At 38.0% G+C, this 875,947-nt stretch overlaps 2 protein-coding genes and 1 non-coding gene across 10 annotated transcripts; 2 read left to right on the forward strand and 1 right to left on the reverse strand.

Annotated features, from left to right (window-relative positions):
* Window positions 1-133,072: 133,072 nt before the first annotated feature.
* On the reverse strand, window positions 133,073-769,134 carry LOC131670948 (coiled-coil domain-containing protein 93). Of its 8 annotated transcripts, none has more exons than XM_058947011.1 (14): window positions 768,811-769,130; window positions 768,562-768,646; window positions 768,382-768,495; window positions 726,004-726,098; window positions 558,469-558,580; window positions 477,851-477,988; window positions 477,562-477,771; window positions 427,837-427,887; window positions 427,654-427,755; window positions 427,391-427,587; window positions 289,467-289,783; window positions 289,267-289,387; window positions 276,062-276,146; window positions 133,073-133,348 (listed from the first exon to the last, which is right to left on the reverse strand). In XM_058947011.1, the coding sequence occupies exons 2-14, from the start codon at window positions 768,610-768,612 to the stop codon at window positions 133,187-133,189; spliced, it is 1,755 nt and encodes a 584-aa protein (XP_058802994.1). In that variant the 5' UTR covers window positions 768,613-768,646; window positions 768,811-769,130; the 3' UTR covers window positions 133,073-133,186. The 8 variants fall into 8 exon arrangements, with proteins under 8 accessions (XP_058802994.1, XP_058802974.1, XP_058802984.1 ...); XM_058946991.1 differs by having other exon boundaries at window positions 768,745-769,130; XM_058947001.1 differs by having other exon boundaries at window positions 768,727-769,130.
* On the forward strand, window positions 765,879-765,985 carry LOC131671508 (U6 spliceosomal RNA). Its single transcript, XR_009302544.1, has one exon. It is a non-coding gene; the product is annotated as a U6 spliceosomal RNA (small nuclear RNA).
* A 91,504-nt stretch (window positions 769,135-860,638) lies between the features above and the next one.
* Window positions 860,639-864,698, forward strand: LOC131670926 (uncharacterized). Its single transcript, XM_058946928.1, has 2 exons — window positions 860,639-860,851; window positions 864,534-864,698. Exons 1-2 carry the CDS (start codon window positions 860,639-860,641, stop codon window positions 864,696-864,698), a joined length of 378 nt encoding a protein of 125 aa, XP_058802911.1.
* Window positions 864,699-875,947: the final 11,249 nt, after the last annotated feature.

An 875,947-nucleotide genomic window follows, 5' to 3' on the forward strand; every position in this document is an offset into this window, starting at 1 on the left:
GGATTGGAAAAAACGTTGGCATAAGTGTATTTTATCGGGAGGGGATTACTTCGAAGGGGATGACATTGATGTAGAAGAATAAATAAAGATTTTTCATTTTACAAACAAATTCACCTTACTTTTTGCCCACAGTATAAATGAAGAAGGCATAAAAACCGATCCGAAAAAATCGAAGCCATAAATAAATTTCCTATACCAAAAAAAGTTAAAAACATGAGACCATTTTTAGGACTAACTAGCTATTATAAACGTTTCATAGACAATTTCTCTGAAATAGCCAAACCTCTTGTGATGAGTGTAGGCTGTTGCCTGTTTCTTGTCGGTTCCTCTGCCTCCCTCATTTGCCCTCGGCAAGGCTCAGTGGTCAGTGTTGGGCGCACTTTTCTATGCGCCTAATACTGTACTGCTTTTTCAACCGCCATAATTTACCAGGCCCGGCTAAGATAGTGTAACGGGCTGTTTTGATTATTTAAAAATTTATTGACTAATAAATTAATTTAAACTACTCAGAAAGCCAACGACTACTCTCCGCACTCCGCATTGCACAAGCGTCAAAAATTAGAAAATTATTAACAATACTAAAATAATTTTATTTTTATTTTTTTTTCATATGCTGTAACACGATGAGCACCAGCATTACTAATAATTAATAAAAACTAATACTGTCGACCATTCCTCAAATTATCACTGTCTTATGCCAACAGCAACATCATTTACGCAGAAAATGGATAAATTCAACAACATGAAGTCTTGCCGAAATGCGAAGAAAATAATTATCGCATAAAATAAGCAAAAATAAAAATGACACGATATTCGAAATATAAATCGAAATATTTCCTAGCTAACTTATTTTTATGCAAGCATATGCTGTACTAGCCATGCCCACCTGTTAGTCTAATGTAAACGAATTGGAAAGAGATAGCTTAATAAATTAGACAAATAGGGCACACCGCATTTACTTTGACGAGGCCTAGTGAGAGATAAACTAATAGCCAAAACATATGAGAAAAGGACAGCGTTAATTAATAAAATCTCGCTACTTCGAATTGATACTGCTAAGATCTACGGCTAGGAGAAAATAATAAGGGAGGGAAGGCCGAGAGTGTGCTTTAAGATAGACTGGATGTTTGGTTCCAGCTATCAATTTTCTGAGCTTTTATAATTAATTTATTGTTGCAATTTTGTGAATTAAAATTAAAGTGTTAGCATCATAGTTCGCTCGTGCTCATTGTAATTCATTTTTACAAATTGTAAAACAATTATCCAGGACCTATTGGGCTGTCAGAATAATTTTCATACTTAATAATTGCCTGTGGAATTGCCGGAATATTTGTAGAAAATTATATTTAATTACTGGAAGCCCTGGGAGACTGAAATTCTATTATAAACTCGGAATTACATCTCCATTACCCTAGAGTGAGTACCGCAAGATTTGTAATTCAGCCAGCCTTAATTTTTATACAATTCCTCTCACTATTTAGCGGAAGGTATTGCGTGCCGGTTCTCAATTGAATTTCAATGTTAATGTAAAAGCAATGTGGAGTACTGATTAGTGCTTGCGCAATTCTAATATTAATTTTATTATTTATTTAATATTATCAATTTCTTTGTAATTGCTCATTAGCGTATTATAAACAACTTCGCAACTTAATTATTGTAATTGATTTTAAGTGCCGAGCCAACACACTCATACAACACACTACACTTCACCTAATTTTTATTTTGTAAATTCCACACTAACAATGACACGTTTTAAATTGGTCAATAAAAGGCTCAACTTTTATATTAAAATTTTTCAGCCGTGTAAACATCATAGTTTCCTACTCTTCACCTTCCTCTCCTGTATTTACCCTATTAAGCGCGTCATAATCTTCACGAAAGACAATAGACTAAGGAAAGTTAAAGAAAAGATTCATAAAACAAGTTAACCCGACTATTTGCTATCGGAGTAACCGCGACCTTGAATACGCTCAACTCTCTATGCTTCGAAGCCGACCTTGGCCTTAGCATTTTGTGTCCGCCAAATTTAATATTCAGAAATAAATTATTTGATCTGAATAATTATACGGAGTGGCACCCCTCCGGGGTCTAGGTAATCCTAGTAATATTCACACCTAGACATAGAAGTGCCTGGTGCCCTTGTTTCCCCCTTATTCCTTCTTAGATTCTCAGATAAACCGCCAGTACCTGTTAGTCGGCAAAAACCACCGTGTTACAATAGCCTACGAAGAGCGAGAGAGAGCATTGCAGAAGGACAAACGTAAGAATACGCTGCAGTTGAAGAAAGAGAGAGAGGGAGAGAAAGAGCGCTCACGTGAGCGCACGCTAAGTGATTATTAATCAGGCGGACAACGCGCGACCGATTAGCGCTTCGTCGCACGCCGCCTGAAAACGGGCTAAGTAGAGATAGTTTGCGAGAGAGCGATCACTGCCCTCGAGGAGGATTGCGTGGCGTCAGTCATTCACTCTACGTCAACCAGCAATCGAGATCAATTGAACAAGGAATTAGCTCGTACTGCCATTATCTGTCATTGTTCCTTGGAAGAAGAGGTTGGCTACCTTCCATCCTGAGTGGCCCCACGCCCTGGCCTTCGTCAGAGCGCGCACTATCTGCAGCAGCGACAACGACAAGAGGTCGGACAGTTGGTCTGCCCGAGTTGCCACCTACGCCTTCAAGAGATCATCGAGGAGAAAAACAAAGGTCAGATTATCTCTCTCCCGGTTATTCTCTCTCTAGCAGTGATATGCGGCCGCGCGAATTATTCAGTAGCCAGGTGATCACTTGCTGGCTACCTTTGTTTAATTCCTTTTTCATCGGTAATTTGTATTGCGTGTTTCGTTTAGTTATACGTGTGCGGTAGCCAGGCGATCACTCGCCGGCTACTTTATGAGTTTCTTTGCATTAGAATAAGTCGCGTTTACGGTTAAGATGTTTAGATTTTTGATTAGTTTCATATTGTAGACATACAAATTAGGTGTTAATAGTTGATTAGTTTAAGCACGCGTTTGTTTGAATTATAAGATAATAAAAGGTTTGTGATTTGGTATTAATAAAATTGGTTTATTTTCCCGCCTACTCTTCCGATTACATCTAGAGCGAAAGCGCCTCTCTTAATTTCCCCTTTTAAAATAGGTAGTAGCGCGTCAAAACTGTTACACTCTCATACAACTACGATACTACAAAAAAAAACTGTGTTAAGGGTTAAGTAGAACGGAATAAATATTTCAAATGACGAATTAACTAAATCTAAATGAAACCTTTTTTTTTAATACAAACACATGAAACAAAACGATAACTTTTCACATAAAAAATAACACTGAATGATAGTTCGAACGCACAAAACTTAATCGCGGAGCTCGAGAGACGGACTTTTCCTTTTTACTGTCGCCGATTTTTAGCAGACCCCACCCCGCTCAGACCCTAACGACACGCACTCTCGCACTCCCCCATTTTCTTTCCGCTTCGCTTTCCTTTCTTACTGTGACCATTTCTTTTCTCACGCTCTCTCTCTCTCTTTCTCTCTCTCTCTCTGCTGCCCGACCGGTCCACAGGTTAGCCACGTGCTATCCTTTGCCGTTTCTCGTGACCTGCAATGCCCGGAAGAGTTACCTTCCTCGTGCGGTCTAAAGCCTTCAAAGATTTGATTCCTCGAAGCTAAGGATGGTGTCACGGCCACGATAACGCTGTAATGCGCTCGTGAACATCCATATGCTAGAGGTATAGTTGCGAGAGAGTAAAGAACGAGCTATCACACACATTCTGAATTCGTCGCTCAGTCTCGTCGTCTCATTTGCTCGAAGTTTACAAAGTGCGTATACTTAACGATTAATTGGCATAAAAAACTTGAATTTGTAAAGTGCGCGTAAGTTTATACGAATTCTCGCCCTACCTACGTTCGCTAAACTATGACAATTCTCTCATATTTCTTGAAGATTTCCGCTCGCATTATGAATAGGTCCCCGGGTAGTCCTCGAGAACAGCCGCATCTTCCACTCATATGTCCCGAGTCTTTTGCGCATATGTTCCAAGTCTTTCGCGCACGCAATTTTCAGAGTAAGTACTTCTAATAGGTCCGGCTCTAATCTCGGCATCGGGCTTTCTCTAATTACTTCATACGTGCGCGTGTTTCCAAACCTTTCAACTTCTTTTACGTTTTTAACATTCTCCTCCTAGTCTAAATTTTACTCACTTTTAGGCTTCCTTTACGCTGAAAATTCGTACAAGCTTATTCACGGGCCTTATCACTTCCTTTTTTTCCGTTCGGACTTTTACGACCCTAACTACGTTATCGAATTTGTTTGGATAGAGTTCGATAACTCTGCCCTTTCACCATTCATTTCGCGGGGCTTGGTAGTCCGTGATGAGAACGATGTCTCCGATTTGAAAAGGCTTCGATGGATTTTGCTACTTCGTTCGCGGTTGCAATGAAGGACAATACTCCCGCAACCACCTCCTCCAAAAATGATTCGCAAGGTTTTACGCTGTTTCGAAAGCGTTTCGCGGATGGAAAGTTTCGGCGTTGTATTTTTCGAACTGTAGGTGCCCGGATGAACTTCCAAACAAGAAATGATTGGGAGTTAATGCTTCTTCATCTCGCGGATCTACGGAGACATATGTTAAAGATCGCGAGTTCATCATGTGCTCGATTTCGGTGAAGAGTGTGATTAAAACTTCTTCGGTCGGGACCTGATTATCGAGTGCGTGACATAGAGCGGTTTTAACGGAGCCAATCAATCTCTTCCATGCTCCCCCCCATATAAGGAGCGCTTGGAGGATTGAAATGCCATTCGAATCCGCGCTCGGTCGCGAAACGTTGTTGTTGTGTTTTATCTCATTGCATGTCTCCGATCACGTCCTTTAATTCTTTGCTGGCTCTCACGAAATTCGTACCATTGTCGCTATATACATGTCGTGGAAAACCCCTCCTATTCCCTAGCCTTTTGATTGCCATGATGGCCGAGCTCACGTTCAGTGTACTCGCTAGTTCTAGGTGCACCGCGCACGTGGTCATACACGTAAGATGCGCTCCCCATCGTTTTTATCGACGCCTTCCAATTTTTACATACATCGGACCAAATAGTCAATACCGCAGTGTGTGAATGGTCGTTCTTTATACGCTAAACGGCGATTCGGTAACACGGCCATCGGTGGATTCGCGGGTTGCACACGGCGTTTGCGACACGTGAGGCAACGTTTCGCTAACGATCTAAGCCTAGTTCGGAGTCCGATGATGTGAAATTGTTGGTATAGTTCATTTAAAACTGTTTGGTTATTCGCATGGCCATATCGTTTGTGGAAATCGGCAATTAGTAATTTCGTCGTGAAATGACTCGCGTTTAAAATTATCGGGTTGAATTCGACACGGATATTTTCGCCGTTTGTGTTCTCTATCGTAGAGACACGTCCTTTCACGCGAAGTAAGCCTTCGCTAACAATAAACAAATTCAAGGTGATCAGTTTACTGCCTTTCGGTAACTCTTTCCTGTCATTTAATAAATTTCGTTCATGTAAAAAACATGTGGATTGTATAACGCGGTACCAGACTCGATCATTTAACTTCTTCTGTTTCTACTTTACCGCGCGGAGGCGCAATAATTTTCCTTCATATTTGATTTTTCCGTAGTATCTTATTCCGGCCCGCTTGCATGAGCGTCTTTTGTTCCATCGTTCTTTCGCGTATATTGTTGTATCAAACGTAAAAATATTTCCTAACGTTCATTGCGAATTTCCTTACTCGTTACCAGCCTAGTATCTTGTATCTTACATCCATGTTATTCCAGCTATCCGGTGTGTCAATTCGAAAAGTTCTAATGAAATCTTTGCGAGTCTCGAGTTCATTTATCGCGAGCTTGTCCCGATCTACTAGTGTCTTTTGCTTCGACCATAATAGCGGGGATTTGAAAAAGAACTTCGGGCCCGCAAACCACCGATCTTCAGGTCGTATTGGCAAGTTTGACGCCCTCATTGCGTCGTCTGCCGGGTTTAGGGTTGGGTTGTGGGCACCCAGCGCCATTCGGAGATTTTCGTCGATTTTTCAATTTTGCCAAGTCGATTTGCCACAAATATTTGTTTTTGTGACGGGTCCGCTCGGAGCCAATGTAATACGGTAGTGGAATCCGACCAGAAGAAGCGTTCGTCTATCACGATTTCCAGTTCCTTTTCGATAACCCCGGCCACTCTTGTCCCCAACAAGGCTGCTTGCAATTTCAAGCGTGGCACGGTCATCGGCTTTACCGGCGCTATTCGCTGTTTTGCCATAACGAGCGATAGATTGATTTCACCGTCGCGCGACTCAGTTCTTAAATAGGCTACCGCCGCGTAGGCTTGTAAGCTTGCGTCGCAAAATATATGCAACTGTGCTTTGCCGTCGACAAACCCAGTGACATTGTAGCAACGAGGGATTTTGCAACGCTGCATTTCTAACAGATTTTTCAACCAAATTGCCCACTCTCTGAATTCTTTTTCCCGGATCTTCGCGTCCCATTTTATCCCACTACGCCAGATGTCTTTCATAATGAGTTTTGACTGAAGAGTAAATGACGTAAGTATACCTAATCGGTCGTATACTGACATCACGGAACTGTAGAACTCCCGCTTAGTTGGTATTACATCACCTCGCGCCAATTCCGCTTCGATTTTGCCTAGCTCTACGTTGAAGCGAAGTTGATCCGAAACCCTATTCCAGTATAGACCTAGAACGCGCTCTTCTCCGCCATAGAGGTTCGCCTTCGTTTGATTATTCAGTTTTTGTTCATCGCGCATGTGGCTGACTATCCATGAGTTATTGGAGGCCCAACCGTGCATGCAAAAATTTACTTCCGCGTTAATAGCGATAACATCCCGCACGCGTTCTTGTATTTCTGCTGCTGATTTTCCCAACGCGAGGTAATCGTTCATATAACTGTTTTTTATAACGCTCCGCACCGTCTCGCGTTTCTCGCAAGCAAATTGTTCCGCGTTTTTGTTTTTTACGTAGATCGCAGAACATGGGGACGATTTAGAACAGAAAAATAGGCTGGTGTTTTCATATTCTGGTTCGCGAGTTCGATCAGCACCCCGCCATAGAAAGCGTTGGGCCCTGCGGTCTCTTTCTATCACTTGCATACGCAGATATATATCCTTGATGTCTTCTTTCACGGCGAACGGAAATTGGCGAAATCGTAGCAATACCCCTAATAGCGATTCTAATAAATCCGGACCAGTCTCTAATAAGTCGTTCAAAGAAATTCCTCGCGTTTTTGCCGCCGCGTCAAAAACTAATCTTATTTTTTTCGGCTTGTCAGCGTTTTGGACTCCGAAGTACGGCACGTACCATACTCGCGGTCTCGATACTTGCGTTGGGACCTTTACTACGTAGCCATTTTCGAATAATCGTTGCATTTCTTTATAGTAACGCACGGCGAAATGAGGATTACTGTCTAATTTCCGTTCTCAAGATCGAAGTCTTCGAAGAGCGGTTACTCTGCTAGGAATGTCCGGCATTGTCTCAGCCTTCCATAATAGGCCCGTTTCCCATCCTTTACTCGTCTTTCGCGTAGTCGCCTCTAAAATTGCTAACGCTCTTTCGTGTACATGGCTTATCTTCGTGGATAGCTTTCACGCGAAAACTCTCAATATCTAGATATCGCTCTACGAGTCTGTCTACGTCTACGCGGTCTCTATCGTCGACGCTTTTCGACTCTTCTACGACGCAGCATGTTGCGCGCACATTGGCGTTTCCGCGTAATTTATATCCTATCGTCGTGTATCCGTGAAGCACCCATCCAATTGCCGATTGCGATAACACCAAACCGGTGTCCCCAAGCCGTAGGACCTCGTTTGAAATTAAAAGGGGCCAATTGTCTTGTCCAATGAGAACGAGGGTCTGCGCGTCCACTGTTTGTCGCGGTAGTTCTAAGTTTGGGATTGCTAAAGCGTGCTCTACCTTTTGTTGACCGAGTATACTTTTTCGCAAACTCAATTTTTCGCACTTCGTATTTACGGCGCTGCTCCAAAACCCCGAATAGACATCTCTAGATAGTTACCGCGCAAGCCTACTTTACGCACAAATTTTCTATTTATCATGCTAATTGTAGCGTCATTGTCTAACAAGGCGAACGTGTTCGCTTCACCACACGGCCCCTTTACTTGAATCAGCGCAATTTTTAGTATCCTTTTCCTCGACGCTAGTCATTTTCTCGAAGGCGATGTATGGCAACGCGAGCGTGATTCAGTTCAACGTTCTTTATCATCACGGTTTGATTGATTCTCTCAATTCCCTGCTCAATCTCGATTATTGTCGCGGCGCTCGTTGTCACGGCTGTCCTCATTTTTGAAAAAATGTAATAACAAATGGTGGTGTTTTCGGCACGCATCGCACACGATTCGTTCTTTGCATTGATGCCGTTCATGATCGCCTCCGAGGCATTTGAAGCACAGGCGTATTCTCTTTATCAAGAACCACCTACGTTTGACGCTTTGCCTTTTAAAGTCGCGAAAACTTTCCACAGTGTGCCCGCTTCGAGTGCAGTGTGAACAAATATCGCGAGAAGCTCCTACAGTATTCTCAACCTTACCTGTACCTAGATCTATCGACGTGCAAACCGCTGCTGTTCTCGAGGACTTCGCGTGACCTATAGTTCGCTCGCTGTTGACCGATGACGCTTCTTCGATGTCAAATGTACCGCCTCGTAGTGCTAAATCTGATTCCTTGCTTATAAAGTTCGTAAGTTTTTCTAAGGTCATCACTATTGGATCGCAAGAGTCGTCATTTCTATACCGATAAAAGGCTGTTTTTAATTCACTCAGGATTTTCTCAGCTATACTTGACAACAAATCAATACTATTCAGATATTCCGACAAACTTAGTGATTTCAGCGTGGCGACGTTATAGAATAACGCTATTGCGAAGCTGACTAAATTACATTTACCAGACTTTAGACTCGGTAACTTCTTTAAATCGCTTACTAGCTTATTTGCTACCAAGTGTCGATTACCAAAACGCTTGTCTAGAGATCTGGATTGTTGGTCGTATGTAAAAGCGTACTCACGCATTCTTCCGCTCTGCTTTTTAGCGCCTTTTTTAGTCGTTCGATATTGTACCGATCACTAAAGTTTCCGGCTGTTTCTTAATATGTCTGTTTAAAGTAATCCCACTCGAGGGGATTTCTGCGAAATTCGGGCAACTTTCGGGTGCATTCTAAAGATTCCGACACGCGCGAATTCTCGCTCGAAGTCTCAGTAGCGCTGTCGCGTATCACACGCAGAGTCTCGATTCCTGTATTCGATAGCATTGTAAGCGCATTTTCATTCGCTGGTACACTAACATTTGTTCGCTCGCTAGTTACCGTACGTTGGTTGTCGATATCGCCCTGTCGTTGTTAAGTTGATCCTTGTTTCTTTGCTGATTTTCGGAAATGGGTATTTCGGGCGGTGAAACGTCGATCACGTTTACGTCTACCAGATACACAGACTGTAGTCTCTGTCTTCGTCTTAAATCAACTCTTCGCTGTTGTGGTTGTTGTTGCTGACATCGTTGTATGTCTTGTTCTATTCTTGATGGTTGTTGCTCTCTGCTATTTATCGCTACTTCGTGTTCTGTTGTTCTTGGCGACGTTGATGTAATAGGTGTGGCTTCCTCGATGACCTCCTCAACGGTCGAATTAATGTTGTCTGTTTGTCCCTTTTTTGGATTAATCTTCCGCATCATCGTTGACGCGTGTCGTTTTCTCGGAGCCATAGTCAGAACAGACTTGAATCAAAATTTAATTAAAGTTGTGTATAGTGGAAGTGCTATTTCGTCAGCGAATAATCCTGCTCAATTTTTCGTCGGTTCTTCACCCGGGACACCAGTTGTTAAGAGTGAGGTCGAACAGGATAAATATTTCAAATGATGAATCAACTTCATCTAAATGAAACCTTTTTGTTTATTACAAACACATGAAACAAAACGATAACTTTTTACATGAAAAAATAACACTGAATGATAGTTCGAACGCACAAAACTTAATCGCGGCGCTCGATAGACGGACTTTTCCTTTTTACTGCTGACAGTTCACAGTCCAAAACAGTACTACTAGTTTTTTTTACATGCGAAGCACGCAAGGGCCTTCCGAGCGCCCCCCCCCTCCCCCGCCGATTTTTAGCAGGCTTTAGCCGCCCCGCTTCAGACCCTAACGACACGCACTCTCGCACTCCCCCATTTTCTTTCCGCTTCGCTTTCATTTCTTACTGTGACCGTTTCTTTTCTCACTATCTCTTTTTCTCTCTGCTGCCCGACCGGTTCACATATGTTAGAGGTATAGTTGCGAGAGAGTAAAGAACGAGCTAGCACACACACTCTGAATTTGTCGCTCAGTCTCGTCGTCTCATTTGCTCGAAGTTTACAAAGTGCGTATACTTAACGATTAATTGGCATAAAAAACTTGAATTTGTAAACTGCGCGTAAGTTTATACGAATTCTCGCCCTACCTACGTTCGCTAAACTATGACAATTCTCTCATATTTCTTGAAGATTTCCGCTCGCATTATGAATAGGTCCCCGGGTAGTCCTCGAGAACAGCCGCATCTTCCACTCATATGTCCCGAGTCTTTTGCGCATATGTCCCAAGTCTTTCGCGCACGCAATTTTCAGAGTAAGTACTTCTAATAGGTCCGGCTCTAATCTCGACATCGGGCTTTCTCTAATTGCTTCATACGTGCGCGTGTTTCCAAACCTTTCAACTTCTTTTACGTTTTTAACCCTGAACTGCTATGTGGGGTAGATTTACCCTAGACAATTTTTAACAATAAATAAAATTTTTTTTTTCCACAATTTTTTTCAATGTGTGTAACATAAAAAATTGTTAACTTGAATATTTTTTTTGTAGTAAAAGGTTTGAAATATATCAGAAAAAATTTTCATAGCAAAATATCTAAAATTCTTTGATTTATTCGATGTTTTTCGGGCTGGGGTAGATTTACCCCACCGAGCAGTTACGTGACCAAAATAAGGTGTGCAAGTTAACGGTTAACATACTGATTTTACTTAGAACATGGAAAGACAAAATTCATTTATAAAACTACAAAAAATTTAGAAAACTGTTCTGCCCCTGTTCTACAATTTCCAGACATGAAAAAACAATTTATCATAACAACAAATGCATTAAACTTCTCATTAAGGTGTGTACTTTCTCAAGGCGAAATAGGTGAAGATAAAAAGATAAACCAATTGCATATGCATCAAGAGTCTTGAAAGCAGTAGAGAAAAAGTATCATACTTATGAAAGAAAAGCATTTGGGATCGTATTTATTAAATTTATCGTATTTAGTAAAAATATTTAGAAACTACGTTTGCGGAAGTAAATTTACAATAGTAAGCGATCAAAAACTTCTGCTATGATTCATATCGGCAGATAATAATTCTAGAGTACCAAAAATGGAGACTTAAACTATTAGATTACGACTACGATATTATCTATAAACCAATTAATTAATACAAATTAGTAATTATTAATTATCAATAATGCAAAAATTAATACATATGCAGATCCACTGTTAAGAAATCCAATAGAAAATAGTAAAATAATAGTCGTAACCAGAGCTCAAAAAGTAAAAGAAACGTTTAAAACAAAAGAAATGCCTAACAATAATAAGAATGATGAAACTCAAAAACTAAACAAGAAACAAATTAAAACACACATGAGTCGAAAAACAAAGAGTAGATATCACTGAAAAAATAATAGAATCAAGAAAGTTACAAAATATTGTATAGCAAAATAACTCGATCGGGTTAAATTTGCTTAAATAAATTTAAAAAAATATTGTATTTAAAAAAAATCTGTTTAATTTAGAAATAATAACATCGTACTATTCATAAATCATTCAGGGTAGATACTAGATAAGAATACAAAACGCTTAGTAACAAATAAAAAAATAAATACTAGCAAAGATTTAAGTATAAATGAAATTGATGTAATAAACCTAAACTTAAAAAAAATTATTATTTGTATTATGTATCAATTCAGGTCAGTGCGCTATAACTATGAAAGACAACATTGCACCTATTTTTAAAATTCTAAAAGAAATTATGATTCGTCAAAAATTAAATAGATTTAGTATTTTAAAAGATTAGAAAATAAATTACATTAATTGGATTGAAATAGAAGACATATTAAGTAAAATTTTCCAAAATTCAGAAATCAACATTCTAATTTGTTTTAATTATATAGTATATGTAGAAATAATCTATCGATCGAGATAATATATTTGATTTTAATCATTCACTTTTTTTAGGAGATCACTCGGGAGTAAAAAAACCTTAAATCGTATAAAAAATAAATATTTTTAGGAAAATTTCAAGCGAGATATTGAATAACGAATAAAAAATTGCGACGATTGTGAAAGAAACAAATTAATAAGAGTAAAAATAAAACAACCGATGTTTATAACAGAAACATCTTTTATAATCTTTGACAAAGTTGCTATGGACATAGTGGGTAAATATAACCTAAAACCAAAATAAATATATTCTTTCTATCCAAGATTTATTGTCAAAATTCTTAATTGTGTTACCATTACAAGATCAAACTGCAGAATTAATCGTAGACGTTCTCATAAAGAGCGTTTACATAAAATATGCGTTTTTAGTTCACCAAAAGTTATCCTTGTTGATAGAGGAGCAATTTTCTCAAGTAAATTATTAAAATCTATAACAGGTAGATTCAAATTTTCAAAAATTGTAACAACAACATTTTCACCCCAATCAAATTCTCTAGAAAGAGCACATCATCCCCTTTGTGAATATTCGAAAAATTTCTCTACAAAGAAAATTGAAATTTTCAAATCACATAATATCGAGACTTTTTCATTACTGTATTCTGTAGAGTGTGATCTTCACAACATACCTGTAAATTCAACGAATATAGAAATAGAACTAATATAAATAGCAGAATGTAGAGAAATTCATATATTCTAATGCTATATAAAAATACACCGAATAGTCTGTAAGTACGAAATATTCGGACATTTTATACCTACATCAATAGAACAGAAGTATATTTATGAAATAAGTTATGAACAATGTAAGTTTATCTATGAAAAAGGATTTTTTTAATATGATAATGTTCATTGCAAATTTAAAAGAAAATTCAACAATAACAAAGAGTATTAATTTCGCGGGTAGTGCAGAAGGAGACTATTGCTCAGAAGTAACCTATACAGATAATTTCGGATTATGGAATAAAGTATTTGTTCATGGCTTAATCAAAATTACACTAATTCAAAACATACCAGAGTTAATTTAGATAATGATAAGTTAAGACTAAATTCAGGGACTGTACGTAAAATTTTTGACAAATTTTGTGTCGATAATGAAGGAGACTACACTTTTTGGAATATTTTGCCACAAAGGAAAATGTTTTAGAAATTCTTTTGGTATTTTATTTAAAGACATAGCAATAAAATATTCCAGTGTATAACGAGTCTGATGTCAGTTCGTTATGTTTCTCTCTCTAGGGTAATAATATTGAATAATTATAATTGCCATGTTTCTCGACCTATATTTCTCCTCAGCTGCAGCAGACGACAACTGCGGAGAACAAGGTAAGAGAGAGTGCCGGCAGAGAGAGACCGCGTGCGTGTGCATGTATAGCTATGTGTGACGAACCGCGCGCCGCATACCGCGTGACGAAGGACCGGTAATTAGCTGATAGCTCACGAGCTGTGCAGAGGCATTTGACCGTGCTTGATGGCTTTTTTGAGCATATTTTCCTACCTATCGCTTTCCTCGATTTTCGCGATTTCAGCTGCGTGATCCACGATGCTCTCCGCGGGTCTGTTGGCAACTTGATCTACCGGGCCGGCCTTACGTGACATAACGCAAACCCACAAAGAGCTGCAATTGTACCAGCAAATATTCTATCTCGGATATATTAATATTGTAGCGGTCTAAATCCCCGTTACAAGTGATACCAATCGTAAAATAGTCTATGTGTGACGAGAGCAGGCCGTTTGCCCGTCTCTCGTCCACGTTTCTCCCTCCCCCACTCGGCTAAGCGTGGTGGCCAACGTTGGGCGCATTTAAGTATGCGCCTAACACTTGGTCTTTTGTTTCAGCGCCAAGGACGAGCCAGCGCAGTTGAGCGCAAGAAAAGTTGAAGAGCGCGGAGAGAGAGTGAGAAAGAGAGAGAGAGAAAGAGAGTATTAGGCCTATGCAGGGATTGGCAGGCGCGCAACGCGTGACCGATAAGCGACGCGTCGCGTGCCGCCTAACTAATAGGTCAAGGTAGGGAGAGGAGCGAGCGCCGCTGAGCGACTGCAAGATGCGCGCAAGAATTAGTGCGTGAGAGAGTCGCAGCCGAGCCTTACTAGAGTGAGGGAGTAGAAGCCTAGTCCTACTACAGTGCGGAAGTCCGAGCCCCGCAGAGAGAGCAGTTTGGGATAGCCGGAAGGAAGGAAAATCAACCCTACCGGCAACGGCTTTGCCAGCAACTGCAGCCAGCCCACCTGCTAGGAGAGTCAACGTCGCCGACGGAGACCTGGTCAGCGACAGCGGTTAGCGACGATCTGACCAGCGACGACGCCCGGTACTTCCTGCGGCAGCACATCGCCCAGGATTCTCGACGTTGCGAGGAACAAGAAAAAAGGTCAAGTCTTCCTTTTCTTCTTTCTCTCTACACTCTCTCTCTCTGTTGATGCGACGACCGGTGCGTGGTGAAAGAGATAGCCTGGCACTCACGTGCCGGCTATCTGAAGGTTCGCGCTAAGATTAATTTGTAGTGACGTAAGTTGCGACCGGTGAATTGTCCAGGCGCCCACGTGCCGGGCAATTTACCCGGTATTAGTCCGCGTAGTTTTTAAGTAAGTTTGTAATAGGTTAAGTACGCGATTAAGTATTAGTGAAATGCGAAATGTTCATTTGTGATTATCTTAAGTAGTTTATTGTTCTATTTGCAGTTTGTTAGTCGGTAATTTAGATTATGTTATGCGCGCGTTTGTTCAGTGTGAATAATTATTAATAATAATAGGTTGTAAGTGAGATTTGATTCTTGTCTGTGTATAATTTATTTATCAACCTTCCCTCGTTCTTCTCTCTCAATTGTCATGAGCGAAAGTGCCTCACTTACCCCGCAAAAGAATTGGTAACAAAGGATCAAGTTTTGTTACATGGCATCCCTTGTGAGTCTGGCAATTGGGAGATAAATGACAGAAATGGTTTGATAATAAATTTGGAAATAACGGTTAAATGATTTTCTTTGTGAACTAAGGGCAAAAGAGTGCGCGTAAAAGAATTTCGAGTTCTCGGTATTTTGAATTCCTTGTTAGTGCTTGCCAGTGACCTTTCTTAATAGCGGTGTCGGATGACAACGGTGCGTCATTGAGTCGCTTTGACGCTAGACGACTGCGTTCTTTCCTCGCTTTAGTTTTTCTTTGTTTTAAGAATTTTACTAAACTGCCTATTCAAAATTACGGTAAGTAAATTTTGATAAATTATAATTTCTTTCTATAGACGTAAGCAAGGCGATTTCTTGCCGGCTTATAGTTCGGAAAGAAATTAGTTAGTAGGTATCAGGTTCAATAGGAAATGATCGAATAAACGAAGTCTGAAGCTTCCTGGACTTAGTCGTCCTCCCAGGTCCGGTGCTCGTCACGCCAGTGACAGGACTGCTGGATCAGCGCAGATTCGTAGTGTTGGCTAAGGAACGCGAAAGTCGGAAATTCAAAAACGGTTGTCGGTGCGAAAAGGTAGGAAGTTCGAATAAAGGGTACGATTAAGTTAAAACATTTACAAAGCAAAATATCTTTAATCAATAAAAACTTAACACAGGCGGTCGAAAGGAGGGAGAGAGCACGCTGAGTGAACGGATAGAGAGAGAGAGAGAGAGAGTAAACCATCAAGCCGGTACTTACAATACAGGTGCCTTAACTCTAGGTACACCGACGACTTCTACAGTTTACGTTGACGCGTACGTGCGAACAATCGGACAACACGTGCACTACGCAGCTCAGTCTCCCTTTTGATGGTGCCTAGCATAACGATGCTTCGCACTACCGGCTGTAGCCCACGTATTCAATTCGTCCGCAGAGCCAGGCGACGTCGCAATTCCTCCCTGAATAGGGTCACACTCTCCAAAGGCGAAGAAAAAGGGCGGCAGGCCACTGTCAAGATCCAAGGAAAGAAGGCAGTCGGAACAAAGGTCTCTGTCTGCTTACTCGCGTGTCTAGACAGTTACTCCTCACGCCGCGGGCTCAACCACTCGATTTCGTTTTAATGAGCCAATCAGTGCGCGCGGTCACTCGCTAAGGCGCGACTATGTTTCTCTCTCTCACTCTCCGCGCTTTGCTGTTGCGCACGGAAGTATCCCTGCGTACTCGCATCTCTCTCTCACCTCACTTAGCTTATATCAGAACAGAAGTGTAATTCCATATGTAAATATATATAATAATTGAATATAAATATAATAAATTCATAAATACATAGGATAAGTTCGGAGAAATATGTTACATTTACTTATCGTTACTAGGGAGAGAGAGGCATAACGAGTCAGCAATTTCACTCGTTATACTTTGATCGCCAAAGATAGATTTAACCACTGTAATAGAGATCTCATAAAACCAAATATCCAAAATTATCAATTGCTGGAAAAATAATCATCTAATCGCAATACAATTTATTAGTGACATAATAAATACAATGAACGGCATAAACTTTGATCTATTTACATACATTAACTCGAAATTTGTATATGCCAAAAAGAATTTAAGGAAACTATGTAATAATCATATTCAACCATAACATCGAAAAAATGCGAAGTTAAAAAATAAATTATCCAAAATTTATTATTCATAGGTAACCTCTCCCCTGATGAATTTGTATATAATATCATGGGAATAATCTGGATAAATTATAATAACGGGAGATGTGGTATATCTGATAAAATGTGTGCCGAAATCTTTAAAAATCATACACCTCGAATAATGCTACAATGAACTTCCAGTCATCTCAGGAAACGAAACCTGATTTTTAACACTAAAAATACACATTCTCGAAAAGAAGGAGATGCAAGTGAACTGCAACTTTATCATACCTAGTTACTATAAAATTGATAAAGAGTGGATCAAACTCACACCAAAGCCAATCAAAATGTAACGAGATAATACTGCTCCTCATCAATTATTCAAGGCGGGGAAGAGGGACAATGACACTCTGAGTAATTGAGAGAGGATTAGAGATAGAGGAAAAAAATAAAGGGTGTAGGCTCGATAATTCTAAATCTTATCCTATATTCTACACCATAACTCAACCTACTGTACAAAGAAGCCCAAAAATCAATCAGCTTGTTGCGTGGCGTGATATCGCCGCGGTAATGGCGCGAATACCGGCACAAAGGACCGTCGTAATAGTTGGGTAAAGACGATCGCCACGTCTGAGAGAGACAGAGAAAATTCTGGAATAGACTTGATCTTTGTCCTGCTGCGATTCCTCGTGAAGCGGGAAACGATGGGCCACTTCTCCTCGAAGGTACGTCGTCGTCTTTCCGTTAAGCAGCTTCCTCCTAGACTTTCTTACTCCTCGGACTCAGCTTTCCTTCTCACGACCTCTGCTAATCTCACTCCTCGCACTCGACTCTTCCGCCGACGTCTTTCACTGACAGACTCGCTTTTACTTCACTGGCTGACTACCTGTCCTTCACTCTCTGACCACCTGTCCTTCTGTCTGACTACTTCTCCCTGACTGTCACTCAACTCTTTCCTCTCTTCACACTTGACGCATCCGTTCTTGACCTAATTTCGCGGCGGTACGCGACGCCGCTAATCGGTCGCATGCCTGCCGCGAACCATTGCCCAATACCGGCACTTGGTCCCTTATTCTTTCTTCGCTCTCTCTTTTTTTCGCTCGTTATTGCTCTTGCTAGCCCCACTCTCAGCTCTTTGATCATTATTGGCCGCTGAAAGAAATCAAAAACCGCATTAAGCGCACTCTTAGAATGCGCCAAGAGTAGAGGACAGAGTGGGAGTGGCGCACGACAAAATGTCGTCGCCTGCTCCCATCACAAAAACAATAGAACCTTAAACATCATAACCTAACACAAAAATAGGATGGACGTTTGAATCTATAGTTTTACTGGCAATAAGTGGTTTATACTCTTAAAAAGAATTATATCATCTACGAGAATAGATAATGTTTCCAATGGGAAAAACATCACTACTAAATATTATAGCAAGAGAGGTGTCAGGAGATGAAACAAATGAAAATATCTTCTCAGAAAACACCTTTGAGCATTTAGCAGAAAATACATAGAATATGATTATCAATAAACTAATCACATGCGGATTAATATCGTTCAAATAATATTCGTTCAAATTATGTTAATGATTTTAATACAAATGGGAAAACTGGTGATCAATACAATAATAAGAGCATATATACTACACGCAATTTATGACTGATCAATAAGCCTACCTAGGAGCAATTTTCATTTCTGTTACCCACCTTCTCATCACACTTGAAAAACTAACTGAATTAGAATAGAACTATACAAAAAATGCTGTAACGGTCCTATCTATGAGTTATTTTCTTATTTCACTAAATCACTGCAACCTGCTAAACTCATCAATCTGTTTACATCAATTAGCATATTAAATGGCCCCACCTCACATATTATTTGATTGCCTTAGTACTATAGTCTAATTTAATGACCATATAAGGAGCATGACGTCACATACTTATAGATATCGACATAATAGTTTTTGTTATTTGAATAAAATATGTTCATTAAGAGTAATTTTGATAATTTTGAAAAAAAAAAACATTTTTTATATAGATTTTAGAACATACATTTAGATTATAATAATTTTAATTGCGTTTAATTATTAAATGATATTGAATTCTAATATACAAAGTTAATTTGTTTATTACATTGTATATATTAATTATTATTGAAAAATACGAATACTCTAAATTCATAAAGAATATCTTAAAAACATGAGTCAGAATTGTTTTCATTGATAACAGTTTAATTATAACTATTATCAATAAATAAATCATTAATAATTTATTTAAACATCAAGTTGTATATAGATCGAAAGCGTTAATTTTGTACATAATAATGACAGCTTTATAATTTATAAATCTTAATTAATTAATCTAGTAATTGCATTATAAGATTATAGAAAATACCGTTACAAATATGAAAATTTATTTTAATTTAAATGTTATTAACTAATTTGAGTATTTCTTTTTAGAAATTCTTTCTACAATTGATAAGCTATTAATTTATATAAAATTTTATTATTGTTTTATTGTAAATATTATAATATTACATTAATTAACTTTATTAGTTAATAACTTTTGACAATACTATTTGTGATAATTATAAATCATACTAAAACGATCAATAACTTATTTTGTAAAGTTTACATGTTTTAAAACTTTTGTATTAATGTTTATTTACTTCTAATTTAGAAAATTCATTTCTCAAAAACTGCGAATAATTCTCGAAGATTCGAAGAGAACTCTCCTGCGAAAATAGGCGGGAAAATCTATGTATAAATACGCTGATTTTTGCATAGGCTGGCATTCACTCCAAGCCTTGTAAAGTGAGCGCATGAGATTGAATAAACTTGGCTAATGCCTAAGTTATTTCTCTCACTGTGATTAACTGAGCAAATCGTCTCTTTTCCTATTGTAATTCATGCTCGACTTATAGAACACTTCACGCTATAAGAAACTTGGGCTGAATTATATCACTTATAAGAAACTTACTACACTCGTGTAACAGAAATTGAATTGCCGGATGGTCTTACGTGAGCTTTAAGGTCGCGCCTCGATAATTATAAGCTTATCGCGAATCTTTGGTAGGCTAACGGTCGTGGCATGTGCGTAGCAACGGACAAGATGGCAGCACTCGCTTTTTCCACGTACTAGTAATAGTTACAGCATCGCAGGACATTAATTTATAAATGAACCGCAGGCTAATAAATAACACCGTTATGATGATTAAAACCGATTTATGTTGATCATTGACTGACCATTCAGAAGTGTCCATTCCCATATTTGTACATTCATTACTGCTATACGCCTTCGTGTTTTCGCGTCTCGTTTTAGCTAGCGGAAATCAATAATACCTCCGAGCGAGGTTAAAGTTGCCGAACAAAATTGAAGGTGGCAATCAACGTGGACCTCGCTCGGAAACAAGGGCATACGCACAAGATAAGACATTGCTCCGACATTTAACACCGAGGAAACGATTGTGGTGGTCAGTAAAGGCAGCCATCGTTAAGCACACGGGATGTCGCTATGCACTTGCGCGCGGCGCGGCGATGTTCGCGCGGCTCACGCTCATCTGCGCATATGCGACAAAGCTTATTCGCAAATCCAACCCGTACACGGCGTAAGCCACCAATCACCCATACCCCATTACAAGAAATTATTAAAGGCCTCAGATAAAACCTTGTAGGTCGCCAAATTCATTTCATCTCAGGCAAGTTGGTAGCGCACATGTTACCAAAAGTTTTCAAACTTAATAGGCTTGTTCTACTCGAAAATTTTTTTTTATGTTGATATTTTCAAAATTGCATTTATATGACTACGAGGTCTGTCCGGAAAGTATCGGGCCTACCTTTATATTTTCATGCTAGGGTTATTCTTTATCATCTGGTGGGTGGCATCCTTCAAAGTAATCCCCACTTGATTGAATAACACGGTTCCATCGATGTTTCCACTTTTCAAAACAGTCCTGGAACTCACTTTTAGGGATAGCCTTAAGTACACTCGTCGCATTGTTTTCAACCGTTGTTTTGTCATCGAATCGGTGTCCTTTGAGTGGTTTTTTTATTTTTAGAAACAGCCAAATGTCACAAGGGGCTATGTCGGGACTGTATGGAGGTTGTCGAAACAATGCGATATTCTGTTGGCTCAAAAACTGCTGCACAAGATTGGATGAATGCGCTGGCGCGTTATCGTGATGGAGAAGCCAGTCACCACTTTCCCAAAAGTGCGGCCGTTTTCTTCTTACTGCATCACGCAAACGTTTTAAAATTTGAACGTAGTATTCTTGATTGATTGTCTGACCTGTTGGTGCATATTCGTGATGTACAACACCTTCACAATCGAAAAAAACAATCAACATTGACTTAACATTGCTCCGACTTTGACGAGCTTTTTTTGGTCTTGGTGATTCAGGATGCTTCCACTGTGAAGATTGTTGTTTTGTTTCAGGATCATAACCATAAACCCATGATTCATCACCTGTAATAACTTTTCTAAGCACATTATCACCATTATTGACCATTTCCAGATTGTCCAGAGCGATTTCTAAGCGAATGTTCTTCTGCTCTGCTGTGAGTAATTTTGGGATGAATTTGGCACACACGCGTTTCATTCCTAAATTTTCGGTTAAAATTTCTGAAATTATAGTTTTTGGTATCCCAAGGTCTTTTTCTAGTTCTCGCACAGTCATACGACGATCTTGTTCGATTGCAAGTCGCACCCGCTTAATATTATCTGCGGTTTTTGTCGTCGATGGTCGGCCGGAAGGAGAATCACTATCGACAGAAGTGCGATCATCTTTAAACCGTTTATACCACTCTTTTAATCTTACCAAAATTTTTGATGCAAATTCGTTGATCTTGTTTTTCAGTCATTTTTGACAATATCAAAATCCGACGAACGCGAAAAAGGCACTGTAAACAAAGACACGCTGCTCATGAACTATACGTCCGGTAGGTGTCAGTAACCAATAGATTCGTGAGGCTTTACTGTTGACGTTTCTGTCCGGTAGAGGTCGCTCGAACACTATGGCGCGAAGATATAAACGCAGGCCCGATACTTTCCGGATAGACCTCGTATTTTAAGGTTAGACTTAAAATTTCCAATTTTCCACAAAAAAAAATTTATTCTTTGAATCCTTCGCCATTCGCTGCGATTTCAGACTTTTTAACTGTCGCTGAGATATTAGATAGATTTGTAAGTGTACTTTCTAATGCCGTTCTTAAAAATAACAAATTCCGAAAAATAAAAGGGTTATGGCCATTTAAAAAAAATGAAAAATAAGTTTTTCTCAATAGGCCATTTTTTTGCGCTGGAAAAGATATATTTGATTGCTTATCAGCCGTACTATAGAATTCCATAATCAGTAATAACGATTTATGTTTTTAGAGACAGAAAAAAATAATTTGTAACTTTACGATGTTTGGATATATATAACAAAACTAAATTTTTCAATTTACCAAATAAGTTAAGTTATAAATTATAATGATATGATTGAAGTATATACGGCACCAAAAAATGTATTGTTGAAATCGAATGGTCTAAGTGTATCAATAATAAGAGATGGTAAACATTGCTTTATTCTGTTGAGTAGCAGTTTTCTAAGTTTTATTACAATTACAATAGGTACATTCCGAAATAGTTTCCAGCGAGAAGTAATCCTTTTACTGAATTCTGAATAGATTTGTAAGTATAGTATAGTAGACATTTGATTTCGTACGAAAGAATAAACAGCTTGTAAAAGTTATGATATAATTTGACAGTCACAATTGATTCTCGATTTCGATACTATTGAACATGGATGTTTTTTTTACAAAACGAGTAAAAATCCGGATTTTTTAGATATCCATACGAAAGCCACATTCAAAAGTAGTAAAATACTCTTCAGAGAATTGGGACACTTGGCAGTTTCACTTCAATTTAAATATCCAAAAAAAATGTTTGGTATTAGATAGTGTTTGTTTCAACTGTTATAAACGTATATCAAAAATAGCAGTAACAAGAGAAATAATTGATGATGATCATACCAATATTAAAAGTGTCGCTGATAACATTATTGATGATAATAAGAGCAATCATTAAATAATGCAGAATTTTTAAATTACATGCCTGATTATATAGATGAAATTACTAATGAAATCTTATCAGATAAATTTTACGAGCAATGTTTCCTTTAAGATTAAAGCGTAACATCAACTAGTTATATTTAGTATCGTATATAGACAGAAAAACAGATAAAATGGTTTCAGCTTTTTCAGATATCAATAATACCAGAAATACCTTTGTACAAGAAAAATTACATGATACTCATTGGATCAAAAATTTTGAAATAGCTCTCAAAGATTGTTCATCTTATTTGAAAAAGATTTATTTGTTAACATAGCTACCATCATCCTACTTAACAAATGATATATTATATCTCATATCTGAAGTTACTATGCAATGCTAGAAAAAGCTAGGATTGTTGTGACTCAGAAAAAGGCTTATGCTAAACCAGACGCATATGTAGGCCATTCAATAGGTAAAAATGATATAAAAATAGCTACAGAATATTTTTTGAATGATGATTTGAATTGCTCTATTATGATTCGAACTATCAATGAATCATATTCGCTATGTATACAATAAAATCCACATTTGAACTTGGGAAGGTCAAAGTTTTTTACTTTAAAGCCAAAGCGTGTAATAATTTGTCCTATGAACGACTTTTGCCTTTGCATTCATTACGCTAATTTTAATTTGTTTTTAAGAGTGCTATGATATTATCTGCTTTAATGTGCAATTATCCCATAAATGCATGTTATTTTCAAGAATGTAAAGCGTGTCCAGAAATTGAAGGCATCATATTATCATCACTTCAACTTCAAATCATTGATGCATTCGAAGAAATTTACTTTGCTAACTAAATCAAAGGAGAGTTGATAAAAAAACTATTTCACTTTTTATCTTTGGCCAATTCCATCTCAGATCATGCAGAGCTCCCCACACACCTGTCACCAAGCTACTCCAAAGTATTTTTTTATTGTTCTAGGTCAAAAATAAGAGGACCCGTATTTTTTCTTTTTTCTCTCAGATGCATAGTTCCGTCAATAATGCAATCGGAAAATGCACTGCTGAAAAGGGAAAATTGAGAAAATTTTTCCAATTAAATTTGGTTTCCTCAATATTTTTTTTATTTTTCGATACAATTAAATAATTTTTATGTCATCTATAGTAGAAACGAAGTTCTTCAAGTCTAATTTATCAAAAATATGAATGTATGCATTTTTCGGGAGAAAATGCATGTTTTCGAAAAAGTGCATCTTGGAGAAAAAATTGTGTATCTCAAAAAGGCTATATTTTTTTGCGCTCAAATTTTTTTTATATATTCTTAGTACCAATACCTTCAAATCCATTCGATCAAAATTTGCTGTTTTTTCGTTATATCGCTTAAAAAAATTAAAAAAAAAAGTTTTACATTTTCAAGTCAAACGCGATAAATACATAGGTACAGCGAATGGAAATCAAAGCTGAGAAAGAAAGGGTGACGTTAAATTATCAACATTTGCTGATGCATATAGATTTTGCTGAGAATTGGTCTTTAATTTTGAAAAATCCAGTTCAAGGGAATCATTGGGTGAATAAACAGATTTCAATTTTCACTGCTGTTTGCTACATAGGCGGAATTACAAAGAGTTATACTGTAATTAGTGAAGACTTAAAACATGATTATTCTCATGCATTGGCAGCAATACAAATAATTCTTGAACATATAACTAGATACACAGAAGAAACGTATGGAAATTCGATTGATTCTATAACTTTAGTATCTGATGGCGCTGCAAGTCATTTCAAAAATAGATTCCAGTTAAATGAATTTTTAAATGCAAGTATGAGTAAAAAATGGATATTCTCTGCTACTGGTCATGGAAAGGGTGCTGTAGATGGTATAGGTGGTTTGGTAAAGCATTATGCAACAGTGCATAATTTACGCAGTACTGAATCTGATGCTATTCAAACTGCTAAAAGTTTTGTTGAAAATATATCAAAATACACAACTTCTATAGAGCTGATTTTGATGGAAACTGCAGAGATAAACAATTTTCGTAGTAGTCAAATGGAGCAAAGACACAAATGCCAGAAATATCAGGGTATTCAGTTATTAACCTACATAGTCGCTAACATGAATTCCTGAATGTATTTATCGCGTTTGACTTGAAAATGTAAAACTTTTTTTTTTAATTTTTTTAAGCGATATAACGAAAAAACAGCAAATTTTGATCGAATGGATTTGGAGGTATTGGTACTAAGAATATATAAAAAAAATTTGAGCGCAAAAAATTATGGCCTTTTTGAGATACACAATTTTTTCTCCAAGATGCACTTTTTCGAAAACATGCATTTTCTCCCGAAAAATGCATACATTCATATTTTTGATAAATTAGACTTGAAGAACTTCGTTTCTACTATAGATGACATAAAAATTATTTAATTGTATCGAAAAATAAAAAAAATATTGAGGAAACCAAATTTAATTGGAAAAATTTTCTCAATTTTCCCTTTTCAGCAGTGCATTTTCCGATTGCATTATTGACGGAACTATGCATCTGAGAGAAAAAAGAAAAAATACGGGTCCTCTTATTTTTGACCTAGAACAATAAAAAAATACTTTGGAGTAGCTTGGTGACAGGTGTGTGGGAAGCTCTGCATGATCTGAGATGGAATTGGCCCTTTATAAATGATTTAGCTAGGTGTGCTTTTACTAAAAATACACATATTTACGTTCAGGATATTCACAGTTTGCTATTCCATATTAATTTTACAGAAAATTGAACGGTGATGCTCGATACTACAGTGAAGATACTAAACATGATTCTGCTCATACCTTATTAGCACTTGATACAATAGTTGGCCATTTGGAGAAGTTATACGGCACTTTTGAAAACGTAACAATTTTGTTAGATGGAGCTGCTACTCATTTCAAAAACCTTTTTCAACTTTATTAATTCAAGAAGTCGTTACGTACTAGAAACTAGATTTTTTCTGCTACGGATCATGAAAAGGGCGTAGTCGATAGTATAGGGGGATTAGTATAGCATTATACTACAGTTCATAATCTTAAAAAAGATTTAATAGATAATATTCAAGATGCCATTGCTTTTTTAACTACTGTTCAAGAATAAACAACATCCATAAAAATATTATTATTAAACAGTACACAAGTACAGAACTTCAGACCAAAAAAGATAATTAAATGGAAAAGAACTGTAAAAATAACTGGAATATAGAAATGACATGTAGAGATGTGTTATTAAAGAAAATGTAAGAGAAGTTTTTATTGCTCGGACCGGTAATCATCCATTTAAGAAAATCAACTGACTATGGGATTCTATAGTACAACTGGTAAGCTTTCAAATATATTTTTTTCAGTGCAAAAGAAATGGCCTTTTTGAGAAAAATGTAATTTTCTTATAAAAAAGAAATGGCCATAATCCTTTTATTTTTCAGAAGTTTTCATTTTTAAGAACGGTATTAGAAAGTACACTTGTTGTACTTTGTACACCAATTTTTTGTGATTAAAAACCAATTGATTCCAATCTGCCACTTTTAAACCGAAACGCATAGGAAATACGTTTTTTCAAAAACATTTAGAATCGATTTTGAAAATTAGGAAACTTGTTGATGGTAGTCAAGTCCAAGAACGGAGCTGATCATTTCGTTCGAATTCCCTATACGTAATCTCAATAAAAAAACCATAAGAACTTGTGTTATACTATGAGTATTTGTATCTCTCAAAGAGACCATCATCTCATACCATTTGATTATTTGCTCCCAATGAAGTCCTGTAACGTTAAATTCTCTTGTCTGGAATTGAGAATTCATCAATTCGATCTGCTACTTCACTGTCTGAAGTTATACATAATTTTTGAAGCAACTTTGTCAAATACGATGCTTTTATTAAACTAGGATGAGAAATAACTTTCAAATTTTTAACTAAACTAGATAAAATCTTCGATTTATCAAATGACGTTTTAGACTTGGTTCCCGTCCTATGATAGTGCCTGTACGTTGACAATCCGCTACATTAAAAACTATTTAACTAAGTAATTTATTTACAGGCATCACAATAAGCTATATAGATATAATATTTCCCTATAGTTCATGAAAACAATATAATTAATTAACTTTCAATGGGCTCATCAGTTAAATTTGTAGAATAAGACTTCCGCTTTATGAATATTTATTATTATGGTTTTTAATAGAAAAGTTATTTACTCTTTATAAATAAATAATAATAATTATGATGAAACAAACATCATGGAAAGAAATTATATAATTTAATATACATCTCCGTCGGAAGTTGAGTTAAAGTTATAATGAGTGAAATTGTTGACTCGTTATGTCTCTCTCTCCCTAGTAGCGATAAGTAAATGTAACCTATTTCTCCGAACCTATCGTATGTATTCATGAATTTATTATATTTATATTCATTTATTATATATTTACATGTGTAGTTATACTTCTGTTCTGATATAAGGTAAGTGAGGTGAGAGAGAGATGCGAATACGCAGGGATACTTCCGTGCGCAATAGCAAGGCGCGGAGAGAGAGAGAGAGAAACATAGTAGCGCCTTAGCGAATGATCGCGCGCACTGATTGGCTCATTAAGACGAAATCGTGTAATTGAGCCAGCGGCGCGAGCAGTAGCTGTTTAGACACGCCAATGAGCAGGCAGAGTCTTTTCAACTGCCTTCTTCTGTTGGACCTTGGCTGTGTCCTGCTGTCCTTTTTCTTTGCCCCTGGAGTGTGTGTCTCTGTTGAAGAAGGAATTGCGACGTCGTCTGGCTCTGCAGACGATTGGAACACGTGGGCTGCGTCCGGTAGTGTAGAGAATCGGTCTGCGGTTGTGCTAGGGACCCATTACCGAAGGAGACAGGGCTGCGCGGTGCACGTGGTGGCCTATCGTTCGTGTGTACGCTTCAACACTAACAATAAAAGTCGTCGGCATACCTAGAGTTCAGGCTCCTGCATTGTAAGTACCGGCTTGATGATTTGCTCTCTCTCTCTCTCTATTCGTTCACTCAGCGAGTTCTCTCCCTTCTTCCGACCGCCTGTATTAACTTTTTCTTTATTAAAGATTCTTTTCTTTGTAAACGTTTTAACATAATTGTATCCCGCTGCTTTATTTGAACACCCTACCTTCTCGCGCCGATAACTGCTTTCGAATTTTCGACTTTCGTGCTCCTTAGTCAACACTACGAATCTACGCTGGTCCGACCGTCCTGCCGCCGGCGTGACGAGCACCAGACCTGGGAGGAGGGCTACGTCCAGGAAGCTTCAGACTTCGTTTGTTCGATCATTCCCCATTTATTATTTTTTTTATATTCAAGGGGTAAACCGGGTTAAATCCCCGTTATAAAGTTAATTAGTAACTTAAAAGCTATTGATAAATAAAATATCAACAATTTAGTTAAACAAAACTAATTTCACATAATGAGTAAGTGATTATCAAATAGGTAAACAAAATTTGATTTAAGTTAAAAGGTTGCATCAAAGCTGTGATATCGCAATTTGTTAATAAACTGAAAATTGAAAGAACTCCATAATTCATAAACAATAGCAATTTTTGACATTCTGTTTTGACAAATGGGTTGATTTAATTATAATTTACAAGTACATATAATTTTCTACCATAATCACAGTTTATTAACTTGAGATATCATCATTTATATCGTATCTTTAAACCAATATATAAACATTGTAAAAAAAAATAATCTGTACTCATACAAAATTTAAGCGTAATCAAATATGTGATTCAATGGAAAAAGGAGAGCCCTAATGTAAATGTTTAATATTTTACAGCTCAATTTGTAAAATCACAAAATCTAAAAGAGCGTAAAAAGAGCGTTTGATTGTAAAAGGTTCCAGCGGGAACAGGTATAAAAGAAGAAGCCCGACACACTGTAATCATTAGGTCTGGCTATAGTCTAGTAAGGTCGAGTAAACGTTGTGGTTAATAAATCAGCCTAAACACTTGATCGTTGAGTCGAATTTTTTGCTCCCTTGTTACGTCTTAGGCGTTAGCTACTCGTTAAACCTAACATTTAAGATGTATCAATATGTAATCTACTGGGCAAGGGTCACTTATTATTTTCCATATATATTTTATATATGGTGTAGAAATATGAGCAAAGAGAAAACAAACAGATGAATGAATAAGGTATTGTGGTACCTGGATTCTTATCGTAGAAACTTCTCGTAGATCAGATTTAAAGAATGACGCAGAAATAGGCTGGTATTAATATTTTCCAACCAAGTAGATTTTATTTAAAGGTTATAACAAAACGTGTTAGGCACGCTTGCAAGTACTAAATACACCAATTTTACGTATTTTTGTATTAGTCGCAGTCCTTGATTAATTAATAAAAAAATGTAAAAAAGTTATTGTAGTTCCGATCGTTCATACTCTAAAATTTTACAACTCAGCCAGTGTTGAGTTTGTTTTTCGTTGGGTTGTATTTCGCTTCGTGGGCATATTTTTTGTATATAAGTCGTATGTTGTGTCACTTTTACATAGTTTGGTTTTATCCTTTGCGAGTAACTATAACGAGATGTTGTAATTGAGAAGAAAATATACATTTGTTAGTGTAAGTATTATGCATTTAATTTATAGTTCGAGGAATGGCAGCATGCTCGCGCTATAAGACGGACTAGGAGGAGTGACTTGCCTGCTTCTGCTGAACTCAAGGCCGGCATGAAGAGATATCGACGGATATGCGTAACTACATAGTTAGTGTGTTGGTGTTGTTTGGATTGTTAAATTATTTAATTCTTTTGCTTTTTGTTAGTTTCAGGATTGGGTTGTCTTGAGAACCTTAAGGCGGTGTGATTGCCTGTGTCGGGAGGCATTCTATATGGGAGAGTATGGTTCTGACGAAGATACTTGGAATCTGAGAAGCTTATTTTTCTACGAGTTGCAGGTATACTGTATAACGGGGTTTTGGCTAACCAGCCGTTACAATCGAGAGGATGGATTAGTTGACAGCTCGGCTTAATAAACAGCTAATGCCACGAGGCTGGTGCACTGGCACCTGTGTGGCCAAGCCTTTTTAACCAACCACGACATCAAGCAGCCTCGTGGCCCGCGTAGAGCATCGCAGGTAGCAGTGGATGAAAAGCGCGAAAAGTAGTGACGAGCGCAGAGAATTCGCCAAGGATTGGGAGTGAGAGTCGGGCGCAAAGTCAAAGAACGCAGAGAATGAGAAGGATAAGAATAATTTATATAAAGTGTCATAGAGAAAGCGTACAGAGTAGCAAATCGGCAAAGAGAGAGAGAGAAGCAGGCAAGCAAGCAAGAGAGAGCTAAACGAGTCGGTACTTACAATGAGGCGACAATGGCCAGGCCCTCCGTACAATAAGCGTTCGCTCGCTGAACGGCGTTCCCGGACGCCGGTTGCAGTGGTGACGAAGCGTAGGACTACCTAGCGCTAGGTTCTTGCACACGCACACTGTCCTGTCAAAACGCCGCACCACTGCACGTACTCGCGAATAATTTAAGGCAACGCCAGACCGAAAGTCCGAATACGCCAAAAAGAAAAGAGAAGTCAAGGAACGCTAAACCACGGCAACTGCCCAAGCAAAGACCGGATCTTCAACGCGCGCTCAAACACGTGTCGCCCGCGTTACGTCCGCCAGTCAATTACCGCGGGAGGCGTCCCCACTCTTTCATCGCGCTTTTCGGCAGCGCGACCACACGCATACACGCATACAGCGGACGCGACTCTCCCTGCTTATATGCTCGTTAATAGACCTGCCGCGCTCTCTCTCTTACCTTATACTTCGACGTTGTCGGCTGCTGCAGGCTGCTGTATAATATAATGTGAATCCAAATATAGTATAAGTATATGAATTATGTATATGCATGCGTGGGAAGAGACATAACGAATGAATTCAATTCGTTATATGCCCCTCCCCCAGACGTTGGTAACGGGAGCGGTACCAACTTGAAAAGTAGTCTCTCTCTTGAGGAAGGAAAAGAAAGGGGAAACTCCAGTTATGAAGCAAAATAGCATTTTATTTTGTAAAGTCTATACGGAAAAAATAAAAAAAAAATGATAAGTACTTAAATATGTTGCTTTTTCTCTCTCTTTTTACAAGAACAATTTTAAACTAAGGTACAGTTTATACGCGCAACGGCGCGGGGAAAAACATAAGAGTGCAAAACACAAAAGAAAACTAAATAGGCACGGCCATAAACAAAAGCGAGCGCAGAAGGCGCAATCTTCTTCTTCTTCCTTTGATTGAGGCGGGGCCGTGTCGGGATCTAGGCGCCGAAAACGCAATCTTCTCTCTTCCTTCTTGACGACAAAGAGGAGGCGGCGGTGAAATGGCCTTAGCGAGGAGCGCCTCGAGGCCTAGCTCGGAGGAGTAATCGTACTTCGGCTCTAGGCCCTGCTCGAATTTCCAATGTTGGAAGAAATTCGGGCAGTTGTCTGACCTCGACACCGAAGTCAGATTACATCCGGAGCAGAAGCGTACTCCGTATTTTGTGGGTGTAGGGCCTTCGAATTTGCCGCAAGGCTGTTCCTTAAAACGGTTCAGCATGGCGAAATACTGCGGGAGCAGGTTTCCATTGGCCGCGCAGTACGTCTGGCGGTCGTCTTGGGCCGCCCTGGCCGCTTCAAGGCGCTGCTCCTTGGTCCATGGCCCGTTGCTCTGAGCAGCTGATCCTGCTGCATTTAGGGCAGTGCCAGAAGGGCGGGCGATCCTCTGTGAGGCCGAGCCGAAAGAGGACCGTCGGTCGCTAGAGGCAGTGCCAGAAGAACCGGGAGCACCTAGTATGGTCGAGGCCCGAAGGTTAAGGGCCTCGATCCTCTCTTGAAGGACCAAAAGCTCTTGATGCTTTTGCTCCGGTTCAGCCGCGAGGCGGGCACTCTCATCTCGGGCCCTTCTTGCCTCTGCCCACCGAGTGGCTGCCTCTGCCAGGAAGGCCTTCTTCTCTAATTCTCGTTCGACCTTCCTGATAAAATCCGAGGAGGTGCAGGCTCTGACGCGTGCGTCAGGATGTTCTGTAAAGTTCAGAACGTCCTGAAATGCCAGGCACTCGGCCTGCTCGGCAGCCAGCCTCGCTCGGCGGGCGCTGCGTGCAGCAGCCTCCACGGTAGCCCAGCGCTCCGGCCAGCTGATGTCTTCTTCGTCCTGGACTCCCTGGGCCAGTGCCTCTGGAGTCGAGGAGGAGGCAGTGCCACTCATCAGCATACGCCCTTCGACTGGGGCTGCTGCGGGAGTATCGTTGTCAGCAGGTTGGCCTTGCCTTTGTGTCCAGCACTGCAGAAGGTCGCTGATGCTGGGGACTCCGGGTGCGGGAGCGTCTTGGGGATCGCCCAATGACAAGAGCTGCTGGGCGACCCAGTTCTGGAGCCTCAGCATCGCTTCCATCGGTCCCTCCAAGGTGAGGGTGACTCTCTCCTGATTCTTCTTAGCAGGCCACATTGTCTGCAAAGCGTTGGAATGATGGAGCGATATAGGGCATAGTAATAAAAAAAATAGCGGCAAGCTCAAGCGGGCAGAAGCAGCAGGAAGCATAGGCTGTGAGAAGGGTTAAAAGCAGAAGCAAGAGTAGCAGGGAGCGGCTTGGAAAAAAAAACAAAACTTAAGCGTCGCGCTTGTTTCTCGCACGTAAGCGTCGGGGCGAAGCCGCGACAGGTGGCGGAGCCGCCTTTTTCGAGCCAAGTGGCCGTCCTCGCTTGCGCGGAACGGCTACTATCGGGTCTGGCAAGGCCTGGCTCTTATTAGGCTGAATTGAGGTGTCAGCCGATGGAGAAGGTGAAGGGGCCACTACTGATTCATTGGCCTTAGACTGCTCAGCAGCCTGGTCATCCAAGAGCTTTTCAGTTTCACTCTCAGAGGCGTCTCTGCCGTCAAATGTCTCATTTGTAGGGAACTGCTCGTCATCGAAGCAAGGCTTTAAGTCGCATACGGTCACCTTTCCGATATCAACCCCATTTTCCGTTTGGAGTTGGTACGAGTTCATGCCTAGACGAGTCGTTACAACAAAAAGCCCTGCGTATTTAGAACAAAAAGCCCTGCGTATTTAGAACAAAAATCCCTGCGTATTTATAGTAGAACAAAGCTTAGCGGCTATGGCCTTGGCAGCAGAGGAGAGCACGCGATTTCTCGCCCATACTTTATCGCCCACACCATAATCGATGTCGCGGTGTTTCTGGTTATAGTACTTCTCCTGCCTGGCTTGAGCAGTCTTAGAGTTTTTGAGCGCGTTTGCTCGAAAATCGTGGAGTTTGCTCATGCGGGAGTGCCAGTCGGCTCGAGCGTCAGCCTCGAGCTGTTCGACAGCCGCGCGCTCCTCCGCGCGTCGAGCATTACTTGGCGGCTCTGGGTGTCGCCCGTAGTTAAGAAAAGCCGGGCTAGAGCGTGTAGCTTCATGGATGGCCGTGTTATAAGCAAACGTGTGCTCGTCGATCAGCTCATCCCATCGAGTGTGATTCTCGATGAATGCAGCAATCATGGTTTTGACCGTGTGATTGACCCGCTTTGTCGGGTTTGATTTTGGTGAATACGGACCGCAGGTCCCATGGACGACTCCATGAGCCTCCAAAAACGAATCAACCATCGTGTTTTTAAAAGGTGTGCCATTGTCAGACAGGAATCGTTCCGGAATCCCGAAACGTAAGAAAATACGATGGTTAATTTCCTTTTTAATTGTCTTGGCATTGGCCTTACGCACTGGGATGCATTCTATCCACTTAGTGAAAACATCTATGAAAATCAATAGATGTTCATGGCCTTGAGGCGAACGAGGGAAAGGGCCCATCAGATCGCCGCAGACTACCTCCCATGAACGGGTAACAATATGTTTGCCCATAAGTCCAGCGGACGGCTTTTGCTCAACTTTTATTTGCTGGTAAACTTGACAGTTGCGTACGAAATGTGCAACGTCTTTGTAAAGGGCCGGCCAACAATAGCGGAGCACTGCCCTTTGGTGAGTCTTATAACGGCCGAGATGTCCGGCCGTAGGCTCATCATGGCATTCCGCGAGAACTTGCTCGCGCTGTTCCCGCGGAAGCACTAACTTCCACGCTTCCTCGTCGTGGCCCATCAAGTCGTCGACGATAGGGTCCGGCCGGTAAACGAACAAGCGGCTGCCGACAATTTTCCAATAGGGATGAGCTCGCGGCTCGTCGGATACTTGCTTGAACTTGCGCAAATACCACTTATCTTTAGTGGGCTCGTCGGCATTGAGAGAGGCGAGGGAAGTTTCGACGTCCTCGTCGGTCTCGTAGATACGAGACAGTGCATCAGGGACGACATTGTCTTTGCCCTTTCGATACACGATGTCAAAGTCGTAGGCCTGTAGGCGTAACGACCATCTGCCTAGCTTGCCGTTTGGGCTTCTCAAATTTTGCAGCCAGATGAGACTATGCTGATCGGTCACGACGGTGAAGTGGTAGCCTTCAATATATGGTCGAAATTTTTCTATCGCCCAAATAACTGCGAGGCATTCACGTTCCGTCACCGATAGCCTTCGTTCAGTGGCTGTGAGGACACGACTAGCAAAACAAAGAGGACGTTCTTCTCCGCCAATTTTCTGGAGAAGAACACTGCCAAGGCCGGTATCACTGGCGTCGCACTCCACGATGAATGGCGCGTTGAAATCGGGCCTGGCCAAAACGGGTGCCGACGCAAGTAAGGCTTTTACTTGTTCGAAAGCCGCCCAGTGCTCGTCAGTCCACACATAATTAGAATCTTTTCGGGTAAGTGAAGTAAGGGGCTCGGCCAAGGTCGCAAAATCTCCTAAGAATTTGCGATACCAAGAGGCCATGCCAAGAAAACGACGTAATTGTCGCAAATTCCTCGGCGCAGGGTAGTCTAAAATGGGCTGTACCCTTTCAGGATCAGGGCGGCAGCCGTCACGATTAACTAGCACGCCGAGATAGCGAATCTCGGACATGCAAATCTTTGACTTCTTACGATTTGTCGTAAGGCTTGCCTCGTTGAGTCTTTTTAAAATCAACGTGAGCCACTTCACATGGTCGGCAAATGTCTCGGTGGCGATGATCAGGTCGTCTAAATATGCAAAAGCGAAAGGTTCCATTTCTGGCGTGATAATTTTATCTGCCAGCATTTGAAAAGTGGCAGGGCCTCCGGCTAAGCCATATGGCATTCGCACGAACTCAAACAGACCCATGCCAGGAACCGTGAAGGCCGTAATCGGTACCGACCTCTCCGTGAGAGGTATTTGCCAAAAGGCTCCAGAGCAATCTAGAGCGCTGATGTACTTTGCGTGTTGGATTTTGCGCAAAATAACATTCATAAAGGGCAAGGGGTAGGCTGAAATTTTCGACACTGCATTGACTTTTCTGTAGTCAATGCAGAATCGATACGAGCCATCGGGCTTTAGAGTCATAACAACTGGACTTGACCACTCGCTCGTGGATTTCCGGATAATTCCCATCCTTAACATTTTGTGCACTTGAGCGTGCATCTCGTCCTCTATCTTCTTAGATACTAGGTAGTACTTTTGTTTTATAGGGCGCGTGCTAGTGAGGTCTATGTCATGCGCGATCCATCCTGTGCAGCCAAACTGTTCACCGGAGGGCTCCGGGAGCAACTCGTGCATGACTTTTTCTATCTCTGCTCTCTACTCATCCGTGAGATCTTCGATCCCCAGTGAGGCTAAGGCCGTTGCCTCCTCAGATTTCTCCGACGAGTGAACTGCGGGCACGCCTTCTTCGCAGCCGTCAAATATCAGCTTATTTGTTTTTGGACACAAATAAGCCGAAAAGGCGCGTTTGAAGTCGGCGCCAAGGGTGCACTCTGTGTCGACTTCTTTTAGAATGACAGCATCAATAATATGAGTCACCCCTCCGATCGTGAAGGGTAACTTTACGCCACCAACAATGGGCACGTAATGACCATCTACCGCTCTTGCCCCAGGGCCCACGTACCGATGTACACGCCTATTTAAGGCTGCAGCCATCGAAATGGCACTCGGGCCGAGGACAGTACGGGAAGCTCCGGTATCCCAGAGACCTCTAAACTTATAATCGCCAACATTTACTGTCAGCCACCACCTAGGTGACTTATCGATCAGGGCGCTTGAGACAGTACCTCCATCGCTGGCTGGCTGCACGTCGGAAGGGCTAACCGGGGCTAGCATTGGGTCGCCCACCGTGTTGCACAGCGCCTGCGCTACTCCTGTCACGCCACTGACTTCAAAGGTCCGGGTGATAGGGGGAGCAGTCTGGAACTTACTGGCTTACTGGCTCCCGCTGGCGTTTTTTGGTTCTTCTTGGTTTGTCTGCTTGGGCGAGCATTCGGGACAGGTAAACGTGGTGTAGCCTGGCCAACTGCACTCCCAGCAGAAAACCTTGTCAGCGTCAGGACCAGATACCTTATCTTTGTTTTTATCTGATTTGGGAGCGACCTTCAGAGCACGACTGCCCGATGGCCGTCCCTCGCCTCCCCGGCCGCCTCGGCCGCGGCCACGGTAGCTACCTCGAGATGGGTTACCACTTGGACCGTTCCGCGATTTCTTTGTCGCCGCCTCTGATTCATCACCAGAGTTCTCGGCATTTGCCGAGGAGGTCGGAGGCCTGTTGAAGCCAAATTCCTTGGCTTTCTTATCAAAAAATTTTGACATTAGCTTCTCCAGCTCGGCTTCGTGGGCTGGTGAAGCTCTGTCGTTCAAAGACGACAGATTCACTGGCTTAGCCTTAGCAGATTTGGTCCGTGGCCTATAAGCCGCCTGTTCATCGTCTTCAGCCTCTTGGGCCCGGGTCAGTAGCAGCTGCACGTCAGTGAGATTGTCCCTGAAGTATTTTAACTTCTTCTTGAGTAGAGGGAGCATATTGTCAATAATGAGGTTGATTTGATCCCGAATGTCCCAAGGCGGATCCATCCTTCTTAGTATGGTGAGTAGCGAGACTGTGTATTCCAGTACAGGCTCATCGGCGCCTTGGGTGCGCAAGTGAGCCTCCACTGTCATAGTCCTTTTATTTCTCTTGGACTTGCTGTAAGCGGTGAGAGCCGCTCCCTTGAAATCGGCAAATGTGGACCACGCAGGCCTCATGGCACGGTACCAAAAGAGAGCTGACTTCTCAAATAAAGAGGTCATAGAATCGAGTAACTCCTCGTCCGCTACTTTATCTAATCGCTTGTTGTCCTCAATCCTCTCTAAGAACTCCTCAATACTAAGGCCTTTGCCTCCGGAAAATTTAATTTTCCATTCTCTGACTGTTTTTCCTAGATGTTTGCTAGGAAGAAAGCGAGACGAAGAGTTAAATGTCGTGACCTCTGTGCCATTAGCAGGCGTGCCTCTTGGCCCTTGCTGTGTCGGCGGCACTGGTGTAGCGCTGGGCAAGTCCCCCCTCCCCCAGCACGAGCTTACGGGGGTGATCGAGCTTGCGTAAGAGGGCCCAGGGACGCTAGAGGGGGCTGACGAAAAGTTTAGCGACGGCTGTGATGCAGTCGCCGATGAAGGTTTAGTCGTCGAATGAAAAATCGGCGCTTGAGGATCGAGGGACAACGGCATGTTATATCTCTCCGAGCCGTCGAGCTGGTTTGATACGTCGTAATAATTTAATTCGAATGTATCCGCGAACTGAACATTTTTATTTTGGTTAGCGTCTAATCTAGCCTGCTCTGCAGCTTGTTGTCGGGTTGTGGCCACTACTTGTCTTAACTGCTCTTGCAGCTCTTTATTGAGTGCAGCTTCACTCTCTTTTTCTTTTTGTAGCGTGACCAGGTTAGCTTGTAACCCGATGGCTAAATTTTTGTAGTAAGTGGTCAGCGCCTTTAAATTCTCTCTTTCTATATCCTGAGCTTCTATATGCCTCTTGGCCTCAGCTTCTTTCCGCCAAGTTCTGTTTAGCTCGCGCGCAATGGCCGGGGAGGCATATTCTACTGCACCGTTTGGCAAGCCTATTCGTACTGTCTTGCTGTGTTCGGTTGTTGCTGTCGTCGTTGTATGTGTGTAAGTCGACACATATGTCGAAGCCGGCGCGCCTGTCATAAAAATCACTTTTTGCGCGCTGTGTGATGTTGCGATTGCCGGGTCAGCTGAAACATTGCGCTCATACAAGCCGATAGTCTGTGTTATCGTTGATTCTTGTTGCTGGATCATATCTGTTACGTTGCGCGTAGCGTTCGCGCCTAACGTAAGTGTCATATCGTCTTGTGTACTTGTCGGCGAACTCGTCTGAATATTCTCTCGAGCGCTATTGCCCGTCTCGAGCTTTGAATTTTCAAAAGACTCGAGAAGTTCATTTGCCTCCATGGCCGCGCGCAAGTCCGCGCGGACTTCCTTTGGCAGGGCCTCTGACTCGAAGAATATACGGGTGAGATCTTCGCGTCTTTCGTACGCCATATTTTCATCCTGGTTTTCAATCGCTACAAAATCTTCTGCGGTATAATCGCCGTTCAATCTACGATACAAGCGGTTCGCGCATTCGAATAGTGTACCGTTCGTGTGTAGTTCCAGTTGAGTTAGCATACAATCCACGTCTGTACTAGAAAGGTCTTTTATCCACTTGCAAATTTTTTCGTCAATTTGTTCTTTAATTATTGTTAATTCGCTCAGCGACCAATTGGAAGCCATTATTATAGAATAGAGTTATGCTATTTGCAACAATAAAACAAAACAGAATAAAAGAAAAAAAAAGGAACTAAAAAGGCAATGCCAAAATAACGTGGATTTTATAAGACAACTAGACTACACGGTACAGTCAGTGTAACAAAAAAAACTAACGCGCAGGAAGTTTTATACTTGAACGCACTCGTAACAACAACAACAGTAGAGAACGAAGGAGAGGAAAAAAAAAGAAAATGACAAGTTACTTTTAGAAAGAAAAAAAAAATTCTAACTGTTGTAAAAGCTGAGCGCTGCAACTTACAAACTATACCTGTTATGTGTGTATACGCATATATATACACACATAACCGTGCGCACGCCGCATGAATTGACTGGCCGACGAACGAAATTCGGTAGAGTCGATTATCGTACTCGACTCGTAATTCGGCCAAGCCTTGAGGACGTACAACTGAAATCTTCAGTATATAAAATTTTGTTTCTAAATGCCTCAAGGCCAAACTCGGAGCTTATAAGTATAGCGCGGCTTATACTTCGCTGCGTATATACTACTTTGCGCGGCCTGACTCTCGCGCGTAAACAAAAGGGGGAAGGCGCGCACGTTGTTGTCCGCGCCGAGTTTCGAATTCCATAGGCGCTGGAATTCTCGAAAAACGTCCGCGCTCTCGAAGATTTCCTCTCGTCGCACTATCTGCCACACAAAGAAAAATTGCCAAATCAGAGGTTGGGCGCTAATATAACGGGGTTTTGGCTAACCCGCCGTTACAATCGAGAGGATGGATTAGTTGACAGCTCGGCTTAATAAACAGCTAATGCCACGAGGCTGGTGCACTGGCACCTGTGTGGCCAAGCCTTTTTAACCAACCACGACATCAAGCAGCCTCGTGGCCCGCGTAGAGCGTCGCAGGTAGCCGTGGCTGAAAAGCGCGAAAAGTAGTGACGAGCGCAGAGAATTCGCCAAGGATTGGGAGTGAGAGTCGGGCGCAAAGTCAAAGAACGCAGAGAATGAGAAGGATAAGAATAATTTATATAAAGTGTCATAGAGAAAGCGTACAGAGTAGCAAATCGGCAAAGAGAGAGAGAAGCAGGCAAGCAAGCAAGAGAGAGCTAAACGAGTCGGTACTTACAATGAGGTGACAATGGCCAGGCCCTCCGTACAATAAGCGTTCGCTCGCTGAACGGCGTTCCCGGACACCGGTTGCAGTGGTGACGAAGCGTAGGACTACCTAGCGCTAGGTTCTTGCACACGCACACTGTCCTGTCAAAACGCCGCACCACTGCACGCACTCGCGAATAATTTAAGGCAACGCCAGACCGAAAGTCCGAATACGCCAAAAAGAAAAGAGAAGTCAAGGAACGCTAAACCACGGCAACTGCCCAAGCAAAGACCGGATCTTCAACGCGCGCTCAAACACGTGTCGCCCGTGTTACGTCCGCCAGTCAATTACCGCGGGAGGCGTCCCCACTCTTTCATCGCGCTTTTCGGCAGCGCGACCACACGCATACACGCATACACGCGGACGCGACTCTCCCTGCTTATAGGCTCGTTAATAGACCTGCCGCGCTCTCTCTCTTACCTTATACTTCGACGTTGTCGGCTGCTGCAGGCTGCTGTATAATATAATGTGAATCCAAATATAGTATAAGTATATGAATTATGTATATGCATGCGTGGGAAGAGAGATATAACGAATGAATTAAATTCGTTATAACTGCAATGGATTTAGGCAAGTGTACATGGAAGTGTTTAGTAATTATCATAATTTATTTATTGGACCTAGTATAGTTCATTGATATGAATGTAATTGTATATAAGTTTCATATGCGTGTTAAATTACATTTGTGATACCGTCCTTCGGCGGCGGAGTATTTCGGGCGGATATGAATGTAGTGTAATTGTTTGATGAATTATATTTATGAAAAAATTTTTTTTGTAATCTGTATAATGTGTCCTTCTCCTATCTGCGTATTTTATTTCAGGTAACCAGGTAGGAATTGTTATGGTTAAATTTCCAAAGAAAATAATTCATACGATGGTTTTGTGATTGAGGTATTAATTAATTATTATAGTAGCTGAAAACACCTCGCTCGCTAGCGCTCGGTAGCATTTTCAATATGTCTCATTAAAAAATGAGTTGTAGAATATGCACGAGTATGGATTCGATTTGATATTAGTGAAAATTACATCATGCGATTTGCATAATGAAATTAAAATATATAAATTGTGATATACAAGGCAAAGCAGATATATATTGTAATATTTAATTGAAAATTTATATATTTACATGAAAATTATAATAATTATAGACATTAATTTGACTAAATTAAGTTATGCAACCCATTTACATGTATATTTATAAATAGAATTTTTATATACATGAAATATTCTCAGACAAATAGATCATGAATAAAGTGAATTCATTTGACATATCAAATTTATTGAAAATGAGAAACTCATCTAAGGAGATTAAATTAAATGCACTATACGTACTTTCATTGCAAATGTGATGCAAATGAATATTTGTAAAATTATATTTTCATAGAACATCAAGAATTACTTAGCAAATTATTGTTAATGTACATTAATATCGAATTATTGAATCATTATTAAATCATTATTAATCATTATTAAATTTTACGGTGGGATATATTTTTTTAAAGTTCCGATTTATTAAGTAAGATGAATCATTAATATAAAATATATATCGTTATTAGAAAAAAATCTATGTCAAATATATATTTCAATATTATCATAATTAGAATGACGAATTTTTTTAAATATTCAGGTTATACTATTTGAAAAATTTGAAAATGTTAATAATAATAATATATTACATATTGCAAATATAATAATTCAAATATAGATTAGCTTATTCTTATGAAATGTATAAAAAGAATATTTAAAATTATTTTATGGTAGAGTATTTTATTAGAAGGTGATGATATAAATAGAAGAATGTGTGTAAATTTTTGAGAAATTTTATGGTTTCAGCACTCTTAAAGCAAACGCAATTGGTTTGTCTTCTCCTACTTCACCTTAAGAGAGTATGCATCCTTTGGCAAAATTTGATGAGTCTGTATTTCTTATAAACAGTTTTTTCATATCTGGGAATTACAAAATTGGGGCTGTACTTAGTGCCATTTTCAAGTTGTCAAATGCTATTTGTCTTTCATTATTCAGATGAATTTGGTATATTTTTGAAGCATTTCTATTAAAGGTTTAGCTTTCTCCATCGCTGATCCTTTCGGCTCTGCTAATGTGCGGATCCATGTTGACCTCGTGCGACTCCTCACCTAATATACCCTCAGGCTGGCCGGGTACAATGCCAGTCTCGAAGTCGGCCGGGCTCAAAGGCGGGTTCAGTTCCGGGCGCTCGCGCGAAATCATGAAGCGCAACATGCGCTCCTGCAGCTCGCCACGACTACCTATTACGCTCAGCCGATTCCTTTTTAAAAGATCCATCAACTCCGCGGGCGGCGTCTCATTTATTCGACGCTTAAGGGCCCGCGCTACCCTGTCATTCATAATTTCGCGCATTAACGGATTAATCACTTTATCCAGCGGCATCCTGACAAACTGCTCAATCTCCGCGTCTCTCGCGAGCGTCCGCTACCCGCGTCACGCTCGCGATGTGAGCAACACCGACGATCTGCCTATAGCTAATAATAGATAAAAAAAAAATTATTTCCCTATTCCTTATCGGTTAATTAGGCAGATGGAAGCACGGAGTTATACGAAACTTCGTCCACGAGTGCAACTGTTACACACGCGTTTCTGTCCATTATTTAAAATCAAAACAACACTATTCAAACACCATAACACTCTCGTCGCGGCCCTCAGGCAAAGACGCACCTCAAATTATTTCTTTATCAAAACAAAGTTTATTGCTCAATGACCAGACGGGCCGAGCATCTGAACACCAGACCGACAACAATTAACAGTTCAACGTTCGTTCCCTTCACACGCTATATCCCAGGTATTTAGTGGGCCTCGAAACTTTAGGTCGATGACTTACTCGCCCGTGCCTGAGCGCAGCGATAACAATAACTATGCTCGGTATACGCCAACCTCTTCCTTCTCTCTCGGGCGCGCGACTCTCTCTCTCGCCTTAAATCTTACCTGGAAAGGCGCAAACGCAACACGACACCGCTCGAGCTGCGACTTTACGCAGCTCAACTAATCACTCGGCTCTCTTGCTTCCTTCGCTTGCCCTTGACTATTTCAAATTCCTTTTCTGTCCTCTCTATACCAGAATATTTCCATTAAAGTCGCGTCCCGTCTCTTTATGCAGCTATCCGAACAACGATTTCCGCGATTTCCCCACAAGGGATGCCATGTAAGACGTTTCGTTTCTTTAACTCGGTTTGCAATTAGCTTTCCGAGTTAATAGCTCAAATAACGTCGCGCTACTAATTATTTAATAAAGGAGAAGTACGAAAGGCATATTTGCTTCGTCATGGAAGGCGTCGATGGGCTTTCATCGTTCGATAGTTCGAATACTGCAATTGAAAAATAGGAAAGATGCAGGAAAAACTCAACTCGTTTATCGTTAACAATCTTGATTATTAATTTACAAAGCTATATGCGATTTCGTATTACAAAGAAAAGACCGTGCGAGCCTGTCTCCCTGCGGGTAAACGCAGTGGAGACAAAGCTTCGCCTCACACTCGCATGTCCCGCAAACCGAGCCTGCGTTAAATCGCAGGCGAGGGAGCGCTGTAGAGGTAAACAAGCGGTCACAGCCGATGGCGGCGCAGGGCGATGGGACGGAGCTCGACGCGTGAGACGGCCAGCGGGATGTGCGGAACGCGATGAACGGTCGCCACGGAGGCTCAGAATGAAGGAGCTCCTCACGCGGGAGTAGAGTTTAGCGGCGTCGGGGGTGAGTCGAACGTTTTCGGCGAAGTGTGCAATGTTTTCGCGAGCCTGTCAGAATTGGTGATGCGCAGAGAAGTGCGAGAGGCAATAACAGGAAGCGCAAATAACCTAGGTCGGGTGGAAGAGGCAGCGTTAGAAATGCAAGCAGGCGGACTGGGCGAGCCACGGGGCGAGAGCGGGACGGTTAATCGGGTACCGCATGGACAGACGCGGAGAGGCAGTTGTCTCGCTCAGTAGCGCGTCGGTGACGGGAGGACGGTTCACACGCGTCGGCCTCGGATGACGAATTCTTTTCAGACGAGGAAAATGGTGCCGCCACGAAGGGTGCCTCTGGATTATTGGATAGGAGGACGAGTACCCCGGCTGTATCCCGCGAGATTGGAGAGGCAATGAGAAATTGGAAGGAGAGGAATGTCATGAGAAACTACATTCGAGAGAATTACGTTGTATAGGTAGAAAAGACGGAACCATGCGTTGGATCGCGACCTGGCTGTCCGGAGAAACGAGAAAAGAAGAATAGGCGAAGTAAGCCGTCGACTAGCGAGTGGGATCATAGTCAAAACGAGTCTTCGAACTCGGGCGGTTATCCATCGGACGTAGTTAGGCCGGTAAGTCGCGGTCCAAGGCGCCTGAGAACTCATGGACGCCCAGGTCCGCGTAGGCGAGGACGATACATTAGCAATAGTCCGGTGGACGCGGTGAAGGCTTTCCGCGCATGGTCACTGAAGTTCTCGGACGAAGGGGGAGCGGAAGTTGACGGCTTTATCAACGACATAGGGAAGTGTCAGGAATTTTGTAGGTTAGAAGATAACGAAGTGTTGGGGGCGGTGGGTATCGTGCCTACCGGGAATGCTGCGCTCTGCTATAGTGTGATGTTCGTATCACTTATAAATAAAATAATTCGAACTCTCGTATCTAGCTAAAGAGTAAGAATTTGTTTCCAATGATTTTACTCTAATTGTCAATAAAATAGATAAGTAAATCAAATGTAATTAATAAGTAAATCAAATATACAGAAATAAATACATTATTTCGAGGAAAGTCAGACAATGCCCTAGTTTCTTATGGTGCGAATTGTCCCATAAGCAGAGCTAAAGTCTTTCTTTGATAGGATATAATTCGGCCCAAGTTTCTTATAGCGCGAGATGTTCTATAAGTCGAGCTTAAATTATAAGGAAGGGACAGTCCTGCTCAGTTAATCACAATGAGAGAAAGAACTTAGGTATAATCCAAGTTTATTCAGACTCATGCGCTCACCTTGCAAGGCTAGAAGTGAATGCTAGCCTGTGCAGAGGTGGGCCTATTTATACACAGATTTTCCCGCTTATTTTTGCAGGAGAGATGTCATCGAAAATTCGAGAGACATTCGCGAATTTTGAGAAATGAGTTTTCTTAATTTACAAGTAAATAACCATTAATATTAAGTTTTTAACACATGTAAACTTTACAGAATTTGTTATTTGTTGATTTTATACAATATACAATTATCGCCAATAGTGTCGTCAAAAGTTATTAACTAATAAAGTTAATTAACGTGATATTACAATATTTACAATAGAAAATTATTAAATTTTCATATAACTTTATAGTTGATTAATTTTGGAAGTATTCTCCAAAATTAATTATTTAAATTAATTAATAACATTTGAATTATGACTAATTTTTCATATTTGTAACGGTTTTTTCTAATCTTAATATGCAATTATTAGATTAATTATCTAAGATTTCTAAATCATAAAATTATCATTATCAACTATAAACTTAATATTTTCGTTCTATATATAGCTTATTATTTAAATAAATTATTAATTGTTTATTTACTAATAACAGTTATTATTCAGCTGTTATTAATGAAACCAATTCTTACTCATGTTCTATGCTTATTTACTTTGCACATGAATTATTTATATTTTTTTAATATTTCATATGTTAACGTAATAAATAAATCAGCTTTGCATATTGATATTCATTATTATTTCATAATTGAATGTAATTTTTGTTATTATATTATGAATCTACATGGTAAAATCTATATAATCAATACTTTGTTATATTAAATTTATCACTAATTAACATATTTTTCTTAATATCCAAAATCATTATATCTATATCTATTACTTTGTGACGTCACGCTGTTTATTTTGATTCGACTCTTATTTGTATACAATCGCGTAAACAGTGAGGTAGCGCCGCTTAATATATTGATTTGAATAAACAGATAGATACGTTAGACTAGTTGCAGTAATTCAGTGATTTAATAAATAGCTCATAAATAGGACCGTTACAATAGGAATAATGAGTATAATTGGCGAAATATCGAAGAGGTTTTCTTGGATTTAAGGGAGGAGTTCGGGGGAACTTTAAAAGAGAGAATTTATACCAGGAACTGTGGTTGCAGACAGAAGCTAAGGGAGAAACATTGAGTAACTACCTTACCGCGTTTCAGTGCATCGTACGTCGTTTTGATAGGCCCCCTTCGGAGAAAAGGCAAGTGGCGATTTGCAAAGAGGGCTTGCATCTCACCCTCGCTAGATACTTGTACGGGAAGTTGTTCGCCACTTTGCGAGAATTGAAACGAGTAGGTTGCGAATTCGAACGCTAGTTCGCAAGAGAAAAGAGATGGCGACCGCCACCGGCAGCCGAAAGCATGCTCATCCCGAACGCAGTTTATAAGAGTACGACAAGGCCTGCTAAAAAAGTAGCAAAAACCGCAATGATAGACGCAGAAAAGATCGCGGAAGAGGCACCGGTAGAAAGTACAAATGGTCGGCGAGCCAAGGGGAGGCAAAAAGGAGGAGTAGTGATGCGTCGGAGAGTGAAGTAATGACGACGGCGGCATAGCCAGGCGAGAACAGCAGATCGGGTTCGGGCGAAGGGGCAAGCACTTGCATCAGTGCGAATAATATCGCACCCGCGGCCACCCCGGCGGACGCAGGCTCTGCCTAACCACGGACTTCGGTTCCGCCGAGTTTGATTCCTCAACAGCGGGGCGCGCAGCAGAGCACCGAAAGGATGGGCGGAAGTTCGCGCGCGTTTGAGGGAAATTGTTTTACGTGCGGAGAACAGGGGCATAGGAGCTCGCGATGTCCAAGCCGCGTGGATCGCGTGGGAGGTAGGCCACCGCCCACGTGTTATAGTTGTAAACGGCTTGGCTACTTCGCGAGTGCGTTTCCGGATACGGCGATTAGCTATCAGGTTTGCGGGGCGGTAGGTTTCGTATTCCAGAATTGCCCGTCGTGCGCGAGTGGCATCGCGCAGCAGGGAAATGCGCAGGCGAGGACCGAAGTTCGCTCATCGGCCCTTGCCTGAGTTTACGTGGGCGAGCATTGCTGGCGCTTGAGTTTCACCGCAATAGGATGGCTTGCGCGATGTTGGCCAGATCGGGAGAAGGAAACAATGGGAAAAAGGTCGCGCCCGGCAAGGCTGCATTGATACTCGCAGCCAAGCCACCTAACCCGAATAGCGAAAATATCAGGAGTGGACAGGCGCTCGTAACTGGAGGCGCGCATTCAGCAGTGTCTGATGAGAAAGCAGCAAAGTTTTGGGACAAATTATCGCGTTGTTATGAACAATTGGAAAGGGGGGATATTGATTTCGGTAAATTTTTAAGGGCCGTAGCCGGAATAAAGAGGCATGAAGTACAAGAGCCCAGGTGCAAGGACGCGGTTAATAATGGGAAGTCCGAAGTGTTAGGTGAGCGACCTGATCGAGCGCGAGTTGAGCAGATGGCCAAAGAGCCGCCACGGAGCTTTCGGCTTTACGGATTCACGTGAAAGCGAGCGAACCTATCGAGCGTGTAATGAGCACGCGGCCCAGGGACCACCACGGAGCCCCCCGTTGCTCTTGGATGTGCGTACGAAAGGAGGGCAATCCGATCGAGCGTAGGATGAGTGGATGGTGATGGAATCGCCGAACGGCTCCCGGTCGTTCTCGGACTGCCGAGAACAAAGGATTTAGAGTAGGCCGGGGGAGTCGGGGATGGATCGCCCGGTGAAACGAAACGTGTTACATGTCACTAAGTTTATTTCTAAGTTTTGGATTTTGGCTGACTTGTTGACGTGTAAGTTTAATTTGATCTGTTCATTTAATGTCTGATTTTTCATTATTACTCATTTCAACGTTTTTTATATAAAAGTTGCTCTTTAAATGTTGAGCTTATAATTCTGGTTACCTAGTTATAGTATTTCTCCGGAGTGCAACATTATATCTTTTTCTGCTTGCGTTGTCGTTTTATGTGGGTCATTTACCTCTAGTTCTATTGCTCTCAGTAGTTACTTGGGGATATTATCGCTCTTGTTGAGTGTGTAACCCATATGTCGTGTAGGTAATTCAGTAATCTTTTAGTTTATTGAATTTACTGCATTAGTTGCAGATATTATGTTCTATATAAAATAATGAAGCTACGATATTTTGGTTTATGCTTCTCTTATGTTATTATAACGATCCTATCTATGAGCTCTTTTGTTATTTTCACTGGATGACTACAACCCGCTAAACTCATGAGTCTACATATATTAATTAGTATATTAAAATGTGCCACTTCACATATTATATGATTGTATTAGTGCTAGAGTCAAATTTCATGACCATATAAGGAGCATGACGTCACTCTACTTATAGATATAGATATGATAATTTTTATTGTTCAATTAAAATACACTATTGAGAGTAATTTCAATGAAACAAAGTATTTTTTATATAGATTTTAATGCATAGATTATGATTATAATATTTTCAAGTATTTCTAACTATTAATTAATATTAAGTTTTAATGTGCAAACTTAATTTGTTTATAACTTTGTAAATGTTAATTATTATAATAAAGTGGATACTCTGAACTCCAGATAACTATTTAAGAAACATGAGTAAGAATTCGTTTCATTAATAACGACTTAATTATTTCTGTTATTGTTACGTAACGGACCATTTCATTTTTTTTTATTATAATATATCTACTTAAGATTTCGCTTGCGAGAGTCCCATTAATGTCGCGCCAAGGCCAAGAACATAGCGATAAGACACTATGGTCTACTTGTGTGCGCGCCACGGCGGAAATGAGTGGGAGAAATCGAGCATACTGCTGCAGCATGCTGTCGTAGCATGCTGCATTCAGCGTGTTAGGCTAGGAAAGATGAAGCGATTAAAAACCCGTAAATTAGAGATAGACAGAGTGTAAGGAATGAGAGAGGGAAATGAAAAGGCACAAACGAATAGTGAAGAAGGCTGCATTTTTTCCTACTGAAGTTAAATCTATAATTGAGAATATAAGAGTTTGAGTTTCAATAGAATATTAAAAGTGTCGAATACAATCATTTCAATAATATTTTTTATAAACGAAAATCATAATAATTATCATTTTATTGTGTGCTGTTACGTTATTGGATAAAAAAAGGATATACTCGTATTGAGCCAGTAACTCTGACCAGATTCAAAGAAAGTCATTACCCACATAACGAACCAATAATATTTCGTACCAATTTATATTCACCTTATTAATACGAAGTGAGTACCATTTTTTATGTAATAAAAAAGTAATAGACAACGTGAGGCGGAAATTACGCGTCTAAATATATATATATTGCAACGGTAGTCGATTCGATCAATCGATACGTTGGCGATTCGGTAGCACTTGCGATGCTAGAGTGAACGTCTAAGAGAGAGAGGGAGCGCGCGAGAGTTCAAAGTTTCAATTAAGCCTTAGCTATTACTTGTGAAAGTACCGCCAAATAGTTTTCCACTGTGTTTCGCCGTTTTTCATAAAAAGTTTTCCTGGGATTTTTAGACACGTGCCCGAGTGATTGCAGGCAGTATCATAGTAGCAGCGAAACACAGCAGCAAGCGAGCAGCAGCTTTTGTCGGAACAACAATTGTTCTTCGTAAACGAGGCGGCGCAATTGGTTCCAGAGGTGCACCAACATTTGATTTGCTACAACAATTATGGCTGATCACCGCAATTCCACAGAAGGGTAGGTGCACCTCCCTTTTTCTGCGCGACAAAATACTAACAAGAGTATTTTGTCTATCGCGACTATTTTTGTATTTGCACCGAGCGTTAAATTTCGCGATAGAACTTTGAATTCTCTCTCTCTCTCTCTCTCTCTCTCTCTCTCTCTCTCTCTCTCCCAGTATTATTGATAAACATTGTAAATCCTATTCGCATGCGTTAGTCTTTCGGCCCAACGAAGACTGTAGTTTATTAGAGATAAACGATATTAATTTTATTCGTCGCATTACGTAATTTCGTTTCCTTTTAGTTTAACGGATCTATCACTGGTTAAATTTTAAACCGATTTCATCTAGGGGATTAGTTGGAATAAACATTAGGTCACTCACACCTAAGATAGATCGAGTGTCACAAGTCAGGTGACTTAAGGTGAGTTCAACTTAGTTAGAAAGAAGACATCGGAGCGAAAGAATCAAACGTAAAGGTGAATACACGTATACTCATACGTGTTTAACGGAGCGGCGGTTAGCTCTGCATCGTGGGAATTTGTTCTTTAATAAACCCCGTTTGTACTAGTTAATCCACCCCGTTATAATATATATATATATATATATATTGTAACGGGGTATAGTTCCATATTAATTCCTTTGTCTCACCTAACGCGCGGTCGTACTGGAATACGGGCGATGAGATCGGAATAATCAATTTTCTTAACTAACCGAGGAGTGGGGAAGAACGGGTATCAGTCAACCAACTTACCAGTAGTAAAAAATAAAAGTAACTTAATGTTTCAATTACACACAGACTAATTTATTTACTATGTAATTTACAACGCATTTGGCCCGCAAACTTACGCTTATACGATGTGCGCGACAATCTTTATTTCTTTTACAGTCGCTCGTTCGAATTACTCGCCTGCATGCTCACTCGCTACCGGTTTCCCTACATTCACAGATGTAAGGGGAGAGATACGACAATACGCGCGGACGTTTAATAAAAATCATAACGCGAAGCTGGCCAGCTTACCTTAATTGATTAGTCGCGTTATCAAGGGAAGCAATTCGTCGTCGCTTCTAAACACGTGGCTCAGGTTGCCGCTTTTCCAAATCAAAAACGAGGCTTTCTCTGTCGTCCTGCTGCTTCCATCGGACCAGCTCGCTGCTTTCGTAGCTGGCCTACGATGGTGTGTTGGATGCGTTGACATGACAGCAGCAACAACAACTACTATTAGCTGTGCACGAGTTCATTTATCCGCACTTTTGATTTCTGGATACAGTTCTCGTCTGCACTTGCACTGTTGCCGATTCTAGCGTTAATTCTCGACGACGCGCGCTGTTAACAAAGCTCGAGTTACTACTCTCAAAAACTCGCACGCTGTTGACAACGCCAGCGATACTCCTCCCTCTTAAAAATAATAACGTTATAAAATTACGTCATGAATGACGTAAAATAACGTAATTTTTTAACGTCATTGGTCATGTCAGGATTTGGGACAAAAATCACGTCATTTTCCGCAATTTATTATTCCAATCGAATAAAATAACGTCATTTTCCTCAATTTCTTATTCACGATCGAATAAAATGACGTCATTCATTTCCTACGAATGACGTATTTTAATAAAGTAACGTCATTTACCCCCGCTGTTAATTTTTTTATTGAATAAAATGACGTTTTTCCCTGAAAATAGCATATTTTCGTAAAAATGACGTGATTAACCCTGAATTTTTACAGGTATGAATAAAATAACGTAATTTCCTGTTAGGTAATAACGTCATTTCTACAGGACAATGTCATATTTAAGAAAATTAATGTGGTTTTATTAACATTACTTCTAGTCTAAATTGCTTATAAAACACGTTCTCAATTAGCAATTGAAAAACCTTTATTTTATTTATTTAATATGTAAATTGTACATATGGCACTGTGTGTACCTTTCCATAAGCGTATAACTTTAGGATTCAACAGATATTACTTACAACGAAAGGTACCCAACCCGAACTCACCGAATTTGATGATTTTGATACATATTGTAGAACATCAAAAAATAAGAGACACATACTTTCTATTATCGGCTAATTTTCACTTTTAAGGGGTAAAAACCTCCCCTAAAGTTAACCCCCAAAAAGCTTTTTTCTTAATATCTCGGCTTAAAATTAATATTTTTCAGTGAAATAAATTGGAGGTTACTTCTTACAAAACGAGAAAGTATTTCATGATAATTTGAAGAGTAAGGGTAGCATCCCCTATTTTTTAGGGGTGGAAAACATATATGTTTTGGCATAATTTTATAATAAAAAAGTTAAAACCGACTAAAAAAAATTGGAAAAAATGTTTAAACATCCATAATAACAAAATTTAGTTGACGTCTTTTGGTCTTTTAATAAATATTACCCCTAAGGAGGGTAAACCACCCCTAACACAAGATAACTGTAAATATGTAATTCAATACATAATATTTCATAGAAAGTTTGTATATAGAGGTTTTCGAGATCGCTGATTACAAATCTGTTATCAGATTTTGAAAATTTAAAATGGCGGAACCAATATGACGGACAGAAATATCGAAAAAAAAATTTAAATAATAAAAAAGTTTTAAACGACTAAAAAAATTGGAAAACATTTGTAAACATCCATAATAAACAAATTAAGTTTTTTGGTTTTTTCATAGATACTACCCCTAAGAGGGGCTAAACCACCCCTAACATAAAATAACTATAAGTATACTTCAATCCATAATATTTTGTAGAAGGTTTGTATATAGCGGTTTTCGAGATCGCAAATCTGATATCAGATGTTGAAAATTTAAAATGGCGGAACCAATGGTGGCAAAGTGCTATTTTCCGCCCTATTTACATGCATATAACAGCATACTTTCGGTGGAGGCAGGGCAACAAGATATTTTCAACATGTATGTAACCATGGTATATGTATGTAATAAAGTTTTTTAACAAACTCAAAGAGTTTTTTTATAACATGTGAATAAAAACTACCATTTTCGGCGCCTATAAAATGGACCAAAAATAGAGTTTTCCGAAAATTACAAAGTGGAACGAGAATTCTTCTCCAATGCATAAATGAATTATTTCATTCAATTTACATTCTTTCGTTTTATTCTGGTAGAAATGTAGCAGTCGTGTCTTACATGCAAAAATACAGCTTGTATAAATTTTACCGCTTGTTTTTATTTCAGATTGGAAAACGAAAATTAATCCGTTAAACGTTCTAAACTTATTATTAGCATACTTTCAAGCGTCAAACATACCAGATAGTGTCACGAATTATTATGAAACAGAGTTGGCCGAAAAAACAAAAGAAAAATAGATGCAACACATGATTTCTATGATGTAGAAATGATTACTGATGACTCTTTGGATTTTCAAGAAGAGTATAAAGACCATAATGCGGAAATAATTGAAGATGAAGTGCAACATCATTTTCCTGATCCGGATATAGCACCAACAAATCAATGTACAGCAGATAATGAAGAACTAGATTTTAAATATAAAAAAAAACTGCAGATTTTTGGAGAAGTAGCAAAACGAAGCAAAATTTAAGTCTCAAAACAGTGCAAAACTGATTCAAAAAAGTATCATCTATTAGTCAGCTACGTCGTTGGGCTCATTCAATTAATAAAGGTGGCACATATAGAGAAATAGTAGCACAAATTTGTCAGTATACCCTGGATAATTTTAAAGCAGCTCTAGACAGTAGTTCAATTATCCATGATAAAGATATAATTCGATGGGCCTTACAAGCTAAAAAAGAAATTGGTTTTGATGATATTAGATTCAAATCTTCTAAACATTGGTTACTCACATTTAAGCAAGCACACAGAATAGTTTCTAGGAAAATAAATAAGTTCAATAACAAGAAAAACGCTAGAAAGTAGTGCAGAACTTACGGCTAAAGCTGAAGCATTTATCAATGACGTTAAATCGTGTATACCAAGGATTGGACTCGAAAATCTATATAATTTAGATCAGAGCGGATTTTAGCTAGAAATGCATTCTGGAAGAACATTAGCAGTAGAAGGAGAAAAGCAAGTGCAATGTCTGGTACAGTCAATTTCAGCAATAACGCATTGTTATACTATACAGCCACTAATATCAGTTACTGGACAACTGTTCTCACCGCTATTTCTAGTTTTAAAGGAACCAAATGGCTAGCTTGGCCCTATTGTAGAACAAAACATATTTAGACCAGAAAACGTGTACGTGGAAGCATCCAAATCTGGAAAATTAACAACAAGTAAGGGAACTAATAACAATTTTTACATTGTAATATCGTTGATCAGTTAATTAGTAAGTCATTTAATTGTAGATCGAATCAAAGATTGGTTGGAAAAAATATTTTATCCCCATGTAGGCCATCACTTAATATTATTACTTGATTCTTGGAGTGGTCATTGTGACAAAGTTATAGAAGAAACGATGCCACAAAATAAAATTATTAACATAAAAAAAATTCCAATTGGAACCACAGGAAAAATACAACCACTTGATGTCTATGGATTCCGTATTTGGAAAAACTTTGTCCGAACATTTTCTGATAATGTAATGTTAATGGATCATGATATGAATTTACATGTGAGAAATAATATAATTAAACTTCAATCATTGGTTCACAACCAACTGTCTTCACCGAGATATATAGATTTGCTTAAATATTCCTGGTATAAAAGCGGTTACGTTAATGAAAAACTAGATAAATTTGATAATCCTATAGATTTCAGTTTTAGAAAGTCTTGTGCAACACATTGTGTAATAGAAGGTTGCACAAATATTGCAATTGTACGATGTCGTTGGTGCAAAAAAGCATTGTGCTTTAAATACTTTTATGAGGACTACCATTATTGTAAAAACTTCGTAAAATAATATATTTTATGCTCAATACAAAAAATGTACTATGGCAAAAGATAAAAGATTGTAGATTATTAATATTATCTCTAATATTATAAATAGAAATACATTATAAGTTAAATTTACAGTAAAGGAATTCCAATAACATTCTAATAACAATTTCTACGGAAATTATAAAACTGCTTCACGCACAAAATTTTCTTGTTCACAAATTTAGAAATTTGAGGTGGTTTGGTTAAAAAGAACAGGCATCTAGCCTGTTTGTTGTTTAGGGGTTTAAGGTCTAAGGCTCTTTAGTTCACATGTACAGGCTACAAAGATCACAAATTTGTAAACAAGTTTTTGTGAAAGTTAAAATTTTTTTTCGATATTTCTGTCCGTCATATTGGTTCCGCCATTTTAAATTTTCAAAATCTGATAACAGATTTGTAATCAGCGATCTCGAAAACCTCTATATACAAACTTTCTATGAAATATTATGTATTGAATTACATATTTACAGTTATCTTGTGTTAGGGGTGGTTTACCCTCCTTAGGGGTAATATTTATTAAAAGACCAAAAGACGTCAACTAAATTTTGTTATTATGGATGTTTAAACATTTTTTCCAATTTTTTTTAGTCGGTTTTAACTTTTTTATTATAAAATTATGCCAAAAAATATATGTTTTCCACCCCTAAAAAATAGGGGATGCTACCCTTACTCTTCAAATTATCATGAAATACTTTCTCGTTTTGTAAGAAGTAACCTCCAATTCATTTCACTGAAAAATATTAATTTTAAGCCGAGATATTAAGAAAAAAGCTTTTTGGGGGTTAACTTTAGGGGAGGTTTTTACCCCTTAAAAGTGAAAATTAGCCGATAATAGAAAGTATGTGTCTCTTATTTTTTGATGTTCTACAATATGTATCAAAATCATCAAATTCGGTGAGTTCGGTTTGGGTACCTTACATTGTTAGTAATATTCTTAGTAATTACATATTATAAATAATATATTTTTCAAATATTAATAAATATTTTCGGTAACCAATTTAATTGTTACCAACACTTAAAAAAACATTATTATTTCTAGTTTTTGGTAAAATTTATATGAGTTGTAACGGGGTTGATACCCGTCGTATTATTTATGCGCGCGATCGCGTCGAAGAGCGCGCGGGATTATCTAAACGTTCAAATTCGAAAACCGGTGAGCAGAAGGGAACGGTATTAGTCAACCAACTTTCTACTAGCGAGAAATAATAACATCGAAATTACAGACAATATCACACGCGAGATCGTTTATTTCCTCTTATCTCTGCAATGTATTAGGCCCGCGTGTTTATGTTTACAAAGCGCGCGCGTGACAATAACATGCAGTGTCGGATCGTTCGTCGCTCTTTGTTCGCTGGGTTAATACATGCACCTTCTTATGGAATACGAGAGATTAGTTATCGGCAATTATATAGCAATCGCGAAATTAAGCTGGCCAGCTTACGTTATTAGCAGTCGCACGGAGAAGGAGAGAAAAACTTCGCACTCTAGTTGCGGGAAAGTCTGTTTTTTATGACCAAGCGGTTCTCGCTTTCGATTTCGCCCTCGATGGCGAAACCTCACACTCATACACGCTCACACGCACTCAGCTCCGTCAGGAGAAGGCACAGCTTCTCTCTCTCCTAATTAGCTCATCTCGACACTCAGGAAAACTCGGGAAAAACTCTCTTTGTCACTAGCTGCAGCGGTGTGCTCAGGTTCCGAGTTTCGACTGGTTCGTTTTCATACGCGCGCGTTCCGTCCCGTCTCGTGCCGAATTCCCTCATTATATTTGCCCCAACCGGTAGGTGCTGCCCTCGCAGGTAGCCGCATGGTTGGGCTGTTAGCGCTAATAAGACGTTTACCGTCACAGAGTTAATAAAAATAAAATAGCATTTTAATCTGTTTCATCTTCATCATGGTAAGACTCTAAATTCGTATAATCTGATTCATATCCATTCTGACTTTCACCAGAATTGATGTACGAGGGTTGTTTGAAAAGTTCGTGCAAAGTCAGAAAGATGGCGCTACTAGTGCGTATCAAGGTCATTTCCAGTTAGTGGCATATCTTGGAAGAGCACACACCACTTGATTAAACATTACTTTTTCAAAGGCAAAACGACTTAGGAGATTAAACAGAAGCTTGATAAGCATTATGGTGATTGTGCACCTTCGATTAGAATGGTTTCAAGAATTCAATAAGTGGTTTCAAAATTTTCGGAGTGGCCATATGAGCGCAAAAGACGCTGAACGGTCTGAACGCCCTGTTGAGGTTACCACCTCAGAAATCATTCATAAAATTCATGATATAGTAATGGCAGACAGAAGAGTGAAGGTGCGTGAGATTGCTAGTATTGTAGGTATCTCGAGCGAACGGGTACATAATATTTTGCACCAATATTTGGACATGAAAATCTATCCGCTAGATGGGTGCCGCGATTGCCCATAATTGACCAAAAACGAGATCGTGTGAAGTGTTGCAAGAATGGTTTGCAGCTGTTCCAGCAAAATCCGTAAGACTTTAAGCGTCGTTTCATCACTGTAGATGAAACATGGATACATCACTACACTCCTGAGACCAAAGAACGGTCTAAACAATGGGTTACCAAGGGAGAATCTGCTCCGAAAAAGGCGAAGACAATTCCTTCGGCCGGGAAGGTTATGGCGACTGTCTTTTGGGATTCGCAAGGAATAATCTTTATCGACTATCTGGAAAAGGGTAAAACCATTACAGGCGAATATTATTCATCGTTATTGGATCGTTTGAAAACCGAGTTGCTAGAGAAACGTCAACGATTGGCCCACAAAAAAGTCCTCTTCCACCACGACAATGAGGCAGCTCACGCCTCAGCAGTTGTGGCCGCAAAACTGATGGAGATAGGGTTCCAACTCGTTTAACATCCCCCCTATTCTCCAGACTTGGCTCCGTCGGATTACTATTTGTTCCCTAATATGAAAAAATGGCTGGCGGGGAAAAGAGGTGATTGCAGAAACGAATGTCTATTTTACAGACTTGGACAAATCCTATTATTTGGAAGGGATTAACAAACTAGAGCAGCGTTGGATGAAATGTATAAGCCTAAAAAGAGACTATGTTGAAAAATAAAAAAGATTTATTAAAAAAAATCATGCAGTTTTTATTTTTGCACGGACTTTTCAAACGACCCTCGTATTCTGCATCAGTATTTTTGAGTTCATGTTTTTCTTTCCGTTAGTTCTTGCCTGTGATATAATAATTCCTAGCTCTCGGTCATAATAAGCTATTAGTCGTTTGTTTCCTCTTATTTCTTCTTCCGTATCCGGATCTTTTACAATAAGCCCACGTTTCATTAGGAACTGTGCATACGCACCTATAATGTAGTGCAATTAAAATTAATTTTTATGCGGGGAAAATTAGTCGTTAATAAAATTTTTTTACGTTTGCCTGCTTCAAACTTCTTAAGAGTCAACGGTTCTCTAGATTTTGAATCATTCGTTTTTTGAGGCTGAACGGCTTTATTTATAAACTTCTCTAATGTCCACATATGTGGAACTCTTAACACAGTTCTACAAAAATACCTTAATTTTTTGCACAAGCAAACCATATATGTTTTCCCAAAGAATTTTTGGCGCTGAAACCAAATCCGGCCTCAGAATTGCTCCATTACGTCAAGATTTTGAGATATCTTAATCTGAAAGTGTGGAAATAGCGATTTGTACCTATATTTGAGGTTATGTAGCACCACGACATTATCTACACGTAAAAAACTACAAACGACATATTAAAGAAGCAGTCTAGTCCTTTTAAATGCCGTTGAGTTTGCTCAGTTTGCTTATTTTTTCTTTGAGATATTAAATTTCCAAGTTTTTCATTTCATGAATATTGTACCTTTCAGAACATATAGCTTTGAACGTTTCGACGTCGAATTTTATGTCAGCGTTTTCAATCAATTACTGTTCTACAACAAAATTAAGATATATACCATGGACAGGCTAACCCAACTTCAACCTAAATTACGTCATCCCCACGAACCCTTACAGCTCTTATAAACCACCCCTACCTGAGGAGGGGTATATCAGAGACAATGTCAATGAGATATTCATTTTTTTACAGAAAAGCAGTTGATTAAACTCGCTCTACCAAGGGTTAGGTGGGTTAGTTTGCTTGGGGGTTGGTAGAGGGGGTTTCTGAGGGTTGTAGGGTTTTCTGAGGATAGAGTACATCAAGGAGACAACAGGTAAGCCTATCTGGTTGAGATTTTACGTTCCTCGTAGAAAAGCAATTGATTAAACTCGTTCTACCCAGATTTATCGTAGGTACGTTAGCCTGTTTGAGGGTTGGCAGGGATGGTTTTTAAGGGTTGTAAGGATTTGTGGGAATGATATAATTTAGGTTAAAGGTAGGTTAGCCTGTCTATGGTATATATCTTAATTTTCTTGCAGAACAGTAGTTGATTGAAGTCGTTTGACATAAAATTCGACGTCGAAACTTTTAAAGCTGTACGAGTATGTTCTGAGAGGTACAATATTTATGAAATCGAAAAACTTTAAAATACAATATCTCAAAGAAAAAATAAGCTATTTGAGCAAACTCAACAGCGTTTGAAAGGACTAGGCTGCTACTTTAAGATGTCGTTTATAGTTTTTTGTGTATAGAGAATTTCGTAGTGCTACATAACCTCAAATATAGGCAAAAATCGCTATTTTCGCACTTTTAGGTTAGGATATCTCAAAATCTTGACGTGTTGGAGAAATTCTGGGGCCGGATTCGGTTTCAGCGCCAAAAATTCTTCGGGGAACCATGTATGGTTTGCTTGTGCGAAAATCTTGTCGGACTGTGCCAATTATTGGCGTAAAAATCTAGGAGGAGTCAAACATTTACAAGCTGTTTTCCGTGCTTTCATAGGCACTGACACTCCAAAATGCAGATGTATCATACGAACCTGAAAAATGTAATTAAATTAATATATTACAATCGATATTTGTACATTAATAAATACGTACTTCGGTAGTATTCCCAGTTTCTTTATTTGTTATTTTTTCGTTCCACGCTTTTCTTTTAATTTCATCAGTTTCAGAATTGGCATAATCATCGGAGTCGTACTTTACTTCCTTGTTTTTTCTAATGTATTTGGAATGGCTCGTCTTTTTGGTTGTCATCTTTGCCATCCTTGCTTTTTCTACACGTCGTCTTAAGCTTTGTGAGTAGTGTTTTATTTTTTGTTTTTTCTTGATACCTCCCGATGATTGATCAGAAACAGGCCTTTGATTTACAAGTTTGAGCAACCGCAAGTCTGCTTGTTTAGAAGTAGAAGGCTCTTCGAAATTCGATGGCAATTCTGTGACAAGAGCAAGCGTTGCGCTTGTTCTCGTCGGAATTTTCCCCAATTCCCCCCTCTCTCTCGGCAGGGCATGGTGACCAGCGTCGGGCGCATTTACTCGTAAGAAAGCGCCTAATGCATGGTCTTTGTTTCAGCCGACGAAGATTGCCGAGCGAAGCTGAGCAGGCCCGAACCTGTTCCGTGACGTTGTTGACGTTGTTGAACCGTGTTATGTTGACGACAGTATAGAGGTGTTAGAAAGAGAGAGAGATATAGTTGGGCGTGTTCGTGCCCTACGCAAGATTAGGCAGGCACGCGTCGCGAACCAATTAGCGCATTGGTCGCGCACCGCCTAATAAGTAGGTCAAGTGGGGAGAGAAAAAGAACAACGAAGAAGCTGTAGATCGCGGAAGAGAAAAACGAACGACATAGACGGTAGTCAGAAGGTTTTCCAGCCGATCGGAGAATAGACGACGGTAGACGGTCAGCGGTGCGAAGTCAAAGTGCAGCTGAGGACAAAGGCGCCAGCCGAACGCACACACCGCCAAGGGCCGAAGAGAACTGAGAGGACAGAGGACGACTGCCTTGTTCCGGCATCTGCTCGGGACGTTACTGGGAGAAGCCGGCAGGAGTTGCCCAGCGATGTCCAGCAACATCGTGCGCAGGGCGCAGCCAGGCCTCCCGTTCCAGTATCAAGGTCAAGTTTCGCAAATTAATTTCTCTCTCTCTCTTTCTCTTCGACAATGGCACAGAGGGGAATTGTAAACATTAGGTAGGTAGCAAGACGTGCACACGCCGGCTACTTGCCCTAATTACGATCGGTGTCATAAATCGCTCAAATAGAATTCGTCCAGGCGATTCCTCGCCGGACGACTTTCTCTTTTAGCTAAGTAGTCCAAGTCGATTCGTCGTTAAGGCCGTCATCTGCTGGACGACGCGCGTTGTATTTTGTATAGATTTGTAAGCGCGATTAGTTAGTTAGTTAGTTAGTTTATTTATTTACAACTTATATGTTACATTTGGTTTACATTTCTTAAATTTCTATTTGTGTCTCGTATCCAGTTTGTGTAGTTGATTATGTATGTGTTTTGTGTGTGTGTGTGTGTGTGTGTGAGTGCGCGCGAGCGTGTGTGTGTGTATGTGTTGTGTAAATATGTGCCTTTGTAGGTGTGTCTGCAACTCTTGTGTCCCTGTTTTCTGCGCCTGCCTGTTCCTCTTTTCTTCTCATTTTTCTTCTGATTAATCTTCTCTTCCTCTTTCTCTCTCCAAGATCTGCCTTTTCCGCTCTTCTGTTTTCTTTTCAGCTTTTCCTTTATTACTTTCTTTTGCCTTTTCACCTTTGCCTTTCCTTTGCTTTTGCTCTCCTTCTTGCTAATCATTTCATCTATCTTTCTTCTTGTTAAGGCTTTGACAGCTTTTTCTTGTTTCCTGTTGCTCCCTCTGCCTTTCCTTTCCTCAACCTCACTTATTTTTCCTTAGTATCTTATGATTTGCCTTCTAGTTTAGCTTTTTCTTTCTCTTCTTCGATTCTTCTTCTTTTCCATTTTGCTCCATCCTCCAATACCTGCTTCCTCTCGCTTGTGTAGTTGCTTTTACTTGTGTCTTGTGTGTGTGTGTGCATGTGTATGTTTATGTTTGCGCGTATGTTTGTGTTTTGTGTGTATGTGTGTGTATGTATGTGTGTGTAGATGTGTCTGCGAGTCTTGCTTCTCTGTCTTCTGTTTCCGTCTCTCCTTAGAGTCTTGTAGCTTCGTTTTCTTGCTTTTCTTTTTCTTTCTTCTCTTCATTTCTTCTTCTTTTCCATTTTATCTCCATCATCCACGCTATCTTTTCTTTGCTTCCTATTATTATTTTTTCCTATTCTTCCCCTTCCTTTCTGCTTTTTTCACATTTTTCTACCATGTGCTTCCAATTTTCTTCCTCTTTCATACACATTCTGCATCTCTTATTTTCTTCTTTTTCCCAATACCTGCTTCCTCTCGTTTCATTACCTAACCTAAACCTTTCCCTTATTTGCAGGCCTTTTATTCTTCCCTCTCCCTCTTGAATTTCCTTTAACCTATACCTTTTCATTTCTTCTTTCAGCTCTTTCCACTCGTTTATGTATCTTGATTTTTCTAGCTTTTCTTCTAATTCTTTTTCATCTTTTTTCTTTAGCTCATCTCTTATTTCTTCCCAAAACTCTTCCCTCATTTCATCTCCCTCTTCTCTCTCTCTGTATATTTTACTTTTTTCCAGCCTTTCCTCTCTCTCCTTCTTCTTACCCTTTTTATCTTTTTCATTTCTTTCCCTTTTCTTTAATTCTCTCCATGCTTCTTTTCTTATTGAGCCATCTCTTTCTTCTCTTATTTTTTTTTCATACTTCATTGCTCTTTCTAATGCTGTTTCTTTCAATTCTTGTCTTCCTGTTTCCCATCATATTAGATAACTTGGCGTGTTTCTATCTAATCCTAATACCCACTTTATGTATTTTAGTTGTAGTCTCTCTATTTCCTCATATCTCTTCCATCCCCAGATTTCTGCTCCATACATAATTACGCTTTTCGCCAGAGCATCGAACAGGTTCATCCTTAGCTCCCAGTTTTCTCTAAAAAGCTTTTCTCCTAGCCCCCCATAACTTTCCGAGTCCCATATTTATTTTCCCTTCTACCTTCTTTATCTGTTTTTTATTTCCGTTATTTCCGCTTATCACATATCCTAAGTAGTTGTACTCTTTTACCATTTCTATCTTCTCATCTTCCCATACGAATTCTTCTTCCTTCCCTCTTCCTCCTCCTCTCCTGCATTTCATCATCTTTGATTTCCCTACATTTAACTCTAACCCTCTTTCTTTCAGGTATCTTTTTAATTTTTTCAGCATTGCTTTCATTCCACTTTCACTCTTTACCATCATCACTATATCATCTGCGTATCCTAATGTCCATATTTTCTTCCTTCCTATCACTACCCCTCCTTCCTGCACCTGCTTGATCTTCACTTCCAAGTCGGCGAAGACAAGATTAAATAGCGTGGTGCTCAAAGGGCACTCTTGCCTTACGCCTTTGTAAGTCTCAAACTCCCCAATTATTTCTCCTCCAACTTTTACCTTACTCCCTGTTTTCTTGTATATTTCTTCTATTCTTTTCCTAATTTTTCTATTTATCCCTTTCTCTTTCATTGTTTCCCATATTTTCTTCCTCGTTATTTTATCAAAAGCGGCCTTCATGTCTGCAAAGAATACGAACAGTTTTCCCCCTTTTTTCCTTATTTCCTTTCCTATTATTGTTTTTAATATAAATATCGCGTCCATTGTTCCTCTTTTCTTCCTAAATCCCATCTGCGTATCACTTAGCGTTTCTTTAGCTTCTAGTTCCCTTTCCAGCTTTTTTCTCAGTATTTCCGCATATATTTTATATCCCGTATCCATCAGCGTTATTCCTCTATAGTTTCCTACTTCTTCTTTCCTCCCTTTCTTATATATTGGTACTATTATTCCCTTCCTCCATTCTTCCGGATATCCTTCTCCGTTCCATATTCCATTTAAACATTTTGTCATATCTTTTATCAAGCCTTCCGTGCCTTCCACCCACGCTTAATTTGCTATACCATCTTCTCCTGTCGCCTTTTTCTTTTTCATTTTTCTTATTACCTCTTTTACTTCTCTTTCTTTGATTTCTTCACCTTCCTCTCCTTCGCTGTCTTCAGTTTCTTCCCCTTTGATTTCTTCCTGTTCTTTCTCTCCCAACTGTTCCTTGAAGTGCTTTATCCATTCTTCTTTTCCTATATTTTCGTCTAATCCAATTCTTTTCTTCCTATTGCCATTCACTTTATCTCAGAATTTTCTTCTCGTCTTATCTGTTCTTATTTCTTCTGCCACTCTTTTCCCTTCATCTTCTTTTGCTTTTCTTATTTCCTCTCTGTATTCTCTCTTTGCTTCTAGGTATTTGCCTCTGTCTCCTTCCCCTTTTCTTACCTTATTTAACTCTGCCATCACCCTATCCCTTTTTGCCTTACATTCTTTTCTCCACCAGCTTTTTTTTGATCCTTTTTTTTCCTTATCTTCTTTTTTACAACTACGTTCTTCACTCTATTTTTTATATCTTTCCATTTATCTGTTCCCTCTATTGCGTCTATCCATCTTTGATACTCCCTTATTATACTCCCTTACCTTCTTCACTCCAGTCGTCTATCATTTTTTCTTCCTCTTCTTTTCTTTCTTCCGCTATTTTGTCTCCCAGTTCCACCTCTATTGGTAAGTGGTCCGACTTTACCCTCTCCTTTATTTGAACCTTTTTTATCGCCTCATCACCTTCCTCGTTACCTACTACATAGTCTATCGTTGACATTCCTCTCGCTCCTATATATGTTATTTCTCCCTCTTCATCTCCTTCTTTTCTCCCATTCGTTATCACTAAGCCCATTTCTCCTAGCCATTTTATCATTTCTTCTCCCTCTGCGTTTAACACTTCATCCTTGGCCTTAATTTCTTCTAGGTTTTCTTCTGTCTCCCATTCCCTTCCTTCATTTCCTGTTCTTGCGTTGAAGTCTCCTCCTATAATTATTGTTTTTCCTCTATTCTCCTCTATCTCTTCACTTAGGTATTCATAGTTTTCCTTCTTCTCATGTTGCATATACACCGATGCTATCATGTATTCCCTCCCTCCGACTTTATTTCTCCTACTATTACCTCACTTGTCCTTTCTTTCTTCCATTCAACCTTATTCATCCCTTTCCTCTCTCTTACCGCGATTATTCCTCCCCCTATTTCTCTCCCCCTTCTTCCTTCCCTTCTTGAGTCCCTCCACTCTACGCTGTACCCTTTCAGTTGTTTCTCCACACCAGTTCTTGCCCCTTGCCTCTTCACCCAGGTTTCCGCTAGCCCTATTATGTCGAATTCCCTAACATATTCCCAGTCGTCTTCCTCCATGCTCCTCACCCCTGCCACGTTCCAGAATAGTATTTTTACTGCCTTTCTCCCCTCTCTCTCCCTTCTCTTCTCTCTCTCTCTTTTATCCCTATTGTTTTCGAAACAATAGGGACAAAAACTCGCGCTCACATCCAAGACACGTCCACACTCCCCTCGAGTGAAATCTAACCTCTCGATTAGTTAGTTAACTTGTTCTTTGTTCTCCATTGTTCTATAGTGTTAAGACGTGTTTGCAACACCGTTGTGTTTATTAGATTAAGAGTTTTTAAAGGCTGATTTTAAGAGTTCATTTTATAATGCGGTTTATTATTATGCGGTTATCCATGTATGGTTTTTAAATATAAGTGTAAATTAATTTTGATTTGATTTAATTAGATTTGTTTAAATGCGAATTTGTGTTTTGTATATAATTCCCTAACCACTTTCATTTTTTGTCTTCTTCCCCTTCCTGCCTCAATTGCTATGAGCGAGTGCGCCTCACTTGCCACCTTAAAGAAATGGTTAACGAACGAGCTTTCGTTACAATTCTAAAAACGAATATAGATCTGTAGTATTTACATGTAATGTCAATTAATGATTAATTCTAAAACTGCATACTTACTTTTGTCCTGAAGAAAATTATGTAATGAACTAATGAGTTGTAATATCATTCTTGGAGAAAGATCAGGTGAAACATTGATATAAGAGCCTTTGCTTGGGCATGGACTCGAATGCTTAGCAGATCGGGTCTTATACCGTAACTGACGATTTGAACTAGAGTGAGAATTGGGAGAGCTTCTTGAAGGCAGAGAAGCTGGACTGTTATTTCCAGAGGATGCCAACTAAGGTTGCTTTGAAGATTTTGAAGCTGTCTGTTCGAACACGTCATCGCCATTAGTAAATGATATATCAACTGTAATTGCTGCCGCTCTTTCAATGAGAATAACATTTTTTTGCGTTCTACCATTAAAGCTTTTTTGAGTTTGTTGATTTTATCGTCATGGTTAATGGATATATTTTGTTGCTCTTCTATGTAATAATTAAATAAAACATACATTTTAGGTTAATTTTTAAATAAGTTATAACGATATCCGACAATTAATATTTTCTGAATATATCATTTGTATGCATATTGTAACAGTATCAATTTGTGTATTTGACTAATTTTTTTCTCCATTCCTCGTATCTTCTTTGTAACAACGTTCATTTTTGACATCTTTTTTATTAGAATCGTCGCGAAAATTTAAAGTTGACAATGCAGATACTTTATCAGTTAATTGGCTTATAGCATCAGATATATCTACTGATGGAGAAAACATCTAAATAACAAATAAAATATTAATTGTCAGTTTATTTTTTTAAATAAGGAACAGAGTAGTGTGTTACACAAAAAGAAATATGTGTTATAATATACTAATACATACCAAAGAGCGTTTAACTTTTGATGGCTTTCCGTTATTTTTCTTCTTATTCTTTGATGTGTTCTTTTTCATTATTTTGAGTTTCTTCTCAGCCAATTCATATAGAACATCACTTCTACGCTTGTTTGACTTCGGCCATCTCCTGCTTCTAGAATTTAAAGATTCTAGATCGCCTACAGCTAAAATTTCAGCTGGTTCTCGAATGGCCTCGTTATCTTCATTGTATTCAGTTATGACTTCAGCGTTATAAGGAGTTTGGTTTTTGCAGTCAAAATCAATTATGTTGTCCACAGTAATGAATTCCACATTTGCAGTTTGCATATACAAACGTATAGCAGCATAAAGTGACTGTATGTTATTCTCTGAATCAGAGATCCCACTGTCAGTAATACTTATGATATATGTATATATATCTAAAAAAAATATTAAATGAATAAATTAATTTTTTTTACAATTTTAAATAATATAATTCACAAGATAATAAAGTAAGCCTATTAATCCAATGACTATTAATTTTAAACCCGAATGTTCATTCTATCTTGAAATACATATGTTGTTTAATATAAAAAAAGTATTAAAATTTCACATTAAAACTGCTCAAGTTATATTGATAAAATGTAAGTGATTTTAAAAAAAGATTTATTATTAAGTATTCAGATTTTACATATAAGAGCACAGATATTTACTATAAGAAACATTTTTCTATAAAGTTTTATTTGAGTAACTTTTAGACGTATCTTTCTTTTAATAACTACATCAAAGTTCAGTTGATTCTTGGTAATACTTTCCACTGACAATAGACAAAAACAAAAATTATAACAGTTACCTCGAATAGAATCCTTACCAAAAAAAATGCAATCTCCTGAAAGTAGTTAGCAGCTGGATAGATTTTAATCACATTGGCAAGCCCTCTCAAGTCAAGTTTATATTTATTAATGTTATGTCTGTAAAAAAACAAAAAACTTATTACTCTACCTTAAACAAGGCATCGCATACAACTTTTTATCTTCTCATCATAATTAAAAAATTAACTATCAAATTTGTAAATTGTAATGCGGTACATTACAAGGCTTTTCCTGATTGTTGCATTATCTGCAACACCTCAGAAAAGCCATGCCCGTCCCTTGCCGCACCGTAACCAGTTGTATAAAATGTAAATAAGCGCGCACTAAAACAAACAATTAACCCTTTTTATGCCCGAATACCACAACCGGAGATATTGACGAAATAAGCTCGACGAACGCGATCCGACGGACACTCAAAAGTAAGAAAAAAAAAGGAGCCCACCACGAAATAAGAGAACGCACGCACACACTCACTCACGATCACGTGTTGCCGACCGGCGAAAGAAAAACGGAAAATTTCATTGGGAAATACAACGGAAATGCATGTTGATGACACATGCAGATCCGTTACACTCCCAGGCACCAACACCAAAACTCACAGAGCACTGACACACCTGGGGCGAGCAGAAAATCTCCGATGAAGTGGCAGCCGGCAATCAGCTGTGTCGGGCTGCCGAACACCATCGGTGACATCCTGAGCGCCGCACACACTCACAACGGTAAACACACATAAATACCGGGGGACACGTCACTTGACCGACACGGGAGTGCCCCTGGAGGCACTCCAACGACCGTTACGAGAACACGAGGTGTACACGCGAAAGACCGAGCGGCCATTTTGAAGCACCCAGATGAACTGAGCATGAGCGAGCGAGACCTAATGAGAGCGAGCGAGACAGACTGAGACAGAGCGAGCGAGACAGATTATATGAAATGATGAATAGAATTATATGTAAATGCGAAGATGGGGGCGCTACAATTGAAACGACGTACATTATATATTTATTCACAACGAATTAAAATTAAAATTATAATTAGAAAATGAACATGAAAGAAATACCGAATTATAAAAATTCGCATGCGACCGACACACCCCCTATTATAATAGTCACGACCAATAAGCGAATTAGAATAAAATTTGATTTCCGTTTGGATAGATAAATAGATAAGAGTAGGAGTAGATATTTCCCATCAATTAATAATAGCTATCTTGGGGGGGGGGGGGTGAGAGATTGTAAATAACGACGAAAGTAGGAGAGTTAAGGCTGTATCCTTCTAATTTACATACGAACCAATCATAAAATATTCGGAGGGCGCTACCGATATCCGAATTAGCATACCGACTAATAATAACATTTCTTTTCGGAAAGAGGAGAAGAAAAGCGACCTTTGACCGCGAAAAGCCGATTCTCGTCCATTTTGCTATTGTTCTTCGAGTCAGAAGGAGTGCTAGTCCGATACTTTTGTCTCGCAGAATTATTTGCGCTTACCACTGTTTTCTCACGCCAATTTTGTTCGCCGAATATCAGCAAGGAAAACTGTAAGTAGGCAAAGTACCACTCATTAGTATTAATCGCGGAGTGCGGGAGTGGAATTTTCGGTGTAGTAGGTTGTCGCAACGCGTGGATCCGTCGATACCGGTGCCTACTAATTCGCGCTGACCTGTCCGCCATTTCACAGAATCGAACGTGAGTGTTAGGATCAGACAAAGAAAACCAGTGGTTAGATTATTCGCGCTGACCTTTCGCCGAAATAGTAATTTATTGCAAATATTGGGAGTAGACGAATTAAAACCCGTAATTTAAAGTATTCGCACTAACCTTTTGCCAAAATAGTAATTTATTGCGAATATTGGAAGTGGACGAATTGAAACCCGTGAATTATTTGCGCTGACTCTTCCGCCATTTTCGTCAATTAAAGACCGACCGGAAGAATGCTAGTTTCGATTATTTCGTGTTCTTGTTATTTCTCATAATTATACAGAATCATACTGACCCTAATTAATCCGACCACCTGCTTATGCATTATAAAATAAGTTAATAAAAGTGATCAATTGTTCTTTATATAAATTTTACTTTTGTCACCCTGCCTTATTTGCATGCTGATTATTTTCAGCCGCGAGCGGTTATAATCGGGTAACACTGATTCGCTATATTTTCGGGTCCCACGATAGGTAACATATGCGCGAATTCGAACGGACTTTCGACCTGAAATAAGGAGTCATCATCTGAGCTGCCGGCATATCATAAGCGAGGAAACAAATAGGAAACGAATTGTTGGACACCGAGGCCTGGAGCAGAGGAGATCGCGAGTACTCACCTGTTTGCCCATCCGGCGCAGTCGCCGTGAAAGCAAACCGGGATACGCGACCCTTTTAGGCCCTATCCCCGACGATCGCCCTAGTCAAGCGGCGGTCTGGCGCCCTAAATAATCGGGGATAAGGAGTCAAACAGGCCTTGTGACGGAAGAGATTCGGTAGCGCGGTTAAGGCCCCCGAAATCCCCCGCCACAAAATGTTAAAATTAACCTAAAAATAATAATTTTGGCATTCTACGTACAATTTATAAATAATTGATAATTAGCACATTTTATATATTTATTATAATTTGAAACAAAATCAAGAAAATATTTATCATTTGTAAATAGTAAACTAACATGAAATAATTGTAAATTAATGCTGGTTGATTATTAAATTAGTAAATAAATAATGTAATAAAAAAATGTTATATATGCGAACCAAGAAGATCAAATTACACAGGCTGACAAAAAATTTTACCAAGAACCCGAGTATAGTTTTCCGAAGGTTTTTTGCGCGCTGAATCCGAATCCGAGGTCAGAATTACTCTGGTGGCTCCGGTTTTCGAGATATCCTAACCTTAAAGTGCAAAAAACGCGATTTTTGCCTATATTTAAGGTTATGTAGCAAAGAAAAGAAATTTTTTTTCAAAAAACTGTATACATCAAATTAAAGTATGAGTTTTCTTCTTTCAAATGCCGTTGAGTATGCTCGGATATCTTTTTTTTTCACGAAGTTACACAAATTTGAAATAAAAAGCACTTGGCTAACTTGCTCTACCCAGCGTCATGTGGGTGTGCCTGCTTAGGGGTTGGGAGGGCTGGTTTTAAAGGGTTGAGGAGGTATTTGGGGATGAGGCCTATCTAGATCATATTAGTACGCATACCTGTGATTAGAAAATGAGTTTTTTTATCAAAAAGCAGTTAATTAAACTTGCTCTACCCAGGGTTATGTGGGTGAGCCTGTTTAGGGGTTGGCAGGGGTGGTTTCTACCCGTAAGAGAGCATTTTGTAAATAGAAGCACGATGCTCACAATATTTTTTAGTGTTTTGTCATATTTCCAAGTTTGGTTTAAATTGGTGAGTGGCTCTTTAATATGGTTACTTGTTAGATAGCTTGGGCTGAATGATGTAGTGCTTTTTAAATTCATAAAATTTGAAATTTTCAAATTTGTGTAACTTCGTGAAAAAAAAAGATATCCGAGCATACTCAACGGCATTTGAAAGAAGAAAACTCATACTTTAATTTGATGTATACAGTTTTTTGAAAAAAAATTTCTTTTCTTTGCTACATAACCTCAAATATAGGCAAAAATCGCGTTTTTTGCACCTTAAGGTTAGGATATCTCGAAAACCGGAGCCACCAGAGTAATTCTGACCTCGGATTCGGATTCAGCGCGCAAAAAACCTTCGGAAAACTATACTCGGGTTCTTGGTAAAATATTTTTGTCAAATTCTGTCGGCCTGTGTTATACAATTTAATAGATTTTTAACAAGACAAAATATATTCTATACAATGAAAATCCATTTTACTTATTTATGAAAATATCTTACCAGAAAACGTCAGAAAGACATGATTTGCCGCTTCTTGCCTTTGTCTTCTGAAATATCACTGATCCGAATTATTCTCTTAGGCCCGTTACAAAACGATTCTGACACCACCGAAAAGACACGTCTTTCTGAGCTCACTTTTGTAGGGTTATCTATCAGCCTTACAGTCAGTGAATAGTGCACGCTACCGCTCAACACCCAGAATTTATTTTATTTTAACTAATTATTTTATACACGAACAAGTGACAATAACGAAACTCATTGTGCAAGTGAGAAACAATATAATGAAATAGTGAGCTTGTCAAATGTTAATAAAATCTAATCTGGGTGCCCCGCTTTTACGAACCGGTAAAGACAGCTTTCAGCAGGAACGTGAATATATTTGTACTAACACCGCATAAAAAATATTTTGATTTTCAACTAATTATTTAACTCTCGAAATTACCATTATTACCTAACCATCAATTATTGTGTAGATAGGTGAAACAGATATCAAGATTTAAAAGTAAGTAAAAATATTATCTTTATAACTACTTGTATATACCTAGGAATGAATTATGCCATGAAAGGCCCCATTTATACTATTATTTTATATATTTTGTTATTGTTATAATTATGATGTGATAATTAAAATTTCTTACAATTTTAATTAATCAATTTTAATGCAATTGTATAAATGGTGAAAATCATTTTTATAGTTCTAATTACCATTTATATTAATTATTTACTTCCATATAAATTTCATGGTTTCATTTCTAGATTGCTATTGTGACGGTAAACGTCAAATTAGCGCTGATAATCTAATTTAATTGCTGCCTGTGAGGGCAGCACCTGCCGGCGGGACGAAATACGTAACGAAGGAATTCGGCACGCGAGCAGACGGAATGCGCGCGATAGAATTCGAACCAGTGAAGCATTGACCATTGTCGTGTCCACCCGCTTTCGCTACCGCTACCGCTACCGCCGATTCACGTGCCCTTGACAACTACACGCTAAAATAGTGATATTCAGCTGAGTGCCAGATAGCAGTGACAGCCGCCACCGAGGTGCTAGATATCCACCAGCTCGAGACCAGGACGAGAGAGAGTGTGTGAGGTTTCGCCATCGAGGGCGAAACCATTGTGTGCGCGCATTCGTGATCCGCGAACTAAACATTAAAAACTGTTCCGCGCTGTGCGATTTGTCGCTGTGTTCTCCGATCGCCTGCAAATATAAGGTAAGCTTGCCAGCTTAATTTCGCGATCGCGATTGCGTGATTAATAACTAATTTCCGACATCCGAAACGCGACTCTGACAACAAAGAGCAGCGAGCGTCCCGGCAATACGTGTTGCCGACGAGCGAGCGTAAATGTAAACAAACGCGCGGGCCGACCTTCTGTAGATTATGAGGAATAATAAAAGATCTAGTTCGTATTACTAACAAGTGCTTTTCGATTCACGTATACCTCATAGCTTCCACTCACTTTCCTTAGATAAGAGAACTTACTGGTTGACTGACGCCTGTCTTTGCATGCTCTCCGATTTACCTATTGAGCATAAATAATTACGCGCGTCCTTTTTATATAATTGCGCGATAAAAATAATTACACGGTTTTACCCCGTTACACTATATAATAGCTTATAATTTGGGTCGGTTTAATCATACTATTAGAACACCTAGACAAACTAAACACAATCGACGAAGAAGGAGACAAACGGATACATCGGAATCAGATTCCAGTGTTGAAAACAAAAACTGGCAGGATGAGTATCCAGTAAGTATCAAGATTTTATACATGCACAGATATATGTATACTACAAGAAACATTTTTTAATAGTTTTATTTTTATTTTAGCAAATATCTGCTCTCATTCATGCAGTAGAAAATCAGTTTTACAATGATTTAAATAAATCATCAGAATTATCAGACAATAATGACCGTGTCCATTTTCAATATCCAATACCGGATCCTGTAATTATTATCCTGTAATTATTATAGTTTGTAAATTAATTACAGTATATATTTTGCAGGAAACTAATTTGTCACCTGATGTTGCCATGAATCCAATGACGAGCAGTGAATCAAGTTTGGGATCTGATGATCAGTTCAATGTAAGGGTAAAAATTTAAAAAAATTATTCAATTTTAGTCCAGTAGTGCAAAAAAAAGTAAATTCTCTAAAACAATTTAACATTCGTGGCTTTAATAACGATTTTGACATTTTCATTTGTAATTTAGCATGTATAGTATCAAATAATTTTAATATTTTTGTTACGTCTCACGTAACGGTCGCGAATTGACAAGAATTACTCAAACGCGACTGTCTCTTTTCGGTCAACGCGTAGGCGCTTTACCACGGGTGCGAGACTCAAACGGAAGCAGGGCGGCAACGTATCTAAAGTACCGAGTGAATAAGTAATAATTAAATAATTTACCTGCAGTTTAACTGGTCCAGAAACTCGTACCTCAGAACCTAGAGATGAACGTGGATTAGGTATAACTCTCAAATAAGTTGTTATAGAAATAGATTTATAATATTTATTGATCAAATTAGATAAGGTGCGTAGTGTCACAGAGTAGAATACAGAGTGTGTCTTACAATTGTTTTGCGTTCTCTTTTATAGTACAAAATACATAAAAACTAATCGATAAACGGTTAATCCCAGAAGGGATAAGTGCGTCACTCAGATTAAAGTCAGCTATTAAATGACTATTGCTTTTAATTACGGGAACTCCCCTTCCATAAAAAATTCAAATTTTACAGCCATAAAATAGTCTGACTCGTTCTCGACGTAACACACCCGCCCTTGAAGACCAGCGACGCAAGTTGCACCTGCCTATTTGAAATTGCGTACATCAAGATAATATACTTATACTTTGCACAGAATGAGTTAAAATAAGCACTACGTATTAAATACCCAGTAATTTTATACAGATATATGTTTGAATGAGAAAAACTTCGAAGCACTATAAAGTCTCTAATTTTCAAAAGGCAAGAAACTACCACTCCACACTACATTTAATCTTCTTAGAAATATTTCTTCTCCTATGGTGCCAGGTTTACATATACGACATTTTTCTCCAGGTTAAAGGGCATTCTGATGGGTGGTTGACCAGCACTCCCAACAAATGAGGAAGATATTCTTCGGTCCGTGGGTTAAGTATTTTAAAATACAAAGCTTACGGTAACGCTACACAGGTAGAGGCCGAGACCACTGCACACAGTTATCAAAAGTTAATAAATCCGCAAAACCCGCACCTCCATAAGGCAGATGTATAAATTCGATGTATATTCTTCCGCGTTCGATCCTTTATCCATGAAAATATGCTACAAGATAATCTATTCATACCTGCATATCTTCTCTCGTACATTCATCTGTTGGTCGAGGAACATACTCTACATACTGCAACTGATCGTTTTCGTATCTTAACTGCCACCTTTTCATGATGATTTGAAGCTGCTTATTCGTTATGTCCGATCCGGGTACTATCGGTAGGATTAGGTCGTATCCCATCATACGATCACAATCCTCCGATACCTTTCGGTAGTCTTCGCAGCTGTCATAGCAAATCTGCCCTAAAACTTGGGCCTGATTTGTTGGGTTACTCGCTCTGAATGGTCGTCCCATTTTCACTGCTTCTCCGTTTAACCACAAGATGATTCCTCGTCGATACATTTCCGGTAAAACCACGTTTTCGTATGGTTCCGGACTGTTGAACAAGTTTAAGGGATCACTTATCATTCCTTCTTCTGTGATCACAAATCCGTGGTTTTCTCCGTAAACTTCTTCCAACCTTTGCAAGACCCTACTCACGAACATGTTATACAATTACTTATAGAGACATAGACACAAAACTAGTTGACACTATCCTGTCTTACTGGCAACTAAGTCCCCTTTATTTTACTCTACCTTTCAAACCGGGAACTTAGTCATTAATCTAGCTATAACATTCTAATTTCATTTCTTTCCTACTGCTAGATTCCACTTAATTTATTCAAATACCAGGTGTCGAATTTAATGTACGAGGTGTGTTCAAAAAGTAAGGTGACTTTTCAAATTTCACGGGCAACGTATTTTCGATTATCGATTTTTTTGTTTTGTTATGTTGGTACACTCTTCCCGAACTTTCCAAAGAAAATTTCCAAGTTTCAAGTGTATAGCATTTTTTGTTTGGTTGTGAGAGGCGTAAAGGTTATAAATGTTTTGCGTGCTCGGCGATTTCTTGCTATCGAAAAATATGGATCAAAGGATTTGCATCAAATTTTGTGTAAAAAATAAAATAAAGTGCTCCGAAACACTTGAAATATTGACGGTGGCATACGGTGAAACTGTTCTGAGTAAAAAAAATGTTTACAAGTGGTACAAACTCTTCCAAGATGGCCGGTAAGATGCCAATGACGAGCCTCGCTCTGGACACCCAAGCACGTCAACAACTGATGAAAACGTTCAAGCAGTGAAGAAAATTATTCTGGAAAATCGTCGAATCACTATCAGAGAAGTTGCTGAGGATGTTGGTATATCGCTTGGCTCGTGCCATGAAATTTTTTCTAAAGTTATGGGCATGAGACGTGCGTCAGCGAAGTTTGTTCCGAAATTGCTAAATTTTGACCAAAAGAACCGTCGCATGAGCATCGCTCAAGAACTGTTGAATGACGTCAACGACGACCCAGATTTACTCAAAAGGGTCATAACTGGTGACGAATCATGGGTATATGGTTATGATATCGAAACCAAAGTCCAATCGTCCCAATAGAAGAGCCCAGATGAGCCAAGACCGAAAAAAGCACGCCAAGTTCGATCAAATGTCAAAGTTTTACTCACTGTTTTCTTCGATTACCATGGCATGGTGCATCAGGAGTTCTTACCATATGGACGTACGATCAATAAACAGTATTATCTTGAAGTTATGCGCCGTTTGCGAGAAGCAATACGAAGAAAACGCCCAGAATTGTGGAAAAACAATTCATGGCTTTTGCATCACGATAATGCCTCTGCTCACTTATCTTTTCTTGTGAAAGATTTTTTGGCCAAAAACAATACCACAATCATGCCTCAGCCACCATATTCACCGGATTTGGCCCCATGTGACTTTTTCTTGTTCCTAAAACTAAAGAGACCTATGAAAGGACGGAGATTTGCAACGACTGAAGAGATAAAGACTGCATCGCTGGAAGAGCTCAAGGCTATACCGAAAAGTGCTTATGAGAAGTGCTTTGAGGATTGGAAAAACCGTTGACATAAGTGTATTGTATCTGAGAGGGATTACTTTGAAGGAGACAACATAAATATTGATAAATAAATAAATATATTTTCTTAAAAATACAAAGTTACCTTACTTTTTAAACACACCTCGTATTCTATGTCAACTGTTTTTGGAGGAGCCTTCCCAGGAAATTGCAATATAAATTCACTCTAATAATAATTTATTTATTTATTTCTATTTTTATATAAAAATAGCCTCCCCCCCCCAAATGTATTTACTAAGATTTTGCCAATAATTACTGTTTTCTGAAAATAACTGATCTACTTGCTGTTTTGTTCAACCAGCGGCAAGCTCCCCAGCGATAAATATGGAACGGTTCGGGTGTCCAACAGTAGTTTTCACTCGTTTCGAACAGTTCTAGAAGGTCTCGTTGCAAAACACCTTTCTCATTAAAGAGAATATCGTGGCAAAATCCTCTTTCACTTATGAGTTTGATGGAAACACACTGAGCGTACATTTTTCACTGGATTATATTAATTGTTTGCTCTGTTGTTTTCTATAAACTAACTAATTTCCTCTTACTCCATTCGTTTTAATAGTGATTTTTTCTAATTCCCTACTTCTTTCTTTTTACTTTTATGTCCCTGGATGATTAGCATTTTACAATCCCTGACCTACTCTAGTCACACTAGGAAAGCTTTATTACCCACACCTGGCCTAATACTACGAATAACGTTCCCCCGCAAAGTTAAATATTTCATATGAATGCTAAAACTGCAACTAACCGGCTGACTCCCTCAGTAACAGGTATACTTATTTATTCTTTAATATTTATTGATTCTGAGCTTTCGATTCCTGTTTGTTCAGACGATTCTTCCTTTAGTTCTTCATCCTGGGTTGATTCTAATAGAGTTGGTAACATATTTTCATAGTCATGAACCTTTTTAGGAGGTATGCGGGGTATCTCGTAAAACGGTGGCCCCGTAAAATCGTATTTAAAATCCGGTATTTAATTTCGACATTGGCATATATGTTTCGATTACTGTAGTGCCTCTTCTACTTTGTTTTTTGTTGACATAACGCTATACTATAAACATAATTAGCGAACTTATAATTAAACATAAAACTGCAATGCTGATACAAATGTGGTTCCAAGTTGACAAGTTCGTTGTTTTTAATTCTACTTTTGTTGTTAGGGGATTGATAGGTTTCATCTCAATTTTAGTTGTACTGTCTAACCGCTGGTCTATATTTCAAAGGATTAGTCAAAAAAGCAGAATAATTAGATTTTTTATTACTTTATTGCCGGTCGCACCTCTATATATTTTTCCGTCGGCCCATATGTCACAAGACCTTGGGAGTTCAATTATGCCAGAAGAAAGCTTCGGAATAGATATCAATTTGTTAGTGCATTTAATTTTTAATGAATCATATTCTCTCGTGGAGAATAACCAGAGATGACTGCTAGCAGTTTTGATTAGGAAATAATCTTCAGCTTGACTTAATTTAACATTACATTTATATAAAGTTTTAATTTTTGGCTTTACTAGCATGTTGAACTCACAAGATGCTTTGGTATTTTCTATTAATTCGACACTATATATTCTATAATGTTTTACGATGTTACATAATTCAAAGGCCGTTTCACTCATAAAGAAATATGAATTATTAGTTTTTGATACAACAATGTAATCATTCTGTTGTTCAATGTATGCAGCGATTGACTTGTTTGTCTCAGATTGTTGAAAAACTGGAAAAGACATCATTTTGTACACGACAAACTGTTCAGCATCTATGAACGGTAGTACTTTTTCTACAATTAGTATTTTTTTATACATCATAAAATGTAACTGTGCTATGTCAGCAATGATTTGCTGTATTAATACTATTAGGTTTAACAATGGATTTTAAAAGTGATGTCTTTTCTATTTCATGTATTACTGTTTGTAAGATGTGCATAGCTAATAAATATTTATTATATTTAAACATTTCAACTATTAATAACATAATTTCTTTACTTTCATGTTGTAGTTCATTAACGAGTGAAATTGGTTTGTGGAAATTAGCGGCCTGATTTTTGTCTGTTATATTCGGGTTCTGTTTTAACAGTTGCACGCATCTTTTAATATAATCAGTTTTCGAGTTTACTAATTTAATTTGTTCATGCAGGCCATTGTTAAAGTAATAAGTGTTTGGTTCATCGCCCACAATATAAGATAGATCATTTATACGCATGTTAGTTGCTCTTTCTATAACTTTTTTGGTATTACTCAATGCGTAACTGTTTTGAAAAGATAAAGCTTTTCCTCCACCCTTAATTTTGTCAACATGCAAAGTGTTGACAAGACGATTCAGAAAATCGTCGACATGATTAATATCCCTCAAATCATCCATAACATGCTATATAATCGAACTTGCTTCAATGTTGAATACATTATCTTCTATGAAGATGTTATTTAAAGTATTATTTGATTAGTAAGTACCTCGTTCCAAATGAAAATGTGTTGGTTGTTAGTAAACTTCAATTTTCACGCGTAAAGGCTATACGTTCAATTTTATGAAACGCAATACCTAGATTGTCTTCAATCAGATGTACGACGGGATTTTCTTCTAGTCCCCTAACTGCCATAAATCCGAGAAGAAAATACAGGCAGATTGCAGCTTTTTTCATCTTTTTTTTTTGTGTGTTCTGCAAACTGCAATTCGATATATATTACAATTATTATTCGATAAATTATATATTTTTTTTATACAAGCTTATAGGACCATTAACGTCAAATACACTATTGTTAATCCATGCTTGGGTTAGGTCGTGTATTATCGTTATTACAAATTTTCTTAAATAATACTCTTTTACAAATTTTATCTAATGAATCAAATACATTATGTAATTAAAAAAAAGATCTTTGAATGTTTTGATATTGATTAGCTGCTAAATTTGTTGCGTTTGCAATATTTTCTAATTCATTTAGATTGTTGCTAATTTGTTCAGCGTGTGCAACTGCCTGCTGTTATGAACTATAAAATTTGTATTGACACATATATCTTTTTATGCCTTTGTTTAGGTATTCAACAAAACACATCGTTGCTAATTGTTCTCTTTCTTTCATAGTGTCTGTTACTTTATCTAACTGTAATTGAGCTAAATGGCCTGCAATCTTGTATGATTTTAATAAGTTTATGGCTCTTTATCCAAATTTATGAGTTCGTTGGTTATTTCTTTGAGCCATACATATTAATTTTGTCTTTATACAAATTAGATTTTCTAGTACTTCGATTTTTTTTGAATCATTCATGATGACAAATCTAATTTTAATACCAATATTTTTTTTATTCGTCCCTATCTGAACGAGCTCGTTTATTCCTTGGAGAAATTGACCGAATGCAAAACTCTCGTAATGCGGGATACAGTCTAGTATTTATTAATCTGTTTTCTACCTATTGTGTGTTGGGTTTAAAGGTACATTCGATTACATTCGCTTTCAATGCTGGTGCGTCCGAGTAACTTGGAGTAGATGGGGAATTTGGAGGAGCGTTAATATAACTGGTGTTGGCCACTGTTCCCCGCTCGATTTTATTTTGATAGACCATCCGAAAAGCAAATAGAGTGCGTATTCATGAATGATTGTATCGAGTATAAATTTAATAACGCGAAAAAGCATAATTACGGAAATAATGCCCGCGCTTACCGAACCAAAACTCATAAATCTTCCCCATAATTTCGACCATGTGGATTCGGCTAATTTTTCTAGCGCTTTTTCATCGAGCATATGATAAAATGATAATTCTGCTCCGGGACGTCCGTTCAAAGATACACTTTTTACTACTTTATTCAAAATCGCGGCTTGTTCGTTTGGAAACATGATATAGCTTTTTAATTTTTTAATATCTGACAAACTATAAATTCCGCTGTTACTTATGTGAATGAGTGCTAGATATTTCCATGTTTGTTTTATCTGAGGTTTTAATTTTATTTCTGGTCGGTCGTGGTAACATCTTAAACCATCCAATTCCCACCTTAAACATTAGTGGTACTGTCGCATCACAGGCTGTTTCTGTACCGAAAAATTTCAATATATGCGTGCGAGGTGTCATAAACATAGGTCTACCGTCGCGCTCTACAGGTAGTTCTTGATAGCACTCTGAAGAGTTTCTTGTCCGTACGTCTATTGGTAAGCAATTATGTGAATGACTTCGCCTGCGAATAGGCTCATGTAGCCTGGTCCGTTCATCAAATAATAGGCTAATAAATCCGGACTAATTGTTGCGATATTTAGTGCATTCATTATGACTTTCTTTTCTAACTGGCACTGTTGAAATAACACGTCATAATATAATTCTTGTAAGCTTTTTCTTACGTGTTTTTCAAAGAAAAGTATCTTTGCATTAAAATATGCAAATAAATCAATGTTTTTAATGTTTTTATCTTTTATTGCTGGGAAGGTATGTTTATTTTCATCGTCTAAGATAAAAATTCTCGGATGTTCTGTTCTGGTTAAGACAAATCCGCATTTAGGCAATGCTCCTAGATCTCTAAATGCGAAGGACACTCCTTGTGTATCTAATACGTATAGTGGTAGCCTTTCGCTACTCTGTTCCATGACTTTATCTACGTATCCGGTGTAAAGTTCTGTGAACTTATTTTCTTGGCACTTGTGCATGGGAAATGGGTCCCAGAAAGCGTAACCGAGAACGTTATCTATGCATTTATCGTCACTGAATTTACAAACCATACCTGTTGATAATGTGATTTTATTGTTATCTAGCGATACTGTTACCCAGTGTTCTTGCAATGAAATTTTAATATATCCTGTCACAAAAACGTCTTGAAACTCGCCATATGGGTCATTATAGTAGTCTGCATTACTGCATCCAACCATGCTACCAGCTGATCCTGCGAAAGTTGTAGCGTGTACTACTGAATTGTTCACTAGTAAGGATTGAAAGAGTCGATATCCTGTAGATATTGATCTGTGTACGTGCATTCTTTCGCATTCGTCTCTTGATGTTTCGCGTAAGTATTTTATTTTTCCTAATCCAACTTCCATATTATGATTATTATAGCCGCATCTCTTGGCGTCCCTATCTATTTCTATTTTCAATAGCGCACTCGGACCGACGAATATTCATTAAGTTGCAAAAGTTATAATTCGATCCGCGTAGAATTGACGATTGGTGGTGGCAATTCGCAGTCTGCATTATCTACTAAAGAAAAAGATGTAATATTTGCGAAATTCTGCGCACAATCATAAACAATGAAGGCCGTCGCCTTGGTGACAAATTCCAAGAGCAGTAGGCAAATTAGAAGATTCATCATCTGCAAACAATAAATTTGAGTTATTTCTTACTAGATCTTAATCAGAACATGCAATCTGTGCGATTCTTTATTAAATTTTATGAAACGATTATTCGGTTGGCCTTATATGCGATATGCGTAAACGGTTCGTATGTACAATTTTGCTGCGGTTTTTGCCGATTTCAATTCGTACATTTCCGTTGGGCCATACTTCCGATACCAGATATGGACCAGAATATTGGTCATCGAATTTTTTTGGTTCGAGGCCACTTAAAAGCCAAACATAATCGTTTACCTTAATTTCTCTCGGGTTGGTTTTTTTGTCGTAATAATGTTTTGACTTAATTTTTGCAAGTGTAATTTTTTCACGAGCAATTTGGTGCAAAGCGGTTAATTAGTTGTGACATACAATCGGCATAAGTAGGCACAAGATCTTCCGGTTCTGGCGGAGTTGCTGATGGTACTCGTGCAACTCTTGCAAACATGAGTCCATATGGAGTATAGCAGCTTCATGTCTGCTAGTGTTATAATTGAACATTGCCATTTCTACAAATTCATCCCAATTTTCAAAATTACTTGTAAAAACTTTTAAATATTTGTTTAATGAGAAATGCTGTCTTTCTTTTACTCCATTAGATTCGGGATGAAATGCGCTTGTGCGAAATTATTTAATACGGAACCTTTTTACAACTCTTTTCATTAATTTTGACAAAAATTTTGCCCGCAATCGGTAAGCAAGCCGTTTGGTGCTCCGAAAACACAGACTACGCGTTTAATAAAAGCATCTGCTATAGTGATAGCCGTTTGATCAGGTATTGGAATACCTATAGCGAAACGTGTAAACATGCACTGAAATGTTAAACAATAACGATTATTTAGTTTGGTTGTTGGCATCGGCCCCACAATGTTGAAAAATGGTACTGGCGGAGACTCGGTGACGACCATCTTCTGTTTAGTTTTTTCACGTACTAATTTTTTTGTTTGGCAATCAACACATTGTTGTATGAAACTAAGTACGTACTCTTTAAGATGTTCCCAGTTCGATTTGTGTCGAATACGATTAAATGTTTTATTAACTCCCGCGTGTCCTCCGACTGCTGAACAATGTGCTTCTTATATAATCTCCGCTCTCTCGTTAGGTAGGGGATGCTTTACTTGTCTGGTGCATACTATGACCTTGACATCTAGTTTTCCAAGCTTATCTCATATACAGTTAATAATTTTACTGAATAACACGTTCTCTATGCTTTCACTTTTGGCTAAGCTAAAGGTGACTATCTTGTTTTCATCAATGATGTTTCTTAAATTCATGAGTAATGCTTTTAGCATAAGAATTATATCCTCGGTGCTTTCTCGTTGTTCGCACCTTAGCGGCATTACTAAATGATATCTTTTTCCAATTTTAATTAGTTCAGGATATCCTACTTTTAAATTTTTTAATCTTGGTAATTTATTTACTTCTTTTAAAAGACGAGCTCCTTCATCGAGAGGTTCTCCTTTATCATTGACAAAATACAAATAGGTATCTTTTCTCATAAACAATTTTTCGCGACAATAAATGATGTTGCTTTGAGGTAATTTATTTTGTATTTCATTCTCATTATTTACGATCTCTTTTGTTGCGTCTATCTTAGTTTCGTTTGATTCGTATTCGTCTTCTTCTTTGATGGTTTCTAAACTAGTTTTTAATGGCACATCTGTCCCCTACATTGTGTGTTGCTATTGGTGTTTTCAAGGGTTTCTGACCTCTTGTCATCCCTTTTTTGTTGTGTTGTTACCTCAGTGGCACTTTGATCTCGTCTCTTTTTCTGTTTACTAGGTTTCAGTGCGCTTATAGTTTCTTCGTATTTAGCGCTAGGTATTCGTCCAATGCGCGATCGTGTGATATCCCTTCCGGTTCCGGTACTTTATCATCATTTGTTTCTAATAATTTTACTATATTGATTGGTTCTTGAATTAATTATGGATCTAATGTATGTAATTCTATTGGGTTACGTGACAAAACATCTACATTTATATTTGTAGCTCCGGCTTTATATTTAATTTCATATTGGAAATCTGCTACCTTCAGTCTCATTCGAGTTACTTGTGAGTTGGGATCTTTGTGCGATCTTAATCCAACTAGAGGTTTATGATCAGTAATGACGGTTAATTTTTTTTTAATATAAGTACGGTTGAAATTTAAGAATTCCGAAAACAATTGCTAACATTTCTTTCTCGAAAGTGCTGTAACGTCTTTCTGTGTCATTTAACGCTCGCGATACATAAGCCACTGTCTTATCAAAGTCATCCTCATCTTGTTTTTGAGATAAAACGCATCCTACACAGTATCCACTAGCATCTGTTGTTAAAATAAATGATTTTTCAAAGTTTGGGTGAACCAATATAGGTGGCTCACACAATTTGCGTTTTAACAGTTCAAAGGCTTTCTGCCGCTCTTCTTCCCATATAAACTGCTGATCTTTTCTTAACAGTTTATTTAAGAGTTGCGCGATGTCGGAAAATTTGTCAATGAATCGTCTGTAGTAACTACACAGGCCGATAAATTGTTTAATATTCCTTGGATTTCTCGGCGTGGGAAATTGTTGGACGGCCAAAATTTTATCATTGTGAGGTAGTAAACTGTCTTTCGGGATTACATAACCTAGGTATACTACCTCTCATTTAAAATACTCGCATTTTTCCGGATTTAATACTAAATTCGCTTTTCTTAGACGTTCCATTAATTCAATGATGCTCTTACAGTGTTCCTCAATAGTTTTACTATGTACGCAAATATCATCGAACAAGATTACTACTCCTTTCATTCCTGTCGTTAAAAGGTGAATTAATGATAGAAAAACCGGCGCGCTTGTTTTCAATCCGAAAGGCGACCTTGTAAACTGGAAAAGGCCTTGGTCGCATTGAAATGCTGTCACCTGCCTGTCCTCCTTTTTAACTAAGCATTGATGATATCCTGAATAAAGGTCAAAGACCGAGTATATTGTGGATCCTCCTGACGCATCTAACTGATTGTCTACATTCGGCACTGGAAAATTGTAATCCGGAATCAGTGCATTTACTGCGCGGGAGTCTATTACTGGTCTTTTCTTGATTATGCCTTCAGCATTCCTTTTTTTGTTGTTTATTGGACCTTTGAAGGTGGCTTATAGTTTTATATTTTTCGGCTATTTGTGCCACTTCCTCTAATAATTCTTTAATTTATTCTTTATCTCTGATTTTGTCCAATGTTTCGAGGAGGGTGGTTGCAGAATTAATGACTGATAAAAAGTTACTCATCGAATATGGTTTATTACGTGTGTAAGAATTAGTATTATTTAATACATTAATACCTTTATTAACCCTTTCCCATTGGGTAGTTTCGTCAGCATTATCGTAACAATCTACATTTTTGCGATCGTTGCTACTACTTTCTCTAATTTTCGACTTATAGTATGGCTGTATACTCAATTTATTTTCTGTCATTGAGAATTTCGTGGGGTGAATTTTATCACCTACGAAATTTTTATGGAGAGTGATTTCGTTATGGCTTTGCTCAGCCCTACTTGTTATATTATTCTGAATAAATAACGAATTAGCTTTCGCTGAACTTGGGCGTGCACTCCCGTATTCTTTGTTAAATTACAAACTGAGTACGTACTTTGGTTTTTTCTACTTTCTGATTTATTACAATTTTCAATATTTGAATTTCTAATTTCAGATGTACAGATTTCAGGTTCACTAATTTTAACTTCGCTAGCTTTTTCAGTCCAATTTTGGAATCTCAGATTTTTTGTGTGGCAATTTACAAATTTCGAATTTTCACAATTTTACTCCTATTTTATTTGAACGATTGCCTTCTTAACCGCTCTGTCTAATTTTCCTGACATAGGTTTTATCTGGTACAAAATCTATCTTTGATTCTTCATTGCTTTCCTTATTATTGGAAAAACTACTCGCAAATCTGTCTAAATTGTTACAAATTTTTACTTGATTTTTGATTACTCCAGCATAAGTTTTGCAGTTTGCTACTGATTTTGAATAACTATTATCATCTTGCCATGTTGTATATTGATTATCAGTAGTTGTATTGTTTGTGGATAAAGAAAATACTTTATCAGCGATTTTTAAAATATTGTTTTTATAATCTATTTTAGCGATAAATTTACGCAAACATTCACTGCTGATTAATCCGTCTTCTTCAATAGGTAAATCATCGTGTACCATATGAAATTCGAATTCTAAATCTTTTATTATAATATTTATTTTTCCTAATGTTACTATACTGTTATGTGTAATACCTCGCAACTCTAAAATATTAAATTTATTCAGATATGCTTCGTTTGGTTTCTTAGACCATTTCAGTAGAGATGGTCCAGCATCAGTATCTAGCATGATAGAAAGACTGATATTTTGATTTTTGTCTTCTAAAATGAAAGTTGGTGATTTGTTGGTGATTCATGAAAAATTAAATGCACAAACAAATTAGAATCAATTCCAAACCTTTCATCTGGCATAGTTGTACTCCCAAGGTCATGCGACATATGGGCCGACGGAAACATTTATAGAGGCGCGGTTGGTAATAAAGTAATAAAAAATTTAATTACTCCACCGATTCGACTAACTCTTCTAAAAGTAGATAATGATTCTGAAGAGTCTGTAACACTTATTTGAGAATAAAATTCTTCAGATAAAGACTGTTCTAATTCATTGCACTTCACTGCGCTTAGTTCGCAGCGCTTTTTTGTATGCTTTACTGAGGGTCTCGGGTTGCTTAATACCTATTAGATCAGTGATTTTTCTTGGTAATCCATCAATGAGCATTTTTATCGTAGAATTTTGCATCGGTATTATCATTACTCTGGTGAATGCTTTCCCAAGTTGTTCATTAGAGCATTCTCTGCATAGTTCAGCAAGATATTAATCCGATCGTGAAAGTTCTCAAATGCATCTACCCCCCCTTACCCTAGCCTGCAAAGTATAATGGACAGTGAAAAAAAACTATTCGAAATATCTTTAATTGAACCCTCCAAAAATGCTCATTATTTTAATTGAACCCCTTCAGTTGTTCCGAAAAAAATCAAAAACTATGTTAATTTTTTCGTTTTTTGCAACTGCGATATCTTGAGTAATACTTAATATTTTTGCAAAGAAACAAGGTAAAAAATTTGAACCTTTGCTCGTTTTAATTAAACCCCTTTTACATTTTCAAAATTATTAATATATATGTCAAAAACAACATTTTAATTAAATTACTTATATACTTTTTTTCAGGCTTTTGAGGTATTTACTTTCAACGCAAAACTAAAAAAGCTACGTTAATCTTTTTTCTATGTGACCAGACGATTTATACTGCGTTAGAAGACATTCTCCAAAACATAAAGCAATATGTTATAGATCTTAAGTGTAAGCAAATATAATTAGTCGATAAGAATATATCACTTTAATAATGTTTTTATATTATTTTCACGCATTGATTACAGATATTAATAGTTTTATTTTTATTTTCAGATTCTGCGTATGAAACAAACTTTTTCAAATTATTTTTTAAAAATTTATGAAACTGGAGAGTTATTAATCTGAATTTTGTTAAGCATAATAATAAATAATTTTAAAGAACATCATTTGTTATTCACTTAATAAATGGTAAAATAATTTCCACATATCATTTTTTTATTATTACTTTTACATTTTTTTATATAATTGAATATTTGTACTCAACCATTCTAATATTGTACGGTAGGTAATTATACTTACTACACTCAATACAAAAAAAATAAGAACACGGATCCTAAATAATTGAACAATTGAAATGTACTTAACTAGAAAAGCAAAATACCATTATTACCATCATTTACCATAAATTGAAGAAAATTATACCTCTTGATATGAAATGAACTTTTATTATACGGATACTTGAAATTTAAATTGATTACAGATATATTAAAATAATAATGATATCTAGCATACAGTAATTATATGATTGTTGATTATATGTAGTACTTTTGTTCTTGGCTATTTTCTTTTTTTTTGTTTTGTTTGAAATAAATATTTATCTTCGTTAAAAATTTAAATATGAATCGACGAGTTACGTGTAATCCGGAAGAAGAAGAACTTTTTCAACAAAATTGTCGTCGTGAAAGGTCCGAGCGTCAACGGATCAGACGACTGCAAGCTCGACAAACTACTAATGACAGCAGTAGAGTTATGCAATCTGCTATCGATTCAGATTATTTGGGTGAAATGAATATTTTATGCAAACACTGTAATGCTAAGCATTTTAAAGATGAAATGTTTTTTTTTTATTTTGTTTAACGTCGCTCTATTTATGCTCCATCAGTGCTAATCAGCGACGGAGGCTTGCAATGTGTTTGAGAACAAAGCACATGAAGATGAAATAGTATCGGGTGAACGCTTATCATTCAGTGATTGCTGTGGTCATGGATCAGTTTTATTAACTCCATTGCCCGAATTCCCTGAAGAGCTTAAATTACTATTAAAAAACGAACACTGAAAGTCTGTTTTATTTTTCGATCATATAAGACCATATAATAATTCATTATCATTTGTGTCATTCAATGCTAATTCAATTAATTTTCGATCTCATAGGCCGGGGCGCTATTGCTTTAAAATTCAAGGTCAAATATATTACGATATCAAATTGATACATCTCTATATCCTTGTGATAATGAAAATCCATCTTATGGTCAATTATTTATCATCGATGAGGAGGAAGCATTAAACTATAGAATGAATAACTATTCGGGTTTAGATCTTGAAGTTATTGAAATTTTGGATACAATAATAAGACAAAATAATATTTTCGCACAGTCGTATGACATGATGAGAAAATAAATTGAAAATCAGCGATAACTTGTGACTTCGGTTGACGAAACAATTCTCAGGCGCACTTTTTGGTCTATCCTTGCGGACAATAACCGGGACGTGCGTTACCACTATCGCGGGAAATTCCTTTTTTTCGGCGACGGAGGATCGAAGCTCTGCTACACCACACGCTTGGCAATATAGCAATGCTTCGCGTTATTTTACCACACTCTAGGTGATAAAATAACGTAAAGGGGGACCTATCTAATATGCACTCGACCACACACTCGGCAATCGAGTGTAACTATCTAAAAGGCAGACCGTCCGCGAAACTAAAATAGGAAAGAATACGGAGAGATAAGAATGCAAAAAGAATTTAATTTTAATTTTCTTTACTTACTTTCGCCTTAATTTCCCACACACACCAACAAAACGAAGTCAAAAAAAAGAGTTGCACGAATCGAATTAATTTGAACTAACGAACTGAACTGGAAAATAACTGCTAACTTTGAACGAACTGAATTTAGAAAAATAATTGCCTAATTTTTGTGAAAAGATCTCTTTTATACTTTTTCACAGGAGACTCCCACTCGAAAATCTTTGTCATTTTTGGGCAGGAAGAACTCAAATTTTCTCAACTTAATTGGTTGGAAAATTTGGGGAGTATCTCAGCGTAAGCAAGGTTCGAACCCTAATTGGCCGGGGGCGGAGTGTGCGGGTGTGGCCTCATTTTAGTGTTTTGGGCCCTCTTCACATAGATGGCCCTCTATGTACTATTCTTGCCTTTATTTATTTAAACTAATTCTATTTAAAATTAATTGTGTGTGTGGTACTCTAATTTTACAAAATTGTTTCTTAATCTATAATAAAACTAAATGACAGAACAAAAGTTAAGAATTACATTTATCTAAAAACAATTAGGATATTAATAGTTTTAACTATTAATTGATTATAAAAAAAAAACTTTGAGAAATACTGAAAAAATCAGAGTTAATTAAAAGAAATATAATTAATAACTTTCGTTCAATATACATACAAGACTCGCAAAGAAAATAAGCCAATAAATACGGGAAGATAAATTTCGCAATTTTTCAAGAGACTTGCAAGCAAATGTGCTTCCTTTAATTTAAAAGAAATTAGCAATAATAAGAATAAATAAAATAATAGTACTGCTGGCAGGATGCACATGTGCACTGCAGATCTCTACTTTCTAAACATACGCGCAATCTGGCTACTCCGGATGACGCGATCGTAAAATCGCTTTGATTGTCTCCAGCATCCGAAAATTGCCAGATGCGCGAGCCGAAAACTGCTGTTCATAGGAAAAATTTTCTTCATTCAGCTGTACGCAGTTTTTCATCTTGATTTACGAGCTAAGTGTGTGGTCGGTATTTTTTTGTCTTATTTTTTATAAGTTTTTTTTTTTGAGCCGCCGTTACAAACTTTTTCATGAAACTCATTTACCGGAAACAGAATTACAATTACTGTTTTCTTTAAAACCTGGACAAGACAAAAGAAGATATAATTTTCAAAAAGTTAACGAAGTTGCAGCTATATTTTCAACGACAGCTGATGGCGATATTCCAGAATCATATGTGACAATAAGAAATAAAAATACAAAAATTTTACAATGTTTTAGTACGATAGATCCTAATGTAGAGCCATAGATATATCCTTTATTTTATCCTTACGGTTTTGCGGGTTGGCATAGAGACCTAATGCCAAAAAATTATGATAATGTAGGTAATAGTTGACGCATAACTCGCATGACATATCACAGATATCGAATAACCATTATATCAAATGAATTTAATTCATATATTTTAGGTCGTAAATTATTTCAACGATGGGTTGTCGATAGTTATGTAAAAATTGAAAAAGATCGTATACAATACTGCAAAGATCACCAAAAAGAGTTACGAGCAGATACATATAAAGGATTAAGTGACTATATGCAACATTCCGCTGATAATGTAAATGGACAAATATGAAAAAGTATCATTTTACCATCTTCGTGTATTGGATTACCACGTTAATTATTGCAACAATGCTATCAAAACGCAATGGCGATTGTTAATGAGAATGGAAAACCTGATATTTTTATAACTATGACGAGTAATTCTAATTGGCGTGAAATACAAGAAAATCTTTTACCTGGACAACAAGCATGTGATCGACCAGATCTTATCGCACGTGTTTTTCATTTGAAATGACATTTTCATTTATTGAAATGCAAAATTTTAACGGGTGATAAATCTAATAATATCGTTTTCTTAAATCGTATCACCTTATATTATACGAACGATTACCCTTTTTCATTCAAAAGGAGACAATTCCCACTTAAATTAGCATTTGCCATAACAATCAACAAAGCTCAAGGATAAAAATTTGACAATGTTGTGGTTGATCTACATAGAGATGATTTTAGTCACGAGCAGTTATACGAGTGTTGGTCCGGTCATGGGACTCTATTAAAATATATCTTGGAACACAAATACATACACAACGAATAAAAAATTACGTTTACAAAGAACTATTCCGTGACGATTAACAAAACTTTTTAACGATACAATTAATATATACTCATTATTTTTATTTTTATTAACTAACGATAAAGTTTAGTATAATACAGAAATTTGTGTTAATGTTATTATATATATAATTACTTTTATTACCCATAGTATCAATTCATTCTATCTTTCATTATTATTGTTAAACATAAAAACTTCAGAGCACCGCGCGCGAAGCGCGCTTTAAACTTCTAGTTTAATAATAAGAAAAAAAAAGAAAAGATTATTCTCGCGCTTTCGATACGTTGCTTAACAATTTAATATTATAATACGCAGTAATTTTAGAAAGAAAAAATAAAATAATTTTTACGGATTATTAATTCATTAAGAGCATTATACCCTATTATAGCTCTTATACCCTAGGTTTCCGAGATGTCCTAACCTAAAAATGCAAAAAACACGTTTTCTTGTTATGTTTAAGCTTATATCGCAAGACGAAAAATTTTTTTCCTAAAAACTAATAATACCCTCTAGAATTAACATTCTAACACTTCAAAACGCCGTTTCCTAATTTGGAAAATCTTTGTTATTCGCTGATATATCATTGAATGAACTTAAGTACTTTGTCGTTTACGTGAAACTAGTACAAAAATTGAAAAATTTCCATACAGGTTATTCCAAGAGCACAATAACTTGCGATTGATACATCCCAGACAGGTAAATCCAAGAGCACAATAACCTGCGATTGATACACCCCAGACAGGTTAACCTAAGAGCACAATAACCTGTGATTTCTAAGTCATAGACAGGTTCACCCAAGTGCATAATAACCTTGAAATGTTAAGCCCGAGACAGGTCAACCCAAGTGCACAATAATCTGCAAACGCTAAACCTTAGTTTTACCTATGACAATTTTTAAGTGCTGCCTGCAAGCACTATTTCCATGACAGCCTCACTTGTTTATACAGTTTGCAATCGGCTTGACAATGCTTTTATCTATTTGAAACTTTTTGTTTTTTATGTAAACGATCGCGTTTCATTTTTATTGATCTGTGGAGGTTCTTACATTTATGGTGAGTTGTCATTCTTTTTCAATGATCAGCAATAGTCTGCCATCACTTTATCATCCCTTCTGCCTTGATAGTGTCGCTCTTTTTCTTTGAAGCCTTGGTGAAACCTCTCACCTATTTCTTTGGTGAATGCTCCAACGTTTTCAGGAAAGTAGTTTAGATGGGAAAACAGGAAATGTATTTTCAAACTCATCAGACAACCTAATGTCTTGAAATATGATGACATACTATTGTCCTGAATTTTGGATCTCGATTGTTTCCCAGAAAATTATCACAAACTCTCTGAAAACTTAACCAAGCATTTTTTTCGATACTTGTCATTGTTTTTATGAATTCATCAGCGTTTATAAGTTTTCGTATGTCCAGACCCACGAACATTTCTTTTTTAACTTTATCATCTGACAAATGTGGAAACTTGCTTTGAAAATACTTGTAGCATTCGCCATTTACATCTAGAGCTTAGACAATTTGTTTCATCAATCCTAATTTTATATGGAGAAGTGATAACAAAATTGTATACCTATTAATAAGACTTTCATGGATAACGATGTAGGAACCAACTTTCCACCCCGATCTTTTTGGCCATTCCTTTTTTATCCAATGCTAATTGCGGGCTCTACTATCTCAGAGACAAAGAAAGCAAGGATTTTTGGTATTGCCTGACTATAAACCAACTAAGATATTAATCATTTTGAAATCACCACAGATATACTAATTGTAGGATTTATAATCCGATTTTTCTAAAAGAAACTTGAAACTTTCATACGATTCTTTTAAAATTGTAGAGGAACCAAGAGAAACTGCCGCGTACTCTTTCCCGTTGTGCAATAGTACTGCTTTGAGATTTTCAGTGGAGGAATCTATAAACAACCGCCAGTCCTCGGGCTTGTACTCTCCTATTTGATATAAACTAATTAGGCCTTTGACATCATTACAAAATACAACAGAATTCTCTTTAGAAAAAAATGGTAGAAATTCCTTTTCTCTCTTCCTATAGGTAGTGATTTTAGTTTTAGGTAGTAGCAGATTTCATTCACTGAGTCTTGACGCTAGTAATTCTACTTGACTTTTGGGAAGACTTAGATCACGGATGAGATCATCTAAATTATTTTGATGGTATAGTTTAGAATCTAAGTCTTGTGAGATATCATCATACTCTTTAACATCAGAATTCTCAATTTCAGGACTATGTATATTCTCACTGGCGTCAACGTTCTGACGAAGTTCTGAGCTTATCGGAATATCTGAATCATGTAATTTCTTAATTTGACCTTTTTTTGCTGCAGTAACACTAGATACAGAAGAATACACGATATTTTTTGCATATCTTTTATGGTAGTTCTATATCGCATGCACAAAAGTAACAGTCTTAAGTATGATTTTGAAGCTCACGTCAGATAACTGACTCAATAATAACATCTGCTTCAATAGTTTCCTAGTTATATAAATTATATGAATAAGAGCTACAAATAGATTTTGGAGCCCATGCCTTGTCATAGTTAAGTTTAATTTTAGTATAATACTTTGAAATCATTTTCTTCATAGAATCATTCAGCGGCCTTCAAAATTTGTCTATCTCAAAATGCCCACAAAGATAACAAAATTTATCAATTTTCTCGATATACAGCTTACGGAAAGTCGTCGTGAAGTGTTGTCAAAGAGCAAACAAGTGCTGCTATCAAGAAAAGTATCATCGAAGAGATAATCACAGATAACCCGTAGGAGTGACTCCCTAACTATTCTGAAAAGGACCGTCGGAAAGCTACTTGCTGCTGAAAAAACCGCGAAAGCAGTAGCTCGCCAATTATTCTCAAAAAGAGTGTTAGAAAGGTACTGGCCGCTGAGAAAGCCCGTGGAAGGAGTGACTCGCCAACTATCTTGAAAAGGACCGTCGGAAAGCTACTCGCCGCTGAGAAAACCCGTACAAGGAGTGACTCGGCAACTATCCTGAAAAGAATAAACATTAGCGGGTCATTATGCTTTTGGATTGACATGCCTAGAGTTTGACGTTTGCAGGTTATTGTGCACTTAGGTTAATCTGTTTGGGGTTTAACGTTAGTAGTTTACGCATTTTTAAGTTCCATGTCGAAGTAATAGAGCTTAATACCAATTGTTGTGGCTACAATCATTGATTTTTCAGTTTTATGTTAGGAAATCTGTGCAACGTTACAAGATAGAATAATTTGGAGGTCACATTTGGATCGGGCGATCCGAAAAACAGGAAAATATTTTACTTGTGCTCACTAAAGTAATTTTTTCAATTTTCGTACTAGTTTCATGGAAATGCCAAGGTACTTAAGTTCATTTAATGATATATCAGCGAATAAAAAAGATTTTCCAAATCGAAAAACGGCATTTTGAAATGTTAGAGTGTTATTTTTAGAAGGTTTTATTAGTTTTTAGAAAAATAATTTTTTCGTTTTGCGATATAAGCTCAAACATAGCTAAAAAAACGTGTTTTCTGCACATTTAGGTTAGGATATCTTGGCAACCCAGAGTATAAGAGCAATTCTGACGCTGGATTCGGATTGAGCGCATGAAAAACCTTTGGGCTAATGATATCTGGTTTTTGGATGTGAAAATTGTTGAATTGTGTACTTATATAAGTGACATATAAAAGAGAAAAAAAGAGGGGTTCTTTATACGTATTATTTTAACATGCAATTTGGCTAAATTACATAAGAGCGATTCCATCTATGTGAGCTAAAAATCTATTTTACTCGAGAAGATATACGAGGAATGTTTAAAAAGAAAGGTGACTTTTTAATTTTCACGGGTTACGTACATTCCAGTTTTGAATTTTTGTTGTTGTCGTGTTGATACACTCGCCACGATCATATATTCATAGTTTTGACTATATAGCACGTGTTGTTTTTCTGACAGAGGCAAAGGTTAGAAGTGTTTGGTGTGCTCCTTGTAAAAAATTAATGAAAACTATAAAAATCACCATGATTTCAACTTTGGTCGCACTTTTCTCATAGGCCAATAATTTTAATCGAATTTTGAATACCAGATTTTTATTTCTACAATGTTACATCCAAATACTACAAGAAAATGCATTATAATAATGCAAAACATACTTTGACAATGCAATAAATTTGACGAAAATAATTTTTTTTCTATTTTGTACGATTTTTATTATTTTTTTTATTTTGCGATTTTGACCTTCATATTAGGATGTTAACGATTGGATAATTATCACTGTAGTCTATTTTTTTTTAATGCACACTAATTTAGCCTTTGAATGTCGCGAGGCCCATTCTCCTATCTCTTTCTGTTTAAAGATTTTTAAAAAATCCACAAATAGTATACTGTGCGCTGCTAAGAAGTGCTTTGCTGAATACGACATTTTCTCGTTTAAAGGAGTCAGTAAATATTTTTCTAAGAAATAAAGTACCACTGTAAGTTATTTATGTATACATGTAAGTATTTTCAGAGGATAAGTAAACTGTCGGTGAAACTTAAGAAGAGCAAAGTAAGGCCGCAATTAGTAAATCAGATGAGATAGAGGGAAAAATGAACGTGGAAATCATAGTCTCTCAAAAGAGAAGGATTTTGGTTACATCATCACTAAGTTCAAGAAATCCAAAGGTACATAAGATAATTACGAATAAAGCATTGCCCTCCATAAAGTTTAGGGAGCTAGAAAGAATTAATAAAACTGAGGAAAACGGCAATGAGAAAGAGCAAGTACCTCTAGTAGAATTGTATTTCTCTCGGGCACCGAGAGAGGATAATTTATTCTTTATATGGCGGTATAGCCTCCGCTATACAGGCCTATAAACTAATACAAGAAACCGAGTGACTAATTTTAACAAGATTATATTAAAGCATTAATAATGTATGGAAAAAAGATAAATAAGCACAGAATTAAGGAACCGACGATACTGAAGGATACTCTAATTGAGGCCTTTAATAAAGTGTTCATTGACACGATAGGCTAGCTACGAAAGATACCTAGTGATTATGGTCATTTACTTACTATGCAGTATCATTAAACTAATCATGTAATAGTGGTACCCATAAAGGATTTAAGGGCAACTACCATAGCTGACGTGTAAAGCAGGAGCTTTACATCCGCCGCCTAAAGAGTCAGCCCGAGCTCTAACAGCCGCGGGCACGTATTCTGCGGATTTTTGATGGAGCTTCAACAATTGATGGAGCTGATGCTCCTGCGTCTAGAGGGGAAGCTGACCGTGCTCCAAGACAGATTTTTCCGTGCATTTGTTAGGTTATTGCGGCCGGATATGGATGCTTCTCTTTTCCCCGAAAACTTTTTGTCTGGTTGGTTCCCGGAGCCTGTCCAGGATGGCAACCGGGAGTCGGGAGTTGACCAAAGCCTTCCATCGTTGTTAAATCAGGCTCTGACTTGCAAAGCGACTTCGAACCCCTCGGGGGGAGGCAATATGTCTCTTTTCCTTTCTGCAGAGCGAAGGAAGGTCCAGCACTCTCCTCTGTTGTCAGGTTTCGTGGATATGACCGACATCGCCCGTCGCACCTTGATGGGGGGGGGGGGGGGGGCGAGTAGTTCGTCGGAGTCAGAAAAGGAGGGGACTCGAGGTCTCTATGCTGGCTCCGGCTGCGCCGCGGAATGGAGTAGTAAGTGCGGGCAGTGGAGAGGGGTTGAGGGTATCGACACTGTAAAACCCTATGTCGCCGGGCCCTGCACTGCCTCCTCGTATCGTTCAGTTGGATCTGGTGATGTTCGATCAACTGATACTGCTGCTGTAAGTGTTTGGATTCGGTGCGGGGGGGTCAGACCTTAACGACAAATACGGCTCTGCTGCTTCAGCCTCCCAGAGGAGAATTCCCCCCACCCTGAGGACGAGAGACCGCGGCTCGCTGCCAATGCCGGCCCCATCGCGACGGATGGGCGCGATCAAGCTCAGAAGGCTCTCTTCGGGGTGTTTCTCGAAGCCGTTTAAATGGAAGACGGACGGATGCGGTGACGGCATTTCGCACGTGGAATTTGACATTTTACATGGCATCCGGTTCAGTAGCGGTTCGAAGGAGTCACCAGCACAGACAGGCTTGATTGAGCACGTTATTGACGTGCAAGGTGCTAGACCGATCAAGACATCTATGCGCAGGTACTCCTCGCAGGTCACAGAGTTCACCCGCCGGGAGATCGAGGACAGGTACCAGAAAGAGTTGATCCGTCCGTCTCAGAGTAAGTGGTGTACTGCATCGGTGGTCATAAAAAAGCATGACGGGAGTTACCGTCTGTGCATAGACCGGCGCCCGGTGAATAAGATCACTCGCACCGACTGTTATTCGATGTCCGGAGTAGATGTGATACTCGACAGGTAGCGAGGAGCCCGGTATATTTCCAAGATTGACCTCAAGAGTGATCTTCAGGTGCCTTTGCGAGAGGACAGCAAAAAGTATACGGCGTTTAGAGCACCGGGCTGTGGTCTTTAGGAATGTAACCGGATGATCTTTGGGATGGTCAATGCTTTCGCAACTTTTATGCGCTTAATAGACGCGTTGTTTGGACAAGATTTCGTCTCACACGTGTTCAAGTACATCGACGACGTGATAATAGTCACGAAAACGTTCGAGGATCACTTGGTGAGGCTCGAGAAGGCGCTGGGGCGCATGATCTAAGCGAGGCTGGAGATTAACGTTGACAAGAGCGAGTTTGGTTGTTCTAGCGTCACGTTTTTGGGATATATTCTTGACGAGAACGGTTTACGGCTAGATCCCGACCGTGTGAAGCTCGTTCTAGATTTTCCAGCTCCGCAGAACATCAAACAGCTGCGTCGATTCCTGGGAATGTGTGGGTGTTACTCCAGGTTCATCGAGCACGAGTCACATCTGAAAATATTCTTAACGAAGTTGCTGCATAAGAACGAGACATGGCACTGGGACTTCGAGCAAAAACAAGCGTTTGATTTACTGAAGCGAGCATTGATGGAATCCCCAGTGCTGGTGCGCCCGGATTTTACCCAGACCTTCTAAGTGCACTGCGATGCGTCGTCCTATGTGCTTGGAGTCTGTTTAATGCAGAAGGACGACGAAGTGTACGATCATCCGGTGTGCTACACGAGTCACACATTGAATAAGCACGAGAGGAATTACACCGTGTCGGAGCTCGAATATCTGGGCTTACTGTTTGGCATTCACAAGTTAGACCGTATATCGAAGGCGCGCATTTCGTCACCGTGACCGATCATACGGCTCTGACTTGATTGAAAAAAAAGAAAGATCCTTCAGGGCGGCTTGCTCGTTGGATCCTTGAGCTACAGCAGTGGGATTTCGAGCTAGTGTATCGCAAAGGGGCACTTCATCACGTCCTTGATACTTTATCTCGTGGAACCGGGAACCAGGAGGACATTGCAGTATTTGAGATCATTAACGACTCGTGGTATCTTCAGTGGATGAAGGATGTGGAGCTGAGGCCATAGAAGTTTCGGAATTGGAAAGTCAAAGATGGAATGCTGTATAAGTATGGCAGCAATGAACTCCTAGACCCGATGACTCATAAGTAACAGTGTTGCCGACTTGTCGTACCGGAGGAGCGTCGATCACGTATCATGCGAGATGCCCATTGCAAACCGTCAGCGGAACATCTTGGTCACGAGAAAACGTATGATCGTATCGCGATTAAATCAAAATCAAACACCAACAACACCAACCACACCAGCAACACCAATAACATCAGAAGCACCAGCAACAACTGCAATACATACACGCTCAAAAGCACATACGCACACGCACGCATCAACATACACACACACGTCCGCATCAACATAGACACGGAAAGAAGTCCGAAGGAGCTGCAAAGGCCACCAAGCGAGGTCGGTGTTGTGAGGTCTCTTTCTTCTCTCTCTCTCTTTCTTTCTCTCTCTCTCTCTCTCTCTCTCTCTCTCTCTCTCTCTCTCTCTCTCTCTCTCTCTCTCTCTCTCTCTCTCTCTCTCTCTCTGTCTCTGTCTCTGTCGGTGCTAGCGAATCGGCTCGTAGCTGGCAGTTCTGTCACCTGCGTAGCGGTCGCGAGTGTTATTGCGCCAGGTTTTGTCTTGTACATTTAGATTAAGCTACGAATCGGCGGGCAAATCTGCCACCGATTCGTATTATGTGCGCGTGAATTGTGTCGTTGCGTAGCATTTAGCTGCGAGATCGTTTGTATATCGAATTTGTTTCTTTTTTTTCCTCTTTGTTATTATTGCTTTTGTTTTAAGTATATTGTTTTTTGTTCAAGTTATGCCCGTGTCACGATTCATGCTACCTGAGAGTCACTCCTGATTCCGAGTTCTGCCATGTATGTTTGACTCGGAGCGTCATTAAGTCGTGGGAACGTTCGTGCTTCCCGAATTCCTCTCTTTTAAATAATTAGTGTGAGTGATCGCGAGCTGCCCTAGTGGGTGACGATTCACATCGTTACAATTAGAATAAACTAAGAAAGAAGATATAAGTAAGTAAATATCATGTGAATTTTGACAACTTTTTCATCAATCCTGATCTCATGATACATTTAGAGAAATTATGATTATTAGTGACTGAAACTGTTCAACAAAATCTCTGTAAGGAAAAAAAAGAAATGCCAAAAAAAGCTGAGAGAGGAAAATCTATCACGGTACACGATAAAAATTTGAAACTGAATTACATTGCGGTCATGGACTCTAAATCTGTATCGATTCTCTCAACTAAAAATGGCGATCAACATAAGTCGGAAATAGGAAGATGATATGAATCCATTAAACAGTACATTATTTTTCTATAAACACTCTATATACAATCAAAACATGGATGGAGTCGACTTTTATGATCAACATTGTAACGCTTATCAATGAATGCCTACAATTAGAATCAATATTTTTATTTTTATTATTAGTCGTTTATTTATATGACTTATCCAAGCTTCGGTATTCAATGTTACCGTTATTTATAACAAGCTTTATATACACAAATAAAAAGGGTACGAAAAATATTGTAGAAGAGCTTATGGAATATTACTTCAATAAGTTCCACAACCAACGTTACAAATAGCGAAGAAGATCGAGTGATTTCTCATCTCGTCATCATGAGATAAAAGACGGTAAATAAGGCCGATGTGAAGTGTCATTTTATGCAGTAAGAACGGAACATTCTTACCAAACACACAGTACATATTTGTGTAAAAATCACAAAAGGGTTACCTGAGGAGTACCAAATGAAAAGTTCAATGGTCAATCGCATACTTTGAAATTTACTAAAAAAGTATTCAATCTTCTGTATGAATATTTATTGCTGTTTTATTCTTCACTACTGTTTAATTAACAAATTATGGTCTGAGAAAAAAATGTGATGTAGGTTTTTATGGTAATTTTTCCCGTAGAATCGATCGGTATAATCAGTTTAAAAAAATACCTTTTTTTGTAATTCGTTTAAATAATTTTTTATAAATAAAATTTTATAGCAAATTTTTTATAAATAAAATTTTATAGCAAATTTTTTATAAATAAAATTTTATAGCAAATTTTTTATAAATAAAATTTTATAGCAAATTTTTTATAAATAAAAAAATATCATTTTTTATTTTCGTTATGTTCTAATTTCAACAGTTAGTTTGATGCTATCTAATCCAGTTTTGGCCTGGACCTTAATGGGTTAAAGAATAAAAACCTGTTTCCTTTAATTCTTTTCACAAGTTTAACGATTCAGTCCGGAAAAACGGCTTGATCAATAGCTTTAAAAATTTGCAAGGTTAAGGATATATATTATGCTAAAAAAATGTACGAACATTGGTACTTTTCTCAACGGTTACCAGGCTGAAGCAGGTTTTTTATAATAATCCAAAAATTCAATTTTTCATAATTTTTTAAATTAATATCGAAGATTGTAAAACATTTTTTATAATAACCAATAAATAAATTTTGTATGAAATTTGGCCTAGTTTTTAAAAATGCCCCTTTATTTTCTGTACGATTATTGATAGCTGAGGTAATGGTGATTGAAGAGAAAAGAAGTATTTTTCATTCAAAGTTCGATTTCAGTGACAAATTGACATATAGAGATGAAGTACAAAAGAAATTGTAGCTGAATAAAGGCTACAGCGGGTTAACAATGTTAAAATTGCCTAAGAATGAATCGTTATCGGGGATTAGTCATTCGAAAGAGCATATTTGGAGGCTCTCTCACCTAAATTTTCAGACCCCTAGGTGGCAATAGAGTGCGACAATCGTAAAAAACGGGTTTTTGTGAAAATAATTTCTCCTGCTTTACTGTTTGCTCCAAACATTCTGAACAAATTTGTGGATATTAAATTTTTTACTACAAAATAGCCCGATTTTTTTCAGATTTTTTGGATAAAAATCGAAGTCAGAAAAAATTATTGAAATTTCAATGATTTTTTAGGTTATGAAGGTTATATTTAGCTAACATCTACATAATCATTTTTTATGTATTTTTTCCCGTACTTTCGAATGCAAAAACTGAAAAAACAGTTATTTTCCGCGTTTTTCCCATGTTTTTAGTACATAACCTCAAAATTAGATACTTTACTAGGTACTAAAATACCTAAAAATACTCCAGGACTCTTTTTCTGTATGCAAGAATACCAAAAAGAAGTTTAGAAAAATTTTCCAACTCCTAAAAATTCATAAAGTCAAATATTACTTCCCTGGAACTGCAAAGAGCCTATTCAGCCAACTTCAAGTACAGAAAAACTCCGTATCATTTTGAAATTATTAATTATTATAATGAAATAATATCCTTGAGTAAGTAAGTATATAATTATAGTAGAAATTAGAATAATGTTTATAAAAAATATAAATATGTGCATTCAATTTGTTCATGAAATGTATTGTCAATGTAAATGTGATAAATCCATATCAATTAAAATTTACAAGAACTTTAACATTATCAATATTAATTACAATATTATTCTTAATCTTCATCACTATCTTCATTTATAACTGGATCAATATCTATGGAGGAAAACAAATCAGAAAGAATTTTTGCTGGTCTAATAATTTTCGATTGATATCTAGCATTACTGAGATAGTATATAACTGCTGCGATATGTGAGCAAGAGCCTACAGTTCGTAATCCGTTCGCACAGTCGCATGCGTGTCGTAGAATACCGCTATAGCCGATTGAATTAGGCTTGTATTCAACGTAGCACTTATAGGTCTTACTATTTATATGCCTGGATCTTACTTATACTTTAATAATATTTGGTTTCAACTTAACATACTCCAAATTGATATTTTGATTATCATCCATTAATTCAGCCAGATAACAGACGGCTTGACTTATTTGATAGGTACCTGAAAAAAAAATCTTAAGATCCCGTTCAGTCATCTCCGGAAAGTCAGTTATTTCATTTGACGTTAGTTTAGTCATAGTAGTAGATCGTCTAGACCATCTGGCTGTCGCAACTTCTGATGCCAAAGTATTTTCATCTTGATTACATTTCAGCATTCTTTCAATAATTATGTCTTGCAATCCATCTTCATCTTTATCGCTGTTCAAACGCTTTCCAAAACAGTTGTTGAGAAAACAAGCGATTCTACAATATACGCCAGCTTTTGGTAGAAGCTTGTTATCCAACTACTGGTGGAGAAGTTTATATTTTTTCCCGAGAATACCATGAACAGCCTCTACTACCCATCTCAATTTTGTAACATAACAAGATTCATTTGATTCAGATGTTGTCAAGTTGGGCCTTTTCCCTTTCAAGGCGGGCATAAGAACCCTATATCCAAGACTTTCTAAATAAGGTACCACATCCCTAAAACCTCTATCCACAATACAAACATCACCTTCTCTCATGATAGTTCTTACACCATTCGGATCTTCCATCACTTTTTTCATAATACTTGCATCGTTTTCCGTAGCTAAGAACGGACCAGGAACATCTACGACGAACCCGTTGGTGGTGCAAATAGTAAATGGCTTAATCAAAGGATATTTCTTATGACCTGAATATGATTTCCGTTGATAGTCATTATTTTTACTTTTTTGATGACGTAAATAAGTACCGTCAAATACCAAAGCAAGCACGTTCGTTAAACTAAAAAGTTTTTTCAGAAAAATAGAAGTATGATCACGAATTAATTCTTCCCTTGAGATACTTTTTACTCCAAAGAATATGGGCAAGATGTCTTTTTCAAATGAATTAATTACCGATTCGCAAAAACCTGAGACTTTTATTTCATTATCTATTCCAAAAATAGACGAAATAAAATTATTCGATGATCCAGTCCGTAGTTTGAATAAAAATATGACCAAAGCTTGTGTAGCGTTCCTAGAATGTGATGATCTCATGGAAACTAACAATTTACTCAACTCTTGTAATTGATTATCAGAGAGACTTGTAAAAGAAAATAATTGTTTCTCGCTAAGCTCTGATGATTTAATTTTATCTAAGAATGTTTGCGACGTTAAGTCTGATATTTCATACAGAAATAAACATATTTCATCTGCAGTTAAAAAACTTGTGTTACAGTTGTAACGGGGGGATAAATCTACAAAATGAGAAATTTATTTAAGAACAAACTCCCACGATGCAGAGCAAACCGCCGCTCCGTTAACACGTATGTTAATACGTGTATTCGCCTTAACGTCAGCTGACTTAACTTAGTTGTCTTCGATCAAGCAGAGTTGAACTCACCTTAAGTCACGTGCCTTGTGATACTCGATGAGTTTTAAGTGTAATCGACTTTGCTCCTAATCCACTTAATCCCCTAGCGATAATCGGATTAAAACCTAAGCCTTTTTCAATTGTTTAAACTATTAGGAAAAATTATATGACGAAATCGGCGAATAAGTTTAATAGATTTTATTAATAAAAAATCTCTACAGTCTTTGTCGGGCCGAAAGACTGACGCACGCGAATAGGATTTACAATTAAATAACTTTCGGTGAGAAAGAGAGAGAGAGAAGATTCGAATATTGGCGCGATCTAACGCTCGGCGCGAATACAAAAAAAAATCAACGCTAACTCTGTTGGACAAAATACCAAATGTATTTTGTCACGCGATAATTAAGGGAGGTGCACCTACCCTGCGGTGCAATTACGGTGATCAGCCGTAATTGTTGAAGCAAATTAAAGGTGCTCCTCAGATCAGAATCAGCTGTGCTGCCTCGATCGCAAATCTGCTGTATAATAGCTGTTGCTTTTGCTGCTGCTTCCGTGATGCTGCTACTGTCGCTGCTTCCTCGCTCACCCTTGCACAAGTATCCAAAATCCAAGTAAACTTTTTATTAGCAAATCGGTGAAACACTGTGCTAAACTATTTTGGCGGTACTACACAAGTAACAGCTGAGGCTTAACTGCTAATTCAAAAGATCGCGCGCCCCCTCTCTCTCTCAATACTTAGAACTAATGCGCGAAAATCAGAATCGCGAACGGTTCGATTAATTGAATCGACTACCGTTGCACAGTATACTTGTATTAATTTTAATTCATCTTGGAAAAATCGTTTTTTGATTAAATGTTTAGAAAAAACGCTATTGCCATCTAGAATAAAAATTTTCAATTCATTGAAACATTGTAATCTTGCATTCAATAGCACAAGAATCAATTTATTTGTATTGTAACATGGGACAAGATCAGGCAGCGGTAGGCTAATTGACCGCTGCTGACTCTCTCATGAGCAATGAGTAATATTGGCTCTCGCGACGTATTTGACAAAGTACAGGTCACACGATATTTTCATATTTTGTATTTATTTCATGTTTCCCTGAGTCAAGGCCATATGACGTCACACCACACTTACAACACACTTACCAAGTACACACAAACAATTACCAAGCCCACTCTCGGAAGCTAAGTACAACAAGATGAGGGGCAATGCTAGCAAAGACGGAGAAGAAAAGGAATTCGGGAGAGAGTTCTAGGCTGCGGTCAACGCCGGACGTTCTAAACCCGCGCTCATCATACTGCGCCGAGATAACGCTTTCTCCGGCATTCGAAATTGCATTGCAAATTCAGTCTTTGATTGGCTACAGTGTGCCTCATTCAATCATAAGTGATCACAATGCATTGTTTGCCGTTATTTTGCCTAAATAATCACCTACCGTCAAAGGTCTTGTTCCGTGTTAATCAGCGAGCATGTATCAGTAAGTGAATTATCAGAGCTTTGTAAGCAATTAAGGTAACAGTCATTTCAAGCTTATTAAATTGCTTCAATCATTCATGTGTGTGACTCAAATCTTACTCTAAATGGAAATTTGACTATCGGCGAATCAATTATATCATTAGCGATTGTAAGTGACCTCGCGTTATTAGAATCTTTTGTTTTCCTCTATGCCTGGCTTGACTATCGTAGGGTCAAGCCGAAGAGAGCCAAAGTTCTAAAATTACAATTTTGAAATATTTAATTTAATTAGCCGTCGAATTAAACGAGTAAGTCGAAGCTCATTATCGTGTTATTATTCGTTCAAATACCATCACGATTAAATGCCTAGTTTAATTAACGAGTATTTGTTTGTTCAATCTATAATAAATCTCATATTTATCATTTACTTTAATTTTTATTATAGACATTTAATTGTATGCAATCCCCAGTTCCTTATCCCATTTTCTCTAGGTAAATTCACAGGAACCTGCTCCTGCTCTTCAATATTAGAGCTAGCCATATCTAAAGGAGTGGCACTGCTCCCTCACTTCCCCTCAACCACGCTGTTATAGTATCTTTACAGACACAACACACGCTATGAGAGGCAAAAGTTCTTTTAAGGGATAGCTGAACAGTAGGTTTTATTTCTTTAGGATTATTTAATTTTATCTCAAAGACACTTCCCGAACTCTGTGAGCTAGGTACTTCCTGAGAACTCGTTGGCTGACTTTGATCACTACTTGATGGTTGCTCATCAACTTTAGATTTTTTTGTACCAAAAAAAACAAGTCTACATTTATCACAAAGTTTAGATCCAACACTGACATTATCTATATTTAATTGTTGAAGAACAGCTTCAACTTCACTTTCTAAATTAATAATCTTTAATTGTGTGGCTGTCTTACTTAGATTTTTTTGGAGCAATTGCAACATTGGTCAGTTGCATCAAAATTATCCATATTTTATGAAAAAACTGAAATGAAAAAATTGTAAGATTTATTATGGGATTATGCACGGTGGGTCTGAGCGACATTTAAATAAAAGTGAAAGCAGGTTCCAATTTTTTTGCATATTTCGGTAAAAATACTAATAATTAGAAGATCCCGGAAAGAATTAGAAAAAATCCCTGAGCCCTTTTTGAAAAAATCGATTTTTAAAAATTTTTATCAAACAAAAAAAATAAAAAAATAATTTTGGTTGTGGTTGATGGTATTAATAAATAAATCAATATTTTTCCGATATTTCCACAGATGCACATTTAATAATAAAAAATTCAACACCAGCATTTTGAAAATTAATTTTTTTTTATTTATTGACTGTTTTTACTAATTTTTATCTCTCTATTCTCCCATACACAATCATATTAATGGAGAAACACATGTATATATAAATATCAGTGTTTATTAATAGTATACATACGATAAGGACATAGCAGTATTGTAAACATGTGTGTTTACAGCGCGCACCTGTATCTAAGGAAGTAGTAGCTAGAATAGCGTGCTCAAAAGTTTTCACAGTTGTCCCAGCTTGATTGACCGATCAACAATGAAATTTGCCAGTAATAGTGTTCTCATGATAAGAAATACAATAAGAATTTTGTTGTAGTTAACGTTCTGTGTTTCTTCAAAATAATTGAATTAGCAACATGAAGCGACGTGCACTAACGCACTCTGAGAATCGTTCGAAAATTTGTTTGGTTTGTCAGAAAAAGAAGGCTAAACTGAAAAAAATTTGTGGAAAGTTTCTCGAGAAATTGGAGAATTTAATGAGTTACAACATGTTGTAAAATGAAATTCTAAATTCTCCAATTTCTCGAGAAACTTTCCACAAATTTTTTTCAGTTTAGCCTTCTTTTTCTGACAAACCAAACAAATTTTCGAACGATTCTCAGAGTGCGTTAGTGCACGTCGCTTCATGTTGCTAATTCAATTATTTTGAAGAAACACAGAACGTTAACTACAACAAAATTCTTATTGTATTTCTTGTCACGAGAACACTATTACTGGCAGATTTCATTGTTGATCGGTCAATCAAGCTGGGACAACTGTGAAAACTTTTGAGCACGCTATTCTAGCTACTACTTCCTTAGATACAGGTGCGCGCTGTAAACACACATGTTTACAATACTGCTATGTCCTTATCGTATGTATACTATTAATAAACACTGATATTTATATATACATGTGTTTCTTCATTAATATGATTGTGTATGGGAGAATAGAGAGATAAAAATTAGTAAAAACAGTCAATAAATAAAAAAAAATTAATTTTCAAAATGCTGGTGTTGAATTTTTTATTATTAAATGTGCATCTGTGGAAATATCGAAAAAATATTGATTTATTTATTAATACCATCAACCACAACCAAAATTATTTTTTTATTTTTTTTGTTTGATAAAAATTTTTAAAAATCGATTTTTTCAAAAAGGGCTCAGGGATTTTTTTAATTCTTTCTGGGATCTTCTAATTGTTAGTATTTTTACCGAAATATGCAAAAAAATTGGAACCTGCTTTCACTTTTATTTAAATGTCGCTCAGACCCACCGTGTATGCATATTATTAAAAAATTCATTGCTAATTTTTAAAGAAAAAGGTGAAAAAATCTATTAAAGAGTCATCCTTGGTAAATATTTTAAGCATTTATGTAAGATCTATGACTACAAAAAAAATCACAGAATTGACATAGATGTTATTCTAAAAAAATGGACGAGTGGATTTACCACATAAAAAGAAAAAAATTTTAATGTAGTCAGACAAGCTACTCAAAATTATGAGGCACCCCCAATTCCGCTTCATTTTATTTACGATTTTTAAGCTTTACAGAGCCTTGGAGTTTCGAATTTTTTAGTAGTCGTTCCCAATATTTTTTTTATTCAAAATTAATGTCTTTATAAACAAAAAAACCTCAATCCGATGTAGGTTTGATTCACTACAGAATTTTTTTGCAGATTTGAATTTAAAAAGTAATATTTTTTGTAACCACGTAATATCGTCGATTTCGTTATACTAGAAACACTCTACAAATGTTGTATCAATATATCATGGCATAATTCTTTCTTCCTTATATTTTTTCAACTTTCAAGTTCAATTAACAAAAATTTCAAATTGCTATAAAATTGTTCAAACCGTACACAAATACCGTCTAATTTTTATCATTCGAAAATCTTTCATTTACTGCATTTAAGGTCAATTTTTTCAAATACCTCTATTATTTTTAAATACATAAATCGCAGAAAAATACGTTTTCGAACAGTTTTAAACTAATTTGTTTTAAAAACAAAAATATTTGGGATATTCCAAGATTTTTTTTACATTTTTATAACCCAAACGAGTGAGACGTTTGGCGAAAAATTCAAGAGTAATTGTCAGTCCGCAAAAGTATAGAAACGTGGTGGATCTGTAATAATTTGGGGTTGTTTGTCGGGAAAAGAAACAGGTGACCTGCATTTTGTAGAAGGTACAATGAATGGTGATAAATACGAGTATATCAATATTATGGTAAACTACATGCTTCCATCGAAAAAAGTAAATTATCATATCATTATATAGTTATAAATGATAACCACAAATGTAATATTATATTTCCTTCAATAAACTTCATCAAAAATGACGTTTGCCCTTCTTGATACCCAAAGATTGTAAAAATATTATGAAAATGTTGAAAAAAATCTTGGAATATCCCTTTTTTTCTTTCAAAACAAATTAGTGTAAAATGAATAGAAAATGTATTTTCCTGCAATTTATGTACACGACATTTAAAAATAATGGAGATATTTAAAAAAAATTAACCTTGAATCATACGATGAATTTTTAGTTTTTAAGATACTTTTAATTTACAAAAATTTCAATAGATTCAAATACTTACTTATATACTGCAAAATGACTCCGTTTTCTGAATTAATATAATGCTCTGTAACAATTGTAACGTTACTAATAATACTGATTATAATAATACAAAACAAAAATTTTTATCCATTAAGGTCGGTACGTATATACTGTTACTGACTTCGTTTTCTACTTGAAATGCAATCGTTACCACCTAGCACTTATAGGTGTTAGTACGAGAATAACCTGCTGCGGAGGTAGCTTTTGCTGCTGCGAGTGCTGTGTTCACTCAACGGTCATCGTACGTGTCAAACGGATGGCGGATGCATGGTCGGACTATAGTCTATAGTCGAACGTACCCACAGAATTTTCGCAGAGAGCGAGTACCTCAGAGAAAAACTCAGCATGAATAAACCGTCAAATATCGTAATTTATTGAAATCATTTTTAACATTATAGTCATAATTTCTTTAGATAATAATAGTAATATTAATCATAATTATAATAATTTATATTATACCATCATGCATGATTCATGAAACATTTATCCTCAGTAATTTAACTGAATATCTCATTTTATTTAGATTTTAAATATCTATTAGGATATTTCTTTATGAAATGTTATCAAAATATAATACATTTTTCAATTTTTGTTTATTCACTTTTTTTTAAAAGCGCCTAACGGAATTTTTCAATTTTTGCCTTGAATGTCATGAAAATACAAACTTGAAATGGATCCACGTTCAGATTTGAGGTACATTTTTGTTCCATTTAAATAGTCAGAAGCGAACCGTCAGAATCGTCGGCCATGATTGGGCTGGATGACCAACGATTCGTCGTCATGCGCAGTAGGTTTACGTAGGCTCTTCTGGGAGGGAGGGGAGCGCGGAAGCCCGGTAGTGCCATCGAGTGATTGGGTAGGTCACTAACCAAAAAGTACTTTTTCTGAGGCCGATCTGTTAGCTCACCGCGTGATACTGAGCGTTTTTTCGGGCAACTTAGTAGGTCGTCGAGATAATTTGACGTAGCAGAAGACAACTGATGTTATTGTGCTAAAACGTTCTCATAACCTCACAGAAGTAAATTCAATGTTTTTTTAATCATTAATGTGTAATATAATGTGTTATTATATTAATGTGTAATCCAAGTATGCAATCTCACAAGTTTTATTCAATGAAACTATGAATAAAGGGTTGTTCCAAATACGTATGACTAAGTACGAAACTATAACTTGTGGATCACAAGATTGTCATGTGACGGTAAACGTCATATTAGCGCTGATAGCCTAGTGGGTGCCCGCGGGGGCAGCACCTACCGGTAGACGAAAAATGTAATGAGGGAATTCGGCACGCAATAAGACGGAAAGCGCGCGATTGAAAATGAACCAGTGCAGGCCTAACTACCGATACGGAGAGCCGAAAGTCGAGGATTAGCTTCCGATCGCTGAGCTGTGCGAAAGCGGTTGCCGTTATTCCCGAGCCATCCTGAGTGTCGAGACGAGCTGACCCGGACCTGCAGGAGCCGTGCTATAGCCTGAAGGAGCTGAGTGCGTGTGAGCGTGCGAGAGTGTGCGAGTGAGGAGTTTCGCCATCGAGGGCGAAACCAAAACACGCAAGTTACTTCGACGCGATAAAGTCAGACTTTGTCGCAACCGGAGTGCAAATTTGTTCCCCTGGTCTTTGTGCGACTGCTAAAAAGGTAAGCTGGCCAACTTAATTTCGCGGTCGCGATATAATTGCTACGCGATTAATACCTCGATTCGACAAAAAGCGTGCATGTAACATCTCGGTAAACAAAGAGCGGCGAGCGATCCGACACTGCATGTTGTTGTCGTGCGCGCGGCATGTAAACATAAACACGCGGGCCGAATGCGATGTAATATTAAGAGATAATAAAAGTTCTCGTATGTGATATTAACAGTATTTTCGAAGTGTTCTTTCCGTGTCTGTAGATAGTTGGTTGACTGACACCCGTTCCCTCCTGCTCTCCGATTTTCGTGTCTAACGTAGGTAATTACGCGCGCCTTTCAGTACGATCGCGCGAATAAATTAATTAAACGGTATTCACCCCGTTACAGTCAATATAACAAGAGGCTCGTTAAAAAAATGTCTAGCTTATATTGTTCAAACTATTTGAATTCAAAATGTTTTATAGCTTTAAGGTTTGAATTAATTTTAAGCAACAAAAATGTCTCAATCATAAATGATTGGTCTTGCTCTTTGCAGTTACAGGGAAGTAATACTTGACTCTATGAACTTTTATGAGTTGGAAAATTGTTCTAAACTACTTTTTGGTGTTCTTGCATACAGGCAAAGAGTCCTAGAGTATTTATAGGTATTTTAGTACCTAGTGAAGTATCTAATTTTGATAAGCAAAATTCTTTTAAACCATTTTTAGAGCCAACCCGTTGTGAAAAAATAATAATCAAACAATCATCTCAGGTTACAACACGTGTGTTTCGTTGGTAAATATCCAACCTCATCAGATCTTTATTAAAAAAACAAAACGAGAAAATGGTTACAATAACAGATATAAACCAAAAACAAATAAAAATCACGCTAACAAAACATTTACCTCAGTTCGCAAGTCACAATCAAATTAAATATCACAATAAAGTCAAAAATACACTGTCAAACATAATATTCGCTCAACTACACAAAATTCAAATTGGACAACGACTATGAAATAATGCCAATCAAAACAGTGTCTGTTGCCTTTTATACCAAAACAAACCACCGGTAGACACAATCAGATGTATCCCCTCTCCTATGCATGAAAACGGTACATTAAGCATCATTGTACATCAAAACAAAATAACAAAAATATATATTGTAAATAAATATGAGATCAGTCAGCTAAGATATCAAATAAACCTTTATATTGTTTACTCAGTAAACTAGTGTTTTCTTGTCTATTTATAGTGTTATAAGACAAATTAATATAAATCATTTCCGAAATTAATCTCTTACAATAGTTAGACTCTCTATCTAAAATTATTGTGTTGTCCCAGTCAAACGAATGTGTAGGATAATTTTTCAAATGCATCGGAACCGGAAGAGATTTATCTAAAGGTGTCTTCCTATGCTCCTCTATGCGTTTTTTTAAACATCTCTTAGTTTGACCAATATATACAGACGGGCAACTATCACAACAAAATTTGTATACTACATTTGTCTCATTCCATTTTTCTGTAACATCTTTACCCAGTTTTATTATGTTGTCCAGCTTATGATTAATTAAAGGTATACAATGAATATTAAACTTTCTTAAACTATGGTTACATAAGTTAAAAAATTTTTTATGAAAAGGCAACGTTAAAACCATCGATTTGATATTCGTATTTTTTCTATCATCCTGAGTAGCACTACTATTCCAAAATCTATGTTTACGAATGCGATCCAATATACATGTTTTAACAAATTTATCCGGGTAATCATTATTTTTTAAAATGCTCTTAACAATTTTTATATTGTCTTCATGAAAAGTTGCATCAGATAGTAATAAAGATCTATCAATCAGATTATATACAATGTTTCTTTTTTGCTGAGTTGTATGGTTAGAATAAAAATTCAAAATTCTGCCTGAACAAGTCGGTTTTTGGTACCAATTAGTAACAATTTTACCGTTTTTGATTATTAACGAAATGTCTAAAAAAGTTATACTATTATTGCATTGGATTTCATGTGTAAAATTTAAATGATTATTGTAATTATTAAAAATGTCCAAAACCAATTGCAAATTATCCCTTTTTAGACATAAAATAGTGTCATCTACATATCTAAAATAAAAAAGTGGTGAACAATGAACAATGGGTTAAAAATCTCACTAATATTGTGTTACCTACTGAAGTATTACAGGTTGTATCGATGGGCCCAAATTTTAATACATCTGAATTTACAAAAAAAGATATTATTTTGACAATTAAAAATGTCGAGTATCTTTTACGAAATGAATCTTATGTTAATGAGGATGGTGATGTTGATATTGTGGATGATACTGCTTCGCGGAAAAAAGAAATAAAAAATGGCTATACAATTAGAGATACTATAATAAAGAATTTGAAAGGAGTTGCTAGCAACGCTTTGCATGTATCAAAGTTTGAGAGGGAATTGAAACAAAAAATAGATCACACAAAGCAATTTCTTAGAGATAATGACAATATATTTTTTACAAGAGCTGATAAGGGTAATTTAACGGTTTGTTTGAATGTCGGGGATTATAAATCAAAAATGATTGAATTATTGAAGGATGTGAATACATATAAAATTGTAACTGGTAAGAATGTTTTGAGATCGTTGCAATTAAGGGTTTATAAAATTTTCCGTGATTTTAATGAAAAGGGTTATTTAAATTTTAAGTATAATAAATATGCTCTCACGCAAACTAACACGGTACTCTCAAAAGCGTATGGCCTTCCCAAAATTCATAAAGCTGGATATCCACTTAGACCTATTATTTCAACTGTTAATAGCCCGGTTCATTTTTTATCTACAGTTTTAGACAAAGAAATAAAAAAATGTAATTTACGGCCTTGTTCACATATTGATAATAGTTTTCAACTTATAAAAAAACTTCAGAACATAACAGTTCCGTCAGATTATATGTTAATTTCATTAGATGTCAGCTCTTTGTTTACAAACGTTCCGTGTGATTTAGTCATTGAGAGTCTTGATAGGCGATTTAACAAGATTCACTCTGTTTCGGAGATACCTTTTACTGAAATAGTTGATACGGTAAAGTTTTTGTTTGATAATACTTTTTTCCAGTTTGATGGAATAATTTACAAACAGATTTTTGGTACACCGATGGGTTCTCCAATATCGCCGTTGTTTGCTGATTTAGTTATGGATGATTTGGAGACAGATTGTTTAAATGTTTTGCGAGAAAAATATAATTGTTCACCACTTTTTTATTTTAGATATGTAGATGACACTATTTTATGTCTAAAAAGGGATAATTTGCAATTGGTTTTGGACATTTTTAATAATTACAATAATCATTTAAATTTCGTTAATAATCAAAAACGGTAAAATTGTTACTAATTGGTACCAAAAACCGACTTGTTCAGGCAGAATTTTGAATTTTTATTCTAACCATACAACTCAGCAAAAAAGAAACATTGTATATAATCTGATTGATAGATCTTTATTACTATCTGATGCAACTTTTCATGAAGACAATATAAAAATTGTTAAGAGCATTTTAAAAAATAATGATTACCCGGATAAATTTGTTAAAACATGTATATTGGATCGCATTCGTAAACATAGATTTTGGAATAGTAGTGCTACTCAGGATGATAGAAAAAATACGAATATCAAATCGATGGTTTTAACGTTGCCTTTTCATAAAAAATTTTTTAACTTATGTAACCATAGTTTAAGAAAGTTTAATATTCATTGTATACCTTTAATTAATCATAAGCTGGACAACATAATAAAACTGGGTAAAGATGTTACAGAAAAATGGAATGAGACAAATGTAGTATACAAATTTTGTTGTGATAGTTGCCCGTCTGTATATATTGGTCAAACTAAGAGATGTTTAAAAAAACGCATAGAGGAGCATAGGAAGACACCTTTAGATAAATCTCTTCCGGTTCCGATGCATTTGAAAAATTATCCTACACATTCGTTTGACTGGGACAACACAATAATTTTAGATAGAGAGTCTAACTATTGTAAGAGATTAATTTCGGAAATGATTTATATTAATTTGTCTTATAACACTATAAATAGACAAGAAGACACTAGTTTACTGAGTAAACAATATAAAGGTTTATTTGATATCTTAGCTGACTGATCTCATATTTATTTACAATATATATTTTTGTTATTTTGTTTTGATGTACAATGATGCTTAATGTACCGTTTTCATGCATAGGAGAGGGGATACATCTGATTGTGTCTACCGGTGGTTTGTTTTGGTATAAAAGGCAACAGACACTGTTTTGATTGGCATTATTTCATAGTCGTTGTCCAATTTGAATTTTGTGTAGTTGAGCGAATATTATGTTTGACAGTGTATTTTTGACTTTATTGTGATATTTAATTTGATTGTGACTTGCGAACTGAGGTAAATGTTTTGTTAGCGTGATTTTTATTTGTTTTTGGTTTATATCTGTTATTGTAACCATTTTCTCGTTTTGTTTTTTTAATAAAGATCTGATGAGGTTGGATATTTACCAACGAAACACACGTGTTGTAACCTGAGATGATTGTTTGATTATTATTTTTTTCACAACGGGTTGGCTCTAAAAATGGTTTAAAAGAATTTTGCTTAACAAAATGGAGAGTGTCAAGAATAACAAAACTATCTAATTTTGAGGTTATGTGCTAAAAACATGGGAAAAACGCGAAAAATAACGGTTTTTTCAGTTTTTGAGCATGTTGCGGTCAAAATATGATAATTTGAATAAATGCATTCGAAAGTACGGGAAAAAATACATGAAATATGATTATGTAGATGTTAGCCAAATATGACCTTCATAACCTAAAAAATCATTGAAAATTTCAATAATTTTTTCTGACTCCGATTTTTATCCAAAAATCTGAAAAAACTCGGGCTATTTTGTAGAAAAAAATTTAATATCCACAAATTTGTTCAGAATGTTTGGAGCAAACAGTAATGCAGGAGAAATTATTTTCACAAAAACCCGTTTTTTACGATTGTCGCACTCTATTGCCACCTAGGGGTCTGAAAATTTAGGTGAGAGAGCCTCCAAATATGCTCTTTCGAATGACTAATCCCCGATAACGATTCATTCTTAGGCAATTTTAACATTGTTAACCCGCTATAGCCTTTGTTTTTATTTCTAATTTTATTTATAATCTGTTTTTTCGACAATGATTAAATGGTTTTACAATAATTTAACAATTAGTTATAATATTATTTGTAATATTACATGTAGGTACTTCACCAATGATCTGTACTAATGCAATAATACTATGCTATATTAATTATATATAAATGGTGTTTCATATTTCTTATAACTTAAAATTGATGATGTGTATATTAACTCCTTGGCTAAGCGATTTGGTTGTTCTTTTATGCTACTGGTATATTTTCTGCAAGCTACTTCTATATCTTCTTTTACTGTCTTTATATTGACATCCTTCCTTATGTATTCGTTAGTTACATATCATGGTGAATCAGTGATATATCTTGAAGTTTTGTTTTAGAACCTTTCTCTAATATCTATATTTGACTTTGCAGCTATACCCTGAAGTTATATGCCATAAGTCTAAACTGGTTTAATTATGGATAATAAAGATTAAATAAATTAATAATACTATCTATAAAGATTAGAAGTTTATTTTTAATTAATAGTTTGGATTATCTTCCTAATAGCCAGTAGTATTTTCTTATCTGCAAATTTAGGTGTTTTCTTTTGGTCCAAATATGTTTTCTCTACGTCAATCGTCGGTCCAAGTGCATTCCAAGATATTTAGTTTTGTCTACTTGTGGAATTTGGTGATTATTTAAGTGTACCGGTGGACAGCATGCTCTTTTATGGGTGTAAGTTAATTGCACAGATTTTATTTCATTAATTATTATCCTCCATTTAATGAACCAGTTCTCAGCTGTGTTCATATAATTCTGGATGATATGAGTGGCGGTTATTTCATTAGCGTGTAATATCAGTATTTCTGTGTCGTCAGCATACGTAGTGATCTTAATATTTTCCATTTTCGGGAGATCAGGAGTATATATTAATCTTATCGCTCCGGGACTGATCCATATATGGATCAACAAGAAAAAACAACAAAAAGCAAACGTAATAGCTGTTTATGAGGTCAATTTAATGCACTAAAATTACGAAAAATATTGAGTAAAATCCTAGTTCTTCTTTGACCTTCAAAATTAACTTTGAAAGTCAAAGTATGAAAATACGTATTTACGCTTAAAAACTTAAAAATTCGTGTACCTAGATTTTTATCTGCTATAGTAAATAAGAATATTTATAAATAAGTTTAACAACCTTACCGACTTTGAAGTTTGAAGATCAATGTGTGCAAAAATAAGTTCTGAATGAGTATAAGTACTGAATGATAACATATGCATTTGTATATTTTTCATTGTGTAATATCTAGAAGTAATAGCTATGTCAAGGTCAATTTTTTTGCATTGGTAATTCTATAAAAACATTTCTCTGTGCACTTGTTGGAAAAACTTATTTTATATATATAGGTGAACTCTAGGTAAAAGTATCGGAAAATTGTCATTTTTAGTAGCATCTGACAACGAGATTTAGTTATTTAATTTTTTCACACTTCCACGTATATATTCTAAATAGCATAGTAGTTGTTCGATATTGAATTAAATAACATTTTGCTATTCAAGAAGTGTTCCATCACTTATCTTTGAGATAATGGCTGACGACAAAGCTTGGATAAGCGACAAATCTGAACCAGAGGAAAGAAACCCTGATGATGAAGAAAGATATGGTATTGATTTAGAAGATTTAGAAGATGTAGAGTATGTCAAAGATCAAATTTATGAAGACTCGTGGTTTTTTCCATCAATAAAGGATTTCAACGGTACTTCTGAAATCAATCAGAACGTCCATGTAGCAGGTAATACACCTATAGACTTCTTCAATTATTTTTTCAACTCCTTACTGATTGAAATGATTATTTAAGAAACTAATCGTCATTATTTTCAAAATCCTGGAATTTAAAGTGATCATATGAATAGATTTTCTTCAATTTAAATTTACAGCAGCTCTCACTCCAGGGAAAAAGTCTGTATTGATGAAAATCTATTACTTTGGAAAGGGCGGCTTAGATTCAAACAGTATATACCATTGAAGCGAAATCGGTTTGGCTTCAAGCTGTTTGAGCTAGTTGACAATGAAACGGGATTCATTTTAAACTTTATTGTATATACAGGAGCAGACACTGACTATAGAAAGTTCGGATAAGGTGTTACTGGAGATATTGTCACCCACTTCTTAAAACTCTATCATCAGGATCGTGTTGTGTATGTTGACAATTGGTATACATCTCCTACCATGAAAGAACTTTTGCATGACTGAGATACTGATCTGTATGAGACAGTAAAAGCAAATAGAAAGGGAATGCCAAAACTGAAAAATAAGTTATCACGAGGACAAATACAAGATGCTCACACTGACGTCTGGATGGCAATGAAATGGGAGGACAAAAGAAGTGTGCATATGTTGTCAACTATGTACGTGGTTGATTTTTATTCGACTGGCAAGAAAAGTCGAGGCACATATGAAGATATCATGAAACCAACGTGTATCCACGACTATAACCAATATATGGGAGGTATAGACAACGTAGACAGACAACTATCCATCCATACATTTTTGTTGTATAGTATGGTTGGAATTAAAATTTAATAATCTACCAGAACTAGTTGGTTTTTTGATACCAATTAGTTAAAATTCTTTTATTAACAATCGACAATGATACATATAAAAACGCTATTTTGTTGTTTTCAGCTATTTCATGTGTAAACTTCAGATTGTTATCACACTCATTAAAAACATGCAAAAAAACTTGTAAATGTTCTTTTATACACTGTAACAGGGAATTAGCTCGGTTCACCCCGTTGACATAAGAGATATAAATATATATCTCATGCACGCTAGGTGCGTCATCAGGAATACACCTGCGTCGTTCGCTGTGCGGCTCAGACGACGTGGATACGTCACGTTAGCTGAAAAGGCGCGAAATACGACGTAGCGCGAGTAGAGTGGACACAAAGAGACTAGGTAAAAGGGTAGAGAGTCAACTCAAAGATGCGCAATAAACATATATTTAACGTAATTCCTCATACAGAGATAACAACGATATGCTAGAGAGGGAGAGAGAGCACGTGTCGTGCCAAGTGAGAGAGATAGCTATCGAGCGGGTACTTACAAATATATCAAAGCGTCGGCTCCGCCGAATGCGTCCTCGTTATTCGCAACTCTTCCTCTGCGACCCATGCACCGTACTCGACACAACCACTACGTGCACAGGGTTCACCCACGACGAGGAATCTTTTCCTTTTCACTACGATGGATGTCAATGCGTTGTCGCCGAAACTCCTGAGATGCCAAGCGCTTTGTCCTGTCTCCGTCCGTTCTCTTTCAAAGCTCTCCGCTAAGTTACTTAACTTGCGGACCCCACTAACTGTCCACGCGCGCGTAAACCAATCAGTATGCGTAGTGACAAGCGTCGCACAGTGTTCCAAATCAGAAACAAATCTCCAAAATGAAATAAATCGCGAACCAATACCCCTAGCGAAATGAACCCAACGGCATTTTAAAGCTGAAATGATGTAGAATAAACGAAAAATGGTCGCGTATGAATTACTTAAACTTTTGACCTTCAAAATGAAGGTTAAAGTTCAAATTTTCTCAAGAAAAAAGAGTTTTTCGAGTTTTAAATATGGTTTAGTAATTTTTTTTTTAAAAGTAAATAGGTCATTTTGCAGCTTTTTCAATAAAAAATAATAACCTGTCATTTAAAATTTTTTTTTGTTTATTTTTGAACAAAAAAAATTAGGTCAAAGTATCAACATTTTCAACGAGTCTATAATCTCAGCACACAAGACAGAAAATATCTATAACAAGCATATTATATAGATTATTTCTATGTAATTTTTCCCGCTGAACACCAGTCCGTAGTCAAAAGTGTCCTACCACGTTCCGTTCTCATTTTTAATGCGAAATACTCCTTAAAATACGGCTAATTCGCGATTAAAAAATGAACGGAGCATTACGAAGCGATTCTACTTCAGGTTCAGATTCAGCGAATCAATAAAAATCAATACACATGAATATATATACATGAATGCTATGGCCATGGCAGTGTCATGACAACTATAGAAGGTAGGTACTGCAAGTAAAAAAGGAATTTATAGAGTGTGCCTCTCTGGTTGTTATTTACACACTGTAGTTTGCTAAGGTCACGAGTCTCGTAAGTCGTTCATATATTTGAGCCTGAGTTTTCAATCGTGTGTGCCATTCAAGATCATATTTCATATTCAATATTTTTTCTTGGCAATAAAGAAAATTTGTTACTTCAAGATAGAAATATATTATTTGGCTACATAAAATTTGGTAGGTATTAAGTGCATCACAAGTCCAGAAAATTATAATGTGGTTTAATCCACGCATAAACGATTCAAAAGATACTAGCAAAAATCAAGATTACGGGACAAAAAGAAAAAAAATTGTATAAAAATCTATAAAAAAGCTTTTTAAAGCATTCATATACAATATATTTAACCCATTGAATGGTAATGGTACATACTCGTATAAGTACAACTTTTTTTGTCTCGGTTTCTTTTATATTTCCATTAAATTTTTAATTTCTATACGTGCACATATATATTTTTTAGACTCTTGCAAATCTAACTTATCAATATTTGATGAGAAATTGCATAAATTAATTTATTAATATGTGTATTATAAACAATTAATGTGAAAAAACGCTCTTTATCTAGATTTACACTTACAGTTCACAATATTAGACATCATGGGTCGAACAAAAAAAAGGCCCAAAACAAAAGCACATAATAGAAAAGGAAGGCCTCGCAAAAGAGTTTGGCAAACAGTGCGCACTGGTAGGAAACGCAAGAATATTAAATCTAATGTCTCTATATCAACTTTTAAAAGAAGAGCTGAAGAAATTGCAACTCAATGTAATAATGACATCGCACTATTAGAACGGGCTTTGCAAATTGTAAAAACAAAGTGTAATATTAATTCACAAATTGATAAAAATGAAGAAAATGAGAGTTCAATAATTCGGCATGATAAAGATTCTGCTTTAGCATTTTATTTAGACTATGACTATAGTGTGCGTCAATACAAAGGGTTGGTAGCATATTGTAAATCAAAAAATTGTTCGATTTTCCCACCTTATTTGGAGATAGAGGTGGCCAAAAAAGAATGTCTTATTGGCACAGGGGTTGAATCCGAAATTGAAATCATAGTAAACTTGCAAGCTATTTTAAATAAAACTGTTGAACACTTAGCTAACAGTGAGGCAAAAGATTGGGACGATATGAGTTTATTGAATTTAGAAATGACAGTAAATCTTGGCTTTGATAGCTCTGCTAATCATTTGAATCCTCAACAAAAATCTAATAGTCCAGATGAAAATATTACCAGTACTTAGCAGTCTCTTTTTGTTACCTGTTTTAATGTTATTCAAATTGCCAATAGTTATAACGATAATTATGTTTGGTTAAACCCTACACCTCAAAGCATTCGTTTAACTCGACCACTGAGAATGTCTTTTGAAAAGGAGGATACTGCGGCAATAACAAAAGAGCAAAATAACAACACTTATTTGAAAAAACATAAATTTAAATTGGAAAATGGCAAATCGGTCTGCGCAACATATCTTCTACATAAAACAATGTTTGACGGAAAATGCGTTAATACTTTGGTAGGAAATTCCGCTATCACCAGATGCCCTATGTGTTTAAAAACGACACACCAATTCGGAAATATAAAAGAAAAATTTATTCCTAATAAAGACTCATTATTATTTGGATTAGGGCAACTGCCTGCCGAGATAAAAGCGTTTGAAAATTTATTACACTTTGTAACGGGGTGAAACCGTTTAATTATATTTTATTCGCGCAATTAAATCGAAGGGGCGAATCTAATTATCGATGCTCAAAATGTAGTCCGGAGAGCATGCGAAGACAGGCGTCAGTCAACCAGTAATTCTTATTAACCTATAATAAATTGAGTGGAAGCTATGAGGTGTAAGCGAGTCGAAAAACACTTGTTAGCAATACGAACTAAACCTTTTATTATTCCTCAAATACTACACAAGTTCGGCCCGCGCGTTTGTTTACATCGACGCTCGCTCATCGACAACGTACAGTGTCGGGACGCTCGCTGCGCTTTGTTAATAACGCTATTACATGCACGCTTCGGGAACGATAATTTATTCGTTAACCATGCAACCGCGATCGCGAGATTAAGCTGGCCAGCTTACCTTATTATTGCAGGCGTACGGAGAAAACGACAGTCACACACTGCGCGGAATTGTTTTTGTTTGTTTGTCGCCGGTCGCGAATGCGCGCACACACGGTTTCGCCCTCGATGGCGAAACCACACACACACTCTGCCGATCTCCTGGGGCCTGTGCTTCCTCGCTGGCTCGGGTCTCTCCCTTAGGCTGCTCAAGGGCACCTCGACGACGGCAGTCACAGCTAACTGGTACTCCTGTGCGTCCTTCTTTTTAATGAGTGGGCGATAACGGCACGTAAATTGTCGATAGCGAAAAGAAAGCGGGCGGACTCAATGATAGTCAATGCTTCACTAGTTCGGTTTCAATCGCGCGCGTTCCGTCTGCTCGCGTGCCGAATTCCTTCGTTACGTATTTCGTCCCCCCCGGTAGGTGCTGCCCTCACAGGCAGCAATTAAGTTAGATTATCAGCGCTAATTTGACGTTTACCGTCACAACTTGTCATATAGACTAACAATAAATACATGGGATGTGCGTGCCAATTTGCAGGGTAAGATTATCCTATCATTGGTTATATATTTGTTGACTTATTTGATTTTATGATTAAAGATGATTGCTTATTGCTTAAATTTTTGATTTTATTTCATTAGAAACTTTCAAGCAACAGAAACGGAAAATTCAAACTGTACTATACGATAACTTTGGGGTTAAAGTCGATTTATGCTTACAAGGACACGGAACGACCAATACGGGCAATCTGGCGAGAAGATGCTTCAGTGATTCTATATTGTTTGCTGATAGTTTAGAGTTGGATCATACTTTAGTTAAAAATATAGCACAAATTTTAATTTGCTTCAAGTCAAAAAACCGATTAGATTTGGATAAACTCGAAAAGTTTTGTTTTGAGACATATGAACTACATTACACATTATATTCGTGGAGTAGGATGAACGTTTCCACGCATAAATTATTAAGACATGGATGCGAAATCTTTCGGAAATTTTCTTTGCCTATAGCATATTACTCCGAAGATTTGAGTGAAGCATGGCACAAATTAAACAGGAGGAATATAATACATAGGGCTCGCCAAGACAGTCGACAACATAGACTTTTGGATGTATTTAATCGAGCCATGTACTTATCAGATCCAAAAATATCACTCTTACATCTTGGAGAACGTTTACAGTCACGAAAGCAAACTCAATGTTTTCCAGAAAAAATTGAAAGTTTTTTTATAAGGTATTTTTTTCTACGATTGTGATATTAATAAATTATTAACTTATATTATTTAAATCTATGAAATGATTTATAATTTGTAGTACTGTAACAATTCAAGATAAAGATAATATCGAGGATGGAAGCTTAAAAGATCCTTTGGATTGCACAATTGACGATGTTTTCAATTTTGAAGATTCTTATAGTGATTACGATTAACGAGGTAGTTATATATTCAAAATCTATGAGTCTCATGCTAGAGGTGAAATAGGTGGAACAAAAAAAAACAGATTATTTTATTTAAAAAAATAGTTCAGTAATAAAAATGTAATAAGCAGTTAATTGATTAAGTATATTTATATATTTTGATTCGCTGAATCTGAACCTGAAGTAGAATCGCTTCATAATGCTCCGTTCATTTTTTAATCGCGAATTAGCCGTATTTTAAGGAGTATTTCGCATTAAAAATGAGAACGGAACGTGGTAGGCCACTTCTGACTACGGAGTGGTGTTCAGCGGGAAAAATTACATAGAAATAATCTATATAATATGCTTGTTATAGATATTTTCTGTCTTGTGTGCTGAGATTATAGACTCGTTGAAAATGTTGATACTTTGACCTAATTTTTTTTGTTCAAAAATAAACAAAAAAAAATTTTAAATGACAGGTTATTATTTTTTATTGAAAAAGCTGCAAAATGACCTATTTACTTTTAAAAAAAAAATTACTGAACCATATTTAAAACTCGAAAAACTCTTTTTTCTTGAGAAAATTTGAACTTTAACCTTCATTTTGAAGGTCAAAAGTTTAAGTAATTCATACGCGACCATTTTTCCTTTATTCTACATCATTTCAGCTTTAAAATGCCGTTGGGTTCATTTCGCTAGGGGTATTGGTTCGCGATTTATTTCATTTTGGAGATTTGTTTCTGATTTGGAACACTGTGCGTCGCGTGCACATGTATCGCTCTCCCAGTCTAATTCATGCGCGTTAGACTCTCTCTCTCTTCCTAGTCTCACTTACCTTGCGCTAATAATCGAGAAGAATAATTAATTGATCCACATACAGCAGTAAATGTTATTCTCTAAGGCATAATCTCAAATATAACATAATAATATCAATACATGGAAAGGTAATTAATTAATAGGAAGAGAGAGACACAATGAGTCAACATTCTTACTCGTTATAACACATAATTGTATCGTCTACATATCTGAATTAAAAAACAGGGATGCAGTCATGAATTATATATTATAATTATACCTTCAACTTTTAAAGGCAATAAGATTCTAAATCTTCCATCACTATGTCAACAAATAAGGAAGAAATTGGAGAACCTATAGGTATTCTAAAAATTTTTGGTAAATGACATTATTATATTGAAAAAATATCTTCCAAAACAAAAATTTCACACCATCAACAATATCAGTAAATGTAATCTTGGAGTTAAAATGAATTTAGTTAAACCGTTTATCTAAACTTTTGATAGTCAGACTTTCCGGAATATTAGTAAACAGGGATGAAACATCCAGAAAGATTAACATGTGATCATTTTGAATAAATAGAGAATTTAGTTTATCTAATAATTGTAAACTACTGCGATATGCGAAAGAGGCCTCGAAACACACTTCTTCAGTTCACTCTTCAATACTCTTGATGAGAAATTTTTAGGACTATTAATAGTAGAAATTATCGGTCTAAGAGGAATGTTTTTGTAGAATTATAAAATTCTAGCTAGTGAAGGAACTTACATTCACTATCACTGACTAAAGAGCTGACAAGTCCCATTGGCCGGTAGAACGCGTTCGATCCGAGGGTAAAACTTAGTACTTCTGCACTACGGACTGTTTAGAATGCCTTCTTACTAATAGAAAGACTGTGAAGTGCCATTTTTGTTGAAAATTGTGCCAAAGAAGTTGAAATCATACCTCTACACAAATCTAAAGAAAAATTTTTAATAAACAATTACAGACCAATATCTCTTATCTCGAATATAGCAAAGATATTTAAAAAAATAATACACAATAGACTATCACCTTTCAAAGACAGCTGTAACTTAATTTCCACGTACCAGTTTGGTTTCCGTAAAAACAGAAGCACGAAACATGCCTTAAACTTCATATCAAATATTATATATAAACAACTTGACTCTAGTGAACCCATAGCAATTACTTTTCTAGATTTGGCCAAAGCTTTTGACACTGTTGATCACAAGATTTTATTAAGAAAATTGTACAACTACGGCCTAAGAGGCAGTACCTACAATCTCATCAAAAGTTACCTACATTAGACAACCACAAACAATGTCTCAAAGTAAACAATACAACCAGCAGCAAATTAACAATAAAAATGGGTGTTCCACAAGGAACAATTCTAGGGCCATTACTATTTCTAATGTATATTAACGATTTATTATGTGCAATATCAAAAGACTCAATCGTCTCTTTCGCAGATGACACAGCAATCATAGTAAATGAGAAGAATTAGAAAGAAACTGAAATCAAAATGAAGAAATACCTCAAAATAGTAGAAACCTGGCTAGCACTAATTAAACTATCATTGAACATAGACAAAACAGCATATATGGAATTTGGGAATAACTGTAAGAATACACCAAAGAATCTAAAAATAGAAATTCATGACAATTTAATCCATCGAGTAGAAAACATTAAATACCTAGGCGTCACATTTGATAATAATATGAAATGGGACCTACACCTTCAAAATGTTTATAAAAAAACTAAGTATTTAACATATGTTCTATATAAATTATTTCAAATAATTAATAAGGAAACACTGAACATTATTTATTATGCACTTTTTCACAGTATTATGTCATATGGAATTATTGCATGGGGAGGAGCCTATTCAGGTAGAATTAAGGTTATCCAAAATCTCCAAAATGGAATACTAAAAATTATACACAAAAATTATTTTGTTTTAGACAAATACCCTCTAAATCTTGACAAATGTTTTTCACTAGAATGCTTATTATTCCATTATGATACATTTAGCAAAGAATATACTCAAAGTGGTAAAAGAAATAGATTTGCTACATTACAATATCCGAAAAGATCCCGTACAGTCAGCATAAAAAATAGCTACATAAGAGCAATTATGCTTTTTAATAAATTACCAAATAACCTTAAAATTATTATCAAAACCTTTACCAGAAAAAAAGAACTACGAAAATGGATAATGAAACATCAGATATGCACAACAAAATAAATTGCAAAAATAAATCCTGACAATTACTTAACTTTATTGGTAATTCGAATCCTACATCGGAAGTCCATGAGGAAACCGAATACCACAACAATCTACTGTTAGATGTACGAATATATATTTGTGCTAACAAATTATGCAGTTTATACTATAAAAGATCACATAGGAGAATAACACAATTCAACTATAAAAAAATGCAGATTAAAACCATGGTAGAACTGAACAAAATACAAAAATAAGCAAACTCTTTTCTTAACTAAATAATATTAGAAACGCGATTTTCTGCGTCCCAACAACTAATTAAATTTTCCAAAGCCACGCAACAAGAGTCAAAACCAAATCCAGATAAAAATAGGCCTATTGAACAAATATTTGACGAAATAGACAAAATATCTGAAACAAATAAAATTGTAGCATTGATACATAAATCACCATCAGCTCCGGGAAAACCTATACAGCAATACAACTGTATCAGGATGACGTACGGGGAGATCAACTACCTTGAAAACAACAAAGCGTTATTGTATTTCGATAGAGGAACACAAGTAATACAAACATTCAAGAATTTCACTTTATCATTACAATTAGAACCAAAATATCTAGATATAGTTCTTGTTGATGATATTGTTTTCACATCATCATGCCAATGTACTACTATCATTCAACATAAAGAAATTTTTCCACACTATAGAGAAACTTGTGCAATTAGACTAACATGTCCAGCAAGAAACAATTTTGAACGTGTCATATCGATATATATATAAATAAAGATAATAAATAAAAATGCGACTACAGGATACTACAAAACAGCCAAACAAATGTCAAATAGAGATTGGTAATTTAGTGACAAAAATTATATATGTGCAATTTCTTTTCTGCTTTTTACGTCGGCTCAAAGCTAATGTAGCCTAAGCAGAATAAAATTTAAAAAAATAAATAGTATTACATTGTGTCCAAATTTTTAGTTTTAAGTTAGTTTTAGTTTATATTATGTATTTCTATACCGGACCGAACAGGAAGAAATTTCTCTGCTGGATTACATACTATGTAAAGTGGATGTATGTTATTAATGTATGGTTAATAATAAATAAAAATAAAAAATATACTTTTTTTCAAAAGTGTTTTTTATTTCAGTAATAACTCTATTTATTTGTTCTATTGTGGCATGATTATTACGAAAAACGAATTGATGGTCAGGTATTATTTGTTCGTTTTGATCTTGTACGACTTTGTTTACTCTCTTAAGTATTATTTTTTCACAGATTTTAGATAGCGTAGGCAGCAGACTAATTGACCTGTAAGATGTGACATGTTAGGATGGTTTTGGTATAAGTATTATTATTGCAAGACATCAATATGTCTTCCATACCATGGAAAAATAGTGTAATTGAAATATTAAATTTATTACGATGGTTATATATCTTATCACTTTAACGGGAAGTGTCTTCAGTAGCTTTGCGTTTATATTATCATGGCTGGGGCTTTTCTTATTTTTTAGATGATGGATAATGTTGCTTATTTCTTTTACTTTTATATTGTTAAATGATTTGTTATTATCTATATTACTTTGCGTGCTATATAGTAAATTCTGTTCTTCTTTTTTTATTTTTCGGTGTAGTGGACTGAACACATTTTGTAAGTGTTTAGCAAATGTATTAGCTTTATCAATATCTGTTTTAGCCTAGTAATATCATTTTTTAGGATAGGATAAGAAAATTTTTGTAGTTGTTTTATTCTTCTTGTTGCCTTCCATAGTAAGTAATCAGTTGCTTTAGTTGCAGTTAAATTTGTTAATTAATTATTTATATTTTTGTTTTTTTTCTCGTAAAGTATTTTTTCGAGTTCTTTAATTACCCTTTTATATTTTGTTTTTACAGTTGGTAATCTATTCTGCTGCCATTTTTATTAATTTACTTTTTTCTTGGATTTTGTCAATTTTGTAAGTAACAGTTTGAGTTTGTAGAATTTTCTTGTTTACTTATAAGAAGTTCTGGAGTTGCCTTTTTTAATAGTATAATAAATAATGCTATTTAGATTTTCGATCGCAGTATCAATATATTTTTTTGTTTTTAATGGTAAGTTACATGAACATTTTTCGTTTAATATTGCTCTATAAGAATTCCAATTTGTTTTTTTATTATATAGAGATATAGTTTTTCAGTTTGCTTTAATTGCTATATCGAAATCAATAATAATTAAGGAATGATCTGATGGTAAATCGAAACACCATGTTAGATGTTTCATGTTTAAGCCTTTGATGATTGCAAAATCTATTGAGTCCAGTAGTTTATTTATCGTATATCGGAAGGCCAGTTCATAGGTTCTCTTGTTGATATTGGTGTTGGGTTTTTGGTCTTCGTTACTGTATGTACGAGGATAGTCTGATAAGTCTTATCCTACAAAAGAAAAACTAAAATTGTAGAAAAGTGGCGTTTTATTTTTCAACATAGTCTCCTTTTAGTTCGATACACCTGGCTCAGCGATGCTCCAACTTCTTTAACCCATTTGAAAAATACGTTTCCTCGAGGTCTGAAAAGTAGGCCTCCATAGCGGCGATTACTCGACTCAAATTTCTGCCCGGCGAGCGACTTTTGCAAGTTTGGAAACAAAAAGAAATCGCACGGGGCCAAATCTGGAGAATACGGTGGATGAGGCAGCAGTTCTAGCCTCATTCGACCAATTTGGCCATGGCGACGGTAGAAGGATGAGCTGGTGCATTGTCATGGTGGAAGAACACTTTTTTCTTCGCTAACTGGGGCCGTTTTTTCTGCAATTCGACGTCGAATCGGCCCAATAATTCGGCATAGTACGGCCTTGTGACCGTTTTGACTGTCTCCAGATAGTCGATGTAGATCACACCTTGTCAATCCCAGAAAACGGTGGCCATCACCTTTCCGGCCGATGGGACAGTTTTCGCCTTATTTGGAACACTTTCGCCGGGCAAAGTCCACTGTTTCGATTGTTCCTTGGTTTCTGATGTATACCAGTGGATTCATATTTCGTCGACGGTCACGAAATGACATAGAAACTCCTTCGGATTGCGCTTAAACAGCGTCGGACACTGCTCTGGAGTTATCTCACGGTTGCGCTTGTTGTCTGGAGTGAGCAAACGCGGCACCCATCGCGCCGACAGCTTTCTCATGCCCAAAATTTCATGCAGGACATGACCCACGCGGTCTTTTGAGATGCCTACGATCTTAGCTATCTCGCGCACCTTCAATCGTCGATCTGCCAATACGAGATCGTGAACTTTTGTCACGTTATCCTCCGTAGTAGCCGTTTTCGGAGCACCTGGGCGTGGCTCATCAAAAATCGACGTGCGATCAAGTTGAAACTCGTTAAACTAATTTTTGACGGTCGCCATCGAAGGAGAAGAGTCACCGTACACAGCATCCAAATGCTTTTGGATTTCGCTGCGCGATTTCCCTTCCAAAAACAAGAATCGAATCACCGACCGATACTGCTCTTTTTTCATTTTTCTAATACGCCCGCTTCCACACGCGGTCATAACAGAACTATGAATCCGATTCAGCTGAAATTTTAATTCAGATACTTCATTGTATATTTTTATGTCTCGAGCGTACATCTAAGAATTGAACTTATTGGCAGTAGGAAATCTTACCCAACTAATGATACATTTGGTATTTGTACGTATATCTTGTGTTTGTAATACCTGGTCGATTTCAAATCAACTGTTCTTTATAAAAGAATCGACCAATTTCTTCATTCATAAGATCTTTCAAAAAATAGATATATTGTGAACGTGCACACAATATACACCAAATCTCACTTAGCTCCAGCTACCTTCATAATCTTTTGTAAATACATTTTCTGCATGACTGTACACATAAGACCATCAATATCGTATTTAGGTTCTCGAATAGGAATCTTGTCTCCATTTTCTTCGTAACGTCTACTTTGACATATGCATTTTCGTTGACTAACTTTTTAAATGTCTTGGATTTAGGCCTAATAACGTTTTTTATGCGAGAGAAAAAATTGTCCAAATTAATTTTGCTAACCATGCATCAAGCTATTATCTTAGAGTAAGTTTTTTCATCAGGAGGTGAATCATTTGTGAAAACCCATGCTTGGCTGAAATTCGATCAACATATTTTTCTATTGTAAGCAATATTATTTTTGTGACATGCATCATCTAATCCTGCCTTTCTCACCTTGAGTGATTGTCTCTGCTAATTTTCTAAACCCTATAGCCACTAAACTAAAAACCCTATAGCTAGAAATATGTATCACAAACGGCATCATCAATGATGCAATATAAAGCGTACTTTTCTCATTATTTAACATCTCTTCATCTTTCGTTTCTCCATCTCTCACTAATTTCACAACTTACATAATGAATTTTGGTTTTCGATAGCTTTCAACAATCGTGCTCGTTTATTAGGAGTTATTTCTTGATCCTCTTCTTTTTCTTCCGGGCTACTGTTATGGAAAGATCTGGCGTATCCAATAGTGGCGAGTTTTAATGGTTAACATATAAGGTATACTAAAAGTAACTATATGCTTGATAAAACTTTCCCGAATTGCATTTTCTGAGAAAATTGTTCAAACATTTGTAGGGTTTGGCCGAAAGTAATATTCGATTTCCTTAACTTTGACCCTAAAGTCATTTTTGAAAGTTAAATCAAGGAAACTTTTTTTAAATGGAAACCCTTACTTTTTATTTTGGAAATGAAAAGATCGGGATATGACTTCAAGTGTCCCTCAGGGTATACTTTAATCTAAGATCAAATACATATTTGAAAGTAAAAATTTCTATTCTTTTGATTTCTGAAATAAAAATTATTATTCCATTAAATAAAAGTTGACCTTGAAATGACCTTTAAAAATGACATTGGAGTCAAAGTGAAGGTTATAGATTATTTCTTTGGACAAAACCTTACAACTGTTATTTAAACAATTTTCTCGTAAAATATGATCCTATATATTTGTTTCTGGTGTTACTTTTGGTATACCCTGTATAGCACGACAGACGGGGAACGTGCAATAACATACTTTAAAATTCTTTTATTACCGACAAATGAGTGAGGATCGTTCATTTAGTGGAATATAGTAGTATATTCCTTGTAACCATCAGGTTTATCTACGTTTTTTCTATATCTCATTGTTTAGCCTACGAGGTCGATAATATTACTGTTGGATATCTGATTTTTGTTCACTGGTTGAACGTCGTATTCATCTCACAAGATATCCTCACTCGATTGTAAGTAACGTAATATCTGCATGACCGTTGATAAAACTCCCTTCAAATTCACGATCTCGTATTGGCAGATCGACGATTGAAGGTGCGCGAGATAGCTGAGATCGTAGGCATTTCAAAAGACCGCGTGGGTCATGTTCTGCATGAAATTTTAGGCATGAGAAAGCTATCGGCGCAATGGGTGCCGCGTTTGCTCACTCCGGACAACAAGCGTAACCGTGAGACAACTCCAAAGCAGTGTCCGACGCTGTTTAAGCGCAATCCGAAGGAGTTTCTATGTCGTTTTGTGACCGTCGACGAAACATGGATCCACTGGTATACACCAGAAACCAAGGAACAATCGAAACAGTGGACTTTGCCCGGCGAAAGTGTTCCAAATAAGGCGAAAACTGTCCCATCGGCCGGAAAGGTGATGGCCACCGTTTTCTGGGATTGACAAGGTGTGATCTACATCGACTACCTGGATAGGGGCAAAACGGTCACAGGGCTGTACTATGCCGAATTATTGGGCCGATTCGACGTCGAATTGCAGAAAAAACGGCCCCATTTGGCGAAGAAAAAAGTGCTCTTCCACCATGACAACGCACCGGCTCACACCTCCGCCGTCGCCATGGCCAAATTGGTCGAATTAGGCTATGAACTGCTATGAACCCATCCACCGTATTCTCCAGATTTAGCCCCGTGCGACTTCTTTTTGTTTCCAAACTTGAAAAAGTCACTCGCCGAGCAGAAATTTGAGTCGAATGAGGAGGTAATCGCTGCCACGGAAGCCTACTTTGCAGACCTCGAGGAAACATATTTTTCAAATGGGTTAAAGAAGTTCGAGATTCGCTGGGCCAGGTATATCGAACTAAAAGAAGACTTTGTTGAAAAATAAAATGCTATTTTTCTAAAATTTTCGTGATTCTTTTTTAGGCTAAGTACTTATCGGACCACACTCGTATATTATTGTATTAAATTTCGCAAATATCAGTGTTAATTCATTGTCACAGTCGGCGTTGTTTCATCAGCTGCGCGTCACTTTAACCTTTGCATGACACGGCTTGGCCGCTATATTCGCACGGATTGTAATCTATTGACTATTTCATTTCAGCTCGCGGCGCGTATTAAAGTCCACTCGAAGGCAAACGACAGTTTTCGTCCCTCGCGTCGTTCGTCGCTCTATTGCCGCGGCGTCGGTAGTAGCAGCGGTCGGGAGGGGGGAAATTTTTTAGTCGTAATTCTTGAACATTTGTAGCAATACGTTCGATCGACAGTACTTTCCAGTATTCATAAGAACATGTTGAATTGTAACACTTCATTGTTTATTGTCAACACTAACCTTAAGCCCCAGGAAGGTAAAACCATGAATCCAATAACCGGTAAGCCTTAAAGTACAGGAAGATAAAACCAACAACTCAATATAGCTTGCAGATTAGTACGTTCTTGGGTTAAATTCCTAGAATTGTAGGCTCGTAGGTTATTGCGTTCTTGGGTTTATCTTTCTGGGATTTGAACGACAAATATGTAATGTGCAATAAAAAAATACTCGTAATATACTTTTTCTAATTGTAACGGTCACCATTATATCTAAAACTTTCGAAACTTCAATGAACGGTATCTCTCCTTAAATAGGTCCGAATCATAAAAATAATCATGTATTTTTAATTCTAGATAGTAGTTCTTTCAGGTGGTTTTTTAAGATTTGTTATCGGATAATTTTCCGCGAAATTATAGACCTTCAAATATGGCCCAAACCCGTGCCTTTTGCACTTTTAAGTTAAGATATCTCCCAAGACTTAGGTGATAGCTCAATTCTGAGGTCGGATTCTTCATTTTCTTTGTTGACCTGTGTTATTAGTTTGACATTTTAATGTTGAACTACTGGTTAAGTTTTTCTGGGAGAATTAAATCTTATAGTATAACTTAATCTAGAATGATTTACTTTTTCAAAGAAATGTTATCTTGAAAAAAATGTTAGGAAGAACGTCTTTACGCCTTATTAGTACTTTTGATATAAAAAATAAAATAAATTATTAATATATATTATCCATTAACTAATAATGGTTAAAATTTTTAAATAAATTAACAATAAAATCTGTTTTTATAATTATTTAATGTTACTCAGTCTCGCCGTGAGTTACAGCTTTAATTTAGACTACCTTTGATATTTGTTATATGAAAATTCATTTCGAATTCTTCACGATATTTTAATATAATTCATTAGTATTGTCTGGAGAATATAAATAATACAAAATTATATTCAAAAATTATTACAAATTTAAAAATGTACTTATAATGAATATCATTTCAATAAAAAGAAAATATTACTTAATGATTTAGCTCAATTTAAAATCTGATGGAATAAAGTAATAAAAAAAGATTACTATACGAGGAGCATAAGAATGATTCTGAATTCATTTTGTATATAGTTATTTATTATGCAATATACAATTAGTAGTTAAAAACATTATTAATCAAAGTTGAGAATCAAAAATTGCATCAACAAACCTGAATAATCATGAAATTACTTATATAAACAGAAAATAATTTCAAATTTGTTATAATCTGCGAAGTTGAGCTAAGAGAGTTTCATTTTCACGACATGCAGTTGTGAGTTCTCTAACAGCTGCAATATATTTTCTTTGTTGATCCATTAAAATTGTAAGCTGTTGACTACATATATCTCGTCGACTCTTTCCTTCGGCACATCTATTTTGTATCTGTTAAAAAAATGAAAACTGTGAGAATTCAATAATTCCAATAATTCATTTATACTTTTATATATACGTGTATTATTTAAATGTTAAATTTGAACAACTTTTTAAGAATACTGCGTGCTTGACTTTCATCTTAAAAGCTATATCCAGATTATATGAAAATCAACTTAGAATGAAGAAAAATTTGTGCTTAAGATATATATAAAAAAGAATTTTGAAAAAAAAAATTTAATCTACAGTACTGATCTAATAAAAAAAAATTACTTGTTCTAAAACGTTTATCGTTCTCTCTTCTTACGTTCAGAAAAGCGTGGCAAATCAAGTTTTTTCAAAAAATAATGTTAAGATTAAGTGAGCTTTCTGGAAGCCATAATTAAAAATTTAGGACTTGTGAAAAGAAGAAAAGAGTAATAATTTTTTAGTACTTCATGATGCCAACATAATCATAATGATAACGTTATTAGAATCATTTTAAGTCACAGTAATGAAGATTGATAATTTTCACAATTTAATACCGGTTAGTCAGTTTAGTTGCAGATTCAAAAAAGCAGTAAATTTTACGTTAAAATATTTTTGAATTGAATATATTTAAAGAAAATCACTTTTGAATATGAATCATAAGGTACACTTAATTGGCTGTAGGATAAACAAATGTTTTTAACCGATGTACTCTGGGAAAATCATTATTCTCGCCTACCATACTTTATTTTAAGCTAAAACTGTGCTCGATTGGTATAGACAATAAAGAATATAACTTTGACGTTTCGTTAACAAATTCGTTAATCTCTTCAGAAACTTTATTGTGAAAGAAGTGGAATAAAACAGAATAAAATATCTTGTTTGCTGGTAATGAAATAAGAAGACGGGTTGATCGCAATGGCACTTTATTTCTTTTTCTTGAACGAAGTCTTACAGGGGGGTTTGCCACTCGGGTCTGACCGACATTTGCACAAGCGCTCAGGTAGAGGCACAAAAGACGCAAGATGGACGCGACTAAAAGGCGGCGGGCGCGGTGCAGTGGGGTTTCGAGCTCCGACCTCCCCCATCCCTTCTCGTCCCTTTCCCTTCTCGAGAAAGCGCCCTCGCTGGTCACTTGCATCAAACACCCCGCCCGCCTCGTTCCGTGAACGACCTTATATCGGTCCTCCTTCCGTGCTGGATTGGCTGACGTCGTCAGGGATGAGGAGTCGGGCGAGCTTGACGGCGGGACGAGCATACTTTCTAGTAGCGGTCTTGACGATGGCGGTGCGGACGATACCTTTTGGGTCGGGGTACGTGGCAGTAATTCTGCCGAGGGGCCAGCGGCCATCTGGGCGTAGCAGGGAGTGATAGGCGATGACCACGAAGTCACCGACTTGAAGATTGGACTGTGGCTACCGCCAGTTGGGCTGCTGAATGAGAGTGTTGAGATACTCTCGGCTCCAGCGAGCCCAGAAGTGGCCCCACATGGTTCGGATGAGCTTCCAGTAACTGGCTCGTTCGAGATCTGCGTTAGTTCGGAGCGGCTGAGCGTCGGAGGTCGCTGAGGTCCCGATGAGGAAGTAGCTGGGGGTGAGCGCTTCGAGGTCGCCCAGGTCTCCAGCTGGCGTAACGAGGGACCGGCTGTTGAGCTTGGCCTCCACGGATACCAAGAAAGTTGAAAATTCCTCGTAGGTGAGTCGACGGGGCGAGGCAACTCGCTGGAGGTGCCGCTTCATTGATTTGACGCCCGCATCCCAAAGACCACCGAAGTGCGGTGCGGCTGGTGGAATGAATTTCCAGGCGATGCCTTCCTTCGCCAGAGAATTCTCGATAAGATTCCAGTCGATTTCAGCTCCCCGGAGCAGGCGACGGAGCTCTAGGAAGGTGCCTCGGAAATTGGTTCCATTGTCGCTCCAGATCTCGGTAGGCCTGCCCCGCCGACCGACGAAACGCAGAAGGGCTCCGAGGAAGCTTTCGGTGGTAAGGTCGCCGACGATTTCGAGGTGGACCGCCTTGGTACAGGTACAGACGAAGAGTGAGACGTAGCCCTTAACAGTGGGCGAGCCTCTCCCTTTGCCACGGCATAGATGGAAGGGTCCAGCGTAGTCGACCCCGTACGTACAGAATGGCCGAGCAGGTATCACTCGAGTCTGCGGCAGCGGGGCCATGCGTGGAGCTGAGGGGCGCGCCGCGAGACGGGCGCAGACGGTGCAGCGACGTAGCAACCTTTTGATTCTGACCTTCGCCCCAGTGATCCACGCTCGTTGCAAGGCTCGGACGTAGGTCGACCTGAACCCGCCGTAGAGGCTTCGCTCGCGGGCCCAATGAATGACTAGCTGGGCGAGATGTGAAGTCCCAGGAAGCAGGATGGAGTGACGCTCGTCGTACGGCAATTGCGAATGATTGAGTCGGCCGCCGACTCGGATAATCCCGTCGTCGTCGAAGAACGGTTCGAGCGATTTCGTCTGGCTACAGCCTATCAGTCGGTCACCCCGACTCAGCTGGGTGAACTCCTTGTGGAAGACGTGACGCTGTGTGAGTCGGGAGCAGGCGATGAAGGCTTGATGGAGTTCGATTGCAGTTACCGGCCTCTCGTCGTCGCAATAGGCGGATAGCTCGGGCAGTGGCCCTTAGCAGACCGTCCAGGGTGGAGAACTTGTGGATGTGATTGGGCTTCAGTGGTGAGGGCTCCTTCTCGATCCGGGTGGTAGAGCACGTGACTGAGCCGCTCGGTTGACTCGCTGGTTGGTTAGCGTCCTGGCTCTCGAGAGGCCACTCGCTCGCCGGCTTTGCAAGCCAGGCGGGCCCGTGCCACCAGAGTAGGCGCAGGGCAAGCTTGGCGGTGTCGATGCCTCGAGATGCGACAATAGCCAGGTTACAACTGGTGGGGACATGACGCAGTGTAACGCCAACAGTGAGCTCCTGAACGTGGGCTACGTAATTGTCGCTGACGTCGTGATCCACGGGTTCGTCAGAACGGAGCCAGTGGAGGGTGACCTTCGAATCGCTCACAGAGGTGGCAGCTCGTCGGTAGGATTGAGAGCGCTCTGGCGGCCTCCTTCATCAGCTAAGCGGCGATCAGCGTGGCTCTAAGCTCGAGTCTCGGGATAGTCACGCAAGCTTGGCTTTCGGTGGTGGGTAGATGGCTTTTGACCGGTACCAACTTTGACTTTGCGCTGACGAGGCTGGTGATGATTCTCCCGTCGCCGTCGATGGTTCGCACGTAGAGTACGGTCGCGAGCGCACGACGACTAGCGTCGACGAATGCGTGCAGCTGCATATCCTGGCCCGGGAAGCTGCCCAGCCAGCGACTGATCGAGAGATCAGCGGCCTTTCGAATGCTGGCGCGGAAGGCCAGCTAACGATCGAGTCAGCTGGTGGGCAGCTCATCGTCCCACTCATATCTCTCTCGCCAAAGATCCTGGATCACCATTTTGGTGACTAACGTGAGTGGCGTCAGCCAGTCAGTCGGGTCGAAAATGCCGGCGAGCTCCGCCAGTGCAGTCCTTTTGGTCAGTCGAGAGGGCGGCTCGGCCGATCCGGGGCGAAACTTGAAACGGTCTGCCACCGGATCCTAGGCGATGCCGAGCTCGTACACTAGCCCGTCCGTGGTGAGTTGGACCCAATCCGGCCTTAAGCGGTTCTCTGCGGGGATGTTTTCTAGCAGGCCGGGCTCGTTGGCCACCCACTTGCGGAGGTGGAAGCCGCCCGCCGTGAGCAGACCGATGAGTTGATTTCGTAGGTGCCTCGAGGTCTCCAGGTTGGGACCGCCGCTGAGGAAATTGTCCATATAGAGATCCTCCTGTAGCAGATCGCGTACGAGCGGGAACCGGTCTCTTTCGTCTTCGCCTAGCTGTTGCATAGTGGGCAAAGCTAGGGAGGGCGCACAGGCCGTACCGTAGGTGATGGTACTGAGAATAAAGTACTGGATGGGCAAATCGGACGATGGACTCCAGACTATGCGCTGTAGGTGGAAGTCTCTGTCGTCAATCTAGATCTGGCGGAACATGTGCTTGATATCTGCGCAGAAGACGAAGCGGTATCTTCGCCAGTGGGTGATGATGGTAGCGATGTGGCCCTGCAGCTTCGATCCTGGATAGAGCGTATCGTTGAGGTTGAGGCCCGTGAATGTCGCGCAGGAGGCATTGAACACGACTCGCAGCTTGTTGCCCCCGTCGCTGCGTTGCCAGATGCCGTGATGAGGGATGTAGAACGTCGTTCTCGAGTTCGCGCGGGTTTCCTTGGCGGTTAACCGTCGCATGTGTCCGAGTTGTTCATATTCCTCCATGAAGCGGCAGTAGCTCTAGCGCAGCGCTGGATCCGAGCGCATTCGTCGTTGTATCGAGGTGAGTGCTGACCGCGCTTGGGGAAGGCTGGCTCCAAGGAGAATCCTCTTCTCCGGCTTGAAAGGCAGGCGTACGATGTATCGGCCGTCGGGGGTTCGTCGGACGCCTCGAGTGAAAATTGTCTCGCATTTGCGATCGGCGGCTAAAATTCGTCGGGTCGACTATACTTCGCGTCGAATACGACCGCTGCCGCCGTCGATCCGGCTGGAGTCGAGGTATGCTCGGACGCCGCAGCGTATCGGGCTTTGTGGTCAAGCAGTGTACTGTGACTCTCCGCATAGAGCTCTTCGGCAGTCGGATACGTCTTGCTTGACAGATAGTCGCGAGTCTCGTCTTCACCCATGTCAGTAGGTGGCCGTGGTTCTGATGGAAGTTGCGCCAGTAGCCTTCCAGGAGCTCCAGGCTCGTGTCGATGGTCCCCATCATCCAGCTTTCTGCTGGTGTCTCGGCAACCTTCTCTGCCAATTTCTGGATCGCTTTCTTGAGCTCATGTCGAATGAGAATCAAGTCCATCTGTCGAGAGCATGAATTAGATTTAGTGTATCTGCCCGGATAAGGCGAACCGCACGATCAGCCCCCTTTCACCCGAGGCCGACCTCTCGACGGTGCGCTGAGACGAACGAGTTCGGCCCAGGTTAATGGTCGGTCGAGCACAGTCGACCTGGTCTAGCTCGGAGGATCCGATGGCCCGTTACGCGCTCGCCGACCCCGTGCGCTCATCCGATGCGTTCGCTCAGCTCAGACGTCGTCCCGCTCAGACGTCGTCCCGCGGCACGATAGGCCTGATGTGCCGACCGCGACCGGTGGAGGAGAGGGGGAAGGGGTCTCGCTGCTTCGTCGTGGCAGTAGGGCGGAATCCAGGCCCAACATAGAACGCGAGGAGATCTATCGGTAAGTCATGGCTCGCATCTTCACCATCCTCAGGTGGTCTTCCTTCGAGCCGCCCGCGCCGCTCGGTCCGTTCCCCTCTCCCGATCTAGCTTGACACAGAGTCGCCTCTCATGCCGGAAGAGATCACCTGCGGCGGCCGCGCGCCGCGGCGCCCGCTGATGGCGTACGTTACCGTCGTCCTCGGTGGCTATTTGGCGAGACGCCCGTTAATGGCGTGCATTACCGTTAGTGTATGTGTGTTGTCATACTTTTCCGATTTGAGGGAGGCACAGCGTAATCAAACATTACCACCCTTCTCACTGGGCGCCAACAGGTTGGCATAGCACACTGTTTTTCACTCCTTCGCTTTCAAACATTTTGGAGATTCGAAAGTCAAGTTTGCTGCGACATCCCTGACGCACACAGCGAGTCGGAACCTTTTTCATCTAAGGCGGCGACCTCCTCGAGAGGAGTACCGATCTTTTCAAGGTTCAACACTCAAGGAGAGCGGAACTAAAGGCTTGACCCTCGGTTTGGGCGCGACGGGACTCTAGTTGCCCCAACGTCTACTGCGTCGGAAGCACGCAGCGTACAAATCTTACGAGATTTGCTTGACCTGGTACCACTACCTCGCAGAGGCCAACCCAAAATTGGGATGTCAGAAGAGAGACTCAGCCAGGACAGCCAGAGGAAGATTCCTAAGACGATCAACCAACTCAACCTCCCCTCCTGGGCTCGCGTTCGAAATACATCCTACCCTGCGTACCTGTATTAAGGGATTTCTCCCACGACTCACAGGTCCATCGCTTCGACGTGCTGGGGCATGTCTTCCCATTGCGTTTCGGTCGTCCCCGCTCACGCTGGTGGGTATCCGTCATTCGAAAGGTTGTGTTCTGATTTTGCCCGAGTCTCGGATTTCGCTTTCCATGGAAGGCTTTTATGACTCGCTGATATTAATCTTTGCTCTTTCGATTAATTTTCTGACTTGGGTCAGGGGTGGGGTCTCGCCTAGCCGACAAGGCGACTCCCCACGCAGTTTTCAATATTCGTGCCAGTCATGCCACTCATTCAAATCAATTTCCGAGATCCAGGCTAAAATCAGGTGTTTTAGCGTTCGAGATTAGCGTTCAAATTGTGTTTTCTCACACAAAGGTGTCGGGCCTTACTCCCGGAGCTCGAGGCAAAGAACTTTGGTTGGCTGCTATGACCACGGCCACGACTCTTTACCCACAATAGTGGCACCTACCGATTGCCAGTCGATAGGGAGTAATTTCTTATCTATCCGAATTAGATTCGGATTGCCGGGACCATTGGTCCTCTGCAACTAGCCCCCGGAGCGGTCTCCCGTCCTCTAAGAGGGCGCGTGGTACCACAATCCCAAGAGATTTCCTCTCAAGTGATTCCCGGATTTTGGCTTTTCTGGGCTTGAGTTGAGCTCTTGGGGTGCGGTAGACTCCACGTTGAACGTTTGGGCGTTTACGGGCCGCACCTCACCACGTGCTGTCATGGTTCGTGTTGTTTATTGTCGTTTAGCCTATTGGCCATTTGCCCTAGGGGCGAGCGTTGTGTGTTTTGCCTACTGTTTCTTTACAGAAACAGCGTTTTCAGCCCCACCACGTGAAGGTACATACATCCGCACATGTGATTGCAAGTCTTCGTTCAAATACACATTGCATTCACTTCGGGTCGACTAGCATTAGTTGCTTGTCGAGGGCAATCGGTGACGCATTTTGTACTTCAGCATTTGCATTTGCTCATGCCCGTACAGGTAAGAGAAGTTTACGACATCCTCTGCCAAAACAACAAAGTGTTTGTTTGAGAAGTCTCCACTCTCTGTTGAGGAAGACAACTACTGTCCGCCGCTTTGACAAAAGATTTTTGCACAAGGTGACCTGGCCAGCCGCGAGGCTGGCCATATGGTGCACTATGTGAATCATCCATGTTTTTGCTAAGCTTTCTGAGAGCGTCGTGATCGCAACCGCCGGCGTGCGTTACCATTGTCCTCGGCGGCTACCGCTGAGACGCCCGCCGTGGGCCTAGGGCCTTCGTCAGTAGAGAGGCTCGTCAATGGTGGCCGCCCGCCAAGACGGTTGGCATTCATGCCGAATCGCGTTCTCAGGTGCCCGAGTACTCGTCAGGCCACCGCCTGAACTGATGCCCGTGGATCGAGCTGATGGTTTAAATCCGAGGTTGAGAGAGACGTGAACACGCAGCGCGTCACTCGTCCGCCATTGCGTACATTTCGCTTGAATTCACCGTGAATCTTTTTCGGCGTATCCGGCTCGAAGGACCAAAATGTTTGCTGGTAGTGAAATAAGAAGACGGGTTGATCGCAATGGCACTTTATTTCTTTTTCTTGAACGAAGTCTTACAGGGGGGCTTGCAACTCGGGCCTGACCGACTTCTGCACAAGCTATCAGGTAGAGGCATAAAACTAACAAGGGAACCACCCCAACCCTCCGCCTCCGATTTTTCTGCTTACTAATAGGTATACGAGGTGTGTTCAAAAAATGCCCGGAATTTTTTAATTTCGCGGGTCTGGAGAGTCCGATTATCAAAATTTTTTTTTATTGTGTTGGTATATATGCCCCTGAAGTATGATAAAATTTTCAGCTATATTCACTGTTTACTTTGTCTGCGGTAGTCGCTAAGGTTTGACGTGTTTTTATGAGCTCGGCGATTTTCGTTTTTTAAAAGAAATGGATCAAAGAATGTGTATTAAATTTTGCGTAAAAAATGAAATAAAGTGTAACAAAGTGTGTGAAATGTTACAAAAAGCCTATGGTGAGTTTGCTATGAAAAAAACAAGTGTTTACGAGAGGTATAAGCGTTTCCAAGATGACCGCGAAGACGTTGAAGATGACGAACGCTCCGGTCGACCCAGTACGTCAACAATCGATGAAAATGTGAAAAAAGTGGAAAAAATGGTTCTGAATGATCGCTGAATCACAATTAGAGAAGTTGCTGATGAAGTTGGCATATCAATTGGCTCATGTAATAACATTTTTTCAAATGTTTTGGGCATGAAACGGGTGGCAGCAAAATTCATTCCAAAACTGCTGAACTTTGACCAAAAAAACAATAGCATGAACATCGCTCAGGAGCTGTTAAACTACGTCAACGACGATCCAAGTTTGCTTGAAAGGGTCATAACTGATGATGAAACATGGGTGTACGGTTATGATGTCGAAACCAAAGCACAATCGTCCACCTGGAAGCATTCAACGTCACCAAGAGCGAAAAAAGCACGTCAAGTTCGATCAAATGTGAAGGTTTTGCTTACAGTTTTCTTTGACTGCAGGGGCGTGGTGCATCATGAGTTCTTATCACAAGGTCGTACGGTTAATAAGGAGTATTACCTTGAAGTATGCGACGTTTGCGTGAAGCAATCCGAAAAAACGCCCCGATTTATGGTAAAAAAAATTCATGGCTTTTGCATCACGATAACGCACCTGCTCACTCGTCGTTGCTTGTTCGTAATTTATTGGCCAAAAACAATACCGTAGTCGTGCCCCAACCTCCATATTCACCAGATATGGCTCCGTGTGACTTTTTCCTGTTCCCAAAGTTGAAGAGACCCATGATAGGACGGCGTTTTTCCTCGATTGAAGAAATAAAGGCCGAATAGCTGAGAGTGCTCAAGGACATACCAAAAAGTGAATATCAAGAGTGCTTCGAAGATTGGAAAAAACGCTGGCATAAGTGTATTATATCTGGGGGGGATTACTTTGGAGGGGACCACATTGATGTAAACGAATAAATAAATATTTTTTTGGAAAAACGATAATTCCGGGTATATTTTGAACACACCTCGTATGTACGTATTTCGTGAGGCGGTTTTAGCCAATATAAAAATACTGACATGAAATAATGTTACTCTTATTTTCCACCTTAAACACACTCGAGTATGTGCGTGGCAAAACAAAATCACACTGTGGCATGACGTGGAAACCACAATCAACGAATGCGGTTCATGTGGTTCAAATAGCAAGATTGGAACTGCAACTGTTTTTTTCCTTGATAGAAACCACAATCAACGAATGCGGGTCATGTGGTTTAAATAGTAAGATTGGAACTGCAACTGTTTTTTTCCTTAATAGAAATCGCAATCGTTAACGTATGCGATAAGCCAAGATCTAACAGTGGAGGAACCTCGGGTACCTTGATTTGATATCAGTTTGTGTGGTGCAAACTTCAAAACATGTTTTGATCACTCACAGTATATATAAGCATATTCGATCAGCATACTTCAGTAAATTAGTAATAGAACGTTGCTTTACATCTACGTTTTTGAATATCAAAATTGTGTTAGAATGGCAATTGAAATTCACAACGTCATTTAAAAATTACTGAAAACATTCCACATAAGTGCGGTTGTAGAAAGCATACCTATATTAAACGATACAGAGAAGCAGCTACACGATTATGTTCAAGATATATTGAGAAAAAACATTGAAACGAATTCAGGTATTGAATGTGAGACAAGTGAGAACTTATGTTTCCTGGATGATGATTTTGATATTAATCCAGAAGTAATTGACGATCAATTTGAAGAAATACATGGTGTAGACTATGCCGATGTACCTACTTGTACGGTAACAAATACGGTGCTCGACGATGGATATAAAAGAAAAGCTGTTGAATACTGGGAAAGTGGTAAAAAAAAGAAACTGTCTTTAAGTTCCGTCCAGAGTAAATATAAACAAGTTTCGTCAGAACATCAGTTGAGAAGATAAAAACAGCGAATTTTGACAGGCGGGACCAAAAGACAGAATCTGTTTAAAGTTTCAGAATATACTTTACAACAACTCAAAGATGCTTTAGATCGGAAGTTAACAGTGCATGATTTAGATCTTAAAAGATGGGCTTTACAAAAAAAGTATGAGTAAGATATGCCTTCATTTAAAGCTTCACCCAATTGGATATTACTATTCAAAAAAAAGCATAAAATTGTATCGCGTAAAATAACTAAATATGTGACTAAAGTATCTGTTGAAAATGAGGCTAGTTTAAAGTTAGATTGTCAAAATTTTATCAACCTCATAAAAACAGAATTATCATCTAAAAGTGCAAGTAACGTACATAATTTCGATCAAAGTGAATTTAATTTAGAAATGCATACTGACAGAACATTGAGCGAAAAAGGTAAGAAGACAGTCGAATCAGTAATACAATCAGTATCATCGACTACGTATAGTTATACGATTTAACCGACAATATCTGCAGAAGGTACATTGCTATCACCCCTTTTTATGGTAACAAAAGAAACAAACGGAGAGTTTGGACCCATTGTTTCAAAAAAACTATTCAATTCACCTAATATATTTTTGCGAGCAAGTGCATCAGGAAAGCTGTCGAGTGAATTACTTCAAACATGGTTGCAACATGTATTTTTTCCTAACTGTGGGAAATAGCAGTTTTATTACTAGATTCATGGAGTGGACAGTGTGAACGAACTGTAAGAGAAGTGACACCAGCAGATACAAATTTTCGATTGATGACAATTCCCAAGGGTACGACAGGCAAAATTCAACCACTGGATGTATTCGGTTTTCGATTTTGAATAAACTTTGTAAGAAAAATATTTGATGCCATTATTTTATTCGGATCAGACATTAGTTTACATGAGAGGAATAATATTATAAAATTACAGTCTATCATACATAATCAATTATCTTCACCTAAATTTAAAAGCGTATTTAAATATGCTTGGTACAAAAGTGGGTACTTGGATAAAAAACCTGATTCGTTCGACAATCCTGTTGAATATTGCTTCGAAATTTCAGAACAGCCTATCTGTGAGATTCGTGAGAAAATAGCAATTATAAAATGTGCATGGTGCAAGAAACAAATATGTGTACAGCATTTATTTATAGAGTATCATTATTGTTCACAATATGTACAGTGATAATGAGCGCGGATCGTCTTTTTATATTCAAAAAATGTAATCTCAATATCAGATGATATGACGATTTAATATAACGTAAATATAACATAAAAATAAAATAAATTTAACGTTATCTTCTACAATTATTTCGCCTATGTCCTTTTCTTCAGAGATATTACAAATATGTCGAAATTGGAATTATGAATAACAGAGAACCGGGTTTCGGACTAGAAAATTGGAAAGGGTAACTAGCTCGAGGGTTAAGGAAATTGGGGTTAAGAGTTTGGGGTTACAGCGTGGCAGGGTAACCAGCTCGAGGGTTGATGAAATTGGGGTGTACGAGTTACGAGTTATAGCGTGGCAGGGTAACTAGCTCGAGGTTTAAGGAAATTGGGTTCGGGGTGGTAGGGGATCAGGGTAACAAATGAATACTCTGTTCACTCTCAAATGAAAGGGTAGCAGCCCCTGGTGACGGATACTCTAAACTTTTGTGTTAATGAATTGAAAACCGCAGATAATATTGAGCGGGTGCGACTTGCAATCGAACAAGATCGTCGTATGACTGTGCGAGAACTAGAAGAAGACCTTGAGACACCAAAAACTATTATTTCAGAAATTTTAACTGAAAATTTAGGAATGAAACGCGTGTGTGCGAAATTCATCCCAAAATTGCTCACAGCAGAGTAGAAGAACATTCGCTTAGAAATCGCTCTGGATAATCTGGAAATGGTCAATAATGATGATAATGTGCTTAGAAAAGTTATTACAGGTGATGAATCATGGGTTTATGGTTATGATCCTGAAACAAAACAACAATCTTCACAGTGAAAGCATTCTGAATCGCCAAGACCAAAAAAAGCACGTCAAAGTCGGAGCAATGTTAAGTCGATGTTGATTATTTTTTTCGATTGTGAAGGTATTGTACATCACGAATATGCACCAACAGGTCAGACAATCAATAAAGAATACTACGTTCAAATTTTGAAACGTTTGCGTGATGCAGTAGGAAGAAATCGGCCGCAGTTTTGGGAAAGTGGTGACTGGCTTCTCCATCAAGATAATGCGCCAGCGCATTCATCCAATCTTGTGCAGCAGTTTTTAAGCAAACACAATATCGCATTGCTTCGACAACCTCCATACAGTCTCGACATAGCCCCTTGTGACTTTTGGCTGTTTCCAAAACTAAAAAAACCACTCAAAGGACACCGATTCGATGACAAAACAACGGTTGAAAACAATGCGACGAGTGTACTTAAGGCTATCCCTAAAAGTGAGTTCCAGGACTGTTTTGAAAAGTGGAAACATCGATGGAACCGTGTTATTCAATCAAGTGAGGATTACTTTGAAGGATGCCACCCATCAGATGATAAAAAATAACGCTAGCACAAAAATATAAAGGTAGGCCCGATACTTTCCGGACAGACCTCGTACTGTTGATTATAATTTTTTTATCAGTACGGTTCGAGAAGTCGTGAGAGTCAGACGTGTTGTCAATCGCTCTGCTCCGATCCTCGATTGTTTACAAATATACAGCGCGAGCAAGCACGGTGTTTTCGCAATATATATAAATATATATAGTGCAACGGTAATCGATTTGATTAATCGATCCGTTCGCTATTCGGTAATACTCGCGAAGTTAGAGCGAACGACTAAGAGAGAGAGAGAGGGTACGCGAGAGTTTAAAAGTTTCAGTTAAACCTCAGCTGCTTTCGCGATAGTATCGCCGTGATTAGTTTTTACACTGTGTTTCGCCGTTATAAATTGAAAGTTTTTTGGGACTATTTTATACGTGCGTGAGTGCAGCAATCAATTAGCAGCAGCAAAAGCAGCAGCAGATTTGAGGCAGCGCAGCTGATTAGAGGAGCCTCGACCGTTCTTGTGAATCCTATTTGCGTGCGTTGGTCTTTCGCTCCGTAAAAGACTCGTAGTTTTTATTGATTAAACTTTGTTAATTTTATTCGACGTTTATGTCATTTCGTTTCCTATTAGCTTAACAGATCTATAAAGGCTTAAGTCTTAATCCGATTTCGACCAAACAGTTCTACATATAAAATGAGTTTTGATTATAGTAATAATTCTGATTTGTTAAAAAATAAAAGTCTTAGTGCATTAACAACAGTAGCAACTTCTCGAAGTAACAGTATTAATCTCGAAATTGTTAATGAAATGTCAAATATTACTAGTCATCAGAGTGAAATTACAGCTGGTAATTTGTAAAGTAAAGGCAAAAACACAAATTCGTTTTCTAAAGTGGTTAGCTACAGCATGTTCCCGAAGAGGAACCAAGCAATATTGATAGATACAGTTGAAAGTATAGAGCTGAAAGCGGACATCAAAGCAACAGCAACGAAAACAGCACCAACTAATATTGTTGCCGCGTCGAAAATTTCTCAGAATAGATTCTGCTGATACCTGAATAGTGAAAAGCTTGTTGATGAGTTAACTCGAGAAGGCAATAATGAGATTGAAATCGCTGGACACAAACTTAACATGAGACCTTATGTGTTAAAGGCTGAAAGAGTAATTTTTTCAAACGTTCATCCTTGCATCCCGCATGATGAAATTATTGCAGTGTTAACAGCTAAAGATATTACGCTAAAAGTAAACATGAGTTTCATTAAGCTTGGTTTTGAGAGAGAAGGCTTCACGCAGATATTGAGTTTCAGGAGACAACTATTCATTGAACCCAGTGACGTGAACAAGCTACCCAATGTAATTACTGTTAACTATGATGATACGCTGTACAATGCTTACATTTCCAGGGACAAGATAAAATGTTTTATTTGTAACAAAGAAGGATATACAGCCTCATATTGCCCTACTTCCAACACATAGCAAACTATGCAAAACATTCAGAAGACTAAACACGATTTAGTGAATGATAACAATAAGCCCGTTGATTCTGAAAGCACTGCGTCTCACATTGTAAACAGAGTTCTAGAGAATAGCCAAAATGCCGTAGCAGCGCAAGTTAACCACGATGACATTATGAAAGACAATCTTTTACAGTTTAACGGCACAGATTTATTCAAAAAGCCAAGTATAGTTAATACTCCTAATGTAAATAAGCGCGGGGCTTCTTATAGCTCAATATCTAACGATAGCACATTACAGAATGATGATAACAAGGCTAAAACTTTAGGGAAGTTACACAAAAAAACAAGAGTTTCAGCGCCTAAAGAAATTCCCCTACCCTTAAATCACAGATTAACGGAGCTGCTTCATTCATTCCAGAAGCGATAGTATCAACTTTTCCAGCAACCACTGAAGAATTAACAAATTTACGGACGAAACGTACAGCTGCTCGTACAATAAAGTTTCTGAGTTAGTTGAAAAGTACACAAGAAATAAAAATGCTGTTGGCATTATGGTTGCGGAATTCCATAAATATATCGCTGGAAGAACTCTGAAAACTGAGAGTTCTTCATGAGAGGGAATTATAAAAGCTGATATTGACACCGATGAAGAGGCATCGTACACAGCAGTTGAAAATCAAGAAGAAATAGAAGAGCAAATCGACTGAGCTGATCGATAATTGCTTACATGCTCTACATTAGTTAATACTTATTTTTATTTTTTAAACTTTTATTACTTATATAATTATACTATGAGCTCTAATTATAATACAAATTATAACTTTCATTCTAGTCAGTTGAGAATTGTATATTGTAACTCCAGAATTGTATGTAATAAAATGGAAGAAATTCAAAAAATCATTCAAAATATTAACATTTTGATCTGTGTAGAGTCTTGGCTTAACGATAACATTGATTTTCAATTTGCTGGATTCAATACATTTCGCAAAGATAGAATACGTTCTGGTGGTGGAGGAATAGTCTTTTTGATGGGTAAAAATTATTGATAATCTGAAATTAAGAATATATCTAATGATAATCCTTTTGCGGAATTGTGTGGAATCGAAATCACTAATATAAAGGATCTGTTAGCTATCGAAAAAATTCATCGAAATCCAGTAGCTTGGTGGGATTCAGATTGCGATCGAGTAAAGAGATTAAGACAAGCGGCTTATAAAAAATGGGAATACACAAATAATCTGAGTGATATGATAGAATATAAAAGATTACGACCAATAGCAAAAAAAACTTTTAAAAAGAAAAAAAGTATGCTTCCATAAATTTTCCGAGTCTCTTAATATTAAAACTAGTACAACTTATACATGGAATTCATCGAAAATATTCAAAAATAAATGGATAAAGATTAACCCTAAAAGCCGTGATGAATACTTGCAGAAAAATGATAAGATAGAGGCTGCCTTTAATAATCTTTGCTCTGAATGGGTTCCTACCAATTCTCTAAACATCCCTGAAGCTAATAAAAATTTATTCTTTGATGAACCTTTCAGTTACACTAAATTTAATACGTCTCTTAACTCTAGAGGGAATAAATCTACCCCTGGCATGGACGGAATTAACTATGAAGTGCTGCATAACCTACCGATTAAATATCACTTGTTATTACTTAACATTTTGAATGAAATGTATGCTAATAATATCTATCCTGATAGATGGATTAATACCTACATTTACTTTGTTGAAAAGCCTGGGGGCAAAGACCTACGCCCACTTATTCTTACCTCTTGCATTTGCAATGTCTTCGAGCTTATGTTTTCCAACAGAATGCTATGGTGGATTGAGAATAATAATGTTTTGTCGAAAAGTCAAATAGGGTTCCGTAAAGGTATGTCAAACGCTGATAACCTCACTACATTTAAGCTTTATGTAGAAAATGCCCTTAACGGCGGTAAACAGGTTTTGGTAGCCTTTTTGGATGTGTGTTATGCTTTCAATGACGTCCATAGCCAAATACTTCTAGAATTACTTGCTTATATTGGCTGTTTCATTAAAGTACTAAAATTTGTTAAATTCCTTACTTACCACCGATAAATCTTTCCGGAAATCAATTATGAATCTCCAAAACACGTCTATGAAGGAGTGCCACAAGGAGGGGTTTTGAGTCCTTTATTCTATATTCTGTATGTATGCGGTATTTTTGATGATCTTAACCCTATTATTAATAACTTGCAATTTGCCGATGATGTCGTACTGTATATTGAAACTGACTATCCTGACAAAGCTAGAATAATCTTAGAGAATGCGTTAGCTATTATCGTTGAGAGGTTGAGATCAGTTGGGTTGGATATCTCTTCATAAAAAACTAGCTATTTGCATTTGAACAATGATGGGATATTGCCAGGTAAATCTGAGCTACTTATAGTTAATATAATTGTGAAATCGGTAGAATCAGTCAAATTTTTAGGAATTTACTTCGATTACAAATTAACTTTTAAAAGACACTTGCGCTACGTTCAAGAGAAGGCCAACGGAGCTTTAAACATTGTTAAATTCTTGAGATATCCTGGTGGGGAGCTCATCCTACTACTTTAATCATCTTTTATAAAAGTTTTGTAAGATCGACAATTGATTATGGATCATTTATTTATTACCCTGTACAAAAATCAAAGAAATATAAATTGGAACGTATACAGTTCTCAGCTATATGCATGGCACTTGGATTAAGAATGAGCACCCCTACCAATATACTTCTTGGAGAATCTAAATTGATTATGTTAGAACACCGAACGGAAATGCTTTGCGTTAATTTTCTACTAAAAGCTGTAAGTGTTAAGCAGTAAATTGTATACGAAACTATAAAAAAATATTTACCGAACAATCTTACGAGTAATCAGTATTCAACATCTTATTGATTGTAATCCTTTCCCTTTGCTGTACAATTACGAACACGATGTTATGAAAACACCAATTTCCACCAACGTTGATATTAGAAAAAGTTACAAAAAAGTCCAAATCCAATTGTTCTGACTCATTAAAATTATTTACTGATGACAGCAAAATCGATGCTGGCTTATCTCTCGGAAGCGCTTGCGTTTACTCCGAGCTTAATGATATACACACTAGAAATATAATTGTTAAAGCCTCTATTTATACAGCTGAATGCATGGCCATATCGGGCACTCTAGACATTGCCCTAAATAACAACGATCTTAACATCAATATTTTTACTGATTCGCTAAGTGTGGTATTAACTTTATGTTAACCTAAAAATAAAATTGATTGCAATCGCTACATATTTGAAATACGTAATAAATATTGTCGATTTTAAAAAAATAGAACTAGTAATGTTGATATTACCATCTTTTGGATATCGGCTCATGTTGGGATAACGGGTATTGAAATAGCTGATCAACAGGCTAAATTAGCCACAGAGCAGCGTCCTTCGACTAAAATTATTTCATACACTGATTTCAAGGCATTGTTCAAAAATTTTTTTGCGAATGAAACTTCTAAAATATTACTGAATCAAGGAAACATAAAAGGACAGTATTGTTTTCAAAATTATTACCATCCATCTACAAAGCCTTGGTTTTTAAGGTAATCTTACAGTCGCGAATACATTGTTACAGCTTGTAGATGTAGGAGCAACCGTTATACTTCAAACGAATTCCTTTTCAAGATAAACGTGATCTAGAGTCCGAGTTGTGAGTGTCTATGCGAGGTACAGAATCTGAATCACCTTATATGACAATGTCCATTGTATGAAGTGCAAAGGAAATGGTTGATAAGTGCCTTGGCCAAAAATAAACTGTACCCACCGTTCGACATTAAGGCATTCCTAAGCTTGCTAGACATTAATGTGATGCGTATAGTTCTTAAGTTCACCAATAAATGTAATATAAAAACTCTAGTATGTAAAATGTGTACGTATAGTTGTCTATACGCATACGTACTTGTTCAATTATTTTTTTTAATTTTATTTATTTATTTAATTTTTTTTCCTTTTCTTCCTCTGATACTAAATGACTTAGTAAAAAGAGTTAATAAAGTTTGCAATTAAAAAAAAACAATAATTTTGTATCACTTTCGACAAAAATTCATACGTAATTTTCGATCTCATAATTATTTTTTTTTTAATAAATACAAGTTGTAACGAGGTAAAACGATCTACAATCTGAAGTGTTATACCCGCGGCCGCCCGAACTAATTATTAAAAAAGGATAGATTCGAGAGGTGCAAACTCTCTGATGGCTGAATAATATACCAGGTGTGTAGATTAATCGTGCGTGAAACTAGTGTTTGCAACAATTTACAATTGGGTAATAAATTTAAACGTGGCTATACATCGACTGCAGATAAATATCGTTCAGGCCGTTCTGTAGACGTGAGCACTCCGGAAATGATCAATAAAATCCAAGACACGGTGTTGAGTAACCGAAGAATAAAATTGCGCGAAATAGTTGAGGCCACAGGGGTTTCAAAAGGTACAGTCATTTTGATTTTGCATGAGAAATTGGACATGAGAAAAATTACGGCAAGACGGGTGCAGCGTTTGCTCTCAGTCGAAAACAGACACAGTCGAATTGTGGCCGCTAAGGCCCTCTTGGCGTGCATCCACCCTAATCCGGATAACTTTCTGCGTCCATTCATAACTGTAGAAGAAACATGGATATACCACTATAGTCCTGAGACGGAGAAACAGTCAAAACAGTGGATTGTGAAAGATCAACCAGCTCTAAAGAAGGCGAAGACAGTGAAATCGGCTGGCAAGGTATGACCATTGTTTTGTGGGATGTACGTGGAATTATCTATGTCGACTATTTAGAAAAAGGAAAAACAATCACCGGAGAATATTATGTGTTGTTGTTAGACCGTGTAAACGAGAAAATTAAAAAAAACGTCCTTATTTGAACAAAAATAAATTCTGTGTCATCAAGACAATGTACGATTGCACACTTACTTAATTTCAATGGCTAAAATTAAGGAAATGAAGTTCAAATTAGTAGATCATCCACCGTATTCACCAGATTTAGCCCCTAGTGACTTTTTTTGATTCCCAAACTTGAAAAAGTGGCTTGCCAAACAAAGATTCATTTCGAACGAGGAGGTCATAACATAAACAAATGGCTATTTTGGGAAACTTCCAGAATTATTTTGTCTGATGGCTTAAAAAAACTTGAAAGACGCCTGTAAAAGTCTATCAAACTAAAAGGAGGTTATGTTGAAAAAAATCTACCAAAAAAAAATTGTTTTTCTACGTTTTTCTAAGGATTTATTGACCCACCTTCGTAATATAATACAATTTGTAAATATTATATTTTCTTCCATTTTTGTAATTTGGTCAATGTATCTCATTAAAATATATTATCACGGTTGACATATCACAATATAACCACGTGCTTGCATTTTTAATAAATATAATAAATAAGTGTGTGTATAAAGATTTCCTCAGTCAAAGCTTATAGTCAATAAACTGTACAAAACATAAATTAATTAATTAATTTGACCAGATATTAGACCAGAGCATTTATTGAGAAAATCATTAACGTGATATTCTCAAGACTAGTATATATTATTAATATACAGGATGTCTCACTTTAACGTGGACAGTAGGACAATTCAAAACTTTACAAAATATTTGAAAAATGTTTCAAATAAAAGTTTATTTAAAAAAAAAATATGGTTCAAAGGGGGTCAACTCAGGATGACCTCAAACTTGACCTTAAACTTTATTTTCAAGGTCATTTCAAGATCAACTTTGTTTTTTTAAATAGGAACCCCTATTTTTGACCCTGGATTTAGATAGGGCGGGAAATTCTATCTTCAGATGACCTATTATACGTGGGGTCCGGGAGATCCTTTAAGGTCAAATTTGTTTTTTGAGCTTGCATACTGTGATATAAGTCGTTTCTTCTATATCGCTCAAGCGTGTGTTGGGCTGTTTGATGGTTCGCTCTGACCTAAGTAGCCAAGGGGCCTGACTCGTAACTGACTGCTTATCTCAGTATCAATTGAACTTATAATTCATATAGCGTGAAAGCCGTGGTTACCACTGTCTAAGTTAAAGATTGCAGTAGAAAAGGGAATCGTCAGATATAGCCGTCACGTGGGACTTTCTTATAATATCCATAACTTGAGAAGTTACATTCGAGAAGAGTAAAGGACATTTTCTTCAACAATTAAAAAATCTTTCACTTGCGTATGATTTAGAAAAATAATTTTTCGATTCCAGAATTCTCTATGTACTAGAAGACCTTATGAGTTTAGTATCTTCAAGACACATCGGCCGATTGCCTGCATAATTAATCAAGAGTTTTGCGTTAGGTGTCGCAATTTAAGGTAGCTCCAAGATATATATGTTTTATTAATTATTATTGATACAGAATTACTGATAATCAATTTGTCTTGAAAAATACTTCTGTATGTATGTTTGCAGAATGGCTGACTACACTTAGCCATTCTGTAGTTGAGATTCTCATGATGATAGGTGAATGCAATAGGAATTATAGACTTACTGCTCTGACCTACGCCGAAAAATATCTCAACTCGCGCCATCCTTCCCATCAAGAAGTGATAAACATTAAAAGAAAATCACGGAATAAATCCAGTGTATCGTCAAAGACAAAGGAATAGACTCCAAAATAATAACTATATTCAGACTCCCGTTATTGTTGAATGTAGTTTCATCGCTGAAACAAACATTCCACAAGAAATCGGGATTTTCATTCAACATGTCAAAAGCCTACCTACAAAATTGTACCCTGAGTACATGATCTTCTAGGCTTAATTACTGTTCCAGATTAATGCGATAAGGATAGTATTGTTTAGATCTTATAATCTATGAGCTGTAGTTTTGGGGATTTCTATTTGCTTTTTAATTTGATGCATACTAACATGTGGACTTAAATGTACCAACGTTAAAATTGTAAGTTACACTGACAAAAATGAATTACTAATAGCGAAAATGGAATCGAAAAAAATTTAATGTCAATAACAAAGACAAATAAACTAACATGCTAGTGACGTAGTAACTAATCTGACAAAAATCAATAAGAGAATACTTAAAATTATCATAAAGAAAAAAAATAATGATAATAACATAGGTAAAATAAATAAACATGTATCTCATTACTTAGTCAAAGATAAAATGATTCAAACTAAGAGGCTGATTAAGAAAAATGATGAAGAAATAATAGTAAACTGTATGAATCAAGAAATCACAGAAAAAGCAATGTCCACATTCGAAAATAAACTAAAAAACATTTGTAAAATTAAGAAAGAACAAATAGAAAATCTAAAGTAAAAGTAATTAGAATAAATAATTTTTAAAAAATGTCCAAAAAATAAATTGAAGATATCAACTTAAGGAATTTTAAAAGTAATAAAATTGAATGCAAAATCTTGAATATGTACACAAATAAAAAAATCTAGCAACAGTAGTTATAGAAATATCAGCAGAAGCACACAGACAAATAAAAGAAAACCATGGCAGGGTATTTGTTGGTCATCAAAACTGTAGAGCTTTTGATATGATCAATGTGAAACCATGTTGTAACTGTGGAGGTTATTGGTACAAAGGATCAAAATGCAGAAATGAATTAGCATGTCTGAAATGCTTTGGTAAACTTTTAACAATAGCCTGCAAAGAACAAAATAATGAATATAAATGCCTAAATTGTACTTTTAGCAACAATAAATATGGAACAATTTATAAAACAAATTATATGGCTACAGATAGCCATATATGCGAAATATTGAAATCAAAAATTGATAAAGTGATTGACTTTACCAACTACGAAATAAAATACACTACCAAGATATATTAGTATGTCAGACAATTACAAAAAAATACAAGGTAGAATTAAGAGCACAAATCGACAGGAAATGAAGAGAACTACATTATCAAATTTCATGCATCCGAGAACATCTAGTATTACATCAAGCAGAGAAATTGTTTTAAGCTCCACATAATGGAGAAGTATTTTAACGTCAATGATTTAATAATTAAAGAAAATGTATATAAGGATCTGAAATCTTTTAATGAAAATCTCTCGAGTGACAAAAGGTTACTCGCACTACAGTCTGATCTACACAATAGAGCCTATCAAGTTAAAATAAATAAAAATGTATCAGAATATTAGTTAATAAAAGCAGAAGTACCGCAGGGCAATGTTCTAGGTCCAACACTATATCTATTATATACCTCGAACCTTCCAAAGACATTAATATTTTGACAGCAACATATGCAGATGATACAGCAATTTTAATAGTACATCCAGAGGCAATAACAGCAATCAAAACATTACAAAACTACATACAAAATCACCTTTAAAATAAGAGTAAAATGAAAGCAAATCAATACATACGACATTCACACTCCAAAAAGGTACCTATCCTCCTATTATATTAAACGATAAATATATTCCGCAAAGCAATCAAGTAAATTATCTAATTATTTATCTATACCGAAGACTTATATATAAAAAACATATATTTTTTACTAAATGTGAACAGTTGGGTCTAAAATGGAGGAAAATGTACTGACTCATCGGAACAAAATAGGAACTGTCAATTAAAAACAAACTGTAGCTATATAAAACTGTACTTTAACCAGTGTGGACATATGGCATTCGATTATGGGCTGCTGCTTCTAACTCTAATATCGAATTTCTGGAATAATTTCAATTGAAAGTCCTACGTAAATAAGTACGAGCCCTTTGGTTCCCCGAATGAAATTATCCAAAATTTACAGTCAAAGAAGTGTAACGGTCCAGTCTAATTTGCTTTTTTCTTCGACTTCTACTGCAAAATAGCAACCTGACATACACAAGAAAACTAAAGGAAAGCGGTATCAGAGCTAAGACACTATTTCACATATACGCGTAAATATGGTAGGGTAATTCGGCGAAAATCAAGACGATATAAGGAGCTTGACGTCACGAGCGTGAGAAATTTATTGTTTACGATGCAAAATCGATAATTGCAAAGTTTTTCTTCTACGAACAAAAGCATTTTTCAGTCAATTTTCATGCGCCAATCTCGAATCTCAAGTTACTATAATCATTCAATATGTATTTGTTAACTTAATTTAAATTACAAGTAAAAATCGCCAGTAATTTTGCAACAAATAAATATTATGCAAATTAGGATATACAGCGATCCTATCAGCTTAAAAAAGAGAAGCAAGAATTTGACACTTATAACGGGGTTTTGACCCAGCGCGGGTCGCTCGTTATATAATTTACGATATATATGAAATAAGTATATGACAAATAAATATATATATCTAAGGATAATTGTAATTATGTATGGAGGGAGAGAGACATAACGAGGGTCTGGCCACTCGTTATACACTTTGATAACTAATTTTCGACTGAGTTATAAATAAATAAAAAAATTATAATTTATTTAAACAATTAAACTTGCGTTGCGAGATAGCGAACTGTACATACCTATAAAATTACTGATAACAATTGTTACCCGTTTGTTGATTTTATAATGACTAAAAGAGGAATTTACGAATTCATTATTTAATTAATATTCAAAAACGATTTGTTAAATTAGAGGTTTCTATTTTGAATAATGTTCCACTTATCACGAGTAACTTTTTGATGTAAAAATCTTCTGTAAATTTATTGTAAATTCCGTGTTATTCACTTATCTAACTTAAATCACTTATAATTTTAAGAGGCGATTTTTCCTTGATATATTATTTATACTAAAAAATTCATTATCTTCTACTTGATTTTTAAAGTCACTAATTTTTAATTTTGAGCGAGCCATTTTGCAACAAAACCTGTAAGTAGGTAAACTAGATAGGCCTTAGCTCAGAGGGGTATCAGCTCACTGAGCTGAGATGTCCTCCTTGAGCTGATGCTCGTGCATCTTCAGCTCAGCACTATCAATTCACCCTCCCCCCCTACTGAGCTGATGCCCGTACATTTTACTGTCGACGCACCTCCCTCCCCCCCCTTAATAAGCTGATGCCCGTGCGTTCTATGCACTACCGCCTCCCCCCTCCCTACTGATGCTGATGTGCTCTGATGCCCGTGCGTTCTCTGCATTCCCCCTCCCCCCTCCCTACTGAGCTGATGTGCTCTGATGCCCATGCGTTCTATGCATCCCCCCCCACTTATCTAACGTGCTGTAATGCCCGTGCGTTCTATGCACTCCCCCTCCCCCCGACCCTACTGATCTGATGTGCTCTGATGTCCGTGCGTTCTATGCACTTCCCCCTCCCCTACTCAGCTGATATGCTCTTAATGCCCGTGCATTGTGTGTTACACGCTTTGATTTTATTGTGCGTGTGTGCGTGTGTGTGTGTGTCTCATCTACCGAAGATGGTTTAATAGAAACAAGTGCAAGTACCTGTGAAGACAAAGATGAAAAAAATGCAACACAAAATTCTGCTTACTTTCTTTTATTTGTAGCCTACGTGGTTATAAGCTACTATAAATAGCACAGTGTAAGCATTATTGAATCATTTATAAACCAGTATTCCAATAAAATGGATCGCTACTCTGAAGTAAAGTACTCTCGTCTTACACAGGAAGACCCGGACGAAAAAAAGAACAAAGAATCATCGACATGGAAACAAAATATTTTCAAATTTTCGAGCAATACTAATACTTTTCCTAGACAAAAAGGCTATCAGCAGTTCAATAACGAAAAGAAGGACTAATAATCATATGTACACATATCATCATTGTACACCACCTCAACTACAATAATTAAACATTTTTTTTTCATCTAAATTCTATGTTGTATAAATTTCTTTTGTTGATAAAAAATACAAAATTTATTATAAAAAGATGAACTGCTGCTTCTGCTGCTGTCATTATCAGAGTCAGCCAAGAATTTCGCTTTTTTTTGGATGGTTTAATAAAAAAATAAAAGAATATTTTTTTTGTATCAATTGAAACAAAAATTTTTTATTGATAAAAAATATATCTTATTCTACATGTTCTTAATAAATACATGTTATTTTATAAATTATTTACTTAGAAAACAAAATTACTATGAAAATCCTTCAACAACTTCATCGCTCTCTTCCCAATCCATACAACAGCCATCGATGTAAAACTTCTTCATTAATTTAACGTTATGATGTGAACATATCGTTACGTATTCTCCGTTGTGATTAGGACACACGGTAACTCATTATAATTTTTCGAAAGGTGAATAGCCCAAATCATTCGAAAACTTTGAGGCCATATCGTTCTACCACTCTTTTTTCAAATCTCCAGAAACGAAAATTTTTGTTCACAGCATAAGTTTTGCCAGGCATCATGAAGCCTTGCATATCCACTATGCACTCCATTGTGGTAGAAAGCTACAACTGAGCTTTTCAAGGAAAGAGTCAATTCTTTAATACCCTTCCCTCCTCTCCTAAATAAGTTTCTTCACATCTCCATTTATCGGATTGTACTAAAGGATGCGATCGTATAAAATAAGACAATAAGCTGTAGATCCTTCGGGAATATTTTCTCTGGCTTCGAACTCCAAGCGCACATCTACTGGAGCAGTTTTTAATGATTCGTTTTGTTTGAAACAGTCAATCACTACGAGTGGCATGTAATTTTTATATTCGAGTTTTTTGAGCATCGGTTCGGCAACCTTACCGTAGTATACGTTTTGAAAATTGGCATACATACGAAGGGTGGTCCGATAAGTACTTAGCCTCACCGCCTGATGGCGCCACTCTCGCAAAAGAAATATTCTATCACGTATTACAACCTTCTTGATGGTTACTGTCAAGATTTCAGCCGGATCGGAGTTATAGTTTATTTTTGAGAGCGTGTGAAAGCAAGTGTGTCCGTTGATTTTTGAAAAATGGAAAAAGAGCAGTATCGGTCGGTGATTCAATTCTTGTTTTTGGAAGGGAAATCGCTCAGCGAAATCAAAAAGCGCTTGGATGCTGTATACGGTGACTCTTCTCCTTCGATGGCCACCGTCAAAAATTGGTTTAACGAGTTTCAACGTGGTCGCACGTCGATTTTTGAAAAGCCACGTCCAGGTGTTCCGAAAACGGCTACCACGGAGGATAACATGACAAAAATTCACGATCTCGTATTGGCAGATCGACGATTGAAGGTACGCGAGATAGCTAAGATCGTAAGCATCTCAAAAGACCGCGTGGGTCATGTCCTGCATGAAATTTTGGACATGAGAAAGCTGACGGCGCGATGCGTGCCGCGTTTGCTCACTCCGGAACAAGCGCAACCGTGAGACAACTTCAGAGCAATGTCTGACGCTGCTTAAACGCAATCCGAAGGAGTTTCTGCGTCATTTCGTGACAGTCGACGAAACATGGATCCACTGGTATACACCAGAGACCAAGGAACAGTCGAAACAGTGGACTTTACCCGGCGAAAGTGCTCCGAAGAAGGCGAAGACTGCCCCATCGGCCGGAAAGATGATGGCCACCGTTTTCTGGGATTGACAAGGTGTGATCTACATCGACTACCTGGAGAGGGGCAGAACGGTTACAGGGCTGTACTATGCCGAATTATTGGGTCGATTCGGCGTCGAATTGCAGAAAAACAGCCCCATTTGGCGAAGAAAAAAGTGCTCCTCTAAACTGCTGCCCCATCCACCGTATTCTCCAGATTTAGCCCCGTGCGACTTCTTTTTGCTTTCAGACTTGAAAAAGTCACTCGCCGGGCAGAAATTTGAGTCGAATGAGGAGGTAATCGCTGCCACGGAAGCCAACTTTTCAGACCTCGAGGAAACGTATTTTTCAGACGGGTTAAAGAAGTTTAAGCATCGCTGGGCCAAGTGTATCGAACTAAAAGGAGACTATGTTGAAAAATAAAACGCCACTTTTCCAAAATTTTCGTTTTTCTTTTGTAGGCTAAGTACTTATCGGACCACCCTCGTATCGTACAACATTGCTTACTGGTTTTTACTGAAATCAATGTTCAGATTACCGTATGGACAACACTGAGAGTTGAGGTACAGTTTTACATTTCTGATGTTACAATGATCAAATATACTAGCGTTAGAGTTTGGTTCATTTTTTCGATTGGTTTGGAAGGCTAAGATGAGATAGCGTGGGTTCTCCAACTGATTTGTCGTTTTAACTGTCCAGATGTGATTTGTGTTTGCAGCAGCGCTGGATATTCGTGCAGTTTCAAACTACGAAAACTCAGCTTTTTAGAAAGTCGAGTAGACGTATTTTCTTTGCATTCGATGGAGTTACATAGGGCATAAGCCATTCAAGACGTGTTACATCAATCTTGAATTCTTCGTAAGCTTCAACGTCGGTGACGATCTTCTTCGTTTGATAAACTGCATTTAGATGGGTACTCGATCATATGAGAAATAATTCATGTTTCATATTGACTAGCACTTTGCGATAGTCCTCAGCGAATCCAAGTATGAAGCTCAGAGGTATCAAAATATCAAAGTCGCCATTCGCATTAATTAATTTAAGGTTTTCCTGTTCTATATTTATCCATCCGGCATTTTCGGCAATCAAGGTTTGACTTGGAGTGAGAGATAACCAGTTCTTCATAACTATTGTGAGACCAACGTTCTTATAACTATCTATTTCTATAGCGTTCAGCTCATACCTAATTTCTTCAAACATGTGACAAATGGCATTATTAACAAAATCAGTATTCGTTAACAAAGTTTTATTGTTGCTACATAATCGTCCACAAATGTGTAACGAGCTGAGAGATGGTGAAGGGCACAAGTTTTGATGTTGAATTGATATACGAATCTCGTCACTATTTTTGAACGTTGAATTGGTGTAAGGTTGATGAGCGTGGATCTCGCAATGAGCCAAAGATTCATCGAAGACAACAGGTGACTGTATTTATAGAATGTTCTCCATTGTTTCGTTGAAAGCAGCAAAAAAAATTAGACAATTTATTTTCCACCAGGAACTACTCTTAATCCAAGACTTTTTAGGAACTTTATGCTTTGACGTGTTCATCGTTTCAATTTCAGTCGAAGACTGATGGCGGATTTGCATGTTTTAATGCTTATATAGTCCCTACCACTCTTTGAATCGTAAATAATTCCCATCATACACTCTTGAGGTGTAATCTGATGATTATGACTTCACCACGAAAATTAATTAAATTTTCGTCTTGATCAACGATGCGTAATTATAAATAATCTACAGACTTTTTCGTAACTGGAAGTTAAATCACGTGAGAGAGAATTTCAATAATTTTATATCCAGGCGGTACTGCTCGAAAAAATTCGTGAATATCGTGAACGGTGTTTCCGTTCAAATAAGCTCCAGCGGTTATGTTACACTGAACTCTCACAACGTTCACCTTGAGAATACTGACGAGCAGATCAGAGTTGTGAGAAACGTTTGCCTCTAATGTACGTTGTGCAAAACCCAACAATCGTTCGATAAAAATCTACGGAGGAAAATCGATAGGTTCAGAACACTTGATTGTACTATACAAGGTGTTGTTGTTTGGTTTCAAACTTAATGTTATATTATTGTTATTATCAGTGCGGAGACGCTGCACAGCTTTGCGAAGAAATTTATCAATGTCGTCGATCTCGTAGGTCCTGACAGGTATGTCGATCATTTGATTTGCGACGTAAAATATATTATTATTTACGTCGATATTAGATATCGAGTTGAACGTTAGAAACTCGACTAAGCCTAACTTGTAATTTTTATGATGGGATAATTGGATTGATGGGAAATAGCGCGCTTCCAACAGTGAAGAATTACCTGAGAGAGTCAGAGTTAACGAATCCTCCATGACTGCCCGCACATGACTAACAATATTTTCACGTTTCCTTTACTTTTATACCCTCGCACAAAAACTGTAAACAAAGACGATCGCATATGTAAGAATTGAAATCTTAATAGCTTTTCGGATTATATTTGATCTCGATATGACCAAGATACATCAGTAAATCAATAGGTGGTCTAAGATCTCCAAAGTTATCGAAATATGTGATGTTTTTTCCGATTTTCCTATAAGCCACCCAGTGTGTCCCTTTTCCTTCGACGTCATCAAGATTGACTATAGCTAATTCGTGATAACATGGTCCAGAACTCGATATGTCATTTCTCATGAAGACTCCGCGAGAATTTGGTATATTCAAAATTTTTGCATATTTTATCAAGTCGGTGTTTGTGAGGGAAAGTTTGTAGAATTTTGTTTTTCCGAACCTGATTGCACTCAAGCTTGTAAAAAGTAGTATGAGGAAGGGCAAAGCTTCACCCATCTTAGCTGATATTGGTAGAATTCATGGAACGTTGATGTTTGTTTTTCCACCAGCTTTTTTAACGGTTGTACAAGCTTTTTTCAAAGCAGAACCGATGACTTTGCCCGCACATTTACCCTTGGACCATTTGAATGTGGCCGTTTTGATCACGCTTTTCAAATTAACTAACTTTTTAGTTTTCTTGCGTCCTTTCGACTTGGTTTTTTTTTCTTCTCTTCGTGAGAGCCATACCAAACTTTGATTTTAATTTCATGACGTTAGATACAGCGTAAGCAGCTGCTTTCTCACCAAAACTAGAATCCTTAGCGAAGACTCTATTGAACAATTTTTCAGCTAAAATTTTGTCTGCGATATTTTTAGCCTGTATATTTTCTCGATTTTTCGAGTACGCTATATCGTGTTGCTTGCAAGCTGCGTCGAGAGGATTGATTCCTGAATCGCAGCGAACTAAATATGTCTGTAACTTAGTTCCTGGTCTACAATATTGATAGCCTGGAATATAAAGTTCAAATGGAAGTTTGTTGATGATATCATTGACCAACCCTCGTCCTTTCCTTGCTCTTTGACGTTTGCATATGATCATCACTTGATCAAGTTCAACACACAACTAACGTTTAAAACTATAAAAAAGGGTGTATATATATCTAGCCATGTCGTCAGTTATCGTTCGAACTCTGTCTCGTGAGTATGAATTTCAAAGAACAAACTGTGAAACTTCCCGTAGAAAATTTTGACGTTATCTTGCGGAAGGATAAGTAACCAAAGCGTCACGGAGATTTACTGCCGAACAGGTTCAGCAATCGATGAAGTGACAATGGGGGACTGTGCCAACAGCCTACTCTTGTATTCGTTTGGCAGATGTAAAACGCTTCTAATTATGCACATAACTGCCTGCAGCTACTGTCTGCCAGCCACGATCAAGCTAGGCGAACGAGAAAGCTCATTAGTTGTGCGCAAAGCCAATGAACCCAGTGTCAACCATCTTTCGATGTCTTCGACACTAGCTCGACCAGCATTCGCCAAACGATGTGCGCGCAAAAGCAACAAGGCTATGTTCTTGAAATACTCAGCCATGATGCTTATTACTTAACTGAGCAGATTTGACAAATCCATCGCGTTGTATTCACTACTCATAAATGCTAATTAGTTGGAGAAAGTATGGAGGGGGTTGGGTTGGGTTGGGTTGGGTGAACGATTGTGATTAATCGAAAAATTATAGTCGGACATCAACAAGTGCAAGCTCAGCATAAAAAGGCATTCATTCGACTGTATTGACGCAGTCGTCATCGATTCGTCAGTTACTACAATGGATTTTGTTGTATACGTACAGAGCTTCAAAACTACCTTAAACGAATTCGGATTCAAGGAGATTGTTGTTTGCCCTCTGGAAGAAGATCCAACACCATCGGTGCTTCTGTTTAAACTATCTTACCCCGTGGGAGTGGTTATTAAAGGAAAATTAGTGCGAAAAACGGTGGTTAGCGGGAAATTTTCATGGTATTCCGTGGGAATCAGGCGATTTACCGTATGACGATCTTGGAAAAATAATGAAAAAAACACTTTATGGAGCAACTATTTTTGTCAAAGGTATTGAAAAAACATAATGGTTCAAAAATTCAGCGAAGCGGGAACACACAAATAAGACATGTTCTACGTCCTCGTCCATGCCTGGACAGGCTGGGCATTCGGCACTCGCATAGACACTGATGCGGTGAAGATAATTGCGGAAGCAGCCATGACCGGTGAGCACCTGTGTCAGTTGGTAAGTGAGGTGTCCGTGGCTCCTGCCTGTCCACTTGTCAATGTCCGGGATAATGCGATGAATCCAGCGACCTTTTACTGCATTGTCCCATCTTCTCTACCATTCTCGCATTAGATTTTGCGTCCTTCTTTTGCTTTGGACATGTCTATCAGCATGATTCTCCTCGGTACCCCCCTCCTTATATATATTGGTATTTTTCTGCTCTGTCGCATGCTAATAGGTCGATAGGCACTATCCCGGCGATTACCGAGACTGCTATGTCCGATACCCGATACCGTTCGGTATGCACGGGCAACTCGTAGCGCTGCTGTTCTGCAGGCTCTTCGACACGGCCCTCCGTAGCTTGCATTATTCCTTAATGCATCCGCCCATATAAGAGCTCCGTAGCTTACCACCGACGATAGGAGGGTTCTGTGCGGTTGCTTTGCCCCCCCCCCCCCCCCCAACGTTTGGCATAATACCTGCCAACGCCCTAGGACTGTTTGCGGCTTTAACACCTGTTTTTGATAGGTGGTCCTTGAAGGATAGTCGCGCATCTAAGATGACTCCAAGATACATCACCGTGTCCACCATCTGCACTTGTTTATTTTCCACCGTGAAGGTGGCATACTTTCGGGCTTTCGTGCGGGAGATAAGCACCGCCTCCGTCTTTTCCGCCGCCAAACTCAACCCGTGCTCTGTTAGCCATCGAGCCACCACCTCGATGGAGACGTTTCCTATATATTCTATCTCCTCAACGCTCTTTGCAGTGACCACTAGTGCTACATCATCGGCAAAAGCTACTATCTCTACTCCCTCTGGGAACTGCTGTCTCACCAGTCCATCGTATAGGACATTCCATAGCAAGGGGCCAAACACCGATCCCTGCGGCACTCCTCCCGTGATGTTGTATGAGTGTGTGCCATCGTCGGTGTTATAGTGCAGGGTTCGGTTGCTTAGGTAGCTCGATAGGGCTCTACGTAAATACAGCGGCACCTTCATTCCTTCCAGGGCTGTCATAATGATGTCCCATCTTGCCGAGTTGAACGCATTTCGGATGTCTAATGCGATCACAGCGCACATGCGTCTTGTGCTCCGTCCTCCGCTAATGGCATCTTTGGCCAGGTCTACAACTCGACCAATAGCGGCTAAGGTTGAGCGGCCTTTTCTGAAGCCGAACTGGTTTCCAGAGAGGTCCCCCGCTTCAGCTATGGCTGCCTCCAATCTGGCATGTATTACTCTTTCCAGCAGTTTTCCTATAATGTGCAGCATGCACAGTGGTCGGTAAGACGAAGGTTGCTCGGGGAGCTTATTTCCCTTGGGTAGCAACACCAGCCTTTGCAGCTTCCACGAGTTTGGAAAATGTCCTTCTCGCACGCATGCACTAAATGTATCGCGAATTATTTCAGGGACATTCAGTGCTGCCGTCTTGATAGCGATTCCCGCTATCTCATCCAGCCCTGGCGCTTTACGGGTTCGAATTTTCTTCGCGGCTACTATCAGTTCTGCTTGGGTTACTTCTGTAAACTCGGTTTCATCGTCGATCTCCGTTAGGCCTGTTTGTTCTAGTCTTTCCCGATGACTTGGGAACAGATGTCGCACTACTCTATCGAGGAATAATGGACAAGATGGTGGTGCGCCACTCCTGGGCTTGATCTCGTGCATGACCGTTTTATATGGCCGGCCCCAGGGGTCATTATCTACTTCCTCGCAGAAGTCTCACTAGCACTGTCTCTTAGCTGCTTTGATGGTGACTTTGAGCAGTGATCGCAGCTCCTCATGTTTTAGTCAGGGCCCGGAAGTCGGGCTTATTCCGTCCTCTTTGGTGGCGTCTTCTGGCTGCGAGACATTTATGCCTCAGGCTTGCAATGTCTTGGTTCCACCAATATACCGGTAGTCGGCCCCTTGCGTTGTTTTTTGCGGTCATGGATGCATCACATGCAGTTTTTAGAGCTCGCATGAGGTTCTGCGCCTTTTCCTCAGCGGTTCCGGCTATTGATATTCCTTCTAGGGAGTAGAGAAATGACTCTCTGTCGAAAGTATTTGGTGCCCATTTCCTCTTGTTTTCCGTTTTCCTGGTGGGTACCGCTGTTTTGGTTAACTTGAACAGGTACGTTATGGCTTGGTGGTCACTGCCAGTGTACCGATAGACCGAAACTCTCCAGTTAAGCCCCTCTGCCAGTAGTCTCGCGTCCACAAACGTAAGATCCACTATGGACGATTTTCCAGCCTTAGTATAGGTGGGAGTCGTTCCTATGTTAGCCATCTCAAGCTCTAATACTCCAAAGGCCTCGAGCAGCGCGTGTCCTCGGGCATTTGTCTTGGTACTCCCCCAGTCCACTGCCCATGCATTAAAGTCGCCTCCAATGACCACTGGTATGCATGTGTATGTACTGATATGCATGTACGTATGTATGTGTGTGTGTGTATGAGAGAGAGAGAGAGAGAGAGAGAGAGAGATTATACTCAATTTTAAATTTAGTTTCTCTCTCTCTCACGTACTTAAAATTTCTTGTTTTGTTTTGGATCGCATTCTTTTTACGTTACTTTACGCCTCGGTTTTCGTCGTTATCAGCATAGTGTACGGTTACTTCAAGCACTCTCAATTTTATAATATAGAGAATTTCATATGAAACATAGATATGTTCCTATTATACAATTTATATTTAATCAATTTATTAATATATATGTAATACTAGTACAGCAGGCGTTGGTCGCCACTTCAAGTACTGCCACCGTCTCCATGCTCTCGATCGTCTTCGTCGGTAAATGTGTAAGTTTTATATATATTAATTTTTAATATATTGTTATATAAATCAATTAATTTTTCAAAAATAATTCGTTTACAGGTCTGATGATGATGACGTGGAGATGATTTGCCAGGTCATTGTCTCGCGTCCACCACCATCACCACGACACGTGAAACACATCGATCTGGTGACGCCTCCAGCACCCGTGATCAATCTTACGACGCCTCAACCGCTCTTGGTGAACTTAGTTTCACCAGAGAAACAAGAGACGTCCTACCAACAAGAAGAGGTATGAATTTTTCTTTTTTTTCTAATCGGGGTAGTTTGTTATAAGTTTCTTTGTTGCAGGTCGACAATCACTACACCATGCCAGTATACGAGGGCTGTGAGTGGGCATACTGCGCCGCTGGTCGCTGCAGTCGGTAGCCGCAGTGGGTGGAATTACCACCACAGCGCGGAAGCAGGTGGTACGTCGATCGGACTGGACCAGTCAATCACGTCATGCGCCAATTATTCCGATCGCGGTCGCCAACTCCCGAAAATACCTCCGCAGGACCATCCACAACGGCGCTACTGCACGATTTCGTCATCGTGGGGAAAAAGCGACTGTCCTTCATGAACGACACAATCGACGACGCCCCGCGCCATAAGATTGGAAATTTTTTCCCCGCTGACCACGACAACGACCACCACGACCTTGACGATGACGATGACGATGACGATAACGACAACGACAACGACAACTGAGCGTAACTTATTATTATTATTTGTAATTATATTTTATAAATTTATATATAAGTTCTTTTATATTTTTGTATTTTATATATATATATATATATATATATATATATAGTAATAAATGATTATTAATAATAATATCTCTTTTGTTTCAGCGAACATACACACACATGCACGCGCGCGCGTGCGCGAACGCACAAATTATAATAAAATTATTTAGGGGAGGGATATTAGTATCACCATAATAAATTAATAGTATTGGTACGTCTCGTGCATCAACTACGAATAGCTAATGAATGAGACGTTCTAATATGTTGACTAGTGGTTGGATATGTCTCACTTATAATAAACGTATGTGGAAATGTAAATATGTATGTCTGATAATTGCACTACCTTGATAATCGTAGTTTTTAATTATTGACAGAAATGCAGCAGGCTCTAACTGCTTGTTGAATTGTATAAATGTAGCAGGCTCTAACTGCTTGTTGAATTGTTTGGGATAGGTCGTTGAATAATTACTTGCACGATATTAGTTTGTAACAGTCGCGAGTTTATTAAGTAAAGTAATCACCAATTGTCGGACCGGTGTGTACGGAGTTGAGTCTTACAGGTACTTATTGACTGACTGCCGGACTACTGATCAACTGCCTGAGTAATTTTGTTCATTCCTTTTTATATCTTTTACAGCTCTTTTCAGGTCAGTATTGCGATATGGTGTGACATTTTGTTTTTGCTGAATATAAATTTTTGCGTTTGGTGACTTTATTTAGGAGTGTCATTTACCTCATGTTTCTTCAGCTTTTTGCTGACGTGCGAGTAGTTTAACAGCTTTGAATTTCATGAATGTGCATTTGTTCCAAAAAAGGATGCGTCGTAAGGCGTAACACCCCAGGGCCTAAGATATTGCAATGTTTGCATAAAAATACTTCTGAAATTCAAAGCTACTAGCGGTTTATACAGAAATTTTGCAATGTGTGCACTTTAATTAGTATATAAGGAGCGTGGTTGCTCGACTTTGTACAGTTCAATTTTGACTTGTAATTTACAATGTTTGAATTTCCAAGGAAGCGTCATTTGATGATCTGCATAAGTATTTTACAAATTGATTGTGGTTCTTGTTACTTAGTTTCTATTTTTTTCTTATTTGTTGATATTATTATCATTATATATTTTCCTTTTTCTAGTTTCCGAATTGGCAGCATTCCCGTGCGGTAAAGAAAGCCAGACGGGAGGGCTTGCCTTTACCAGTCGCGCCTAAATCCGGGACCCGGAAATATGTGAGAATAAATGTAAGTGTTTTACAATGTATATTTGTATATTGGTATATTGATATATCTGATTAATTTGTTTCCTGTTTGCTTGTTAGTTTCAGCGATGGAAATTAGTGCGTACTCTGAGGCATTGCGATCGAGTGACGCAGACGGCCTTCTTCTTGGGGGAGTACGGTCCAGATGAAGATACTTGGAATCTTCGTAAATTATTTGTTTATGATTTGTTAGTATATTGTAACGGTTTTTGTCGAGTATGTATGGAGGTTTTTAATGATTTTTACAATGTAATCATAGGTCCAAGTGTGGACCATCGATATAATTGTAATTGTATATAAGTGTAATTATATTTGTAAACATAATTGTAATGTTGTAAACATAAATATTATTTTCCCTTTCCTTTGCAGTCGTAGCCTAATATCTTAAAGTGAATATCTCGCTTCCCTCCCCGCTTAAAATGTAGCCATGACGTAAAGCATTTGGGGTACTGAACGATACGACAATTAATTAGACTTTTGTTGAAAATAGGTCATGTTTGTATTTGACTAGTGTTGATTCGAGAGTTAAGCTTTGTTGAGGAATAGGACAGTGGGTATCAGGGTAAATTTGTATCTTGACGTCTGTGTCGTTCAGGTTTGTGTGTATTGTGTCCAGTTGAATTTCTGCGTTTTGTTTGTTATTTTTTGTCATACTGTCATGGTTTTGTCGTCGTAGTATCACTAGCAGGTGGGTTATGGAGCTGAAGAAGGCCCATAGTAGGTTCATAGACCAGCCATAAACCATGTGCAGCGTATATCCTCTGATGATGGTATCAATCGTCAATTTTATTATTTGCAGTAATATTAATATCATTATGATTACTGACGAGATTGATCCGCACGTGATTAGTTTGTTGAACATGTGATTCCACGTGCTTTCAGCCAATTTCGCAAGTGTATTTTCTGTAAAAATGTTCTTTGTTGTTCCTTCTCCTGATATCTCTTTAGCTATAATATTTAACAGAGATGCTTTTTCCATGGGGAACATTATTTGTTGTTGTAATTGGTCCAATTCTTGTTGTGAGTATATGCCGCTAGTTGCTAACGAATCTATGGATTCAAATTTCCATTTTATGTTTGTGTTAGGTTTGAGTGCTTGTGATAGTATTGTTTCCATTGGTTTGGGCGTTAGTTTTATCCATTTGTTGTTTACTTTGTAGTATGTAGGTATTATGGAGTTGCAGTTCGTTGGAGTACCTCTTCTTTTGAGGATATATGTTTTTGGAGTAAGAAACCAGGTTTCATTGCCTGAAATTACTGGTAATTCGTTGTAGCATTCGCTAAGGTACTGTGACTTTACTACAGTAGGGGTGCATTTTATGATATGAACTGCTTCTCCTGCGATCCTGGCAATGTATCCAGATTTCTTCATGATGTTGTATGTGAATTCGTCAGGGGAGAGGGTTGCAAGGGATAGGGAGTTTTGTATTGCTTTCCTCTCTACTTCGCACCTATCTGTAATAATTTTTCTGTAAAGGTCGTTCAGCTGTCTGCCCAAATGCTTTTCGACATATACAAATTTAGAATTTACGTATGTGAATAAATCTATGTTGACCTTGCTTTTGCTAGTAACAGTATCTTTATCGAATTTGTATTTGTTGAAGTTACTGTTTTCTTCCGCGATAAAGAGTTTTGGGTGTTCTGTTCTTATGAACTCTCTGTAGCATTTCAATATTTTATCATTGGCTGTTAAAGCAAAGGTCGTGTCGCTAGTGTTTACCATGTATATTATGTCGTCATTGTGTGTGTTAAAATATTTTATTACTGGACCTTTATATAAAATATCATAAGTGTTAGTAAAACATTCTTCCTGAGGTAAAATGTCCCAAAATGTATAACCCCCGTCAGAGTTGACGCAAGTTGTGTCTGAAAATTTACACGTCGTTCCTGAGCTTAAATGTAATTTGTCATTACTCAGACAAATTTTCGCACAGGCATGTATTAATGTGATTTTAATTGTGCCTTGAACAAGTACCTTACTAGATGATTCGAACCTGTCTGCGTAGGCTACGCCGCTACAGCTTCCTGCATCGCCAGCGAAGTCTATGCCCTTGGTTGTTGTGGCGTTTATTTTTAAATCGGCAATTGTATAAAAATTATCATACTTAAAAATTCTCGTTTCGTGGATAGTTTGGCATTGTTCATGGCTCAATTCATACAAGTATTCTTGTTCTCCGTTTTGTTCAGGTTCGAGACGTCTGAATAATCCGCATTGGTATACTGTCCGATGGATTTCAATTTTGCATTGATGTACTGGAACATCTCTAAATTCGGCTGCTTGGATAAGTTCTATATTTACTATTGTTGAGTTTATGGTTTCGGTGTTAAAGTCACATTCGTCAGCGTCCAGTAGGGAGAATGTTGTGATGTTAGTGTTTGTGGTGCCGCAGTGATATCCAATGTATGCATAAGTAATTTGAAAGAATGTAATAAATAACGTTATTTTTGAATACATGATTTCTTTGTCCTAAAACAGAGAAAAGTTTATCAGTTTATATACTCTTGTATAATATTAATTTATTTGCATGAACTGTATTCGGTTTTCCACCCTTATTTATTGTTACGTGATATTTATCTGTGATGTTTAATATTTCAAAAAGACCCAGGTTGTGATTCTTTTCTAATTTTCCTGGTTTAGGTTCTTTAATGAGCCACACTTGATCTCCTATTTTGAAATTGCAAGGGTTTATGTGGCGATCATAATATTTTTTTGATTTTTCTTTTGCTGTTACGAGGTTTTCTCGCGCTAAGCATGCAATATCCTGCATGTTTTGTATAAGTGTTGATAGATAATTATTGAATGTTGGCAATTGTTCTGAAATTTTTAACGGTTCACTAGACGGTAATCGTGGTGGATAAGCGAAGACCAGTTCATGCGGAGTGAATCTATGTGCGCTGTGAATGCTTGTGTTGTAGTGAAATTCGGCTAAATCTAATAAATTGTCCCATTCAGTTTTTTTACTAGAAAAATTTTTCAAATATTCACAAAGGGGGTGATGTGCTCTTTCTAGGGATCCGTTAGATTGTGGTGAAAATGCGGTTGTTTCTATTTTTGCAAATTTAAATCTACGAGCAATGGCTTTTAAGATTTTACTTGTAAAGTTCGCTCCTCTGTCGGTGAGGACTACTTTTGGTGAACTGAAAATACATATAAATCTTTTGATTAGGGCGTCTGCAATTGTTTCTGCGGTTTGATCAATGAGTGGAACGACTATTATGAATTTTGAGAGTAGGTCTTGTGTAGAAAGAATGTATTTGTTTTGATTATTAGTAACATTTAGAGGTCCTACTATGTCCATTGCGATTTTGTCGAATGTTTTCATGAGAGTGTCCGTTATTATCAATGGTTGTCTAGTTTTTATTCTTTTTAGTTTATTTCTTTGACAAGTTTCACAATTTTTGATACGGTTCTCTATATCAAATTTCAGGTTTTCCCAATAGTATTTGTTCTTTATTCTGTTCCATGTTCTGTTGATTCCCGAATGTCCTCCTAGTGCACTTGAGTGATATTGGTCGAATATATTGTCTCGGTCTGTGAGTTTTACGTAGTCGATGTAGTTTAGGCAAATGATAATTTTAGTTTCAGAAGTTTCGAATGTTGCTGCTAGAATGTTTTCTATTTCGGTCCAATGTATGTTTTTTAATTGTAGGTCTCTTGAGATGCTGAATGTTGTTATTTTCTTGCAAATTATTAATGTTCTTAATAATTTGAAGAGACCTTTGAGATTCTCCTTTATCCTCATAGCGGACTGTCTTGTGTCAAGACAGGCTATGATGATATTTTTTGTTCCTGACTGTATTATTTTAATTTCCTGGGGCTGTAGATTTTTGTCTGATTGTATCTGTTTGATTTTTATTAGTCTTTCTGTTGTGTTGTCTAATGATTGATGTTTGTTGTCGATAAAATGTATAATGTTGTCTTTTCTTTATTCGATGGGTTTTTTCGTAAATCGAATGTTATGTTGTTTCTGTATTTTTGCTTCATTATTTGTATTTTCTTCGTTTTCCATATGTACTTGTGCTTCATTTGTGATTATTTCTTTTGATTCTTGTTTTGCTTTTTGTGCTCTAGTAACTATATTTATTGTTATATCTTCCATCGGATTTCGTGATAGTGCATCGGCATTTGTATTTATTTTGCCAGGTTTGTAGATAATATCATAATCATAATCTGCTAGTTTCAGTCTCCATTTTTGTACTCTTGAATTGTTATCTGCTGATTTGAAGGATAACAATGGTTTGTGATCACTAACGATGGTAAATTTGTTTCCGTATATGTAATTTTTAAATGTCTTTATTGCGAATACTATGCCAAGTGCTTCTTTTTCGTACGTATGGTATTTTTTCTCTGCTGATTATAAGATTCTTGATGCAAATGCTATTGGTCTGTCATCACCGATCTCACCTTGAGAGAGTACACAACCCAGCGCGTAGTTTGAAGCATCTGTTGTAATGATGAATGATTTTTTCATATCTGGGTATTGAAGAACTGGAGTTGTGCATAGAGCATTTTTTAATTTTTCAAATGTTTTTTGTCTTTCTTCAGTCCAAATAAATGGTTGTTCTTTTTGCAGTAAATCTATGATAGGTTTTGCTATTTGTGAGAAGTGTTCAATGAAGCGTCTGTAGTAGCTTGTTAGGCCTAAGAAATCTCTGATATTTTTGACAGTTTTCGGGATAGGAAATTTCTTTATTGCTTTTATTTTCTTTGGGTCTGTTTTGATGCCTTCTTCACTTATAATGTGGCCTAAGAATTCTACTTCCTTTTGGAGAAATTTGCATTTACTCGTTTCAATTTTTAATCCTGCCATTCTTAATTTTTCTGCTATGAGTTTGAATCTTTTATTATGTTCTTCAACCGTATTTGCAACGATAGTTATATCATCGATGTACAGGTAGCAGAACCCTTTTTCCAATAGGTCTCTGAGTACTTTTGTTAGTGCTCTTTGGAAGGCCCTAGGTGAGTTTATTAGTCCGAAAGGTAATACTTTGAATTCAAAGCGTCCCAAGCCAGGGATACTAAACGCCGTTTTATGTATATCTGATTCTTTCATTTTTAGTTGATGAAATCCAGAAACCATATCGATGGTGGTGAAAACTTTGTTTTTTCCTATACAGTCGAAAATTTCTAATATGTTGGGTATAAGATATGGGTCTGGAATAGTTTTTGCATTCAATTTTCGATAATCTATTACCATTCTCCATTTTTTCTTTCCGTCTTTTGTTATTCCCTTTTTTGGCACGATCCATACTGGCGCGTTAAATGCACTTGTTGAGGGTCTAATTAAGTTATTTGTAATTAGCTTCTTTGTTTCATCACATGCGATTTGTTTGAGTGTATATGGCAGAGGAAATTGTTTAACATATACTGGTTTATCATGAGTTAAATTAATTTCGTGTTCTTCTATGTTGCATTGGCCAAGTTTAACTCCTTCTAACCAGCATATGTCTTCGAATGACAGTATTAAATTTTCTATGTTTTCTTTTTTACGTTGAGTCAGGTGTTCTAAGTTTATTGTATTTATCAATTGCCCTCGTCGTATTTTTATTTCGTGTTCTTGTGTCTCTTTTTGTGCGATTATGTTGTGTGTAGTTGTAAATATATGTGTCGATTTTAAATTAGTTTCTTTAGCTGTGAATTTTTCATTGATGTTTTTGAAGTTATTTTCTATATCATTCATAATGTGAATTTGCTGTTTCGTCATTTTGTTGTATTTTCTGTCAATCTCTCCTGCAACGTTATCTTTTAATGTGTCGCAAAAATTTGAATAATCATTAATAGTATAATTCTCTTCGTTTTTATTGGTTTCGTCTTCCAGGGCTTTACTAATATTTCCAATAAATTGTGCCAAGCTTGAGTGATAGTTAGGTTGAGATAATATTTTTGTTTCTGGATTCCCATATATTTGATCATTCGTACTATTTTTCGTTTCTTTTTGTATGTCACTTATTATATTTAAGATTTGTGTTGCATCTTTATGTATTGATACTTCTTTGCTGTGTGTTGTCGTATTTGTTTCGATATCATTTTTGTCTACTATGTATTTTTTGTCAAATACTATGGGTTCCCATGTGTCATGATGTTCATTAATTTCTTTTGATGTTTGTACTGTAAATGTGTTTGTTTGATTTCTGCTAGTAGTTTCTTTTAATAGCACTTTTTGATTGTTTATTTCTAAGTAACCTCTATCTAATATTAATTTGTGTTTAGATAAAGCATTTATTCCTATTATTCCATCGTAAGGAATAGAAAAGTTATCTGGTGCTACATGGAAATCAAATGGTTCATCTGCAATATGCATTTGTGTTGAACCTATTGTTCATATGGCGTCTTCTGTGATTCCTGATATAGATATTTGTTCGTTTCTATTTAAATGCTTTTGTGGAATGCTGCTATTCTTGATAATGTTTAGTTGTGCTCCACTGTCTACTAGTAGTTGCAGTTTGTTATTTGAGTTTGGTTCAAATATTTCTATGTACTTGAGAAGGTTTTTAAGTTTGACAATGTATATTTTGGTACAGTCGTTCGTAATTTGTTGATTAATATCAGTACTGTTTTTAGCTATATCTGTCTGTAGCATGGTACTCTCTATTTTCTTTACATACGAGGTGTGTTCAAAAAGTAACGAGAATTTTTAAATTTCGCGGGTTTGGAGAGTCCGCTTGTATAAAATTTTTTTTTATTATGTTGGTACACATGCCCCTGAAGTACGATAAAATTTTCAGCAATATTCATTGCTTACTTTTTAAGTGGCAGCCGCTAACGTTAGACGTGTTTTTCGAGCTCGGCGATTTTCGTTTGTGAAAAAAAATGGATCAAAGAATTTGTATTAAATTTTGCGTAAAAAATGAAATAAAGTGTAGTAAAGTTTGTCAAATGTTAACAAAGGCATATAGTGAGTCTGCTATGAGTAAAGCAAGGATTTATGAGTGGTATAAGCGTTTCCAAGATGGCCACGAAAACGTTGAAGATGACGAACGACCCGGACGCCCAAGCACATCAACAACCGATGAAAACGTGAAAAAAGTGAAAGAAATGGTTATGAACGATCGCCGAATCACAATCAGAGAAGTCGCTGATGATGTTGGCATATCAGTTGGCTCATGCCATCAAATTTTTTCGAATGTTTTGGGTATGAAACGTGTGGCAGCAAAATTCGTTCCAAAATTGTTGAATTTCGAACAAAAACAGCGGCGAATGGAAGTTGCTCAGGAGTCGCTAAATGAAGTCAATAACGATGCAGAACTACTAAAACGTGTTATAACAGGTGACGAAACATGGGTTTACGGATATGATGTCGAAACTAAGGCTCAATCGTCCCAGTGGAGGCATTCTGGATCGCCAAGACCGAAAAAGGCTCGACAAGTGCGGTCGAATGTGAAGGTTATGCTCACTGTGTTCTTCGATTTTAATGGCATAGTGCATTATGAATTCTTGCCACAAGGTCAAACAATCAATAAGCAGTACTACCTACAAGTTCAACGTCGTTTGCGTGAAGCAATCCGAAAAAAACGCCCGGATTTGTGGCAAAACAATTCATGGCTTTTGCACCACGATAATGCGCCTGCTCACACTTCATTGCTTGTTCGTGAATTTTTGGCCAAAAACGAAACTGTAACGATGCCTCAGCCTCCATATTCGCCAGATATGGCTCCATGTGACTTTTTTCTATTTCCAAAAATAAAGAGAACATTAAAAGGCCGTCGTTTTACAAGCATAGATGACATTAAAAGCGAATCGCTGAAAGAGCTAAAAGCTATTACAAAGATCGAGTTTCAAAAGTGTTTCGAGGATTGGAAAAAGCGTTGGCATAAGTGTATTGTATCCGAAGGGGACTACTTTGAAGGCGACAACATTAATGTAGATAAATAAATAAATATTTTTTTCATAAAACGAAAATTCTCGTTATTTTTTAAACACACCTCGTATTCTTAGAATTTGCTGTATATATATGTGTTGTTTTGTTTGTGTTGGGAGAGTGGATGTTTCGTCGTGGAACGTTTTTGTTGTCTGCTCATTCCTTAGGCGTTCCTTCCCAAAAGAGCTCCAGAGTTTTCCGAGTTTACCCCATATTTGCGGCATTGTTCTATTGTATGACCAACACCTTTACAGGTTCTGCAAAATACTCTTTCTTCTTGTAATCTTTTAATTTTTTCACAGTTATCTATGTTATGTCCTGTTTCGTTGCAACCTTCGCATGTGATTGAAATATTTTGAAGTGGGTAATTTTTTAGTGCTTGTAGTTTCCTACATTCACTTGCTGTGTGACCCATATTTTTGCAATAGGCGCAGAATTTTTTCCTTTGATCATTGTTTCTGTAGCCGTTATTGTAGTTTCTATTGTAGGTGTTGTAGTTTTGTGGAGTTTGCCGAGGGTTTGCAGATTGTGTATTCGCAATTTTTCTGCAGAACTTTGCTGTGTGACCTAATTGATCACATAATTGGCACTTGTAACTTGATTTGCTTCTTTGTTCTGTGAAATATATTCTCGCTTCTTCACAATCTTTTTCTTCATGTCCCTGTTCTTGGCATAGGGTGCATATTCTATAAGGTGATCTATTTTTACCTGTTGTGCAAAATTTGATAGAGTGACCTTTTTTGTTGCATTTTTTACACAAGACTTCAGGGCACTCTTGCGTTGAATGACTTCCCTCTTCGCAAATATCGCATTTGTTTACTTTTTGTGTGATTTTATTTTTACACTTGATGGCTTCATGTCCCATTTTTCCGCATTTTCAACATTTTATGTAGTCTGCAATGTAGGGGCATTGACCTACCTCATGTCCGAATTCTTGACAGTATTGGCAATGGATATTTCTTCGTTTGTTTAGAGGGCAAGCGCTTATTGAGTGTCCTTTTTGGCTGCTGTATTTGCATATCAAATTGATTTTGTCTACTGAATTTTTACAGTTATTGGAAAAGTGATCTGATCCTTTACAATAGACGCATGCTGCAGAATAGCAAAATAGCGCTTCGTGTTGGGTGTCATGACAAATTTGACATATCATAATTTTTTTTGGTAGTTCAGGTCTATTATAATAATCATTGTAGTCGGCATATGTGTTATTAATTGTCACATTGTCTGTTGCTTTTCTAATATTTATGTCATTTTCAATTTCTATAGCTTTTTTGGACATTTCTTGTAATGTTGCCCTGTTCGTATTTTATTTCCGCTCGCATTCCTTTTTTAAAGCATTTTGCTGCGTCCACATCTAATTCTTCATAGAAATTCTTCCTGGCTGTTTCATTTGTTTCTTGTATTCTGTATATTTCTTTTATTTCTAATACTAGTTGACATAATCTATTTGTATATTGAATAATTGATTCTGTATTTCCTTGTGTTATTTTGCGTATCCTAGCACGCAGTTCGTGTATGTCTTCTTGAATTGGATATAGACTTCGTATTGCTGTAATTAATTCTTCTATTGTTTCCACACAGCTGTTTCCTAAAGCTTCTTCTGCTTCTTCCTTCATTCTCACTTTCAATAGTTCTACTACATTGTGTTCATCTTGGTCATCTACTAGATTTTTTACTCGTCGTAGTCTCCTGATGTACTTTGCGGGTGGCATATTTTTACCATCGAAGTCCGGGACATAATTTACCAATTCTTTGAGAGATAATTTGATTGGATGTGATTTTGACATATTTATTGGGTTTGTTGCTGGGCTTGTGATACGTTGGTTTTCTTGAATTTGTTTTCCTTGAATTTGCTGAGTGTTTCTTTCACTCTCTTTTTCTTTTGTGTATTGTGTTTTGTTTATTTGCCTAATGTCTTTTTTTGAGTCTTCACTGTTCTGGTGTTGGTTAATAGATTTGTCAGAGATTTTTGATAATGCGTATTGTGTGTAGACTGATTTTTCGTTTTTGTTTATGGTGAATAGTATGTCCTTCGGTGTCCCTATTATTAGACTTTGTTCACCTAAAAATCCTCCAATGTCTAAATATCTATCGTGTTTTTCTGAGTCAAATATGTCAAACGTCTGGTCTAGTAGTGAGTATCTGTCTGAATCAGTGTAGTCTGTTCTGTTTGTTTGCTTTTCTGTTAAATCAACTAATTGGTCAGCTGCTGGTATGATTTTCCTTATTGCTCCCGTGATTTTCTATTTTTCTGCGATTTCTTCTTGGGTCTTGATCTTAGTCAGCGATCTTCGTAGTTTACACACGATCTTATACACGATAAGAACTATCCGGGGTACTAGTGGCAGTGGCTCTAGCGGTAGAGAATCGGCCTACGGATCCATAGGACACGTGTTCGATTCCCCGATCTGTCCGTTTTTTTCCGGTAACATTTACCTTGTTTAACGAAGAAATTACATAATTTCTTGTAAAATATAACTCTAGACTTTCAAACCACCTAAATACACTTGTCAACAAACTTCTTCCATAGCCAAGACTAGACTGAATAAACATAAACATAATGAATACGCAAACAAATTAACAAAATGATTTCAATCATACTCTAAACAAAGACAGTGTACTCACTAAAGTATATTGTTATTTATTATATATATTATAACGAGAAGCTAGTCACTCTTGTTATGCCTCTCTTTGTCCCAGCGTTAGGCTAAATAAAAAAGGAAAAATACGATGATGCATAATATATGTATACGCTGAGCTTTCTTCGTTTACAGTTTAGCTCAGCCAACGACAGGGAGAGAGTAGAAATGATACATCACGTTAAATCAAGAGAGAGAGTGACGTGCATTAACAGGCCTCGAGGTGCGTAAGGGCTATGCGCTACTGGCTTTCTGCGGTTCGCATAGGCGTAACTACGGAAGGACAGGCAGCACTGTTTCTGCTACACGATTAAGTACACGTGTTTCTACTTCTACCGCCATTGTGTGGAGAAATTAGGTCATCTCGTTGAATTCTGTGCGACTGGGTTGTTAGTGAAGGCGCTAGCCACGTGCATACTCTCTAGTATTATTGCCTCTGTGTATGCGGGAAAATACTGTGCCTTCGGTATTCCTTGGGAAGAGAACCATGAGAGTAAGCGAAGCGTTGCAGTCATCGCGCCATCAACAATGTTTGCGGCATAGCGCATTCTATGATTAAGCTCGTTCTAGTCAAAGCCGCAGCACACATCGCCTCTGGCGTGCATCTTCTCTTCAACTGAGCTTTAACGACCACCAGAGAATGTCGGTCGAATTCGTAAGTACTGTCGACATTCTCTCTCTTCTGACTTACCGCTTTCTCTCTCTCATGCGGCACCGCTATAACCTGCAACTTTCACTGATGATAAGCTTCGTTCTCTTTGTACTTCTCTTTTCCTCCATAAAATGTATATTTTTTGCGTATATTAAATAGAATTCTATTTTAGCTGATTTTTGTTATTCGAATCTCTCTCTTTTTCGCTTCTCCGTCGCTCGTTACGACTATATACCTTACTATTCTCGCGATATTTCTTGGTGAGTCGTTTTCACGAACCGTTTAACCTTTTCTTTTCTATCAGCGGCAGTTAAGGCGCGCATCTCATACGTCGCCCCCTAATAGAAATTTGGCGCCCAACGCATTAAAGTGGATTAGCGAGATTAATTCAAATCTCATGCAAGATAATGAATAAAGCGAGAAAGCATTCACAAAATGAAAATTCGAATGTGGCCAGCCGCATAAGCGTAGACTGAACATAATAACAGAGCGAAGGATCGAATTGCAGCTAGAAGAACAACATAACATCAACGTCGAAGAATATAACTGAATATAAACTACAGCACATCGGCTTCGCAGCGATAGAAATTTGCTAACAAAATTGGCGAAAGAAGCATGAACGAAATAGCTAATAGTGACCTTGTAAACGTTAAACTTGCGAAATTGCGAATAAATCTAAAACTTATCCTGTGTATTTACCGAACTACAACATTAGTAAATGTGCGTACCCTACTATCGTATATGTAAACATAGCACTAATATAAGCTCTGGCTACAGTGAGCACCTTACTAAACCATCTTCTTGCCAACTTCATTTTGAAATAATTTTATTCACTTTTTGTCATTAATTAACTGCTACAGATTAAATGGAATAAAATCTTTTCCTACCTTATCGACATTTATTTTTTATTTTTACTTAAAAAAAAGAATACAATAATCAAAAATGGCAAATTTACCAAACTCACGAAATATTCATGAACTGTCGATTTTCAAAGAAAACATGGATAAAAGAGTGGCAAAATGGATAAAAGATTTACCAAGCTACGAGCTCAATAACGTTTTGACGCGTTTAGAATTAGTTACGAACGGTTTTATGAACGATCGCGCAAATTGATTATATAAGCGCTTAAGCGGTGATTATACAGCAGCAGAATTTAAAGCGACGCAAGATTTAAGCAATGAACGAGCGAGAACAAGATGCGATAAATTATGCATGACGCTTCTGAGATCGGAAACATTACCGACAGACTTACGTGATGATATCCTCGTGGTAATAGAAGTAGAGTTCATACAAAGTGAAGAAAGCATCATACTTAGCGACAACACGATTTTCTCAAACAACTCTCCAGATCACGCACAAGCGACAGCTTCTCAAAAAAGAGTACAGGATACGATAATAAAATCAAACGCAATCAACGTGAAAAACCTCGCAGATTTCGAGTCCTTTACCACTACACAAACCAATTCAATTACTACTTGTCAACTTAACTTTCCGTTATGCAACGTAACAATCAGCGCATGTTTTACAACCTCACAGACTTTTTCGAAATTTAGCACCGTCACGCCAATATTCACGCTGTCATGAACAATGAGTAGATTCTATGACTTCTTCCCCTCGTGTATCTCCTTGTTTCCGAGCCAACAATCTTGAACGCAGAGGTGGTCTTGCGAAAAGCGTTTCCGCGTGAAACAGTCCTGAAAGAGGAGGTGCTCGCCTTATCACCCCGAAGAGCAACAAAAATAAGGACAAAAAGCCTGAAACAGATGCAGCTAAGGTAATCTGCTGGAACTGTAGCTGGCTTGGCTATACCCGGTTAACTTGCTCTGAGTACTCGCTAGCTCGGCCGAGGTACAAGAAGGCGTAAACGAGGTTCCTGCCGCTCTGCCCCAGAACACTGAGACCTTCAAGGCATTTAAAGTAGTAGAAGTTACGCATGAAGCGAAAAATAATGCGGCTGCTTTCATACTAGTCCAGGATAGTCCGACATAACGCTAAAACGTGACGGTGGAGGTACCACAAGCAGCGCTTAAGCTGAGAAGCACCCTCACTGGTGGCTCAATGTATGTATAGGGCCGTTTACGTTTAGAGCCTTATATGATACTGGAGAGTAGTGCCCCGTCCTCCGTCTTATAGGAATATAAATCGCAGCAGCGTGCAATCTTCGGATGTATCCTATCGTAGGATTTTGAGCTAAAGCTGTCTATGGCCATTACGTGCCCATAATAAGTAACGCAAAGTTACCATTCCGTGTCGGTGGAGTCAAGCACATCGTAGACATGCTGATTTTGAGGGACGCAGATACCTATTGCACCCTTGGCAGAGATTTTATTCACGCCATCTAGGCCAACCTGGACGTAAAAATCAATACGTATAGAATCGAGGATAGAGAGGAAATTATCCCCGCGATACTGTACGAACCAACGAGTCGATGGCATTCGCTTCACTCAGCATAGAAGAAGAACGTCAGTTGATAGAGCAGCTGATGCATGATCTCCTGCCCAATTCCGATAGTAATTAGTTAGGTTGTATTAGTTGGATAAAGCACGATATTCACATTAGAAATGCACGCCCCATAAATCAAAAGTATTACCCAATATTACACAAAGGAGAACAGAAAATTCACGAGCAATTGCATAAAATGCTTCGTATAGGCATTATTCGTAGGTCCAAAAACAAGTGTTCAAGCCTCTTGGCGATGTCGCAAAAATCGGACGGAATTTATCGTTTCTGCGTGGATTATAGAAAGGTAGACGCGTTAACACCTGTATTTGCCTATTCACTACCATACATAGACGTGCTTCTGCGCAAAATACAACATATTAGTGCGCTAAATATGTCTGGTGCTTTTTGGTAAGTCCCTTTGACGGAACGGGTGATTTTGATTACAGCTTTTACAAGACCAGGCCTCGGTTTGTTTAAATTTATCCGTATGCCTTTTAGTCTGGCCGGCGTACCCGCTACATTTCAGATGCTGATAGATAAGATCATCACGCCTGAAATGGAGCTCTACGCCTTTGCATATCTTGACGACTTAATCATAGCCACAGAAACTTTCAAGGGCCTTATGAGGTGGCTTAAGTTCGTCTTTGGACGTATCAAAGAGACTGGATTGATAATAAATGTCAAGAAGTCTAAGATCTGCATTCCAGAGGTATGCTAGCTTGGTATGCTGGTGAATCGTAACGGGACTCATCCGAACGAAGAGAGGGTAGAACCTATACTTAAGTACCAGGCTCCCCGGAATCTCACGCAGTTACGTAGATTCTTAGGGATGGCTTCGAGGTATAGGAAATTTTTAAAGGACAATACGACTATTTGCAAGCCCCTCACAACGCTTACGCGACAAGATGTTAAGTACGAGTGGAGAAACAATCAGGAGGCGGCGTTCAAGCAAGTAAACACTACTCGTAATCGCACCTGTCCTCGCAAGACCAGACTTTACGGTTCTCTATATAATCGAATGCAACGCGAGCGATACGGGCTTAGGAAGTATCTTGCTTCAACGCATCGACGATGAAGACAAAGTACTCTGCTACGTAAGTCGCGCCCTCGCCCCTTTAGAGCGAAAACTATCTGTGACCGAGAGAGAATGCTTAGCTGTAACTTGGTCCATCGAGAAGTTTCGCCCATACATTGAGGAATATAATTTTACGGTGATCACTAATCAAAACAGCCTCGTTTGATTGCATAATTTGCAGCATCCTGACGGTAAGCTTAGGCGTTGATCCTTCAGATTAGAGTTCTACAACTTCGATATAGTTCATCGAAGGGGGAAGGAAAATGTCGTGGCTGACACTCTCATTCGTATTTATAAAGCCGAGGATAAACAAGAAAGCGCTGTCGCCTAACTAGCGATCGGCAGGACTATCCAAGATCTGTGGTACCTGAAGAAGGTCCAACAAGTATGAGAAGATCCTACGTCATATACTTATTGGAAGCTCATAGACGGTCGTTTGTACAGCTATCGGCTGAATCCGGTGATAGACGATTTGCTAAATTACGATTATGAAGCTTGAAAACTTGTTATTTTGCGCTAACAACGTGCGCAAGTCCTCTTAGAATACTGCGAGGAACCAACCGCTGACCACCTCGGGCGATCATAAACATATGAGCGAGCGGTTTTACGCTACGTCTGGCTAAACGTCTACAAGAACGTACCACGCTACGTACGCTATTGTTAAATCTACTAGCAAGTGATGGTAGAACAGAAAGCTTCCGCCGAACTTATGGGGAGATACAAGTATCCTTGTCCTTGGGAAGTAGTGTACAGAGACACCATGGGCCCGTACCCCCAGTCCCTTCAAAGATATGAGCATTTGTTAGTTTTCGTCGACCTATTCACACGTTGGGTAAAATGTATGTCAGTTCACAAAGCAAATGGGAAAACTATACAAAAAAAAAAAAAAAACAAGAAAAAAGAGCGCATTTTTCTACGATTTGGGATTTCTGACAAGTTCTTGTCCGATAATAGCACCTCTTTTAAAAACCAGCTCGTTGACGACTTTCTCGATGCTCATGGAATAATTCATGCAACGAACGCCCCATACTCCCCGAAAAGCAACTTAGCGCAAAAGTAAATAGGACAATCAAGACAATGAGCTGTACCTTTATAGAGGAAAAACATACGGCTTGAGATACGCATATAGCAGAATTCGTTTTAGCGTATAACATTGTCATCTATGAGACTACCAAGTGCAGCCCAGTCTTCCTCAATTATGGACCTAACCAAGAACTGCCACATTCGTTTAGGCAAGAAGAGGTACGTTCCTCTAAGCAACAACTTGAGAGACAACCAATGGGAGAGTGAAAGTCGCGTATGGGAACACTAGACGATCTTTGACCGAAAGTTTGAACGACTTTGAAACCGCGCATGCGAGACAGGAGAAATATTATAATCGTCGACATTGCGCGGTAGATTACAAGGTAAAAGATAAGGTATAGGTCAAAAATCAAGTGATCTCCAACTCCACGCTTGAAACAGCCGCTAAGCTAAGCTCCCAAATACGCATGACCATTCGTTATTTCGCAAAGCTGGACTTGAACACTGACCTACTACAGATTCAGGGAGGCTCTGAGGTCGATAAGGTTGCCGAATTGCGACCTGGAACCATGCCATAACAAGGAGCAAATTTTGGACAACGCTCTATCAGATACTTCGACAAAGCGATAGGTAGGGACGAGATCGTGCTGTTATCCGATAACTCTATCACGCGAGACAAAAACGATGACATTTACGAAGGTTACTGATGATGCTCGTGCAGGTAACACAGAGATGCCTGTTGTGTTCACTTTCTGGTAAAGTGGTCGTCCGCACGGCTCAAAGAAAATCACGCTCCTTTCCACTGATGTATCGTCTTTACGGTCGGGTCTCAAGGGCAAAGAGAAGCGCCAATGAAAAGGGATACGAAGCGCTTTTATCGCCTTGTAACGGTCCTATCAATGAGCTTATCTCTTATTTCCACTGTATTATCGCAACCCGCTGAACTCATGAATCTACATACATCATTAAATTAGTATATTAAACGGTGTCACATCACATATTATATGATTGTATTAGTGCTAGAGTCAAATTTCATGTCCATATAAGGACCATATGACGTTACTCTACTTATAGATATAGATATGATCATTTTTGCTGTTCAATTAAAATGCGTTATTAAGAGTAATTTCAATGAAACAAAGTATTTTTTATATAGATTTTAGGGCATAGATTAAAATTATAATATTTTTAAGTACTTTTAACTATTGAATAGTATTGAATTTTAATGTGCAAACTTAATTGGTTTATAACTTGGTAAATGTTAATTATTATATCTAAAGCGAATACTCTGAATTCAAGATGACTATCTAAGAAACGTTAGTGAGAATTTGTTTCATTGATAACAACTTGATTATTACTGTTATCAATAAATAAACAATTAATAATTTATTTAAATAAATAAGAGTATATGAATCAAAAGCGTTAATTCTGTACATAATGACAGCATTGTTATAATTTGTTAATTTTAGATAGCCGATTTTATATTTACATTATAAGATTTTGCAAAAATACGAAAATTGATTATTATTCAAATATTATTAACTAATTTAAGTAGTTTTTTTTTACAATTACATATACAAGATAAACTATTTTTATATATAAAAATTTCTTATTCTTTTATTGTAAATTTTGCACTATTTTAATAACAAACTTCATTAGTTAATAACTTTTAACTCTGATTTTTGCGATAAGTATAAATTATGCTTAAATTACTATATCACCTTCTGTAATTTTTACATGATCTAGATTTTCGTTAGTGCTATCTATTCTATTGTAAACAAAAGAAAATGATTTTGCTGTTTGCACACTTGCGTAAACAGCATGAAGAGGGCTGTCCTGTGAAAATAAGCGAGAAAATTATTGTATAAATACGCTGAATTTTGCACAGGCTGGTATTCTCTCCTAGCCTTGCAAAGTGAGCGCTCGAGATTGAATAAACTTGACTTATACTTAAGTTATTTCTCTCTAGTGATTAGCTAAGCAATTCTTTCCTTTCCTATTGTGATTTACGCTCAACTCATAAAATATTTCGTGCTACGAGAAACTTGGGCTGAATTACATTCTTTCAACAAAAAGATCTAAGCTCTACTTACGGAACACTTCGCGCCATAAGAAATTAGAATAAAGTCTATCCTCAATTACACTTCAAATTATCATATATATATATATATATATATTGTGACAGTAAACGTCTTGTTTGCGCTACCGTCTCAATCACGCGGTTACCTGCCAGGGCAGCACCTACCGATTGGGGAAAATAGAAAAAGGGAACTCGGTACGAGACGGGACGGAACGCGCGCGAATATAAAAGAACCAGTCGAGGATTAGCAATCCGAGCATCCAACTGCATACGAGTACAAGAGCAACACGAGTTTTCCAAGAGTGCGGAAGTGATCCAGTTGACTGTTCTTATCGAAACTTATACCTTTGTCGCTACCGTTTGGAGTGTGTGTGTGGGTGTGGAGTTTCGCTATCGTAGGCGATACCGAGGGCGCGGATTCCCTCTTTCAAATAACCTGAAATACCGGAAGCGGCAATACGAACCTGTCCCCCCCCCTGATAGTGCGACTGTGTATTAAGGTAAACTGGCCAGCTTAATAGCGCGATTTCTAATGTATGACTGCGCTTAATTACTATTCCTTCGTACAGGCGATTCGGTAAAAATCGGTAGCGTGCATATAAACTAACTTTACGAACAAAGAACTGCGGACGATCTGGCGATGCATGTTATTGTCGCGCGCGTCGCATAAACATAAACACGCGGGCCAAGCGTCTTGTAGAGTTATCGGAAAATAAACTAACTCACGTTTGATCGAAACGATAATTTTACCCGATTAATAAACGCGAATATTTCGATTTCACCGCGCACATTCCGGTACGATTGCGTATCGAGCGAAATAACGAAATAAAAATGGATTAACTACCTCGTTACAATATATATATGTGTGTGTGTGTGTGTATGTATAATTTTTCAAATTCAATACGAAAACGAATTCTTACTCATTAACCTATTAACCGGGGAAATCTCTTTCTAATTACGCAACATATAACGGGCGCGTCCTTTTCCACTAAGTAAGACGTATATGAATGGCGTATTACCATAGTAGTAGTAAAATATACGTCCCGCCCGTTCCAGGGCGCAATATAAATATCGAGGACGTATTTATATGTCCTACCCGTACCCGATATTGTTTACTTTTGACGTATTTATACGTCCCGCTCGGTTAACAGGTTAATGCAATAACCACGAAAGTACGAACAATATAAATAATAGATGATATTAACATCACAGCTTCTATATCTATCTTTTTTTTTTACTCTTCCATTCTTTTATGCTTCGTCTTCCTATTGCTTTGCTTGGCTTTTCTCCAGTCCTTTTTGCTTACTGCTTAGCTTATTGATCGCTTAGGTTGTTTCCTCGTATCCACGTGTATAACCTTTCACCAATCTCAGGAATCTGCAGGAACCTAGAAAACTTTAATTATGATGTTCCCAGTTACATCGAAAAGGATTTTATTATCTTGAGGTCAAGTTCGGAGTCCGACTCGGAACCCGAGCCGTGTTACTTCGACAAGAACCTCAGTCAGCTCGACTTGCCACGCCAGCACGGTATAATGTGACACGATTTCAGTGTCGACGAGTGTGAATGATTTAATTCGCGGGACTATTCCAGCAACGACGAGGACAAATCCTTCGACTTTGACGAGCTCGAACAGGCGGTGATCGACATCGTTAGGCACCAACGCAAACTCGAGATCCAGACTGAGGCGCTAGCCAGGTCAACGTTCTCGCGCAACCAGGTACCTCTATCCCCGTCAAGACGGAAGTACCTCCGTCGACGGATCAAGGGCTCACCTATCTCCGAGCCGAATAAGACTGCCTGGAAGTTTCCACTAGAGAGCGCCGTCGCGCCAGACAGACAGCGATGCTTAGCTGTAACTTGGTCCATCGAGAAGTTTCGCCCATACATTGAGGAATATAATTTTACGGTGATCACTAATCACAACAGCCTCGTTTGATTGCTTAATTTGCAGCATCCTGACGGCAAGATTAGGCGTTGATCCTTCAGATTACAGTTCTACAACTTCGATATAGTTCATCGAAGGGGAAAGGAAAATGTCGTGGCTTACACTCTCATTCGTATTTATAAAGCCGAGGATAAACAAGAAAGCGCTGTCGCCTAACTAGCGATCGGCAGGACTATCCAAGATCTGTGGTACCTGAAGAAGGTCCAACAAGTATGAGAAGATCCTACGTCATATACTTATTGGAAGCTCATAGACGGTCGTTTGTACAGCTATCGGCTGAATCCGGTGATAGACGATTTGCTAAATTACGATTATGAAGCTTGAAAACTTGTTATTTTGCGCTAACAACGTGCGCAAGTCCTCTTAGAATACTGCGAGGAACCAACCGCTGACCACCTCGGGCGATCATAAACATATGAGCGAGCGGTTTTACGCTACGTCTGGCTAAACGTCTACAAGAACGTACCACGCTACGTACGCTATTGTTAAATCTACTAGCAAGTGATGGTAGAACAGAAGGCTTTGTTGTGAAAGCTCGTTACTTTGAAAGTATTAAGTTATTTTTGTAAAATTTTGTTTTATTACAAAAAAATTTAAATTATATTTACATAATAGTAATATGATAATAAATAACAATTATGTATTACTTTTAAAAGTGTCTAGAAAATATTTATTTCTATTTATTTATCTATTTTGTAACGGGGGAGGTTATCTAACAAAATGGAAAATTTATTTAAGCACAAACTCCCACGATGCAAAGCTAACTGCCGCTCCGTTAAACACGTATAGTTGTACGTGTATCCGCTTTTACGTCAGATGATTTCGTTTTGGCGTCTTCTTTCCAACGGAGTTGAACTCACCTTACGTAGGTCACTTGATTTGTGACACTCGATGTATCTTAGGTGTGAGTAGCTTTATGCCTAATCCACTTAATCCCCTAGATGTAATCGGATTAAAACCTAAGTCTTTTACAAATCGCTTAAGCTACTGGGAAAATTAAATGACGTGATCGGCGAATAAATTTGACTAACTTTAATTAATAAAAATCACTACAGTCTTTATTGGGCCGAAAGACTAACGCTCGCGAACAGGATTTTACAATGAATACTATCCGGTGAGAGAGAAAGAGAGAGAGAAGATTCGAAAATTACCGCGAAACTAATGCTCGGCGCAAATACAAAAAGATTCGGTATCGCGGTTGACAAAATACTTCCGAACGTATTTTGTCACGCAATAATAAAGGGAGGTGCACCTACCCTGCGGTGCAATTACGGTGATCAGCCATAATTGTTGATGAGAAAAATCAACAGCCAACGCTCCTCCAATGACTCAACTGCGTTGCCTCACTCTCTAATCTGCTGCAATTTGCTACTTCTGTACTGTTGCTGCTTATTGCCGCGACAATGCCGTTGCACTCACGCATGTAAAAATCGTCCCAGATAACTTTGTAAACGGCGAAACACAGTGCAAAATAATTTAGCGGTATTGTCGCGAAACCAGTTGAGGCGTAACTGCCTATTACAAACGCCCGCGCGCCCTCTCTCTCTTTATCGTTCGAACTAATACGCGAGCAATAGATTCGCGAACGGATCGATTAATTGAATCGACTACGTTGCTATTTATTTATTGGTAAACTTGAATAAAAATTTATTATTGAAAATTTGTTTGAGACTTTTGATCATAATTAAATATAAAAAAATAAAGAATATGAAAAATAAAAAAACGGCTAGCGTGAAAAAATGAAAAAAAAAAATTGGTTCCAGATCTTAGTTTTTACTTTATTTTTGTATGCTTTGCTAAAAAAGAAACAACTTTTGTCTTTAAATTTTTTTATTTAATGTATAGCAATCGCGATATGAGCTTATGAAAATAAAAAAAAACGATTTTTTTAATAAAAAAGTTATACCTCTGTATAAAAAAATCAAAAATGAGTTTTGTCACTTTTATTTTAAAGAAGAACATTCCACCTTTTAATTTTGTTTGGATTTTTAATGATCTGCTGATTTGTGTAGCTAATAAATAAATTTGTATATGGGCAAAAAAAAAAGAATTGTTTTATGTTCATTTTTTAGCATAAAATACTTAATTCCAGTACAAACAATATTATCTTCACGTTACTTAAAGCTTTTGCTATTACCTTTAAAATGGCGTCAAATTCTTTATTCTACGACTCTTTTTCGGTGAGTATAAAACTTCAAAGTTTGGCATATTTCGTCTCAGAATGGGCAAAAGTACGTGCCAAGAACTGTACGTATAAACGCTTCTTGTGCTATTGGCCAGGTTATGCTGGCAGATCGAAGATAGAAGGCAGTGGGATTGATCAAGGCAATGACGACCTTTAATTTCTCCAGATTGCGCTACCCATCCTCCGAAACGAGCAAGAAAAGCGCTTCAGCGAAAAAGAGCAGCGGGACGACGCATAAGCGACCATAACGCAATGCTACGCGTCTTAATCTTCAGAATTAATGCCTTCTTTTTTTGTTATTTTGCGTTTTTCTTATTTTTTTTGAAAATGTAATTGTCGTTCCGACCTATGTTTTTCTTCGTCCGTTTTTTTCCTTTTCCTTCTTGGTTTTATACTAATAAATTTTAAGAGAGATAGAAGATAGCGCAAGCAAATAAAGATTGAGCCTATTTTCAATCAATCAATGTAATATTTATTTGAGTTCTCCTTGTACCCTATCTAGATAGCAAAAGCCATATAAAAGAGAGAGAATCGAACTATCATACTGCTACGCCTAGGATACGCTTGGTGGCTGGAGAGGGTCATATAACGAGATACTAGTTCGTTAGGCTAAATAAAAAAGCACTAGTCTAAATAAAAAAGAAAAAAATGATATTGAATAATATATGTACATGTTAAGCTTTCTTTGTTCATAGCCTAGCTCAGCCGATGACAGGAAGAGAGTAAAAATGACACATCATGGTAAGACGAAAGAGACTGGTTTGGCTTTCCGTGGTTCGCATAGGCCTCACCGCGGAGGGAAAGGCCGAACTGTTCCTGCTGCGCGATCGAGCACACATGTTGATCCAATAACCTGAGCACAATTGTAAACTTAAAATGTCCCGCTCTTACGATTTCCATTCTCAAAACTTAACGCTTGGATCCCCATGACCCTATGACCTTATGATCCAATGACCCTATGACTTGATGACCCAACGATCCAAAAACCTGAACACAATTTTAAACGTAAAATGTCCCGCTCTCACAACTACCGTTCTCAAATTTAGAGGTTTGGATTCCCATGATCCTATGACCCATAGGATCCAACAATCCAATAACCTGAGCATAATTTTAAACGTAAAATATCCCGCTCTCAAGATTTTCATTCTCTAAACTAGACGCTTTGACCACCATGACTTTATGACCTTATGAAACAATGACCCTATGATCCAATTACCTTATGACCCTATGACCTTATGATCTTATGACCCAATGACCCTGTAACCCATGACTTATATACTTTTTTTAAAGTAAAATTTCCCGCTCTCTCGATTGTTGTTGTCTAAAATAAGGTTTTCTGTTAAAAAAACAAAGTTGACCTAGAAACATCATTGAATGACACGCTAAGATCAGTAACATGGTCACCAGTTGATTCCTTGTGAAAAGTTATAGAATGACCTTGACCTTTCTAAAATAATAGATAGTTTAATAGGCAAATTTTTGGAGTGTTTCGTTAATTTCTGAACTCCCTGTATATGTATACAATTATTTCACAATAAACATTTCCTTTTTGAATGTCTTATTTATACGTTTTCTTTTTTTAAATGATCACTTGTTAAGAAACATCCCGTTCTATTAGAACTCGTTACCGTGATAAAGTTTTCAACGTAAATAATATTATAACTTTCAGATGATCATAGAGTTAAAGTAATAAAGTCAAACTGAGGTTAGATTTAGTTTTAGTACAACAAAACACATTGGAATATGCTAGTTGCTATTTTTTACTTGAAAATGTTGTATGACTTCTAAATGAATTTTTAACTGGGTTGATGAGGTCAAAATAACAATAGATTTTGTTTCAGCTCTTCAAAATATTGTAACGGAGAATCACGGCTTGGCTGAAGCTCTCCGTTGTGGCTCAACTACGCGCCATGTGCCAGGATGACAATGTTCCTGTGTGCGTTGCAACGATTACCGAAAATCGTTCGACTCGCGTAGGTTAACAAGCGGCTGAGCGGAATAGCCGCGATCGGTTCGAGAGAGAGAGAGGGCGCGTAGGGGCAATGACCGGGAGGGGAGAGTTCGGTAAGCAGTACGACTGTGTCCTTCAGTCAGGTAGCATCCGGATTAGTGAGCGTGGTGCAGACATTGTTTTTGTTGTTTTGCGAGCGAGAGCAGAGGGTGCAGCAGATAATCGGCGAAAGTGAGCGAGTGGTGCGCGCACTGGGAAACGTGCGCGATTGGAGTCGCCTCAGCAGCAACAACCACAGCAGCAGCACCAACAGCAACAGCAATAACAGCGGCAGTGCAGCGAGCGGCGGAGCAGCTAATTAGCGACTCGTGCATCGGATACGGTTGGCCATCGTATCCCCATCAGTCTCGCGGTAGGTGCACCATCCCCTATTTTATTGTTAGCGTGCGATCCCGCGCAGCGTGCGCGAAGAGTTTATTTATTGCGTGCGAGCGGTTAGTTCGCGGCGATCACGGTTTTCTCTCTCTCTCCATCCGTTTACCTTGTCAACTGTATTTGCGTGCGCAAGTCTCTCGGCATATCCCCCGTGTATCAGCTTTAATCCAATAAAGCGAATGGTAGTTATTGCTAAATCGAATCATTATTTTGTCTTTCCTTTGTCCGGAGTTTGGGTTTGTTGACGTTCGATTCAAATAAGCCGGTAGCGTAGCACGGATCACGCGGACATCGGTAGAAGCGAATCGCCAACCTAGTTTCCAGCAGCAACCGCAGGAGCGCTGCTAAGCAGGAGCGACAGCGCCGCCAAGTGACGAGTTGGGGAACCCAACTCGGATTGGCGAGGAAACTCTGCGCAGGCGCACTCCCGGACAAGGTAGGTTGACGTGCTTTCGGCACGTAGATAACAAGGCGTCGTTTGACCGAAATAACAAATAGATTTAATAGGTTAACGGTTAAATGGCAGCCTGTTACAGCGTGCTTTTAAATGCTTTTCATTCTTTATTTGAGAAGCTGCGTAAGGCGATTGGTTGAACCGAGCAGTGCGACGAAGCAAGGAGGAGCGGCGAATGAAGAGGTGTTGGCCGTATTACTATGTTGCAATATATGAAAGAATACTTTTTTGTCTTGTCGGTATAGTAACTGCAAGATTTTACCTTGCGCATGTTCACCTAAAAAATAAAAAAAATAGGTATGTGAACATAAAATTTTCCATATTTCCGAATCTGGAGTAAAGAAATTTAATTGTATGTAAAATAAAAATTTGACCTCCAAATATCTTTGAGTTCAGATTCGGATTCAGTGTCCAAAAATACATGATAATATCTAAATTGCTTCTTTGTTATATTTAAGACGAATTTTATGGTCCTGTTCAATAAAAGCATAGCCCCCGAAAAGCATTCTGTATCAGGCAAGACTAAAGCAGAATGTCATTTGGTATAATGATGAATTATTAAGATACAGACATAGATTTGTTTAGTAACAGTCACTTATCTCAGGTGATGTATTGATATAGTTTCTACTACAAATTCTTTTATTACGTGTTATAGTAATAGCTACAAATGTACTTAGCATATATTTTTAAGATTTGATATTTGATAGTGTCGATACTTCGTTACTAATAATCCACAATTCTATTTCATATAGAATATTGATATTAAATTCATATATTTCAAATTCTGCATTATAACTTACAATTAAAATTATAAATATTTTTAAATACTATTGTTATGTCGTAACTCCGTAGCCGTGACATGTATTTATTTAAATCAATGAATTTCAATTTAATACAGTATGGTCGAGATATATGTAAAAAGAATATACAGGGTGTCCCATTTTAAAGGAACCACCCCGAAATTTTCTACGGTTGGCGTTCTACAAAAAAATTGTTCAGACAAAAGTTGTTTGGAACAATGAGGGACACCTTTCTCAGAAATCGTATTTGACCTTAAGATTTATTTTCAAGGTCATTTGAAGGTCAAAGTCATTTTTTGAAAAGTAATATATAATTTTCATCCCGGATTTGAAAAGAGCGAGAAATTCTAAGTTTAGATAAGGTATTATGTGTGAGGTGCGGTTTACCCCCCCCCCCCCCCGCATAAGGTCATGTAGGGGTCAAATTTATTATTTTCTTCATCTATGCACAGAGATGATCGGGCAAGGGTACGATTAATTGTAATAACCCAATAACGTGCTGGTAATATCTTGCCCCCCCAATCTAATAACTAGACGGTAATATCTTGCTGCAGCACGATATCGGCCTTGACCGTTAAAATTACCCAGGGGGCTTCGATACCCAAACTACGTGAGAATCCGAATCAATGAACGAAGAGAGAGAAGTCGACCACGAATATGTAGAAATCACCGTCGCATTATGAGACAGAATAATGATCGACGAATTCTCGTTGTTTTGGCAATGGTTGATTTGGATCATCATATCTCTTTGCGTGAAATTCGGAGACACACTGGAATCCCAAGAACAACAGCTGGTAGAATTTTGCGGCTTCACAGATTTCATCCGTATCACATAACTTTGACTCAAGCTTTGATGCCAGATGATCTCCGCCGCAGACTCGAATTCTGTAATTAGGCACAAGCCAGGATTTTTCAGATACGTAATGTTTTCGGACGAAGCTACATTACATAGTAATGGACAACTCAATCGCCATAATAGTCATTATTGATCTACCGAGAACCCTTATTGGGTACGTCATGTTGATAATCAGCATAGATGGAACCTCGTAGTTTAGTGCGGTATAATAAATGGTTCTCTGATAGGATCTTATTTTTTCGATGGGAATGTCAACGGCGCAGCATATCTTAATTTCCAGCAGAATGAATTACCAGAATTATTGGAAGATGTGGACTTGGAAACAAGACGACGATTACGGCTTCAACAGGACAATGCACCGTGTCATCACTCACTAATACTTCGTCACTTCTTGAACCAACGATACCGAAGACGATGAATAGGCATTGGTAGTGACATTACTGAGTGGTGTCCAAGATCACAGATCTAACAAGTCCAGATTTCTTTTTATGGGCTATTTGAAAAGTGTTGTTTATGCACAGCAACCAACAACACGGCAAGATATGATGCAACGCATCATACAAGCTTGTAGAGCTATTCCGCGTTACGTTTTGTTGTCCACAATTGAAAACTTCGAACGTAGAATTCAACACTGCATAAATTTGAACAGCAGTATTTTTGAACATTTTATGAGATAAATGTTTGTGTTACAACCTTGACCATAACTCTATCTGTAGTCATCGTCTTGTCTTCATTGGCTGGGCATTTCTACCTTGTATTAATTGGCTGGGTAATAAATACCTCGCCTTCATTGGCTGGGCATTCCCACCTTGCCTTAATTGGCTGGGTAATTAATACCTTGCCTTCATTGGCTGAGTAGCGAACGTCTTGTCTTGATCGGCTCAGCATTCGCACCTTGCCTAGATAGACTGGACACTCTTTCTTCGCATACACTGGTTAGATTGGTTCAGGTTACTAAATGTGGCACGAACACACGTAATGATTAAATGAAAAACGACCTTGATAATCGAACTTTTATTTATCTTGGGTATTGGCTTATTATCATTATTATTATTCTTATCATTATTATTATTATTTTTTTACAAGGAGTTGCGGAATCCTTTTTGCGGATTCCCCTTAGTCTTTCTGACTGAGGGGTTATGTGGGACTCCCCGAAAAAAAAAATAGGCCTACCTACTAAACCGCCATCTCCTTGGTGTCCTTCCTCCCAGCCGGGGACTATATTAATATTACTTCTGACTGGAGGTTCTGTCTGTATTCGTCCGTTCGTGTCGTTCCTCCGTATCTCGTTACGTCGCGTCACTTCGTCTGCTCAGTATTCTGTCAGGCAGCCGTCCGTGTTCTTACGTCTCAGTATAGTTTCCGTATAGGTAGCGACTAAGCGTCACCATTCAGGTTCATGCAGCATGAGAGCCACGATATTATCGGGGGTGATGCTGCCGACCGTTACTTCCAGTTCCTGTCTGAGTTTTGTCCAGCGGTCACATGCGAAAAACATGTGTTCCGCGTCGTCTCGTTCGTGTCCAATCGGGTGTTCGTAGTCTGTTCATATTGCAGAGGTACCGTCGGAAGTACCCGTGGCCCGTTAAGAGCTGGGTGACGTAGAAATTTACATCACCAAATTTCCTTCCGAGCCACAGCCTCAAGTCCCGTATCAATCTTCTCGTCCAGTTACCACCTCGTTCCTCTGTCTATCGGCCTTGCCAAATGTCAATTATCCTGTCGCGCGATTGCCGCACTCTTTCGTCGCTGCTCCCGTAGATCCTTTTGCGTTCAAAGGCCAGAAGATCCACGGGTATTACGCCAGCCATCGCCAAAACAGCCTGCATAGAGACTGTTCGGTAGGAGCAAGCGATTCGCAGTGCGCCCTGTCTCTGTACCATCATCATCGTCTTACAGTATTTTTTTGTCTTCAGGGAGTCTGCCCATATTTCCGCGCCGTATAGAAGGATCGAGTGAGCTGTCGCCATTAACAGTCGTCGTTTTCCCGATCTCGGTCTCGTCGTATTTGCCATCAGGCGACTCAAGGATGCTATCCTCTTTGCCGCTTTTCGGGTTGTTTTCTGTATATGAGGCCAGAAGGTTATCTTCGTATCGAGGGTTACCCCAAGGTACTTAACTTCCCTCTTGGTCTCTATTTCGCATGTCCCCGACGCATGTGCAGTATCGTCTGTATGCGTCTTCTCGTGAAAAACATCAGTTCCGTTTTTTCTGTTCCGTGGTCTGTCATCCATCGTCTGACTCGTCTCATGGTCTGGTTCAACGCCAGCTGTGCCAGCTCGGGGAACCTCTCCGTAACCACCGCCGCCACGTCATTAGCGTAGGCGACGAGGGTCACTCCGAGCGAAATCCCAAGCCGAAGCAAGCTATCGTATAAGCCATTCCAGAAGTCAGGTCCCAATATCGACCCCTGTGCCACCCCAGCGGTGACCTGTCTCGTTACTTGTCCCTCGATCGTCTCGTACGTTATCCGTCTGTTTGTTACGTAATCCTCCACAACCTGAAGCAGATATGGCTGGATCCCGAAGTTGCTTTTCAGCGTCTCCAAGATATCCTTCCATCTGGCCGAATTGAAAGCATTTCTAATGTCGAGCGTCGCCAGCAACACTATAGGTCGCACTGCGTGGCAGTGTCTGTCTAGTTCCAGGAAAGAGTCGACCACGTTTTGTATCGCTCCAATCGTCGATCGACCCCTCCTGAAACCGAACTGCAAATCTGATAAACCTCCTCCGGTCTGTATCGCATCCATTAGTCTCGGTCTCAGTAGTTGTTCAAAGAGTTTACCAGTCGTGTCAAGTAAGCTCAACGGTCGGTAAGCCGAAGGCGTGTCAGGATCGCTCCTACCTTTTGGGATAAGAACGAGCCTTGCCACCTTCCACCGGTCGCTGAACGTTCCTGTCGTCAAACACGTGTTGTACAGGTCGAGGAGTATCTCCGGCCGTAGACGAGCCATAAGCCGGAGGATCTCGGATGGTACTCCGTCCGGTCCCAGTGCCTTACCCGACTTCATCGCATTCGTTGCTCTGATGAGCTCCTCAGCGGCAAAGGCGGGGGAGCGTCCACGTCATCCATCACGTTTATCCTAATCGGGTGCGTCAGAAACAATCCGTTAGCTCCGGAGGAATCTTCGACCCCGGGGCTGATGCCGCCGTCAACTCCTCCGAAAATTTTTGTCGGTCAAGTTTGTTAAGGTTCCACCGCGGGGGTTGGTGGATTCTCGTTTGTCTCGTTTCTGTCCGTCCCGCCACTTCGAAGACGATGTATTGATGGTCGCTGGCTGTATAGTCCTCGACCACCCGCCACCCCCTCAGCCGTGGCAGGATTCTGTCCGACGTCATCGTCACGTCAGGGATGGAGTCTCCAATCCCTGGTCGTCTGTACGTCGGCGTGTGTCCCGTATTTACTACTGCTAGGTCCAACCTTGCGGCCATTTCCAGCAGCAGTCGTCCACGTCGGTTCGTTTCGTTCATTCCCCACTCGATCGCCCTCGCATTGAGATCCCCCGCAACGATGACATCTCCGGGCATGTCCCTGATCCCGTCCTCTAACAGCGTCGCCTTCCTTTCGAACTCCGCCGCGGTGCAGTTGGGTGTCAAGTAGACGCTGACATAAGTGACAGCGCCGACTGTAGCCCAGACGTAGTCGTCCCCGACTCCGCGGTTGGAGATTCTAAATTGAGCGGCGCCCCTTACCCAGATAGCAGTGGTCTCTGTCCTGTTTGTAATGTATGTCTGGGACATCCTTTTCCTGTATGGTTCACACAGGATCAGAATATCCGCGTCATGTTCATTATTATTATTATTATTATTATTATTATTAACCTTACCTTTGCCCCGGTGGGATAGAAGCGGCGATTGACCGCACCCCACACATAATACCTTACCTCAATGTAGAATTTCCCGCTCTTTCCGAATCCGGGATCAAAATTATAGGTTCCTATTCAAAAAATGACTATGACCTTCAAATAACCTTGAAAATAATTAATCGATGATAAATTAATACACTTGGCAATCCCATTAATTGACGCCTTTTACATACGTACGCTACAAAGTTTACTTTTCCGTGGTGAGAAATCGCTCAGCGTGCACGATAAAGTTCGCTTAGAATCCACGGATCTGCAACCGAGCGAGAGCTGACGCGAGAGAGACGAGATTAGGTTTTTACTCACCGGGTACCGATGGGCCGTCGGTGGAGAGACGACGCCAGCGAAAACGTAGTCCAGTTGGAAACGACGCCCTGGCGATGATAGGTACTGCTGCAGGAAGGGCCGCAGCACGGCCTTTGCCTTTTTGACATGGAATGATCGCTGCTCGAGGCTGCTTAGCTGCAGACAATTTCCTTTTGCTGGCGGTCGTAACAGTGGGGCACTTGTGGCAGCAGTTGACTCGTAGGAATCGTAATTCGATCCTCTTTTTTTTCCATACGGCCCTAATTGCTCAAGAGCTCACGCCTAACTGCCTTTCTTCACACCTCATTTCTGAGCCACGCGCCGTCGGGCTCTCACTTCTTCCGCCTCCTAAAATCGGCCGATATCGCTCTCTCTCTCTCGCGCTCGCACTCACGGCGACACCTCACCGACCGTCGTGCTCTTCTCTCCCGATCCTGCAACGACACAAGCATGCAGCCGTTGTATAGCACACGCTCGGTCGCTGCGCTCATGCGAGGAGAGTGCCACGCACAGGGCCAGCGTACTCGCTATAGCTCTGTCACTATATATATATATATACATATAATGGTAGGACTTACCTGGGTTGTTGTTTATCAAGAAATATTATTTCCAACTCTTACTTTATTGTTGGATAATCTAGATCGTTCTTTATTAGAGGAATATTATTTCCGATTCTTATTCTTGTTGATGGATGTCTTCCTATTAATTCCAATGGAAGTAGTAGCAATGAATTTTAAACACAATACTTAAGAGCATTAGTAAAATCTCACTTTATTTGATAAATAGAATTCACTCCGTGAGCGATAATTGAATTAATACAATGGAATTGTAAAAATGAATTTTAAACACAATATTTAAGAACATTAATAAAATCTTACTTTATTTAATAAATCGAATTCACTCCGTGAGCGGTAATTGAGTTAATACAATTGAATTATCGCGCGTCGTGAATCAATTACCGAAAGAAATCGGTACGCTCTTTTATATATTGAATATTAACTTATTAGTCTACATTGATTTTTCGAGTAATTAAGAAGTTAATAAGTCATTGTTACGATTTCTGGGTTGGAATTCTGCTGAGTTCGGTTAGTTTGACAATTTTGTGTTTCGTAAAGGTGTAATACATTTTAGTGCATATTTTGCTACTTTGAGCTTGCTTCATTGCCGCTGACCTCAACATAAGTAAAGCTTACGTATCAGGACGTAACACCTCCGTGGCTAGATAGTTGCATATCGGTACGATATCAACGTAGAAAAAAAGAAAAAAAGATATAGTTTTATTTATGTTAATTTTGAGATATTCGGCAATTATGCTCAATTTTATACAAATTTTGTCTTAAGACTAATAATAACATTATAGTGTAGTAGAGAATCATTTTAGATCTTTATTAGTATAATCGTCATAGTTATGATTAATGCAAGTCTAATGTGAAGATTGGATTATCTTGTTCATTTATTTTGGAAATTTTGTTTGGGATTGGTGTTGAAAAATATGGGTTTGGATGTGGTTTGGAAGTATAGGGATGGTTTTGGTATATTGACTTCTGGATAATCAACTATTATTTGATTTAATTCGTATTCGTTGTTTTCTGTTGCATTTTTGTATTCTTGCTTGGCGAATGGCTTGTTCAGTGTTACTAGTAGGTGTGTGATTGAGGCAAACACTGCTGCCAACAAATATGTCGAGAATCCATATATTGAGTGCAATGTATATCCTCTAATTATCACATTAATAGGCTTTTTAAACATTGAAATATGATTACACTCATTATAATGGCGGAACTTAGAAAGCCGAATTTAGTGAGTTTGTTGACGACTTTATTCCAGGTGCTTTCTGCCAGGTCGGTTAGAGTTTTTTCTGTAAATATCAAGTTTGATATCAGTCCTCCTTGCATGCTTTCATCACCTCGCATACCTCTTGCAATTACGTTGAAGAGTGCTGCTTTTTCCATGGGAAAGAGTATATGGTTTTCTAATTGTTGCAAATCTTCTTGGGAATAAATGCCGCTAGTTGCTAATGATTCTAATTCTGTCGGTTACCATGTTGTTGTAGTGTTTGATTTTAATGTCAGGACTATGTTGGTTGCTTTCCTCGGTGTTGGTGTGAGATTTATCCATTGATTTCTAATCTTGTAGTAGTGGGAAATGATTGTGTTATAATTTATCTCCGTTCCTATCTTCAATAAAATGTGTGTTTTTAATGTGAGGTAGTATATTTCGTTTTTCGATTTCACTGGAAGTTGTGCAAAGCACCTATCAATGTGGAGTAGTTGGACTTCAGTATAAATCGTAATTAAGTATCCCTTACTTTGTCTGAATATCATTGTCGAATAGAAAATTGAGTTCCGATCTTTCGTATATAAGAAATTTTGGGTGTTCGGTTTTTGTCAAAAATCTATTACAAAAACTTGTATTTCCTATAGTTGACAATGCAAAAGATACTTCTTTTGTGCTTATGCTAAATATTGTGTATTGATTGGGCGAGGTTGTTTTAGTGACCAGACCCCTATATAAAACTTCGTATTGGTTCATAATACAGTCATTGTGTGGTAATAATGGCCAGAAAGTGTAACCTTTTTCCATATCAATACAATGTTGGTCTAAAAATTTACATACTGTTCCCGAATTTAACCTTATTTTGTCACTTTCTAAACTAACCGGTGCGTAACTCTCCCATAGCGTTATTTTTATAAGACCCTGTACGAAGTCATTACTCCATGTTCCGAAATTGTCGGCATGGGTCGCTCCCGAACAAGATTTTCTCTCAATATTTCCTGCTAAATCTAATCCTGAGGTTTTTGTAGAGTTAATTTTTAATACCGCTATAATATGTACATTGTCGTATTTGAAAATACCCGTTTGGTGGATGTTATTACAACCATCGTGTGATATATCGTAGATGTATTCTTGGAGTACGTTTTCTGTTGGCCCTAAATGGCTAAACATGCCGCAATGGAAAACTATACGTTGTATTACTATTTTACATTGGATAATTTTTATTGACCTAAATTTGGTTTTTTGTAGTATCTCTATTGTAGATTGTGTTTCCTTTACTTTTGTTTCGTGGAAATCACATTCTCCAGCGTACACAAGGGAGTATTTTGTGATGGCTGGATTTGGTGAGCCGGAGTTGAATCCGATGAGACCTTTGCTTGTTTGAAGGAGAGTGATTAGTAATAATATACGTAACTAATGAATGTCGTTCCATTGTGTTTTCTGGAATAAAATAAAAAAACGAAATATTAATCTATTTGTTTAACTAAACTTAATTTATTCACATGAACTATTTTTACTTTTCCGTTGTCGTTAATTACAACGCTGGCCTTTTCTGTTATTTTTAATATTTTAAAAGATCCTAAATATTTATTTTTTTCTACTCGGGCTTGGTTCTTTCATGAATCAGACTTTGTCTCCGATTTTAAATTCTATACGATTTATAAATCGGTCATAGTATTGTTTTGATTTTTGTTTTGAAATTATCAAATTTTCTTTAGCCATGTGTGCTAGTTCGTTCATATTTTTTATTAAGTTCTCTAATTATCCATTAAAGATTGGTAATTATTTGGATTTTTTTAGAGGTACACTAGATGGTAGTTTGGCTGGAAAGGCAAAAGCAAGTTCATGCGGCGTAAAGTTGTGACCAGTGTGAATGCTGGTGTTATAATTAAATTGTGCTAATTCTAAGAGTTCGTCCCATTCACATTTTTTCGATGTGAATTATTTGATATATTCATAGAGAGGATGATTTGTCCTTTCGACAGAGCCATTGGATTATGGAAAGAATGATGTTGTTTTAATCTTTTCGAATTGAAATTTTTTTGCTATTTGTTTCAGCAATTTACTTTTAAAGTTCTGAGCTTTATCTGTTAATACTACTTTTGGTGTTTCGAAAATGCAAATTAATCGTATTATAAAAGTTTCGCTTACTGTTTTCGCGGTTTCGTCTTTTAACGCTGTTAGAGTGAATAATTTTGAGAGTTGGTCTTGAATTTTAAGTATATATCGATTATTATTTTTTCTAATCTCGAATGGTCCCATTATATCCATGGCGACTTTATCAAAAGGTTTGAAAGGTGTGTCAGTCAGAGTCATCGGTTGTCTCGTTGGTTAACATTTTAATTTGTTTCTTTGACATTTCTGGCACGTTGAAATTCTTTTTTGTATGTCTTTCTTTAGATTTTCTCAGCAATATTTCTCTTTAATTTTATTGTAAGTTCGGTTAATTTTTGAATGACCTCAGAGTTTAGAAGTGTGATATATTTTAAAGAGTTCGTTTCTCTGATCTAAATCACCGACATATTCGATATGATTAATGCAAACGATGATTTTAAATTAAATTTATTAAAAGGTGTTTTAAATTTTTAAACAGCTCGATTAAACTTTGCTTTTTCATTTCTGCTGATGTAGCAGTGTTTAAACATAAAATAAATATTTTCTTTTTCTTATAATTTAATGTTTCTATTTCATTTATAGGCAAGTTTTGATTGATTTTTATATTCTTTTTTATTAGTATATTATTCGTGTTTTCATCTAATTCTTTAGTCAGAGATTATGTGAATTCTGTTATCGTTTTGAAATTGTATTGAATTTTTACTATAAACGATATTTTTGCTACTATATGTTTGTTGGTAATTCTGTCCTTGTTGATGAGTTCATTCTTTCTGCTTTGAGTATTACTGGTACTGCTGAGTTTACGTGTTCGTTTTTTTTATAATTTTCTTGAAATCTTTTGTTATTCTTAATTTTTATTTTGTCGTTGTTACTTAATATTTGGGTTGGTATTATTTCGTCCTTTAATTTTGCTTTCTGTACCCGCGTCGTGACGCATGTTTTAGCTTTTATAGGGTTTCTCGATAAATCAGCTGGCCCGTTTTCTTTACCTGGGAGTTAAATTATGTCGAAGTCGTAATCGACTAATTTTAATCGCCATTTTTGCACTCTGCTATTGTTATCGGCTGACTTTAGTGAGAGTAAAGGTTTGTGATCAGTTACTATAGTAAATTCTTTACCAAATAAGTAGGTTCGGAATGTTTTGATCGCGAAGATTATTCCAAGGGCTTCTCTTTCGTAAGTTATATAATTTTGTTCTGTTTTGTTTAAAACTCTGGATGCATAAGCGATGGATCTGTCGTAACTTAATTCTCTTTGAGAGAGCATCACTCCTAAATTGTGGTTTGAGACATCTGTTCTAACAATACGAGTATAAGGCTTGTTAATTTGTGGATATTGCAAAATGGGAGCTTCACATAATAATTTCTTTAGTTTATCCAATGCTTGTTGTTGTTCTACATTCCAGAAAAATTTTACATTTTTGTGCAAAAGTATAGTTAGCGGTTTTGTTATTTCAACAAAATTCGAAACAAAGGGTCTATAATAATTGTAAAGTTCGAGGAATTCTCTTACGTTTTTTGTAACTTTCGGTGTTGGAAAAGCTTCAACGGCTTGTATTTTTTTTGTACCGGATTTACTTATAATGTGCCCTAAGAAAGATACTTTTGTTTTTAGCCAATTGCATTTTTGAGGTTCGAGTTTTAAGCCAGCTTCTCTCAAATTTTAAGCTACTTTGTAAAAACCTCCGTTGACTTCGTCTACTGTTTTTCAGAAAACAATTATATCGTCAATAAAAATGAAACATATATTGGCAATTAGATCGCCTAAAACTGTATTAAGTATTTTTTGAAATGTTCTGGGTGAGTTTATTAGGCCAAATGGTAGAACAAGGAATTCAAATCGTACTAAGGGGTGTACACTAAGTGCAGTTTTAAAAATGTCTTTTGGGTGCATTTTTACTTGATGAAATCCTGATTTTAGGTCAACAACGTGGTAATATTTTGCTTTTCCCAATTGATCGAACATTTCAGTTATATTTGGAATTAAGTATGGGTCAGGAACAATTTTTTTCATTTATTTTTCTGTAGTCGATTACTAAACGTCACCTGGCTTTTCCGTCTGCCAAGCTCTTTTTCTTAACTACCCATGTTGGTGCATTAAAGGCACTTTTCGATTTTCGGATAACATTGTGAGATATTAACTTTTTCACTTCATCTATTACGATATTCCTTAATTTATGTGGCAATGGAAATTGTTTTACGCAAACGGGTTTGTCATCAGTTAAATTTATTTCGTGTTGTTCTATGTTACAGGTGCTTAATTTATCACCTTCAACCCAAAATTTGTCTTCAATTTTTTATATGAATTTTTTCATTTTCTCGTAGTAATTTCCTTGTAGATCTTTTAAATCTATTTTTTCAAAAACTTTTTCTTTGTAATTTAATTAATTATTTTCTGATTATTCTTGTTCTTCTTCGAAAAAATTTATACTGCTTGCATGAAAAATTTCATTTTCATTAACATTAAAGTTTGTATTTTCTGTTAAGTTAATACTGTCAAGAAAATTATCTAAATCGAAAGAAATATATTGGTATGTTTGTGTTTCTTCTAGTATATCGTTTTCGAGAGGGAACTTTATTTCAATATTCTTTTTTATGATGGACATAAATTCTTCATAATTATAATCTTCGATATGTTCGTCATTTGTGTTTGGTATTTTGCCATTATTCATTGTCATGTTTATATGGTTAATCAAAAGATCTATTTTTAAAGGGTTTTTTTTTTCTAATTCCGGTTTCAGGTTTGTAAGTCCTTCTGAAGAAAGAAATGTTTCGTCTGATTTTTTACAAATTTTAGTATTCTGTTTCGTATTGTTTGATGAAACTATGTCATTGCTTAATTTATCTGTTGTTACAGTGTCAATTTGTTCGGTAGCTGTAGAACAGATTATCTTTGTATCGTTTCGTTTCAAATTATAATCATTTCCAGTCATTACAAAATTTTCATTTTTTTCTTTTTCACATTCTGCTTTATTTTCTTTATTAATATTATATAGAGTTTTGTTTGAAAAAATTTTTATTCTTGTGTTATTCTTACTTTTGTCTTTTCTTTTTTTTCACTAAATGTGATTGAATTATTTGAATTTAAGGGAACTGATACGAGTTGTATTTTTCGATTATTTATTTCTAAGTAACCTTCGTCTAGTCATAATTTGTGTTCTTTCAGAATGGGTATTCTTAGTATTCCGTCATAAGGAATTGAGAATTCTTTTGGAGCGACATGGAAATCAACTAATAGTTCATTATTGACTATTTTTACTAGGCCTAATGTTTTAATAGTTTTGTCAATAATACCTGATAATGACATTTTCTCTGAATCAAGTATGACGTTTACTGGTATTTGATTACTTTTTATAATGTTTATTTGAGCTCCCCTATCAACCAGTAGATTGAAATTAGCGTTTGAAAATGGATTCGGTATTTGTATGTATTGTAATAAATTTTAGAAGGTACATTGATACTTTAATTTTAAATGTATTTTTGAATTCTACGTTTCCTTTACATTCGTGACATAATTTTTCTTCTGTTTTGATTCTTAAGTTGTCTTGACTTGCTGACCTAATTGTGATCAAGTTTGCTTGTGTCAGCAGTTTGAACACTTAGCGTTGTCATTATATTACTTCTCGTTTCTGTAGTGAGTGGCTTACTATATCTTTTTCCGTGCACTCTCTTCGGAAGAAACTATTCGTTTCCCTAGTTATTGCACCTGAAATATTGTGAATCTGTATGATCTGTTCGTTTACAAAACGTGCAAAATTTTTCTTGGATGTTTTCGAATGATTTTATAATTGGACATGATTCAATTTCATAACCTGATTCTTTGCAATAACATACTATACCATTTTTTACATTTTTTTCGAGTGTTTTTATTTTTAAGCAATTTTCGATTGTGACAATAGTTGTATTTTGTATCGTTGTTTCTTCCAAAACTATTATATCGTGTAGGTCTGTTGTAATCGTTGTTTCCGTTTCTACGTTTATCATTATTAAAATTCGGGTTTGTATTACTTCTGATTTCGTTGTTTCCATTATTTTTATTATAATAAGTATGTAAAATTTTTACAAATTTGCAGTCATTCATTTTATAATTTTCTTCGTTGCATATTGCACACGCTGCAAATCTGTATCTTCTTACTTCGTCTGTATTTGGGCAAAATTTTACTGAGTGACCGACGTTTGCACGTTATATTTGGGCAATTTAGTACTGTGTGTCCTGTACTGTCGCAAGCTACACAGGTTTCTGATGTTTTAAGTAATTTCGAGCATGTACTCGTATATGGGCTGTGTCCACTTTCTTTACATTTCCAACATATTTCATATTCTGTAATTAGTGGGCATTGTGGGACAAAATGGCCCATTACTTGACAGTATTGACAATGGGTTACCTTTTATCTTATTAAATTTGCAACCATCTATTGAATGCTCTTTAGCATTGCAAAATTTGCATATTAATTCTATTTTTGTTTTTGCAACTTTGCAATTGTTTGATAAATAATCGTCGGATTTGCAGTATACACATGACGCGTTATGGCAAAATAAAGCCTCGTGATTATAATTTTCACAAATTTGACAATTGTAAATGTTACTTATATTTGCTGAAAAAATAGTTGAATCCGGCGTGTTCTGGATAGTGTCAGTGGTGTCTCCTCTTAATATTTTATGTTTTTGTAGTGTTGTTTCAATTTGTATGGCTTCTTGCACAGCAGCGCTTAAATTTATTAACCATACAGCAAGTTACAAAGGATTAAATTATTAAGAAACGTCTAACATGCAATGTTCCACTTAAAAAAACTGCTGACATAGAAGGCAGCATTACAACTTTAAAGTCAATCCTAACTGAAGCTATTTGTAAGTACTCCACTACAGCAATTAGTAAAAAAGAATACAGCAAATCATACCAAAAATATTGCTAAAAAAATAAAAGAAAAGAGATCACTCGGGAAAAGGTACCAAATAATAAGATCGACTCAAGACAAAAAGAAACTAAACATAGCAATTAAAGATTTAAAGAAAATGTTATACGAAGACAAAAATAAACAAATGCAAAATAGTCTAAAAGCTCTTATTCCAACAGAAATAACAGATTACTCATTATGGAAAGTAACTAAACGACTCAAAAGACCAACCTCATTTATACCACCTATCAGAAAAAACTGTGGTAATTGGGCCAGATCTGACGAGGAAAAAACAAAAATATTCGCAAAACATCTATACTCAGTCTTTAAACCTCATCAAAGATCAATCACTGAACAAAAGAAAAAATTCTATTAGAAAACTCAGATATTCAAGAAGATATACCAATAAAAACAGTGAAATTAAAAGAAGTATTACAAATAATTAACAATATCAATTGCAAAAAAAAAGTCCCGGATATGATAATATTACAGGGAAAATGGTAAAAAAACTACCCTTAACAGCATATATAACAATAGTTTTAAATGCATGTTTCCGCATTTGCTATTTTCACTCTCAATGGAAAATAGCAGAGATTATATTAATACCTAAACCCGGTAAAGAAACGATACTTGTTACTTCATATAGACCAATCAGTCTATTACTAATACTCGTAAAAGTCTTCCAAAAATTAATCCTAACTAGAACTAGTCCAATTATTATTAATAAAAAACTTTTACCAGATCATCAATTTGGATTTAGAAGCAATCATTCAACGATCGAACAAGTTAACAGAATTGTTAACGTTGCGAGAAAAGCCATCGAAGACAAACAGTACTGCACAGGCATATCTCTCGATGTCGCCCAGTCGTTTGACAAAGTCTCGCACAATGGGCTTCTGTATAAACTTAAGGGAAAGTTTCCTGAACGTCACTATAAGTTATTAAAAGTATATCTCCATAACAGATCATTCCAAGTTAAAGCAAATGATAAGGTATCGCAACGTCAAGCAATAAAAGAAAGAGTGCTACATGGAAGTGTTTTAGGCCCAACGCTATACCTGCTATACACGTCAGACCTACCAAAGTCCCCAACTATTATAACAGCAACTTATGCAGATGATACAGCAATTTCAACAACACATCATTAAGCAAAAATAGCAACAGAAATATTACAGGAATACATAAATCAATATTTACATTACTGGCTAAACTCGTGAAGAATAGTAGTAAACGACAGCTAATCAATACACACTACATTTACTCTTCGGAAAGATACCTGTCCACCTATTAAATTAAATGACGAATACATTCCTCAAAGCGATCAAGTAAATTATTTAGTTATACACTTGAATCGAAGATTAACATGAAAAGAGCAAATATTTACAAAAAGAAAACTGTTAGGATTAAAATGGAAGAAAATGTATTGGCTTATAGGAGAAAAATCGGAGCTGACAATCGAAAACAAACTTTTACTATACACAGCTATACTCAAACCAGTATGAACCTACAGCATTCAATTGTGGGGTGCTTCTTAAAATTCGAACGTTGAAATTGACATGAATGATTTAGAAACATATATACATGATGTACGTACGTTGAATTTCTATAATTCCTCATTACCCGGCCTTCATGTCGATAAAACCTTAATCTGATATCCTTGACATATAAATTATAACGGTGGACTGAGAGGTAGAATACATCGATATAAATAAATTAATTTGATTAATGCAATTAATAGTATGCGACGGGAAGAATGCTATAAAACGAAGCAGATCATGCTGGGGGTTATGCGTAACCCGGCCCTATGCCACTTATACGGCTTTCCTGCTGATGGGCCGACGGAAGCTGTCGTGCGTTGTTCAATCGTCGTTGAAAAACGCGAATAGTTTGAGCGGTAGCGCAATAGGAAATTACAAGATGGACAAAGAGTCAGGCATGGATAAAGGAAAAGACATTACGAGGTGTTATAGTAACAATATATAAATATTGTTATAGAAGCGAAGCATTTGCCTTGCACCATAAATGCGAGAGAGAAGCACAGAGAGAGTGTAGGTCGAACCGATACTTACATTGGGTGCGTGAACGCAGAAAGCCGGTCACGTCGACGGGGATGACTTGATGGACTCGCTCACTTAAAGTCCGCTCGTATAAGCGTCGTCCCGAGTGTGGACAGTGTCGTAAAGACGTGTTCGCCAGCACACAATGCAGATATCGAAAGTTCGCTGTCTATTGTTCACTGCACAGCATCTCTGTTTATCAATAAGCGTACGACGTAGCACCCGGCAATCGCAGGTATATCCGCTGAGGGTTTTTTCAAGAAGCACAAAAGCTTACGACGCAATACGTACTTAGGGCTCGAGCACATGGCTCTGATTGATTCGATCTCCCACGGTAACGCGCGGCGCGCAGAAGGGCCCAAATTTGACCGATAAGCCATCGAAAAAAGTCGCGTGAGCGCACTCTGTCACTCTCTTTCTTTATCTAGTCGACGGCGATTGGTGCGCGGACTCTCGCGCTCTCTTACACTTAACTCTTCATGGTGCTAAAAGGAAATATGTAGAAGGGGTATAAATGTAATTAATAAAAATTATGATTTGCGAGTTCAGGAAGAGAGAGAGAAAAACGAGGGAAGTTCTCATTCGTTATATCCCCCTCCCCAAATGCTGGTTCCACGAAGTGTACAGCTCGAAACCTTAGTCTCTCTCTCGATAAATAAATGATAACTTTAATTTTGATAAATATATATATTTGTTTGAGAAAAATAAAAGAATCACAATCAATAATTATAAAAAAAATTATTTGCGGCTATTTCTCACATTGTTAAATATAAAAAAAATCTTAAGTTCGGCGAAATACACGCATCCTCAAAAAGAGATAAATCTGATAAAAAACAGTCTTTTTTTTTGAAAAGACAAAAGTCTGGCGTCTATACGGTTAATAAAAAAATAGGTAGAAGGAAAAGACAGGGAAAACTGGAGATGTGGTATTAGTGGCGGTGAAACGCTATTTAAGGACGAACCGGCCACGCGTGTACGCATTGATCCTCGGCCGAGTTTACGCTCTTAATGTGATACGAGGGGAGACAATAAGTCTTTACAAATAGAAGGAAAAAAAAAGTTTTGCGTATGTAATTTTTTTTTATTTTTTAACATAATCTCATTGAAGATCGATACATTTTGTTAAACGGCCTTCCAGTTTTTTTAAGCCATCAGAAAAATATGATTTCTGAAAATCCTCAAAATAGACATTTGTTTCGATGATGACTTCTTCATTCGACGTAAATCGTTGTCCGGCGAGACATTTTTTGAGGTTAGGAAATAAGAAAAAGTCACTGGGAACCAAATCAGGCGAATATGATGGATGGTTAATTAATTCGAACTTTAAATCGTTAATTTTTGCCATCGAAACTGCACACGTGTGAACTCGAGCATTGTCTTGAAGAAAAAGGCATTTTTTTTGTTCAAGTGAGGACGTTTTTCTTTGATTTTTTCTTTCAGCTAACCTAATAATGACGCATAATATTGTCCAGTGATAGTCCGGTCCTTTTCCAAGTAGGCAATGTAGATGATTCCATACGTATTCCAAAAAACCATGGTCATAATCTTTATATTCCAGCTGACTTTACTGTCTTTGCCTTCTTTGGGATTGGTTCTCCTGCGGTAATTCATTGTTTGGACTGTTTTTTGGTTTGAAGAGTGTAGTGGTGTATCCATGTTTCGTCTACAGTTACGAGTCGACGCCAAAAGTCTTCCGGATTATGACGTCTGCGTGCTAAAAGAGCCTCAGAGGTGACCACGCGGGTTCGTTTCTTTTCAACAGTGAGCAAACGCGGCCCCCATCTTACTGATATTTTTTCATCTCCAATTTTTCATGCAAAATTGAAATGATGTACCCTTTGATATCCCTGTGGCCTCAACTAATTCTCGCAATTTTAATCTTCTATCACTCAACACCATATCGTGGATTTTGTTGATCATTTCGGACGTACTCACTTCTACGGGGCGTCCTGAACGAGGTTCATCTTTTGTTGTTGTACGGCCGCATTTAAATTCATTTACCCTGTTATAAACAGTCTTAAACACAACGGCAAACTTGCCATGAACGGCGTTCAACTCAACTGTGATTTCTTTTGGTGTAAGGCCTTTCAAATGAAAATGTTTTATCACCGCTCGAAACTCTGTTTTTTCCAGTTTTCATATAAACTAATAACTTTTTGTTCAACCAACGCTCACAAAAAAAAAACGACTTAATGAATCGAGCTGAAACTTTGTACGATATCTAGTTAGTAATATTGCTTGCCAAAAACATCATAATTTAAGCATGACGAGCGCCATCTCTTGGATTTTGTAAAGACATATTGACCCCCCCCCCTCGTATTACCATGGGTTGGAGAGAATATCCTTGGTTCCCTGATGACTCCTCTTTGTATCATTTTGCATATTCGGCTCCTTCGTGGATGAGGTAGGCGGAGATTTCTATATCAGAGTATTGGTACTTCAGGTACGTACCATCCACAAATTTTTGATGGAGAAAAGAATTGGGAAAATTCGAGGTTCTCAGAATTTCGCTTAGGCCGCAGATCTGGCACGGTTGCTTAGTGAAACAGTCTTCGCGGGACCATCCCATTTACCACAGGATTCAGTAGCGAATCTTCTCTGTATGACATAGTATCCCGGAGTGAGATGACGCGATGTTGACACAGTGGGATTGCTATCTGCTCATCTGGTCGAACAGCTTAACGGTGAGGGTCGCCAGTCGAGAACGCCCAGCTAGTTATTAATAACTTGTAATTCTCTTTTTTTTCTTTTCTTGTTCTCGAACCAATTATCATCACAAATCCTCCTTCTTTCTGCGAGCTGCGAAATGCTCCTTCCATTGTGGAATTAGCGCACATTGTCACACTCAGAGCTAGCATTATATAGACTTTTACTTTATGCGACGCTTGCGCTACTTCTACGACGTTATTTGATTTGAAGGTACGGGTGTTTATTGGCGCGGTAGGGACGTCATTTACCCGCTTCTTGACTTGTTTTTTCTTTCTCCAGGCTCTCGGTCCTTGTTTTTGATAGATTTTGTCGTGATCACTTTTGTTTGACCACTGCCACGACCCCAGCCGCCTCTGTTGCGACCACAGCGCCAACCGCGGCTTCCTCAGCCGCGCAGTAGTTGCTTAGAAGCAGAGTCCGATGAATTTTTTTGAATTGATGTGTTGGTAGAAGCGGGAGCTCTGCCTTTATTTTCCGCGTTTAACATAGTTCCTTCTCTAACATAGTTTCAGAGATTAAAGAATTCCTTGACATAGCTGCGAGACTCGCTTTTAGCTAAACCAGTTTGGTTTTTGGCTTATAAGTGTCCTCTGGAAGCATACTCTGTTCTGGAGTAGTAGGAGGTTTTCAATGCTCATCCGATTCTAAAACTTCCACCTCGAGAGCCTTCTCACGTAGCTTCTGCAAGGTCGTAAATTCATGCTGGTATCGCTTCAGTCTCTTCTTCAGTATAGAAAGCATATTATCTATCGCCAGATTAATTTGATCTGGAGTGCTCCACGGACGTTTGAACCGCGTAAAAATAGTATTGAGCGCCGAAAGGTAATCTCTGACAGGCTCGTCGGGTCCTTGTATACAAAGATGCGCTTCGAGTGAAAGATTTTTCTTATACTTGCGTGACTTACTATAGTCAGTCAGCGTGGCCTCTTTAAACTCGCTGTGTTTTCCACGTCGATCCGAAAAAACGGTACCAAAGAAGCACAAGCGCTTTAAAATGGGTTGATAAGAAGTTAACTAATCCCTAATAGAGTCTATCGAGAAAGAAATTTTCCAATCGTGAATTTTTTTGTCAAGGTTTTTGGACAAAAAGCTGGGATGGGTCGTATCGAAATATCCCTGTGTATTAGCTTACAGGCTCGGTACATCGAAACCTGAAGGTGCTGAACTTTGATTGAATGTTTGCTGTTGTGCACCTGTCACTCGTGAAGATGAGCAGTTCGTGTCAACATAGCAACCCCTCTCTCTCAGCCCGAATTTGCGGGCAGGCAGTGAGCTACCGATGTCGTTGGCACACATGGTGTCTTTTGCTGCGTGAGGGATCCTGTATAAGCCATTTAATTTATATTTACACTTCTTGGCGTACTTGTCGGTATAGAATTCTATGGGTAGTTGTGTGGTTCGTTGTTGTCGTCGAACAAGTTTTGGAGTGGAAGAGTAGTGCTTTTTGATATGTGTTCGCGTACGGGTTTAAATTTAAAAAATTAAAGAGTCTCTAATTATGTCGTACGTACTTTGAAAATTTACGTTTTTTCCCGCATTTAACGTATTCGCGCAACTCTGAACCTTTACTATTTCTATTCGCGCACTCGCAGTAACATTCTGTATTTGTTTATTAATGTTACTATTTATTTGCTGCAATGTAATTATCGTTTGCAACAACATTTTGTTTTCGACAGAAAATGACCTAACCTTGAGTTACGCTTCTTTCAGTTGTAACTCGTCAGCTGTTCATTTATGTATATATGTATTGTGCTTTGTCGTTGGGCAAAGAGGACTAAACCATTTTATCACCTGTCGCGCTAAACTCTGTTTCGCAATATGAAAAGGCATTAGCCGACGATGCGTGCGTGCTGCCAAACGTTGTCGTATGTGCGGTTGTGTTTGTAGTTGAGGGTTGGGTTGAAAGTTATGTATATTGGTTGCTGCCGCGCTGAGAGTTGTTGCATTTACGCTGCTTGTCTGGTCTGTCCGTGGCGTATCTATATGATTTAATATTTGGTAGGTATCCGCTGTAAATGTAAGCGACGTCTCGATTTCATTTTGGATGTGTGTAGATGAGCTAGTTTAAAGTTCCGCTTCGCTTTCTGCGTCGTCGGACAGTCTATCGCGTTTAATTTCTTGGAAAATTACTGACACGAATTTGTCGCGCAGGTCGCTGGGTATCGCATCCGATTACACGAATGTGAAGCATAAATTGTCTCGACGTTTATGCGTTTCGTCGCTGTCTTGCTATGTTTGAATGAAGTCGTCCGCGCTATAATCGCCTTGCATACGCCTATACAATCTGTCTGCGCGGTTATACATTATTCCGTCGGTTCGTAGCTTTAATCTCTCGAGTATCTTGTCTAATTCATCATTTTGCAAACTTTTAATCCAATCGGCTATTTGTGCATTTAAATATTACCGAAAAATGTTTAATTCAGATATAGCGAGGTTATTATTTGCCGTATTTACTTAATTAAGAAAAAAAAACGAATTTTATTAAAGTGTAAGAAAAATGTAGATTAATGTTGTAATCTCTGAAAGATAGAGAAATATATATATATATATATATATACAGGGTGTCTCAGACCACCCGTCCACCCCCGAAAGTGTGCCGAAAAAGTTTTTTTTTTCAAAAGTTGATAACGCAATTATATATAAATCGAGTACGCTCTATCGATTGGACTTAAAATCAACTTCCTGTTCCAACCGGAAATGACCTATTCAGACCGGAAGTGCATGAAAATCCATTTTTTTAAATAGAACATGCATACTTTTTTTTCAGATTCAGATTTTACGGTAAAAAATACGAAAATTTCATAAGAAGAATTTTTTGAAAAAAGTTGATATTTGACCTCTAATTGATGTCTGAAGTCTGTAATCCACCAGTTCGTACTCAAGCTACGAATATGCACGTTTTAACAATGGAATAGGATAATGTGGCTCCTCTAAGAGGTTTTCGGGGTCGCTGAGTCCGAATCCAAGGTGAGTTTGATCTTATCAGGTCATTTTGAGGTCAATTCAAGGTCATTTAGAGGTAAAACAAAAAAAAAATATTAGATTTATCAAGAATGAAGTACTTTTAAAATTTTAGCTTTAATATTACAAAAATATGAATCTCGTCGTTTTTTCATTTATTCTTGTTATTATTAATTTATGTATTTATATAGCGTGGGAAATGAAATTTCAAAACAAATTAGTTAAGCGAGATAAAAATCTTTATTCTCAAAACATAATAGATTTCGTTGCAGTAGCAACATTTGTTTATAATAACATAAATAATGAGAATTTGTTTTGGAATTTCATTTCCCCTAATTTCATAAAAGTACGCTATGTAAATACATAGATTAATAATAACAAAAATAAATGAAAAAACGACGAGATTCATATTTTTGTAATATTAAGGCTAAAATTTTAAAAGTACTTCATTCTTGATAAATCTAATATTTTTTTTTGTTTTACCTCTAAATGACCTTAAATTGACTTCAAAATGACCTGATAAGATCAAACTACCTTGGATTCGGACTCAGCGACCCCGAAAACCTCTTAGAGGAGCCACATTATCCTATTCCATTGTTAAAACGTGCATATTCGCAGCTTCAGTACGAACTGGTGGATTACAGACTTCAGACGTCAATTAGAGGTCAAATATCAACTTTTTTCAAAAAATTCTTCTTATGAAATTTTCGTATTTTTTACCGTAGAATCTGAATCTGAAAAAAAAGTATGCATGTTCCATTTAAAAAAATGGATTTTCATGCACTTCCGGTCTGAATAGGCCATTTCCGGTTGGAACCGGAAGTTGATTTTACGTCCAATCGATAGAGCGTACTCGATTTATATATAATTGCGTTATCAATTTTTGAAAAAAAAAACTTTTTCGGCATACTTTGGGGGGTGGACGGGTGGTCTGAGACACCCTGTATATATATATATATGTATTATATATATATACAGCGTGGGCCTTTTTAATCGACTTAATGAGTTTTCCTAGAAACTACGGGAGTTAGCCAAAAACGGTTCAGATGGAAATGTCTCAACTTTGAGGGGGATATACACCTATGACTTTACCTTTGACCTTGGAGGTCGTGTTCGAGGCCATTTAAAGGTCAACTTTGCTTTTGAAATAGGAACACCTATTTTCGATCACGATTCGAAAAGGTCGGGAAATGCTACGTTCAGATGTAATAACATAGTTAGGGTCCGCGTGACCCGCTAGTAGTTTTTTTAGTAGTTCCACCCGAATGCTTGGGCAAGGATAAGGATAAGGGAAAAACGTTAAGTTGGTAAGAGAAAGTTATTGTAAGGATTTGAAAAAAGAGAAATTTTTACGTTCATTTAATGTTTATTTTATTTTACCAAAGACATGACAAGGTCAAATACAACTTAAGTTCACTATTTATTAAACCATTTACTAAATATGTAAATATATAATCATAATCATAATCTAAATATTATTCATTTAACCTCGAAGCAAATATTCGAAGTTGCCTCCATTTGCTTGAAGGCATAAAATTAATCGCCTCTGGAAATGGCGGTCGGTGCAAAGCAAAGATTCTCTTGGTACTGCAACGCATGCTCGGCGAATGCGATTTTGCATGTTTTTTCTAATTGTAGGCTGTTGTTCAAAGACAACATTTTTTAAATAGCCCCGCGGAAAAAGTCTTAGGATGTAAGATCAGATAAATTAATAACCGAACCTCCTCATCCAATTCATCTATCATTATCATTTTCATCTAAAAAAGCCTGTACGAATGGAACGAAATATGGTGCTGCACCATTCTGCTCAAACCACATTCTTTCTCGTGTTTGTAAATCAATATCTTCCATCATTGCAAGTAAATGATCTCTTATTAACTGTAAATAGGTATCCGTATTAATATTTTTCTAAAAAAAAATAAGGGCTGATCAAATAACCATTGATGATTCCATACCAAACCATCAGACACCAACGCCTCTGACGAATTACAGTTCTGTGCCAATGAAGATTTTTATTCGACCAGTAGTGGCAATTATGCTTACAAACTTCTCTGTCGCTTTGAAATTTAGCCTCAATAAAAAAGAGAACAAAGTTAAAAAAATTTGGATCATTTTGTATTATGTGTAAGGCCCATTGGCAAAATACAATACACTGTTGAAAATATGCAACTTGCAACACTTAAACCAAATTAATACAATAAGCATGGTAGTAAAGGTCTCTAAGAATTCTCAAAAAGTACTCTATGATTTGGATATCGTATGTCTGGAAAGCGCTCAACGTAAAGTCTTGCTGCAGCACGATAATTATTATGACTTTCCCTTAAGCCATCAGATATTTACAATCTTATTTAGTTGATAGTTAACCATTTTTAGAGGTTTTAGTCACGTACACAAAATTTAGATCACGTAATTTCAATCGAAACCTCAAGACTAAAGAGAAGACAAAATTTGAAAAATTACTCAAATTTAATGATTAATTTACTTTTAATAATTTTCCAAAATTTGAAACGTAAAAAAATTAAAGTTATTTTTGTGTTAAGTTATAACATCTTTCATAAGTTTTCAGTATGATTTTTTGCGATGAATATTTCGTTTTGATGTTATATCAATTTAATTTTATGTATTCACAAAATACAAATCAAAACGTTTTCGATTCTTCACTTTTTTTAAAATTTAGTAAGATTCTTATTTGTAACAAATTTGTATCAATTTAGTAAGTTTAGTTATGTGTAGAGAGAAACCGATTAAAGATCTGATTTTGCGTTTGATGATGTCAAAAAACATTCTCTATACCGAAATCTCTAATGAGAAAAACATAAAATAACAAACTTAACCTGTAAACAAAGTTAACCTTAAACATGATCACCATGATCAAAAGCAAGGTCATATGGATATGTCCCTCTCAAAATTGAGCAACATCGGTCTAAAATTTTGTTCGCTTAACTTTACCCTTGCCCGACCATTCGGGGGGAAAGATTAAAAAGAAGAAAACTGACTTCTACATGAATTAGAGGGTCACGCGGAAACCAACTATGTTACCTCATCTGAACATACACATAACTATTTTATACATGAACTATTGTACGTAGTATAGTATAGTACAGTATATCTATACGTAAATTTTCATGTATGTGATTATACTCAACAGTTTATGTGCATCATTGTCAGCTTATCTTTTAGAATCTTTTAGTTTATTAAATAATAATTTTTTTAAATCGACCGCGGTTTTGTTTGATTACACAGGTCAACATGATTTATATCGCACGAACATGAGCAACATGTTCCGAAGGTTTTTGATGCACTGAACACGAACCTGGCATCAAAAATGCTCTATCACGTCACATTTTCGAGATATTCTAACCTAAAAGTGCGAAAAACATGTATTTATGTTGTTTTCGAAGCTATATTACACCGCAAAAAAGTTTTTTTTACTGAAAACTAATCTGACCATCTAAAAGTATTGCTTCTGCCCTTTCCAACGCATTTTTCAAATTTAACAAATCTGTTTTTTCGCGGAGATATCATCGAATGAAGTTCACCACTTTAGCGATTTCATAACAACAGTACCAACAATACAAATATGACAGCCTCACGAAAAAGTCATATGTGAACAAAAGTGCAAAAGGTAATACCATTACATTTATGTTTTTGGGGTCGCTGATTCCAAATCCACGATTCATTTGACCCGATTAGCTCAGGGGTCAAATTCAGATCAAGGTCAAATCAAGATTATCCCATTAATCTTGGTCCAGGTACTGTTTCTATAGGTTTTTGAGGTCGCTCAATTCGAATCTGGGGTACGTTTGACCTGGTCGGCTCAAAGTCAAAGTTAAGTCAAGGTAAAATCCAAAAAATGCATTCAATGAACCCGAATTTAAGGTTTATCTGATCAATAACCCCCTAATATTTCTATGGCAATTTTAGCAACCCCCTAATAACCCTCTAATAACCCCGCTAATATAAACTATGCTATGAACCCCCTAATAACACAATTACGATGCTATAAACCCCCAATAACGTAATATAACGGTCCTATATATGAGCTATTTATTAAATCACTGAATGATTGCAACTAGTCTAACGTATCTATCTGTTTATTCAAAACAATACATTAAGCGGTGCTACCTCACTGTTTACGCGACTGTATACAAATAAGAGTCGAATCAAAATAAACAGCGTGACGTCACAAAGTAATAGACATAGATATAATGATTTAGGATATTAAGAAAAATATGTTAATTATAGATAATTTTAATATAACAAAGTATTGATTATATAGATTTTAGCATGTAGATTCATAATATTATAACAAAAATCTCATTCAATTATGAAATAATAATGAATATCAATATGCAAAGTTGATTTATTTATAAACATATGAAATATTAAAAAAATATAAATAATTCATATGCAAAATGAATAAGCATAGAACATAAGTAAGAATTGGTTTCATTAATAACAGCTGAATAATAACTGTTATTAATAAATAAACAATTAATCATTTATTTAAACAATAAGCTATATATAGAACGAAAATATTAAGTTTATACTTGATAATGATAACTTTATGATTTAGAAATCTTAGATAATTAATCTAATAATTGCATATTAAGATTAGAAAAAACCGTTACAAATATGAAAAATTAGTCATAATTCAAATGTTATTAATTAATTTAAATAATTAATTTTGGAGAATACTTCCAAAATTAATCAACTATAAAGTTATATGAAAATTTAATAATTTTCTATTGTAAATATTGTAATATCATGTTAATTAACTTTATTAGTTAATAACTTTTGACAATACTATTGGCGATAATTGTATATTGTATAAAATCAACAAATAACAAATTCTGTAAGGTTTACATGTGTTAAAAACTTAATATTAATGGTTATTTACTTGTAAATTAAGAAAACTCATTTCTCAAAATTCGCAAATGTCTCTCGAATTTTCGATGAAATCTCTCCTGCAAAAATAAGCGGAAAAATCTATGTATAAATAGGCCCACCTTTGCACAGGCTAGCATTCACTTCTAGCCTTGCAAAGTGACCGCATGAGTCTGAATAAACTTGGATTATACCTAAGTTCTTTCTCTCATTGTGATTAACTAAGCAAGACTATTCTTTCCTTATAATTTGAGCTCGACTTATAGAACATCTCGCGCTATAAGAAACTTGGGCCGAATTATATCCTATCAAAGAAAGACTTTAGCTCTGTTTATGGGACAATTCGTACCATAAGAAACTAGGGCATTATCTGACTTTCCTCGAAATATTGTACTTATGTATGTATATTTGATTTACTTATTTATTACATTTGATCTATTTATCTATTTTCTTGACAATTAGAGTAAAATCATTGGAAACAAATTCTTACTCATTAGCTAGATTACGAGAGTTCGAATTATTTTATTTATAAGTGATACGAACATCACAGTATTAACAGTGCTATCAACCCCCTAATACACCTCTAATAACCCCCTAATATAAACTATGCTATGAACCCTTTAAAAACCCAATGGTAATCCTATCAACCCCTTAATAACCCACCCCCTAATAACCCCCTAATAAGAACTATGCTAATAACCCCCTGATGACGCAATGACAGTGCTATCACCCCCCCTGTAACCCCCTAATAACCCCCTAATATAAACGGTTCTATGAACCCCTTAATAGCGTAATAGCAATGCTAAAATGCCTCTAATGACTCAATGGCAATCCTATCACCCCCCTAATAGCCCCCCCTATATACCTCCCCCGTAATAACCCTTGAATATGAACTAAGCTAATAAACCCCTAATAATGCAATGAGAATGCTAGCAACCCTCTAATTACCCAATAGCAATGCTATTAACCACATTATGTCAGATGCTTCAATGTTATCAATTTTCTGATTTGTGGAATCGTTTCCTTTTTTCGTCTAGGCTTCTGGTTCCTGACTTTCTCTTATGCTGCAGACCATCATCTTCACGTTTAAGAGCCCAGCAGTAGTCAGCTAACATATTAACATTCCATCTACCTTGATACCTTCTTTCCATCTCTTGGATGTCTTGGTGGAATCTTTCTCCTTGCTCCTCACTTAGGACTCCAAGATTCTCAGGAAAAGAATCTAAATGAGAATTCAGGAAGTGCACTTTTAAACTCATGTTACAACCCAACTCTTTGAAACTGGTAAGCATATTTTGAACGACTACGTGATAATTTTCTACTTTTCTATTTCCCAAAAATCCTTCTACAACCGCTGCAAAATTCACCCATGCAGCCTTCTCTTTTCTTGTCATCGTTTGTTGAAAATCAGCCGATTTCATCATCTTTCTTATATCCGGACCTGTGAAAATACCTTCCTTTATTTTTGCATCAGATAATCCTGGGAATTTATCCAATAAGTAGTGGAAGCATTTTCCATTCTGATCAAGGGCTTTGATGAATTGCTTAATCAATCCTAATTTTATGTGGAGGGTAGGTAAAAGTATTTTTTTGGATCACACAAGGGTTTTTTGAGAACATTGTGTGATCCTGGCTTCAGAGACGTGCGAAGTGGCCACTTAGATTCTTCCCAATGACGTGTAGTAGCTCTACTATCCCACAAACAAATGTAACATGGATATTTGGTATACCCTGACTGCTGTCCAAGAAGTATAGTTATTACTTTCAAATCACCAGATATGAGCCATTTATAATCTTCATATTTAATTTTCTCAAGAACTATCTGCATATTCTCGTAAGATTCTTTTAAATACACTGAATGGGCGAGTGGAATCGAAGAATATTTATTTCCATTGTGAAGAAGGACAGCCTTCAAACTTCTTTTAAAAGAATCGATGAAGAAACGCCATTCAGTAGCGACGTATATCAAGCCTAATTTTGTCATTAAGCCAGTCACGTCATGACAGTAAGTCAATCCATCTTTCTCTGCAAAATATCTGATATATTCTTGCTCACTGTTTCTGTACCAAGAAAAAGTTATTTTTGGAGCCAACAGATTCATTTCTTTCAAGCTAGAACCTAACAATTCTGATTTATTTTTTGGCAGGTCCAAATCTTTAACCAAATTATTTAGAAGAGCTTGTGTAAACAATTGAGGACTTTCGGTTGTATCGAAACGTGCACTATCATCTGACTGCGGATCTTCGTCGTCCACCTCGATATCATTTATTTCCTCTGGGTTCCTGGAAGTAGTAGGTAAACATTCTGCTTTCTTTAGGGGTGATGATTTCTCACAGACAAGAGTCCTCCGTAAAACTGGTTTAGTAACAGATAAGACATTAAGATACAAAATTGTAGATTTATTCTTACTGTTGAAACCTTTCAGGTCAATAGAACAAAAGTAACAGTCATTATGATCACGTGGTTCACGCCAGATCATCGAAGAACTGAAAGGCAATTTTTGCGAAGAGTCGTCTTTATTTCAACGACTTAATATGGTATGACAACTTACACAAATTGTGTTTGGCACCCGAGATTTGTCTACATTCACGATAAAATAACCGAAATAGTTTTTGTAAGCAGTTTCGATTGAAGGTGTAATGTTTCTCCTTTGGTTTTTAGTAGCATAAAGTCCACATACGTTGCAGAACTTGTTAGGATTGTTCACGTAACTCCAGGGAGACATTATAAAATAGATCTCAGGAACACGAGGACGATGAAGATTACTAGAAACTTCAACTGGGATTCTCAACTATCCTGAAAGGGACTGTCGAGAAAATGCCGCTCGATCGCAAGAAGTACGCCGAATCTTTCAACTATCCTGAAAAGGACTGTTGAAAAGATGCGCGTAAGATCAACGGAAACTGGACTCACAACTATCCTGTTCTGAAAATCCCGCTTGATCGAAAGGAGTAACGTTTGCCTTTGCACTATTAAGGGATTGATAGGATTGCCATCGCGCTATTAGGGGGTTCATAGCATAGTTCTTATTATTACGGTTATTAAGGGGTTCATAGCATAGTTCCTATTAATGCGGTTATTAGGAGGTTATTAGGGATTGATGGCACTGCCATTGCATTATTGGAGGTTGATAGGATTGCCATTGAGTTATTAGGATGTTTATAGAATAGTTCCTATTAGGGGGGGGGGGGTATTAGAGGATTATTAGGGGGTTGCTAACATTGCCATAGAAATATTAGGGGGTTATTGGTCAGATAAACCTTAAATTCGGGTTCATTCAATGCAATTTTTTGGATTTTACCTTGACCTAACCTTCACTTTGAGCCGACCAGGTCAAACGCACTCCAGATTCGAATTGAGCGACCTCAAAAATCTATAGAAACAGTACCTGGACCAAGATTAATGAGATAATCTTGATTTGACCTTGATCTGAATTTGACCCCTGAGCTAATCGGGTTAAATGAATCCTGGATTTGGATTCAGCGACCCCAAAAACATAAATATAATGGAATTACCTTTTGCACTTTTATTCACATATGACTTTTTCGTGAGGCTGTCATATTTGTATTGTTGGTACTGTTATGAAATCGCTAAAGTGGTGAACTTCATTCGATGATATCTCCGCGAAAAAAACAGATTTGTTAAATTTGAAAAATGCGTTGGAAAGGGCAGAAGCAATACTTTGAGATGGTCAGATTAGTTTTCAGTAAAAAAAAATTTTGCGGTGTAATATAGCTTAGAAAACAGCATAAATACATGTTTTTCGCACTTTTAGGTTAGAATATCTCGAAAATGTGACGTGATAGAGCATTTTTGATGCCTGATTCGTGTTCAACGCATCAAAAACCTTCGGAATACATGAATAGCGTTCTTGCGGTAACTCAAAACTTTTTTTTTGCAGACCTGTGTTATTTATCTATCTCTTGTACTATTCGCATTAAGAATTTTGTAATGTTTTAATAAAATTATTTAAACTACTTCTTATTTAATAAAACATTACAACATTCTTAGTAAAAAATTGTGCAAGAGAGAGATAAATAAACGAAAGAAAACGCGATCGATTTAAAAAAATTATTATTTAATTAAAAAAAATATTATAAAAGGCAAGCTTGATAATTGTACATATAATTATTTTTTCACATAAACTGTTGTGTACAATAACATACATGAAAATTTATGTATAGATGTACTGTACGAGGTTTGTCCGGAAAGTATCTGGCCTACCTTTATATTTTCGTGCTAGCGTTATTCTTTATCATTTGGTGGGTAGCTTACTTCAAAGTAATCTCCACTTGATTGAATAACATAGTTTCATCGATGTTTCCACTTTTCAAAACAGTCCTGTAACTCAATTTCAGGGATAGCCTTAAGTACACTCGTCGCATTGTTTTCAACTGTTGTTTTGTCATCGAATCGGTATCCTTTGAGTGGTTTTTTTAATTTTGGAAATAGCTAAAAGTTATAAGGGCCTATTTCGGGACTGTATGGAGGTTGACAATGCAATGCGATATTGTGTTTGCGCAAAAACTGCTGCACAAGATTGGATTAATGCACTGGCGTATTATCGTGATGGAGAAGCCAGTCACCACTTGCCCAAAAGTGCAGGCGTTTTGTTCTTACTGCATCATGCAAACGTTTCAAAATTTGAATGTAGTATTCTTTATTGATTGTCTGATCTATTGGTGCATGTTTGTGATGCCCAACACCTTTACAATCGAAAAAAATAATCAACATTAACTTAACTTTGCTCCGACTTTGACGTGATTTTTTTGGTCTTGGCAATTCAGGATGCTTCCACTGTGAAGATTGTTCTTCTAATTCAGGATCATAACCATAAACCCATGATTGATCACCAGTAATAACCTTTCTAAGCACATTATCATCATTATTGATCATTTCCACATTGTCCAGAGCGAATGTTCTTCTGCTCTGCTGTGAGCAATTTTGGGATGAATTTCGCTCACACGCGTTTCATTCCTAAATTTTTAGTTAAAATTCCTGAAATGATTTTTGATATCCCAAGGTCTTCTTCTAGTTCTCGCACAGTCATACAATGATCTCGTTCGATTGCAAGTCGCACCCGCTTAATATTATCTACGGTTTTTGTCGTCGAAGGTCGATTGGAACGAGAATCACTATTGACAGAAGTGTGACCATCCTTCAACCGCTTCTACCACTTTTTTATTCGTGTTTTACTCATATACTCGTTTTCGAAGGCCTTTTTCATCATTTCAATAGTTTCCGAACTCGTTTTTCCGATCTTGTTTTTCAGTCATTTTTGACAATATGAAAATCCAACGAACGTGAAAAAGGCAGTGTAAACAAAGATACGCTACGCGTGAACTATACGTCCGGCAGTTGTCAGTAAGTAACCAATAGATTCGTGATGCTTTACCTTTGATGTCTCTGTCTGGCAGAGGTCGCTCGAACACTATGACGCGAACATATAAACGTAGACCCGATACTTTCCGGACAGACCTCGTACCATACTATACTGTGCACAGTAGTTCATATGCAAAATAGTTAAAAGCACAATCGTCGACTTACTTTTTTAAATTCGTAGTAAAAATTCATAGTAAAAGAGAACCACTAAAAAATAAATGAAAAAAAATGAGACAAGCAAATAAATAAATAAAACTTACCAACTTAACCGCGGAGGTATTGAAGGCATCCTAATGGTTTCTGCCGAATATATTAATGCTTCTTCATTTGGTCCTCTTTTCGGTGTCATTAAAGCATCGAAAATGTTCTATTTCAATACGCTGAACTCTTCGTCCGTCGGAAAGTTCCCTCCTAATGCTTCAATAGCGCGGTTGAGGACCTCCTTCCACAATCAAACTTCCAGCGAAAAAAACTGATGGATATCTGCACTACATCATACAGGGAGGAAGGAAGGTGTCCTTCTCTGATTTTTGAAATTTTGCACATCAGTAGATTATCGAAAAATATTAAATACATGTTTTTTTAGCTGCTGATACGATGATTAAAGGGGTTGTAACCATCCCTAGTTTACCCCTGAATATCGCCATTAAAAACACTTTTACAGATATTTTCATTTTATATCAACTGCAATGATAATCGATTCGATCAATCAATACGTTCACGATTCGGTAGCACTCACGATACTAGAGGGAACGTCAAGAGAGAGAGAGAGAGAGAGCGCGCGAGAGTTCGAAATTTCAGTTAAGCCTGAGCTGTTGCTCGTGAGAGAGTACCGCCAAATAGATTTCCACTGTGTTTAGCCGTTTTCCATCAAAAGTTTTCTGGGTTTTTTTATTCATGCGCGAGCGGCTGCAAGCAGCAAATACAGCAGTGGAATCTGCAGTAACAGCAAGCGAGCAGCAGCATTAAGTTCAGCAATAGCAGATCTTTCGAGTGAGGCAGTAATTGCACCGCAGGGTAGGTTTACCTCCCTTTTTCTATGCGACAAAATAATAACGAGTATTTTGTCTATCGCGACTATTCAGTATTCACGCCGAGCGTTAATTTTTGCGGTAGAATTTTGAATACTCTCACTCTCTCTCCCCATATTATTGTTAAACATTGTAAATCTTTTGGCCCATCAAAGTTTATTAGAGATAAACGATATTAATTTTATTCGACGCATTACGTAATTTCGTTCCCTTAAAATTTAACGGATCTATCACCGGTTAAATTTTAAATCGATTTCATCTAGGGGATAGTTGGAATAAACATTAGGTCACTCACACCTAAGATAGATCGAGTGTCACAAGTCAGGTGACTTAAGGTGAGTTCAACTCGGTTGGAAAAGGAGACATCGGAACGAAAGTATCAAACGTAAAGGCGAATACACGTATACTCATACGTGTTTAACGGAGCGGCGGTTAACTCTGCATCGTGGGAGTTTGTTCATTAGTAAGCTCCGTTTATACTAGCTGATTCACCCCATTTACACGACATTTTTAAACTAAATAAAATTATTTTTAATAACCTAACAACCCAATAGGAAGTAAAAACCATCCCTATTTTACCCCTAAAATACTTTTATAGATATTGCAACGGTAGTCTATTCAATTAATCGATCAATTCAATTAATCCGACCCCAAAAACATAAATTAAGTCATTTTTAGACATATTCTTGATGTTTAAGTACTTCAAAAATAAACGCAAAGTAAAGTTAAGATTTTTGGCTTTTTCGGCGTTAATGGGTTAAGCACGATTGCTATTTACATCAGCCATAAGTTATAATTTCAATTTTGTCCTGATAGCTACATACACGATCTGTTGCTGTATTCAAGCACAATTCAACAGGATTATGAAACTTTGGAGGTCTGTCATTTAAATATCCATTTTTGAACCTGAATATTTAAAAAAATTATAGCATCTTGAAGAGGATAACTGATTATGCACGAAAAATTGCATTTTAATGATATTGTTATGGGTTGGCTCTAAAATTGGATTAAAAAATTTTTTGCTGAACAAAATGGAGAGTGCTAAGAATAACATAACTATTAATGATATTGTTTCTTTCGTGTAAACTGACATCATAATTCATCAAAATAGTTATATCTGATAATTTTCTTACGAAGTTTTTCCAGAAGCAAATTCCTTAACCATTAAGGGGCTGAAATTTACCCGGTGGTATAATCATTAATTTTAAGTTCATCCCTTTTGGTACAACTTCTTGTTCGGTCCTTTGGCATTGACCACTCCAGGAGTCCAAAAGTAGCACATATGGATTTTTAGTATATTTCAGAAATACTTCTCTAATCCACGTCTAAAAAAGTTCCTTTGAAAGCTTTCCAGATTTGAAAACTCGTATTAATATATTTTCTGGAGTAAATAGGGTTTGCCTAACCCGGGATCCACAATCTCCTCCTGCCTCTTTTAAAACTAAAATAACTTATCCTCTGCAGATATAGTAGGCTGAATAGTTTAGCAGTATGGTAACAACGATAGTGCTTATGCTATGTTTTGTACCTCTTTAATTCCTTTATCAGTCAATGTTCTACCAGCGCGAATTACCAAATTAAATCCATTTTGATCAGAATTTTCTATTTCGTTTTCTACATCGTATTTTGTAAGCGCCTGTCGGACTTCAGTTCTAAAAGTTTTACACTTGTCTTCTATTTCATTCATTTTCATCAATAAAGCTTTTTTAACAAATTTAGTAATATTTCGAGGTACGATATTGTGTTTCTTTTGAAATTCCTGAATTTACCAATGTTATGCTTTGAATTAAAGCATATCTATTTCAGCTATCTTTTGTAAAGCCCATCTTATAAAACCAATGTCATGAATAGTCAGTTTTGATACAATGGTTTCTTTTAAATTATTTAAAATGTGTTCCAAAATTTTTAGTAATTTTACTTATGTATAGCCCTCCACTTCAACTTGCTATTTCCATCGTCGCAATTGTTTCTCAGTACTTACTTGTCGATACCTGTTCCGTACAGTATTTAATGAGTAAGACTTACTTCTTCCACTTAAGCAGTACTTAACTTCTTTATATTTAAAGTCTACATTTTTCTATTCATATGTACAATTCAATACTGTTCAGTTGCTTCATTTTCTTCGTATTCAACACCTTCTGCATCAACTTCAATATCATCATAAAAATATAGCGTTGTTTCTTTATCCACATCAACATTAGAATTTATTACGCATTATGTTATTATGTCTACCAATATATCGTGTGTAACGGAGAATTCCGGCCGTACCCGTCTGGGTTGCTCGCGACCGCCCGCACAAATTATTTATTTGGGGATTTGGGAAGCAAAAGACGTTCTCACGACTGAATAACGCGTCGAGCATAAATACGTTAAACGCACAGATTCGAAGTCGGGATGAGGAGTGATACAGCGGCGAATAAACACAACAGCGGATTAATACGCTAGTCTTTAATTGTCAACAAACGATTACAATACAGCAACCTCGGACTAACACACTACGAGCGGTACAATAACAAACGCGAACGCGAAGGTGAATCGGTGGCTGGTCAGCCTGCCGATTCCCTTATAAAAACTAGATATTATACAAATCCCCGACAAACACTTTTCGCTGATAGGCTATTAACGGGTAGCCAGCAGGTCTGCTGTGCTACCAACCATAGACTGACGCCCAAACATGCAAGAGAGAGAGACAAGAGAAAAATACGGCACCGACCTCGACCTTCAGCCTCTCCGACGGCTGGAGCGCTCTCCACCGTGACGTCACTGGTGTGCTCCTCGCTGACCGTATCGCTGGTATATTTGTTGTCGCCACTATCTGTCCTCTGGCCCGTCCTCTCGCTCGCTCCGCAATATTACCGCCTCAACCGCAACCCGCTCGTTGATCGTTGTTGCTGCTGTCTTCGCCGCCCTTTTATTGTCCTGGATGACAGCCCGTCCTGACTGCTCGCGCGCGCACCCGCGCACCTCGCCGATAACTCACACGCACCGGTGCCGGGTATACTTCGGGACACAGCTGGGCGCGACCCAGCCTCACTCTCCGATACTCGTCCGCGCACCGGGCGTGTCTCCAAAAACGAACAAAACGTCGGCGAGGTCGCGAGGCCAACTCGAAAAAACCGTGACCTTTCGGTTTATCCGCGCGCGCGACTTTCTCTGCTCATTGCTTAGCAGAGACTCTCTGAATTTTCCGCGGCGATCCGCGATTCGAGCGCTCTCTCTCTCTCTCTTTCTCTCTTCTTCTGCGCCATCTGCGTCGCTCCAGTCGCCAGCTCAGCCCGTGTTCAGCACCTCGCAAACAAAAGATCCAAGCATGAGTGTGTGTGCCAAACGTACACACTCTCAGCCTGGCGCGGCGCACGGACATTTGCGAGAGCTAAACGGACGAGATCGGCCTAGCCGAGATTCTCCGTCACACGTGTAATAATCTTTCTTCTTCATTAAATGTAAACTTAATTTCTCCGTCATGGTTCATATCGAAGATTCTAGATAATGTTATTACAACGGTTTCACTGACAGAGATTATAATATTTTATTTATTACTTATTATATCTACGTGACGTATTATCTCTTGTGACGGTAAACGTCATATTAGCGCTAACGGCCCATGCATGCGGCTACCCGCGAGGGCAGCACCTACCGGTAGCCGAAAAATGTAACGAGGGAATTTGGCACGCGAAGAAACGGAACGCGCGCGATTGAAAACGAACCAGTATGGAACTAGCTACCGATACGGAGGCCGCAAAAATCGAGGCTCGTAACCCGATCGCCTAAACGCACCGCAGAAATCGAGTGATTGTTGTCGCCGAGTTATCCAGAGAGTGCTGATCAGAGCTTGCGAACGCGGTGTCCTTCCCTGCCACCACGAGTGTGTGTGAAGTGTTTCGCCATCGAGGGCGAAGCCGTGCGCGCGCAAGTTCGCGACCTAAAAGAAAGGGAGAACAAAAGACTTTATCCGAACGCGCTGTGTGTGCTAAGTTTCGTTCTCTGCCGAACACTCGTCATTAAGGTAAGCTAGCCAGCTTAATCTCGCGACCGCGATTGCATGCCTGATAACCAATTTTCCGTACTCGAAGCAAAGCGTGCATGTAATAGCTCTGCTAACAAAGAGCGGCGAGCGATCCGACACTGTATGTCGTTGCCGCGCGGGCGCGGTATGTCAACATAATCACGCGGGCCGAATGTAATGTAACATTCAGAAGAAATAAAGAGTTCTCGTATGTGATATTAACCAATACTTTTGACGTGTTTATTCCGTATTAATAGATTTGTTGGTTGACTGACACCCGTTCCCTCTTGCTCTCCGACTTTCGTATTTGATATAGGTAATTACGCGCGCCCATCTACACGATTGTCCGAATAAATTAATTGAACGGTAGCAACCCAACCCAACCCCGTTACATGGCGCCTAACGCAAAAGAACCTATGGTGTTTATGAATGTTCAAAACACCAGTTCTTAACATTGACCTTGCGCTCAGTCAACCAGCGACTTAGGTGGCAATCAAATGTTGTTATGCACACTTGGTATTGAAGGCCACAAGAGTAAACATAGCTTGCGAAGGCCCGTCGCGGCGTAAAATTGTAAACACTAGCTGTAAGTGCGTGCGAGTGTGACCGAACGACTCTTAGTTAAGCGTAAACACCAATAAATTTTGAAAGTTGCCGCAAGTCGATAAAATTGTACCCGTTGGCCCGGGGAAAACTAACACCGGCAACATTCAAATAAAAGAAATGAATATTGGTAATTTTAATTGATATTGTGTTATCTTAACATGAACGAAATTTTTAAATATTACTAGCTGCGGTTATTAGTGATTACGCGCAACGCTCGTTATAATATTTTAGATACTAACCAACACAGCCACGCTAACAAACAGTTAGCGCGCCTGATAGGTAGGATCATTATATTGCGTAATAACGAGCGAAGAGTCTTTCGGCAGATACATTATTAAACGCCCTTGATCGAGTCTAGTATCGGCTAATAAAATTTTTTTTACTTGCGTACGGATTTTTAGTACAGCACTCGCACTGGCACCACGCGTAACAAACGTGTAAATTTCGCGTGAAATTAGCTGCAAGATAACTAGCAGAAGAAAATGGACCGCACTCAAACAGAGGTAGAAAACTGGATGTTGACGCTCCAGGAAGAGGAAATCGACGAGTACCTCGAACACCTGAAGCTTAAAACAAGCGGGAACAAGCTCTCGAGAGCTGGACGACAACAGAACTGGTTGCTTGGCGACTACTCCGCAGCAGATTTCGCGAAAGTCGACAATCAGCACAGCAATCCAGCAAAAAGGGCTGCCCTACGCTCGCAACTGATAGTATCCCTATGCGCGGAACACACAGCATCCGAGCAAGAAGGAGAACACCCGCTAGCCCAGCTGATGCAGAGTGCGGACGTAATATCGCGAGTACAAAAAACTGCGATAAATATCGCGAATGTCCTGGACGGCGGCGAGAACACGAACAGTAATCAATGTATTACCATAACGGCTGATGATGACAGCCAGTTCCAACTCCCGCCGGCGTTCGCGGTGATGGTACACGACCTCATTTTCCGGTCCAGAGAAAATGAGAAGAAACTGGAGCTGCTAGACTCACTGAGAGTGAATGTGTCAAGTCTAACAAAAGTGTTAGACCAGATTTACAGCAACTGAAGCAATGTGAAGGACCAACTGGACGATCTATCTGCCAGGATGAGCGCATTAGAAAACGCCGAAAACAGAAATATACGGTAAGACAATGCGAATAGTTCCAGCGAAGCGCGACTACAGGAGAACACGCGTAGGAGCGTAGCATTCCAGGACACCTTCACATGCCATTACGACACCAGGCTACCCCAAAGTACTCCAGCTGGACCCTGACAGAGGCCCACGGGGGCCACCGGCAGGACCCCCCGCCGGACGCTCTCTTTCGGAGAGGGTGGACAGCATTAACTCAGTGGAGTTAATGCTGAAGTGGATAACCACCCACCGAGCACGTGGTCATCCCAGCAGACATCAAACCCGTGGTCGACAACAAGGGACGTTGGTCGCATTGTCCGAGGATGGAAACTCTAGTTTTCAGGAGAGGTCAATGCAAGCATCGACACCTTCCTGTCTAGACTAGACAACTCGAGGAGTAGCGCAGGACTCACGGAAGACGAGATGCTCCTAGCCGTATCCGAGCTACTCGTCGGTCCTGCACTCACCTCGTACGAGGCGATGAGAGAGGAATGGCTGTCCTACGCAGATTTCGAGATGGACGCGAGAGAGTGGTTTGGGACCAGCGTGCAACAGCAGCAGCGTCTAATAAAGGAGATTCAGAGCCGATATCAGGGCCCCGACGAACCAGTAAATGTCTACGTCGCTAACATGATGGGCCTGATGAAGCGGCTGAAACCCCAGATGACGCCTAACAATCAATTGGACCTGCTGCACGCCAACCTTCTCCCGGAAATTCAAGGTCAAATACGGAGGTCTGAAGTGAACTCCATACGGATCCTGAACGCCCTGGCCATGGCGGCTCAGAACAGCTTACATCAGCGAAGGGTAGAACGGGTGGTACCAGACCCTCAGTCGACTCTGTACCCGGAGTTAGCGTACCTTCCTCGCGCCGATGCAAGCAAGGGCCGTAAGGGCAAGGTGGCAGCCACGTCCAGCGATAAACCGGAGGTCAGCGACAGGTTGGACCGCATGGAGAAAGTGCTCGAGAAGGTGACGCACCAGGTTGTCTACACGCCGACGCCCTCGGAAGCGACACCTAATCCGAGCCTGGAGGCGGTCGATGGCGAGAAGAAGGCCCCACCCACCGATATATTGAGCCAAGTGCTGCTGTCTCTCAAGGAGATATCGGAGGGGATGAAGAATAACTTAGCCGGCAAAAACCTGACCTCCGAGAACCGAGCTAAAAAGCCGGAAACTCCTCGTAGACGAGAGAGGGATTTCACCAAGCCACTCAAATGCGTCGAGTGTGGTTTACTGGGGTACAGCAGGAAGTACTGTCCCCAATGCAATAAGGGAAACGAGGAAAGGAGTGGTTAGGTGGGGTTGACACCACTCCTTCGTCCCCCAACCCAAACCCCGTTAACGAGATCTCGCGGCCTTCGTCAGCGCAGTCCGCACCGTTAGTAGCGAGCGTATTGAGCGACGAGAGCGAGAACTCCCCTGGTGACGCCGACGATGAACATGGCGGTAGAGTGAACACGGAGAGAGGGGGTATCGGCGTTAGTAAAGCCCAAAACCATGGACCGGCCAAGGTGGTGGCGAATGGATCGCACACGCCCTCGGGGGCGCGGGTAGTGTCAGATAAACCGTCGAAGGGTAACTCCGTGGAAACTCCGGTAGTCCGAACTGAGGTGGTTCGAACGACAAATGACGTCACTTTACCACATGAGAGTACCGTGGCTAGGCCATGGTATGCAAAGAAGCAGAGCTGTGGAGCCGCTGAAACTGTTTTCCAACATTCCCCGGAACAGGAAACGCGCTGGTGGCTACCGGTGAAAATAGGAGATTTGCACTTACGGGCTCTCTATGATCCAGGAGCTTCCACCACGGCGATGGGTAGTAATGCTCTGCAGATAGCGTCTGTGATAGGCGTCAGATTAGATACCACCCACGCGGGTACGGCAGGGCTACCCGATGGTCGTAAGTTGACGATCGTTGGTCACGCCTGGTTACCGTTCACCGTAGGGGAGATGACGATGCCGACGAGGGTAGCTATCCTCCCAACCCTCGTCGAGGAATGCATTTTAGGAGTGAATTTCGTCAGATTATTTAGAGCGGTACTTGACCCCGACGATAATACGTTGCTGTTCAAGGAATCACATGCCAAGATGAAGCTAGGGGTAGCTAGCTTGGAGGCTGGTCCGAGATTAGCTACGATTGGACTAGCCAAGGTGACGGCCGCTCAACAGGCGACATTACAGAGGACCATCGACGAGGCCTTATCGCAAGCCCCTGTGGGCTTGGGATGTGCGGCGGACATTGAGCACGAGATTCGGGTCGGTGATACGAAACAAACAGCGCTACTATCCGATATCACATAAGGTCGAGCAAGAAATGCATAGACTAGTAAGGGAGATGCTAGACCAAGGGGTGATAGAGCCAGCGGACAGTGGCTGGTCGAGCCCAGTGGTTATGATACGCAAGAAGGGCGGCTCGTATCGATTTTGTATAGACTTCAGAAAGGTCAACAAGGTCATCGAGCCAAATGCGTATCCCCTACCGTTTATGCAAGATATACTGAGGTGCTTGCGAAATGCACGCTATATCTCAACGCTCGACCTCAGTAGCGCGTATCATCAAATTCCACTCAAGACCGAATCTCGACCGATCACTGCCTTTACCGTACCCCGACTGGGGCATTACCAGTTCGGTCTCTCGTACGCGGGCGCCACCTTCCAACGGTTGATAGATAGCGTGATCGGCCCCGAGCTTGGCGATTTCGCCTTCGCCTATTTGGACGATATCATTGTAGTATTGTCCAAATTCGAAGATTACCTGCAACATCTCAAAACCGTATTGGATAGGTTGTGCAGAGCTGGCCTCTCGATTAATCGAGAGAAGAGCGTCTTTTGCAAGCCTGAGGCCAAATACCTGGGCTTGTTGATCAACCGCGAGGGTATCAGGCCAGACCCTGAAAAGGTACGCTCTATCGTGGAGTACCCACGACCAGGAAACGTGCGACAGCTGCGCACCTTCCTGGAGGTTGCTTCATGGTACCGCCGATTCTTGAGTGACTTCGCCTTACACGCTCAACCGTTAACGAAGTTTACGGGGAAAAAGAGTGAATATGTGTGAGGATCGGACCAAGAACATGCTTTCGCTAAACTTAAGGCACTCATGATATCCGCACCATGCCTCGGGTTACCGGAACCTGACGGGCAGTACGTGCTGGAGACAGATGCTAGCGCTACGGGAATCGGTGCCGTCCTGATACAAAGAGTAGGAGACGGAGACCGGATCATCGAGTACGCTAGTAGAGTCCTTAACCCGGCGGAGCAAAATTACTCGGCTACAGAGCGCGAGTGCTTGGTGGTCGTGTTGGCCATACAAAAATTCCGCCCATACATAGAGGCGTACCGGTTTAGGGTGGTAACGGACCATAACAGTCTGAAATGGCTATATAACTTGAAAAACCCGATTGGACGTCTAGCCCAATGGGCCTTGCAGCTCCAAGGCCATACTTTCGAGATCGAATATCGAAAGGGGGCAGTCAATGCCCGACGCATTATCACGCGCTTTTGAGCCCACGAAGGCTGAGGTTGGCGCAATGGACCAACCGAAGTCAGGGTACGCGGAATAATTCCGGCGCGTCAAGAGCCACCCAGAAGATTACCCGGATTGGAAGGTAGTTGGCAGGGTGATGTATCACCTAAAGCCAAACTGCGACTACCAGGGAGAAGATGGGTACGAGGACATATGGAAACTTGTCGTGCCTCCGGAGGAACGCAAGGTGGTATTGTTCGAGAGCCACGACCTTGAGACTGCGGGACATTTGGGACGCGAGAAGACCTTCGCCCGCGTCGCCCAGTCCTATTATTAGCCAAGGATGTACGCAGACGTTAATGGGTACGTCCAAAAATGTCAGGTCTGTCAACAGTGAAAGGTTGAACAGCGACTGCCGCGCGGGCTCATGCAGAATCGAACGTTGTCCATGCCTTGGCAAGTGGTCGCGGGCGACATCGCCGGACCCTTTCCGAAGAGCCCTTGAGGGCACGAATACGTGTTGGTATTCATCGATTTGTTCACACGATGGGTTGAGTGCATACCCGTACGTAATGCCAACGGCAAGACGATCGCAAAGGAACTCCGGGAACGGGTATTCCTGCGCTTCGGCGCGCCGAAGATCTTCCTGTCCGATAATGGCACCGAGTTCCGCAACCAGCTGGTAGATGGGTACCTGAGAGATCAAGGGATAAAACGGACCTTTACCCCAACCTATACCCCAAAGGCTAACCCTACGGAAAGGGTTAGTCGAACGCTGAAGACGATGATAACCTTCTACCTGCGAGGAAATCACAAGGAATGGGACCGAGCGCTGCCCGAACTCATGTTCGCGTTGAACACAGCCGTCCATAGTTCCACGGGGACCAGCCCTGCCATGCTCAACTACGGCAGGCGACCGGAAGCCCCAAATACTCTTCGGAGACGAATGGACGAGCTTGTTGCTTGAGAGGAGAGTTTGCTCCGAATCAGGCGCTAATGATATTATCGTCAAGGACCCCATAGGTCCAGACTGGAAGGGAGCTGTTACGGTAAACGTCATATTAGCGCTAACGGCCCATGCATGCGGCTACCCACGAGGCCGCACCTACCGGTAGCCGAAAAATGTAACGAGGGAATTTGGCACGCGAGGAGACGGAACGCGCGCGATTGAAAACGAACCAGTACGGGACTAGCTACCGATACGGAGGCCGCAAAAATCGAGGCTCGTAACCTGATCGCCTGAACGCACCGCAGAAATCGAGTGATTGTTGTCGCCGAGTTATCCAGAGAGTGCTGACCAGAGCTTGCGAACACGGTGCCCTCCCCTGCCACCACGAGTGTGTGTGAAGTGTTTCGCCATCGAGGGCGAAACCGTGCGCGCGCAAGTTCGCGACCCAAAAGAAAGGGAGAACAAAAGACTTTATCCGAACGCGCTGTGTGTGCTAAGTTTCGTTCGCTGCCGAACACTCGTCATTAAGGTAAGCTGGCCAGCTTAATTCCGCGACCGATATTGGATGCCTGATAACCAATTTTCCATACTCGAAGCAAAGCGTGCATGTAATAGCTCTGCTAACAAAGAGCGGAGAGCGATCCGATACTGTATGTCGTTGCCGCGCGGGCGCGGTATGTCAACATAAACACGCGGGCCGAATGTAATGTAACATTCAGAAGAAATAAAGAGTTCTCGTATGTGATATTAACCAATACTTTTGACGTGTTTATTCCGTATTAATAGATTTGTTGGTTGACTGACACCCGTTCCCTCTTGCTCTCCGACTTTCGTATTTGATATAGGTAATTACTCGTGCCCATTTACACGATCGTCCGAATAAATTAATTAAACGGTAGCAACCCAACCCCGTTACAACGTATTGCTATACGATATAACTCTGTGCAAACAAGTTACACTAACAATATCTGAAGAAATATACATTTAACTTATAGCTTTTTTAACATAAAAAAAATTTATAATATAAATTTAAAAGTCAAAAATACAAACCATGCATATAAGAGCAATACGAGTAATCCAAGACAAATTATATAATTAACAATAAGTTGACATACTTATGCCTATGTGATGTAATTAAAACTTTAAACTGAACTGGGCATTTTATAAGATTCTTATTTATATGTTTCATAATACACATATCTAAAAATAAGCTATTTTGATTTCGAATAAAATACAATGTTATAAACACGATAAATAACCACAGATATTTACAAGTGAAAAATACATAAAAGTGATGTCGCACTATTTGCGCTCCGGCATGGAGAGAAAAAACGGAGACTGTATACGTGGTGAAGATGTGTCTCGGCGCGTTAATGGTCTGCTTTATGACTATAAGGGCCTTAGTGAAAGCGATCGAACTGAAGTGCATGATAGTTCATAGTACTTCTCGGCTGACGCATGCCTACTGTGGCACATCCGTTTTTTATTGTCGTTAAAAACAGATGCCCGTTCTCAGCACGTTTGGGGAAACCCAAATTGCTTTAGGACCGTCGCACAGTGCTGGAAAGATGCGTCATATAAAAAAAAGGGCCAGCTGCTGGATTCCCGGGCAGGTAGCCGACCTAGTCTGACCGCCCTCTCGATCGCCAAATTATGATTGGCCCTGGGTGATGGATCAAAAGAAAGGGAAGAGTCTCGCGCTTCTTTTTTATGCGGAATCCCAACATTGCGAGTTAAGTTCCTTTCGAAATATTTACGCGGTTCGTGCTCTCTTTGCGATTGTATAGGTCTGGTTACTCTCTCCTTGAGTCAGTTTCACAGGCAAGTGAGCGAACCCGAATCTATCTATCAGATAGAAGAGGAGACCAGGGTAGCGACGCAAGCACGGTGGCATTGTGCGACAAGGGCTGACTGCGATAGGACGATCGAGCCTCCCGAGGTGTTACTCAAAATCCTTGTCTACCCATCAGATCGGCAACCTAGGCGTTGCCGTAGTTGATGTGTGCCCGCCGCAATACAATCTGCGGCGAGTTGGAAAACCTTAGTGTAGAGGAGCACGGGAACCATCCTCTGAGACTTATCAATAGGGAGGGAATAACCTTGACAAATATATTCACCTGCCTGGATGAGGACTCGGAGGTTGAAGCCAGCCGCCAAGAAGAGGATGACGTTATCTAGAGAGTCTTCCACACTCAAGAACAGGAGTAGGGGGAGAGGAGACGGAGCAACCCGGATCTGAGGTCGCAGGAGTCCTGGACCCGGAAGAAGCCCCAAAGAGAACTATCCTTGGGCAAAGCCTTCCGGGAAATAGAATATTTGAAGGAGAGAGTCGACTATAACCGCAAGCTGGTCAGCCATATCCTAGAGACCTTTCAAACTCTCCAGGACATACAGGTATGTGCGGAGCGGGAGACGCAGGACATGTGCCAGAGAATACAACAGCTGAAGGACGGAATGCATGAAATGGCCGATGCAGTCCATTCGTCCCGGCGTGACTCGATTGAACCGTGCCCCAGACGCAATGTGGACTTCCAGGACACATTCACCTGCCACTACGACACAGAGATTCCGGGAAGCACAACAGCTCCTCCGATATCCGACCTCAAAAGAAGAGACGTCACCCCACTGGAAGTCCTCCAAAGAAGAGGAGGTGAAGAGGATTCAGAGGATTATGGGAAATCCGCACCAGTTCGACAAAGAAGTCGAAGTTGATCATCCGGCACCGTTCCCCATTTATCCTCAGGGCTCTCCACAACCTCAGATGTTGGAAAAATTGCCCGCGTATTGAAATTGAAGTTTGCGGACAGTAGGGCACAGAGCGTGGACACGTTTCTGACCTACGTGAAGACCTGCGTGTGGGCGCAGGACTGACCAATGATGAGGTTATTTGTTCCGTACCGGAGATCTTCGAAGGTAATGCAAGGACCTGGTACGATATCAACAAGCACCAATGGCTAAGTTACACTGAATTCGTTGCCGACCCCGGGAATGGTTCGGCACCAGTACGCAACAGCAACAAACACTTTGTCTTACAGTCGGCGTCCACGCATATTCGCGGACACAAACTCGACGATCTTCCCTCGACACACATACCAGCCGAGCAAAAGAACGGCTGCTAATAAATCCCAAACCGTTGCAGTAGCGAGCGAAGGAAAGGGGCGTGTTAAGAAGGAGGATGATCCGCAGCGTTGACAGGGAGTGGAGAACCCTGACAGGAGGCCTACCGAACAAGTGACGGTATCGGCCACGCAAGCTTCCACTTCTGATAAGAAGATGGAGGAGAGACTGGAGGACATAGAGAGGCTCCTGCGCAAATTGGCTATGGAACGGCAGGACAGCCTTCCAGGGCAGCGCAGAAGTCAATAGCGTCGGAGAAGGAAGAATTCACCTCCTCCCAGGTCACCTGGCGAGCGGCCAGAAAATAGACTTCACGAAGCCTCTTCAGTGTTTCGCTTGTGGCAAACTGAGGTTCAGCCGTAAGTTCTACCCAGATTGCAATAAGGGAAACGGCAAGAAGAGCGAAGAGAAGAGGTCATCTTCGCGCCTCCAGTGAGTTCGACCTGTCGCCGCGAGCCGTCGACGGGAGAGAGCAAGTTGTTGGCGATCCAGGGATCCAAACAGATCCTAGGAGGGCATCAAGAGGGCCCGGGATCTAGCAATACAGTGGAGCAGAAGGCGATCGAGCTCGATGCCAGCCCTCGGCAGAGTAGCAGGGTGGTCATCCTGAAAGGACCAGGTGGCCACATACAAGTTGTGGAGGAAGGAGAAGACTCGATTAGTATGAGGATCGAGCAACCCGAAGACCCGAAGAGTTGAGGCCCTTCCACACAAAAAGTTTCCCTGCCTAAGGAATCCACGAGTAAAAGCAAGCCCATCATCGTAGCAGCGACTGAAGGGAAAAAGCAGGAAAGATGGAGGAAGAAAAATGCGACTCGTGGATACATTCCAGAGGATAAGACCAGATAGTAGTTGCACGTAGACATAGGTGACTATAAAATTAGAGCACTCTATGATACCAGTACCTCATCTACGGTAATGGGTTTGTTAGGGCTGAGATTTGCATCATAGGTTGGACACGGACTGAATGTGATCAGGGCGGGCGATGCAAGGCTCGCCGGCGGGCGCCCACGCCCCATCATTGGTCACGTGATATTCCCCTTTAAGGTAAGAGGAATCACAAGGAAGATAAGAGACGCCATTACGCCATTGCTCAGGGATGACTGCTACGTAGGCGCGAATTTTATAAGAAGATTCCGCGTAGTTGTGGATCCTAATAAGAATAAATTATGGCTGAAGGACGCCCAGATAAAAGTACCTATGGAAGTGGCGGGAATTGATGGCGTTTCTCGACAGATAGGACTATGGGAGGCCACGGAATCACAGCTTGAGGAAATTGAGGACCTCGTAGGAAGATTGATTCCTGACGGAGGAGAAGTTTTATGCTGTGCCGTGGGGAATGAGCACGAAATAGGTGTTAGAAATTCTCGACCTATAAAACAGAAGTACTACCCAGTGTCCAACAGTGTGCGAGAGGAAATGCACGCGCTGGTCAAGGATATGCTGGAAAAAGATGTAATCGAAGCAGCGACCAGCGGGTGGTCAAGTCCAGTGGTGATGGTAAAGAAGGGTGATCGAAAATATAGGTTCTGTGTAAATTACCAAAAGGTAAACGCCATAACCAAACCAGATGCCTATCCTTTGCCATATATGAGCGACATCCTAAGACAGATAAGGGATGCCAAGTTCTTATTCACGCTGGACTTAAGTAGCGTGTACCATCAAATTTCCCTAAAGGAAGAGTCGCGCCTGATATCGGCGTTTACAGTACCAGGGTTGAGGCATTTTCAATTCTAGAGAATGCCCTTCGGACTGTCATACACGGGGGCGAACTTCCAGAGGTTGATGGATAAGGTAATAGGCCCGGATATGGATCCGTTCGCTTTTGCCTTCCTCGATGATGTAATTGTGGTTTCGCCGTCATTTGAGGAGTATAAGTGGCACCTGGAAAAGGTATTAAAGAGAATTCTGGATGCGAGCTTAACCATCAACAAAGCCAAAAGCCACTTCTGCAAGACGGAAGTCAGGTACTTGGGAGTTCTTGTGAACCAGGACGGAGTAAGACCAGATCCCGAGAAGATACGACAGATACTGAAATATCCAACACCCCGGACTGTCAAACAGGTGAAGCGATTCATGGGAATGACCTCGTGGTATAGACGTTTTATACCCGACTTTGCCATGATCGCTGAACCTATAAACCGCCTGACAAAGAAGAATGTACGTTTCTCTTGGGAGGAGGAGCAAGAGCGAGCTTTCACGAGGTTGCAGGAGGTTATTACTTCCGCCCCAATACTGCAATCGCCCGATCCTTGCGATCAATTTGTACTACAAACTGACGCCAGTAACAGTCGGATCGGGGTGATCCTCACGCAGGATGTCGATGAAGAAGAGCGTGTGATCGAATACGCCAGCCGATCACTCAACAGCGCTGAGAGAAATTATTGTCTCCGAGAGAGAGTGCTTGGCAGTGGTATGGGCCATTTGAAAGTTCTGGCAGTACATTGGAGGGAATCACTGATAGTTGCCTGAAATGGCTCCACAGTATGAGAAATCCCACGGGAAGACTAGTGCGTTGGGCGCTAGCATACAATCCAATGTCTTCGATATTGAATATCGAAGAGGATATCTTAATGTGGTACTAGATGCATTGTCTAGGGCCTATGAGGAGGAGGGGACTGAAGCCAGTCCATAAATAGTCGGCCAGAGACCACTAATGCTTGGTATTTGCAATAATACCAGGAGGTATGCCAGGACCCACACTTACACCCCACATGGAAGGTGGTTGGGGGGAGGCTGTATCACTATCAGCCTGATAAGGACGGTAAAGGATCCATCAACAATAAGGAAGCGTGGAAGCTTGCGATGCCTAGAGAGAAAAGGCACCAAGTGCTCCAGGAGGTCCATAATGCTCCGACGGCAGGGCATCGAGGACGAGAGCGTACGTTCTCCAGGGCTAGGCGCTTGTACTATTGGCCTAAAATGTATGATCAGGTCAGGGAGTACGTTAAGAGTTGCTCGGTATGTCAGCAGTGCAAGGTGGAAAAAAGGGCACCTCGTGGGCTGATGGGTCGTAGACGAGTGTCATGACCCTGGCAGGTGGTGGCCGGTGATATCACTGGACTATTCCCCAAAAGCTCTTGATCTTGTGAATATGTCCTGGTCTTCATAGACCTTTTTACTCTCTGTGCGTTGCGATACACAAAGCTAATTGAAAGACGATCGCAAAGGAATTACACGAGCGGATTGTCACTAGGTTTGGCACGCCAGAGGTATTCTTATCGGATAACGCGACCACATTTAAGAATCAGGAAGTTGATTCATATCTTCAGATGAACGGTATCAGGCGCGTCTTGACTCCCGTGTACCATTCTCAAGCGAATCCCACAGAACGAGTAAACAGGGCGCTCAAAACCATGACCACGTCGTACGTGAGCCGTTAACATAAGAGCTGGGATGAACACCTGTCAGAGTTCAACTTCGCGTTGAACTCGACAACTCATAGCGCCACCGGATATAGTCCTACGATGCTCATCTTTGGGAATCAACCTGTACCTCCTTTGACGTTCAGAAGATCCCAGGATTAGCAGGCCCTTGAGTGTTCGGATGACCAAACTGTAGTGGATTGGGCTGAACATATGGATAAACTCCCTAATCTATGAGAGCGTGTCAACTCTAAGTCAAAGGAGGAAGCAGCGCGTCAGACGGGTTACTACAACCGAAAGAGACGGTAACCCGAGTTTAAGGTCGGAGATTGGGTATGGAAGAGAAACAGGGTACTCTTCTCGGCTACCCAAGGCATATCAGCAAAATTGGCGCCAAAATACGCCGGTCCGTATGTGATTGAAGAAATATATGGTTACAACACATACAGCCTGGTTAATCAGTTAGAGATCCTACCCGAACTCTTCCATGCCAAAGATCTTAAGCCGTATTATGGTCCAGGCGAAGAAGAAAGTGAGGAAGCGACCGATAACGAACCTCGCGAGCTGCGCGAAGAAGAATCGTTGGAGGCGAGCGATTCTGCGGAAGCGTGCGAAATTCCAGGCGTGGATTTATCGAGCGAGCGGATCGAAATAGCAGCCCCCACGGCCGTAGGTAACCATCCCACCAATACGTCGGATTTACCGATATCCGCACCAACCAAGAGAGGTTAAGTCGACCTTGAATGGTTTCAGAGTCGGTCACAAGTCAAGAAGGAGGTTACAACTCTCCCATAAAGGAATCTAGAGGGAGAAGTAGACCTCGAAAAACCATACCCGTCATACAAAGGACGGTTAGGCCGATCATCCCGAAAAAGACACGGGAAGGGAGCGATAACCGACGAGGACCAGAGTGTTCACGCAAGGAAAAGCGAGAAAACGCGTAACCCTGTGGGATGCGGCGCATAGTAGGTTTTTTCTTCGCGCAGAAAGTTTCATTCAATCTTTTTGTTTTGGATGTTACAGATGGACCGGAGAATCTTCGTGGAAGAGGAGACCTTCAAGGTAGTCACCCAGATGCTCTTGGGTCTGCAGCTGGGCCCTGACGCAACTTAGCTAATTAAAGATCTGCGTAGCTTCGCCAGGGTCCAGTTGGAGGGGGCTACTCAAAGGTAGCGCCACCAGGCATCTGTGGCAGACGTTCTCCAGAACGCGACGAGGGTCACCCCGAAGAAGGCTCCCAGGGACGCTTCGACCCAAACAGAGGACCAGGATGAGGTCAAACGTTCTAAGTCCGCTGTGGATCAGGGGGTGCAGACCTTTAAGTCCGGCGTACCCCAGATGTCGGACAGTGCCCTGGATCCAGGGAGACCTGTGGGGCTCAGCACTGGGTCTGCAACCACCCCCGTATCCCTGAGCAGCAGACTTTCCTCCTCGATTTCAGACATGTGCGTCTGGTGCTTAACGAGGTGGAAAGTGCCTGGCGGTTCGTTGGAGAACTCCAGTCTCAGATGCGTGAGCACCTGAGGCGTTTTCTGAACTACCAGGGGGCAGAAGAGCTTCTACGGACGTGGGCATAGATGGTACAGCACCAGAGAGCCTATGGAGAGGCCCTGCTGCGGGTGAATAATGGACAGCAGTCCCCCGCAGTTCTTCCGGCGACGGCTCATAAGGAGAGAGCCCCGGGAGCTACTGGTGCTGGGCCGATGCTCACGGTCCACGTGGACGGGCGCGTAGTTCCCGACACCACGTTAGTGGTCAGGTCGCAGGATGGACGTGCGACTGCCACGGTGAGAGGCAAGACGATCACCGCCTCCTAGGGAATCAGCGCCCAGCAGTCCCCTAGGTCTGCGGAGTAGACCACACTAGATCGAGGGACTAGTCAGTCCCGATCGCAGCTGAAGGGCTGCGATATTAATTTTATTCGCCGCATTACATTATTTCGTTCCGTTTTCATTTAACGGCTCCATCACCGGTTAAAATTTAAACCGATTTCATCTAGGGGATAGTTGGAATAAACATTAGGTCACTCACACCTAAGATAGATCGAGTGTCACAAGTCAGGTGACTTAAGGTGAGTTCAACTCGGTTGGAAAAGGAGACATCGGAACGAAAGTATCAAACGTAAAGGCGAATACACGTATACTCATACGTGTTTAACGGATCGGCGGTTAGCTCTGCATCATAGGAGTTTGTTCTTTAATAAACCGTATTTGTACCAGCTAATACACCCCGTTACAAAATATAAATGAGTTTATATTTTGCTTATTTTTAGCATAAATTAAAAAATTTTTAAATTAAAATTAAAATTAACATTTTTTAATTGTTTTAAAAAGTTTAAATTAAAAATTTTTTTAAATAAATATAAAATTTCTTTTTAAAACAAATTATTGGAAAATTGTTGCTTTATTCCAATATAACTTTTATTATTCTTTTGATAGTTTGTAATCCTTACTGAAAACAAAATATTAAAATTCATTAAAAATACATTACGATTTATTATTATCTTATTGTGTATAGGTTCAATCTTACTTTTATTCATCTGATCACAAATGTAATCCGCGTCACCTGAAGGACTTTATACAAACTCTAGACAAGAGTTGATGTAGTTCGTTTCTTCTCCGGGATGGTAGTTGCTCTCACGTTGATTCGGCGGGTCAAGACGGAGGCCGGTCCTTCCAATGCCAACTTGACGTCGACTCACCGAAGAAATCGAATGACGGACTAATTGTCGCGCTACCCGCGCTCGAACCTTTATACCTTAGAAGCGACACTAAAATGGCTGAGTACCGATATGTCACACTCCCACCTTTTCGGAGGTTAACAAAATCCGCAAAAAAAAAATAATTTACCCGTCCGACAATTAGTTTATCACACACGAGTAGGCCGCATGAATACAACTCACTTAACGCATCACACAAACGCTTACTTACAAAGATACTTAGATCATCGAGATTAACAAACTTTCAAAATTAACAATCGCGGGTTCATCATATTACAATCGGCAACACAAACGCTCACCCACAGAGACGCTTTCGTATACAGACCAGCTGACTTACAATGCTAATTTCGGTAATTCTAATCGCTTATTCGCTCGCGAGCTACCTATATTTATAACATACAAGACGCTATACAATTGTACACCATTTTGTCGGAAGTTCCTCGTCGTCCCCACTCGCATCGATTCACATATCTTTATCCGTCTCACTCATATCCATACACAATCATTACACAGTAGCTTCCTCGTTATCACACACTCCCGTATTAAATACATATTTGCGCAAATTTACACGATTATACGTTTCTTTAACCTTTGAATTATCCTTTGGATCTGTTAATAAATGCGTATTCTGTCCCAAGTCCCGAGCAATCCTGAACAGTCCTTCAAACAAGCGAAAAAACTTTCTTGTAACCTTGTCTAAAGCATTAGATAAATATTTAACATGCAGCAAAACTAAATCTCTTACTTTTAATGATACCTTGGATGGTTTATGACCGTTCGTACGAGCTGCAAAACTTTTATTGATGTTTTCTTTTGCTAAGGTGATTAGAACCGCTTTATCGATCGGTGTGCTTTCTGGAAACTTCAGTAACTTCGTTACCTTACCTGTATTGGCTTACCAAAATGAAGTTCGTTAGGTGCACAACCGGTACTGTAATGAGTTATATTTAATAATTCCTGAATTTTCGGCAAATATTAAAGCCAAGCTGTATGATTCTCACTGCAATAAGTTCGGAAAAATCTTCATATCTCTTTCATCACTCTTCAGTAGAATTTGATTGAGGGTGCCTAACAGAGCTATAAACTACTTTTATATTTAATTTTTCCAATTCAACCTTCAAACGATTGGATGCGAATTGTGATCCGTTATCACTTAGGATCCTATTGCACTTGGCACACTCAGGAATGTAATCATTAATTATTCTCTTCAACGCGGCATTTGTAGTGGCTCTTTTCATGGGGTCAACCACGAGGGAGGGGTCCATAGAAATCAATCGTCACTAGATCTGATGGCTTCGCTGAATCGACGAGTTGATATGGCCCCTCCGTCGCGATCGTTAAATACTTAACACGTTGACACAGATCACAGTCAAGTACGTATCGTTTGACGTCCTTCAACATAGTCCGCCAATAGTAATATCTTTTTAAATAAGCAGTTGTTTTAAAAATACCTGGGTGCCCCAAGTTCATGTGCGTTAAATTGATTAATTCGTTTTTTATGTTTACCGGTATTATTATGCGCCAAACGTCGCTCTTAATGTCTCTCATGAACAGTACGTTGTTGTAGATTTGTAAATTTTCATTTTTTTCCTTTTTGTTTTTAATATTTGAAAGAATCTATTACAAGTTGCATCGCTGTTCTATTTTTTGGCGATATTTTTCATAATTTCTTTTAGCGATGCATCCACATTGAATAGCAACATTATTACCAATGCGTTGCTATTCTGAGTCTCGGGCGAAGTGTAATTAAACAATGACGAAACCATTATAGTTTCTTGGTTATGTTCTAAAAATCTACTTTCCGGATGGCGACTAAAAAAATCCGCGACTATGTTATCTTTTTCACTGCAGTGAATTGTTGTAAATAAAAATTGTTGAAGGTATAAAGCCATTCTTATCAATCGAGAATTTGCAAATGTTGTAGAATCTAAAAAATTCAGTGCCTTGTGATCAGTTACGATTTGAAAATTCTGACCGATTCGCGAAATTTTGTTACGCTGTATACTATTGCCAGAAGTTCTAATTCTGTTATTGTATACCATGATTCAATAGGCGTTAAGCATCTACTGGCCAATGAAATTATTCTATGATAATTTTTATTATCTATTTAGTATAAAATTCCTGCGATACCGCTGTTGCTTGCATCAGTCTGAACTCTGAACGATATGTTTGGAATGACGTGACTCAAGCAAACCAATTCAACAAAGTTTTTCTTAAGTGCATTAAAGGCGCTTGCGTGCTGTTCGGTCCAACGCCACTCTTCGTCGTCTCTTAATAAATTTCGAAATGGATTCACATAATAGCTGTGCTGAATCGCAAAGCGTCTGTAATAATTACATACTCCCAATATATGTTGCAGTTGTTTATTTTTTGGAGTCTCGAAATCTACTATTAATTTAATACGATCGGGGTTAGGTGATAGGCCATTTTTTGAAAGCACAAATCCAAGAAATAGTATTTCTTTTAAGAAAAAAATTACCTTTTTTCAAGTTAATGGTGAAGCCATTCACCATTACTTTTGAAAAAATCGTTTGGGGAACTTGTATATGTCTCTTGAATATAAGCGTTCCAATAGCGCAATCATCAACATATGCAGCTGAGTCTTTCTGAATATTAATCTCCGTTGAGTCCGTGCGTTCATTTTCTGTTTCTACTTCGAATTCTGGATGCCTTTTGAATATATCAATTACTCGCACTTCACTCATCAAAGCTAGGGTAAATACTCGAATAAAAGTGCTACCCGCCGTCTCTATACCGAACGGTACGCGTATAAATTGATACATCCGGCCTTTAAACAAAAAGGCTGTCAAAGGTTGCGATTCATAATCCAGTAAAATTTGCCAATATCAATATGCCATATCTATTTTAGAAAAGTAATTACATTTATAAAAATTTTGCATTATGTCGTTAATAATGGGCCGCGATTCATGGTTGTCTTCTAGGTGTTTATTTAAATTCCTTGCATCCAAACATATTCTAACTGTGCCATCATTCTTACGGGCGATTCGTAATAGATTACAATAAGGGCTCACTGCTGGTTCAATTATTTTACTTTGAAGTATTTTGTTTATAGTGATCTTAACCTCATTACATAAAGCGTATGGAATAGGGTAAGTCTACTTAATAGTTGGATCAGAGATTAGTACGGAGATTGCTGACTGCAATGCTTCCGAGCGTGCCCGACAAATGTTACTGGTTCGAGCGCCCCGTAGTGGCTAAAGTACAGAAGCTGACGCACATTTTCGTTCGGCGCGAGAGGGGAATACCAAACGTGCGTCTAATATACAAAAGAGAAGAAGAGAATGTGCGTCTGATCAATCACGTTAGCCGATGGACGGGACGAAGCAAGAGTGCGAGTCTGAGCACTCGAAGAGAATTTCGTCTCGGCAAATCTTTTCTCTTCGACCAGAATAGAAGCTTCGATTCCCACTCGATGCAATTTTTTTTTTATTATGCATAATTAAATATCTCGAAATATCTTAATTATTACAGCAAATATCTACAACTTAAGCCCCTTTTTTAATCACAAACCCTCGTACATTTCTATGAACATATGTAACTTTCGTACTATACGATCCTAGTGCGTTGATAGCCGAGATGGCTAACTCGTGCTGCTTGATTTCATTTTTGTCATCCCGGATTCCAGTCCTCATAGATACCTTTTTTTCTCACAATTAACTCACTATTAATTTGTATGATGACGAGATTAATAAAAAGTACAAACATAAGTTTTCTTATTATTTTCCATTTATCCCGTTCTTGCCATTACATTAAGTGAATGAATATATAACTTTAATAAAAGTTAACTCAACTTTAATAATCTAATATACTATGATATACATCATAATTTTTATATTTATAATTTTAATATAAGTCTAACTTCATCAAGTATGAAGTTAGACCGACGTATCGAGTTGGGTTCAATTCCTACTCAATGTTATGTTTTTCTTTTGGTTTTAACTTTTTTTTAGATATAATTTATAAAGGTTATTTCAGAAAATAATTCTTGTCTATTTATACAGCTCTTATTAATTATCTGGGTATCGACTACCGACTGATCTTTTTCAGGTACATAATTGTAATGAGAAATAATATTTATTTCTTGAACGGTTATAATATTTTGAATGGATAGAAAAGTGCGCCGGATTTTCCTAACTATTAAGTCCATTTATATCTATAAAAATTGAATCTAAATGCTACATAGATTCAATTTCTACTGATGTCGGAATGTTCAATTTAAAAAATTTTTATATGAACAAAAACTAAAATACGCGTAATTGTTAATAAGTTTCGTTGGTCCTTGACAATCATGTGCAGTTTTTCAATAATTTTTCTACGTTAGTTTTCATCAATTTTCCGCTCAGTTCCTTCATCTACACTTAGAATTTTTTTTCTTTTTTTAAATATACATGACTTTGACATTTATAAATTTTCACGATAAAAATAGAATTTTCTTTGCCAAAATAATAATAGAGTGCATTGCATTGCCTAATTTATTTCTTCACAAGTGGCTTCACAAAAGGCAATGTTTAAAAAAAAGACTACTAGTAAGTATTTATGTATATATATCATGTAGAAAATGTTTCCTAATACAAATCGAACGTTTGCTCGTCCTCAAATAATCGACAGAAACTTGTAATTATTACTCTTAAAAATACGAGCTCTCTAAGTATATAATCGTATATGTTGAGCCGTGATTCACTAAAGTTTCGTATTCTCGTTGCGTTAAGTGTGATATAACCGTCTAATAATTCTAATTTCGGGAAGAAAATGATGTTAAATATATTAATGTTTATAAAATAAACTTTTAGGCGTCTTTTATATGAATGTATTTTCATCAGACCTTATTTAGTCAGGAATACTTTTAGAAAAGATTTTCTTATCACTTTAGAGTAATAAATAAATCATATTTAAACTTCAGAGTTGATTTTATGTCCAGAGAACACATTCGTACACGTGTTTTGACTTCAAATTTTGAACGTAGAAAGCATCTGACATTGGCGTTAATATTTTAAAGATCACATGTCGTTTTATACGTTATAGTCAATTAGCGTTTCGATAATTACTAGAATTGATACTTTGCAAATCGAGCATTCTTCTGTTATTTTACGTGCTTTAACATAATACAAGCGTTAATATTAATGATTTAAAAAACAAATCAATTTAATAAGCAACTTAATAAATTATAGCTTTTATAGTATACTGTAACGGCCTGTGAAATAATCAAATTATTCTCGCGGCCCGTTAAGAATTTTGTTTTCGCTGTTCGGTGCGGGGCTCGCCGCCGCCCCGATCAGCTGGCCGCTTCCTGGCGTTCCGCCGAATACAGGCGGGAAGGCGCTGCCCTGAAAAGGGATCGCGAAAGCACGGCTAAGCACGAGAGCGTGCGTGAGTTCTAATCACGGGCGTGGGAAGGGACAGAGGTGCCTTCCTAGGTATGCCCAACACAACGATAACACTAGTGCAGGTCAAATCGGGCTTTATTCTTTTAGGCAAATCTTATACATAATATCGCGTGCCGAGATTTCGCTATCAATGTTATTTTAGAGAGAGAGACGCTCGCTCGCACAACTATCGCATGCTAAATAATCGCTTACAAACGCAACGAAACTCACCGTGAAGTAGCTGCTGCAGACAGACTATCCCTCGCTAGTCGCCCGCGTTATCGCCCTTGCTCGGGCGGGCAAGTTCTGCCCCTGGTAATCGCCCACTCGAGATGTCGATCTACAGGTTCCGGCGATCCTCGGGCATGGTCTCTATTTCCTTGCGCACTCTCACTTTTATCTCTTGCCGGTCGCTTTCCTTTTTCTTTCATTCGTACGCGCACGTCACGATCCTTCCAGCTCGCCGGTCTAAGTCGAAGTCCGCGAAAACCGTTTTCTCTCCCCACTCTCTCGCTACGGCACACGCCTGATCGAGTCTCCTTCTGTCTCTCTCTCTTCACTCCTCGCTCGCTCGCCCGCTTGGCCATGCTCGGCCTCGCGCGCGGACAATCTTCCGCGAAAACGGCCCCGGCCGTTATAGCCCCCTCCTAGTCGGATGATACCCGAGGTAGTCTCCGACGATCATGGCGCGGAATGATTATGCGAGGGTAAGGACTAGCGAGGTGAGAGGGCATTTATATTTGACATGAGGTAGGAATCTTTTATTTAGCTGCCCCAGTGGGCAACTGTCAGTGACGCCGGTGGCTGTGGCTGCGACGGAATTCGCCGTGGCGGGCGAGGTTCGGGCAGCGCGATGACTTGGAGACGCCGGGATGTCCGCAGACGTAGCATCCCTCGACGTCTCGGCGCGATTGGCCCTCTCGGCGACCCTCCGGGTCCACGACGTTGGGGTTGGGAGTCCGGGCTCCGTTCTCTTCGCCCCAGGGAATGGGCGCTCTGCTGGCGATGATGTTCTGACCAGCGCCCGTGACGTTGGCTGACATTGATCGTCACCGTACTTCCCCCCGAGGAGTTGGCGTCCACGCTCACGCGGCCGTGGTGGGCTGGCTCGGGGGTAGCCGCGTCCTCGGCGTCCTGGTCAGACGTTGCCTGGGCTGTGGGCCTAGTGGCTCTGGGCCCTTGGGGGCGCTGGTCTTCCGTGCCGGGCGCCCGGCGGAATTCCGGGTAGGGTAACACCGGAGGGGGCGCCGTAAATACGGGCGACTGCCCTTGCTGTATTGCCCGGACCGCCAACTCGTAGCGTTGCCACCGCTCGAGTTTCTCGAGCCACGGGTCAAGGAGGATTACCGCACCGGGTAGCTCCAGGAACTGCGCCGACTTGGTTAGGACTCGGCGTTGGAAGCTCATGACGAACTTCCAAGCGTTCACGAGTTCGGTCAGCGCTCGCCCGATGCTTGGCCAGCCCTCTTCGCTCGATCGGCTCACCCACTCGCTCAATGGGGAGGTGGGCCAATCCGCACTCTCGTACGGCCGATCGATGCGGGGGTATACGCGGGCAGGCTTCGGAATGTGTTCCGGGTTGCTGCCCACGTCCCGTGCCTTCCGGCTGCACTCGGAGGGCGCGTCTCTTCGGCTCGGAGCCTCTTCTCGGCCCGTCATGGCTCCTGGCGCGCCCGTAGATGGCCAGGTTTGCGAGGCCACCTCCTGCTGGTCAGGGTAGGCCTGCGTTGATCGATCTAGCCGGGTTGGTGTCGCCTGGGTTGACACCGCCCAGCGGAATGGCCTGACCTGGATTCCGCGGTGCACTGTTGAGCGGGGGGTCTGGGTGGTCGCGTCCTTTTTCTCGCCGGTGGTCTGTGAGGAGGCATCCTGGGTTTTGGGCGTGGGGCGATCCCTGCTTGAGGCGGGTCGTCCGGTAGGTACGCCCTTGGACGCGTATCACCCGTACACCCACGCGTGCACTGACGTCTTCGGCGGCGGGGCAGGGTGGCTTATGTGCCCGCCGCGGGTCGGCCAGCCCTCCGGGGCCTTAAGGACCTCGTCCAGGATGAGCCTTGGATTCAGCCTTAGGCATGGCGACGCGATGACGCCCTCTTCCTGCAGCTGTTGCACCCACAGCACGAGTCGAGTTCGGGCGTCATCTAGCCGGTGGAGCACCGTGTCCTGTGCGATGCCCTCCCGGATCTGGTTCGCAATCCGGTCAAAGATGCGGGCGAACTCCGCATCCCTTTTCTCTTCGTCATCCAACTCGAGGGCCTCGACGCGCATCCGCTCGAAAGCCTTGCGAGCGCCGAAGAGGGTCCTTTTCTCCGACCGCTCGAGGTCCTCGTGTCGGGCGTGGTTGAAGAACCAGGCGGCGACTTCGACGACCACGTCTTCCATCTGAAATGGGGTGACAATGGATGGTATGAGGTGAATGAATGATCATGACTGATGGGGGTAATGATTGCGAATGGCGCGGTTGTGATCGCTAAGCCTTTCTCGGTCTTCCAGGCTTTCGCTTGTTCGTTTCGACGGCTCGGCTCGGATTCGGCATAGCCCGCGTCGCTGTGCGAAGTACCAGGCGTGCCGTTTTCCTAGGCCGGCCCCGTGGCTTTCTCGCGGCAGTGGGCTGTGGGCCTGCCGCTTGGACCTTGCGCGGCCGCCCTGGTCCCCGCTTCGCTGGCGCCGGCGCGGGTGTCGGATCCGCCGGCTCGCCCGGTTCGTCGGACTCGCGCTCGCTCGCTTGGTCGCACGCTTCGGGCGGGTCGCCTTTCGCCCTTGTCTCCCTCGGCGGTCGAACCGTGTCTTCCCCATCTTCGGGCTGGGTTTGGTCTTTGTACTCGGCCGAGTCGTAAAACTGGCGGAGGTCTTTGGCGTGGACGAGGGTGTCTAACTCTTCTTGGTGGTTAGCCAGTTTGAACACGTTGTTGCCGCAAACTTTCGTGATGACGTATGGCCCGGTATATTTCGGTGCTAGTTTCGCCGCCACGCCTTGGGCCGCCGAGGAGAGGATCCGATTCCTCTTCCACACCCAGTCTCCGACCTTGAACTTATGCGGCCGATGTTTTTTGTCATAATGGGGCGCCTGGCGCTCTTGCTCGTTCCTCGTGCGTGTTGCGGCCTCTTCATAGCAGTCACTCAGTAGCCCTAAGTGTTCGGCCCATTCTGCCCTGGCTTGTTCTTCTTCGTTCTCAGCGCTTGCGGAATCCTGTTGGCGGCGCTGAGTGCCGGGCGGAACTGGTTGTCGACCATAATTTAAAAGGGCCGGGCTGACCTTGGTGGTGCTATGTATGGCCGTGTTCAGGGCGAAGGACAATTTAACGAGCTTCTCGTCCCAATTTCTATGATGGTCTTCCAGATAGGTGACGATCATTGTCTTGAGAGTTCGGTTGTATCTCTCTGTCGGGTTGGCATGAGGGCTATACGCAGGGGTTAGCCCGGACTTTATGCCTTGCTTAGCCAAGTAGTCTTCGACGAGTTGGTTTTTAAACTCTGTCCCGTTGTCCGAGAGGAATTGTTCCGGCGCTCCGAATCTCATTACGATTTTGTCGTTTAGCTCTTTAACGATGGTTTTGGCGTTGGCTCGGCGGATTGGTATGCACTCCACCCAACGCGTAAACAAATCGACAAAGACCAGGAGATATTCGTGGCCCCGGGGGCTGCGCGGGAACGAACCGGTAATGTCGCCGGCCACTACCTGCCATGGGCGCTCAACTTTGTGTCGCCCCATAAGCCCATAAGCGCGTCGCTGCTCTACTTTGCACTGTTGGCAGATTTGGCAGCCGCGCACGTATTCTTCTACGTCGCGCTTAAGAGCCGGCCAGAAGTAAAGGCGGCGCACGCGGGCGAGTGTTTTGTCTCGCCCCAAGTGCCCTGCTGTCACTGCATCGTGAGACTCGGCCAAAACTTTCCCCTTCTGCTCTTGGGGCACTACTAGCTTCCATGCCTCATCGTCCTCAAGCAGTTCGGAGAAAGCTTGGTCGGGGCGGTAAGTGTACAAGTTACCGCCCGTGATTTTCCAAATCGGATGGGCACCGGGCTCATTTTTGACCTCTTCGATTTTGGACAGGTACCACTCGTCTTTAGTTTCTTTGGCCCACGTGAGAGCACTTATCGTGGGCCCGTCTTCGTCGTCGTCCTCGAACGCGCGTGACAGTGCGTCGGGAACCGCGTGCAGGGCTCCTTTACGGTGCTCGACTTCAAATTGATATCCTTGAAGTCGTAGAGCCCACCTCGCTAGACGGTTCGTCGGGTTTCTCATGCGTCTTAGCCAGCGCAGAGAGCTGTGGTCCGTTACCACTTTGAACTTGTAGCCCTCTATGTAGTGTCGGAATTTTTCAATTCCGTACAGCACTGCCAGGCACTCACGCTCCGAGACCAAATAATTGCGTTCTGCTTTCGACAAGGTGCGGCTCGCAAATTCAATCACGCGCTCTTGACCGCCAACCGACTGGTCCAGGACAACTCCGAGTCCTGAGTCACTGGCGTCCGTGTGTAGCGCGTAGTCTCCCTTGGGGTCCGGTGGCTGTAGGATTGGGGCTGACATCATCAAGTTCTTGATGGTTTCGAACGCCTCTTGCTGTGCGGTTCCCCACACGAATGGCTCGGCCTTTCTTGTCAGCTTGACGAGGGGCTCAGAGATCGTGGCAAAGTCCTCAATGAATCGCCGGTACCACGAGGCCATGCCCATGAAGCGCCTGAGCTTCCGAACATTGCTGGGCCTCGGGTATTCTGCAATCGGCCGGACTTTTTCTGGATCCGGCCTGATTCCGTCGCGATTAACGAGCAGTCCGAGATATCGGACCTCCGACTTGCAAAACACGCTCTTATCAGAGCTCACTGTGAGCCCTGCCTCTATTAAGCGGTTCAGAACTTTCGCCAAGTGGAGCTTGTGCTCTTCAAATGACGAAGAGACGATGATGATGTCGTCTAGGTACGCGAACGCAAAAGGGTCCATGTCTGGGCCGATGACGCTATCTATTAGACGTTGGAATGTCGCCCCCGCATATGCGAGGCCGAAGGGCATTCTCACGTATTGAAAATGCCCCAGGCCCGGTACGGTGAAGGCTGTATACGGGCGACATTCCTTTTTCAACGGGATCTGATGGTAGGCGAGGCTCAAATCCACCGTTGATATATACTTGGCGTTGCGCAGCCGCCTCAGTATATCCTGCATAAAGGGAATTGGGTAAGCATCTGGCTCTGTAATCGCGTTCACCTCGCGGAAGTCGATGCACATCCGGTATTCTCCTTTATTGCCTCGCGGTACCATCACGATAGGACTTGACCAACCGCTTTTCGACCTTTCTATTACGCCGGCCTCAAGCAACTTTGCGACCTGCTTGTGCATTTCCTGCTCGATCTTGGGTGAGACCGGGTAATATCTCTGCTTGATCGGTCTGGTGGACGTCAGCTTGATGTCATGCTCGACGTCTCTCGCCGCCCCTAGAAGTTTGCTGGGCGGTGGCAGCATACTTTTCACTAAACTTTCCACCTCCGCACGCTGCTCTTCTGTCGTGTCAGCGATACCGATCGAGGCCATTTCGGCAGCTCCCTTTAAGCCAGCCATCTCCATTGGTACCGTCACGTTATCGTCTCGCAGAAAAATGGTATTATCAGTGTGGTCAGTCACTACCTTGAACTTTTTCATGAAGTTGACCCCCATATAACATTGATCTGCGAGCTCTGGGATGATAGAGACGCGGACATCTTTGGTCACGCCTCCGGTTGTGAAAGTCATCTCTAGATGGCCTATCACAGGCACTGATCGGCCGTCCGGCAACTTGCACGACCCAGCCTTGGCTACTTTCAATTTAAGTCCGAGTTCAGCGGCAATCAGCAGACCTAACGCTCCCATCGACGTGTAGGAGGCTCCTGAATCGTATAGGGCACGAATTCGGAAAGTCCCGATCTGCACGGTGAGCCACCACCTTGACTCGTCCTCCGGCGCGTATTCTTTTTCACGGCTTACCGTGTGGCGTTCCTTTGCGACCGCGGCAGTCGCCGAAGACTCGCCGCCCAAATCACAAGCTCCATTAGCCGCAGTGAGCCCCTCGCTCGCTGCCTGCTCCGTCTGGGCTTGCGTAGATGCGCGGGATCCTGAGATCTCCGGGTTCTCTGGTGCCGAGGCCGATACCTTGCCATTGCTGTGGAAAGAATGTCCGTCGCGCTCATCTGTGAAGACTAAGTCGGCGCTGCTGGGTCCGCTGACTCTCTTTTCCTGTGTTGTAGCCGAATTTTCGCTACTTGCCGTGGTCCCACAGCCGATGTTACCGTCGTCACCGCTTTCTCGCCCGTGTGTCGGCTGGGCGCTCGCTGGCTTCAGCGAGTCGTCGTTGCCCGTCGATTGCGGGTTTATTTTGGTGACCGGCATCGGGGGCATCGGGCGATCCTTATCGCCCGGAGTTTGCCCTGCCTGTGGGATCTGGGGTTTGGGGGGAGCGGTAGCGATCCCTTCTAACCGCTTCCCGTCCCGTTTCCCGCCGGCACTGGCGGGTTACAATCTGGACAATACTTAACGCTGAAACCGAGCCTGCCGCACTTGGAGCAGCTCAACGGTTTCGAATAATCTATTGCCCTTCGCTAACCTCTTGGCCTGGGTGCCGTCTCGCCCTGGGCCTGCGGCTTGGAAGGTGCTCTTGTCACAGAAGGAATCTGGGCGAGCTTTTCGCTGAGCTTATCCATTATGGATTTTTCCAGCTTCTCCATCCAATGGCTCGGTGTCCCCTTCTGAGCGACCGCCGCTATCTCTGCCTCAGCCGGCTCCTCTCCTTCCTCGGGCTGTTCGGCACTCAGTGCTGACACTTTTGCCTTTTTTGCACCCGCTCCCGATGGGGTATAAGTCCATTCCGGAAACAGGGCGGCTTTCGGCTCCAGCATCACTCTTTTCTGGCTCGCGTGAATTAGGTCGTTCTGGACCTCTGTGGCCAAGCGGCATAATTCACGCACCGAGATTACTTCCGTGCGTCTGATATGGCGCTGGATTTCTGGCAGCAAGTTGGCGTATAGCAGTTCAAGTTCTTCCGACACGGGCATGGGTGGCTGCACATTTTTCACCATGGCTTGGAGCTTGGTAATATAATCCCTCACCGGCTCATCTTGCCCCTGGTAGCGCGCATGCACCTCCCTCTTCAGCCTCTGTTGCTGCACGATGCTGGTGCCAAACCATTGGCGTGCGTCCTCGAGGAAGTCCTGATAGCTGATCCAATCCTGGTGGTTGTTTAAGTACCAGGTTTGGGCCGCTCCCGTTAGGACATCGGGTAAGCCCATCAGCATCTCTTCCTCGGAAATTCCGGCGGCCATCCGTTGCGCTTCCAGCTTGTCTATGAAGACGTCCACACTTTGGCCTTCACTTCCGGCGAACCAAACCTTCCATCCTCTCACCATTTTTCCTACATCTCGGGTTGTGGAAAACCCACCGGTCGTATTTTGATGCGACCCCGCCGACGGGCCCATGCTGTACCTGGGCAGATAGGTGCTGTTGAACCTGTTCTGCCCTGCACTGCGTCCCAGTCTGTCGATGGTGGTCGGTTCTACCTGCCCAAAATTCCGTCCGACCGTGGTACTATTGTGAATCCTCGGCTGCCCTCCTGGGTTCGGTACAACGGAATTCAAATGGGCATTCTGCTGTCCGCCCCCTCCTGAGGGCTGCGCTAGGGGTGGTTGGTGCGGCCATCGCGCCCCGGGCGTTTGATTGCCCCTTAATGGCGTGCTGCCGCCCGTGTCGCTCGGGTAGTGAAGCGTAAACGTGTCCTGGAAGCGCGCGCCCGGGCGCGGATTGTCTGGTGGCGGGGCGTTTTGTTCAGCGTGTGTCTGCGCTTCTTGCGTATCCTGCAGGTCATCCATGTCGTTTTCTAGCATTCCGACTCTGTGCTGGAGTGTCTCGATTTGGCTGACGATTCTGGCTTGTGCTGCACACACTCCTTGCATCAGCTGTGTCGCTTCCCGAACCCTTTGATTGTTTAGGGCCACGGACTTTTCCACAGCTCGGAGTTGCTTCAGCCAAACTCCTATTGCTTTTATGAACTCCCGTGAGACCTGCACTGGGTCTCCTCCGGTTGTCAGCAAATCGTCGGCCTCATCTTCGGGTTGCTCTGGCCTTTGGTGCGATGTTGGTTTTTTTGATATGAGCATGTCATCTGTCAATGCTATTTGCAGTGGATGTTCTGCGGCGCCCGTCGCCTCCACTAACGCTTCTTGCTCTTGCAGGATAAACGTTGTCCTCCGTTCCATCCTGGCTTGCATGGCCGACGCTGGTGACGCTTGCAACGACTGTTGAAAATCTGATGCGGTATAGTCTCCCAGCATCCATTTCTGCAGCCGGCTCTTCTTTACTGCTATGTCGCCATCTACTTTCAAATCTAGGGCTGCCAGTGTCCTATGTAGCCCATCTTCTTGCAACTCGGCGATCCATTGCTGAACGCTTACTTCTGGATCTCTTAGCGTTTCCATTATTAATTGGTTGCGAGCGCTGTTGTAAATGTCAATAATCGCCTAGTACGATTTACAACCTCGCTCTGACAACCTAGCGCACGTGAGTGTGTTCTTGATTAAATGGTGGCCGACCAAAAACAAATTAATTAATCGCGTTTTAAATTCCAACGAATTCAATGCTCCAACGCGAGCTTTTATTTTGATGGCCTCTCAACACACGGCTTGGGGCGCGCCACTCTACGCAAAAAAAAACAATAATTCTACCTATCAGCAGTACTAACTGTTTGTTAGTGCCGCTGTGTTATTTTTCTTTTGGGCACGCCCGGTGTCGTAGTTCGTTGGGGTTATTATGTGACGATAGCTAGAATCCGAGAAAAGTTCGATTCGCTTCGTCTGTTATAAGTTCGGCGTAGCAAGGCGGCTTACGACGAGTCAAAACAAAATAGTGAGAAGAAAAGAAAATTTTCAAAGCAAAAGCAAAAACAAAAAAAAATATATCGATCGCTGCGAGGAGTCACACACTACTACTCAAAAAAAAAATCAACGGAGAAAATCAGAAAAAAAAGGAAACAAGTAAAGTCAAAAAAAAACAATGATAGTGAGAAAAAAAAAAAAAACTTCTCGCAACTGTCGGTTGCCTTGCTCGCGCGGGCGGCGGCACAATTTTCGCTGTCCGCGCGACTGCCGTCGAACCTATCTAGCGGCGTTGACGACTAGGAATTTTAGTAATCGCGATACTCGGCTACAATGATAAAATTTTGAACGACATAAAAGTCGTCAAGGCCGCTGTTTTCCTCACGAACTCTAACTTAAGCCGCGTGTTTGTAAACACTCACACGTGCCTGACACAAAGACTTTCTCTCTCTCTCTCGCCGGTTTCGACCTGTGGAAGGTTGCCGCGCGCCGGTCAACCGTTGTTGCCCGTGATTATAGCTAGTTGGGCGCCACTGTAACGGCCTGTGAAATAATCAAATTATTCTCGCGGCCCGTTAAGAATTTTGTTTTCGCTGTTCGGTGCGGGGCTCACCGCCGCCCCGATCAGCTGGCCGCTTCCTGGCGTTCCGCCGAATACGGGCGGGAAGGCGCTGCCCTGAAAAGGGATCGCGAAAGCACGGCTAAGCACGAGAGCGTGCGTGAGTTCTAATCACGGGCGTGGGAAGGGACAGAGGTGCCTTCCTAGGTATGCCCAACACAACGATAACACTAGTGCAGGTCAAATCGGGCTTTATTCTTTTAGGCAAATCTTATACATAATATCGCGTGCCGAGATTTCGCTATCAATGTTATTTTAGAGAGAGAGACGCTCGCTCGCACAACTATCGCATGCTAAATAATCGCTTACAAACGCAACGAAACTCACCGTGAAGTAGCTGCTGCAGACAGACTATCCCTCGCTAGTCGCCCGCGTTATCGCCCTTGCTCGGGCGGGCAAGTTCTGCCCCTGGTAATCGCCCACTCGAGATGTCGATCTACAGGTTCCGGCGATCCTCGGGCATGGTCTCTATTTCCTTGCGCACTCTCACTTTTATCTCTTGCCGGTCGCTTTCCTTTTTCTTTCGTTCGTACGCGCACGTCACGATCCTTCCAGCTCGCCGGTCTAAGTCTAAGTCCGCGAAAACCGTTTTCTCTCCCCACTCTCTCGCTACGGCACACGCCTGATCGAGTCTCCTTCTGTCTCTCTCTCTTCACTCCTCGCTCGCTCGCCCGCTTGGCCATGCTCGGCCTCGCGCGCGGACAATCTTCCGCGAAAACGGCCCCGGCCGTTATAATACATATACAGATGTTACATCCAAATAATATAAATGGGTAACGTAGATATATCAATATACTTTTGTTTATATAGAAAACTAAATAACACTATCCCATAACAGTTAACAGCCATTGCCTTAATTCAAGTATACGCCACTCCTATAAATTATTTTCTCCTTCATTAATAATATTACTTCGATCATTTGCATAATTATGTAAAAAAACAAAAAAATTCCATTATATCCGTCTTGTAGATTTTACAAAAATTTTAGAAAAAAACAAAGGAATTGAACCCAACTCGAGACGTCGGTCTGACTTCATACTTAATGAAGTTAGACTTTATATTAAAATTATAAATATAAAAATTATGATGTAATATATTAGATTATTAAAGTTGAGTTAACTTTTATTAAAGTTATATATTCATTCACTTAATGCAATGCCAAAAACGGGATAAATGAAAAATAATAAGAAAACTTATGTTTGTACTTTTTATTAATCTCATACAAATTAATTGTGAGTTAATTGTGAGAAAAAAAGGTATCTATGAGGACTGGAACCCGGGACGACAAAAATGAAATCAAGCAGCACGCGTTAGCCATCTCGGCTATCAACGCACTAGGATCGTATAGTACGAAAGTTACATATGTTCATAGAAATGTACGAGGGTTTGTGATTAAAAAAGGGGCTTAAGTTGTAGATATTTGCTGTAATAATTAAGATATTTCGAGATATTTAATTATGCATAATAAAAAAAAATTGCATCGAGTGGGAATCGAAGCCTCTATTCTGGTCGAAGAGAAAAGATTTGCCGAGACGAAATTCTCTTCGAGTGCTCAGACTCGCACTCTTAACGTGATTGGTCAGACGCACATTCTCTTCTTTTCTTCTGTATATTAGACGCACGTTTGGTATTCCCCTCTCGCGCCGAACGAAAATGTGCATCAGCTTCGGTGCCTTAGCCACTACGAGGCGCTCGAACCAGTAACATTTGTCGGGCACGCTCGGAAGCATTGCAGTCAGCAATCTCCCTACTAATCTCTGATTGGATTTTTTGTTTTTAAATGGAGTTTGCGGGTATAGTTAGTAACATAGCCAAGTTTATCCGAGAATAAGTCCTTGAACTGTTTTAACATTGCTATGAATATGTGTTTTCTATTCTCATTGAATACTACCAGGCTTTCCGCGATTGAATCGAACTGCTCAGGAAGGTCCGATTCTTTTGCTTCGCAATGTGTTTACTGTTGCTCTTTTAAATTCATCAAAATATTCGTTTGTGTTCAATATATCATTTCCCTCTCTATATTCTTTATTCGTCTCTTCTAAGAAATCTACACTACATTATGAATTATATATTATATTTTATTTCATTTAGATTAATTAAAATATTAAATTGAGGGTTTTGTGATTCTTTCTTGATCACATTTTTATTATTTTTGTTTATTATCTCATTTGCTTTTACTATATACTAAACACACGTCTCATTATTTTGGCTTTTTAGAATCAATTTCTCCGAGCCATCCGGTTTAAACAGTATTGATGAGGATTTTATTTTTTTATTTCTTATCTGTATACTCCTTTTCTAGTAATTTATAACGATACCGGTTTTCAAGTTAAAATCGTTACTCAAGATCAGTTTGCTTCCAAAAAAGGCACTATAAGGAAAACGAATTCAAGAATATCTCCATCAATGTCCATTTTTAGAAAAGTTTGCTTTTTAATGGATGTTTGTTTTTTGCCTATGCCACAGAAACTACCATATTGGTTACGGGAAGTTCTAATAAATTATGTGATTTTTTAATTCGTTCTAAAATTTTTCAGATATTGCACTCATTTGACTACCGGTGTCTATTAACGACCATACATTATTGTTATACGAGGTGTGTTCAAAAAGTAAGGTGACTTTGTATTTTTAAGAAAAAATATTTATTTATTTATCAATATTTATGTTGTCCCCTTCAAAGTAATCCCCCTCAGATACAATACACCTATACCAACGGTTTTTCCAATCCTCAAAGCACTTCTCATAAGCACTTTTCGGTATAGCCTTGAGCTCTTCCAGCGATGCAGTCTTTATCTCTTCAATCGTTGCAAATTTCCGTCCTTTCATAGGTCTCTTTAGTTTTGGGAACAAGAAAAAATCACATGGGGCCAAATCCGGTGAATATGGTGGCTGAGGCATAATCGTGGTGTTGTTTTTGGCTAAAAAATCTCTCACAAGCAAAGATGAGTGAGCAGGGACATTATCGTAATGCAAAAGCCATGAATTGTTTTTCCACAATTCTGGGCGTTTTCTTCGTATTGCTTCTCGCAAACGGCGCATAACTTCAAGATAATACTGTTTATTGACCGTACGTCCATATGGTAAGAACTCCTGATGCACCACGCCATGGTAATCGAAGAAAACAGTGAGCAAAACTTTGACATTTGATCGAACTTGGCGTGCTTTTTTCGGTCTTGGCTCATCTGGGCTCTTCCATTGGGACGATTGGACTTTGGTTTCGATATCATAACCATATACCCATGATTCGTCACCAGTTATGACCCTTTTGAGTAAATCTGGGTCGTCGTTGACGTCATTCAACAGTTCTTGAGCGATGCTCATGCGACGGTTCTTTTGGTCAAAATTTAGCAATTTCGGAACAAACTTCGCTGACACACGTCTCATGCCCAAAACGTTAGAAAAAATTTCATGGCACGAGCCAAGCGATATACCAACATCCTCAGCAACTTCTCTGATAGTGATTCGACGATTTTCCAGAACAATTTTCTTCACTGCTTGAACGTTTTCATCAGTTGTTGACGTGCTTGGGCGTCCAGAGCGAGGCTCGTCATTGGCATCTTCCCGGCCATCTTGGAAGAGTTTGTACCACTTGTAAACATTTTGTTTACTCAGAACAGTTTCACCGTATGCCACCGTCAACATTTCAAGTGTTTCGGAGCACTTTATTTTATTTTTTACACAAAATTTGATGCAAATCCTTTGATCCATATTTTTCGATAGCAAGAAATCGCCGAGCACGCAAAACACTTATAACCTTTACGCCTCTCACAACCAAACAAAAAATGCTATACACTTGAAACTTGGTATAGATATTCGGGAAGAGTGTACCAACATAACAAAACAAAAAAATCGATAATCAAAAGTACGTTGCCCGTGAAATTTGAAAAGTCACCTTACTTTTTGAACACACCTCGTATATCTTACATAGTATGTGAGGTAATGGCGAGACTTTCTTCAACAGATTTTCCCTATTTCAGGGGTCCTTATTATTTATGTCTTTGCTTAATTCATCGGTGATATCGTCATAATATTGACGCACTGACGAACCGCAGCTCAACGCGCCGAATTGTGGTTTAAATGATCTTTCTGTTCGTTCCTGTCTTTCCTTGTATTTGCGTTATTACTACTGATGCTGGGTGGGGGAAATCGTGTATCTGGGATTAACGAAGGTAGCCGTTGTGCGTCACTCGGTCTATTATTTATTCGATTGGTTTGATTTGTGTAATTTTGAAAAGATGAGCTGCGTCCGCGACCGCGGCTCCAGGGTTTTCAAAAATTATTTCTGCCCCGATAGTTCAGATAATTTTGTTTTTGTTGCATATTAAATTGGTTAATTTGAGCATCTTCCTGAATATTGCGATACAGATTTTCGTATATTTTTGATTTTTCGTTAAATAAGTTATCTAAATTTATTATTGCTTTTATGATATTATCTGAATTATTATAACCTTTTAATGCTAAGCTCTTTCGTGCTGAGATAGGAAAACTGAGATAGAAAAAAATTCTTTTCATATTGTGTTAGCTTTGGTCTCGAGTAATTTGCTTGCTTAAGCTGTTTGTAATAATAAGTTTGTAGGCTTTTGTCCTATTTGCTATTAAATCTTTTGCAAAGCCATTTATCCTTGAAATTAATTTGTATTGTAGTACTATAAAATTTGCCTTGAAAAACTACTTTGAATTGATCGAAGTCAAGTATATTTTGTTGCAGCTCATACCAACGTCTGGCTTTGCCATGTAATGTAACGTTTAAAACTTTCAGTTTATTATTCCCTTCGATATTTTTCATCAAACAAAACCGCTCAAGATTATCAATAAACTCTAATGGGTTAGATAAATTTTCATCGCAAAATTCCGGCATTTTCACTTCAATTTGCATGCTGGTAACATTCTTGATGATTGCACCAATCTCCGCGGTGTAATCGCGTTGCATATTATGATTATGTATTTCTTCCCTCGGATCAGTATAAGATACCTGTAACCATTAACTTTCCCTCTCCTGTGTGACTATCCGACTTTGCAACTCCTCAACAATTTGATGTTCGTTGCCATGATCTTCACCATCATCCCGTGGTTCAACGGCATCCGCGCGGTTCTGCAGTTTGTGACAGGGCTATAGCGAGTACGCTGGCCCTTTGCGCGGCACTCTCCTCGTATGAACGCAGCGACCGAGCGTGTGCTATACAGCGGCTACATGCTTGTGTCGTTGTAGGATCGGGAGAGAGGAGCGCGACGGTCGGTGAGATGTTGCCGCGAGTGCGAGTGAGAGGGAGAAAGAGAGAGAGAGAGAGAGAGAGAGAGAGAGAGAGAGAGAGAGAGAGAGAGAGCAATATCGGCCGATTTTTAGCGGCGGAAGAAGTGGGAGCGCGGCGGCGCGACTAAGCAATTAGGTGTGAAGAAAGGCAGTTAGGCGTGAGCTCTTGAGCAAGTAGGGCCGCCTGGAAAGACAGGATCTGACTACGATTCCTGCGAGTCTACTGCTGCCACAAGTGCCACTGTTACGATCGCCAAGAAAAGGAATTTGTCTGCAGCCAAGCCACCATTCCAGCGACCATTCCACGTCCACGAGGCAAAGGCCGTGCTGCGGCCCTTCCTGCAGCAGCACCGATTATCGCTAGGGCGGCGTTTCCCGCTGGACTACGTTTTCGCTAGCGTCGTCTCTCCACCGTCGGTGCTTGGTGGGTCTAAACCTAACACTGTCTCTCTCGCGCTAGTTCTCGCTCGATTACGGATCTCCGGAATTTTAAGCGAACTTTAAGGCGCACATTGAGCGATTTCGCTCGGGTGATCCCGCGAACTTTGGTCACGGAAAAGATTTAGCGAGCGCGCTCGCCACGGCGAAGAAACTTTGTAGCGTACATTTGTAAAGGCGTTAATAAATAAGATCGCCAAGTGTATTAAATTTACATTGACGAGTTTATTCATTTGAATCCTCACCTAACTAGAGCGAACGTCGGCCCGTGAAAGTTAGCGCCGGGTTTCTTTACCGGGATTGAACCTGTTAAAATTAGCAGAGCTCAGCCCAAGGCGCGCGGCGGCTGTACCCTCTCGCAAGTTGTTGAATTATTTGTTCTCTCTCGACGAGCTGCTGTTGCAAGTCATCCATGTTTTGTTGGTTGTAAATGATTGTACGCAGTCTTTTAATATCTTTCTGTTGCTCACGGAGCCTTTGCTGCTGTTGTTGAGTTTCGACTCACAAAGTCTCCATGTCATCCGCATGTTGTAATACACGTTCATGATGCAAAATCATTTTGATATTAGAATTCTGTATATTTTTGTTTTGTCTCCTTGCGAGATTAAATTTCTTCTTTGAATGACGTCCGAATTTCGTCACGTAAACCTCACACCTATCGGTCATATATATGTGTGGTTCATGAATTTATACAAAATTCACCGTTAAGTTGGGCGCCAATATAAATTTTGTTTAGTTTAAAATGACAAAGAATTGACATAATCCAGGTGACCGACAGGAGTAGGGACGCGCGACGAAGTCAAGGTTCAATCTTACTTTTATTCGTCTGATCACAAATGTAATCCGCGTCACCTGAAGGACTTTATACAAACTGTAGACAAGAGTTGATGTGGTTCGTTTCTTCTCCGGGATGGTAGCCGCTCTCGTGTTAATTCGGCGGATCAAGCCGGAGGCCGGTCCTTCCAATGGCAATTCGACGTCGACTCACCGAAGAAATCGAATAAAGGACTAACTGTCGCGCTACCCGCGCTCGAATCTTTATACCTTCGAAGCGACACCAAAATGGCTGAGTACCGACATTTCACAACAGCTATGTGTATAATTAGAAGTGTTTTGCATCTACTCGATGTTTATAAAATTAAACTTGTAGCGCAGTCCATTACTACGTAACTTACTGCTGTAATATCCCGTGAAGGATTAGGGCCTCACAATGGTTGGTACTGATGTAAAACCATCCAATGCTTCATGTAAAACGGTAAATGTAGACGAAGATGCATCAGTTCATTGGAGTGATATTAACAGTACTTTTTAAGATAGAATCAAGACTGGTGTAGTTACTAATCTGAAGCATTGACATTTGACTACGTTTTTGAGACATGCCGAATGACTGTTTCATACTCAAATCGATGAAGCCTGGAAGAGACATAATTCTGTAAAACTGAATGTTGTATTAGATGCTGAGTATGCAGTTACAAAGAATGACCAGAAAACACGTGATGTAAAGCATTTCAATATTAAGATGATACCGATACATATGACTGTGAATATCAATGAATGGTATATTGGGAATAAGCTATGCGAGGGGGAGTCAATAAGTCTTTACAAAAAGAAGGAATAAAAAGTTTTGCGTATGTAATTTTTTTTTATTTTTCAATATAATCTTCTTGAACGTAGATACATTTTATTAAACGGCCTTCCAGTTTTTTTAAGCCATCAGAAAAATATGATTTCTGAAAACCCTCAAAATAGGCATTTGTTTCGACAATGACTTCTTCATTCGACGTGAATCGTTGTCCGGAAAGCCATTTTTTGAGGTTAGGAAATAAGAAAAAGTCACTGGGAGTCAAATCAGGCGAATATGGTGGATGGTCAATTAATTCGAACTTTAAATCATTAATTTTTGCCATCGAAACGGCACACGTGTAAACTCGAGCATTGTCTTGAAGAAAGAGGCATTTTTTTTATTCAAGTGAGGACGTTTTTCTCTGATTTTTTCTTTCAGCTAACCTAATAATGACGCATAATATTGCCCAGAAAAAGCACGAGAACCTTCTTCTAGAGGAGAATTATTACGTTTATGTAAATGGTGACGAGAATCAAAATCAAATACAACGTCCTTATATACTGTGACGGTAAACGTCAAATTAGCGCTGATCATTTAGCTTAATTGCTGCCTGTGAGGGCAGCACCTGCCGGGGGGACGAAATAGGTAACGAAGGAATTCGGCACGCGAGCAGACGGAACGCGCGCAATAGAATTTGAACCAGTGAAGCTTAGACCATCATAGTGTCCGCCCGCCTTCATTTTGAGCTACCGATTTACGTGACGCAAAACCTCGAAAGTTAACGAGAACGACAAGTGTCAGCTAGCTGTGTCCGCTGTTCACGAGGAGCCACTCGTCTGCAGAGGAAAGGGAGCACGTGCCATCGAAAGAGTGTGTGTGTGAGGTTTCGCCATCGAGGGCGAAACCACTCCGTGCGCGCATTCGCGACTCGCGAGCAAAACAAACAATTAAAAACTGTTCCGCTCTGTGCGAGGTATTTGTGATTTCTCCGATCGCCTGCAAATATAAGGTAAGCTGGCCAGCTTAATCTCGCGATCGCGGTTATCTAATTGACGAATAAATATCATTCTCAAAGCGTGCACGTAATAGCGTCTCTATTAACGAAGAACAGCGAGCGTACCGGCAAAGCGTGTTGTCGATGAGCGAGCGTGAACGTAAACAAACGCGCGGGCCGACCTTCTGTAGAGTATGAGGGATAATAAAAGATCCAATTTACATTACTAACAAGTGTTTTCTTTGATTCTCTCATATCTTATAGCTTCCACTCACTCCCGATTGATTATAGATTATTTACACCTTCCTCGATAAGACGAATTACTGGTTGACTGGCGACTATCTTTACATGCTCTCCGTTTCGTATACTGAGCATAATTAATTACGCGTGTCCCTTTAGCGTGATTGCGCGATTTAATTAATTAAACGGTCTTACCCCGTTACAATACCTCATAAAGTACTATATATGGATAAAATACGAGGTGTGTTCAAAAAGTAACGAGAATTTTTAAATTTCGCGGGTTTGGAGAGTCCGCTTGTATAAAATTTTTTTTTATTATGTTGGTACACATGCCCCTGAAGTACGATAAAATTTTCAGCAATATTCATTGCTTACTTTTTAAGTGGCAGCCGCTAACGTTAGACGTGTTTTTCGAGCTCGGCGATTTTCGTTTGTGAAAAAAAATGGATCAAAGAATTTGTATTAAATTTTGCGTAAAAAGTAAAATAAAGTGTAGTAAAGTTTGTCAAATGTTAACAAAGGCATATAGTGAGTCTGCTATGAGTAAAGCAAGGATGGATATGAGTGGTATAAGCGTTTCCAAGATGGCCACGAAAACGTTGAAGATGACGAACGACCCGGACGCCCAAGCACATCAACAACCGATGAAAACGTGAAAAAAGTGAAAGAAATGGTTATGAACGATCGCCGAATCACAATCAGAGAAGTCGCTGATGATGTTGGCATATCAGTTGGCTCATGCCATCAAATTTTTTCGAATGTTTTGGGTATGAAACGTGTGGCAGCAAAATTCGTTCAAAAATTGTTGAATTTCGAACAAAAACAGCGGCGAATGGAAGTTGCTCAGGAGTCGCTAAATGAAGTCAATAACGATGCAGAACTACTAAAACGTGTTATAACAGGTGATGAAACATGGGTTTACGGATATGATGTCGAAACTAAGGCTCAATCGTCCCAGTGAAGACATTCTGGATCGCCAAGACCGAAAAAGGCTCGACAAGTGCGGTCGAATGTGAAGGTTATGCTCACTGTGTTCTTCGATTTTAATGGCATAGTGCATTATGAATTCTTGCCACAAGGTCAAACAATCAATAAGCAGTACTACCTACAAGTTCAACGTCGTTTGCGTGAAGCAATCCGAAAAAAACGCCCGGATTTGTGGCAAAACAATTCATGGCTTTTGCACCACGATAATGCGCCAGCTCACACTTCATTGCTTGTTCGTGAACTTTTGGCCAAAAACGAAACTGTAACGATGCCTCAGCCTCCATATTCGCCAGATATGGCTCCATGTGACTTTTTTCTATTTCCAAAAATAAAGAGAACATTAAAAGGCCGTCGTTTTACAAGCATAGATGACATTAAAAGCGAATCGCTGAAAGAACTAAAAGCTATTACAAACGAGTTTCAAAAGTGTTTCGAGGATTGGAAAAAGCGTTGGCATAAGTGTATTGTATCCGAAGGGGACTACTTTGAAGGCGACAACATTAATGTAGATGAATAAATAAATATTTTTTTCATAAAACGAAAATTCTCGTTATTTTTTGAACACACCTCGTAAAATACTATGTGTGTGTAAATAAATATAAGAAAGTCTTTTATCTAAACGCTACATATAAATAAATAATTTGTCTCAATAAAATATATAAGCAATAAAATATAAAAACCAGTCATCAGTCGTCGATTGAAAGTAAAAGCAACAACCCGCCGTATTCCGATTATCAATCGTCATCGAAAAGTGAAAGTATTAACACATCAAAGCATAAAGTTTCTAGAAAGTTTCGGCTTAAAAATCATTTTTGACGGAAGTAACTTATTATTATTTTATGCTTACTTTATGCATTATTTATTGCTGCTTTCAACGAAATAATGGAGAAGGTAATAGAGTTACCTATCGAGAAAATTTTCGTTTTCGGAGCTCTATAAAAAGAGTGGTTAGAACGATACAGCCTTAAAGGTTTGAGTTGGATGATTCGGACTATTCCCCTTACAAAAATATGAAAACAGTTACTGTGTGTTATAATCATAATGGTAAATACGTAACCACGTGCCTACATCAAAACGTCAATTCATGAAAAAGTTTTACATAAATGATTGCTGGTTTTACATAAATGGGTTTTGGTAAGAGGGCGATGAAATTATTGAAGAATTTCTATGCGTATTCTTTTAATAAATGACTTGTAGAATAAGATTTATTTTTATCATAAAAAAAAATTTCATTTAACCCATTAACGACCAAGACGGTCGATTTTAGACTAACTTTTCGTAGCTGAATTTCAGGTACTCAACGAAGTAATAACTGGGTCCGACATATCAGTCTTTATGTATTTTTGTCTGCTGAATCAGAATCTGGGCTCGAAATTCGAAAATTTCTATTGCAAAAAAAGATATGGCGATTTTTGTGCAAAAAAATCTGAAAAAAAATCGCATTTTCAAACTTTATGATTTTTTTTCAGGCAGAAATCGCATGAATTCATGGTGAAATCATCAACCATCGGTGCACAAATTTGTTGAAGTTTAACGATAAATTTTTACATATATGTATTTTTCGCCAAAATGGCGGCCAAAATGCAAAAAATTACATAAAATCGCATTTTTTGTTCATTATTTTTTTTCTCGAAAACTAAAGGATTAAACAAAAATTGTCTAAGAATAAAAATGTCTTAGAATTGATCAAGGAATACTCTCAAATTTTTTTCAGATTTTTTGCAGACATTTTTCAAAAATTAGGTTTTAGCATTTTTCAAAAAATAAAAAATTGTCTCAAAAAAATCTGAAAAAATTTGAGTATTCCTTGATCAATTTTAAGACATTTTTATGCTTAGACAATTTTTGTTTAATCCTTCAGTTTTCGAGAAAAAAATAATGAACAAAAAATGCGATTTTATGCAATTTTTTGCATTTTGGCCGCCATTTTGGCGAAAAATACATATATGTAAAAATTTATCTTTAAACTTCAACAAATTTGTGCACCGATGGTTGATGATTTCACCATGAATTCATGCGATTTCTGCCTGAAAAAAAATCATAAAGTTTGAAAATGCGATTTTTTTTCAGATTTTTTTGCACAAAAATCGCCATATCTTTTTTTGCAATAGAAATTTTCGTATTTCGAGCCCAGATTCTGATTCAGCAGACAAAAATACATAAAGATTGATATGTCGGACCCAGTTATTACTTCGTTGAGTACCTGAAATTCAGCTACGAAAAGTTAGTCTAAAATCGACCGTCTTGGTCGTTAACGGGTTAAGAAAAAACAATGTATATATTTACTGACCTCCTCTACTTAATTCATTGATGCTAACGTATGATTTTGAAACACACTTCAGTACATACATATTGTGACGGTAAACGTCAAATTAGCGCTAATTACCTAACCTAGTAGCTGCCTGCGGGGGCAGCACTTATCGGTAGACGAAAAATGTAACGACGGAATTCGGCACGCGAGCAGACGGAACGCGCGCGATTGAAAACGAACCAGTGGAGATCCAGCTACCGGTACGGAAGCCACGAAAGTTAAGGTTCGCGACCTAATTGCCCGTACGTGTCCCAGAGTCCTGAGTAATTGTCATCGAGCTACACGGCGTGCAGACCTGAGCCAACTGAAGAGCATCGTTACCTGCGGCATCGAGAGTGTGTGTGTGTGAGGTTTCGCCATCGAGGGCGAAACCACGTGCGCGCGAATTCGCGATCCGCAACAAAAGGAACAAACGACATTCCCGCGGTGAGAATTGTTCTCTTCGTCTTCGTGCGTCTGCAAAATAAAGGTAAGCTGGCCAGCTTAATCTCGCGACCGCGATTGCATGCGTGATAACTAATTTTCCGTACTCGAAGCGAAGCGTGCATGTAATAGCTCTGCGAACAAAGAGCGGCGAGCGATCCGACACTGTATGTTGTCGTCGTGCGATCGCCTCCGTAAACATAAACACGCGGGCCAATTCTAGTGTAACATTCAGAGAGGACAATAAAGAGTTTTCTTTCGTGATATTAACCAGTACTTTCGACGTGTTTATTCCGTATCGATTCCACTCCCGTAGATTTGTTGGTTGACTGACACCCGTTCCCTCTTGCTCTCCGACTTTCTTATTTGATATAGGTGATTGCGAGCATATTTACGCGATCGTCTTAATAAAAATAATTAAACGGTACATACCCCGTTACAATATATACATAAATACATACATACATGCATGCATGCATATATAAATATATAAATATATATATTTTTTCAAAAACACTTCAGATCATCGGGGGCGGAAGGAGCTAGTTCTAGCTAGTTCTAGCCGTTCTAATCGCTTTGGCTGTGTCGATAATATAGACAGTAAGAAGCAAGTTAAGAGGCAAGAGCAACCATGACTCAATTGGTAAAGCTCCGGTCTGTGGAGCCATAGGACGCAAGTTTGATTCTCCGTAGTGTCCATTCATTTTTTTCAATTCGCTGAGCTATATATGCATTATATATGCATTAAATAAAAAATAAATAAATATACATATATAAATAAATTAAATTAATTTAAATAACACATAAATAAATTTTAATATGTATTTAAAATGCATTTTAAATAGGGGAGAGAAGGGGGAGGAGCTCTCACGTGTGATCTAAGAGTGCTCATCTGATAGCTCACGCACTTCAGATCACTGATCTGAGGTTCTCCTAATCTGTTGCTTCTCTAGTTTACCTATTGCCTTAGTACGAGGTTCGCTACCATTTTCATTAAAAATGAGGAAATAATATTTTCTATCAATCGCTTAGTTGTATTTACGCGCCTAAATTCAAGCGTAAAATCTCGTTGGCAACTGCTTCGTCAAGGGCGTAAATTTGATTTTTAGGTGAGAATAAAAGAGTTGGTAAGTAAAAAATGGGATGATGTTGCCCAATAATATTATTTACGCGTTAAAAATTCCGTAGTAAGAATGCAATATAAAGAAAATAACGTAAATTATCAAGATTGCAACCAGCTACATCTTTATAACCTCTACAAGATTTATTCGATGGTTATCTGCTTCTCTAAGTCTGTTTCCTTAAGTTTAAGCTCACATTAAAGATTTTCACATACTTATTACACTAACTCTACGCAGAATATTTGACAATGGGAAATAAGAGTAACTGAAATAGCCAGAAATAACAAACAGCGATGAGATTTGGGTGCATGCATCAACGTACTAATTGCTCATACTGCCGTCCTTGCACAGTTCTCCTAGTCAGCTGTATAATTTTTCTGTTCGCTCTTACATGATTCTTTCTCTTTCTCAGTCTGTTATTACCATTTCGCTTGCTCTCGCACACTTAGAAAATAGCGATGAACAAGTATGCTTGTAACATTGTCATTACTATATATCGGTTATGCGAACGGCCGGCTGAAAATATACCCGACCGGTGACTACTAAGCCAGCAAGGTCTAGAGTATTGTAACCTCCCCACATTATAGGAAACAATACTCTGAACCGAGGTGTTTGGATGGTTTTGCCCCTATGCCGATTTTTGCTGAGTCTTAAAAAGTAGACTCTGTAACTCCGCCCTTAAACACGACTACTAACGTAGTCAACTAATCGGCGGGCTAAACCTTAGCTTGACGTAACAATACACTCTGACGGTAAAGCGAACCCACACCGATCAACCATCACGAGTTCTTACCGACAGTCGGTGTGTAATAACCGATCTTCGGTGTGGTCGCACTCTCGTAGCTAGGCGCGATTTATAGACATTCAGTTATGTGACAGACGGTGTTTTTCTTCATTACAGCGATGCTCTTGACAATTAGAGCCTTGTACCAGACTATATCGTATAATTCAATTTTGTAATAAAACTAAATATTTAACTCTATACTTAACTATTGCCTCATTATTTCTCTAGCCCGAATTATCCTCACAGTATCTAAAGCAGTTCGAGTGGATGCACGGCTAAGGGGGTTGCCCGCGCGTGGAGATACGCTGTATTTGGCACGCTACCTTTAGTGCATGCGTATTTGCTAACCATTCATGCTCGTTATAATATACAGCAAACACATGGATACAATTAATAACATAATATAGTTTAAGAAATAAAGAAATCAGTACCTTGATTTTATTCCTTTGAACACCTTCAACAATCAATTCAAATTGTTTTACAAACTGTTCTCTACCATTGTTGTATGCCAGAGCTCTAAATAATTATTAGATGTTATTATACTCAGAGAATCTGTTAGTGAATAAAGTCGTAACTTGTCGGCTCAATAAAAAAATACCTCCAACAAACTTTTGTTATAGAATATAAAATGGTAAAAGCGAAGAAAATATCCAAAAAATACATAGTACAATACTTCTTTTTATAAGTTATATTTTCAATAAAAATTAAGGATTTTTCATTTTATAACTTAGATAAAAACCTTTATATATTTATCTAATATGATAAAATAAAATTTTTTCGTTAGAAATGGGTAAGGAAATATGAATTTCCATTTTTTTTTCCGTTTTCAATGTAATACTGGAGTAAATATATTATGAAGTTTGAAATTGATGTTTAGTTCAAAAATCTTTGTGACGATGGAAGCGTAAATTTTCGATTCGGAAAATAGCGATCTTTTGTATCAGCCGTAGATCTCGATAGATGTATATACGCGTCGCTGTTATTACTATACAAAATATCGCCGTTATTCATTTTATTAATAAAGATTGTAATACACTGGTTCAAAAATCGGTTTTGTGATTGTTTGACTGAAAAATCTTTCAATTACTTTTCATTGAATAATTTTACACAAATTTACGTTAGTTCTATAGAGAATCGATGCATTATCATTACTTACAATTTTAATTGGGAATGCCTTTGACAGCGGTCAAACGTTCAATAAATAAAAAAATTATATTACGACGATTTCATCGGAAAATGACCGGCTTACGCGAAATATTAACGACTTAAAATGCGTTAATGAGGATTTGCAAGGACAAATGCAAAACGTGGTAGCTAATGCTCAGAAACAGACAGCAGAAGCTTAACGCAAGCTTAATGTGATGTATACTGCAAAAACAGTGCAATTCCAAAATACGTATCACTTAATCGAAGACAATATTAACGATTTTGACTTATCTTATACGCGATCGCGAAGCAATTTAAATTCTCACGCGCATCTTTTCCACTCTACAACTAGACCAAAAATAACTTCTGATAAGCAATCGGCTCCAATTACGCCGTTACGATCTGCGCCAGTAACCCCCGCAAGCTCCGGCTAGGGAAGGAGGATAGCGACCTCGACACTGCGGCGTGCGCATGATGTGCCAACCCTCGCATCGGTTCCTGACCCAGCATCAAGCTCAGCCCGGCGAAGGGGAGCCCCTGCGAGTGCAACATTTGTTTCGTCGTTGGCAGAGGGTGCTGTGCCAAGATTGACCGCACAAATCGGCGCGGCCTTCAGGTATAGCGAGACGAGCTTGCAGCACGATGTGCGTAACCTTTTCGAGGCTTTTCGACCTAGCTTCTCCAATAAACACATAGAAAAGACAATTAGAGAATGGAAAATCCAATTCTCGAGCGAGTCCACTATGAGCATCGAAGAGTTCCTCGAGCAAATAGAGGAAAACTGTCGGCTAGATTGTGTTGCAGAGGACGAACTTTTAGATTCAATCTCATCCTTATTTAAGAAACCAGCCCTACTTTGGTATAGGAGGGTCAGCCCGACGTGGAAAACCTAGAAAGAATTCAAAGAAGCGGCGTTAGAAGCGTGTAGCAAATTGCGCAAGTTTAAAAGGATCTGAACTTGTCGGTAGAGGCACTCCTTCGCATCCAAGGCGCAGACGAATCAGTACGCGGCTATCTATCGGCTCTAAATACTATTTTTAGTCCACGGCGAAACGCCGTGGAGTACGCGCGACTAGGTAATCTTGGCTATTGATAATATGCTGCCAAAACCTAAGAAGAAGCTGAAAAAGGACCAGGATATCTTTGCCACGTTACAGCAGTTGCTCCAGAAAGCTCAGGAAGTAAAATTCTACGAGTCTGACAATGAGTGGAAACCTCCACCTACTTTAAAGCAGAGTATGCTACCCGAAGCCGCCGACAGGTCTAAAACCAAGGCTGTGAAACTTAAGATGGCGGTAGCATCGGTGGTAGAAAGGCCTATTCCCACAGATGAAGCTGCTCTGGAGAAAGCGTTCCAAAATTTCTTCGACAAGAAGGGAAGGACCTGGCAGCCGTCAAGGCTAAGAGCCTGCTCCCCGCTGAACGCGGAAGAGGCTGTACGACTCTGTCGGCGCAAAATACGGCCAGCGGCGGTGACTCAAGAGCAGTCTCGTGAACTTCGCGCTGGTCTAGCAATAGTAGAGGCCACGGAGTCAAGCCAAAGGGAGGCCGAGGAGTAAATAGCGCCCGGGTGATTACTCCGAAGTCCAACAAGAATAAGGACAAGGAGCCTGGTCCGGACCTAGGAAAAGTCTTATGTTAGGACTGTAGCTGGCCAGGTTACACCAGGACCCTCTGCCCTGAATGCTCCAAGACTACTAAGTCGAAAAACGTGATGGCAGCGCGTAGAGGAGGTCCCTACGACGCAGTCCTTAAATCACGGGACCTTGGAGGCAATGAGCACTGTGAGAATTCCGCATACAGCGCCAAGCGTGACAGCTAACTCGATGCTAACTACGAGCTACTCGAACGCTACGTTTAGTCATGACGATGAAGGTACCGCATCGAGCGCTCTCATCAAAAGGCACCCGCGTTGATTGCTGAACATACATATCGGCCCCTTCTCTTTTAAATCATTATATGATACGGGAGCATCATATACCGTTCTTGGTCCTATCGGAGCAGAGATAGCCGCAGCCTGTAACTTAAGGGTGTCACCTTACTCTGGACCAGGAACAAAAGCAGTCGATGGTCACCACGTACCCATTTTAGGCAATGAAAAGTTGAATTAGAAAGAATTAGGCACGATGTAGAAGCGCTCATTCTGAAGAATGCAGATACTGATTACACCTTAAGCGGTGACTTTATTAGAGCCTTTTCGGCGAATCTCGACGTGAGAGCTAACACGCTGAAAGCCGAAGGCAGTGAGGACATCATCCCGGTCATTCTCTCGTCAATGCGAACAGAGAAGATGATGCCATTCGCCTCGCTCGGTATCCAGGAGGTTACCGATAGCGAACGCCAAGAATTAGAGCTGCTTGTGCTCACTCTCCTCTCGGAATCGGCCGGTGAGGCGCTAGGCTGCACAGATTGGATTCAACATGACATCGATATCGGTGATGTTCGCCTCATTAAACAAAAATACTACACAGTCTCGCATATAGTTGAGATGGAAATGCACGAGCAAATGCATAAGATACTTCGCATGGGAGTAATCCGCAGGTCCACTAGCGAATGGTCGAGTCCAATTGTGATAACTCGAAAATCAGACGGCTCTTAATTTTAGCTTAATTTTAAGTTATAAAGAGCTGCTTTTAAAGCAATAAATTCATTTATAAATCTAATTTTAATTTTGCGAAGCAGTTCAAATAGCCAAAGGACAGCTCGCTCTGTACTTCGTATTGCACTAGCGTAGTAATAACTATTTTTATATTTTTTTCCTCTTCATGTATACGATGAGCACCAGTGTATCAACTAAGAATTAAAGTTTCTACGAGCTGTTCCTCCAAATTTTATTGCCTTTAAGCCAACAATAACTAGTATAAACCTGCAGAAAATCATCAACAAAAGAATTCACTTCATTGCTGTACGCAGCACATCTTGATGAAGAAATCCCCGCTAAATTAATAACTAAAAATAAAAATTATTTATTTTACGCAAGAAAAATATATATCTATATCTCTAATTAATAATAATTGTAACATGCGATATATTGCGTCCAAATTAAAATATTTATATGCCTGTATTGGATAGGCCACGCCCACTTATGGATAGCAATAGGCTAACTAGAAAGAGATAGCTCAATGAATAGATAAGGACAGCGCATCATACTCACTGTACCTAAACGAAATAATAGATAGAGTCAGGCCGCCAGAGTAGAGGGACGAAAGAAAGAGATAGCGTACCGTGCCGAATTCAAATAAAATTGATACTGCTTGATTACAGCTGTTCACGGCTAAGAGGGAATAGAAGGAGGAGGAGGAAAAGCCGGAGTTTGCCGACAGCTATTGTAGAATGTAGATCACGATCACCTTGTTTAATTCCTGCCTCACTTTGTATTAATCACTTTAAATTTAGAACCGTGTAGAGCAAAGTAAGTATAATCAAATATTCAAATTCGATAATAAGTTATCGGAGTAGTCTACGACCCAAAACAAAATGACTAACCTACGCAGAGATTGATTTTCGAGGACTTGACTATTTGCATATTTTGATCCCATAGAGTAGATACATTGCCGAAGCGTAGCTGACATTTTAACCTCCACCACACCAATCTAAACTTGAGTTGTCTTAGTCAAAATTATTAACCGTGGATTGATTTTCTTCCGGAGTGGCACTCCTCCGATATTTAAATTTTTCTAAAATCTAATAATTAGTAGTATCTAGCGCCCATAATTCGGCAGGTTGTATCGAAGTCGGTTTTTCCCCTATATGAGCATCAAGGTGGATTCTCTGGTGCAGTAATGGACTCTATCAAAAATATTTATGAAGATTCGATATTTAATGATCTATTGGAAAAATTCTTGGGAAGCGTCACCCAGAACAGTATAGAGAGTTTGAGTAACTGTATTTTGAAAATTGATCCAAAGACTTCATATATATTAGCCTGGCTATTTGAAAAATTGGTGTGAATATAGCTGTAGTCATGTTCAATAATGAAAGAATGGAATTTCTCAAAATTATGAAAGAGTATGATATCTACCTTGGTACAGCTGCATTGGACTGGGTGAAAACTGAAAACTAGCAACGACCAGAGACTACTTTTTGTAGAGAGAAGAGCACGAGAAAGTACCAAGAAGGCTTGCCAAGCTCTGAATAGTTTGCGACTAGAAGTGAAAGAAGACTATCATGCTGCTGGAGCCTACTAGTGTGAGTACACTAGTAAAGAAACATCACTTATACAATGTACAACTTCCTCAAACAATTTGTTTCAAAAAAACAAAACTTCTCTCACAAAACTTCCTCTCGCTTCACATACACACTTCTATACATTCAATAAAATGGGCGTTTCTGCAAAGATTAAACAATTTTAATTGCTGGAATATATCAATAATTAATTTCATTAATAGCCATGTGCAGCCATGTGTTTACTTTTAGACAATAGACGAGCACGTTATGTAGGATAGTAGCAGACTATACACTACTATATAGTCATATGTAAGTCAATTAGAAATCAGACGGGTCAATCAATCAGATATTCAGTGCTGTTGTTATAATTGGTGACAGATAAGTGTTTTTAATCATGATTGAGTTTCAATATTTTTATCAAGTGATAAACAGATCAATTGTTTTTTACAGGAGTATATCTTTATCCGTGAGTCTTTGGAAAATTTCGTGTGATGTAAATCGTTTTAGTCATTTTTGAAGTCAATATGATATCAAAGTTATGTCTTTTTGTAAGATTTAGATCCAGTGATCCAACAGCTAATTATGTAAATGAAAACTTGAAATTGAAATATAGCCACTAGTGATTTTCAAGAAAGTTGGGATTCTTACCGCAAGGTTTTGAGCATAGTTTTGAATGGATCAACTTGAAAATTGATACAGATACTCTTTAACATATTTAAATCTGTTTTTAAATTAAGTGAGTAGAAGTTACAATAAAAATCTATTAAAAAAAACTCAAAATCATGAAAAACAAGTTATACACTCGGCAACAAAATTATCGCAACAAAGATTTTTCATCGAAAAATTGCCATTTTTCAAATGCTTGTAACTCGGTCAATTTTTATCGTATTGAGATCATTTTTTTTTGTTTTTTAGAAAATTATGTGTACTTTGAGAAACAAATGATATCCACCGTCTGCAAGATAATGTCACATTGCTATGTCTTAATCAGGCATACCAACTTTTTTTTCTTAAAAAATTCAATAGTTTGCACGTATGCCTGGATTACCAAAATTTTTTTTCGAAAAACTACAGATTTCCTTTCAAAGTGCACTTTTCAACGAGTATTTTAAATCAAAATTCGACACTCCACGATTTTTTTCGACCGAGTTATGCCATTTTAAAGATATTCCAATGTTTTAGTCAACCTTACCGACAAATCAATTAAAAAAAATAAAATAACAGTTTAAGGTGGCATACTGGCCAAGAGTTAAGGCAAAAAATCATTCAACATTAATTTTACTATACAGCGTCCACAACAATTAACCATTACCGTAGTAATCGAAATGCCTCGGCTTACTGAAATCGAATCTGCTCAAATTGTTGCCCTGCTAGAAGCGGGATTGAATCAAAGCGAAATATCCAGAAGAATGGGGATTCATCGTTCAACGGTGTCACGCGTTCTTAGTCGGTATGAAGAAACAGGTTCTTATCGCCGGAGACCTGGTCAAGGTCGACATAGGATTACTACAAATCGAGAGGATCGCAACATTGTTAATGAAGCTCTGCGCAATCCAAGGCAGGTTGCGCGACAAATTGCAAATAATGCTTTACCAGGCAGACGAATTAGCGCTCAGACGATAAGGAGACGCCTTCATGACAGAGGTTTGAGATCACGAATTCGTGCTAGAGTGCCTAATTTAGCAGCAGTCCACCGACGAGCTCGTCGGAATTACGCCCGAAATTATCGATATTGGACACCAAGAGAGTGGAGACATGTATTTTTTACAGATGAATCTCGGTTTTGTCTGTACGGAAATGATGCTAGGATTCGAATTTGGCGTCGTCGACGACAACGTTTTGCACCAAATCACGTTGATCCAACTCGTGCGTTTGGTGGAGGATCCATTATGGTTTGGGGTGGAATATCAATGAACCATCGATCAGATTTAGTGATTATCTCAACCCCTGGACTAACAGCGGGACGTTACATAAACGAAGTTTTACGTCCTCACGTAATTCCAATGCAGGATAATGCACGCCCTCATACTGCAAGGATAACTCGTACTTACTTAGCAGAGAACAACGTAGAGGTATTGCCTCATCCTGCTTGTAGCCCAGATCTCAATCCTATATAACATGTGTGGGATACGATGGGTAGGCGATTACGTAACTTACAGAGACCTCCTACTAACCTCCAAGAGCTTGGGAGAATTCTAAATGAAATTTGGCACGAGATACCTCAGGATTCAATTAAACCATGCATTAATATGCAAGAACGTTTAAGAGAGGTAATTCGTCAGCGAGGTGGCAATACACGATACTAAAGGCTTTAAGCGCATAGGGTTTGGAGTCAAAAAATACTGCGGAAGTGATGAGCCGCGGGATCCCTAATGTTAAAAACGGTTTACACAATCGGCCCTTTTCAGGGCCACAATGATGCGTAAGTCCGACCAACAACCTCCTCGCGGTACGCATCGGGTAATGCTGATGTTGGTGGTATTTGGCTGAAACATTGGAATATCTTTAAAATGGCATAACTCGGTCAAAAAAAACCGTGGAGTGTCGAATTTTGATTTAAAATACTCGTTGAAAAGTGCACTTTGAAAGGAAATCTGTAGTTTTTCGAAAAAAAATTTTGGTAATCCAGGCATACGTGCAAACTATTGAATTTTTTAAGAAAAAAAAGTTGGTATGCCTGATTAAGACATAGCAATGTGACATTATCTTGCAGACGGTGGATATCATTTGTTTCTCAAAGTACACATAATTTTCTAAAAAACAAAAAAAAAATGATCTCAATACGATAAAAATTGACCGAGTTACAAGCATTTGAAAAATGGCAATTTTTCGATGAAAAATCTTTGTTGCGATAATTTTGTTGCCGAGTGTATTGTGAATATTTTAAAGTGCATGATTATTTTTTTAGAAGAGTGTTACACTTAAATATATAACGGTTTATAAATTTCACTACATGAATGATAAAGAAAAAGCTGCATGGAATAGTTTCAAAGAAACTGTAACAAATTTCCTGGGTAATAAAAAAAGTGAAAACTATAAAGAAATAATAGCCGAAATGGTTACAAATTTTGGGGCATTAGGTTGCAATATGAATTTGAAACTTTCGATCAACTTAGGTGCTTACAGTGAAGAACAAGGAGAGAGATTCCATCAAGATATCAAAGAGATGGAAAGACGGTATCAAGGACGATGGAATGTCAATATGATGGCAGATTTCTGTTGGAACTTAAAAAGAGAAACAGAGAAAAGGGGCGCCAAACGCAAAAGAAAACCAATCTTGAGATCGTTTCTTAATAAACGAGTGCGGTATAGCAAAGGAAAATAAATTAGAAAGATGTTTTATGAGAGTATGGATCGAGAAACATGTAAATATATCTTTTACTTTGTTTGGAATGCATTCTCTAAATTTCACATTGATTCGACTTTCAACGAGGGCCAATGGGATCAAACGGACCCCGGAATCAGATTCAGGGACCTCGAAAACATGTAAAGATACCTTGTTCACTTTGAATGTGATGCATTTTATCATTTTGACCTTGACCTGACCTTGACCCTGACCTGACCGGGTTAAACTGACCTCGGATTCGAATTCAGCGACCTCAAAAACATGTAAATATACTGGTATATTTTATTTGCAATGCATTCTCTGAATTTGACCTTCATTTGACCTTGAACGAGAGCCAACCTGGTCAAGCGGACCCCGGAATCAGATTCAGCGACCTCGAAAACGTAAAGGTATCATGGTCTTGTCTTTCGCACAGGCCACTTTTTTTTTCCCGTGGGGCTGTGTTATATAAATGAAATTATAAATGGTACAAATGTAGAATTATCACAATGCGGTTTAATAAAGCAGCGCAAGGTAAGTGAGAGAGAGAGAGAAAGCAAGCAAACCGAGAGAGAGAGAAAGTTCGAGGAGGAACTTACATTTTCCTCGGCCATGCCTTCTTCAAACGATCAAGCGTCGAAATTCATTGATGCAACAGCGACTCGCTATCCTCGGATTAAACCCGTGTTAATTATATTCTCAGCACACCGCATACACACACTCTATCCACTTAGAGGTTGTCGGCAGCCGGCAAGACCAAAATCGCTATCCTTAACAGAAAAGCCACACGAAATTGGCAAGGTCTCAAATGCAGTATATTGTTGAGGGTGAGGAGTGAAAATAAAGGATAAAACTTGATTATGATTTAACACACACAAATTTATTTAATTGAGTAGGAAAATAGATCTCACTAACGCGAGTTAATTCAGACAATCGTCAATTGATGATTATCGTTGGGACTACCCGCATGGAGAAGTTACAAGCTACAGATCAAAATATAAGTTGGAGCAAAAGGTGAACGATTCGAGGAGCTAGTGTTCGCAGACACAACTTGCTTCGACGAATTCTATCGGCGATCTGACCGACGCTTCCGCACGAGTTGAGCTGTCAAAGGATTTTTGTTTTTTTTCTTTTTCCCTTCTCTCTTGCCCTCGGCTGAGGGCCGAGGGCTCACGCCGTGGGCGGGGACTTTTCCGCTTTTCGTTAATGACACGCTTAACTCGCTATACTCTGCATTACTCTACAGTTCGGATTTAGATAGAAGGAGTTTTTAATCCCCAGCGTTTTTTCACGTATAAACCTCGGAATAATCAAGTAATTCTGAACTGAAGTAATCACCTTGCGTTATCATAAGTCTTTTTAGCGCTTATATAGGGCAGCATCAGAACACCACGTATTCCGACCTGTACTGGTCATAAGGGACCATGAGCGACACACACTCATGTGGGGTAGTCTCAAAGACTGCATTCAAGTGTGCTTTGTCAGCCTCAGAATAAAGATTCTGAACTCAAGCGATCATATTGCGTGATCATGAGTTGTGACGCTTATATGGGGCAGCATCGGAACACTACGTGTCCCGACCTATACTGGTCACACGTGACCATGAGCGGTTTATGGCTTATATGAAGGCAGTTGCAAGGACTGCGTTCCACGTTGTAGTGAGCGTGAGGACAAGTAATAGCGGTGTCGTTCGGAAACGTTAAACAGATGGTGATAATCGTTGAAGTTGTTGTTCGTACAAATAAACGTTCCGATAGGATGTTCGTTTTTGAATGTTGCCATCATGACAAGTTGATTAGCTTTTTGTTCAAGAGTTAAAGGCTCGAATCGTGATGGAAGTTTCGCTCGGATGCGGACTGCATGTGTACTCAAATACATCGCTTATTCTATGTGTACATAATTTAATTGCTAAGTGTTGCTCACTTTCCAGAGATGCTTCAATCTATGTATAAATCAAGTCTAATTGTCGCAATTGCTAGTACGTGCCGTCGAGATGCTTGCCGCTTTTGAGGAGGCCAATATAAGTAGCAAAAACAATGTGTATCCGACGTAGACGAGTTCGCGCATTCCAGGCGCTGGGTAATAAACTCTAAGGGGTATCGAGGGCTCGACTCAGTCACGGTCGGCCGTTCGGTCGTAAACGCAAAGGAAAAAAATTGGGTTTTCCCCAGTTTTAGGAAAGCGGAAATATAACGAGTATTTTGGATAATGAAAAGGAGAGTTGTGAGTAAGGCGTTTATGGCAAACAGATGCTCGAATTCATGAAAATAGCAATAAAAATAGAGGACGCGTCGCAATGATAATTTGCACTCCACCCATCCTCAACATTTATAAATGAAATAGATGATATGAAGGTAGAGAGAGACGTAACGGGTTTAGAAATGAACTCATTATAAGTGGATTGAATGTAAAAAAGGAGTAGAATTCCTCCAAAGAAAGTAGTGAAATTCTAATAATTGGTTTTTTTCGAGTCTACGGTAAAGGACATTTGGATGGTTTGGACTCACATCACTACTCCAGCTCTCTGAGAAATAAATTCATATATTTATGTATAAAAATGGTAGTTTATACATTCTACTTTGAAGATAAATACTTGCTATTGTTCAATTTTATATGCTTCAATTTTCTTCATCATTTTTAATTTTTCAGATTTAACATTAGCTGACCCCCTTAAAGTTTACTTAAAAAAAATAAAATTATTACGTCAATGTTTTAAATGTGAAAAAAAAATAATAGTTAATTCAGACTACTTGCCGATATCTATTCTTAAACGTAAAAGAATAAAGGACCCATGTTGAAACATACAGAAAATTGAAAGTAAATTAAATGTACGCTGCCAGTAAGTCTTCTTTATTCATGTGCACAACCCGATATTAAAAAAGAAAGTATTTCATGGACAGATACATACGTGTTGTAACGAGCGGGCTCGTTAAGAGATGAATGAGCGATTTTCGAAAAAGCGCGCCATGCGCAAAAGACCCGCGCAGCGAGAAAGAGAGAGAGAGATAGCTACGACACGCGGGCTCAAGAGAGTACACGTGAGACCGGCAAGCGGATAAGACACGCTCGGAATCCTTTCGTTCATCGGTGTGGGAAAATTGAGTGAGATATCGATCCCGCGGATTGAGAGTTCGAGAAGTGTGAGCACAGTGACCGAGGAAGGAATCCCGCAAAGATCCACGTGTGAGAACGAGCAAATTGAAGACCGCCATCCGAATAGTGAGAGCCGGCTCGTCGCCCACAATCCAAGAGGATCGACTCGCGGGCCTCCCAGCCTCGACAACCCTGGGCGACGGCCCTCGCGGAAACAGGCTCGAGAGAAAAAGCGAAGCTGTCTGCAGCAGCGTTCGCCCGCGTAAGTCTCCTTCGTTGTAACAGTATTGCGTGCGAGAATTCCGGGAAGCAAGCGTACGTAAACAGCGTCGGCTGCGTGCCGTTCGTAATCGTATTTTCCGTCTCTCTCTCACGCGTACGTATAATTAGGCTGTGCGTCGCGAATCTCTCGGTTAATGTGGTATAACGGGATTTTGGCTAACCCGCCGTTACAATCGAGAGGATGGATTAGTTGACAGCTCGGCTTGATAAATAGCTAATGCCACAAGGCTAGTGCACTGGCACATGTGTGGCCAAGCCTTTTAACCAGCCACGATATCAAGTAGCCTCGTGGCCCGCGTAGAGCGTCGCAGGTAGCAGTGGCTGAAAAACGCGAAAAGTAGTGACGAGCGCAGAGAATTCGCCAAGGAATGGGAATGAGAGTCGGGCTCAAAGTCAAAGAAACGCAGAGAATAAGAAGGATAAGAATAATTTATATAGAGCATCAAAGAGAAAGCGTATAGAGTAGTAAATCGGTAAAGAGAGAGAGAAGCGAGCAAGCAAGCGAGAGAGAGCTAAACGAGTCGGTACTTACAATGATGCAACAATGGTCAGGCCCTCCGTGCAATAAACGCTCGCTCTCTGAACGACGTTCCCGGGCGCCGGTTGCAGTGGTGACGAAGTGTGGGGCTACCTAGCGTTATGTCCTCGCACACACACACAGTCTTGTCAAAATGCCGCACCACTGCACGCACTCGCGAATAAGTTAAGGCAACGCCAGATCGAAAGTCCGAATACGCAAGAAAAAGACGAAGGATCGCTGAACAACGGCAACGGCCGAAGCAAATAAGCCAAAAAAAAAACCTATTCAGCGCACGCTCAAAACACGTGTCGCCCGCGTTACGTCCGCCAGTCAATTCCCCTGGGAGGCGTCCCCACTCTTTCGTCACGCTTTTCAGCAGCGTGACCACACACATACACGCATACACGCGAACGCGACTCTCTCTGCCTATAGGCTCGTTAGTAGACATAGCGCGCTCTCTCTCTTACCTTATACTTCGGCGTTGTCGGCTGCTGCAGGCTGCTGTATAATATAATATGAATCTGAATATAGTATAAGTATAAGAATTATGTATATGCATGTGTGGGAAGAGAGAGACATAACGAATGAATTAAATTCGTTATAGTGGAATGTGCGCTAATGTGAAAATAAGTGATGAATAAATTTGCTGGAAATATACTAAGCAAGTCGGCGAATTCATTCGATAGCCCCGAATTTTCTCTACATCCCCTTCTCCTTCGCAACGTTTTCTAAGAACCTTCGACCATCGCTTTTCTTTGTTGTTCCGTGCTTTCGCGCTTGTTTTCAGGTTGCGCGTCCAGCACAGAGCTAGCCAAAAGAGGAAAACAGCGGTGACATATGAATTTTGCTAACGGACGACGATTTACTTCTGAAGAAATCAACAACCGTTACAGTGTATATTTCTCGAAATAATAAATTAAATTAAATTAAATTTAAAAATTTTAAAGTTCACATTTACATTCCGAATATTATATAAATATTGTTTTGTATTTAAAAACTTGAATATATATATATAAATATATATATATATATTTATTGGAAGAATTTTTTTATTGATTCGACAAATTACTGATTATTTATTTTTATATATGTTCAATACTTACTGATTGTAACTATCTTGTATGGAATTAAGTAAGCATAATTCTTTATTCAAGTAAATCTTGGTATCATCCAAAGTATTATACAGAGTATAATATTGTTTTGTTTCTTTATGCTTAGTAGATACTAATAAAACAATTATATTTTAGGAAGCTGTTGAATGCAAGAATTTTTTGAAATATAAAAGATGATTACTTTTTATTACCTTCATTATATAATTCCATAAAACGTCGCTGATATTGAAACAGTTCAGATCTGCAGGGAACATCATCTAATTGTCTTGTTAAAGTTGCAATCAAGCGATTTTTCCTTGCTAATTGTAATCTTAATTGGTTGATGACTACCTTTTGATTTTCATGTTCCAAAGCGAAATTGTTTTCTTTATACGGTTGTTCTTTTTGCGTATTTTCCGACAATTTTTTAAGCGTAAGTAAATTGATGCGACACCGTTCTCGAAATTTATTTTCTTGATTCTTTAAACCATCATAAATTATTAAAAGTACTTCCATCATTCTTAATAACCTATATCATAAAAATAAAAATTTCTATAAATTGTAAATTATATTTTTAAACATACTATGTAATTAATACGGGAATTTTTAAAAATAATTTAAATTGATTCAACGACTTTTTACTAACTTAATTTATTTTTACTTTTATGCGAACCCTTTTAACTGAGTAATTTTAGCTTTTCATTACGTGCACAATACATTATTTACATTATCATTGTTGCAATGTTAATAATACACAAAGTTGCTATGTCAGTGACACCATAAGATCTATATGGGTAATTCTTGGCTATTTCGATTGATTTGTAACCCTTAGGTTGCAGATTTTTTTTTAATTTGGCACAATTGTTGTACATATAAAAGTGAGATTTTTCCTAAATTTTGAAGATGATACATTAATTATATCAAAAGTTATTAACAATTAAAGAAAAATGATAAAAAATTTTCAAACGGCTATATAGTATTTTAAAAACTAATAAAGATATCTAAGTCGGATTTTTTTGAAAATACTTATAATGCCTTGAACTTTCGAAATAATTACAATAAACAATAAAAATTTTTTTTCGAAAGTTATTAACTTTTTGTTTAAACAATTGCTAATATCTCAAAAAGTATATTTTTTTATTGAAAAATTCTTGCTCCTGCGTGTTCCTGAGAATTTTTGCTATCGAAATCAATCATAAAATTCAAGGGCCCGACATATCGGAAACCGTAGCCCTAATCAAAAGAAGATGCCTCGGTGTACGTCGCAACGGCAGCGGAACGTTCGTGGTCTTACGCCGAGGCGTCTTCTTTTGATTAAGGCTACGCTTAGGTAGCGCCATTTGGACACGTCATTTTTTCAGGACACTTCATATACGATTACTATAGGTTTTTACGGAAAAAGTAATTATAATAAATATTGAACAAAATAATCGAATAAAAAACATAGTATTATATAAAAACAAAACAATAACTTATTGAGTTATTCCTTTTGGCTGGCTTGATATGCTTATAAATTTGAATTCTTTTGATTTGAAAGTTGATGCCGGGCTTCGTTAACCATTTGTCATGTGCTACACGAATATATTCACCAGACTAATATTCACGATACTAGAATGTAAAGATATATTTATTTGTTGCTGTTACTGAACTTGTTAGATATACGTGGATACTATAAAAGTAAGTAATTGTTTATAAGTAAGCGGCGTAAAATAAAAGTAGATAAATATGTAATAGAGGTTAATAATATTTATATTAATTTGAAGGTTAAGGTTAACTATGGACATAGATATAATTGTTATAAGGACTGGTCTTGAGAGCATTTTACATAGAATTAAATTTCAACCCTGTACTGAAGAAAAAGGAAGAAAATTAGTTGAAAGTGAACACGTACGTCAAGTTGAGGAATATAGAAGGTATGGCCATAGTTATTTTATCAAATGTATTGTTTTAAGACCAACATCCGTTACTCTTGAGCCGTATAAAGTTCAGTTGCGTGTAAATTCAATATCAGCGAAAATACGAGTATAGTGTATATATATATGTCATGATTCTTAATTAAAAATGACATTAATATTATAATGTTCCAGATAAATGACTTACGTATAATATTAAAAGCATCATGTACCTACGTGTACAATCAAAGTGGTAAATGTAAGCACATAGCTGCTTTGATATATTATATTAATCATGAGGAGAGTTTGACGAAAACTAGTCATGAGCAGCAATGGGGTAAACCTAATGATCGGCAATTAGTCCAAGAGAAATATTCCAAAGAAAAATATTTTTCTGATATGTTTTCGCGGAAATGTGATAAAGAAATAAATTATCAACATGTAGATGTGAAGAAAATTGAAAGTGATATTTGTAATTTAAGTAGTAATTCAGCATTGAAATTTAGTGTAGTAGAAGCCCAGAAAGATGAAAAAGAATGTGAAAAACAGAATTTGATGCAGAATTTGAAAAAATGAAGTTCAAGAAAATTTATTGAAGGAAGATTTCAAGGAGTGTGTCAATAATTTTCAAATTTTCCAAGAAGAATATCCATGTTACAGCAAGCAGTATAAGCTACCTTCAGATTTATTCAAATTTTATTGTGAAAAAATTGTTGTAAATAATAATAAAGCAATAGAATTATGCTGTTAGATCTTAAACAATCGCAATGCAACGAATGGTATTCAATAAGAAAAGAAAAGAAATCTCAGCAAGTAAAGATGCTCATAGTATTAAAGTTCACAAAACCAAAACTATTGTTAAGCTCATAGCAGATATGGTAGATCTAAAATCAATTGAAAAAGCTGCTATGAAATACGGTATTAGACATGAAAAGTATGCTGGAGAACTGTACCAACAATTAAATAATTGTGATGTAAAACAAGTAAGTGTTCTTATCAATCTAAAACAGCCATGGCCTTGCGCTAGTATTGATGGTGTTGTAATAGACGATGGGTGTATAATAAAAATAGTTGAGTTTAAATGCCCTATCACTTGTGAAAAAGTACCAGTGATTATGTAAAAAATAGCAAGTGTAATATTCCTTATCTTACATTTGAAAATAATGAGATTGTTTTAAACCGTAATAACATATACTACACACAAATGCAAATGCAAATGTACGTCAGTGGTATGAGTGTATGTGATTTATTTATTTATTCAAAAGTACCAAATGGTACCAGTACGGTACAAGTATTTCGTAGAGAATCATTTATAGAAAAAGATATTTTACATTGTGAAGAATTTTATTTCAAACATTATTTGCCTGTAATGTACACCACAGTCTCTTCGATACGAATAAAAAGAGTTATAGAAGAAAAGTTAGAAAGATGTTTAGTGAAAAAGATATTTCAAATATTTTGTCTTAAAAATGTTTTATTATGAAAGACTTAAAAATTTACAATTACTATTAATTGTTAGAAATAATTAAAAAGATTATTTTTTATGTACAATTTATGATATAAAAGACTGTTTGTATAAAAATATACGTCAGATAAAAAAATTATTGAATTTTCCTTGAAAAGATTATTTTCCTCATTTATGGACCTTCTTCATCATGCTTATCAGAAATAATTAAAGGTTGTAGATTTATCAGCACGCAAGTCACATGAACAATGTTATCGATGACTGGAAATAATTCAGTTGGAATCTTATTCAGAATTTGATAAATTCGTAACCTCTGTATGACTCGTTCAACATGGATACATACTCTAGCAATACTGTACGTCTCTTCAGTTTCTGATTCAGTAAATGCTTCTTTTTGTTCTAAGAAAGGTGGCATGACAAGTAGAACTCGTTTACCACTTTTATCTATAGACGCACTGAAATGTGGAAAAACCTTTATCTGCAAGTACAACATCGCCATCTTCTAGTAGATCAATTAATCCTGATTCAATTGTCAGTTGCGAGTCACTTTTCCTTCCACCTGCCACTTTTGATTTTAAACAAATTAATACAGCAGAATTAATTCCTAAAAATAATTTTGCTGTGAAGCCTTTTTTATAATTGGAGTAACAAAACACTCGATTTTCAACTGATGATAGTATAGCTATCTTGAATTCAGTGCAGTTTATAATCACACGAGTTTTGGAATAATGAGGGTAAAAACATTGTAGCATTGTTTGTTGAACAACTTCTCTTCGAAGCCAGTACGAGGTGTGTTCAAAAAGTAACGAGAATTTTTAAATTTCGCGGGTTTGGAGAGTACGCTTGTATAAAATTTTTTTTTATTATGTTGGTACACATGCCCCTGAAGTACGATAAAATTTTCAGCAATATTCATTGCTTACTTTTTAAGTGGCAGCCGCTAACGTTAGACTTTTTTTTCGAGCTCGGCGATTTTCGTTTGTGAAAAAAAATGGATCAATGAATTTGTATTAAATTTTACGTAAAAAATGAAATAAAGTGTAGTAAAGTTTGTCAAATGTTAACAAAGGCATATAGTGAGTCTGCTATGAGTAAAGCAAGGATTTATGAGTGGTATAAGCGTTTCCAAGATGGCCACGAAAACGTTGAAGATGACGAACGACCCGGACGCCCAAGCACATCAACAACCGATGAAAACGTGAAAAAAGGGAAAGAAATGGTTATGAACGATCGCCGAATCACAATCAGAGAAGTCGCTGATGATGTTGGCATATCAGTTGGCTCATGCCATCAAATTTTTTCGAATGTTTTGGGTATGAAACGTGTGGCAGCAAAATTCGTTCCAAAATTGTTGAATTTCGAACAAAAACAGCGGCGAATGGAAGTTGCTCAGGAGTCGCTAAATGAAGTCAATAACGATGCAGAACTACTAAAACGTGTTATAACAGGTGATGAAACATGGGTTTACGGATATGATGTCGAAACTAAGGCTCAATCGTCCCAGTGGAGGCATTCTGGATCGCCAAGACCGAAAAAGGCTCGACAAGTGCGGTCGAATGTGAAGGTTATGCTCACTGTGTTCTTCGATTTTAATGGCATAGTGCATTATGAATTCTTGCCAAAAGGTCAAACAATCAATAAGCAGTACTACCTACAAGTTCAACGTCGTTTGCGTGAAGCAATCCGAAAAAAACGCCCGGATTTGTGGCAAAACAATTCATGGCTTTTGCACCACGATAATGCGCCTGCTCACACTTCATTGCTTGTTCGTGAATTTTTGGCCAAAAACGAAACTGTAACGATGCCTCAGCCTCCATATTCGCCAGATATGGCTCTATGTGACTTTTTTCTATTTCCAAAAATAAAGAGAACATTAAAAGGCCGTCGTTTTACAAGCATAGATGACATTAAAAGCGAATCGCTGAAAGAGCTAAAAGCTATTACAAAGATCGAGTTTCAAAAGTGTTTCGAGGATTGGAAAAAGCGTTGGCATAAGTGTATTGTATCCGAAGGGGACTACTTTGAAGGCGACAACATTAATGTAGATGAATAAATAAATATTTTTTTCATAAAACGAAAATTCTCGTTATTTTTTTAACACACCTCGTATACTAAACTTGACGTAGCATGCCTTAATTGTCCCAGAACAGAATAAAAAATTCTTAAAATAGTTGTGCGATAAACGCAAAAGAATACACTCATACCAGCAAACGTTAAACCTGTTTTCATTTTTGTTAAGAATATAAAAAACCTGTTTTCTTTAGAAATTTTACAAAATTCTGTTGAATCTGGAACCCGTATCAATAGAAAATCAAAATTTTCAAACGACACTCCAGCTAAGTCTCTTAACTGTTCATTGCGAGTAATTGATTTGAATCCTTGGAAATTTGTCTCTCCTAAATCATTTTTAAAATTTGTTTGAACTGAATTATCTACGTAAGCTGATACGGATGTGTTGCATTCTTTATTCTTCATTAATTTCTGATTGGGAATCTTAATTAAGCCTTGACATTCGACAATATCTGTTTGAATTTCAACTTCACACGAATTCGTATATATGTACCTGTTGCATGTAAACGTTTTATATGGTTTACATTCACTGCTTAAAGAATCTATGTATACTTGACATGCGTGGTCAATGTGCGTGCTTTCATTATTTTCTATCGTATCAGCAATTAATACATTACTCACATCTACATTATTGTCATGTAAAACAGCATTACATGATTCAGACCTAATGTCATCATTTCTGGATTTTTGTCTGTTAATGTATCGTCTATGCCTGTAAAAAGTAAATATTAAGTACTACACTCATACAACAAGCATTTACAACTGATAAAATGCAAATGTAGACGTCTTACCTATCGGAAATTTCTGTAGAATTAATTGATTTATTTTGATAAACGTCAGGAAAAATTTGTGGTGCGTAACTTGGACTCAGTTCATCATCCGACTTTTTCCCATCAACAAAATGTTCGCTGTATATATAATCTCATGGTTTTGGATTGACGTGATCCATCCGAGCTACAACAATTTTGAAATATATATAAATATTAATATTGTCACCAACATTAATTCATAATCATATGATTGTATACATGTCAATAAACACAACACTAATAAAGAAGTTTTGTTATGTTATATACTTGAGTCTTCTAACTGCTGCTATCCATTGCATTCTTTGCTCTAGTTTCCAGCTACTGTTTGGAAACGCATAAAAGTTATACTTACTAATTCTACCATTATTCTTACAGTTAACGACACAACAACTTGCATGCCCTATATTAAACAATTTCAACAGTTACTTTAGTATTGATATTGTCCTGAGAAACTGACTAATTTCGCCACCCCGGGCGTTGTCATAAATTCCTCTGTCCCCTCCCGCCGCATGCACGAAGCGAATAATAAAAAGCTTGTGTCAGCAGCACTAGATGAAGACGAGCGATATATCCCTTCGCTAGCTGTCCAAAAACTATACTGATTCTTTCTATTTCTGACGAGCCCTTCTTTTTACTCTGTAGAAAGGTGAAGTATACTCTTCCAACGCCGCAAAGATTTTTCGAGCAGTCTTTCAGTCTTAAACGGCGTGTGTATACCTCTAGTCCCATGCCCTACCGTCCGTTTTACTTATTTTTTCTTTCACTAACCTACTGGTCATATAGGATTAGCTATATACTAACCTATTCCGTCGTAGGAAATCTATTATGTCCGGAAGGATTACCTCCCTCGTGAGATCGAATGCCTTCAAAGACTCTTGAAGCTGAGAAAAGTTGTGATGTTACTTATCACTTATTATTTGTATTTAGTTCATACTCTCATGGCCTGTCGCGTTATTGAGTAAGAATTCGTTTGAAATTGAAGTAGTGATATTAATATTGAATTTGAAAATCAAACTTATGCAATGAAATATATATGGTTGTTTGTAATGAAATTGAGGAAAGATAGACTTTGCCCTAGTTTCTTATGGTGCGAAATAACCCATAAATAGAGTATAAGTATCTCTTGAAAAAAAGGATATGATTTAGCCCAAGCTTCTCATAGCGCGAAATATTCTATGAATTGAGCAAAAATAATAATAGGAGAGGGAAGGTTTGCTTAGCTAATCACAAGAGAGAAACGACTTAGGTATAAGCCAAGTTATTTATTCAATTATTATTATATTATTATTATTATTATTATTATATTTTATTTATTCAATCTCAATCGCTCATTTTACAAGGCTAGGAAAGAATACCTTCCACCTGTGCAAAATTGAGCCTATTTATATATATTAGAATTAATCGTGCGCGAAACGTTAATTATATATATCCATCGGTCGGAGAGTTCGTGCCTCCTGGCTCTATATTTTTTTTAAATAATTTGTGCGAACGACGGCGGGTAAACTTTTTAACGGCGGATTACAATTCTTGGTTTATCGGTCGTACTCCGTTGTGGCAGGGAATTTCGGGGGTGTTAGCCGCGCTCCGAGCTCTTCCGCCACAAGGCCTGTTTGGCTCTACCCCCGATTATTTAGGGCGCCAGACCGTCGGCTGATTACGGCGATCGTCGGGGGTAAGGCCAGTAGGGTTGCGCGTATCCCGGTCTGCCTAACGGCGACTGCGCAGAGTGGGCAGATGGGGGGAATACGCGTGGTATTCTAACTTCAGGCCTTTGGTGTCCAACTCTCCTTCGATTTCTCCTTGACTAGGGTATGCCGGCAGCTCAGATGATGACTCCTTAAGTCAGGTCGTGAGGACGTTCGAAATCGCGCGTATTTTACCTAACGAGTGACCCGAAAATATAGCGAATTAGTGAAACCCGTATGTAACCGCTCGCGGCTGAAAATCGCTAGCATGCAATAGAGGTAGGTTATCAAGTAAATTTTATATATAGATATAAAGATAATTAATTACTTTATTGATATTGAATTTATTCAGTAAAATAAACTCAATCAATTAGCAAAGTATAAACTAAGTATTTATTGAATTAATATCAAATAAAAGTTACATATAATTTGAGTACAAAATAGCGGAGCTCAAGAGTAAAGGCTGTTACTCCTCTGAGAGCATCGAGTGAACTAACTACGTTCGCAGATGCAGCTAGCGTATCCTCTCGCACAGGAAAATCACCAAAAACATTTATTGCTCCATCTGGAGACCATCGGTCATCGGCGTGGTGACGCGTCGCAGGCGTGCAACGAGCAAAAGGTTTTATAGCTCTGCCTAGGCTTTCTCTTAAGCAAACAATCCTAAGGACAGATCTCGAAAATACTATTTGTGCCTTGTGCTCGCATATACATTTTTAACACTCCCACTTATTTTGGAGATCCGATTACACTTAACTTTCCGCGCAAGTAGCAAAACTGCTGTTTTGGTACAGGCTTAGTAAAAATATCAGCGAGTTGCTCTTTAGATTGCACATATTTTATGTCTACTTCACCACGATTTACAACATCACGGGCAAAATGGAACTTCACGTCGATGTGCTTTGATCGCTTGTGATCATTGCACTCGGAGTTGCTAGCAATTTTAATAGCTGCTTGATTATCAACAAAAATTGGAACAGAATCACAACCGACATTCAATTCGATCAACATACGACGCAGCCAAATCGCTTCTTTCACACCATTTGCTAACGCAACATACTCAGATTCAGCGGTCGACAACGTTACAAGCTTTTGTAGTTGGCTACACCACGAAACCGGCGCGCCATTTAACATAAACACAAAACCGCTTCGCGATCGGCGTGTTTCAGTGCATCCGGCAAAATCGGCATCAGTGAAACCCTTTACATCAATTGAGCTCCCACTGTCTCCAAAAATCAAGCCATAATCGCGCGTACCAGCTAGATAACGCATGATTCTTTTTACCGCTTGCCAGTGAGACTCACTGTAGCAGCTAAGGAACTGACTCGCGTAATTTACAGCATACTCAATATCGGGACGACATACTCGTGCGGCGAATAATAATGAGCCTATTGCTTCCCGATAAGGTATATTTATATTAACTATAGCAGTATGCTTTTGTAAAACCATACCTGGATCAGCAGGTACACCAATAAAATTCGCATTTTGCATATTAAATTTTTCAAGAATTTTATTGATGTAGGCTTCCTGCGACATTTTCAAAAGACCGCGTTTGCGATCGCGTTTTATCTCGAACCCGAGAAATTCGTCCGCGCAATCAAATGTAATTTTAAAGTTACTCTCTAGATAGCTAAGCACACTCAAAATTGCATTCTCGCTCTCACTCATGATCAAGCCGTCATCGACATACACCGCGAGATACACTACAGAACCTTGAACTTTTCCCACAAACACGCACTTGTCACTTGTGATGTTCATGAGATTGAATTCCTTCAGGAATCTCGTGAACTTCTCGTTCCAGCATTTTGGTGCCTGCTTCAGTCCGTAGAGGCTTCGTTGCAGCTTGAGAACTGCCTCTGGCTGGTCCTCGTCTTGATATCCCTGCGGCTGCTCGAGATAAATTTCCTCCTGAAGATCGCCGTTCAAGAATGCAGTCTTGACATCGAACTTCATTATTTCATAGTTGCGTTTTGTTGCCAGCGCAAGTAGAATCCGGATGGATTCATAGCGAACCACTGGAGCGAAGGTGTCGAAGTAATCGATACCTTCGCGCTGACGAAAGCCTTTCGCCACGAGTCTTGCTTTGTATCTCGTTTTCTTTCCGGCTGCGTCGCTCTTTATAGTATATACCCATTTACAGCCTATAGCTTGTTTACCAGTGGGCAGCGGGCATAACTTCCAGGTATTATTTTCTCGGAGAGCTTGCATTTCTTCATCCATAGCACGCCTCCACTTGCCACCATTTGCACTTGACATGGCTTCATCAAATGTGATAGCTTTGACGTCGGCTAGGTAGGCGATGGGAACGCCGAATCGGTCTGGTGCTCGAATTTGGCGCCTGTCGCGCAGTTGACGTCCTTCATGAGCATCGTCAGCGGCTGCTTGATTTTGCTCGAACTCTGGCTCGTTGGGGGCAGCTGGCATTTCAGCCTCAAGTTGAACTTGATCTTCTTGAGCTTGTTCTTCAGCTTGAATCACGGGTTCTTCACTATCCTCCAATCCAAAGTCGATTTGGTAAGTGATTGGTTCAGCGTCGGCATCGACGCTCGGCAAATCGCTTTCGTTGAATGTCACGTTGCTGCTAATATTAATCCTTCGTGATGATTTGTCCCAAAGGCGGTAGTTTGACGATTCACCATCATACCCGACAAAAACGACCGGCTTGCTTTTAGGGTCGAACTTTTGTCTCTTCTCTTCGGGCACGTTGAGGTAGGCAAGCGACCCAAACACTCTTAAGTGTTTTATTGCGGGCGCGCGCTCGAACCATTTCTCAAACGGAGTGAGCGTCTCTCCTGGTATCAAGATGGTTCTATTCAGCAAATAACACGCGGTGTTTATTGCTTCGGGCCATAAACTAGTGTTCACATTTTTTGCATGTAGCATCGAACGTGCGCATTCAACAAGAGTACGAATTTCGCGCTCGGCGCGTCCATTCTGCTCATGTATATAGGGAGCCGAAAATTCGTTTATGATACCTTTCTCCTTGAGAAAATTTTGCATTTTCTCGCAGGTATACTCGGTACCATTATCAGAACGCAGCACTTTGATTTTGGCTTCCAGCTGTGTCGACACGAAAGCTTCAAACTCTTTGAATTTATTGAACACTTCCGATTTATGGCGTAGAAAATACACTTTCCTATAGCTAGTGTTCTCGTCTTTAAACACAAGGAAAAAACGTGTTCCATTCGGAGACGGCACGTTTATTGGGCCGCAAACATCGCTGTGAATTTTCTCTCCAGGTCCATGATTGCTTTGTGATGTGCTGCTAGGATGTGGCTTTCGGGTCTGCTTTCCCAAGACACAGCCTTCACAAAACTCTAGTTTTTCTGCAGCAATCCCTTTGACGCCAAGCCTTTCACATGTGCGCTTAACTGCTTGCACATTGACATGGCCCATTCGCGCATGCCACAGGTTTAGTTTGCTTGGTCCATCTGTTCGTACGGCGTTACAAGCATCGGGCACTTTCACTTTGAACAGCATTCGAAACAGATTTCCTTGAAGGACTCCCCTTGCAATGGAGTTTCCTTGCTTATCGCGCACTTCACATCCTTTTTCGTCGGAAAAAAATCGAAGCCTTTTCTATTCGCTGAGCATACGGAGAATAGATTGCAACCAAGGTCAGGCACGTACAGCACGTCACTTAACTGGCTTTCATACACAATACCATTTAGGTTTTCGAGGATTATGATTGTTCCGATCCCGGGTGCATCGATGCAACGATCATCGGCCACTTTCACAGCACTGCCTACAGGATTCGGGCGAAACTCGGTGAAAAATTCTTTACGGAAAGTCATGTGGCGTCCAGCACCAGTGTCCGCGATAAAGTGCTCTCTATCATTGTCACTGATGCACTTGTAAGAAGCTGTGATGTCACACACGAGCGCATTCGTAGTTTTCACAGTCTTCTCGCTATTGTCACTCTTTCCCGAATTTTTCTGCGGACACTCACGTGCCCAATGGCCTTTCTCTTTACACTTGCCACAACGCGTACACTTTTTCAGCTCCTCAATGTTCTTTTTGGAGAGCTTCTTTTTCTTCACGTCACTTGTCGCGTCGTTGAGAGAGGCACTTTTCACACGAAGAGCAAGCGTTGTCGCTTCTTTTTCACTAAGTCGATTGTCTTCCTTGATCAATCTCGCCAAGAGTGTTTTTTTGGTCTTATCAGCTGTGGGCGTGCATTCCCACGCTACAGTGAAAAGCTCAAACTTTTCGGGCAAGCTGGTCAGCAGCTTTGTTACCACTGCCTCGTCGGTAGGTTTGTTCTCTGCATTTTCCAATTTCTTCAAGATGCTTTCAAATTTTTCCAGCTGCACTACTATAGACTCAGTCTCGTTGATGCGGAAAGCATAAAACTGCATCCATGCAGTTTGTTTTGCGTCAGCGCTTGTATCGCCGTACAATTCGCCAAGCTTGTCCCACATCTCCTTTGCAGACGTGCAGTTGATTAGATTGCATCGTAGCTTCGAAGTAATCGAACACAGAATAATCGTCTCAGCTCGAGATGATAATTTTTCATAAGCCTTGAGTTCAGCAGCTTTAACCGCACCGGCAGGTTTTATTTCCGTTCCATCCACGAATCCAAATAATTCTTTGGCTTTCAGCGCGATTCTCAATTCAAACTTCCATTGCGTGTAGTTGTTCGAACCTTCCAGCTTCGTAATATCTAAACTTTCCCTGTCAGACATCATGAACTATAGAGACGCTTGCACTTGAACGAAAAACAATGCACTCAAACTTCAAACACTTTTATTCACACAGCCAGCGTGGCTTGTCACAACAAATACTGAGGCGCAGCGGAAGCGTGCTGGGCCCATAACCTATTGAATTTATTCAGTAAAATAAACTCAATCAATTAGCAAAGTATAAACTAAGTATTTATTGAATTAATATCAAATAAAAGTTACATATAATTTGAGTACAAAATAGCGGAGCTCAAGACTAAAGGCTGTTACTCCTCTGAGAGCATCGAGTGAACTAACTACGTTCGCAGATGCAGCTAGCGTATCCTCTCGCACAGGAAAATCACCAAAAACATTTATTGCTCCATCTGGAGACCATCGGTCATCGGCGTGGTGACGCGTCGCAGGCGTGCAACGAGCAAAAGGTTTTATAGCTCTGCCTAGGCTTTCTCTTAAGCAAACAATCCTAAGGACAGATCTCGAAAATACTATTTGTGCCTTGTGCTCGCATATACATTTTTAACAAATTACTTTATTGATGCATTAAAAATTTCTCACATACGAGGTCGGAATGAATATGGTCGGTAAAATTCTGAGTTTTCATTAATCCTTAAAAGTACAATTTAATCGGAACATTAATGATTTTCCGGTCAGTTTTCGATTAGCAAGAAGAGAGGGTCAGCGCAAATAACTCAATCGCGAATTTCCTTTGTCTGATCTTACCGCTCAGACTCGGTTCATAAAATGGCGGAAAGGTCAGCGCGAATATCCCCGAGCTCAATTTTCCTGGGTTAATCCTAACGCTCACATTCGGTTCGCGAAATGGCGGGAAGGTCAACACAAATAGCTAATCAAGACAATTTGATTCAACTGAACCTACGTTTGTAATAAATAACTAACGAAAGGTCAGCGCGAATCCTAAATCGCAATTTTCTTTTATAAGACCTAACGCTCAAATTCGATTTGCGAAATGGCGGAAGGGTCAGCACAACTAATTAATCAAGACAATTTGATTCAATTGGACCTACGTTTGTACTAAATAACTAACGAAAGGACAGCGCGAATACTAAATTGCAATTTTCCTTCGTGAAACGAACACTTAATAGAAGTTGACGAAAGGTCAGCGCGAATACTAAGTCGCAATTTTCCTTCGTAAAATCTACTCTTAATAACTGGTAAACGAAAGGTCAACGCGAATCCTAAATCGCAATTCTCTTTCGTAAAACGAACACTTAATAGAAGTTGACGAAAGGTCAGCGCGAATACTAAGTCGCAATTTTCTCTCGTAACCGAACACTCAATTTATATTCACGGAATGGCGGACAGGTCAGCACGATCCGGTAGGCACCGGCGTCGACGGATCCACGCGTCGCGACGACCTACGGCACTGAACTAAATAAGTTAACTAATCTAACCCGCACTCCGCGATTAAATAAAATGAGTGGCACTTTGCCTACTTACAATTTTCTCCTTGCGGTATTAGCAAACAAATTGGCAAGATATCTGAGGCATCTAGCGCTAAAATTCTGACAACGATTAGCTGTTAGAGAGGCTTCCTTCCTTGCGGATATCAAGTTTCTCTTCTCCTCTTTCCGAGAAGAAATGTTATTATTGGTCGGTATGCTAATTCGGATATCGGTAGCGCCCTCCGAATTTTTATCATTGGTCCGTATGTAAATTAGAATAATACAGCGCCCTCCTTAACTCTCCTACTTTCGTCGTTATTTACTTTCTCTCACCCCCCACTAAGGTAACTATCATTAATTGTCGGAAAAGATCTACCCCTACTCTTATCTATTCGTCTATCCGGACGGAAATCAAATTTTATTCTAATTTGCCTATTGGTCGTGACGTCACTAGCGAATTTTGTCAGAGGTTCAAATTCGGTCAGTTAAATTATTATTTAAATCTAAAGGGGATAGTTGTCGCTCGCCATCATAATAGGGGTGTCGGTCGCGTGCGAATCTTACAATTCGATATTTGTTCCACGCTCATTATTTTCCAATTTAATATTTTAATTTTATTATCGGAGATACGTACAGTGCCGGTCAGCCACTTTTACCCCCCCACGGGCAAAATCAGTCTAACTTCAAAGTTTTATATCTCTGGTAGAAATTCACGTACAGAGACGCGCGTGGGTGCGTTTGAAAGGTCTTTTGGAGAGCTTTCAAATGATATGACTCACGGTTGCCATCGATTGTTTTTTTAAATATTGCAACAATTATGCAAAATAGAAAATTCTGAAATTTTTTTATTATTTTTGACAACTAGCTTTTTTGGAAAAAAAATCGTACGAAAATTTGAAGTACACCATTTTTTAGCTTCTACCAAGCCCTATCTGAATCACTCATCAAAAATTTATTTTCGTCAAATATGACGCGCGCACGGGCATTTTTTCCTGGAAGTGATAGTTTTTTTCAACATTTTTTATCTCTGTCAAATTGTAACAATCGAAAAAAATTTTATAGGAGAAAAAAAGTTTGTTTTTTCACGTAGAATACTGCAATAATTTTTTTTTCGGTTTTTCGAAAAATTTTTTTTTTCGGTTTTTTTCAATTTTTTTTCTCACAGTCGGTACGCTAAAAAGATGAGAAACCAAAAAAAAAATTTTTTTCCACCCATTCAATAATACTACATAACAAGTATCGTAAATTACATAAAAAAAAAAATCTTTTTTTTTTCGAACTTGAAAAATAATTTAAACCGAAAAAAAAAATTTTTCGAAAAACCGAAAAAAAAATTATTGCAGTATTCTACGTGAAAAAACAAACATTTTTTCTCCTATAAATTTTTTTCGATTGTTACAATTTGACGGAGATAAAAAATGTTGAAAAAAACTGTCACTTCCAGGAAAAAATGTTCGTGCGCGCGTCATATTTGACAAAAATAAATTTTTGATGAGTGATTCAGATAGGGCTTGGTAATAGCTAAAAAATGGTGTACTTCAAATTTTCGTACGATTTTTTTTCCAAAATTGGCTAATTGTCAAATATAATAAAAAAATTTCAGAATTTTCAATTTTGCATAATTGTTGCAAAATTTAAAAAAACAATCGATGGCAACCGTGAGTCATATCATTTGAAAGCTCTCCAAAAGACCTTTCAAACGCACCTACGCGCGTCTCTGTACGTTAATTTCTACTAGAGATATAAAACTTTGAAGTTAGACTGATTTTGCCCGTGGGGGGGGGGGGGGGGTAAAAGTGGCTGACCGGCACTGTATATAATATACGCCGTTTCATTCGTGGCGCCCTCATCTTCGCATTTGCATATGATTCTATCTATTATTTTGAATAGTCTGTCTCGCTCGCTCTTGTTTAGTCTGCTTCGCTCGCTCTGTCTCGCTCGCTCTGTCTCAGTCTGTCTCGCTCGCTCGCTCTCAGTCTATATCGGCGCTTCAAGATGGCCGCTCAGTTTCTCGCGCGTACGCCTCGTGTCCTTGTGCCGGTTGTTGGAGCGCCTCCTAGGGCGCTCCCGTGTCGGTTCTGTGATGTTCCTCCGGGTGTTGGTGTGTGTGGTTGCTGATATTTGTGTGTGTGGTTGCTGATATTTGTGTGTGTGGCGCTCAGGATGTCGCCGATGGTGTTCGGCAGCCCGACACAGCTGATTGCCGGCTGCCACTTCATCGGCGATTTTCTGCTCGCCCCAGGAGTCTCAGTGCCTCGGGAGTGTTAGTGTTGGTGCCTGGGAGTGTAACGGATCTGCATGTGTCATCAACATGCATTTCCGTTGCATTTCCCAGTCAAGTTTTGCATTTCTTTTGCCGGTCGGCAACACGTGGTCGGGAGTGTATATGAGTGAGTGTGTGCGTGCGCTCTCTTTTTCTGTGGTGCGCTCCTTTTTTTTTTCTGTCTGCTCTTTGAGCGTCCGTCGGATCGCGTTGGGCAAGTTTGTTTCGCCCATATCTCCGGCGTGGTCGTTCGGATATGGAAAAGAATAATTGTTCGGTATAGGGCGTGTTTAGCTTTATTTTAAACAACCGGTTACGGGGCGGCAAGGGACGGGCATGGCCTTTCTGAGGTGTTGCAAATAATGCAGCACTCAGGAAAGGCCTTGTAATGTGCCACATTACACCGTTGCAAATCACAATAATACTAGTTAGGTATTAATTGCCACGTTTATAACACTATTATATATACACTTACACATAAAACTCTCAAATATTTAACTTACTTATTAGATGGAGATAATAAGGATCAAAATAGTCTTAAGTATAGATATTGTAAAGAAGGAATCGTTCATTTTCAAATTTAAATCTAATCCGTGACTATTTACAAAATAATTTAACGATAGAAGGGAAGCATTAATACTCCACCTACTAAATAATCTGCTAGGTGTATGGTTTACGATGTTCATGCACGTGATCAAGCATAAAACGTAAAAGTGTGGAGTAGATCTAATAAATTATATTATGAAGTTATTTGAGAGTGACATGTAAAACTTCAACCAAATAATTATATACAATTAATTATGACAACATTTCGTTGATTTGTCTTCCAGCCTCATCAGGTCTTTTATTAAATTGTGTATAATTATTTAGTTGGAGTTTTGGGTGTCACTCTCAAATAACTTTGTAATATAATTCATTAGATCTATAGTGATGGACAGTAATATGGCATTTAATTATTTAAGACGTGGAATAGATATAATTAATTATACTGGAAATTTGAAATAACAACAAATATGATTAATTGCTGGCCGTTGTATACATAAATAAAAACATGAAACAATCTGACAATACTGCATCACCAACCTGAAATAGTCAAGGCGGTGCGCTCGAAAAGGGGTCGACCGCCACGAGCCGGCACGTATACATGTCCGTGCAACAGTGAGAGCTATCTATTCGACCTTGAGTACCATAATTTACACAACCATGGCACTAATATACACGGTTGACAAATAAAAACTCGGGTCGACGGCACCTGCGGTATACATGTACACGATTCAAAGGAAGAGAAAGATGTGCTTTTACTACTGCCAATATTACTATAAAATATGGTGCAGCGGTATACTGTGCTAAAAGGAAAAAATTTCGGCTAGCTACTCCTAGTTCGGCATCCTGCACGGAAAAAAGCAAACACATAGCCAGACACGCAAAGAATAGATAACAAACGAAGGGAAAAAATAAACAAAGCTGTTTTTGTCTCCACATTATTAAGAATCAATGATTCAGATGAACACAGTTAGTGTTTATCTGAATTAGTCTTTGGAGATATGAAATCGTTAATTCACCTTACCTGGTCGACTGCGTGGCTCACGAAGACCCGTACATTTCTTATTTCATTTTACTCTCGGTATCATCCCTCTCTCTCTCTCTTTTTTTGCCACTACCTTTTATTTCAAAGCACCATGAAAAGATGCATAGAAAAGATTTTTTTCAACTAGAGTGACAGACTTTATTAATTAACTCAGTATTACGTTTTGATAATGTATACATACTTTATAACATAACGTTGTAGCAAATTGAAGATATTGAGCGTAAGACATTGAATATTTACGCATAAGTAGAGAAGCAAAGCAATGCTACTCCGCTATGATGTTAGAGCTAAAGATTTGGAAAGCTAGCAAATTTCTGTTTATATTAAAGAACAATTAAACGTGAAGGTGAGGCAATTAAATATTTTAGGATCATCGTAAAGGTAGAATTAAATGTAGTGTTTGATTTTGTTACGTGACATCTTATTACGTTATAATTATATTTTATCGAATAATATTTTGCTCTTGAGATTTCCGCTCGGACATAGTATAGCTAGCAGTATTCGTGTGCGCGACTCGGTGGGAATGAGCGGCAGAGGCTGATTCACGTTGCGCTAGCATGCTGCGACAGCATGCTGCAGTCAGCGTGCTTAGCTAGATAAGACGAGCCGACATGAGGAGCGTAAACGTCTAAAGCATATGCGCGAGAGAGAGACGGATACAAGTGACAAAGGCTATATAATAAACCGGCGAAAACAACGCCAGAGAATTAGTCAGTTAGGAGTGAGCGCTCAACTAAGAAACCTGCATTTTTCCTACTGAAGTTAAATCCATAATAAGAGTTTGAGAATATAATTGTTCGAGTTGCGACTAAGTATTAGAAGTGTCGAGTACAATTGTGTTAATAATTTTGTGTAAACGAAAATCATAGGAATTATCATTTTCTTGTGTGTTGCTACATTATTGGATAAAAAAATATATTGGACCACGAAAATCATAGGAATTATCATTTTCTTGCGTGTTGCTACATTATTGGATATAAAAATATATTGGACCAGTTGATCTGATCAGATTCAAAGAAAAAGTGATTGGCCACATCACGAAGCAAATAATATTTTGGACCAATTTATATTTACAATTGTAACGATTGCTTTGGAGTTTGAATTAAGCGCTCGTGGCGCTCGTTGTGCGCGTGTGAATTGCGAGTATCTGCGCGCGATCTAGGATCCAATAAAATCGGAGCGCACGCCGAGCTCGCTCTCTTTCCTGTCCTGCCGTGCTACCGGTCACCTAGCAGCGATGGTCAACTGACACCCGTGACTTCGCTGATCAAGGCATTGCTATACTAAAAGAGATCCCAGCCATTAACTCTGGAATCGAAATAGAGTATCTGACGTTTCCGAGCTTACGTACTAGCTTATTCTGCGGCCGGAGCGTTAGAAGAAGGATTAGTCATTTTGGCCAACATCAAAAATAACGGTGGTACATAAGTGGCAGCAAGGGAGCGTCCTGACGTTTGTCATCCCTACGAGAGTGTAAGCATTTGTATAAGTTAAATTACGACATTGTTTGAGCGTAACACGGTGTGAACGAGAATAGCAATTATTTGAATGTATTCATTGACGTAAAGATAATTATGGGGAAGTCGACATAGCGAAATATTATATAGTGTGCGGGTGTGTGTGTGCGATTGAGTGAAGACGTGATCACGTAGATGACTTTTATAATAATATATGCAATGAATAAGAATGAGTGTCTCTTATTTCAGTGAACCTTCCGATTTGTGACGTATCTCGAATTGCCTTTTGTTAACTTGTTTGTTCGAGCCAATCTCTTTCATTCGTGTGTAAACACCTTGTTGACCGGACATTAATTTAGAATTTACACAATATTAATACAAAGTGAGTAATACTTTTTATGTAACCAAAAAAAATAATAGACATCGTGAGACGAAAATTACGCGTCTGAGAATTTATATATACACTCCCGCCCAATAATCTTTGCCCACCTAAGAACAAAACGACTATAACTTTGAAACTCCATATCTCGACTGGAAATACACCTACAGAGCTCTGCGGGGGCTCATTTGAAAGGGTTTTTCGAGCACTTTTCAATGGTATATATTAAAATCATGCTTAGATATTTCCCTTGCAGATAGAACGGCGAATATCAAAACAAAAATTATGAAATTTTTGCTTTTTCTTTAACCGCTTGCCATTTCGAGAAAAAAATCGTAGAAAAATTCTAAACGTAGCATTTTTTAGCTCTTTTTCTGCACTATCCAAAACACTCATTCAAAAATAATTTTCGTCTAAATTCAGCGATTATATGAGCATTTCATTCAAAAACAGCATCTATATTCATTGCTCTGTATTTCGGAAAATTCGAATTGTAGAAAAAAATTTTCTTGGAAGAAAATGCTCTATTTTGTAGGTAGAATACGTGAACGAAATTTCATAATCATATGAAAACATTTTTTTTTCAGTCGTAATATCAAGTAGTCTAATTTTTTCAATATTTCACTTTGGAATAATAAAACAGATCATTTATATTCGAAGCTATTCTATTAATTGTAGACAAATTTTAATTGTATGTAAATCTCGATCAACGAAAAATCTAAGTAGAAAAATTAATCTAATCTACCAAAACTGACATAACTAATGATTAGCGAAAAAAATTTTTTTTTAATGTTGTTCTAATCTTCTAAAAAATTGCTTACCATAGTAACATATTATTGAAGTATGGCACCGAGAGATTTTAGTAAACGTTATCAAGTTATTGGATTTCACATAAATGGTAAAAGCAATCGTCAGATTGCTAGTATTTTCAATATTCCTCGTCGAACCGTAGACTACAATGTAAATAAATTTAAAAGTAGCGGCAGTGTTGAAGACAAGAAGCGCTCTGGTAGACCGCGGAAACGATTGCTTTTACTTTTTATGTGAAATCCAATAACTTGATAACGTTTACTAAAATCTCTCGGTGCCATACTTCAATAATATGTTACTATGGTAAACAATTTTTTAGAAGATTAGAACAACATTAAAAAAAAATTTTTTTCACTAATCATTAGTTATGTCAGTTTTGGTAGATTAGATTAATTTTTCTACTTAGATTTTTCGTTGATCGAGATTTGCATACAAATAAAATTTGTCTACAATTAATAGAATAGCTTCGAGTATAAATGATCTGTTTTATTATTCCAAAGTGAAATATTGAAAAAATTAGACTACTTGATATTACAACTGAAAAAAAAATTTTTTCATATGATTATGAAATTTCGTTCACGTATTCTACTTACAAAATCGAGCATTTTCTTCCAAGAAATTTTTTTTCTACAATTCGAATTTTCCGAGATACAGAGCAATGAATATAGATGCTGTTTTAGAATGAAATGCTCATATAATCGCTGAATTTAGACGAAAATTATTTTTGAATGAGTGTTTTGGATAGTGCAGAAAAAGAGCTAAAAAATGCTATGTTTAGAATTTTTCTACGATTTTTTTTCTCGAAATGGCAAGCGGTTAAAGAAAAAGCAAAAATTTCGTAATTTTTGTTTTGATATTCGCCGTCCTATCTGCAAGGGAAATATCTAAGCATGATTTTAATATACACCATTGAAAAGTGCTCGAAAAACCCTTTCAAATGAGCCCCCGCAGAGCTCTGTAGGTGTATTTCCAGTCGAGATATGGAGTTTCAAAGTTATAGTTGTTTTGTTCTCAGGTGGGCAAAGATTATTGGGCGGGAGTGTATATCTCTCTATTCTGCTTAACTTATTTATGTTGTGAAAGAGACTAGAATAAATATTATAATTATAAACGCCTATAAGTGTATCCATATGCTTCCCCATTATATTAAAGAAAATCGCTATTACATTTTTCCTTTTAATAAACAAGCGAAAAACGTTATAAACGTTCAATTATTTATTTTACACAAACGATATCGAGTGTCGAATTATAATTAACAGGGATTTCATTGTTGACGCGCGAACGGGCCGGGGTGCCCGAAAGCCTGACTGCCGCCCGAGTCTAAGGCCGCTCGGCTGTTAAAAAGGCTTTCGTACGGGACAAACTCGCCTCGCGCGAGTTGTCACCTATCAGATTTGTTTGCTTAATAATTATAAAATACATGAAATTACATAACTTTGATTTACTAAACTAACCGCAACTTAATAATTAATAAATGAATTCAACAATATTAGAAATGAAACAAAAAAAATTAATAAGGTAAAATTGCAAAAGCATTTTCGCATCTTATAATAATCTTGCTTATCATATATTCTGATAGAATTCTGATAGAAAACAATTTTTATGACATCTATGAACATCATTGAGCTTAAAAGTATTTACGATGAACTTTCAGTAAAAATAAAAAAAAAAAAAAATTTGGATAAATCTAACACCTCAAAGCATTCAGTTCAGTTAGTTACGATTGTCATTTGAGAAAAAAACTAATGAAACAATTTATCGGAATAAAAAATTTCAAAATACATCGATTCAAGATATCAAATAATAATATGTCAAGAGTATCATGCCGATATTCTGTGTTTACGAACATCACATCAATTTGGCAACCTAAATGATGATTTTGAAGCAATTGATTCTTCATTATATTTTGGATTGAGTATACCGAATTGAGTACCGAAATTAGAGCTTTTTAATATTTACTACATTTTTCATAGCACTTAAAAAACGAGGTTTGGAACATTCGCAAAAATTTAACTGATAAGTATGATGTCGGGACGTTCTATTTTACATAAATTTTTTTTTTGAATCGTTACGCGGTTTATTAATTTTATCGTGTAAGAGCTATGGAGATGGACGCCGTAAGAAACTAACTTTTGAAAATTCATACTCCTGTGGGAAAATTTAAATAACATATCTGTAATCTCTCGATTTGGTACTTCAACCATCTCTTGCCGTTCTCACGGAAAGACCGAGAGAGCAAACAGATGACAGATACAGAAGTCGTAAAATTGCAATCTCTTCTTTTGGAGTCTGGTTTTCCGGTAATTTTCACTTTCTAAGCATTTTTAGTTTTAACATTGAGAAAAATATTTTATATTAATTTCCGAACTTGCAAATAGAAATTATGACATGTTATCAGAAATAAATAACTCTTTCGGAAACCTCTCTTGCGATTGTTCCCAAATATATAGATTAACAGGAAATTCAGAAGAATCTAATTGATTTTGAATGTTTATTTCCTTTTAATTTAAATATTCCGAAAAACCAATAATTAATTGAAATCAGTTAAGTAGGACTTTCATACATCCTACTTTAATCTTAATTTCATAATTAACAACAATTAATTTAAAATGGTTTTATTTACAAATCTCAGTTTACGTTTGGACCGCAAGGAGCCCAAACGTGTTATTTACGCTCTGCTCTCGTGAAAGTAAACCTATAAGCCAATTAAGTGAACTGATAGTTTGCAAATCAAGTGTAGAGACTACACAAACCACTAACTTCATAATAAAGGGGCATAACAGCCAAAAAATGGAAATCAAACCAGGGCACGATATGTGTACCCCAACAACGAATCAAATGGAAAAATAGATACGCGGAAATTATAAAAGACTACGTACCAGCTTAGGAGAACAAACTCCCAATAAAAAACAAGCGCTATTTACAGATTATAGGTTAAGCCAACCTGTAAATAGATTTTCTGTACTGCAACAAATTGATAATGAAAATCAAAGTCGAGGAGAGAATCGTGTAAAATCCAAGGAAGATAACATCACACAAAACAAAGTACCCCCGATCTTTGTCTATTACATAGAGAACATACTCCGCTGGAAAACGTTCTTAACACGGTAGCGAAGGACAGTTACACTTTGAAAGTATTAGCTAACAACAAAGTGAAAATACAACCATCGACGTCCCAAAAATACCTGCCGATCGTAAACGCATTAAAAGAGAAAAACACTCAATTCTACACCTATCAGCGCAAAGAGGACAAAGGTTCCAGAGTCATCTTGCGAAGTATGTATCCATGAGTCGATATTGATGACATTAAAAAAGCTATTGAAGAATACGGACATAAAGTGATAAGTATTCGCAATATGCTATACCGAGTTAGAAAACTTCCGATGCCATTATTTACTGTTGAAATTGAACACAACCACAATATCCAAGAAATATATAAAATTAACAGATTATTAAATTTAGTAATTAAATTTGAACCACCAAACGTAAAAAGAGACATCCCTCAGTGTTAAAACTGCCAAGAATTCGGGCACACAAAAAACTACTGCTATAAAAGAGCGGTATGTGTCAAATATGCACAAAATCTCAAAACAAAGGAATATCCAATCAAAGAAAAAATTACAGAAGTAAAATATGTAAATTGTAAAGATAACCATACAGCAAGTTACAAAGGATGTTCAATTCGTAAAAAATTAGAACAAAAATTATTTCCCAGATTACGAGTTAAAACGGTTACAAAAAACAATAGCCAAACTCAGCTTCATTACAATACAAACGAAAACAGAGTGAAATCAAACATATCATATGCCCAAGTAACGGCAAATCAAAATAAATAGAATATGACAGAGGAATCAAAACAAACAAATAAGTAGTCAGAAACAAATAATCACATTAAAGAAGAATGTACAAATAAACTCGAACACATGATGGAAAAACTAATGTAAAGGATGGATATTATGTTAAATCTGTTAACAACATTAGTGAGTAAATTAGCTTAATGAATTCACTGAAAATAAGTATCTGGAACGCAAACGGATTAATGTAGAGATTTCTAGAATTAAAAGCATTTTTAATCTACGAAGATATTAACATCATGTTAATAACAGAAATACATTTTACCTATAAAAACTACCTACATTTTCAAAATTACACTGTACATAACACAAATCACCCACTCAACAAAGCCCATGGAGGAACAACGATATTAATTAAAACGAAAATAAAACATTTTGTTCACGCACACTCAAGTGAAATTTATCTTCCAGCAACTAGTATCATCACAAGCGACAGCAACGGCCCCTTAGCAGTATCAGCTGTATACTGTCCTCCCAATAAAGCAATAATAAAAGAAGACTGGGCAGACTTCTTCAAAACATTAGGAAATCGCTTTATTGCTGGAGATGACTACAATGCGAAGCACCCGTGGTGGGGATCCAGATCATTAACTCCTACTTATAGAGGCAGAATACTTTACGATGCTATACAAAAAACAACTGTTTTCCAATATCAACCGGTGAATCAACATACTGGCCAACTAATATCAACAAGTTACCGGACTTAATTGACTTTGCAATAGTAAAAGGTATAAATAAAAAATATTTTGAAACATCTTCATGCTTAGACATAATATCAGATCACTCTCTAGTATTAATCACTCTACACTCGCAAGTAAATCAAAATAAAAACAACTTCACAATAACTGACTGGAATAAATACACTCTCTTTATTAAGAAACGTCTAACATGCAATGTTCCACTTAAAACAGCTACTGATATAGAAGACAGCATTACAACTTTAAAGTTAATCCTAACTGAAGCTATTTTTAAGTACTCCACTACTCCAATTAGTAAAAGAATACAGCAAATCATACCAAAAATATTTCTTAAAAAATAAAAAAAAGAGATCACTCAGAAAAAGGTACCAAATAACAAGATCGACTCAAGACAAAAAGAAACTAAACATAGCAATTAAAGATTTAAAGAAAATGTTATACGAAGACAAAAATAAACAAATGCAAAATAATCTAAAAGCTCTTAGTCCAACAGAAATATCAGATTACTCATTATGGAAAGTAACTAAACGACTTAAGAGACCAACCTCATTTATATCACCTATCAGAAAAAACTGTGGTAATTGGGCCAGATCTGACGAGGAAAAAACAGAAATATTCCCAAAACATCTATACTCAGTTTTTAAACCTCATCAGAGCATCAAGAAGACGTTTTCAGCCTATTTTCGATCTGCCAACCGCTTCAACAACGATTCCCGCCTACAGGTTTTGTCAAGTCAAGTCGTCTTTCTCTCTCTCTCTCTCTCTCTCTCTCTCTCTCTCTCTCTCTCTCTCTCTCTCTCTCTCTCTTTTCATTCGCGAGTGTGCGACGCGTCGGTGAAGTGCTCGTGATCATTCGCGAGCACGGCGATAACGGTGAAGTCTTCCTTTTGTCTCTCTCAATTTTTATTCTCGTACCGTGCCCCAGTGCGTCCTCCCGCACGAGCGAAGGCATGTGGCCGTAGAGAACGACGCGTTCACCGGCGTTGTCTCTCTCTGATTTTGTAATTGCTAATTAATAATAAATAGAGTCAAAGGTTATTGAGAATGGTTTCTGTGTACACCCATCACTCCCTTCCTCTCGATATATTACCCATCACGCCAACTTCGTGACGAGGCTCATCGTCACTGCTGTAGTGGAGCGAAAGAGCCTCCCGCACCTTCCCCTTATAAAAATAAGTGACACGGCACTCGGGCATAGGCCTATTGCAAAGTTCGTGGGAATAATTAAATACGGCTATTTCCCAAAAAAGCGCTTAGTGAGTGTCTCAAATTTATCCAATTATACCTAACAGTAACTTTCTTTTTTTGGCGTTGTAGATACTGGATAGTTACGGACAGCTTCATTTTTCTTGGGATCTGTCTTAATAAAGCCATTGACAGCTATGTAAGTGTGTATTGTAGCTTTTCTCTGTTAATATTTCCTAGACTCCGCCTTTTAGGTGTTTGTATTTCAAACTGACTATAGGAGGTCGTTGTCCGATTCCCACGAGTCTTATAGTATACTCTTCTTATCGCGGATAACGACTTCTTATCTCTATACTTCTTGCATTAACAATTGACTGGGATCTATACGCCTCGATGAACTTTCATTCAAATGAACTAATAATCTACCTTGCCTAGTTTAGTTTCGAACACCATTGCTTTTGCAATTACGTTAAGAAATTTAATCCGACCTTTTGAATACACTTGATGCTCAAGAGATCCATCTAATACAAACAGAAATTGTTCTAGCGCATCTTGATTAATTTTATTTTTACCTGTTAACCTTTCTCAGTTGAACAAATTGGCTTTATTATCATAAATATTCAAAAACCTGTTATATAAAACTCTTAGATGAGAAATATCCCAAAACAATTATTGGAAATATATCCACTAGTCAATTCCTAATATGTTCTAAACTTGTTATAATTTTAACAACTTAGAAGATGATTTTGCGCCTGAGCATTCATCACTCCAATTTAGCTGAGGATTCTTACATTTCTCAATATAAACATGTGAGTATTTGTTACAATTGTCTTATTGCAATGCAGCGCAAATGAAATGGGATGGAAAATGTTCTATTCGATCCATCCCCCATAGTTTTCTCCCTAATATATTAAGTAGGTAAACTAGAGAGACCATAGCTCAGAGGGGTATCAGCTCACTGAGTTGAGATGCCTGAGCTGATGCGTGTGCATCTTCAGCTCAGCACTGTCAACTCACCTCACCTCCCCCTACTGAGATGCCCATGCATTGTCGACTCACCCCCTCCCGTACTGAGTTATACCGGTGCATTCTACACACTCCCTCCTCCCCAACTAATCTGATGTGCTCTCGATGCCCACGCGCATTCTGTGTTACGCGTTTTGATTTTTATTGTGTGTGTGTGTGTATGTGTTAAATTTTTAGATTTATCGGAAAAAAAACGGACTGATCGGGGGATCGAACGCGCGTTCTCTGGATCCGCAGGCCAATGCTTTACCACTGGAGCCACTGTCACTGGTACCACGGACAATTCCTGTTGTGTATATTAGCTACACGATTGATATGTGAGGGGCGGCGGCTAAAGCGCTAATACATACAAATAATAATAATGCTGTTATATATATATTATTATAATAAATTTAATAAATATATTAATTATAATAAATATTATATTATATAATTATATAAATATTATACATTGTCACGGGGTGGTAACCGTTTAATTAATTTTATCCGCGTAATCGTATTAAAAAACGCACGTAATTACCTATGTTTAATACGGAAGTCGGAGAGCAAGAGGGAACAGGTGTTAGTCAACTAACTAACTACGGGAGTGAAATCAATACGGAATAAACACGTCAAAAGTACTGGTTAATATCACGGACGAAAACTCTTTTATTATCTCTCAAATGCTACACCAGAATTGGTCCGCGTGTTTATGTTTACAGTGGCGCTCGCACGACGACGACATACAGAGTCGGATCGCTCGCCGCTCTTTGTTAGCAGAGCTGTTACATGCACGCTTCGCTTTGAGTACGGAAAATTAATTATCATGCATGCAATCGCGGTCGCGAGATTAAGCTGGCCAGCTTACCTTTTTAGCAGTCGTACGCAGGGCAGAAGAACAAGTCACACTTTCGTTGCGATAAAGTCTGTCTTTTGTTTATCGCGGATCGCGAATTCGCACGCACGTGGTTTCGCCCTCGATGGCGAAACACCTGGTTTACTTTTGACTCCGCAGGAGATGACGCTGCTTCTGCTAGCTCGGGCGACTCTCCGGATAACTTGGTAACGACAACCACTCGATCTCACTGGTGCGCACAGGTAATTAGCTTGCGAGTCTCGATTTTCGTGACCTCCGCGCCGGTAGCTAGTTCCGTACTGGTTCATTTTCAATCGCGCGCGTTCCGCCTCGTCGCGTGCCGAATTCCCTTATTACATTTTTGGTCTCCCGGTAAGTGCTGCCCCCGCAGGCAGCCACTAGGTTAGGCAATTAGCGCTAATTTGACGTTTACCGTCACAATATATAAAAATATATTTATATATATATATATTATAATTGGTATATCACGAATTTTTCTTTGCTGTTCAAAGTGTGTATATGTGTGTGTGTGTGTGTGTGTGTGTGTGTGTGTGTGTGTGTGTGTGTGTGTGTGTGTGTGTGTGTGCGTGTGTGTGTGTGAGTGTCTCATCTGCCGAAGATGGTTTAATAGAAAAAAAGTGCAAGTACCTGTGAAGACAAAGATGAAAAAAATACAACACAAAATCCTGCTTACTTTCTTTTTTTATTGATAAAAAATACATGTTCTTAAAAAATACATGTTATTCTACAAATTATTAACTTAATAAAACAAAATTACTATAGAAATCCTTCAGCGACTTCATCGCTCTCTTTCCAATCCATACAACAGTCATCGATGTATAATTTTTTCATTAATTGAACGTTTTGATGTGCACATGTCGTTACGTATTTGCCGTTATGATTAGGGCAAACGGTAACTGATTTTAATCTTTCGAAAGGTGAATAGCCCCAATCATTCAAATCGAAAACTTTGAGGCCATATCGTTCTAACCACTCTTTTTTCAAATCTCCGGAAATAAAAATTTTTGTGGCATCTTCGAGTGTATCTGTCATGATGAATTTATGCTCTTCGTATTTATAACCGCCAGAGTTCCATATTAGTCCATGATAGTAGAGTTCTAACCAGAGATTTTCTCGCTTATATTTCTCCGTTAGTCTTCGCCATGGAAAGGGAGATTTTAACAAGCGTACGAGTGATTCTTCGTTGTAGTTAAGTGGAAGTATCGCTAACTCTTTCACAGCATAAGTTTTGCCAGGCATCATGAAGCCTTGCATATCCATTACGTACTCTATTGCGATAGAAAGCTACTACTGAGCTACTTAAGGAAAGAGTCGATTCTTTAATACCCTTCCCCCCTCTCCTAAATAAGTTTCTTAACATTTCCATTTATCGGATTATATTGAATGATGAAATCGTGTAGAATAAGACAATACGCTGTAGTTCCTTCGGGAATATTTTCTCTGGTTTCGAACTCCAAGCGCACATCTACTGAAGTAGTTTTTAATGATTCGTTTTGTTTCGAACAGTCAATCACTACGAGTGGCATGTAATTTTTATATTCGAATATTTTGAGCATCAGTTTGGCATCTTTAGTATACGTTTTGAAAATTGGCATACATATCGTATAACATTACGTACTGGTTTTTACTGAAATCAATGTTGAGATTGCCATATGGATAGCTCTGAGAGTTAAGGTACAGTTTTATATTTCTGATATTACAATTATCAAATATACTAGCGTTAGAGTTTGGTTCATTTTTTCGTTTGGTTTGGAAGGCTAAGATGATGTAGCGTGGTTTCTCTAACTGATTTGTCGTTTTAATTGTCCAGACGTGATTTGTGTTTCCAGGCAGCGCTGGATATTCGTACAGTTTCCAACTACGAAAACTCATTGAAATACTTCGTTCGCTTTTTAGAAAGTCAAGTAGACATATTTTCTTTGCATTCGATGCAGTCACATAGGGCATAAGCCATTCGAGATGTGTTACATTAATCTTGAATTCTTCGTAAACTTCAACGTCGGCGACTGTCTTCTTCGTTTGATAAACTGTATTTACATCGGTACTCGATCTTATGAGAATTAATTCATGTTTCATATTCACTAGCACTTTGTGATATTCCTCAGCGAATCCAGAAATGTAGCTCAGAGTTATCAAAATATCAAAGTCGCCATTCGCATTAGTTATTTTACGGTCCTCTTGTTCTAAGATATTTATCCATCCGACATTTTCCGCAATCAAGGTTTGACTTGGAGTGAGAGGTAACCAGTTCTTCATAACTGTTGTGAAACTAACGTTCTTACATTTATCTATTTCTATAGCGTTCAGCTCATACCTAATTTCTTCAAACATGTGTCAAATGGCATTATTAGCAAAATTAGTATTCGTTAACAAAGTGTTATTGTTGCTACATAATCGTCCACAAATGTGTAACGAGATGTGAGATGGTAAAAGGCACAAGTTTTGATGTTGAATTGATATACGAATCTCGTCACTATTTTTGAACAATGAATTGGTGTAGGGTTGATGACCGTGGATCTCGTAAAGAGTCAAAGATTCATCGGAGACGACAGGTGACTATATTTCTAGAATGTTCTCCATCGTTTCGTTGAAAGCAGCAAAAAAATTAGGCAATTTATTTTCTACCAGGAACTACTCTTAACCCAAGATTTTTTAGGAACTTTATGCTTTTACGTGTTAAAGCTTTCGCTTTTCGATGACGATAAATGACTGGAGTTGGTTGTGTTGACGTTTTCAATTTTAGTCGACGACTGATGGTGGGTTTGCAATTTTCTATGCTTTTATAGTCCCTACCACTCTTTGAATCGTAAACAATTTCCATTATACACTTTTGAATTGTAATCGTATGGTTATGACTTCACCACGAAAACTAATTAAATTTCCGTCTTGATCGACGATGCGTAATTGTAAATAATCTACAGACTTTTTCCTAACTAGAAGATAAATCGCATGAGGGGGAACTTCAATAATTTTATATCCAGGCGGTACTTCTGGAAAAAATTCGTGAATATGGTAAACAGTGTTTCCGTTCAAGTAAGCTCCAGTGATTATGTTACACTCGACTCTTACAGCATTTACCCTGAAAATACTGACGAGCAGATCAGAGTTGTGAGCAACGTTTGCCTCTAATGCACGTTGTGAAAAATCCAACAATTGTCCGATAGAATTCTGCGGACGAAAATCGATAGGTTCGGAACACTTGATTGTACAATGTAAGGTGTTGTTGTTTGGTTTCAAACTTAATATTATATTATTATTATTATCAGTGCGGAGAGACTGCACAGCTTTGCAAAGAAATTTAGCAATGTCGTCGATCTCGTAGGTCCCGACAGGTATGTCGATAATTGGATTTGCGACGTAAAATTTATTATTATATACGTTGATATTAGGTATTGAGTTGAACTTTAGGAACTCGACTAAGCCTAACTTGTAATATTTATGCTGTGATAGTTCGATTGGTGGGAAATAGGGCATTTTAAACAGTGAAGAATTACCCGAGAAAGTGAGAGTTAACGAATCCTCTATGACTGTCCGAACATTACTACCAATATTTTCACGTTGCTTTATACCCTTATACAAAAACTGTAAGCAAAGATGACCGCATACGTAAGAATTGAAATCTTGATATCTTTTTGTATTATATTTGATCTCGATATCACCAAGATACATCATTGAAGACGGCCTAAGATCTCCAAAACTATCGAAATATGTGACGTTTTTTCCCCCAGTGCGTTCCTATTCCTTCGACGTCATCAAGATTGACTATAGCTGATTTGTGATAATATGGTCCAGAACTCGGTAAGTCATTTCTCGTGAAGACTCCGCGAAAATTTGGTATATTCAAAATTTTTGCATACTTCATCAAGTCGGTGTTTGTGAGGGCTCTATCCGGTAGATTTATATTGAACTTTTTTGTTTCAAACCTGATCCCAGATAAGGTTTCAGATAAAGTCCATAGCCTTTTTTATAAGATTTGAGATACAAGCCTTTTCCCAAAGTAATGGCCACCATCGTTTTGTTGTGTCTCTTGTTCTCTTCCTATTACTGTTTTGCAGACTGCATTGTTCACGGCTTTTGCGATTCCCGCGGCGCCACCAGCTAAAGCTCCAGTTGCATTCAAGCCTGCAAAAAGTGGTATGAGGAAGGGCAAAGCTCCACTCATCTTAGTTAATATTGGCATAATTCGTGAAACATTGATGTTTACTTTTCCACTGGCTTTTTTAACGGTTGTACGAGCTTTTTTCAAAGCAGAACCGATGACTTTGCGCTTACATTTACCCTTGGACCATTTGAATGTGGCTTTGATCACACTTTTCAAATTAACTAACATTTTTGTTTACTTGCGTCCTTTCGACTTGGATTTCTTTGTGTCTTCTCTTCGTGAGACTCATACCAAACTTTGATTTTAATTTCATGGCGTTAGATACAGCGTAAGTAGCTGCTTTCTCATCAAAACTAGAATCCTTAGCGAAGACTTTATTGATTGCTTTTTCAGCTGAAATTTTGTTTGCGATATTTCTAGCCTGGATATTTTCACGATTTTTCGAGTACGCTATATAACTGATTCCTGAAACGCCGCGAGTTATACGTGTCTGTAACTTGGTTCCTGGAGTTCAAATGGAAGTTTATTGATGATATCATTGACGAATCCTCGTCGTTTCTGTACTCTTTGACGTTTGCATATGATCATCACTCGATCAAGTCCAACACACGACTAACGTTTGAAACTATAAAAACAGGTATACAAGGTGTCAAATAAGTAACGGAACAAGGCTGTAGCTTTTTAGGTACAGATTATTAGACCAAGGTCAAGGTCATTCCTTTAGTAACTTTCAACGCAGAATCCGATGGTGACCTTGGATTTGACCTTGAGATTGACCTTCAAGGTTATTTCAAGGTCAAATTTGTTTTTTTAAATGGGAACCCCTATTTTTGACAACGGCAATCGAAAGAACGGAAAATTTTACGTCCAAAACGGTATTTTAAAATTTTTTTTCATGGCCTTGAGAAGGTCGATTTCAGGTCAAATGCTTGAAAAACTGCCTAAAAGCGTTTTTTTAATTTTTAAGATATCGAAAAATGACCTCTACAAAATTTGTTCAGAACAGAGTGGGCCACCCAATGCACCAAAAACCTTTGACCTTTAACCTCATTTTGAAGGTCATTTCAAGGTCGAAGTGTTTTTTGTAATGGAAACCCCTCTTTTTGACCCCAAAATCAGTCAAAATCGCTCTCTCTCTCTCGCTCTTCTCGCTCTCACTCGCACTCACGGCGACACCTCGCCGATCGTCGCGCTCCTCTCTCCAGATCCTACAACGACACAAGTATGTAGTCGCTATATAGCGTACACTTGGTCGCTGCGTTCACGTGAGGAGAGTGCCGCACACAGGGCCAGCGAGCATCGCTATAGCCCTGTCACATATATCACGATAGTAATACAGTATACAGTCTCTCGACGATCGTTGAAGCGTCAACGTAGCTGATTATCAACGGGAAAATATGTGCTTTCTCAACTCATAAAAGCGCAAGACGCAATAAGACAAAAATATAGTTTATTGAAGCATAGCCGAGAGTATACCGACGAAGTCTTGAATAAGGCATTAAAATAGTCGGTTCTCTTAAAGCCATAATAAGCAAAGTGAATCCAATCCAAAATTTAATAAATGAAAAGGAAAAAATAATCTTTCCTCGAAACTCCCGTTACAGTTAAAAAGCCGAAATTTCTAAACAAAAAAAAAATTAAAATATGAAATCAATTATTCTGCTGATAACGGCGAGAAGTATGACACCGCTCAGTCTAGTGGCGAAGATAGCGATGCTACTGCCACGCACAATACTACATAGTTTTATAACAGTTTATCCGATGAGCCGAGCGAGGATGAGCATTTAGCTGGCGACAAATACACGAATGCATTGAATAAAAGTGATTCGAATTTTGTAGACTTGATTTATGGAGTACGTAAAGAACGAAATGCATCATACACGCTTGGTAAATCTACGGTGATTTTTGACAAAAATAACGGAGACGTCGATGGTTTCAAGTATCCAAAAACACAGGGTTTAATGGATTAACTGGTTACAAAGCAACCTGATCAAAGAATAAATTTTTACACTATGAAAACTTTAAAAAAGAGTGCGCAGTACCGTTCGTCGTGTACGCCGATTTTGAGAGTCTCTTGGAAGCGATGTCCAACGACGAACGGATCTATCAACGTCACAAACCGTACAGAGTTGGCTTTTTCGTGAAGTGTAGCTACGATGACTCTTTCGTGTTATCGAAGCTACAGACAGGAAACCGTCGATGACGTTGGTCCGGCCAAGTGGTTCGTTCACAATCTTCGCGATTTGGCCAAGTATCTGCACGAGTTGTACAGAAGCCCACAACCTATGGAAAATTTAATGTTCCAAGAGACATTTAGCTTTCTTCGTGTTACGTTATGTCATATATGTAATAGGCCTTTTGTCAAGAAAAAAGACATAAAAGTTCACAATCATTGTCACTTTACTAGAAAGTATCATGGAGCTGCTCACAGCACATGTAACATTGCTTATCAAGAGTCGAGAACTATACCCGTTTTTTTCACAATCTCAGTGGATACGATGCGCATCTATTTATCCGGGAAATCGCGAACGAATTTCCCGGTCGAGTGAGCCTCATTCCAGCCTCAAACCAAGGAAAAATACATATCTTTTACGAAGTACGTGGAAGGTACCGATATAATGCTGCGTTTCGTCGATTCGTTTCGATTTATGGCGTCTTCTCTCGACAAACTATCGTCGTACTTGAAAAAACACGATATTTTAGAGCGAAATTTTCAGCAAGATGACGGATACACACTGCCGCAGATTGCCCTACTGAAGAGAATAGGTGTATTTCCGTATGACTATGTATCGTCGTTTACAAAACTCGAGGAGACGACGCTTCCACGAAAGTAAGATTTTTACAGCAGTCTGTACGATTCGAATATCAATGACGAGCAATACAGTCACGAGGAGAATGTTTGGAGAACGTTTGATATCACCGATCTCGGCAACTATTCGGATTTGTATCTCAAGACGGACGTTCTCTTGTTGGCCAAAGTTATTGAAAACTTCAGAGCCAAGTGTCGAACGGCGTATTGTTTGAATCCAGCCCACTACTATACGACGCCCAGATTGAGTTGGGATTGAGTTTAATCAGTTCCAATGATCTCAAGAGCTACAAAAAAATCTTGGAGATATCTAGTATTCACAGGAAGAAAAATAATCCAAACGAGGCTATATGAGCGCACAATAGTAACAAATTCAATAACATAATTGGTCCGTTATTCGGTTTGACTAAAAAAAGACAAAAACAGGCGAGGGGCTGCTACAAACTGGTATGTCTTTGCCTATCTACAAGGTTGCGCGAAACAATACTTCTATGGATTACGTATACTGGGATGATACGAATAAGCTCGTTGATCGTCTTCGATTGTTAGTGGCTGAGCAATCAGCTGGTAATAATAATCACATCAACGAAATTCATTCGATAATTGAAAAATAACGCGACGGTGGATATATATATATATACTAAGAGCACACTCATCGTTTGAGCATTATCAAAATGAACGTCGACATATTCGGACGTAAATGTAAAGAGCAAGGAGTCCACGGTCTTCGCGGTCCGCCCGGTATAGGGTTGGGTTCAAGGTCACGAGTGAGTACCATTACGATCGAGATAAAAGATTGGAAAATCTTGCTCCTCCGCGGCAGGCTAAAGACGCTATAAATTGGGAAACTGCGAAAAACATCGTTCAGATGACAATCAAATCTATGAGAGACGTGATCGCAGGATTGAGGAGTGATATTGAGGATTTGGATGCAATTATCAAAGAGGAATTACCACGAATAAAGTCAAGTGTTGAAAATTTAGAAAACAGTCGATTAGATGGAAGCGATAGTGAAGTTGCACAAGTCAACGAAACGTAATTATCCAAGACGAAAGTACGACGTTCGAGGTATCGATGAGACGTGGCAAGCCGATCTCGTCGATATGCAGGCTTATTCTAGACAAAATCACGGCTACAATTAGTTTCTCACGATAATTGATAATTTTTCCAAGCACGCGTGGACTATGCCAGTGAAAAAGAAAAACCGGTCGCGATGTGACAGCGGCCATGAAATCTATTTTAGCGAAAGGTGGACGGCCAAAGAATCTTCATACGGATAGAGACAAGGAATTCTACAATGCAGATTTTCAAGCTCTCGTGAAAAAATATAATATCAATCTGTACTCTACCAATAGTTCACTTAAATCTTCGATATGCGAACGATTTAATCGCACGTTGAAGAACGCTATGTGGAAAAAGTAATTTCCATGGGAACTACAAATCGTTCGACGTACTACGGGAGCTCATAGCTGTTTACAATAATCGCAAACACAAAACTATTGGTATGAAACCTATCCAAGTTACAGCGGCGAATCAAGCTCAAGTATTGAAAAAAATTATACAATACGTTGGAAGAAGAAGAAGAAGAAAGCCAAAGTTCAAAGTTGGCGACAAAGTCAGAGTGAGCAAAGCGAAGCAAATATTTGAAAAAGGATATACACCAAATTGGTCAACGGAAATATTTACAATTGTGCACGTGGCACCAACAAATCCAACTACTTATCATTTGAAAGATTATCAAAATAGGTCTATCCTAGGTGGCTTCTACGAACAGGAACTTCAGAAAACCAAATATCCTGACATCTATCTAGTAGAAAAGGTTATTAAGAGGCATGGTAATTAAATTTTCGTAAAGTGATTAGAATTTGATGATTCGCACAATAGTCGGATCAATAGAACCGAATTGTAAAAAAAAGAAAACTATGTAGATTTAAGAATTAGTAAATAATACACACATATTTTTATTTGAAAAAATATAAAGAAAGTCTATTTTCTTCTTTTTTTTTGTTATACATACATTGATATACATATATATTTATGCAGTAGTAAATTCTATACAACCATCATCCATATGGGTTAAAAATAATTTAAGTTTATTAGCGTAATCTGCCATATCGTTCAGCAGCTTTTCATTCCCGATCAGTGCACTCAATACCTTGTTTGGTAGAAACAGTAGAAACTCCTCGTTTACTTTGACTACGATTTTTGCACCGAATCGTATTTCAACTTGTTTGAGTCTGATGATCATATACTTGGATTCTGTCTCCAATTTATAAACCTTTTTAGTGGGCTTGAATTGATGACAAGCTATATTATTTAGCTGCGCGAGATCCATCTGTAGAAAACAATGATATTTAAACTCAGTTGACTTGAAACAAAACACCCACACCCACACCCACACACACACACACACACACACACACACACACACACACACACACACACACACACACACACACACACACACACACACACACACACACACACACACACACACACACACACACACACACACACACACACAAATCACAATTTTAATTTTAATAAAGTAAAATTTTAATCACGGAAATTTTCTTTTTTTTCTAATTTTCTCGACAAACCGAGCTTCCAGTAACTTTCTTTTCCTTGGAGTAAGTTGACTAAGAATGAAATTAGGAGACTGCTGCTGCTGCTACTGCTAGTGAGCACTCGTCGTTGCAGGTAACTTTTTCTTGATGACAGTGAGCTCCGAAGCCTCGAGTGACGATTTATATAACCCATTCCACACTCTAATCTTTTTCGGCGGCTCGACGACTGCGGTAGGCAGCTCAGTGGCGGCGGCGGAGACGACCATTCCCAGCGCTTTTATCCCCTTCCTTTCCACCAATGAAATGCCGTAATAGCCCCAAGGAAGCGTATCGATGTTTCCGGGCAGCAAGAAGCGTATATCGTCGTGCGTGCTGAGCTCAATTTTTGTTTGTTTCTCGCTGTACAACTGATGATGACGTGATCTGATAGACTTTTGCTGTCGGCTCAGAATCACATTTTCTCGGATACATTTGACGTAGTCCGCGAATGTAATCGTAGCATTCAACACCAAATTCTTGATCCCCTTTGCCTTCTTTATTGGATTTTTATTCTGAATTCTCAGGTTGTACATTTTGCTTCTGAGTCCCCCGAACTCGAGCATGAGCATTCCGGTGTTATCTTTCTTCATCTTGCCAACTACTTTCTTATTAGCTCTGGGAATATCGAAGCGATTTGGTTCTGGAAAATCCAATGTATCGAATTCGCGAAAATCTCAATGCATGATTTCGTACATATAGTCGTAGTGGAATCGATATATGTGAGTCTTGGACAAGTCAAGAACAGCGAGACCTATGTAAATGGGTTTTCTCACTGTGATTTCCGTTCGCAACAGTTGAATCGCCACCAGTTCGACGTTGAAAATGTCGCTACTGTGGAAATTTGGTAGAGCTATCAGAGCTTCGGCACCGTATCGCCCCTTCCACTTATTCATCAACTTAATATCGATGCGTTTCTTTTCGTTTTCCATGTTCTTACTGTAAACCGCATTGTTGAATAGTTTGTACAGCATTTTTTCAAATTCGTTTGCCGCTTGTTTACGCATCTCGCTATTCAAATCGATGTACGTCTTGAACGATGGGCTCTGATTAAACTTTAAAGTCCGATGTGTCTTCACAAGGTACAAGCCATGCCTTATTGCTTGTTTCAGAGCTATATAGTGGATTACGTAACGCTCCATAACATCGAGAGTCGTCATGAGCTTTTTCTGTTTGGGTTCCGGAGCGGCTTTGTGGTCCGGACAAAATGGCATATCTCTGTACGTATCATGAATTTTTTTTGGATACTCCAAATCCACCTCGAGTACGTAACCGAAAGATGAATCATCGGGAATATCGAAAGAAAATTTGGCGTGAATGTAGCACCATTCGAAATCACCGAGTGGAAGAGGCTTGGTTATACTCCAGCCGTAAAGGTTATTGACGTCGAAATACATCAAATATTTGTCATCTCTCTGTAGATCATAGTCATCGTCCATGAATGGATTGTTCGCTGCAGCGTACCTGTTGCAACGCTGGCTGATTCCACCGCAAATGCCGCGCTCAATAAACATGAGCAAGTCGATATCCGTCAAGAGCTCCAACCTTACACCCGTATACTTCAACATGGCATCCCAACTCAATCTGGGCGTCGTATAGTAGTGGGCTGGATTCAAACAATACGCCGTTCGACACTTGGCTCTGAAGTTTTCAATAACTTTGGCCAACAAGAGAACGTCCGTCTTGAGATACAAATCCGAATAGTTGCCGAGATCGGTGATATCAAACGTTCTCCAAACATTCTCCTCGTGACTGTATTGCTCGTCATTGATATTCGAATCGTACAGACTGCTGTAAAAATCTTACTTTCGTGGAAGCGTCGTCTCCTCGAGTTTTGTAAACGACGATACATAGTCATACGGAAATACACCTATTCTCTTCAGTAGGGCAATCTGCGGCAGTGTGTATCCGTCATCTTGCTGAAAATTTCGCTCTAAAATATCGTGTTTTTTCAAGTACGACGATAGTTTGTCGAGAGAAGACGCCATAAATCGAAACGAATCGACGAAACGCAGCATTATATCGGTACCTTCCACGTACTTCGTAAAAGATATGTATTTTTCCTTGGTTTGAGGCTGGAATGAGGCTCACTCGACCGGGAAATTCGTTCGCGATTTCCCGGATAAATAGATGCGCATCGTATCCACTGAGATTGTGAAAAAAACGGGTATAGTTCTCGACTCTTGATAAGCAATGTTACATGTGCTGTGAGCAGCTCCATGATACTTTCTAGTAAAGTGACAATGATTGTGAACTTTTATGTCTTTTTTCTTGACAAAAGGCCTATTACATATATGACATAACGTAACACGAAGAAAGCTAAATGTCTCTTGGAACATTAAATTTTCCATAGGTTGTGGGCTTCTGTACAACTCGTGCAGATACTTGGCCAAATCGCGAAGATTGTGAACGAACCACTTGGCCGGACCAACGTCATCGACGGTTTCCTGTCTGTAGCTTCGATAACACGAAAGAGTCATCGTAGCTACACTTCACGAAAAAGCCAACTCTGTACGGTTTGTGACGTTGATAGATCCGTTCGTCGTTGGACATCGCTTCCAAGAGACTCTCAAAATCGGCGTACACGACGAACGGTACTGCGCACTCTTTTTTAAAGTTTTCATAGTGTAAAAATTTATTCTTGCCACTGGGAAGCACAATTTTTTACATATTCACATTTTTACTGTCGATCTCGTGCGTTTTCAATCTCTGTTCAGTTAGAAAATAGTATAACCAACGATCGCATGTATACGACTTACATCTGCGAAATGACAACTATCGATACATCAATCGAAATAAGTCTTTTATCCAAACATAGTGCACTTAGTAAGGTATACCGGGACGTTCCATTTGCTCTTCGGTCACATCGGCATTAACGTCGATATAATAATTTTCCACTAGAAGAGTCACGTGCCTGTCTTTTTTCTCATCGGACAAATGTTACGGTGACACATCGTAGGATCCATTATATATTCAAAATTAAAAAGTACACGTTCACTGAAACGTTGTTTTGCTTTTCAAATTTCACGACTTCTTTCGGGTGTATCGGAAATGATAGATCTTTGAAATTATATTTATATTGATGAGCAGTATAAGCAGTGACACGATAGGCATTCCTTGCGACTGGATGTAACGCCGAAAGAATGTCCCATTTGAAGCATTCATTGTCGTTGTTCCGCACGTTCACACAGGCTCTCTTTTTTCTAATAGGCTTGGGCAATTCAACGTAAGAAGCAGCCCTCATAGGATTGTACTTACTGATATTTACGGTTAAATTTAATATAACACGAATAGTCCAATCAACAGAGACAAAAAAGGCCTGTTTCGTGCAAAAATTAAAGGATGGATTCAGCCAATATAAATCGCTTCGGAGTAACGCAAATAGAAACTCTATATAAAATGCAACTCGAGATTTCGGTCAGATTTTTTTTATAATGGCTCAAAGTTGGCGAAAACAGATTATTTCAATCTACAAACCACGGTATGTATTTTATCTGAAAAAGTTTAAATTAAAAGTTGTAGACAATTCCAAAAGCTACAATTTGAGTCGTCGTAAGATTATTTTCAATTGTTAGTTATTGTAAAAAGTCCAAAAAATCCCAGAAAATGGTCATTTCTACTGTATTGAATATTTATTATAAAAACGACTTTTTTTAATGTTTATCTCTCTTAAAAGAAAGCTCTTGTGATTTAAAAAAAAAGAGTTGCCACAGGATTATATATTTTTATTAGTTACTGACTTATCCTTATTAGTTAACTAAGAGACACCCAAAGTACGGGGCTGTAACTTTTTTTGGCCGAAGATATCGAGGCGCAAAAAGGCTCAATCTCTTTATCAAAACGTCCATTTCGATAAATGATTAGGGTCGAACGAAAAAATTAATTTGTAACATCTTATTTTTGACGTAAAAAAAGTGCACCTTCTTTTCTGTATAAACAATTAGATTTGCGGCTTTCCTATGCATAATAAAAAATTCTTTCTTAGAAATATATGTAGCTGAGTTGAAAACGAATATTTAAAAAAAAAATTTTATTTTTGATCAATAGGAGCTGAGTTAAGGTTTTTTTTTGGAAAATCGCTATTGTTGTACTAATGAAAATTAACAAATCGGACTATCGGTGTTCGATTGTTAATACATTACATTTTCTTATTACGATACAAGGCTTTATATTGTTTGACTCTTTAACAATGATAATTAGGTTTTAATTCAACTATGAGAAAAGCCGGCGACCGGGGACCATGGTGGGGGGCCTCTCTCGCGCACTTGAATATACTGAAAGTCTGCGTTCAAATAGACGCGCTCCGCTAAAATCAAGCTTATCTCGCGAACTAGTGCATAAATTTCGATCATTTTTTTTTAATTTGGGGTAGCTTTAAAATTTATTACGAATGGTCTATTAAAACCCAGGTATACAAGATTACTCACTACGAATCCCAGGTATACAAAATAATGGTCGGCATTGAAAAAGATCAGGCTCATAACTAAAAGAGTTTTGCACTTATATCAGTCTATATATCAACTGTAATTAATTATTACCTGCTATACGTAAATACGAATAGGTATAAACAGCATAAACAATGTATTTTCAATTACTGATGATATTTTTATTTATATTGATACAATTTCTTATTTTCTAATTTTGCCTAGTTCTTTTTGGCGTGGGCTCGTTTAGTTCCATTTGATCGCATTATTCTTCATTAACTCATTAACGCTCACAGGACGGTTTTTCGAAAGCTGAATTCAAATTAGTATCACGTAACGAATTTGAAAGCCAAAATTTCGGGAACCACTGTTCCTTATGTTTTTAAGGGTGATCTTTCGAATGGTGTAGGTTAAAAGTCCCGCCAATGAAGCTTTGCCATATAAAGTGCAACGATTACCGAAAATCGTAAGACTCGCGCGAGGTTAACGAGCGGCTAAGCGAGAGGAGCCGCGTTCGGTTCGCGAGAGAGAGAGAGAGCGCGTAAGGGGCAATGACCGGGAGGGGAGGCTCCGACCGGCAGTATGACTGTGCCACTCAGTCAGTTCGTGCCGATCTAACCTCCGTTTTTTCCGAGCCATCCAAGTTTCGTGCGTTTGCCATTGACGTTGAGGACTTGAGTGCGTGGGTGTGCTAATAGCAGCAGCAGCAGTAGCAGGAGTAACAACTGCAGTAGCAGCAACAGCAACAGCAGCAATAGCAGCAACATCAGTAGCAGCAACAATAACAGCGGCAGCAGTTACGAGGCGGCACAGCGAGCATCGAAGCGGCGTCTAGCAATTTGTTGTTCGGATACGGTTGGCCACCGTATCCTCATCGATATCGCGGTAGGTGCACCTTCTTCCCATTGTTAATCGCTGTTATAATTTGTGTGCGAATCCGCGCAGCGAGCGCGAAGAGTTTATTTGTGGCGTGCGAGCAGGTAGTTCGCGGTAATCGCGGTTTTTCTCTCTCTCTCAAACAGCGTGTCTTGTCATTCACGCGAGCGTGCGAAAGTCTCTCGGCAAAACTCCCGTGTAGTTAAATTGCATCAATAAAGTGCATGTTGATCGTTACTTTCGAGTTAAATAGTCGTTATTTGGTCTTTCCTTTGTCCGGAGGTCGCGCCATTTTTATTTAACAGGACTGCAAAAAATTACAATAAAAGAAGTAGCTTATCCAAATTCATTAATTGATATTTCATTTTCAGATTTATTATGGTTACTACAAAAAAATAACTTTCCTTTAAATACAAGAGGATGGCTCGGATTTTGTGAAAAATATTCCGAAGTTAATGAGTTTTGTACATCAAAAATTATACCTTTACAGTTTGTAAATGCTCCTGCCAGTAACGAGAATACCATTCTATCTGTTTTAATAGAAGCAATGTCAAAAGCTTGGGGCAATGGTCAAAAGCATGCTTTTGTAACCTTTGATCAACCATTATATTTTAATGCTCGTACAATTATTGCCTCTGGTGATACTGACAATGACGTTTATGGTATTCGTGACATTATTGCAAGATTAGGCGGATTTCATACTCTTATGTCATTTTTAGGCTCCATTGATTATTTTATGAAAGATTCTGGTTTAAAGGAAGCTTTTTGTTTATTATTTGCAGAACTCTCAGCTGAAAAAGCGCTCTCTGGACATGCTTTTTCTCGGTCTATTAGGGGCCACCTTTTGAATCTTATTGCATTAAGTCGAGAAATAATAAATAAATGTTATTTCTCAGATGATGAACTGAAATATCTTGAAAGTTTAAATATAAATCAAGAATTTACAGAAGTAGACTTGATAGAGAATCCAATTTGTATCTAAATATTAGCAAAATTCCAAGAGCAGATTTTTTTATGCAACTGGGCATCATAACTATGCTAAATCAGCGCTTCTCTATTATCAAGATATGGTATCATTACAAAGTACAATTGGTTTCACAGCTTTTCAACAGTTTGCAAATGAAGGTTTCTTTACCGTACGTCGTTCAAAAGTATTTTGGGGTGCTGTGTGGACCGATATTGTCATAGAGCAAGATCTTATGCGTGCTATGAAACATGTTGGAGGAATGACTCACACGGGTAATTTTACTGAAAGTACGATTGCTAAATGGCTAGCATTCTCAATAATTTTGATGGAAGTATGTAAAGAAATGGAAATTTTTTGCTCTTATTCGTATGATAGTAGCGAACAGCATGTCGACGCCCGTATTAGTAGGATAAACAGAGATGCGTTGGATTTAAATTTGTTATTTGATTTTTATAACAAACATGATCCTGTTCTAGTTTCTGATAAAGTACAATCTATTGTATCTGGTGTTGTTGGTGATAGTCGAATAAATTGCCATAGAACCTTCGAAATCGGTTTATCTATGTTAAAAAAAAAATGTTAGCCAAACCTTTGCCGAAATTAGTTGTAGACGAAAAGACCAGGCATTACCGTTAATGGTCAGTTAATGATTACGTATATGATATATTAAATAAATATATTAACTACGTTGTAAAACGATTTTCTAAGACTAGTTTTATCATTTTCGATGGTTACGATCAGAGAATTAGGGTACAAAGTCAATTGAACGTCTTCGTCGAAAAAAAATTTGTTGCGGTGGAGAATTAACAATATCAGAGAATACTAAAACCGCTCTTAAACCGAAAGAATTTTTAACCAATGATATAAATAAAAAACAGTTAATTAATTTAATTAAGAAGCGACTCGAAGACACTGATTATATAACCAAACAAGCTAAGGAAGACGCGGATGTTTTAATTGTTAAGACGGTTATTGATATTTCGAAATGTGAAGATAATGTCATGATAGTTAGTAATGATACAGATCTATTAGTTATGTTGTGTCAGATAGCAGATGAAAATTCTAAAATAATTTTTCATATACTTACAGCAGGAAAAAATCAAAATAAATTTTATCGCCGCAATAGTTTCAAATTTCCTAAATTGAAAAAAATTATTTTCTTCTTATACGTATATTTTTACGGGTTATGACACTACATCTGCGTTTTTGAATCTTAGAAAAAATTGTATTTTAGAAAAAGTCAAACACAGTCTTTTAATTCAATTAGCATCAGCTTTTTACGATTCATCTGCTCATTACATAACATTTATTAATAGTGGTACACACATTTTTAAAAGTATGTATTTAAGCAATGCCGATAAAATTGTACAAAAAATAGAGGGGCGAGATTTCACGTTAAGTGAGCTGCGGTATGTACATTTCGATAGAAAAACGAGCAAACCCGCATTCAAATTAGAAAGTTTACCGTCTACTAAACCAGCAGCTGCCGAACATTGTAAACGGACTTATTTGCAAATACAATCATGGCTTGGTAATGATTTGAATTCTTTGAATTATAGGTGGGATGAAGTTGAAAATACTTTCGAACCTACTTATTCTTTAAAACCAATGATACCTCCCGAGATATCAGAAAAAATATCTTGTAGATGTCAAAAAGGCCGTAAAGCTTCGTGCAGTTGCCGCAAACATGGCCTCAAATGTTCTCGTTTGTGTGACTTTCGCTATGGGGATAATTGTACGAATATAGAAGAAATACACGAATACCATAATAATGATAATGAAGAGTATGATTTAAGTAGTCTCGTCAAAGTTCTGTTTAACCCATTAACGCTCACAGGACGGTTTTTCGAAAGCTGAATTCAAATTAGTATCACGTAACGAATTTGAAAGCCAAAATTTCGGGAACCACTGTTCCTTATGTTTTTAAGGGTGATCTTTCGAATGGTGTAGGTTAAAAGTCCCGCCAAGGAAGCTTTGCCATATAAAGATCGAAAATAAATAAAAAAAGCTGAATTTTTCGGCGAAATTTTTTTTTTTTAATCGAATTTTCAATCGCTTAACATGTTTTTATATGCTCCAAACCCCTTCAGATCGCGGCCTAGATGTCTGAAGTAAATATTAGTAAGGTTACCCGAACATGAAAATTGCTTGGGTAAACAAAATGGCGTCCAGTATGAAAAAATTTTTTTTTCAATTTCATGATTTTTTTACTCGAAAACCAAGCATTTTCGTAGAAATTTTCTAAGAACAAAATCATCTTAGAATTGATCAAGGAATATCCTCAAATTTTTTCAGAATGATTCGGAAAAATTTTTGAATTTTCGAATAGTCACGAAATTGAAAATTTAAAAATTGTATCGAAAAATTGTGAAATAATTCTAGGATATTCTCCTATTAATTTAAAGACATTTTTGTTCCTGAAAAATTTTTTGTAAATATTATATTTTTCGAGCAAAAAAATCATGTTTCACAAGGTATGTACTGCTATATATCCGTATATTTGCAATTCTATTTGATTATGTCAAGTATCATATCAACTGTATGTATGTGGTTTTTGGGATAATTTCAAAAATTAACTAAAAAGCTTATCCACTGCCATTTTCACGGTCTAATTTTCAGTCAATGAAATAATCGTTGAAAGAATATTCTACATAGTCTTAGAGTACTCCAGAGTACGCAGTTGTAAATGTAAAAAATGTATCGAAAAATTCTGGAATAATTCTAGGATATTCTCCGATCAATTTTAAGACATTTTGTTCTTAAAAATTTTTTTGTAAATATCATAGTTTTCGAGCAAAATACCCTTATAGTTTACTCTACCAATCTCACGAAGGTACAAAAAAAACGTCTTCAACCATTCATAATACAAATGTTGCCCAATTCTCACCACGGGGAGGTAGACGTTACCGAGAATCTCTTTTCTTTTCGTTTTTTTGAATAATTTTTGTTTGTTTTTTTGTTTTTTTTTAATTTTTTAAATTTTTTGTTTTTTTTTTTAATTTTTAAAATTTTTTGTTTTTTTTTTAATTTTTTAAATTTTTTTTAAATTTTTTTTTCAGTTTTTCCATGTATTTATTTATTTTTCATTGATTTTCCTGTGGCATATCTCATAAGTTATTCAAGAGACAAATGACTTTTGTTGAAACATTGAAGGCAGAAATATAAATTGCAATCTTCACAAAATTTATTACTCCTAACTGCACATTTCCCTTCACTACAATTTTTTTTCAATGGATAAGTTTTTAGTGTATGATGTTGCTTTTTTTTTGCAAGATATTGTCGGCTAATCTCTAGAGCAAAATCTTTTCTACCAACTTTTCGATCACTTTTGTTACATATATTATATAACACTGTAGCGTTAGTTATAGACGACTGTATCAAGCGTTCGAAAACGACCCATGTCCATTTTTTAGATCTTATGATCGGAAGAAGCTTATTGCAGTGCTGATCGTGTATATCTACACCCCCCATAAATTTATTATAGTAAGTGAAAGCATTTGGATACTGTAAATCGGTCTTCTTCTTTTCAATTCTGTCGTAACGTTTGACACTTGATAACGGAGTAACACCCGCAGCAGTAGAAAGAATTGATACAGGTTTTGAATCAACTACTGTAATAAAATTCATGTTACTGCCTTTTTCATGCTTCGCAACATATGTTCCTCTTGCAGCCTTTTTATCTATTTCATTTTTTTCTGGAACCCGATCAACTCTCACTGTACCAGTTGCCTTGAGACCAATTTTTTTCATGTGAACTAACAAATCTGGACCTGTGAAGAGATTATCAAAATATATATGATATTGATATAATTTTCTTGGCGTAGTACTCATCAGTAATTGTTGTAACATTTGAAGAACAACTCTACTTCCCTGAGCACACGTAGATAAAAAGTCGGATGTCTTAGACTTCTTTCCGCAGTATATATCAAAATCAAGTAAGTAACCGTCAGCACTGCACAAGGCCCACATCTTTATTCCAAATTTAATGGGCTTAGATTTTATAAACTGTTTGAGAGAATTCCTCCCATAATATTTCACCATCATTTCATCAATAGAGAGGGCTGTCGAGAAAAAACCAAATTGCCTGATGTTTTTTCGAAAAATATCTACCATTTTTCTGACCCGCCACACTTTGTCATCATCGTTTTGATCTTCAGGAACCGAATATTTTATAGACGACTTTATTTTTTCAAATTTATGCCGAGACATTGCTGATATTATCACTTCCGATTTCAATAAGGGATCAGTAGACCAATAGTCTCTTTGAGATGACCTTTTATTAAAGATAGTGAATACTATTATTCCAATAAAAGTATCTAGTTCATCCCGAGAAAGAGAATACCCGTTAGCTTGAGTGCACGATATAATGTGGTTTTTCAATTCTGTTGAAAAAAATAACTCAAATAATTCTATAAACGATCGATATGTTATTCCAGCTTTATCTTTGTCAGACAACAATATTTCATTGGTCAAACTTTCATTCAAAGGGTATTCCCCTTGTTCCCATTTGTACTCATAATTCATCTCTAACTTTTTCTGTGTTGCAGAATAGTTACTCAATACTTTCTCGTAAGACTCGTATTGAAGAAAAGACTCATCTTCCAAATCACTGTTATTCGCCTCAGAAAGGTCATCATCGAATTCGTCACATTCGTCAGATTCATCAGAATCTGATTCCCCAGAACCATCAGCATCTGGGATAAAAATAGCATCAACAAAATTTTCTTTTTGAACAGCTTCTATTCTTTGTTTCTTAGCGCGTGTTACCATTGTCGAATAAACATTGGATTTTTCTGCAGAATCAGATTCAAAAGGAAGATCACTTGATTTCCTTTTTGGCATATTTCACAGATATTCAAATGAAATTGTAATTGAAGAAGTATACTTATACACTGAAATCAGCTATCCACAAGTTTTTCAAAACGTGTGTCCTATCGGAGTTGATTTTCGTACGGTGATATGGCCATGCAGAATCTAGTAATACAACTGCGTACTCTGGAGTACTCTAAGACTATGTAGAATATTCTTTCAACGATTATTTCATTGACTGAAAATTAGACCGTGAAAATGGCAGTGGATAAGCTTTTTAGTTAATTTTTGAAATTATCCCAAAAACCACATACATACAGTTGATATGATACTTGACATAATCAAATAGAATTGCAAATATACGGATATGAGGATATCCACGGAACTTTTAACTTTCGGGAAACCGCTATGTTTCAGCATGACGTGGAAGTGTTTCATAATTTAAAAAAATAGTTTCTAGAAGGGAATAATAATAAAATAAGGGTACTCTATTCAATTCATGGTCAAGTGTTATATAACTTACGGGAAATTGAAAATTTAAAAATTGTATCGAAAAATTGTGAAATAATTCTAGGATATTCTCCTATTAATTTAAAGACATTTTTGTTCCTGAAAAATTTTTTGTAAATATTATATTTTTCGAGCAAAAAAATCATGTTTCACAAGGTATGTACTGCTATATATGAGGATATCCACGGAACTTTTAACTTTCGGGAAAGAAAAAAAAAATTTTTTTTTGATAGCACACTCTAAACAAAAATTTTTTGTACAGTATTATGTCCACAAAGGAAGAAAAAAATAGTGCTCACGATTTTTTTAAATAGTTATTTTTTTAAAAAAATTAATAAAAAAATTAAAAATTAAAATTATTCACTTTAACGATTACGGTTTCCAATGAGATAGTATAGTTGTTTTTAAACTCAATAACTGTCACTTTATTATTCAAAAATGATTTTCGAAACATATCAATATATTATAAATCTTATAAATAAATATATTATTTATATAACGTCAAAATAACAATATAAAATATAACCAAATCATTTTTTTTACAAGCTTCTCTTCTTAGGCGCTACTTTCTTTGGTTTTTTCTTTATTTCTCTTTTTATTGTTGAGGGAGATAAATTCCAGCTTTGAGGTTTCAAAGCATAATGATCGCATGGCAGTTTTTCAGAACATGTATTACAAGAAAGATAATTTAAATACAATAATTCTTTTTTTTCTTCACTCCACAACAATTGAAAGATTTGGTTTGAATTTGGAGCTGCTTTTAAATCAGATCTAACGAGTAAGTCTATAGCTTCAATATCACATAACTCTACTTCAAAGGTTTTAATTTTAGTTTTCGATTCTTTTTTCAGTGCTGTTATTATATCTTTGACTGAAGTAATATCGTTTCCTAACAAAACATGATCATCACATAATCGCTTTATTGTTCCACCTATAGCATCGGCACTGCTCTTTCCATGACCTGGCGTCGAGATATTCCAGGATGCTCGCTTGAGTTTGAACTTGTTGCAGAAATGATGAAATAGTTGGAAATTTGTTTTATTCTTATATTGGGTTGTAGGCCCATCGCTCCTAAAATGAATACTTTCTACATCCGGTACAACCGATTTTATCAAGGCAATAATTGGCTGCATATGAGCCCACACAGCCGCTGCATCGTGTCTCAAACTCTCAGATATCGTACAAAATGATTTACAAATAATGTCGCCATTAGATCGTTTATAATAGAAAACCCCAGTATGCATAGTTAACTGTTTTGCAGAGGCACCAAAATGTACTGCTTGTATCTCGCTTGCGTATTTACATACATAGTTTTCCGAAAAATCTATAATAACATATGCTTCATTTGCTCTCAAGTTAGATTTTATCATGTGAAAGAAATTCATCTGATGGCTTGTATTGTAAACATGTTTCAAATATGACGGTAACAGTAGATTTAAATCTTCAATTATTTTAGAAACTGAACATTCTATTTTAGTCTTTTTAGTGATATTAACAACATAAGTTTTATTATGTTTGCCTATTCTACTTTCTTTGTCAGTAATCCATTTATAGTAATAAGACTGCTGTCTATTTTCAGCTCTTTTAACAATTCTTCTCTTACATATTGAACACTCTCTATAAATGCATGCTTTACTATTCGGATCACATACAATACGTTTAATAAACATATTTGCATTTGCAGTTTCGACAATTGAATGATAGAATAATTTCTGTAATAAATAATCAAAATTCGCATGTACTTTGCATAAACATGTGTCTCGAGCAGATAATTTCTTTTTTAGAATCCAAAACGGTTTGTATCGAAAAAATGTTGACCTACCTATCTTCAAAGTTTCTTCTTTAAGGAACTTTTTATACAAATTATCGAGAGTATCTGTCAAAAATCGTTTGGTTTTAGTGATACCTTTCTTTGATATAATATCATTTTTACCTGGAGCTACTGATGAATTTTCATCTCTTTCAAAAAAATCACATATGATCTTACGGATTAATTCAGTTTTAATTGTCTTCTTTTTATTGGAGCGACTAAAAACTAATTTACTGTATCTTGAGAATTTTCGCTGATAATAACTGCTGACATATTTATTCATTTTTTTAACACACTTATTTTTTTTTGCGACTCTACCCGATATCAACTGAGCATACATGGATTTATCCTTTTCATTTTTACACTTTTTTTTATTAATTAGTATTTGTGATTTGATGACTTCACCTATTATTAAGCTTTTACGTATTTCAGATTCTCCTTTGCTCATTATATAATTTACGTTCTTGTTAGTTTCATCATTGTTTTCATCAGAATTTTTTTTCAGCAATTTGAAGTATTTATTTTTCCATTTCTGACTTTTGATTTCTTTTTTTTTAATAACATTATGTAATTCGATAATAGTTCTTCTGAGTCTTCTTTCTCTATTTTTGGCACAATTCAAAGAAGTTTTTAATTTACCAAGTTCAATATTTAGTTTTTTTGAGTATTCTGAAGAACATTGTGTTACATTGTTAGTTGAATTTACGCTCATAAATTCACAACAACCACTGTGATGAGAAATGCAAGAATTTAGCTCTTCATCTGAATCATGTTTGTTCACATAATTATCACAATTATCAACAGAATCAGGAGTATAAGAAGTATGTGCAGTTTTTTTTGGGCAGGAGTTTCATTTATTGTAGAAGATTTACGCTTTCGATGATTAAAATAAGTTACTGGTTTGGTTTCCCGGAGGCAACTGCTAATACTTGCACTGTTTTCCGACACTCCATTATTTATACCAGAATGGAAACTAGAATAATGAAAATGTAATCAAACTAAAAAAACTGCATTGAATTAAAAGTGCACTTGAAGCATTTGAGCAAAATATAAACTTTATCTATAATTATCCGGCAACAAGTAATATTATATTTTAAACTACTTACGTGTCATATTTGATGTTAGTTTTCTCTCGATTGAATTTATGAAGTTTAATTTTTTGTAGTTCCTGCTTAGTTTTTAACAGCTGCCTCTTTTCATTAGTCTTTTCTCTTTTCACTCTTTTCAGCTCATCTTCGTTTTTTTTGCAATCCATTTGTAACTTTTTTCAAAAACTTCTCTTTCATTATGAAATAAATATTCAGTATGAATATCGAGAACATTCGCCTTCTAGTACCTACATTCAACTGACCGCGTGCTCTGCTTACTCAAGCTGAAGACACTCAAAATGTTTGTTTACATATGAACACATGAAATGATTTGCGATGAGCACTTATTCCAGTTCAAAACAAATATATATTTGTGTCGGATATAATGAATTCATTTAGATCAAATGAACACAAATTTTGAATTTTTTTGTTAGCTCTTATCTCAGTCCCATATGAAATTGGTTTTGGAATCTTTTGATATATATTTTCTTAGACTATAAAGTAAAAGTGGCAAGTACTTTCAAGTATTTATCTGTTAAACTTTAATTGTGCAAGTAAAAAAACGAATTTTTTCTACCGAGTGGACAACAGAGTAATCACATTTTGGACCGCTCTAACTTTTTACTCAAAAGTCGCACATCAAAAAATAAAGCAGATTTAGATAGAGTTTTTTGAAGAGTAACGAAAAAAAAATATTACACCCGGTTATCGGAAAAGTTATTTTTTTAATTCGACTAAACCCGATTTTGTTTGAAATATTGAAAAATGCAGTTTCCTTTACATTTAAACTGATTTTCGCACTCTGAGACTAGGCACACTCGTGAAAACTATTTCTTTGGGTTATTCAAGTCTAGATTGTAGTAAAATAATTTTATTAGATTTTTTGGAAAAGAGTTATTTTTATAATGGCCTTAAGAAAAAAAAATTATGTGGCAGTTCTTTTTCAAATTAACTAAAAATGAGCATATTCTATTTTTTCCCGTAAGTTATATACCATGAATTGAATAGAGTACCCTTATTTTATTATTATTCCCTTCTAGAAACTATTTTTTTAAATTATGAAACACTTCCACGTCATGCTGAAACATAGCGGTTTCCCGAAAGTTAAAAGTTCCGTGGATATCCTCATATCCGTATATTTGCAATTCTATTTGATTATGTCAAGTATCATATCAACTGTATGTATGTGGTTTTTGGGATAATTTCAAAAATTAACTAAAAAGCTTATCCACTGCCATTTTCACGGTCTAATTTTCAGTCAATGAAATAATCGTTGAAAGAATATTCTACATAGTCTTAGAGTACTCCAGAGTACGCAGTTGTATTACTAGATTCTGCATGGCCATATCACCGTACGAAAATCAACTCCGATAGGACACACGTTTTGAAAAACTTGTGGATAGCTGATTTCAGTGTATAAGTATACTTCTTCAATTACAATTTCATTTGAATATCTGTGAAATATGCCAAAAAGGAAATCAAGTGATCTTCCTTTTGAATCTGATTCTGCAGAAAAATCCAATGTTTATTCGACAATGGTAACACGCGCTAAGAAACAAAGAATAGAAGCTGTTGAAAAAGAAAATTTTGTTGATGCTATTTTTATCCCAGATGCTGATGGTTCTGGGGAATCAGATTCTGATGAATCTGACGAATGTGACGAATTCGATGATGACCTTTCTGAGGCGAATAACAGTGATTTGGAAGATGAGTCTTTTCTTCAATACGAGTCTTACGAGAAAGTATTGAGTAACTATTCTGCAACACAGAAAAAGTTAGAGATGAATTATGAGTACAAATGGGAACAAGGGGAATACCCTTTGAATGAAAGTTTGACCAATGAAATATTGTTGTCTGACAAAGATAAAGCTGGAATAACATATCGATCGTTTATAGAATTATTTGAGTTATTTTTTTCAACAGAATTGAAAAACCACATTATATCGTGCACTCAAGCTAACGGGTATTCTCTTTCTCGGGATGAACTAGATACTTTTATTGGAATAATAGTATTCACTATCTTTAATAAAAGGTCATCTCAAAGAGACTATTGGTCTACTGATCCCTTATTGAAATCGGAAGTGATAATATCAGCAATGTCTCGGCATAAATTTGAAAAAATAAAGTCGTCTATAAAATATTCGGTTCCTGAAGATCAAAACGATGATGACAAAGTGTGGCGGGTCAGAAAAATGGTAGATATTTTTCGAAAAAACATCAGGCAATTTGGTTTTTTCTCGACAGCCCTCTCTATTGATGAAATGATGGTGAAATATTATGGGAGGAATTCTCTCAAACAGTTTATAAAATCTAAGCCCATTAAATTTGGAATAAAGATGTGGGCCTTGTGCAGTGCTGACGGTTACTTACTTGATTTTGATATATACTGCGGAAAGAAGTCTAAGACATCCGACTTTTTATCTACGTGTGCTCAGGGAAGTAGAGTTGTTCTTCAAATGTTACAACAATTACTGATGAGTACTACGCCAAGAAAATTATATCAATATCATATATATTTTGATAATCTCTTCACAGGTCCAGATTTGTTAGTTCACATGAAAAAAATTGGTCTCAAGGCAACTGGTACAGTGAGAGTTGATCGGGTTCCAGAAAAAAATGAAATAGATAAAAAGGCTGCAAGAGGAACATATGTTGCGAAGCATGAAAAAGGCAGTAACATGAATTTTATTACAGTAGTTGATTCAAAACCTGTATCAATTCTTTCTACTGCTGCGGGTGTTACTCCGTTATCAAGTGTCAAACGTTACGACAGAATTGAAAAGAAGAAGACCGATTTACAGTATCCAAATGCTTTCACTTACTATAATAAATTTATGGGGGGTGTAGATATACACGATCAGCACTGCAATAAGCTTCTTCCGATCATAAGATCTAAAAAATGGACATGGGTCGTTTTCGAACGCTTGATACAGTCGTCTATAACTAACGCTACAGTGTTATATAATATATGTAACAAAAGTGATCGAAAAGTTGGTAGAAAAGATTTTGCTCTAGAGATTAGCCGACAATATCTTGCAAAAAAAAAGCAACATCATACACTAAAAACTTATCCATTGAAAAAAAATTGTAGTGAAGGGAAATGTGCAGTTAGGAGTAATAAATTTTGTGAAGATTGCAATTTATATTTCTGCCTTCAATGTTTCAACAAAAGTCATTTGTCTCTTGAATAACTTATGAGATATGCCACAGGAAAATCAATGAAAAATAAATAAATACATGGAAAAACTGAAAAAAAAATTTAAAAAAAATTTAAAAAATTAAAAAAAAAACAAAAAATTTTAAAAATTAAAAAAAAAAACAAAAAATTTAAAAAATTAAAAAAAAACAAAAAAACAAACAAAAATTATTCAAAAAAACGAAAAGAAAAGAGATTCTCGGTAACGTCTACCTCCCCGTGGTGAGAATTGGGCAACATTTGTATTATGAATGGTTGAAGACGTTTTTTTTGTACCTTCGTGAGATTGGTAGAGTAAACTATAAGGGTATTTTGCTCGAAAACTATGATATTTACAAAAAAATTTTTAAGAACAAAATGTCTTAAAATTGATCGGAGAATATCCTAGAATTATTCCAGAATTTTTCGATACATTTTTTACATTTACAACTGCGTACTCTGGAGTACTCTAAGACTATGTAGAATATTCTTTCAACGATTATTTCATTGACTGAAAATTAGACCGTGAAAATGGCAGTGGATAAGCTTTTTAGTTAATTTTTGAAATTATCCCAAAAACCACATACATACAGTTGATATGATACTTGACATAATCAAATAGAATTGCAAATATACGGATATATAGCAGTACATACCTTGTGAAACATGATTTTTTTGCTCGAAAAATATAATATTTACAAAAAATTTTTCAGGAACAAAAATGTCTTTAAATTAATAGGAGAATATCCTAGAATTATTTCACAATTTTTCGATACAATTTTTAAATTTTCAATTTCGTGACTATTCGAAAATTCAAAAATTTTTCCGAATCATTCTGAAAAAATTTGAGGATATTCCTTGATCAATTCTAAGATGATTTTGTTCTTAGAAAATTTCTACGAAAATGCTTGGTTTTCGAGTAAAAAAATCATGAAATTGAAAAAAAAATTTTTTCATACTGGACGCCATTTTGTTTACCCAAGCAATTTTCATGTTCGGGTAACCTTACTAATATTTACTTCAGACATCTAGGCCGCGATCTGAAGGGGTTTGGAGCATATAAAAACATGTTAAGCGATTGAAAATTCGATTAAAAAAAAAAAATTTCGCCGAAAAATTCAGCTTTTTTTATTTATTTTCGATCTTTATATGGCAAAGCTTCCTTGGCGGGACTTTTAACCTACACCATTCGAAAGATCACCCTTAAAAACATAAGGAACAGTGGTTCCCGAAATTTTGGCTTTCAAATTCGTTACGTGATACTAATTTGAATTCAGCTTTCGAAAAACCGTCCTGTGAGCGTTAATGGGTTAAACAGAACTTTGACGAGACTACTTAAATCATACTCTTCATTATCATTATTATGGTATTCGTGTATTTCTTCTATATTCGTACAATTATCCCCATAGCGAAAGTCACACAAACGAGAACATTTGAGGCCATGTTTGCGGCAACTGCACGAAGCTTTACGGCCTTTTTGACATCTACAAGATATTTTTTCTGATATCTCGGGAGGTATCATTGGTTTTAAAGAATAAGTAGGTTCGAAAGTATTTTCAACTTCATCCCACCTATAATTCAAAGAATTCAAATCATTACCAAGCCATGATTGTATTTGCAAATAAGTCCGTTTACAATGTTCGGCAGCTGCTGGTTTAGTAGACGGTAAACTTTCTAATTTGAATGCGGGTTTGCTCGTTTTTCTATCGAAATGTACATACCGCAGCTCACTTAACGTGAAATCTCGCCCCTCTATTTTTTGTACAATTTTATCGGCATTGCTTAAATACATACTTTTAAAAATGTGTGTACCACTATTAATAAATGTTATGTAATGAGCAGATGAATCGTAAAAAGCTGATGCTAATTGAATTAAAAGACTGTGTTTGACTTTTTCTAAAATACAATTTTTTCTAAGATTCAAAAACGCAGATGTAGTGTCATAACCCGTAAAAATATACGTATAAGAAGAAAATAATTTTTTTCAATTTAGAAAATTTGAAACTATTGCGGCGATAAAATTTATTTTGATTTTTTCCTGCTGTAAGTATATGAAAAATTATTTTAGAATTTTCATCTGCTATCTGACACAACATAACTAATAGATCTGTATCATTACTAACTATCATGACATTATCTTCACATTTCGAAATATCAATAACCGTCTTAACAATTAAAACATCCGCGTCTTCCTTAGCTTGTTTGGTTATATAATCAGTGTCTTCGAGTCGCTTCTTAATTAAATTAATTAACTGTTTTTTATTTATATCATTGGTTAAAAATTCTTTCGGTTTAAGAGCGGTTTTAGTATTCTCTGATATTGTTAATTCTCCACCGCAACAAATTTTTTTTCGACGAAGACGTTCAATTGACTTTGTACCCTAATTCTCTGATCGTAACCATCGAAAATGATAAAACTAGTCTTAGAAAATCGTTTTACAACGTAGTTAATATATTTATTTAATATATCATATACGTAATCATTAACTGACCATTAACGGTAATGCCTGGTCTTTTCGTCTACAACTAATTTCGGCAAAGGTTTGGCTAACATTTTTTTTTTAACATAGATAAACCGATTTCGAAGGTTCTATGGCAATTTATTCGACTATCACCAACAACACCAGATACAATAGATTGTACTTTATCAGAAACTAGAACAGGATCATGTTTGTTATAAAAATCAAATAACAAATTTAAATCCAACGCATCTCTGTTTATCCTACTAATACGGGCGTCGACATGCTGTTCGCTACTATCATACGAATAAGAGCAAAAAATTTCCATTTCTTTACATACTTCCATCAAAATTATTGAGAATGCTAGCCATTTAGCAATCGTACTTTCAGTAAAATTACCCCTGTGAGTCATTCCTCCAACATGTTTCATAGCACGCATAAGATCTTGCTCTATGACAATATCGGTCCACACAGCACCCCAAAATACTTTTGAACGACGTACGGTAAAGAAACCTTCATTTGCAAACTGTTGAAAAGCTGTGAAACCAATTGTACTTTGTAATGATACCATATCTTGATAATAGAGAAGCGCTGATTTAGCATAGTTATGATGCCCAGTTGCATAAAAAAATCTGCTCTTGGAATTTTGCTAATATTTAGATACAAATTGGATTCTCTATCAAGTCTACTTCTGTAAATTCTTGATTTATATTTAAACTTTCAAGATATTTCAGTTCATCATCTGAGAAATAACATTTATTTATTATTTCTCGACTTAATGCAATAAGATTCAAAAGGTGGCCCCTAATAGACCGAGAAAAAGCATGTTCAGAGAGCGCTTTTTCAGCTGAGAGTTCTGCAAATAATAAACAAAAAGCTTCCTTTAAACCAGAATCTTTCATAAAATAATCAATGGAGCCTAAAAATGACACAAGAGTATGAAATCCGCCTAATCTTGCAATAATGTCACGAATACCATAAACGTCATTGTCAGTATCACCAGAGGCAATAATTGTACGAGCATTAAAATATAATGGTTGATCAAAGGTTACAAAAGCATGCTTTTGACCATTGCCCCAAGCTTTTGACATTGCTTCTATTAAAACAGATAGAATGGTATTCTCGTTACTGGCAGGAGCATTTACAAACTGTAAAGGTATAATTTTTGATGTACAAAACTCATTAACTTCGGAATATTTTTCACAAAATCCGAGCCATCCTCTTGTATTTAAAGGAAAGTTATTTTTTTGTAGTAACCATAATAAATCTGAAAATGAAATATCAATTAATGAATTTGGATAAGCTACTTCTTTTATTGTAATTTTTTGCAGTCCTGTTAAATAAAAATTTCCAGTTATAATAGGCAAGAAAGAAAATGATTTAGCTATTTCAGACTCAGAAGGAAGTTTTTTTAATTTTTCTATATGCGATGAAGTAGTACCTGCTGATGAAGGTGTAATGACCATAATTCCTCTCATAGCATGAAACGTGTTGCGTCGATCTATAGTGGCAGTGTTGTGATCAGCATTATCGAAAATAAATTGAACGAAAGAATCTCTACTTGTAGTAAAATTATTTGGATTTTTAATAATAGATGCTTCGAATAAAGTAATATTATGATATGAAGAACATAAACCTAAATTTGAGAGATAGTCTACGAGAGATTTGGAAACATGCTTTCGATGCATTAAAGATGATAGTCCTAATAAAATGGACGATGTGAAAGATTTTGGTCTAATTGATGCAATTAAAATATGTGAAAAAGTTAAAACACGATTTCTACACTAATTTTGGAAAAATCTGTTTTAAATTTTTTATGCGCACTTAATAAATGGGTAATGAAAGAGAACAATGTCGGTGGTAGCTCTGATTCAGCAGAAGTCAACAAAGAAGAGGGATCTTCATAATGAGAAGTAGAATAATGATGAGCGCGTACATCCTCTACAATAATTTTAGCAGACATGTCAACTATTCTCATTCGCTCTTCTTCGTCATTTTGTTTCTTTTTGAAATACCATTCGTCTTTAAGTTGATTATCATGCGCGACGCGAAAGCAATTATGTAGGTCACCCTTGAAATTATAAAACACTACTTCGTTATCAAAACGAGATGATAAATGATATTTAACCATGCGAATATTTATATCACCTATATTACCCGTGTACAAATTTAATATTTCATTTACCGAAAATTGACATTTTTCTTCATTATTAACAATATAATAGATTATGAGAGATATTACTCCTGACAAATCTTGTGCTATTGGACGGCTAACTGTATTTTTAGTTTTATACTGAAAAAATTTATTATAACATTTCTTGTGATAATTTGCTTTGATACTATCGAAGTTTCTTTTTATACGTTCCAATCTACACAACAATATTTTATCAGCGTCACTTTGTACTCGTACATCTGCTAGCTGTAAATCTTTGCGAATACAATTAATAGTTTCTCGTGTCATATTTTGTTTCGTACTTTAATTTCCATTCTTCCAATATTCGCAGTGGCTTGCTCATAAATAAAGCATTTACCTTCATAATCGAATGATGCCATTGATTTAACGTTTTCACGCATTGCTGAGCGATACTGCTTCACTTTTTTAGCTGCCTTTGCAATGCTATTCGCTCGTATATATTGCGTATAACAGTTATTATGCAAAATGCAATTAACAAGTTGATTCATTGATCGAAATTTAAAATCTTTCCGTTTCTTGCTGATATCAATGATGGTTTTCTTGGTTCTCTCACCTATTGACCTTGAGTTGTATGAATTTATATCTTTGAGACAAATCAGACACGTTTTTGTAACCCGCTCCCACCGGAATATCCATAAGCCGATTCTACACAATATCGCCTCCTTCATCAACAAGATTTTTAGCGTAAAAATTCTCCATATTGTACTGTTATAAATCAATCGCGATTATTAATAACATCACACAATTTTAATTAATTATTTCACACACTTACTTATACTGTCGGTCTTGCCGTTGAAATTTTATTTCAAAACTTGTAGCACTAAATATGATGGAAATGCGATGGTTAATTTATATTTCACGACACGAACCTTTTCACTCTTTTTATGAAGGAAACAAATATTTTTGCTGTAATTTTGAATCATCGAACAGAGTTTTCTGAAGCAACCAAAAAATACGTCCATTCTCTGTAGAGATTCTGGCACTACTAGCCAGATGCTGCCTAAGCCAGAAGTGGAAGTTTCTGGAATTTGTTCAATGCGTTTATGGGCTCCTCAAAACGTCCCCACTTTCTCTTTCTCTCTAAGCTGCTACAGCCTAATCTTTTACAATGCCGACAATTATAAGATCCCGTATACCTGGGTCTCAAATGGAAAATATACTTATATTGTATATCTGACTTTTCAAGACATTAACAATTGAACATTTCATTAAACTATTATTGAGCCATTAGAATTGCACCACAATGCTAATTCAAACTCGCCAGATGAGTATAGTCAATAATAAATAACAGTAAATAAATACAGTAATTATGAATAGACCATTCGTAATAAGTTTTAAAGCTACCCCAAATAAAAAAAAATGATCGAAATTTATGCACTAGTTCGCGAGATAAGCGTGATTTTTGCAGAGCCCGTCTATTTGAACGCAGACTTTCAGTATATTCAAGCGCGCGAGAGAGGCCCCTCACCATGGTCCCCGGGCGCCGGTTTTTTTCATGGTTGAATTAAAATCTAATTATCATTGTTAAAGAGTCAAACTATATAAAGCCTCGTATCGTAATAGGAAAAAATAATGTATTAACAATCGAACGCCGATAGTCCGATTTGTTAATTTTCATTAGTACAACAATAGCGATTTTCCCAAAAAAAAACCTTAACTCGGCTCCTATTGATCAAAAATAAAATTTTTTTTTTAAATATTCGTTTTCAACTCAGCTACATATATTTCTAAGAAAGAATTTTTTATTATGCATAGGAAAGTAGTAGTGGCAGTGGCAGTGGCAGTGGCAGTGGCAGTGGCAGTGGCAGTGGCAGTGGCAGTGGCAGTGGCAGTGGCAGTAGTAGTGGTAGTGGTAGTGGCAGTGGTAGTGGCAGTGGTAGTGGCAGTGGTAGTGGTAGTGGTAGTGGTACTGGTAGTGGTAGTGGTAGTGGTAGTGGTAAACTCCGCCACCGCCGGTCCCAAGCCCGGGACCCTGCTACTTAATAAACAGGGAAGGAGGAGGGGGAGGAGTATCAACCTCGTTAAAAAACCAAGGCTCATCTGGCCGGAAGATAGCACCTTGTTAAAGGGTCTCCGTCCAGGGTAACGGACCCCCCAAGCTGAAGGTGTGAAGCGACCCGTGCCGATGTAGCCTGGTTGGCTCTCGGGGGTAACAGAGAGTCTCAAACGGAGCCTTGGGAGCACCTGGCGAAACTCCCTCGTATCTAGCCTTGTCCCACGCACGCGGAGCTCTGCGTGGGATCGACGACAACTTCCCTAGCTACTCGTGGGACCAACATGAAGAATAATCAATTAAATCAAAAAAAAGAAGACTGCAGTGAAGCTGATAAATACTTCAAGAGCCTGGAGAGAAAGGTCAAAAAGCTGGTGGAGTTTATTCTAGAAAAGAAGAACCTCCACGCAGAACTGAAGACCATGGCCAGAACGGCAGACTGTATGATAGAGGAGTACGCGAAGCTGCGCGTGCTCTCCTGCCAGGGGGCCAAAAGAAGTACAGAAAACCTGACGGTAAGGGACGATGAGACCCAAACATCGCCCATCTTTAGAGAAAAAGCGAAAAAGCGTGGAAATTTAGAGACGCAATCGCCGACGATCCCGCCAGCAACGAAGAAGGCCAAAAGCGACCAGGAAAAAACCCTGCTCACAAGGAAGAGCGAAGAAAGAAAGGAGATTGCCGAGAAAAAAGCCTCCGAATGGAAAGAGGTAAGGGCAAAGCTAAGAAGAAAGAAGAGAAGAGAAAAGAGACCAATAAAAAAGAAGGCACTAGAGAGGGTAAAACCACTAAGACCACGAGCAGGAACCCTCGCCCAGAAGCTATTAAGATCAAAGCACTGGGCGAGACTTCGTATGCCGACATCTTGAGGAAGGTCAAGGCAGTACCCAACATGAAGGAGATAGGTGAAAGAGTCACCCGAATACGGCGTACTAGAGCAGGAGAACTACTCCTCGAACTGGGGAAACCGGGAACCAGGTCCCCAAACATAGAAGAGATGGTCCTGGCCACACTTGAGGAGTCAGCAGAAGTCCACCTGATGACCGATAAAGAAACCCTCAGGATCAAAGACATGGATGAGACAACCACACCTGAGGAAGTGATAGAAGCTGTAGCTGCAGTTATCGGACCAGAGGCAGCTGCAAGTAGCAGCATAAAAATCAGAGGACTATACAACGGCACACAAGCGGCACATATCCAGCTCCCGGTAGCAGCGGCCAGAAAGCTACTTGAAAACGGGAAGCTGAGAATAGGATGGGTGAACTGTAGAGTTCAGCCTTACACACCGACACAAAGATGCTACCGGTGCTTGGAGAATGGTCACATCGCAAAGGACTGCAAAAGCGATGAAGACCGCTCCAAGCAGTGTTTCAGGTGCAGAAAGGAGGGGCATAAGGCAGCGGTCTGCACGGACGCAAAGACGGAGGGATCTCACGCTAAAAATGACTAAAGTCCTCCAAATCAACCTCAACCACTGTGCAGCGGCTCAAGACCTGCTGCACCAGTTGGTAAGGGAGGAAATGGCCGACATCGTCATAGTTAGCGAAAAGTACCGTGATCTCGATGAGCCGAACTGGGTGAAAGATGCGACTGGTAGGGCGGCTGTCTGGGTATGCGGACACCTACACGTATCGGCAAGGATGACCGATCCAACCTCAAACTTTACGTGGATAGAAGTGGCTGGCATGCGTATATATAGTTGCTATCTCCCACCTAGCGAAGAGATAAGCGAGTTTAAGAAATCCCTGGATGACATTGTTACCAGCGCAATGACATCACGCCTACCGATGATGATGGTACCGCAGGCGATTTTAATGCATGGGCCGTAAACTGGGGAAGCATGAAAACAAATGCTCGCGGGCATGCACTTCTAGAGGCGTTCGGAGTATTGGAGCTCGAGGTAGCCAATAGAGGAACGACCCCGACCTATTCCAAGGCGGGGAAATCGTCCATAGTGGATGTTACCTTCATAGATGCCAAACTATTGACGGAGGAGCTCAACTGGAGAGTCAGCGATCGATACACGGGCAGTGACCATCAAGCCATAATGTACCGACTCCAGTTGACCAAAAAAGCGGTATCCACCAGGACAACGGAAAACAAGAGGAGATGGGCACCAAATACCTTCGACAGAGAATCATTTCTCTACTCCCTTGAAGGAATATCAGTATCCGGAACCGCGGAGGAAAAGGCGCAGGGTCTCACACGAGCTCTCAACACTGCATGTGATGCATCCATGGCTGTCAAGAGCAACGCAAGGGGTAGACTACCGGTTTACTGGTGGAATGAAGACATCGCAAGCCTGAGGCATAAATGTCTTGCAGCCAGAAGGCGCCATCAAAGAGCAAGGAACAAGCCCAACTTCCGAGCTCTGACCGAAAAATTTGAAGAGCTAAGATCACTGCTCAAGGTCACCATCAAAGCAGCTAAGAGACAGTGCTGGCGAGTTTTCTACGAGGAAGTAGATAAGGACCCCTGGGGCCGGCTGTATAAAACGGTCATGCGCAAGATCAAACCCAGGAGTGGCGCACCACCATCTTGCCCATTATTCCTCGACAGAGTAGTGCACCATCTGTTCCCAAGACATCGGGAGAGACCAGAACAAACAGGCCTAATGGAAAGAGACGATGAAATCGAGTTTACAGAAGTAACCCAAGCAGAACTGATAGTAGCCGCGAAGAAAATTCGAACCTGGAAAGCGCCAGGGCCGGATGGGATACCGGGAATTGCCATCAAGACGGCAACACTGACTGCCCCGGAAATAATTCGCGATACATTTAGTGCGTGCCTGCGAGAAGGACATTTTCCAAACTCGTGGAAGCTGCAAAGACTGGTGCTGCTACCCAAGGGAAATAAGCCTCCTGAGCCTTCGTCCTACAGACCACTGTGCATGCTGGACATTATAGGAAAACTGCTGGAAAGAGTAATCCATACCAGATTGGAGGCAGCTATAGCCGAAGCGGGGGACCTGTCTGGAAACCAGTTCGGCTTCAGAAAAGGCCGTTCAACCTTAGGCACTATTGGTCGAGTTGTGGACCTGGCCAAAGATGCCATTAGCGGAGGACGGAGCGCAAGACGCATGTGCGCTGTGATCGCATTAGACATCCGAAATGCGTTCAACTCGGCAAGATGGGACATCATTATGACAGCCATGGAAGGACTGAGGGTGCCGCTGTATTTGCGTAGAGCCCTATCGAGCTACTTAAGCAACCGAATCCTGCACTATAAAACCGACGATGGCACACACTCATACAACATCACGGGAGGAGTGCCGCAGGGATCGGTGCTTGGCCCCTTGCTATGGAATGTCCTATATGACGGACTAATAAGACAGCAGTTGCCAAGGGGAATAGAGATAATAGCTTTTGCTGATGATGTAGCACTAGTGGTCACGGCAAAGAGCGTTGAGAAGATAGAATATATAGGAAACGTCTCCATCGAGGTGGTGGCTCGATGGCTAAAAGAGCATGGGCTCAGTCTCGCTGCGGAAAAGACGGAAGCGGTGCTCATCTCCCGCACAAAAGCTCGGAAGTACGCCACATTCACGGTGGAAAATAAGCGAGTACAGTCGACTGACGCGGTGAGGTACCTGGGAGTTATACTAGATGCGCGGCTATCGTTTAAGGAACACCTCTCGAAAACAGGTGTCAAAGCCACTAACGTTGCTAGAGCGTTGGCAGGTATCATGCCAAACGTCGGGGGGCCAAAGCAACCACGCAGAACCCTCCTATCGTCGGTCGTAAGCTCGGTAATTCTATACGGAGCTCCTATATGGGCGGATGCGCTAAGAAATGATGCAAGCTACGGAGGGACGTGTCGAAGAGCCTGCAGAGCAACAGCGCTACGAGTTGCCCGTGCATACCGAACTGTATCGGACATAGCAGTCTCAGTAATCGCTGGAATAGCGCCTATCGACCTACTAGCATGCGACAGAGCAGAAATATACCGTGAAGGAGGTCGTAACGAAGAGAACAATGCTGATAGACATGTCCACAGTAAACGGTGGACGCAAAATTTAATGCGAGAATGGCAGAGAAAATGGGACAACGGAGTGAAAGGTCGCTGGACTCATCGCATCATCCCGAACATTGACAAGTGGACAGGCAGGCTCCACGGACACCTCACCTTCCAACTAACACAGATGCTCACCGGTCATGGCTGCTTCCGCAGTTATCTCCAACGCATTGGTGTATATGCGAGTGCCGAATGCCCAGCCTGTCCAGGCACTGACGAGGACGTAGAACATGTCTTATTTGTGTGTCACCGCTTCGCTGAAGAGCGGATGCATTTCCGCACGGAGTGGAATGATCCAATGAGTCTCGAAGGGCTCGGAGCTTGCCTGCTCAGCTCGCCAGAGGGATGGGAAACGGTAGTGACCTTTGCCACGTCAGTGGTAAACCGGCTGACCGAAGTAAGAAAGGAGGAAGAGAGAAGACGCGACAGGTCTATCATGCATAGATAGAGCGAGGTGCCAGACTATGGGACTAAAAAGCGCTCCTAAACTACCACAGAGTAGTTGGTAGAGCGCGGTTACCCCATCCGATGCAGAGGAACGTAGGCTCTGGGGTCACCTATGTCCATAGGATAACAAGGCGCCAGCCTATCCTAAGCGCTCCCCTGCCTTTGCGGGAGAGGAAAGGATATTGGGTTGAGCCCAGACTCCCTCACCCGATGCAGAGGAACGTAGGTGTCGAGGTAGAGTCTGTCCAGAGGATGACCGGACGATGCCGCTGGAAGAAGACGTGTAAATCGATGCCGTAAGAAGAAGACGAGGCTAACATAGCCGAAGACGATGAAGATCGAAGAAAAATACACAGCCGAAAGGTAATGAAGAAGACAAGGCTAATATAGCAGAAGCCCCCCCACGAAGTAATGCCTAGCGGCGGTTCCCGCGGGGGATACAGGCAGGACATAGAGAGATGAGAGTTTAGTGGGTATACCATGCTTATGGATTCCCACACACGACGAGCCGGAAGGCCGTTACGTGCATAAAGCATTCTCCAACTCTCTTCAATAAAAAAGAAAAAAAAAAAAAAAAAAAAAAAAGTGGTAGTGGTAGTGGTAGTGGTAGTGGTAGTGGTAGTGGTAGTGGTAGTGGTAGTGGTAGTGGTAGTGGTAGTGGTAGTAGTGGTAGTAGTGGTAGTAGTGGTAGTAGTAGTAACATTTGGTTTTTTTTATTTCTTACATTACTATTTGTGTCTTGTGTCCAGTTCGTGTTTGTGTAGTTGATGATGTATGTGTTTTGTGTGTGTATGTATGTATGTGTGTGTATGTTTTGCGTATGTGTGTATGTATGTAGGTGTGTCTGCAACTCTTGTGTCTCTGTCTTCTGCGCCTGTCTGTTCCTCTTTTCTTCCCATTTTTCTGTTAATTAATCTTCTCTTCCTCTCTCTCTCCAAGATCTACCTTTTCCGCTCTTCTATTTTTCTCTTTATTGCATATTTTCTTTTTAACTTTTTCCTTTGTTACATTCTTTTGCCTTTTCACCTTTGCCTTTCCTTTGCTTTTGCTCTCATTCTTGCTAATCATTAGGGCTTTGACACCTTTTTCTTATTTCCTATTGCTCCCTCTGCCTTTCCTTTCCTCAACCTCACTTATTTTTCCTTAGTATCTTATTATTTGCCTTCTAATTTACCTTTTTCTTTCTCTTCTTCGATTCTTCTTCTTTTCCATTTTGCTCCATCCTCCAATACCTGCTTCCTCTCGCTTGTGTAGTTGCTAGTACTTGTGTTTTGTGTGTGTGTGTCCATGTGTACGTTTATGTTTGCGCGTGTGTACGTGTTTTGTGTGTATGTGTGTTTACTCGTATGTGTGTGTATGTAGATGTGTCTGCGAGTCTTGCTTCTCTGTCTTCTGCTTCCGTCTCTCCTTAGGGTCTTGCAGTTTCGTCTTCTTGTTTTTCTTTTTCTTTCTTCTCTTCGTTTCTTCTTCTTTTCCATTTTAACTCCATCATCCACGCTATGTTTTCTTTGCTTCCTATTATTATTTTTTCCAATTCTTCCCCTTCCTTTTTGCTTTTTTCACATTTTTCTACTATGTGTTTCCAATTTTCTTCCTCTTTCATACACATTCTGCATCTCTTATTTTCTTCTTTTTCCCAATACCTGCTTCCTCTCGTTTCATTACCTAACCTAAACCTTTCCCTTATTTGTAGGCCTTTTATTCTTCCCTCTCCTTGAATTTCCTTTAACCTATACCTTTTCATTTCTTCTTTCAATTCTTTCCACTCGTTTATGTATCTTGATTTTTCTAGTTTTTCTTCTAGTTCTTTTTCTTCTTTTTTCTTTAGCTCATCTCTTATTTCTTCCCAAAACTCTTCCCTCATTTCATCTCCCTCTTTTCTCTCTCTGTATATTTTACTTTTTTCTAGCCTTTCCTCTCTCTCCTCCTTCTTACCCTTTTTATCTTTTTCATTTCTTTTCCTTTTCTTTAGTTCTCTCCATGCTTCTTTTTTTATTGAGCCATCTCTTTCTTCTCTTATTTTGTTATCATACCTCATTGCTCTTTCTAATGCTGTTTCTTTCATTTCTTGTCTTCCTGTTTCCCATCGTATTAAGTAACTTGGCGTGTTTCTATCTAATCCTAATACCCACTTTATGTAGTTTAGTTGTAGTCTCTCTATTTCTTCATATCTCTTTCATCCCCAGATTTCTGCTTCATACATAATCACGCTTTTCGTCAGTGAATCGAACAGGTTCATCCTTAGCTCCCAATTTTCTCTAAATAGTTTTTCTCCTAGCCCCCATAGTCTTCCGAATCCCATATTTATTTTCCCTTCTACCTTCTTTATCTGCTTTTTATTTCCGTTATTTCTGCTTATCACATATCCCAAGTAGTTGTACTCTTTAACCATCTCTATCTTCTCACATTCCCATTCGAATTCTTCTTCCTTTCCCCTTCCTCCTCCTCTCCTGCATTTCATCATCTTTGATTTTCCTACATTTAACTCTAATCCCCTTTCTTCCAAGTATCTTTTTAATTTTTTCAGCATTGCTTTCATTCCACTTTCACTCTTTGCCATCATCACTATATCATCTGCATATCCTAATGTCCATATTTTCTTCCTTCCTATCACTACCCCTCCTTCCTGCACCTGCTTGATCTTCACTTCCAGGTCGGCGAAGGCAAGATTAAATAGCGTGGTGCTCAAAGGGCACCCTTGCCTTACGCCTTTGTAAGTCTCAAACTCCCCAATTATTTCTCCTCCAACTTTTACCTTACTCCCTGTTTTCTTGTATATTTCTTCTATTCTTTTCCTAATTTTTCTATTTATCCCTTTCTCTTTCATTGTTTCCTATATTTTCTTCCTCTTTATATCGTCAAAAGCGGCCTTCATGTCGGCAAAGAATACAAACAGTTTTCGTCCTCTTTCCCTTATTTCCTTCCCTATTATTGTTTTTAATATATATATTGCGTCCATTGTTCCTCTTTTCTTCCTAAATCCCATCTGCGTATCGCTTAGCGTTTCTTTAACTTCTAGTTCTCTTTCCAGCTTTTTCCTCAGTATTTCCGCATATATTTTATATCCCGTGTCCATCAGCGTTATTCCTCTATAGTTTTCTACTTCTTCTTTCCTCCCTTTTTTATATATTAGTACTATTATTCCCTTCCTCCATCCTTCCGGATATTCATCTCCGTTCCATATTCCGTTTAAGCATTTTGTCATATCTTTTATCAAGCCTTCCGTGCCTTCCATCCACGCTTCATTTGCTATACCATCTTCTGCTGTCGCCTTTTTCTTTTTCATTTTCTTTATTAACTCTTTTACTTCTCTTTCTTTGATTTCTTCACCTTCCTCTCCTTTGCTGTCTTCTGTTTCTTCCCCTTTGCTTTCTTCCTTTTCTTTCTCTCCCAGTTGTTCCTTGAAGTGCTTTAACAATTCTTCTTTTCCTATATTTTCATCTAATTCAATTCTTTTGTTCTTATTGCCATTCACTTTATCCCAGAATTTTCTTCTCGTCTTATTCTTATCTATTTCTTCTGCCACTCTTTTCCCCTCATCTTCTTTTGCTTTTCTTATTTCCTCTCTGTATTCTCTCTTTGTTTCTAAGTATTTGCCTCTGTCTCCTTCCCCTTTTCTTACCTTATTTAACTCTGCCATCACCCTAGCCCTTTTTATCTTACATTCTTTTCTGCACCAGCTTTTTTTCGATCCTTTTCTTTTTCTTATCTTCTTTTTTACAACTGCGTTCTTCACTCTATTTTTTATCTCTTTCCATTTTTCTGTTCCCTCTATCCATTTCTGATACTCCCTTATACCTTCTTCACTCCAGTCGTCTATCATTCTTTCTTTCTCTTCTTTACTTTCTTCCGCTATTTTGTCTCCCAATTTCACCTCTATTGGTAAATGGTCCGTCTTTACCCTCTCTTTTATTTAAACCCTTTTTATTGCCTCATCACCTTCCTCCTACTACATAGTCTATCGTTGACATTCCTCTCGCTCCTATATATGTTATTTCTCCCTCTTCATCTCCTTCATTCGTTATCACTAAGCCCCTTTCTCCTAGCCATTTTATCATTTCTTCTCCCTCTGCGTTTAACACTTTATCCTTGGCCTTTATTTCTTCTAGGTTTTCTTCTGTCTCCCATTCTCTCCCTTCATTTCCTGTTCTTGTTAGTCTTCATAGTTTTCCTTCTTCTCGTGTTGCATATACACTGATGCTAACATGTATTTCCTCCCTCCGATCTTTATTTCTCCTACTATTACCTCACTTGTCCTTTCTTTTTTCCATTCAACCTTACTCATCCCTTTCCTCTCTCTTACCGCCATTATTCCTCCCACTATTTCTCTCCCCCTTCTACCTTCCCTTCTTGAGTCTCTCCACTCTATATTGTACCCTTTCAGTTGTTTCTTCACACCAGTTCTTGCCCCTTGCCTCTTCACCAGGGTTTCCGTTAGCCCTATTATCTCGAATTCCCTAACATATTCCCAGTCGTCTTCCTCCATGCTCCTCATCCCCGCCACGTTCCAGAATAGTATCTTTATTGCCTTTCTTCACTCTCTCTTCCTTCCCTCCCCTTTCTCTCTTTTATCCCTATTGGTTTCGAAACCCTTTCGCCCTTTTTCCCACCATTTTTCCCTCTTTCTCGCTCTACCACCATTTTTCTTCCTCTGACTTCACCCCGTTAGCCACATCTTTACCTCTTTATCTTTACTTATTATTTCTCTCGCTTTCCTTCTTACTTCCTTTCTTATCTTCCTCTGCTTCCACGTCCAGTCCTGATCTATGTATATCTTTTTCTGTCCCTGCTTCTTTTTTTTCTTCATAATTCCTTCTTTTTATTCCCATGAAGCGTATCTAATTTGCCACATATTTTTTCCTCTTTCTCTCCGATCATCCCTCCCCGCTATTCCTCCTATTCTTCTCAAATTCACTATCTCTCCTTTCATTTCTAGTTCCTTCCTTAACCAGTCCTCTGCCTCTCTCTTCTTTTCCCATCTTAACTCACCCTCTAAGTCTGTCACTATTATATTGTTTATCCTATTTTCTCTATCCATTTTTTCTCTCATATACTCTAATTCTTCCTTATTGCCTACTTCTGTTCCTCTTTGCTTCTTGTTTCCTCCTTCTATAATTTCTTTTAGTTTCACGCACTCCTCTTCCAACTGGTTCATCCTCTCCCCCATTTTTCCTGCAGTTTCTTTTCTCTACGATCTGCTTTTTCCCTTTCTTCTTTCGTCTCTTTCTTTCTTTCTTCTCTCTCTCTCTCTCTCTCTATCTCTCTCTCTCTCTCTCTCTCTCTCTCTCTCTCTCTTGTTCTCTCTGAACTTTTCCTATTTCTTTCTCCTATCTTTCTTCTCTTCTTTTCCCCTCTGCCTCCATTCTTTCCATTTTTCCCATCATTTCTTTAAACATTTCTGTCCATTCTTTCTTTTCATCCTCCCATGCCTCTCTTAAATCCCTTATATCTGCCCGTATCTTTTCCATTATATCTTCTGCACCACTACTTTTTCTCACTTCTCTTATCGTGTTGTCCAATCCTTCTCCCCCCTTCCCTTCCATCTCGCTCCCCTCGCTTTCACTTTTGCATCTCTTTGCCTCTTTCATTTCTCCTCTATTATTCTCCCTCAGCCCCTCTCCGCTTTCTCTCCCCCTCACCACCTTTACTCTTTTCTTCTTTTCCTTCTCTGGGCCTTTCTTATCCATCCTTCCACTTTTATCTCTTAATTTTTCTGTTGTCACAAATCTTTCCATCACTATCCCGTACGCCTTAATTCGACTCTCTAATTCTACTCGTGATCCCACCTTTATTCCCTGTCTTATCTTTTCTGTCTCCGCCTTTACTTCTTAGCGCCCCTCCTCTCTACCTACTTTTCCCGCTTCCTGATTTTCTCTCTTAACCTCAACTTTTCTTTTTTCTTTATTCCTCTCTCTCTGCTTTTTCCTGCTCTTCGCTCTTTTCACCTCTATTTCTCTCCTCAAACACTTTTCCTCTTTAACTTTCTCACCAAAACTCGTACTCACAGCCAAGACACGTCCACACTCTTTCACCAGCCTTCCTTCTCCGCCGAAAAAATATATAAAGTACGTTCTATAAATAATAAAACAAATAATTACCTATAGTCAATCTTGTTGGAGCTCATTGTAGAATGCTCGTATCACCTTTTTTTTCTTTCGCACTTTACACTAGTCCACGCTCGATGCGAATGCGATTGCTAATGAGATGCAGTTCATTTTTATACCGGACGATTGAGATTTCCCTCTCCATCCTCCATCAAAAAAATTCCATACATGCCATACATGCCATATATTCCATTCATTCTATGCATGCCATATATTCCATAAAAAAATTCATTTAATTTGTTATGAGTTATATATACACGTGCGTGCACGCGTGCGCGTATGTATGCGTATGTAAAGCATACAACTCGTGGGGAATCAACTCAACGGTCTATACGAGTGACGTCATTTAAAACTGTCGCATATACGCACTGATTTTAGAGACATTTTTTTATTGTTGTTGTTTTTTAATAACGATATTTCAACTATTTTACTTAAGAAGAAATTATCTGTCATTTCTGTAGAATTTAATTGTTGACAATGTACATATAAATAATTAATTGTCTACATCTAATACTCTATAAGAAAAAAATTAGTAACATTATTTATCGTATTTTTTCTCGTAATAATCTTTCAGTAATAAAAATATATGGCTTATAGCTAAAATTCATTTAAGAACAAGAAAAAAAATTTTAAAAAAAGAATAGACATACAGGAGAATCGAACCTAGCTTCCTTTGCATCTATACGACAGTGCTCTACCGTCTGAGTCATTGTCGCTCTTTCTAAATATAGTGCGTACTAACTGTATATTACTTCATGATTTAGGAAAAAATTATCATTTTCTAGTATTATTTTGTACACTGAATTAAACGAACTATTTTAATATATTATATTTTTTAACTAATTAAAAAATACTTACCTTATACTTACCTGCTCGTTTCGCTGAAAATGGAGGGGTAGGAATAAAAAAAAACACAAGGTTGAATTCATTCGTAATTTGGAATTGTTATTGTTTTCTTTGTTGAAACGTTTGTTTTTTAGTAATTAATTATACAGGCCGACAAAATTTGATGAAAGTCCAGACCGAGACCAGATAATCTAGCCTCAAAATTGCTCCATCACCCTAGGTTCGCGAGATATCCTAATCTAAAAGTGTAAAAAACACTGTTTTTTGCGGTTTTTGAGGTCACATAGCATCTTGAATAAATTTTTATTCCAAAAACGGGCGACAGTATCATAAAGGAGCACTCTTGCCCTCTGAAATCCATTTTTCAAATTTGAGATAGCTTTTTTCTCATCGAGATATCATTGATTGAAGTTAAGTATTTTCGTAGTTTCGTAACAACGTTAAAACAGCTTATATTGCATATGTGAGCCCATAAGTCCAATTTAAAAGTAATCGTTTTCGCTTCAAAAGATCTACAGGGTGACCCATTTTAATCTATGGACCCGAATTGATTCTAAACCACGACATCTGCAAAAAAATGTTTCAGACAAAGGTTGGTCAGGACAAAGGGGGCCATTTGACGGTACCATTAGTTTTGACCTTGAAGTTAATTTTGAAGGTCATTTCAAGGTCAAGATGGTTTTTTCAAATGGGAACTCCTATTTTTGAGTGCGGGTTTGGGAAGAGCGGAAAATTTTAAATCAAAATTGTCTTATGCAAAAATTTTTTTTGTGACCTTGGAAAGGTCAAAAATGAAGGTCAAATGTCTGAAAAAACTATTATTCGTACTTTTTCTAAAATGACGTGGTTTTCTTGGTAATATTACCATTCATAATGCTTGTGAAAGATCAATAAATTCTAAGGGTGTTAATTACTTTGATTAGCTTGACCTTGGCATCAATTTTCAAGGTTATTTGAAGGTTATAACGCATTTTTTATTGGTAAACCATATTTTTGACTGCAGTCCCTGTTTTATGATATTAGGTCCTAAAAGAATGTAACTTCTTACATGATGACAGAGATTTCTTAGTTTTTTACCTTAACTTTAAGAAGATCATATCAAGGTAAATTTAGGAATCTTTGTTTGATTGCTGATTCTTCTTCAGACATGAGTGGCTTTTTGTAATACAAGAAAAGCAAAACAAAAGTTCTTTTATCTTACTTTTAGCGTTACCCGGAAACAACGACGTGGACGTAGTAAGTTCTGTTTCCTTTCGGGTGCTAGATTATCGTGAGTCCCTTTGCCTCTCACGTCGGGGTGCTAGATTATCGTGAGTCCCCTTGTCTCTCACGTCGGAGTGCTAGATTATCTCGATTCCCCTTTCCTCTCACGTTCGATTAGCCACGGATTAATTGTTCGAAGTTCCCTTTCGTTTTCAGAATTTTTTTCAGAGTACAGTACCTGGTCTAGCTAATTTTTGTTTCAAGTTTCTTTAAAATGCACTCGAAAATCGCTTAATCCCTAGTTTGACGCTCGTACTGCGTTCACCACTGTTAGATTTATTTATGATATTGCTGTATCAATAAATATGTATAAGATCTAACACAGAATGGCCCTAGCTTATTGATACAATTTCTTTTTATTAATTACGAATTAAAATAATAACTGATTGAAAGATCTGACTCAAGATTTAAAACGTACTTAAAATTTTATTTTTTGTCTCCGAGATATTAAAGCTCAAAGATTGACCGATTTTCATTAGATGGCGAAATTTATCGTGTTACTATCATTTTTCAACTACTTTTAATTGTATTATTGAAAAAAATTGAGCTTATGTTAGCCATTAGCACTCCGATGTGAGAGACAAGGGGACTCACGATAATCTAGCACCCCGACGTGAGAGGCAAAGGGACTCACGATAATCTAACACCCGAAAGGAAACAGAACTTACTACGTCCACGTCGTTGTTTCCGGGTAACGCTAAAAGTAAGATAAAAGTACTTTTGTTTTGCTTTCCTTGTATTACAAAAAGCCACTCATGTCTGAAGAAGAATCAGCAATCAAACAAAGATTCCTAAACTGACCTTGATATGACCTTCTTAAGATTAGGTTAAAAAACTAAGAAATCTCTATCATCATGTAAGAAGTAACATTCTTTTAGGACCTAATATCATAAAACAGGGACTGCAGTCAAAAATATGGTTTACCAATCAAAAAATGCGTTATGACCTTCAAATAACCTTGAAAATTGATGCCAAGGTCAAGCTAATCAAAGTAATTAACACCCTAAGAATTTATTGATCTTTCACAAGCATTATGAACGGTAATATTACCAAGAAAACCATGTCATTTTAGAAAAAGTACGAATAACAGTTTTTTCAGACATTTGACCTTCATTTTTGACCTTTCCAAGGTCACAAAAAAAATTTTTGCATAAGACAATTTTGATTTAAAATTTTCCGCTCTTTCCAAACCCGCACTCAAAAATAGAGATTTCCATTTGAAAAAACCATCTTGACCTTGAAATGACCTTCAAAATTAACTTCAAGGTCAAAACTAATGGTACCGTCAAATAGCCCCCTTTGTCTTGACCAACTTTTGTCTGAAACATTTTTTTGCAGATGTCGTGGTTTAGAAGCAATTCGGGTCCATAGATTAAAATGGGTCACCCTGTATACAGGGTGGACCATTTTAAGTGAGCCAGTACGTTTTCTCGGAAACTAGTGGGGATAGCGAAAAATGTTTCAAACAAAAGTTGTCCAACTTGGAGGGGGACATACCCTCATGACCTTGCCTGTGTCCTTGGATGTAAGGTTCAAGGTCATTTCAAGGTCAACTTTGTTTTCTTAAACGGGACCCCCTATTTTTGACCCTGGATTTGGAAAGAACGGGAAATTCTACGTTTAGATGACCTATTATACGTGGGGTCTGGGTTGACCCTCAAGGTTATTTGAAGGTCATTTTTATTTTTTTACGAGTGTAAGATTTACGAAAAATAGTTTCATACAAAAGTTGCTCAACTTGAGGACATACCCTTATGACCTTGCCTGTGACCTTGGAGGTCAGGTTCAAGATTATTTCAAGGTCAACATTGTTTTTTTAAACGGGGCCCCTCATTTTGACCCCGGATTCGGAAAGCGTTGATTCGCCCCTTTTATCATATGCTAGCACAAGGCCGTATGCTTTTCTAGCTTAACCATCCATTTTACTCCATACAAGTAACATTTACCGTGAAGATAGAATACTATATCTGTCATTGTATGGTTTGGCTTATCGAATCTCTTCATTCTCCCAAAACAAAAATTATTTGTTGATACAGCAGCTTAGTTTATTCGTTTATTTCACTGAATAAAGATTTTGTGTTCATTGAAGAGAATTTTTTTGTTACAAATTTTTATTAAAAATTAAATCAAAAGCCTTTTGTTTTGGAGTATGCCGGATTATACTGCGCGTGAACGTGTTGATATGATTATTATTCTTGGTCTAGCCGGAGGGAATTATCGTAGAGCTGCAAGATTTTATCAAGAACGTTTCCCGTACCGAAGACACCCTAATCGTAACACCATTCGAAGGGTTCATGTGAAAGCTCAACAAGGACATTTATTTCGTACGCGAAGACATCATACTTACAATGAGAATGATGTTCGCGTGCTTGTGATATTGGCAATTATTCATGACAATCCTCATATTAGTACATTACAAATTCAAAGAGAAACTGGCATACCAAAACAAACTGTCTTGAGAATTTTGAGAAGCCAAAAATTCCGACCATATCACATCACTCTCACTCAAGCCATCACACCAGATGACATGGAAAGACGACTGGAGTTTTGTCGTTGGGCAAGAGAAATGATTCAAAACGACAGAACTTTTTTCCGTAATGTCATGTTCTCTGACGAAGCTACATTCAAAAATAATGGGGAGCTCAACAGGCACAACTGTCATTATTGGTCAGCTGAAAATCCTCATTGGCATAGACACATAGATCATCAACATCGTTGGAGCGTCAACGTGTGGTGTGGCATTATCAATGGACATGTGATTGGACCTTACTTTTTTGAGGGAAATGTCAATGGGGAAAACTTTTCTCGATTTTTACAAAATGAAGTAGATGCACTACTGGAAGAAGTTGACCTCCAAACAAGACTGAGAATGTGGATGCAGTTAGATGGAGCTCCTGCGCATTTCCACAGAAATGTTAGAGCTTACCTGGACAACAGATTCAATGGTAGATGGATCGGTCGCGGTGGACCAGTTGCATGGCCACCACGATCTCCCAACTTGACATCTCCTGACTTTTACTTATGGGGATACTTGAAGAATGTCGTTTATCAAGAACAACCAACTACCCGAGAAGACATGATGGATAGGATCAGGATCGCATGTCAGAACATACCGCAGGATGTACTACTAAGGACAGTAGATAATTTTCATCGGAGAATTGAATTATGCATTCAAGGAGAAGGAAATGTCTTTGAACACTTACTGTAAAATATTTCACATGTAATTAACAATTGATTAATTTTGTAAATAAATAGTAAATCTAAAATACTTTAATCACTTATCTTCTTCATCACATTACGACCATGAATAAACAGGGCAACATAGACCGCACACGTGACGGCTAAACAAGACGTTGAGTAGAATTCCCGGTCTTTCCGAATCCGGGGTCAAAATGAGGGGCCCCCTTTAAAAAAACAAAGTTGACCTTGAAATAATCTTGAACCTGACCTCCAAAGTCACAGGCAAGGTCATAAGGGTATGTCCTCAAGTTGAGCAACTTTTGTATGAAACTATTTTTCGTAAATCTTACACTCGTAAAAAAATAAAAATGACCTTCAAATAACCTTGAGGGTCACCCCAGACCCCACGTATAATAGGTCATCTAAACGTAGAATTTCCCGTTCTTTCCAAATCCAGGGTCAAAAATAGAGGGTCCCGTTTAAGAAAACAAAGTTGACCTTGAAATGACCTTGAACCTTACATCCAAGGACACAGGCAAGGTCATGAGGGTATGTCCCCCTCCAAGTTGGACAACTTTTGTTTGAAACATTTTTCGCTATCCCCACTAGTTTCCGAGAAAACGTACTGGCTCACTTAAAATGGTCCACCCTGTATATGGGTTTTTGAGGTTGCTGATTGAGAATATGAGGTCAGATTTTGAAAATTAAAAATGGCGGATCCAATTTGGCAAATCTAAAAATTTATAAGTGATCGCATTCGACCGAAAAAATGTGAACATGGGTTTTCAGGGCTGCTGATTACGAATACAAGGACAGATTTTGAAAATTTAAAATGTCGGATCCAATATGGTGGACTTGAAGTTTTATAAGTGAACGCATTCATACGAAAAAATATATACGTGTATTTTTGGGGTCGCTGATCACGAATACGAAGTCAGATTTTGAAACTAAGGCGACCCTAAACCCTAGAACCTGCGAGCTCATAACCCCGCATTCCTTCACTTCCGAATCCTGTAACCTGCTAGACCCGAACCCAGCCCCGAACGCTGTAACCCCTGAACCATGAAACCCTAATTTCCTTAACCCCCGGACTTTGTAACCTACTATACGGTAAACTCTAACCCTGAACTTTAAGAACCGACGACGTTGTACTTAACCTCAATACTTGAACCCCAAGATATCCGTGCACTTTACTCCTACGACACTGAACATAAAAAACCCTGGGCGCCTTATCTCCACGAAAAATTAATCTGAACATACCTTCTCGACTGGTTAACCCCTATTCCAAGAACCTTAAAACAAATTTAAAGAACCTTCAGTTCTTACTACTTTGAAAGTTATATCGAAGTGTAGCTTTCTCATCGTTCCCAATAACTTAATCCAATAGCTCAACAAATCCAATAACTCAACAAATCCAATAACTTAATCTAATAACTCAACAAACGAGTAATCTGATAAACGGATAATCTAGTCAAAACAGTACATTATATCGTGAAGTTCTCAGTTTTACTATATAAATACTTTGTGGGAAATTCAGTTCCAATATTTTTCGGAATTGGATTTCGATCGCTTCTTACTTAAAGCCTTCTAATAATAGATTACTGTCTTGTGAGATATTCGTACTAGGCATTACTCTTGACTAGTATTTCATATTAATACATATTGAACACGCAAATATTATATGCATTTGTGGTGAACTTGTCAGATTGTACACAACTTCTCCCGTGTTAAAGATCAGGTTTGAGTGGCGGGCTAAAAGTTGGATTTATAATTTGTGGATACTATTTTGTGGGTAATATTATATAATCGAGATTACGTTTTTCCAATTGCTTATTATTGAGTAAACTTTCCTTTCTTCTGATTAACAAATCACGTTTGAGTGGTGGGCTGACAGTCCTTTTTCCTGATAATAGCATATATTTATTTATTTTTTTTCTATAAGTACTCTTCCATTTATTACTATTATTATACAATATTATTATTGTTAATATTATTATTATATTAAGCAAAATCAGTTCCAGAACTCCTTGTACACAAAAAATTAATACGTTTTGTAACGTTTGTGGGAAATTTAAAATATAATCCCAGCGTCGATTAATAAATAATTCAATCAAAGATCTGTATAAAAAATGCTACGAGATTACTATAAACAATTTAGACAAACTATGGGTACCTAATTCAATTTGCAATTCATGTAGACTAACAATGTTTAGGTGGAATAATAAGAGTAGCAATGAAACCCCTGTTGTCATTAAACCAACTGTTTGGCGGAAGCCCAAATATATGATACAGATTACTACTTCTGCTCATGTAATACAGTGGGTTTCAATAAGCAAACGTTGGATATAATTTCCTACCCTGTAGTAAGCAGCGTAACACCAGCAGAAATAGGGATCATAGATTAATCTAAAGAGAATGTTGATGAATCAACAAGTTAACCAACGGATATTGATGAAGAGGAAGAAATTTTTTCAGATGACAGCTCTAGTGATAAAAATCCTAAACTGTTTGATCAGGCTGGTTTAGAAGATTTAATCCGAGATCTCAACCTTCCAAAAGATAAAGCTGAGGTTTTTACATCAAGACTTAAAGAGAGAAATCTTTTATTACCTAAAACTAAAGTCACAGTTTATAGAAGACGAATTAAAATGTACGTTAAGTTCTTTACGAGGGAAAATGAATTAGTCTATTGTAGTGACATTGAAGGACTTGTTAATTCCTACGTAGACAATTTATATAAACCAGAAGATTGGCGGTTGTTCATTGATTCTTCCACAGAAAGTTTGAAAGCTGTCTTATTGCACAATGGAAATAAATATGCATCTCTTCCAATCGGTCACTCAACTTCTTTCAAAGAATCATACGAAAACTTTCAATTACTTCTAGATAAAATACAATATAAGACGAGTGCATTGGGGAGCCGAGACGTGAGCGCCACGCGGGCTGTCGACTTGAGGTATTTGAGTCAAATATCCTCACGAAAAGACATAGAATATACGTTAAAGTGCTTATTTTAGGATCTTAAATAGCATCAGAGTAGTATATGCGATAAACATTAAATACTTTGCCAAAAATAGTACGCTGCAAAGCAATTAACAAGTCGTAAGCGAATTTGAGGTTAGGTTCGCCGTGAAAAGTAAAGGAAAGATGACGAACACAACCGAAACCGAAGGTGAGAGCAAGGATAAAGCCAAGGAAAATGCGAGCTTGTCTTCATCAGTGGAAGACCTATCAAAGGAAGACGTAACAAAAAAGCACAGAGGAAGGCCGCGCAAAACTGATGCCAACAAAAACAACAAAAACGAAAATAAAAACATGTCGATCAAAAGTTTTTTTTCGGTGGATAATCCTACCGCCAGCGTGAATGTAACAACAAGAAGCGGGTCGCGCAGCAAACAGGACGCTTTGACGAGTGAGAGTGCGAAATTGCATAATGACAACGATAATGAGATTAAAGGCAGTGATACAGGCAAGGTCAATACAAGTGATATATGGAGTTCACCAGCTAGTGCAACAACCGAGACACAGACCGACATAAGTAAAAGCGACGATGCGCTTGTGCCGACACAGGATAATGCAGAAATATCTGCTCCAAAAGCAGACGGCGAATGCGACAGTTTTTTTATGAGCATCTTGTCTGAGAACTTGGAGGAAAAAATGAAAGAATTTGAAAGGCAGTTTGAACTGCATATATCAAAATTGAAAGAAGATATGGGAAAATTGCGCGATTCGGATAAAAGCAGTGAACTTGTAGCAAGGATGACGAGAAGGATCGACCAGCAAGATAAGCTACTCGAAAATTGCGTGAAAGAAATTTCGAGCCTTAAGGAACAGCTGGAGATCATCAACGTGTAACTGAAAGAAGAGCGCGAGCGCAACGCGGCCGCAGAGCAGCGTAATATAAACTGTTTCGCGGGGTTTGAAAGTTAACGCAGTAGAGAAAGCGACAGATTCAGTGGCGGCGTAGCCTGTACACAAAGTCCAGCAAGTGAACAAAATGAACAAAACCGGTATGCGGCATCATCACTAACAGATGACAATTCGGCAAACAGGAAGCGTAACCTTACTTTGGAAGAACTTGAGGAGGACTGGCGGAATTCTACACCGAGGAAGCTGAGCGAGGGCGAACTGAAAAGCGAATTCAAGGAAAGGTCACGTAGGAAAAAGAATATATTAGTGCGAGGAATGGCAGTAACGAGTCGCGATATTAAGGGTGAAGTTAGGTTCAAATTGGAACGTAGTTTGCGTATGCCTGTACTAGTTAAAGATGTAAAAGCGATCCCGGGTGGTTTACTTGTTAATCTTTATAGTGTGGAAAATAAATTTAGCGTGATAAAAAATAAACACAGGCTGAAAGGTTCGGGTATATGGGTCAAAGATGACTATACAAATAGGGAAAAAGGAATACAGTCGTGGATATGCCTTTTAACTGACATAGAAAACAGGAAAATGAATGTAATAAAGTTAGGCTACTGCAAAATAAATATTAATGGAGAACAGAAAATTTGGAGTGAGAGAGACGGTGAACTGCAAAAGTTGGGGTTTCAGTAAAAAGAAAAGGCAATTAAAATAGTTTCGTGGAATATAGAGGGAACGAGGAACATAATTGAAGCGTGGAATTACTTAAATAATTTTGATATTGTGATTTTCCAAGAGACATGGCTTGAAACAAAAACTGAGAGCATATTTATTAAAAAATTAGATTCAAAATATATTTGGAAAACGAAGCTAGCGGAGAGAGATAAATCTAGAGGCAGGGCGAAAGCGGGAATGTTAATCGGAGTTAGAAAATCACTAATCAATGATATTAAATTCGAGAATTGGGAATTCGGTATAATATTAAGAAACTTGAGACTGAATAGCGATAGATCATGCGATATTGTTGCGGCGTATGTAAACGAAGGAATTGATAACATGATAAGCAATCTAAAAAATTTTATGAATGATACGATCGAAAACGGACAAAATTTAATTTTGGTTGGTGACTTGAACGCAAGAATCGGAGAAAATAGTACTGAGGAGGAGGATACTAGGAGGTCAGAGGACAAAACATTGAATGGACAGGGAAAAAAATTGCTTCACTTTTGCGAGGAATACGGTCTGAAAATCAGAAACGGAACAACTAAAGGAGATTGGCAAGGCCAACTCACCTATGTAGGGGATGGTGGGAGCTCGGTGTTAGATTGTGTGCTAGAGAAGGCTGACGATGAGGCGGACCTTGTGAGTGAACTAATGATTGGAATAAGAACTGAATCGCACCATTTACCCGTCGAAATTAAATTACCGGTCGGATACTATCCCGTAGAAAGTGAGACCAAGCAAAGCGGCGACATGTGCGACGCGGAGTTTCTTAAGTGGGACGCAGAAAAATCAGATAGGTATCGAGAACATTTTAATTTACTAGAACAACATACCGAATACGAAAATTCAAACGGGACGGAGGGATGGCAAAAAATGATGGCATCGATAAAAGAGGCAGGTTCGTTTGTAGGAATGTTAAAAAAAAGAAGGACGGGAAAGTTTTATGATTGGAAATATGCAGGGGAAGCTATGAAGCAATGGAAAATAGTATGGAGATGCTTGAGGAATTTTTTAAGAACCAAATCGATCAAAAAAAAACTAATACTGAAACGTGAAAGAAAAAAATTGAAAGACATAAGAGAAGCGAAAAGGAAAGAAATTGCGCAAAAGAAATTAAACAGGGTCTACTTAACTTAGCAAGAATGACCGCGAATTCTGGGCGGCAATAAATAGCTACAGGGCAAGAAAAGGTCAATCAGGTAAAAATATATCGAAAGAGCAATGGGTGGAACACTTTCAAAGCCTTCTGAACTCAAATGACTCCCACGATATAAAAAGTAAGGTAGAGCAGATTGACGCATCCCACGACCCGGAGAGTGTAATGAATAAGGAGATCGAGTTTGACGAGGTAAACAAAGCTTTAAGAAAACTAGCGAACGGCAAATCAGCCGGCGAGGACGGGATTAGCGGAGAATTTTTCAAAAACTTATCGATTATAGGCATCTCCAACTTGACCGACATCCTAAATAAAATCTGGCTTGAGGAGACTATCCCGGAAGGCTGGCGCAAATCAAGGGTTTATCCTATTTATAAAGCGGGCGATGAAAACTTGCCGAGTAATTGTAGAGGGGTATCGTTACTTGATTTAGGTTACAAAATATTAACAAGCGTCATGGACAACAGATTAAGGATATGGGCAGATTCGAACAAAATTTTGAAAGAGAGCCAAGTGGGTTTTAGAAAGGGGAGATCGACGCGAGATCATATATTCGTACAGAATTGCCTTATAGGAAACAGACTGAGACAAGAGGGAAAAAAGTTATACGTAGGATTTGTAGATTTTAAAACCGCCTTCGACGAAATAGATAGAGCACTAATGTTAGACAAACTAGAGAAAATAGGAGTCAAGGGCCGAATGTTAAAGATGATCGGAATCATATACGAAATGACAATAAATGAAATAATTACCAGCGAAGGAACTACTGATAGCTTCAGGACGTGGAAAGGCGTTAGACAAGGGTGCCCTCTCAGCGCAACTTTATTCGGCTTATTCTTAGACGACATAGACGAAGGATGGATAAAGCGAAAAGAAGGGGGAACAGTCATAGGCAAGTTAAAAATTTACGGGCTTAAATTTGCTGATGACGTTGCGCTCATCTCGGATACACCATAGGGACTACAACAATTGTTTGACCAGTTAGAGAAGTACAGTGACAAAAATAAAATGAAAGTTAATACCAAAAAGACCAAGGTTTTAGTTGCGCGGAACGGTGGGAGACTAGGAATAAACGAAAAATGGCACTATAAAAAAGTTGAGCTAGAGGTTGTCAATGATTTCAAATATTTAGGCTACTACTTTACTACGAACGGGAAGAATAATAAACATGTACAAAAAATGGCTCAAGCAGCCTACAAAAAAATAAATGTCACTTGGGGACTAATGCGAAGAGCGGGCGTCAACCAATTAAATAAAAGGCTGAATCTCATGAGAACGCTGGGGCGAGTATAAAGAAATATGGGATTGGGTTGGAAAAATTACGCGGAAATCGATAGAGTTCAGGCTAGGTTCACCAAAATGGCGCTTGGTGTGAATGCAAACACCCCCGCATACATATGGAAAAGAGAATCGGGTCAACGAGGTGTAGGCATCGAAACAAGGAAAAGAGCATCCGATTACATATTAAATATACTAAAAATGGAGGACGGTCGATGGCCAAAAATTTGTCTCCGCGAAGAAATTAGGAACATAGTGAACAGAAATCCGTCGAAATGGGGTAAAAATTTACAAGAAGCAATGGAAAGGGTAGGAGATGCGGGAACTCTGGTAAAAATATGGAGCAACTCGATAAGTCCGGAAGAGGTAGGCACAAAACTGTGGGAGGAAGTTCGAACAGAGGTAGATCAAGAAATTCAAATAGAATGGGGAAAAAAGATGCATCAAAATTCTGGGAGCATTACAAATCAATAAACACGGAAACTGAAATACAAGACTACTGGAATTCTCGGGAAATAGAAGGGTGCTATAAAGAGGTATGGACTAGGATTAGGTGTGGAAGTATATCAAAGGAAGGAGCAAAAGGATTTAAAGATTTGAATTGCCGGGTATGTAATAGCGAGCAGGAAACTTTAGCGCACATATGGATTTGCAATAAAGTAAGGCTCTTAATCAATCAAAAAATAGTTTCAGAGATGGAAGAGTGGAGAGAAAACTTAGAACAGAAACGTCTGGTAGAAAAGTTGTTAATGGATTTACAAGGGAAACTCGATTTAAGAATATGCAAATACCTAATTAGTTACGAAAAATTAATAAAAGCAAAAAAGTCAACTTTGGGATAATGACACACTTTTTATAGTTATTAATTGCTCAGTTTACATACGAGAATCAAGATTAACCGTAATTTGGAAAAGATTTGTAATGCGGGAATAAGCAATGTATTTTTTATTTATTTTTTTTTATTTGTTAATTAAACTGTAACTTAGTAACTTAATATATAAGGAATTATTTTTTATAGTTATAATTATAAGAAACCATGTAAAAAGTGCTAAGTGCTGTACATTTGTAAAAAGATATGAATAAATAACTACTATTACTACTACAATATAAGACTCATGAATGGCTTATTTGTGGAGATTTTAAAATAATTAATCTTATAATGGGCCTGCAAACGGGACATACAAATTATCCGTGTTTTCTTTGTTTGTGGAAAAGCCGGGATAGAGAAAATCATTGGAAAACTGAGAAATGGCCCGAAAGAAAAGAATGGAGAATTAATTTTCAGAACGTTGTTAAAGAAAGCCTTGTTGATAGAAAGAAAATATTTCTACCACCACTTCATATTATATTAGGTTTGACGAAATAATTCGTTAAAGCTCTAGACCCCGAAAGTAAATGCTATAAATATATCAAAACAGCATTCCTAAAACTATCTGACGCCAAAGTGAAAGAGGGCATTTTTGTCGGGCCTGATATAAGAAAACTCACGAACGATGTTGAGTTTGAAAAAACTATGATTCCAGCAGAAAAGGCTGCTTGGAGAAGCTTCAAAGATATCACGGAAAATTTTTTAGGAAACAACCGATATCCTAAATATAAGAGTATAGTGGCAACTATGTTGAAAAACTATGCAAAACTGAAATGTTTGATAAGCCTAAAATTGCATTTTCTCAAATCACATTTAGATTACTTTTCAGATAATATTGGTGCTTTTAGTGAAGAAATGGGCGAACGGTTTCATCAAGATTTCCATCAAAAAGAACAGCACTATCAAGGTAGATGTGATGAAAAAATGCTGGCAGACTATTGTTGGTCATTAAGGAGAGAAGATAATGATCCAGCGAGTCATAAACGCAAATCTTTACATTGATCTTTCGAAATAAAACAGAAACGCTTTCATAAAAAAACTCAGTAGGTCTGGCTTCAAATTCATTGGGAATTAAGCTATTAAAAACATCTGTACGGCCAACCATTTAAAATCCATGAAGACGCCCAGAGTTCTTATGGTTTGAGATTAACCAGTCGTGGGAGTAAGGTGCTCAGGATTTTTCGGGTTTCATGTAACCGTCGTAAGGAATAACATGCTCAGATTACTTGAGGTTCAAGTTTTGAGGTTAAGTATGACACCGTCCGATTTTGAGGTTGAGAGTTGGAGTATAACGTATAGCAGGTTACAGAGTTTTCTCACTTCTCCGAAACCTCTTTCTATCGAAGTCTCTAAGTCGCGAAATCGTCGTCGCGCTTTTATCATTTTCTTTCTTTCTTCCTCTATCCTATTTCTGTTCCTACCTCTTTCGTATATCCTCTTATGCTCCATGGCTAAGAGATCGACGGGTATAACGCCCGCAACCACAAAGATAGCCTCTTTAGACACCGTCCGGTAGACACTTGCTACGTGCAGGGCGCCTCGTCTTTGAACGTTCGCCAGTCTTTCGGTACTTCTCTACTCTGATGGTCGGCTTCGTGTTCAGCAAGACCCCCAGCTGCTTCAGCTCCCTTTTTGTTTCCATCCGAGCCAACGCCACCGTCATTGTTAACAGGGTTCGGGGTTTGTGGAAAATGGGATTTAAAGGTTTGAAGTTGTAGCCCCACCGTTTACTGGGTTCGGAGGTTAAGAGTTTGAGATTATAGCATCGCAGGTTACAGGATTCGGAAGTGAAGGAATGCGGGGTTATGAGCTCGCAGGTTCTAGGGTTTAGAGTCGCCTTAGTTTCAAAATCTGACTTCGTATTCGTGATCAGCGACCCCAAAAACACACGTATATATTTTTTCGTATGAATGCGTTCACTTATAAAACTTCAAGTCCACCATATTGGATCCGACATTTTAAATTTTCAAAATCTGACCTTGTATTCGTAATCAGCAACCCTGAAAACCCATGTTCACATTTTTTCGGTCGAATGCGATCACTTATAAATTTTTAGATTCGCCATATTGGATCCGCCATTTTTAATTTTCAAAATCTGACCTCATATTCTCAATCAGTAACCTCAAAAACCCATATATAGATCTTTTGAATCGAAAACGATTACTTTTAAATTGGACTTATGGGCTCACATATGCAATATAGGCTGTTTTAACGTTGTTACGAAACTACGAAAATACTTAACTTCAGTCAATGATATCTCGATGAGAAAAAAGCTATCTCAAATTTGAAAAATGGATTTCAGAGGGCAAGAGTGCTCCTTTATGATACTGTGGCCCGTTTTTGGAATAAAAATTTATTCAAGATGCTATGTAACCTCAAAAACCGCAAAAAACAGTGTTTTTTACACTTTTATATTAGGATATCTCGCGAACCTAGGGTGATGGAGCAATTCTGAGGCTAGATTTGGATTTAGTGCTTCAAATTCCTTCTGGTACAGTATATCTGGTCTCGGTCTGGACTTTCATCAAATTTTGTCGGCCTGTGTAATTAATACCATTATACTAATAAAACAATTATGTTTAAATTTTATTAATTTATTGATATAATGGTTTTAGTTATACATAAATAAACAGATGTGTACTTATTATTATAAAATTTATATATATATAATTAATATCATCATACTAATAAAACAATTATATTTAAATTTTATTAATATAATGGTATTAGTTATACATAATATTTTATAATAATAAGAGCTGTAACGGGGTTAATACCGTTTATTTAATTTAAGCGCGCGATCGTATAGAAAGGCGCGCGTGATTACCTACACGTTCAAACACGAAAACCGGAGAGCAGGAGGGAACGGGTGTCAGTCAACCAACTATCTACTAACGTGAAATGAATACATCGAAAATACTGTTAGTATCACAAGCGAGAACGTTTATTGCCTCTTAATGTTACACTTCATTCGGCCCGCGTGTTTATGTTTACATGCCGCGCGCACGACAACAACATACAGTGTCGGATCGCTCGCCGCTCATAGTTCGCAGAGTTATTACATGCACGATTTTTGTCGAGTACGAGAGATTAGTTATAGATAATTCTATCGCGATCGCGAACTTAAGCTGGCCAGCTTACCTTATTAACTCTAGCACGGGAAACAAGTGATACGAAGAAGGAGGCTCGTACAGCATGGTATTTTTTTCATAAATAATCTTTTTTTACAGGTCTGATGACGATGACGTGGAGATGGTTTGTCTGATCATTGTCTCGCGTCCTCTACCACGAGCACCCGTGACGCCTCGAGCAGCACCCGTGATCGATATCACGACGGCACAGCCGCTCTTAGTGAACTTAGTTTCATCAGAGCAACAAGAGACACCCTACTACCGACAATAATAGGTATGAATTTTTTTTTCCTTTTTCTTTTTTTCTAATCGGGGTAGTTTGTTCTGAGTTTTCATTTTTTTGTTGCAGGTCGACGACGACGACGACGACACCATGCCAGTATGCGAGGGATGGAATTGCACATACTGCGCCGCTGGTCGCTGCAGTCGGGAGCCGCAGTCGTGGAATCACTACCACAGCGTGGAAGCAGGCGGTACGTCGATCCGACTAGACCGGTCAGACACGTGCGCCGGTTATTCGCATCGCGGTCTCTCACTCCCAAAAGTTCCCCCGCTGTGCGCCAGTTATCCCGATTGCCGTCGCCAACTCCCTTAAGTAGTCCCGTAGGATCATCCATAACGGCGCTCATGCAGGATCTCGTCATCACGGGGAAAAAGCGACTGTGCGTCATGGACGACACAGTTGACGGCGCCCCGCGCTATCAAATAGCAGAATTCATCCCCGCTGATCACGACGACAACTAAGCGTTAGTTTTTTGTTTGTAATGTTATTTTTTATAAATTTATATGTATAAGTTCTTTTTTATTTTTTTTGTATTTTTTATACTTTTTATATTTTTGTATTTTTATAAAATAAATGATTATTAATAATAATATCTCTTTTTATTTCAGCGATCTCACAGACACACACATACGCGCGCGCACACACATACACTTTTAACAGCAAAAAATAATTCGTGATATACCAATTATAATAAATATATATGTTGTGACGGTAAACGTCGTATTAGCGCTATCGGCCCAACCATGCGGCTGCCGGCGAGGGCAGCACCTGCCGGTTGGGGGGAAATGTATTAGAGGAATTCGGCACGAGACGTAACGGAACGCGCGCGCACGAATATGAACCAGTGGAGGATTAGCTACCGGTACGTTTAGCCAGGAGTGAAAGATTAGAACCCGCACACTTAGCTGCTACCAAGAAGGAAGAGAGTTTTCCCGAGTTTTCCGGAGCGTAGAGATAACCAAAGACGAGCTGTGCCATAGCCTGACGGAGCTGAGTGCGTGCCAGCGTGCATGAGTGAGCAGTTTCGCCATCGAGGGCGAAACTAAAAACGCGAGATACCTCGCTGCAAAGTCTGACTTTTCCGCAACTAGTGTGCGAGCGATTTTATTTCCGTGTCATCGTACAACTGCTAACAAGGTAAGCTGGCCAGCTTAATATCGCGATCGCAATATAATTGTCTATAACTAATCTTTCGACTCGATAGAAAACGTGCATGTATTATCTCGGCAAACAAAGAGCGGCGAGCGATCCGACACTGTATGTTGTTGTCGCGCGCGGCATGTAAACATAAACACGCGGGCCGAATACAGTGTAGTATTAAAAGGCAATAAATGTTCTCGCATATGATATTGATTAGAATTTCATCGTATTTATTTCAATAATAGATAGTTGGTTGACTGATACCCGTTCCCTCCTGCTCTCCGGTTTTCGTGTTTGAACGTATAGGTAATCATGCGCGCTCGTCAATACGATCGTGCGCATTAAATTGAATAAACGGTATCCACCCCGTCACAATGTATAATATTTATTATAATTAGTATATTTATCAAATTTATTATAATAATCTATATATTACTTACTATAATTACAATAAATAAATAAATATATATATATATATATATATATACAGGTTGATTCTGAAACATATGAAGAGTTTGGTACCATTCGATTCGTTTTGAAAAATGGAATAAGATGGCACAGTTAAAATTTTTTTTTGATAATTAGTCAATTAGATAATCGCGATTGAATGTGAGCCAATGAGCGGCTGGCTACGGCCGACGGGCCGCGCGACGGCGAGTCGCGACGGAGAAGGGAGGTCGACTCGCGCATGTTATTCAACAGGTGACAGTGGTGCTCAACTCTTGACCTGTTACTGCTAGCAGCCGTTATGTTGACGTATTTTGATATTATGAATATCAATAATAATATGGATAAAATTATTAAAAAATACGTTGCAATGTAATAATGCATTACATTGTTTTGTATCGTAAAAAAACATGAATTTTATGAAATCAATAAAAACATGTGTACTACATGCGCTTTTACGAAAATATTGCACATTGTGCAATTACTTGCATGTTTAATAAACGCATATTAAACTATACGAATAGTTACAATAGGCATTACTTACATTGTAGCTACATACAATACAATACGTGTAATACATTTTTCAAACAAACAATCAATCAATCAATCAATAAATTGATTAATTAATGGTCTGCATTAGTTGCAATAGGGTAATGGATTCAACGCTATTTATTTAATTATCTCAACTTAAGCATCGAATTTTCGATAGTTCAAGGATTTGAATATTTTGTAATATGCAAACTCTCAAACAGTCAAACATCAATAGTTCCAAACAAATGAATAGTAATGTTTTTTTTTTGCTATTCATTTGTTCATTACTATTGATAGACTTAGTTGCAAAATTTTCTTGACACGGTGTACTCCATCGTTGCAAAATGGCAAGAAGAAATGCTTATTCCAACGAGGAGTACACCGATATGGTGTTGTGCTTGGGCTGGGCTGAGGGTAATGCGAATGCAGCTGCTCGACGGTACGCTGAGCTTTACCCTCTCAGAGCACAACACCCCAATCCTCGGACGATAGAAAATACCGTGAGGAGGTTGAGGGAAACGGGCAGTGTCGTGGTCAGGAATCTTGATGGAGGACGCCAACGCCAAAGCGATCGCCTTCATGACCCTATCGTCGCAGCTTTCGCCGCCGATCCGACAGACAGCTTGCGATCTGTTTCGCGGCAAGTCTCGGCGGCGTTAGGTGTGGCGTGTTCGTACAGCACTGTACAACGGGTCATGAAGGATGATGGTCAACATGCGTATCATCTCCGGCGAGTGCAGTCACTAGGTAAGTGCATAATTTGTTATTTATAGCGGTTATGTATTCGCATGTAACGACAGGAGGTCGATCCTGTAGTAACTTTGATATGCTGACGGACACAGTATTTATTTTTATGTTTTGATCAATTATATCTCGGTTTGTATTAAAGACAATGGACCGTTTAATCATTTATTAGAACCTGGAGATCCGCAACAGAGATTGAGGTACTGTCATTGGCTTGTGGACGCGGTTGACGAAGATCCTAACATCTTGGATCGCATTTTATGGACGGATGAATCCACTTTCGGGCGAATCGGAATGTTCAACCAACACAATGAACATGTGTGGGCCCACGAGAATCCATTTGCGGTGCGAGAAGGTATATTTAAGAATAATATTGTATTTGCTTGCACAACAAAATATTTAACAATATTTTTCAACATAATTTAGATCGTTCGCAGCATAGATATGCCGTAAATGTATGGGCTGGTGTGATTCGTGACCGAATTGTGGGTCTATTCCGTCTACCGCGAAACCTCAATGCTGGTGCGTACCTCGATTTTCTGCAACATGATCTGCCAGCTCTTCTAGATGACGTCCTCCCAGATCAAAATAACATCATCCTGATGCACGACGGAGCCCCAGCCTACTTTGCGCAGCCTGTCCGGGACTATCTCGACGAGGTAATTGATTACTGTTTGTTTTTTATTAATTTATAAAAAAAAGTATACTGATTTCTATGTTTTTCCAGTCTTACCCTGAGTGGATAGGCCGTGGTGGTACCGTAGAATGGCCAGCATGTTCCCCAGATCATAATCCATTGGATTATTATGTTTGGGGAACGTGCAAAGAGGCCATCTACTCTAACGGTCCACCTGGCAACGCAGATGGATGCTGGCAGGCTGTTCAAGAGTGGGCAGAAAATGTGGCCCCCGATCAAATACATAGAGCGACGCTCCAAGTTTTACAAAGAGCTCGCCTATGTATACAAATGGATGGGGGCCACTTTGAACAATGCATGAAGGCAGGGGGGGATCCTGGTGATGGAGTAGGCGACGAGGAGCTTGAGAGGGATCCAGAAGATGATAACGATCCAGACTGGGAGATGGACGAATAGAAAGAGGTAAGTCGTAGAAAAGTCGTAAACAAAGTTGTTGGGTTATTGGGTTATTGGGTTCATAGAAAAGTCGTAAAACAGTCGTAAAAAAAGTCGTAAAAAAGTCGTAAAAAAGTCGTAAAAAAGTCGTAAACAAAGTTGTTGGGTTATTGGGTTAAAGAAAAAAGTCGTAAAAAAGTCGTAAGCAAAGTTGTTGGGTTATTGGGTTATTGTGTTAAAGAAAAAAGTCGTAAAAAAGTCGTAGAAAAGTCGTAAACAAAGTTGTTGGGTTATTGGGTTCATAGAAAAGTCGTAAAAGAAGTCGTAGAAAAGTCGTAAAAGAAGTCGTAGAAAAGTCGTAAAAAAGTCGTAAAAAAAGTCGTAAAAAAAGTTGTTGGGTTATTGGGTTGGGTTATTGGGTTAAAGATAAAAGTCGTTAAAAAGTCGTAAAAAAGTCGTAGAAAAGTCGTAAACAAAGTTGTTGGGTTATTGGGTTCATAGAAAAGTCGTAAAAGAAGTCGTAGAAAAGTCGTAAAAGAAGTCGTAGAAAAGTCGTAAAAAAGTCGTAAAAAAAGTCGTAAAAAAAGTTGTTGGGTTATTGGGTTGGGTTATTGGGTTAAAGATAAAAGTCGTTAAAAAGTCGTAAAAAAGTCGTAGAAAAGTCGTAAACAAAGTTGTTGGGTTATTGGGTTCATAGAAAAGTCGTAAAAGAAGTCGTAGAAAAGTCGTAAAAGAAGTCGTAGAAAAGTCGTAAAAAAGTCGTAAAAAAAGTCGTAAAAAAAGTTGTTGGGTTATTGGGTTGGGTTATTGGGTTAAAGATAAAAGTCGTTAAAAAGTCGTAAAAAAGTCGTAATAAAGTTGTAAACAAAGTTGTTGGGTTATTGTGTTTATTGGGTTCGTAGAAAAGTCGTAAGCAAAGTTGTTGGGTTATTAGGTTAAAGAAAAAAGTAAAAAAAATATAATATTTTCCATTTATTTGCAGTGTTTGGCGGAATTGCGGTCCTGGCTGGAGATTTCGTTAAACTTTTTATTATTGTTGTTAATTTTTTTTTTCATTATTTATTATTAATTTATCTTATTATTATGTTATTGTTATTATTGTTTAAGTTATTGTGTTAAAAAATGTTATTGTTCAGAAATTGTTTATTATTAATAAGTTTTACAAATAAAAATTAATATAAAAAATGTAAAATTATTTTTTAATTCGACGCGCGTTGTCGCATATCCGCGTCAGAGCTAACCGATATCTATCCGTCGCCATTTTTTCCGCCCCCGTCGAAATCTTGTTAACCAATTCTGGAAAACAAAAACAAGAATAATTACTTTCCAATGATTATATTATTAGATAATATCTTACCGAGTACGCCTTCATAAATGGCTTGCGGAATGGCAACCGTACCGGCTTTCCCGGTAGGTGTCATGCGACGAAGCTCATCTTTGATCACCAGCATGTTGATGAGCTTCGTCACCAGTTTTTGTGGGTCCCCTTTGTATTTTTCGGTTATGTTGTCCAATTCAATTTGGACAACATAAACCGAAGAACCATCACAAAGCCGTACCTATAACAATAAGTATTGTTATTTTTATATTAGTTGTATGTATCATGTGCGTATGAATGTATGTTTTTTTAAGCGTTATGTCCGAGTGTGCTTGGTAGTGTGTGTGTACCTGTGTGTGAGATTGCAAGAGTGCGTGAACGCATGCGAACTAGCGTGGTTGTATGTGCGTGGGCTTGTGAGCTTGCAAACGTGCGTGAATGCAATGTGCATGTGAACATGTATGCGCATGCATCGGTGTGTGGGTAGATGAGCTTGCAAGCGTGCGTAAGTACTGGCTGTATACAGCGGGTGTGCGTGTGTATGTTTATAAGCTTGCAAGCGTTAGTAGGCATGACCCTGTACGTCTGTAAAAGCTGTGTATGTATGTTTTTTATTGTATGAGTATATGAATGTATGTATGTATGTATGTAAGTTGCCCTACCTTGCCATTTCGGGGTTCCAGTCCGACAAACTCCTTTCTCAAAATCCTCTTCAAAATAGCCTCCTCGTCATTATCTCCCGAATCTAAAAAATAATCATATTTTTATTAATATAATAGATTAACAATTTTTTTATTTAAATTACCTTCACTGCGCTCATTTCCAAGAATCACCTTACCATCAGTCGAAACTTCCAATTCGTTTAAATATTCCCTGTCATCTAAATAAACATTAAAGGTTAATAATGTGTATATGATAATTGTACTAACTTACCATTTGCTGCCACCAAATCCACTGCAAGCCATTTACGCCCGTATTTTGCCTCGTGCAATACTCCTACACGACGCAAATTCTCGGACGCCACGACACTGCACTCTTTACTATTTTTCCACAAGACCAACGAAAACATTCTTGCATGCGCATGTAGTACACAACACTTATTTGTTTTGAAAATATTGTTCAATAAACAATATGAAGTTATCGTTGCTGGCATTTAGTTATTCTTTTATGCCTCGTTCGAAATTTCATCAATGTTTTTATTCATTTTGTACAATTCATGTTTTTTACAATACAAAACAATGTAATGCATTATTACATTGCAACGTATTTTTTAATAATTTTATCCATATTATTATTGATATTCATAATATCAAAATACGTCAACATAACGGCTGCTAGCAGTAACAGGTCAAGAGTTGAGCACCTCTGTCACCTGCTGATTAAAATGCGCGAATCGACCTCCCTTCTCCGTCGCGACTCGCCGTCGCGCGGCCCGTCGGCCGTAGCCAGCCGCTCATTGGCTCACATTCAATCGCGATTATCTAATTGACTAATTATCAAAAAAAAATTTTAACTGTGCCATCTTATTCCATTTTTCAAAACGAATCGAATGGTACCAAACTCTTCATATGTTTCAGAATCAACCTGTATATATATATATATATATATATATATATAACAGAATTATTATTATTGTTATTTGTATGTATTAGCGCTTGGGCCCCTATATCAATTGTGTAGCTAATATACACAATAGGAACTGTCCGTGGTACCAGTGACAGTGGCTCCAGCGGTAGAGCATCGCCCTGCGGATCCAGAGAACGCGCGTTCGATCCCCCGATCAGTTAATTTTTTTCCCGATAAATCTAAAAATTTAACACACACACACACACACACACACACAATAAAAATCAAAACGCGTAACACAGAATGCGCGCGGCCATCGAGAACACATCAGATCAGTAGGGGGAGGGGGAAGTGCGTAGAACGCTCGGGCATCACAGTACAGTAGGGGCGGGGGAGGGAGGAGAACGTACGGCATCAGAGCACATTAGCTCAGTAAGGGAGGGAGGAGTGCGTAGAACGCACCGGTATAACTCAGTAGGAGAGGGGGTGAGTCGACAATGCATGGGCATCTTAGTAGGGGGGGAGGTGAGGTGAGTTGACAGTGCTGAGCTGAAGATGCACACGCATCAGCTCAGGCATCTCAACTCAGTGAGCTGATACCCCTCTGAGTTATGGCCTCACTAGCATACCTACTTAATATATTAGGGAGAAAACTACTGGGGATGTATCGAATAAAACATTTTCCTTCCCATGATTTCATTTACGCTGCATTGCGATAAGATAATTGTAATAAATACTCACATACTTATATTAAGAAATGTAAGAATCCTAAGCTAAATTGAAGTGATAAATGCTCAGGCGCAAAATCATCTTCTAAGTTGTTAAAATTATAATAAGTTCTAGAATATATTAGAAATTCACTAGTGGATATATTTCCTATAATTGTTTTCAGATATTTCTCATCTAAGAGTGTTTGATGTACATTAAATCTGATTTTAATTAATTTATTTCCAATATTCTAAATGTATATCTAATGAATTTCATTGGTTAGTCGCTTTTGCTCATTGATGATAGCAACGTTAGTAGTATAGGCTGTAAGGGTTCTAAGCCACTTTTACCATGTGAGTATTCATTCCTTCCTTACCAGCAGTCGGTAACATGATTAATCCTGCCTTACCGGCCACTGAAATGTTTTATCGGCCGATTTTGTATCGACGGTTTGCATTGTAGCCGACCGAGCATGTGCACGTGCACGTGCACGTGCATTTGCATGTGCATGTGCATGCGCATGTGTATGCTCGGTCGGTAGTTATTGACGTGGGTGATGCAGGCCCCATGCCCCCCCGGCCCTATAGTCCTCTCCCTCCCCCCCGATGATCGATCGATGATGCGTCAGATTGATGAAAGAAAAAAAGATATATGTGATTAAGTGTGTTTTGGGGGGTGTAATATTATCGACGGTGGCGTACAGGCATGACGCGCCCAGTCGGTATATCTCATGGAATGAGGTGGGGGATAAGGTTTATCATTATTATTAAAAATATTGAATACCTTTAAAATTTTTAAAACACATTTATTTGATAAAAAAGTATACATGTTTATTATATTATAATACTTATACAAGTTTCGTAATGTTACCACTTATTGGATTATACTTAACTATACGATCGTGTAAAATTAAACAATATGCAGCTGTTTCCGCAGGTATATCATTTTTTGTTTCAAACTCTAGACGTACATCTACAGCAGCTTGTTTCAATGATTCATTTTGCTTAGAACAGTCTATTACTATTAGAGGTGCATGCGTAATAAATTGTTTTCTATTCAAAAGTGGATTGTACATACAGTCTCTGTTGTAATAATTCATTTGAAAATTAGCATACATGTCATATAGCATAGAATATTGATTATTACTTATATCAAGATTTAAATTTCCATACGGATATTTCTGAGAATTAAGAAAAAGTTTAACATTGGTTACACTGCAATGATCAAATCTGCTGGGATTTTTAGTTAGACTTGATCAGACTTGCGTTTTGTTTGAAAACCTAATATAATATATCTTGGTTTTTCTAATTGATTGGATGTTTTTACTGTCCAAAGATGTTTTGACGTTTGTGGTAATGCTGGATACTCATAAAGTTCCCACGATCGAAAACTCATAGAAATAGGAATATCCTTTTGAATGAAATTGAATAACTGTATTTTACACTTATCTGACGTAATTACATAAGGCATCAACCATTCGATTCGTATGAGTTCTATTTTAAAAGGTTCATATTGCTCAGTATCATCAATTTTCACCAAGTTTTGTATGACTGCGTTTAAATTATCTCTTGATCGGGTAAGAATAAGTTCATGTTTTACATTCATAACAATTTTGTGATAGTCTTCAGCGAATCCTAAAATCATGGAAAGTGGTATCGACACATCAAAGTAACCATTGTTGTCAATTATTGTCTTAGTTTCTTCAATATCAAGCCATCCGGCATTTTCGAGGAATGCACTTTGATTTTGATTCAATGAAATCAAACCTTTCATAGTACTTGTCAATCCAACATTTTTACATCTGTCTATCTCAATGGCATTAATTTCATAGCGGATATCTTCGAATAGATGGCATATAGCATTATTTACGAACTTTGTCTCAGTAACAGCATTACCATCACTTCTTCTTATTTTTCCTACAATGTGTAGAGAACTTTTCGATGGTAAGAGACATAAGTCTTGATGTTGTATTAATATACGAATTTCATCGCTATTGTTAAATGCTTGTGAATTGTAAGGTTGATGTGCATGAACTTCATAATGAGCTATAGATTCATCAAAGATGATAGGTGCTTGCACACTAAGTATTTCTTCCATCTTTGAAATGACAACAGCATACAAATATACACGTTAATTTTTTAAACTGTTGACGTTTCTTTTTCTTCTTTTTGTTGCGACGTCTCGAACAATCTTCAGCCCAAGACTTTTCAGGAACTGAATGTTTCGACGTGTTAGACCTCTTGACTATCCGTCGATGACTGACTTTTTGAGCGCATAGCGGTGTTGTTATATAGCCACTCCCTACTTTAGCATTATAAACTATTCCCATTATACTCTCTTTATATGTAAACGAATCGTGATTACTTCTCCACGAAAGTTTATTAAATTACCGTCTTGGTCAATTAGTCGTAGCTGTAAATGATCAATAACTCTGACAGTTAAAGGTAAATATATAATCTGTTTAGGAACTTGTAACGGTCCTATTTATGAGCTGTTTATTAAATGACTGCAACTAGTCTAACGTATTTATCTGTTAGTCAAAACAATACATTAAGCGGCGCTACCTCACTGTTTACGCGACTGTATACAAATAAGAGTCGAGTCAAAACAAATAGCGTGACGTCACAAATAATAGACATAGATATAATAAACCATAATATTCAGAAAAATATGTTAATTATAGAAAATTTGAATATAACAAAGTATCAATTATATAGATTTTAACATACAGATTCACAATATCTCATTCAATTATAAATTAACAATGAATATCAATATGTAAAGTTAATTTATTTATTAACATATGAAATATTAGAAGAATATAAATAATTTATATGCAAAATGAATAAGCATAGAACATGAGTAAGAATTGGTTTCATTAATAACAGCAGAATAACAACTGTTATTAATAAATAAACAATTAATAATTTATTTAAACAATAAGCTATATATAGAACGAAAATATTAAGTTAATAATTGATAATGACAATTTTATGATTTAGAAATCTTGGATAATTAATCTAATAATCGCATATTAAGATTAGAAGAAAACCGTTACAAATATGAAAAATTAGTCATAATTCAAATGTTATTAATTAATTTAAATAATTAATTTTGGATAATACTTCCAAAATTAATTAACTATAAAGCTATATGAAATTCTAATAATTTTCTATTGTAAATAATGTAATATCACGTCAATTAACTTTATTAGTTAATAACTTTTGACGACACTATTGGCGATAATTGTATACTATATAAAATTAACAAATAACTAACTCTGTAAAATTTACATGTGTTAAAAACTTAATATTAATGGTTATTTACTTGTAAATTAAGAAAAATCATTTCTCAAAATTCGCGAATGTCTCTCGAATTTTCGATGAAATCTCTCCTGCAATAATAAGCGGGAAAATCTGTGTATAAATAGGCCCACCTTTGCACAGGCTAGATTCATTCACTTCTAGCCTTGCAAAGTGAGCGCATGAGTTTGAATAAACTTGGATTAACACCTAAGTTCTTTCTCTCATTGTGATTTACTAAGCAAGACTAACCTTTCCTTATAATTTGAGCTCGACTTATAGAACATCTCGCACTATAAGAAACTTGGGCCGAATTATATCCTATCCAAGAAAGACTTTAGCTCTGCTTATGGGACAACTCGCACCATAAGAAACTAGGGCATTGTCTGACTTTCCTCAATATTTTGCAATTACTTATATATATTTGATTTACTTAATGATTATATTTGTTTCATTTATTTATTATCTTGAAATTAGAGTAAAATCATCGGAAACAAATTCTTACTCATTAACTACATTACAAGAGTTCGAATTATTTTTATTTATAAGTGATACGAACATCACAAACTTCAATGATCTTATATCCTGGTGGTACAGCTGGAAAGAATTCATGAATGATATGACCTCTATTTTGATTAATATAAGCTCCAGATGTTATATTATATTCAACGCGTAGAGCGTTTACTTTGAGAATGGTTACAGGCATGTCGGAGACATTATTTATATTGGTTGGCAACAATCGTTTAGTGAAACCTAATAAACGTCCTATAGAGTTAGTTGGTCGAAAATCGACAAATTCATTGCAAATTATTTCACTGCATAAAGTATTGTTATTAGGTTTTATTTCAATTTTTATATCTGTTGACTTTAACTTTTCTTTCAAATATCGATCTATGTCACCAATTTCATAACTACCTGTAGGTAGTTCAATTTCAATATCACCAACTTTGAATTTATTGTGTCCGACGTCAATATTTGGTATCGAATTAAATGTAAGTAATTCTACCAAACCAAGAGTATAAGTTTTATCTTTATCCAGTTCTATAGGTGGAAAATAGTATGTTTCTAATACAGATGATGTACCAGACAAACTGAGGGTCAATGATTCAACCATGTCGAGTGATTGTACACAACTGAATTCTTTATTCACAATTCTTACTATTTATACAAATGATAATTGTCATGATGTTCTAACAAATTACATAAAAATTTTAAACATAAATGGCCACAGGTGTAAGTATTATAATTTTGATATTTGTTATGATTGTACTTGATTTGATCAACTTTGAAATATTTCAAGAGGTCTAGAGGTGGTCGTAAATCACCAAAACTATCAAAGTAGAAGACATTTTTACCATTTTTTCGGTATGCCACCCAATGTGTACCTGGTCCAGAATTATCATCAAGGTTTACAACTGCACACTCGTTGATGCGTGGTCGCGTGGGTAGAGAGATTTTAGGTAGATTTTTTCTCATAAAAACACCACGAAAGTTTGGAATTCGTAATTCATGAGCATACTTTTTTATATCGTAATCTGTTAAAGGACGATGTGGCAGTTTTAAATCAAAGTTTTTTTTTTTCTTAATAACTTTATTTTTAGGCTTCTTGACTTTACTATTTGTACTGAAGGCTAAACCAAAACCTTTTTGATATGGTCTCAAATATAAACCTTTACCAAGAGCTAAAGCTTCAACACGTTTGTTATGCTTCGACTGTTCTTCTAATTGTTTTTTAGCAGCGTTCGCTCGGTTTACAGCTTGTGCTATTCCTGCTGCACCACCTGCCAAAGATCCAAGTGCGCTAAGTCCCGCGAAAACAGGAACGAGTGCTGGTAGGAAACCTCCAACTTTAGGGATTGGAAGTATTCTTGGTAAATTAATATTTTTCTTTCCACCAACATTTTTTATGGTTTTTCGTGCTGCGTTTAAAGCACTCTTGATAACAATTTTCGAATCATTGCTAGGAGTTATACATTTTTTTGTCATGCTGATAAGTTTTTTCATTGTTAAAGTCTTTCTTTTTTTAGAATTTTTTTTCGACGAAGTCTTCCTTTTCTTAGAACGCTTCTTGCTAAGTCCCATTCCGAACATTGATTTTGCTTTCATGATGTTTGTAACGGCATATGCTGCAGCTCTTTCACTTAAGTTAGCGTCAGAACTATGTACACGTTGCCAAGCTTTTTCAGCCAATACTTTGTCTGCAATGTTTCGTGCTTGAATATCCTTATTTTTAGAGTAAGCAATGTCGTGATCTTTACATGCAGCGTCCAGAGGATTAATGCCAGGGTCTCCTCGATTTAATCGCTTATATAGTTTTGTACCAGGTCCGCAATATTGATAACCTGGCATGTGAGCCTCAAAGGGTAGATTATTTATCAAGTTATTTACTAAACCTCTACCAGTCTTCCTTTTCTTTTTTCTCTCGTGGGCGATCATGGTCGAGTGTTTAGTAGTGAATGCGTAAAAACTTATAAATACACTCTTTTATAGCATCGATTATCAGTTGCGATTTAGAGCTTAGAGTGAAATGGATGTAGAGGAACAGTCTCTCAAGCTTCCTGTGATAAATTTTGACGCGTTGACAGACAAAAGTGAAAAGAAAAGTAAAAGACATGGGGATCTATTGCCCGACAGCATACGTGCAGTATGCTGTGGTGCATCTAATTGTGGTAAGACGAATGCGCTCTTAGCTCTTTTAACCCATCCTAATGGTGTAAAGTTTGAAAATATTTACATATATTCTAAGTCGCTTAATCAACCAAAATACAAATTTCTTGAGCAACTTCTTGAACCCATCAAAGGTGTTGACTACTTACCTTTTAGCGAGCATGATCTCGTTGTATCACCAGACGAAGCACGTCCAAATTCTATTATGATTTTTGATGACATTGCTTGTGAGAAACAAGATAATGTGAAAGCTTTTTATTGTATGGGAAGACATAAAAATGTTGATTGCTTTTACTTATGTCAATCATATGCTCAAGTACCCAAACACTTAGTGAGAGATAATGTGAATTTTTTAATAATTTTCCGCCAAGATGATATGAATTTAAAACATATCTATAATGATCATGTGAATACTGATATGTCATACCAATGTTTTAAAGAAATTTGTTCTTCGTGTTGGAAAGAAGATTACAGCTTTCTTGTAATTGACAAGGATCGAAAAATAGATGCTGGCAGATTCAGAAAAGGTTTTGATAAGTTCATTATAAATGCGAATCACTCAACATAAAACAGACAGTAGACAACAAGATTGCAAATAGACAACATGACTGAGTTAGGTCAACAGATTGGTGTTCTTCGTCAAGTGGAAAAAGCTCGTGAAGCCATAAAACATAAATATAATTTGTTGAAGTCTGACAAATTAGCAACTGAAAAATTTGTCAAAGAGACTTTCAAGCCTGTGATTGAACCACTTGAAAAGTTGGTTGATGAAACAACACTTAGTCAGCAGAGAAAAACCAAACGTAAAAAATTATTGCAACCTAAAAAAGAAGAAAAAGATAGCTATGACATACAAGAATTATTTAAAAAAGAGGAAAAACCATTTGAAAAATTATATGATAGTGGATTGGAAGAAGCATTGAATGCTAATGAACAACTGAAAAATAATGATGTTGATGTATTTCATACTCCTGAAAGTGATTCACTTAATAAGTATTTATCAATATTGCGGAAAAATCAAGTAGCAACATTAGATACTATCTGTGGAGTACGTCAAAATAAAGATGGTACTCTTAAGATTGGTGATAGGTCAGTGAATTTTGTAAATAATAAAATTATTATAGGTAAAGATACTTATGAAAAAAGCTCTGGATTGATTGAACTGTTATTTAAAAAAAAGCCTGATATCTCCATTGTAACTCAAGACGATTTAGGTACCTACGGTCGTATTATAAATAAAACGAATGCATATAAAAAGCATTACAAACCTGACGAGGAAATACGCTATCAAACAAGTGAAAAATTTCGAGATATCATATCTCAGTTAATCAGAGTTACACTTTATAATTCACCAAGTGGTAGAGGGTTTTCTTTGAAGTCATCTTATAAAATTGCGCGGCCTAATAATCTTACTGATTATATATATTCGAATGATCCCAATGAGCTTGTAGAACGTCTTAGATTATTAATTGCAGAGACATCGGCAGGCAATCAAAATCATGTGAATGAAATTCAGTCTATAATCGAAGAATTAAGAGAAGCTGAAATTATATATTAATAGTATTAGTTAGCTTTCAAGTTCATTATCATTATAAGCATTGATCTCTTTGGATTGAAGAAAAACTTTTGCGTTTGAAAAAATGAACAATAAGTATAAAACAGTTGTAGATGAGCTTCATAAGCCAGCTCGTCGTAATTATTTAAGAAGATCATTTGACATTCGTGATATTGACGAGACATGGCAAATCGATCTTGTTGAAATGATACCATATCAACGAGAAAATAAAAATTACAAGTATATCTTGTGCGCTATTGACTGCCTTTCCAAGTACGCTTGGTGTGAGGCAGTCAAACAAAAAACTGGTAAAGATGTTGCAAAGGCTATGAAAACCATACTTGAAAAAGGACGTGTGCCAAAAAAGATATGTCTTGACAGAGGTCGTGAATTTTATAATAAAGATTTTGAAAGTTTAATGACCAAATATAAAATTCATATGTATTCTACATATAGTAAATTGAAAGCATCAATTTGTGAACGATTTAATAGAACTTTGAAAAATAAGATGTGGAAAAGGTTCTCGCTGAATGGTAATCGTAAATGGTTGGATATACTACCTGATCTGGTTTCACAATACAATAACTCCAAACATCGAATAATTGGAATGAAACCTATCGAAGTAACTACTGCTAGAGTTTTAGAAATATTGAAACGACTGTCTGCGAAAAAAACTCTACCTCTAACGAAACGTGCAAAATTCAAAGTTGGTGACAAAGTACGAGTAAGCAAAAGTAAACAGATTTTTGAGAAAGGCTATACACCGAATTGGTCAACAGAAATTTTTACAGTTTATAAAGTTATGAAAACAGTTCCATTTACTTATCGTTTGAAAGATTATCAAGACAAACCTATCGCTGGTGGCTTTTACGAAGAAGAATTACTCAAGACAAAATATTCTGATATTTATTTGATAGAAAAAGTTGTAAAAAAACATGGTGATCATTATTATGTAAAATGGTTAGGATTTGACGAATCACATAATAGTTATGTTCATAAAGATGATATGTAAATGGTATTAAATAAATAAAATGATAGAATATATTCTGTTTTTTTATTTTTTCATTTCTATACATTTTTTTACGAGTACAGGTGTAATAATTTCACTCAAACGATTGATTCTCATTTTAAACCGTTCTCTATCACGAGCCATCTGCATCCATTCTCCATGACGAGCAGTTCGATGTGCGTATGCCCATGTAATCATCTCATGTATTTGAATTTTTTCTTGAAAACGTACAGACTTTGATGATTTCTTTTTCTGGTTCAATCTGAAATTAAACAACACTGATTAAGACTAATTACGCATCTGTTCCATAATTATATATTAAAAAAATATTAATATGTTTTTTTGACTTACCTAATTTTGTAATGTCCATGTGCTAAAGTATCAGTACTGTTAGGTAATAGATATCGCTTGTCATCATAAGGATTCAATGCAATTTTTCTTTGTTGAATAGTTTCAACACTGTGCAATTTAGATCTGATCGTACATTGCTGTCTTTTATGAATATGTAAATTTTGTAAAGAGTCCAAATAATGATCAAATTCAATAGTTTTCTCGACAACGGAAGCCTTGACACCTTTAATTTTTTTCATAGCATCAATACCATTTACACGAGTACAGTACATTTTACTCCTCAAACCAATAAATTCTGTTAGTATATTTCCATTAAACTCGTCCTTCATTAAACCAACTACCTTCTTATTTACCCTTGGCATATCGAATATGTTGTCAGCAGGATAGTCAGAAGTGTCAAAATAATTTATGTTAGCTTTCATATCAGCATAAATGTCTTGACACTTTATTGAGTATATGAAACTATCAGTATCCGTATAGAGAAGCTTACAGTTTTTTCCATACATTCTTTTCATGTAATCATAATGAAAGCTGTACATTAATGTTTTGGATACGTCTAATACTGTAAGACCGACATAAATAGGTTTATTCAAATATACCTGAGTTTTACGCAACTGAACAGCGACCAAGTTTTCATCAAAAATAGCTCTACTATGAAATTTAGGTTTTGAAACGAAAGCTTCCATACCATATCGTCCATCCCACTTTGTTAAAAGTTTTACATCAACATGTTTGCGAACGTTTTCCATAGTTTTACCATATATACTATTATTCATGAGTTTGAAAAGATTTTTTTGAAACTCATTTTTAGCTTTCGCTCTCATCGAACTATTCAGGTCGATGTAACCATACGGTTTTAGCCATGCAGATTGCTCGAATTTCAATACTCTATGAATTTTTACAAGCTTGAGTCCATGTTCAACAGCTTGTTTAAGAGCTCGATAATGTATCACATAATTTCTCTTATTCATGAGAGTAGCACATAATTTTTCATGCTTAGAACCATGAAGCTTGATGTGCTCTGAGCAAAATGGAAAATCATTATGCTCATCGTGAATCGATTGCGGATAATCTAAATCGACTTCTAAAATATAACCAGTTGGAGCATCATCTGCAACTTGTAGAAAGTCAATTTTATCAAAATTTTCTTCCAACTCAATTTTATCTCGTGGCAAATATTGTGTCATCGCATATCCATACAAGTTATTAGCGTCTAGATAAACAAGGTACTCCTCTTCTACGCTACTATCAAATTTTTCTTTCATATATCTGTTGTTAGCTGCACCGTATCGACCTGAGCATTGACTCAAACCACCACGAATACCTGATTCTATAAATAAATGCATATCTATATCCGTCAAAAGTCTTAATGATATCTTTGTATACTTGAGCATTGCATCCCATGAAAAACCTGGAGTTGTGTAATAGTGGGCTGGATCTAGACCATACGCTGTTAGACATTGCTCGCGAAATTGTTCAAAAACTTCTGCGAGTAATAAAATATCGATTTTCATGTATAAATCGCAATATTCACCTAAATTTTTTATGTTGAATGCTTTCCAAACTTGGAGGGCATGCTCGTAATCAGCATCCGATACTTCTGAATCAGTGAGACAACTGTAAAAGTATTTTTTTTCAGGCAAGTTGATTTCTTCAAGTTTTTCCCAGCAATCGATGTATTCATATGGAAGCACTCCTTTCCGCGTCAACAAATTTATTTTTTCTTCTTCAGTATCTTGAAATTCTGAATTCACAATTTCATAACTATCCAAATAAGAAGCCAATTTGTCAAGTGACGAAGCCATAAACTTGAATGAATCAATGAATCGTAATTTGATTCCAGTATCTGCAACAGTCTTTGTGAATGCAATATACTTTTCTTTCGTCAAAGGTAAAATTTCAATATTTTCAGAAAAGTGATTGGATATATCACGAATAATAAAATGAGCATCATAACCACTAAGATTGTGAAAAACTACAGGTACTATACGAGAATCTTGATAGTTCAGATTGCAACTTTGATGGGCTGCACCTCGATATATTTTTGTCAAGTGACAATGGTCATGAACTTTCATTGATTCGTTAATTAATTTTTCACAAATATGACATACGTTTGTTGCCTCGAATTGAGCGATTTCCTCTGGCGTAAGATCATTCATAGGTTTTGGATCATCATAAATATTTTTTATGTAATAAGAAATATTTTTTAACTCTTCTGCGAACCATTTCGCTGGCTCAGGCCCGCGATAAGAATTATATCTTGATAAACTGTCATCATAACTACATTTCAAGTAGTAGCCTATGCTAAACATTTCGTGGTGTTGAATAGTAATCGTATTTTTATGAACATCTTGCTCATCAACTTTTGGTTTTTTCAATAAGCATTCACAGTCTCCATAGATAATGAATGGTGATTTTAATTTGAATCCATAGTTCTTGAATTCAATCACATCTTGACCTTTTCTTGGCATCTGTACACTACACTTATTTATTTGCTTACAGTTCCTTTCATGTGCAACGAGTTTCTCTGAGGTGTTAAAATAATGCAAACATTGATCACAAATAAATTTTTTAGTTTTGCAGCGCGATAAACTGCTTCCTACTAATCTTGCAAGGTCTTTTATATAAATATAATGATAATTATTTGATATTTCATTATTTATCAATAAAAGATTGACATGATTTAATTTTTTATCATCTGTATGATAAAGAGGAATTATTTTTTTACCCTCTAAACCAAACACATTGATTGATATGCTGTTTTGTTTTTCAAATTTTGAAATTTGATTTAAAGAGACTGGATATGATATACCATTCAAATGGAGTTTATTCTCGTATGATATGTAATGACTTACTCTTTGAGGATGATTTGTATATTTAATTTTACATAAAGCTGCTAAGATTGCCCATATAAAGCATTTCTTATCATTATTTTCTACATTGATACAAGCATGCTTGTTTTTTAAAAATGTTGGTAGAGGTATATAAAAACTTCCACTTCGCATTGGATTCAATTTATTAATATTAATTTGAAGATTAATAATAGAATCCAAAGACCAACCTGACTCGTTACTTTCAAATTCCTCCACCTCTTTTAATAATGGACTTTTAAGATTATCATCAAACCATTTCTTGAGAGAGCTTGAAGGATATACTTCAATATTTCGAGTAGTAAAGTGCTTTGTGTCAAAAGATTTTTTCAATTTATCTTGATTACTTGAATATTTCCAAAATTTGCATGATAGTACAGCATTAATTTTACAAGCATTATTCACTCTTAAAATACTTTTGACATGTCTTGCAAATAAATCGCAAGCATCTTTTAAGAATGATTCAATATCAATGTGTTGAATATTGGCTATAATACTAGTTTTCAAACGGTTTTCGAATGCGCTTTCCAAGTCCACCCATTGTATACGATTTTTTATACTATCATCCAAACCTCTTCTATAAACTCTACAATTTTCTAGTCTTAAATAAATACATTCAAGTTTACCAATGGTACTGAGCAATGATTGTTTTTGTGGCACACTAAGCGATAATGACTGTCTCAAAATTTTTTTCAAAGTTCGCAAAGATAAGACACATTGTTTTTTCCATCGTTCTATAATTATTTCATCACGTAGGTTTTTAGAAATAATAAGATTTACAGCTCTTTCAATTAGATGGAAGTGTTCCAAACAGTTTTGTAAAATTTCCATTTTGTTTTTAGCATAGACGTTGACTGTTGCAGGTATCGATCAAGAATGAATTGAGATCGACTTCTACTATTTTATATATATATATATGTTATTAATCTTCTTCACCACATGTACTACAAGTATCTGAAGTTCCTATCTCAGACTCTTCATTTTGAATATAATCATCATCATCATTATCATCACTAAGTATTTCTATGTCGGATTGAGCTTCTTCTTCTTCCAGCTCCATAAGCAACTCTACTAACGTTCTTACAGTTGGAAAGCAGAATTTATTGATGTCTTGAGCGTGTTTTGGATAACACATTTTGAGCTTCTATATTTCTTGATAGATGACAAGAGAATGATCACATTCGCAAAGGAAATCTCATTTATATACATATTTAACAAAGGGAGGGGGTACAGCTTTAAATTTGTGTGCAAGTGCTTTTTTAATTTAGATGCAGTAATACTCGCATTGAAGAACCATGTCAGACTATAGGTAATTATTTTAAAGTATTCTTAGTAATTTTTTTCTTACAAATTCATTTTTTCCAGATCTGAACAAGTTAGGCTGCAAAGCTTTGACAACTGGCCATGCTCATATGTGCAGCCTAAGGATTTAGCAGCTGCCGGATTTTACTTTGTGAATGAAATTGACAAAGTCCGATGCTTCGAGTGTAAGATAGAGATTTTTCGTTGGGAAGAGGGTGACGATCCTAAGATGGAACATCAGCGATGGGGTGGCCGCTGTCGATTCATTCGCAACGTGTCTTGTGGTAATATTCCGATCGGAGTTGATCCGAGTACCATACCTCTACCAAATCCACTAAGTTTTGATGTATGTGGTATATACGAGCATGAGTACCGACCGATTGCAATAAATATAGATTCAAACACATCATCACCAGAAGAAAATATCGATAAAGTTAGCGATGAACGAATTTGCCAAATATGCTTCGCTAAGGAACTTAGAAAAATTTTTTTACCTTGTGGACATATCGCAACATGCTCCACGTGTTCAATTAGATTAAGTTCTTGTCCTATTTGCCGCAAGAAAATAAAGCAAATTTATGATGCATATTTTGTTTAATTTAAAGATGAATTAATACTTTTAATAAAAAATTATTAACACAAGATTTTAATATATTCTTTTTATTATAAAAGTATAAAAGTATAAAAGTATAAATGTATAAAAGTATAAAAGTATAAAAGTATAAAAGTATAAAAGCGCAAAATTTACAATCGTACATAAAAAATATTTACATTTTAAAATTTAAAAACTCATTCAGTCGCTTATGTATCGAGGAACACGAACTCGATCGTTTTCGAGAATGTTGAAATGGTTTTGGTCGAGAGGTGTTAGTGTCTGGAGGAGTACGTTTGACATTGGAGTCTTGTCTTTGTGGAGAATTTTCAGAAGAGGAGCTGCTGGAAGAACTAGAGGAACTTGAACTTGAATTAGAGGAACTAGAGCTTGAACTCGAAGAACTCGAGGAACTTGAAGTTTTTTTTGTTGGAGAAGTTTTTGGGGGGGATTTTTTTTTCTTCGGAGGAGGTGAATTATTAGAACTCGTGGTACTGATAATTGACTTTGAACGAGGAGTGGGTTTTCGTTGTCTAATTTTTGGTCGCGATTTACGAGTATTCGTCGCGTCCGTATTTTTATCTGTCTGTTTTATATTTTTTTTGTCTATTTTTGTCGCTTCAGTCTTTTTTATATTTTTGTTTAATATAACGCGCGTCTTCACGTCACTTATTATTTTTGGTAATGTTTTTTTGTCATAAGTTTTCTTTTTTTGTCCGTCCGTTTTCGGTATTGTTACATGTTTTTTTACTGAGTTATTAGACGCTACATACTTACATGAGTTGTTATTCTTTAATTTGTCATCCTTCTTTTTCGGTACGCGTGGCAAGGACTCAATTTTATTATTTGGACGGTAAATGTCCAAATGGTCTACCACATCCGGCTGCTGTTTCTGAAAAATAGAATTTTTTTCATTATATATTCATTAAAATTATGTTAATAAAAGAGAATATACGAGGATAAAAAATAAGTACCTCTGCACTTTTTTCTGCAACTTTATTAGATTTTTTTCCATTTTGCCGTTTCCATTCCACGTATTGTTTCTTCTGATTACACTATAAAAATAAAAAAGTAAAAATGATTAACTTTGGAAATTAAAAAAAATTAACGTTAGAAATTAAAAAAATATTTTACCTCTGAAGAGGGAACATATTCCTCGTATCCCTGCGTATTATCCTGATTTTTCGTTGTACTGTAGCTGTTTGATGGATTCTGAAAAATTTATGATAATAAATGGGTGTGCAAAAAATTTTTTTATAAAATATGATTTTGAAAATAAAAACTTACGATAGGTACTGGATAATATTCAGTAACAGCCACATTACTTTTTTCTTCGTTATACATTTTCTCAAAATCCTCCTGCAATCAGAATAATAAGTCGTTATGCAAATAATTTTTTTTTATAAAAATAAAATAGTGTTTCAACATACCTTTTCATAATCGGTGATGAAATTACCAATATCCAAAAGTGTCTAAAATTAGAAAAAAATTAATTTAACTTAAAAAATTCAATTTCTACTCCGACGTTAAAATTTTTTTTTAATTTACCATTGAAACGGGCAAATATTGAGTTGTAGACTCTTCATTTTTTTCGCCAACACGTGATTTCTGTAAATTCTGCAATCAAAATAATAAATCATTAGAAAAAAATTAATTTCAAAAATTTCCATTTCCATTGCGATGTTAAAATTTTTTTATATTTACAACATTAGGAACGATGACTTCTACAGTGACGTTTTCCTTCGAAGTCATAGATTTTGGATCTTCTATTTCCGTTTGCGTTCCAATTTCTTTAGTTTCGCGCTTATAAAAATTAAGTGGCTAAAATAATAAAGCAATCACTACACTGTTAAAACTACTTTTAAAAAACACATATATCAATTTATGAAAATTAACAAACTTACAACATGCTTATGTAACGGTGATCTCTCTAACTGCTGAAGTCGTGGATCCATTAAATGTTCATGTGCACGATCACAATTTTCACTTTTACATATTTCATGGATGAAATAACGCCTCGAATAACGCGACATTTTTCACTTTCAAAATCAGACGTTTGAACAGCACCACAGCTTTACACTGACTAAGATTTTTTCTTTCTTTCTTTCAAATCGAACTATGCACTAAAAATGAGATAAAGTGGGTGTATTTTTGTTTTGAGAATTTGTATTATAACATGACCTACGGCGCGACGTTTCAAATTTTTACGACTATGGATCAACTAACGTAACCAAGAGCACTCGTTACTATACACATGTATAGCAATGAACTAACTGTATTAGACTATGAATTCTAAGAAAAATGATTGAAAAAATTTTAATTTTCAAAAATTGTCAAAGTCAAGTGAGGATATTGACACTTGTAATATATCGTAAGTCTAATATGTTCGCCCGCGACTAAGTCCCTACATATCAATCAATGCATAGCAAAAGAAAAAAAATGATTGAAAAAATTTTAATTTTCAAAAATTGTTAAAGTCAAGTGAGGGTTGATTGAAAAAATTTTAATTTTCAAAAATGTTAAAGTAAAGTGAGGATATTGACATTTGTAATATATCATAAGTCTCGAATATGCTTGTATGTAACTAAGTCCTAATATGTTCGCGCGCGACTAAGTCCCTATATATCTATCAGTGCATAGCAAAAGAAAAAAATGATTGAAAAAATTTTAATTTTCAAAAATTGTTAAAGTCAAGTGAGGGTTGATTGAAAAAATTTTAATTTTCAAAAAATGTTAAAGTCAAGTGAGGGTATTGACACTTGTAATATTTTATAAGTGTCGAATATGCTTGTATGTAACTAAGTCCCTACATATCAATCAATGCATAGGAAGTCAAAGGCTACTTCATGATGGGGAGCTCCACGCAGAGTCATTTAACTCTGAACTCTCGCAGCGAGAGAATGAGGTCATTCGGTTGTGGACTTAGAAAATTTTCGTGCATGGTGTTTATGCTCGCTCGCGCAACTAAGACCACTTATACTCGCGCGCGTGGCTATGTTCTTTCATGCGTGCACGCGCAGTCATTTAAATTTGAGCTCTCGCAGCGACAGGATGAAGTCATACGGTTGACTTAGAAAATTTTCGTGCAGCCGGTTGTGGACTTAGAAAATTTTCGTGCAGTTAGTACTCGCGCAATTAAGACCACTTATACTCGCACGCGTAGTTATGTCCTTTCATGCGTGTACGCTTCTAACTATCACGCTAACTACTTTCTTCGATAACTTCAAAAAAATTTTCAAGACAAATACATTACATTTAGAGCAATGAATTCTTGAAAATTTTTTCAAAGTTAAAATGAGCGCGTTGATTTAGTAATTCATAGACTACAGTCGTGATGCTGTTCAATCATCAATTAACGCGTGTGCATTATGATCGCTCTTTATATCAATTCATGAATGAGAGAGAGAGCGCGCACGCATAGCTCGTAGCCACGCGCTACATGGCTAACTTTTGGGAGAGGGGGAGAGTGTGACGCATTGCACTGCTCCACGGCTAAGACCATATTACGTTCACACGTGTAAGTTCTCATATGACCGAAAACTTATGTTTTTCAGCGTGCGACATAGCTAATAGAGCTATGTCACTTCGCAGGCGCACGATTTTAAGTTTTTTTTTGTTTTGTATGCTGTAGAGACTAAGTGTCGATAGCAGAGAGAGAGAGAAATGAAACTTAGCCGCGTGCGCATTGGAAAGAAAGGTTATAGTATAAGTCATCAAGCGTCAGCTCGTTTAAAGGGACTTAACTATATTCGCTCGGAGCTAGAGTTCTTGCAGCATATAAAAAGAACTTAGCCGTATTCATTTTAAAGGGACTTAACTATATTCGCTCGGAGCTAGAGTTCTTGTAGCATATAAAAAGAACTTAGCCGTATTCATAAAGACTCTTGAATGGACATAGACGTATGAGCGAATTTTGATTATCGCGCTATTACTAACATATGAAAAAGTGGGAAGGGTTAAATGTATAAAATGCGTGTCAAAATCGATGCTACATCATATTCAGTCGAGCACTCATCGGTTCGAGCGATCATGGCACGTTGCAATCCTTTAACAAGGTATTGGAAAAATCAATGAACTAACATATTATTTAAACTATATTTCTGTCTAATATATTTTTTTTCATTATAGATTTAGCATGGAAATTATCGTTGATATACAAGCTTTTAAGAACGATGATCAACCAGTTTTTAAAGAACTTGCAATGATAAATCTCAATGACGATATAGAACCCGCTCATTGGATTTTCAAGCCACCATGTCCTTGGAAAGAACTTCCCAGTCATTCAAAACGTGAAAATTCATGGCTTACAAATAACTATCATGGGCTTGATTGGAATACAGGAAACTTACCATACAATTGCCATCCGCTTATTATACAAGACCTATGTCGCTTAGCAGCTGACACTGACAAAGTTCTTATTTATGTAAAGGGACGTCAAAAAGTGGAGTGGCTCACTAGATTTATTGATCATGTCTTCGATCTCGAAGATCTGGGTTGCCCTTCCTTATATCAGCCAGGATTTTGCGAACCTATAGTTTGCAATTATCATCCTCCAGGCTGGACAGAAAACTGCGCGCTTCAAAATGTCGTGGCTCTTAAAAATTGGTTGAAAAATCGTTATAGTCGACAATTAAGTCAGACTTGCGACTTCCCTGACAGCGATTCTTCAACGTCAGAGTCGAATAATGATAATGATGATTATGATTATGATTACGATGTGATCAGCAAACTAAAAATGTTAGATTTAGAGGATGAGGAAGATGAAGTAGAGGTGGGGGATTGGTACAAAGCCTTCAATTAAAATGATCGGTTTAACCCTATATATACAGTAGCATAAAGGTACGGATTCATTCGCTCGTCTGCGCTCACAGTAGATACTTCATATAGCTTGAATACTCTTTTTAATCAAAAATTGTATGTCAACTGTTACTCATAGAATTTTTTCATTTTTTATATTTGAAATTTTACATGTCGTAGGTATCAATCTTCATTATGGAAGCTATTAACGCTGTAGCTCGTACCCCATCCTACTTGCCAACGAAAAAATTAAAAGAATTGAATCCTTCAATCCTTTACACAGTCACTGGCATGAAAAAAGTTCAAACAAAATTCGGAGCAAGAGTCATCGTCGAACTGGATGCTGAGTTTGACATTTTCCTTCCCAGCAAACTAAGCGAACATTTCATCGTGAACCCGGAATCGTACAATACTCTGCTCGGTCAACTTGAAAAAAGAATTGTTAAGATTAAGTATCTTGGCGGCAGCTTATTAGAATTTATATAAGTTACAATAATTCAATAAATATAAAAAAACTTAAAGAAATTAAGCATTTTCAATTTACTATTTATCATCCATTCATTACCTTTTTTTATTCATTTTAACAATGAGCATTGATGTGTTTGGACGCAAGCTCAGAGGAGCTGACGAACTAAATTTGAAAACTTCACATGAGATTCTTTTAACAGAGATTGCAAATATTAAAGATTCTATTTTAAAATTGAAAGCTGAATTAAAAGAAACATTGATATACATTGATTGATCTTCATCGAGAAGAACTTGATATGAAAATCATAGAAGTTTTATCTGACATTCATAAGTTGAATGAGTCATTTACCCTCTCCATGACGCAGTTGCCGTTACAAAAGGAGCGCGATTCATTCGCCGCAGCTTATTTGCCGTCTGCGACAGCATCAGACACATTATGAATTCATTAAGTACCAACATTCGAAGTCGGGCTATAGCCTGCTTGCATGAATATCTTAGTAAACCGTATAATATAGATGATTCTATGATTCAAACAACGATGAATTATGTACAGTCACTCATTGACGAAGGTGCGGACCTGATACATTTTTCTAACATTTTCAACCTATCAACGCATGATCTCATAATAATTGAATATTCTATAGCCTTATTGAAAGGTATCTGGTACATGACAAAGGATAAGAAAACGAACAATTTATCTGAATATTCAATGGGTCTTTGTCATAAATTTACTCAGGAAGATATTCCTAGTTCTAGAACTGATAGGTTAGCTACAAAAGTAGTGATCAATGTTAGTCATTCCATACTAAACGTCTTTATACAATATGTTGCTGAATGTGTTCGCATCATCATTGACAATTATCTCCGAAATGAATTGGTTCTGGATGTACATTTTATATTCACAGTTTTATATCTACATCGTGAATATACCGATTCCAATCCCAAATTCAAAGTTAAAATTTTCAAAGTGAAATATATTCCTGTTTATTCGGCTTACACATATCGAAGATGGTTCTGCATAAAAGTGCTACAACCTCTGAAAACCAAGATTGAAAATTATCAAACACAGCATCCAATTTACACTCTTGGCTGTGTAACTAACGTAATTGTCAGCTATTATAAATAAGACAACGCAAGGATCAGATTATTCATCAGCCAGCATTCGAATAAAATGGACCGTTATCCGTCAGTCAAGTATTCGCGTCTTCCCCAAGAAGACCCAGATGAAAAGAAAAAACAATCTACATGGAAACAAGTCACTTCCAAATTTTCAACCAACACTAGTCAATTTCCAGAACAAAAAGGCTACAAACAGTTCGACAATAAAAAGAAGTAATACAAATAATCAGATTACAAAAATTGTATAAGTATTATAATATAATAAACATGTATACTTTTTTTATCAAATAAATGTTTTTTTAATTTTAAACGTATTCAAAATTTCGATGATTTTTTGTTGATTTTCCAATGATAATAAACCTTATCCCCCACCTCATTCCATGAGATATACCGACTGGGCGCGTCATGCCTGTACGCCACCGTCGATAATATTACACCCCCCAAAACACACTTAATCACATATATCTTTTTTTCTTTCATCAATCTGACGCATCATCGATCGATCATCGGGGGGGAGGGAGAGGGCTATAGGGCCGGGGGGGCATGGGGCCTGCATCACCCACGTCGATAACTACCGACCGAGCATACACATGCACATGCACATGCACATGCACGTGCACATGCTCGGTCGGCTACAATGCACACCGTCGATACAAAATCGGCCGATAAAACATTTCAGTGGCCGGTAAGGCAGGATTAATCATGTTACCGACTGCTGGTAAGGAAGGAATGAATACTCACATGGTAAAAGTGGCTTAGAACCCTTATAGCCTATACTACTAACGTTATCTTTTTTTCTAGTGCTAATCGCAAAAGTCTGCAAAACCTAACGACTTACGGTGTTGATTAATCCATAAAAATGTATCATTATTCACACTCATTAAATTTATAATAATGATGCTGCTAACAAATAGTGATTAGAGAAGATTCGGATTCATATTAGCTACATCCTCACATTTTTTATGTGGAATCTTATGTCCCGATGAACTAACGAACCCGAGCGCTCCTATCAATTTGAGATCCATTAAACATTCTTCTGGCCAATCCAAGGCTACATTTTCGCATAATCTTTCAACAGTTTTGTTTAATATATCTATAAGAGAAATAACAACTTCAATTTTCGATCCCTCAATATTTCTTGGAAGGCAATCCATCAGTCATAGCTTTGTTGACTGATTCATACGTAGGATAAATAAAACAACTCCTTTTTCTTGTATCATACACTAATGTTTTTTATGACTTGACTTTATAATTATTTTCTAAGTAGAAGGCTAAATCACTTTCGTTTATATATTTGTCATTTGGCTTATTATTTTCTTCAGATAGATCTTGATCATTTTCATTTTGATCGATTCGCCTTTCTTGCATCCTCATTTCCGATAGTATAATATTTACATACTCATTAGAATTTAATAATTTCTGAGCAAAGCTTTAGCGAGTAGTTCTAGAAGTATCTTCTTCTGAAAAACCTCTTCTACCTGTGTTCACACTTATTTTATTATTTTTTATGGTTGATCAGAAGTACGTTTCTAGCATCATCTGATGCCTTCCGCTTCATATTTTCCATCCCAGATCAGTATGCGGTAACTTATTGATATTATTTTGGATTAATTCTAATTACAAAATACTTTTCAGGTGAACACATTATGTAAGATAACATTAAAAACATAAAATAGACGTATAAATTCAATAAAATAGATAATATTAATAAACGTTATATATATGTATATATATGGGACATCTCACGTCAAGCAAATCACCATCTCATTCAGAAATTGCTTTGACAGATTGAGACGTATGAGGTTTCAAAATGTTCGTCTTAGAACAAACTTTGGAAAGCCGTGTGGTACTTTTCAAAAATGCAAAATGGCGGACCTAATATGACGGGTAAAAGCTGGAGAAAACTTGATTGAACGACAAAAAAATGTTGTACAGATTAATATTCGTAATCGACCGGGTCATTTCTCAACTCAAATTAAAGATGAGAGATGCCTCTTGAAAGCTAATGTGGTTGGATGAAAAAATCTAAGATAGTGGATGCAAGATGGTGGACTAAATTTCAAAAATTCAACTGATTCATACCAAAATTGATAGTTCCGGGGTTGCTCATTATAAATCTGAAGTCATATTTCCAAAATTTAAGATAGCCAATCCAAGATAGCGGACTAAATTTTAAAAAATTAACCGATTCGTACGAAAATCGGAATCTAGGGATATATACATCATATTCCTGATTAGAGTCCTAAAAATCCCTATATACGGATTTTGTTCTGAATTAATTGAATTTATCAAATTCAGTCCACCATCTTGGATCCGCCATTTTTAATTTAGCAAATCTGATTTCAGATTCGTAATCAGCGACCCCAAAAACCCTTATGTACCGATTTTTGTCTGAATCGGTTGAATTTTTCAAATTCGGACCGCCATCTTAAATCCACTATTTCGGATTTTTTCATCCAACCACATCAGCTTTTAAAAGGCATCTCTTAGCTATAATTTAAGTTCAGAAATGACCCGGTTGGTTACGAATATTAATCTATACAACATTTTTTTGTCGTTTACTCAAGTTTTGTCCAGCTTTTTACTGCCATATTAGGTCCGACATTTTACATTTTTGAAAAGTATTACACGGCTTTCGAAAGTTTGTTCCGAGATGAAAATTTTAAGACCTCATACGTCTCAATCGGTCAAAGGAAATTCTGGCCGTGATGGTGATCCGCTTGACGTGAAACGTCCTATATATATATGTGTGTGTGTGTGTGTGTGCATTACTTATTCTTTGTACTTACCACCTGTACTACACATTGTATCCGTGGGCTAAAATTAATTGTACTCTTTATAAATTGTTGATACACGTTTGTTAAATAGCTGGACAGTAACCACTTCCAATCGCTTACTATGCAGAAGATGCGAACAAGTCATGGCATAAGCTTTACAGAAAAAATACGATTAATCATTCACATCGTAATAGTAGGAGTAATCGATATACTTAACTTTTATAAATGGGCAATGCATTTATCCAATCCTTTAATATCATTAATTTTGATTAAAAATCGTATTATGTCCCACGAAGAGAGAGACAAGAATTCTGACATAGAGGAGTATATTGATACAGAGTAAGTAATAACTTATTTTATTATAGTTGTTTTTAAATAAAATAATAAACAATAAAATTGTATTTTTCACCGCCACCGTTGGTGAAGTCAATGATGACATACTCGTATGTTAATGCAGCAAACTTTTGAATCAACAAGAATTTTTAGCTTCGATCTGAATTCGGGATGTCTACCAAAATTATTGTGGTACTTTTAATTATTGGTATATTGTGGGTATCTATATATAAATATATATAATTCTTTTGAGCAAAATTCAGTCTATATATGTATATCCATTACTTATTGTTTGTATTCATTTCTAATAATATAATATTTCTAATAACGTAGTATTACGTTTTCTGTTGTTGTAAAAAAGAAAATAATGTTCTTTTTTTGAATACGATATGTTAAGGTTAAATAAAAATTTTATAGTACTCCTAATAAACTTTAAATAAATTTTTGAATGCTTCCTTCAATTACCATTTTCACTTACATGCACAGATCCTGAGTATTCAATTTCGCTAGTGACTTGATTTTGCACCACTATTTCTTATTGAAAAAAGGCTCTAATCAAATTTCTAATACAAGTTCTGGATTTCTTGTTCCAAAGTATATAAGAAATCATCCGAAATTAATTAAAAAATATCCTCGATATAGAAGAAAAATCAAAGATTTGTCCATTTTTCTGATAAAATCTAATTTTAACCTTAATTTTTAAGGTTACAGGATCAACTACTTACAATTTAAATAATTTTCCTCTTATCTGCAACTATTCAGCTACAAAATACTGTCAGATTTTTCTTCGATATCTATTTTTGATCCAGAGATTTATGATTTTGAACCAAAAAAGTCCGGTTTAGTACATAATGCGCCTCCACAGTTCTTACTTTTACTGCATTAAAAAATATTCAAATCCCACTTTAATAACACAGGGCAACAGCCAAAAAGATCTAGAACCGTAATTACGTACTCCCGAAGGTTTTTGAGTCGCTGAATCCAAATTCGGCGGCATATTTTGTCCATCACGTCAGGTTCCCGAGATATCCTAACCTAAAAGTGCAAAAAACACTGTTTTTGGCTAACTTTGAGGTTATGTCAGATCTCTTCTAAAAGTTTTTTTTTTAAACAGCTGACGGCATCTCAAAGAAGAACTCTAACCCTCCAAAATTAAACTAATCCCCTTCTTTCAAATTAAAAAAATTTTTTTTTTCGTTGAGATATCGATGTTAAAAGTTTTGTATTTTGACGATATTTGAGAAAATAAAGTTGACCTTTAAATAACCTTGAAAATCACATTGAAGGTCAAGTTTGATATTCTCGTCAGTTAACTCCCTCTGAACCATATAACTTTTACCTGAAACATTATTCATATACTTGGCAATGTTTTTTGTTATTCTACGGTCCGAGTTAAAATAGGACACCTTGTATATACGAGGTCTGTTCAAAAAGTATCGAGAATTTTGTTTGTTTTGAAAAATTATTTATTTATTCATGAATATCTATTTTATCCCCTTCAAAGTAATCACCCTCAGATATAATGCACTTGTGTCAACGTTTTTTCCAATCCTCGAAGCACTTAAAAAAATCATTTTTTGTGATCTTGTTCAGCTCCTCCTTCGATGCTATCTTCATCTCCTCAATCGTGCCGTAACGTCGTCCTTTCATGGGCCTCTTCAGTTTTGGGAACAGAAAAAAGTCACAGGGAGCCAGATCTGGGGAATTCGGTGGCTGCGATACCATTACTGTGTTGTTTTTGACCTAATATTCGCACACAAGCAACAATGTGTGAGCAGGGGCGTTATCATAATGCAAAAGCCAGTTTTTGTTCTTCCTCAAATCCGGACGTTTTTGACGAATTGTTTGACGCAACTTGCGCATAACTTGCAGGTAATATTTCTTATTGATCATACTACCCTGTAGCAAGAATTCATGATACACCATACCCCTGTAATCGAAGAAAACTGTGAGCAAAACCTTCACGTTCGACCGAACTTGGCGCGTTTTTTTCGGTCTTGACTCATAAGGCAGCTTTCATTGGAAAGATTGAGCTTTGGTTTCCATATCATAACCATAAACCCATGATTCATCACCAGTTATGATCCTCTGGAACACATTCGAGTCGTCACGGACCGAGTCCAATATCTCCTTAGCAATGTTAACGCGATGCTGTTTTTGATCAAAATTGAGCAGTTTTAACACGAATTTCGCGGCGACCCGACTCTTGCCCAAATCATTAGTTAAAATCAAATGGTATGAGCCAATTTATATGTTTAGATCCCAGAAACTTCTCTAACGGTGATTCAACGATTGGCCAATACTATTTTCTCCGCGTCTGGCACGTTGTTCGTCGTTCACATCTTCTCGGCCCTCTGAGAACATTTTGTACCACCGATAAACGTTGCTTCGGTCCAAGGTAGCTTCATCATATGCCACAGTCAACATTCGGAATGCGTCCGCGCACTTTATTTTGTTTTTCACACAAAATTTGATACATAGTCTTTCATCCATTTTTTAGAATAGGCAAAAATCAAAGGCGACCCAAAACACATCCGAGAAAAACAGCTGTCAAAAATTAACTAAACATTCAAAATGGCCGACCTTGTCAGCATAAGTAAGGGACATGAACACTAACATAACGCTACAAAAAAATCAAAAATCAAATTTACGTAGCCCGCGGAAATTGAAAATTTGCGATATTTTTTCAACATACCTCGTATATGTATGTACCGTATTTTCCGGTGTATAAGACGCACCTTTTTACCGTCAAACCTGACTCCAAAACCAGCCTGCGTCTTATACACCGAATGTAAGACACCCCAAATCCACTAACCTAACTAAAACGTGCGCCTGAATAGTAGCAATTAGACAACCCTCACTAACTATGAATATCTTTCAAAACTAGCCAATGACAGAGTGATTACTTATTTAATAGGTAACTTCTTTATTATTTCAATAATATATAGTAAACGTACTTTATGTCTGAGGATGATAAAAAATACCTATTACCTATATACCACTTAGGATCAAAAAACGTCGCATAATATACTAGATAATTAATACGAGATTTTTTATAAAAACGGTATTTTTGTTGCATCGTTTATTTCAATATAATTTTGAAAGTGTTTTTTGAAGTAAGAGACTGACTTGAATTCCAATATGAGCGAAACTAACAAACGAAAATCGTACACAGCGGGCTACAAATTGAATGTGATCAAATTTGCTGAAGAACATGGCAATAGAACTGCCGAAGATCATTTCGGCCCACCACCGAAGGGAAAAAACTAAGGAAAAAAGGCTTTGGCGTTCGCAAAAGAGTAATTTGATTAAAATGCATAAATCAAAGCATGCGCAATGTGGTAAAAAAGGAAGTGGCTTATATTAGAGGATGAAGTTAAACAATGAATTGAAGATAATCGTTCCAAAGGCTTAGCTGTTTCAACGAAAATGATACGCATACATACACAAAAAGTAGCTATAAAAAGTCAAATAAATGATTTTAAAGGAAGTCCTTCATGATGTCACCGCTACATGAAACGCAATGGTTTAGCTATACGAGTGAAAACAAAAATTTGTCAAAAAATGCCAAAATAGTACGAAGACAAAATTCTCTCTTTTCACCGGAATATAATTCACCGTAGACAAGCAATGAGTTTTGAAATCGGACAGAAAGTAAATATGGATGAAACACCTATGAACTTCGATGTTCCGTCAACTAAAAGTGTTTCGAAAAAAGGACAAAAAATGATTACGATAAAGACAAGTGGTCATGAACAATTCCACTACACCGTGGTTCTTGCTTGCTGTGCTGATGATGTAAAGCTACTTCCAATGATCATTTTTAAACGTAAAACTATGCCTAAGGATAAAATACCGACAGGTGTAATAGTGCATGTATACCCAAAAGGATGGATGGATGAAGGTGGTAAGAAAATTTGGATACATAAAGTCTGGTGTAGAAGACAAGGCGGCTTCTTGAAGAAAAAAGCACTTCTGGTTCTTGATCAATTTCGGTCTCATTTGTTAGATTCTGTAAGATAAAAATTTCATCAAAAAAACAACAAAAAATATTTAAAAAATGCAACAAAAACTTAAAAAAACAACAAAAATCGAAAAAAAATAAAAAAAACAATAAAAAACAAAAAAAATAGAAAATGTCTCTTTTGATTGTCGACCTCCCCGTGGTAAGAGATATGCAACGGCAATGTATCTAATCATCGTCGGCTAACAGATATTAATATTTTTTTATCATCCCGTAATTAACTTTAATTCACAAAAAAGACGTGCTTTATTACAATTAAACGAATTTTTTTCCTCAAAACTAAATTTTTCTCAAAATTTTCATTTTTTCTCAAAATGTGCCTTCAAATTTTGGGGTGCGTCTTATACACCGGAAAATACGGTACGTATGTATGTATGTACGTATGTATATATGTATATATATGTATATATATATACGGTAAACGTCTTATTTGCGCTGCCGTCTCGACCACGCAGCTACCTACCGGCCGGGGAAAGTGGAAAACGGGAACTCGATCCGATATGGGACGGAACGCGTGCGAAGGCAGAAGAATCAGTCGAGGAATAGCCATCCTAGGATCTAGGAGTACCAAGAGTCGGATCAACACGTACGTGAATACGGACATTAAAAAGAGTGCGGAAGCATTGATAATTTCCGTTGTTGTTGCTGTCCGGAGTGATTGGTGATAACGCCATCACAGGCCAACCACGAGGTCACGGAATCTATCCGACAGGATTAACAGGACGACGGAGAAAACCCCGTTTCTAGTGAAGAAAAGCGGCAACCTGAGCTGTATATTGAAAGGCGATACCAATCTGCTCACCCTGATAGTGCGGCTATTCACATAAGGTAAGCTGGCTAGCTTCGCGTCACCATTTTTGTTAATCAACGGCGCGTATTAATTCTCCCCACACGTATGCTAATATTGAGAGCGGTTATTTCGATCGAATGACAATAAATGAACTGCCGGCGCGCAAGATTATCATGCACAACAAATAAGTGTAAATACGCGGGCCAAATATGTTGTAAACTACTTGATGAATAAACCAGCTTGTATATGATTGAAACATTAATCTATTGTTGTCTTTGCTATTAGTAAGTAGGTTGACTGACATCCGTTCTTTTCTGGTCCGCGGTTAGCTAGTAAAACTCGATTATTTCGATTTCGCCGCGCGCATTCCGGTACGACCGCGTTTCGGGCGAGACAAAGAAAATAAAATGGAATTCGCACGTCGTTACAATATATATACATATATATACACACACATACATACATACAGTTGACATGGACCAAACTGTAGTTTTTCAGCCTAGAAATGTCTTGTGAAGAGAATCGTGCCGTTTCTGCCTACTAGCGAAATCGTCAAAATATGAAACTTCAAACATCGATATTTCAACGAAAAAAAAAAGATTTTTCAAATTTGACAAAAGAGTTTTGAAGGGTTAGATTTCTTCTTTGAGATGCCGTCAATCGTTTAATAAAAAAATTTTCAGTAGAGATTTTACATAACCTCAAATTTAACCAAAAACAGTGTTTTTTGCATTTTCAAGTTAAGATATCTGGGGAACCTGACGTGATGGACAAAATCTGCCGCCGGATTTGAATTCAGCGACTCAAAAATCTTCGGGAGCACTTAGTCACAGTTCTAGGTCAGTTCACTTTTCTAATTTTGTTGCCCTGTGTAATATATCCTAACAATTTAATGGATATGGTAACAATATGGCCAATAAAATGATCAACGCACTTGACTGGAACTAGTCATTTTGAACGTGCGATTTTACTGGAAGAAGATAGATTTCTAAGTAATGAGACATCAATAAGGAAACCATATCGATGCAAATTTGTTATGAAAACAAAGTAATTTTTGATAATTTGTATCATAATGTACTTAATTATATTGATAAAAAGTTGTCTTATTTATCATCAATTATTTTCGATATCTAGGGTATAGAAAATTAAATTTTTTCTTTATTTGTTGCTAAAGCGAAATCATAATTCGATATTACTATATAAGAATATATATACGAGATATATTGTAAATAGGGTATTTTGTTCAATTTATCAGAAGACTTTAAATTTTCTGCTAGAAAAAATTCATAAAGATGCTTATCTTGAAAAATATCCGGTCATCATTTTACTGATAAAAATATTTATATGATTTCTAATTAAATCGTGGTGTTTTATATAGATAAACTTGTATTTCAGCTGAATAAATATTTAAATATACAAACACTGTTTTTGTTCAGGTCACTCGATCTGGATTTCCTGATTTTCATCTCAACATCGTTTCTTTGGCTAACTTTTTTTCGTTTAAATGAACGAGTCCACGGTAAACAACTTGAGACATCATGGTTTTACAAACATTAAGTATAAATATTTGGTCTCGTCTCCGACCTCGCCTATATACACCAACGACAAGTCGAATCCCGTTTCTCTTTAACTCACAACATCATTGTTGATGATACTTGTTATATATTTTGGACTACAAGTAGTAACCAGAATCAGATTTTCTCTGACATCACACATCCATCTAGAACTTATCTGAGAAATTACAAGACAGCGACTCATTATAGGTCATTTTTGTTCCTTCTCCCGAAATTCGACATAGTGGGAGAAAGCTTACTGTGCACTCTGAGCAAGAATAAAAAGACCGATGTCACGGTCATTCTTTCAGTTAACATTAGCAGCTCAGCCATCTTCAGATATCTTTGAAGCCCTCCAAATTGCTCTCCAATAAGGAATAGTGATCGCCTGTTACTACCTGTATCTGCTATCAAACCAAGAGAGTTTCTTGAAGCTTTTCCAGTAGATTTTCCAGAGACTTTTTCGGGGACATAAACATCAGTTATCAGTGAGAACGTTATCCAACCAGATCAATTCAACTTCACCTCACCTCAATTATTCAAGATCTACTTTTTATTTTAACCAAGGCTCAATCTGGTGACGACAAACTTACTCGAGACAATCTTTGTCGTGAACAGAGAATTTTCTTCGCGCTCGGGAATAGGGAGACCGATTTTCGGGAGTTAGGATATTCGCCCATAAGAATATGTCGAATTAGAGATGGATAGACGCGGAGGCAAGCGAGAGAGTGAGTTTAAAAGTCAGTGTTCTCTCTCTCATACTCGGTGGGACCGCGTGTCGTGTGCGTGTTATCGTATAATAACGAAACGAGGAGCGTCAATCTTACATCCAGTTTTAGCCCTTATAGTTTTTAGAATAAATCATTGTAGGTATTGATAACAAATGAACGGATCAAAAGCTTTTTGCGTTATATGAAATAATAATATCTCTTTGTTTTGTTTATTTTTTTTTATTAATAAGCAATTAGTACCTCATTGCGAACTTATTATGCTATATACATATCCAGAAATTTTTTACAAATTATAATATAAAACATTAAATTACATTGTAAATTGTAAATCACATTTTTAGCTTATAGTTAGAAACAAAATTATAAATGTCAGTGCAAATATCGGCTGTCGGATTGACTAACATAGTTACGCTGTTTATAGGAAGGAACATTTTATGTTATCGTAGATCTTTTATAATTTATAAGCGTTGTTGATCATATATTGGGCATTGCCAAAGTACATGATCTAAATCTTGTACCGAATAGCCGCATTTGCAATTGATAGAACTTTTCAAGCCGATTCTCTCTAAAGAATATGCTAAGTTAAAAAGTTCTGATCTGCAGTGGTTGATAGTTGTGATCATTGCTCGAGGGAGATTGACATGTGCAAATTGTGGTTCGCCTCTTTCATTGTGGAAATTTTGGAAAAAGTCGACATTTTTATTGATTCCCTCAGTGTATATAAGTTCACAAATTAATTATTGCTTCTTTATGGAACAATTGACGCAGATCGAAATAGAGCAGGTCAGCTTTTTCGTTGCCATCTTATCTTTTTTTGAAGTCAAGAGCTTTTTTGCGTATTTCTAAGATGTATGGATTGGTTTTAATACTAAATATGGCATTTGTTAGTGACAGTATTGTACTGAGGGAATCACTAAAGATGCAAGCGTCTCTTAGTCAAATTAGATAAATACAATAGGTGAAAGACCGCTCAAGATTCCGTCAACCTGCAAATATACAAACTAAGGAGAAATTATACCTTACGCATATAGAAACGAATTTTAGTCTACCAAACGAATAACAATGCTAATTTACTTAAATTGCAATTAAAGAGAATTTGAACGTTGATAACAGTTTAACACTACAGTTATCAAAAAAACTAGTTATTAAGCCAATATATGTGTTATATGAACTAAAAAGCCATGAACTCGAAGAAATTTAATTAAACAAATTCATGAAGTTATCATGAACATCTGTAAATAATACAAATAACTTGAAAAACAGCTAAGATTGACTTTAATTGATGTTAATTGATAATATTCGCTGCATTATTCGTATACGTATAAGTCATTGAAAATGAGTAGATATCTTTAAAATAATTATAAGTCAACGACTACTTAGTTTAATAAATAATTGGCTGTATCGAAACTGATAAAATACTATTGATTTATAAACAACAGAAGTAAATATTAAAGCGAAATACATGGAAAATTGCGAAAGTTCAAAGGGAAAACGGCGCTCTAGAATTTTCGATGTGCGAAAACAAAGACACGTAACTGAAGTAGTGGGGTAAGATTAGCAGTCCGCTACTATGTATAAATAGTCCAGCGTACTTCGCTTGGATCAGTATTGATCTGAGCACCAGCCAGGCAATTGAACTAAGGTTGAATAAATGACTGGCAACAGTCTTTATTTAAGAATTTTGTTTCTCTGTTTGTCGATTCAGAACCTTGCTCTTCATCTTAGTTTGGATCCTCTCCGGATAATTATTTCTACCCGAGAGACAGTATCCTTCTAAGATTATTATTAAACAATTATATTCACATAATCAACAATGGGAAGAGTGACTTCGTACTAATCCTGATGCTGTGTGGTCTATTTTCCTGCGGCGAGGGTAGAAATAATTGGTTATACGGCCCACTGTAACTAGTTATTGCTCCGAAATATTATTTTGGAGCAACTGCTAGTTGCTTTTCATTATTTACACAATTATCATCATCACATTCGCGTGTTTATATAACGATTAATTTTTTTATTTCGAGTAACAATAAATTGATAATATATGACTGAGTTAAAATTCTCTTTAAATGCAGGTTAAGGACAAATATATTAAAATATTACACGCATTTGAATAGTAATATAATTTGAAGCATTACACTTGTGATAAAATCTCTCGTTGCCACTAGTTTCAAATTGCATGGGTCAGTGAGGCGCTCTCGATCATGGCAATCGAGAGGGCACGAGGGAAAAGGTCATACAGTAATTAACACAATAGCTATTACATCAATTTTACCTTATTATTAAGAACGAACATTAAACGCATAATACGAGCGAACACTACACAATACAAACTATCAAATTTATTATCGAAATTAGAAGAAACAGCTATCCTAATTACAACGAAATTAACAAAACGCAGGAAAAATATTACTGGGAATTGCTCGGTAAATGAATGCCTTGACAATTCGCCAGTCGCAACTAACACTAAACAAATAAATTAAACTAGGCACGAACCGCAGGATAGCCGGCACGTTATACCTGGCTATCTTAATCAAACGTGCACTCGTATTCTCATTACCGATGAGAGAGAAAGAGATTATAGTTGAAGAGAGAGAGATTCAAGGAACAAAGAAACTCGACCTTATTAGATGCTGAGCCGCTGGGCACTAGTGGAAAGCTGCTGTTGGCGAGACTGCTGTCCTGGGAGAGCTGCTGTTGGCGAGGCTGCTGTCCTGGGCTTCTATCGAAAGGTCGCTGAGAACCGCCACAAGCAGAGTTGGCTGTTGCTGCAGGAGAAGTTGACTGTCGTATTTCGGGCTCCTTCCACTCTCTCCAGCTAAATGCCCAAACTCAACTGCCTCGCGCACGCACTTTTTCTCAGCACTGGCCTTCTCGCGGCCGCTCGTTTGCGCTCGCTTGCATTCCTACTTGACCTATTTCTTAGGCGGTACGCGATGCGCCGCTTATCGGTCACACATCACACCCCTGCGTAAACCAATGTTCATTCTCTCTCTCTCTCTCTCTCTCTCTCTCTCTCTCTCTTTTCTCTCCGCGCTTCTCAACCTCGAACGCGTTCAACAACAAACAAACAAGATTTTACTGTCGTTTAAATCAAAGTCTTCGATACATTTATTACAAGTTGCTCACGAAATTTGCGCTTACTTCTCGGAATATTACTATATTTATGTTTATACTTAATTTTATAGTGAACTATCAGATCAGATTTTTATTTGATATGATCTTGTGAAGGAAGTTGAAACAAAGATGTGTGGTGCTATTTCTGATTATGACTAATTTTGATTCAGAGAGCAGAATGTTTGTTGGAGCTTTGATTCTGTAGCCAACAGATAGTCTTATCGCTGAATACTGAATTTTTTACAGTATTTTAATAAGTTCAGCCTATGTAAGATAATATACAAGACAGTCATAATTGATAATGGCGCAGATAAAACTTTTATACGAAGTTAGTAAAATATTAAGCTGGATTCCCCATCATGTGCTTTCTAAAAATTTGACAATGTTTAAAGCTATTGATGCTTTCTTATGAATTTGTGATTTTTGAAGGTTGGTCGGTAGTCAAAAATTATTCCAAGAAAACTAGTACACTTAGAAGATTTTATGATTGTATCTTTAATTTCTACTTCGGTTAGACCTGGTTTTACCTGTCGATTATTAAGTGCACAAGGACTGTTTTTTGGTTGAGAGATCGAAGTCAAGATCGCGTAATTTTTTGTAGATAATTCCAGTAGCTTTTTCAATCAACTTATTGCAAGACTTAAGGGGAAGTGTTTTTTAATAAATAGCTACATCGTCAGCAAATTTAGAAACAGTGATGCTTTTCGTCACTTTGATCATTATTTTCGCTATATAAATACAGAATAACAGTAAACTAAGCATCCTTCCTTGAGCAACTCCCTTATTAACAATTCTCGGTTTATCACTTATTAGTTCGATGTAAATTTGTCTGTCTAAGATAATAAAATTTATAAATTTTATGAGTTCTGACGGATAACCTACGGTGGAAAGTTCTCGGAGAAGGATATCAATAGTTACGTTGTCAAAGAGCCGTTAATATCAAGAAAGGTAGCGAATAAATCTTTTCTTTCGCTAAAGGTATTTACTATGTTTAGAGTAAAATTGAAAAGATGATCAACGGTAGATTGTCCTTTTCTAAAGTCAGTTTGAGTTTTTGAAAAAATATTATTCTTCTCAACCTACCACTATAGATAATTTGTAACATTGTTTCCAATAACTTGCACAAGCAAGATGATAGAGCAATAGGTCTGACTTTTTTACCATTAGCTTTAGAAATGAATTGTACAAACGATTTTTTCCAATCAGGCGGATAAGAATTATTTTTGTATATTTTATTGAATATGTCTAATAATTTAAGCTTACATTTGATCGTTGAGTGTTGTAGAACCTCATAGTTAATGCCGTCCATGCCACAAGAGGAACCGTTCTTAGAATAGATGATGATGTTAAATTCAGTGAAATTAAAACTTGAACTGAGAAAACTTTTATCACCGCAGTCAGATAATGAGTCAGGATCAGTGGTACACCAAGGAGATTATTTTGTCGAGCGCTTCATTTATTTTGCTGTCTTGGTGGTTTTCTGAGTTGTGATAGGATTTTATCAAGACCTATTTATTTTTAAGGGTTTTAGTGGTTATCCAAACATAACCAGGGTTGGTATGCAGGCTAACATTTTCCGTAAATTTTACAAAATTTTCTTGTTTTTTTATTTAAAAGCCTAGCGAGCAATAGCTTTGGCTTTTTTATATACAATTAAATCTTCCATTCTTTTAGAAAAAGACCATTTATTTGGGGCTCTGTAATGCGCTATTTTCCAGGAAAATTTGTAATGCTTAAATTTTTTCAAAGAAATAACATTTTCAATATAAATCTAGTTTTTCATCCTGGTTCTATAAATTTCGACAACAAATTTCTGACGGAAATATTCTAATGTAACTTGAATTGTCATTAAGATATAAGATGCCACGCTATTTTTAATTTTTTGTGGGAAATATCTTAGTTCGGAGAGTACATTCGTCGAGAGCTAGAATTTTTACAATAGAAAAGTGACTTTGAGTATACATTTCCAATTATTTTAATTCCTCAGTAACAATCAAATTGACTATAAAATAGCGGAGAACTATTATAAACATTGTAACGGGGTGTACATTTAATGTGCGTGCTACGCCGGGCACGGGTTGCGGGTTCGCATGTGTATGTGCGCTAATGAGTGCGAGCTGCGCGAACTTTGCCGCTGTGCCACACAATGGCGCTGGGTTCAGCGGTGCTTAATGAACTTTTAGAAGATTGCCCGCATGGACAATCTCGAGCGCCTTCTCTGCGGTAATCCTCCCGCTGCTACCTTACCTCAGGCGTAACCATGCTCGTATTCGGGCAAAGTCCCTGCTGTTTACCACCGTTACTTTATTCGGTAGGCTTTGCCTCGCTCGAAGCTATTTGGATGTGAATTTGGCTAGCTGGAAACGGGGGCGAAAGCACGAAGTCGTTTTGTCAACATGAACGTACCGATGAGGGAAAGGGATTCTAATACGGGTCAGTCAATGATTTTATCACATATAGAATTTACTTGTCTCTAAGACGTTCTTTATTATTCACTGTCCGCGTATAAATGTTGGGCCTACGCTGCTACCGCAATTTGCCACACGTGGCATATATGGGCGCCGCCATTTTAATTGCTACCGCACGTGAGTCACACTTACTCGCTTTCGCTACGCAATACGCGCGATCGCCTTTTATCGTTTCGCGATCTCACGTGAGATCACCGGCGACTTTGTCTAAACCCGCGAAGCTATTAACGCGAAGCTAGCCAGCTTACCTCATGATAACGGCTCTTAACTACGCCGACGCTCAGATTAGTGTAACGGTTCTATCTATGATCTCGTTTATTATTTCACTGTATCACTGCAACCCGTCAAACTCATCTATCTGTTTACGTCAATTAACATCTTAAACAGCGCCACTTCACCTATTATTCGATTGTATTAGTACAAGAGTCTAATTTCATAACCATATAAGGAGCATGACGTCACAGATTGATAGATATAGATATAATGATTTTTGTTATTTATATTATAGTTATTTATATTTTATTATAGACGTAATTTTGATATAACAAAGCATTTCTTATATAGATTTTGGTACATAGATTTAGAATATAATAATACGAATTGCGTTTAATTATTGAATAATAAGGAATTTTAATATGCAAAGTTAATTAGTTTATTACACTATAAATATGAATTATTAGAAAAATGTAAATAGTCCATATTCAAAATGAATATCTAAAGAACACGAGTAAGAATTGGTTTCATTAATAACAGCTTAATAATAACTGTTATTAATAAATAAATAATTAATAATTTATTTAAACAATAAGTTGTATATAGAACGAAAGCGCTAATTTTATACGTAATAATGATAGCTTTGTAATTTATAAATCTTAGATAATTAATCTAGTAATTACGTTTTAAGATTATAGAAAAAACCGTTACAAATATGAAAATTTGTTATAATTTACATGTTATTAACTAATTTGAATATTTCTTTTTAGAAATTACTTCTAAAATTAATAAACGATAAAGTTATGTAAAAATTTAATATTGTTCTATTGTAAATATTGTAATATTGCATTAATTAACTTTATTAGTTAATAACATTTGACGATATTATTTGTGATGATTGTAAATTGCACTAAATCAACCAATAACTAATCCTGTAAAGTTTATATGTGTTGAAAGTTTAGTATTGATGTTTATTTACTTGTAAATTAAGAAAATTCATTTCTCAAAATTCGCGAATGTTTCTCGAAGATTCGAAAACTTCTGGAAGAGAACTCTCCTGCGAAAATAGGCGGGAAAATCTGTGTATAAATACGACCATTATTGCACAGGCTGGTATTCACTTCTAGCCTTGCAAAGTGAGCGCATGAGATTGAATAAACTTGGCTAATACCTAAGTTCTTTCTCTCATCGTGATTAACTGAGCAAGACCTTTGCTTTCCTATAATTCGTGCTTATAGAACATTATAGAACATTATAGAACATCTCGCGCTATAAGAAACTTAGGCTGAATTATATCCTCTAGAAGACTTTAGCTTTGCTTATCTGACAATTCGCACCATAAGAAACTAGAGCATAGTCTGAGTTTCCTTGGATCTTTACTCATATTTACATATACTTGATTTATCGATTTATTTCATATTGACAATTAGAGTAAATTTGAAAAGAAACGAATTCTTACTCATTAACGCGACTAGACCACGAGAGTACGAATTATTAATTATACTATAAGTGATACGAACATTACATTAGCTTCGTTTCGTATTCCGGTCTCGCTGGGGAAGTTGCCGATGTCGATTCGGACGTTCGACTTATCCTTTGCGAGGGTTCTCTCAGTATGCCCTTTTCTTCTCTCAGCTATAGTCCCTCACAAAATAGTTGCGCACTTTTAAAACGGCACGAAACGTTTGCACTCCGCAAAGGCCACAACCGTCCGCCCCGAGTAGCTATCCTAGATTCTGCTCTTTTCTCTATCTCTATCTCACTCTTCCCGCGCAGAGCACTCATGTCCGGCAGGTGTTGCCCCTCACGGGCAGTCGTCCTGACGAGGTGAGAGGAAAACCACTTAGTAGTGATTTCCCTGCCGTACCTGGTCTCTCGCTATTACTAATGCCCGGGTTATATGATTTGAGGTACGGATTAACGCCTTAGGGAGCTGAAATTGGATGAGCTACATAACTAAGGGCGAGGAGGTGCGCAGATAGGGGAGATGGAAAAGAGAATAAAAGGAAGCGAAAAAAGGAGAGTTTTGGTGCAAAGATTTGGCTCGGTGGGTCACCGGTTATATTAGCAGGAGAGACGTCGGTGATACGAAGAGGACGATGATTATTTAGCTCAGCGAAATGCTGTAGAACATCTTGATTGATCTGGAAAGCCGGATCGTCCCCGGCTACTGCAGAAGATTCGTCGAAGCTTGTATCATCGGCACCGACGTCCGAGTTCACAAGAGGAAATGATGCGGCAACTAGGGCGAATAGCGACAGCGTGAGCTCTTTTCTCTCTTTTCGCTTCCTCCATCTTAATACTGGTACGCATATGACAATCGCGGTGTCGTGGGCTCCGCTCTGTCGTACTCCGCGGTGAGCAGAAATGCAACGTCTGAGCGATCTTTAATTTTCCGGCTCCATCGGAGAGGCTCAGCGTTGCATGTTGAGCAAAAATGCCGATTTGCAATGATTGAACACCTCACCGTGAACACCGTTTCGCCCTGAGTGCTTGATCGAGCGGAACAAGCCTACGAAAGACTATTTTTTTTAGTGATTATTCTTTTTATGTTCTTTTTCTTCTTTATTTAAGGGAAGCCCTAAGTGAAATTCCAGCCTGGTAATAATTTATCGATACGAGACTGATTTAAATGGTTTTATATGTAAAATTTTATGAGGAATTCAATGATCCAGTTTAATAAAATCTAAAAATTATTTTTTCATATTTTTCAAAAAAAAATTTGGTTTTGAATTTTTAATTTTTGACCTATACCAGCTACGGCTTATTCCATGCGTAATGTTATTCAGAATATATATTTAAATATATTTGAAAGAAGAATTCAAATTTATTGGGAACACCTAACACATACATTCTTTGGCGCGCCGCACGATCATTCGCGGTGTCCGCATACGATAACGCAGTTGAGTAATAATTAAGGCAGCAGTAAAAATGAAACTAGTTCCGCAGTTTTCAATATTTCGGGCTGGAAATTGTTATACAAGTTCTTTGAATTACTCTGAACAACATTACGTATGGATTAAGCCATAGCTGGTAATAGTCAAAAATTAAAAATTCACAACCAAAATTTTTTTTGAAAAAAATGAAAAAAGAAATTTTAGATTTTTTAGACTGCACCATTGAATCTCGTGAAATTTTACATATAAAACCATCTCAATCAATAAATTATCACCAGGCTGAAATTTCACTTGGGGTTCTCCTTAAGTTTGTAATTTTCTCTTATATTTTCTTGATTAGTAATTTAATGAAGTATTGATATTAGGAGTTAAAATTGAATTTAATATATTTTTTCTTCCCGTTTCAGGTTCTGTCACGAGCAAAAGTCACAACGTGCATGTACGGCCGGTTGCTCAGTAGCCGAATAATTTAGGCTTCCGAATCCCCGCGTAAATTATTTAGTAAATAGAACCGCGGGCAAACATTTATTGTAAAATCCGACTCTTCCTTTACAAATACCGGACTTAAAAAACAAACTAATGAATAAATAAGTAAATCCTAATCTTTTTATTGCATTCTAAAACAAATACAAAATACTCACTAGAGTATTCTCTCGAATCTCATGTACATATTTCATATAGTAATAAAATTTACTTAATGTCTTAATATATTAAACAGATTACAAATAAACTTGGTGCAAATAAAACAACACAGGATTTCAGAATGTGTTAAAAAGTTAATGTTTCTGTTGATAAAATGTAATAGAAAATACACTCCGTATGTATATGTGTGATGATGGGACTAAGACCGCATACAAGTAGCGCCTCCCCCCCCCTAGTTTGGTCACCGAGCTGGCTAACCGCGCTCTCTTCGCTCGAGTGAGCTGTATGCTGCTAGACAGCCTTGCGATAGGTACTCTGTATCCTTTTCTCCTTATATCAATAAACTCTCTTTATATAAAATTCCTGTGTACTCTTATTAATAAACTAACAGTTTCTGTAACCAGGTTTTAGGAATGAATAATGTAGCTGTAGATACGAGGGTGGTCCGATAAGTACTTAGCCTCACCGCCCGATGGCGCCACTCTCGCAAAAGAAATATTCTATCACATAGTACAACCTTCTCGATGGTTACTGTCAAGATTTCAGCCGGATCGGAGTTGTATTTTATTTTTGAGAGCGTATGAAAACAAGTGTGTGCGTTGATTTTTGAAAAATGGAAAAAGAGCAGTATCGGTCGGTGATTCGATTCTTGTTTTTGGAAGAGAAATCGCGCAGCGACATCAAAAAGCGCTTGGATGCTGTGTACGGTGACTCTTCTCCTTCGATGGCGACCGTTAAAAAATGGTTTAACGAGTTTCAACGTGGTCGCACGTCGATTTTTGAAGAGCCACGTTCAGGTGCTCCGAAAACGGCTACCACGGAGGATAACGCGACAAAAATTCACGATCTCGTATTGGCAGATCAACGATTGAAGGTGCAAGAGATAGCTACAATCGTAGGCATCTCAAAAGACTGCGTGGGTCATGTCCTGCATGAAATTTTGGGCATGAGAAAGCTGTCGGCGCGATGGGTGCCGCGTTTGCTCACTCCGGACAACAAGCGCAACCGTGAGACAACTTCAGAGCAATGTCTGACGCTGTTTAAGCGCAATCCGAAGGAGTTTCTGCGTCACTTCGTGACAGTCGACGAAACATGGATCCACTGGTATACGCCAGAGACCAAGGAACAGTCGAAACAGTGGACTTTACCCGGCGAAAGTGCTCTGAAGAAGGCGAAGACTGCCCTATCGGCCGGAAAGGTGATGGCCACCGTTTTCTGGGATTCACAAGGTGTGATCTACATCGACTACCTGGAGAGGGGCAAAACGGTCACAGGGCTGTACTATGCCGAATTATTGGGCCGATTCGACGTCGAATTGCAGAAAAAACGGCCTCATTTGGCGAAGAAAAAAGTGCTCTTCCACCATGACAACGCACCGGCTCACACCTCCGCCGTCGCTATGGTCAAATTGGTCGAATTAGGCTACGAACTGCTGCCCCATCCACCGTATTTTCCAGATCTAGCCCCGTGCGACTACTTTCTGTTTCCAAACTTGAAAAAGTCACTCGCCGGGAAGAAATTTGAGTCGAATGAGGAGGAATTGAATCGCTCCCACGGAAGCCTACTTTTCAGACCTCGAGGAAACGTATTTTTCAGACGGGTTAAAGAAGTTGGAGCATCGCTGGGCCAAGTGTATCGAACTAAAAGGAGACTATGTTGAAAAATAAAAGGCCACTTTTCCAAAATTTTCGTTTTTCTTTTGTAGGCTAAGTACTTATCGAACCACCCTCGTAAGTACTAATTTGGACGAGTGAAGTGAATAAAATGTCGAATGAATATATCTTCTTACCTATGTGACTGTTATAAAATTTCGGAAACATTAGACAAATAAAATATAAACAAGCTCTATATGAAATACAAGCGCTAATTGTTAATCAGAATAACATTGAACTATTCAACGAAAATATAGCAATAATTCGGTTATTTACATGTTATAATACTCACTCTTTATTTTGGTGCATTTCAAGATTTTCGATTATTTGAAAATTCATAACTATTTTCTTATTGCGTATTTCATACAAGTGATTCATTACATGGTGCACTTCTCTGTTTAAACCTAATTTATCTTGAATCAATTTTTCTATTTTGTTCTTCAAAATAAATATTTGCTTCAACAAAGTCGTTATTGAGGTCTTATAATCCTAAATTAACAAACATATTTGTATAATTATATAATTTAATAAATCAAAGTGATTTTTAATAATTACCTCGAATTGTGAACACGAAGATGCAGATTTGTTGGTTACTTTATCAATCTCTCGAGCTTGAATGTCTACAAATTTCTCAACAAAATTCCAGCTTAAATGGTTCTACAATTATAAATATAAATAATTATTGACTTGATTTACTAATAAATTTTATTAATTTAGTCAATGAAATCAATTTTTTACCGATTCATCTTCGAATGTAGATAGGTTCCTCATTAACTCTTCCGATTTACTCTGAAAATTATAATATTTATTAATTATATTCGTTATATAATGTATAATAAATAATGTAGAATATAATAATCTCCTAGTTATTCTATAAATGAGCGTCTCTTTAATAGACAGCTATTTTGTTCTATTCACGTCTTATTGATTCATTGTAACTTTCGGTATAAAATATCCTTTCATAAAGTAATAATTTTTATTTTAATATGCATCACCGCGACTGCATTTTTACTTTTCACAAATAAACTCTGAGTTTTCCACTTTTAAATGTAGAATAAACAACGCTTGGCGACTCTGGATATTTTCTACATACAAGCCGCGCACTTCTTGAAAAAAGCAATAATCCAGTCTGATTGTTTTTATTGTATAATGGCAACCAGCCGTATACTCGAAAATAAGGAAAAATGCTATAAAAACTAAGGTGATACCTCACATTTACGCTTAGGTGTGTTAGGGCATTCGATAAAAATCTTTACCTTATAAAGAGCCCGATGTCACATCTATACGAAGTCTATCCTTTACTATGCAAAATTTGTAACTTTAACTTTTTTCAATGAATAAAAGCACTTTTCCAGTTAATTTTAATGCGCTTATACCAAATACAAACTTGATATACGTATTAATTAATTAATACTTAGCGAAATTTAATTTAAAATTATAAATCATGAATAATTTTACGATACACAAATATAACACGAGTTCAACCATTACTAAGCGCAGATAATATCTTAAGAAAAAAAAGCAGGAATTTGACACATTGATAACAGGTTTTTGAACTAAGTTATCAATAAATAAAAATTGATAATTTATTTAAACATTTAAACTTACGTTGTAAGATAACGATCTAACTGTATACAGGGTGTCCCAGACCACCCATCCACCCCTTCTAGTTTTCCAAAAACGCATTTTCAGAAAATATGAAACACATAAAATTTCAGTAAATTAGTCAAGGATTTCAGCGGTGACCTTTAATTTGACATTGGAAATGATTTTCAAAGACATCTCAAGGTCAACTTGATTTTTTTAAATAGGAACCCCCATTTTTGACTTTGAATTCTTAAAGAACACGAAATTTTGAGTCAAAAGGGATTTTCTAATTTTTGTTATTAGGAGCACAGTTTGCGAGAAAAAAATTCATTAACATTTGCAATTTAACTCGAGAAGCCGATGGATTGCAATCATCTGAAAGGCTTCACATGTTAAATAGCAAATAATTTGGTATTAAATTAATTAAATCTTACCTGCAGGTATAAAATCAAAATGGGTCAATGACGTTTCAGATACTACAAAATTGAAATTCACTCCGTTAATTTCACTCCGTCAATTCATTATTGACTACGTGACTAATAACCACTGAACCAAGCAATGAAAAGTAATGCAAACTCAAATTAATGGATATTTTTTTCTTAGGTAAGATATCGACTTCAAGCCACGTCATTCGAATGGATATTCAGATTTCATAGTTTCCGAAAAAAAAGTTCATTATCATTTGTAATTTAACTCGTGAACCCGATGGCTTGCAATTATCTGAAAGGCTTCACATGTTAAATTGCAAATGTTAATGAATTTTTTTCTCGGAAACTGTGCCCCTAATAAAAAAAATTATAAAAACACTTTTGACTCGAAATTTTGTGCTCTTTAAGAATTCAAAGTCAAAAGTAGGGGGTTTCTATTTAAAAAAACCAAGTTAACCTTGAGATGCATTTGAAAATCATTTCCACGGTCAAATTAAAGGTCACCGCTGAAATCCTTGACTGATTTACTGAAATTTTATATGTTTCATATTTTCTGAAAATGCGTTTTTGAAAAACTAGAAGGGGTGAGCGGGTGGTCTGGGACATCCTGTATACTGTCACAAGAATGTATAAAGCAATTTGTTTATTCATTCGTTGCTGTTAAAGGAACTTAATCTCGTCCCGCAGTGTACGTAAAGCTAACTGCTGCCTCGATCTGATCTTACAATACGATCAACTGATGCGTATGTGCTCCGCAAACTGAAAACGAGTACGCAAGTGCAAAGAAAAATTGGAAGTGAATGAAATCAAATATGAGGTATAATGCTGCGAGTGCGGAATGATAGTAAATTGTCTAGCTAACAGTAATAACGCGACACGATTTGAATCAAAAGTATCGGTTTATTTGGTTGATTAGTCAGCAAAAGAAAAACAAAATAATCGTATGTCTGAAAGATTCAGATGTATATAAGGATCAATAAGCACTGACGCTAGTTGATCGCGACGAATAACGAGAGAGAGAGAGAAAGAAAGAGAGAGAGAGACAGAGATAGAACAAAAGCGCGGAACTCATCGTGAACTAATAGCGGTTGCTCCGCTTGCACGATAAAACTTCGTTAAATTCCGAACCAATTAAGGTGCAGTAGAGAGCATGTTATAGAACGACGGCCCAGAAACTCCTTCCCTTCTTCTTCGTAGCCATGGGCGTCAAGCTCCCGACGGGCGCCTAGAAATACTTCATTGGCACCAGCATTTACAATGGAAAAAAAATGGTTGACTTGACACCGTTGTTACCCTTGATAATTTAAACAATACTGCTTCGTCTTCGAGTTGCATGTCGCTTCCTGCCCTTCATTTTGTTCACAAACTTCTGTTCATAGAATTTTTGAATTCTCGGCCGGTTTCTTTTCATTAGCGCTTACTGTTCTCCGTTGCGGTAGCTTCATATAGTAAATTACACGCGTGGCTTAACGAATATTCATTCGTTACAATACTTATAAAATTAATCAAAATGATTGTTATCCGATCATTTATTTTATATTTACAAAAAACATAATTTGCCAATTCATAACTTAATTATTGATTAATTCATTAATTTATTGATCCATATAATTTCATAAAAAAATACAAGAATTCCTCCTGTAACATTTGCAAGAGCCTTCAGAGACGAACAAGTTACTTATACATAAGCTTGACAAATTAAATAAACTTACATAACTAATAATAACTTAGAAAGCAATACAGAATTATTTTTTAATTTATTTATTTATATCTTATGTATGGTTAATGATTAGAATCTTACTAGTTTTTGCACAATTGGTAAATTCGCATTCTTGTGGAATTCTAATGTAGGAATTCAAAATTTCCTTGTACCATTTTTCTAGTGTTTATTTTATCAATCCAGATTACCTGCCATAGTTTACATATTATATTCATAATACAAATTTATTCAATATACATCTCTTAATTATATTACTAATTTCTAAATTCTTAAGTTCTATTGTCAATTTATTCAAAGTTTTTACTGCTTTTACATAACTAATTTTGTCACTTATTCTTCTGCTGTATTTTATAAATTGTACCGATTTATTCCTTGTTATACTTTTGCATGATAGGCATTTCTGTCTCATATTAATACAATGATATATTATTGCCTCTGATGAGAATAATCGCCTAATATGAGAGTTTTATCTGGTTCCAAAATAGAGATCTATATATAATTTTGATTATTTCGTATTCTATATACTTAAATTAAATTGTTATCATAGACTCCTTCTCAGGGTATTATTTCATACTTTATAACACAATGAAAAAATGCAAAATACTCTATCATTAACGATTGAGTGTCTATAATTTGTTTCAATTTAGCGAATATAATGTAACGGTCTAGTCTGATCTGTTCTTTTTTTTCACTTGTTACTGCGCGAGAAAGACAAGAGGAGAGAGGATGACCTGATGAATCGGCGAAATCCGCTGGCACGTAGATCTTTTTGCCGACTGGCGACTCCGTGGATTATGGCGCGGCCGGTGGACAAAGACTGGCTCAAAATACTGTCCCGCTGCGCTGGACTGATGCACTATATCGCTGGCGAGGTCTCTTTCCTAATACTAGCGAGAGACGACTAACTAGTGCATGAGAGACTGCTTCTCACGCCTTCCCCACCACTCACTTGCCTAATCGGCGGAACGCGGCAAAGCCAAGCGTGGCCAGTGCCGCGCGCCTAGCCGCACCATAATTGCATTCTTTCTCTCTCTCTCTCTCTCTCTCTCTCTCCATCCAATGGTGACTGACGGGAGTGCATGTTGTTGCGCGCTCCTGCTTACTGGTACTGCCGCTGCTCTCTCTTTCTTTCTTGCTTGTGGAAAAAAGACCGATGCTGAAAACAAAAGCTGGCATCAGACACGGAAATGCACGTGCGTCAGATACCTGCCATGAGCCTTTACCAAGGTCGGAGAGAGAGAAGGAACACACGGGGTAGGCCATGACCAGCCTACACAGTTACAGCCCCTCCGAAGGCCGAAGTTCTCCCCAGGACAACAAGGCCTTACTCCACCCCCAAGTCTCTCTCCCCCTTTCGGCAAAGACTCACGACTTGGCCTGAGGATATAATAAATAACTTATTCAACAATATAATAGACTTAGGATTAACTTAATTCTAAGTTAGTACAAAAACGAAACTAAAATTTTAGCTTAATGATGACGACTAAATTTTACAAGGGTTGATTACAAGGGCAAACGCGTGGTCTATGTACCGGCAAAGAAAATAAACTCAACCATCGGATCGATGACGCGTCAAGACGCCCTGCGCACATATTCACCTTTAAAGTCAGCTAGGTTACTAAAGAGAATACCATACCTTAAGGCTCGACGACTATCGGTTACCCTCCAGGTACTTGAGCCTAAGGACCCTAAGCTCCTAGGCTACCGGTGTAAGAGCGTCAGTACCATTGAACCGATGACCACCCGCGGCAGTCACTAACGGCGGGGGCGCCTCCAATGTATCCATCGGGGCGACCTCCGTCAAAAGCAAACTTGACCCGTCTCGCGATCGCGACTCCGCGCCGTTCGTCTGCTGACGAGTGCTTTTGCGTGCCAGCTTCTTTCGGTACGCCTTACCCGATCGATGGCGTGGTTTTCGAGTAACCTCCGGAGTGGTGGCCAGGGCAACGGTCTGCCCCGTTGTCACAGGTCCCAGACTTTGAAGAGCGTGCTGCGGCGCCGGTCTGTATTGTGGGACAGACGACACGCTGGGTAGCGGCTCACTTAAGACCGAAACCGGGGCATCTCGGGTAAAGCTAACCCTCGCTTGATCCAGCGAGTATACCAGGCGACACCGCGGGCAATCGCTGACGGTTGTGTCCAACCGTCCGCAATTACGACAGTAGTCGCGTCTGAGCGGCGGCTCCGTGCAGTCGGCCCTGCGATGGGAGCTCGTCCGGCAATTGAAGCACCTGAACGATGGGAGATCTAGCTGATCGTCCCATGGCACAAACGCCAATCCCCGAAGGAAAAGCTCCCTCACGAGACCGAACCCGGCACCAGAGGCGCCAGCCTTAACCGGCAAACTCGCCGAGGCCGACTCAGCTGAATGCTTTTCCCCGCGCCTTACAGACCAGGCTGCCTCACATGATGTCGAGGCAAGCCCAGTTGTCGGCACGCGGAGGACGGGCAATGAGGCCGGAGAAGACGACGGTCGTAGCATCGGCTCCCCATATCTACAGGCCCGTCGTCGCGTTCACGGGGTCCAGGCCTTCGAGTCAATGATTGACTCGCCACTCGACCTATAGTGGCCACGGGACGCTGGTCGGCTTCCACCGATGAAGCGTCCGCAACCACACGAACCGATAGCGGCGGGCCTGGGTCCCTAGAGTGCAACGACGACTCTATGTTGCAGGAGGACAGATCAAGCTGCGCCCGCCATCGCCTCCATCCTGCGTTAACGCGTTCCTCATGCTCTCGCCTTCGTTCATCAGCTGAGTAACCAGCCGGAGCGAAACCCCCCGGTCCACCAGTCCTTATAAACTGATAGGCCGGATCGAGCCTCTGGAGCCAAAGAGGCTTCCATGACAAAGGTTCATGCACGTGTCTCTGAGGCGTCACTCGAGACACCTCAGGAGCTCGCGAAATCTTCTTCGCCGAATCGCCGTCTTCATCGAGGATTTCCAACACTCCGTTAGTACCCATGGAACATAACGCCGTGCTCTCACAACCGACTCCTCGTCCTCGCGAATTCGCGCGCATTCTGGCGATTCTCCCGAAAATCGGCCTTGAGGAGCGACCGATCGAGATACGTCGTTGATCCCGTGATGATCCAACACAGGTACTTGCATCAACCTCGTGCTGATACAGGCCCTCCGCGGCGCAAGTCACGCGCAATCTCTCCACCGCCTCGCATATTGCGAGAGACGTCAGACGGTAGGACGCACACTTGCATACGGCCTATGCCCAGTACCATACTGGAGCAGTCAAACGCAACGTCGTGGATGGAACCCTGCTTGTTCTAACAAGGCTCATCAAACCCGTTGTTTCGACAGGGATCGGCCTCACCGATAACGGTGGAGGAGCCGGCACTCCTCGCGACCTGAGACTTGCACGATCAAACGTCTCATTCGAGGCGCCAGGAAGCTGTGGTAGAGTCTCGACCAGAGTAGCCGCCTGCTCTTCTTGTGAAGGAAAAGCAGCGAGCCCCTCGGCCTGGTTCGACCCCAAAACTTCCGACGCCATCGGCTGTTGCACCATGTCGGGAACGGTTAGGCTCAAAGGGTGCGGTGGCTCCCAACTCTGTCGCTCTTCCATCCATCGTCTTTACCAACATCTTAAAAATAAATAAACAGACATCCAAGTTATCACACCTATAGACGACATGCCTCCTTCCCTTCAACTAATATCCCTTAACTTTTCGAGGTGCAAGGTATCGCTTCAATTCCGACATATGCACCCGCGCACCACGAGGTTTGCTGTCCGTCTGCAAATCGTATAATTCCGGTGATAATACACTAGCGATTTTGAACGGGCCGTCATATTTAGGGTCTAGTTTTGCGTTCTTACTCGCGGCAGCGTTAGAGAGCGTATGAACTTTGCACCAGACTAAGTCTCCTACTTGGATAAGTACGTGCTTCCTGCCTTGGTCATATTGCCGCTTCTGTATTTCCTGAGCTTCCTCAATATGCTTCGCTACTAGATCTCTAAGCGCATTGAGTCGAATTAAACGGTTCGTCCACGTTTGCGTATCAATTTTCGTAATAGGCAATTTCTTTTCTAACTCTTTCCTAAGACTTTTAACTGGCCGAGGATCCCTACCAAAGTTTAAGAACGCCGGCGACACTTTCGTAAACGATTGCGTCGCGGTATTTAATGCGTGCCTAAGCTCGTGCAAGTAACGGTCCCAGCTTCTATGGTCTTTGGCAACAAATATTGCGATCATAGTTTTTAGACCGACCTTTATTTCTTTACGTTCCCACATTTTTTGCCTACTTGACTGAAAGTGGAGTCGGAAATGTAACTTTGGGCGATTCAAAATTAAATAGGATCCGATGAAAGTCGAATTTTATTCTACATACGATGCGCGCATTTGAAATTTGATGTGCGCGTTTGGAGACGTTCTTTCGCATGCAATTAGAAATACTTTTTTTTCTTTCTTGTTCGTTTGATTGTTAAATAATTAATATTCCTAATTTTCTGTTTGTAATTCTGTTTAATTTTTTATTCTTATTTCAATTTATTTAGTGTAAAGGTTACTGAACAATATTTTCAAAACCTACAGAACTATAAAAACTAAAAGCTACCATAGCATAAAAACGAGTGTTTACCGAATAAAAACCCTTACATTGTTGCGCGTCTCTTCGCTTTCACTTTCTGAGTATAATAAGCTGCCAAGAACTCTCGGGCCAGAAATCGTCTGTAGATTAGGAGGAACTTTAGCGAGACGTAACAGGACCTATTTCTTTTTCTTCGCTTTTTCTAAATCAACCAGACGAGTGTATACTAAATTATAAGTAAAATGGTAACCGCAGCTGCCATCTTACAACTGTTGATCAGCATTTCAACCAGCTTTACCCTTCTGAACATTGTACAAGGAATTACAGGAGGTATGGATCAGAGGAGAGCGGCAACAATAACAGACAATTATAACAACAATAAACAACAAAAATAACAATAGCCACCACAACACACACACTCAGCAACAAATAACAATAGCATTAGCCACAAAAACAACAACTAACAATAGCAATAACCACACCAACATTAACGATAGTAATAATAGCAACAACAGTATCAACAATAACAACAGCAGTATCAACAACAATATTGTTTATTTATGCTGAAATTTTATTGTTATTTTTGTCGTCGCCTATTGGTATTGTTATTTTTCTTGCGTGTATTTGATGCGTTTGCTCGGCGCATTATTTAATCGTGAGAACGTTCGCGCTCCCCGAATCCCCCCTTTTAAATAAATAATTTGTGCGGACAGCCGCGAGCTACTCCAACGGGTACGACTACTATCTCCGTTACATGGCATCCCTTGTGGGAATTTAGCGATGCGCACCCGGTTTTTTTTGGTGCTAGTCAGGAGTGATTGTCGTGCGGGCGCGCTGTTGACTCAGGAGTTCGCGGTTCGAGTGCGCGTGCGCCGTAGTTGGTAGATCATCTCCTCCCAAATTAATTTTTTTTTGTGAGCTCCAGCGGTCGACCTAAGCGCGAGTGGCTTGCCTGAGTGTACGGAATTGAGTGCGCAGAGCCCAATTGGTACGCATAAGGTTGGCTGCGTAGTAGCTAGATCGGCTGCGTAGTGGCTGGGTTGGCTGCGCAGTAGCTGGATCGACTGCTCAGTGACGGATTTTCGTTGCGTGAGAGCTGCGCGAGGGTTTGCGGACAACGCTGAGGTATAGCGCGTGCGCCATGAGAGTTCCGGGTTTTCCAGGTGGTTAGCAACCTTAAGACAACCGGACCGATTTCGGCGCCTGCGCAGATCGGAGCTGACCTCGATTTAGGCAAAACCGAGGCCAAACGATACACAGTGACTATCGTTATGGTCCTGCCGTATCCATTCGAGGTCGATACTGCTGGAGCTGAGGATGCCCACCTTGGTTAGGATTAGGTTTTTTTTTGGTGTATTTTGTTGCCCAGACCATGTATCCGGTGGTGCTGGATCAGCTGGTGCTGGTGCTGTAGGCGTTTGGGTTTGGTGTAGAGGGTCAAACTGCAACGACGGTTGCGCTTCTGTCGCCTCGGCGCCAATCGTTTCACCTGTTACTCGGGCGTTATCGGCACGTGCGGCGACTCAACCCCGGCCTCCCAGGCGTTAGAGCCCTTATGAGTTAACGGCCCGACTCAAGTGGCTAATAGCCGCTTCGGGTACGTGTGGAGGGGAGCGTCGGATTAGGACGTCATCAACGCGTCGTCGCCAAAGTCATCCAGCGAGCTGGACCGAGTGCGGCAACGCCGCGAGAGGAGATCAGGCAGGAGGCGGCGAGAGACGCGTGTGAGTTCCTCGGAGTCGGATGAAGTGAGCGAGTGGAGCTCCACAAATGATGATAGGCCATTAAAATTCAACGGGGCGTTGGGTCAGTGACGGAGCGTTTCCTGGAGAAGCTTGATCGTTGCGTCCAGATGTACAGACTCCCGGATCGTGAGGTGCTGTTAGGTGATCGCGCGGAGGTGTGGTTGGCCAACAAACTCGGGACATGGCGTATATTCGAGCACTGTCGAGCTCTGTCGAGGAAGGAGCTGTACGATGTACTGGCGCGTCGGACGCAGGCGCAGGATGTGTCCATGGGGAACTACCTGACTGTGTTCGAGAGCGTCGTTAGGAGAATGAGGCCTCCCCGTCAGAGAAGAAACAGGTTCGTTTGGCGAAGACGGGCGTGAACCCGGAGTACGGCAGGTATATACTCGGGAGTAAACGGTGTATGCCCTGCGAGATCTGGAGTATGATGGGGAGAAGCTGGAGAAGCACCGTGAGTATGAGAGGAGGTGGCACCCTCCTTCTGCTAACGACAACCTGCCAGTTGAGGACGCTGCTTGTCGGAGAAAGGGTAAGAAGGTCCACGTGGCAGCCATGACGTGGCTGCCCAGATGGACGTATCAATAGCAGAGAAGTTTAAAGCCAAGAAGAAGAAGAGGAAGGGGAAAATTCCCGGTACTGCCATGACCGGGCAATCATCTGGTAGCGACTCGAGGGGGCAGCAGTGTGTGGCGAACAGTTCAATGCAGCCTACACTGCAGCAAAATCGCAACCCTAAAATCCAGAGGAATGCCGGGGGCGCAGGTGATAACCTGCGGGCAGCCCCATCGTTGCAGGCGCCGGCGCAGGTTGCGAGGCGTTAGCAAAGCCCAAGGACCGGGCGTGACCGGGCTAATTTTCGGGGAAGATGCTATGGCTGTAAGGAAGAGGACCATAGGATCTCTAAGTGCCCTAGTTCTGGCCGAGGACAGGCTGGTCAGGCGGAGGGGAGCCCAATTTCCGGTTTCCCAAGTTTCCGGTGCCATCAACCGGAACATTATGCCCCTTTGGGTCGGTCGAAAGAGTCGTGCCAGAACTGACAGGTGCCGAACTGTACGTTCCACACCTGTGCGAATGAGCCGATCCGTAGGCTGCCGGAAAACCGGTCTGCGGTGAGTGGAGGCCCAATGCTCTCTGCGGTAACTCGCAGTGGGCTGCAGGGTTCGGGCACGACGAACTCGAGCTAAGGGTGCGATTTAAAGAAGTGGAAGAGACGGCGACGGATGGAGAGTACTGGGAAGAGCTCGTAAAGCGTCTTGAGAGCCGTTGACAGGTGACTGACAGTGAGAAATGCCAAGAAATGCATGAAGGACAGGAGAGCCGTAAGCGCCAGCCGTGTGATGCAGTGCCCGCTAGTGAGTCAACACAGCGGGTTTCCCTAGCTTCTGAGGCACCGGGCGTGTCGGATAAGCGATTGGGTGAAACCATGGGTTTCTCTAGGTTACCAGCGGATGCAACCATTGCTTCAAGTATTAGGAATGCAACGAAGGAGCTGGAAGCTTCGTCGGTTACGGTGGGGGCAGTGGTCGCGAAGGTCACGACTGATTGGCTGCATCTGAAGGTGAGAATCTGCAGTACGATATGTTTCTCGGACAGGACTTTATTCGTGCGTTTGGTTTCCGAATGGATGCCATGGAGGACACATGGAGTGTCGAAGGTCGGAAAATGTGGTACTACTTCGCACAAAGAGTAGGAAATCGCATATACTTTCCCGACCCCCCGAAAAATCTGTATCTGACTGCTGAAGTGGGAGGACTTTCGGCACTGCGGAAGCCCTAACAAATCGAAGCGCTAGTGCGGTGAGTGGTGCCAAAGGAGTCACCTGCGTAGACGGACTTGATCGAACACGTCATTGATGTGCAAGATGCTAGACCGATCGAGACACCCATGCGCAGGTACTCCCCGCAGGTCACAGAGTTTATCCACCAGGAGATCGAGGACTGGTACAAAAAGGGGTGGATCTGTCCGCCTCAGAGCGAGTGGTGTAGTACACCGGTGGTCGTTAAAAAGCACGACGGGAGTTACCGTTTATGCATCGACCTGTGCCCGTTGAACAAAACCACTCGCATCGACGCTTATCCGATGCCGGGGGTAGATGTGATACTCGATAGGTTGCAAGGGGCCAGGTACATTTCCAAAATCTACCTCAAGTGTGCCTATCTTCAAGTGCATTGGCGAGAGGATAGCAAGAAGTGTACGGCGTTTGGGCGCCAGGTTGTGGTCTTTGGAAATGTAACCGAATGATCTTTGGTTTGGTCAATGCTTCTGCAACCTTTATGCGCTTGATGGATGCACTGTTTGGACCAAATTTCAAGCCGCATGTGTTCGAGTATCTTGGCGACGTGATTATAGCCATAGAAACGTTTGAGGATGACTTGGTGTGGCTCGAGAAAGCGCTAGGGCCCATGATCCAAGCTGGATATCAACGTCGAGAAGAGCAAGTTTGGTTGTTCTAGTGCGACGTTTTTAGGGTATCTTCTCGACGAGAACGGGTTGCTACCAGACCCCGACCGTGTGAAACCCATTCTAGATTTTCCAGCTCCGCACAACATCAAGCAGCTGCGTCGATTCCTGGGGATGTGCGGGTAGTATTCCAGGTTTATCGAACACGAATCACATCTGAAAGTATCCCTAACGAAGCTGCTGCACAAGAACGAGGCATGGCGCTGGGACTTCGAGCAACAACAAACGTTTGACTTGCTGAAGCGAGCGTTAACTGAAGCCCCAGTGCTGGTGCGTCCGGATTTCACCCGGACGTTCTATATGCACTGCTACGCGTCGTCTTATGCATCGAAGTTTGTCTGATGCAAAAGGACAACGAGGGATACGATCACCCTGTGTGTTACGCAAGTCGCATACTGAATGAGCATGAGAGGAACTACACAGTGTCGGAGCTCGAATGTCTCAGTCTACTATTCGGTATTCACAAATTCAGGCCATACATCGAGGGTACGCATTTTATTGCAGTCACAGATCATACGGCTCTGACTTGATTGAAAAATAAGAAAGATCCTTTGGGGTGGCTTGCCCGTTGGATCCTTGAGCTACAGCAAGGGGGCATCCCAACATATCCGTGATGCGTTATCTCGTGGGGAGGATATTGCAGCATTCGAGAATATCGTCGACTTGTGGTATCTGCAGCGGTCGAAGGATGTGGAGCTGAGGCCACAGAAGTTCCGGAATTGGAAAGTCGAGTATGGAATGCTATACAAGTATGGCACCAATGAACTCCTGAACCCGGTGACTCATAAGGTCCAATGTTGGCAATTGTCATACCGGCGGAGCACCGATCACGTGTCATGCGAGATGCCCATTGCGAACCGTCTGCGGGATATCTTGGTCACGAGAAGACGTATGACCATGTCGCTCGCGAGTATTTCTAGCCGAGTATATGGTACGATATACAGAAGTTTGTGTAGTCATGTCAACTATATCAGCGTTATAAAGATGAACAGGGCGTACCGAAAGATCTAATGAGTAAGCGAGTGGTCGAGCGTCCGTGGGCAGACATTGCCACGGACGTAATCGAGTTACCTTGTCGTAAGAAACGATATAAGTACCTGGTGGTATTGCAGGACTTGTTCACCAAAGGGGTGAAGTTCAAGCCACTAACGGTCGCTACCGGTAAGACCTTGGAGAATACCCTTGAGGAATTAATTCTTTTTAGGTGGGAGGTCCCTGAGTATTCAGTGAGCGACAGTGATAAGAACTACTGTGGGGCCGAGTTCAAGGGTATCCTCAAGGAGTACGGGTTCGAACACCTGCCTTGCCCATCCTGCCACCAACAGGCTAATTTCTGTGAGCGAGCGATCAGAACGTTGAAAACCATGATCTCAATTTTCGTAGATCATGATTACCGCGACTGGAATAAACATCTAAACGAGTTTCGGCATGCGATGAACACGGCTGTTCAGTCGACTATAATTTTGGTAGGGAACCGTGTCCAACGAAGAGCCTGCGTAGAGAGGTGAAGAAAGGAGGTCCGTTCTTGCACCTTTTACCTGGGGAGTGGGCAGACCGAATGAAGCGCTTAAACGCGCTGCGGAGCCTCGTGCTTAAGCACATTGAGCAGGTGCAGGACAAACAAAAAAGAGATTATGATCGCAGCCGTCTATGATATATTTAATTTAAGAATTTTAACTTAAAATTAAATTTATCTAAATTTAAATATATAAAGATTTTATTTCAATTTAAATAAATTTAAATATATAAATTTTATTTAAATATATAAAGATTTCAAAATATCTTTCATTCCAGACTTCATTAAAAAGACAAATGATTATGCTACCTCAGTACAGTCAATACTCGTATACTGCAGCTATTTAAATTACACAGGTCTGCAAGATTTTGTTATAGAAAAGCCATAGGTCATTTTCGAAGTAATTTTTGGCGTAGAAAACGAATTCGGAGTCCAAATTGCTCCATCACGTCAGGATTTTGAGATATCCTAACCTAAAAATGCGAAAATAGTGGTTTTTTGCTATTTTTGAGGCTATGTAGCACCGCGGCATTCTCATTAATCAGAAAAAAACCAACGACACCTTAAAGTATAAGTCTGACACTTTCAAATACCGTTGAGTTTGCTCAAATAGCTCATTTCTGCATCAAAATATTCCATCTTGAATTTTTCAAGTTTCATGAATTTAGTTGTTTACTTCGTTGGTAAACTCACATAGTTCTGGAGAAAAAGTGTTTGACTAATCGCCTTTCTTTTAAAAAATAAACAACTTAACCTCAGATAGGCTAACATGACTTAATCCTCAAGTATTTTATCCAAATACATCTTATGAACCCTCATAAACCACCCTAGCATATCAAACAGACTAGCCCACCTAACCCTGGGTACACCAACTACTTTTCTTTAAGCAAACCGAATTCTCCATCACTGATGGACTACCCTATTTTAAGCTTTATAGACTTCATTATCACATACCCTTAAAACCCTTGTAACTGCTATACTTATACTTCTATACTCAAATAGGTGAACCCACCTACCCTAGGTAAAACAAGTTGGTAAATTTTTTTTTTCAAAAAAAAACCTAATTTTGTTATTTAGCAAATCCGATATTTTTGCAGTTTATCTAGTTGTAGATTTATACTTAAGATGTGATTCTAGTTTTAAATTTGAATCGCCTTTTTTTTTTATTCAAAAGTTTTTAAAAGCCAAAATGACTCAAAGTTCAACATCCTAAAATACCTTTGAGTATCCTAAATTAGTGAAATTAGTGATATATTGTTATTCAGTTTATATGTCTGTGTATTTCTGTAAACTTTTGTATTTTCATACTAAATCTTCGTTTCCAAATTCTTTCGTAACCGTATTTTCATGGGATTATCAAACAAAATTCGTATTCAAGTTCATACAATTTATGATTAATGTAAATGACGAGTGTTAAGTACTGTATTTTAACCTTTATAAAAACTACAACGTGAACTGCTATAACTAACTTTTTTGATAATACCTATCAAGCTTAAATTCTTAAATGAGTAAAAAAAATTTATGCTGTAATCAATATTGTTATTTTTTTATTTTTATTGATAGAGTCACCTTAACCTGGTGCTAACAACTTGTGAAGCTATATACTTCTATCGTAATTTAATAAATTTGGGTAATAATTTGGTTGCTTGTCCACAAATCAGCCGTTATAACGGCTACTTTATTTACACAATGGGATCTCGTAAGTGTTCTAATGACCCTGATCAATTTTGCTATATTTGTGGCCGTTTTACGTTTGAGAACAAAAACGTAGGTATCAATGAATCTATTAAAACTCAATATGAAACTTACTTTAATATGCCAATTTCTCATCAAGATAAGCCGTGGGCTCCACATGTTGCATGTAAGTCATGCGTTGCATCTTTAAATCGTTGGAATAATGCTACGAGCACGACGACACCAATGCCTTTCAAAACACCTATGATTTGGCGAGAACAATCTAATCATGATGAATGTTATTTCTGCTTGACTAAAACTATTGGATTTAACAGTAAAAATGCACATAAAATAGAATACCCCAATGTCTTGAGCGTAACAAAAACCATTTCTTATGATTCTCATGATAAACCTCCGATTCCTCCTCTCTTACAGCAAAAAGTTAAAGATGATGAAATCCTCGATAAAAGTGATTTATATGATGCAGATTTTTGTGACTCTGATCCTATTCTCTTTGATCAAGCTGCACTAAATGATTTAGTTAGAGATTTGGATTTATCTAAAGATAAGTCCGAGCTACTTGGCTCACGACTGAAGGAAAGAAATCTTTTAACTTCTGGAACAACTTTTGAGTGGTATAGACATCGAGAAAAATCTTTAATAGAATTTTTTTCTCAAGGCGATAACTACGTCTATTGCAGTAATATTAAAGGCTTAATGCAAAACTTTAAACTAACTTATAATCCTGAAGATTGGAGATTATTTATTGACTCATCTAAGAGGAGTTTAAAAGCAATTTTGTTGCATAACACAAATAAATATGCTTCTATACCTCATTCCGTATATTTGAAAGAATCTTATGATAATGTAAAAACTATCCTGAATGCAATTGATTACAAACAGCATAAATGGAAGATCTGTGGGGATTTGAAAATCATATCGATGATACTTGGACTTCAATCAGGATATACAAAATATCCGTGCTTTATTTGTTTATGGGTTAGCAGAGATAAGGATCAGCATTATATCCAAAACAGTTGGCCTAGACGTAACTCTCTTAAAGCTGGAGATCCAAAAGTTCTTGAAAACCCTTTAGTTGATAGCAAACAAATTTTACTACCCCCCCCCCTTCATATTAAACTAGGACTCATGAAGCAATTCGTGAAGGCTCTTGATAAAGATGGTGCTTGTTTTAAGTATCTTGTACACACATTTCCCGGTTTAAGTGATGCAAAAATAAAAGAAGGTATTTTTGTTGAGCCCCAAATACGTCAACTGATGAAAACAATTGAATTTGAAAATGTGATGACCTCCGTTGAAAAGAATGCTTGGATCAGCTTCAAAAAAGTTGTTAAAGGATTTTTAGGAAATAACAAAGAAAATGATTATGAAAATTTAGTAAAAGACATGCTAGTTAACTATAATAAACTAGGTTGCAACATGAGTATTAAATTACACTTTTTGCATTCTCATTTGAACTGGTTCCCAAAGAATTTAGGTGATGAAAGTGAAGAACAAGGAGAACGTTTTCATCAAGATATAAAAGAAATGGAACGTCGCTATCAGGGAAAATGGTCTCCATCTATGTTGGCAGACTATTGCTGGTGTCTTCAACGTGATGAGCCAAATGCCAAACACAAAAGACGATCCAATACAAGAACACTAGAAGAAAAGAAAAAACGGTTTCACAAAGATGACGACAGCGATCAGCAAAAGGCCACACAAAAATCAAAGATTCCGATTCGTAAGCAACAAAAAAGCAAACAAAAATCTAAGATACCAGTTCTCACGTAAATCCAGCACCCTGTAAGTCCAGACTCACGTAAATCCAGCACCCCGATTCGTGAGAGGCGAGGGGACTCACGTAAATCCAGCACCCCGATTCGTGAGAGGCGAGGGGACTCACGTAAATACAGCACCCTGATTCGTGAGAGGCGAGGGGACTCACGTAAATCCAGCACCCCGATTCGTGAGAGGCGAGGGGACTCACGTTGATCCTGCATCCCTTTATGAAGACGTTAAACAGTGTTAGTCTACATATGATTGATATTTTAATTTGCTTAAATGGAAAATGTTGATTGAACTCGCTCTACCCAGGGTTAGGTGGGTTAGTCTGCTTGGGGGTTGGTAGGGGTGGTTTATAGGGGTAGTGAGGGTGTGTGAAGGTATGTGGAGATACGATCCATCAGAATTGAGTCTGCTCATTTTATTTGTGATTGTGGTATCAACTTTTTCAAGGAAACCAGTCGATAAAACTCGCTCTACCCAGGGTTAGGTGGGTTAGCTTGCTTGGGGGTTTGTAGGGGTGGTTTATGAGGGTTCATAAGATGTATTTGGATAAAATACTTGAGGGTTAAGTCATGATAGCCTATCTGAGGTTAAGTTGTTTATTTTTTAAAAGAAAGGCGATTAGTGAAACACTTTTTCTCCAGAACTATGTGAGTTTACCAACGAAGTAAACAACTAAATTCATGAAACTTGAAAAATTCAAGATGGAATATTTTGATGCAGAAATGAGCTATTTGAGCAAACTCAACGGTATTTGAAAGTGTCAGACTTATACTTTAAGGTGTCGTTGGTTTTTTTCTGATTAATGAGAATGCCGCGGTGCTACATAGCCTCAAAAATAGCAAAAAACCACTATTTTCGCATTTTTAGGTTAGGATATCTCAAAATCCTGACGTGATGGAGCAATTTGGACTCCGGATTCGTTTTCTACGCCAAAAATTACTTCGGAAATGACCTATGGCTTTTCTATAACAATCAAAATTCTGATTTTGCAGACCTGTGTTATCATTGAGCAGTTTATATTTATAATTTTAAACTTATAAACAATGTTTTTAATAAACAGTTGAATAAAATTTTTGTCGAATTCATTAATTTAATCTTTAAAATATATTTATAATTTATTTTATTTATTACTAATTAAATCATTATATAAATATTTTTATTATTTAAATATTTTATTTTATAAAATTTTAATAATATCAAAATTTTAAATTTAATTTATTAATTATAACAAATTATTTAATATTAAATTTTTTTAATTTTCTATTAATAAATTAATATTTGTTATATATTATTTTATTAAGGGACTATGCGGCTAAGGGCAGGAACGTAAAGCTAAATCCCTCGTACATCGGACCGTACAACGTGCTAGAGGTGCTGTCCTTGGAATTATACATTCTAACGACGGATAACAAGGAACAGGTAGATCGCGTGCACGTGAAGGAGTTGAAGTGGTATGTCCTACCGCGAAAAGAGCGTTAGGGTAATTAGAAAATGATTAGCAACCTAGGGAGGCACTAACCGGAGGGCTCTAGTAGACCACGGCTTGGGTTCCCTAACCCGTGGCGTTTCGTTTCGGTCATCGTTTTGCGTTTGTTTTCTTCGTTTCTTTTTCTTTTTCCTTTCTCTGTAGCTGCGTAGTGCATGTTTTAAGAAGGCTACTGGCTAACACGGTGGAGGGAACTACTGCATTCGAAGTCCATTAACACGTCTGGCCCGGTATGGGAAGGGTATGGTGTGGGGGCTTAATTATATTTCTTTGTTTGTTTGCAGATGGTTCCTAACATGAGTTTGGAGGAAGAGATTGGCCGTTTTCAGGCGCTGGTGAGCCCGAACGTGGAACAGGAAGTGGCAGTTCTTGCAGAAGCCATAGGGAGGCCGGAGGTTATCACAGCTAGCAGTCATGCCGCTGCGGAACTATTAACCACGGGCTCTCCTGGTGTGCAGGAGCTCGTCCCCCTTTCCCGACCTGTTGAACAGGATCCTGTTGAGGAGATCGACTCATCTCACGTGTCGTCTGCGGAGGCTGTGGGCGGGGAAAGTGGTGGCGCGCCTTTGGCATCGTGCTGCCAAGCGGGACAGCCGGCTACTGTCCCGCTTCCATTGCACCTCGAACGGCAGGCTCGGGAGCGGCGGACGAGGGAGGCCCTTCAGGCCAACTTTGTCCCGCTGGAGTCGGTTTCTCACTAGGGCCAGGCCGAGTGGAATAACCACTTAAACACAGGCCCAGCTCGCCAGGCGTTCCCTCTCCAGCAGGCGCTAGTCAATATGACGTCCCGGGGACCGTGGGTTCGTGCCCGGATTGGGCGTGCCTACGCTGGGGCGGCCATGGGCCTCCAGATCGCTCGCACCCGGGGTTTACAAACTCGTTCGGAGCCGGGAACCCCAGGTTTGCGTTTTGGAGAAACGGCAAGGGAAGAACATGGCTCCCTGCTGGCGATCTGAGAGGAACCTGTAGTTCCAAAGTGCGTAGTACCTGTAGTTCCTCCTAAATAGAATACACAGCACTAACGAAATTCTAAAGCATATAAAATTTACATATGTAGATATGGATTATTGAAGTACAATTTACACTTATCGCAAAAAGTATAGTCAAAAGTTATTAACTAATAAAGTTAGTTAATATCATAGTGCAATATTTACAATAAAATAATGATAAAATTTTACATATAGCAATAATTTATCGCTTATAGAAGTAATTCCAAAAAAGAACTACTTAAATTAGTTAATAACATTTGAATTATAACCAATTTTCGTATTTTTGCAAAATCTTATAATGCCAATATTAAATTGGTTAATTAAAATTAATAAATTAGAAAAATGTTGTTACAAAATGAACGCTTTCGATTCATATACAATTATTTATTTAAATAAATTATTTATTCATTTATTGATAAAAGTAATAACTAAGCTGTTATCAATGAAACGAATTCTTACTCTTGTTTCTCAGATAATCATCTTGAGTTCAGAGTATCCGTTTTATTATAATAATTAATAATTATAACGTACAAACAAATTAAATTTGCACATTAAAATTCAATATTATTTAGTAGTTAAAAGTAATTAAAAATATTATAATCTTAATCTATGCCTTAAAATCTATATAAAAGATGCTTTGTTACATTGAAATTACTCTTAATTAACGAATTTTAATTAAACAATAAAAACTATTATATCTATATCTATAAGTAGAGTGTCGTCACGTCCTTATATGGTCATGAAATTTGACTTTGGTACTAGGACAATCATATAATATATGAGGTGACGCCGTTTAATATACTAATTGATGTAAGTAGATTCACGAGTTTAGCGGGTTGCAGTAATCCAGTGAAAATAAGAGAAGAGCTCATAGATAGGACCGTTACAGTATAAATTATCTACAGTACCTTGTAGTATCTTATTATTTTAGTGACTTTAAACTTCGTTATAATATCTCTAGCTCCTCGTGAAATTATTGAATTCTCATCTTTTTCCATGTTTTTATTATATTTTTAAAATATAGAATTTTTGTTGTTGTGTTTTTCTTTTTTTCTAGTATATGTTAGTTGTGTATTCGATAAGTTTTTTCTTTGTCCATACATGCTCACTAATCTAGAAGTTTTTTTCATAAGTTTATACTTTTTAATAATTTTTCCAGAGATAATTTGTGCAAAGAGAGATTTTTCTCTTTCACCGTACATATTATTTTTATTTTCTCGCAGTTGCTCACTAATAACTTCCGAATACAATAAACGATTCCGTATGACTTTCGGTCCTTGTTTCATAATATTCTCTACCCTTTCTTCCAAATTTAATCTATTTTTATTTTTTTCTTCTAACTTATTGTTTTGCCAGTAACATTTATTTTATAAATTAACAATAAGTCTATTTTCTTCTTTCAACTTTTTGTGATATTCGTATCACTTATAAATAATAATTCGAACTCTCGTATCTAGCTAATGAGTAAGAATTTGTTTTCAATAAAGTAACTCTACTTGTTGAAAAAATAAATAGATAGATCAAATAGATTCCATTAATAATAACAAATTGATAAATCAAATATATAATAAATATGTATAATGTTTGAAGGAAAATCAGATTATGCCCTAGTTTCTTATGGTACGAATTGTCCCATAGTAGAGATAAAGTTTTTCTTGGATAGAATATAATTCGGCCCAAGTTTCTTATAGCGCGAGATGTTCTATAAGTTGAGCTTGAATTATACGTTTTTACGTTACGTTTTAAGCATACAGAAATTGGTGCCTCCTGTGAGGTACGAAGATCAGCATAATACGACTAACAAGGAAACCCCCCCCAACTCGACCTCACCGATTTCAATAATCTTTTGATATGTTATAGTTCATCAAAAAATAAGACATACGTATTTTTTTTTATCGGCGGAAAAACACTTTGAGAGGGTGAAAACAACCCTCAAAGTTCACCCCCAAAAATAGATTTTCCAATGTATCTCAGCATCTAATTGATATTTTACGACCAAACAAATTTCATATCACTTCTCATGTGAAAAGCAAACTAGCACATGCAATTCCGACCACAAGGGATGCAACCCTTATTTTTTTTATTTAAAATACTATCTATTTCATGGCTATTTTTATGAAAAAAATTAAAATAACCCGAAAAAATTGGAAAAAATATTACCCTACATAAAATACAAAAATAAAGTTAATCTATTCTATAAGTTGAAAAACCACCCCTAAAAAATTGTTTTCAATACATTACAGGTGGTGTTGATAATTTAGTGTAAAATACGTTAAGCATCATTTATACTGTACAAACACAACTATCTCGTGCAGTTTCGACCACAAGGGTTGCAACCCCTAATTTCTGTCATCGAAATTTTTACCTTCTTTGTACCTATTTTTGAAGAAAAGTTCATAATGAGCTTAAAAAAATTAGAAAAAATATTACCATGGATAGAATAAGAAAAAAAAATTTACTTCTCATTTTTAAAACCACCCCTAATGTTGAAAAACCACCCCCAAAAAATTGTTTCCAATACATTACAGGTCCTGTTGATAATTTACTGTAAAATACGTTGCTCATCACTTATAATGTACAAACACATTTATCTCGTGCAGTTTCGACCACGAAGGTTGCAACCCCTAATTTATGTCATCGAAATTTTTACCTTCTCCATTCCTATTTTTGAAAAAAAGTTCATAATGAGCTTAAAAAATTGGAAAAAATATTACCGTGGATAGAATAAGAATAAAAAATTTACCTGTTCAAACTTATTTTCAAAACCACCCTCAATGTTGAAAAACCATCCTAAAAAAAGTTTCTGACATATCGTTGCAATCTCTTCTAAATCAAATAAGCTATGATTCCATAGCTATTTTGTTGCTCTCTTTTAAATTTTTTACGTTCTATCGTTTATTAATTCTATCAAAAAATAAATAACTTTTATTATATAAAAAAACAAGTCAAGAATAATATAATATTATAAGTATACCTAGAAGATAAGTATAGTTTCTCGGATGCGCAAAAATTTTGGTATATGAATGATAGTATTATCAGAATTTTATTTGCGTCCTACTATCAGCGTCTCTGACGATTGTCTGTTATTTTCATGATTGATAAATATGAGTAAGTAATTCTTCATCAGTAGCCAACACAACTTTCTTGTTGTTGGACGTATTGTATCGACTATTGAACTAACAGCATAATAAATAGTAATAAGAATATAAGATTATAAGTACAAATAATAATAAGATACTATTTCGTTAATTCGTATTTCGTAGTACCTGCTACGTAAGTATAACTATAAAATTATTTTTTATATGCAAATAATTTTACGGCTTTTTAATATTTGTTATTAAAAAAATTGAAATTACACTGATTATGAGGATTTATTAATTAATGATGTTTATAATTATTGTTTACTTATTGATTTGTTTATTATTATTGTTTATTAATTAATATGTTTACTTTTTAATTTATTAATTATTTTTTTTCATGAATGTTTTCTATAAGTTTGTTTATCATTATTGTTTACTTATCAATTTGTTTATTTATTTGTTTTTATCCTAATTTGTTTATTTGTTATTCAGTTTATTTCTTATTCCCCAGCGATATCAGGAGAGACCTATACAGAGGAAAAATAAGGAAAAAAAGGGGACGGATGGATGGACGGACGCACGGAGAATTTCGCGCCTTCTGTTTAATATAATAGAAGATATATAAGATATATATATATATATATTTTTTATTTCAGATTAAAAAATGAAAATTAACACTCTGAACGTTTTAAATTTATTATTAGCTTACTTTCAAACTCTACAAATACCTGAAAGTGAGACAAATTATAAAGAGATTCAATTGTCGGAAAGAATTAAAAGCATTTTAATAGATTCCGTGAATGATTTCATTGAAGTAGATATGATCGTTGAAGATATATTAGATTTTCAAGAAGATTACAAAGATCATGCTGCAAAAATAGTAGAAGATGAAGTTCAACACCATTTTCCTGACGATTTCGAAGCACCCACCGACCATTGTACCAAAGACAATGAAGATGTCAGTTTTGAATATAAGCAAAGAGCCGTAGAATACTGGAGAAGTGGCAAAAAAAAAAATTTAAGTGTTGAAAGTGTACGTCAAAAATTTAAGAAAGTTTCATCTGTGAGTCAGTTGAAACGTTGGGCTCATACAGTCAACAAAGGTGGTACTTATAGAGAAAAAATTGCAAGAATTTGTCAGTACACTTTTGATAATTTTAAAGCAGTAGTAGACGCTGGTTACATCATTCATGATCGTGACATACGTCGATGGGCATTGCAAGCTCAAAAGATTATAGGATCAGAAGATGTAAGATTCAAAGCTTCGGATAACTGGCTTTGTAAATTCAAGAAAGCTCATAGAATAGTATCCCGGAAAATAAATAAGTTTATAACCAAGAAAACACTAGAAAGTAATTCAGAACTAACGATTAAAGCAAATACTTTTATTGCTGATGTTAAAGCAGGCATAAGAATAATTGGAATTCATAATGTGTTTAATTCTGATCAGAGCAGATTCCAACTGGAAATGCACTCCGGAAGAACGCTAGCGGTTGAAGGAGAAAAGCAGGTACAGTGTTTAGTACAGTCAGTTTCTTCAACAACCCACAGTTATACTATACAGCCACTCATATCAGCCACAGGAGAATTACTGTCACCACTCTTTTTAGTTTTGAAGGAATCTAGCGGTGAGTTTGGACCCATTGTTGAAACCACTTTATTTAGACCCGAAAATGTTTACGTAGAAGCATCTAAATCTGGAAAGTTGACTACAGGTACTACTGTGGGCAAAAAGTAAGGTGAATTTGTTTGTAAAATGAAAAATCTTTATTTATTCTTCTACATCAATGTCATCCCCTTCGAAGTAATCCCCTCCCGATAAAATACACTTATGCCAACGTTTTTTCCAATTCTCGAAACATGCCAAATAGTCCCTTTCCGGTATAGCCATCAGCGCCTTCTTCGATTCAGCTTTTTTCTCCTCAATCGACTCGAAACGCGTTCCCCGGAGTGGTCTCTTGAGTTTTGGGAATAGCCAGAAGTCACACGGAGCCAAATCAGGCGAATACGGTGGTTGCGGAACGATATGCGTCGAATTTTTGGCGAAATGGTCACGAAGAAAGTTGCAAGAAATTGAGCGTTTTCGGTACCAAACGAGATTTGACTTTTCGTAGGCCCAAATGATCATTCAAAATTGTTTTCACAGATCCTTCTGATATTCCGATCATATCAGTAAGGTCTCTAACAGTCAACCGACGATTTTCGAGCACTAATTCCTTCACTTTATTGACGTGTTGGTCATCTGTTGACGTCGATGGTCGTCCGGAGCGCTCCAAGTCATCAACACGTTCTCGACCCTCTTTGAAGTCTTTGTACCACTTATAAACATTTTTCTGCGACATGGTAGAATCACCAAAGGCCTTCCGCAACATCCTCAACGTTTCCGCAGCCGAAATTTCATTCCGCAAACAAAATTTGATGGCACTTCTTTGCTCAATTAAATCAGACATTGTAAAAATCGAAACATGCACTCTTGGTCGTTTGGTAAGCACAAGCGTAAATATATTACTGATGATGACATTGACATGAAATTTGTCCCAGATGTCATTCGCAGTCCTACCAACTCAAGAAAAAAAGAACTAGCCCGAAATGTTAAGCCCGCGAAGTTTAAATTGAAAATTCACCTTACTTTTTGCCCACAGTAGTATACATAATCCCATCTAGTTACAATTAATGTCATTATAAATGATTTTACAAATAAGATTTTTGATTTTAGATCTCTTTAAAATATGGCTGCAAAAAGTATATTTCCCTAATGTAGGTTCCAATACGATGCTGTTGCTTGACTCCTGGAGCGGTCATTGTGACAGTGCCATAGAAACTGTAACTCCACGTTATAAAATTATAAATTTTAAAAAAATACCGACTGGCACAACGGGAAAAATTCAGCCACTTGATGTTTTTGGATTTCGCATATGGAAGAACTTTGTCCGCCAATTTTCAGATACCGTAATTTTGATGAATTATGATTTGGATTTACATAAAAGAAACAACATCATTAAACTTCAGTCGTTAGTCCACAATCAATTATCTTCACCAAGATATACTAATCTTTTTAAATATTCCTGTTTCAAGAGTGGTTACCTCACTAAAAAACCAGAAAATTTTGACAATCCTGTTGCTTACAGTTTTGGAGATTCCTGTAATACACATTGTAACATAGAAGGATGCAAAAATGTGGCTATTATACGTTGCGGTTGGTGCAAAAAATCATTATGTTTCGAGCACTTCTATGAAGAATATCATTATTGTAAGAAGTATGAACAATAAATCCGTCCTAATTTTTTTGATTGTTTTTAATTGGTAACTGAATGAATTATAGTAACGCATATAAAAATCAATTAAATATATATTACTTGGCAGTTTACAATTTTAGTCATAAGAAAGGAGAAAAACTCAACAAACAAAAACAATGGCAATGCTATCAACCCTCCTAATCACCGAATGGCGATGGTAATAAACCTCCCCCTAATAACCCTCCTAATATCCCCCAATGGCATTGCTTACAACCCCCCATTAACCTCCTAATAACTCCCCCCCCCCCAATAAGACCCTCCCCCTAATAACCCCAGTAGTTAGCAGGGTTGATAACGTTGCCATTATGTTATTCGGTGGGTTGCAAGCATTGCCATAAGGTTGCAAGGGGGCTCAGCTATGTCTTCGGGCTATTAGTGGGGGGCTAACGGCATTTTCATTGGAGGTTTTTAGGGGGTTATTAGGGGGGGTTGTAAGCATTCTGATAGTGCGGGTTAGTGTGGGAAATTGCCATTGGGATATAAGGGGAGTTTTAGAAATTGCTACTGGGTGATGGATCATTTTTCCGGACAGATTCGGAATCGGCGCAACAAAATACTTTGGAAAAACGTTGTCCCAGTTCTGGGTCTTGTTGGGTGATATAATCTTGAATTTGTACATATTTTTCGTATTCTATCCACGATAATAAATTTTCCAATTTTTTAAGCTCATTATGAACTTTTTTTCAAAAATAGGAATGGAGAAGGTAAAAATTTCGATGACATAAATTAGGGGTTGCAACCCTCGTGGTCGAAACTGCACGAGATAAATGTGTTTGTGCATTATAAGTGATGAGCAACGTATTTTACAGTAAATTATCAACACCACTTGTAATGTATTGAAAACAATTTTTTAGGGGTGGTTTTTCAACTTTAAGGGAGTAGTTTGAAAAAAGCTTGAATAGATTAACTTTATTTTTGTATTTTATGTAGGGTAATATTTTTTCCAATTTTTTTCGGGTTATTTTAATTTTTTTCATAAAAATAGCCATGAAATAGATAGTATTTTAAATAAAAAAAATAAGGGTTGCATCCCTTGTGGTCGGAATTGCATGTGCTAGTTTGCTTTTCACATGAGAAGTGATATGAAATTTGTTTGGTCGTAAAATATCAATTAGATGCTGAGATACATTGGAAAATCTATTTTTGGGGGTGAACTTTGAGGGTTGTTTTCACCCCCTTAAAGTGTTTTTCCGCCGATAAAAAAAAATACGTATGTTTTATTTTTTGATGAATTATAACATATCAAAAGATTATTGAAATCGGTGAGGTCGGGTTGGGGGGGTTTCCTTGTAAGTGGATCGACCAAAATATAAAGATAAGTAACAATATATCAACTCTATAAGTGTAAAAAATATATCAAAATTTATCGCGTAAAGAAAAGGCGCGAGTTTTATTTCGATTGGCATTGGAGTTTTCTTTGTTTCCATAGTTCGAGAAATTTCAGATTCATTAGTGTTAGGACTAGAGAAACATTGATAAGCATTGGTAACTCGAGTAGACATATTCGACTCGGCATTTCACAAAGCACGTATTTTCTTTTTTTGTCGTCGGTATTGAAATACGTTGTCATAAATATACATAGAGGCGTCAAGTTTTTCCCTTTTTAATATTTGTTCTTATTTTCTTGTGCGCATTACAACTACTAATCAGTTTATTTCTCTTTAGAATATTGCAAGTGAATTTTGCATTCAACATGGCTTCACACATCAAAGTTTACAATCAAAAATGAAATGCTTTGAATCGGAAAATCAAGGTACTTTCTGACGCGATAGAGCAGGGTACCGTAGATCGTACAAACGCTGTCCTCCATTTGCAGAGAGTGACCGATCTCGTTCATGTGCATGAAGAGTTATACGACGTGGAGGAAATGGAAGATCCCACAAACAAAGCACTAGAACGCATGACAGCTTTATCAAACGATTATTATGCGCTCGCGTCTCGATGCCCTATCCTAATGGGTCAGTATCCGATGCTTCAACGGAACGAGGTATACCTACGGCATCGTCCACTTTTTTAGAAAGGCAGCGTCAACTAAATTTGCCAGTGGTTGATATTCCGAAATTCGATGGCAACTGTGATCAATGGATCACTTTCAAAAATTCATTCGAATCGATGGTAGCTATCATCACTTGTACTGTTACGGCCTCAACCAAATTCAGTAAACCACTTTTGATGCCATGCAATGGAGCAGAGTTCCCATAATATTTCCTGAGCTTTTCTTCAGTTTTTTTGATTAATTTTACTCGTAGGAAATAATGTCCAAAAAACACACGAAACTCATTTTTTTTCATGATTTTGCTTACATAATGAAAAACTAAATTCAAATGACTGGAAAATATTTTCAAACCAACGTACTGACTTGAAACTTTGTATACGCACTTATACTAGATATAGACTATTACAGTGCAAAATACGTTACGATAACACCACCATCTTCCGAAACGTCACAGACTTATTGAATGACCCTCATATTTAGGTATACAACTAAACTGGAGGCTTACATGGAAATAACACATATTCACGAAGCGCAAACAGCTAGGACTGAAATGTAGTAAAATGTACTAGCTTATCGGTGGAAATTAGGAGCTGCGACTTGAAAATAAATTACTGATATACAAGCTGCATTCCAACTAGTCCGGTCTTATGGTATACAACTATGGAATACTACTTCAAACTCAAATATTAAAATTTTGTCATGATTTTTATTGAAAGTCTTACGTACTATCGTTAGAGTTTCATGGTTTGTCTCAAATGAAATTATAAGAAACAATATATAGTTTACAACGGTAAAAGAAAAAATTGTAAATTTCTATGCAAAATATATCTCCAGAATCATCCAAATAGTTTTACCAGCATACTTCTCAAAACATCTATCACTAACATCAGATTTAAGAAACATAAACTTATGAATATATAAATTATTCCTAATTTATTTAATACACGCACGCTTTGAAATTAAAAATAAACGATAGAATATTCACTAGAGTATTCCTCTAAATTTCATGTTCACATAGCTATATTATAATAATATTTACTTAAAGTCTCAGAATATTAGACAGATTGTAAATAAACTAGAAGAAATAAAAAATATATATGAATGGCATCTTCTTAATTCGTACTCCCAAAAAAATACATTTTAATTTAAATAGAATTTGTATTGTAGAATATTTTTTATGTCATTATAATATCTATAATGGGACGTCGAAGTCACGTTTAGGTACGCTTGGAGTAAGCGTAGTCTCAGAGTTACTCTGATTTGGCTTACGTGTAATGCATTAGCCGGAAGGAGCAATATTGTTGTTTCGGAAAATTCCTAATTTGGGGGATAATAATAACCAAATTTTATTATGAGACACCAGACTTCACGCTAAATGTGCTCTTAATGGGGCTTGAATGAAGATCCACCAGACTCAAGCTTAATGGATTTCCGGGAAGGAACATTACTAAAGAATGAAAAGATAAGTACGAAGAACTTGTATTTACTTTTATTCTAAAAGAAAAGAAAAGATTTTATAGTGCTACTCTTACTCTCTCTTTCTCTCTTTGAATTTTGACAGGTTTCCCTTAGGCTTCTTATTCAGGATGAATTCGACTCTAGTACTCTTATTTCCTTTTAGTTTTCTCGGGGTTGAACTAATACTTCAACGATTGAGGAGATGAAAACTGCATCGCTGAAAGAACTCAAAACTATACCTCGAGATGATTACACAGGCCGACAAAAAATTTTACCAAGAACCCGAGTATAGTTTTCCGAAGGTTTTTTGCGCGCTGAATCCGAATCCGAGGTCAGAATTACTCTGGTAGCTCCGGTTTTCGAGATATCCTAACCTTAAAGTGCAAAAAACGCGATTTTTGCCTATATTTGAGGTTATGTAGCAAAGAAAAGAAATTTTTTTTCAAAAAACCTTATACATCAAATTAAAGTATGAGTTTTCTTCTTTCAAATGCCGTTGAGTATGCTCGGATATCTTTTTTTTTCACGAAGTTACACAAATTTGAAAATTTCAAATTTTAGGAATTTAAAAAGCACCACACCATTCAGCCCAAGCTATCTAACAAGTAACCATATTAAAGAGCCACTCACCAATTTAAACCAAACTTGGAAATATGACAAAACACTAAAAAATATTGTGAGCATCGTGCTTCTATTTACAAAATGCTCTCTTACGGGTAGAAACCACCCCTGCCAACCCCTAAACAGGCTCACCCGCATAACCCTGGGTAGAGCAAGTTTAATTAACTGCTTTTTGATAAAAAAACTCATTTTCTAATCACAGGTATGCGTACTAATATGATCTAGATAGGCCTCATCCCCAAATACCTCCTCAACCCTTTAAAACCAACCCTCCCAACCCCTAAGCAGGCACACCCACATGACCCTGGGTAGAGCAAGATTAAGCCCAAGCAAGGTACCCTACCACTGTTCACCTGTATCATGGTGAAAAGGAGATCAGTTGTGCTACCGCGCAGCCTCTTTCATCCGACCAATCACGTTCTCATCTAAATCGCCGCCATATTAATTTTTTAAACTAAGCCTGTACACCCTAAAATCTAATACTCTAAGCCAACTTTCTTAAATATTCACCATGTCAAATCCACTCACCCCGAAATTCATACACACAAAGAATCGATCAGTGACTTGTTTTTTTCTTTTAGGGCCGGGTGTGTAAGCGTGAGTTTCGTTGGCTCGGGATGTGTAGGTTTGAAGTGGTCAGTTTTGCTTGTGTGAGAAAGTTGAGGATCTGTGAATTTAGATGAGGTGTATTAGTTTGTGGATTTTATGATGTTTTGGACTTGGATGTGTACGTGCATATGTGTATGGGCAGCCTCTTGCTACGTGAGTTTAGGAGTATGTGTGGACTAAATACGATACTGTTTTGTAAGAATTTTTATTTGAACTTTTAAAAATTAAAATTGGTTTATTACCGCTCTCAGCCGAACCCAGAGTCACGAAACGTGGACGTGGCAGTATTGACTCCTTTCGTTTTTATTTTGTTTTTTTTTTCATTTTTTATATTTTTTTTTATTTTTTTGAGTATTTTAATTTTAATAAAATTAATTCCTTCATCGAATTTCACATGATTAAAATAGCTTACCCAGGGTTCTATGATTAGCCTGCCCAAGGGTTTTTAAGGGTTGTACATGTATACAGGGATAAGGCATATCCAGGTTAAGATGTGTATGTCTATTTGTGATTAAAAAATTAATTTTTTCATCAAAAAGGATTTAATTAAACTTGGTGTAACTAGGGTTACGTATATAAGCCTGCAAGGGGTAGATAGGGGTGGCTTTTAACCCTTTTCGGCATACATTTTTCTATTGACTATTCTGGCTTAAAATTTCTTACTCAGGGGTTTTCGGGGTCGCTGAATACGAATCTACAGTCAGAATTTTCATTTTTGAAAATCCAAGATGGCAGATTCAAGATGGTGGATGAAAATCATAGAATTAGCATATTTTTGGTTGGAAATTAGTACTCGGGGGTTTTCGAGGTCGCTGAGTTCGAATATACTACCAAAATTTCGTTTTTTCAAATCCAAGATGGCGAACGCCAGATAGCGAATTCAAAATGGTGGAGGATATTTTTTTGAAATCAATATTTCGCTCGAAAAATAGTAACTTGAAGGGTTTCCAAAACCCCCGAGAATGAGTTTTTTTTACCGAAAAGCAGTTGATTAATCTTGCTCTACCCAGGGTCATGTGGGTGTGCCTGCTTAGGGGTTGGGAGGGCTGGTTTTAAAGGGTTGAGGAGGTATTTGGGGATGAGGCCTAACTAGATCATATTAGTACGCATACCTGTGATTAGAAAATGAGTTTTTTTATCAAAAAGCAGTTAATTAAACTTGCTCTACCCAGGGTTATGCGGGTGAGCCTGTTTAGGGGTTGGCAGGGGTGGTTTCTACCCGTAAGAGAGCATTTTGTAAATAGAAGCACGATGCTCACAATATTTTTTAGTGTTTTGTCATATTTCCAAGTTTGGTTTAAATTGGTGAGTGGCTCTTTAATATGGTTACTTGTTAGATAGCTTGGGCTGAATGGTGTGGTGCTTTTTAAATTCCTAAAATTTGAAATTTTCAAATTTGTGTAACTTCGTGAAAAAAAAAGATATCCGAGCATACTCAACGGCATTTGAAAGAAGAAAACTCATACTTTAATTTGATGTATAAGGTTTTTTGAAAAAAAATTTCTTTTTTTTGCTACATAACCTCAAATACAGGCAAAAATCGCGTTTTTTGCACTTTAAGGTTAGGATATCTCGAAAACCGGAGCCACCAGAGTAATTCTGACCTCGGATTCGGATTCAGCGCGCAAAAAACCTTCGGAAAACTATACTCGGGTTCTTGGTAAGATATTTTTGTCAAATTCTGTCGGCCTGTGTTATCAAAAGTGCTTCGATGATTGAAAAAAGCGCTGGCATAAGTATTTTGTATTTAACGGGTACAACTTTGAAAAAGAGAACATAAATATTGTCCTATAAATAAATATTTTTTGAGAAAACTATAAAGTCACCTTACTTTTTGAACAGCTCTCGTATGCACCAATTCTCACTCGATCTCCTTCGTTCTTTCTCTGCTGCACCGCTGACGCTCCCTGCTCGCTAGATCACTCGTCACCCACACTCTCTAATCTCTCTCGCCAAAAAACCTCTATCTCCACGACAAGATAATCGATTCCTCTCAAGCATCACCGCGCGAGTCTCCGCCCAAACGAGAAGTGTCTCGCTACCCTCCCCCCACCCAGCACCGGCCGGCACCCGTCGCAGCTACTCGAGTTCTCCATCTCTTTCCCTCGTTCGCATCCTCTCGGCTCATCACTTGCTCGCGCGACGATATTTTTGAATTAACGGCCCAGTCTATTACAAAACCTTAAAATAAATCTTTTTAGACATGAAACTGCAAAGTATTATCAACATACAATGTTTTTATGCATTAATTTCATTACCAATTTCTATACATTTCAATTCGTGCCGACACACTTAATGTACCGTACTTGATAATTATTGCACATTACGCGGCGACAAGGACGCCGTTCTTCTGTTTTCTTAGCATTTTTACGACTACATAGGCTATAACGAGTGAAATTGCTGACTCGTTATGTCTCTCTCTCCCTAGTAACGATAAGTAAATGTAACATATTTCTCCGAACCTATCCTATGTATTTATGAATTTAATATATTTATATTCATTTATTACCTATATTTGCATGTGTAATTTCACTTCTGTTCTGATATAAGGTAAGTGAGGTGAGAAAGAGATGCGAGTACGTAGGGATACTTCCGTGCGCGACAGCGAGGCGCGGAGAAAGAGAGAAACATAGTCGCGCCTCAGCGAGTAACCGCGCGCACTGATTGGCTCATTAATACGAAATCGAATAGTTGAGCCCGCGGCGCGAGTAGTAACTGTGTAGACATGCGAGTAAGCAGTGAGAGTCCTTTGTTCTGATTGCCTTCTTTTCTTGGATCTTGATTGTGACCTGCAGCCCTTTTCCTTCGCCCTTGGAGCGAATCAAACTATCAATAAATGGAGGTGATTCAAAATAGGGCTTCGAATGCATATCGTTGACAATAGGTTAGGGTACTACCCTAAATGGCAATTAAGGGTTAATACTAATATTACTCTTTATTACCATTATTTAAAACTATCATTTAATATACATATTTTTTATAGGTTGGGGAGTAGATAGATTGGTCTACAGGTTGAAATAAGTTCGGATGGCTTTCCTGGTTTTGGAATTAATATAATTGTTGCTATTCTACATTGAGAGAGAAAGTATGATAGTCGTATTATTGCTTTCATTATAATAGTAATGAATCTTATTGCTTACAAACATAGTTCCTTAAGCACTTTATGACGAAGAATCACGGCACGGCCGATATATTGCCGTCGAGCTCTCGTCAAAGTTCGCGTGCCGTGCCAAGCTACGAATGTGTGCATGTTGTGCACACACTCATACGTGTTTATTTATTTTGGAGGTGCACCGCAAGGACTGGAGCGGCAGAGGGGAGCACAAACGGCAGAGACAGAGAGCGGCGAAGAGTGAAGAGTTGTTGACTGGATCGCGCCCAGCCTTTCTTCAAGTACATTCAGCACCGATGCGTAGGAGGTACTGGCGATGTAACTTGGATGCGCACGTGAGCGGCCATTACCGCAAGCAACAAGAGCAACAGCAACAATAGCAACGAGAGCAACAGTGACAGTACCAGTGACAACAACAGCAATAGCAATAATAAGAACATCAGCAGAAGCAACTACGAAGACAGTAACATCAGTAACGACAGAAACAACCACGAAAGACAGAGGGACAGCGAGGTGGACTGGTAACGTCATCGTCAGATTCGCCGCCAACGAACAAGAGGATAGCAGGCGAGGTCAGGACCATGTTCTCTCTCTCTCTCTCCTTCTCCCTCTCTCTCTCTATTGCATGTTTCAGGTGCTAGCTACATGGTTGGTCGTAATTATCGGTCGAGTCTTTCTGTACGACCGTGTTGTGTTTTATGCTTAAAGGTATATAGGGGAATCAGGTGGCAGATCTGCTTAAATAATATTGTAATGCGGTGCATTACTAGGCTTTGCCTAAGAGTGTTGCACTATTTGCAACATCTTAGAAAAGCCATTCCCGTCCTTTACCGCCAATAACCAACCAGAGAATTATGAGCGACGCGCGCTCTAATCCAGACACTGACTTATTTCCATATCCGCCTACCCATACCCGAGAAAACGACGCAACAAGTCGAAGAACGCGATCCGACGGATGAGTGAAAAACGGAGCACACGACGAGGAAAAGAGAGCGTATGCACATATACACATACACTCCCGACCACGTGTTCCGGCTTGAAAGAAAAACACGAAAACTTGACTGAGAAATGCAGCGGAAATGCATGTTAGCGGTATATGCTGAATCGTTACACTTCCAGACACTGACATAGACACTTTCGAGACACTGGGACACCTGGGGCGACCAGAAAATCGTCGATGAAGCGGCAATCAGCTGTGTCAGGCTGCTGCGCACCATCGGCAACATCCTGAGCGCTACACACACAAACACTGCTTCCGATCACTGACAACACCCGGAGACACACACACATAACACCCGGGTACACACTTACACCACACGACCGAAGGGAAGCGCTTCCGAAGGCGCTTCAGAAACCGGCAACAGAGCACGAGGTTAACGCGCGGAAGAGAGGGTGGCCATTTTGAAGAGCGATATAGACTAAACGAGAGCAAGCGAGACAGACTGGACGAGAACGAGCGAGACAGACTAAACAAGAGCGAGCGAGATAGACCATATGAAAGCGAGCTAACTAGAATAAATACCATACTAATTCAAACGCAAATGCGATGATGAGGGCGCTACGAAGATAAAACCGACATACAATTATTGTGTCATTGCAAAATATCTAACACCGCAATTTAGAACATGGAATATACTAAAATAAAAATTAGAAAATACTTGTATGCGGCCGCTACAATCTCTTAAGTGTATTAATAACCGACAAACGGTCTGACAAATTAAATTGATAATTGATTGATGGAATTTGAACCTCTGACGAAACTCGCCAGTGACGTCATACCCAATAAGCGAATTAGAATAAAATTTGATTTCCGTCCGCAACGAAAAACAAATAGGAGTAGGGGTAAATCTTTCTCATAAATCAATGCTGGCCGACTTAGTGGTGGATGAGAGAGGGTAAATAGCGACGAAATAGGAGATAAAATGAGGGCGCTGTTACTTTTCTAATTTGCATATTGACCAATGACGAAATATTCGGAGGACGCTATCAATATCCGAATCAGCATATCGGCCAATAATAGGATTTCTTCTCGGAAAGAGGAGAGGAAAAAGGATCTTTGACCACGAAAAGCCGTTTCTCGTCTATTTTACCGCTTATGGCTATCGCTGTAGGAAGTAAATACAAGAGTCGCTGACAAATACCTTGAGTTTGCCGAGTTTCTTCAGCAGTAATTTGTAAATAGGTAAAGTGCCACTCATTAGTACTAGTTGCAAAGTATGGTGCGTGATTTCTCGTGTGAATAATCCCGTCGTAACGCATGGATTTGTCGACGCCAGGAATATAGTGCTCCAATCGAGTCGCGCTGACCACCCGCCATTTTTCGAATTAGCGTGAATGAAAGAATCGAAAGGGAATTTAGATATCTAGGTGCAGTTAGTGTATGTGTGTCGTCCACACTTTTCCGCTTTGAGGGTGGCGCGGCGTAATCAAACATTACCACCCTTTCTCTCTGGGCGCCATTAGGTTGGCATAACCCACTGTCTTTCACTCCTTCGCTTTCAAACATTATTGGAGATCCGGAAGTCAAGTTTGCTACGACATCCCTGGCGCGACTCAGCGAGTCGGAACCTTTTTAATCTAAGGCGGCGACCTCCTCGGAAGGAGTACCGATCTTTTCACGGTTCGACGCTCAAGGAGAGCGGAACTAAAGGCTTGACCCTCGGTTTGGGCGCGACGGGACTCTAGTTGCCCCAACGTCTACTGCGTCGGAAGCACACAGCATACAAATCTTACGAGATTTGCTTGACCTGGTACCACTACCCCGCAGAGGCCAACCCAAATTGGGATGTCAGAGGAGAGACTCAGCCAGGACAGCCAGAGGAAGATTCCTTAGACGATCAACCAACTAAGCCCACCTCCTGGGCTCGCGTTCGAAATACATCCCACCCTGCGTTCCTGTATTAAGGGATTTCTCCCACGACTCACAGGTCCATCGCTTCGACATGCCGGGGCATGTCTCCCCATTGCGTTTCGGTCCAACCCGCTCACGCTGGTGGGTATCCGTCATTCGAAAGGTTGTTTTTACCCCGTTCCGTCCCAAAGTTAGATCTTTCAAAACTCTGTCGTTGGGTCAAAACAGGGTTCATCGCGTTCAAGTTTAGCCAGAGCCGCCTTTTGGCCACCCTTCTGGGTGTTCACCGCGTCACCCCGTTGAGGCGGAGCAGTTGGCACTTTCGAGGTCTGCCGTTCAAAGAGATCTCGCTTTAAAACGCGGCCGTTCAAAGAGATCTCGCTTTAAAACGCGGGATATCTAGGTGCAGTGTGAATTACAGTTATGAATTATGGATCGAGAATATTAGACCGTCGTAGATTTAATTCGCCGGAACGTGTGGATCTGTTTCCGCCACGCATTAAATCGCGTCAAGTCGCGCTGACCATCCGCCATTCCGACCGTACCTGTACCTTAGCCATAGAATAAAGGAAAGTAAAGTGTGAGCGATTTAACAAAAAATGTACTGTTTTGTATATCTATTATTATTTGTGTCATGTCATTTTTTAGTATAGTGAAGAAAAATATTAGATCGATTTACGTATATACGAGGTGTGTTCAAAAAATATCGCGAATTTTGTATGTTTTGAAAAATTATTTATTTATTCATGAATATCTATTTTATTTCCTTCAATGTGATCTCCCTCGGATATAATGCACTTGTGCCAACGTTTTGTCCAATCCTCGAAGCACTTAAAAAGACCATTTTTTCTGATCTTGTTCAGCTCCTCCTTTGACGCCATCTTTATCTCCTCAATCGTGACGTAGCGTCGTCCTTTCATGGGCCTCTTCAGATTTGGGAACAAAAAAAAGTCACAGAGGGCCAGGTCTGGGGAATACGGTGGCTGCGGTACCATTACTGTGTTGTTTTTGGCCAAATATTCGCGTACAAGCAATAATGTGTGAGCAGGGGCGTTATCATGGTGCAAAAGCCAGTTTTTGTTCTTCCATAAATCAGAACGTTTCTAGCGGATTGCTTCACATAAATTGCGCATAACTTGCAGGTAACATTCTTTATTGACCATACTACCCTGTGGCAAGAACTTATGATACACCACGTCCCTGTAATCGAAGAAAACTGTGAGGAAAACCTTCACGTTCGACCGAACTTGATGCGCTTTTTTCGGTCTTGGCTCATACGGCAGCTTCCATTAGGATGATTGAGCTTTGATTTCCACATCATAAATATAAACCCATGATTCATCACCAGTTATGATCCTCTGGAGCACATTAGGGTAGTCATGGACCAAGTCCAACATCTCCTGATTAATGTTAACGCGATGCTATTTTTGATCGAAATTGAGCAGTTTTGGCATGAATTTCGCGGCGACCCGACTCATCCAAACATTGGTTAAAATCGAATGGTATGAGCCAATCGATATGTTTAGATCCTTAGAAACCTCTCTAACGGTGATTCGACGATTGGCCAATACTATTTTCTTCACTTTATCAATGTTTTCGTCTGTTGTTGACGTGCTCGGGAGTCCGACACGTTGTTCGTCGTTCAAATCTTCTCGGCCCTCTGAGAAAATTTTGTACTACCGATAAACGTTGCTTTGGTCCAAGGTAGCTTCATCATATGTCACAGTCAATATTTGGAATACATCCGCGCACTTTATTTTGTTTTTCACACAAAATTTGATACAGATTCTTTGATCCATTTTTTAGAATAGGTAAAAATCGAAGACGAGCCAAAACACATCTAAGCAAAACAGCTGTCAAAAATTAACTAAACATTCAAAATGGCCGACCTTGTCAGCATAAATAAAGGACATGAGTACCAACATACAAAAAAATTCAAAATCAAATTTACGTAGCTCACGGAAATTCAAAATTCACGATACTTTTTGAACAGATCTCGTATTTTATTACTATCTAAAGTGAATAGTTTGTAGCTTCCGTGGCGATGAAATTCCCTGAATAATATGTTATTCCTACATTTATTTCTTCGTAGAGAATTTTTCTATTTCTTTAATTGATCGATTATAATTGGTTTTATCAGCTTTTGATCTACTTAGTTGTCATATTTTTCTTAATTGTCTTTTTTGTTTTAATTTTTCTTAAATTATTTTCGAGATAAATATGTTTTGTTTTTAACTGGTTGAGTTGTGACGAGAGCAAGCCGTGCGCCGGCTTCTCGTCTGCGTTTCTCCCTCCTTCTCCATTCGGCAAGGCGTGGTGGTCAACGTTGGGCGCATTAAAGTATGCGTCTAACACTCGGCCTTTTTGTTTTAGCGCCAAGGACGGGCCAGCGGAGCTGAGCGCAGAAAAAGTTGAGGAGCGCGGAGAGAGTGAGAGAGAGAGAGAGCATTAGGCCTATGTAGGGATAGGCAGGCGCGCGACGCGTGACCGATAAGCGGCGCGTCGCGTGCCGCCTAACTAATAGGTCAGGGAGGGATAGGAGTGAGCGCCGCTGAGCGGCCGCGAGACGATCAGGGCGAGAAAAATGCGTGCGCGAGTTCATTCCAGTTTCGAGCAGTGAGAAAGGAAGAGAGAGCCAGGAAAGAGTGTATTTGAAGCCAACACCCTTGATTGGCAAAGGAGAGTGACCAGCTTATCGTCGTTCCCGTTGGACAACTCAAGGGCAGCAGCCTTGTCAACCATCACAGCCTTCCGGGACAGCAGCCTCCACAGCTTCTACTGCTCCCCAGGACAGCGATCTCGCCGCGGTTGCAGCTCTCCTCAGAAAGCGACCCCGCCATCTACGGCAGCTCTTCCGGGATTGCAACCTCACCGATTGCAGCTCTCGACCGAGTAGGCAGCAACGGGGCAATTCTTGGCTATTTCAAACAGTTTAAAACTTCAAATCACCAATTTTGTTTAAAGTTGGTAGACTTGTTACCTATACAGAGGTCAACATCTGTGCAGAGTTTTAGATCAAAATATTGATAAGGGACCGACTTATCAACTGTTGAAAAAATATTGGACTTGTTTTTATTAATTCGATTTCTCGGAAACTAATAAAGATATGGACATGATTCTTTTTTTAAAAGACGCGAAAAGAGTTTCACTTTTAAAATGTAAATAATAAAATACCAAATCATTTATTTATGCCATTGTTATAAACAATTTTTTCAAAAAATCGACCATATCTCAAAAAACGATATTTTTTTTTTAATTTTTGTACCATCGTGTTCCTTGTCATTTTTTACACAAGAAACCGTTGAGAAAATCGAGTGCCCACTATTAGGATTAAGATAGCACTAAAATGAAACGAACCACGCGCTAGCCGCCCGGCCGCTCGGACGTCTGCTACTCGTGCGGTTCCAACGTTGCTTGCTGCAATTGCATTCTTTAAAGGATAAATAATTTCATATTCTAATAGTTTATATGTATTTATTTAAATAATATATAAATTAATTAATTAAATAAGTAATTAAATTTAAATTAAATTTTGATGACTTATTTACTTAATATAACGTAATATAAAGTAATATAAGTAAAGTAATATAAGTAATATAAATCTGAAACAACATTGAATGAAACATTTGCTCTGTGCGTTAGATCGGGCGTGAGAATGACGTATATGCAAAAATATATGGTAGAAAATATAAGCCCCAATTTGTAATAGCTTCTAGAAGTCTTTAAAAGTCTCTGAATTTCTTACGAAAAAGAATTTATGCTAAATATCAAAAAAATTTAATTGAATTCGTCAAAAATACATTTCAAAATACTATAAAAAAATTATTTATGTTAGTGATGGTGCCGGAAGCCAATATAAAAATAGAATGAATTTTCTAAACTTAGTTCGATATTACGGCATTTATTCTATTTAGAGCAGAGTCGCATTTTTTTGCAAGTTATCATGTTAAAAGTCCATGTCATGGAATTGGTGGAGGTATAAAAAGATTAGCTCGACGAGAAAGCTTGCTCGGTAAAATCATAAGTAATTCTGCAGAATTTTACAAATGGGCGAAGCAAGCTATGCCTAAAATAACGTTTATTTACTGTAGTCAAGAAGAATATGAAATTTTTGAAAGTAGCATGTATAGTCAATTAAAAGATGCTCTTACTATACAAGGAACACAATCACTGCATGCATTCATTCCAGTTAGTGATGACAATACAACGGAAATTAAAGTAAAATAAACTTCATACTCTTCTGAATTTGAAATAAGACGCATAATTTAAAGGGTTTTTTTTTGTAAAATTACTTGTAAACAACTTATTAAGAATATTATGGTGTAGGTCCGATAAAAAAATATTTTTAATGCGGCCGCATCCTAAATATGCGTCGGTCTCAAGCCCGCTCAAACGCAGAGAGCGAATGTTTTAATTTCAAAATTATATCAGATTGTATAAAAAAATAGTTCATTTACATTACTTACTTAATTAATACATCTATATATTATTTAAATAAATACATATAAACTATTAGAATATGAAATTATTTATCCTTTAAAGAAGGCAATTGCAGCAAGCAACGTTGGAACCGCACGAGTAACAGACGGCCGAGCGGCCGAGCGGCTAGCGCGTGGTTCGTTTCATTTTAGTGCTATCTTAATCCTAATAGCGGGCACTCGATTTTCTCAATGGTTTCTTGTGTAAAAAATGACAAGGAACACGATGGTGCAAAAATTAAAAAAAAAATATCGTTTTTTGAGATATGGTCGATTTTTTGAAAAAATTGTTTATAACAATGGCATAAATAAATGATTTGGTATTTTATTATATACATTTTAAAAGTGAAACTCTTTCCGCGTCTTTTAAAAAAAGAATCATGTCCATATCTTTATTAGTCTCCGAGAAATCGAATTAATAAAAAAAAGTTCAATATTTTTTCAACAGTTGATAAGTCGGCCCCTTATCAATATTTTGATCTAAAACTCTGCACAGATGTTGACCTCTGTATAGATAACAAGTCTACCAACTTTGAACGAAATTGGTGATTTGAATTTGAGGTTTTAAACTGTTTGAAATAGCCAAGAATTTCCCAACAACAAGGTCAAGGTTCTTTGTTCTTTTCTGAATCTCTCTTTCTCTCTACACTCTCTCGCTCTGGTGATGCGACGACCGGTGCGCATTTAATAAGATAGCCAGACATTCCTGCGAGAAATCGATGTCCTAAACTATTAAATTATTTTCTGTATTCAGAATCCTTTAATCCTTTGCTAAAGCCAGTCTAACTATCAGTTAATATGTTATTACGTTCTATCTACCATCGCATCCTATTTGAAACCATGAGTTCCAATAATTTAGAAATGCATGACGTTAGAGGTAACGGTCTAAATCCATTACTATTCGGCTTTTCCATAAAGTGTACGTATGTACGTATTGATCCAGCTGTACGGAAATGTATCTTTCGCGAAGAGTTCATTCAATATGTCAAGCAACATTAAATTAAATTTAACGGATAGATTATTTAGAACTTCGTAGTTGATACCGTCCATCCTCGCTGATGATTTATTACGTTGTGAATTCAAAGCTGTGTTGAACTCCGTGTAATTGAATGGCTTATCAAAGAAAGCGTTATTGATCGTCTCAGGTAGTTCGTTAGAATCGATCTCCACCCTTACCGGGCACATTTTATCTAAGGTCATCTCTATTTTTTCATCGTATTCATCACAGGATAAGGAGTTTATTTTGATCCACTTATATTTGAATATCTTAGCAGTTTCCGTGTGTATTGTAGATTTCCGTTATAGTTAATGATTTCCGCGAATTTGTGAAAGCAGTCTCTTTTTTTTTTGCTTGAATAGTTTTTTAGTCATTGCTCTAGATCTTTTGAATGCTATGTAATCTGATATTTTACCCGAATATTTCCATTTTTTGAAAGCAGCTTTTCTTTGTCGCTTTACACGATCGCAATCAGTATCCCACCAGGGTACAGGGTTTCTATGATGCTTCAAGTTTACATTTTTTTTGAATGAACTTTTAATAACCGCTTCCCTTGCTAAATCAATAAAAAGATTATATTTTTTTAATAAGGATAATTCGTCGTACTTATTGGAAAGGAATTCATAATTTTTATTAAGTATCTCTGTAACCAAATTCCAATTTCGACTGTATTCTGAAAGTTTTACGGTAATATCGCTCTTTTTCGGTGTCGTAATTTATATTAATAAGGTAGTGATCAGAACTAAGAGGATCATCAGAAACTGTAATATTAAAATTATGTGCTATATTCATTGTTGTAAAAACGAGATATATATTAGTTTTAATTATAGGGACTTTATCATATCTTGTAAACGTATCAGAATTATACAGATAAAGTTTAGAGTTATCTATTTGGTCAAACAGAAGTTTGCCATTTTCGTTTGTGCCGCTACAATTCCATGTCTCATTATATGCGTTGAAATCACCTAAAAATAAGCTATTTACTTTAATTTTAAAGTTACCAACTAATATTTCCCATTCTAAGTCATTTAAATTAATATAGAGAGGTTTGTAACACGTAATTATTACAAGTTGGTGATTTCAACACTACATAATTCGGTTTCTATGTTCACCTATTGTATATTTCCAATTACATTATAATACCGATTTTTACTGATTAGATACGCAATTCCACCGCCTGAACTGTTTTGTCTGTTGCATCTTATCGAATTGAAATCAGCAAATTGGAATTGTATTTTAACCTGACGCCAAGATTCTACAAAAATTAATATGTCGTAATCGTGAATTTTTTTTCAATTTGTCTTTTTTTTACGGACACTACGAGCATTCCAAAACCATATTCGTAAACTTACAGAAGAATACTTATTATTTTTACCAGCCGTGGTGATAAATCTTCCAGCGTCTCAGAAGCAAGCGAATCGTCGTCGTCTGTTTCCGTCTTTTCTGCTCCTAAATAAATAATAATCCGAGTGATTCTGCTCTTGATATCTCTTTTATTTATTAGACTATGAACTTCAATTAATATTATAATCAAAGCTAGGTTACTATTCACATACTTATCTGCAATGTTTATCACCTCTTTATATTTACATTTGTAAGTTTCAGCCAGGAATTCATAGAGCTTTTCGTATGAGATAGGGAAGGTAGATGATTTGCTTTCATCAATTCGAGTTACAGCTGCCTCTATTTGATTTTGTAAATCAAGTGGTGGTTCTTTTTTAATATTACTTTTCTTCTTTTTCGGTATTTGTTTATTTGTTATATATGTTTGTGGACTTTTCATTTCATTTTCAGTTATACTAGGTGTAGTGAGTTACTGAAGGATAACTCACTAAACGGAAGGTGTATTGAGTTAACTATCTTTTGGGTGCATGTATTTTTTCATAAGTAGAGGATTTGTGAAACAATGGGTTTCTTTGGAAAGTTGGCACGCTTTTTTGGCTTTATGCCACACCACTTGTTGACTCAACGCTTAAATCACACGTGTCTTGTATATTGTAAATATCGTCGAGCTCCGGATTTTCTTGCAAGTTCTGCTCGCTGTTCTGTTGGAATGCACTATCAATTTTATTCTTCCGTATCTAAGATTCGCCGATATGTGTATCCTTCGCTATAGGACAATACCTGATAGTATGACCTTCTTGATGACACGTGAAACAGGTGATCTTATCGATCGAAACGCAAATATGAAACAGAGTATCTTCAAAGTTAATCGTAAATTCGGACGGAAGTTTGTTTATATCTTCAGGTTCTATAAATAGTTGCCTTCTAAAACTCACTATCTGTGTAAGTCCGGGTTTGTCAATGCCGAATCTTATAAAACTCACATACTCAATTTTAGCTCGACATTAAATTCCTTCAATTTAGTTGTTATTTATTGATGGGGAATGCATGGTGTACGTTTGAAAAGATTATTCTTTTAGGTTTAGTGACGTATGATCGTATCTTTAATTTGTGTCCATTAACATCAATTACATAGTTAGATTCTTTTGTTAACTCATCAATTAATTTCTCGCTGTTCAGGTAGCAACAAAAACAATTTTGTGCGATTTTGGATGCAGCAACAATGTTTGTCGGTAGTGTTTTGGTGGCGATTGCCTTTATGTATATTTTGGCTTCTATTCCTTCAACAGTATCTATGACTATAGCTTAATTTTTATGAGGAATAAGGCGAAACACAAGTTGCACGAGCCTCAAGCGCAGCGGGAAATCACACGTCTGACTTTTTCAATAACTCGAACCGTACTGCAGCAAATATGCTCTTCACTTATAGGTAATAATAATATCTTTGCAAATAATAAAAAGCTAAGTATTTCTTATCAAGAAAGTAGCTTGCTAATACAATCGGTAAAGATTTGTAAAAGTATCTATTTTATTAGTTTTGTGACGGTGTAGGCCTGTCATGGCCTGCATCGTGTGCTTGCCTCCCTCTCCTTCTTAGGCAAAGGCGCACGGCCGGCATCAAGCGCACGTTATTTTCACGTGCCTGATGCCTGCCCTTTTATTTTTCAGCAACGCACGAGAGTGGAAGGAGAAGCCGTGGACGCGACGACGCGTTCGAGTATTGAGAGTGCGAGAGAGAGAGAAAGAGAGAGAAAAACTATAGTCTAAGTTGGGCTTGGCGCGCGGCACTTGTCGCGACCGGCATTGCCGCGTGCCGCCGATTAGGAGGCGAGTGGTGGGAGAAGGCGTGAGAAGCCGGCTCTCATGCACTCGCGACAGAGAGTTACGCGACGCGCGCGGCAGCAATCAGTCTTACGAGTCGTACGAGCTGGTTGGTGTCCATCGCTGCCTGCCCTTTGTCCGGAAGAAGTCAGCATTCCTCAGCAGATCGGCCGGACGGGACTTCCTTTGCCAACGACGCAGCAGTTGCCCTGCAAGAAGCTGTCATCGAGGCAACACCCGACAGCCTTTTCTGCCAGGTCGCCGGCCACGCAGCAGCTAGGGGTTTTCCAGCCTAGCCACCGGTGGGACACCTTCAAGGCTGCCAGCAACAGCGACGTCCACCCGAATTTGGTCAGGTCACCGATTCCTCTCTCTCTATATATCTCTTCCTTTCCTCGGCGATTCTCACGGTTTGCGTTGCTACGCCAGGCTTTTCCGAGCCGGCGTAGTTTTCGGCAGTGTGTAGTTTAAGTAATTGTTTGAGCCGGTTAACGAGGTGACATGGCGCTAACGTGCCGGTCATCTCGTTTAGATTAAGTTTGCGCGTTATTGTTAATAAGTGTTTGTACTTTCGCCGGCACTCGAGGTAGTGCATTTGTAATAAACGGTTTGTCAACGAGTTGTGTGTGAAATCATTTGCCCGCTGTTCTCCTTCCTGCTTTGCTTGGAGCGATACACCGTCTCCCTTGCCTTCCCCCTTTATAAATAATTGGTAATAGTAGTGAATATATCGGCGTTGCACACCGACGCTATTACAGTTTTTATGACTAAGTTTCTTCTTATAAAAAAAGAGAATCTGACAAACTCAAGCCAGTTTATTTGTGATCTGATTGACTAAAAGATAGTCATGTAATCAGCTGTTATGTGATAGTTAGTATCTATATGTTATGTATGCTATTGAAAGATTACTGCAGATTTTAGTAGATTATTAAATGTTTGAAAAATTAATCAGTAACTAACCTTAAAATAAAAACTAACTGATACCTCAATAGAGAAATTAATTAAACTTTGCTTTATACGAAAGTATAACTACGAATAAATAAACACAATAAAAGATATAAATAGATAGATTATTACGATAAAATATTATACAGTAATTTTGGCTTTATTAAGTTATATAAAATATTAGAAAATTTTATAAAAATATACTAATAAAACCACTAATACTATACTAAAGTACATGTTAATTACAACCAAAAAACTAAAATGTTTATAGAACTTATATTATAATTTTTAAAGTGATTTAACTTTTGAAAAAAAATGCTTTTCTTTTCAAATTTTCGAACGATAATGGGCCAATTCCATCTCAGATCATGCAGAGCTCCCCACACACCTGTCACCAAGCTACTCCAAAGTATTTTTTTATTGTTCTAGGTCAAAAATAAGAGGACCCGTATTTTTTCTTTTTTCTCTTAGATGCATAGTTCCGTCAATAATGCAATCGGAAAATGCACTGCTGAAAAGGGAAAATTGAGAAAATTTTTCCAATTAAATTTGGTTTCCTCAATATTTTTTTTATTTTTCGATACAATTAAATAATTTTTATGTCATCTATAGTAGAAACGAAGTTCTTCAAGTCTAATTTATCAAAAATCAGAATGTATGCATTTTTCGGGAGAAAATGCATGTTTTCGAAAAAGTGCATCTTGGAGAAAAAATTGTGTATCTCGAAAGGCCATAATTTTTTGCGCTCAAATTTTTTTTATATATTCTTAGTACCAATACCTTCAAATCCATTCGATCAAAATTTGCTGTTTTTTCGTTATATCGCTTAAAAAAATTAAAAAAAAAAGTTTTACATTTTCAAGTCAAACGCGATAAATACATTCAGGAATTCATGTTAGCGACTATGTAGGTTAATAACTGAACTACAATAACATGTAACTCAAAGAAAAAGCTCACTTTTATTCAATCATGTCTGCAAGAAATGTAAAATTACACGATCATTTTTTTCTGTTTGAGTTGATTACTTTTACAACTCTCTTCACTTTTTTAGATACAACTTTCACTTTCTTGCCCTTGTTTACATTTTCGTTTTTCTTCTTATGAGTACTTTTCTTTTTTTTTTTCATCTTTTTTCACTTCAATCCATGGATGCGCAGCATGAGAATAATCATGTTTTAAGTCTTCACTAATTACAGTATAACTCTTTGTAATTCCGCCTATGTAGCAAACAGCAGTGAAAATTGAAATCTGTTTATTCACCCAATGATTTCCTTGAACTGGATTTTTCAAAATTACAGACCAATTCTCAGCAAAATCTATATGCATCAGCAAATGTTGATAATTTAACGTCACCCTTTCTTTCTCAGCTTTGATTTCCATTCGCTGTACCTATGTATTTATCGCGTTTGACTTGAAAATGTAAAACTTTTTTTTTTAATTTTTTTAAGCGATATAACGATAAAACAGCAAATTTTGATCGAATGGATTTGAAGGTATTGGTACTAAGAATATATAAAAAAAATTTGAGCGCAAAAAATTATGGCCTTTTTGAGATACACAATTTTTTCTCCAAGATGCACTTTTTCGAAAACATGCATTTTCTCCCGAAAAATGCATACATTCATATTTTTGATAAATTAGACTTGAAGAACTTCGTTTCTACTATAGATGACATAAAAATTATTTAATTGTATCGAAAAATAAAAAAAATATTGAGGAAACCAAATTTCATTGGAAAAATTTTCTCAATTTTCCCTTTTCAGCAGTGCATTTTCCGATTGCATTATTGACGGAACTATGCATCTGAGAGAAAAAAGAAAAAATACGGGTCCTCTTATTTTTGACCTAGAACAATAAAAAAATACTTTGGAGTAGCTTGGTGACAGGTGTGTGGGGAGCTCTGCATGATCTGAGATGGAATTGGCCAATGTTTCGCCACCGAACATCAGATAATAAAAAATTAAAACTTTATTGATAAAATTTTTTAATTATAAGTATTTACACTGCCGGCCAAAAGTTTGGAAACACTTCGTTCGGATTTCGAAATATGTATTTTTCCAGGAGTTTTGCCTCGAAAAAAGTATTTTTTGCTCATAATGACACAGAATCAAGCCTTTCCAGGTAACTTGAGGGTTAAGGTTTTAGATAAAAGTAGTATGAACTTAGAATTTTTGCCAGTCCGTTTGTTTTCATAATATTGACGATATGAGAGTTTATTATCGATGAGAAATTTATTGTGATGTTCTACTTTTGTTTCCTTTTTTGGCTTTAAACTTTTATCCATATTACTTTGGTTTGTCAGTATTGTTTTTTTATAAGTCTTGTATTTGATTTCCCTCATTTGAGTCAAAACTGTAAGCGTCTTTAAGTTGTCTCGAATATTTTTTTTTATTTAGGAATTTGTAAAAGTTTTGGCTTACATATTTATATTATACGGCTCAGTCATGGGAAAACGTAAAGAAATTCCACTTGAAAAAAGGGGAGCTGTATTGGCATTACATAATGAAGGTATCTCATATCGTGAAATTGCCAAAAAATTGAAAATTTCATTGAAAGGTGTGCATTCAACGATCAAAAGATTTGAAGACACGGGTAATCATCACGATCGTCCTCGAACCGGACGTCCAAAAGTAACTACTTCTCGCGAAGGTAAGCATATAGTGGTTACCAGTAAACGGAATAGACGGTTAACAGCTCCCGAAATATGCGCAGACATCAACAGAAGTCGTGAAAAACCGGTTTCACTAACAACTGTAAAAAGAAGATTAAACGCTGCCGGACTCAAAGGATGTGTTGCAGTGAAAAAACCATTACTACGTAAAGAGAATAAAAAGAAAAGACTACAATGGGCTAAAAGGCATCGAAACTGGACGATGGATCAATGGAAAAATGTGCTCTGGAGTGACGAATCCAAGTATGAAATATTTGGCTCTCGATGTAGAATTTATGTGAGAAGAAGTGCGTCCGAAAAAATGACACCTCAGTGTATAGTGCCTACTGTGAAGCATGGAGGTGGCTCAGTGATGGTGTGGGGATGTTTTTCTGGCCATGGAACCGGAGATTTAGTGAAAATTGATGGAATAATGAGAAAAGAGCAATATAAAAATATTCTCGTTCGTCATGCGATTCCCTCTGGATTAAGAGGACCCGGCCGTGGTTTTGTCTTCCAGCAAGACAACGACCCAAAACATACGTCGATCCTCTGCCGCAGTTATTTAGAGCAAAAAAAAGCTGATGGTGTCTTGGAAAATATGACATGGCCGCCGCAATCGCCAGACCTCAACCCGATCGAACTTCTGTGGGAAGATCTCGATCGAAAAATAAGAACATGTTGTCCAACATCCGCTGGAGACTTATGGGAGAAGCTAAGAGAGGCGTGGGCTTCTCTGAAACAGGAAACTTTGGACAAACTTATCGAAAGAATGCCACGGTTGGTGAGAGCAGTCATCAAAAGCAAGGGTGGATTTTTTGATGAAAAAAAAATCTGATATATTAATACCTTTTCTTTATAGACTTTTGTATTTTTCTTTTTATGTCTAGATACACTTTTTCTTGTTGTCTAGATATATTTTTTCTTGTTGTAAAATATACATTTTTTGTTGTTATACTATGTTTCAAACAAGTGAATCAATAAATTTCCTAATTAATTCATGAATACATATTTTTTCAACACTGTTTCCAAACTTTTGGCCGGCAGTGTACGTAACTCCATATTTATTAACTAATAAATAATATTGTCATAAGGCATTGTAATAAAGCAATAACAGATCTAATCTATATTCGTGCATTAAAGTAAATGCGAAAAAAGACGAAAAATATCACTGATATTGTGAATACAGAAAAAATATGTTTTATTTAATTCTATTATTTTTAAATACGGAGTTTTTAACTAAATAGTCAAGCAAAGATCAATTTTACCTTTTCTTGAATTGTTTGTTCTACTATCTCTTTTGTGATTTCTGTATCTTGCAAAGAGATATTACACTCCATTTCTTGCAATAAATTAAACGCGCTTTGCGGAATTTGTAAAACTTCTCCGTATTCAAGAATTGTATTGCGAACAATTGAAAATTCATCTTGTAGTATAATCTGTTTTTGTTTAAAACATCGGCGTGGGTTATAAGTTTTCTAAAATATATAATTATTATTATTATTATAAATAACGTCATTACGCATAATGCCAAAGAATAGTAAATTGTGATAATACCTTTATTAATTTAATGTGCTCAATGACTTTGCTCATTGATGGAGTATATTTATATTTTGTACGAAACTGATTTATTGCGAATAAACGCACATTCTGAGCCATTTCTTCACGTGTTTTTATAGATTGCTTTATTAACCACTAAAAAGTAAGATTTATAATAAATTAGTTCAACATTTTCAAAGAATGATTTCAAATAAAAAACTTTATTACGCTAGACAATAAAATGTTTTATTAATTCATGGACAATTTTTTTCTGAATGTTGATTTACAGGCTTAGTAATGCTTTCGAATATGAAACACTTATATTACTGTTGCTTGTGTATGAGGAATGAAATATACTATATAGTATGTTTCATAAAACAAACAGAATATAAAATTACTTTAACTCATTAACGCTAACAAAACACTTTTTCGAGGCTACATTTGAATAGTTGCCATGCAAGTGTGACGAGAGCAGGTCATGTGCCGGTCTCTCGTCTGCGTTCTCCCTCCTCCACTCGGCAAGGCGTGTTGGCCAACGTTAGGCGCATTAAAGTATGCGCCTAACACTTGGCCTTTTTGTTTCAGCGCCAAGGACGAGCCAGCGCAGTTGAGCGCAAGAAAAAGTTGAGGAGCGCGGAGAGAGAATAAGAAAAAGAGAGAGAGAGAGAGAGTATTAGGCCCATGCAGGGATTGGCAGGCGCGCAACGCGTGACCGATAAGCGGCGCGTCGCGTGCCGCCTAACTAATAGGTCAAGGTTGAGAGAGGAGCGAGCGCCGCTGAGCGGCTGCAAGACGAGCGCAAGAATTAGTGCGAGAGAGAGAGTCGAAGCCTAGTCCTACTAGAGTGCAGAAGTCCAAGCCCAGCCCTGCTAGAGTACAGAGAGTGCAGTCTGGGATAGCTGGAAGATCAACCCTACCGGCAACGGCTTTGTCCGCCACTGCAACCAGCCCACCTGCTAGGAGAGTCAACGTCGCCTGCGGATACCTGATCAGCGATAGCAGCTACCAGCGATCTGACCAGCGACGACGCCCAGTACTTCTTGCGGCAGCGCATCGCTCAGGATTCTCGACGTTGCGAGGAACAGGAGATAAAAGGTCAAGCCTTCCTTTTCTTCTTTCTCTCTACACTCTCTCTCTCTGTTGATTTGACGACCGGTGCGCGTTGAAAGAGATAGCCTGGCACTCACGTGCCGGCTATCTGAAGGTTCGCGCTAAGTTTAATTTATAGTGATGTAAGTTGCGACCGGTGAATTGTCCAGGCGCCCACGTGCCGGGCAATTTACCCGGTATTAGTTCGCGTAGTTTTTAAGTAAGTTTGTAATAGGTTAAGTACGCGATTAGGTATTAGGATAAAAGGCGAAATGTTCATTTGTGATTATCTTAAGTAGTTTATTGTTCTATTTGTAGTTTGTTGGTCGGTAATTTAGATTATGTTATGCGCGCGTATGTTTAGTGTGAATAATTATTAATAATAATAGGTTGTAAGTGAGATTTGATTCCTGTCTTTCTATGATTTATTTATCAACCTCCCTTCGTTCTTCTCCCTCAATTGTCATAAGCGAAAGTGCCTCACTTACCCCGCAAAGAATTGGTAACAAAGGATTGAGTTTTGTTACACAAGGAATTCGAACAAAAACAATATAGAAACCACTGTTCTCTACGTTTTCAAGAGTACTCTTTTCAGTGGTGTTGGTTAAAAGTCTAGGAAAAATTTCTAGTAGGGTTTGGGTTTGAAACGAATGAAATGAATTTTTTTTTTTCGAAAACTACATTCTTTACTAAAATTTTTCTGACAATAAAAATTTCTTAAAATTAAAGAAGGAATATTCTCAAATTTTTTCAGATTGAATTTGCAATATTATAATTTTTTGATAATTTTGAAAATAGAATAGTGATTCCTAAGTTTTTTTTGTTCGAATTCATTTCATGGTAACTATTCAAACGTAGCTCTCGAAGAATCCTGTTGGCATTAATTGGTTAATCCGTGTCACTCTCTATTCAGTCTAACAAATCTTAAAATCGGTTGAAAAAATATTAAATGTCTTTTTTGAAATTTATTCAGGTGAATTTTATACATTCACGGACAACAGATTTAAGATACCATATATTCTGATGAGTCAAATATTAAAATTTTTAAATTAAGAGCATAACCGTAATTTGAATATTTGAAAACCGGAACCTAATTTTAGTACTCTTCAGTGAAATTACTTATATACACCTAGTCAAATGAAAGTAAATTAATAGTTATTTATATCGAGAATGGGCTTTATAGATGCGGTTTCACCAAGTGCTATCTCAACCACGCGCGTATCAATAATGTGATATCTAAATATACATATTATATTTATGGCTTACGAGGAAGTTGAAATGATAATGATGCTTTGTAATACAAATAATCATAATCATCTAGAAGCTAAGAGTAACGAATATAGACTCTTATAGAAAGCCAGTCTGATGTATAAGGATTTTTAGTACCTCGCTGACCGTAGGATAACTCTCAGGTGGGCTAAACGTTTTTGTAGTTGAAGTAGGAATAAGAGTAAGATCGATCGGCGAGCAAACGAGTCCTTGACTCAGATTTTCAGTTTTCTGTCTTTTCCGACTGACCAGATTCGATTAAAACTATGCTAATGTTAACCAATTTTTATACACTTCTCGCATAAATTGAAGGAACAAAAAATATTTCTAAATTTTTTAGTAATTTTCAACGGGCTGTCATGCGAACTAATAATAAAATAATATAGTTATCTCCTGTAGCTAAGAACATATGTCATACACGCGTATTCGTTGCACACGCGGACCGACTGAAGTAGAAGACATAAGATAGGCCGAAACAAACAAACTGTACGCGGTAAATACATGATAGACCAGAAATGAAATAGAACATAGACAGCTGCAAACCTAAATAAACAATTAAGCTATATGACTCTCTCGGTTTCCAGGATATACTTATTCCTGAAGGAAGTGGTAGGGACTTATCTCGCCTTGTAAAGACATCTCTCTGGAGCTCTGTCACTTTATAATAAAAAGTATTAATATAACTGCCAACTTCGATGCCTAGATTCCTGCAAGTACCCACACGCGCCTTATAACTCGACCATCGCTACCGCAGCGTGTAAAACTTGCCGTGACAATCATCAAAATTGGATGACAGGGCTGTATTTCAGTGATAAATTGTCTTATGAGCAATTCTTAGCTATTTCAAACAGTTTAAAACATCAAATCACTAATTTTGTTCAAAGTTGGTAGACTTGTTACCTATACAGAGGTTAACATCTGTGCAAAGTTTTAGATCAAAATATTGATAAGGGGCCAATTTATTAACTGTTGAAAAAATATTGGACTTTTTTTTATTAATTCGATTTCTCGGAGACTAATAAAGATATGGACATGATTCTTTTTTTAAAAGATGCGAAAAGAGTTTCACTGTTAAAATGTAAATAGTAAAATACCAAATCATTTATTTATGCCATTGTTATAAACAATTATTTAAAAAAATCGACGATATATGAATAAACGATAGTTTTTTTTTAATTTTTGCACCATAGCGTTCCATGTTATTTTCTACATAAGAAATCGTTGAGAAAATCAAGTGCCCGCTATTAGGATTGAGACAGCACTAAAATGAAATGACCCGCGCGCTGGCCGCTCGGCCGCTCGGCTATCCGCTACTCGTGCGGTTCCAACGTTGGTTGCGGAAAATGCCTTTAACGAATAAATAATTTCATATTCTATCAGTCTATATGTATTTATTTAAATAATATATAAATTAGTTAATTAAATAAGTAATTAAATTTAAATTAAATTTAATGACTTATTTACTTATCATAACGTAATATAATGTAATATAAGTAAAGTAATATAAGTAATATAAATGAACTATTGTTTTGTACAATCTGAAACAACATTGAATGAAACATTTGCTCTGTGCGTTTGATCGGGCGTGAGAATGATGTATATTTAAAAATATATGGTAGAAAATAGGTACAAACAAATTACTTGTAAATAACTTATTAAGAGTATTATGGTGTAGGTCCGATAAAAAAAATTTTCAATGCGACCGCTTCGTAAATATGCGCCGGTCTCAAGTCCGATCAAACGCAGAGAGCAAATGTTTATCAAATATTATATCAGATTGTATAAAAAAATAGTTCATTTACATTACTTATTTAATCAATTAATTTACATATTATTTAAATAAATACATATAGACTCATAGAATATGAAATTATTTATTCGATAAAGGCAATTGCAGCAAGCAACGTTGGAACCGCACGAGTAACAGACGGCCGAGCGGCCGAGCGGCTAGCGCGTGGTTCGTTTCATTTTAATGCTATCTTAATCCTAATAGCGGGCCCTCGATTTTCTCAACGGTTTCTTGTGTAAAAAATGACAAGGAACACGATGGTGCAAAAATTAAAAAAAAAAAATCGTTTTTTGAGATATCGTCGATTTTTTGAAAAAATTGTTTATAACAATGGCATAAATAAATGATTTGGTATTTTACTATTATAACAGGGTTTCTGCTCAGCTTCGTCTGGACAGGAACAGTTATATAATATCTAAATCGCGGGAAATAAATTAGGTTGCTCTCCAGAGCGGCACGGTGCTCCTGCACCGAGTGTCCTGGGTCCAGCAGCTCAGTTGCCTCCTTTTCAGTCAGAAAGCTTGGCCCGCGGAGAGTGTCGTAGGCTACGCGTGAAGATGCGCGACGGCCAAAGAGAGAAATTCGCGCGTGTACAGTCGCGTAGACAATCGCAATTCAAGGAACGAGGAGTCGGCGGACAATAAGCACTCGAATAGAATTAAAAGTAGAGGCGTACAAATTTTAATCAGCAACAAAGGAATACATAGTATCGAAACGCGTCGATATAAACAATGTTAATCGCAATGCAACAAACTCGCAATAGTTTGACAGTGAAGCGAACGGAACTGCGCACGCGCTACGCGGTTAAGGTCGCGCAAGCACTCGCTCTGTTGTGAGCTGTGTATAGTACATTGGCGACAGCGAACCGGCGCGCGCCGTTCGAACGTGGAAGCGACAGCACGTTTGCGGAGAGAGAGGAATTGCCGGTACCAACCGTGGCCGCAGCGCAACGTGTACAAAAGAAAAGGCGAGCGTAAACGCGCGGCTTAGTTAACGCAAAAAGGGAGAGAGCGGTATAGAGAGAGAAGCCAGGTACTAGATCTGGTACTTACAGTATAGCCGCTTGTACACCTATTCTAACCCGCAAACCGAGGGCACACGATAGCGGGCTCGCCTCTGCTGCGTATTCGCTTCCGCTGGTCGGCTGACTCGCAATAACGCCTCTCTTCTGGTATATGCAGCGTACGTAGGCGCGTGTAAGGCTGGATGTTCGCTGTAGGCCTCGGCTCGCCAGAAGGAAGTCGAAAATACTCCTGACGACTCGCGCGAGGAACGTTAACCCGTCGATCGTCGAAAACCGAATATCTCAATTTTCGAAACTCTCTCTCTCTCCTCGCAAGGAAGCGTCTCTCCGCGAGGTCCGCGCCGCGAGTCGACATCGATTATCGTACGCAAGTCGCGTCGCTTACCAGTTCGCTGACGTCCGTAATGCTGTAACTATTCAAACAATATGGTAATTTATAATGATTATCAAATATATTAGTTACTGGCTTCTTGGGGAGAGAGAGACATAACGAATATACAAACGATTCGTTATACTATTTACATTTTAAAATTGAAACTCTTTCCGCGTCTTTTAAAAAAAGAATCATGTCCATATCTTTATTAGTCTCCGAGAAATTGAATTAATAAAAAAAAGTCCAATATTTTTTCAACAGTTAATAAATTGGCCCCTTATCAATATTATGATCTAAAACTCTGCACAGATGTTAACCTCTGTATAGGTAATAAGTCTACCAACTTTGAACAAAATTGGTGATTTGATGTTTTAAACTGTTTGAAATAGCCAAGAATTACCCTTACAGAAAATAAAAAAATATAGCTTTTGAAGCTTAAAGACTCTAGATTTTGAATTTTTTGGTTACAAATCGGAGCACCTGTAGCCGTGCAATTCTTGGATAAAGCACAAAAAAAAATTTCCAAAATTTTTACCTTATTATTTTACTCTAAGGGCATGAAAAAATTTTTTTGAGCTAGACCAATGCATAGGTCGGATAGCCTGTTCATTTAGTTTCAATTTGCTTTTTACGGGAGTCAGATACGACCATTTGTCTTTGAGATATCGAATTTTGAATGCAAAAGGATTCTTTTTCATTCAACTGCCGATATCTCTGAAACTACTGGTCGCTCAGCGAACGGACAAAGGGTTTCGTTTTTTGCAGAAATCTGTCATCATTGATTGGAAAAAAAAATTTTGTCCACTTGTAACGTTAACGTGAAAAAAGAGCAAAAAAGTGCCAATTTTCCTTTTTTTAGTTAATCGACTGCATCTTTGGCAATATTGGGGGAAAAACTTAGGTTAGAAAAAAATTTTACAGTCTAACGTACCCCAAAGACCCCCCTCAATTTTAAGATCGATCGGTTCAGTGGTTTTTCTGAACCGATTGATTGAAATTTTGAAAAAATTAAGGGAACAAGGTTGTTGTTCCTTAAACTTGACTTAATCTTTTTAAGAATCAAAATTTCATTTTTTTCGACGTTTTACTCAATTTTGAGTTATTTGAAGATTCATTAACAAACAAAAAATAATTTGAAAAAAAAAATGTTTCTCGTGCTTAAAAAAATTCCGTAAAATTTCCTTTAAAAAATATCGAAAAAATCAGCAACAAAAAATGTGGAAAACGGCTCATCCTAAAGGCTATCCCTGTAACTTCCCGCTAATTGATTTTTTGGAAAATTAAATTTTCAAAATTTTCAAAATTAATAAAAAATCAAGAGGACATTTCTGACTTACCTCGTTGAAGCTATGAACACAATCAAACCTTTTTTTCCTAAAAAAAATTTTATTGAATAGAATGAAAGTTGATATCCCGAAGGTGCCCATGGTACTCTTTGCGCGAAATTCTGAGCGATAAATTTTTTACGTTTTCTACAGAGCCATTACGTGACTCAAAACAGTTTTTTCGAAACTTTTCGACTTCTGGTAATAAAAACCAACCAACAGTTTTTTTCATTATTTTTAAAGAAATTACTGATTTTAAATTCCAATTTATCCCGTAATGCCTCTCAGCCGACATTTATTTGCCCCAGAAGTCACTCGGCTAGTGACCTTTGTTCAGGATGGGTACAGATATCGACAGATTGGTGAAGAACTCGGTTTAAGTGCTTCGGTTGTATCTCGTGCGTACAACCGATTCTGCGAAACAAATAGATACCAACGACGTGCTAGACAAGGATGACATCGAGCAACGACTCGTCGAGATGATCGAGCAATCACTCGACAGGGTATCCAAGACCCTTTTGCTCCAGCAAACGTCATCGCTCGAAACTTTCCGAATGGTCAACAACGGCAACAACAACAACAACAACGACAGCCGCGAAATATTTTACGATCGACGATAAGAAATCATCTTCGCGAATCTGGACTCCGTGCTTGAACTGGTGCTCGGGGACTGATATTGACCATCGCACATCGTAGAGCTCGTCTGCAGTACGCTCACAACCATGTGAACTGGTCAATGAGAAATTGGTTTCGCGTTTTTTTTCTGACGAGTCTCGGTTTTGTCTGCATGGTAATGACCGAAGACCTCGAGCTTGGCGTCGTACAGGTCAACATTATCAACAGCGTTTTATTCCTCCCATAGCTGCTTACGGTAGAGGATCGGAGACGGTTTGGGCTGCAATTTCACGGGATTCTTGTACTACTTTAGTGATTGTTCGAGACAATCTCAATGCTAGGCGTTACATCGACTGAATCTAGCAACCTCACGTGTTACCGTTAGCACGAAACTGGAGAGAATTTATTTTTATGCAAGATAATGCTAGGCCTCACACAACGAATATCACCCATCAATTCTTTCAGAGGAACAACATCAGATTGTTGAGGCATTCTTTAATGAGTCCTGATCTGAATCCCATAGAGCACGTCTGGGACATATTGGGCTGCCGATAATATTGCGTCAAAATTATCCCCATTTAAATAATTTAGGAGAATTAGAGAACGCTCTGATAAGAGTTTGGCGTAAGATCCCTCAATGGATGATCCGAAATTGCATTTCGAATATGCAACAAAGGTTACAAGCTGTAATTAGGAGTAGAGGCGGGAACACTCGATACTGAACACGTGCACATTACACACTTTAGAAAATGAGTTTGGAGTCGTAAAATACTGTGGAGCTGACGAACCACAGGGTCTCATTTTTTCCGAAGAACCTAACACACGTGCGTAAGCACAAAAGAAACGTAAATCCGACCGTGCAACTTCCACATGGTATGCTTTGGATAACGCTTGTGCCGGCGGTAAATCAGTAATCAATCAGAAACCTTGCTTGTCTCAAAAACGAAAAAAAAAAATTTTGTTTTACTAATCAACCATGACAGATTTTTATAGGAAATCTTCTGCAGAAAACGAAAACCCCTGTCCGATCGCTGGGCGACCAGTAGTTTTAGAGATATCGGCAGTTGAGTGAAAAAGAATCCTTATGCATTCATAATTTGATATCTCAAAGACAAATGATCGTATCTGACTCCCGTAAAAAGCAAATTGAAGCTGAATGAACAGGCTATGCGACCTATGCATTGGTCTAGCTCAAAAAAAAATTTTCATTCCCATAGAGTAAAGTAATAAAGTAAAAATTTTGGAAAATTTTTATTTTTGTGCTTTATCCAAAAATTGCATGGCTACAGGTGCACTGAACAATTTGTTACCAAAAAATTCGAAATCTAGAGTCTTCAAGCTTCAAAAGCTATATTTTTCAATTCCCTGTACGACAATTTATCACTGTAATACAGCTTGTTGAAAATTGCTAAAAAAATTAGAAATTTTTTTTGTTCCTTTAATTTATGCGTGAAGTGTATTTTGCAACGGTAGTCGATTCGATTAATCGATCCGTTCGCGATTCGGTGGCACTCGCAACGCTAGAGCGAACGGCTAAGAGAGAGAGGGGACGCGCGAGAGTTCAAAGTTTCCAGTTAAGCCTCAGCTGTTACTTGGTAGAGTACCGCCAAGTAGTTTTTGCACAGTGTTTCGCTGTTTTGCCAATAAAAGTTTTCCTGGGATTTTTGGACGTGCACAAGTGATAGAAAGCAGTATCACGGAAGCCGTATCACAGTAGCAACAAATAAAGCGGCAGCAAAGTAGCAGCAGTTTGAAAGCGAGTGAGGCAGCGCAGCTGATTTTTAAGGAGCAGAAACAGTCGATTTGTACACCGCAGGGTAGGTGCACCTCGCTTTTTATGCGCGACAAAATACTAGCGAGACTATTTTGTCTATCGCGACTGTTATTTTTGTATTCGCGCAGAGCGTTAGATTTCGCGGCAGAATTTCGAATTCTCTTTCTCTCTCTCTCTCTCTCTCTCTCTCTCTCTCTCCCCATATTATTGTTAATCACTGTAAAATCGTATTTGCGTGCGTTAGTCTTTCGGCCCATAAAAACTGCAATTTATTAGATATAAACGTTATTAATTTTATTCGTCGCATTACATCATTTCGTTTCCTATTAGTTTAACGGATCTATTACGGATTAAATTATAAACCGATTTCATCTAGGGGATTAGTTGGAATAAGCATTAGGTCAATCACACCTAATATAGATCGAGTGTCAGGTGACTTAAGGACAGTTCAACTCTGTTGGAAAGAAGACACTGAAACGAAAGTATCAAACGTAAAGGCGAATACACGTATATTCATACGTGTTTAACGGAGCGGCAGTTAGCTCTACATCATGGGAGTTTGTGCTTTAATAAATTCCTATTTTACTAGCTAATCCACCCCATTACAATTTTAAAAAACCTAAATGTATATTTTTCAGTCTAAAAGTCAACGATTAAGGTGAATTTAAAAATAAATTGTTAATAAAAAAGTTTTTGATTTGCAGATTAATCGGAAGACCTTTTTGAAGAGCCGGTAATAAAAGGCCAACCGACCTTTCTCGGCGCTCACGCGCAGGTATAATCGTTGAGCCCTCCAAGCAACTAATATTTTTATGGCTCTGTTTAATTTGTAATATGTTTAAGGAATTTTGTTAATATTTAAATGTTTATAACATTTTTTTGTTAAATTTGTCAATAACGAATCGTGAAAATACGCTGACTAAAACTTAATCACAAGTAATGGAGATCGACTCTGGCAATAGTATTATTATTTTTTTCGTAACTGTGTTAATTTTTAAATAAACGAGAGAAGCATTGTTTTTTAACAATTAATAGACAACTGATACTTTAGAATATATAAAAACATTAAAATATACGAAATTATTTTTTATGATGTAGCAATTATTAATTTTATGAAAACAATAAATAAGAATAATATGTTATAAAAAATGCATTAAACCTTTAACATCAACGGCAATAACGTCAAACCAACAAAAAACAGAACTTTGCTGATTAAATCACAACCCTACTAAAAATTCTTACATCAGTTCTAATGTAATAAACATCGCTAGATCCTGTAGAAAGTTTTCGCCTTCTATTTCTGATGCTTGAACCTATTCTCATGCAAGATCCAACATAAAAAATATATAAAAATGATTCGTATTCTATTCTCATGAAAGATCTGATGCATGAAACTGTCCTCACATATGATCTGACGTATGGTCGTCGTAGAAAACCCAACTTTTATAAAAATTTATAACAAACAATGGTGATTGCTTTGGTAAAATAAACACTGTTGTTTATTTTAAATTTTTATAAAAGTTTGGTTTCTTACATATGATCTAACCATACGTCAGATCATATGTGAGGACAGTTTCATGCATCAGATCTTTCATGAGGTGCAACGGTTATCGATTACAGCTATCGATACCTTCGCGATTCAGCAACACTATAGAGGTGCGATATCGAACGATTAGGACAGAGAGGGAGCACGCGCAATGGTTTTGAATAGAAATAGGCGCGCGGAACAGTATCATCTGAGCCGTCAACAGGTGTAGCAGAACTACCGAAATAGTTTTTGTGAGTGAGAAAGGGAGAAAGAGCAAGGGTAAACGACAAATGGCAACAACGGATAAGAAATCATCTTTAACACCAATGCGCAGCAATGTCAATAATGTCATACCTACGAAAGACATAAATCTTTCGAAATTATTTTCTATGATCTAACAGTTATCAATTTCATGGAAACAATAAATAAGGATAATATGTTGCAAAAAATATATTTATCTTAAGAAACTGTGAAGTATAAAAATTACACATGTGTGATTACTTATACAATTATTTTTTTATTTATTCATCAACTGAAATCTTTTTCATGCTTACAAAAATTATCACTGATGCATAAATATTTCATTTTTCGTTTTTAAGAAGTACTATAAAAATTATCATGCAATACAAAGCCTACTCTTAGCTAATATTGATTTGTGATTACAATAATGAAGTACGTAAGACTGCAGTATGAAGGAATTGCTCGTTTAATTGAAATAAAAACATTTATTCTTAGTTACAAAAAGCTAGCTTTGCATGCATGGATATTTTCTATAAAACCTGGATGATTCTTTAATATTTTAGAAAAAATTTTGTTTTTGAGGGTGAACTTTAAGTTTTGATTTGAAATATTACATTCAAATTTTTTTTATAAAAACTTTGTATGAAGTAACTATAACATCTAAAAATCCATTTGTTGGAACACAAAGATTTCCTAATTCACTGCTGTCAGCTACTTTGTAAGCTTCTAATTATATCAAATAATCACACTTGATTCCAAGTTACGACCTTCTCCAACTAATTTAGCTTTGCAATCCGTACACTTGAATTTATATAAACATTTTTTAGCAATATATTCAACAACATAGTTTATAACATTTATAAAATTTCATCTACAGTTTTAGAGCTAAAATACTCTTTTTTTGGTTCATAATTATTATTATTAACTTTACTATTTGAATTTTTAATATTGTATAAACAGATTTCTTCGTCGTGTTCGGATTTCAAAGCTGCCGACAATTCTTTGGCATTATTACTCTTGATATCAGTACTCAATCAGAACCGTATTATCCATTTCATAGTTTGTGAAAGATGTTTTTAAATTACATAAATTTGCTACGATCGCGTATTGTAAACTTCTGCGGAATTGTATTGATGTAAGATTATCGCAGTGATCTCCCCGACCTTTTAACACGGCAAACAAATTGTCTAAAGGATCTTGATTAAAACGCCAAATTAATAAATAATTATCCTCAATATTCTTAAAATCAGCCCATTGCATGAAAAAACAACTATTTATAGTTAAAATATATCCATCAATACAAGGTGGTTTATGGTTGGGATCGGCCCACTTCCACTATGCAACAAATTTTTTTAAACGAATCAAATTATCAATTACTTGTGGATTTTTATTAAAGAGTCTTCTAAAATAATTAGGGCCATTAGGAGATCTACTCGTACTCTTTAAACTATCAAATAAATCACTATTATTTTTAATAAAGTGAGTGGTAACTAAACAATGGGAATCTTTTAATTGACCTTGATATAAACCGCAAAGCATAGCTTTTGCTACGAAATCACATAAAATTTGAGCAGTTAAACGAACACTCATTTTAAACCAGTGCCCAGGGTTTATGTGCTTTTCAGTCAATCGGCACGCAGCTTCCACTGGTACCTCTCAAACTCGTAAAGCTCTTGAACCGCGGACTATTTAATTTCATCATTTCCTACAGCAATGATTAATCCCGATTGAAATATATTACCCACGCATTTGACTAAATGATAGACATCAGAATTAAAAAATATTTTTCTTTAATTATTATTGATAAATGGCTTTTCCGATGTTATACCTAGAAGTTTTACAGCAGATTGATTGGGAGTACCAAAATCGCGCACCATTAATTGGATAATAAAATCCGTTGATTTTACTACATCTAAAATTTGTGGAATAAAATCTTTCAATTTTGTTCCTTTGCAAGAATTATGTGACAGGTAGTAAGCTATTGACTGACGTCAATCATGCTGTCTACCTCTCAGCATAAAAACCAGAGTATGCATAGCTGGTTGATCACTACGATTTCCACTACCAAAATCTGAAAATCCTTCGACATGATCTTTTTTCGAGTTGCATTCTATTCATTTTTTATAGACATTTCGTCCCTCATAAGAACATATTCTCTTTCATGACGCGTCATACTACTGGCTTTATTTTTTAATGCCTCAATTAAATTGTTACCATATCCCGATTTTAAATCTATTAATTAACCCATGTTCTGATTAGAACAAGGCAAGACAAAGAAAAGTGAACATTATTGCATAAATAGTAGTAAGCTTTCGGAGACTTGTCAAAAAGTTTAACCTTTAGAGGACGAAAATTTGGAATTTTTAACTGCTTAGTATTTTTTATAGAAAACGCAGAATATGTGTGTCTAATATTGGAGAATACTCATATGTGAAGTGGCAATCGATGGTCGAACCACTATAGTGGCCTTCTCGTCCTCAGAGGTGATGCTAATTTTGACACTTTGAAAAATTGTTTTATTTGACACAGGGAATTAGTACCTGGTTTAGTTATGGGTTTTTCGTAATTTTGACTGAGGAATTCAATTCAGCGTTGAAAAATATCTCAGAAAACTATATTCACACTCCCTTACTATAGAAAGTTTATTTTCGCGACTAAAAGGATAGTTTACCCTTATTTTAGGATTGCGTCGGTTTATGGTTGTTTCGTAATTTTTGACTAATGACATTTAATTCATAATTATTATGCCCAAAAACTCTAAAACTAACCATTTTACAGACTAACTTAACACAATTATTTTAAGCCACTATAGTAGTTTTCCCGTCCTCTAAAGGTTAATAGAAAATTGTTTTTCCGATTTGGTCCAGGCCTTTAATTTCGTGTGATTTATTTGCATACCGAAAAATTCCTGAACATTATCATGCAATGATTCTATCTGTTTTAAAATTTGCAACCTCATCTAGATTTACTTCTTTATCAAGCAAATGTTCATTCTTTTTTAATAAATCATGAATCATTTTTTGCTGCTTGATAATAGTAGCTTGGTCTCCTACTTGTCCTAATAATTTATTTTCAGTATTCACAAGTTTGCGTCATGCTAAATCGTCAAAGTTTGAATTTAAATTTAGTAAGGGTACTATTTGATTAACTGAGGGTAATGAATCTAATTCAGTTGAATAATCATTGAGATTCCAAGAAACATCTACTAAGTTTTCTTTATAATATGAGATAGTATAATTTTCTGTGATAAGCGAGCATGGAGAATCTAGATGAACTTGTAAATTATTAAAACTTGAAACTTTATTTTTCATTAGAGAAGGTCGTAAGTCTACTTAAATTTGATAATGATTAATTTTGAAAGGTGCATCAATAGATACTTCACTCACTTCATTTTCATCGTAATGTTTTGGAACGACTGTAGACTTTAATTTGTTCTTTTGAATCGGTGTAGTCAACTGTGCTCTCCTCGAAGTGGCTGAAATATGCGCTATTCTCGAATTTGGCTTTCAGTGGGGTCCAGTAAATTAAAGTTTCCAGATCTTTGAATCCAAATTTCGTACCTGAAATAAAAACTTTTGTGTTATAAAAAAATAATCAAAAATAGTTTTAAAAAAACACTGTCGATTTTTTTCGAGAAATTTAAATATTTTGAAAACTAATGATTCAAATGATCTAATTAACGAACTTAACTGTATCAAACTACACAATAAGCAAGATCTGTGCCAAATTTCAGATCATTATTATTACAATTACTCAAGTTACGAAATGAAAAAATTAACTTACAGAAGTGGATCATTTGAGAATCTATGGAATGACAATTCAGGCCTTTTCTTCTTCGAGTTCATGCGATTTTTAGTTGCACACAATCGTTTCGACATTGTAAATATCAAAATAAGTGTAAAGCGCGAAAAAAACTTACAAATACTGAACATTAATTTAGTAATATGCAACTATAAAATAAAAGTAAATTATTTTATACAGCAAATTACACTACAAAAAAAGTCTTATTTTTGTTCTTAGAAATTTTGTTCTTAAATCGCGATGCAACAAGAATAACAAATTACGACTTCTTAAAACAAGAAATTTTTATTCTTAAAATAAAAACATTGACATTTAAGTATTTAACAAAAATAAGAAACTTTTTTTATAGTGTAAAGTATGGAAATATCGCGCTCGATGAAAAAGAACAGAAAAGAAACTAAATTTTCAGATGAGCGTAGTTTAAATTGCGAGAAGCAACTGAGGACGAAACATATTGCTGCGTTTAATACCTTTTAATATGCCGTGCGCGAGGCTCGATTTTATACATGAGCTTAAAATTTCGCATTGCACATGTTGTATCGAAAAATATTGTTCGATACTTGTGCGAGAACACGATTTTACCTTCGTGTGGTCTTTTTTCTCTCACTTCGCTCGGGCGCAAACGTTCATACGAGGATGAAATTATTTTCTTGCACTAATACCGAAATAGTACATTACGATATAAGTGCGAGAAAGTAGATTTTCGTCTCGTATAGTGTTTACGCCCGAGGAAAACTCGTTTCTTAACGCACATTTTTGACCGAGCGTGCGGAAAGTATGTGCTTTCTGCATGAAGTGTCCAAATATATTATTTCTTCAAATAGCGCCAAAGAAAAATCATTTGTTCATAATAAAAAATTTGGAAAACCACGCGACACCGACGGTCGTGTGGTAAAAGTGAAGGTATATTTTAAAGGATTGCTTGCGAGCCAGCAGAAATATATTTTGCACTAGGGAAAATGAGAGATATCGATTTCAAAAGATAAACACATTTTATTATCTAATAATAAGACAGGTAGGGTTGCGGTGCTCGAGTCAAATGAATTACGTCAATACCGTATGCGTGGAAAAACGATAATCTTATCGGGCTTGCACGGAACACGACCTTCTTAACTCGAGAACTAACAAAAGGAAATAATTTGCTTTCTATATTGAGCGGAAACAAGAAAATTCTTTGCTCTCCACACGATTCTACATTCCGCTTGACCCAAGAGGATTTTTTCCGTGTATAACTTTCGCTTTATACTTTTCTGATAAGAAAGGTGAGAGAAGTGTATGGAATCCATTCCAATGAAACTATGATATGTTGTAGAGGACTAAAAAATAAGCGACACGTATTTATTTTTATGTGTTAATGAATGGTTTAAAGGGATGAAAAGTACCCTCAAAGTTCGACCCCAAAACCCGTTTTTTCAGTAAATCTCCTTTCCTATACAAGATTTCTTTCTGAAAACTAATGATAAATGTTTGTTACTGAATAATAATATCATACAGCACATCAAGGTCCGCAGAGGTGGCATCCCTTATTTTTCAAGAGGCAAAATTATTTTTTTTCTTGAATTTTTGTCTGGGAAAAATACAAATTTAATCCAAGATCAACGAAACTTATATTGTCCTAAAAGACATTGAATACTAAAGTTGACGTGTTTCAGCTTTTGTTTGTTTGTATACGGTATAGGAGGTCAACTACCCTTAGATAATTTTCATTCTTATTCGAGTAAAGCGCCGTAGATTTCAATAAAATTTCGGTCGATTATGAATTTCAGAAAAAATAAATAAATGTTTTAAAGGTGAACAAATTGGACAATTCTTAGTAGAAATTCCAAGTTAAATATAATTAACACAGAAATTCGGATCCCCTATAAGAAAGAATTTATAAGTCTCATGTATATTGAGTTATTTGAAATTTAATACTAATATGGTGCGTGAATAGTGAATAAATAAAAGATATGGATTTATTTTTATTATAATTTTATCAAATATAATTAGGCTCGTATTTATCCGGCATAAAAACCCCAGTCATAAGTAGGGAAAAGCCATCTAAATATAAGCAAATACAGTCGACGAATGTACAAAGAGTTATGCTACTTATTATAGTTAATACATTTCGGCAGGCTCGCTTTACCTGTGAATGGCCATTCAAGTTATATACTACTCGCTTACCACACGACGCTAATTGCACCTTGTGCGAGAAGGAAGGTCGTCTCCTAGAGCAGCACAGTGCCAACGTCTTGGTCACGGGCACGGCCCGCACTATGCTGCCCCTAAAGTAGGGCCGAGTTGCTGCTGTCTGAGCTGCCCAGGGTCGGAGACGCCTCAGAGGATATCACGCATATCCTCAGCTAGGCCTACGGCTGCCGGTAGCCCTTGTTGCGATCGTGGGTTCGACAAGTCACAAGATAAAAGGCACGATACTGCAGGAACTCGCACTCACATTCAACACACACGTTACCCGTGAAGGCTAGCACGATAAACTAACACAACGATGTAACAATTGAAAGCAGCAGTTAACTGAGCGCAACTAGGTGACTGAAAAATAATGCGACGAGGTGCTGAGATAGAGCTACGAGGTGTAAGGATCGAGTTCTCGAGAGCTACTACTGCTTCCTCCTTCCTGAAGAAGGATCAGAGTTTTCTCCAGCATTGGGCCTGTTCGTGGAGACAATTAAAAAAAGCAAGGTTTATAGTGTCGAATTTCCCTCCGAACGTTTACCTGCGCGACAATTGCTGGACGACCATACCGCCTGTTTTCTTTTGTATCGCGCGCGCACCGCTGGAACTGCCGCACGTGTTAATATTCTGGGTTTTCCCCATCCGCAAAAAAAAAGAGAGAAAACATTAAGCGACAAAGGACCGAATCTCTAAATAAACTTTCACATTTACAACCGCCAAAAAAATTGTTATAAATTATTACTCTCTACTTTCGTGCTATGCACATGGAGCGCAGATGCCGCGAACAAAAGAGGTGAAAACAACCCCTGAAATTGGTCTTTAATGTACATTTTCACGTTATCTCTACTTCTACGTAACAAATTTCCAAATTCAACTGGAAATTGATTGCTACAAGTCAACAAAATTATGCGCCGTATCAATCTTCAAGGGGTTGCATCCCCTAACTATGGTAGGGGTGGTTGTGATTAAAAAAAAATTTCTTTTCTAAAAAATCTGAAAACTAAATACTGGTACTGTTTCATTTAGAATGACGTTGAATATTAAAATAGACTGGTGTGCATAAACTACCCTTAATTTTCATTCAAACTACATTCCGCAGATATCTGATTTATGTGATATAGTAATATCTTATAGAAGGTCAAAACTTTTGACTAATACTTATCTGTTTTTATATGAATAAACCGTTTACTGGACTAAAAACTATCGTAACGTAAATTTTTGTACATAATTATAATAGTACCTTCATGGAATCTGATTTTTTAGATACTTGCGTGATATATTTTGAATGTTTACTCTGCTTTTGTTATGACGATTAAATAGTATTCTATCGACCTCAAAATTCAACAAAATTGAGTATACGGTCCAGTTGAATTAGAGCCATGGTAACAAATGATGCCTGTAGAGATTTATTATTTTTTTGATAAATTAAAAATATTCTTTTTTCTATGATTATTCAAATGTATGTTTATTGATTTACAGTGTTTCTATTTATTAGAAATTCTATATATTGATATTACATTATAATTTTATTATCAAAACATATTATAATTTTGTCATAAATAATGAATTTACAAAATTCATCAGAATCTTATGGATTATAAATAGAACAGTAATGGTATTCTTCAAAAAAATGCTTCAAGAACAAAGATTTTTTACACTAACCTCATCGAATAATAGCAACGTTATTGCAACTATAAATCTCACAATACGTTGCACATAAATCTCCAAAACTAAAAACGACGGGGTTATCAAATTCCTTTGGTTTATTTACAAGGTGTCTACTTTTGTACCACGCATACCTGAATAAATTTTTATAACGTGGGGATGAAAATTGACTACGGACTAATGATTGTAATTTTATAATATTATTTCTTTCATGCAACTCTAATTCATCGTCGATATAGCTAACACTATCTGAAAATTGCTGAACAAAATTTTTTCAAGTACGGAATCTAAAAACATCTAATGGCTGAATATTTCCAGTAGTTCCGGTGGGTATTTGTTTCAGATGTACCGTTTTATCATGCGGCGTAACTTCCTTTACGGCTACTGGACAGTGATCGCTTGATTCATCAATTAATAGCATTGTTGTAGGTCCCACATTAGGAAAATATATTACTTTCAACCATGTTTTGAAGAGACCTATGAATTTTTTTTAAATATTTCATATTTACAATACATGAAAAATTATTTTATCTGAATTCAATTTTTCAGATTTTGAAGTAGCAACATGCACGCTTGTAGGCGTGAATATTTTTTGATACGGTTGGTCCAAAATCCTCGGTACGTTCTTGCAATACCAAAAATAAAGGTGATTTAATAGTTCTCCGTCTGCTGATATCGTTGGTTGCATGGTGTAACTATGGGTAGTGGATGATACAGATTGTATAAGACGTTGTACTTGTTTTTCTCCTTTAACTGCTAAGGTGCGGCCAGGGTGCATTGCTAATTGAAAACCGCTTTGATCTAAATTAAAGGTATTCTCAATACCTACTTGATTAATTAATTGGTTGACATTTGACAAAAATTCTGTCTCTTTTGCTTACAATTCTTTTCTATTTTCTATACTTTTTTTGTTATAAATTTATTTATTTTTCTAGACACAATTCTGTGAGCTTTTTTAAATTTTATAACCGACCATTTAGAAGCTGTAAATTTTATGTCTTCATTTCTAATTAATTTTTGATCTTGTAAAGCCCATCTTGTTAAATCATTGTCATGAATTATAAAACCAGATTCAAGAGCCGCGTTAAAATTTTCTAAAGTATAGTCGCAAATTCTTGCAATTTTCTCTCGATATGTACCACCTTGATTAATTTGGTGTGCCCAGCGACGTAGTTGTGTTTCAGATGTGACCTTGCGGAAATGATTTTGTATCGTTTGAAAAGAAAGATTTTTTCTATTTCCGCTTCTCCAAAAGTCGACAGCTTTTTGCTTATATTCAAAACTCAATAAATCATTCTGGCTAGTGCATTTATCTGTAGGAAACTTAGGATCCTCAGGTAGTATGCAAATTTTGTTCTTCGACAATATATGCGTTAGTCTTTGAACTCCTCTTGAAAATCTAAAGATTCTTCCATAATCATATCTATGTTATCATCTGCTTCTAGCAAATCTAATAGTATCATCTGGAAATGATTTTTGATTTCAATTTCTTTGAGATTGGAAGGACTTTCTTGGATAGAGAGAGTTTGGAAATAAGCCAAAAGCATACTTATCACATTTAACGAATTAACTTTCATTTTCAATGCTGAAAATTTATAAGATGTACATGAAAGTGTGGATACATATTGATAGAATCTTTTAGACTTAACAAATAAATGATCATAATTGATTTGTGAAGAATTTTAGATGCACGTATTGAGAATTTTACATAGTCAAAAGTTATCTCTATTTTTATACTTTTAAGCAAAACTTCTTTGTAAGCACACAAAGAAATAAGCTTATTATACGTATTCATATAGAACCATACTATAATGCGCGAAGATCTATATTTTGTATAAGTATAGATACAAAATTCTACATAAAACTAACTTTTTGTTCCAAAACTTTCATGCAATTCTCAATTTGTCTTCTCAACCTTTCATTCTTCTCAACAAATTCTCACAAGAAATAAACTGTTTGAATACTAGACTAACTATTTAAACAGTATTCAGAATAATAGTCAAAATAATGTTTTGAAAAAAAAATTGGCAAATGACTCACAACGAAATGTGCTACTCGCCCGCAAGAAATCGTAGCACTGACTGCGACGAATGAAAATAGGCATTGTTTGTAAATATCTAAATATACGCAGCGAAGAAATATTCTATAAATACATGTATGTATATACATATGGCTGCTCGGCAGAACCAGATATGCGATAATTGTATTAATTTATTAAGTTAACATCGGATTCTTCATATTTGAGTGTTACTATTAACAAGATCGATAATTTACATAAAAAATTAAAAGCCAGTCTAGACTTGCCAAAATCATAATAAACATCGAATAAGTCAGTCTATCTAATATATTTTTCTAACTTTAAAGATAGAAAAAAAAGCGTAAAATGACAAACAGGTCACTTATTCGATTCTCTCATGCAACCACAGATATGATTCTAATTATGGTACAGCATTGAAAAAACGAATGTTTATCATGAAAATTATTTATATACAATATTTTTTGATAGTGTACCTGTTTTATCTTGTACATGTTTATTTTTTATATAACATAAAAGTATAACTTGATAGCACTAAAATGGTATTAACAATTAACAATAGTACTTGTGACTTTTCAGAAATTTCACATTAAAAGATTTCGGGTTGAAAAATTTAAATTCAAGAATGATTATTTCAACTAATTAAAATTACGAAAGTATTCATCTCGAAGAGATTCATTCAGATGATTGAAAATTGGTCTTTAGCATGTCTTTACATAGAGTTTAATTAAACAAAAAATTAATTCACGTGGAATACATTGCAACGGTAGTCGATTCTATTAATCGATCCGTTCGTGATTCTATTACTCGTGTGTTAGTTCAAACGATTAAGAGAGAGAGAGAGAGAGAGTAAGAGGGCGCGCGAGAGTTTGAAATAGGCAGTTAAACCTCAGCTGTTTTCGCGAGAATACCGCCAATTTATTTTGTACTGTGTTTCGCCGCTTTCATAAAGTTTTCTGGGGCGATTTTTTTACGTACGTGAGTGCAACAGCATTTAGCGGCAGCAAGCAGCAGCAGTCTAGCAGCAGCAAATTGCAACAGATTGGAGAGCGAGGCAGCGCAGCTGATCAATTGGAGGAGCATCGACAGTTGATTTTCTTCATCAACAATTACGGCTGATCACCGTAATTGCACCGCAAGGTACCTTTATTGTTGCGTGACAAAATACGTTCAAAAGTATTTTGTCAATCGCGATCTTGAATTTTTGTATTCGCGCCGAGCGTTAGTTTTCGCGGCAATTTTCGAATTCGCTCTCTCTCTCTCTCTCTCTCCCTCTCTCTCTCTCGCTCTCTCTGTCACCGAATATTAATAATTAATTGATCCTATTCGCATGCGTTAGTCTTTCGGCCCATAAAAGTCTGTAGTTTTTATTGATTAAACTTAGTTAATTTTATTCGTCGTTTACGTCATTTCATTTCCTATTAACTTAATCGATCTAGAAAGGCTTAGGTTTCAATCCGATTTCATCTAGGGGATTAAGCGGATTAGGCATAAAGTCAGTCACACCTAAGATAGATCGAGTGTCACAAGTCAAGTCACTTAAGGTGAGCTCAACTCGGTTGGAAAGAAGACACTGAAACGAAATCATCAGACGTAAAGGCGAATACACGTATAACTATATGTGTTTAACGGAGCGGCGGTTAGCTCTGAATCATGGGAGTTTGTGGTTAAATAAATTTATATATAATAAATAAATTTATAAATAAATAACCATCCCGTTACAACATTTTTATTTAAACGATAAATTTTGTTGTTGCAATCACCACAAAAGTGTTTGTTTATCTCCTTGGTGACTAGAGTTTTCCATTTTAATACATACTTATAAATCCCTTCAAAACTTTACGAGTAAATTTTATTCTTCTAGAAAATTAATTATTACATATAAAACACGTCAGTACTTTTTGACCTTCTATAATACATCAATATCACATAAAACAGATATCTGCGGAATGTAGTTTGAATGAAAATTAAGGGTAGTTTATGCACACCAGTCTATTTTAATATTCAACGTCATTCTAAATGAAACAGTACCAGTATTTAGTTTTCAGATTTTTTAGAAAAGAAATTTTTTTTTAATCACAACCACCCCTACCATAGTTAGGGGATGCAACCCCTTGAAGATTGATACGGCGCATAATTTTGTTGACTTGTAGCAATCAATTTCCAGTTGAATTTGGAAATTTGTTACGTAGAAGTAGAGATAACGTGAAAATGTACATTAAAGACCAATTTCAGGGGTTGTTTTCACCTCTTTTGTTCGCGGCATCTGCGCTCCATGTGCATAGCACGAAAGTAGAGAGTAATAATTTATAACAATTTTTTTGGCGGTTGTAAATGTGAAAGTTTATTTAGAGATTCGGTCCTTTGTCGCTTAATGTTTTCTCTCTTTTTTTTTGCGGATGGGGAAAACCCAGAATATTAACACGTGCGGCAGTTCCAGCGGTGCGCGCGCGATACAAAAGAAAACAGGCGGTATGGTCGTCCAGCAATTGTCGCGCAGGTAAACGTTCGGAGGGAAATTCGACACTATAAACCTTGCTTTTTTTAATTGTCTCCACGAACAGGCCCAATGCTGGAGAAAACTCTGATCCTTCTTCAGGAAGGAGGAAGCAGTAGTAGCTCTCGAGAACTCGATCCTTACACCTCGTAGCTCTATCTCAGCACCTCGTCGCATTATTTTTCAGTCACCTAGTTGCGCTCAGTTAACTGCTGCTTTCAATTGTTACATCGTTGTGTTAGTTTATCGTGCTAGCCTTCACGGGTAACGTGTGTGTTGAATGTGAGTGCGAGTTCCTGCAGTATCGTGCCTTTTATCTTGTGACTTGTCGAACCCACGATCGCAACAAGGGCTACCGGCAGCCGTAGGCCTAGCTGAGGATATGCGTGATATCCTCTGAGGCGTCTCCGACCCTGGGCAGCTCAGACAGCAGCAACTCGGCCCTACTTTAGGGGCAGCATAGTGCGGGCCGTGCCCGTGACCAAGACGTTGGCACTGTGCTGCTCTAGGAGACGACCTTCCTTCTCGCACAAGGTGCAATTAGCGTCGTGTGGTAAGCGAGTAGTATATAACTTGAATGGCCATTCACAGGTAAAGCGAGCCTGCCGAAATGTATTAACTATAATAAGTAGCATAACTCTTTGTACATTCGTCGACTGTATTTGCTTATATTTAGATGGCTTTTCCCTACTTATGACTGGGGTTTTTATGCCGGATAAATACGAGCCTAATTATATTTGATAAAATTATAATAAAAATAAATCCATATCTTTTATTTATTCACTATTCACGCACCATATTAGTATTAAATTTCAAATAACTCAATATACATGAGACTTATAAATTCTTTCTTATAGGGGATCCGAATTTCTGTGTTAATTATATTTAACTTGGAATTTCTACTAAGAATTGTCCAATTTGTTCACCTTTAAAACATTTATTTATTTTTTCTGAAATTCATAATCGACCGAAATTTTATTGAAATCTACGGCGCTTTACTCGAATAAGAATGAAAATTATCTAAGGGTAGTTGACCTCCTATACCGTATACAAACAAACAAAAGCTGAAACACGTCAACTTTAGTATTCAATGTCTTTTAGGACAATATAAGTTTCGTTGATCTTGGATTAAATTAGTATTTTTCCGAGATAAAAATTCAAGAAAAAAAATAACTTTCACCCTCTTGAAAAATAAGGAATGCCACCCCTGCGGACCTTGATGTGCTGTATGATATTGTTATCCAGTAACAAACATTTATCAGTGTGTAACGGGGAATCTCAGTCGTCCGTTTTGGATAGCTCTCGACTGCCCGTACGAATTATTTGATTAGGGATTCGGGAAGCTAGAATTGTTCCCACGGCTAAATAACGCGCCGAGCACACGCGTTAATCGTACACGGACTATTGTACGGGGACAGGAGTGACTGTGTGGGTAAATAAAGGAGGCGGAGACTAAGTGGAATAATGGTCTTTAATAATAATTATAACAATAAAAAAAATAAAAAAGGTAAGCAAACTTAAACGCGGAAACTAATCAAACAAAAGGGACTTAAATTAAAATCAAATGATCGGCGAATCAAAATAAACAAACGGTAAAGGAAATACAAAATAAGGTAAAGTACAAAATAAAGGAAACTACAAAATAATTGAAATGAACAAATGATAGAAAATACAAATAAGGAAAATTACAAAATAAAGAGAATTACAAAAATAATGAAAATTACAAAAATAAAGAAAACTTCGCTGTGTACGAACAATGACCGCCCGAACACAATAAGCGCGACCTCGCAATCGGCAGAGCTGCCGAACTGCGAGGTGTCTGTTCGGCGCCTCGGATAAGAGAGAGAGAGAACGAGAAACACTGCACCAACTTTGCCCCGAGTCGACTTAGATTCTCTGTTACGTCCTTGTCCCTGCAGATCCCGCAAGTAGATACTCTGGAAAGAAAACAAAGGCGACGGCTAGATGAAAAATCTCCTTCAGCTCCTTGAATACTCTCTCGGCGAGGCTTTTGTTATTGTCGCCGTTCTCGTTGTTCCGGTTGGCGTTGTTAATAGTGTTCTTGTTGTTGTTCCCGTCCTCGTTGTTAGTGGTGTTGTTGTTATGCTCCCGTTATCGTTACTGTGCTCACTATCGTTGTTATTGTTGTTATTACTACTGTTGTTGTTAATGCGTTGGCGTGTTGGTGAGTTGGTGAGCCCCCTTGGACGTGACTGTGTACGTGTATATGTGTACGTGTATCCGTGTGCGTGTATCCGTGTGCGCCAGTGTTTCGCCTCACGCTGCAGACCGGCAACGGAACTCCTGCTCACCACTTCCAAGATAGCCACACGCGCGCACACTCCCGCGTCACCTCGCCGGTCGCCACGTGAACCGGTGCCGGTTCAGCTGCCTCCACAGGTTATCTTCGAAAATACAATTTCCGCGCACCGGCCACGTGTTTCCAAAAACCGCAAATGGTCGGCGAGGGCGCGAGAACTCACAAGTCACGAGCAAAAACCCAGTAGAAAATCGTGTGCGCGCGGTGGACCGTGCGGCAGCTCAACAGGTACTGCCTGTTCCTTCGTCAAGCCAGCGAGATGCGCGCGCAGGTCTGCCGACGCCTCGCCGGCTTGCGCTTATATTCTGTCTCTCTCTCTCTTTCTCTTTCGCTGTGATATCTACGTCGGCTCTCCCTCTCTCCAATTCGCTGCCGTCGCCGTCGCACCTCAAGAATAGAACAAAAAAGAAAGAAACGGAGCGATTAGAGTATGCTCAACTAGTGCACACTCCCAGCTTGTCAAAGCGCACGGGGAAACAGTGAGAGCCCGACGGAGAGCAGCGGTCGAGCCGTGATTCTCCGTCACAAGTGGTTTTCAGAAAGGAATCTTGTATAGGAAAGGAGATATACTGAAAAAATGGGTTTTGGGGTCGAACTTTCAGGGTACTTTTCACCCCTTTAAACTATTTATTAACACATAAAAATAAATAAACAGAGAGAGAGAGAGAGAGAGAGAGAGAGAGAGAGAGAGAGAGAGAGAGAGAGAGAGAGAGAGAGAGAGAGAGAGAGACTAAAAAATAAGTATTAGGACTAAAAAATAAGTACATTCATTTCTGATTCACTGTGCTGTAGTTGGTGTTAAAGAGTTACTGCTTTTTTTGCAACATATTATTCTTATTTATAATTTCCGTCAAATTGATAAATGCAATCACAAAATAATTTCGTATGTTTTATGTCTTTTTTATTTTCTGAAGTTTCAATTAATTATCTGTAAACTGTCAAAGAAAAATGTTACTCACGATTATTTAAAAATTGACACAGTTAGGAAAAAAATAAAAATACTATTGCCAGATTTTATCTTCATTAGTTGCGATTAAGTTTTAATCGGCGAATTTTCACGATTCGAGCCTTGGTAAATTTCTTATTTGAAATATTTGACAAAAAATCTTATAAACATTTGAATATTAACAATATTAACAAAATTTGTCAAACATTTTAGAGATTAAACAGAGTAATAAAAAGATTAGTCACTCGGAAGGCTCAACCACTATACCTGCGTGCGAGCGCCGAGAAAGATTGTTCGGCTTTTTATTTCCGACTCTACAAAAAGGTATTTCGATTAACCAGAAAATCAAAAACTTTTTTATTATGTGACGGAGAATCACGGCTCGACCGTTGCTCTCCGTCGGGCTCTCACCATTTCCCCGTGCGCTTTGATGAGCTGGGAGTGTGCACTAGTTGAGCACACTCTCATTGCTCCGTTTCTTTCTTTGTTCTGTTCTTGAGGTGCGACGGTGACGGCAGCGAATTGGGGAGAGTGAGAGCCGACGCAGAGAGTACAGCGAAGGAGAGAGAGAGAGGGAGAGACAGAAGATAGGCGCAAGCCAGCGAGGCGTTGGCAGACCTGCGCGCGTATTTCGCTGGCTTGAGGAAGGAACGAGCAGTACCTGCTGAGCTGCCGCACGGCCCACCGCGCGCACACGGTTTTCTCTACCAAGTTTGTCTGTGATCTGTGAGTTCCCGCGCCCTCGCCGACGATTTGCGTTTTTGTTTGGAGACACGTGGCCGGTGCGCGGAAATTGTGTTCAAGAAGATCGTTTGTGGAGGCGGCTGAACCGGCACCGGTACACGTGGCGACCGGCGAGGTGACGCGGGAGTGTGCGCGCGTGTGGCCATCTTGGAAGTGAGTTCCGTTACCGGTCTGCAGCGTGAGGTGGAACGCTGGCGCACGCGGAGACACGCGCACGGATACATACACACGGACACACGTACACACATACACGCACACAGTCACGTCCAAGGGGCTCAACAACGGACCAACACGTCCACGCACTAACGAACACAGCAGTAATAACAACGATAACAACAGTAGCAAACACAACAGTAATATCAACGATAACAACAGTAGCAAACACAACAGTAATAACAACGATAACAACAGTAGCAAACACAACAGTAATAACAACGATAACAACAGTAGTAAATACAGTAACGACAACGGGAGCATAACAACGACACCATTAACAACGAAGACGGGAACAGCAACAAGTACACGATTAACAACACCAACCGGAACAGCGAGATCGGCGAGAGAGTATCCACGGAGCTAAAGGGGACTTTCACCTAGCCGTCGTCTTTGTTTCTTTTCTTTCCAGAGTGTCTACTTGCGGGATCTGCGGGGACGAGGAGGCAGATCTAAGTCGACCCGGGCAAGGTTGGTGCGGTGTTCTCTTTCTCTCTCTCTCTCTCTCATCCGAGGCGCCGGACGGACACCTCGAAGTTCGGCAGCTCGGCCGATTGCGAGGTCGCGTTTATTGTGTTCGGGCGATCGTTGCTATTATACAGCGAAGTCTTCTTTATTTTCTTTCTAACCTTCTTTATTTTCGAATTTTCTTTAATTTGTAATTTTCTTTTATTTTGTAATTTTTCCTTATTTGTATTTCTTTTTTTTTTTTTATTTTTATTTGCATTTCTTTTTATTTGTTCATTTTGACGATTTTGTAATTTCTTTTATTTTGTACCTCCTTATTTTATATTTCTTTTACCGTTTGTTTGTTTTATTTCACCGATTACACAGGTCTGCAAAATCAGAATTTTGATTGTTATAGAAAAGCCATAGGTCATTTCCGAAGTAATTTTTGGCGTAGAAAACGAATCCGGAGTCCAAATTGCTCCATCACGTCAGGATTTTGAGATATCCTAACCTAAAAATGCGAAAATAGTGGTTTTTTGCTATTTTTGAGGCTATGTAGCACCGCGGCATTCTCATTAATCAGAAAAAAACCAACGACACCTTAAAGTATAAGTCTGACACTTTCAACTACCGTTGAGTTTGCTCAAATAGCTCATTTCTGCATCAAAATATTCCATCTTGAATTTTTCAAGTTTCATGAATTTATTGTTTACTTCGTTGGTAAACTCACATAGTTCTGGAGAAAAAGTGTTTGACTAATCGCCTTTCTTTTAAAAAATAAACAACTTAACCTCAGATAGGCTAACATGACTTAACCCTCAAGTATTTTATCCAAATACATCTTATGAACCTTCATAAACCACCCCTACAAACCCCCAAGCAAGCTAACCCACCTAACCCTGGGTAGAGCGAGTTTTATCGACTGGTTTCCTTGAAAAAGTTGATACCACAATCACAAATAAAATGAGCAGACTCAATTCTGATGGATCGTATCTCCACATACCTTCACACACCCTCACTACCCCTATAAACCACCCCTACCAACCCCCAAGCAGACTAACCCACCTAACCCTGGGTAGAGCGAGTTCAATCAACATTTTCCATTTAAGCAAACTAAAATATCAATCATATGTAGACTAACACTGTTTAACGTCTTCATAAAGGGATGCAGGATTAACGTGAGTCCCCTCGCCTCTCACGAATCGGGGTGCTGGATTTACGTGAGTCCCCTCGCCTCTCACGAATCGGGGTGCTGGATTTACGTGAGTCCCCTCGCCTCTCACGAATCGGGGTGCTGGATTTACGTGAGTCCCCTCGTCTCTCACGAATCGGGGTGCTGGATTTACGTGAGTCTGGATTTACGGGGTGCTGGATTTACGTGAGAACTGGTATCTTAGATTTTTGTTTGCTTTTTTGTTGCTTACGAATCGGAATCTTTGATTTTTGTGTGGCCTTTTGCTGATCGCTGTCGTCATCTTTGTGAAACTGTTTTTTCTTTTCTTCTAGTGTTCTTGTATTGGATCGTCTTTTGTGTTTGGCATTTGGCTCATCACGTTGAAGACACCAGCAATAGTCTGCCAACATAGATGGAGACCATTTTCCCTGATAGCGACGTTCCATTTCTTTTATATCTTGATGAAAACGTTCTCCTTGTTCTTCACTTTCATCACCTAAATTCTTTGGGAACCAGTTCAAATGAGAATGCAAAAAGTGTAATTTAATACTCATGTTGCAACCTAGTTTATTATAGTTAACTAGCATGTCTTTTACTAAATTTTCATAATCATTTTCTTTGTTATTTCCTAAAAATCCTTTAACAACTTTTTTGAAGCTGGTCCAAGCATTCTTTTCAACAGAGGTCATCACATTTTCAAATTCAATTGTTTTCATCAGTTGACGTATTTGGGGCCCAACAAAAATACCTTCTTTTATTTTTGCATCACTTAAACCGGGAAATGTGTGTACAAGATACTTAAAACAAGCACCATCTTTATCAAGAGCCTTCACGAATTGCTTCATGAGTCCTAGTTTAATATGAAGGGGGGGTAGTAAAATTTGTTTGCTATCAACTAAAGGGTTTTCAAGAACGTTTGGATCTCCAGCTTTAAGAGAGTTACGTCTAGGCCAACTGTTTTGGATATAATGCTGATCCTTATCTCTGTTATCCCATAAACAAATAAAGCACGGATATTTTGTATATCCTGATTGAAGTCCAAGTATCATCGATATGATTTTCAAATCCCCACAGATCTTCCATTTATGCTGTTTGTAATCAATTGCATTCAGGATAGTTTTTACATTATCATAAGATTCTTTCAAATATACGGAATGAGCAATAGGTATAGAAGCATATTTATTTGTGTTATGCAACAAAACTGCTTTTAAACTCCTCTTAGATGAGTCAATAAATAATCTCCAATCTTCAGGATTATAAGTTAGTTTAAAGTTTTGCATTAAGCCTTTAATATTACTGCAATAGACGTAGTTATCGCCTTGAGAAAAAAATTCTATTAAAGATTTTTCTCGATGTCTATACCACGCAAAAGTTGTTCCAGAAGTTAAAAGATTTCTTTCCTTCAGTCGTGAACCAAGTAGCTCGGACTTATCTTTAGGTAAATCCAAATCTCTAACTAAATCATTTAGTGCAGCTTGATCAAAGAGAATAGGATCAGAGTCACAAAAATCTGCATCATATAAATCACTTTTATCGAGGATTTAATCATCTTTAACTTTTTGCTGTAAGAGAGGAGGAATCGCAGGTTTATCATGAGAATCATAAGAAATGGTTTTTGTTACACTCAAGACATTGGGGTATTCTATTTTATGTGCATTTTTACTGTTAAATCCAATAGTTTTAGTCAAGCAGAAATAACATTCATCATGATTAGATTGTTCTCGCCAAATCATAGGTGTTTTGAAAGGCATTGGTGTCGTCGTGCTCGTAGCATTATTCCAACGATTTAAAGATGCAACGCATGACTTACATGCAACATGTGGAGCCCACGGCTTATCTTGATGAGAAATTGGCATATTAAAGTAAGTTTCATATTGAGTTTTAATAGATTCATTGATACCTACTTTTTTGTTCTCAAACGTAAAACGGCCACAAATATAGCGAAATTGATCAGGGTCATTAGAACACTTACGAGATCCCATTGTTTAAATAAAGTAGCCGTTATAACGGCTGATTTGTGGACAAGCAACCAAATTATTACCAAAATTTATTAAATTACGATAGAAGTATATAGCTTCACAAGTTGTTAGCACCAGGTTAAGGTGACTCTATCAATAAAAATAAAAAAATAACAATATTGATTACAGCATAAATTTTTTTTACTCATTTAAGAATTTAAGCTTGATAGGTATTATCAAAAAAGTTAGTTATAGCAGTTCACGTTGTAGTTTTTATAAGATTAAAATAAAGTACTTAACACTCGTCATTTACATTAATCATAAATTGTATGAACTTGAATACGAATTTTGTTTAATAATCCCATGAAAATACGGTTACGAAAGAATTTGGAAACGAAGATTTAGTAATGAAAATACAAAAGTTTACAGAAATACACAGACACATAAACTGAATAACAATATATCACTAATTTCACTAATTTAGGATACTCAAAGGTATTTTAGGATGTTGAACTTTGAGTCATTTTGGCTTTTAAAAACTTTTGAATTAAAAAAAAAGTCGATTCAAGATTTAAAACTAGAATCACATCTTAAGTATAAATCTACAACTAGATAAACTGCAAAAATATCGGATTTGCTAAATAACAAAATTAGGTTTTTTTTCGAAAAAAAAAAATTTACCAACTTTTTTTACCTAGGGTAGGTGGGTTCACCTATTTGAGTATAGAAGTATAAGTATAGCAGTTACAAGGGTTTTAAGGGTATGTGATAATGAAGTCTATAATGCTTAAAATAGGGTAGTCCATCAGTGATGGAGAATTCGGTTTGCTTAAAGAAAAGTAGTTGGTGTACCCAGGGTTAGGTGGGCTAGTCTGTTTGATGTGCTAGGGTGGTTTATGAGGGTTCATAAGATGTATTTGGATAAAATACTTGAGGGTTAAGTCATGTTAGCCTATCTGAGGTTAAGTTGTTTATTTTTTAAAAGAAAGGCGATTAGTCAAACACTTTTTCTCCAGAACTATGTGAGTTTACCAACGAAGTAAACAACTAAATTCATGAAACTTGAAAAATTCAAGATGGAATATTTTGATGCAGAAATGAGCTATTTGAGCAAACTCAACGGTATTTGAAAGTGTCAGACTTATACTTTAAGGTGTCGTTGGTTTTTTTCTGATCAATGAGAATGCCGCGGTGCTACATAGCCTCAAAAATAGGAAAAAACCACTATTTTCGCATTTTTAGGTTAGGATATCTCAAAATCCTGACGTGATGGAGCAATTTGGACTCCGGATTCGTTTTCTACGCCAAAAATTACTTCGAAAATGACCTATGGCTTTTCTATAACAAAATCTTGCAGACCTGTGTTATTTGAGTTTAATTTAAGTTCCTTGGTTTGTTTAATTTCCGCGTTTGCGTTTGCTTATTCTTTTTTTTCTTATTATAACTATTATTAAAGGCTACTGTTCCACCTAATCTCCGCCTCCGTTTTTTTTTTACCCATACAGTCACTCCTATCCCGGGTACAACAGTCCACGTACGATTAACGCGCGTGCTCGGTGCGTTATTCAGCCGTGGGAACAGTTTTAGCTTCCCGAATCCCCAATTAAATAATTCGTGCGGGCAGTCGAGATCTATCCGAAACGGACGACTGAGATTCCCCGTTACAATTGACAATTTATTTTTAAATTCACCCAAAACATTGATTTATAGGGTAAAAAATATACATTTCAAATTTGAAGAAAAAAGTATTGAAAAGTATAATTATATTCAGTTTGTGTCTTAATTATCTTCTAATAACCCAATTTTTATGATTAAAATGTTGACTCCTTTCGCAATTAGTTTTACAAAAAATATCAACAAAAATATTATAGAAACAGAGAGAAAGAGGGCGGAGGAAGAAAAAGCACGTGAGTTGTGTGCGTATCCTCGCGGCGATATTTTGGACAGTTATTGCTATAATTCATCAAGGGCCATCACGCGCGCCTTTTCGTTCCGTATTGTTTTTCTTGAAAAGGTTCCCCGCATCTTCGATGACAAGATATTATTTGGAGATACGCCCGGAATAGTTTATATTATTGGCTAGGTCGTATCCAGCCACCGGCTTTGTTGCTTTATCCAACATTGGTGCGCCTGTGGTACCGTCGAAGTGACGTGGGTGCGCGCGTGAGCGGCCATGGTCATGGAAAGGACGGCAGCAGCAATTGGCAGTGAGAAGCATAGCAGCACACAAGCAGCATCAATAACAACAACAACCACAACAAAAGCAACATCGAAAACAAGGACAGATACTACAGCAGTGACAAAGGCGACGTCGGCGACAGCGACCCGACCAGCAGCGACAGCAACAGAGACAACAGAACAGGGGATCGGCGGACAAAGTCGGTGCTGCGGTTCTCTCTCTTTCTGTCTGTCTGTCTGTCTATCTGTCTCTCTCTCTCTCTCTCTTTCTCTTTCTCTGTCTCTCTTTCTCGATCTCTATCTCTAGTATGATTCGACCGTCAGTATCTCACGGGTAGCGCGGCAGATTTGCCAGCTATACCGTCGGCCGCAATCGCCGTTGTAATTTATACGGGCGTTATTTTGTTTTTTTGTGTTAGTTTCGCGTTAGCTGTAAAGATAAGACATGCAAATTAGGTGTCAGCCCTACCACCCATTCACTATTCATAAACGCGGAAGTTGTTATCGATCGTAGAGAGCTGGCGTTAGGATAGCCATTTTATATTGTTGTGTATTGTTGTTGTTCTTTACATAGAGCCTTTTATGTTAAGTCGTTGTCACCGTTGCAACTCGTCTTACTCACTCCTTATCCTAAATTTGTCGCCGTGCGTTTGATCTGTTTGCTCAGCGGATCATTTAGTCATGGAAACGTTAGCGCTTCCTAAATCCCCCCTTTAAATAATTTGTATGAACGGCCACGAGCTAAACTAGTGGAAACGGCCGGTATCTCCGTTACAATAGTTTTTATCGCAATTCTGATGGTTGATATTTCACTTTATACAGTAAATGAAGAAACTTTATTTTAAATATTCTCCTAAAAGTAGTGACGGATACAGCTTTCATGACTATGGTAAATGGAAGTTAATGTATACAGATACTTTTTCTTTCTCTGCAGAGTTCAAAACAAATTAAAACAAAATTAAGCTAAGCAGGAATCGCTGCTATTAATTTTCCTTAAAATTTGCAAATATTTTTCTGTTTAAAATATAAAATGTTAGTCAGAATAGAGAAAATCCAAAAATAAAAATATAATGTTACTTACAATGATTCAATATATAACGCTACAAACGTAATTTTATCGTACACCTTCATATGTTTTTTGAATTTTCAGCTGGATTTATAGCGTATTTTTTAGAGGACAACACTTTCTCTCTGTCTCGTTCTTCTTTATTCTCCGTGTGATATTCGAACAAACGGGAAAAAGTAAAGGTCGGCTCTTCTCCGCATCTGGCTACTATCAGCGACGTCGCTAGCCGGCTTACGTATATTTTGTTTGATAAGCAGCAGTTCAGACCATCGAGGAGAAAAGTGGCACCAAGAAGGGCGGGCATCATTCGTTAACATCGAAAAATAATTGCTCTTTCACATTGCCCGCACGATCCACCTGTAAGTCGGATACATGAAAGTCGTGATCAAGATTTCGTTCGATTTACAGGCTGTTGGCTAGTAGAATTGGTGAGATGCACTCTGCTTTGGAGTAGGTATTCGAAACTAGAGACTCTTTCAGGAACCTCCTGGTGAGCTATCTATTCAAGATGAACCGCCAATATATCCACTAAATTCGACTGATACAACATCGGCATACTAAAGCCCCAGCTGACCCCTTATAATAACTCGACCATGATAGATATAGGAGAAGGTATGGAGCTACAAGTTAATAAATCAATGATTTTGCGGACAAATTTTTATTAACACATACACAACAGCCAATAAACAAGTTGTACTTATTCTCTGAGCTTACACTTAATGAGAGAAAAAGGACAATGGACTCGTCGCATTACCACTCAGTTTCCTTCATTGCATTAACGGATCATCGCCATTATGTAAATTCCAGAAATGATCTGCCCGGAATTCATTAGTCTATTACTATTGCCTAATCCATTCGCTCGGTTGATCTTACTTTTGGGCATTTAGGCGCATCGCAATATGATCGTCACTCACTTAAAAAATTCCCCTTAAAAAATCCCGAAGGTCGGATGTGTTCGCGCACTCTCGATCGTGCCCACAAGTCAGTGAAGGTATTCTCAAACGTCTTATTAACTTGATAAGGGAAAACATCAGGACTTCTTCACACTGGTTCTTATCCTCTTATATACGGTAAAATGGCGTTCCTTTCTCGTGGTGTTATTCTCTCGTCCATAGCATGTGTACGTCGCTTCAAAGTCGATAGCAAATAAGTCGCGACAAAGCACGACCTCTACTACTATCTTACTTTTACCGTTTCCTTCGCTGAATTCTCAAAGTTCTTTGTTAATTTTATTTATTTATTTCAGAGTAATATTCAATGATTACATATAGTAATACACACACACATACAGGCTTTTCAATAATTACAGTTTATTTAACCATTCTGCATCACGCTTTCGAGCAAACTGTTGCAGTTAGTGCATCTTCCACGGGACTAACAAGTGTACGCTGTTTTCTGCATAATTATTTGCATTTTGCCCAGGAATTTGCATTACTTTTGCAACCAGTATCACATAACCTCTTCTACTTGAAGCATAATTAACACCTCATACGTCAATCTCTTAACTAGATCAATTGCCGTACCACAATTGCACCAGGACACCTCATCACCAATCTGGTCATCATCGCTTCACCAACGATAAACATCATCGCTAGAGCATTTATTTTTTCTTGTTCGTTAAATGAATGAGATTTTGCCTTGTTTTTTATCTTGTCACCACTCTGTATCGTTCATTTTACCTATTATATGTCATTACTGTTGCGAATTTGTAATCGGTCATCTTTGATTTAAGACTAAATTTTACTGCGATTCATTTAGCGTCATTCTCATTTTCATCTTCATTATCATTTTCACAATTACTCGTTATTAATCTTAAGTCGTTAACTTTCATTTAAGTCGGGTTACGTCATTTCGCGAATTTTCCGCGCCAAATTTCCCCTTAATTTCAATTTCGTGTTCCCCATTATTGCGAGGACCATTTTCGTGAGCATTTTGATCTTCCCGCTACACCCTCAGTGATAATTCTCTTTTCCTCGGTAGAGGTCACCTTGCTGAGTTTGTCATAGCTGGTAGGTTGCGCGCGTCATTTTAATTTGCGCGCACCCCTGGGCCACTTGAATTTGCGCGTGAATTTTCAAATTATCATAGGCACTTCTAAACTATTTTAAACTTATTTTGCCTATTTATGTCAAGCCGCGTGTGTGCTAAGTGCGGATTTATCGTGCAACGACCTGATCAACTTCTCCTCTATAACTCCTGTAATTTCCTTTATCATAACCTCTGTATTCCACCCAATTCAAGACCAGTCAATCATAATTCTGCCGAATTTAACTGCTGCCTCAACAGCTCGTTAAATGACGATACACCTTTAGCTAATACCGCCTTGGATATCTTCGCTACGCCTACAGGACACTCCCCCTCTATCGTCGCACTTGCCAGGAAACGTCTTGCCTCACCAACTCAACCATCACTGCTGCCGATCACCAAGGTTCACAGATCTGAGCTGGTTTCGACTACAGGTCGGAACACCAATTACTGTGCAATGTCTGAGGTACCGGAGTGGTTTCGCAGGGAGTCACAGCTTAATGCGGAGCGGTACGCGAAGGAAGCGCAACTCAACTCTGAATGGTTTGAGAAGCTTAGCGGACTTTGGACCAAAACGTAGGAGGAATTTCGCGAGCGTGACGTCCAGTTTGCGGTAGTAGATGAACCTCTGAAATCCTGGTCCATGGGTTGCTTGCTGAATTTCGAGGTTCTCTTTCAGGCCGCAACTTTTATCCTCGTTGCGCTGGGTTACGGTGGAGAGCATAACCTACCTGCGATTATTGCAACGAGGGAGTGGAATCCCTCAACCACTGCTCGCTCTACTGCGCCCATAAATCTGCCGCAACCATCCTCTCACTTGAGCTAAGGTGCTCGACGGAAGTCGTTTACCTTCCTGCTGGATTCACCATCCTCTCGAAACAGCATTATTAAGTATTCGCCCAGGCTCAAGGGGCATACTGCGTAGACGATCTTTGGTTGTGGAGGCAGCTCCCGAGTCTTACTGCGACCAATTTATCCTAAGCCTCTTATTGAGCTTTTATCCAAGGCCAGAAGAGTGTATGAGGATCTCGGATATGCATGGCCTGTGGTTCGAAACTTGCGGGTCTTCTGCTGTGCCACGCCGCATTCGGAGCTCATTCCCATCGTCTCTGAAGATGATCTGTGTGGTCTACCGAGGCTGGCACCTCATCAATCTGTCTCACGCTCGGCGGTAGCTTGTGATCCCCTTCACCCTACGGCTGCACCATTTGCACCTCTTGGTGGTACCCACCACGATCCTCGACCTCCTAACTCTGATCTTCATTCCCAACCTCTCGCAAATCCACCGAGCCTCATCCATTCTTCCTCTCTTCAATAACGTTATAATCACTGGTGACTTCAACTTTGATCTTACCTCAGATCTTCCGCACGTCCTGGCATTGCGTGACTTGATTGATACACACGCACTTAGGGTCGTTGATACACACACCATCCAATCATTGAATGTGGTGTCACTACCCATACAGCGGTTGACCTTTTCATAATAAATCCTTCAACTCGTATTCTTAGCTTTACCCAATCTCTTTCGCCATTTGTACCGTATCACGACCTAATCGAGCTTTCCATACTCTTCTCTTCGCCTCAAGAACAACCAAAAACCTTTACATCCCGCTGTCTCCATCGTGTTGATAAATCGATTCTGAATTCTCTTATCACCAGCAAGCTCTCTAATTCTTCAAGCTACCCGGGTGGTTAATTTCATTCAGACACTCCCTTAGTTGATCGACTTGAGCAAACTTTCATCCTGGTGGTTTGTGGTGCTTTTCACGAGCTTGCTCCTTTTCGTCTGGTAACCATCTCCGCGAAAAAAAGCCCTGGATAACTGATAAGCTACGTGCCCAAATGCGGATCCGTGATGCAGCCTACAGACGCTTTCGAGCCTCCGGCTCATCTTTGGCCCTTCAACAATATCGTTCACTAAAAACTTCCATTTCAAACGAGCTTGATACAGAGAAAAATACCCACATCCCCAATAACATTGAGCATGCCAATAGCTCAAAATCCAAATGGAGGACCCTTCATGATATCGGCCTAACCAATCGGCTTTTATCCTCACCACTGCTCCTTTTTTCAGCTGACGAACTCGATAAACACTCTGCTACAGTTGTCAACAGATATCTAGAACTGACCCTTACTAAGTTTGACAATAACTGTAGTTCTCCCCTGCATCACTTTTTCTTTTCCGCCTTTTGTTTTTTCAAAAATTATACAATCCGACGTTGAGAGCGAAATCAAGGCTTTGCGTTCTAGAGGTAAAGGTTGTGATGGACTCACGTGAGGGATGTTTCTCCTGGAACTTGACACTTTAGCCTGCAACCTTACCTAAATATTTAACAAGTCTATTGAAACATCCACTTTCCCCGCCACGTAGAAGCGCACCCTTATTCGTCCTCTTTCCAAAGTTAGATCACCCCAGTCCCCTTCTGATACTAGGCTCATCGCGCAGTTGTCTGAACCCTCTAAAATTTTCGTACTACTATTACACCGACAATTTTCTGATCATCTAGAAGCTAATGATCTTATAGACCCTAAACAGGCCGGTTTCCGTAAAGAACACTCGACTAAGATCGCCTCGGTGGGTATCCTTGAACACATGAGGTTTGCCATTAATAGGAGACAAATTACCATCCTTGTCCTCTTTGATTTTTCAAAATGCCTTCGATGGTATACCTCATGACCTTCTCTCCTTCTCTCTCTCTCTCTGTCTCTCTCTCCCTCCCTCCCTCCCTCACTCCCCCCCTCCCTCTGTGAGTAGCGACACACTGGTTTTTGAGGCTCTCTTCTTTTATAAACATTTTCCTACTTTTGCCACTACCTCGACAGGCATATTTTTGCAGGCGAGTTCGTCCAGCTGGCCACTGCGCTTCCTGCTAAAAATTAGAGCTACCCAGACTTCCATCCTGACCACAGTCAATCGTGTTGCTAACGAGGTGAAGAGCCTCAAGTCCGCAGTGGGTCTCAAAGATCGCTCCGAGTTTCTTATTCTGGGCCTTCCGCAGGGGTTCCAGGGTTCGCTGGAGGATGCTGCCGGTATGCTTTTTGAGGCGATTGGCTGCACAAACGCTGGGGGTCGCATAGTGGCCACCAGACAATGGACTGTCACTCGTTCTTGTCCCAACCCGACCGATACTACGTCCACTTTCGTTGTACGTATCGACTCAACGGTGGTGCGTGATGTCATATTGGAACGGTCTATCAAGCTCGCTGGGAAAACGGCGAGGGAAATTTTTAAGTGTGGTCTCAGTAATCCCATTTTCATCCGCCAGCTGTTACCCCAGCCGATCCACAATCTCTTTGTAAAGGCGCTTGCGCGCAGTCATGAGCTGGGTTTCGCGTGTATTTCGTATCGGGTATGGTCGTCCATATGCGGGAGAATACGCGTTCCACCCACCGGGGATCGCCCCATAACATCGGAGAGCGACCTTGACACCTGTATGCCTTTGCCTCCCAGCCAGCCTCCTGTCCCGGCCGCTCCGCGCTCTGGTGCCATGTCAGTGGCTGCCACTCCGATCGGCACTCGTAGACACGCGCCACTCAACCTCAACTTCGCGCCCCAGGTTGTCAAACAGCGACCCACTACCGTCATCCCAAAAAACCCTGCTCCGCAACTTAACACAACCGACGGTTGTTTTAGCCCAACAGTGTCTGTCCTCCCAGCTCAGCTATCTCAAGCTATCCCAATTTCATCTCCTCCAGTTTCTGGTCCATGATGCCAACTAATTCGGTACCATACCCCGCCCTCTGCTTCCTTAATATATCCACGGTCACATTAATATAAATAGACTAAATTTCCCCTGTCATTTTGCTCTTTTCGAAGCATAAGCCCTTTCTACACATTTTGATGTCATAGCCATTAATAAAGGGGGATTTATATCAAGACAGTGATGTGTGGGACCAGTGGATACGAAGTGGAGGTTGTGTAGGCCAACGAGAGATCTCAAAGCTCGAGCATCAGGCAGAGAGCTGTAACTTAGGTCTGCGTTAAAATCACCGGTAATGATGACATTTCCGTACAGGGGGAGGTAAGTGGCCAGATAGTTGGCCAGGCAGCAGGAACCTTCCTCTCACCTGATATCTCTGACTCACACCTCTCGCTCCCCGATTTCAATTTTTTCAGGCTTGACCGAATTGGAAAGCAGGGTGGCGGGGTCGGCCTGTACATCAGATCTTATCTTAAATTTAGTTTTCTAGCTACTTCAGATCCAGTTTTCGATAACACGCCTGAATTCATCCTTGGTGAAATAAAGTACGACAATACCAAGCTTTTGATGGCGGTGGTATACAGACGTCCCTCTGCATGCTCTCCGACACATTTTTTCAACTACCTGGCAACTTACCTCCCCCTGTACGGAAATGTCATCATTACCGGTGATTTTAACGCAGACCTAAGTTACAGCTCTCTGCCTGATGCTCGAGCTTTGAGATCTCTCGTTGACCTACACAACCTCCACTTCGTATCCACTGATCCCACACATCACTGTCTTAATATAAATCCCCCTTCCCACACTACTCTTGACCTCTTCATAGTGAAAGACTCAAATGCCATCCAGACATTTGGAAAATCTGATACTCCCTTTATTGCTGGCCAAGATTTCATCTCGCTCACCTATCGTTTCGCTACTAACAAGCATGTCACCTGAGTCATTAGGTCCCGCGGTTTAAATCGAGTAGACGAAGCGGCCTTAAATGGGACCCTCAGCAGCCTTCTCTCGTGTTTTGTCGATAAATCTCCAGCACGACTGAAGCACTCTGATCTGTCGATCGATGCTGACCCGCGTTCCTTTGACAACTCGGTGCACTCTCTTACTGAAGTCCTTATAAAGTCTTTCGACGAGGTCGCCCCTCTCAGGTGCATCAAGTTGTCTTCTAGGCGTAAAGCCTGGGGGACTCCGAGCATTCTCGCTCTTATGAAAAGGCGTGACGCTGCCTATAAACTGGCATCCTCCTCCCGCTCGGTCAGTGACGTCGCTGAGTATCGAAGACTATGCAACGATGTCTCAAATGCCCTCGACTCTGCAAAAAATTCTTGTATTTCAGGCAGACTGTTTTCCGCAGCCACCAGCAAGGCCAGATGGAGCGAGTTACGAAACTTGGGAGTCACAAAGCGCGCTCTCGCATCCCCGTTTCGATTTTTCCCCCAGCCGTACTAAATACCCACTTTACCAACATAGTCAACTCGTCTCCTCCAATGACATGTGACTTTTGTGACGTCCTTTTAGCGAGTCCCCCAAAGGTTCCTCACGTCCACTCCCTAGTCAAGCTCAGGAACCTATGCCTGTCTGACACTGTCTTGAGATGGTTCTTCAGCTATCTGACTAACAGATTTCAGGCTGTTGTAGGGGAAGACGGCAGGGTATCGGACTGGCTCAGGGTTGCTACTGGAGTACCGCAAGGTAGTATTCTGGGATCATTTTTATTTGCAATCTATATTTCGGACCTGCCCTCTGTTCTGTCCTTCATGAACAACATGCTTCATGCCGACGACACGCAGATCTACCTTCACTGTCACCGGCAGCCTTGCGGAGGCTTTGGGGAGGGTGCAGCTTGATGTGCAGGCTATAGCGGATTGGGCCCTAAGAAACGGTATCTCCCTTAGCCTCACCAAGACCAAGGTCATGATACTAGGCAGCCAACAGTACGTTAGGGCTATCAACTTGAACGACATCGTGAAGATCACCATTAACGAGGTTCCACTCGACTATGTTACCAGTGCTCGCAACCTGGATGTGACACTCCCACGTTAAATTAGTCCGAACATGTGAGAAGCGTGACGAGGAGGGCATACGACTGTCTGGCTTCACTTCGTTTCCATAGAAAATCTCTCTCGACTACCCTCAGAAAAGTTCTTGTCGAGCAGCTTATTTTCCCACATTTAGATTACCTCTCAGTGGTCTGTATTCAGCTCGATAGAGAGCGCTCGTCTAAACTTCAAGTTGCACAAAACACCTGCATACGCTTCGTAATAGGATGGATCCCTTTTATACCTACTCTATCCCTAAACAGCCACATCACCCATCATAAATTAGGCTTGGGCTGGCTATCCCTTACCCCAAATAGGTATAGAGCCCTTGTCGTTTTGGCCTACACTGTTGTGTTCAGAAAATCGCCGCACTACCTGGCTAAAGACCTGTCTGTCCTGCTTGATAGTGTCATTATCCGGCGCTCGGGTCGTCATCCACTGTCGGCGTTTTAATACAAGGCCCCTCGAACTGAGGCCTGGAACCATTGTTTTGCAATCCTTGCTCAGAGAATACTCAACTCATTGATCGTGACCCTATTCTCTATCAATTAGATCTCTGACTTTAAGGATTGGACACGTGATCTATTTTTAAATTATGAGGCTAGAGCATGGATTGAGAGGGCGACTCGCGAAAAATTAATGCCAGTGCTGGCACTGTCCGATTACACTCGCATATCCAACAGGGTCAATCCAGTCGCGTACTCCCAAAATTATCCATCGTCCCACAATTACCCCTCTATCGACCTTTGGTTCATGAAATAGTTAATTAAATATGGTTGTTTTCCAGCCAAATGCACGTCTCTTCACTTTTATACCTTTCCTCTTTTCAGACCGTCTTTCTGTAAAACAGGTGCCATCGATTATATATATATATATATATATATATGACATTCTTTGTCAACAAGGCTACCCACTCTATCCAAAAATCAAAGGCTACAAAAAATTCGTGTCCATAATTAATATTTAGCTTAATATTCGATCACTGACTTGTTACGAGTTTTCTCCCGTTGCCGAAGAAAATGACGAATTTTTTTATAGATCGGGGCCCGGAAAGCCAAGCTGCTTCGCGGGGGACGCGAAAGGCAACGTTTCGACGCGCGCAAAAGGGAATAGGCAGGAATGGTCAGCACAATAATTACTCAAAACTCGTTTAATACATATATTTATACATACACTTCAACAGTTACAATCAGTAAATCTACGTCACAATAATCGCGCTCTCGCACTACCGCAGCCGCGAGTTCCTGCGGAAAAATCGTATGGAACCCGGCTGGCGCGACGGTTACGAGCATTTCTTCGCTTTTCTCCATAGACCCTCGAGCGAAATAACCACTGAGCCTCCCTATCCTCGCGGGTTGCCGGCGACGCGATCTTACGCAAGAGAGAGAAAACTTGACTAACCTTACGGGAAAGCTACTCGGTGTCCTTGGGTCGTAGAGATGCTGATGGCTCGTTCGCTTTTCTCGTACACAAGTCCAGTGACGAACGGCTGCACCAAGTTGCACTCGCGTGGTAGAAAGAAACTTCACTTACTTTCGCAAAGGCCAAAATCAATCAATCGCTCAGACGGCGCGGACAAAGCGTGTCGCACTCAATCGCTGTAGCAATCTACTGCCGGGCACCGAGCGTCTCCCACCAAAAACCCTTGAGTAGCGGGCAATCGGCGGCAACTCACGCGTGCCAACTCTGCTGGCTTCCAAACCATATTCCTTGTTCTCTCTCTTGCTCTCTCTACCTCCGGGAAGGAAGAGATGTCGACGGAGCCAACGGCACGAGCCGTGGCTCTCGTCACATCCCCCCCCCCCCAAGGCTAACGGTCGCAGTTAAATGAAGCCTGACCTACGTCTCGACCAGCTTCACTGCGCCAAGCCCACGACGACAACCAAACCTGACAACGATCACATTCTCCTTTTCTGCACGCTTCCGTAGGGCGCATCCACACTTCGCTCGACAAAGCGAAGCCGAAGTCTTCGGAGTTCGGCCTCGGTCGGCAAACCGGGGCCTCCCTCCGGTGGTACCGTCTGTGGGATTTGTCGCATGATGGGCTCCGCAGGCTCAACCTCCATAGCTTCGGGAGCAATGACACCCGCAACGCCCTGGTGTGGGGGCGTGCGACGACGGTCATGCTCCTCGTGACGCTCGAATTGGCTGGCAGGTGGCTTTGCCCGCGGTTCTCCTCACGGATTCGTAAATACAGCTGATATCGGGCATGCTTCCGTCGAGGTGCTTCGGCAGTCTCTGTTTCCCCAGGCGGCTGTGCAACGCTGATAACTGGCGCGTTCTCAACGGCCGCGTCCTGACCAGAACCGGCTCCAGCGGCCCGAATCGCTCCCTCTTCGAACTTCTTCGTCTTCTCAGCGATATATGCCTCCCGACAACGTGGGCAGCTCCAGACAGTAACGCCCAGGCGACTACAATTGCGGCATAGCTGTTTTCCTTTAGGCGGGCGCGGGCAGGCGGAGTGAGGGTGCACGTCCGTTCGGCAGTTAAAACACCGATGGGGTAGCACGTCCAGCTCCGGATCAAGCACGACCGACGACAATCCCCAAAGGAACGTGCCGATCGTGCGATTGCCCGCACTGTCGAGCCATTCCACGCACGCCGGCCGAACCGGCGACACCACCGCGGCCGGCGCCGGCGCCAGCACGACGGGAACAGGCGATCGCGGCGGCGACACCGATGATCGTGAAATCGAACGCAGCAGCGACGCCGAGACCGTCCCGGGCTCCACCAGCGGCGAAATGCTCGGCGGGAGCACCGGTAACGACAACGGCACCACCGACGCCGAAGACCTACTTCTGCAGCGAGCAAGACCCTCAGCTCCGCTGTGATCTCCCAACTCTCCGGGGGGACCTGCGGCAGAAGAAACGCAGTCGGGACTCACCGGCCTCCTCGAGTGCAACGGCGACTCGATGTTGTAGGAGGAAAAGTTTATCCCGCGGCCCAGCCTCCTCCGACACCAGCCCATACCGTCATGCCCCTCCTGCTCCTGGCGATGCCTCTCCATGACGTAATCCGCCGGGGGAATACCAGTACCCGGCTCTTCTCGGCGGCACTGGTATAACGGGTCGGCCAATTGGAGGACTAACAGTTTCCACGGTAGTCTCGCATGAACATGTTTCTGCGGTGCTACCCGGGGTGGCTCCTGTCGACCAGGGCCACTCGTCGTCGCGTCCTCCTCTACCTCCTCGAGAAGATCGTTGGTAAAACCATGGCCTCCTCGGGGCAACGGTTTGGCAGTTACCCCAGTCGCGGATCCTTTTTCTTCTGATGGTGTTGCAGCGAGTGTCTGCCGGTTCAGCGGCTGAACGCTCGGACCAGCGGAGCTCGTCGCTGAAAGCTCCTCCTCTTCGTTCTTACGTCTCGTCAACGAACAGATGTGTAGAGTGGCAAGCCTGTACGAGGCACATTTCTGGATGGCCTGAGTCCATGTCGCGATTGGTACCTTCAACCTCAACAAGGTGCAACAAGGCGCTTCGAGCAGACACAGCCTAACGCCCTGGTCGACCTCGCCGCACACCTTGGGGCCCTCGGGTAGGGGCGGAGGTGTTGAAATCCCCGGCCTCCCCGCTCGGGGCACACTCAAGGCTAGGCTACCTCCACACTCTCTCCGCTGAGTCTCTCAAAGGGCGTCGAGCTATTCGAGCTATCACGGATGCTCGATCGCGCGCTTTTCCATTAACCCTTTCGGCGCTTGTTGCTCAACCTTATACTTCTGACATTCGATACATTCTACAACAAAGTTTTTCACGTCATACCACACTCCGAGCCATTAGTACTCGTGCGCGACTCGATCATACGTTTTCTCCTGTCTGAAGTGTCCTGAAGACGGCTCGCAATGGGCGTCTCCCAGGATACGCTCCCTGTACTTCACAGGCACCACTAAGCGCCAGCACTCCTCGCGGTTCGTAATCAGATCAAGCAAATGATTGCGCATGTACCTGTACAGCATGCCATTCTCAACTTTCCAATTAGCGAATTTCTTTGGTCTTTTAACTACGTCGCGCATTCGCTGCAGATACCATGCGTCCTCAATCGCTTCAAAGGCACAAACCTCAATTTTATCTTCATACCCACGCGAGAGCGCATCCGGCACGTGATGCAACGCTCCTTTTCGATGTATGATCTCGCAGTCTAGCTGCTGAAATTTCAAAACCCATCGCTCCAGTCTATCCGTTAATTCGTGTTTACTTAAAATTCGCGTAAGTGCACTATGGTCCGTCACAACTACGAAGTGTGCACCCTCTATATACGGCCGGAACTTCTTCACGGCGAATAAAACCGCTAAAAATTCAATCTCGCTCACCGTACAGTTCCGCTCGTGTGGGTTTAGCATACGACTTGCATAGCAAATCGGATCCGTAGCAACGGCCCCTACCTGCGAGTTTTTCTGCACGGCCCTGGCGCAAGTTGGACAATTTTGAAAAACGGATCCAACCCTGTCGCACACCTGGCAAACCGGTGTCTGCTGTGCCTGGTAAAGAGGGCAATTATTCGCATAATGCCCTGCCTGTTTACACCGATAACATGCGCCCACCGGCCTGTTCTGATTACTCGGGCACTCCGTTTGGCGGTGACCCTGAGCATCGCATCCGAAACGAACTCCCGAAAAGGGGTGATCCGAACCTGGCGAGGGCCTATAAACGGCATTCTGCGCATTACGCTGTTGCGGTACCAAACTCGGCGGCAAACCGTCAATCGAAATTGCCTGGAACCATCTGGGGAAGCGGTCGCAAGCTCCCCACGGCTGGCGCATTCGCGCTCTGACCTTCTTCACAAGCTCCGGAGGGTCTCGGTTGCTGCGGGTTTGGCTGATCAGCCGTCGCAACTGCAACCTCGCCGCTCTCCTTCTTGCTCCTTTTCCCGACAGCACTGCGGTTCTTTCGCGAACTTTACTTTTTCGGCTCTTCTCTCTCATCATCATTTCCCTTATTCACTCTATCACGGCTACCGACGCCCCTTTCGCATTTCTCGGTGATCCCGAATACGCAGCCGCTGAAATCATCATCTTTTCCGCTCCGAGCGGAGGCTTCCAACGCTACAATCGCTCATTCTTAATCTCAAACTTCGCGCCTATCTTCTTAAATTCGCGAATATCTTTAAATGTCTTGCTACTCAGAAACTGCTTATACTTCGGATGCAGTCCCTCTATCAGCAAAGCGAGCTGTTTCTTCATTGATTGGCGCGGATTAAAGTGGCGAATGATGCATTGGAACGCAGCCACGTACTCATTCAACGGCTTGCCCTGACCCTACGTTCGCACTGCAAGCTCGTGATACAGATCCATCCGATTCAACCGCCTACAGAACTCATTCTTAAAGTCCGCTATAAATTCGTCCAGAGACTCCCACGACTCCTCGTTATTCTCCGACCACAACGCAGCCTTACCCGTAATCGTGGTACCGATGCTCTCCAGTACCTCCTCATCGGTCAACCCGTAAAAGATCTGGCACTTTCGCAACTCGACCAGGTATTTCTCCGGAGAAAGGCCATCCTCCTTCGTGAACCTCACCAGCCACGCCCGCATCGCGCCCACCGCATCGAGAGCTCCGCTGTCGATGCGCCTAATCGCGCGCGCCCCAGACTTCCTCGGCAAGGCTCGCTCCCTAGCTGGTCGTCGATCTGAGCTGCACTCCTCATAAACCTCCGAATCGGAGGAAAATTGCCCGTCATCGTCACTCTCCGGTCCAGCCAGCTCCTCCTCGCCGCGCTTAACACCGCTGCAGGTCGCACTCACACGGCCTGCAGAGTCACCGTCGGCGAGAAAATTGCGCGCGCGCCTCTCCCACGACACGGCACGACGCGCGGCTCTCACTTTCGTCCGCGGCGTACTTGCATGGAGCGACGCCTCATCATGGTCGAATGCGGTCCGGAACGCGCCACCATCGCCCGGATCACGGGCAGTATCGCTAACTGATGATTCCCTGGTCGTGGCGCTCACCCTCGAGCCCCCCACGCTGGCAGACGGCACCTTCATTGCTGCACGGCCCGTAGCTCTTTCTGCTCTCGGAGATTGGAGCGCCCGTGCTGCCGATCGCTTCATGGCTTCTCGGTCGACCCGATATACCGTGTTCTTGCTATCGGACATCTGTTGCCGAACCTCGCGCCGATATACCCATCGCGGAAAAGCTGCCAGCATCTCCCACACCTACATTATTAACAGACCGTGCTCCTCTCTCGATCCCTCTTGTTTCACGGGCTCGCGTTCCCTCGGGTCCGCTCTCATCTCCATAGGAGCGGACACCTCCGGCAGATTAGAAGCCTATAAAAGGACTCACGCGCCGGGCTATCCGCATCCCTCTCGCTTATTTGCTCCATGCGCTGCGGCGGGAGAACGCTTACAAACGCCTCCGACCTAGTCTCCCACTGCCTGCGCTCTAGCGACGGCGTTGCGACCACCGCCTCTCCCGGCGCGCTAGCTTCAGCTTCTTTACCGAAGCTCCTGTACGGGAAATCGGGGACCTTTTCCAACGCGAAATCATCAGGTCGCAGCGAAGGGTCAAGATCAGGCCTCTCACATGCAACCACAAACCGCAACTCGCGATCTCGCAATTCGTCAATTGTACCGCGCGTATTGAGCCACCTCATAGTCATGAGATTTATCAACTCAACGGGCTCGGTTTCCACGATCTTCCTCTTCAATACCTTCCTGCGCACGTCTTTATGGATACGGCGCATCTTCACGCCGTCTTTGCACGCGAGGGGCATCGCGAATCAAGGGGAGGCCCACCCACGCGGCACTGCTTACTACAATAAATAAACTCTCTCTCCTGCGCGTTACCGCGGGAGAGATTCTCTTCCTCGAGCTTCAGCTCGAGAAACTCCACAAGTCAGCGGGTTGAACGCTCAACTCAACACAGTCAAAAGAATAAAATTTACTGTCACTCGTCATACATCCAATATGCAAAACTATTCGCTACTACAAACTGTCCACACACACTCAGCCCACGCCTCTAATCGTTATATTTTCACGGCCACCGCGCCGGTTCAAATTTCAGACCGACGCACGGGCTGCACCGACAACAGCGCACGGTAACGGTCACGAGTCCGCTGAGAAAACTCTCTTCTCTACGCCTGTAAACAGACGCCCGACTCTAGCGAGTGCGCGACTGTAAACAAAAAAACGGGCCCTCGCGACCTTTTGCTGCTCGCACACCGATCCGGTGCTCGACGCGCGATAATAACGCGCGCACTCACCCAGCTCTATCGCTCCTCTAAACGCGTAAGCAACGCGCCGACAACCAACAAGTTTCTCCTATGTACACACGACACCACCCCCGCACTCACGGTGTAAGCAACGGACTCACCAGCTAGCACATTCCAAGCGAGCCAATGCCTAGCGATAATAATAACACCGCTCGCGCTTGGCTACACTTACTTATACTTCGTCAGCAACAATAAAATAATTTTAACTTGCACTACTGACCATTCCCGTTACGCGGTCGACCCCCGTTCCCCACAAGGGATGCCATGTCACGAGTTCTCTTCCGTTGCCGAAAAAAATTACGAATTTTTTTATAGATTGGGGCCCAGAAGACCAAGCTTCTTCGCGGGGGACGCGAAAGGCAACGTTTCGACGCGCGCAAAAGGGAATAGGCAGGAATGGTCAGCACAATAGTTACTCGTTTAATACATATATTTATACACACACTTCAACCGTTACAATCAGTAAATCTACGTCACAATAATCGCGCTCTCGCACTACTGCAGCCGCGAGTTCCTGCGGAAAAATCGCATGGAACCCGGCTGGCGCGACGGTTACGAGCTATTCACTGCTTTTCTCCATAGGCCCTCGAGCGAAATAACCGCTGAGCCTCCCTATCCTCACGGGTTCCCGGCGACGCGATCTTACGCAAGAGAGAAAAAACTTGACCAACCTTACGGGAAAGCTGCTCGGTGTCCTCGGGTCGTAGAGATGCTGATGGCTCGTTCGCTTTTCTCGTACACAAGTCCAGTGACGAACGGTTGCACCAAGTTGCACTCGCGTGGCAGAAAGAAACTTCACTTACTTTCGCAAAGGCCAAAATCAATCAATCGCTCAGACGGCGCGGACAAAGCGTGTCGCACTCAATCGCTGTAGCAATCTACTGCCGGGCACCGAGCGTCTCCCACCAAAAACCCTTGAGTAGCGGGCAATCGGCGGCAACTCACGCGTGCCAACTCTACCGGCTTCTAAACCATATTCCTTGTTCTCTTTCTCGCTCTCTCTACCTCCGGGAAGGGAGAGATGTCGACGGAGTCAACGGCACGAGCCGTGGCTCTCGTCACAGAGTAGCCTTTTTGAAAAATTAAAAATGGTGCAGCTCCAACAATACGCCAATATTACTACGGAATAGCAGTTTCAAATGTTATTAAAATTTGCAGGGACAAAAAAAAATAGGGAAAAAGTTTATTTGCATTTATGTTTTTGCGCTAAACACAAACACATCGTTAGTTTTGGTCTATAGAGCCATCTTTCGTCTATAACCTCAAAAAGCAGTTAAAAAATGCAGTGTTACGTGGTTGAGACTCGAAATAGTGTACAAAAAAAACTTATTTTATCATTCTTGAGTGATTTCTAATAGAGGAATATAATGCGATTCTAGGTTTTAACATTGACTAAATCATTTCAAGGACAACTGTTCGAAAACGAGGTCACTACTTCAGCTATTATTTTGACAAGAATGCCATGTGTATGATCGTATTTCAACCTTCTACAGGGAGCTATGTATTGGTAAAATTTTTGATATCGTAAAAAATGCGTTATAATATTGTTTTGAGGTTTTGGAGTTCAAATCTCGTGTTTTTATAGAATCTTTATATCTATGTTTGTTTTATTGTTGAGTTGAGTATAACCTTATTTATAGTAGAGTAAAACATACAAATTCTATATTTCAAATATTATATTATGTATCTTGGAACAATAAACGATTTTAAAGAAGGTACGTGCCAATTCATCGTTAGCGGTATTTTCATCAAAATTATTTCGGATTTGAAAGAGTTATTCTTGTCCTAGAAGATTTTTGGATATTATTAGATTTTTCATATTTTGCATTATTTTGGCAATAGTTCTTAAAAAATCCTTTTTTTTCGTTTCTGAAGGATAAAATACTAAGCATTTTCTGTATAAAAATCCTACTCCTTTAGTAGCATTAGAAAATCATTTAATAACTACTGTTTTTGGTTGTTGAATATTAAACGAAAGGTTTTTTAAAATTTCGGGTACTGCTGATGCCGTTGAGAATCTTTTATTCAAGTGTCGTCTTGATTTATTATGGTCTACCTTACTAGAAAAAAATTCGTATGTTTTCGAGATGTTTGCTTGCCTAATGAAAAAGGTCTTCTAGAATCAAAATTGCTTCAGATGGTTTAACTAAAAGACTTGCTCGATAAGTCTCTCTTTTAAATATATCTCCTAAATTATCATATCCACTTTTACCGTGTGCTATTACGCAATAATGCCATTCCGCTTCGATTCTAAAATTTTCTTTATGATTAATGAGATTAGTGATCTGGAATCGGTATCTGAAATGTTACTTTGCACGATCTATGACGTAAATCAATTTTTTAACATTTTCAATATTTTTTTTATTCTTAGAATCAATTGCTTTTGAAATGTAAAGACTGCAGAAGTATTGTGTTTTAAACGTGTTTTAAGAGGAAGATGGAATTCATGTTTTAATTTAGAGTTTTCTTTATAATAATAGATAATTGAAAATACTATATATTGTTGATTGTTGAAATGAAATTCCTACGAAGCATCTTGAACTAGACATGAATAATTCTCAAAAAAATCAAACATAACAAGTATTTTTCCTTTATTTAAATTCTGTTTTGTTGACGAAATTAATTGAGACTACTGTTTCGCTATGAATGAATGCGGTGTAAGAATCTGTAGCTTGTCACAAAATTCAGTTGCTGTCCATAAGCTATATTGTACTTGATCGATAAATGCACTATTCAAATTTCAAGTAATGTCATGGAAAAAAATGAAACATCTGGACATTTATGACAATACGAATTGCATTTTCAGTATCTTTTATTAAGCTGTTAATTTTAATTGCATCAAGCATTAATTTATAGTTCTGGTGAATCGTACATATACATAATGAGTGATGCAATGGTAGTCAATTCAATTAATCGATCCGTTCACGATTCTGTTACTCGCGTGTTAGTTCGAACGATTAAGAGAGAGAGAGGGCGCGCGAGCGTTTGAAACAGGCAGTTAAGCCTCAGCTGTTTTCGCGATAATACCGCCAAATTTTTTTGCACTGTGTTCGCCGTTTTCATAAAGTTTTCTGGGACAATTTTTACGTGCGGGAGTGCAACAGCATTAAAGCGGCACCAAGCAGCAGCAGTATAGCAGCAGCAAATTGTAGCGGATTGGAGAGCGAGGCAGCGCAGCTGATTAATTGGAGGAGCATCGGCAGTTGATTTTTTTCATCAACAATTACGCCTGATCACCGTAATTGCACCGCAAGGTAGGTGCACCTCCCTTTATTATTGCGTGACAAAATACGTTCGGAAGTATTTTGTTAACCGCGATATTGAATCTTTTTGTATTCGCGCCGAGCGTTAGTTTCGCGGTGGTTTTCGAATTTTCTCTCTCTCTCTCTCTCTCTCTCTGTCTCTCACCGAATATTAATAATTCATTGTAAATCCTATTCGCGTGCGTTAGTCTTTCGGCCCATAAAAGACTAGTTTTGATTGATCAAAGTTAGTTAATTTTATTCGCCGATTACGTCATTTCACTTCCTATTAGCTTAAGCAATTTATAAAGGCTTAGGTTTAAATCCGATTTCATCTAGGGGATTAAGCGGATTAGGCATAAAGCCACTCACACCTAAGATACATCGAGTGTCACAAGTCAAGTAACTTAAGGTGAGTTCAACTTAGTTGGAATGAAGACACCGAAACGAAATCATCTAACGTAAAGGCGGATACACGTACAACTATACGTGTTTAACGGAGCGGCGATTAGCTCTGCATCGTGGGAGTTTGTGCTTAAATAAATTTTCCATTTTATTAGATAACCTCTCCCGTTACAGTGAATTTCTTTTACTTCAGTCAAAATACAATATTGCAGTCAGAGTTGCAAATGCACTGAAACTAATTGAATAATCTGGGGAAATCTTTTTGAACAATGTATGCAGTTCTTTGAGGTCCATTACAATAACCGTTTTTGTACTTCAATACGTTCACCATAAACTTTAACTGAACACGTGTCTTTGCTTTCTGGCATAATTCTATCAACAGTATCGTCATTATAGAAATCATTAATTAATGTAGTTCTAGTATTTGATATAGTTTTACCAGCGCTTGCTGTGACATAGGCCAGAATACCACTTTCTGATCATAATTTTTTAGCATTTTTAGCTGCAGTTCAGGAAGTACCAAACTCTTTTGAAATTCGTCTTATACTCCAAGATACTGGTGCAATCTTAAGGATTCTGAGCTTCATAGGATCATTACCTTCCAAATTTGTGAATTTATCTTTTAATCCTTGCAGAAGTTCTTCCAATTCAAGTAACCTGATAAATGAAGCATCTTTTTTAGGAGTTAAAGAAGTATTCGAACACTCAGTACCTTGGTCTGCCGAGGTATCATCACATTCCATACTCTTGATATTATTGGAATCGTCTATATTCATACCGCTATCAGATCGATTCAATTAACGTTTTAATCTACAATAATTACATATCATGGCAGTTACTGGTGAAGTAGGGTTCTCCTGCAGTAATGCTTTTAATATTTTCCTTAAATTTGACCCTTAAACTGTCCTTAAAAGGACTGTTATAAGTTGATTACTACAAGTGATTCGACAGCCTGAAAACTATCCTGAAAAGGACTGTTACGCAAGCAGTTACGTAACAAGAAGAAATATCTTTCATTTATCCGTACAAGGATCGTTGAAGAAACAATGACTTGAAGCAGCAGTTATACACTACAAAAGAATATTGTTTAACTATCCTCAAAAGATTTTTTGAAAAAATGAAAGCATAAATAGATAGAGAAAAGAACATATTTTCTTTTAATGTACAATATTTTATGCTGTAAGATGGATTTGTAATGGTTATGGATGAGACAAAAACTTTAATTATTTCCAAACTAATAAAATCTAAGAAAATAATATCTTATTCTATTGCAAAAAGGGGGTATTAAACAAATGCGATTGGGAACATAGTATTTAACTAAATATTGATTTTTGTGTTCATTTTATTTTTGAAAAGGAGCTGCTATATCTAACTACAAAATAAAAAACACATATGCCCATACAAACATTTTCTAAAAACACGAGATTCAGACTCCGAAACCTCAAAACAATATTATAACGCGTTTTTTATGATATCAAAAATTTTACTATTACAAAGCTTCATGTAGAGGAATGAAATATGATCATAAAAATAGCATTACTGTCAAAATAGTAGCTGAAGTAGCAACAAATTTAAATAATTTGATCTTGTCTTTGAACACTTATCCTTGACATAATCTTGAAAATAAACTTTTAGTCAAGGCTAAAACCGAGAATAGCATTGTTTTGTTTCTGTTAAAAACCACCGAAGAATGATGATAAGCTTTTTTGTACAATATTTCAAGTCTCAGCAACGTAAAACTGTATTTTTTGACTGTTTTTTGAAGTTATGGACGAAAGGTCGCCCCATAGACCAAAACTAATGGTGTGTTCGTGTTTAGCAGTAAAAAATACATGTATATAAACTTTTTCCCTAATTTTTTCTTTCCCCCGACAAGTTTTAAAAACATTAAAAACTGCTATTACTTAATGATATCGGTGTATTGTTGGAACTGCACCATTTTGAATTTTTCGAAAAGGCTGCTCAGTGATAAAAAGTTGATATATTAAGCTAAATATTCAGCCCGGACACGAATTTTTTGGAGCTTCTGATTTTTGGACAGAGTGGATGGCCTTTTTGGTAAAGAATGCCTTATATATATTCATATATTATATTGTCAATATAATTAAATAAAAAAAATTGCTATTTAATCATATAAATAATTTTTTTTTTGAATCAATAAATACATTTTAATAGTTAAAATGAACTATAGGACGCAAGCATCGAGATACTTCTGCTAAACACTTTTCTTGTTTACCTCATCTACTAACTTATATAAATCTCGATTTTTAAGAACATGGAAATTATGATTTATAGAAAGAAATACGTCGAATTCAGCTCTCCAATTCGATGATGACTTTAGGACTATATCCCGTATTGATTTTCTTGATATCTGTGACTGCATATAGAAGTTTTTCGATCTAATTTTTGATTCTCTTGGTTGGTAGATAATTTAGAATTCTTGCAAAAGCATTGAAAGCATCTATGATTTAAAAAAGTTATACCAAACAGAAGAAAAGTATTATATTAATACTATTGTAACGGAGAATCTCGGCTAGGCCGATTTCGTCCGTTTGGCTCTCGCAAATGTCCGTGCGCCGAGCCAAGCTGAGAATGTGTGCGTGTGGTATACACACTCATGCTTGTATTTTGTTTACAAGGTGCTAAACACGGGTTGAGCTGACGACTGCAGCGATGGAGATGGCGCAGAAGAAAGGAGAGAAAGAGAGAGAGAGAGAGAGAGAGAGAGAGAACGCTTGAATCGCGGAAAATTAGGGAGTCTCTGCTAGGCTATAAGCAGAGGAAGTCGCGCGCGCGGATTAACCGAAAGGTCACGGTTTTCCAAAGTTGGCCCTGCGACCTCGTCGACGATTATTCGTTTTCGGAGACACGCCCGGTGCGCGGACGAGTATTTAAGTGTGAGGCTGGGTTGCGCCCAGCCGTCTCCCGAAGGATACCCGGCACCGGTGCGTGTGGATAACCGGCGAGGTGCGCGGCGAGTAGTTATGACGTATTGCAGTACCGGGCAACGGAGAGGCGACGAAGATAACGACAACAGCAATTAACGAGCGAAACAACGGATCAAGGCAGTATCATTGTGGAGCGAACGAGAGGTCGAGAAGGAGGAAAATAGCAACGATAATAAACATCACCGAGACGGTCGGTGGGGAGTACACCAGTGGCGTCACACTGCGGAATGCTCCAGCCGTCAGAGAGACTGAAGGTCGAGGTCAGTGTCGTGTTTTTCTCTTGATTCTCTCTCTCTCTCTTGCATGTTTGGGCGCCAGCTGATGGGCGGTAGCGCGGCAGATCTGCTGGCTACCTGTTAACGGAATAACGGCGGAAAGTGTTTGTCGGGCATTATTGTAATAATTCGTTTTAAAAAAGGGAATCGGCAGGCTGACCAGCCATCGATTTACCTTCGCGTTCGGGTTTATTATTGTTCCGCTCGTAGTGTATAAATGCGAGATCGCCGTATTGTAGCCTATTGTTGACGATTAAAGGATTAGTGTGTTAATCCGCTGTTGTGTTTATTTGCCGCTGTATCACTCCTCATCCCGATTTCGAATCAGTGCGTTTAACGTGTTTATGTTCAACGCGTTATTCAGTCGTGGGAACGTCTTTTGCTTCCTGAATTCCCGATTAAATAATTTATGTGGACGACCGCGAGTAACCCAAACGGGAACGGTCGCTGATTCTCCGTTACATTATAATGAATGACTGAATTTTACAGCTTCCATTTTTTTACACTTAAACAGTGTATCCATTCTTAATAGAAAGTCTACAGTTGTTGTAAAATAGTGAATCATAGCTCACCTCATTAATGCTTAATATATAGCCGTTCTAGAGAACCACATTGCGCAATATGGCAATCGCACTTTTTTCAAGATCCAATAACTTGAGAACGGAGATGTTAACAATGAGAGTCCAACCTCATTTTATAGATAAAATAATGAGGAATCCACGAAAATAGTCCCATTAGATGAAAAAATAATGTTAACTTTCAACATGACCTTTGAAAATGATTTTTTTTGTTCTTTTAATTTTCGTTATTTTTAAACAAGGTAATCTAATGTTCTTTGAGTTTTTAATGTATATTCTTATAGTTTATAATTCTTATTTTTTTATAAATCTACCGGTTTAATAAGTCCATTTCCATGATTAAAAAGTTTTTCTGCTATATGATTCACAAAAAAAATCGTTAAAATTTAGGTTATTTAATGAAAAAAATATTTTCGGGCGCCAATAAATGATGTTTATAATGTTTTATTTTATCAAATTCATCGAATAAAGGATTCAATTTTGAGCTGTCCAGGAAATTAAAAAGATTCTACTTTTAAAATAAAGAAATTCAAACGTTGACGAATTTATCGATCTCCGAAGATGGCCATAAGATTCGTCTCGGTAACAACATCGACCGTGAGATTGAGTCATGAATATTGAATAGATACTCTAAATTTGAATAATCCAAATTTACAAATAAACAGATAATAAATAAAATCAAAAAGATTAACATGTTTATTTTGATGAGATCCTACCTGATTGACCACTTCCAGATCAAGCCTTCTGGCCATTTTCAGAATCAACCTCTCTCGTTTGTCCGTCGTTATTGTGCCCCACTCGATCGCTCTCACGTTCGTATCTCCCGCAACGACGAAATCACTCGGTATCTCTCAGCTTATCACCTTTTTCTTCAAATACGGCTATCTTGCAGTATTTGAGTGGGTATACACTCACATAGGTGATGGTACCTTACCTAAACACAATCTTCCCCTTTCCGGACTTCAGTATTCTCCTTGCCGGTTTCCCCCTTACCTATATGGCTACTATGCCGAGAATGTTTAACTGCCAATCATCTTGTGCTTGTATGTTTTATAGTTGCTCGCTCAGTATGTTTGCGTTTTGTTCTTTCGCTATTTGTGGGATCAGAAACTGGGCTGTCTCATACCTACGCAAGTTCCCTTATAGGACTCCGATCATTTTTGTGTTTGTGTCTTCTTCCGACATTTTTCCAAAGTGATCCGGGAGACCGCGCACGCTTCTGTTCCTGGGACGTACACCCTCCTCGTTGCGCGCGCTTTAGAATATAGGAAGCATGTCGGGTGTTTAGTCAGGCAGGTTTTCCCAGTATGGCCGGTCGCGCCGCATTTCCAACAGCTCTGTCCTCTGTCCGGTCCTTCACACTCCGGTTGTCTATATCCGTAGCCGAGACGATACGATCAATCGTTCTCTCAACTAATAGTTGACCTAGTCAATTTTAATTCTGCTCTTCTTGAGCATCCAGTGGGTCATGTCTCTGTCCGTTTCAAATACTGCCGTATGAATATCGTTCTTATTAGGTCCAAAGATGTGAATTTTAAAGTCCACATCGCGTTCTGTCTCTCGTTTCTGTGCGTCCTGTACTTCGTCCGTATGTCATGGTGTGTACGTGTTGCCGGCGTGGACGTCGAGGCTTATGGCATCCCTTTACGCGCGTTCGGCGCCGTCCTAAGAACCGCCCGTCGCGTTTTCTGTGTAGTGGGTGTTATTGCAGCTACTGCTAGGCCGTTCGCCAGTTATTTGACTTTCTTTTTCCTTTTCGAAGAGATAACCGCGATCAACCTTGATTCATCCGCAACCTTTTGATAGGCCGAGGCTGGTTCAGAACTGATCTCTTACTCTTCTGTCGGTCTGTCTTGATGTCATCGACGGTCTCCAGGACGGGATTCACTTCTTGAGTTAATCGGCGCGTTTGAGTTGATTGTTCAGTAATTCCTTATTTTTCTTGCTTCATTTAGACATTTGTAATCCTTGTAATTTTTCCCTCTTGTAATAAATGTTTTTGGCAACGTTGGTTATTTTTTTATTCTTGAAGCGACCAGCCTTTATTGGTATGATGACTTTCGAAGGAGGTTTTAGAAGAATAGCAGGTTGAGATAATTATTAAATAATAGTAACGCTGGTGCTCATTGCGTAACAGCACATGAAAAAAATATAATTAAATTGTTAATTGTAAATTATTTCACAGTTCACTACGCTAATGTAATTCGGAGTACGGAGAGCTGTCGCTAGTTTTTCTTGAACCACTTTGCAGTAATTTAATGATTCCTATTATTAGTTATTAAACAGCCCGTCACAACATTTCTGTTTCGGAATACATTTTTTCAATCCAATAATGTCATTTACCAACAAATTTTTAGAACAACTATGGGTTCTTCAATTTTTCCCTTGTTTACTGACATAATGATGGAAAATTTAGAATCTTATTGTCTTGAAAAGTTGAAAGTAATTTATGACTACATCCCCGTTTTTTGCTTGAAATATATAGACGATACAATTATGTGTATAAAAGAATATTTACAAATTGTTTTGGACGTTTTTAATAAGTGTAATAATAATCTGAAGTTTACACATGAAATAGCTGAAAACAACAAAATTCCGTTTTTAGACTTATTGTCGATTGTTAATAATAGAATTTTAACTAATTGATATCAAAAACCAACTAGTTCTGGCAGATTATTAAATTTTAATTCGATCCATACTATACTTGTACAACAAAAACGTAATATTGTAAATAATTTGGACAGAACAATAATGTTGTCCATAAATAATTCTACACAACAAATATTAAGATAGTAATAATTATCCACAGGATTTTATTGATTTGACATTTACACAACTTCTTAAAAAATAAGAACTTATAACGAACGGCATGTAAGTTCGTTATGTCTCTCTCTCCCCAGGAAGCCATCAAATAATAATTATCTATAATAATTAATTATCATGTAAACATGTTTAAATAATTGCAGCGTGGACGTCAGCGAACCGGTAAGCGACGCGATTATAGTTCGATTATCGATATCGACTCGCGGCGCGAACCTCGCGGAGAGGCGAGCCCTTCGAGGAGAGAGAGAGAGTAGGGACAAAAAAAAAAGTAAGTCTGCTTCCGACCGGCAACGAACAAGCAACCGGCAACGCGAGCTCGCTAATTACTCGAGAGAGCAACTAGGTTTAATAGTCACACACGTGATAACCATCGACGCTGCTCCTGAAGAGTCTTGTGAACACTCGGGGATAGCGGCAGAGAGAAAAAGCGTGAACGCAAGAAGCAGTAACGCGACTAACCAATCCTTTGTAAGCGAGCGCGCCGAGAGTTACTCACGAATTAACTATAGAGCGACTCGTCTGTTCCAGCACGGTAAGTACCAGTTTGTTAACTTGGCTTCTCTCTCTATGGCTCTCTCCTCCTGCGTTGCTTAAACTGCGTATCCTTATTGATACTTTGCCGCATAGTTGATTATTTCTTTTCTGTTTTCGCTCGGCCTACGAATAGGCTTCCGTTACACGCGTACTGTCGCTTCGTCCGGTTTACAACGAGCAAGTGCGATTGCCGTCTTCATCTAAGTCAAGTTACCGAGACACTTCGGCCGGCTAAAGAGCCGACACGAGTAAGCGATGTCGCTTTCTCGTTCGAACGGTGCGCGCCGGCTAGCCGTCGCCATTGTGCCTAACCGCTCTTACAGGGCGTGCGCGAGCAAGTTCCTCGCTGCGTAGCGTGTGCGCAGCCTGTCGGCTGCACTGAAATTTGACGCGAGACCATCCACGCTGCCCCTTATACTGCGTGCGAATTACGCTACCGTTCGTTTGTTGAATAAATGAATTGAACTCATCCCTTTGCTGTCTATCATTTTCCTCGATTCCTAGTTGTACATGCGATTACGCGCTTTAGCTTCTCTTTGGCTGTCGCGCTTTGTCACGCGAAAGCCTACGACACTCTCCGCGGGCCAAGTTTCCGACTCGGGAAGGAGGCAACTGAGCTGCTGGACCCAGGACGTTCGGTGCAAGAGTGCTGATCTGCTCTGGAGAGCCATTCATCTACTTTTCCGCGGCTACTTTTATATAGCGTGTCCCGCTCGAGCGAAGCTGAGCAGGAACCCCGTTATAAACTATAGTTACTACATTTACAATTTTATTGCCGTACATAAAACCATTTTTTATTTCTTGTAAATCTGCTATAAAAAAATATAATATACGTGTAGTTCCGATTATGAGTACAAAATTAAATAATATTGTAAAACTGGGCAAGGATCGTAACGACAAATGGCCTGAGACTTGTATTGTATATAAATTTCAATGTAATCAGTGCTCGGCTATTTATATAGGACAAACAAACAAAAATTAAAACAAAGAATTAGTGAACATGAGAATACTTCTATAGAAAAATTGTTACTATACCAAAACACCTTGTTGATAATCCAACACATAGTTTCGATTTTAATAATGTTAGAATTTTAGAAAAAGAAATTAACAAGAAAAAAAAAATTATTTTTGAAATAGTATTCATTAATGCGCATGATAATACTATTAATAGACAAGAGGATACTCAATTTCTTAGCAAACAATACAGTAGCATTTTATTATTTCTTAAATAGCTTAATAGCTTAATATACTTGTTATCAATTCCATTGGTCTTTTCATTACATTGCTTCTCTTATAAATTGTTCTCTACATTTTTGTTTTAATAAAATAAACGTGGCCTGAGATTAATATAATAATATCACTATGTGCCGTTGTGTTTAATTTCTCAGTATAACTTATGACTTGGAAGCTTTTAGTTTGTCAATACGATTTAGTCTCATTGCTAATTATAACACCATGATTTTTGACATGACTATAATTTCAAATTCAATGACTAGAATTGTCGTAAAAGTTTGGACTATTAGCAATGGATAATATAAATTTTGTATTTCTACATGTTGTGTTGCTGTTCTATTGACCTTTAATGTTATTATTTATTTAAGTCGTCATAAAGAATTTTTTGTATCAGTTGACAATTTAATAAAAGAACTGATGAGGCTGAAAGGCGAACCAGTGAAACGTTGTCATAATTAATTATGTATAATTATTTGGTTGGAGTTTTGGGTGTCACTCTCAAAAAACTTTGAAATATAATAATTATTAGATCATCTTTATCTCACTTTCTTGACTCATATCTGCTAGAATATCGAATCTGTCCGTATCATTCTCTCGAGAGAGATACTCGTTTTTAGAGCCCTAGTATTGGCGTATCCGTTCAGGATTAACCGTATATAGGTTACCCTTTATATCGTTTACTGGTATTATTAGTTTATAAAGTGCCCTGTTCATACTGCGGAACAAACTTAATTTCTTGTAGGTGTAAGTGATGAGTGGTTAAGCACATCAGCAAGATACCACTATTCTTGCCGACCGTGTAAGCCATTGTTACCTATTAGCTGTGTCCATTATAGCGTTGCTGCTAAGAGCATTGACGCAACGGACATTTCCAAAGTCGTGGACGTTGCCTAGTGAGGAGTTACTACTCACCAGGGCCCGCTCAACATTATTATTATTATTTTTCTTTTTTTATTTTATTTATTATTTCGCGGTATTTCTCATACATTCATCCAAATTCCAGGCATCTGTACGCATTTTTTTCTCTCAGAACAGTTTCAACAAAAGTAGCGACCGCTGTGCAGCTATCCTCGTTGCGTAATATTTTCGTCACAGTATTGTCCAGTGTGATTATACCAGTTTTCGTTTTCTGTTGCAGTCTATCCGTAATCTATCATGGGTACTCGTAAAAAGTGGATCGTCTTTGTCACGTCTGCAATATTTGCAGTACAACGTCCGTATTCGGTTGTATCTAAATAAGTAGTATCTCAAGTATTCGTGTCCAGTGAGAAATTGGATCAAGTAGAAGTCAGCCTTTCCGCACTCTCGTAGCGTCTACGATTTTAGGCCACTTATCAAGCCCACGTTGTCGTCTTGTTTCTTGTTCATCGTTTGTTCTAGTCGTTTAGTATTTTGTCTCATTCCACAACTGTCGCGTTGGTTCTCTTTACGTCAGCGCTTGTCTCGTACGTCCGTTTTCATTCTTTAGTGAGCAGTCTGCCTCGTGCAGACTGCACTTTAGTGGCGATGAATGTGAAAATTGAATGCATGGCGCGCGCGTGTGTGTAGCTCAGATATAAATGAATCCGTGGCTTACTTCATACGTAATGTTAATCACGACTCAGCCGTTGCTCTCCGTCGAGCTCTCACCAATGCCCGTGCGCCTTGCCAAGCTGAGAGTGTGCGCTGGTTGAGCACACTCTCGTTAGCTATTTTCTTTGTTTCATTTTTGAGGTGCAACGGCGGCGAAGGCGACTGGAGGGAGCCGACGAGCGTACGACATTGAGAGAGAGAGAGAGAGACGGAAAATCAAGGAGAGAGAGAGCGACCCGCTGGCAGACCTGCGCGCGCATCTCGCTAGAGAGAGAGAAGAAATAAAATCGATAGTTGCAGTAGAGCAGTGGAGCAGACCGCCGCGTGCACAAAGTTTTCTTCCATTTCTTGTTTCATTTGTTGGTTAAGTTCCCGACCCCTCGCCATGAATTAGTGCAGGATACGTGTCAGGTGCACGGAACAGTTAATTACCTATTGTGTGTGCCCGAGAAGAGTGAAACCTTGAGAGCAGTGAAGCCGGCACCGGTGCACGTAAGGTAACCAATGAGGTAACGCGGGTTTTGTGCGCGCGTGTGGCCATTTTCCTTGGTGGTGAGCGGTGTTTTTCTTGGACAGGGAACACAACATAAATAAATACTCACTCACTCAACAACAATAGTCCACGTTACAACATATATACACACTCATACCAGGACAACAACTACATACCGAAATCAACTGCAACACTAATAACAACATCAACAAGAATTAACAAACAGGAACAATAGAAGAGGATATCTAACAAGGAAAATTTATATCACTACAGTATCTAGCAAGATAAAGCAGAGGAGGCATTCTGAAGAGGAGGTCTGAAGGACGAGTTAGCACATCAACAGCGCGGAGCAAGGTCGGTGTTGTGGTTTTCTCTCTTTCTCTCTCTCTCTCTCTCTCTCTCTCCGAGGTGCCGAATGCATGTTCCGTAGCCAGGCAGCTCTGCCAGCTACGAGATAGTGTAATGACAATGTTTCGGGCGTAATTATTTTTCTTCATTCAAATGCATTTTCTTTTTATATTTTTCTTGATTAAATAAACAGCGGTTCGGTGAGCAGCCCTGCAGCGGATCCGCTGCGCGTTCGCGGCTTCGAATTTAGTGTAACAGGGGCGTTATTTCTTTTGTTTAGATTAAGTTTTGTTGTTGTATTATTAAAGTTGTTATTACATTTAAATTTCTTGTTGTGGTATTGTACCTGAAATCACTCCTGATCCCGGAATCATTTATTCACGTACAATTAATGCTTTCGCTCAAAGCATTATTCAGTCGTGGGAACATTTTCCTTTGGTTCCCGAATCCCCTATCTTAATTAAATAATTTTGTACGGACAGTCGCGAGCTACCTGAATAGGGACGGCTGGATTTCTCCGTTACAAAGTTTAGAATTTCTTTCTATAACAGTATGAGCTTATGAAAAAAATATTAAGAGAGAATAAGTTCTTAGAGTTATGTAAGAAATACACTGGAATTTTTTCAAAGGGTTTCGAGAAAATTTTTTGCTTTTGTAATTGGTCAATTTTTTTAAATAAAAAAAATCCGAAAAAATTTTCAAGTATTCTTTAAATAACAATAAAAATATTTTATTCTTAGCAATTTATTCTGTATATGTATTGCTTATAAGGAAAAACAAACCTTAAAAAAAATCTGAAAAGCACAAAAGTTGTACGTTTTAGCGAAAGATTATTGCAGCTTTCATATTCCAACGTAATTGTCTGTGTTCTATGAGTTCAACGCTTTTAAAAAATAACGGACTAAAAAAATTAAATGATATATGTCATATTAACAATAAAATAATGATAAAAAAATCAAAATATTTAACCCGCTGCTTATTTTTTGAACTGGTATAACGGGACTGTGCCGTCATTAGTAATTAATGAGGAGGATTTTAGGTTGATGGATTAAGAAGCGAAGTTCAGGCAGCACAGCTATGCCGTCATGAGAGCGGTTCATCTCTTAGGCCCACAGAGAGCGTTGTGTAGCTCACCTACGCTGAAAACGTGAAAGAACGTAATGCGCAGTTGCAACGAGTGATATCATATAATAACATAAAAGATAAAAAATCCACAATAGCACACAAGCGTATATAATGAAAGTAAAGCGGCGCTTCGCAGAAGCGCAGACTGTAGCGTTGCAGTGCGGAAGAGAAGAGAAAGTAGCAAGCCGTGAGAGAAAGAGAGAAATCGCAGGCACTTACGTATATGTAAATATGTATATACTTACACACATGTATATAACTTATTGTGGGGAGAGAGAGACATAACGAGGACTAATCACGCTCGTTATACTAGTTATCGCATCTTAAAAATGTTAACGACAGTTAAAAGCTTATTCCTATAGCTTGAAAATGCGTAGTTTAGCAGGTTTATACGTTAATTTTTACCGGACTTAAAATTATATTAGTAAAAAATTAATTGTTTTTTTCCTGTTCCAATACCTGAAAAATTAATAAAGATACAAAAAAGTTATAAATAGAAAAAAGGTATCTTCTTACATAAAAAATATAAATTTTCAGTAAAATAAGGGAATCGGAAATAAAGTTTTTCTTTCCTTTTTTCATGGACTTAAAGAACTTTTATAATTTTGTTGAAAAAATGTTTTAATTGTATTCAATAATCATAATAATCATAATATACAAACTATTTATTTACAATTAACAATAAAACAAATAAAAAAAAGCAATAGATAATACAGTAGTAATAAGTTTTCAAAATAAAACAAAATATGTAAAATTACTCGTATTTTTATAAATAAATGAACCATAAATGTGAATAACTGTATTTTTATATAAATTAAACTTTTTTTTTTCATACTAGTGACTTTCATCAAATTCTTGATAAGTTGTTTTTGACAAGTTTCTTTTTATTCTCATTCTTTTAATAAGTTTTTTAAAAGTGATTGATGATATTTTTTTCATTCACCTTCTAGAGCAATGCACATCGTAGAAGCAGAATTTACAAAATCTTTCCAAAGCAACTCAATAAGGTTCAAGTCTGGTTTCTGACATAACCATTCCATAGCAGTGAGTTTCTTTTTTTTCAAGATTCGCTAAGTAATTTTTATAAATTGTTGAGGTGTGCTTAGAATCATTGTCATGCTGAAAAATAAAGAAGTACCGACAAGCCGAATTCATGATGGTAAAACATTCTTTTGTAAAATTTGTTTGTATTCTTTTTTTAAATCCTATCGATTCTTATGAGATCACCAACTTGTGACTCTGCGAAATAGTTTCACACCATTACGAAGCCTTTTCCGTGTTGAGCGCTTGGAACGAAATATATACTTAAGAACTTTTTACCCATTGTTCTTCTTCCATTACATAAACTTTTCTTTTACTTCTGAAAATCTTGAATTTGGATTCATCACTCTAAAAAACTTTTTCCACTGATGAATTTTCCAATTTTTATGTTATTTTGCCCATTTCAATTTTTTTTAACGTTTGTAGGTCTTACAAGGAAGGTACCCCAACCCGAACTCACCGATTTTGATAATTCTTGTATATGTTGTAATACATTAAAAAAACAAAAGATTGCTATTTTTTTTATCGGCGAAAAAACATATTTAAGGGGTGAAATCCACCCTCAAAGTTCACCCCTAAAAACATTTTTTTCAAATAACTTTTCTTCTAATCAATTTTTTAGTAAAACAAAGTGGGTAATAATCTATAATGAGTGCGACTACTACTCGTTGTCTCTCTCTCCCATGTCCTAATATAATTGTATAAATTAAATGTATATAACATATATCATTTAAGTTTCAGCGGGCTCAAGTAAGGTAGGTGAGAGAGAGAGGGAGAGGGAGAGAGAGAGAGAGAGACGGTTCGATTATCGAATGCGCGGACCGCGAGGAAGGCGCTCGGTTTCTTGGTGCGACAGATTCGGCTAGTAGTTCTCGACGCGAGCGCACGTACCCGGCTAGCAACTCGATACCCTTGTTATAACTCACCGAAGCCTTCGTGGACAAGAATCAAGGGAGTAGATTTCGGAGGAACAACGAATTGAGAAAGCGAGTGAGAGTGTTATGAGTGTTGTGTGAAGGCCTTCTGCAACCGGCGCCTGCCTATTCGGGGTCTTTAACTCTGTGAATCGAACGCCTGCTGCGAACCGACTTCTACGGGGCAGCGATTTGTAAGTACCGTTGAGTACCTTATCTCTCTCTTAATTTAGCTTCTTGCTTTCTCTCTCTCTCTTTCCTTTTGCTTCGCTGCTCTTGTATGTATTTCCTATTATTATTTATCCGAGTATCACTAATAAATATTACGTTTGTTGTTTACGCGCGCTTATCTTAATTTGATTTTCCGCCTATCCTGTTGATCCCTCAATTTCGCATCTAGACGTGCGGGTCTAGCGACGCGACGTGGCATTGGAGCCACGACGCCCCGACAACACCTGATGGACGGGAGTCCCCAGGTAGAGACAAGTCGAGCCGTTTAAGCCTAACCGAGCCCGAATACTTTTATTTCCATCCTCTATCATTATTTTATATGTTAACGGGACAGTACCCCGTTACAAATCTTTATACAAAAGTAAAAAAAATTCTTGTGTGTTTGATTTTCGGGGGTCACAACTCCTATTTTTAATACACGAAAAATCGAAAAATTGACATCATTTTCTGCAGTAAAAACTTTTAAAATATTGTAATTTTTAATAAAAAATATTTTTAGAGTGCAAAGCAACCCCTATCAACGAAAATCAGAACTTTCGATATTAACCTATTAAGGCCCAGGCCAAACCTGGGAAAGATAGCGCCAAACTACTATGCCAATCGTAGCTAAATCGTAAAAAAAAATACCCGTGTTTTTTCTTTTGCCATTTTCAATTGTTTATAAAAAATTATTTAAACAAATTATCAAAAAGTTATTATTTTCAAAAAACTGATAGCGGCAATCGATTCTACGGGAAAAAACATGAAAGAAATGTATATAACGTTTTTTTGTCAGACGTCAATTTGTTTAAGAAAATAGGACAGAAAGCTTTGAATTTTCACAAATTGTACATTTGGAAATTTGACTAACATAGTAATTGTTGGGATACGAAGTTGCAAAGAGTTTGCAAAATTTTTTTTCTATTGAAACCGTGTTAGAGATCACGTTTGAGTGGCGGGCTAACGGTTTTATGTAATATTATGGATTCAGTTTTCATTACAAAAGTTTTTAGTATATTTGGACATTTCTAGTACATTTATAAATTTGACTATCATAGGCTAATTTTTGGGTTACTGAGTTTGCAAAATGTTTTTCTATTGAAACCGTGTTAGAGATCACGTTTGAGTGGCGGGCTAACGGTTTCATGTAATCTTACAGATTCAGTTTTCATTACAAATATTTCTAGTATAAGTTGTCGTGTTGGGTAGTGATCTGATTTTTGTAGTCCTAATATAATTTTTTGTTTATAATTGATAAGTGAAGATGCCAAGGCGTAGAGTAAAAGATTTAGCAGAATTAGTTGAGGAGGATGATATCGATGATTGTCAACATGTAGATATAACTTTTATACCGGAAGATCATGAGAGCTCAGATGGAGATTCTGATTGCAATCTTGATGAAGATATTTCATCTCAAATAATTCCCACCGGCTCTTATGAACATGTCAAAAATACTTACACTAGTACGCAAAAATTATTAGAACATAATCATATCTATAAATGGCAAGAAGAGGCTCCAAGCCACTCTATAATTATGGATACTAATGATAACTTCAGTATTCAATCGATTTCGTCTTTATTTTCTAAGAACTCTGTAGTTATTTAAAATATATTTTTCAGATTCAATGAAAAAGTATATAATTGAAGCTACAGCAGAAAATAATTTTGAACTTAGTATGATCGACCTAGAAAAATTTATGGTAATCTTAATGATTACTATAATAAATTCTAGGAAGAATCTTCGTGACTATTGGTCAAGTAAATTAATTTTACAGTGTCCAGTCATATCTAATCTCATGACAAGGAATAGATTTGTTGAAATCAAGAGAAATATTAAATTTTATAAAAAGAAGGATGAGAATAAAAACGACAAAGTTTGGAAAGTAAGAACACTGTATGATTATTTTCGTCAAAATTGTATGCAATTTGGCTTTTTTGACTATAATCTATCAATAGACGAGATAATGGTCAAATATTATGGCAGATTCGGAATAAAACAATGTATACGAAATAAACCAATCCGATTCGGGTTCAAGGTGTGGGCACTTTGCTCCTCAGATGGATATATATATGAACTTGATATTTATACGGGAAAAGCTGGAATTGATGAAAGAAATCCTTTAGTTGCCGTCGGTTTGGGATCTAGAGTCGTCATGAAGTTACTTTCACCTCTATTAGAAGTAACTGACAAAGATGATCTTCGTAAATATCATATATATTTTAATAATTTTTTCACAAGTCCAGATCTGATGGTTCATTTAGATAAACTAGGATTATCAGCAACTGGGACTGTTAGACAAAACCGAGTCAAAGAAAAAGTTGAGATGCCAAAAAAAGCAGAAAGGGGTACAACTATGGCTTTGCACGATAGTAATTCAAATTTGAATTATATCACTGTTATGGACTCAAAACCTGTATCAGTTCTTTCAACGAAATATGGTGATGAGCCAAAAGTTGAAGTACAGAGATGGCACGAGTCATCTAAGAAGTCAATTCTCTTCCCTCAAGCGTTTTCAATGTATAATCGATACATGAGTGGAGTTGATCTGCATGATCAACATTGCAATGCATTGACGCCTACAATTAAAAGTAAGAAATGGATGTGGTGTCTCTTTGTGAGACTTATTCAGGCAGCATTGACAAATTCTACCGTCATCTATAATAAGCTTCATCCAGAATTACCAAAGGGAACGAAAGACCTTGTGCAAGAAGTTTGCCAATATTATCTCGATAAGTTTTCAAGGGACCGCCCTGTCAGACAAAAAAGACATAGTGATAGTTCATCGAACGAACACAAAATAAAAATAGGTAAGTACCTACATTGTGAGGTTTCATGGTGTAATAAAAGAACTCAGCTGTACTGTGAACAATGTTCTAAAGTTGTATGCAATGATCACAAAAATGACCACATGGATGAAGCTTCATAGAAATTTGAATGTATTATAGAAAATCGCTATTTTACAGTTATTTGTTTTTGGAACAAATTGACATTTGACAAAAAAACGTTATATACATTTCTGTCATGTTTTTTCCCGTAGAATCGATTGCCGCTATAAGTTTTTTAAAAATAATACCTTTTTGATAATTTGTTTAAATAATTTCTTATAAACAATTGCAAACGGCAAAAGAAAAAACAGAGGTATTTTTTTTTCGATTTAGCTACGATTGGCATAGTTAGTTTGGCGCTATCGGCAATAGATTTTGCTTGGGATTTGGCGTATACACATGTACCTGACAGACTTGCAATTGTTTATAGCCGTTTTACACTAACAAATTGACGTCTGACAAAAAAACGTTATATACATTTCTTTCATGTTTTTTCCCGTAGAATCGATTGCCGCTATCAGTTTTTTGAAAATAATAACTTTTTGATAATTTGTTTAAATAATTTTTTATAAACAATTGAAAATGGCAAAAGAAAAAACACGGGTATTTTTTTTTCGATTTAGCTACGATTGGCATAGTTAGTTTGGCGCTATCTTTCCCAGGTTTGGTATGGGCCTTAATAGGTTAAAATTATTTAAAAGCGAATTTTTTAACTTTTACTGCTTTATAAATATTATTATAATAAGAATATTCTAAAAACACATTTAAAGGGTGAAATCTACCCTCAAAGTTCGTCCCCAAAAACAGGTTTTTTTAAATAGCTTTTTTCTTAATCAAAATTTTTTAGTAAAACTAAGTGGTTAATATTCCTTGTCGAAAGTATAACAAATTCTGGTGACATTGACTTTTGGGGGTTGCAATCCCTATTTTAGATAGGTGAAAAATTGAAAAATTGACATGAATTTTCGTAGTGGAAAAATAGATTAGTTTTGAGCAGATGTTTATATTTTGAAAGAAAATAGAAAAATAATATCCTTCAATTTCTGAATTATCAATAACAAATAATTGGAAAAGATAAACCTACTCTTATTAATAAAAATTAGTATCTAATGAGTAGATAATGCGAAGTTTTAAATAAATTTTCAAATTTTCAGTACTCGATGGCCGTTACCATACTAAAAATGTTAGAAAGAAGTGAATAATTTAATTATTATTATAATATTATTTTAACTTTTTCAAACGCGAGTTGTCAATATTGAATTTTGAATAATTATAATAATAATGGAATAATAATGAAGGAAATAATATTCGTTTGTTTATTAGTAACGTAGAATATTATAGTGTAATAAAACGTTTGTGTACAAAAGAGTAAGGTCTTTCAATTATTAAATTTAATTTGACATATGGAAAATAAATATCAAAACTGAACCAAATGAAATAATGTTATTAAATTCTTTAATGTTATTCATACGTTGAAAGTGAGAGTTGAGTATACTTACAATTAAGAAAACAAGATGAAAATACTATCAAATGAAATGTGTTATCTGTCCTATATATATGGTATAAGTTTTTATAAACATAAGATATCAGTTTGAATTCCATGTCTATACTGGATGGACGTGATTCGGGAAGTTAAATAATTTCTTCAATATTTTCAAATTTAAATTCATAAAATAATTTATTCTTAATTTCTGTTTTGTCAAAAAGGTAAGAAATTTCAAATATTTATTTTTCATTCCATTAAAACAGTCTATTTACAAAAATAATTAATGCAATTGCAGTATTCACGATGAGAGTCAATCTTTTGAACGTAATCAATTTATTGCTGGCATACTTTCAAACATGGGAATTACCGATTAATAACTCAACTACTTATCAAGAATATCAGTTAGCGGAAAACATACAAAATATTTTAATAAATGCGATGAACGAATATCACGATGTAAAAATAATTTTAGAAGAAATGTTAGATTTTCAGGAGGAATACAATGAATCCTGATGCACAAATTTTCGAGGACGATATAATGCATTATTTTCCTCCACCTGTAAAATATCCAACAAATCGGTGTAAAGAAGATAGAGAAGATTTATCTTTTGATTATAAAATAATAGCAGTGAATTATTGGGGAAGTGAGAAAAGAAAAAATTTGAGTCTTGAGCGTTTGAAAACTAAATTCAAAAAGGTATCTTCTATCAGTTAGCTTCGGCGTTGGGTTCACATAGTTAACTAAGGTGGTACATACAGAGAAAAAATTACCCGAATTTTTGATTATGTATTACAAAATTTAAAATCTGCTGTTGACGCTGGTTTTATTGTGCATGATCAAGATTTGCGTCGTTGGGCATTACACGCAAAAAAGGATCTAGAGTTTGAAGATTTTAGGTTCGAAGCTTCAAAACAGTGGTTATCAAGATTTAAAATTGCTCACAGAATTGTATCAAGAAAAATTAACAAATTCGTTACCCAAAAAACTTTCAAAAGTAGTACAGAACTAGAGAAACAAGCTCTTACATTTGTTACCAATGTGAAGAAAGCTATTTAAAAAATTGAAATTCATAATACATATAATACAGATCAAAGTGGATTCCAATTGGAAATCCACTCCGAAAGGACACTTGCGGTGGAAAGCGAAAGTCAGATTCAATGTCTAGTACAATCGGTATCATCAACGACACACAGCTATACTATACAAACCCTGATATCAGGTGAAGGAAAATTTTTGTCACCTCTCTTTTGAGTTTTAAAGGAACAATCTGCCAAGCTTGGACCAATTGTAGAATTCAAATTGTTCAAACCTCAAAATGTATACGTAAAAGCATCTAAATCTGAAAAATTAACTTCGGGTAAGTAATAATTAAATCTAATTTAAAAATAACAGAATGCTGGTAGAAAAATGTTGAACAAATTCTTTTATTGCAGATCTTTTTAAAATTTGGTTGAAGAACATTTCTCATCAAAATATTGGTCCTACTAGTATATTGCGGCTAGATTCTTGGAGTGGTCACTGCGAAAAAGTAATTAAAGAAAGTAGACCAGAAAATAAGATCGTTAATGTTATGAAAATTCCAACTGCAACTACAGGAAAAATCCAACCATTAGATGTATACGGATTTCGAGTGTGGAAAAACTTTGTTCGACGTTTTTCAGATAACGTTATTTTAATGAATACGATATTAATTTCACAGGCACACAAAAAATAAAAAGTGGTCTGTATCAAAAACAACACACATATATTCCCATGTATTTTGCCACGCTGAATCCGAATCCGCAGTCAGTTTGACCCCAGCACATCAGGATCAAGGTTATTTGAAGGTCAAACTCGAATAAAAGTAGTATAAAAAAATGTAACTAGTATTTCTATGGTTTCGAGGGTCGCTGAATATAAATCCGTCATCCCCTTGACCCAAGCACGCCAGGTTCAAGGTCATTTCAAGGTCAAACATAGATATTGCACGAAAAGTTGAATTCTGACTACAGATTTTGAAAGTACGGAAAAAATTACGTTCAGAGACAATTTTTTCAATTTTTTTTATCGTGAATCCAGCGGTCATTCCGAGGTCATTGTATTTTGATCCCATGAAAATCAGTATGACCATTTTGAAAAAACAGAAGTACGTCTTCAATGAATAAAAAAACTCTTTCCATACGTTTTGACGGTTGCTGAATCCAAATCCGTAATCTCCGTGACCCAAACACATCAGGTTCAAGGTCATCTGGAGGTCAAACTCAAGAAAACGTAGTTTAAAAAAATGTAATTAGTATTTCTATGGTTTTGAGGGTCGCTGACTCCAAATCCAAAATTAGAATTGCTCCGACTACTCGAGTTTGGTGTGCAAAGTGATAGAATTTATACTTCTCTTCTCTTGTAACGGACCCTTTTATCTTCAAAAGATCTATGCAGCGGTTTTCTTTTTCTTTTTTCCGTTTCTGACTCGTTTTCCCTTTTAAGCATCCAGCAAAAATCTGCCATCATATTTACATCCCATCTTCCTTGATACCGGCGTTCCATCTCTTTGATATCTTGATGAAACCGTTCACCCTGTTATTCGCTATAGCCTGAAAGCGTAAGATTTTATATCACACCTACGTTTTTTGTGTGCCGGAACCCAGGGTACCTCCACGCGGTGACGGCGGGAAACGGCTTTTTTCTTTTTTTTGTTTTCCGGCAAAGCTCTGGGGTGAAAGCACGATGCCGTCATGGCCGGCACACGAGAAGGTACGATGCAGGGTTTCGGATGCCCAGTATCGGCGGTTGGTCAGGGTGAGCAAGCGGGCCCGCAAGCGTCGTCATCAAGTGACCGCAAGTCTAGTAGAATAGAATCTACTTTTCATAGGTGTGATGGAAAAACAGATGATTTCTGTTATGTTTGTGGAAAATTTGAAGTGCCAAAATATCGAAGGCTGTTATCAGATAGGTTTATAACTATTTACGAAGAATGTTTTAATTTAAAGGTTGTCAGCCAAAATACAGTCTGGGTAGGTACCCAGGTATGATTTGCAATTGTTGCAGAACAATATTATCACGATGGGAGAAATGTCGGACTCGTAGTCAGCTCAAATTTTCACAGCCTATGATATGGTCTGAACCTTTATGTCGAGACGATTGCTATTTCTGTATGACCAAGACTTTTGGCTTTAACGCAACTACAAAAAATAAAATCGTGTACGCTGAAGTAGCATCAGTAAAAAAGTCAATACCGTTAGAAGAGGAAGCTACTGACCAAGAACCTATGGAAGTTGATACATCACTTGCACCAAAGGAAATGGAAGTTGTTGAATCCTCAGATGAGGAAAGTGACAGTCAAAGTGATAGCAAAGAAGATGAATATTTACCAAGCGTTGTCTCGAATAATACCCCCGAAACTTTCAATCAAAAAGAGTTGAATGATCTCGTAAGATTTCGGATTACCCAAAGATGGAGCCGAGTATCTGGCCGCAGTATTGAAAAAGAAGAATTTGTTGTCCAAGGGGACCAAGGCTTATTTTTATCGGAATAGAGAAGAGAAGTTTCGTAAGTTCTTTGCCAAAGATTCAGAGAACTCGATGACATTCTGTACAGATGTGAGAGGATTAATGAATGAATTGAAACCTAATATTTATAAAGATGAAGAGTGGAGGTTATTTATTGACTCTTCTAAACGAAGCCTCAAAGCTGTACTTTTGAACAATGGAAACTCTTTTGCGCCTATTCCGATAGCTCATTCAACGAAGTTGAAGGAAACATACCAGAATTTGGAAGTTGTATTAGAAAAAATCAATTACTCGGATCACAAATGGAAAGTGTGCGGTGACCTTAAAATTTCAACTCTGATTCTGGGTCAGCAGTCAGGTTTTACAAAATATCCCTGTTTCTTGTGTCTGTGGGATAGTAGAGATAGAAAGCATCACTATGTACAGAAAGAGTGGCTAAAAAGAACTGATTTCAATCCAGGCGTACAAAACGTTCTCCGGGATCCTTTAATAGATCCTTCAAAAATTTTGCTCCCACCCCTTCATATCAAACTTGGTCTTATGAAGCAATTCGTCAAAGCTCTGAACAAGGATGGAAAATGTTTTGAATACTTAGGACAGAAATTTCCAGGCATAAGTGATGCCAAACTAAAAGAAGGTGTTTTTGATGGTCCCCAAATCCGCACTTTATTCAGAGATAACGACTTTATCACAAAGATGACCCCTGTAGAATTGGCTGCATGGTCAAGTTTCAAGAAAGTAGCAGAAAACTTCTTCGGGAATCAGAGAAGTGAAGATTACGAAACTTTGGTGGAAAATTTATTAAATAGCTACAAAGAATTAGCATGCTTAATGAATTTAAAATTGCACTTTCTACATTCTCATCTTGATTATTTCCCAGAAAATCTCGGAGACTATAGCGAAGAACAGGGTGAACGGTTTCATCAAGATATTAAAGAGATGGAACGCCGGTATCAAGGAAGATGGGATGTAAATATGATGGCAGATTTTTGCTGGATGGTTAAAAGGGAAAACGAGTCAGAAACGGAAAAAAGAAAAAGAAAACCGCTGCATAGATCTTTTGAAGATAAAAAGGTCCGTTACAAGAGAAGAGAAGTATAAATTCTATCACTTTGCACACCAAACTCGAGTAGTCGGAGCAATTCTAATTTTGGATTTGGAGTCAGCGACCCTCAAAACCATAGAAATACTAGTTACATTTTTTTAAACTACGTTTTCTTGAGTTTGACCTCCAGATGACCTTGAACCTGATGTGCTTGGGTGACGGAGATCACGGATTTGGATTCAGCAACCGTCAAAACGTATGGAAAGAGTTTTTTTATTCATTGAAGACGTACTTCTGTTTTTTCAAAATGGTCATACTGATTTTCATGGGATCAAAATACAATGACCTCGTAATGACCGCTAGATTCACGATAAAAAAAATTGAAAAAATTGTCTCTGAACGAAATTTTTTCCGTACTTTCAAAATCTGTAGTCAGAATTCAACTTTTCGTGCAATATCTATGTTTGACCTTGAAATGACCTTGAACCTGGCGTGCTTGGGTCAAGGGGATGTCGGATTTATGTTCAGCGACCCTCGAAACCATAGAAATACTAGTTACATTTTTTTATACTACTTTTATTCGAGTTTGACCTTCAAATGACCTTGATCCTGACGTGCTGGGGTCAAACTGACTGCGGATTCGGATTCAGCGTGGCAAAATACATGGGAATATATGTGTGTTGTTTTTGATACAGACAACTTTTTATTTTTTGTGTGCCTGTGTTTTCATTCGAGAAATAATATTATTAGGCGTCAGTCATTGGTTCATAAACAATTTTCGTCATCAAGATATTTAAATTTTTTTAAATATTCTTGGTTTGAAAGTGGATATCTCAAAGAAAAATCGGAAAAATTTGATAATCAGGTAGATTTCAGTTTCGGGGATTCTTGTAGTTCAAAATGCGAAATCGAAGGCTGCCAAAACGCTGCAATTATACGTTGTGGCTAGTGTAAAAAGTCCCTATGTTTTATAACGAGTGAAATTGTAGACTCGTTATATCTCTTTCTCCCTAGTAACGATAAGTAAATGTAACATATTCCTCCGAACCTATCCTATGTATTTATGAATTTATTATATATATATATATTCATTTATTACCTATATTTGCATATTTAATTACACTTCTGTTCTGATATAAGATAAGTGAGGTGAGAGAGAGATGCGAGTACGTGAGGATACTTCCATGCGCGACAGCGAAGAGAGAGAGAGAAACATAGTCGCGCCTTGGCGAGTGACCGCGCGCACTGATTGGCTCATTAGGACGAAATCGAGTAGTTGAGTCCGCGGCACGAGGAGTAGCTGTGTAGACTCGAGAGTGAGCACAGGGTTCTTTGTTCTGACGGCCTTCTTTGCTTGAATCTTAATTGTGACCTGCCATCCCCTTCCTTCGATCGTGGAGTGCGTGTCCTTATTCAAGGAGGAATTGCGACGTCGCCTGGCTCTGTAGGGAATCTACATACGTGGGCTGCAGCTGGTAGTACGGAACATCGTTGCGCGAGGCATCATCGTTAAGAGAATCGAGCTGTATAGTGCACGCGGTACCCTACTATTCGTGCGTCCGCGTCAACGCAAATTGTGTAAATCGTCGACGTACCTAGAGGTCGAGCACCAGCATTGTAAATACCGGCTTCATGGTTTACTCTCTCTCTCTCTATCCATTCACTCAACGTGCTCTCTCCCTCCTTTCGACCGCCTTTGTTAGTCTTTTTTTTGATTAAAGATATTGTTCACTGTAAACATTTTAATTTAATCGCATCCCGTCGCTTTCTTCGAACGTCCCGCTTTTTCGCGCCGACAACCGCGTTCGAATTTCCGACTTTCGTGATCCTTAGCCAACACTACGAATATGCGCTGATCCGGCCGTCCTATCACCGGCGTGACGAGCACCAGACTTGGGAGGACGACTAAATCCAGGAAGCTTCAGACTTCGTTTGGACATTTCCCATTTATTGTTTTTTTTATATTTACGGGGTAAACAGGGCTAAAACCCCGTTATAGTTTCAAACATTTTTTTGATGATTATCATTACTATTCAGACTTTAACAAATAAAAAATGTTAAAAAACTGTTCCTTCTGAATTGTATTAAATTTTATAAAAGTTTATATTAGTAAGTGTGCAGCACTCTATCAACAAATTGGTACAAAGACAAATGAGTTAAAAGTAGAGTCATGTAAGATAATATAGATTAAATATAATTTTCCCTTTTTATCGATTCTGTATAAAAATAAGATTTTCCACCATAAAGGGTTATAATAGGAAATCATATTAAATTTTTCAGTTTATTTTCATTAGAAACGGGAGTTGCAATGCCTATAATTTAATTAAAAACAAAGAAACTGTTTACCTCTGTTTTCTTTCAAAACATAAACTGCTCAAAACGAAGCTATTTTTCCACTGCGAAAATTCTTGTCAATTTTTCAATTTTTCACCTATCAAAAATAGGGGTTGCAACTCCAAAATTGGCGGGAGATTAGGGAGTAAAATAATGCCATTTACAAGAGGCGGTAAAGGGATTCACAAATTAACCTAGAAATGATTAAAACGCAAAAATAAACAAGCAGCTTATACGCAAAAATGAAATAAGAAAAATGATTGATGAAGCGAACACAGAAAATTACATTACAAAGTAAGTGAATGGTAGAAAAGGAAACGCGATTTGACACAGTCGATCGAATAAAATTAAAATTAAAATGAGAATTAAAATTGTCTAGCGTGTAGATAGCGCTAAATGAAAAATACAACAAAATCAAATGAAATAAAACAAAACAAGATGAAGTAAAATAAAAATAAAATTAAAATAAAATTAAAATAGCCATCGCGATGACTAAGCGCAAGAATAGATTAAGTTAAAAGTTGTGATGCGGCGAAGAAATAACACCGGCAGTGAGGAGTCTCTCCGAGTAGATTGAAATATGTGGATTAACGGTAAAAATTGTTGATACAGGTACTTAGCAGCAAAAATTTTGGAAGTGTGTCGCTACTCACCGAGAGAGAGAGAGAGAGAGAGAGAGAGAGAGAGAGGCAAAGGAACAAGCGAAAAATAATAATATAGTAAAAATAATGAAATAATAAAATAATGTGAATCGCCATCACTCGCACATTGGATTTCTTCGAACGATGTAACATAGTAAGGTTCGTACAACAAATGTGAAAATGTCCTATTGTAAAGGAGAGAAAACAATATGAACAGTGCTAAAGAGAAGCTTTTTATGGCTTTCCGGAGTTTCTGCCATTAACACCCAGAAAATTGATATAAACCGTTTAGAAATCGTCAAAGCGACCGTTTATCCAAGCAATTCCTTCCGTAGTTGCATTGCAGCAGCTCGTTAAATCTTTGACCGTGAATTTGCCCATCTTTCAGAGGCACTTAGCGGAGTGAGCTTAGTTGCGCGCTGTGGTTTGCTTCAGGCTATTTCCTTCAAATGTTTGTCTTGTTATTCGATCTAGAAGGATCCAATAAAATTTTTATTTTCAAGTAAAGAATATTCCAATATTTATCAAATGTAGGTATGAATTATTACGTTATATACATAACGTGATGGATTCACAGAATGAAATTTGAATATAATTTCTTATTTTTATAAAACCCGCCTTCAAATATTTCATTTAACAGTTTTTTATTTTTATAAAATGCAATTGAATAGTCAACATTATATTAATATATTTTTTAACGGGGGATTTCGTTCTGGGAGCGAACAGAATTCTTACCCGTTAAGGAATGGTTGTTCCCAGCGTCGCGAGGCTGACCGCCGCCTCGATCAACTCGTTCGAACGGCGTCGATCTTTAGACCTTCCGCCCCAGAGCCCGTGAAAACCTACACGTGCAGGACACGTGCGGAAATCCGGGTTGCCCAGTGACTCGTGGTCGGGCAGGTTCTGTCGCGGGCGTCAAGAGAGAACAACCAAGGGGATTTGAAAGAAAGAACTCCAGGTCGATTATCGAAAGAATCGGTATTTTTATTTACGCCCGTCACTTCAAGCTTACAATTGTAATACCGCGGCCGAGAGGTTTTGTCGAGTGTCCCGCGGACGCGGCGAGAGAGAGAAAGACAGCGCACTATCTAATCGCACTTGGCGCCCGGACGCATTTACATTTAAAGTCGATGACTTACGCTACTAGGACGAGTCGCTGAAGATTGAGTGGCTCTGGCGGTATGTACAGGTCGTGTTAGCTCCTACCGTTTCTCGGTGAGGGGTCTCTCAGTCGGGGCTCCCGCTGCCCGAAATTACAGTTGCCCGCGACCCTTGACTGCTGCCTCGGATCGCTCCGGGCAACCGATAATGGGCAGCGAACGACCTTTATCTGAGAGGCGATTACTAGGCGACCTCGAGGTTACTGGGTCTTCTTACGATATTTGCCAGGTTGCCCCTCGAGCTTCACTGACTCAAACACTTGTTATTTGCGTTCTCGCTATCCGCAGGTCCGGACTTGACTGACTGTACCTCTTCCCTCTTCCGTTGTCGCGCGCACGCCGCCCGGCGGCCTGATCGTTCTCCTTCCCCTTCCTATTATCCCTAATGCCTCGTGGTACGCGCGTCTAACTCGTTTTCTTTTCTGCGGATCGGCTTTTACGTAGCTCCATGCGATAGGGGCGCTTAGGTCACACCTTTAACGAGCGACACTCGTTACAATTTTAGAATTATCTTATCTGAAAATTGCGTAATATACATTATAAAATTACTTTTTTCATACTTTAATTATTTTTTTCGGTCTAAAATTATTTTTCCAAATTTTTATTCGGTACTCAACAATATTTATTGATTATATTATTGACTATATTCTTCTAAGAAATAGAAGATAATACATGAGTATAATTATATAGAATGAGTATACCTTTATAACAGGAAAAATATGAATACAATCTAATCCTTGAATTTGATGAGGTTCAATTTGGTAAGGGCAATTCATTTTTGGCAACACAGCAACTATTTTTTCCGTCAAAGCTCTGAAATAATCCATGCAATATTAGTGAATAAATAATGCAATAGTGAATACATATATTTTCAATGTGACTGAAATATCACCAACAATTATCCAATCATATAGATGCAAAAATATTCGATAAACATCCTAAGACATTTTAAAGAGCTTCTTTTAAATTTCAATACAATATCACGTCTTTATAGTGCGTTAAGTTAAGAAAAATAAAGTATCAGCTACAATGTACTCATATTATATATAAAATGTACACGATATTTAATTATACTCCACATAAATCTTCAGTTATGCTGAATATTTTCTTTATTTACTTGTGATAGAAAATCGCTGATCAAGGAGAACGATTAGCATTTTAGGTTAAAAATTAAAAGCAAATTCGTAAAGCACGTACATTGCTATTTGTCGAAAATTACGCAGGTCTGCATAATTTTGTTATTGGCCAACGGAAGGTCATTTCCGAAGTAATTTTTTGCGTATAATTTGAATTTGAAGTCAGAATTTGTCCATCACGTCAGTTTATTTAGATATCCTAACCTAAAAGAGCAAAAAAGGTAGTTTTTTGGTTTATTTGAGGTCTTATAACAACGCAGATAAATACTCTTACCCTCTAAATCCCATATTTCAGATTTAAGATATCTTTTTTGTCATCAAGATATCGTTGATTAGAATCACGTATTTTAGCAGTTCCGAAACAGCCAATTTCCTGGATGCGGACATATGACACATGTAAGGCTATAACCTCACGCCTTTATAACCTAATTTCCATAATCCCGAGCACTGTAAACTATGACATCATAGCCCTAGACTCTTAAATCCCTATTTCCTTAACCCTCAAACCCTGTAATGTGTGACGCTATAACCCCAGACCCATATCCTCTAATTACTTTAACTCTTGAGCCCTGTAAGCTGCGACGCTATAACTTAAACTTTAAGTTTCTTTTTCCGCTGTGGTGGAGAGGGTAAGAAGTACTGAGATAGTCTGACGGAACTTTAATTATGAGGCGGCCTGAGGGAAGCAAATGCATACTGCACGGTTTCTAAAGATGCTTTACTAGTGGTCGCAGCCGTAACTCCCGTAGATTTTCTAACTTGCCAGCGTAAGAGGATATATAAGAGATGCAGAAACGAAAATAGGGAATGGTAAGCTAGGGTGGAAAATGATGAGACGGTTGATGCTAGACAGGAGCGATAGATTGTGGAGAGCGATTGGGTCTCCATACTGCGTACTCTGTGGTTACGGAAGGTACAGCCTTTCTTGAGTACCTGTATTTAGAATGAGAGTAGACACAGCATCTAGAAAAATTTATAGGCAAAGACATTAAGATCAATAATGTCACGGAAATGATAAGGATTAGAAGTAAGGAAGATTGAATTTAGATGCACAGAATGCTAGATACACAGAAAGTAACCATATATGTTACCCTTCAAACAATATTTTTTAGCCTGAAGCACTAAATTTCCAAGCATATGACTCTTGTTAAACATATCTAATTTTCTTGACTTTTGTGAAATCTCTTTTGCTTTTGTTCGAGAGATCTTGTGCCAGATCGCCTTTTATATTGTTTATGTGGCTCATCGCGTTGAAGTGACCAGCAATAGTCAGCTACCATAGCTGTAGACCATTTTCCTTGATAACGTCTTTTCATTTCTGCTATATCTTGATGAAAATGCTCACCCTGCTCTTCGCTAATATCACCAAAATTTTCAGGAAATCAATCCAAATAAGAATGCAAATAGTGGACCTTTATGTTCATGTTACAACCTCAATTTTTGAAGCTTGTTAGCATTCCACTTATCAGCTCTTGATAATTAAGAGCTTTTTTGTTACCCGAAAATCCATTCACAACTTTTTTGAAACTAATCCAGGCTTCTTTTTCCTTTACACTCATCATCTTTTTGAAATCAGTTGTTTTCATTAAATCACGAATCTGAGGCTCTATAAATACGAGGGTGATCCGATAAGTACTTAGCCTCACCGCCCGATGGCGCCACTCTCGCAAAAGAAATATTCTATCACGTAGTACAACCTTCTCGATTGTTACTGTCAAGATTTCAACCGTATCGGAGATGTAGTTTATTTTTGAGAGCGTGTGAAAGCAAGTGTGTCCGTTGTAACAGCGTAGTTACGGTAAGGCAAGAAATGTACGATGATTCACGCGATTAGCGCACGGGCGCCAGGCACTGAGGGGAAGTGAGGGAGCAGTGCCTCTCCTTTAGATATGGCTAGCTCTAAGATTGAAGAGCGGGAGCAGGTTCCTGTGAATTTACCTAGAGAGAATGGGATAAGGAACTGGGGATTGCATACAATTAAATGTCTATAATAAAAATTAAAGTAAATGATAAATAAGAGATTTATTATAGATTGAACAAACAAATACTCGGTAATTAAATTAGGCAATTAATATGGTGTTAGAACGAGTACTAACATGATAATGAGCTTCGGCTTACTCGACTAATTCGACAACTAATTAAATTAAATATTTCAAGATTGTAATTTTGAGACTTTGGCTCTCTTCGGCTTGACCGTAAGATAGTCAAGCCAGGCATAGAGGAAAACAAAAGATTCTAATAGCGCGAGGTCACTTACAATCGCTAATGATACAATTGGTTCGCCGAAAGTCAAGTTTCCATTTAGAGTAGGATCGGAGTCACACACATGAACGGTTGAAACAATTTAATAAGCTTGAAATGACTGTTACCTTAATTGCTTACAAAGCTCTGATAATCCACTTACTGATACATGCTCGCTGATTAACACGGAACAAGACCTTTGACGGTAGTTGATTATTTAGGCAAGATAACGGCAAACAACGCATCGTGATCACTTATGATTGAATGAGGCACGCTTTAGCTACTCAAAGACTGAATGCGTAATGCAATTTCGAATGCCGGAGAAAGCGTTATCTCGGCGCAGTATGATAAGCGCGGGTTTAGAACGTCCGGCTTTGACCGCAGCCTAGAACTCTCTGCCGGATTCCTTTTCTTCTCCGTCTTTGCTAGCATTGCCCCTCATCTCGTTGTACTTAGCTTCCGAGAGTGGGCTTGGTAATTGTTTGTGTGTACTTGGTGAGTATGTTGTAAGTGTGGTGTGACGTCATATGGCCTTGACTCAGGGAAACATGAAATAAATACAAAATATGAAAATATCGTGTGACCTGTACTTTGTCAAATACGTCGCGAGAGTCAATATTGCTCATTGCGCATGAGAGAGTCAGCAGCGGTCAATTAGCCTACCGCTGCCTGATCTTGTCCCATGTTACACCGTTGATTTTTGAAAAATGGAAAAAGAGCAGTATCGGTCGGTGATTCGATTCTTGTTTTTGGAAGGGAAATCGCGCAGCGAAATCAAAAAGCGCTTGGATGCTGTGTACGGTGACTCTTCTCCTTCGATAGCGACCGTCAAAAATTGGTTTAACGAGTTTCAACGTGGTCGCACGTCGATTTTTGAAGAGCCACGTCCAGGTGCTCCGAAAACGGCTACCACGGAGGATAACGTGACAAAAATTCACGATCTCGTATTGGCAGAACGACGATTGAAGGTACGCGAGATAGCAAAAATCGTAGGCATCTCAAAAGACCGCGTGGGTCATGTCCTACATGAAATTTTGGGCATGAGAAAGCTGTCGGCGCGATGGGTGCCGCGTTTTCTCACTCCGGACGACAAGCGCAACCGTGAGACAACTTCAGAGCAATGTCTGACGCTGTTTAAGCGCAATCCGAAGGAGTTTCTGCGTCGTTTCGTGACAATCGATGAAACATGGATCCACTGGTATACACTAGAGACCAAGGAATAGTCGAAACAGTGGATTTTACCCGACGAAAGTGCTCCGAAGAAGGCGAAGACTGCCCCATCGGCCGGAAAGGTGATGGCCACCGTTTTCTGGGATTCACATGGTGTGATCTACATCGACTACCTGGAGAGGGCCAAAACGGTCACAGGGCTGTACTATGCCGAATTATTGGGCCGATTCAACGTCGAATTGCAGAAAAAACGGCCCCATTTGGCGAAGAAAAAAGTGCTCTTCCACCATGACAACGCACCGGCTCACACCTCCGCCGTCGCCATGGCCAAATTGGTCGAATTAGGCTACGAACTACTGCTCCATCTACCATATTCTCCAGATTTAGCCCCGTGCGACTTCTTTTTTTTCCAAACTTGAAAAAGTCACTCGCCAGGCAGAAATTTGAGTCGAATGAGGAGGTAATCGCTGCCACGGAAGCCTACTTTTCAGACCACGAGGAAACGTATTTTTCAGACGGGTTAGTGTATCGAACTAAAAGGAGACTATGTTGAAAAAATAAAACGCCACTTTTCCAAAATTTTCGTTTTTCTTTTGTAGGCTAAGTACTTATCGGACCACCCTCGTATACCTTCTTTTATCTTTGCATTACTCAGGTTAGGATATTTTTCAATGAGGTACTTGAAACAAGCATTATTTTTATCAAGAACTTTTACAAATTGCTTCATCACCACCAATTTGATATGTAGTGGCAGTAGTAGTATTTTTTTGCATCCACCAATGGATTTTTTAATATATTAGGATCGCTTATTTTGAGAGAAGTACGAGTAGATCAATCCTTTTTAACATAGTGCTGCTTTCCTTTTTTACTATTTCATAAAGATATGAAACATGGGTGCTTTGTAAACCCTGACTATTGTCCAAAAGTGTATCAGCGATTTTCTAATTGAATTTACGATTCTCATATTGAATATTTCCCTTTATGATCCCATTTATGATTTTCATATTGAATAGCTTGGAGATTAATATCTACATTTTCATATGATTCTTTCAAGTAAGTGGAATGAGCAATAGGCAAAGGAGCATATTTATTAGAGTTATGTAACAAAACTCTTTTCAAACTCCTTTTAGAGAAGTCGATAAACAACTTCCAATCAACAGGATCATATGTCAGTCCACATTTTTGCATTAAACCATGAACATTATTGCAATAAATATAGTTCTTACCTTGAACAAAGAACGAAGTAAATGACTTTTCTCGATGTCAAGAAAATGTAGTTTCAGGGACAAGAAGATTTCTCTCTTTTAGCCGCGAACCCAGTAGTTCAGATTTGTCTTTGGGCAAGCGTAAGTCTCGGACTAAGTCATTTAGTGTAGCTTGATCAAAAAGAATCGGTAGAGATTTAGAATCTTGACAATCATAAGAATAACTATCTGCAGACTCTTGGAGATCTCTTTTCTCACCAACCATATTGGTATCAGCGTTTTTCTTCCAACTTGGAGGGTTAAAAGGCATATAGTCGGGTCTCATCATCACAGATTTCGTGCCACTTGATACATTTGGATACACTATTTTATGAGAATTTTTGAAATTGAGGTCAGTAGTTTTAGTTAAACAAAAATAACAATCATCGTGAGTAAAAAGCTCCCGTCATAACATTGGTGTTTTGAAAGACATGGGTGTAACTGTGTCTGTGGTTTTATTCCAACGTCTTTAAGTTTCAACACAGGATTTAGAAGTTTTGTGTGGAACCCAAGCTTTATCTTGACTTGAAATCAATATATTGAAATATCTCTTGTAAAACTGTTTGACACTTTCATTGATGTCAATTTTTTGCTTCGAAAACAAAACGACCGCAGATGTTACAAAAATTATTTGGGTCATTTAAACACCTACGAACTTTCATTATTAAGAAAAGGAAAATGTGAACACGGCTAATAGAATATACTATAAACAATTTAAGGTAGCTATGAGAACGTCTGATAAAGACTCCGAAGAAGAACTCATCAAGAGCAGAGTCGTGAAAACAACTGATGAAAACTGTTCGGCAATAAATCCTCCCTGGAGAGGTAGCCGTGAAAATGGTCTTTGGAAACTGTTTAGAAAAACTCTTCGTAAATAACATCACAAAAATGAAAGCGGCTTGCCAGGTAATTTTTTCGCATATATGAGGTTATGACACTAACCTAATAAATAAATTAGAGTTCAAGGGTCTGGGGTTATAGAGTCGCAGGTTACAGGGATTGAGGGTTAAAACAAGTAGATATAAGGGTTTGGGGTTATAGCGTTGCAGGTTACAGGGTTCAAGGGTTAAGAAAATAGAGATTTAAAGGTCTGGGGCTATGGCGTCGTAGTTTACAGTGCTCGGGGGTTATAGAAGTTAGGATATAAAGGCGTGAGATTATAAACTTGCATATGCCATATGTGCGCATCCGGGAAAGTACAGTATCGGGACTGCTAAAATACTTGATTCGAATCAACGATATCTCGATGAAAAAAAATATATATTTCAAATTTTAAATATGAGTTTTAAAGGGTAAGATTTTATTTATTTTATTTTATTTATTTTATTTATTTATTTTTTTTTTTTATTTCTTTTATACCTTTCAGACGGTTTGTCTCGTTTTCAGAAAAAAAAATGTCCGCGATGTTATGGAACCTCAAATATACCAAAACACTATCTTTTTTGCATTTTTAGGTTAGGATATATAAAAAACCTGACGTGATGGACAAATTCTGACTCTAGTTTCGAATTCTACGCAAAAAATTATGTCGGAAATGACCTTCTATTGGCCAACAACAATCATAACCCCTTATTTTGTAGATCTGTGATATTAATGAATATCTTTGTTTTTATAGTTCATTCAATATATAATTAAAAATAAAGTTTTTATTGCTTGGCAAATTCTCTGACATAAATGTGAATTTCAACATCTCTATTCTTTTTAGTTCGTATGATGTAACATTGTTTTAATAAAATTTACTAGTTTCATTACAACTTACGTGTTGCTACTCGTAGTCAAATATTGCATTTGTAATATAATTTTAGAACTATTACTGTTGTTTTAAATTATGGTTAATTAACTACTATCATTAATTCAGGTAATTCAGATATTCTTTATTTTAAAGAATATCTCTGATAAATAGGTAAAGCTAAAAATGTAAGTCTTTTATCATTTTTTGGAGGTGGTTTTGATTTAATACCTTTTAGTTTAATATCTATATAATATATGACTTATATAAATTCAATATTTTTTTGGAAACTTAATAGTACGAGGTCTGTCCGGAAAGTATCGGGCCTACCTTTATATTTTCGTGCTAGCGTTATTCTTTATCATCTGGTTGGTGGCATCCTTCAAAGTAATCCCCACTTGATTGAATAACACGGTTCCATCGATATTTCCACTTTTCAAAACAGTCCTGGAACTCACTTTTAGGGATAGCCTTAAGTACACTCGTCGCATTGTTTTCAACCGTTGTTTTGTCATCGAATCAGTGTCCTTTGAGTGGTTTTTTTTAGTTTTGGAAACAGCCAAAAGTCACAAGGGGCTATGTCGGGACTGTATGGAGGTTGTCGAAGCAATGCGATATTGTGTTTGCTCAAAAACTGCTGCACAAGATTGGATGAATGCGCTGGCGCATTATTGTGATGGAGAAGCCAGTCACCACTTTCCCAAAAGTCCGGCCGTTTTCTTCTTACTTCATCACGCAAACGTTTCAAAATTTGAACGTAGTATTCTTTATTGATTGTCTGACCTATTGGTGCATATTCGTGATGTACAACACCTTCACAATCGAAAAAAACCATCAACATTGACTTAACATTGCTCCGACTTATTGTTAGACGTGCTTTTTTTGGTCTTGGCGATTCAGAATGCTTCCACTGTGAAGATTGTTGTTTTGTTTCAGGATCATAACCATAAACCCATGATTCATCAGCTGTAATAACTTTTCTAAGCACATTATCATCATTATTGACCATTTCCAGATTGTCCAGAGCGATTTCTATAGTAAGCGAATGTTCTTCTGCTCTGCTGTGAGCAATTTTGGGATGAATTTCGCACACACGCGTTTCATTCCTAAATTTTCGGTTAAAATTTCTGAAATGATAGTTTTTGGTATTCCAAGGTCTTCTTCTAGTTCTCGCACAGTCATACGACGATCTTGTTCGATTGCAAGTCGCACCCGCTCAATATTATCTGCGGTTTTTGTCGTCGAAGGTCGGCCGGAACGAGAATCACTATCGACAGAAGTGCGACCATCCTTGAACCGTTTATACCACTCTTTTATTCGTGTTTTACTCATACACTCGCTTCCGAAGGCCTTTTGCATCATTTCAGTGTTTCTGAACTCGATTTTCCGAGTTGAAAGCAAAATTTGATGCAAATTCGTTGATCTTGTTTTTTAGTCATTTTTGACAATATCAATATCCGACGAACGCGAAAAAGGCACTGTAAACAAAAACACGCTGCGCATGAACTATACGTCCGGGAGGTGTCAGTAAGTAACCAATAGATTCGTGAGGCTTTACTGTTGACGTTTCTGCCCGGTAGAGGTCGCTCGAACACTATGGCGCGAAGATATAAACGTAGGCCCGATACTTTCCGGACAGACCTCGTATAACTATTGATGAATATCTTTTTTTTTATAGTTCATTAAATACAGTCCAACTTAATACATAAAGATTATATTACCTAGATAAATTAATGAATCTTTCGTAACGTTGGAATGCAACGAAACTACCCTTGTAAAAGTATATACATATCGCAGGATACCTACATAAATATTATATGTTTTTATGATCATATTAGCCAACAATTATAGACTTAGAGGCATTTTTTTGCATGTATACGTTTTTGAGTAAAGTATCGCAAGACAATGGAAAATCACTCGAAACTAAATGAAAAATTGTAGATATATCAAATACTGCTAGTTTAATAACTCTAATCGCAGGAAAAGGCTTTAATTTTACTCCTTTTAGTAAAAGATGTTGTGAGCTTCAATGTACTTTGAATAATCTTTCACCAGATTTTCTTTCAAACTGTTAGCTTCAGATCCAGTATCTAACATTATTTTTAATTTTGTTTCTTCCGAAAAATTTGCATCGACTAATGTAACCCTGGCATAAAGTCTTTCATGATTTATGTAATCAGGCAAAGGGATACTTCATTGTCTTCTGTTTGGCACAATGGCGATATAATTGTCCTCGTCAACGTGCTCGATTGCTAAAGGACTAATGTTCGTTTTCCGAACTCGAGTTTCCGATTAGTAATGCAGCTTGCCGTTTAAAACAATCAGCAATAAAATGCCCTTTGAATTTACAAAAGTGACATTCCATTTTAGATTTATCTATGAATTGGAGTCTATTATTGTTAGAGTTATTCATTATTAATGAATTTCTGCAATCTTTTGCAGTATGCCCAGATCATCAACATAATTGACATTCTACATTGCTCACGGTATTCACAAGAAGATATTCAAATCAAGTATTTCAATACCGAAAATATTTGCATTTATAGAACTACTGATCTTGATATATGATTTTACAATAACGTTAAAGATATTATACTTAAACAAATAGAAGAATTTCAAGAAAAAGACTCACATTGGTCATTGAAAACTATTGCTGGACTCACTCTTGATTTAAATAAGTATAATCCACTCAAACCATGCTGATATATTCCATTACCACCAAGCTTAAATAATAAAAGAGCCTGGGTTAATGTTAAAAATGAAGACAATGAATGTTAGTTAGTTTAGTTAGTTTATTTATTTACAACTTATATGTTACATTTGATTTACATTTCTTATATTACTATTTGTGTCTCGTATCCAGTTGGTGTAGTTGATTATGTATGTGTTTTGTGTGTGTGTGTGTGTGTGTGAGTGCGCGCGTGCGTGTGTGTGTGTATGTGTTGTGTAAATATGTGCCTTTGTAGGTGTGTCTGCAACTCTTGTGTCCCTGTCTTCTTCGCCTGCCTGTTCCTCTTTTCTTCTTATTTTTCTTCTGATTAAATTTCTCTTCCTCTTTCTCTCTCCAAGATCTACCTTTTCCGCTCTTCTGTTTTTTTTTTGTTTTTTTCTCTTTCTTGCATGTTTTATTTTCAGCTTTTCCTTTATTACTTTCTTTTGCCTTTTCACCTTTACTTTGCCTTTCCTTTGCTTTTGCTCTCCTTCTTGCTAATCATTTCATCTATCTTTCTCCTTATTAAGGCTTTGACACCTTTTTCTTGTTTCCTATTGCTCCCTCTGCCTTTCCTTTCCTCAACCTCACTTATTTTTCCTTAGTATCTTATGATTTGCCTTCTAGTTTACCTTTTTCTTTCTTTTCTTCGATTCTTCTTCTTTTCCATTTTGCTCCATCCTCCAATACTTGCTTCCTCTCGCTTGTGTAGTTGCTGTTACTTGTGTCTTGTGTGTGTGTATGCATGTGTATGTTTATGTTTGCGCGTATGTTTGTGTTTTGTGTGTATGTGTGTGTATGTATGTGTGTGTAGATGTGTCTGCGAGTCTTGCTTCTCTGTCTTCTGTTTCCGTCTCTCCTTAGGGTCTTGTAGCTTCGTCTTCTTGCTTTTCTTTTTCTTTCTTCTCTTCATTTCTTCTTCTTTTTCATTTTATCTCCATCATCCACGCTATCTTTTCTTTGCTTCCTATTATTATTTTTTCCCATTCTTCCCCGTCATTTCTGCTTTTTTCACATTTTTCTACCATGTGCTTCCAATTTTCTTCCTCTTTCATCCACATTCCGCATCTCTTATTTTCTTCTTTTCCCCAATACCTGCTTCCTCTCGTTTCATTACCTAACCTAAACCTTTCCCTTATTTGCAGGTCTTTTATTCTTCCCTCTCCTTGAATTTCCTTTAACCTATACCTTTTCATTTCTTCTTTCAGCTCTTTCCACTCGTTTATGTATCTGGATTTTTCTAGTTTTTCTTCTAGCTCTTTTTCATCTTTTTTCTTCAGCTCATCTCTTATTTCTTTCCAAAACTCTTCCCTCATTTCATCTCCCTCTTCTCTCACTCTGTATATTTTACTTTTTTCCAGCCTTTCCTCTCTCTCTCCTCCTTCTTACCCTTTTTATCTTTTTCATTTCTTTCCCTTTTCTTTAATTCTCTCCATGCTTCTTTTTTTATTGAGCCATCTCTTTCTTATCTTATTTTGTTTTCATACTTCATTGCTGTTTCTTTCATTTCTTGTCTTCCTGTTTCCCATCGTATTAGGTAACTTGGCGTGTTTCTACCTAATCCTAATACTCACTTTATGTATTTTAGTTGTAGTCTCTCTATTTCTTCATATCTCTTCCATCCCCAGATTTCTGCTCCATACATAATCACGCTTTTCGCCAGAGCATCGAACAGGTTCATCCTTAGCTCCCAGTTTTCTCTAAATAGCTTTTCTCCTAGCTCCCATAACTTTCCGAGTCCCATATTTATTTTCCCTTCTACCTTCTTTATCTGCTTTTTATTTCCATTATTTCTGCTTATCACATATCCTAAGTAGTTGTACTCTTTCACCATCTCTATCTTCTCATCTTCCCATTCGAATTCGTCTTCCTTCCCCCTTCCTCCTCCTCTCCTCCATTTCATCATCTTTTATTTTCCTACATTTAACTCTAACCCCCTTTCTTCCAGGTATCTTTTTAATTTTTTCAGCATTGCTTTCATTCCACTTTCACTCTTTGCCATCATCACTATAACATCTGCGTATCCTAATGTGCATATTTTCTTCCTTCCTATCACTACCCCTCCTTCCTGCACCTGCTTGATCTTCACTTCCAGGTCGGCGAAGGCAAGATTAAATAGCGTGGTGCTCAAAGGGCACACTTGCCTTACGCCTTTGTAAGTCTCAAACTCCCCAATTATTTCTCCTCCAACTTTTACCTTACTCCCTGTTTTCTTGTATATTTCTTCTATTCTTATCCTAATTTTTCTATTTATCCCTTTCTCTTTCATTGTTTCCCATATTTTCTTCCTCTTTATTTTATCAAAAGCGGCCTTCATGTCTGCAAAGAATACGAACAGTTTTCCTCCTTTTTCCCTTATTTCCTTCCCTATTATTGTTTTTAATATAAATATCGCGTCCATTGTTCCTCTTTTCTTCCTAAATCCCATCTGCGTATCACTTAGCGTTTCTTTAGCTTCTAGTTCTCTTTCCAGCTTTTTTCTCAGTATTTCCGCATATATTTTATATCCCGAATCCATCAGCGTTATTCCTCTATAGTTTCCTACTTCTTCTTTCCTCCCTTTCTTATATGTTAATACTATTATTCCCTTCCTCCATTCTTCCGGATATCTTTCTCCGTTCCATATTCCGTTTAAGCATTTTGTCATATCTTTTATCAAGCCTTCCGTGCCTTCCACCCGCGCTTCATTTGCTATACCATCTTCTCCTGTCGCCTTTTGCTTTTTCATTTTTCTTATTACCTCTTTTACTTCTCTTTCTTTGATTTCTTCACCTCCCTCTCCTTCGCTGTCTTCGGTTTCTTCCCCTTTACTTTCTTCCTCTGCTTTCTCTCCCATTTGTTCCTTGAAGTGCTTTATCCATTCTTCTTTTCCTATATTTTCATCTAATCCAATTCTTTTCTTCCTATTGCCATTCACTTTATCCCAGAATTTTCTTCTCGTCTTATCTGTTCTTATTTCTTCTGCCACTCTTCTCCCTTCATCTTCTTTTGCTTTTCTTATTTCCTCTCTGTATTCTCTCTTTGCTTCTAAGTATTTGCCTCTGTCTCCTTCCCCTTTTCTTACCTTATTTAACTCTGCCATCACCCTATTCCTTTTTGCCTTACATTCTTTTCTCCACCAGCTTTTTTTTTGATTCTTTTTTTTCCTTATCTTCTTTTTTACAACTGCGTTCTTCACTCTATTTTTTATATCTTTCCATTTATCTGTTCCCTCTATTGCGTCTATCCATCTCTGATACTCCCTTATACCTTCTTCACTCCAGTCGTCTATCATTCTTTCTTCCTCTTCTTTTCTTTCTTCCGCTATTTTGTCTCCCAATTCCACCTCTATTGGTAAGTGGTCCGACTTTACCCTCTCTTTTATTTCAACCCTTTTTATTACCTCATCACCTTCCTCGTTACCACTACATAATCTAACGTTGACATTCCTCTCGCTCCTATATATGTTATTTCTCCCTCTTCATCTCCTTCTTTTCTCCCATTCGTTATCACTAAGCCCATTTCTCCTAGCCATTTTATCATTTCTTCTCCCTCTGCGTTTAACACTTTATCCTAGGCCTTAATTTCTTCTAGGTTTTCTTCTGTCTGCCATTCTCTTCCTTCGTTTCCTGTTCTTGCGTTGAAGTCTCCTCCTATAATTATTGTTTTTCCTCTGTTCTCCTCTATCTCTTCACTTAGGTATTCATAGTTTTCCTTCTTCTCATGTTGCATATAATGCTATCATGTATTCCCTCCCTCCGATCTTTATTTCTCCTACTATTACCTCACTTGTCCTTTCTTTCTTCCATTCAACCTTACTCATCCCTTTCCTCTCTCTTACCGCCATTATTCCTCCCCCTATTTCACTCCCCCTTCTTTCTACCCTTCTGGAGTCCCTCCACTCTATACTGTACCCTTTCAGTTGTTTCTCCACACCAGTTCTTGACCCTTGCCTCTTCGCCCAGGTTTCCGTTAGCCCTATTATGTCGAATTCCCTAACATATTCCCAGTCGTCTTCCTCCATGCTCCTCACCCCCGCCACGTTCCAGAATAGTATTTTTACTGCCTTTCTCCCCTCTCTCTCACTTCTCTCCTCTCTCTCTCTTTTATCCCTATTGTTTTCGAAACCCTTCCACGCCCTTTCCTACCATTTTTCCGTCTCTCTCGCTCCATCACCATTCTTCTTCCTCTGACTTCACCCCGTTATGCCACATCTTTACCTCTTTACCTTTACTTCTTATTTCTTTCGCTTTCCTTCTTACTTCCTCTCTTATCCTTCTCTGCTTCCACGTCCAGTCCTAATCTATATATATCTTTTTCTATGCCAGATTCTTTCTCTTCTTCATAATTCCTTCTTTTTGTTCCCATGACGCGCATCTAATTTGCCACATGTTTTTTCTTCTTTCTCTCCGATCATCTCTCTCCGCTGTTCCTCCTATTCTTCTCAGATTCACTATCTCTCCTTTCATTTCTAGTACCTCTCTTAACCAGACCTCTGCCTCTCCCTTCTTTTCCCATCTTAACTCACCCTCTAAATCTGTCACTATTATATTGTTTATCCTACTTGCTCTATCCATTTTTTCTCTCATATGCTCTAATTCTTCCTTATTGCCTACTTCTGTTCCTCTTTGCTTCTTGTTTCCTCCTTCTATGCTTTCTTTTAGTTTCACGCACTCCTCTTCCAACTAGTCCATCCTCTCTCCCCATTTTTCCTGCAGTTTCTTTTCTCTACGTTCTGCTTTTTCCCTTTCTTCTTTCGTCTCTTTCTTTCTTTCTTCTCTCTCTCTCTCTCTTGTTCTTTCCTAACTTTTCTTATTTCCTTCTCCCACCTTTCTTTTCTTTTTTTCCCCTCTGCCTCCATTCTTTCCATTTTTCCCATTATTTCTTTAAACATTTCTGTCCATTCTTTCCTTTCCTCCTCCCATACCTTTCTTAATTCCCTTATGTCTGTCCGTATCTTTTCCATTATATCTTCTGCTCCACTACTTTTTCCCACTTCTTTTATCGTGTTGTCCAATCCTTTTCCCCCCTTCCCTTCCATCTCGCTCCCCTCACTGTCACTCTTGCATCTTTTTGCCTCTCTCATTTCTCCTCTAATATTCTCCCTCAGCCCCTCTCTGCTCTCTCTCCCCCTCATGACCTTTACTCTTTTCTTCTTTTCCTCCTCTGGGCCTTTCTTATCCATCCTTTATCTCTTAATTTTTCTGTTGTCACAAATCTTTCCATCACTATCCCGTACACCTTAATTTGTCTCTCTAATTCTACTCGTGATCTCACCTTTATTCCCTGTCTTACCTTTTCTGTCTCCGCCTTTACTTCAGTCCTCTCTCTCTCTCTCTCTCTCTCTCTCTCTCTCTCTCTCTCTCTCTCTCTCCCTCTCTCTCTCTCTCTGGTGAGCGCCGCACGCACTTCACATCGGCTCCAGGTTTTTACAGTTTAACTAACATAATTTTGTTGCACCTTTGCGAGCAACTTGTTCCAGGTGATGTATTGTCTAAGGGGCAGCTAGGCTTGAGCTAGTTAGTGCATAATTTGCCCTGGAATTACACATTACCTCAATCTACAGTTGTCACATAACCTGATCCACCTTAATCTGAACGGACGTGAGACTTCAGCAGCTACTGGTTTCATCTGTCATCACTACATTGATTTGACCTGCACACCGGTTTCCTGCAACATCGGCTACTAAAACACATTATCATCGCCTACACACCACTTCGTGAGAGAGATACATCAAAATCGCTAATCTTATTTTATCCTATCTTATCTAATTCTCGTCTCGTTATCCGGCTGCGCCCTTTAATCAATTTCTCCTGTAACGTCATCATTACCGTTTCGACTGAGTGATTTGTTTTGTTGTTTCTGTTAGTCATCAGCCAATTTATTATTAAGCGACTAATTTTAAGTACTCATAATTCTGAGCGCCATTTAGGTTAAGTTCCTCTACCAATTAACATTCCCGCGAATTTTTCCACATTTCCCGCGATTTCCGAAATATCTTGCATTTCATCTTACTGCAGGTAGGAGTTGCAGATCTCGTTTACTCTTGTTCGCGCCAAATTTTCTATCTGCCACACACATACTATCCTGACCTTTTCGACTACGTTAATTCGCTCTTTCCTCTCCAGTTTATTTACTTGTTGAGTTTAACGTAGTTCGACTCCCTCTTAATCCTCTAATTCCTAAACTTGTAATCCGCTACGATTTCTTAATGTCAATTAGAGACTGTGCAAAGTGTTACCTTCCATTTCGACGACTCGACAAATCTCTTTTGTGCGGCTCCTGTAACTCCCTTTACCACTTTAATTGTATATCCCCAAATTCTAGGCCGAAATCGAAAAATACTGAATTTATATGTTGTACTGATTTGTCACCTTCCAACCAATAACCGATCGCCAATACAGCCGCGCTATTCGCCACGCCTACCGGACACTCTCCATCTATACTCTTGCGGGCTAAGAAACGCCTAGCCTCGCCTACTCGGCCGCTATTGTCGCCGGTAACCAAGCAACATTGTACTACGCCTCATCATTCGTCACCTGAGTCCTTCGTTCCTGCAACCAACGTCTTCGCTACGAACCAGAACCGCCTGCATTCGTCCCCGCACTCAATCTCTTATCAAAGCGCAGATCACTCTACTACCATGGCGGATGCACCTGAGTGGTTCAAGCGGGAGGCCCAACTAAATGCCGGCAGACATCAAGAGATGCGCGATTTATGGTCCCAATTGCGCTTGGAGCACCAGGTCAGAGATGCTCTTTTTGCAGTCACAGACGAGCCGGAACTCCTCGTCCACGGTCTTCCCTCAGACTATCAGGGCACACTGTTCCAGGCAGCAACTTCACTGCTTGTTGCGCTCGGTTTTGGCGGGATGCACAATCTGCCGCAAATCATAAACACGCGTGATTGGAACCATTCTTCAGTCTCTTCCCAAAGCTCACTATCACTTCCCGGCGCTGCTCGTCGGTCTGGCCGCTCATTCGCTTTTCTTGTGGACTCTCCATCGATCCGGGATAGGATTCTTCGTTTCTCCCCGAAGTTAAAGGAGCACACCGCCTAGTCAATCTTTGGGTACTGGTGGACCGACGAGAGTCTACGTTCGCCCCATATGGCCGGTCTTCGATCTTCTCACAAAAGCGAGAAAGGTTAGTGCTGAGCTTGGTTATGCCTGGCCAGTGGTCCGTAACCTGAGAGTGTTCTGCAGGCAGACTCAGCGTTCTGAGCTGATCCTCATTTTAACTGAGGCTGACTTACGCGGGCTCGTGCCTCTCCAACGCGTGACACCGTTTGCCGTGAGGCCACCCTCTCAGCATACTCATACTCATAGACGACCGTCCCCCTTACCCTCTTTGCCCCATCAAATTAACACTAACCCAGTCTGACATTTACTGAAATCCAACAATGTAGCTGAGTCAAACTCATTTTTCACTATTGCGCACGTCAATATTAATGGATTAAATGTACCCTCACATTTCTCTCTTCTTGAGGCTGAAGTCCTGACCGTCCCTTACGACCTAATAGCAATCTCCTAAACCAAATTCAATGAATTTGTATCAGATGCTCACCTTGCTCTTCCGGATTACAATTTTGTACGACACGATCGTGTGGGCAAGGAGGGTGGAGGTGTTGGTTTTTATGCGCAGAACCCATTGATGATCAAAATACTAGCCGAGTCTGATCCCGTCTATGACAATACTCCTGAATTTATAATTGCCAACATTCAACTGAATCGACGTAATAGGCTATTTTTTGCTGTAGTTTATCGTCGTCCCTCAGCCTCTATCCCCACTTTCTTCTTTAACTCCATCTCTACTTTTCTTCCTTATTACAAAGATATCCTATCGTGCTTTTGGTGATCACCTGGACTCTCTTGCTTTAAGGGTTGTTTCTACTGTACCTACACATCATCCTATCTCAACCACTGGGGAAATCACACACACAACCCTTGATTTATTTATCACCAATTACTCAACTAACATCTTACAGTTTGCTCAATCTAATTCACCCTTTGTTCCTTATCATGACTTAATCGCTGTCTCAATCTCAGCTATATACATCAAAAATACCATGAAAACTTTTTCCTCCTGTCCTCTCCAACACATTGATCCCTCAGCCCTTAATTTGATAATCGACACTAATCTCTCAGTTTTCTCCTCCGGACCTTTACCGGGCCTCTCACACTCACTTGATCAGCTTGAATCTATCTTTACTCTCAATGTACTTGCTGCTTTTGATCAGCTTGCCCCACCTCGCAAGATCACTATCCCATCCATGAAAAAGCCCTGGGTCTCTGGGGAGCTACGATCCAAGATGCGCACACGTGATCATCTCTTCCTTCGCTACAAAAAGACAGGTTCTATTGAAGTACTTTCCCAATACCGGTCACTTCGTAATCAAATCTCAAATTCCCTAAACACTGCAAAGAATTCCTTCATTCATGACACCATCCACAATGCAAAGTCTATCACACACAAATGGGGAGCCCTCCGGGACATGGGTGTAGCTTCCAACCCTCTTCCTTCTCCACTACTCCTCTTTTCCCCTGACATTCTGAATGTTTACTACGTTTCAGTTGCCTCTCGTCACCCTGCTCTAACTAAACAAGCTTTCGATGACATAATTAATGCTCCTATATTCGAACTGATTCCCTCTCATTTTCCACAATCCTTCACCTTCTCTACTGTCTCCCAGCGTGAAGTTGAGTTCGAGGTCTTGGCCCTTCGCTCCAAAGGCAAAGGAAACGACGGCCTCTCCTGCCAAATGCCAAAACTTGGTCTTAGTTCTCTAGCTCCCTTCCTCACACTCATAATAAACCAATCCATCCTCACTTCAGTCTTTCCCTCAGCCTGGAAACACATTATCATCTGCCCTCTCTCAAAAACTAAATCACCCCAGTCTCCCTCTGATACACGGCCAGTAGCTCAGCTTTGCGAGTCCTCTAAGGTCCTGGAGCGCTTACTTCACAAGCAACTCTTGAACTATCTGGAGGCCAGCAATTTCTTTGACACAAGACAGGCTAGATTTCGCAAGGGGCATTCTACTGAGACCGCTCTGATTAGTATGTTGGAGGATGTCAGACGTGCTGTTGAGATGCGTCAGCTCACGATCCTTGTCTTGTTTGATTTCTCCAAAGCGTTTGACAGTATTCCCCATGACTTGCTTGTCCGGAAGCTGCGGGCCTGTAACCTGGCTGACTCAGCACTTCGCTGGTTTTTTGGCTATCTGTCGGGTCGGTTGCAGGCTGTGGTTGATCGGGCGGGCTCATTGTCTGACTGGCTGCGTGTCTGTTCAGGAGTGCCCCAGGGCAGCGTTCTTGGACCTCTTCTATTTTCCATTTTCATTAATGATCTTCCCAAGGTACTGCATTTCTGTCAGCATATGATATATGCTGACGACACTCAAATTTATCATCATTACTCTTCCTCTGAAATTATTCCAGCCCTCACTAAAGTTCAACTTGACGCCCAGGCAGTCGCGGACTGGGCTACCTCAAATGGTCTGCAACTAAATGTTTCCAAGACCCGTGTCATTGTTATCGGCAGTGAACTTTACTTATCCTCTTTACATCTTGACTCCCTCCCCCAAATCTCCATCAATAATATCATCATTCCATTTTTCTCATCCGTAAAAAGCCTTGGACTCACGATATCCTCATCATTACATTGGAAAACTCACATCAACAATACGCTCAAAAAGATCTACATGAATCTAAATTCACTTAAGTTTTACAGGAAGTCCCTTTCGATTTCCACCCGATCCTACCTAATCAAATCCCTCATCTTCCCTCACTTCACTTACGCTTCTATTGCTTTCCACAACCTGGATAAAACCAGGTGGCTTGCTCTACAAGTTGCTCACAACATTTGCGTCCGTTTTGCTACTGGTTACATCCCTTTCATCCCATCTCCTGACATTGAATCCCACATCACCTTTCATAGACTACGTCTTGGATGGCTCTCCCTTGAATCTCACAGTAATATCTCACTAATCCTTCTTGCGTACAAAACAGTTTGTCTTTCTCATCCCTCATACCTTACTACCTATTTCCAATCTCCAAACTATCTTTATTTAAAACGTTCCTCTCGCAATCCATCTTCAGCTTTCTCATATCCAGCTCCACGTACTTCGACTTGGAACCTCTCTTTTACAGTTCGTTCCATGTACCTGCTAAATCAACTATCCATAACTGACTTTGACATTTCCAGATATAAGGAGCTCAAGTCATGGCTGTTCTCCCTCTTTACGGTCCTGGAACATCAGCACTTCATCCAGAGGATCACGTCCGAATCCTTAACAAATCTCTCATCCCTTCGAAAATTACCCACAGTATCCCTTCCTTTCAACGTCTCAGCCTTCACTGACAATCCAAATTACCTGCAAACACCTGGTTCCTACCTCTCCTATAATTTCCCTCCCTTCAACTCATAAAACCTGGAATATTGAATCTTCCTCCGTCTTCTGTCTAGATCTTATTTCTTCTTCTCCCTCTTCTCCTCCTTCTATCCTTCCAACGTAGTTATCACATGACTCGCATTAATTGTCGTTACCAACTAGATTTATCTGCCTCCTTGAGGTCATTTATTGAGGCCCACCTATCCTTTTTGCTCACACGATTCTCTTCCCTCTTTCTTTTATGCAGCTTATTTTCTCCTGTACTCTGCGACCTGCGTATCTCCAGTTTTGTATTGTTATTTATATTATTTTATGGGTGTGATATTATTGTCTCACACTCCGTCATTTCTTATTGCCTTTCTTATTGCGTTTTATCCTGTTATGTTTCTTGTTATAATGCCAATGTATAGCGTATGTTATCTAGTGTGTTTTATTGTTTTATTATTATTGTTTATTATTGATTTATTAATGTTTATTATTGGTTATTATTATTGTTATTTTATTGTATTATTGTTTTATTACTGTAATAGTACTTTATTTTTCTTGAAGCCTACGGGGTTATACCTCATGGCTAAATAAAAAATGGTTTAATCTAATCTAATCCTCCTCCGCCTCCACGCTCTTTTCACCTCTATTTCTCTCTTCAAACACTTTTCCTCTTTGACTTTCTCACCAAAACTCACGCTCACATCCAAGACACGTCCACACTCCCCTCGAGTGAAATCTAACCTCCTAGAAAATGAATGTTATAAGTGAGCTATATTTCATGCCTTCATTCATTTAAACAACATTCTTATAGAGTAAATAAGTAAAAACCCTATGAGAATGAATTGAATTTTGACGGTATAAGCTTCCCTGTAAAAACAAAAAGTATTCCTAAATTTGAAAAGTTAAATAATATAACTGTAAATTTATATATACTTAAAAAATATGGATCGAAATATAAAGTCTCATCGTGCTATATAACAAAATCAAAACAAACTAAACATATCAACTTACTCTTAATACAAAACGAATACATTGATGAAAATAATACTAATAGACCTCGAATACCAATAGACGATGAAAAATTCAAATTAAAAACTCAGTACGTTTGGATTAAACATTTATCTGCTCTTCTTCGTAGTCAAATAACTCGACATACTGGAAAAATTTATCTTTGTCAACGTCGTCTTCATTATTTAGCTAACGAGGAAATTTTGAAATCTCATGAAGTTGACTGTTTCAAAATAAATAAGTGTCGGATTAATATACTTGACGATCCCACTTTAGAATTATAAAATTTTAAACATAAAGAGGAGGTTCCATTTGTTATATACGCCGATTTCGAATGTCTGTTAAAACCTATAGACGATCCGAATAGAAATCTCGATGTTAAGAGATACAGTTTCCAAGAACATGAAGCCTTTAGTGTCGGATTATATGTAAAATGCCGTTATGGTGATAGTTAATCTGCATATATGTTACATAAAAAAAAGTTAAATGAAGACTAATCACCAGCATCATGGTTTATAAAGCAATGAAAGTCTCTAGTGATCGAATTACAAAAAATATATAACAATGCAATAGAAATGGATTAATCATTTATTAATGAACAGGCAAGATGTCATATCTGCAATCGATATTTCCAAGAGAAAGAAAAACGAGTTCGAAGTCATTGTCATTTAATAGGAAAATTTAGAGGTGCAGCTCACAATCATTGCAATTTGAATTATAAAAATGCCGCTTTTATACCAGTCATATTTCATAACCTTACAGGCTATTTTTATTATAACAGAAATTACTACTAGCTCAGAATTTGAAGGAAAAATCTCTGTTCTCGCTGAAAACAAGGAGCAATACACATTCTTCACGAAAGAAGTTGCAAACAGTCGAATTAGCTTTCATTTCATCGATTCCTTTTGATTTATGCCTACATCTCTAGATAAATTAGCACCTTACTTACCTCGGCTAGATATTGTGCAGTAAAAATTTCAGAAAAATAATTATACTTTGGAACAAATCAATTTACTTAAAAGAAAAGGAGTTTTTCCATATGAATATATTCAAAATTTAAATAGTCTTACTGAGATAGAGTTACCATCCATTGAAAAATTTCATAGTTAATTGATAAATAGTGATATTCCTACTGAAGAATATGAGCATGCTCTAAACGTATGGAATATTTTGGCAGTATTTGGAAGAAAATAGATTTAGGAATGTATTCTGATCTCTATCTGAAGATTTTCAATATCGCCGATGAGAGTGATGTTGGCTATATTTTAGAAGTAGATCTAGAGTATCCACAAGAGCTACATGGTCATCATAAAGACCTTCCTCTTTGTCGTGAACACACTTGACCGCCTGGATCAAACCAAAAAAAACTTTTGATAACGCTTTATGATAAAGAACGGTACGTTATTCATTATAGAGTGTTAAACAAGATCTTAATTATGCACTTCAACTAAAAAAAATATATAGAGCGCTAGAATTCAAATAAAAACTATGGCTGAAACTACGTTAATTTAAATAAAGAAAAAAGGAAGCAAAAAAATCAAGTAAAAAATGAGTTTGAAAAATTATTTTACAAGCTTATGATTAATTAATGCAGTATATTATGGAAAAACGATGGAAGACGAAAGGAAAAAAAAAGATTTCAAACTAATTAATTAGTGGGGTGGTAGATATAGCGCTGAAGCTCAAATTGCACAGCCAAATTTTCATAGTAGTTCCATCTTTCATGAAAATTTAACAGCTATTCAATTATCTTGGATAACTATCAGTATTAGAAAACCTATATACATTGGTCTATATATACTAGGTCTTTCAAAAACATTAGTCTGTGACTTTCATTATGGATATATGAATCGACGAATTGATGAAAAATGCAAATTATTCTATACTGATATGCACAGTCTCATTCATGCAATTCAAGAAGTTGATATGTATATGAGATCATGAAAGCAGACATTGATAAATTTGACACATCAGACTATCAAGTTGATAATCAATTTGGTATGCCTATCGCTACCAAAAAATTTCTCGGGATCATGAAGGCTGAGGACAATGCTGAAATTATGAGAGAGGACATTGGGATACGTAGTAAACTATACACTATTGAAATGGCAAATAAGGAGCCTTTGAGAAAGGCAAAAGGAGTGAAAAAACAAACAGTAAAAATACAATCACTCACCCAGATTATCGAAACTGTTTAATTGAAATAGAAATTATTAAACGTACCCAATGTTATATTCGTTCTAAATTATATAAAATAATAACAGAGAGAAAGAGGAAAAGACAGCACTAAGTCCTCGTGCAAACAAACGCTGCATTTTTGATAATAATCCGCATACGCTTCCATGGGGGCTTACATAATTATATAACTCTCGAAATTGCTAAAATGAAAGAAAGTGCTGTACAGCTACGAAGTAAGAGGCATAGAGACGAAGACGAAGTGATGTCCCAACTTGCAAAGGATACTATATACCAAGTTACTAAAGTTAGATAATTAAGAACGAAATACGGATTTAGCGTTGTTATTACAATTGATGATCAATTCTAGGTGTTCCTGCCCACAAGGGTAAATATAGTTCTTGAAAATGATTAACAAGTGCTTAAAAACCTAGACTAAACCAGTGTGAGGGAAGAGCTGTTTATTTTTCATATTGTTGGTTTAAACTTTGAATTTAAAAATAATTTTAATGTGACGAGAGCGAGCGTTGCGCTTGCTCTCGCTCAGTATTTTTCCTCTTTCCCCTCTCTCACCGGGGCATGGTGGCCAGCGTTGGGCGCATTTAGAATGCGCCTAATGCGTGGCCTTTGTTTTCAGCCGACGGAGATCGTCGATCGATGCCGAGCTGACCCGATGCTGCTAGAGTGGACGACGCTAGGTGTTATAAAAGAAAGAAGTCAAAGAAAGCTGTCGATTGCGGTGAAGCGTGCGTTCACTTAACAAACTAAAAATTTAAGTGAAGATGGAAGAAACAACTAGAGGAGGGAGGAAGCGGTCGTGGCGGCTCGAAAAAAGTGTAGACGTGGAAGAAGAAGCAAGAAGAGGGAGGCGCTCATGATGGCTCGAAAAAAGTCTAGTAGTAGTAGTAGTTAGGTAAAGGTATTAAGAGAGAGAGAGAAGAGCTCGGAAAATGTCAATCTGTTAGAAGAATCACCACTAGTAGTATATACTTCTTTCTCCACTATTCTCAAGTCTTCGATAGCAAGATAGACTTTGAAATGTTGAATAAAATTTCTATGAAGCCTTTTGATCCACTACCGGAGAAAAATTATTATGAGCTTGAAGAAAATCGATGTTATTTAGTGACAGAATTTAAGGAAGAAGATAATGATCGAATCATTCTTGAGCTCGAAACCGAATTCCAAATTATTTTACCAGACCGAATTACAAGAGCCATCGCGAAACATTATAATCTTTATATATTACTTACGGAACATATAGGAAGATATTGTTTATAGGTTGAATATGATAGCGCTGGTAGATTTCAATTTATTATTTATTGTAACAAATGTATCTTTATTTCAATAATGCTTTTATGATTTCACTTAAATTATCAGATATTCGATTATTGATTATACTGCAACGGGACTTTTGCTCGAGGTATATCAAACAGAAGCCGAAACAAAAATTAATTATTATTTGCGAATGAAAATTATATGTAACAGGTGTTATCGCTATCCTTTACAACCTCATGCTCCTGCACAGGTGCGTCCAGGGCCCAGCTGTTTTGGGTTGCCTCTTTCGTCAAGAGAGAAATCGACCAGCGGAGAGTGTCCCCGTGAGCTATGGGAAGATCAACCGGTGAATAACCGAGAGGGAACAGGGCACGAATCAATAAAGCGACTGACCACTATAAGTCGACCGGGAGTGATTAGGCAATAACTCGGCACAAATTTCAGGTAAACAGTAGTTTATATTAGCAAGAGGGAAGTTGATACAAATTTTAATCGAGTTTGTGGAACACAAACTCGACGCAAATCGGGCTGCACGCCTGCGTCATATAGGCCAGTGTAACACAAACACTCGTAGACATACATCCGAGATAAACGAGTATAGCGTACGCGCCGCGTGAGTGAACCGAACGCAGGCTCACACTACGTAATGAACCGCCGCCGATAGAAAGTGGACTGGGGCGCCGTATACAAATCTGTAAGTTGACACGCTTACTCAGTCGCATTCGCAGGCGAACGACAGTCGGCGCGATAAAGCATCAACACGCGGCACAAAGAAATGATAACATGCGCCCGACGCACTAGACGCAGTAGCAAGTCGATCAAACCAAAAATTATACAAGGCGAGCGTGAGGAGAGAGAACGAAAACGAGTAAGATAGCCATATGACGAACCAGTACTTACAGTGCTGATTACTCGCTTAATCCTTTAGGATTCAGTAGCGCACTCGCTTCGCGGACCTATCTTACGTGTCCGCTTCTCACTATTAGACGATCATCTTAAAGTTTTCGCTCGGATCCTAGTTTATCGCTGCTGATCCTGCTAGTCGTGCGCGTTCTACTCCTATCCTACAATTCTCCGCGTCGCACTCGTATCGTCCGACCTTCTCCCAAGGTATGCACTGGTCACCGGTTTGAAGCTAATTATTCTGATTGCGCCTATTCTCTCTCTCCTCTCGATAATAATCACATCTCCGCGAGGTCCGCGTCGCACGCTTACTATCGACTATCGAAGAGTTGACGGGTCACTTACCGGTTTGCTGACATCAGCACTGCAAACATCTCATATAAATAAATACATAGTAATATTACAAATATATTTATTACTGGCTTTGTGGAGGGAAAGAGACATAATGAACTACAAGCCATTCGTTATAATACATAATTGATGACACATATGATATCCTAGCTATGATTGGTCCAGTTGATCCTGTCGAACTATTTTCCACTCAACACACTTCGAAATACTAGAATAACCAAAGTAAGCGTCTTTAATCATCCATTTAAACCAGAGACTTTTTAAATTGTTGAATTAACGGCTTAACGTATCGAATAATCATCTTACACGTTTCATTCCTCAAAGTTGCATCATTTCATCGATTTTATCTTTTACACCCTTCGAATCGTAGGAATAACCAGAGTAAACATTTATGATCGTCCGTATTCACCAAAGACTTTCTTAATTGGTAAATTTACAGGTGGTAGTAAATAATTTTCAACTCGTATACTCTCGCATTCGTTTGCCGCTACAGAGTGTCTCTCTCATGTCCTATACGCCGCACATATTTCATTCGTTGCCCATACATATCGACGCTGCCTCTCGTCATATACACGTGGATCTTTTCTTGGCTGCATCCGCACGTTCCGATTCGTGATGGTTTGATGTGATCCTCGCTTGCCTGACTCTCATGTTTCCCGAACTTCTACACCTAGCAAAGCTGGGATTTCCCATATTCCCACACGTTCCATCCCACCGTCTCACAAATACATTCATTTTACTCATAAGCTCTCGCAGATTTTTATGAGTTTATGAACTAGTCACGTTAACTGGCTCTTTCTTGCACGCATTTTCATGACTAACTACCCCGTCAACTCCGCTAGGGAAGGTTTCGATTACTTTATCCTTTCTCCTAAATGATTCAGCCACAACTTCCACAATCCGGCTTCTTCGTTCCTATTCTTCGCGTTCCATTCAACTCCGCTGTGCCACATATCTTGCATCATTAACTTAGGCGAGAATACCCAGAGGATCGTATGAATATGCTACTGAACTCACGCTTGGTCGGGTTTGTTGCACCTGCCACTACCGTGAACGGGTGTTGTCTGAACCATAAAAGCACGCCGAGGAGAGATTCAAGGAGATCTGGTCCAGTGTCCAGCAAACCGTTTATGCTAACCCGTTGGTTTCCTCAGTTGCGTCGAAAACCAGGCGCACCTTTCTGGGCTTGTTTACATTTTTTACCCAAAAGTAAGATACGTACGTAACATTCCCTTGGTTCTTTATCGCAGCTCGGCATCTTTATTGTATATCTGTTTTAGAACAGATAATCCATCTCTTGATAATAAAATTCTGCATGTTTCGGATTGCGATCAAGTTATCTTTTTACCGCAGGCAATCTTCTTAGCGCGGTCGCTCTCGTGTTCAGCTTCGGCAGATTATCACTTTTCCATGAGACCTATCTCCCAAGTTTTTCCTACACTCCTGGTTGTTTCGCGGAGAATTTGCATTGCCTGATCTTCTTCATTTCATTCGTCTGGCGCGTTTGTCACCAGGTTTTCTAATACGAAATATAACTATACTAACACGTCAACCTTGCTTAGCGTTTTAGGTTAGTCACTCTTTTAGCTCTAACGTACAATAATCTTTAAAATCGATACAAGGTCAGAGCAATTCCTTTTTCCCTCTTGCAGAGTGCACACCGCACAAATCTAGCGTAATCATCCGCTCAAACCTTCCTAAACGCTCGCGCAATCGTCTCTCTCTCTCCCGTGCGACGATTACCTTCGACACACAAACCTATACGCCTATTGTAGGTCTTAATACTGATTGGGTGACACGTAACAAAAGGGGAAATAGTCATTCAAATGGAGAAAATTGTATTGCACAATCCCGTGGTGCAGAACTAACCGCCACTCTGTTAACTACGTATGGGAATACGTGTCTTCACCTGTGGATCTGTCACTTCAATCCAACTTCAAGTAACTCCCAATAGTAAACTCACCTTGAGTCACTTGACTGCTGACCCTTGTTACTCATACTGTGTAAACAGGCTTATGCTTACTTCCCTCCAATCCCCTATACTAAATCGATTCAAGTACTGGAATTGGATGAAACGTTGGTTAGGGAGCGAAAGATTAATAAGCAAGGAATTAATTAAATCTTTTCAATGAGCTAGACTATACAATCTTTGTACAGGCCGAAAGACTTTCACGCGCGTATAGATTTACATTATATTCCGGAGAGTGAGAGAGAGAGAGAGAGAGAGAGTGAGGATACAAAATTCAATGAGACCTAACGCTCGGCGTGGCTACCTAACAGGTTATTCGACTCATGTAATAATTATCACGCGGTACTACGAAAAGATACAGTCGCAGTTATGTTAGGTCACGGTGATCAGCTGTAACAGTGCATGCCAATAAAAGTACCGGGAGCTCCTGGTCAAAACAGCTGTAGCTACTGCCGTTGCTGCTGCGTGCTATTTGCTGCTGGCCAGTATTGTTGATAGTTGCTGTTGGTTGCTGCTGGTTGCGGCTGGTATGATGTTAGCTCAAAAACCGGACACTACTCGCTCATAAAATTCTAGCGAGGCCTCACAACGATTTTCACACTGGACACTTTATAAGAATCAACACCTATCTCTCTTGCCAGCTCTAATGATACTAATTTTACTTCTCGCGCGGACTCTCTCTCTCTCCAAATCGTTAACTCGCACGCCTCGAGTGCTACCGATCCGCGAACGAATCGATACTTTCAATCGATTACTGTTGCAAGTTATATTTATTGTTATTGTTACTTTTAATAAATATAAATATTTTTTTTTTTCAAATGCTCATTGGCTGTATTACTATTCTGATTTTGATCAAGTTATCCAATGCTCGAACTTGAAATTTAAAACGAATCCGTTGTTGACGTTATTTATTTTGTTATAGTATCGATGCTAGTGAAGAGACTGGCTACTGTGGAAGATTAATAAATCACAATTTGAATGGAAATCTCAAAACTCAGTTAATGGTAATAAATTCCCAGCCGAAAATTATATTTTTCGCAGTGTTTTCAAGTAGTAGTAGAAAAGAGAGAGAGAGTGAGAACTAGGCGGGATTAAAGAAGTGTATATTGTTGGGAGGTTCAAGTTACATAGAAAAAAATAAAAACGCAGACGTATCCCACGGATTAGGGAATAAACCGCACCTAGCCGGTATAAAAACCCCAGTCACAAGTGGGGAAAAGCCTTTTCGATGCGGCAACTTTGTTTATACAAGTACAAAACGAAATAGAGCGCAAACATCGATAGAGACCTCGGAACAATTAAACTGGATGCACAGGCGGCGTTCGCCCTTACAATTTTCCGCGTACGCGCGCGCGGTCCGGTGGATAATCAGTTCCACTTACCAGCCGCCTCAGGACTCGTGAGAGAGGGAGAGAGAGAGAGAGAGAGAGAGAGAGAGAGAGAGAGAGAGAGAGAGAGAGAGAGAGAGAGCGAGACGGAAAGTACCTCCAGGTTATAAGGTGCGATGTAGCCCCGACGTCTCGGGAACGGGGACAGCCCTCACTATAGCGCCGCCTGAGTAACTTGGTGGGCGCAGGGACGCGTGGTTGGAAGCACTTTTGAGGGCTGGTCACATCCTCACCTACGGCAGCAGGTTGCCCTGTCCGTGGTAGCAGCCACAAGTCACTGGTCGCGGTGATGGTTGGTGTTCTCGCCTGTAACACGCCGAATGCTTTTCTTACTCAAAGGAACTATCACCGCAGCGCACAGAAATTTGACTTGTCTAAGAGCGTTAGACAAGTCCCGATCCGTCAAGAAGGACGTACAAACTAAAAACTGGCCCACAGAAAAGCGATACTCGGCTCAATTGCGCGGGGCATTTCTACCCCCCCCCCCCCCCGCCCCGTGTGCTAATGGCCCGCGACGCAGTATAGAGATCTTTATCTCTATGTATAGAGTATAGAGATCTAGTAGTATAGAGATCTTTATCTAGAGCTGATTGGAATGAGAGCGTGTCGCACGGTCGGACCCCGCACGCGTCGCATTACAGGGAGTGTCAGGAACGGCTACATGTTGACAAGGACACGCAAGCCCCATCGCACATGTGCTACAGCTGATCCTGGCCCAAACGTGGCACAGGTAGCCGGAAAAATATGCCGGCTTGTCGCGAGATCTTAAGGTCGCATGTGCGATGCAGCTACGCTACGCGAGGACCACAGATGTTTACGACATCCAGGCGCAAACACCGTAAACACGCAGCAAGGAATATATGCCTAGGTGAAGAGTTATGTTTAGAATAAAGAGATCGCAGGAAGTAAGTTATAACCAAGGGTCCATGGTTGCAGAATAAAGTATCTTATGAGTAACACAAATTTTATTTGAATAGTATACCGGTGACCCATTTTAATCGCCGCAGCCGGATTACTCGGAACCTAAGCCAGATAGGGCAAAATGATTCTGACAAAAGTTGTAGAGAGCAAAGGGGGCAACACAATAGGGCTAACGCTTTTAACCTTGAACTTGACCTCCAAGGTTATTTCAAGGTCAAAGTGTTTTTTTTTTTAATGGGAACCCCTATTTTTGACATCAAAGTCGGAAAGATCGGGAAATTTTACGTCCAAAATGGTATTTAGCAATTTTTTTTCATGACCGTGAGAAAGGAATTTCAAGATCAAATGCTACAAAATCCTATGATTGCGATTTGCTAGCCTTTTCTCATGAATAGCAACCCCAATATTACAACGAGCTTCAAAATGTTGATCTTGAAACGGTTTTCCTTACTTTTAGCGTTACCCAGAAATAACGACGTGGACGTAGTAAGGTTTGTTTCCTTTGGGGTGCTTGTTTCACGTGAGTCCCCTTGCCTCTCACTAACCCCGAAGCAAGTGTTCGAAATGACGACCATTTGCTTCAAGACACATTGTCAAACGCCTTTGTAAATGACGAACGGTGTTCAACAAAGTTTGCCTCGGAATAGCAACGCATGCTCGAGGAATCCTGTCCTGCATATCTGCTCTTGTAGTGGGTTGTTGTTCATAAACAGCATTTTTAAGTACCCCCATAAATAAAAATCTGGTGATGTAAGATCGGGTGAGCAAGCAGGCCAGTTAACCGGACCTCCTCGCCCAATCCATCTGTTACCATAGTGCTCATTCAAAAAAGCCCTTACGATTCGAGCAAAATGTGGTGTTGCATCATCCTGCTGGAACTACATTCTTCGTCGCATTTTTAAGTTATCATCTTCGAGCAATCCAGGCAGTTCATCTCTTCTTAGCCGCAAGTAACTATGTTGACTTACGTTTGTATCAAAAAAATAAGGACCAATCAAGTGTCCATTGACAATCCCGCACTACACCATAACACTCCAACGTCTTTTATGGTTTACAGTTCGGTACCAATAAGGATTTACATCAGACCAGTAATGGCAATTATGCCTATTTAGTTCCCCATCACTTTAAAATTTGGCCTCATCGGAAAACAAAACAAAGTTAAGAAAGTCTGGATCATTTTGTATCGTTTGTATAGCCCATTGGCAAAATACAATTCGCTGTTGGAAATGCTCAAACTGTATCTCTTGAACCAAAGTGACATGATAGGCATGATATCGAAGCCTTGTCATAATTCTTAAAAAAGTACTTCTTGAAATACCAATTTTCCTTTCCACTCGACGAGCGCTAATATGTGGATCAAGATGAATTACTGCAAGGATAGCCACAACTCGATTATCATTTTCATCATACTCATGGCGCCTACGTTGACGAGCCATGTGTCTACCACAAGCTCTTTGGGTCAAACGTCTGATAGCTCTATCATCAGGGTGTCGTCTGTCAGGATAGCATTCAGCATAAAGTCCTGCCGCAGCACGATAATCATTTTGGCTTGCTCTTAAAACCAAAATCATATCAACGATCTCGTTGGGTGGATAGTCAGCCATTTCAGAACCAGCTATTAATAACTATTAAATGTAAATAAAAAAGGAAAAATGTTGGAAAATTACGGTAACTTTATTTAGCTAACTGTATTGCCAAAAATAATTCATTAATCACATTTTTTTTATTTTAAATTTTAAATGGAAATAATCGTCAAAAAATTCAAGGTATTCAATTCAATTAAGCATTATTTCTTATTTTGATTGTAAATAAAAGTAAAACTTCTTTTTATTTTTTGTTTTATGTGAAAAATGTGAATTAATAGCGCTCGAATTACAGAAATACTAATTTTGATAATGTAATTATTCACACATAATCATAGACATGTCTGCAAAAAAAAAATACTTAAAAAATGCTGTTTTTGAGCAACAACCCACTAGAAGAGCAGATATGCAGGACAGGATTCGTCGAGCATGCGCTGCTATTCCGAGGCAAACTTTGTTGAATACCGTTCGCCATTTTCAAAGGCGTTTGACAATGTGTCTTGAAGCAAATGGTCGTCATTTCGAACACTTGCTTCGAGGTTAGTGAGAGGCAAGGGGACTCACGTGTAACAAGCACTCCATCGTGAGAGGCAAGGAGTCTCACGTGAAACAAGCACCCCAAAGGAAACAAACCTTACTACGTCCACGTTGTTGTTTCTGGGTAACGCTAAAAGTAAGAAAAATCTTTGCAAGGTCAACATTTTCAAGCTCGTTGTAATAATGGGGTTGCTATTCATGAGAAAAGGCTAGCAAATAGCAATCATAGGATTTTGTAACATTTGATCTTGAAATTCCTTTCTCAAGGTCATGAAAAAAAATTGCTAAATATCATTATGGACGTAAAATTTCCCGTTCTTTCCGAATCCGATGTCAAAAATATGGGTTCCCATTAAAAAAAAACACTTTGACCTTGAAATAACCTTGAAGGTCAAGTTCAAGGTCAAAAGCGTTAGCCCTATTGTATTGCCCCCTTTGCTCTTTACAACTTTTGTCAGAACCATTTTGCCCTATCTGGCTTAGGTTCCGAGTAATCCGGCTGCGGCGATTAAAATGGGTCATCGTGTACATGTAATTTTATGACTAATCTAAAACTAAATTAGAGATTTGTAAAGTTGCTGAAATTTCATTTCACTTGTCGATATCAGATATTCTTATTAATTTTCAAAGCCTTATACACCTATTTCCTTCTAGAAATAGAAATACATGATGTAGATCAGGGGTATCAAACCATATTTATTTACAAATCTATGGTTTAATTTTTAGAAAAATGTAGAGAATAATTCTTCACAAATACTACGTCTGAAGAGACAATACACTGGTAACAATTTGATTTTCCCGTTCCCATTAATAAATATCATATTTTTCGTTTGGAGATTTACGAGATTGGGACAATAAGGCCTGAGAAAACGATAGAAAAACAATTTTTTTTGTAAATTTTTTTTATTTTTTAACATAATCTCCTTTTCACTCGATACACTTTTCCAGGCCTCCATCAAGTTTTTTTAAGCCATAAAAAAAAACTAATTTCGGAAGTTCTTCAAAATAGTCATTTGTTTGTGTTATGACCTTCTCGTTCGAGATAAATCATTGTCCAGCAAACCACTTTTTTAGGTTTGGAAATAAAAAAAAGTCACTAGGCGCAAATGGTGAATACGGTGAATGATCTATTAATTTGAACTTCAATCCCTTAATTTTAGCCATTGAAACTGAGCAAGTGTGCACTCGTGTATTGTCTTGGTGAAACAGAATTCTTTTTTGTTCAAACGAGGACGTTTTTCCTTTATTTTCTCGCTTAACCGATCCAACAACGTCGCATAATAATCTCTGATAATTGTTTGTTCTTTTTCTAAATAGTCGACGAAGATAATTCTACGTGCAGTTCAAAAAACAGTGGCCGTAACCTTGTCGGCCGATTTTACTGTCTTCTCCTTCTTTGGAACTGGTTGACATTTCACAATCCACTGTTTCGATTATTCCTTCGCCTCAGGAGTGTAATGGTTTATCCACGTTTCGACTACAATCATGAATCGATGCAGAAAGTCATCCAGATTATGGTGGATGTACGCCAAGAGGGCCTCAGCGGCCATCACTCGACTGCTTCTCTTCTCGACTGAGAGCAAACGTGGCACCCATTTTGCAAAAATTTTTCTCGTGTCCAATTTTTCATGCAAAAAAAATGACTGTACCTTTTGAAATTCTTGTGGCTTCAACTATTTTGCGCAATTTTATTCTGTGGTCACTCAACACCATGTTGTGGATTTTTTTGATCATTTCCGGAATGCTCACGTCTACAGGATGGCCTGAACGATGTTTATCTGCAGTTGATGTACGGCCACGTTTAAATTCATTTACCCAATTGTAAACAGCTCCAAATACAGGGGCAGATACACCATGAACTGCATCTAGCTCAGCTTTGATTTCTTTCGGTGTGAGGCCTTTTAAATAGAAATATTTTATCAGTGCTCGGATCTCACTTTTTTCATTGTTAATAAGAAATAAAAGTTGTTCCCTTTGATCGATGATGAAAACGGAACTACTATACTTGATGGATCTGGCTGAAACTTAGGCAGCACTCTATTTAATAGTGACGCTTGCTAGTGCAATATAAGTTTGGATGCTTTGAGCCCCATCTCTTGGATTTTCTAAGGACTTATTGACTTACCCTCGTAGTATTTGTTAGCTAACCTAGTGTTTGTTTAATGATAAATTTTGTAATAATGGAAAGAAGGGAAATAGTGAAATGGAAATTCACTTAATTTTAATTATATTCAGCAACATTTCGTCAGCACATTTGCTGACCTCTTCAGGCTTTATCCTATCTTAAAAGAATGATGAATAAAATGTGTCGCCGACATCCGGCATTCTGATTGGTTGAGATTTGAAATGGCGCGGAAATTTTAAAAGTTAGATTTCGTTTAATTTTTTTCATTTTTTAATTTATTTATTATTATTATTTACATGTACGTCTAGTTACAAGTGATTTTAATTTGATTATGCATAAAAGTATTTTTCTACACGTGGGAAAACGTAGTCATCGAGATTCGAATTTAAAAATTGCAAATATATAGAAATCCTAACCTAACTCTATGATTGGCACACCTTGACCTTAACTTCAATTCTTTTTCTTTTTCTTTTAAGCTAAAAAATTTTTAGGACTTTAAGCTAAAATTGTAGGATCAATTATAGGATCAATAGGTGAAAGAAGTAAGATGCCTCAAAATAAGAGGAAAGGGTGTCTCTTTATTTAATATTAATAAAGTTTACAATAAACAATGTATTTGTATGAAATTAATATGCACAGAAATAAATCCATATTCAACCATGATCGCACCAAGACGTTCAATCAAGTTCTATAACGTTTAGTTCAAGAAATCTACATGTGAATAATCTTGAAAGATGATTCGAGCTTGAAGAATATCAAGCCTCATATTATATAGCGAGAAATAGTGATTGTTTTTAACCATGTTAGCATTTATGATTCTAATAACCTGCAAAAAATTATTTTTCATAATTAAATGCATTCTGTACGCATATTTATTATGAACAAATTTATTAATTACGTAATGCTCACTTGATTGACTTTTGCATTTTTGAATAATGAAATTGAATGATCCCACACATCACACTAGATTGTACGGTCTGTGCCATTACTCAAAATAAATTTGTTAACTGGTAGCGCTTATCTTTAACAGCTTCAACAGGATACAGTTCATCAATAAAGCCAGTCACAGTAACCAAACTTGAAAATAATAAAATGACGATAAGTGAATGATTTGATAACTTGGAAATAAAAATTTATCTACATATTGTGAATTTTCCTCCAAAAACATGAGATCCCATTGTTGGTTAGTAGCATAAAAATTCATTTTAAAAATCTTCTGAAAGTGAAAATTCATATTATTAGAAAAAAAGTTCTTATGTTATTATATTTAGTTCATTTCCCATAGTTTTCTATGATATTTCTATGATACAAAATATTATTTTAGAGAAAGTAAACTAATTATTAGAGTCTGAATGTGTAAAGTATTATTATATTTTCACGGTTTTCCAATTTATATATTTTAATGCATGCATATATACTTACTTTAATTTTCTTATCTCTCTCTGATCAATTGACTGATTAATTCAATTACATGATCAACTCGATAACTCAACATTAACAGTACCTCTATATACATGTATTTTTTGTGAACAGGCCAGAAGCACATTGCTCATACTTGTAGAAATATTGAACGATATATCGAATGCCTTCCATAAGCCCACTAAGGCGCGATGGACGATACCGTCAGATGATTGTATTCTCCGTTCAATCCCATAGGTATCGTTGACAGTCATAATTTACGGATTCGTTTAACCCCCTTCTCCAATTAAAAAGCGATTGCATTACGTGAGCAAGGTCTAAGTCTAGGTGGCGTCATTGGCATTTCCGCAATTTTTTTTTCCTGTTAGCTAGCTATTGTTCCCTCTTGATTGAGTAAAAGTGAACAGTTTTACGTGAGCACGTTCAAGAAAAAACTTTGCCTGTTTTCCTGATACATACACTTGAAATTAGGTAAGTTTATACATATATTTCGTTTAGATTTTATTTTGCGGAAAATTTACGGCTGAATTAGTAATTTGTTTTCACTATCTTTAACCTCTTTGGTTGAAAAACACGTGCACGCGGAGATGTAAGTTTAATAATATTGTCTGTGGAAAACAAAGAACTGTACAGTACTTTTCTTTTTTTTTTTTAAGAAACAATTATTTACAATTTTTTTAACAAACGATGATTTATATGTAAATTACAAGTTAATCTCACTCTCTTTTTAAAAAATAAGAAAACAATAGTCGTCGTATAATAGTATCGTTCGCTCTGTGCGTTCTTTTTTCTAAGGCGTATATATCCCTTCATATATATCATTTTTTTAATTTTTTTTTATAACGGGGTTTTGACCCAGCGTGGGTCACTCGTTATATAAATTACGAGGGAATTAAAGACAGCTCGGTGTGGGCCTCGTAATAGGCTGCGCAAAGCCTAGCCCAGCAGCAACAGGAACGTCCTGGTGCAGCGTCTGTTACCTTGGCCCGCGGAGAGCGTCGTGTAGTCCTATGGGCGCTTTGGAGCGATCACGAAATTCAGGTGCGAAAGCCGGACGGAACGGGATTGCTTACGATAGGTAAAAAAGGAAGCGCAAAGGAAGAAAACAGATATACGAGCAGCATTGAGTTTACTACAGAGAATAGTACAAAGTTAGTACGCAGCGTAAGCGGGAGAGAGAGTGGCGAAAAGCTAGCGAGAAAGACACGTATTCGAGGTGGTACTTACAATGACGTCTCGGAGTCAGCCCTGGAGACGGCGTTCTCGGCCTCGCACGTGGTCTGCGAGGACGCGCAGTACGCAACTCGAATGCAGTCAAAAGGCGGGCGGCTTTGAAGGCTCGCACGCGTAGTCGCTGGAAATAGCTTGCCAAAAAACACTGGGGCACTCTCGAAACCAAACCTCGCACCGAGTGGGCACTCGCGTACTCGCCAGAAACACCACGGAAAAGTCGCTGATCACAAAGGTCGCAAGCGCGTATATCTGCTCGTCACACGTCCACGTGCTTCGAAGTCGCCGGTACAAGAGAGAGTTCTTATCGCGGGGCTTTCTCCTGCCCCCTCTCTTACTCGCGCGCGTCGCGCCGGCCTCCCGAATTCTCTCTCTCTCTAGCTCGCCCTCTATTAGCGCTCTTTCTGACTTACCTTTGGCTGCCATACAAGTGAGATAATTATAAGACAATTATATATATATAAGAATAATTATAATTATGTATGGGGAGAGAGAGATATAACGAGGGTCTGGCCGCTCGTTATATTTTATATTAAAAAATCTATGATTCAAATCATTGTCTAAAGTATTTCGATAACGAGAGACCTACTTACATCATAATCTGTTATATAAAAATTATTTAGTAGTAAAAAATATTTTAATTTGTAGATATATAAAATGGCTGAAGGAATAGAATTCACAACAAATGATGAATTGGCAGAGATTGTTAATAAAGATCAAAATATGTAAGTATACCTTTTGTTTAAAAAAATTTTCATCCTCAATTCATTTAATATTTTAAACGTATATATATATATATATATATATATATATATATATAGTGACGGTAAACGTCTTATTAGCGCTAACAGCCCAACCATGCGGCTGCCGGCGAGGGCAGCATCTGCCGGTTGGGACGAAATGTATTGAGGGAATTCGGTACGAGACGCGACGGAACGCACGCGAATGAAAACGAACCAGTGGAGGATTAACTACCGATACGTCTAGCCGCAATTTCGAGGATTGGTATCCGATTGCAGGGGAGTACAAGAAGTTGTTGTTGTTCCCGAGCTGTCCTGAGTGTCGAGACGAGCTGACCTGAGCCCGCAGCAGCTGAGCTATCTCTCGTTGGGTATAAGTGGGTACTTGAGTGAGGGGTTTCGCCATCGAGGGCGAAACCGTGCACGCGAGTTTTCGAACAGCAAACAAAAAAAAACTATAGACTTTGCCAGAACTCGACAGTGTGCTGCGTTCTCTCTTGCTGCCGTACGACCGTTAATAAGGTAAGCTGGTCAGCTTAATTTCGCGATCACGATAGAATTGCTAATAATAATTAATCTCTCGTATTCGACAAGAAATGCGCATGTAATAGCTCTGCGAACAATGAGCGGCGAGCGATCCGACACTGCATGTTGTTGTCGTGCGCGCGTCTTGTAAACATAAACAATCCCGTATGTGATATTAACAGTATTTTCGACGTATTTATTTCACGTTAGTAGATAGATGGTTGACTGACACCCGTTCCCTCCTGCTCTCTGATTTTCGTGTTTGAACATTCAGGTAATCACGCGCGCTTTTCTATGCGATCGCGCGCTTAAAATAAAAAGACGGTATGAACCCCGTTACAATATATATATATATAATATATATATATATTTATATTTTAGTGAAATCATAGGTTTTGCTGAAAACCTGATAGCTCCTGTGCAAGTAGGAGTGAAAAAATGGTGACTTTTTAAAGTTATTTTGAGCAACGGCAGCAAGAAAATTATGGTTTTGATATGGGGCAAGGAATTAATTGATTTGTACCAACCACAGTTAACAATCAATAGGGTGAACATTCAAATTAATATATACGAGTTGTATTCAAAAAGTAAGGTGACTTCAAATTTCACGGGTTCCGTACTTTCGATTATCGATTTTTTATGTTGGTACACTCTTCCCGAACATCTGTACCAAATTTCAAGTGTATAGCATTTTTTGTTTGGTTGTGAGAGGCGTAAAGGTTATAAGTGTTTTACGTGCTCGGCGATTTCTTGCTATCGAAAAATATGGATCAAAGGATTTGCATTAAATTTTGTTAAAAAATAAAATAAAGTGCTCCGAAACACTTGAAATGTTGATGGTGGCATACGGTGAAACTGTTCTGAGTAAAAAAAATGTTTACAAGTGGTACAAACTCTTCCAAGATAGCCGGGAAGATGCCAATGACGAGCCTCGCTCTGGACGCCCAAGCACGTCAACAACTGATGAAAACGTTCAAGCAGTGAAGAAAATTGTTCTGGAAAATCGTCGAATCACTATCAAAGAAGTTGCCGAGGATGTTGGTATATCGCTTGGCTCGTGCCATGAAACTTTTTCTAATGGTTTGGGCATGAGACGTATGTCAGCGAAGTTTGTTCCGAAATTGCTAAATTTTGACCAAAAGAAACGTCGCATGAGCATCGCTCAAGAACTGTTGAATGACGTCAACGACGACCCAGATTTACTCAAAAGGGTCATAACTGGTGACGAATCATGGGTATATGGTTATGATATCGAAACCAAAGTCCAATCGTCCCAATGGGAGAGCCCAGATGAGCCAAGACCGAAAAAAGCACGCCAAGTTCGAACAAATGTCAAAGTTTTGCTCACTGTTTTCTTCGATTACCACGGCGTGGTGCATCAGGAGTTCTTACCATATGGATGTACGGTCAATAAACAGTATTATCTTGAAGTTATGCGCCGTTTACGAGAAGCAATACGAAGAAAACGCCCAGAATTGTGGCAAAACAATTCATGGCTTTTGCATCACGATAATGCCCCTGCTCACTCATCTTTGCTTGTGTCGAACTTTTTGGCCAAAAACGAAATCACAATCATGCCTCAGCCACCATATTCACCGGAATTTGCCCCATGTCACTTTTTCTTGTTCCCAAAACTAAAGAGACCTATGAAAGGACGGAGATTTGCAACGATTGAAGAGATAAAGACTGCAACGCTGGAAGAGCTCAAGGCTATACCGAAAAGTGTTTATGAGAAGTGCTTTGAGGATTGGAAAAACCGTTGGCATAAGTGTATTGTATCTGAGGAGGATTACTTTGAAGGGAATAACATAAATATTGATAAATAAATAAATATTTTTTCTTAAAAATACAAAGTCACCTTACTTTTTGAACACACCTCGTATATTGTAACGGGGAGGTTATCTAAAAAATGGGAAATTTATTTAAGAACAAACTCCCACGGTGCAGAGCTAACCGCCGCTCCGTTAAACACGTATGATTGTACGTGTATTCGCCTTTACGTCAGATGATTTCGCTTAATTGTCTTCTATCGAACGGAGTTGAACTCACCTTAAATCACGTGCCTTGTGACACTTGATGAATCTTAGGTGTGGGCGACTTTACGCCTAATCTACTTAATCCCCTAGATGTAATTGGATTAAAACCTAAGTCTTTTACAAATCGCTTAAGTTACTGGGAAAATTAAATGACGTAATCGGCGAATAAATTTGACTAACTTTAATTAATAAAAATAACTACAGTCTTTATTGGGCCGAAAGACGACAGGATTTTACAATGAATACTATTCGCTGAGAGAGAGAGAGAGAGAGAGAGAGAGAGAGAGAGAGAGAAAAGATTCGAAATTTACCGCGAACTAACGCTCGGCGCAAATACAAAAAATCGCTATCACGATTGACAAAATACCGAATGTATTTTGTCACGCAACAATGACGGGAGGTGCACCTTGCGGTGCAATTACGGCTGATCACCGTAATTGTTGATGAAATATATCAACTGCCGCTGCCCTCTTATTTATCAGCTGCTCTGCCTCACTCTGCCTCACTCTGCCTTTAATCTGCTGCAATACTGCTTCTGCACTGCTGCTACTTGCTGCTGCAATACCGTCGTTGCACTCACGCACGTAATTGTCCCAGAAAATCTTTAATAACGGCGAAACACGGTGCAAAAATATATCGGCGGTAAACTCGCGTAAACAGCTGAGGCGTAACTGTTTATTCAAATGATCGTGCGCCCTCTCTCTCTCTCTTAATTGTTCGTACTAACGCGCGAGAAGCGGAATCGCGAACGGATCGATTAATTGAATCGACTACCGTTGCAATATGTACAGGGTGGCCCATTTTAAGTGATCCACTCAGATATCTAGATTGGAGTGAGTTTTATCGAAAAAAGTTTCAGACAAAAGTTACTCAACTTTGAGGGGGCCATGTTTCTATGACCTTGGATTTGACCTTGGAGGTCATGTTCAAGGTCATTTCAAGGTCAACTTTGTTTTTTTAAATAGGAACCCCCATTTTTGACCCCGGATTCGGAAAGAGCGGGAAATTTTACGTCCAAAACGGTATTTTTAAATTTTTTTTCATGGCCTTGAGAAGGTCGATTTAAGGTCAAATGCTTAAAAAACTGCATAAAAGCTTTTTTTTAATTTTTAAGATATCGAAAAATGACCTCTTCAAAATTTGTTCAGAACAGAGTGGGCCACCCAATGCACCAAAAACCTTTGACCTTTAACCTCATTTTGAAGGTCATTTCAAGGTCGAAGTGTTTTTTGTAATGGAAATCCCTCTTTTTAACCCCGGATACGCACATAGCGCGAAATCCGACGTTTGGATAAGGTATTGTGTTGAGTTTCGCGCTATGTGCGAATCCGGGGTCAAAAAGAGGGGTTTCCATTACAAAAAACACTTCGACCTTGAAATGACCTTCAAAATGAGGTTAAAGGTCAAAGGTTTTTGGTGCATTGGGTGGCCCACTCTATTCTGAACAAATTTTGTAGAGGTCATTTTTCGATATCTTAAAAATTAAAAAAACGCTTTTAGGCAGTTTTTCAAGCATTTGACCTTAAATCGACCTTCTCTAGGCCATGAAAAAAAATTTAAAAATACCGTTTTGGACGTAAAATTTCCCGCTCTTTCCGAATCCGGGGTCAAAAATGGGGGTTCCTATTTAAAAAAACAAAGTTGACCTTGAAATGACCTTGAACATGACCTCCAAGGTCAAATCCAAGGTCATAGAAACATGGCCCCCTCAAAGTTGAGTAACTTTTGTCTGAAACTTTTTTCGATAAAACTCACTCCAATCTAGATATCTGAGTGGATCACTCAAAATCGGCCACCCTGTATATATATATACATATGTATCCATATTTATTATTAACATAATATAATTTTCTTTATACTCGTAGATTGTGCACTTAGAAAAAGCAACTTCTAAATTGTCCAATACGAATTATCGAAAAGATGAATCATTGATTGAGTATGAATTAATCATTGGAAAAGCAACAATAGTCAAGTTTTTAGGCACTCCCAGTAAAGTTGATAGAGTTAGCGTTACTCCAAAGATCACTTATTTTCCAGGCACTGTTAGTTTGATTGGGCCAATAAGTAAGTAAAAAAAATAACTATATATTTATTTTTCAGTTAATACTGGCTGGTTAAAAATTAAATTATCTCTTATCATTAATCAAAATAATACTTTCAGTTGGGGCAGTGGCGAAATCACCGACAAGATTTATAAAATAAATGTACAGATTGCTCAATTTGTTCACTCAGATATTAAAAAAGGAGTAAAGATTCAACTCGAAGGGGAGATCAAGACAACTGGTAACTATTCTATTTTTTTATTTTAATAATAACTTAAAATGTAAATAATAACATTACTAATTTTTATTTCTTATTCAGATATGTCAACAACTATCCATTATTTGGACATGACCAAAATAAAAATCTTGACTGATGAACCTATATTAACTGAAAATGAATTGCGTAAGGGATGCTGTACTCCACGAAGACCTTTAGAGAACAAAACCAATGCTTCTGAAAAGTCTCCGAAGAAGAAAACCCCAATAAAAATAGATTTAGAAGATGAGAATGATCTCTGAGTGTTCTTTCCAAATGTTGTTTTCTCATATTTTTAAAAGTTAACCTAACTCAAAATCATCATTTTAATTTCTCTTTGAATTAAAATTAACGTAAAGTCTTTTACTTCATTTAATATCATTATTTTTACTCCTTTGTTTAATTTGAAAATATCTTTGAAAATTTATTTAAAAAAAATATAAATAAATATTATGTTATGCTGACTGCAATTTTTATATTATGCTACTTAAAATTAAGTATATATTTATTATATGAGTTCTATTCTAATAATAATTATTTAATATTTAGTAATAATATTAATCTAATAATAATAATTTAATATTTAGTTCATAATTCATTATTTATGTGTACTTTCATAATGCAATGACTCTTTTAGTTTTTACATTGTAAAGATTATTAAGATGAAAATTTTTGCAATTTGTAATAATTTGACTGATTTAATCGGGATAATCACTAATGATAAAATAAAAGTAGTATTAATACTTATAAATGTAGATTTATGAATTACCATTGAAAACATTTTCATCTACATAATCTTTTAAAATGTAATATATGTAATATATCATGAATGTATTTGTGAAACAATAAAAATAAAACAACCTTTCCCAATAATTACATAATAAAGAAAGTTTACAAACGAATTTCTTTTTTTACTTCTATTCTTTTTGATATAAATATGATTCGATTACAAAAAATATGAATTTACTGAATATAGATTTCAATTTAGTAAAATGAATAATATTATGATTATTTAAAAACATGTTTTATTATCACAAATATTGCGTCTGCAATTTTTAAATTCATAATTTTCTTTCGCTATTAACACGTTCCAAAAAAACCGTTGTAACGGTCCAGTCTGATTTGTCCCTTTTTTTCCTCTGCAAAATAGCAACCCGTCGTGCACGAGAAATCAAAGAAAAGCGGTAATTGAGCGAAGGCGCTTTTCTCACATATATTCAAATGTGTTAGAGCAACTCAACGAAAATATTACCATATAAGGAGCGTGACGTCACGACCGTGGGAAATTTATTGTTTACAATGAAAAATCGACAATTATAAAGTTTTTCAAATGAATAAAAGCATTTTTTTAGTCAATTTTGATGCGCTGATCTTGAATTTCATGTTGTTATAATTCTCAAGTCTGTATTCATTAGTTTAATTTAATTTACAAATTAATAGTGTTAGTTATTTTGAAATAAATAATTATATTGTTAATTCGAATATGCGATTACGTCCACGACGTATTGAAACAGAGAAGCAAGAATTTGACACTTTGGTAATTGATTATTTGCTGAATTATTAATAAATAAAAAAGTTATAATTTATTTAAACAATTAAAATTGCGTTGTTAGATAGCGAGTCGATTGTACATACGAGGGTGGTCCGATAAGTACTTACTTTAATTTTTTAAATCATAAAATTGCAAATTCGATCGAGCCATTTTGCGACAAAACATGTGCAAAGTTTGTATCAATTTCAAAAATAGCGTTGTAGGGGCTCCCAAGCGTAGAAAGGAGCCGATTTCGCAAGTATAAATTCGCTCGTCGCTGCGGCAAGAGGATTCACTATCCTACCTTGCTTAGCAGCGCGAGCATTGATTAGAAATAAAGGCTCAGCAATTTCCTGAGACTAATTTCTTTATTCAGTGGTTAGTCTGCTAATTCCTCTCCTTTCGATACCTAAGCGCTCAACTCATAAGACTATCTCTCTTATGGGAAAAAAGTAGCCTTAGGGATCTCATTCCTTCATATTTATGAATTGTTGAGACTTTAGAGTTAGTATTGGTTGCGGCGCTGTCGGGCCTCTCCCCGATAGATGTAATTACGCTCAATTGTATTTCAAGACGGTTCATCGCGATAGAAAACTTTGCGTTTGCTACTCGACAAATTTTGATATTTTATTTCTAGTAGAATATACACGTGTCAACTTCTTACTACTCTCGGAAACGCGATTACAAACGCGACAGAAAGAATCCGAACTATTATTTTGATAACGCGAGATAGACTCAAACGTTACACCGTATATGGTAAATATTTTTTAATTTACAAAATTTATTATAATGATAACGATTTTGGATTTCAGTAACGACCTATACATATAATATATATAATATAATATTAATTGTATATCATATTTACACATCAAAAATTATTTGTTTTTCTGTTTTAAAAAATCATCTATATATTCAATACTCATTTTAATCTAAATTCTATTAAATATTATAAATTATTTTAAGATGAATGAGTTTAGCATATTTTTAATTTGGAAGTTTGTTTCTATATACATTACTCTCCATAAAAAATTCAGATTTCATACAAATTAATATTATTTTTTAATATAATTTTTCCTGTAATTTCAATCGTAGATCTGCAAATTTCTATTATTGTCATCACTTTCTATAATCATTATGCCTGCTAGAGCAGTTAGACGAACACCCGAAGAACAACAAATTTTTCAAGAAGCTAAACGACTTCGAGATAGAGAAAATTTACGCCACAGACGTCAAGCAGCTCGAGACCGATTGAGGGTACGAGCTACAAGAGTAGACGAAGATTACTTAGGACCAACGAATGTACTATGTTCACATTGCAATGCTAAACATTTTTAAGATGAAAATATTTCTAATAAAGGTTTATCATTCAGTGACTGTCGTAGCCATGGTTCTGCTTTATTAGATCCTTTACCTACATTTCCTTCTAAACTTCAATCACTATTCACAGGCAACAATCCGAAATCAAACTTATTTATAAAAGACATTAGATCCTACAACAATTCATTAGCTTTTGCTTCTTCAAATGTCAACTTATTTAATTTTACACCTAATCATCCTGGACCTTTTTGTTTCAAAATACAAGGTCAAATTTATTACCAGATAAATACAGCATTGCACCTGAATGAAGGAGAAAATCCATCGTTTGGACAACTTTTTATAGTCGATCAATTAGAAGCATTAAATTATCGTTTAAGTAACAATTCTATATTAGATTTTAAACTTTTAAAATCTTTGGATACAATTATACGTGAAAATAATATTTTTTCTTAATCTTATGAAATGATGAGAGTTGAAATTGAAAGACAACAAGCATTACAAGGTAATAATAATCTTATTTATCAGAATTGTTCGATTGCCACATAAATGTTGAAGCAGTATCGAGTATTATGGCTGTAAAATATTTATATAAATACATATACAAAGGTCATGATGATGCAACAGTTGTTATTCAAGATTCTGAAAATAGTGTATCGATTTATCACGATGAGATTTACCGATTTATAAATACTTGATATGTTGGTCCTGTTGAATCAATTTATCGTTTATTAAGTAAAACATTACAAGATAAAAGCCATACTATTATAAGATTACCTATACATTTACCCAATCATCAATCCATCATTATTTCAAATAACCCTGTAACATTAGAAACCCTGAATAGTGCAAGTAGTATGTTGTTAGATTACTTCAAACTCAATCTTTTTATATTGAAAATGAAATTGCAAGACAATATTACTATTCCGAAATTCCACAATATTTTACACATATAAAGAAAAAAAATGGCAATATAAGTAAATGGAGTACTAGAAAGAAATACTTTAATGTCATTGGGCGCATGTATTCCATCAGTCCAACCCAATTAGAATTATTTCATTTAAGAATGCTATTATTGCATATAAAGGGAGCTGTAAGTTTTGAAAGCTTGAGAACCGTTGATAACACAGTACACCCCACTTTCGTCGCAGCTTGCCTAGCGTTAAGACTGATCGAAAATGACGAAGAATGGAAACTAGCACTAGAAGAAGGAACTAAATGGATGGTGCCACAAAGACTGCGTCAATTATTTGTCCGAATTCTCATACAATACCAACCACTTAATCCAGAAGAGCTGTGGAATTATTTCAAAAATCCAATGTCAGAAGATTTTTCTCGTCACTACGAAGAAAGTATAAGTCACAGATTAGCCTACTCTCACATCAATACCTTACTTAACAATAAAGGTCGTAGTTTAGCTGATTTTCCAACAATGGACCAAACAGTCGATATCGAATTTTTGATTCCAGATCAATCGAACGAAAATAATCCTTTAAATGTTAACCGAACTGACATATCTTTAGAACAAATGGCAAATATAGGACAGCAACGTTATAATACATTAAATCCTCAACAAAAAGAAATAGTTAACATAGTTTTCGAAGCGGCTCACAATTTGCATTATACAAGTCCTAGGTGCATTTACATCGATGGTCCAGGAGAAAAACGTACGCTTATGAAACTATATATTATAAATTAACTTCAGAGAACATTAAAATATGTTCAATGGCATTTACCGGCATTGCAGCTACATTACTTCCAAATGGAAAGACTGTACATAAAACTTTTGGCTTACTAGTACCTCCGTTTCAAGATTCTTCTTCTAATATCAAAGCACAATCTCAAGAAGCTCAAATATTAAGAGAAACTGACGTATTTATTTGGGATGAAATTTCAATGGCTCCGAGATACGCATTAGAAATCGTAAAAAAACTTTACAAAATTTTATGGACAATAATTTGCCATTTGGAGGAAAAATTATAATATTAGGAGGAGATTTAAAACAAATGTTGCCAATTAAAGTTCGAGGAACACGAAGTAAAATATTAAGCCTTTGCGTTGTATTCAGTAAAGTTTGGAAATACTTCACCAAATTTTCACTAACTGCAAACATGAGAGTTTTACCAAATGAAATAGAATTTTCCAAATTTTTATTAGATATTGGTAATGGAACATTGAATGATCAAAATGATTGTGTAAATCTTCCTGAACATTGTAAACTTCCACCAACTTCTAATATAATTGATGATACATTTGGTATACTAATGAAAGAAAACAAGTTCTAAGATATGTGTAAATGCGCTATATTATCGGCTAGAAATGTTGACGTAGATGACATTAATAAACAAATAACTAACTTATTAAATAAAGATTCTGAACGTATATACACTGCAATCGATGTCGTTGTTAATAACAATGGTGAATTAGACGATCTTATTTTACCAGAACATTTGCACAATTTAAATCCAACAAGTTTACCTCCTCATGAATTACGCTTAAGAAAAAATTACATTACAATGCTCATCAGAAATATCAGTATTAATGAAGGTTTGTGTAATGGAACGAGATTGCAAATAATCGACTTATCAAACCATTTAATAAAATGTAAAATTTTAAAAGGTGATAAAACTAACGAAGTTGTATTTTTAAATCGCATAACTTTGTATTCTGAAAATGATTATCCATTTTTATTTAAGAGAAGAATATTTCCAATCAAACTGGCTTTTGCAATGACAATCAATAAAGCTCAAGGACAAACTTTTAATAAAACGACTGTAGATCTTAGAAGAGACGTATTTAACCATGGGCAACTTCATGTTGCAATGTCCAGAGTTCGATCTTGGGATTCTATCAAAATATACTTAGGAAATTATGTATGAGTACAGTTAAGAAAAGTTAAAAATTTCGTGTACAAAGTACTATACCAAAAATAATTCACAATTTGCAAGTTATCTAAATTTCAATAAATTGAAAACTGTAAATTATTCTTGGTACTTACGTGCAATAACATGTCAATGAATGCGAGACTGAATAATATGTGATGGATACTTCTAAATTATTTTTAAATAAATCTTTTTTATTAAATATAGTTATTACAATACATTTGAAAGAAAAAAATTACAGCGCGCGTGGCGCGCTCATTGTTTCTAGTTAACATAAAAACAACTAATTATTAACAATAAAGTTGCAAACGTAATTTAAAGGCATATTATATATATATGTGTGTACCTGATTTCTTTCTAATTATTTAATTCTTCTCCAATTTTATTTCATTTCTCGACTTAAAATTGATCAGAAATAATAAGTTAGTTTATTTATTTACAACTTATATGTTACATTTGGTTTACATTTCTTAAATTTCTATTTGTGTCTCGTATCCAGTTTGTGTAGTTGATTATGTATGTATTTTGTGTGTGTGTGAGTGCGCGCGTGCGTGAGTGTGTGTGTATGTGTTGTGTAAATATGTGCCTTTGTAGGTGTGTCTGCAACTCTTGTATCCCTGTCTTCTGCGCCTGCCTGTTCCTCTTTTCTTCTCATTTTTCTTCTGATTAATCTTCTCTTCCTCTTTCTCTCTCCAAGATCTGCCTTTTCCGCTCTTCTGTTTTCCTTTCAGCTTTTCCTTTATTACTTTCTTCTGCCTTTTCACCTTTGCCTTTCCTTTGCTTTTGCTCTCCTTCTTGCTAATCATTTCATCTATCTTTCTCCTTATTAAGGCTTTGACACCTTTTTCTTGTTTCCTATTGCTCCCTCTGCCTTTCCTTTCCTCAGCCTCACTTATTTTTCCTTAGTATCTTATGATTTGCCTTCTAGTTTACCTTTTTCTTTCTCTTCTTCGTTTCTTCTTCTTTTCCATTTTGCTCCATCCTCCAATACCTGCTTCCTCTCGCTTGTGTAGTTGCTATTACTTGTGTCTTGTGTGTGTGTGCATGTGTATGTTTATGTTTGCGTGTATGTTTGTGTGTATGGGTGTGTATGTATGTGTGTGTAGATGTGTCTGCGAGTCTTGCTTCTCTGTCTTCTGTTTCCGTCTCTCCTTAGGGTCTTGTTGCTTCGTGTTCTTGCTTTTCTTTTTCTTTCTTCTCTTCATTTCTTCTTCTTTTCCATTTTATCTCCATCGTCCACGCTATCTTTTCTTTGCTTCCTATTATTATTTTTTCCCATTCTTCCCCTTCATTTCTGCTTTTTTCACATTTTCTACCATGTGCTTCCAATTTTCTTCCTCTTTCATACACATTCTGCATCTCTTATTTTCTTCTTTTTCCCAATACCTGCTTCCTCTCGTTTCATTACCTAACCTAAACCTTTCCTTTATTTGCAGGCCTTTTATTCTTCCCTCTCCTTGAATTTCCTTTAACCTATACCTTTTCATTTCTTCTTTCAGCTCTTTCCACTCGTTTATGTATCTTGATTATTCTAGTTTTTCTTCTAGCTCTTTTTCATCTTTTTTCTTCAGCTCATCTCTTATTTCTTTCCAAAACTCTTCCCTCATTTCATCTCCCTCTTCTCTCAGTCTGTATATTTTACTTTTTTCCAGCCTTTCCTCTCTCTCTCCTCCTTCTTACCCTTTTTATCTTTTTCATTTCTTTCTCTTTTCTTTAATTCTTTCCATGCTTCTTTTTTTATTGAGCCATCTCTTTCTTCTCTTATTTTGTTTTCATATTTCATTGCTCTTTCTAATGCTGTTTCTTTCATTTCTTGTCTTCCTGTTTCCCATCGTATTAGGTAACTTGGCATGTTTCTATCTTATCCTAATACCCACTTTATGTATTTTAGTTGTAGTCTCTCTATTTCCTCATATCTCTTCCATCCCCAGATTTCTACTCCATACATAATCACGCTTTTCGTCAGAGCATCGAACAGGTTCATCCTTAGCTCCCAGTTTTCTCTAAATAGCTTTTCTCCTAGCCCCCATAACTTTCCGAGTCCCATATTTATTTTCCCTTCTACGTTCTTTATCTGCTTTTTATTTCCATTATTTCTGCTTATCACATATCCTAAGTAGTTGTACTCTTTCACCATCTCTATCTTCTCATCTTCCCATTCGAATTCGTCTTCCTTCCCCCTTCCTCCTCCTCTCCTGCATTTCATCATCTTTTATTTTCCTACATTTAACTCTAACCCCCTTTCTTCCAGGTATCTTTTTAATTTTTTCAGCATTGCTTTCATTCCACTTTCACTCTTTGCCATCATCACTATATCATCTGCGTATCCTAATGTGCATATTTTCTTCCTTCCTATCACTACCCCTCCTTCATGCACCTGCTTGATCTTCACATCCAGATCGGCGAAGGCAAGATTAAATAGCGTGGTGCTCAAAGGGTACCCTTGCCTTACGCCTTTGTAAGTCTCAAACTCCCCAATTATTTCTCCTCCAACTTTTACCTTACTCCCTGTTTTCTTGTATATTTCTTCTATTCTTTTCCTAATTTTTCTATTTATCCCTTTCTCTTTCATTGTTTCCCATATTTTCTTCCTCTTTATTTTATCAAAAGTGGCCTTCATGTCTGCAAAGAATACAAACAGTTTTCCTCCTTTTTCCCTTATTTCCTTTCCTATTATTGTTTTTAATATAAATATCGCGTCCATTGTTCCTCTTTTCTTCCTAAATCCCATTTGCGTATTACTTAGCGTTTGTTTAGCTTCTAGTTCTCTTTCCAGCTTTTTTCTCAGTATTTCCGCATATATTTTATATCCCGTATCCATCAGCGTTATTCCTCTATAGTTTCCTACTTCTTCTTTCCTCCCTTTCTTATATATTGGTACTATTATTCCCTTCCTCCATTCTTCCGGATACCCTTCTCCGTTCCATATTCCATTTAAGCATTTTGTCATATCTTTTATCAAGCCTTCCGTGCCTTCCACCCACGCTTCATTTGCTATACCATCTTCTCCTGTCGCCTTTTGCTTTTTTATTTTTCTTATTACCTCTTTTACTTCTCTTTCTTTGATTTCTTCACCTTCCTCTCCTTCGCTATCTTCGGTTTCTTCCCCTTTAATTTCTTCCTGTTCTTTCTCTCCCAATTGTTCCTTGAAGTGCTTTATCCATTCTTCTTTTCCTATATTTTCGTCTAATTCAATTCTTTTCTTCCTATTGCCATTCACTTTATCCCAGAATTTTCTTCTCGTCTTATCTGTTCTTATTTCTTCTGCCACTCTTTTCCCTTCATCTTCTTTTGCTTTTCTTATTTCCTCTCTGTATTCTCTCTTTGCTTCTAGGTATTTGCCTCTGTCTCCTTCCCCTTTTCTTACCTTATTTAACTCTCCCATCAACCTATCCCTTTTTGCCTTACATTCTATTCTCCACCAGCTTTTTTTTATCCTTTTTTTTCCTTATCTTCTTTTTTACAACTGCGTTCTTCACTCTATTTTTTAAATCTTTCCATTTATCTGTTCCCTCTATTGCGTCTATCCATCTCTGATACTCCCTTATACCTTCTTCACTCCAGTCTCCTATAATTCTTTCTTCCTCTTCTTTTCTTTCTTCCCCTATTTTGTCTCCCAGTTCCACCTCTATTGGTAAGTGGTCCGACTTTACCCTCTCCTTTATTTGAACCTTTTTTATCGCCTCATCACCTTCCTCGTTACCTACTACATAGTCTATTGTTGACATTCCTCTCCCTCCTATATATGTTATTTCTCCCTCTTCATCTCCTTCTTTTCTCCCATTTGTTATCACTAAGCCCGTTACTCCTAGCCATTTTAACATTTCTTCTCCCTCTGCATTTAACACTTTATCCTCGGCCTTAATTTCTTCTAGGTTTTCTTCTGTCTCCCATTCCCTTCCTTCGTTTCCTGTTCTTGCGTTGATGTCTCCTCCTATAATTATTGTTTTTCCTCTGTTCTCCTCTATCTCTTCACTTAAGTATTCATAGTTTTCCTTCTTCTCATGTTGCATATACACCGATGCTATCATGTGTTCCCTCCCTCCGATCTTTATTTCTCCTACTATTACCTCACTTGTCCTTTCTCTCTTCCATTCTACCTTATTCATCCCTTTCCTCTCTCTTACCGCCATTATTCCTTCCCCTATTTCTCTCCCCCTTCTTCTTTCTCTTCTTGAGTCCCTCCACTCTATGCTGTACCCTTTCAGTTGTTTGTCCACACCAGTTGTTGCCCCTTGCCTCTTCACCCAGGTTTCCGTTAGCCCTATTATGTCGAATTCCCTAACATATTCCCAGTCGTCTTCCTCCATGCTCTTCACCCCCGCCACGTTTCAGAATAGTATTTTTACTGCCCTTCTCGCCTCTCTCTCCCTTCTCTTTTCTCTCTCTCTTTTATCCCTATTGTTTTCGAAACCCTTCCACCCCTTTTCCTACCATTTTTCCCTCTCTCTCGCTCCACCACCATTCTTCTTCCTCTGATTTCACCCCGTTATGCCACATCTTTACCTCTTTTCCTTTACTTCTTATTTCTTTCGCTTTCCTTCTTACTTCCTCTCTTATTTTTCTCTGCTTCCACGTCCAGTCCTGATCTATGTATATCTTTTTCTGTGCCAGATTCTTTTTCTTCTTCATAATTCCTTCTTTTTGTTCCTATGACGCGCATCTAATTTGCCACATCTTTTTTCTTCTTTCTCTCCGATCATCTCTCTCCGCTGTTCCTCCTATTCTTCTCAGATTCACTATATCTCCTTTCATTTCTAGTACCTCCCTTAACCAGACCTCTGCCTCTCCCTTCTTTTCTCATCTTAACTCACCCTCTAAGTCTGTTACTATTATATTGTTTATCCTACTTTCTCTATCAATTTTTTCTCTCATATGCTCTAATTCTTCCTTATTGCTTACACCTGTTCCTCTTTGCTTCTTGTTTCCTCCTTCTATGCTTTCTTTTAGTTTCACGCACTCCTCTTTCAACTGGTCCATCCTCTCTCCCCATTTTTCCTGCAGTTTCTTTTCTCTACGTTCTGCTTTTTCCCTTTCTTCTTTCGTCTCTTTCTTTCTTTCTTCTCTCTCTCTCTCTCTTGTTCTTTCCTAACTTTTCCTATTTCCTTTTCCCACCTTTCTTCTCTTCTTTTCCCCTCTGCCTCCATTCTTTCCATTTTTCCCATTATTTCTTTAAACATTTCTGTCCATTCTTTCCTTTCCTCCTCCCATACCTCTCTTAATACCCTTATGTCTGTCCGTATCTTTTCCATTATTCCTTCTGCACCATTACTTTTTCCCACCTCTCTTAACGTGTTGTCTAATCCTTCTCCCCCCTCCCCATTCATCTCGCTTCCCTCGCTCTCACTCTTGCATCTCTTTGCCTCTCTCATTTCTCCTCTATTATTTTCCCGCAGCCCCTCCCCGCTCTGTCTCCCCCTCACCGCCTTTACTCTTTTCTTCTTTTCCTCCTCTGGGCCTTTCTTATCCAACCTTCCACCTTTATCTCTTAATTTTTAAATCTTTCCATCCTATCCCGTACGCCTTAATTCGACTCTCTATAACTACCCGTGATCCCACCTTTATTCCCTGTCTTACCTTTTCTGTCTCTGCCTTTACTTCTTACCGCCCCTCCTCTCTGCCTGCCTTTCCCGCTTTCTGATTTTCTCTCTTAACCTCAACTTTTATTTTTTTCTTTATTCCTTTCTCTCTGCTTTTTCCTGCTCTTCTCCAGGCCTCTCTCCCTCTTCTCCACTCCTCCACCTCCACGCTCTTTTCACCTCTATTTCTCTCCTCAAACACTTTTCCTCTTTGACTTTATCACCAAAACTCGTGCTCACATCCAAGATACATCCATACTCCCCTCGAGTGAAATCTCCAGAAATAATAATAAATTAGAATTTGACTGGTTTAGAAAAGCAACACAAACTGACACAATTTTCAATTTTAACTCAGAACATACAATTAATCAAAAATTTAATATACGTAGTTTCAAATTTAGTTGACCGGGTGTTTTTACTTGCTGACAAAAAATTTCGTTCACGCAATTGAAAAATAGTTACTAATATCTTGAAAAAGAATAATTATTCATCTGAATTTATGAAAAAACACATACACAAACGGATTAACAAATATAAAAAAGGAAAAAATGATTCTAAAAAATCAATAAATCAAAAACTACCTACAGTCGCTATTCCAAATAGTTGCAACATCTTTAAAAAATGTTCTTCTGTGTTAAAAAAATATGACATTACTCCAATATCTTTAATTATGTCTTTAATTATATCTTTAATATGTTGTAACGGGGTCGGTGCTCCGTCTTTTTATTTATGCGCGCGAACGAATGCATCGAAGAACGCGCGGGATTGTTTAAACATTCAAACTCGTCAACCGGGGAGCAGGAGGGAACGGGCGTCAGTAAACCAATCTTCTACCAGCGAGAAATAATAACTTCAAAATTACATGCGAGATCGTTTATTTTCTCTTATCTCTACAATACATTCGTCCCGCGTGTTTATGTTTACAAAGCGCGCGCGCGACAATAACGTGCAGTGTCGGATCGCTCGCCGCTCTTTGTTCGCCGAGTTAATACATGCACGCTTCTTACAGAGTACGGGGAATTAGTTATTAGCAATCATACGGCAATCACGATATTAAGCTGGCCAGCTTACCTTTGTATCGGTCGTACTACTCGCAAGGGGAAAGGAGACAAGTTCGTCAATGTTCGTTAATGTCCTTCACCGGGACGGTCTGCTCCTGGTTTCGCCCTCGATGGCGAAACACTCCACACACGCTCAACCACACACACTCGCCACTACAGCGACGAAAACGGTTCTCGCGAGCTTGGAGGTGTCACTTTGTCTCGTGTGGAAAATCGGCTCGTTCACTCCTTACTTCCCACGGAAACTTTGGCGGTGAAAACTTTGGTTTTATGTTAGGTGGCTAGATGCTCGGATAGCTTATCCTCGACTGGTTCATTTATATTCGCGCGCGTTCCGTCCCGTCTTGTGCCGAATTTCCTCGTTACATTTTTCCGCAACCGGTAGGTGCTGCCCTCGCAGGTAGCCGCGTAGTTGGGCTGTTAGCGGTAATGGGACGTTTACCGTCACAATGTTAATTTATTTAATTAATTTTATTTATTAATTTAGTTAATTTATTTAATTTATTTAATATTTAATATGTTTAATTTATTACAAAAACCATTACAAAAGTTCATACGTTTAGGAAAAGACAAATCTGACTTATTAGACAATACTGGTATTGTCTACAGTTTTAACTGCAAACAATGTTCAGCTGTCTACATAGGTGAAAGTAAGCGATCCTTAAAAATTAGATTAAATGAACACAAAAAAAACATTGACTCAGATACAGTAGTAGTTACGCATAGAAGAACTCTCTCATACGAATTTGACTGGGACAAAGATAAGATATTGGATTATGAAAAGAATTACAAGAAACGCCGAATATCCGAAATGTTGCACATCGGATTACATAAAAACACTTTAAATAGAAAAGAGGATATACAATATCTTAGTCATATTTATAAGCCTTTATTAAGATCGATGAGGAAGGGAAGATAGATGAAGAATATCTATATGTGTTGAAATACTTGATTTCTTATTGTATTGTAACGTGACTGGCTACGAGCTGTTCGTTTTAGCCTATAATAATTTGACTACAAGAGAAATCAGGTACATACATATACATAAAATTTGCCTTTAAAATTACATTTGCATCTTTATTATTAATAATTTGTTGTTTTATTGTTGATAAAGCCTGAAAAGGTCAGCAAATGTACTGACGAAACGCTGCTGAATATAATTAAAATTAAGTGAATTTCCATCTCTCACTATTTCCCTTCTTTCCATTATTACAAAATTTATCATTGAAGAAAACTATAAGGGAATAAAGACAGTATGTTATGTATTGACCTAGTGTTTGATTGATATTTTAGTTATTTAGTCTTCATTTCTTTGTCTTTTAGTGCAGGATACAATTTCCGTTATTATTTATGTGTTGTGCAGCCCTTGTAACTGACAGAGTTACTTTTACACTTAACGTATATTACCTGCTTTATTTCGTTTTTTTAGTTTTTCTGGTGATGGATAAATATCTCTTAATATTTGTCCATGTGTCCTTTCTATTGTTTACGTGGGTACATTAAAAATCGTACATTATTCATCTTCAATTCTTCTCATTTGTAAGTATTTTTAGAGCTGGTCAGATTGAAGAATAACTTAATTTTTTTAAATCGCTCAACTATTACTTCTTACCTATTATAGTAATTAAGAGTTGTTCCAAAGGTATTATGTAATTTTTCCGAAGAAAAGAATTGGCGATTCATTTTAGTTTCTATGAATCATGTTTAGTGTTGCCTCTATGTTGATATTGAAGAGTTTGAAGAGATGAAACTTATCAATTGTTTCTAAAGACTTTCTAAACCAACAAGTTTTAAGTTTCATTTTTACAAATTGTTTAATTCAGTTCATAGTTTACTTATCTATTTCTAGGCTATTAAGTAATTATTTTCTGTTATTATTAGTAATCTCAATTTATGAGTACTAAGACTCAGAACTCTACTCTGAAATTTAAATAGAAATAAAATTATTCCATTCAGGTGTTATTTCAAAACTCAAGATATGGTCTCAAAACGTATTTGGTATGAATATTTTTAATTTATTAACATTTTAAATAGTAGGATAAAAACATCTTGTTCATTCAATATCTCCTTAATAAAGTTAGTTGTATTTCTTATTTTAGACCTTGCATTAGTTCTTCTATATATTTTAGAATTAGTTATAATTAGATCTTCATAGGAGGTTTTTTATTTACAATTACAAGCATTCATAATCAAAAACATCTTTTCTGCAACTTTTGTTTATAACACTGCGAATGGTACTTTACTAGCGTCAATACTCTAACCTACTCCTAGTTTAAATTTTTCAATAGAGATTATATTCATATATTCACCCTCATATGCGAGACGTATGCAGATTAATTTTTTCCAGATAGGTAATGATAATTACAAACAATATATTAATTTCAAAAACGTTGGTCTCGATTTATTCTTTATGAGAAAAAATCTTGATTATTGATTAACTTTTATATTTGCAACGTCGTCTTGCTGTTTGAAATATAAAATTTATGCAACGGAAAATTTTTATGAAGAATCAATGTTTAATTTTATTTTCTTCAAAATATACCAAAACGATCGAAAAAATTTTATTTTCTGTTCGCTTTCTGTTCGTTTTTTTAAAAATTTGATAACCTTATCTTAAATGTATTATTTTTTTTATTTATCATATCGTACAATAGGTATGTAAAAACTTTGATGGAACTCTGAAGGATCTGAGCTTGCTCTAAAGGCTTTGAACAAACTTTATTTTATCTTATCAAAAAATTGTCCACGTCCATTATTTCTAACAACTTTAATTATTATATTAACTGCGAATTATCATTTTTTTCATATATCTTAATATGAGAAATACGGTTAAAAAACTATATTCTCATATACAGTGTCCGTCAATTGCTTTTGTCCACACAAACAGAGATTTATCAAAACTTTAAAGTTTAATATCTCAGTGAAAAATTGATGCACAGAGACCAGCCGGGATGCGTTTGAAAGGTCTTTCCAAGACCTTTTATATGGTATGTATACACTGAGAAAAAATAATGGTTGGTTCAACGTATCAGCTGTTCATTCAACTAATCCGCTGTTCACTTGACTGGCCCTCTATCGGCTCAATTGCGCGAATGATGATTTTACAGACTCGTCTGTTGAATTGGTAGAATTCACTATGATAAAATAAGCCAACAGCAGAGTCTGTTGTTTCGACATCAATTATGTTGTGTTAACGTCACATATGTTAGAATATCAGAACCTTGTTGAATCAACAGAAAACTTGATGTTATGGCTAAAGACCTTAGGTGGTTAAAACGAATGCTTCTCGAAAGTTGAAACAATTGCAAAAGTTTTTGTTTCAATAGCATTGATATTGATTTAACTTAATTTTTATTGAATCAACTAAATATTTTATTTAATCAACTGAAGTTTCAAAAAAATAATAATTGTACCGCTGTCGGCGTCTATCTGTCTGTCTCTCTTTCTTGATTATTCTTACTTATATACCTCATACACACTCTTATTAGTTATTTAGGCGATAGTAGCGTAACGGGTGCCATATTACACCGGAGGAGAGAATGTTTTCAGCGCGGGATAGTATGAGAGCCGAGGCAGCGAGCGTAGCGAGAATTTTAGAGCAAAAAAGTTGGTAACATAAAGCGACACTAGGTGGCTAATCTTAATTTACTATCTTTTCTGCGAGTGCATAGAAATTCTTTCCATTAGTATATAAGAAGCCTTAAGACCCCCACTATACAAAAAAAATGGAGAGTTGGCGAGTAACTCTCCTGATCGTTGCGAGCGTTTATATATGTATGCGTTAGGAATTGCGTGCGAAATAATCTGTAGTCTTCTATATGTTTAAATTTGTATTCTGTGTGTATGTGGAGTTTATAATAGTCTGATCTGATCTCTCTTCCCCCTCTACCTCTCCCTCTCTCCCATTTCAAATATAACATTTTGTTCAGATTAGAAAAAAAAATTTTATAGAGAATTTAGTTCGTTAGGTTGATACAAAAAAAGTTTTAAATGAATGAACCAATAACCTTACGTTAAAGCAAGCTATGCATGACATCGACTCAACGGAGGTTCTATCAAATGAACAGAGTACATGTATCAATTCAACAGAAGGGCGTCTGTAATACTGATATATCGGGTGTCTTGAAACAACGAAGGAGTCTTTGTTGCTCCATTTTAACAGAGCGTCTGTTGTTGATTCAACCATACTTATTTCTCAGTGTATCAAATATGATTGCTTCATTCTCTAATTGTTTCTAACGATAATTCATAGTTGAAAATTCGTTTTTTTTATCCACCTTTCACTCCTGCCTGCACCGGAAGGAATAGCCTTAAAAAAATTTGAAGTAGACTAGTTTTTAGCTCTTTTCAAAGGTTATACAAAAAGCTTATTAGAAATTTGAATTCCTCAAGTATATTGCGTGCAATCGAGTTTTTACCAAAAAATGACCATTTTTGTCAATTTAAAATATCTCGATAAATATGAGAGATACAAAAATATTTATTGGAAAGAAAATGTTTATCTTTAGAGTAGAATATAACAGAATTTTTTCAAATTTTTTTTCGAAAAAAAATTTTTCACTATACTTTTATTTGCTCTAATTAAAAAAAAATATTTTAATCAACAAGTAAGACATTTTGATTTTTAGATATAATGGTGTTACAGTTTCTTTAAGTGTTTACAGCTAGGTTATATTGTCGTAAGTATCAGTATTATATTTAAAAATTATTATTTATCAAAATGTTGTCATAAAGTAATTTATATTAAGCGGTTGGTGATTGATAAGAATTTACGCTAGTTTTCAATGTATTTTATTCTATAACTGGATATTAGTATGATATTATTATTTTCAGAGATAATTGCTTTGACTATGGCAAAGAAAAAAATCTATCTATTAAAAAAGTGTGATGATTGTAGGCTTCCATAAAGCTGGGAAAATTGCAAGTGACCTGAAAATTCCGAGACGTATTGTAGATCACAATGTTAATAAATTTCTGAAGAACGGCACTATAGCTAATAGACATAGAGGAGGCAAATCAAAAGTGACAACTAAGCAACATGATAAATATATACCACTAACCAATTTACATAATAGGCGATTAACTGTAACCGAAATCAAGTCTGAGATTCAAAAAAATTTCAAAAAATCGATAAGCGAATCAACTATCAGAAGAACACTTCGAGATCAAGGCCTTTTTGGTCGAGTAGCTGTGAAGAAACTTTTACTCAACGAAAAGAACAGAAAAAAACGTTTGTTTTGGGCGAGAAAGCATAAAAATTGGACTGTAACTGATTGGGAAAAAGTTCCATAGAGTGGTGAATCAAAATTCGAAATCTTTGGAATCAAGAGAAAACTTTATAACGTCGAAAAGTGAATGACAAATTTTCAGAAAATTGAATTGTGCCAACAGGTAATAGGTGGCGAATCGGTAATGGTATGGGGATGTTTTGCGGGTTCCCGTGTTGGCGACCTTGTAAAAATGGAAGGGATTTTGAAAAAAGAAGGGTATCATAACATCATTCAAATGAATGTAATTCCATCAGGAAGTAGGATAATTGGTGCAAATTTTATATTCCAACAAGATAACGATCCAGAATACACTTCCAACCTTTGTAAGAATTATTCAATAAATCTTGAAGAAAAGAAATAACTTAAAATAATGGTTTGGCCTCCTCAATCTCCCGATTTAAATCCGATTGAAATGTTATGAGAAGAGCTCGTTCGTGCTGTCCGGAAGGTATGCCCTACATCAAAAACATATTTATGGAATATATTGCATCAAGAATGAAAGAAAATTTCAGAAGCTACGCTCAAGAAACCAGTTAATAGCATGCCTAGAGTTTGCCGTGCAGTAATAAAAAGTAAAGGCTGACACTTTGATGAAAGTAATGTTTAATTTTTTTTAAAGTTTTATGTTACTTAGTATTAATATTTATTTATTATTATGTTACGACGATTTATTATATAATTTTATATAATTGCTACCTATTCGTGTGTGAATTTATGATTTTAGTTGAAAAAAAACTTGTTTAATGAAATAATGAAACAGAAAAGAAATTTTCTATATTTACAGCTACTATAGTCTTGAAAAGTAAAAAATAACATTCATAAAAAAAAAACACTTCCTGTGGAACAGTAGTCAAGAAAGATTCATTGTACAAAGGTGAATAATTCAAGTTTAATCTACATCATGTAACGGGGGATTTCTTTCGGGACGCGAATAGAAATTTTACCCGTTAGAGAAAGGATATTCCTTCTGATGCGAGGCTGACCGCCACCTCGATCAGCTCGTTCAGATCAGCTCGATCTTCTGACCTCTCGCCCCAGAGCCCGAGAAAGCCCACAACGTGGAGGACACGTGCGGCGATTTTGGGTTGCCCAGTGACTCAAGGTCGGGCAGGTTCTGTTATGGGCGATAGGAGAGGAAAACCAAAGGAAGTTCGAAAGGAAGTCTCAGCCAGTTGTCGCAAGATTTACAAATTTATTCTCCTTTGCCGCGTTAGGTCATACAAAGGTAACGCCGTGGCCGAGAGATTTCGCAGGGTATATCGCGCTCGCGATGAGAGAGAGAAAGACGCGCACTATCTAATTTCGCTTTCTGTCCGCGCGCACCCACAATTAATGTCGGGAACTTACGCTGCGGGGTCGAGTTGCTGCTGCCAAGGGTATTCTCGGCGGTATTCGCGAGTTGCGTCGGCTTCCGGCCCTTCCTCGCGGCACGCCTTCCGGTCAAGGTTTTCCCTGCCCGGGTTCGCAGTAGCCCGCGATCCTCGACTGTTGCCTCAGATCGCTCTGGGCAACTGTCAGTAATGGGCAGCGAATGACCTTTCCCTGGGGCGTGATTCTCAGCGACCTTAGAACCACCGAGTCTTCGCGTAATATCGTTCGGGAAGCTCCTTCAATTGCCAATGCACTCACTCGCGTTTTTCTTGCCCGCAGGTCCAGACTTGACTAATCGTACGCATTCCTCACTCCTTTGTCGCGCACGCCGGCCAGCGGCCTAATCGCTCTCTTTCCCCTTTCCCTTATTCCTACTGTCCCGTGCTACGCGCGCCTAACACGCGCTGGTCGGTGCCCTAATATCTCTCCTCTCTCCCACTTTTTCGCTCGTTCGTCTCGCGGGCGCTTCTCCTTCTCTGGTTTATTTTCACGGCTTTTACGTCGCCCCACGCGATAGAGGCGCTTAGCTTTCACCTTTAACGAGTGACACTCGTTACAGCCTCCCCTTAGTCGACCGATGCAGGGACGACATCGGCGATGATCTGCGTTCAAGCGCCTTGGTGATATCATGAATGAGAGATGGACGGGTAGGGATTTTCGGCGGGATTGAATGACCAGGGGAAACAGACTTCGAACTTTTCTCTTTCTCGCTTTGTTTTATTTATTTCTTTCTATCCGCCGTCGTACAACCTGTTCTCCTGTTCTTCGGGTCCGGTTCTTCTCCTTTTCCTTCTGTCTCGTCGGATAGCTCCGTGCTCCTCTATCCGCGGACACCGGCTGGACTTCGCTACCCCTGGGTGCCCACAAATGTAGCAGCCCTGATCGTCCTTCCGCGATTTTCCCTCGCGTACCCCCGAGGGGACGACGATGTTGGGATTGGGCTGCCTCAGATGCGCCCGACCTTGCGTCTGGGGAGTTTGATTGGGGCGAGGACGAGATTTTTCGCTCGCCCGCTCCCCAGATCGTCCGCCATCCAGGTTGATAGTGATGTTCACCGAGCCAAGGCCCAACGGAGACGCATGAAAGCTTATTCTGCAGGGCGAAGGATTTCGACTTCGCCTTGCCGTCCGGGTGGCTGAGGTCGGTTGTTCGGGCATCCTCAAAGGTGTCTGCACTGAGAACTTCTGGGTTCGCCTGATGCTTACGATGGCGTCGCGATACGCCTACCATCTTAGCACCCGGTCCATCCAGGGCGCGACGGAGGGATGGATCCCCGGTAACTCGCTGTACGCCTGGAACCTCGCCATCACCCGCGTATGTAGGCGGCTAATAAATTTCCAGGCGTTTTCCAATTCTCGGAGACCCCTCTCCATTACTCGCCACCGCTTTTCTGGTGACGTCACCTCGCTCCACAACAGTGGCGAGGTGGGCCAGTCTCCCTCGTCGAAGGGGCGGTCGGGCATCGATGTCCCGTGGCCCTGCCGGGCCGCGTGGGCGCGTTCCCCAGCGTCGGATGATGGTCCTGTGTCTCCGATGGCGCTGGGAGTTTTGCCCTCTCTCTTGGCGGAAGTGGGTGCATGGTCCGGATCTTCTGGTGCCGCGTGCTCGCTCCTTCCTTTTTCCATGGACGACTCGGTGGGGCGTGGCACCTCTGACCGCGAGGTTTCCCTGCCGGGGACGGATCGACCCCCTTCGGGAGAGGCGGGCTCCGGCGGTGTCTCTTCCTCCACGAGTGGTTTGGAAGGGGGAGAGGTTTCTTCCTCCTCGGTGTGGGTGTCTTGCCCCTCTATCTCGTCATCCACGAGGTCTATTAGTTCTATGACATGGGGCTTGGGCCTTGGTTTGGAGGTCCCCATTGGTATGTACCGCGAGAAAAATTCCTTGCGGAGATCGTTCTTGGGTGACGGGCAAAGTCCGGGCCTCCCCGCGGTATTAATGGGTAACCCCTCCGTGGCCCCACGAGTCTCGTGGATGGTTGCCCCTGGCACTGTTTTCTGCAGGTATGCCGGAAGATCTGGTTCCTTCCGTGCGCGCTGCAACCCTAGGGCGAAGCGAGCCTTCGCTCCGTCCAACAGATGTTGGAACGCCCGCCCTAGTTGAGATGCCCACAAAGTGTCGGCCAGCAGGTTCGCGGCTTCCAAAAGCTCCGAAACTCGGCTCTCATCGTCCTCGATGGACGAGGCGCGCCGCAGGGCATCGCGGAATCGCCTACGGGCCGCGATGAAAACGGCCCTCTTCTCGAGCTCGAGCTGTAGGCGCTCCACATTCTCCACGAGCCATTCCATGGCCTCGTGAAGGGCGCTTTCCATCCTGTAAAGGAGTTATATGGTTTTGATGAAGAGGTAGGATAGGGAGCCCATCAGGCTGAAGGAAAGAGATGAAGTTTATATGATTTAATGAATTGATTCGCTCACTCGCTTCGCTCTAACTCGCACGCTCGTCCGGCGAACCACTTGTACGCTTTTCCGTGGTCGGCCTCGGGTGCACCTTACCGACGGTAATTCGAGAACCGGGGCGGGGATTTTCCGCGGGCGACCTCGCCCCCTCTTAACCGGTCCGACGAGGTCTTGACCTCCTGGGTCTCCGCCCAATACGCTGTCGCCCTTGTTTTCAGGCGGTGTTTCACTGTCCGGACACGCGTTTTCGTCTTGCGGTGGCTGATTACCTTCTTGGGGCGGGTCGCGCTTCGCCTCGCTTCCCTCCGGCGGTTGGATATGCTCGTCGTCTTCTTCGTCCCCCTCTTGATAGAAGGGCTTCAAGTCTTCGGCATAGATTACTCCGTCGAGGTCCTCTTGATGATTCGCCAGGCGATATGTATTGGGGCCGAGTTTTTCTCTCACCATATAAGGCCCCGCGAACGTCGGCGCCAATTTTGCCGTGATTCCGCTATCCGTTGAAGACAAGATGCGGTTCACTCGCCAGACCCAATCTCCAACTTTGAAGGAAGTGGGGCGACGCTTCTGATCGAAAAAGCTCGCCTGCCGCCCTTGCTCTATTCCTGATCTATTCGTTGCTTCCCGATATAGCGCGGGTAGACCTCCCAGGTGGTCTGCCCAGTTCTGCCGCTCTTTCTCGTCCTCTTTTCCGCTAACGAGAGAGTCTTGAGTACGGCGCAACGTATGGAGCGGGATCGGCTGCCACCCGTAATTCAACATCGCTGAACTCATTTTCGTCGTGCTATGTTTCGCTGTGTTTAACGCGAATACCAAGTCACTGAGTCTTACGTCCCACTCATTGTGCCATCCTTCGAGATACGACTTAATCATCGTCTTGAGAGTGCGGTTATACGCTCCGTAGGGTTCGCCCTTGGACAATAAATGGGCGTCAACTCATCAAGGATACCTTGCTCCGACAAATATTCGTCGAAGTACCGGTTTTTGAATTCCATTCCGTTGTCCGACAGGAACGTCTCCGGCGTGCCGAAACGCGTCAATATTTTCTCGTGGAACTCCTTCGCTATCGTCCTAGCATTTGCTTTTCGGATCGGCACACATTCTACCCAGCGCGTGAAGAGATCCACGAAGACAAGCATATATGAATATTTACGTGCTGTTCTGGGCAGCGGTCCGGATATATCGCCCGCCACGACTTGCCAAGGGCGGCTTATCGAGCGACGCCCCATACATCCGTAAGGGGGACGTTGTTCCACCTTGCATTGCTGGCAAATCTGACAGACTCGTACGTAATTTTGGACGTCTTTGAGTAGTGAGGGCCAAAACACCGAATGCGGGCGAGTGTTTTCTCTCGCCCTAAGTGGCCACCTGTGGGGACGTCGTGGCACTCCTCCAATACCATTTCCCGGTATTCGCTGGGCACGACCAGCTTCCAATTTTCGTCCTCGCTCATGTCGTCGGACGAGTCCCGGTGGGGGAATAAAAGTACAAATTTTCCCCGGCAATCTTCCACGTAGGCCACGACTCCGGGCTCTCGATGATTTGCTTCTTGCGATCCATAAACCATTTGTCCGTGGTTTGATTTGCCCAAGTGAGGGCGCTTACTGCCGCCCCGGGTTCCTCCTCTTTAAACATCCTAGATAAGGCGTCGGGCACTGCATGGAGTGCCCCCTTACGATGTTCTACTACGAAGGAATAGCCTTGCAGCTTTAGCGCCCATCTAGCCAACCGATTTGTCGGGTTTTTCATGCTTCGTAGCCACCGCAAGCACTATGGTCGGTGATCACCTTAAAATGGTAACCTTCCAAGTATGCTCTGAACTTTTCGGTGGCCCAAACTACCGCAAGGCACTACCGCTCCGACACTGAAAAATTCCTTTCCGCTTTGGAGAGTGCCCGGCTGGCGAATTCAATTACTCTCTCCTCCCCTTCCACGGTCTATGTCAAGACCGCTCCCAATCCGGAGTCGCTCGCATCAGTTTGCAAAATCGCCATCAGGATCGGGAGGCTGGAGGATAGGGGCCGAAATCATGCGGCTTTTAATTTTCATAAAAGCCGTCTGTTGTTCGTCGCCCCATACGTAAGGTTCCTTTTTTCTCGTGAGCTTTATCAACGGTTCGACAATCGTCGCGAAGTCATCGATAAACCTCCTGTACCAGGATGCCATTCCCATAAAACTGCGCAATTTGCGGATTGATCGGGGTATCGGATACTCGACGATGGGTTTGACTTTTTCGGGGTCCGGCCTGATTCCTTCTCGGTTGACCAGCACTCCCAAGTATCTCACTTCTGATTTGCAGAAAACGCTCTTGTCCTGGTTTACCGTGAGGCCTGCGCTTTTCAATTTCAACAGTACGCGCCTCAGATGTTCTTTATGATCTTCGAACGTAGCCGATACTATTATAATGTCATCTAGGTAAGCGAAAGCAAACGGATCCATTTCAGGTCCGATCACTGAGTCGATTGCTCTCTGAAAGGTCGCCCCCGCGTACGATAACCCGAAAGGCATGCGCCGAAATTGAAAGTGACCCATGCCCGGTACCGTGAACGCGGTGATCGGGCGAGACTCTTTCTTCAGGCTGATCTGATGGTAAGCCGAGCTGAGATCGAGCGTCGATATATATTTTGCATTTCTCAGACGCCGCAAAATATCCTGCATGTACGGGATTGGATAAGCGTCAGGTTCGGTCACTCTGTTCACTTTCCGAAAATCTATGCAAAAACGATATGATCCGTCCGCCTTGCGTACCATAACAATGGGGCTTGACCACCCGCTGTTCGACGCTTCTATCACGTCTGCAGCCAACCTTTGCTTTACTTGGCGATGCATTTCCTGTTCTACTCGTGGTGAGACGGGATAGTACTTCTTCTTCATCGGGCGGGCGTCGCCCACGCTGATTTCGTGTTCCACACCGATCGCGCAGCCCAGTGTTTTGTCGGGCTCGGGCAACAACCGCCCTGCAAGCTCTTTTATCTCCTTGCGTTGCGATTCGGACACATCTGCGATTCCGATTGAAGCCATCTCTGGTACACCGTGCAAACTCGCGAGCTCCATCGGCACGCTCACTCGCTCGTCTTTCAAAAAAACCGTGTTGTCCGTTGGATCGGGGCTTGCTTTGAATGCCTTTATGAAATTCATACCGGCGTACACTCACTTTCCAGATGAGGAATAATTGCTACTCTCACTATCCGCGTTACGCCGCCTACCGTAAAGGGCAACATAACGTGTCCTATGATAGTGATAGAGCTACCATCAGGAAGCCGGCACGAGCCCGCTTTCCTTACGTCGAGAGTGATTTTCATCTTGGCCGCTATCTGTTGGCCTAACGAACCCATCGTCGTACATGACGCTCCCGAGTCGTATAATGCCCGAACTCGAAAACTACCAATTTGGACGGGTAACCACCATCTCGTCTCGTCTTCAGGTTCGTAGTCGTCGCATTCCCCACTACTTGAGCGATTCCCTCTTGTAGCTCCTACTGCCGGTGACTTGCCATTTGCGCCCTTTGGCACGCGTTTATTCACGATGTCTGTGCTCGTGAATTTCTCCGCGTTGTTCTTCGACTCAACACGACGTCCCGAGTCACTTCGGCCTTGTATCGAAGCCGCCTGGCCCTGCTCGTCTCTGGTTCGTGCTTCCTTCTCTGGGACCTTCTCGACATTTGTGACGAATGGTTCCGTATCACTCTCCTCTTCTTGTAAGTGAGGCACTACCTCACTTTCCGGGCGGGTTGCCTCTAGTGATGATCCTTCCGCGCGGTCAGCCTTTGTCGCGAGGCCATGGAGTTTATCTGTCACTCCATCCCTCAGCGCTGCTTCGCTACCGCCGGGCGAGACCATAGGCAGCGCGCGGCTTAACTCCTCACGCGACTGCCTTGCCTGGGGGAGCCCTTTAACGTTGGGAGCGGCCCGGGCTCCTCCTAGCCGCTGCCTCTCTCGTTTCCCGTCCCGGCGGGCTTATTGCAGTCGGGACAATTCCTCGCGCTATAACCTAATTTGCCGCATTTGCCGCACTGGAGCGGCTTCGAATAATCCACTGGCCTCCTGGGCTTGGGGTTAAACTCCTTGTCCTGTAGGGCTGGTGCGACCCTGGCTACCCTCATTGGGCGGGAGGGCCTTCGCCAACTCTTCCCTCAATAGGCGCGTGAGCAGCTCCTCCATTTGACTCATAGGGGCCGCGGTGCCACTGTTGTCGGCCGTTGCTGAGAGGTGCGCTTGGTTCGCCTCCTCTTTTACCTCGCCCTTTTCCGCCCCCATGCCGGAAATCTTAGTCTTTTTTGGCTGGGATTGGGTGGAGGTGGCAGTCATAGGGGACTGGTACATCCATTCGGGAAAGAGTGCTGTCTTTGGATCAATCATTTGTCGCTTCTGCTGAGCGTAATGGAGATCGTTCTGGACTTCAGTTGCTCGTTTGCATAACTCTCGTATGTTTGAGCATTCCTTCCTCCGAATGTGCTGTTGGATTTCCGGCAGCAGGTTCGAATAGGCCAACTTCATTACTTCTTCTTGAGGCATTGGGGGTTGGACTTTATTCATCATCGCTTGGATTTTCGTCAGGTAAATTCGCTCAGGCTCGTCGGGTCCTTGATACCTCGCTTGCGCTTCTCGTTTCAAGCGTTGTTGCTGCTGTATACTCGTGCCGAACCACTCTTGTGCATCGCGAATAAAATCTCCGTACGAAGTCCAGTCTCTATTATTATTTAGGTACCACGTTTGCGCTGCTCCCGTGAATAAATCCGCTAGCCCATTTAACGTTTCGTCTTCAGTCAACCCCACTGATATCCTTTGTGCCTCGAGTTTCTCCAAAAATACGTCGATGCTCTGCTGATCCTCCCCCGAGAAATTATTCCGCCAGCCTCGGACTATCCTGCCAACGTCTTTTGGGAATGCAAAACTGGCCGTCGCGTTGTGCGGGAAATTGTTTGTTTGTCCGGCGGCGCGATCAGCTGAGGAGTCGTTAGTCCTCTGCTGTCCACTCCCTCCTAAGGCGGAACCGGGGGGCGCTCGTTGGGCCACCGAGCGCCCGGTGTCGGGTTCGCCCGGAGGGGAGTGCTGCCCGGCAGAGCGAGATCGTAGTGGAGCGTGAAGGTGTCCGCGAAATTTACCGATTTCGCCGGAGATTGTGGGCTTCGACTATTTTCCTTGCTTGTTTCCACCATATCATCGAGGTCATTTTCTAGTATACCTATCCGATCTAAAGCTCTATTTAATTTATCCGCTTCTATTGCCTGAGTGGCGCATATTGATTGGCACATTGCTGCTACTGACGATGTATTTTCCATCGCTCGCGTTAGCGCTTTTTCCAAATAGTCTATTCGCTCTTTATATTTGCCGAATAGGCTCAGCAACTCGGGTGGCGTTTGCTGTAGGCGCTTGTCGACGTCAGTGGACTCTGATGTTTGCCCCGCGCATTCTTTGCTGCTGCGTTTTGCATTGCTGCTCCTGTTGTGAGGCTTAGTTTTGTGTTAATTTCGTCGTCGGTCATAAGCCTGTACAGAGGGTGGCTACTTGCTTCTGCTGCTTGCGTTTTTTCTAGTGCTGTGCACTCTTGTTCTATGTATCTGGTTCGGAGGGCTATCCTTCTTATCGTGTCTGATGTCTTCTTTGCTGTCTTCGTTATATCGAAATCGGCTGCTGTGTAGTCCCCAATCAACTAGTTTTTTAATCTTTCTTCCTGGTCGGTGCACTCTCCCGCCTGTTTGAGCTCTAGTTGATTGAGTGTTCGCTCGAGCTCTGGCTGGGACATGCCTTCGACGAAAGCTTCGATTTCCGATGTTGTGTCATCAAGGTTAGACATTTTAGTTGCGAAACTCTTTATTAACAGGGAGACAAAAACGCGTGTTTGTTTCTCTGTTTTTGGGTTTCGCTTGTTGTGCGCACGTGTATTTGCTTTTTTTTTTTGGTAATAGACGGCCAGTCGTTTTCTATTTGTCGGGATGACTTCGACAATACGGGCTATTTTGTTGACTGGCCGATTTGTACGCACGCGACTCGTAGGCGCGTCCTGCTACGCTTTTTGTTAACAATTATCCTACCTATTAATTTTTTCAGCTATTTTCTGGCGAAATTATTGTTAGTTTCCTGGGCGCGCCGTCCTGTACAAGCTCGTCGCGGGGCGGTTCAGTGAAAAAAGGAAAACAGCAAAAAAGTAATATTTGAGTGAAATTCTTAGGATTGTGTCTTCGCGTGTTATGTTATTGTGAGTTCGACCTCGACCGATATTTACATCGGCCCAAGCCTGGCTCTATCAAATTCTTGAAATTTGATGCTTTTGTTTCACTCGTGACTGCTCTTTGTCCTGCCTGCTCGATGTTGTTATTATGTACTCTCGGCCTTACAAGAGTTACGCAATTTTTATTTCCGATCAGGCTGGAATTTTTCCGGCGAACTTGTATTTTTGAGTCGCGCGTTCTCGAGCTTTACACGTGCGCTCTTACAATTTGTTTGTTCGACCTATCTTTGTTTTTCTCTCTCGGGTTGTAAAAGAAACGCGAGTGTTTAATGGAGGTTTCCACTCCTTACCCTTACCACTAGTTGGGTGCCACTGTAACGGGGGATTTCTTTCGGGACGCGAATAGAAATTTTACCCGTTAGAGAAAGGATATTCCTTCTGATGCGAGGCTGACCGCCACCTCGATCAGCTCGTTCAGATCAGCTCGATCTTCTGACCTCTCGCCCCAGAGCCCGAGAAAGCCCACAACGTGGAGGACACGTGCGGCGATTTTGGGTTGCCCAGTGACTCAAGGTCGGGCAGGTTCTGTTATGGGCGATAGGAGAGGAAAACCAAAGGAAGTTTGAAAGGAAGTCTCAGCCAGTTGTCGCAAGAATTACAAATTTATTCTCCTTTGCCGCGTTAGGTCATACAAAGGTAACGCCGTGGCCGAGAGATTTCGCAGGGTATATCGCGCTTGCGATAAGAGAGAGAAAGACGCGCACTATCTAATTTCGCTTTCTGTCCGCGCGCACCCACAATTAATGTCGGGAACTTACGCTGCGGGGTCGAGTTGCTGCTGCCAAGGGTATTCTCGGCGGTATTCGCGAGTTGCGTCGGCTTCCGGCCCTTCCTCGCGGCACGCCTTCCGGTCAAGGTTTTCCCTGCCCGGGTTCGCAGTTGCCCGCGATCCTCGACTGTTGCCTCAGATCGCTCTGGGCAACTGTCAGTAATGGGCAGCGAATGACCTTTCCCTGGGGCGTGATTCTCAGCGACCTTAGAACTACCGAGTCTTCGCGTAATATCGGTCGGGAAGCTCCTTCAATTGCCAATGCACTCACTCGCGTTTTTCTTGCCCGCAGGTCCGGACTTGACTAATCGTACGCATTCCTCACTCCTTTGTCGCGCACGCCGGCCAGCGGCCTAATCGCTCTCTTTCCCCTTCCCCTTATTCCTACTGTCCCGTGCTACGCGCGCCTAACACGCGCTGGTCGGCGCCCTAATCTCTCTCCCCTCTCCCACTTTTTCGTTCGTTCGTCTCGCGGGCGCTTCTCCTTCTCTGGTTTGTTTTCACGGCTTTTACGTCGCCCCACGCGATAGAGGCGCTTAGGTTTCACCTTTAACGAGTGACACTCGTTACAATCAGGAATTGTCTTTTTATTATTGCTTGTATGGAAATTTTTCAAATTGATTTTGATGATTTGTATCAATTTTACGGAAGTTCAAAAAAATATCTCCTGTGAGACATAAAAATATTGTGTGTGCGTGTATGTGTATGTGTGTAGTTTTCTAGTTCTTGGAAAAGGACAGGTAATCTGAGCTGTGTATTTGATGACACTGTTCCGTAGTTATATTCCGTAGATTTATATTGTTTTATACATTATTTAGTGACAGAAGTTACTTCGTTGTTATTGAGCTATTAGGCGTTTCAAATCAATTACCAGAAATCGAGTGTTCACGAAGCATCTTAATTTTCGGCCCATATAAATTTGTGCTTTAAATTCATTGTCTACTGTAGAATTCTACTTTTTTATGAGTCCGAAATAATGACATTACTTAGGTCGATTGTCGAAATTTAAAACTTTTGTCATAAGATATAACCTACACAACAAACCTATATATTCTTGGAAAATGAAGGATTAGTGTTTCGGTCAAAAATCTTATCACGAATTTCTTAAGATTGAGTAGTGAATAACCATTCTATTCACAAACGCTTGTATAGAGCAAAGTTACATTTGAATTTTCTTGTTTTTCTTATTCGAATAACTAATAATAAATAGGTTGTTTAAGTAAGTATTTTTTTATCAACAGCAATTAACATGATCCCTGGTTATTCTTCAAAATATTATACAGTAACCTGTAACGGAAATCTCGACTAGGCCGATTTCGTCCGTTTGGTGCCAAGCTGAGAGTGTGTGCGTGTGGCACGCACACTCATGCTTGATTTTTGTTTACGAGGTGCTGTACACGAGCTGAGCTGACGGCTGGAGCGATCGAGATGGCGCAGAAGGAGAGAGCGAGAGAAAGAGAGCTTTCTAGTTGCGGATCATCGGGGAAAATTTAGAGTCTCTGCTTGGCTTTGGGCAGAGAAAGTCCCGCACGCGGATTAAGCCAAAGTCAACGGTTTTCCGAAGTTGGCCCCGCGACCTCGTCAATGCGTTCGTTTTCGGGACGCGCGGACGAGTATTGGAGTGTATGGCTGGGTTGCGCCCAGCCGTGTCCCAAAGGATACCCGGCACCGGTGCGTGTAGGTAGCCGACGAGGTGCGTGGGTGCGCGCGTGAACGGACTTCGACGTTGCTGCAGTACCAAGTAACCGAAGGGCAGTGGAAGCGACAATGACAACAACAACGAGTGGAACAACAGTTAAGTCAGCAAGATTGACAGAGTGAACGAGAGGACGAGCAAGAGAATAAATAGCGACGACAATAACATCAGCGAGGCGGTCAGCGAGAAGGAGCGCACCAGTGACGTCACACTGCAGAGCGTTCTAGCTGTCAGAGAGGCTGAAAGTCGAGGTCGGTGCCGTGTTGTCTCTTGTTTCTCTCTCTTGCATGTTTGGGTGCCAGCTGATGGGCGGTAGCGCGGCAGATCTGCTGGCTACCCCGTTGACGGAATAACGGCGGAAAATGTTTGTCGGGCATTATTGTAATAATTTGTTTTAAAAAAGGAAATCGGCAGGCTGACCAGCCACCGATTCACCTTCGCGTTCGGGTTTATTATTGTGCTGCTCGTAGTATATAGGCGAAGATCGCTGTCTTGTAATCGATTGTTGACAAGTAAAGGATTAGTATGTTAATCCGCTGTTGTGTTTATTTGCCGCTGTATCACTTCTCATCTCGACTTCGAATCTGTGCGTTTAACGTGGTCGTGCTCGACGCGGTATACAGTCGTGGAAACGTCTTTTGCTTCCCGAGTTCCCAAATAAATAATTTGTGCGGACGGCCGCGAGCTACCCAGACGGGAACGGTCGCATATCCTCCGTTACAAACCATACAATAATATCAAACAAAATCTTCTATATCACTTTGCCTAATTTTGGAGTTAACTTCAATGAAGTTGTTAACTTATGGGAAATTTTGCTAGTGAATATTCTATTACCATCTTCCTTCTTTCATTATCCTTCTCGATTTATTACTTCTTTCTGAAGTCCGTATTTACCCATAAGTACATGAATACCCCATGAATTTCCAATATCATCTTTTCTAGGAAACCGTAGTAATTTTTAACGTACAAAATAGACATATACTAGAGATAGAAGCTATAAATTTGTAGTGTGTGTGTGTGTGTATGTGTGTGTGTGTTTATGTGTGTGTGTATGTGAGGGATGTTCAAAAAGTAAGGTGACTTTATGATTTTCTTAAAAAATATTTATTTATTAGTCAATATTTATGTTGTCGCCTTCAAAGTAATCCCTGTTAGATATAAAACACTTGTGTCAGTGCTTTTTCCAATCATCGAAGCATGTTTGATAATCATTTTGAGGTATAGCTTTGTGTTCTTTCAGTGATGCAGTTTTTATCTCCTCAATCGTTAAAAATCTATATCCTTTCATGGGTCTCTTAAGTTTTCGAAAAAGCAAAAAGTCACTGAGAGCCAAATTCGGTGAATATGGAGGCTACGGCATTACTGTGGTGTTAGTTTTGACCAAAAAAGAATTCCTGATGAAATACGCCGTGATAATCAAAGAAAACAGTGAGTAAGACTTTGACATTTTATCGAACTTGGCGTGCTTTTTTGAGGGCAATTGGACTTTAGTTTCGACATCATAAGCATATATCCACAATTCATCATCAATTATAATCCTTTTGAGAAAATCAGGATCTCCTGATCTATGGTCATACAACGGTTCTTTAGATCAAAATTAAGCAATTTTGGAACAAATTTCGCTGACACACGTCTCATGCCCAAAACGTCCGAAAGAATATCATGGTATGAGCCTGTTACGTCTTACGACGCATCCTTTTTGTAACAACTGCACACTCGTGAAATTCAAAGCTTCTAAAACTATTCGCACATCAGCAGAAAGCTGACGAAACGCGAGGTAAATGATCCTCCGAAATAAAGTTGTTACACCTTACGACACATCCTCTTTTGTAACAAATGCATATTCAGGAAATTCAAAACTGCTAAAATATTCACACGTCAGCAGAAAGCTGACGAAACGCGAAACAAATAGCACTCCGAAATAAAGCCACCGAGCACAAGAATGTATATTCAGCAAAAAACAAAATGTCACAATTCGATACTGACCTGAAAATTAACATATAAAAAGTAATGAACATCATTACGAGGGAGTTGATCAGTAGTCCGTCAGTCTGTCAATAAGTACCTGTAAGACTCAACTCCGTACACACCGGTCCGACAATTGGTGATCATTTTAATTAATAAACTCGCGACTGGTACAAAGTAATATTCGTGCAAGTATTATTCTACAACCTATCCTATTCAATTTAACAAGCAGTTAGAGCCTGCTACAATTATTCAATTCAACAAGCAGTTAGAGCCTGCTACATTTATTCAATTCAACAAGCAGTTAGAGCCTGCTACATTCATATAATTCAACAAGCAGTTAGAGCCTGCTACATTTTATCAACAATTAAAGGCTACGGTTATCAAGGTAGTACACTTATCAAACATACATTTCCACATATATTTATTATAAGTGAGACATATCCGACCACTAGTCAACATATTGGAACGTCTCATTCATTAGCTATTCGTAGTTGATGCACGAGACGTAACAATTGGTTCCGGTACGAAAAATACATTCGATTGAGATAAAGGAAATTATTTTTATACATATTAAAACTTAGTTCTTATTAATGAATTAACGCATCAAACATAAAAGAAAGAGTTCAAAAACCGCGGATATACGAGTAGGCGTCGTATTACAGAAGTAAGCAGCACACGTCACTTTCTTTCATAGTGACCGAATTTCAAAATTGCAATTTTGCAAAATTATGAAACTAAGACAACAGCAGAAATAAGTGACCGAGAAAAAATTTTCAGCCAGTAGGTCAAATACCATACGTAGATAGAATTTCCTTTTTTCTTTTCTTTTTCCCCTTTTATTTTTGTCATCTCAATAAGCAATTGTGTTTCCATATACTTCTACCATAATTTTTTGCTAACAATAATTTATCTTATTTTATATATTTTTCCTACTTCATCTATTTTGATTTTGTCGAATTCCCTTTGTTTATCCCGTTTATTACGAAAGTGCAATAAATGAGCAAGAAGTCCAGCACAACGAAGGACACATCATCCATAATTAGGAAACTTACGCGATCACAAATCGACAAGAATCCAAAATTAGAAGACCTTTTAGAAAAAGGACTGGATGAGATAGCTTTCAAAAAGAGTAACAAGCTACAAAGATCGCCTATTAAGACCAAGACCCAAGAAGAAATCGTAAGAAAAGAAAAAAACACAGGAGCAATAAAGAAAATCATACCAACAGTTGACCAATTAGTTGATTTAACAGAAAAACAAACAAATAAAACCGACTGCACTGATTCAGATAAATATTCACTATTAGACCAGACGTTTAACACATTTGACTCAGAAAAACACGATAGATATTCAGACATTGGAGGATTTTTAGGTGAACAAAGCCTAATATTAGGGACACCAAAAGATATATTATTTAGCATAAACACAAACGAAGAATCTGTCTACACAAAATACGCATTACCAAAAAACTCTGACGAACCTATTAACCAACAACAGAACATCGAAAATTCAAAAAAAGACATTAGAAAAATAAACAAAACACAATACATAAACGAAAAGGAGAGTGAAAGAAACACTCAGCAAATTCAAAGACAAATTCAAGAAAACCAACGTATCACAAGTCCAGCAACAAACCCAATAAACATGGCAAATTCACACCCAATCAAATTATCACTTAAAGAATTGGTAAATTATGTTCCGGACTTCGATGGCAAAAATATGCCACCCGCAAAGTACATCAGAAGATTACGACGAGTAAAAAATTTAGTAGAAGATCAAGATGAACATAATATAGTAGAATTATTGAAAGTGAGAATGAGGGGAGAAGCAGAAGAAGCTTTAGGAAACAGCTGTGTAGAAACAATAGACGAATTAATTACAGCAATACGAAGTCTATACCCAATTCAAGAAGACATACACGAACTGCGTGCTAGGATACGCAAAATAACACAAGGAACTACAGAATCAATTATCCAATACACAAATAGATTATGTCAATTGGTATTAGAAATAAAAGAAATATATAGAATACAAGAAACAAATGAAATAGCCAGGAAGAATTTCTACGAAGAATTAGATGCGAACGCAGCAAAATGTTTTAAAAAAGGAATGCGAACGGAAATAAAATACGAACTGGGCAATGAGACAACATTACAAGAAATGTCCAAAAAAGCCATAGAAATTGAAAATGACATAAATATTAGAAAAACAACAGACAATGTAACAATTAATAACACATATGCCGAATACAATGATTATTATAGACCTGAATTACCAAAAAAAATCATGATATGTCAAATTTGCCATGACCCCCAACACGAAGCACTATTTTGCCATTCTGCAGCATGCGTCTATTGTAAAGGATCAGATCACTTTTCTAATAATTGTAAAAATTCATTAGACAAAATCAATTTGATATGCAAATACTGCAGCCAAAAAGGACACTCAATAAGCGCTTGCCCACTGAATAAACGAAGAAATATCCATTGCCAATACCTTCAAGAATTAGGACATGAGGTAGGTCAATGCCCCTACATTGCCGACTACATAAAATGCTGGAAATGTGGAGAAACAGGACATGAAGCCATTAAGTGTAAAAATAAGATCACACAAAAGGTAAATAAATGCGATATTTGTGACGAAGGAAGTCATTCAACGCAAGAATGCCCTGAGGTCTTTTGTAAAAAATGCAATAAAAAAGGTCACTCTATCAAATTTTGCAGAATAGGTAAAAATAGATCACCTTATAGAATATGCACTCTATGCCAAGAACAGGGACACGAAGAACAAGATTGTGAAGAAGCGCGAATATATTTCACAGAACAAAGAAATAAATCAAGTTACAAATGCCAATTATGTGATCAATTAGGTCACACAGCAAAGTACTGCAGAAAAATCGCGAATACACAACAATCTGCAAACCCTCAGCAAAATCAGCAAAACTATAACACTTACAATAGAAACCACAACAACAGATACAGAAACAATTTTAACAATGATCAAAGAAAAAAATTCTGCGCTTATTGCAAAAATATAGGTCACATAGCAAGTGAATGTAGGAAATTACAAGCACTAAAAAATTATCCAACTCAAAATATTTCAATCACATGCGAAGGTTGCAACGAAACTGGACATAACATAGATAACTGTGAAAAAATTAAAAGATTACAAGAAGAAAGAATATTTTGCAGAATCTGTAAAGGTGTCGGTCATACAACAGAACAATGTCGCAAACATGGGACAAACTCGGAAAACTCTGGAACTCCTTTAGGAAGGAACGCCTAAAGAAAGAGCAGACAAAAACGTTCCACGACAAAACACTCACTCTCCCAACACAAACAAAACATCACATAGATACATACAGCAAATTCAAAGAAAATATAAAGGAAATAGAGAGTACCATGCTACAGACAGATATAGCTAAAAATAGTACTGATATTAATCAACAAATTACAAATGATTATACCAAAATATATATTATCAAATTAAAAAATCTGCTCAAGTACATAGAAATAGTCGAACCAAATTCGAATAATAAACTGCAACTACTAGTAGACAGTGGAGCACAACTAAATATTATCAAAAATAGTAGCATTCCACAAAAGCAGTTAAATAGAAATGAACAAATATCTATATCAGGAATCACAGAAGACGCAATAAGAACAATAGGTTCAACACAAATGTATATTGCAGATGAACCATTTGATTTCCATGTAGCACCAGATAACTTCTCTATTCCTTACGATGGAATAATAGGAATAAATGCCTTATCCAAACACAAATTAAGATTAGACAGAGGATACTTGGAAATAAATAATCAAAAAGTGCCATTAAAAGAAATCACTAGCAGAAATCAAACAAACACATTTACAATACAAACCTCAAAAGAAATTAATGAACATCATGACACATGGAAACCTATAGCATTTGATAAAAGACACATAGTAAACAAAAATGATATTGAAACAAATACGATTACACACAGCAAAGAAGTATCAATACATAAAGATGTAATTCAAATCTTAAATATAATAAGCGACATACAAGAAGAAACGAAAAATAGTACGAATGATCAAATATATGGGAATCCAGAAACAAAAATATCTCAACCTAACTATAACTCAAGCGTAACACAATTTATTGGAAACATTAATAAAGCCCTGGAAGACGAATCCAATGAAACCAAGGAGAACTATACTATTAATGATTATTCAAATTTTTGCGACACATTGAGAGATAACGTTGCAGGAGAGATCGATAGAAAATATGACAAAATGACGAACCTTCACATTATAAATGATATAGAAAATAACTTCAAAAACATCAATGAAAAATTCACACCTAAAGAAACTAATTTAAAACCGACACATATATTTACAACTACGCACAACGAAATTACACAAAAAGAGACACAAGAACATGAAATAACAATACGACGAAAGCAACTGATAGATACAATAAATTTAGAACACCTGACTCAACGAAAAAAAGAAAACATAAAAAATTTAATACTGTCATTTGAAGACATATGCTGGTTAGAAGGAGATAAACTTGGCCAATGTAACATAGAAGAACACGAAATTAATTTAACTGATGATAAACCAGTATATGTTAAACAATTTCCTCTGCCATATACACTCAAGCAAATCGCATGTGATGAGACAAAAAACTAATTACAAATAACTTAATTAGACCTTCAACAAGTGCATATAACGCGCCAGTATGGATTGTGCCAAAAAAGGGATTAACAAAAGACGGAAAGAAAAAATGGAGAATGGTGATAGATTATCGAAAATTGAATGCAAAAACTATTCCAGATCCATATCTTATACCCAATATATTGGAAATTTTCGACTGCATAGGAAAAAACAAAGTTTTTACCACTATCGATATGGTTTCCGGATTTCATCAACTAAAAATGAAAGAGTCAGATATACACAAAACGGCATTTAGTATCCCTGGCATGGGACGTTTTGAATTCAAAGTATTACCTTTCGGACTAATAAATTCACCTAGAGTCTTCCAAAGAGCACTAACAAAAGTACTCGGAGACCTATTGGAAAAAGGGTTCTGCTACCTATACATCGATGATATAATTATCGTTGCAAATACGGTTGAAGAACATAATGAAAGATTCAAACTCATAGCAGAAAAATTAAGAATAGCAGGATTAAAAATTGAAACGAGTAAATGCAAATTTTTCCAAAAGGAAGTAGAATTCTTAGGCCACATTATAAGTGAAGAAGGTATCAAAACAGACCCAAAGAAAATAGAAGCAATAAAGAAATTTCCTATCCCGAAAACTATCAAAAATATCAGAGAATTTTTAGGCCTAACAAGCTATTATAGACGCTTTATTGGACACTTTTCACAAATAGCAAAACCTATCATAGATTTACTACAAAAAGAACAACCATTTATTTGGACTGAAGAAAGACAAGAAGCTTTTGAAAAATTAAAAAACGCCCTATGCACAACTCCAGTTCTTCAATACCCAGATATGGAAAAACCATTCATCATTACAACAGACGCTTCAAACTACGCGCTGGGTTGTGTACTCTCTCAAGGAGAGATCGGTGACGACAAACCAATAGCATTCGCATCAAGAATCTTAAAATCAGCAGAGAAAAAATACCATACATACGAAAAAGAAGCACTTGGCATAGTATTCGCAATAAAAACATTTAAGAACTACATATATGGAAACAAATTTACCGTCGTTAGTGATCATAAACCATTGTTATCCTTTAAATCAGCAGACAACAATTCAAGAGTACAAAAATGGAGACTAAAACTGGCAGATTATGATTATGACATTATCTACAAACCTGGCAAAATAAATACAAATGCCGATGCACTCTCACGAAATCCAATAGAAAATATAAAAATAAACGCAGTTACCAGAGCACAAAAAGCAAAACAAGAATCAAAAGAAATAGTAACAAATGAACAAGAAAAACAAGAGGAACAAATCAAAATAATAAGAAAACAAGACAAAGAAAAAAGAAATAGAAATAAAAATATTACACAAACACAAGTACATATAGATGACGAAAATACAACACAGAAACAACATAACATAAGATTTACGAAAAAACCCATCGAATCAAGAAAAGACAACATCATACATTTTATCGATTACAAACATCAATCATTAGATAACACAACAGAAAGTCTAATGAAAATCAAACATATACAAGCAGACAAAAATCTACAGCCCCAAGAAATTGAAATAATACAGTCAAGAACAAAAAACATCTTCATAGCCTGTCTTGACACAAGACAGTCCGCTATAAGGATAAAGGAAAATCTCAAAAGTCTCTTCAAATTATTAAGAACATTAATAATTCGCAAGAGAATAAAAACATTCAGCATCTCAAAAGACCTAATATTAAAAAACATACACTGGATCGAAATAGAAAACATTCTAGCAACAACATTCAAAAATTCTAAAACTAAAATTATCATTTGCCTAAATTACATCGACTACGTAAAACTCACAGACCGAGACAATATATTCGACCAATATCACTCAAGCACACTAGGAGGACATTCGGGAATCAACAGAACATGGAACAGAATAAAGAACAAATACTATTGGGAAAATCTGAAAACTGATATAGAGAACCGTATTAAAAATTGTGAAATTTGTCAAAGAAACAAACTAAAAAGAATAAAAACTAGACAACCAATGATAATAACGGATACTCCCATGAAAACATTCGACAAAATCGCAATGGACATAGTAGGACCTCTAAACGTTACTAATAATCAAAATAAATACATTCTTTCTATCCAAGACCTCCTCTCAAAATTCATAATAGTTGTTCCACTCAGTGATCAAACGGCAGAAACAATTGCAGATGCCCTAATTAAAAGATTTATATGTATTTTCAGTTCACCAAAAGTAGTCCTCACCGACAGAGGAGCAAACTTTACAAGTAAAATTTTAAAAGCCATTGCTCGTAGATTTAAATTTGCAAAAATAGAAACCACCGCATTTTCACCACAATCAAACGGCTCCCTAGAAAGAGCACATCACCCCCTTTGTGAATATTTAAAAAATTTTTCTAGTAAAAAAATTGAATGGGACAATTTATTAGAATTAGCCCAATTTCATTACAATACAAACATTCACAACGCACATAGATTTACTCCGCATGAACTGGTCTTCGCTTATCCACCACGATTACCATCTAGTGAACCATTAAAAACTTCAGAACAATTGCCAACATTTAATAATTATCTATCCACACTTATACAAAACATGCAGGATATTGCATGCTTAGCGCGGGAAAACCTCATAATAGCTAAAGAAAGATCAAAAAAATATTATGATCGCCACATAAACCCTTGCAATTTCAAAATAGGAGATCAAGTGTGGCTCATTAAAGAACCTAAACCAGGAAAATTAGAAAAGAATCACAACCTGGGTCTTTTTGAAATATTAAACATCACAGATAAATATCACGTAACAATAAATAAGGGTGGAAAACCGAATACAGTTCATGCAAATAAATTAATATTATACAAGAGTATATAAACTGATAAACCTTTCTCTGTTTTAGGACAAAGAAATCATGTATTCAAAAATAACGTTATTCATTACATTTTTTCAAATTACTTATGCATACATTGGATATCACTGCGGCACCACAAACACAAACATCACAACATTCTCTCTACTGGACGCTGACGAATGCGACTTTAAAACCGAAACCATAAACTCAACAATAGCAAATATAGAACTTATCCAAGCAGCCGAATTTAGAAATATTCCAGTACATCAATGCAAAATTGAAATCCATCGGACAGTATACCAATGCCGACTATTCGGACGCCTCGAACCTGAACAAAATGGAGAACAGGAATACTTGTATGAATTGAGCCATGAACAATGCCAAACTATCCACGAAACGAGAATTTTTAAGTATGACAATTTTCATACGATTGCTGATTTAAAAATAAACGCCACAACAACCAAAGGCATAGACTTCGCTGGCGATGCAGGAAGCTGCAGCGGCGTAGCCTACGCAGACAGGTTCGGATCATGGAGTAAGGTACTTGTTCAAGGCACAATTAAAATCACATTAATACAAGCCTATGCGAAAATTTGTCTGAGTAATGACAAATTACATTTAAGCTCAGGAACGATATGTAAATTTTCAGACACAACTTGCGTAGACTCTGACGGGGGTTATACATTTTGGGACATTTTACCTCAGGAAGAATGTTTTACTAACACTTACGATATTTTATATAAAGGTCCAGTAACAAAATACTTTAACACGCACAATGACGACATAATATACATGGTAAACACTAGCGACACGACCTTTGCTTTAACAGCTAAAGACAAAATATTGAAATGCTACAGAGAGTTCGCTAGAACAGAACACCCAAAACTCTTTATCGCGGAAGAAAATAATAACTTCAACAGATACAAATTCGATAAAGATACGGTTACTAGCAAAAGCAAGGTTAACATCGATTTATTCACATATGTAAATTCTAAATTTGTATATGTCGAAAAGCATTTGGGCAGACAACTGAACGATCTTTACAGAAAAATCATTACAGATAGGTGTGAAGTAGAGAGGAAAACAATACAAAACTCCCTATCCCTTGCAACCCTCTCCCCTGACGAATTCGCATACAATATCATGAAAAGACCTGGATACATTGCCAAGATCGCAGGAGAAGCAGTTCATATCATAAAATGCATCTCTACTGTAGTGAAGGCACAGCACCTTAGGGAATGCTACAGCGAATTACCAGTAATTTCAGGCAATGAAACCTGGTTTCTTACTCCAAAAACGCATATCCTCAAAAGAAGAGGTACTCCAATGAACTGCAACTCTATCATACCTACATACTACAAAGTAAATAACAAATGGATAAAACTAACACCGAAACCAACGGAAACAATATCACCACAAACACTCAAACCAAACACAAACATAAATTGGAAATTTGAATCCATAGAGTCATTAGCAACTAGCGGCATATACTCACAACAAGAATTAGATCAACTACAACAACAAATAATGTTCCCCATGGAAAAAGCATCTCTGCTAAATATTATAGCTAAAGAGATATCAGGAGAAGGAACTACAGGGAATATTTTTACAGAAAATACACTTGCAAAATTGGCAGAAAGCACATGGAATCACATGTTCAACAAGCTAGTCATGTGCGGATCAATCTCATCAGTAATCATCATGATATTAATAATACTGCAAATGACAAAATTGACAATTGACACCATCATCAGAGGATATACGCTGCACATGGTTTATGGCTGGTCTATGAACCTACTATGGGCCTTCTTTAGCTCAATAACCCACCTGTTAGTGACACTAGGACGACAAAACCACAACAGTATGACAAAAATTAATAAACAAAATGCAGAAATTGAACTAGACACAATACACACAAACCTGAACGACACAGACGTCAAGATACAAATCTACCCTGATACCCACTGTCCTATTCCTCAACAAAACTTACCTCTCGAAACAACAATAATCAAATACAAACATGACCTATTTTCAACAAAAATCTAATTGTCATGTCGTTCAGTACCCCAAATGCTTTACGTCATGGCCACATTTTAAGCGGGGAGGGAAGCGAGATATTCGCTCTAGGATATTAGGCTGAGATGACAAAGGAATTGAAATAAAAAACAAAGATTTGTTCTTTTTATCTAAAAACAGAAAAATATATATATTTATTTTTACAAAATTACAAGCATATTCGCAAATATAATCACTATCAGATACAATTGCAATTATACCGGTGGTCCACACTTGGACCTACAATCACATTATAAAAATCACTAAACACTTCTACGCATACCCTACGGAAACCATTGCAAGAAACTAACAAACCATAAAAAAATAAGTCACGAAGACCCCAAGTATCTTCGTCTGGCCCATACTCCCCCAGGAAGAAGGCCGTGCGCGTCACTCGGTCGCAATGCCGTAGAGTCCGCACCAATTGCCATCTCTGAAACTAACAAAGCAAACAGGAAACAAATTAATCCATATATATAAAAATACCAATATACATTGCAAAATACTTACATCTATCCTCACATACTTCCGGGTTCCGGGCCTCGGCCCGGCAGGAAGGGGCAAGCCCTCTCGTCTGGCTTTCTTCACAGCACGTGAATGCTGCCAATCCGTAAACTAAAAAAAAAAAAAAAAAAAGCATGGCAACAAGAATTACAATCAATCTTTAATACTTACACAGACCATGGAATAACGTTTCCTTGGGAACCCGAACATCGTAAACTGAAAAACTTGAACTGTACAAAATCGAGCAACTGCACTCCTTATATACTAAATAAAATGTACATACCACAAAATCTCTGTATAAACCGCAAACTAGTAGCTTTGATTTTCAGAAGTATTTTTATGCAAAACATTGCAATCATATTGCAATGTCTTAGGCCCTGGGGTGTTACGTCTTACGACGCATCCTTTTTGTAACAACTGCACACTCGTGAAATTCAAAGCTTCTAAAACTATTCGCACATCAGCAGAAAGCTGACGAAACGCGAGGTAAATGATCCTCCGAAATAAAGTTGTTACACCTTACGACACATCCTCTTTTGTAACAAATGCATATTCAGGAAATTCAAAACTGCTAAAATATTCACACGTCAGCAGAAAGCTGACGAAACGCGAAACAAATAGCACTCCGAAATAAAGCCACCGAGCACAAGAATGTATATTCAGCAAAAAACAAAATGTCACAATTCGATACTGACCTGAAAATTAACATATAAAAAGCAATGAACATCATTACGAGGGAGTTGATCAGTAGTCCGTCAGTCTGTCAATAAGTACCTGTAAGACTCAACTCCGTACACACCGGTCCGACAATTGGTGATCATTTTAATTAATAAACTCGCGACTGGTACAAAGTAATATTCGTGCAAGTATTATTCTACAACCTATCCTATTCAATTCAACAAGTAGTTAGAGCCTGCTACAATTATTCAATTCAACAAGCAGTTAGAGCCTGCTACATTCATATAATTCAACAAGCAGTTAGATCCTGCTACATTTTATCAACAATTAAAGGCTACGGTTATCAAGGTAGTACACTTATCAAACATACATTTCCACATATATTTATTATAAGTGAGACATATCCGACCACTAGTCAACATATTGGAACGTCTCATTCATTAGCTATTCGTAGTTGATGCACGAGACGTAACAAGCCAACCGATATGCCAACATGTTCTGCAACTTCTCTGATTAACATAATTCATTTCACGGCTTCTACGTTTTCATCTGTTGTTAATGTGCTGGGACGTCCAGGGCGAGGTTCGTCTTCGACATTCTCTCGACCTTCTTGAAACAGCTTATACTACTTATTCACATTTTTCTTACTCAGAATAGACTCACCATATGTAATTGCCAACATTTCAAGAGCTATAAAGCACTGGATTCCATGTATCACATAAAATTTAATGCAAACTCTTTGCTCTATTCTCTTCGATAGAAGAAAATCGCCGAGCACATGAAAAACTTCTAACCTCTAACGACTCTGCCAGAAAAACAACATGTGCTATGTAGTTAAAACTGTGAATATATGATAGTGGCGAGTGTACCAACACAACAACTGCAAAAATTCAAAACTTACATGTACCTAGCCCTCGAAAATTGAAAAGTCACCTTACTTTTTGAACACCCCTCGTGCGCCGGATTTTATTGAGGCAATCCTATCGGTCACAGTTGAAACCGTGACAATCTAGCAAAATGAAGGGCGGGATATAATAATTATTACATGTAATATAATTATATTCACGTATTATATGAACATTGTTTATACTAATTTCTTACGCATTGGTATAAATTATTGTTACTATGTATATATTATTGTATACAAATTATTCTCTAACATACATGCATATTCGACGTAGTCAACAAAAATTAAAAACTTGAATGTACGTAGCGCGCGAAAATTTAAAAGTCATCGTACTTTTTGTACACCCTTCGTACATCTAAGCAATAGAATAAAAAGTTAATCAATATTTCATAAAATAAATCAGGATACTGAATAGCGATCTTAATAGTAGTTGTTGGGTAAAATAGTTTTGATCAAGATATCATCTTTAACTTTTTTCTATTTTAATGTACGTAGCAGTTAGATAAGTTTAAACTTTGTTGATCGTAAATTGAAAAATATAAATTATACCTTTCATAAAATTACCATTTTTATAACAACTAATTTATTTTAAAAAATTGGTATGGTTTACTACTCTTAACATTAGTGAACAAAAATCAGCTGTGGATAACTTATGTTATTCATTATGCAATATAGTGAAATTTTGAGTATTATCCTTTTTTAATCCATTATTCCACTCGTTGGTGCATTCGGACTGATTTGTTTCGGATGATAACATTTCAATAATCTCAACAACAATGTTGAGTTATCATCAATTAAAGATTATTACGTTGAGGCCTGCAATGGTTCGGTCGGTAGGGCGACGGACTCGCACCCGGTAGGCCCGGGTTCGATTCCCAGTTCCTGCTGATTGATACAAGCACCACTGAAAAAAGTTTCATGTGCTTTGTTCTCAAACACATTGCAAGCCTCCATCGCTGATTATCACTGATGAAGCATAAATAGAGCGACGTTAAACGACAAAAAAAGATTATTACGTTAAAGCTTTTGCAAAAAAATAGAAAAAAGTTCATACTAAATTATAGAGCGTCATATTTGTTGATTTTTAAAGTCTTAAACGAGATTTATTTTCTATAATTTTTGTAAAGGAGGATGTGAATAAAAATTTGAAGATGTTAAGTTTTTCATAGAATTTGAATATGACATTTCATTTACATAATTTATTAAATATAGGGAATGACCTTTCAAACAATGATAACTCTGAATTAAAAAATTCTTGTTCATCTGACGTCAGTATACAGATTGAGTTACAACCTTCTATAAGCTTGGAGAAAGATCTTTTAGCAAATGAACAGAACAATGATTACAACGTTCAATCAAGTTGTAATGTAGCGACTGATGTGATTCAATTTGATTAGTTGATACTGATATTGAGGGTAAGAGATGGCACATAAATTTATTAATTAAAACATTGAAATTAAAATCTATTAGATATTCAAATCTTTTAATAATTCCATTTCAGATGTTTTTTACTACAACTCAACTAATAGTGATAATCTATCAAAATATGACTTATATCTAAGTCAAGAGTCGACTGATTTCATTTCCATTTGTCAAGCTGAAGCTCGTAGCTCAACTCCTCTTACTAATGGTAAGATACATAATTTAGTTATTTTATTATTTAAAAGATTAATACATAATTGTGATATAAAAACATTTGATGTTAAGAGTGAGATTGAGTGACATATATTACATTGAGTGGAAATTATTTTACAGTTTTTATTTTGTAATTAATTTACAAAGAATAATTAGATCGGAATAAATTACTACACTAAGCAACGGCATAAAAAAAGTAGATGAAAAAAAGCGCTTGTTTAGATAGAAATTAATTCAAAACTACGCCGTAAGCTAAAGATCAAGTAAAAGAGCGTATACGTGGTCGCAAGGGTTACAATTGGTGAATTGTTTCAATTTCAAGTCCAAATGTGAAAGCGTCTGCATACCGAGTCGCACCATGAGCCACGACTATTTTTCTTTACCCGTCCCGTGGCTTTTCTCCATCGCGGTATAGTCGCGTGAGGTCCAATGTGCCACTCAAATTGATCTACAGTTTCGAAAAATTGAGGTACTACAAAAAAATTTGATTCTACATGATTGTTATTAAATTTTCTATCTATTCGTCTAGCGAAATTTTTCATTTTCAATCGGTATTTTTTTTTTAATTTTTGTAAAAACCTCTATTTTTAGCAAATTACATTTTTATTTACACCGACTCTTGCGCTAACATTCAATAACTTTTTGAGAATCTAAACAATTACCTACCTAGTTAATAACTTTCACGATTAAAAAAAAAATTTACGTACTATTTATTGTAATGGTCAAAAAAAAAGTACCTTTATTCAGTCTATACACATTTATATACACAAATATATACTTTAGTTAAGCTCTAAAACCAAAAATCTATGTAGTACACACAAAAGCAAGGGTTACAGGGTACTAAATCCAAAAAAAAGAAAACCGAGTAACCTCTTGTTATGAGGCGCGCTCAGGCGCCATCACCATCGTACGACGAGGCGTCTCATATTTTTTGGTGCTATACCTTCCGATATATCGTACATATGAATTTTATGACTAATTTCTATATAAAAAACCCTCAGGAACCTATAGAATTATTTAGAAAGCTTAATATGTTACACATTTTATTAAAAAAGTTTATTTTTATTTATTTTTTTATTTATTTACTAGAGTATATATACATTAATTACGTAGCCGCAATAAATATACATACATTACAGAATTAACCAATTGTGTAATCCAGCATAGGAAATAGTATTCTTGTTTGCCAGTCTGGACATAATGAAACTTAACTAATAAAGTAAAAAGTAATAAAATAAATAATATATTTGTATAGTCCACTTGTACATTAATAACCAAAGACTATTAAATCAAGCAAGCTATTATAATTCTAGTTTATGATTTCACAATATTGCACACTTATCACCAAAATCAAATGAGAATTGTTCTGGCTGTAGTTCTATTGCTGTAAGTTGCTTTTTTGTCACTTGCGTAGCAAATTTTCTCTATGTGACTAAGTCTGGCCGGTCATGTAAATCCTACTGCACATATTACCTTATAATGGGGAAACATGCTTTGATGTTGCTGGGAAGAGTACTTGCAGTTTGATGTGAAGACTATGTCATCAACAGCTATTGTATCTTTGTGCTTAGGTTGGAATTTTAGTCCGTAAACGGAATTGGTATAAATTTAGGTACCTTGTACTCCTCTGCAGAAGTAAAGGATAGCTTTATTATTGCCTAGATAGTTGATATCGCCATATGTCATTCTAATGCAATTTGGTTGTTCTATTGCCTTGCCTGGGGCTGACTCAACTTTATTATTGCTTTAATGTTGTTAACTTCAGCTATTTGATCTATTATATCAAAAACCGTTTCTATGGGATTATATTTTGTAATGTTTTCATCAGGTGATGATTCCAGTTCTGAGCTTCGATGTCTTTATTAGTTTTTTTAAATATAACCTTTCGAGAAATTTTTATCATTCTTTTTAATAGTTAATAACTTTTGATATAATTGATATTTCGAAATGAAAATTGTTCTACAAAGTTCAATTCTATGTGTACAACAATTATGCAAAAATTTAAAAAAAAATCCGTGTCCTAGTGTTTGTGAAGTGATCAAAATAGCCAAAAATTAGCCATATATAATCTGAATTTATAGATTTTCAAGTTTGCTAAATCTGCATCCAGACTCAACCTCGTCACATTAGCTTTTGTTTGAAGTCATTTTGAGGTCAAAGCAATATCATGAAATGTACGGCGGTCAATAAATGCCATTGTTACACTATCGTCCGAAAGCTTGAGCTCACCTAGAAAAGAAAAGAGAAATCTTAAAGGTTCGATATCTCAGGAAATAAACATCGTAGATGACTTTACCTTAGCTCATTTTTAAGCTCTTGTTGAGTACTTCAAAAGTCATGTTTACAGATTTTTTTGTACGATACACGCAGTTCATTCTGCGCATGTCTGAAAAAGTCGAAATTTCGAAAAAATTTTATTCCACATTAACTTCTTGTATGTTAGCAGCCAATTTTCTAAATTGAAGCTTATTTCCGTAATTATCCATCGTACAGAAAAATAATACTCAGAGAATTTGTTCCATTTTCAAAGGAATATCGAATAATAAAATTCAAAATTCATGAAAAGAACTTTTATTTTTCTACTATTGTAGCCAGCTCTGTTTAAATCATGAAAAATCGTACAGGAGTATTATACACAAATAGTATAAGTATCAATTGTGAATAGAATGAAATGAATAAGTATATTTGAAGTTTTCATCGCCATATTCTAACAGAAATTAACGACTCATAAATATTTAGAAGAATACGTCAATCGAATCAGTTTTATACAAAAAATATAACAGAAACTTAAGTAAATTAGAGCACTCAAACTATAATAGTTGCGACGGGGGAGAGGGAGGGGAAAAATAAGTAGTAGTCAGTTTCCCGGTCTCGACTGCCGCCAGCGGCGCAGTTAGCCAAGGTGTGCAGCTTTTATTTAGTTGAGTTGGACGCCAGTTACCGTGCTCTCGCGTTAGGAGAACAGGTAGCGCTGCAACGTCGGCTGTCGGGTCTTGGTCGCTGTGATTATCGGGTGGTTTCCACACTATCTCCTTTCTCGTCGTCGTCGATCTCGCGCGGGTTATCACCTGTAAGAGATGAAAGGAGGAGCGCGAAATCCTATACGTAAGTCGTTCGGGTAGGGGGGAGGGAATACCGAACGAAAGAGAAAGGGACAGGGGGTAGTTTTTTTTAGCTACCCACTGCTGCGGCTCGTCCGGCTAGTCAGGTGTTGTTCAGGGCACTAGGCTCTCGCCTCGGGAACGGGTACATCGAGGGGCGTCACAGGGGCGCCTCGTTAACGGATCAGTAGCCAGGAGAGAGGCTCCCTCCGGTTCTTCGTCGACTGGTGGCGTGGTTCACGCGACAATGGTTATCGGGCTGGGCGGCAATCAAGTCGTTTGCATGTGCGTTCGTTAATCTCGGGACCGATCGCGAAAGCTACGGGGGATGAGGTTATTAAGAGGGTAAAGTCAATAATAAACAATAATTAATAAAGACTCGAGTTTATTAGACTAATTTATCCCTTGGGTCAGCCCAGTGGTCAGCTGCTCGCGATGGTCTGCCTGATCTAAGGTAATAAGAGCGCGAATGGCGTACCGCGACGCAACATCGACTTGGGCGGGCGGTCGTTGATACGAGCGGTCTTGATGGATTACGAACGCGTGGTTATCCAGTATTCAAACTATTAACTTCACGCGCTAGCTCAGGAATTTATTTAAGTAAACTCGCGCGCGCGGGATCGGTCGGTCGCACGAAGGTCAGGCGCGGCCCGCGTAATGTATGTATATCCGATTGACTTCAGAGAAGGAATTTATCAACGCGCGTAAGAGACTCGTCGCCCGCGCGAAGGTCATGCGGTATTCACTCTTGTTTGGCACTTAACAAAGCCCATCAGGAAAAATGACTGTGAATAGACGCGCGCACTGAAAATCCGTTTCCCGCGCGAAGGTCATACAGCACTCGACAATTTGATCTAGCAAGAATATCGTATAAAGGGGATCAACGAAACAGATGCGCGTACGGGGAGTTCGTGCCCGTGCGAAAACCAGAAACTCGTTAATTTTAACAACTTAGTCGAGAAAACTTGTGTAGGGGAAAATCGACGGTCAACCGACACACACGCGAAGAATTTACGAATGTACGCGCGCGTAAAGAATTTGTCACTCAGGCGACACTCAACATGACGGAATAACAAAGAAGGGCGTCCTAGAGGTCCGTGGCAAAGGTGCGCGCTCGAGGAAATCTTATCGGACGCGCGAAGGTCATGCGGCACTCCCGAAAACGCGAACACGGACAATTAATTGACTCACAAACGGAAAAAGGCTCGTTTTTAATCGGCAACTCGTTAAAGTTAGGCGGAGGTTTTGCGGCATATAGACGCATGCACGTGAAAAACTCGCCTTGAATATTAAACGGCAACGACGCAGCAATGAACTTCGCCCGGAAAGTTGATGACGAAAGTGCGCACAAATAGATCGGTCTGACGCGTGAAGGTCATACGGCACTCCCGAAAACGCGGATATTTAAACGATCGCGTGACTCTTTAAGAGAAAAAGGGGAAACGTACTCACTCTTGCGTTTGCTCAGGTGTATCACGATCGTGATTATCGCCGCTATCATCGCCGAAATTAGCGCCGTCTTTGCCGCCGTTGTTGCTGCCGTTGCTGCTGCTGTTGTTGTTGCTCACTCTGTTGCTGCTGCTCACTGTTACTGCTACTGTTGCTGCTCACTCTGTTGCTGCTCACTCTGTTGCTGCTCACTCTGCTGCTGCTCACTCTGTTGCTGCTCACTCGCGGGTTTAGGCCTGTTTCGCTCCAGAGTCTAGCGGGACGTCTGGTCGGCACCAGGGCTGAACAAGTACTGGCGCGGCGTTTTTCGGCGACGCGCCACTTCTCCTTGCTTACCTCTCCTTAACGGTTATGCGATTGGTCGGTTTGTTGCTAACCCGGATGTTAGCGCCGTCTATATCGGTATTGCTTGCCTGCGTAATTTCTTCATTGGTCGAGTCTTGGCGCCTAATTTCCCTACTGGTTGCGAAGATAGCGTCGGTTTTACTCCATTTGTCTAGCTACCCCTAAGCTGATAACGATTGTTTAGTCCGTTAGCGTCGCTTGCCTATCCTTGTCTATCTGCTTCTCGTTGGTCTTACCGGTTCCCCTCACTCGCGTCCGATCGGTCTCGTATCGGTTGTCTCGCTCGCTCTCACGCGCTCGGTTGCCCCTACTTCGGTCTAGCCAGGTCTGCCTTAGTTAACGGGGGCTTGCGATCAGCTGATTACAGCTGGAATCTTTAAGGGCTTCCAGCTTCCCGGGGGAGTATCGGACCGGGTCGTGAGTGTGCGAGAGGTTGTACGCGGGCGTAAGGGTCGTGCGCATCGGTCGGGAAGACTTCGGGGGACCATAGGTCGCGAGATCTGGACATGCGTGGGCGGGTATATGCCGCAATAGCCGTTTGCCCGCACGTTTCTAGCAGGAACGGAGCTAGCATAAGGTACAGTCGGACCTCTGCTACTGCACGCTCTCGGGAGTTGGTGCCCTCCGCCACTGCCCGCTACGGGCTTTCTGGCGTTAGCCAATAAGAGCGCTCCGTCAGGTACGGGCATTGAGTGGCGTGCCGCGCTGGTCTCGAGGGGGGGGGGGGGGGGGCCGGAGAAAATGTTACAAATTTAGGTACATATCCTCCCCACAAATTACAAGAGTCATAAATTACAAGGAGTGTAAATCATAAGTCACAAATTACAAGGAGTCATCTTGTACTTGGAGATATGCAAGATATAAGAGCGACGCGTCGGCGCCAGACTCATAAAAGTGCGCCGCCGGCATGTGCCAGGTAAGCGACCGAGAGCGTACGACACTGCGCTCGAGTCATAAATCGGGTAGTTAGAGAGGCTAGGTAACGGGCAGTGGCAGAGGTTGGGCAGTTGCGGAGGGTGCAGTAGCAGAGGTTCGACTGTAGCATAGATTTCTCTGTGATGACGCGTCATCACATAGGCACTCATAACGCTACAACACAAACTCTTTATTTTTCAGTCTTAACTCATTCAATCACTAGTCACTTTATTTTAAATCCGCCATGACCTCTTATTATAGCTTTGCAAATGCGCGACCATCTATTAATTAATTTTTGCAACACATCTTCTCCAATAAGGCTCCATTCTTCTTTTAACGATTGCCATAGCTCATTTTTATTCTGTAATCTTTTGCTCCTAATACTTCTATCCAAATGGTCCTATAAATACTCGATAGGATTACAGTCAGGACTCTGAGGCCACTCTATGATCTAAAGCCTTTTTTGTTTTTCTTTTGACCTTAAATAATTCATACAAAATTTCGATGTATGCTTCGGGTCATTGTCTTGTTGCATTACAAGATTTGCACCAACAAGACGATTACCCGATGGAATCACATGGTATTGTAAATTTTATAATACATACTTTCATCCATTATGCCATCTATTGTAACAAGGTTGCCAACTGACGTTCCAGCAAAACAGCCCCAAATCATTACGGAACCTCCTCCATGCTTAACAGTTGGAATTAAACAATTTTCAGTCATTTTTTCATGAACTTGTATTCGTACATAAACACGGCGCTTCGAAGAAAATAATTCGATTTTTGACTCGTTAGTGAAGAGAACTATGTGGATAATACTTAGTTGAATTTCTAAATAAAATAAACAAAGTCACACGCAGCGGTCAACGTATTAAACGAATATAGTACTACACGAAATTGCGAAAAAAACGACCGATTATGGCGAAGAAAAAAATTTTTTATTTTACCAAGACAATGCACCATGTCACAAGTCAATAAAAACAATGACAAAATTGCACGAATTTACTTCGAATTGCTTCCTCATTTACTGTATAGTCCAGATCTAGCCCTCAGTGACTACTAGCTATTCGCTGATCTCAAAAAAATGCTCGCCAGTAAGAAATTCAGCTCAAATGAAGAAGCAATTGCTAAAACTGAAGCCTAGTTTGAGACAAAAGACAAATCCTTCTACAAATACGGCATTGAGAAGATAGAGAAGCATTAGAATAATTGTATTGCTCTTGAAGGATATTATATTGATAAATAAAATCGATTTTTGGCAAAAAAATGTGTTTTTCTTTGTTTGTCACACGACATATTGAGTGATGTGTTACTTTTTGTTCCATAAAAAGTTGCAATGAGATATTTTCAACGTAGAAATTGCAAAGCTCGAACATGTGATATATTGAATAATAAGGAATTGTTTTATATCACTCAATCTATAAATATCTTACGTACGTATTTACGTAATTATAAAGGGAGTATATATGTCATATAAAAGAATCTTATTATATTATATCAAATAATATTATTATTGAAAAGTAGTCAACTAATTATAATTTATTATTTTTTGTCTGCAAAATAAAATAAAAAGGTTATGATTGTTAAGAAAATATGACGTCGGGTTTTTAAGTAATTCTAATTGAAAAATAACCATGTTTTTTGCTATATTTGAGAATCAATCACTTCGCGAATTTTGATATTTTTACAGTCTAATGAAACCACTACAAAGGCCAACATATCAGCTTTCTATTCCACTATTTACATTTATCATTTAAATTTTTCAAATTGATAATAGCGCCAATTAAAACAAAAAATTGCAGGTTTCATAATGATGTATGAAGAGAAAAAACGAATATGAAATTTCTTTTTCCATCCTCGTTTCTGACAAATAAGGTATTGTATTTGAAATCATGGGATTACAGCTTACTTGGGTTGAAACAACCATATCTGTCATGAGTTTGATGTCATGGTGCTCAGTAATGTGGTTACAGCATATTCGGGCGTATAATACTTTGTTTATCAGAAATTAGTATGAAAAAAGAAATTTCACATCCGTTTTTTCTTCATACATCCGTCATTGTGAAACCTGCAATGTTGAAAAATTTAAATTATTAATATCAATAGTGAAATATATAGCTGAAAAGTTGTCTTTTCTAGTGGTTTTATTTGATTGTAAAAATAAGCAAAATTCGCGAAGTTATTGGTGCTCAAATATAGCGAACAACCGTGTTTGTTGTATTTTTAGGTTAATATACTCAAAAACCGGATGTTATGGATTAATTCTGAATCCTGATTCGGTTCCTACATCGAAAATTACTTCGGAAAAGACTGTTAGCTATTTGATAACAAAACCATGCATATCAGTGTTATCGATGACACGTGGCACACATTTCAGTATATTATGCAAACAATAATCGAACACACTAATAAATTAATTGTTGGAAACTGACAAATAATTTTTTTCCATCAAAGTCAATGAATATGTATATATGTATATATAAATAGAGAGAGAGCATGTAACTCCTTTCGTTTTCATGCATTCATACTATTTACCAGAAGTATATATCATTACGATTAGATAATATTACTGTAAAAATGAAGTAAGAAAATGGATGTTCATGATGTAATCATAACTTCTGTGGAAATCTACGCAATAAATCTTGAAGATACAAACCAGGAGACGTTTACTTGTTGTTAAGTCAATTCTATTAGAAAAAATTAATAAAAGCAACATAGTGAAGAGACAAAATAATTATCAAAATCGCTTATCGTATGTCAAGTTTCGTGTATTTAACTTTTGTTCTTACTGGCGCTTTTTTTTATTTCACTAATATCGTTGCTATGCGCAAATAACCGCAAGGCCGCATCATCGCAGAAGGTCGTGTTTCATAGCTTCTCAATGCAGCTACAATAGAAAAATGGACAAACGCCCTCAGCGCAGCAATACTGCTCCAACGGCTACAGTTTTAGAGCGATCGACAGAAAAGTTGCTATTATGTGAACACGTACCCAAAGGTCTCTGCAAAGCTTTGGCCACATCGTAGGACAATTTCGCCTCCCTCTCGAGACTAAACTATATACAAGTACGTTGATTTTTAAGTGTATATATGTATATATATATGTATACACACACACACATAAATATACCCCGTGTGAATACAACAAAAGGGAGTCGAATACAAAAGTCGGACACAAGAAGCCAAACAAGAGTATTATCTGATCATTTTACTACCTAGCATCACGGTTTCAAATTAAGCAAATTACGCGTCGTATATAAACGCTCGCGAATATTAGTCAGTGGCTATTTCGTTCTGAATCTAGCAAAGCGCCTTTCTCATTTTTGGAACAAATAAAACTACTGTCACTTGATATATAAGTTATTCGATGGGTTCGGAGACACTACATTTTGCACAATCGTTATATACGTAGAAGAAAGATTTTTCCTAAATTTTCATTTTGAAATATTAATTATATCAAGAATCTATTAAAGAACAATGATAATTATCTATTAAAGAACAATGATTATCTATTAAAGAACAATGATAAACAATTTTTTAAAAACTATACTTCAAAAACTCATAAATATATGGAAGTCAAACATTTTTTAAAATATGTGTAACATCTTAAATTTTCTAAATCATTGCAATAATAAATAGTATTTTTTTCTTTTCAAAAGTCATTAATTTTTTTTTGTAAATAGTTGTGAAAACCTCAAAAAAAAAGGAAATTTTTGTTTCAATGTGATAGGTGACAACTCGCGCGAGTCGAGTTTGTCCCGTACGAAGGCTCTTTTAACAGCCGAGCGGCCTTAGACTCGGGCGGTAGTCAGGCTTTCGGGCACCCCGGTCCGTTCGCACGTCAATAATGAAATCTTTGTTAATTATTATCCGACACTCGTTATCGTTTTTGTAAAATAAATAATTGAACGTTTATAATGTTCTTCGCTTGTTTATTAAAAGGAAAAATGTAATAGCGATTTTCTTTATTATAGTGGGGAAGCATATGGATACTAGGGTGGTCGTTAATTTTTTTTTTTTCGAAGCCACTTTCGGGCCGGGTGAATTTGTACTCTATACCCCTCAAAACTCGTGCGCAAATAGGTTTTAATTTTTTAAAATTGATTTAACACGTGCCTCAAAGCACCTCAAGTTTCCCATGTATTTTAAATGGGAAAAACATGTAAAAACGGTTTTCCCTCTAAAACCCAATCAAAGTCTTGAAAATTCAATTTAAAAAACATATTTTCTTGTGTATTTTGAGACGCTGAATCGAATGGTGCAATTAGTTTTTGCCTAAATTGCGTCAAAAAAAAATTATAAGCCAAAAACTTCGAAAAAATCGAAAAATAAGCTAAAAACGGCAATCGACTGGCTTGTAAACGTCATTACCGATCAATTTCGTTTTTAAAAATACATATTTTCTATGTATTTTGAGACGCTGAATCGAATAGTGCAATTAGTTTTTGCCTAAATTGCGTCAAAAAAAAATTAAAAGCCAAAAACTTCGAAAAAATCGAAAAATAAGCAAAAATCGGCGATGAACTGACTTCTAAACTTTGTCACCAATCGATTTCGTTTTCACAGGTGGGTATTTTAATGTATTTTGACTTGCTGAATCGAATGGTTCGATTAGTTTTTGTCTAAATTATGATTAAATGAAGTAGAGAGTGAAAATCGACGAAAAAAACATGAAAAATCAATGCAAAGTTAAAAACAAATTCAACAGGGAATGAGATAAAAAAAAGGGTTGTAAAGTTTGAAGCTCATTTCTTTTTTATTTTTGTACGATAAATCATATATTGAAAAATAATTCTCTTTTTATCCATAAATTATAATTTCCCCTTCTAGAATTAATCAAATATGAACGATTCAAATAACATGTCTAATTAACGAATTATGTATACGGTTGCATCAACGTCTCCTTATTGGTATTTGGAAATAAACTTTGGTAATCTTTTATCACTGGTAATAGATATTGTGATTGATTATAATCTTTTGTTAAAAGGTTGTTAAACTCCGTGACTAATTTGATTTCTCGTTCTGCCGTATCATTCACGACCCTAAGGTTTTTAACAACTTCTAATCCATGAATGTAGCTTCTGTCTTTTGCCCATTGAGATGGATGTTTCGTTAAAAAAGAGATGTCAATTTTGAAGCGCTTGAAAAATTCATACGTGTCATGGCAAATAAAATCACTGATACTTGAATTGATTATTTGAGTCACATTTTTGTCCGTTGCCAAAATTCGTTTTTGATAAACAAAAGCACTACTAGTTGACTTCAAAGCTTCACACATCTTTAACTTCTCTTCTGTCGAAATGGTAGAGTCAAAAAATGCTAGTGCTGATAGTTCCGGTACTAAATACCATAAATGATTCTGAAATTTTGTTATTGCACAACTGGATACACTTTTATCAATACTTTTGTATTCATACAAGGACTTCAAAAACTTCAAATCTTGACTTGGTGCCTGAGCAGCGTTCTGTGTACTAAACCAGCCTTGAACGTAGACTCTTGTTATGAAGATACAAACATCCCTACATTTCTTTCGAAGTTCTGAATCTAATAAATATTGTTTCCGGAAAATGAACATTTTTAAACAATAAATTGCTTTTGCCATAAACCTGGCATGGTGAATAGCACCAGGTGGATGGAAAGTATTACCTTGAGGCAACGTACCTCCAAGGAATATAACTACTAATTCTAAAAATTCTTTGTAGTCACTTCTGACTACGTCTGTTTTTAGCTGGTCTAAGCAAAAGCTTAAAATAGGCTCTATCAAATTTCGAAGAGATATTTTTACAAAATTATCCCTGATACCTGGTTCATACTTATCTTGATCAACGGATGGCCAAATGTCTTGGAATTGTCTAAATAAAGGCACATCGGGGCCAGTAGACTTACCGAATTTCAATTCGAAAATACATTTGAGTACAAGCTCGTACATATGGTGTCTACAGATTAAATAGAGAAGATCCTTGCCGATTAAGCCCTCTAAAATCACACAAGCACCATTAGTGCGACCAGTATTGCTAGCTGTAGAATCGCAGCAGAGAGCTTCAATATTATTATGTAAGGACCAATCAGTTAATGTTTCATATACTGCTTTCGCTTGATGTGCTCCTGTACTTGAAGAGATTTCGGGAACACCCAAGAGTTGTTCTATTTCGCCGCAGGTGATGATAATAGCAAGTCTGTCTACAGTTTCTCTTCGTAAATATCCTGGAAGCAATTTCCCATCCCAATGGATGGTGCTTGGTAAATTAGAAAAAAGAAACGGAGCAAGCTTCTTAATCGCCTCATATCGTTCTTTGCGCAATTGTTTACGAGCCTCGGCAATGGATGTATTGTTTATTACTAAATTTCTCGTGTCAACGCCAAATGCTTCTGCAGCTGCCATCAATATATGCATTGCGTTTCTCTTGCTAATTTTACATTTATCTAATGCAGTTGCAAGTTTTGCAGTGACTACTAGTTCAGTAGCTCGTTTTTTTACAGGAGGTGTTGATTGAAATTGTGGAGATTCAGATTCTGGTCCAATTATCTCATTTAATAGTTCTGGAAAAAAATATGAAATGATATCATATTGATGAAAGAAAATTACACTGGGATCAAATATTTTTGTCAATAGACTATTAATAGAATGCAAACCTTTAGAGACTGGTTTGAAAGACTCGTACTTGTTCAATATTGTTAAAATACCTTCTGCTCTGTCATTGTCAACGTTGGCCAAAGTTTCGTTCTCCTCAACATTGGAATTTCCACACTCTACTTCCATTGCCGATGATTCATTATTCTCTAAATTGCTACCAGATGATTCATTTTCTGATCGTTCTAAAACTGATTTATATTTATATTTAATAAGTAACTATAATCTAGGTTTAAATAATCAAACTGAATATATATATTTTACTCTCAAATAATTATTTCGTATTAAAAAATAACTTCAAATATTCTGAGTCATTTTGAAAAGTTAAATAATGATCAATTTATATTATAGTACTAATGAATCGTTTATAATTTTCAAAAACTAAGCTCACCCCTTTGATCCCTTAAAAATTGCTTGTCAAATTCATCTTCCATTAAGTCAAGTGCATCTGCATGAGCAATATCAAATAATTTGCTTATACTCTGTTTATATTCTTGTTCTCTGTTCTGCTGTGTTATTGAGCTGCGAGAAGGATTCTTTTGTATTTTTCTCCACTTATCATACTCATTTTCTAATTTTAAAACACATTTTTTTTCCTCTTGTGTTGGTATTCTTGCTTTCTTCCAAATAATACAACATTCTTCAATAGCCAATTTAGCAGATTCGCGTAGAGTCTTTGATACTCTTCGGAGATTGTAAAATAACACAGCCAGCATTTGTTGTATAGATGGCAGATTATATGTTGCCACTATTTGATTTGTGCAATAACCAATGTGTTTGATCTTTTCACGTAAATAATAAGACATAATTGAAGATATTCAAATAGCCATATATTTTAAAGATGAAGAATTAAAAATAGCATTTAAAATTTTATAATCGACCGTGGATTGAAGACTCAACGATTCATTCTCTTTACTTTCGTCTAACTAGTTAACCAGGATTTCTAAAATAAAACATAGAATTGACAGACTGTTTATGAAATATCTTTGCAATTTAAGAATTCAGTTTCTTTAATTTATGCATTATATTTATTCTCTAGTTAAATCAGATTGCTGAAAACTTCTTTGTATTTTTTGATCATACTGTAAATCCTGTAAAAAGTATAGAAATAATTATTAGTGGAAATAAATAACAATTTACAGAAATTGTGTTCATTAAGGTGTCTTTGTACCAGAATATTAAATTTTTCAATTATCTTTATTATTTTACATGCTTGGAGTTGTGAATACATATTTTGTGTGAAAAAAAATGTCACTAAGCCCTTTACTTTTATTAATTTTTATAATATTTTATAAGAGCATTCAGCTACTTTTTTAATTATTTTTCAATGCGAGTTCACAATGGTCATGATTTGATATAAAAATTATATTACTGGGTCTCATTTTCTTTGTTAAGTATTGGAGTATGGTTTTAAATAAGTATAAAGACACCGAAATATCTTCTAATATTATTTTATTTAATAAACAACCTGTCAAGCTAACGACTGAAAATATATTGATAGGAAGAGAGAAAATAAAAGCTTCGCCTTTGCGCAATGTTGTTCATATACTTTAGAACAAGATAACTGAATAATAAAGAACAAATTGATTTTATTTATTAATAACAATAATATTTAATTCACACTGAAAATTGCGTACAACTTGTAAATTAAATATTAGAAAATATTTCTCACCCCAAAATTTTTAAATGATTCAAAAAATCATTTAAAAATCTATTTCCCACACATTAAAAAAAATCGTGAAACACTTTTGTCTTATAAACTTTTACACACAAAAATTATGGAATACATACCTGAATGACGAATATTCTCTATTAGATTGGTATAGGGCATCATTTTTTTTGTAAAAATAAAACTCGTAGATAAAATCAATACATGTTGTTTTTTCAAGGATGCTTCATAAAAACCAGTCTATATTTGCAATAAAGGAGATATAGATATAGATAGATTGTATATATCGATTTTTTTCAAATAATATCAGTCTCCTCAATTTAATTGCCAATTAAAATGTTAAAGAAGCTATTATCACTTTTTGCTAGATTGCTAACAATATTCTATGTAAATAAATGTTTTCATGTTGTATCTTGTTATCAATAACACTGTGTAACTCTATTTTTTGTTTGAAAACACAAACCACATCACATTTTAATTTTACTTTAGCTTCTCTTGTTTACGTTATGAAGTCATTATAACCTATAAGGCAGCTCTTGGAGATTGACAACTGAATAAGACTTTTATTAAGTAACTGATAAACTAATTATGGCATCCGTAGTTCTCCTTAGGAACTAACGTATCTGTAATAAAATTGTAACTAAATCAGGTACTCGAAAATAAGAAACTATTGTATTCTACAATTAGAAATATAAATACAACGTCTTACGGTTGACAGCATGATATCCAATGCAGTTTTTACTAAGTGGCGGTGGGTCTCCAATGCAGTCAGTTCGCGCATGCGCTTCCGGTAATATGCTACAATACCCACATTTAAAATGGCTTTACTTTTCGTTATTCAGGAAATAAATTAAACAGATACGATAATCTTATAATTACAGTAACGTGGTTGTCTGTACTATTCATAAAAATTATTGTATTATTTAAATTGTTTTAGCCGTTTTTGAATGAATTAATATGACCTAAAAGTATTTGATACATCAGTTTTTTTGACTTATTGAAAAAATTTCATATTTTTAGTTGATCTCAAACATTACAAGTACATATGTCGGTCAATTGCATTGATTTTTCATGTTTTTTTTCGACGATTTTCACTCTCTACTTCATTTAATCATTATTTAGACAAAAACTAATCGAACCATTCGATTCAGCAAGTCAAAATACATTAAAATACCCTCCTGTGAAAACGAAATCGATTGGTGACGAAGTTTAGAAGTCAGTTCATCGCCGATTTTTGCTTATTTTTCGATTTTTTCGACGTTTTTGGCTTTTAATTTTTTTTTTGACGCAATTTAGACAAAAACTAATTGCACTATTCGATTCAGCGTCTCAAAATACATGAGAAAATATGTATTTTTAAAATCGAAATTGATCGGTAATGACGTTTACAAGCCAGTCGATTGCCGTTTTTAGCTTATTTTTCGATTTTTTCGAAGTTTTTGGCTTATAATTTTTTTTGACGCAATTTAAGCAAAAACTAACTGCACCATTCGATTCAGCGTCTCAAAATACACAAGAAAATATGTTTTTTAAATTGAATTTTCGAGATTTTGATTGGGTTTTAGAGGGAAAACCGTTTTTACATGTTTTTCCCATTTAAAATACATGGGAAACTTGAGGTGCTTTGAGGCACGTGTTAAATCAATTTTAAAAAATTAAAACCTATTTGCGCACGAGTTTTGAGGGGTATAGAGTACAAATTCACCCGGCCCGAAAGTGGATTCGAAAAAAAAAAAAATTAACGACCACCCTAATGGATACACTTAAAGGCGTTTATAATTATAATATTTATTCTAGTCTCTTTCACAACATAAATAAATTAAGCAGAATAGAGAGATATATATATAAATTCTCAGACGCGTAATTTTCGCCTCGCGATGTCTATTATTTTTTTGGTTACATAAAAAGTATTACTCACTTTGTATTAATATTGTAAATATAAATTGGTCCAAAATATTATTCACTTCGTGATGTGGCCAATCACTTTTTCTTTGAATCTAATCAGATCAACTGGTCCAATATATATTTTTTTTATACAATACTTTAGCAACACAAAAGAAAATGATAATTCCTATGATTTTCGTTGTCCAATATATTCTTTATCCAATAGTGTAGCAACACGCAAGAAAATGATAATTCCTATGATTTTCGTTTACACAAAATTATTAAAACAATTGTACTCGACACTTCTAATACTTAATCGCAATTCAAACAATTATATTCTCAAACTCTTATTATGGTTTTAACTTCAGTAGAAAAAATATGCGGTCTTCTTAGTCGAGCGCTCGCTCCTAACTGACTAATCTCTCTGTCTCCGGGTCGTTGTTTTCGCCGGTTCATTATATATCTTTTTTTCCTCGCATTCCGTCTCTTTCTCGCACATACGCTTTAGACGTTTACGCTTCTCGTATCGGCTCGTCTTACCTAGCTAAGCACGCTGACCAAAGCATGCTGTCGCAGCATGCTGCCGCAGCGTGAATCAGCCTCTGCCGCACATTCCTACCGAGTCGCGCACACGAATACTGCTAGCTATACTATGTCCGAACGAAAATCTCGGGTCCGAAATATTATTCGACAAAATACAATTATAACACAATGAAGTGTCACGTAACACAATGCCTGCTTCTGCGGGTTAATGAAAGATTTTTCTATAGCAATCAGCCATAAAATTCAATGCCATATTAGAAGACGTAGTACGGAATCGAAGAAGACGCTTCAGCGTACGGCCGCGACGGTGCTCGACCGTGTACCTATAAAGAGACCGATATGTCTAATTACTGGCATCAAATAATAGTAATTAGCCACATTGGTGCAGTAAAGCATAATAAAACTTACGCATCATAAACAAATAAGCAGATGCTCAGAGACGGGGCAAATGTAGTGTCAATATGTGAATATCCGTTGGTGGAAAATCATCCCTCGAATTGTTCAACAAAAAAGAAAAATCTTTAATTCTATCTTCAACCATCGTTTCGCTGACTAAAATTTATCAGCCTCATTAGGGTTACCTTTTTATTAAAAAAATTGAGAGAATATATAAATACGAGGGAGGGTCAATAAGTCTTTACAAAATCCAAGAGATGGCGCTCGTCAGGCTTAAATTATGATGTTTTTGGCAAGCAATATTACTAACTAGATATCGTACAAAGTTTCAGCTCGATTCATTAAGTCGTTTTTTGTGAGCGTTGGTTGAACAAAAAGTTATTGGTTTATTTGAAAAATGGAAAAAACAGAGTTTCGAGCGGTGATAAAACATTTTCATTTGAAAGGCCATACACCAAAAGAAAAAAAGAAATCATAGTTGAGTGGAGAGAGGGTAGCATATGGCTTCGTAAACTATATGCTGCTCTCACTCTCTCTCTCTCTCTCTCTCTCTCTCTCTCTCTCTCTCTCTCTCTTGCTCTAAGTAAGCGCTATAGTATTTTCATTAGATTTCGGGAACCTTTCAACCTCACGGTTGATTTTATTCGAATTAATGTAATTAATAAAACTTATAGAATTTTCGTTGAATTATTAATTTATTGTTCATTCAACTATACATTGAATATAATATAGTCTGTCTATAATCTTTATTTTCAGTAGTTGACATCGCTATATTGAAATATTGAGTTAAATTTTTATATGTAATATTGACAACTTCATCAATACCTTCCATTTCAGATTGCTTCCGTCTAGCTTTTATCCATAAAAACAATCTTTGTGTATCTGTAACGGCACATACAAAGTTAGCTGGTTTATTGTAATATTATGTATATATTGTTTCTAGTGGGTAAGCTAATGCGCTCATTGGTGGACATCTCATCTCGCTTTCAAGTTCTAAAATTTTTCTAAAAAAGGAAAAAAATTTTTAATTAATAATGATTTTAATTTCTAACAAAAAAAAATAAAAATACTTATCTTTCAGGTAAAAGTTTTTGTAACCATTGTTTCTTTTTTAATCCTTTTACATAAATATTTCTAGAATTATTTAAATGATTGTTTAGTACACGTGCTAAATTTTTATATGGAATAAGACCGGATCTCCATAATAAACCATGATGACACGTTTCTAAGAAATGATTCACTTTTCGACACTTGAAAGGAAGTTAAAACCAATGATATGGTGGTTCGAATGTTACGTCTTACGACGCATCCTTTTTATAAAATGCACATTCGCGAAATTCAAAGCTACTAAACTATTCGCACATCTGCAAAAGCTAACTAAACGCGAGGTAAATGACTCTCCGAAATTAAGCCTTACGACGCATCCTTTTTGAAACATATGCACATTCAAAACTGCTAAACTATTCACACGACAGCAAAAAGCTGTCGAAACACACTCCGAAACTAAGTCACCAAAACGCAAGAATTTATAATCAGCGAAAACAAAAATGTCACACAATATCGCAATACTGACCTGAAAAGAGCTATAAAAGATATAAAAAGCAATGAACAAATTACTCAGTCAGTTGATCAGTAGTCCGTCAGTCAGTCAATAAGTACCTGTAAGACTCAACTCCGTACACACCGGTCCGACAATTGGTGATCATTTTACTTAATAAACTCGCGACTGTTACAAAGTAATATCGTGCAAGTATTATTCAACAACCTATCCTATTCAATTCAACAAGCAGTTAAAGCCTGCTACACTCATACAATTCAACAAGCAGTTAGAGCCTGCTACACTCATACAATTCAACAAGCAGTTAGAGCCTGCTACATTTTATAAACAATTAAAAGCTACGATTATCAAGGTAGTACAATTATCAGACATACATTTCCACATACATTTATTATAAGTGAGACATATCCAACCACTAGTCAACATATTGGATCGTCTCATTCATTAGCTATTCGTAGTTGATGCACGAGACGTAACAGTAGAGTTCACATTAACTTCAGCATTTTTTTAAATGGATTTCATAATAGATTTTTAAGGCTTTCAAAGTTTAAACGAGACTTTTGTTTGTAAAGAACTCGCATAACTACCATTAGATGAAGATACTGTTCCAACTGTGTTTTTCTTCGAACCACCATATCATTGGTTTCCATTTCCTTTCAAGTGTCGAAAAGTGAATCATTTCTTAGAAACGTGTCATCATGGTTTATTATGGAGATCCGGTCTTATTCCATATAAAAATTTAGCACGTGTACTAAACAATCATTTAAATAATTCTAGAAATATTTATGTAAAAGGATTAAAAAAGAAACAATGGTTACAAAAACTTTTACCTGAAAGGTAAGTATTTTTATTTTTTTTTGTTAGAAATTAAAATCATTATTAATTAAAAATTTTTTTCCTTTTTTAGAAAAAATTTAGAACTTGAAAGCGAGATGAGATGTCCACCAATGAGCGCATTAGCTTACCCACTAGAAACAATATGTACATATCATTACAATAAACCAGCTAACTTTGTATGTGCCGTTACAGATGCACAAAGATTGTTTTTATGGATAAAAGCTAGACGGAACGCTATAATAAGCGTTTTGAAAATTAGTATACATATCGTAGAGAACAGCATACTGATTTTGATTGATATTCAAATTGAGATTTCCATACGGATAGCATTGTGAATTGAGGAATAGCTTCACATTACGAATATTACAATGATCAAAATTACTAGAATTAACACTCGCTGAACTTTTACGTTTAGTTTGAAAAGCTAGAATAACAAAGCGAGGCTTTTCCAATTGATTGGAAGTCTTAACACTCCAAACATGCTTTGATGTATGTGGTAATTTTGGATACTCATACATTTCCCAAGTACGATAACTCATTGTAATTGCACGTTCTCGTCCAATCTGATTGAGTAATTTGATTTTTTCTTTGTCTGCAACCATCACATATGGCATCAACCATTCAACCTTAGTTAAACTAATTATTGATTTTTCTGAAGCATTAGGATTCTTTACTGGAGTACTTAAAATAGCATTCAAATCATCTTTTGATCTTGTGAGAATAAGTTCATGCTTAACATTGACTACAATTTTCCGATAATCTTCAGCAAAGCCCAGCAACATAATGAGAATATAGTCACATCAAAAAAATCTAGAGCGTTACATATTAAAACTTCATTGTTATCACCATTCCATCCGGTATTTTCAGCGATAGAGCTTTGACATGGATTGAATGAAAGCCAATTTTTCATGAGGCTCGTTAAGCCTACATTTTTCGCTTTATCAATTTCAATAGCATTTATTTCATATCGTATTTCCTCGAACAAATGACAGAGGGCGTTGTTGACTAATAAAGTGTTCTCCACTGGCGTAGTACCGTCGGGCTTGGCCAACCGACCACAAATATGAATCATACTGTGCGATGAAAGCAGATATAAATCTTGAAGTTGAATTGCTATATGAATTTCATCGCTATTATTGAAAAATGATGATGGGCATGAACTTCATAATGAGCTATAGACTCAACGAAAGCGACAGCTGAATGAATGCCTAGAACTCCCTCCATATTATTGTTGTTGTTGTTGTTGTTGTTGTTGTTTTATACAACACACTAATATGCACAATATTTTCTTCCACGATTTTCGACGACTTTTAGTCTCAAGCTTTTCAGGAATTGAATGTTCTGAGGTGTGAGCGGTCTGATAACTCGCTGTTGACTGGCTGCTGTTTGACATTTTTGTCTTTTAATATAGCCTCGGCCGCTCTTTATATTGTAAATGATACCCATTACTAAGATATGGTCTTTATATGTACTCGCACTGTGATGACTTCTCCTCGAAAGTTAGCTAGGTTTCCGTCTTGATTAATTATACGAATTTGAAAATGATCAATGCTCCTCACAGCGACTGGAAGGTAAATGACGTGAGAGGGAACTTCTATAATGTTATATCCAGGTGGGACTGCTGGGAAAAATTCATATATAGTATGTACTTTGCGATCATTTATGTAAGAGCCTGTAGTAATATTACACTCTACACGTAAAGCGTTAACTTTGAGTATAGTGACGGGTAAGTCAGAACATGTGTTTCGTTTTCAACGAGCGTGCGTTTAGTGAAGCCTAAAATTGATCCAATAGAATCTTCTGGTTCAAAATGTATTTTTTGACTGCACTGAATGACACTACGTAAAGTATTATTATTTGGTTTCAGGCTAAACGATATACCTTTAGGTGCTAATGCTTCTTTGATAAAACTTTCAATATCTTCTATTTCGTAGCTACCAGTCGGTAAAGTGATAGCTTCTTGACCTTCAATGTAAAATTTATTATAACCAACGTCAATGTTTGGTATTGAATTAAATGTTAATAGCTCAGCTAGACCAAGAACGTATTTTTTGTTTGGTATCAATTTGATCGGTGGAAAATAATGATTCGAGTAGGGATGATGTTCCCGAGAGACTCAATGTCAGTGTATTCTCCATGACAGATTCATATCAAATGATAGTCATTCGTCGAATGAGTATTTTTTATACTAGTTGTCTTTTCTATAGTTTGTTTAAAAGAAATTTGAGACAAAGATGGCCGCAATTATATGTATTAAAATCTTGATATCTAATATAATTATACATAATTCTATTAACTTTGAGATAAAGCAATAGATCTATAGGCGGCTGTAGATTACCAAAACTATCAAAATACATAACCTCATCACCTTTCTTTTTATATGCTACCCATGAGTACCTGGTCCCCATTTATTATCTAAATTTACAATAGCTGTCTCTTGATATCGAGGTTCATCGGTCGGTAGAGCATCACGCATAAAAACACCTCGAAAATTTGCAATTTTTAGTATTTTAGTATATTTTCTTATAACATGATCTGTCAGTGCTCGATTAGGTAAAGTTACTTCGAGCTTTTTTTTTAAACCTTTTCCACTTGAATATGGTTTCAGATGAAGACCAAACCTTTACGATGTGGTTTCAAATAAAGTCCTTTACCAATAGCAATAGCTTCCATAGTTTTATTGTGTCTATGAGCTTCTTTCAATTAATTACGAGCGGCCTTAGCACTGTTAACAGCTTTTGCTATTGAAGCAGCTCCTCCAGCTAAAGCTCCAGTGGCACTCAAAGCGGCAAATAATGGAATTAAAAAAGGAAGAGCTCCACCCACTTTATTAGGAATTGGTAGAATACGAGGCATATTTATTTTTCTTCTTCCTGCAGCCTTCTTCACAGCTTCTTCAGAGCCTTTTATAGCCGAACGAATGACAAAGAGCGATTTATTACTAGGTACAACACTTCTCGAGGCAGCGTTAATAATTTTTTTCAATGCAATTGATAGATTTTTACTTTTTACATGTGTCTTTCGTCGCTGTCGTTGTTGTTGGCGATTTTTTAATCCCTTACCTCGTTTCTTTCCTCGTTTTAAAATTTTAACATCCATACCAAGTTTACTTTTAACTTTCATTATGTTGGCTACAGCAAACGAAGCAACTTTTTCACCAAAACTACTATCTTTCGCTTGCACTCTATCCCAGGCCTGTTTAGCTAGAATTTTGTCGACTTCGTTTCTCGCCTCAATATTCTCTCGATTCTGAGAATAAGCAATATCGTGATCTTTACAAGCAGCGTCTAGCGGCTTTTTTCCAGGATCACCACGAGCAAGTCGTTTTTTCAATTTATTTCCCGGCCCGCAATACTGATAACCAGGCAAATGAGCTTCGAATGGAAAGTTATTAATGATCTTATTCACTAAGCCAGCACCACCAGTCTTTCTTTTGTGACAAATGATCATACCTCATCAGAAGACAAAGTCTTAATGAAACTAAAAAATATATAAACAGTCTTTTTATAGTTAGTAGTCTCATTCGTCGTTCGATCGGTGACTAGAAAACAATATGGACTTCAAAGAGCAACCACTTAAGTTGCAAGTCATAAATTTTGATAATGTGGTTGAGACGGAAAAACGAGAAAAAAGACATGGTGAACTACTGCCTGACAGTATACGAGAAGTTTTCTGTGGTCCTAGTAACTGTGGGAAAACTAACTGTTCGATAACACTAATCACACATCCTAATGGACTTAGATTCGAAAACGTTTATGTTTATTCAAAGTCCCTCAATCAACCAAAGTATAAGTTTTTAACACATTTATTGGAACAGATTGATGGTATACAGTATTATGCATTCAGCGAGCATGAGGCAGTTGTTTCACCGGATAAAGCTAATCCAAATTCCATCATAATTTTTGACGATATAGCCACTGAAAAGCAGGACAATGTGAGAGCATTTTTCTGTATGGGAAGACATAAAAAAGTAGATAGTTTCTATCTCTGTCAATCATACGCTCGCATACCGAAGCATCTCATTCGAGATAATGTGAATTTACTAGTTTTGTTTCGACAAGATGACGTGAATATTAAACATATTTACAACGATCATGTTAACTCAGATATGACTTTTGAGAAGTTTAAAGCAATTTGTTCAAAATGTTGGAGAGACGATAATCATGGATTTATAGTTATTGATAGAGATAGACCAATCAATCATGGACGGTATAGAAAAGGATTCGGTTCTTTTGCTATAAATATAGCGGAGTGAACGAATGAAGATTATTTAACTTTAGTAATTACAAGCGTCAACAAGGCTAATTTTGAAAAAGAAAAGAAGATGCTCGAGCAATTATCTGTGGCTCATGATACCATTAGACGTAAGTATCAACTAATAAAACGTGACAAAGCTGATTTAGAAAATACATTGAATGAAACTTTTAAACCTATGGTTGATCCATTGAAGAAACTTGTGGAGGTAGCTATTGATAAAACTAACGATAATAGTGAACAGGAAACGAACAAGGAGAAGAAAATTACGTTCGATAAAGTTTTCAAGTCAAAAACAACAGCTGACACTCCCTATAAATCTCGATATTTCAATAGTACTGTTAATGACTTAAATTCTACATTACATCCGCTTGATTCTACATTTGAATCCGCTATGTCTATTGCTGATGTTACTGATGATGGTGTTTATAATGCTGATGAAGAAGAATTTAGTAAGACTAGTATCAACACTTGATAGATCTGCAATAAATTTAGACAATGTTAGTTCAAATGTAACTACAAAACAACAAAAACAGCTATTGGATGACTCGATTGTAGGAAACTATATTCGACTATTGCATGAACCGCAACAGAAAAGTAATTTAGACAAAACATTTGTTCTTCGCTTGCATGAAAATACATATGTCATAGGCAATTCTCCAATTTCTTTCCAAAACGATAATGTGACTGTGAATGAAAAGCATTCAGCATTAATGGAACTTCTCTTTCGTAAAGAACCTAATTCTAAATTAATCAGTTCATCGGATATTGAAAATTATATAAAAATTCTTGAAATCACTAACGCTCATCGTAAGAGATATGAAGCAAATGGAGAATATTGAAATAAGCCTGTAAATAAATTCAAAAAGTATATTTGTCCAAATTTATCTTTAAGTGGTAGTGCTAAGAAGCGAAAATTTACTATTGATGAAAGAGGTCTTTTTCCTAACTATAAAATAGCAAGAAAAGGAACATTATTTGATTATGTATATTAGGATGATCCAAACGAGCTGGTTGATCGATTGAGATTGCTTATCGCCGAAAAAACCGCTGGTAATCCTAGTCATATTAATGAAATTCATTCAATCATTGAAGAATTACGTGAAGCTGGCTATATATATTAAGAGAATCCTAAATATTCCTCAGTAATAAAATGAGTGTTGATGTGTTTGGACGTATATTGAATAAAAAAAAGGAAGGAAATCGAGGTCCTCCTGGTGTAGGGTATAAAATCACTAAAGATGGACAATACAACGCGAATGACAAAAGAATTTGTAATATAGCCGATCCTCAGGAGAGTAACGATTCTATAAACTTACGAACGTTACGAAAAACTAGTGAAGCTAACGTTACTGCGCTTACGAGTATGATAAATGATCTGATAAAATCATTGGATACAATAAGATTAGAATTAGTAAAGCATCGAGTAGTTATTAATTAGTTAGAAGAAGATAATATTAATAATAATAAGGAGAAAGAAAGAAATATTGGACCGTTTGACTTTTTAAAACAATTAAAAAAATAGATTAAAATGAAACATCAAAGAGTGGGGGATGAGTTACACAAACCGGCACGTCGAAACTATCCTCGTCGAAAAGTCGATATACGCGGAATAGATGAGACGTGGCAAGCTGATCTTGTTGAGATGCAAAGCTATTCTAGAGAGAATAAAGGTTTTCGCTATCTATTAACTGTTATAGATACGTTCACTAAATATGCTTGGGGAGTTCCAGTAAAACAGAAAACTGCTACAGATGTCACTAACGCAATGGAGTCTGTATTAAAAAAGGGACGCATTCCTAAAAATCTCCAAGTGGATAGAGGCAAAGAGTTCTACAATACAAATTTTCAAAGTTTAATGAAAAAATATAAAATAAACCTTTATTCTACTTATAGCAATCTTAAAGCATCAATTTGTGAACGTTTCAATCGAACACTATAAAATATTATGTGGAAAAAATTCAGTTTAATAGGAAATTATAAGTGGATTGACTTTCTCCCCAGTTTAATAGAATCTTATAATAATCGAAAACATCGCACAATAAATATGAAGCCTAAAGACGTGACTAAAGAAAATGAAATGCAGGTCTTGACACGATTCTCTTACGATCATCGTCTTTTCAAAAAACCGAAATTCCAGGTAGGAGATAAAGTGCGAGTAAGCAAGTCTAAACACGTTTTTGAAAAAGGATATCCGCCTAATTGGTCTATAGAAATTTTTACATTTCATCGTATTTCGAGAACTAAACCTGTAAAATACCACCTACTAGATTATCAAGAAAATCCCATTGTTGGGGATTTTTATGAGCAAGAACTACAGAAAGCTATGTATCCTGATATTTATCTTGTAGAAAAAATTCTCAAAAGACGGGGTAATGAAGTCTTTGTAAAATGGCTTGGCTTTAATAATACTCACAATTCTTGGATAAATAAGGAGACTATACAACAATGAATTATAAATATAAATTTATATGTATCTAGCTTGTATTTAAATAAATAATTGTTTTCATTTATAAATATTACATTGTTTTTTTTTATTTTAAGGATAAGAGGCCCAACCTTCGCTCTTACCTGTGAGGTACTTCCATTTTTTTATATTTGACACTAGTGAGTCCATTAAGACAAGTCGAAACCTGCTTTAATAGAAACACTAATGACTCTTTTACCCCTCCAGAAAATAAATTTATATAATACAATCTTTATTGAGATATAATAAGATATACAAATACATTCTACTTAATATCAAATTGAAATCGATCACATCCATGATATTGAATAAATAATGCATATTTTTGTACTCTATCAGAAAGATAAATAAAAAGATCCAAATGATGAATTATCGCTCTTGACATTCGGTCCGGTAGAACAATTTCGAACTCACAATCGAGTTCAAGAATAATTCAAGATTCATCTTGTCTCATGAATGTTATTAGATAATTCTCATCTTCATGCAATTCATAATGACTTTTTTCAGGAAGTACAGGGTGTCCCATTTTAAAGAACCACCCCGAAATTTTCGACGGTTGGCGTTGTACAAAAAAATTGTTCAGACAACAGTTGTTTGGGACAATGGAGGCAACCTTTCGGTGTAATCCGATTTGACCTTGAGATTCATTTTCAAGGTCATTTGAAGGTCAAAGTCATTTTTTGAATAAGAACCCATATTTTTGATCCCGGATTCGGAAAGAACGGAAAATTCTACGTTTAGATAACGTATTATGTGTAGGGTGTGGTCAACCACCCCCCCACGCCTAAGGTCATGTAGGGGTCAAATTTATGATTTTCGTCATCTATGTACAGGGATGATCGGGCAAGAGTAAGGTTAATTATAATAACCCAAAAACTCGATAACCCAATAATCCAATAACCCGATAACCCCACTAATTCAATAACCCCAATATATCCCAAAAAAATTGTAGGCTCAAACAACAGTGACCTTGAGCTTAAACTTCATGTTGATTTTCAAAGTCAACTTCATGTATTCAAAGCCTAATATTAAGCCTGTATTAACCTCACCCTTGCCCCGTGGGATGGGGGGATGAACCACTCTCCCAACATAATACTTTATCTAAACGTAGAATTTCCCGCTCTTTTCGAATCCGGGATAAAAAATGGGGTTCCTTAGTCAAAATATCTCTTGGTTATTGGGTTATTGGGGTTATATATTGGGGTTATTGAGTTATTGGGTATAGGAGTTATTGGGTTATTACAATTAACCTTACCCTTGCCCGATCATCCCTGTGCATAGATGAAGAAAATCATATATTTGACCCCTACATGACCTTATCTATATATTTATCGATATAAAAATAAAAGGGTGAAAAGTTTATTACATCTTCTAGCGACAAAACGAAAAAAAATGTGTTAGCCGAGAGGCATACTCACATGAAAGTTTATAAATAAAACAAGTCGCCATACTTGTTAATCGCGAGATAAAGAGAGAGAAAGAGAGAGAGAGAGAGAGAGAGAGAGAGGGGGGAGAGAGAGAGAGAGAGAGAGAGCACGCCGTTTATCGGGGCGCGCAGCACGATTTTTTTTCCGCGTGTTGGAGTGGTCGCGAGAGAGAGTGCAGGCAGTATTTCGGGGCTCGCTGCACGAATTTTTTTCCGCGAGTTGGAGTGATCGTGAGAGAGAGAGCACGCCGTTTATCGAGGCGCGTAGCACGATTTTTTTTCCGCGTGTTGGAGTGATCGCCAGAGAGAGAGAGAGAGAGAGCAGTAGCTTATTTTTTTCAATGGAAGGCTGATAAATATTAAATATTTGTCAATGGCAGTTGCCTTTTTTTATAAAATTACACGAAACACATTAAACACGGTTTTCCGTATTGCAAATATGTCTTTGTAGGCAACAAACAACTTCAATCCTGGACAAGTTCATCTATCCATGCGGCTGGAGTTTGTGGTGATCATTTCCTGCCAAAATACTTCAAAACCTGCCCTAATGGACAAAGACGTTTGACGCGAGATGCCGTTCCAATGGAGTGGAAAGAAGCAGAACCAGTGGATGGACCAGCAGACGAACGATCGCAGCCATTGCAAGGTAAACTACCAGTGACGATGCAAGGCATTCTATCATAACAGCAGCCAATGGAAACTAACTGGGCGGAGCCATGTCAACCAGCAGAGCATTCGGTAACAAATTTTTTCGAAAAAAGTGAAGTAGAACACAATATTCTCGATGACACTAAAACATTTGTTGTAAATAAAAGTCCAAATGACGCGACTTATCCTTCTGGTAAAGCCATTTTTTTAACATGGCTGATTCGGAAACTGATGAATCGTATTTAAATTACAAAATAGCTCAAAATCTTAGTAATAATGTAATTGAACAGAAAGAAAATTGTGTTTCTACGAATACTATTCTTAAACCGCTAAAAAATAAAGAGGCTTCGGGTCACAAAAGTTGTTCAACAAAGCGTCAATTGTATGTTCGGCCTCTAGAACGAAAAATTCAAATTTTGGAGAATAATAAACGCGATTATCAGAGGCAGTTACACAATGTTAAAATGTAAAATACTAGATTACGTACGCTTGTAGATGTTTTGAAAAAGGGACAAAGTGTTACTGTAAATGATTTATTAAAAGTCGGAGATTTTAGCGATTATTATCACTCAGCTGCTGGCTACACTCAATTACGTAAATTGGGCATTCGCTTTGCCTTAGAATCTACAGTCAGGAGCTGGGTTGCGCAATTAGATATTAAGCCGGGTTTGTGTTCTGTGATATTAGATAAAATAAAAGATAAGCTGTCCTCGTTGCCTCCTTTAGAGCGTGTATGTGCATTGAAGTTTGATGAGATGAGCATTAAAAAAACCGATGAAATTGAAGGTTATGAAGATATGGGGAGCGATTTGAGAAGTTCCGCGATTGCTAAACATGTCCTGTGTTTCGTTATTGATAGTTTTAATGCAAAAAATGCTTGGCGTCAATTTCTTTCTTTTGGATTTAACGCGAACGGAGCTAGCGATAAACAATTGCATAAACTTATAACGGAAATATTAACTGCATTGAAAAAAGTAGGAGCTATTGTTAAGCTCATTGTCTGTGATCAGGGTTACAATAATCAATCGTTGTTTAATAACATTTTGAAAATATCTGTAGATAAACCTTTTTTTGAACACGAAGGGCAAATAATCTTTGCAGCATTCGATTGGCCTCATCTCATTAAACGTTTAGCAGCTCAATTACGAAAGCATAGGTATATTTTTGATAAAAATAACAAAATTGTTATGGCTTTTGATGATTTGAAAAACACTTATCAAATTGATAAAGAACTTGGTTCCTCTAATGTTTTAGCTTTTTTGAAAGATTCTTACTTTAGCCCTAACAATTTTAACTGCATGAAAGTTAAATTAGCTTTTTAGTTATTTAGTAGGAGAGTAGCTGCCGCGATGCGAGCAGCTGGTGAAGCTGGTAGGCGAAGCGAAATGGGTGGTTTGGTTTCGGATACGTTGGAACAATCAGCGAATTTTATTGAGAAAATGGATCGTGTGATAGATGCTTGCAATTCCTATCATTTAAATACTGTTGACAAACAAAAACGCCCATTGTCTTCTCGTAATCCGGAACAGGAACAACTTCTTTTAGAATTTTCCAAAGAGGCCGAAAACTACAGAACTCACCCGATTAGAAAGATGTCGACAAAACAAGGGAAATCAGAGACTGTTAAGAGACCACCTTGTTTCATAGGTTTATCTCTGACTTCCAGGGTTTTAGTAGAATTGTACAATAATATTAGACAGGAGTTCGTTGAACCGGAGTTCGAATTAGCGACAGGGCTTGCCAACCAGGACAGTGTTGAGCATCTTAATTCCAAATGTCGAGGACGAAATGGCTTCAATATGAACCCAACTTTTAGAATGTATAGATTAACTTTGAGGCATATTGCATCCACTGATTTCATAGAATTACGCCAACTAGGCAACGTGAAGGTTTCAGAAGCTGCTTCTCTACTTAATACTAGGAGTCAGGATGCTCAGCAAGACAAAGCGGCAAAATCATTAGCAGCTGTTGTTCATAATTTAGAAGAATTAAATGAATTAGATTTAGAATTAGAAATGGGTGAAATTCTAATGGCAGCTGCAACGATGGAGTCCTTTGAACCCATAGATTTAAGTAAACTAGTTGAATTTGACGAGAAAGACTTTTACGAAAAAAATTCTATTACATATTTAAGTGGCTACTCGGCACGGAATTCTTTGAAAAAAAGTAAATGTTTAAAATGTAAAAATGTTTTTCTGAAATCTTTAACAGACTCGGTGTCTGATAATGAATTCTATACAAAATTGAGAGAATATGAACATGTTAATAAAGAACTTCCTGAAACAGCATATTTGACTAGACCTTGAGATCTTTATATTAGAATTGTTAATTGTCAACTATTTGGTTTTGCACAGCAATATAAAAGTCTTGCTAATGAAAGAAAATTAGCTTCTACGCTGTCTGACGTTTTGGTAAAGCTTACAAATGAAAAGTATCCGGATTGGTTTGATAAAAATAATTCATGTTATGAACTGTAACGGGGTGAATACCGTTTATTTAATTTATTCGCGCGATCGTACTGAAGGGCGCGCGTAATTACCTACGTCAAACACGAAAATCGGAGAGCAGGAGGGAACGGGTGTCAGTCAACCAACTATCTACTACCGTGAAATAAATACGTCGGAAATCTTGTCAGTATCGCAAGCGAGAACTTTTATAACCTCTTATTATTACACTATGTTCGGCCCGCGTGTTTATGTTTACATCTCGCGCGACAACAACATGCAGTGTCGAATCGCTCACCGCTCATAGTTCGCTGAGTTATTACATGCACTAATAAGACGTTAGCGCTAATAAGACGTTTACCGTCACAGAACATAGAATTGAAGCTTTAGAAATTTTAATAACCGTTAAAATATTCAAGGTTGAACGGGAGGAAAGTTCTAAGCTAGTAGCGCAAGGACAAGCAAAAGTTGCAACAAATAATCAAAAAATGAAAATTTTAAATAACGTTCAAGTTTTTGGAATTACATAATGACTACTAAATTTTTATTCATAGTAATATCAATATTTTCTTTTTGATGAATATAAATATTAAATACATACTTTTCATTTGTAATGCTGTTCAAAAAAATTGTAAATATTGTTGCCTTAATTTTTGTTTACTCTTTCAGGGTTTTAGCGCGTCGTACTACTTTTCGAATGCCTTTTTTTATGCTGTCGTGCCCATCAGGCAAGTAATGTATTCAAACCGTAGAAAAGTAACGTTGGCATAAAGTAAAAAAATCCGTAGTTTAAAGATTTGCCCATTTTTTTATAGCGTAGTAATGCATTAATTTTTTTAATCTTCTATCTACTTAAATTGGTGCTGGATTATATTGCGATACCAAATTCTTTTACATTAACTTTGATCGGCCATAGTTGAATCTTTTTTTTTGCTTGGTAGATTAATTACATTTTCAACAACAAAAAATACAAAAACGCAAATTAATAATCATGGCAATTTTGTTAAAAATTTTTACAAGGCATGATGTAATAATTTTTAATAAAATTTATTAGTAATTAATGTAATTCAATTATTCTATTTATTCAAATATGCTATTACCGCTACCACGATTATTCGTTTGTCAACACTTTTGCTGAAGAAAAAACGTAACGAGAAGTACTATATTTTATGGCGTTAAATTATTGGAATTGAGATGATGGTCTATATTTTCTTTCTCTTTTTTCTCATTTTTGCTATAACAAAATATTATAGTGTTCTGTAGTTCTCTAAAAATAGTCTTCTCTATAGTCTTCTGTAGTTCTCTCTCTTCTTCGCTGTCCTCTCTATCAATCTTACCTGTATTCTGAACCCATTAGTTTTGCCATATTTTTTGTTTGTCGTTGCTCGCTGATGGAAACCGGTAGAGTTCATACGGTCTCAATGGTGCCATCTTGTGCAATTGTTAACTTGAAATAGTAACAAAAATGCGGATGGAAAACAGCAAGTTTGGCAATATTGAGGAAGTAGAACCTTTCGACTGTCCCGCACTTGTGAGTTGCACTCGCGAAAACTCACACACAATTGTCACAGTAATTATCACACACGTACTAATTGTCACAATATTTCGAAAGAAACTTGCCGAAATGAAACATGTTAAACACGAAGTTTTCTGCATACAAAGTCGCATCAACTAGCGCGAGTGGCTTATCGGCTGATGAGGCGTGCAGAATAACCGCCAAAACAAAAGAAAACCCGCCTTTCCGATGCCCCGCGGGTGACGCAAAGCGGGAGTTCGGAACACTAATCGATTTAAATGACTTGATGAAAATTATGATACACGTTTTTTTTTCATCGAATATTATTTTCTTAGATTCTCTCTCTCGCATTCTTGCGATGAACAATTAAAAAAAGGTTTGTTCAGCTAAAATTTTTGGATATTTTCATTTGTTATTAAGCATTTGCTACTTTTTTACGCGAGTATAAATTAATTAGTATTTCTCTTGTTTTCAAAAAAATAATTAAAAATAGTGACTGTAATAAATGATACTTGCAAAAAAAAAATTAAAAAATATTTGATCAAGCGGGTCTTAAACTCGAGAGGCAAAAACAGTAAGCCGACGCGCTAACACCTCGGCTACCGCGTTACGTTGGGACTATAGCATCGTAAGCATCTGATAAACTTGTCTGCTGGGAGGGGGCTTAGGTTGCGGTCCCCTAATAAAAAGCTTGTAGTGTAAAAAAAAGAAATAAGTGCATGTAAAGAAAAATATGAGAATGGAATTTCGTCATAGCGCGCCAGGAAGAACAGGACATACTCGTCGCGCCGACGGCAAATCGGAGTCAAAACTCCGAACGGCTAGCCGAGCGCGCGAGCGTGTGTTTGTTTCCATAGCTCCGCCCACTTGCTATGCGAGCAAGCAAGCGCATATTTGCCTCAGCTCTCCGAAGCGCACGATGGCTAGTAAACCGAGCAGGCGCACATTCCCCTCTACTCTCCGAGGCGAACATTCTCCTTCCCCTCTACTCTCCGAGGCGCACATTCTCCTTCCCCTCAATTCTCCGAGGCGCACGTTTGCGTTCTCCCACCGCGGCTCCCCTGAAATTGTACGCCGGCTTCAGGGCTTGACCGCAACGCGGCGCTCGAATCAGCCAGTTCGGATGCTCACGCTTCTTAACACGGGACCAGCAATCTCCCTATTCATCTCTGCAAGGAGACAAGTTTATCAAAGTTCGCCAATGACTTTTTGCCGGAACAGTCTCCTACGGTTTCGCCCTTGATGGCGAAACACTCAGCACTCACTTGCTCGTATACACTATCTCACGACGACGAACAACGATCCTCGCAACCTCGGAGACGTCACCTCGTGTGGCAAATCGGCTATCGCACTTGAAAAACTCCACCGAAACTTTACGGAGAAAACTCTTTGTTGCCTGGTGGCTAGCTGTTCGGATTTCTGGTCCTCCACTGGTTCATATATTCGCGCGCGTTCCGGTACGTCTCCTGCCGAATTCCCTCGTTACATTTTTCCCCAACCGGTAGGTGCTGCCCTCGCAGGCAGCCGCGGGGTTGCGCTGCTAGCGCTAATGGGTCGTTTACCGTCACAGCAGTAAAAATTAAAAAATTCGCTTTCAAATAATTTTAATATCGAAATTTCTAATTTTCATTAATAGGGGTTGCTTTATCCTCTAAAAATATTTTTTATTAAAAATGCTGGAAAACATAAAATTATTGTTTCTATTTTCTTTATAAATATAAAAATGTGGTTATAATTACACTATTTTAAAAGTTTTTACTGCAGAAAATGATGTCAATTTTTCAATTTTTCGTGTATTAAAAATAGGGCTTGCAACCCTCAAAAATCAAACACACCAGAGTTTGCTTTACTTTTTGTAGGGATTATTACCCACTTTGTTTTACTAAAAAATATTGACTAGAAGAAAAGTTATTTGAAAAAAATGATTTTGGGGGTGAACTTTCAGGGTGGATTTCATCCCTTAAATATGTTTTTCCGCCGACAAAACAATATCAATCTCTTGCTTTTTAATGTACTAGAACAGATACATGAATTATCAAATTCGGTGAGTTCGGGTTGGGGTACCTTCCTTGTTAGTAGGCATGAATAACATAGGTCGACAAAATTTAAAAAATGGAAAAACCCAAAAACCAGACAGTACATTCCCAAAGGCTTTTGGTGCGCTGAAAGCGAATCTGACCTCAGAATTGCTCCATCACCCTAGGTTTTCAAGAAATCCTAACCTAAAAGTTCAAAAAACACGATTTTTCAATATATTTCGCGTAGTATTACGTCGTAAGCCAATTTTATTTTAAAAAACAAGTAATGCTATCTCAAAGTACTACTTTTACCCTTCAAAACCCTTTTTTCAGATTTAAAAAATCTTTTTTTTCCATCGAGATATCGTAGATTGAATTTGAGTGATTTAGCGATTACGTTACAGGACGAAATAGTGGCGAATTTCCGAATAAGGAGTTATAGTGTAATTATATGTTTTTTGGGTCACTGAATCCAAATTTAACGTCAGAATGACTCTATAATCTCAATTCCCTTAACCCTAGAGCCCCATAACCTGCGACGCTGTAACCCCTGACCGACATACTCCAAAGTCCTTAACTCTCGAGCCCTTTAACCTACTGCGGTATAACCCCAGATTCTCACACCCCAATTTTCTTAACCCTCGAGCCTTTAACCCCCGGCTCTATCGAGGGTTAAAGAAATTCGGGTTTGGTGGACGGGGAATACCGCTGGGTCAATGGAACAACGATAGACGTCATTTCTGCGGTAAAAGAAGGTAGAAGAATTTGTGTCTGTGATAGGAAAATTCATATCCAGCTTACGTATACAAGTACAATTTACGTTTACATACAAGTGTCTATAACTTGCGAAATCGATCAGCTAGGATTTTTAATCTTACATTTTTCTGGTCTACTAACGATGAAGAAAGTATCTACGTTAGCAGATATCGGATTCACTTAGGGCCTACATTTCCTTACTTGAGGATAACCGTGTATGACATTGCTAAAAAACTACAAATTTTTGTGCTTCGTTCTTCATCCGTGTTAGGGATCGTGTTTGAGCGGCAGGCTAACGGATAAGTCACTGGCATTGAATTTTTGGTATTATTTCTCGTACAACACTGAGTGAAGTACTTTCATTGATTTTTATTATAACTTCATTTTTCAGAAATTTTATCATTACCCCATTCCGGTATTAGAATAAGTTTATAATATTATTCGTGTTTTAACATTGCTCGAAAACTCCAAGTTTTTGTGTTCTACTCTTCATCCGTGTTAGAGATCGTGTTTGAGCGGCAGGCTAACGGAGAAGTCACTGGAATTTAATACTTTGTATTATTTGTCATATAACACTGCGTGCAGTACTTTTACTGATCTTTATTATTACTTTGTCTTCTAGAAATTTAATTATATTTACCCATTTCGTTATTAGAATAAGTTTACGAGGTGTGTTCAAAAAGTAACGAGAATTTTTAAATTTCGCGGGTTTGGAGAGTCCGCTTGTATAAAATTTTTTTTTATTATGTTGGTACACATGCCCCTGAAGTACGATAAAATTTTCAGCAATATTCATTGCTTACTTTTTAAGTGGCAGCCGCTAACGTTAGACGTGTTTTTCGAGCTCGGCGATTTTCGTTTGTGAAAAAAAATGGATCAAAGAATTTGTATTAAATTTTGCGTAAAAAATGAAATAAAGTGTAGTAAAGTTTGTCAAATGTTAACAAAGGCATATAGTGAGTCTGCTATGAGTAAAGCAAGGATTTATGAGTGGTATAAGCGTTTCCAAGATGGCCACGAAAACGTTGAAGATGACGAACGACCCGGACGCCCAAGCACATCAATAACCGATGAAAACGTGAAAAAAGTGAAAGAAATGGTTATGAACGATCGCCGAATCACAATCAGAGAAGTCGCTGATGATGTTGGCATATCAGTTGGCTCATGCCATCAAATTTTTTCGAATGTTTTGGGTATGAAACGCGTGGCAGCAAAATTCGTTCCAAAATTGTTGAATTTCGAACAAAAACAGCGGCGAATGGAAGTTGCTCAGGAGTCGCTAAATGAAGTCAATAACGATGCAGAACTACTAAAACGTGTTATAACAGGTGACGAAACACGGATTTACGGATATGATGTCGAAACTAAGGCTCAATCGTCCCAGTGGAGGCATTCTGGATCGCCAAGACCGAAAAAGGCTCGACAAGTGCGGTCGAATGTGAAGGTTATGCTCACTGTGTTCTTCGATTTTAATGGCATAGTGCATTATGAATTCTTGCCACAAGGTCAAACAATCAATAAGCAGTACTACCTACAAGTTCAACGTCGTTTGCGTGAAGCAATCCGAAAAAAACGCCCGGATTTGTGGCAAAACAATTCATGGCTTTTGCACCACGATAATGCGCCTGCTCACACTTCATTGCTTGTTCGTGAATTTTTGGCCAAAAACGAAACTGTAACTATGCCTCAGCCTCCATATTCGCCAGATATGGCTCCATGTGACTTTTTTCTATTTCCAAAAATAAAGAGAACATTAAAAGGCCGTCGTTTTACAAGCATAGATGACATTCAAAGCGAATCGCTGTAAGAGCTAAAAGCTATTACAAAGATCGAGTTTCGAAAGTGTTTCGAGGATTGGAAAAAGCGTTGGCATAAGTGTATTGTATCCGAAGGGGACTACTTTGAAGGCGACAACATTAATGTAGATGAATAAATAAATATTTTTTTCATAAAACGAAAATTCTCGTTATTTTTTGAACACACCTCGTTGTAACGGTTGTGATTTATCCGAGAGAATAAATCTGTATCCGTTAACAAAGATCATTCACCGTCGCTTCCACGTTGCGAAGCTAACCGCCGCTTCGTCGGGGGAATACTTACCTCCCGGCTGCTTGGCGAATGCGCGTTCGGCGCACTGCTCACGCGGGGAAGTCGGTGGGTTCGGGTGGCTGGGCAGTGGAGGCACGTGGGCTTCTGCCCGCGTCAATAAACAAGGCAGCCGATCAACTATAGACACCTTTTATTCACTTAACATTTGATACACGTTCCATGAAGAAAAAGGCCGAGAGCTTTTTCGAATGACGCACTGCTCAGTCACGCATTTACAACGCGCGATGTCTTGCCGTGAGAGAGAGAGAGAGAGAGAGAGAGAGAGATACGAATTTACTCTCGAGCGCCTAATTTAACGTGATCTTTTCGCAGTTAATTACGTATCGGAGAAGTTACTCACTTCTCTTCGCTGTAATTCCACGGAAAATTTAGCTGCCGATTCTTCCGTTGCCGAGCTCACGTGACGGTTCTCGTTGCCCGGAAGGCGTTTCCTCCTCTTGGTCCTCTCGACACTCCTCAATATCCTGTGTCACCTGGGCGACGACACTCACTCTTGGCGTACTTGCTTCGGTATTCCTCTTCGATTCCACTTTTTCCTTTATCGTCTAATGAGCAGTGTTCTTCCTTTGTATACTTCCGTTCGGCAAGCCGGTTCACACGTGAATACCCATCCTCACTGCCCCCACCCCTCACCGTCCTCTCTCTCTACTCTCCGCTCGCGCACGGTTTTTCTGCGCAGCTGGCCCGCGCATGGCACGCGCTGGCTCTACTATATATTCGGCGGATTTTTCCCTGTAACGAGCCGGCTCGTTACAACTCCCCCCCCCCCCAGGCGGAAATACTTTCCATGTGCCGAACCAAACCGAAAAGGGGAAAATCGCTTGATGAAAGTAAGGAGTGGATGGGTGGAGGGATAAATGAGGGACAAATGCTGGTTTCATTCACGTTTTTATTTTTACGTCACTCTCTATATTGTCGATGGTCCCGTATCCTTGGGCACCGGGTAGATCTCGTGACGCCTGGGTACCCACACACTGCGCATCCCTCGACCGCCGATCGTGACTCGCCGCCTCTTATCCCGCGTGGGTCCCGTTCATTGGGGTTGGGCTGTCGGGCCGGGTCGTAGTTTCTCCTGGACCGCTTGATTTTGAAGTCTCGGGGCAGTGCGGTTCCGCCGCGACAGAGGGGCCAATACCGCCGTTGTTGTTCACAGCCACGTTTATTGTGCTGTGGGCTCCCGACGACGTTGCCTCGACCGAGACATTGGTCGCGGAGGATGACTGGGAGAGTCTTTCTCCCCGGTATCTGGGCGCGAGCGGTGGAGGCTGTCTCGCGCCCTCTTCTGCCTCTGGTGGCTCGGCTGTAGAGAAGTGCGAGTCGGCCGTCGGATGGTACGGGGGCACTCGTGACTCGCGCGCGTGGCGGACGGCTCCCACGTAGGCCTGCCAACGCGCACACTTCTCCAGCCACTCTTCTGCGAATCTCTCGGTTCCGGGGCCTCGGATGAAATCCCCGAACCGGGCGAGTACACCGAGGGTGACCAGGCGCACGAAATTCCATGCGCTGCCGACTTCGCTCAGCGCGAATGCCAGGGAGCGTTCTTTCGCCTCGGCCGGATATTCTTGCGGCCACTCCAGGCACGTTGTTGGCCAGTCATCCCTGTTATAGGGGCGGGCCAACAACGGGTATCGTCGTGATGGCCAGGGCGTTTCCGCTAAGGTGCGCGCGGATCTGGATGGAGCGGATTCCGTGAGTCCGGCTGGTGCGGTCTCTTCTCCTCTTCCGCGGGACCCAAAACCGACTGGGTCAAGTCATGGTGGCGGCGTTGATTGTCATCGCCTCCACGGTGTTGGTGGCCACCTCGATCCTCTGGGGTGCGCTGGTCCTGTCAGTGTTGAAGGCCGAATTCCGGGTTCGGGCGCCGGCGGCTCCTCCGACCTGCACGCCCACGTTCCATCTTCTGGGCACCCCCGTGTTAGTTCCGATGTCCCGGAACTGGGACGAGGGGCGGTCCCGGTTGGCGATGGGCCGCCCAGAGCCCATGGGTAAGAAGTGCCCAAACAATTCGTCCCCCGTTGTCCTCATTGAAGGGGGAGGGCCTCCGAAGGACGCGGTTGCCCTCACCGACCAGTCTGCCGGCGCCTCTTCTACCTCGGTCAGGGTAGCCGGGACGTAACGGAGCTCGCTTTTGAGCGGGCGTAACAGACGGCCGTCCCTCTGGGCACGCTGGACCTCCACGAGGAATTTCGCCCCCGCGTGCCCAAGGCAGTCCCTGATGGTTCTCCCTATCTTTTGGTCCATCAGGGTGTCTGCCAGCTCTTGAACGGCCGCGCTGAGCTCCTGCTCCCGGTTCTTTTGACCGTGGGCTTCCGCGGCTTCGGCGAGGCGTCGCCCCAGGGCGATGACCGCGACGTCGAGCAGCTCCTTGACGTCTTCGGGGATGTCGAACATGGCGATCATCCCCATGAAATACTGTACGGTGTCCTTGATGATCTGTTCCATACTGTAACATGGTGAAATGATGGTGATGAAGGGTGAGGAGGGGAATGAAATGATACGAAATGCTCGCTCGCAGAATAGTTATGATTTTCGGGGTCGTCCCCTTGCGCGCGTCGCAGCATTCGCGTCGAGGTCGACTCGCTTCGCAACGCGACCTATCTCTCGACGCACCGTCGTTACCGATTTCTTTGGCCGGCCTCTCCCTCGGGCGCTAGGTTTGGCGGTTGCTCCTGGCAGCGTTATTTTGCGAGGTCGCCCTCGCCCGCGTCGTGGGGGTGAGGCCTCCCTGTCCGCGCGTGTCGGATCGTTTTCTACGCCATCGGACAGGCCCGCGCCTGCGACCGTCGCATCTTCGCCTTCGTTGCCGTCGCTCGGCCGCTCGCACGCCTGGGGCGGGTCGCTCTTCGCCACGTTTTCCATCGGTGGTTGTTCTTCTTCCTCCTGGTCGTCTTCGGAGCCTTGGTGGAAAGGCTTGAGGTCTTCCGCGTGTACCGCCCCTTCCAACTCCTCTTGATGGTTTGCTAAGCGGAAGGTGTTCGTGCCTAACTTCTCGGAGACGACGTATGGTCCCGCATATGGCGGGGCCAGCTTCGCCGTGATTCCCTTAGCGGCCGATGACAGCACTCGATTGACTCGCCATACCCAATCTCCTACTTCGAACGGGGTTTTCCGACGCTTCGTGTCATACGATCTGGCCTGTCGGGCCTGCTCTCGTTGCGAGTTCTCGGCTGCTGTCTCTAGCAACCCGGGCAGCAGGCCCATGTGGTCAGCCCATTCACGACGAGCCTGATCCTCGAGCCGCCACTGGCTCAACTGCTCCTGTTCTCGCCGAAGGGTGGCGGGCGGTGAAGGTTGCCGCCCATAGTTGAGCATGGCAGGGCTCACCTTGGTTGTACTGTGTATCGCGGTGTTAAGAGCAAACATCAGTTCACTTATCTTATCGTCCCAGTTCTTATGGTCGTCTTCGATGAATGACCTTATCATCGTCTTCAGGGTCCTGTTATATCTTTCGGTCGGGTCGGCTCGTGGGCAATACACGGGCGTCAGATCGTGCTGAATCCCTTGTTCGCGCAAATACTCATCGACTAACTTATTCTTGAACTCGGTGCCATTGTCCGAGAGGAATATCTTTGGCGCTCCGAAGCGAGCCAAGATCCTCTCGTGAAATTCTCGCACGATTGTCTTGGCAATAGCCTTCCGAATAGGGATACACTCGGCCCACCTTGTGAATAAATCGACGAAGACTAAGATATACTCATAGCCCTTCGCACTGCGGGGAAAAGGTCCGGTGATGTCTCCGGCGACGATTTGCCACGGCTTGCTAACTTGTCGCCTTCCCATTAGCCCATACGGTGAGCGCTGTTCGACCTTACACTGCTGACATATCACGCAGTTACGCACATGACGCGATGTGTCATCGATCAGCGTAGGCCAGTAGTACAACCTCCTTACTCTGGCGATCGTTTTATCACGCCCGAGATGGCCGGCTGTGGGGGCGTCGTGACATTCCTCTAATACTTTCTTTCGATGTTCCTTAGGTACCACTATCTTCCAGTCGTCAGCGTCGTCGATTAGTTCTCCAAGTGATCCGCCTGGGCGGTAAGTGTAGACATTACCGCCCACGACCTTCCATGTCGGATGCGCTTCCGGCTTATCCAGTATTTCTCGCTTCTTAGCCAGCAGCCATTCATCCTTTACCTCTTCGGACCATGACACCGCGCTGATCATCGTTTCTTCCTCCTCATCTGGTTCATACATTCGCGATAGGCAGTCGGGCACGTGATGCAGGACCCCTTTCCGATGTTCCACATCGAAAACATACCCCTGCAACTTCAGGGCCCATCTTGCTAGGCGACTCGTAGGATTATTCATATTCCGCAGCCACTTCAAGCAACTGTGGTCAGTTATCACTTTGAAATGATAGCCTTCCTCATACTGCCGGAATTTCTCAATGGCCCATACCACTCCGAGACATTCCCGTTCGGACACCGAGAAATTACGTTCGGCTCGGGTGAGGGTGCGACTAGCAAACTCAATCACCCGCTCTTGCCCGTCGACGATCTGGGTCAGGACGGCGCCGATGCCCGTATCACTGGCGTCGGTGTGTAACACGAATTCTCCGTTCGGATCTGGGGGCTGCAATATCGGGGCGGACACCATGAGGTTCTTTAATTCGGAGAAGGCTCTTTCCTGATCTGGGCCCCATTCATATGGTGTTGACTTGCGCAACAACTTATTCAATGGCTCCGCTACTGTCGCGAAATCATCGATGAAGCGTCGGTACCACGAGGCCATGCCCATGAAACTACGCAGCTTCTTAACATTCCTGGGTGTTGGGAACTCCAATATAGGGCGCGTTTTCTCCGGGTCAGGTCTGACGCCGTCCCGGTTCACTAACACGCCCAAATATCGTACTTCCGTCTTGCAAAAGGCACTTTTTTCCAAGTTCACGGAAATCCCAGCGCTCCTTAGGGCCTCTAATACTCGTTTGAGGTGTTCTTTGTGTTCCTCAAACGTAGCCGACACTACGATGATATCATCGAGGTACGCGAAGGCAAAAGTGGCCATCTCCGGACCTATTACTGAGTCGATGGCTCGTTGGAAGGTGGCCCCGGCGTAGGACAAGCCGGAAGGCATCCTGACAAACTGGAAGTGGCCCATCCCTGGCACCGTGAAGGCCGTCAATGGTCGACTCTCCTCTCTCAAGTTGATCTGGTGGTAGGCCGAGTTGAGGTCCAACGTCGAGATAAACCTCGCGTTTCTCAATCGCCGCAGTATGTCTTGCATAAAGGGGATCGGGTAGGCATCGGGCTCTGTTACTGCGTTCACTTGACGCATATCTACGCAAAATCGCCACGAACCGTCCGACTTCCTGACCATCACTACAGGGCTGGACCATCCACTTTTGGACGGCTCGATCACCCCCGCGATCAACATTTCCTTCACCAGTCGGTGCATTTCTTGTTCTACCTTTGGTGATACTGGGTAATACCTTTGCTTGATCGGTTTAGTATCCCCGACGTTAATCACGTGTTCCGCGCCGGTGATACAACCCAGAACTTTTCGGTCCGGCATTATCTTCGAGACCATTTCTCTGATTTCCTCGCGCTGGGCATCCGTTGCTTCCGCGATGCCCACCGCGGCTGTGCGAATCTGGCCCTCCAAACTTGCTAATGTTAATGGGACTCTGACTTCTTCATCCTTCATGAATAGCACGTCCTCCTCTGGATCCACCATTATCTTAAATGCCTTGATGAAGTTGACACCGACGTAACATTCGTCCTTCAGATCTGGGATTATAGCCACTCTGATGTCCCTTGTCACTCCACCTACGGTCCAGGGCATGCGAACATGACCTAATACTGCCACGGTTGAGCCGTCCGGCAGGCGGCAAGTACCTGCGTTGCGCGCCTGTAGCTCTAACCCCAGTTGAGCAGCAATCATGATCCCTAACGTGCCCATTGTTGTACAAGATGCACCTGAATCGTACAAAGCTCTGATTCGGTAATCTGCAATATCAATGGGCACGTACCATCTCGTCTCATCTTCGGGTGCATAAGCTCTTCCTCGTTGACTGCCTTTGTGCTTCCCGTCGGTCGATCCTATGGCTGCGGAAGCCTGCCCTTCGTCGTCATCTGGACTAGTGTTGGCCAACACCCCGCTGGTCAACGCCTCTGTATCGTCCGACGATCTTCGGCTGCCCTTCCCTGCCATGTCCTGAGGATCTTCCTGTATCGCACGTCGGGTCCTGGGGGAGGAAGTAGCTCCTTCGATCCCGCTTGACGGGTTGGTATCTTGACTCTCGGTCGCACGTTCCTCTACTCGTAATGGCTGGATCTCATTATCACCATTGCCTCTCACTCTTGATACTTTCTCTGTAGGCTCCCTTTCATCTGTGGCGGAGCTAGTCGATATCGGGGGCGACTCGCGCGGAATCTCGTCGCGCTGCCGCCCAAAGTAAGGGATCTCTTTACTACTCGAAGCAACTATGACCCCGTCTAGTTGCTTCCTTTGTCGTTTCCCGATGACGTTGTTCCTTTGCAGTCGGGGCAATATCGGACGCTGAAGCCCAGTTTCCCACATTTGGAACAAGCGAGGGGCTTCGTATAATCTACGTCGCGCCTGGGCGTTCTCGGCCTCTGCCTTTGGCCGTTTCCGCCGTCCGCCCCGTTGGGCTTCTCGCCAGGTGAGGGTTTAGGTAACTTGCGATCTATCATGTCCGCGATCATCGTCTCCAGACGTTCCATTGCCGTCGGTGAAGGCTGCTTCTCGTTCAGCGCCGCGATCTCGGTCTCTGCGTCATCTCCCTCGACTTCGTCATTGTCGGCTGCTATCGCCGATACCCTAGGCTTGCGAACACTCGCCGCCGTCCCAGCTTGTGCGGGTTGATATGCCCACTCTGGGAATAGCGCCGCCTTCGGCTCCAATAATATTCTCCTCTGTCGTGCTTGGGCAATGTCATTTTGTGCCTCCGTTGCCAGCCGGCACAGCTCTCTTACTGACGTCGCGTCTCTCCGCTTGACGTTCGTCTTTATTTCAGGAAGCAGGTTCGAGTACATCAGCTCCAGCACTTCTATATTAGGCATCGGAGGCTGTATCTTGTTTACCATGGCCTGTAACTTGGTCAGGTAAACCTTTACCGGCTCCTGCTCGCCCTGATATCTGGCTTGAGCCTCTCTCTTCAGCCTCTGTTGTTGCTGGATGCTCGTGCCGAACCATTCTCTCGCATCCTGTACGAACTCCTGGTAACCGATCCAATCCTTGTAGTTGTTGATGTACCATGTATGGGCTACTCCAGTTAACACGTCTGGTAGCCCCAACAACATCTCTTCCTCGGATAGCCCAGCCACTACTCTCTGTGCCTCTAGCTTCTCCAAGAATACATCGACGCTTTGCTCTTCTCCGCCGGAGAACTTCACGCGCCAGCCTCTGACGATCTTGCCGATATCTCTGGTGGTCGACAGCCCTGATGGGTAATTCTGCGTTGAATAGCTTGTTGGTCTTGAGTAGGCGCCTACAGAAGAATTCGCGGTGAAATTCTGCTGTCTGCCCCCTCCTAAGGGCTGTGCGGGGGGTTCGTCTGTAGGCCACCGGGCCCCTATGGACGGCTGTGGCCTGTTTGGCGTGCTGCCTGCTACCACCGTGTCGTAGTGAAACGTCAGTGTGTCTTGAAAATTCACTGATTTGCTTGGCTGTTTCTCTTCTTTGGTTTCTGTTGTGCACGTGTTGCTCTCTTGTAATTCGTACATCTCATTTTCTAGTACTCCTATGCGGTGTAGTGCTTTGGATAAACGAGAGGTTTCCGTTGCCTGTGTTGCGCAAATTGTTTGTGCCATTTGCGCAATTGACAGGACGTACTCTCGTTCTCTCGTCATTGCCCTTTCGATCTTCGTGAGGCGTTTTATCCATTCCGTCATTACCTTGGCTATCTCTGGTGGCACTGTTATTGGGTTGCCCTTTGCATCCTTTAACGTGGGCATCTCCTCCTCTATGTCTTCCATAGAGTCTTGGTGGATCGTTTTACCATCATCCTTAGAGTTCTTCTCTGCTTCCTTTGATAGGGTCTTGCCGACTGTCAAGTTCATTTTTGTCTTGATTTCATCGTCCGTCAGCAGTCTGTATAGCGGATGGCTGTCCAAGTCCGCTGCATCTTCAAGAGTTTTGCATTCTTCGGATATAAATGACTGGCGCAGATCTGTTCTTCTAATTGGGTCTGTTGTCTTGTCAACTGCCCTTGTCTGGTCGAAATCTGCCTCGGAGTAATTGCCGAGTAGCCACTTCTGCAATCTGTTAGCTTGCGCGGCTCTGTCGCCGTCGCTTCGCAGCTCTAGTTCGGATAGCGTCTCTTTTAGACGTTTGTCATCGAACTCGCTTACCCATGTTTGTATTTCATCCTCCGTGGTATCCAAGTCGAATAACAGCATTTGATTTGTTGACTTAGCCATTGTTTACGCACGCTCGTTTTGTTTAAACAGTGGCTAGTCCCCAAGAGCGTGAGTACGAGTGATTGTATTTTTTGAAAAATCTACTTAAAAAAAACAAACGGTCTTATTACCACCGGTTTTATTTTGATTTTATCTAGCCGTACGAAATTGTTGGCTCTATCCCGCGAGGTTGTTTTGGCGCGCCCTTACTACGCAAAAATAAAAACAGTAATCCTACCTATCAGCTTTGCTAACTGTTTGTTAGCAAAGCTGTGTTAATTTTTGTTGGGCGCGCCCTCTTCGCTATTGTTCGTCGCTTCTTAGCAGTCGGTTTAATTTAGGCGTTTTTTTTGGAGACGAAAGAAAGAAAACAAAATATAGAGATTTGCTATATGCAATCAAAACAAAAATTATAGAAAAAAAAAGATATTACTTTTTAATTCGTTTTCTTAATGTAGCCTGAAAAAAAAACGTAAGTAGCCCTGTACTTCTTAAAGTCAAATCTGTAAATGGGCACTTGTTGACTATTTGTGCGCGCGGCAGTATTTACGTTTCGCCTGTCGCGCGCGGCTTTTGTCTCACCGACTGCTGTTCGTTTCTGGCCTTGGCTATCACGTTGTTAGTATTACTCTCGGCCTTACAAGAGTTTTACAAAATTCAAAATGCCTAGGCCAGAGTATATGCGACGAACAACGCTTCGCCTACCTCGCGGTGTTTACCACTCGCACTCACGTGTACACGTATCGGTCGCCGCGGCTCTCTCTCTCAGAATCAAAACACAGCTAGAAAACACGCGCGCCCTTGACGCTCTCGTAGGAGGCCTTGTACTCCTGTGCCCAGTCACTTTAAGTTGGGCGCCACTGTAACGGTTATGATTTATCCGAAGAAATAAATCTGTATCCGTTAACAAAGATCATTCACCGTCGCTTCCACGTTGCGAAGCTAACCGCCGCTTCGTCGGGGGAAGACTTACCTCCCGGCTGCTTGGCGAATGCGCGTTCGGCGCACTGCTCACGCGGGGAAGTCGGTGGGTTCGGGTGGCTGGGCAGTGGAGGCACGTGGGCTTCTGCCCGCGTCAATAAACAAGGCAGCCGATCAACTATAGACACCTTTTATTCACTTGACATTCGATACATGTTCCATGAAGAAAAAGGCCGAGAGCTTTTCCGAATGACGCACTGCTCAGTCGCGCATTTACAACACGCGATGTCTTGCCGTAAGAGAGAGAGAGAGAGAGAGAGATATACGAATTTACTCTCGCGCGCCTAATTTAATGTGATCTTTTCGCAGTTAATTACGTATCGGAGAAGTTACTCACTTCTCTTCGCTGTAATTCCACGGAAAATTTAGCTGCCGATTCTTCCGTTGCCGAGCTCACGTGACGGTTCTCGTTGCCCGGGAGGCGTTTCCTCCTCTTGGTCCTCTCGACACTCCTCAATATCCTGTGTCACCTGGGCGACGGCACTCACTCTTGGCGTACTTGCTTCGGTATTCCTCTACGATTCCACTTTTTCCTTTATCGTCTAATGAGCAGTGTTCTTCCTTTGTATACTTCCGTTCGGCAAGCCGGTTCACACGTGAATACCCATCCTCACTGCCCCCACCCCTCACCGTATATATCTCTCTCTCTCTCTCTCACGGCAAGACATCGCGCGTTGTAAATGCGCGACTGAGCAGTGCGTCATTCGAAAAAGCTCTCGGCCTTTTTCTTCATGGAACGTGTATCAAATGTTAAGTGAATAAAAGGTGTCTATAGTTGATCGGTTGCCTTGTTTATTGACGCGGGCAGAAGCCCACGTGCCTCCACTGCCCAGCCACCCGAACCCACCGACTTCCCCGCGTGAGCAGTGCGCCGAGCGTGCATTCGCCAAGCAGCCGGGAGGTAAGTCTTCCCCCGACGAAGCGGCGGTTAGCTTCGCAACGTGGAAGGGATGGTGAATGATCTTTGTTAACGGATACAGATTTATTCTCTCGGATAAATCACAACCGTTACATCGTATAATATTACTCGTGATTTCCAATCAACTTATAAGTTATTGAAGATGTAGGCATGCAGAATTCCATGCAAAGGAAAAATCAATTCCTATTGTAATATCTGCGGTAAATTTGAGGTAGCTCGACTTCGTCGATCAATCACTGATATCATTAAAGATCAGTTTGAAGAATGTTACGAGACACCTATGAAGAATTTAGACAAACAATGGGTTCCTAAATATATTTGTGAAGACTGTCGCCGAAGTTTGAAAAACTGGAATAAAACTAAAACCGAAGTTGTTCTCCAACCAAAAATATGGCGTGAACCTAAAAATCACCATGATGACTGTTACTTTTGTAAATGTGATACTTTAGGTTTCAAAATTCTTTGGATGATCTGATCCGTGATTTGAATCTTCCGAAAGATTCTTCAGAACTCTTAGCTTCAAGACTAAAAGAAAGAAATCTTTTATTACCTGAGACAAAAGTTTCTATTTACAGGAAGAGAGATATTAAATTTCGGCCATATTTTACTTGCGTGGATAACCTTGTTTACTGCAACGATATAAAGCATCTCATCAGTTTATATGGAATGCAAGGAGGTTATAATCCAGAGAACTGGCGACTCTTCATGGATGCATCTGTACAAAGTCTCAAGGCAGTACTTCTGCACAATGGGAATGAGTATGCAGCTATTCCCATTGCTCATTCCACTGTGATGAAAGAGTCTCACGATAATTTTCGATTCCTTCTTAAGAAAATCAATTACAATGAACACAAATGGCTCGTTTGTGGCGATTTCAAGATGATCAATATATTAGTTGGCTTGCAATCTGGAAATACAAAGCACCCCTGTTCTTTGTGTCTCTGGGACAGTCGTACACGAGAAGAACATTGGGTTCGGAAAGAATGGACGAAAAGAATTGGAATGGTTGTTCGATCACACAATGTCGTCCATGAGAACCTTGTTGATACTAAACATATCTTGTTGCCTCCACTCCATATAAAACTGGGCTTGATGAAGCAATTTGTCAAGGCACTAGATAAGGAAGGCGAATGTTAAAGAATTTTGAAACCTAAAGTATCACATTTACAAGTATCTTCAGGGCAAATTTCATAAATTGTCTGAAGCGAAAATTAAGGAAGGCATATTTGTAGGGCCAGACATTCGAGTACTTATGAAAGATGATGAATTCCTCTTGACAATGACGACTAATGAGAGAAATGCTTGGATAAGTCTCAAAAGTGTCACCGAGAATTTTCTCAGAAACCACCGGGACTCTAAATACAAAACTATTGTGTCAACAATGCTACAGAATTTTCAAAAATTAGGGTGTTTGATGAGCCTGAAAATACACTTTTTGTTTTCACATTTGGAATACTTTCCGGACAATGTTGGGGCGTTCAGTGAAGAAATGGGTGAAGAATTTCATCAAGATTTCAGAAACAAAGAGGAACATTATTAAGGTAGATGGAATGAGAGCATGATGGCTGACTATTGCTGGGCTCTACACCGACACGATCCATTGACAGATCATCACAGACGCAAATCTTTTAAACGTTCATTTCAAGATAAATGATAGCGTTTTTATAAAAAAAAGAAGTGAAAAACTGTAGGGTTGCAGATATTCAGATGCAACACTCACAAACTGAATAAATTAGATTTAAAACGCGTAATTGAAAGCTGCGTAGAATACAAGGCTTTGATATTGAAGGGATTGAAATGTAGAGACATACGATAGCAGCTTGAAGTGCTGATTGAGGAAATTCTGGCAAAGGAGTCTGAGGTTGCAGACTTGCAGGGCTCGGGGGTTGAATATAATTTGGAGGCTTGAGGTATTCTGCGTAGCGAATTTCGGTATGAGGGTTGAGGGTTATAGCGTCACGGCAATAGGGCTCAAGGGTTGAGGAAATTGGGGTGTGAGGGTCGGGGGTTATAGCTTCGCAGGTTAAAGGCTCGAGGGTTGAGGAAATTGAGGTATGAGGGTCGGGGGTTATACCGCAGCAGGTTAAAGGGCTCGAGGGTTAAGGAAATTGGGATGTGAGGGTCGGGGGTTACACCGCAGCAGGTTAAAGGGCTCGAGGATTAAGGAAATTGGGGTATGTCGGTCAGGGGTTACAGCGTCGCAGGTTGTGGGGCTTTAGGATTAAGGGAATTGAGATTATAGAGTCATTCTGACGTTAAATTTGGATTCAGTGACCCAAAAAACATATAATTACACTATAACTCCTTATTCGGAAATTCGCCACTATTTCGTGCTTAACGAAATCGCTAAATCACTCAAATTCAATCTACGATATCTCGATGGAAAGAAAAGATTTTTTAAATCTGAAAAAAGGGTTTTGAAGGGTAAGAGTAGTACTTTGAGATAGCATTACACGTTTTGTAAAATAAAATAGGCCTACGACGTAATACTACGCGAAATATAGTGAAAAATCGTGTTTTTTGAACTTTTAGGTTAGGATTTCTCGAAAACCTAGGGTGATGGAGCAATTCTGAGGTCAGATTCGGTTTTAGCGCACCAAAAACCTTTGGGAACGTACTGTCTGGTTTCTGGGTTTTTTTCATTGTCGGCTTGTGTAATTTTTAGTGGCAATAGTTAACTACTATGTGTGACAGGATGACATCGTTAGGTATCCTATATTTGCGTGTCCGTTGATAAATCTGTCAGCGGTCCACTTGGTCAAATTGGAATATGACTGTGAAAATACGATTTGATAAGGTTTATAACATCTAATTAGACAAACAATCAAAACTAAAAAAAAGAGATAAAACAAAAATAAACGAATGAACAAATGCTATGCTACGTGGCTCTTCTAAAAAAGGCAAGGGAGTACAGAGAATATATAAAAAATATAGCGATCATTCAAGATCAAAGTAGGGTTTACTAATGTAATACTGAAAAAAATCCGATGGGTATTAGTTTTCTAATAATTTGAACTATTTGAAGGTCGATTTAAAGAAAACGAACACATGCACGTACACACACATGATGAAACTACGATCATAGACTGATTATATACAGTGATTTGTGTGAATGCTAATTATTATCGTCAATTAACTTATTATCAATTAACTCCCGGGACAACTAAATATTTTCTAAAGTACTTTATTTTTGATAAAAGTCAAGGTTATTCCTTTAGTAATTTTGAACAGGGAATCCGATGGTGACCTTGGATTTGACGTAATACCTCATTTTTAAGGTTATTTCTAAGTCAACCTCATATTTTTAGATGGGAACCCCTATTTTCAACACTGGCAATTGATAGAGCGAGAAATTTTACGTTCAGATATGTACTTAGGTCACAGACAAAATTTGTCCTTGAGGGTTACATCAAGATCATTTACCCCTAACAAGGTGTTATTGAGATACCTCGAATATTTTTTCGATTCGATCGGTAAAGTATTTATTTTTGTAGTTTTTAACGAGGAATCCGGTAGCCACCTTCAACTTGACTATCAACTCGACTTCCACTTGATCTTCAAGGTCACTTCAAGGTTAATTAGTTTTTTTAATCGGAAATCGCAGTTTTAATACCGGAAATCGATAGAGTGGTAAACTTTACATTTAGACAGTATTTTCTTTCGGGTGCTTGATTAGCGTAAGTTCCCTTGCCTCTCATGATTGGAGTACTTGATTAGTGAATCCCCTTGCCTCTCACTTAAAGCTTCAAAGTTTCATGGCAATGCCCACTTTGATTTAGAAAAATCAAAATTTTTATAGTACGAGGTGTGTTCAAAAAGTAAGGTGACTTTGTATTTTTAAGAAAAAATATTTATTTATTCATCAATATTTATGTTGTTCTCTTCAAAGCCATCCCCCTCAGATACAATACACTTATGCCAACGGTTTTCCCAATCCTCTAAGCAGTTCTCATAAGCACTTTTCGGTATAGCCTTGAACTCTTCCAGCAATACAGTCTTTATCTCTTCAATCGTTGCGAATCTCCGTCCTTTCATAGGTCTCTTTAGTTTTGGGAACAAGAAAAAGTCACATAGGGCCAAATCCGGTGAATATGGTGGCTGAGGCATTATTGTGGTGTTGTTTTTGGCCAAAAAATCTCTCACAAGCAAAGATGAGTGAGCAGGGGCATTATCGTGATGCAAAAGCCATGAATTGTTTTTCCACAATTCTGGGCGTTTTCTTCGTATTGCTTCTCGCAAACGGCACATAACTTCAAGATAATACTGTTTATTGACCGTACGTCCATATAGTAAGAACTCCTGATGCACCACGCCATGGTAATCGAAGAAAACAGTGAGGAAAACTTTGACATTTGATCGAACTTGGCGTGCTTTTTTCGATCTTGGCTCATCTAGGCTCTTCCATTGGGACGATTGGACTTTGGTTTCGATATCATAACCATATACCCATGATTCGTCACCAGTTATGACCCTTTTGAGTAAAGCTGGGTCGTCGTTGACGTCATTCAACAGTTCTTGAGCGATGCTCATGCGACGGTTCTTTTGGTCAAAATTTAGCAATTTCGAAACAAACTTCGCTGACACACGTCTCATGCCCAAAACGTTAGAAAAAATTTCATGGCACGAGCCAAGCGATATACCAACATCCTCAGCAACTTCTTTGATAGTGATTCGACGATTTTCCATAACAATTTTCTTCACTGCTTGAACGTTTTCATCAGTTGTTGACGTGCTTGGACGTCCAGAGCGAGGCTCGTCATTGGCATCTTCCCGGCCATCTTGGAAGAGTTTGTACCACTTGTAAACATTTTTTTTACTCAGAACAGTTTCACCGTATGCCACCGTCAACATTTCAAGTGTTTCGGAGCACTTTATTTTATTTTTTACACAAAATTTGATGCAAATCCTTTGATCCATATTTTTCGATAGCAAGAAATCGTCGAGCACGCAAAACACTTATAACCTTTACGCCTCTCACAACCAACCAAAAAATGCTATACACTTGAAACTTGGTACAGATGTTCGGGAAGAGTGTACCAACATAACAAAATAAAAAAATCGATAATCGAAAGTACGGGACTCGTGAAATTTGAAAAATCACCTTATTTTTGAACACACCTCGTATATTCTAACTCAGTGACCCCAAAAACCCCTGAGTACTCATTTCCAGCCAAAAATGTGCTATTCTATGATTTTCATCCGCCATCTTGAATTTGTCATCTTAGATTTGGAAAAATTGAAATTTTGGAAGTAGATTCGAACTCAGCAACCAAAAACCTCCGAGTAAGAAATTTCAAGTAAGTATAGTCAGTTAAAAGGAATGTTTATACATTAATTAATTAAGGGGTGAGTCAAGTGGTCAGCTAGATCTCCGGATCTGAGACCACTCGATTACTTTCTCTGGGTTTACCTAAGAGTAAAGTTTATGTCACTAAACCATACAACTTAGAGGAACTGCGCAATCGAATTATGCAAGAGGCTGCTAGAATTGATATAGTAATAATACGCGACGCTGTTACTTATTTTTACAATCGTCTAGCTTTCTGTCAAGAAGTTTAAGTTTTTTAGTTTGACCATTGCTAATAAACTCTGAACCTTTAATTGAGAGGCAAGAGAACTCACTAATTAAGCACCCCAATCGTGAGAGGCAAGGAGACTCATCCTAATAAAACATCCACGTCATTGTTTTTGGGTAACGCTAAAAGTAAGAATAAGGATGATAGTGAACTCATCATTTAAAAAAAATACACTCTGAATGTAAAGTGTCCCGCTTTATTGATTTATGGTATTAAAACTAGGATTTCCAATTAAAAAAACTAGTTAACCTTGAAATGAACTTGAAGGTCAACTGAAGGTTGAGTTGGAAGTCAAGTTGAAGGTGGCTACCGAAGTCCTAGTTAAAAACTACAAAAATAAAAACTTTACCAATCGAAAAAATATTAAAAGGTATCTCAATACCTCGTTGGGGGTAAATGATCTTGGAGTAATCCTCAAGTATAAATTTTGTCTGTGACCTAAGCACATACCTAAACGTAAAATTTCTCGCTCTATCAATTGCCAGTACCAAAAATAGGGGTTCCCATCTGAAAAAAATGACATTGACCTAGAAATAAACTTGCAAATAAGGTTTTAAGTGAAATCCAAGGTCATCATAGGATTCCTTGTTCAAAGTTACTAACCTTGACCTTTTTCAGAAATAAAGTACTTAAGGAAATATTTAGCTATTTCGAGACTTAATTGACACCTTATATAATGAAATATTCAGATCAAGCCAAATATAATATTCCCAAGACTTTTGTTTTAAAATAAAAAACTTAATGCTTTTTTACAAAATATAACCGGGTGTTTCATTTCAATCCGACCATGCGCAAAACCTAGTAAAAACAAACGTTATCAAATAATGACCTCTACAAAATTTGTAGGGGACTGACTGGGCTACCAAATGCTATCATCTACTTTGACCCTTAATTCGATTTTCAAGGTCATCTGAAGATCAAAGTGCTTTTTTTCAATTGGAACCCCTATTTTTGACTCCGGAATCGTGTAGAGCCGAAAAAATTACAGCCAAAATGATATTTCAAGTTTCTATTTATTATCTGAGAAGGTTAATTGTAGGTCAAATGCTTAAAAAACCTCCTAATAACTAGTATTTTTAATTTTTTGGTAGAATAAATATTGTAAAGATACCTTTTTAAAGTAATTGTGTAAAATGGCATGCTGTCTTTCAAGCCATTTTGCAAGGTCATTTGAAAGTCACAGTGCTTGTTGTAACAGAAAATTTTTTTTATCAAGAATCCGAAAATGGAAAAATATACAATTTGAATATGACAATGTTCTGGACCCTATTATCAATATTCAAGGTCATTTGAAGGTCAAATTTTTATTCTACCATTAGCATCACCCAGGAACAATGACGTGAACGTAATAGGATTGTGTTCCCTTTGGGGTGCTTGATTAGAGTGAGTCCCCTTGCCTCTCACTTTTCTTCAGATATCAACGTAGATTTTCAAAGCTACTACTATTTTGTTGAATACATAATTTTATTCGCTGCTGAAATTGTTCTACTGTTCTGAGTAATACAGCCCTTGGGATATTTTCACAAGCTGTTCGAATTCTTTGCATCATGTCTTCTCTTGTTGTTAGTTCTTGTTCATAAACAATATCTTTTAAATATCCCTACGAATAAAAATCAGGTGATGTTAAATCTGGAGATCTTGGTGGCCATCGAACACCAAAATCTCCACGCTCGGTGCGTCCAGTCCACCTGTCACGATAATATTGATTGAGATATTGTCTAATTATTCGAGCGTAGTGTGCAGGAGCTCCATCTAATTGAATCTACATCCTTAATCTTGTATACAAATCTACTTTTTCGAGAAGTACTAGAAGATGGTCTCTCAGAAACTTTAAAAAATTATACATATTTGTATTTCCATCGAACAAGTACGGGCCTATAAGGTATTCATTAACAATTCCACACCGTACGTTAAGGCTCCATCGATTTTGATTATCTATCTGCCTGTGCCAATGGAGATTAACATCTGACCAGTAATGAAAATTATGACGATTAAGCTGGCCATTGCTTTGAAAGTTTGCTTCGTCTGATAACATTACGTATCGAAAAAAGTTTGAATCATTGGCAATTATTTGTAGTGACCATTGGCAAGACTGTAGACGTAATCTCATTTCAGCAGGAATGATAGCTTGAGTCAAAGTTATATGATATGAATGATAACGATGATCTCTTAGTATTCTCCAAACAGTAGCCATTGGTATTCCAGTTTGCCTTTGAATGTCACGGATACTGACGTTACGATTTAAATGAACCATTGCCAGAACCACTATTACACGAATATCTTCTTCCTTGTAATTACGACGTTCTCTAACCCGTGCTAGTTGTCCTTGTTGAACTCTACGGTAAATTTCACGAATTGCTGTATGACTAGGATGTCTCCTGTCGGGATATCGATTTCGATAAAGAGCAACAGCTTCTCGGTAATTACGCCTATATTCATCAATAACCAATAGAATATCAACCCTCTCAGACGATGGGTAATCAGCCATAGTGAACATTTTGATTATAACAAAGTTAAAAAAAAAACGAGATAATTTTTCTGCAACTATTAAATTTAAGAAGAAAACAATGTTAAACAAAAGAAATTTAATTAGTTTAACTATTCAATAAATAGTGCTATATTAAATATAAAATGTATGTAACAATAAGCAGGGGTCAAAGTCAATATGAAAAATTATTTTTAACGGAAAAAGTTATCTACTTCAATAATAAATAAGGGACACATTCATAATGGAGAATCAGAGAATTAATTAATTGAATTAATAAATTGTACAGAAACATCGGTATGACAAAAATACAGTTTTATGAGCTTTGACCTTTAATTGACCTTCTCAGGTCACAAATACAAATTTTAAATATAATTTAAGATGTAATTTTTCTCGCTCTACACGATTCCGGGGTCAAAAATAGGGGTTCCCATTAAAAAAAGCACTTTGACCTTCAGATGACTTTGAAAAACGTATTAAGGGTCAAAGTTGATGGTAGCATTTGATGGCCTCTCTGTCCCCTGTAACTTTTGTAGAGGTCATTTTTTGATAACGTTTGTTTTTACTAGGTTATGCGCATGGTCGGATTAAAATGAAACACCCTGTATATACGAGGGTCGTTTGAAAAGTCCGTGCAAAGTCAGAGAGATGGCGCTACTAGTACGTATCAAGGTTATTTTCAGTTAGTGGCATATCTTGGAAGAGCACACACCAAGTTTCAGCCAGATCGGCCAATTACTTTGCGTTTTACATTTGTTTCAATCAAAGAAATCGAGTGGTTGTAAAAAAATGGACGAAAAAGAATTTCGTGTATTGATTAAACATTACTCTTTCAAAGGCAAAACGCCTCAGAAGATTAAATAGAAGCTTGATAAACATTATGGTCATTGTGCACCTTCAATTAGAATGGTTTATAAGTGGTTTCAACATTTTCGGAGTGGCCATATGAGCACAAAAGACGCTGAACGTTCTGGACGCCCTGTTGAGGTTACCACTTCAGAAATCATTGATAAAATCCATGATATGGTGATGGCTGACAGAAGAGTGAAGGTGAGTGAGATTGCTAGTACTGTAGGCATCTCGAGGGAACAGGTACATAATATTTTGCACCAACATTTGGACATGAAAAAGCTATCCGCTAGATGGATGCGGCGATTGCTCACGATTGACCAAAAACGAGATCGTGTGAAGTGTTGCAAGAATGGTTTGCAGCTGTTCCAGCAAAATCCGCAAGACTTTAAGCGTCGTTTCATGACTGTAGATGAAACATGGATACATCACTACACTCCTGAGACCAAAGAATAGTCTAAACAATGGGTTACCAAGGGGGAATCTGATCCAAAAAAGGCGAAGACAATTCCTTCGGCCGGAAATGTTATTGCGACTGTCTTTTGGGATTCGCAAGGAATAATCTTCATCGACTATCTGGAAAAGGGTAAAACCATTACAGGCGAATATTATTCATCGTTATTGGATCGTTTGAAAACCGAGTTGCTAGAGAAACGTCCACGATTGGCCCATAAAAAAGTCCTCTTCCACCACGACAATGCGCTAGCTCACGCCTCAGCAGTTGTGGCCGTAAAACTGATGGAGATAGGGTTCCAACTCGTTTCACATCCCCCTTATTCTCCAGACTTGGCTCCGTCGAACTACTATTTGTTCCCTAATATGAAAAAATGGCTGGCGGGGTAAAGATTTTATTCAAACGAGAAGGTGATTGCAGAAACGAATGCCTATTTTACAGACTTGCACAAATCCTATTATTTGGAAGGGATTAACTAGAGCAGCGTTGGATGAAGTGTATAAGCCTAAAAGGAGACTATGTTAAAAAATAAAAAAGATTTATTAAAAAAAATCATGCAGTTTTTATTTTTATACGGACTTTTCAAACGACCCCCGTACAGTGCCCGTCAATCGCTTTTGCCCACACAAACAGAGATTTCTCAAAACTTTAAACTTTAATATCTCAGTGAAAAATTGATGCACAGAGACCAGTCGGGATGCGTTTGAAAGGTCTTTCTAAGACCTTTTATATGGTATATATAGAAATTATGATTAGTTCATTCTTTAATTGTTTCTAACGATAATTCATCGTTGAAAATTGGATTTTTACCCACATTTCACTCCTGCCTGTACCGGAAGGAAAAGCCGTAAAAAGATTTGAAATAGACCGTTTTTTAGCTCTTTTCAAGGGATATACATGAAGCTAGTTAGAAATTTGAATTCTCCAAGTATATTGCGTGCAATCGAGTTTTTACCAAAAAATAACCATTTTTGTCAATTTGAAATATCTCGATAAATATGAGAGTTACAAACATATTTAATGGAAAGAAAATATTTGTTATTTAGAGTAGAATATGATAGAATTTTTTCAAATTTTTTTTTCGAAAAAAAGTTTTTTTCCACTTTGCATTTTTTTTAATGTATAAGAAATTTAGTTATACTCACTCGATAAATATAGTATTGGAGGTGTTGTATTGATGTATAAATATTTAATATTCATATAAATTTATTATTGAAAAAAGATTGATAGATTATCACATTCATTACACATACAACAATGTATTTCTCTTACAACTGTTATTCTCATATTCAGCACAATAGTTTTCCAAAAGAAAAAGTCGTTTAAATATTTCTGGGAAATGAGCTTACTGACCGTGAAGGTAAATAAAGAGTATAATGCAGCAAGTTATAAACAATAATCCTTTTAATCTAATTTTATACTAAATACACCGATCGGTGGCCGAAAGTCTTTCACGCACGCTCAGGTTAACAAATATTATCGGAGAGAGAGAGAGAGAAAGAGAGAGAGAGAGAGAGAGAGAGAGAGAGAGAGAGAGAGAGAGAGAGAGAGAGAGAGAGAGAAAGAAAGAAAACACAAAATTAATTCGGCGCGAACTAATATACGGTTCCGTTGTTCGCCTGGCGAATCGACGCTAACCCTATCTAGATCACAAATCTATCTCAGATGAACACGTAAATAAAGTAGGTACACCTACCCTTCGTTGCGGTTACGGTGATCAGCCGTAACCGTTAACTTTCCAACTTTTGTTAGAGCTCCTGAACTCCTTGATGTAACGCAGCTCATCACACGTTCCCTGTTCGGAGGCTGTTTATATTGCTGCAGTTGCGGCAATGATGCGCTGGCTGCTTATAATGTAGCTGCTTATATCAGGGCAATATTAGTTGGCATCTTACTCACAGTTGTTATTGTTCTTTTTGGCACTCAAAAGCAAACACTACGTGTTCCAAACACTGGTTCAGGCTATACTACCTTTCCAAAATAGCGTACCCGCCCCCTCTCTCTCTCAAATTAGTCAGCTCGCGCGCCGCGATCGCTACCGAATCGCGAACGGCTCGATTTCCTCAATCGATTATCGTTGCACTATCAATAGCATATCTACCAAATAACATGTTATGATTATTGTTACGTAACTGAGAATCATTTTCACTATAATTTTTTACGTAGAATCTGAATCTAAAATAGAATATGTCCATCGAGTAAGGTTTTTGAAATATCTTAAAATAAAGGGGCGAAAAAGAGAGTATATTTAAGCTTTATAACAATAACGATTTCTTTGACAAAGTAGGCAAAGCCATGTAAAAATACAACTTTTACCCTTCAAAATTAATTTTTCATATTTGAAATGTTTATATCATCGAGATCGAGAACCTAAGAGACTATGATTCCAGGTTCTTAAACCATAGTTTCCATAACCATCGAACCCAGAAACTTGCAAAATTATAATCCCAGATCCTTAAACACCAATATTCTCAACGGTACAGACCAGCAGTTTACGAAATTATAATCGCAGATTCTTGAATACCCATTTCCTTGATCTTCGAGTTCTGCAACCTGTGAGGCCCAGGACTTGAAATCATAGTTTCCTTAGCCCTATACGCATGATTACAGCTAGTAGAAAATAAAATAGCCATGTACGTCGTTCCGACGACTTTTTCGGCTGACGTTAATGCTATTAGTAGCTTCCTGCGTTTTTGTTTACCTGAGAGATTTTACGTTTGTTTCTCGTCTAACGAATGTGTAGTCCCCATTCATTACGAAGGGCAACTTGTTTCCCTTTATTACTTGTTTTTCCATTTTATAATTTATTATTTATACTTTATTATTTATATAATTATTTATATATTTATTAACTAGATGTTTTCACTTTATAACTTCCCTACACATTTATACTAAATCTAAATAACATTTCACCGATAATTCCTGATACGAGAACTTTTAATGTGTCTTGTTATTCTGTGTATCTACATTATTTTGAACCTGCCATACTTCTGCCTTATAAAAAAACGTATCTTCCGATTGCAATAAGATTAATGTAATACATAGAAACATCCTAACGTCCCTGTTCACTTCAGTTATCGACTTTGATTCCCAGAAGTGTCATTAATGCTATGCACAACATATAACGGCCATGTACCTCGCTCCAAAGACTTTTCATGATGGAACATGATAAGTCGTAAGTACGTATTGCACGCGTTTTTTTAAATGATTCAAATCTTTGGCATATCGCTAGGACAAACAATAAATCGTACAGATTCACTGAGATTAAGGACCTTGATCCCTAGACTATTGATTACTGTTGTTCGAAACTATAATTTTCGGCTAAGGTTAATGCGATTGATAGCAAAATCTTCCTGCATTTTTGTTTACCTGGAAGGTTTCACTTTCGTTTTCCGACTACCGAACGTGTTCTATTCATCCTCTACGATGGAAAACTTGAATGTACGTACTTCATTACTTCCATATACCTGATACTACATTTGAATGTCATTTCTTTGATAATATCTCTTAGGAGAGCTTCTAATGCGTCATATTCTTCTATGTTTATTATTCTATGTTCATCCTGTACCTACTATACTTCTGCCTCAGAAATATTTTTCAAGCGGAAGTTTTAACTTAAACTTAGTTTTCATATATTTATGTATTCTTGTGCATAATACCGAAAGTACGTTGTTACTGCTTTACAAATAATGAGGCGTCGCTATAAACGAACACTAACTGTTTGTACGCTTCGATTCTATCATATTCCTTCGATTTATAAGTATTTAGTTGTTTATTAGTATTTCAGGTATACGAGGTCTGTCCAGAAAGTATCGGGCCTACCTTTATATTTTCGTGCTAGCGTTATTCTTTATCATCTGGTGGGTGGCATCCTTCAAAGTAATCCTCACTTGATTGAATAACACAGTTCCATCGATGTTTCCACTTTTCAAAATAGTCCTGGAACTCACTTTTAGGGATAGCCTTAAGTACACTCGTCACATTGTTTTCAACTGTTGTTTTGTCATGGAATCGGTGTCTTTTAAGTGGTTTTTTTAGTTTTGGAAACAGCCAAAAGTCACAAGGGGCTATGTCGGGACTGTATGGAGGTTGTCGAAGCAATGCGATATTGTGTTTGCTCAAAAACTGCTGCACAAGATTGGATGAATGCACTGGCGCATTATCGTGATGGAGAAGCCAGTCACCACTTTCCCAAAAGTGCGGCCGTTTTCTTCTTACTGCATCAAGCAAACGTTTCAAAATTTGAGCGTAGTATTCTTTATTGATTGTCTGACCTGTTGGTGCATATTTGTGATGTACAACACCTTCACAATCGAAAAAAAAAATCAACATTGACTTAACATTGCTCCGACTTTGATGTGGTTTTTTTGGTCTTGGCGATTCAGAATGTTTCCACTGTGAAGATTATTGTTTTGTTTCAGGATCATAACCATAAACCCATGATTCATCACCTGTAATAACTTTTCTAAGCATATTATCATCATTATTGACCATTTCCAGATTATTCAGAGCGATTCCTAAGCGAATGTTCTTCTGCTCTGCTATGAGCAATTTTGGGATGAATTTGGCACACACGCGTTTCATTCCTAAATTTTCGGTTAAAATTTCTGAAATGATAGTTTTTGGTATCCCAAGATCTTCTTCTAGTTCTAGCACAGTTATACGACGATCTTGTTCGATTGCAAGTCGCACCCGCTCAATATTATCTGCGGTTTTTGTCGTCGAAGGTTGGCCGGAACGAGAATTACTATCGACAGAAGTGCGACCATCCTAGAACCGTTTATACCACTCTTTTATTCGTGTTTTGCTCATACACTCGCTTCCGAAGGCCTTTTGCATCATTTCAATAGTTTCCGAACTCGTTTTTCCGAGTTGAAAGCAAAATTTGATGCAAATTTGTTGATCTTGTTTTTCAGTCATTTTTGACAATATCAAAATCCGACGAACGCGAAAAATGCACTGTAAACAAAAACACGCTGCGCATGAACTATACGTCTGACAGGTATCAGTAAGTAACCAATAGATTCGTGAGGCTTTACTGTTGACGTTTCTGTCCGGTAGAGGTCGCTCGAACACTATGGCGCGAAGATATAAACGTAGGCCCGATACTTTCCGGACAGACCTCGTAAGTTGTTTATTGCGAGTTATTTGCCTTTATAGAATTCGTCGGAATAGTATATCTTCCTAAAATCGTCTAAACCAAAAAAATCTTCTGAAGCGGTTTTCATCGGAAGTCGTCTGAATAAGTTTATAACAAAATTCGGTTTAGACGATGTCGTCTAAACTGGAAAATGTTGTTGGAACCGTCTATCTTTCCGTGGAAAAGTCGTCTAAACCGGTTACAGCCATACTATAAACACAGGTACAATTTCAGCCTGAAGGTAGTGGCTTACATAGTATGCAAATAATTCAAATTTTTTTTCTATTATTATTGCTCACAGGTATTATTTATTACTACAATATATTTACAATCTGTCCTCGGACAATAAGCAAATGTTATAATTGCAATTTGATCAATTGGTTACAAAAAGTTTGTTTTAATTACATGAAGGTACTTCTTCACTGATCAGTACCAGTACTTTAATACCATGCTTATTTAACATTGTGCAAACACTGTTTTATATTTTTTTAATCTTGAAAATATCGGTGTTGTATGTATTAGCTTCTTTGCTAATTTATTTGAGTGTCCCTTTATTCTGTTGGTATATTTTCGGCGAGCTGTTTCAATTTCTTCTCTTACAGTGTTTATGTTGACGTCTTTCTTTATGTAATCGTTGGTGACAAACCATGGTGCGTCAGTAATTGCTCTTGTAGTTTTGTTTTGAAATCTTTCTATTATGTTTATGCTTGATTTTGGAGTTGTGCCTCAAAGTTGTATGCCATATATCCATACTGGTTTAATTATTGGCTTATATATAAGAAGCTTATTTTTAATTAAAAGTTTAGATTTTCTCCTAGCCAGTAATACTTCCTTATTTGTAAGTTAAGTTGTTTAGTCCATATGTGGTCTCGTCATGTTAATCAACGATCATTCCAAGATATTTTGCTTTACCTCTTTGTGGGATTTATTCATCTTTAATGTATACTGGTGGACAAGATCCTTTTTACTTGATATAGGTTACTTGAATTGACTTCGTTTCATTTATTGTTATCCTCCATTTATCAAACCAGCTTACAGCTATGTCTAGGTATTTTTGCATATTGTAGGAGGCTGTTTTTTCGTTAGCATGTGATATTAGTGTGGCTGTATCATTTTCGTACGTAGCGATGTCAACATTTTCCTTGATTGGCAGATCATGTGTGTATAACAACTATAATATCGAACCGAGAACACTTCCTTGGACAGGCCATTAAGTGTCAGTACATGCAGTACACTGTAAAAAAGCTGCAGTTGAAAATTCAATACAAAGTATTGAAAAATCGGTATATACTAAGTTACAAGAATTTCACGTTTGTAAAGATTTCAATTCGCTACTATAACATTTGTAACTCAATTACGGTCAACAATTATCATTAAATTTACTTTAAAAATAAAATTCAAAAGAGAATATTTTTTACAAACGACAAATTTTAATTTGTATTGAAAATTTAATACTTGGTATTGGATTTTTAATGCAGCATACAATTTTCAATACAATGTATTGAAAATTCATTATTTTCGTGTTGAATTTTCAATATTTTGTATAGAAAATTCAACATTTTTTTGTCAGTGTAGATCTGCGTATACCTTTACCTACTTTTACTTTTTACACGCTTATCCTTACCTATTTTTACTTCCCGCACGCTTATCCCTACCTATTTTTACTTCCCGCACGCTTATCCCTACCTATTTTTACTTCCCGCACAGTTACCTCTACCTACTTTTACTTCCCACACGCTCTCGTAGCTCTTCCCGTACGCAGAATAACCGTGCGGAAATGCTACATTTCCCATACAGAAAAGCGTGCGGGAAATCGAACTTCCCACACGCCGTGTGGAAAAATATTTATCTGTTATCGTTAGACGTGAGTGCTTTATTTACGAATATCCCATGTGATTTGGTTATTAGAAGTTTGGATAGGCGTTTTAATATAATATATTCTAATTCAAAAATTCCAATTCATAAAAGTATAGAAATAACCAAGTTTTTGTTTTCAAACACGTATTTTCAATTTAATAATATAATATATAAACAGATTTTTGGCACACCCATGGGATCTCCAATTTCCCCTCTTTTTGCGGATTTGGTAATGGATGACTTGGAGACTGAATGTTTGAATATTCTTGCGAAAAAATTTAATTGTATTCCGATATTTTATCGTCGTTATGTAGACGATAGTATATTATGTGTCAAAAAAGATCATATTCAAATAGTTTTCGATACATTTAATAGTTATAATGAACATTTAAACTTTACACACGAAATAGAATGTAATGGTGTGATAACATTTTTAGATGTGATGCTTCATAATAATAATAATCGGATTATCACAAATTGGTATCAAAAACCTCTACCTTCTAATCGATTATTAAATTATTATTCCAATCATACGATCCAATAAAAGAGAAATATAATTTCCAATTTAGCTGACAAGGCAATTTATTTATCTGATTAGTCCTTTCATAATACTAATTTAAAATTGATCACGGACATATTAAAAGAAAACAATTACCCGGAATACTTTATATCTGCACAGATTGATAATAGACTCAGACAACATAGATATAAACAGAGAAATACTATGACACCTAATTGTTTCAACAAGATTAAATGTGACCGTGATATAATTTTATCGATTCCGTTTATTCATGACTTTTTTACAAATGTAGTAATAGTTTTAAGAAATTTAATATTAAATGTGTTCATACAGTTCATCACAAATTAAATAATATCATAAAATTAGGCAAAGATAATAGTTGTAAATGGGATGAAACTGGTGTGGTATACAAATTTAACTGTAAGTCATGTTCTGCTTTATATATAGGTGAAACAAAACGTAGTTTAAAAATTAAAATAAATGAACATAAAAAATCAATAGGAACTAACATTTTACCAGTTCCATTACATATTTCTAAAAATCCTGATCACATGATCACAGTTTTGATTCGAATAACACAATAATCTTAGACAAAGAAAGTAATTATAAAAAAAGATTAATATCTGAAATGTTACTTATTACAATTATAAGAAGATACTGTAACGGGGTCAGTGCTCCGTCTTTTTATTTATGCGCGCGATCGATTTTCCCTTTTCTCTACAATATACTCGGCCCGCGTGTTTATGTTTACAAAGCGCGCGCGCGTCAATAACATGCAGTGTCGGAGCGTTCGCACCTCTTTGTTCGTCGAGTTAATACATGCAAGCTTCTTACTGAGTACGAGAGGTTAGTTATTAGCAATCTTACAGAAAATCGCGATACTAAGCTGGCCAGCTTATCTTATCAACAGTCGCGCAGTCAACAAGAGAGGTAGAAAGTACCCGCACAGCTCACGCTAGTCTCGGGAATTGTTTGTCTGCGGGCGAGGTATCTCGCGCTTTTCGGTTTCGCCCTCGATGGCGAAACCCTCCACTCACGCACGTTCACACACACACGCTCTCGTTGAACCAAGGCACAACTCCTCTCGATGAGTCCGTCAACTCGTCACGGTACTCCCCAAAACTCGGGAAACTTCTTTTATCGCTCACTGTAGCTAGACACTCGGATTGCTGATCCTTGACTAGTTCATTTCTATTCGCGCGCGTTCCGTCCCATCTCGTACCGAATTCCCTTATTACATTCTCCCACAACCGGTAGGTGCTGCCCTCGCGAGCAGCCGCATGATTGGGCTGATAGCGCTAATAGGACGTTTACCGTTACAATACATATTTTCTCAGTAAGTAGTATTCGAGAATTAATGCAATTTTAAATAGTCTAAACCAACAAAATTCATCAAGAAAAATGTGGTCATCTATATAATCTCATTGTGCACATCTAGTAAATAGTAATCTTGTTCATAATCGATTTAACTTAAAATTTTGACGGCATTACTACTTATATTTCAGTCCTCTCTATATCATGCATCGTAATACATATAATTGACTATAATTTTCACAGTTGACAATTTCAGTTTCAGTGAAAAAAAATTCATTTTGACAATGTTTAGAAAACATTTTGAAATTGTGAATGCTACTATTTGTGTTTTATTGTTTGATGTTTAATAACACAGGCCTGCAAAATAGAGAGTCGTCACTGTTCTTTTACAACTTACGGTCATTTCCGAAGTAATTTTTGGCGTAGAATTAGAATCCGTCGTCATAATTGCTTCATCACGTCAGGTTTTTGAGTAATCGTCCCCTAAAGGTCGAAAAAACACGTTTTTTGGCCATATTCAAGGCTTGATTACATCGTGAGTTTATATTCTTTTCAAAAACGGTTGACGGCATCTTAAAGAAGCACTCTTACCCTTCAAACCCCATTTATCAAATTTAAGATATCATTTTTTTTCATCAAGATATCATCAATTGAAGTTTGCCATTTTTGAGGTTTCACCATGAGCTTAAAAGTTCGGCCAATTTTCCTGGAAGAATACGATATATTTCTTAGTTTTTTTTTTATAATGATTCTAGAATCATTATCCGAAAAATACCAATTATTTATTCCGGTTCGACCAAGAAAATCCTTCGGCCAATACGGAATACTTTGAGTTTGTCACTCCATGGGCCTGAAGAAGGAGATTTCCACCCAACCGCCCCCAGATTATAAAACACCCTGCACAAGGCCGCGATAAGCAGTCTAGTGAAAATTAATAAAGTCAGATTATTTTAAGTAGTTCAGTAGAAATTAGTAAACTTAGATTCAAGTTCAAGTTATTAGAGAAGTTTAGTGAAATTTAGTAAAGTCGAATTCAAGTTCAAGGAGCCAAAACTACTTTAAGAAACATCATCAGCCCGAAGGAAACTAGCCGGATTTAGACAGAGCGAGAGCAAGATAGAGAGAGCAAGAGTGACTTTTAAGAAAGAAATCATTCTTACTTCGAAATAAATAAAAAAGAGTAAGTTACAAAATTTATTTGGCTATCTTTTCCTTCTGTAATAGTTATCACTTTTCGGAGATCCATTAAGCCTGAGTCTGGTGGATTTCCATTCAAGCCCCCATTAAGAGTACATTAAGCTAGAAGTCTAGTGTGCTCATAATAACATTTGGTTATTATTATCCCCATAATTAGGAGTTTCTGGAGCAACAATATTGCTCGTCCCGGCTAAAGTGTTACGCACAAGCCAAATCAGAGCAACCCTGAGTCTACGCTTATTCCAAGCGTTCCTGAGAGTGACTTTGACGTCACACGAGAGATTGAAAACATTTTGTAGATGTTTAGCAAATGTGTTAGCTTTTTCAATGCTTGTTCTAGCCCAAGTCATATCATTTTTTAATGTAGGAGGAGAGAATTTTTGTTTATTTTTTTAGTGGCTTTCCAGAGCGAATAATCAGTAGTCTCAGTTGCAGTTAAGTTAGTTAGATAATTGTTTATATTTTCATTTTTTTCGTCGTAAAGAATATTATTAAGTTCTTTAAGGGGACCTTTCAATGTGACGGGTTGAAAAAATCGATTTTTTGTTGTTGCATTTTTCGATAGTATTTACCTCCAGAATTGATATCCCACAGTCGGTTTGGTCGAATTCTACCTTATTGACCGATTTTACTGCTTCAAAAGTGAGAGCGTACCGCGCTCGCTACCTGCACGCGTTTTTCTCAAAACCACTTTTTTGTAACTAACGTGCACGATAACTCAAGAACGGTTGATCGTATCGACTTGAATCTGTTTGGAAAATATTCAAAATTATAAAATGCAGGGAATGAACCTCTAACTAAATGTTTGCTTGAACCTAACCAAAGTTATACACGATTAATCGTACAAAAAAAAAAGACCTTTTTTTCCATTTTTGCGAGAAACGCCGCCATTTTGTTAATTTTCAATAAAATAATTATTCAGAGGTTCATTACCTTCAATTTACATAACAATTTGAGAAACTTTTTGAAATTTCTGTTTCAGATGACCAGAACAGCCAGAATAATGCACGCCAACGAACAACTTTTTTTTCCCATGTTGCCTAATTATTTTATAAATAAATAAATAAACATTTTATCAAACTAAAAAAAAATTTTTTTTTGTTTTTTCGAATCATACCTTTAAAGGAAAAAAAGGTTTATTTGATTATATGCAGTAGTTGCTGAGAAAAAAATTCTTGAGAAATCGATTTTTTTTGGGCTGTCACATTGATAGGTCCCCTTAATAGACCTTGTGACGGTAAACGTCAAATTAACGCTAATTGCCTAACCTAGTAGCTGCCTGCGGGAGCAGCACTTGCCGGGAGACGAAAAATGTAACGTTAAAAATGTTTGTTAAAAATTTTTTTTTTTTTTACTTGCGTACGATTTTTTTTAAAACAGCACTCGCACTCGCACCACGCGTAACAAGCGTATAAGTTTTGCGTAAAATCAGCCGCAAGACAACTAACAGAGGAAAATGGACCGCACTCAGACAGATATAGAAAAATGGGTGTTGACGCTCCAGGAGGAGGAAATCGATGAGTACCTCGAACACTTGGAGCTCAAAACAAGCGGGACCAAGCTCTCGAGAGCTGGCCGCCTGCAAAGCTGGTTGCTCGGAGACTACTCCGCGACGGATTTCGCGGAAGTCAACAACCGGCCCAGCAATCCGGCAAAAAGGGCAGCCTTACGATCGGACTTAATAATATCCCTATGCGCGGAATATACAGCATCCGAGCAAGAGGGGGAACACCCGCTAGCCCAGTTAATGCAGAGTGCGGAGGTAATATCGCGAGTGCAGAAAACCGCGATAAACATCGCGAATGTCCTGGACAGCGGAGAGAACACAAACAGTAATAATTATATAACTATAACGGCTGATGATGGCAGCCAGTTCCAACTCCCGCCGGCGTTCGCGGTGATCCAAGACCTCATTTTCCGGTCCAGAGAAAATGAGAAGAAATTGGAACTGCTAGGCGCACTGAGCGTAAATGTGTCGAGCCTAACAAAAGTGTTAGACGAGATTTACAGCAACTGCTACCATGTAAAGGACCAACTAAATGACCTGTCTGCCAGGATGAACGCATTAGAAAACGCCGAGAACAGGAATATACGGCAAGACAATGCGAATAGTTCCCACGAAGCACGACAACAGGAGAACATGCGTAGGAGCGTAGCCTTCCAGGACACCTTCACATGCCATTACGACACCAGGCTACCCCAGAGCATTCTAGCTGGACCCAGACAGAGGCCCACGGGGGCCACCGGCCGGACCCCTCATCGGACGCCCCCTTTCGGAGAGGGTGGACAGCATTAACTTGGTGGAGTTAATGCTGAAGTGGACAACTACCCGCCGAGCATGTGGTCATCCCACCAGACGTCAAACCCGTGGTCGACAACAAGGGACGTTGGCCGCATTGTCCGAGGATGGAAACTCAGGTTCTCTGGAGAGGGCAATACGAGCATCGACACCTTCTTGTCAAGACTGGACAACTCGAGGAGTAGCGCGGGACTCAGGGAAGACGAGATGCTCCTAGCAGTATCTGAGCTAATCGTCGGTCCTGCCCTCGTCTGGTACGAGGCGATGAGGGATGAGTGGCTCTCCTACGCGGATTTCGAGTAGGACGCGAGAAAGTGGTTTGGGATCAGCGTGCAGCAACAGCAGCGTTTGATGAAAGAGGTTCAGAGCCGATTTCAGGACCCGGACGAGCCAGTGAACGTCTATCTCGTCAATATGATGGGCCTGATGAATCGGCTGAATCCCAAGATGACGCACGATAGTCAACTGGACTTGCTGCACGCCAACCTTCTCCCAGATATTCAGGGTCAAATACGGAGGTCCGAAGTGGACTCCATACAGACCCTGAACGCCCTGGCCACGGCGGCCCAGAATAACTGGCATCAGCGAAGGGTAGAACGGGTGGTACCAGACCCTCAGTCGACTCTGTACCCAGAGTTAGCGTACCACCCTCGCGCCGATGCGAACAAGGGCCGTAAGGGCAAGGTGGCGGCCATGTCCGGCGACAAGCCGGAAGTCAGCGACAGATTGGACCGTATGGAGAAGGTACTCGAGAAGGTGACGCACCAGGTCGTCTACACACCGACGCCCTCGGGGGCGACACCTAATCCGAGCCTGGAGGCGGTCGACGGCGAGAAGAAGGCCCCATCCACCGATATAATGAGCCAAGTGCTGCTGTCTCTCAAGGAGATATCGGAGGGGATAAAGAATAATCACGCCTGCAAACACCTGACCTCCGAAGACCGAGCCAAGAAGCCGGAGACCCCTCGCAGACGCGACAGGGATTTCATCAAACCACTTAAATGCGTCGAGTGTGGACTACTGGGGTACAGCAGGAAGTACGGTCCCCAATGTAACAAGGGAAACGAGCAACGGAGTGATTAGGTGGGTTTGACCCCACTCCTTTGTCCCCCGACCCAAACCCCGTCAATGAGATCTCGCGGCCTTCGTCAACACGGCCCGCGCCGTTAGTAGCGAGCGTGTTGAGCGATGAGAGCGAGGTCTCTCCTGGTAACGCCGATGACAAACGTGGAGGTAGAGCGAACGCGGAGAGCAAGGGTAGTGACGATAGTAAAGCCCAAGACCCTAGACCGGCCGAGGTGGTGGCGAATGTTTCGCACACGCCCTCGGGGGCGCGGGTAGCGGCAGATAAACCGTCAAAGGGAAACTCTGTGGAAACTCCGGTCGTTCGAACCGAGGTGGTTCGAACGGCAAGTGACGTCGGTTTATCCCATGAGAGCACAGTGGCTAGCGCTATGATATGCAAGGAGCAGAGCCGTGGAGTCGCCGAAACTATTTCCCAATATTCCCCGGAACAGGAAACGCGCTGGTGGCTACCGGTGAGAATAGGAGATTTCCGCTTACGGGCTCTCTATCCGGGAGCTTCCACCACAGCGATGGGTAGCAATGCTCTGCAGATAGCGTTTGTGCTAGGCGTCAGATTGGATATTACCCACGCGAGTACGGCAGGACTACCCGATGGTCGTAAGTTAACGATCGTTGGCCACGCCTGGTTACCGTTCACCGTAGGGGAGATGACGATGCCGACGAGGGTAGCTATCCTCCCAACCCTCCTCGAGGAATGTATTTTAGGAGTGAACTTCATCAGGTTATTCAGAGCGGTACTTGACCCCGACGACAATACGTTGCTGTTCAAGGGATCACAAGCCAAGATGAAGCTAGAGGTACCTAGCTTGGAGGCCGGTCCGAGATTAGCTACGATCGGACTAGCCGAGGTGACTGGCGCTCAACAGGCGATATTGCAGCGGACCATCGACGAGGCCTTATCGCAAGCCCCTATGGGCTTGGGATGTGCGGCAGGCATTGAGCACGAGATTCGGGTCGGTGACGCGAGGCCAATCAAACAGCGTTACTATCCGGTATCGCACAAGGTCGAGCAAGAAATGCATAGACTGGTAAGGGAGATGTTAGCCCAAGGGGTGATCGAACCAGCAGACAGTGGCTGGTCGAGCCCAGTGGTTATGATACGCAAGAGGGACGGCTCGTATCGATTTTGTATTGACTTCAGAAAGGTCAACAAGGTCACCGAGCCAAATGCGTATCCCCTACCGTTTATGCAAGATATACTGAGGCGTTTGCGAAACGCAGGCTATATCTCAACGCTCGACCTCAGTAGCACGTATCAATAAATTCCACTCAAGACCGAATCTCGACCAATCACGGCCTTTACCTTATCCGGACTGGGGCATTTCCAGTTCGTACGAATGCCGTTCAGCCTCTCGTACGCCGGCGCCACCTTCCAACGGTTGATCGATAGCGTGATCGGCCCCGAGCTAGGCGAATTCGCCTTCGCCTATTTGGACGATATCATAGTAGTATCGTCCAAATTTGAGGATCACCTGCGACACCTAAAAACCGTATTGGATAGGTTGTGCGGAGCTGGCCTCTCGATTAATCGAGAGAAGAGCGTCTTCTGCAAGCCTTAGGCCAAGTACCTGGGCTTGTTGATCAACCGCGAAGGTATCAGGCCAGACCCTGAAAAGGTACGCTCTATCGTGGAGTACCCACGGCCAGGAAACGTGCAACAGCTGCGTAATTCCTGGGGGTTGCTTCATGGTACCGCCGATTCTTGAGTGACTTCGCCACACACGCTCAACCGTTAACGAGGTTGACGGGGAAAAAGGGCGAATATGTGTGGGGAGAGGACCAAGAACAAGCCTTCGCTAAACTTAAGGCACTCATGATATCCGCACCATGCCTCGGATTACCGGAACCCGACGGGCAGTACGTGCTGGAGACAGATGCTAGCGCTACGGAAATCGGTGCCGTCCTGATACAAAGAGTAGGAGACGGAGACGGGATCATCGAGTACGCTAGCAGAGTCCTTAACCCGGCGGAGCAAAACTACTCAGCCACCGAGCGCGAGTGCTTGGCGGTCGTGTGGGCCATCCAAAAATTCCGCCCATACATAGAGGCATACCGGTTCAGGGTGGTAACGGACCACAATAGTCTAAAATGGCTATATAACCTGAAAAACCCGATTGGACGTTTAGCCCGATGGGCCTTGCAACTCCAAGGCCACACTTTCGAGATCGAATATCGAAAGGGGGCAGACAATGTGTTGCCTGACGCATTATCCCGCGCTTTTGAGCCCACGAAGGCTGAGGTTGGCGCAATGGACCAACCGAAGTCGAGAGACGGCGCCTGGTACGCGGAACAATTCCGACGCGTCGAGAGCCACCCAGAAAATTACCCGGATTGGAAGGTAGTTGGCCGGGTGATGAATCACCTAAAGCCAAACTACGATCACCAAGAAGAAGATGGATACAAGGACGTATGGAAACTCGTCGTGCCTCTGGAGGAACGCAAGGCGGTATTGTTCGAGAGCCACGACCTTGAGACTGCAGGACACTTGGGACGCGAGAAGACCTTCGCACTCATCGCCCAGTCCTATTATTGGCCAGGGATGTACGCGGACATTAAGGGATACGTCCAAAAGTGCCAGGTCTGCCAACAGTGCAAGGTTGAGCAGCGACTGCCGCGCGGGCTCATGCAGAATCGAACGTTGTCCACGCCTTGGCAAGTGGTCGCGGGTGACATCGCCGGACCCTTTCCGAAGAGCCCTCGAGGGCACGAATACGTTCTGGTATTCATCGACGTATTCACACGATGGGTCGAGTGTATACCCATACGTAGTGCCAATGGCAAGACGATCGCGAAGGAACTCCGGGAGCGGATAATCCTGCGCTTCCATACGCCGAAGATCTTCTTGTCCGATAATGGCACCGAGTTCCTCAACCAGCTGGTAGACGGGTACCTGAGAGACCAGGGGATAAAACGGACCTTCACCCCAACCTACACCCTGCAGGCTAACCCTACGGAAAGGGTTAACCGTACCTAGAAAACGATGATAACCTCGTACCTGCGAGGGAATCACAGAGAATGGGACCGAGCGCTGCCCGAACTGATGTTCGCGTTGAACACGGACATCCATAGTTTCACGGGGACCAGCCCTGCCATGCTTAACTACGGCAGGCAACCGGAAGCCCCAAACACTCTTCGGAGACAAACGGATGAGCTTGTCGCTCGAGAGGAGAGTTTGCTTCGAATCGAGCAATGGAACAAGCATATGCAGAATAACCGTTCCGCTATTCAGCAAGCTCACGAGAGCGCTTCGGATGAGTCCCTGAGACAGGCAAGGTATTACAACGCCAAGCGCAGGATCCACAGGTTTAAGGAAGGGGACTGGATGTGGAAGAAGAATCGCGTGCTGTCCTGCGCGGCACAGGGCATTTCTGCGAAGTTAGCACCCAAGTTCATAGGCCCCTTTATCATCACGAAGGTACTCGGTGCCAACTCGTATCGCCTTGCCAATCAACAGGAAGAGGTCACGGAGTTAATACATGCCAAGGACCTCAAATCCTACTATGGGCAAGATGACGATTTACCGGAAGCCATCCCGCTGAAGGCCCCACCAACCTCCGTTGGCACCCAAACGGAGGTGGGCTTCGCCGACGCGACCTGGCGCCCCAGGTTCACCAGCCAGACACCCTCGCCTGGCAGCCGAACCTGGGAGGAGATAGTGGAGGGGTTGAGGGAGGTCGAGCAAGGCTGGACGACCCTCAACGCCCTCCAACGAGCCGTGTACGTGGAGTACGACGCGTACTCGGCTGCGGGACACCGCCCCGATGATATGGACCATTGGGACAAGGTGGTGTCCCGCCGACGCCAGTTCACGTTGGCGCTAAAAGAGGTCCAGCGCCGTCACCGCCAGGCCCTCGAGGTCCCGGCGAGTGACACACCTGTAGGCCTCCCCCAGTCTCCAATCATCGGAGCCAGACCAGCGGCTCCGGACACCGGGTTGGAAGCCAAGACGCACCAGGGCCCTCAGACGCGCGGAGTGAACCTGGTGGTTAATGTGGACAGCAGCAAAGAGGGTCAAGCAACGGGACCCATACACATTAACCTCGTGGTAGGGTCCACGGGTGAGGACCCCACGGTCGAAAGGCCGTTGTGGTCTGCCCCGAACCGGCGAAACGGGTTGCCGCTGACCCCCAGAGAGCGAGGCCTCTCACGGGGCACCCTCTCCCGCGCCCAGTGGGAAGGGTGCAACGTGTGTCATTACCCCGGGGTGACCCGCACAGACCGCTGCCCCCGTGTGCGACAACATGTCGACCTGGTCCAAGAGAGACTGGGTTCGGAGGCACGCGGCCGCCCTGCATTAAATGAGGATGGCCAAAAAAAGCGAACGAGACCAGCCAGGTGATCGTTCCCTGCCCCCGTGGACAGGGTCGCGCGCGCGCTCTCTCCAAATAAAAACTTTCTTAAAATATCACATGGACTACGACCCTTTATTGTCCTTTCTCCTCTCTACCTCGGAAGGGACAGCGCTAATATGATTATCGTCGAGGACCTTGTAGGTCCAGACTGGAAGGAGGTTGTGACGGTAAACGTCAAATTAGCGCTAATTGCCTAACCTAGTAGCTGCCTGCGGGACAGCACTTGCCGGGAGACGAAAAATGTAACGACGGAATTCGATACGCGTGCAGACGGAACGCGCGCGATTGAAAACGAACCAGTGAGGGACTAATCATCATCACGCTCGCCCGTAATTACGACGCCAGTTACCAATACGCGAGCCAACAGATCGAACTCTACAATAGAATTGTCCGAACCAGAGCCGAATATCAGCGACCACTGTCACCGAGTTGTCTGGAGTACTGACCTGAGTCAGCTGAAGGCCATCGTACCTGCGACATCAAAAGAGTGTGTGTGTGAGGTTTCGCCATCGGGGGCAAAACCACGTACGTGCACGTAATAGCTCAACGAACAAAGAGCAGCGAGCGTCCCGACACTGCATGTTGTTGTCGAGCGAGCGCCGATGTAAACATAAACACGCGGGCCGACTCTAATGTAGCATTTAAAAGATAATAAAGAGTTTTCGTACACGATATTAACAAGTACTTTCGGAGCGTTCTCTTTGTATTCGTAGTTAGTTGGTTGACTGACACCTGTTTCCCCTTGCTCTCCGACTTCCCCGTTTGATATAGGTCATTACGAACGTATTTACGCGATCGCCAAATAAAATTAATTAAACGGTAAGCAACCCCGTTACAACCTAATATATTTTGTTTTATCCGTTGATAATCTAGTCTGTTGCCAAATTTTTCTCGACTTCTTTTTTTCTCTTATTTTATTTGTTACTACTTTGGAATTTATTTGTTTTTTATTTTGTTTAATCGAGTACGTAGTGGTTGCATTTTTAATGGCTGTTGTAACGGGGGGATAAATCTGCAAAATGAGAAATTTATTTAAGAGTAAACTCCCACGATGCAGAGCAAACCGCCGCTCCGTTAACACGTATGTTAATACGTGTATTCGCCTTAACGTCAGCTGACTTAACTTAGTTGTCTTTGATCAAGCAGAGTTGAACTCACCTTAAGTCACGTGCCTTGTGATACTCGATGAGTTTTAAGTGTAATCGACTTTGCTCCTAATCCACTTAATCCCCTAGCTATAATCGGATTAAAACCTAAGCCTTTTTCAATTGTTTAAACTATTAGGAAAAATTATATGACGAAATCGGCGAATAAGTTTAATAGATTTTATTAATAAAAAATCTCTACAGTCTCTGTCGGGCCGAAAGACTGACGCACGCGAATAGGATTTACAATTAAATAACTTTCGGTGAGAAAGAGAGAGAGAGAAGATACGAATATTGGCGCGATCTAACGCTCGGCGCGAATACAAAAAATTAACGCTAATACGGTTGGGCAAAATACCAAATGTATTTTGTCACGCGATAATTAAGGGAGGTGCACCTACCCTGCGGTGCAATTACGGTGATCAGCCGTAATTGTTGAAGCAAATTTAAGGTGCTCCTCAGATCAGAATCAGCTGTGCTGCCTCGATTGCAAATCTGCTGTATAATAGCTGTTGCTTTTGCTGCTGCTTCCGTGATGCTGCTACTGTTGCTGCTTCCTCGCTCACCCTTGCACACGTATCCAAAATCCAAGTAAACTATTTATTGGCAAATCGGTGAAACACTGTGCTAAACTATTTTGGCGGTACTACACAAGTAACAGCTGAGACGTAACTGCTAATTCAAAAGATCGCGCGCCTCCTCTCTCTCCCAATACTTAGAACTAACGCGCGAAAATCAGAATCGCGAACGGTTCGATTAATTGAATCGACTACCGTTGCACTGTATAGATGTTGTTATTTAAATTTTCAATCGCAGAATCTATATCCTGTTCTGTTTTAGTGGTATGTTGCATGTAATTTTATCATTTATTATTGCTCAGTAAAGATCCCAATTTGTTTTTTTTATTATACATAAGACTATTTTTTTGGTCTATTTTTATTGTTGAGCTGAGGTTTATAATAAGTGGGGAATGATTTGAGGTTAAATCAAGACATAATTCAGCTGTTAGGTGCTTAGGGCATAGTCCTTTTATAATAGCGAAATCTATTAAATCCGATAATTTATTTATATTTTAGGGCGAGTAGGTAGGTTCGTCTGTTGATATTAGCGTTAAGTTTTCCATTTTGATTATTGCATATAAAGTTGCTCCTTTTGGATTTGGAGTTATCGATCTTGATCCCCACCATGGATGCTTTGCATTATAGTCTCCTCCTGCGAGAAAACGGCTTCCCAGGCTATCGAAATATTTTTTGTATTGTTCCTTTTTTATTGTATGTTTTGGAGGGCAGTATAATGCCGAGAGAATAAATCGACCGTTGCTGTCTGTGATCGCTACATTTGTTGCTTGTAGGTAGTCGTATTTATGTGGTTCTATTTCGTGGTGTTTAATAGTGCTTTTTATTAATATTGCCGTTCCTCTATGTGCCTTACCGTCAGGATGGTTTGTATTATATGATGTGTATTGCGGTATTTTTAAAAAGTTTTTATTAGTGAAATGTGTTTCTGATATTAATATGATGTCTATATTGTTTTCTATCAAAAAAGGTTTTATTTCTATATTTCTTCGCGCTAAACCGTTAGCGTTCTAGATTACTATTTTTATTTTTGTGTTCATTATGTCTTATCTATCAGCGTGGTAAGCAAATTTAGCATCGTGTCCATCTTGTTTATTAATTGAGACATCAGTTGAGTCATCATATTTACCAGCTGATTCTCATTGTTATTGTTTACTATTGGTTGAGGTGTCTGCATTTGTTTTGATTCTTCTTGTGCTGTATTTAAATTTCCGGCTGCGGCCTGCGCATATGAGACGTTTGTCTAACGATATTTTCTGTACTTGTTATTTGTTTTGGTCTTAGAGTTGGAAATTTTTGCTGAAGTAATGTTCTTGCACTGCAGCCTTTTTTTATTTTTTGTTGAATGGGACACTCCGTTGAAAGATGATTATTTGCGCATTTAACGCAAACTGATGTTTTATGGCAATAGTTTTTTGCATAGCCATATTCTTGACATCTCATGCTTTGGAGAATTTCTCTTTTTTTATATGGTTCTTCAAAATAGATTATTTGGTTCATTAGTTTGTTAATTTCATTAGTTTGTTTTTTATATATTTCTTTATTATTTTTATTTATTTTTATTTCTACGAAAAATATTGGTATAGGTTGTTTTGTTATTTTGTGTTTAATATTAAAAATTCTTATTACTTTGTGATTGAAGATTTCAGTTTCTTGTTTTAGATCTGTTATATTGACTGAAGCATGCATGTTTTTGAGTACGGCTTTCAACGGTTTGTTTTCTTTTCTTTAATAAGTGTAAAATTTAGTTTGTTTTTTTTCTAACTCGGCTATTGTGTTAGTGAATAGTTCAGAATTATCGATTTGAATTGTAATTTCGTTATTTATTCAAAACTTTTAGTGTGTATTCATTTTTCGCGACGTTCTTAAGGTCAATTAAAGAACTGATGTTTAAAACTCCACTTACGAATATGGGCGGTAATTTTGGCGGTTTGACGGCTGTCGGTGTTGCTGGCTATTTATTTTTGTAGCTTGTTTCATTGTTTTCCAGTACTTTAAATCTGTTACTTACTTCAACTGTTGTGTTGTTCGAATTTTCCAGCCAATACTCTTTGATGCTTGCTTGCCTTTTCTTGTTTATTCTATTTTCTTCAGGACTATCTCTGAATCTTTTGTTGTTCACTGCATTCCACTCGGTGTCTTGCTTATTTTCTTTATTTCCAGCCATAATGGCTAATTTTAAGTTTAAACGATTTTAACTAGATTTATTTTGTGAGATCTTATATGTATTACTTTCAATAAGTAGCTTAGATTCGGTTTCGGAGAGTGCTTCGAGGCACGTCTGATCTGTACGAGCTCTCGAACAGAAGTGAATAATTCAAATAGCAAGTGCGAATTAAACATCATTTTTTTTTATCCTAATGGGTATTTGTGTTTTTGTAGGTCGTAAAAAGCAGTTTGATTGAAAGTGCGATAACTATAGCCAAACTTAATCAAAGTAATCGCGTATAGGCTCGTTCTAATATGTAAAAAAAAATTTATAACGAATTATCACACGTCCAAAAATTCGCTCCAGTCAAAATTTATGGCCAATTATGTAATAAAAAAGTGGTATTTTTTGCATACCGAAAAAGAAAATGCTAGGTTTGAAGTACGATAACTCGAGTCAGGTGTTATGAAATTTGTCGTATGACAACTTATTTTAAAGTATGGAAGGAGAGTTTTAAAATGAGTTGTCACGAGTCAAAAAAGCTACAGCGGTTTGTATAAATGGCAAAAAGTCCATAAAAGTAAATAACGAGTTTAAAATTCAAATTTTATTTATTTTTTTTCTCGTCTCAGATGGGCTATTGGCCAACATGCCAAGACACATGTATTATATTCTTTTACATAGAATACGCTCAAAAATTTTCATCAAAATCGATGTTCCATTCGCTAAGACCTCTCCTTGTTAGTTAACGCTATAAGTAAATTTTGTACATACCTGCCATATTGAGAAACTACAATATACAAAAACGGAAATAAAGTAAATATAAACAATTAAACACTATATTTGTTACAAATCTTGCATATTATTAAACAAATTTATAAAGTAGAAGTATTAAGTACGCTATAACTTTTGTCATACGCGTTAAATGTCAATGTCAGCTGTAGTTAGATACCGTCTGCTATACAATATTTGACGCATGCGTAATAGCGTATTTTTGAGTGTCCAACGTTTCCAAAAATCTTACATTGTTTCTGACAATTTAAAAGTTTCCGACATGTATCTATCTAAAACCTCAAAATTATGTCATTTACCCATCACTACTCGTATCTAGGTCAGGTTTATTTTAAATAAAAAAAAAGGTCAGCTTTATTAATTAAGTATATGTCAATGTTTCTTTCAAAACTTTTCTAGAATATCTTAAAGAAAATTGCAGAAAACATTTTTCTATTAATGTATAGCCATATTTTACATAAATTCTCAAAATGAAAATAATCTCATCAATCATGCTTCACATCTTTGAAAAAAAATATATATGCTCCAAATAGATGATACAATAATACTAAAGTAATTATATCTAAAGCATGACTTCGGTGCAAAAAAATACTATATTTTAGATTTGCGAAACTTAACTTTTCTTAAAATGTTTGTTTACTGAAAATCATATTTGATCTTAAAATATTTGGTCATATTTTAGTTTGATTGAAAATTAGTTCAATCATACCGTGATAGAATATATTAATATTTAATCAAAGCAACTATTTATTATGATAATGGATATTAGTTTCTTACATTTTTTGTCCTATAGTAAGATTTTCTTGAAAAAGAAGATGTATATCCACACCAAAGGAAGATGACTCAATGCACCATATCATTCCTCCGATAATCTTGGAAAAAAATATATATTTTTTACTCAATAAAATATAAAAATATATTCGTATGTAATTATTAGATCAATTCTATATACCATTAAATATGTTACTACTGTAGATGAAAAGAACGTTGTCAACTACTTTGACGACTCTTTGTACAACAGGATTTAATTTTTAAGGGGTAGTAAATTGATCACAACCTTTGTCAATAAATACCTCTTGAAAATAAAATCATCATTACATAATAGCAGGGAACTGGTTAAAAAGTATTTCAAAACAGAAGTTCCGCGAGAATGTAGTTTCGTTATTTTAATATTATTTTTTTACATTGTGACGAAGAAAATCGCTTAACTTGCCACTTCCCCTTCATCCAATACTTTTTCATAGCTACGCGTGCCGATATCAGACCATACACATGCGTATATACGTGAGTGCACCACTAATGAGTTTGAATAGACGTAGTAGTGACTGGGGGTAATTCCGTACGCTCAAATTATTGTTACTTAAAGTCCCTAATATAAGTGGTAACTTAAAACTTTATTTGTAAAATGAAAAGTGTGTAATAACAAATTATGCACGAATAACCGAAAATTTCACTTGAATGAATATGTTCAAATGGACTTAGAGATAGCTGGATAGTTCCGCACGCTTGTATTTAGTGTATTTATACTGTAAGACAATAATTAATGTGAGTTATCCTTTTTATAATAATATTTGTGTAATAATGGATTAAATACTCAACTTTCCGCGATTGGCTACTTTACGTCATAGGGGGGACTGAAGGTAGTTTCGAACACTTAAACTATTTTTAGTTATTCACAACACTGTAATATATAAGATGCGTAATCGCTTGGCCATTAATATTAGTGTATATGAATGACTTGATGTATAGGAGAGGCAGTGGCATATTTAAGGGTAATATTTAAGGGTAATTTTAAAGGGTTGATTTATAATCAAATTGGACAATTTTTCTGCTCAATATATCGTTATTGTGTTATATTTAATCAATAAATACAGAGTAGAACGCTAATTTTGAAATTTTATATTTTCGTTCGAACCTTCGAAGCTTCAAACTCATCACCACTAAATCCTGGTCTGTTTGTTTTGATGTGCAAGAATAAAGAGTGGTACAGATTTTTGTGAACTCTGAAGGCGAAGATGTACGTGGAAAGAGAAATAGATAAGAAAGAGTAAAAAAATGCGGTAAATGAGCACACACAAGAGCCGCGTTACACACGCACTCACAAGCGCCCGTGGGGCGGTCAATACGGCGTGTACGCTGACGTCTGACTATACGCTCGCTCTCTTCTTCGTAAGACGCCGAACATGCAGCAGATAACTATAAAAATGTTTCTCGGTATCATAAACTGCTGCGGTATCTTTTTGGTTTTTCGATGCGATGAGTTGGTGCACCGGGTCAAACCTAACCTTTGGAACAGCTCCGTCAGTGCATCATTTACTGCAGCCGACACTCTAAGTATGCTTGAACAGCAGCAACAGCAGGAGTGGAAGCATGACAACAGCAACGACCAGCGTTGGCAGTGTGAGCTTCTGCACGCTCATGTTTGCAAACAAAAGTGACCGCGATGAGTCTGGCGCTGCTAGGTCGAGGTTGATCGTCACCGACAGCGGTAGCAGCTATCTCCGCACCTTGCGCTCCCAGATTTTCCCTTTCCGGCATCTCTTCGTTGGATGCACCCTCTTTTGCTCAGCTCTTTTAGCTGCTCGAACCACTTTCTCATTCTGCTCTCTTTCTTTTTTGAGCCATATTGCTCAAACCTACTCTCTTTCCGCTCGCTGTCTTGGCGGCTCACAGTACCTTGGGCTCTCCCCATTCCTTTTCACCGTTCACTTTCTCTCTCTCTTTTGCTCTTCGCACTCCTGCTCTCTTCTTTCGACTCTCTATAGCCGCTGGCCATTGCACCCCTGTCCTGACCCTGCAACAAGCACGATCGCGTCAATGCTATGATAACATAGCCACTACATCCGTGCGAGAAGAGTGCTGCGCACAGGGCTAACGAACATCGCTATCAGCCCTTTCACATTATAAATAATTGATTCCACGGTATTCAAAATGAAAATAAATCCAATAAATGTGATTAATCTTCTTCTTACGGCTTTGCAATTTTTAAATAATCAGGAAAGTGCTGCAGAGTCAGAAAAATTTGCCAATGAATTTGTAACAGATGTTAAATAATGTAGAGAAGAGATAGGAATGGAAAATATATATAACTCTGTTCAAAGTGGAATTCATTTAAAAATGCATTCTGGTAGAAAATGAGCTGTTGAAGGAGAAAAACAGGTGCAAAGGGCTGGGTAATCAGTTTCGTTCACAACATTTACACTATATAAGTTCTATATAATATTAGATGACGGAGAATTTCTTTCACAATTTTTTCTAGATTAAAAAAAAAAGTGACCAGTTTGGACCAACTGTTGAATCTAATTTATTTCGACGTAAAAATGTACGAGGGTGGTCCGATAAGTACATAGCCTACAAAAGAAAAACGAAAATTTTGGAAAAGTGGCGTTTTATTTTTCAACATAGTCTCCTTTTAGTTCGATACACTTGGCCCAGCGATGCTCCAACTTCTTTAACCCATCTGAAAAATACGTTTCCTCGAGATCTGAAAAGTAGGCTTCCGTGGCAGCGATTACCTCCTCATTCGACTCAAATTTCTGCCCGGCGAGTGACTTTTTCAAGTTTGGAAACAAAAAGAAATCGCACGGGGCTAAATCTGGAGAATACGGTGGATGGGGCAGCAGTTCGTAGCCTAATTCGACCAATTTGGCCATGGCGACGGCGGAGGTGTGAGCCGGTGCGTTGTCATGGTGGAAGAGCACTTTTTTCTTCACCAAATGGGGCCGTTTTTTCTGCAATTCGACGTCGAATCGGCCCAATAATTCGGCATAGTACAGCCCTATGACCGTTTTACCCCTCTCCAGGTAGTCGATGTAGATCAGACCTTGTGAATCTCAGAAAACGGAGACCATCACCTGTCCGGCCGATGGGGCATTCTTCGCCTTCTTCGGAGCACTTTCGCAGGGTAAAGTCCACTGTTTCGACTGTTCCTTGGTCTCTGGTGTATACCAGTGGATCCATGTTTCGTCGACTGTCACGAAACGACGCAGAAACTCCTTCGGATTGCGCTTAAACAGCGTCAGACATTGTTCTGAAGTTGTCTCACGGTTGCGCTTGTTGTCCGGAGTGAGCAAACGCGGCACCCATCGCGCCGACAGCTTTCTCATGCCCAAAATTTCATGCAGGACATGACCCACGCGGTCTTTTGAGATGCCTACGATCTTAGCTATCCCGCGCACCTTCAATCGTCGATCTGCCAATACGAGATCGTGAATTTTTGTCACGTTATCCTCCGTGGTAGCCGTTTTCGGAACACCTAGGCGTGGCTCGTCATAAACCGACGTGCGACCACGTTGAAACTCGTTTAACCAATTTTTGATGGTTAACATCAAAGGAGAAGAGTCACCGTACACAGCATCCAAGCGCTTTTTGATTTCGCTGCGCGATTTCCCTTCCAAAAACGAGAATCGAATCACCGACCGATACTGCTCTTTTTCCATTTTTCAAAAATTAACGGACACACTTGCTTTCACACGCTCTCAAAAATAAACTACAACTCTGATCCGGCTGAAATCTTGACAGTAACCATCGAGAAGGTTGTACTACGTGATAGAATATTTCTTTTGCGAGAGTGGCGCCATCGGGCGGTGAGGCTAAGTACTTATCGGACCACCCTCGTACATGTTCAAGCATCAGATTCTAGAAAAATGACTTCAGGTATTTATCAATATTTATTTATCGAAAGTAAAATTTTTTCGAAACACCGGTATACTATACAACAATGTTAACAAAATTAAATTTTTTCAAACTATTGTAAAATTTGGTTACAAAAAATATATTTTCCGGAAGTTGATTCTAAAAGTATATTATTACTAAATTCTTGGAGTGCGAATTGCTCCAAATTAGTAAAATAAGTTTCATCTGTTAACAAAGAAGTAAATATAAAAAAGTTCCTACAGAAACTAAAGAAAAAATTCAACTTTTAGACGTATTTAGCTTTCGTATTTGAATTATGATATGAAATGGCATAAAAGTAAAAATATTATGAAGCTACAATCTCTAATCCCCAATCAATGTTCATCCCGAAGATATAAAAATCTTATTAAATATTATTTCTTAGTATAAATATGGTTTCCTTGATGTAAATCATGGAAAATTTGAGAACACAGTCGACTTCAGCTTTGACAATTCTTTCAAGGCGCATTGTGTGAATAAAAGCTGCAGTAATATTGCAATAGTTTGCTGTAATTGATGTAAAATTTTTATGTTTTAAATCTTTTTGAAGGGTGTTATTGTTCATTAAGTTAGTTTAATGAATGAATAAAGCTAATTGTAAAATTTTACATTTATTAAAATTTTTTTAAATACTAATACGTAAAATATAATGTTCTAGATCAGTATGATAAACATTTAACAGCTTATTTATTAATTGATACAGTATTAACAATGCTAATTTTCCATTAATATTATAAAAATTAATCAAATAAAATCTGTGCAAATCAAACGGTGAAGCTTTCCGATGTTTCATTTAAAAAGTATTGTGGTAGAATGGATTCATTGCGACCTAGGACATCATCTCTGCTTGGAACAAACCTTGATATGCTGAACGAATTAGATTATACCACGGTATACGTCTTATTTGATTAATACACTTGATCACTCTGAACCATCTAAGCCGATTAGTACTCCTTCACAGCAAGCGCCAGCGTTTTCATGGGATGAGTTGAAGGGATTCAATCTCAGATTATTAATCAGATTACTTGCTCTATTAATGATAAGTTTAGCTCTATTGATGATAAAATCATCAGTATGCAGTAGGATATAAACAGTACTTGTGCTGCCTTATCCAAGCAAATCCTTGCTTCTCTCAAATCACTACTTGATGGAGTACCTTTTGGTCACACTAGGTTATAGATAGTTCAATTGGGAAAGCGGACAGAATATGCACCTAGACCGATGAAACTTGTGTTTGTGTCCTCTATGCATGCCAATTAGCTGATGCGGCACTCTTCAAATATTTTTAAATCTGTTAAAGGCGTTAAGTGTGATCTGAATCGGATTATTAAACAACGTGAGCAGCTGAAAAGATGTATTGATGAAATGTATACTCATGAGCATGCTGGTGAAGGAAATCTTTGGATAACAACAATAAATGGCATTTCAAAAATGACTTCTTAATAAAATTAATTAGTGCAACCACTTCATCATTTTCAGTAGAGCTTAGTATAATTATCAATATATAGGCGGTCTTAAGTCAAAGTTGGAAGCCTTTATACACGGTGCTATCATATGCTCTCCAAAAACTAATATAATAATGATGATATCATTATATAATAATAATGACTCATCAGTGCATGAGGCTGTACTTCATATTCCAGGATATAGTTGTGTTCGTCGAGATCGTGATTTTATAAAGAGTGGCAAAGTACGGGAGGTGGATTGCTTTTGTCTGGCTAAAAAATTGGTTCTCTTATGATATATTATCGTCTGCTTCCTTTAATTTAGAGTATCTGATTTTACGACTGGACTGCCCTTCCAAAATCCTACTATCGATTACATATTAGCCACCAATCAGTTCTCTGTCGACTGTCTCCTTTGCTGCAAGTATGGATACTTATTGTTATGCCTCGGAAAGTATCTATTTTTCTTCTTTTGATACTAGGTATAATTAGCCATTATGATACTAGGTATAATCAGTCACTTGCGCAAAGTGTATTTCCTATAGCCTAGAAAGAGTCATATGCGATTCCTCTGTACAAAAATAATGGTGATAAGAGTGATGTAATTAACTATCGTCAAATTTCCAAGATGTGTGTCTTCTCCAAGTTATTTGATGGTCTGGTAACATCTGGTATTTCATCCTTTTTTCTTCATGGCATTAACCCTACGAAACATGGATTCTATCCTCTTCGGTCTACATTCGCAAATTTGGGTGAATTTGTTGAGAATCTAGTTGATGCTCTGTATATGGGAAAATAGATGGATGTTGTCTAGAAGAATGGAACTAGTGCATTTGATCAAGTAAGCCACTCGCTTTTTATCAGACAATTGGAATGCTTTGGCTGTATCGCGGGATCTTATTGCGCTGGTGTATGTCGTACTTAAAGAATCGTGTGTAACGCGAGCTATATGTATCGATGACATTTTTTCTATCCCCTATATGGCGTTATCGAGTGTTCTGCAGAGCTCTGATCTTGATCCACTATTTTTTATTGTCTTCATTAACGATTATTTTGCGGCCATCAAATATTCAAAGATACTCTTCTATGCGGATGATGCTAAGATTTTCAGGAATACTTCAGTTGATATTCGAGTTTATGAGCTTCAGAATGATATTGACGCATTTCACTCGTGGTGCGTGAATAATGGATTAAATGTGAATATATCCATATGTGCAGTTATATCACATGGGCGTACCAAGCGGCTTTCTCACCATAGATATTCGATTTGTGGAACGACTCTCGTGCGCGTTACAATATTTAAGGATCTTGAAGACACGTTTGACGAGAAACTGACCTTTTGTGATCACATTGCCAATATCAATTTGTCAGTATCAAGGATTTTGTCATCAGTTTTGCGTGGGTCATGTGATTTCCGAATCCCTGATACGTTGATTGCTTTATACAATGCTTATTCGCGCTCTATTCTGACATATGCAGCTGTTGTTTCGGCTCCGTATCAGCAGTACAATAGAGTAAAGTTTGAATCGGTTCAGCATCGCTTCATCCGATTTCTCTCAAATCGTTTTAGTAAGGCAATGCATTCTTTATCACATGACTATTCTGATGTTGCAAAACACTTTGGCATTTTGCTTCGGTAGCATTAATTATTGAGTATCAGACAGCATTGTTTCTGTATAAGATCTGTCATGGTCTTGTTAATTATGACTTTTTATATGAAATAATCAGTTTTACTATATTTTCTAGAGCTTTGCGTGAGCGTCCTGTTACTTTTACTGTCCCCATAAGAAGAGGTAATCTGAGTCATGTCACAATGATTGATCGTGCCTCTTTGATTGTGAATAGCTGTCAAATCTACCGGAGATACGATCCTGTTCAGTACATGCATTTAAAAACGCAATTAGTTTACAGTTATTACATTACTATTGATTTTTTTATATATTGTTGTGGTTACTGTATTTTTGTACTAGAATTTAATTAATTAATTTATTAATTTAATTTATTAATTTATTAATTATTTATTTCGTTAAAATTTATTTAAAATAAAAATTTATTTTGTAAGTTAATTAATAGCTTATTTTTTTGAAATTGTATCTTTAATATGTAATTTTTTTATGGCTTGGTTGATAGGGCAACGGACTCGCACCCGGTAGGTCCGGGTTCGATTCCTAGTCCCTGCTGATTGATACAAGCACCACTGAAAAAAGTTTCATGTGCTTTATTCTCAAACACATTGCAACCTCCGTCGCTGATTAGCACTGATGGAGCATAAATAGAGCAACGTTAAACAAAATTTAAAAAAAAGAAATATGTAATTTAAATATATAATATCTGTATACTCTGAAGGTAAACATCGAATTAACGCTAATAGCCTAACCTATTGGCTGCCTGCGGGGGCAGCACTTACCGGTAGACGAAAAATGTACTGAGGGAATTCGGCACGCGACGAGGCGGAACGCGCGCGATTGAAAACGAAGCAGTTAAGGATTAGCCATCTACATGCTTAGCGGAACGTGCAGAATCAGCTACCGATACGTTAGCCGGAGAGTCGAGGATCAGCACCCGATCGCTAAGCTGTGCGAAAGAGATTGTCGTTGTTCCCGAACCACCCTGAGTGTCGACACGAGCTGACCCGGACCTGCAGGAGTCGTGCTGTAGCCTGAAGGAGCTGAGTGCGTGCAAGCGTGCGAGAGTGTGCGAGTGAGGAGTTTCGCCATCGAGGGCGAAACCAAACACGCGAGTTACCTCGAAGCGATAGAGGCAGACTTTGTCGCAACCGGAGTTTGAATTTGTGCTGCTAAAAAGGTAAGCTGGCCAGCTTAATTTCGCGGTCGCGATATAATTGCTATACGACTAATCCCTCGACTCGACAAAAAGCGTGCATGTGACATCTCGGCAAACAAAGAGCGGCGAGCGATCCGACACTGCATGTTAGTATCGTGCGCGCGGCATGTAAACATAAACACGCGGGCCGAATACGATGTATTGTTATGTAACGGTTCAGTCTGATTTATCTCCTATTTTCTTCTGCAAATTAGCAACCCGTCATACACAAGACAATCAAAGAAAAGCGGTAATGGAGCAAAGGCGCTTTTCTCACGTATATGAAAATGTGTTAGGGCAACTCTGCGAAAACATTTCCATATAAGGAGCGTGACGTCCCGACCGTGGGAAAATTTATTGTTTACGATAGAAAATCGACAATTACAAAGTTTTTCAAATGAACAAAAGTATTTTTTAGTCAATTTTGATGCGCTGATCCTGAATTTCATGTTGTTATAACTCTCAAGTCGATATTTGTTAGTCAAATTTAATCTACAAGTTAATATTGTTAGTTATTTTGCAATAAACAATTATATTGTTATTTCGAGTATGCGATTACAACCTCGACGTATTGAAACAGAAAAGCAAGAATTTGACACTTTGATAACTAATTATTCACTAAGTTATCAATAAATAAAAAATTTATAATTTTTTTAAACAATAAAAATTGCATTGTTAGATGGCGAATCGATCATACATTGATATAAAATTAATGATTTTGACTGTTACTAATTTACTGATTTTTAAATCGTTAAACAAGAAATTGGCAAATCCATTTTTTAATTATTATTCAAAATTAGATAGCTATATTAATCATTTTTATCTTGAATAACATTCTTCTAACCACAAGCGATTTTTTCATGTAAAAATTTTCCATAATTTTATTGTAAAAGTGGCGTAATTTGATTATTGAATTGTGTCACTTATAATTTTAAAAGGCGATTTTTCCTCGAGAAGTAATTTATGTTAAAAAATTCGTTATTTCAAGTTTTTTTTTTTAAATGGTATAATTGCAATTTCGATCGAGCCATTTTGCGATAAAACATGTACAAAATTTGTGTCAATGACAAAAATAGCGTTGTAGGGGCTACCAAGCGTAGAAAGGAGCCCGTTTCGCAAGTATAAATTCGCTCGTCACTGCGGCAAGAGGACTCACTATCCTACCTTGCTTAGCAGCGCGAGCACTGTTAGAGAAATAAAGCCTCAGCAATTTCCTGAGATAAATTTCTTATTCAGTGGTTAGCCTGCTAAACTCCCATCCTACAGATATCTAAGCGCTCAACTCATGAGACTATCTCTCTCATGAGAAAAAAGCAGCCTTAGACATCTTCCTACCCAAAATATATTTGCTGTTGAGAAATTAAGTTGAGTAGTGATTGCGGCGCTGTCGGGCCTCTCCCCGATAGATGCGACCACTCTCAATTGCATTTCGAGACAATTCGTCGAATTAGAAAGCCTTGTGGTTTGCTACTCGAAAGATTTTCTCGGAGACGCGATTGCGAATTCAATATTAAGAGTCCGAACTATTGTTTTGATAACGCGAGATAGATTCAAACGTTACATTTAAAAGGTAATAAAAGTTCTCGTTTATGATATTAACAGAACTTTCGAAGTGTTCATTGCGTATTTGTAGATAGTTGATTGACTGACACCCGTTCCCTCCTGCTCTCCGATTTTCGTATTTAACATAGGTAATTACGTGCGCTCTTCGATACGATTATGCGGATAAATTAATTAAACGGAATACCCACCGCGTTACAATACAGGGTGTCCCATTTTAAAGGAACCACCCCGAAATTTTCAACGGTTAGCGTTGTACAAAAAAATTGTTCAGATAACAGTTGTTTGGGACAATGGGGACAACCTTCCTGTGAAATCCGATTTGACCTTAAGATTTATTTTCAAGGTCATTTGAAGGTCAAAGTCATTTATTGAATAGGAACTCATATTTTTGATCCCGGATTCGGAAAGAGCGGGAAATTTTTCGCTTAGATAACGTATTATTTGTGGGGTGCGGTTAACCCCCCCCCCCCTCATCTAAAGTCATGTAGGGGTCAAATTTATGATTTTCTTCATCATAGGGATGATCGAGCAAGGGTAAGGTTAATTGTAATAACCCAATAACTCTAATACCCAATACCTCGATTACCCCAATAACCCTAATAAACCAATAACCAAGAGATATTTTGAATAAGGACCCCCATTTTTATCCCGGATTCGAAAAGAGCGGGAAATTCTACGTTTAGATAAAGTATTATGTTGGGGGAGCGGTTCACCCCCCCCCCCATCCCACCGGGGCAAGGGTGAGGTTAATACAGGCTTAATATTAGGCTTTGAATACATAAAGTCGACTTTGAAAATCAACCTAAAGTTTAAGCTCAAGGTCACTGTTGTTTGACCGTACAATTTTTTTGGAATATGGGGGTTATTGAATTATTGGGGTTATCGAGTTATTGGATTATTTGGGTTATCGAGTTATTGGATTATTTGGGTTATCGAGTTATTGAGTTATTACAATTAACCTCACTCTTGCCCGATGATCCCTGTGCATAGATGAAGAAAATCATAAATTTGACCCCTACATGACCTTAGGCGGGGGGGGGGGGTCACCGCATCCCACACATAATACGTAATCTAAGCGAAAAATTTCCCGCTCTTTCCGAATCCGGGATCAAAAATATGGGTTCCTATTCAATAAATGACTTTGACCTTCAAATGACCTTGAAAATAAATCTCAAGGTCAAATCGGATTACACAGAAAGGTTGCCCCCATTGTCCCAAACAACTGTTATCTGAACAATTTTTTTGTACAACGCCAACCGTCGAAAATTTCGGGGTGGTTCCTTTAAAATGGGACACCCTGTATATTAGTATACTATATTAGTATTCTCTCCCGTAAAAATAAATAAAAGAAAAAAATCTATAAAACATATATCTATAAACCCAAAACATAAATCTAAAACCAACAGTAAGTCCAACCTCGAGCCTACAAACCCACAAACTTTAAATTCATTCCTAAATGAAGTTTGCATTTGTGAAATTGGAATTTTTTGCAATCGTAATTTGTAGGTATGGGATATACAAGGGTGGTCCGATAAGTACTTAGCCTCACCGCCCGATGGCGCCACTCTCGCAAAAGAAATATTCTATCACGTAGTACAACCTTCTCGATGGTTACTGTCAAGATTTCAGCCGGATCAGAGTTGTAGTTTATTTTTGAGAGCGTGTGAAAGCAAGTGTGTCCGTTAATTTTTGAAAAATGGAAAAAGAGCAGTATCGGTCGGTGATTCGATTCTCGTTTTTGGAAGGGAAATCGCGCAGCGAAATCAAAAAGCGCTTGGATGCTGTGTACGGTGACTCTTCTCCTTTGATGTTAACCATCAAAAATTGGTTAAACGAGTTTCAACGTGGTCGCACGTCGGTTTATGACGAGCCACGCCTAGGTGTTCCGAAAACGGCTACCACGGAGGATAACGTGACAAAAATTCACGATCTCGTATTGGCAGATCGACGATTGAAGGTGCGCGGGATAGCTAAGATCGTAGGCATCTCAAAAGACCGCGTGGGTCATGTCCTGCATGAAATTTTGGGCATGAGAAAGCTGTCGGCGCGATGGGTGCCGCGTTTGCTCACTCCGGACAACAAGCGCAACCGTGAGACAACTTCAGAACAATGTCTGACGCTGTTTAAGCGCAATCCGAAGGAGTTTCTGCGTCGTTTCGTGACAGTCGACGAAACATGGATCCACTGGTATACACCAGAGACCAAGGAACAGTCGAAACAGTGGACTTTACCCTGCGAAAGTGCTCCGAAGAAGGCGAAGAATGCCCCATCGGCCGGACAGGTGATGGTCTCCGTTTTCTGAGATTCACAAGGTCTGATCTACATCGACTACCTGGAGAGGGGTAAAACGGTCATAGGGCTGTACTATGCCGAATTATTGGGCCGATTCGACGTCGAATTGCAGAAAAAACGGCCCCATTTGGTGAAGAAAAAAGTGCTCTTCCACCATGACAACGCACCGGCTCACACCTCCGCCGTCGCCATGGCCAAATTGGTCGAATTAGGCTACGAACTGCTGCCCCATCCACCGTATTCTCCAGATTTAGCCCCGTGCGATTTCTTTTTGTTTCCAAACTTGAAAAAGTCACTCGCCGGGCAGAAATTTGAGTCGAATGAGGAGGTAATCGCTGCCACGGAAGCCTACTTTTCAGATCTCGAGGAAACGTATTTTTCAGATGGGTTAAAGAAGTTGGAGCATCGCTGGGCCAAGTGTATCGAACTAAAAGGAGACTATGTTGAAAAATAAAACGCCACTTTTCCAAAATTTTCGTTTTTCTTTTGTAGGCTAAGTACTTATCGCACCACACTCGTATACATGATGGTTTGTCGGTTTGGAGTTCGTAGGCTGGTGGATTTGAGATTTATAGATGAGATTATGAGATTGACGTTTGTTGGTTTGTGCGTTTAGGATTCGTGGGCTTGTGATTGTGGGTTCAAGGTTTGTGGTTTAAAGATTTGTGGGCTTGAGTTTTTCAAGCTCAAGTATTGTGGACCTGGGGTTTTTATGTTTTTAGAATTTTTAGTTTTATCCCTATAAATTTTAAGGTATGAAATCCTCAAAATTCGCAACTGATACGGTTCGTTACTTAGTACGTTAATAGGATTGATTATTGCTTCATATCAGATTTAATTCCCCGTCGTAATAAAATACTATGCAAAAACATCAAAACGTCATTCTGTATTTAAAAAGTATTTTTCTATATTTTTATAACATTTCTGTAAAATTTTACGGTGAAAAAATACTCGAATAAATAAAAAATAAAATCTAAAGGTTGTAATCCTCATTATCAAAATATGTATGATTTAGTAATATTTTTTATAATAAATATTTTCCATTTTCATTTATTAAAAAATATTAAATAGAATTGGAGATATTGGAAAAAATAGGAATTTGAGGATGACTTTCAGGGGCAGTCTTTAACTCATTGTCTTTGCAGTCTAAGCGCATTGTATACAAGACAGCTTCCATTGTCTCTCCTCATACTACCTACTCTTACTCTTTTCTTCATGGCAGTTGTGTCACTCTCGCTAGTCCGGCGGCAGTCAGTTACCGTTAGTATCTTAAAACAAAGAAATGTAATCATGAAAGCAGACAAAAAATTTTGCACTCTCATTTCTGCGATGGTAAAAAGTGCGACGCGAAGGTGCGAGCCTTAATAACGATACGGCTTGGAGAACTCCTGTCTCCGTCACAATTTCTAAAAATAGTGATTATGTCAAGGGTTATGCTCTTAAAATTTTATAACTTCAAATTGAATTTTTTGATATCTAGTTGCGATGGTTTTGCATATACGCAGATCTAGACTCCAGTGGTAGAAACCTTTTTTATTAAGCAGTATTGCTATATTTGAATACTTTTATGTATTTCAAATTAACCCATTAAGACCCAGGCCAAAACTAGGTTAAACTACCTATAAAAATAGGATTTTTATAAAAAATCATTTTAGAAAAAATGAAACACATTTTTTCTTTTGCTTTTTTCAATTGTCTATGAAAAATTATGAAGCCAGTTAACTAGAACGATTTTTTTCAAATTCCATGATATAACTGGTAACCCGTTATAATTGATCCAAACAGACAATATTTTTGATATAGAGGTTGGTTTGTTTATGTTGTTGAATCGGTTCTGGGGATTATTTTTTCATTTCACTTTGTTCAAGGAATTGTTCTTGCAAAAATAGGGGTTAAACCTGAATTTCAGCGATTTTTTAATTATAATTAGTAATTATTAGTATAATTATTTGCAGTTTTTTCATGCATATATTTCAAAAAATAGTAAAATTTTTATATTTATTATTTCCTTCTCCTGTAGGGATCAATTATTGGGGGTTGAAGATAAATTTTTTTAAATTAGAAAACAACGGCTCAATTCTTCACATGTGAATTATTCGTTTATCTTTTGTATCACAAATAAGTTAACTTTAAGTTTATGTTTTTACCACTAGATGGCGATCGTTACCCACAAGTGAATGCTCACACCCGAAACATTATAATTCAACTTGAATTCCTGTCGGAATTTTTCGGTTACAGAATTAAATCCAAACGGAACATTATTTTCTTGTAATCACAAAAATTTTTTTGAAAAACATACCTACAATTAGAGTGGATAAGGAAAGATTGCGGACCCTTATACTCTGATAATAGTTATGATAGTAGAAGATACTAATAAGAATGAAGATATTCTTTTATCAGATAGCCACCAAGGATTTGACTACTATGATGATATTTTGATTGAAGCTTATGATCTTCCACTAAGTATTAGATTAGCTGAGCTGCAGTAAAATCTCCTTTTCATGGAGACGTTTAACTTCATTTCAAAGGTTCATGCATTTACTGAAACTTACTCAGGAATGCAAAGAGATTGTGCTTAATAAAATAATTAATACTTAATAGTTCCTGCATTGATGTTTTCAGAACTTTTTTCCGATGATGTAATAAATATGATTGCTTGCCAAAGTAATACAGGGTGTATTATTTTAATCGATTCACCGGAAAATCTCGAAAAGTTGTCGTCATACAAAAAAATTGTTCAAGCAAATGTTGTTCAGAACAATGGAAGGAGAACTGTCAAAATAGTTTTGACCTTGAGAATGATTTTCAAGGTCATTTGAAGATCAAAGTGATTTTTTTAATAGAAACCATTAGTTTTGACACTGGATTTGATACACACATAATTTTATGTTTTTAATGTTACTTTTCATGATCATGGCAAGTTGAAAATAAAGGTGAAATTTGGTGAAATGAAGTCTTGATCAATGAGTCTTAACTCGGAAAAAGCTTATCCATAGTTTTTAGTGGAGTTTATTAAGGATGAAGAGATCTGGATCCTAGTATCTTGACCTCCAACTCGATTGCCAAGATTAAAGAGATTTTTGTGACGCGGATTTCATATCCACTCACTCATTGTCAACCTGAGCCCAAATGCAAGGAAAGGAATGTTCCACAAATAATTCAACTAAAGTTTTATACTAAGAACGCTATTGGCGCATTTACTACAACATACAGAAAACTTTTACAAAACTTTGTTAGTTATCTAGCGCAGGTACTCAAAGATAACAACATTTTATTGTATGCACGATTCGATCCTTCTTTGAAATTCATCACTTGTTCTTAATAGTACGTCTCGTGAGATGTTTCGGCAGACAGATTGAATTCTTTCGATTATGTCTTCTCTTCTAAATACTGGGTATTCATAAACAACATTTTTCAAGTAAAAATCGGGTGACGTCAAAACTAGAGATTTTGCTGGCCAATGTACACCATTATTCCTACGTCCAGTACATATCCGATCCACCTGTTCTGGTAATGTTCATTGAGAAATTCTCGAACTATTAAAGAAAAGTACGGAACAGTTCAACTAATTGTAATCACATTCTTAACCTAGTATTTAAATCTACTTCTTCAAAAAGTACTGGAAGACGGTCTCTAAGCAACTGTAAAAAATTATTTCTATTCATATTAGCATTGAAAAGAATGGACCTATGAGGTATCTGTTCACAATTCCTCACCACACATTACGGTCCCAACGATTTTGGTTATCGATTTGCCTATGCCAATGGAAATTAATATCCGTGAAAGTTATGTCTGTTAAACTTTCCGTCGTTTTTTAATTTCGCTTTATCAGAAATCATAAATAATTAAAAAAATCTGTAAGCGCATCTACATATCATTTACATAAATAGGTGTAACTTCCTGTAATAAAATAATACGATATGGATAATAAAATTGACTACGGAATATTCGGCTAGCAGTTGATTTAGAGATTCCATATTGCATTTCGATTTGACGAATATTGATATAAGGATCTAAGTAAATAGCTGCCATAACTAATACATGAACATAAGATTCATCATAAATACACGTGGTCTAACACGCCTTTGACGCTCTTCTCGAGATCTTAAATAAATATTTCGAATGATGGTTTGGTTAGGATGTTTCCTGTCTAAGTCTCGATAAAGAATAGCAGCTTGTCGATAGGTGCGGTGACATTTGTTCATGCGATTGATAATTTGCCATAATTTTAATCGAAATTATAAATAGATATTTTTAAAAATTGCTTTCAAATTTTTAAGGGACTTTTGAGATAACTTATTAAATTTTAGCTAAAGCAATGTAAAAAAGTCAAGAGTGCCTAAAGCGGGATCATACTTTCGCAACTCGTTGAAAAATTAACTTAAGAAGCTTTTAAGTTACTTAATGTAAATTAAGAATTAAAATATTGGAAAATTCAATAAAAGGATTAATATAAATGAGGTTAAGTGTATGATATTTCTGAATTATGAAAGTGTTCAAAGTTGCTAATGTTGATTCTGAAATAAGTTTTTTGCTAAAGCAACTTTAAAAGAGAGAGATTCAAGTATGTTAAAGTATTTCGAAGAAAGATTTTCGAAGCAATGTGATAGTGTCGTATTCTGTACGTTTCAACGATTTACTTGTTGTATAATCAATGCCGATTGAAGTATTAATTCATATTTCTTGAGTGACGGCGAAGTCGGTTATCGAAAATTGATAATTATCAAATTGATAAGTATCAAATCCGGTGTAAAAAGTAAGAGTTTCCTATAATTACACACTTGGGCACGATCACAGACACTCTGGGGAAGCTGTCACACCTAGGGCGACCAAGAAATCATAGATGAAGTGACAGTCGGCAATCAGCTGTACCAGGCTGCTGCGCACCGTCGACACCCTGAGCGCCACACATTGCTGACCACTGGCGAACATCCGAATGTACACACGTGACACACGACCAAGGGAAAATCCTCCTTACTTTGTCCCGTTCTAAAATTAAATTATTATGCAATTACTGATCAATATAAAATAAAATAATGCATTTCTATTTTAATGCTTCTTTATTTGTTGAATTTTCCGCAAAATTTCAATACATTCTAATTTATACGCTAATTTTTTAATTATTTGTACAAAATATTTTTATTTCAAAATAATATTTACATAGTAATTAATGAATATAGTAATAACTTTTTTTTTTTTTTTTTTTTATTTATTTAAGCAAGTTGAACCCATTCAGGGTTATTTTGCTATAGTAATAACTTATTTGACCCTACAAATAATCATGTTGCTATTTTTCTGCGATTGTTTTCCTACAATTTATTTCTAAATAAAATAATAATTTAGGAAGATTTTCTGTTATTAAAAAAATCATATGAAATAAATGAAGTATTCAAATTTTAAATTCATTCAAAATTACATATTGACTAGAAAGAACGTAAATAAAAACATTATACAAAAATGTGTGCAAAAATCTTTTCGAAAAGCATGTTTAAAAGCGAAATTAATGTATAAATCGACTGAAAACTACATATTGATTAAGTAGAACATGAATAATATCAAAAAGTATGTGTAAAGTCATGTGCGCGTGTATGTATACACCTAAAGTCTTGAAAAAAAACAGCTCACTCGTCTTCAACCACATCATTTGTTTTCTGAGTAGTAACTAATTCAATTTCTAAACTGTCGCTACAAGATTGCACTGCAACAGTTTCAGCAGCTATGCTAACAATTCTTTATCAAGATTTATGGCTGAAAGAAATGAATTTAGCTGGGCTTGGCCAATACTAGCATCGAGAATGCCTATAAATATATGCATTTTTATATTTAGAGAAAGATATAGTGATATATATGAAATGAAAAATTAATTATATCTGCTGCTGCTGCCTTCGCATTAATAACAAAAAGTTGATCCTTGAGCCCAAATGTTAGTAGTAGGGGCTAAGGGGATCCTGAGCCACTTACCATGCGATTTTTCGATGCCTACTCTACCGACGATCGGTAACGTTATAAATCCTCATATTGGCGATCTATAAGCTGCTTTATCGACAGATGTTTATCGACCTGCTTGACTGAAATCGTTTGCGACCGACTGTGTACCGACGTGCAGACCCCATGGGCCCCGCCGGCAATTACCGATTCTTGTATGGACGTGCAGATCCCATGCCCCCAGCCGGCAGTTATCGACTCTTATATTATCGACGTGCATGCCCCCGGCCCACGGATCCATGCCCCATGCCCCTTGTTCCATGCCAAAATAAAAAAAAAATGTTTGATTTATGTTGATTGATTGTGATTGAGTAAAATGTATAGGTGGGAGTTTCATGATCTCAATCAAAATGAATGAAAAAATACGTAGGTCTATGTAAATATAAAAGCTTTTTTATTATCAAATTTCAATTCTCTATATAAATTCAATCAAACATCCACCGAGAGATTTTCATTTTATATCCCGCTCTGTCACTTCTTTCTTAAAATTCTCATATGAAGATTCATTCTGGACGAGAAGCTCGTTGACTTTATTGGGAAGAAAAATATCAAATGATGCATCCAATTCTAGAACGATCTTCACACCATATTTCGTGTTTACTTTTTTCTTGCCGGTGATAGCGTAGAGAATATTTTGCTCCAAATCTTTAAGTTTTTTTGTAGGTAAAAAGCTTGGAGTTTTTGCAACTAAGTGGATAGCGTCCATGGTGTTGGATCTGTGAACCGATCAAAGAAAGAGAAAACGTAAGTTATATGTATTACAAAAATAACGTATTGAATATTTAAGTATTGTAGTTATAAAGTCAAAGTTTTTACATACATATTCTTTCTAAATCTAGCGTCAGTATAAAGTAATTCATTGTGCAGTTCAAACGTGTGTTAAAGACAGAAAGAAAGAAAAAAAATGCAGTATTTCTTTATTACCGATAAATGTAAACGTGCAAATTGTGAAAGAGCAAGTGAACATAGGATTGATCCGAGAATTCATCATTTGAAGATGCCTCCTTTACATCTACGTACTGTAAATTTTATTCACGAACTAAAAATTTATATTTTGAAGAGTAGTTTTGAACAGCATCATGATTATTTTATATTTTTAGTAGTCTGAATTCTACCAACGTATACGCTATGAGAATAATGACGTTGGAACGCAAACTGATGAAATAATATGTATGTCAGTGGATCAAACTGTAGAAATCAGAATTTTAGAAGATGACTTTTTAATAAAATCTGTTGGTGTGCAAGTCGGTGAAGTTACTACATATAGCGTCAATGTAAGTATTGACATGTCAAAATGTGTAAATTAATAGAAGCTTGTGAAGTAAAGTGTTTTTTTATGTTAGTATGTATCACAACCTATTGCTCAAACCAGCGCGGTTATATGTGATGTTGAAAATTTGAGTATTGTAATTTTACAATGATTTATAATTTTAGAAGCTTGTGTAAGTTAAGTTATTATGTTTTCAGCAGTCTGCTATTCAGAGCAATAGAGTCAGCATTGAAACGTCTGATGTACTGAATAGTGAGGCTAATCATGTTACTAATAGTCAAGTGAGTGTAATAAAATCATTAAAAAATTATATATATAAATTTGTAAGAGCTTTAAAAGTCAAATATCTTTTTGGTTTTAGACAATATTGTGAGTGAGATCCCAAAAATTAAAACTCATAAAGATTCTTTGTAAGTTTTAATTTTCTCTAATAGGAATTTAACTATTAAAGATTCCATAAACATTCGTCAAATGTTTATGGGATCTTTGAGAGTGATTTTCTAACTAATGTTTATAGACTACATTGTTTATTTCGTAGTAATGAAGTTTCACAGTAATGAAAATTGCAGTGCATTGACGAATAGAGACTGTTTGAATATTCTGGTCAATATTGGCAGTTTTTAATATAATTGATACAATATTAACTCTTTCCGTGTAATCTTATAAAAAGTATAAAAGTATACATATAAAGTCTAGAAATATTTCAATTTTACTAGTAAGAAATAAAGATAAGATTCATGGATCACATAGAAAAAAATTTGTTTGGTTAGCCTTCCTTTTTAAGTAAGCTACAGATACTCAAAAATAAAATTACTAAAAACCACTTACGAGAGCAGCCTGCAGAAAAACGAAAATCAGTGCATTGACACTTGAATAATTGATATATACAAACTATTCAAATAACATTTATCACATTATAATAACAAAAAATATTTATATATGTAAATTTCGGTAACAGTCTCCAACGATATACAGGGCTGCATTAGAACTTTTGATTTACTATCGTTGATACTTACGATCAGCTGCAAGCAATGAAGCGAACACAAACCGCTCTGCAAATAAAATGATTTTTTCAATAATCTTAAGCTCGCCAATCGAATGCTTATAGGTTGTTTTGGTTTGCTCGATTTCTCATGAAAATGTAAAAGAAGAAATAAATAAATGGTTGAATAAACAAATTTAATTATCTATTTTTCGTCAATATGTACGAAAAGACTGAGCAATCAATAAGCTTATGAACAATTGATAGGGCAGCGTAAAATTACGGGATTAATTATTTACTTTTTAAAATAAATCTATTAGCTTTCGGCGTCTTTACTTGACGTCGACTACAACCTACAACTCAATCAATTGGGGTCTGACCTGTAGACTGATGCGACCTCTCACGTTGGCAAGGAAAAACAGACGTAAAGCTTAACATGGTCAACATAAGTATTAATTATCAAAATTATCGATATTTTGTAACGAAATATGCAAATTGGTTGATGTAAAAAAGTAATAGGGACACTTTAACGATGATTTACGATTTTTTTTTTGGAAAAATTGGTGTTCACCTATCTCCACTAAATCACCCTCATTTATCATTGACATCGTCCAATTTACACATTTCGTCTGATATCAATAATTTTCAACAATTACTATTTGTTCCCACTCCTGACCATATTAAGCCTTAATTTCATTTGTTTCTGCTTATCGGCACGAGAAGTCGCGTCACTCTACAGGTCAATCCCCAATAGCACGTACAAACCATGTAAGCAAAACGTGCTGATGCAGTTCTAGTTGTGAAACAGGAACTAAAAGTGAAATACCATGAAATCAAGTCGTTAATACAATTTTAATTACAATAGTAAACCGTAGATAATTTTCAAAATACCCGAAATTAGTGATTTTGAAAAATCGCATAAGTCAACAAGGAAGCAAAAATCCATCGATGTTATTATAGGATTATTCTCTACAATACTAGAGCTACTTAGAAAAACCTTGTTTAATGAAAAAGATGATGTTCGTATTTTTTAAATCTACTTTAAAAATTGTAATATTTTGCTATTTTCGGAATAACTGTTACGTCTTACGACGCATCCTTTTTGTAACAAAGGCACATTCGTGAAATTCAAAGCTGCTAACCTACTCGCACGTCAGCTGACGAAACGCAAGGTGAATGACACTCCGAAATAAGTGTTACGACTTACGACGCATCCTTTTTTGTAATAAATGCACATTCATGAAATTCAAAACTGTTAAAATACTCGCACGTCAGCAAAAAGCTGACAAAACACGAGGTAAATGACACGCCTAAATAAAGTCACCAAACGCAAAATTTATATTCAGCAAAAACAAAATGTCACACCATATCGCAATACTGACCTGAAAAGAGCTATAAAAGATATAAAAAGGAATGAACAAATTACTCTCGGCAGTTGATCAGTAGTCCGTCAGTCAGTCAATAATTACCTGTAAGACTCAACTCCGTACACACCGGTCCGACAATTGGTGGTTACTATACTTAATAAACTCGCGACTTTTACAAAGTAATATCGTGCAAGTAATTATTCAACTACCTACCCAAAACAATTCAACAAGCAATTAGAGCCTGCTACATTTAAACAACTCAACAAGCAGTTAGAGCCTGCTACATTTATACAATTCAACAAGCAGTTAGAGCCTGCTGCATTTCTGTCAACAATTAAAAACTACGATTATCAAGGTAGTGCAATTATCAGACATACATTTCCACATACATTTATTATAAGTGAGACATACCCAACCACTAGTCAACATATTGGAACGTCTCATTCATTAGCTATTCGTAGTTGATGCACGAGACGTAACATAACAGCAAACTTTGAATACGCATATCTTTGGTCCTAATTAAGCTAGCGCGGTGGGCGAGGTCACAAATGAAAGCTCTTTTCAATGCAAATAAAAAAATATCTTGTAATTTTTTAAAAAATGTCAAGCTAACGGAACTACGAGCCCGTGAATATGATTTAAAATCAAGTAATTATGAGTGCAATGAACCAGCGGGCACATCCAGCAGAGTGTATTTTCAGGTATTGGAGCGCCATGTTTTAAAAGTAGATGAAAAGACGAATTGAATGGGAGGTCGCTCATCCTGATATCTTCAAAGCTCACGGAGTTATGGGTCTTCAAAAATGGCCCAATAAAGGCTCATTTTTTCACCTATTTATATACATATCTCGGTATATATATATTTAAAAAAAAACTGAGATAGCCAAAAGTCCTTTTGTTGCATGTACGAGGGTCGTTTGAAAAGTCCGTGCAAAGTCAGAGAGATGGCGCTACTAGTGCGTATCAAGGTTATTTTCAGTTAGTGGCATATCTTGGACGAGCACACACCAAGTTTCAGCTAGATCGGCCAATTACTTTGCGTTTTACATTCGTTTCAATCAAAGAAATCGAGTGGTTGTAAAAAAATGGACGAAAAAGAATTTCGTGTATTGATTAAACATTACTTTTTCAAAGGCAAAATGCCTCAGGAGATTAAACAGAAGCTTGATAAACATTATGGTGATTGTGCACCTTCGATTAGAATGGTTTATAAGTGGTTTCAAAATTTCCGGAGTGGCCATATGAGCACAAAAGACGCTGAACGTTCTGGACGCCCTGTTGAGGTTACCACTTCAGAAATCATTGATAAAATCCATGATATGGTGATGGCTGACAGAAGAGTGAAGGTGATTGCTAGTACTGTAGGCATCTCGAGCGAATGGATACATAATATTTTACATAAACATTTGGACATGAAAAAGCTATCCGCTAGATGGGTGCCGTGATTGCTCACGATTGACCAAAAATGAGATCGTGTGAAGTGTTGCAAGAATGGTTTGCAGCTGTTCCAGCACAATCCGCAAGACTTTAAGCGTCGTTTCATCACTGTAGATGAAACACGGATACATCACTACACTCCTGAGAATAAAGAACGGTCTAAACAATGGGTTACCAAGGGGGAATCTGATCCGAAAAAGGCGAAGACAATTCCTTCGGCCGGAAATGTTATTGCGACTGTCTTTTGGGATTCGAAAGGAATAATCTTCATCGACTATCTGGAAAAGGGTAAAACCATTACAGGCGAATATTATTCATCGTTATTGGATCGTTTGAAAACCGAGTTGCTAGAGAAACATCCACGATTGGCCCACAAAAAAGTCCTCTTCCACCACGACAATGCGCCAGCTAACGCCTCAGCAGTTGTGGCCGCAAAATTGATGGAGATAGGGTTCCAACTCGTTTCACATCCCCCTTATTCCACAGACTTGGCTCCGTCGGACTATTATTTGTTCCCTAATATGAAAAAATAGCTGACGGGGAAAAGATTTTATTCAAAGGAGGAGGTGATTGCAGAAATGAATGCCTATTTTACAGACGTGGACAAATCCTATTATTTGGAAGGGCTTAACAAACTAGAGCAGCGTTGGATGAAGTGTATAAGCCTAAAAGGAGTCTATGTTGAAAAATAAAAAGATATATTAAAAAAAATCAAGCAGTTTTTATTTTTACACGGACTTTTCAAACGATCCTCGTACTACCATAGAAAAAATCGTCGCCAAGATCGGTTGACACACCTGCGCAGCTTTTTTTAAAAATCTGTTGGGCAGACCCATATATATAATACTTTCTCAATTATTTATCAACAATTTTTTTTTTCAGAGCTGTGATATAGAAACAGTTGAGGAGTTGGAACCATACGTTCCAAATAATCGTATGACCCTTGTACCTCGCATCCATAAAAAGTCTGGATCACAAAATAAAATAGTAAAAGAATGTACAAACATATCAAATACAGATTCACATTTATTCATACAAAAAAATATTCATAATCTAAAGAAAAACTCAACAAGTAAGAAAACAGATAAAACAAAAAATAGATCAAACAAAAATTTAACATATGACAAAACGGATGAAAAAGATAAATCAAACCAAAACTTAACAAGTAATAAGACGGATGAAAAAAATAGATCAAATAAAAAACACTTAACAAATGACAATACTGATAAAAAACGTACAGAACTCTATAGACAAACAAACAAAACTAGCATGGGACATTCAAAAATAATTAATGACATTAAAATAACACGAGACGTGAAAAATAAAAAACTAGACAAAAAATCAAACGCTAAAAGTACACGTAAATCGAGACCAAGAACTAGAAAGCGAAAAGCTCCTCCAGTACGACTTCTGACAGTTCCAATGATGACACAAAAACACGTACACAAGCAAACACCACTCCTCAGTTAAATCTGAATCGAAAATGCTTGAGTTCATGCTCATCTGTCAGCACAAAACGATCGAGACTTCATGAATTAACTGAGTTTTTCACTTTTGAATCAAAAAATGAAATAGTAAATAAGTTGTGATAATTTTGTATGTTTTTATGCTGATTATATAATAAAATAAAATAGTAAAGATTCGTTTTGTAATTTGAATAAAAATATATTGTCAGTCCTTTTTTAAAAACATTTTTTTTTAATTATGAAAGATAAGCTTCAAACATAGCTATTATTTTCACACGGCAAATCGGATGTGATAATTTTGTATGTTTTTATACTGATTATATAATAGAATGAAATAGTAGAGATTCGTTTTGTGATTCGAATAAATATATATTTTGTCAGTCCTTTTTTAAATACATTTTTTTTAATTATGAAATATAAGCTTCAAATATAGCTATTATTTTCACACGGCAAATCGGACAGTTCTAAAAATTTGATAGCATATCGCGATATCCCCCCACCCTTTTAAAATACGTATGTGTATATAAAAGAAACTGCTAGTGATAATGAAATTATTCTTTCACAATGTACTACCCGAAACATGTGATATCCCCCCACCCTTTTAATATGTGTATATAAAAGAAACTGCTAGTGATAATGAAATCATTCTTTCACAATGTGCTACCCGAAACATGCTCAAGACATTAGTGAAAAGGAAATTCCACATAATCGACCATTAGCAGAGTTGCTTTTGGAGTTTGCGATAGAATCAAACGAAGAAATGTTTAGTGAGGATGATGAATTTATCAATAGAGCTTATGATAATTATATTCAGCAGCTGTGAAGAGGACTGATACACACACACACACACACACACACACATATATATATATATATATATATATGACAGTTCACATCGGTAGTGGCTCATTCGTGATTGATCTCTGCTACATTCATGTGCATACCATAAGAATGGAAATCTTAAATGATTGTTTGGAACATTTTCATGCGATTCAAGAAGCTACAAGCCTTATTATTTCAAAAAATATACCTGATGAGAATCTTATAGAGAGATGGAAAAAACAATGTATTTTTTCATTGCGAACTTTGAATAAAATTTTAAAGCAATCATCACTTAGTGTGCAGCAAAAGCAATCACTGCTTAGTACTATTGGCAAACTAGAAAATTGTAAAGTTCGTCGAGCAGGTTTGGGTAGTAGCATAAAAAACCGTGTGCAATGGGTTAATTTGGATAGTGCTTTCGAAAATCGTTTGAAAACTAGCATTATAGCTAACATTCAGCACATTGATATAGAATCATTTTTGAAAGATGCATGCAGTTTGTTTGTAAGTAATGTTAAATATTTTTTAAAAAAACATAATGTTTGTAAAATTAATGCTGTGCTTTCATGCAAATTTTGGAAATATTCGAGCAACCAAGATGAGTTGGAAAAGACTTATGACACAAAGCACTTCACTACGCAAAACATTGAAATGTATGTTTCAACCCCTCTCAAGCAATGGTTCAATGATAATATCAAAAGTCCATTGCTAATAGAAGTAGAGACATTTGAATGTAACGAGTCCGGATGGTCTTTGGATTCTATTATCAATCTTCAGATTGATATCAATAAATTCAATCCAATGCGTAGTGGAAGCTCTTATATACGAGATGTGTTCAAAAAGTAACGAGAATTTTTAAATTTCGCGGGTTTGGAGAGTCCGCTTGTATAAAATTTTTTTTTATTATGTTGGTACACATGCCCCTGAAGTACGATAAAATTTTCAGCAATATTCATTGCTTACTTTTTAAGTGGCAGCCGATAACGTTAGACGTGTTTTTCGAGCTCGGCGATTTTCGTTTGTGAAAAAAAATGGATCAAAGAATTTGTATTAAATTTTGCGTAAAAAATGAAATAAAGTGTAGTAAAGTTTGTCAAATGTTAACAAAGGCATATAGTGAGTCTGCTATGAGTAAAGCAAGGATTTATGAGTGGTATAAGCGTTTCCAAGATGGCCACGAAAACGTTGAAGATGACGAACGACCCGGACGCCCAAGTACATCAACAACCGATGAAAACGTGAAAAAAGTGAAAGAAATGGTTATGAACGATCGCCGAATCACAATCAGAGAATTCGCTGATGATGTTGGCATATCAGTTGGCTCATGCCATAAAATTTTTTCGAATGTTTTGGGTATGAAACGTGTGGCAGCAAAATTCGTTCCAAAATTGTTGAATTTCGAACAAAAACAGCGGCGAATGGAAGTTGCTCAGGAGTCGCTAAATGAAGTCAATAACGATGCAGAACTACTAAAACGTGTTATAACAGGTGACGAAACATGGGTTTACGGATATGATGTCGAAACTAAGGCTCAATCGTCCCAGTGGAGGCATTCTGGATCGCCAAGACCGAAAAAGGCTCGACAAGTGCGGTCGAATGTGAAGGTTATGCTCACTGTGTTCTTCGATTTTAATGGCATAGTGCATCATGAATTCTTGCCACAAGGTCAAACAATCAATAAGCAGTACTACCTACAAGTTCAACGTCGTTTGCGTGAAGCAATCCGAAAAAAACGCCCGGATTTGTGGCAAAACAATTCATGGCTTTTGCACCACGATAATGCGCCTGCTCACACTTCATTGCTTGTTCGTGAATTTTTGGCGAAAAACGAAACTCTAACGATGCCTCAGCCTCCATATTCGCCAGATATGGCTCCATGTGACTTTTTTCTATTTCCAAAAATAAAGAGAACATTAAAAGGCCGTCGTTTTACAAGCATAGATGACATTAAAAGCGAATCGCTGAAAGAGCTAAAAGCTATTACAAAGATCGAGTTTCAAAAGTGTTTCGAGGATTGGAAAAAGCGTTGGCATAAGTGTGTATATATATATATATATATATATATATATATATATATATATATATATATATATATATATGTTATGTATGTATATATATATATATCCGAAGGAGACTACTTTGAAGGCGACAACATTAATGTAGATGAATAAATAAATATTTTTTTCATAAAACGAAAATTCTCGTTATTTTTTGAACACACCTCGTACATTTACCAAAATTTTTAAGAAATAAGCATGTATGCATAAATGTGAAAAATAGTGATAACAAATGTTTTGTATGGTCAATCTTAGCAGCCATATGTAAAATTTCACATACAGATCACCCTCAAAGAACAAGTCACTATATATCATATGAGAATAAACTGATTTTGAACGGAATTTCATTTCGAATTTCATTTAATTTAATTTAATTTCGAATCATTTCCAGTCTCCTTGAATCAAATAAACAAATTTGAAAAATTAAACAGCATGATATCAGTTAATGTTTTTGGTTTAGAGGGCATAAGAATTGTTTCCCTCTATCATACAGAAAATAAAAAATCAAACAATGTGAACCTTTTACTAATTGATCAAAGTATTTGTGATGATGATGAAATAATTTCAAATAATTATCACTATGTGTACATAAAAGACCTTGCAAAATTAGTAGGAAGTAGTTTGTCACGTAGTAAAAATAAAAAAAATATTTGTGATCGATATTTGCATTATTTTAATACTGCAGAGAAACTTGTTGCACATGATACGAAGTGTCAAGAAATAAATAAGTGTAGAATACAGATGCCAAAAAAAGGTCAAGATGTGATTGAATTCAAAAACTACGGATTCAAATTAAAATCACCATTTATTATCTATGGAGATTGTGAATGTTTATTGAAGAAAATAAATGTTGACCAGCAAGACATTGATAAAAATACTGTCACAACTTAACATCATGAAGTGTTTAGTGTAGGCTATTACTTAAAATGTAGCTATGATGACAGTTTATCAAGATATAAATCTTATCGCTGACCAAAGCCATCAAAATGGTTTGCAGAAGAGTTAAAAAATATAGCTTATTACATCAAAAACATATACAATCATCATAACCTATGGATGAACTAACACCGCAAGAACTTGATGAATTCCAGACGTCAAATATATGTCATATCTGTAAAAAACCAATGAATTTTTCAACGAAAGTTCGCGATCATTGTCACTTGGCAAAAAAATATCGAGGTGCAGCTCATTAAATTTGTAATCTGAACTATCGAGATTCTCATGTAGTGCCTGTAGTTTTTCACAATCTCAGTGGTTATGACGCTTATTTTATCATACGTGATATATCTAATCACTTTTCTGAACACATTGAAATTTTACCGGTAACAAAAGAGAAGTATATCGCATTCACAAAGACTGTCGCAGATACTGGAATCAAACTTCGATTTATTGATTCATTTAAGTTTATGGCTTTATCGCTTGACAAACTAGCTTCTTATTTGAATGATTATAAAATTGTGAACTCTGAATTTCACGATCATGATCAAGAAAAAATCAATTTGTTGACACGTAAAGGAGTACTTCCGTATGAATATATCGATAGCTAGGAAAAACTCGAAGAAGATCGACTACCGGAAAAAAATGAATTTTTCAGTAGTCTTAATGATTCTGAAATATCAGATGCTGACTATGATCATGCACTCAAAGTTTGGAATGTTTTCAACATAAAAACTTTGGGTGAATATTGTGATTTGTACATGAAAATTGACATTCTATTACTCACAGAAGTTTTTGAACAATTTTGCGAGCTGTGTCTGTCAGCGTATGATCTTGATCCAGCCCATTATTACACAACTCCAGGCTTTTCCTGGGATGCAATGCTCAAGTTTACAAAGGTATCATTAAGACTTTTGACGGATATAGATATGCATTTGTTCATAGAATCAGGTATTCGAGGTGATTTGAATCAGTGCTCAGGTTGATATGGTGCAGCTAACAACAGATATATGAAAGAAAAATTTGATAGTAGCAGGGAAGAGGAATATCTTTCTTACTTAGATGCTAATAATTTATATGGTTATGCAATGACACAATATTTGCCACGAGACAATATTGAATGGGAAGAAAATTTTGTCAACATCGACTTTTTACAAGTTGCTGATGAAACTCAAACCGGTTATACGAGGTGTGTTCAAAAAGTACCCAGAATTATCGTTTTTCCAAAAAAATATTTATTTATTCCTTTACATCAATGTGGTCCCCTTCAAAGTAATCCCCCCCCCCCAGATATAATACACTTATGCCAGCGTTTTTTCCAATCTTCGAAGCACTCTTGATATTCACTTTTTGGTATGTCCTTGAGCACTCTCAGCGATTCGGCCTTTATTTCTTCAATCGAGGATAAACGCCGTCCTTTCATGGGTCTCTTCAACTTTGGGAACAGGAAAAAGTCACACGGAGCCATATCTGGTGAATATGGAGGTTGGGGCACGACTACGGTATTGTTTTTGGCCAATAAATTACGAACAAGCAACGACGAGTGAGCAGGTGCGTTATCGTGATGCAAAAGCCATGAATTTTTTTTGCCATAAATCGGGGCATTTTTTCGGATTGCTTCACGCAAACGTCGCATAACTTCAAGGTAATACTCTTTATTAACCGTACGACCTTGTGATAAGAACTCATGATGCACCAAGCCCCTGCAGTCAAAGAAAATTGTAAGCAAAACCTTCACATTTGATCGAACTTGACGTGCTTTTTTCGCTCTTGGTGACGTTGAATGCTTCCAGGTGGACGAGTGTGCTTTGGTTTCGACATCATAACCGTACACCCATGTTTCATCACCAGTTATGACCCTTTCAAGCAAACTTGGATCGTCGTTGACGTCGTTTAACAGCTCCTGAGCGATGTTCATGCGATTGTTTTTTTGGTCAAAGTTCAGCAGTTTTGGAATGAATTTTTCTGCCACCCGTTTCATGCCCAAAACATTTGAAAAAATGTTATGACATGAGCCAATTGATATGCCAACTTCATCAGCAACTTCTCTAATTGTGATTCGGCGATCATTCAGAACCATTTTTTCCACTTTTTTCACATTTTCATCGATTGTTGACGTGCTGGGTCGACCGGAGCGTTCGTCATCTTCAACGTCTTCGCGGCCATCTTGGAAACGCTTATACCACTCGTAAACACTTGTTTTTTTCATAGCAGACTCACCATAGGCTTTTGTAACATTTCACATACTTTGTTACACTTTATTTCATTTTTTACGCAAAATTTAATACAAATTCTTTAATCCATTTCTTTTAAAAAACGAAAATCGCCGAGCTCATAAAAACACGTCAAATCTTAGCGACTACCGCAGACAAAGTAAACAGTGAATATAGCTGAAAATTTTATCATACTTCAGGGGCATGTATACCAACACAATAAAAAAAAATTTTGACAATCGGACTCTCCAGACCCGCGAAATTTAAAAATTCCGGGTATTTTTTGAACACACCTCGTATAAGCATATTCGATCAGCATACTTCAGTAAATTGGTAATAGAACTTTGCTTTACATCTACGTTTTTGAATATCAAAATTGTGTTAGAATGGCAATTGAAATTCACAACGTCATTCAAAAATTACTGAAAACATTCCATATAAGTGCGGTCGTAGAAAGCATACCTATATTAAACGATGCAGAGAAGCAGCTACACGATTATGTTGAAGATATATTGAGAAAAAGCATTGAAACGAATTCAGGTATTGAATGTGAGACAAGTGAAAACTTATGATTCCTGGATGATGATTTTGATATTAATCCAGAAGGAATTGACGATCAATTTGAAGAAATACATGGTGTAGACTATGCCAAGGTACCTACTTGTACGGTAACAAATACGGTACTCGACGATGGATATAAAAGAAAAGCTGTTGAATACTGGGAAAGTGGTAAGAAAAAGAAACTGTCTTTAAGTTCCGTCCAGAGTAAATATAAACAAGTTTCGTCAGAACGTTAGTTGAGAAAATGGAAACAGCAAATTTTGACAGGCGGGACCAAAAGAGAGAATTTGTTTAAAGTTTCAGAATATACTTTACAACAACTCAAAGATGCTTTAGATCGGAAGTTAACAGTGCATGATTTAGATCTGAAAAGATGGGCTTTACAAAAAAGTATGAGTTAGATATACCTTGGTTTAAAGCTTCACCCAATTGGATATTACTATTCAAAAAAAAGCATAACATTGTATAGCGTAAAATAACTAAATATGTGACTAAAGTATCTGTTGAAAATGAGGCTAGATTAAAGTAGATTGTCAAAATTTTGTCAACCTCATAAAAACAGAATTTTCAACCAAAAGTGCAAGTAACGTATATAATTCCGATCAAAGTGGATTCAATTTAGAAATGCATACAGGCAGAACATTGAGTGAAAAAGGTAAGAAGACAGTCGAATTAGTAATGTAATCAGTATCATTGACTACGTATAGTTATACGATTTAACCGACAATATCTGCAGAAGGCACATTGCTATCACCCCTTTTTATGATATTAAAAGAAACAAACGAAGAATTTGGACCCATTGTTTCAAAAAACCTATTCAATACACCTAATATATTTTTGCGAGCAAGTGCATCAGGAAAGCTGTCGAGTGAATTACTTCAAACATGGTTGCAACACGTATTTTTTCCTAACGGTGGGAAAACAGCAATTTCATTACTAGACTCATGGAGTGGACAGTGTAAACGAACTGTAAGAGAAGTGACATCAGCAGATACAAATTTTCGATGGATGACAATTCCTAAGGGTACGACAGGCAAAATTCAACCACTAGATGTATTCAGTTTTCGATTTGAAAAACTTTGTAAGAAAAATATCTGATGCCATTATTTTATTCGGATCAGACATCAGTTTACATGAAAGGAATAATATCATAAAATTACAGTCTATCACACATAATCAATTATCTTCACCTAGATTCAAAAGCGTATTTAAATATGATTGGTACAAAAGTGGGTACTTGGATAAAAAACCTAATTCGTTCGACAATCCTGTTGAATATTGCTTCGAAATTTCAGAACAGCCTATCTGCGAGATTTGTGTGAAAATAGCAATTATAAAATGTGCACGGTGCAAGAAACTAATATGTCTACAGCATTTATTTATAGAGAATCATTATTGTTCACAATATGTACAGTGATAATGAGCGCGGATCGTCTTTTATATTCAAAAAATGTAATCTCAATATCAGATGAAATGACGAATTAATATAACGTAAATATAACATAAAAATAAAATAAATTTAACGTTATCTTCTACAATTATTTCGTCTATGTCCTTTTCTTCAGAGATATTACAAATATGTCGAAATGGGGATTATGAATAACAGAGAACGGGGTTTCGGACTAGAAAATTGGAAAGGGCAGGGTAACCAGCTCGAGGGTTGATGAAATTCAGGTATAGGAGTTCGGGGTTAGAGCGTGGCAGGAAAACCCGCTCGAGGGTTGATGAAATTCGGGTGTAGGAGTTCGGGGTTAGAGCGTGGCAAAGTAACCAGCTCGAGGGTAGATGAAATTGGGGTGTAGGAGTTACGGGTTATAGCGTGGCAGGGTAACTAGCTCGAGGTTTAAGGAAACTGGGTTCGGGGTGGAGAGGATCAGGTTAACAAATGAATGCTCTGTTCACTCTCCAATGAAGGGGTAGCAGCTCCTAGTGACGGATACTGTATACTTTTGTGTTAGATTTTAAACGGAATTTCATAAACTTCATTTCTTCTAAAAAAATTTTGCAAGAAAATATTTGAAAACATTTCTTTCAGGCGACTTAGGGGGTTCGGATTGCAATCCCTGTAGATGAAATCCATATATTTAGCTGAAATTTTTTAAAAGAATTTTTTAGAGTTTGTTTCGTCGAAAATTGTGCATAAAATACGAAAATTTCGCTATAAAATGGTGTTGAGGGGTAACTCTCGGGGGTAGCTTTCACCCTCTAAATAGTTTATTCCGCAGAACAAAAGTATACATGTGTTTGGCTTTTTTGAGCGTCATAGAACATGAAATAACCAGCATAATCTGCGATTAACAACTGCTTATATTGTATTAATAACATTAAGGGGTAGTTCACCCTCGAAATAATAGATAATAGGAAAACCCCGAAACACGTCAATTTTGTTTTACCATTTTCTACTAGAATATCATTTTTTTAATTTTTTTAACATAATTTTTTGATTTTGTAAGGTAAACATACACTTAAAAATACAGTTTTTCCTCTATACAACGTAGGAGTTGCAACTCCCGGGGACCAAATTTATATGTGTCTGTTACTTTTTTTATAAGAATCTTGTGTTTTTTTGTTTCATAAAAAAATATTCATTACAACTAAAGATATTGCTATAGAACTGCTTTTGGGGCTGTTTTTTGGGGGTGGGTTTCATCCCTTAGATAGTTTTTTCCGCCGATAAAAAAAAAATACGGGTCTTTTATTTTTTTACAAACTATAACATATCTTAATTGCAGGAAAATCGGAGGCGGAAGGTTGGGGTGGTTCCCTTGTTAGACCCTACAGACATGAACTTGTCTAAACGTAAAAATGAACGTAGAATGCGAATATTTGATCAAGAATAGGGATTCCCGTTGAAACAAAAGATTGACCAAGAAATGACCTTGGAGATGGTGGTCTCATAGATCCCCACACATGTTACATTACCTCAACGTGAAATTTCCTGCTGAATCCAAATCTGCTATCAAAAATAGATGTTCTTATTTTAAAAAAAACGTTGACCTTGAAATAACCTGGGAAAAACATATTCAAGATCAAATGCAATATTACCAAAACATGACCCCCTCAATGTTAACACTAAACCTACCAGAGCGGTCAAATGGCCGCTCCTAAAGCCCGAAAAATAAATGTTTTTTAATTATTATATTGTGTATATATTTATTATTTTGTGTTTATTGTTTATGCTAAATTCTGTATTAATTGCAATCGACTGGAAAAGACTATAATTGTTTATTTCAAAAGCGGTTATTGGACCGTCATTCGGTAGAAATAGGTATATATAATATGTCGGTAGGTTTAGTGTTAAACAACTTTTGACTGAAACTTTTTTCGAGAAAAAGCTTACTAATTGAAATATCTTAGTGGGGCAATTCAAATTGGCCACCCTGTATAATTATAATTGCAAATGTTCTATATATTTTATTCGTTTCGATGAATTTGTATAAAATTAAGAACACATTTATTTTTGGATTATCAATTTTATTAATAATAAAAAATATGTACACTTATATATACAAGTATTTACATCTAGAAAATATTCATAAATATATAGATGAATAAATTATAATTATTGCTTTTTATATTACGAGTATTCATCATTGTACATACGTATCTAGTATTCCGGACATTTACAAGTAGCGCTAGAGGCCTGCAATTGCTCGGTTGGTAGGGCGACGAACTCGCACTTGACAGAGCCGGGTTCGATTCCCAGTCCTTGCTGATTGATATAAGCATCACTGAAAAAATTTCATGTGCTTTGTTCTCAAACGCATTGCAAGTCTCCGTCGCTGATTAACACTCATGGAGCTGTAACGGGGTGGTTACCGTTTAATTACTTTTATTCGCGCAACTTTATTGAAGGGCGAATGTGATCATCTATGCTCAATACATAATCCGGAGAGCATGGGGAAACAGGTGTCAGTCAACCAATAGATCTCTTATCTACGAAAATGTGAGTGGAAGCAATATGGAATAAGCGAGTCGAAAGCACTTGTTAATGTCACGAATAGAATCTTTTATTATCTATCAAATGCTACATAAGGTCGGCCCGCGTGTTTGTTTACATCGATGCTCGCTCAACGACAACATGCAGTGTTGGGACGCTTGCTGCTCTTTGTTAACAGAGCTATTACATGCACGCTTCGGATGCCGGAGGTTAGTCGTCACGCATGCAATCGTATCGCGACCGCGAAATTAAGCTGGCCAGCTTACCTTTATTCGGCGGACACTCGGAGATGACACCAACAAGTCACACTCAAGAAAGGGATTCGAGTTTGTTCGTGTCGCGGATCGCGAACTCGCGCGCACGTGGTTTCGCCCTCGATGGCGAAACCTCACACACACACTGTTCGATGTCACCGATACGAGGGCGTTTAGCGGGCTCAGGTCAGCACTCGGTGGTAGCGGTTGCTGGTGTTCGACTCTAATTTGGATACTTCAACTGGATGACTCGATCTCTAGCTCACGTATCAGTAATCGGCGTTGTAATTGCAGGTGAGCGTGACGATGGCCAGTGCTTCACTGGTTCAATTTCAATCGCACGCGTTCCGTCTGCTCGCGTGCCGAATTCCTTCGTTACGTTTTTCGTCTCCCCGGTAGGTGCTGCCCCCGCAGGCAGCAATTAGGTTATATTATTAGCGCTAATTTGACGTTTACCGTCACAGAGCATAAATAAAAGCGACGTTATAAAAAAAAGAAAAAACAAGTAACGCTTTATATTCAACTTCATATATAGCTATAACTTTCATATTACAAGTATTGTCCTGGCATCGCATTTTTCTTATATGTATCTTCATCGGCAAGATCACCCCATTTAGTCAGTCTACCGACCATAGCAAGCTTAAGAAAAGAACGAACCAGTTGAGTAAAACCGAATTTCTAAAATAAAAAAGTAAGTACCAATTAAACTAACTAATTTTCTACTTCCTTTCTCTCCTATTTAAGTTCGAGGGTAAATTCTAATAATAGTAAATTTAGTTCTTCGAGTAGCGGTCGCAAGATTTGGCTACTACTATAAGACAGAGTAACTTCCTTTTTTTTGTTTTATTTGGAAAGCTAAGCGCAATTAGCTTTTCCAAATTCAGGTATGATTCTGTCGATTCATGGTATAACGCAGTACACCTGGTTAGAGTAAATAATATATTACGATACAAGTACCAGAAAGTAAATTCTTGTTTCCTGTGATGTTTACACCCGAGCGAAGCGTGGATGGAAAGGTACACGAGACGAGAAACTTTTTCCCGAACATATGCCCTACCGTATTTTTTGATACAACGTGTGGAAGTTCAATTTTAAACGCACGTTTTTTACCAAGTATGCAGGAAAGACGCACTTTGCTCACGGAGTATCGAAATCTTTTTTTTTGTGATCGAAGCTTTTTAATTTACACATTGCCTGTCCCGGTTTAGGCGCAATGAGTGCAAACCAAACGAAGGCACCTGAGACTACGTCAGCCTCGACGTACCTGAGAGTTATCCGGACGTAGCATATATCAATCCTTATTAATCTCTTTCAACTATGATTTTTAGTCTTTAGTCACTCAACATTAATATATTTTTATCCTTTTCTACAAAATGAAGCATTTAATCGATCTGAATGGCTTTTTTTAGGATTCAGATTTAGTCTCAAATTGGATTACTAATCGATTTTAATTCATGCTAAGATATTTCTATTTAGATTAATGTTTACTTCAATCGAGACCATAAAAATCCACTTTAAATCTCTATTTTATTATTGTTTTATTTAATCTTTAGTTAATTTAATTTTTAGTATTTAAAAAAATTTGTTTATTTGTATAATGATAATTTACTCAATGCTCGTGGCCGGCACGGAATTAAATTTTTTTCATAAAAATTAACACGGACTTTTCTCCAATATTAATGAAACTAAGTAGAATTAAAACAAGGTCCATGATTTTATCATTCTACATTACATCGGTAGTCGATTCGAATAATCGATACGTTCGCGATTCGGTAGCACTCGCGATGCGAGAGCGAGCGTCTAAGAGAGAGAGAGGGGGTGCGCGAGAGTTCAAAGTTTCAGTTTAGCCTCAGCTGTTGCTTGTTAGAGTACCGCCAAATAGTTTTTCCACTGTGTTCCTGCCGCTTTGCCTTTTTAAATCAAAAGTTTTCTGGATTTCTTGATACGTGCGCGAGTGATCGTATAGTAATTACAGCAGCAGTAAGCGAGCAGCAGCATTAATCGCAGCAACAGTCAGTTTGCAGCGAGGAGAACCAGCGCAGTCGTTCCTGGGAAGGAATTCGTTGGACAACAATAATCTTCTTCAACAATTACGGCTCATCATCGTAATTGCACCGCAGGGTAGGTGCACCTCCCTTTTTCTGCGCGACAAAGTACTAACGAGAGTATTTTGTCTATCATGACTGTTTTTGTATTCGTGCCGAGCGTTTTCTCCCCTCCTCTCTCTCCCTCTCCCCCCCCCCCCCCCCCCCCCCTCTCTCCCTCTCTCTCCCTCTCTCTCTCCCTCTCTCTCTCCCTCTCTCTCTCCCTCTCTCTCCCTCTCTCTCTCTCCCTCTCTCTCCCTCTCTCTCCCTCTCTCTCCCTCTCTCTCCCTCTCTCTCCCTCTCTCTCCCTCTCTCTCCCTCTCTCTCCCTCTCTCTCCCTCTCTCCCTCTCTCCCTGTAATATTGTTAATCATTGTAAATCCTATTCGCGAGCGTTAGTCTTTCGGCCTGGCAAAGACTGTAATTTATTAAAATTAAACGGTTTTAATTATATTCGCCGCATTACATCATTTCGTTTCCTATTAGCTTAACAGATCTATTACGGATTAAATTTTAAACCTATTTCATCTAGGGTTTAGTTGGAACAAGCATTAGGTCATTCACACCTAAGATAGATCGAGTGTTACAAGTCAGGTGACTTAAGGTGAGTTCAACTCTGTTAGAAAAAAGACATTAGAACGAAAGTATCAAACGTAAAGGTGAATACACGTATACTCGTAAGTGTTTAACGGAGCGGTGGTCAGCTATGCATCGTGGGAGTTTGTTCTTTAATAAACCCATTTTATACCAGCTAATCCACCCCGTTACAACATATTTAAATATTTAATAATTCCCTATTGATTTTCAGCAAATAATTGGAAACAATTTAATACTGTGTATATTGGTCTAAAGTTGATTTTAATATAACTGATAATTATACACAAGTCTCAAGGACTCACGATAGTGTTGTCAATTTGAAATCAGGCGAATTTGCTAAAATCATAGAAAGTACCGACAACGATACCACAAATTATCGTTATTTACATATTCAAAATTTTCAATTACTTACGATACTTTATTTTCTTTTTATTTTATATACAGGGTGTCCCATTTTAAAGGAACCACCCCGAAATTTTCGACGGTTGGCGTTGTACAAAAAAATTGTTCAGACATCAGTTGTTTGGGACAATAGGGACAAGCTTTCTGTGAAATCCGATTTGACCTTGAGATTTATTCATGCTTCTTATGATGTATCTTAGGTGTGAGCGACTTTACGCCTAATCCGCTTAATCCCCTAGTTGTAATCGGATTAAAACCTAAGATACAAATCGCTTAAGCTAATGAAAAATTAAATGACGTAATCGACGAATGAAATTGACTAACGTTAATTAGTAAAAATAACTAAAGTCTTTTATGATCCGAAAGACTAACGCACGCGAATAGGATTTTACAATGAATTATTATTCAGTGAGAGAGAGAGAGAGAGAATATTCGAAATTTACCGCGAAACTAACGCTCGGCGCGAATACAAAAAATCGCTATCACGGTTGACAAAATACCAAATGTATTTTGTCACGCAATAATAACAGGAGGTGCACCTACCCTGCGATGCAATTACGGTGATCAGCCGTAATTGTTGATGAGATAAATCAACTGCCGTTGCTCCTCCTGTTTATCAGCTGCGCTGCCTCGCTCTGCCTCTAACCTGCTGCTACTATTCTACTGTTGCTTGCTGCAATAGCTCTGTTGCACTTACGCACGAAACTCGTCCCAAAAAACTTTAATATCGGCGAAATACAGTGCAAAAATAAATTCGGCGGTAATGTCGCGTAAACAGCTGAGGCGTAACTGCTTAATTTAAATGCTCGCGCGCCCTCTCTCTATCTTAATTGTTCGAACTAACGCGCGAGTTACAGAATCACGAACGAATCGATTAATTGAATCGACTACCATTGCACCTCCAAGGTCAGAAGCAAAATTAAAGGAATATGTTCCCCTCAGTTAAGCAACCTTGGTCAAAAATTATTTTCGCTTAATTCCCTTTTCTGAGCATTCAGGTAGAGGAAATAAAAAAGGTAAAATTGACCTTTAATGACCTTATGGATTTTTCTCTCTCACGAGTGTTTGCATATATAATTTCGTATCATTACAATGGCATACATGATGTTTTCGAGAATAGATCACCATCCCCAAATCAGGCCCAGAAAACAGATAAAATAAAAAAAATTTTTCAATAAAGTCGAATTTGCTCAGTTCAACTGTGTTGGCCAAACAATATGCTCGTATTACTTTTTCTAACAAAAAAATATTAAAATGTTTTTTTACGCAAACTTTAAACGATAATATCTTGCCGAAGTATCAATATTTGTTCAATCCTAAGATTTTGAAAAATTGCTCACTATTACAAGAAATTTGCCCGATTATAATATATTAAAAAAGTACAGTATTTTTTTTAAAGAAATTTAAATAATACATATACACTAATCAGCAGCCGCAGCCAATTCTGTAAGTTAACGCTTGCGTAAGACAACTGTTTGAATTGGTACTTTCTTCGGCAATACATATACCAAAATTGGAATGATACAGACAAGATTAACATGGCCCCTGCGCAAGAATGACAAGCAAAATCGTGAAGCGTTCCACATTTTTCATCTACACAATCTAAACCATGGTTCCACAAAACTTACTTTCATAGAAAACATATCACCACTATTAATAGACTTAGAAGCAACCGCTATTCTCTTGCAGCCAATTTATACAGAAAGAATTTTATAAATTCCGTCTCATGTCAATATGGATCTCCAGTACAAGATATTGACCATATTGTATGGTCTTGCCCTACGTACACATCTCAGAGAGAAACACTAATAAAAAATTTAAACAAATATACACAAAAAAGTAAAACTTCACCAGTAACTACAGCCATTAATATATTAAAACTCCCCACTCATCCCCCATGTCTCTTCTTAACCGAATTTCTTAATAAATGCAAACTCTCAATTTAAAATAAACCTCAAAATACTAAACAAATATCTCCTTCCAACCCTCACTCTTTTATATAATCCTACACTGCTCACAAATCTCTAACCAATAAAAATAAATATATCAACCGTAACTATAAACCACTATTATTATTTAAATTTCAAACTTTTAATTCGCTCTGGTCAACGCATGTGTTTTGGCATACCGGAGCCCGGTGATGAGAATCCGATGACTCTACAAAAAATTTCATTTTTACGAAATCGTATCACATCTATATATCGTTTATACAGCTATGACCGAGATGCTATGGAAATGCCGGCTGTGAATCTTGATCATAGTTATATAAACAATATTGATATGATACAACTTCATGAAAATAAAATTTTTTGTAGTGTCATCGGATTCTCATCATTGCAGGAGTATCAACTAAGAGACCCACCGCCATCGAGTAAACTTAAACTAAAACTAAACTAAAACTGTTTGAATTGCTCACGATACCAATTACATTATTAAAATTTCTTTATAAAAATTAATGTACTTTTCAAATATATTATAACAGGACAAATTTCTTGTAATAGTGAGCAATTTTTCAAAATCTTAAGATTAACCAAATATTGATATTTCGGCAAGATATTATCGTTTAAAGTTTGCGTAAAAAAACATTTTAATATTTTTTTGTTGGAAAATGTAATACGAACATATTTTTTGGTCAATATAGCTGAGCCGAGCAAATTCGACTCTATCGAAAATTTTTTTTATTTTGTCTATTTTCCGAGATTGATGTGAATGAATCATTATAGTAACCTAAACACCTGGTGTAATTAATTTAAGTTTCTAACACTACATGCAATTAACTGGTTCTTAAATAAAAAGTTAAGGGTCATAGAGACTTGCTCGCGCTTTCAGCTGGCAACCTGCATCAATTACATCCATGTAATATCAACGAGAAGACAGTCAAACTCGTAACGGAAAAGAATTAACGATTGGATATTAAATAAATAATATACCGCTGTTGAAAATTCTGTAGTAATATGGCAAACAATTAATAATAGTTATGTTATGTGTACGAATAAATAATTTATTTCTCTACTTCAAAATATAAGCTAGATGAGTTACAGTGACTTATTTCATTGTATTTAAATTTTTGAGATAAGCTTATAGAGACGAATAATTGAAATAGACTTTTTTTAAGGAAATTATTAATGTTTGAAAATATAAAAACTAGTTAATTCAATATTTGAAATGAAAATTCACTTATATAATAAGAAAAGAATAAATATAATTCATATTTAATTATTTGAACTTCAGGTAAATTCAATAAATGTGAATAGTTATTGCTAAGCTATAAGAAAAAAATTCTTGGTGTTTCACCTATGTATTCATTTTTATCAAAATGTGGAGAACCTTTTCATGACTCTTAATTTTAATTTTCCTTTTTGGATTTGCGATGTATATAACCTGTATATAAATAAGGTTTTAAAAATATATCCAAATCAAAATCATTGAACTCGATAAAAAAACTGCAGGCTATCCTTTTAATATTTGGAATCTTAGCATATAAAAATAATTTTCTACAAAAAGTATATATTCATTTTTGTAAAATGAATTTTTAAATTATAAGCCATTATAAACTTTGGAAATAAAATTTTTGTTTTTTTCAATATAACTGTTAATTGTATTAAAAGTATATATGTATAAACCACACAATTAAAAATATATACATTGTACACATCATCACACTATAAATATTACAGTCTTGAAGTGATTAAGAAAAGATATATTACATATCGATTTAATAAATATAAATATTTTATTGTCTGATGTATTATATTTCTGATATTTCTATTTATTTATCCAAGAAGTAGCCATTTCTATCTCATATACAATATAAAGTACTAATTTTAACTGTTCATTATACTGAAGTAAACAGAATTTGATATATTTTGAATGTCACAAAAATTTATAAGTTTTCAAGAGTGCATATCTTGATAAAAACATAGCATTTTCTAATTTTAATTCAAAAAGATCTTTATATTATTAAAAAATAAGACAAAATATATTACCTTATCAAAATTTGGTAGACCTTTTATTCTCGCTCTATAATATCCAGCTTTAATCAGAATTTCTATTATTTCTTCAAATTTAACTTTTTGCTCCTCATCTTCACGTACTTCAACCTTAATTAAATAAATTATATTATCTACTTTTTGGCAAAATTATATGTATGTATATGTTAGAATTACCTCTATTAAATCTTTTTTGTTTTTGGATTTACCTTTTGCTTCTTGAAACATTTTTTATAATGTTTAATGACTTACTGTTTAATGGCTATAATGATATTAACAAAATAATTATTCTAAATATTCAGCTACTGATTCTAATAATACTATTTAATTAATTTTATTTACTATATTTATGTACTCAACTAGGACTTGCATGTATTTCCTAAAAAATACTTCAATAAAAAAAATAGCTCTATTTGTATACTCAACTCAAAGATACAAAAAAGACGCCATTTGAATAATGAATTATTATTAAAACCATGCAATATTTAGGTTTCTGAAATGACTTGTATTTATATTTCACTTATATTTCCATTATTATTTATACAATCCATACAGATAATAATATATTATAACTCTTTATTTTTTTTTAACAAATGTTAAAAACAAGTATTTAATACGTAATTATGCATCTATCCATTTTTGCATCTATCCATTTGTATATTATATATAAAACGAATTGTTTTTATACAAAAATGAATAAGAGTGTTTATATTTGACACTAAGGGTGTTCACAGAACGATTTTGACACTTAAAAAATGACATGAATTCTGACATATGGAATGTACGTAATACGTTGTTTTTCAGCTAAAAAATACTCGAAATGTTTAAATTAGCGTCTTATAAACACAATAGTAGCAATAGAATACATATAACAACTTTCCGTAAAATGTTAGTCTTTAAATCATATATATGACACGAATAAAGCGGTTATCCATGTCATTCTGTGTAATTTGAAATCTGCGCTCACACAAAAATTATTAAGATATTTTATTATCATAATTGATTCTTAAGATTGCTACTGAGATGATTATTTAAAAATTTCGAGGGTTTTTCAAGATAAAATATCCTTTTATGTATATTTATCATGTCAATTAATGTCATTTTTATTGTGTCAGATTCCTTCTGTAAACAGCCTAAGGCTGTTTACAGAACCCTCGAAATGTCTGAAAATATTAAAATATGTTCAATAGCATTTACTGGAATTGCAGCTACATTGCTTCCTGTTGGATTGGAGCAAATGATTGTGAACGCTAAATTTATAAATATTAAACTAGTGAAAGTATGATTTATTACGGTCTCTATTAAACAAAGGTACAAAGTAAAGTTATATTATTAAAAAGGAGCTCTATATCCACTGGTAGTTGCTGCTGGAGTGTCGCGCTAGTTTGAGCGGCAGTGCAGCAAAAGGAAAGGTGGCGTGGTGGGCGCCCGCGCACATGCGCACAGTACTTTCAACACTCCCTCCACTGTACGCATATACGCGTAAGCACAAGTAGCTCACTCAGATTTATTGGTTTCCGCGTCTGCAAATAAACAGAGACATTCTCGAACATATTCAGTTATTAAATATATTATCTCTAAGAGCTCTAAAAGAATCGAAAGGAAGAGGTTTTGTAAATATATCCGCTAAATTATCTTTAGATGGTACCCAAGCCAATTTAACTTTTCCTTCCGTTACGCACTGTTTAATGTAATCTCCATGTACTTTAGACAATTTATTTTTAGTTCCTGTTTTCTCTCTATTCTCTAAGTTAATAATTATTTCTTTAATCGAATCATCAAAGTTCTTTAGTTTATGGTTTCCTTCTTTTTGTGTACAGCTAATTGAGGACTTGTTATCGCATCTTATAATAATAGGGTACATAGTTTTTCCTAACATGTCTCTAAGAGCCTTATCTAATGAAATCATTTCTTGACATGCTTCGCTCATTGCGTAATATTCAGCGTGACAGGTCGAGAGATTGATTACACTTTGTTTGTGGCTTCTCCACATAACGGAATCTCCGAATAGTCGGGCAACCATTCCACTTGTCGAAGATGAATCAGCATTGTCTCTGAAACTTGCATCTGTAAATACTTCTAAGTTTTCAGCGATTCCTCTATATGTTAGTCCTAGATCAGAACTTCCTCTAAGATACCTCAAGATTCTCTTTACATCAATCCAGTCTTCTATAGAGGGATTAGATTGTTTTCTGGCTAATAAGTTTACAGCAAATGCTATGTCTGGTCTTGTGACATTTGCAAGATACATTAAGCTACCTATAGCTTCTCTATAAGGAAATTCCGATTTTCCAAGTTTTTCAGTTTTCTCTATATTTTTATCGTTTCTAGCTTTGACTTGTCTAGTTATCATAGGTGTCTTTTGTGGTTTACTTTCGTTCATATTAAATCTCTCTAATACCTTTTCTGCATATTTGCTTTGGCTCAGCATGATTTCTTTAGCCTTTCTATCTCTAGTAATTTGAATACTTAAGTATTCTCTAGGTTCTCCTAAATCTTTCATTTTAAACACTGAACTTAGGTGGGTTTTAATTTCATTTATTTTGACTAGATCGTTACCTGCCAATAATATATCGTCTACGTATAAAATCAATAATACCATGTTGCCATTTTTCCTGTAGGTAAACAGACAGGGTTCATTTATATCCTTTTGTAAGCCTAATTTTTCTACCTCTGCTGAAAACCTTTGATTCCATTTCTTGGGACTTATTTTTAAACCGTATATTGCTCTATGCAGTTTACAGACTTTAGTTGCTTTCGATTGTTCGTCTATTTTTACTCCATCAGGGATTTCCATATATATTTCTTCATCTAATTCACCGTTTAGAAAAGCGGTTTTCACATCTAATTGGTAAACTTCGAGGTCCAATTTGTTAATAACAGCAAACACGGCTCGAATTATAGCTAGTCTCGATACAGGTGCATAAGTTTCTCTAAGTTCATATTCATTAGTGTCTTTAAATCCTCTCACTACTAGTCTAGCTTTGAAAGTTGTTTTTCCATCCGAATCTACTTTTCTCTTCAGTACCCATCTGCTATCGATAATGTTAGCTCTATTTCCTTTTAAAATTACCGTAGGTCTGTACACTATACTCCAGACATTGTTTTCTCGCATGGACTCTAGTTCATCGTTTATTGCCTTTGACCAATTCAATTTATCCTCAGTTTCCATTGCCTCTCTATAATTCGTCGGATCTGCGTTCAGTGTTGCCATCAAACAGAAGCCTTTTTCGTCTTCTCCTAATACTTCAAGTTCATTACATTGTGCTAAGAACGCAAAACTATTATCTACCAGGTTAGCCTTTCCTTCAGCCATAGCTTTGTAATCTCGTTTTACTTTACTACCTCTCTTAGGCTGTACTCTAGTCTGACTTTCTGGTTCGATATTCGTTTCAGATTTTCTTTTATTACTCTTGGTTTTTTCTAGATTTTTAAACGTTGGTTCTAAACTACTTGAGGAACTTGATTTTTCTGAATTATAAGTATCGAATACATCAATGGTTTTCTCCGGTGTTCCAATATCACATTCATCAGAATTAGACTTCAAATTTGAGCTATATTCTCTAGTGATTTCGTCATTTTTATCTATGTTTTTGTAGGTTAGCTTTTCTCTAAACTTTACGTGTTTGGTTAGAATTAGTTTTCCGGATTGTGGATGCCATAAGACATATCCATTACTTGTTTGTCCTATTAGAATTCCTTTAATTGCCCTTTCTGATAACTTGGTTTCAGATATCGGTTTCCTTGCATAGGCTATGCAACCAAACCGTCTGATTTTCTCTAAGTGACTTTTCTTATCAGGGGATATCATATTCAACGAGCTTTTATAATTTATGGACGAGTTAGGGGATCTATTATAAACATCTACAGCTACTTCTAATGCTAGGTTCCACAATGACTTTGGTAAACCAGAATCTATCATCAAAGACCTCAATTTTTCTAATATGGTTCTGTTGAATCGTTCAGCAGTGCCATTGTGGGGAGGTGTATACGGATTAGAGAAGTTTGACTCTAATTTCTCTTGTTTCATAACTTCTTGAAACTTACCTCCAGTGAACTCTCTAGCATTGTCAGCTCTTATATAGAAAGCTCTAAGATTCTTTCCGACTAGATTTCTCATTGTATTTAAATAGTTTTCTAAGCAATCTCCTGCTTCGGACTTACTAATTATTGCGTATGTTTTGGCAAATTTCGAATAATCATCTATGAAAACTATAACATATCTTTTACGACCCGGATGTGTGATTGTTTTAAATGGACCTATTATGTCAGTGTGAGTTAATTGAAGAGGATGATCAGCTCTAGTTCTTATTTCTTTAAAAGGCTGTTTACTCATTTTGGACATGACACAAGTTTCACAATTTTTAATATTCTCATTGAATTTTACATTCACTAGCTCTTTACTTACCTTTTGTAATTTCAATAGATAGTCATAAGAAGGATGTCCTAATCTAACATGCCATAACATCCCTTCATCTAACTCTTCTGAGTACCTTTTCTCTAGTTCGAATGATGTAAACAAATCGTCCATCAGTTTATCGTTTTTCAGATCATCTAATGTATAATTTTCAAAGTCTCTATATTGGCTGAATTTCGGTATTAATTCACTCAACTCTGTCTTCCTCCCAATTTCTGAATTCACGATTTCTTTATCCATTTCTATTTCTACGTTTGACTGTTGATTGGGGAGATCCTCTAGAGTAACCATTCGTGCTCTGCAGACGTATTTATTGTACGTTTGATTATCAGAATTCTCAGTTTTATTTGCAATTTCTAGTTCAATCAGCCAATTTGGTTTTTCATAATATCCGGTCAAGAATATCGATCCATCGTTTTTATCAAAGATTTTCAAGATTATGTCATCTAGATAAATACCGAAACCGGCATCAGCGAATTTTCTAAGCGACATTAAGTTTTCAGATATGTTCGGGGCAGATACAACGTTTGTTAGTCTAATAATGTGGTCTTTGTTATTTAAATCTTTTATATATAGATTGCCTCTACCGTCTATTTCTATGTCAGCCGACCTATTTTTATTTGCGCTTCTAATGTATGTTCCTGAGCTCCTTTTAAGATTTTGCAGGACAAACGCTTTGTTTATAATATGCTCTGTTGCACCAGAGTCCAGCAAAAAGGTTATTTTATTACATTGATTATTGGTTGTGCTCTTACCTTCAACTTGAGCGACTGCTGCATTTGCCAATTTCTTTTTGTTGCTGTCCCCGCTGGGATAATAATATCTGTTCGCTCCTCGCTTTCCTACTCTACCTCTATTTTGCCCTCTAAAGTTATTATTCTTGCCTCTACCTCTTTTATAATTTTCTCTATTAGGGTTACCTCTAGAGCCTCTATTTAACCCTCTTCCTTTCGATCCTCTATTGTTAATATTCTTATCTCTAACATCATACCCATTTCCTCTGGATCCGCTCGACTGGTTTTGACGAGGGCAGGTTCTCCCCGTGTGCGGAACATAGTCCCTGCAAACGTAGCAAAACCACAGTCCGAACTGGACCAGTGGGCAAGTGTCTGAGATGTGATCAACGTTGTGTTTATCACATCTGTAACACTTGTTTGTCCCACCGGATCCAGCTTCGACCGACCCGGTTCTCGCCACGCTTGCAGAGACTGTAGAAGCTCCTGCTCCTCCGGACCCTCTGATGTCAGCCTCTAACTGTCGAACAAAATTTTTCATTTCCTCTAATGTCATTCCTCTATTTTGGCTATTTTTAGTCATAATCTCCATCTCTCTAATTCGCGGGTATGCATCTTTTACTGCCTTCATAAACGCGGATGTTTTCTCAGCATCGGTGAGAGGAATAGCTGTATCACATAACTCATATTCTCTTATGATTGAGTCAAACTTGTCTAGGAACACAGAGATTTGATCCTTCTTATTTATTTTAATACTATACAGCTGTTCTCTCACTTTTGCGTCGTCCGTGTTAGTTTCTATTCTTCTATGCTCTCTAATTTTAGTAATTATCTCTCTAGGATCATTTACGTTTAGTATTAATTTGTGATAATCTTCGTCTAAATGATTAATGATAATATCTCTAACTAGTCTATTTCTTTTATCTAACTCGTCTATATCGTAAATTCTTTTGGCTTTAACATTAGGGTCAATCACATCTAATAGCTCTTTCGCGGATAATTCTGAGTTCAGTCGGTCCAGCCATACGTTGAGATTAGCCTTAGAAGTAAGGGTGTAATCCCTCTTGAATGACGCTTTTGATGTGGAGTTCGTACTTTCCAGCGATTTAGCTAGAGCACCAAAAGTTTGGTGGAGCTGATTACTAATATCATTCGTAATGCTGTTCTGACCGTTCTCAAGATCCGTACTCTCTACGTTGGTCCTATCGGCTCTAATTGGGTTTTCTGTTACTCTGGTGTTGTCTAGGTTTCGTGTATCTTCCTCTAAAATTCTGTTGATGGAATAGGGGTGTTCTCTAACATTAAGTAGCGGTTCTCTAACATTAAGTAGCGGTGAAGAGGTTATAACGCTCGAGTTTAAGTTGGTATCTTTATTATTGTTATTATGTCCTACCTCTAATCTTCTAATATCGAGCCTCTTCGACTCTAACGAGGCCTCCATAATAATCTTGGCGTCCTTTAGAGCTTCAGTGATCTGAGGCCAGGCCCTAGCCTGAACCTCAGCCACTTTCTCGATGGTCACCAGGATTTTATCAATCCTGGCTTCCCTTGCATCGTCATCTCTAGAGGAGCTTGGCAGTCTCAGGGTTTGCCGGTGAGGGACGATTAGGCGATAGTTTCGCCTGCCTCTGGTCTCAGAGGTATGTTGAGCAGTGGTGACGGGTGCCACAAACTCAGGGGCTTGGTCAACCGATGCTGTTCGAGGTACTGTCGAGGCGACACTAGATGTTGACGTGTCGCTGTCTACTCTTGATGGTGCTATAACACAGTTTTCTAACTAAACATTCGGAATTTTTCTCTCTAATTGGTTTTTAATTACGGATCCGCACTCTATCTCTCTAAGACTGAGTTATAGTATTATTCTAGACTCGAGTAAAAAAAGATACAGCTTTTATTAAATATGTGTACCTGTCTCGTCAGTACCCACGATGCTATGACCGGTGTTCTGGTCTGCATCGATTGAGCCCTCCATCTCCTCTGCAGCTTGTCGGTTGTTGTTAGCCATCTCTATAAAAATATTGCCGAATGTTTCATCTTAAAAGAGCTGCAGTGTGGTTTCATTCTATTATCTGTCAGATACATCCGACAGATATAGTCGGAGAACCGACATTCAGCTATCAGATCGGCAGATACTGTTCCCGTGATCCCTCTTTTCAGATGGCCATACGTAGCGCAAGTTACTTAGAGGGGCGATCGCTCACGTTCGCAATAGCAGACCGATCCTTTAGTTGATTGTCAAAGTCATTAGAGATGTCGACTATACTTAGTGCAACAATCTCGACTTTTGTAGGAGAGGATGTTCTATATATATATATATTTGTCAATGCTCTATTCATGCCCTAAATGATAAGCTCTATTTGTTTGAGTTTAATCTCTAAATATCCCTAATTATATTAATATTAATTTGTTGAAATTTAATTTGATTTACACATTTTAAACATATGTATGTATATATATAATGATGTTTATTATAGTTAAATTATTGAATTCATATATTATTTAAATTGATTAAAATAATATTCGGTATTCTTATTTTATGAAGTGCGTGCTATAACGCGCAGGCGTTCCCATACCGGGTCACTGCCTCGTGTCTGACACATCACTCTATGTGTACTGACTTTAGGTTGTGTCACTTTATCAACGTGAACACACCTTAGCAGCATGCGTTTTCGAATAATTCTCACTCTATCTCTCTGTCTCTCTTTGGCTTCCTCTTTGTGACGCGTGCGCAGAGTGTTGTCTTTGTCGCGCGCTTTTTCGTGCGCACATGTTTAGCCGGGTGTCATGGCGTCGAACCCTTTGTTTAACGGTCGCACATGACACCGAAATTTGTTTCGCCTGTAATTCGCGAACTATTATGTGTCACTCCCGGAACGCATCTAACTTTCACTCTTTCGATTTCATCTGATTATTTTACACTTCTATCAATTTTCTTTATTGCTTTAATTCTTAGGGACGAACGCGACAGAAAATCCGCCCTTTTCTGTTTATTCTCTAATCGTGTTTAACTATTCTACAGCTCTACTTGATTGTTACTATATTTGTCTCTATTACGATTCCAGCAACTTACGTTATTACTTTTTATGTCAACAAAACAAAACGCAAAAAGATAAAGAATTTACACGGCACTATATAATACTTTCTTTTGTCTGTAGAGCTTCCAGCTACTACACAAAGGAGAGTGCTCAATTGCTCTTTGTTGCGAGCTCATGTGGCTTAAGCGAGTAATTTTTTTTTTTTTTTAATTTGCGACACTTTAGTATTTTAGTTAACATACCTCTATAGATTTTTTTTTTTGATAGATGCGCAGTGGAAGCGTGTCAGGGCCGATAACCTGTTGGATTGGAGCAAATGATTGTGAACGCTAAATTTATAAATATTAAACTAGTGAAAGTATGATTTATTACGGTCTCTATTAAACAAAGGTACAAAGTAAAGTTATATTATTAAAAAGGAGCTCTATATCCACTGGTGGTTGCTGCTGGAGTGCCGCGCTAGTTTGAGCGGCAGTGCAGCAAAAGGAAAGGTGGCGTGGTGGGCGCCCGCGCACATGCGCACAGTACTTTCAACACTTCCAAATGGAAAAACTGTACGTAAAACTTTTGGATTACCAGTACCTATGTTTCAAGATTCATCTTCGAATATTAAAACACAATCTTGTGAAGCTTAAATACTAAGAGAAACTGAAATATTTATATAGGATGAAATTTCAATGACTCCAAGATATGCATTGGAAATTGTAAATAGAACCTTACAAAATTTTATAAACAATGATTTGCCTTTAGGAAAAAAAATTATCATATTAGGAGGAGATTTAAAACAATTTTTACCAATTAAAGTTCGAGGAACACAAAGTAAAATATTAAGTCTTTGTGTTAAATACGAGGTGTGTTCAAAAAGTAAGGTGACTTTTCAAATTTCACGGGCAACGTATTTTCGATTATCGATTTTTTTGTTTTGTTATGTTGGTACACTCTTCCCGAACATCTGTACCAAGTTTCAAGTATATAGCATTTTTTGTTTGGTTGTGAGAGGCGTTATAACGTTTGAATCTATCTCGCGTTATGAAAATAATAGTTCGGACTCTTTACATTGAATTCGCAATTACGTCTCCGAGAAAAGCAAGAAGTTGACACGCGCGCAATCTAAATATCAAAAGACAATCTTTCGAGTGGCAAACCACGAGGCCTACCAACTCGATGAGCTGCTTCGAAATGCAATTGAGAGCAATCGCATCTATCGGGGAGAGGCCCGACAGCGCCGCGATCACTGCTCAATTTAATTTCTTAGCAGTAAATATGTTTCAGGAGGGAAGATTTCTAAGGCTGCTTTTTTCTCATGAGAGAGATAGTCTCATGAGTTGAGCGCTTAGAGATCTGTAGGAAAGGAAATTAACAGGCTAACCACTGAAAAAGAAATTCGTCTCAGGAAATAGCTGAGGCTTTATTTCTACACAGTGCTCGCGCTGCTAAGCAAGGTAGGAAAATGAGTCCTCTTGCCGCAGCGACGAGCGAATTTATACATGCGAAATGGGCTCCTTTCTACTATTGGTAGCCCCTAAAACGCTATTTTTGTCATTGACGCAAATTTTGTACACGTTTTATCGCAAAATGGCTCGATCGAAATTGCGATTATGCGATTTAAAAAATTAAGCTAGAAAAGACGAATTTTCTAACATAAATTGCATCTCGAGGAAAAATCGCCTCTCAAAGTTATAAGTTATACAATTTAATAATCAAATTACGCCGTTTTTACAATAAAATTATGGAAAATTTTTACATGAAAAAATCGCTAGTGGTTAGAAGAATGTTATTCAGATAAAAGATGATTAATGTTGCTCTCTGATTTTGTATAATAATTAAAAAACAGATTTGCAAATTTCTTTTTTAGCGGTTTAAAAATCAGCAAATTAGTGACAATCATAATCATCAATTTTACAGATACGTGTGATCGATTTGCTATCTAACAGTGTTATTTTAATTGTTTAAAAAAATTATAAATTGTTTATTTATTGATAACTTGGTGAATAATTAGTTATCAAAGTGTCAAATTCTTGCTTTTCTGTTTCGATACGTCGAGATTGTAATCGTATACTTGAAATAACAATATTGTTGTTTATTGCAAAATAACTAACAATGTTAACTTGTAGATTAGATTTGACTAACAAATATCGATTTGAGAGTTATATCAACATGAAATTCAGGATCAGCGCAACAAATTTAACTAAGAAATACTTTTGTTCGTTTAAAAAACTTTATAATTAACGATTTTCTGTTGTAAACAATAAATTTTCCCACGGTCGTGACGTCACGCTCCTTATATGGTAATGTTTTCGCAGAGTTGCCCTAACACATTAGCATATACGTGTGAAAAGCGCCTACGCTCAATTACCACTTTTCTCTAATAGTCTCGTGTGTGACGGGTTGCCGTTTTGCAGAGGAAAATAGGAGACAAATCAGACTGGACCGTTACAGCGTAAAGGTTATAAGTGTTTTGCATGCTCGGCGATTTCTTGCTATCGAAAAATATGGATCAAAGGATTTGCATAAAATTTTGTGTAAAAAATAAAATAAAGTGCTCCGAAATACTTGAAATGTTGATGGTGGCATACGGTGAAACTGTTCTGAGTAAAAAAAATGTTTATAAGTGGTACAAACTCTTCCAAGATGGCCGGGAAGATGCCAATGACGAGCCTCGCTCTGGACGCCCAAGCACGTCAACAACTGATGAAAACGTTCTGGAAATGTGAAAATTGTTCTGGAAAATCGTCGAATCACTATCAGAGATGTTCGGTATAAGGAAGAGTGAAATAGGAGCTGATTGACAAAGTGATGGTATATTTAAAAGTATACATGTTGTCGTTTAATGATCGGATAAATTGGTTACAAAACAAACTTGATTAAGTCCCTAAGTACACGAAACGCTTAATGCTAATGCGATTTGAGACGAACGTTAATCTCATTACAAATTAAGCCGCGACGGAATTACTAATATCGCTCGCACTTTGTGAAAAACGGCTGCTCTGAGCAACAAAACCACCCGATCGCTCAAGCGTCCGAACGAGAGGGCGCAAAACTACTGAACTTTTTTGGCCGCTGAGAGAAGTCTTTTTTCGCTCTCTCTTTCCACTCTATCTCCCTGACTAGGGCGTGTCATACTTTCCGCCGGATTTTCCGCTACGCACCTCAATCACCCTGGCCCCTTCTATATGGCCCAAATAGGTGAGGGCGTAATTTTCTTCAGCCGTTTGGCCAATTGTGCGCGCGGCCTACCACCCCGCTCCTCGTGTGACGCTGCCGATCGGCCTCGGTGAGGCCCGATTTGGCCCCCCGTTCCGCAGATTCGAGTGATAGGAGCAACGGGCTCCCAATCTTTGCGGGTATCGGACGCGAAAACCGAGATGTTATCGGCCCAATACCCAAACACGGCCGCGAGCTCGCTTATTTATAAGTGCTCACGGCGCGTGGTGGCATGCGCCGAGGGCGGTGATAGTGGCGTTGCGTCTTCAACGACGAGGCAGGACATTAGCCACTGCATGACGTGGGCATACGAAGGGAATGAAAGCGTGGGAGACTAATCAGCGGCCGGCGTTATTTGTGAAGCTGCAAAAGGCCCAAGATAACGAACAGAAACTCGGGAGCTCGCGCGATGAAGTGGTTTCGCTTCTCGCTGTTTACATTTTTATTGACGTGGGAATGACATACTATACAATCGCCCCTGCAATCTTTGGATATGCGAAATGATAATTTATGAATTACGAAATAAGAACAATACAACTTCACTTATAATCAATCGTTTCATTTGTTGTAGTGAAAAGTGGAACAATGACAAAAAAAATAAAGCCTCCATTTATGATTTATACAATGAAAAATAAATATCTTTTTTCTCGGATTTTCTAACAAACGCGACCGTAAATCTAAGTTTAAAACTATAACTGCGCTATCTCGCCGTGACATCGTCGTGAATCAGAAACGTGTGGCCCATACGCTCTCTGCCTGCATCCTCATTTTCTTCTCCGCATTTCTACTTAGCTCGATTGTCTGTACAATCCGCGCGCGCTCCATAGACCGCGCCAAACTCCCTGTAAACGCGTTGCACACATTTTCGGCATGTGCTAGAAAAACCCGATTTCTTCGAACTATAACGCGCGCTAATGAATGTCTATTCCCGAAGCAGTTACTTGTCCGGAACAAGAGAAGTTGCTGAGGATGTTGGTATATCGCTTGGCTCGTGCCATGAAATTTTTTCTAACGTTTTGGGCATGAGACGTGTGTCAGCGAAGTTTGTTCCGAAATTGCTAAATTTTGACCAAAAGAACCGTCGCATGAGCATCGCTCAAGAACTGTTGAATGACGTCAACGACGACCCAGATTTACTCAAAAGGGTCATAACTGGTGACGAATCATGGGTATATGGATATGATATCGAAACCAAAGTCCAATCGTCCCAATGGAAGAGCCCAGATGAGCCAAGACCGAAAAAAGCACGCCAAGTTCGTTCAAATGTCAAAGTTTTGCTCACTGTTTTCTTTGATAACCATGGCGTGGTGCATCAGGAGTTCTTCCCATATGGACGTACGGTCAATAAACAGTATTATCTTGAAGTTATGCGCCGTTTGCGAGAAGCAATACGAAGAAAATGCCCAGAATTGTGGAAAAACAATTCATGGCTTTTGCATCACGATAATGCCCCTGCTTACTCATCTTTGCTTGTGAGAGATTTTTTGGCCAAAAACAACACCACAATCATGCTTCAGCCACCATATTCACCGGATTTGGCCCCATGTGACTTTTTCTTGTTCCCAAAACTAAAGAGACCTATGAAAGGACGGAGATTTGCAACGATTGAAGAGATAAAGACTGCATCGCTGGAAGAACTCAAGGGTATACCGAAAAGTGCTTATGAGAAATGCTTTGAGGATTGGAAAAACCGTTGGCATAAGTGTATTGTATCTGAGGGGGATTACTTTGAAGGGGACAACATAAATATTGATAAATAAATAAATATTTTTTCTTAAAAATATAAAGTCACCTTACTTTTTGAACACACCTCGTATAGTGAAGTATGGAAATATTTTACTAAATTTACTTTAACTGCCAACATGAGTTTTATCAAATGAAATAAAATTTTTTGAATTTCTATTAGATATTTGAAATGGAACATTAAATGATAAAAATGACTGGATAACTATTGGGGTCTGACATCTGAGCGTGAGCGCCTCTGATGACGAAATATAGAACTAAATCAAAGCGCAGTCTTTCGTTACGTGTAATGAGCAAGTAGTGCTTATCATTGAATAATTGTAATAAATAATGATTCCTGGACAATTATTAAGTAAAAAATCAAAACTCAATCGTAAGAAGAAATGTTGTGTTAAGTTCTGTGAAAATAAAACCGCTGATGATACAGAAATTCACTTTCATCATTTGCCCAAACCAGATGATGGGTTTGTATATCGCGAAAACCATTTCGGAAAGTTGGAGAAAATCTCTCGATTGAAAGCTTGGCAAATGACTCTTGGGCTTGGTAAAAATTATTCGAATAGTCTTGTCGTCTGCTCCCGTCATTTCCGAAAGAATGATTATCTTTTTCCAGGTAAGAACAAAGAATTAGATTATCTAGCTATATAGTTATATATATATATATATATTTGAATAATTATTCTACAGATGCTCCAGCTTTCAAGAGGCACTTGAAAAAAAATACAGTTCCAACACTAAACTTGTCAAAGTCAAGAGCAAAAAAAAATACTACATCTATAAACAGGTCTATAAGGATGCTTAAACGTCAAGAGAATAAACAGGCTGCAAATCATAACACTGTCACTGAAGTAAACATTTCATCAACAGAATCAATGGAGCATGAAAATAATGAAATACATCACATTGATGTAGATATGATAATGACCACTATTTCTAATAATAGTTCAGTAGAAACTAGGATAACGCAACACCCAATAAAAAAGGATGCTGAATGTTACGCCAAGCCAGAGACCAAGGATGTTTCACTTGAAACTGATAAAGTGACTGTGATTAATTTAATCAAAAGTGATAGTGAATTGAGTACTATGACAGGCTTACAATCTTTCACTCTTTTAAATACTATAGTTGAAGTTTTAGAAAAATCTTATCCTAAGACATTTGAAAAAAGTAATTTGAAAGCAAAAGGTAATATTATAATGACTTACATGAGAATAAAACAAAATATGTCATACAGTGCTCTAGCGATTCTTTTTCAAATATGTCCAAAACACTGCCAGAGAATTTTTGTCAAAACTTTAGGGATGCTTAAAATTACTTTAAAAGCGATGATTGATTGGCAATCCAGGGTGACGATTTCTAGAAACTTATCAAACTATTTTAAAGGCTATGAAGATGTAAGAGTTGTTTAGATTGCACAGAGATACATATACAGCATACTAAATGCCTCGAATGTCAAATGTCAACCTTCTCACAGTACAAAGGTGGATTAACTGTGAAATTTATGACTGGTGTTTCTCCTTCGGGTAGTATAACATATGTTAGAAAAATGTATGGTGGAAAGTCCAGCGATACTGATATTTTTAACCAAAGCAGCTTAATTCAGTTATTAGAACGTGGTTGATAAAGTTTTTTTGATTGAAGCAACATGTCAAAAAAATGGCTGGAAATTATACAGGCCTGCATATTTAAGAGATAAGCAGTTCAGCAAACTCGATGCTGATAATTGCTGTGATATTGCTAAAGCTAGGGTTCACATTGAAAGATCGAATCAGAAATTGAAAGTTTTTCAACTACTTTCATCGACAGTCCCATGTGAACTTCATCCTTTTTTAGAAGATATATTTATTGTCATTTGTGCAACAGTAATAATTGCTGATAAAAATTTTATGCATAATACTGTAAACACTCCAAATGAAAGTATTGAAATAAATCCTGGGTAAAAGTGAAAAATTTATTTAAATAACTGTATTTTGCTTTATATAACTTTATTACGAATGTATCATTTTTAAATTACAATCACTTTTTTATCACAGTGAATTTCATATACATGTACGTTAAAGTATTAAAGCAATTTAAGCCAACGGGCTAGTAACACTTATTCTAAACAATAAAGCCAACAACCTAATAAACCCTTTTTTGTATCAGCATACGTTTTCTTATTATCCTAATCCTGACTATTTATTTTAAGCTGCTGGGTTGTTATTGGTATCGACATTTTCATTAACATTCTCTTGACAAATATAATGTAGTATTATATTATAATATATTTTTTTTAAAGTACTCAGCATATCACTTAGAAACACAATATCCTTATTAACCTTTAATATAAATAACTGCTTGTCAAACGATGAGTATAAGACAAAGTATGTGAAAGGTACGTTAAGAATAGCCATACCTAATTGAATCTGCCCGTAGAACCTATGCTTTTGCTTTAAACAAATCACATCACCTTTTTTTTCTAAACACCCACTTCCACTTATCTGACTAGCCACGGTGGCTTCTATATCACAAGTTTTACCTAGAAACGGGCACTTAATTTCTAATAAAGCTACTGGTTTAAATTCATCAAAGATAACGCCATCAGGTGAATAAGCGAGCCATGGATTCTTTTTTGATACTACCAGTTCCACTTCAATAACTTTGATATTTGTACTTATCACAAATAACTCTCGAGCTTCAGATTCCATCTCATTTCTATATTCTGTGAAATCATTTTTGAAATTAGGTGGATTGAACATACTATTACATCTATTTTTCCAGTTGGCTTTTTTGTTTGATGAATAGGTGAAAGTAGTATAGCAAATGGATCCAGTTATTCGATAATTTCTTTCTTCTTTCCAATTAACATACCAATTTTTAGTATTTTCACAAATTTTTTCATATTCTCCATGTAATATACTCAAACTTTAGGTACAACAGTCTTTTACAGGATCCACTTCCAGTCTTTCTAACGCTTGTAATATAGTATTTTCTTTATCTTGGTGCAAAAATATCAATTTAATTGCCATTCGTTCAACGTCTGAGATGCTTTTTTCTGTGAAAGTTACTGGATTGTGTCTTCCAATTCTACAAATAATTTACTCGATTAAATATTACACAAGATTTCTGTAATTGTATTATTAATTGAAAAAAAATTGACTTACTGGTCTTTTGTAAATGCAGTAGTCGGTAGATTTTTTATAATAATACTTTTAATATCTTTTGTGCTTATCTTTAAAATAACGTTTTGAAATTGACTGGAGTGTTGATTTTTAAAACAACTGTGATTTTCTAATGGAACTGGTCTATACTTCTGTAAAATATCTTTGTGGGGTTGCTTCCAAGAACATGCTATATCGGTATAAGAGAATGTTTGAAGATCAGCATTAAAAAAAAGAATATCTTTCACTAGAATAAAAAAAAATTATGTTATATACAAGTATATTTAGCATGATTAAAAAAATAGAGGTTAGAAATTTGCCGGTAGCAGTGCAGTAATGCGGCAACTATATGTTTGCATTATCCACTGAGCCCAGCTTTGCAAGTATAAACACAACTCTGTATACAGCCTGATCCAGTGATCTCAAAATCAATTTCATGAGGCTTTTCTTTCACATTTGTTGTTTGTAAACAAAAAGCCTTTACTTTGACTACATCATCCTCGACGCCTAATTTTCCACATTTCAACAAATAACCTGCAGCTAAAATTCGCTCACCCTCTACAAAACGTCTTTGGCTTGGATTTTCACCTGCCCACTTGCATATTTTGCCGATTGTTAACAACATTTACACTAAAAACTAGTCTTAATCCTGCACGTGTAACGATGCGCCTTACTGTCGCCATCTTAAACTCTACCCCCTCCACATGTCAGATCCTAATTCCTGAACATTGTATACTCCCCCCACATGCTAATATAACTAATATGTTTGATAACTTAATCAGAAAAAATAAATTCCAAGAAATGAGTAAATGTGCTATATCATCAGCTAAAAATATTGACGTAGACGACATTAACAAACAAATTACTAATTTATTGAATAAAGATTCTGAACGAATATATACTACTATTGATACCGTTGTTAATAACAATGGTGAATTAGACGATTTTACCAGAACATTTGCATAATTTAAATCCGCCAAGTTTACCTCCTCATGAATTACGATTACGAAAAAATTGTATTATAATGCTTATTAGAAATATTAATATTAATGAAGGCTTATGTAATGGAACACGTTTACAAATAAAGGATTTTACGAACCACTTAATAAAATGTAAAATTTTAACAAGTGATAAAGTTAATGAAATTGTCTTCTTAAACCGTATAACACTGTATTCTGAAAATGATTATCCATTCACATTTAAAAGAAGACAATTTCCAATCAAACTAGCTTTTGCAATGACCATTAATAAAGCTTAAGGACAAACATTTAAAAACACTATTATTGATCTTAGAAGAGTCGTGTTCAATCATGGTCAACTTTACGTAGCGATGTCTAGGGGTAGATTTTGGGATTCTGTTAAAACGTATTTAGGAAATTATGCACAAATAAGAAAAATTAAAAATCTTGTCTACAAAGAATTATATCAAGAATAAATTTTGATGTATTACAATAATGAAAAGCATATAATAGAATTATATTATTAAAAAAGATGCAAAACTTAATAATATATATTGTCATAATCACAAAATAATATAAAAGAAATCTTTTTTATAATATTATATTAATATATGATATATGACCTAATGTTTACTCCAACTATCCCCTAGATGAAATCGGCTTAAAAATTAACCGGTGACGGATCCGTTAAACTAAAAGGGAACGAAATAACGTAATGCGGCGAATAAAATCAAGATCGTTTATGACTAATAAACTACAGTCTTCGATGGGCCGAAAGACTTATGCATGCGAATAGGATTAACAACTTGTTACAATAATACGGGGAGAGAGAGAGGGAGAGAGAGAGGGAGAGAGAGAGAGAGAGGGAGAGAGGGAGGGAGAGAGGGAGGGAGAGAGGGAGGGAGAGAGGGAGGGAGAGAGGGAGAGGGGGGAGGGAGAGGGGGGAGGGAGAGAGAGAGAGATAATTGTTACAGCAAATTTTTGTTGGTGTTCCTATGAAACCAGCTGCGCTGCCCCGATCACGAAGATCGGTGACTGCTGCACTCAATCTATGCTACTGTTCTCTGCTGCTGTGTTTACTGCTTGCGACCACTCGCGCATTTATCAAGAAAACGCAGAAAACAACTTTTGATCGGCAAAACGGCAGGAACACAGTGGAAAAACTATTTGGCGGTACTATAACAAGCAACAGTTGAGGCTTAACCGAAAAATTGAAGTCTTGGCACGCTACTATTTACCACTAAGACGCTAGATGACTTATACTATAGCTTTTCTTTCCAATGCGCACAAGGCTACGTTTCATCTCTTTCTATTATTGACACTTAGTCTCTACAGCATGCAAAACAAAGAAGAACTTAGAATTGTGCGCCTACGAAGTGACAGCTTCATTAGCTATATCGCACGCTGACAAAGATTTCGATTCATATGAGAACTTATTATTAGACGTGTGAACGTAATACGGTCTTAGCCGTGGAACAATGCGATGCGTCACACTCCCCCCCCCCCCCCAAGTTAGGTAGCGCGTGGCTATGAGCTGTGTGCGCGTTCTCTCTCTCATGCACACACACACACACACACATATTTTCATCATTTATGAATTGATATAATGTGTGATAATAATGAACGCGTGTTAATCGATGATTGAACAGCGTTATGACTGCAACTTATCAATTACATAATCAACGCGCTCATTTTAATTTAGAAACATTTTTAAGCATCCATGAGCATTGGAACTTATAAATCAGTAGTCGGATTACACCTTGCTGATTATATGTGTCAATGCACTAAATGTGATGTATTTGCTCTTGAAAATTGTTTGAAGTTAATGAAAAAAGGTAATTAGTATGTGATATGAGTTAGAAGCGTGCACGCATGAAAGGACATAGCCACTCGGAAGTGTAAGTGGTCTTAGTTGCGCGCGAGCATAAACATCTTATACGAAAATTTTCTAAGTCCACAATCGGATGACGTCATCTTCTCGCTGCGAGAGCTCAGAGTTGAATGACTGCGTAGAGCTCCCCATCCTGAAGTGGCTTTTGACTTTCTATGCATTGATTGATCTGTAGGAACTTAGTTGCGCGTGAACATATTAGGACTTAGTTACATGTAAGCATATTCAAGACTTATGATAAATTATAAGTGTCAATACCCTCACTTGACTTTGACAACTTTTTGAAAATTAAAATTTTTCACATTTGTTTTAAAATTGTTTCCAGTAATTTTTTTCTTAGAATTAAAAATACTATCGAACGTTGAAACTTAAGAAGAAGAATTGAAAAAATCAATGTCGTACATGTGTATAGTAACGAATGCTCGTGTTTGAAATTACAAGTTTCAATACTCTCACTTGACTTTGACAATTTTTTTAAAATTAAAATTTTTCACATTTGTTTTAAATTTTTTTTTTCAATCATGTTTTTCTTAAAATTTAAAATACTATTGAACGTTGAAACTTAAAAAGAATTTAAAAAAACTAATGCCATACATGTGTATAATAACGAATGCTCGCGTTTGTATTTAGCTGATTCATAGTCGTAAAGATTTGAAACGTCGCGCCATAGCTCGTGTTATAATACAAATTTCCAAAACAAAAACACAACATTTTTAGTGCATAGTTCGATTTAAAAGAAAAAAATCTCAGTCAGTGTAAATCAGTGGTTCTGTTCAAACGTGTGTGAATTTTTAAAAGTGAAAAAATGTCGCGTTACTCGAGGTGTTATTTCATTCATGAAATTTTTTCAAACGAAAATTGTGATCGTGCAAATGAACACTTGATTGATCCACGATTTCAACAATTAGAATCATCACCGACAAATATGTGTGTTGTAAGTATGTTAGTTTTCATGCATTGATATATATATGTTTATCAAAAATAGGTTTAACAGTGTAGTGATTGCTTTATTTTTTAACCACTCCATTTTTATAAACAGAAAGGCAAAGAAATTGGAACGTAAACAGATGTAGAAGATTGCGAAAAATCTATGACTTCAAAAGAAAGCATCACTATCGAAGTCATCATTCCCGATACTGTAAGTATAAAAAAATGTTGAACGTCGCAATGGAAACTGAAATTTTCAAGTTAATTTAATTTTTTTCTAATGATTTATTATTCTGATTGTAAGAGAATTTTCAGAAATTGTGTATTGAAAAAAAAATGAAGAGTCGGCAACTCAATATTATCCCGTTTCAATAGTAAATTTTTTTTTTTTTTAATTTTAACGTCGGAATAGAAACTATGAATTTTTTTAAGTTAAATTAATTTTTTTTTTCTAATTTTAGACACGTTTAGATATTGGTAATGTCACAGATTATGAAAAGCTATGTTGCAACACTATTTTATTTTATAAAAAAATTATTTGCACAACGACTTATTATTCTGATTGCAGGAGGATTTTGAAAAAATGTTCATGGAAAAAAAAATTAAAGTGGCTGTAACTGAATATTATCCCGTATCAATGGTAAATTTTTTTTAAAATCATATTTTATTGAAAAAATTATTTGCACGCTCATTTATTATCATAAATTTTTTAGAATCCATCCAACAGCGAAAGTTCAACGAAAAATGATATGAATGAAAAAAATCAGGAAAATACTCAGTCATACGATGAATATGTTTCCGCTTCAAAGGTAAAATATTTTTTTTATTTCTAACATTAATCATTTTTACTTATTTATTTTTTATAGTATAATCAGAAGAAGCAAAACCTCGAATGGAAAAAGCAAAATGGAAAACCTAATAAACTTGAAGATCAAAGTGAGGTACTTATTTTTATCCGCGTATATTCTATTTTATGAATGTAATTGAATAATTTAAATGAATCTATAATGAAAAAAATAGTATTTTCAAATTTGTGATGCGCAGCCGGACGTAGTGGAACAATCACGATCCGTGGACCATTTCGATATTGACCGTCCAAACGAAAAGATCGAGTCCTTCCCACGTATGCCTAAAAAGATCGATGAAGAAATAAAGAAGAAGAATAATTCATATAAATATGTAAAATGTAAAAACTCATCAAAAAAACATGTACATGTAACTATACCAAAAATAAACGGATAAAAATATAAGACTGATGACAAACCAATAACCAAAAAAGAATTGCCAAAAATAATAAGTGATGTTAAAATGCATGTTATATCCAAGAAATTTACAAAAAAGGCTAAAGCGACAAAATAGATAAAAACGTGGACGAAAATGATAAATCAAGCGTGAAAACCAACAACGGAAATTTCTTTCTCGGTCCACAACAAAAGAGTCTCTTAAAAAAATTGTAAAACGATCTTTAACAACCCAGAATACGGACGATTACAAATCGAGCACGATGACTACTCGTAAATCGCGACAGAAAATGAGACAGCAAAAGCATACTCCTCGTTCAAAATCGATTATCAGTATCACGAATTCTAATAAATCGCCGTTTCCGAAAAAAATAAATCCCCACCAAAAACTTCTCCAAAAAAAATTGTAATAAGCTCTTCAAGTTCCATAAGTTCCTCGAGTTCCTCAAGTTCCGGTTCCTTTAATTCTTCTAGTTCTTCCAGCAGCTCCCCTTCTGAAAAATCTCCACAAATACAAGACTTTAATGACGAACATACTGCTCCAGACTAACACCTCTCAATTAAAACAAGTTCAATATCCTCGAAAACAATTGAGTTCGTGTTCATCTATAAATAAGCGACTGAAAATGATTTAACTGAATGAGTTTTTACAATTTAAAATGTGAATATTTTTTATGTAGGATTTTTGTAATTTTTTACTTTTATAATAAAAAGAATATATTAAAATCTTGTGTTAATATTGTTTTAAAGTATAGTTATACGTGTATTCGCTTATACGTTTGATATTTTCGTTTCAGTGCCTTCTATCCAATCGAATTGAACTCACCTTAAGTCACTTGACTTGTGATGCTCGATCTATCTTAGGTGTGAGTGACCTATTACTTAATCCGACTATCCCCTAGATGAAATTGGATTAAAACTTAATCCTTTATAGATCTGTTAAGCTATTAGGAAACGAAATGACGTAAACGGCGAATAAAATTAATATTGTTTAATTAATAAAAACTACAGTCTTTTATGGGCCGAAAGACTAACGCACGCGAATAGAATTTACAATTATTGATAATAATCCGGTAAGAGAGAAAGCATTCGCAAATTGCCGCGAAATCTAACACTCGGCGCGAATACACAAATTACGCTCCTGATTGACAAAATACTTTCGAAAGTATTTTGTCGCACAATAATAGGGAGGTGCACCTACCCTGCGGTGCAATTACGGTGATCAGCCGTAATTGTTAAAGGACAATGTAGACGGTGCTCCTTGGATCAGCTGCGCTGCCTTGCTCGTAATACTGCTGCTACTTAATATGCTGCTGCTGCTACTTCCTCGCAACACTCACGCACATATCGAAAACCAGGAAACATTCTATTTTGCAAACAACGGCGAAAAACTGTAAAAGTAAATCTGGCAGTACTCTTCCGAAAGCAGCTCAGGCTTAACTGCCTATTTTCACTCTCGCGCGCCCTCTCTCTTTCTCTTAGTCGTTCGAACTAACATCGCGAGTAACGGATCGATTAATCGAATCGACTACCGTTGCAATAGATATATATGTGTATTTATTTTTCAATTTGAAAATAAGTAATGCAAATGATTTCATGACTACAGTAATCCACACTCATACTACAGATCTGTAGTAATAATATTCAACCTGTAAAAAAATAGAAAAATTATATATACTGTAATTGAACCGACCGGCAGAATGATTATTTTTAGACTAATTGAAATTGATTTAAACGATTTAGTTTTAAAGCATAAAAAAATCTAATTTAATATTTTTATTGTTTGCTAGTTATTGTAGTTTGTAGTTACTTACCAATAATTTAAAAGAAGCAGGAGAATTAAGATACAATTTGTGCATTTCCATTTCCCACTCTACTTTGATCATTGTTCTTAGTACTTTGAGAAAAAAAATCGATGGTAAACTAGTGCATACTTGGTTTCGATAGTATCAAGATGATCAAAAATCGAAAATGAGTCGAACTTCGAAGTCGATACAATTATGTATAGCGCATGCGCCTAATGCATAGATTTAAAACATGATAGAGAGACTGTGTATCAATTATAACATATATATTAGACATGTCAATTGTACTCTTTATTTATATTGATTGATTATTCATAAGTCAACATGTATGAAAGCCTATTTAAAAACTTTAATAAGAAAAAACATACGCTATAATTATAAAATTATTTGAAATACACTAAAACTACTATAATAATCGATAAGTAGAAAAATTATTTAATATTATATATGAATTGACAAGAATTATTTTTATGTTTGTATATTATAAATGTAAAACATTAATAGACCTCTTACGGTCAATACATAAATAATTCTACTTATTAGAAATTTGTAACTATTGTAAGGGGGTAAAACCGTTTAATTATATTTTATTCGCGCAATTAAACCAAAGGGCGAAAGTAATTATCTATGCTCAAAATGCAGTCCGGAGAGCATGTGAAGACAGGCGTCAGTCAACCAATAAGTTATCTAATCTAGGAAAAAGTGAGTGGAAGCAATAAGAATTAAGCGAGTCGAAAAACACTTGTTAGTAACACGAACAGAACCTTTTATTATCACTCAAATACTACATAAGGTCGGCCCGCGTGTTTGTTTACATCGACGCTCGCTCATCGACAACGCACAGTGTCGGGACGCTCGCTGCGCTTTGTTAACAGCGCTATTACATGCACGCTTCGGAAACGATAATTTATTCGTTAACCATGCAACCGCGATCGCGAGATTAAGCTGGCCAGCTTACCTTATTATTGCAGGCGTACGGAGAAAACGACAGAATCACACACTGCGCGGAATTGTTTTTGTCTGTTTATCGCAGGTCACGAATGCGCGCACATGCGGTTTCGCCCTCGATGGCGAAACCTCACACACTCTCCTTCAGCGACTCGTGCTTCTTCTCTCTGCGGGTGTGTGGCACCACGTCAACGGCAGTTACTATCCTGGTTCTTCTCTGGACCACTGGCACGTGCTTTTGTAGACTTTCGGTATCGGCGGCACGTAAATCGGCGTTAGCGAAACAAAGGCGAGCGAACGTAATGATGGCCAGTGCTTCACTGGTTCGGTTTCAATCGCGCGCGTTCCTTCTGCTCGCGCGCCGAATTCCTTCGTTACGTATTTCGTCCCCCCGGTAGGTGCTGCCCTCCCAGGCAGGAATTAAGTTAGGTTATCAGCGCTAATTTGACGTTTACCGTCACACTATATGCTACAATTTTTTGACTCGGTAATGTTTATTTAAAAATATTAATTAATTTACAAATTAATAAGAAAAAAAACCTTTAAATTATTACCAGATTTTTTCAATACTAATTAATACATGAAATTATGATATTATCCCACATCTTACATAGCATAGAACATTTCAAGATGAATCTTTCACGAAAGATTTCTGAAAAGTACCGACAATATACCTGTACAATTCAAAATATTTCTAGAAGATATTCTAAATATTTTAGGATAAGTTTCATTGAAAGAATATGTAAATATTTTGAGATATATTTCTAAAAGACACCTGAACTGTTTCTTGAAATATTATCTAAATATTATAATAGATATCTTTCACTAAACGTGACATAAATATTTCATGAAATATTTATGAAAAGTGATTAGATATGTTTCAGTATAATATTTCTGAAAGATTTTCAAAATATTTCAAGGGCAGATTTCATTATCCTTCCACACAATGTTTCACGTGACGTTTCAAAAATATTTCTGCAAGATATTGTGAAACATTTTGTCAAATCTTGCAGAAATATATCATGAATCCTGGTAAAAAGGTTTCGTGTAATATATCTATGAAAGTTGTAAATTGTATTTCGTGGCATGATTTCTGGAAGATTGTCGAAATCTTTCAAAGGTAGATTTCATTATCCTTCCACGAAATGTTTCACGTGACACGTCAAAAATATTTCTGCAAGATATTGTGAAAGATTTCGTCAAATTTTGCAGAAATGTTACACGAATCCTGGCAAAAAGGTTTCAAGAAATATTTATTTCAGGTTTAGCGAAAGATTTCTTTTATGTATTTGGATAATATTTCAAGAAACATTTCAGATGTCTTTTAAAATTATATCTCAAAATATTTACAAAATCTTTCAATGAAACATATCAGAAAATATTTAGAATATCTTCTTGAAATATTTCTAAGAAATATTTCATAGAAATACTTTGAAATCTTGCAGATATATTGACGGTATATTTCAGAAATCTTTCATGAAATATTTCATGCTATGTGGGTCTTTATCTACTCTTAGAAAGCGAGCCACGATGGTGGATATTGAACCAGAAATTCTATTATCAGTATTAAAAATAATGCAGTTTAAGAGTAAAACTAAGGCATTAATCAAGAGACTGTGCGTACTTTGTTTTTATGAAGTTTACATATCTCAAAAAGTAGAAATAGATCGCAAAAAAGAAAAAAAAATCAGACCTCACAGAAGAGTACAGGTTTATATGGTCAGAGGCCTATTTAGTAAGTGGAAACAACCTATTTATTATAATTATGACACTGCTCTTACCGATTCAATTGTCAATGTTACGATTGGACAACTTTATGACGCTGGGTATATAGTAGTGCCATTTACAACATTCGTTCACTGATCTTGAATCAACGAACACTACTGCATAGAATTCTTTGAATGTAGGAATCAACGAAAACGAAAAATATTTTTTCCCACACCCGCGAGACCTAGAGTTGAAAGTATTTGTCATTGCAGACATACCGCAATCAATCAAATTAATACGAAATAACTTCCTCGATGCTGGATTGTATTTTAATAGGGCGGTTGCAATCACGACGCTCTCAGGAAGCTCGATTATAATCCGCTTAGCAAATACATGGATGATGCATATAGTGCACCATATGGCCAGCCGCGAGGCTGGCCAGGTCACTTTGTGCAAAAATCTTTTGTCAAAGCGGCGGACAGTAATTGTCTTCCTTAGCAGAGAACAGAGACTCCTCAAACAAACAACTCGTTGTTTTAGGAGAGGACGTCGAAACTTCTCTCTTTTGTGTACGGGCATATACAAATGCTGAAGTACAAAATGCGTCACCGATTGCTCTCGACAAGCAACTAATGCTAGTCGACTCGAAGTGAATGCAATGTGTATTTGAACGAAGACTTGCAATCACATGTGCGGATGTATGTACCTTCACGTGGTGGGGCTGAAAACGCTGTTTCTGTAAAGAAACAGTAGGCAAAACACACAACGCTTGCCCCAGGGCAATAGGCCAACCGGCCAAACAAAACAAACAACACGGATCATGACATTACGTGGTGAGGTGCGGCCTGTAAACGCCCAAACATTCAACGCGGAGTCTACCACACCCCAAGAGCTCAACTCGAGCCCAGAAAAGCCAAAATCCGGGAGTCACTTGAGGGGAAATCTCTTAGGATTGTGGTACCGCGCGCCTTCTTAGAGGACGGGAGACCGCTCCGGGAGCTAGTTGCAGAGGACCAATGGTCCCGGCAATCCGAATTTAATTCGGGTAGATAATAAATTACTCCCTATCGACTGGCAATCGGTAGGTGCCACTACTGTGGTTAAAGAGTCGCGGCCGTGGTCATAGCAGCCACCCAAAGTTCTTTGCCTCGAGCTCCCGGAGTAAGGCCCGACACCAATTGTGCGAGAGAACAGTCCATTGGGCCGAGTAACTCTCGATGACTAGAACGCACAACGGATGCCAAAACCCTTAGGAAAAATATTTCCACAGAAGGGCAGCATCCTTCCTGCTAAGGAATTATTTAAGCCCTAATAGCTAAAGCAATTTTGCAATTGAAAGCAAAATTAGTGGCTGTCAGCTCCCTTTGAAAGCGAAAACCATGCACTAAATGTCCATCAGATCCAGTGCTGCTAATGGCGAACACAGGCTAGGATGACAGTAAAGGCGGAAACCCGACATGCTCACTCAAATGCTACTTTGGTTGCAACTCGTCTAACACCTAACCCGGACTTGACCAAACGAGGTTTGATTAAAAATCAAACCCAGCGTGAAATAAAAACACGCTGGTACACTCGTAATTAGTTTTAAGTTATATTATAATAAGATTAGTCCTAAGCAGTTCACAGTAATTTAAGCAATAGCATAAGCAGTAGTACAGTAAGTAGAAAATTAAGTAGTATTAAGTTGCGATAAATAATAAGAAAGTTACCAATTAAAGATTAAAGATCAAAAATCAAAAACAAAATCAAAATGAAAGCTTAAATTAAAAATTAAAAACAAGCAAACCAAAATCAAAATCAAAATCAAAATCAAAATTAAAAACAGATTAAAAGCTAGAAAAATAACTAGCTAATAAATCAAATGTAAATAAAAGAGCCATGGGAAACCATGGAGAAACCCGATAAGGTAACAAAGCTCAAGCTCAAGTCAACACGCACACGCACAAGTACTCACTGCTCGCACTTGAACGCCACTCGAACGCCACTTGCTTAGTAGAACGCGAAAGTTAACGCCAGGACAAAAGTCGAAAGCCACCCTCCAAATCGCCAGCAGCGATCCCAAAGGAGGAAAAATATAACTAGACATTGCGTTGTACCTTGAAAGCGACATGGTCAACCACTCTAGGTATAACAAGGCGAGGAAACGTAAGCAGGAGACGACCGTTGAGAAACCAGAGCACTGCTCTAACACTCCGGTATCAACTCAGTTTCCCTCGCAACCAAACAATGACGAAAGCAAAGACGATTGCCCACTAGTTAAAAGGTTTAAATTGAACGCACAACAAAACCCCGAACTGGGCCCGAAACTGAGGATCATACAATTGAACCTCAACAAAAGGCAAGTAGCCAACGATGACCTGGGACAAATCATGACAGACAGAAATCTTGACATACAGGTGGCACTGGTGCAAGAACCATATCACTGGAATAACACGATTTCAGGTATGGGCAGCATCGCAGCTATCCATGGATCCAAAAAGGATGAAAAGATTCAAGCTGCGATACTTTACAATCCGCACAAAGTCACCGCTACCAAGATTTCTAATCTGTGCGACTCCCATTGTGTTTGCGCACAAGTGGTCGGAGCCTTTGGTGAAATTTACTTCGTAAGCATCTACTGCCAGTTCAGCCACAGCAGGAAGACTTATCTTGACAAACTATCTAAGACTCTAAAGCAATTGAAAGGCAAAAGAGTCTTAGTTGGAATGGATGCAAATGCCAAGTCAAAGATCTGGTCTAACACACAGGACAAGAATGGAATAGTCATTGAAGAATTCATAGACCAATTCGGGCTAATAGTGGCCAATAGAAGGGACCAACTTCCAACGTGCCGTAGCACGAGGGGCGAGACGGATATCGATGTAACTTTACACACGTCGAACCTGTCAAACCTCTTGGTTAGCTGGGCGGTGAAAGAATGGACCACCAGTGACCACAGGCCCATAGTGATCGAACTGGATTTTGCCTCACAGCCAGCCAGACTCATACGAACCGGAGAAACATTAGAACCAAGGTTCAATATGAGAAAAGCTGATTGGGAGAAATTCGGGAAACTTTGTAAATTCGAGAAAGAGAACCTAGCTAAACTCCCTTTAAGAACCTCTGAAGACATTGAAACATATGTTTCAAAATTTGAAGAAGTCTTAGTAAGGGCAGCAAAGAACTCTACTCCACCAAAAAAGAGAAAAACGCGCTCTCTACCCTGGTGGAACCCTGACTTGCGAAGTAAGAAGCGAGCGATACAAAAGGAACGCAAAATCTTCGCTCTGAAAGACAAGGAAGGATCGAATAGAAAACAAAGGAAAGCCCTCCAGAGATCACTTGATAAATTGAGTCAAATGAAATCTGAATATGCAACGGCTATTAAAAAAGCCAAATGCAACAGCTGGAGAGACTTCTGCACTATTGAAAGCGAAAAGAATGCTTGGGCGTATCCATACAAACGAGCTTCCAATAAAGTCAGAATCTCAAAAGCAATGTGCACGGTTAACCGTAATGGTTCAGTTACAAAAGACTGGAAAGAAACAAGCATGACTCAACTAGAAGAATTAATGCCTGATGACGACCCAAGCTGCGAAAATGATACACATGCAAAGATTCGCAGAGATATGTGGAAGGTTCCAGTAACCGGCGACGCAAAGCCTTTCCTAATAAGGGAAGTCGAAATGGCCTTCAAAGCGAACAAGGCAGGGAAATCACCAGGCAAAGATAGAATAGAGTCAGAAATGCTTGTCAATGCAAAACCATTACACCAGGAACTGACACGACTTTTTAACGCCTGCCTAAAATGCTGAGTGTTCCCCAGAAGATGGAAAAGTGGAATGCTAATCACGTTGCTCAAAGGGGCTGAAAAGCCCGAGAACGAGAATAAATCATATAGACCCGTATGTCTACTCCCCATAGCCGGGAAGACACTCGAGAGGCTTATGATTCAAAGAATATCCAACATTCTAAACAGCTCGGACTAGTCTTCGGAGGATCAATTTGGCTTTAAGGCAAATAGATCCACAGTGGACACCATCAGAAGACTATATGAAATAGTAGAAGAGGCAGAATCTGATCCGTCGACCAACTACGTAGCCGCTATTCCACTGGACGTCTCAGGAGCATTCGATGCCTTATGGTGGCCAAGCCTGCTCTCCCAATTGAAAGAAAGAAACTGCCCGAGAAACATCTATAAGCTCCTCCAGAGTTACTTCAGTGATCGAGAAGTGGGCATATATGCCCACTTCGAAGAAACACTGAAAACAGTGACGAAGGGGTGCCCTCAGGGTTCAGTTTTCGGACCAGTAGGCTGGAACGTCATCTTTGACAAACCACTCCGGGCAATCAGGGACACAGAATACGAAGTACTAGCCTACGCAGACGATGTGCTTCCTATCATTAAGGCAAAAACACGCATTGATTTTGAAAGACAAGCCCAAGAAATCATTAATATAATGATGGACTGGTGCAAGTCTGACAAAATGAAATTAGCAGTAGAAAAGTCAGCACTAATATGGCTAAAAGGCCAACTAAGCGAGAGTAGGAACCCTACAGTCGAAATTGGGAAAGACAACATTAGAACGCACAAAACAGTCAAACACCTAGGAATCACAATCTCGAAAGGCTTCCGAATGTTAGAACATATTCGAAACGTGATTCAAGACTGCAATAGTACCTACTTCGAGCTAAGTAAAATAGCAAAAGTAAACTGGGGCCTAAAATTCAATTCTATGAAAGAAATATATAATGGCTTCCTACTATCGAAAGTTACATATGCCGCTGCGGGCTGGTGGCAAAGGACCAACATCAAAAAGCAATCTGCTTTAGAAAGATTGCAACGATCGGTTCTTTGCAAAACACTCAAAGCCTACAGATCGATCTCTCATGAAGCGGCGCACGTGCTTGCAGCCTCCCGACCGATAGCTCTAGAGCTTGACGCGAGAGTTGCAAAGTACTGCGTCAGGAAAGGGAAATCGATTAAAATGCACGGCATCCGAATTAAATCGGAGGAACTTCGATCGGGCAGACTAAAAATCTCGAAAGCCATACAACTCATCAACGATGAAATCGAAAGGGTATGGCAAGAGAGATGGCAGTCAACCACAAATGGCAGGAGAACGTACTGCTATTTCCCAGTAATCAAGGATAGATTAAAGAAGAGGTGGCTAAACGCCAATCACTACACAGTACAGTTCATGACTGGACATGGTGCTTTTAAGTCATACCTCCACAAAAGAGGATTATGCGAAGACCAACTGTGTAGCTGTGGAGAAATAGAAAGCGAAAGTCATATTCTCTTTAACTGCGAAGAATTAAGGGAATTAAGAAAGCCATTAATAGAGGCTGTTGAAGAAGAGGGCCACATATGGCCCTGCCCAGAAATAGCCCTAGTATCCAGCAGGAAAATCTACAAAGCCTTTGTAGACTTTGCTAGAAAAGTCATAGAGCCCAGGGAAGGAGCACCCATAAAGAAGAGAAAGCGCAGAAACGTAGTTATAAACTACGGTAGAAAGATGCCGCCTCTTACAAGGTCCCTAACCAACGGACAAAAACTCGCACAATAATTTGAAATTTTTGAATAATTTTTGAACTTGAACAAGCTTATTAAGCTTGAAATTCGAATGATAATTTTTGAACATCGAGCTTCAGAATCGAACCCTGAAGTTACATAACTTGAAAGCGAGCTATATTACCCGATTTAGCCTAACCGTCGGAGCTGATTTGAATGCGTGGTATGACCGGCACGAATACTGTGGACTGCCTGGGGAATCGCCTTGTCGGCTAGACGAGACCTCGTCCTGACTTAAAAGTCAAAACAAAAATCGAAAGAGCAAATATCAGTATCAGCCAGTCATAAAAACCACCCCTCAGAAAGCGAGGCCCGAAGTTAGGGCAAAAACTGGGAAACAACCTTTCGAATGACGGATACCCACCAGCGTGAGCGGGGATGACCAAAACGCAATGGGAAGACATACCCCGGCATGTCGAAGCGATGGACCTGTGAGTCGTGGGAGAAATCCCTTAATACAGGTACGCAGGGTGGGATGTTTTTCGAACGCGAGCCCAGGAGGGGAGGCTTAGTTGGTCGATCGTCTTAGGAATCTTCCTCTGGCTGTCCTGGCTGAGTCTCTCTTCTGACATCCCAATTTGGGTTGGCCTCTGCGGGGTAGTGGTACCAGGTCAAGCAAATCTCGTAAGATTTGTATGCTGCGTGCTTCCGACGCAGTAGACGTTGGGGCAACTAGAGTCCCGCTGCGCCCAAACCGAGGGTCAAGCCTTTAGTTCCGCTCTCCTTGAGCGTTGAACCGTGAAAAGATCGGTACTCCTTTCGAGGTGGTCACCGCCTTAGATCAAAAAGGTTCCGACTCGCTGAGTGCGTCAGGGATGTCGTAGCAAACTTGACTTCCGGATCTCCAATCTATTTGAAAGCGAAGGAATGAAAGACAGGGGGCTATGCCAACCTATTGACGCCCAGAGAGAGGGGTGGAAATGTTTTGATTACGCTATACCACCCTCAAAACGGAAAAGTGTGAAACAACGCATATACTAGCTGTATTTTAATAGAATCAATTTAGAAAAACAACTGCATCGAATAAATTATAGTTTTGAATGAAACAAATATTGATTGATCAGTGTAAGATTTGAAGATTCCGCATAAATTAACATAGAAATATTTAGATTTCAGTGACTCAGAACGTCAAAAAGTATAATTGGCAATACAGCTTTTTTTCACACACTAACGGTCAAGCGATAAAATTTTTTGGATTGAAGAATTTCTTAAACAGCAGGAATTGGGATGATTGCGCAGATTTCTTTGAAGTTACGAATGACTAGTACGATATATTTAACCTGTTAAGGCCCATGAAAGATCTGGATAAGATAGCAATAAAGTAACCAGGCCATCCTTTGCATAGTCAAAAAATAAAATATACGTGTTTTTTCTTTAGTCATTTGCAATTGTGTATAAAAAATTATTTAAAAAAATTACTGAAAAATTTCTAATTTTAGAAAACTGAATGCAGCAATCGATTCTATAGGAAAAATCATGACATAAACTTATATAACATTTTTTTGTCAGAGTTCAATTTGCAGTGTGAAATGATGATAATCTTTCCTACTTATTGTAGGAACTTATACTTACTCGTATTGTAATACTTATTGTTCTGTATGAAATATAGACTTATGAATCGATTTTTTGGTTGTATAATAAAAGTGGATAAATATTTTTTATTTTCTGAATCCTTTCACATTAGAGATCACGTTTGAGCGGCGAGCTAGTGGTTGGATGCAAAAATTACGAAAACAATTGTTGGAACGAAAATTTTAGATAGAGCTATTCTGTGATACGTAGTATATATTTCTGGTAAATTTAAGTAATTAAACGTATGTTTTATTATTTTATTTTGTAATGTAATTAGCAATGGTGAGACGGAGACTTAATGATCTCCCTGGTTTATTTAACGATTCTGACATTGAAGAAAATTAAACATTTATTCCTGATGAACATGAATGTTCGGATAGAGAATCCGATGTTGACCTTGATAAAAATATATTGTCTCATGACCTTTCTACAGGCACTTAGAAACATGTGATAAGTACCTACACAAGTATTCAAAAATTTTTGGAGCCCAATCATATTTACAATTGGATAAATAATGCTTTGAATGATATTTCTCCTGATGAAGAGTATAATTTCAATATTTCACCTATTTTACCATTATTTCTTAAAAATTCTTTAGAATTATTCGAAATATTTTTTTCGTAATCAATGAAAAATTACATTATTGAAGTCACTTTTGAAAATAATTTTGATTTGTCTACGAATGATTTGGAAAAATTTATTATGATCATGAATACTATCCTCAATTCCCGAAAAAGTTTTTGTGACTTGATCAACAAGGCGAATACTTCATTGCCTAGTAATTTTAGAATTTATGCCAAGAAATAAATTTGTTGCCACCAAGAAAAACTTGCGATTTCACAAACTTAAAAAAAATGACAATTACAAAGTCTAGGTTGGGTTGGGTTGGGAACTCTATATGACATGTTTCGTAAGAATTGTATGCAATTTGGTTTCTTTGACTATAATTTATCAATAGATCAAGTGATGATAAAATATTATGGTAAGTTGGGTATCAAGCAATGTATAAGGAATAAGCCTATTCGATTTGGAATAAAGGAATGGGCAATCTGTTCTTCTGAAGGATATTTATATGACTTCAATATTTATACCAGGAAATTAGGTATAGATGAACGAAATCCTTAACTTGCCGTTAGTTTAGGATCTGGAATAGTGATGAAATTACTTTTTCCTTTACTAAAGATTACCGAAAAAGAAGAAGTGAATAAATACCATATTTATTTTGATAATTTTTTGACTAATCCAGATCTCATGATCTATTTGAAAAAAAATGGTTTATCGGCAACGCGAACTATTCAATAGAATCGTCTCAAAGCGAAAGTCGAAATGCCAAAAAAGAACTTGAAGAGAATTTAAAATTGAATCATATCACAGTAATAAATTCAAAATCTGTGCCGATTCTCTCTACTAAATATGGGAATGAACAAAATATCCAATGCAAAGATGGCAGGAATCGACTAGAAATTCTATTCCTTTTCTTCAATCTTCTTCTACGCACAATCGACATATGGGTATGGGTGAAGTTGATTTTCATGATCAGCACTGTAATGCCCTCACTTCGAAGTAAAAAAAATCATGGTGTCTTTTTACGACTTATCGAAGTATCGTTATTGAACGCTACAGTGATTTACAATAAGTTACACCTAGATGAAAAAAAAGGTTTTAAAGAAATTGTTCAAGTATTTTGCGAATATTACATTAACAAGTTATCCTCGACACTTTCTGCTTTATGATAAAGGCAGAGTTGTTCAGGTAGCTGTTCCGTAGACGAATACGTGATGAAATATAGAAGTCTAAAAAAATGTGGAGTATCAACGTCTTAAACAAGAACTGGTGATATTGTACAAAATGTTCTATATCTATATGCAAAATACATATAGAAGGACATGGCGATAAACAGTAATTCAATTCTTTTAAATAAACTTACAATGTCTTATGTAAATCATTTATGAATGAATGCAATCATCAGTTTGATATTTTTTGACTCACATTTCTTTCATTCCCATGATGTGATTATTTATCCTAATTTCACATTAACAAATTAGACTCAGACAAAAAAATGTTATATAAGTGTTACGTGACGGACCATTTTATTTTCTTTGTTATAATATATCTAATTAGGATTTCGCTTTCAACAGTCGCATTCGTGTCGCGCCAAGGCCAAGAACACAGCGATAAATATATAGTCAGCAGTACCCGTTTGCGCGCCTCGGCGGGAATGAGTGGGAGAAGCTGAGCATACTGCTGCAGCATGCTGGACTGGTTTACAGTAATTTGAATCTCGTTTTTCATTGTGTAAGCAAAATCATAGAAAAAAATGAGATTCGTATGCTTATTAAACATTATTTGCTACGGAGAAAATCAATCAAAGAAACTGAAGAAAAGCGCAGGAAATATTATAAAGACTCTGAACCACTAGATGACATTGTTCACAAGTGGTTTACTGCATTTTGTTGTGGCCGTAAAAGCACAAGTGATGCTAAACGTCCTAGCCATCCAAAAGAGGTGACTACTTGTGACATGATAGATAAAGTTCGTAATATTGTATTCGTCGATCGTCTATTGAAAGTGCGTGAGATTAGTGAGGATCTTAACATTTCAGTAGAATGTACGAGGTGTGTTCAAAAAATAACGAGAATTTTCGTTTTATGACAAAAATATTTATTTATTCATCTACATTAATGTTGTCGCCTTCAAAGTAGTCCCCTTCGGATACAATACACTTATGCCAACGCTTTTTCCAATCCTCGAAACACTTTTGAAACTCGATCTTTGTAATAGCTTTTAGCTCTTTCAGCGATTCGCTTTTAATGTCATCTATGCTTGTAAAACGACGGCCTTTTAATGTTCTCTTTATTTTTGGAAATAGAAAAAAGTCACATGGAGCCATATCTGGCGAATATGGAGGCTGAGGCATCGTTAGAGTTTCGTTTTTGGCCAAAAATTCACGAACAAGCAATGAAGTGTGAGCAGGCGCATTATCGTGGTGCAAAAGCCATGAATTGTTTTGCCACAAATCCGGGCGTTTTTTTCGGATTGCTTCACGCAAACGACGTTGAACTTGTAGGTAGTACTGCTTATTGATTGTTTGACCTTGTGGCAAGAATTCATGATGCACTATGCCATTAAAATCGAAGAACACAGTGAGCATAACCTTCACATTCGACCGCACTTGTCGAGCCTTTTTCGGTCTTGGCGATCCAGAATGCCTCCACTGGGACGATTGAGCCTTAGTTTCGACATCATATCCGTAAACCCATGTTTCGTCACCTGTTATAACACGTTTTAGTAGTTCTGCATCGTTATTGACTTCATTTAGCGACTCCTGAGCAACTTCCATTCGCCGCTGTTTTTGTTCGAAATTCAACAATTTTGGAACGAATTTTGCTGCCACACGTTTCATACCCAAAACATTCGAAAAAATTTGATGGCATGAGCCAACTGATATGCCAACATCATCAGCGACTTCTCTGATTGTGATTCGGCGATCATTCATAACCATTTCTTTCACTTTTTTCACGTTTTCATCGGTTGTTGATGTGCTTGGGCGTCCGGGTCGTTCGTCATCTTCAACGTTTTCGTGGCCATCTTGGAAACGCTTATACCACTCATAAATCCTTGCTTTACTCATAGCAGACTCACTATATGCCTTTGTTAACATTTGACAAGCTTTACTACACTTTATTTCATTTTTTACGCAAAATTTAATACAAATTCTTTGATCCATTTTTTTTCACAAACGAAAATCGCCGAGCTCGAAAAACACGTCTAACGTTAGCGGCTGCCACTTAAAAAGTAAGCAATGAATATTGCTGAAAATTTTATCGTACTTCAGGGGCATGTGTACCAACATAATAAAAAAAAATTTTATACAAGCGGACTCTCCAAACCCGCGAAATTTGAAAATTCTCGTTACTTTTTGAACACACCTCGTATATTTGACATTTGACATGAATGTTTGCGTATGAGAAAGTTATTTGCAAGATGGGTGCTGTGCTTGCTCATTGCTGATGACAAGCGAGCTTTTATGGCTGCGCATGTTTCAACGTAATACAAAAGAGTTTTTGCGACGTTACGTTACTGTTAATGGAACATGGATTCATTATTATAAGTCAGAAATGAAATATCAGTCTGTATCTCCGCTGTAAGTATCTCCGCTGAAAAAAGCGAAGACAGTATGATCAGCCAGAAAAGTCAAAGCTACAATATATTGAGATTTAAGTAGTATAATATTAATCGATTACTTAAAGAGTAGGAGAACTATTACAGGAGAATATTATGCCTCATTATTAGATTAATTTGATGCTATACTGAAGGAAAGCGATCCCTTCCTGATAGATCATATGGCAAGAAAAAAATTTTCTTACTACAAACTTTTCTACTACGACAATGCGTTAGCTCACACGGCATCATCATAAATATATGTCTTTATCAGTAACGCCATGGAACTAGAACTCACTGATTCCGTGAGAACTCTATCGATGTGCAGGGAATATTTCACCGATTCCGCAACAGTTTACTCCTTGTCGAAAATTAGGACCAACATGTGGCTGGCTGAAATCTTGGATTTTATAGCTCTTGAATACATTTTTGGAAGTAAACCGTTCAGGAAGCAGTTGACCTTCTTTTAGAACACAAATTATATATATATATATATATGTTTATATGTATATATAAACATATATACGTGTATACAATACATATGTTTATATGTATTGTAACGAGCCCTGCTTATTAAGGACGTTCGCTTGCCTGAGCTGCCACCACGGGCGTGGGCGACATCGATCGACTCGCGACTGACCAATCGGGAAGCACACGCATTCGAAGAGAAAGAGTGGAGATGAAATCAATCTTTCGATGACCGGTAAACCGAGCATCATCTACTGCGACAATTAGTGCGAAAAGCCGCCGAACACAAAAGAAAAAAGGAAAGACCAATGGAGGAAACGCGAAAGAGAGGTTAGACGGAGCGAAATCATCCCCGATATAAAAACAAGTAAGCTAGTTAGCGTGCAACTGGAAGAGTGCGTGTCCGATCTTTCACCGCAAAAGCGTACCACGTTGTCCGCAATTTTAGTTAGCGTTAACTGCGGCCGTCTACCGCGATGCGACGTTCGTGACGCAGTCTTCCGGCTATCCATTGTACTTTTTGTATCCGGCTCATTTCTACTCTACTGAATAAAGCGTAAAGACTTCCAACGATCACGAGTACTTATATTTGTGTTTGACCCTGCACAACCTTGCCCCCGTCGAATCGTAACTTGCACACACCCAATCCTGAGGAGATATTCGCGAATTCGTGATTTCACGCATCCTTTCAAAAGACGTCGTCCTACTGCAAGCAACAACGCAAGATGCCTCACGCATTCTTGCATCTTAACGGGGATCACAGAGGAGCCACGGCAGTGCGCATACAAGATCGTCGTGCGACAGACGTTATTGCGCCCTCGAGGCAAATATTTTAGTATTTGCCGCGTGCACACACCAACAAATCACCCACCCCGTTACTATATGGGCAAATCCATAAAGTTGTTAACTTTCTTGTCACTCGCGTTTGTTGACGAGAAAAAAATTTTTTCAAGTAAAATTACTGGGAGTATTTGAAGGAGTATTGTTTCAGCAACATTTCTAGTAAATAAAAAATTGAAGTTGCACACAAAATAATCAGTTCTACGAGAATCTACATCGAAGAATACTGAAAATTCGCAAATTTAGCGTGTCACTTGAAAAAATTTGAATTTTCAATTGTTTATAACTTTTTGAACATTTGGAATATGATTTTGCCGTTTGAGATAGTCAAAGAAGACATACAAACACATCTTTTGAGTGGAGTGGTAAGTATGTGCCATAAAAATATTAAGAATAGCAGTCTATAATATCGTTGTCTCTTTTTTTTTGAAATTTCGATTTTTTTTACTTTTTTGCGTATAAAAAATTGAACATTGCCGTGATACTAATTTTTATTTTTTAGAAGTATTCCTCCTCTCCAAATAAATAATTCTTTTGGCCGCTAGTGAGTGTGCCTTAACAAATGAAAAATTTACAAGTCCTTAAATTTCATATAGAACTTGTTTCCTGAAAATTAAATTTATCATTTTCCAACGGCACATGGATATGCTTGACTAAACCATGTTAATAACTTATTTGCCTGGTGATTTGAGATGTGCAAATCACTGTAAAAAATGTTCAATAGCTATTCTTTTTTTTCTAGATTTATTCAACGACTTGAAAAATACAAAATCGTGTCTCCGTCACTTGTTACTGTGAAACTTTGTTTATAGCGTATTAAAGCTTTTTGAATGCGTTTTATAGTTAAATCAATAGAAGCATAGTATTCTGAATCGAAAAATACATCGAAAATATACATAAAGTTTTCGGAAATATTTTTTTTTCTTTTTGGAGTGAGAAAATGAATAGTTACACTGTTAGTCGGGCTTACCGGTGTAGTTAATAATACTACCGGTGCAGTTACTCCAAATAGTTTTGATGCTATAGGTAGCGAAGAACAATCAAAACAAACAGCGATCCAATAACAAAGTCATGATCTTCATAGAGAAATAGCGAAAAGTTATTTAGTGTGCTAGCGTTAGCGTTATCGTGTGTGTCGTGTCTCGATTAAAGCAACTATTCCAGGATTATTTAGCGTTAGTTTATAATTTGAAAGATTGTTTAGCTCGATTTGTATAATTTTGAAGTTTTTTTTGAAGTGATTTATATTATTTCAAGATATTGTTTGATTTCAATAGCCATTTTGTGATAGCATCTTATAAGAAATGGTATGGAATGTCAAGTACTATTCTTCAATTATTGTGGTAATTGATAATAGAATATCTATGGCCCAATTAAAATGTGAGAAAATCAGAGAAAAGCGGGCAAAAGCTGCTGAAAAACGATAACAGGAATTGTTACGTGTGAGAAATTACAATGCAACACGTAAAACAAATAAAAGTATATCGCCTGATAGTAGCAATGGCAATTCGTAAGTTGAACTTATACGTAATAATATATATTGTTGCTAAGAACCAGTGTTAATAAAAAGTTTATTTCAAGAAACGCGGTTCAGGACACAAGCAACGAACAAACTGACAATCCGACAGCTTCACGCACACGTTCGTCGCTGTGTAAACAAAAACCGCCAGTGGTCACGTCAGCGCCAAGATTTACAAAAAAAAATGTGTAAGTAATATTGTCCAATAACTGAATTACAATTACATTAAATGGTTTTCATATTATCTTTCCGTGGACATATCAAAATAACAGCGGATAAAATATTTAAAGTATTTTACTCAGTACAGATAATAATGAAAACTTGTATTGGCTTTTAAAATTTTAGTATTAAATGTTTATCGGTGATTTAAAATATCTTGTCTTGAATTCTCAGGCAATATCGTGCGAAAGAAGTTGATTTGGTTGGCATTGAAGTCGAGAGCCTTTTGCCTCAGAATGATTTGCATACATCTACATTTAGCAGTGCAAGAACTGAACAACAAATTGTATCTACATCTCAAATTAGCCCATTGATTTTAGCAGATGAAATCGACTTACCGACTGATACTCCTAAAATACTATCAAATCCCAGTACTTCAAAAAAACGTAAGTCAGTAGTTGAGAGATTAAAAACAACGATCCGGTATATGAAGATAAGAGAAGTAAAAAGAAATCGATTAAACAAAAAGTTAGTTATTTCGTTACAATAAAAAGATAAAGCAATCAATAAATGGAAAAAAAATACTATAGGTTGTTAAACAATAAAAAAGCCAATGATCCCATTCTTAGTCGTGTCGAAGAAATAAAAAAATCTGGGGCGAAAGAAGTAACAAAACATTTAATATGGGGCGAATTGTATAAAAAACAAATGAGAGATAAAATGGAATCCTTACAAACCAAAAGAGAAAAGTCTATCATCAAACAATGCTGTGCAAACAAAATAATTGAAAAGTATAAAAGAATTAATAAACAACCAATGTTGGTTTCGAAATATATTAAAAAAAAGATGGTACTGCAAATACCATTGTTACAAGTATATCTAGAACTAAGACTGAATCCAAATCATTAAAGAAGATCAGTATAATACATGCATTTTTTGAGAAAGACGAAAATTCGTCATTAGCTCCACGAATTAAACAACTATCACCAAAAATAAAGTAACGAAACGTATAAGATACATAAATTATACTGTAGATATTGAAAGCAAAGAATGTTGTTATGGAGAATGTAGCAAATGTAAAGATAAATATTTGAATTTTGAAAGCAACGATACTGCAACTCATTATTACAAATGCATGACTAATAAGATAACTAGACCAGGTGCTAAGGGTTTAAACTATACTGTCAATATTACGTCAAAAGAGAAAATAGATTGTACTATAAATGATCTCGTCGTTGAGTTCAATAGCCAAATTAATTCATTTGTCAAACATGCTTACGACGCTGGCCATCAACACAAAGCAATTGATAATATTAAGAATAATTTAAAACCCAATGAAGCACTGATTGTTATTGATTTTTCGATGAATTACGAAGGAAAAAGCCATACGGAAATTCAAAGGGCTCATTTTGGTGCTTCCAAGAAACAGTTATCATTACACACAGGAACGTTTTATTATTATAAAAACAATCAAATTCTATGTAAGTCATTTTGTTCAACATCAGAGTGTTTACGGCACAATGCGGCGTCGATTTGGGCTCACCTAGAATCAGTATTAAACCTAATAAAAAGTACTGTGGAGCAAGTAGATACATTACATTTTCAAAGTGATGGGCCATCTACGCAGTATAAGAATAATAGTAATTTTTGGTTATTTGAACATTATTGTAACAAAATGGGTTTATGTTGCTACTTGGAATTTCACATGCGCAGGTCATGGGAAAAGCGCTGCAGATGGTATAGGTGGGTCAGTAAAGAGTATGTGCAATGGGGTAGTTGAAAGAGGAGGGGATGTCACTTCTGCTCAACAAATGATAGACGCTATCAATTCTAGTAAAAAACAGAAAATCAATGCATTTTTGATTGAAAAAGCCGACATAGTCCGTGTAGATAAAATGTTACCAAAAATCATAAAAACTGTTCCCAATACAACAAAATCTTTCAATTATTATGGGTCAGTGAAATACCTCATACCTTTCATTTAAACTACCTGTCTTGCTCTTATTGCCTTTATAATAAACTGTATAATTTTGCGTACAAACATTTTTATTTAGTTCCTACTACATGGTCTGTTTCTCTTAATTCAACTATAAAAGCAAGTCCGAATAATAATTTATTAAAATGTAAGCTCACAAAAAATTTGAAGGCGACAAATAAAAAAAAGGCAATTAATAGCGTCGCGTCAAATAAAAACAAGAAAAAAGTTGTCAAGCAGAAGCTGGTAAAAAAAAATGAAAAACAAAAGAGGGTCAAAAACTCACTTAAACAAGATAATAATGAAGGTACTATTATTAGTTTGAGACCTCGGAGAAAATGTGTTAATAAATAATAATTTTGTTAATTAGTTGCATAAGATATTTATATACAAGTATATACACGTATCTGTATGAATGTTTACTATGTTGTTTTGGTATTAGTGTTCATTCTTGACTATTATTATTATTATTGCAATAAAATGAAATGTCATTTTTTGTTCAGAAAAAGGTTACAACTTTCCATTCATTTCAACGAAATGATCGATCTCATTTATTTATCCTACTTCCTAATAATAATGATAGTGTAATAAAATTTACAATTTCAATATTTTACAATATTTTTTAATTATTATGCAGTGGTACTAGTATAGGCAATTATAATTTTTGAAAAGATAATGAAATTCGTGTTATTTTTTAATTTTTAATTTTTTATTTATTTTATCTCTCTAACATTTTGAACATTAGTTTAAAACGAGGTAACACCTCAAAATCTTGTATTTTATGTCCATTTGATGGTCAAGTAGCAACTAAAAAAAGTGTGCTATCAGTTTGAAAAAAAAAATTTTTTTTTCGTAAAAGTTAACAACTTTATAGATTTGCCCATATGTGTGTGTGTGTATGTGTGTAGGATAATCTATATGAAGCATATCAGTGTTGCGATCAAAATTGTAGGTATCCAATAAAATCGTCTAACAGCTCATTGTATAGCTTTGGATGACTATTTTTGAAAACCGTGCGTGCTTTTGAAAAAAAAAATGGCGTCTCCAATATGAAGTCTGGAAGTAAGAAAAATTCAAGTTTTAACGAAAAAAACTTGTAGAAAAAACAATTTGTAATCAATCGAATCGTATTTTGATTGAAGATAGTGGATCTTTCTTCAAAATTGTTGTAGTTGGATAAAAAAATCTGACATGCTGGATTCAATATGGTGGTCTAAAACTCTATATTTATGAAAACCAAATTTATAAAAACTAAGCAATTTGCATGAAGTTTGGTATACTAAGGTTTATGGAGATGTTAAATACAAATATGAAATCAGATTTGCTAAATTTGAAATCGTGGATCAAATATGTTGAATGGTTTTTTTAGATTCAACGGATTCGCACTAAATTACAAAACTTAACAGACGATTTCCGAAAACATTTGCTGCTTCCACAATTCAAGACAGCCATGCATTTATAATCACTATTAAAAATACACTGATAATAATTAAGCGGTATTCCACTGCAGAAAAAAATGATGATTTGACATTGCAATATGTAACGGAGAATCGCCGCCCGGCCGTTGCTCTCCATCAAGCTCTCGTCAATGTCCGCGCGTCGCACCAGGCTGAGAGTGTGCGTAGGTTGAGCGCACTCTCATTGCTTGTTTTTTGTTTGAGGTGCGATGACGGCGACCAGGAAGAGGCACGCAAGACAGAAGACGTCAGAGATTAGATTAGATTAGAATAGTTCATTTATTACGCCAATGAGGTGGAACATCGTCTGGCAGTTTAGAAATGTACAAATTAAACATAACAAAATTTATAAAATGACAAATGAAGAGATGCAAGAATAAATATTAACGCATTTAACTTTAAAGAAGATAAGTTTAGATAAATGCGTTAATTGTATGTACGGTGAGCAGCGAGTTTACAATGACAATAATAGTAAGGTGACTCAGAATATGTATATAAATTTGTAAATAGAATAAAATATATAAAATATAATAAAATAAAAATATATAAAAAATATAATGATAATAACAGATAAAACAACAATAATAACAATAATATAAGATGAAAAATAATAAAAATAATAAAAATAATAAAAAATAATAAAATCGCGATGGCACCTATTTTACAAAACGGACTGAAAGCAGGATAAAGGACCTATTTTACAAAGCGGACTGTAAAAGGGAAGCGACGTACATTTGGCTAAAAACAGCTAAGTATAATTAGCTATTTGATGAACCAAAGGTCGATCGTGGGGTATTTGTGGGAGGTTGGATAATTTTGGGAGAACACGACTGGATTGACCTTATTTGGTATGCGATTGTAATCGGACAGTGCCGGCACTGGCATTAGGCTTTCGCGAGTCGCTCTGTCAATCCATGCTCCAGCCTCATAATTTAAAAACAAGTCACATTTCCAATTCTTGAAGTCAAAGATCCGATTAGTGGAGAACGGGGTCACGCTCAATGAATTGAATATCCTCTGTGCAAAGATCGCTAATGAGTGGTTCCAGGCCTCAGTTTGAGGATCTTTGTATTCAAATACCGATGGTGGATGGCGACTCGAGCGCCGGATAATGACACTATCAAGCAGCACAGATAGGTTTTTAGCTAGGTAGTGTGGCTATTTTCTAGACACTACAGAGTAGATCAGAACGGCAAGGGCTATATACCCATTTGGTGTAAGTGATAGCCAACTTACGGTTAATCTACGGTGGGTGATATGGCTGTTTAAGGATAGTGCAGGTATATATGAGATCCATCCTATTACGAAGCGTATACAGGCGTTTTGGGCAAATTGTAGTTTAGACGAGCGCTCTCCATCAAGCTGAATGCAGACCACTGAAAGGTAGTCGAAATGTGGAAAAATGAGCTACTCGGCAAGAACTTTTCTAAGGGTAGTCGAGAGAAGTCCTGTGGAAGCGGAGTGAAGCCAGAGAGACATATGCCCTCCTCGTCAAGCATCTGACATGTTCGGTCCAATTTAGTATGGGAGTCAGTATCGCGAGCACTGATAACATAATCGAGTGGAACCTCGTTAATGGTGATCTTCGTGATGTTATTTTTTTTTTTTTTTATTTTAACGTCGCTCTATTTATGCTTCATCAGTGCTAATCAGCGACGGAGGCTTGCAATGTGTTTGAGAACAAAGCACATGAAACTTTTTTCAGAGGTGCTTGTATCAATCAGCAGGAACTGGGAATTGAACCCGGGCCTACCGGGTACGAGTCCGTCGCCCTACCGACCGAGCCATTGCAGGCCTCATGATGTTATTTAAGTTTATAGCCCTAACGTCCTGTTCGCTGCCTAGTAACATAACCTTAGTTTTGGTAAGGTTGAGAGAGATACCGTTTCTTATAGCCCAGTCCCCTATAGCCTGGACATCAAGCTACACCTTCTCCAATGCCTCCACAAGGCTGCCGGGATGACAGTGAAGGTAGACCTGCGTGTCGTTGGCATAAAGCATGTAATTCGTCAAGGAGAGGACAAAGGGCAGGTCCTAGGTATAAATTGCAAATAGCAATGATCCCAGAATACTACCCTACGGCACTCCAGTAGCAGCCCTGAGCCAGTCTAATACCCTGCCGTCCTCCCCCACAACGGCCTGAAACCTGTCAGTCAGATAGCTAAAAACCCAGCTCAAGACAGTATCAGACAGGCACAGGTCCCTGAGCTGGAGCATCAGACGACCGTGGGGGATAAGGTCAAAAGCCTTAGGAAAAACCAGTAATTGTGATTTTACGTTCTTCAATGGCCCTGCGGATGTCATCAAGGACCCCCAGGAGTGCAGTCTGAGTGCTGTGAAACTTCACGAAACTGGCCTACCGTGGGTCACGCAGCTTGCAGCAGTCTAGATAGGACGATAATTGTGCATGAACGAGCCTCTCAAGCACCTTTGATACCTCGAATAACCTTGCTAATGGTCTGATGTTCGATAAAAGAGCGGGCGAAGGTACTTTGACAAGAGGGGTGATGAGAGACCGTTTCCAGGAGGATGGAAAAACGCTACACAATAATGATTTGTTGACAAAATGCGTGAGAGACGAGAGACATGTAGAAAAGACGAGTTTGAGCATCTTGACAGACAAGCCATCAGGACCAAATGTTCTGGATGAGGACGAGTTTAGTGCATTCATAACCTCCTGGCTAGTAACTTTACGAAATTCGAGTAAAAAAATAGGAGAGGAGTAGGCGTGAGGAACATTTGGGGGACCCGCTAAAAGGGCATCAAAAAAGTCCCATGTCATGAGAGGAGACGAGTTGACTATGTTGGCAAAGTGGGTATTTAGTGCGGCTAGGGGAAAAAATTGAAACAGGAATGGAAGAACGCGCTCGGTGACTTCAAAGTTTCGTAACTCGCTCCATCTGGCATTACTAGTTCTTGCGGAGGACAGTCTGCTTGAGATACAGGAGTTTTTTGCTGAGTCGAGGGCATTTGAAACGTCATTTTGAAGTCTTCGATACCCAGCGATGTTACTGACCGAGCGGAAAGGGGATGCCAATTTATAGGCAGTGTCACGGCTTTTTATGAAAGAGAGAATGCTCGGAGTTACCCAGGATTTACGCCTAGACGATAACTTGATGCACCTGAGAGGAGCTACCGCATCGAAGGACTTCATGAGAACTTCAGTAAGAGAGTGCATCGAGTCGTCAAGGGAATGCAAGTCAGCATCCATCGGCGGATCCGAAGAACGCTCCGATCGTACTGGAGATTTGTCGACCAGACACGAAAGAAAACTGCTAAGGGTCTCATTCAAGGCCGCTTCATCCACCCGATTTAACCCGCGGGACCTAATGAATCTGGTGACGTGCTTATTCGTGCTAAAACGATAGGTGAGCGTGATAAAATCATGGCCAGCAATAAAGGGAGTATCGGCTTTTCCAAAGCTCTGGATGGCATTTGGGTCTTTCACTATGTAAAGGTGAAGTGTAGTATGGGAAGGAGGATTTATGTCGAGACAGTGATATTTGGGATCAGTGGATACGATGTGGAAGTTGTGTAAGTCAAGGAGAGATCTCAAAGCTCGAGCATCAGGCAGAGAGCTAGAACTTCGGTCGGCGTTAAAATTGCCGGTAATAATGACATTTCCGTACAGAGGGAGATAAGTGGCCAGGCAGTTGAAGAAATGTGTGGGAGGGCATGAAGAAGGACGTCTGTATACCACCGCCATCAAAAGCTTGGTCTTGTCGGACTTTATTTCGCCAATGATGAATTTAGGAGTGTTATCAAAGACTGGATCTGAAGTGGCTAGAAAACTAAATTTAAGATGAGATCTGACATACATTCCCACCCCGCCACCCCGCTTTCCAATTCGGTCAAGCCTGATAAAATTGAAATCGGAGAGAATGAGGTGTGAGTTAGAGATGTTAGGTGAGAGGAAGGTTTCAGTAATGACTATGACGTCAAAATGAGTAAAATGGGCTTGTGCTTCGAGAAGAGTAAAGTGAGAGGGGGAATTTAGTCTATTTATATTAATGTGACCGATAACAAAAAAAGCAGAGGGCGGAGTATGGTCCTGAGTTAGCTGGCATCATGGACCAGAAACTAGAGGAAATGGATTTGGCACCGCTTCAAATAGCTGAGCTGGAAAAATAGATACTGTCAGGCTAAAACAATCGTTGATTAAGTTGTGTTAAGTTGCGGAGCGGAGTTTTTTGGGATGACGACAGTGGATCGCTGTTTAGCGACCTGGGGAGCAAAATTGAGGTTGAGCGGCGCGTGTCTTCGAGTGCCGATCAGGGTGCCGAGAGAAAATCGGTGAGCGAAGTCAGGGTGCTCTCTCTCTCTCGCTCTCTCTCTCGCTCTCTCGTTAATCAGTATTTTGCAACAATGTAAGAAAATATTAAATTATATGAATCTTTTGACTATTCATTAAATTGTTTTATATGCTAACAATCTTCTTTAATAAGGGAAGCTGGAACAAAAATATTATACATACCGTATATATTGATTCTATAAATTGTATGCGCGAAGAGTTACTAGAAAGAAATGCATTAAAAGATGAGAAAAAATTGTTAATGTTTAGATTAGATCATATAAATAATTAATTTGATAATATAAAGCTATTCTATCACGACAAATGTTATAGAAAGTTTTTTTGGTATAACAGTAAAAATATAGCTAGCCGGCCAATTACAAAAGATCTGTCGGATGTTACATTTTTTATTATTGATTATTGTAACGGTCCTATCTATGAGCTCTTCTCTTATTTTCCCTGTACAAGGGTTGCTATTTATATTTTGAACCTTGACATACCAAGTGTTTAAAGGCGCCATCTAATGTTTCCAATTAAAAGTTTGACCTTTTTACCATAACCTTCTTCAAAACATTTTGTCATTTAAGTACAACTTGTGTTGTCTACAGCGACTTGAAAATTTTGTCTCAGTGAAAATATGGAATTAACTCGTGAACATTTTCGTGCGACGATTTTTTACGACTTTCGACGTGGCTTATCATGACAAAAGTACATCGATCAACTTACTTCGACTTTTGGTGATGAAACCCCATCACTGGCCACTATGAAACGATGGTATAACATCATTGGCCACTATGAAACGATGGTATAACGAATTTAATCGTAGCCGCAGTTTGTTCAGGGACGAAAATCGTAAAGGTCGTCTAAAATCAGTTGTTGTGCCAGAAAATATTGGTGCTGTACACGAACTGATATTGCAAGATCGTCATTTGACTTATCGTGAGATTAAGGCAGCCTTGGGCATCAATATGACAAGCATCAATAAGATATTGCATGAGCTGTTAAAAAGATTTGTTCGCGTTGAATTCCGTATAATTTGACAAAAGCTCAAAAAGATGCTCGTGTCAATTGGTGCAAAGCAATGCTCAAGAAATATAATCGTGGTGCATCAAAAGTTGTGTATAACATCTACACAGATGACGAATCTTAGATCTATGCGTATGAGCCTGAAAGAAAACAGCAATCCACTGTATGGGTTGGGTCTGCTAAGACGAGCACAATTCGACAAAAGTGGTTCATGCGCGAAGCACCTCGAAGCAAATGATCGCCTGTTTCTTTGGAATAATTGGACATGTGGCAGTCATGCCGTTACAGCAACGTAAAAAGGTGAATTCTGAATGGTAAACAATCATTTGTTTGCCAGAAGTGTTTGGTGAAATACGAAACAACAAACGGCAAAGAAGAATTATTCTTCATTATGATAATGCAAGTTATCATACATCGGCTGAAACAACCACCTATTTAACTGGCAAAAACGTCAAATTAATGGATCATCCACCGTACAGCTCTGATTTGGACTTCTTTTTATTCCCGCACATAAAAAATAAATTGCGTGGCCACTGTTTTTCGGCACCTGAAGAAGCCGTTGATGCATTTAAAAACCATGTTTTGGGGGTATCTTCATCGCAGTGGAAAAAGTGTTACGAAAATTGGTTCGAGCACATGCTGTATTGATCATCATGGAGAATACTTCGAAAAATAGTAAAGCCATTTTCAATAATAAATTACTGTCTTTTCATTATTAGCCTTAAAATATAAATAGCAACCCTGGTATTACAGCAACCCGCTAAACTCATGAGTCTACGTATATCAATTAGTCTGTTAAACGGCGCCACCTCACGTATTATATGATTATATAAGTGCTAAAGTCAAATTTCATGACCACATAAGTATCGTGACGTTACTTAACATACGTATAAATATAGATATGATAATTTTTATTGTTCAATTAAAATGCATTATTAAGAGTAATTTCAATAAAACAAAGTATTTTTTATATAGATTTTAGGGCATAGATTTAAATTATAATATTTTTAAATACTCTTAATTATTGAATAGTATTGAATTTTAATGTGCAAACTTAATTTGTTTATAATTTTGTAAATGTTAATTACTGTAATAAAGCGGATACTCTAAATTCAAGATTACTATCTTAGACACATAAGTAAGAATTCGTTTCATTTATAACAACTTAATTATTATTGTTATCAATAAATAAACAATTACTAATTTATTTAAACAAATAAGAGTATATAAATCAAAAGCGTTAATTCTATACATAGTAACAAGTTTCAATTTCAATTATTTTTAATATATTACCTTTCCGTACTTCCCCATTTCTATCAAATATTAATTTCTATTAATATTATTTTTTTATAAATTTTAAATTGAAGATTACATACGCTATAATAAATAAGTGTTTTTTTGAAAAATTCGTATCTCAGAAAACTTCATATTTTTCGACATGCGCGGAGTCATTTGATACATCAACTCTTCTACTTTCAAGAAAAAAATTGTCCATTTATAAAAAGTGACAGCTACCGGGTGTACTCTGACGATATTGGTACGCTTTTAGGGTCAATTTGATGCTCATATTCCGAGCACTATAACTTGGTCAATTTTCAATATTTTTGAACCAACCGCATGTCATTTTTTTTTGTCTTTTTAAGACCTGTAATTTGAGATCCGGCGCATCTCAATGGACGCATTAAAACTAGAGATATAGCCGTTTGAAAATGACCATTTTTTGAAAAAATCGAAATCGCCAATTTTTGAATTCGCTTTATTTGAAAATGAAAAAGGGTCATATCGTGAAATTTTCAGAGCATGTTCTACTCGATTTGAGCTAACTAAAACCGCCTCAAAGTAGAAAAAAAATTGAATGCGTTTTTTTTTTTTCGCCGCTAAAAATGTCTATTTTTGAAAAAACGGCCAACTTTTATCGGCTATATCTCTGGTTCTAATGCATCGATTGAGATGCGCTGGATCTTAAATGAAAGGTCTCAAAAAGACAAAAAAAAATGACATGCGGTTGGTTCAAAAATATTAAAAATTGATCAAGTTGCAGTACTCGGAATATGAGCATCAAATTGACCCTAAAAAGCGTACGAATATCGTTAGAGTACACCCGGTAGCTGTCACTTTTTATAAATGAACAATTTTTTCCCTTAAAGTATAAAAGTAGACAAATCAAATGAGATGTCGCACGTTGAAAAATATTGAAAACTCGCGGAGCTACAATTTTTCAAAAATATCCAAAAACAGGCAGATTTTCAGACTTTGAAAAAATATATATGGACATATATATATTTTAACGAAAATCTGAGATAGCCAAAAGGCTTCTTTTGACATACTCTATCATAGAAAAAATCGCCGAGAAGATCGGCTGACCCCCTACGCAGCCAATTTTAAAAAACTGCTGGAATCACCCATATATATTTATTTATTGTATAATTTTTCAAATTCAATACTTAAACGTATTTTTACTCATTAACGTGACAACCACAAGATTATGAATACTATAAACTAATAGGTGATAGTAACATCACAATACCAGAAATAAAATATGATGTAACGGACGCTTTGTATTCGAGCCGAGGCAATGAACTATTGGACGCTTCGCACTTAGAACACAGTAAATCTCGCTATGACGTCATGTGCGAAAAGTCAAATTACGAGTAGATAAATACAATAGGTGAAAGATCGCTCTAGGTTCCGTCAACCTCCAAATTAATATACAAACTAACGAGAAATTATATCTTACGCAAACGAATTTCAATCTATTAAACGAATAACATACTTAATGCTAATTTACCTGAAGTGCAATTAAAGAGAATTTGAACGTTGATAACAGTTTAACTCTACAGTTATCAACAAAACTAGATATTAAGTCGATAGATGTGTTATATAAACTAAAAAGCTATGAACTCTAAGAAATGATGTTGATTGATAATATTCGCTACATACGTATAAATCAATTGAAAATAAGTAGATATCTATAAAACATTTATAAGTCAATGACTACTCAGTTTAATAAATAATTGGCTGTATCAAAACTGATAAAATTCTAAAATTATTAGAGCGAAATACATGGAAAATTGCGAGCGTTCATAGGCAAAACAGTGCTCTAGAATTTGGGATGTGCGAAAACAAAGATAATTGTAACTGAAGTAGTGGGGTAAGATTCGCAATCCGCTACTATGTATAAATAGGCCGGCGTACGTCGCTTGGATCAGCATTGATCTGAGCACCACGCAGACAGTTGGACTGATGATGAATAAATGACTGGCAACAGTCTTTATTTAATAATTCTGTGTCTCTGTTAAACCATTATATTCTCATAATTAACAAGTGTGGAGAGTGACTTTTTATTAATGCCCCGATGCTATGTGGTCTATTTTCCCACAGTGAGGGTAGAAATAATTGGTTGTACGGTCCGTTGTAACTAGCTGTTGCTCTGAAATATTATTTTGGAGCAACTGCTAGTTGCTTTTCACAATTCACAAAATCATTATCATCACATTCGTGTGTTATGTAAAGATTAATTTTTTTCATTTCGAGTAACAATAAATTGATAATGCATGACTGAGTTCAAATTCTCTTTAAATACAGGTTAAAAACAAATATAACAAAAAATTTGTACGCGTTTGAAAGTAATATAATTTGAAGCGTTACAATGAATTAAATCAGGAAAATTCAGTCAATAAAATCACTTAGAGCCATTAAAATAGAAAACAACTTCAAAACAAGGAAGGGATAGGACAAAGTCGCCACTAATAACACCTATATATACAATGAATATTACAAAAGTATACCAGAAATACAGGCAATTTATATATTTCAATGATACAGTACTACCTTTTCGCTTATTTTGATAATGGAGTAGTATTTTATAATTTTGAAGGTGATTTACATATTTGTTTCAGTATCGTATACAATAATTGAAATTTAAATTGAAACAATAAATTGAACGATAAATTGAACGACAAATGGTATTAAAAAAAATAAATAACGAGGAAGAACGATTGAGAATAGTTGAGATGGCTGCAAATATAATATTACAAGATGTACTCGTATGTGCTCATCATTATTCTAATTATCACTATAAAGACCCTGCTTCTTTACTGGTTGATGCACAGTAAAATGTACCACGGACATTATACTCTTTTATTGAACAATTATTGACTTTGCATAAAAAATGTAAATTTGATATCTCTAAAAAGAAGTCTAAAAATCGCATTTTGACATTTTCACTTTTGTTAATTGCATCTATTATGCCAAAATCTTTTCCTTCTTCTATTTTATTAGGATTATAATTTTTAATGCATCGTAAGCATGCTTTTAAGTTTCTTATAAATTGTCTATCAAATTTAGATTTATGTTCTTCGTATCATAATACCACTTTGTTTGAAGCACCTTAATCCATCAAATTTTAATATCGGTAAAAATTCTTTTGTTCAATTTGTTTTTGATAACGCTGACCATATGAGTATTTTCGATGGGCGTAATACACTTCGCGCTATGGATGGACTTATGATTGTTACACCTGCATCCGAAGTTACAACTGCTTCACAAATAGAAAAATTAGAAACCATTCTTTCTGCTACTCAAATAGCAGAATCATTTTTATTTTTGCCAATTTCAACCGTAAATTTTAATTTATCGGGATTGTAAAAAATTAAAATTAAAGATAATAGATTTTCGAACTCTTAAATTGATATTTCATTTTTAGATTTTTATGGTTACAAAAAAAAATTTACTTCAAACACAAAAGAAATTCTGTTTGTCGAAAATTGTCCCCCTAAGATTTGCAAATGCTCTTGCAAGCAAGGAAAATACAATTCTATCAGTTTTAGTAGAAACAATGGCAAAAGCTAGAACAAACAATCAAGATTATGCTTTTGTAACTTTTGATCAGCCACTATATCTGAAAGCTCTCACCATTATTGCCACTGTTAAGCCCGTCAATGACATTTATGGAATTCGTAATAATATTCCAAGATTAGGGGAATTCCATACATTTATGTTGTTTCTAGATTCCATTGGATGTTTTATGGAAGATTCAGGATTAAAGGAAGATTTTTGTTTGTTATTTGCCGATCTTTCAGCTGAAAAAGCGCTCTATGACCATGCTTTTTCACGTGCTATTAGGGGTCATATTTTAAATCTTGTAGCATTGAGTAAAAAAATATTAAACAAATGTCATTTTATTGACAATGAATTGGAATATTTTGAAAACTTGAACGCGAATAATACATTTAATGAAATAGACTTTAACGAACAACCAATTTGTAATCAAATTTTATCAAAATTCAAAGAACAGGTTAAACACTTAAAAGAAAATGAACCGACAACTTAACTTTTTTTACAATATTGTAATAGTATATATATAGCTATATATACTAAATCCTCACGAATCTATTGGTTACTTACTGACACCTGCCAGACGTATAGTTCATGCGCAGCGTGTCTTTATTTACAGTGCCTTTTTCACGTTCGTCGGATTTTGATATTGTCAAAAGTGACTGAAAAATAAGATCAATGAATTTGCATCAAATTTTGCTTTCAACTCGGAAAAACGAGTTCGGAAACTATTGAAATGATACAAAAGGCCTTCGGAAGCGAGTGTATGAGCAAAACACGAATAAAAGAGTGGTATAAACGGTTCAAGGATGGTCGCACTTCTGTCGATAGTGATTCTCGTTCCGGCCGACCTTTGACGACAAAAACCGCAGATAATATTGAGCGGGTGCGACTTGCAATCGAACAAGATCGTCGTATGACTGTGCGAGAACTAGAAGAAGACCTTGGGATACCAAAAACTATCATTTCAGAAATTTTAACCGAAAATTTAGGAATGAAACGCGTGTGTGCGAAATTCATCCCAAAATTGCTCACAGCAGAGCAGAAGAATATTCGCTTAGAAATCGCTCTGGACAATCTGGAAATGGTCAATAATGATGATAATATGCTTAGAAAAGTTATTACAGGTGATAAATCATGGGTTTATGGTTATGATCCTGAAACAAAACAACAATCTTCACAGTGGAAGCATTCTGAATCGCCAAGTCCCAAAAAAGCTCGTCAAAGTCAGAGCAATGTTAAGTCAATGTTGATTGTTTTTTTTGATTGTGAAGGTGTTGTACATCAGGAATATGCACCAACAGGTCAGACAATCAATAAAGAATACTACGTTCAAATTTTAAAACGTTTGCGTAATGCAGTAAGAAGAAAACGGCCGCACTTTTGGGAAAGGGGTGACTGGCTTCTCCATCACGATAATGCGCCAGCGCATTCATCCAATCTTGCGCAGCAGTTTTTGAGCAAACACAATATCGCATTGCTTCGACAACCTCCATACAGTCCCGGCATAGCCCCTTGTGACTTTTGGCTGTTTCCAAAACTAAAAATACCACTCAAAGGACACCGATTCAATGGCAAAACTACGGTTGAAAACAATGCGACGAGTGTACTTAAGGCTATCCCTAAAAGTAAGTTCCAGGACTGTTTTGAAAAGTGGAAACATCCATGGAACCGTGTTATTCAGTCAAGTGAGGATTACTTTGAAGGATGCCACCCACCAGATAAAGAATAACGCTAGCACAAAAATATAAAGGTAGGCCGGATACTTTCCGGACAGACCTCGTATATGTTAAACTAGCTATCCTTATTAAGACATGATATCATTACGGTCGACTATTGAATTCACAGCCTATAAACAATTTGCAAATGAAGATTTCTTTACTATTTGTCGTTCGAAAATATTTTGGTGTGGTGTATGGACCGATATGGTAATAGAGCAAGGTCTTATGCGTGCGATGAAGTGTATTGGAGTGTGTATTGTGTGTTGGAGACATGGATCTAGTCTCACTAAGAGTACAATTGCGAAATGGCTAGCCTGTACTGTTATTTTAATTAAAGTGTGCAAAGAGATGAAAAACTTTTGCTCTTATGTAAACGACAGTAGTGAACAATATGTAGACTCCCGTGTCAGTAGAATCAAAAGAGATGCGTCAATTATTATTTGATTTTTATAACGAACACGATTATATCTGGTCTTGTTGGAGATAGTAGATAAATTGCCATAAAAGATACGAAATCGGTTTATCTACATTAGAAAAAAATTTTGGAAAAGCGTTTACTGAAATTAGTTATAAACAAAAAGAAGTGCTATGCACAACAAAGTAAAAATAAATGATGAAATATTCATTGTATCTGTGTTATTAATATTCCAACGCATCTCTCTTCATGTGACACAAAAATATAACATGAAATATTATTTACGATATGAATTAGTTCCATATCTACTTTCGTTATTGAATAGAGTTGGTTTAAAAAAGACTGATAAAAGTATTTTTTGCTGAAAATTTTTAATGCGTCGAAGACTATCTATTCATTTTGTCTCCAAGTAAGACATCATTTCTCTTAGATTTTTTGGCGCTGAATCCAAATCTGTCGACAGAATTGCTCTAGCACGTCAGGTTTTTGCGATATCTTAACCTAAAAGTCTAAAAACGATGTTTTAGTTTATATTTGAGATTATATAGCATCGCCATATTCTTTGTTCACAAAAAAACTACAAACGTCATTTTAAAGTAGAAGTTTTGCCCTTTTAAATGCCGTTGAGTTTGCTCAAATAGCTCATTTTTTCTTTGAGATAAATAGTTTTTAAATATTCCATTTCCATGACATCTCTTCCTCTTAAAATCTATAGGATTCTTAATCTTTCGTTGTCGAACTTTGATACTTATGTTGTCTTTTTAGTTTCAACTCATTTTTCAAGTGTCTCTTATAACAATATGATTGTTGCGGCCAAAAACTAGTATATATCAAGTTTCGTCATCCGAAAATATTCACCCCTGTGAGTCTTAAAAGGGGTGGAAAAGGGGTGAAAAATGGAAAAAACGGTCTTAAAGTATTTTCATTTGTAACTTTCCACGTGTTTTGGTACATTTTTTAAAAATAAGTTCATGAGGATAAGAAAATAATGTAAGCCGAGTTTCAGTAACCAAAGCCACCCCTAAGTATCTCATAGGGGGTGAAAACGCAAATTAAGGGTAGCTCAGGACACCGTAACTTAGCTTACATTATTTCCTTACCTTAATAAACTAAACTTATTTTAATAAAAAATGTACCGAAATACGCGGAAGGTGCAAAGTTAAAATACTTTGCGACCGTTTTTTGTATTTTCACTCCCTTTTCATGAGATACTTAGGGGTGGCTTCGGTTACCGAAACTCGGTTTACATTATTTTTTTATTCTCGTGAACTTATTTTTTAAAAATGTACTCAAATACGTGGAAAGTTACAAATAAAAATACTTTTAGACCGTTTTTGTGTTTTTCACCCCTTTTAAGATACACAGGGGTGTATATTTTCGGATAACGGAACTTGATATCTACTAGTTTTCAGCCGCAACGACCATATTGTTGTAAAAGACACTTGAAAAATGAGTTCAAACTGAAAAGACAACATAAGTATCAAAGTTCGACAAGGAAAGATTAAGAATCCTATAGATTTTAAGAGGAAGAGAATTCATGGAAATGTAACAAGTATTTCAAAGAAAAAATGAGCTATTTGAACAAACTTAACGGCATTTAAAAGGTCAAGACTTCTTACTTTAAGATGCCGTTTATAGTTTTTTATAAACGAAGAAAAGAATATGGCAATGCTGCTTAACCTCAAATATAGGTTAAAACGTCGATTTTTGGACTTTTAGGTTAGGATATCTCAAAAACCTGACGTACTAGAGCAATTTTGTGTCCAGATTTGGATTCAGCGCCAAAAAATCTACAAGAAACGATATGTCTTACTCAGGTTTAAAAATTTTGTTGAATTGTGTTATCTATGTTGTCGACAGCGAATTTTTACTTCATCAAATTGCGTGATGTGTGAATGGCAACATTAATGATATATTTAAAAAATATATTAATTATGTTAAAAAGCGACTTTCGAAAAATAGTTTTATAATTTTTTATGGTTATGGAGAACAAGATACGAAATTTATGGAACGTCTTCGATAGCAAAAGATTTGTAGAGGTCGAGAATTAAAAAGTTGTGAAAATACAAAGGTTGCGTTTTTATCGAAAGAATTTCTATGTAACGATAGCAATAAAAAACAATTAATCAATTTACTTAAAACACGAATCGAAAAAAATGGTTATATCACGAAACAAGCCAGCGAAGATGCGGATATTCTGATTGTAAAACCTGTGAAGATAACGTAGTTATAGTTGATAACGACACCGATTTATTAGTATTATTTTTTCAATAAACAGATGAATTTTCTAAAATAGTTTTTCAGAAAGTAACACCAGGAAAAATTCAAAATCAGTTTTATACATTTATTAGTTTTAAATACCCTCATTTAAAAAGTATTATCTCTTTAGCAGGATATGATACTACATCTGCATTTTATGGTATCGGTAAAAACTCTATTTTTAACAAAGTAGAACATAAAACTTTAATTGATTTAACTTCAACTTTTTATGATTCATCTGTTAATGATACATCTATTATTAATGATGGAACAGCAATTATTCGATTACTTTATTTAAATAGCGTTGATAGATTGATAGAAAGAAATGTACAAGTTTTAACTTTAAGCGAGCTACGTTATCTCCACTTTGAAAGGCGTCAAATAAGTCTTCTTTCAAACTTCAAAATTTACCTCCGACTAAAAGAGTAGGTGTCGAACATTGCAAAAGAACGTATTTATAAGAACCAGCGTAACTTGGTCATGTATTAGAGTCCCTTAGTGGACCAAAAGGGAAAAATTATGTTCAATATATATATTCTTCGGAAATAATAATACCTCCCGAAGTTTCTGAAAAAATATCTTGTAAATATCAAAAAGGGTGCAAAGCTTCATGTAGCTGTGGTAAACACGACTTGAAATGTTTGCGATTATGTGGATTTTGTACGGGAGAAAATTGTTAAAATGTTGAAGCAACTTAATTTCAAAACAATGAATATAACTTATATTTAGATAATATATATACTACAAGCGAATGTGATTCGAATAATTCCTATAAATCCACACGAAAAATAAATAGATTAGCAATAATAATTATTTTAAGAAATATGTAAATTAATAATAAATATAATATTTATCCTTATTATTTGTGTTATATACGAGGTATGATCAAAAAGTAAGGTGAATTTTGAAATTTAGCGGGCTACGTCCGTTCGATCTTCGACTTTTTTATTTGGTTATGTCGGTACACTCGTCTAGAACATACGTTCCAAATTTCAGCTTTGTAGTATCTTTGGTTTGTTTGTGAGAGGCATCAAGGTTAGAAGTGTTTTGCGTGCTCCACGATTTGCTGCTGTCTAAAAACATGGATCAAAGAGTTTGCATTAAATTTTGTGTGAAAAATGGAATCAAATGTTCCAAAACACTTGAAATGCTGAAAGTGGCATACGGTGAGTCTACTTTAAGCCAAAAAAATGTTTACAAGTGGTATAAACTCTTCCAAGAAGGCCGAGAAGACACCGACGACGAACCTCGTTCTGGACGCCCCAGCACATCAACAACTGATGAGAATGTTGAAGAAGTGAAGAAAATAGTGTTGGGAAATCGTCGAATTACCATTAGAGAAATTGCTGATGATATTGGCATCTCATTTGGTTCGTGCCAATCAATTTTGACGAGTGTTTTAGACATGAGACGTGTGTCAGCGAAGTTTGTTCCGAAATTGCTCAATTTCGACCAAAAGAAACGTCGCATGAGCATCGCCCAAGAGCTACTGAATGACGTCAACGATGATCCAGATTTACTCAACAGGGTTATAACAGGTGACGAAACATGGGTATACGGTTATGACGTCGAGACTAAGACTCAATCGTCCCAGTGGAGGCATTCTGGATCACCAAGACCAAAAAAAGCACGCCAAGTTCGATCAAATGTAAAGGTTTTGCTTACAGTTTTCTTTGATTGCAGGGGCGTGGTGCATCATGAGTTCTTGCCATAGGGTAGAACAGTAAATAAGGAATATTACCTACAAGTTAGGCGCAATTTGCGCGAAGCAATCCGCCAGAAACGTCCGAATTTGTGGAAAAATAAAAATTGGCTTTTGCACCATGATAACGCCCCTGTTCACACATCGTTGTTTGTGCGCGAATTTTTGGCTAAAACCAACACAGTAACGATGCCACAGGCATCGTATTCCCCAGATCTGGCACCCTGTGACTTCTTCTTGTTCCCAAAACTGAAGAGGCCCATGAAAGGACGGCGTTTTGCCACGATTGAGGAGATAAAGACGGCATCGAAGGATGAACTAAACAAGATCACAAAAAATGATTTTTTGAAATGCTTTGAGGATTGGAAAAAGCGTTGGCACAAGTGCATTATATCCGAGGGGGATTACTTTGAAGGAGATAAAATAAAAATTGATGAATAAATAAATATTTTTTGAGAAAAATAAAAATTCACCTTACTTTTTGATCACACCTCGTATGTATTAATTTTAATTCAACAATTCTTATTAAATATAGTATATATCTACAAAATAATAATAGACTATAAAATAAAGCATATAATAGAGGCATGCAAGGCTCGGTCGGTAGGGCGACGAACTCGCACTCGGTAGGCCCGAGTTTACTTCCCAGTCCCTGCTGATTGATACAAGCACCACTGAAAAAAGTTTCGTGTGCTTTGATTTCAAACACATTGCAAGCCTCCGTCATTGATTAACACTGATGGAGTATGAATAAAGCGACGTTAAACAAAATTAAAAAAAGTATATAATAAATTACAGTTAATGTTTTTATTGATAACAAATGCATTTTTATTTTAATTTCTGAAAGCTACCATATATTAAAGAAGAATGATCAAAATTGGTGCAATAGTTTTTGAGCCAAGTTGAATTTTTTCAAGGGAGAGAGCGATTGAGATCCGCCCATCATCGCAGCCGGTCTTCGTCTTCACCCACTGTACACTTTAATCCTCTAAATCCTTCCTTAGAAAAATTATGGATAGAATTTTGTTGCCGACATCCAGTGTCGTGATTGGTCAAGCGTTCAAAAAGTGCGAAAGTTCAAATAGTTTTTATTTTAGTGTATGAATGATCAAATTTTTATTTTATATTTTAAATAGAAAACAAAAAATATATCATTTAGATGGATAATGTATGAAGTAAGAATGAAAGAATGACATGAATTTGACGTAATTTATTTATCTTTAAAAAACGATGAGTCGCTCACATCCAGTATTGCGATTGGTTGATGCTAAAAAAGAGCGCGAAATTTCTTATTTTCCTATACTTTGAAATATTATTATTATATTGTGACGTCGGGGTCACTCTCAGGTACGCTTGGAGTAAGCGTAAACTCAGGCTTGCTCTGATTTGGCTATCGTGTAACATATAAGCCGGGACGAGCAAAATTGTTGCGTGGAGAAAACTGTATGCTAGCGCGGAATGTAATAACCAAATGTTATTACGAACACACCAGACTCACGCTTAATGTGTTCTTAAGGGACTTTAATGAAAATTCACCAGACTCACGCTTAATGAATTTCCAAAAAAAAACGGATTGCTTAAAGAAAGAAAAGGATAGCCAGATATAAGGTTTTACTTATTTTTATTTTATTTAATTATTTGATATTAAGGCTGCGCTCTCTCTCTGTTCTTTGACCTGTTTCTCTCTCTTTCTCTCAATTCTGGATGTAGTTGGGTGACTTCTTGATTGAATTTTGGCTGACTTCTTGATAATACACTTCAAAATTTTCTTCTCTTATGCTTCCTCCAGCACTCACTCACTGGTAGTCACTTCTTTTTAGGCACTTCCTGGTACTCACTCCACTCCTTCAGCCTTGTACAGAGCTTTTTATAAGCAGTGGATGGTTGGGTGTAAATCCCTTTCCTCAGGCCCATGAAGCGATAACGGCCAAATTTCGTATTGGTGGGAAATTTTCTAATCGTATCTAGGATTTCTTTATTGGTCTGTGGGCGTGAATTTTCAGAGAGAGAAAGGGCGGTCCCTTTTTAACTTGAGCCCTTTTCCCCAGAGATGGCTCTCGGAGTGCCACTTTTAAGAGCAAGAGTGACGCTACAGTTTATAATTACTTATACAAAATCGTATTAAACTTAGTTAATTTTAACGATACATAGTGATTATTACAATAATTTAAATATTATAAATATTTAGAAAAATCCAAAACTTCTACGATTTATTATAAAATGCATTATTGTTCTAATATAAAATTATTTATTAGTTATTTGGTGATTAAAAGATGCGCATTATGGTACAATAATAACTTACAAAATTGATTAAAATCCATTAAATATTACGGATATTTTCTTAAAATTCGGTGGGAAAAAAAAAATAAATTGCATTTTTATGGCCCCCTTCTATTATCGGCGTGATAACGCTTCACAATGTATACGTGATGATCGTAGGCTCCTGTCAACACATCCGCGTGGGACAAAGAAGGATAGAGCGTCGCAGGCTCGGGCCACTATCAAGTTTTATATAAACTCTTTATCTCGAATGCGTTTTCATCGTGGAAAATCAGGAAGATTCCTGCTCCGTTCTTCATATTTATTTAATTCTATTAATTATTCTATTAATTAATATTGAAAAAAACTAAGTTACGGCTGGCCGTCACAATATATTTAGAAGTGTGAGATTTATATTTCACCAGTAAATTCAATTTTTGAATAATTAACATGGATAATAAAATGCAAGAGTGGAAATGTGCCATTAATAAATAGGTTTGAGAACGTAATACGTTATGTTTTGAAATTATCAGCACAAATCGTTAATTTTATAACCATTTGTAATACTGAAATTAATGTCGTTGTGTTAAAATCTGGTAGAAAGTAAAAGAAAAGCCATAATTTTATTTATTTATGACAAAAAAAAGGTTGCTTTTTTGAAGCTAAAAAAAGGGGGTTAAAAATTACTTTTTCATCCATATATATATATATATATATATATATATATATATATATATATATATATATATATATATATATCAAAATTAACGTTTTCACAAAGAAATTGAGTCATTTTGTAACTCAATACCTTTGGCCAGAAAAAAGTTACAATCCCGTACTTTTGGCATGTTTTTGTTAACAAATAAAAATATCTCGGTAACTAATTATCAGATTACATCATGTAAGGTACAATTGTTTTGTAATCACAAAAGTCTTCTTTTAAGGGGTAACACCTATGTAACAATTTCAAAAAATCAATTTTTTTTAAGCTAAAATGGTAGAGAAAGGTCTTAAAACAACGTCCTCAAGTGGTTTTACGAAAATAAATTTTTTCTCCGAGTTATGATCATTAGACGACAGGTATCCCACAGCGCGATCGAGCTCACGCGGCGAGTCCTTCGCTCCAAAAAACTTACCGACCTCTGATGTACCGTAGCGGCTTTGAAATCATCTAGAAGAGTATCACAGCAAGGGCATGCCGACTTGGAAGGACAAATTTATGGTGCTGGTATCGCAAACTAAAGGTAAAAACCGTTAAAAGTTAATTATTTCAATGTTATATACGATTTTTTCCATTGTCAAACTTTACTCGCGTTTTTCTCGAAATCACTTCTTTTAACACGGCTCCCTCAATTATTCTGCCAATTTTCATCCGATCGATTTGAAACTTTGACAGAGACTTTACAACATTATTTTCTTGGGAAATACGTAGGATTTTGTTGATAATTCGAAAACTGTTTGTTTTATGACGATTTTTCACCCTTTTATTATAAGAAAAATAAAAAAAAAATTTCGAACTTCTGCCAATTTATTAAAATTTGATATTTTAAAAAACCCCTACGTATTTCTCTTACTTTTAGTTCATGTATTAAGAAAAAACTTCGTATTTGTGTTTCAGATGAACCGTAGCGACGAAAAAGTGGGTGCCGTGGAGGCCTCTTTCAAAATACCATAGACGCTTATGACTGTACAGGCGCCATTTTGTTTTTGAATAATCTGCAAAAATTAATTTTTGTACCTAAAAACATGTACATTAAAGCAATTTAATTAGATTTTGCATATAATATAAAGTTTCTTTAAAATAAAATTCCAATAATGACCTTAAAAAACAGGGCTCTACATAGGTGTTACCCCTTAATAAAAATAAAAATGAAAAAAATCCATTTTTGCAATATATATTCGATATGTTGAAAATGGCCGTTTTCGAGGATTTTCAGCACTTTTTGCAATAACTAATGAAGAAAAATAATCGTGCTACGAATCAAATTGTAGCTTTTTCAATTTTTTACCACTTTTAATTTGAATTTTTTCTTGTAAAATGAATACCGTAGCTTACAAAATTAAAAAACTTCCCTTGTAAACAATAGGTGATACTCTTTTTGAAGTTACATTTTATATAGAACATCTATTTATACTGTCCTGAAGAGGACTATATGGGTTTCATCCAGTATGTAATTTTTGTACGAAAATTTCTCTATTGATTGGCCTATACTCATTGCGAGGTTAACCGCCGTTTCGATTTGCTGCTTATATGTTCAGTGTTCTTGCGTATATGCTTTGCGTGGCTGGAAATGATCGCGGAAGCGTCAAACCAAACAAGAGATAATTCAAATTGAATTACTAGTTCTTACTATAAGCGAGAATTAGTGAAATTTCAATACTTTGCGTGATGTAAAAATAAAAGGGTGAAAAGTTTATTACATCTTCTAGCGACAAAACGAAAAAAAATGAGTTAGCCGAGAGGCATACTCACATGAAAGTTTATAAATAAAACAAGTCGCCACACTTGTTAATCGCGAGATAAAGAGAGAGAAAGAGAGATAGAGAGAGAAAGAGAGAGAAAGAGAGAGAGAGAGAGAGAGAGAGAGAAAGAGAGAGAGAGAAAGAGAAACAACACTAACGGCAAATGCAAACTCAGGCGACAATTAGTGTTCGCAATTCGAAGAGACCAATGACAAAAAAGAAGTTTGTGATACAAATTGGCAACTTTTGTTTAATCACCTAACCAGCGGGCATTATTATAGATGATGGTGCTACCGGTTACTTGAGCGATAGAGGGTTGTTGCAACTGCTGCTTCTAGTGTGTCTGAAGAGCGACGGTCACACGGCGAGCTCCGTTTCTTATGATCACTAGTGCCAGGCAAGCTCTAGATAGATATCCTCTCAATGCTGGAAAGTATTTCCCAACGGTCCACTTGACAGTGAAGCGTTATCATACGGGAGAAAGGTACCGTATGAACCTGATCTTATTTTATTTTTCAGAAATATTCATGTTATTTTCTTAACTGTTGCGCTTTAGGTTAAGGGATTGAAACGTATTTGAGTTCAGAACTGCAAAGACCTACTTGTCGTAAGTTTGATATTATTGCGTTTAAAATTATGGGGTTACAGCGTCTTTGGATTTAGAACACCGAAGTCCTACTTCTCATAAATAATCTTTCATCTATATTATACCTCTTCCATCAGAAATAAGGATAAGTAAAGAAGTTTAACGTCCTAGTATTCTCTCCTTCATATATCGGTCATTACGAAACGTGTAATTTTTTTTTAACCAGCGATATCTCCAGTTAGAAAAATAAGAATCATAAATATAAATATTGAAATAGAAAAAAAAACTTGTATTTCTGATGATTTTATCAGATCAAGAAAATAATCAAAATTCACACTATTCGTTTAGGGTTACTCAAAAAGCTGACGTGATGGAGTAATTCTAAGCCACGATTCCGTTTTTACGTCGAATATTACTTCGAGAATAACTTTCTGCTATTCCATAACAAAACATACAGACCTGTGTAATGAATTAAATATATAATCAAATCAGACTGATTTAATTATACAAAAAACCTCGCACAAAACCAATGGAAAAATACTTTCGGTTAATTTAAATCTTACACTGACAAATCGATAGTTCGTAACATACTGATCAAATATCTCTATGGGTACCATATCCGGAAACTCGTTTTTTAGGGACAAATCAAGGATGTTAGCTCCAAAAATACATAGTATACGTCTTAGCCATTTTAAGACGACAATGATATGCTTTTATTGAATGCATGTACATTGATTTATATTTTGTGGACATTTGAAAGTCGATGCACATATAAATACTCACAACCTCTTTCTCTGATCCGTATATCTCTTTGTTTTAAGCGAAAGTGATAGTGTACGGTGACCCATTCTCAGCCGAATCCAGGATCAACGGCGTGGACGTGATGGGCGTTTGATCCCTGTGTGTGTGTGTGTGTGTGTGTGTGTGTGAGTTTATGTGTGTGTGGGTTAGTTCATGTGTAATTATCTACGTGTGTTAGTGTTTGTGTGTGTTATTCATTATGCGTGTTAGTGTGTCAGAAAGTGCACAATGAAATATTGAAACTCGACTTGTTATTGAGAGACTAGCCCAGGAGTAATCGAGTTTGAATATTTCATTTCACTTTTTATATATTTCATTTCACTTTTTCACCACTAGATAGGAGCCTCACTCTCTCTAGAACTTTTTGTTTGCCATAATCCTTAAGTAGAACCTTTTCGTTATTTTTTTCAATATGTGTCTACGAAAGCGACTACTTGTTTCGTACTGACGATGGCCGGTCAGTAGTCGTAAGCCGATACACAATTCTATATTTTTAAAAAAACATTCCTTTTTTTCTAAAAATACCAACTCTTGCCATTGTAATCTCAATATGCATGGTTATGAGGCTGCCACCACTGCAGTCCACCATTGCAGGATATTGCGGAGAAGAGTTCGTGGCTTGTAGAGAGATCGTTGTAATATTTCTTTTCTCAATTCTTAAAAATAATCTTAGTTTAGAATAAATCCAGGGCAGTCTTCTTCAGACTTCCTTATTCATTGTTATTTGAACAACGTTTATTAATTATACACCCAGAAATAAATGCTTACGCTGTTGATTTACATGTCTTACAATGTATACTGGGATACAGTAGAATACAAAAAATGCAAGTCTTCATCGTAGAGAATAATTAACTGTACAGTACTGATTTGATTTCATTGCAAAAGAATATAATTATTTCTGGTTGTTAAAATGGCTAATAGATTTCGGATTCCTTGCTATATTTGCCCTAACGCTTAAATGCTAGAGTAATGGTACGTTTGGCTAACGCTGAAGATGACCTTCTACGAGAAATCGCTTGTACAAGACGCTTGGAGAATGGAAGACCAGAAGCTCCTATTGATCTTGAAACTCGGATCTGTAACAATTGTAATATAACAATACGCCGTGAAATTCAAATGTTACAGGCTGATCCCAATTGCACTCGACTCAATGTTCTTTCTCATCGTACTAATAATGAATGTTTGGTGTGCCATAGACGTATTAACATTCACAGATTAAGTTTGCAATCCAGAGTTCATATTTTTGTAGAGCGAAACATTTATGTGCCAGCAAGATACTGTTGCTGTAATGAGCATTTGGATGAAAAGGGTTTATTACCACTCAATATTATTGAAGATTTCAGGTTCATTAATAGACCATACATTTTGAATGGTCCAGAATTACAATCATTTGTTCAAGCGATGCGTGAAGAAATTGTGCATAGCCCTGTACGCAGATATGAAGATGAACGCACTTTAACAGATGAACAATTTGCAGCTATTTCTCCTATTTCAAAAGATAACTTAATGATCTTTTCACATACTCTGATCCTGTCATCGTTCCAGGTGGCCATCGTTATGTGTCTAAAAAAGACCTTCTATGTTTCCTGTGTAAGTTAAAACAGGGTCTTTCGGATGAATTTTTATGGGTAATGTTCCATTATTCTTCAAGGCAAGCTACGAGTTTAGCAATCAGTACAGTTCGACAATCGTTGATGACGAGATTTGTAGATGAGAACATAGGGTTTGGATCAATAACAAGGGAGGAATACATAGAAAGACATATAACACCATTTGAAAATCGCTTGTATAATGCCACACCTGAAGAACCGACGGCAATTGTGTACAATGATTGTACTTATCTAAATATTGAGAAGAGTTCTTGTTTTAAAGCTTTGCGTCAATCGTTTTGTGTTCATAAGAACAGACATTTATTAAAACCTGCCATGTTTGTAGCTCCAGATGGATATATACTTGATATTCAAGGACCTTATTTTTCGAATGCCGCTAACAATGATGCCAGAATCCTTTTAAAAGAGTTCCAAATGGATGTTGACGGAATGCAAAGATGGTTTAGAGCACAAGACATTTTCATACTGGATCGCGGATACCGAGACGCCATTCCTATTTTAACGGATATTGGCTTAGTTACATTGATGCCACCTTTACTTGATCGTAATCAAGCTCAGTTCTCAACAGAAGATGCCAACCAAGCTCGAATCATCACAAAAACTAGATGGATCGTGGAAGCAAGAAATGGCCATCTGAAAAGTTTATTTAAATGCTTTGCAAACGTTATTCCTACGTCTCATATTCCCAACTTGACTGATTTTCTGCGTATAGCCGGTGCTATAATAAATAAATATCATAGAATAATTATGATGCCTGATGCAAACGTAGAATTAGCAGAACAGATGTTATATAAAGTTAACGAGCTCAATCTAGTGCAAGCTCGAGTAGAAGTTGAAGGTCTTCAACGAAGACGAGGTCGATGGGATAACCTAACTGCAATGCATGTGCCATTGTTTCCGAATTTGACTTTGGCTCAGGGCTAACGGACGGCGAAATCTTGTGCTCGGTATCAGAGCTCCTCGAAGGCGTTGCGAGGACCTGGTACGAGCTGAACAAGTTCAAGTGGAGGAGTTACGCCAATTTCGTGGCAGGCGCTCGACGGTGGTTTGGGTCAAGTGAGTTGCAGCAACAAAGATTGCTGCAAGAGGCCCAAGCCCGATACCAGGAGAAGGGAGAGCTGGTGCGAGAATATGCCTGCCACCTCCTCTTCATGTTAGCCCAGCTACGCCCGCCGTTACCAGAGCAGCGGCAGTTAGATTTGTTATATGCAAATCTCCTACCCGCCATCCGGATGCAGCTGCGGAGGAACGCGTTCTCCAACGTGGACGAATTCCACGCCCGGGCGACTGAGATCGAGACCGCTTTGCGGGACGACGAGCGCCCGAGGACCAGGCTGGAGCCAACGTCCACGTTGTACCCCGAGCACATGGGGGTGTCAGCTAAGGCACCACCGTCCCGGGCAGGACCCCGAACGGCGGCCATGTCCAACAAGCCTCGGGGTAGGGAACAGCTGCAACCCGAGTCACCGGTTAAAGCCCCGGCCAAGAGACCCGAGGACCGGCCCACAATCGCTGCAACGCAGGCGACAGACCGCATTGAGGATCTGTCGTCGCAGATTGCGACCCTGCGACGCGATATGGACCGGTACTTTAAGGAGAGGAAGGCTAACTCTCCCAGGCGGCCGAGGGGTCGGCCGCAAGAAAAGGGGAGGAATAAAACCCCCCCAGGGTCTCCTGGCCAGCGACGAGAGGGTCAGCGGAGGAAAATAGACTACTCCCAACCGATTAAGTGCTCGTCTTGTGGCAAACTAGGCTTTACCAGAAGGTACTGCCCGGATTGCAACAAGGGAAACGGGCAGGGAAACGGAGGACGGAGGTCCCCTCCGCGTCCCCAATAAAGGTGACCTCTCGTCGCGGGTCGCTTGAACGTGGCAGGGGCCCGTCAGCGACCCCAGGAAAATTCCTGGAGGCACGTGAGGTTGGGCCTCCAGGAATTGGAAAACGCGTGGGAATTTGTCGGGGAACTCCAGCGCCAAGTTCATGCGCACCTGGGGGAATTCCTCGATTTCCGCGGCGCCCAAGAAATGCTGGGGGAGTGGGCTCCTGTGGTCCGGCGGCAGCGGGCCTATGGTGAGGCCCTGCTGCGCATCGACCGGGGACCGGAGTCCCCAGCGGCCGCGGGCCCTCCGGCGGTTTTACCACCGCCGGCGCCAACGGATAGGGCCGCGGCCAGGACTCCGGCCAGGCCCCCGACGCAGACTCAGGCCAAGAGAGTCTCGGGGGCCACCGGTGCCGGACAGGAGTTTACGGTCCGTGTGGACGGGTCGGTCTCCGACCCTACCGTGGTGGTGCGTACCCAGGGGGGACGCACGTCCGCCACGGTGGGCGGCGTTACATTTATCGCCGCCCCGGCGACTTCAGCCCAGCCGCCGCATCCACCAGCGAGGAGCCAGGGCCAGGGGACGGAGCCCGGCCCCAGTAGGAGACCAGGGAAGGGCTGCTACATCTGCGGCCATCCCGGGATTACCACCACGTCCAAGTGCCCCAACAAGGCGGAGCACTGGCGCTACCCCAGACACGAGGCGCCAGGGGGCTCCGGCAGATGACGTGGGGGAGTGGTGACCCGGGATGGGCAAATAAAGCGTTGTATTAATGAGGATGGATTGTGTTGATTTCTCTCCTTTCCCAATCCTGTCCTTAGGGTCGCGAGTCAGTGAGGTAGTTCGATCCGGTAGTTCGAAGCTAGGAGGGGGCTGCAACGATTACCGAAAATCGTCAGACTCGCGCGAGGTTAATGAGCGGCTAAACGAGAGGAGACGCGTTCGGTTCGCGAGAGAGAGAGAGCGTGTAGGGGCAATGACCGGGAGGGGAGGCTCCGACCGGCAGTATGACTGTGTCACTCAGTCCGCTTATATCGTGCGTCTAACCTGTTCCCGAGCCCTTCGAAGTTTTCGTGCGTTTTCCTGGTGACATTGCGAACTTTGGTGCGGTGTGCTGAGTGCAGCAGCAGCAGCAGGGGTAGCAGCAGTAAGTGCAGCAGCAGCAGCAGCAACAACAGTAGTAGCAGCGACAGCAGCAACAACTACAGCAGCAACAGTAATCGCGGCGGTGCGGCGAGCAGCGAAGCGGCGTTTCAGCGATTTGCTATTCGGATACGGTTGGCCACCGTATCCTCATCGTTCTCGCGGTAGGTGCACCTTCCCCTTTTTACCGTTGTAATTTGCGTGCGATCCCGCGCAGCGTGCGCGAGGAAAATTAGTTGTTGCGTGCGAGCGGTTAGTTCGCGGCAATCGCGGTTTTCTCTCTCTCTCAATCTGCGTGTGTTGTCATTCGCGCAAGCGTGCGTAAATCTCTCGGCAAAACCCTCGTGTAACTAAGTTGCATAAATAAAGTGAATATTAATCGTCATCTTCAAGTTAAATAGTCGTTATTGTGTCATTCCTTTGTCCGGAGGTCGCGTCAGTATTTGTTTACAGTAGATTCGAATTCGCCGGTAGCGTAGCACGAATCACGAAAATATCGATAGGCGGGAATCTTCAACTTGGGTTCCAGCGGCGGCCGCACGAGCGCTACTAGTAAGGGCGACAGCGCCGCCAAGCGGCGAGTTGGGGAAACCCAACTCGGTATAGTAAGGAGACTCTGCGCAGGCGCACTCCGAGACAAGGTAGGTTGCTGTGCTTTGAGCACAGAGATAACAAGGCGTCGTCTAGTCGTAATAAAGGTACTTTCAAGAGATTGACGACTAAACGGCAGCCTGTTACAATTCTTATTATTCGACTTACTATTTTCAATAGTTATGCTATTAATTTGTTGTTCTCCGCCGCTATCTTTTTGAGCATGACGTGAACTAATATAATCATCATTATCCAAAGAAGATAAAACTTTAATAAATTCTGATATCTTTTTTATATGTCTAGCTTGAACTAATAAACGTACATCTCTATCAAAATGTCGAGATAATTTATCTATTAATTCTTCTTCATCTAGATTTTCATTTATATCAAAAGCTAAATTAATTTTACGTATAGCATAATTATAACGTGATAATTTTCCACCAAAATATTTTCCAAATTCTATTTCGCGAGTAATATTTCTACGTATTTCAGCGTTCCAAAATTTCTCTTTAAATAACATTTCAAAATCTTCAAAATTTCTAATTTCACGCTGTACTAAATCATACCAAGAAGAATTTACTCCCGTCATAGATTGAGATAACAAACATAACAATTGAGCAGTATTATAATTACTTGCTTGCAAATAACGTTTGAGATCATTTAAATATTTTACTGGTCGATATTTATAACTATCGTCAAAAACTGGACACGTTAAAGCAGGTTGCTTAATAGTTTCATTAACAATTGATCTATTTTGTTCATTATTCTTAATTTTATCAATATTCTCACGAAGTACTGAAAATATTTCATTCATTTCCATAGTAACATTATTTTTCGCTCGAATAATATCATTAAAATTATCTTCACATCTATCTTTTAAAATAGAAATAATTTCATTTGACTTTTCTAAATTTGATTCTAAACTCTTAATTATTTAATCTTATTCAACTATTTTATTCGTTAATCTATCAACTTTATTACTTAAATTGTTAATAGTTTCACAAATTGTTTTAAAATCATTTTGTAATTTAAACTGATCAGTATGAAATATCTTTAATTCATCTACTACAGCTTTTTCCCATTCGTGCGTTCTTTTTTGCTGCACGGTCAATTCCTCACCAATTAGTGATTCACTAAGTTCGTTTAGAATTGTTTCGGGAGCACACTCAGTAGAGTTATACATTGGACGTTTCTCGTTTGACATTGTAATATCAACAAAAAAAAATCCAAAGCATATAATTAATACAACACCAATAATAAATAATATATGGATGATATTAATCAATTAATTTCAACAATACATAGGATTTGACAAATAATTGAACAAATTCAAATTATATATATTAGTTATCAAATTTATTATATAAACTATAACACAAATTATGCGCCTGGAGCGGGCCTAGATACTAATATATGTTCTACGGTATCAGCCAAATGATTCAAATCAGAGCTCATATTTCTCAAACTTGTATCAAATAATCTCATATTCTTTTTGTAATTATTACCTAAATTAACAAATGATTCCGCAAGTTCCATATATAAAGTACGCAGTTCACTTAATTCTTTTTCTAGTGACGCATTTTTACACAGTATAGCTCGCATATGTCTATTTCTTTTCGGCATAATAAAAGAAAGATTTATAATAAAATTACAAATTATTACAAAACAAATAACAAATACTTAACAATAACTAACGTAACAAGAGTCCTGTCACGGTCGCCAAATGTGATGTTCGTATCACTTATAAACAAAATAATTCGAACTCTCGTAATCTAGCTAATGAGTAAGAATTTGTTTCCAATGATTTTACTCTAATTCTCAATAAAATCGATAAATAAATCAAAGATAATAAATAAGTAAATCAAATATACATAAGTAAGTGCAATATATCGAGGAAAGTCAGACAATGCCCTAGTTTCTTATGGTGCGAATTGTCCCATAAGCAGAGCTAAAGTCTTTCTTTGATAGGATATAATTCGGCCCAAGTTTCTTATAGCGCGAGATGTTCTATAAGTTGAGCTCAAATTATAAGGAAAGGATAGTCTTAGTTAATCACAATGAGAGAAAGAACTTAGGTATTAATCCAAGTTTATTCAGAATCATGCGCTCACCTTGCAAGGCTAGAAGTGAATGCTAGCTTGTGCGAAGGTGGGCCTATTTATACATAGATTTTCCCGCTTATTTTTGCAGGAGAGATTTCATCGAAAATTCGAGAGACATTCGCGAATTTTGAGAAATGATTTTTCTTAATTTACAAGTAAATAACCATTAATATTAAGTTTTTAACACATATAAACTTTACAGAATTAGTTATTTGTTGATTTTATACAATATGTAATTATCGCCAATAGTGTCGTCAAAAGTTATTAACTAATAAAGTTAATTAACATGATATTATAATATTTACAATAGAAAATTATTAAATTTTCATATAACTTTATAGTTGATTAATTTTGGAAGTATTCTCCAAAATTAATTATTTAAATTAATTAATAATATTTGAATTATGACTAATTTTTCATATTTGTAACGGCTTTTTCTAATCTTAATATGCAATTATTAGATTAATTATCTAAGATTTCTAAATCATAAAGTTATCATTATCAAGTATTAACTTAATATTTTCGTTCTATATATAGCTTATTGTTTAAATAAATTATTAACTGTTTATTTATTAATAACAGTTATTATTCAGCTGTTATTAATGAAACCAATTCTTACTCATGTTCTATGCTTATTCATTTTGCATATAAATTATTTATATTTTTCTAATATTTCATATGTTAATAAATAAATCAACTTTGCATATTGATATTCATTATTATTTTATAATTGAATGAGATTTTTGTTATGATATTATGAATCTACATGTTAAAATCTATATAATCGATACTTTGTTATATTAAAATTATCTATAATTAACATATTTTTCTTAATATCATAAATCATTATATCTATGTCTATTACTTTGTGACGTCACGCTGTTTATTTTGATTCGACTTTTATTTGTATACAGTCGCGTAAACAGTGAGGTAGCGCCGCTTAATGTATTGTTTTTACTAAACAGATAAATACGTTAGACTAGTTGCAGTCATTCAGTGATTTAATAAATAGCTCATATATAGGACCGTTACAGGGTACACAAAATTTCCTTGTTACATTTGTTTGTGGAATAGAGCTACTGAAGATCATTGGATAAAAATGTGCTTGCCTGTCTTCATCCAGCTAGATTTCATAGCGAAAGAGTTCAAAATTATATGCCCTTTACGAATGAATTGAAATTCGATGATATAAACTTTCCTGTTGAGGTAAAGAATATTCCTAAATTTGAAAAATTAAATAGTATTTCAATAAATCTATACATTCTAAAAAAATACGGTTTTAAATTCGGAGTCTCACCATATTATATATCAACTTTAAAACAAGATAAGCATGTAAATCTTTTGTTACTACAAAGCGATTATATTGATGAGAATGAAACAGAAAAATCTAATAGATCAAATAACAATGATAATTTCAAATGAAAATTCCACTATGTCTGGATTAAAAACTTATCTGCTTTTGTTAGAAGTCAAGGAACGAAACATACTGCACAAATTTATCTATGTGAACGCTGTCTCCACTATTTTAATAATAAAGAAAAATTGAATATTCATGAGACAGATTGTTCAAAATTAAATAAATATAGAGTTCATCTACGTAATTTTCCTCTCCTGAAATATAATCATTATGATCGAAAAGAAATGGTTCCGTTTATTATCTATGCTAATTTAGAGTGCTTATTGAAACCAGCAAATAATGGACGATCCTTCCAAGATCATGAAGCCTTTAGTGTGGGGCTTTATATAAAATGTAGTTATGATGATTCCAAATCAGTCTTTAAGATGTATAGAAAAAAACTGAATGTAGAACAATCACCCGCACAATGGATTATCAAACAGTTTCAGATTTTGTTAGATGAAATGGATCAAATATATAAGAATGCAATAAAAATGAATCTTTCATGGCGTAATCAAATGGATTTCAAGATGAGCAAAGTGTGTCATATTTGTAGGAAATATTTCAACGTGATGAAACAAGAGTTAGAGATCATTGTCATTTGACGGGCCGATTTAGAGGTGCCGCTTATCCAGCCTATAATTTAAATTATAAGATTCCTTATTTTATACCAGTCGTCTTCCATAACCTTACTCGATATGATTCTCATTTTATAATAATAGAAATAGCTACTAGCTCTGATCTTGAGGGAAATGTGACTGTTTTAGCTGAAAACAAGGAAAGATATATTTTATAATATATAGCTTTCATAAAACATGTGGACGGTAGTACTATAAATTTTTGATTTATTGATTCGTTTCGTTTTATGCCATCATCTCTCGAAAAACTGGCTTCATACTTAACCAAACTAAATATTGTAGAGCATGAATTCAAGATAGATAAATATAAAAAAACATAAATAGAATTATTGAAGAGAAAAGGCGTTTTTCCATATGAGTATGTTAACAGTTTTGAAAGATTAAAACAGACTCAATTACCACATATCGAAGATTTTCATAGTTAATTGATAGATAGCAACATCTCTGAAGCTGACTATGAGCATGCTCAAAAAGTGTGCAATGCATTTGACATCATTGATTTAGGACAGTATTCTGATTTATATTTAAAAACTGACGTATTACTCTTGGCCGATATTTTTGCAAATTTTCGTAAAACTTGTATGGATGCGTATCAACTCGACCCAGCACACTATTATACTACTCCTGGATTAACATGGGATGCTATGTTAAAGTATACAAAAATTGAGCTAGAACTTTTAACCGATATAGACATGGTTTTATCCATCCAAAATAGTATTCGAGGAGGTAGTAGTCGATGCTGTAATAGATACTCAAAAGCTAATAATCGATATACGGGCTCAGAATATAATGAAAAAGAACCTAGCAAGACTTTGATGTAATTTGATGTTAACAATTTAAATGGATGGGCGATGACGCAATCATTACCATATAAAAATTTTAAGTGGGTCTCTAATCGATGAGCCTCATTTTTTCAATGTTTCCGACAATAATGAGGTTGGATATATTTTAGAAGTTGATCTAGAGTATCCAGAAGAACTACACGACGAACATAAGGACCTTCCACTTTGTCCTGAACATAAAACACCACCCGGATCAAGACAAAAAAAACTTTTAACAACACTGTATAATAAAGAACGGTATGTCATTCATTATAGAGCGCTAAAGCAGGCTATTAAATACGGACTCAAAATAAAACAAATACACAGAGCACTTCAGTTTAATCAAAAGCCGTGGCTTAAAACTTATGTAGATTTGAGTACAGAAAAAAGAAAACAAGCTAAAAATGAATTTGAAAAGTTATTCTATAAACTCATGATTACTGCAGTATACGGAAAAACTATGGAGGATGAAAGGAAACGAAAAGACGTTAAATTAATTAGTGCATGAAGTGGCAGATATGGAGCAGAAGCACGGATCGCCCAACCCAACTTTTATAGTAGTTCAATCTTTGACGAAAATTTAGTAGCAATACAGTTATCATGGACGTCTATTAGTATTATAAAACCAACATATATTGGACTTTGTGTACTAGATCTCTCAAAAACATTAGTATATGACTTCCACTATCGCTACATAAAAGAAAGACTACCTCATAAAGCAAAATTACTTTATACTGATACAGATAGCCTCGTATTTGAATTTCAAGATCTTGTTATATATGAAATAATGAAAGAAGATATCAATAAATTTGATACATCAGATTACTTAGAAAATAATCAGTTTAATATGCCGTTTGTTAATAAAAAAGTTCTCGGTATTATGAAAGATGGATGCAATGGTAATATTATGAGAGAATTCATTGTACTTCGAAGTAAAATGTATAGTAGACTAATAGAAAACCATCAAGCAATAAAGAAAGAAAAAGGCGTAACAACACAGACAGGCGTAAACTGTCATAAAAACAATAGATCATGAAGATTTTCGTAACTGTTTATTGGATTTAGAAATTATTAGGCGTGAGCAATGCAATATACCAAGTGTATTGCACCAAGTAAGAACAGAAAGAGTGCAGAAAGTATCACTAAGTCCATATGATGATAAACGATGTATATTCGATAAAAATCCTGATACACTTCCATGGGGTCATTACAAAACTATTGAAACGTCAAAGCTTAAAATCAAGTGTGCGGAAAATCCTCAAGAAAGTAGTAAGCTTCCTCCAACCTCCGATAGAAGTCGCTCAGAACAGAGTAGTAATAGTGGGGAGGAAGAAGGCTTAGTTAGGAAAAGACTAAGGATAGAATAGTGAGAGAGTGGGAACAACGGTAGAGTGGGGAACAACGGCAGACATGGCGACTGAAGTCGGAGGAGTATGGGCAATGGAATCATATGAGAAATTACTCAAGTGGGGATAAGGCGAAAAGAGAGGGAAATTACGGCGGCTCGAGTTCTCAGAGAGGGGACGCATGGTACAAAACTGAGAACACACCTCAGTCCGTCGCAGTTATTCAGCAGTAGGTTGAAGCAACAGCAGTAGTCTCTCTTCCTAGTTCTCCTATTCGACTTCTAGATTTTCTCTTAAAAGAAAGTTTCTTATATACGAGCAGCACTCTAACTATATCCTAGTAGTATTAAATATTGATTGATTATTTTTTTATTGTAGAATGGATTTTTCATCAATCAACCAAATAGCCAAATCGGCATTCTTACTTAGAAAAACAATGTCGCAATTAGAAAATAACTGCACCTATATGATAACGAAATTAAGATGGCTGAATACTCGTTATGGATTCAGTGTTGTAATAACCGTAGACGACGAATTTTAAATTTTTCTACCTAAGCAAGTAAGCTTAGCGTTAGAAAAAGACGAAGATATGTTGAAGAAATTATTTGTAACTATGTAGAAAAAGGAGTTGTTTATTTACTATTGAGAAGGCTCGAATTTGGAATTTAAAAATTAATCTAGTATAATGTGTAAATGTATACATAGTAAATAAATTTATATTTAAAATTTTAATTATGTCTTTAATCCTAATTTAATTATTCATTCAAATCCTTTTTTTTGGAGAGGTTGAAGTAATTACTTATGCGTTTTTTCTGCTGAGTTTCGACTTATTGTGAAGGTCTCATAAGCAATGTTAGTAGTGGAAGCACCTCACAGGTGAGAGCGATGGTTGGGGCTCTCACCATTCCCTAACAAAAATAAAAAAATAAGAAAGAGAGAAGGGGGCGATTTCGGCCGATCGAAAAGCGAAGTAGGGGCGTTATATTCTAAAATTGCGATAAGATGTTAATAGGAAACCCATTCTGTTCGAAGCAGTGGTAAGAAGAAGAAGTAGTAGTAGAAGCTTAGCCATGCCAGCTATAAGAAACAACAGGAGATCTCACTCCTCTTCTAAGCATGTATGGTTTGCGATGAAAGTTGAAATACATCATCTTCCATACAAAGAAAATGACTCTAGAAAAGGTATTTGGGAGCAGATAGCTCGAGATCACGAACGTTTCCAAAGACGTATTGCTGAATTGAATAAAGTTATATCACGAGTATTATTCAAGAAACGTATATTGATGATGAATCGAATGCTTGGTCCTATATTAGAAAATCATCACACTATATATATGTTAAATAAAATGGAAATCTAATTAAAACTAGAGGGAGGCGGTTGTGGCGGTTCGAAAACCAAAGTAGAGGGGAAAGGTTTTAAAAGAGCTGTAAGCCTTGAAGAGCTTCATTCTGTCTAAAGAATCGAGTAGTAGTAGTAGCAGCAGCAGTATCAGTACCAACAGCAGTGAGAGCAGTAGTAGAAGTAGTAGTAGAAGTAGTATTAGAAGAAGAAGAATACGTAACATTCTAGATCTCTTTACCTACACCAAGATGAATTTTGAAATGTTGAATAACATTGGAATAAAGCTTTTCGATATACTTCTTGAAAAAAGTCATTATGAATTGCATGAAGATGAGAATAATCTAATAATATTCATGAGACAAGATGAATCTCGAATTATTCTTGAACTCAATTGAGAGTTCGAAATTGTTCTACCGGATCGAATGTCAAGAGCGATAATTCATCATTTGGATCTTTTTATTTATCTTTCTGATAGAGTACAAAAATATGCATTATTTATTCAATATCATGGATGTGATCGATTTCAATTTAATATTAGTAAATGTATTTGTATATCTTATTATATCTCAATAAAGATTGTATTATATAAATTAATTTTCTGGACAGGTAAATGAGTCATTAGTGTTTCTATTAAAGCAAGTTTCGACTTGTCTTAATGGACTCACTAGTGTCGAATATAAAAAATGGAAGTACCTCACAGGTAAGAGCGAAGGTTGGGGCTCTTATCCTTAAAATAAAAAAAAAACAATGTAATATTTATAAATGAAAACAATTATTTATTTAAATACAAGCTAGATACTATAACGGAGTTTTGGCTAACCCGCCGTTATAATCGAGAGGATAGATTAATTGACAGCTCGGCTTAATAAGTTACTAATGCCACGGGGCTAGTACGCTGGTGCATGTGTGGCCATGCCTTTCAACCAGCCACAATATCAAGCAGCCTCGTGGCCCGCGTAGAGCGTCGCAGGTAGCAGTGGTTGAAAAGCGCGAAAAGTAGTGACGAGTGCAGAGAATTCGCCAAGGATTGGGAGAGGGAGTCGGACGCAAAGTCAAAGAAATGCAGAGAATACGAAGGATAAGGATAATTTATATACATTATTAAAGAGAAAGCGTACAGAGTAGTAGATCGGTAAAGATAGAGAGAGAAGCGAGCAGGCAAGCGAGAGAGAGCTAATCGAATCGGCACTTACATTGAGGCGTCAATGGCCAGGCCCTCCGTACAGTAAACGCTCGCTCGCTGAACAGCGTTCCCGGACGCCGGTTGCAGTGGTGACGAAATGTGGGCTACCTAGCGCTACGTCCTTGCACGCACACACCGTCGTGTCAAAGTGTCGCACCACTGCACGCACTCGCGAATAATCTAAGGCAATGCCGGGTCGGAAGTCCGAATCCGCAAAAAAGGAAACCTATTTAGCGCGCGCCCAAAACACGTGTCGCCCGTGTTACGTCCACCAGTCGATTGCCCCGGGAGGCGTCCCCACTCTTTCATCGCGCTTTTCGGCAGCGCGACTACACGCATACACGCATACATGCGGACGCGGCTCTCCCTGCTTATAGGCTCGTTAATAGACCTAGCGCGCTCTCTCTCTCTCTCTTACCTTATACTTCGGCGTTGTCGGCTGCTGCAGGCTGCTGTATAATATAATGTAAATCCAAATATAGTATAAGTATATAAATTAGGTATATGCATGCGTGAGAAGAGAGAGACATAACGAATGAATTAAATTCGTTATAATACATATAAATTTATATTTGTAACTCATTGTTGTATAGTCTCCTTATTTATCCAAGAATTGTGAGTATTATCAAAGCCAAGCCATTTTACAAAGACTTCATTACCCCGTCTTCTGTATGATAGATATCAGGATACATAACTTTCTGTAGTTCTTGGTCGTAAAAAGCCAACAATAATGGAATTTTCTTCGTAATCTAGCAGAGATATGTTACAGGTTTAGTTCTCGAAATACGATGAATTGTAAAAATTTCTGTAGACCAATTCTGTATATCCTTTTTCAAAAACGTATTTAGAGTTGCTCACTCGCAGTTTATCTCATATCTGGAATTTCATATTTTTGAAAAGACGTTGGTCGTAAGAGAATCGTGTCAAGACCTGCATTTCATTTTCTTTAATCACGTCTTTAGGCTTCATATTTATTGTGCGATGTTTTTGATTATTATAAGATTCTATTAAACTGGGGAGAAAGTTAATCCACCTATAATTTCCTATTAAACTCAAATTTTTCCAAATAATATTTTTTAGTGTTCGATTGAAACGCTCACAAATTGATGTTTTAAGATTGCTATAAGTAGAATAAAAGTTTATTTTATATTTTTTCATTATACTTTGAAAATTTGTATTGTAGAACTCTTTGCCTCTATCCACTTGGAGATTTTTAGGAATGCGTCCCTTTTTTAATACAGACTCCATTGCGTTAGTGATATCTGCAGCAGTTTTCTGTTTTACTGGAACTCTCCAAGCATATTTAGAGAACGTATCTGTAATAGTTAATAAATAGCGAAAACCTTTATTCTCTCTAGAATAGCTTTGCATCTCAACAAGATCAGCTTACCGCGTCTCATCTATTCCGCGTACGAGGTGTGATCAAAAAGTAAGGTGAATTTTGAAATTTAGCGGGCTACGTCCGTTCGATCTTCGACTTTGTTATTTGGTTATGTCGGTACACTCGTCTAGAACATACGTTCCAAATTTCAGCTTTGTAGTATGTTTGGTTTGTTTGTGAGAGGCATCAAGGTTAGAAGTGTTTTGCGTGCTCCACGATTTGCTGCTGTCTAAAAACATGGATCAAAGAGTTTGCATTAAATTTTGTGTGAAAAATAGAATCAAATGTTCCAAAACACTTGAAATGCTGAAAGTGGCATACGGTGAGTCTACTTTAAGCTAAAAAAATGTTTACAAGTGGTATAAACTCTTCCAAGAAGGCCGAGAAGACACCGACGACGAACCTCGTTCTGGACGCCCCAGCACATCAACAACTGATTAGAATGTTGAAGAAGTGAAGAAAATAGTGTTGGGAAATCGTCGAATTACCATTAGAGAAATTGCTGATGATATTGGCATCTCATTTGGTTCGTGACAATCAATTTTGACGAGTGTTTTAGACATGAGACGTGTGTCAGCGAAGTTTGTTCCGAAATTGCTCAATTTCGACCAAAAGAAACGTCGCATGAGCATCGCCCAAGAGCTACTGAATGACATCAACGATGATCCAGATTTACTCAACAGGGTTATAACAGGTGACGAAACATGGGTATACGGTTATGACGTCGAGACTAAGACTCAATCGTCCCAGTGGAGGCATTCTGGATCACCAAGACCAAAAAAAGCACGCCAAGTTCGATCAAATGTAAAGGTTTTGCTTACAGTTTTCTTTGACTGCAGGGGCATGGTGCATCATGACTTCTTGCCACAGGGTAGAACAGTAAATAAGGAATATTACCTGCAAGTTAGGCGCAATTTGCGCGAAGCAATCCGCCAGAAACGTCCGAATTTGTGGAAAAATAAAAATTGGCTTTTGCACCATGATAACGCCCCTGTTCACACATCGTTGCTTGTGCGCGAATTTTTGGCTAAAACCAACACAGTAACGATGCCACAGGCACCGTATTCCCCAGATCTGGCACCCTGTGACTTCTTCTTGTTCCCAAAACTGAAGAGGCCCATGAAAGGACGGCGTTTTGCCACGATTGAGGAGATAAAGACGGCATCGAAGGATGAACTAAACAAGATCACAAAAAATGATTTTTTGAAATGCTTTGAGGATTGGAAAAAGCGTTGGCACAAGTGCATTATATCCGAGGGGGATTACTTTGAAGGAGATAAAATAAAAATTGATGAATAAATAAATATTTTTTGAGAAAAATAAAAATTCACCTTACTTTTTGATCACACCTCGTATATCGACATTTCGACGAAGATAGTTTCGACGTGCTGTTTATGTAACTCATCCACCACTCTTTGATGTTTCATTTTTTCAATCTATTTGTTATAATTGAATGAAAAGTCAGACGGCGTAATCCTTATTTCTTTTTCTTTATTATTATCATTATTATTATTTGTTTGTAAATACTGAATCGCTTCTCGATACGTTCGTTATTCTATTTTTATTGTATTTAAAAATTTTCTAAGAATATTTATCTTAGTCGTAAGCGTAGTAATATTAGCTTCACTAGTTTTTTGCAACGTTCGTAAGTTTAGAGCATCGTTAATCTCCTGAAGATCAGCTATATTACAAATTTGGTTATCCACGTCGTATTGTCCGTCTTTAGTGTTTTTATACCCTACACCAGGAGGACTTCGATTACCTTCCTTTTTATTCAATATACGTCCAAATACATCAACACTCATTTTATTACTGAGGAATATTTAGGATCCTCTTAATATATATAGCCAGCTTCACGTAATTCTTCAATGATTGAATGAATTTCATTAATATGACTAGGATTACTAGCGGTTTGTTCGGCGATAAGCAATCTCAATCGATCAACGAGCTCATTTGAATCATCCCAATATACATAATCAAATAATGTTCCTTTTCTTGCTATTTTATATTTAGGAAAAAAACCTCTTCCATCAATAGTCAATTTTCGCTTCTTAGCACTACCACTTAAAGATAAATTTGGACCAATATACTTTTTAAATTTATTGACACGCTTATTGCGATATTCTCCATTTGTTTCATATCTCTTACGATGAGCGTTAGTGATTTCAAGAATTTTTATATAATTTTCAATATCCGCTGAACTGATTAATTTAGAATTAGGTTCTTTACGAAAGAGAAGTTCCATTAATCCAGGCGTCTTACTGAATACTTTATCATTCACAGTCACATTATCGTTTTGGAAAGAAATTGGAAAATTGCCTATGACATATGTATTGTCATGCAAGCGAACGCCAAATGTCTTGTCTAAATTACTTTTCTTTTGCGGTTCATTCAATAATCGAATATAGTTTCCTACAATCGAGTCATCCAATAGCTATTTTTCTTGTTTTTTAGTTACATTTGAACTAACATTGTCTAAATTTATTGCAGTTCTATCAAGTGATGATTCACTAGTCTTACTAAATTCGTCTTCATCAGCATTATCAACACCACCATCAGCAGCATCAGCAATAGACATAGCGGATTCAAATATAGAATCCAGCGGATGTAATGTAAAATTTAAGTCATTAACAGGACTATTGAAATATCGAGATTTATAGGGAGTGTAAGCTGTTGTTTTTAACTTGAAAACTTTATCGAACGTAAATTACTTCTCCTTGTTTGGTTCCTGTTCAGTATTATCGTTCGTTTTATCAATAGCTACCTCCTCAAGTTTCTTCAATGGATCAATCATAGGTTTAAAAGTTTCATTCAATGTATTTTCTAAATCAGCTTTGTCACGTTTTATTAGTTGATACTTACGTCTGATAGTATAACGAGCCTCAGATAATTGCTCGAGCATCATTCTTTTCTTTTTCAAAATTAACCATGTTGACGCTTGTAATTTCTAAAGTTAAATAATCTTCATCCTCTCACTCCTCTATATTTATATCAAAAGAATCGAATCTTTTTCTATACCGTCCATGATTGATTGGTCTATCTCTATCAATAACTATAAATCCATGATTATCGTCTCTCCAACATTTTGAACAAATGGCTTTAAACTTCTCAAAAGTCATATCTGAGTTAACATGATCGTTGTAAATATGTTTAATATTCACGTCATCTTGTCGAAACAAAACTAGTAAATTCACATTATCTCGAATGAGATGCTTCGGTATGCGAGCGTATGATTGACAGAGATAGAAACTATCTACTTTTTATGTCTTCCCATACAGAAGAATGCTCTCACGTTGTCCTGCTTTTCAGTGGCTATATCGTCAAAAATCATGATGGAATTTGGATTAGCTTTTTCCGGTGAAACATCTGCCTCATGCTTGCTGAATTCATAATACTGTATACCATCAATCGGTTCCAATAAATCTTTTAAAAACTTATACTTTGGTTGATTGAGGGACTTTGTATATACATAAATGTTTTCGAATCTAAGTCCATTAGGATGTGTGATTAGTATTAGCAAACAGTTAGTTTTCTCACAGTTACTAGGACCACAGAAAACTGCTCGTATACTGTCAGGCAGTAGTTCACCATGTCTTTTTTCTCGTTTTTCCGTCTCAACAACATTATCAAAATTTATGACTTGCAACTTAAGTGGTTGCTCTTTGAAGTCCATATTGTTTTCTAGTCACCGATCGAACGACCAATGAGACTAGTAACTATAAAAAGACTGTTTATATATTTTTTAGTTTCATTAAGACTTTGTCTTCTGATGAGGTATGATCATTTGTCACAAAAGAAAGACTGGTGGTGCTGGCTTAGTGAATAAGATCATTAATAACTTACCATTCGAAGCTCATTTGACTGGTTATCAGTATTGCGGGCCGAGAACTAAATTGAAAAAACGACTTGCTCGTGGTGATCCTGGAAAAAATCCGCTAGACGCTGCTTGTAAAGATCAAGATATTTCTTATTCTCAGAATCGAGAGAACATTGAGGCGAGAAACGAAGCCGACAAAATTCTTGCTAAACAGGCCTGGGATAGAGTGCAAGTGAAAGATTGAGAAAGTTTTGGTGAGAAAGTTGCTGCGTTTGCTGTAGCCAACATAATGAAAGTTAAAAGTAAACTTGGTATGGGTGTTAAAATTTTAAAACGAGGAAAAAAACGAGGTAAGAGATTAAAAAATCGCCAACAACAACGACAGCGATGAAAGACACATGTAAAAAGTAAAAATCTATCAATTGCATTGAAAAAAATTATTAACGCTGCCTCAAGAAGTGTTGTACCTAGTAATAACTCGCTCTTTGCCATTCGTTCGGCTATAAAAGGCTCTAAAGAAGCTGTGAAGAAGGCTGCAGGAAGAAGAAAAATAAATATGCCTCGTATTCTACCAATTTCTAATAAAGTGGGTGGAGCTCTTCCTTTTTTAATTCCATTATTTGCCGCTTTGAGCGCCACTGGAGCTTTAGCTGGAGACGCTGCTTCAATAGCAAAAGCCGTTAACAGTGCTAAGGCCGCTTGTAATTAATTAAAAGAAGCTCATAGACACAATAAAACTATGGAAGCTATTGCTATTGGTAAAGGACTTTATTTGAAACCACATCGTAAAGGTTATGGTCTTCATCTGAAACCATATTCAAGTGGAAAAGGTTTAAAAAAAAAGCTCGAAGTAACTTTACCTAATCGAGCACTGACAGATCATGATATAAGAAAATATACTAAAATACTAAAAATTGCAAATTTTCGAGGTGTTTTTATGCGTGATGCTCTACCGACCGATGGACCTCGATATCAAGAGACAGCTATTGTAAATTTAGATAATAAACGGGGACCAGGTACTCATTGGGTAGCATATAAAAAGAAAGGTGATGAGGTTATGTATTTTGATAGTTTTGGTAATCTACAACCGCCTATAGATCTATTGCTTTATCTCAAAGTTAATAGAATCATGTATAATTATATTAGATATCAAGATTTTAATACATATAATTGCGGCCATCTTTGTCTCAAATTTCTTTTAAACAAACTATAGAAAAGACAACTAGTATAAAAAATACTTATTCGACGAATGACTATCATTTGATATGAATCTGTCATGGAGAATACACTGACATTGAGTCTCTCGGGAACATCATCCGTACTCGAATCATATTATTTTCCAGCGATCGAATTGATACCAAACAAAAAATACGTTCTTGGTCTAGTTGAGCTATTAACATTAATTCAATACTAAACATTGACATTGGTTATATTAAATTTTACATTGAAGGTCAAGAAGCTATCACTTTACCGACTGATAGCTACGAAATAGAAGATATTGAAAGCTTTCTCAAAGAAGCATTAGCACCTAAAGGTTTATCGTTTAGCCTGAAACCAAATAATAATACTTTACCTAGTGTCATTCAGTGCAGTCAAAAAATACATTTTGAACCAGAAGATTCTATTGGATCAATTTTAGGCTTCACTAAACGCACGCTCGTTGAAAACGAAACACATAGTTCTGACTTACCCGTCACTATACTCAAAGTTAACGCTTTACTTGTAGAGTGTAATATTACTACAGGCTCTTACATAAACGATCGCAAAGTACATACTATATATGAATTTTTCCCATCAGTCCCACCTGGATATAAGAATATAGAAGTTTCCTCTCACGTCATTTACCTTCCAGTCGCTGTGAGGAGCATTGATCATTTTCAAATTCGTACAGTTGATCAAGACGGAAAGCTAGTTAACTTTCGAGGAGAAGTCATCATAGTGCGAGTACATATAAAGACCATATCTTAGTAATGGGTATCATTTACAATATAAAGAGCGGCCGAGGCTATATTAAAAGACAAAAATGTCAAACAGCAGCCAGTCAACAGCGAGTTATCAGACCGTTCACACCTCAGAACATTCAATTCCTGAAAAGCTTGAGACTAAAAGTCGTCGAAAATCGTGGAAGAAAATATTGTGCATCTTAGTGTGTTGTATAAAACAACAACAACAACAACAATATGGAGGGAGTTCTAGGCATTCATTCAGCTAACGCTTTCGTTGAGTCTATAGCTCATTATGAAGTTCATGCGCATCAGTCATATTCATTATCATATTTCAATAATAGCGATGAAATTCATATAGCAATTCAACTTCAAGATTTATATCTGCTTTCATCGCGCAGTATGATTCATATTTGTGGTCGGTTGACCAACCCGGACGGTACTACGCCAGTGGAGAACACTTTATTAGTCAACAACGCCCTCTGTCATTTGTTCGAGGAAATAGGATATGAAATAAATGCTATTGAAATTGATAAAGTGAAAAATGTAGGCTTAACGAGCCTCATGAAAAATTGGCTTTCACGCAATCCATGTCAAAGCTCTATCGCTGAAAATACCGGATGGAATGGTGATAACAATGAAGTTTTAATATGTAACGCTCTAGATTTTTTTGATGTGACTATCCTTCTCATTATGTTGCTGGGCTTTGCTGAAGATTATCGGAAAATTGTAGTCAATGTTAAGCATGAACTTATTCTCACAAGATCAAAAGATAATTTGAATGCTATTTTAAGTACTCCAGTAAAGAATCCTGATGCTTCAGAAAAATCAATAATTAGTTTAACTAAGGTTGAATGGTTGATGCCATATGTGATGGTTGCAGACAAAGAAAAAATCAAATTACTCAATCAGATTGGACGAGAACGTGCAATTACAATGAGTTATCGTACTGGGGAAATGTATGAGTATCCAAAATTACCACGTACATCAAAGCATGTTTGGAGTGTTAAGACTTCCAATCAATTGGAAAAGCCTCGCTTTGTTATTCTAGCTTTTCAAACTAAACGTAAAAGTTCAGCGAATGTTAATTCTAGTAATTTTGATCATTGTAATATTAGTAATGTGAAGCTATTCCTCAATTCACAATGCTATCCGTATGGAAATCTCAATTTGAATATCAATCAAAATCAGTATGCTGTTCTCTACGATATGTATACTAATTTTCAAAACGCTTATTATGGTAAAGAAAACGAGCTGTTACTCAATAAAAAAGATTTCATTAATAAAGTGCCGCTAATAGTTATAGACTGCTCCAAACAAAATGAAACGTTAAAAAGCGCGCCAGTCGATGTTCGCCTAGAATTTTAAACTCGAACTGATTTTCCTGTAGATGCTGCAGCCTACTGCTTAATATTACACGACCGTATTGTACAATATATCCCAATTAGTGGTGATGTTAAAAAATTAGTTTGAAATTAACAAGACATTATGTAATCAATGTATACAATGCTTTTCAATAAAAAAGAAAATAAATTATATATATTGTTGGAATTTAATAAAAACTACCTATAATCATACTATATAGTGACTATGACGCCCTATACTTTCGAATGGTGAGGTATAGTGACTATGGCGCCTTCTACTTTCGAATAGTGAGGTATACGCTTTATATAGAACAAACATGTGCCTCTACTCTCACATAACGGTTTAGGAACTAGTAGTTTTACGTCTTACGACGCATCCTTTTTGTAACAAATGCACATTCGTGAAATTCAAAGCTGCTAACCTACTCGCACGTCAGCTGACGAAACGCAAGGTGAATGACATTCCGAAATAAGTGTTACGGCTTACGACGCATCCTTTTTTGTAACAAATGCACATTCATGAAATTCAAAACTGTTAAAATACTCGCACATCAGCAAAAAGCTGACGAAACACGAGGTAAATGACACGCCTAAATAAAGTCACCAAACGCAAAATTTATATTCAGTAAAAACAAAATGTCACACCATATCGCAATACTGACCTGAAAAGAGCTATAAAAGTTATAAAAAGGAATGAACAAATTACTCTCGGCAGTTGATCAGTAGTCCGTCAGTCAGTCAATAAGTACCTGTAAGACTCAACTCCGTACACACCGGTCCGACAATTGGTCATCATTTTACTTAATAAACTCGCGACTGTTACAAAGTAATATCGTGCAAGTATTATTCAACAACCTATCCTATTCAATTCAACAAGCAGTTAGAGCCTGCTACACTCATACAATTCAACAAGCAGTTAGAGCCTGTTACATTTTATAAACAATTAAAAGCTACGATTATCAAGGTAGTACAATTATCAGACATACATTTCCACATACATTTATTATAAGTGAGACATATCCAACCACTAGTCAACATATTGGAACGTCTCATTCATTAGCTATTCGTAGTTGATGCACGAGACGTAACAGTAGAGTTCACATTAACTTCAGCATCTTTTAAAATGGATTTCATAATAGATTTTCAAGGCTTTCAAAGTTTAAACGAGACTTTTGTTTGTAAAGAACTCGCATAACTACCATTAGATGAAGATACTGTTCCAACTGTGTTTTTCTTCGAACCACCATATCATTGGTTTCAATTTCCTTTCAAGTGTCGAAAAGTGAATCATTTCTTAGAAACGTGTCATCATGGTTTATTATGGAGATCCGGTCTTATTCCATATAAAAATTTAGCAAGTGTACTAAACAATCATTTACATAATTCTAGAAATATTTATGTAAAAGGATTAAAAAAGAAACAATGGTTACAACAAATTTTACATGAAAAGTAAGAATTTTTATTTTTTATTGTTAGAAATTAAAATCATTATTAATTAAAAATTTTTTTCCTTTTTTAGAAAAATTTTAGAACTTGAAAGCGAGATGAGATGTCCACCAATGAGCGCATTAGCTTACCCACTAGAAACAATATATACATAATATTACAATAAACCAGCTAACTTTGTATGTGCCGTTACAGATACACAAAGATTGTTTTTATGGATAAAAGCTAGACGGAAGCAATCTGAAATGGAAGGTATTGATGAAGTTGTCAATATTACATATAAAAATTCAACTCAATATTTCAATATAGCGATGTCAACTACTGAAAATAAAGATTATAGACAAACTGTATTATATTCAATGTATAGTTGAATGAACAATAAATTAATAACTAAACGAAAATTCTATAAGTTTTATTAATTAATATTCAAATTATATCAAACTGTGAGGTTGAAAGGTTCCTGAAATCTAATGAAACTACTATAGCGCTTGCTTAGAGAGAGTGAGTGAGTGAGTTCATTTATTTGCCTTGGGGTAGTACCCCGTCTGGCTACAAAGAAAAAATACAAAAGTTTATCAAGGGTTGCAAACAATTTAACATGCAACCATTAACCGTATGTAGGCGATATGCAGGTATACGGGAACAAGATATCCCGTATAGGTTTAAGTAGTAATAACAGCGAGAAATTGAACTTAACAATTTACGAGATCAAATAAAGAATAAACGTAACTTAAAACTAATAAAATATATAGTAGGGCGAAAAATAATAACAGTGATGATAATAAAACATAGCGTATTATAAGCCGAGTACTGTGGTAATTCGAAAAGGCCTATGAAAAATAATCGAACAATGGTCATGGATCAACAGTATGACAACACCTCATGAAACAGACAACACATAAGGATTATAGCCTTGCGAGTATGACTGCTGGGAGTTGGGAGGGATGAAGCAAGTAGATATCTAGATAGCGACCACGAACTTCCAGGTAGAGATTGGAGGTAGTAAATTGCGAGGCGTGGAAAGGTAGTATGGGAGCAGGAAGGTGGTAGAGGGCTTCAAGTGGAACAAAATTTTCGAAACGAGCAAGAGTACTCCAAGCAGTGATTTCGAGCGTGAACAAAAGTGAGCGAAACCAATTTTTAAATTCAGTTAGGCGATCGGGAGAAAAATCTGTTACACTGAGACGATTTAGTAAGCGAGAGGCACTGATGGTAAAAGAGTTATTCCAAGCCTGGGTGCGGGGAGCACCATAGTTAAAACAGGAAGGAGGGTTCCGTTTTGACCTATTTGAGAACGTGACACAAATTGGGTCTGAGAAATGATTCAGGAGCTGAGAAGGAGTTTTATGGGAAAGAGCTTTATACGCAAGAGTACCAAGAGCAAGAAGTCGCTTGTTTGCTAATGAAAGCCATTTTAGTTGGAGCCTGTGGTAGGTAACATGAGAGAATATACTGTTTGTCGGAATAAAGGGGATATGACCGACTACGAAACGGGTACAGGCGTTTTGGGCGATTTGGAGTTCAGAGATCCGAGTTTTATCAAGGTCCAGCAGGAGAGTTGAACAATACTCGAAGTGGGGAAAAACAAGGGACTCGACAAGTTGTTTACGGAGGGGCTGATGCAAAGAGCGTTTGTAGTGCTTGAGTGAGTGAAGGGAACAGTAGACTCTGCAAACGGTGGTTGCGGCATGGAACTTCCAGTCGAGGGTACTGGCTAACGTGACACCAAGATTTTTGATAGTCCTGGAGTAGGGAATGGAGGTACCAAGTACGGAGATACGTGAGAGATTAAAGAAGTCGATGCGCGAGATATAGAGTTCACTGCCAAAGATGATGACTTGAGTTTTAGAGGGATTAATGGATAGGCCGTTTAAGAGAGCCCATTGGATAACCTCATCCGCATCGTACTGAGCTTGGGCAATCCCTTCGGCAAGATTGTTGTAGTAACAGTGCACGTAAATTTGAAGATCATCCGCATACAACATATAATTTGCATAACGGAGGACACGGGGGAGGTCGTTAATGAAAATAGCGAAAAGAAGGAGACCTAGGACGCTGCCTTGCGGCACACCAGTAGCAGTGCGCAGCCACTCCGAAACTTTTCCGCCAGCATCCACTACAGCCTGAAGTCTATCAGCGAGAATGAAAAACCACTTGAGTGTGGCGTCACTGGCCTTTATGGAGCGCAGCTTCCTGATCAAAATGGTATGTGATATGGAATCAAACGCTTTGGAATAGTCAAACATAACCATAATGGTTAGTTTGCGCTTGTCAATGGCGTGACGAATATCGTCAACAACTGTAAGGAGAGCAGTTTCGGTGCTATGACCACGACGAAAACCAGATTGACGAGGGGACAAAATATTATGGGATTCAAGGTGGTGAGAGAGTTGTGCATGTATAAGACGTTCAAATGTCTTGCACAATTCACAAATTTTGGCGATCGGACGAGTATCAGAGGGAGATAGGGGGTTGCATACCTTTGAGAGGGGACAGATGAGGCTACGTTTCCAATCGGAGGGAAAAGAACCAGAAGTGATGGACTTGTTGAAAAGTGAAGTAACATACGGAGCAATTACAGGTGCAACAAGTTTAAGCATTTTGGACAAGATACCATCCAGTCCTTGGCCAGGAGACACACTATTAATGAGCGCATTCTCAACTTCGTTGACGGAGAAGGTGCACAGAGAAAACATGGGAAGGTTGAAAGTATGAGGAGGGGGTTCAGATAGGATGGCTTGAAACTCATCCAGGGTGATAGGCGGGAGTTTGTTGGCAACGGACGCATAATGCCGATTAAGGGCATCGGCATCGAAAAAAAGAAGAGGAGAGGGATGGGAGGGTTTGCTGACTCCAAGGGCATTTATTTCACGCCACTTAGATTTATAGTCAGCAGCAGAATCAATTCTCAATTTTATGAAAGAGTTTTTTGCTGCAGATAAGTCGTTAGAGACTTTCGAGCGAAGCGATATATAAATATGAACATCAGTGGGATGTTGCGTCGATTTTGCGATGGTATATGCGCAGTCACGTTTACGCATGAGGGAGCGGATTTGGGGGGAGACCCATGGCTTAAGCTTGGATGATAAAGCAATAGTGTGAATAGGAGAAACAAGGTCAAAGAACGAGGAGATGGTCTTCGTAATCAAGCGTTGAAGATTGTCAACATAGTCTAAAGATAGAGATAGGGAAGGACTGGCGTTGGTAGAGAGTATAGGTAGGGAGTTGAAACTCTCATGCACGGTACCTAACAGAATTTCAGTATTTATGGAGGAAAGTTGTCGTGTGCAAATGGTTTTCTTGAAGTGTTCAGTACGAGCGTAAGCAAGGTGTAACTCAATGAAGTCATGGCCCGCGATAAAGGGCGCATGCGATTGTGAGAACCATACAACCTTGCTTATGTCGTTGGTAATAAAAAGATCAAGCGTGGTGTGGGAGGGAGGAGACTTGCCAATGATATGGTGAGTAGGTTCAAGAGAGACTACACTTAGTCCGCTGTTTACAATCAGAGTGCGGAGTGTACAAGCATCAGAAAGGGAGGAAGATGATAAGTCCGCATTAAAGTCGCCAGTGATTAAAACGTTTTGGAAGTGAGGAAGATAGGCAGATAAACAATTGAAAAAGTGAAAAGGAGCGTGAGCATGGAGAGGACGGTAAAGGACGGCAAATAGCAGTTTATAATTGGCATACTTTATTTCACAGAGGATAAATTCAGGAGTGTTATCATACTGTGGGTCCGAAGTGACTAGAATATTGACGCTGAAATGATTTCGCATATATATCGCAACCCCGCCGCCTTTTTTGCCGACACGATCGAGGCGGAAAAATTTGAAACCCTCGATGGCTAGATGAGTATCGGGGAAATCAGGCTGTAAAGAGGTTTCGGTTATCGCAATGATGTCGAAATACGTGGAGGAACATTTGGCTTGTAGTAGGGAAAAGTGAGTGAATGAGTCTAAACGATTAATGTTAATGTGACCGATGGAAAGGTGATGTTGTACGCGTGCAGCCGGTTTGAGATCAGATTGTCATGAAGACATTGTATCAGATGGTTCATCACTGGTCTGTTGTAGTGGGTTAGACAGGGAGGCTTCAGATTGATGTTGAAGTGGAGCAGCAGAAGAAGTACGATTTTCTCCAGAGTTTGAGATACGAGATGGGAGGAATCGTGGAAAATCATCAGAAGACAAGATTGGGATGGGCGTAGCACGACGATTCTTCCGCATGCATACGCGAAGATTCAGGACTACTGGGCGACCAAGATTATGCCTGTTGCTAAAAGAGAGGGCTAACGAGAATAGATCAAACACAGGCTTGGGCCAGAGCGGACGGATGTAAACTGGCGATCTGCCACCGCAACCAAAGACATCCAGAGAGATCTTGTCTTTTAACTTTGAAGAAGACTTGACCACTTTGTCTCGCAGCAGTGGGCTGCCAACTTGAAATACAAATGCGGAAATGTTTGTCCGATTTGCATTGTTAATTTGAGGTGCTGAGGAGTGGGTGGCGATGGTTGCCGAGTTGCGAGGAGGCAATTGAGTTTGAGTGTCTTGGCGAGTGGCCGAAATCCACTCCCGACAGGCGTAGATGGAAGGGCAGTCACAGCCTTGACCAAAGCCAAGGAACGAAAGCTGACGAACCACGGTGGAGGAGCAGATGAGTCCGCCATGTTTACAGGGGTAACAAGCGGTGATGGCTGAGTAGAGCAGAGTTGCTTCACGTTGCGAAATAGTGGAGATTGAGGAGATGTTGCCGTGCGTTTTTTTGATGCGAAATACGCAACAGGAGTAACGGAGGTCGCGTTAGATGTAGCGGGTGGCGAACAAGTTGTAGCAAAAGACGGAGAACGTGATAGGGTATTCCTAGGAATAATGTTAGACGCAGGACGACAACCGCTACAGATAATAGCGCCCGCCGACGCAACTGGGCTCACACAATGCGAGTGGAACAATTCAAAACAAACAGTGCACTGAACTGAGCGGTCAGTCTCACGATTAATAGATGAGTTACAAAATGCGCATAATTAAAGGCGTCGATAAAAATTAGAGATACGCAGATTTTCGTAATAAGCAGTTTGAAATGCGCGCCAGTAATAAGACAACGCGGTCAGTGGCGACAGAGAGAACTGATGAGTTGCGCAATTAGACAGTCGGTAACGCAGATAACTAAAATGCCATCAGTCGATAAAACAGGGCTACTAAGAGGTATACAATGATGGAACTGAAAAGAAATGCCCTTGAAAAATGCAAATTCCAATTACACTAATTAATTAAAGACCATTGACACGCACTGCACAAAAATTAAATATGAAAACTCTCTCGCTAAATACTTAGAAGTTAGTACATGCACACACTGGCAATAGATACAGCGAAAAACCGCAATAACACGCACAACCGCAAACAAAAGTCAATTTTCAGCAGTACGAGACCAAGATGAAAACACCAGGGGATGCGGCGTTGACCAGATTAAGGTTGAGGCTCGATGTCAAGGCATGTAGAAGATGCAGCGACAAACATTGTAAGCGTAGGTGTAAGGCGTTGTTTGCGTTTACGTGTGTGGCGTTGATTGTGCTGTTGTGTGAGGCGTAGATTGGAGGTTATGTTGTGTAGCAGGTGTTTAATCACAACTGTGGCTCGAAAAAGGCAATAAAAATTGCGATTTATTGCCCAAGCATGAGAGCCACAGTTAGCGACCGCCCTGCAAAATGAGTTTTCACTCCGAGGAGGAAAAACTAGATGAGTAAAATAAAGAAACAGCGGAGCGAAAAAAAGAGGCGCTGTACGTACCAGAGAGAGAGAGAGAGAGAGAGAGAGAGAGAGAGAGAGAGAGAGAGAGAGAGAGAGAGAGAGAAACATATAGCTTATCAAGCTATATGCTACCCTCTCTCCAAGGGCCCACATGCCCTACTATCGAAGGAGAGCGAGAAAGAGAGAGAGCAGCATCCTCACTATACAGCGTATGCGCCTAGCAAGCAACTAGAGACGTTACCCCCTCTTCAAGGGCTATACTATGCACGCTCCTAGCAAGCAGCTAGAGACGCTGCCCCCTCTCCATGGGCTATATGGCGCACGCTCCTAGCAAGTAGCTAGAGACGCTACCCCCTCTCCGTGAGCCTAGACTTAGCCAGCATAAGCTTATTAACGAAGCGCCCTACTATCGGAGGAGAGCGAGAGAGAGAGAGAGACACTTTTTATTATGTAATTTATTTATTTTTGTATTTATTTTTATAATTATTAAATATAATATTAATTATTATTATTATTTATATATTTATTTACTTATGTACATAATGATTTTTTTAATTTTTTTTTTTACCGTATGGTTTGGAAGGTTGTGTTGGCCTTCGATCCTTTCCTGGATACATCATATTCATGGTTACTATTTTCTTAAGCTTTGTTTTCCGCTTGTTGGTGGCGGTGGTAGTGGTGGTGTTGATGGCGGTGACGGTAGCAGTAGTGGTCGTGATGGTGATGTTATTGGTACCGATGGCATCGGTGATAGTGGTGGTGGTAGTAGTGGTGGTGGTGGTGTCAGCGGTAGTAGACTTTGCCCTTAGAAGGGCATTTTCAATACTGCATAAGGGCTCTCGAGCAACATCGTTTATCTGAAAAAAAAAATAATAATTTTTTAAATTATAATTTTATAATTAATGATATGATTATTAAAAAATTATACCTTGAAAAATTTTTTTTTTGGTGGTAACGACGCAAACGGATTCCTCCTTTTCCTCGCTGTTTCCACCAACACCTTTTCGGATGCAATCTTTTCAGCTACAAGCTTTTCGGCTGCAGGCTTTTCGATTGCAGCCTGTTCGGCTGCAGCTTTCTTGACTACAGCCCTTTCAGCTGCAGCTTTTTTGGTTGCAGCCCTTTCGACTTTGAACAGCGGCTCTTTGGGCATCAGCCCGCTATCTTGCTGAGCGCTCAGAAAACTTCAATATCTGCTGCAACCAAAAAACAATCAAATATTTATATATTTATATGAAGCAAATTATAAAAAAGTAAAATTTCTTACCTCGATCACTCCCTGCAGCAGCTGGCCAATCCTCAGTTTATGAGCAGGAACGACCATGATTGAATGAAGCTGAAAAATAAAATATATAAGATTATAATAATCAAAAATAAATATATAATAAAATTACTTACGACTGATAAAATTTTTAGTAGTAAATGGTAAAATGATGCTGTCGGAATGCCCGCCAGCAGGTTTGGAGGAGTCTAAAAAAAAGATATATACTATAAATTAAATTATAATATTAATATAAAGATTGCTTTTTTTTACTTACATTCGCCATGAATACGATCATGGCATTTATTGTTCTTATAATTTCGATTGGATTCATGATACACTTTTTTTTTCACTTTACACACTTTTTAAGAAGTCTTCTCTTGGAGACCTAGTCTACTAATGAAAGATTTTCTGAAAATGAAGACATTTTTATATAATTCCCCCCAAAAGTTTCCTACTCTCGAAACTCCATTCAAAAATAGCGAAGGTATTGTTTTTAATGGAAGAGGTAATAAATTTAGTTTTAGTTGCTCAGTATGCGATTCGTAATTAAGATACAAGGTAACTTCAAAAGAAAAAGGTACAACGATTACGTCTTAAACCCTCAGCATGAGGTAAAACACCGTCAAGGAGTGCATTCTGAGAAAACATATAAGCATGCGACTCTGAAAAACAAAAAAATAAATAAGGGGGGGGGGGGGCACTCTGTCGAAGGGGCCCACTGGCACGCGGGAGGTGTCAAACGAAAAACAAATGCCTTTTAAACACTCAGCATGGGGTCTCACCTTAAATTAAAAGGTATCACTACCGCGACACCTTCATCGGGCAGCCTCTTTGTGTCCCAGAACATACACATATCCCTTATACATTGGCGGCATCCTTTGTCGGCTCCTTTGTGTCCCAGAACATACATTGCTTATCTACTCTCATAAAATTTAGGTTATGGTAAAATTCTTTCGTGGAATTCGTATTAAGTCATCTAAAAAATGTAACAGTTTATATTATTTACTGTTTGGAAAAATGTCATTCGTTACAAGACTAACAAAAGTACACAACTACTAAAGTTAAATTAACAATATCTCTGAAAAAAAAACTATCGAAAAATTAAAAAAGGGTTTTGAAGAGTAAGAGTAACACTTTCTAAAGGTAGAACCCGTTTTTAAGAAAAAAAAATAATTCGCTATATAACATAATCTCAAACTGAATGAAAAACAGCGTTTCTTTCACTTTTAGGTTAGGATATCTCGAAAACTTGATGTGATAAGAACGCATTCAGGTTTTGTTTCATTGAAAAGGTACCACTTAGAAAAATGAATTAACTGATTCAAATATATTTTTTTATATTCTATACGCAAAATGATAAAAAAAAACAAGAGGAAATAAAAAAAAGGTTTAGGTAAATCACTTAGGGGTGTGATATTTCTTTATAAATTAGTAAAAGGTTTTCTGCTGAGGAAATGATATATTATAATTATATTTAATATTATTTCTCTTTTTAATTTTCATTATTTTTATTTGCAATTGGTATTTTTATATCAAACATTCAGTGTATTGTGCCTTCTTATATTATATCACAGGTATAATAAAAAATTAAATAAATTAAATAATTGTGGCTTGAAAATATGTTTGTTTCTTAGCTATATACAAAGTGAGTTCGGATATGGATACTAATAAAATATGTAAGTATACCCATAAGAAAACGCTATGCCGTTTGTTAAATCTTTAAATAATGCACTTCAAAATCAAGTTTTTCATAAAAACTTGTAATAATGGTATGCTTAAAAATGCACTAAATAATACACTTGTTAATTGTTTGGCCATTTAAGAACACTTAGTTTAGAAATATGAATTTCTTGTCACCTTATTTATATATAGAAACACGTCTTTTATATTATGTCTCGTTCTTACCTCAAGCACTTTTGTCTAACTTTATAAGTGACTTTCTTTATAGCCTTCATTTTAATCTAAACGGTTCCACAGATTGACATTAAGTCTGGATAATATATTAATTAAATCTTTAACTTTTTGGAAACTCTTATAATGTAAGTTCTAAAGTTTATATTTCGATCCTAGAATGGCACATATTTCGAACAAAATTTAAACTACAGAATTGTGTCAGTAGATAATGATCCATAGTATTATTAGGACCTGGGGAGCAATAAATAGAGTATAGATTGAATTACTGTGACAAGATTCTCGTAAGAGAGAAAGTTGCAGGATGATCTAATTTTTATACCAATCTATCAGACATATAAATTCTAGTATCAGAGGTGTGCAATATAATTGAATACAACTGATTTTCGACTGTCTTGTTGTAATCTACAAAGTAAAGATTATATTATAGATCAGATTACGACACGATATTTGTAAGTGGAAAAAATTCGACCCGGCTGATTATATGAGCCATGGACTATTTTATTTGATTTTTCTTTGGTGCGTACAGTAAAATATTTATTCATTTTAATATATAATTTTATACGACAAAACTGTTTTATATAGTTTTCTACCAGCGTTGCATACAGATTTAAAAATTAATTTATGTCGGTTTGAAACTTAACCTTATAAAAGTAACATCTTAAGCTGTGTTCGGTAGATGTGTCATGTTTCACATGCAGAGAAATTTATATTTCATGGTATTTGGAAGTAAAGTGTGTTACTTCCAAAATTTTAAAAATTATAAAACTGTTATAGAAAACCAGCTAATGTTAAACAGTGAAAATTACAAGTTTTCTTTTCTGTGACGTAAGAACCGTCCAAATAATGTTAGGATCACTAATCTGATCACGAATGAAGTATTTTTAATTTTGAAGTTCTCGGTAAATGCTTCCATTTTCTTCTTGTTAAATTGCAAAATTTTATTTAGATGCAATATAAAATCCTTTAAACTAATTTTTAAAAAAAGGACTTGTCATGCTCTTCTGAACGTTAGAGAGAACGAAAATTATATTTAAAGACTCTTTATTCCTTGAAATCGATATTCTAGATAAAGTATAGGATTTTTCGAAATAATTAATTTTATCATTTTTATAATATATTATATATTATATGGTATATGATATTATATACTTATACAAATTGCTTTTAAAATTCTTTTTGGGTAGATTTGCAAAAGCTCTTAAAAAAATGGTAAAATTGACTTTTTCGAAAAATTCGTCATGTAATCTTAAGTATTGATCTAATGGAAGAAAGTGAGTCATTTGAAAAAGATTTTTTTAATAATATTATCTTAATATTAGTTAAAAAAGTTACTAATAGATAGTCTGTCACTAAGGTATTAGACGTCTGACCTATTTTTAAGAAGATTGTTGATAAATGGTCTCAGACTACATCACTCAGTGATGATCAAATTATTACATGAATATAATCGGTAGCCAGTTACTTGTCCATTTTAAGCCAGACGAAAAAGAAATCCATCAATAACAATGGCGTATACTCGTTGCACGTGAAATGTGTTTTATTATTTGTTGATATTCTTTCAAATAAAGACAATAAAGGGGAAAATGACAAGCATCTGTTTATCTTTTTTTTTTTAAAATTATTTCGTGCCTGAACATAGTATTTTATATGTTAAAAAGACAAACGTTTTTCAAGCTGCAACAAAAATTTGGAAAACATGTGGATTTATTCTTTTATAAGTTTTTTGCTTACTACGGCTAGAATTATCCGTAGTATCAAATATGTGTGCATAAAATCCATTCTTGAGTCGCCATTAATTTCACTTGCCCAACAAAAAAGACAAATAATTAGGAATGCATATTTGCAACCATTACTGTATAACATCGGAGAAAGAACTCATGGAAACTACTTATTGGATGTGTCTACAATAGGACGTATAAAAAACTTTGATATTACAATTGGTGTTAACCTGAAACCATGGATCTATTATATAGCTTATATCGTAGTATACATGCTATGGAAATAGTAAATAGTATATTTCTATATGAGATTTTTATACATGCAAAAGTGTATAATATAGTCTGACATCATTATATCTGCAAATTTGTATATAATGATCTTCGATCATATTAAAAACATTCATAATAGACAATGGTCTAAAATTATAGTTTATTAATTTTATTATTCCAGTTAAAATAAAGAAGATGTGAAAAATGTATATAGTATAATGTTCGATACAAGTAGGTTTTTGGACAGTATAGATTTCAATAACTATTTAAAATTTTACGTGGTTTCATTAATCGTAATCAACATAATAATAATGGCAAATAATGGTACTTTATTGGAGGACAATGATGCACAATTAACAAGAATGCAAAAAATTTACTGACCGGACATGGTCATTAATTGTATTAGAGACTCTTCATGGTAGAAAATGCCGTATGAAGATTTGAGTAATGCTAAACACCTGCTGACTGAAGAAGAAGAAACCGACATGTTGTATTTTTTATTTTAAATGAGTAAATAAATCAAAACTTATACATCATACAAATTTATAGTAACTGCTAAAGACCATTCAACTGTAAGAAATTACAGTATAAGTCTGAAATCATTTTATAAGATATTTTTAACAGTTAATCTAGACTAAATTAAAATGAAAATTTTTTATTATAGACATCCACATGCAGATAGATCAACTGAAAATCAACCACATCGTCGCATTATTTTTCCGAATCCGAAAACCGTTCAATTATCAGCACATCGCAAACCTTCTATTCATGGTCGTCGGCAACATGTTCCTGTTGAAGGTGAAGGAAATGTTGACTTAAACTTAGAAGTAGTGAATGAAAAAGAAAATCAAATATATAAATAAATCGTATTACGAGAAGAATGCCCAGTGGTGTAATTATAAGATTAATATGTGTTACTATCATACATAATACATACATAATAGTCTCAAATCAATGTGTTATTATTGAGTAAAACAGTTTTATACTGATACGAGGGTGGATTGATAAGTTTCCGGCCTGACCAAGAGATGGCGCCACTCGGCCTACCTTGAGGTGGCGTTCTATAGTACCATCCTTGGATAGCTTGTAGCTATAGTTTCAGCCCGATCGCTATGTTAGTTTAGGTTTGAGAGTACACTGAACAAGACGCCTCTGTGTTTTTTCTTAAAAATGGAAAAGCTGGAAAATCGAGCTGTCATCAAATACTTCTATTTGAAGGGGTTAAAGCCAAAAGAAATCAAAGAAGAGATGGACTCAACACTGAGGACATCCTCCCCATCATATTCAACCATTAAGCAGTGGGTTTCCGAGTTTAAAAAGGGTCGTGTGAGCACCTCTGATGAGCCTCGCTCAGGACGCCCTGTTGAGGTCACAACTCCAGATATGATCGAAAAAATCCATCAAATAGTGCTGGAAGACCGTAGATTAAAAGTGCGTGAGATAACTGAGACCTGTAAGATATCATATGAACGTGTGTAAAATATTTTGCACCAACATTTGCATATGGAAAAGCTCTGTGCAAAATGGGTGCCGCGTTTGCTAACAATCGACCAAAAATTGATTCGAAAAAACATTTCTACCACCAATTTGGCGTTCTATAAGCATAATCCAAGCGAATTTTTGCGTCGATTCGTAACCGTTGACGAAACTTGGGTCCACCACTACACTCCTGAAACCAAAGAATAGTCTAAACAGTGGATTGGACCACGGGAACCAACTCCAAAGAAGGCAAAAACAATTTTTTCGGCGAACAAGGTTATGGCTACTGTTTTTTGGGATGCAAGAGGTATTGTATACATTGATTACCTTGAAAAGGGTAAAACTATCACTGGTCAATACTACGCAGACTTATTGCAACGTTTGAGCCACGAGGTGAAAATAAACGACCTCATCTGGCGAAGAAAAGAATCTTGTTTTATCACGATAACGCACTAGCGCACAAGTCAATTGTTGCGATGGCTAAAATAAACGATCTGAAGTTTGAATTGATGCCGCATCCTCCCTACTCTCCAGACCTAGACCCGAGTGACTATTATCTGTTTCCTAACCTTAAAAAATGGCTTGGCGCTAAGAGATTTACGGACAATAAAGAAGTAGTCGAAGCTATAAATGGGTATTTTGAGGAGCTTGACGCATCAGTCTATAGAGATGGCATTACTAGACTAGAACACCGCTATGAGAATTGTATCAGCCTTGGAGGAGATTATGTTGAGAAATAAAAAAAAAATTCTTAAAAACGTTGTTTTTCTTGGTCAAGCCGGAAACTTATCAATCCACCCTCGTATATTGTATTATCATGTATAATAGTATCACACTAATATGTACTATAATATTATATATCAATCTACATTAATTTTTATGATAGGGGCTACATAATTGAAAGCGAGAACGATAATATAAGAAATTATTATGTAAAAAACAATGCGAATGATGTAGAGGTCAATGATAATGATGATGATGATGATGCTGACCGCGAAGAAGATGCTGATGCTGATGTTCATAATATGATCAATGCTGATAAAATTTCGTAAGTACTAGTCAATCAGAAATAGGAAAAAGAAAATGGAAAATGAAGAGGAAATGACTGATTGGAACTAGAAAAAAGAAAATACAATACAAGTTGTTGGATCCAACCGATTTGGTAATGGTTAACTTTAAGATAATCTTTAATAAATAAGAAATTGAAAAAATATTACCAAACTATTAATGTATAAAAAGTTCGAATATAAGTCAAACCATTTTACAAAATGTTAAAAACAATTACAGTAATTTTTATTTCATATCGTTTCATTAAATATAACTTCTAAAATAAATTTTGATGATTATACAAACTGATATCATAATAGAGGTCTGAAGCTATTTATCAGTCAGAAATCATAATAGACGTCCGAAACCATTAGGGTGTTAGAAATCATAGTAGACGTCCGAGACCATTAGATGGTGAGAAATCATAGTAGATGTCTCAGATTATTTTTCCAATAATTTTTGGAAAATTGATCTGCACCACTAAGTGATGATCAAATCGGCGCATATATAGAAACGTTGCTGGTTACGTGTCCGTTTTGGGTGGGATGACGACGAAATCCACCAATCACAACGGCGTATATAGAATTTAAACAATAGATGATGATTAAATCGATTTGTAGACACAACGCCACGTATATATACATATTTTGAAAAATTAGTTGGAATATTTCGAACAATTTTATTTGCATAATGAATAATAAAGTAGTAGAAAAACAATTATATTCAATTTTGTTTGTTTGTTTAAGTGAAGCTCTTAATTATGATAATACTCAAGATAAAATTTTAATTATCAGTCAAGAAGTTAATAATAATAGATCAAGAATATATTACGTTTGTTAACAAAATCTTTTTATACACAACTATTTTAAAGCAATTCGAAAACATTATTAAGAGGCGAATAAGATATACACTTTTTAAGTTCTAAGAATAATAATTAATAAAATTATTATGTTTTAGGTTATATTTCATTTCAGTACGTTCTATTTTGATATTGAACTAATCAAAATTTTATATATAGTGGTATTAACTTTATTAGAGATTTTAGTGATTTTTTCAAAGCTTTTACATTGGGTTATTGATATTTATATTGGGTTATCAATAATATAAATTTGCTGTTATGGAGAATTTCAATATTAATTGTTTTACAATAGATTCTTTTAATGATACAAAATTTAGTAAAAACATTATTTTTTATACATCAACTTAGAATTATAAATTAATATTTAACATTAACAATAATTTTAAGAAAGAATTTTTTATGTGTTCGAAACAAATAATAGTACTTATACATTACGTACATTAAACGATAATAAATTAATGTTAAATAATGATAGAATTATTTAATCTTTTCACTCCGGGACTGGTTCATATATGGATTAACAAAAAAAGCGAGCGTAATAGATGTTTATAAGGTTAATTTATTGTACTAAATTTAGGAAAAATATTAAAAAAATCCTGGCTACTTCTTTGACTTTCAAAATTAATTTTGAAGGTCAAAGACCCTTTTTGATGTTCAAAGTTGAAGGTCAAGGACAATTATTTTGAAGGTCAAACAATGAAAATGCGTATTTGCGCTAGAATTAGTATACCTACATTTTATGAGTCGCTGAATACGATAAAATTAGTAAAAAAAAGTTTAGTGACTTTTTTGACCTTCAACTTTGAAAGTCAAATAAAGTTTAAGATCAAAGAGACAACTAGAATTTTTTTTACTATTTTTATCGTATTTTGTGGTTCATAAAACATAGCTATACCAATTTTTAAGCCAAGATACGCATTTTTATTATTAGACCTTCAAAGTTCAAGGTCAAATATGAATGTAACATTTTTTTCATTATTTTTATTGTAATCAGTATATCAAAAAACATTGAAAGGCGCTTTTAAACCTTCACTTATAATTTTTTACATTAGTCTTAATTTTCTCTCCGGGAGTGGTCCGTATAAAGGGACCAGCACTCCGTGTGGCAACTTGTCATAAGAAGTTCATTCACTTAAGTCATGAAATTCAGCTAAAATTCTAGGTCAGTTTTAAAGGAGAAAACTCCGGTGTGAAAAGGTTAACACCATATACGGATCACTTTGATCTTAAACTTTGTTTGACCTTCAAAGTTCAAGGTCAAAAAAGTCACTAACCTTTTTTTTTACTAATTTTATCGTATTCAGCGACTCATAAAACGTAGGTATACTAATTTTCAATAACAAATATGCATTTTCATTGTTTGACCTTCAAAGTTAATTTTGAAGGTCAAAGAAGTAGCCAGGATTTCTTCAATATTTTTCCTAAATTTACTGCATTAAATTATCCTTATAAACATCTATGACGCTCGCTTTTCTTGTTGGTCCATATATGGACCAGTCCCGGAGCGAAAAGGATAAGCATCTACCAACCTTATATTTACTGTGAGGTATACCGGGTGTCCACAACCACCCGTCCACCCCTTTTATTTCTTTAGCAACACGTTTTTAGGAAATATGATATATACGAAAGTTTTAGCAAATCAATCAAGGATTTTAGCGGTGTCCTTTAGTTTGACCTTGAAGTTGATTTTCAAGGTCATTTCAAGGTCAAATTTCGTTTTTTAAATAGGAACCCCTATTTTTTATACTGGATTCTGAAAGAACACGAAATTTTGAGTAAAAAGTGTTTTTAGTATTTTTTTTATTAGACGCATATTTAGCGAGAAAAAAATTCAGTGATACCGGTGTCCATACCATCCGTCTAATTCTTCTAAAATCTAGGTAGAATACCTATTCAGCGAATAGTAAAATTCGAAGTCTTGTGCTAGTAAGTGCATTGTGCCTATTGATTGGTGATGCTTTTAACATTCACTTCCGGCCGAAAGTAGCCTACTGGGACAGGAAGTCAGTTTTTTTAAATGGTGTAGTACTTTTTTATCGTGGATTTTGATTTTACATCGATTCCACATAAAAAAATATCTAGGTATGAAACTTTTGTTTAAAAATCTTTATTGTAAAAATGTACCACCTAGTAGTAATTATAAATAAAAGAAAATGAAAATTTTCTTTTTAAATTCGAGTAGTCAAAATGCAATGTTCGGTACGAATACTATGCAAAATTAAGTTTACTTTGTCAGAGGTGATTTCGTAATTAAACCCGACGTTGGAAATTATCTATCATTAAAGAAATAAATTATAAATTCATCATTTTCAGAGGTAAGTTTTAACTCGGAAAGAATTTGAACCATTTTATTGCGTTTCTCTTACTAAATGACAAATTAGATTTATTTTCTTTTCAAATAGGTACCTATGGTGTATTCCAAAGAAGAAGCGCACGACATGTTGCAAGTTTTATTTGAAGCTGGGTCATTCCTTGCTGCTGAAAGGTTGTGGCAAGAGCGTTACCCCAACAGATTTCCTCATTCTCGTAAAGTATTTTCGCGTCTATCTAGAAGAATCAAGAATGAAGGACTTGTCCAACCTCATCACAATAAGGGAAGGAAAATTCGCCGACGAATTAGAGATGAACGGTCTGTGGATATCGTCGCATCAGCAATCATTGAGCCAAATGATTCTGTAAGGCGCCGGGAACGTGATTCTGGTATAAGCAAATCCACTATCAGTGTTATTCTTCGGAGCAATAAATTTCATCCCTACAAAATGGAATTACATCAAGATCTGAATAATGTTGATATTGAACAACGTCTTGCATTCTGCAACTGGGCGAGTGGCCAAAGAGAAAATTTTCATCGAATCGTACTCTTTTCGGATGAATGTACTTTCAAAAGTGATGGTGAAGTTAATACGCAGAATTTTCGTTATTGGGCAGCGCAAAATCCGCACTGGCTGAGAATGGAAGACCACCAACGGGTTTGGAAAGTTAATGTATGGTGCGGCATTATCGATAACCAAATCATAGGCCCAATTTTTTTCGAAGGAAACCTTAATAGCTTTAGATATCTCCATCTTGTAGAAAGAGAATTAGCCCCTTTATTAGAAAATGTTAATCTTGAGATACGTCGTGACATGTGGTTCCAGCAAGATGCATGTCCTTCGCACACTGCGCTTATCATTCGAAGAGCTTTGAATCGTTTATTTCCGAATAAGTGGATTGGAAAGTACGGTCCTGTCAATTATCCACCTCGATCCCCGGACCTTTCAGTATTAGATTATTATTTATGGGGAAGAGTAAAAGATTTAGTTTACCGTGAGCGTCCAACTACGCGGGCTAACATGATTCGCAGAATCACAGAAACAATCCGCTCGCTTGAAGTAGCAGAAATTAGAAGAGCTGTTGATAATTTTGAAGCTAGAGTGCAGGCATGCATTTTGCAAGGTGGAGCGCATTTCGAACACTAAAATAAATAACCCAATAAAAAAAAAGTTTATTTAGGGAAACAAGAATGGA

The sequence above is a fragment of the Phymastichus coffea genome, unplaced genomic scaffold (genome assembly GCF_024137745.1).
Source record: "Phymastichus coffea isolate CEN01 unplaced genomic scaffold, Cenicafe_Pcof_1.1 PCOF00009, whole genome shotgun sequence".
NCBI classification, from domain to species: domain Eukaryota; kingdom Metazoa; phylum Arthropoda; class Insecta; order Hymenoptera; family Eulophidae; genus Phymastichus; species Phymastichus coffea.

What these genes read in the sequence shown, in the direction of transcription:
- LOC131670948 (XM_058947011.1), bottom strand. Translation starts at nt 768,612, where the DNA reads ATGTTTCAAGAAGCAAAAGGTAAATCCAAAAACAAAAAAGATTTAATA. An exon ending in AGCACATTAAATTAATAAAG is followed by an intron (nt 477,772 to 477,850) that starts GTATTATCACAA and finishes TATATATTTTAG; the next exon opens with AAAACTTATAACCCACGCCG. An exon ending in CTACATTCGAAGATGAATCG is followed by an intron (nt 427,756 to 427,836) that starts GTAAAAAATTGA and finishes TTATAATTGTAG; the next exon opens with AACCATTTAAGCTGGAATTT.
- LOC131670926 (XM_058946928.1), top strand. Translation starts at nt 860,639, where the DNA reads ATGAGGCTACGTTTCCAATCGGAGGGAAAAGAACCAGAAGTGATGGAC. An exon ending in AAAACATGGGAAGGTTGAAA is followed by an intron (nt 860,852 to 864,533) that starts GTATGAGGAGGG and finishes TATTTTCTTAAG; the next exon opens with CTTTGTTTTCCGCTTGTTGG.